Here is a 1,153,433-nt window from a genome sequence, read left to right on the forward strand (position 1 = left end):
GCAAAAGAAGGCTCCATCGCCAACACCTTCGTCTTACCTTCCTGAGCTCAGAGAGCCATTGCCTGACCTATTGTAATTAGACAATCATATGCTGATGAGCTTGAGAATATGCAAATTAAATTACAATCATCAGCATTAGATCACTACTTACATTCATTCTCATGCTGATGCACTCAACGTGCCACATTTCACAGATCTTTCTTTTAATATTTATATTTCACTAGCTTATATACCCGGCGTTGCTTGGGGTCATAATTTCTTCAGTTACCCATCTTTTTAAAAATAGAAATTGTCACTAACTTTCCAAAAGAAACATAAATCTCCTTTGCATTCCTTCTTGTTGAATTTAACCTTTCAAATCTAGCCCACAGTAGTATCATTTGAATGAAAACAAGACAAGTTTGAATAAGGCCTAGAATGTCTTCTTTACAATGAGTCAACAATAGGTTAGGCATAGTTCCATGGAAGTGGTAAATGGTAGAGGAAGTAAGCCCTGCATAACTAGGTATTTACTGTATATGTAAATGACTGGCTCAAAACCACCCAAGTGGTTTTACTTTACATAGTGTCAATAGTCAATATTATTTACATAAAAGGAGAGTACAGGTTTCGACCTGTAAATAGGTCATCTTCAGCTGTTGAAGAACCTGCTTAATAGCGACTGTACAGAATAAATACTACTAAAATTAAAATTAAAACAAGAATGCCATTAAAATAAACATGAATGCCACTATTCTAAAAAAATACTTAACGTTAAGATATATACATATGGTACAGTTTTGGGGGTTAGAGGGATTTTACCCTGGCTCCATGATTTCTACATATTTAAAAAATTATATTTGTTGAGATTAAAATTGGATACAGTTCTTAGAGTTTATGAAGAATTACTGACATTCTAGTGTCAGGCTCGGATATCTAATGTTAAATGCCAGCACTATGTCCAATGGTTTTATGAGATGATTCAAAGTTCATTGTTGGGATGCAAATATGCGGGGACATTGTGTTCATTAGAATAAGAGGTTTAGTAACCTGTTTACAGATACATAGCTCATTCTCAGTCTATATCAATGCTGAAAAACATGCTAGTTTATATTAGACTTCCTTGTTGAGGTTTATGTTGCTGTGTGCGACATATTGAAATCAATGAAAGTTAGTTGTGGATGCTTCCCTCTTCATACTTATGTTCCCTCAGGTTAATTTAAAAAATCTGAGAAAGAAGAAAAGGAATGTAGGTATTAGAATAACTAGAATATAGAATAGAATATATTTATTTATCACATGCACGATGTCCCAATGACAGATGATGTAATAGAAAATTAAAAAAAAATTAAACTAAATAATTCAATTAAATAAAAAATAATTAAATAATATACATACAAATATATATACACAAACAGATATAAATCTTCACGTTTTCTACAGATTATTTACATAATTTACAAAATTATCACGTTCCATCCTTGAGAAGAACTTTCCGAATTGCAGTGGAAGGGTTGTGAAAATTGTCAAGTGACCCTTCCAGCTGATTTATTGTACTAAGGGCTTGCATGAGCTAAGAATTTTCATGTGCCACCATCCTGCATTTGGGCAGTTGGGATGTACATTTCTGCCTTGTTCGTCTGCTTGGAATGTGAAGCGGGATCATCCCCAGTATAGCTGGACAGTCCACTTTACTCTTCAAGCATTTAATCGCTAACATTGCGTTCGCACATTTTTGGCACGTTGCCAGCGTATTCATTCCAAGAATGTTTACAAATTCTTCATAGCTGCTTGAAGAGAGTGGCATGCCCAGGAATCCGAAACTAATCCACTTCATGAACCTTATCTGTACTCTCTCGAGATGGTGTATGTGGCCTTTCTGATACGGGAGCCACACCTCACAACCATACTCAAGGCAGGGTCTCACCAGGGAACAAAACAGAGTTTTGACACATGCAATATTACTGAAATCTTTACAATTCCTTTTGACATACCCCAGGAGTCTGAAAGATTTCTTTCTAGTACCATCGATGGGTTTCTCAAAGGATAAGCCATTCCTGTTACTAAGAATTACACCTAGATCATTAAACTCCTCCACATAATTTAAACTTTCTCAAGGAGAATGATACTTCACGAAAGTTTGTGCAGATATGTTTAGAATTTTATCTTTTTTCATGGATTTCAGTTCTGTTTATTAGCATAGTGGGAGGCAGACGGGAAGATTTTCTTTTATCATTAATGAAATTCCAAAAGCGCTTAGGGCATGTGATGATGTCATCTTCTACCGACCTAATGTAATTCTTGTACTTAGCACGTTGCAGCTTTTTACATTCACTTCATAATGTGGAAAACTGCACATAGTCGCACTCTTGGCCTGATCTTTTGTATTTCCTTCTTGCCCTTTCTTTTTCCTTCTGTTTCTGGATTAGTTCTGAGTCGTACCAAGAAGGATATTTTCTGATGTTAATTTTTTGAAATGGTTCGCTGTCTTTTATGACTGCATAGAGTAAGTCATAAAAAGTGCTCATAGCTTCATCCACAGAGTGGGACTCTTTAATCATATCCCAGGGGTACAGGGATAAAAGGCCCCTCATTAAAGAAAAATCAGCTTTCTTCCATGCAAATATGACTTTGTTTTGCGCTTTGAAGCGAAATGTCCTTGGCATAGGCAGGAATATTTCGATGGCTTGGTAATAAGAGTGAATTACATTTTAAGTTTTGACGCACTCTCCACTCCGAAGTAATTCGTTTGAGACTAAAATTAAGTCTAGAAAATTATCATTCCTAGTAGGGAAATCAAAAATCTGACTGAGATCGAATTCATTAATAATTTCTAGAAATAATACCTTCTTGCTTTTCTGTTTGAAAGAATTCTGTAACATCACCAAAGAGCTGAAAATTGAACAACACCACGAACTAGCATCATACGATATCATTAACATGTACCCTAACATACCCACACAGAAAACAATAAGACTATAATAGAATCGAATTTAAAACCTCGCAGTAATCTAAGCATCCTTGAAACAGATTAATTTATTAATTTACTTGAATTTGCCCTAAACAATAATTACTTTACATTCCACAACACTATCTACAAAGAGCAAGGCCTTCCCATGGGTTCACCAGCTTCAGGAATGCTACCTGAGACCTACATAGACCACTTAGAACACTCAGAAATTTGCAAAGTTAACAATATATCATTCTGGTGCAGATTTGTAGACAATATCTTCATTATTATAGACTGCAGGTTCACAAACGTAAACAACATATTTGAACAGCTAAACAAAATAGATCCACATATAAAATTTACTATGGAAACTGAGAAAGATCACACTTTGAACTATCTTGACTTATCTGTCACTAAAACTGAAGACCACTTAACATACAAAATCTACAGGAAACCTCCAACACAATAAAAATTATTCCACTCACCTGAACGCACACAAAAAAAGCAGCATACTACAACATGATTTACAGAGCTTTCAACATACCTCTCTCTCAGAAAGAATTGAAAAAAGAACTGAACATAATTCACGAAATAGCAGAACATAATGGATACAATAGAAACATGATAAACAAAATCATTCACAAAATAAAACATCAACCAAAATCCAAATTAAGCAGAAACAGCAAAACTAAGAAAGACTATGCACTTTTTACATTCAACAACACCCACATCCACCCCATAACCAATATTTTCAAAAAACACAATCTAAGAATAGCTTACAGAACCACACGTAATAATACTTCTGTTTTACACAACACTAAATCGGTCAATGAGAATAACAAATACAGCCACTCAGGAGTATAATTAAGATTCTATTAGAATAAAATTTATTGCAGCCACCTATTCAATACAATTCACTGTTCGTGGTGATTGAGTTCTAAATGATTTGTATACCCTACATAGTTACATGTTTTGCCCTGTTTTTCGGCATCTTCAGCCTATTGTCAATCTTAAGGTCAAGACCCAGGTCTAGTCTTTGTTAAACATTTGGAACCAATATATACAAATATGACCTTATTTTAAGAATATTCCTATTTTTTACAAATAAAAATGGGGCCTTACTCTAGGTGATATGTACAGAAATTACAAAAGTGTTAAATAATTTAAATGTATTCATGTAACAAATTTTGAAATTGCACACTTTTCATAGAACCTAGAGTAAGGCCTCCTTTTTATTTGTAAAAAATAGGAATATTCTTAAAATAAGGTCATATTTGTATATATTGGTTCCACATGTTTAACAAAGACAAGACCTTGGTCTTGACCTTAAGATTGCCAATAGGTTGAAGATGCCCAAAAACAGGGCTAAACATGTACCTATGTAGTGTATACAAATCACTTAAAATTGAATCACCACAAACAGTGAATTGTATTGAATAGGTGGCTACAATAAATTTTATTCTAATAGAATCTTAATTATTGTTATCTTCAATACGGAACAAACATGAGATTAGTTACTTGTAACTCAGGAGTATACCGCATAAAATGCAATGATTGTGAAGCCAGCTATATCGGGTGCACCAGCAGATATTTTTCTATTCGATACAATGAACACATCAACGCCACTGAATATAATCACTTTTCATCCATAGGGCAACATGTTGAGGAACACAAACATAAATTCACTAATATCGAGAATGACATGGAAATTTTAAATATGAACCCCACAGACCCATTGCTCAATATAATGTAAGATTTTTACATCAGCATGGACCATTATGCTAATTCTAACTTCAAATTAAATGAAATCACAGATAAAACAAACATTCTTTTCAACACAGCCATACCCATTCTAAAAGACATATTTAAAAGGAATCAGCAAACACAAAACCACACACACCCCGAAAGACACACCCCACTTCACCCCCCCCCCCCCCACAAGCTGCTTCCCCTTCCCTACCACCACTCTTTCTTAATGCTACGACAGCCACAAGACGTACATGCAACAATGTGCAGCACGCTCCTAACTATGCTTGAGGACATATCCAGCTCACACGTTAGTACACACACACACACGCACACATACACGCACGCGCACGCACAACGCGCACGAGCACGCACGCACACACACGTGCGCGCGCGCGCACACACACACACACACCATGTACACAACCTATTTAACAGGCACTCTCTATCAGTTATTCTAATACATACCTTCTTTTTCTTCTTTCTTCTTTCTCTTAAAATTAACCTGAGGGAACATAAGTACGAAGAGGGGAGCACCCACAACTCACTTTCATTGATTTCAATATGTCGCACACAGCAACATAAACCTCAACAAGGAAGTCTAATATAAACTAGCATGATTTTCAGCATTGATATAGACTGAGAATGAGCTATGTATCTGTAAACAGGTTACTAAACCTCTTATTCTAATGAACACAACGTCCCTGCATATTTGCGGCCCAACAATGCACTTTGAATCATCTCATAAAACACAAGAATGTCAGTGATTCTTCATAAACTCTAAGAACTGTATCCAATTTCAACCTCAACGTAGAAATCATGGGACCAGGATGAAAGCCCTTTAACCCCAAAACTGTACAATATGTATATATCTTAACATTAAGTATTTTTTAGAATAGTGGCATTCACTAACATGTTTTTCAGCACTGATATAGACTGAGAATAAGCTACGTATCTGTAAATGGGTTACTGAACCTCTTATTCTAATGAACAAGATGTCCCTGCATATTTGCGGCCCAACAATTAACTTTGAAACATCTTGTGAAACATCTCATAAAACCGTTGGACATAGTGTTGGCATTTAACATAGATATTCGAACTTGACACCAGAATGTCAGTGATTCTTGATAAACTCTAAGAATTGTATCCAATCTCAACCTCAGCAAATATAAGTAATAATAATAATAACTTAAATGTTTCCACCTTTTCAATACAATATATTCACAAAATTACAAAATTATACGGTACTAGTTTCGACCCATCTAGGGGTCATCATCAGCCGTATTGGAGCAAAGATCATTTGTGGCGAAATCCTAAGACAATATTATTTTAAAGAATAACAAGTGAAATGAGATGTTATGGTAATAGTTAATAATACAAGGAATATACATAATAAGAGGTTTTTAACAAAGAATAAAGTATAAATGGGGTGTTGTAAAAATTATAATCATGGAAATCAGTAAGTTCTTGTATTGAAATGAAATATGGCTTAGGAAGAGGGCTTAAGGTGGGACTGAAGGGTGCGGGAGAAAGTGTAATTGTCTTGGAAAAGTACCTTTGATTAAATATAGGATTGAGTTTAGGTTGGCTGCATTATTGTTTCTGAGGAAAGTGATAAATAGATCGAAGAGTATGTTGGGTTTCTCTGAGATTTCATTGAGATTGTGACTGGCATTAAAGTATTGGTCTAGGTGTATGTAGTAATTTTCCATTATGTTCAGTAAAGGGCCCTTGTTTGCTAATACGAGGATGTCCATGTCTTGTTCAATATTGGTGAAATTATGGTTATAATCTTGCATGTGTTGGCCGATGGCTGAAAACTTGTTGTATTTTATTGCGTTAGTGTGCTCGTGGTATCTGATAATGAAGTTTCTCCCGGTTTGCCCGATGTAGGTTTTTTTACAGGTGGTACATTTGATCCTATAAACTCCTGATTTTAAAAAACTGCTGGTCTTGTTGATGTGTGAAGTATTGTATAAAACATTCATGTTCTTATTGTTGGTTTTGAAGGCTATTTTAACGCCTTGTTTCTTAAAGATGTTGGTTAACTTGTAGATATCATTGTTGAACGTGAAGGTGGAAAATGTTAGAGGTTTGGTTATTTTTGGGCGATGTTTGTGTTTATTGATTATCCTTTCTATAAAATGATTGCTGAAGCCGTTGAATTTTGCGATTCCGCGGATTGTGTTGAGTTCGTTTTTTAGATCTTTATTGGACATAGGTATGCTGAAGGCTCGGTGAACTAGGCTGTTGTATGTGGCTCGTTTGTGGGACTGGGGGTGCACTGAATCTTGGCGAATGGTGGAAACAAGGCGTTAAAATAGCCTTCAAAACCAACAATAAGAACATGAATGTTTTATACAATACTTCACACATCAACAAGACCAGCAGTTTTTTAAAATCAGGAGTTTATAGGATCAAATGTACCACCTGTAAAAAAACCTACATCGGGCAAACCGGGAGAAACTTCATTATCAGATACCACGAGCACACTAACGCAATAAAATACAACAAGTTTTCAGCCATCGGCCAACACATGCAAGATTATAACCATAATTTCACCAATATTGAACAAGACATGGACATCCTCGTATTAGCAAACAAGGGCCCTTTACTGAACATAATGGAAAATTACTACATACACCTAGACCAATACTTTAATGCCAGTCACAATCTCAATGAAATCTCAGAGAAACCCAACATACTCTTCGATCTATTTATCACTTTCCTCAGAAACAATAATGCAGCCAACCTAAACTCAATCCTATATTTAATCAAAGGTACTTTTCCAAGACAATTACACTTTCTCCCGCACCCTTCAGCCCCACCTTAAGCCCTCTTCCTAAGCCATATTTCATTTCAATACAAGAACTTACTGATTTCCATGATTATAATTTTTACAACACCCCATTTATACTTTATTCTTTGTTAAAAACCTCTTATTATGTATATTCCTTGTATTATTAACTATTACCATAACATCTCATTTCACTTGTTATTCTTTAAAATAATATTGTCTTAGGATTTCGCCACAAATGATCTTTGCTCCAATACGGCTGATGATGACCCCTAGATGGGTCGAAACTAGTACCGTATAATTTTGTAATTTTGTGAATATATTGTATTGAAAAGGTGGAAACATTTAAGTTATTATTATTATTACTTATATATTGTTCAATACGGACCAAAAACATGAAATTCATAACCATCAACTCAGCAAATATAATTTTTGAAATATGTAGAAATCATAGGGCCAGGGTGAAAGCCCTCTAACCCCCAAAACTGTACCATATGTATATATCTTAACGTTAAGTATTTTTTAGAATAGTGGCATTCATGTTTATTTTAATGGCATTCTTGTTTTAATTTTAATTTTAGTAGTATTCATTCTGTACAGTCGCTATTAAGCAGGTTCTTCAACAGCTGAAAATGACCTATTTACAGGTAGAAACCAGTACTGTCCTTTTATGTAAATAATGTCCGGCTCTATGGCTAAATGGTTAGCATGCTGGCCTTTGGCCACAGGGTCCCAGGTTCGATTCCCAGCAGGGTCGGGAATTTTAACCATAATTGGTTAATTTCACTGACACGGGGGCTGGGTGTATGTGTCGTCTTCATCATCATTTTCATATTCATCATGACGCGCAGGTCACCTACGGGAGTCAAATGGAAGACCTGCATCTGGCGAGCTGAACTTGTCCTCGGACACTCCCGGCACTAAAATCCATACGCCATTTCATTTCATGTAAATAATATTGACACTATGTAAAATAAAGTATTGATTAGGTGGAGAGCTCATCCTTCATACTTGTGTGCTTAAACTATCAATACGGACTGTGAAACTAATAGATTTTAGGCTCAAAACCTTTTATAATGTTCTAAGATACTCACCTCTCTCTCTCCTCCTGCAGTGGGTGGTAGGTAGAATGTTCTAGAAATTTTCACCCAGTGTTCCAGAACTTTAATTTTTTACAAAGTTTTGAGGTTCTCAACCCTCCATTAGCAGTTTTTTTTCCAGTCGGTAACCAATAATTGTCCCAAGTTTTGGGAAATCGGTCCTGTGCTTTACGAGGTATACACACATACCCATATACATACATACAATGACTTTTATTTATATTAAGATTTCCTTTGGTCATAACTGTTGTAGGCAATTAATTTATAAATTTGTTGTAGTATTCTGGATCACTGTAGTCAGCTGTAACTTCAGCTAGAATAATTAATTTAAAAAATTGCTTTTTAAATCACCTTTTTTGACTCTCAAAATCTTTCTATTGAATTAGGTTGAAGTTCATGCACCTCCCATACAAAACTTTGGTGCCTCCATGAGGAAATGAACCATTTGGATGGAATAACATTGCACTATATGATGATGACATACTGTTGGATTTCAGTTTTAATTAAAAATTAAGATTGAAAAGAAGATCATTGATGGACTGCAATGTACTGAACCTACTGATGGCATCCCGATCTGTGTGTTCTTCATTCGAAGCGTAGTGATTGAGGATGGAAATTTCAATAGGAATATTACATGACACAAGGAAGGGAATCTGGCTTACGATCCCTGGTTAGTGCCATAATAGAGCAAACTGATGCAGCATCCCCACAAATGTGAGTGGAAATAAAATTAAGAAGCAATTTTTAGGGAAAAAACTTTGTTTAACAAAGAATACATTAATTGTCATTTATTTTACATAAATATTTTATAATACAGTACATAATTATGTCTTTTAACTCTAAATCAATTTCCTTTAAAATTGATTTTTTGAAAGTCAGAGAATTAAAAATGTGCAAAAATATTCCAAGATTTCAAGGGAAAATTAAGACTTTTGTTAATAACTTCAATTTATCTTCTTTATTCTTTATTAGAGCCTCCGTGTCTCAAGCAGCAGCGTGCCGGCCTCTCACTGCTGGGTTCCGTGGTTCAAATCCCGGTCACTCAGTGTGAGATTTGTGCTGGACAAAGCGGAGGCGGGACAGGTTTTTCCTCGGGTACTCCAGTTTTCCCTGTCATAATTCATTCCAGCAACACTCTCAAATATCATTTCATTTCATCTGTCATTCATTTATCATTGCCCCATACTAGTGCAACAGGCTTCGGCAGTTGGCACAATTCCTATCCTCGCCACTAGATGGGGGCTTCATTCATTCCATTCCTGACCCGGTCAAATGACTGGAAACAGGCTGTGGATTTTCATTCACTTAGAACGTTATTCATTTTGTGTTTTCTCACAAAGATGTTCAATCAATCAATCAATCAATCAATCAATCAATCAATCAATCAATCAATCAATCAATCAATCAATCAATCAAATCAATCAATCAATCAATCAATCAATCAATCAATCAATCAATCAATCTGTACTGGGAGATACACCTCAACCCCGTGCATCTAAATAAAGCACCTGGAAGAACGCTATCTAACACTTAAAGTTTACAACATCTATTTCAAGAAGTTGGGAGTTTTCTCCATAGATGTCTCTATTTAAGAACTGATGTCATGCATTCTGGTGCAAATTGGAATAACTAGAAATTTAAAGAAATTTTGCATTCATAGGTTTCCTGAACTGAATTGTCTTTCTTTGTTTTTGATACTTCAAGATTTGCAACACTTCTCACTCATCCCGCCAACTTTGTATTCTGGCCAATTTATTTTTCAGCCAATCATAGGCTTCTTGTACCTTTTCGATTGTCCCATAAAAATGAAAGGGTGTGTCTGGTCTTAGCCCAGAGCCGTCTCAAAACTTCCCCTCGGGTATTAAAGCTGATGCCTTTTCGAGTTAACTTGTCTTATTGATTGTCGTGTTACTGAGTGTGTGTGTTAAGAAAGGAGGTGGGGGCCTCATCCGTCGGTAAGCAGAACATCAGCTAAGGTAATGGCCACCATTTTTCTAACTCTGTAGATATCTCTGCCAGCTAAACTCGAGGGGAAGGTTCCAATCTTTAACTATGTAACAGTCCATTTCCTAAAATGTAAACTTCTCTTTCATCTTATGTAAAAGTTCGAGTAAATCAAGTGTACTTAACTGAAATTCAGGAATAGAGGGTGTGACACCCTCTCGGGTTCCCTATCAACTTATATTTGAGGTGACTGTGTTTTTGTAACTGTTTTCTATCTGTAGCCTTGTAACTTAACTTGTCCATCTAGTCACCTCAGTAGTTTAGGATTAGCCTCCGTATCATCGGGCACAAGGCCAGGTAGGGTTTTAATCTTTGGCTTCAAGTAGCGCAAGTGTTCGCCTCCATACATTTTGATTTTTGGATCAGTAACTGAACTTATTATTTTCCATAAAGGCCCTGTAGAATGATTACTCGATACCTCTGTGTAAAATTAAAAAGTAATTGATATGGTCTTGTAAACTGTAGATTGTGCCTAGAGAGGCCTGAAATTGTAATTTTATTGAACAAAGACGCTCTAATCTGAATTCTAAAAGTTAATGGTTGCCTTGAGTAGGCTGTAAGGGTTTGAGAGCGTAGTCTCCTCGGTAGAATTGTAGAACATTGAGGCTCTTTTCTTCAAATGTAAAATATATTTCTGTGGTGCCTTTGGAAGGCCATAACTTGTAACCAATGGATCAAAGTGCTTTTGAAAATTGTGATTTAAATTTCATGTTAAACACATTGGGAGATTTATCTCCTTGCCCACCTGACTAAATGCAACAGTAGTGATGTAGGGACCTTGTAAATAGGGAGCTAGAAGCTCAGATTTTGTAACTAACCTTTTCTAGGTTTTTCTGTTTTCTATTTTGTACAAATTTACCCCTGTACCTGAAATCGTGTTGTTTGTTAAAATTAATATCTAAAAAGAAATATAACCTTTATTTCAAAGTTTTAAATTAATCTTTGACTATCAAACCAGCACCTTCTTTCACCTCTCTGTGATCCACAGAAAGCATGGTAACACAATCAATCAATACTGACCTGCATTTAGGGCAGTTTCCCAGGTGGCAGTACCTAACTGTTTTTTACCTAGCCTTTTCCTGATTGATTTTAAAGAAATTGGAAATTTATTGAACATTTCCCTTGGTAAGTTATTCCAATCCCTAACTCCCGTTCCTAAAAAACGAATATTTGCCCCAAATTGTCCTCTTGAATTCCAACTTTATCTTCATATTGTGATATTTCTTACTTTTAAAGATACCACTCAAACTTATTCATCTACTAATGTCATTCCACACCATCTCTCCACTGACAGCTCAGAACATACCACTTAATACTAATATAAATGGTCCGTTATTGGACATTATAAATTTTCCAGCTATCTCATTCCTGGTTGCCAGTGTTTTGCCCCTGTGTGCTAGGTTGGGCTCATCAGTTGCTACCTAGCACACCCACCAAGATGCATGGCTAGTGCATACTGTGGAGGCCACTGCGTAGGCTCCTTGGAGCCACTGGCAGTGCCAATGCACTATGAGAGACTTTGTCTCATTACCAAAAATTGATGCCTGCTTCCCTAAGGGAATCAATATCTATATCACATACCACTTAATCGAGCAGCTCGTCTCCTTTCTCCCGAGTCTTCCCAGTCCAAACTTTGAAACATTTTTGTAACGCTACTCTTTTGTCGCAAATCACCCAGAACAAATCAAGCTGCTTTTCTTTGGATTTTTTCCAGTTCTTGAATCAAGTAAACCTGGTGAAGGTCCCATACACAGGAACCATACTGTAGTTGGGGTCTTACCAGAGACTTATATGCCCTCTCCTTTACATCCTGACTACAATCCCTAAACACCCTCATAAGCATGCGCAGAGATCTGTACCCTTTGTTTACAATCCCATGTATGTGATTATCCTTAACGATTTCTTAATAGATCAACCAATTCATACTTGTTATTAGTTAAATGTACATATTCAAATGGCATTGTCATTTGACAGCAGAATCTATGTAAAGAGACTGGGTTTGTTACTCAAGTCTGGGCAAAGACAGCAAGAATAATTACTGTACACAGTGAAACTTATTCACAAATAAACCATTTACTTTTTGTTGTGCATACCATCTGTTATGTATACAACACAGTCAATCATGTCTGTAGTTTGCATTTTCTCTGCCAAAGATGTTTTTGTTGTTGTTGTATATAGTTTGGTACAAAATTATGACCTCGCAGTAAGACAATTTGTTTTGTGCAATGGAATATGTGCAAACATGGGCTATTGTAACAATGCACAAACACTTTTAAAACACAATTTAACAAGCCCTCACTGCATAGGAACTGCATATCATGTTAAGAGCACCATTTCCAATCCACTGGATGTTTGTGCCCCAGGAAATGTCATTCTAACCAGAACTCTGGATTGACCGTGCAGGGAAACATGTTTTTGTTTTGCTGATGGTGCTTTGGATTGATAACATCCTGAGATTTCTTTTTTGGGAATACATAAGGATGTTGCATATGATTGATCCCCCATTACCACAACAACTTGTGACAACATTCGGAAAAGTGAACACACCCCATATACAGAACGCACGCTTGTGTGCTACATGAGATTGTATTATGTTTATTTAGACTCTTGTTTATATGTTTATGTAGACCTTTATATAGACTTATTATGTGTATATAGAGTTTATATACTCTTATAGGACTATAAATTGCTGGGATATGCTTGCTGAGAATCATACATGTTGGTGCCACACTGTTTCTTCAACAGATGCAGTGTTTGTAGAGAAATGACGGCAACGTGAAGTGGATAAACAACAAGCACGGATGCTCCGTCAAGCTCAGCCCTGCCCTCCCCCCGGCCATTTCATGTGAGCTGTGTGGACGTATGTTTCGTGTCAAGATTGGGTTACTAAGTCATATGAAACATATTCAGAAAGCATTGTGAGTGCAAAAATGTAAACTGCTGAAGAATATGTTTACTCAGATACAAGTTGCAGCTGCCGCCACCACCGCCGCTGATAGACTCTTGGACTAGCGTCGTTGAGTGTGGCTATATAACTGATGTACTCTGTAACTGTAGATGTAACATGACTGTACTGATATTGTATGGGATGACTCAGTGTTGTTGTAATAAAATCCATTATCCATGAGAATGGATTCATTCACGGTGACAATGTGGAAGAGCCTGCTTAAACCTGCAGACCAAAACTCCATAATTGGCCATCTATTTAGAAAGACTCATGCGCCTGGACTCGTGTTTGTTTGTCGTGTCTACACAACAAATTGACAAGGCATAATGTCTCTTCTTTGGGGAATTTTGGAGCACCCACAGGCTGTTTCAGCTATATTCACTTGGATATTGTTGGTCCACTGCCTGTCTGCTAAGGCTATCATTATCTTCTCACTGCTGCTCACAGTTTTGCCCACTGGCCATAGGCACAGCCCATGCACAGTCAAAGAAACAGCTGAAACCCTAATAAAGGATGGATCTCCTGATTTGGTCTTACTACCTATACAACTACCAACCAAGGAAGACAATTTGAGTCTACCCTCTTTCACAGACTCACAACACAATTCGGTACAATGAAAATCCGTACAACGGCACGGTGGAGGGTCTTCATAGACAATTAAAAGCTTGCCCTTAATATTGCTTGGTATACGTGTCATGCTAAAGGAAGATATGAAAGCTTTTCCTGCCGAACTACCGTAGTTTTTGGGGAACCATTATGGAGAAATGGTTACTTCTTCGCCCGGTTCTTCCACTTCAGTTGACACTTCAGATTTTACAAATCAACTAAGGAAGGTAACGGCTGAACTCAGACCTGTTCCTGCCTCTCGCTATAATCACGAGAAAGTATTCATCTTCAAGGACTTGGCAATGGCCTTGGATGTTTTTCTGAGAGCTGACTACATAAATCCTCCTTTGCAGGCCCCATACTGTAGTGAGAACAGCCTGCATACATAGACACAAACATCGCTGTTCCTACCTGCACAACCACACACGACGCATCTACTACTCCCACTTCATCCAGTCCACCTAGCACTTCTCTTGTACCTAACTTACCTGATGTGTCATTATCACCCAGGAAGTACACAACATGATCAGAACAAATTACATTGATTTAAATTTAAGAATTTCATTTTTAAGTCCGTATTGAACCGAGAATAATAGATAAGTCACCATCATCATCATCATCTTCCTTCCAAGTATTGGGCCATGTGTCCCATTACCGTCTTACATTTTTCCTTTTGCAAGACTTGAAAGCAATCAAATGTCCTTGCGATGGGTTGCTAGCCTGAAGGAAGTAAATAGATAAGTAAAAGTAAAAATCTACCTTTCAATACTAATATTAAACTAAATAAGTTATAACGTTTACTTGGAACTAGTTTCAATGCTGGTGAGCATCATCTTCAGCCAAATATGAGAACAGGAAATCGTAAATATACATATCATCATTATATCAATGCACATATAAACACTCTTAATATGGGACTTATGATGCCCCTAAAAGTATCTGGAGAATAAAAATTCAAATAATCACAATTTCAAAATTCTCAAACAGTGTATCACTCACAATTTGATACCCAGCTTTCTCAAAAGCAAGTTTAAGAGTCATTGTTCTTCTTTACAAATTACTAAAACCCAAACTAGAACAAATAAGATTTGGCTGAGAGAGGAGATCAAGTTTTTGTACAAGAGAAAGACCTTTTTTAACCATATATTATTTGAGACTCACTTTGAAACTTCTTATTCAGGTTAACTTCATGGACACCGCAATGAGTTGTGAATTTATACCAGCCACAAAATAAGAATGTGTCAGTTTTAACCATATCTTCATGTGCCGTCCTGACAATGTCCAACAGTATTTCAGCATGATTTTGACAAGCACTATGGGAACATTTCATTTTATTTACGTTGGTCGATGTGGGAACACCATCTAGCAGTTCTGTGTCAGCTGGTGGCTATTTACAATGGCATCCAGTGGTTTGCATCCAGTTTTTGGGGAACTGTTATGTCTCCATGGAGAAATAGTTACTTCTTTGCCCAGTTCTTCCACTTCAGTTGACACTTCAGATTTTACAAATCAACTAAGGAAGGTAATGGCTGAACTCAGACCTGTTCCTGCCTCTTGCTACAATCATGAGAAAGTATTCATCTTCAAGGACTGCTAACACCACTCAAGTAGATTTGGTGATTGATGATCTGACTACAGAAACAACATTTACTAGTTCCTGTTTTGCAATTGAAATTGTAATGATTAGCAGTGATGGAACTAACAATTCTATGAATATTAATGTAAGAAAGAGTCTGGCTGATGAGCATACTCCAGATGCTAAGAATTTAGAGCCTAATTTATTTTTCAGATTTTACACGTAGTTCATCTCAGATTTTAATGTTAATTGTGTGTTTGTACATTAGTCTTCATGTCAGTTGTGTGTTTTTAGATGTATTAAAATTAAGGCTGAAAATGGCCAGCCAAGGCCAAAACTAGTCCCAAATTTAGTAGTGTAGTTCATTAATATTGCATAGTATAGTACTGAGAAAGGTGGACCATACAACATTAATTTAATAATATTTATTTTTCAAACCCACTATCTCCTGAATACTGGATACTGGCCGCACTTAAGCAACTGCAGCTATCAAGCTCGGCATCCATTTTCAGATTGGTTACAAAGAGATGACGTTCTTCAAACTGTACGTGCTTACCCCGATTAACTGGATTCCTACCCACCCCAACAACAAGATCTCTGGCTTGAGTTCAACTCAATGTGGGCTGCCAATATATATAAATAAATAAATAAATAAATAAATAAATAAATAAATAAATAAATAAATAAATAAATAAATAAATAAATAAATAAATAAATAAATAAATAAATAAATAAATAAATAAATAAATAAATAAATAAATAAATAAATAAATAAATAAATAAATAAATAAATAAATAAATAAATAAATAAATAAATAAATAAATAAATAAATAAATAAATAAATAAATAAATAAATAAATAAATAAATAAATAAATAAATAAATAAATAAATAAATAAATAAATAAATAAATAAATAAATAAATAAATAAATAAATAAATAAATAAATAAATAAATAAATAAATAAATAAATAAATAAATAAATAAATAAATAAATAAATAAATAAATAAATAAATAAATAAATAAATAAATAAATAAATAAATAAATAAATAAATAAATAAATAAATAAATAAATAAATAAATAAATAAATAAATAAATAAATAAATAAATAAATAAATAAATAAATAAATAAATAAATAAATAAATAAATAAATAAATAAATAAATAAATAAATAAATAAATAAATAAATAAATAAATAAATAAATAAATAAATAAATAAATAAATAAATAAATAAATAAATAAATAAATAAATAAATAAATAAATAAATAAATAAATAAATAAATAAATAAATAAATAAATAAATAAATAAATAAATAAATAAATAAATAAATAAATAAATAAATAAATAAATAAATAAATAAATAAATAAATAAATAAATAAATAAATAAATAAATAAATAAATAAATAAATAAATAAATAAATAAATAAATAAATAAATAAATAAATAAATAAATAAATAAATAAATAAATAAATAAATAAATAAATAAATAAATAAATAAATAAATAAATAAATAAATAAATAAATAAATAAATAAATAAATAAATAAATAAATAAATAAATAAATAAATAAATAAATAAATAAATAAATAAATAAATAAATAAATAAATAAATAAATAAATAAATAAATAAATAAATAAATAAATAAATAAATAAATAAATAAATAAATAAATAAATAAATAAATAAATAAATAAATAAATAAATAAATAAATAAATAAATAAATAAATAAATAAATAAATAAATAAATAAATAAATAAATAAATAAATAAATAAATAAATAAATAAATAAATAAATAAATAAATAAATAAATAAATAAATAAATAAATAAATAAATAAATAAATAAATAAATAAATAAATAAATAAATAAATAAATAAATAAATAAATAAATAAATAAATAAATAAATAAATAAATAAATAAATAAATAAATAAATAAATAAATAAATAAATAAATAAATAAATAAATAAATAAATAAATAAATAAATAAATAAATAAATAAATAAATAAATAAATAAATAAATAAATAAATAAATAAATAAATAAATAAATAAATAAATAAATAAATAAATAAATAAATAAATAAATAAATAAATAAATAAATAAATAAATAAATAAATAAATAAATAAATAAATAAATAAATAAATAAATAAATAAATAAATAAATAAATAAATAAATAAATAAATAAATAAATAAATAAATAAATAAATAAATAAATAAATAAATAAATAAATAAATAAATAAATAAATAAATAAATAAATAAATAAATAAATAAATAAATAAATAAATAAATAAATAAATAAATAAATAAATAAATAAATAAATAAATAAATAAATAAATAAATAAATAAATAAATAAATAAATAAATAAATAAATAAATAAATAAATAAATAAATAAATAAATAAATAAATAAATAAATAAATAAATAAATAAATAAATAAATAAATAAATAAATAAATAAATAAATAAATAAATAAATAAATAAATAAATAAATAAATAAATAAATAAATAAATAAATAAATAAATAAATAAATAAATAAATAAATAAATAAATAAATTCAATTTATTATGATCATTGTTATCTGAATATGCACTCAGAATCAGTTCTAGTGGATATTTCAACTTATTAGATTGTGTTAACCCATAACTGGTGCACCTGAGTCCTTTTTTCAATTCCGGAAGGTGTGTGGTAGTGCTGACCTGCACCTCCCTGTACCCTCCTAACTCTCAGTTAGATATCAGACCACAAGTTTTGCTTGTATAAAGGAAATCGTGTTCCAAGGACCCAGGTGTACCATCAGTGAAAGTTTTCTTGTCTTAACACCACTACCAATATTTTACATAATTTCCCCTTGACTGCAGAAAAATGAATGGGGAAGAGATTATAGATGCATTAAATGAACCAGTGGACAGTGATATTGATGATACAAGTGTAAGTGACAAGGATTGCAATAACAATAAAGATGATCAGAATTTTTATATGTAATATTCTAGGAATAAATACCTCTGAGACTCCAGGAATATCCCAAGCTCACAAGGAAGCTTTTCCTAATAAATAAATAAATGAAGGGGTTAAAGTCAAAGTGGTGTAAGTCAATTTTCGGTAGAAGTTGACTTAGGCACAGAAAGGCGATGTAGAAATAAAAAACTGTTCATAGAAAAAGTGGAGTAAGTCAGAGCTTCACTCATTTCGTCGTTAGATGGCAGCACAAGTTAGACTGGTAATGGATCATCTGTTTTGCTGATAACTGAAGTGGTGTGAGTCGGCAGTTGACGTTCGGCTGTTGTGCGGTGTACACGTCTAGCTCCGGTCACTGGTGCAGCGGCTTTTTTCCTGTTTGTAGATAAGTAGCGTGTTTTATGTTTGTGTTTGTATCCTAGTAATTTTCTTTTGTGGTTGTTCTGGTGCTAGTATAGGGTAATTCCTTTTGGACTATTATGTCTGTAGATAGTGGTGGTGGCCCTTTAGGCCGACCTCCTGATATTGCTAAAGGTGCCGTGCGTAAGGATTTACCCATGGACGTTAGTAATACTGTTACTCAACGAGACAGTTCTCACGATACAATATGTGATTCGGATCAGCGCCCGCAAGTTCCTGTATCTACCTATTCTACCACTCATCTTGGCCCTTACATAGTATTTGTTGAATCGATTGACTCTACAAATAAAATAGGACATATTCACCCTATGGCACTGGGACGGATTTTCTACGAGAGGCAAATTGGTGACGTCAAGGCCATCCATAGGAAGGGACGAAATAGAATTCAAGTTACTTTTATGTCTAGTAAGGCTGCAAACGCCTTTCTTTCTCATCCCATTCTTGCAGAAAAGAAATTGAAAGCTTTTATTCCGTCTTCGAATATTCAGCGTGTAGGGGTCATAAGGGGAGTAGACACTACTATTTCCGAATCCGACATTCTCACCTATTTAGATTCACCTTATCCTGTAGTGAAAGTACAACGTCTAAATAGACGTTCATCTAAAGACGGAAAAACTGAATATATCCCTACAGGTACTGTGAAGGTTGTATTCGAGAGTCAACACCTTCCGAAAAGCGTGTCTATTTTTAAAGTCATGATAGAGGTTCAGGCCTATATTTTTTCTCCTTTAATATGCAAACGATGTCAGCGGTATGGACACACCGCTTCTAATTGTCGTTCTAGGGAGCCGAGATGTGGAAAGTGTTCCCTTACTCATTCTACTGAAGATTGCACTCACCAAGTCGTTAAATGTGCTAACTGTGGCGGAAATCATCCTGCTGGAGCAGAACATTGTGAAATCCACAAACAACAAAAAGAAATTAAACGCATTATGAGTGTTGAAAACAAATCCTATTTTGAAGTGAAAAACTATTTTGCCCCATTACAGTCCCTATCTAACCCCCTTCTGATACCCCAACATTTTCCTCCTTTACCCACTAGATCAACTCCATCGGAAGAAACTCATCCTCGAAAGCGTAAATTTACTATGGTGGTTAATAACCCCCCCCGCCCACCTGTCACCCCAGGGTATGATAGGGCATCATATTTGCGGTTACTAAGTAATCCGCAAACGGTTCCAGAACATTCTGGCACTCCCTTAGTGCGTTTGATACCTGCTCCTCCTACCGAGACTGCCTCTACATCACTGAAGCCAAGTCCTCAAGGGCAAACTTCGGATCCCCACGCGCCAATATCGTCATCTTCCTCTGTCATGGCTTTACAGGGTAAAGCAAACGTTAACCCTAAAGAACTATGTCGACCTCTCTTTAACAGATTTGCAGATGTAATCGCAACAATTGATACCACCGGCATATGGAAGAAAGAGTTAAAATCAATATTTGATGATCTTGTTCAAGTTGTGGAATCTCCCCCTACCGTCAAGTAAAACTTGCGGCTCCTGCAATAGAATTGTCGGAGCATATTAACTAAGTAACATGAATTAGTGAGTTTACTAAAGTCTTTTGATCCTGTGGTAATTTTCTTGAGTGAAACTTGGTTACAATCCCCTTTTCATTTTCGTATGACAGGTTTTACATAAAATATTCTGGAATATCACAAGCTCTCATTTGTACTTTAAGCACCTTGAAGGCTTTAGACAATCCCGAACGTACCAATAATTGGTACATTAAAAATTTACGCAAATTAAGCTATGACTTGTTAAAGTATTATTCGCATGGCTTCCGGGCCATTCTGGCATACACGGTAACGTCACAGCGGATATCCTAGCTAAAGAGGCTGCCCAGGGTTCTGGATTGGATTACTATATCGCAGTTTCACACACAGACTTATGGGACCACTGTCGTCACTTCATCCACGATCAGTGGTGTGCAGTATGGCGCCGAATTCCCCCGTTGAAAGGTAAGCACTTATTCACACTTCTGCCTGATATTCCTAATAAACTGTGTTTCGCTTTTGGTAACTTCACTCGGCGTCATATTACTACAATTATACGGCTTCGCTTAAATCATGTGCGTACGCCTGCTCATCTCTATCGCCTTAATCTTATCGAAAGTAACTTATGTCCATGCGGTCGGGCAGTAGGTACTGTCAACCATATTTTTTTTTTCAGTGTCAGACATATGAACATCACCGTCGAGAATTCATAGCTGAGCTTCTTCATGTGGGGTACTAACTGCCGTTAAATGTTTCGTGTTTAGTGTTTCAACCGTCTTTTCGCGTGGTAGACTTAATCCTTAAATTTTTAGTTACCTGTAACATCCAATAGTAACCTTTTCCTTCCCTATAGGTATGAACTTTTGCATCCTAACCCTTATATGTGGTCCGGTCTGGTTTGTTCGTAGTAAGACGTCGTGGCAGACCACACAGACGTGAAGCGTTAGAACCCTGTGTCCCAGTGTTTTTGTGTTGTCCTCGATAGATTAGCCTCCATATTCTTGGTATTTTCCTCAGTTTCATTATTCCCGGCTGTCATTAGCTTCATTACATAGCTAACCCCACTATCTTGTAGTGTACTATTTTCTTCTAATGTTGGTACCTCTCCTAGACATTTATTATCCCGCACACCAGTGACTGGACGTGGCGTCTTACGACGATGTCCAAAAACTCACCAAGAAGAAGAAGAAGTGGTGTGAGTCAGACTTACACCAGTGTGGTTGTAATAGGGAACATGCATGATCCGGGGTTTTAATTAAAAATATGCTAATCTGATTCAAAATTGCATGCAGAATTCAAAAATGTGATCAGAATGTACAAATAATAACTCCAAACATGATAAAAATCTACGAAAATGTCACGTCACGCAAGTACGCGATCTCATTGGCCTGACGTCATCGTACAGGTTGACTGAATTAGCAGACGAAATAACACATAGTGTGCTGTGAGAAGCAGGATACACTTCGCGTATTTCTACTTTACGTTAGTGTCTAGTATGGTTAAATTCGAGGTCTATACATTGGATAATAATCTCAGTGGTGTATTTTAGACTTAAAATGAATCCTGCGCAGACAGTGAGGCAGAAAACTTATAAATGGTGTAGAGTTCCGATGTGCAATAGCACATCGCATACCATACCAAACAAATTGTTTATAAACGTTCCAAAGACGCTAAAACTAGGGAGAAATGTATTTTGGCGACCTGGAGAAATGCTGGTGATATATTGGAAAAGTCTACAGTTTATTTTTTTGAAGATTTTAACGTAAGATGAATTTGTTTGAATTTTCAAATCACTTTTCCATGTCAGCTGTTCTGGTGGTAAAACTTTAGATTTTAATGTATGATGCTTTATTTAAATGCTTCAATTACATCTTGGAATATGAAAGTAATAAACAGTGCATTAAATAATGCTGATTATTAAAGTATTCTCCAAACCTAACCTATGTTTTGGGTGATCCATGTCAAGATAATAAATCAAAGGGGTTATGAACCATTTTGACAGCTCTAATTCTACCAATATATCTTGGCATGGGACAGTTATGTATGTCTTTATTGAAGAGCTTAATTGGTAAAGAAATTTAGGCTATGTCTAAATACTCTATAATGTAACAAAGAATAGGCGTGTACATCATGAAAGGAAACAACGTGAATTTAACAAATGTATAACTACACAAAACCAATGCTTGTCTGTTGGGGTCTTATAAGTTAACAATGCTCAATTATAATAATGATCATAATATTAATGAAATAAATAACATAATTGCACACAGGTGAAAATAGTGATGTAGGTGTTTAAAATATTATCCAACTTAGCCTAAGTTTTAGGTTATACAAGCCAAGTCAATAAACCGAAGGGTAAAAATACCGCGCGAGTTGCCCGTGCGGTTAGGAGCGCGCAGCTGTGAGCTCGCATCCGGGAGATAGTGCGTTATGAACCCCACTGCCGGCAGCCTTGAAGATGGTTTTCCGTGGTTTCCCATTTTCACACCAGGCAAATGCTGAGGCTGTACCTAAGGCCACGGCCGCTTTGTTCCAATTCCTAGGCCTTTCCTGTCCCATCGTCGCCATAAGACCTATATGTGACGGTGTGACGTAAAGAAAAAAAAAAGTAAAAGTCACAGCACCCAAAGACATTCCTGTATTGAGCGACTAAAATGTCACCAGGACACTTGTCTTTTCTGATATGCTCAGCTTGTTAAAAGCCAAATGTAATTAATGTTACTGGCTTCACGCCCCGCCAACTACTTCTACGATTTTCGGAGACGCCGATGTGCAGGAATGTAGTCCTGCAGGAGTTATTTTACGTGCCAGTAAATCTACCGACACGAGGCTGACGTATTTGAGCACCTTCAACTACCACCGGACTGAACCAGGATCGAACCTGCCAAGTTGGGATCAGAAGGCCAGCACCTCAACAGTCTGAACCACTCAGCCCGACTTGTGAAAACTAGATGAAGTCATATTTATCTTTATCATGTTTAACTTTTTCCCTCCACAAAGATATTTAATTCTCTTTCATGGGCCCCGGAAGTGGGTAGGCCAGTTGTCCCAACCATAAATATATATTTTTTTGGGAATGATAGATTATAGCCCTATAGTACTATGATCTTTCTTTCTTTCCTTCTTTCTTTCTTTCTAAATCAGTTTATCCTTCAGGGTTGGTTTTCTCTCGGACTCAGCGAGGGATTTCACCTCTACCACTTCAAGGGCAGTGTCCTGGAACGTGAGACTTTGAGTATGGTGATGAAACTGGTGAGGAGGGCCATTACCTCGCCCAGGCGGCCTCACCTGTTATGCTCAACATGGGCCTTGTTGGAGGATGGGAGGATCGGAAGGGATAGACAAGGAAGAGGGAAGGAAACGGCCGTGGCCTTAGGTGCCTGGAGGAGAAGTAGGAAAATACGAAAAGCCACTTCGAGGATGGCTGAGGTGGGATTCGATACCCTTCTACTCAGTTGACCTCCCGAGGCTGAGTAGACCCCGTTCCAGCCCTCGTACTATTTGTTTTCAGATTTCATGGCAGAGCCGGGAATCGAAACCGGGCCTCCGGGAGTGGCACACATTAACCACTACACCACAGAAGCGGACTAGTACTATAATTCTACCTGTATGTTTATGTTAGCGCTGAAATCCGATTTCTTAATTTACTAATGCTGAAAGCCCGAAAATGTAATGTTATTCTTTAATAGGGGAATCAGTCTAGAAGGAAATGTTTAAAGTGGTGTGATTTCTATCCAGGTTCGTTGTTATCCTAATACTATGGGTTACAGTACATTGCACGTATATAAAAGACGCCACTTACAAACTTGCTTGTTATCCGCGAATTTCTGCGGCCACAAAAGTCACTATTTTTCAAGAATGATGACATTTACACATGATAGATTGTCTGATTGTGCTGTTTTGAACCTTTCTTCTGTCATTTTGAAGTTATTCGCGATCATGAATAATAAACAATCGGCTTTTAGCAACGGCTGATGCACAACGGCTGGTAGAGCTCCATGCGGTACTGGATCGTGACGTCACAGCGCGCCGCTTACGTCAGAGGCCGTTTCACTCGCCTTGCGGAAAGGCACTATGAAATATTTTTTTAATGGTAGGAAACAAGGCAACATACCACAATGTAATACGTTTACGTACTATTTCATTGGTGTACTTTTCAAAAAAAATATTTTTGAAAATGATGCATGTTCCCAATTGTTCCGCGATGTTCATCGAGTGTTGAATGCATGCGTGAATACTCAAAGAAACGATGGATTCTGAAATAAGTTTAAGTGATCCGTTGGATGAGCTGGAGTCCAGTGATGAATGGGAGCGTGAACAAGGAGAAAACACATCAGAAACAGATGATGGTAAGTACTATTCACCTTCTAACCTCTCAGTTACTCACCTACTAACCTATTTTGTTGCAACGTTTTTAGCAAGTACTTACATTAGATTATGCCTTAGGTCCTTTTGGTCTACTATTCCCTGAATAATACACCTTTGTAATCGGTTCGGAAAAAAAGAAAGGAAAAATGGAGAAAAATGCATGAAGAGTGATGATTTTAGTGAATTTTCTGTGATTATTGAAAATGGTCGTGTTGAGTATCGTTTTTCACGTAATTTTGAATGCTGAATCGAAGCTTCCCCTGCAGTTTTTTATTTCGGTAGTAAGTGTAACAAGATGTTTGTTGTTTCAGAATCAGAAGGAGATGCAGAGGTAGACGGCGGACGCCAGCGCAACCATTCCAGCGAATTTCCTACTGCTGGAACTTCTGAGAATCGAGAAAACGCTCACCCGAGAACGAGGAGAAGACAAAAACACGAAAGTAAAGCTCAAAAGCGAAAGCGAGCACGAAATTCAGGGCTCCCGTACGTGTCCTCTAGAGGAAAAGAAGTGGCCGGTAAGCTGTATCAGAACTTTGATTGTAAATGTAAAAAAAAGTGTGTGGAGAACGTACCTGAAGTGGCGAGGCGAGAAATTTTCGACACCTTTTGGAAGCTAAGCAGTTTTTCTGAACAAAACGTATTTTTATGTGGTTTGATTGTGCAACAGAAACCTAATGTAAGACGCCCACGAAATTCAACGAGAAATGCAAAGTCTGTTTCAAACAGCTTCAGATTCCAAGTCAGAGGCAATAGCGTTACTGTGTGCAAGCGTTTTTTCTTACAAACACTCCAAGTTTCGGATGGGCGAATGACAAGGGCAATACAAAAAGTACGAGAGGGTCAACAACCAGGAAGTGATGGCCGAGGACGCCATCCCCCCAAAAATAAAACACCGGAGGCTGCCATGAATGGTGTGCGTGACCACATAGCATCTTTCCCATCGTATCAATCGCACTACAGTAGATCAGAGAACCCTAACAGGAAATACCTTCCTCCTGACATGAATGTACGTACAATGTATGAACTGTACAAAGAAAAGTGCACGGAAAAAGGTGATATTCCTGTTTCTGAAGCCATCTACCGTCGAACCTTTAGCAATGAGTTCAACTTGCATTTCCACCGGCCTCTTAAAGATACGTGCACCAGATGCGATGTGCTTGACAAGAAGATTGAAGTGTGTGAAGATGAAGACGAATCTACAAAGCTGAAGGCTGAAAAAGAATTACACCTCAGAAATGCCGAAAAGGTGAGAGAGGCTAGAGATCGGGACAAAGTGAAAGCACGGGAAGACGAATCTTTCTATGGTCTGACATTCGACCTCGAAAAGGCTTTGCCATTTCCTGTTTTGACGACGTCCGTGGCTTACTATAAGCGGAATATGTATTGTTATAACCTTGGCTGCCATGAACTTGGAACAGGTTTAGGCTTCATGTTCTGCTGGGATGAAACGATCGCTTCTCGTGGGTCTCAAGAGATTGGTTCCTGTATCGTCAAACATCTTGCAGCAAGAGCGTCATCTGCTAGGCACATAGTGTTGTACAGTGACGCATGCACGGGCCAAAACCGTAATATTAAGTTTTCCTTGTACCTCATGAAGTACATACAGGGCCCTCAAAGCAATGCAGAAATTATCGATCACAAATTTATGGTAAGTGGCCACTCTTTTCTACCCAACGACGCTGAATTTGGATCAATTGAATCGTACGCAAAGAACAAGTCCATTTATACTGCAGACGACTGGTACAGTATCATAATGAAGTGCCGAAGGAACAATCCATTCATGGTGACGAAAATGAGCCGAGAGGATTTCAAATCTGTTGCAAAGTTGGAAAGTTGTATCACGCGACGAAAGAAAAATGAGAACAACATTGCTGTTAATTGGTTGAAAGTTCAATGGATACGAATTTTGAAAGATCAACCTTACACTCTCTTCTACAAAGAAACTGTGAATGAGGATATCCCATTTTCTAAACTAAATCTAAAGGCAGCAAAGCCCGGTAGGCGACATTCTCTGGCCAACGTTTCTCAAGATGTTTTGTACCCAAGGGGAAGGCCTGTTACCGAGGCTAAAAAGAAAGATATGCTTGATCTTCTGCCATACATTCCACCAGTGAAACATGAATTCTTCGTTTCCCTGCGAACCACTATTGAAGAAGGTGAGGAGCTTGTAGATGTTGGACCTCTGGAAATTGTGGAAACCACATATCCTGATGAAATAGACTGAATCCGTATTGCCATGTTAAAAACATTAAGACTCCATTCGTGATAAAAAATTAAATTGTTTGTATTATTCTTATACTTTGTGTAATGTTCAATAAAAATGTGTTTGAGAAGTGCAAGTCAACTTTACATCATTTTGTTGATGTCCATAGTGGTGTAAGTCTTTGGTTTTAGGTCATACAGTGGTGTATGTCACAGGCTTTGGTAAGGCACAGTGGTGCAAGTGACTTTGGTTAGTGCGTGAGGTACAACTTTTGAGCAAAAAAAATTTCAAATCAAGCCTAATCCCTAAGTTTGGACCTACGTAGTACCTCTAAAACAATACCATCACAAAAACTTGTCTACTGAATTAACTACAATACCTTTCGCATTATGCTCATTTCCTAAAAACGATGATAAAGTGACTTACACCACTATACCTTTAACCCCTTCAAATAAATAATAATAATAATAATAATAATAATAATAATAATAATAATAATAATAATAATAATAATAATAATAACAATAATAATAATAATTTTATGTCCCATTAACTACTTTTACAGTTTTGAGAGATGCTGATATGTGAGAATTTAGTCCCGCAGGAGTTCTTTTATGTGCCAGTAGATCTACCGACACAAGGTTGACTTATTTGAGCACCTTCAAATATCACCGGACTGAGCCAGGATTGAACTTGCTACTAAATCAAAGAGGAAAAGGTGCTCAGTATCCCCATCTGAGAAAGGAAAGCATCACAAGAGTGTGCACGACGTTGAATATCCTTGTGTTTGGAATGTTCCAGTGCTGTGTGTCCAAAGTGTTTCGGTGGTTTGGATGAGTAAATTGACTGAACTGAACAGATTAATAAGACACTCAAAGATATAAAACCAAGGTTTTATCCTAATTTCTGCTAGTTTTTACTATTTTCTTAAATGATGCCTGTTATTAGGTTGAAAACATTACAAAATCTCTCTTAAGATATGCTTGCAGAAATTTCATACTGAAATTTAACTTCTCTTTTGGTTTACAGTTCTAAAAGACTACGGTACCTCTTTTGTGCTGAAATGTAAAGTTTCATTTTTTCTTCTTTTTAATCTGCTTACCCTCCAGTGTTGGTTTTTCCCTCGGACTCAGCGAGGGATCCCACCTCTACCGCCTCAAGGGCAGTGGCCTGAAGGGTGAGACATTGGGTCGGGGATAAAATTGGGGAGGAGGACCAGTACCTCGCCCAGGCGGCCTCACCTGCTATGCTTAACAGGGGCCTCGGTGGGAAATGGGCAGATTGGAAGGGATAGACAAGGAAGAGGGAAGGAAGCGGCCGTGGCCTTAAGTTAGGTACCATCCCAGCATTTGCCTGGAGGAGTAGGAAACCACAGAAAACCACTTCCAGGATGGCTGAGGTGGGAATTGAACCCACCTCTACTCAGTTGACCTCCCGAGGCTGAGTGGACCCCATTCCAGCCCTCGTACCACTTTTTCAAATTTTGTGGCAGAGCCAGGAATCGAACCCGGGCCTCCGGGGGTGGCAGCTAATCACACTAACCCCTACACCACAGAGGCAGACAAAAGTTTCATTTCTGAAGCTAAATATTTACAGATGTTGAATAGGATTTTGTACATATGTGTTTTCCATATGCTGTAATTTATGTACCTCCCTATCCTTTTACATAACTTCTGTAAGGGATTACCAGTGGTGATGAATGTAGTTTTAAAATAGTAATTAATAACTCCTTATTAAGTGTTTGATATTTAAATTCTATCCAGTCATTTTCTTTTCTACCAAAATACATTCAAAATCCATGTGGATTCTGAGTACTCGGGTGTACTTTATGTGTTACAATTTTTAGGTATGCTAATTACGGGTTAAGTACATACAGGATGTATCAAAAGTTGCTGAGTTTGGACCTCACTGTTTTCGGCCCTGAAGATGGTTTTCTTTGGTTTCCCATTTTTCATGCCAGGCTGTACCATAATTAAGCCCACGGCCATTACCTTCCCACTCCTAGCCCTTTCCTATCCCATCGTCGCAGTAAGACCTATCTGTGTCGGTGTGACATAAAGCAATTTGTAAAAAAAAATCTTTGAGGCAAAATTTCAGGAATGGATTCCTTATATAGAGAGAAGAAAATAAAATTGGCGGTAAGTTGTCACTATTGTAATGGCCGCACGGTTTTGAGGGTTTTGTAGACTTACTTACTGGAAAGAAAAGACAAATATTACATGGATAATACATTTTGTTTCATTTTTTTTATTCCCTTAGCATCTGCTTTTCTCATTTCAATTCTTTCTTTTGCATGTTTTTGCCGAATCCTAATCAAATCTTGTTATTCTATACAACTGACCACATTGTATTCACAACGACACCTAACCTCCAACTGAGTGCGCAAGTCAACACAATGCCATCTTATAAGAGAGTATGCAAGTGATGTCACATATTTAGCACAAATTTTGCTTTACCTTGAAGTGCTATTTCATAAAAATTATGTTTCAGATTTTTTTTCAACAAGTAGCCTCCTTAAGTGTCTTAAAATTTTTCTTTCCATGAATCCATTCTCAAGGAACGTCAGTCCATGTTAAAATAAATTGTGGTGAAGATAACTTTTTCAGTTCTACTGCAGCACTTACAAGAAGTGAAATATGATCTCCTTTGAAAGAAACTTGGAGCACACAGTGGTTTCCAGGAAATGCCTAAAGTAAAAAGAAAAAAAGCACGAAGTGGACTGAAGAGACAAAGGAAGTTACCTGAAAATTAATGTGGGAATAATACCAGGTAAAGGTTGAAGATGATGGAAGAAAACAGTTGGTAAAGAAAAGAACTATACTTTACTAGATAAGAAGTTAAATCAATTAAACTATTGATATAAAATTTGTCTATATGACTGCTTTGACTGCTTTTTTAAAATCCACTATTCCACTGATTATAATAGTTAGATTTTTCTCTTTGCGAGGTTATGATAATGATAGGACTTAATGCGGGTGGATAAAAATCATGAAATTAGCAGTGAAAATACCTGTCATTTGTGTGGCATGTTTAGCGTAGTGCATTGGCCACTAATCCCTCTGGTAAGTGCAGCTATTTCAATTGCTGTTTACAGTAGGAGAAATATTAAACTGACACATTTACAAACTGTCTTTTATCATTTCCAATACATCCGATGCAAGTAACAAGTGCATTGTAAATATATTGAAATGTGGCTGCCCAATCATTACTTCCAAAGCAGTCGGTCACTCAGAAGAAACTTCCAGATGATGGAAGCAGAAAAGAGCCAGTCAGGAGGTGAGAGAGAACTGGGACTGATGAGGAGAGAGGTGTACTTGAAAAGACAGTATATGATGATGATGAGGCATTTGTCCTCAACTCCTCTTTTTGCTGCTCCCTTTTCCCACACTGAATTGTCATTGTGTTCATTCTATTAAGTGTTGCCTTTCATGTTGCTACCTTTCTTAGTTGATTTGTCCATAATCTTTGTCTTCAGAGTTTGTCGCTCCTGGTAGTGGGATCCGCTACATGGATTCATTGTATCCATTTAGTTCTGTACTGGCCCAAGTGAGGGTGGAGATTGATTCTCTTCAGATCTTTGTGAAGAGTGTTGGCCCATCGCTGTTTTGGTCGTCATTTTGGTCTCCTACCAGCGACTTTTAACATATAACCCGTCTTCGTGATAGTGTCGGCGCCTGTCCTTAGTAAAGGTCCAAACCATCAAAGACAACTCTCGCACATTTTGTCTTGAATCAGTGCAACGCCAGATCCCTATCTCAGCATCTTTGTCTCCGTGACACCCAGTTGATGTTCTGTCTCATTCAGAGTTGGCCAATATTCGCAACCATACATTGCAACAGGTCAGATGACAGTACGGTAGATTTTTGATTTGAGATTATCTTCCATCTTCCCGTCTTTGACAAGTCACCCATTGTCAGCGACCATGGAACCTCTTGTCACTCGTGGCAAGTCCTTACCTTCTACCTGAACGGTTCTGATATCATATATTCGGTCTTCTTTTTATTGAGAAAGAGGCCGTATTGTGCCAGCCAATTGCTCCATTCTTGGATTTGCCATTGCAGATTAATCTGCGTCTCAGAGGCCATCATGACATTGTCATTGCACCTTGCCACTCTCCACGCATACATCAGGCAGTGCAGTACATCACAAGTACATCAGGCAGTTCGAGGTTCCAAATTGGATCAAGAACTTTCCGGCCATATATCTACTTTCTCTTTGCCTGCAATATGATCCACTTCTTTGAGTACCTCATAAATGATGGCTTCTTTTTATGAGTTGATTTACAAGCCACCATCAAACTTACTTATCTTACTTTATTATCAATACTCTGTGGAAGGACTGCATACTACGTCAGTTTTGAATGTTCATGTTTTATTTTCACCTAGTGTTTAGCAGTGCTACTCTTGAGACTTTTTAACCATTCCAAAGTGATCAAGTCTTTAAACATGTGTTAATATCTTCACTTCATTTTATACTTTGACCAACAGGCACATAACTCGTTTATATTCTTTTAAGCATTGTATTTTTTACTTCATCCCATTGATGTCACTTATTACTAAGGGTCTATTATATGTACTACATACTTGTATATCTTTGTTCATACGACCTGTTTCAGCTGATGATGGCATCCATAGACACCGAAACTGGTATTGAATAAAAAATGCTGTGATCATATTAACAACATATTATGTATTGAAAAAAGGTGGATCAATTTAATTTCCTTCTATTGTAGGTGTTAAGAATTTCTTCACAATACTAAAAGAGAATTTGGGACATCATTTAGTTTGGGTTTTATGCTCTGCTCACATCATTCACTAGCTGCTGATGCCCTTTCTGTTAATATTGAAGGCATTGTGTCAAAAATACATTCATAATTTTACTTGTATACTGTCAGAGTCGAAAGCCTGAAAGAATTTTTTAAATTTATACAACACGAATACACAGAAAATTTAGGCTACATCGAAACAAGGTGGTTTGCTTTACTCCTTGCCGTTGAACACCTTCTGACAATGTTTTTACCTTACAAGAAATGACATTCATTTTTAGCCCACATTTTCAACCTCAACAAGTTGTTTTGGTACTTTTAGGACCACCTTCACAATACAAAATAAATTTATTCCTTTGAGAATATTTTTTCCTCGTTGGAAGATATCTTCAGCCATCAAAGTTAAAAAAAAAGAAAAAAAAAAAGAAAAAGAAAAAAGAGAACAAGGATGTATATTTAAACTTTGAAAGACACTGGATATTCTTCGTATCTGGTCCTGCCTATGTGCTCTGATCAAAATTTATCACATTAAATATTGTCACATTATTACACTTGCATCTTTAATTAAAAACTATAGAGTCTAGACAAAAAACATATTTATAAAAGCATACAACTTCCATAACACACATTTGACATGTATGAAAATACATTGTGGTGGTAAGTTGAGATCTGTCATTAATGGGCTACACTAGAATGTACCCTAAATCTTCATGGAAATACAGACTGCTTCATTACATCAACTGTTAGAATGATACTTTTGAAAATCAAAAGACAGGGATTTGCACTGGAAGTTGCAAAATTTAGGCAACATATCTGTAGATTATACCAAACTGCAGTGGAATATTTAAGTAGACAGATTGTACCCTGTCAAACCAAGTACGCCTAGATTATCACAGAAGAGGTTACAATACATGCAGATGATTCATCTAATCCCATAAACAGAACCAACAGTGAGCTGATATTGATGAGTTCTTCTATCCCTGCTCTGAGTCTACCAGTTTAGAGACTGAAATCTTCATGTTTCCTCTATTTTGACTTTGATGCAGTTCTTAAACAGGCCTATGATATCTATGTATATAAATAAAGTTGTAGAGGGTCGCTGTCTGTAATTTCGTTTGTTTTGCCAATTTTTCAGATATTTATCCATTTTAGGTCAACTCAATACCGAATCGGTGGTTTTTATTTTTCGTGTCTGTTTGTCTCTTTGTCTGTTTGTCCGTTTGTTCCACCATCACGGCAAAACGGCTGGATAGATCTCAACTATACTTCATATTTAGAGTATACTCATCCCGAGGAAGGTTTCTGTATGCATATCATTTTAAAATTTTTGAATAGATGGGGGGTTTATAGGAAATCCAGAACGGTTTTCTTCCACTTTCTCTTATACTATTGATTTTCTGTAAACTCTGTGGACCGTACGTGAAATGTCTCTTCATTATAAACAACTTTTTTTATGTTCATAATTTACCTTACTCTTCAAATGGCAGAGAAATTTACTATTTTCTGCGGATATCATGCTCTGCATTGAGTGTCCGACAGACCAACAACGAACCTACAGGTTACCATGGCAATGTCTCTGACTGCTTGCCAGCAGGGAAGTAAAGTTTTGCTCTTTTCCTCATTATTCCTTTAAATTCGTGGTTGTTCCTTGGGTAGAAGGCATTCTGCAGGATATTGGCGAAATATTGTTGGAGGTTATAACCGTCCTCGAATAGCTTGAGTAATAACACCATTAGTCATCTTCTTATCTGTTTACCTAAGAATCCCTGCACCTAAATTTATCCTCTGTTACCACTTTCTCATATCCATAACTCACACCAGCATAATTTATTGTGGGGCATTTGATTTTCCAGTACATTCACTTGGTATTTACATATTTGTCGTCATCCGGCTGTCCTCAGTTATAATCCATTTTCTATTAATTTCAACTTTCTTAACTGTATTATTTTCTTCTTTAATTACTCCGTATGTATGCGAGTACTAATCCCGAAATCCGGACACTCTTTTCATTGAGGAATTATTCTAAGCTATGCAAATGTATAAGTTTTGGCCCCGGAAAATATTGAAATATGGATGCAATTTTAATGGCGGTGCAGACTTTTGTTTCGGGATAATTGGTGGCTAATCGGTAAGTCATATAAAAAATCAGAAGCACAATTGCCTTTCAGTTTGGAGAGATCTACAACTTTGGCCCTATGACTTTTTGTCGTATTTCTATCCCTCATACGTTAAATAGAGCTGTATTTCTCGATTTCAAGTTAATTTTGTACTAGTACACATATATGTTATCATTTGGCACACGTATAGAAAAGATATAATCATGACATTCGGTACACACATTGACATGGCCAGTGGTCATATGATAGCCAAAATGTAAGATTCTAGCTCTCACATGAGTATCAAAAATAAAAAGTAGGATGTGAAAACTGTACAAAATTTCACCCCATTCAATGATTGTAACTTAATCTAATCCATAAATATAAGAGATACGATAAGATGTCGTAGGTCTACTGAAAGGGGCATCTGATGGTGAAGTCCGTTTGTAGATACAGTATGTCGTACAGTTTCAAAGTAGTAACTCTCGAAATAAAGGTCTGCACATCTAGAGTGTGCCTGGACATTGACTGTTTTGGCAAAATTTCCACACAGTTATCCGTTTCAGGTGTAATAATGACCATCTGCATATTTTTAGCTTTGGTGTTTGTTTGTTTGTTTGTTTGTTTGTTTGTTTGTTTGTCTGTTTGACTGTTTGTCTATAACTTGGAAACTACTGGATATATTTCCACCAAACTTGATATTTAGAATCCACCTATCCTTGGGTAGGTTTTAGGGCAAGTATTGTTTCTAAATCCCTGAACTGACTGGGGGTTTATACGAAATCAAAACCGTGATTTTGTACTTCCACAAAATATACACAACCAAACCCAATGGAAATCTACCTGCCTTAATGGAAATTAATTTCTAAACCTTTTTTCTCATGTGCATCATTTCGACTGTTTTTCGGTACAAGTCCCACCAGACTTAACTCAAGAGCGGGTGCGTGTAAAGCGTATTTCTTAAAATTTGAAAACTACTGAAGATATTTGAACCAAACTTTATATTTAGCATCCACCTATCCAAGGGTAGGTTTTAAAGGTCAATAACATTTCATGTTCCATGAATGGACTGGCGGTTTATAGGGGACCGAAATGGTGTTTTTACTCTCCCATGATATATAAAGTTCAAGATCCATACCATTTCAAATTCCAGGTATGGACTGAGGATTTGTAAGGAACAGAAACAGTGACTTTACTCTCCCACAATATATACAAGACCAACCTGACTGGAAATTGACTAAACTTGATGGAAATCTATTTCTAAAACATTTTTTTTTCATGTTCATTTTTTCGACAGGAGGATTAATAAGGGAGATATCATGAACGGTCTGTTTTACAGGTTAAGCCCAGTGGACATAGCCCAAAAGTGTTGTACCTGGAGTAGATTCCTTATCTACCTATATAAATAAAATCGTAATGACTGTGTGCCTGTACATTGACTATTTTGGCGAAATTTTCGCACAGCTACCCGTTTAAGGGATAATAATGACATAATGACCATCTGCATATTTTTTGGTTTAGTTTCCTGAAAGTCCTAATTTTTACCCTCCTCGCCCAAAATCCAGATTGTGGCATAATCTGCCAGATGAACAAACAAATTGAAATTTGGCAAAATTATACGTTTTAGCCCGTAATGGATGGAAAACTTCCAAGATCTTAAAATTTTTCACTTTTTATTCCCAAAGAATATTGAAATATGGAGGCAATTTTAATGATAGTGCAGACCTTCAGGATGTCTTATCACATAACGAATGGCACAATCTCCATTCAATTTGGAGTATCTACAAACTTGGTTTTATGACTTTTTATTGTACCTGTGTCCCTTTTTTCCTCTATTTCTCTATGTTAAGTAAACTTGGGCTTTTCACATGCATAATTCATACCTTCAGTCACTTACAGGAAAGACAGAATCATCAAACTACACAAAAATTGGCCCACCCAGTAGCCATATGTGAGCCAAATGCTATGTATGTTGCTGTCACATAATTATTCGAAACATAATGCAATGTGAGATAATCTTACACAAATTTTACCCTATTCAACATTCCTAACTCAATCTGACCCATGAATAGATGAGATATCATAGGATCAGCCATTTTGGCCGCTAAATCCGGCGTCTTATAGTACAATCCTTTGTCAATATGACGTACCGTTTAGCAGCAGCAGTTAATATGTAAACGAAGGTCTGCAGTATTGTAAACAAGCATATACTTTCGTATGTCGATCTACATCTATTCACTGATATCGATTTGTAGCGATCGAGAAAGGGTATGTCTGCTATTGTAATCAGTACTCCCCACACCGAATTTGACTGGCAGTAGGAATGGGGTCCTTCACCAACTCCTGTGTAACTGGCATTAGTAAGGAAGGCCTACCATTGTAATGAATAATTCACTTCTTGATTTGATTTGCAGAAGGCAAGGGAGCATGCATTTTTATTTAAAAATCTGCTGTCCGATTGTGTTTGGCTGTAGGGAAGGGTGCCCACCATTATAAACAAATGTACCCATCTAAATTGTGACTGGCATTAGGCATAGTGGCCTGCTATTTTGATGGAAACTCACCAACTTGGTGTGACTGGCAGTAGGAAAACAGGTCTGTTATTATAATGATAACTGCACAACTCAATTTCGACTGGTAGTGGGGAAGTTACCTGCCTTTATAATAAAAACTCCTCTATTGCAATCTGTCTGGAAGTAGGATAGGGGCCTGCCATTGTGACGAAAACTCCGCAAATCGATAGTGGCCCCACAGTAGGCAATGGGGCCTGTAATTATAATGTAAACTTCCCAACTCGATTGTGAATGTTAGTAGGCAAGTGAGCCTGCCGTTATCATCACAAATCCGTAACAAACATTTACATTGGAAAAAACGTATGGAGACCTGCCCATGCTATTTCTCGGATAACGCTAAGAGACATGTAATTTTGAAACAATCATATTTACTGCATGTACAGTATTTACTTCGATATTCAAATATAGTGTAGAATACTGTAATGAAGGACGGGTGCATTTGCTAGTTTTCAATAAGCATGAACTTCACTTTCTTTAAACTGGTAGGTGCCTATTCTAACATCCTTAGGTAAGTTACTTATAACATGAATCAGATACATACCATATTAAGGTGATTTTTCATGAGAAAAACTTGGTCAGAAGAAAGGTTAAACACTTTTTGCTCTACAAAGGATTAAAACAACCAGTTATATTGTCAAATAATTCATAGCCATCCATATATGTACGTATATCAAGAATTTTTCCATCTACTTGATGTATCAGCATATGAAGCACCTACACCAGTTGATACACAGCTAAATGAGAATCATTATGAATAAAAACCTACAACCTGTTTTCTAGTCAATGACTGGGTCAGGGATGGAACGAATGAAGCTCCCATCTTGCGGCGAGGATAAGAATTGTGCCAACTGCCGAAGCCTGTCACACTCCTCTGGGGCAATGATTAATGACTGACAAATGAAATGAAATGATAGTGGAGAGCAGTGGCGGCCGGTCAATACGTGCTACCGGGCTCCAGCACGTAGCTTGGAACTGTAAGGAATTAATTATTATCAGTACAATTATCCTGGTGCCTTTTCTTGGTTTTGAGTACGGTATGAATTTGTGTTTTGTGAAAATCAGGACGAGATCTGTTGAACACCTAGCTCTATTCTCCCTGGGAACTCCTTTCGTGCTCATGTGAAATGAGCTCCGGCCTGTAGCCTGGAGGAAGCAATACGCAGGCGCAGCCAAGCTTGCAAAACTCCCCGTAGCCGGTGGAGTATACCATCAACCGGGATCAACTTTCACTGATCCCGTCTATAGTTACTTGTCCTCCCGCAAGGGGGTAGAATTGCTCGATGCCTCGTGCTACCCTGATGTTGAACATGATAAGCAATTCTGCCACTAGAGAGCAGCATCGTCTGGGCTCAAATGTACAGCGTAACTGGGGGCAATCTATCGCAAACATAACATTGTTGTTAAGGTAACCAACCAATATCCATCTTCCTTTTGTGTCAAAAATAAGGAATTCGTACGTGAGTCAAAGAATCTTGGACTGACCCTAAGCTTAAATGTTATCCCGCATTAGAAGGTAAATTATGCTGGTAATAGAGGAGGTCTCAATGATTCAGTTGGTTGGCAGCACTTTCAGTAGCTTTCTGCGGTGTTTGATCTCACGCTTATATTGTTGGCGCGTGTTTTTCTATCACTGTGTTAGTGTTAAAGTTCATACGGAGATTTATCCAATTATTTATCCACTACAGTGTATATCAAGTGAAATTAAACTAGTGTTCTTAGTGACGATCTATATTTCCAAGATCCTGTTTGCACAGAAGATTGAAAACAGCGTATTTAGTGTTTTTTGTAGCACGTAGGACGATTTTTTCACGAGCCGCCACTGGTGGAGAGTGTTGTTGGAATGAAAGATGACAGGAAAAACCGGAGTACCTGGAGAAAAACCTGTTCCGCCTCCACTTTGTCCAGCACAAATCTCACATAGAGTGACTGGAATTTGAACCATGGACCCCAGCGGTGAGAGGCTGACGTGCTGCTGTCTGAACCACGGAGGTTCAAATGAGAATCATTTCTAGTACAATAAGTTTCGCCCCCAATGGGCTGACTACTGGCGCTGTCAGATATTTGTCTGCCACTGCCTTTTAGAAAAATAGCACTCTTCATCCTATGCTCGAGAGACTACAGGATGGGTGCATGTCTCTATACAGGGTGGTCAGAAACAACATGAAATGAGTATGCGACCGTTAGAGGTTTGGTCATACTGACAATTTGATATATCACACCATTATCATTTTATCAACTGCTAAAGGTAGCCAATCAGATCGCTTTACAAGTGAGTTGAAATGAGCTTTGTGAGGTGGTGGTGTTAAATATGCACGTGGATTAAGACTGGCTCGAGAGCATTAAAAAGAACTTCACCGGGTGAGGGAATTCAACATGGACCTCCGAGCTGACAGGTTTGTACCATAGCAAGTACGCTACGGTGACACCGGCTGAAACCTACGGTGTGCTTGTGTTTGTGTTTGATGCTGATTTCTCAGCATTGGTAGCTTCTAGACGATTGGTCATTTACAGAAATCTTTGTTAAGCAGCCATGCGGCATGCGTACACTGGACTCGGACTCACACTGCAATGCAAGCCTTCTTTGTTCTCGAGGGGGTGACTAATTTTTTGTTCAGGGTGCTTATTTTGTGGGCTAGGGAAATCCTTCAGGAACTGTTAAAAAAAAGTAGACTTTATTGTAAAAGGTTGGTTACTAATCCAAATGCTTAACAATAATAAGTAAACTTATGTCGTATGTCGTATTGGTCCACCTTTTCAATACTATATTATGCAATGTTCACATTACATTTCTAATCTAGGAACTAGTTTCAGCCTTGGCTGGCCGTCATCAGCCTTAATGCAAAAATGTACAAACACATCCAATAACTAAAACAAATGTACAGTACAATACAAACACACACACAAATGACATTAGAAAGTGTTAAAACATCTGGGATGAACTATATGCACAACACATAAAATAAGATGAAATTAAAATTAGGCTCTAAAATTCTTAGATGCGTTGCATCATGTTAAAATGTTCCATTAATGCTTGCTGTTAAAATATCATGAAAAAGTTGAAAAGTTACTCTGTTGGACATTGTCAATGGTTGAATGGTTCCATTGACAATGTCCAACAGAGGAATTTTTCAGCATTTTCATGATATTTCAACAACAAGCACTACTGGAACATTTTAACATGATGCAATGCATCTAAGAATTTTAGAGTCTGTTTTTAATTTCATCATATTTTACACGTTGTGCACATAGTTCATCCCAGATGTTTTAACATTTTTTAACGTCATTTGTGTGTGTTTGCACATTTATTTTAGTTATTGGATGTGTTTGTACAGTTCTGCAATAAGGCTGATGATGGCCAGCCAAGGCCAAAACTAGTTCCTAGATTAGAAATGTAATATGAATATTGCATAATACAGTATTGAAAAGGTGGACCATTACGACATAAGTTTAGTTATCATTTTGATCATAATTCAATATGGATGAAAACCATGAAGTTTATATCCTATGAAATGTTTAACAGTAAAAAGATTAGCTACTGAGTAAGGTTATTTTGAAGGTTTTGTTATTTTCTGACCAGAATAGTTCCAGTCAAAAATAAGACAATTATGTAAGTGAACTCTAATAGACGTCCACCTCTGTGGTGTAATGGTTAGTGTGTTTAGCTGCCACCCCCAGAGGCCCAGGTTCAATTCCCGGCTCTGCCACGAAATTTGAAAAGTGGTATGAGGGCTGGAACGGGGTCCACTCAGCCTCGGGAGGTCAACTGAGTAGAGGTGGGTTCGATTCCCACCTCAGCCATCCTGAAAGGGGTTTCTGTCGTTTTCCACTTCTCCTGCAGGCAAATGCCGGGATGGTACCTAACTTAAGGCCGCGGCTGCTTCCTTCCCTCTTCCTTGTCTATCACTTCCAATCTTCCCACCCTCCCGCAAGGCCTTTGTTCAGCATAGCAGGTGAGGCCGCCTGGGTGAGGTACTGGTCATTCTCCCCAGTTGTATCCCCTGACCCAGAGTCTGAAGCTCCATGACACTGCCCTTGAGGTGGTAGAAGTAGGATCCCTCGCTGAGTCCAAGGAAAAAACCGACCCTGGAGAGTTAACAGATAAAGAAGAAGAACTCTAATGGACTACCTCAAATTGGAAAAGTCTATTTCCAGGAAAACTGATAATATCTTTCTTCTTCCTTAAATAGGATTATGACCATTATTACCAATTGAAGGGCTTGGGAGCAGATATCCCTATGACACATCCATCTCTTAGTGAGATATAAAGCAAGAAAAATATATTATGGTAATTGGGGGATATTAGGTCGCGTAATGTAATAATCTGCTGATGTGTTTCGATCTTGTCACCAGGCTTGTCTTCAGAGCAATAACAAAGCATGTAATATCAACTGTCACTCCATAATAACCAGACTCAATTATAGAGAGACGCTGTTAGAAATATAGTTCATTTCAGGGCCTCTAGAGTCATGGAGAAAGATGTTGAAGAGTTAACTATGGAGAGTAGCCATGATCTACTCCATATATAGCCATCACCTTTGTTAAAATTATTCGGGTGTTCAGCAATTTCTATCACCTCATGAATGATTCTAGGTATAAAATATTTCTCTTTATTAATGGCAGAAGTTGCATCAGAAATGATTTGATGGTCATGGCTACCGTCCATAGTTAACTCATCAACATCTTTCTCCGTGGCTCTGGAGGCCCTGGAATGAACTATATTTCTAACAGGGTCTCTCTATATTGAGTCTGGTTATTATGGAGTGACAGTTGCCATTACATGCTTTGTTTTGCTCTGAAGACGATCCTAGTCACAGGATTGAAATGCGTCAGCAGATGATTACATTACGTGACCTAATATCCCCAAATTATTATAATGTCATTTAGTGGTCGTGGAAGTCTACGTATTAAGAGAACAAAAAAAGATATTTGGAAAAAAATCCATAAATTATATAATCACATTACTGACATTCTTTTACATCCAAGGCTTGTTTTTGTTTTGAAAGCAACATTCGTTTACCTCGGTGCAGTTGGGTGTCTAAGCCTAACGCTGCAGAGGGTTTTCTGTCGGGGTAAACTCCCTTAGCCTTTGGCAGTTGCCTGCCACATCTATACGGCAGCAGCACTTTGATGAATTTATGTGTCATTTCCGATTGTCACATATGGTTTAGAGACATGTAGTCTACTAAAACAATAACTACAGCAGAGTTCAGGCAACAGAAATGAGATTCATTAGAACTATGAATCAAATTGCTTGAAAGGAAAAAATAAGGAATTAAGTAAACACGAAGACAGCTGGCATTGCAGTGTAATATAGAAGCATAGACTCCAGTGGTATGGGCACATTGTGAGAATGAAGAGCAAGAGACCTGCCAGAAAATACTTCATCCTTACTGTCCAAGGAAATAAGACCAAATGGAAGGCCAGGGAAATGCTGGATAGACACAGTGAAATCAGATGTGGAGGAGAGAGGTCTCAAATGGAAAGATGTCCTGGAACAAAAGATGTATGCAGACAGGAAGAGACGGCAAGTGCTTATACGCCAGACCTGTGAAACTGGAGTTGGAAAATGATGATGATGATTACTGATGTTCCTCTCTGTTGTATTCATCATCGTCATCCTTTAACCATCTCCAGTCACCCGAGTGCGGTACAAGAGCGTTCTCCCCCTTTACCTATTGAGATACATTTCTTCCTCCTCAACTTGGTGCCATTCCACTCCTCTTCCTTCCAGATCCTACTTTGACTGGTCCACCATTTCCGTGGTCTGCCTTTGTGCCTTTTACCTTCCATTTCCTTTTCTAGCCTTTTTTTTTTTTGCTGTTCTCATAATTTGATATATCCTTTTTACATGGCCATACCATTTGAGTCTTGATGTTCTGACATTTTCACTTAGTGACTGCTTTACTTGTGTATTATGATGGATCTCTTCATTCCAGATCTTATCTCTTCTTGTTTTCTGTAGCGTTGACTTCATGAACATTTCTGTAGCTTGAAGTCTGCTATTTTCTCTACTGTTGATCGTTCAGGTTTCAAGGCTTAACAAAGGTGAAAAAAATGAGTGTATCCTCCTGATTCAATACATCATATATTCCATCATTAGACAGAGTGATCAGATTCAAACATGTTTCGGCCAGGCCGTGAGAGAGGACAACCACCTTCTAAACACCGTAAGTTTTAAGCTTTCTACACACCCATTCCACACTTTTTACTTATCAGCCCAAGTTTCCCACACAGCCTCATTTTTTTTCCGTTACAGATTGGAACTTCATTGATGGTTTCCACTAGGTCACTTACAGTTTACCATGCATCTGTCATCTTCCTAACACAGCTTCTCAATTTTATGTCGTGGCTCTTCCGACCTTTTATAATAAGGCAAACCAACCATCAACATTATGAAACGTTAATCAAGAATGGGACTGCTAGACTGAGAAGATATTGAGAATGCTGCTGTTCTGAAGCTTTAAATTTCATTGGTGTTTTTCCTTTTTTACAGGCTTTTCACCTGCACGTTATGTCAGGCTTGGTTTCTCAAACTTTTTCGCTCCTGCTCCCCTCATAGCCAATTCGATGTGATGGGTTTCTACGAAGATAGATTTTCTGCTTGAATTTTCAACAGTGATTTCATCCTGTTTTGTATTGTTACAAAACCAATATTTTGTAAACTATGAGGTCTGCAACCTCACTATGTGCACTTTTGTTCATTTCCATCTGTATCATTTGTTTTCATTTCTTTTCTTCTTAGGTTAACACAGTTTTTAGTTTCTTTTATGTTTTTTACTAACCCCTGTTTCACTGAATTTTGTTGCAGTGGCAGTGATTTTCTTTTTTGCTCCACATGATGATGTAAATATTGTATATTGTGCTAATTTTGTTTCCGTCTAGGCTCTGTTTTTTTTCATTTGTTCCTTCATTTTTTGGCATTTTTAAGCTTGTATTATGAAAATTATTTCAACCCCCACCCTTTTTAACTGAAGATGGCTCAAATGAGCCAAAACATGTTTGAATTTGATTACTACGTCTAATGATGGAATATATGATGTATTGAATTAGGAGGATACACTCAATTTTTCACCTTTGTTAAGTGAAAACTGTCAATACAGAATAATTCTAATATCTTGTAACAGGTTTTAAGGGCATATGTAGTTAATGGCATGAAATACACCTGATGAAGGGCTCTACTTGTACATAAAGGTATTTTATTATCCCATAGAAGAGACCTAACTTAGTGATAAAATTATGCTCCTTTTTGGACACTGTTAGTGATTTCAGCAGAGGACTTTGCATCACTATTTACAATACTACCAAGATATTGAAAATGGTTAATGTTTTCTAGTTTCTTGCTGCCCAGTCACTGGGAATGGAGTGACCTATGATGCGGTATCCATTGTGATACAATATTTCTCATGCTGAGGTAGTCTTTTACAATATGAAACACAGGCTTAAGTGCTATGCCTGTCTCGTAGGATAACTCATGAACTGTCTGGGTTGTACCTGTTCCCAGCAACATGCCAGCAAGTTGCATGTTCTTGTCACTGACACCTTGGCAACCCGGCTTGGCATGTCCATCACATGCACCAGGGATTTTCAAGGCAACACTGAAAGCCCATGTGCCTCACAAACACCTGCATGACACTCTCCTGCTGTATGGCTGCAGCCATATTCAATTTTAATCCAGCTGTGCTGTTCCTGTTCCAAGAACATCTTACATACTAACTATTTGACCGCTCTCTCACAGGCGACACTATTCTTCGCAGCACAGTGCATGTGTAGAGCACTGAATGATGAGTCCTTGTACTGTGAGACAGGCTGGGTATCGAGAAATACTGGTTCCATTTTCTGGTGTATTTTACTTAAGTAAACAAATTTACTTACCAGTACTTACTCGTAGCTCTAAAACATATGGTTCAACTGTTATGTAACAGTGTTGCCATTAACACAAGTCAAAGACCATACACTGCACAAGTTGCCATTTATTGCAGAGAATGAAACCTACACAGCGCATGTACTCTGGTTTTCATCTTTGTTACTATGAAACTAACGTACTGTGTGTGTTGATTGGTACTGTAGTACAAGAATAGATTCATATAGTTCTTGTAGAATATAGATGGCAGAAAACTACAACTCTTCTTCCTTTCATATCGTATCAGAGCGGTGTCCACTCGACAGCAGTGTGCATGGCAGCGATTTATACCAACTGAACAGACCAAACAGATCACACATAATATTCATATATTTAATTATTATGTAGATCAGTGGTTCCCAACCTTTTGTGGCCCATTTCCCCTTTCTGGAGGTTGACTAACACCTATCGCCCCCTTTTCATTTCCATTGCATGCTTAATTTTAATTTGAAGTAAAGTGTAAATAATAAAGCAGTTTTATAATTTTAGACAATTTTACTACCATATATAAAAACAACCCAAGCAGTTTTATCTGGTCAGTCTTAAATAAAATAGAAAAAAATTAAATGTGCATTTTTACAGATTTTTTATGAACAAATAAGTGAAATAATTAACTATGATCATTGACGTACATTTAAAAAACAGGGGTATATGTTTTCATTTTTAAATTGGAATCTGAAAAAATTGAGAAAGTTGACAGTTAAATTTAAAAAAGTAAATGAAAGTTTGAAAACATTGTTTTTGTTTTATTTTATCTTTTCAGTGGCTGCCTTGTGCTTGATGGATTTCAGTTAAAGCATGAAAATCCGGCTTTATGTTCGTCAAGTTCAGGAGCAAATCTCCTTTGAGGCTAATGTCTGACTTATTTCTTTGTTTTGTGAGGAGCTGGACAACAGAACTAAATCCTTTTTCAGCTAAGAATGTTGACGGGAACAAGATGAGAAGTGGTTCAGTTTTTCCATAAGCTTCACCCATGCTAACTCATAACCACTCTGCTTGAAAATGATTTTCACCTCACGGTCATACTTCAGATCTAGAAACTTCATCTGAAAAGAGTTGTCAAGCTTATCCAAAGCTTCAAACGAGAATGGATCTAGAATCCAATCCAGAATTTGTAACTTGGTCAAATCTTCAAATCTTGACTCCATGTCAGTTTTTAACTGGTCAAGGTGATCAGTAAAAATTAGGATTTTGTCTTTTGGGAGTTCAAGAGTCTCATTGTCTCGTTCTAAATGTCAGAAACTGAATCAGCTCTTTGCGGCCAATATTTACCTTGTGAATGTCAAACTTGGCGATGAATGATGAAATAATTCCTTTGGGCTTGATAAGGTTCATCTTGTTTCCTTGAAGCCTTATATTGACTTCATTAATTTTTTCAAAAATATATGTAAAGTATGCAAGTTCCAACTTGCGTTGCTTCAAATTCTCGCTTAAAACAAGATCAGACGTGTCGAGAAACTCAGTAACCGTGTCAAACAATTTGAAGAAACGGCACAAACAGTTTCCTTTGAAAAGCCACCTCACGGCTGTATGTAGAAGCAAGCGTTCGAATTCCTCGTCATTTTCATGGCAAAGTTGTCGGAACAGATGGTCACTGAGAGAATTAGCTTTGATATTGTTGACACCAGTATTAACCAGTTGTAGAGTTTCATGTCGGACATCACTCAATTTTTTTTGCAGATAAGTGTTGACAATGAATCACACAGTGAATAGTGATGACCTCTGACACTTCTTTCTTAAAGTGGGCTAGAAACCAAGCATGGCGACTTGACATGGCAAGCATGTTGCGCAAGCACTCTCGTTTGTTATGGGAATCTCTTTCTCCTCAAAATAATCTTGCACCACTTCAAATATCAACGATCCCTTCACATCAGTGATAATTACATACAATTGCTTTGTTATCAATCATTGTTGATTCATAAATCTGCAATGCAAATTTACTTTTTTCAACAAAATGGCGAGTTTGGATTCAATGTCCGTGGCCATTTCGTCAATTCGTCTGGAACCAGTATTGTTGCTCAAAGGAACCGATTGACTTACTACTAGGGCCCTCGCCTAGCATGATTTCAACTTTTTTTTTTTTTGGTAGCCGGTAAAACAAGAGTTTCGCCAATTGTGTGAGGTTTACCACATTTAGCGATCAATAAAGACATCTTGTAAGAAGCAAGAAGACCTTTGTCAAGATTGGTTGCTCATTTTTTAAATAATTCACTCACATTGGGCTGTTTATCAGCTTTAGCTTTGAGGTGTTGAAAATAACTAAGTTTTTTGCTCACTTTATCACTGTGTATTGTTGATAAATGATCTTTCATTCGCGAAGACTTCATTGCTTCATTACTAGTAAATGTTTTATCGCACAAAATACAATGTGGAAATTGCACATTTTGCGGTGACATGATAAAACCGAATTTTAAATACTCAGCTGAGCATTGACGACACTTCTTTTCTGAATTCATTGTGCATGAACTTCTACACTTCAAAACAAACGCACAAAGACAGAAAAGACATGCACAAAAACTAATGGTGAGGCACACAAAGGCCAGTTAAGACTGAAGACAAATGTAGATCAATGACAAGTGTGTTGTGTTGGCAGGAGGGGGAGGGGGTTGAGTCACCATTCGGACGCACTGAGCAACAACAGGTGGGGACTGTGGAGAGGGGTGAGTGCAGTGACCTCGCCGGCTGAGAACAACCAGTGACTCGTGCTACTCAGCAACTTCTACTGTACAGTACTATTTTAATTTTCCCCTCTTTGAATGCTCATCGCCCCCAAATTGGCCCCCACTTATTTATTGCCCCCCTGATAACCCAAATCACCCACTTGGGGGCGATCGCCCCCAGGTTGGGAACCACTGATGTAGATAGATCTCTTGTATGGTACAAAAACAAAGCAAAGGAAAGTCATCTCCGTACAGGCCATGAAGGCCCTTGGAGTGGTGGAAGGTAAAGGCTTCCACTATTCGTAACCTCAGCACTTGATGGGGTAGAGTGGTTTGCCGCCTTTGCCCCCAGGAATTAACCTGGTACTCATTTTTGGTGTAGGCTGAGTGAACCTCAGGGCAATATGCACCTCCGGAAGTGGAAATCTCATTTCTTAAATTTTACGACTCCCTGACGGGGATTCGAACCCACATCCTTCCGGGTGAACCGAGTATGCCTTTACCGCCTCGGCCAGGCAGCCCCTTCTTGTATGGTACAAATAATTCTGAATGGCCTAAAAGCCAAATAAACTCAATATCAGCTACTTTTTATTAGTTAGGGTATACATTGAACTTAAAACAAATGGAAGTAAAAAAACTACAACCTGTTTTCCAGTCAGCGACTGGCTCAGGGATGGAATGAATGAAGCCCCCACCTTGTGGCGAGGATAGGAATTGCGCCGGCTGCCAAAGCCTGTCGCACTCCTCTGGGGCAATGATTAATGACTGACAGATGAAATGAAATGATAATGGAGAGTGTTGCTGGAATGAAAGATGACAGGGAAAACCAGAGTACCCAGAGAAAACCCTGTCCCACCTCCACTTTGTCCCCCACAAATCTCATGTGGAGTGACCGGGATTTGAACCACGGAACCCAGTAGTGAGAGACCAACGTGCTGCTGCCTGAGCCACGGAGGCTAAAACAAATGGAAAACCTACTAAAATCAATCCACTATTCCCATAGCAAGGGATCTATCAATTGTATTGCAGTTTCTACTGATATGGAGTAGAAAGTATGAACTTATAATATGTAGTGAAATAAAAAATGAGTTATGTTCAAAACTTATATTTAACTTAAAAAATCCAAGATTAGTAAAAGGATGGCCAGTCTGGATGATTAAAATGTATGAAAGTGACCTCAATATGTTAACAACGATATGGTCCTTTTATATTAATGTAACATTGAAAATGTACTTTAGAATTTGTACAACACTTTCTGCCATTTTTACTTTGGCCTCATAAGTGAAGTCAACTTTCTAACTAAAATACATTTAAGTAGAGAAAAATTTCACATACATTAAAATTTGGCCATTAAAAAAAAATGAATGATAACTTTGAATGTATTGGAACTAAGTACACAAATTTACTTACCTGTACTCCATCATAGCTCAAATTGTACGGTTCAAATTTCAGCTTTCTATGTCTGATGGATACTGAAAAAATGTACCTACATTTGCAAAAATGTATTTATTTCTTTATTTATTCCATTACACATGATGAAGTTTGGGCTCTCGCCCCTCTCTTACACTTAACCACACATTATTGATTGCAAGCTGGATGAAAATTAATAAAGTGATGATTATGATGGTGGTGGTGATGATAGTAGGAGAAGAGGTTTGAACGTTCAGTCCGTAGTGAAAATCACATAATATTGTAACTTATTGTTTAACATAATTCTGTATTTAGATTAGATTATTGTGGCTAATAATGGTGACACTACAGATAATAAAAAGAAGAAACTTATAACTTAACATTTAAAAAAATGACCCAAGTTCAAAACTGATAATCTACATGACTTATTGCATCGTGCTCTCATTCATTCTCACATTCACCCAATTATTCAGGATATGTGATTTAAAGATCAAACTTAATATTACAACTTAAAAATGACTGTATAGTCCTATTAAGTATTATTTTAAACAATGAAATATGCATGTAACACGATAAATACCATTTTGTTCAGAAATTTATTACAATAAAAAACACTTCCAGGTTCCCTTAATAAGAAGTGAATGTCTGGGATTGTCCACGGATCACAACTCAACGTCACTTTTACAGCCAGCCTGTAGAATCTCTTTGTGGGTAATAACCAACACATTGTGGTCAAAGACCATACGCCACACGAGTTTCCAGTTCTTCATTTCACTCTGGAGGAGAATTGTTCAAATGTTTCTCGGGAAGAATACATCAGAATATATAAGATTTCCAAATAAATGAGAGTAGCAAATACAGTACTATGGATGCTCTTAGTTCATTCACAGACGCTTCCAGACTGAATGCTGGAATATGTAAATCTACAGTGAAAATACATGTAACAATGTTTTCAGAATGTAAATCCCTTGCCTGGAGGGATATTTAAATATGCAGATGTATAATGATGAAGCAGAAAAATCTGGATGGCTATACGTAGAGGTACAATTTATTCAGTTCTGTCACATCTGTTCCTTCATAGGTAAGGTCTTTATTTGATGTGAAATGATGAGCACAGACCAAAGTTACAGATGCTAGAGTACATAGTAGGACCTTATTCATCAGTGGTCATCTTTCTTATCATTTAATATGTCACATTGTATCATCAACATTTTTTAGTATTGAAGTTAGCATTAATACAAAAAATAATTGAAATATTTGTTAGCACTTATGCCTTCATGGCATGTAATTACAGACATGATATAGGCTTTTTGGGCTTATGCCATGTAGCAAGTACAAATACAGAAAATCTGGACTGTTCACGAAGAAGACTTCTCCAGTAATGAAAGTTTGAATTTGCTGTTAGTAATAGAAGTGTAAGTGGTACGTTCATTCATCACCAGATGGCCCACCGATGTGGTAAAGTGCTAACTTTCCAAGCGGAAGCTGATGGCATCATCAGAGTTTGGAGGGGAGGGGGCATAACAGATGTATACACGTTATGAAAGTATGACACTGACATATGCCTGAAATAAAACGTCTGGTGATGAGGAACGTATGAATTTGGAAAACACTGAAATGAAATAACAATAGGAAAGGACAAGGAGGAGAACTACCTACGTAAATCCTTAATGGCTGGCAACCACGTATTACTTAGTTGATAGCCAGTGTCCCAATTGAAATTGTTAGGATTTCTACGTACATGTAGAAATTTCAACAGGGACACTATAGAGCGTTCCAACCTTAAATTGCAGTACAGCGTAGATGGAGCGCGCTGTTGCGAAATCGACTCGTGAAGATCACGCTCGAGTGTGACTCAAACAGGGCGTCACAGTTCCCCATTTTTCGTTTGTAATTTTGTTATTTTAAGTTCATTCGTTCATAAATTAATATTTGTAGGATGGTAAAATAAATACAACATACCTTAATCACTGGCGTTCGGGAGATGAACTTGAGGTTGATCCGGACGATGAAGAAAGTCGTATTAAAAACTTTTCATCGTCGACATCGTCCTGTAATTCGTCTGCTTTCCACAAAACTCTTTCATTTTTCTTTACTTCGTTCACGTAATTTGCCCAATTGTCTTATGTTTTTATGGCATAAAAATTTTTGTTCAGCATTTGGAACAAAACCATGTTCATTACCCGCGTGGACTAAGGCAAATCACGGTCCTCGACTTTTCGGTGGCCTAAGTCCCGAACTCACCCCTTCAAAAGCGGCCTGCCGTGCACTTTTCACTGCCGTATCCTTCCATTCTTTTGTCACTGTCTGCCCAATATTTACCCACGATTCATCTCTGTAAATTATAGCTTTATTTTGTGCCCTCAAACGTTTTATCTCCCTGAGATATCTGTGCCTCCAATTAATAATTTAATCGGTTTCAGTGACAGCTGCTTTATTACCCCGTCTTAAATAACGGAAGCCTATATCATGTAAGAAGCGATACAACGTCGTTTAGGAAAATCGTGGCAAAGAATCTTCTCCATTTACGCGACTCAAAATCATCTTCAATGTCGGTGGTATGTTAGCAAATAAAAGAGACTGAACCGCCCGACGAATCCACTTCTAACAATTTCATCATATTTAATTTTTCTGTCGTCCTCTCTTTTTTTTTTTTTTTTTTTCTTTCGAAAGTTCGCAAAGGACTAGGTGTGTGTTCCTTCCTTATAGCATAGATTGTTCTTTCAGAACAACCTGTAGCTTTGGCTGTTTCACTGATTGCGCTGCTCATATTCATAGTCTTTAAAAAATAATCCAGGACACTCATTATAATATTGCGTTCTTTTCCCCTGAGTTTACCTACGGAACGTTTCTTTTTAATTTGACGATCCATTATACATCCTTCTGCACTTTTTCTTCGAACTAAGAACTATACATACGAGCACGAACTGACAACTACACAGACTACACAAATACAGTCCACTTGTCCTCAAGAACTATACATTTATCTTGTCCGGCTCCATGGCTAAATGGTTAGCGTGCTGGCCTTTGGTCCAGAGGGCCCCGGGTTCGATTCCCGACCGGGTCGGGGATTTTAACCTTCATTGGTTAATTCCAGTGGCTCGGGGGCTGGGTGTGTGTGTGCCGTCTTCAGCATTAGAATTCACCACAGGTAAGGGGCCCTATTCTTATAGACGCGCATGTCGCCTATGCGGCGTCAACACTGGAAAGACCTGCACTCGGCCTCTTCGGAGGCCACACGCCATTAAATATTATATATATCACTGATCTTTATTTAATCAATCTTATAATACTGATTAAATGAACACCACTGCACACGGCTGCCAGTATATTTAAAAGCTCAGCCAGCCGAGTCACTTGTAAAACGTAAACAAACGAGATGTTCTCCCTGTCATAAATTGAGATAACGAGATAGGGACTTGAGGTATGATTTAAAAATAACTTCCATATTCGAAGAGCGTTTGCTTTGCTTTAGCCACGCCATGATACTTCTGCACATTTTCTTCGAAATTAGATCGCCACGCACGAGCACGAACTCACGAACCACACAAACGAAATACACTTTCCCTCAAGAATTGTACATATGTCACTTATATGTATTTAATCACTATTATACATACTACTGACGAAATGAGCACTGCACTGCATGCGACTGTCTGGAAATGTTAAAAGCACATGTTTGGGAGATCACTGGTACTTCAGCCAGCCAGACAGCCAGCCGAGTCACGCGCGAAACCAAAATTCAAGGAGATATTCTTCCTGTCACAAATTAATAACTAAGCAGGATAGGAACTTCGGGATTGTTTTAAAAATAACTTCCATATCTGAAGACCATTTGCCTCGCTTTGACCCCCCATGCAAATTCCATAGGATAGACGCTGGCCAGCGACTGACTTTTTCGTGCCTACACATAAAATTCCCTGAACATGACTGAAAATAAACGCATATACTGCATTTTGTTATCATTTAAATTTAAAAATAAACTTATCTACGTCGAGCTGAAATGTTTCTTTACCAGCAGTGAAAAAATTAGGAAAATAATGAATATAAAATAGGAGTTATGGCATGATAAGTTCTATGCAATGAATATTTTGCATTTGGCGAAACTTTCCATTATATTACCATTTTCACACTAAATTTTTTTTACATTTTTTTTTTTTGTTAACGGCATCAAATGCGCCTTGAAATTCTGTACATAACACAATATTCACCCAATTTAACCGATAACATTCTGATTCACGGATATTTGGCAAACCCGCTGCATTAGAGTAGGACAGCGCTACCCGCAACACATGGAGAAGGAAAGAGACGGAATTATCCCATTACTGCTGTACTGCAATTTAAGGTTGGAACGCTCTATAGCTATCAATTATGTAATATGTGGTTGCCAGCCATTAAGGATTTACACAGGTAGTTCTCTTCCCTGCACTTTCACAATTATTATTTCATTTTGGTGCTTTTCAAATTCATACATTCCTCATAACCAGACTTTTCTTTCCAGGCTTGTCAGTGTCATACTTCCGTAATGTGTGAATGCCTGTTATGCCCCCACATCCCCACCGCCCAGACCGACTCTGATGATACCATCAGCCTCTGCTTGGAATGCTAGCGCTGTGCCAGAGTACAGTCAGCTATCTCGTGATGAGTGAACGTATCACTTAGACTTCAATTACTAATGGCTAATTCAAACTTTCACTACTGGAGAAATCTTCCTCATGAAGTCAAGATTTTCTTCTGAAGATGTGGATCAAAGTTCTTTGTGAAAAGTAAAGAATATCACCTTATTTTCTTGACAGGGCATAAGCCCAAAAATCCTATATCATGTCTATAATTGAAATATTTCTTTGCTGCAACATTCATTCCTGGCACAAAACAGTACAGGATATCCATATCCAGCCATGCTTTTGAATCACATTTTGTTACAGGTTTAGAATATCCAATGTACGGAAATTCATTTCCTTCAGTCTCAAATTGAGTTCCAGCTGGATGTAGCCAATGAAAGGAGTGACTTCAACTTTAAGCTGTGGTCTTGAGAGTTATGTCAAATAGTAGGACCAGTAAAAGAAATTGAAGACAGCGAAGGCCAGAGGGAAGCAGAATCGAGACAGCTCATCGATACGACGTGCTCGGATTTTGTTCGGTGCGAGGTGAGGACCAGGTGGGCACCGAATCTCTGTCACAGCCTCTGTACCCTCTGGAGATTTCTTCTGTAACAAAAGAAGTCTTTACTATCAAGGGAACATCATAATGACCCTGATCAACACACAGAATTTCATAAAAGAAACTGCTTGGTCTTTATGAGAAGACTGGAAAGAATCAATGAATCCTTGTGTACAAATGAAAAATGAATCAAAGTTTTAAAGGGGTGTAACACATCTAGTTTCATTTTCTTTCTCATTTCTTATTGTATTTACCACTGGCATATGCTGGATTCAAGACGTGGGCTACCAGTAGACTTAGGTTATCCCTTCCTGAAAGTTGGTTTAGTGAGCGTCAAGCCTTAAGCATTTTGAGCTGCAGCCAATAGCCACTGGAGTAGCCTGCTGTGTTGTCAAGGCTGTTTCTCAAACTACTGCTCTGCCCTCTGCTACTCCCAATAATCAATACCTGACCAGATTTAGCAAGTTAAAGTCCGGCTTTGTGGCTAAATGGATAGAGTGCTTGCCTTTGGTCCGATGGCCCCGGTTCAATTCTCAGAATCAACACCCTCGTACTCTTAATTCCCCTGGCATTGGAAGTGAGTGTTTATTATATCCTTACTGTTCATTTCATCTTCATTAGGCCACCACCAAGCCTATACAGGTGCCATGCACCATTATTATTATTATTATTATTATTATTATTATTATTATTATTATTATTATTATTATTATTATTAAATTAAAATTTTGAATTTTACAGCATATCCATTGTTCACTGGTTTATTAGCTTCCTTGAGAGATCAGTGGTGGCATCTGACCCATGATCACAGGTTCTATTCCAACCAACAAAAGAGAACACTAAACATGAAAGATTGCATTTCATTTTAGCAGATATACCTATAAAAAGGAAGCTTTATTACTCCTACAAGGATGTAGAAGTAAACAGAAGTGAAATACCAGCACTCTGTTATTTATATAATTAAGTCAGAAATACGATGTTAGGAGGTATATTACAATGAGTAACACATCGTTGTTCGTTAACAGTGGCAATCTGATAGAGCAAAGCCTAGCACACCTATCCCCCTGGTCTCTGCACCTACCCGACATACAACAGCACGATACAGATGTTGATTCCCATAGGGAACCTGAAATATTTGTCCTGAATAAGTAAATTTATAATACCAATATAAATGGTCCGTTATTGGACATTATAAATTTTCCAGCTAACTCATTCCTGGTTGCCAGCGTTTCGCCCCAGTGTGCTAAGTTGGGCTCATTAGTTGGTAAGTACGGTAGTACACCCACCAAGACGCATGGCTAGTGCATACCATGGAGGCCACTGCATAGGCTACTTGGAGCCACTGGCAGTGCCAATGCACGAGTTAGCTGGAAAATTTATAATGTCCAATAAAGGACCATTTATATTAGTATTATAAATTTACTCATTCAGGACAAATATTTCAGGTTCCCTATGGGAATCAACATCTATATCATCTGATGGCCAGGCAGGCATCAGTTTTTGGTAATGAGACAAAGTCTCTCATAGTGCATTGGCCCGTTTTTTTTACTATTTGCTTTACGTCGCACCTACACAGATTGGTCTTATGGTGACGATGGGACAGGAAAGGCCTTAATTAAGGTACAGCCCCAGCATTTGCCTGGTGTGAAAATGGGAAACCACGGAAAACCATCTTCAGGGCTGCCGACAGTGGGGTTCGAACCCACTATCTCCCGGATGCGAGCTCACAGCTGCGCGCTCCTCACTGCACGGCCAACTCGCCCGCTAAAAAGAATTTTAAACATATAAATGACATTCTTTCGACGGTTAGCAAGTATGAGTAAAATTACATTTCAGGTAACGGTGATTGAAAAAAAAAAAGAACACTGAAGAAAAATAAAGTATTATTTACCACGTTTACTGTCACCGTTGAGTCCAGCTCCTCTGGTTTACAAGAGGACGCTTTGCCGTTAACAGCCTCAGGGAGTTTGGATCGGTATTCGGGAGTCTTCCGCCACATGTAATTTACGAAGGTGAATTCCAGAAGAGCGCAGAAAACAAAAGCTGAAACAAATAAAACGAAGAACCATGAATAATAAATATTTGCATAAAGGCAAATGACGATTATAAATATAAATGAACTGAGAACTTTTAAAAACTTCGGAAATTTGTATAAATACAGTATAGGAAGCGGTTTATATAAAAGGTTACTAAGCTCCGTTATTTAGATAATATGTATGATGGGAAGTTGAAAATTTAGTTTCCCTGTTTTGTTGTTCAGAAATAAAGGAACGGAACTCACTCTAACTCGTGTATCCGGTAGTTCTTAGTCACACCGATAGATTGAGCTTAGGTTCACAAATTGATAAACAAAAACCTTGGCACAGTGACAATGCAAACTTGCGAAGTTTGTAAACGAGTTGTCAGGTGGAAGATCCGCCCAGTGATGCCTTTTTTTACTAGGTAAAGACACGCAACCTCTCAACATTTGCAAGAGGATTGTGTTTGTAAAAGGAGAGACTGTGATGTCTGTCCAACAAGTGCGCCGCGATTTTCAGAGGTTTGAACGAATGTGAGATAAAAAGATCAGAGTGGCTGTCCATAAACATAGGACGAGTTCGACAGCCGTAGTGGAAGGACGTGTTCCTCCCGCTCGCTCTCTCCTTGCCAGGCGCTCTGTACTTTCCCAGTACTAGTCAGGCAGCTGTACTTGTTAGTACATTTTCGAAGGAGCATTGTCTGAGCTGTAGCACTTCTCAGTGCTCGCTCTTTCTTCTGTTTCAGGTTATTTTACAGGAGGACCAAGATGGAGAAGCCGACCCTACCAGTGAGACTGGTCGACTACGACTACCAGGGAGCCGTCGAGAAGCTGCTGCACGCGCTCGACACGGCGGATGTCCCCAGCTATGAACGCCCGGGACTGGTGGTGTTCAACCGGCCGGGGGAAAGCAACTACCAGGGGACGCTGAGCGTCTTCGACCACCTGAATGCGACTGCGGAGTTCATCGGAGAGCCACTCCTGCCGATCATCGGCATTATGGTTGCTTCCTGGGCGATCATCATCCGCCCTAACGACGCAGCCAGCTTCAGGGTCTACGAGGAGCGCGCGTCCCAGCAGTTCCAGGTTGCCCGGCTACCAGGACTCAGGGAGCACCTGGACGTCTCGGGCTACCAGGAGGCAGCCTCGCAGACGGAGCCAACGACCGAGGACGACGGCGGCGCTCCCGAGCGCCGCGACGGCGCGACTCCAGTTGGAAAGCTGTACTCCACGAAGTACACGCAGACCAACAAGGCGACAACCAGGGCGAAGTGGTCGCAGACGCAGGCCTACCAGGAAGGGCCTGTTACCCGGGCGCAAACCAGGAACGCGCCCGTGTTGGTGGAGAGCAGCACAGCGGTGGAGAAGGACGCCCCCTGGCGTACTGATACTGCTGCCCAGGTCCAGCCTGCCTGCACGTCTGTCGAGTTGCAGACCTCGATGTGCGCCCCCCAGGACAGGGAACGCAGTCGAGTGTTAGCACCGACCGACGCCACCGCCGCCGCCAGCCAGGAGAAAGAAGAAGATGGCGACGCAGAGGAGCCGGCAGCTACCCCGGGGTTACCAGGCCGGGAGGAGGGCCACCAGGGCGAGGCCTCTTCCCCCGCCGAGAAGCAAACCTCGGGAACGACCGACGCCGCCGCCAGCCAGGGGAAAGAAGAAGATGGCGACGCAGCGGAGCCACCAACTACCCCGGGGTCACCAGGCCGGGAAGAGGGCCACCAGGACGAGGCCTCTTCCCCCGCCGAGAAGCAACCCCCGGGAAGAAGAAGAAGACGACGCCGCACCAGGAAGCAGAAGGCGACGCTGGCTCACCAGGAGAGGACCGCCAAGCCGCAACCCAGGACTGCTCCCAGGACAGCAGTCAACCGAGGAGCCAATGAGGAGAGGACCTCAGCGGGTAGCGGCAGTCAGGTGAGAGAGAAACGTCCCCCTCAGCAGCTCTTGCAGTGTTTCCGCTGTCTGAGGTGGGGCAACCGTCAGGTCAGCTGTGGGCTCGAGGTGAGGTGCAACCGCTGTGGTGGTGATCACTACTACACGGCCTGCGCAACACTTAGAGACGCGCCGGTGTGCGCCAACTGCTCGGGGGGCCACCCGGCCTCCCATCGCAGTTGCCCTGTCTACCGGGCCATGGCGCGGGCAGAGAGGAAGGAGGCCCGGCGCCATGACCCACCCCCTTCCAGGAGGCCCCCGCCTCGGCGGGCTTGGCCTCATTCTCCGGGATCGGAGACTGGGTACGAGGTACCCCAAGGAGGTGGAGTCGTGCGACAGGCCCTAGTGGTACTCGACGCATGGCTCCGCAGCCGGCAAGGACCGTGCTAGTCACAGCAGTGCCCAGACGGACTGATCCCCAGGTGATGGAAAGGCAAGGAATTGGTTTATGTATTGTGCATGTTACCTGTTCCTAACTAACACAACCTCTGGTCTTTTTCCAGCCCACATCCTTGCATGTGCTATCACAAGATGTCAGGTTTTACATGTAGGCTCTTTCTTCTTTCTGCCTATGTGGTTTTTCCCTGACCCTTCAATACCATACTTCAACACCATATACCTAATACAATCTCGCCTGGTAGCGTGTCTGACATGGAAACAGGCAGATACTCCTTGTATCACTTCCCACTCTTCCCTGCTATCTCTTTCTTCTTCTTAGAAATAATAGCATGTCGGAGCCCATGTAGATTGAGTCGTTGGTCACGCGGGGGGAGCGGGCTTCCGGGGCCCCCCGAAAAAAAAAGTCCATAAACATCAGTCGCATGATTAATTGATGAAACGAAAAAAAAGGAGGAAAAGAAGAAAAGACGCGTGACGCTGAATCAGTTAGACAAATATGACGTCAATTTTTATCGTCAAAGAAAGGGCACTCAACACATAGCTTCTCGAGGACACACTCCGCTTCAGAACAGGACGCGGATATCTCAGCTCTTCGCAGACAATTCTCCTGATATTTTTTGCCCGGCCGGGTGGCTCCACATCTATATTTCAGCTCCCAGCCGGCTACGAAAAAGCAAAACGACTGACACCAAAACTTGGAAGTCAACCTCCCCAACTCTCTATCCATTATGACCACCACCACCACTACGACGACGGCTTTCATCTTCCGCTTTACCTACCCTCCCATCACGACTCTAACGTATTCCCATCCCTCGCCTCTCCTTACGACTTCATGTACCTTGCCTCCATATCGTGACCCGCCCAGCTACTTTCAATGCCCGTCACCAGCAAATACTTCCACTCTCTCTAACCTTCAAACCCCTGCTCAACCTAGTCTTCAGCCACTCGACGCAGTTTCCGCCATCGGAGCAACCGCACCACCGCAGATATCATCACCGCCACCGCCATCTTCTCTCGGCACAGACGAAGAACCTGCCACGCCTGTCACCACTTCAGCTGGCTCCGCACCACCACCGTTGACACCACCATCTTCTCAAGCAATGTATAGCTGCGTAATTCGCGGAGTCGATCCTAACCTCTCCGACCGCGACATACTACGCGAACTACAGGCAGAAGGTGTTCCAGCACGCCGAGCCTTTCGAATCATGCACGGCTCTGGTCCCACCTATATGGTCCGACTCCATCTGCCCACCGACGAAGATGTACAGCAATGGTGCCTACTTATACCGCCATCTCCACAAGGTAGAACCCTCTCGCTCCCCACCCCAACATTTTCCTCGCCATCCTACCAACACACGACGCCGCACCCGGCCAGCTCCTCCTCCATTTCCACCTAATCAATCCGTCCGTCCACCCCTAACCCCAACTAATTTCTTCTTCAACACACGACGCCGCACCCGGCCAGCTCCTCCTCCATTTCCACCTAATCAATCCGTCCGTCCACCCCTAACCCCAACTAATTTCTTCTATCAACCTCCTCCGCAGTTTGAACTCCTCCGACTCCTCATCAACTCATTATGTAATATCCCAGCAACCCTCCACCTTCTAACCCTTCAACTCCATCCTAGCACATTCAATTAAACCTTCACTCCTCACACACATCCCCCAACATTTGCACCCTTTCTCCTCTATCAACTTATCTCAGCCATTCCCACCTTCTTCATTCCACACATCTCACTGTTCTCTCCACCACTCCCGGCCCGAATGAGCGCGTTACGCTCTAGGGGGCCCGCCCCTCCCCTTCAGGGAGGGGAATGAAAACGAGAAAAGAAGAAAGTTCAAAGAAACGAAACATGAACATTCCGTTATGACAAAATTACCAAGTTTCATAAGTAAGAATAAGGGACGGAAATTTCAATCAATAGGCACAATTTACTTCACTTAACTTAATAATAACAATACACTTACGCAATTATTACAACTTAAGAAACTACACAGAAATCCTTTAATCACTCATGAAGAATTATTTTTTCCCAGGTATGTTCATCCATTTCCAATCATCAGGCCTCCCATGCTCTAGAGACTCATCTTTCTTGCGAAGGGCGCATGCTGTTTTGTCAACATTACCTGAATATTTCTTATCCCCACTAAAGATTTGAACCACTTATCTTAAAATAAAAGCTATTTTCTGGATTTATATTCAGAATTATTTAATCTTCTTATCGTCAAAGTGGCCCTTCCACTAAGACTCAATTTTCAAAATTAACCATCTGCCAACCAGCTTGTTAATAACATAACACAAACTGAAAAGTGAACTTTTCACCTCATAGGGATATGAACCCATCGAATTTCCGGGTGATGGAATCCTACTGGCTGCTGCCACCCAGGACACGTCCGACTCGAGTGTACGGAGACATTTTCCATGCCGGTAATGGAATTGCATTAATAATAACAAAACCGTTGAAAATCAACTCCAATGCATGGCACCGATGCGTATGTTCTCCAAGCCACGAATTTGGGACATTTTGTTGCATTGGGACTGTCTAGAGAAACACGGGACGGTAGACAAGCCTACAAATGCTAGAGTAACTTATGCGATTATGTTGAAAAATGCAGGGTTGATACTGAGATAAAATGGTGTTCTTTTTATTGACCTATCCGTTCACTTACAAAATATCAGGGAAACTTACATTTTGTCTTACCCTCCTTCATGCTCGGCGTCATTTATACTGGTAGTAAGATATAACTAGGGATCGGAAGTTCATGCCCTAAAAAAAAAATATATGTAGGCCCTATGCATTTATGTCCTAAAAAGTTCCTAAATATGCATCATCAATTTGAGCTTATTTCCCTAAAATAAAATTAGTACCTATAACTTACGTTGTTATTCCATGAATTTTGAAGTGCCAGCCTCATCATTGGTGAATTCTTTGCTATTGCACTTAACAACTAGGGAGTGACGGATGCTTTCCATGGTCAATCTTTGTCTGTTGTCCTCAGTGGCGTATGCTGGTATCAGGACGTGGGCTACCACTAAACTTAGGTTACCCCTTTTCGATAGTTGGTTTAGTGAACGTTAAGCCTTATGCGGTTTGAGCTGCAGCCAATAGACAATGGAGTAGCCTGCTGTGTTGTCAGTGTTGTTTCGCAAGCTACTGCCCTGACCTCTGCCACTGTCAATAATCAACACCTGATCAGTGGAGATGGTAGCCTAAGGTTTAGCAAATGAAAGCCCGGCTTTGTGGTTAAATGGATAGAATGCTTGCCTTTGGTCCGATGGCCCCGGATTAATTTTCATAATCAACCCCGTCATACTGTTAATTCCCCCTCTCCCCATTTTCACACCAGGCACCTTAATTAAGGCCACGGCCGCTTCCTTCCAACTCCTAGGCCTTTCCTATCACATCGTCGCCATACGACTTATCTGTGTCGGTGCGACGTAAAGCCACTAGCAGAACAATGTTAATTCCCCTGGCTTGGGGACTGGGTACTTATGACGTCTTCGCCATTCATTTTATCCTCATTAGGTCACCACCGAGCACATACCGATGCCATGCACCATTATTATTATTATTATTATTATTATTATTATTATTATTATTATTATTATTATTATTATTATTATTATTATTATTATTATTTATTAAATACAAATGTTCAATTTTACAGCGGGCGTACCATCATTCACTGGTTAATTACCTTCCTCGGGAGATCAGTGGTGGTGTCCGACCCATGATCACAGGTTCGATTCAAACCAAACAAAGAGAACCTGCAAGATTGCATTTCATTTTAGCAGATCTACCAGTCTACCACTAAAAAGAAAACTGCTGTATATTTCTCCTATAACAGCAGCTCTGTAGTGTCTTCTTACAGGGATGTAGAAGTAAACGGAAGTGAAATACCAGCACTCTGTTATCTATGTAATTAAGTCAGAAGGATGAGGTGAGGAAGTACATACGATGTGTAACGCATGGTTGATAGTTAGCAGTGGCGATCTGACGGACCAGTGTTGCCAACTTCAGCGACAAGTCGCTAAATCTAGGGAATTCGGGAACCTTGTTAGCGACAAAATTTTATTTTTCCGATTAGCGACTTTTCTGGTGATTATTCAAGCACTTTAGAGGGAAAACTGGTGAATTTCATAGTTTAATACAATTATTATCAATTTAACGGTATAAACTGCAGTTCAGTACGTAAATATTTATGACCGGTTATTTTTTAATCTGGACTTCCTTGTATGTCATTTCGTGTGATCACATTATGACATCATTCGGCAATTCCTCTTCTTATCTGCTGGATGACATCATGTGTAGGCGCTGGGAGTTGCACAGACAGCGTTAATACAGTATTAACGCAGTTAGATTAGTCAGTCATTCGATTTTTTATTTTTTACCTCTTAGTTACGCGTAACATTACACAGCGGACGGAGGTGATTCAGGCGCGCACGCTAAGAAAATGAATCGATCTCTTCGCAGCTATCAGTGTAATCATAAGTTCTGTTGTGATCTGTGTTTTTTCTGGAAGTCATTCATGGTTTGTTAGGTGTATTTACGCAAATTTACACGTGCAATTTCAAATATTCATTTTCGTATTTTCTTGTTTGTGAACTGTGTTTTTGTTTTTTGTTCAACACCATGGGTAAGCCAAAGTATCAGCAAAACTACCGTAAAGACTGGGAACATCAGTTTAAATGGTTAAGACCGGTAGATTCTGATAAGTCCAAAGCCTACTGCGTCTACTGTAAAACAGAACTGTATGCTAAATATAATGATTTAAAGAAACATTCTGAAACTCAGAAACATAAAATGCGATCAGGGCCGTTTACCTCACCACTGCAGAAAAAAATACCGTTTACAAAAGTAAACATAAGTACCGCTAGGACTGAAGGAAATTTGGCATTGTTTATTGCAGAGCACTGCTCGTTGTTGACTTAGATCACTTGTCAGAACTGTGTGTTAAAAATTTTGGCGATAGTTCTAAAGCAGCAGATCTCCGTTTACACAGAACGAAATGTACTGAAGTAATAAAACATGTACTAGCACCACATTTTGTTGAGGACATGGTTTCTGATATTGGCGATCAGGGCTATAGTTTAATAATAGATGAGGCGACAGATATATCCGTTACTAAGTTGTTGGGTGTCATAATTCGTTACTTCAGCGTCAGTATGAAAAGGATAGTATCAAGATTTTTAGGTTTGGTAGACTTACCAAATGGCACAGCACCAGCTATTGTTAACGCAATAGGAATACTCTTACAGCAACTGCAAATGAAGCCTGCTAATTTATTAGGTATAGGTGTAGACAACGCTTCCGTGAACACTGGACTGAACAATGGGGTATATGAACTTATGAAAAAAGAGTTTAATATTCCTCATTTGAAAATGATTAGGTGCGTGTATCATTCCATACAACTAGCTGTTTCTCATGCTACGGAAGACACTTTGCCTCGTAATGTTGACTTCATTGTCCGTGAAAGTTACCTTTGGTTTGCTCATTCCAGCAAGAGACAGGGCATTTACCAGCAAATTTACAATGCAATAAATAGTGAAGAGCCTCTCAAACTTCTAAAAGTTTGTGAAACAAGATGGTTATCCATTGAACCTGCTGTTCGGCGAATTGTTGAACAGTGGGATGAGCTCAAATTACACTTCGATATAGTAAGGACACAAGAAAAGTGTTATACTTCAGAGATGTTATTCCAAATGTACTCTGATTTATCAAACAGATTGTTCATGACATATCTAAAAAGTATTCTGCATGAGGTCCAAAAAGTAATTAAAGTATTTGAATCTGAAAATGCAGACCCTACTCGTTTACTTGATGATCTAATGAATCTTATACAGTTTTTAGGAAGGAAAATCCTAAACCCAACTGCTCGATTTGATCTGTTTTCTCCATCAACTGAGATTGATAGTTACGTGGATCCCAAACCCTATCTGGGTTACGAGTTCGAAAAACTGGCGGAAACTCTATCAGTAGAAAAGGTAGAAGTGGTTAGGGGCCGCTGTATTAACTTCACAAAAAAGCTAATTACAGAACTAAAAAATAGGCTACCGAACAATTTTCAAAACCTAAGAAAAATGGCTCTCCTTTCTATTAAAAAGTGTCTCAATGTTGTCAAAAACCCAATATTTGAGGTAGCGGAAGATATGGGTTGTAGTGTCTCAGATATAGATCACATTGAGAATCAGTGGCGTAATTTAAATGCAATAAAATGGAGTCAAGTTTCAAATACCACAGATTTCTGGGTAGAGGTGTTACAGTATAGTGATTCGGCAGGACAAAATCCCTTCAGAGAACTAGCTACTTTTGCTATGAAAATTTTGGCTCTCCCGCATTCAAATGTCGAAGTAGAAAGGCTCTTTAGTACACTTGGTATTGTGAAATCTAAAGTGAGAAACGGAATGAAAGTCGAAACAGCAGCATCCATCTTGCACATCAGGAATGCGCTTAAGTGCCTAGGAAAAACCTGCCATTCCTACGAAATTCCAGAGAAGGTCGTTAGGAAGATAGGAACTAAAAATGCTTATTCAACAACGGCTGAACTATTACCTGCTACATCATCTCAGCAACCTTCCACTTCACAAGCTACTCTTGCTTTAGTGTAAAATAGCAAGATTGGCAACACTGATTACCAAGCGTGTGTGAGGAAACACCGGGGTTACATCATAGACACATGACATGCAGCTTGGCGTATCAAGAATCGTTGCTGTCCTGCTGTTCCTTGCCGAAGCGTATTTCCCAGTCCTTCATACTGCGCAACTAAATGCTAATTTCTTATCTGAATAAGCTCTCTTATCTATGAGCCATCATTGTTATAAATCATATTCATGTATACTGCACCTTAGTAAAAAATGCCAGGGCATGCATTTATAAGCATTATAAAAATAGTAATACCCAAAATATGATGCATTTGTTCAAATACATAAAATATGCATTTTTATGCACATTTAAGTGGTCATGTACTGTTCAGATATGAGTGATTTGCATAATGTTGGGGAAATTATATGAAAAATGCATGAACTTCCGATCACTAGATATAACATAGCTGTCTGGCCACTATGCATTTGATGCCATGCGCTGACCGATATAGTACAACTGTAATTCTTGACTTACCTGTGCAAGTGCCCATCCACACGTCTATAGCTTTGACGTAACTGACTTGAGGAAGGCCGCTCTGGATACCTGAGGAAAAGAAAGAGCACATAAAGATATGAAATATTTCCATTCTACACACACAGAATTGCTGAGGATGTTTACACACCAAAACCCTTATTAACCAGGGTACATTATTCTTTTTGAGAATACGTTCTTTCCGAAGGGCCTACTTGGTCAAAAACGACAAAGACAGTGTTTTCAACAGCAGTACAGGGCATGCATGTGTTCTGACATGATCATAGGTACGATCAACCATTGCTTAAGTGACCTCAGAGAAAATATCACCAGTTCCAGTTTTGAAGAAAAGAAAGGGAAGCATAGCTACTTCTTCAGCTGCAGTACTTGCCACTAGTCTTTACAAAAATCATCTCTCGGACAACTACAAATCTTCACGGATTAGTGCAAGTAAACCACTAACATTGCCACAAGCTGAAAACTCAACTACCTGGTATTGCAGAATCTATGACGAAAACAAGGAAGAAGATCAAATGTTTGAAGTGTGTAGTGTCTGATTTCATACAAGGTGTGTGAGAGTAAGTGCGAGAAGAAAGTACTTTAGTGTGATAAATATGGTCCAAGATAACCTGGACCGACGGTTAAATAAAATTACCAATTTGTGTTTGTCAACTAATTTTATGAGAGCTTCGTTTTCTTATTAGAATATGTTTATATTTAAAATCATTTACTGTATTCTATGTCGTACAAAAATACCATTACTTAATCACAATTAAAAGTCCTGCATATTATTAATGACACGACTTATAATATTGGTGGTGCAGTTTATAATACCGTACATAATATCGCTTTTCATCTTCGCAATTTTTCCGTCACAGCCTTTAAACCCAACATTTATTAACTTTTTTTCTTTTTTTTTTCAATTTAAATCGGGTTCTCCACCAGCCCCTTGTGATCCAGTTTTATACATTCCTTCACATAAAAAAATATGCTATTTGTTCGGGGCGTCGACGTATGGAGATCTTGTGCCCCTTTACTTCACATTTACTACAATTCTGAAAGACATCGGTCCCTCTCACTAAACCGATGTAATATAACGAGATATGTGTTTACGGGATAGAAGACAGCAGGAATCGTGATCACCACTATTAATTCATTATGGGTACCTATAATGAACCCGTAAAACAAGTACAGATACGCAGAACACGTCCTTTAAAACAGGAGGTGGACGCACAGACCGGGAGCACGGTACTGTATAGGCTGGGAAGTGGGTGCCGTAGGTCATGCGTCGCAGTAGCTCACATGGCAAGTGGGCGGGGAGATATGTGATAGTGGACAGTGCTCGAGGTAGGAAGTTCGAATCCCACATAAATTTTTTTTTAACAGCCAGTTGCTTGGGATGTGGTAAGGTTGCATACTTGATAGCTTCCAAGGACTGATTTGCTTATTTGATCCTGTGCGAGACCGCATGCATCGTTGCATTGGGTATGGTGCTGGGTTGGACGAGGATGAGGAGATGATGGTCTGTGGCCAGTTAGCTACGTCGTACATGTTCCAAGCTTCGTAGACCACAGATAGGGCAAAATATGCCCCATTGGAACGATTCAAAGCAATTCCCAACGCAAAGTTTATTCACTGCCTCGAGATGTTTTCTAGCGACGAGTATGTGGATATGTTACTTATCGATGGAGAAGCTAGACAGAATGCATACCAGGCACAACGCCTATATCAAGAACGCTATCCGGATAGACGACAACCGACGGGCATGACATTTCGGTGTGTGGAAAGAGCCTGCGGGAGTTTGCATCCCTGAGAAGAACACGGCTTGTTCGAGATCATCCCGTGACGTCTGCTGACAATGAAGAGGTCGCCATCCGGCGTAACCCTCATACTAGCACACGGGCCATTGTACAGGAGACGAACATCAGCCGAGCGTCTGTTATGCGGATACTGCATACCCACCGGTTTCACCCGTACCATCTGCACTTACACCAGGAGCTCCAGGGTCATGATTTCCATGCCCGGGTAGCGTTCTGTCTATGGATCCTACAAGCATGTGGACACTGATTCTGCTTTCCTAGCGACTCTCTTATTCACGGACGAAGCACGATTCTACAACAATGGAACCGTTAACAGCCATAATATGCATTACTGGAGTGTGGATAATCCCCATTAGGTGTGACAGACATCTTTTCAGGTACAGAGGGACGTGAATGTATGGTGTGTAATCATGGGTGATCACCTCATCGGTCCCCATTTCTTTGAGGGCCATCTGACAAGCCAACGCTATCTGCGGTTTTCTCTAATATGAACTACCACCGTTTTTGGAACATGTGCCACTCCTTGACCACTGCAGGATGTGGTTTCAACACGATGGAGCTCCACCGCAGTAGCGGTGGTCGTCCGGAACCATCTTCATGTGTCGTATCCTGATAAATGGATAGGAAAGGGAGGATCTGTCCCCTGGCCCGCCAGATTCCCCGATCTTACGCCCCTGGCTTTTTTTCTATGGGGCCATGTAAAACAACTTATGTATGCACAGAAGCTGGCCAGTCCTTGTCACCTTAGACAGCTCATCACCAAGGCATGCCGATCCGTTTCGCCCGAGATGTTGCAAAGGGCCAGGCAGTCCTTACAACATCGCGCGAAGCTTTGTATCGACCACGGAGGTCGTCAGTTCGAGCAGGTGCTGCGTTAAACGACGTGGATAACTGAAATCCTGTCACATGTTTTCTAGCCTCTAGCAACTCAGCTCCATACCAACGACCCTTTTCAGGGCCAAATAAACAAATCAGTCTGTGACAAATACCGGTATGCCACATCCCAGGCAACTGGCTTAAAACAATACTTGCATTGCACTTGAACCTTCTAACCCTCGAGCACTGTCAACTATCACACATTCCACCGCGCGCTAGCCATGTGACCTACTGCGACACTTGAGCTACGGCGCTCACTTCCCAGCGTATAAAGCATATACCGTGCTCCCGATCTGTGCGTCCACCTCTTCTTCTAAAGTACGTGTTCTTCGTATCTGTACTCATTTTACGGTTTCATTCAAGATACCCATAATGAATTAATAATGGCACTCACGATTTCTGCTGTCTTCTAGCCCGTAAACACATATCTCGTTATATTACACCGGTTTAGGGAGAAGGTCCGATGTCTTTCAGAATTGTAGTAAATGTGAAGGGATGCATGAAACTGGACCGCAAGGGGCTGGTGGACCAGCCGGTATATTCTTTCTTTACCTTCCAGGGTGGGTTTCTCCCTCGGACTCAGTGAGGGATCCCACCTCTACGGCCTCAAGGCGGTGTACTGGAGCACGAGACTTTGGTTCGGGGGATACTATTTTTTTGCTAGTTGCTTTACGTCGCACCGACACAGATAGGTCTTATGGCGACGATGGGACAGGAAAGGGCTAGGAGTGGGAAGGAAGCGGCCGTGGCCTTAATTAAGGTACAGCCCCAGCATTTGTCTGGTGTGAAAATGGGAAACCACGGAAAACCATTTACAGGGCTGCCGACAGTGGGATCGGGGGATACAAACTAGAGAGCAGTTCGAGTACCTCGTCCAGGCAGCTTCAACTTCTATGCTGAAAAGTGGCCTTGTGGGGGGAAGGGATAGACAAGGAAGGGGGGGAGGAAGCGGCCATGGCCTTAAGTTATGTACCATCCTGGCATTCTCCTGGGGGAGAAGTGGGAAACCACGGAAACCTTCGAGGATGGCTGAGGTGGGAACCGAACCCCCCCTCTACTCAGTTGACCTCCCGAGGCTCAGTAGACCCCGTTCCAATCCTCGAACCAATTTTCAAATTTCGTGGCAGACCCGGGCCCACGCGGAGTGGCAGCTAATCACACTAACCACTACACCACAGAGGCGGACACAATTTATATATACATGCCTAAATGAATTTTGCTAGGTCTATGAAGAATCTAAAACATTGAGACCTTACTTTACCTGTGTTCACTCTGTCACTTACATTTGTTAGTATGTTAACTTGCGTTCAAAACGAGACAATAATCTTTTAAATCAGTCGACGCTTTTACTCGCTCGGTACTCCAAAGTATTCTCAGTGCGTGTAATCGAGCGCTCAAAGCACGAGGCCCACGGTGGAGAGAGGTATCATGGCACGAAATGAATCATTCTGGTACAGATGAAACCTTGAATTACGTAGAGATACAGAAATATAGACAGGTCACTTATATAGGGTCGATGCGTAAGTTCGTGCGGTATTCGTTTGGGTTGGCAACAATGCGGCGTAATGGGATTGCTTATCGTTATTCCGCTGTTTTAACTGAGTTTGGAGTTTGTGTGTTGTGAAACATAGCTTTTCTTGATTGTGAAAGTATTATTTGTGTATATTTCGGACAAACGGATATGGAAGGTCAAGTTGAGAAAAGTGAGCATTTCCGACATATATTACTCTTTGAGTTTAACCGAGGATCCAGTGCAGCAGGAGCTGCGAGAACAATTTGTGAAGTGTACGGGAATGAAACAATTGCTGAAAGAACAGCACAAAAATGGTTTTCCCGCTTTCAAGCAGAACTGTTTTACTTGTCTGATGATCCATGTTCTGGAATACCTTCAGATTTTGACGAAAATCGCTTGAATGAGTTGCTTCATGAGAATCTTCGTCAAACAACGTGGGAAATGGCTCGTCCGCATACAACGCAATTGACCAAAGGTGTGATTGCTGAACTTGGCTGGACACCTCTTCCTCATCCTTCGTATTGCCCTGACCTTGCGCCCTTAGAGTTCCATCTTTTCCGTTATCTTTCTAACCACATACAGGGGCAAGTGTTTCCTGACGAAGCTTCACTTGAACAATGGCTAACAGATTTCTTCCAGTCAAAATCAAAACCATTCTACAGGCGAGGCAAACAACTGCTACCTGAACGCTGGCAGAAGGTCATAGAGAGTGACAGAGACAGTAAAATAAAATAAACTATAAGAATCGCACGAACTTAGGCATCGACCCGATCGATAGTTTGCCAGAGTCCGCCTCTGTAGCGTAACAGTTATCGTTATCACTATTAACTGGCAGCCACAGAGGCTCGGGTTCGATTCTTGGTACCGCCAGATATTTAAGACTGGCAGGAGGGCTGGTATGTTGTTAAAATGGTACATGCAGTTCACCTCCATTGGGGGTGTGCCTGGGAAGAACTGTACCACCTCGTGACAAGGACACGAGTCTTGTTCGCCTCCGCATTATTGGCTGCCGTCCTCGGGGGTCTGGATTCAGTTCCCAGTACTGCCAGTGATTTAAGAATGGCAGGAGGGGGGTTTGTGGTTGAATGGTACATGCAGCTCACCGCAATTGAAGACCTCGATGCAAAAACCGATCAAGCACAACTTTTCGCAACACCAAATTTCCGTGTATACAAGTCTGCCACGCAAAAAAAAAAAAAAAAAAAAAAAAAAAAGAAGAAGAAGATCTGTGAACACCACGCGCGGAAGTTTCAAAATCCACATGAATTCACACGAATCACGCTGATATACCATTTTCTTTCCACGTAGTAAAAAGTAAGGGTAAACATATACGAAAACTATGAAATTCAACCATTGTCCCGTCTACCTACAGGGTCGGATACGAAGTGAGATGAATCTTCGTAGCGAGTTTTTACGACAGAAAGAAGAACGGGTACTTTAGCTAGTTTGGTATAAACCAAGTTGCATCAATGTGAAATAATCAATAAGGCTCTCTTAACTGCGCTTACACCCAGAACACATCAATATTTCTGCCGTTTTAATATCGTACTGCTGACCTTTGCTTAAGCAGGAAATGAAGTACGGTACTAAAAGTGTGAAGCTGAAGGCTATAAAGTTGTCCATAAAAGAATACAGTGATATATGCAATGTATATCTAGGCAAGTTATTTTTTATTTCCGCTCGGCAATGTTTTAATCTCGTAGTTATTAAAGCAGTTTCGAAAGGCTATAAAGACGAACGCGGGATATCTACTGCCTTGTCAAATGAAGGTCAGTGTACTGAGAATTCCCAACACATTAAAGAGGGGAACAAACCCTTACTTCAAGTGTAGTTTGAGGTTCTAAGGGAATCGCTCAAGGTCTGTTAACTTGGCTCCTTGCTGAGTCAGGCATAGCTTCCACTTGTTTGTACCGGAAAACGAGTCATTTTAATATTTGAAATTCCTCATCAGAAACACTTCTTCTTCTTCTTCTTCTTCTTCCTCCTCTTTATCTGTTTACCCTCCAGGGTCGGTTTTTCCCTCGGACTCAGTGAGGGATCCAACCTCTACCGCCTCAAGGGCAGTGTCCTGGAGCTTCAGACTCTGGGTCGGGGATACAACTGGGAAGGATAACCAGTACCTCGACCAGATGGCCTCATCTGCTATGCTGATCAGGGGCCTTGCGGGGGGGGGGTGATGGGAAGACCGGAAGGGCTAGACAAGGAAGACGGAAAGAAGTGGCCGTGGCCTTAAGTTAGGTACCATCCCGACATTTGCCTGGAGGTGAAGTGGGAAACCACGGAAAACCACTTCGAGGATGGCTGAGGTGGGAATCGAACCCACCTTTACTCAGTTGACGTCCCGAAGCTGAGTGGACCCCGTTCCAGCCCTCGTACCACTTTTCAAATTTCGTGGCAGAGCCGGAAATCGAACCAGGGCCTCCGGTTGGTGGCAGCTAATCACACTAACCACTACACCATAGAGGCGGGCCATCTATAACACACTTGAACTAAAATATCTTGATCGAGTTATGATATATATTAAAATTCATGAAAATGAAATTTATATTTACTCTTATCAATAATATAAGGCCAACGTCCGTACCCGTGTTGAATCACCGATCACGTGAGATCACTAAAGTTAAGCAACATTGTGCGTGGTCAAGATTTGGATGGGTTGCCACGCGCTGTTGGTGGGCGGTAAGGTAATGGAGGAGCGGATAGGAACTGGCCATCCTACCTTACGTAAACTCCGACTCAGGCACACATCTGCGGAGGTTCGGACCTGCCTTCGGGCAGAATACACCAATCGGGATGACAATCTGGCAAAATCGCCTAGAGCATCCGCAACAGCCTGCTGCACATCCGACAGGAGGCGTCGACACTTCAAGGCCTTTTTGAGGGGACCGAAGGCGTGATAATTGAGTGGGGAGAGATCAGGACTACAGGGCAGGAGCTGTAGTGTCTCCCACTTGAGTTGGCGTACCTTCTGCGTGACCTCCCAGATCGACGGGCATCCTGTGTCGAAACGCGGTCACGCACGGAACTTGGTGTACCATTTTACAGCGGTGGTTTTCGACCGAGATGTCACCCCATACACAGTCTTCATTCTCCGATGTATGCACCGGTGTTTGTCCTTCGTCAGCCAAGAACACAATAACAGCACGTTGGTTCTGTTTGGACGCATTTGGTAAAAAGGTCGCCATAGCTCATGTGGCCGCATTTGAGCACGCACCTCGGCACGACACGACAGCTACACTAATCCCTTTGCCTACATGTCCGTGCTTTATACCCGCATCGGAATCACACTACGTTGCATGTCCGCTGAAGCAACGCCCTCAAATGGAAACTTTTTGACTCCCATTGCTTTTATACAAGACTGGTGATTAAAACGTATTGTCTTAAATATTTAGGTGTTTTTGTAACCTCCACACTAGACAGAGACCATCATCTGCAATTTATTAAGAGTAAAATAGTACTGATACCTACTATAGGTGTATTGAACAGACTACGTGGAATATTCCTGATTCTAGCTTAAAGTGTGTTTGCTATGATTTGATTCCTAGCCATCTACCATACACGAATGTTGTATTTAGTTGCTGCACCCAAATTCAAATAGCAGAACTTCAAATTCTTCAAAATAAAGCACTCAGAGCCCTTTGTGGTTTTCCATTCTTAATGTCCAGACAAATAATATATTCATCAACAGGCATTCCCCCGGTGGTTATCTACTCTTTGGTAACACTTGCCTTCAAAATCAAACATAGTTTGGCTCGGGGAAAAATAAAACACAAATTCATCAGTAATTCAATCTATTCATGATCATGCAAGACAGCGATCTGGAAACTTATATGTCTCTAGAATGAATACAGTGAAGTATGGAGCCAATGGTGTGTTGTATAGGGATATAATAGCATTTAATTCCATTCCAGACTCGATAAAAGGTTGTTGTCAGAATTTCAATACATTCAAAATAAATATTAAGAAACATTTATGGACAAAATGTAATGTTCTTGGAATTAGCCTATTTAGATGAACTTATTATCAGGTTTCATTGCGAGCTTTATCGTTCTGTTTATATAAACTTGTAAACACACAATTATTTTATCCTTGATAAATGTTGTATTTTAGATTTAAATTATTATAAATTTTTATCAGCTCTGTTTTATAAATAAATCAATTTGTCTTTAATATTGTAACAGTGCCAGCTCTTTAATGTACTGTCTCAATACGAACATTAGCTTACAGGATCTCTGAAACAATAAAAGAGACAAATAAATAAATAAATAAATAAATAAATAAATAAATAAATAAATAAATAAATAAATAAATAAATAAATAAATCTTGAGTTACATTAATTAAATATGACCACCACCTTCAAGTCAAGACCAATTTGCTCCAGTTGAGAGATAGCCATATAACTCATGCGTGGCCTCCATAACATAATCATACAGTATGTGCAATATTATACCGGGTGGTACAGCTGCCCCTATTTTCCCTCAAACATATGCAACCAGTTAGGAATTAAATGTCTCTTAGTCTTATCTTGTCCGACATCTTGCAGCAATTTTATGTGCAGTTAGTCCGATATAGACTTCCCCGCACAATTACAGACGATGAATCTCATTGTTGAATCCGTATTGACGGTTTAACTTCCTACAAAATTGTACAAAAAACGATTTTAATCCTCCTAGTCAATATTATATACATTTTTACGTTCAATTAAGACTAAAGTTCTCACATAAATAGACATGTTTCGACCCGGCATTGGGTCATCCTCGGTAAGACATGCATGTTGTATTAAAAGCATAGGAGACACACAAAATGAAATGTTATTTAAAAAGTTTTAAAAGAAACATGATGAAAATTAAAAACTGTGAAATGTTGATCGTTAAAACAGTCTTGAGCTGGAATTCTTTGTTTCAATGCTTTTTGTTGTCTTGTTAAAAAGTTAGGCTGTAATCTGCGGGTTGCATAAAACTGAGTGAACAGGGGCAGCTGTATACTACTACTACTACTACTACTACTACTACTACTACTGAATGATAATTAAATTGTGGCTATTTATGGTATATTCGAATCCCACCGTCTGCTGACGTGGTTTTCCATTTTCACATCAGGCAGGTGCTGGAGCTGTACCCTAATTAAGGCCACGGCCGCCACCTTCCAAATACAAGCCCTTTCCCATATTTGCTTCGCCGAAAACCTTCGATGTGTTAATACGATGGTTAACCACTAGTAACAAGGTATATACAGGTATGCTGCTTTACTCGGGACACAGCAGTAATCCCATCTATCGGAGATGAGTGGCAGCAGAAGAGACAAATCACATCACAACAATGGTCAATATAATGTTATTGTTGATCAGTTTCATGAGCTTTCGATATTGTAGGCCTTCACATTTAGTGTTTTTCCGACTCTAGGATATTAGAGCATCTAATGTAAAGGGAGTCCTTCCTTCTTCCATGACTCTCTCTTGTCATATTCTTCAAGCGGTTGTTCCTACTCGATTTTTCCTCATTTTTTTATAATCATCTTCATAATTTTCCTTGTCGATACAGACCGATGACCACGCGATTTTACACCTTAACACAATCATGACAAAACCCATCGCCAATTAACACAATTAAATAATATTTCCATGTTAGCAATGACCCCCTGTGGTTGGGGGCGGTGGAATAACACCCACGGTATACCCTGCCTGTCGTAATAGGCGACTAAAAGGGGCTCCAGGTGCTCTGAATTTTGGGGTGTGAGTTGGTGACCACGGGGCCCTTAGATGAGTCCTGGCATTGCTTCCACTTACTTGTGCCAGGCTCTTCACTTTCATCTATCCTATCCGACCTCCCTTTTTCAACTCTTGTTCTTTTCCGACCTCGACGCTATTAGGTTTGCGAGGGCTAGGGAGTCTTTCATTTTCACGCCCTTCGTGGTCCTTGTCTTCCTTTGGCCGATAACTTCATTTTTCGAAGTATCGGACTCCTTCAATTTTTCCCCTCTGATTAGTGTTATACGAGGATGGTTGCTTAGTTGTACTTCCTCTTAAAACAGTAATCATCACCACCACGAAAACTACGGAAAACTATGACTACTGAATGAGGTAGGCGGTAAACATTGGTTGATCGGGGCTTAAGACTATCCCGTGCTGAAAATCTCTCCAGAACCTGCGACACTCGTGTTGATTCGAGTGGATTCAGTGTCAGTGACTCCCATCTTCATACATGTATGAAACTAAATATAGTCTTATTTGGAGAGGCCCAGTCATCTGTCAACAGACTGGTGATAGACGTAAGTGTACAAATAATATGAGAAATGATTGATATTCAAAAGAAAAAATGCGGAGGCCAATTTTAAACGTACTGGTACACTTCTCAAAGCTGACAGACGACTATTTTCTGTTAGAGAACGGTGGCAGCTTGGGGAGGGTGGGAAATATTTGATTTATTTCTTAATGTCATAAAGTTATTGATGTTTTTACTTGACTGACTCAATATTTCATCCTCATTCTCTCACATCTTTCTCATATAGCTTTGTATTTCTAGAAGACTAGTTCCAAGCCTGTCTGCCTTCGCGTACCCTTCGGCAAAACAAAGTCCCTAACACATGAGCAAAATGTTTGTAATTAACATTGCGTCTGTTGTCGTGAATTAATATGTTTTAACTGTCAATTAATAATCTATTAATGTAGTTAAGGTTGCTGTTTGGCTCATGAGTCCATAGACTGGTTTAATGCAGCCATCCATGCCACCCTATCCTGTGCTAACCTTTTCATTTCTGCATAACCTCCACATGCTACATCTACTCTAATCTGTTTCTTCATATTCATACCTTGATCTACCCACACCGTTCTTACCACCTACACATCTCTCAAAAACTAACTGACGAAGACCTGGGTTTCTTAAAATGTACCCTATCATTCTCTCTCTCTTCTTCTGGTCAAATTTCACCAAATTGTTCTCCCCTCACCAATTTGACTCAATACCTCTTCATATGTAACTCGATCTAACACATCTCACTTTCAGCATTCTTCTGTAACACCACATTTCAAAAGCTTCTATTCTCTTTCTTTCTGAGATAGTTATTGTCCATGTTTCACTTCAAATGCTACGCTCCAGATGAAAGCGTTCAAAAACCCCTTGCTAATTCCTATATCAATGTTCCAAGTGAGCAAATTTATTTTCTTAAGAAAGGCCTTCCATACTTGTGCTAGTCTGCATTTTATGTCCCTCTTACTTCTGCCATCATAATTTTCTTTTTTTTTTTGCTAGGGGCTTTCCGTCGCACCGACACAGATAGGTCTTATGGCGACGATAGGATAGGAAAGGCCTAGGAGTTGGAAGGAAGCGACCGTGGCCTTAATTAAGGTACAGCCCCAACATTTGCCTGGTGTGAAAATGGGAAACCACGGAAAACCATTTTCAGGGCTGCCGATAGTGGGATTCGAACCTACTATCTTCCGGATGCAAGCTCACAGCCGCGCGCCTCTACGAGCACGGCCAACTCGCCCGGGCATAAATTATTTGACTACCCAGGTAACAATATTCATCAACCCCTTTAAGGGAGTAAGCCAGCCAAAATTGGGCCAAAAATTCAAAATCGAGTTATTGATCGTTTTTGGATCTTTGATTTATTATTAACATTGCGCTGAAAGAAGGAAAGCACAAACTCAGTTTGAATGCTTGAATTTCAATCAACTCTCGAATGTGGCATTTTGTAGCCACGCCCCCTTCTATACTGTCAACGACTCGAGTGAATTCATGGGAAATGTACTTGACCTATCTTGACTATCTTTGTGACAGCACCCAATACTTGAAGGAGAATATTTCGTCCATACTATTGGTAGCATTTGGAGACAATATTGTAAGACATGTGGGGTCTCTAGTCTATAGCGGAAAAAGTTGGTTTAATTCCTGAGTGTTTTGTTGTGCTGAAGTATTGTACTTTTTCCAGTTGTACTGGCATTCTGAGAAGATAGGAGATTGTTGTTGTGTTTATAACCATCACATGTGAATGTTATATAGCAAGTATGGTTCGAATAAAAAAAGTCTGGTAAGAGCAAATTTTCTGGAAACTACCGGACTGGTTTCTCAAGTAAGGAAGATGTCTGTGAGGTTATGGTTACAGAGGCTGAATCCACATCTTTCGCATAATTAAAGTAGACAGAATAGTGGAAGAAATTGAGAAGTGTTCTAGAAGGAAGAGAAGAAACAATAAGAGGTACAGAGAGGATGAGGAGAACGAAGAGTATGGAGCAGGACAGTTTTAAAGTGAGATTTCTGTTGCAAAACTTTGAAGTCATTTTTCTTTTCGTCAATTTTCTAATTCTTGGTACAGATTTCTCCTATACTATTAATGCTACAGGGATGAAATTTCTAAAGCTTGTTCTTACATTACAGAGCTACAAAAATAAGATGTCAATTTTATATAAAATGTATACTTTTCAAAATATGGCCATTTAAGGGACTTTTTTTTTGGAAAAAATATGACTTCGAGGGACAAGTCATATCCTGGCAACTAATAAATATTTTAAAAACCTGCTTCTTATTCTGCCAAGGAATGTTCAAGCTAAAATTGGTAGGAGTTTCAAGTTAATATCTTTGCTCAATTTCAAGAAAATGGTACCTGAAAATTGGAAAATTAACACGGGCGAGATAGGGCAGGCTTTCTCCCCTTAATGAGGGACCTACACCATTGTACATAGAAAAATGGGGTGCATTAAACTGTTTTTACACAGCAGTGGAAATTAATACTAAAACGAAACTTAGTGTGACAAACACATTATTCTTTTATAATAATATCATAGAACTTATAAACCTATCCCATTATATATAATTACTTATTCAAAATTGCGGTGTATCATGGCAACTATTTTGCCGTTTCCCTGATAATTTTTCCAAACACATGAATATTTTTCTATGATTCTTGTTTATTTCGATTGGTAATGTTATAGATACAACATGTATTAGAATGAGTGAAGTCCATCAAGTATAAATATTTTCTTCATGAAATTATTTTGTCCGCTTCTGTGGTGTAGTGGTTAGTGTGATTAGCTGCCACCCCCGAATGCCCGGGTTCGATTCGCGGCTCTGCCACGAAATTTGAAAAGTGGTACGAAGGCTGGAATGGGGTTCACTCAGCCTCGGGAGATCAATTGAGTAGAGGTGGGTTCGATTCCCACCACAGCCATCCTTGAAGTGGTTTCCGTGATATCCCATTTCTCCTCCAGTCAAATGCCGGGATGGTACCTAACTTAAGGTCATGGCCGCCTCCTTCCCTCTTCCTTGCCTGTCCCTTCCAATCTTTCCATCCCTCCACAAGGCCCCTGTTCAGTATAGCAGGTGAGGCCACCTGGGCGAGGTACTGGTCCTCCCCCAGTTGTATCCTTCGACCCAATGTCTCACGCTTCTGGACACTGCCCTTGAGGTGGTAGAGGTGGGATCCCTCGCTAAGTCCAAGGGAAAAGCCGACCCTGAAGGGTAAACAGTTTAAGAAAGAAAGAAAGAAAGAAAGAAAGAAAGAAAGAAAGATAGAAAGTTTAAGTTATTTTCAAATAGTCAATTTATCATTAATTTTCATTTGAAAATGTTTTGAAAACTTGACCAATGAAGCTAGCTCAATAATTCTAGTATATCTTCTTATTTTCTATGAAATACACATGCATGCAAAATTTCATCTTAATATCTTAAAACTTTTTAGAGTCATCAGGGAAACGGTTCTGGGAAACAAAATTTACGGGGAACGAGCAACAAACCTACCGATAAAGGGCTTGCTTGGGTGACAGGGCTTCACGTATTTGGTCATAACTTCGAAAGTATTGGAGATATTAACAAAAATTTTGCACTGTTATAAAGAGAAACGTCTGCTTCTGTGGTGTAGTGATTAGTGTGATTAGCTGCCACCCCCGGAGGCCCGGGTTCGATTTCCGGCTCTGCCACGAAATTGGAAAAGTGGTACGAGGGCTGGAACGGGGTCCACTCTGCCTCGGGAGATCAACTGAGTAGAGGTGGGTTTGATTCCCAACTCAGCCATCCTGGAAGTGGTTTTCCGTGGTTTCCCACTCCTCCTCCAGTCAAATGCCGGGATGGTACCTAACTTAAGGCTACGGCCACTTCCTTCCCTCTTCCTTGTCTATCCCTTCCTATCTTCCCATCCCCCCGCAAGGCCCCTGTTCAGCACAGCAGGTGAGGCCGCCTGGGCACGGTACTGGTCATCTTCCCCAGTTGTATCCACCGACCTAATGTCTCACGCTCCAGGACACTGCCCTTGAGGCGGTAGAGGTGGGATCCCTCGCTGAGTCCGAGGGAAAAGCCAACCCTGGAGGGTAAACAGATTAAGAAAGAAAGATAAAGAGAAACGTTAAAATTTAAATGAGAAAAATAAATGAAGAAACCGCGTCTTTGGTCGGTCAAAGGTGTTGGTCCCTCTTAATACTTCATTTCCTAATCTATTATTTCCTGTATCACCACACTTCATTCAACTGCACTCCACTACCTTTGTTTTGGATTTATTTTCATCCTGTACTCCTTTTCCAAGAATCTGTCCGTACCATTCAGCAGTTTTTCCAGATCATCTGCAGTTAAGGACAATGAAATAAATAAATTAACATTCAGTGCGTAATTTATCATTTGGTTCCTTCTTGTCCTAATTATTCCTGGCCTTACCCCAACAGCCTGGAATCGGCATGGAAGGAAGGAAGGAAGGAAGGAAGGAAGGAAGTTAGGTAGGTTTAGGCCCAGTTTTACAGACGGGTACCCTTTCCTGACACTAACCCTAAGTGGTGCACTACTCTGGGGTAGTCGTTGTTTGGTGTGTTGCATATAAATAATAATAATAATAATAATAATAATAATAATAATAATAATAATAATAATAATAATAATAATAATAATTTCGTGCGGCTATTTCTAGCATGGCGCAGCCCATGTACGCCGGACCCTCCGAAGAGGAAGGCAGGTACCTGCCAGGTTTGACAAACTACTTGTTCTTGTAGTGGAGGATAGTGTTATTTGTGGGGTATGAGTTGCAGGGATGTAGGGGGTGGTACAAACACCCAGTCCCCAATCCAAGGGGATAAGATGTCTAAGGTTAAAAATCTCAGTCTCGACCGGGAATCGAACCCGGGACCATCTGTACCGAAGAGCAATATGCTGACCATTCAGCCAAGGAGCCGGGCAGTATGCAGTTGAAGGGGTGTGTTTAAGACGAACAAAAGCATCCGACTCCCGAGCCAGAGTAATTAAAAGGACGAGGTTAAGAATCCACAGTTCTGAGATTTGTTAGAGATAATTCTCATTTGTGCTTGTATGGAAATAAGGATGGATAAAACAGGGAAATATTGGAGCCAAGAGTGAGAATAGGATATGAGTTGATTGAAGAAATTCCTTCAGACGAGCAACTCAATGTTGAAAACATCCTAGGGATATGAGCTACGAATTTTAGGTAAATATTATGAAGTATGAAAACGTATTCCTTATTTATTCCTATAAATTACAATCCATTTCTTAATCATCGTTATCCGGTCGATTAGATTAGCAGTTTGCCTTTTTCTACCACCACGAGTGCTAATGTGAGTCAATGCATTGTTTCACTTAAGCACCACTACGAGCGCTAATGTGAGTCAATGCATTGTTTCACTTAAGCACCACTACGAGCGCTAATGTGAGTCAATGCATTGTTTCACTTAAGCACCACTACGAGCGCTAATGTGAGTCAATGCAGAGTTTCATTTAAGCACCACTACAAGTGTTAATGTGAGCCAATGCGGAGTTTCACTTAAGCACCACTACGAGCGCTAATGTGAGTCAATGCAGAGTTTCACTTAAGCACCACCACAAGCGCTAATGTGACTCAATGCAGAGTTTCACTTAAGCACCACTACAAGCGCTAATGTGAGTCAATGCAGAGTTTCACTTAAGCTCCACTACGAGCGCTAATGTGAGCCAATGCTAGTTTCACTTAAGCACCACTACGAGTGCTAATGTAAGTCAATGCAGAGTTTCACTTAAGCACCACTACGAGTGGTAATGTGAGTCAATGCAGAGTTTCACTTAAGCACCACTACGAGCGCTAATGTGAGTCAATGCAGAGTTTCACTTAAGCACCACTACGAGCGCTAATGTGAGTCAATGCAGAGTTTCACTTAAGCACCACTACGAGTGCTAATGTGAGCCAATGCATTGTTTCACTTGAGCACCACTACGAGTGCTAATGTGAGTCAATGCAGAGTTTCACTTAAGCACCACTACGAGTACTAATATGAGTCAATGCAGAGTTTCACTTAAGCCCTTGTAACTACATTCGGTGTGGATATTTTTCAAAACTCAAGAAATGCCTTGAGGGTATTGAACCAGGGAATGCATTACGGAATGAAATATGTAAATAGGTTAATTTGACTAGGATTTGTATCAAAAAGGAAAACGAGTAAAGAAACAAGTGATTTTAGGCTGTTTTTCCGGAACTGCATTTAGGCCGGAAGTGATTTTTCGAGATTTGTTTCTTAGTTTGATAGAGCTATGCAAGGCTCACACTTTGAAATCTTTCCGGCACCTTCAGCCCTTCAATTTTCGGCACAATTGAGGAAATTGCTTAATTGTACGTCTTTCGTTGTATGGGGACCCCTTCTTTGTCTGCTGAGAAATGTTTTCAACATTAAAATCCGCCGTAACCGGGTATCGATCCCGGCAGCCTGTGAATCGATGTCAACAATGCTGCTCGCGAAAGTGACTTTGTTCACTTAAAATATTCATGCTACACTAGCATTTAAGGGACGTAACCTTCAACGTTTCATTACTTACCAGAAGACTGCGAAGACACTGCCAGCAGTGTTGTGACTCCCAGAGTTGTACGGCCGGGCACCGAATCCACGTCCATCCAGAAAGACACCCACGAAATTACGACTATGAGAATGGTTGGAAGGTAGCTCTGCACCAGGTGGAAACCAACGGAGCGACTCAGGTGGAACTCGGCTACAAGGCAGCTGTAGTTACCTGAAAGAACGAGGGTGATCCAATAAGTAACATGATACTACTTCTTTCTGCCTCAATTTCTGTAAATTCTCCATACTCGTATAATACACAGTGTCGGTTTGTTAGAGATAATTCTCATTTGTGCTTGTATGGAAATAAGGATTGATAAAACAGGGAAATTTTGGAGCCAAGACTCTTGACAGATCGCAAACAATAATTGTCGGGGAAAATATAGGGTTGTGTCAACCAGGCACTTTATTTATGGTGCCAGTGAACGGCTTTCCTGGTGATATATGACGTAACTGCAGATTGTTTAAAGATGATTTCATAATATACAAAATATCCACAATCTTCAAAATAATAATTATAATAAAAAATACGTGGCAGGCCTGTTTTTAGGCAGACCGATGGGAGTACGGGAAACTGCGTGTCAGTGTGGTGTGTGAGTTGCAGGAATGTTGAAGATGGTACAATCGCCCAGTCTCAGAGCCCAGGAAACAAAGTATTTCCGATTAAGATCTCCCAACCAGGTCAAAGATCGAACTCGGGACCCCAATACCACTCAGCCATGAAGCAAGACAAATTAGAATGTTATAAGAAGTGAGAAGCCGGGTTCGATGCCCAGCTCTGTCACGATATTTGAAAAGTGGTATGGAGACTGGAACGGCCTCCATTCAGCCTCGGGTTGTCAATTGAGTAGAGGGGGGTTCGAATCCCTCCTCAACCATCCTCAACGTGGTTTTCCGTGCGGGATGGTACCTAACTTACGGCCACAGCCGCTTCCTTCTCTATCCCTTCCAATCTTCTCATCCCCCACAAGGCCCCTGTTCAGCATAGCAGGTAAGGACGTCTGAGCGAGATACTGGTCCTCGTGCCTAGTTGTATCCCCAGACCAAATGTATTACGCTCCAGGATAATGCCCTTAAGGTGGTAGAGATTCGAGTTCGAGGGGAAAACTAATCCTGGAGGGTAAATGGATTAAATACAAAAAATAAATTCAAGACTAGCAAAAATATTTCCACCTTGTCTCGATATCACAAAACCCCGAGCTCAGTCAGCGTAATTAAGGTTTATGCTCTACTTTTCTTTCCATTCACAGCTAAGCTCATTATTCTTCTTGTCCCAGCAGTCGGAGTCAACTCATGCGTATCGCTTCGTCCATCGAGTTTGATCCGAATTTGAGCCTTTTCATGAATCGACATTTGATCTGATGCACCCCTCACGAACAGTCACCCATAACACTTTAACTCAATGGCATGTTTGTCCCTCTTTCAGGAAATCAAAGTGCCATACCAAACCATTCTCCATAGCGCTGCAGTCCTGATAGGCCTTGGTTTACCAAGCGACCGTTGCTCAGCCGGAATGTCTGCAAATTACGAAATGACAGGTGATCAGGGCGCCAAATCTTCTCGGCCATTTCTCGTGGCTTTCTAGACCGGGATCGCTACCTCATCGTCAGATTGCCCCTGAGTTGTTTTCACGTAACCTGAGTGGACCTGGAACTAGTCTTCAGATTCAGGTAAATATCCCTGAATTGGTCGGGAATCGAACACGGGGCCCTTCCGGATAAGACGCAGACTCACTACCCCAAGACCGCGGTGCCGGCTAAAAGTAATACACAAAAGTATGAATCAAAGTTATCTCCGTTCAGACCATGAAGACCCTTGGAGGGGTGGAAGGCAAAGGATTCCACTGTCCGTAACCTCGGCACTTGTTGGGAAAGAGTGGTTAGGTCAACGCCCGGCCGCCTTTGCCTCCCAGGAATTAACCTCGTACTCATTTCTGGCATAGGCTGAGGGAATCTGAGGACCATATGCACCTCCGGAAGTGGAACTCTCGTAGCTAAAATTTTTCGACTGATGGGGGTTCGAACCCATGTCATTTCGGGTGAACGGAGCAAGCTTTTACCGCCTCTGTCAGCCAACCCCTGAAAGTACTATACAGTAAATTTAGAAATACGGCATACTTCTGACATTTGGGTAATCATTCTACGACTAACATGCTCCCCTAGGTAAAGAAAGTAACATTAAAACGTTATGATGGAGATAGCACTCACCGATTTGGAAGGACTCCTGACAATCAGATGCTGCTATCTTGACGATCTCAAACTGGGGCATGCGCAGTCCTTTCCCCATGATGACAGGGTTCATGGTCTTCCACTCCAGACTCAGCTCCTCAATCGTCTTGGAGACTGAAAATAAATTAACATTTACAGGATGATTCACTACTAAAATTGTTTTCTCTTAGGCCAAGGAGATTTGAATTGGTGAAGATGTGCGGTGAAGGTGACGGGGTTGGAGGGCGTGGCCTGTACTAGGAACTGTTCCGGCATTCGCTTTAGAACAGGAGAATGGGAAACTAGCTAAAGTTGGACGTCAAAATTGACAGATAGTTAGCCTAATTGGTGACAGATCGAAATGTTTGCACACAGTGGCTATGAACATACGAATATCATTATTTATAATTTCTATATAATGCAACCTTTCCACCCCACGCCATTTGCCGCATAGAACCAAATGACTGCATGATAATCCCTAAAATGTCGGGATACCGCCATATAGCACAATACGCCAAGGCGCTTGATGGAAAGGGACCTTTTTAGTCTAGAGTCAAATGCCACCTCATCAGGAAGGAACGAAAAAGAAAATTTTTCAGAATGATGGTTGAGCAAAAGCTCTTCCGACCGTGCAAGGGTCTACTGCACCCTTCCGTTCCATAGAATCAAACCACCGACTTCATAGGGCCATGGTGCTTTCGCGGAAAAAGATCAAAGAAAATAACACATAACTAGCTTAAAGGCATAAATGAACGGAAGGAAACTTGGGATACAATGTTATTCGGCAAAATGACAGGCAGACAAAAGTTTAAATACCTATTTATTGAGCCTTGATAAATCAAATTAATTAAAAGTTGACCCTGAATATTCATAGTATATCAATGTTGAATATGCAACGTACAATGGACTAAATACAAATTGTAAAATGTCAAAATTTTATTTCTCCTGTACCTCTTTCTTCTTCCCGTCATGATGATAAATATTACATTATAATTTGTATAACATACTTTTAAAAAAAATAAGAAATATCCTTATAAATGCGACGGTTATCATTAAGAACTTTCTTCACTATCAGAAGAAGCAATTATTTATACAACAAAAAAATTGAAGATAACTTGAAATGGTCACCTAGCTAAATTAATTATATTATAAAAAGTAAACAAAGAGTAAGTGAATGCTAGTCGATAAAATCCTAATCAAAATAAAATGACTGATGTCGGGTCCAGAAATCGAACCCACATCCCAATGAATCCATTGACAAAAATTACGAAAATAAAACTCGATTTGTCATCCACATAAAGAGTGAAACACGACTAAAAGAACGTATAAAAAAGGAAAATATGTACACATAATATGAAAAGGAACAATAAACAATATACACATGCAATTGGTTGTATAAAAAAAATTTCTGTGACAACAAAAATCCATGGTTACCTCAGAACTCGAAGCGATGATATCCAGGATGGCATCGACAAACGGGTCTATAAAAACTCCCTTTCTTAATTAATCAGTTCCAGTTAGTTAAATATTATTATAAAATCTTACATGGAAAAGTAAAAGAATCCTTTAAACTATAATCGGTGTCGCGCTGCCTTCATTCTAAGTGGAATAGCTCGAACAACACAGTATACAGTAATCCTCTACAAGGGGCAAGCCCTTTTCCGTCTCCCCTCAGGTTGTAAATCTCTGGACGTCAATGCCCTAGCAAATAATGGCCTGATGTGGCAGAAATATCCTTTCAACATCTCAAGGCGAAACCAAATCGTTTCCCTTGGAACACATATTTGTTAAATAATCTCATTTCATTACGTATTCTCATATCATATTTCCAAAGCTCCACTGGCTTATTAGTTCACTGCCTTATCACAATTCTTTAACTCAATATCAGGCCACCTTATATCTTATCATATTCACATCCTCAGAATTAGATTGACCAGGTTCGCTTCCATCCAATTACAGAATGCAGCCTAGGTTTTTCCTACATTTTAAACTCAAACCAATAAAATCAAATATGGATTTTAAACATATCCATAATGTTATTCTCATATATAGAAAGGGAAAATATTCGACATTAAAGGAAAACGCTAATATCAATAGGAGGGCATTTGTTCGATGTCCAGGCATGTCAAAAGTTATGCAAATAATTAATACAGCCATCTACAAATATTATCATGCAAATTACGTGAAAATAAGAGTGCCTTCCTATCCTGATGTTAACAGCCCATAGTCCATTTTTGAAAGCATAATCACCATTCATTATCATAATAAGCTTGGATATCACGTAAATAAATTATACAAAATTACGGTTTGGCTCAGTGCCAAAACAAATCTACATTCTATTACTTTTACCTAATCTAAGCACTCTCAGACTAACTAATATTTTATCATCACATCAAATACATGCATACCGGGCGAGTTGGCCGTGCGCGTAGAGGCGCGCGGCTGTGAGCTTGCATCCGGGAGATAGTAGGTTCGAATCCCACTATCGGCAGCCCTGAAAATGGTTTTCCGTGGTTTTCCATTTTCACACCAGGCAAATGCTGGGGCTGTACCTTAATTAAGGCCACGGCCGCTTCCTTCCAACTCCTAGGCCTTTCCTATCCCATCGTCGCCATAAGACCTATCTGTGTCGGCGCGACGTAAAGCTCCTAGCAAAAATACATGCATTACGTTAATTATATATATATATATTTAAGCCCATCGAGTAGACTATTAATTCCATGAAATGAATATAAATGAATATGAAGACCACTCACAAGTTCTCTCTCTAATTAAAAAATACATTCAATTTACATTTCTAACCTAATTTATGTGATCTGCATAATGAATAACCGCGCATTTATAAAAAATGATTTCATTTTAGTATTTATCATCATGTCGTAACAATCCAAGGTTCGTGTCCTGGGAAAGACCCTCATTTTTCCTTCTATGGTGTTGACGTTGGTCACGGGTTCATGTCCGTTGCTACTCCCGCTGAGCGCGTTCATAATCCAATGGTTATCTTCTACACTTATAACAGTTTTTATGAGATTAACACTTGTTGCGTCACTTTAACACACACACAAAAAAATACAATTATAACACTTTAATGAAATTAACACTTGTTGCATCACTTTAAAAAATTACAATTATACCGTTCTTGCGGTCACATAACTTCAACTTTTTTAAATACTATTGTTTGTAGACAATTATAATATTCTCGAAGATGTAAACTGTATATTTGCAGTCTGAAACACTAAACAAATCTGAACACCATCAAACCGTGGTTCTGCCTTGAATCCTTCGCGTCAGGTGGATACTGTTGTCATCACCGCTATTCCTTTTATAAACTTTCCCCCACTCATGCAAGAGACAGTGGCAAATCCCCACTACTTTTTTAAATTAATAGTTCCACGTGTCGTATGACATCGGTAATACACTCAAACGTGTGACTCAGATTCTTAAGTAGTCTGGTTATGTGCGGAAACTGGATTGTTCGGACATTTATTTAAAATTAATTTTCAAAATAATGCCCCTACAATGTCCTCCATGAGGGTTCTGCGTACAAAGGAAGCGTCCTGACGATTAGTGTGTTATATAATGCAACGATTGCCTATTCTTCCACACGTTAATATATTATAAAGAATTGGAATTTTGGCAGATGTCTATAATAAAATCATATAACATCCCTAGGTTTCCCATATTAAATATTATGCATGTCCCGAAATCTCATCATACAAATGCAACTTGCGAGCTGGCAACATCGTGTTTCGGCCATTTTTTCAACGGGTGAAGGTATCATTATCGATTTTTCTGGCTTGGCATTTTCTTCTCTCTCTCTCTCTATCTGTGTATTCTTTTAGTTAAGATGGAGTGGTGTTTGGCAGGCTACAAAGGTTGTGTAAGCAGGTGCAACCTATTGCAACTTTTTGTAACAAGTACGAGGGAGCTTTACAAAGTTTTTTTCACTGCCAAATAATTAATAAATAAATATGTACATGACCGATAAGATCACAATAATATAGCAAGTTTTAAAATAACATTCTAAGAGAAGAACGTAATTACATTGTATTTTGGTTCATTTAAACTGAAATAGAAACTTTTCAGGAATAGAATGGTTCGTCAAACACTGACAAAGTCACGTACATTATCTATCTACATATATATAAAATCCCTAATTCTGTCTGTAATTCGCAGCGATACTGAAAAAGCGAGGAGGCTTCAACAGCTGAAATTGGTACCAGTTATAGACTGTTATGTCTTCTTCTTCTCCTTTTTTATCTGTTTACCCTCCAGGGTCGGTTTTTCCCTCGGACTCAGCGAGGGATTCCACCTCTACCGCCGCAAGGGCAGTGTCCTGGAGCTTCAGACTCTGTGTCGGGGATACAACTGGGGAGGATGGCCAGTACCTCGCCCAGGCGGCCTCAACTGCTATGATGAACAGGGGCCTTGCGGGCATGGGAAGATTGGAAGGGATAGACAAGGAAGAGGAAGGAAGCGGCCGTGGCCTTAAGTTAGGTACCATTCCGGCATTTTCCTGGAGGAGAAGTGGGAAACCACGGAAAACAACTTCCAGGATGGCTGAGGTGGGAATCGAACCCATCTGTACTCAGTTGATCTCCTGAGGCTGAGTGGACCCCGTTCGAGCCCTCGTACCACTTTTCAAATTTCGTGGCAGAGCCGGGAATCGAACCCGGGCCTCCGGGGGTGGCAGCTAATCACACTAAACACTACACCACAGAGGCGGACTATGTCTTCTCTACAACAAAAATACAATGAACCTCCGACTACGAGTTTTGTACTATTTGAAAGAAAAACACGTTTTTATCGCCATGATGACGGAGGTACACAGCTATATCTATCGGCATGACATCGAACTGCGAACATCCTGGCCTCTGTTGCCTTCCAGAGATATATTTGAGAGACTTAAACTGGTTCCAGATACGAGTTACAAGAACAAGGGATTGATGACCATCATAGCTGAGCTGTTTAGTGAAAAATACTATTTTTCAGCGAAAGGAATAAATCATGTTTTTCCATTCTCGGGTTTATCTCTATGGATATGGACGAGATAGAGCAGCTCATCTGGTCGCCATGGTCTGACAGCGTGGTTAGCCGGTTCGAGTCCCGCTCGTTGAAAATATTTTTACCATCAGAATGTTGGCCGGCAGGGTAGGGAAGGTGGTGTTATAGAATTACTAATCACTAGATTGCGTGCCAAAAGCATGGTTTAAATTCCAAACTTTTCCGCAGTTGCTCATATGGAGTGAGGGCGCATGCACTGTAGATGATGATTCGTTTTGTACAGTTGTATGAAGCTTTCTCAAGAGTACACAGATCCATAGTAAAAAGCACTCAATGTGGTTTGTAAGGGAATACTGCAATACCTGTTTTGAATCCAATCGAATGTCGTAAAAAACCTGGAAAGAGTAGCTTTGATTCATAAGATATATTAATATTGCATTTAGAATTTCCAATTACTTTCTACACTCTTCATAAAAAATAGAACACCTTGAAAGACTAAAGATACGAAGTTCATATTCATCAGTATGTTTTGCAGAAACGATTAGCATTTTCAGTCACCCAGGTTCAGCATGTGTCCTGTTGCCTAGTAGGCATTGGGTCCTCCATGGGTACTGATAACTTGTTCTATGCGTGATGGCATTGACGCGTATAAGGCGCGAATGGCGTCCTAGGGTATATCAATCTATGATGCATTCACCTGAGTCCACAGTTCATCTTTGGTGGTTGCCATTGGGTCACAGCGCCGCACCCGTCATTTCACCATACCACACACATTTTCGATTAGCGCAAGTCCGGTGATTAGGAGGGCCATGGAAACGGTCTGCCATCCTGTGCAGCAACATGAGGTCGCGCATTGTCCTGCTGAAATACATGTCTGGGATGTCGTGCTGAAAAGGTACGGGTCGCAGGATGTCATTCATGTAGGTCAAACTGATCACAGTGCACTGGACACGCACCAACTGTGATTTGCGGTTGTACTCAACAGCACAACAGCGTCCCACACCCTAAGACTTTGAGTTGGCGCTGTATGTCTTGTGCGAATGTAGTCAATGTGATGCCTCTCCCCCTGTCTGCGGCGAACCAAAATGTGGCCATCATTTTCAAACAAACAGAACCTGGATTCATTCGGATGGATGCATCACGTTCTCTCATGCCAATAATGCTCCCACATTCAAACTCACTCATTTGACGGTACGGTTCTCGCATACGTCTGCGAGGCATCCTGCACGTCGGCTCAAGTCACACTGATCCATTATCTTCGGCTTATATCGACAACGAGAGACGCAGGCACATTTTACCAGGCGGTGGTTGTGCGCCGAGATATCGATATGGACCTTGAACCTGAGGGCGGACATGGTTCATATGCTAACCAGCCTATCTATAACCTCGTCTCCATGAATGTGTGTCCGCGAGAGAGAAATTAATATTAGATTAAAGTGAGAAGATATTGAAGCAATAAATTTCGCATTTAAATTCTTTCGCTTAGGTAATTTTCATTGACGTCCGCCTCTTTGGTGTAGTGGTTAGCGTGATTAGCTGCGACTCCCGGAGGCCCGAGTTCGATTTCCGGCACTGCCACGAAATTTTAAAAGTGGTACGAGGGTTAGTACGGGGTCCACTCAGGCTCTGGTGATCAACTGAGTAGAGGAGGGTTCGATTCTCACCTCAGCCATCGTCGAAGCGGTTTTCCGTGGTTTCCCACTTCTCCTCCAAGCAAATGCCGGTATTGTACCTAACTGAAAGCCACAGCTGCTTCCTTCCTTCCTTCTTCCTTGTCTATGCCTTCCAATCTTCCCATTGCCCACAACGCCCCTCTTCAGTATAGCAGGTGAGGTCCGGACGAGGTACTGGTCCTCCTCTCAGTTTCATTCCCAGACCCAAAGTCTCACGCTCCAGGACACTGCGGTAGAGGTGGGATCCCTCACTGAGTTCGAGCGAAAAACCAACCCTCGGAGGTAAACGGATTGAGAAAGAAATGAAGAAAGATTAAACCAAAACTTATGAGAAAACTTACTTATTTCTTCCTTCATATTTGGATTTTCTTGTAACAATAACCTGAGTAATGGAATGTACGGGAATTTTAACTAAATTAAGCGGCATTTCGTTCTTTCCGTTTGGCAACTCTGTCCTTTGTAAACCTATCTATAATCCCGTCTCCATGGATGTGTGTGCGAATATGTGTCCACCAGAGAGATATGCATATGAGATTAAACCGAGAAGTTATTAAAGTAATAAATTTCACATTTCAATTCTTTATGCTTCAGTAATTTTCACTGACTAATTCGAAGTGATTACCGCGCCCGTTCCCATATTCCAACTTCACTTATTTTTGTTCTGCTAGTGAAAAACTCCAGACCTCGCTTTCATAATTTATTACGCGACTAGGATAGATTCGAAAGGAACTGCAATGTTCGCGATAACAGAAGCCCTTTCTGAATCAGTGGTAGAGTACCCGCCTTCGAACCTCAACATGGTGGGTTCAAACCCGGCGGAGATAGTGGCATTTTTTGAAGAGCGGTAAAATATTCATTCGGCACTCCATGTCGTATGATGTCGGTGTAAAATATCTCTGATGATAATATGCTGTACATTCAACAAATTCATTAAAACACATTAATCTGGGTTCTCTGCTACCTGATAGAAAAATAAGGGAACACCGAAAGTGTTACGCACGGAGACATTAATGACACCAAATCTACTGATTTACAGGAAATATAAAGACCCAAATATACACATCACAAATTAAGCGCCACTGATATGCATTTAGGGCTGACACTCAGGTGGAAGATTCTCTATCAATTGTTTATCTAGACTTTTTATAAATCTATGGACGGGAGATAGTGGGTTTTCCTTATATTAACACCTAGGTACTTACAATGATCCTCATAAGGAACTTTCACCCCCATCAACGCAGTAATTAAAACTGAGAGGACTTTTCCTATTTGTGAAACTCACAACCTGACTTTTAACACCGTTTATCATCATACCATTGCCTCCTGTCTATCTCACAACATGTCCGACTCGTTGGCTGAATGGTCAGCGTACTGGCCTTCGGTTCAGAGGGTCCCAGGTTTGATTCCCGGCCGGGTCGGGGATTTTAACCTTCATTGGTTAATTCCAATGGCCCGGGGGCTGGGTGTTTGTGCTGTCCCCAACATCCCTGCAACTCACACACCACACATAACACTATCCTCCACCACAATAACACGCAGTTACCTACACATGGCAGATGCCGCCCACCCTCATCGGAGGGTCTGCCTTACAAGGGCTGCACTCGGCTAGAAATAGCCACACGAAATTATTATTATTATTATCTCACAACATCATCGAGGACATTTTCCAGTTGCTCGCAATCTTTTAACTTCTTTATTACTCTGTATAGAATAACACCATCCGCAAAAAGCCTTATGTCTGATTCCACTTCATTACTCATATCATTTATATATATAAATGCAGAAGAAAACATAAAGGTCCAATTATATTGCCTTGAGGAAATCCCTACTTAAATATTACGGGGTCAGATAAACCTTCACCTATTCTAATTCTCTGAGATCTATTTTCTAGAAATATAGCAACCCACTCAGTCACTCCTTTGTCTAGTCCAATTACATTCATTTTTCCAGTAGTCTCCCATTCCACCCTATCAAATGCCTTAAGACAGGTCAATCGCGATACAGTCCATTTGACCTCCTGAATCCAAGGTATCTGCTATATCTTGCTAGAATACTACAAGTTGAGCTTCAGTGGAATAACCTTTCCTAAAACCGAACTGCCTTCTATCAAACCAGTTATTAATTTCGCAAACATGTCTAATTAATCAGAAAGAATGGTCTCCTAAAGCTTACATGCAATGCATGTCAAACTTACTGGCCTGTAATTTTCAGCTTTATTTCTATCACCCTTTCCTTTATATACAGGGCTACTATAGCACCTCTCCATTCATTTGGTAAAGTTCCTTCATGCAAACAATAATCAAACAAGTACTTCAGATATGGTGCTATAGCCCAACCCATTGTCTTCAGTATATCCCCCGAAACCTTATCAATTCCAGCTGCTTTTCTGCTTTTCAACTTTTGTATCTTACTGTAAATGTCATTGCTGTCATAAATAAATGTTAATACTTCTTTAATATTAATCACCTCCTCTATATGGATATTATCCATTTAAGCAACAATATTTACATACTGCCGACTGAATACTTCTGCCTTTCGAAGATCCTTGCATACACACTCCCCTTGTTCATTAATGTCCTTATTGGAACTTGTTTCTGCCTTAAAGTACCTATACATACTCTTCTATTTTTCAGTAAAATTTGTATGGCCGCCAATTATGCTTGCCATCATATTATCCTTAGCTGAATTCTTTGCTAGATTCAATTTCCTAGTAAGTTCCTTCAATTTATCCTTACTTTCACAGTCATTTCCAACTATTTCTTTCCAACCTGCACCTCCTTCTTAGTCTCTTTATTTCTCTGTTATAATATAGTGGATCTTTACCATTCCTTACCACTTTTAAAGGTACAAACCTCTTTTCACATTCCTCAACATTTGCTTTAAACCCATCCCAGAGTCTGTTTACATTTTTATTTATCGTTTTCCACCGATCATAGTTACTTATTAAAAACTCCCTCATGCCTGTTTTTCAGCCATATGGTACTACCTAATAGTCTTCCTTGGGATAATCACATAAATGGGATTGTAAATAAAGGTTACAGATCCCTGCACGTGATTAAGAGGGTGTTTACGGGTTGTAGTAAAGATATAAAGGAGACGGCATACAAGATTCTGGTAAGACCCCAAACAGAGTATGGTTCCACTGTATGGGACCCTCACCCGGATTACTGGATTCAAGAACGGAAAAAATCCGAAGAAAATCAGCTCTATTTGTTCTGAGTGATTTCCGACAGAAGAGTAGCATTAAAAAGTGTTGCAAAGTTTGGGCTGGGAAGACTTGGAAATAAGAAGACGAGTGGTATGTTCCTAGCTGTCAGTGGAGAGATGACGTGGAATGACATTAGTAGATGAATAAGTTTGAGTGGTGTCTTGAAAAGTAGGAAAGATCACAATATGAAGATAAAGTTGAAATTCAAGAGGACAAACTGGGGCAAATATTCGTTTATAGGAAGAGGAGTTAGGGATTGGAATAGCTTGCCTAGGGAGATGTTAAATAACTTTCCAATTTCTTTGAAATCGTTTAAGAGAAGGCTAGGCAAACAACAGATAGGGAATCTGCCATGTGGGCGACTGCCCTAAATGCAGATCAGTAGTGATTGATTGATTGATTTATTTATTTCTTTTTCTGATAAGAGCGAGTAACCTTGAAATACATTTTAAACATGTTTCACGTCATTTCAAATAATAGTACAACCAGAAAATATTCCTACGATATGTTCCTCTGCCAACTTAACATGCACTGAACAGTTGAATCGCATGAATGTTTTAAAAGGGCGCTCCAGAGGCGCGCGTCATCATTTTGCTGGTTTCTCTCTCAGGAAGCCAATATTAAAGAAAGCGAATTTAATCAAGCGCTTGAATAACTTGCTGTGAAGTGCTAATGAGCTGAGACTCACAGCTTTAGACCATCCTTCTCTCAACAGATATTGAATTCACTACCTGATAAAATAAGCTAATGTCGGGAAAGGTTTTTACATGGCCTAAAAGAGTAGGCATTGAGAGACTGGGTTTTAACCCTGCGACTGGGCGGGATCGACTTCCACCGAGCTAGATAGCCGTGGGGCAGAAGGCCCGTTAACACAGAGGACAAGTCATACTACATTGGCAACTAAGATGGGAAAGAAAATAACTGACCAAAAAAGCAAGGAGGCATTTTTTTTACAATTTGTTTTACGTCGCACCGACACATATAGGTCTTATGACGACGATGGGATAGAAAAGGTTTAGAACTGGGAAGGAAGCGGCCGTGGCTTTAATTAAGGTACAGCCCCAGCATTTTCCTGGTTTTAAAATGGGAAACCACGGAAAACCATCTTCAGGGCTACGGAAAGTGGAGCTCGAATCCACTATCTCCCGGAAGCAAGCTCACTGCTGCGCGCCTCTAACCGCAAGGCCAACTCGCCCGGTGAGAAGACAAATTTAGAAATATGTAAAATTTAGTCACCAAGAATGCAAAGTACAGTTGTACATTCTTAATATATTACAAGAAAGCCTGCTGTAGAAACCTTTATTTTACAGATTAAGTTAAATTAATAGAAAACCTAAATTAAAACTGGGTGAACGCGGCTCGATCCTAACCATTACATGCTAAAGGAAAACGCTGGTATCCCGTAGTGATGGGATAATCGAATACGTTTAATATTCGAATAACCTCCATGGGATTATTTAAGTATTCGAATACATAATCGAATGAGTTTAAAATATTATAGGCTACACTTGTGTCACATAGAATAATCGGATGCGTCATGAATAAAGTTTTCGGTTTAACTGTGTCGGATGGATAATCGATTGAAATAATCGAACAGATAAACTCTTACGAAAAACAGAAACACGGCTCTTTTTTCAAATGTGGGTGCGTGGGCGCGAAATGCAGTAATCTATGCATGTTTAAGTAATAGCATCGGAATACATGACTCATTCGTACGTGTGAATCATGAGATATTATTTTTAGAAGGTTTATCAGACACCTTTCGTCCTACTCACACACTTCCTGTAAGGGAATGGAGATAGGTAATTTTAATTTCCCTGTGATGCGTTGATCACAACGTTAAGAATACTTTTCATTGGATTATTTCCAAAGCATTCACTATTCACCTACGCCAATCATTCGAATGGAAATTCAGATTAATAATCAAAGAGAATCCAATGAAAAATAATAATCGATTAAAATGAAATAATCGAACAAGCGATTATTTTTTATTCGATTATCCCATCACTAGTATCCCGTCGCCACACATAAGTTCACATGATAGGGTAAATTCTTCAGCCGCCTACCTAGGAGCTGTCCCAGCACGTCTGTAACCTTCCGTGAAGAGAACCTCATTCTCCGAAGTATTAAGATAAGATATTTATATTTATTTAATTTGAAATCATAGTAGTAGCAGCTTAGAAACAGATGAAATAAGCTTTCGAGTACCGACCGCCTAACAGTTACAACATTTCAAGCCCGACATCTGTTGAACAACTTGAAAACTATGTGGTTTTCGTGCACGGCCGACTGGATACCTCGCTGCGCTCCTTATACCGGCCTTGACAATCGCTTGTGAAGCCCAGCATAAAGCTGTAATCACCGCCGTCTCAATGTCTGAGACGGCGGTGGCTGTAATTGGAAAGTTTCACCATAATGCCGCTGGAGCGCTGGCCTACTACCCACTGACAGGAAGCTGTATATAGCAAATTGTCGTATTTCCAGTTTTATTTTTTGGTTTTTCTGTCGTAAATGTTGGCAATGTGTTCGCAATGAGGTACTTGTTCGCTTGATAATGAGATCTGATAGTTATGCGCTAGTGAGTTGATTTTTTATTGTGTAGTGTGGTGATTATATTTTTTTAAATTGTGTTTACAAATCTTAGAATTTAAGACATTCTTGTGCACCTTTTCGTACTTCGAGCACAAATTTTATGGAAACAAGAACAAAGTGATTTCTCGCTGTAACTTCGTCCTGAACAAGGATTTTAATTTATGTGCTAATTCGTTTTTTAATGATGTGTTGATTTGCTTTTCTTTAACCGTGTTAAGAAATATTCGAATACATATTGCTGTGTGCCTTTTTTTGTATTCCGAACAGGAAAAAAAAAGCAAAGGGACACTATCATTTCACGAATTCTCTGTAGACCACGACAAAACTACGGAGTGGCTAAAAGCAGGTAACACTCTCGTCTTATTTTTCTGTTTCTATGTCGGGTATTTACCTTCGTACTTTCTTTTTTCTTACTCTGCTTACCCCTCCAGCGTTGGCTTTTCTCTCGGACTCAGTGAGGGATCCCACCTCTACCACCTCAAGGGTAGTATCCTGGAGCGTGAGACTGCGGGTCAGGGGATACAACTGGGAAGGATGACCAGTACCACGCCCAGGCGGCCGCAACTTCTATGCTGAACAGGGGCCTTGTGTTGGGGATGGGAAGATTGGAAGGCATAACCAAGGAAGAGGGAAGGAAGCAGCCTTGGCCTTAAGTTAGTTACCATCCAGGCATTTGCTTGGAGGAGAAGTGGGAAGCTATGGAAAACCACTTCGAGGATGTCTAAGGTGGAAATCGATACCCCCCTCTACACAATTGACCTCCCAAGGCTGAGTGGACCCCGTTCCAGCCTTCGTACCACTTTTGAAATTTCGTGGCAGGGCCAGGAATCGAACCCGGGCCTCCGTGAGTGGCCGCTAATCACGCTAATCAGGTATTTTTACCCATGAATTTTCTTTCATAGAATAATCCTTTAGGCGGTGTAGCATTTGCCATATGACAGCAACACAACACATTTTTGTTCAAGATAATCTGAACTTTAACATTTAAACATTGACAAGTAAGAATCACTACTGCTATGACGGTAAGGCCAACGTATGAAGTGTTGTTACCTGAGCAATGGGGCCGATGACCTAGATGTTAGACCCCTTTAGACAACAAGCATCATCATCATCGAGCAGAGAACAGTTTACAATTTATTTACTCAAAATACTTTTCTCTCACTGAATTTTTATTTAAAAATCTTCTTCTTTCGCTATTTGTTTTACGTCACACCGACAGAGATAGGTCTTATGGCGCCGGTGGAATAGGAAAGGGCTAGCAGGGGGAAGGAATCGGCCGTGGCCCTAATTGAGGTACAGCCTGATGTGAAAATGGGAAACCACGGAAAACCATCTCCAGAGCTGCCGACAGTGGGGTTCGAACCCACTATCTCCCGGATGCAAACTCACAGCTGCACGCCACGCGGCCAACTTGTTCCACCCTACTGCATGTCAAGTAAAATTTATTTTCTGAATTTAGCATGGCTAGCTTGCCCGGTATTTAATATGAATGAAATGTAATCTGAAACTATATATATTGAAATTATCATTTAAACATGTTTGAGTCAAACTATTTATGTTCTGCATACAACGAATACGGAAAAAGTAAGACTCTTATGTTTTGTCCAGCCCCCTTCCTGAGAGCAGCGCTTGAAGAATTTTAAAACTCTAATTGAACAGTGACTCTTAATCTCAATATTAACATCAGAAGACAAAAGTATTGTGGTAAGTTCTGCTATGTATCTAAATGCCATGATAATAAAAACGATTACTATTATTCCTCACAATTAAGGAACGTCAGTTGGATTACTCCATCCTCCGCAGTTTCATTTCACGACGTTGTTTTGGCACATATAAATGAAAGTAGCCTTTAGGATTAATAATTTTAACAATAGTAGTCAATGTAGCATACTATTTTATTCCCTAAATTAAGATACATCTGCAATCAGAGTCAATATCAGAACGTCAGCTGTACTAAGTCATCTCCCCGCAGTTTCATTTCAGGACATCATTTTGGCAAATATCAACGAAAATAACCTTTAGGATTAATCATTTTAACAGTATTAACCTATGTAACATTCTCCATAGCTCTAAATTACGATAAATAGGCAACCAAAGTCAATATATTTTCCATAAAGAAGTATGCGTTTCTACCGCAAATAGGTCGGCCGCCAGCGCCACGTGTCGAGCTGTGCAACTACTCCGATTACAGTGCGTGGACCCGATTGTCAAGGCCGGTAAGGAGCTAGCTAGAGCGACGCATCAAGTCGGCCGTGTTTTCGTGTTTTCATCACGGCCGACTAGATCCCTTGCTGCGCTCCTTACATAGCGACGCATGGAGTCGGCCCTGTTTTCATCGAGCTAGATAGAGCGACGTATCAAGTCGGCTGTGTTTTCATTAAGTGCAGACTGTCACCGTGAGGCTGCACTGCCCACAGACGTTTAAGGTATTGCCTACCACTAGGGAGAGGCCTGCAAGATGTAATCATTAGAAGAAAAATATAGGCTAAATACTATTACTACTAGTGTTTAAGCGAACTTTTGCTACTCCATTTTTCTAATTGATTTCATTTTATCGTGAAAGCGTTTAATGTGAGAGAAAGATTGGAATAAGAGAGCAAGTCTATTGTCTAGACCGTCTTCCTTAAAATGCTTCAAATGAGCAACGCAAAGCGCTTAGGGTATATTGCGTGTTCCCCGACAGCTGGGATCTTGTAGTCTTTCCTTTTATTCACTAGCTTTAAGCTGCACAGGCACCATTAAATTAGATTTTCTCCCTTCCGCTCGCCATTCAAATGATGGCTTCCCTTTAGAATAGAGCCAATCTCACTTTGTCACTCCGTCGAATATGTCAAGGAATTTTCTGCTGTTCGCACAAAAGTCATGAACACGTCACATTGCCTAGAGTCAGGATTGCTTTGCTGACTAAATCCAGTTTAAGGCATTTTGTACACTATCAGATCTTTGCTAAATTCAAGATGTTACTTGTTAAATTGTCTGCAATACTTGAGAAGTCTTCAAAAATCATAAAAGTGAATTATAACCTGTTCTAATCGATCAAAAAATAATGTTTACACTTTGACAGAATTGACTAATGGAATTCGAATACTAATGGTGATGACGCTTGGCTTTCTCGGATTGCTGGAAATGGCTTTGACTATATAGCAGAGGGATGTCGTGTGTGTATTAATTGCTAAGTATGAGGCACGCCCCTGCCTATATTCAGCGGGCTCCGCAGTGTGTCACAATAAAATGAAGAGGAGTTTGTGAGACAAATTTATGTTATTAATTGTACGGTAACCTTGTAAGTAATGTTCGAATTATGGCGATCTTCGCATATTGTTGTTCTTCTTCTTATTATTACAATTTGCTTTACGTTGCACTGACACAGACAGATATTATGGTGACGATGGGACAGTTAAAGGCTAGGAGTGGGAAACAATCGGCCGTGGCCTCAATTAAGGTACAGCCCCAGCATTTTCCTGTTTTGAAAATGGAAAACCATGGGAAAAACCTCTTCAGAGCTGCCGACAGTGGGATTCGAACCCATTATATCTTTAATGCAAGCTCACAGCTGCGCTCTCCTAACCGCACGGCCAATGCACTCGATTATTATTATTATTATTATTATTATTATTATTATTATTATTATTATTAATTTAAGAAAACGGTCGCTTCCTTCCCACTCCTAGCCCATTCCTATCCCATATTCGCCATAGAACCTATCTGTGTCGGTGCGACGTAAAGCAAATAGTAGAAAAATATTTTATTGCATTTTTCTCTTCTTTTTAATAATAAATCCCACAGCTAGTTCAAGAACCAAAACTGCTGCTAGTCTTTCCTCGATTTTAAAACAAAACTAGAGGACACGCGCTGCTCCGCAGCATTCGTTATAAATAGGTCAGGTAACTCGTCTTGATATGCCTGTCGTTGTCATATTGTTTACCTGCCCTTTTCAATGGTTTTATGAACATTTAATAAAAAGCGCGTTATGGTATGCCACAGTTCATACTCAGAATTCATCAATTCTGACGCCATCATGCTGCCTGTTTGGTAAAAATCTATCCGTATATTCGCTTTTTTTAATCCTGCAGTTCTTGATATAAAGCTTGGTATTGTGTCGTAGAAGGCAATGGTATTTTTAATCGCAGTTCTTCTATATAGAACGGTTGTCTTGTGAGCTCACAGGTTAGTCTCGAAAGTGCCTTTTTTGCCAGGCAGGGAACTGTTTTAAGATATACGGCCTTCATTCTTTCTAATTCAGCTAGATTATCCTTCGATAGGCGTTCCCAGATAATGTCTAAAGCGTAGGCTACAATGGGGTCTGTTTGTACGTAAACTTTTTTTCTTCTCTTAGCAGCATCTAAGTTATTAAGGCGCGTCCAGACTTGTAACAGAACATCGTAACGTAACCGCGTCGCGCTCCTGTCTGGACGGTACTGCGTAACCTCGTCGCGCAACCTTAGCCCGCAACATGAACGATACGGAACGAGGTTCGCTGCGTTCCACTGCTTGTCGGTTTTCCCGCGTCACATCAAAGAGCTGCGCGCTCGGAAGTTACAGCAAGCTTGGACGTACACAGGACCTCGGCGCGTAACACACATTCGCCTCTGTCTGCTTGATCAGTAAAAATGTTGTGGACCGAGCAAAACACACTGCATTTTATTGAAATATACAGAGCTAAGGAAATGTTGTGGCTAACTGGCCATCCCAGGCATTTCAACAAAATTTTAAGGAATGACCACTTTCCCCATCCACTCCATTCTCCGGTTCACTCTACATATTCCCAATATCCCCATCATGCTGCACAACATAATGTTCATCAGCTGCCGAACCCATCACATTTTCAAGGTTACACCGTTTCAACACCCACTCCTTCAGCTTCCTTATCCTCGCCGAATACTACTACTACACCCAATTCTCCTCACTCCAACTCCAGTCTGTCCACTGAGTGAAATACAGTAAGCAATTCCCACGATGTGGATATGGATTTTCAGGACTTGATTAGACTTACAAAGTAGTGTTTCTGTGTTGAATAAGCAATTAAAATAGATAATGTTTGATGTATGAAACATAGAATATCCCAGCAATAAATTCCTTACTTACGTTTATATTTTCGTTTAGTGCTTCAATCAGAGCTTGACACATTCCGGTACGATAACACTAATCGACTGTTTGGATATTTTGAAAAGATACTGCAGACTAGTGTTTGAATCACCGGTTGCTAGAAATCGTACTGTCACTGCCAGTCTCTCTTGCACCGAGATAGCCTCTCTGAATGTGGTATCCTTCTTAGCAACTTTAGGCCCTATCAAATTGATGAGGTGGGATCTCTCGCTGAGTCTGAGGGAAAAGCCAACTCTGGAGGGTAAACGGATTAAGAAAGAAGGAAAGACATGTATTATTATTATTATTATTATTATTATTATTATTATTATTATTGAATTTCTAATATGTTTTCATGTAATAAGATACGTATTTCCGTTTCATTGCTGTCATTTTTATTCAATTAATGCGAGTATAGCTATGAAGTATAACTTAACCTCTACAAATGATGTTATGGCAGTAAATACATTGCAAAAATTATGTTGAAGATAACTACATTAATATTTTGCCCATGTAAATTGTGATTTATTGCGCGTTTCTCTTCGTTTTAAGACTGTACCCCGCTGCTAGTCCAACAACTACAACAGCTGTTTGCCTTTCCTTTATGTTAAAACGAAATGCTATCAAACCTTGCCAAATCAATTCAAATCTTATCAAACCTTCAGCAATGTTGAACAGTCTTTGACAAGATTTGACAAATTTCTTGTGAAATGTTGAACTGACAGGAAAATGTAATGGTGTACAACACGCATAAGACAGTGGTATTTCCTGCCCCAGAAGTTCAGGCGTTGTTATAGATTAAATTTATGAATTACATATAAGTTTGCACATTCCTGAATGTAATAGAAAGGCATGGAGAGGAAAAGAAAAAGAAAAGTCTGCAGAGAATTACGACTTTCTTTCAAAGACGAAATGTGTATTTCGGTCAGTTCAGTCATTTCACCGTTCTAAAATCTTATATACTGTAGGTAAGGGTTATTCTGCCCGAAGGCAGGTCCGAACCTCCGCAGAGGTGTTCCTGAGCCGGAGTTTACGTGCGGTAGGGTGGCCAGTTCCTTTCCGCTCCTCCATTCCCTTACCCCCCACCAACAGCGCGTGGCGACCCATCCACCTCCTGACCACGCCCAATGTTGCTTAACTTCTGAGATCTTACGGAATTCGGTGTTTCAACACGGCTACGGCCGTTGGTTTATATACTGTAATAATATAATATTGTAAAACTAAAGTACAGAAAACCGTCGTCAGGCCTGAAAATCGCTGAGCAGGGTCGGCTACAGTCAATCACTTGTTTATTTTCACTTGATGAAAAACGTGTTTAATAATTGTTTTACTATGCTTTCACTACCCATATTACCGAGCGAGTTAGCCGTGCGGTAAGGGCGTGCAGCTGTGAGCTTGCATCCGGAAGATAGTGAGTTCGAACCCCACTCTCGGCAGCCCTGAAGATAGTTTTCTGTGGTTTCCCATTTTCACACCAGACAAATGCTGGGGCTGTACCTTAATTAAGGCCACGGCCGCTTCCTTCCCACTCCTAGGCTTTTCCTATACCATCGTCGCCATAAGACCTATCTGTAAAAAAAACCTACCCATATTGAAACATTTAAACCTCCGACTTGATTGCCTAAGCAATAATACCCTTGCGCGGAACTCGAAAACAAAAATCAACACAAAGCGTTGGAAACGGAAACGACGCCTTGGTCAGGTTTAGCAAGTAAAATGTTTATAATGCCCACTAACTGTCTGAAACTTCATGTCAGCCAGCAAATTTGAACCACCATGTGTAGTTCTACATGAATATAGCCGAGTTTGCCAACATCGCCTATGTTTCCGTTTAGTTGCATAATGCAAATAAATATAGGCTGCTGCAGCTAAATCCATCTTTCAAAGCTGCACTGTCTCAACTGGCGGAACGCTGGTAGGTTACGCGTTACGACCTGCGGCGCGGGGTAGAAAAGTTTACCTCGCAACCGCGGTGCGTAACATTGCCCCGTTTAACCTTGGCGCGCGACGTGGTTACGTTACGGAGTTAGGCGCGCATGTCTGTACCCGCCTTTAGGACCGCTCTGCCATCTGATGAATATATTTGGAAGCCGGGGAACGTTAAACAATCAAAGAGTATCTAGCAGAAAGTAGTATTCTTCTGTGTTCGTAGGAAGTGTATAGTCTTTGGCTTCAAAGGTAGTAATCAAACATGGCTGCATTCTGCTAAGTACAGAATGTATTGCGGGTTAGGGTAGCCCTTTTCCTGCAATTATTGGAGTGATCATTTAATGATTTGATTTTATGAAAACTCAAACTTAGCTGAACTTAGCGACCTATCGATGACTCATGATTCACCAGCAGGTAATTCCGTACAGAATAAAACAAAAATGAAGCAAAACAGTCCAGTATAACGAACGGACGGATTAGCCAAAACTGTTTTTAGTAAACTCTTTTGGCAAATCTTTTCTAACTTTCAACAATATTGAACGATCTTTGACAAGATTCGACAATTTCTTTTTTGAAGTATTGAACTGAAAGAAAAATTTGATGGCGTAAACAAGTATAAGAAAAGTGAAATAAACTTGCAAATCAAGGACATTAATATTTTAAAGATAACGACTTTACTTGCATTCGACAAAATCAATAGATTCGTGAAAGCCACCCTGCGCAATACCATTTCCAGAGTAAAGTTTAATGCACATCACTAGAAAATGTGCACCGTACATAATGATGTAACAGCGTCAGGTCTACACTTTTCCTTGGACGCTGGTGGAGCGGCAGTTCGAATACAAGTGGGTGGAGAAGGGAACAAAGGAAAACCGAACAACAAATTGTAGTATAAATAAAAGAAGACATCACCAAGCAATACATACCTTAAATACCACATCTCTAAAACACCTGTGAAACATACCAGAACAAATAACCACAAAGAAAGAGGGGAGGTCAAGGGACTCACTTCCATCAGAATAATAATACTATCAATCTGCGTAAATGGAACCAAAATAAACCTCAAAATATAAATATTAAATTTAAAATCAAAGAAAAAGGAAACGTGACCCACAATAAGTTACATTTGACAAACTTGTCAAACCAGCAAGGAAACCTTACATTAAACATATTAAATTCATTTGGAATTTTAGGAGTTTTGCAAAACAAGTGTCTTTTAAATTACCAACCAAATGAGTTATATATTCAAACATGGGATCCTATGTTAAATTATAAAATCAAAATTAATTACCAAAACCTTCGAAATATACTAAAATCAAATTGAGTTTAATCGATTTATAGTTCTTATTTAAGTCGCTGTGAAGCAAAAATCGTGGAAATACCGCACCGATCGATTTCCCCCAAAATAATCACCAAGTCACATAAATAAAATAATAAAAATTCGCAGGAGATAGAATAGATATGTGTTCACATGAAATATCATTCACAAACTGAATTATGGGCAGATAATTAGGTAACTTGGATAAATATCACGCCACAATAACAAATCACAATAGCGAGAGGTCATATGAATGTACACCTCTGACATGGCAATTGGCGCAACTTCAAACAATTACCCTCATGACAAGAGATAAGATAACACAAAGTCAACCAACCAAATACAGATGAGAAAAGATAAAAACACAAAGTGACGCAATAATGTGTAATGTTGCAAAAACAATTTTGGCTTTACGATCGACTTAAATATCCTAACCTCACGTATTCTGATCATAATTAAACATATTTCAAATCATTAACGATGAAACAATGTTTCTACAAATATTAATAATAAATGTATAAATTAATTTAAATATAACAAAATGTGAGCGATAAATCAATTAGAGAACGAAAAATAATCTAGTGTAAATTAAAATTATTCGTGAACGGTATTACGTATAGGGATGAAACTACAAGAATACACGCAATTTAAATTAAATAACGTAATGTAAATAACACATAACACAATTGTTGGTTACCAGCGCAGGTTTAAGTGTAATTTTCAGACGGGACAGATTATCGGATTATACACATATTTCATTCCAAGATACTCATTTTAAACCAATAGATGAAGTAAGAAATTTTTAAGAACACAGTGCCAGGCGAATCACACGGTTTTATGTTTCAACATTATTTAAATTTTCTAGTGTATATGAGAATTCAGCTCTTGATGTAGTATAATTCCTCATAAAAATGATGTTGAATCACGATCACACCATATCCCCTTGACGTTTAAAAGTTTAGGAGGTATTTATTTATTTATTTATTTAATATATGTGCCACCAACAGAGACACGCTCCAATTATAGGTGGCTTTTGCAAATTATTTGAACAAATAACATAGAAATACCAAAAAGAAGAAAATGTGAAAACGCTATGTAAATGAGATGATAATGCTCTGTATGAAATGGATGAAACAATATATCGTATACAGAAGCCTGTTAATAAATCAAACACAAAATTGTAACAAAATCATGTAAATATTATACATATAAACAAATCACTTCGACGAGAAAAATTCTTTTAATATATTTACATATGTGTCACATTCATAAGCAAAGTCAAGATCTATATGATACTTATTAACTAAGTTATTGTATGTTTCACACATATTGATAAACGGAGAGTTCTTAAAAAATACAGTTTTGGAGACTGGAGTAATAAACAATTGCCGAAATCTTAAATTTCCTTTTCTAACATTAAAACATAACTCGTGAAGCGAACTATTATCGTCAATTAATGCATTAACCATCTTATAGAGATAAATTTGTTGGGCTATTACACGCCTACTGGCTAGCGATACATATTTAAAATCAACAAAAATTCATATGAAACATAATTTCTAAAGGGGAATATCTTATATTTTTATAATAAATATATCAAATAATCAAATATCCACAGAAAGGTCCAAACTGGTGATACTAACATGACTTACAGTCAACCGCTGGTAATTCACACAAAGCGTCCCATGATGTTATAATGAATAAAAAATGATCCGTCGTAGTAATGTAGTGTCGTCTTCAATAATTTAAAATGTAGATTACGGGACCCATCCTGTGTCAAGAACTATCGTCCTGCCTTCGGCCGTTAACACTGTAGCGAGCAAGAGTTGCTCCACTCAATCTTCGCAGATCATGGCACGCCGATAATTGACGCGGAGAAACATAACAAAGCGCTCACTTCGAAACAGCGTCCAACGTACGCATCATGGTCTGCAGCTTCCGGCAACTGCTGCCAGGTGACAGCACCGTACAGTATAACCAAACAGTCGGAAAATACCGGGTGGTCCACCAGCCCCTGGCAATCCAGCCTATACAGTACCGTGCTTCCGGTCGGTGCGTCCACCTTCTGTTTTAAAGGACGTGTTCTGCGTATCTGTACTCGTTTTACAGGTCCATACGAGGAACACATAATGAATTAATAGTGGCGCTTACGATTCCTGCTGTCTTCTAGCCCGTAAACACGCATCTCGTTATATTACCCCGGTGGGAGGTGGACCGATGTCCCTCAGAATTGTAGTAAATGTGAAGGGATGCATAAAACTGGATCGCAAGGGGCTGGCGGACCACCCGGTATAAACACGGTTTAACAGTTCCAGAATTTGAGAACACATTTTGTTGGGCGATAATAAGGCCGTCCGCCTCTGTGGTGTAGTGGTTAGCGTGATTAGCTGCCACCCCCGGAGGCCCGGGTTCGATTCCCGGCTCTGCCACGAAATTTGAAAAGTGGTACGAGGGCTGGAACGGGGTTCACTCAGCCTCGAGAGGTCAACTGAGTAGAGGTGGGTTCGATTCCCACCTCAGCCATCCTGGAAGTGGTTTTCCGTGGTTTCCCACTTCTCCTCCAGGCGAATGCCGGGATGGTACCTAACTTAAGGCCACGGCCGCTTCCTTCCCTCTTCCTTGCCTATCCCTTCCAATCTTCCCATCCCTCCACAAGGCCCCTGTTCAGCATAGCAGGTGAGGCCGCCTGGGCGAGGTACTGGTCATACTCCCCAGTTGTATCCCCCGACCAAGAGTCTGAAGCTCCAGGACACTGCCCTTGAGGCGGTAGAGGTGGGATCCCTCGCTGAGTCCGAGGGAAAAACCGAACCTGGAGGGTAAACAGATGATGATGATGATGATGATAATAAGGCCACGAATGTAATACAAATATCATACATCATGATTCAGTTGTCCCTTCCAATGCAGTTTTATGCAACCCACAATATTTAATCCACCCTTAAAACATCTGCCCTGCCGGAATGCTTAGACAACACAACCGGATATCTTGGTATTTACCGCCTCACCATGATAGGACGCCGTAATGTTATACTCGTATTAAACACTGGAAGACATGCATGTGCCTTCTAGATCATATGAACCTGACAAGCTGGTGAAACACTAAATTTATATTGTAACCGCAGTAAACGTAATACTTGCTATAAGCTGTCCAGTGTGCCGTATGGAACTGTAGTGTAGTTGGTAAAGGGGTGGCGGAGCAGGCTTACACGTCAGGTGGGAGGTTCGAGTCCGGAGCGAAGATTACAGAATTTTGAAATATTTGCTTAATACGTACCGCACTCAATGTAAGTTCAATATCCGTTTCATGCAAATTGTGTTTGAATGAATGTGTTTGTAGCGCAAAGAAGGGCCGATTAGTTAGTAGGCCGTACACATACAGACCGGAAATAATAATAATATAACTGCCCTGATAATGTTTTATCGCAGCAAATGCTCGATGTGATGACCGTTTGGTTTATGCACATTTGGGCCCGGTGTCCAATGTATCATATTGCACGCTGAAGCATTCCAGGTGTAATTGCTCGGCAGGTGATGAGTTGTCGGAGCTGGTCGTGGTTTTCCAGCGTTTGAGTATAAGCGACGTTCTTCAAATGTCCCCACAAGAAGTCTAACGGCGTTAAATGCGGTGATTTCGGGGGCCAAGAAACAGGGCTTCCTCGTCATATCCATTTCAGATGGTTACGAACGGGCAAAGTCGAATGTGGTGGAGCACCATCCTGTTGCAACAACATTATCAAACGATCGTGCAAGGGCACATCCTCCAACAGCAGTGGGAGTTCCTGACGCAGGAATTGCAGGTAGCGTGGGCCCGTCCAATGACCCTCAAAGAAATAATGTCCAATCAGGCAGTCCCTCAAGGTTCTACACCGAGCATTCACTCCCCGTCGTTCTTGATGGGCCGCCTGTCACACCCAGTGAGAATTGTCCGGACTCCAATAGTGCATGTTGTGGCGATTGACGTTCCCATTATTGTGGAGGCGCGATTCGTCCGAGAACAAGATATGCGATACGAATGTTGCATCATCGTCCAATCTGCCTAATAGCCACAGACAGAACTCCATTCGAGCTTCGAAATCCCGCCCACGGAGCTCTTGGTTAATTCAAGATGGTATGGGTGAAATTTATGTTCATGCAGACCAAATAAATAACCTAACTGATTTTATTCCCGGTAAGGATGATTCGATTGTTGGTGAGTTTATAAGATAATTTAAACGCAAACAACCACAAGCCACAGCCTATCCACCTTAACGCCGTATTATGTTAGAAATGTTCCTAAAGTACCTCTTAGAATGTAATAGTGAACATTATAATTCATTGCGTACATTATAATAATATTTGAGGTTGTATGCCTAACTGTTTATTGCATCCGGTCAAAATACAGAGACTGCAATGACCATAAATAACTTATTTCTTACAAAGTAATTTGAAAATAATGTGAATTTCTGCTCTCTTTTATTCATTATTTTCTGCCTCCATTTGAAACTCGATTATCTCCGCAGTGATCGAGAGTGATGGGGAGAACTTCGCCAAACCTTCACGGCTTGTGACGTAACCACAACGTCACTGTGGCTGAATAGCAGACGCTCATCGCCTGCCCGCCGCTAACATTGCTGGGCGCCCGCGGGACGGAATGCCCAGCTTAGTCCCCGACTTTCTATACCGTATAGGCCTGTATGTGATTTTCATCCAAAGTAGTGTCATTGCATGCAGCCAGGTTTAATTACTACCTGTCAAGCCAGAAGGTATACACCTCCCCTGATCACGGAAAAATATTATTCTTTGATTCTCTAACCTGGCTGTCTGCTATTTGCTTTGCGTCGCACCGATGTGTGCGACGATGGGATAGGAAAGGCCTGGGAATGGGAAGGAAGCGGCCGTGGCCTTAATAAAATCTCATTCACAACGAGTACACGACTTTATCTAGAATTCCGTATAAAATGTAGAATTCCGTAGCGAAGTACGGATACACGAGCTAGTGGTAAATATACGCCTCATTTGGGGTTGCCTAAAACAACCGGACGAGTTGGCCGTGCGGTTAGGAACGCGCAGCTGTGAGCTCCCATCCGTGAGATAGTGAGTTAGAACTCCACTATCGGCAGCCCCGAAGACGGTTTTCCGTGGTTTCCAATTTTCACACCAGGCAAATGCTGGGGCTGTACCTTAATTAAGGTCACGACCGCTTTATTTCCACTCCTAGGCCTTTCCCATCCCATCTTCGCCATAATATCCCTCGAATTTAGATAGAGCATGACAAATTTTCTCCTTACTCCAAGGGCGTGTACATGAAGCTTTGCATAAGTAGTTCCCTTACGGGCTTTACCTAACCCTCTGAAAACGATTAAACGGGTGGGAGCTGCGCCAGGATTATCTAAATTAAATACAATTTCTACAGCAACTTTGAACAAACTAGCTTTATTCTAACATGATGTAATCACGGATATAAGCTTCAGCGAACTCTAGTGACAAACATGTAAATAACCCATCAAAATAAACAAACGAAAATCTGGAAAAATGCTTCCCTTACACAGTAACATATAAACACAAACTTAAATAAATACATGGATAATCAGGTACTACGATCTACTACCATTTGTAATAATCATCGTCGGCGAATGAAAAGTGGGTCTCGGCCCACGAGTGGCCACGTCTGGTCCGTGGTCCGACAGCATTGCACTCCGTCCGACCAAACGAGCAGAGGAGGAGTGGTCATGGCTTCAGCGTGGCTCTACGTCTTTGAATTCGAGAGACGGAGAGGGACTGATCCGCATCGTCGGCTGTCCTCGAAATGGTCTTCCGTGGTTTTCCATTCTCCTGCAGTAAGGCGAATGCCGGGACAGTTCCTAGTATAGGCCACGGCCGTCAAACCCCTCACCTTCTCCTCACATCTCCTTCTCCGATACACATCTCCTGGCCTGGGAGAAGGCGTCACTGTCCAGGAGGCCCACCTCCCCCTTCAGGGGAGGAATGAAAACATTTAGTAGTATACTAGACTTAACTAAAGTTGGCGGCTGACAGGTAAGGTCGGAGGGAGGAGCATTGCACATGCCAATTCACGATGTTGCAACATTCCAGCATTCTTTTCTACATGCTCGCTTCCGGCTCACTTGTTCCCTTCTTCATTCTGACCGCTGTGATCTGCCGTAGACTACCTGTCCAGGTGGTGTCGTCCCATTTGCGATCACTCTTATACAAACAATCAGGTTATTATCAGTGATAGTGACAGGTTTGGCAACTCCCAGCAAGACGAGCTGCCCTGAAGTTTTATCTCCATGGCAACCGCAGTCGCCCCACCCTCGTTTCCATGGCAACCACACAGCCACTCCCTTTATCCCGCCTCGGCAGGCAGTAGACGGACCTCCCTCTAAGAAATGTCACACACCAACTCTTATTATTAACAGTATAGTAATAATATAAGCAACAGGGAATAATAACAACAACACACATCAATCATTTTTGCTACCTATACATCTATCAGAGATTGTTCCACCGACACGTAGCATCCTCATTCAAATCATCTTTATTATACTGTGGGCCGATTGCAGAAACGGTTTTAGATGACGTTTACGGTTAAACATCGTCTATGTATGGCTGCCACATTGCAAAGACGTGATTGATCACTTAGACAATGTGTAAAACCGATGCTCAACTGACCATATTTAAACACTGCCGAGAACACTGCTTAACCTCAAATTCTAGGAGTGAATCACAATTAGAGGTTATATAGGTACCATGAAACATGTGACACAAGAGACAGTCCGGAAACCGTCAATTTAACTACAATTCCTGGCAACCGACATATTTTGTTATATTTGGGATAATTTTCCTGGAATTTAGGTCACTTCAACTATACTGCTAATAATAAGAGTTGGTGTGTGACATGTCTTTTCCAACACCTGTGGGGTCGCGGGTGCGAACTGCGTCGTACATGGGGATTTGGCCCTGTATTACGGCCGGATGCCCTTCCTGACGCCAACCCTCTATGGAGGGATGTAATCACTTTTGCGTGTTTCTGTGGTGGTTGGTAGTGTAGTGTGTTGTGTGAACATGAAGAGGAGCGTGTTTGGATGGACACAAACACCCAGTCCCCAAGCCAGAAGAATCAATCAGAAGCGATTACAATCCCCGACCTGGCCGGGAATCGAACCCGGGACTCTCTGAACCGAAGGCCAGTACGCTGACCATTCAGCCAACGAGTCGGACTAAGAGCTCTGGCCATAATAACCCCAGTATTTCCATGATGTAAAAATGGGGAAACTACGGAAAACCATCTTCAGGGCTGCCGATAGTGCGTTTCGAACGTATGATCTCTATAATGCAAGCTGCTTACCGTAACAACACTGTAATTGAAAGCTACACTTCCTCATACGGTGGCGTGTCGCTTTAATGTTTATAATATTATGAAGTTTTATTTCCACCGAAAGCGATATTTTTATCTGTGGGCAAATCATGCTCATCCTCAGCCATATTTGAGTTATGTATAGGGCAGGAAGACGACAGTTGACTAACGTTTGGCGCACGCACTGGAATATTCGAACCACTATTGAAAGTTTAAACGACATCTAGCTAAACACCGGCTGAACATTGTTTATGCAATGGAAGATCGTCATTGACTTAGACGTTGTTTAGTTAAACGTTGTCTAAGGCTCAGAACTAGTCATCGTTTCTGCAATCGGCCCCGTCACTTTTAGACACTCGCTGATTTTAACACTAGTATAATTATACTGTACTGTTGACTTCTCAGAAACGCACGGTGTCTCCTTACAAGACTCAACTAGGCCTTGAAACCTGGCCGTAAACTGTAATAGTTTAACAGCACCTTCAGGCCAACAGACAGAAGCCAATATACTGTAGACCGGACAACAGAGAGCCCTTGAACAGTAGAAAACAATAGGCAATAGACGATTCATAACAGGCGACACAAGTAAATGGAAGTAACGGTAGACTCAGCTAGGGAAGCCACGATCTTCTACTTACGCCCACAAGGTTACAGCTCCTGAGTACCCTTTTATTCGCCTTTTAAGACAGGTAGGCCATACCATGGAAGTTGTTCTACCACTCCAAACCACAGAGCGAATTCTGGAGGAGTCAACTTTGAAATGGCTTGTTTACCTTCTGACGATGGCATCAACTCGAACACTTTGTATTATTTTCAAAGATAAGTATTTAGGAAAAACTTAGAGACAGACGAACAAATGGGTGGATAGATCCTGGACAGCGCCAAACCCAGCCTCATATAGACCTCCAGTCAATAGACTCGCCTCCCCATAAAGAGATGATTCATCTCAATTTCCTAGTGCTGTCATTGATGATTTCCTCTTAAAACAATAACCACCACCACCACCTCACTGATGAGTCATCGAATTTTACGGGTTCAGTCAATCATTATTGATCTGAATTAGGACTGTCGCCCAGGTGGCAGATTCCACACCATTTGTACCTAGATTTTTCTAAAATGATTTCGAAGAATTTGGAAATGTATCGATATTATTAATTCCTCAGTTCCTCTTCCTATAAATGCATTTTACCCCAATTTGTCCCCTTAAATTCTAACTTTAACTTCATATAATGCTATTTCCTACCATGAAAAGCTCCACCCAAACTTATTTGTCTATTTTTAACGTTACGGGGTTACCCGTGGACGCAGAGGTGAAAGAAGGTGCCGGGGTGAATGGGTCTAACTACAAAGGCAAGAATGGAATTTAAAACTTTAACAAAGGTTATATTTTCTTTTGTTTTCTAGAATTTCAAAAAAAAAAATCAACAAATAACAATATAACAGGTCCCATAGGCAAGTGAGAAATGAGTCAAGTAAAATATAAGGTAGTGAATTCTACAAGTCCTGGGCTTCAAGCCCCTCGCTTACATTTCCTGAGCTATACGCTCGAATTAAAAAGATCACAACTTTACTTAAGGGCAGAGATCCCCTAATACATGGAGCCCTTGCTCCAGCAATTACAAAATCCGGCCTCCCAGAGGCACTTTTACAACATTGGAAAAGAGCTAACGTGCTCTCAGTTCTCAAGCCAACACAAGGCAATATCCAAAAATTTTAATTACTTGCCATCAAGGCACAACTTACAAAATTTGAAACTGGGGTATCTAGTACCCAACCTTTTGGGCCGTAGCAGAAAAGAACAGGTTAAGTAAATGGCCCGAAACACAAATTGAATGGAGGCGAGTACTTGCACTCCTAGATATGATTTCTTACCTAAGGGGCACTAGGCCGATGAAACAAGGGCTATTCCCAAACTACTGAGGTGATTCGTATAAAAATAAATGAAGACATTGCGGAAAGGAAGAAAACAAACCAGTTACAAAACGTAGTCACCTCAAACCAATATGAAGGGGAGCTCGAAAGGGTACATCACTCTCTATCCCCGAGTTACAGTTAGAGATTTTATGAAATTTTTTACATTAGCCGGCAGAACTTACATTCTAGAGAAGTTGGTTACATACCGTAGTTAAAGTTTCGGACGTTTCCCTCAGGTTAAACTGTGGAGCTAGCAAAAGTAAGATGTTAGATGGCAATTACTTTTGCTGAAGAACTGCTGCCTGATGGAAGAGACGCCTCCCGCCTCCTGATTGACACACACACTTAATTAGACGACAATGAAATGGCCAAGAGACGAGAAAAGCCGCAGTTTATAAACCCTTGGGGAAAGTTCGAGACCTTTCACGAATAAACCAGCCACACCCGCTCAATTTTATTGGATAACATCAAAAGTGGCACTCAGAATCGAGGAAGAAGCCTGTGATAGGCAGAAAATTAATTACAGAAATTCACGATTGGCTAAATTCAAAACTTGCGGAAAGAAAAGATCAATATTGCCAACCCAAAAATGAATGAACATAATTTAGTAAAAAATTAACTTATGAATACAAAACTTCTTCAAATCGAAGTTCTTCCACTTCGTACCAGGGTGCATGATAGTTCTTTTTAGCAGTGACCTCTGTTGAAGAAGGTCCAAACTTCTTGATGACTGGTAAACAAAACACGTAGAATTTCATACAGTACATGAAACTTCACAATAAGAAAATTATGTCCAATTACTATAGCGACACCTTCTGAGTAAAGGTTGAAGTAGGTCTAGTTTCAAGTTCACGATTTCTCCAGTAGAGGAGTTATTTTAGGCGCAAGATTTAAATGTGCGGCTTAGAGGTGTACCTCCCGGTACATTTAATATGATAATTTCTCAAGCTCGGAACATTCCGCTTAGTCAAATAGCTCGTCTCCTTACTTCCAAGTCCTCCCAGCCCAATGTTTGCATCATTTTCGTAACACTACTCTTTGTTGATAATCACACTGAAGAGGTGACGCTGCTTTCCTTTCACTTTTTTCAGTTCTTGTAACAAGGAGTCCTGGTGTGCGTCCCATACACTAGAACCATACTCTGTTTGGGGTCTTACCAGAGACTATGCTCACCATTACACTACCATACGCCCTCTCTATTACATCCTTACTACAACCCCTAAATTCCCGTTTATGTAATAACCCCAATGTAGATCTTTCCTTATATTAACACCTGGGTACTGTGCGATTCCACTGTTCCAGAAATAAAACTCAATCGAGTTAGGATGAACGCGATTACCAGTAACGAAGTTAAACACAATGCATAAATTCAAGAAAATGTCAAGGAAGTTCAGTATAACGCGAAGTCGAAATGTTCAAGATCATAGCGGCAGTGGTAAAGACAAAATAAGCATTCGAATCGTTAAAACCAACACTATTAAAAACACACAAATGAAGAAGCAATCACAGGAAACAGACGCTTTACGATCGACGATATAATTAAATCTCTATAAGCTATTGAGAAATAAGTAAATCCACGAAAGAAGGAATACATATAAATACATATAAGAAGATTAATATATATATATATATATATTGCACCCGCTCATGCCGCGGTCAGTGCCAAGTTATCCCGGTAGCTCTTGATTTCATCTCAGGGTATTCCATTTTCCGCTCATAAAATCTGTGATTTTTATATATAATTATTTTACGTGGTTTCGAATGAGAATTTTGTCCGCTGGAATACGCACCACGGGAGTATCTACACGCACAAGTACGAACCTGTGACCAATAACTTCAAAGGGATCTCTTTTCGCTTGTAGAGCTAATCAATTGCTCCGCTCGTTTCTGCGTCTTGCTTCTACGAATGTTATTTCTTGAGTTTTTTTCTTAAACAATCCTTCCGCTGCTATATTTTTTTAAAACTGTTACCGTGTTTTTGTGGTAGTTATGCGTGAAAGAAGGTGCGGGTTTGAACGGGTCTCAAACTACGAAAGTAAAATTAATTTAAAATTTAACCAGGTTATATTTTCTTTTCAAAAACAAAGAAATAACAAGCATGGCAGGTACAAAGTAGCAAGTCAAAGGGTAGTTACAATATTTACAGGATTTGGGCTTCGAGCCCTGAAAACACAATGCTTGGGCAATCAGCCCAATTTTACCCCAAACACAAGTTTCAACAGAGGGGCAGAAAACCCCATTCATGCCTAGGAGCCCTTGCTCCAAATTACACTGAAAAGCCTCCACGAGGCGTACAACACTCAATTTTTAAAAGAGCCACAAGCCCTCAAATTTAAGCCTCTCCCAGGCCACACCAAACTCCACCTTCAAGTTGTTCTCAACGGACATAAACACAGGGGTAAAATACCCAATCTACTGAGGTCTATTAAATGAAAAGAAGGTTAATTAAATGACCTCTAAGGTAACAATTTGAGAGGAGGCGAACTTGCACTCCTAATACACTTTGATTAAGACCTACTTGGCACTAGGCCGTTAATACAAGGGCTAATCCCATACTAAAGAGGTGACTTAAGAAGAGAACAATTTGTTTTACGTTAACGAAGAATAGGTTGAGAAAAATAAGTTCACCTCAAAGCAATATGAGTGGGAGCTTGAGAGGGTTAGCACTCTCTATCCCAATATGCAGCTTTAAAAGAGAATAGATGAAAAGAGTAGTTACATTTTAGGAAAAGGTTACATAGTGGAAACGCTTCGAACCCGCCCCGAGAGTTAAACTGCCGACCTAGCAAGAAAAGAAGTTATTAAGAGGCCATTACCTGGTGTTGAACAGCTGGAGAAGAAAGAGGCGCTTCCCGCCCCCTGCTATGTACTTTACACACTGAAAGATGGAACAGAAGTGGCCCGGAGACCCTAAAATCAGCAGTTTATATCCTCTCGCGGAAGGTTCTAGGTGTTAGGGGAATGAAAACACCCTCCCACAAACTTTTTATTGGGTAGGATACAGCAACATATTCAAGTTGGGGGAAGATACCTATGATTGGTCAGAAATTAATAACAGAAATTCGGGATTGGTTAAATGCAAAACAAGGGGAAAGAGAGGGGTATACAGCCAACTTAAACAATAACAGAAAGAAATTTAACAAAGAACAAACTTTTGAAATAAAATTTTCTCCAAAGAACAGTTATTTTTCTTCACACTAGGGTGCACTATTGTAGTTCTTCAGTAGTGTCCTCTAGAAGAGAAAGTTCACACTTCTTACTTCAAGCGAAACAAAAACACATAAAAAATGACACAGTTCAAAAACTCAAAATTTTCCACGTGGTGACATCTTCTGCGAAAGTAGAGAATTAATAGCGTCAATAAAGTTCACACTTCCTCCAGCAGAGGAGTTTCAACAGGCGCAACTTTTAAATTAGCGGCGTGGAGGTGTACCGTCCGGTACAAAAACAATTCAAAATGAACCTCTACTGTTCTGCAGTGACTTCGAAAATTATCCGTTCCGTGACGTACATAGCCTCCTATACGCTGCATGAATATGAAGTTCATTGCCTTAGTAGATCGCATGGGCCATACCTTCCTACGCCGCCATTTTGTAGTTGGTCTTCGAGATGCGAACGGGCACATTTAATCCCCCGACACGAAGAAAATATATTTTCTCATTGTTAACTTGAATCTCAAATGTGACTTTGCATCTCGTATATTCTTTGCCATTCCGATATTATCTATTCGATTATCGAATTACAGCAGATTGATATCGATTCTGTCTTAGTTGTATTAGTTTGTTTACATGACCCGTAACCATGTATTTAACAGCTGATTTTCTTCATTTCATCAGTCCTAATAAAGATATTTATTGCTTCCTCCTGGCGTATTTCACGATGGTAGGTCGTTTATTGGTTTTGGATTTTCTTGTTTCTTAAGTTCTTATTACATATGCTGATTCTCTTGAAAGTACAACTTGATGTTGCAGGCATTATGTATGTTACGATATTTGCCATTTAAACTTGCTATTTCATAAGCATTATTCCCTAGCACGCGCTCGATTCTGTAGGGACCATTGTATAAGGGCAGAAATTTAGCACATATTTTTGCTGGTGCATTTGATATTGGTGCAGTTTTAACTAGAACTAGATCTCCTTGCTTGAAAGGTGCATGGAACTTCTTATTCCGTATTCTTCTTAATCGTTTCTGGGATTGTTCCTTGAGTCTCTGTTGGATCTTTAGATTTATTTCTTGGGGATCCGGCTTTTTCTCTAGCTGCATAGTAAAAATGCTGTCCCAAGTTCTCTGTGGGTGAACATAGGAATCTGGGCAATTGATTGATTAACGGTGTTGTTTAAACTTTCAGCTATGATGTCTAGCATATCTATCCATTTCCAATGTTGTTGACTACAATATATTCTCCGGAATTTAGCGATCTCCTTCATATACCTCTCTACGGGATTAGCTGCTGGATGACGAACTGAGCATAACGTATGCTTGATGCCCTCAATTCTCATTCGATCGCGGAACATAACTGATGTAAATTGTGTTCCCCTATCAGTAAGGATCCTCTCAGGTTTTCCCATTTCAGGAAATGTCTTATTAATGAGGCCATGTAAAACTTGTTTAGTATTGGCTCTCTGAATTGCTTGCAATGAAATATATTTAGAGAATATGTCGATAACCACTAGTATATATTTCTTTCCCTTTCTAGCAGTGGGCAACTTTCCAAAAATATCTATTGCATAAATTTCCTGAGCTCTAGATGGTATAATTGGGATCAGTTTATGACCGCATACGTAATTGTTATGCTTTACTCTCTGACACACATCGTATGTTTTTGCTATGTTTCTTACTGATCTTCGTAATCCATTCCACGTGAATTTTTCCATTATCGTCCCAATGATCTTGTCTATGCCAGCATGTCCGGTCATCTTGTGTGTATGCCAGATTAATTCTCTTTGTAGCTCTTCTAGTATTACAATTCTTTTGCTGTTACTGATCTTGTCCACTACTTTCAGTAGTATCCCATCTACGATTTCATAGTTCCTTATGAATTCTGGCGCTGATTCCCTGTTCTCCAAGTTATCGATGATGATCTTCAATTTCTGGTCAGATTCCTGAAATTCTCTCAAATTTTCCAACTTTCTTAGCAGTTGTTCGTCTTGAGTATCCAATTCGATTGCTAGCACATCTTCTTCACTTTTATGTGGGTTTCTACTTAACGCATCAGCTAGGATGTTTTGCTTTCCACTACAATGTTCGATCTTTAGGTCAAACTGTTGAGTGAATAACATCCATCGTGTTATCCTTTCGCTGATCATGACGGCTTTTAACCCGAAAGTCAACGCCTTGTGGTCTGTCCGTATCGTTACTGGGTACCCATAAATTATACGTCTCCATTGTTGTAATGCGTGCACTATCGCTAGTAGTTCAAGCTCAGTAGTAGTATAGTGTTGCTCATGTTTTCTAAGTTTCCTACTGGTAAATGCCAAATAAGTTCGTTTTTTGGTCTCGTCCTCTTCTTGATATAGACAGGCTCCTACACCAACGTGCGATGCATCAGCTTGAATTATGAATCTCTGTTGATAATCAGGATATCCCAGTTTGATACTTTTCTTCATCAGCTCTTTCATGTTGATGAAAGCTTGTTCGGCCTCATCATTCCACTTCCATTTATTGTTGACCTTTAGCAGGTTCTGTAATGGTGCAGCCGTCTCTGTGTAACCTTCACAATGGTCTGAGAAGAATCCAGTCATCCCAAGAAATTGCCTTATATGCTTTACCTTTGTCGGCCTCGGGAAATCGCATATAGCCTTTATTTTTACGGGATTTGGTCTTATCCCTTCTCCATCGATCACGTGGCCTACAAAAAGTACTTGGCTTTGGCAAAATTTAGATTTCGATAGATTTATTTTGAAGCCAGTTCTCTGTGAATTACTTAATAGCTTTTCCAATTTGACACAGTGTTCTTCGAAAGTAGCGCTCGCAAAGACCAGATCATCAACATAACAATTTACGAAGTCCTTTACTTCACTCGTTAGGCTTCTGTCTAGTACCCTTATCAATACTGCCGAACTGACCTTTAACCCGAAAGGTAGGAGAAAATAGGCATATGTTTGGTTATTAAACATAAAACCCGTTAACAACCGTGACTTCTCTTCAAGGACAATATGGTGAAATGAAGCCGTGCAGTCCATACTCGTAAAGTATTTCTGACCTCGAAATCTCTTTACAATGTCCTTAATTTTGGGAGCCTGACTATATTCTGGAATTAGTCTGGAGTTTAGGACACGAGCATCTAGGCACAAACGCAGTTTTCCGTTGTTTTTCTTTACAATTACTATGGGATTCAGGAATGGAGTGGTAGTCTTCACGATCAATCCATCAACTAACATTTCCTCGATGATTTGTTTAACTTCAGTGAAATACTTCTCTGGCACATCATATATTTTTCCCTTGTAAGGCGTCCAGTCAGTAACTATCAGTTTGTACTTGTAGTTAGGAATCTGCCCAGGTTTATCACTAAAAACTTCAATATATTTATTTATGATGTTGTACAATGTTCGTTTTTCTTCTGCTGGGATTGCAGCTTGAGTAATAGCCTCCCAAATTTCGGGTTTTTCTCAGCTTTCCTCTTCAATTGCAACGATTTCTTCAATTCTCGTGATCAATTCCGGCTCTATTTCTGTGCTAAGATCTTTTTCTTCTAGTTCATGGCTCTCTCCGTCCAATAGATCCACTTCTTTTCCTTCGATCTTCAACCATTCGTTTTCTTCAAGTGTGTTACTAATTTGGATTCTTTCTACAGTTCTATTTCCATCATTTTCTACTACCGGGAATCGAATTTCACCCTTTTCCATGTCAATTGTCATCCTAGAACTTATCATGAAGTCTATTCCAAAGATGACGTTGTATTTTATTTTCTTCATAACCATGAATGGGTGCTCGAATTCATATTTTCCGATCTTTATACTTAAATAGGCTTGTATCTTGCACTCAACTGACTTGTCTGGAATTATACCTCGGATTTTTACACCAGATACAGGTATGATCGGTATCTCTATTTTCTGGCTTAGCTCTTGGAATAAGGTATGTGACATTACACTTATGCTAGCTCCAGAGTCCACTAAACAGTACAACCGGGTGTCGAACACTTTCACAACTATTACTGGTAACTTGAATTTAGGTTGGGTTTCGTGACAGGTATCCTCTCTAACTAAATCCTCGGGTTGAATGTCCCAGTGATCTATTTGTGCTACTACCCAACTGCGAATTTTGACAATATTCTCAAACGGTTTAATATTTACAATTTCGTGTCTAGTTAGTTCGTCATCGGCGTTTTTTTTTTCGCTCAGATGACTGGGAATTGTCTGTGTTCCCATGGCTCTCATGCTCTTTCCAGCCTTCTTCCTGTCTCCTTCGTTTATAATTCTGAAGTTCGAGACTTTCTGCGCCTTCGAGGTCGCCGTTTATATCATTATTTTTGATGGCTTCCTCCCATCGGCTCCTATTTTGTCTCTGTTTCCTCAGCTCTTGGAGATATCGCCTGTTCTCTTCATTTTGACTATATTGAGCAGGTCTTCTCCTCTCATCGTATCGCCTCCTGTTCCTCTGATGTGGTCGACTTCTATTGTTCCCATATCGAGTATTATTCCTATACTGGAAACTATTTCTATTTCCAATTTGCCCACATCTTCCGTGCTGTTGTCCACTGTACTGGCAATAACATTTCCTCGGTTCTTTGTTTTGGGCTCTGATACAATCTTCTGCCCTAATATCATCACCCTTATCTAGTCCGTGATTGGTGATTTCAGGACTAATTGTATTAACTGCTTCTATTTGTCTAAGATTTCTGGGGTTCCTCTCTATTAAGCACGATGACGTTAGGTCGATCTGTCTTAATCGTCTCTCCATGTAAATAGCAGTTTGTATGTCAGAGGCCGCTAGTAATCTCTGTATTTCAAGTGGTAATTGCCTCTGAATAGTTTTAATCGCCTCCAGTTCGCTAGGTGGAGAATCTAAGTCCTGAAAACGATGAAACTGAAAGGAGAAGAAATCGCTGTAGCGAGTTTGGCCTGCAGTCGAAAATTTCCTCGAGTACAGCTCTAATCTTAGCTGTTGCTGGATCTCAGGATCCCAGACCTTCCTCAGGAAAGCTACCTTAAACTCATCATAGTTGTGGAACGTGTACTTAAAAGCCTGGAACCAAATGTTTGGGTTCCCGTCCAGATGTTTTTCAATAATTCGCAATTTCTTTTCCTCCTGAATCTTTCCTTCCTTGAAATATTCCTCGATGTCCCTAAGGAATTGCTTCGGTGAGGTCTTAGCCGAACCGTCGAAATGTTTCGGGCGGTCGTCGTAGTTTTTAATGATATTAATTACCGTGCTTCCTTCACTCTGGTTACTACCATTTAACATTTCTATATCTCTTCTAGTTGGGTCGCTTATCCCTGAAGGTGTGTTCTCTCTCTCATTAATCTGTACTTCTATTGCTCTTTGCCTATCGCTAGAGCTTGAGGTCATAGATTTCACCGTGTGTGATTCCACCTTCATCTCCTGTATTTCCCTTCTAATCTGTTTCATCTCTTCTTCTGTCTTCTCGATTTTTCGTTCCGATTCCACCTTGTTATCTTCTATCTTCTGTTTCAATTCATCAATTTTCTGTGCTACTTTGCTCGCAGCTTGGTCATATTTCTCATCTAAGTCTTGCTGTCTTAGATTTAATCCTTGCATACCAGCTGTTATATCATTTATTTTCTCTTCTTCCAATTTTCGGATCGTTTCCTGGCTCTCTGTTACCATTTCATTTATTTTATTTATTTCCTCGTGCATCTCTCTGTTTCTATTTTCCATGGTTTCCGTCAACCTCATCTGCATGTTTTGAATTTCGTTCTTAACTTCATATACTTCCGACCGTGTTTTCGCTGTTTCTTCAGTCGCTTCTTCTTGTTTCTTTCGTAACTCATCGATCATCCCTTTGTGTTCATCTTCTATTTTTCTAACGAATTCTTCTAAAGATTCTTTCTGTTTCTGTTGCCATTCTTCTTGTTTCTTGTGCAATTCTAGCATCAACTCATAATGTTCTTTCTTCCTTTCTTCGCGTTGTTCTTGTTGCCATTCTTCTTGTTTCTTTTCTTGTTCCTTTTGAAATTCTCTAAACAATTCTTGTTGTTTTCGTTCCTTTTCTGTCCGTCTTCTTTCCTTTTCTTCTCTCTCCTTCTGTCTTTCTTCTTCCAGCTTCCTCTCTTTCTCTTCACGCTCCTGTTTCTCCTTCCGTCTTTCCTCTTCCAACTTCTTCTCTTTCTCTTCACGTTCCTGTTTTTCTTTCTGTCTTTCTTTATCAAGCTTCTTCTCTCTCTCTCTTCTTGCTTTTTCTCTTTTTCTTCTTGTTGTTTCAAATATTCGAGGAACCATAATGGAGCTCCTTCTTGTTTCTCTTGTACTGTTCTCATTTCCTCTTCCTGTTCCCTTCTTGTCTGTACTCTACCCTGTGTTGCCATTTTATGTCGAGTTCAATATATTCGTTACAATCTCTCAAGATTTCTAATAAACTCTCTATTTTGTTAAAAATTTCTAATTTGCCTAACAGTCCTCTAAGTTCACAGAATATCATATATAATATCACACACACCACAATAACTTAGTCTACAAGGTTTAAAACAGTTCAAAGTTTGCACTATATGCACTAGTGTCAAGTTTTCTATTCACTGAATAATAATATAAATGGACCTTCCTGGAGATCGGCACCATCCCACCAGATAGACCATCAACAACCAGACCATGAGTTCAGATCTATGATTTCGATCTCATTTCGGAACATGTTACGAAATAAAGAAATTAAAATTCCGCTATGCGGCATCCAATATTTATATGTATGGCCATCAGCCTTTACCATAGTTCAAATCAACTAAGTTTCATTTCATATTAACTTAAAATCACCTAATCCATCCTTACTGTTGTTAAAGAAAAACAATCATCTACTAAACAACAATAATTCGTTATCAATATTCTTCACAGGTGCTACAATGTGGTAATAATTAAATAAATTACTCAATACATTGGTGACTCTTTTTCTATGCCCGATACCTACATTTTGAGCTTCAACACTGGACTGCCGATTAAGTAGTGTGAGTTATCGGACAATTTCTTACTCTCCCGCGATGTCTTTCTCTTCATTGCTTCACTATGAAGAAGGTTTCCAATACCTTTCTCACTTTATTTGACGTTCCCACGGTGACTTTCTTATTAATTGTCTAATGTTGGTACGACATTTTTACCTTCCGCGGTGTCTTTCTCATTAATTGCTTCACGATTGGGCAGCTATTTTAACTCTCCCGCGGTGTCTTTCTCTTAAATCGTCCCACATTAGTGCGACATTTTCAACTTCTATTGGCGACTAATTCCAGTACCTTTCTCATTAATTGCTCCACGATTGGGCAGCCATTTTAAACTTGCACCCGCTCATGCAGCGGTCAGTGCCAAGTTATCCCGGTAGCTCTTGATTTCATCTCAGGGTATTCCATTTTCCGCTCATAAAATCTGTGATTTTTATATATAATTATTTTACGTGGTTTCGAATGAGAATTTTGTCCGCTGGAATACGCACCACGGGAGTATCTACACGCACAAGTACGAACCTGTGACCAATAACTTCAAAGGGATCTCTTTTCGCTTGTAGAGCTAATCAATTGCTCCGCTCGTTTCTGCGTCTTGCTTCTACGAATGTTATTTCTTGAGTTTTTTTCTTAAACAATCCTTCCGCTGCTATATTTTTTTAAAAACAATTCAAAATGAACCTCTACTGTTCTGCAGTGACTTCGAAAATTATCCGTTCCGTGACGTACATAGCCTCCTAAACGCTGCATGAATATGAAGTTCATTGCCTTAGTAGATCGCATGGGCCATACCTTCCTACGCCGCCATTTTGTAGTTGGTCTTCGAGATGCGAACGGGCACAATATATATATATATATAATTGGATGTTGGTATGTTTGAAGCTAATAAACTCAAAAACTACTGGACCGATTTCGCTGAAATTTTCACAATTTGTTCTTATTACATCCGAGAGGGATTATGAAGTGGTTTGAACGAAATCTAATCGGTAGTTCGGCACTAAGGGGTGAAAATAAAAGAGGGGAAGATAAGCAAAAAGCAAGACAAGTCCGATCAGCGGGTTGCTTACTCAACAGTATGTGAAGAGTATGATGTGTTCCTTAGAACTTATTTCTCCTTTTATCAAATAGTGTGGGGGCAGGACACCCCTCCCAGCCCAAGGGGAGAGGATGAAATATAAAAGTAATCGAAAACGACCGATATTAGTGTTGTATCCATAGTTTTCGGGATCACCGAGGTGAACTATGACACTCAAAATGCTGGAATAGCACGCCTAGGGTGGGGGTTGAAAAGGGGGTGAAATATTAATGTAGAATCCATAGTTTTCGGGGTCGCTGAGATGAATAACGTGAGCGCAAAAATGGCTCCCAAAACACTTATGAAACTCCATTCTAAGAGTAATGTCCCTAGAGGCCATGACGAGTGCGTATCTTGCACTCCTTGAAGAACGTGTTATTGTGTACGGGTCGATGTGTGTGAGGAATTGAATGTAGTATTAGCACCGTAAGTAGAATCAAGTGTTTGATAAATTTAACTGCAGTTTATAATTGTAGCATAACTATTATCATTAGACAACATCTTGCTTGCTTTTTCTGTCTGCAAGTAGTTGCAATAAAAATCTGTCTACTGACTGGAGGGCAATTGGGAATTAAAACGAGACTATGGAAAGTGGGTGTGAGATTTGTTGATACTAGGGCCGATTCCTAGGCCTTTCATATCCCATGGTCGCATAAGACCTATCTCTGTCGGTGCTATATAAAAGCAAAATAGCAAAATAGAAAAAACTTGGTATTTGGAAAGTCCTTGAAAAATACAGGAACACGTACTTTTTATTTTCGGAAAATGCACTTAACGGGGGTGAAAAGAAGTGAACAATTTCTAATGCGGATGCTTATATCTCACAAACTGATGATGTTACAGACGCTAAAATTAGCATTTGGAATCTCCTTTAAAAGTAAAGGAACATGTATTTGAAACCGACTTTCAACCTATTAGGTCGTGTTACGTACATTTAGTACGTGTTGAAGAGATGGTAAGTACAGAACAAAAAATGGCCAACCAGACACCAGTGGGATCCGAACCCACAACCTCCCGATGTCGCGTCGGTTGCTCTACCAATTGGGCTATGGTGGCTTAGGCCATCTTTGTTCTGTTGGAAAGGATCTGAGCTACAGGTCTGGTACTACTACCATCACACTGTAGAGTGCGCTTTTTTAAGTTGTCCGTTGAGGGCCAAGTCAATGAATATTTAATTTTCACGACCGCATTGTAATCGAAACCGACTTTCAACCTATTAGGTTGTGTTACGAATGTTATGGCCTACCAGACACCAGTGGGATCCGAACCCACAACCTCCCGATTTCGCGTCGGTTGCTCTACCAATTGAGCTATGGTGGCTTAGGCCATCTTTGTTCTGTTGGAGAGGATCTGAGCTACTGGTAACACGATCTAATAGGTTGAAAGTCGGTTTCGATTACAATGCGGTCGTGAAAATTCAATATTCACGAACATGTATTTCTTTTTGTTTTCGGAAAATGGGAAGGACTGATAAAGGGGTTAAATTATTTTTATGGGGATTCTTATAGCCTATCTAAAAAACTGAAAATATTACTTCGTGGAGATAGATATTTGGAATCTACTTTAAAAATAAAGATTTTTTTTTTCGATTTGAGGTCATCTTAGCCCCAAAAGGCAATAACACAAACGTGGTTTACAAAGAGTTTACGGGGTAAATGAAACTCAATTTGTCGGTGAATGTTTATACGTTTTTTACGAAATTCACGCGAGCGAAGCCGCGGGTTATACTAGTATAATTATAAAAAATAAAATGTTTTGCAGTTATTTTAATAACTCATGGGCATAATTCCTGTGTATCATAATACATTACAAAGTACAGTATAATATACCTTAATCAGGAGGAATTATGGGTGTCCTAGAGGGGGTGTGTTCACTCCTTGTCAGTATTGCCAATCCATAAATATTTTCTCCGCTAAATTTTAGTTGAAAATCCGCTAAATTCCTCTAAATTTCAAACTGAAGCAAAATAGCATATACCAGCTGTTTTAATAAAATAGATTAACTCAACACTCACCAGTTTCAGAACAGGAGTCCATCATTTTCTCCTCCCCGCACTATGTGCTCTGAAGCAGATGTGCTGGGTGAGGTCCTGTGGTTTCATAAAAAGCCTCATGGTAATATTCTTTTTCAAAATATACGCTGGCAGTTCACAGCAGCAAAGCAGATAGGGAAATGTTCACATCTATTTCGAAAGTTATTTTCACTTTCATTACTGTTTTCATTGTTTTTGATAAGTGCGGAAAGAAATAATCTCAAAATTTTCGTATTCATATTGCACAGCTAATGGATGCAACATCCGTGTTTGGGATGTTTGGGAAACTCAACCGACTAGTCTTTTAAAGTTTAATTATGTAACCACTCCTTACGAAATATCTGACTCCTTTTTAACCTTTTCTTTCGACAGATTGACGAACCAAAATTAACCTAACCTCAAAAGAAATACGATATCAAACACGACACTATCCGGCTGTCAAGAATACAGTAACGACTGCAACAAATTCTGACTGAGGTGGTGGACCAGAGCTGGTCTAGGAAACGAGTAGTAGTAGGCAGCATAAGTTCAATACAATGGGATTAAGTAGACAATTATACCGTAGTAGGTTCTATAATATTTTTTTCTCCTGATGACATGTGATATTGTTACCGCTGAAAATCGCTAAAAGAAGTTCGAAAATCCAAAAAATCCGCTGTCCGCTAAATGGCAAATTTACCCGCTGTTCCATTTAAAAATCCGCCAAATTTGGCGGAAAATCTGCTGAGTTGGCAACACTGCTCCTTGTAGGTCTGTAAGAGCAATACTGTTTTCTTAACGTGGAATGGCACTAGTAGACGAATAAGCTTGACCTGAGCTTTCAAAAGTAGGAAAGATCACAATATGAAGAGAAAGTTGAAATTCAAGAGGAAAAATTGTGACGAATATTCATTTATAGGACGAGGAGTTGGGGATTGGAACAAATTATCAAGGGAAATGTTCGACATAAATTCCCAATTCCTTCGACAAAATTTAACACAAAGCTAGTTACGTAAACAATGATAGGGAATCTGCCCCCTGGGCGACATAAACATCATTGATGATTGATTGACTGACTGACTGATTGATTGATTACAAGCACCTGGATATATTATGAAATGAATCGACTGCATCACTTATTTTCCTTCACTGATCAACAATGTTACTTCGTATCCGAGGATACGGTCACATTTTGTTACTTATGCCACCGGTCAGAATTTCTATCAGATACAAATCATTAACTTGACCAAAATGAGCGAGTTTCTTTAAACATAAATACACGCAAAACATGATGAAATAATACAAAGTACACGTAAAGTGAAATTCTGTTATTGTTAGGAGATGCGTTCATGAAATGACGACTGAAGCAACAATGGATTGCACTTAAGATGGCATATACGTAGTTAACAAGGTACTTTTCCACCGGTATTCATGAAGATGGCATCAAGAAAGTGTATAAATACGAGTATCGCACATTATTCTTTCATATTATGTCAGAATATAAATAGAAAAATGCGAAACTTTTCACGAAGTATTGTTAGGTGGCTCCATGTTTGCTGTGTGGTCCGCACAGAATCTATAAGTTCAGTACCAATAGAAGAGGACGCTCAGTGTGTAATAATGAATTGGTTGTGCTGGAAGTGAATTAATTTGTTTTGTGTGTATTGTGAAGAGGATTGCATGTTCCAGGATCAGCAAGGTATTTTTCTGTGCTAATTCTCAAGAGGATTGCATGTTCCAGAATCAACAACGTTGTTTGTGCGGGAAGTGAGTTTGTTTTGTGTGTATTGTGAAGAGGATTGCATGTTCCAGGATCAGCAAGGTATTTTTCTGTGCTAATTCTCAAGAGGATTGCATGTTCCAGGATCAGCAAGGTATTTTTCTGTGCTAATTCTCAAGAGGATTGCATGTTCCAGAATCAACAACGTTGTTTGTGCGGGAAGTGAGTTTGTTTTGTGTGTATTGTGAAGAGGATTGCATGTTCCAGGATCAGCAAGGTATTTTTCTGTGCTAATTCTCAAGAGGATTGCATGTTCCAGGATCAACAACGTTGTTTGTGCGGGAAGTGAGTTTGTTTTGTGTGTATTGTGAAGAGGATTGCATGTTCCAGGATCAGCAAGGTTTTTTCTGTGCTAATTCTCAAGAGGATTGCATGTTCCAGGATCAACAACGTTGTTTGTGCGGGAAGTGAGTTTGTTTTGTGTGGATTGTGAAGAGGATTGCATGTTCCAGGATCAGCAAGGTATTTTTCTGTGCTAATTCTCAAGAGGATTGCATGTTCCAGGATCAACAACGTTGTTTGTGCGGGAAGTGAGTTTGTTTTGTGTGGATTGTGAAGAGGATTGCATGTTCCAGGATCAGCAAGGTATTTTTCTGTGCTAATTATCAAGAGGATTGCATGTTCCAGGATCAACAAGGTATGTACGAAAGTGACATCAAGAAAGTGTATAAAATACGTTCCGTGAACTGTCAGCTTATGTTCGCATCACACGGGCTGGTTGAGGTGGGGTGATGCGTGTGGTAGCCATTCTCGGGTGTCCTTAAATCCCTCCCCGATTTCTCCTCTGTCCTTCAACAAGTGATCTCCCCTCTTCCCCCAGTCTGTCAAATGGCGCTCCCTCGTCCCTCCGAGATTGCCGAATATCAGTAGGCAAGTGGTGACAACTCCTGGCGCCAGCCGCACATCGGCAATCAGGGGTTTCTCGGAGCCGCAGGTACAGAATGGCTACCCATACACTCGGCGAGCAGTCACCCCATCTTGGCATCACACAGGGAGGTGAGGTGGGGTGATGCGAGGTGACAATGTGAGCTTCAGCTCATCTTGGCATCACACGGGCTGGTGAGGAGTGGGGTGATGCGAGGTGGCAATCCTTCAACACGTCGAGCTGTCACCTCATCTTGGCATCACACGGGCTGGTGTGGTGGGGTGATGCGAGGTGACAATTCTTGGCATCACACGGGCTGGTGTGGTGGGGTGATGCGAGGTGACAATTCCTTGAACATGTCTCTAAGCTCCTCCACATTGAACCTCAGTGCTCCACCCAAGGAAGAAGCAGCGTTCTCTCTCTCAAATCCCTCCCTACCTATTATTTTTGTCCCAATATTTTTTTTAATGTTCAAGGAGCCTTCGGGCAGTGGATTGCCACCTCACACTACACGACAACACAACAAGCATCATGCCGACAAGATTATCATCACCATTATCATCATTATTATTATTCTAAGAGGACGGTATTAATTGTTGCGGAGCTGTCGACGAGAAACTTTCAGCTTAGAACGATAATGGTTCCACGGTAGTGAGTGTAATTTTAAGTTTCGTGAATGTCCGTAGCTCCTGATACAGGGATCGAAAACAAGGATGTAATGTATGTATGCAACGGAGTACCGAATAACTATTTACAGTACCTAATCCACTCTGCCTAGCGGGTGAACCACTGGTAATGACGGACAAATTCAAGTACCTGAGCTCTGTTATTGCCACCGATGCCACGATCGATGATGTCGTAAAGCACCGCATCAGTGTTGGATGGACGAAAAGACGTTTGCTGACAGGTGCCTTGTGTGACAGGCTGAAAGGCAAGATATATCAGAATGTCATCAGACTTGCCCTCATTTATGGCTCTGAATGTAGGGCGAGGCAGAAGGCGCACGATCAGCAGATGTACGTTATGGAGATGCGGATGCTGCGATGGTTATCGGGTGACTCACTGTCTGACCGATTGCGTAATGAGCCCCTATCAGTGAGACACTGGAGGAGCGGCAGTTGCGCTGGTACAACAGACGGTTCTTGCCATCCAGGAACCAACGAGAGGACGAGGACGTGGTGAACAGCTGAAAACAGCATTCCAGTGGCGCAGGGAATACTCTCTGAGTGATACTCCCGAGTGTCCGTTACGGGCACATAGACATAGTTATTGTAAATAATCTCTTCGGTAGTTCGTTGTATACAGTAAATGAACGGTTACTTCCGATCACTCTACCACTAATTAGGAATGCACGAAACCAAATCACACTCACTACTAAAGAACCTATATCGTACCAGGAGAATCGACATGACTTATGGATCTGGCCCCGTTTTACGGCCGGATGCCCTTCCTGATGCCAACCCTCTGTAGAGAGATTTATTCACCGCTGCGTGTTTGGTTGGTATAGTGTTGCATTGAAAGAAACACAGACACCCAGTTCCCAAACCATAGAAATTAACCGTACACGTTAAAATCTCCGGCTCGGCTAGAAATCGAACCCGGGGCTCTCTGTACGCTGACCATTCAGCTAAGGAGCCGAGCAAGGTATAGGTATACAGGTGTTACAATAAAGTGGGCCAAACTTTCAAGACACATTCCTCACACATAGAAAAGGAAATTATGTTATCTGGACATAAGTCTTTATTTCCATGTTATAACTCATTTTCTACAACTATACGTAGTACATTAAACACGACAAACACAGGGGAACACAACGTACCAGCATACGACATGAAGCCGTCATGTCCGGGATTCAAAGAGACGTGGAGTTAATACATGTATCAATACTAAGGGGGGACAGTTTTAACATGTTGTAAAAAATGAGTGCTAACATGAAAATAAAGCGTTTCCGGACCCAAACTAATATAACATATTTTCTTCTTCTACGTGCGAGGAATGGTGACCTCAAAGTTTGGCCCAGTTTATTGTACACCCTATATATACCTTGCCAGGCACCTTAGCTGAATGGCCAGTGTACTTTCCTTCTGTTCAGAGAGCCCCGGGTTTGATTCCTAGCACAGACGGAGATTTTAACTTGTATGGTTAATTCCTACGGTTTGGGTCTGTGTTTCTCTCAACACAACACAATACCAACCAAACACGCAACAGTCAATAAATCCTTGTACAGAGAGTTGGCGTTGGGAAGGGCATGTGATGGGGGAAACTATCGACTGGACGCTGGTGGATGCTTGCAACTTAAATACCACCGGACTGGAGCAGAGTCAAGTCCGCCAACTTGGGAGAACCTAATTTTTGAGCCATGTAAGGAGTTCCGTCGGGAGCGTTCCATGTAAAGCATCGGAATATTGCGTGAAGAAGTAACACCTCACATCGAAAGTTCCTGCTAGAACGCTGAACAACGGAATAAACAACGCTTCATTTTCCAGAAAAATCAACAATGCATCAGTCCTGTAGATACATCATTCGGTGCTTGTGAAACTATACTTAAATACTGTGATACTCTTTTTAATTGATACCTGTATCTGTTATTATTAATTACTTTCTGATGCATGTGTCAATGTGTGTATAGACACTGCTTCATACTGTATTGTAATGTACTGTATTGTCTTCGGAATATTTCTGAACTCTACAGTGCATTTGCTGCTAAATCTTTAATAGGAACAGACTAATTATCACACCTACGAAATAAAATATAAATGGTAAACTTCCAGAATAAAGTTTCATTAGGAAACTTATATTCACTAATATAACTTATTGTCGTGATTGTATCTGGGAGGAATTGTGACTAGCTGTAAGGTTTACAACAAGCCAAGTCCTGGAGGATTGACTCCGTGTCTGCTCTCACATGCCCATACCTTCACAGCGGATGACTTTGGTGGTGTTCTGGATGTCTTCATGGTTCAGCCGAGTGACTCTCAGACACCAACGAAATACCTGCATTTTTATTATGTGAGCACCTGTTAATTCTGTTTTGTTGTAGGCCAACATTCTGGTCGATACTGCTCTACTGGGTGGACGACCTTCTTGGATTTCAAGTACACGGATCTTCTATTAACATTCACCAGTGTCTTCGATTACCGACTACAATACCAATACTGCATCTATGGATTGCGAAGACTTGAGAAAAAGCAGAGCAATAATTGAGATGAGAATGCCATGCTATGGTTGATAAGAATTTTTAAAGCGGAGGCGATAGATGTTACTGGATGATCGCCACGGGAGGGAGGCGAGGCTGGGGCCTCCCCCGGTGGGGAGGCGGGTGGGCCTCCCCAGCATAAAAACAATTAACTTTAGACGAAGGACTAATACGAATTTAAAAAACGGAGGCGACAGATGTTACTGGATGATCGCCACGGGAGGGAGGCGAGGCTGGGGCCTCCCCCGGTGGGGAGGCGGGTGGGCCTCCCCAGCATAAATAAAAATTAACTTTAGACGAAGGACTAAAAGAGTTTAAAAAACGGAGGTGACATGTTACTGGATGATCGCCACCGAGGGGGAGGTGTATTTGGGGCCTCCCTCGGAGGGGAGGCGGGGTTGGGGCCTCCCCAGCATAAATAAAAATTAACTTTGGATCAAGGACTAGTAAGATTTTTGAACACAGAGGCGACAGATATTACTGGATGATCGCCACGAAGAGGCGGTGGGTTGAAGCCTCCCCAGCATTTAAGAAAATACAAATTTTGACCCTAAAGAAACATTTATTTCATCTGTTCCTTCATTTCCAAAGCGGTACAAATCTCACTTATGTTATGACCCTTCGTGACCATCCCAAAATCTGGTTGTTTTGTAATGTAGTGATGTGAGCTGACAATACATCTTCATGTGAGGTATACTTTACCGTCATAAATAACAATAATCTTGAGATGATACATTTCTTTTCAGTAACTGTGGAACAGCAGAGTGATCATTTACAGGAGAGGAAGAAATGTCATCATCGTCTGCAGTTATTCCCGAAGGTGATATGCGCACCACTCAACTTGAGAAAGACTACCAATGTATACCCGAAAATACCTTTGCTTAAGTTTCATAAGTGTACTGTAGGATAGAATATAGATTTTGGTTGAAATAAATAGTTTAAAATTACATGAAAGAGTACATTTCTGAATGATGCATGGTAATAGTGTAGTTCTCCTTAAAGCTGGGTTCACACGGTGCGAATAGACTCGGAGCGAGTGGACTCGCATGATGCGTGCGCATGTTTGGCCCGCCACTCGCATCATGTGAAGAGTTCATGCGAGTCCAGTTGCCTGAATTTGAGAGAAGCGAGTCAACTCGGACCGTGCCCAACTTTCTACAAGCGAGTAGCAAATTCAAGATGGTGGAAAGCTTGAAGACGGTGCAAGGAAGGAAGTGGAGCGATACACAGACAATAATACTTGTACAATTGTTCGAATCTGAAGAAGTGTTGTGGAATGCTAGGTTTCCCAGTTATAAAATAAAAGATGCCAGGGATTCAGCGTTGCTACGGATTGCTGAAAAAATGAATATTCCTGGGGTAGGCGTCGAAGAAATCAGCAAAAACTAAAAACATTCGTAGCACGTACAGAGAACTACTATTAAAAATTAAGAAATCCAAGAAGTCAGGCACATCACCCGAAGAAATTTATTCACCGACAATGTAATGGTTTAACACCGCTGATAGATTCCTGAATGGAGTAATGAATACGAGAAGCAATTTCACAACTTGGTAAGAGTGTGATATTTATTTATTTATTTATTTATTTACCGGTATTTATTTATTACTCCGTTGTCGTCTATCATTTATTAAAGAGTCAAAGAATATAATACCTAAATTGTAAACCATTCAATATTACCGGACTGAGTGAATGTTTAACAATGTATTATATTCTTTGACACTTAATAATTGATACATGCGAACACACTATGATGCATTCTTTCAGTGCATCATAGATCGGATCCAGCACAGTCGACACAAACGTGGATATTGTAGTCTTTGGAACTCGATGTAAAGATTCCAAAGATCTGAGACAGTCACAAGTTGCCAAGTACCGTAGTGTAACCTGGAGTTTCAGACGGGCAGTTGAAGCCGCTTTCATATTTGTGTTGCATTTCTGTATTTGTACTTTAATCATCTGTAGAAGTTGATCGAACTGGATAGCTGTGAGTCGTGATTTTTAAATGTGTTTTCATCCCCCACTAGAACTTCACGTAAAAAAAATGTGTCGACGCACCGAATGCACTACGTCATGCAATCCACTCTCGCGCTCACATTACATTTACCTTTCTATTTATTTTTCCAACACTATTTACTAACTCGACAATTAACATATCAGCAACAGCTTACGAGGTCCGCCATCTTAATTCAGACGCGAGTACAACGTCGTGTGAACACCCATTAGATGCGAGTAGCTGGCCAGAAGATGCGCACGCATCATGCTAGTCCACTCGCACCGTGTGAACCCAGCTTTAGAAGACAGTTTGGGTTTAGGAAAAGTTATTCCTCTGAAACTCAACTTCTAGAATTATAGCAGATATTTTAGATTCAGAAGGTCAAATGGACTTGTGGCGATTGACCTATCTAAGGCATTTGACAGGGCAGATCATGGAAGACTTCTGACAAAAATGAATGAAGTTTGATTAGACAAAAGAGTGACTGGGTGGCTATATTTCTAGAATATAGAACTCACAGAAATAGGGAAGGCGAAGTGTTATCTGATCTTGTAATCATTAAGAGGGGTATTTCTCAAGGCAGTATTATTGGACCTTTATATTTTCTTGCATACTGTCTATTTTTTTTGCTAGTTGCTTTACGTCGCATCGACACAGATGGGACGGAAAAGGGCTAGGAGTGGGAAGGAAGCGGCCGTGGCCTTAAGTAAGGAACAGCCCCAGCATTTGCCTGGTGTGAAAATGGGAAACCACGGAAAAACATTTTCAGGGCTGTCGACAGTGGGATTCGAACCTACTATCTCCCGAATACTGAATACTGGCCGCACTTAAGCGACTGCAGCTATCGGGCTCGGTCATACTGTCTATAAACGATGTGAGTAAAGCACAGTAATGCCAGGTAAGGCTATTCGGAGATGCTAATCTGTATAAACATGTTACAATACGAGACCTCGACAATGCAGTGAGATGGACCGCAGACAATGCTACGATGGTAAACGGGGTAGAAAGTAAGGTTGTGAGTTTCAAAAAGAGAAGAAGTCCACTCACCTTTAATTACTGCGTTGATGGGACGAATGTTCCTCATGGGAATCACTGTAAGTATCTCGGTGTTAATATAAGGAAAGATCTTGATTATGATGGTGATGATGCTTGTTGTTTAAAGGGGCCTAATATCTGGGTCATCGGCCCCAGGAACGAAAAGACCTGATAATTAAAATGTTGAAATATATCCACTGACTAGGATTTAAAACAAATGATAATGAAAAATGGATATGGAATTAAAACGATCAGTGGATCCAATTCGCAATGCCTTATTTTCTGACAAGATTATATAAAATATACACTGACTTAGCAAATGACATGGGATAGGCACCTAATAGCGTGTGGGGCCTCCTCTGGCCCTGTGAACTACAGTGAGACGCCATGGAAGTGAGTCGACAAGTCCCTGGTAGTCCTCTGGACGCAGCTGACACCAAATCGTTTGCAGAGCGGCCGCGTGTGCTGGTCTATTCCTGGGTGCAGGGTCCATGGCACGGATCCTGCGTTCCAGGACATCCTAGATATGATCTATACGGTTCATATCGGGGCTCCTGGGTGGCCATGGCAGTCGTTGGACCTCTGCTTCATGTTCCTGGAACCATTCCCGGGCGACGTGGGAGCGATGTGGCGGCGCGTTATCATCTTGAAACACCGCAGAACCGTCTGGGCGCTGGAAGGCCAAAAATGGGTGGAAATGGTCTCCGAGCAGCTCAACATACCGCGTACCATTCAAAGTCTCTTCCAGAACAACTAGAGGGCCCATTTCATACCAGGAAAATGCACCCCAGAACATAACAGAGACACCAGCGCCCTGGACCACACCTTCGAGGCAGGCGGGATTCATCACTTCATGTGGTCTGCGTCATACACGGTGCCTCCCATCGGCATGGTGCAGTTGAAATCATGATTCGTCCGACCATATCACGTTACGCCATTTTTCCAGTGTCTATCCCTGGTGACTGGCGACAAATGCGCGTCGTTGTGCCCGATGACGTTGGGTTAACAGTGACACCCGTGTGCGGTGCCGGTTCCCATTCCCCATAGAACTCATTTTCCTGCGGATTGTCCACTGGGAAACGTGTCTAGCACGGCCTGTGTTGAATTGAGCCGTGATTTGTTACACGGTTGCCCGTCTGTCACTATTGACAATCCGTCTCAGATGTCGCCGGTCACGGTCATCGAGGGTGGCTGGACGGCCGGTCGTTCGTCTGTTGTGGACGGTGACACCTGCATTAAACCATTCACGATACACTCTGGACACGGTTGATCGTGTGAAGCCGAATTCCCGCACCACTTCCGAAATCGCACTTCCCATCCGTCGGACACCGACCACCACACCCCGCTCGAACGGTGTCAGCTCACGACGAGGTTCCATGTTACACCTGTCACACGCATAGCCACTGCTCACAAGGTCTCCTATACAACTGCCGCTGGCACAGTGGGCGTGTGGTGCGCAGACAACACATCTGCGCATCAGTGCTCCGCTATCCCATGACATTTGCTCAGTCAGTGTACAGTACAATGGAACAAGGCATTGCCTTGAAGTACAGCCATATAGATCATTCAAATTAGAAGTTAAAATAACACATTAACATACACAAACACTAACTAAAATAGAGTCAATGGAATAAAAGCGTACGGTAGTTCACAAGAAAAATACTAATAGGAAAGATACTTTTAAACACGATATAAAAAGGACACTATCCCTCATAAAACGGATGATGAGGTATACTGACTGCTTGTCATCTCGCAGTATGAGAGAGATGGTACTCGGAAAGATCTTCGATGGGGTAATCATATAAACGGGATTATAAATAACGGCTAGACTATAGAACTATTCATATGATTATGAGGGTATTTATTTGCTGTAGTAAGGATGGTTTTTTTGCTAGTTACTTTACGTCGCATCGACACAGATAGGTCTTATGGCGACGATGGGAGAGGAAAGGCCTAGGAGTGGGAAGGAAGCGGCCGTGGCGTTAATTAAGGTTCAGCCCCAACATTTCCCTGGTGTGAAAATGGGAAACCACGGAAAACCATCTTCAGGGCTGCCGACAGTGGGGTTCGAACCCACTATCTCCCGAATACTGGATACTAGCCGCACTTAAGCGACTGCAGCTATCGAGCTCGGTAGTAAGGATGTAAAAGCATGCAAGTCTCTGGTATGTCCACAATTAAAGTATGGTTCCAATGCACGGGACCCTCGTCAGGATTACTTGATTAGACAACTGGACAAGAAGAGAAAGCGGCGATTTCCAACAAAAGAGTAACGTTACGAAGATGTTGAGAAGTTTTTCATGGGAAGACTTGGAAGTAAGGAGACGAGCTGCTCGATTAAGCGGTATGTTCCAAGCTGTCAGTGGAGAGATGGCGTGGAATGACATTAGTAGCCGAATAAGTTTGACTGGTGTTTTAAAAAGATTACATTTGCTTAACAATAATAAGAAGAAGAACATCCTTTTATATACAGATCCTTATGAGACATCTGAATGAGGAAATCTTGTCTTGACAGCACATCTTACGCTGCACGCCCCACAGGGAAAGCGAGAGCTTTGTGTACGCTTCCTTCGAAAACATGTGTGAACCTGTGTGCCAGTGGTGCTGTTGTTAAAATAATGGCTTTCCACCTGCTTGGTCTACGTTCGGTTTTCGACTCTATCACGAATTTAAGACTGGTGTGATGGAATTTAATGGAGTAACCTCGGTCGGAGTAAACACAGTTGAGGAGATAAATAAGAACCTGCGTCGTTCCCAGACATAGGCTTAATTACAAATACTGACAGCAAAGATACGCATTAGTGTTGGCTACTGAGTGTATGGTTCGAAGCAGTGTATCGATTCAACTGTCCGAGTGAATCGAATCGCAGTAATGGCGAGCTCACGACACACGAATCAGCTGATTCGCAGCAGACAGTGCTGAGTGGCTCACTCACGGATCAGTGAGACACATCACACACACACACACACACACACACACACACACACACACACACACACACACACACACACACACAAGCACGACCGCGGTTCATTAACGGAACGCTGGACATTGGCGGGGAGCCGAACTTCCGTTGCGGGCGAGACGTACAGACATGTCTTACTGAAAGAATCATACGCAATCATGGACTCTCATTCTCACGTCATTTGAAAATAATTCCCACTTGCATTTACGATCCTCATCTTACAGGGAGGTTTAAATAATAGTTGGATTTATATGCAGCGTTAAAATTATAGTCAAAATATAATTCCAAAATAGCTAGTACGTAGGTAGGCAATTAAGCTATTCTACTGTGTTTATTACTTTAATGATTGTTATTATTATTATTATTATTATTATTATTATTATTATTATTATTACCGGGTTTTCGTGGAGCAGAAAGAGGTGAAAGGAGGTGCTGGGTGGAATGGGTCTATCTACTATATCAAAGATTAACTTAAAACTTTAAAATTAAAGGTTATACTTCTTTTCAAATTTCAAACTTAACAAGATTCTTCACTAGATGAAGAAAAGAAAGATCAGGTACAATAACAATCTTGATAAAAGAATTTTACAATTTAGTACACAGGGGTAACTAGTACCCAAATTACTGGGCCTTCGTGGAAAAGAAAAACAGGTTAAATTACTTGCCCGAACACAAAATGAATGGAGGCGCACACTTGCGCTCCTAGAGAATTAAATATAAAACCCTAATTGAGCTCTCGGCCCAATGTTGCAGAGGCTAATCCCAAGCTACTGAGGTGACTAGAATGAAGGTTAATTAAACGCTTTACAGAAAAGAGAAACAGTTACAAAATCATAGTCACCTCAAAATAAGTTGAAGGGGAACTCGAGAGGGTAACGCACTCTCTATGCCCGATTTACAGTTTAAGACTTTATGAAATTTTACATTAGCCTAAAGAAAATTTACATTTTAGAAAACGGGTGGTTATATAGTTAGAAATTCGAACCTTCCCGTCGTGTAAGCCTGCGGAGGTAGCTACAGTGAGATATGACTGGTGGCCATTACCTTGGCTGATGAACTGCCTGGCGAAGAATGAGGCGCCCTCCCTCCTGTCTTAACGCACACACTCTCAGAATTTCGGCGATTAAAAGACAAGGTAGCCAGAAAAGGCCGCAGATTATATACTCGAGGGGACGGTTCTAGAGGGTTCTGGACTAAATCCGGATACACCCTCTCATTTTTATTGGGTAAACCAAAAACCTACAATAAGCCAGTGATTGGCTTAAAAATATTTACAGATAATTAGTGATTGGCCAGTTTCAAAAACTGGCGGAATGAGAAAGAAGTGTTGCAGACTTTGAAATAACAAAATAAATGAAAGTTAATTTAGTTGAGGAAACATAATAACACAAAACTTCTTTTAATCATTAATTCTTTTACCTTGCACCAGAGTGCATTACCTCAGATTTTTGTAACGACATCTGTGGAAAAAAGTTCAAACTTCTTGAGGTAAACCCACCGCCGTCTCAATCTCTATATACTGCCTGCTCTGTGCCACGACAATTGCGTTTACAGCGACATTGCAGATGGCAGCACTTACCGCACCCACAGCACATGTTGGTTAAATGAGAGTTGGTCCGTAACACCAATATAAAATGAAAAATAATCCTTAACATGTTACTAATTGAGAGGATAATGCACATACAGAAACTAATATTTCACATTTGAGCTTGGCTTAAACTATAGAAACGTAAAATATATAAAATCTTACCAGTTACAGTAGATATATTAGGATCATTCTATGCTGCATGGTACATACAAATTTCAGAATTTTCTCGACACGAGTAACGGAGCACCTTCTCAGTCCTTTTCTTTCTGTTATTTACCAGCAGTGGACGCAAAAAAAAATGTCTATCACTATTTCGTTGACCCTTTGTTCATGACCAGTTTTCAGGATACTTTTTATAGCACATAATGCAGTGCGTGCGTTCGTCATGTCATTAAATCCACCACCCTATCTCACTGAATTAAATAGAGCTTCTATTGCGTCTCCAGAAAATCATCTAGTGAGAACATTAAATTACTGATTTTTTAATAGGTAAGACACACATTCCACTATAGATACTATTCCCCACGCCACATAGTACCGCGTGATTTGTTCTGACTGCCCGGATTTTTTCTTGCGAAAATTATGGATATGATTTACGGACTTATGAGTAAGGATGAAAATGGTTAATCAAGAAAAATTAAGTGTGAATTATAAACTCACTATGAGATAAGTAACGACTAGCTATAATGAAATTAATTAAGATCTGGAAGAGCAGGGGTATTACTAATATTACGAAAATCCGTCTCGTTCAAACCTTGTAATCTGTTTTTTGTTGGGATTTTCTTTTTTTCTTACAATTTGCTTTACGTCGCACCGAAACAGTCCCAGTCCCAGCATTTGCCAGGTGTGAAGATGGGAAACCACGGAAAACCATCTTCAGGGTTGCCGACAACTGCGCGCCCATAACCACACGGCCAGCTCGCGCGGTACCTTGTATTTTCTGCTTTCTCATATGGCTGTGAGACCTGCACCGCAAAGGCTTTGGGCAGAAAACGCATCGATGTCTTTGAAATCTGGTGTTGGCGTAAAATGCTACGTGTGCCTTGGACAGCAAGAAGAACCAGTGTGACCATTCCTCAGGAGCTGAAGATTTTCAATTGCTTTCTTCTCGTTCTTTGGGCACACTGCGATGATGATTTTTTGTTTCACTGAAAGAATAGTGCAGTACAACTGAAAATAACACAATTGACACAATGAACTACTGTATCTTACAAAATGTGCTGAAACTGACGGCCATCAACCTCACTGTAAGCAGGACATCGGCGAACAAGATTCTGACGTGTGTTTCGAATCACATCACAAGCAGCTACAATTCTGGCAACTAATCCCTTCTCCGTATCCACTGGGGTATCATACACAAGTGACTTTAGATATCTCCATAGGAACTAATCGAGGGGATTCAGCTCAGGTGACCTTGCAGGCCATGGAATAGGACCTCCTCTTCCAATCCAGCAACCAGGAAATATAGCATTGAGATGGTTGCGGACATCCACACCGAAGTGAGGCTGTCCACCGTCATGTTGTATCCACATCCTCGCACGAACAGCCAAGGGTACATCCTCCAACAACTCAGGTAGAGCTCTTAGCAAGAATCTCAAGTACAGGTGGCCATTTAGACGGTCAGGTAGAAGACATGGCCCAATGAGACTGTCACCTACAATGCAGGCCCGGATACTAACTGCAAAACGTACTTGATGGTCTGACTCTGCTACAGCGTGAGATTTTTTCCCACAGCCGCCCACACATGGCTATTCCTGCTGTTCGAAATGCCATCACGATCAAATGAGACCTCGTCAGTAAACAGCACGATTTGGAGGAAATATGGCCGCTCAATCCATTGCTGGAGCAACCACTGACACAATGCGACGCTTGGTGCAATGTCAGTCTCAAGCATTGCATGGACGCGTTTGGGGGATATGGGTGTAACTGTTGTTTGTGGAGTACTCGCCACATGCTAGTTTAATATACGTGTTATATAATTTAAATATATCAAGGATTGATTAGCAGCAATATTGAAGACGGCAAGAACAAGGCCTTGACCAGAGAGGAAGTAATTCGATATAACGCAGCGTCAACAAAGAATAATTCATAAAACAATTCTATACCACATAAAAACTGAAATTATAGCAGACATATTGGAGATCTGATAGCAATTAAGTCTACACAAAGCAATCTGAAACTGAATCTCATTGTAAAATTATGTTAGAAGGCTTTGATAACGTCAATATGTTACAGCTGATTTAATCAATATATATTATCTTTCCAATTGAGCAATTCAAGATCGCCATGGCTCTCTAAGAAGACTTGAGGCAGACTATCCGGATGATGCCGAGCTGAACTGACACGGCAGAGAGGAACCTGGACCCCAGATGACATCTCGATGACCAGCGGAATAAAATGACTGTCACCTAGAGCTACGGTGGATGAACAAAGATAATATCATTCCGGAAGCGAAGGAAAAAGTTAAGTTTCTTAATGTAAATGTATATAATTGCTAAGTAGAGAGAAGTATAGCTCATTTATAGTTAAACTTTAGGTGGTATATCGTTATTTTCTTCGGAATGAGCTAAATTGTGTTCGATTCTCACGAGTGATTTATTTATTGTGTCGATATGAGGGAATAGGTAGTCTTCCTAAGAAACATGACTAACTCCACTTAGGGAATACCATATCATATTGTGATAATGATATATCAATGAAATCAAAGAATCCCAATATGTTATGTATGTATGTGAAGTGATTATGAGTGGAGTATTTTAGAATCTTCGATAAAGTGCCGAATGTTGTGTTAATATATGGAGGTTTTACGTTATCATAAGGAGTTAGAATAGTGTTAGATATGGATATGACGGCAGACAGGAGACATGTGAACGTTAGTTAAGAAGATATTGATCCAATGATATGAATGTTCGAGAATATAATTATTTATGCATCAAAATAAGTTATATACGCGGAATGTATGAAAGAATAGGAAGAGATGTGATATGAAATGGGAAATGAAGGAAATGTTATGACGTTATATGAATGTTATGAGGAATGAATTGAAGGAATATATATTGCTACGATGATATAATAGATGAAATGGAATATTTGAAGAGAAGGACGAGATTAGTGACGTAAACTAGGATCATATATGTTTATGATACAATGACATTGTTTTTTTGGTCGAGAATCCATATCCTATGATAGTGATGACGTATTCTAACGTTTATAAAATAGTATGGCAGGATAAGATCATCAAAATAAATCCTTATGAAATAAGTTGTTCATTAACTTGATCACTTTAAGTTAAAATGTCTACTGTAAAATAACATTTTTCTTAAAAATTGATTAAGTTATATTGAGAATATAAATGAATAGATATTACATAATATCGTTGAGAATGACATTCCCTACATATTTAATTAATTCGCATGATGTCACATACTGATTCTTAGACACAAAATAACTTAAATGGTGGGTTATGTTCAGTGATTGATTTATGTTGGAAAATGAGTTAATATATGACACACCGAGCTCGATAGCTGCAGTCGCTTAAGTGCGGCCAGTATCCAGTATTCGGGAGATAGTGGGTTCGAACCCCACTGTCGGCAGCGCTGAAGATGCTTTTCCGTCGTTTCCCATTGTCACACTCGGCAAATGCTGGGGATGTACCTTAATTAAGGCTCCGGCCGCTTCCTTATCTGTCCTAGCCCTTTCCTGCCCCATCGTAACCTATCTGTGTCGGTGCGACGTAAAGCCAATAGCAACAAATATATATATGACACAATATTGGTCAATATTGTAATTTCAAATGAATAGTGGCACATGTTTGCTATTGAATACGAAACTTATGATTTTCCAGAAACTTAACTTGTGATACTCCGAAAGAATATATACAGATCTGGTCCTAAGAAAAACTAAAATAATATTGACATTGACAAAAACTAACGTACAAAGTAATTGTAATATCTTAACTTATCTATTAATTTCCCAAGCAGATATGCATTTATTTTATCAGTTTCTCTTATGTATATTATATGAAAGCAAGATGATAGTTCATTTCAAGTGTGATATTTTTAAAAATGTGCGACGAATATAACAGTGCTCATTAACGATAACTTAAACCTCCAGATCAAATATTAATTAACCGATTTCTGAATTTTAACTTCATAATTTAATTTTCTTTTACCCACATTTTTATATTTATTTGAAAAAATGATAGCAGTTAAGGTGTATATGAGATGTTATTTATAATTTCTATAGTAATGTAATGTAAATTAGAATCGAGGAGTAGGATTATCAATCTTCTTGCAACCCAACGACATGTCGGATGGAGACGTCCATCATGATTAATGACAGAGAAAATGTTGGTTAGCCTATCGGCTTTATCTTGATTCCACGAAAAAATATGTTATGAACCCTGAGAGACTGGTCGGGATTTCTTTTACGTGACCCCACCTGGACACAGGAAGAGCGTAGTACTTACAATTATCCCCACGAATTACTGTCATCTCATCAACACAGTGGACTTCACTCCTTCGTGAAACACACAACCAGACTTTTCACCTCGTTTACCATCATACCATTGTCTGCTGTCCATCTCGCGAAAAAATAGGACCTGCACGAGGACAAGGATGACAGAATAGAAGATCATGGAAGAGGCTTGTTCGTTCCTCTGCTGGAGTGGAGAATTGGTGATGATCATCTTTGATCTAGTGGAGATTATTAATTTTAACGCAAACTTACGTTCCTCTACAACGGGTACATGGAAATAAAACCTTTATGACGCTTTTGGGTAGAACACGTATATCGCCCAGTGTATTTAATTTACTGTTATATTTAATGTATCAATTGACAGGTAAAATAGCAGGCTACCTACTGAAAAAAAAAAAGAAACGAAAATCTGAAAAGTACTTTTCATAAAATAGCATTTCAAGTAAGGCAAAATTTGTGCTAAGGATGTGACGTCACACGCATACTCTGTTATAAGATGTCGCCGTGTTGGCTCGCGAGCTCAGTGAATACATTATGGCCATTTGTGTAGAATAATTTGACGGTCGTTATCGATTGATATACACAGTTAAAAGAAATTAGGGGAACGTGTTTCTGAACGTATGCCGTGCTCAACAAAACAATGCCTCACACCCAGGTATATTACCAACTAAACATTTATTCTTTACCGTTGCAAGTATACAAAAGAACATCGATGGATTCGCGTTCATTTTTAGAACACAAGCGTAAATGTCCAAATGGGGGTGAAAACAAAGTGATAACAGTCCTCCAGGGTGGATTTTTATCACAGTTGGAGAGCTTCAATATGGGGTATGTCCTCCACGAGCATTTATCACAGCCTGGCATCTACGTGGCATGCTCCGTATAAGTCTACCGAGGTCACGTTGCGGTATCAGGTCCCGTTCTTCAATGAGAGCTTTTTTGAGGTCTTGGAGAGTCTGTGGTGGAACAGAACGCTCAAGAACATTTATGTCAAGCCTATCCCACACATGCTCGATGGGATTAAGGTCTGGACTCACTGCTGGCCATTCTATCTCTTGAATGTCCGGTTCTAGCAAGGCAGCTCTGGTGATGCGCACTATATGAGCCCTGGCATTGTCGTGCATGAGTACGAATTCAGGGCCAGCACCGTATGCAGAAACCAACACGTGCTGTAGCAATATCTGCTCGATGTACCCCGCAGCGGTAAGATTACCATGGACGAAGACAAGATCCATACGGCCAACAATATTGATACTACCCCACGCCATCACAGAACCTTGTCCGAATCGCTCGCCTTCCTGGACAACATTTGGAATGTGCTGCTCACCACAGCGTCTCCATACACGTTGACGTCCATCACGCTGTATCATGGATAATCTGGACTCGTCTGTGAACAACACAGGTCTCCATTGGCGAAGTTGGCAGTTGACATGGCTACGGGTAAACAGAAGGCGAGCTGCGCGATGTTGCTGCGTTCAACGGGTCGAACAGGGCGTCTGGGTCGTAAGGACACTTCTCTTAACCCGTTCCTTACTGTCTGGTCAGACACTGTGACTCCAGTGAACCTCCTGAGGTCTTGTTGCAATTTTCTTGCAGTTACTGAACGACGCCGCAACGCACAGATGGTCAGATATCGGTCATACTGTGGGGTTGTCATGCGTCCACGACCTTGTCCAAGCCTCCTTGTGAACGTGCCAGTCTCACTGTAGCGATTCTACAAGCGTTGGATAACTGACGGAGAGACACTGAGATCCACAGCAACACGACGAAAAGTCCATCCTTCCTGGATCAGAGTGACGGCCCTTGCGACTTGAACCTCGTTAAGATGTCTCATGGCATGTGCTGGTTTACGTACAACGTGCTCAAATGACCGCAGTAGTCTATGTACCTCACAGCGACACACAGACGTACCGCTTTTCACTTTGTTTTGAGGGGTCACTTGACGGTTTAATGCATGGCTACGCCTACAGATGGAGTATAACTTCGATTTGACATACTCTGATTAGCTAAGATCTCAAGGTATGCTTGTACGACCATCCACCTCTTTGTGATGCAGTTCTGAAGACGTCCACAAACGTCAATGCTTTGGAGGTGTGGAAAGGTCGCTGGAATAACTCTCCTGACGTGCCCCTGAAAAACATCTCCAGAAGGTAAAAAATTGCTAACGGATCTCAACTGCCGCGTGCAACTTGGTCGAGACTAAACAAGATCAGGACAGCTACGGATTCTCTCTACAAGTGGATGTTTGTAGCATCTCTAGAATGTGATTGTGGTGCCCCTCGCCAAAACATTCCCCACATTGTAAGCGAGTGTCACCTACGGGCTTATCCAGGTAGATTGGAAGACTTCCTTCTTTCAGCAATAGCGGATTCAAAATATGGACATTCAAATATGGTAACAGATAACACCAATGCCTGAAGTGAATCAATGTTTTCTTGTTATTGTGTATATATTGTATATAATTCCCTTGCCATACGCTGTTAATAATAGTAATTGTACCGCAGGTACACACGCTCCTTGTATTTGAATGAAGCACCTTTTAGAACCGCCTTTGCTGGCAGGACCTAATGTTTACAGTGCACTATGTCTTCTGGTATAGGCTAGAGCAATTTTGTTACTTTCATAGATCTGTCTCTGTCTTATCCTTGGCTTTGACAATATGAACGTGACTGACGTATGAGCGATGCTAGTAATGCCAATCCTTATGCATTAGTCTCTGCTATGAATGGTGTGAAAATGTTGCTCATAGGGTCAGCTGGTGTATGCATTTCAGTGAGCTTGGCAAACTGATATGTAATAGCAACTCTGGCTCGGTGAGGAAAGCAACGGGGAACTACCTCACTCCTCATTTCCCTAGTACGCCTCTTCAGTGATGCCTAGGCCATCTATTACAGCTAATGGCAGAGCTGTTGAGGATCCCACCAGCGGAATCGCTGACGGACTGAACATACATGTATACCTTTCAGAAAGCCACCTGTAACTTGTACTTCAAACTATATTCAATCAATCAATCAATCAATCAATCAATCAATCAATCAATCAATCAATCAATCAATCAATCAATCAATCAATCAATCAATCAATCAATCAATCAATCAATCAATCAATCAATCAATCAATCAATCAATCAATCAATCAATCTGAACATACATGTATACCTTTCAGAAAGCCACCTGTAACTTGTACTTCAAACTATATTCAATCAATCAATCAATCAATCAATCAATCAATCAATCAATCAATCAATCAATCAATCAATCAATCAATCAATCAATCAATCAATCAATCAATCAATCAATCAATCAATCAATCAATCAATCAATCAATCAATCAATACTGATCTGCACTTAGGGCAGTCGTCCAGGTGGCAGATTCCCTATCTGTTGTTTTCCTAGCCTTTTCCTAAATGATTTCCAAGAAATTGGAAATTTATTAAACGTCTCCCTTGGTAAGTTATTCCAATCCCTAACTCCCCTTCCTATAAATGAATATTTGCCCCAGTTTGTCCTCTTGAATTCCAACTTTATCTTCATATTGTGATCTTTCCTACATTTATAAACGCCACTCAAAATTATTCGTCTACTAATGTCTTTCCACGCTATCTCTCCGCTGACAGCTCGGAGCATACCACTTAGTCGAGCAGCTCTTCTTCTTTCTCTCAATTCTTCCCAACCCAAACTTTGCAACATTTTTGTAACGATACTCTTTTGTCGGAAATCGCCCAGAACAAATCGAGCTGCTTTTCTTTGGATTTTTTCCAATTCTTGAATCAGGTAATCCTGGTGAGGGTCCCATACACTGGAACCATACTCTAGTTGGGGTCTTACCAGAGACTTATATGCCCTCTCCTTTACATCCTTACTACAACCCCTAAACACCCTCATAACCATGGGCAGAGATCTGTACCCTTTATTTACAATCCCATTTATGTGATTATTCCAATGAAGGTCTTTCCTTATCTTAACACCTAGATACTTACAATGATCCCCAACAGAACTTTCACCCCATCAACGCAGTAATTAAAACTGAGCGGACTTTTTCTATTTGTGAAACTCACAACCTGACTTTGGTAGAAGAAGTTTGAACATTTTTTCACAGATATCTCTACTGTCAACCTAGGTGCTCCTACTGATGAGTGGATGGACAGTTAAATATCAAGTGAAATTTTGTAGTCATTAGTTGGGAAAACTGAACTGTTTGTAAATTGTTTTTGGTGTTCTAAACAATTCTTTCTCTTCCCGCCAACTTAATATTATAGCCAATAGTGTATTTTGAACATTTATTTAAATCACCAATGCGAAAATTTTGATATTTATTTGATTGTCCAATGGAAATTGAGGGTGTGTCAGGGCTTCGGCCCAGATAAATCTGGAACCTTCCTCTCCGCTATAAAACCTGAGACATTTCGGGCAACGTTGTCTTTCGATCGCTCCAGTCAAGAGGTTTAGAGTGCATTCGTAGCGCCGGCAGGGGAAGGGCTGCCTCGTCCATCGCCGGGAATTCCACCAGCTCAAGGTAATGGCAGACTCGGTGTAATCATGTAATAGTCTCGGAAAGATAGTTCGAGGAGAAGTTTTCAAATTCTTTCGTAATGTAATTTATATTTCTGGAGGTAACCTTTCAAACGAATCTAAGGAACTTAACCGAACTTAACGAATACCGAGTGGGAACCCTCCTGTATTCCCTTTCGGTTTGATATTGAGGTGACTAGGTTTTTATAATCTTTAATATATACCTCTTAATTTTGTAAATTCAAACTTTCTCTCCATAGAGTTACCTGCTGTAACTTCGGGCCATAAGCCCACATATGGTTTTAATGATGTTCTGGTGAATTCCAAAGCAGTGCAAGAGTTCGCCTCCTAAAATTTTGATTTTAGGCCAGTAACTTTAACCTTTTCTTTTTTAATTAAGGCCAGGTAGAATTGGCACCTATTGCCTCTGTTTAAGTTCACTATTTTCATTCTATTTTCCTATGTAATTTCGACCGTTGAGCAAATAAGATAGTGTCTATTGTTGGTTCTTGTTAAATGTAGGTGGTGCCTTTAATGGGCTTGGAACTTATAAATGTTGGAGAATAGTCTCCTAGAGAGTAATTATGTGGAACAAAGACGCTCTTTTTCTCCTATCGTAAATTCCGGAACTTAGTCTCCTAGTGGAGCAGTGATTGCTCTCGTACATTTGCAATTTGCGAGCTTTAAGCTCAGTCGGTAAAATTGTTGTAATTTGATTATCTTAGACTTTTCTAATATTGGTACTCAATCTCTCGAGCTAAACTTTCGTACCTGACTTGTGGTTATTGCCTAACCATGTTTAAAATTTGAAAAGAAACAAAAATATAAGAAAGAAGTATAATCGCAAATTTTTAAGGTTTTAAGTTATTATTTAATTTTTTCTCTATCCACCTATTCATGCCCGCAAATTCTTAAACCTCTGTCGACCACGGTATCTCCGTAGAAATAATAATAATAATAGTTGTTACGGGGGTTACCCGTGGAATGCAGAGGTGAAAGCAGGTGCGGGCTGGAACTACAAAGCTGAGATATTGATTAAAATGGCATTAAAGGTTATATTTTCAAAAATAGCAAAACAATTTTCACACAAAACTTCAGATTTTAACAAGTAACAACAAGTCAAATCAGGTACAATACCAGTAACAAAATTTAAGTCTAGGAACGACAAGAATGGTGGTATAACAGAACTTCGGCTTCAAGCCTTCACTTTACATTTTTTGAGCTCTCAGCTCCCAAACACATATTTACCAAAGGGCAGAAAACCCCTAATAGCATGGAGCACTTGCTCCCACCTTCGAATATCAAGCCTTTCTGAGGCGCTTTTACAACAAATAAAAGAGCTGACCCGCTCTCAATTTTCTGAGCCTATCAAAGGCCACAACAAACTTTACTATCAACTGCCCTCAAGGCACACTTACAAAGAAACCGGGGTATCTTGTACCCAACCTACTGGGCCTTCGTAGGAAAAAAATAGGTTAAGTTAATTGCCCAAAATGCAAAACTGAATGGAGGCGTGAATACGCGCTCCTACATGAAACTTCTTAAAACCTAAGGGGCACTAGGCCGATGAAGCAGGGGCTATTCCCAAACTATGGAGGTGACTCGTATACAGAATAAATTTAATACATTACGGAAGAGTAGAAGGACGGTTACGAAAACGTAGTCACCTCGAATTCAAAATAAAGGGGAGCTCGAGAGGGTAAAGCACTCTCTATCCCCGATTTTCAGTTAAAGTTATATGAAAATTTTACATCAAAACGGCAAAAGTTACATTTTTGGACAGATATGGTACATCAAAATGGTTTTGGACCTTCTCCGAGGGTTAAACTGCTGAGCTAGCAAGAAAATAAAGATGTTAAACGGCCATTACCTTTGTGAAGAGCTCCTGCCCGAAGGAAGAGGCGCTACCCGCCCCCTGCTACACTTCCATACACTAGGCTAGATGTTGTTCGAGTGGCAGAGAGATAGAAAAATCAGCAGTTTTTATACTCTCGGGGAAGATTCGAGACCTTTCATGAATAATTAAGACACACCCACAGGCGTTTATTGGGTAGCTTACAGTTACACATCAAAATCGAAGAAGAAAGACACGATTGGTCAAAAATTAATTACAGATATTTTGGATTGGCTAACTTCAAAACTGGCGGAAAGAAAAGATTTATATTGCCAACCCACAAATGAAAGAACGAAATTTAGTAAAGAACAAACTTATGAATACAAAATTTCTTCAAATACAGTTCTTCCCCTTCGCACCAGGAAGCATGGTCATAGTTTTTTGTAGAGACATCTATAGTCCATTTTGGTTAAAAGCGTCCTGCGCGAGAAATGGTTGCGCATGCAGTGGTGGGAGCTATCGTCCCCCCACTCCTACAGCAGGTCCAGTCGCCTGGCTAGCGCTGAAGTGAAAACGTCTCTCAAGCGGCGCGTGTTGTTACGTGCGGGCTAAGTTGAAATTACTGAAGTGACGAGCATGGCTTCTAGGTCCTCTTCTAAATCTGGGAGACCACTGCGAGGCTAGGCACGTGAAAGTGTTTATACAATGAGTGAACATATGAAACATATTATCCAGATCTCAATCACACTGAGTCGGTTTGGGGAGATTTCAAGGGAGAGGTCCGTGATAAGCATATATTTCAATTAATCGTAATACAGCATAATTAGTTTTTTAGCATAAAAATATGTGCCATAGCATCTCTAATGCCTTCACTGTTCATAAATAAGGCGCTCCTATTCCCAATATAAATAAAAATGATTATTCTGTACGAAATATTTCTCTGTCTTATAGATCTTTCGTGACTTGACAGCAGACACACTCGACAAAAAGGAAGCTCTTTGTGGATATTGCTTGCACAGTATTCGCAAGACAAACGGAAAAAATGTTGCGACCACGTAAAAGACACTGAGCAGGAATACTGGGAGCGTGACAACACCATGCATAAGGAATTAGAATTAGACCAGTCCGACATCAACCTCGGTGAAACTTCAGATGGCACTGATTCAGACGAGAGTGAAGATTATTCTAAATAATTTGTAAATAAGATCCCTGAACTCCGAATATTAAACAAACGTGATCATAGAACACGTAAGAAGTCCGATAATATTTTTGGTCTGATTTTATGAGACAGATTTATATTGTCTATTGTTCCGGAGCATTTTGTTGCTGTTTTAGTTGTTGTTGTTGTTGTTGCTGTAGGAGACCTGTTCTCTCAGTCATAACAATAGCAGGTTATTCAAGAGTATTATATATTATTATATTTCTTCTGATGGACAAGAAAAGTAGACATTGTTAATGTTATTATGAAAGTAGCTGAAGTATTTCTACTAATGCTTCTTCTCTGCATTTTCCTGACAAATTCGCATTAATTAATCTCTTTTATACGTATTTCACTAGAAACACGTTAAGTAGATTATATCTCCGGGCTGTCAGTGGAAACAACTTCCTCCTATTCGTTAGGCGATTGATGAACTGATAGCGCGTACCGATGCGCCTTTCCTTGGTATACAGTACAGTTTCAAAGGAACTTCCTTTATTCGCAGTAGTACCAGTTGCAAGTTACTGTCTTATGTTCAATTGATTTTCTACTAAATGGTTCAAACCTTTCAATTTTATATAACAGTCATATTCGTAAGAATGTATAATAATAAATGGCACAAGAATAAATTAAAGGCTACAGAGTGCTATACACTGAGATTTATTTCACGTATCGAAAGCATCATCCGATATGAATTCTTTTAGGTATGACCCTCTGATTTCTTGATGTCACCAACATTTACTACGAAAGTTACGAAGTATTTCCGTACTGGAATAAAACTGAAATTTTAGAATGTTATGCTCAAAGGCCTGTGTAGTTAATTGACAAGGTTAAACGCAGACAATCGAAATGTAAGACTCGATTTGTACAGTGTACGGTACTATTTTATTTTCACTAGTTTATCATATTAAGTAATTGCTACACCTTTGAGTTAGTGTGATGTATGTACACCGATGAGCCATTGCATAATGACCACCCCGACCCGGGAACGTTTCGCGCCTAAGCTTTCCACACTATTTCAGTCAGTTCCCAGGGCTACGTCCGCTGCCTGAACTCGACTGTGTCAGCTGGAGGAAAGGTTCTAGTTCTTCCCCCACCACCAGGCGAACGCTCCCATAGTTCCTCGCATTCGAGGCAGGCCACACCTCCGGTCGTCCAAAAAGACGCTTACTACGAAGATGGACTATATCAGAGAATGTCCACACTTCTTGATCAATTAGAAAACAAAACAAGTTGAACTCCACACAGTACTGACAACTTCGTAATCACAAAATTTACGGTAGTGACATCTTCTGAGAAAACTTATGAGTTGATACAGTTGTTAAAGTTCAGAGTTTCTCCTGTAGAGGAGTACTTTAAAGCGGAAAATTCAAATGTGCGGCGTAGAGGTGTACCAGCCGGTACAACAACAACAACAACAACAATAATAATAATAATAATAATAATAATAATAATAATAATAATAATAATAATAATAATAATCATAATAATAATAATAATAATAATAATGTGCGCATCTGTGGTGTAGTGGTTAGTGTGATTAGCTGCCACCCCCGGAGGGCCGGGTTCGATTCCCGGCTCTGCCACGAAATTTAAAAAGTGGTACGAGGACTGGAAGAGGGCCTCGGGAGGTCAGCTGAGTAGAGGAGGGTTCGATTCCCTCCTCAGCCATCCTGGAAGTGGTTTTCCATGGTTTCGCACTTCTCCTCCAGGCAAATGCCGGGATGGTGCCTAACTTTAAGGCCACGGCCGCTTCCTTCCCTCTTCCTTGTCTATCCCTTCCAAACTTCCCATCCCCCACCACGGCCCCTGTTCAGCATAGAAGGTGAGCCCACCTAGGCGAGGTACTGGTCACCCTCCCCAGTTGTATCCCCAACCCAGAGTCTGAAGCTCCAGGACACTGCCCTTGAGGCGGTAGAGGTGGGATCCCTAGCTGAGTCCGAGGGAAAAACCAACCCTGGAGGGTAAACAGATTAATAATAATAATAATAATAATAATAACAACAATAATAATTCGCCCTTTTAACCCTTGTCAACTGTGGTGTTACTAAATTCCTAATTCTTGAGCACAATAGGGTACCCAAATAATTAAGGTATTTCGTCGATCTGTGCGTGATCTGAAGCATAAACTCGGCTAATAAATTATATTCGGAGCAAAACGGCATGATCATTAATTTACAACATTATTATCTGAAGCACTCACTTAACTAATCTGTTAGTTAAAAATTGAGCATTCATCCTCCTCGGGACTCATGATTAAAAGGCTTTCGATGCTAAAGAGACTTGTTAACGCCCAGGGCGAGGACTTGACTATACTCTCTCCTTCATTCAGATTGAAATCTCTTTCTCCCAGTTTGAATTACACACGCCTGTCTCCCCTTTCCGGATTAATTTTGAAGTCAGAGTCAAAAGCCAGATTGGAGGTCAGAGATTTCTTGAAGTAACGTGAGATTTTCTTTCTTGTTAGAGAGTGTTCTGTTCATGTGCATTCAGACAATGCGAGACTAGTTCATTTGCAACATAAAGAAATCAGAGCCGCTGTTCGCAGCACGACAAGAATCGATCGTTGTTGCGCTGAAGACAATGTCGCTAACAAGAGAATGGAAACGCGAGAAGTAAAGAGCGAAGGGCAAGAAAAATGGTAGAAGTCGAAAACAGAACCCTGTAGCTAGGGTCGCTGAGGATGGAATTGTTGGCAGAGATGTTCTTCCTACACAAGACAAACGTTGTTGTGCCGGGTCTTCATTTTAAAGTTGTGTAAGGTAGGAGCGATGCTAGCTGCACCTTGCACTCTGCATTCACAGACGAACAGTGTGCATTAGACAACTCGTGTGGGGCAAACATCGTTTCTTAAAATCTATAGAAATTGAGGAGCGTGTAATAATAATAATAATAATAATAATAATAATAATAATAATAATAATAATAATAATAATAATAATAATAATAATAATCATCATCATCATCATCATTGTCTAAAGGTTTTGCCTTGTCACTGCAACCATTGATCTTTTCTCTCTGCGATCCTTTTCATCTCTCCACAACCTTGCCATCCCATCATCTCAACTACCTCTTCAATGATCTTCTTCCGTGGTTTACCTCTGCCTTTCTTTCCCATCACCTTGCCTTCGAACAAGTTCTTTATGAAGTCATTATGCCAGAGAATGTGACCAAAAACTGTCACTTTTCTCCTTTTTATCGTTTTGTCTCTGGGTGTTTGTTTCTCTAAGCACTGCTTAATTAGTTTTCTTCTCAATCCAGCTAGTTCTTGTTATCTTCCTCCATAACCACATATCCACTGCCTCTGGTCGTTTCAAATCGTCATTCAAGAGAAACCATCCTTCGCAGCCATATAGCAGCACGCTCCAAATGAATGTTTTGATAAACAATTTATTTTGTTCAGTATCTAAGGATTTATTAATTAAGAGCTGCTTCTTCACCTCAAAGTCTTTCTTACACATGGAAATTCTTCTTTTTATTTCCACGTGCATCTGTTGTCATAACTGATCCTAAGTAGCAGAACTTGTGCACTTGTTTTATTAAAATATTTCCAATTCGGAGATGTACCTCTGGCTTCATTTCAATTTGCTTACAACCATAACATTAGTTTTATTTAATTAATGTTAATAATAATAATAATAATAATAATAATAATAATAATAATAATAATAATAATAATAATAATTGTACCGGGAGGTACACCTCTACGCCGCACATTTAAATCTTCCGCCAAAGAACTCCTCTACAGGAGAAATACTAAACCTGGAACTAGACCTTTTTAAACCTTTACTCAGAAGATGTCACTACAGTAATTTGACGTAATTTTGTTATTATGAAGTTTCCAGAACTGTGTGAATTTCTACTTGTTCTTGTTTTTCATTCATCAAGAAGTTTTGACATTCTCTCATAGATGTCACTGCCAAAAAACTATGATCATGCACCCTGGTGCGAAGTGCAAGAACGTTTTTTGAAGATATTTTGTATTCATAAGTTTTTTCTTTACTAAATTTTGTTCATTCATCTTGGGTTGGCAATATTAATCTTTTCTTTCTGCCAGTTTTGAATGTAGCCAATCATGAATTTCTGTAATTAATTTTCTGCCTATCACAGGCTTCTTCCTTGATTCTGAGTGTCACTTTTGATGTTATCCAATAAAATTGTGAGGGTGTGGCTGTTTGATTCGTGAAAGGTCTCGAACTTTCCACGAGGGTTTATAAACTGCAGATTTTCACGTCCCTTGGCCATTTGATCAACTTCTAACTTAGTGTGTATGTCAAGCAGGAGGCGGGAGGTGCCTCTTTCTTCAGGCAGCAGGTCTTCAGCAAGGTAACGGCCAGTTAACATCTTCATTTCTTGCTAGCTCCGCAGTTTAACCTGAGGGAAAGGTCCGAAACTTTAACCATGTAACCTTTTCTACAAATGTAATTTTCTGCCGGCTTATGTAAAAACTTCCTAATATCCTTAACTGTAAATCGGGGATAGAGAGTGCTGTACCCTCTCGAGCTCCCCTTCACATTGGTTTGAGGTGACTACGTTTGTAACTGGTCTTTTCTTTTCCGTAATGTCTTAACTTATTTTTATACGAGTCACCTCCATAGTTTGGGAATATCCCCTGTTTCATCGGCCTAGTGCCCTTTAGGTTTTAAGAAGTCACATCGAGGAGTGCAAGTATTCTCCTCCTTTCATTTTGTGTTCGGGCCATTTATTTAGTTGTTATTTCTTTTACACCAAGGCCCAGTAGGTTGGCTACAAGATACCTCTGTTTCATTTTTCTAAGTTATGCCTTGATGGCAAGTAATTGTAAGGTTCTGATATTGCCTTGAATAGGCTTGAAAAACTGAAGGCGTGTCAGCTCTTTTCAAGTGTTGTAAAAGTGCCTCTGGGAGGCTTGATGTTAAAAATTGGGAGCAAGTGCTCCAGGTATTAGGGGATTTCTGCCCTTAAGTAAGATTATGATCCTTGTAAGGTTGAGCGTGTAGCTCAGGAAGTGTAAAGTGAGGGCTTGAAGCCCAAGATCTGTTTATGCCACCAATCTTGTCTTTCTTAGACTTGTTTATTGCTACTGGTACCTGTTACATTGTTACTTGTTGTTTTTTAAAGAGGAAAAAGTAACCATTGTTACAGTTTTAAATTAACTTTGATTTGGTAATTAGACCCATTCACCCCGGCACCTTCTTTCACCACTGCTGGTCCACGGGTAACCCCGTAACAACAACAACAACGACAACAACAACAACAACAATAATAATAATAATAATAATTAATAATAATAATATAATATTCGTTTACGGCCATTAGAGACCACGTTAGGTAACAATTACATGTTTCTGGAAGCCTTCTTTACAGCCCAAAACTTTAGCATCCTTTCTCTGGCAGCCTGTCTTCTTTCTTCCGTCCATCCACGGTTAAGTGTTTTGCTTCGTCATGGAATCCCCGAAATTTGTCGATCACTGACCTAAACTTTGTTCGGTTTGAGATGTTTTCTGAATGTAGTCCCACCTGTTTGTGATTCTTTCTCACTTCCCTGAACCATTTGTCCGACACTTTAGGTCTGCTGTCCAGTATTGTGAAAATCATTTTCGTTAGTCTCTTCTCATCCATTCTAAATAAATGCCCATAGAATTTAATTCTCTGTTTTCTCATGGACTCAGTTAGCCTTTCATTGTCACGGTAAAGTTCTTCCCTTCCTCGCAACCTATACTGTCCATACACACTCTTTCGACCCATTATTTTGCGAAGGATCTTTCTTTCGAATTTCTCAGCTTCTCTCAGTCCCACTTTCCGTGTCATTTGGAGGCATTCACTAGAATACAGACATTTCGTTTTAATCACTATATTGTAGTGCCTTAGTTTAGCTCGTCTGGAGATGGTTTTCTTCTTGTATATAGGATATATCCTACGAAAAACCGCAGCCATCTTCAATCTTCTGGTGTTGTTTGCTTCTCTTGCATTAGTTTTCAATTGCACTATTTCACCCAAGAACTTAAAGCTATTAATTCTTTCTATTTAACCGTGTTCTGTCTTCAGGTACCGAGGGGCTATTTTGATGTTTGTTATATATTTAGTTTTTTTTTTTCGAAAGAAATCTGTAGTCCTGCCTTTTCTGCTTGTAGTTTAGTACATTCAGATGTTCTATTGCTTTGTCAGTATTCGTAGATAGCAGCGCAACGTCATCAGCAAAGGCAAGGCAATTAATAATAATAATAATAATAATAATAATAATAATAATAATAATAATAATAATAATAATAATAATAATAATAATAATAATAATAATAATAATAACCTCCTCTGCGAACCATGTGACCTTGCCGCGGTGGGGAGGCTTGCGTGTCCCAATGATGCAAATAGCCGAGCCGCAGGTGCAACCATATCGGATGGGTATCTGTTGAGAGACCAGACTAACGAATGGTTCATCGAAAGGGGGGTAGCAGCCTTTCGGTAGTTGCAAGGGCGGCAGTCTAGATGAGTGACTGATACGGCCTTGTAATAATACTCAACATAGCTTCGCTGAAAGCAACGGGAAAACTACAGCCGTAACTAACTCCCGAGGACATGCAGCTCTCTCTGTATGAATGATGTACTGATGATGGCTTCCTCCCGGGTAAAATATTCCGGAGGTAACTAGTCCCCCATTCGGATCTCCGGGTGGGGACTACACGAGAGGGGGCGATCATCAGGAAGATGGATACTGACATTCTGTGAGTCGGAGCGTGGAATGTTAGAAGTTTGAATCGTTGTGGTAGGTTAGAGAATCTGAAAAGGGAGATGGATAGGCTAAAGTTAGATGTAGTTGGTATAAGTGAAGTACGTTGGCAGGAAGAACAAGATTTTTGGTCAGGCGACTACCGAATTATCGACACAAAATCAAACAGGGGAAATGCAGGAGTTGGTTTAATAATGAATAAGAAAATAGGGCACCGGGTAAGCTACTACGACCAGCATAGTGAAAGAATTATTGTCGTCAAGATAGACACCAAACCAATGCCCACCACAATAGTACAGGTCTATATGCCTACTAGTTTAGCGGATGATGAAGAAATCGAAAGAATATATGAGGAGATAGAAGATTTAATACAATATGTAAAAGGTGACGAGAATCTAATTGTGATGGGAGATTGGAATGCAGTGGTAGGCCAAGGAAGAGAAGGTAGTACAGTAAGAGAATTTGGATTAGGACAAAGGAACGAAAGAGGAAGTCGGCTGGTTGAATTCTGCACTGATCATAATTTAGTCCTTGCCAATACTTGGTTCAAACACCACAAACGACGGCTGTATACGTGGACGAGACCTGGAGACACTGGAAGGTATCAAATAGACTTCATTATGATTAGGCAGAGATTCAGAAACCAGGTGTTGGATTGCAAAACTTTCCCAGGAGCAGACGTGGACTCTGACCACAACTTATTGGTCATGAAATGCCATCTGCTGCTGATTCATCTCAGCGACGCCGACAACTATGGATTCAAAATTATTTTAGATTATTTTTATGTATCACTCTCCTATCAACCCCCCATCAAGAAGGGGGCTGATCTGAGACTTTAAAAAGTTCCAGAGTGTCACTATTCATCTCAGTGACCCCGAAACACTATTCATCGCAACGACCCAGAAAACTATGGACTCGACACTATTTTCTATTATTTTTATATATTACCCCCCATCGCCCCCACCCCGAAGGAAGTTGAACTTGGACGTTAAAAAATTTCGGAGTGTCACTATTCATTTCAGCGAGCCCGAAAAGTATGGATTCGACACTACTTTCGATGATTTTTATATATCAGCCTCCTCGCCCCCTGACTCTAAGGGTTCCTGGGGTGTATTACCCCCACGTGGTTTGTCTCCTGATAATAAAAATCGGTTGTGTCACTATTCATCGCAGTGACCCCGAAAACTATGGATTCGACACTATTTTCTATTATTTTTATATATTACCCCCCATCGCTGAAGAGGTAGTTTAGTGGGTGGAGTCTAAAATTTTATTGACGTATATCCACGCTAGTAGCAGTTCTATCTAAAAATACTACATAACGAAAGTTGTAGAAAATGACATTTCTAATCATTTTTGTCTTAACCTGTTTTCATGTATAGGTTATAATAACAGAGATAATCGTAGATTTATATTGTCGAGCTGCTAGAAAATGGTTAAACAGAATGTAAAGTTCGGGAATAAAGTGTAATCGTGTAGGCTGTACATACTTTTATTGATGCTATAAAACAAACTTAAGAGTGCACATCGGTGACAGTGAATGGATGCTTGTAGGCCTACCCCTTATGTCTACAGGCATAAGGAATTATTTTTGCTAAGTTAGCTTGCTATAGTTCATCCTTTGTACATGGAATGACACGTCTGAAACGGTAGGTGCGATGAGCTCGTTGATGTAACTTATGTGTAATGCTTACCTTTACAGGCGGGGTCTTCACTTTGAAGAGCTATTACTCAATAGTACCCGTACGACGCAATTCTTGTTTTATTTCTAGAATCTCTGGTTCATACTCTGTGTAACCAGCATCTTGATAAGCTCGTAAGAGTTGCAAACGTTCTATGAGTAAGTTTCGCTCCGTAGCTTTTTCAATATACCGGAAACGGTGAAGACGGTGTTGTCGCTTTTAAAGACCCTCAAGGGACATTAACATTAACAACGACCACGACTAACCGACCACACCACTGCACTTGACAGATGAATGCTCTCTTCTCAGGATTTACCAACGACATGCAATTCGCAAGACGCCGACATGTTGACAAGTTCATTATAGCGACAAAGTGGAAGCAGATGGGACTAGGGTTTAATTAGCGTCGGGAAACAACATACTTGTGATGCCATTGAACTTAAGGACAAGGCGTGCAATAATTTAACTGAACATGGAGGTTGTCAGGAGCAGCTGGAACAGGATACCGAAGGGAATGTTTGTCAATAACCGACTGAGGGTGTAATGCAGGGCCTCTCAAACGCCCAAAATCTCACGCGTGCAGAGGGAGGCGCAAGAGCTCCGTGCACTGTGCATCGGTGCCGCTCGGTATGGCTCGGATCAACGCTTCGTCTCTGGGCTACTCGGCTATGCTCGGCTCTACTCGGCTATACTCGGCTCAACTCAGCCAGGATTTGGAGCGCTACGGCGCAAGTGGGGGAGAGGGAGACAGGCGGAGCGAGCGAGACAGGCGTGGGGAAAGAGAGAGACAGCGCTATTGCTCCAAATCGAGGAGTGGGGGTCTGCACTCTGGTCAACCAAGCCAAGTCGTCTTTTGCACCGTGCACAGCGCTTGCACCACGCGCATGCACCCTGAGAGGCCCTGGTGTAATGTCTCACTGTATCAGAGTCCATGTGAGCAAACAACGTATTACGGTACACCTGAGGAAATAACTGAATATGCCTACCAAACAAACCAAACTCCATGGCGCAAGAGCTCCGAAGCGCCATGGCCTACCAAGCGACCGCTGCTCAACTCGAAGGACTGGTCGGCACGACACGACGAATCCACTCGGCCGTTATTCTTGGCTTTCTAGATCGTAGCCGCTATCTCACCTTCAGATAGCTTCTCAATTCTAATCACTTAGTGTGAGGGGACCTCGAACCAGCTCTCAGATTCAGATAAATCGAGCTCGGGGCCTCCGGGTGAAAGGCAGATACACTGAATCTGCTGGGCTGAGTAGCTCGGGAGAAGAGGCTGGCTAAATTCCACTTCTGACCTTCCTATAAGTGTTTTCCTGTGGTTTCACCAATTCAAATTTAGGCGAATATCGGGGTCGTATCTAACTCATAACGCACTACAGCTTCCTTCCGAATTCTAGCACCAATTAATGACAAATACAGTAGACACTGAGAAGGTGCTAGAATTAGGGCCGAGGAAAAAGGAATATGCCCAGAGGGGTGGACCGAGGTTAGGGAGTTTTCATCCATAAATTCATCCGTCGTTTATTCAAAGTTAACAAAATATTTACAATACCATAACTGAAGCACCCTTTCAATAATAAACCAATAAACTTATGTTGGCCTCGTACATTCATCAACAGCGAACAGAAAATCTGTTATCAAAAGGTAACATGAAACTAATTTAATGTAACATAAAACTAATACAAATTATAAAAATGGAACGGACTTCAACTGGCCCATAGACCCCTGAGCTACGAATCCGGCACATCCACACAGCACAGCACACACAGAAGCACAACTCTTACCCAGTTACACACCCATTCACTGCCACAAGCATTAACCTTTCACTCAATATACACATGCAACATACACTCACAGCCTACATTCCGATGCTCGCAAGGAACCCCAAAGTAGATGCTCCGGCAGAGCGACAAATAAATAATGAGACTCAAACGGTGGGCACAACCAGCCACCAAGACTACGCTTGAGAAGAGAAGGGGAAGGAACAGGAGGGGTGAACAATCAATGCTGAAACAGCAAATCACACACCACTACACTCAAATCATAACGCAGGCGCACTTCAAGTGTCTGTAAGCGTCCTTTGAGTCTGAGAGAGTATTTCGAAGTTTCTTGTTATACTTTTTTTTTTAAATAAATGAAAACCATCTGTGATAACGCATCACTATAGACACCAAAATCACACAGGTTATTATCACAGATTTCATTCTGACTAAATTTAAATGTAGCCAAACTAGGACTACCTAAGACTGCTTCTTCTTCTCTTCTTGTACCATATATTCATTGGATCTCAGATATCTTCAGGGTGATCTGGTTTATGTACTCAGCAACTAAGAAAATATAATAATGTTCTTTGATTTACGTTTTAGTAACTATTTTACGGTTTTCAGAGACGCCGATGTGCCGAAATTTAGTCCCTAAGAAGTTCTTTTACGTGCTAGTAAATATACCGACACGAGGCTGACGTATTTGGCAGCTTCAAATACCACCAGGATCGTATCTACCAAGTTGGGGTCGGAAGGCCAGCGCCTCAACCGTCTGGGCCACTCATCCCGGCACCTGAAAAAAGAGTGGGGGGGGGGGAAGTATATAGCCCATACCATTCTCGTACATTCCGTAGCCAAGCCCCTACTTCTCCCTCCTTCAGTTTTACCTTGTAAGATAAGCTGAAGGAGTCTATATTTATCATTTCGAAAGATATGGCTAAAGTACTTAACCCTTTGTTGCATTGTGTAACATATATGCAACATAGGTCAACAAACACTTTTGCACGCCTTTGGTGGGCACTTCACGAACCAATGCATATTCCACATGTGTTCCAAGATGTTTATAGAATATCTTTGACCTTAGTTACACAAAGCTTGGCTGTACTGTGGCCCTAGAGTAGCATATGGTATGAGATGGAAGAGCCTACACCCCTTTGTTGCATGATGTAGCATATATACAACATAGATTAACAAATTGGTTCGCCTCTGTGGTGTAGTGGTTAGCGTGATTAGCTGCCACCCCCGGAGGCCCGGGTTCGATTCCCGGCTCTGCCACGAAATTTGAAAAGTGGTACGAGGGCTGGAACGGGGTCCACTCAGCCTCGGGAGGTCAACTGAGTAGAGGTAGGTTCGATTCCCACCTCAGCCATCCTGGAAGTGGTTTTCCGTGGTTTCCCACTTCTCCTCCAGGCGAATGCCGGGATGGTACCTAACTTAAGTCCACGGCCGCTTCCTTCCCTCTTCCTTGTCTATCCCTTCCAATCGTCCCATCCCTCTACAAGGCCCCTGTTCAGCATAGCAGGTGAGGCCGCCTGGGCGAGGTACTGGTCATATTCCCCAGTTGTATCCCCCGACCAAGAGTCTGAAGCTCCAGGACACTGCCCTTGAGGCGGTAGAGGTGGGATCCCTCGCTAAGTCCGAGGGAAAAACCGAACCTGGAGGGTAAACAGATGATGATGATGATGATGATGATGATTAACAAATTGATTTGCACGCCTCTGATGGGCATTTCATGAACCAGTGCATGTTCCAGGTGAGTTCCAAGTTGTTTATAGAATATCTTCGACCTTAGTTACCCATTTGTATATATTTTGTGTAGGAACTAGTTGAATGGCAACCGTATCAAAGATAATGTTTATTCATGATGTAGCATATATGCAGCATTATTGATATTTTTTTTCAATACTTTTCCCGTTCTATGGAAAGTCTAAAAAATAACTTTTAAACATGAAAATAAAAAAATCATGCATTAACGGGTTAAGTTTCTTCTTTTTGATGTTGTACATGACCTCTACCTCTTTGTTCAGGCGTTGGAGTACTTCATTGTAACGTATTCTGTCAACCTATGATATTCTGAGCGAGCGTCGATAGCACCACGTCTGAAAGGATCGAAGTATTTTTGGTGGTGTTCGTTAGGGTTCAAGTCTCGGCACCATAAAGTAAGGCAGAAAATACATAACACTGAAGTAAACGAAGACTGATCTTGAAAAATTCCTTTAACATAGAAGTTTATTCGTTCCCTTGGATTCAGTCCTAAATTTTCCATCAGAAATGATCAACAGCTGGTGCAGGAACGAGCACGTCAAAGGGTGGAATGTAACAACGCGGGGAACTAGTCTTTACCAGTCGTCTGTGAGACAGTGAGCTGAGCGGATGTGCTGAGTGGAGCGCGGAGCAATGGGTATCACGTTGACACAATATAGGATAGCGATCGGCAGATGGAACTGTAAAAAGGGAAGCAGAATGGAAAAGAGAATGGAGTTAAAGGGTGAAAAAAGGAAGATGGTGGCTACGTTACTGGTGGCGGCGGTGGTGATGGTGTTGCTGATAATAGGAGGAGTAGAGATTAATCCCGGCCCAGGTCCAGTAGGTTCCATTGGATGGGAAGAGTACGAGGCGATTAGAGAGATGATTAGAGAGGCTTGTCAGACGGAGCAAATAAAAGAAATGTTCCGAGAGTTATCCAGGGAATTTATAAACCTAAAATTGAGTGTCAAAGAAGATGTAAAGAAGATTTTGGAAGAGGAAGGGTGTAATAAAGATGAATTAGACCTATTGAAGCAGAAGGTAAGAAGCCTGGAGTGGGACCTGAGAGAAACGAAGAGAGCAGTCGAGAAGAGTTTACAAGACAACGTAAGAAAAAATATCTTCATATACGATGTCCAAGAAGAAGAAAGAGAGTCTAAAGTTGAACTAGTGTACAAAGTGGTAGAAGTTATCCAGAACAGGATGAAGATCAACTTCAGTGAAGTTGATATTGACGATGTACAGCGTGTGGGGAGAGTGAAAGGTAAGAGACCAATTAGAGTGAAATTACTATCGACACTGATGGCGGACATTGTAATAAGAAATTCGAGTAATCTGAAAGGAGAGAAAGTGTGGATAAAACGGGAGATGGACAGGGAAGCCATAGAGAAGAACAGAATTCTGAATAGACATTTAAGAGAGGCAAGAAAACAAGGTCTTAAGGCATATATTAGAGGGCAGCAGCTGGTGGTTGGAAACGGAAGGTGGAATCGAGTGTGGGGGGCGGGAAGGCTGAAAAAACTTGATGAACACCAACAGCAGCAGAACGTGTCCTTGGCAACAGTGGAAGTAGCAAGGAAGGTCAGTGACGTAGAAAGGAGTGATATTACGGAAGTGAGCGAAGTCCACATCACATCAGGTGCGGGAAGTAGGGATGTGCTGAACAGCAGTGCCAGCAACCAGGCGGGCGGAAATGGAGAGTCCTTGAAGAGTCATCACAACACAGAGATGGAGGAAGCAAGTAATGTGCCACAACTGGTGAGGAGTACAGTGAAAATTGTGAATGAAGGTAACAGTAGGCAGGGTAAGAATGCATCCTCTCCGAGTAAAAGGAACACAGAAAATAAAATGGAAAAAAGACAGGCGCTAAATAAGGAAAGATCATTAAGTTTGAAAGATCTGTGGGGAAAGAAAAAAAGGCGTAGGTATGGAGAAAGGGAAGGATGACGGGAGAAAAGAGAACGAGGAGAGATCTGGAGAGGACTCACAGGGAAGAGTGACAAGGAGTAGAGGTGGAAATGGAGAAGCACAGGTGCAAAGAGTGGGAGGGAATAAATAACTAGAGATGGCGATAGGGTTGTGGAATATTGAGGGGTTGATGGGGAAGATAGGGAATAAAGAATTGGAGAAAACAGTAAAGGAGTATGAGATTATTGCCCTAGTAGAGACGTGGTTAGGAAAAGGGATAGAAATTGAATGGGATGGGTATAGAGTAGTCAACGTGATAAAAGAAAAAAAGGGGGAGAATGGGAAGAAATCCGGGTGGGATAACAGTTTTAATAAAAAATGAGTTAGTAGAGAGAGTAGAGAGAATACAGAATGAGGTAGAAGGGGTGGTATGGCTGAGAATTAAAATCGGAAATGATGCGAAGGAGGCAATTTGCCTGGCTCTATTATACAACCATCCTAAAGACTCAACTTATGCTAATAAAACATTTTTTGAAGAACTGATTGAAGAAATAAACAAAATGAAAGGATTATATGTGGAAGATGGAATGATATTGTTAGGGGATTGGAATGCAAGAGTGAGTAATAGGGTACCCGATTATGGGAGAGAGGATAAGGAAGTGAGTGAGTACAGAAAAAATAGTAAAGACAAAGATATAAATAGCTATGGGGTAAGATTATTAGAGTTATGTGCTATAGAAAAATTATATATTTTAAATGGATGGATGAAGGGAGATAGTAATGGTGAACTGACATTCATCTCATCGAAGGGCGGGAGTGTAGTAGATATAGGAGTTAGCACGGAAATAGCTCTAAAGAAGATAATAAGTTTTGAGGTGACAAAATGTGTGATAACAGAACATATGCCCATCAAGATAAAATTAAGGGGGGAGTATGATGGAGTGAAGAGAAGGGTAGGAAAAAGAGATAGGTATAAGGAGGGATGGAAGTACATTTGGAATGATACCACGATCGAGAGATTGAGAACAGAGTTAAAAGAGAGTGAAGAAAGTATAAGGGTTGAAAGTGAAAGGATGTTGGAAGGAGGGGATGTGGATGAAGTTTTAAAACTAATAGAACGCCCAGTATGGAAGGTGGGTAAGAAAGTGAGAATAAGGGAAGAGATAGACAGAAACATAGGCGCGGGGTGGTTTGATGAAGAGTGTAAGAGGAAACGAATGGTTGTAATGACAGCTCTAGCGGACTTCAAGAAAGGAGGGGAACAAGGGAAAAGAGAGGATTATTGTAAATTAAGAAGAGATTACAAGAAGTTACTAAATGAGAAAAAAAAGTGCTGGAAAGAGGCGGAAGCTGAGAGAGTGAACAGGTATTGCAAAGAGAAAAGATTTGATAGGGTTTGGGAAACTATAAATAAGATAAAGAGAACTAGATCGACAGGGGGAGGAACAATGATAACAGAAAATGAGTGGATAGGATATTTTGCAGAGCTTTTGGGTGGGTGGGGAGAAGGTCAGGGGGGTATGGAAAGGTCGTATATTGTAAAGGAAGTACAAACAGGAGTACAGTTACTAGATGAGGAGATAACAAGTCAGGAAATAGTTAGGGTGTTAAGTAAAGTAAAAACCAAAACAGCGGGTGGGGCAAATGGTATTACTAACAGGATATGGAAGGAAGTAGGAGCAAATGAAGTAATGTTGAAAGTGATGGTAATTTTTTTTTAACAAGATATGGGAAACGAATAAATTCCCTAGCGAGTGGAGAAAAGGAGTACTTTGTCCTATATATAAGAACAAAGGAAGTCGAAGTGATCCAAACAACTATAGAGGAATAACACTCCTGGACTCGCTGTCGAAGGTATATACAGGAATTTTAGCTAATAGGATTATAAATTGGGCAGAGAAATATGGAAGGATTTCGGACTATCAAAATGGATTTCGTAAAGAGAAAAATACTGTGGATAATATATGGATTTTGGATACTTTAATTACGAAATATGTGAAAATAGCAGGGAAGAGATTATATGTAGCAGCAGTAGATTTAGAGAAAGCCTTCGATGCAGTGAATATAGAGGCGTTATTTACTAGATTAAGAGAGGTTGGGTTATCGGAAAAAATGAGGATGGCAATAGAAGGAATATATGAGAAAGTATTGGTGATGATTAAACTAAAAGGGGGTGGGTTGAGTAAGTGTATGGAATCGAAAAGGGGTGTCAGGCAGGGTTGTAAGCTATCACCCATATTATTTCTACTGTTTATAAATAATATATTGGATAGACATGGAGGCGAGAGATGGCAATGCCCTTGGATTGGGAAGAGGGAGATACCGGGGCTGCTATTTGCAGACGATTTATTGATCTTGGCATTAACAGCAAAGGGGTTGCAGGAAGGACTAAATGAGGTAGTGGAATATACTAGAAGATGGGCACTCAAGATAAATGTACGGAAGACGCAGATAATGATATGTAGGAAGAGGAAAGCCAAAAAAGAGAAGAAATTCTGGACAGTCGAGCAGCAAGAAATCAGGCCAGAAAAAAAAATGGAGTATTTAGGAGTTATAATTAGTAGTGACGGCACGTGGGAAAATCAGATTAGAAGAGCCAGATATAAAGGGAGGGGAGCACTGGCAGTAGTGGGGATATTAGAAAATAAATTTCCGGATATAAAGTACAAAATACAGAGATTGGTGTTCCAATCAATGGTCAAAGGAAAAATGTTATATGGGGTAGAAATATGGGGATTAGAGGAAAATAGAAAAGAACTAAACCAGGTGGTGGCGAAATTTAGTAAGATTATTATGGGAGTCCCAAACTGTACTGCAAATGTGGGGGCTAGATTAGTATGTAAAGAATCGATAGACACTACTATAGCCAAGAGGGTGATGAAGTATTGGATGAGATTGGAAGAAGGGAAGGGAGGGGATTTAGTACAAGACACATATAGGTTCCAGAAAAATATGGAGAACGAGAGGTATTGGGTAAATAAGTGCAAAAATAAATTACGAAAACTGGGGTTGGGAGATATAGGATATGAGAGGTGGAGAGAGAAGAAAGAATGGGTATGGAGAAGGGTTATAAGGAGAGTTGCCGATATAGAGAGACAGAGTTTAATAATGGAATGTAGAGAAAGAGCCTCACTATCAGTATTTAATAAATTGTTAGAAATCATGAACCCGAAAATCGAAGTGGAGGACCGGAAGGGCAAGAGAGGTCTATACTGGTGGATTTTTTGAACTCCTACAAACAGAGGGTGGATAGGTACAGAAAATGCAGGTAGATGTATTCTGTGTGGAGAAAAATGGTCGGACCTACATATATTCATCGAATGTAGGGAGTTAGAAGAGTTGAAAAAGAAAGCGTTGAGTAAAAAAGAGATAGAAAAAGTAGAAAAAATTGAAAAGATGACGGTTTGGCTGGCCAGAGAATGGGGAAGAGGAACAAATATTTCGAAATATTTAAATATGGTTAGAATGAGATTTATAAAGAAATTAAGAGAATAAGGGGTAAAAGAGGGTTACAGAGGAAGGAGAGGAAGGAGGTAGACGAAACTGCTAGGTTATATAAGAATTGAAGACAATAAGAGGAGTTTGAAGTACAATCTGATTGTATGATGAAAAGAAGATTTGTATATATTTGGAGAGGATTGCATGTGTGAGAGAACGGAGGTGGTAGTTAATGTTAGAAAAAAAAAAGAAAAAAAGAATAATAAAGCAACGAGGGATGTGAGTAAGAGGAACTGTTGGACTGTTTAGAAACGGAAATAAGCGGAAGAAAGAGAAGGAATAAGGGAAAGCCAGGTTTGATTGTTGGCAATTCGATGGTTTAAGATGTAAGTTCAAAAAAAAAATTAGAGAGTAGTTTTTAGTTTTAGTCTAAGACTCGTAGGAGCTATAGAATTGTCAACAAATACATTTGTAAACAGTGTTAGAATATGAATGATAGGGTTAGTGGACAAGAAAAGGTGTTTGGATAACATAATAGTAGATAATTTTAAACTCTGGCTTAAAAAAATATTAATAAGTAATGAGTGGTCGTGAGGAAGAGGAACTGTTGGACTGTTTAGAGATGGAAAGGATTGATAAGTGATGTGAGGAAACAAGGAAAAGACAGATTTGTTTTGTGGCAATTCCGTGGTTTAATATGTAAGTTAAACTATTTAAAAAAAATGCAATTAGGAAGTAGCTTTAGTCTAAGAGACGCAAGAATAAGAAAGAAAAGCGATGAGCAAGGAACTGGAAATTGTCAACAAGTGCGTTTGTATATAGTGTATAAATATTAACTATACGGTATAGTGGAAAGTAGACAGTAGTTAGCGAATAAGTATTATAAGAGAGATGGACAGAGGCAAGGAAGAGTAAGAGGGGAAGATTGGGGATGGAAGGGGGGAGGGGTATAAGAGACAGACGGGTGGGATGGTACAGTCCCATCCCTAGGTGAAAGAGGAAACATGTCCGCTCACAGAATAACAAGTGAATCAAGATGGTGGCAGTAAGACGACACGATTATAGGCGGAGCAGTAGATAAATGCGTGACGGATCGTATGATGGACCGGAAACCGCCTCTACGATGCGCCACGTAAGATGAGGAGAGAAGTACGAGTTATAGGTGGGGGTAATATCTAACCCGGGAGGAGTGGCTGATAGCGGCCAGGGTGGGATGGTTCTCTCCTCACAGGGAATGCCGCATGCAGCCGAGGTTTTTATTTTATTTTTTATGTTTAGTTAGCTGTAGAGAGTAGATAGGGGATGCCCTTACATGCGGAGGAGTTCCTCGCGTACCAGAGGCAGCTCAATAGTTTTAGACAAGTTGGTGCAGTGTTAGGCTGGATTCCGCCGACATTGACACCACTAAATAAGTAGAGTAGATAGTAGTTGTATTGTTTGGTTTATATTATTTTGTGCGGTTTTATTGGGGGGTTCTTAGTTAATAGTTTTAGTGTAGATAGTTAGAGCTTTATATTATATATAATAGTATGTTAGTTTATATTGTTTTGTTTTGTTTGGTTTATATTGTTTTGTTTGGTTTTTTGGGTTCATGTGTATTTTATGCTCTTTATTGTCTGTAACCGATGGTGCAAACTAGGGTGGCAATAAAGAGTTATCTATTCTAAATTCTATTCTAGTCTTTACGGGATCATGCAAGTACACAACTGTTACATCAATTAAGTGCGGTGGAATTCAGTTAAAATTCATTGTAGCATTCCTCACAAGATGTGCACCCGTAAAGAAGCGTTTAAAGAATACAAGAATTTAAAGAACAACTTACATTCTTGTGAGTATTGCAATTTCACGACAGCAGTGTTCTCAAAATAATCTTTCAAATTATTACCGCGTGTTACGTACATATAGTACATACTGAGGAGATGTTAAGTACAGAACAAAAACAGCCAAACGGACTCCAGTGGGATCCGAACCGACAACCTAACGATTTCGCGTTGCTTGCTCTGCCACTTGAGCTGTGGTGGCTTAGGCCATACTTGTTCATTTGGAAAGGATCTAAACAAGTCTGCCGCTACTGTGATCGCAGTGTAGAGAGTGTGCAATTCACCCGTTGTGGGCCAGTAGATGAATGTTTACTTACTTACACATATTTTTATTCTATACCTGAACCTCCTAGACGGTAACGCCGTCTCTCAGGCCGGAGAAATTTAATACGGTGAAGGAGATGTTCGGAGAGGGTGAGAGTGTTGGCGGTCGTGGCCTATACTAGGAACTGTCCCGGCATTAGCCTTAGTACAGGAAAATGGAAAACCATTCTTAGGACAGCCGACGGCCCGAATACAGAGGCATAGAGCCACGATAGAAGCGTCCTCTGGTCGGTTGGCCGGTCAGAGTGCTGAGCTTGTCTTTTGCAGCAAACCATTCGTCGAGCCTTTTTCCAACTTCCTCGAAATTCCTGAAGTGTTGCTCTGCGAGCGCGTGCCCCATTTAAGCGAGGAGGTGATAGTCAAATGGCGCCAGGTTGGGGCAGTACGGGGGGTGCGGAAGGATGTCGCATCCAAGCGATTTCAAGGTGTCTTTCACTGGTTTTGCTGTGTGAGACGTGGGATTGTCGTGTAAAAAAATCACTTTGCCATGTCTTCTTGCCCATTCCGATTCTTTTTCGATCAATTCGTAATTTAAGTTAATTATTTGTTGGTGTTGGCGTTGAGCATTAACGGTTTCCCCGGCAATTGCTCGTTCTCGCGCTTTTGTGGTCTACCGGAGCGCGCTGTCTTTCATATTGAAATCTTATCTTATCTTATCTTAATCTGTTTACCCTCCAGGGTTGGCTTTTCCCTCGGACTCAGCGAGGGATCCCACCTCTACCGCCTCAAGGGCAGTGTCCTGGAGCTTCAGACTTTGGGTCGGGGGATACAACTGGGGAGAATGACTAGTACCTCGCCCAGGCGGCCTCGCCTGCTATGCTGAACAGGGGCCTTGTAGAGGGATGGGGAGATTGGATGGGACAGGCAAGGAAGAGGGAAGGAAGCGGCCGTGGCCTTAGGTGCCATCCCGGCATTTGCCTGGAGGAGAAGTGGGAAACCACGGAAAACCACTTCCAGGATGGCTGAGGTGGGAATCGAACCCACCTCTACTCAGTTGACCTCCCGAGGCTGAGTGGACCCCGTTCCAGCCCTCGTACCACTTTTCAAATTTCGTGGCAGAGCCGGGAATCGAACCCGCACCTCCGGGGGTGGCAGCTAATCACGCTAACCACTACACCACAGAGGCGACCATATTGAAATCACCACGTTTAAATTGTCGAAACCATGTCTCACATGTTCTAATCAATGGAGCGTGTCCACCATATGTTTCTACCAGCAAACGATGACTTACAATAGCCTTTTTATTTTTATTAAATATGAAAAGCAATGTATGCCGCAAATGTTCTTTTCAGACACAAACGCCGACATGATCACTGAACGATACAACACAGACGCTAGTGTTTGACGGAATCACCTTGTGTGTGTTTGTAGGTTAATGTCAGACGAACAAACTGACGTATATGTCACATTCATACGTGCGTACTGTTCGCTGGTGCCATCTCTTAGTGAAACCGGAAAACACTTATGCACACACCTGGTAGGAACTCCGTAACAATGCGGCAGATATTTAAAAGCGCCTTTTGAAGTGAATGGATGTCGCTTGAGTGTTGCTAATGAACAATGTAGAAACTACCTGCCTCTGTGGATCCGTGGTAGAGTGTCGGCCTCCGAATCCCAAGGCAGCGGGTTCAAACCCGGCAGTGGTAGTCGGATTTCTGAAAAGCGCAAAAAAGTCCATTCGACACTGCATGTCGTACGATGTCGGCATGTAAAAGATCTCTGGTGATACATTTGGTATTTATCCGACAAAATCAATTAAATCTCAGCCATAGAAACCAAAGAGAGATCCGGTTTACTTTGTCTGCCATCTAGCGGACCTAGAGTAAAACGGAACGTCGAAATTGACGAGCAGACAGCCAGATGGCGTCAAATCGAAATGTCTGCACACGGTAGCTGAGGCCATACGATTATTATTATTACTATTATTATTATTATTAATGTAGAAACTTGGGAATCATCCCAGTACGTGATCAAACTATTGGATGCACGTTTATATTTTTACAGCTATTTCTGTTTACAGGTTGCAAGCATTTGCGCAGGTAGTTTCTACGAGAAATGCAGACTCCGTAACATTATCGTTATTATTACTAAGAATGGTAACAACCACTTACATTGCAGGCTCACTGTGCACGGAGTGAACTCAAGTGGAGATGTTGGCTTGGAAATGTAAGGATAGTAGTACAAAGAAAAGTTAGCAAGAGAAGTAAAGATAAGTGGACTCACTCTTTTCTGGTCTCTTCAATCCACCCAGGCAGGACTTTCTCAATTGTCAAGAATGCAGCCAGTCCTCTCTTCAACTCGAAGTTACCTACTGTCGTTGTTGGAGCAGTATCCTGCAATCAGTATTCCGCTTCTTTGTGCTTCGTCTAGCAGGAATGTGTTGTAAAAAAAAAGTCGTTCAACCCCCTTCCTCCCCACCACCCACACACACACACACACACACCGTGGGTGGAGCAACAGAATATATCTACGGCATACCCTTTCCGTCGTATGAGGACCTAAGGGATGGCCTCCCAGGGTCTCTCGACTGAGGAACGTGGGTTGGCGACCATGGGGCCTTTAACCTTGTCCCGGATTACTTCCACTTGTGCCAGGCTTTATACTATCCGACTTCCATTGGTCAACTATTGTAGTTTGTCCATCCAGACGGTATCAGGTCTAGGGAGTGTTTCATTATCACGCCGTTCGTGGCCCTTGTCTGTCTTTGACTGATACCTTCATTTTCGAAGTGTCGTATCCGTTCCATTTTTCTCTAGTTGTCTTTCTTTGGCCGATACCTTTGTTTTTCGAACAGCCGGATCCTTTCCTTATTTCCCTCTGATTAGTGTTAATAAAAGATTGTTACCCAGTTGTACTTCCTCTTAAAAGAAAAACAAAACCACCACCACCACCACCACCACCACCACCACCACCACTACCACCACCACCACCACCACCACCAAGGGGGTTTCGATTCTCCACTCAGCCACCCTCGAGATGGTCTTCTGTGGTTTCCAATTTCTCCTCCAGGCAAACGCCGGGATGGTACCTCACTTCAGGCCACGGCCGCTTCCTTCCCTCTCCCTTGTCTATCCCTTCCAATCTTCCCATCCCCCGCAAGGCGTTTGTTCAGCACAGCAGGTGAGGCCACCTGGGCGATGTACTAGTCCTCCTTCCCAGTTCTAACGCCCGACCAAAAGTCTCAGGCTCCAGGAGACTGCCCTTGAGGCGGTATAGGTTGGATCCCTCGCTGAGTCCGAGTAGAAAACCAACCCTGAAGGGTAAATGGATTAAGGAGGAAGGAAGGAAGGAAAGAAAGAAAGAAAGAAGGAAAGAAAAGAAAGAAAGAAAGAAAATAACAACAATAATTATAATAATAAGATATGTAGTACCTGGAAGACTCCCCACGATATTTAGATGAGCAACATTTGATAACGAATTCGACACAGTTTCTCAAGTAAACAACTTTACATACCTAGGAGAAGTCATTCAAATCTCAGGATTAAAACGCGAGGCAAATAAGGAGAAAATCTCTAAATTACAAAAAGCCTACCGAATCACCTGAAATTCATATAACAAAATTTCAATGTCTAGGAAAGTAATACAAAGGTGTTATGATATAGCAATCCGACCCGAAACAGTATTTGTACCGGAAATCTTAATCATAGTTGGTAGATTATTAATGAAACACATAGAAAAGAAAAAGGGAAAATTCTTCGGAAAATTTTCGGTCCACTCTTAGAGATGGAATCTACTTGAAAAGGAAATCTTAGAAAATATACTGTTACGCCAAAAAAATCTCACAGATCTCTGAAATACTATGAGCATATTCTCTGAATGAGCGAAGAAGTAATTTTCAAACTTGTCCTTTAATTAAAAGTCAAGAACAACTGGCTTAGTGAAACTGAAACAGACCTCCAGAAAATTAACATCGCCGAGGACATTATACGGGATAAATATACATTCCTAACACTAATCAATAATCACCAATTTGAAGGCGAAACAAACACCAGAACCACTAACACCTGGGCAGAAGAACGCAGGAAAAGCTTAGTGAGAGGATGAAGAGATTTAAGAAGAAGAAAGCACAAACATTGTCAAATGAGTTCAAACGCGCTCTCTTAATAATAATAATAATAATAATAATAATAATAATAATAATAATAATAATAATAATAATAATAACAATAATAATTGTACCGTGAGGTACACCTCTACGCCGCACGTTTAAATCTTGCGCCAATTAAAACTCCCCTACAGGAGAAACTCTGAATTTAAAACTAGACCTCTTTAAACTTTTGCTCACAAGGTGTCACTACGTTAATTTTATGATTATGAAATTGCCAATACTGTGTGAATTTCAACTTGTTTTGTTTTCTGTTCCTCAATAAGTGTGGACACTCTCTCATAGATGTCTCTACTAAAAAACTATGATCATGCACCCTGGTGCGAAGTGAAGGAACTTTATTTGAAGAAATTTTGTATTCATAAGTTTGTTCTTTACTAAATTTCGTTCATTCATTTGTGGGTTGGCAATATTTATCTTTCTTTCCGCCAGTTTCGAATTCAGCCAATCCAGAATTTCTGTAATTAATTTTCAGCCAATCACCGGCTTGTTCTTCGATTTGGTGTGTATCTGTAAAGTATCCAATAAAATTGAGAGGGTGTGGCTTAATTATTCCTGAAAGGTCTCGAACCTTCCCCGAGGGTATATAAACTGCTGATTTTCACATCTCTTGGCCACTTAATCTACGTCTAACTAAGTGTGTGGTTGTAAAGCAGGGGACGGGTGGCGCCTCTTTCATCAGGCAGCAGGTCTTCAGTAAGGTAATGGCCATTTAACATCCTTATTTCTTGCTTGCTGAGCAGTTTAACGCGCAGGAAAGGTTCGAAGCTTTTGTCATGTAACCTACCTTTCTGTAATGTAAATTTCTGCCGGCTTATGTAAATATCTTTAATTGTAAATCGGGGATAGAGAGTGCTTTACCCTCTCGAGCTCCCCTTCATTTTGGTTTGAGGTGACTACGTTTTGGTAACTGATTTTCTTCTCTTCCCTAATGTTTAAATTTCTTTCTTATACGGGTCACCTCCATAGTTTGGGAATAGCCCCTGTGTCTTCGGCCTAGTGCATTTTAGGTTTTAGGATGAGTATTTAGGAGGGCAATCACGCGCCTCCATTCCTGTTGTATTTCAGGCCATTTACTTATCCGGTTCTTTCTCTGCTTAGGCCCAGTAGGTTGGATACAAGATACCCCCTTATAAGTCTTGGTTCTAAATTGCCATACCGTTGTTATTGTTGTTAAAGTTTTGTACTTGCTAGAAATGGGAAGGCAGGGGCCGTGACTTTGAGAAAGGTACAATCGCAGCATTTGCTTGGATTTGAAATGGGGAAACCACGGAAAAAATTGATAGCAAGTAATTGGATGTCTGTTATTGCCTTGAATAGGCGTGGAAGACTGAGAGCGTGTCAGCTCTTTTCCTGTGTTGTAAAAGTGTCTCAGGGAGGCTTGATATTCCAATTGTGAGCAAGCGCTCCATGTATTAGGGGTTTTCTGCCCTTTTGAACAAATTGTTGCTGGGTAAAAGTTGAACTAGGGGCTCAGAATTGTTAAATTAGGGCTTGCTACCCCAAGAATGCTTAAAGGTTGAAATCTTGGATCCTTATAAGTCTTGGTTCTAAATTGCCATACCGTTGTTATTGTTGTTAAAGTTTTGTTATTCTTGTTTGTTAAAACTTAACCTTGTTAAGGTTTTATATTAACTTTGATTTGGTAGTTAGACCCATTCACTCCGGCACCTTCTTTCACCTCTGCTGTTCCACAGATGCCCCGGAACAATAATAATAATAATAATAATAATAATAATAATAATAATAATAATAATAATAATAATAATAATAATAATAATAATAATAATAATAATAATAATAATAATAATAATAATATCGAGCGAGTTGGCCGTGTGGTTAAGGTCGCGTAGCTGTGAGCTTGCTTTGGGAAGATAGTGAGTTCGAATTCCACTATCGGTAGCCCTGAAGATGGTTTCCGTTGATTCCATATTTTCACACCAGGCAAATGCTGCGACACATTTTAGTCGCCTCTTACGACGGGTAGGGAATACGGTGGATGTTATTCTATTACCCTTAGCTACAGGGGAGTGTCCGAGGTAATGTTCGGCTTGTCATTTCTGTAGCTGTACAGTCCATGCGGATGAGTTACATGTACGGCTGTGTGAGAGAGTTCTCTGTGAGAGCAGGTGAAATTGTACTTGCTAGAAATGGGAAGGCAGGGGCCGTGACTTTGAGAAAGGTACAATCGCAGCATTTGCTTGGATTTGAAATGGGGAAACCACGGAAAAAATTGGAACCCGTCTATCTCTCGTGTGCAGAGGGTCGTACCGCGCTAACCAGTTCGGTCACCGAGTACACAAGAAGAACCTCAAATCCGCGGATCTGAAGATTAAACATGCCAATTGTCGCTAAGAATTGAATATAAACCAATCATTCTTTTCAGAGGAATTGGCACCTTCTAAATTCAGGCAGACTCAACTCTTGTTTCGACTGTACTGGTCACCCTTAGCGATACAAAATTACCTCCACTGCTCAAGCAGTCTGCTATATTGGCTCGCTGTTTCCTGCCCGGTCTTTGTAATTTTCTGCCTCGCCTTGACACTTCTCTAGTTAATGATATTGTCTCCATCGGAGTTATCGATTCCTTACAGTTGACTGCTGTCGAGGAACAGTTTCGTCTTGTACAGCTTTTATATCTTTGTATTGCAAATGAACCATTGTTTGAATATCCATGAACCTTACAGCCACCTCACTCGTGTGGACTTCCTGTCCTAGCTCCAGGAAGAATTTAACTAACCTGGAAGCACTGCAAACTTCCTTCGTCATTTTTATCATAATTATTAATTAATTTATATTTAATAATTTCTTTTTCTTCTACTTATTCCTTTAGCTCTTTAATGGTTTCTCTTCAGACACCATCTTCTGCAGGGTTACTTTTTTCTCAACAGAATCTAATGTTTAGACAAAGTACGATAATTATATTCCTTCCAAGTTTAAAGGCTGAAGAGATCTTGGGTGATAATCCCTTTCATTTGCCATTTTAAAACAGACACACACGATTGACATGACATGGGGTTTCATTGCCGCCAAAATAAAGTACACATAATGGCCACCTGATCGCGCTGAACAGTCCACGTACTTACCTCAGCTACTAACGAAATATTGTGGACCGGTCGAAACTGGCTACAGACAGGCAGGAAATGAATTCGGCCCTCTTACAGTAATGACTAAACGTATAAAAGGCGTGAACCGAAAACAGATTAGGTTAAGATAAATTATCATAAGGTTGCCCGAACAAATAAAAAATGAGCACAAAATAAACAAGAAGGAGACATAAGGAAAATAGTTACTCTCGTACATAGTCTTTGAAGTATTCTAAAATACATACGAGTCTTTCGACTCTTTAATAACCATCTCATAAAATTCTTGCATTTATCTTATTCAACAGAGGCATAGGGAAGAGCAATACCAATTGGTTCCGTTAATACCAGACAGTGGTACATAAGGTTTGTTGAAAAACATTTCTTTCATTAGAACGAAGCATCAATTAGATATAATATAGCGGCTTTTAAAGAAGAAAGAAATATTGTCGCCGCTCCAGATAAAACAAAAGTAATCCAACAACCCGTCAAACCTTTTCAAGAAAAAGCATCCAACAATTTTCAAATAGTCAGAATCTCTCAGGAATTTAGGTAGTAGAAGCAAAGCGGGCAGAAAAGAATAATTATACAATATAAGGAGGTTATCATCATCATCATCATCTGTTTACCCTCCAGGTTCGGTTTTTCCCTCGGACTTAGCGAGGGATCCCACCTCTACCGCCGCAAGGGCAGTGTCCTGGAGCTTCAGACTCTTGGTCGGGGGATACAACTGGGGAGTATGACCAGTACCTCGCCCAGGCGGCCTCACCTGCTATGCTGAACAGGGGCCTTGTGGAGGGATGGGAAGATGGGAAGGGATAGGCAAGGAAGAGGGAAGGAAGCGGCCGTGGCCTTAAGTTAGGTACCATCCCGGCATTCGCCTGGAGGAGAAGTGGGAAACCACGGAAAACCACTTCCAGGATGGCTGAGGTGGGAATCGAACCCACCTCTACTCAGTTGACCTCCCGAGGCTGAGTGGACCCCGTTCCAGCCCTCGTACCACTTTTCAAATTTCGTGGCAGAGCCGGGAATCGAACCCGGGCCTCCGGGGGGTGGCAGCTAATCACGCTAACCACTACACCACAGAGGCGGCTAAGGAGGTTATAAGGAGGATAAAAGGACGTTGCCATAGTTACCGAAGCAAAATAAGCATGAGTCAAAGATCATAATTTGAATAGGAAATAAGATCCCGAAATAGGTAAATAAAATGTCTGAGAAAGCCAGGGACATCGATAAGATTATCTAATAATAATAATAATAGTAATAATAATAATAATAATAATATTAATAATAATGCTAAAGACAAACGTTCATAAGGCACCGAAAAATAACACCGATCCGACAATCACACAACGCACATATACACATAGAAACCAAATGTGCAAAGTAGAATAAAATATAGTATCAAGGCACGTTACGATAATGACCGTAACAGCATGATAAAAGTCAGTCGATGGCTTATGAGCTTGATCCGAGAGTACAGATCAGATTATCTGGGTGGCCGCTACCTAGGCAAGGCTCACCCAGTCACCACAATAACCAAACAACACATAAGCTATGAAACATTTTCATATCGCATGAAATGGCGGACATGAATCGTACAGGATTAGATTTTCAAACATACAGTAGTACACAACACGGGCTCAAGCCATACGTCGCAGTCGAAGAGGATGTGTACCTAGTTTTTTTTGCTAGTTGCTTTACGTCGCACCGACACAGATAGGTCTTATGGCAACCATGGGACAGGAAATGGCTAGGAGTGGGAAGGAAGTGGCCGTGGCCTTAATTAAGGTACAGCACCAGCATTTGCCTGGTGTGAAAATGGGAAACCACGGAAAACCATTTTCAGGGCTGCCGACAGTGGGGTTCGAACCTACTATCTCCCGAATACTGGATACTGGCCGCACTTAAGCGACTGCAGCTATCGAGCTCGGTAAGAGGATGTGAACAGGTCTCAAATGTAAAGGAATTTACAAACAACCACATCGCAAACACACTCCTATAAAAAAGGATCAGTGTTACCTTTTCGTCCCTATGTAGGAACGAATATGTATCGAGTAAACATAAAGAAAAATGGAAGACAGGTCCGCCACAATGAACACAAAGAACAAAATACAGAACAGGGTTCACATATTACACTAACATAGCATAACTGTGGCAAGCCAAGGAAAAGGAAATTTAAACAAATACCTGGAATTCGAAGGATAAGAATCCAAACGTATTAAGTATTCATGTACGTTGACTCCAAGCAGAGATTAACGTAGGGAAAATCATAAATCATTTTATAGTACCATTTAGAAAATATCTCATAGCCTTGCATCTCCATCTTTTTTACCCAAGCCTTCTTCTTATCTTATAGTCAGAGAGCATACAAAGCAAGTTTTAGATTAAAAGAAATGCTTTGGCAATTCATAATTACATGTGGTGCCATCTCTCTCATCGGGAAGAAGTAGACGTCAAGTTAGATAACGTTTACCATTTTCAATTAACTGACTTATGACATCGATATCAGAGAATAAAATATGAAGACAATTAGGTGTGGCACAACACCAACACGTCACTGATGCCGCATGAGACCCTTGTACGGCATTAAAGGAGCTGTCGTGAGAGAGGGTGTCAGATGAGCCTGCAATCGCGGCATGTCATGCTTGGCCTCTCCGGTCCTCTGACCTCAATCCGTATGATTATTGGTTGTCGGAGTACCTGAAGTCGCAAGTTTACCGCGATCGTCGACCTCATTCGGGGTGCTAAATGACGACATATGACGGTAATTTCTCACCATATGTGGATATGCTGTACAGAGCTGTTCACAACATTCTACCTCGACTACAGGTGTTGCTGATGAATTATGGCCGACATGTTGAACATGTGTTATAAAGAATATCATCTTTGCTAAACTTGTGTATAGTACAGGTGCCATCTATTGCTCATTTAGTGTACTTTATTTGATGTCAATAAAATCCCATGTCATGTCATACATGTGTGTCAATTATTATCTCTTTACCTCCAATATTCCGTGAAGTGAAATATTAACGAACTTTTCGGTCACGGTCTATTTTGAGTCCTCACAAAAGGTGAACAATACCCTGATACGAAACTTCCTTTTTACTTTTTTCTTTCTTTTCTCTTATCTTCTCTTTTTAACGCTACCCCCCTCCACTACTGCACGGCAGAAGGTGAGCATTATCCACGGGTGACTCACTCCCACACTTCAAGTGCGGAGTGAAATAGTCGTAGTAGTAAGCAGGTGACAATAAATGAAATGAAGTTCATATTTATGATGGGAAGAGGCACAGTGGATGCATTTTTATTACGATGGAGTCACAAGAGAGTAGACTAGAAGGAAACGGATCTGAAGAAGGTATATGGCACAGTACCAAGGGAGCCAATATACTTGTACCTGAGGCAAAAGGGAGTAACAGAACAGATGGTGAAAATGGCGAGAGTAGAACAATGTTGTCCCCTCATAGTGGGGAGACAGAACAACTTGAGGTGAAGGTGGGATTACTTCAAGGATCTGCACTTGGCCCATTTGTCTTTGTCCTAATCATTGACATACTGAGTGAATCACAAGACGCAGGAGTAGCTGAGAGCTCTTTTTTTTTTTTACAGATGATATACAGAATGTATGCCTTTGCTGGCGAGTTGTAGTGTTTACAAGCAGTATGTCTTCTGGTATAGGCTATATCAAATTTGTTACTTTCATTGACCTGTCTCAGTCTCATCCTTGTATTTGACAATATGAAGGTGACTGAGGTATGAGTGATGCTAGTAATACCATTGCTTATGCAGCCAGTCCCTGTTATGAATTGTGTGAAAATATCGCTCATAGGGTCGGTTGATGCATGCATTTTAGTGGGCTTGGCAGACTGATGTGTAATAGCAACGGCTGGCTCGGTGAGGAAAGCAACGGGAAACAACCTCACTCCTCATTTCCCTAGTACGCCTCTTCAGTGACGTCTAGGCTATTTATGACAGCTGTTGGCGGAGCTGCAGAGGATCAAACCAGCCTTCAGGCTGAATACCCAACATACATACATACATACATACAGAGTGTATCTAAATTATACCGAAAAATAATCAGGGACGCTGTTCGTGTTATGTAAAGAGTGATGGTGCAGTCGGATTGGCGGAGAAAAATGTTCTTTTCGAGAAAATGAGGTTCGTTTGTTAGTTCGGGGCGTGCGATTGAAACTGACGAACTCTCCATATTTTCAGTGTCGGAGCACAAGCCGCTGCCCGCTGCTGTGCTTCATCAAAGGGAGGAGTGTGGTGTACGATAGACGGAGACAGTTAGTTTAGCGCAGTCGCTTCCCAGCCCCAGTGGGCAGCATAGAGCTTGTTCTGTCCGTACCGAGCGAGTTGGCCGTGTGGTTAGGGGCGCGCAACCGTGATCTTGCATTGGGTAGATAGTGGATTCGAACCCCACTGTCGGCAGCCCTGAAGATGGCTTTCCGTGGTTTCCCATTTTCATATCAGGCAAGTGCTGGGGCTGTACCATAATTAAAGCCACGGTCACTTCCTTCCTACTGCTAGCCCATCGTCACTGTAAGACCTATCTGTGTCGGTGCAACGTAAAGCATATTGTAAACAAAAGGTGTTCTGTCCATATTGGATACTAAGTTTGCGGTAAAAATTGGCCAGTATGGCTACGTTTCCGTGCACCAACAAATAAGTGACTGATATGCACCTAGCCTATGGCGCAGCAAATGATAACTGGAGAGAACTCGCACTGATTTATTTTTTCCGGCACACTGATCGTCGCCAATCTCATCATTGTAATTTCGTATCCATTGGGAAGCAACTGCCTGAAGGAGGCCGGAAGGAAACCTTCACATGATAGCAGTGTACACATTTCAGTATGCGTATAGTGTCAATATTTGGGCCGGCTACCATTTCACGGATACACAAATACCAATATCATTGAATTCTGAGCAATGTACAGATATAACTCTTATTTTATAACGAGTCGTCCAGTTGCAAAACCAGTTATGTGCAGACAAACAAATTTGTTACGCAACAAAGATACGAGGTTGAAATTTAGTAATTGAATAATAAACGTTCATTTTCGTTATACCACAAAATCTTCACAAAATATAACTTATAAAATCCAATGTATTTGCGAAAAACATTTGGACATAACGAGTTTTGCCGCAGTTTTGCGGAGATAAAAGGTATGTGCTGCAGCATATGGAATATAGTGTGCAGATTTATGGTGAACATGTTTTATTACTTACGTTTGAAAGTATTACACAATGAAAATAGCAAGAATATAAATAATTTTAAGGTTAGAACACAATGTTTTGATATCTAATCCCCGTTCTTTGATTTTATTATTACATCAAGAAATCATCACTCATTCAAAACGTTTTATAAGTTCTTTAACATTTTGTACAGTTATATTAACAATCCGTCATTTTCCTCAACAAAATCTCCCACATGAATGTCATAGTCAGGAAATTCACTGTTTAAAGTTTTCCGCTGGTCAAACAGTGTCTTTTAGAAAGTGAGGTCATCTTTCCTTATCCACTCTTTCCCTTAATGTTTGGTCAGCAATGTGCTCAGGTCGTTGAGCTTTTCTTTCTTAAAAGGAACCCCTTCCTCCACTGGTACTGGCACAATAGCAGAAAAGGGTTTCCCATGCTTCAATATGCTTTTCGCTTCCACCACAATCGCTGTTATAGTTTACTTCACCTCTTATCACACAGTTGCCTGATATTGTTCATGTAAGTATGATCCTCTTACAGGGTTCTGGGACATAAGGAGCTTTGCTGCATAACACACACTGTACATAACGACTTCTGCAGCAGTTCCAGTTATTTGTCACCTTCAAACGTATGGATGAAATTGACTTTGCTCACGTATTACATTACTGCATTGTGTATTTTGATGATCTGCATACAATGGCGGTGATAACTCATTTTGAGAAAAAATAGAAAGAACGGGTTTTACAACTGGACGACTCAATTTTTTAATTATATAGATACGCTGTACGATTAAACACTATTTACTTGGGCCGTATTTCTTTCCTCCTAGCCTGAATGGTGAGCAATATTATCGTTTAACGGTAGAATCACTGCTTGGATTACTGGAATTTATTCATCTGGGTATTCGGCACCGACTGTGGCCCTCCACCGCGAGTGAAATTTGGAGCCGGACTGAGTGGCTCAGATGGTTGATGTGCTGGCCTTCTGAAGCCAGCTTGGCAGGTTCTATGTTAGATCATTCCGAAGGTGCTCAGATACGTCAGCCTCGTGTCGATTGATGTACTGGCACGTAAAAGGACTCCTGCGTGACGAAATTCCGGCACCTCGGCGTCCCCGGAAAACTTCAAAAGTAGTTAGTGGGACGTAAAAACCAATCATTATTATCTGAAATTTGGATATTACATTTTTAAAAATGAAAAATAATCCATTCAGTTCAAGTGTATTTTTAAAAAGAGGAAATAATATTAAAGAATGAACTAGTTCGGACGTGGGTCTATAACGAATATAAAAATTAATACTTTTTTGAACGTCCTATAAAATATTATTTTGTAACTATTCTTCACATTATTTATTAAAATGCTCTCGCGGGCCGCATTATATGGCTTTGCGGGCCACATGCGGCCCGCGGGCCGCCATTTGGAAACTCCTGATCTAGAGGCAGGCAAAAGATCTGATGACGAGACGTTCTACTGAGTGATATTTTGACACGACGATAAGACAAGGTGGAAAAGAATGCTCACGGACCCCAATCTGAAACAAGGGATAATGGGGGTGAAGAAGAATTAATTTAAGGGAATCAACATTTATCCATTCTTTCGGAGCCTTCGAAGCTCTGTTATTTGTCATTGTCTATGAACCATCATTATACTGTAGAATGAAACATCTAGCATTGTGTTAATAAGTTGACGTAGTTCATATCGGGAAAAAATATTAATTACTAATGACACAGGCTGCGAAAGCCTTGGAATGTACTTTTTCCCCGTAGGAGGGAGCAAGCGTTCTGAACACTTAAGAATTTAAGAGTTAAAAGCGTGGCTCTCTGGGAGGTGGCATTAGATAAAGTAGTTCCCCTTACACAGTCCAATCCTTGAGATTACTTTGTGTTATGTGTCGATGCCATGCGAACCAGCCATCAGCCTGGGTCACTCTAGAATGAGTTGAGCTGGGCAGGAAGCAAGCATTACGTAGAGATGAAGGTCCGGCTACGATCAGTGAGATGCATTAGTTCTTTAACATTACTCTTCGCCTCGTCTGAGGAAAGGTCAGAAAATATATAGCCATTTCCAGAACGCAAAGCAACAAAATAAAGGAGTTTATTTAAGTATTCAAGTCTAACTGATGTTATTTGCATCAGTGCCATTCAGAAATTCTTTCCAAACAAAGCAAAGAGAAAATGTACTAAGCATTAAACATTACGCACGTCTCTGTTTTACCCTGACTTAATTCATAAATTGTTTGCAAATTTATTTCATGTGGCTGTTACTAGCTTTTACTCTGCATTTTGACAGTGTGAGCTAGATCTCCCTTGGGTGATGTATAAATGAGGTAGCGGAATTTTGTCCCGCAGGAGTTCTTTAACGTAAAGAAACTCGATGCGACGTTGAGTGTCCACTACGACGTGATCACTCCTAGCGCGACTGTCTCGAATCCGATAGATGTGGAGGAGAACTCCTAAATCCTCCATTCCTCCAGTAAGGATAACTTATAAGATGTTATCCCGTCAAAAAGAATAGCATAATGAGCACCAACAACAACAACTCAAACAACGAGAACACATGAACATATTTATGATTAAGATAACAGAACTTACAGCTCGCTACTTCCATGGTGCACACTTGGCTGTCGAGAGGGAACTTGGAGAGATCCATCATGCAGGAGAAAGACAGCTTCAGTCTGAAACAAGGAACAGATGATCATTGACAATACCGCTGTCACTAATACTATTTAACATGGCAAGCCATTGGAATAATATACAACTATGTAAGACAACTGAATCTATATATATATATAAGAAAACGAATTAATAAGAACAGCTATTTCCTGTTCGTTCGGCCGCTCTACTGGCTTCGTTTTGTAAAATTTTCTGTGGAATTTCCTGCCGGTGAATCATTAGGCATTGATAGGTCTAGGAGTTTATTCAATTTAGAGTAATGCTAAACTCAGGTCGTGCCTTTGCTGACAGGACCTAGCGTTTACAGTGCACTATGTCCTCTGGTATAGGCTAGAGCAATTTTGTTACTTTCATAGATCTGTCTCTGTCTTATCCTTGGCTTTGACAATATGAAAGTGACTGAGGTATGAGCGATGCTAGTAATGCCATTCCTTATGCAGCCAGTCCCTGCTATGAATGGTGTGAAAATATTGCTCATAGGGTCGGTTGGTGCATGCATTTCAGTGGGCTTGGCAGACTGATGTGTAATAGCAATTCTGGCTCGGTAAGGAAAGCAACGGGAAACTACCTCACTCCTCATTTCCCTAGTACGCCTCTTCAGTGATGCCAAGGCCATCTATGACAGCTGATGGCAAAGCTGTTGAGGATCCTACCAGCGGCATCGCTGACGGACTGAACATACATACAAACTCAGGTCACTAGACGACCACTCCAACAATGGCAAACGAAGGCTTGGGCTAGCCCGCAATATATTCTGTGTTTAGCGGGTTGCACAAAATTAAGGAGCAATATCATTACGTAAAGATAGTGGCGAAGCTAAACGATTATGCTAGCCCGCAATACATTCTGTGCTTAGCGGGTTGCACACAATTAAGGAGCAATAATATTACGTAACGACATCGGCGAAGCTAAACGATTATGCTAGCCCGTAATACATTCTGTGCTTAACGGGTTGCACACAGTTAAGAAGCAATATCACGTAAAATCGTCGGCGAAGCTAAACGATTATGCTAGCCCGTAATAAATTCTGTACTCAGCGGGTTGCACCCAGTTAAGGAGCAATATCATTACGTATAGAGAGTGGCGAAACGAAATGATTATGCTAGCCCGCCATACATTATGTGCTTAGCGGGTTGCATACAGTTAAGGAGCAATATCATTACGTAAAAGATAATGGCGAAGCTAAACGATTATGCTAGCCCGCAATACATTCTGTGCTTAGCGGGTTGCACACAGTTAAGGAGCAATATCATTACGTAAAGACATCGGCGAAGCTAAACGATTATGCTAGCCCGTAATACATTCTGTACTAAGAGGATTGCACACAGTTAAGGAGCAATATTATTACGTAAAACATAATGGAGAAGCTACACGATTATGCTAACCCGTAATATATTCTGTACTTAGCAGGTTGCACACAGTTAAGGAGCAATATCATTACGTAAAACATAATGGAGAAGCTAAACGATTAAAAATGACAGACAACTACCGGCAAGTATGCAATTTCAACCGAACTTGGTACACATACGCCTTAATACTAATTGGAGAGAAATGCTGTGGGAATAAGACACCCGTAACACCCCTGTGGATGGGGGTTGGGAGGGAATGATATGTACAAATAATCGGAAACGACCAATTTTAATGTCAGTCCATTCCTTTTGGAGTTGCTGAGATGAATTGGGATACTCCGGATGCCGTTTAAGTCTCCATCGGCGTGCAAGGTGAGAAGGAGTGAAATTCAAAATGGCCGAGATTATGGATGTATGTATGTTCCAGCATAACTCTCAACCAAACAATATCTGAAGAAAATTACGGTGGAGGAAGGACATTCCTAGCACCCCTATTGTTGGGGGTTGGGAGGGAGTGACATGCAAAAATGATCAGAAATGACCTGTAGTATTGTGAAACCCATTTCGGGGTTGCTGAGATGAATTGTGACACTCTGGATGACGTTTAAGTCCAAGTTCAGCCTCCTTTGGTATGGGGGATAGAAGGAGTTAAAAAGAAAATATCCAAAATGATCGAGATTTGTATTGAATCCACAGTTTTCGGGTTCGTCAGGCATATAGGTGGTAGTCCAAATGCCATTTGGAATCGTGCACTGTACATCATGTCTATAGCACGGCGCGTAAATATATACGGTTACAACTTATGTATTTTAAAATGATCACCTACTTCCTATACAATTTGCGCTGCCACAAATACAAAGTTCCATGCGAAACAAATAATCTGAAACTAAAACTTTAAATTAAATACGTAACAATAATTCTAAAACTACAAGATAGTTCGTAAAATATCAAAACGTCACAATAAAGAAATTTACAAAAAGTCGCTGCACACATAATTAACAGGTAGGCTAATACAAATCGAAAAAGGAAACATTAAAAGAGTACACGGGAAATATATGGAGAAATTTCATACAAATATACGTTTTCTGACCTACTTATAGTGAATGCTGCGGAGCAGGACGGGTCCTCTAATAATAATAATAATAATAATAATAATAATAATAATAATAATAATAATAATAATAATAATAATAATAATAATAATAATAATAATAATTGTACCGGGCGGTACACCTCTACACCGTTTATTTAAAAGTTGCGCCAGTTGAAACTCCTCTTCTGGAGGAAGGTTGAACTTTATCTATTCTATTAATTCTCTACTTTCTCAGAAGATGTCACCACGTGGAAAATTTTGAGTTTTTGAACTGTGTCACTTTTGATGTGTTTTTGTTTCGCTTGAAGTAAGAAGTGTGAACTTTCTCTTCTAGAGGACACTACTGAAGAATTACAATAGTGCAACCTAGTGCGAAATCAAAGAACTATTTTGTTGGAGAAATTTTTATTTCAAGAGTTTGTTCTTTGTTAAATTTCTTTCTGTCATGGTTTAAGTTGGCTGTATACCCCTCTTTTTCCCCTTATTTTGGATCTAGCCAATCCCGAATTTCTTTAATTAATTTTCCACCAATAATGTGTTTCTTCTTCCTCTATGTAGGGGTTTCTTTTCCCTAGCCAATAAAAACTTTGAGGGAGGGTGTTTTATTTCCCCTAACGCCTAGAATCTTCCGCGAGAGGATATAAACTGCTGATTTTGGGGTCTCCGGGCCACTTCTGTTCCATCTTTCAGTGTATTAAGTACATAGCAGGAGGCGGGAAGCGCCTCTTTCTTCTTCAGCCGTTCAACACCAGGTAATGGCCTATTAATAACTTCTTTTTTGCTAGGTCGGCAGTTTAACACTCGCGGCGGGTTCGAAGCATTTCCATCATGTAACCTTTTCCTAAAATGTAATTACTCTTTTCATCTTTTCTTGTAAAGCTACATATTGGGATAGAGAGTGCTAACCCTCTCGAGCTCCCACTCACATTTGTTTCGAGGTGAACTTATTTTCTCAAACTATTCTTCGTTTATGTAATGTAAAGTGTTCTTCTCTAAGTCACCTCTGTAGTATGGGATTAGCCCTTGCGTTAGCGGCCCAGAGCCAGATTAGGTTTTAAAAAAAAACAAAGTGTATTAGGAGTGCAAGATCGCCTCCTCTCAAATTGTTATTTTAGAGGTCATGTAATCAACCTTCCTTTCATGTAATAGACCTCTGTAGGTTGGGTATTTTACCCCTGTGAATACGTCCTTAGAGGACAGCTTGAAGGTAGAGTTTGGTGTGGCCTTTGAGAGGCTTAAATTTTAAGAGCGGATCGCTCTTTTGAAAATGGAGTGTCATATGCCTCGTGGAGGCTTTTCTGTGTAATTCGGAGCCAGGGGCTCCTAGGGATGAATGGGGTTTTCTGCCCCTCTGTTAAAACTTGTGTTTGTGGTAAAACTGAGCTGATCGCTGAAGTTAGGGCGTGAAGCCCAAAACCTGTAAATATTGTATCTCCCCTTGTTTTGCTACATTGTACCTGCCATGTCTGTTATTGCTTTGTTTTTGAAAAGAAAATATAACCTAGTTAAATTTTAAATTAATTTTACATTAACCTTGATTCCGTAGTTTGAAACCCATTCACGCCCGCACCTTCTTACGCCTCTACCTACCGCTAAAACACGGTAACAATAATAATAATAATGAGAATTTTTCAACATGTCTAGGAAAGTAAGAATAACAACCCGTAGATCCAGAGGATAAAGAACGTCATGGAAGAAGCTTGGAAATAGTACATCCTTGGATGACACCACTAAATGTAAGGCAACTAGAGGATACAGATTTATAGTTTTAGAAACTGTTTGCAGTATGATATCTTATTCTTGTACATGTGCTGACTTGTGTCAAGAAATCATACTAATAATACAGTTAAGGCTTGCATTAGTTAATTATTTTGTGTAAACAATATTTAAAATGTTCTTTTCCTATTTACCGCAAATGACATGTTTGAATATACAGGGACCATTTTCTCTTAGCCTATTAGAGCAATTTTGCTGAAATTTATTACAGTTAATTTAGATACTTAATTTTACAATTATGTGCAATAGCTTTTTTTCAGATACATTTTAAAAGAAGATATATGTAGCATAACAATTTTTGCAAAAATTAAAATTTTTTCTTTAAAAACCAAGACATTTAAACAAATTCTGTTGTACAGAGTTCATTATTTGATTTTATATCGTCACCGCAAATATTTAACGCTCATAGCGAATGGTGATCCTTGAGAAAAGGCAAATTAAGGTGCCTTCAGGATACAGAAGAAGAACGCGAAGATCGACTGTCTCTGAAGTGTAAGAGAGGACCATGAGTCCTAACTTCACCACTACGAATAAAGGAAAATATAATAATAATATTAATCATAACAATATTAATAATAATATAGCCACCAAACTCCAGAAAGCGTACATAGTAACATGGAATCAGTATAATAAAAGAGTGATAGCGCACAGTGCGAAACTTCTTTACACGACAATTGTTTTGCTGGAAGCCTTATATGCCTCAGAAAATACCTTGCAGGCCACGCTAAAATTGACGAAATTCTAAAACAAGAACGAAAAATTCTTAGGAAATTATATGGTCCCACTCGTGTAAATGGCATTTTGACTAAACGGAAAGCTACAGATCTGTACACAGCAACATATACTGTAAGTTTACAGATGCCGTACATAGGAGACGCTTGATATTCTATGGTCACGTCTGTGGAATGGGCAGGACAATTAACTATAATTAATTCATGCGGTTAGGGGCGCGCAGCTGTGAGCTTTCATCCGAGAGATAATGGGTTCGAACCCCACAGTCGGCAGCCCTGAGGATGGTCTTCTGTGGTTTCCCATTTTCACACAAAGCAAATACTGAAGTTGTAGATTAATTAAGGCCGCTTCCTTCTCACTTACAGCCCTTTCCTCTGCTATCGTTGCCACAAGACCTATCTGTGTCGGTGCGACGTAAAAGAACTTGCAAAAATAGAAAGAAAGACAAATAACTCTACGTTCAGATACATTTAGAGTGCTCTGTTGTTTGATACAATTCAGTCCACGCATCATTTCCTAATAACGCTGTATTGCATGGTATAACTTTTACTGCGATAATTCAGGGAGTTTTCATTGTTTTACATGTTCGTAAGTTAGGGCAAAGCTATAATATTTAGCAAAGCATTAACTCTCGAATCGGAAACACAGACTGTGCGTGCTAAATTGACCGTAGAACAATCAGTTTGATCCTAGTGAGCTTTGACGATGAATGAATGTGTTTCCGGACATATTTTGTTCGAGTTTCAGAGAATATGATTATACATCTGCCCCGCAGTCGAACTCAAATGAGCCAGAAATTACAACATGGCATATCAAATCCTATTCATAAGTGAGGTGGTGAGATAAAAAACGGGACTAGTCATCATTTTGGTTCTATATGAGTTGTTACTGTAGTTCTTTTTTTTATATGATTCGCATATGTTGATGCTAAAATGGGACTTGTTCAGTAACCCTTTCCCTATCTAAACCAGTGTTGAAATTTTGTGTCGTGCCGAAGTGAAGTTTGGGACAGTGATTAAGAGTGAAATCTGGCGACCAAATAAAATATTAACATAATTGTCTAACTTAATATCCTGGGATATTTAGTAAGAAAATCCTTTTGTATTATCCCTTCCACGCCTTTGCTGGCGAAGTGTAGTGTTTACAGTGCACTATGTCTTCTGGTATGGGCTATATCAAATTTGTTACTTTCATTGACCTGTTTCAGTCTCATCCTTGGCTTTGACAATATGAAAGTGACTGACGTATGAGTGATGCTAGTAATACCATTCCTTATGCAGCCAGTCCCTGTTATGAATGATGTGAAAATATCGCTCATGGGGTCGGTTGGTGCATGCATTTCAGTGGGCTTGGCAGACTGATATGTAATAGCAACGGCTGGCTTGGTGAGGAAAGCAACGGGAAACTACCTCACTCCTCATTTCCCTAGTACGCCTCTTTCGTGACGCCTAGGCTATTTATGACAGCTGTTGGCTGAGCTGCAGAGGATCAAACCAGCCTTCGGGCTGAATACCCAACATACAACATACATACATTATCCCTTCCATGTTACACACCAACGTCGAATGTGATATGCATGTTTATACACTTATTTGGAATGTGTATTCATGCTTAAATTATTAAAAACACATTTTGCTATAAAATTGTTCAAAATTTTTAGTTAAGCTTTAGTTAAGGGTGTTTTTAAAATAAAAAAACGGGACTTGTCGGTCATTTTCTATATCAATTTCCTAGTATGTGTATTTATTATACGATTATACATGCCGAAGACATTGCTTTGACGGTACAGACAAGTGATTTTGAAGAAGCAGAACAGATGCTTACAAGAGCTCTAGGAACCTTTTCTGACTACTACAACTAAATGACCTGAAGCGAAACCCACACAAGACTCAGGTCAAGGCTTTCCACCTTCGAAACAGACAAACAGGAAGGAAACTGAAAGCAACTTGGGAAGGGACCGAATTTGAGCACTGTTTTACACCAAAATACCTTGGAATTACCTTAGACAGGTCACTCACCTGCCGATGGCATTGCCTAAACACCAAACATAAGGTGTCAACCCGTAACATGGTTCGAAAGCTTGTTGTTAGTAACTGGGGTGCTGAACCTCAGGTGATCCGTACTTCTGCCATGGCACTTTGCTTCTACGCCAGTGAATATGCCTGCCCAGTGTGGTATAGATCCGCCCATGCAAAGCAAGTAGATGAGGCCCGTAATGAAACTGCGAGACTAATTACTGGATGTTTGAAGCCAACTCCAGTAGGCAGACTGTATTTTATGGCAGGAATTGCTCCTCCTGAAATACGCCGGGAAGTAGCCGGAAATGCCGGAAGGAAAAAAGTTGAAAATGAGCTACATTCACTACGCAGTCACACTCCAACAAAGCCTAGATTGAATGCTAGGAGGAGATTCCTACAATCAACATCTCCACTAAATACATCTCTGAAGAAAGCCGGAGAAAAATTTTGGGCAGCCAAAACAAGTCATCTTCAAACATGGACAAAACCAAATGAATGCTTTCCAACCGGACACAACTTGGACTGGATCATATGGAGATCACTGAACAGGTTAAGAACAGGTGTTGTAAAGCCTAAGGACAATCTAGTGAAATGGGGATATTTGTATGTATCACCACTATGGGAATGAGGAGAGGTGCAGACTACCAAGCTTCTGTGTTAGTACTCGTGTTGCCCTGAATATCGCAGTGAGGAGGGTTTGTTCAAGGCACAAGGAAATTAAATCTCAGTTGCTAGTTTCTGGGCAAAGACTATTTAACCCAAGAAGTGCCAAGAATCTCTAAAAGTGGCTCACTGCCCCTTGCTGTGATGCCAGGGTCGCTTATTAAAATCGTCAGTAAATGTGTGTTTTCTTGACTGTTATGTCAACAGTTGGTGAAACATTCATACTACATCAACTTGAATATCTCTAGTTCACACTTATCACCACTATTGTCGCTTTTGATAGTATTTGTTCAACGAGCTAGAATAGTCTTATTTCTAGCTCGTTGTATTTGTTGTCTGTACAAATCCCGTATCTAGTAGTTACCATGTGACTGTAGTAAAAAAAAAACATGGCAGCGTCGAAATCAAAACTTTGCTAACTGAATTGGATATTTCACAAGCTTTTCATGAGGGTAGTGACATTAGTAAAATTATTCTGAGGACATTGAAAATCCAACTGAGGCTGGAGGAAGTTTGGATAATTTGTAAGATGACAATACGCCATTTCAGACAACTGAGGAAGTGCGCTGTATGTGTGACAATAGAAAAGCAAGGGCGATCTAGACCTTGGTACCCAGGATGTAATGTGGCAGTCCATGAAACATGCTGGGATTAATTAGAGCACTTCTTCACATCAAGGGGACACAGAAGGCAGAAAGCTCAGGACGAGGAAGTAGAATCAGAATAAGCTGCAAGGAAAAAGTGAATGTTTTCTTTTCCCTCCTATTGTGACAAAGTTTTCTAGGAGTGCTAGTTACGTACAGATTTTCTTGAAACTTTCAGGGTTATTTAGAATTGTATGGGAATTTTTTATATTTCTGCTTTTTTGTTATGATGGCATTTTTTGTGCAATTTCACTTTGTGTTTTCAAGATAACAAAAACTCAAAACAACAAAACGTTTGTTTTCTGTAAAGGAGATTTAGTTTCCTTATTTTCAGTTTTTATACGTCTTTTCATAGTGGAACAACTCTTTCTGATCAAAATCTGATAATATTTAGCAATTTTATGAAATATTTTCTAAACCACTACAGTTTCAGCATTAACGCATGGCACTACGGAATATAGCATTGGCACACTTGTAGAGTTAATACCATTTTGGTACATATTTGTATAAATTCCTTGTGTTTCATTGTTACCAAATTGTAATGTAAAAAGTTATATTGTATGTTTCTGACTCGAGTAAATAAATAAATATTTTGGTATATGAATTTAATCTTCCTAAAGAGCATGTAGAGTCGACTATAAGGTGTAGAAATATTCTTCTTCTTTCTTCGAGTTTGGCCTACTTTGGACCACGGTAAAAATTTGAATGGCTGGTTACTCTTTTTTATTCTCTCAGAACTTCTTCTTCATTTTGCTGTGTTCCCTCTTCCTTTCCTCTGACCACATATTCTTGGATTTTTCAGTTTGCTTTTCCTGGAAGGCCTTGAATTTATCTATTTTACCTCGAAACATTTCTCTGTTAAATATTTCTTTTGTATTGATGCCAATTTCCTCCATGTCTTTTCTTGTTTCTTCTACTCATTTAATAGTTGATTTCAATTTGATGAATATTATTATACATAATTATATACAAAAATTGATATATCTGCAAAGTAATATTCAGTGACTTTCCTGTTTTTTATCTCAGAGCGTCAATTAGTATGAACAATATGATGATTAAAAGTGTAACAAAGGAGATATTATATTTGCTGACGGATGCTCCAGATGGCATGATGTGTACTTTTTAAAAATAAAAATTAACATTTTGGCATTCAGTCTGTAAGACCGTGCTGCCATCTCTGTACATGTATTAAAACAGGAAGGTCGAGGAGCAACGTCTTTACAATATGGGACCTGTCATGCCATTGTGATTACTTGGTGGTAGACAGCCACAGTACAGGAACTTCGGTTGGATGAGTATAGTTTAAATACAGTCTACAGAACAAATGTACAATTGGCTTCACTTAAAAATTCAGCTACTGCTTGATGCGTGTATTCGCGATGATGTTACAAACATTCAGGGGTAATGGGGGATGAAAAATTGATCAACCTGAGATACGGAGCCATATTCCGGAAAAGCCGCCTATTGCCATTCCTTGATGGATGCAGTACTTTTGTATCCATCTCTTGGCACAGGCCACAGCAAAGTGTAGCTTCCACTGAAGTCCCAGTCTCACCCATGGCTGTGACAGTATGGAAGCTGCTGGGGTATGGGTGGTGATGAGTAATGACACTCGGAGCACAAATAGTGTCTGAGTGTTATGAAAGGTGTTGCTCATAGGGTCAGTCGTGCTGCAGTGGCACATTCTGGTCCAGTGCGGAAAGCAATGGCAAACTACCTCACTCTTCATCTTGCCTAGTATGCCTCATTTGGGCTCTGCCATTGGTTTTTGCGGTTTCGCTATAACTGCATAGCCTTTGGTGGTGCTATTTGAGGATCCAACCAGCCTCTGGGCTGATGACCTAACAGACAGACATTCCGGAAAAGATCGAGCCAAACGTTAAGCAAAATTCTACTCATTTAAGTCCGTTTACCTGCACAAGTTTCACAAGCTGCTCCATTGACAACACATGTTCGAAATGGCGTCCCTCTGCGTCAATGCAGGCACGGCATTGTCGCACAAGTTCTGCCGTACCCGTTCGAATATCTAAGGTGTCGTTTGAACAGCGTCGCAGGCAGCGAGAATTCCTGTCAAGAGATCCTCTTCAACCTCGACAGGTGTTCCATACACAAGGCACGTTAAAGAACTTCTTCAGGACGAAATTCCGACACTCCGGCATCTCTTAAGAACTGACGGACGTTAAACAATTTGGATTATTAATAACTTTTGACTAGAATATTTACGGATTACGATTACTTGTCTCAAATTGATCCATTTGCCTTCTTCTATCACACCTTAAAGTGTGCAACATCATCACGAATACATCCTGTATCTGGATGTCATAGCTGCTTAAGGGGGGTCGGAAACAAAAAAATTGAAAATAAATGACTTTTTCCGAATGTTGCCTCATTCAATTATTTGGACTCTGCTGATTAAAATGGTGTATAATTTATTGTAATACGACACATGGAAGCATTTTAAAGAACTTTTTTTAAAATCAATGCACAAGTGTCAAATTGGGCAACTTAGACATGTTACATTTTTGAAAATATAAATGTCTGGAACTCTTTAATCTAGAAGGCTGTGGTTTTTACTGTTCTATTCCTGAATGTTATGCGCAGAGGTTTCCGGCACTGTCATAACAAACATTTCAGTAGTTCCCATTAAATAGAGTTGCATTTTAGGCTCTGTTGTGAGTAAATGTGCGAGTGAACATTCTGTTTTACTTTGAAATCATATTCTGAAAAATGACGTTTGTCACATGTTTGACCCATTATCTCAGAAACTACACTCGATAGTCAGTTCATTGTTTTCAGAGAGTCACCTTGTGCCATGATACAGCTACTGAACCAGATAAAAACACTTTCTCATTTATATACGTTTTTAATGAAATTTTTGTTAAAATGTGGAACTTATTTAATAAATTCATAACTTGTACAATCGTTTGCTCCAACCATTCCATCCTGGTTCAGTAGGTATGGAAAGGGTGTAGGTACATGTAGTAAAAATATCAATGCTCTAAAAATACTTCCTGAGATAACGGGGCATCTTTTCTGTCAAATTAACATTATCAAGATAGGGTTTTCCGACTCCCCTTAACAACGATGAAACTGACGTTGGATATGGAACTTTCAGATTTACAAGCATTTAATATAAATTGGTTACATGTGATTTGTATCTAATATTGTTTGGTTGAGGTCTACTTCTTGATTGTGACCAGAGGGAAAATTTGGGGAGTCTATAACTTTGATTCTGAACAGATGACTGGGTTAAGATGCATGTCCAAATATTATTGTGATAATTGAAGTCGTGTGTCGGCGAGTTAGAGCTAGTGGATTGAACCATGGTTTCTGTGGGATGATTGTCTGGATAGCGGCGTAATGCTTGCCTTTGATGCGCTGAGTTGTTGTAAGCCTGTTCCTTTATGTGGTTTTGGAGATCCGTGTATGATAGGCCAGTACTTGTGACTGGCCTTCTATTATGCCCCGCTTTGCCACTTGGTCTACTGTCTCATTGCATAGAATTCCAGTGTGGCCTTTGATCCACATAATTTGAACTTGTTTTCCTTACCTTGGTATACACTACTTAGTATGTCCATGATCTATTTTCTCTTATGCTTTTCCTGCATGGTTGAAGTTTTTTAAGTGCACTCTTGGAGTCCGTGAGAATGAATATTTTGCTGAAGGGCTTGGCGCCGTACGTTATGGCTCATTGAATGGCAAGTATTTAAGCTGTGAATATTGAAGCTTCGCTGGGAAGAGGTAATATTTTGGAAGTGTTGAGAGCAAGGCAGTATTACGCATAAGTGACTCCTCCTTCGTTCGTAGACCCACCTGTGTATATTTGAGTAAAACTGCCCCAATATATTTCAATGAAATTTGTTACTTTTTCGTTGATATTTGTATTGCAGATTATAAAATCTAATAATAATAATAATGTTATTTGTTTTACGTCCCACTAACTACTTTTCTTAAGGTCTTCGGAGATGACGAGGTGCCGGAATTTAGTCCCGCAGGAGTTATTTTACGTGCCAGTAAATCTACCGACACGAGGCTGTCGTATTTGAGCACCTTCAAATACCACCGGACTGAGCCAGGATCGAACCTACCAAGTTAGGGTTAGAAGGCCAGCGCCTTAACCGTCTGAGCCACTCAGCCCGGCGATTATAAAATCTGGTAGGTGAAATGTGGATGGTTGAAATACTCAAAGTTCATATTTCTGTCGAAATACTGGAAACAATGTACCTTGAAGAGTAAGGGGTATAATATACTGCAATGCACTATGAATAACAAATCTCAAAATACGCAATGTCCCGTCTAGTGTATGACATGACAAGGGAGACCGTTTTTCGATGCCGAATGGTGTTACCATGTATTCCAGCCTATAACCAGCTACTCAAGGAGCTACAGCAAAAGAGAGCAGATGTATGGACGGAATTCTATGCCACAGAGGCTACGACGTCTCGCAGATGGGCGGGAGCAAACTATCAACTGCGACACCTGGTGACCCGAATGGCAGTGCAAAGTTCCCATCCCCGATTATGCAAAGGAAAGACCTATCATGCACCTGATGAAGACCGTTGCAATGAATCTTGTGAGAGACATCACGTTCTAAAGTGCCCCAAAAGAGGGAACTCCGTAACGAAATTCTGCCTGGAGGAGCAATTTTAGTCTAACACTGATTCCAAGTCATAGAAAAAGGTCCCTTATGGATTATTGTACAATTCAAATATTGTTAACTAGAGAACTCGTGTTGCTCCGCAGCATTCCTTATACCAGGGCCTCTCAGGGTGCATGCGCGTGGTGCATGCACTGTGCACGGTGCAAAAGACGACTTGGCTTGGTTGACCAGAGTGTAGACCCCCACTCCTCGATTTGGAGCAATAGCGCTAACTCTCTCTTTCCCCACGCCTGTCTCGCTCGCTCCGCCTGTCTCCCTCTCCCCCACTTGCGCCGTAGCGCTCCAAATCCGGGCTGAGTTGAGCCGAGTATAGCCGAGTAGAGCCGAGCTTAGCCGAGTAGCCCAGAGACGAAGCGTTGATCCGAGCCATACCGAGCGGCACCGAGCGGCACCGATGCACAGTGCACGGAGCTCTTGCGCCTCGCTCTGCACGCGTGAGATTTTGGGCGTTTGAGAGGCCCTGCCTTATACAGTAAATAGGTCAGATAACACGTCCTGGTATATCTGTCGTAGTCATATTGCTTTGCCTGCCCTTTTCAGTAGCGTTATGAACATTTAATAAGAAGCCGTAGTTCGTAGACAGAATTCACCCATTATGCCGTCTATTTGGTAAAATTCTATCGTTATACTCGCTTTATTTATAATGCAGTTCATGATATAAAGTTTGGTATTGTCTCGTTGAAGGCGATGGTACTTTTAATCGCATTTCTTCCATATAGAATTGTTGACATATCAGCTCATAGATTAGTCTCGAAGGAGCGTTTTTTCCAGGCAGGGAACTTTTCTATGATACATGACCTTTGCTCTTTCTAGTGTAGCTACGTTATCCTTCGGTAGGTGTACCCAGACAACGTATAACTCGTATGTCATGATGGGGTCTGTTTGTACGCAGACTTTTTCTCTTAGCAGCATGTAAGTTATTAGGAATTTTCTGCCATCTGTTGAATATATTTGGAAGCTGGGAAAGGTTAGAGAATCGAAGAGTATGTAGGAGGGAATAGTAGTAGTATTCTTCCGTGACAGGTAGTAATAAATCACCGCTGTATACAATCACATTACTAGAGGATAATATCACATCATCATCATCATCATTAGTCGTTGCGCTCATTACTCAGCGTCGTGACCTCATGTTGTTGTTTGAGTCATCAGTCCATAGACTGGTTTGATGCAGACCTCCATGCCACCTATCCTGTGCTAACCTTTTCATTTCTACGTAACTATTGCATCCTACATCTGCTCTAATCTGCTTGTCATATTCATATCTTGGTCTACCCCTACCGTTCTTACCACCTACAGTTCCTTCAAAAACCAACTGAACAAGTCCTGGGTGTCTTAAGATGTGTCCTATCATTCTATCTCTTCTTCTCGTCAAATTTAGCCAAATCGATCTCCTCTCACCAGTTCGATTCAGTATCTCTTCATTCGTGATTCGATCTATCCATCTCACCTTCAGCATTCTTCTGTAACACCACATTTCAAAAGCTTCTATTCTCTTTCTTTCTGAGCTAGTTATCGTCCATGTTTCACTTCCATACAATGCCACGCTCCACACGAAAGTCTTCAAAAACATCTTTCTAATTCCGATATCAATGTTTGAAGTGAGCAAATTTCTTTTCTTAAGAAAGCTCTTCCTTGCTTGTGCTAGTCTGCATTTTATGTCCTCCTTACTTCTGCCATCGTTAGTTATTTTACTACCCAAGTAACAATATTCATCTACTTTCTTTAAGACTTCATTTCCTAATCTAATATTTCCTGCATCACCTGCCTTCGTTCGACTGAACTCCATTACCTTTGTTTCGGACTTATTTATTTTCATCTTGTACTCCTTACCCAAGACTTCCTCCATACCATTCAGCAACTTCTCGAGATCTTCTGCAGTCTCATCATTTCCGTGTTGCAACCTTGACAAGATGTCTCCATCCCGAGCGGTTTTCACATTTCGTTAATATGATCTGAAGTGGTAGCCCAGTGATCATCTTTGCCTGATCTATCCAATCTGCTTGCTGTTCTTCCTCGTGGTCTACCGCCTTCAATTTTGCCTTGTAAAATTACCTTTTCCTAGTTCTCTCCATCTCGTCTTAAAATGTGGCCAAGGAACTGGAGGTAACGTTCACTCACACGGGAAGATAGGCGTTTCTTGATGCAGAGTTCGTCCACAATGGAAATATTAGTTCTTCTTTCTGTCCAGGGTACACGTAGCATTCTCCGCCAACACCACATCTCAAAGGCATCAATGCATCTTTTGTCTTTAGCATTCACGGTCCAGGTCTCACAGCCGTACAGAAAGACGGAGAATACTAGTGATTCTACCAAGCGCATCTTCGTGGCTTTTGATATTGCCCGGTTCTGCCAGATCTTAGTAAGTTTAACCATTGTAGCACGACCTAAGACAATACGTCTTTTTACCTCTTTATCACAGCTTCCCGTGTCATTGATGACTGACCCCAAGTATACAAATTCCTTAACTATATCCAGGTCCTTTAGGCATCCCGTAAGTTGGATTTGACCTTGCCGATCAACTACCATTAGTTTGGTCTTTTAGATATTTATCTCTAGACCATTCTGAAGACTAGTGTTCTTCACCCTAGCAAGCAGGTCATGAAGTTCCTCTTCACTACCAGTAATGAGGTAAGTGTCATCTGCAAAGCGGAGCTTATTAATTTTTCTGCCACCAATCGAGATTCCACCATTCCAGCCATTGAGAGCTCTTTTGATGACACACACTGCATAGATGTTGCAGAGTTGAGGTGATAATATACAACCTTGCCTTACTCCATTTGTCGCATTGAAAATGCCTGAGAGATCACCATCACATACATCAAAATATGAATTAATATGTTTGTCGCTTAGCAACCCGCTAAGTACAGAATGTATTCCGGGTTAGGGCATGACTTCGCCTGCAATTATTGGAGTGATTATTTAATTATTTGATTTTATGATTACTCAAAGTTGGCTGAACTTAGAGACCTATCAATGTCTTAAAGATTCACAGGGTGGTAATTCCGAAGAGAATAAAACAGAAATGAAGCAAAACGGTCCAGCAGAACGGACGGACGGATTTGCCAAAGCTCATTTTATTGAACTATTTTAAAACATATATTATGTAGAATAGCTTAATGGAACTTGTATATCTGGCCAAATGGCTGCATTAAAGTTGTTATTAAAAAGAAATGCAAAACCTTGTGAGAAGTCTACCTACGATGCATTAATTCTTACTTGAGATTTACAATCCACCCGCTGTTGCTTTGAGGGATTCTCACGCGGAGAGTCGGGAATGTATAGAACGTCACAAATAAACAGATGTCTATACTCGGAGGAAGATCACCATCAAGAACGGCCTTTACGATACTAAGATCTGTCAAGAGCTACAAGATCATGAATTTACCTCCTGGTGTTCACTACCGCAAAAAAGTATTCCGAGTGCGATTTTACAAATAGCATACACAGGAGAACTCATGGGTGCGAGATCATACCGGACTGTCTTGTAACGAGTGGGGAGAGGCTATAAAGATGACTGCTAATGTTTCTGCGGTGCGTTCGGTGCCAAGCAAATTCCTGGACAACCTGTTATGGGCATTTCCACGGAGGGAAAGAAACTCTTGGTCATGTCCTGGAATTCTGAAGACGTGGAGAGATCCTAAGGAATTCGCGGCACTATCAGATCTGAACCTTCATCGCCGAAGAAATGAGAGAGTAGCGATTCAATGTACATAAGAAGGTACAAAGACTGGCAATACACAGCAGTTCAGAGAGAACTGATAGCCTCTAAAGAAAACAGTTCCCAGGGATTCATTTTAGATCGAAATGTGAAGTTTGAACACCGTAGTGGTCAGCCAGTTGAGGACAATCTAGAAAAGATGAAAAAATTCGAACCCACTATTCCTTATTACAAATCTAATACCACAATCAGACTAACCTGGGATCAGTACAATAAACTAGAAATGTCACGTATTGCTAAACTGAAACATTACAAAACAGTTAGAACCTCCGTGGCTCAGGCCGCAACGCGCCAGACTATCACCGCTGGGTTCCGCGGTTCAAATTACGGTCAGTCCATGTGAGATGTGTGCTGGACCTAGCGGAGGCGGGGCAGGCTTTTCTGCGGGTACTCCGGTTTTCCCTGTCATCTTCCATTCCAGCAACACTCTCCAATATCATTTCATTTCACCTGACTGTCATTAATCATTGCCCCCGAGGAGTGCGACAGGCTTCGGCAGCCGGCACAGTTCATAGCCTGGCCGCTAGATGGGGCTTCACTCATTCCATCCGCGATCAATCAATCAATCAATCAATCAATCAATCAATCAATCAATCAATCAATCAATCAATCAATCAATCAATCAATCAATCAATCAATCAATCAATCAATCAATCAATCAATCAATCAATCAATCAATCAATCAATCAATCAATCAATCAATCAATCAATCAATCAATCAATCAATCAATCAATCAATCAATCAATCAATCAATCAATCAATCAATCAATCAATCAATCAATCAATCAATCAATCAATCAATCAATCAATCAATCAATCAATCAATCAATCAATCAATCAATCTCTGCATTTAGGGCAGTCGCCCAGGTGGCAGATTCCCTATGTGTTGTTTTCCTAGCCTTTTCTTAAATGATTGCAAAGAATTTGGAAATTTATTGAACATCTCCCTTGGTAAGTTATTCCGATCCCTAACTCTCCTTCAAATAAACGACTTCTGTCCCAATTTGTCCTCTTGAATTCTAACTTTATCTTCATATTGTGATATTTCCTACTTTTGAAGAAACCATCCAAACATATTCGTCTACTGATGTCATTCCATGCCATCTCTTCACTGACAGCTCGGAACACACCACTTAGTCGAGCAGCTCGTCTCCTTTCTCCCAAGTCTTCAAAGCCCAAACTTTGCAACATTTTTGTAACGCTACTCTTTTGTCGGAAGTCACCCAGAACAAATCGAGCTGCTTTTCTTTGGATTTTTTCCAGTTCTTGAATCAAGTAATCCTGGTGAGGGTCCCATACACTGGTACCACACTCTAGTTGGGGTCTTACCAGAGACTTATATGCCCTCTCCTTTACATCCTTACTACAACCCCTAAATACCGTCATAACTATATGCAGAGAACTGTACCCTTTATTTACAATCATGCTTATGTGAACACTCCAATGACGATCTTTCCTTATATTAAGACCTAGGTATTTACAACGGCCCCGTTGAATGACTGGAAACAGGCTGAGATTTTTTTACAAAACAGCTATCCCACCGGAAACTCTATATGCATCAGAAAACTTAACTTCAGGAGGTCATTATAAAATAGCAGATATTGAAAAGCAAGAACGTATACTTCTTAGGAAAATTTCGGACCCGCACCAGAAAATTGAATTTGGATCAAAAGACGAACTGAAGACCTCTATAGGCACACAGATTGTTTCATGAATACTGTACGAAAGAGACGTTTAACATTTTGGACACGTTTTTAGGATGGATATCAATAGACTGTAATAAATTCCCAAATTAGAAGAATAAACGAGTTCGAGAAAACAAGAGGTCACCTGAATCAATTGGACAATGAGGAAGGAATCATGAGAAATCGTGAAGTATTCAGGACCTCAGTAAATAAACACACATTTATGGTCATAACTAGCAGCAAGTGATAAGAAGAACGGAAGGGGCAAAACAGTGCGTTCATAAAGAAATTTTGGAAGAACAGGAAGGCGAAAGTCATCAAGTCTATAAATGGGCATAACGAGACTATAATAATAATAATAATAATAATAATAATAATAATAATAATAATAATAATAATAATAATAATAATAATAATAATTTTTTACGAGGGATTGTGGAAAATCTTCAAAAGACACTTGTGAATGGTCCGCACTCCACAAGTGTGTGGGATTCTTACGCACTAAAATCCACACACCCTTTTCCAAGATGTGTGTCATCACCCCGGAACCGCTCTCGCATTATTTCAGGGTGATATCGTGCTTTGTCTTTCAGACGTCTTCTTTCTTCATTTCTCCTTTACGAACGTTCGTATGCTTCCAAATTCTTCTTCTTCTTCTTCTTCTTCTTCTGACGAAGGACGTCCTCCACATGCACTGCCACGCGATCCCAGGATTCCTGGTTTCGCAGCATCACCGAAATAATATTATCTGTTGTCAATTCTCTTAGTTCAGTTTCCACACATCTTCTCTGAATCGTCCAATGGCCGCATACAAAAAGGGTGTGAAATACGTCGTCAATGTCATCACAGTATATGCATGCTGCGTCACTCGCTCTGCCCACTTTATGCAGGAATTTCCGGAAATATCCATGTCCTGTTAGAAGCTGCGTGAGTAATTTACTTCACCATGGGCCCTTTCAACCCAGATATCCAAGCGTGGTATCAGTCGCTTGGTCCATTTGCCTCGAGGGTCACTTTCCCATCTGAGTTGCCATCGCCTCATCCGTTGACTGAAGGCACGCTTCTTTGCACATTTCTTTCCCAGCTCTCCTTGGGTTCGCCAGATTTCATGTCGCTCCAATGCAAGCAGGTCTATTGGGGCTATTGCTGCCACCGTGAGGATTGCAGGTTCGGAAACCGTGTGGTATGCACATGCAATACGTAAAGCCGCTCTCCGTTGTACGGCAGATATCCTTCTCCGGTACCAAGCAAATCTCAAGGATTCAGCCCAGATTTCAGAGCCATATAGGAGCACTGACTGAACCGTCGACATGAGAAGACGTCGTTTACTGGATTTCGGACCTTCAATATTTCCCATTAGTCTGCTAAGTGCAGTCATGTATTTTACTGCCTTGTCTGTCGCTCTCTGAATATGATTCCAGAATGTGAGCTTGGAGTCAAGTGTCACTCCTAGATATTTTGTGCTCGCAGATGTTTCAATCACTAAGTCTCCAACAGTCATTGGTACAAGAGTTTCGATCCTTTTCCTCGTCAGAAGAACTATCTCCGTTTTGTGTTCGGCTAATATTAGACTGTGGCTCATCATCCATTCTTTTATGCGCCGCATCACCTGGTTCAGTTTGATTTGAGCCATTTCAACATTACGAGCTACTATCAAGGCGGCCACATCATCAGCGTAGCCCACAAGCTTCGTGTTCTCTGGCATCTCCAAATGTTCCAAAGATATAATAATAATAATAATAATAATAATAATAATAATAATAATAATAATAATAATAATAATAATAATAATAATAATAATAATAATAATAATAATAATAATAATAATAATAATAATAATAATAATAATAATAATAATAATAATAATAATAATAATAATAATACAATGTTTACCATTTCCTTTTTTTACACGTTGCTTTACGTACCGTGGCCTTAATTAAAATGGGAAACCAGGGAAACTATGTTCAGGACTGCCGACAGTGGGGTTCGAACTAAAATCTCCTTCTATTGCTATAATTTTAGGAGACATAACCGTGGCGAATTTTTATCCACAGGAGTTCGTTAACGAGATAAAAGACATTGACATGGGGATGTTGTAATTATTCACCTAAAATTCCACTGACCTTAGCCAGGATGGAACCCGCTATCTACTACATAAAGAAAAAAGACGAAAGTACAGCATCGCAGAGCTCGAGAACAACGGTACTTTTCGCTCTCGGATATTGTAGACGCGATCTCCGCAAAGCTGGCCTTTGTGTTCTGGTTGTATTAAAAAGACAATACCACTCGGCAATGCACGGAATACGCCTGTGCCATTACCTCTATTTTAGCTCTAAAATATTTTAGAGTGGTTCTCTCTGTTAGAAAAGTACGGTGTTGTTTATATGCAGAGATATTAAATTACCCACGCTTCTATCACAGGTGAAGATCAAACAAGAAGTGAATTTGGTTTTTATACCGTCTCTCTAATCCGAAGTTCATTTGCATACATTATGACTGTCTTTTGAGAACACACGTGCTCTCATCTAAAGCACGATTTTTTTTCAAAGCGCGCTGAACTGATTTACTACAACAAAAATAGAGTTATAATGGAGTTGTAGTAATGATATCAGCATGCAAGAGACTAAGGATTTTTCTCAAGGGAACACACTCCCTTCCCTCGTGGTGAATCCATACATGTTATTAGCTAGAGTAGGTTTACAAAATCGCGTAAAGTGAAAAACACGACCAATTGCTGTAAAAGTAGGTGCATTCGAAATTTAAAAGACGATTGAGTGTATCATTGTGTTACTTTAATTCGCGATAACATGCGAAATTGAGCATGAAATGTGATATTTATTCCCGCGAAATAAGAGCGAAATAATATTTTTATGAGACATTCTCATGTACTGTCTAGGTCCAACCCCTATCCCGTTTCTCTACGGAGTAGGGTATGAAGTGAGATGAATCTCTGTAAGAGTTTTTACGAACGGATGCCCTACCTGACGGCAGATTCTTCAGAGTTGAAATGTATGACGTCATATATGAAACAGTGTGTCCACGACCAACTCGAAGTTCGGGCCTGCTACACATGACAGTTCCATAGTGATGACGTCAGTCTTTTAGTGCAGCGATACGGAGGCATGAGTCTTGTTTACATGGTGGTTCCATAGCTCGTTATTGTTATTTCAACGTTGTTAAGGGTGTTTGTTGTGTTTAAAAGTGATAACTGTATGAAAACGCATCAGTAAAGGATATATTTTCAGCAATAGTATATGTTAAATACTATATCATTCTAATTTGAGCAGCCTGATGTTATACAGGAAGTATTGCTAGGTTATGTGATAGGTTAGGTGAACCCACTGAGCTATTATGAATTGTCTGAAGTACTCTAAAGTTTATCATGATCATTATAATAAGGTGTGATGTAGTGTGCTGTTCAAATAGGGAGGTGGCTATCTCAACATTTGTGTTTCCTAGCGATAAGGAAAAGCGAGCTAAATGGATTCATGCTATACACCGAGTTAATTTTGAACCCAGTAAATATGCCTGTGTCTGTATTAAACATTTTTCCGAAAATCACATAATTCGAGTTGATACTGCAAAATGACCAGATGGTTCCGTTTTAAGAGCGCCTAGGGTAATGCCAAAATAAACTGACGATGCTGTGCCAAATATATTTCTTGGGCAGCCTCATATATGTCTCAACCAATACCTTCCAAACGAAAATCGCCAGAAGAAAGGAGAGAGGAACTAAACTTCAAGACATGGTGTGAAGGAGACAAGATATCAAATTATGACGACTTGTTGGGTAAGTTAACAACCCTAAATGTACTTGAATTCTATCAAAATTGATGTTGATAAAGTTTTGTTTTACAAGCTTCAAACCAGAGACATTCCAACTGTCGAGATATCTGTTACAATTTTCAATGTGCAAGTTTTCTTAAATGGTTGCCATATACCTTCTAAAAATATAGCTGGATTTTAGGATATAGTCTGCTGTGTACCGCATGTTCAGCACTTGAGTGTTTACTGAGTCATTTGAAAACTTTTAGTAACTCGTCTACATCAGGGGACACAGTTAACAAGTTAAAAAATATGTGCTTCACTCTAGATTACTGTATTAATGAGTTAATGAACTGCATTTGGCTATCACTAAATCAAGGGACTTAGAAATTGATTTCAGTACTGCATCAGTATTGTTTTACATAGCAGGGTACATTTCACACTGTTTATTAAGAAATGTGAAAGGATGTGCTGATTGTAAAACACTTATTATTTTGGACAAAGAATTGTCAGCAGTAGGACTGAATGATGAAACAAATTCATACTTGCTAAAGCTGTGCAGAGGGGGGTTAAAACAGCCTAGAGATTTTGTTTTTCAAATTGCTGTGGAGGGCTACACTTTATTTCAGACCTTGATATCTGATTTTGAAGATTCCTTTTTGTACACTGGAAGTCAAAGGGAAGTTTTTACAAACCGTTTGAAAGTGAAAGTTGAAGGAACTGGTAAATAATGTGATAAGTGTGTGTGTGGTAGTGTTCATTAGTATGGTGTCCCAAATCTGTCACATTTTGGGAAACATTTTTCGTAACAATTACTCAAACATAACTAACAACACTGTGCGACACACAAGCATAAAATAATGATATTTTAGAAAAAAACAGTTCGCCTAGTGAGCATTAAATGATTTGTTATGGAGGGCTACATGTTAATTCAGGCCTTGATATCTGATTCAAAGATGTAATTTTAAACAGTGGAAATCGTAGGGATGTTTCTTTCAATATTGTCATAATGGAAGTTGAAAAACCTAGTAATTTCTGTGACAAGTGTGGGTATGAGCTGCAGAGTTAATGAGCGTTGTGTCCAAGATCTAACATATCATGGAAAATATTTTTTCTGTCATTGAAAATTGATTAATAACACTATGTGTTCAAATAAGTGTAATATAAGGGCAGTTAAGGACAGCAACAGTTTGCCGAGTGACCATCATAATACTTTTCAAATTGTGGAAAGCTACACATTAACTGAGACCTTGCTATCTGATTCAGAGATGTAGTTTTATACAGTGGAAATCGTAGGGATGTTTCTCTCTATGTTTTCGTAATGAAAGTTAAAAAAACCTGTGACAAGTGTGGGTGTGTGCTGTTGAGTTAATGAGTGTTGTGACCAAAATCTGTCATATTTTGGAAAATACGTTTTTTTAACTTATTCATGTGCTCAGAAAAGCATAAAAGAATAAAATTGTTTTGAGAGAAAACCATTCACAGTCACCATCATCGTACAGTCCAAGTGAGTAGCCTTCAGTCGAAAGTTTTACAATATATATTCCCTTGAGTGCACATATTTGTGTATTCGTATGTATTCTTTTGATAGTGTTTCTTCGATGTTATGTGTTTATAGGCTTATTATTGCATTTTCTTTGTCACATTATGATAAAAGGTATCGTATCAGCAATATAGGAATTACACGCGACGACGGAGGGTGAGAACTATACGCGTGATGTCACAACTGTTGGTAGCAGGCTTCTATATATCAAGATGGCCGTGGTGTGTCCCACTTCCAGCGGGGCCGCCAGTCGACATGCACATGCACGCTCCGAGCGGTGTATTCATAACCTCATGATGACTCACTGCACAGCCACGAGGCAGTCAGTTACTGGAGTTTTCGTGTCGTGGGATGCCGTGAACTGATACGCTTGTTGCAAGTAGAATTAACTAGATTGATTACACTATCTGTTGTAATCGTGCAAGCGAAGAGGAAGGTTGTTAAGTAAGTGAGTGCTGACATGGGGATTTCGACAGAATTGTACCGGCTGACGATAGGTCGTTGGTACGGTAGAGGCAGGCCCGCGAGGCGTAACATGGAATACAGTGCCAGACAGCAGGTGGGACTGATTTTAATTCTGATCGCAGCGTTGTTGGCCATTCGAGGGGTCGAGATGAACCCTGGACCAGGTCCTGCTGGTACGGTTGGATGGGAAGACATGGATATGATAAGGGAAATGTTTAAGGGTCAAGCAGAACAAACATGAGAACTCCTACGAGAGCAAGCCAGTGAACTAAAAGAAATAATGAAAGAGGAGCTGGTAAAGGTAACAGAATTGGTGGTCCAAAATAATAAGGAAATATAAAGTTTGAGGGATAAGTTGAAAAGAATGGAAGAAGAGATAAAAGAACTGAGGTGGCAAGAGAAAAAGCTCCAGCAGGAAGCTCGGAAGAACAATATTTTTATACACGGGTTACCTGAGGACGCTAAAGAAATCTAGTATTTAAGGTGCTTGAGATAATAAATGAGAGGTTGAAGATCAACTGCAGGGAAACCGACATAGAGGAGATTCAGCGAATGGGGAAGGCGAAAGGTGAAAGTGATGATCCTATCAACCCTATTGGTGAAGACGATTTTGAATAATACACGCCGATTTAAAGGTGAAAATTTATGGATTAAACAGGAGCTGGAGAAAGAAGCCTTTAGGAACCAGAGAACTCTCCAGTTCCATCTGGGAAAGGCTAGGCGTGCAGGACTCATTGTCTACATAAGAAGCAAAAAGTTAGTGGAGGGTGACGGTAAGTAGACTAGGGCAGTGGAGCAGTTAAATAATATGTACAACACAGAGAGTACACTGGCCGATGAGAAAGGTTAACCCACGAGGCAGCTGAAATCAGCAGACTGCGGAGCAGTACGCGGCGACCAGGAAGTGAATCGAAGAGGAAAGAGAGAGGAAGAAGCTGACGCAGAGACAACCGGTAGGGAGTGCAGTCATGGTGACCTACAGCGGCAGCTGAGTGCTGACTCTGCGAGAGACACAACATCCAAACGCAGCCGTGTGAGTTTGAAGGACTTCTGGCAGACGAGATAAGGTAATTTAAATGAGGGTGGCTTGGATAGGGAATGTGTTAATACAATAGAAGAGAACTCTGATGAGCTGAGAGTAACTAGGATTACGAGGTCCAAGACGGGCAGCCAGAGTGAGGTGAAGGGGAGGAAGAAATAGCTAGAGATGACAGTAGGGTGCATCAATATTGAAGGTTTTAGAAGTAAGCTACATAATGGATCTTTTAGAGAATTGTTGCGAAGATTGCATATCGTCGCGTGTGTGGAAACCTGGATTCCACCGAGAAGTAAGGTAGAAGTAGAAGACTTTACAGTTTATTATAAGGCAAAAGAAAGACGAGTCGGCAGGGGTAGATACTCGGGTGGAATAATGGTTATGGTAAGGGGAGATTTTCAAGCTAGAGTGGGTCATATTGAATCAGAAATTGAGGATATGATTTGGTTATAAATAAAATTTTACGAGGAGAGTGAGCGAGATTTATGTATCGGTTTCGTCTACAACCCTCCTGAGGCCTTTCCATTTACGAAAAGGATTTCTTTGATGAGTTGGCATTAGAAATTAATAGGATTCAAAATATTTTTGAGGATGTAAGCATTCTACCAATGGGGGAATTCAACGCCAACGTTGCGGATCAGAAGCCATTGTACGACAAAGCGGCAGAAGAAGCATGGAAATTGAGGAATGGGGATAGTCACATCACCTACCTATTATTGTCAGAGTAAATGATAGAGAGGGCTGGGCATTAACAAGAAACGCGATAAAATTCAAAAGAAAGATCAGTTACTAAATACAGGTGGAGAGAGGAGCTAAAGGAAGAGTATATGAATTGTTATTGAGGGAGAACCTGGTCAGATAGTGAAAGTTGGAATAGACTCAATGATCGAGAATAATCTAACGGGTGAAGCAGTAAAACTAATAGAAAACACTCTAAAGAAGCAGGTTTTAAGGAAAGCTAAGAAAGGTAAATCAGGAGCGATTTTGGGTATCACTAACGAATTTTGGAAGCAAGTTACGAAGAATAAGGATATGCTAGAAAGTATTGTTAAATTATTTAACAGATTATTTGAAGGGGAGAGTTTCCCAAATCTTGGCAAGAGGGAGTGATCTGCCCAATTTACAAGAAGAAAGGAGAGAAATCTCACCCGAATATTTATAGGGGCATAACGTTTGTTGGATACCTTAAGTAAAATATACACAGGTGTGTTAGCAAAAAGGATTATGAAGAGGGCGGAGGGGTGTGATCGATCCTGGAGAGGCTTTAGAGAAAGGATGAGGACAACTGTTACTATTTTTGTAGTGAAAACAATAATGGATAAGTATGTAAAAAAGAAAGGTGGAAAATTGTACACTACTGCTATCGACATGGAGAAAGCATTTGATTCTGTGGGCTGGGGGGCTGTCTTAGCAAAGATGAGAAGGATAGGGGTGTCTCATAAGATGATAAGAGCGGTTGAGAATGTATGTTCAGAAGTGAGATTGTCAATTAAAATGAAGGAGGGAGTAGTAATTGGTGAAATATTCTCCAAAGTAGGGCCGAAGCAGGGTTGTAAATTGTAACCTCTACTGTTATTATTGTTTATAAATGATATCTTTCAATCGAAAGGTTTCGAGGCAGGGGCTTACCTAGGTCTTGAGAACCAGGATATTCCGGCTTTCATTTTTGCGGTTGACATCCTTCTGCTCACATTGAAACCCAGTAGCATGCAGGGTAGTATACATTTAGTGGTAAATTACTGTAAAGAGTGGAATTTAAAAATTATTGCACAGAAAACCAAGGTAATGGTGTGTAAGAAAGGATATAAATTGTCAAAGAATGAAAAATGGTGGATGGGCGGGACGAGATTATAAGTTGTCAAGAAAGTAGAATATTTGGGTATGATATTAAGTGGAAATGGAAAATGGGCAGAGCAAATAAAAAGAGTGAAACTAAAGGGTATAAATGCACTGTCAGCCATTAAGATATTGGATAAAAAGATGCCCAACACAGATTACAGAGTGTATAAAAATGTTTTTAATACGTTAGTTAAATCCAGAGTGTTATACAGAGCGGAAATCTGGGGGGTTGAAGGGAGAGTTTATACACTTGGTGAAATTACGAGTAGATTTGGTAAAATAATTATGGGACTACCCAGTTGTACAGATAACTATGGATTGAGAATGATTTGAAACGCTGTAAGTCTGCAGGCGGATATTATTAAGATAATCGAGTATTGGTTGAGATTGAAGCTGGGATCAGGTGTTAAGTATTAGAGATAGCCTACCGACAATGAAACATTAGAATCAAGGATACTGCGTGGATGGGGTACGGAACATTTTGGAAACGGTAGAAATGGGATATTACTGGGAAAGGTACTGTATAGAGAAGCTCAGAAATGGTAAAAATAGTTCTAAGAGTTAAGGATATTGAAAAGCAACGTATTTTTTCACAACGTAAAAGTAAGAGGTCATTAGAGGAATTTTGTAATGCAAGTGGGAGAATGAGGATAAATGTAGAGATTATAACAATTAAGGGAATGAGGGGTATACTATGGTGGTTGTTGGGGATACAAAAATAAAGCATATAGACAAAATAGAGAAGAAAATAAATGTTTACTATGTTCTGAAGAAATAGGATGGGCACACCTTATAAAAGATTGTTTCGAGACAAGACAGATACGAGAAAAATTTTTAGATGAAGAGGATGTAAGAAAAATTGATAACGAAAATCAGGTGTATACAATTGTAAAGTTATTGAACAGAGAATGGATGCACCGGAGTAGAATAAAAAAATATTTAACATTACTAGGGGAAAGTGGAATAGGAAACAGGTGGAAAGAAAATAAGTGGTACATGTCAGTCAGGAACAGAATTGTGCCTAAGGTAACCTAGGAAACTTAAAAGGGTCCGCCTTTTCAATACAAAAATGCTATAGTTTATTTACAACATATATTTACACTTGGAACTAGTTTCGACGCTGTTTGGCGTCATCTTCAGCCAAAATGTGGGAAATAGGCTAGCATGTAGACATTTATATTACACAAGGCGTTACATTAAACAATACACATCTTACGAGGAGATAAAAACAGGGACGAATATAGAAACAAATGAATCGTTGAGAAAGCAAAAGTTATAAATATTAAAAATAACCTTAACCACACATCTTGCAGTGCGAAAATATTCGCCTTGAATGATTCCTGAATACAAAACGCACGCGCACACATTTCTGAAGAGCCAGCAGGCAGGAAAAAGTTAAGTGAAATCTTAAGAGTTCTTCTGAGAAGAGTTCATCATTTTTTCTATGTTCCGACTAACTAATGAAGTCTCCCTTGAGTTCCTGATAAACATACACAACAGGAAATTCTCCTTCACTCTCAACAATAGCTATAAAGACCAACGGTAAATTGCATTTTAAATATTGTGCAGAGACGTGAAAGCATGATCTTGAACATGATATAACTTCTTCATTTAACCCAATTTTTTACACAAGGTGTTACATTAAACAATACACATCTTACGAGGAGATAAAAACAGGGACGAATATAGAAACAAATGAATCGTTGAGAAAGAAAAAGTTATACATATTAAAAATAACCTTAACCACACATCTTGCAGTGCGAAAATATTTGCCTTGAATGATTCCTGAATACAAAACGCACGCGCACACACTTCTGAAGAGCCAGCAGGCAGGAAAAAGTAAGGTGAAACTTTAAGAGTTCTTCTGAGAAGAGTTCATCATTTTTTCTATACACCACAAATACTGGCACAGTCAACCTCCAAACTCTCAGAAAACGTATTCCTTAATACCAATTTTATATTCTTGTCGAGATGAATACAGGACCTGTGAAGATTACAAGATTATTTTGTGCATCTACAGAATGGTGGTGTTAATGAAGCTATGTAATATAGAGAGAGACTTTCAAAAGGTGGTTAAATGAATTTATAGCTATTGTTGAGAGTGAAGGAGAATTTCCTGTTGTGTATGTTTATCAGGAACTCAAGGGAGACTTCATTAGTTAGTCGGAACATAGAAAAAATGATGAACTCTTCTCAGAAGAACTCTTAAGGTTTCACTTAACTTTTTCCTGCCTGCTGGCTCTTCAGAAATGTGTGCGCGTGCATTTTGTATTCAGGAATCATTCAAGGCGAATATTTTCGCACTGCAAGATGTGTGGTTAAGGTTATTTTTAATATTTATAACTTTTGCTTTCTCAACGATTCATTTGTTTCTATATTCGTCCCTGTTTTTATCTCCTCGTAAGATGTGTATTGTTTAATGTAACGCCTTGTGTAATATAAATGTCTACATGCTAGCCTATTTCCCACATTTTGGCTGAAGATGACGCCAAACAGCGTCGAAACTAGTTCCAAGTGTAAATATATGTTGTAAATAAACTATAACATTTTTGTATTGAAAAGGTGGACCCTTTTAAGTTTCCTATCTTCCATTCTCAGTTCAATACGGACAAAAATGAAATTCTTAGATTTAAATAAGGTAACCTAGACAATATAACTTCGTTGAAGTCTAGAGCCATTAGGTACATAGATTTGAGTTATAGCATGGAACTACTTTGTCGTAGTAGTTCTATTAGTCTGCATGTGCCTTGTATCTTTTTTTTGCAATAGTCCTAAAAGTCAATATTAATACTCGTTTTCTCAACAGTCTGAAAAGACAATATTGATATTCATTGCTGTTTTGTGCGCTTTTTAAAGTTTCACTTATTATATTACTAGCAGTTTCCCGCTGGCTCCGCTCGCAATGTACAAAGTATGGTGTTGTTTGTTACTAACCTCACGGATGTATTTGCAAAGTTTCGAGTTAATGAAATAAAGCACATGATCTGCTGTGGTAATAAAATGTAATATTATGTCAACAAAACACTTGAAAATACATCACACAAAGAAATTGAATTACACGTTCCTTGGAACAACACTACGCGCCGAACTGTTAAAAAGTCCTTCAGAGGTCCTCGTCATGGAGACAAATGTACTCATAAATTTTCTCAGAATCTACCAATTTAAGTAGTTATTACCTCAAAAGAAAGCGCTTGATCCACTGAGTGTTTTTAGACCAAGAAGAACCGCGTACCTCAATGAGATCACTTTGGTTGTGAAATTCTCATCTTACTACTCTGGCTTGTGCAGCAAGGTACGCAGCAATACACCATTGCTATTGATAGATTGAAAGCTGTAATATGACATTAATATACCAAGTTAATGTATCCTATGGCATTATCGTAAGCAATAACTAATTAAAGCAAATGTGTCACGATAGGTAGAAGATTAAATGAAAACTCGAACAGTGAGCGAGATTTAAGCATGTCTTGTAATTACCCCTTTTAATTAATTACTGCCATTACACACCTTCTAATGATGAAATAATAAGAATAAACTTCATAAAGAAACGATACTGAAAACATTACTTCCTCGTTCTTGTATTTCCTAATATGCCTGCAGCGCGGGTCTACTGCTCGGTGCTAGCGCCACAGTGGCTAAAGTAGTCCCTGCGTGATGTTCGCAAAGAAGCGAAGTGAAGTGGAGAGGCTGGGAGATATACTGGAGGGCGATGTACAGACCAATGTCGGTAGATGCAGATTGGGTTTCGGCCGCGGCTGGTCCGTGGTCCAACAGCTCTGCACTCTGACCGGCCAACCGAGCGGAGGAGGGGTTGCCACGGCTCTACGCCTCTGCATTCGGGAGACGGGAAAGGGCGGCACTTTACGGCTGGCCTCAACCGTCGGCTGTCCTGAGAATGGTTTCCCTTTGTTTTCCATTCTCCTACATTAAGGCGAATGCCGGGACAGGTCTTAGTATAGTCCACGACCGCCAACCCCCTCACCTTCTCCGAGCATCTCCTTCAGCGTAACAAATCTCCCGGCCTGAGACACGGCGTCACCGTCTAAGAGGCCCGCCTCCTCCTTCAGGGGGGAATGAAAACATTTCAGTAGTAGTAGTAGTAGTAGTAGTAGTAGTAGTAGTAGTAGTAGTAGACCAAGGATAAACCATTCTTAAATTCAAACCTTCATTATTAGACAGGACTTGTTCGTGAACAGTTGAGAATTTCTTCTGAAGTGTAAAGAATTTCACCTTGTTTCCTGGCACGGCAGACGCCTAAACTAGAGGACCCGAGTTACTCCGCAGCATTCCTTTTTAAATAGGTCAGACAAGTCGTCTTGATATGTCCGTCACTGTCATATTGTTTTGCCTGCCATTTTCAATAGTTTTATGAACATTTCGTACCGGTAATGTAATTTATCGCAGGTGTATGGGTAGCGTGCATGTCTCTTACCCTGAGGTCCTGGGTTCTATTGCCGGCCAGGTCAGGGAATTTTACCTGGATCAGAGGGCTGGTTCAAGGTACACTAGCCTACGGTGATTGCAATTGAGGAGCGATCTGACGGTGAGATGGCGGCCAAGAATAAAAATAAAGCCCGAGAGGATTCGTCGTGCTGACCACACAACACCTGATAATCTGCAGGTCTTCGGGCTGAGCAGCGTTCGCTTGGTAGGCCATAGCCCTTCGGGGCTGTGGTGCCATAGGATTTGGTGATTTGGAGTGTAATTTATGACACTTCTTTCCATACAATTTTCACTGTGTTTCGACCATCGGCCGTGTCTGGATCTTAACATTTTCAAACGATCTCGTCCGAGATAGTGCAACATACAGTTATTGGTCGAGGCTGAATACTGGTTCCGGTGAGTAGAGACCCTCTTTTCCAAGAGGTTGTCCCTGCGGCTTATTACTGGTAATGGACATACAGAAGTCTTGTCGACTTGATAGCTTCCCGTCTCTCCGTACATCGACTGTTTTTTCCTAGCAGCGTGTAAGTTACTAGGAACGTGCTGCCATCTATTGATTATATTCAGAAGTTTGGGAAGGTAGAGGAATCAAAGAGTATCTAGCAGAGAATAGTATTCTTCCATAATCAGACGAAGTGTATAATCTCTGCTGGTGAATACTGTGCTCCTGTATGGAAAAACAGTATTCACACAACAAAGATTGATGTCCAGCTTAATGAAGCCATGAGAGTGATCACTGGTACTGTCAGATCTACTCCAAGTCAGTGGTTACCTGTCTTAGCTAATATTTCCCCGCCAGATCTAAGGAGGAAAGCAGCTAAGGTAAACTTGCTCAAGGAGATCTCTTCTCATAAGATGCCCTACAACACCCACCAATAACTCGTCTGAAATCACGCAAACCACCCTGGACTGATTTTAAAAGTATCAGTTCTTTCGATATGACCTCTGAGTGGCGACAGCGTTGGCATGTACATCCACCCAACAATGCTCACTTGGTTCAAGATCCAACAGAGAAGGTTGAATGATTCGAACTGCCGCGTCAAACCTGGTCGAAGCTGAACCGAATTAGGACGGGTCAAGGGAGGTGTGGCTACATGTTGAAGAAATGGGGTTTCCGTTCATCTGCTGACTGCGACTGTGGAGCGGAGGAGCAGAAAATGGAACACATTGTTAAGGAGTGCCCACTTCGAGCATTTAACGGTGAACTGAGGCTTCTACACCAAGTGACTCCGAGTGCTCTGAACTTGTTGTCAAAGTTGGACATTTCCATTTGATATTAGTTTTTTGTGTACTTGTAAAGCCATACGATATATATATATATCTGGCTTCACAGGTAGTAATCAAACATGGCTGCATTACTAAGGATGAAAATCACATACATCAGAATATTACTGAATGTGTTAGTCGCTTTGCAACCCGCTAAGATAGAACGTATTGTGGGCGAGGCTAAGCCTTCGCCTGCAATTACTGAAGTGATCGTTTAATGATTTTATTTTATGATTACTCAATGTTGGCTGAACTTAGAGGCCTATCAGTGTCTCATAATTCACCGGCAGGTAATTCCGGAGAGAATAAAATGGAAATGAAGCAAATCGATGCAGTAGAAAGGAGGAACACATTTCCCAGAGCTGCTTTTAGTAAACCGAAAATGAACCTTACATGCATTATACAATAGGAGTGCGTAAATTCGTAATGCAAGCATACATTCGTACAGTACGGTACAGTAAGGTTAATTTTCCTTTACACATGGGCATAGGAAAATGAACACAACGAAATTTGTTCTGATGGACTGCATAACCATATGTGGCTGGGAGGCGTGACCAGTCTTAAGGAGAATAATCGATAGGAAGAGCTTTGTGGAAAACAACCTTTTACCGGTGAAGCGACGATATGGATAAGAACTGACCCGGTGGTGTGGAACCTCATCACTATGGTATTCCTATTTGGAAGACGGACGTCAAGAAATCTACGAATGAACTGAAACCATTTCTCACCTCGCATGGCACTTCACAATGGAAATACGTTCTTCTATTGTAAACATAGCCTTTTAAACAATGTTCTACTAAAAAACTCTCATTCCGAAATTAATTTGCCAATATAAAAGTGTTAAGACTGGAGTGATAACAGCAATGCTAAACTCTTGTTGCCAGTTCACTGAGATGACTTCTTTTGTCAGTCTCGCATATTAACATCATATCACCTGAAGCTGCGGGTAACTCCTCTACCGCAGCTGCAAATTATGAGATCACTGAATGACTAGCATCACACCTGTCTTGTACACTCGAAATCTTTAGTATCTCGTGGCCATAAATATTCATTTCAGGAAAGAAATCAGCACAGCCCTCAGAACCACCCAGTATCTGCTTGGTCAGATCCTCAGATGCGTTTAACACATGCACACATCTGAAGAGTGAGGGGAGGTGGAGAAAACGAAGAGGGTATCTAGCATGAACGAAACACATGCGGTGGGGAAGGTATTTGATTCCCCGCCTGCCCACACGTTCCCGTGGCTCGACAATGAAGGGAGGAACCACGCGGCTCCTTCAAGGCAACAGACGTAATGTGTATGTCAACTCATCGACGGTCAAATTCCCCAGTTTCTTTGTAATTATAGTGTGCGAAGTCTGGCCGAAATGTTAGCGGTCTCGACTATGACTTCATTATCAAATGGCATCGCGCTCAACGACAGTAAGGAAGAATGGCCCTTATTTTCGTCAATATAGGCCCTTTTAACTACTACTATTATTACTACTACTACTAACAATAATAATACCGGGCGAGTTGGCCATGCGGTTAGAGGCGCTCAGCTGTGAGCTTGCATCCGGAAGATAGTGGGTTCGAGCCCCACTGTCGGCAGCCCTGAAGATGGTTTTCCGTGCTTTCCCGTTTTCACACCAGGCACCTTAACTAAGGCCACGACCGTTTCCTTCCTACTCCCAGGCCTTTCCTATCCCATCGTCGCCATAAGACCTAACTGTGTCGGTGCGTCGTAAAACGAATTGTAAATAATAATAATAATAATAATAATAATAATAATAATAATAATAATAATAATAATAATAATAATAATAATAATAGTAATGATAATAATTATAATTCTTGTCCTCAAAAACCAAAGTAAAAATAACCTGGCTTTAAATATGATTATCAGAGACGCAAGGGCGTTTGGAAAACCGTTCCTATGAAGTTATTATCAGCGCTGATCAAATTTTTAAATGCCATATATTGGGATGGGATTACATCTTGAACACTTCATCGCACTAAATTACAGTTAATTAATTGTTTTCCTTGATTAGGAAAAGCTAGTATAGCCAGAATGTTTAACCAAGGAAGCATCTTAATCATTTCCGGAAAAAATGAGTGCGTAACGTTTCAAGCCACACCTCCTGGAAGACGAACATATGTGACGTAGCCTTGGTTACTTCTCCTTCATCCTCAGGGTTGACCAAAATCTTCGCCCAAACGTTATCTCTTTCCATTTCCGCCCAGAATTCTTGTGATCGAGATTGTACAACTTTAAAATAGAAACCTTGTAGAACTACCAGGCTTATTAGCAGAATGTATTTTGAGTAACTACTGTCCCACACCTGGTTCAAATAAAATTTACACCTTCAGTAATTCACAATCACGACTAATATTTTCTCTTCTTAGTATAGTGGATATCTCACCTGAGCATGTATAGAATCTCCCCATCCGGGTTGATCCGCACCAGCACGTTGGGTACTGTAACGTACTGGAACTCGGCGTGCTTGGCGTTGGGGAAGTACACCTCAGGCTTCCAGATCGCCTTCACCAGGTTGGGGTCGTTGAGATCCAGGGCCTCTGTGATTTCTGCGTGCTTGAGACGTTCGTCCTGCCACTTCTGACGTAGATACAGGTCCACTTCATAGTCCTGTAACAAACAAACAGCCGTGTTCAGAAGGTTATGCCGTTGCTTCTTGTTAAGGACTTGGGACTTCCAGATTTAAACCACGTGTAGATAAGTACGAGTGAGGTTTATATTATTTATTTTTTTAATATTTTTTTATTAATAGGTCTAAAATAAAGCTTGACTCCAATTACAATAGACTCTTCAAAAAAGTAAATTAGATACAAAGCGTAACTGACAATAAATAAATAAGTAAATAAATAAATAAATAAATAAATAAATAAATAAATAAATAAATAAATAAATAAATAAATGTCTACTTGGTCTACTGTATTTTGGAGTTTTTAAACTTTTAAGTTCAGGTGATTGTTATTCCTGCCCAGGGATTATTTATTTGCGAATTGACACAACAGTGTAGACATCTGAGCCACAAATGTTATCGTATAGATTATATACGATCTACCTTCATAGGAGCCCTTTCACGACTAGGGGATCTTTAACTTCAGAGAGTGACGTCCCTCACAGGGCCCTGAGGTAATCCAGGCTTTGATTCCACAGCCAGCCTGCACACTTTCGTTCATGGAACGAACTGACTACTTAAGGCACGGGTTGGGAAGCTGTAAGATTGATTTCTGGAGATAATACGTCCGAACAACACCTTTAGATGGAAGTCACATCAGACAAATGGCAAGGTCACTAGAATCTCCCTCTTATACAATACAAAAACAAAACAAAACAAAACAAAACAAAACAAAACAAACAAAAATAAAATCGAAGACAAAAATGAACAAAACCAAAAATGAAAAAATGAAAAACTAGCTAAATAAACAAAAATAAAATAATTTCATCTTTCCTATCCAACCTCCCTTGCTCAACTCCTTTACTCTAGCGACTCCGGCTGTAATGAGTTCGTGAGTCCTATAAAATGTGTCACTTTTCCGCCTTTTCTCTTTTTTTGTCGGTGCTTTCCTCCTACGAAGCATCAGTCCACTGCTCTTTCCTGTCTGATTGGAGTTAAGAGGAAATGAAATTTGAAATTTCGTATGGTTTTTAGTGCCGGGATATCCCAGGACGGGTTCGGCTCGCCAGGTGCAGGTCCTTCTATTTGACTCCCGTAGGCGACCTGCGCATCGTGATGAGGATGAAATGATGATGAAGACAACACATACACCCAGCCCCCCTGCCATTGGAATTAACCAATTAAGGTTAAAATCCCCGACCCGGCCGGGAATCGAACCCGGGACCCTCTGAACCGAAGTCCAGTACGCTGACCGTTCAGCCAACGAGTCGGCCAAGAAGAGATGATTATCTCGTTATAGATGCACTTAAAACAATAACTCCTGAAGATGGCTTTCCGTGGTTTTCCATTTTCACACCAGGCAAATGCTGGTGCTGTACCTTAATTAAGGCCACGGCAGCTTCCTTCCAACTCCTAGTCCTTTCCTATATCTCATCGTCGCCATAAAACCTATCCGTATCGGTGCGACGTAAAGCCACTTATCAAAAACAATAAAAATTAAAAAAAGAACCAAACTAACTCTCACTACGGTACCACTAAAACAATAACAATGTCAGTATCATAATCAACACTAGCGCCCGACATTTAGGCACAATGCATTTTCTAATCTGGGAGAATATATCAAAGTGTCAAATAGAGATAAACATGTTTCCGTTCATTTTGGAGCGGTAGGACCAATTACTACTTTGTCTATTTTAGTTTCAGCTGGCTGTTTCGAAGTTTATTATCTTTTTTTGAGTTGTTATGGATATTTTCTACTATTATTTACATATTAAAATTACAAATCGCTGGAAATAAAACGTCAATATTTCTTCCTTTCTTAATCTGCTTACCTTCCAGGGTTGATTTTCCCTCGGACTCAGCAAGGGATCCCACCTCTACAACCTCAAGGGCAGTGTCCTGAAGCATGAGACTCTGGGTCGGGGATACAACTGGACCAGTATCTTGCCCAGGCAGCCTCACGTGTTATGATGAACAGGGCTCTTGTGGGTGGGGGTTTGGGATGGGGTAGACAAGGAAGAGGGAATATGAAGCGTTCGTGGCCTTAAGTTAGGTACCATCCCGGTATTTGCCTGGAGAAGAAGTGGGAAACCATGGAAAACAACTTCAAGGGTCGATGAGTGGGAATCGAACCGCCTTCTACTCAATTGATCTCCCAAGGCTGAGTGGACCCCGTTCCAGACCTCGTGCCACTTTTCAAATTTTGTGGTAGGGCCGAAAATCGAACCCGGGCCTTCCGGGGTGGCTTCTAATCACACTAACCACTACACCACAGAGGCGGACCAAATTTCAGTCTTCTTCTTCTTCTTCTTCTACTTCTTCTACCGCTTTTCCCACACCTGTGGAATTGCGAGTGCGTACTGTGTCGCACTTGTGGATTTGGCCCTGTTTTACGGCCAGATACCCTTCCTGACGCCAACCATATATGGAGGGATGTAATCACTATTCCGTGTTTCTGTGGTGTTGGTAGTGTAGTGTGTTGTCTGAATATGAATAGGAAAGTGTTGGGACAAACACATTCAGTTCCTGGGTCAGAAGAATTCATCACAGGAGATTAATATCTCCGACCTGGCCGCGAATCGAACCCGGGACCCTCTGAACCGAAGGCCTCAACGCTGACCATTCAGCCAATGAGTCAGACGCGGACCAAATTACAGTATAGTGTATAAATAATAAAGAGAGCAACTTCAGTTTAATTTAATAGACCGGACTAACATTTGCTCAAACGATATTTTGTGTTACACGAATCCCTACTGAACATTTCACTGCACAAGCCAACTGGGCGAGAGGACTATCGGGCCCCGTAGCTGCTATGTGAGATTAAGAACTAAAATGTGATATAGATATGTATTACATAAGTAGTCACTTACATTAAATAATTTTTTATCATTTGTGCCCATTTTTAAATGCATATTTTAATTATCTTCCTGCCTATTTTCTCAAATTTAATCAAACTGAATGCCTGAACCTCCGGACTTTATACATCACATAATCATTAACCACTAAAATAACAACAGCGAGGACAAAATGACTTTTATAGATGAATGCATATTTATTTTGACATAAGTTCTATAGTTAAACGATACCTTTTAGATCTGATGGCATTTTATAAAAGATGAATCACATGATAAATTACTTGCATAAATCTGAATTGGCAGTGACTTTGTTTTCTGTATTGAATGTTTCAGGGAGTTCTGTATAGTCTAACCTTAGTGTTGTGAATAGCTATTTTTACCACAAAATAGCCCTGTGCACCATATAATAACCGGTAGCAAATGAGGTTGTCCTTCATCTCAATGGCTAGTAGAGGAGATCATCCGTTAATATTACCGTGTTATTACAAAAAGTAATGTGGAGTGATCTACGTTATTATCCCTTAGGACAGTAACTGACATTGTGTCAAAATAAATTGCAGTTTTAATGATCAAACCGATACACAAACACTAGTCAGTAAAAACAAAAATGTCGAAAAATTGTGGGGGGAGAAAAATGATATGTTTGTAGAAAAAAAGGGGATTATATTACCGGTCCGCATAGCGTAATGGGTGTAATACACTAGTCATCACCGGTCCTCTAATTACAGACCATTTACCCATGCAGAGCTAATGGATGTTTGCAGTGGGCTGATATTTTACTCTGCGAAGGGCAAACTTGATATTTAGCAACGGAAGCTTTGCTTTCCTTGTTCTGTCGAGTGTCGAATTGAATATGTGTACGATTTTAAAAATATTTTAAAAGTAAGTACCGTTTTGATATAGAAAAAAATTATGCAATTCATTAAACTTTTTTTTTTACATTTAAGGCTGTATCATAACTACTTCTCACCATACGTTCCAAGAATATTAAGCCATTTATCATTTCGTCAAACCATCTTCTGAATTCCATCGTTATAGAATTCTGCCACTTGGTGTGCCAGCCACTGAAGCACGGTCGTTTTTAGATCAATCACTCACCAGTGATCTGCATTTAGGGCAGTTCCCCAGGTGGCAGATTCCCTATCTGTTGTGTTCCTAGCCTTTTCTTAACTGACTGCGAAGAATTTAGAAATTTATTTACCATCACCCTTGGTAAATTACGGCGAGATAATTCATATTCCTATAAACGAATATTTGCCACGATTTGTCCTCTTGAATTCCAACTTTATCATCATACTATCAAATGCACCCGTGCTTCGCTACGGTATTCTACATTGTATACGAATATCGAGGAAAATTACTCTACATGCAGTGAATAATATTTTTTAAATTGTATGTCTTTTAGCGTTATCCAGAAACAGCAGAGGGAGGTTACCATACGTTGTTTCCAATGTAAAGTGCGAGTTGCGGAGTTGTGATGATAACGGCAGCCTCACTTGCTTACTGCCATTCACAATCGAGTAGGCAAGTTTTAATTACAGTGGGAAGCTCCATTACCACCTGCGCGGTCTCAATCGATTTGGGGAGTTTTCGTTACAATGGAAGGCGCCCTTTACTACTTTCAGATATATTACAGTTGAGGAGTTTTTGTTATAATAGCAGGCAAGTTCCCTACTGCCAGTGAAAATTGAGTTGTGCTGTTATCATTATAATGACAGCACCCTTTTCTTAATGACAGTCACACCGTGTTGGTGAGTTTCCATTATAATATCAATAATAAAGCCTAACAGGAGTAGGGATGTTGCGACCCCATCGCCCAGTGGGTAACCGTTGCAGTTAGCCACCCGAATATTGGCAGGAAAACCATACCTATTTAAGGTCGGAGGAAATGTCTACCTTTCGCCAGAAAACATCATGAGGCCCTCTAAGGCTAACAATATTAGTTGTACAATGTTGGATTATATCCAACCCCTAAAATGAACATTAATATCATGGAACAAGCTTCTTACGAATTAAATTACCCTGAAGACTAAATCAGGCTTTCGGATTCCAGAGTGCCTGACATTTTGAAGCTCGTGAGTGAATTGGATCACCACAAGAACATTGCTAAATTCAAGAATAAGAGAAAATACTATTTTGGAACATTGAACATCAACTCCCTTATTCAGGTTGGAAAACTGAAGCAGTTAACAGCGGAGCTACATAGACTCGACATCTCGATACTGGCCCTCCAGGAAACGCGGTACATAGATGAAGAACCCTTTGAATCAGATGGGTTCAGAATCTTCAAAGGAAAGGCCGGAAAAAAGATCATGAAAAGTGTACCGCAACTGGGAACAGCCTTTTTAGTAAACAAAAAGTTTCTAAACTTTATAGTCGACTTCGAGAGTGTAAACTCAAGACTATCGCTCATGACGGTCAAATCAGCGAATAAGAAATACACGCTGATAAATGCTCATGCACCAATAAATGAGGATAATAAAAAGAACCCCGATATTGGTGAAGAGTTTTGGGACATCATGGGGGATGAAATACTCAATATCCCAAAAAATTAACATCAAAATTCTCCTGGAGGACTTAAATGCACATGTGGGGCGGGAAAGTAATTACATTGAAATAGTTGGAAAATACCCGGCACACAATAGGACGAATAAAAACGGAGAAATACCGATCAATTTATGCAACATGAACAACTTAAAACTGTCCGACTCGTTGGCTGAATGGTCAGCGTACTGGCCTTCGGTTCAGAGGGTCCCGGGTTCGATTCCCGGCCGGGTCGGGGATTTTAACCTTCATTGATTAATTCCAATGGCCCGGGGTCTGGGTGTTTGTGCTGTCCCCAACATTCCTGCAACTCACACACCACACTTAACACAATCCTCCTCCACAATAACACGCAGTTACCTACACACGGCAGATGCCGCCCACCCTCATCGGAGGGTCTGCCTTACAAGGGCTGCGCTCGGCTAGAAATAGCCACACGAAATTAAAACTTAAAACTCATGTCTACCCACTTCAAAGCACGCCCCAACACAAAGTAAACATGGGTATCAACAAACCCCTTGCTGGACGAAGTTCAACTGGACCATGTAGCGATATCCAAGAACAATTACAAGGAAATTCATAATGCCAAAGTTAGAAAAGCGGTTAATGTAACATCAGAACATTACTTATCACAGATTAAGATGACTTTCATACCCGGACGAAAAACGCATACCTGTGGCAATAGAATGCAAAAAATGGACCGTGAATTACTCTTCGAAGAAATGAGGGAAGAATACAGGGAAAAGCTACAGGTGTCAAAAAATTGGAATGAAGTGATAAAAAATCTGCAGGAGCCAGCAGTTGAATTAGCATCTACGAAACGTCGAAGCAAGCATTCATGGTGGAATGAAGAATGCGAAAATGCATAAAAGAAATATTTGAGGCGTGGAAATCATGGAATGAGAATAAGACTGTGACAAATTTAGAAAAATCACGAAAAATAAGGAAACAAACTCACCAAATACTGAGAATAGTCAGAAGAAAACACCTTAGGGCAGAAGTCACAGAAATGGATGAGAACTTCAAGAAAAACAATACCAGATTATTCCATAGGGCCTTTAAAAGTAGAATCAAAGGCTATATAGCTCCGAGCCTGCATTTCAAGAAAACAGTCGGAACTGTGCCCTGAACAATAAAGATAACTGTAAGATCCTTGAAAAGTAGTTTGAAGACCTCCTTAACTGTGAATCGCCACGGGAAAAATTGGAGATTGAGAAAGACACAATCCAGAACCCAGATTCTGAACCACCAGATGAGGAAGAAGTAAGGGAAGTAATAAACTCCCTAAAGAACAACAAAGCATCTGGTGAAGATTGAGTAATAGCAGAACTGTGAAAGATAGCCAATGACGCCTTTATCACTGAAGCCACAGAACTGTTCCGGAATATTTGGATATATGAAAAACTACCAGAAGACTGACTAGTGGCATTAAAACACCCTCTACAAGAAAAGGGACCGAAAACAGACGTCAATAACTACCGAAGAATATCACTTAACTGTTACGTATAAGATTTTTCTAAACTCCTATTGAACAGACTAACACCGCAAATTGACCACAAGTTGGGAGAGTATCAGGGTGGCTTCAGGAGAAGGCGCTCTTGTCAGGATCATATCTTGAGTCTAAAAATGATAATCAATTGTTACAGTGCGTGTCCAAAGAACATCTTCATCTCTTTCGTTGACTTTATAAAGGCATAAGTTTCAATAGATAGAGACACATTGATGGACATTTTGAGAGAATAAGGCATCGATCAAAAACACTCAACTTACTTGGGTTAAAACTAACAAACACCCTATCCAAAGGGAAATTTCCTTCCAGATAAAAACAGATCTGAGACAGGGTGACAGCTTATCACCAACACTGTTCAACATGGTTCTAGATAAGGTCATGAAAACACTGTGGAAACATAATGACTCAGGTGCTATAATAGGTAGTAAAATAAACATGTCAAATCCAAGTGTTTGGCCTTTGCTGATGATCTGGCACTTTTCGCTGAGACAGAAGAGGAAGCAATAACACAGATGAATGAATTACAGGAGATAGCCTAGAAAACAGGTTTGAAAATCTCCTTCACAGAAACAGAGATGATGAGCACAGACAGGAATTATGTGAAAAGAACAATGAAGACGAAATATGGCGAAGTGAAGGTCACAAAGCAGTTTAAATACCTGGGAGAGATTATCAGCAGCAACGGGATGGATAAAGAGACCATGGAAAATAGGAGACTTAAGTTGGAAAGACTAAACACTGCCACTAAAGCCATTTACAACAAAAATAATATTTCCATTAATGCCAAACTAAGACATTATTATGCTGTGGTAAAACCAGTGATTCTGTATGGGGTGGAAACAGCAACAGTAAAGAACCTGGAAAAACTACTAAAGATTGAATGGAGAATATTAAGGAGGATTTACGGCCCAAGGGTGGTGGAGGAAAACTAGAGATTACGATCAAATAAGGAGATATACAAAAGAACAGAAGACCTGGAGACAACAATAAGGAAAAAACGGTTGCGATTCTATGGACACATGGTCAGAATGTATCCAGCAAGGTTAAATAAACAAATTTTTAAAATAAAATATACTACTTGAGGAGCCAGGAGGGATATGCCAAGCAGATGAAGGAAGAACTCAAGAGGTTAGGAATTGCAGATGAAGAATGTCGTGATAGAGACCAATTCAGGAGAGGACTTTCCAACATAAAAGTTCTTGTGGAAGAAAAGAAAGAGTGCAGAGGCGGAAGATGGACTAAAGAGAGAAGAGCGCAACATTTTGAATGAATGAAGGTACTGTGGAGAAAGAGGAAGGAAGAAGGGATGATAAGAAGGAAGTGAAGTGGTATTGGCGTGGTCCTAAGTTTGGCCGGCTCGCAAGAAAGAAAGAAAGAAAGAAAGAAAGAAACAAAGAAAGAAAGAAAGAAAGAAAGAAAGAAAGAAAGAAAGAAAATAAAGCCTAATGCCAGTCATATTTTAGATGGGTAAATTTGTTTATAATGGCGGGAACACTTGACTATTCCCAAATTCAACCGGTTATGGGTGTTTTGAACAAAATTGCATGGGCAATTGATTTCTGCCAGTCAAATAGAAGTATCTCCTTACTAATACTAGTTACAAAGGAGTTGGAGAAGGATCCCATTCCTACTGCCAGTCAGAGTCGATGTGGAGAGTAATGACTACTCCTGTTGAGAGTCACTATCGATGTAAAATATTAATTATAATAGCAAACACACCCTTTCTACATCGCTACAAATCGACTTAAATGAATATATATATAGATCGACATATGAAGTATATGCATGTTTACAATATTGCAAACCTTCATTTACAGATTAAGAGCTGCTAAACGATACAATCACCACATCGACAAACGGATTGTACCATAAGACGCCTCATGTAGGGGCCTAAATGGCTGGTATTAAGATATTTTCTCCTATCTCATCTATTTATGGGTGAATTTGAGTTAGAAACGTTGAATACGATGAAATTTAGGTAAGGTTTTCTCACAGTGCTTTACTTTTGGGTACTAACATGACAGTTACAAACATAGAATTTGGGTGGGCCAATGTTCGTGTAGAGTTAGAAGTTTTTACCTTTCGTATAAGTGATTCAAACTACGAATTATACGCGTACACAGAGCAAATTGTAGGTATATTCGAGAAATACGAGATACAAATCTAACATATAAGGGATAGAGATATGACGAAACGCCATAGGACCGAAGTTGAAGATCACTCGAAATTGAACTGAGATTGTGCTATCCGTTCTGTGATACGACTTACTGTTTAGCCGTGAAATACCTCGAAACGAAGGTCTGCGCCGAAGTTAAAATTGCCTCAATATTTCGAGATTTTTCGGACATAAAAATGAAATATTTAAAGATCTTGGAAGTTTTCCGTCAATCTGTTCTACTTTTAAACCAGCACTCAAGATGATTCGTGTACTGTACTAATATTATTCCACACCATCTTTCCGCTGACAGCTCGGAGCATACCACTTCGTCCAGCAGCTCGTCGGTTTTCTAGCTCGTCTGGCAGGTTGCGCCTCAGTCTTGCTCTGGGGGAGGGGGTTAAAATGAGGACTTTCAGGAAACTAAAGCTAACAAATATGCAGATGGTCGTTATTACGATTGAAAGTTATAACTGTACGAAAATTTCGCCAAAATAGTCACTGTGCAGACACACGGTTCTTATGATTTTCTTTATATAGATAAGGAATCTGATCTACGTACAACACCTTCTGGGCTATGTCCGATGTACATGGCCTCCAAAACCGACCGTTCATGATATCTCCCTTATTAATCCTCCTATCGAGAAAATGCATATGAGAAAAATGTTTTAGAAATGAACTTCTACCAAGGTTGGTCGATTTCCAGTTAGGTTGGTCTTATTTATATTGTGGAAGAGTAAAATCACTATTTCGGTTCCCTATAAACCCCCAGTCCTTTCCGGGAATTTGACATGGTATGGATTTAATAACTTACTTTGGACAGGTGGATGCTAAATATGAAGTTTGGTTGAAATATCTTCACTAGTTTCCAAGTTATAAGAAACAATCTTTACATGCACCCGCTCTTAAGTCCGGTGGGACCTGAACCGCAAAACGGTCCGTTAATGATATCTCCCTTATTAATGCTCGTATAGAAATGATGCACATGAGAAGAAAGGTATAGAAAATTGATTTCCATTAAGGCAGGTAGATTTCTACTAAGTTTGGTTGTGTATATTTTGTGGGAATGCAAAATCACGGTTTCGGTTTCGTATAAACCCCAGTGAATTCAATGATTTAGAAACAATATTGGCCCTAAAACCTACCCAAGGACAGGTGGATTCTGAATATGACGTTTGGTAGAAATATATCCAGTAGTTTTCAAGTTATAGACAAGCAAACAAAAAGCAGACACACAGACAAACAGGCATCAAAGCTAAAAAATATGCAGATGATCATTATTATACCTGAAACGGATAACTGTATGGACATTTTGCTAAAAGAGTCAATGTTCAGACACACGGTCGTTACGATTTTATTTATGTAGATCGAGATCTTTTCTACTTTTAAAAACAGCACTAAAAATGATTCGTCTACTAATGTCATTCCACGCCATCTTTCTGCTGACAGCTCGGAGCATACCACTTAGTACAGCAGCTCGTCTCCTTACTCCCAAGTCTTCCCAGCCCAAACTTTGCAACATTTTTGTAACACTACTTTTTTCTTCGCAAATCATCCAGGACTAATCTAACTGCTTTTCTTTGAATTTTTCCAAATTCTCGAACCAAGTAATTCTGGTGAGGGTCGCATATACTGGAACGATACTCTACTTTCGGTCTTACCAGAGATTCGTATGCACTCTCCTTTACATCCTTATTACAACCACTAAATACCCTCATAACCATGTGCAACGATCTGTACCTTTCATTTAAATTTCCGTTTATGTGATTACCTTAATGAAGATCTTTCCTTATATGAACACCTAGGTACTTACAGTGATCCCCATAAGGAACTTTCACCCCATCATCGTATTAATTAAAACTGAGAGGACTATGCTTATTTGTGAAACTCACAGGCTGATTTTTAACCCCGTTTATCATCATACCATTGCTTACTGCCCATCTCACAACATTATCGAGGTCATTATGCAGTTGGTCACCATATTTTAACTTATATAAGCTCTATAACAGTGTAATAATATCATCCGCAAAGAGCCTTATCTTTGATTCCAGCCCTTCACTCATATTAATATAAATAAGAAAACATAAAGGTCCAATAACGCTGCCTTAAGGAATTACCCTCTTAATGATTACAGGATCAGGTAATGCTTCACATGCTCTAATTCGCGAAGTTCTATTTTCTAGAAATACAACCACCCATTCAGTCACTCTTTCGTCTAGTCCAATTGCACTAATTTTTGCCAGTAATCTCGCATGATCTATCCTATCTAATGCCGTAGATAGGTCAATCACAATACAGTCCATTTGACCTCCTGAATCTAAGATTTCATGCTGAAATCCTCGTCATAATCGTCGAGGCGCTGACCTCCTAAATGCTTTTTCATGTGCAGCAACAAGTAATAGTCACTAAGCGCTAGGCCAGGGCAGTACTGAGGATGATCAAATTGTTCCCAACCAAATGAAGCGATGAGGTCTCTAGTTCGATTAGACGTGTGAGGTCGCGCATTGCCATCAAGCAAAAGGATTCTCCTGGTCAGCCAAGGAGTTTACGTAAGGTCTTACAATAAAACACAGCATTTATTCTGTCACTCCGATACAGAAAACCCACAAGCAACACACTCTGCCTGTCCCAAAACACAGTGCCCGTGACTTTGCCAGCTGAAATTGTTTTTGCCTGTACTTCACTTTCTTGGGTGATGTTGAATATCTCCATTCCATGGATTGCTATTCTGATCTAGCGTAAGTTAAGCCACTCACTGTTCGTCACCTGGGAGAGTTTGGCTTAAGACTGCATCACCTTCAATACTCTACCGCTTAAGAAAAGTCACAGCACTGCCTACGCTCTTTGTTTTATGCATCTCTGTCAGCGTAAGCACAATTTCCGACAATCTAAGCGTCCTGCCACGATTTCATGTAGGACACTGCTTGAACTTTTCAGGCAACTCACTACTTAATGACGAAATCGTAAAGGATCTGTTTTCTCGAACCATTGCATCAATTCTTTGCACCAAGTCTTCAGTAATGACACACGGTCGCCCGCAAAGCTTCTCTCTGTGGACGTTAGTACGGGCCTTCTTGAAATGCTCTAACCCATTTTCTTACCATTCCTTCCCTCATACACTTCACTAGTCTGCCGATTAATTTAAACGGTTTTCACGTCTCTTGCATTTAGAAACCTAATCACAGCGCATACTTTACAATTCACAGGACCGTTAATTTTAGAAAGAATTTTCAATATGCACAAAGAAACGTAAATATGGACGAATGCTTCCGTAATGGCGTTTGTGGCTAGCCGAAATACAACCTGTGACAATAAAGTTCGGTGAATGAATTCATAACGTTCAATCCGGCAACACTGGCGATACACAACGCTGCACCTGCGTAGCAGCAGGTTTTGACCACCTGCTCCCAACGTTGTTCAGTTGAGCATCGTGTGTGTGCTGTGTAAGGCCTGTTTGATACAGTGCATGTTTAGTGCGTTGGTTCTGAACTGCGAACAGGAACATGAACGACCAAAAGATCAATGCACAGTTTTATTTTAAGCTTGGCAAGGCACCAAAAGAAACGCATGCGATGCTGGTACGTGTTTATGAAGATCAAGCACTGTCCCTGAAGTGTGTGTACGAGTGGTTCGCCCGTTTTCGAGGAGGTTAGGAAGGATTTTATGACAACCCCGTAGCGGAAGACCGGCGACCGCTGTCAGTGCCGCAAACATTGAGAAGGTGAGGACATCAACCACGAACGATCGGTGATTAACTGTGCGCATGATAGCGGATGAACTGTAGATTAACCGTGAATCCGTGCGACAAATCGTTACCCAGAAGTTAGGGAAGAGGAAAACGTGTTCTTGCCTTGTGCCACATCACTTGACTAACGATCAGAAGCAGGCACGTTTGGAGGCTTGGCAGGATTTTGTCGAAACGGTGGATGCGACACCAAATGTATTGTCACTGAGGATGAAACCTAATGTCTCTGAAACGAAACGGCAAAGCATGGAATGGCGTTCTCCGTGATCCCCTCGTCGGAAAAAGGTCAGGGCCTATTCCCACGACTCAAACTCGCTTTGAAAGGAAAGAGATCCAACGACACGTGACGAGGCTTTTGAATACCCAAAGGAAGCCTTCTTGTAAAGTTTCCAGGACACGTTTCACCGATATCAGCAGTGCATAGTTATGGGAGGGGACTATTTCGAATGACAGTAAGGTCACTGTCGTGCATTGTTCATCTATGTTGACAGTACAGGACTATTCACCGAACTTTATTGTCACAGGTTGCATGTAGGTATCAACCGCGCATATGCAAACGACGACCAAAACGTTATAGCGGCCATATTTAACAACGGTTCTTACTTAAGAAAGCATGGTAGTAATTTGAATAGTGAAACTTTACGATACTGCAGTTATTTACTGCACTCAACTTCTAACAACATAGAAAGATACCATCCCAAACCATCTTCATTGCCTGTGTAATGGTTACTAAGATACAAGTGGTGGCAATAGGTTCTTAGAGGGAAGGCTAGAAGTAAAGGAGTAGGAGGAAGTGCAAAGACAACTGCCACTAGTAGATCGAGTAATTAAAATATCGGTATATGTATATCTTAGGAACAATGGCGGCATCATTGCTCTACATCGTCAGGTCCGGCTAGTGACGAAAGAATTGTGCTTGCGACAAGCGAAGTCCTCTATCATTCCCTAGGGCGAGAACAGCGCATTCTACTTTCGAAGTGTCGAATATGTGAATAAATGAAGTATACCCGGTAGTGACAAAGCCATTCGTCTGGAGTAGTTTGTAGGCTACCTCGCGGAATGCGTATTTAAAACTACGTTCCTTTTAGACACGAGGGTTTACTACTGCCGGAGAGGGAGCTCACCGGAGAACAAGTTAGTCACCCCAGTGCGCACACACAGATGGATAGTTAAGCCTGTACAGATGGTGCAGCGAACGAGTCCCGCGCTCAACCTCACGCACATTGCCTCTACATGAGCATAAGGCGGTAGCGATCAGTGAGTCATCGATGTTTCAAGCGGACAGTGTATGGAAACATGGGTAGATGTAAGGATGTGACAGATTGGCAATAAGTGGCAGTCGGGTTTGGCCGTGCCCATGGCCATACGGTGCGTGAAGTTGTTGGATTTGTCTGTGTTTCGCAGCAGACTGTTCAACGTGTGTGCAAGTTAGTGGTGTACTACACGTGGCCACGAAACACGACGTCAGAATTATGGTCGGAAAATGATCCTGACTGAGAGGTACCGGAGACGTGTTTCACGTCTTGTGAATCAAAATCGCTACCAAACCCGAAAGGAATTTTTGTAGTCATTGAATGAACGTCCATGCCAACTTGTTGGCGAGAGAACATTGCGACGGGAACTGGATGCAATGAACATTTGGGGTCGGTCGCTTCGCAAGAGGCCATTGTTCATATAGACGTATGAAGCTGCGCGTCTTCAATGGGCTAGAAATCATCGAATGTGGACAGTAGCTGACTGGCGAAAGGTAATGTGGTCTGACGAATAATTTTTTGCCTGTATTCCAATGACGCACGTCGTCGAGTGCACTGAGGCTCAAATGAAGCATTTCATCCTGGATGTGAGCAAGGTCAGTTTAAAGCCGGAGGTGGGTTTGTGATGGTTTGGGGGTGTTTGAGGTGACCACTAGCATGAATCACCATGTTTATTTAAACATTCTGGATGATCAAATGTTGCCTTTCAGTCAACATCTGCATGATGAGTACGCTATTGATACCCCGATTTTTCAAGATGACAACAGCAAAGTTCATGGGGCTTGACGTATATGTGATAGGTTTCATGAAAACTCCTTCATCCTAATACATCCCGATTGGCCAGCAAAATCACCGGTCTTGAACCTGATTGAAAATCTAAGAGACATGTTGGAACAGCGGGTGAAAGGTCGACATCAGCATTACCACAATCCTCAGCGAGTGGCTTAACCTGATTGGGACGTACCTGCACAATTACAGAGGCGGAGTTAGGTAAGGTAAGGGTTATTCTGCCCGAAGGCAGGTCCGAACCTCCACAGAGGTGTTCCTGAGCCGGAGTTTACGTGCGGTAGGGTGGCCAGTTCCTTTCCGCTCCTCCATTCCCTTACCCCCCACCAACAGCGCGTGGCAACCCATCCAACTTCTGACCACACCCAATGTTGCTTAACCTCGGAGATCTCACGGGATCCGGTGTTTCAACACGGCTACGGCCGTTGGCAGAGGCGGAGTTAGCTGGTATTAAATTATTGTTGTTATGATTTCTCCACGGGTGACTAACTTTTTGTCCGGTGAACTTATTAATAATGTTGATCAGTGTATAGTAAAATTCTACACTTCAAAAAATTATAAAAACCCACAAAATAAGCCTTATATTTTATAAATCTTGGGCCAGAATGAGTGGCTCAGACGGTTGAGGCGCTTGCCTTCTGACTCCAACTTGGCATGTTCAATCCTGCCTCTGTCCGGTAGTATTTGTGCTCAAATACGTCAGCCTCGTGTCGGTAGATTTACTGGCACTCAAAAGAACTGCTGCGGGACAAAATTTAGGCACCTCGGCGTCTCCAAAACACCGTCAAAGTAATTGCCGGGACATATAAATCATTATTATTATTATTATTATTATTATTATTATTATTATTATTATTATTATTTTTCGGGAGATATTGTGGAACACAGAGGTGTAAGAAGTATAATTTAAAACTCTAAAATTAGAAATTTTATTTCTTTCCTTGTTTTCTGTGTTTCGTTTCAGATTTTAAACTTTGTTAAACAAGTAACGGTTAAATTAAAGGGGAGCTCTTCAGCTCTTATATAAATAGTTATTCAAATCAGGTACAATAGACATAATGATTTTTAACAAAATAATGAGTTGGGTAGCTCAAACGTTACACTAACACCAAGAGCACTACTGCTCCAATCAATTAAAAGTCAGGAGAGACTGGGCTCCAAAATTTGCATTAGAAAGAGCGCCTTGGCCCCACACAACTACCTAGGAGAATATTCTCCAAAATTTACAAGCTTCCAGCCTTTCAAAGGCAGAATTCAATTTTTACATTAGGTTAACAACAACCAGTTTGCACTGTCTTATCCGCTCGACAGTGTAAGTTACATTTAAATATCAACACAGGCAATAAGTGCCTATTGTACATGGCCTTAGTGAAAAAGAAAAGTTTAAAGTTACTGGCCGTAGATCAAAATATTAGGAGGCGAACATTTGCACTCCTTTGAAATACACTTGAAAATACTTAAAACCCTATGCGGGCTTATGGCCCAAGTTTACAGAGGCTAAGCCTGTACTACGGAGGTGACTAGATGAAGAGAAAATTTAAATTACAAAGGGAAATTTTAAAGTTTACGAAATCATGCTCACTTCAATACAAAGTTGAAGGGGAATACAAGAGGGTTCAAACATTTTATTTCCTAAGTTAGACTAAGATCATAGGTCTGCTTGAATATTTACATAGAAAAGATGATGTTAAGATGTACATTAAGAAAGAATTTTGAAACCTTCCCCTTAAGTTAGCTTTCTGAGACATTGCATGATTAAGAGATGTCTACCATTACCTTGAGCTGGAGGGCGTTCCGGAGATGGGCGAGGCATGTCCCCTGCCTCCTCTATGAACACCCTATACTGCTGGACTGGAGCGATCGAATGACTACATGGCCCAAAAGGTCCCAGGTTTTATAACGGAGAGGAAGGTTCCAGAGTTCTCTGGGCCGAAGCCATGGACACACCCACAAATACCATTGGATAATCAAATAAATATAAAAAAAATCCGGATTGTTCTAAAATTTAGAAGAAGGAAGGGATAGCAGTGTTAATAACCTAGGAACACACACAAAAAAGAATTTACGACACTTCAGCTCTGAAATCCTCAAAATTACAAATTTCTTAGAAAATCGACAGTAGAGACATCTGACGATAAACGTTCAAACTTCTTCCGAAATGTGTTTCACTGTTCATATTATAGATGGCCCTCTAAAAGGCGCTTAGTTTGAATGTACAGAGCAGGTGTACCTCCGGTACAATGAATATTATTATTATTATTATTATTATTATTATTATTATTATTATTATTATTATAAATATAGAGTTGATCGATGACTGCTAGAGAGTTTGTTCAATCGCACACTAAGTGAAAATCATTTAGTAAAGTTTGATACAAATGTTCCCTTTGGGCAAGGATGTATTTCCAGTAAATTCATTTTGAAACCATCAATGGCTTTGAAGAAGCAAAATAAATACAGCGTGTTTTAAGATTGATTACCAGGGTGGAGAATCAACGTCCACTAATGCTGCACAAGATAAATGGTAGATGCCGCATTATTATAACTTCATCGTTTATCATGATAGATGTGGTAAAGTTTTACACTACGTGGATCTGGCCAGGGAAACCGGACATTGCCGGCAGGAGAATGCGATGCAATTATCGAAATATAGACTACTGATATCTGTCAGTATATTGCATTCATAAATCGTATAACGAGTTAAATGACATTTGCCTGATTTCCCCTCCGAGAGACATCCTATATCAATCATATTGAACTTTTGTGGGCAGTATTGTTCTGAGGTAGGACTGCTAACGGCAGAGGCTGAGGGATTGCCAGCAGTGAACTACAGTATAAATCAATTTTAACACAGATACAATTATTTAGCACGGAATTTTGGGATTTTATGATACCATTTTATGCTTAGTGAATGTTTCTCGTGAGCAGAACATACATTTACGAGGGGTGTAAATAAAGCAGTAGCAATATTTAATGAACTAGCAAATACAATTTCATCAGATTCCTTCATTGTAGTCACACACAAAGTCTATTATCTTTTGCCAAATGTCAGGAAGCTTTCCGAGACCGTTGGCAAGGCGTTTTCTGTTGATGACAGCGACGGAACGCTCTATTGCGCGTAGTACAGAAGCTACGTTAGGAAATCGGCGGCCTCGGAGGGGTTGCTTCTATTTCAGAAACAGGTCGAAGTCACAAGGGCTCATGTCTGGTGAGTATGGAGGGTGTTCGAAGACCTGCCAATGTCACCGTTGAAATAAGGGCTTGACATTGTTTGCTACATGACAACGTGTGTTGTCATGCAACACGATAAGGCGATCGTCTCGCAAAAAACATGACCGTTTGCGCCGCATAGCCGGACGCAGATGTCGCTGTAGAAATAGGCAATTCTGAAAACCTCGAAATTACAAATTTCTTAGAAAATTAATTGTTCATCTTCCCACAAGAGGGGGCACCTAAATCGACAGTAGAGACATCTCACGATAAATGTTCAAACTTCTTCCGAAATGTGTTTCGCTGTTCATATTATAGATGGCCTCAGATGTGCCTCAGACACAGCATGCGTAAGAATAACATCCTCGTAGTCGTGTGCCACAATCAGCATAAGCTTCACCCGACTGGGTCCTGTCGAAATTTCTGTGGACGTGGCGATCCTGGGTAACGCCATTCATTTGACTGACACTTTAATTCAGGCTCGTCGAATCGTGCTTACGTCTCGTCAATGGTGACGCTGCTGAAATGCGTCTCCTTCGTTGCAGTATCTGTCCAGGTGGATGTCAGCCAGTGCATACCGGTGCCATTTCTGTACGTCGGTGAGTTGATGTGGAACCCTTGATGCTAAGACATTTCGTCAGTATATGCCACACCATTTGATGACTGAGAGGAATCTGTAAGGATAATTCCCGGACAGTCCATCAATGGTTTACGGAAGCGAGACCACTCACGATATCAATCTGATCTTGAGGAATGGACGGCCAACCTGTGGGGTGCAAATCCTCAGTCCCATTCCGACCCGCACGAAACTCCTTGACCCATCCTGCAAGCGTCCTGTACTGTAATGTATTCCTGGCACAGGCTTCACGTAATCCTCGGTAACATTCTGATGCATTTTTAACACGAGAAACCTCGATATTTATGTATGAACAATGATCACCTTCTGAAAACATGCTTTAGAGCGGTGAAATCGACACTCTTCACTTCAACACCACACAGCAACAGCACTCCTAAGTGATGCCCCTAAATTGCACACTACACATCGACAACAGCGCCACCTGACCTATTTTCGCATGCCCGATCTCCTTTGGGTGTCTGGACTACGTTGCCACTGATTTATTCACAGCCCCCTTACATAAATTTTTCGTGGTTTTCATACCGGATGATGGATAATCTTAATAGGGTATTTTTGTAATTATTCATAAAATGTTTGCTACTGGGTTTGCAAAAGATTTTGTTAGCTAACACTATTGTATTCCTCTCAGCAAAAATCACTTTAAGCCTCTAAGGGCAGTGAAAGTTTCATTTTGAAAAAATGTGGAAATATGCCTTTTTCGTTGTAAAGCAATGCAATTAGTATTATTTTCAGAATTTTTCATTTTTATTTGGTGACGTTTGGAATTTGATACTATACTGAGGTGTAGTTGACCTCTAATTCAGGGACATTGTTTTATCTATGACGGGGATTGTCACTCGCCCGATCGCCTGCGCTGCGAGCGTGTCTCCCGCCAAGCACTTTGCCGTAATACGCTTCTCGGTGCCACAAATTCCCATCCTTTGCAGTCTGCTGAGAGCTTTATTAGCTTAAGGTTCAGTTTAATCAAGTGTTCACGTGTTTAATGCTCAGTGTGTTCTTCCAAAACCATTTTCATTACGTGAGCGCATGTATATATATAATACCCTCATAAAGTACAGGAAATCTTGTGCAAAAACACTCTGTGACTCTGTACCGGCCGAGCGCTAGCCATATCCTTCTTCGTTTCCTGAATCCATACTGTAGTGGTATTTTTTCTCCAGAAGTAATCAGATATTTGTTTGGTAGGTCTGTTTGCGTTCATCCCGTACAGATGTCCGAGAAACGCCAGTCTCCTATTCTTCCTGGTTTCATGGATTCTTTCCACCTTCTGGTAAACTTCTTTGTTGTTCCGAAGTTTCCATCCGCTTTCAGTTTTGACAGCTCCCATAATTTTTTTGAGGATTCTTCTTTCCAGGACCTCTAGCTTCTCCAGCTTGTAGTTCATGGACAGGGATTCACTGGCTCTTTATTATTTGCGCTATTAAAACATTTAAAATTCGTAAACATATTACTTTTCAACATTTGCGTATTTTATACGCAAATTTAATAATAATAATTGTACCGGGTGGTACACCTCCACGCCGCTAATTCAAACTTTGCGCCAGTTGAAACTCCTCTACTGGAGGAAGTCTGAACTTCATCTACTGTGTTAATTTTCAAGTTTCTCAGAAGATGTCACTACTTGTAAATTTTGAAGTTTCTGAACTGGGTCGTTTTCGATGTATTTTTGTTTTGCCTGTAGTAAGAAGTGTGGACATTCTCTTCCAGATGGCACTACTGAAGAACTACAATTATGCACCCTAGTGCGAAGTGAAAGAACTGTGTTTTTTGGAGAAATTTTGGATTCATAAGTTTGTTCTTTGTTAAATTTCTTTAAGTTATTGTTTAAGTTGGCAATATTAACCCTTTCTTTCCGCCAGTTTTGAATTTGACCAATAAGGAATTTCTGTAATTAATTTTCCACCAATAATGTGTTTCTTCTTCATCTAGTGTAGGGGTTTTCGTTGTTAGCCAATAAAATTCTTGTGGGAGGGTGTTCTCATTCCTGAAACGCCTCGAACTTTCCACAAGGGTATATAAACTGCTGATTTTCGGGTCTCCGCGCCACTTCAGTAACATCTATCAGTGTGTAAAGTACGTAGCAGGGGGCGGGAAGCGCCTCTTTCTTCGGGCAGCAGTTCAACCACCAGGTAATGGCCGTTTAATAACTTCTTTTCTTGCTAGCTCAACAGTTTAACTCTCGGGGCAGGTCCGAAGCCTTTCTACCATGTAACTTTCCTTTAAAATGTAAAGACACTTGGTATCAATTCCATCTTTTTGAAACTACATATTGGGATAGAGAGTGCTTAACCCTCTCGAGCTCCCACTCATATTGCGTTGAGGTGAACTTATTTTCACAACCGTTTCTTCCTTAACGTAATGTAAATTGTCTCCTTCTATAAGTCACCTCTTTAGTATGGGATTAGCCCTTGCATTAGAGGCCTAGCGCCAAGTAGGTTTTAAATAAAGTATATTAGGAGTGCAAAAACGCCTCCTCTCAAGTTGGTATTTTAGAGGCCATGTAATATTTCTGTTTCTTCTCTGAATAGGCCCCAGTAGGTTGGGTATTTTTACCCCTGTGTATGTGTCCTTGGAGGACAGCTTGAAAGTGGAGTTTGGTGTGGCCTTTGATAGGCTTGAACTTAAGAGCGGGTCGTTCTTTCTTAAAATTTGTTTCTGCGTGCCTCGAGGAGGCTTTACTGTGTAATTGGGAGCAAGTGCTCCTGGGCATGATTGGGGTCTTCTGCCCCTTGGTTGAATCTTGTATAGCGTAAGGTTGAGCTTATTGCTCAAGAATTATGTGTCTGGCTCTCGGAGCCCAAATCCTGTAACTCTGTATTTGTACATTCCCGATTGTTTGCTTTGCTACTCTGTACCTGCCATTCTTGTTATTTCTTGATTTTGCAAAGAAAATATAACCTTGTTAAATTTTATCTTAACTTTAATTTCGTATTTTTGAGGCCTGTTCACCCTCGCACCTTCTTTCACCTCTGCACATCCACAATACTCCGTAATAATAATAATAATAATAATAATAATAATAATAATATAATAATAATAATAATAATAATAATAATAATAATAATAATAATAATAATAATAAGTATTAGAAAACTGTATCTCCAAAGATTTGGTGGGGGTATTTGTAGATTTCAAAAAAAAGGCGTGTGTCTCGGCCGACAGGGAAGTGCTGTTCGACATAGTCGTAGAATTAGGAGTAGAATCCAAAGACAACTGAAATTACTATGGTCGTCTGACCATGAGACGCATCATGCAGGGTAAGGGGTCGGAAGGGTGAGCACTGCTGCTGCGCATGCGTCTATGTCAAGTCTCAAGGCCTGACAATAAACATCGGTTCAGTCTGCGGTGATTCTTGTGTACTAAGGTGCTGCTGTGGAGTTCCAATTGGTGGAGCGAATTGTGCTTTAGTTACACATTTACTGTGAGTACTGCACAATGAACTGTGTCCGTCTCCGTAGCGTAACGGTTAGTGTTATTAGCTGCCGTCCTGGGGGGCCCGGGTTTGATTCCCGGTACTGCCAGAAATTTTATAATGGCAGGAGGGCTGGAATGTGATTGAAATGGTACATGCAGCTCACCCCCAAAGGGGGTGTGTCTGAAAAGAGCTGCACCACCTCGGGATGAGGACACGAGTTTACTTTTGTCTGACTCGTTGGCTGAATGGTCAGCGTACTGGCCTTCGGTTCAGAGGGTCCCGGGTTCGATTCCCGGCCGGGTCGGGGATTTTAACCTTCATTGGTTAATTCCAATGGCTCGCGGGCTGGGTGTTTGTGCTGTACCCAACATCCCTGCAACTCACACACCACACCTAACACTATTCTCCACCACAATAACACGCAGTTACTTACACATGGCAGAAGCCACCCACCCTCATCGGAGGGTCTGCCTTACAAGGGCTGCACTTGGCTAGAAATAGCCACACGAAATTAATTACAATGAACTGTTTAATAATGAACACGAATCTCTTTCAGAGAACTCGCACTAATGTTTGTAGCTAAGAGTGTAGTATGTCTTACTAGTGCCGTACCTACAAGCTGCCGCGACTTCTCGTGAGACGCAGATAGTATTAAGCAGACATTAACGGACACCTGTTCAAAAGTAAAGTTCATGGGAGAACTCTCTACGGAGTTTAAAGTAGAGATCAGACGCGAAAATGGGATGTCTCCAGTTCTCTTCATCTGTATTTTGGGGAAGATCATCGGCGAATGGGAAAAATAACTTTACAACAAAGGGATGCTCAACCAAGTAGGATGAAAAACCGGCATCATATCACTTGCCTTGCATTCGCAGATGACCTTGAGATCCTGTCTAGAAACACTGACACAGCTACAGAGCAGATAAATGTACTAAAGCAAGAAGCAGATAAAGCAGGATTCCATATTTCCTTTGAAGAATCAAATATATGACCAACATCCAAAACAGCCCCGCATTACATGAACACGGAGCATGATAAGATAGAGAGAACTGACAGCTTCAAGTAACTCGGGAAAATCATACAGCTGAATACTAGCGAGAGAGAAGCCAACTACACCAGGCGAGAGAAGATAATCGGTGGTTTTCGGAGGACTCATGCTTTATACAAGAGGAAAAGCCAACCTAAGGCAATCTAAACTAACGCACTACAAAACAGTGATTAAAACAGAGAGTGTCTGTATGCTAATGAATGCCTCCGAATGACAGCAATGTCAGGACTGCGAGAAGCCGAGAAAACTGAGAGAAAGATCCTCCGTAAGATTATGGGTCCAGGAATCGTGGATGGTCAGTAGTGTTTACGAGGAAGGGGAGAATTATACCGAGAAAGAGAAAGATTGATTGAGTCAATAAGGATAAGAAGACTCAAATTTTATGGACATCGCTTTAGTATGTATGAGAAGTGGTTGACAAACCAAATTTTTAACACTTGACAGTAGAATTTTTCTGACAAGTGGTTCGAGGAAGTAGAAAAGGATCTTGAGCAATCTGGATTAAATCATGAAGACATCCTAAATCGAACAAAGTATAGATCAGTGATCGATAGCTTCAGAAGATTCCATGACGAACAGAAAATGAATGGGGTATGAACACAGGAAAGAAGACGAGGTTACCAGAAAAATAATGCAAAGATTTTGAGCTGCGAAGAAGTCTTCCAGTAATGCGTGATTGTTGCTCAAAGTGGTGTCAAAAGGCCGTAAACGACACAGCCAAAATCCAAATGAACCAACTTCGGATGCAAGCGACTAAGACAGACCTCCATATTTCATTTGAGAAAACACACTTCATAACAAACATCAAGACAGCTCCCAGATATCTACAGGTCAAACAGGGCAAAAATAAAACGGGCAGAGAAATTCAAATACCTAGACGAGTGGATAGAACCTAACATTTCTGAGAAAGGGGCATTCAAGTCAAGAATAAACAAGATGGAAATGGCCTACCACCTCACCAAAGATATATATTACAAACGATCAATATCTTTCAAATCGAGGCTTAGACATTACTGTACAGTAATTTGAACTGAAGTTCTATATGCAGCAGATTGGCTCTCAGTAAATAAGAATGATCTGGAAGAAGAACTAGAAGCCAAAGAAAGGAAGAATCTAAAGAAGATCTTGGGCTCAATAAAGGGAAATGGAGAATAGCCTATAGGAGAAGACACAGTCTTGAACTATACCTGCATATGGAGAAAATAACAGACACTGTTAGGAAAAGAAGGGTTTCCTTTTATGGTTACTTAACCCGAATGAGACCAGAAAGATTGCCCACTCGATTCTTTACCTACTTTCTGAATAAGAAAACTAAAAGGGTCTGGTTCACCGAGGTGGAAAAGGATTTACAAGAATTAGGGATCTTATGTGATGACATCTTGCAACGTGACCCTTTAAAGAAGAAATTTGAGTGTCTACAAAGTTTGCGAATATTTTTAAAAATGAATACAAGCAAGACGTGGACCTAAGAAAGTGAGGAAATTCACCGAAGAAGGATGCAGGAGTACTGGGTGAGTGTTAAAGCTCAAGACAGACAACGGTTGAAATAGCGTGCTCCATAGCTGGCCGGAACGAAAGGATAATAATAATAATAATAATAATAATAATAATAATAATAATAATAATAATAATAATAATAATAATCGGCTCCTTGGCTGAATGGTCAGCGCAGTAGCCGTCAGTTCAGAGGACCTCGAGTTCGAATCGTGGGCCGGCTGTGAATTTTAACTGAGTATGGTTAATTCCCCTAGCTCGGGGCTGGGTTTTATGATCGTCTTTTTACTCATCTCCATATACGATCCACACACCACAGTACGAACAAGCACAGTGAGCACATCTCTCCACGTAGTTTTGTCGTCAGGATGGTCATCTGGTGGTACAACTCGGCCTAATCCACATCAGTGCTGATCCTACATAACTGGGAAAAGCCAGAAGGAGAAGAAAGTCATCTGCCTTTGTGGAGTTTTTCTGTCATTGTTTGTTTCTCGGGGTAGTATCACAGTAAATGATTTCAGTCTCTCTATACAGGGTGTTTCAGAAATAAATGGCACAATTTCAGGGTTGGATTTTTCGCACTAAAAGAAGGCAAAAGTGTATATATACATTGGTCCGAAAATGTGTACTTTCTGGGCCTCCACGTTCACGGATCTAAACCCATTGGACTTCTTCGTGTTGAACTACTCAAAGTCTTTGTTCTACGCGGCTGTTGTGAAGGATGAAGCAACACTTCATGGAGGAAAAGTAAGGTCCTTTCAATCAGTACGGGCAACACTGGGCATATTCGTGCGTGTCCGTAACTCTTTGTGACAACCCGCACAAGCCTGTAGTATGCTAGGTGGAGAAAATTTTGAACTCTTCTTGTGAGGTACTGACCGGAATACAATAGTACATACAGGCAATCAATCAATCAATCAATCAATCAATCAATCAATCAATCAATCAATCAATCAATCAATCAATCAATCAATCAATCAATCAATCAATCAATCAATCAATCAATCAATCAATCAATCAATCAATCAATCAATCAATCAATCAATCAATCAATCAATCAATCAATCAATCAATCAATCAATCAATCAATCAATCAATCAATCAATCAATCAATCAATCAATCAATCAATCAATCAATCAATCAATCAATCAATCAATCAATCAATCAATCAATCAATCAATCAATCAATCAATCAATCAATCAATCAATCAATCAATCAATCAATCAATCAATCAATCAATCAATCAATCAATCAATCAATCAATCAATCAATCAATCAATCAATCAATCAATCAATCAATCAATCAATCAATCAATCAATGTTACCACTGATGTGCATTTAGGGCAGTCGCCCAGGTGGCAGATTTCCTATCTGTTGTTTACCTAGTTATTCTTGAATTATTTAAAAGAAATTGATAATTTATTGAACAGCTCCCTTGGTAATTATTCCAATCCCTAGCTCCCGTTCCTTTAAACGAGTATTTGCCGCAATTTGTCCTCTTGAATTCCATCTTTATCTTCATATTGTGATCTTTCCTACTTTTAAAAACACCACTCAAACTTATTCGTCTACTAATGTCATTCCATACCATCTCTTTACTGACATCTTGGAACATACCACTTATTCGAGCAGCTCGTCTTCTTTCTCTCAAGTCTTCCCAGCACAAACTTCGCAACATTTTCGTAACGCTACTCTTTTGTCGAAAATCACCCAGAACAAACTGAACTGCTTCTGCTGAGGTTCTAACCCATGACAGGGTCAGACATCCCGACAAGTACGCATTTCCGCACCCTTCTTTATACACACTTTTTTCCGTCTCTACAGTGTGCATCTTAATTATACCGACAAATAAAAATCAGTTATGCACTTCGTGCTACATAAAGAACGATGGTGCAATAGGATTGGTGGAAAAAATCTGTTCTTTTGGAGAAAATGATGTTGCTTTGTTACTTCCGGGCGCGCGTTTCAACTGACGAACTACCTTATTTGCTATGCCAGTGAGCCGTCTACACATCGTGCTAAGGACTGTATGTGGTGTCTGAACACAACGTGTCAACAAGCGAGTTAAGTGTGAGAGAGCTAATCAGACCTCCCTCACTACCTAGATGATCACTCCCCACCGGTCACTCACGAGGACATTTACTAAGTATTTAGACTATAGAACTAGAAATGCTCTTTTCAGAACTCCACTGAAAACCTTGATCTCACTTTAAATATGCTACAATTCAACAATGAAGGAGTGAGACATCAATCAATCAATCAATCAATCAATCAATCAATCAATCAATCAATCAATCAATCAATCAATCAATCAATCAATCAATCAATCAATCAATCAATCAATCAATCAATCAATCAATCAATCAATCAATCAATCAATCAATCAATCAATGTCACCACTGATCTGCATTTAGGGCAGTCGCCCACGCGGAAGATTCCCTATCTGTTGTTTTCCTAGCCTTTTCTTGAATGATTTAAAAATATTGGAAATTTATTGAGTATCTCCCTTGGTAAGATATTCCAATCCCAAACTCCCCTTCCTATAAACGAATATTTGCCCTAATAAATTTGTCCTCTTGAATTCGAACTTTATCTTCATATTGTGTTCTTGCCTCCTTGTAAAGACACAGCTCAAACTTATTCGTCTGCTAATGCCATTCCACGTCATTCCAGCTCGTCTACTTTTTCCCTAGTCTTCCCAGCCAAACATTGTAACATTTTTGTAACGCTACTCTCTTGTCAGAAATCACCCAGAACACATCGAACTGCTTTTCTTTGGATTTTTTCCACTTCTTGAATCAAGTAATCCTGGTGAGGACATGCACTGGAACCATATTCTATATGGGGTCTTATCAGGGACTTACGTGTCGACTCCTTTACATCCTTACTACAACCCCTAAAGATCCTTATGAACATATGCAGAGATCTGCACCCTTTATTTACAATCCCATTTATGTGATCATCCCAATGAAGATCTTTCCTTATATAAACGCCTAGGTTCTTACAATGATCCCTATAATGAACTTTCACCCCATCAACGTAGTAATTAAAACTAAGAGGACTTCTCCTACTTGCGAAATTCTCAACCTGACTTTTAACCCCGTTTATCACCATACCATTGCTCCTGTCCATCTCAAAATATTATCGAGGTCATTTTGCAGTTGCTCACAATCTTGTAACTTATTTATTACTGTATCCGGAATAACATGATCAGCATCGATCAAGAAGTGACTATCTAACAAAGGCACGGACAAGCCTCAAAGTGGATATTGTCCTTCTGCAAAGAGAATCACTGTGAAAATCAGGATCTGCTATATGCCATATTTGTACTATCGTAACAGGGTATTCTCTTGCCGTACGAAATAAATAAATCCCTGAGTTTTTGTCAGTATAATTTTGATACTGTCTGCATAGAAACATTTGTATGGTGGCTGTTTTGTGACAGAATACTCTTCTGTACATGCAGTTCGTAACGAATTTTATATGAGATTATACTGGATTTAACTTCGAAGTGTACATTTGAACTGCAAAGAGTATACTCGTAATGTAACTGGCACGCAGTTTGTAAGTAAGGAGTTGGGTCCAATGAAACTAAATTAAAATGCCTTTGTTTGTGCGGCGTGGAGTGGAACGCATTCTCGAAAACAAAATAGCACTGATTACTTCGGGCACGACAAACGCACAAAGGGGGAGAGAAAATTCATTTGATACGCACACCAATATATGAACTGCCCTCTTCACTGAGTAAAAGAGAACAATAAAGTGTACTGTCAACTGGAGTTTAGTATTTGAATCTGTCATTGTTTACTCTTGGAACTCATACAATGTTTTGTGTTTTCACTGACATCGCTTCAAAGCGCGTCATTTTTTCATTTAGTGAATTGAGAATGGGAGGAGAGGAAGAGGTCGGAGAAGACAGTATTGCATGGGGAGTCTTTCAGTCATGGTCATCCATCAATACTTCACATCACAGCCTGCTCGATTGCTAAGTAACATCGCCTTACACATACTTCGGTATCGTTAATTTCAGATGACCCCCGTTCATAAGGCATATTTGTGTATCGTCGCTCCTATGCCAAAACAAAGAATGTGATAATGCTCTTCCAATCCATTATTTATCTTAAGACTGGTCACGATTCCCAGCTACATATTGATATGCAGTCCATCAGAAAAATTTTCGTGAGTTCATTTTCCTATGTGCATGTGTAAAGGAACATGAATCTTAAATGCTTTGCTAGTTGCTTTACGTCGCATGAACACAGATAGGTCTTATGGCGACGATGGGACATGAAAGGCCTAGGAATGGGAAGGAAGCAGCCGTGGCCTTAATTAAGGCACAGCCCCAGCATTTGCCTGGTGTGAAAATGGGAAACCACGGAAAACACCTTCAGTGCTGCCGACAGTGGGTTTCGAACCCACTATCTCCCGGGTGCGAGCTCACAGCTGCGCACTCCTAGCCGCACGGCCAACTTGCCCGGTGAATCTTAAATGCATCATACTCTAGGAGGAGGTAAATACACTGACTGACAGAGCAAATACAACACCAAGAAGGAGTGGTCAGAACTTTATGCCAATTGCAGGGTAGACTGACGTCACTGAGGTATGCTCATGATGTGAAATGCGCCGCTGTGCTGCGCACGTAGCGAACGATAAATGGGACACGGCGTTGGCGAATGGCCCAATTCGTACCGTGATTTCTCAGCCGACAGTCATTGTAGAACGTGTTGTCGTGTGCCACAGGACACGTGTATAGCTAAGAATGCCAGGCCGCCGTCAACGGAGGCATTTCCAGCAGACAGACGACTTTACGAGGGGTATGGTGATCGGGCTGAGAAGGGCAGGTTGGTCGCTTCGTCAAATCGCAGCCGATACCCATAGGGATGTGTCCACGGTGCAGCGCCTGTGGCGAAGATGGTCGGCGCAGGGACATGTGGCACGTGCGAGGGGTCCAGGCGCAGCCCGAGTGACGTCAGCACGCGAGGATCGGCGCATCCGCCGCCAAGCGGTGGCAGCCCCGCACGCCACGTCAACCGCCATTCTTCAGCATGTGCAAGACACCCTGGCTGTTCCAATATCGACCAGAACAATTTCCCGTCGATTGGTTGAAGGAGGCCTGCACTCCCGGCGTCCGCTCAGAAGACTACCATTGACTCCACAGCATAGACGTGCACGCCTGGCATGGTGCCGGGCTAGAGCGACTTGGATGAGGGAATGGCGGAACGTCGTGTTCTCCGATGAGTCACGCTTCTGTTGTGTCAGTGATAGTCACCGCAGACGAGTGTGGCGTCGGCGTGGAGAAAGGTCAAATCCGGCAGTAACTGTGGAGCGCCCTACCGCTAGACAACGCGGCATCATGGTTTGGGGCGCTATTGCGTATGATTCCACGTCACCTCTAGTGCGTATTCAAGGCACGTTAAATGCCCACCGCTATGTGCAGCATGTGCTGCGGCCGGTGGCACTCCCGTACCTTCAGGGGCTGCCCAATGCTCTGTTTCAGCAGGATAATGCCCGCCCACACACTGCTCGCATCTCCCAACAGGCTCTACGAGGTGTACAGATGCTTCCGTGGCCAGCGTACTCTCCGGATCTCTCAGCAATCGAACACGTGTGGGATCTCATTGGACGCCGTTTGCAAACTCTGCCCCAGCCTCGTACGGACGACCAACTGTGGCAAATGGTTGACAGAGAATGGAGAACCATCCCTCAGGACACCATCCGCACTCTTATTGACTCTGTACCTCGACGTGTTTCTGCGTGCATCGCCGCTCGCGGTGGTCCTACATCCTACTGAGTCGATGTCGTGCGCATTGTGTAACCTGCATATCGGTTTGAAATAAACATCAATTATTCATCCGTGCCGTCTCTGTTTTTTCCCCAACTTTCATCCCTTTCGAACCACTCCTCCTTGGTGTTGCATTTGCTCTGTCAGTCAGTGTATATCGTGCAAACATACATTCATATAGTACGGTACAGTAAGGTTCAGTTTCCTTTACACACGCGCACAGGAAAGTGAACTCACCGAAAACTGTTCTGATGGACTGCATATCAATATGTAGCTGGGAGGCGTGACCAGTCTTAAGGGAAATAAATGATAGGGAGAGCAGTGTCTCATTCATGGTTTTGGCATAGGAGCGACGATATATAAAAAGAAGAAGATACACTGGCTTGGATATTGGCTGCCAAGAGAACGTTTGTTGCTGATGGACGCCTTAGAACACGGATGACAAAACTTTTCCGACGAGTGTATCTATTAAGGGCGTGTCTATTATTTTCAATTTCTAGTGCGCCATCGATTATTTTCTTTTAAAAGTCATACTACTACTAAATGTTTCATTCCTCCCTGAAGGGGGAGGCGGGCCTCCTAGACGGTGACGCCGTCTCTCAGGCCGGGAGATTTGTATCAGAGAAGGAGATGTGCGGAGAAGGTGAGAGGGTTGGCGGCCGTGGTCTATATTGGTAACTGTCCCGGCATTCACCTTAGTGCAGTAAAGTGGAAAACCACGGAAAACCAACCTCAGGACTGCCGACGGTAGAAACCAGCCCCTCTCCGTCTTAGAGGCGTAGAGCCACGGTAGAGCCATGGCTCGCTCGCTCGGTCAGAGCGCAGAGCTGTCGGATCATGGACCAGCCGTGACCACTTGTGGGTCGAGACCCACTCTGCATCCACCGACTTACAGATCATCTTGAAACCCTCTCCTTTGACTTATTTTAGGTATTAGATGACATTCCATGTAAATCCATTCGACTGAATATTTCTTTGTTTTATTTTGCAAGGATGAAAACCTACAACCTGTTTTCGAGTCAATGACCGGGTTAGGGACGGGATGAATGAAGTCCCCAACTTGCGGCGAGGATAGGAATTGTGCCGGGCCTCCATTTTGTCCAGCACAAATCTCATTTGGAGTGACCGGGATTCGTACCACGGAACTCAGTGGTGAGAATCCGGTACGCTGCTGCCTAAGCTACGGAGGATCCGCTTTAACCTAATAACATTAGTAAAACATATGGCCATAGAATTAATTATTTGTAACATACTTCTTTACTAAAATGTAATGCTAATATTTGTTAGTATATCGTGTGGTGTGCCACACAAATCGTGTTTGCTTGTCACCTAATGGCACGCGTGTCATCCCAGTCCTAGAACTGACGGTGGATGGAAGGAGAGGAGGAGGTCGGAGAAAGCATTTGTTCGTGAACTGTGTCAGGATAGCAGAAAGCTATCAGCAAAAGTTGAAGGCTGGAAAAGAAAAGACAGCACTGCATGGATAGTGGTGTTGGTGGTGATTACTGTTTTAATTGGAAATGCAACTGGTAACCATCCTCTATGAGCAATAATCACAGAGAAAAAATGGAAGGGATCCAACACTTAGAGAAATGGAGGTACTGGTCAAAGAAATGCAAGGGCCACGAAGGGAGCGAAATTGAGAGAATCCCTAGGATACGCCACCTAATAGAGTCGGGTCGAAAAGAACAAAAGTTGACCAAGGGTGGTCGGATAGTATACAGTGGCTCACGTAACTGAACGTATACCAATGTGGTGGGGATATATTAACGCAAAATATGTACTTCTTTTACATTATGTATTGTGAAAAATAAATTCTTACATTGCACGTCCATCTGGCTACAAAATACAGGGTCTTTATTTATGCTTGGCAAGGACTTTCTCGCTCGACCTTGGTCGCCAGTGACGGTTCAGTTGTCGGCTACCGCGCACGCGTATGTACAGCAGAATACGGTGCTCAAAATCATTATCATGCATTTTACTCAGCATTTTTACAGTTTACGCTGAAAATGTTCCCCATGCGCTCACAGACATGATCGGCATCTCCTAATGATGTTTTTGGTCACTCTACCAAGTTCTTCAGCGCTGATGGAAGCTATTGCAGCTCTTATATCGTCTTTAAGTTAATCTAGTGTGTGAGGGTTGTTCCCATAAACTACATTTTTTAACATTCCCCACAAATAAAAATCACATGCCGTTAAATCTGGGCTACGAGGGGGGCACAGATTTTTACTTATGTTCCTCGTACCAAACACGACTCAGTAAGGAGATAACGACCTTTACGTCTATTTTTATTGTTTACTGAATCTGTACGTTTGAATCTCTTGGCCAGTTGTTTTATTGTCCAATTGAAATTTCTTAATCTGTTTATCCTCCAGGGTCGGTTTTTCCCTCGGACTAAGCGACGGATCCCACCTCTACCGCCTCAAGGGCAGTGTCCTGGAGTTTCCGACTTTGGGTAGGAGGATACAACTGGGGAGAATGACCAGTAGTTCGCCCAGGCGGCCTCACCTGCTATGCTGAACAGGGGCCTTGTGGAGGGATGGGGCGATTGGATGGGACAGGCAAGGAAGAGGGAAGGAAGCGGGCGTGGCCTTAAGTTAGGTACCATCCCGGCATTTGCCTGGAGGAGAAGTGGGAAACCACGGAAAACCACTTCCAGGATGGCTGAGGTGGGATTCGAACCCACCTCTACTCAGTTGACCTCCCGAGGCTGAGTGGACCCCGTTCCAGCCCTCGTACCACTTTTCAAATTTCGTGGCAGAGCCGGGAATCGAACGCGGACCTCCGGGGGTGGCAGCTAATCACGCTAACCACTACACCACGGAGGCGGACCCTGGAAATTTCGCTCGAAGCTTTTGTGTTGTCCTAGCGCAAGATTTTCTGCATTTAATGTAAGTATTGTGTATATATACACGTTCACGTAACGAATATTTCACATACATTACAGCACTATACATAATCACAATAAAACACTATACAATACGACATACAGTACGCAGTAGCTTCATTGAACACCCTACTGTCTCGGAGCTCGGCTCTCTGCAACTGCAGGAAGTGCCGGAAACCGCGCGCGCCAGCGGCCTGTAGCAGCCTATCATCGGCGACCAACGTCGAGCGAGAAAGTCCTTGCCAAGCATAAATAAAGACCCTGTATAATAACTGTTCAACTCACATACTCACTGGCTATACAAAAACAAATGAAAATGTTTTTTATCGGTCACACAAAATTGAACGTGTACCAAAAAGTAGAGTGTATATAGATATAATTACATCAGATGTCCACATATTCAATACTTAGTTATACGTCATTTAGATTACAGCACTGCTTCCAGTCTGTTTGGCATAGAGTCCACGAATTTCTTCGTAAACGACGGTGAAATCTTGCTCCATTCCTCCTGTAGGACCCTCTTGAGTTGTTCCTTTCTGGTCACTTTATGTGCTTGCACTTTTCTTCTCGAAGTGCCACCACAAATTCTCGATTGGATTGAGGTCCTGGGATTGTGGGGGTGTTTCCAGTCTTTTCGGTACATTATATAACAATCAAAACCGCACATTGTGAGCGATGTGTTTGGGGCCGTTATCCTGCTGGAAATAATAGGTGACACCCAGTCCCAGTTTGGCTACACTTTGTTTGTCGTTCTTGTTCAGTATGGAAATGTGCACAAACTGGTCCATTTTCGCGTCAATAAAGTACAGATTACCCACTGAATAGGCAGACATGAATTCCCATGCCATTACAGAGCCACCACGATGCTTCACCGTCGGACGTACCTCGCCTTCTTCATAGGTTGTATTAGGTTGCCGCCACACGACGGCCATCTGATCCGAAAATGTTCAATTTATTCTCATCGCTAAAAAGCACAGAGTTCCAGGAGACATCTGAACAATTTCTGTATTCTTTAGCGAATTTAGTCTTTTCCGCCGGTTCATCACACTAATCCATGGCTTCTTCCTTGGCACTGGTCCATGGAAGTTTGCCGATCTTAGTGTCCTAACGGTTTCACAAGACACCGATCCATTAATCGCGGACAGTACCGTCAACTGATGTGAATAGGGACAAACACTGGGAAAATTAAATTGAATTAAGCAGCTCGCTTGCGTTTTGGTCTATGGTGATGTTACTAGTGCACTTAAGATGGATAATCTGTTGTTTAAAATATGTTTTGGCGCCAAAATTATAATATTTCATTTCTTGTGTCGGCAGACCTGCTAATGGGATGTTAATTTTCGTAGAATTTCCGTACTGTGTAAAATGTTGTGTGATATCAGCTTGTGGCTAGACTGATGTGTTACTGCAATACTATTTTCATTTGGGTGCGTCTTTGTGAGTATTTTCACATAATAGATGTTAATGTACCATTATTTTGAAATCAGCTGTTTACTTTTTTGTTGAAGGCATATTTTTTCCATTAAATTGGAGTGAATAGGGACAAAATAAAAGATGCACAAAATAAATACGTTTATCTGAAAATTTGAGTGTGACTAAGTGATTTTGATGAAGCGAATGAAGATCATCCAGAACAACAAGAATCTGTTCAAAATGAAGTAGACTCGAGTGATGAAGAAGGACAAGATGGTGAAGTGGGGAAAGCAAGTGAAGGTGAGAAGGAAAGTGAAGGAATAAACGATCTGAAGGAAGGAGACTGGGTCAAGGTCCAATTTTATTACGATAAGGGTGTGAAGATATTCATTGGAATGCTTCTACAAGAACTTGAAAAGGAAAAGGACAAATACATTGCATCTTTCCTTCGCCACTCAACCAAATGTCCAGATGTCTTCGTGTTCTCTGATGTGCGTGGTTATTTGGAAAATCAATTTTTTAAATTTTAGTTCAGCCGTCCTTTTAGAATTTGTAATTTTGTCTTTGTGCCATTCAAATGGTAGTATAAGGTTTAAAATTAATGTTTGTGTTTTTAATTTTGTAATAAATGTTAACAATTTAGTTTTAAAGAGGTAAATGATGTCCCTATTCACCCCTCTCTGTCTGGCTGAATAGGGAGTACAATAAAAATAAACACCTGTCCCTTTTCACCCCGACCTTGTGGCGAATAGGGACATGAATATATGTAAATATATATGTTCAGGGGTAGGGAGAAACAGATTTATGTTATATGTTATGAACAATCTACGGGATATTACAAAATATAAAAATATAACTTTCAATACTTATTTATTACTAAGATATATAGGAAAAACTGAAAAAGTTGTCGCTATTCATCCCAGTTTACGGTACCTCAGACGTCAGTTTGGGGATACTTGCATGTGGGTCTTTGGGGAGTTGACGGTTGACAATACGTTTGTCTCTGTCCTGTAACACTGGTTTCCATCCTCTTGCTACTTTATTGTGTACCCTACCTTTGCGTTTATGTCTGTCGACAATACCTTGATTGTTGATCGCGGTCTTTCTATTGCATGTGCAATATCGGCTAAAGATCCACCCTCCTTCGTCTACTTCACTATGAGGAGCCGTTCTTGTACAGACGTTTCTTTTCCCCGACATGATGTTGACTGAACGAATACTGAGGAGTATCTGTAGCGACCAACACGTTCCTTGCTTCTGCATAACTGGATAAACTGGGAAAGCAATCTGTCGTGTACGTTCAATTTTGTGGAGTATGGGGCAGCGATGTTTATATGCAGGATGGGACATGGACAGAGGAATGGGATTTCTCTTGAGACAGGTGGTAGCATACCACTCGATTTCCTGGTACTTCAGTAATACACTACTTGTCAAGCTTGGTCGTTATCTTTGATAGTACTGTTTACTTCCAGGTGTATGCTCAATTATGTGAGGCACTGTATATGAAAGTGAGGAGCCTGACACTAGTAAGTGGAAGAAATGCAGGGATTCAGCTAAGGACCCCATGGCCGGCAACACACGGTCCCAAGTTGAAAGCCCTTGGAGACTCTTTTAGTTGCCTCTTACGACAGACAGAGTATTGCATGGAGAGCTGCTATCTGAAGACTACTCTCAGGACAGAACAAATTAATAATTTAGATTTTGAGAGACCCAGCTTTCCTTTAGCAAATTTTCTGGCGTGAAAATGTGCGTGTCGTAAACTGTTCCAGACAAATTCGAAATCTCCTTAATGCTGTGGCGGATGGGGAAAAAGTAACAAGGTACTGTAACCTTCTTCCCAAAAACTCCACCTCAGCATACGAGCTGTCAAACGTTAACAATGGATGAGCCTATTACTTTTCTTTCTTTCTAAATCCGTTCACCGTCCAGGGTTGGTTCTTCCCTCGGACTCAGGGAGGGATCCTGTCTTTACCTCCTCAAGGGCAGTGTCCTGGAGCGTGAAACTTTGGGTCAGGGATACAACTGGGAGGAGGACCAGTACCTCGCTCAGATGGCCTCACCTATTATGGTGAACAGGAGTCGGGTTGTGGGATGGGAAGATCGGAAGGGATAGACAGGAAAGAGGAATGAAACTGCCTTGGCTTAAAGTTGGGTACCACCCCGACATTTGCCTGTAGGACAAGTGGGAAAACCACTTCGAGGATTGCTGAGGCGTGAATCTTTTTTTAACGAATTGTTTTACTTCGCACCGACACAGATAGGTCTTATGACGAAGAAAGGATAGGAAATGGTTAGTAGTGGGAAAAAAAGCGCCCGTGGCCTGCCATTTTAAACACTGATTTACAAACCAGTACGTCACGTGAAATGGCTTGTTCCATAGCGTCCAGTAAAATAATGTTCGTAAACAGAACTACTGATCAACATCAAATGCAGGGAAATTGTGTACTTGAGGCATGTGTTACGTGGTGAAAGACAAGCAGTAATACACCTCATTTTAAAGGGCAAAATCGAAGGACAGCGAAGAGCAGGCAGAGAAAGAACGACATGTCTCAAGAACATTGAAGACTGGAATAAGAACCGTGTTGCTAACGATCGAAGAACACTGTTCATACTGATCACCAACGTTCGGGAGACTGGGCAAGGCATATCGAAGAAGAAGAAGAAAAGTAAAATATATTCCGTATGCTAGAAGGGCAGTACAAGAAAATGCACTTTACGATAGGAACTGTTGGTTGCATGATGAAAATATAACCGGAAATCGAGAAGTGGTAGCTAGAGAACGCAGGAACGAATGAAATTCTTAGAGGAGTTTGTTCGAGACGAGGCTGTCACTGGTTTATTCTATTACCGTCGTAGTGAGAGACTGCTCATCTGACGGGAGAGCGAGGAACGTATTGCGTCTAGTCCAGAAATAGCGTGAACTGCAGGCGTCGAGTAGAGAACTGTGTGGATGATATTATGACAATCTTTTGGGGTCACTACGATATATTTTACTTCTAACAAGGGAATGGTGACCTAATATACTAGATGTTGTTTTCGCTACTTAGAGAACTAAAGCAAGCACGTTACAGAGACATTGAGCAGGCGATTGAGGTTGAACAGAAAAAAAGGATACCTATGAACCATGTGTCCCACGTATATATGTTAAGTCCTCAGTCCGAAGGCTGGTTGGAGCCTCAACAGTTCCACCATTAGCTGTCATTGATGACCTAGGCATCACTGAAGAGGCGTACTAGAGAAACGAGGAGTTATGTAGTTTCCCATTAATTTCCTCTCCGGACCAGAAGTCACTATCACATATCAGTCCACTGAAATTCATGCACCAACTGACACTTTGAGCACCGTTCATAATAGGGACTGGCTAAATAAGGGATGGCATTACTAGCATCGCTCATACCTCAGTCACTTCCATATTGTGAAAGTCAAGGATGAGACTGAGACCGGTCAATGGAAGTAATATAATTGCTCTAGCCCATACCAGGAAACGTAGTGCGCTGTGAACACTAGGTGTTGCCCGCAAAGGCAAATCCTCCCGTACTTAAGCGAATTTTATAACATCCGACTTGAGCATTGGTCAGTTAAAGACAAGTTGTTTTACGTCGCACCGACACAGATAGGTCTTATGGCGACGATGGTACAGGAAAGGGCTAAGAGTGGGAAGGAAGCGGCCGTGGCCTTCATCGAGGTACAACCCCAGCATTTGCCTGGTGTGAAAATGGGAAACCACGGAAACTACTCATTCGGTTTTGGGAGACGCTGAAGTGCCGAAATTTTATCCTGCATAAGTTCGTTTACGTACCAGGATCTAACCTGCCTAGCTGGGCTTAGAATGAAAGCGCTCTACCGTCGGAGCTACTGATAAGGGTATCAGAGATGTTGATACAAAAAAATTAAGGTGCAATAATCAACAGGTAGAAGCACTATAGGCAGATTTATATTCATCCTGAATGCTTCAAAATACTTCTCCAATACTGCTTTGACGATTGCGAGGAGCCTGCATTTATGAAATAATATGCTCACTCTAAGAACTGTTTGTGTCCGGACCATTGTTAACTTACAGAGCACCGGGCGAGTTGGCCGTGCGCGTAGAGGCGCGCGGCTGTGAGCTTGCATCCGGGAGATAGTAGGTTCGAATCCCACTATCGGCAGCCCTGAAAATGGTTTTCCGTGGTTTCCCATTTTCACACCAGGCAAATGCTGGGGCTGTACCTTAATTAAGGCCACGGCCGCTTCCTTCCAACTCCTAGGCCTTTCCTATGCCATCGTCGCCATAAGACCTAACTGTGTCGGTCCGACGTAAAGCCCCTAGCAAAAAAAAAAAAAACTTACATACCTGCATAAGTTTTCTTTGTCTATATAGGTGCAATGTGTAAGCATAATTTTCTATTTCAATGTTTGTATTTTTTAATTTTCCATTTTGGCCGATATCTCAGACATCGTGCTCTTTGAGATAACGGTTGGTACCATTTCTTTGTAAGTCAAATACAAGTAGAGGATGACTCAAAAGTCCGCTAACATTTGACGTGGTAATACTTCACAGGAAATATTAGAGATAGAGAAGTAGTAATTGACATACATGACTGGCATGACATGGAGTTTTATTGTCACCAAAATAAAGTGCACAGAACGATCAACAGATGGTGCAGGACAGCAACACGTCACGGTAGCTAAAGCTTAAGAGAGACGGTAGGTGTCATGCGCAGCAGGCCAGGAGCGTGTGACGTCAGCGAACTCTAGTCTGCCTGGCGCTGTAACTTACTACAAACCAGAGTGGCGAGCGCCCCGCTAATCTTCCTTATTATAAATACGTTGACGTAGTAACATAATATTTTCACGCGAAAACCAGTAAGATATTGCATAAAACAATTATTTGTATTATTTTGTTTGTGAGCTTTCGTAAATATTGCCGACCTACTTCAAAAGCCAGAAAAGTTTAAAAATCATTTTTAAATGTTCCAATACACCGGGAATTTTAGTATTTACAGTTCCCAATTACTTGAATGAATGTAAAGTAAGTACCCTATACACGTACAGATTAAATAAATCAAAGCTTAACAATCAAGAAATGATTTAAATATGCTTGGATTGCAATGTGGGCTACTTGTATGACAGGGCATACTCCAGTAGTTGCTCTTTAAGGCAGTTAAAGTTGCCCTGATTAAAGTTCGGTCTTCGCTTCCTGCCCATCAACCGGCAAAGCTTGCCGGATATTGAGAGGATCCCGCCTCTAAGCCTCAGAAGAACACCACACAATAAAGAAAGAAGAGGGATTACACAGAAGAAGTTTACTTTGACGAGTTATCGATTGTAGAGTTCTCACTCTTATCGACAGACACTGCCAAAGGGCACCAAACATAAGTTCCTTCTGACAGGGCCTGTGAAACTCGTAGTGACGAACACTGCCTGAAGGAACTAGTTGTTCCATTCATTTAGAATAATTACCATGGAATACCATATATATTGTATATCTGATTAATAAACATTGTGAAGGTGCGCTAAACATTGAAATAGTGTGCTAAAGAAAAATATACACTGTCGAACCCCTGTGGATGGGGTTGTAGATTATATCCACGGTATAAGTTACAAGATTGTGAGCAACTGCAAAATGACCTCGATAATGATGCGATATGGACAATAGGCAATGGTATGATGATAAACGGGGTTAAAAGTCTGATTGCGAGTTTCACAAATCGAAAAAAGTCCTTTTAGTTTTAGTTACTGCATTGATGGAGTGAAAGTTCCTTTTGCGGATCATTGTAAGTACCTAGGTGTTAATATAAGGAAATATGTTCATTGGGGTAATGACATAAATGTGATTGTAAATAAGAGGTACAGGTGTAAGCACATGTTTATGAGGGTATTTAGGGGTTGTATCAAGGATGAAAAGGAGAGGGCATGTAAATCTCTGATAATACCCCAAATAGAGTATGTTTCCAGTGCATGGGAACCTTACCAGCATTACTTGATTCTAGAACTGGAAAATTTTCAAAGAAAAGAACCTCGATTTGTTCTGGGTGATTTTCGACAAAAGGTAGTGTTACAAAAATGTTTTGGCTGGAAAGACTTGGGAGTAAGGAGACGAGATGCTCGACTAAGTGGTATGTTCTGAGCTGTCAGCGGAGAAATGGCGTGGAATGACATTAGTAGACGAATAAGTTTGAGTGCTCTCTTTAAAAGTACGAAAGATGAAAATATGAAAATAAAGTTGGAATTCAAGAGGAAAGATTAGGGCAAATATTCATTTATATGAAGGAAACTAAGGGATTGGAGTAATTTACCGAGGGAGATGTTCAATAAATTTCCAATTTCTTCGCAATCATTTAAGAAATGGCTAGGAAAACAACAGATAGAGAATCTGCTACCTGGACGACTGCCCTAAATGCAGATTAGTAGTGACTGATTGATTGATATCCCTTGCCTGTAGTAAGGGGTGACTAAGCCCAAGAGCTCTCAGCTTGGCAACATGGGCTGGCGACCACGGGTCTCCTAGCTGAGACTAGCAATGCTTCCAGTTACTTGTGCTGCATCTCTCGCTTTCATTTTATCACGGATATATTTTTGGGGTAGGGTTCTATTTGAAATTAGCTTCATGCATGTCCCGAGACCATTGTAACCATGGCGACCTCTGTTCTTCTATGTACTCTCGGTCAGTAGCGCCATCTTCTCACTGTGCGCTTTCTTCCTGTAACTATGAGCTTGAGAAAATCTCGTATCAAGTGAACCACGTTCTGCTACCAGTGTTGGTCTATGTACACTCGGTCAGTAGCGTCATCTTCTCACTGTGCGCTTTCTTCCTGTAACTAAGAGCTTGAGAAAATCTCGTATCAAGCGAACCCCGTTCTTCTTCTCAGTCCAGAACTGAAATCTTTGAACTGGCCGGAAACCTGTTCTTTTTTTGTGGATACACTAATTCTTCTTTCGATTTATCGGATTTCTCTATCTCCCCCGTGGGTGGAGTCAACGTCTGTACCCTCTACATGTCGTAAGAGGCTACTAAGAGGGGAGTATGTACTCACTCTCTCCTCTTCTAAGCACAAAAACATATCCATGTTTCTATGCTTCCATGGAGGGGAGAATTTCCAGTGTCACTGCCTTCGTGATGTACAGGTCGTACTGTAGCAAACGCGGGAAATCAATCAGCTGATCGTTAGGGGGAAGTTTATCACGTGAGTTAGTTGAGTTACATGTGAATTCTTCGCTGTTTTATTGGAATTTTTAGCTTTGGCTGCATGTTTACTCAGACATATATCAGGCGGAGTCGTTATCGAATGCATTATTAAAGTGAAAAGTCCTCAATTAATGAAGAAAACTTAGTGTGTATTCATGTGAGGCTATAGGTTAAGAATATCCTTCTGCAGTGTTTTAATTAGTAGTTTATTTGTGTAATGTTATATCCATAGTGTAAAATGAATTGTGTTAGTGCACTCAGCGTTTTATTATCAACCACGATGTGTATATAATTTAATTTAGGTTATCAATGAGATAAATCACCATGCTAAGAGTTGCTGTGTGCCTGGCTGCAAAGCCAATCATAAACGAGGAGAGCACACTCCAGTATTTGTGTTTCCTTCTGATGAAGAAAGAGTCAGGTTGGCAAGAAGGCTATTCCTAGGGAGAAATTAATGCTTAATCACCACACAGTTGTGTGTAGCAACCAATTTCCTGAAGACTAAATCGTGAGGGAAATAAGAGTGTCTCGTCCAGATGGTGAGTTAAAAATTCTCATCATGTCAAATAATTGGGTATCATTAAATATATTTTTATGTAATCAGACTTACGGCTTAATTGAATTCGGTCTATTTGAAAATTTCAAGTCCAATTTAATCATTTTACTATTTTAGGTAGAAATGTATTGTGAAATAACACTGCTGAGATTTTTCATATAGAATTTCATATCAGAGGCAATGGAACAGGGTAATTCCATGAAAACAGAATATAAAAATAATTGTATATGCATTATTGGCATTATTTGATGTTTGAAAATGTAGATTTTTAAACAATAACTGAATTTCATGTCAGTGACAGCGAATGTTTTGTTATTGTTGGAGGTTAGCTTACTCGTAATCTTTCTTGTAGGTACTGAATTGGTGGTACAGAAATAATTTACATTTGTGGTATATTGTATTGATAATTGGTTGCTTGTTTTCCATCATTGTGTATGATGTGAATGTTCCAGTTGACTAGAAAATGTATAGAAATCGCAAGAATATGCCTCAAAGTGTTAGCCTGTACTCACGGAAATGAACGGATATACGCGAGAAATAGAACGTTACGGGCTAGGATATGCATTGTATGTCAGAACTAACAAATATTTATGAATAGTTTTTGGTTTTATAAGGGGTTAACAGTTTCTTAACTAATTTAAACGAGTTTTTTATTCAAGTGGAGCGGATGCGTATCGCCTCCAAGACCCACCCAAAGCTTGACGTCATCAGAGCTACAGTACGGCCTGTATATCACGAAGTCAGTGCCAGTGTCGACTTAGTCAAATATGACAAACAAGTTTCCATTCTGTTAAACATACAGAATTTCAATAAAAATTCTAAAACTATTAACATACCTGTAAAAAGAATGCACACTATTACACAAAGAATGACATGTTTCGTTCTACAATAACATCCTCAGATTCTACCAAATCACTTAAATCATGCGTAAATATGTACAGTATTTTTTACGTTGTGTAAACTTGTCAATGATAGAGAGTTAGGTGATAACATGAAGAAGTATTAACAAATGATGATTTTATAAGTATTCAGCCAACACCGTATTAACGAAAAACAAAATTCTGTACTTATCTGGATTGCCGAAGCTTAGTCCCTTGTCACCAAACACTATTTCACCTAACTCTCTATCACTGACAATTTTACTCAGCGTAAAGAATACTGCATATATTTACGCATGATTTAAGCGATTTGATAGAATCTGTGCATACCGAGCTCAGTCGCTTAAATGCGGCCAGTATCCAGTAATCGAGAGATAGTGGGTTCGAGCCCCACTGTCGGCAGCCCTGAAGATGGTTTTCCGTGGTTTCCGATTTCCACACCAGACAAATGCCGGGGCTGTACCTTAATTAAGGCCACGGCCGCTTCCTTCAACTTTCTAGGCCTTTCATATTCCACCGTCGCCAAAGACCTATCTCTGTCCGTGCGACGTAAAACAAATAGCAGCAGCCAAAAAAAAAAAATCTGTGCATGTTGTTATAGAACGAAACATGTCATTCTTTGTGTAATAGTGTGTATTTTTTACAGCCATGTTTATAGTTATATAATTTTTATTGAAATTTTGCGTGTTTGAAAGACGGGAAATTGTTTAAATGTCCTATTTGTCACAAATGAAATCTTTTAATTTTTCCTCCTTTCTGCACCTTCATTTTTGTTGGACAATACTTGTATTTTTCGAGGCGTTGTGAGCATACAAAAAAATAGTAAAACAAATATGTTCTTACCTCTTTTGACAATTATGGACAGCCACTTTGTGTTGGTGCGCTGAGATACAGCAGTTATCTATTCGCTGAGTCACCAATAAAACAAGATGAAAATGTCCCATGTCTCTGCTTGGTCTCTTGTAAGATCTCATTAGAAACATAATGTGTGTGCAGTACGAATAAGTGATACGAAACTGCTTTATTTTTTCTTAAAAAGATATATCTGTATTTGTACTTGGCTGTAGTACCCGTTGTTGACGCCACGATTATATAGCACGTGCAAAGCTATCTAACTCCCCGGCTACTTTCCACCAATATTCAGGCATGCTGTTCTTCTCGGGGCACAGCAATAATCCCATTTATTCGAGATGAGTGGCAGCAGAAGAGACAAATCATATCGCAACAATGGTCAGTGTAATGTTATTGTTGATGTTTTATGAGCTTTCGATATCGTAGGCCTCCACTATTAGTTTTCTTCCTACCGGGCGAGTTGGCGGTGCAGTCAGGGTCGCGCGGCTGTGAGCTTGCATCCGGGAGTTAATGGGTTCGAATCCAATGTAAAGGGAGTCTTTCCTTCTTTCATTACTCCTCCTTGTCTTATTCTTCAAGTGTTCCTTTACGACTTTTCTCATTTTTGATCATCTTCACAATTTTTCCTTGCCAGTATGGTCCGATGACCACTGGTTTTACACCTCACACATCGAGACAGACAACCATGACAGCAACGATATTTTCATAATTATATTATCATAGTCGGTACGGTAAAAGTATGAGACGTAATTGGAAATGTTATTCTCTATAACTTTTGTTATGTAGTACCTTTCGATAGGGCCAATAACATACTGTAGGTATTTCAAAATTACATTTTAGGCGCCTTCCCCTAAACTACCATTTCATCCAGCGTTAATAGAGTTATTTCTAGCCTAGAGTGTAGTGCCTCATTCCCTCATTTACATACCGATTATCATTAAATTCTGTTCACCCATTTTCTCGTCGTTCGGCGTTGATATGGATTAGCAACAAAATTTGAAATTCGTTATATCTCTATTATTATAGCCGTTACGGTAAAAATTAAGGCATAAATGATCGGAAATGTAATTCTATATAACTTTAGTTATGCAGTTGTGTACTGTCGATATGAACACTAATAACATATATATTTGAGAATTAAATGCCAGGCCTTCCCCTAAACTACCATTTCACTCAGCGTAAATAAAATGATTTATAGCCTACACCAGGGCCTCTCAAACGCCCAAAATCTCACGTGTGCAAATCGAGGCGCACGAGCCCCGTGCACGGTGCATCGGTTCCACTCGGTTCGGCTCGGACCAACGCTTCGTCTCTGGGCTACTCGGCTAAGCTCGGCTCAACTCGGCTCGGATATGGAGCGCTACGGAGCAAGTGAGGAAGAGGGAGACAGGAGGAGCGAGCGAGACAGGCGTGGGGAAAGAGAGAGACAGCGCTATTGCTCCAAATCGAGGAGTGGGGGTCTGCACTCTGGTCAACCAAGCGAAGTCGTCTTTTGCACCGTGCACAGTGCATGCATCGGGCGCATGCACCCTGAGAGGCCCTGGCCTAGACTATAGTGCCTCATTCCCTGATTTTAGATACCAATTTACATTCAATTATCTTCATCCACTTTCTCGTGATGCGCGTACATAAAGACAGACAGACAGACAGACAGACAGACAGACAGACAGACAGACAGACAGACAGACAGACAGACAGACAGACAGACAGACAGACAGACAGACAGACAGACAGACAGACAGACAGACAGACAGACAGACAGATAATTAAAAAGTGCATTTCCTTGTTACTGTGAACACAACCGATACAGAAATAGCACTCTTTTTAAGTTCTGAGCAATATAAAGACAAGACTCTTACGTTATATATATATTACTTTGTCAATTTGGCAACCCGCTCCATGCGGAACGTTCTTGACATCGTTAATACATTCCTTTGATGGGTTTGTAACCTTCCATGTCCCCAATGTGAACATAGCTCAGTAAGAGCGTCTTAAACATTTAAGATTAAAGAAAATCTCAGATCTTGAAATTTGCCGCTCATACATAGTGATTAAATGAGTTGGAGATCTTCTTACACTTAAATTTAAATCCGTGTCTCTCGGGTAAGGTTCTATTATTTCCGCCTTCAGAATGATTTTCTTCCAAGACTCATCTCATATTAAATTCTACTTCGTTTTCATCAGTCATCCTGCTCTTAAGAATCCCATTAATTAATCACACTTGACTGTTGAGAAAGGATGAATGCTTTACGTCTGTGACCGACGGAATTTGATAGAAGTTTAATGGGAGAATATAATTATTGCTGGAAGTTAGTTTCATTCTTGTTGGAAGTAGAAAAAGGTAGGCGCCACAGGACGGAATTTGCTGACTACAAGGCCCTCCGTGTGTGTGTGTGTGTGTGTGTGTGTGTGTGTGTGTGTGTGTGTGTGTGTGAGCGAGAGTGGTGGTGATTATTTTTTAAATTGAAGTATAACTAGGCAACAATCCTCTATTAGGGCACCATGACTGCAACTTTGAACTTCTACCTACAGTTTACCACTTATCCCGGCCAGGTCAGGGATTTTTACCTGGACCTGAGGGGCTGGTTCGAGGTCCACTCAGCCTACGTGATCAGAATTGAGGAGCTCTCTGACGGTGAGATGGCGGCCCCGGTCTAGAAAGCCAAGAATAACGGCCGAGAGGATTCGTCGTGTTGACCATGCGACACCTCGTAATCTGCAGGCCTCCAGGCTGAGCAGCGGTCGCTTGGTAGGCCAAGGCCCTTCAAGGGCTGTAGTGCCATGGGGTTTGGTTTGGTTTGGTTTTTATAGCCCCATTTAAACTTGGAGTTGATTAGTTAATTGGTTGTAAAGTTATTGGCAAATACTTTTTAATTTTATACTAGCTGATACACTCGTGCTTTGCTACGGAATTCTACATTGTATACAGAATTGTAGGTTAAGTAGTGTACACGTTGCGAGTAAGATTGTATTAAACTGCATAACTTAACGTTACCTCAGAAACGCGACGGGGAAGTCACCATACGTCTTTTCTCATGTGAAGACTGGGTTAGGGAATTTTCATTGCAATGGCAGGGCGTCTTGCTTACTACCAGTCACAATCAAGTGGGGGAGATTCCATTATGATGGCAGGCCCACTTGCCTACTGCCAGTCACAGTCGAGTTGGGCAGTTTCCATTATAATTACAGCCACTCATTCTCCACCTTTCTATTTACATCCTCAATAAGACTGTGGTTTTCCCAATTGAAATAAACATGGTTCATTACAATGAAGTCGGTAAGATTGTCGGAATTAAAAGCTATGCTATCATATGAAATACTCAAATGAAAAACCGCACACTCTCTGACTTTTAACGAAAACTGCGTTAGGGAACTTTCATTGTAATGGCAGGCTGTTTTGCCTACTACGCTGCCGACCTTAGAGTCCCAAGTTCCCGAGCTGGATTGACCAGAACGCAGACACTCGTCTGCCATTATTTCGTTAAGTGTGGACACTGCTCATTCCAATCAGCGCCTCAGAGTAGGGATTGAATAGTGGGAATACTATGATGAACCAGTGTGTTACGTACCAGTAATATCAGAAAATTTATGAACCAGAGAAATGGTATGCTAAAGAAGAAAGTTATCTAACTCCACAGCTACTTCCCGCCGATATTCAGGCAGGCTGTTACACTCAGTACGCAACAGTAATCCTATCTATCGAAGATGAGGGGCAGCAGAAGAGGCAATGCACATCACAACAAACAATGGTCAATTTAATGTTATTGCTGATCAGTTTTATGAGATTTCGATATTGTAGGCCTTCACATTTAGTTTTATTCCGACTCTGTGATATTAGGGAGTCTACAGTAAAGGGATGCATCCTTTCTTTGAAGACTCCCTCTTGCCTTATTCTTCAAGCGACAGTTCCTTGACGGCGTTTTCTCATTTTTTAATAATGATCTTCACAAGTTTCCTTGTCGATATATATATTTGCAAGTTGCTTTACGTCACACCGGCACAGATAGGTCTTATGGTGAAGATGGGACAGGGAAGGGGAAGGAATGGGAAGGAAGCGGCCGTGGCCTTAATTAAGGTACAGCCCCAGCATTTGCCTGGTGTGAAAGTGGGAAACCACGGAAAATAATCTTCAAGGCTGCGGACAGTGGGGTTCGAACACACTATCTCCCGAATACTGGATACTGGCCGCACTTAAGCGACTGCAGCTATCGAGCTCGGTCATAACGTTCCTTGTCAATATGGACCGATGACCATGTGTTTTTACACCTTAAGACAATCATGATAAAAACCATCGCCTCTCAACACGTTTAAACAATGCTCAGCGTTGATATGAACTAAGCAACAAAAGTCTAAATCCATCCAAATTCATGAATTCTCTTTTCATAGTCGTTCCGCTGTGTGTGAGGATGGCAGAATAACACACGTGATATCCCCTGCCTGTCATGAGATGGTTCCCAGGGGCTCTGAACTTGGGAAGGTGGATTGGCGACCACGGGGCCCTTAGCTGGGTCCTGTCATTGCTTCCACTTGCTTGTGCCAGGCTCCTCACTTTCATCTATACTATCCGATCTTCCTTGGTCAACTCTTGTTCTTTTTCAACCCCGACACTGTAACGTACGTTGGGCTATGGATTCTTTCATTTTCACGCCCTTCGTGGCTGTTGTCTTTCTTATCGAAGTGCCGGGACATAAATGATCGGAAATTATTATGTAGTACTTTTCGATACGACCAATAAAATAGGTATTTAAAAAAATCAGTTGTAGGCACCTCCCTCTAAACTACCATTTCATGCACGGCATATATAATTCCTTATAGCCTAGACTATAGTTCCTGATTCCCCGACTCTACATACTGATTTTCATTAAATTCTCTTAATCCATTTTCTCGTGGCTGGGCAATGATGTGAACTTAGCGACAAAACAAAGACAATGTCATCTCCGTACAGGCCATTAAGGCCCTTGGAGGAGTGGAAGGTAAAGGCTTCCACCATTGTTAACCGCGGAACGTGATGCAACTGCAACTGAGAATTAGAGTCAACTATCTGCGCCTGTAATTGGGAATTAGACTCTACCATCAGTGTATTTCTTCGATTTATTTGCGTGTTCATTTGTGCTATCAGGCTGTTAGACCTATCAATCTTAGCATTCTGATCGTTAATGCTAAGCCTGAGAGCTTCGATTGCTGCAAGTAAGTTATCCATGTTTCCGGAATATTCGAATAAGTCAAATACAACAAGTTCTTCGTGTTCGTAATAGTTGCAGTCGAATCCTCTACTCAAATTGAAATTTATTATGACGCAAATCGAACCCTGAGTGTTGTGGCAATCTATTATATCTGGTATCGTGACTCCAATCGAGGCCTAATCATGTGCAGCGCCTTGAAAAGCCTAGTCTTTCTATGAGATGTGAAAATTAAATTAATCACTTCTGAGAAACTATGAGAACTCTGAAATATTTGTTCACACGCGGCACTGAAGTTTCCACTGTTCAAAATTAATGAGAAAATTTTAGTCAGTTTGTTACTACTCACTTAACGAAAGAAATGTTGCTACAAATGTTGACGGATGGACATCTGGAATGTTCCGTGGAGAATCAGGATCGGCGGTGTTCCCTTAACACACCATGTTGACGTGCCCGATGAGGTGATGATAGCTGGAACTGGATCGTGTAGAATTGCGGCTCGTTAAGGTGATTTTTCGCACACGAAAAATTCACTTAGTGCGAGTAGTTATCACTGACACTGTCATTTACTGTTGAACACAGTTTATGGCGTAATTGAAATTTAAGACGTTAAATGAATAATCACAGTCCTTCCTGTATGAAATACTATTTAAAGTCGTTACTGAAACGTCCATAATTACACAGTTCACACTTGAAAAAGGCAAATCATAGTCTATAATCACAGTCTTTGAACACGGTCATTAAGTCACTAAGGATTATTTTCTGATTATCTTGTTATTATAACGTCATATTACCTCAGAAAAAGTTCTTAGTATTCACCCAGATTACTACTGTAAGTCGTATACTAATATGGCGTGAATAAAGAAATACAGTTCAATAGTCGAAGAGAAATGAGTTCTGGTAATTCTACACATTAGTTTCTGTAGAAGTTCAATATCATGTGAAGTAAACTAAGTCTACACGTAATGATATATTCTGTGAACGTTAAATATTTGATATTTGCACTTCAATAAGTTCACTCGTATTATATTCTCAAATGTCTTTAGAATTAGACTGTAGTCGCGACGCGATGTACCAAATACAGTGCGACGTCTTTTATAATTTTGTCGGCGATATAACTTCGTGTTCCGGAAACGCGACGGCAAGTACTTTCACCGTGACTGCGCGGACACACTGTACGAGGGTCGGTCTCTCCTCTGTCTCACTCACACACATCTGTGTACTCGTCCTTGTACTGCGCTGCTCTGCTTGTTAGCCTTGACATATATACACCGGCGCTGGGAGGAGTGGTTTCTCTTGGCCATGTGACCGTGAGTGTACAATTTTCTTAGACTTTAAATTATTATAACTCAACAACCATGGGATGGATTAATTCGAAATTCACAGGGATTAACTTTTATGACGTTCGCTACAATTCAGCGTTTGTCTCGTTGAAATTGGTTAAGGCGTTGAAAAGCTTGCGAAACGAAAATTCTTTCGAGAAATATCTCTAGGGGAGGTGAGCTTCGAGCGACAGATGACGTCACTTGACTTCGCCTAGTGCACTCGTGAAGTCTGGCACATGCTGGAACATTCCTTTATTTAAATGTTCGTACGTCGGACGGATATTTTATGCTGGAATAACTTTTCTTTTGATTGATATGGGCCAGGACATAGGCTTTCCTGGTACAATATATATATGGCGCTGTAATTTGGCAGACTTTTCAAAAATAATCATATATTTACAGTAGTAACAACTGCAGGTATAAACTATTGGATATATTTTTTAAATTTTCAATTATACATTCAATAGGCAAAACTCCAGTTTCGTGCTATTTCAAGAGTAAAACTACATACATACATACATACATACATACATACATACATACATACATACATACATACATACATACATACATACATACATACATACATAGTGTGCAAGGAAAAATGTCTTTAGCTGAAGATAATAGTTTGAAGAGCATGGAATGTTTCTAAGGTGTGGTTCGTAGGCATTGGAGTTGGTGCAGAGAGGGATATAAGTTCATTCAATTTATATTGTTTTGAAAATCTGGTTTTATTGTTCATTTGAAAAAAAATCATATCACATTGATGCGTTGTAGAAGGCTGAAACCTCCGGCCTTCGGGACGATTATTGGGCTCGTTCTGGGGAGGGACTACGCCCGTCCTTGATGCGAAGTTCTCGACGTTCTAGAATATCTCGAAGTTTTGTAGGATGTGGAAGTTTTCGAATTTCCAGGTGCACACGTTGCGGGGTTCAATCTCGCACGAGAATACTGAGAGGTGAGGCGTGACGACCACACAACTCCCCCGCATGGCAATCAACTCACTTCTATCACTGTCGAATAATTTAATTGTTGCTTTAAATACTGCAATGATTCATTATAAGTGGGATACGTCAAATGTTAATTAAATTAACACTTGTATTTTTACTAAAACGCCTCGTTGAATCTCATATGTCAAAGGTGTATGAAATTGACACTCGAAAAGAAAACAATTGAACTGAATAACTGATCACACGTTGCATGTCGGCCGAATTGATACTTGGGAAAATTATGTACAAATTTACAATGTTAAGTTCGCCACGTAAGTCCGCTAATATTAGCACGACAGTCTGAAATATACTGTTAGATCCCTAATTTGTATTGTCACTGTTCCTAACTGACTTGCTTCGTCCTCTTTATGATTGAAACACAACTTTGAAAGTAATATTTGCAGTTCGTGCAAGTTCAGGACATATTAAACAAGTTTAATGGTACTCGTAGAATGTTCTACACTGTCTGTAAATAATTATTAAAGTGTAACTGCACTTGAAGAATGTTTAACATTGTCTGTGAATATTTATTACGAAGTAAAAATTATAAGTTTAAATATGGCACTCAAAAATTCTATGTTCTTTCGGAACTTCAGGGGAAGAAAACACAAATTCAAATATGACATTAATATTCTATGTTCCAACAGTTTGTTACTAAAATACAAATTGAAATGTAGCACTCAGAAATATTCCATGTTACCATAGTCTGTTATGACAACACTAGTTCAGTATGACACTTGGATAAATTACAGCAATTGGAGGGAATACAAAACTTAGAAAAATTCTATGTTCCTTTGGAACGCCACTATTAGTAAAGGAAACACAAGTCCTAGTATGGCAATTGAAGAAAAATACTATATTCCACTGGAACCGAGCACTAGAGAGTCAGAATATAGTGTCACCGTAATACCGAGTCCCGGCTGGACATAGCTTCGGTCTGCCGCACTTGTAGAGCTCCACTTGTCACCCGTATCGTAGAGACGGTGGAGTATTTCTGTCTCTGAATAGCCTAGATCGCCTTGTTTTTATACCTGGAGTCGATGAAGCATCTCGAAACGTGGATATTATCCACCTCTATAACTCCTAAAGTACTTCGTAGATTTGCTCAAGAAACTGATAGTTTACAGCTGTTATTATAGCCTCAATGTTGGCGGTGTAAAAATAATTTTATCTTCACTCAAAAAGACTTTTTACAGATGGATTTCAACGTGACCATATATGGTCATGTTCGCTAAGCGAAGCCGATCCGAGGCGGCCGTGTCACTGCTGTGTACGTCAGTGGAGTTCGGCGGGCTTGCCTATACTTCACCTAGCATGAGGTTTATCTCTCATACTTCGAACTTGCTTTCTCGTAGCGGTGTTTCCGGTAGAAGACAGACAGACAGACAGATGACGGACAAAAATGAACGTTTTCTTGTTACTATGGACACGACCGATACAGAAATACCATTCTTTTTAAATTTGAGCAATGTACAGACAAAAATCTTATTGTATATATATATATATATATATATATATATATATATATATATATATATATATAGATGTTGCATGGGAAATGTTCCTTTCGGCCTAGTTTTCATTTTAAGTGGCTGTAATTTGGCAGACTTGTCAAAAGTAATCATATATTTAATAACAACTCCGGGTTTTGAAGTGAATATTTTTCCACTTTTTCATTGTACACTCAACAAGCAAAACTCTAGTTTTGTGCTATTTCAGTAGTAAAACTGAAAATGAAAATGAAAACCTACAGCCTGTTTTCCAGTCAGTGACCGGGTCAGGGATGGAATAAATGGAGCCCCCATTTTGGGGCGAGAATAGGAATTGTGTTGGCTGCCGAAGCCTGTCGCACTCCTTTGGGGTAATGATTAATGACTGATAGATGAAATGAAGTGATATTGGAGAGTGTTGCTGGAATGAAAGATGACAGGAAAAACTGGTGTACCCGGAGAAAAACCTGTCCCGCCTTCGCTTTGTCCAGCACAAATCTCACATTGAGTTACCGAGATTTGAACCACGGAATGCAGCGGTGAGAGGCCGACACGCTGCTGCCTGAGCCACGGAGGCTTCAGGAGTAAAACTATGACGGTAATATTCAACTCTTGCAGGGGAGCGATAAATTGCTATTCTCTATTCTGTGGAACTACTCTTCGTTTCGGAAATATTTTCGTACATATGTGTATGAATGCTTCTAAGCTTATTAGGTTGCGTTTTTAGTTTTGTTCAGATTTTATTTTACGAATTATAGAAGCCGTGTGGACAGCATCAAAACATTCCAGGAGAAACCACCAAAATATAGACCCAAACTGGTCATATCTGAGAAAGAAAGGAAGATCAGAAGTGAAAGGATGAAGAGGTTCTAGGAGGAGAAGAAGAAGAGAAAGCCTTAAGTTCAATGTGGTCCATAGGCGGACAAATTCGGAAACAAGAAAAAGAAAGGCACTATTTGTGTGGATGTGAAGAATCCTTTTTTTTTTGCTAGAGGCTTTACGTCGCACCGACACAGATAGGTCTTATGGCGACGATGGGATAGGAAAGGCCTAGGAGTTGGAAGGAAGCGGCCGTGGCCTTAATTAAGGTACAGCCCCAGCATTTGCCTGGTGTGAAAATGGAAAACCACGGAAAACCATCCTCAGGGCTGCCGATAGTGGGATTCGAACCTACTGTCTCCCGGATGCAAGCTCACAGCCGCGCGCCTCTACGCGCACGGCCAACTCGCCCGGTTGAAGAATCCTAATTAAGTATAATGGCTTACAGAAATGAGAATATTACGCATTTCGAATGTATTATGTAATATCCTCTCGGAAATTACTTTATGTGTTCTATTTGTCCCAATCTAAGATCTAGCAGCCTTAGTGAGGGGGGAGAAGAAAAATGCTACTTTATATAGGAGTTTTAGGTCGCCACTCCCCTCCGAGAAGAAAGAGTCCCGAGGTTTTTTCCCAATCACTTCGCAAGCGCTCAAGTTGCATCAGACAGGAACTCTGGCTCTGACGACTACTCAGAAGAAAGATTCTACACGGTCCAGTTTGTTCTTTTCTTTCTGCATTAACTTCATTGTTAGAACTGTCCGTCTATTCCCTTTTGTTTTTTACTTCTTAGGTCTAAGGGATTATAATCACGATATTAATACCTTTGAAACGTAATCATAGAACTCTTGCGCTGACTGCACATTGGAACGGATTGTTCTGAACGGGGATGACGCAGCTCCAGTCCACTCTAGAGTGCTTAGCCAGCAATTAGCTCTGCTCTTCATATCAGGTTTAGTTTTTCCTAGAACGGGGTCTCGAGTCCCTGGCTGCAGGCCAGAGGGAGGTGCGAGAAGGCAAGACAGATAATGACCGACAAAAGAGAGAGAGAGGTGATGAATAATTGCTTGCTTAATGAACACATTCATCTATTCACGAGGTTAAATTTATTATGAATTGAGTCCTTATTTCATGGTCCTGCATTGATATATATACTCAGTCATTTAAAAATTGAGACTAAGTACTTAATTACTCATCGAGAAGTCCGGCTCCATGGCTAAATGGATAGCGTGCTGGCCTTTGGTCACAGGGGTCCCGGGTTCATTTACCGGCAGAGTCTGGAATTTTAACCATCATTAGTCAATTCCGCTCGCGTGGGGGCTGGGTGTATGTGTCGTCTTCATCATCATTTCATACTCATCATGACGCGCAGGTCGCACCTGGCGAGTCGAACGTGTTCTTGGACACTCCCGGCACTAAAATTCATGAACACCGGGCGGGTTGGCCGTGCCTCCGGGAGATAGTGGGTTCGAATTCCACTGTCGGAAGCCCTGAAGATGGTTTTCCGTGGTTCCCCATTTTCACACCAGGCAAATGCTGGGGCTGTACCTTAATTAAGGCCACGGCCACTTCCTTCCCACTCCTAGCCCTTTCCTATCCTATCGTCGCCATAAGACCTGTCTGTGTCGGCGCGAAGTAAAGCCACTAGGAAAAAAATCCATAAACTGCCATTTAAGTTTTAATAAGAAGTTTAATTTTAGTCACAAAATAAATGTGTACGTAAATACACACCTTTACAAAATATTTATAGTGATCCAAATGAGTTCCATTCCTATAGCGCTTTTTCTTACGTCGCACAAACACAGATAGATCTTATGGCGACGGTGGGATGGGAAAGGGCGACGATGGAAAGCCATCTTGAGGATGGCGGCAGTCGGATCGGAACCCACTATCTCCAGAATGCAAGCTGACAGCTACGCGACTGTATGTGCGTAGCCCCTTACTCGGCCATTTATAATATTATCAACAAATGCATCGCAATTGGGAAATATCCCGGTGGCACTGATCATGTACAGTAGTGTGATAATAAAGTTAAACATAATTACCCAACAACAACAACAACAACAACAACCACTACTATAGCACAACATGCAATTCCAAGGAAATAAGATATCACACTTAATACTACTAGGCCTTGTTTAGCATTCTATTTCCAGAATCATCATATAGCACAGGGCCTCTCAAACGCCCAAAATCTCACGCGTGCAAACAGCGGCGCAGAGTTCCTGTGCACAGTGCATCGGTCCCGCTCGGCTCGGCTCGGACAAACGCTTCGTCTCTGGGCTACTCGGCTAAGCTCGGCTCAACTCGGCTCCACTCAGCTCGGATCTGGAGCGCTACGGAGCAAGTGAGGAAGAGGGAGACAGGGGGAGCGAGCGAGACAGGCGTGGGGAAAGAGAGAGACAGCTCTATTGCTCCAAATCGAGGAGTGGGGGTCTGCACTCTGATCAACCAAGTGAAGTCGTCTTTTGCACCCTGCACAGTGCATGCAACAGGCACATGCACCCTGAGAGGTCCTGACATAGAAACTCACACACAACTTAAGTATTTCCGCTGCTAAACACTACGGCTTACAATACTATAGGTTGAGCTTATTACTAGCTTAACATTACAAGTGATAATAAAGTAAATTTAAAACATAATTACCCAATAACAACAACAACAACAACAACAACAATTGCAACAACAAGAGCACAACTAGCAATTCCAAGGAAAGGTAATATTACAAGTAATACTACTAGTTTAACAATCTAAATCCAACATCATCGTATACAAATCCACACACAACCTAAGTACTATAATACTATAGATTGAGCTTAATGCTAGCTTAACATTACAAGTGATAATAAAGCAAAATTGAAACAACAACAACAACGACAAGAGCACAACAAGCAATTCTAAGGAAAGAAATATTACAAGAACTACTCCTGGTTTAACATACTAAATCCAGCATCATCATAAAAATGCACACACAAGTTAAGTATTTCCAGTGCTTGACACTACGGCTTACAATACTATAGGTTACTTGTTATTCTCGCAGAAATAATAACATATCCTTTAAAATTCTTGAAGAACTTCCACTTGATGTACAAGCTGTACTGAAGACGATGCATGATGCATTCAGTAAACGTATTTACGGAACACGTGCGACTTCAAATAGGCGAGCTTGTGACCTTTAACAGAGCACAGGAGAAGTTTTAATACATTACAGATTTGTTTTGCTTTTATATCATAGTGCGCGTGCAAGGTGTATTACTCCCATTTCATCGGCACACATCAGGCTTGATTGTTGGCAATTCTCTCAGAGACACTATTATATGGAACTATTTCTGAAACAAGTTATATGTTCATGGAGTGAGCTCCAGTTCATAGTAAAGCTACGGAAGTGCGACCGTTTCCATTCCACTGGTTTACAAAGACATTCATTGTGGAATCAGAGCATCTCATTGTCAGTACGCGTGCAAGATACACTTGCAGCATGTCTTGCCTTATACATCCATCTATTATCATGTCAGACGTGCTGCCATTTAGTAAATGAACGGAGAACATTCCGGTGGAAAAGAGATATGCTGTCTGCAAACCAAGTAGGTAATATACTTTGATCGAACTCACCAACTATTCTTTTTTTGCTAGGGGCTTTACGTCGCACCGACACAAATAGGTCTTATGGCGACGATGGGATAGGAAAGGCCTAGGAGGTGGAAGGAAGCGGCCGTGGCCTTAATTAAGGTACAGCCCCAGCATTTGCCTGGTGTGAAAATGGGAAACCACGGAAAACCATCTTCAGGGCTGCCGATAGTGGGATTCGAACCTACTATCTCCCGGACGCAAGCTCACAGCCGCGCGCCTCTACGCGCACGGCCAACTCGCCCGGTAAGCACCAACTATTTAAATTATATATTTCTTATTACAAAATAATAATAATAATAATAATAATAATAATAATAATAATAATAATAATAATAATAATAATAATAATAATTCTACTTTCATTCTTCTTTTCTTAATCCGTTTACCCTCCAGGGTCGGTTTCTCCCTCGGACTCAGCGAGGGATTCCACCTCTACGCCTCAAGGGCAGTGTCTTGGAGCGTGAGACTTTGGGTTGTCGGGATACAACTGGGAAGGAGGACCAAGGCTGCCTCACCTGCTGTGTTGAACAGGGGCCTTGTGGGGGATGGGAAGATTGGAAGGGATAGACAAGGAAGAGAAAAGAAAGTGGCCGTGGCCTTAAGTTATGTACCAAACCGGTATTTGCTTGGGGGAGATAGGGGAAATCACGGAAAACCACTTCGAGGATGGCTGGATACGAACCCAGCTCTACTACGTTGACCTCCCGAGGCTGAGTGGACCCCGTTACAGCCCTAGTACCACTTTTCAAATTTCGTGGCAGAGCCGTAAATCGAACTCGGACCTCCGGGGGTGGCAGCTAATCACGCTAACCACTACACCACAGAGGGGAATAATAATCATAATATTAATAACCACGAGAAATGGGAGAGGGAAAGAAAAAAGAAATGAAGATTCAGAGAAGAATTAGAAGAACACTGAAAAAAGATAAAGAAGACGAGAACAGACTTAACAGTTACATTTTTAAACATGTTTATAGAAGTATGAATGGCAATCAGTCGGTTCAAGCGATAAAGATAAACTCGGACGACATGGGGATAACTGAAGTAATAACACAGGGCAGAATAACTTTTAGAAGGTTAGTGAAAGATTTTAAGGTTTTCTAGGAGAAAGAAGTAGAAGAGCGGAGGAAACAACAAAGCGAAAGATGAACTATTGGCGATCAAGAGGAGTGGGAATTTAAGAACGCAAGTAAGTGCAATGTGCTACTTTACTTAGTACTTCGATGGCGAAATTGAAATAATAATAATAATAATAATAATAATAATAATAATAATAATAATAATAATAATAATAATAATAATAATAATAATAATAATTGTACCGGGCGGTACACCTCCACGCCGCTAATTTAAAATGTGCGCCAGTTGAAACTCCTCTGCTGGAGGAAGTCTGAACTTTATTGACGGTATTAATTTTCTACTTTCACAGAAGATGTCACTACCTGTAAATTTCTGAGTTTTAGAACTGTGTCATTTTTGATGTGTTTTTGTTTTGCTTGAAGTAAGAAGTGTGAACTTTCTCTTCTAGAGGACACTACTGAAGAACTACAATAGTGCACCCTAGTGCGAAGAAAAATAACTGTTCTTTGGAGAAAATTTTATTTCAAAAGTTTGTTCTTTGTTAAATTTCTTTCTGTTATTGTTTAAGTTGGCTGTATACCCCTCTCTTTCCCCTTGTTTTGCATTTAACCAATCCCGAATTTCCGTTATTAATTTCTGACCAATCATAGGTATCTTCCCCCAACTTGAATATGTTGCTGTATCCTACCCAATAAAAAGTTTGTGGGAGGGTGCTTTCATTCCCCTAACACCTAGAACCTTCCGCGAGAGTATATAAACTGCTGATTTTTAGGGTCTCTGAGCCACTTCTGTTCCATCTTTCTGTGTGTAAAGTACATAGCAGGGGGCGGGAAGCGCCTCTTTCTTCGGCAGCGGTCAACAACAAGGTAATGGCCAATTAATAACTTCTTTCTTTGCTAGCTCAGCAGTTTAACTCTCGGGGCGGGTCCGAAGTTTTTCCATTATGTAACCTTCCGTAAAATGTAAAGAAACTGGTATCTATCCTATCTTTTAAACTGCATATCGGGATAGAGAGTGCTTAACCCTCTCGAGCTCCCAATCATATTGTTTTGAGGTGAACTTATTTTCTCAACCTATTCTTCGTTAACGTAAAACAAGTTGTTCTTTTCTAAAGTCACCTCTGTAGTATGGGATTAGCCCTTGCATTAGTGGCCTAGAGCCGGATTAGGTTTTACAAACAAGTGTATTAGGAGTGCAGATCGCCTCCTCTCATATTGTTATTTTTAGAGGTCATGTAATTACCCCTTTTCATTTAATAGACCTCAGTAGGTTGGGTATTTTACCCCTGTGTCTATGTCCAGTGAGGACAACTTGAAGGTGGAGTTCGGTGTGGCCTTTGAGAGGCTTAAAGTTGAGAGCGAGTGGCTCTTTTGTAAATTGAGTGTTGTATGCCTCGTGGAGGATTTTCAGTGTAATTTGGAGCTAGGGCTCGTAGGCATGAATGGGGTTTTCTGCCCCTCTGTTGGAACTTGTGTTTGGGGTAAAACTGAGCTGATTGCCCAAGCATTGTGTTTTCAGGGCTCGAAGCCCAAATCCTGTAAATATTGTAACTACCCTTTGACTTGCTACTTTGTACCTGCCATGCTTGTTATTTCTTTGTTTTTGAAAAGAAAATATAACCTTGTTAAATTTTAAATTAATTTTACTTTAGTAGTTTGAGACCCGTTCACACCCGCACCTTCTTTCACGCATAACTACCACAAAAACACGGTAACAATAATAATAATAATAATAATAATAATAATAATAATAATAATAATAATATTAATAATAATAATAATAATAATAATAATAATTGTACCGGGCGGTACACCTCCACGCCGCTAATTCAAACATTGCGCCAGTTGAAACTCCTCTATTGGAGAAAGCCTGAACTTTAACAACCACATTAATTCTAAGGTTTCTCAGAAGATGTCTTTACTGTAAATTTTGAACTGTTCTGAACTAAGTCGGTTTCGATTTGTTTTTGTTTTCTCTGTAGTAAGAAATGTGAACATTCTCTTCTAGATGGCACTACTTAAGAACTACTATTGTGCACCCTAGTGCGAAGTGAAGGAACTTTTTTTTTGAAGAAATTTGCTATTCATAAGTTTGTTCTTTGTTAAATTTCTTTCAGTCATTGTTTGGGTTGGCAGTATAACCCTTCTCTTTCCGCCAGTTTTGAATTTGACCAATAAGGAATTTCTGTAATTAATTTTCCACCAATAAGGTGTTTCTTCTTCGTCTGGTGTATTAGTTTTTGCCACTATCCAATAAAATTTTGTGGGCGGGTCGTAATATTTCATGAAACGTCTTGAATTTTCCACGAGGGTATATAAACTGCTGATTTTCTGGTCTCCTTGCCACTTCAGTAACATCTCTCCTAGTGTGATTATGTAGCAGGGGGCGGGAAGCGCCTCTTTCTTCGGGCAGCAGTTCATCCACAAGGTAATGGCCGTTTAATAACTTTATTTCTTGCTAGCTCAGCAGTTTAACCCTCGGGGCAGGTTCGAAACTTTTCTCATGTAACCTATCCTTAAAATATAATATACAATTGGTAAAACTTCGTCTCTTTAACTATAAATTGGGATAGAGAGTGCTAAACCCTCTCTAGCTCCCACTCCTATTGTGTTGAGGTGACTTTGTTTTCACAACCGTTTCTTCCTTTCTTAATGTAATAAAGTCTTCTTATAGAAGTCACCTCTTTAGTATGGGATTAGCCCTTGTGTATGCGGCCTAGTGCCAAATAGGTTTTAAAAAAGTATTAGGAGTGCAAGTTACGCCTCCATTCAAATTAGAATTTTGGGCCATGTAATTGACCTGTTTCTTTACTGAATAGGCCTCAGGAGGTTGGGTATCATTACCCCTGTTCTTGTGTGCCGGGAGGGCAGCTTGAAGGTGGAGTTTGGTGTGGCCTTTGAATAGGCTTGAACTTTGAGAGCGGGTTGCTCTTTCTTAAATTTGGCTTCTGTGTGCCTCGAGCAGGCTTAGCTGGGTAATTGGGAGCTAGTGCTCTTTGGCATGATTGGGGTTTTCTGCCCCTTTGTTGAACTTTGTACATAGGTCAAGTTGGGCTCATTGCTCAAGGATTGCGTGTCTGGGGGCTCGAAGCCCAAATCCATTAACAAATTGCAATTGTACATTCTTAATTTGTTGATATGCTACTGAGTCCCTGTTATACTTGTTATTTCTTGAACTTGAAAATAAAATATAACCCTTGTTAAATTTTAAATTAACTTTAATTTCGTAGTTGATACCTGTTCCACCCAGCACCTTCTTTCACCTCTGCTGTTCCACAGATATCTCGGAATAATAATAATAATAATAATAATAATAATAATAATAATAATAATAATAATAATAATAATAATAATAATAATAATAATAATAACATAATAATAATAACATAATAATAATAATAATAATAATAATAATAATAATAATAATAATAATAATAATAATAATAATAATAATAATAATAATAATAATAATAATAATAATAATAATCATACGACACGGCGCGTCCCATATGGCTGATAGGGGAAGCTCCTGTAGATATGCAGGACAGGTGTGAATAAGGCTTACCCAAATAAGCACCCGCGGATCAAGTGAGGTAAACAGAGAAATAGTCAACGGCCTCGACGGCAGAAGAGGACATATCCCAATGGCAGAGAGGGCGGAAGAACCGAATCAAATCCACTTCGCGTCTGACTTGTAGCAAGCGGCAAGTGGTCAGCGTCTGATCACCAGAGGTGCGGCTGTGAATATTCTCCAGGAACTAACAATCCCTGGTTCTACACCACTAGCGAAAGCTAGAAGATTGCTTACAAGCAGACATGACTCGTACAAGTAAAGACAAAATTACCCCAGGTGGACAATCCACCCATTCTAAAGTGGCAACCAAGCATTCGGATTCTGGGGAGCTTGGGCGAATACGAGAGAGCAAGTCGGAGTGGTCTGATAAACTTCCGCGAAAGACTCACACTTTCATTGGCACATTCAAGATTCAGACACTGATTCAAACAGGAAAACTGCACAATCTCACAACAGAACTTACAAAGCAGAAAATCCAAATTCTGGCCCTACAAGAAACACGCTTCATCGATTCAGAAACGATGGATTACAATAATTATAGGATCTTCAAAAGTGGAACAAACAAAAAAATTGGTAAAGGAGCAGCATTGTTAGGAATGGCCTTCTGTGTAGACAAAAAGTTTTGGATTCAGTAATAGAGGTGAAACCCTTCAACAATAGGCTTATGACCTTAAGAACCAGGCATACAAACAAAAAATACACCTTTATTAATGTGCATGCACCAACAAATGGAGACAATGAAAACGAGCCTGAAAAAAACAGAAAGATTCTGGGAAGAACTTGAAACAGAAATGGCCAAAATCCCTAAAAATGATGTGAAAATTCTACTCGGTGATTTCAATGCACAGCTTGGCAGGGAATACAAATACAGGAGGACAGTGGGAGACTATCCAGCCCACAGATTCACCAATAAAAATGGCACACGCCTCATTGAGCTATGCCAACAAAATAACCTCAAAATTATGTCAACATCACTCCAGAAGAATCCCAAAATGCAAAAAACTTGGCGATCACCCATCCATCATTTAGGAGAATTTCAGATTGATCATGTGGCAATATCATATGATTACCAAAAGGAAATTCATGATGTGCAAGTGCGCAGAGGTGCTAACATCGACTCGGATCATTATTTAAGCAGAATCAAAAATAAGTTTACACCCAAAGGGAAATTCAACAGGAAAACATCGGTGATTCCAAAATTTGATCTACACAAAATCAAGGACTCCAAAATTTCAGAAGAATGGGAAAAACGACCTGCAGAGAGCTGGGAGAATTTCCAGACTAAAATCATCGAAACGGCGAAGGACCTAATCCCTCTTCGCAAGAAACCAAAACATCCTTGGTGGAATCAAGAATGTGAGACCGCACTAGAAGAAAGGAAAAAGGCATTTCAAAACTACAATTGTAACAAATCAGAAGAAACACAGAAGAAATTCTTCGAAGTTCTCAAGCATGTATCCAAGATTTTAAGACAAAATAAACGGAAATACGTCAATGTCCAACTGAAGTCAATTGAAGGCAACTTCAAAAATTATAACACACACGATTTCTACAAGACCTTTGCGAACCAAATTAAAGGATTTTCCCCACAGAACCTTTGCTTTCGGAAGCAAGATGGTAAACTAGCCTTGACAAATAAGGAAAACTGCCAAAAATTAGCTACATATTTTTCACAGCTTTTAAATTGTCCAGAACCCAAAAAGAGATTCCCGAAAGTACAGCCAGAAATCATACCGGAAAATTCGTCACCATCAACTCAAGAAGAAATTTATTCACATATAAAGAAACTTAAAGACAACAAAGCATCAGGGGAAGACGGAATTGTAGCTGAACGTCTGAAAAATTTAGGCCCAAATTCACTCAGACAAATTACACAAATAATCCAAAACATTTAGCAAACCGAAAATCTCCCGGATGACTGGAAGATTGCTCTAATCCATCCACTACATAAAAAAGGCAGCAAGTTAGACGTAAACAATTACAGAGGAATCTCACTTGTATCAGTCACATACAAAATACTATCAGCCTGTCTCTTGCGTAGAACACAACAACAATTAGAACCCAAATGATCAGAATTTCAAGCAGGATTCAGACCAAACAGGTCATGCCCAGAACAAATTTTCAACCTCAAAACCATACTTAAACTACGAGTCCTCAGACAAAAGCCTACAGTATGCACATTTGTAGATTTCTAAAAGGCATATGATTCGATAGACAGACCCTCACTATTCCAAATTCTAGAAGAGAGAGGACTAGATCCCAATACCCTAGAACTCATAAAACAAACACTAACGGGCACAAAATCTAAAGTGAAATTTATGGGAGAAATTTCAGAACCCTTCGACATTCAAAGAGGTGTGAGACAAGGTGATGGACTCTCTCCTATTCTGTTCAACGTCGTCCTAGACAAGGTTATGGAAGAATGGGAGAAGGAACTCAAGAAACGTGAATCTTGGAAACCGATCCGATTGAGCTTTCCCAAAAACAACCTCTACGTACCGTACCTCGCATTTGCGGACGATCTGGCGATTTTAACAGAGGATGAGGAGACTGCCATCAAGCAGCTTGAGATACTTAAGGAATCTGCAGAAAAAGTGGGACTACAGATTTCATTTGAGAAAACTAAATTCTTCTGTTCAAAGACAGATATCACGAGCCTGAGAACAAAATACGGTAAAATCGACCGGGTCTCGTACTTTAAATACCTCGGAGAATTCATCGAACCGACAGGCCTTGAGAAGATCTCACAGCAAAACCGTCTCCAAAAAGTCAAGAAGGCATTAGGGTTAGTTCAAGACATCTACAACAAAAAATGCATGTCAAGACAGACAAAAATTCAGCATTACGACACAGTCATAAAACCAACAGTCCTTTACGCAAGTGAAACATTGTCACTTAACAGTAAACAAGAATTAGAAGAAATAAAAAAGCAAGAGAGGAAGATCATCAGGAAATTCCTAGGAGAAAGATATACCCAAGATGGTTACAGGCTACAATCAATCAAAACAACAGAAAAAGTTTCAAACATTGAAATTGACATTAAGAAAAGACGAATGAAATTCTTTGGACACCTCACAAGATTACCAGAAAATCGACTGTCAAAAAGAATATTAAATTATGTTAGCTCACTTAAGAATTCAACACTTTGGCTGGTCGAACTTCGAAAAGACCTCAAAAACGCAAACATATGTGCAACAGACATTTTAGAAAGAGACACCTTCAGACACAAAGTCAACAAGTGGGAAGTTACATCAGAGCAACCAAAGCAAAAACAGTGCACACCGAAATGGTCGGAAGAACGTAAACAAGCCACAAGCCTTCTCAGAGAGAATGAAATCCTATTGGAAGAACAAGAAGAACCCGAAGAAAGCTTGATTGAGTTGTTTGCTTATCGTCTTCCATTATTGGGAGAATACGCTAATAATAATAATAATAATAATAATAATATACATTACCATTTATTTAAGAACAACCTCCTGTATTTACAGGCTGCTACTCAATACTAGGTAAAACATTCAAATTTTCTGTACGGTTCTATTAGTTGAAGAAAACTGTTAATTATAAAGAAACAGTATAATGATTACGGCATTTGAAGCTGTAGCTGTAGAGTTGGTGTCTCAGAATCTTGATGGAGCCTCGGAGGACGAGAATTACAATTTTGGGGATGAGATTTATTGGAAGTTGGAAGCGCTTCCACGTGGTGTCGAAGTGACGAGGTACGGTACCACGAGCTCCGAACATTATTCCTATTATTTCAGTTTCATGAAGGTGATATTTACTCGTAGATTTGTAGTAAGGGATAGTGGGCTTGTATCTTTTAATCTTTTCTGGATTAACTTCCTCTGGCTGACCGCTATGGAGCTCGAACCTGACAGTCGGATCTAAGATGAATCCTTGAGAACTGTTTAAGGCCAGTCCGTGTACTTCCTCATGTGCATTAAATCCCTTCTTTCTCAGTTCTTCGGCAATGAAGGATCTGATCTGGTGGTGTCTCGTGTTTCTTAGGAGATCCCCGCGTGTGCAGAATCCCAGGACATGACCAAGAGTTTCTTCCTCTCCGTGGCAATGCCGACAGAGGTTGTTGTCCAGGGATCTGCCAGGCACCGAGCGCACCGCAGAAACATTAGCAATCATATTTATAGCTTCTCTCCACTCCTTACAAGACAGTCCGGTATGATCTCGCACCCAAGAGTTTGCTGGTGAGTACTCTTTGTGATGTTGTACTCCGAGTTTTTCTGCAGTTGTTAACACTAGGAGATTAATTCACGTTCTCGTAGCTCTTGATGGATCTTCTCAGTATCGTACAGGCCGTTCTTGGCCGTTATTTTACGAGTATCAGCTTTTGATAATTTGAGACAATCTATACATTCCCGACTCTCCGTGTGAGAATCCCTGGAAGCAACACCGTGTGGATTTTTAGTCTTAAGCAAGATGTTGCAGGCATTAATGCATTGTGGGTAGACTTCTCTCAAGGTTTTAAAAAGAGCGAGTCCTTTGTATTTATTTTCGGTGTACAGCATGCCATCTGCAGAATCCGTCGGTAACTGGAATATCTGCTTTGTTACACTTTTAATAATTTCGCTATCGGATAAAAATTTCTGTGCGATTTTCTTGAAACTACATGCCAGGTAAGGATAAGTCAGGGTGGGACAGCCTGAAGAATTCAGGACTATGAGCTTTTGGCCACGATGTTAGGAGTTGGAGCTTATTGTGAAGATCTTTCATTACAGCAGTCTCGTCGAACACTGGTGTATCCCTGAAGGAAGTTCCAAGGTAACGAATGTGTTCGCCGTCTCCAGTTAAGTCAATCCTACAGTATTCCTCCACGGATAGAGACCGTTGCTCGAACTCGCTTCGGATTACACATATCCCTGTACACTTCTGAGGTCTCCTATGAAGTCCAATTTCTGCCAACCTCCTGCAGGCTAGCCGAGTACGATCTAAAGCGGCTTGTTTGTTCTTCCCGATGATGACGGTGTCGTCAGCAAAGCCCATTACGGTTATAGGTGGTAGTTCGCATGACAGAAATACCCCGTAATGCCGCGAGAGACTATCTTCGCTTAGCTCGTCGAAGATATGATCTACGGCTAAGTTATATAGAGGACTAGTGATAATGGAGATCCCTGTATCACAGCTCTCTTTATCGGGATAGGTTTTGTTCTACCCTTATGAGCTGCCTCTGTGGATCAGCGGTAGAGTGTTGGCCTCCGAATCCCAAGCTAGCGGGTTCAAACCCGGCAGAGGTAGTCGGATTTTTGAAGGGCGGCATGTAAAAGATCTCTGGTGACACATTTGGTGTTTACCCGACAAAATTCATTAAAATCTCAGCCATAGACGCCCAAGAGAGTTTCGGTTTACTCGGTCTGCCATCTAGTGTGGGCCTAGAGTAAAACGGAACGTCGAAATTGACGAGCAGACAGCCAGATGGGGTCAAATTGAAATGTCTGCACACGGTAGCTGAGGCCATATTATTATTATTATTATTATTATTATTATAATTATTATTATTCTACCCTTATGCGTTTCGATTTGAGTGACGTTCCCAGTCTGAAGGTTGGAAATTACGTTCCCGAATTTTGAAGGTATTCCTTCGGACTGTAGGGTTCCTAGAAGGTGGCCGTGAGCGATATTGTCAAATGCCAAAAAAGAATTACCATGATGACTTCTTTTCTCTGTTTAGCAGCTTTTAACAATGCACCGAGAATGGAAGTATTTATAACAGTGCCTGTGGAGTTGAAAATAATCCTCGCTGGTGTTCATTATAGTGGATGTAATCACTAGAGCCCGGATTTTGATGCACTAATAGGTTAGAATTGAAACTTGCTGAAGCGAGTAACAAGTATAGTCTACCTTCACAACGACTATGCTATGGGGATTGCATAAGGATTAGGGGTACGGCCAATCAAAATCCCTATAATTTATGTTACTCTTGCTACATTATGGAAGAGCGGGTGGCCGACACTTCATACACACCAAATTAGTTTGCACTCTAACCTGTTACTGCATAAAAATCCGGGCTTTAGTAATCACGCAGGCGACTGTAGAATACTCCGAAAAACAAACCAGAGGGTTTTGATATTCCACACAAGACCTGGACAACTATCAACAGGATTCGCACTGGCCATGGCAGATGTGGCGAGTACCTCCATAAATGGGGAGTACTTAATTCGGTGGCGTGTAGTTGTGGTGCCACGAAGCAAACAGTTCGGCACATTGTGGAGCAGTGTCCTCTCACTGCCTACAGGGAAACCCAAGAGACTTTTTTCTGTTCTCACCTTTGTGTGTTGACTTTGTAAATAATTTGAACCTGTAAATACTTCAAACTGTAAATATTATGTATTACTATCGTATTTATAGGTATGTAATGTGTGGTGTTATCAATACGCTAAATAAATAAATAAATAAATAAATAAATAAATCTATTACACTCCTAATGACTGAACAGATAGTGATGGGTCGCCAATTCGGCACAGACTTCAGATAACCTTTCTTATATAACGAAACTGTGCGTGCATTCCGCAGACATTCGGGAATTTCGCCAGTTTGTAGCATTCTGGTTGCTATTTTTGCGATGATAACCTGTACATCTTCATCTTTAAGGGCTCTCGTCATAACGCAACGTGGGCCCGGTGCAGTATCCACTGCAATATGATGGACGTCAACAGTCATTTCCTCCTTCGACACGGTGAGCACGAACGTTTCATTAATTTCCACACGCTGCGCTTCAGTGATTTTAGAAGGGTAAATTTCCTTTACGAGTAGATTTTCATGGGAAAAGGTATCGGAAAAGAAACTACGGATGTTTCCAAGATCAGTTTTGCATACCTTGTACTTGGTTTCCAACACCCGCCTCACTGCCTTGCGTATCTGATCGTAGAACTAGTATTGAGTCAGTTCATAGTTATATTTTGCGTTTGCACGTCTATCTGCACGCTGTGGATTTGGCGAGTGGTGTTTTACGCTATGAGCTAAACGGCGTTTTTTCCCTATCCTCATAAAAGTTGCTTGCTGGGTGTTTGGGACCAGTCAGGAGGATAATGGATGTGAAGAGGAATGATGCAAAATCTTGAACCAGTTTATCATAGTCATGATCATCGTTGAATTGTTCAAATTTTGACTTTCAAACGCAAATTTCCTGTCTGTACTTTAGAGATGAATTATCTGATATATCACTGTCGTCACTAGGATTGAGATTTTCGCTAGTGACTGAACCGGGTATATCTGTTTGACATACTTTAACCGTGTGATTTTGAAGCAATATTTCGCGATGTCGGTCAGGATTAGAGCGACTAATATGGATGGGTATGCCCGCCTCACCGTGAAAATACTGGCTTCAGTATTGGCATTTGACTTCCCGAGGCTGTTGTGAATTGTTTTATTCATACAAATTAGCGTTCCCGGTTGTCTTGGAATCAACGCGTTCGTTAGGTGTTAAAATCGAATGTCGTTCGGTTGCATAAGACACGATGGGCGTGCTTGATATCACGCTGTGGTCGTGATGTGCGCACCTTAAGTGTACAGCAATTATTCTCCTCATTTCCCCCTCATATGTATTATGTACGTCTCCGCGTTCATCGGGTTCTTGTAAATGGGGCCATGATAAAAATGAGCCAACATCTTCCAAGTCTACATTTGGGTCAGGTGTAGGAATCAAATAGGTCGTATGTACGAGGGATTCACGACATTTTTCCGGATGGACTTTGCTAATATGAATTTTAAGTCCTTTGTACTGTTGACCACAATGGTGACAAGGAAAAAAGAAATGGCGCATGGATTTTAGTCCCGGGAGGGTCCGAGGACATGTTCGGCTCGCCAGGTGCAGATCTTTGGATTCGACACCCTTAGGTGACCCGCGCGTCGTGATGAGGATGAAATGATGATGAAGACGGCACATACATTCAGCCCCCGTCCCAGCCTGCCGGGAATCGAACCCGGGACCCGTGTGACCAAAGGCCAGCACGCTAACCATTTAGCCACGGAGTCGGACAGTGACAAGGCAGTTTCTGGTCTTTATAACTGTCACAAGTAATATCAGTCATATTGACGGTCATATATAAAGTTTAACTCAGGATGAAATTAAATTTCACGTAACTGATGATGTGTCAATAAGCGTTTGTGAGTAATGAGAGGAAGTGTTGCTTTATGGTTAGTTGTCTTTTATATATGAAATATTTCGTTGCTAAGCTCATTGGAGTTGATACAAAATGTATATATATATTGTACCAGGAAATGATAGCGGGTATTGGGCATGAGAAAGATCTCAGGTAGTGTACGGTGATTTTGGAGCCGATACAGAGAAGGATAGAATCGCAGGGCGAATAATAGATGGTTATATCTTTTTCTATAAAATTTATTAATAATACCAGTAGAGAGATCACCCTGCAATCTTACTGTAGAACTCAAATCTATCATCAATATTTGTCAAAATCAAAGATTTATATCGTGACCTTCTTGAAGTCAGTTTGAAAATAAATATCACTCCTTCATGGGACATTAATATTCTACAGTCTTTTAAAATCTCGTGAGAACATACGATATCAATTTTGCACCTAGAGTCTTTCTAAGTTTTAAATCACACAAAAATGATCACACACATTTATTAAAAAAATGAGTAAAATATTAAAACTCTTGTGGAGTGTCTCTCAGTTTGGATTGTAAGAAATGATAACAAAACACTTGAAAACCCTAAAGTCTATCTAGAAAACGTGAATTTGAATAAATTATTAACTTTGAAATAAATTTATCATAGAATGTGAACTTCTTTGATATGACGAGAAAATTATGGAATACTTTTCACACGAAGCACTGCACTGACAGACTGTACTCGCCACACAGGTCAGACTGCTCTCTCCCTGGCCTTGGCCCAGTGGCATATATATACACGCCAGGTGGGAGGCGATATGAATCAGCTGATGGAGGGGGTGTTCATTCTTCCCAAACTTTAAATCGTTATATCTCGAAAACTACTGAATGGATTGACTTGAAATTTGCAGGGCATTACTTCCATAATGTTAGCTATAATTTAGCGTTGGTCTCATTTTAATCGGTCCAGGCGTTAAAAAGTTAATGAAAAAAAAGTCTAGAAATATCTGTAGGGGAAATAAGCAGTAAGCGGCGGTGACGTCATTTGACCTTGCTTGACTTGCTCGTGCAGTGTGGTAGGTACTAGAACATTCATTAACACAGCTGCTCACGTATCAGGAATTGTATGCTGGAAAGAAAGTTTTTAATTTATACGTACCAGGACCTATGCCTTTCCTGGTACAATATATTATATATAATTTCTGTACCGATCTTCTGTTGATTGTTACTTCCGTTCTAGCAGCTTTTGAAGAAAAGGATATAAAATATGTGTATAACTTCCGCGGCCGTTACTTCTTCCTTATCGATCTATGCCTAGCTGAGCTTTATCGTTTCATGGAAAAATGGGATATGCAAAAATATGTTCTGGATAACAAAAAACTGTCGAATCATGAAATCTTCAATAAAAATTGTCTGTTTCACGATAAGAAAAATGTAGATAACATTCACAAACTTTCTTCAGACGACCGGCACGCCTTGAAGTGCAAAATATTCAAAAATAACCAGCTTAAACCTTATAACATCTCAAATATAGGAAGCATCATCACTTTCCATCTGGTCAGTTCCAAAGCCACCGACAGTACCAATCAAAATTTCTGCCACCTCTGTAGGGCTATGAACCCCGCGATCTTGGGATCCCAAGGCAGACAATCTACCACTGATTCACAGAGGCAGAGAATGCGCAAGTATTGGGCAAACATCAAGTCCCGCTCTAGGCGGAAATATTGAACATTTTGGTCCTCAGATGGCCCATTCGAAGAATTGAGATCTTGAATTTAGCTTCAATAAGTTTTAAGGGAATATGCTTAACGTGGTTGATGAAGCAGGTCTCTTCCACAACTGTGCCCTAACTACGGTGAAACTCTGGCTGCGAATTCACAATATCTGTAAGGTAGGAAGGGCTGGTAAAAGATAAGCTTCTTACCATATTCGGTTGCTCCGCCTGCAGTGTGAAAGCCGCCTTACGCTCCACCGTAGATATTTTGGACTCGTACTTTCTTCGAGTTTACATTTACGGTGAGCTTTGATCTTCTTAAGATACCAACACGTTTGGTATTCCTACTCACTGCAGCCTTCATCCTCCATTCCAGCTGAACACCTTGTCCGAACGATTAGTCCGCCGTTGAGGACTTCCTATGCCGCTGGCCACAAGTGGTTCATCCGCCTTTAGCGGAAGATTCCCGCCCCAAGGGCAAGAGAGTACCCTAACTACTACCACCTCATGGTGGTATTGTAGAGGCGGACACCTTTTCCCATGAATCATTCGGTCGCCAGGGCCTCATGTGCAGGTAAGGCTGATATTTGAATAATAATAATAATAATAATAATAATAATAATAATAATAATAATAATAATAATAATAATAATAATAATAATAATAATAATAATAATAATAATAATAATAATAATAATCCTTCGGAGTTTTCGTAGACACCTTTACAACCTGGCATATCTGATCAACACACTTGGTGACAAAACCTAGTGAAGTTCCGAATTCTTGTATTTTCAAAGGTACATCATTGCTTTCTAAGTCACGTCACACAGCCGCTTCTCATCGATCCAGATCACGGCCAGATACAAACGTTCATTTTTATTTCCTCACTCCTGATTTCTCGTCACGAAATCTTGTGTCTCTTCTCAGGTTCTCAGTTCCCTTTGTTGCCCGCCTTATGAAATACGTAACTTCTTTATTCTCATCTGTTAGAACATCGTCGCCTTCTATAGCGATATCCTCCTTTAAGAGCGCGGACCAACAGGAGAAGAAATGATGTAAAGATTATTATTGCCTATTATTTTCTTAGCTTGACAACATGTGTGTTCTGTTTTAGTTGTTTTACGTCGCACCGGCACAGAGAGGTTTTTATGGCGACGATGGGATAAGAAAGGGCTAGGAATGGGAAGGAAGCCGCCATAGACTTAGTTAAGGTACAATCTCAGCATTTGCCTTGTATGAAACTGGGAAACCACAGAAAACCATCCTTAGGACTGCGCACGTTGGGCACGAACCCACTATCTCCCAAATGCAAGCTGACAGCTACGTGACAACGTTTAACAAGTCACCCAATCATGAAGGAAAGGGAGTGTCCCAACATTTTGTTCTCCGGTCCGTTGTACTTGCTCTTCAAGGTTAAGCAGTGTGTTTAATGTAAATGTGCCTGTCGCAAGGGGCGACTGGAAGGGGGACTAGGCGAGCGTGGGTTGGTGACCAAGGTACCTCTAGTTGAGTCTGGCATTGCTTCCACTTGCTCCTCACCTTCATCTTTCTTATCCCACCTTCCTTGGTTAACTCTTGTTCTCTTCCAACCTCGACGATATTCGGTTTACGAGGGCTAGGGAGTCTTTCATTTTCATATCTATGATGGCCATTGCCTTCCTTATCCCAATACTTTCGTGTTTCGAAGAATAGGACATTTCCAATATTTCTTCTGATTAGTGTTAATAGAAAACTGTTGCCCAATTATACTTCCTTTTAAAACAATAACCACCACCACCATTCAGTGAGACAGTCACTTCAATGTCACCACCCGTATATAGGGTGTCCCAGAAGGAATGGTCAATATTCAGGGATATGGCAGGAAGCTGCCTGCTGCCATTTCTTGATGGATACAGTACTTTTGTATCCATCTCTTAGCACAGGCCAGAGTAAAGTGTAGCTTCCACCGAAGTCCCAGTCTCATCCATGGCTGTGACAATATGGAAGCTGCTGGGGTATGGGTGGTGCTGAGTAATGACATTCAGAGCACGACTAGTGCATCTGAGTGTTATGAAAGGTGTTGCTCATAGGGTCATTCGTGCTGCGATGGCACTTTCTGACCCAGTGAGGAAAGCAATGGCAAACTACCTCACTCTTCGTCTTGCCTAGTACGCCTCATTTTGGTGCTGCCATTGGTTTTTGCGGTTTCCTTATAACCGCATAACTTTTGGTGGTGCTATTTGAGGATCCAACCAGCCTCTGGGCTGATGACCTAACAGACAGACAGATGGCAGGAAGACCATTTGAAACAAGAAACTTCATACTGAACCCTTTGGTCCACAAGATCATCGGTTCAATACGGACATCTGGCCAGTTCCAAATGGTTTATGAGATAGAACACATTTAATGCAACTTTGTGTTAGGCCTAGTGGCGCTCAATAAATGTTAATAATATTAATATAATACTGAGAATTATTTTGTTTGTACATCCTTTTGAGTGCTGAGTTAGCAGTTGTCTGTTTGGTACCTCAGTGCTGAATTTTTTCATTCGTATGTAAAAAGAAAAACTTGTAGAAGCCTCAATTTTTAACTTATCAGTGGGGTTATTAGCTTAAAATATTTTAAAATGTTGGTTCTTTATAAACCTAAATGCAAATGGAAAATCCTACACTTATGTTCAATATTATTTTGAGTTCTCGTGCACCGACTATAGACGGGCGTAGCACTCATCGGGAATTACTGGCTTAATTCTCGTTTTATGTCCAATTAGGGATACTTCACCCTTGAATGAAAACCTACAACCTGTTTTCCAGTCAGTGACCCGGTCAAGGATGGAATGAATGAAGTCCCCATCTTGCGGCGAGGATAGGAATTGTGCCGGCTGCCGAAAGGGAACCAGGGTAGAATGTTATCCAGGAATTAGGTTGAGGCAGATGTTGAGGAAAGTTGAAGAGAGGGAGGAGGGGAAGGAGAAGGTGGTAGTGTTTCACGTTGGTACCAACAACGTAAGGCAAGCTGATATAAGTACCAACATAGTTGGAGATGTGTGGGATCTGGTAAATGCAGCACAGGGTGAAGTTTAAGAAAGCGGAGATTGTTATTTGTGGAATACTGTGTAGGAGGGATACTGACTGGAGGGTGATTGGGGATTTAAATGAGACTATGGAGTGGGTATGTGGGAAACTGGGAGTGAAATTTCTAGATCCTAATGGGTGGGTAGGAGATAGGGATCTGCGATCGGATGGCCTTCATTTAAACCGCAGTGGTACGTATAAGTTAGGAAATTTGTTTGGAAGGGTAATAGGGAGGTACATTCAGGGAAACGGGATGGCCTAGGGAGCGGTGATAAGGGAACAGGGAACTGGAAATCAAGTAGGGATGACATAAAATTGTTAGTGCTGAACTGTAGAAGTATTGTAAAGAAAGGAATAAAATTAAGTAATTTAATAGATATATATTTACCAGATATTGTAATAGGAGTTGAAACATGGCTGAGAAATGATATAATGGATGCAGAAATTTTCTCACGGCACTGGAGTGTGTATCGTAGAGATAGGATAGGAAAGGTGGGAGGGGGAGTTTTCATTCTGGTGAAAGAAGAATTTGTAAGCTACGAAAAAGTTAAAGATGAGACACATGAAATTCTAGGTGTAAGGCTCATTTCTAAAGATAATAGGCAACTTGATATATTTGGAGTGTACAGATCGGGAAAGGGTAGCACTGATGCGGATTCGGAATTATTTGATAGGATAGTCAGCTATGTGAGAAACGACATGGAAAGAAATGTGATTGTAGCGGGAGATCTGAATTTGCCAGATGTAAATTGTGAAGGAAATGCGAACGACAGGAAGCATGACCAACAAATGGCAAATAAGTTAATATGGGAAGGACAGCTGATTCAGAAAGTGATGGAACCAACCAGAGGGAAAAATATTTTGGATGTGGTGCTGATAAAACCAGATGAGCTCTATAGGGAAACTGAAGTAATAGATGGTATTAGTGATCATGAAGCTGTTTTTGTGGTAGTTAAAAATAAATGCGATAGAAAGGAAGGTCTTAAAAGTAGGACTGTTAGGCAGTACCATATGGCTGATAAAGCAGGTATGAGGCAGTTTCTAAAAAGTAAATATGATCGGTGGAAAACGGTAAATAAAAATGTAAACAGACTCTGGGATGGGTTTAAAGAAATTGTTGAGGAATGCGAAAACAGGTTTGTACCTTTAAGGGTGGTAAGGAATGGTAAAGACCCACCTTATTATAATAGAGAAATAAAGAGACTAAGAAGGAGGTGCAGACTGGAAAGAAATAGAGTTAGAAATGGCTGTGGAAGTAAGGAGAAATTGAAGGAACTTACTAGAAAATTGAATCTAGCAAAGAAGGCAGCTAAGGATAACATGATGGCAAGCATAATTGGCAGTCATACAAATTTTAGTGAAAAATGGAAGGGTATGTATAGGTATTTTAAGGCAGAAACAGGTTCCAAGAAGGACATTCCAGGAATAATTAATGAACAAGGGGAGTGTGTATGTGAGGATCTTCAAAAGGCAGAAGTATTCAGTCAGCAGTATGTAAAGATTGTTGGTTACAAGGATAATGTCGAGATAGAGGAAGAGACTAAGGCCAAAGAAGTAATAAAATTTACATATGATAACAATGACATTTACAATAAGATACAAAAGTTGAAAACTAGAAAAGCGGCTGGAATTGATCAGATTTCTGGGGATATACTAAAGGCAATGGGTTGGAATGTAGTACCATATCTGAAGTTCTTATTTGATTATTGTTTGGTCGAAGGAGCTATACCAGATGAATGGAGAGTTGCTATAGTAGCCCCTGTGTATAAAGGAAATGGTGATAGACATAAAGCTGAAAATTACAGGCCAGTAAGTTTGACATGCATTGTATGTAAGCTTTGGGAAGGCATTCTTTCTGATTATATTAGACATGTTTGTGAAATTAATAACTGGTTCGATAGAAGGCAATTCGGTTTTAGGAAAGGTTATTCCACTGAAGCTCAACTTGTAGGATTCCAGCAAGATATAGCAGATATATTGGATTCTGGAGGTCAAATGGACTGTATCGCGATTGACATGTCTAAAGCATTTGATAGGGTGGATCATGGGAGACTACTGGCAAAAATGAGTGCAATTGGACTAGACGAAAGAGTGACTGAATGGGTTGCTATATTTCTAGAAAATAGATCTCAGAGAGTTAGAGTAGGTGAAGCTTTGTCTGACCCTGTAATAGTTGAGAGGGGAGTTCCTCAGGGCAGTGTTATCGGACCTTTATGTTTTCTTATATATATATAAATGGTATGAGTAAAGGAGTGGAATCGGAGGTAAGGCTTTTTGCGGATGATGTTATTCTCTATAGAGTGATAAATAAGTTACAAGATTGTGAGCAACTGCAACGTGACCTCGAAAATGTTGTGAGATGGACAGCAGTCAATGGTATGTTGATAAACGGGGCTAAGTCAGGTTGTGAGTTTCACAAATAGGAAAAGTCCTCTCAGTTTTAATTACTGCGTTGATGGGGTGAAAGTTCCTTTTGGGGATCATTGTAAGTATCTAGGTGTTAATATAAGGAAAGATCTTCACTGGGGTAATCACATAAATGGGATTGTAAATAAAGGGTACCGATCTCTACACATGGTTATGAGGGTGTTTAGGGGTTGTAGTAAGGGTGTAAAGGAGAGTGCATATAAGTCTCTGGTAAGACCCCAACTAGAGTATGGTTCCAGTGTATGGGACCCTCACCAGGATTACCTGATTCAAGAACTGGAAAAAATCCAAAGAAAAGCAGCTCGATTTGTTCTGGGTGATTTCCGACAAAAGAGTAGCGTTACAAAAATGTTGCAATGTTTGGGTTGGGAAGAATTGAGAGAAAGAAGAAGAGCTGCTCGACTAAGTGGTATGTTCCGAGCTGTCAGCGGAGGGATGGCGTGGAATGACATTAGTAGACGAATAGGTTTGAATGGCGTTTATAAAAGTAGGAAAGATCACGATACGAAGATAAAGTTGGAATTCAAGAGGACAAACTGGGGCAAATATTCATTTATAGGAAGGGGAGTTAGGGATTGGAATAACTTACCAAGGGAGATGTTCAATAAATTTCCAATTTCTTTGAAATCATTTAGGAAAAGTCTAGGAAAGCAACAGATAGGGAATCTGCCACCTGGGCGACTGCCCTAAATGCAGATCAGTATTGATTGATTGAACCTGTCGCACTCCCCTGGGACAATGATCAATGACTGACAGATGAAATGATAGTGGAGAGTGTTGCTGGAATGTAAGTTGACAGGGAAAACCGGAGTACCCGGAGAAAAACCTGTCCCGCCTCCGCTTTGTCCAGCACAAATCTCACATGGAGACACCGGGATGTGAACCACGGAACCCAGCGGTGAGAGGCCGACGCACTGCCGCCTGAGCCACGGAAGTGACATTCACCCTTGTTCTTCATAATTTACATGGGTCATATCGTGAAAAGTATAAAGTGGCTGGGAGGATTCAGGTAGGTGGAAATGTAGTAAGCAATTTGGCCTATGCCAGATTGGGAATACAAAAATCGAGCAGGTATACTTTTTCAATTCGTTTTACGTCGCACCGATACAGATACACAGAGGGGTCGTATGGCAACGATGGGATAGGAAAGTACTAGGTGTGTGAAGGAAGCGGCCGTGGCCTTAATTAAGGTACAGCCCCAAAATTTGCCTCGTATGAAAATGGGAAACGACGGAAAATCATCTTCAGGGGTGCCGACAAGGGGGTTCGAACCCACTATATCCCGAATGAAAGCTCAAAAATGCGCGGGAACAGGTAGATAATTTTAAGTATTTCGGATGTGTGTTCTCCCAGGATGGTAGTATAGTGAGTGAGATTGAATCACGGTTCAATAAAGTTAATGCAGTGAGCTCGCAGTTGCGATCAACCGTATTCTGTACGATGGAGGTCATCTCCTGAAGGAAACTTAGATCGGTCTGTTTCTAGACCAAATTTGCTTTACGGGAGTGGAAGTTGGGTGAACTCAGGATATGTTACTCATAAAATAGTAGGCCTAGTGACAGACATGACATTAGCGATAAGATCGCTGGTACAAACAAGTGGGAACAATGGCAGGAGTGTAGTCGGAATGAGGAGATAAAGGTTAAGTTAGGGATGAAGTCTACTGATGAAGCTGTACGCATAAACGGGCTTCGGTGGTGTGGTCATGTGACGTGAATGGAAGAGTACACGTTATTTATGAGAATAATGGACTCCGTCATGGAGTGTAACAGAAGTAGACGGAGACGACGATGTTTGGACTCAGTTAAGCAGGGGCACAGAGCTAGTTGAAATTAGAGGATTGTGAAGGTGTTTAGTAAATTCACTGAAGCTTGTGGACTAAACGCTCAAAGGTAACAGTCTATTATGAAGATGTATGTAAGTATGCATGTATGTATGTATGAATGTATATAAGCATGCAATAATCGAAAATTGATTCGTTTCTTTGTTATGACATGACGGAGATAATAATAATAATAATGATAATAATAATAATAATAATAATAATAATAATAATAATAATAATAATAATAAATCCGTGCCCGGTCAGCATTTGCGGACGATCTGGCAATCTTAATTCGTGACGTTTCAACAGCCATAAACCAAATCGAACTCCTGAAAGAAACAGCGGCAAAAGTCGGCCTCCAAAATATCGTTTGAAAAAACTGAATACATGACCTGCAGCAAAGAAGCCCCTAAATTCATGGAGACAAAATATGGCAAAATAAAACGGGTCCAGCAATTCAAATATCTCGGTGAAATAATTCAGGAGAATGGAATGGAAACAAAAGCCAATGAAGTTAGATGCCAAAAAGTGGAAACTGCGTATAGACTCACCCAAAATATCTATAACAAAAAGTGTCTCTCCAAGCATGCAAAACTAAGACACTATAATACAGTTATAAAACCAGAATGCCTCTATGGATCAGAGACACTAATTTTGAACAGGAAAACTGATCTAGAAAATATTCAGAAAAAGGAACGCAAGATCATTAGAAAAATTTTAGGCCCAAAACTCGTAGATGAACAGTACCGCCTTAGAGGGAAACAGGAAATCAAACAATTTTCTAACATTCACAGCGACATCAGAAAATGCAGATTAAGATTCTTTGGACATATAAAAAGGATGAACCCAGATAGACTTACCAAGCAAATAGTTGAAATTTATGAAAACCGAAGTAAAGCCAAAACGGACACAATAAAATGGATTGGCGAAATTAAAACAGATCTCAAACTGGCAGGAATTACACCTGAAGACATCCAAAGCCGGGTTATCTTCAGAACCAAAGTTCATAAGTGGCAAGTTGACCAAGAGGAAAAACCAAAGAAGAAGACCGGAACAACATGGTCTCAAGAGAGAAAAGAAGCACACACAGCAAACGAATGAAGGAAGTGTGGGCACAAAGAAAGGCAAATGCCTGTCTCTAAGTACTTTGCGTAGTCCTAATGGGCTCATTCGCAAAATATATAATAATAATAAATGTTATTTACTTTATGTCCCACTAATTACAGTACTTTTACGGTTTTCGGAGATGCCAAGGTGCCGGAATTTAGCCCCGCAGGAGCTCTTAAGTGCCAGTAAATCTGCTGACTCTAGGCTGACGTATTTGAGCATTTTCAAATACCATCAGACTGAGCCAGGGTCGAACCTGCCACAGTAGCTACCGTGGAACCTGCCAAGCTGGGGTCAAAAGGCCAGCGCCTCAACCGTCTGAGCCACTCAGCCTGGCATGACGGAAAAGCTGCTGAACTGAAATTCTCTACACGCATTACTTATGTTGAGGGTTGTGAATTATACAGTGGTGTAGCAACACTGAGGGGGCCAAAGCAGAAAATGTCAGTCTTCGTCATGGATATTAGCAGTCTCGAATAAAGTGAATATAATACTGTACTTCTGCGAAGCCTCCGTGGCACAGGCGGCAGCGCGTCGGCCTCTCACCGCTGGGTTTCGTGGTTCAAATCTCGGTCACTCCACGTGACATTTGTGCTCGACGAAGCGGAGGCGGGACAGGTTTTTCGCCGGGTACTCCGGTTTTCCCTGTCATCTTTCATTCCAGCAAGGCTCTCCACTATCATTTCATTTCATCTGTCAGTCATTAATCATTGCCCCAGAGGAGTGCGGCAGGCTTCGGCAGCCGGCACAATTCATGTCCTCGCCGCAAGGTGGGACTTCATTCATTCCATCCCTGACCTGGTCACCGACTGGAAAACAGGTTGTAGGTTTTCATTTTCACTGTATTTCTCGAAAATATAATATCCTATATTTTGAGCAACAACTTTTTTACCAAACGAGGAATAATAAGGGATTTGTGAATATTATATTTTCCCTAACTAATAAAATAATATACCCGTGGTATTAGTTATATCTAAAACGTATAATAACTATTACATTCGACACTCCCTGGAGATAGATGCAAAATACAGATAATCAGGGAACACACGTTTCGCCCCCTGTGTGAAAGTACGTGTATATAACTAATTTCCGTACGTTTAATTCAGATATTTTAAGATTTAGTTTCTCTTTACGGGAATACAGTATGCGTTAATTGCATTCTTTCTTACGAAAATAAGTTTCAATTCACATGCAACGGGGAATTCCTTCTCTTTGTGAATTTCTGACAGTGTAGTAATGGAAATATCATTTGTGGAACGGTAGAACTGCGGTATAACGAGCCCGCCTGGTGGCCATGATCGTGAAGTCTAAAACGGTCTAACACCGAGGTTAGCCGGTTCGAGTCCCGTTGGTCGAAAAAATTTTCACCATCAGAATGTTGGCCGGCAGGGTAGGGGAGGTGGTGGTATACAATTTCTAATCACTAGATTGCGTGCCAAAAGCCTGGATTAAATTCCAAACCTCTCCGCAGTGCTCATATGGAGTGAGGGCATATGACGCTGTTGATGGTGATTCGTCCGTCGGATGGGGACGTTAAGCCTTGAGCAGACCCCTTGGTGCTATTCGACAGGAGTAGGCTATGTGCCGGCACCGGGTTTCACCCTCTCCCTACTATCATATATCACGTCATTCATTTCATCTCCCATTAACTCCTCTGATGAGGTTGACGTCAGGAAGGGCATCCGGTCATAAAAAAACCGCCACGACAAATTCATCTCACCTCATACCCGACCCCGTAGGGAAACGGGACAAGGGTTGGACAAACAACAGAACTGCGGTATAATGGCAAAATATGTTTGAGATAAGTTACTACTGAACATTGTAACGAACGGAAACGGCGAAAAAATTTCGTTCTAAACGTCTCCTTGCGTCAAATGTATGTAGTTCATTGTTCTTAAAAAATAAAATCTCTGGTTTTTGAAAATAGTATGTTGTGGAATATTATTTTTGGTTTTCAAATCCTTATTCCCCATATTCACGGGAAGTGAAATCGCATAATGGTATTCAGAGAGCGGACAAAACTTTATAATTTGTAGTGAGTGTTATAAAGAATATAATTTTCAAACTTTTATATCTGATGTATTTTTACCGCGCGACCTATACTCACGGATGCATTGAACAAAGGATGACCATCTTGCTCTATTTTGCGACAGCTCTTTAATTTCACTCCCACTTTTCCCCTATTCTTGTCTTTCTGCTTCCACGGCGTCCCGGGCCTACCACGTCTCCTCTTCCCCTGAGGGTTCCAGTCCAGTGCCTCCTTTGCAATGCGCTCATCCGTTTTCCTCAGTGTGTTGCCTAACCATCGCTATTTTCTCCTCTTTATTTCCAATACAACAAGCTTTTGATTCGTCTATTCCCGGAGCGTAGTGTTCGAGAAGCCATTTGGCCACAATACTCCTACAATGTTCCTCATATATATCGGTTAATACATTTCTGTAGCTCCTGAGTCAAGTGCTTCGTCACTTCCCAAGCCTCACTTTCGTAGGGTAGGACTGACTGCATATTGCTTTCGAACATCCGCAGCCTGGTCTTCATCCTCGGTTCCTTGGATCTTTAGATTGGGCGTAGCGTTGTGAAGGCTTTTTTTGACTCGATTGTTGATATCCTCTATCGTTCCTCCATCTGCCTGTGCAGCAGAACTTGCCGATCTTCTCGACGACCTAGCCCTAAAGCTCTGTTGTGTTCGAGATATTGAGTCACATCTTCTTCGTACTCTGGGCACTAAATTTTAGTCAAACCTTTACAGCAGGGCCTCTCAAACGCCCAAAATCTCACGCGTGCAAATTGAGACGCAGAGTTCCTGTGCACAGTGCATTGGTCCCATTCGGCTCAGCTCAGACCAACGCTTCGTCTCTGGGCTACTCGGCTCAACTCGGCTCGGATTTGGAGCGCTACGGAGCAAGTGAGGAAGAGGGAGAGTGGATGAGCTAGCGAGACAGGCGTGGGGAAAGAGAGGGACAGCGCTATTGCTCCAAATCGAGGAGTGCGGGTCTGCACTCTGGTCAACCAAGCGAAGTCGTCTTTGCACCGTGCACAGTGCATGCACTCTGAGAGGTCCTGCTTTACAGCCTCAGCTTTTAGATCCTCCGCTCATTGCCATGTCTTTGAAGCTGTGAGTCAGTAGGCAAAGGCAGTCTACTTAATCCAGTTCCTCCAGTCTTTCATTGGTTCTCCATGAATCCCTCTTCGTCCGTTCGTTGCTTAGGTCCAGTACCATCAGAAAGAGGATTGCTGAGAGCACAGGCTTTTACCTCATTGCAACATTTTAAATTCCTTTTTTTCTGTTGCGTGACTTCATTCCACAATCGAGCAGAACGATTAAAGAAGCTACTTTGATAAGATGCTGTCCTTGAAAGTGATGAGAGAAGAGACACATCTCGACCTCTTTCAGTGGAACGGTAGCTCAACTACTACTATTAAAACGTTTTCATTCCTTCCCTGAAGAGGGAGGCGGGCCTCCTAAACGGTGACGCAGTCTCTCAGGCTTGGAGGTTTGCTACGGTGAAGGAGATGTGCGAAGAAAGTGAGGGAGTCGACAGCCGTGGCCTATACTTGGAACTGTCCCGGCATTAGTCTTAGTGCAAGAGAATGGAAAACCACGGAAAACCATTCTCAGGAAAGCGGACGGTGGGAACCACTCTCTTTCTGTCTCCCGAATACAGAGGTGTAGAGCCACGGTAGAGCCGTGACCACCCCGCATCTGGTCGGTTGGTCGGTCGGAGTGGAGAGCCGTGGGACTACGGACCAGCCGTGTACAGTTCAACGAAACCTTCTATACTTAGGCTAACGGAATTTTTGTATTCATGCGTGGGAGGTTATAGAAAATCTATTCTATTAATAAAATGATACGGTCTCTGTCTGTTTATTTGTTTGTTTGCTCCGGCTAGTCTCGAAACTACGGGATCAACTGTGCTGAAGTTTGGTAAGGATATAACCTTGAAGTCCCGAGTCACGCAAGGGATACTTCTGATTTTGAGAGAGAGGCTGAATAAGTTCTGGGAGAAGAATAACGAAACCCAACCCCTGACAAAAAGAAATAATAATAATAATAATAATAATAATAATAATAATAATAATAATAATAATAATAATAATTGAACCGGAGGTACATATTCTCCGTGCATTTGAACTGAGCGCCTTTTAGAAGGCCATCTGTCTTATCAATCTGAAACTATGTACTGGAAGAAGTTTGGAACTTTAATATTCTTATGTCTCTACTGTCTATGTGCCCTCTGGTGGGAGGACGGACAATTAATTGCCAATTTTTTTGTGTTTTCTAGTTTTTCAAAACGGAAGTGTTTGTCCTGTAGATTTGTTTTTGGTGTGCTAAGATTACTAGCACTTCTATCACTCCCTTCTTTCTTAAATTCTTCGCCAATCAGAAAATTTTGTATATATATTTTGTAGCCAATCAAAATTGGGGCTGTGTACAGACCATCGGCCTAGAGAGTTCTGGAACTTTCCCCTCTGCTATAAAACCTGGGAGCTTTTGGGCCAAGTTGTCTTCTTCTTCACTCCAGTCTAGAGTGCGTCCAGTTAGTAGAGGCAGGGAAAAACCTTGCCCGTCGTTGGAAGGCCCACCAGCTCAAGGTAATGGCAGACATCTTTTAAATATGTGATAGCTCCAGAAAGCTGACTCGAAGGGGAGGTTTCAAAATTATTTCTTAATGTAAATTCCCAAAGTTTATCATTAACCTTAGAATGTAAAATTTCAGTCAATTCTAAAGACTCTATTCAAATCTCTGCTGGGAAATATGTAACATAGGGAATAGAGAGTGTTCACCTCCTTTTAATTCGCGTTCATTTTGGTATTGGAGTGACTATGATTTTCTAAACCTTTAAATTTTAACTCTATTTTTGGAACTTAATATTTTTTGCCATCTAGTCACCCTCTGTAGTATAGACTTAACCTCTGTAACTTCGGTCCATAAGCCCACAGAGAATTTTAGGTGTTTTTCAAAGTGTATAGCAAAAGAAGTGCAAGTGCTTCGCCTCCTAGCATTTTGTTCATGGCCGATTGTCATACACCTTTTTCTTTCTATAAACGTAGGCCATTTAGTATACCCCCTGCTTACCTTCTAATTATTTATTGACAATTGTGAATCAAACTGTCGAGAAAAAACAAAAAACCTTTAAAAACTGTTTTCAAAGTGATCTAATGTAAAATACGGATTAGAAGCGTATGCTTTTGAGAGGTAAATTTTTGAGCTCAGTCTCCTAGAGTGTAACTGATTGGAGCAAAAGTGCTCGTTGAAATAATGTAACTTTGGAGCTACAAGCTTATTTTGTAATTTATTGTGTACCTGAAGTTGGACTTACGCCTTTCCTGTCATCAGAGCAGGTGAGCTCATCGTGATTCTATTTAACTGTTATTTGTTCTTGTTCATCAAAATTTAAAGTCAGAAGAAAGAAAGAAAAGAAATAAAATTTCAAAATTTTAGTGTTTTAAATTACGTTCTCATCTTTTCTCCGTCCACTTATTCAGGCCCACACCTTTTGACACCTCTGAATCCTACCAAAACACTGTAATAATAATAATAATAATAATAATAATAATAATAATAATAATAATAATAATAATAATAATAATAATAATGTCCAAGCCTTGTCCCGTTTCTCTACGGAGTAGGGTATGAAGCGAGATGAAACTTTGTAGCGAGTTATCACGACAGGATGCCCTTCGTGACGTCAGCCTCATGAGAGGAGTTAATGAGATGAAATGAATGACATGATATATGATAGCAGGTAGGGAGAGGGTGAAACACACTGCCGGCACATAATCTACTCCTATTGAGTAATACAAACGGGTCTGCTCAAGCCTTTACGTCCCCATCCGACGGACGAATCGCCATCAATAGCGTCATAATATCTCCTCACTCCATATGAGCAATCCGGAGAAGTTTGGAATTTAATCATGGCTTTTGCACTCAATCTAATTATTAGAGATTGTATAGGCTTGTCACTACCTCTCCGACCCCTGCGGTCCAATCTTCTGATGGTGAAAATGTTTTCGACCAACGGGACTCGAACAGGCTAAATAATAATAATAATAATAATAATAATAATAATAATAATAATAATAATAATAATAATAATAATAATAATAATAATAGACATACTACATCACAATAGTCAAACCGGAATACCTATACGCGAATGAATGTCTAATACTTAATTACAAGCTGAATAAATTAGAAGTACCGGAGAGAAAAATTATACGGAAAATACTCGGCCCGCTAAGAACTACAGAACTCTGGAAATTAAGAAGTAATGATGAAATATACCGGGAACATAGAAAACATAACAGATACAATGGGGAAGAGGCGATTGATTCTTTTTATATTTATACCGAATGGATGACAACAGATTAACCAAACAGATCTTCAAGTATCTTTGGAACAAGAAGTCAGCAACAAACAGGATTCATGGATTCAAGAAAGATTTGGAAAGAAATAACATAAGGGAAGAAGAAGCAACAGAGAGAGAGAGAGAGAGAGAGAGAGAGAGAGAGATGTTTAGAAAGAAAGTGTTAAATACGGAAGGATTCCAAGGTCGCGAGGGAAAGAAAACAAGCTCAAAATGGTCTCAGGAGAGGAAAAGAAGGTATAATGAGAGGGTGACGGAGTATTGGAAGAGGAAGAAGAAGGAGAGGCAAAGGTGAAACATTGAAATTGTCACATGGTCCCTAGAAGACCCTAACGAAGAAGGACTAATAATAATAATTATAATGACAATAATGCCGACTATAATCACTCTCTGTAAACAAATACACGTTGCTTTTGTAATAAAAGGTGCTGCCTGGCCGAGGCGGCAAAGGCGTGCTCGGTTCGCCCGGAAGGACGTGGGTTCGAATCCCCGTCAGGAAGTCGTAAAATTTAAAAAAATGAGATTTCCACTTCCGGAGGTGCACATGGCCCTGATATTCACTCATCCTACACCAGAAATGAGTAGGCCTACCAGGTTAATTCCTAGGGGCAAAGGCGGCCGGGCGTAGAGCTAACCACTCTACCCCATCAAGTACCGAGGTTACGGATAGTGGAAGACTTTACCTTCCACCCCTCCAAGGGCCTTCATGGCCTGCACGGAGATGACTTTGCTTTGCTTTTGTAATAAAATCCTTTGCAGGCCACACTCGCATCATCCTCTTCAACCGCCTACTTGATGGAAATGCAATCGGAACGTCGAAATTGATGAGCACATCACCTTAACGGCGCCACTTCAGAAAGTCTGAAAGTTCATATTATGATTATGATTATTATTATTATTATTATTATTATTACTATTATTACTTGATCAGTGCAAACTTATACTTTTGAATTCAGAAGAAATTTGTGATTTCTTTTGTATGGAGTGTGCTGTTGTATAGCTGTGTATTTGGGCAATCAGAGATCAGGATTGGAAACGCCTGGCGCGTTTGAGATGTGGGTCTGGAGACGAATGTTAAGGATTAAATGGATTGAAAAGAAAACAAACAAATGCGTTCTGCAAAAAATTGAATGGAAGAGAGAACTGATGCTAACGATACAGAGAGGAAAAGTTAAATTCACTGGCCATATCTTGCGATATAATACCTTTCTCATAAATCTGCTCGAAGGAAAAAGCACGGGGAAGAAAGGCCGAGGATGATCGGGGAAATAATTCCTTCATGACTTCACACAGAATCTTCTATCTGCTATCAAATGAACCGAAATGCTGAGCACAGAGAACAATGGTTGTGTAGACAAGACATTGTCTTTAGACATTGATGATGACTTTATCAAATAGGTGTTTTTGACGATGACATCAGTATATCGTCCCATCTTTTGAAATTATAGCAAGAATAAACTATTTCACCGTCTGGGTTGTGAGTGTGTAACAGTACATGGGATGAAATGTATTTGTAATACAGTAATTAAGCGTAACTACAAAATTAATTTACGTACTTACATTGAAATTCTAGATTGAATTACGGACTGTTATCAAGTGATGGATGAATATGGGAATAGTTAAATTTTAAATACAAAGGGATTTATGAAACACAGTAATAGTAATGTCAAATGGAATTTGGAAATAAATTGCATTCGTTTAAAGCGTCGGATACTCAGCTTAGTTTTGCATTATTGATGGTTTGTTTTGGTGAAGTTTCATCAGATATTTCAGGTCAGTTCTGACCAAGTGCGCCTTTATGCACTGCGACATGCTCATGAATTGAATTATATACGTTTGCATGCGTTTGTCTATGATAATGAGTTTTGGCGCTGTGTGAAATTCTGTACATTGCCTTGTTTAGCTGTTTGACAGCTGGTTGAACTCGCAACGAGAATCGACACAAGCGTTGTGACTCGTAAAATGGTGTTAAGAGTCCCGGCGTTTACAAACCGAGAAACTACGGACTCTAGTACTTGAGGATAATTGTGTACAGAGTGAAGTGACAGCTTATTTATAAGATAAAGTTTATAGTATAGAAATTTATAATATTGAAAATATTTTTCAGTAGACAAGGAAGAGGTCCCCATACCAAGAAAAACGTAAAATTAAGCAATTTAATCGATTGTGCCGAAAGTTGAAGGTCTAAGAACTTGAACAGGTTCCACGTTGTGAACCTTGGATGTATATATTAAACTAAAAATCAAATTTCGAAAATAACTTCTGGCCTAAAATCAATTAAAAAAGCCTAAAATCGCCTGTTTTTTATTCGTTTTATTTTTATTTCAATCCTAGCCAAATAAACTTATTTACGTAATTATTTCTGTAATGCGTTTCTTGGTCTGGTACCCACAGGATTTTAATTTTTTTTTTAAATGTCCACACCGAATGTAGTTATAAGGTCTTAAGCGAAACTCTGCCTTGAATCACATTAGCGCTCGTAGTGGTAGAAAAACGCAAACTGCTAATCTAATCGACCGGATAACGATGATTAAGAAAAGGATTGTAATATTTAGGAATAAATAAAGAATATATTCTCGTGATTTATTATATTTTATTTACCTAAAATTCGTACCTCATATCCCTAGGATGTTTTCAACATTGAGTTGCTCGCCTGTGGAATTTTTATACGATGCCAAATGTCAGTTGGAAATGACACGGCATACAATTAATTATACTTTATTGTATTGCATTGTAAATTTAAAAGAAGGAAATGCATATTCAAGCACATGATTATTTTAAACACTTATTCTCTTCACTTTTCTTTGCTACACGCAATCAGAGATTTTGTTTTCCATTTTTGGACCCTACAACATGATGGCGTTCACAACCTTGTCACATACTGTAGTTCACAAATGCAGTTCTCATCTGGGGAGAGGAGTCTAGTGATCTTATATACAATTATTCAGCTCATTTATACGTAATAGACGTTCAAGATATGGAGGTATCATGTAATTTCTTACAAGTTGTTTTACGTTGCACCGACACAGATAGGTCTTACGGCGATGATGGGATAGGAAAGTCCTAGGAATGCGAAGAAAGTGACTGAGGCCTTAACTAAGGTATGATACAACTGAAAACCATCTTCAGGGATGCCGACAGCGGGGTTCGAAACCACTATCTCCAGGATGTAAGCTCACAACTGCGCGCCCCTATCCACACGTTAGAGTACAAATCTTCGGGGCGACTGTGACGTGAAGTATTGAGGGATGGCTCTGACAGAGACATATTAACAAAGTACAAAGGGACGATGCAATCTTTCAGCCTGTGTTGTGACGTACTGATGGATGGCCCTGACTGAGAGACATATTATCAAAGAGGGGCGTTAGTGTACAGATGGTCGATGTGATCTTGCAGGCTGTGATGTGAAGTACTGATGGATGACCATGACTAAGAGACATATTATTAAAGAGGGGTGTTAGAGTACAGATGGTCGATGTGATCTTGCAGGCTGTGATGTGAAGTACTGATGGATGACCATGACTAAGAGACATATTATTGAAGAGGGGTGTTAGAGTACAGTTGGTCGATGTGATCTTGCACGCTGTGATGTGAAGTACTGATGGATGACCATGACTAAGAGACATATTATTAAAGAGGGGTGTTATAGTACAGATGGTTGATGTAATCTTGCACGCTGTGATGTGAAGTACTGATGGATGGCCATGACTAGGAGACATATTATTAAAGAGGGGTGTTAGAGTACAGATGGTCGATGTGATCTTGCAGGCTGTATTGAGAAGTATTGATGGATGGCCATGACTAAGAGACATATTATTAAAGAGGGGCGTTAGTGTACAGATGGTCGATGTGATCTTGCAGGCTGTGATCTGAAGTACTGATGGATGGCCATGACTGAAAGACGTAAAATCAAAGAGGGGCTTTAGAGTACAGATGGTTGAAGCGATCTTGCAGGCTGTGATGTGAAGTATTGATGGATGGCCATGATTGAGGGTGATATAGAAGGCATTCGTTCAAAGAGGCCTCAGCTCATCGTAGCTCCATGGCTAAATGTTTAGTATGCTGCCCTTTCGTCCACGCGGTCTCAAGTTTTATTCCCAGCCGGGTCGGGAATTTTAACCTTCATTGGTTAATTCGTCTGGCTCGGGGGATAGGTACTTGTGATGTCTTCAACATTAGAAATGATCTTAGGTAGTGCCTCACCAGTTACTCACGGACATTAAGGTAACCTATACGGTGTCAAATCTAAAGACCTGCATCAGGCCCCGCTGGAGGCCACGCGCTATTAATTACTACCTCATCATTCTCTAGAGAATTGAATATTTCATTTGGTTAAGTTCCATAGGCCCTGAGTCTATTTGCACTGAATCTTACACTTTTCGACTCCAAATTCCATCCAGATGTCTCTGGAAAAGGATTCGTTAGATGTAAATAAACTAATCATTATCAATTTGAGTTTCATTCATTGAAAGACATATTCATGATCATTTGATTTTCCTAAACGGAATTGTGACATCAGTGTTTTCCCTTCCTGTAGATCTATCACCCTGGAACCACAGGTTTCACCAGACCTTCACCTCTAAGCGTACAGCAAATACATCTGAATGAAAGGACTCAATTAATTATACCCTTACAAAGTTACCTTGGTTCTACAATTAAAGCAATGTTTAACACTAGAGGCGAATACTTGGCTTACCAAAGAGTGAAATTCAAACTTGGTTCGAGTTCGTCTTTGCATCCTTCGACAGAGAGTTCTTACAACAAGTAGGGATCCACCTTCTCCCAAGCGCGTAAAGTCTTGACAAGAACATTGGGGTAAACAAAGTTCCGGATGAACAAATCGTCCTTCTCTGAAGGCCACACGTTACGCACAGGAGGCCATGCTCCCTCTGGGAAGCACCGGGCTCAGATTTGCTGTGTTTCAGCGAGTGTAAAGACCTCCACTTGGTCTCGCTCCGCAGAAACTAACTCTCACTTTCACGAGCGAACTTTGGCTCTCGTAACTAGTTTCTGCAAATTTAATTCCTGGCGGTTTTGCAATTGCAATAATACAAGAGCACATTAAACGAGAGGACATGACAGTACGTTAAGGAAATGCACTTAAAGGAGCTCGTTAACACGTAAAAGAATAATGAAACCGAGTTCTGTGAGACGCTAATACCAGATTACCCGTACGCTTTGTTTAGACGCCATAAATTTTAGCGTTGTCTTCAAGAGTTCAAGAGTAGAACTTGAGGTTCTCAGCCGTTCTACCGCGTGATTAAGTCGCAAATAAATTTGAGCGTGTGGTAAAATTACTCATTAATAATAATAATAATAATAATAATAATAATAATAATAATAATAATAATCGTAACGTTGTCTGCTTCATTGGTCGAGTATTCAGAGTCGTAGTCTTCGGTTCAGAGGGCCCTGTGTTCGATTCGATTCTTGGCCTGAACGGAAAGTTGAGCCGCCTCGGGGACTCAGTATATATGTCTATCTCAATGTAGACTACACCTCTCCTATATGTATAAAAATGCACAGTTCAATCCCTACAGGTAAGCAATTCAATATTGAAAACCTCCTAGGGATATTAGCTACGAATCTTAGGTAAATAAAATATAATAAAGTATGAAAATATATTATTTATTTATTCCTAGAAATTACAATCCTTTTCTTAATCATCGTCATCCGGTCGATTAGATTAGCAGTTTTCCTTTTTTCTACCACTACGAGCGCTAATGTGAGTCAATGCATTGTTTCACCTAAGCACCACTACAAGCGCTAATGTGAGTCAATGCATTGTTTCACCTAAGCACCACTACAAGCGCTGTTGTGAGTCAATGCATTGTTTCACCTAAGCATCACTACGAGCGCTAATGTGAGTCAATGCATTGTTTCACCTAAGCATCACGACGAGCGCTAATGTTAGTCAATGCATTGTTTCACCTAAGCATCAGTACGAGCGTTGCCTACGAGATACATAAGGCCGGGAAATAGAAAGCAATTTGCCACTGAAAAAGCGGCCCGATCGTGTTCACGGCTTGGCCGCTAGATGTCAGGTTTCCGTTCTGTTCTTGGCGGACTTTTAACGTTGTGATGTGCTTACTAATAGTGATGTGTTGATTTTGTGCAATTTATTGTCAGTATTTTTTCTGTCGGTTTGTGTATGTGAGGTTGAGAAGATGGCGAACTGTTGTGTACCTCTGTGTACTTCCGATACTGCTAAAAAGCAAGAAAATGTGACGTTTCATAGCTTCCCTTCGGAGCGCGGTTTAAGAGAGAAGTGGAGGCAAGCCATTTCCAGGCAAGGTGGTAAACTAGGATGTCTTTAGGTACCTAACAATTCTTATCGAGTGTGTAGCTCGCATTTTAATACGTCAGATTCACCGAGCTCGATAGGTGCAGTCGCTTAAGTGCAGCCAGTATCCAGTATTCAGGAGATAGTAGGTTGGAACCCCACTGTCGGCAGCCCTGAATATGGTTTTCCGTGGTTTCCCATTTTCACACCAGGAAAATGCTGGGCTGTACCTTAATTAAGGCCACGGGTGCTTCCTTCCCACTCCTAGCCCTTTCCTGGTAGACGAATAAGTTTGAATGGCGTTTATAAAAGTAGGAAAGATCACAATATGAAGATAAAGTTGGAATTCAAGACGACAAACTGGGGCAAATATTCATTTATAGGAAGGGGAGTTAGGGATTGGAATAACTTACCAAGGGAGATGTTCAATAAATTTCCAATTTCTTTGAAATCATTTAGGAAAAGGCTAGGAAAGCAACAGATAGGGAATCTGCCACCTGGGCGACTGCCCTAAATGCAGATCAGTATTGATTGATTGATTGATTGATTGATTGATTGATTGATTGATTGATATCGTCGCCATAAGACATATCTGTGTCTGTGCTACGTAAAGCAACTAGCAAGAAAAAAAAAGTCAGATTTTAGTGTAAGCACATCAATCAAGCGAATTCTTCCCAACAAATTTCCTTCTGTTTTTAGTGTGTACCCTGTTCATAAACAGAACAGTAACAAGCGCAGGAAGGATCCAGCTCCCAGAAATGACGTACCATCAAAATTTAGTAGCATTTCTGATTCAGATAATGATATATCTTCAACAAATAACGGTTCTACACCAGTCACAAACGAAAAAGGGTTACAAGTCTCGTTTCTATGTAAGGGAAAGTCTACGAGTAGCTCTTTTAAATCGAAATATTTATTGACGAGAAAGTCAAATACCAGGTTAAGGGAAACAATATTTAAATTGAGAAGTAGGATGCGGGCAATGAAATCAGAAAAACGTTTTAAGATATCTGAACTTCATCGAAAATTTCCGATCAGGATGATGCGTTCAAGAATTTCCGAAGGAAATCCCTGAACCGCAAAGTGCTGAAATTTTGATAACTTCCTGCACCTCAGGTAAGCTAATCTTCTGTATCGGTACGTCATACATTATAGATAATATTCTATGAGATTAAATGAATTGTTTCTTGTGATCATTTGAACATTAATGCTGCTGATATGTATTTGTCTTATGATCACGAAGTTTTCGTGAATTACTTATTTCGTCTTAACACAGTGTGAGACAAAGGCCTACGTTCTAGAAAATAAGTCATACAATTGCTCTTAGTCTATTTTTTATCTTATATCTGTTTGGTGTCCTCTGAAATTACTAGTTTTAATTAAATTTTATAGTTTTTCGCAAACCAACGTGTTGCAATGAGCGCGCGAGACAGAATAGTAAAGAGAACTCTAGCGGCGCTTGTCGGAAGTATCTCGAGGACAAGTTTAGAGTGCCGTATTTCCCGGCCTTGGTGTATCTCGTAGGCAACGGTACGAGTGCTAATGTGAGTCAATGCATTGTTTCACCTAAGCATCACTACAAGCGCTAATGTGAGTCAATGCATTGTTTCACCTAAGCATCACTACGAGCACTAATGTGAGTCAATGCATTGTTTCACCTAAGCACCACTACGAGCGCTAATGTGAGTCAATGCATTGTTTCACCTAAGCACCACTACGAGCGCTAATGTGAGTCAATGCATTGTTTCACCTAAGCACCACTACGAGTGCTAATGTGAGTCAATGCATTGTTTCACCTAAGCACCACTACAAGCGCTAATGTGAGTCAATGCATTGTTTCACCTAAGCACCACTACGAGCGCTAATGTGAGTCAATGCATTGTTTCACCTAAGCACCACTACGAGCGCTAATGTGAGTCAATGCATTGTTTCACCTAAGCACCACTACGAGCGCTAATGTGAGTCAATGCATTGTTTCACCTAAGCACCACTACGAGCACTAATGTGAGTCAATGCATTGTTTCACCTAAGCACCACTACGAGCGCTAATGTGAGTCAATGCATTGTTTCACCTAAGCACCACTACGAGTGCTAATGTGAGTCAATGCATTGTTTCACCTAAGCACCACTACAAGCGCTAATGTGAGTCAATGCATTGTTTCACCTAAGCACCACTAAGAGTGCTAATGTGAGTCAATGCATTGTTTCACCTAAGCACCACTACGAGTGCTAATGTGAGTCAATGCATTGTTTCACCTAAGCACCACTAAGAGTGCTAATGTGAGTCAATGCATTGTTTCACCTAAGCACCACTACAAGCGCTAATGTGAGTCAATGTGAAGTTTCACTTAAGCCCTTATAACTACAACCGGCATGGACATTTTTCAAAAATCAGTAAACGCCTGAGGGTACTGAACCAAGCAATACATTACAGAAATAATTTTGTAAACAAGTTAGTTTGGCTAGGATTTGAATAGAAAAAGAAAAGGAGTAAAGAAAGAAGGGATTTTAGGCTGTTTTTCCGGAACTACATTTAGGCCGCAAAGGATTTTCGAACTTTGTTTATTAAGTTTGATAGAGCTATCCAAGACTCATAATTTGAAATACTTCCGGGCCCTTTAGACTTTCAACTTTCAGCACAATTGTGGAAATTATTTAATTTTACGTTTTTCGTAGTGTTATCTTCTAGGAAATGTTTTCTTTATTAAAACACTTTTCACTTTACGAAAATCAAACTTGTCTCCCGGTCATGGCCATCTATCAACAGCTACTAATTTCAGATGGCTATTAGCCATAAGACATAGACTGCACGGTTGCTATGGTTACACTTCCGTCACACATTTTATCGCGTCACGTGACACAAATTTCGGTATGACCCTCAGCCATAAGAAATATTTATGTAAATAAGAGATTTTTATTGTTGACGAAAATGCTTACAATGTGCAAAATACAAAATTACATTACATTACTAATCCTAGTTTTGTTATTGATACTTGTCTTTTGATGCAGATTTTTGCATGATATCTTTCACAGGGTTCATTGCACAATTCACACACACAATTTTCATTCTGGTTATGAAATCTCTTGTGATGAAAACCATGTGTTGCATATCGCGTTATTGCATGTCGAAGCTCGTAATTTGCTTGTTTCCAATCATCCGTCATTATGGCGTATGTTGAATAAAAGTAGTTCCAGATATAGCTGCGATTTTCTATAAGAATTTGGAATGCATCTCGTAGGCCTTAGTGTCTTCTATGAATTAAACTTCCTTTTAGTAAGACATAGCTCAGTCTGATGGTGCTGTCTTCCCGATACTCAGGATTCGATCCATATAACGAGTTTTAACTTTCTGTAGCGTTATCAGGTCGTTAAGTTTATCCCAGACTGTATGGATCTCATTAGTTGCTATTGGTACTATAGCTGTTTTAAATATTATATTTGCTGTTTTGGTTGAAAGTTTTGTGGTTGTTGAATGTTGTAATTTGCTTTTATTGCTGATGTTCTTTGATAGCGTCGCTCGACCGGTAAAAGGTTGTATTCCACAAAGCTCTTCCTATCAATTATTCTCCTTAAGACTGGTCACGCCTCCCAGCCACGTATGGATATGCAGTCCATCAGAACAAATTTTGTTGTGTTCATTTTCCTATGCCCATGTGTAAAGTAAAATGAACGTTACAGTACCGTACTGTAGGAATGTACGTTTGCATTACGTATTTACGCACTCCTAGTGTACAATGCATGTAAGGTTCATTTTCGTTTAATCGTCGACATAGGAAAAGGAACACAACGGACATTGTTCTGATGGACTGCGTATCCATATGTGGCTGGGAGGCGTGACCAGTCTTAAGGAGAATAATGGATAGGAAGAGTATTGTGGGATACATCGTTTTACCGGTGAAGCGACGATATGATTGTTAAAAGATGCCAATGTTGTTTGAAGAGTAACTCCGACATATTTGAACTTTGGTACTACTTCTAGAGGTTTATTTTGAAGGGCGAATGTTTAATATGTAGAGAGTTTATCACCTCTCTGAAAGCCATTTGTTTAGTTTTGTAATGATTTATTTTTAAGTCATTTTCTAGAGCCCATGAAGTGAGTCTCTTCTATGTCTTCTAAAAGCTATTACTATATCATCTGCAGGGGGTAGAAGTATTGCTGAATTATCATTAATGATATTTTAATGTCTTCTGTGATGATATTGAACAGTAATGGGCTAATCGGATCCCCTTGTAACACCACTAGTTTGAATTAAACTCTTGGATAAGGTAATATGTTAAGATATTTGGATGACATTTTATTTTAAGGTGTCTGAAAGTATTTTCGTTATTTGGTGTGCTTCTCCAATCAACAGACTGAGTTCTGTCTGTACATTCCACCAGAATGAAAAAAAGATTGCCTTTTCTGTATCGGTTGTGTCTACAGTATGAAAGAAGTGCAATTTATAATTTTCCGTAATATCTGTCTGTCTGTCCGTCTGTGTGTATGCACATCACAAGAAAATGGCTGAACAGAATTGAAGGAAAAACGGATTGTAATGTTGGGGAATAAGGCTCTACAATGTAGACTATAAATAATGTTATTCACGCTGTGTGAAATGGTAGTTCAGGCGAAGGTCTGAAATTTAATTCTCAAATATGTATGTTGTAGGTGGTGCAATCGATAAATACCACTTAACAAGAGTTATAAACCAAACCAAACTCCATGGTACAACAGCCCCTACTATGTGACTGCTGCTCAGCTCGAAGGCCTGCAGATTACGGTATGTCGTGTGGTCAGTACGATGAAATCTTCTCGGTCGTTATTCTTGGCTTTCTAGACAGGAGCCGTCATCCCACCATCAGATAGCTCCTCAATTGTAAACACGTAGGCTGGGTTGGCCTCGAACCAGCCCTCAGATCCAGTGAAAAATCCCTGAAGTGGCCTGGAATCGAACTCGGGGTCTTCGGGTAAGAGGCAGGCACGCTACCTCTACAACGCGGAGCCAGCCTTAGCACGAGCTATAGGGAGTACAATTTCTGATATTTATGCCTTATACTGCTTCACTGTACCGGCTCTTATGTCAGAGATATTCATGAATTTGGACTTACCGAGCGAGTTGGCCGTGCGGTTAGGGACGTGTGGCTGTGAGCTTGCATTTGGGAGACAGTGGGTTAGAGCCCCACTGTCGGCAGTTCTGTGATGGGTTTCCCTGGTTTCCCATTTCACGCCAGGCAAATGCTGGGACTGTATCTTAACTAAGGCTACGGTCGCTTCCTTCCTACTCGTAGCCCTTTCATGTCCCATCGTCGCCGTGAGACCTATATGTGTTGGTGTGTCGTAAAGAAAAAATGTAATTAGGGGAAGTGTGTGGAAATGGGAGTGTTGTTGGCAGTAACTGCAGGCAGGACAATAGGGCCTATAGTTAATGAAACCACAATCACTGGGCAGAGATATAGGAATGACATTCTCGTACCATTTTTAAGAATTGTCGGACGAAGAATGCCAATCTGGATATTTCCAGCAAGACTCGGCAACTGCGGATACGGCTAACGAGTCATTAAGTTTAACTGAGGAAATTTTCGACAACAGGGTAATTAGTAAGGCATTGCGGCCCGCAAGATCCCCAGATCTTACGGTTTGTGATTTGTATTTATTGGGGAATACTGAAAAATCAAGTTTATGCAACCAACCCTCACACTCTAAATGAACTCAAACAAAATATCACGAGAGAAATTGAGGCTACCTCGGTAGATGAACAAATGCGTATGAATGAAAATTTCCTTAGATGAAGCCAGAAATGTGTAGATGCAGGTGGAGGACATTTTCAACATCTTCTGTGACAAGGTTAGAAATTATTTTACTTTGATTATGCGTCATTATGCGTGTTTGTTATTTACATGCGGTTCATACGGGTGATGCACCAGTTTCAAGTACTTGCTGCTTCCTTTCACGCTTGAATATGCTCATTGGTGGGAAGAAACATCCAGCCTCACTGACACCACAAACAAGTCAAGCAAGACTCAAGACTTTTTTTGTGTTTTTTGCACCGTTATAAAGCCAGATTCATCCACGTTGAATACAGTGTTAGCTTAAATTCCTTTCTCATCGACAATTTTCACAAAAGTTCGAAGAAATTATTGACTTTCTCCAAGTTAAACACCTTAGCTGGGGCCATTGATGTTCCTTCTGGTGAATTTCGTTTCGTAAATTAATAAAACGTCCGCCTCTGTGGTGTAGTGGTTAGTGTGATTAGCTGCCACCCCCGGAGGCCCGGGTTCGATTCCCGGCTCTGCCACGAAATTTGAAAAGTGGTACGAGGGCTGGAACGGGGTCCACTCAGCCTCGGGAGGTCAACTGAGTAGAGGTGGGTTCGATTCCCACCTCAGCCATCCTGGAAGTGGTTTTCCGTAGTTTCCCACTTCTCCTCCAGGCAAATGCCGGGATGGTACCTACCTTAAGGCCACGGCCGCTTCCTTCCCTCTTCCTTGTCTATCCCTTCCAATCTTCCCATCCCCCACCAAGGCCCCTGTTCAGTATAGCAGGTGAGGCCGCCTGGGCGAGGTACTGATCATTCTCCCCAGTTGTATCCCCCGATCCGATGTCTGAAGCTCCAGGACACTGCCCTTGAAGCGGTAGAGGTGGGATCCCTCGCTAAGTCCGAGGGAAAAGCCAACCCTAGACAATAAACAGATCAAGGAAGGAAGGAAGGAAATTAATAAAACACATTTTCCCCGCCATTTTCTTCCCTCTGTTGAAACTATGAGGTAATTCAGATTTCTCTGCTAATTGGAATGCAAGTTTACGAACATCTTTGACAGTAAACCAGAAACATTTCTCTTCAAATAAAAGGAGATGGTCGGCGATAACGTTTACCATTTCAGCCGTAAAAAAACTGGTTGTCTTTCGAATGACTTAACTTTATATGATAACTTGTTTTGAATGTCGCACTCCTCCGGAGCAATGATTAATGAATGACAGAAATGAAGTGAAATGAAGTTCAAGGGTGTTTCTGGAATAAATGATGACAGGGAAAGCCGGAGTGCCCGGAGAGAAATGTGTCCCACCTCCGCTTTGTCCAGCACAAATCTCACATGCAGTGACCGGGATTTGAACAACGGAACCCAGCGGTGAGAAGTCGGCACACTGCCGCCTGACCAGGGAGGCTCAGTCGAGTGACAAAATATGAAAAAAGGTAGATCCGTATGACACATTTTTCTTGGGCTTCTCTGCATTCTTATCAAGAAGGGAATAAGTGAGTTTAAGTAAATGAGTTTCATAACATGACATTTTCTGATTTCAAATTTAGAATTGATTTTCACCGAGTAGAAGTGATTTCATTTGGGCCAGAGAAAGAGACGGAGGAAGAAGGGAGGGTGTGGATAGAAAGGAGAAATTAGAGAGGGAAAAGGTATGAGGAGAAGAAGATGACGAAGAAAGACGAGGAGTAGAGTAACAATACAAAGAAGAGAATAAAATGGGATCAGTACAGAAGGAAGATAATAGGAGGATGATGACACGCATGAGTGCAGATAACACTGACAAAAATTTTAAAAGAATTTACGGCTAGCATTAAAATATAGCAGTTATGATAAAACGCCGTGTGCTCAGTATGTTAAACCATATTGGAACAAAGACTTGCAAGCCCAAACCCACAATAACATGAGAGATAGGATTAGATTAATTAGATTAGTTTAGATTTAATTATGTTAGGTAAGTAATATTAAGTGATAACTATTTGTAATTTCACTTTCTATCGCAAAGAATGCTGCTGAAATTGGGATAAAAATTCTGTAGCAAGCAATATTAAATTAAGTATAGACTGTAAACCACGGGGAACCAGAAAAGGGGCTGTAAACCACTGTTTATCAACTCTGAAACAATAATAATAGAAGTATGATCATCTTCTTCTTAGTCAGAAAAACTGTTGTTTTGCAAGGCCGATGCATATTTCGTATTTATTTTTGTATGCGTGCTGTTTACGAGCGTTGCGAACTGTGCGTGAAACACATAACCTGGTTGACCCAGTTCACCTTAACAAAGGAACTAATGTAGTCAGTTATTCTGGGCACGTATGTGGACTCCAGGGGACACTCTCCGGCCCATATACTCGTTAGGAAACAGTTTAGGAAGTAAATGTGTAATTTACAGTAAAGTGTGTGGCAGTCTGTGTTTATGAAACACTGTCATCAACACGAACTAGACGCGAGATATCTAAGATGATATCAGAAGGAATGAGTGCTATATTCATGTAGAGCTTGAACCTTCTAGAAATTCAGATATTGTGAATATGTTAAGCTCGAAGTTTGACAAAAAAATACCAAGCAAGTGGCTGTGCGATTGGGTCACGTAGCTTTCAGTATACATTCGGGAGAGAGTCAGTTCGAACCCCTGTCGACAGCCCTGACGATGGTTTTCCGTGGCTTCCGATTTTCACAACAGGCAAATACTCCTGTTCCTTAAATAAGGCCACGGCCGCTTCCTTCCCATTCCAAGGCCTTTCCTATCCCATCGTCGCTATAAAACCTACCTGTGTCGATGCGTCGTGAAGAGAAATTGTAAAAAAATATCCTTTCACTCCACTGTCTCTTAAAACATGTATAAAATTAAGGGATGGCAAACAAAAATAACATCCTTACTACAATGGCATCAATATCTCCTTACAGTGCAGAAGAAGGGATATTCTTTGTCATGATAATAGTGAAATCCTTGCACTTTAATGAGGAAGACGATGATTGAAGTGATAAGGCGAGAGCAAGTCGTGCTAGGTATGAACTATACTTAGATTCCTAGAGTTTAATATTTCCTTTACTGATTATCTCGGATACGGTGACTGTCTGGATTACGTGTTACCCGGGAGAGAGGCCCACGAAGAATCGAGAGACGATCACTTGTTATTACAAAAGAGATCTTCTAGTAATAATTTTATTGTGGACTGAGCTTTAGTAGTATGAAAACAATAGTTAAGTATATCACTAAGGTTGAGTGGAGTTTTTAAAAGCAAGATAATAATAATAATAATAATAATAATAATAATAATAATAATAATAATAATGACGTGCGACCTCCGGAGGGGCCTATTGCATGTCTTTCGAGTTGACACCTCATAGGCGATTTGCGCATCTGTGAGAATTCTAATACTGAAGATGACGCAAAAATCCAGCCCCCAAACCATCGGAATTAAGCAATGAACGTTAAATCCTCCGACCTCGCGGGGAATCAAACTCGCGATCCCTTTAACCAAATGTCAACACGCTAACTATTTAGCTACTGTTTCGGACATTATTGTAAAGTAGGAATTCAAGAGGATTAACTGGGACAAATATTCGTTCATATGAAGAGGAATTAGTGATTAGAATAATTTATAATAAGAATGTTTTTGGTTTTTCGTCTCACTAACTATTTTTGACGGTGTTGGGAGACGAAGAGGCGCCGCAGTTTTGTACCACAGGAGTTCTTTTACGAGCCAGTAAATCTACCGACACGAAGTGTACTTTAGCAACTTCAAATAGGACTACCGGAGTGAGCTAGGAACGAATCTGTCAAGTTGGAGTCAGAAGGCCAACGGCTCAACCGTCTGAGCCACTCAGCCTGGCTTAGAATAATTTAACCAGGAAAATGTTCGATAAATTGCCAACTTCTTTAAAATTGTTTGAGAAAAGAGTAGGTAAAAAATTGATAGGGATGTTTTTAGAAGTTGTTTTACGTCGCACCGACACAGATATGACGACGATGGGATAGGAAAGGGGTAGGAGTGGGAAGAAAGTGGTCTCGGGCTTAATTAAGGTACAGACCCAGCAATCGCCTGATGTGAAAATAGCAAACCACGGGAAACCATCTTCAGAGCTACCGACAGTGGGGTTCGAACCCACTATCTCCCGAATACTGGATACTGGCCGCACTTACGCGACTGCTGCTACCGAACTCGACGATGATAGGGAATAGCAACCAGGGCGACAGCCCTAAATTCAGGTCAGTTGTAAGTAAAATATTGGAATATTAAAATAGGGCAAATTACATCAAGAACAGACAAAAATATCACTGAAATTCCTAAAAAGAATACGTGAATAAATTTCTTATAACGTTCTACTACTAAACAAGTATAAACAGTGAATACACACAAATAGGAATGAATACAAATATAGATATACTGCATGTCAAATATATAGTCATAAATCAGCACAGACATACAATACAAACAAAAAATGCGCAAAGACAATACATCTTTTATTTGAACGTACACAAAGACAAAGGAAAAATACAAACAACGTAAGGAACATAAACAAATCGTCGTTGCCGGGGCAAAACCTCCTATGTGATAATATTTTTGGAGATATACTGACCCGCAGCACATACATTATGAAGAGCGAGAATGCCTTGACTATATTCACACAATATTGCACCTTAGACGTCAGAACCTTACCGGCCAAGGTTCTAAACTAAAATATTTCACATAGGAGGTTTTGTCCCGACAGCGACGATATACAAAAAAGCAATCAGTTGATTGAAAATGAAACTCCACAGCCTGTTTCCAGTCCGTCGACCGGGTCAGGGATTGAATGAATGAGCCCCTATCAAGCGGCGAGGATAGGAATTTTGCCGCCTGCCGAAGCTTGTCGCACTCCTTTGGGGCAATGACAGAAATGAAATGAAATGATGTTGGAGGGTGTTGCTGGAATAAATGATGACAGGGAAAGCCGGAGTGCCCGGAGAGAAACGTGTCCCACCTCCGCTTTGTCCAGCACAAATCTCACATGCAGTGACCGGGATTTGAACCACGGAACCCAGCGGTGAGAAGTCGGCACACTGCCGCATGACCAGGGAAGCTCAATCGAGTGACAAAATAAGAAAAAGGTAGATCCGTATGACACATTTTTATTGGGCTTCTCTGCATTCATATCAAGAAGGGAATAAGTGACTTTAAGTAAATGATTTTCATAACATGATATTTTCTGATTTCAAATTTAGAATTGATTTTCACCGAGTAGAAGTGATTTCCGTTGTTTACTTGTGCAATCAGTTATGTAAAGCGCCACTGTGATATTGCCCACCGTGCGTGAAGTAATTTGTATGGTAATTGTGTGGCACAAGCGAACACATATCGAGCGTATCGTACATTAGCGGTTAACCTATCTTAGAGACCGGTTGCTAGAACAAACATTCAACTACTGTATGTCTCCGTGGAAATACAGCTTTGATATGCTATATTGCTACTTTCCTACCCAACATTTCTTGGTAGACTCGTGATCTCTTCATTCTCTACCGAGTGAGTTGGCCGCGCAGTTAGGGGCGCGCAACTATGGGCTTTCATTAGCAGCCCTGAAGATGGTTTTCCGTGGTTTCCCATTTTCACACCAGGCTCATGCTGGGGCTGCACCTTAAATAAAGACACGGCCGCTTCATTCCCACTCCTAGGCCTTTCATATTCCGTCGTCGCCATCAGACCTGTCTGTGTCGGTGCGACGTGAAATAAACAATCCACGTCAATCTCTGGCAATACTAGGAGATGTGGATCATAAGGTGGAGTGGCAGCCGGTGGTCTCTCAGCTCGTAAGGAGGGGGGTGGGGGGTGGCCACAATACCTTTTTTCCCCACAACTCTTTCTTTGTTGCTGACCAGTATCGCTGCACTCATTCAAGTCTTCCGCGCGAAAACAAACTAATTCACTGATACCAACCCTCACAAAACGTGGGATACAAGCCAGAGGCCCAATATGAATCAATGGTCTCAAATGTTACGTATCAATATTATTATTCATTATTTTTCTTCTTAAAATATAAATAATAGTGCAAACAAGGTCATAAATTATAAAGACAGTTACAGTATTGTAAAGGTGGAATTATAAAATCTAAATTTTTCACAAGTTGATACTTTGACAATACGGGCTCTAACATGAAATTTATAACGTGGAATTGAAAACATTTACCAGTGAACTGCGGGCTGAAAGTCACCTGAGTATGATATTGCAGAACAGTCTTCCTCATTGATGAGAATTTACAGCTTTACAATGAAATGCAATTTTCATGGCATTATTCGACTTCAAATGTCGAGAGAAAACAAAAGAACCTTTTCCTTCTCTAGGGAGGACACAGTCCGGGAATCCTTAAGGGCCAGCCTCTAATGCTAAGGTGTCCTTCATTTTTGAACTGGAGGCTTCATAAATCGAAAGGCGTGGACTCATCACTTTCCTACCCAAGGCTCAAAGTTTATGAATTGAGTGTGGATGACACCTGGTTGCAGCCGGCGCCGGGCCTTCAATGGTTGGCACGCAAGTTCTTTGTATCAAAGACCACGGTTTCCATCCCAGTTGACGTCGGAGAAGTTTGTAAAGTGGCAAAATACAGGTGTAACTTAAGTTACGGCCAAAATTTAAGAAAATATTCGCACACGCAGAAGAAGAAATTATATTATATGGAGGTATGGGGCCGGAAACGCTTTATTTCCATATTAGGACTCATTTTCTACAACTCTACACAGTACATTAATCATGGGAAACACAGGGAGAGAACTTACCAACATACCTCATAAAAATATTTGTTACATTAAATGTTCAATATGTCCGCCATCGGAGGGAATCCTGAATGCGTTGATGGCGGGTGATATCAATGTTAACGGACGGTATTTCGAATATTTAATGTAAGAAACAGTTTCATGTCTTATGCTTGTACGTCCTATTCCTGTCTGTTGCCGATGATTAACGTTCTACATATTGTAGAGTTGCAGAAAATGAGTCCTGACATGCATGTAAAGCGTTTTAGAAAATACAGTATTCGGCAGAAGTAGCTGACGAATTTCAAACGTAAATATCTCAATAACGGAGCAAACCATTCACAAATTTATTGCGCAGTGTAAAAGAATATTGTTTGGAATTTATGTCACACACATATACACACTAGGTTTTGAAAATGATGTCCTCCAAATATCGAACGTCCTTTACGATGCACCTCTGAAACGTCTGCCTGAAGTTCCGCATGACTCGCTGTCTTGCGGTATTGCTTCGATTTCTTCACGGATGGTAACTTTCAAGTCCTGTAGTATTCGCGGCTTTCGTCGGAAGACGCGAACCTTCAGGTTTCCTTAACTGACTGACTGGCTGACTAGCCTGGACGAGGTGGTGCAAGTGCAAGGCAAGGCCAAGGCCCCGCGCCCCGCGACAATAACATCTGCTTAAGAGCTGTGGCCACAACGGATGTTAGTTCCCTCTGTGACATAAATGGCAAACAATATTCTTTTAAACTCCGCAATAAATTTGTGAATGGCTTGTTGCGTTGCTGAGTTATTTAGGTTTGAAGTTCGTCAGCTAATTCTGCCGCAGCCTGTATTTTCTTCTTCTACGTGTGAGCAGTGTTTCCTGAAAGTTTGCCCGTTACCTTGTTGTTAAACCCTGTATTGGTGTGCAACACGCTGATGTTGATATTCTATGCTCAATCAGGAAAGGAACCCCTAGTATTATGATACATTTACATATAGTTCTGGGTTGCACAAGTATGAGCGCTGTCCCGGGTAAAATACATTGGTATAATCTCTCAGTGGGAAGAGAACGTTTAGATTGCCGTACGAGTCGCCCAGATATTGTCAAATCAGAACTCCAAAGCCATGCGATATTACCATTTCTTGACGTGAAATCACAAAATCATGCTACAAATATTCAAACCTCAGTATACAAAAATCAAGCGCTTACTATCGGGCTTGGAACTCCGGAACTAAAGATCCGATGTGTTCCTATCCGATCCGAACGTTCGAGGTACCATTTAATTGGGAATGTGAGACATTAGAGTAAACATGCAACCGGGTGGACATCAGTTAAATCAGCGAAAGGGGAGAAGTTCTGAAAATGTGAACATTTTGAGTTATCTGACTTGATTTGTAATCAATAATTCGGAAACAAAAAAGACCATATGAAAGTGGTAATAATGTCTAAAAATGGAGGACACCTTACATTCGTTTCCTGCGCAGTGAATGTTTATGATGATGTTCCAGAGATCTGCGGTAGTTTGAAGCATTCTCTGTTTGGTTTGAAGGAACTGCATGATTCAGTATGATACTCTGCACATCGTAAGCCACTTTTAGCACCACTTTCGCCTTCCCTGTTTCTTGATCCAGTTTTTTTTTGGCCGGGTCATTATGGATCGTCACGGCTACATTTTCATAAGCATCCGCTCTTCGTCCTGTACGACAATGTCCGCTCTCGCAATGCTATTCCTGTGAGAAAATTGCTGGCACTGTGAAGGTTGGAGGTCCTGGAGCATCCACCATATTCACCGGACATGGGCCCCTGTGACTTCGATCTGTTCCTTAAATTAAAGGAGCCACTCTGAGGGAAACATTTCCATACACGAGACGCCGTAATCCAAACAGTAAGGTACTCCGTCGTAGAGATTACAAAGGCGGTACTCTGCTAGTATCCTGCACCTTCCACATTTGTAGCAACGGATGCAAAATGTTGCAGGAGATTATACTGAAGGTCTGTAGAGGTATGGTGGTTCCAGAATAAATGGTTCGTATATATGCCTATGTGGCCACTACATTTTTAACAACAATCTGTTTGGAGCTGGGTATCTGGAATTACCGTCACCAATTTATCGTAGACAATTTTGCGTGGACAGAAAACCGACATCGTGGTAACCAGGCAATTAGTGTTCGTCATCTGTCTGTACTAAGTCTTCGTCATCTTCTTGCTCATGTTATTACCGTGTGCCAGGACTCCGCATTCTATATGCAGTAGGTAAAATTTGCGCCATGTTTTAAACGAGTTTCCACTATCTTTGATTGGCGTTTCGTCTACGTCACAGCAAAGCCCCTTACACACCGTAACAACGAAGGCTGCAAACATTATTTTAATAATACATATTTTGTGAATGTTTATGGCCATAAAATTGTCTTCTAAAACAGCGAGCATTTTGGTGGACGTAGATCTTGATAAGTGGGGTTAGGCGTATCTTGTAACGTGGCATGGAAATGTTGTGTGTTGATTAGCTGCCATATTGTTGGACGTACATAATGATGCTACATATTTCTTTCGATTTATCGGATCTCTTTATCTCTCCTGTAGGTTGAGTGAAATGCTTTGAATCGGTTACTTAAGAAAGCACACATGTCCACTATCATTAGTTTTGAGAAACTGGAAAAAATTGCCTACAGCTTCTAATATTTGGAATTTGTGACTAGTTTTTATACCAATTATTTTTCAGATCTTTTGTAATAATTCTGATCTCTTTTTAAAATTAAAAGTTTTCTAAAAACGAGGGACTGAAATTTACTGGACATGTGTGATTTCTCAAATAAATAAACTCTTGACAGATAAAAAGGAGGTTATTAACTGCTTACCAGCATTTAAGAACAATACGTATCTCAAAATAATTAAGTATTTACGTTTCATGTTTAACTTTTCCTTCACACAACAACATTAAAGTCAAAATCCAGAACATTTTCCGACATCGCCCGTCTTAACAATATCACTTGTTACAGTTACTCAGGGACATCCTCCCTGTTCAAAATAACCAAAATAACGCCAAGAGGATGCGGCCATTAGCTAAATACGCTGCTAGCGGTCTAGTTAATGTAATTACGTAACGATATCCTCTCTCGGCGGCGTGTTATTGAGTTAATGAGAGGTGCATTAGATACCCATTTCATGTTTCAAGTTCCTCAGATATGTCCTAGGTGTTAACAGTAGGCCAGGAAAAATGTTTAAAGTCGCATTAAAACCCTTATGAGGCGGACATGTATGCTTTCTCTCTGGAAGATGGGAATACATGTAATTTTATTAACATATAGGCCTATGAATTAAACCTATTTTGTCCAAAAATGGACATATGTGGATTCTCAAATAACCGATTCATTTATTATCTGTGCCTCCTCTATGTTCCAAAGAGGCTACTAAGAAAGGAACAAGTGAAGAATCTACGTTTTTTCCGGCAGCGAAGAAATTCACACATATCTTTCTTTCTTCAGTACTCTTACTTAAGGTCCACCACTGTTGCCAGATACTTAGAAGTTAGGGACGTAGTAGACAGTGAACTTTATAAATTGCCGCAGGTATCAAGTGTCACTCTATTTATGTCACAAAGACTGGAACTTCTCTTCTACCCAGCTACGTCCACTTACCTTTCTCCATCCAGGAGATAATTCCCGCTCCTCTTTATCTGTTATAAATGGCGAGTACTTGACGTTAGTTAATTCTCAACTGTGAATATAAATTCAAGCCTCTTTTTCTCCCTTAATGTGAACTGTTTATTTAATTACCGGAGGATGGCTCGAGACAAATTCATGGTGGAGGAAGTTTCTAGCCAAACAAATGTGACCATTTTTAGTGCTAGATTACGTAAATTCTAAAAAACTTCATTCTATTTTATCAATTAACAGTCTCGCATTCAGTTGCTCCGCACCTTAGGGCAGGATTTTATTTTTTCTCTTCTGCTCTTGATTAGAGGAAAAGAAAGTTGAATTTATCCCCGTACGAGGTTTGTGAAGATCGGGGATATACAGGAAAGAAATCGAACAGCGTTATGTCGACTCCGCCGCAAGTTTTGACATTTTATATTGTTTAGTGTTCCTCCTACAGTATCTGCAGGCTTTCAGAGAGACGAAGAGTATCTCACTAATTTTGGTTAGTCACAAAACTATTCTGTGTAGTTCAATAATTCAAGAAAGAAGGAACGAAAGAAAAAAGAGAGAAAGATAATAATGTTATTGTGTTTACATCCCACTAATTACTTTTACGGTTTTCGGAGACACCGAGGTATCAGAATGTTGTCCTGCAGGAGTGCCAGTAAATCTACCGACACGAGTCTGACATATTTAACCCATTTGTTCCCGCTGTTCCAAAAATGGAACATTTCTTAAAAGCTGTTGTGTAGGTATATTTCATCATTTTGAGGGAATATTTACTTCACATCGTTTAGAGTTGGCAAGACTGTGTTGCTTAGAGTGATAAGCAATTGTTTCTCAGCTGTTTGTTTACAGATGTGTGCTTTTAAACATGGCTTCCCCATCAGCAGCATGCAAAGGGTAAGTTTTTTGTTTGTTTCATAAACATGAAATGCATTCTCATCAACGTAGTTATGGAAATAGAAACACTAGAGTTGTAGTTAACCGAACATAGCATTAAAACTCTATTACTCGAGTTAATAATAACCTTCCTGAGCTGCTATAATGTCACGTTCCATTTTTGGAACATTCCGAAAAACGTACTACGAATATTCGTAAGATAATTTTAACTACATTACTGTAGTTTTGGGACCCTCTATGTGCAAAAGCGTAATCAATTTTCAAACAAATAAAAAATAAAATAATTTGGGAACAAATGGGTTAAGCACCTTCAAATATCACCGGACTGAGACTGGATGGAACCTACCAAGTTGGAGTCAGAAGGCCAGCGTCTCAACCGTCTGATCCACTCAGCCCGGCAAAGAAAGAAAGAAAGAAAGAAAGAAAGAAAGAAAGAAAGAAAGGTGATGATATTAATAATAACATTAGATTTTAAACCCCACTAATTAATTTTTGATGGCTTTCGGAGACGACCAGGTGCCGGAATTCAGTCTCGCAGGAGTTCTTTTACGTGCCAGTAAATCTACTGTCACGAGTCTGGCGTATTTCGGCACCTTCAAATACCTCTGTTCTGAGCCAGGATCGAACCTTCCAAGTTGGTGTCAGAAGACCACTCAGTCCGGAAGAAACAAGAGATAATTTTTGAAGTTCATATGCGTGGTTCCTAAAAATTGAGATAGAACCTTTGAATGCACTAATTGCTTTGGTAGTGTTGAAGGGTCTGGGAAGACAGAACTGCTTACAGAAGCCTACAAGAAGCTTCAGAACAGCGCCTCTTACTCCGATCTTCAAACCAGTGACTGATATTTCTGTGAGGTGATAGGTGATCTCCTCCTCAGTATTAACTTCCTCGGGTTGACTGACGTGAGTCACATTTCTTATTGCAGGGTCTGTGATGTGTCTTTGTGAAGAATTTGGCTTGAAGGTATACGTTGCATCTGTTATTCTTCAGAGTATCAGCGTGTTGGATATTGCCAAACTAAAGTAGGGTAAGTGATCCATTAAATGACCGCCTCTTGTGTTCTTGATGGTAGGTATGGCTGGTGTTTTTTTTTTGTTGGTACCTTAAGCTTTTCTGTTGGCCCAAAAATCTTTCATTTTTTATTGAATTGTGTCTTGCGTTCGTGAGACTATTTCCTGGTCTTATTGTGATTAGCTTCTCTAAGGGATGTCCGGGAGGGTCTGGTTTTCATATTTGAACGGTGGTTACTTCTGGTACTTATTATGGCAAGATTAATATTAAGTTCTTCCAGATCCTTCTCTACCTGCTGGATCCACAGGAATCCAGTGGTTTAACCCTTGATGACTGCTTTGAATAACTTGTATAGGACAGCCTGTGGGAATTCTTTCCATACAGGTGTGTGTAGAAATCCAGCAGTTTTCTTCTGATGGCATCTGCGAAGTTTTCTTGGTGTTGGTAAAGTTCACGGCTTGGTTTGTACCATCGGCTTCCATATGTACTACTATCTACTATATTTCTAAAGAACTTCCTTTCTTTTATTTTGAGGGCTATTTGTAACGGGTTTTCTTAGATAGAGGTAGGCACCCTGCTGCATGGACGACTGATTTACTACTGCATTGTAGTGTGTTAGTTTGACATTCACCGATAGACGTTTTGGAGACATAAAGTTTTCTGCAGGCAAGGTATGCCATGTCTCTTCGAGGGCAACCCTTTCACTTCGGTCTTCTGTAATCCACCCTCCAATGTATTTTACAGTTTTTTGATCTCTCAATATGCTTGATATTGACTCTCATTGTTCTAGGAGTCCAATTCAATGGCTAAATGGTTAGCATGCTGGCTTTTGTCACAGGGGTCCCGGATTCGATTCCCGGCAGTGTCAGGAATTTTAACCATCATTGGTAAATTTCACTGTTACAGGGTCTGAGTGAATGTGTCTTCATCATAATTTCATCCTCATTACGACCCGCAAGTCGCCTACGGGAGATAAATCGAAAGACCTGCACCTGGCGAGCCGAACATGTCTTAGGACACTCCCGGCACTAAAAGCCATGCGCTATTTCATTTCATTTCATCGTTCCAGGAGCGTATTCGATGTTGGTAATGAAATCGTTTTTTATTTAATTAATTTATTATGTCTTTGAACGTGGCGAAGTTTACATTTAACCATTGTAATTAATATAATGTAAGATCAAATAGTTTTCCCTCAGTTTATGTCTGAAGAATAGGGACTAGAAGTAAGCTACTTGATTTAGTATCCCAAAATACAACGGGGACGCGGTCTAGACAAAGAAACATCAATTTGATTATTAGGAAGTGTTGACTAGCCCGTTCTTCCGTTATGTAGCGTAACATAAATAATTCTAGTGGTTCTGATAGGCCGTACCCCTAATGTTCAGGCAACCCTCATGGCATAACCGTTCTGCAGGCTAGTGTAAATTTCTTACCCACTTCAGAAAATTTGCATTCTAACCTATTACTTTATTTAATAAATAAATATCACGTATGGCGGCCATCTTGGATTTATGATGTCATAAAAACCAAACAACGCAATATGAAGGAATACACCCGGTACTACACCATTATGTAGAATACAATAAAGATATTCTACATAGTCGCATCTTCCCTTCAAAAAAAAAAAACCTACGGAATACATTATGTTCCTAGATTATTATTAAATGGCACTAGCTTTCATCTAATTTACTCTTCACTTACAATATAAATGTTGTTCGACCGACTAAAAGCATGACGCTTAGCTCTGCTGATAAGCACCACCTTCTCCATTTTACAAGGTAATGGACTTCAAAATACCTCTGATTTTTTCGTTCTTAATAAAGTATAGCGAAGATGCGGCCATTAGCTAAATACGCTGCCAGCGGTCTAGTTAATGTAATCACGTAACTATATCCTCTCCCGGCATGTTATTGAGTTAGTGAGAGGAGCTTTAGATACCCATTTCATGTTTTAAGAGCGTGTTCCATGGCGATAGAAAAATGTAACTTTAATGTTCAATTTTCGCAGCTTAATGAAGTAAACGTGGTTACTATCGGATTGAGTACATACCTTTGGGAGACATTTAGCCAGCAATTTTTAAAGAAATATCAAAAAGAGCTCCATTACAAACAAGCTTTGATGATCCACATGTAGGAGATAATGAAATAATCATATCAATAATGCAATGTAAGTTTTAAAGCGAAGCGTTTTTTGAGTAATAATTTTGTTTTCGGTACATAGAACTATTTTTAATAACAAATTTCCCATTTTGTTCCGGAACAAATCTCTAAAAATTACATTATTAGTGCACGTTAATTACTTGATACATTCGCCGGTCTACTTGATTACAGTGGTCTAAGAGCTTTTTTGCATTGTTATCGTTATATAAAGCTGATGACCAGGGATACAATACAGAGTGGTCGGAAACTATGTGAACCGCGTATACGAGCGTAAGAAGGTTGGTTACCCTGATGAACAGGGCTAGGATTTTGTTGACATGTCATCTGTTAACTGCTTCACAACAGACACTGATAACTTAACAGAATTCCTTATCATAGTTCTCACATTAGTGAAATGCTAGGTCATTTTTTATCATTATGTATTTTATGTCATTTTCTAAAATTATACGTCATTATAGACATGATATAGGCTTTTTAGGCATATGCCGTGTCAAGAGAATAAGGTGAAATTCGCAGAGAACTTTGCTCTGTGTCTTCAGAAGAAAATCTCGACTGTTCACAAGGAAGTTTTCGAGAATGGAAGTTTGAATTCGGAAGTCAGTAATAGAAGTGTTAGTGGTACATCCATTCGTCACCAGATGGCTCATCGTACGCGGTACAGTGCTTACATTCGAAGCGGAAGCTGACGGCACCATCCGAATCAGTCTCGGAGTGGGCATACCAGGTGTTCACCCATTATGAAAGTATGGCACTGACACAAGCCTGGAATCAAGTATTTGGCGACGAGGAACGTACGGTTGTAGAAAATACCGAAACGAAATAACAATAGAGAAAGGGCAGGTAAGAGAACCCACGTAAATCCCTATGGATTTTTGTCATGTTTGCTATTTTCTATTTTGGGTCATTTTCTAAACTTATACGTCATTATAGACATGATATACTGTAGGAATTTTAGGAATTTTGCGAAACGTAAAGAATTTGCTTGAGGAGAAGTGGGAAACCACGGAAAACCACTTCCAGTTTGGCTGAGGTGGGAATCGAACCCACCTCTACTCATTTGACCTCCCGAGGCTGAGTGGACCCCGTTCCAGCCCTCGTACCACTTTTCAAATTTTGTAGCAGAGCCGGGAATCGAACCCAGGCCTCCGGGGGAGGCAGCTAACCACGCTAACCATTACACCACAGAGGGGGACAATGATAACATATACGTCATTATTTGTTCAGTTTATGGAATTCGTTAGGTTATTTTACAGTTTATGAGCCATTTTATTACATGTTTGAGGATTCTGAAGTATTTACGTGTGTAGTATTGGATATTATCGCAACTTTAAGTGAGGATGAATGCGGAGACTTGACAATCTTCGCAACGCTTTGTCAATCTGGGGACTAAATAAAATTTGTTCACCGCTTCCTTCTTGGAAATGTCCACATTCCAGAAGACACCTCCAATTGGAGAAGTCTTCCTCATGAATAGTCGAGAATTTTTTCTGAAGACATGGAGCGAAACGTAAACAATTTCACCTTGTTGTCATGACGTGGTAAAAGGCCAAACGATTATTGTAATGTCTATAACATAAATATAGGTTATACAAAATCGATTAGTAAATTATAGTAAAATTTTTGTCATCTTTTAAAGTTTTTGGATCATTTTTCTGAATTTTTGCCGTCATTTTATAGATCGCTGTTTAAACGTTTATAGGTCATCGAAATCCTGGCTCTGCTGATGATTAATTTGATAAAATCGATATATAACGCCGTTGTAATTTTATCAGCTGCTGAATTTAGCCAATCACATCGCTTCGCGTGCGGTTTCAAATGGACTTTGTGATGCGGTGTTGCTAAACCCGCACATGACTTAAGACCGTCTGGAGAGTTATGACGAGAAATCAGCATCAAACACAAACTCACAGTGGGTTTCAGTCGGTGTCACCGTAGCGCGATCCTGTCAGATCGGAGGTCCGTGTTCAATTCCTTCCCTGGAGAAGTCTTTTTCTTCGATAGATGCGCTCCAGCAGGACTTAAGCCACTTACACCACCTGGCTTCTGTCCTTAAGTGCGGCCAGTATCCAGTATTCGAGAGATAGTGAGTTCGAACCCCACTGTCGGCAGCCCTGAAGATTGTTTTCCGTGGTTTCCCATTTTCACACCAAGCAAATGCTGGGGCTGTACCTTAATTAAGGCCAAGGCCACTTCCTTCCCACGCCCATCGTCATAAGACCTATCTGTGTCGGCGCGACGTAAACAACTTGTAAAAATATATCTATCAGTTGTTTACCTACTCTTTTTCAAAAAGAACATATTTTGTTATATGTAAGCATTCTTGACCTTTACATTTTAAAATATTCTAATAAAAAATTTTTAAAAGAAATTCAGCAACCTTCGGTGACGTCACCGTGATTCCGTGTGTAAGGGGTTTTGCTGTGACGTTCACGTTGTTATTGGCCATCCTTTATACAAGATTCCAGATAATGGAGTCATGATCGTTGTCTTCTATTCTCTCTTCCTTCATGATAAGAATAGCAAGAATGTTTACAGACGAGAACTTGTGTGAATAATGCGGGGATGACACTCAAACTGAGGAAATTAGGAATGAACCCTAGGAATGAAGGTGTGTCTATAAATCTGCCTTGGTGGTGATGTCAAATGAGATAAATGAAGGAGGATAAGTTACCGTACCTAAGAAAATAATGGAATCAGTCCTGGAGGGTAAGAAAAGCGGAGGAAGACCAATGTACTAATGGAAAAGGTAAGAGAAATGGAACTCAGTGGCATCATCATCATAGTCTCAAATAAAGGATTATGAAAGCACTTAGTTAATTAACCTGGGCTTTCAGACTAAAGGCATAAGTCTAAAATGAATAAAATGAATATACTTGTTTTTGCCCAGCCTTGCAACGCCGAAACCTTCCATGTTTTATCGCCACGTTAAATAATAATAATAATAATAATAATAATAATAATAATAATAATAATAATAATAATAATACCGATAATAGCCGTATTGAGTGGCTCAGTCGGGTGAAACGTTGGCCTTCTGACCCCAATTTAGCAGGTTCAATCCTGGCTCAGTCCGGTGGTAATGGAAGGTGCTCAAATTCGAAGGTGTCGGTAGATTTACTGGCACGTAAACGAATTTCTGCGGGACTAAATTCTGGCACCTCGGCGTCTAAGAAAACCGTAAAGTAGTTAGTGGTTTGTTAAGCAATTAACATTAATAATGAAATGGCGTATGGCTTTTAGTGCCGGGAGTGTCCGAGGACATGTTCGGCTCGCCAGGTGCAGGTCTTTCGATTTGACATCCGTAGGTGACCTGCGCGTCGTGATGAAGACGACACATACACCCAGCCCCAGTGCCAGTGAAATTAACCAATGATGGTTAAAATTCCCGACCCTGCCGGGAATCGAACCCGGGACCCCTGTGACCAAAGGCCAGCACGCTAACCATTTAGCCATGGAGCCGGACAACATTAATAATAATCAATAATAACAACAGAAAATTGTCGAATAAGGAAAGAAAAGGCATTCAGATATTTGGGAGGTAAATTTCAAGAAAACTGTTTGGAAAACTCCGCTAAAGAAGAAAGGATACACAAGATGGACAGATCATACGGCATAACTAGGAATATCTACAAAAAAGTCTTTATAAAAAACCTATGATACAACACTGTAATACTGTAGTCCAACTGGAATGCCTATACTCGAGCGAATGTCTAGTAATGAATTAAAAGCTGAATAAATTAGAACCAAGCTCGATAGGTGCAGTCGCTTAAGTGCGGCCAGTAGCCAGTATTCGGGAGATAATAGGTTCGAACCCCACTGTCGGCAGCCCTGAAAATGGTTTTCCGTGGTTTCCCATTTTCACACCAGGCAAATGCTGGGGCTGTACCTTAATTAAGGCCACGGCCGCTTCCTTCCCACTCCTAGCCCTTTCCTGTCCCATCGTCGCCATAAGACCTATCTGTGTCGGCGTGACGTAAAACAACTAGCAAAAAAAATAATTAGTTCTGGAAAGAATAATTGTACGGAAAATACTTGGTCCGCTAAGAACTACAGAAATCTGGAAAGCAAGAAGTAAGAATGAGATATATCAGAACATAGAAAACATAACAGAAACAACACGGAAGTGGTGATTGATATTTATTGGACATTTATACAGAATGGATGACAACAGGTTAACCAAACAGATCTTCAAATATCCTTGAAACAAGAAGTCAACAACAAACTGGATTCATGAATTCAAGAAAGATTTGGAAAGAAACAATGCAAGAGAAGAAGAAGTAACAAAGAGAGGGAGAGAGAGAGAGAGAGAGAGAGAGAGAGAGAGAGAGAGAAAGAGAGAAATGTTTAGTTTCTAGGAAGAAAATCTTAAAAATGGAAGGATTCCAAGGTCGGGAGGGAAAGAAATGGTCCGAGGAAAATGACACATAGTGAGAAGATGGAGTTTTGGAGGAAGAAGAAGAATCAACAAAGGATGAATAATTGAAATTGTCACGTGGTCCCCAAAAGACCCTACCGGAGAAATAGTAATAATAATAATAATAATAATAATAATAATAATAATAATAATAATAATAATAATAATAATAATGCAAAACGAAGGGCAAAACTACAGTAACAAATTTTTATTCCTTCTCGTATAGGTTCTAGAGTTAGCGGATAGTAGCGTTATCTTTCTGAACTGTCCTAATCAATTGCTATCTGAGAAGTTAAAATAAAAACTGACATTATGCCACACGGTACCCTTTATAATTTTCAATGCAATAAATTAATTAAGGGAAGCCATTATGTCGATATATTGTCGCTGGTCTGCGAACCTATCAGTTAACTTTCACTAGCACGATCAATGGAGTGGGATTGAATACACTCGTTAAGAGTTGAAGAGTGGTTGCTGTTTTTCTGTCGACAGGGCTGTGATGGATTGCTACCCTGGACTTTAGGGTTCTCCCGGCTGAAGTGAGGCTTTTAGCTACAACGTATCAGCAGACGGAATTGGGCTGTTAGATACTGTACTGGGATATTGCAGTATCAATCATCACACGTAAAAGTTGTAGAAATTGAGTTCGGATGCGATAATCTTTGCTCTATGTTGGTCACTATCTTGATAACCCAGGTACGGCCTCAATTCCCAGCTGTGTTACGAATCTAAGGCAAGCCTCTGGAAATATAACTGATTAGTGAAGTGGATTTCCTTGTTTTCTTTCTTTCTCTCACTGCAAGCGAATGTCGGTTTGTTGCCTAAGTAGAGGCTATGGCCAATTCTTTTATAGATCTAGCTCTACCTGGTTACAAATACGGACACTGGAATCATACAGGGTTGCAGTCTCCTGTATGAAAATAACGTGTGTTCTTTTCTCAGGTTACATTAACAGTACATTATTATGACAATGAAGCTGGAATAATTATTTATCGTAATCTGTTGAAGATGATGTTTGTTGTTTAAATGGGCTAGGTCATCGGCCCGTAATGGTACGATATGAACGAAATGAAGATGTAAAAACCTCCAAAATGTGTCCACTGACTAGAATCTAAAACGAATGATGATGAAGATGGTTTCCCGTGGTTTCCCACTTTCACACCAGGCAAATTCTGGGGCTGTATCTTAATTAAGGCCACAGTGATTCCTTCCAATTCCTAGGCCTTTCCTGTCCTATCGTCGCCATAAGACCTATCTGTGTCGGTGCGATGTAAAGCAAATGGCACAAAAGTGATAGTGCCAGCGAACAGTTCGCATCGTATGAATTTGACACATACGTCAGTTTGTTCGTCTGATATTAATCTACCAACACACACAAGTAGAGTCCGCCAAACACTAGCGTCTGTGTTGTGATCATGTTTACGTTTGTGTCTGAATAAGAACATTTGCGGCAAGCATTGCTTTTCTTATTTCATTAAAAAAAACTCCGTGGAAAGTCATCATTTGCTGGTAAAAACATAATATGGTGAACACGCTCCATGGATTAGAACATGTGAGACATGGTTTCGAAAATTTAAACGTGATGCTTTGTGTCTGGTGGGACCAGAGCTGTATTTTGAATTATTATGAACTCTTGAAGCTCGGCGAAACAGCTGATGCACAACGCTGTCACCAAGAAGTGATTAATTCAAATCACGTATTGATCGAAAGACGACCGGAATAGGCCAGAAGACATGGCAAAGTGATTTTGTTACACGACAATGCGCCGTCTCACACAGCAAACCAGTGAAAGACACCTTGAAATCGCTTGGATGGAACATCCTTCTGCACCCGCCGTACTTTCCTGACCTGTCACTATCTGACTATCATCTCTTCGCAACAATGGGGCACGCGTTCGCAGAGCAGCACCTCAGCAATTTCGAGGAAGTTGGAAAATGGCTCGACGAATGGTTTGCTGCAAAAGACAAACAGTTTTTCCGGTATGGTATTCATAACTTCCTGAAGGATGGGCGAAGTGTGTACAAGCCGACGAACAATATTTTGAATAAACACAAAATGACTTTCCCTTGAAAATTACGTGTTATCCTTATCACAAAAACTGGCAAAAACTTATACATACACCTGGTAAAGGGGCCCAATATCTATTTCACCACCCCTCATAATGGTACTAATCTCTGGTAAAGCAGAACCATGGTGTTCCTCCTGTAGTGTACAAATCACAGGTAATGTAGACCTGTGGTATGTCACGCACAATGGCACCATTCACAGGTAACACAAAACCCATGGTGTTTCGCACATAAGGGTACTACTCACAAGCAACACAGACGCATGGTGTTCCTCACATAGTGGAACTAATCAGTGGCCACATATACTTATGATGTTGTTCACATAGTAGTACTAATCATAGGCATTATGACCGACTGTGTATCCCACCTTATGGTAAATCCCATATGCAACACAAATCCATGGTGTTCCTCACATAATGGTACTACTCTCAGGTAACGCAGACAGATGGTTTTCCTCACATAATGGTACTAATCACGGGCGCCAGCAAAACCCGTGGTGTTTTTCTCATAGTGGTACAGGCAACGTAGACCCATGTTGTTTCTCATAAAGTGGTACTACTCATAGGTAAGGCAGACCCATTCTGAACGCAGTGAAACCGGCCGGTATAATGCACACGATGCCACTTGTCACAAACAACGCCTAGACCCGTAGTGTTCCTCACATACAGTAATGCTACTGTTTCTGTGTAAGGTAAACCCATGCTTTTCTTCGCAAGGTGGTACTAGTCGTAAGTAACATCGACCCATGATGTTCCGCACGTAATGGTACTAATCATGACTACTCTCATGGTCCCTTTGTCGCCCCTTGTAGTCGCCTCTTAAGGCAGGGGCTACCGTGGGTGTATTCTTAGTCGGCGTCCCCCACCCACATGTGTGTTGGGTATTCAGCCCGAAGGCTGGTTTGATCCTCTGCAACTCCGTCAACAGCTGTCATAAATAGCCTAGGTGTCACTGAAGAGGCGTACTAGGGAAATGAGGAGTGAGGTAGTTTCCCGTTGCTTTCCTCACTGAGCCAGCCGCTGCTATTACATTTCAGTCTGCCAAGCCCACTGAAATGCATGCACCAACCGACCCTATGAGCGATATTTTCACACCATTCATAACAGGGGCTGGCTACATAAGGAACGGTATTACTAGCATCACTCATACCTCAGTCACTTTCATAGTGTCAAAGCCAAGGATGAGACTGAGACAGGTCAATGAAAGTAACAAATTTGATATAGCCCATACCAGAAGACCTAGTGCACTGTAAACACTACATCTCGCCAGCAAAGGCATCCCCATCCACAGCAGGTATCGAAATCTGAGCAAGGAATAAATAATAAGATAGTTCGTAATTGAGTAGATGGTGCTACCGTGATAAACACCACAGGGTCATCAGTCAGAATTCAAGGTGGGCTGAGTGGCTCAGGCCGGCGCCGCGGTGTAGGGGTAGCGTGCCTACCTCTTACCCGGAGGCCCCGGGTTCGATTCACGGCCAGGTCAGGGATTTTTACCTGGATCTGAGGGCTGGTTCGAGGTCCACTAAGACTACGTGATTACAATTGAGGAGCTGTCTGACGGTGAGATGGCAGCCCCGGTCTGGAAAGCCAAGAATGGCGGCCGAGGGAATCCGTCGTGCTGACCACACGACACCTTGTAATCTGCAGGCCTTCGGGCTGAGTAGCGGTTGCTTGGTAGGCCATGACCCTTCGGGGCTATTGCGCCATGGGGTTTGGTTAGGTTTTTTAGTGGCTCAGACGGTTAAGGCGCAGGCTTTCTCGGGACATTTGGCATATTCGATCTTGGCTGAATCGCGTGGTATTTGAAGGTGCTCAAATACTGTACGTCATCCCCGTGTTGGTATATTTACGGGTACGTAAAAGATCTCTCAACGGACATAATTCCGGCACCTAGGCGTCTCCGAAAACCGTAAAACGAGTTAATGGAACGTAAAAACAGACAACAATATTATCAGAATTTAAATGCTCTAAGTACACGGGATTTGATCAAGATTTACTAAGCACCTTACCCGAAATAAAAACAATAAAATCATCAGTACAATAATCATTAACTAGAACGAAACAAAATATTTGTTCTATGGCATTTAAAAAGTCATCTCTGTACAGGCCACGAAGACCCTTGGAGGGTGGAAGGTAAAGGCTTCCATTGTCCGTAACCTCGGTACTAGATGGTTTAGGGTAGTTAGCTCTACGCCCGACCGCCTTTGCCCCCAGGAATTCACCTGATACTCATTTTTGTTGTAGGCCGTGTGAACGTTAGGGTCAGAAGTTCTATAGCGTTGCCCGTTATGATTTCCTACGAACTCTTTGCTCTCAAGTGTTTCTGATAATAGAATCTAAACTTTGGCGGCTTTTAGTACCAGGCGTGTGAGAAGATGATGAAGTTGACGATGATAATGATAAAGATAATAAGGACCGACAGAGCTGAGGATCTCAGAAGAAAAAATCAAATTCATGACGATCATGAAAGATGGGACCAAATTCCTAGAAACATTGATAGGACGGATAGATAGGGTCAAGAAGTTCAAGTACGTTGGTGGGACCATACAGGAGAATGAACTAGAAAAATTTGCAGTGGGAGGTGGAATCTCAAAAATGGAGAGAGCATATGGTTTGACAAAAATATACCTACAATAAGAAGTACTTCTTCTGGAATGCCAAAATAAAACATTTACAACACCGTGGTCAACACAGAATGCCTGTCCATGAACTGCAAGCTGGAGAAGGTGGAGTTCTTAGAAAGAAAATACTTAGAAAAAATATGGGATCTGTCCAAATTGAAAGCGGATGGAAACTTCGGAGCAACAAAGAAGTTTAAAAGAAGGTAGAACGAATCTTAGAGACCGTGAAGAAAATGAGACTGGCGTTTCTCGGACATCTGTACAGAATGAACGCAAACAGATATTTGATTACTTCTGGAGAAAAAAAGACCACTTAGCATGGATTATTAAGGAAACGAATAAGGATATGGAAAAGTTAAACACCTCGGAGGTTCAACTGTCAGAAAGGAATACATTTAGAAACACAGTGAAAAATTTGGAAGGGGTTCAAGCTAAAGAAAAGAACTAACACGACCGGAGGAACACGGAAGCAGGCCAGCGAACGCATGAAGGATTATTAGACACAGAGAAAACTCCGTTCGAAGAGAAAGAAATGGAGTTGTAGCGCGATCTTAAGTGGTCCATTCGCTTGTAAAAAGAAATACAATAATGGGGTAGGGCGAGTATATTTTTAATAATAATAATAATAATAATAATAATAATAATAATAATAATAATAATAATAATAATAATAATGTTATTGTTTTCCTTCCAGCTAACTACTTTTGATGGTTTTCGGAGGCTCCAGGTGCTGAAATTTTATCCTTCAGGAATTCTTATACGTGCCAGTAAATCTATAGAGACGAGATTGATGTGTATGAACACCTTCAAATACCACCGGACTAAGCCAGGATCGAACGTGCCGAGTTGGGGTCGGAAGGCCAGCGCCTCAACCATCTGAGCCACTCAGTCCGGCTAGGGAGGGGATGAAACCCAGTGTCGGCACACAGCCTACTCCTGTCAATTAATGCCAAGGCTTATCCTCCCCATACGACGGAGGAGTTAGCATCAACAGCGGTATATGCGCTCACTCCATACGGACGCTGTGGAAAGGTATGGACTTGAATGAAGACTTTAGGCACGCCATCTAGCAATTAGAAATTGTACACCAGGGGCACTTCATGGGCCAGAATAAGATGAAATTAATGGATTGAATATAAGCCCGCACATTTCACCAAACCCCGCTCCGCTGTTGTATTTCTTTTACTAGATTATTCAGAACACGAAAGGAATTAACGTAATAGAAAGACGGGGAGAATAAAAGAGAAAGTCTGCAGAGAATAACGATTTTCTGTCAAAGGTGAAATGCATTCTTTGGCCATTTGAGTCTCTCCATTATTGTGACATTTTATATACTGTAATAATAACATATTACAGAACTAAAGTACAGAAAATTAACAAACCACCGTCGGCAGGCCTGAAAATGGCTGGGCAATTTCCGCCACTGTCAACCGCTTATTTTTTCACTATAGCAAAGTGATAAAAGTCAGTGTTTAATAATTGTTTTACTATGTTTTCACTACCCATATTAAAACAATATAAACCTCCTACTTGCTTACGTAAGCAATGATGCACTCGTGCGGAAATCGAAAACAAAAATCAATAAAAAGATTTGGAAACTGATTCAACGCCTTGGTCAGGTTTAGCAAGCATTAGGCATGTGTACTGTGAGCATATGCGCGCATGCGCAATTCCAGGGAGTGAAGCTGCCGAGTCCTTGGAAACAGAACCAACACCTTGGCGACGAGGCAGACGGTTCTGGACAGTGCGCAGAAAACAAAATAAAATAATATAATTAAATATTTTTCTTTTGATTTTATTTGGGGGTTCACACAGACTTACACACCCTGAGGAAAAGCCACTGTTGTACACTACTATCTCTACTATCATGAACACTGTGATGGTGAATGTTTTCCTCCAACGGGATTCGAACCTTATCGATCATGGCCACTAGCTTAGGCTCTTGCGGCCGGTGATAACCAAGGTAAATCCTTCCCTTCTTGTGGAGTGAAGTTAGTAATGCTTTTGGGATTTACATCCCGCTAAATACGTTTAGGGTCTACAGAGACAGAGTTTAGAGCTGTTGACCAAACCAATTCTCTGTAGAACAGGCGTCATCAACTGGTCTGTAGTTTTGTTTTGAGCACCACGTGGACAGCTGAATAGAGGGGTTTGTGCATGCGGGGTAAGAGTTCATTCAGTGCTGTGTACAGTGCTTGGCAGCTGCATAATTACAAGTATCAAGGCAAAGAATGAATATTCTGTTCTCTATAGTAGTTAATAACTTCATTTATTATTAGACATGTTAAATTACGGCTGATTGGTTGAATGGTCAGCATATTGGCTTTCGGGTCAGACGGCTCTAGGTTCGTTTTCCGGTTGTGCATGGATAGTGCCTCTGGATCGAGAGCTGGGTTTTCGTGTTCGTCTTAATAAGAATTTTCACTTACAAAACTTTACTTTACAATCCACCACAGGAACACCCACATAAGGTTGGCGTCAGGAAGGGCAACTGGTCGTAAAATTAGCCCAGTTCAATTTAAGTGCAGACACCAATAAACTGGGAAAAGACTAGACCGGAGAAGAAGAAACACAAAAAATAAAATTACCGAAACGTCCTTTTGGGTTCAGTTTTTAAAAATATTATTATTATTAATATTCTTAAAACATTTTTGCGATTTGCTTTACGTCGTTCCGACACAGATATATTTTATGGCGACGATGGGATAGGAAAGGCCTAGGAGTGGGAAGGAAGCGGCCGTGGCCTTAATTAAGGTAGAGTCCCAGCATTTGCCTGGTGTGAAAATTGGCAACCACGGAAAACTATCTTCAGGGCTGCCGACAACGGGGTTCGAACCGACTATCTCCCGGATGCAAGCTCACAGCTGCGCGCCCCTAACCGCACGGCCAACTCTCCCGGTGATTACTCTTTTGAGAGGAAGTAGAAATGGGCAACCATCCTCTATTAACACTGATCAGAGAAGAAACAATGGAAAACGTCCAACATTTCGAAACATGAAGGTATCGGCGACAGAAAGACAGGACTAACACTGGCATGGAAATGAAGGACTCTCGAGACTTCGAAGACCCAATACCGCAGGGCTCAAAAAATAATAAGAGTTGACCAAGGGAGATCGGGTAGGAAAGATAAAGCTGAGGGGCATGGCCCTAGTAAATGGAAGCAATGCCCGACTCAGCTCTGGGAACTGTGGTTGCCATCCCATGCTCCTATGTTAAGAGCTCCTGCTCCTAACTTTAGTCACCTGTTACCACAGGCAGGGGATTCCTTGGTTGTTCTTCTACAACCCGCATTCACAGGGGGATTTCCCGTGTAAAATGACACATATGATCAAACGAGTAACAGTATGCTACAGACGTTTGGTCGTAGCCTTGAAGATGGTCTGTCCATTGATATGCCTCTTGTCAAGTGTGCTCAATTTTCAAACTGCGCTGTACGTCGAACACTTCACTGAAAAGCCCAGTCTTCTTTTTTTTTTTTTTTTATAGACTGAACTGTACGGTAATACTCACCACTGATCTGCATTTACGGCAGTCGCCAAGGTGGCAGGTTCCCTTTAAATAATTGCAAAGAATTTGGAAATTTATTGAACATCTCCCATGGTAAATTATTCCAATCCTTAACTCCTCTTCCTATAAACGAATATTTACTCTCATATGTCCCCCTGAATTCCAACTTTATCTTCATATTGTGATCTTTTCTACTTTTAAAAACACCACTCAAAATTATTCGTCTACTAATGTAATTCCCTGTCATCTCTCCACTGACATTTCGGAACATACCACGTAGTCGAACAGCTCGTCTCCTTTCTCTCAAGTTCCCAAACTTTGCAACATTTCCGTAATGCTACTGCTTTGTCGGAAATCATCCAGAACAAACCGAGCTGCTTTTCTTTGGATTTTTCCAGTTCTAGAATCAAGTGGTCCTGGCAAGGGTCCCACTCTAGGTGGGATCCTACCAGAGACTTATATGCTCTCTCCTTTACAACCTTACTACAGCCCCTAAACACCCTCATAAACTAACGAAGAGATCTGTCACCTTTATTTACAATCGCGTTTATGTGATTACTTCAATGAAAATCCTCCGTTATAGTAACACCTAGGTACTTACAGTGATAGCCATGAGATGCTTTCAACTCATCAACGCAGAAATTAAAAGTGAGAGGACTTTTCATCTTGGTAAAACTTACAACCTGACTTTTAACACCATTTATCCATCATACCGTTGCCTGAGGTCCATCTCACAACATTGTCGAGGTCTTTTTGCAGTATACATCATCTGAGAAAAGCCTTGTTTCTGTGCCACGTTCTTCACTCACGTCATTTATATACAAGTAAACACAAAGGTCCAAAATTACTGCCTTGAGGAATTCCCCTATTAATGATTACAGGATCTCATAATGTTCCACCTGGTCTAATTGTCTGAGTTCTATTTTCTAGAAATATAGCCATCCATTCAGTTACTATTTTTGCCTAGTCCAATTGCACTCAATTTTGACACTAGTCGTCTCCCATCAAACGCCTTAGATGAAATGAAATGGCGTATGGCTTTTAGTGCCGGGAGTGTCCGAGGACAAGTTCGGCTCGCCAGATGCAGGTCTTTTGATTTGACTCCCGTAGGCGACCTGCGTGTCGTGATGAGGATGAAATGATGATGAAGACGACACATAAACTCAGCCCCCGTGCCAGCGAAATTAACTAATAATGGTTAAAAAACTCGGGAACCCTGTGACCAAAGGCCAGCACGCTAACCATTCAGCCATGGAGCCGGACAACCCCTTAGGTAAGTCCATTTCTTTCATATCAAAAATTGAGTGTACATGTGCCCTTTTCAAGGCTTATGGGTGCAACACCAGGTAAGTAATCTCCTTTTATTTTTTATATTTGTATTGATAATACTGCATAATTTATTTATATAGGCTAATTTATGGTCATTTTCAATGTGACGACCCCGCATCTTAGAATAATGTTACCAACCTCAACTACGTTATGTTACTCATTTGATCAAATGTGTAACCCTACAACCGTTTTCAGCCATTATATTTGAGATCTCATACCAATTTGCATGCAATTCCTAAAAGTTCGAACACAAATACTTCCCTCGTGAATTGATGGCTCCTCTCCCAGGTAATTTGCCTGTCCATCCGAAGCGACATCAATATAATGTTTTCTTGATTTTTTATTCGTGTCAGAGGTACCACTATACAAGAAAGAGATACTGAACATACCTAGGTATGTACTGAATATGGAAAATACGCATGAACAAATCGTGTATAGTAATAAATGAAGCACTTGAAAAATTTGCATATGAAGTATAACAAATGGAAGAAAATACATCAAAATCAAGAAGGAGAAATCAAGTATTACATGAAATATCTACACTATATACACATTATTTACACAAGTTGTGACCAGTGTTTGGCTACACTGATGGCATTGTTTTCAGCCAGTGCCAATTCCAACCCTGTACATGAATTTGGGGATAGACGACAGTGCAAGAGATGACTAGAAGTCTATTTCTCTCCACATTCCCCACCATGCACGATGCTCCATTTCATAAGATTGCCTTTAGATCTTGCAACGCCGGTCCGCAGACTGTTTCACGACTTCCATATACACCGTCCCTCTTCGTGTCCAGGTTGCAACTTTTCTTCAATTTCAACATGTTCCGGATGATCTGGGTACCTTTGTTTCCATAGCTTAACCCTGGCCTTTTTTGGGTCAGAATCAAGTGGAGCAGAAGAGTGTAGAAAACGTTTCCTAGACTTCAGTCAAGCTGGTGGTAGCTGATGTTCATGAAGGGGATGGGCTGAGATGCTGCAAACCTTTTGTGTCTTGATATTAGCGGCCACCTCACGTTTAATATCAGGTGAGGCTATACCTGCAAGTGAATACAACTTCTGTTTGGATGTTGGTTTTAAACAGCCTATGATTAGGCTGTAGGTCTCATTCAAGACAACGTCGACTAGGACTTTCCCTAGACGGCTGATTCTCTCACTCCAGAAATACCAAGATCAGTTTCAATGGTTTCCTTGATATTGATGGGGGATAAATTCCTGGTTAGTAGCTAATATTATACAGTAAATACTAGGATTATGTACAACCTGATTTATTAAAACTTCCGCGAGACATTTCATGATGCAGAATTCTGCTTGCTATTAGGAATCTGTCAAACACCGCTGGTTATTGCCATTCCGTACGAACACACATTACCTGGTGAACATTACGATCTAGGAGAACGAATAACCACGACTATTAAGCTGAATGTCAGGACTCATAAATCGTCCTTTTCATTATCGTACGTCTGAATGACGGACGTGCAGACGTGGAAATATTATCAACTAAAATTGAGGAAACAACAATGTATATTACCACAGAATATTGCTTTTTTAAAATATCTGTTAAGTGTGGAGACATCAAGTATCCCTGAGTGAATGTTCAAATGAATATTGATTGATTATTCAGTGTAATTCGTGCTTTTATCAATTTTATTACTAGCAACTGTACCCGTGCTTCGTTACGGTATTCTATCTTGTACACAGATTTCTACGTTAATTACTGTATATGTAACCCTTTTAGGCTTGATTACACGAGTAAAAATATAATAAAGAATGAAATGTTAAACACAGCAAAAAAAACTTGAGGTTCAACAAAAGCATCGCAGCACAAGACGTAAACAGGCAGGTTAGGAAACATGACAACTAGGAAATGGATGTGGAAAGCGGCATGGGACCTTGAGAGGTAACGGAAAGTAGCCTTTTGCTATGAAAGAAAATGTAGAGGGTAATTGCCCTTGGATTATAACATTTATTTTAAAATAAGAAATAAATCAAAAACTCAAAATTAAATACCTTTACAAAGGGAAATTGAAAAGTTATTAACCACGCCAGCAGACATGCGCAGTGCGCTAAAATATATTTAATTGCTGAATTCGAATCCGAAGAAACACTATTCAACTATATATTTCGATTAAAATGACAGCTAGTCCCAATCTACACAATTATAGAAATAAAACCAAACGCAGAGTACAGTAAACTTGCATCACCATCTGAAACTCTTCAGGTAATATCCATAGATTTTCCGTACTTATGCAAGGTGATACAGAACTACCGGAAGGCAAACCCGAGGGATAATTGCATTATAAATTGCAGAAAAAGGGTATTGCCTCCGAAATAAATGAGGTGCCTAATATCAAACATGGACATGCGCTACCTGTATCAAAATTGAGTTAAGGATTGATCCTTATAGCAATTTTAATGCTCTCTCTGGATTAGTGGTCGGTGTCTTTCATAAACGAATATTTGTACATAATTTTTAACATAGAAATATGTAGTTTCTTTCATAATCGGACACCTCCAAACGTAGTTTGTATCAAAAACGGACATGAACGTTTCAGCCAATCATGTTGCTACAAGTGACATCAAACTGTCATGGCGACCAGAGAATGTTTATCGACATCTTAAGGAAAACAGAGGAGGACTGTTTTTTTAATGTCCTATGATAGCCAAAAGAACCTCGTTTTGCCAAAATTTAGTGATCACTCAGCTTATTATTCCAGACAAGTCTACTGTTACAATCTGTCTGTTGTAATAGGCACATCTCAAAGCAAACTGCGCCCTGATAATGTGTTTATACGTGGCTGGAGAATGAGGGGAAAGAAATCATCCAACAAAATAGCATCAGCGGTTGTCGATGAGTTATGATCTAATGATTTACAAGGCTTCACTTCAGTCAAGTTGATTGCTGATGGCTGCGCCGGCCAAAATAAAAACAGTAATATGTTGGCAATGTGTGCAAAGTGGCTTACAACGCATGCACCATCCTCTGTTGACAAATGAAAACTGGTATTTCCAGTTCCTGGACACTCATATTTGCCTACAGATAGGACTTTTGGACTCATTGAGAAAGACCTTAAGAAGATAACGACCATAGTAAGTCCTGATGAATATCTTGGGGTGTTCAAAATGTACGGCACAGTGAAAGTGATTGGACAAACCTTGGAACCACTGAATTGGAAAGAAGAAGCACAGATTTATCTGAAATCTGCTAGTCAACTTCATTTCAAGGTTTCAAAGTGTAAAAGAATTGTACTCAGGAACACGAAAGAAGCAATGTTGTATTTAAAGGTGAGGTAGGCTACTATTTGGAAACAGGTATTGAGTGTAAGATCACGAAAGCATGACAGGTAAGTCTAATGTTAATGAATCCTTTACTTCTGATATTGGCATGAATGTAAACCCACAGAAACTTAAAGATGTTGACAAATTACTAGGAAAGCACTTCAGAAAAGATTGGAAATTAATGCCTCTCTTAAGTGATGTCGAAGTCATCAATAAGAACATTTGCAGTGAAAATGAACAAGCTGTTAATGATTATTTATGAATGTGATTGTTTTGAAGACCCTTGTGATGAACCAGAGGTTATTTGCCCAGAAATACAGTGAAGCAAGAACTGAAATGAATGTTAAAAATGTTAACAAAGTATAAGAATAGCCTTATTTCTTTCATATTTTAATTATCTTTCTTTTAAAATGGAAGTTTACTTCCGTGTCATCCTGCAACTTTTTTTTTTTTTACAAATATTTGGATAGTTCGTTTCAAAAGTGGACAATTACATGGATGTTTGTATCAAAAATGGACAAAAGCCAATCACGGTTTCAGAAATGGACATCGTCATATTTGAACGTGTTTTACATTGACTTAGACTGAAATTCCTAAGTGTCGACCATGATTTTCTTGTTCATAGGGCTGGAAATATGACACACAAAACTTTTCACACATATAACGGGGGTTTAACATAGAGAAACAAAAATGTGGCTCTACTGAAAAATGAACAAAATGGCTTTTGCCCATGTTTGATACTAGGCACCTCAAATATTATATATTATCTTATCTGAAAAGCTAAGTCATTTCGACAAATTTAGCGGTGAACGTGAAACTCGAGGATAAACTCCTCCGTAAGAAAAAGAAACTATCACACTTGAATGAAGTTAAAAACAGAAATAAACGTAGAAACAGTGCTTACTCCGAGACCGGTTTTCCCACGAGGGGACCAATGGAGGAGCACGTCCGCTTGCTAAGATGGTCAGATGACTAAAGACACAGATCCTACCTCGCTCTCACAGAAGGAGCGGGGTAAGATCGTGGAACAAGATATGGTACAACCACCAAAAGGAACCAATCACAATACAGAATTCACCTTCGATTTTCACATTCACCAATTACATTTACTCTTAGTTTCTCCAATCAAAAGTCTCTTCTTTCGTGCTGACACAGTGATAATAAATGTTATAGAAAAGTCTTTGTTTACGCAACAGGAAACGAGCTTCCAGAACTGCGCATGTAGTACAGCATGTTTCACACATTTAAACAAAAAACGAAAATATTAAAATTCACAGATTAATGATAACTTTGATAAAATCCATAAATAAGTGTTTCTTAAACATCATTTAATATGATCTGGATAGAGCCAGGTTTATGATATCGAAACAATTTTTCCAAGTCTAGAAGTCCAAACAGAATTAAATCTTGTACAACAAGAATAATTTTTAATACAAGAAAATAATAAATTTCAAACTATTCCCACTGCTGTCTTTATATACTGCCACAGTATACGCAGTGAGTAAGATTATATAAAACTGTATGCCTCGCAGTTAATTTAGGATTAATTTAGATGCAGGAATACCCTAACATGTGGACCGGTCATCCGTCCATGTTAGTGGTGGCTTAGTAGATTTAGTTTATTTAAATCCGAGAGACACCACGTTTTTCCGATGTGCGCGTTAGGGAGCTTTGATGAAACTCTCAGGCCACGATTCCTACTGCCATTCACAACCGAGTTCGGGAGTTTCTGCTATATTGGCAGGCTCAATTGCCTACTGCCATTCACAATCGTGATGGGAAATTTTCATTATAAAGGCAGGCCCCTTTTCCTAATGCCAGTCACATTCGAGTTGGAATGGTATTATAATCGAGAAATGCATCACCATCTAACGTATAAGGGATCGAGGAATGACAGAAAGTCATAGGACAAAAGTTGAAGATCTCTCCATATTGAACGACAATTGTGCTAACTATTTTGAGATAGGACTTACCAATACATATCCAGAAACGGAGGTATGCATCGTCATAGAAATTTCCACAATATTTGATATTTTCCGGGCTAAAAAACTTAACAGCTTGGAATTTTCCTCAAATGTAAAAGCGTCCAGGTTTCTGGATTAGCACTTCCAAACATACGGGGTAATTAAGGAAGAATTAATATAGTTAAGAAAGTTGACATCGATTGAAGATAGGATAATAACTGAGGACAGCCGGGTAGGAGAAATTTGTAAATACCAAGTGGATATATTGAAAAATGATATGTTCCTCACTAAATTGTGATGAGTTACTGATTTGAGAAAGCGGTAACAAAGGGGAAATTTAGGCACAGGGATTCTTAGGTTAACAGATGACTTATCGTATTACACAAGCCTAAAGGGGCAATGCAGAGGCAAGAAATGTGAGCAGAAAACAAAAGTAGAAGGGAAATACCGTAAAAATTATAGCAAATGCCACAAAACATCTTACGGTCCGAAATAATGGGTTACACTCCGAGGTACTGTTGAAACATTAACAGACACCCTTAGAGTTATTGGAAGACGATCGTAACTTCCAATGGTATTCCGCAAATATCCCGGAGAACGGCAGCTTATCGTCTCTCTCGCCTTATGGTAGTAGTAGTAGTAATTTATTGAACTTTACAGGCTTATCGGCCAGATACATGTTCACAATGCCAGATTTCATAAACAGAAAGGACCATGGAAACCAACGGAACTAAAAACACACCATCTAAGTCTACTAAGTGGCCCCTTATATGGGCTGATGACCAATCAACATGTAATGGCCAACCATACGCAACTAACTTGGTGGCCCCCACATGGGCGGGATACCAGTCTCCGTGCAAGACACCCCCACTAAAAAGACACCACCACTAAACCAAATCCACTAAGCCACCACTAACATGGGCGGATGACCGGTCCACATGTTAGGGTACCCTTGCATCTAAATTAATCCTATAATCCTAAAATTAACTTGTTGGCCCCCTACACGGGGGAGAAACTAATCCACGTGCAAGGCGCCACTCCTACAACTACTGTCCGGCCGTGGCATCCCCCTGGTGAGGAAAGGAGGCGCCATCCCAAGGATGACACGCCATTCACTGCTCGTGGGGCCCAAAGGAAAGATCCCAACATCCCCTACCATATGGCAATGCAAATTTCTCACCATTCTCTTCGCGGCCGGCCATATGTGGCTGAAATCCGTCTCCTCATATGCCCCACCTCCCTCACTCCACTCTGGAAATATTTTTCTGTCATTCTTTTCCAGGCTCTCTGCTTACATTTGGGATAGGCCCGTCCTATCCCATCCTTTTACGGTTATGTCCTACCCTCCACCTTTCCATTTCTCCCTACTATCTCTTACCAAACCTAAGATTCTAAATATTCTCTCTCGCCTTATACCCAAGGAACAACAAAGAGTTTACAGGAATGATGACGAAAATGTCACTGCGTCACCTCCCTGCTGGCAAGCAGCCAGAGACGTTGCCATGGTAGGTTCGTTGTCGGTCTGTCGGTCACTCAATGTAGAGCATGAAATCCACAGAAAATAGTAATTTTCTCCGTCGTTTGAAGAATATAGTAAATTATGTGCATAACAAAATTTGTTGAAAATGGAGGGATCTTTCACACAGAGTCCACGGATTTTACAGAAAATCGAAGAAAATTGGTTTTGTTTTACTATAAACCTCTAGTCTATTCAGTGATTTTAAAATCATATGCATACGTAAACCTGCTCCTGGATGAGTGTACCTAAGTATGAAGTTTGGTCGAGATCTGCCGTTTCGCCGTGATGATGGAACAGACAAACAAACAGACAAACCGACACGAAAGCTTAAAACGGTTTTGAGTTGACCTAAAACGGATACATATCTCTGAAAAATTGGCAAAACAAACGAAATTACAGACAGTGGACCCACTACAACTTTATTTATATAGACTAGCTGTTACCCACGGCTTCGCTCGCGAGGATTGTGTAAGTTGATAAAAATTAACTGTTCCTCGGTACTGCACTAAGATATTATCTGAAAATCCCTAAAGTGTAAAATATGACCGAAAAATTGCATTTCATTTACCCCAGAGCCTCTTGTAAACCATGTTCGTGGCATTGCCTTATGGGGATAAGATGACCAGGATACTGAGAGAGCTAAATCTGGAACATGTCACATGGAACTCTACATATGAGAAACAGTCCTCTTTTAAGTCGAAAAAAAGTTTACTTTCTTTGTAAAGGAGATTCCAAATAGGCCTACCGATTTTCACGTCTGTAACATCTTAGTTTTGGAGATAAAAGTATCCTCATAAAGAAAATTCAACTCCTTCACTTATTTTCGATCTCCAGCTTAAGTTGATTTTTCCGAAAACAAAAAGTGCCGGTTTCTTTTTATAAGTGGATTAAAAATACCAATTTTCACGCCTGTAACATGTCAAGTGTATGAGATATACTGTACCTATACTCATTTTAAGAACTGCCCGACTCTTTGGCTGAGTGGTCAGCGTTGAGGCTTTCGGTTCAAAGGGTTCCGGGTTCGATTCCGCGCTGGGTCGGGGATTTTAATCGCGTGTGATTAATTCATCTGGCTCGGTGACAGGTTGTTTGTGTTTGTCCCAACACTCTCCTCTTTTTATTCATTCAACACTCCACATTACCAACCACAACAGGTACACGCAATAGTAATTACATCCCTACACACGGAGTTGGCGTCAGGAAAGGCATCCAGGCGTAAAACAGGGTGAAATCCACATGTGCGACACAGTTCGCACCCGCAACCCCACATATGTGGGAAAAGCGGTAGAAGAATAAGATACTCAATTTAAAAATTCTCCCGCTTTTTTATTATTACACCTTAAGAGGATTTTCCAAAAAAAAAATGTGCTCATTTAGCTTTAAAAGAGATTCCAAGTACCAGTATTAACGTGTGTAACATCTTCAATTTCTTAGATATCTGTGTCCTCATATAAAGAATTCAACTCCTTCCTCACTCCTTTTCATCCCTCCCACACCCTCACCCCTTAAGTGAATTTTCTGAAAGCAAAATTTTTGTTCTTTTGTTTTTAAAGGGGATTCCAAATACCAATTTTCATGTCTGTAACATGTTAGATTTTTGTGATATGTTGTAGAGAATTTCGCTGCTGTAAGAATACTGGAGCTGACGTTACCATGGTTACGGCAGTGCATTTCTTTATCCGATTCCTAGAGCAGGGATCGTGTGATGCCAATATCTCCATAACGGTTGATTTTAGGGCCTTAAAACATGGTTTTCGGGTCCATAGGGCTCACCGAGTTTTGTCATTTGCATCAAGGGGCTTAAAATATTTTTTTCTCGTCCTTGTACGACAAATTCGATTTCGCCTATATTAGCCTATTATTTTTATATTTTATATCTCCCCCCGACGCCCCCCCACTCGAATAGTTTTGAAAATAAAATACAGCCCATGTTACTCATTGGCAATGTAACTTTCTATAGCTGAAGTAATTTTTAAAACTGGTTCAGTAGTTTTTTAGTCTATCCGTTACAAACAAATATACAATTTTTTACTCTTTATAATATTAATATAGATTACAGGTTCATTATTATCGTGCCTATTCACTCTTTCAATTGGTTTACCCCTAAGACGTCCGGCTCCATGACTAAAAGTTTAGCGTGCTGGCCTTTGGTCACAGGGGTCCTGGGTTCGATTCCCGGCAGGGTCGGGAATTTTAACCATAATTGGTTAATTTCGCTGGCACGGGGCCTGGGTGTACGTGTCGTCTTCATCATCATTTCATCCTCATCACGACACGCAGGTTGTCTACGGGTGTCAAATGAAAAGAGCTGCATCTGACGAGCCGAACTTGTCCTCGGACACTCCTGGCATTAAAAGCCATACGCCATTTCATTACCCCTAAGACGACTCTCCTCCAAGTTAGTCTATCTTGAGCTCTCCGCTCAGCCTCTACGTAGTTCTTCAGACATGTTCTAGTGAAGAAAACCTGTGCGTTTCTTGGCCTCCCACGACAGCCTTCTCCGAGTATCTTACTCGCAAGGACATTGATCATCACTCCACAATGCCACAGTCTGTGCTCCAGCCATGACGATCTCCTCCTCTGTATATGGTTGATCAGCTGTCGTTTCTCGCTAGCTCGATCTAGCTCATCTGCATTGTTCACCTTTTGCACCCAGTATATTATCCGACTCGTTGGCTGAATAGTCAGCGTACTGGCCTTCGGTTCAGAGGGCCCCGGGTTCGATTCCCGGCCGGGTCGAGGATTTTAACCTTCATTGGTTAATTCCAATGGCCCGGGGCTGGGTGTTTGTGCCGTCTCCTGCAACTAACACACCACACATAACACTATCCTACACCACACTAACACGCAGTTACCAACGCATGGCAGATGCCGCCCACCCCCATCGGAGGGTCTGCCTTACAAGGGCTGCACCCGGCTAGAAATAGCCACACGAAATTATTATACTCAGTATATTTTGATCAACGGTGACAGCACCATATTTCAAAGCCTTGCAATTACATGTAGTCAGAAATTCAGTAAACTCCACCCCTCTTTCATCCATTTTGAAACCGATACTCGCTACAGCTTTTAATGTATTTGTTCCAGCCGACTGGTTGTAGATCTAGACATTTTATAAAAAGTAAAATCCCACTCGACGGACAAGAAAGAAGTTACAAATGTAACATTTCACCTTATAAAATCCAAAAGATATATGCATTGTTTTGTTTAGTTTGCAGTTTCTGTTCCTCTTTTTCCACAAAACAGTTGGTAAGGTACAAACACATGATACATTAGAGTCCCGCGAACTCGACCTAATGGGGACTGAGAGGGTGCCCAGTTTCCCAAATATCGAGTTTTACGGAATAAGGCATGGCTCATTCACAACTCATAATATTTTACTGCGTATCATTCTAATGAGAGACCTAGCAGGGCATAAGAAAAGTACAACATACCCTAAAATAATTGTTAGAAAGGAAAAATCAACAACAGAAACTTGCATAAGAAAATAAAGAAATGGCTAGTTCATTGTAGGAAAAATGTCGTGATGATTGACTGTTTCTAGCACTTATTCTGCCTTCGTGAAGCTTCGTCCGTAGTCGGCGGAGAAACAAAATGCCCATAGTAGATGCACCTTCATACCTTTCGGTCTGTATTCCTTCACTGTGAATCTTTTAAACTGTTCCGTTGTCTTCCATTCCTTCTTCTATTTCATCTTCATTTTTATCTTCATTCTCTTTCATTAGCGCAACTGTTTCACTATCTAAAAGTTCACGGATTGCATCCTACCCAATCCACACTCCAACAAAACCACTAGCATCTTCGCAGCCTGGAATTTTCTTTAATAAGTTGACTATATCACAATTTTCTCTCTCTTCCATGTTTCCTTGAAACACGTTTCCTTAGTGGTCCAATAATTTTCTCCGGGAAATAACGAGGCTTATATATTCGATTTCATTCCTAGATTCAGATATTCATCCCCCTACATCCATTCTGTCTATTTTCCTTAGAATATCGAAAATAACATACCATCCCTCCTCAGCTAGGACAAGAGAAGGAAGTAGTTTACATCTGTATATTTTCTTCAGTGCTTCCAAAATGCCGTGGTCCATTGATTGACGTACCGACGTCAGTTTAGGAAGAAGAAATATGGCTCATATATATCTTGACCAATGAAAATAATTTAGCAATTACGAAAAGAAAAAACATTAGTGCTCGTCAAGCTGCTGAGTTATGCGGAATGTTGAGTTATCGGGAGTCGAGTAGAGATTCTACTGACATTTTATAATTTGTTATAATGGCAATTAGAACCTCCGTCTGTTGATGAGCGGTAGAGTAGACTATTTGTCTCTGGATCCCAAGAGGTTAGGTTCAAACCCGACAGATGTAGTCAGATTTTTGAAGGACAATGGAAAGATCATTCGGCAATCTATGCCGTACAATGTCAGCTTGAAAATGATCTCAGGTGAAGCGTTTGGTGTTTACTCGATAGTATGATACATGACTGATACTCGCATCAACCCACCCTCGCGCTGATCATGCGCTGATGAATCCCAGGAGTAATGTATACGAGGGGTAATGTGTACGAGGGGTGTTTTTTAAGTAAGGACCGTTTGAAAATTAATACACAACGAAAGACGATTTTCAAACACCACATTTATTTGCATATTCTACGTACTATAGTCTATTGTTCAACATAGCCGCCAAGTTGGTTTAAACACTTATCATACGTTATAATTAAGTTTTGAATACCCTCCTCATAGACACTTGCTACCTGCTCCGATAACCACGAGTTCTTGATCTTGATCTTACGCTGGGACAGTCTGTTTGTCCTTCACCGTTACAGGCGAATATGTGTGTCTCCACTCCATGCTCTGTTGATTCGATTCTGGCGTGATATGCAAAACCCGTGTTTCGTCTCCCAGTACTATCTGACTCAACATATCGTCACCTTCTTCGGCATAACGAGTCAAGAAAAGTATCGAACAGTCATATCTTTTGTTTTTGTACAGATTTGAGTGTTCGTTGACGTTTTGTACATTTCATGAAAGAACGTGTTTCATGTGTTATGCTGCTACGTTATGTTCTTGTGGTAGAAAATGAGTTCTAACCTGGAAATAAAGCGTTTGCGGACCCATGTCCATATAACATGTTGTACTCTTCTACGTGTGAGGAGTATGTGCTGGAAATTTGACCTACTTTATTACTATACCTTGTATTTGAAATTGTTTATCTGAAAATGGAGAAGAACGTGATTTCCGGTGTCTCCTATTTCATGAATCAAAGACACTTTGGGAATAAACTTTTCAGTTCTAACCTCGATGATATTCGAACTCTGATTATGTTGGTGCCGATGTTATTCAGCTTTCACGCCTTTCTAAAGAATAAATTAGTGCTTAGTTCGATTTTTGCTTTTACAACTTGCTTCACGCCCCACCGACACAAATAGTTCTTATGGTGACGATGCGATAGAGAAAGGGCTAAGAGTGGGAAGGAAGCGGCCGTGGTCTTAACTGAATCATTTGGTTCAGAAATGACACTTCTCCAACGTACCAAATTGTTCAAAAAATATGAAAAACTGTCTGTAGTGTGTAATGTCGTTTCTATCTTTCCGATATTTATTATGCTTGTTCAACTGTTGAAATGACTATGACAGATAGGTTGTTTGTATGAATTAGTCCAATACGCTCCCTTACAGAATTTGTTGAAAATGGTGGAGACATGCTGTTTCTGCAACCAACACCATTCATGAGAATATAAGGAACTGTAACATTGATTTTAATGTCATTTCAATTTCAAAAGGAACTTTATTTGTACTGAGGATATGTAGTGTTTAAAACCATTATTTAATAGTTATTTGTAAGACATACTTATTTGCACATTGTATAGAAAAATAAACGGAAGAATACTCCTTTTATGCCCCTTTCCAAAGTTAAAAATATATATAAAACAAAACAACACAATATAATAAAAGTAACATGTAAGTCTCTTATCTTTGAACAATGCTTCTCACTTCTATTGCGCTGATGTGGCCCATGCAAACAGTTCATTATAAAACTCATGGTTTTCTTCTGGTATGTAAGATTCCAACTTCTTTATGTCTGCTAATTTATTTTCATTTAATGGAACACAGCCTTGTGGATAAGCAAGTCTAGTTGGTAACACAGGGAGACTGGTTGTAGAAATAAGCAACTTGAAAGTATGAACGCACAGTCCATCAATACAATGTTTTCCTAAGACATGATTTTCCTCATACTGAAACTCCATGAATTGATTTATATGAAATGCTACTTTCGCATCTCTTTTCACACCTCTTCCTAGCGACTCAGGTGAAAGAACTGACTCTTGAAGAATGTCTTCCACCAGTTATTGAAATCAAGAATGTCTTTATCTTGCACCATTTTAACAGTGAATCTGTTTTTTATTATTATTTGACAAAATCATCAATTAAACATACTCTCTGAGGGAATAAATTCTATCTATTCTGCGAATCTTCAGTTTCACCACACCGAAGTCGTGATCGAAAGGGATGAAAGAATGACCTTGAATCGGAAAATAGTGGTTTATTTGTTTAAATTGTCTACTAATAACAAGTGTTTGGAGAAATCTAACTACTATATTGTTGTTATTCTGACCTGGACAACCGTCAGAGATGATGTGCAGCTACTTTGTCGACTTTGGTAGCTCACTGTTAATATAATCTAAGAGAAAGGAACAGACTTCATCTGGACCCTTCTTACCTTGTCCCTCATGATATATATAACATTTCACTGTATTATATTTCAAGTTATGGATATTGAAAACATTAACAGTGAGCTGTCTAAGGTAGAAAGCTTCCTGTACAGGTATTTGCGGCAGCTGAAAATTTTGCATATAATCCACGCACATTGCAGCAACTTCGTCATCTTGTTTGCAAAGACTAGCCAGTGACTCAATGTTTCGTGTAAATGCCTTAGCTTTTCTCTGGTGCACACTATACTCTTCTGCAGCATACATTTGGCATTGTCATTTAGGGATGGACTTTTCCTCTTCACCGACAGTTCTTCGCATTTACAACACGTGTCAATTTGTGGTCTTCCAAACGCTAGATTAAAACGCTCCTTGAAAATATTGTGGTACAGCCAATAGGAAACAATTTTTATCAGGATATTTCTCCATGTAGCAGGCATGAATTATTTTCAGATTTTCTCACTCAAATATTCAATTTCTCCAGCGGAGTAATGCGATGTTTTGGTAGAGAATAAGCGTATGAGATCTTCAATCAGTTTACATATTTCCCCTGATGTTGCATTTGCAGAAGAACTTTTACCTCGTAAGTCCTTTGGTAACCTACCAGAGAGCAACAAAGATGATAAACGATGAATGCGAGCTTTTGTCACGGCATGCATACTTTTGAATGCTTTGGCACATACTTCCTGTCTTCCAGAACTAGATGTTACATAATATTTGAAATTACTTGCCCGTGACTTTGTACATGCATCTCTTGTAGGACGTCTCCTTTTAACTTGAACTCATTCTATCAATGCTTATAAATATGCGTCTTGTTCATTTTTAGTTTCCTTGTCATAAAACTTCATAAATATTTCATTCCGATCCCCCTCCGGTACTTTTTCAAAACACCTAGAACAAATTGAGTTTATTTTAAATAACAGTAGTATAATATTTATCTGTTACTGCATGCCACAATTAAACAGAATGTAAACATATTTTAAAGGTCTCATCCATGAACATCCCTTTACAATAGTATCAAAACTAAGAACAGAAAAACTGGCATCACACAATAATAAATCAACATACTCACTTGCAATCATTTCCAATTTTCTTCTTCTCAACAACCTTTCCAGCATAGTTTGTATATTCTGCACCATTTACTCTTGCACGTTTCACTTACTCTCGTTTGTATTCAACATTTTTCACACCTTCTCCTCTTTTTCACTTCCGATACAATAGTTTCTTCCTCAGTAGTGTCTGTTAGGTCATCAGCCCAGAGGCTGGTTGGATCCTCAAATAGCACCACCAAAGGTTATGCGGTTATAAGGAAACCGCAAAAACCAATGACAGCACCAAAATGAGGCGTACTAGGCAAGACGAGGAGTGAGGTAGTTTGTCATTGCTCTCCTCACTGGGTCAGAAAGTGCTACTGCAGCACGACTGACCCTATGAGCAACACCTTTCATAACACTCATGCACTAGTCGTGCTCTGAATGTCATTACTCAGCACCACCCATACCCCAGCAGCTTCTATATTGTCACAGCCACGGATGAGACTGGGACTTCGGTGGAAGCTACACTTTACTCTGGCCTGTGCCAAGAGCTGGGTACAAAAGTACTGTATCCATCAAGAAATGGCAGCAGGCCTATCCTCACTAGTAGACATGATGAACGGAAATGGAAGAGGACGTTAACATCTGGAGGGAAATTGGGAAAGCTTTCTTAGCGCCTTCTAGGGAAAGCAAACACAACTACTTTGTGAAGCGAGCTGGTTTGAAGCAAAAAACAACACCTTTCCAGGATAAGTGTTCTTTCTGCACAAAACGGATTTCATTTGAGACTGACAGGCAGATATATATGGTAGAAGTGTTTTTTCTGCACAAAATTGTAGCCCTTCGTGCATTAATCATAGCAGTATTTATAACTCGTAGAGTGTCAAAAGTGGAGAAGTGCTGTTTCTGCAACAAACGATTCAATTAAAGTGATGTGAAAACGGGAAACCACGGAAAATTATTTTCAGGGCTGCCGATACTGGGGCTAGAACCCACTATCACTCGAATGCACATTCACAGCTGCGCGCCTTAACCGCACGGCCAACTCGCTCGGGTAGTTCGATTTATTAGTCTCCCTTCAGTGTATCATCATCATCATCTTCTTCTTCTTCCTCTTATTCTACTACTACTACTTCTTTTCCCACACCCATGGGATCGCGGGTGCGAACTGTGTCGCACGTGTTGATTTGGCCGGATGCCCTTCCTGACGCCAACCCTGTCTGGAGGGATGTAATCATTATTGGGTGTTTCTGTGGTGGTTGGAAGTGTAGTGTGGTATGTTGTCTGAATATCAGGAGGAAAGTGTTGGAACAAACACAAACACCAAATCCTCGGGTAATATGAATTTATCAGGCGCGATTAAAATCCCCGACCCAGCCGGGAATCGAACCCAGGACCCTCTAAACTGAAGGCCTCAACGCTGACCATTCAGCCAATGAGTCGGACTCCCTTTAGTGTATAATATAATATAAGTTATTACATAAATACGATTTCCAGTTCCTTTTCTGAGCCCTCAGCATACGTACTAGATTTAGGTTCAGAGGGCCCGAGGTTCGATTACCGGCTTGGCTAGGGATTTTTAACTGTGTATGGTTATTCCAACGGCTCGGCGGCTGGATATTTATGCTCGTTTCTATACACATCTCTTCATTTATACAAACTACACAATACTAGCAACCGGTACAGAAACACTTAAAGTTGCAGTGATGAAGAGAATCCAATCTTAAAACTATTCAAACATCAACCTCAAGTGCTGACCTATATAAATAGAAAAATACCAGGAATAATCATAACGAAAACAAATATGATTGAAACATGCTACTTAAATGTTCAGTACGCATGTCTATCTCCCATACTGTATATTGTAAATACAAATACTCACCATTGTGACCGGGCTGATGGAACCGAAACTGCGAATATACAGCTCACAATGTACGGTTGTGGCATTATCTGAAACAACAGATTTGTAAATTAATGTTGGGTTTTGCTCTGACGAAGTCTTAAAACTGAAATCAATCAATGAATACTTTTTATGCGTTCAAAATATTGAAATTAACGTTGCGTGTGAGGTTTTAATAGATCTTTGAACAAATTGTCAATTAAAAGGTGAAGTGAAAAAATCTGCTCTATAGTTAGCCAACATAATTCTTCTTTGCGGACAGAGTAGCTCAGACGGTAGAGGGGTGACCTTGTGAGCCCAAATTGGCGGCTCCGATCCTGGATCAGTTCAGTGGATTTTGAAAATGCTCATGTCGGTAAATTTACTGGCTGGTAAAGAAATTACGCCGGGTCATAATTCCGGCACCTGGGCATGTCGGAAAACTGTAAAAGTAATTATGGGGACGTAAATGTCACCTTATCGCCTATACCAGTGGTAATAGCAGTCAGATTGATTTCACCTTAGTGCGACGCTGCTATTTTCAGTCATGTATGTCAAGGTTATAACATCGGACTATTTTTCTCCTCAGCACAAACGGCCATTTTAGACCTAAGAATTATTAAATTTTATAAATATAGCAACGTGAGTGGCCTGGAGAGGATGAGGTGCCGGAAACTGTAAGATCATAAGGCGGCACTGGTCAAAAATGTTATATTTCCCTCTGTCAACCCAGACTCTGTTGACAACTGATGGACCGCCCGTTGAGAATCAGTGACTGCCGCAGCTAGAGCATCCCACGGCACAACAAAACCACGCTGCCACCACGTCGATCAGATATGGCTGTGGATGACTCAGGTTTGGTAGAAGATTCATGGAAAGAAAAATGCATCCAGAAACTGGCTAGCTCAAAAGACAGGGGAAGATAGGTTATCACAAAACGAGAGGCCAAGAAAGCTGTTGCTGAAGCCGGAGATGATAAATACAATTTATCTACCCGGAACTGGGCACCAAAGAAGGCGAAAAAAAGTACACATCACCTTTACACATCTTGCAAGATAAAGGAAAATCCTCAGCCTCTCCAGTCATTCGAACGGGTCGGGAATGCAATAAATGCAGCCCCCATATAGCGACGAGGATAGGAATTGTTCCGGCTGCCGAAGCCTGTCGCACTCCCCTGGGGCAATGATTAGTGACTGACAGATCAAATGATATTGGAGAGTGTTGATGGAATGTAAGATGGCATGGAAAACCGGAGTACTCGGAGGAAAAGGTCCCGCCTCCGTTTTGTCCAGCACAATTCTCACATTGAGTCATTGGGATTTGAACCACGGAATCCAGCGGTTAGAGGCCGGCGCTCTGCCACCTGAGCCACGGAGGCTCGTCAGTGCAAGATATAGAACATTATTTATGCACTAAGAATAAAACGGGTTACGACGGCAGAATTGGGATGAGCCTTAAACAATGGCTGCGGCCTTTTGATGATATATCCAATACTGGATTCCTCACCCAACGATTCCATAACGTGTTCCAACGCTGCAATCGACTTACTGACAAATCTTTCAACATGGGCATGTTTTCGAGCTGGTGGTCTATCTGGAATTAGAGTCATCATTTTCCCTGACATCATTGTAACCATAGCAACCACTGTTCATCTATGTATACTAGGTGAGTCGGTCAGTACCAAAAATGTGCTTCAAGAATAGACTCCAGCATTCTGTAAATTTCTATGTCATGTTTTAATGCAGCGCTCAACCCACTGTAAATAATTGTAGTGTTATGGCATCTGAATTGTTTAAGGTATGCGTGAATTTGTATAACTTATGAACGTGCTGTATTTATAATGCTAAGATAATTGTTAGTAATTGGACAGCTCAATTTACTGCAAGTCATAGCGTAAAATTTTGAAATACTTAAGGTACATATGAATTTGTATATGACGGTGTTGTACTGTTAGGCTAGTAGTAAGCTCAACGTATAATATTGTAAGCTGTAATGTTAAGCACTGGAAATACTTAAGTTGGGTGTGAATTTGTATATTATGATGCTGGATTTAGAATGTTAAACTAGTGGTATCTCTTGAATTATTTTCTTTCAGTGCAATTGCTTGTTGTTCTCTTGTTGTTATTGTAGTAGTAGTAGCTGTTGTTGTGTCAGTAGAAAAAATATAAGATTGGAATTAGGACTGTTGACAGGACACTGCCATCTGAAAAAAAAACACCACCTACATAGAATTGGAGTAATACGAGACAGCATATGTAGGAAATGCAATGAAGCAGAGGAATCAGCTGAACACATACTTTTCGAATGTGAGGCGCTGAGTAGAATCGGACTCTCCACTCTAGGACTACCATGTGAAGAGAGAGAAAAAACATCGAGGAAGACTCAATAAGAACAACCTGCAGCTTTGTGAAGGAAGGAGGTATATCTAGGTAGGAATGAAGGAAAAACATGGTAGCAAAAGATCCTTAGAGATCGACGTTAATTAGGAACTAATATTTAGATGCAGCATGAAGAAAAGAAGAAGAAAGAAAGAAAGAAAGAAAGAAAGAAAGAAAGAAAGAAAGAAAAAGAAAGAAGCTGTTATTGCTCTTGGGTAATTATGTTTAACTTTACTTCATTATCACTTGTGTCCGACTAGTTGGCTGAACGGTCAGCGTACTGGCCTTCGGTTCAGAGGGTCCCGGGTTCGATTCCCGGCCGGGTCGGAGATTTTAAGCTTAATTGGTTAATTCCAATGGCACGGGGGCTGGTTGTATGTGTTGTCTTCATCATTTCATCCTCATCACGACGCGCAGGTCGCCTACGGGTGTCAAATAGAAAGACCTGCACCTGGCGAGCCGAACCCGTCTTGGGATATCCCGGCACCAAAAGCCATACGACATTTCATTTCATTTCATTTCATTTCAGCATCACTTGTAATGTTAGGCTGGTAGTAAGCTTAACATACAGTATAGTATTGTAAGCCGCCAAGTTAAGCACTGGGAATACTTAAGTTGTGTACGAATTTGTATACAATGATACTGGATTTAGAATGTTAAACTACTAGTATTTCTTGTAATATTTCCTTTCCATGAAACTGCTTGTTGTAGTGTTGTTATGGTAGTTGTTATTTTTGTTGGGTAATTGTTTTAATTTTACTTTGTTATCGCACTACTCTAAGTGACCATTGCCAACGGGATATTTTCCAATTGCGATGTATTTTTTAATAATAATAATAATAATAATAATAATAATAATAATAATAATAATAATAATAATAATAATACTTTCGTGTGGTTATTTCTAGCCAGAATGCAGCCCTTGTAAGGTAGACCCTCTAACATATTTTTTGGTATCCTATCTTATCACATTCTTTTAACATGTCCATATCACTGACCAACAGATGGCGGTGGACAGCAAAATGTCAGCAATGCCTCATGACACCCGTGTACGGTGTGAAAGGAGCTGTCGTGAGAGGCCATCAGATGCGCCTGAAATCGTGGCATATTGATGTTAGCACGAAAGGCAATGTTAATGAAGCTTTGTTTACTTTATTATGGTGTCAATAAGACCCCATGTTAAGCCAATAATTTGTGTCAATTATTATCTCTCCACCTCCAATTTTCCGTGAAGTATTTCTAACATTTAGAAATAAATAACTCCTACAATACCTGGTCAAACTCAATGAAATACATCGAAATATATAATATTATAAGCAAATGTTCAGAAAAATATAATACTGGGTTTCTAAATCACCTGAAGTTTACCAACTCTGTAACATGACCACCTGTTTTGAATAGCTACAGACAGTTATTTGGAAATGGCAAATTTGCATTTGTTTACATATGTGGAATTCACTCTACAAGTTAACAATCCAACTTAAATATTGATCACAGTTTGTTAATATTGTATACATTTTTCACCCGTGTAACACAGGCACGAAGACTTTCAATATTGTCTTGAATCGGACGCTCTTGTAGAGAGTGATTCATGCATGTACCTAGGAATCCACGATAAGAGAGGTCTAAAATGCTGCTGCTGCTAATTGTTTTTACGTCGCACCGACACAGACAGGTCTTACGGCGACGATGGGACAGGAAAGGGCTAGGAGTGGAAAGGAAGCGGCCGTGGCCTTAATGAAGGTACAGCCCCAGCATTTGCCTGGTGTGAAAATGGGAAACCACGGAAAACCATTTTCAGGGCTGCCGACAGTGGGGTTCGAACCTACTATCTCCCGAATACTGGATACTGGCCGCACTTAAGCGACTGCAGCTATCGAGCTCGGTAGGTCTAAAATGAGACACCCACGAAGCAAGTGTAATTTCTGAAGCGTACAAGTCCTTAAACTTCGTGACGAGGGTGCTAAAGGGCAGCAGTTCCCAGGCGGAAAGCGCAGTTCTATATATCATTCATTAGGCCAGTCCTGGAATACGGAGCAGCCGTATGGGATCCATACCAAACAGGATTCATCAAGGAACTTGAGATTGTAGAGCGAAAGGCTGCAAGATTCGTGCTTAACGATTTCGATCCTAGAGGTAGTATGACAAGTACAGCAAAACTTGAGTGGGAAACACTAGTGACTAGGAGGAAGCGAACACGGTTATGTGCCATGTATAATGCATACACGAATAAACCAGCTTAGGGAGAGTTGAACAGTCAAATAGAAAAGCCCAGTTACATAAGCAGGACAGATCATCCGAATAAAGTAAAACGTAGATCGCAGAAAACTAACTATGGTAAATATTCGTTTATAAATCTGGCAATTAATAAATACCTGCAATAATTACCCATAATTCTAGAACTGGAAAAGGCATTCGATAATGTTGATTGGACCTAGCTATTTAAGATTCTGAAGGTGATTTGGATCAAATACCGAGAACGAAGAATTATCTACAATCTGTGTTAAAATCAATGTGCAGTCATAAGTATCGAGGGTTTTGAAAAAGAAGCAGCAATCCTGAAAGGAGTGAGGCAAGGCTGCAGTTTGTCCCCCTCCTTTTCAATGTGTACATAGAACAGGCAGTAAAGGAAATCAAAGAGGAATTTGGAAAGGGAATCAGAATCCAAGGACAGGAAATCAAAACCTTGAGATTTGCCGATTATATTGTTATCTGAGACTGCTGAAGATCTCGAGAAGCTGCTGAATGGTATGGACGAAGTCTTGGGTAAGGAGTACAAGATGAAAATAAGTAACTCCAAAACAAAAGTAACGGAGTGCAGTCGAACGAAGTCAGGTGATGTAGGAAATATAAAATTAGGAAATTAAGTCTTAAAGGAAGTAGATGGATGTTTTTACTTGGGTAGTAAAATAACTAACGATGGCAGAAGGAAGGAGGACATAAAATGCAGACTAGCACAAGCAAGGAAGAGCTTTCTTAAGAAAATAAATTTGCTCACTTCAAACATTGATATCGGAATTAGAAAGATGTTTTTGAAGACTTTCGTTTGGAACGTGGAATTGTATGGAAGTGAAACATGGACCATAACTAGCTCAGAAAGAAAGAGAATAGAAGCTTTTGAAATGTGGTGTTACAGAAGAATTCTGAAGGTGAGATGGATAGATCGAATCACAAATGAAGAGATACTGAATCGAATTGGTGAGAGGAGATCGATTTGGCTAAATTTGACGAAAAGGAGAGATAGAATGATGGGACACATCTTAAGACACCCAGGACTTGTTCAGTTGGTTCTTGAAGGAAGTGTAGGTGGTAGGAACGGTAGGGGTAGACCAAGGTATGAATATGACAAGCAGATTAGAGCAGATGCAGGATGCAACAGTTACGTAGAAATGAAAGGTTAGCACAGGATAGGGTGGCATGGAGAGCTGCACCAAACCACTCTGTGGACTGATGACTCAAACAACAACAATACTACATTACATTAGAATCACCACACGGCTATACAGGGCCAGCTGCGAGAGGAAAAAGCGCGCCTCAATTTTGGTAATTAGCCAACCTGACGTTCCTTGCTTATTACTCACGGAGGGGGTTGACCAAAGCATCGAGCAAGAACGGAACATTTTAGCTGAGTTCGGAAATTGATAATACATTTTTGGCTAATAACCCTTATTGAGAGAGATTTCAGCAATGTCATTAGAGAGGAATTAATTAATAAGAATTTTTGGAATCATTTGATAAAGCTCACTTCACAGGGAGAAATATAATTAATTACGCCCAGAGAGAAGTTCTCCCGATTATCGCTAGAGTGGAAATGGCACGAGGCAGGGTCATCCATCCAGAAGACGCGGGAAATCTCCCATGGAATTAATTAATTACGCCCGTGAAAGAAGCAGGATAAATCAACGAACAACACCATTGTGATCGGAAAAACAGGCGGAATCTCTGGTGTGAGTGTCAGAAAAATCGGTCTAACGGTATAGAAGATGGAATGAGATTGCACAACAAAGGGACACTTGTCTCGCGTCACTAGATTTTTTATAAGTACTCCCTCTTCTACGAGAGAACACACTCCTAATCCATCGGTTCAAGAGGGTGAACCTGTGACAGTCTAGACAGTGTGATAGTCAAATAATAATAATAATAATAATAATAATAATAATAATAATAATAATAATAATAATAATAATAATAATAATAATAATAATAATAATAATAATAATAATAATAATAATAATAATAATAATAATAATAAAGCATTTAGCAGTTGTATGAGTGATGTTTGCAGTTTCATTTGGAAATCCAGTAGAGTGGATAATGTTTAGCATTTGGAAATTTATTTTCGTGACACCGTGTATTTGAGTAGTGAAGTCACGGCATGTTATTTTGCTCCTGAGGTCTGGAAAAATTGGGAGAATTTGTTTGAGATTATCATGAAGTTGTATATCATGGGATGACTTTTACTTAAAATTTGATCAAACTCAAGAAGAAATGGATCAAAATAAGGAATTAAATATTTATGAGAATAATTAGGAGGAAAGTTTGAGGCAGATTAAGCCCTACATTTTATGATTGGGAAGTTCTAAGCAGGATGCCGAGGAGAAAAGGCCCTGTAGTTTGAAGGAGAGGAATTTTTGTGACAGGGTGTATATGTTGATGTGTAATATTTCCGGGACAGGCTGTATAAGAGGAGTGACGTCCCATAGGGATCCTGAATTATGTTAAACAGAACGATAGAGAAATGTAAGGGTTGTCAAATCTGAGTGAGTATGTTGTAACGCATATTTTAACTATCCTAGGTACAAGCGATTTTCTCCCATGATTCTTATTTTACATAAGACTGCAACTAAAGTCAGTTAAGTCAAGTTGACGATTCCATTTGATAATAGCAAAGTGCATTTTGTTATAATCGACCTCACGAACAAAACACATTCTTACACACGGTCGAGGCACAATTTGCTTATTGGAAATTAAATTTTATTTCTATATCTTTACGAGCAGAAACTGCCTGCTGTCATTTCTAGATGGTTACAGTACTTTTGCATCTATCTCTTGGCACAGGCCAGAGTAAAGTGTAGCTTCCACCGAAGTCCCAGTCAACATCCATGGCTGTGACAATATGGAAGTTGCCTGGGTATGGGTAGTGCTGAGTAATGACATTCAGAGCATGATTAATGCATCTGAGTGTTATGAAAGGTGCTGCTCATAGGGTCAGTCGAGCTGCAATAGTACTTTCTGACCCAGTAAGGAAAGCAATGGCAAACTACCTCACTCCTCATCTTGCCTAGTACGCCTCATTTTGGTGCTGCCATAGGTTTTTGGGGTTTCCTTACAACCGCATAACCTTTGGTGGTGCTATTTGAGGATCCAACCAGCCTCTGGGCTGATGACCTAACAGACAGACAGACAGACAGACAGACAGACAGACAGACAGACAGACAGACAGACAGACAGACAGACAGACAGACAGACAGACAGACAGACAGACAGACAGACAGACAGACAGACAGACAGACGAGCATAAAAACATCGCGAATTGGATACATTGAGGGTGAGAAAGTGAGTTTACCAGATTGAGAGTTTACCCTGCGTATATTTAGAAAGTTTACTTCACTGGAGAGTTTACAATGACACAAGTTTGGAGTGTTGACATTGCATGTTATTTGGAGCCTCACAGTATTTGCTATGCCGCGAATATCGCGGTGGTTGTAATTATTGTTTTCATTCGTATCACGTAATATCAGACGAGTATTGAGTTTACTTTTATTTAGCGAACTTAACTGTATGTGTTTGCATTTCAATGAGTGATAGATTGTACTATTCGAACCCGTTATTTAATTTCGATTACACACTTTATCGTAGGAAGTGGACATAGCTAATACAGTATTTCCAGATTCGAGTTCATTTCTGTGGCGGATGTCACTTCATGTGTTTGAATTTCAATGAGAATTAGATTTAAATATCCGGACATTTTTTTAAATTTCTGATTTCGCCCAACAGTATCAGTGATGTGCGGATATCATAGTGTTGACTCAACGATAGGTTAGAGATGCCGCGTAGTTACTATCAGAGATGTGTAGACACTTCAGTGTTTGCTCAACGACAGGACCGATGTGCGTGTACATAGTGTTAGAGCTATGTAGACACCTTAGGGATGGCTCAACGATAGATTTCGGATGCCGCGTGTACATAATTATCGTCACAGGTGTGCAGACACTGTAGCGTTGGATCAGCGATAGGATCAGAACGCGTTTGTGCATAGCAAAGTTATAAGTTGGCATTTTCATTAATCGAGTTGAACGTTGATTGTGTCTGCAGTAGTGTATGCAGGTATGGAAGATATTAGCAGGTGCTATTCAGGCCTCATTTCGGCATAACTTTCACTAGCTGGAAAGTGCTTCCATAATAGCGTTGCATTAGTATTGGCTTAAATGTAAGGGTGCTTCCACGTGGAAACCTAGCAAATGGAGACTACTGGTCCTTGCTACTTAGCCGCGTGCGTTCAAGCTCGATGACATGCATTTTCTATTTTACATTGTTTTCTTTTACTTCGAGATTTATTGTTCAGGTGTACGGTATGTTACGATAGTGCAGTGTGTTGACACTGAGTTATTTTTTTAGTATTAAAGGCTTTACACTACGAATGCGGTTTCGATTCGCCAGCTGTTACAAATATTTTATTTTATTTTATTTTATTTTACGTTATTTACATTATTTAGGTGAGACGTTTGTTTACCGATCACTTGTTTAGTTTAAGGGAACAAGTGTAGGTAGACAGATTTGAAGCTGGTGCTGATGATGCTTGTTGTTTAAAAGGGCCTAACATCTAGGTCATCGGCCCCAATTGGTACGAAATGAGAAGAAAAGTCCAACGCCAAGATCCGTGCTGTTTATCACACAATTGTATTAATAATAATAGTAATAATAATAATAATAATCATAATCGTATGGCCTCAGCTACCGTGTGCAGACATTTCAAGTTGACGCCATCTGGCTGTCTGCTCGTAAATTTCGACGTTCCGTTTTACTCTAGGTCCGTTAGATGGCAGACAGAGTAAATCGGATCTCTCTTGGGCGTCTGTGGCTGAGATTTAATGAATTTTGTCGGGTAAATACCAAATGTATCACCAGAGATCTTTTACATGCCGACATCGAACGACATGGAGGGTCGAATGGACTTTTTTCCTCCCTTCAAAAATCCGACTACCTCTGCCGGGTTTGAACCCGCTATCTTGGGATCCGGAGGCCGACACGCTACCACGGATCCACAGAGGCAACGTAATCCCGTGATGTTCCGCATGTAGTGATACTAATCACGGATACTGTAAAACCCACCCTGATTCACTCTCTGTTGTTACTAATCACAAGCCTATTGTGTACCTAGCATAGTGATACTACTCGCAAGTAAAGGCGACCCATGGTGTTCCCCGCGTGTTGATATTAATTACAAGTAGTCTCATGGTCCTAGTTCGATCATCCCTTAGTCGCCCCTTTTAGTCGCCTCTTACGACAGGCAGGGGATACCGTGGGTGTATTCTTCGCCTGCGTACCCCACCCACAGGGGGTTGTGCGTTTGGTCCGCGAGAGGCCAGCAAGCCAGTTACGACCCCCCTCCCCACCTACCCAGCTCCTGGAACGCGCCACTTGGGAATATCACCTCTTCCCCTGCTACACCACCTTAGTAGGTTCGTGGAGACAGATTTGAAATCGTAGTTATAGTTATGTAGAATGGGAAATATTTCATTTGTTTATATTGCAAACTTGTAATTTGACTAATTTCTATCTATCTTAATCTGTTTATCCTCCAGGCTTGGTTTTTCCCTCGGACTCAGCGAGGGATCCCACCTCTACCGCCTCAAGGGCAGTGTCCTGGAGTTTCAGACTTTGGGTCGGGGGATACAACTGGGGAGAAGGACCAGTAACTCGCCCAGGCGGCCTCACCTGCTATGCTGAGCAGGGGCCTTGTGGGGGATGGGAAGATTGGAACGGATAGACAAGGAAGAGGGAAGGAAGCGGCCGTGGCCTTAAGTTAGGTACCATCCCGGCATTCGCCTGGAGGAGAAGTGGGAAACCACGGAAAACCACTTCCAGGATGGCTGAGGTGGGAATCGAACCCACTTCTACTCAGTTGACCTCCCGAGGCTGAGTGGACCCCGTTCCAGCCCTCGTACCACTTTTCAAATTTTCGTGGCAGAGCCGGGAATCGAACCCGGGCCTCCGGGGGTGGCAGCTAATCACACTAACCACTACACCACAGAGGCGGACAATTTGACTAATTTAACGACGTAATTGTCTCATAACCTGAAAATTGGTTTAGTAAGAAAACTTTTCGAGTGATCTAACACTTTTATTTAACTTCAGTGTTTGGCGTTTCTTCTAAAGGCATAGTGATTTAATGTTTCCCTGCATTTCACAGTTTTGTTCCTTCAGAACGATGTAACGTAAGATCTTCTTGGATTAAGTGCTATTGTTTCATTCTGAAGATCTGTTTAGAGTGATGTATATTTCGGCATCGGGAGTTATCTATAACTTAAGGACGTCACGAGATGACAACACATGGTGTGATTTTATTTCAGACTTCATTAATTGGTGTTCACTTGTTACAAACACCATGCCGGGCTGAGTGGCTCAGACGGTAGAGGCGCTGGCCTTCTGACCCCAACTTCGCAGGTTCGATCCTGGCTCACTCCGGTGGTGTTTGAAGGTGCTCAAATACGACAGCCTCGTGTCGGTAGATTTACTGGCACGGGACCAAATTCCGGCACCTCGGCGTCTCCGAAGACCGCAAAAGCAGTTAGTGGGACGTAAAGCAAATAACATTATTATTATTATTATTATTATTATTACAAACACCAAGCTTTCAAATGATATTTCGTAACCTACCTAGAGCAACTAATAGTTAATTTGGTTAGATTAAGGATCCATTCAGGGGATGTTGCGGTATCCGAGAGGATGTTCAACTGGTGGATTACCTTTATTAAATGTAAATCTGGAATTCTATTTGTTGAAGGTCATATTTTCTACGGATCGTGTGGAATAACTCTCAGTTATCGTTTGAGTCAATGTTGCCGGATTTTCAATTTTTTCTAATCTTTTCTGGTTCTGCTGTCCAAATATCTTATATTGCGTTTTCGAACCTTGGAAGATATTAATGTAAATAATTTCAAGAGACTTTCACCGTTCACGTTATGCAATGCGACTGATTTATAACAAAACTGGATGATAAATTTAATTTGTTTTCTCATGGTTATTCAGTAACCGAAATTATTGAGATTTCGTTCTATAAATTTTTAGTAAGCACATTTTGCTTCTAATTTGAAGTAGTTATACTTTCCTCTGAACCCTGTCGATCGGTCGATGAAATGAAAAGAAAAAATCATACACATCCCAAGATCTAAGAATCAATATTGTTCTACCGAAGCAGCCTAGGCAGACAACCAACGATGGAATGGTAGGTTCAAGGGTTTATTAGAGCCTTTTCACAAAAATGTAAGATACTTCAAGAGTAGACTCCAGTATTCTATATATTGTGTGTAAATTCCTATGCACCGAGCTCGATAGCTGCAGTCGCTTAAGTGCGGCCAGTATCCAGTAATCGGGAGATAGTGGGTTCGAGTCCCACTGTCGGCAGCCTTGAAGATGGTTTTCCGTGGTTTCCCATTTTCACACCAGGCAAATGCCGGGGCTGTACCATCATTAAGGCCACGGCTGCTTCCTTCGAACTCCTAGGCCTTTCCTATCCCATCGTCGCCATAAGACCAATCTGTGTCAGTGCGACGTAAAGCAAATAGCAAAAAATAAAAAAATAAAAATAAATTCCTATGTGATGGTGTCATCTTTCAATGCAACGCTCAACTCACTGTAAATTGTAGTTTTAAAGCATCTGAATTATTTAAGGAAAAAGAAAACCTACAACCTGTTTTCCAGTCAGTGACCGGGTCAAGGATGGAATGAATGAAGCCCCATCTTGCGGCGACGGTAGCAGTTATGCCGGCTGCCGAAGCCTGTCGACTCCTCTGGGGCAATTATTAATGACTGACAGATGAAATGAAATGATATTGGAGAATGTTGCTGGAATGAAAGATGACAGAGAAAACCGGAGAACCCGAAGAAAAACCTGTCCCACCTCCGCTTTGTTAAGCACAAATCTCACATGGTGTAACCGGGATTTGAATCACGGAACCCAGCCGTGAGAAGCCGGAAAGCTGCCGCCTGAGTCACGGAGGCTCAATTTATGTACAGTACTACACAAATCATTGCCCCAGAGGAGTGCGACAGGCTTCGGCAGCCGGCACCATTCCTATCCTCGCCGCTAGATGGGGGCTTCATTCATTCCATTTCTGACCCGGTCGAATGAGTGGAAACAGGCTGGGGATTTTCATTTTTACTGTACATAAATTCCTCATAATCGCAAAAATAATTTATATTTGTATGATGTCCAATTTCACAAAAATACTTGTGACTAAAAGTATCTACTCAAATGTATTGATATTGGTCAGCCAACCATTCCTTTGTTACACGAACGTCAAATTCCAACAATATTTAAAGCCTTTAACTGATTGCTATTTTGAGTGGTGAACTATTCCTTCCCTTTTGTAAATGGATATGAAAGCTGATTGAGTGGACTCTACACTCCACACTATCCTATTTACGAGAACTGAAAGGTTAGATGAACCGGTTTCCACACACAGTAACCTTCTGAAATATGTCGACTTATTAATTAAATATTGTGAACTAAGCGATAGAAGTGCTGTAAAAGAACTGCCTGAATTATACAGAGACACTTACACGAGAATGCTCAGGAAATAAACGTATACGAAGGAATTTTTTTCAAAATAAACACCCTTATTGTACTATAATTTCACAATATAGTAGGCATTACAGCCCGAATGCAAATTTTGAATGTTTTTGCAGGCCATTTCAATAAATTACTGTTCGATATACCTGTATTATAATACTATAATAATAATAATAATAATAATAATAATAATATAAATTAAATATATATAATGTGGGTATATTTTCTATGAATCAAATCAACTTAGGTTTGGCATGTGATCATCATCCTCATTATCCTCATCCTCCTCCTCCTCCTCCTCATCATCATCATCATCTTCCGGAGCAGTTTTCAACCACACGCTTGGGTCTGCTTGGAACATAAGCCTCTCCATCGTTTTCTGTCCATCCACCACTTCTCTTCTCTCACTCTCATCTAGTTCCCTCCTCTTACCTCGGTGCTCTTCTTTACATCGTTCGGCCATCTGTCGCTCGGTCTTCCTCTAGGTCTGGTTCCCTTCAACTCCATTTATAACATATTTCTTGGTATCCACTCTTCTCCCATTCTCTTAACATGCCCATACCACTGCAGTCTTGATTTTTCTAATTTTTCCTGTAGGGGTACCTCATTTACTATTTCCCGAACTCTCCCATTTCTTACTCTGTCCATTCTTGTTGAACTTACTTGACAGCTTTGAAACTTCATTTCCACTGCTTGTATTCTACTTTCATCCCTCTACTTCATCACCCATGTTTCTGATCCATATGTCAGAACTGGCATAAAATAAGTATTGTAGGCAATTCCTTTACATCTCTGTGGTACATCACAGTTCCATATCAATCCTATCACACTCTTAAAGAATCCATCTGCACACCTTCCTCTTTCATTGATTCCCAACCTGTTTCCTCCATTTTCCCAGGTATTTTGAACTGCTCCCCTCCTAATGTCATGCCATTATACGCTTCGTTTCGTTACCAGCACTTCACACTTTTGGGCTGACAACTTTACTCCGTAAGATGACACAACTTTCTCCCACATATTTAGCTGTTCCTGTACTTCAATCTCACTGTTTCCCCATATTATTAGATCATCTGCAAACAACACTGCTTTCATTCTGTATTATTTCATCCATCACTAATACAAATAGTGAGATGAGAGTACACTTCCTTACTTTACACCATTTGTTAACTATACAGTTCTTTCGGTTTGGGATACAACTGAGTAGGAGGACCACTACATCATCAGGGCGGCCTCACTTGCTATGCAGAACAAGGGTCTTGTGAGGGGATGGGAAGATTAGAAGGGACACACAACGAAGAGGGAAGGGAGCGGGCGTTGCGTTAAGTTAGGTATTATACCAGCATTTGCCTGGAGAAGTGGAAAACCACGGAAAAACACTTCGAGGATGACTAAGGTGGGAATCGAACCCCCTATACTGGGTTGACCTCTCGAGGGTGAGTCCTCGTACCACTTTTCAAATTTCGTGGCAGAGCTGAGAATCGAATCCGGGCCTCCGGGGGGTGGCAACTAATCACACTTACCACTACACCACACGGGAGGACCATTATTATGTTATGCCCTTCCAAATTGTATCCATTATTTATACTGTACTTAGATACGATAAATATCTTCAAAGACCATTGGAAAAGTTTTGTTTATCATGAGCACTAGTATATATGACCGCGTTTGACCGCAAGTGTTGAAGTTAAGAGTTATATGTCTAATTTCAATCTTTAAATAATAACCTGTTAAAGAATTCTTCATTCATTTATCCAGAATAGGTTTTAGAGTATTCGAATTCACCTTCTATCGTTTAAATGTAACTGTAGGGATTAGACGTCTTAACTGAAGAACTAGAAAATTGGACCCTATGGACCGGAAGCTACTAGTCTTAGTTTATGATGGATGTAAACATAATCAATTTCTGGACAAATAGTTGAAGGACTATACTATCAACCCAGCTTGTGCTATCAATTATGAACTTACACCCGAGATTGGGCTTGAAAACCCGGAAGGAGATCACTGATTTATGACGGTGCAGCACCTTTTTGTGATATATCGCATCCCGTTAGCCGTGGAATATTGCCAGAGACTTTTCACCTCAAGGCGTGAGTAAACACACGATCCATCAATCTTCTCTGCTACACATGTCAGACGTATAGGGTATCTCTCTAACCCCAATGCAGAGCTTGTGTAAAGAACTTTACACGCGCTTCTCCGTGGTAACGTATCCTAATAAAACGATATAATAGCTCCCGTTGAGCTGTGCATATGGCCATATTTTCTTTTCAAGATCATTATTATTTCGCACTGAATTCTTAAATAAACATTTTCCTACTTTTCTAAAACAGTTGCTTCTAAGAAATAAAATGTTTGCAGCCTTAAGCGGACACTTACATGGGTTTGGGGTGAAGGGAAAAAAAAGAATAAAAACATTGTTGTTGTTTGAGTTATCAGTCCATAGACTGGTTTGATGCAGCCCTCCATGCCACCCTATCCTGTGCTAACCTTTTCATTTCTACGTAACTACTGCATCCTACATCTGCTCTAATCTGCTTGTCATATTCATACCTTGGTCTACCCCTACCGTTCTTACCACCTACACTTCCTTCAATAACCAACTGAACAAGTCCTGGGTGTCTTAAGATGTGTCCTATCATTCTATCTCTTCTTCTCGTCATATTTGGCCAAATCGATCTCCTCTCGCCAATTCGATTCAGTATCTCTTCATTTGTGATTCGATCTATCCATCTCACCTTCAGCATTCTTCTGTAACACCACATTTCAAAAGCTTCTATTCTCTTTCTTTCTGAGCTAGTTATCGCCCATGTTTCACTTCCATACAATGGCACACTCCACACGAAAGTCTTCAAAAACATTAGCATTTATTTATATCCAGCTCACAAAATTATTTAAAAATTAGTGTATTTTTATTATTCCTTGGAGCGCGACTAAATTTATAAAGCTGATGTCATTGCCTTTTTCTTCTCCAAATATCTCTTCATCTTCTCATTGTGGCTTTTCTTTCGATTTTCTGACCGGGTTTTGTTGGTGGTAGTGTTTGGATGGTCTGCAAAAACAGTGATTTTCGACTAATTTTCTGAACTTAGGTCTGTCTAATACAATGCCATTTATAAGGTCTATTTCCTGTAGATCTTTTCCAACTTCGAGCAGTCAACAGCTTTTTTTTTCTTTTACTTTCATTCAGAATTCTTTTGGTCAATCTCTGATTACTCATTCAGAGAATATGTTCGAAAATTTCAAACGTGGTTTCGTAAATGTTTCTAAGATTTAAATGAGTGTTGGTATACGTCTAGATTTCCTCATCTTCCAGATTTCCCGTGCACAGGCTGGTCAAAAAATGTCCGTACGATTTTTCTTTTTTTGCTTGTTTTGCTTGACTACATCTTTAATCAAAGATTTGCCCCCAATGATAAGTGTTTCAGATTCATATAGCAATTCAGGCTTGATTATAGAGTTGTAATTGCATTCGGAAGATAGTGGGTTCGAATCCCACTGTCGGCAGCCCTGATATTGGTTTTCCGTGGTTTCCCATTTTCACACCGGGCAAATATTGGGGATGTGCTTTAATGAAGGCCACGCTCGCTTCCTTCCCACTCATAGCACTTTCCTATCCCATCGTCGCCGTAAGATCTATCTTTGTTGGTGTGCGACGTACAGGAAATAGTAAAAAACCAAACAAAAAATGTTGTATTGTCTTTATTTTGCATTTCGAGATATTAGTGTATTAATTTTGATTATTAATAATGGCGTATGGTCTCAATCGGACTCTTTGGCTGAATGGTCAGCGTTGAGACATTCGGTTCAGAGGGTCCCACGTTCGATTCCCGGCCGAATGGGGAATTTTTAATCGCGTCTGATTAATTCTTCTGGCTCGGGGACTGGGTGTTTGTGTTTGTACCAATACTTTCCTCTTCACATTCAGACAACACACTACACTGGTAAGCACCACAGAAAAACGCACTAGTGATTATATCCCTCCATTTACGGTCGCGTTAGGAAGGGCATCCGGCCATGAAACAGGACCAAATTCAAAGTTCGCACCCGCTACTTCACAGAAGTGGGAAAAGCGGTAGGAGAACGGTGTATGGTGTGAGGAGAGGCGTAATGCAGGTATTTCGATGTGATGACCTAGGAAGCCTAATCAGATCATATCAGAAGTCACGAACAGGATAGCAATGGCAGAGAGAGCCCTCCAAGATAAAAAGCACCTGATGGCCAACCAACACCGTGCTTCTGTATGGTATCGAAAGCTGGACATTAGGAGAGCAGGAGAAGAAAAGACTAGAGGCAACTGAAATGTGGATCTGGAGAAGAATGGAGAGGATAAGTAGGACTAAAACGAAGAGCAATAACGAGGTCCTAAGGGAGGTAGGAGGAAAACGGAGACTGGTAACTGAAAGTGAAGAAAGGAGGCGGTTCGTGACATTTTACTCTGGCAGGGCTGTGTCGCCATCTCTTTCCTCTCCCCAATCGGTCGAGTTTTCACTGACCAGCACCATGATACTTTTAGATTAACAATAATAATAATAATAATAATAATAATAATAATAATAATAATAATAATAATAATAATAATAATAATAATAATAATAATTCAGGGGAGAAATTTCACACGTCTTCGAAATCAAGACTGGTGTTAGGCAAGGGGATGGACTATCACCCCTTCTCTTCAACTGCGTTCTGGAGAAAATCATTCGGGAATGGCGCAAAGAGATGTGCAAGGAAGAGGTTGAGAATGGCCTTAGAATAGGATATAAGAAAGATGATCTTATCATAGACTGCCTAGCTTTTGCAGATGACCTAGCGATCTTTTCTGATTCCCTAGATACTGCTGAAAAACAAATTAACCAACTGAGAATTCAAGCAGCAAAAGCTGGCCTTCAAATCTCTTTCCAAAAAACAGAGTTTATAACCAACATCAAGCCAGCTCCCAGAGAGCTCATTGTGGAACAGGGAAAAATCAAGCAGGTGGAAAAGTTTAAGTACTTAGGTGAGTGGATAGTACCTAACAACTCTGAGAAAGAAGCAATCATGTACAGAATCAACAAGATGGAGATGGCATATCAGCTGACTAGGAATGTCTACAACAAAAGATCAGTGTCCATCAACGCCAAGCTTAGGCATTATTGTTCGGTTGTACGCCCGGAAGCACTGTACGCAGCAGAATGCCTTGCAATGAACAGAAGAGGTCTGATGGAGAAGCTAGAAGCTAAAGAAAGAAAAATCCTGAGAAAGATTCTTGGACCAATCAAAGAAAATGGTGAGTACAGGAGACGACACACCAGCGATCTGTACCAGCATATGGAGAGGATAACGGACACGATTCGGAAAAGGAGGATTAATTTTTATGGCCATATGGCACGCATGAGCACACAGAGACAGACCAATAGGATATTTTCCTACTTTCTTAATAAGAAAACCAAGGGACCCTGGTTTATCGAAGTTGAAAAAGACCTTCAGGAAATAGGAATCACACTCGAAGACATCCAGAAACGTGCTCCTCTCCAGAAAAAGCTCCAGGGATACAAGAGGTTCCAAGAAAGGCCAAAGTTGAAAACAGGCAAGAAGTGGACTGATGAAAGAAAGGAGGCTCACAGAACGAGAATGCGTGAGTACTGGGGAAGAATTAAAGCTCAAGGATGCAAACGGTTGAAATAACGTGGTCCACAGCAGGCCGAAACGAAGAAAGAAGAAGAATAATTTTCTTCACGTCACTCTAACTACTTTACGGTTTTCGGAGACGCCGAGGTGCCGGAATTTAGTCAAGCAGGAATTATTTTGTATGCCAGTAAATATACCTACACGAGGCTGATGTATTTGAGCCCTTTCAAATACCGCCGGACTAAGCCAGGACCGAACCTGCCAAATTCGGATCAGAAGGCCAGCGCCTCAACCATCTGAGCCACGCAGGCCGGCGTAAGAAAATTATTTCAGTGTATTATTGGCATAGGCTTGAGCACTAGTCCACTTAATGCGTGTGTAAGTTATGTTAATTTTTCATGCATACATTTGTGAGAGACTTTAGGAAATTTTGAACACTTTCCTTGTCAGGAACATCGTAGTTCACTCACGTAACCCAATATGTTTTTTATGTATATATACATATATATGTGCAGATTATGCATTTCTGCCTTCATAGGTGAAACAGAAAATTCTAAGTACAGCAAATGCGAGATACCAGCGTGAGGTGAGTTCTCCTGTAGAGTTTGGGAAGATCGGCCGTACCGAAGAAGAAGTAGAAGAAGTCAAAATAATGGACCAAAACTCCTGTTCCTTGATTGCAGCTTCTCTTTCCCGAAATCTTAATAAATCATTGATGTTGTTAAGTTATCTGCTCCCTCTGGCACTTTGGCTGAATGGTTAACGCTTCGTGGCCCTTCTTTTGTGTGTGTGTGTGTCTGTGGTATCTTCATTCTTCGGAGTGTTGAACTTCTTCCATTTCCCTTCTGATTAGTGTCCATTTGTTTGTACTTCCTCTTTAAGCAATAATCGCCATCACGGAATGGTCAGCGTACTGGCCTTCGGCTCAGAGAGCGTTGATAAGATTCCCGGCTGAGTCGGAGATTTTAATAGCGTCTCTAATTCCTGTAGATCGGGGGCTACGGGTTTGTGTTCGTATTCATACGCATCCTCAAATATATACAACACATTACACGGAAAACAACCACAGAAACACACAATAGTGAATATATATCCCTCCATATGTGATTGGTATTAGGAAAGACATCCGGACGCGAAACTAGGCTAAGTCCATACAAAGTGCTGCGTCAGATAACTGGGAAAAGGCTAGAAAGAAGAGGAAAGAGCAGTTGTTAAATATTCCTCCCAGAGGCTGGGTGATCCTCAAACAAATTTTGCTTTTAATTTTTAAGACATAGGGAAAGGCACGTCTAACATAATGCTCGTTTGGAAGTTTATAAAGTAAGCATTTCATATTTTAAACTTTCATTCTTAATTATTATTGTTCAATTATTTTAACATAAATATTGCCAATGAGTGTAGATGCATTGCTCTCAACTGTAGCACAGACAAGCATGCAGTTCACACCAACACGCTAGATGTCACACCGTCGCTGTTTGCACTCCACTCAATCAATGCTGTTGAGATAGAGCTGTCTGGTATTGGTGTATCACGGCCGACTGGATCCCTCGCTGCGCTCCTGGAACTAACTAGAGCGACGCATCAAGTCGGCCGTGGGTGTATTAAAATGGTTGTCTATATCAACGACATGAAACATAGAGTGCTGAACCATTGCTTACGAGATATACAAAGCCGGGAAGTGGACCGATAGAAATGCGGGCCGCAAGTAGTTTTATGAACATCCGCTAGAGGTCTCCGACATTGTGCTATGCTGCTCGCGCGAAATACATTCAATAGGGATGTACTGAAACACTACCGATAGATGTCTCACGTGTAGTACCCGGTATGCGCTTGTCGATCGTCATTTGTTTTTATGTGTTTTTAATGGAAGGTACCTAATTAAATGCTGAAGTTAAAGATTTAATACATCGTTACGACATCAAAGACGGCAAGAAAATTGTGATGCCTGACTATTGCTGTGTCCCAATGTCCCAAAATCAAGGTCGACCGTATTCATACCATCAATTTCCTAAGCAAGATGCTTTCCGTAAAAAGTGGTTGCATGCAATTCGTAGGCAGGACCTATGGAATAAAAATATGACTCCTAATATCAAAGTCTGCTCGAAACATTTTACAGATGGAGATTGTCATTACTGAAACTAGTAAGTTAAGCTAATTAGTACTAATTAAGAAATACATTTATAATAAGGTAGTACATTCTGAAAAGTTAACATGACCTATTTCAATAATTTTAGGCGAAAGACTTAAGGAGAACACTGTACCTTCGATATTGTCATGGTATGGCACCGGTACTTTGGAAATAACTCCGAGAGCAAGAAGATAAAGAAGTAGAAAAACAGCCATAACACCGTGTGCGGTACGGTACCCTGAATCACACAGTGACCTATAATTTGACACTGGAGCACCATCAATTTCAGACTTCCTGAACATTACTTCCAAATTTGAAATTTTTATACCGGTATTTGTCTTATGGTCCGAAACAAGATCCTGAAAATCGTGCGCTACACGGAAATGAAGTTCAGTCCTACTGGATGTAGCCCCAGGCACTGCTGTCACACCAATGTCGTGCCTTATGTACGCCTATAACCGACAAAGAAAAGAAAAAATACCGTATTAGGAATTTTTCAAAATGCTATTTGTGCTTTAAGAATTCAATCTTAACAAAAACGCTAAAAGAAGGAGTTGCTGCATTTATTCCCTACTGGTACCCTTCAATCAACTCTCGTATTTTTCCGGATATTTTTTCGCCCCTTTTCTTCACTTCTGCTTCCAAATCCGCTATCGTCATTGTGCCTATACCATTTCCCGTCTTGTTGAAAACATTAGCAGAATATGGTAACGCCATTTTAATGCATTTAAAGCAAAAGTTTCGTTTCGATGATCGCAAATGTAGGAATACTCCATATAAGTCTCATGTAAAACAATCGAGCAGCGGAAAGCGCATACCGGGTACTACCATTACGCTGCCTAGCGGACACGTTTTGCGTGATACATCCCTATTAATAGTACATGCTGGTTTTTAAAGACGTAATAAAACTACAAATAATGAAGTTAGTGCCACCTAAATGTGATTTACAGTGATTGGATGTAAAGTAAAGCACACTTAAGTGATATTTGGAATTACTTTAGGTGAAGTCGCGTGCAATAAATAATAACAGCCCCTTCCACACCCGTCCTATTTCCAACTCCACTCCCGACATGCTTATCCTATCACCCTCACTCTCCACTAACCCAGTAATAGAAAAAGGACTATGTATAGATTCTGACCACGCACCAGCGATAATCACCATCCCAAACATATCCTACACATTACGTAACCAATATTCCCGCCCTCCTCCCACCAGACGTTATTTTCAAACCGACTGGCAACAATACCGCCAAACAATAACAGAACTGCTCCAGCACTCCCCCCCACCTACCTCAATCCCGAACCTACACGCACTAATCAGTCTAGTAGAGCAAGTAATAATAACAGCTGACCAACGACACATTCCGAGACATTCCTATCATCCTACCAAACCCCCAATCCCCCCAAATCACTATCATTACTAAAACTAGCCCACGAACTGTACAACTCCTACTTACGCACTCGCGACAATACGACTTTACGAGAACACAGAAGAACACTAAGACACGCACGCTCGTACATCAAAGCAATAAAAAAAAAAAAATTATGGACTACTGCATGTTCAGAATTATCTGATATGCACGACTCTAACAAATTCTGGACTACATTTCGAAGACTAACTAAAACACATAAACCACGACCCACCTATCCTATACACGTCGCTCCTAACCCTCCTACTACAGATAAAGAAAAAGCAGACGTTTTTGCCGACCATTATTCTCAAGTCTTCTCTCCCCCACAAATACCACAATACAGACATCCAGAAGAACCTACAATAATACAGCATAATAACCCAGATCTCACTCATCTCAAACCCTCCTTCAATCACTTTCGAGAAGTAGACTATAACCATCCACTTAACGCTCTAATCACACCTCAAGAAATACAAAACTTTCTACGTTACAAACGTAACACCGCTCCCGGCCCAGATAACATCCCCTATCGCCACATAAAAGAAGCCCCACTCATCCTAATAAACATACTCTGCTCGATCTATAACACTATGTTATATACCGGTGTTTTTCCTGAACACTGGGGTAAATCTATCATATTATTATTCCCGAAACCTAACAAGCTTCCGTCTGACATTCACTCCTATAGACCAATATCACTCCTCACAGTACTCAGTAAAATATTCGAAGGAATATTATATAAAAGAATGTCGAGATACCTACATTCTCTCAACCTCCTTCCAACCTCCCAAGCCGGCTTCCGACCACATTTTTCCACCCAAGACCACCTCTTCCACATCACATCCTCCGTAAACACCTATATAAAAACCAGTAAACCAGCCGCCCTAATATGCCTTGATGTTAACAAAGCCTTCGACTCTGTCTGGCACGAAGGACTTATATTCAAAATTAGCCACCTCCCTCTCCCCACCACCATCATAAGACTAATATTTAATTATCTCAAAACTAGGAAAGCCGTAATTAACATAAACGGAACCCACTCGTATACCTTCCCCATAACCTCAGGTCTTGCTCAAGGCTCCCCACCCTCTCCTTTCCTTTATATACTATACACATACGACGTACCGCACCCATCACCACCATTACGACTCTACCACTGATGACCTTGCCATCCTAGCCTTCAGCCCTACCTTCACATCCCTCAACAACAGGCTACAGAAATACTTAAACACCCTCGAAACCTGGCTAAACCACTGGCACATCTCCATCAACCCCACCAAAACCCAATTCATAGTTTTCCGAAATAAATCCCGTCTCTGCCCTGCACGCCACAAAGTCCACATAACAATGTACAATACACCCTTTGTTGAAACTAACAGACTAACGTACCTAGGAATTAAATTTCAAAATAACCTGCAATGGAACCATCACCTAGATGACATCCACAGGAAAGCTATAAGCCGTTTTCGAGCACTCAGATCCCTAACAGGTTTCACATGGGGACTTAAACCCACCCAGATAATTAACGTTTATAAGACTTTCATAAGACCATTAATAACCTACGCCTCCCTGACATGGATTACTGCCCACCCAACTGAATACGTTAAACTTAACCGACTCGACCGACACGCCATACGTATAGCTCACCACCTACCTACAGACACACCCTCTGCCAATTTCACCCCCTACTATACCTTCCCAAAAATAACATCATACCTACATAAACTACGCCTCCAATATTTGACAAGAGGCACACTCCATAACAACCCTATAATTAAAGAGGCCCTACCACTGTCACCTCTAGCCACCGCAATTCTAAACGACAACCGCACTCCAGAAAATTCCGATATTTTCCCACCTCCCATCACCTAACTTCCACCACCTTCCCACTGTCACCGCCACAAAGTCTCAACAATCGCATATCATAATTGAAAGGATGCTCCTGACCACGGTGACACATCACCAGAATAGTGTACCGGCCGACTCAGGCACCAAAAGTGCTGTCACAGATAACAAGTGAAAGTGAAGTGAAGTGAAATCTCTAGTAATCCCAAAGATAGTGAAAAATTTCAGTGAATTTACCGTATGAGTGTTCAAATTGTATACGTGAAAATGAATAATATCACAATCACCAATATTATTACTAAAGGATTATTACTATTATTATAGCTTTTCAAAATATTATTATTATTATTATTATTATTATTATTATTATTATTATTATTATTATTATCATATTATGGCTAGCACAGTGACCACCACGACTATGAATGACATTCCAAACAAACATGTGACTAGTGGTACTACCACAGATGTTTATAAACAAACAAATAACACCAAGACAAGACAGACCATACCCCGCAAGAGACGTACTAAGTAGTATAAACCACTGTATAAATAAATAGTAAATAATGTAACCTGTGAAATACAAAATGGATCGTATTACCTAACACATATGTTACAATACAAAACAAAATGGACCTAAAAACTATAGCCAAGCAAGAGACACCACGAAACAACAAATTTACCTTTAAAAATGTGTAAAATATATAACTTGTGCTTGCTATGTAATTATTGTAAATTAATACATATGTAGTGAATACGATCAGCAAGAAGGACTTAAAGACTCTAACCAAAGAAGAAGCTCAAGGAAACAATTATCAAATGTAAATATATGTAAATACAAATGTACAAAGAAAGAATTCAATAAACGGGGTCTAGCGGGGGAAGACTATGGGGGGGGGGGGGTGTGGTGCGGTTCCTCTCCGTGGGTTGGTTCCCCTTGGTGGTCCGGCGATCTCTGCGCCAAATCAACAATAAATAATGACGTATGTACAACACATACAACCACGTTTAAAGCCAAAGTATCAATAAATCAAAAAAGCAAAGGCCAAAGAGCTACTAGTTTAGCTGACGGCCCGCCTGTCAAAGGACAGGAATGAAATAACCTCAGCAGCAGCAGCAGCAGCACTGCTCGTATCGCTCACATTTTAAGATCTTCCTACGTAAAGGCTTCGTCCTGAAGTTCTTTTCCAAGTCATGAGCATCTGTAATTCCATGAGCTTCATTGTCGAGTATTGGTTTTAAAAGTTTTGTAATGAGAGTTACAGTCTGTGCTCTCTGATCACACTCGTCACATTTGAATGCCTCAATGAACTTTGGAACAACAAAAACGTTAAGGTTTATAAACTAAATTCGTATTGCCAGACAACGTAAGGTGTGACGCGTGAAATTCAACATATTTTGCAGAAAGTAAATACATATTCTTGGGGGTTGCGTAATGCTCCATGATCTTTCATCCTAATGAGGCACATCAGCGGAGTGTCAGTAGTGGCCGAGGATATCTGTCCCAAGCATGATTCACAATTATAATTTTCTTCCGCAACTCGAACAAGATAACCACCTATCATGGCCAAGGAAGACAACTCCAGAGTGACACGTTTCTCCGATAAGGCATGGTGTCATTCTTAATATCAATAGCGTCTAGGATAATATAAAACTTGCAGATATTTTAAGCCTATTAAAAATAGTACATCCGAAAGAAAATACAGTAATCGCGAATTGATTAGTTAGCTTACCTTCGAGCGTCTCATCAAGTTATTCCAAAACTGTTGTTGCTGAAGATTACGATTATAGTGTACTGTGGGCTTGATAGCCATTTCATCTATGATCAGGGACCCTAACGTTTCCTCCACGCATGTCAAATTCATGGCTTCGTAATGGAGCTTTTCTTTTAATGAGGGATGTTATTCCAGTTTCTCCATTCGAAAAGCCAACATAATCCTTAAGTGTCTTTTGATGCGAAAGTTGCAAGTAGTGAAGTCATCTAATGAATCTGTAGCGCATAAACTGAAGTCTCAATGTTTAAAATGTAAATTACAGACTCTGGATGACGTCCGAGGCGACCAAGGGGAACCTAATATACCCCCTCCCCCCTGCCTGCATATAGCAATTCTCCACTTCTTTAAAACTGGATCGGCAAGAAACGATTGAAAACTCCAATATTCCACTTTCTTTGACGAATTGGACTTACAGTAGATATACCATACTTTATAGTGTATATGAAATTTATTTGGAGTTCATTTGAACAGTAACAATAAGTGAAATCTATACGTAGACGTATTTAAAACGCTTTTCTCCATACGTGAATATACTACAGCAAATGCAAACTATAGCACGATGTCGAGACATCTGGCGGTGGTACTGCGAACCTGGTTGTTGACGGTTTTTGTGCTCAGAACTGGCGCGCACTTCCCGGCCAGCGCCTCCTAGAGAACAAGGTCTGGCAATACGAGTGAGAGTAGCTGATGACGTGTGTCCAACTGGGCCCATGCCAGTAACTCGGTTAGCTTGTTGCCGCTTGGTGTACTTGGACGCGTTTCCCTGTTATGTGTGTTTTTCATTATATTAATCTTAATCGGGTCTTGTGTGTTAACACTCGCTTAATATTCCTATTAGTGTAAGTTCAGTTAAAGGTGTTAGTACTTATAGATTGTCAATATTAATAAATTGTGTTTCAAGTGGACAGTAACCAATGGAACCTATATATGGTTATTTCTTGGGTTCGTAATGTTGAGTACGCGCTGCCTTTTCTCCCCAAAATTAATGCGAGTAAAAACTATTCCTCGGCAGTTTCCGTGAATGTGGGAAGTAACCAATAAATCTGCTGACCAGTGCATTAATATTTGGGAAAACAAGGGGTATTCCTAAAAAAAAAAAAAGTGATACAAATATTTGTATATAACAAAGGGTCTCAAGAAAGTCTTCAAAGGATAGTGCCAGAAGTGTCTACAACAACAAAAACCCCAAAGCTACTGTATTTATGGACATCTAGAGGTATGGAAGTAAAGTTTATTATTGCACGTTTGTTTCCTCCATATTTGTATTAATGCATAATAATTACTTGTTGGATACATTGAGGAGTAAAACACTGAAGCTTTGACCGCATAGATCGCACTTCAAACCTACTTCTCCTAAAATTACATACACCTGACTTACGAGTTTCCACTTCCGGAGGTGCATATGGCCCTAAGGTTCACTCAGCCTACACCAAAAATTAGTACCGGGTTAATTCCTGGGGGCAGAGGCGGCCGGGCGTAGAGCTAACCACTCTACCCATCACGTGCCGAGGTTAACAATGGTGGAAGCATTTACCTTCCACTCCTCCAAGGGCCTTCATGGCCTGTACGGAGGTGACTTTGCTTTGCTTTTGACTTAGGCCTACGAGTTATGATGCGATTACAGGTTTTAGTGATCTCACCAGTAAAATATATTTTTTTTTTTGCTAGGGGCTTTACGTCGCACCGACACAGATAGGTCTTATGGCGACGATGGGATAGGAAAGGCCTAGGAGTTGGAAGGAAGCGGCCGTGGCCTTAATTAAGGTACAGCCCCAGCATTTGCCTGGTGTGAAAATGGGAAACCACGGAAAACCATCTTCAGGGCTGCCGATAGTGGGATTCGAACCTACTATCTCCCGGATGCAAGCTCACAGCCGCGCGCCTCTACGCGCATGGCCAACTCGCCCGGTACCTGTAATATTAATACAGCATTTGTTAATATTTCGTAATTACAAAAGGTACAGACGCATCATGTCAGTAGGGAAGCTGTGAGAGTTCTGAACCACCTCGTCAGCATTTTTTTGCTGAGTCAGCACCCGATGTCATTGACCCCAAGGTCACTGACTCCGGTCACTTGACTATGACGTCACGCCCACGTGCTCTTGTTTGTAAACAGAGCCACGTGCTTTTTTGACAGCTGTCATCCGCCATCTTGCATCGCTAACCTCAGTGCTGCCCTCTTTACGGCACTAAACCTTACGGGCGGGAAATTTGAATTCCATGTGCTTTTTTGACAGCTGACAGCTGCCATCTTTAAATAACAACGCATCGCTAACCTCAGTTCTGCCATCTTGACGGGACTAAACCTCATGGGTGCTACCTTATGCACGTGGTGGCGGGCAATTTGAAAATTTCCGTCAGCTGTCATCCACCATCTTGCATCGCTAACCTCAGTGCTGCCATTTTTACGACACTAAACCTCATAGGCGGGAAAATGCCACGTGTTTTTTGACTGCTGTCATCTGCCATCTTGCACCAGTGCTGGCATCTTAACAGAGCAAAATCCTCATGGTTGCCACCTTAGGCTAACCTAATTATGTTTTATTGACTTCGGGGGAGTATAGGGGGGTTTAAAGAGGGAGTCCTCTTTCCCCTACCTCCCCTTACCAAAAATAAGGGATGGGTGAGTGAGAGATGTGCTCTCTCTAGAGGTCCACTGCCGCAGCAATGGCTCTTCTACAAAAAAAAAAAAAAATAAAAAATAAAAAATAAAAAAAAATAAAAAAAAATTTTGCCCTGGGAAGGCCAGGGCACGGCCACCTCTTACGAGGCAAGCGAAGGATACATCGACTTACACTTGTATTTGTACCTAGAGAATGCTTAGATCATCATGTGCGCGCGCACCTCCTGCTATGTACTGCTCATCGATCTGCGCACACATGCGATTGCTGCACACTCTAGCGGAAGAAGATTAGTACGTTAGTCGATGCAAGCATTTATCGATAGGTGTGTGCGCGCGCATATGCGATTGCCGCACGCTCTGGCGGAAGAATTTTAGACGTCGATCCCTCTGTACTGCTGACCGAACTACGGCTGTTAGTGTTGCCTATGTGATAGTCGCACAGGACGCCTCGATGGTTTCCCCTAGCTCGTTCAGTGCAGCTGGCTTCCGTCGATTAACATTTTTCAAGGTCACCCATACATAGAAGTCAAGAAGTGTAAGGTCTGGAGTCCGTGGTGGGTACTCAACAGCTGTTCTTCGCTCTGTCCATCGTCGAAGTAGATTTTCATCCAAGTAAGTTCTGACATCTCTGTGGTAGTGAGGGAGAGCGCAATCTTGTTTTAGGTGAAATCTTTAATTTCCAAACACCTTTTGGATGGCAAGTAACAGCATATGAGGATACACCTCACCAGTTACGGTACCTTCAAAGAAGAATGGGCTAATCAAACTCCGGGATGACAAACCACACTACACATTAACACCGGATAGGCTAGATTAACATGTTTATGCACGTGAAGGTGATGATTTTCAGGAGCCCAGTAGACACAGATGTGGCGATTTACAGTACCGTTTAGTTTGAGTTGCACCTCATCAGACCATGTAACTATCCCTGCAAACCGTTCATCCTCGCGAAACATGCCTTCAAACCATTCGCAGTACTCCATCCTTCGATCCGGGTCGTCCTCGTTCATAGCGTGTAGCGATCTTGGAATCTACATTTTTCACTTTGCAGACTTCAGAATTCGTCGAACGGTTAATCGGCTTACCCCGCTGTCACGTGCACCCTGATTCACAGATTTTGAGGTGACCTAGTAAAATGTTGTAACACAGCCGCGCTGGAAGCTGGACTTGTTGATATTTTTGGTCTGTCAGACCTTTTCTTATCCACATACTGAACAGAACCGTCAGCTTCAAATTTATCCCGAATACGATAAATTGTTGTACGTGTTGGTGGTTGAGTTCCGAACACATTACAGCATTGCCATCGTACCTCCATCATGATTTCGTAGTTCCAGTACCACCAGATATAAGTCTTTCTTTTGGAGTGTGTTTCAGTTCATATTTAGAACAAGTTAATTATGATGTTCACTACTTCGTCCGAACCTGGACAGACTTAATTATTACCACGCCAGTCTTTACGTAAAGATAACATTCCTTTCTGTTGTGTTCAAATTAATACTTCCTATAGCTGATTGCTTAATTTAAGACTCGTGTGATGTAAGCTTAGAACATTAATTTGAAGTTTTCAATATACTACGTATAAAAATTCCTACCTCGTCCGTATCAGTAATTTATTTTGTAGATAATTAGTTTATTTCCTTCTCTTACTTCCACAATATACTTCATCGTATATTATTACTTCATATACGCAAGAATGAATTGACCAATCCAGCTACCCGAATCCTTTAGAGTCGTTAACACGATCCAGAGGTATCATGTCTCAACCTCTGTCTGCGAACCGGAGCAACGAAAGGAAGTTAGTGCGGGCCCAATTATTTGCAACTAGTGCTGTGGCCTCATTTAGTTCTATACCTCTTATGTTTAAACCGTTAGAAAATTAGTCTAACCATCGTCGTCTTGGTCTCCCTCTACTTCTCTTACCCTCCATAACCGAGTTCATTATTCTCCTACGTAACCTATCCTCCTCCATTCCCATCACATGACCCACCACCGAAGCCGGTTTATGCGTACAGCTTCATCCACTGAGTTCATTTCTAACTTAGCCTTTATCTTCTCATTCCGAGTACCCTCCCGCCATTGTTCGCACCTGTTTGTACCAACAATAATACTCGCTACTTTCATGTCTGTTACTTCCAACTCACGAATAAGATATCCTGAGTCCACCCAGCTTTCACTCCCGTAAAGCAAAGTTGGTCTGAAAACATACCTATGTAAAGATAGTTTCGTCTGTGTGCTGACTTCCTTCTTAGAGAATACTGTTGATTGCAACTCCGAGCTCACTGCATTAACTTTACTGCACTTTGATTCAATCTCACTCACTATCCTACTATCCTGGGAGAATACACATCCTCAATACTTGAAATTATCTACCTGTTCCAGCTTGGTATTCCCAATCTGACATTCAGTTCTCTTGGATTTCTTACCTACTGACAATAATTTAGTCTTTGAAAGGCTAATTTTCATACCATACTCATTGCACCTATTTTCAAGTTCCAAGATATTAGACTGCAGGCTTTCCGTACAATCTACCATTAAGACCAAGTCATCAGTATAGGCCAGACTGCTTACTACATTGCAACCTAACTGAATCTCTCCCTGCCACCTTATACCTTTCATCAGATGATCCACGTAAACTACGAACAACGAAGGTGAAAGATTACAGCCTTGTATAACTCCTGAAAATACCCCGAACCAAGAACTCATTCTGCAATCAAGTCTCACCGCAGGCCAGTTTTCAACAAAATTGCCTTTGATTTATTTTAATAATCTACACATAATTCCATAGTCCCCCGGTACGGCGAACATCTTTTCCCTCGGTATCCTACATGCTTTCTCTAGATCTACGAAACATAAACACAACTGTTCATTCCTCTCGTAGCATTTTTCAGTTATCTAGCACATACGGAAAATCTGATCCTGACAGCGGCTCTGTGGACTAAAACCACACTGGTTTTTATCCAATTCCCTCCCAACCACTGATCGCACCCTCCCTTCCAAGATGCCGGTGAATACTTTGCCGGGTATACTAATCAATGATATACCTCGACTGTTGTTGCAATCCTTCCAGTTCCCTTGCTTATAGATAGGTGCAACTACTGCTTTTGTCCAATCTGAAGGTACCTTACCAACACTCCATGCTAATTTTACTACTCTATGAAGCCATCTCATCGCTGAATTCCCACTATACTTCACCATTTCAGGTTTAATTTCATCTATTTCTGCTGCTTTATGACAATGGAGTTTATTTGCCAATCTTTCCACTTCCGTAAGCGTAATTTCACCAATATCATTCCGACCCTCTCCCCCCCCCCCCTTCCCCACCCATGAGCTCGGTTGTTCGCGACACCTTCAGGAAGATTTCCTTTTACGTTGAGAAGATTTTAAATATATTACCTCCACCTGTTCAGTGATTCCCTGGGATCTATTATGAGTTAACTGAATTACCCAAAACACTGTTCACTGCCATTTTCCCTCCCTTCCTAAGATTCTTTATGACTGAGCAGAAAGGTTTTCCTGCTGCTTGATCTAGCCTTTTCAGGTTATTACCAAAATCTTCTCACGACCTTTTCTTGGATTCAACAACTATTTGTTTCGCTTTGTTTCTTTCATCTACGTTCGATTCCCTGTCTGCATCAGCCCTTGTTTAGAGCCATTTCTAATGTCTTCTTTTTTACGTTTACAAGCTGCTCTCACTTCATTATTCCACCAAGATGTTCGATTTTCCCCATCTTTACACACAGTTGTTCCTAGGCATTCCTTTGCTGTTTCTACTACAGCATCCCTGTATGCCACCCACTCACTTTCTATATCCTGAACCTGTTTACTGTCCACTGTTCGTAACTTCTCACTAATTATATCCACGTACTTCTGTCTAATTTACTCGTCCTGGAGATTTTCTACCCTTACTCGTTTGCAGACAGATTTCAGTTTCTCTATTTTTGGACCAGAGATACTTAGTTCACTACAGATCAGACAGTGGTCTATTTTATCGAAAAATCCTCGAAAAACCCGTACATTCCTAACAGATTTCCTGAAGTTGAAGTAAGTTAAGATATAGTATATTATGGATCGGGTACCCCTACCCTCCCATGCGTAGCAGTGAATAGCTTTATGCTTGAAGAATGTATTCGTAACCGCTAAACACATACTAGCACAGAAGTCCATCAGATGCTTCCCGTTCATATTAGCTTCCATATCTTCCCAACATTTACCAATCACCCTTTCGTATCCTTCAGTTCTATATCCAACTCTCGCATTGAAATCGCCCATTAGCACTATCCTATCCTTGCTGTCGACCCTGAGCATGTTGTCACTCAATGCTTCATAAAACTTGTCAACTTCATCCTCATCTGCAACCTCACATGGTGAATACACTGCGACAATATTCTTGTCCTAATTCCTCCAACTGTCAAATCTACCCACATCATTCGCTCACTTACGTGCCTAACAGAAACTATGTTGCGTGCAATAGTATTCCTGATAAACAGTCCTACTCCACACTCTGTCCTTCCCTTTCTAATACCTGTTAAACAAATTGTATAATCTCCTATCTCTTCGTCGTTATCTCCCCTTAGCTGAAGGTAATTTACTCATAGCACTTCCAGATACATCCCTTTTACTGACTCAGCCAGTTCTACTTTCTTTCTTCGATAAGCTCCACTGATATTGATAGATCCCCATCGAATTTCGTTTCGTTCGCCAAGTTGTTTCCAAGGAATCGCTCGCCTGACAAATGGGTGTGGGTCTCCGTTACTCTCATAGGTCCGAGGCTCGCTTAAAATGTTGTGAGCTCGATAAATTATGTGAAGCAGGATGCTACCCTACTTACACTTAGTCTAAGTGAGGATCTCTCCTCTAACGGGTTAGGGACCGCCGGTGGATTTTATAGTCTTAGCCGCCTGAGCACAAGGAGTGCCATGACTCAGAATATGTCCGAGATGCTCACTGCCATTCCATAGCAACTGGTATCCCGACTCCCAGGACCATTTAGTAGGCCACTCAGCCGCTGCCCATAGTTCGCGTGCTAGGACGTGACTACAGTAACCCACTCCATGAACCATTATTATTATTATTATTATTATTATTATTATTATTATTATTATTATTATTATTATTATTAGTCATCCCTATGGTATAGGGCTAGTGTGCCTGTTTTATTCTAGATCCTGGGTTCGTTTTCCCGCCGGTTCACGGATTTTAATTCTGGACCGCGGAATAGAACTGGATTCATTTGATACGAGATTTCCTCAAGTTCTTAGTTGCAGGAAGAAAGCGCACAGTGAGAACATGGCGCTACTGACCGAGTGTACATAGACGAACAGTGGTTGCCATGGTTACAGTGGGGTTGGAAAATTGATGACGCAAATTCGAGATAGAACTCCAGCCCAAAAACATATCCATGTAAGTACGAAGGCTTTTTGTAAAACCCTCTGGAGGTCACGGTAAAGGAAATTGAACACAGAGAAGTGAGACACAGTACAGTACACAGCGCTTTGAGCGGAGTCAAACAATGTTCTGTGAACGTTAAGGTCTCCATAAAGATCGATAAGACCATTTTACGGGTTTCTTGGATTAAGTTTATAAAGAATAGGTAGTTTATTGCCAATATCACTTTCACACCATCGTAACTCTCTGCGAACATCAAAACGTCCGCGTGGAAGCCAAGTTTACACTCTGATATCGGGGGGGGAGAAGGAATACTTGAAGGAGTTTATAGCCGTACCTCTGACCTTTAGCGCTACTGTAATTACTCGGAGCAATGAAATGTGATTAATGTTTCAGATGTGAAATAAAATATTAGAAATTCACGGCCAGTCTAAGGACTAAAGAATTCTCGTGTTGTCTTGAGTTGACATGAAGGCAGGTGCGGCGCATTCTACAGGACCTCTGTTATAAATCCCTCCCTTTAAAAATCCGACTACCTCTGCCGGGCTTCAACAGTCTCTCTTGTGATCCGCACGTCGACACTCTACCACTTATTCAGAGGCAGCTTACACGAACGGAACGAAAACCTGGCGATCGGCTGCCATTATTGTAACGGCCGCAAGGTTTTATAGACTTACTGGTTAGAAATAAAAAAAAACAATATTATGTGGATAATACATTTTATTCAGTAGAACACTTGGAATGTGGGTAATACAGTAATTTGTCGGAAGTTACAGGTGGAATGCTGGCTCCCCACCCCTAAAGGGACACCTACTACTGTGGACAGACGCACCTCAGAAGAGGCTCCAAAGGCTGTCTGACACCATTCTGAGCCGCACAAGGGCAGGCAGTGGTTGCTGACAGAATGATCAATGCTGAATGCTGATCTACTTCCCCCTCGTTCTGCAGATCTAACAGTGTGTTTTTTTTTTTTTTTTTTTTTTTGGTGCGGGGTAAACTGAGAGATAAAGTGTATCGAACAATTCCTCACACACACTGGAGGGACTGAAACAAAATATTACTAGGGAGGAAAGAAATGTCCAGCCGACACTTCATGTCGTACGATGTTGGTATGTTAAAGATCTCTGTTGGCACATTTTGTGTTTACCCGACACAAAGAATTTTAACGGAGCCATAGACGCCGAACAGGGATTCGGTTTACTCTGGCTTTAGTGTAAAATGGAATGTCCAAATTAACGACCAGGCAGCCAAATGGCGCCAAATTAAAATGTCCGCACCTGATAGCTGAGGCCATAGGGCAACTAGTTCGTTCATATACTATGTTCCGCGTAGAGTTTCGAATGTCACACTACTTCATAACATTGCAACTTCCGGGTGGGAAAACTAAAACTGGCCCGCAAAATGTTTATAAGACTGACACGGAATTGACCCTTGTTAATGAGCAGGAGAACTGCCTCTGACAGGAAATGCTAGAAACCATGATTTCGATGCATCAATCGGTTGCTGTCACATATCTCCGCATGCACATCTCCCGCATGCTCTGTCCTGAGTTCGTCGCTGTCTAGACAAACCTTCGCGTGTTGAGTTCTACGGGTGGTTTCTGAATGAAGTGGAGTCAGGACTTTTTGATTTTCAGTTTTTCATTTCTTCACATGAGGCCTGCTTCAGGTTGTCAGGGTACGCGAACTCACATAATACGCGCCATTATCCATCAGAAAATCCCCATCAGCACGTCAAAAGCGTTGCAAAATCTCAATATTGGTGGGTGGCGCGCAATGTCTGGTGTTTGCATCGTAACACGATTCCTTCAAAAAACCGTTAATGCTAACGGGTATGTCCAGAAAATGTATCATCCATATGTGGATTAGCTCCGAGAAGATGAACGACTGTGCGGACATTTTCAGCAAGACGGGGCAATAGCACACACAACGTGGACAACCTTGTCAAGAGTGCATGAGGTGGTCGCTGACAAGATGAGAGTCAGTAGAGGCAGTGCAATCAACAGCCACCTCGATCGCCTGATCTCACTCCCTTGTGATTATTACCTGTGGGGGATACGGAAGGGTCAGGTATACTCCAGTAATCCTCACATACTGGAAAAGATACAGCGAAAAAATGACGACCCTATTGCTGCTCTCCCTCAGGCAGAGTTGCTACGCTTGTCTCAAACATTGATAAATCAAGGACAGTGCTGCATCTACGTCAACGGTGGCCATTTCGAACATCTTCTGTGATGTTCATTATTAAGGGTCAATCCCGCGTCAGTTTTACTGTAAATATTTTCTGGGACAGTTTTATTTTGCCCGCCCTGTATAACTGATATCTAGAGGATATTCCGTACGGACATTTAAAGCGCCGCGTCTATGACGCTGAGGACTGTTTGTCCAAATGTACATCTTTTTTTTTTTTTGCTAGGGGCTTTACGTCGCACCGACACAGATAGGTCTTATGGCGACGATGGGATAGGAAAGGCCTAGGAGTTGGAAGGAAGCGGCCGTGGCCTTAATTAAGGTACAGCCCCAGCATTTGCCTGGTGTGAAAATGGGAAACCACGGAAAACCATTTTCAGGGCTGCCGATAGTGGGATTCGAACCTACTATCTCCCGGATGCAAAAATCTACATCTAACTGAGTGGCGAAAGCGTAGCGTTTGAGGCACTGTTAAAATGCCATGGAAACGCTAATCGAATTTTTGGAAGGTGCAACGAGAATGTTTCGTCTCAAGCGGAGTCCCGAATATTCCAGTAACTCATTACCAGGATATAAAAAAGACACGAACAATGAGTCAGTGTTGAAGTTCAGTCGTCGGACTGGAGTGACAGTAATTTTGGCTGTCACCAGTGTCTCACCGGAGTTTGAATGAGTAGTTGTTGTTGCGTCAGAGTGTTGGAGTTCAGTAGTTTGACTGAAACACGCACGGTATCCACTGCCTGTCGTGAGAGGCGATCACAAGGAGCCCCAGAGGATCGTGGGTTGGTGGTCACGGCGCCCTCAGGAGGAGAACTTGCATTGCTTCCACTTACATGTGCCAGGCTCCTCACTTTCATCTATCCTATCCGACCCCCTTTGACCAACTCTTATTCTTTTCCCCGCCCGTCGATATTAGGTTCCCGAGGCCTAGGGAGTTCTTCATTTTCACGCCTTTCGTGGCCCTTGTTTTTCTTTGGCCGATATCTTAATTTTCCGAAGTCGGATACCTTCCATTTTCCTGTCTGATTAATGTTAATAGAAGATGGTTGCTCAGTAGTACTTCTCCTTAAAACAATAATCACCACCAATATCGACAGTAGCTTTGGATAACGCCAGTTATTTATTTATCACTAGCATATGTAGCCGTTCTTCGCACGGGAATTGGTAATCGATTTCACGACTCTTTAATGAATTTATGCGAAATTGCTTGCCTGTATTCGAACGTTTAATACGGCAGGTTAAACTGATATTCTTCTACGAAAGCACGTGGCAGTAACGTGAAGTACTATAAAGCTGAACAAAGTGGTGACGGAATGGGGTAAATCACAGAGTTTATTGAACGATACAGCCCTGGTCCGAAGTTGTACGTAATTCTCCCAATTTCTCGGGTACATAAATATTGTTGTTCATCTGAAACCGGGAGTGGCGCTGTGGCTAAAGACTAATGAAACCAATCGTTGACGATAACCTCCCTTACTATCTGTTCTATCGAAAAGAGTAAAATGGTTGTTTAGTTAAACCATTGAAATGACATGGCAGTCCATTAATGATAACTCCCTTGTAATCCTCCTATCGAAATGGTGCACGTGAGAAAAACCTTTTAGAAATTGATTTCCATTAAGGCTGGTATTTTCCTATTAAGGTACGGCATGTATACTTTGTGAAAGGATAAAATCACAATTTCGACTGGTCTACATAAATTCCGAAACCAATCAGGGATATAGAAATAATATTGACCCTAATACCTACCCAAGGACAGATATAAACTTTGGTAGAAATATATAGAGTAGTTTCTCAGTTATAAAAACTCAGTAATCGGAGGAACAGACAAATCGATAAAAAGGCTTAAAAAGTTCGCTCGAAGTTAGACTGAAAAACGGTCCGTTAATGATATCTCCCTTATTGATCCTCGTATGAAAATGATGCACACGACAAAAATGGTTTAGAAATTGATTTCCATAAAGACAGGTAGATTTCTATTAAGTTTTGTTGTATATATTTTGTGAGAGTGCAAAATCAGGGTTTTGGTTTCGTAAAAATACCAGTCATTTCAGGGATTTAGAAACAATATTGGCCCTAAAACCTACCCAAGGACAGGTGGATACTAATTGTGACGTGAAAATATGTCAACACAAATATTTATTTGGCATGTCTACTTGTGTATCGAGATGTTATCGCCCATTGTTTGAAACTGACGCCTAGTTGTGGAATCTATCATGCATATTTAATTTAGAAACGGTATCTATCATTATTACGTCTTTGCTGGATCTTTCAGATGCAGCGGGGACTCTGAATGCTGGGAACAGTCTGACTCCCGCCTCCTCTGTGAGAGAGGAACCAGTCTGTTGTGTGTCATCGTCCAAACATGGCTGCTATAGCCCTCGTCCGTAACGAGACATCTTGGAGTGTGTCGAAAATGCAACGGGACAGTCCTGGTTGATCTAAGAGGAAGCTAGGCCTATGCCCTTTGTTCTATTTCAATACTTTTTTTGTGAGCTCCACCCATTAGTGTAGGAAGAAAACTCCGCGCGCGCGCGCGCGCGCGTGTGTGTGTGTGTGTGTGTGTGTGTGTGTGTGAACCGTTTACCGGCATGCCAGTTATACAAGTAATGTAAGTTCTAATATTGGATGCTCCACTCATGTATGTACTGGAAATTATAACTAATTCTGGTGATCTCGTACGAACATGGATTAAAAGTGAGTGAATTATCGTGGATTTGACCAACATCATAACGCACCCTTTTGGCAACGTCTGTTAAACAACCGTATAAACATTAGTAAACACAATTTTCTTGTATCGGTTTTGGACTGAATCCGTAAAAGCAATGTAACTACATTGTGTGGGAATTTGGAATCGCTAGTTATGCGTCTATGGGGTTGTATTTTGTGTGAGTTTAAACTTATTGCGTTGTCGTTCGTACTTTATTTGTCTACTCATTATTTGGGATTATTATTATTATTATTATTATTATTATTATTATTATTATTATTATTATTATTATTATTATTATTATTATTATTATTATTATTATTGTTGTTGTTGTTGTTGTTGTTGTTTAATTTTGATGCGTATTTTCCTTCCTAATTTTCTTCATTGTTTGAATTCGCCTTCTAACTGTGTTGCTATTGCATTTGCTGGCTGACGATGTGTATGGGATCGTTATATGCATTGTTTGGGACCTTAATTAAATGACACCTCATGTATGCATCCTAGATTTATCCAAAAACCCTCCATTCTAAATTATCTAACCTGTTGGCGAACTGTTTAACAAAAGCAAATGCAATTTCGTACAATCACCCATTGGATATATTATTATTATTATTATTATTATTATTATTATTATTATTATTATTAATAATAATAATAATAATAATAATGACGTCGAGTCTGTGAAAAACTGAAATTTGCTGGTCGATATTTAACTTAATATATGCAATTCTCTTAACGTTTTCTTGTCACATACTACCCATTGTTTGGGGGGTCCTTACTCTGTTAATTAATACGTAATGTGTCATCTCATCTCATCTGATGGACACGTTTTTAATTTTGGTGGCTTTGTTGACTATTATGGGATTAAGGCTTGGCGTCGGTAACGACGAGCTTCTGTTGTGTGTTTCCGTGTTCTGTTATTAAGTGTGGAGCGTTTTATATTATTTTCCCCCGGATATTCTTGAATTTGTTGGGATTGCTTTCTGGCATAATTTTATTGTAATTTAATCTTGTTCCGTTTATTTATGTAATTTTTATTCTGGGTTGGAGCCACTATCTTCTTTGTGTGTGTGACTTTGCGTGTGACTTGTATTTATTTGTGTAGGAAGTGTAGCAAATTTCAATTTTAAACAGTATTAGTAGTTGCGGGCCCGCATACTGATGATCATCCATTTAACTTATTTATGAATTTCCCGTAGACTAATTATCTAGTGTTTATCTTTCAAATTTTCATGTAATGGTTGCAACCTTTCCATTTATGTTTTTAATCTTTCTATACATTAAGTAAACGTTATTTACAATATTATTTAACGATATGAGTTTTAAGTCTTCCAATATTTGATTATTTGAAGAAGCCTATGTTGATATCAGCTTCATTTATCCCAATTTAAAATTCATTGTGAAATATTGTTTCACGTTTTAATTTTCTTCGCGTTTAAAAAATATATTTAACTGTACATATATTACATGAATTTTAATATTTAATCTATTAAGTAAAAGCACTCACTACTGCAACCTCATCAAGGAGAGCACAGACATAACAATGCAAATACATAAAATTCACAAATAAAACAAAACACAATTACTTACCATGAGGGCAGTAGCACAAAATACAACGCGTGAAGGGCCGAAGTATTAAGGATAAAAGACTAGATCTTAAAATAGCGATTGTAAGGTTGCCAGGTCAATATTACTAGCTTCTAAATAAGAAGCAAGATTGAAATTAAGTTAAAGAATTTTACTTATTAAATTAAGTATTAAAATTCATGTAGATATGTACAGTTAAATATATATATATATATATAAACAAAACGCAAAGAAACGAACGAATCGCCGCGAAGAACGTCATATCCCTCACTCCATATTGAACCCATGACCTTTGTGCCCTAAGAACATTATGCAAAAATCGACAATCATTTAAAAGTTGGATTCTTGATAGCATGGATTTGACACGTGACGAGGGGGTGATTACCTTCGGTCCCACGCTCTGGGGTACGTGACGTCAGCCACACGTGTCAACGGCGGAAGAATCTCAAGTGATTTTTGTGAACTATTTCAAAGCGCGTGTACATGGCGAGAACCAAGCCAAGTCAAAAAAATATAGTGCCTATCAAAGGGGGTCAATCATCTCGCAAATCGAACCCGTAAAAATTTTAAATGTTCATGAACACTACCGCCAGAAATGTAGCAAGCATGTAGTCACTTTCCAAACTCTTGAAATTACAGTTTTTACCGGGCGAGTTGGCCGTGCGGTTAGGATCGCGCAGCTGTGAGCTTGCATCCGGGAGATAGTAGGTTCGAATCCCACTATCGGCAGCCCTGAAGATGGTTTTCCGTGGTTTCCCATTTTCACACCAGGCAAATGCTGGGGCTGTACCTTAATTAAGGCCACGGCCGCTTCCTTCCATCTCCTAGGCCTTTCCTATCCCATCGTCGCCATAAGACCTATCTGTGTCGGTGCGACGTAAAGCCCCTAGCAAAAAAAAATTACAGTTTAGGTAAGTCAGAAAATTTATAGAAATTTTCTTGGCGGCAAAGGGAGATATCCGAAGAGAGGGGGTAACTGCTATAAATATGAAGGGACGCCATGACGAACTCTCCTTCTCCGGCATTTGTGATACAAAGCGGACGAAAAATTGTTGAGCTGCTCTGCGAAATCAAACAACGAAAGTAGACTGAGTTCAACTGCAGATTTCAGCCAGTGTGGCTAGGTCTTGAGTCCATGAGGGGATAGTTTTCTTGAGTGAAGTAATTGTACCAGATAGGACGGTCAAAGTACTGAATAAATTCTAATGTGATTAATTAATTCGTGTGCGGAAACAATTATAGTCCATCGTGTGCGCTCAACAAACAAGTGAAGGGTATTTTCTTTTTTTATGCTTTATTCCAGGAAACCTGAAGAAAATAATAATAAACTGTGTGGCCATGAATGTAAAAATGGCTAAATAAAGTGCCAGGGTCGTAGGTGAGCCCTATGACGAACACTGGCGTGACGACATGAGGTAGGTGACTTTCCATCTTACTACCTCTTATATCTTGTCTCGTGATTTCTAAAAGTGTATTTGAATGGGGATACACGACGCAGTGGTCACCCCTACTAAGTTTTGTAAATGTGAGAGTACGACTAAAAGAGTCATTTGTTTTATTTTCCACTTGGATAAAATTTTGAAGTCTTGCGAGTGCCGTATAATGTTGTAAAAGTTATTGAATAGGGTTCCGAAGTGATATCACGTCCAATGTAGATCGTCATCCGTGTGAGTGTACTGCCTATATTTTGTGATGTCAAATTAAGATGTTCATTCGACGTAAAAATTTTCTGTCTGCAATTTGACGTTAATAATAATAATCCATGGTTACTCATTTTCAATCGAGTGGAAGCGCGCTGTCGGGTGAGAACCTAGGGTGATGAATTTGGTCACGGAGAGAAACGTTTTTACATGCCCATTTTAAACTGTGTCTGACTGACAATAAAAAGATCTAGTAGAATGTTTCAGTCATTTCTCGTAAAATTTTTTGTTATTAAATACGATATCATTTATGCGATGTTATTCATGATTAATGCATTGTGCGATATTAGACGTCGAGATTTCTAGTAAGGATTTTATTCCAGTTCTTTGTCGATGATAGTGGAGCTGGGAAACAGAGGTTAGTTTGTTGATATGAGATTTGTGAATCAGGTTGGACCTGTCATTGAAGCCGGGACACGGAAGCCCGAGGAATGTTTTATATGAGTTGAGATGAGATGTGCGAATCAGGTTAGAGTCCTGTCATTGAAGCCGGGACATGATAGCCCGAGAAATATTATAATGTTGTGAATGGAAAGAAATTCATAGAAATCCATAGCGGTAATCATTGGCGACGCGTATAATTAGTGTGGGCATCTTGAAGCATAACCTGTGCATTTTGTTGGTTAGAATATCGTATTTGTTTAATTATGTCGGCAGAGTTTAAAGGGAGCATTTTGAGAAGCCAGTCAACTGTGAATAAACCAGGTGTTTCGTGTAACTGCCAAGCGAACTCGAGGGATGAGAGACCTCAGCTATGGAGTTGAGATTGTACTGTATTCTCGGCCAGGGAAACGTTAAAATGCTGGATTTAGTTGAAATTCATAGACGGTAATGATCTGAGTATTGTGAAATATTGTAATTGGGGACGTAATGAACATTTGAAATCATGAACTTCGAGTATAAGGAACAGAGTAACCAAATTCAGGGTTGTCCAAAATATAGAGCGATGGTCGTGATGATCGGTTTGTCTGTGAGGGGTGTGCAAAATTCATAATGGTATGACGAGATATGACATCGTAATTATATGGCGAGTTGTTTGGTTTGTACGTAGATTCATAGGATATCCAAGTTTTGATAATGGTTAGGACTAGATTAGACTTTAAAGTGTGAAATCACGAGACAGGATATATAGCTGGACATGAATTATGTAACAATTCTTTTCCAGCCAGATAAACATCGCAATATTGAATTTACATCACAGCTGCATAGAAATTTGTGAAGAAACCAGAGTCCGCGGAGATAAAATTTACTGTTCTTTAACATTTCGATAAATCATTTAAATTTATTTAATTATTAAATTCAGTGAAACCGCATTTTGAAATAACTTTAATCAAGCGAATAACTTGGAGATGCATTCTGGAAATTTTAGTTTGTTGTCTGGGGAATATTAAAAAATAAAGTAAAGATTAAAGGGACATATCCGAAGGAAATGGATTTTACTGCCACAAAGTTTGTGAGCATTGCTATTGTTGTAATTATTGAACTTTGATTGATTGAGCAGTGAATGTGCTGGGGATAGTAAAGTGGAAACTTTGGTCATCAACCGATGTAACTTAATTGTGTTAGCCTTCAGCCTAGAAACTTGGATGGTCAGGGGGTCATCAACCTCAGTGACTTAGATTAGGGCCATATGCCATTGTAGCATCATTTCCTTGCGGTCATCATCCACAATGAATTTAAAGTAACTTAGAAGATTAGATGTCGGTCCATGACATAGACGCAGGTCACATCGATTCAATTAAGGGTCCATGCCGTAGAACCACTGTGTGGCACACACCGATTGGACGGCCTTAATTATACCCAGAGTCCAGAGTTCGTGTTACGAGGGCTGGACCATAATGAATCACTATGATGGTACATGTGGTCTCACATGGAAGCCGAATTTAAGGATTTCCAGACTTTCCTTTCTTAAATGATTAATAATTGAGACAATGGTTTCTAGTAAGAATGCCCGTCAGGCAGTTACGTTAAAGTCTCACACCAGTGTTCTGACGTTTATGTAAAAATGATTGTGGTGTCCAGTGGACACAGTTGACTTCTATGATACCATTGACAGATTGCTTCAGAATTTTCCTGAATAAATAGGAATCTTTTAAATAGACCTTTCATTCCAGTAGATAGATTAGAATTACTGAACCCTACCTTTACCTCAGCAAGTGACGAAGAACCCGATACGACCCAAGAGACAGATCTCATGAACTTTGCTGATAGGTAAGAAAGGTAGGTATCCCTCAATATGGACCTAAAGGGTTCAATATATACACTGTGGAGAGGTTTGGTATTTGATCCAGGCTTTTTGCACGCACTCCAGCGATTAGAAATTGTATACCACCACCTCGCCTAAACCGTGGCCAGCATTCTAACGATGAATTTTTCGACCAACGGGACTCGAACCGGTTAACCACGGTGTTAGACTTCAACGCCTACCGGTGTCAGAGTATCGAGTATGTGTACTGCCTCGGAGTACTGACTGGAATACTGTGCATGTACCGACGTAGAGTGAGCGACTGAAGGTTGGCGGCAGAAGTCCTGGTTGCCATCTGCGCCTCGCCGAAATCAGAGTATCGTCGTGTACTGAGCAGGGTATTGGCTGCATACTGCCTAGGAGTATTTTGCGTGTACTACCGTGGACTGAGAACCACCGTGGAGCAGCTGTTGTGAGTGTCATTGGAACAGTGTTAATGATCATTGTTGTGTAAAGTATTGTTCTACTCGTGAGCACTGTTAAGCTGTTGCTATTTAGTTGTCAGTGTTGAGTATTTCACTGCGATTTTGTGAATGACTGGGCTTTCCTTAGAATCGAACCAGGCAACAGTCATCGTGTGTTTTGTGGTCAGAAGCCTTAGTGACTGTAGCTAGAGTGCGTGTTGACTGAACTTGCGAGCAAATGTTAAAGTAAGACGAGCCTGTCAAAAAGGATTATAGCCGTCTCAGGTAACACCAATGAGTGTGTGAACAGGAGAGGGACTTACAATTAAGCAACAATTAGCAACTGTGGTCATTCATGGTTAAATAGAATCATGTGTGTGTGTGTGTCCATTTATTGGGTCATCCTGAAATAAATTAGCTCGGTAAACCAGACTGTGTTTTATTCGTAACAGGGCAATCCTCAGTAAAGTATCTTTTGTAATCAAATCCCTGTATCAATAGTTTCCATTATTTCATTAACAGACATTGATTCTGAAAGGCTGACGGTGTTTAGCGGGCTGTAATGATCGTAGGAGTCTGAAGTTTCGTAGATATGCTAAGTACTGCGCTCGCGAATTATGTCACAAAAATTATTAGTTCCAAGTCTTGCGACCAGGCGGAAATATGGCTCTGCAAGCAGTCAGGACATGACATTTTCCGTTACTCTGACGTCACAATATACTTCCGGTGGATTTGCTTTATATCATTTGCTTGGTTGTTGCAGGAACAGCTACTGTATTCAGTTTTAGTGACTGTTTGGTGTGGTTTTACAAGCTTCTGTGTCCGTTTTTCTTGGAGGAGAAGGCCCCCCGTGGAACTGATAGGTGTACAGTGACATCTGTACGTTACAGGGCCTTGTGCAATATGTGATTCTAGCTTTGCGACAACGCAAATTGGACTTCACCGTTATTTTCATGCAAGACGGGGAAGCACCACGTGTCGCTCGCCATGTATAAGATGTTCTGCGAGAAACCTTCAGTAGCGATCACATCCTCTCTGGGCATTTTTCAGACGGGTGGCCTTCAACATCCCCCGATCTAAATCCATGTGATTTCTGGTTGTGGGGATATTTGAAGTATCATGTCTATAAGGGATATAAACGGTTTCCGCGTAATGAACGGCTAGCATACAGCGACATGTTGTTCTGCTTTCAGCCGATATTCTGCGATCAACCTTCGACCATGCCGTGTTACGGATGTAGCATGTTACTGCGTTGGGAAGTAGTAGAGCAGGACCGATTCTAAAACAATGGGTGCTGCGGCAGCATTTTCCCACGAGGTCATTGACCCCTAGTAGTATACCTATGCGGGTTCTGATCCGAGGTCATTGACCCCTGGTATAGTAGTAGGGCTATGCTGATTCGAGGATTTTCCATAAGAGAGCGAGCCTAACCTGACAGTCGCCTTCTTGGAGGGGCCTAACCTCACTTTTACGACTAGTTGCCCTTTCCGACGTGGATTTTGCGTAAGAGAGCATGCCTAACCTCACAGTCACCAGCTTGGGGGCCTAACCACCTCATTTTTAACGGCATATGCCCTTCCCGACGTGGACAGTCACCATCTTGGGTGGGCCTAACCTCACTTAACGGCTAGATGCCCTTCTCCGACGCCATCTTGAATAGTATGGCAATGGGAATTCTCGCGACGGCATCTTAAGTAGTAGGGCAATGTGGATTCGCGTACGAGAGAAAGCCTAAACTCATGGAGGAGCCTAATCTCACGTGTGGGGTCAATGACCTCGTGGGAAAATGCTGACGCAGCACCCATTGTTTTAGAACCGGCCCTGCTCTACTACTTTGGGAGGCCATATCGAACAGTGTTTCTAAACGTACATCCTAATAAACATGCCAGAACACTGTTATCATGTTTTTAATCTTTCCTGTCTCTTTTTGCGACCCTACTACTGCTTAGAGTGCCATATTTTCAGCTGGTGGAAAGACTTGGAACTAATAGTTTTTGTGACATAGTTCGTGAGCGTATTGCCTAGTTAGGATATTTACGAAATTTCAGACTATTACAGCATGTGCTGTGCAAAGCTGAACACCGTTAATTTAATTGTGGACATGATAACCAGAATCGCCATGATAATTATGAAGGAAGTGCTTAGGAAGATACATTCTACCACTACGCTCAGTCGGTGTCTTCGATTATGAAGATATCACTTGACTAATGTCCGACTCGTTGGCTGAATGGTCAGCGTAGTTGCCTTCGGTTCAGAGGGTCCAGGGTTCGATTCCCGGCCGGGTCGGGGATTTTAACCTTCATTGGTTAATTCCAATGGCACGGGGGCTGGGTGTTTGTGCTGTCCCCAACATCCCTGCAACTCACACACCACACATAACACTATACTCCACCACAATTGAGCATATGTACAAGTTTATGCAATGCACATCGATTCAGAGAACTTAATTCTTCTTGTGCTCTCTTAACCTTGAACCCAGAAACTAATCCACTTAAATGCTCGTAAACATGTTGTTAGTTGGCGAGCAAGGTAATAAAGCATAAAGTTGATTATTTTAAGATGTCTAAGTATTGCAAAAGTTAAGCGAGGATTTCCTGATAACATACACTATGTTCAATATTATTAAAAATCCCATCTGTGATATGCTCTTACATACATGCTATGTTTTACAACGTGGTTTAGCCACAATATTTAGGTCTATAGCTTCTGTTGCAGTAGCTGTTTTAAATCTAGAACTTGAGGAATATTTCGGTTATAATTCCGTGATCTTCAGTATTATAGTACCTGCTTGATTGAACATCGACAGCGCTGTGTGTTTACAGCTTAAATAGGGACAGTTGCCCTTGAACTGGAAAGTAGATGCAATCCAATCCTTTTCTTAGAATGAGTGGAATCAGTGAAAGTGTAGTACTCAAAATAGCTGCACATAGCACCGATTACCTTGTGGATGGGTGGGAACCCAACGTTTTAACATGGGAGCGTAGGTTGACAACCACGGGGCTCCTAGCTGATCCCGGCATTATTTCTATTTACTTTAATATTCCTTCAGAGCAACTCTGCTTTATGGGAGTGAAAGCTGGATGGACTCAGGATATCTTATTCATAAGCTAGAAGTAACAGACATGAAAGTAGAGAGAGTAATTGCTGGTACAAACAGGTGGCAGGAGGATACTCGGTATAAGGAGATCATTTTTGTCTATTTGCTTTACGTCGCACCGACACAGATATGTCTTATGGCGACGATGGGATGGAAAAGGCCTAGGAATGGGAAGGAAGCGGCCGTGGCCTTAATTAAGGTACAGCCCCAGCATTTGCCTGGTGTGAAAATGGGAAACTACGGACAACCATCCTCAGGGCTGCCGACAGTGGGGTTCGAACCCACTATCTCCCGATTACTGGAAACTGACCGCACTTAAGCGACTGCAGCTATCGAGCTCGCTATATGCGACTGCAGCTAGCGATTAGGGGCGTTCAGCTGTGAGCTTGCATTCGGGAGATAGTGGCTTCGAACCCCACTGTTGGCAGCCTTGAAGATGGTTTTCCATGGTTTTTCATGTTCACACCTGGCAAATGCTTGGGCTGTACCTTAATTAAGGCCACGGTTGTTCTCTACCCACTCCTAACCCTAAGACCTATCTGTGTCGGTGCGACGTAAACCAAATTCTAAAAAACAATATATCGCAGTAGACTAATTTAAAGATGCTCTGTCCATTGAGCACATAAAAATTACACTTTAAACAATATTTAGTTTGCGGTGAGAACCTAAACAACGTTTTCTGTTGACCTGGCTGTCGAATAATGTACAGGTTTAACAGGTTATTTTTTTGTGGACTGACTCTATTCTTACATTACAAAAATGAAATTAAAAATATCTTCCGAAACACCAGAGAAAAGATACGTGACGACTCTAAGGTTTGACGCCCGGTATATGTAGTACTAATCTGATAAACAGTGTTGTTTTCAGATCAGTAGAAGTATGTTCGGTTCTAAGATTGTGAGATGTGCCTCTGAAATTAGAATACGTTTTTTTGCTATTGGCTTTACGTCGCACCGACACAAATAGGTCTTACGGCGACGATGGGACAGGAAAGGGCTAGGACTGGGAAGGAAGCGGCCGTGGCCTTAATTAAGGTACAGCCCCAGCATTTGCCTGTTGTGAAAATGGGAAACCACGGAAAACCATTTTCAGGGCTGCCGACAGTGGGGTTCGAACCCACTATCTCCCGAATACTGGATACCGGCCGCACTTAAGCGACTGCAACTATCGAGCTCGGTGAAATTAGAATAAGTTAGTCTACCATTCGATAATTTTCCTAGAGTGAGTATTATGGAATGCCGGCCCCGCGGTGTAGGGATTTTCATCTTGATCTGAGGGCTGGTTCGAGGTTCACTCAGCCTACGTGATTACAATTAAGGACCTATCTGACAGTGAAATGGCGGTCCCGGTCTAATGAGCCAAAAATAAAGGCGGAGAGGATTCGTCGTGCTGACCATACGACACGTCATAATCTGCAGGTCTTCGCGCCGAGCAGCGGTCGCTTGGTAGGCTAAGACCCTTTGGGGCTGTTGCGCCATGGTTTTATTAGTGTTGGGGAAGAAAACATACAGAGGAATAGTATTCCAAATGATTACACTCATCTGGACCTCAACCAAGAACCTCCGAATATACCAGTTAAACAGGGTGGGAAAAATAAAACTGGCGCGGAAAATATTTATGACACTGACGTGGAATAGACCATTGTTAATGAGCAGGAGAACTGCCCAACTCAAGAAATGCTGGAAACCGTGTTTTCGATGCTCCAATCGGTTGCTGTCACATGTCTGCGCCTGCGCATCTCCCGAGTGCGGTGTTGTGTCATTACGTGTGAGTGAGTGAGAGAGGCAGACGTGCTTAGTGACCAGTTGAATGCAGCGCAAAATGGTGCTCACAATAAAACAGCGCGTGTTCATTGTCGAGTGTTATGCGAAGCACGATTCGTGAGAAACCCGTGCGGAACTGTTTGCGCAAGAGCTTAAGACTGGAAGTGTTTCGTCAAATCCTCCATCAAAGTCTGCAGTGCAAAACGTAGTGGCAAAATGGGGTGAAACGGGCTCTGTAGCAAATAGAAACCGCAACTATCCGAAAAGTGTTCGAACACCAGAAAACATTGCTCGAGTGAAGGAAAGCCTGGAACGAACTCCAACGAAATCTCAACGCCGTTTAAGAGGTCGTCGTGTCGATACATTATCAAAAAAAACAAAAAAAAAAAACAAAGACCTGTATCTGTATTCTTACAAATTTACTGTTGTGCATGCGGTAAAGCGTCCAGAGGAACCATCGCGTGTTGAGTTCTGCCGTTGGTTTCTGAGTGAAGTGGAGTCAGGACTTTTGGATCCTCAGTTTTCATTTCACCGGGCGAGTTGTACGTGGGGTTAGAACCGCGCAGCTGTGAGCTTGCATCCGGGAGATGGTGGGTTTGAACATCACTGTCGGCAGCCTTGAAGAAGGTTTTCCGTGGTTTCCCGTTTTCGCACCGGGGAAATGCTGGGGCTGTACCTTAATTAAAACCACGATCGCTTCCTTCCCATTCCTAGGCCTTTTCTATACAATCGTCGCCGTAAGACCTAACTGTGTCGGTGCGACGTAACGCCAATTGAAGAAAAAATCATTTCTTTCAGACGGAGCCATTTCCAGAATCTTATGTGATGTTCATTAAGAAGGATCAATCCAGCGTCAGTCCTATCGTAAATATTTTCCGGGCGAGTTTTCTTTTGCCAAGCCGGTATGATAGGGTGGAGCCTACGAAGGAGAGTTACATTTTACCAGTCCCCTTGTCTTAATAATAATGACTAGAATATCTATCCACTGTGCTCAATAGCAGAGCTCGTTAACGAGCTCAGTTAATGAGTACTATTTTCATTTATAATGTTGATTGGTGCTTTCAAACGTGTAGTAGAGAGGCTGTTAAATTAATGATCTATCTTATCCTCAAGTTGCTGATTATATTTAACACGGTAAGAGGCTCATCATAATCCATTTTGAACGACAAATTTAGTTATTAGAAGAACAGATGACAAATGACGGCGTATGTAAGACATCGTTCATAAGAAATCTTTTACAGTCATATTATGTGCTATAATTTATCTCTTCTTGTAACACTAGAGCGAAATATACTCATGGAAAGAAGAAGTCATACACTGCAGTGTAGAAAAATAAAGTTTAGATTTACCACTATGAAAACAAAAATACTAATAAAAATGCCATTGTTGTTACGTCCTACTAACTAATTTTACGGTTTTTTGAAGACGCTAAGGTGCCAAAATTTTGCCTGGAGGTTTTTACGTGCCGTTAAATGTACCGACACGGCCTGACTTATTTGAGCACCTCGACATTGAACCGTATAGTTTCATGGTGATAGAGCTATTATCTAACGTATCATGAACGATGTACCGGGAGTAGAACCTGGAAAGGCGCGAAAAGAAGCTTGGAGCTCGAAGCGGGACAAAGCGAGCTAGTTTGGGCATGGAATGTTATATGAGAGTGTGAAGAAGCCAGGGAAAAGGACAGAACGACTCGAATGCTGTCTGGGGATTCACAGATAGCACACTTATAAGAAGAGAAGCGGGATGAAACAGGCCTGGCAGGATATGAAAACATGACAATGATTACTCATATGAACAAATTTCTGGAAAGTTAAAATAACAGGAAATTTTGAAGTAATATACTGAGTGTGCCAAGCTGATGCGTTGTACTAAGTGTAATTGCCTTTCTTAGTATGATATGCGCGTAATAAGCGTAGGAACCAAGCTTTAGTTTGCACAAAGGAAAAAGTGGCGTCTCTTTCGAGAATATATAAAAGAACGTTGAAAGAAGACGCAGAGGGCACTAGAAGACTGACGGTGAGATATAGTGCGTCGCAATGTTGCAGCAAGAGGTATAATATACTGTGTTGGTCAGCTTCATTTTGAGTAGCTTGTGAACAATAGTAGTTACACAGCGCTAGTAAAAATATTTGAATAAACTTAGATTGTGGGATTAGTGCGTAGAGTTGAGTAGCAGTGCGTAATAAAAAACTTCTTTATCTGAGGGTAACGTACCCGTAATTAGGAGCTATACGGGACGAACTATAAGCGTGGATAGTGGAAATACTCAGTAGATTTCGGAGTCCTAACACGCGGGATATTAAACTAGGAGCAACGTGTGCGAAAACAGTTATATTAATTGTGTACGTAAATTCCAGTTACTGGCGGTACGTGAATCTAACGACAAGAGCTGATTAGGCACGAGACCTTCCTACAACCAACAGGACGGGAAGGCGAACAGCTTTACAAACGAGACCTTCCCGCAATTACCAGTACGGGCAACTGATCAGCTTTACAAACCAGGTCATCAAGCAGACAGCAACACAATGAACCATACCATGGCGCTGAACCATGGACCTGCTGTCCAAGACGCCATTAGCGCAAGGATATGGCTAAATGCATGTAACCAGTCCATATGGAGGAGCCATGAGTTCGCAGTGTCACAGATAAGTCTTAAAAATGTTTTACTTAGCATGAGAGAGGAATAGGCAACTTCGTTTGTTTCTTTGTATATAAATGTTTGACATGCCTTAAAGGGCGGTAGTGTAAATACGTTAGGACAGTGCATGCGTTGTACAGTGCTATTAGCTTTGTGTGAATTTATGTGGTTACAAGGGTAAAATATTCAATTAGGGTTGTTTAATGTTACGTTATCCACTGATAAGCTTGTCTGAGAGTGATTTAGGCTAATTTTGAGATGCTAAGGTCATTCAAAGATGACGGATGGCAGTACCTTCCACGACGTCGATCGGGGAGCTTTTACTATGAGATAGTAGCTATTTTTTTGCTACCGTTATTTGTTTTACGTCGCGCCGACACAGATAAGTCTTATGGCGACGATGGGATAGGAAAGACCTAGGAGTGGGAAGGAATCGGCCGTGGCCTTAACTGAGATACAGCCCCAGCATTTGTCTGGCGTGAAAATGAGAAACCACGGAAAACCATCTTCAGGGCTGCCGACAGTAGAGCTCGAACCCACTACCTCCCGGATGCAAGCTCACAGCTGCGCTTCCCTAACCACACGGCCAACTCGTCGGGTGAGATAGTAGTAACATACGGAATAGGTTTGCATGTAATGTTAGGATAAAGCATGTAAATTTCAGCTTTGCAGAGGGGGCAATGACGATTCCACTGAACGTGGATTTAGGGTTTTCGATGTAATTCCGGCAAGCTAACACAGGCCTGAGCACGAGGCACGAACCCGGATCTATGGCATATTGAGATGAGAGGTAAGAATGATATTCCAGGTACCCGATGTGTGAATAAACATCGAGGATTATTTATAGAAAGTACGATTCTGGGGATTATTGGACCAGACGCAAGAGTGATTTTTCTGGCCGGCAAAGTGAACCCATATTAAAGGTTATCTCCTCAAGTAAAAGGGGGAGAGCTTTTTTGAGTGTGTGCCCAGCTGAGCGTTGCCATGAGTTATGTCACCCAGAGAGGGTTTCTGCATGAGAAGAAAAATGTGCAAGACTTGTGGAGCTTAGCCGTGAAGTAGCGAAGGGCTGAATATTTTATTATGTATACGCAGTTTGCAGGCGTCCTAGCCTTTCCTCCGGCATATGCAAGTCATTGACATCGGTGGTGCCAGCTGGTCGAGAGCTCGAAATCACCTCTCATAACTCAAGCCCAGTGTTTATTATGTGTTTATTTTCAGGTCCCGTTAAATATTGTGTTAATATGTTATTGATTTTGTTTTCATTTTACGTTTTTGCTTGTCATTGTTGTCGATTGTGCTCGCGAGCTTCTTAGAGGAAGAGAGGTTTTATTCCTCATCTATTCTTATGGGACCGTTCCCACAGTAAAGACAGTGAATTTTGGGGGGTAATAGAAAGGTCCTAAACAAGCTTATAGTGTATATTTGTGTCCCTAATGATTTGGGGACTAATTTTAACGTTACCTTTTTAATGCGAAGTTGCTATACTTTTTTTTGCTAGCTGCTTTATGTCGCACCGACACAGATAGGTTTTATGGCGGCGATAAGGCAGGAAAGGCCTAGGAATGGGAAGGAAGCGGCCATGGCCTTAATTACGGTACAGCCCCAGCATTTGCCTGGTGTGAAATGGGAAACCACGACAAACCATCTTCAGGGCTGCCGACAGTGGGGTTCGAACCCACTATCTCCCGGATGCGAGCTCACAGCTGCGCGCTCCTAACCGCACGGCCAACTCACTCGGTTGCTATACATTAAACTCACGTACATCGACGTTTTATTTAAACGTGAATTTTTAACCTATTCAGACATCTACATTTTCAGCCTAGCGTTTATGTAATTGGCACACGGATTCCAAGATTGATGATTTAAGACTTGTTTAGACGGGCAAGGTCCCGCTGCCATGTGATAGAAAAAATCTGTAAACTGTATCAGAATTTTTGTTGCTTTATTTAAGGGGATATGTTTTCTTTATCCACGTTTTTGTTTTAGCGTATTAAACTTCATCAAACCAGTTTATTTCACATGAATACTCATACACTCACACAAGTGCAATTCCTGTCCTACTTTAAGAAAATCTTAGTTTCATTCATTGTTGGCTTCCATATTGAATATAGTCGGAAGAAGAACAAGCTCCTCAAATAAATACCAAAACTAAGTAATTACGCAAACTAATCTTGTGAAAATAACTTTCCAACATCCTTAACATCTAGACACGGTTGTGCTGTGCTCGCTTTGCTTTCTAGAGCTCGCTATCACCTCGTGCCCGTGTTTACAGAACTGTGTGATTGTATTGAATAATAGTATTATATAGACACGTGCACATAAGGGATTAGTGTTACCTGTGAGTGGGGACGAGGGTCCCCGAGACTTAGTGAGGATGGAGGAATCATCAGACGGTGGCCTAGGTACTCTATCTAACCATAATTCACTTAGCTCAGCTATAGGTACCGCATTAAACTTGTGCTATTCAGACGGACCGTTAAGTGATGTAGACCAAATACCTTCTCAAATATCTACACTACGTAAACGTGGTCTCCCGGACGAGCGTCCTGATTACTGGAATGAAGAGGGCCTAAGTGTGAAGAAGCTATCAGTGTCAATAAGTGCCAGTGAAAATTCTCATGAACATCGAACTAGCTGCCCAATTCCGCCAGCCCCATCTGTGCAGCCTGTGCAGTTGAATACGTCCCAGCATACAGCTAGCCAGCTTGCTCCAAGTCAACAGGTACGAAGCAGCGCTCAGCATGAGTCATACCTCTATAAGTTAGATGATGAAGGTCCGTTCATAGTGTATGCTGAACATAAACCCGATGAGGCAGGTGCGGTAACTAAACATATCGGCCGGTTACATCCAATGTCCGTGGGAAAGTGTATTAGGGCCTTAATTCCAGACATGCGTACTTCTATAATGAACATTACTACAAAGGGACGTAATAGGGTTCAAATAGAACTTTCTTCCGCTACCTGTGCAAACAGGCTTGCTCAGTTACAATCCCACTCACTCAGTCTTTACATACCAAGGCATCTAACGGTGAAGACAGGTCTTATTCGTGCAGTAGATACGTCCTTCTCGGAGGAAGAATTACTTTCAGAAATTCAGTCAGATAAGAAAATATTAGAAGTACATCGCTTTCACCGTAAACTTGTACGAGACGGACAGACTGTACTAGTGCCTCGGCAACTGTTGCGTGTTGTATTTGAAGGTCGCACTTTACCTCCTTACGTGTATATATTTAACACTCGGTGTGGTGTAGAACCTTACGTCCAGAATGTAACCCTTTGCTACCAATGTCTTAAATACGGCCACGTAAATAAACAGTGTCGTAGCAAAGCACGCTGTGCATGCTGCGGCGACAGTCACGTCACTGCAGATTGCCTTACTCCAGATCCGCCTAAATGTATTTACTGCTCTGGCCCTCATCGTGCAGATGATCGATCCTGTCCAGAATACGAACGACAGCGTAGGATTAAATATAATATGGCCCATTTAAATATCACCATTGAGCAAGCACTCGAAATGGAATCTACAAGCACATATGCTAATACTGTGATGCAAAATAACACTCCTCCAGCAAGTACATCTTATCACAAGGAATTTCCACCCCTTCCTTTCCCTGCACGTGGGCCACTTCCCACCAATAACCTTTCCAACTCTTCTTTCCCTAATACCTCTAAGGTGTCCTCTCGTTTTACACCCAAACGTTCTTCCACCCCAAAGTCTAGAGTTCCAGTTCACAACCAGTGGAAAACATACTACAATGGACAGCGTTCTCCTGCCAACTCCACTGGACCTATATACCCTACACAACAAGTTCAACCAAGTCAACAGTCTCAAACAACACCACTGGCTCTACCTACAACTCCACTGCTTGAAAACATTGTCCAGTTTATTTTGACGCTTAAAAACACGGCCTCCTCGGAAATTGATCCCTCTCATATACGTGACGTTATTTCATCACTTTTAAATCAGAATAACCATGGATACCGCACATCAACTGAATAAAATAATACAGTGGAACTGTCACTCAATACGAGCGCATAAACTTAGCCTTCAGACTCTACTGCGAGATTACTCCGTTTCAATGTGTGTAGTTAGTGAGACCTGGCTGAAGGATACTACCCCCTTTCAGCTTCCAGGCTACAATTTTATAAGAAGTGATCGTGGTGATGGTTATGGAGGGGTTGGAATTCTCCTCCAGAAGAACATAATTTATGATCAAGTAACTCTTAATCTTCGAGGATCGAAATTGGAAACATGTGCCATCAAGGTTAACTACAGGGGTTCACCGTTAACTATTGTTTCCGTATACCGATCACCTAACCAACTGGTATCTGTACACGAACTGCGTCGACTCTTTTCCCAACTTTCACAGCCTGTACTTATCTTCGGAGACTTCAACTCACACCACTTGAATTGGGGAAGTTCTTCTACTGACTCACATGGAATACAACTCATGGGTGTAGCTGAAGAAGAAAACTTAGTGCTACTGAATGATGGGTCCCCTACCCGAATTTCCCGACCTAATCAAGCTCCTTCGGCAGTAGATGTTACTTTTGCATCTCCTTCAATAGCACTCGACTTCTCCTGGCAGGTTCTACAGGACACTCTAGGATCTGACCACTTTCCAATATTATTAACATCGACTAATACATCAACCATTCCTCATACCATCTACCCAACATATCGTTGGAAAATTCGACAAGCTGACTGGGCAAGTTACAAGGAGGCAATAGATCTCATCCTGGAAGAATACTACGAAACGAATGACATTGTCAGAGACTACGAAACATTCTGCGATTCCATTAATCGAGCAGCCTGCCTTACAATTCCACAAAACAGACCATATGCATACAGCAAACGACCTCCAACTCCCTGGTGGGATAACGAATGTCAAGCTGCGTTGCATGACAGGCGTGTGGCACTCCATCATTATAAACAGGATGCTTCTGAAGCTAATTTCCTCACCGTACAACAAACTCAAGCGAAAGCAAAACGCTTATTCAAGCTTAAAAAGCGTCAGGGTTGGCGCCAATATTGTACTTCTCTCAACTCATCTATCTCTCCTGCTACGATGTGGCGGAATATTCGTCGTTTCCGAAACTCACAGAACTGCCCTCAGTTTACATCTACATGTACGATACCAATAAAAGAGGACATCCTGAGAAAAATGGCCCCTCCTTCAGCTCATATAGGTTATTTACCACGCAATGGCCATGAAGATAATTTCCATCCACTACTTCGTCCATTTGAATTTAAAGAACTTATTAAAGCCTTGAAAACGAGTAATTATACTTCCCCAGGCCCAGATAACATCCATTACCCAATGTTACTCAACATGTCTAGTGATGGACATAAGAAACTACTTAAGCTGATGAACAGGATGTGGTTTCAAAGAGTGCATCCTCCGTCATTTAAACTTATTCGTCTGGTACCATTATTGAAGAATGGGAAAAATCCACGACTGTCTTCATCCTATCGCTCACTGTCCTTGATATCCTGCTTGTACAAGACTATGGAAAGGATGATTAAGCATCGATTAGAATGGTGGGTAGAACATCACAAGCTGCTACCACCTCAACAAATGGGTTTTCGACGTGGGAAAGGTACAATAGATACACTTGTACATCTAATTACAGACATCCAACTTGGTCTGAGCAATAACAATTACGTTGTGGTATTGTACACTGATCTGTCTTCTGCGTATGACAGCGTGCTTATTCCCGTCTTAGAAGACAAATTACGCTTCCTACATCTCCCAGAGGACTTTATTGGGAACCTCAGTTGCCTTCTACAAGATAGACATCTCATCATGTTTCACAATGGCACGACAATTGGTCCTCGAATGACATCCCAAGGTCTTCCACAAGGCTCTATCTTGTCTCCGTTGCTTTTTAACATATACACAGCAGACCTCACATCTATATTTTCTCCTGAGATTCAAGTTCTTCAGTATGCTGATGATATTTGCATTTATACAGAAGCTGAATCCTTGGACAAGTGTCAAGAACAGATGACGGTTGCCATGAGGACTTTCACTCCTTGGCTTCATAACCATGGATTAGCGATATCTGCAGGAAAATCAGCAGTCTCTATCTACACTCGACATTCGAGACCCCCACTGGACACGATTCATCTGGGTTCCTACTTATTTCCCTACAAGGTGGTGGTGCCTTATCTAGGACTTCTCATCGATCACAAATTGACATGGTCTCCACATATTCATCATGTGCTCCGTAAGTGTGATATTTCAGTCAATATCTTACGAGCCATTAGCGGCTCTTGGTGGGGCTGTGACCCGAAAATTGCGCTGCAACTGTACAGAAGTTTGATTCGACCTCTCCTGGATTATGGAAGGGGATGCTTTGCTACGGCTTCCAAAACATTGTTAACTAAACTAGACAAATGTCAGTATAAGGCCCTTAGACTCTGCATAGGAGCAATGCAGACTACACCTACAAATGCTCTGCTACTTGAAACACTCGAACCTCCTCTCCATCTACGAAGGCAATATCTAGCGGGGAAATATATTTTCAAACTTTTTCAATACAGGGAGTCTCCAATACTTCACAAGATATCCAAGCTGACTACCCTAGTACTGACTTCACGCTACTGGAGAAAGAAACGTCAACCGATCCTAGTGGATGAATTTACCAATCTCAGTGGTTGCAGGCGTATTATAAGCACTACAGATACCCATCCCAGTTTTAACTGTTCTTTTGAAACTACTATTAAGAAACTGGATATTCGACTAGAAACATCATTTGAGATCACTGTGAACTGTAACGATGTCAGCCTGAAACGTTATCTGGCAGAATGGCCACACGCCCGACACATCTACACAGATGGATCAAAGGACTTTAATACAGTGGGTAGCGCCTATATCGATGTTCAATCCGGCAGTTGTGGTAAGTTCAAGCTACCTCCGACAGCATCTATATTTACGGCTGAGCTTACAGCCATTCTGGGGGCCCTCGAATACGCTGCAAATCTTCCTGAGCGGTTGATTGTGGTGTTGTCTGATTCTAGATCAGCACTGCAGAGTCTACAAACCATTAACTCACGGACATCATCCTTGATTCTCGTACACGAGATTATTGCACAGGTACATCGACTTGAGACACAGGGGAAGAAAGTTTCATTTGTGTGGGTAAAAGCCCATGTAGGAATCCCAGGCAATGAGCTAGCAGACAAAGCAGCACGATCTGCTGCCACTGAAGGCCAACAGACTTACACGACAGTTCCAGCATCGGATTACACCTCCTTGCTTCGTCGACGGCAATTGACGGCGTGGAACAACGAGTGGCATGATACCTCCCAACAACGCGGAAAACACTATTCCACTATCCATCCAGATATTCCAAACGTTCTTTGGCACCATCAGCGTCCCTATTCGCGTCAATTCATCAGAGCAATCGCAAGAATGAAGTTTCATCATGGTTGTTTCCCTCAGCATCTGCACAAAATCCAAGTACTACAATCTCCCTTCTGTTCATGTTCAGCTGATACAGTTGCCGATCTTAATCATATATTCTTTGGATGTCCACACCACTTTGTACGCACTACTTGCCTACTTCAAAATTTATTGGCATTAGGATACCAATTACCCCTATTCGTTCGTCAATTCTCCACAAAAATGATCAATCTGCTTACTTTGAGTTATATGCATTTGTTTTTGACATTGGACTGCGAATCTAAGTCCTTCGCCTAGCATCGAACTTACCCTATAGTACTACAACACTCCTACCTTCTTCTGATCCACGGCCTAGTCACGCGTACCACTGGATGTCCTCATAGGCATAATGATGAGAAGACTAATCCATCTCTCCTGTCTCCGAGCAACAAATAAATTAAAACATAAGTTCCTATAAAACTCCCTTCCATTCATAATTCACTGGCTGAGTGGGCTTCGACCCGAATGCCAAAAAAAAAAAAAAATCTTAGTTATAGGTTCTTGGAGATCAAATTGTGGACGTCCCACGGGCGTTGCTGCTGAACTAGCCAGGGTAAAGGAGGACAGGAAAATGGTATATTTTGAGTTATTACGTGCTATTACTCTGTGTTTTCATTGATTTATTTGTTTGCCGACTCAGTAAGTTACAATATACCACCAAACTGAGCCAGGATAAAACTTGCCTATTTGGGCTCAGAAAGCTAGCGCCCTAACCATCTGAGTCCCTTAGTCCGGCTTTGAGAAATGAAGGTATCGGCAATATGAATGGAAGGGGCGCGAAGGGCGTGAAAATGAAGGACACCATGAGCCTCGCAAACTTAATACCCTTGGGGTCGGAAGAGAACAAGTATTGACCAAGTGAGGTCGGGTAGGAAAGGTGAAATTGAGGACTAGGGCACGAGTACAAGGTGGGCGTGAAGTTCCTTAACATGTTATAGCATAGGACAGTTAGACACGAAACCATTTGCTATGAATAAAACAGGATTTTTTTCGATATTAGCATTTAGACTTTCACGGCGCATGTAACTATTCATGATGTATATTTTGGGTTTATGCTGTGTAATGAACTATATAAACACTCAGCGCATTTCAAAAGGAACCGTGCCTTTCTTCATCAGGAGAAACAAACATGAAATATGACGCATCAAATGTTGCTAAGAGAAAGCAACAGGGAACTTAACATGGTGACCTAAGATGTAATAGGGACGCAATTTTATCCCCATGCTACACTAGTGTCCAAAAGTTAAGCATAATCACTAAACGAGGCCATATCGCCTGATAGGAATGTCAGACGGATTGCTGAACAAACGGAAGCTGAATCACACACCATATATCACAGAAGTTGTGCCAAAAAATAAAAAAAAAGTGTCAGAAAGGTTCTGATAGCTAAGGTACACTTTTGACAACAACTAACAAAACTTGACAATGTCTTCCAAAACAAAATATGCTGGTAATAGGGTGTATGGTTACCCCTAACGGTCACATACGCTGCTCAGCGACGTGGCATGCTCCCTATCAGATGATCCAAGAGCTCTTGTGGCAGTCGATTCCATTTCTCCGAAAGGCAATGCGAAGGTCTTGGAGGGTCCTTGGTGGAGGCTGATGGGATGCAATTCGCCTCCCCAATGCATCCCAGGCATGTTCTATGAGATTCAGATCCGCAAACCTCGCTGGGCAGTCCATGCGATAAATGTCTTGTCCAGCCAGAAATTCATGCATCAGAGCAGCGCGGTGCGGTCGGACATTAACGTCCATTAAGAGGAAGTCTGGACCAACCGCACCTATGAAGAGTCGAACATATGGTCCCTGTATCTCCGAGCGTTAACATTGTTCCTCGGACCACCCATGAAGATGTGCAGGTCCGTACGGCCATGCAAACATGATGCCACCCCATACCATGACGCCACCACAATCATACTGGTCCCGTTCCATGATGTTCCTGTGGTTGTATCGGCTACCCGGCTCTCTCCAGATTAATGTTCGACGCGAATCGTTCTGCAAACTGAAACGGGATTCATCTGTGAAGAGCACATACTTCCATTCATCCATGGTCCAGTTTCGATGTTAACGGTTCCACAGTAAACGGGCCCGAATCAGTGCTGGAGTGAGTGGGGCGCACACCGCTGGACGTCGGACAAACAGCCTTGCTGTTCTGAGCCTGCGGTACACAGTTTGGCGGGATACGGCAACCCCTGGAAGCTCCGCTAACAATTGTCTTGCAGGTGCACTCCGATTTCGTCGGGCGGTCAAGGCCAGATATCGGTCCTGCTGTGGGGTGGTTACCATTGGGCGACCTGGTAATGGCCTACGACTAACATCTCATGTGGCTCGAAATCGTCTCCAAAGCCTGTAAATAACACATTGTGGCACATTCAAGGATGTGGCGACTTCGGTCTGTGTCTGGCCTGCTTCCAGGCGGCCGAATATTCTACCCTACAAAACAGGGCCCTAATGGCGTCGTTCTACCATTATGTTGTCACGTTCACCACGAGCTACACTCCGAACACTATAACAGGCCAAACACGACTGGGGGAATATGGGGCGCAGGCACTGGCTGTGTTTACCTTGCGGTTGCGCCACTAGTCAAAGCAGGGAACACTCCTTTCCTATACAGAGCGTACACGTAAGGTTGGTAGATACATATGTCGTGCGATTTGCGGTCTATTTCCTGTTGTACTGCTTACTCGTAACTTATGCTTAACCTTTGGACACTAGTGTAGATACAACGAATGGCAACAGCAAAGCATCATTTTCTAATGGTTCTGATAATACTGTAAGTAGCCATGATCCACTGAGGCTGTACCCTGATTCGCGGTTGAAATTATCTGGGTGTTTTCGTTTTTCAGCCGCCTCCCTGATGATTCTGGGGCGGTATTGTTTTACAGGGCAATACATACACTCCTTGGAACATGACATCATGACCAGGTGTTAAAGCATGATTAGCAACAGCTGATTTATCAGGTTGGTTGAGTCTGATGCACCTGGTATGTTCTTCGAGGCGAGTACATATCGTTCTCGAAGTATGCCCAATATAAAACTTGCCTAAGTACAGGGGACTCTGTAGATACCAGGTTGTTGCATTTTAGTCAAACTGTCCTTAGTTGTTCGCAGGAATTGCCTAATCTTAATTAAGTTCCAAATACAGTTCGTACATTGTACCTAAGTAAGATTTTAGCAATGCGATACGTCGTGTTGCGTATGTAAGGTAGGTAAGCAGTTCCTTTTACATATTTCTTCTTAACAGACGTCCAATTATGCGTCTGTTTCAGAAACGTAGAGATCAAAGCTTTGCTGTAACCATTATTCTCAAGAGTGGTTCTCAAGGTGTTAATATCCTCTTGTAGAGCGTACAGTACACTTCACAAATCCTCTTGTTCCTGGTAGTTAGAGTTGTAATGGTATCATGGGAATCTGCGTGGATATATCCATTGGTGTGTGCAGGCTTACGATAAACGCTGTGTCCTAAAGATCCATCCTCTTTCTTGGTATTTTGCCGTCAGATTCCGTTTCCATGGTGAAGCAAATGGAAGGTTGCTGTCGATTAAGGTGATCCAGGAAATGACTAAGGTTGTCCTCAACTCTCGTCCAAACAACAAACGTATCATCCACATATCGCCACCAGACCTTCCGTTTGCAAGGTGCCGACGACAAAGCTTTCTCTTCGAAGTTCTTCATGAAGAAATTAGCCACAACAGGAGGAGAGGACTTCCCATGGCCACACCATCTGTCTGCTTATAATATTCCCCATTCCATAGAAAGTAGGAGGAGGTCATTCAGTGATAGAATACCCTTGCGATGTCTTCAGTAAAAATATAATTAATGAGAGACATAACACCATCAGTAGGTACTCTCGTAAACAGAGACACCACGTCGAGACTCACTAAGATATCCCCTGGCTAAGTGATATACGTTTTTAACTGCTCAATGAAGTGTGTGGAATCCTTAATGTAGGAAGGGGTGTTACCCAGGAGTGGCTGAAGTAGACTGCCTAAGTATTTAGAAAGGGATTGATTTCAGCATTGCGCAATGTGTTTTACAACTGGCAAAAGTCATTTTATTAATTTAAAATAATTCAATTTAAGAATGATGCAGCGGATTGCATTCGATTTCCTCATAAAAGTGCGGATTGCTTTTTGCCCAAATAAAGACGATACGATTTCGTGAGTTACGATAAATAGCACACTCGTCAGAGAATATAACGGTTTTTTGATCGTCTGCATGCGGGAAGCCTGCTGGCAGCATTTCACATGCATGCACACATTGCTCCAAGTCATGATCACTCAAGTCATTCCCTGAGGATGGCCAAAAACATGAAAGTTTCAAGTCTATGGTCTTGCATAGTTGATCACGTGATAATTCCGCAGAACGCTTACGCCTGTCTTCACCGGAGATCGTTCAATCGATTCCGCCACAGCAGCACAAGTTTCGGTGCGAGCCGTAGGCCTTGTGCTAAGTGGTGCATCGAGAACACTTCCCGTTGGAAAGGTTTTCTTATCCCACGCAAATAGCTTTGGTCGTGACGGCGGTGCTTTTGCAAACCTCACAGCGAAGTCCAAGTGTATCATTGTCTTATTCCCAGGCTTCTCACTTTCATCTATCTTATCCGACCTCCCTTGGTCAACTACTGCTCTTTTCCGACCCCCTCGGTATTAGAGCACTCGAGGCCAAGGGATTCTTTCATTTTTCACGCCCTTCAAGGCCCTTGTCTTTTTCTGGCCGATACCTTCATTTTTCGAAGTGTCAGATCTCTTCCATGTTTTCTCTCTGATTAGTATTATATAGAGGATGATTGCCTAGTTGTACTTCCTCTTAAAAAGTAATCACCACCATCACCTCTCATTATCTTCTTCGTATTCTGCCGTTCGTTAATCCAAACGGAAGCCACCGAACGCTCTTGAGCAGTGAAATCACTTGTATCCGCCATGGTTTAGCTCTTTCAACTGAAGGCAGCGAGCTACGCAACGAACCACGTGACACGTGACACGACTTACCCGTGCTAACCGAAGTGAACGTGTCATGTGCAAGACTCAACATTGGGCGGGAAATGGTTAACTCAACAATACCTAACAATAAACAATGTTAGTAATAAATAATTATAATACATATCTAACTGTTGTATGCTATAACATGAACAGGGATTTCTCGGCCACCTTGTAAGTGGAAGAAATGCCATAATTAGCTAGGGAACCGTGGTCGCCAACCTTGTTCCTTGTTCTGAGCCCCGGTCTCAGTTTTAGTCACCTTTTATGGCAGGCAGGGGATACCGTGGATGTATTCTATCCCCCCACTTACAAGGGGATTCCGCACAAGTGCCTTCTTCCCTTTTGTGACAGAAAGTTTAAAGCTTTGTCCTGATTTGTCTGGGTCAAACAAATCTTGAACCGTAATGCAAGAGTCAAGTGAAATACCAAACAGACACATGGCACAACAGCCCCGAAGGGCCTTGGTCTACCAATCAAGAGCTGCTCAGGCCGACGGTCTACAGGCTATGAAGTGATTCATGGTCAATACGACGAATCATCTCGGCTGTTATTCTTGTGTTTATAGACCGAAGTCACCATCTCACCGTCAGATAGCTCGTCAAATGTAATGACGTAGGCTGTGTGGACCTCGTACAAGCCCTCAGATCCAGGTAATTTTTTTTTTAAAATCATAAGTCTGTACAGAGTTCTCCTCCATTTTCACAGACACTATACATAGGTGTACATAAATGCATTACCAGGTTTATACCATTCTTTGCTTATCATCTTAATAATCCTATAGCCATTCTCATCCTCATTTATCATATATTGTTCCTTGTTATTCAAAAATTTCCTTCTCACCGCTATGGTTTCTTTACATGATTTCAGCATGTGAAATTCTTCTCTGTTTTCACCACAGAGAAGGCACCTTGTTGCATCTTTCACTTTAATCCATCCCCTATTCTTGTAAATTCCCATTAACCACCATATCAAACCCCTGATTTCTATTCTATTTACACTCACAATATTTATGTTCATATCCTGCCTTATCCTAATAAACTCTGAGAGGGTCGCCTTGCTTCTACACTCGGATACCAACCACTGTCTTTGAATATCTCTGAGTCGTCTAATGATTAGTTTATTCGTTGATCTTTCCAACCTCTCCCAATAACTTCCATATCCCAACCTATCTAATATACGTCTGATTTTCGTTAACCAATACTCTCCCTGATCCAGGTAAAATTCCTGACATGGTTGAGAATCAAACCCAGGGCCTCCCACTAAGAGGCAAGCACGCAACCGCTACACTGCAGGACAAGCAAATTATTTACCAAGCTCCACATTATTCTTCTATTACTTAGAACCGACTTGAAACATAACCTCTGTGAGATCATCTTTAATGAGAAGATTAAGAATTAAATTAGGAACGGTAATAAACTTAGGAAAGAAACTAGAAAATATAGCAGAAAGAAACAAAGACACAAGTCTCTCGTGTATTGTTTCATTTGATTGCAGACATTAGTGGTAGTCCTCATTGCACTAATTATACATCTGTTACAAATGCTGAATTCAGTCTTCCGACTCTAATGTTCTTGTTTGGTGGAAACCTCATCTCCTTCTTCCCACACTCCCCTGTAACTGTGACTGTAATATTTTATTGTAAATGTTCTCGCAACTTTATATTAAGTAAGATACTGTCGTTTTCTCTAAACACATCAGGATTGGTAAATTGGATCTCACTGCCTAATTCATGTCAAGTTGGTTCCCATTGACAGGGTTTTCAAATTAAAATGCTGCCGGCATCAGAGACCTCTTAGTGAGCGAACTCGTAGTCTGCACACGCAGTGGCCTTCGGGTACAGAATGTTCCGGAAGTGATCGTACAGCTCATAGTCTTCTACTCCTACAGATACAGATAAAGATATAGACACGCGACAAGCTTACATTGCAGGAGATGCTGGAGGTTGCAGGCGTATTCTCCTAAACAAATCTCACAACGCTCAAAACACATTATGAAAAATAATTTGGAGCTGTGCTGGAGAAATGTTTTCAATCTCACATCGAATGTTGAGTTTTAGTTGTTCTAATGTGTGGGAGTTCGATTGTTACATGTCATGCTGCAGGTAAAATCCGCACAGTGTATGATCTGCGCTTCGAGGGGGGGCACAAACCTTCACTTTTTCAGTCTGTCTTCAAACACTTCACTTGTTGCAGTTAATGCATTGTAGCTTGCCAAATATTGCTGAAACCAAGTTTTAACTCGCTTCTCATGAGTCAGCCCCGAAAAAAATACACTCAAAATTTGCATGATGTACATCTCTGAATTCAAGGTCTCCGTGCAAAATATCGGGCCGATAATCCTCCTAGCACTAACGGTGCATTTTCACTGTAGAGAGGAATTATGTTAAGAAACTGAACTGGTTTCTTGGAGCTAAAGTGACTATGGTCATACGCGTTAAATTGACCGCTCAAGTGGAATCAGGATTCAGCAGAAAAATACAAATGTTGCTGATTCATTAAGCCGTCGATTAAGGACTGAAAAAGATACACACTCACAAAATCGCAATCGGGATCCACATCTTGAGGTTTCAGCGCTTGAACTTGGGCTGCTTTGTATGGTTTTAGATGCAAGAGTTTAGTAACCTGATGTGCAGAACCTAAGGAGAATTCGCTTGCTGCACAAATTTGGATTTCTCTGAGGAACGAGCCAGACCAGCACTGATTTCGTACTGGACTGAGTGGCTCAGACGGTTGAGGCGCTGGCCTTCTGACCCGAACTTGGCAGGTTCGATCCTGGTTCAGTCCGGTAGTATTTGAAGGTGCTAAAATACGTTAGCCTCCCGTCTGTAGATTTAATGACACGTAAAAGAACTCCTGAGAGCAAACTTTCGGCAGCTCGGCGTCTCTGAAAACAGTAAAAGTAGTTAGAGGGACGTAAGACGAATAACATTATTATTACTGATTTCGTTTACCCACTTGCGTCTACGTCTCAATCGGGCACTGAACCCTTGATTTCGAACTTCCTTACCAATCTTTCAATTGATATTCGTGAGTGTAGACTAACTTCAAGAAATGTTTTACTAACTTCTTTTCGAGTCTGACGGGTGGAATAAAGTTTAAAATACATTTAGCACAGAAATACGAGTTATTCTTTTGTCAGCCGTCTTACCATTCCAAATCTGGTAGAAAACTGAACCAGGAACAGAAATCATTAGTCAGCTCTCAGCGGTAGGTGGTCGCTACGTCGACCGGGAGCGGTAGCTCACTGTGAGGTCTCTGAAGCCGGCATCGTTTAAATTTACAAGCCCTATAGAGAAAGGATATACAATAGGTAAGTATAGCTTCTGTCTTCCTTAACCTTATTAGCATTAGCCAGAAATCAGCACAGGGTGATTGTTTTTACTTTCCTCCGAACATTGTACCTAAGAATTCCATTTTAATCAACTGGTGAAAACTTAAAATACGCTGTTTTGATAACAGCTGGCTTTGTGATTTCTCCTGTCCTGAACTCAGCCCTTTTGTCTCTCTGAAATTGCTTGCTTTTATGGTACGCTTTTGCTTAATCGCTGGATTTTTGAAAAAGCGCACATTAGATTGAATATATTTCAGGATTTTAACATAATTGTAAACAATAAGAGGATGATTGTTATAAAATGCGATGTACAGCCTTGAATAAAATGATCTGCAAACTGTTGGTAGTGTTTAACTTCCAACAGCGAAATCAAAAACTGATAGTAAGTGAAGGATATTTAATTTTTTTATCGTAGACAATACTTCGATTCAGCAAGTATAATAATATTTTTCAAATTTTGTTGTTGTTTGTGTCATTAGTCTACAGACCGGTTTGGTGCAGCCCTACACGTCACCCTATCTTGTTCTAAGCTTTTCATTTCTACGTAACTACCACACCCTGCATCTGATGTAATCTGCTTGTCATATTCATATCTTGTTGTACCCTATCATTCTTACCGCCTACACTTCCATCAAAAACCAACTGAACAAGTCCCGGGTATCTTAAGATGTGTCCTATCATTATCTCTCATCTTCTCATAAAATTTAGCAAAATAGAGCTCTTCTCATCAATATGATTCACTATCCAACTATAGTCAGTATAACACGCAGACCCATTATGAGTATCCATTTCAGAATTTTTGAGAAGTTTATTTCCAAAAGGTACCAAATCCAAACTAATATTTTACAGGAGAGAGGAAAAACGCTCAGAGTGTAAAATTTCAACAGAAAATTCATTTGACCACTTTTGTTATGTTTATACAGAATAAATGCATTGTTGTCCGACTCGTTGGCTGAACGGTCAGCGTACTGGCCTTCGGTTCAGAGGGTCCCGGGTTCGACTCCCGGCCTGGTCGGGGATTTTAACCTTAATCGGTTAATTCCAATGGCACGGGGGCTGGGTGTATGCGTTGTCTTAATCATCATTTCATCCTCACCACGATGCGCAGGTCGCCTACGGGAATCAAATAGAAAGACCTGCACCTGGCGAGCCGAACCCCTCCTGGGATATCCCGGCACTAAAAGCCATACGACATTTCATTTCACTGCATTGTTATATAAATTATTTCTGTTTAAGCTTTTGTGGTTTAGGAAATATTCAAAGAAAATGATGGATTTGGTACTTTTTGACACTGAAACTCTAAATACCTTCACCTGAAAGACATAAATTTCACTGCGGTCATCAGAATCTTCGATAAAACTGACTGTATTTAGTTATACAATAATTAGACTTAAGTTGTTTACAGTGAAGGCATAGATTATTTGAATATTATTAAATAAAATTGAACAAAACAATGAAAATAATGCGAAGTACCATTACTGAACTTAAGGAATTATGATTGTGGTTTGTGTCTAAAGAACACGAATGTAGTAAATAACTTGCGAGCTAGACAATGGATAATATTATCCAGTACTAAAAGTTATATAAATAATGAAAATATTAATATATTAAAACAAAACCATGCAAAATTCTTGAACCTCCTCTAGTTTCTTTGTCTATATCGCCCTTCCCTTTCTTTTTCTTAGCAGCATTCACAACGACATTCAGGAGGCTTAAAATGTATCCCTACACACACTGACAACACCACTATCACTTGTAGCTTTATATTTAATCGTCATTTTCTTCAAAACACGCATACATTGTGTCTTTTGATTAGGCCTGTGCCTTTCTGGTGATGCAACGTCAGTATAAGAAGCAATTTTTTTTTTGAGAAACAGCATCTTTATTCTCCTAGAGGGCTCCATGAAACGCTACTATTTCGTGTTCTGTTAAATCACGGGCTCTACAAAACTCGCCAGCATTGTGGAAACAAGCAATTTTTGGTTTAACACTCGCTTTACTCTCGTTTGTTTGCACCTTAGTACGCGTCTTCTTCCATTTATCTGGAGCTAATACCCTCTTCCTTGCTTTACTTACTTCTTCAGGAGTATCACAGTACTCATCTGAGATATCTGATTCCATACTTTTGAAAAACAAATAGCAGACAGTAACAAACACAACTTCGTAAGAACACTGTCACTTCACGCCATGTAAACATAGCGCTGCCATTTTGCTGCTGTTCACGTGACCCAGAAATGGCCTCTCATTGGCTGCATGGATACGGTACGTATTGGCACATTCAGGCCACAGGATTTGGTACTTATTGGCATCAAACTAGATTTTTAATGCCCTGTTTGATATGGATTTAGGTCGTTTTGGCTATTTCTTTTTCTTTCATACGATGGAGCTACCTACCAACGTACATTTTCCATCATAATCTCAAATTCGATTTTGTTTGGATTTGGTATCTTTTGGAAATAAGCTTCACATTTGGGTTGATGTAACGGACACATTTCAAAGTAATGTGGCCCATTTTATGTACTGTAAAAGGATATACAATTCTTGGCACCCAATTTATATCTCCCCAGACTCAGAACATCATACACGGAACTTGTTGTGCCGAGGTGGTAAAGAAGTTGGCATTTGTTTCATTTGAAAGTGCGTAAGGGTCTAAACTTAAAAGCGATAACAGTTCACGAATGTATTTTCACATTAGACTGTGGAAATATTATCGTCATTGCCTACCGCAGAATCGATTCTAAGAGTCCTCACGAATTTGTCTGCCTGCTATTACAATAACAAATCTTCAACTGTAATATGTCTGGAATTAAGAAACGGGTTGCCATTGTAACGAAAACTCCCCAAATAGATTGTGAGCGCACAGTAGGTAATAGGACCTCCCGTTATAATGAAAACTTTCCTACTCGGTTGTGAATGTTATCATCACAACTCCGCAACACGCTCTTTATATTGGAAACAACGTATGGAAACCTTCCCCTGCTGTTTCTGGATAACGCTAAGAGGCATGCAATTATAAAATCTTATTCACTGTATGTACAGTAATTTACTTCGATATCCGTATACAATGTAGAATGCCGTAGCGCAGCACGGGTGCATTTGCTAGTCTAGTATTAAAGTGAGCTAAGAAATTTTCATACCATGTGTGTTTGTGACACTATACAGAAAATATTTCTGTAATGAATTTCCTTTCCACTCCGCCTCCCTGTCTGTGATGTCCTAATCATCCGCACTTTTTCCTGAATCCTTGAATTTTGTCTTTATTGGGTAAGAACCCTTCAAATGTTTTCAAATCCACATTCATTTTTACACCAGACTTGCGGTATTCCTTTTCTTGGCTAGTTTCTTTACATCGCACCGACACAGATAGGTCTTATGGCGACGATGGGATAGGAAAGGGCTAGGAGTGGGAAGGAAGCAACCATGGCCTTAATTAAGATACAGCCCCAGCATTTGCCTGGTGTGAAAATGGGAAACCACGGAGAACCATCTTCAGGGCTGCCAACATGGGGTTCGAACCCACTATCTTCCCGATGCGAGCTCACAGCTTCGCGCCCTTAACCGCACGGCCAACTCGCCCGGTAAGCGGTATTTCTACCCAGAACAATGAGACTATGAAGCAAAAATCATTGTCTCACGTGTTGATGTTTGATTCACAAGCCCATGGACTGGTTCGATGACTCTCTCTCCATACTACCCTATTCTGTGCTAATTCATTTCTACATAACAAGTACATCCCACATCTACTCTAATCGTCTCATCGTATTAATTCCTCGGTCTACTCCTGCTGTTATTACCGCATACATTTCCCTCAAACCTGAACAAATCCTACGTGTCTTAAGATGTATCGTGTCATGCTATCTCTTCTTCTCCTCAAATTTCGCCAAGTTGTTTTCTTCCCAGCAATTCGACTTGGTATCTAATCATTCATGATTCGATCTACCCATCTCACCTTCAACATTCATTTGTAACACCACATTTCAAAAACTTCTATTACATTCCATTCTAATTTACGTATTATCCACATTTCAGATCTATACAATGGCACGCTCCAATTATTCCTTTTTTTTTCTTTTTTTACAACACAGATAGGCGTTATGGTGACGATGGGACAGGAAAGGGCTAGGAATGTGAAGGAAGCGATCCAAGGCTTGTTTAAGTTCTTGTTTGGTGTGAAAATGGCAACCCACGGAAAACGTCTTCAGGGCATCTGAGAGTGGGGTCGAACACACTATCTCCAGAATACTGAATACTGGCGGCAATTAAGCGACTGCATCTATCGAGCCCGGTGAAAGTATTTAAAACCATCTTTCTAATTTGTATATTAATGTTAAAAGTGAGCATATTTGTTTTATTTTATTGTGCCTGCGCTAGTCTGCATTGTTTGTATCCTCCTTACTTATGCCATCGTTAGTTTTTCTATTCTCCAAGTAACAATATCCATCTACTTTCTTTATGACTTCATTTCCTGAATCATCTGACTTCGTTCGGCTGCACTCCTTTACTTTTGTTTTGGAGTTCGTTCTTTTACTCCTTCTCCATTAGCGCGTCTATGCCATTCATCAGTTTCTCTAGTTTGTAGACAGAATAACAATATCATCAACAAATTCCTCTCCTTGGACTGCGATTCCTTTTCCAAATCTCTTTGATTTAATTTACAGCTTGTTCTGTACAAACATTGGCACTAAAGAAGAAATGGAGAAAGAGGTGTCTTTCGGGGTTTTAAAGTATTCGATTAAAATAGGTTTGCATATCTCATAGAAAAACTCCATGCGGACAAGAAGATACATGTGTAGGTCTCTAGTACAAAGATTCATTTATGATATGAAGTTTGTGAGTTCAATCGCACCTGAAGGGTGGTCAGAATGCATAGTACTCCATGTGACGTTTGGTATCATATTAAAAATGTCCGATGCCCAAGTTCGTGTCATTCCACCAATTTAAATACGAGGTAACCTCAGCCGTAGGAACCGCCCAGAATAACTCCTCTTTCGTTGCTAGACAACAGCAAACACAAAATATGCCATATGGCCTATTGGCATAAATATATCTTATAACTGGCGGTCATCTGAAAAATTTTTGCCAGGAAATTAGCGAACAAAACCTGTGACGCGATGTTACCTAGCAACCGTGCAGGCTGTGATGTGAAGTGTTGATGGATGGTCATGACTGAAAGACATATAGAAGTCTCTTTTATCAAAGAGGCCTCATCTCATCATACTCTAGAGTAGCGATCCTCAAACTATGGTCCACGGACCCTGGGGTGGGGGGCACGACCATAATCCAAGCGGTCCGCAATAATAATGTAAGTTGTAAGAATTTGAAGAAGGATACTTTTTGTAGTCATAAAATTCATAAAACATTATTATTAATTTAGGAACTATGTCTTCACTGTTGTATAATTTACACACAGTATATGTAATTCTCGGCCTATAGATGGTACAAGTTGTATCACAACTCCGCGTCTCTGGTCGACTTTTGCGTCCATGATATCCCCTATACCTTACAATTTCTAGAAAGGAAATGCTGCTCTTGTTGCCTTTTTTGACAACATACCTGTGTGAGTGTACCTTTTCTGCTCCCACACAAATGAAAACGAAGTACAGAAACAGAGCTGATGTAGAGGCTGATCTTCGGTTCGGGTGACTATGCTTGTAAAACGTTTGGTCTTTGGAAGACAACACCATCCGTCCCATTGGTCTAGCAACCGTAGCAAGTTAATTTTCTCAAGTAACTTTTCAGATCCATTATGTTGTGTCACTTTGTTTTATAATTTCTATGCATATATAAAGTATCTTTACGGAAATGAAGATAAATTTAAAGGAAAGTAAATATTAGTCCTGAATTATACGAATACAATCAAACATGGTAACTTTACAAAATTCTGTTTTTGTTTACTGAATTCAGTATTATGTTCTGTGCCTAGGAGGTCCTTGGGCAGGAATGCGATATGTTGAGGGGCCTCAGACACAAAATGTTTGAGAACCCCTGCTCTTGAGAACTGATTATTCCATTCGTGGTAGTTTCGTAGGTCCTGAGTTAGTATCCCCACCTTTCGATATCCTGAATCCTACACTTACCGACTCCACATTCCATACAGATGTCCCTCCAAAACGATCCTTAAATGAAAATAAATCAACGGTTATCAATTGGTAGAGCAACCGACGCGAAATCGGGGGGTTGTGGGTTCGGATCCCACTGGTGTCTGGTTGGCCATTTTTGTTCTGTATTTAACATCTCTTCAACACGTACGAAATGTACATAACACGACCTAATAGGTTGAAAGTCGGTTTCGGTTATCAATTTTAATTCTATTTATTGAAAGACGTATTTACGAAAATTTTAATTTTTTTCCCAAAGGGAAAATGGACACCATTTATTTTTCACTTTCTTAATGCTCATTCTTTTTGCAGTTGGTGATTGTTATTGTCAAGAGTAATCTACTTTGTACACACCAAATTCTTCACTTTTCTTCATTTCAAAATAGCACATTAAAATAGAAAACTCTACAAGGTGTAATGATGCCAAGAAATTAAATTATTCAAGATGACACTCTGTGCAGTTTTATACGACGTTGGCTGTTCCTATGAAGGAATTTCATAAAGAAGCAGAGTGGCGTACTGATATCGGTAGCTGCAGATGACAAATACGGTATTGATAGAAAGTGCCGACGCTTTGTAAGAAGGCGACAGCTGACATCTGCCTGCGAACTGCATACAAAGTGGCCGATAAAAGACGGAAGGCGCTGACGGCGTTGGAACGTGTCTATTGATGGGACCAGGGGTAGACAGACAAGCTGTTGCATATCATACATTCACCCCGGCTTGGCATATGGAATTTCTCTCTTTAAAATTATTTTCTCTAAAACTTTTAAAATGGGCCCTAATGTTCATCTAATTTGCAGTATTAGTAAGATAATTCATTCATTCATATCCTAAAGGCAAGGCCTTGTCGCTGCAACCACATTTGTCTCTCCTCTGCTGAGCGGTTCAGGCCAACATATTTTTTTCAAATTCAGCCTGTCCATCACGGAATCCAGATACTTCTTTCTCGACCTTCCTCTTCCCTTCTTACCCAGAATTTTCCCATCCAGCATAGTCGAGAGGAATGTGGTTATGTAGTAAAATAATTCCGGTCATTTAATTTTAAATACTTCGTTTAAATCACCGAACAGTCCGAAGACCTACAGGTTATCTGTTGTTGTTGTCAGGGTCATCAGTCTATAGACTGGTCCAGAAGGTTGGTTTCCTCACCTTTGGAGAGACAGTGAGTGCTGACAGTTTAAATTACTGTGAGACAGTGAAATGTTTACAGGCAGCAATACGCAGAGAACGACTTGAATTTCTCTCAAAAGTTGTTGTGTTGTTGCATAACAACACCAGGCTTCATTCAGCAAACAGCACACCTGATTTATTACGGCGCTTCCAGTGGGAGGTAATACACCGTCCTCCCTACCGCCCTGACATGGCACCTAGTGACTCTCACCACTTCGGACTGTTTAAGAAGTACACGATCTGGCTTCAGAGACTGAACGCAGATATCATCTATGCCGGAACCGACGTCTTGATTTACCATTGGAAGAAAGGGCTTGGATAAAAATGACTATGTTTGTTGAATAGTTATGCCTATCAGCGCCTTGTACTGTGTATCCTTATACATACCTGTAAAATACATTTTCTCAGTGCGAACTCTTGTTACTTTAATTTCAGAAGCCATCTTGTACATACACAGGCTGTTTTGTGAATTTACGATCAAATTGGTAACATTTCAAAATACGTCAAACTGTGTATAACCGTTGAGAACCTCTCATCTGTAGCTTGTGGACATTTCTTTCTTCAGGTAATGTAGTAGACTCTTTCTCACATATATTTTCTTCCGAGATAGATACGTTTCGCTTGTGCTTTAACCTCACTCTAAGACAGATGTTTTGACAACACTCTTATGAAAAAGGCTAGGACTGGGAAAATAGTGGCCTAAATTATGTTTCGGCCCAGAATTCGTCTGTGTCTGTGAAACCATCATCAGGCTTGTCGATGATGTCCCTCAATCTCACTCTCTCTCGAAGGCAGACTTACATTTATTCGACCAACACGCTTGGTCATGATCGGTACGCTCTGTCGTTGTTACAGTGGCCTTCACCAATGCTCTGGGGGCAATCACCATGTCTGTAATCGACGATGATTTTTATTCCCGTCTTTTTTACCAACTCCCTGAATTTGGGGGCGGTAGGATACATCCGCGGTATCTCCTACCTGTCGTAAAATGTGGCTGAGATTGCCACCTCCAGGGGATCTCAAGTTTCTAGCTATCAAGGGTCCCTTAGCTGAGTTTGACATTGTTTCCACTTACGTCTGTCAGACTACTGCCTTTAAACTTTCCTATACGACCTCCCTTAGTCAGCTTTTGTTTGTTTCCAATCCCGACGGTATTAGGTATTCGAGGCCTAGGGAGTCTTTTATTTTCACGCCCTTCGTGGCCCTTGTCTCCTTTGGCCGATACCTTCATTTTTCGAAGTGTCTGACCTCTACTTTTCCATTTCTTATTGGTGTTAGTAGAGAGTGCTTGTCCAATTGTACATCCACGTCTCTTATTACCCTTCTCCTTCGTCTGCCAACCGAGTGAATTGGGGACGCGCTTTATAATGTGTAGCTGTTAGCTTGCATTTGGTAGGCAGTGGGTTCTAACTCCACTGTCGGTAGAGCTGCAGATAGATATCCGTGGTTTCACACCAGGCCAGTGCTGGGACTGTACCTTAAAGTTGAGGCCATGGTGGCTTCCTACGCAGTGCTAGCCCCACCCTATCTCATTGTCATCATATTCGGATCCTTCGTTAAATGGTTATCGTGCTGGCCTTTTATCCAGGAGATTCCGGGTTCGATTCCCGTATGGGTTGGGGATTTTAACATTAATTGGTCAATTCCTATAGTTCAAGGGCTGGGTGTGTGTGCCGTCCTCATCATTAGAATTCAGTATATGTACGGTCTCATCCTCTCAGAGGTGCTGGTCGCCAGACCTCTTCGGAGTCTATACGCCATTAATTAATTGTAACCATAAGATATCTCTGAGAGAGTGCGACGCAAAGCGAGATCTACATTATTCAAAGATTCGGATCCCTTCCTTTTCCTTCTACTATTCGAGTAAAAATGATCACGAACACACCAACTTTATTTTTTTTTTTATTTTTTTTTTTGCTAGTTGTTTTACGTCGCACCGACACAGATAGGTCTTACGGCGACGATGGGACAGGAAAGGGCTAGGAGTGGGAAGGAAGCGGCCGTGGCCTTAATTAAGGTACAGCCCCAGCATTTGCCTGGTGTGAAAATGGGGAACCACGGAAAACCATTTTCAGGGCTGCCGACAGTGGGGTTCGAACCTACTATCTCCCGAATACTGGAACACCAACTTTATACATATGGTGGCCTTCTTACTCGGAAGTTGTAATATATGAAATAAATCCTGTGATTTGGATGAGGAATCCTTTTATTCTAGAGGTGCAGTGAACCTAGTAAATCTGAGAACGATAATTATAACTAATATTTAAAAGTAAATACTCACTGAGGTGGTTTGTTGGAGTGGCTCGACGATCGTAGTCGTTCTTCAGCAGGGAGTCGAGAATTTGCAGATGGTCCATCTTCGCTGCACGCCTGAAAAAAAAAATACACAGTTTGGGTAATTCGAAATTTTCCTCCACCCCCACCTACGTGGATTTTCCGAAAACCTGAGAAAGATGTTTCAAGAATATTTTCAACCACACACTCGCACATACTTCCAAATCGATATTCACGGCAGTAACGACACCATCATAACTTAATCTACAGTATAGCAGATTTTAAACAATGTACTTACAGTTTCACTCGTGGTAGAACAGTCATGGGTTTCACAAAAATATACTGGGACTAACTACTAGATATTTTTACTTAAAAAGCCTGATCTAAACTTATCAGCAAAATTTAACTGGTATTTTACCTTCGCCGAAGTTTTATAGTTTCACTCGCATACTGAGTGAGCGTGCATCAACGACAAACGAGGGAAAATATTTGTCACGACGTATAACACACGTTATGTTAATGAAGAATGCCACAGAACCTTCACCTATAATCCAAGAGGAATACTACAAAAAATCACCATATACCATCATCACAGACAACCAAATACAAAATATTTTTCCTTCGCGCTTAGCTGTGTTCATGCTGGGCAACCTAAATATTTTTCTGTGGCAATCGGAAAACATACGCTACACGTGCCATCAGTGAGTTGCTCGAAAAAACTGTATACATGCCAGAACCCAAGAATTAAATATATTCTGCTATAATACAATTGATTTCATAAAATGGCTCTGTTTTTATTAGCAAGACGATGTGCAAGTGGCTACAATGTTAACATATTGATAATTTTCTTGTAGTCCCTTGGAGAAAACGTACTGTAGCAGATAGAACCTTGATAAGATCTCCATTGAGTTCAAGACGGGAGATCCATTAACAACCAAACAGCCGCAGAGTAATATTTTCGGATTTAGAAATATATGTATCGGTATCGTTTTTCACCAGTTTTTCACTTCTTTTCGCCCCCATTCGGTGGATTAAAAAGATAGTGAAATAGAGTCCAAGATTCCAAATACGAGTTTGATCATCTGTAAATTGATAAGTTTTGAGATATAGAAATATCCATTTAAACAATTCACCCCCATTTATACCCCCTTAGCGATGGAATATACAAAAATCCTCTCTTAGTGAACACCTATAGTCTAAAATAAATGTATCCTTAATATTGCATTTATTTATGTCCAGTAGTTTTGACTCTGCGGTGGTCGGTCGGTCGGTCGGTCGGTCGGTCGGTCGGTCGGTCAGTCAGTCAGTCAGTCAGTCAGTCAGTCAGTCAGTCAGTCAGTCAGTCAGTCAGTCAGTCAGTCAGTCAGTCAGTCAGTCAGTCAGTCAGTCAGCGACCTTGAATTCAGAGGATGGTGGGTTAGAATGGTGGTGGTGATGATTATCCAATCAATCATCACTGATCTGCATTCAGGGCAGTCGCCGAGGTGGCAGAATCCCTATCTGTTGTTTACGTAGTCTGTTATTAAAAACTTGCAAAGGAAATTCATAGAACATCTCCCTTGGTAAATTATTCCAATCCCTCTTCCTATAAGCGAATATTTGCCGCAATTTTTCCCTCTCGAATTCCAGCTTTATGTTCTTACTAAAAAAACCCACTAAAACTTATTCGTATACTAATGTAAATCTACGCCATCTCTCCAGTGACAGCTCGGAACATGCCACTTAGTCGAGCAGCTCGTTTCCTTTTTCCCAAGTCTTTCCAGCCCAAACTTTGCAACATTTTTGCAGCGCTATTCTTTTGTCGGAAATCACCCAGATCTTATCCGGTGCTCGAATCAACTAATCCTGGTGAGGGTCCCATACACTGGAATCATATTTTAGGTGGGGTCTTTCCAGAGACTTATATGCCCTCTCCTTTACATCCTTACTACAAACCCTAAGTACAAGAGGACGTACAACTGGACAGCCATCGTCGTTTAATAGTAAAAAGAATGAAACGAAAGTGGATCAACACTTCGAAGAATTAAGAAATTGGCTAAAGAAAGGGAAGGCCCTCGAAAGGCGGGTCGGAGTTCAAGAAGTTGTGACCCAGGAAGGTCAGATCAGAAAGATAAAGGTGAGGAGTCTGGCAAAGTGGAAGCAATGACAGACTCAGCAAGGAGAACCGTGGTCGCCAACCCAAGCTCCCTCGCCTATTAACGACAGGAAGGGTATACGTGGATGCTTTCTACCGTCCTCACCCATAGGTGAATTAAGGTACGGGCAGAAGAAAGATAAGGACCACGAAGGGCGAGAACATGAAAGACGCCGTAGGCTTCGCAAACATAATATAGGGGCATTATTTTATCTATGCAGGGGATTGTCCTTCGTCCGGTCACCTGAACTGCGAGCCCGTCTCCCGCCGAGCACTTTGCCATGCCATAAGGTGGTCAGCGCTCGCCCGTCACTGAATCACACAGTGTTTTTGCACAAGATTTCCTGAACTTCGTAGTAGAAAATGGCTTTGTAACAGCACATTGAGCACTAAACACGTGAACACTTGACTAAGCTGAACCTAACACTGATAAAGCTCTCAGCAGACTGCGTTGGAGGGGAGCTTGTGGCGCCGAGAAGCGCATTATGGCGAATTACTTGGCGGGAGACAGGCTCGTAGCGCAGGCGACCGGGCGAGTAACAGTCCGCTGCATAGATAAAAGAATGTCCCTCTACCATTGCGTCAGAGAAAGAACAACAGTTGACCAAAGGAGGTGAAATATGAAAGTGAGGAGATTGTTGCAAGTAAGTCGAAGCTAGACTCAGATATGGGGACCCGGGCAGCGCCGAGCACTACGGCTAGTATTCTCTAACACCGACAGGTTATCCTGTAGTAACAAGGTCAGTACTTGGGTGAGATCTCTACTGTAGTTCTAACAAATTCGGTACAACTTCTGAGATGTCAGACAGCGAATAGTTCCCTTATGAGCTTCATTAACAAATTTAATCACTCGTCCGCAGAACTGACAATTCCGTTAGATGTGGAACACATAAAAAGTAACGTTTAGTGTGTTGTATATTTGTACGACGTCAATAATGAGTTCCGACATATCGACAGTAATTAAATTCTTTTTCGATTGATTGACATCGGCTGACAATTATCGAGTGCGACTAAGCTCCTATGGTCAATTTTCTGTCAAGTTAATGTCACATATAAATACAAAGCAGAACTTTTGTGTGTCTACCAATGTATCCAGTGTCTGTATAGGATTTGTTTCGCGAGATTGTAATTTCCTTGTTAGGTGTCTCTGCTCCTTGAACCTAAGTGGGATTTAGAGCGTGATTTAGCTCGTTAAGTCAGGCTTTTCAAACGTAGTGTTTGAGGACTAGGGAGCCCTCTTTTATCAGGGCAGACGCCCATCTTCCCTTAACCCTACTCACTAAATCGCAGGCTTTGGTAATGTAAAAACACCTGCATCTTGCCTTTTTTAAGCTGATATTACAAACTACGAGTGATTTAAAAGTTTATTTATGGCAATAATGTGTTGAGTGATGCCATGCGGGACAGAATTCATGCTTTAAAGATGAAGAAAGATTCTGAAGAATCCTCATGACTTCTTCGATTGTAAAATAAACACTTTTATGACGACCTTTTACGTGAATTTTGAGCGGGCCCCATTCAAGCTTCAAAGAGAACATTATTTAAAAATAATTTACTTTATGTTGCACCGACACAGATAGGTCTTCTGGCGAGGATGGGATAGGGAAGAGGTAGGAGTGGTAATGAAGCGGTTGTGGACTTAATTAAGGAACAGCCCCAGCATTTGCCTGGTATGAAAATGGGAAACCACGGAAAACCATATTCTGGGCTGCCGACAGTGGGGTTCGAACCCATTATCTCCCGGATGCAGGCTCACAGCTGCGCGCCCCTAAGCGCACGGCCAACTCGCCCGATATGACTGTAATAGGGACAATGAACATTCGCTTGAATGCTGCTAGGACAGCCCAAAGAACGTAGTCTGTATAAACATCTATATGTATTCAGTCCTTTGAGGATCATATTATTAACATGTTTTCTCAGTTATTCTTTCCTCCTGAGCTCCCGACATGCTAAGTACACGCTGTAACCGCGCTTCAGAGCTGCAATTCTGTATAAACGTGTCCTTAGTATGATGGTCGCATGTAACTTGAGCGGACCGGACCAATCCGCCCGAGAATTCAAGTGGAGTATTTGAAAAGTCTAAATCCGACTTATTTCTCGAAAGTTGAAATGGCCGTGTATTAAATGAATTATTCAGTACGTAAAGTATTTTAGTCTTATTGGAGAATGTACGGAAACATCAACTGACAGATAAGATGTAAGGCTTTTCAGGCGTTTGCTCTATTAACCAGCGTTTCGTCTTAGGTCTGAGACTAGACTCATCAGAGTGGGATGGGTCAGACCCTACCCACTGACGCTGGGGTGTATGCAGGTGAACTTATCAGAAGCCCATTATAAGAGGCACAATCTGATAACTGCATACGGGAGATAAATCTCCACAATGGAATTATTGCTGGTTAATAGAGCAAACGCATGAAAAGCCTTACATCTGATCTGTTTTTTGACATGCTCTATTGGTGGAAAAATATCTAATTCCCTCCATGGCAACTTAGAATTTCCATTCGGAATTGATAGGCGGGCAATAATTCCATTGTGGAGACTTATCTCCCCTATGCAGTTATCAGACTGTACCCCTTATAATGGGCTTCTGATAAGTTCACCTGCATACAACCCAGCGTTAGTGGGTAGGGTCTGGCACATCCCACTCTGATGAGTCTAGTGTTAGACCTAAGACGAAACCCTGGTTAATAGAGCAAACGCCTGATAAACCTTACATCTGATCTGTTTTTTTGACATGCTCTATTGGTGGAAAAATATCTAATTCCCTCCATGGGAACTTAGAATTTCCAAACATCAACTGATCCAAAAGGTTTTAGTAAAACATTGTAAAACACTACTCAAATATATAGAATGCCCTAGAATATTAAATGTCTGAAGAGCTGTCTAAATTATTTATTGTGAAATAACTGAAATTGAATTAAGTATAGATTTTTCCTATTCAGACAAATTTCTTTTGCTGGTATTTACTTTATGTCGCACCGACACAGCTGGGTCTTATGGCGACGATGGGAGAGGAAAGGCTTTGGAATTTGAAGGAAACGGCCGTGGCCTTAATTAAGGTACGGCCCCAGCATTTGCCTGGTGTGAAAATGGGAAACCACGGAAAACCACCTTCAGGGCACAGCCAACTCGCCCGGTATTCAGACAAATGACCAGTCGAAGAAATTCCAATACTGCCTTAAAAATGTATTTGATAATAATGAGAAACTTAAGCCCCCGTGGCTCAGGCGGCAGTGCGCCGGTCTCTCACCACCAGGTTCCGTAGTTCAAATCCCGATCACTCCATGCAGGGGCGTAGCCAAGTTTGGGGGCGGGGAGGGGGTATTACTGGGGTTAGAACCCTTCACCCATTGAAATTTTACAAAAAGAAAATAAACACAAAATGACTATGACCAGTCACCTTCCTGAAGCCAACCCTATATGGCGGGATGTAATCACTATTGCGTGTTTCTGTGGTGATTGGTAGTGTGGTGCGTTGTCTGAATATGAAGAGGATAAACACAAACACCAAAGCCCTGGACCAGAATAATTAATCCGAGGCGATTAAAACCCACGACTCAGCCGGGAATTGAACTCGGGACGCTCTGAACCGAAGGCTTCAACGCCGAAAATTCAGCCAATGAGTCGGACAACGTAATTCACTTGTATCAATGTCCTTATAATGACAGGTCTTGCATGCTTGCACCACACTCGCATAAGCACTTTCATCCACTTCCATCATAATTTTGTAACAATAACATACCCATCGACCGATCCTGGCTACGCCACTGACTCCATGTGTCATTTGTGCCGGATAAAGCAGAGGTGGGGCAGGTTTTTCTCCGGGTACTCCGGTTTCCCTGTCATCTTTCATTCCAGAAACACTCTCAAATATCATTTCATCTGTCAGTCATTACTCATTGCCCCAGAGTCCGGTTCCATGGCTAAATGGTTAGCGTACTGGCCTTTGGTGACAGGGGTCCCGGGTTCGATTCCCGGCAGGGTCGGGAATTTTAACCATCATTGGCTAATTCGCTGGCACGGGGGCTGGGTGTATGTGTTGTCTCCATCATCATTTCATCCTCATCACGACGCGCAGGTCGCCTACGAGCGTCAAATCGAAAGACCTGCACCTGTCGAGCCTGATATGTCCTCGGACACTCCCGGTACTAAAAGCCATACGCCATTTCATTTTTCATTGCCCCAGAGGAGTGCGACAATCTTAGGCTGCCGGCACAATTCGTATCCTCGCCGCTAGATGGGGTTTCATTCATTCCATTCTTGACCTAGTCGAATGACTGGAAACAGTCCAAGGAATGTTTTAAATAGTAAGAAACCTGATTTACAGAAATATTGCTCTAGTTATTGCACACGTGAGGTACTGCAAATATAAAGTGCGACCTCAACATGGGATAACATTTCGACGTGACAATGTTTACAAATCACGCTGTATAAATTCAAAATTTAGTGTAACGAAATCTTGTCCTCAATCATTCGGTCAGATACGAAGTGTGTTCAAAAAAAAGACCGAACTTTGTAAATTGCGCGCAAACCGCAACATTGAGCGAGTTGTCACTGTGGCGGCGCCTAGCGGCAACTTCTGACAACAGACCGCTGCTTTCCGCATTCCATTGCCTGCATTATCAGTTGAGTTAGAGCCTCTGAAGTGATTGCGTGGGTCACATGTTCGTCGAATTCTATAATGAAACAGCTTGAGGAACAACGCGTGTGCGTGAAGTTCTGCTTCAAAGTTGGGAAAACGTTTGTGGAAACATTTGAAATGTTGAAGCTAGCATACGGGGAGGAATGTATGAATCGTACACAATGCTACGAGTGGTTTAAACGTTTCAAAGACTGTAGAACGTCTGTCACTGAAGACCCTAGGCCTGGGCGACCTTCCACATCAACAGACGACCGCCATGTCGAGAGAGTTCGTGAAGTGATTCGTGGAAATCGTCGTTTGACAGTCCGAGAGGTTGCTGATCAGGTGTGCATCAGCGTAGGATCATGTCATGCAATTTTAACCGAAAAACTTCAAATGCGGCGCGTCAGTGCTAAATTTGTCCCTCGTTTGCTGACTGACGATCAAAAAGAGAACCGAGTCAGCATCAGTCAGGAAATGCTTGCTAACGCAGATGCTGATGACAACTTCCTGAAGAACATCATCACTGGAGATGAGACGTGGGTGTACGGTTACAATGTCGAAACCAAAAGGCAATCATCACAGTGGGTGGGGAAAGGTTCTCCTCGACCGAAAAAAGCACGAATGAGTCGTTCAAACATCAAGGTGATGCTGATTGTGTTTTTTGATTGGAAAGGCATTGTCCATCACGAGTTTGTACCCCGAGGCCAGACAGTGAACAAAGAACTGTACCAGAATGTTTTAACGCATTTGAGAGATGCTGTGCGCAGGAAGAGGCCTGAACTGTGGGAAAACAAATCCTGGATGTTGCACCATGACAATGCGCCAGCACATGCCTCTCTCTCGGTCCGCAGTTATCTGGCAAAACACCAAATTCCTGTTGTGCCCCATCCGCCCTATTCTCCCGACTTGGCTCCAGCAGACTTTTTCTTATTCCCCAAATTGAAAACCACCTTGAAAGGACATCGTTTCCAAGACATTGAAGAGATCAAGGAGAATGCGACGAGGCAACTTCGCGCCATCAAAGAAAGTGCATTCCAGGAAGCATTCCAAAAGTGGAAGAAACGTTGGCAACACGCTGTTGATAGTGCAGGGGACTATTTTGAAGGGGACAGTCTGTGAAATGATGTAAGCTACATAATAAAGTTTTTCTAGCCACAGTTCGGTCTTTTTTTGAACACACCTGAATTTTTGAAGTACTTTCTGATAGGAAATATTGGACATGGAAGAACATATGACACTCAGTGTGGCTCATATAAATATACAGGGCTGTGCTAAGCAGAAATTTAAGGTTTAGAGGTAGATTATTTGTTTTACGATTAATAATAATAATTGACAAAACAGATATTCGGTGCCCTTGGGAGAAAGATTCAACAATAACCTGGATACAATACGATACGATACGATTAATAATACAGCAATTGACAAAACAGATATTCAGGTGCCTTTGGGAGAAAGTCAACAATGACCTGGATACAATACAATACGATTAATAATACAGCAATTGACAGAAAGATATTCAGGTGCCTTTGGGAGAAAGAGTCAACAATTATCTGGATACAAGAGATCAAAAAATATTTAAATGGAAATAAAATAAGAGAGGAGAAGAGTAAACTATAGAAAGAGAAAGTCTTAAGAGTGGAAGGATTCCAAAGAAGAATGGAAAGGAAACCTGATAAAAAGTGGTATAAGGAGAGAAGAATAAAGCATAATGCAGTGATAGGCTAAAGGAAAACTTGAAAGAATGGAAGAGGAAGCAACCAGGAAGGATGAATAGAAATTGACATATGGTCCCTTGTAGGCCTCATTTTCGTCTGGCACGTGGTATTGCATCGAAGTGAAACATGGACGATAACTAGGTCAGAAAGGAAGAGAATAGAAGCTTTTGAAATGTGGTGTTACGGGAAAGTGCAGAAGGTGAGATGGATAGATGGAATAGAGAGACACTGAATCAAATTCGTGAGAGGACAACAATTTGACTACATTCGACATCTTAAGACACCCAAGTCTTGGTCAGTTAGTTTTTGACGAAAATGTAGGTGATAAGAATGGTAGGCGTAGCCCAAGGCATGGAGATGAGAAAGAGATTAAAGCAGATGTAGGATGTAATAGTTATGTTGAAATGAAAATATTTTCAAGGGATAGGGTTGGATGGAAGTCACTCAGTGATAGCTTTGTGCTGGACAAAGCGGAGGCGGGACAGGTTTTCTCCGGGTACTTCGGTTTTCCCTATCATCTTTCATTCCAGCTACACTCTCCACTATAACTTCATTTCATCTGTCAGTCATTAATCATTGCTCCAGAAGAGTGCGACAGGCTTCGGCACCGGCAATATTCCTACCTTCGCCGCAAGATGGGGGCTTGATTGATTCCATCTCTGACCCGGTGAAATGACTAGAAAACAGGCTGTAGTTTTTCATTTCATTTTCAGGGTTGGATGGAAAGCTGCATCAAACCAGTCTGTAGACTGATTAACTCAACAACAACAACAAAAAGAACAATACCTCCTTACCTGAACAATTGTGATGAACTCTATATTGGCTTTAACTTCTCCGATGTACTTCATTACAACCATTGGTTCATTTTTATTCACTTTCAACTTCCATTCTTTAAGAGAGTCAATTAGAACTTGCAACTTTTTCATTTCCTTTTCTGAATCTCCAATAATGACAATGTCATCTGCAAATCTGACACTGTTTATCCTTTCGAAATTGTATTTTGAACTTTGTCTTGTTCTTTATAATTTCAGAAGCTCCCTCGATCAGTATATTGACATTTTGTGGAGAGAGTGATGCATCCTCGTCTGACAGTTCTTGATATATGGCACATATTAAACTCAACTGATGTTTAATTTTTTGCGCTGATTTCGATACTCTTCTAATATTCGTGTCGAAGCCTATTTTACTGTATTCGTCTGGCATTAGACAGAACAGCACATGGGGCTTACACTATTAAGAAGGAGACCATTGTTACACAGTGTACTTCTGCCCCCTAAATTTCACAATGCATCACAAGCATAAATCATAGTAAATTTCAACTGGTTTACTAGTCCTAACGTTTGTCAAACATAATTCTCTAAAATAGTGGGACTGTTTATATGCCGAACTATCTACGCATCACATATTTATGTTTCCATAATACTGATTTAGTGCGTCCTATTTTTGGTACGTGAGTTCGCTAATCTCAGGCCTTGTTTGAGTAGTGTGTGTTCACTTGCTACACATATGATATGACTCGTTGCCCAATAACATTTACTGAGTATTTACACAATGCACAGTGGAATATTTGATCTAGCTGGTCAGAATTATTTACGTTATGTAATTAATTCAGAACGTGCTGATCTTCTGATTTCGAGGACCCTCAGACATGGAACAATAACTTTCACACGGTCATAAATGATTAAAACAGTTTGGCCATCTTAATTTAAGTTACATGTAACTATGATTATGCTAGTGGCTTTTACACAGATAGGACTTATGGCGACGATAGGATACGAAAGGCCTAGGAGCTGGAAGGAAGCGGCTATGGCCTTCATTAAAGTACAGCCCCAGCATTTGCCTGGTGTAAAAATGGGAAAACACGGAAAACCATCTTCAGGGCTGCCGACAGTGGGATTCGAACCCACTATCTTCCGGATGGAAGCTCACAGCCGTGCGCCTCTAACCTCACGACCAACTCGCCCGGTATTATGATTATGAGTCGGCCCCGCGGGGTGCGGCTAGTGTACCTGACTGATACCTGGAGGACCCGGGTTCGATTCCAAACCAAGTCAGGGACCTTTACTTCGATCTGAGAGCTGGTGCGAGGCAGAGTCCTGCAGCGAGGCCCAGCCCATGAGCTGCTTCAGCAGTACACTGCAATGGGCTTTGAAAGGCTCGAACAAACGAAGCCCGTGACGACATCGCACGGGCCGATCTGGGCCAGCGCTCTGTCATTCGTACGCGGTGAGCCAAGAACAGCGCTGTGGTAGTTCTATGGGCTGACTGCTTCAATGTGTACAGTGTACTGCGTGTCACCGAAGTGCGTTGCAATACGGTCGAGTGGAGCCGATCAAATTTGCTGTGGTTTTCAGTTTGACTTCTCCGCCTATCCTGTTATCGGAAACTAATGTGGACTGTAATTCCAAAAGAAACGAAACCGTGGCAAAAATCGTGAAGTAAAAAAAAAAGAAGCAACAAACGAACTAAAAACCGCACAAAACAAGACTTCTGAACGGGATACTAAACGTAAAAGTCGTATTTGCTTGGTATTCAAGCCTGCAGTTGACGGTGATGGGAAAGACGTTAATTTTGTGTGCTGTACGATCTGCGGTGAACTTTATGTACACACTAGCAGTTACTCGCGGCTTCTCCCGTGGATTTCGTAATTTGATAAAAGTAACCGTTCCTCGGTACTGTACTAAGACATTATCTGAAAATCCCTGAAGTATAAAACCTCACTGAAAAACTGAGTTTCATTTACCCCAGAAACTCTTTGTAAACAAAGTTTGTCGTATTGCCTTTTGGGGCTGAGATTACCATGCGACATAGAACTGTACACGTGAGAACGTCTTCTCTCAAGAAAAAAAAAACTACGTTTCTTTATATTTAAAGGAGATTACAAATACGTATTTCCACATCTGTAACATCTTCAAATTTTGAGATATAAGCATCCGCATAAAAAGAATTTAACCCCTTTATCAGCCCTTCCTCCACCCCCTCCTACGTGGATTTTCCAAAAACAAAAAAGAGAGACATGTCTCTTTATTTTTAAAAGAGGTTATAAATACCACTTCACATCTATAACATGTTAATTTTTGGAGATATGTTGTAGATATGCTCAGGGATTATGTATACAAATTTTGATTGGCAGCTATGCCCAAACGTACACACACAATCGCGCTACTGTTGCCATGATTACGGTAGTTCATTTCCTTATCCGATTCAGAGAGCAGGGGTAGTGTAGTGCCAATATCTCCATAACGGTCGGTTTCAGGGCCATAAAAAAAGGTTTCGGGCCCATAGGGCTTACCGAGATTTGTTTTTTGGGTCAAAGGGCTTAAAATGAGCTTAGTGCTGTCCTTGCACGACAAATTCGATATTTCGCCTATATTAGCCTATTATTTTTATGCCTTCCCTGTCGCCCCCACCTCGAATTGTTTTGAAAATAAAATACAGCCCATGTCCCTCAGGGATAATGTATATTTGCATTAGTAAAAGGATATTTAGAATCGGTCCAGTAGTTTCTGAGATTACCCTCCAGATATACACAAACTAACAACATTCGCGCTCTCTCTTTATTATATTAGTGTAGATTAAAGGTTTGCCTGCTGCCATTTCTGATGGATACAGTACTTTTGTATCCATCTCTTGGCACAGGCCAGAGTAAAGTGTAGCTTCCACCGAAGTCCCAGTCTCATCCATGGCTGTGACAATATGGAAGCTGCTGGGGTATGGGTGGTGCTGAGTAATGACATTCAGAGCACGACTAGTGCATCTGAGTGTTATGAAAGGTGTTGCTCATAGGGTCAGTCGTGCTGCAATAGCACTTTCTGACCCAGTGAGGAAAGCAATGGCAAACTACCTCACTGCTCGTCTTGCCTAGTACGCCTCATTTTGGTGCTGCCATTGGTTTTTGCGGTTTCCTTATAACCGCCATAACTTTTGGTGGTGCTATTGGAGGATCCAGTCAGCCTCTGGGCTGATGACCTAAAAGACAGACAGACAGACAGACAGACAGACAGACAGACAGACAGACAGACAGACAGACAGACAGACAGACAGACAGACAGACATACAGACAGACAGACAGACAGACAGACAGACAGACAGACAGACAGACAGACAGACAGACAGACAGACAGACAGACAGACAGACAGACAGACAGACAGATTAAAGGAGTCGGACTGATTTTGTCTTTTTTATGATTAGATAAAAACTTACAATGAACGAGGTGTGCTTGAATGACGAGCATTCTAATGTTTCAGTGTCCGGCTCCATGGCTAAATGGTTAGCGTGCTGGCCTTTGGTCACAGGGGTCCCGGGTTCGATTTCCAGCAGGGTCGGGAATTTTAACCAACATTGGTTAATTTCGCTGGCACGGGGGCTGGGTTAATGTGTCGTCTTCATCATCATTTCATCCTCATCACGACGCGCAGGTCGCCTACAGGAGTCACATCAAAAGACCTGCATCTGGCGAGCCGAACATGTCCTCGGACACTCCCGGCACTAAAAGCCATACACCATTTCATCAGACTCCACGACTATGCCACAACCTGCCAAAGTAAAGTGACAATATGGACTTCATGGACTGACGTTCATGATGGTCCTATTCCAACAGATGAGCTGGAAAGATATTAAAGCAAAATTGTGGAAAGCAAGAAGATAGATATAGTATCCTATTGGAGATCAAATGGACAAAACTATCCAACCTTTCACCAGATCGGTAAGAAAGTAATATGTATGCAAGCATCATGTTCAGCTTCAGAGATAAATTGCAGTTCAGCGGCCTTCATTATCAACGCACGACAATGCTGATGCTCTTCTTTTCATTCACAGTAATTCCATTCCACCACATTAACAATGACCAATAAACTACTCACACTAAGTAAAAGCTATGTTCAGGATTGTTTTTATTGTTGGCAAATTGCACGTCATTTCTGTTTATATTTTATTTTGAGGTAAACGCGAATGAAGTCCTATGAATATGCTTCGTGTTATTTAGACTCATTTTCAGTTAACTTGATGTCAATTACAAACGAATACTAGTTTATAATAAAGTTTCTGTTTGTTTTCAATTATTATTATTATTATTATTATTATTATTATTATTATTATTATTATTATTATTATTATTATTATTATTATAGTGCAGGAGAAATCTCTACCGTTTAATTTCAAAATGCGATTAGCCTACTTTGCAATATGTTAGTAGCGTACGGAATTCGTAGAGTGAATGATCCGAATAGTAGTGTGACGTGAACATTTCGTTGTGCACAGCGCACATGTTATTGTGGAGAAATACTCAAGGTTATTCCACGGAGCCCGCCCAGTGCGGAGGATTGCGGTGGGCCGTATGAGCCCAGTGCTGTGGGCTAGTACGCTGCCGCGTCAGAAAAAGAAAGGCACTGCACGGGCTGGGCTGCCGGAGCCCGTGGGTTCGAAGTGCTGCGCGGTGGGTCTGGCTGCAGGAGTCTGGTGCGAGGTCTACTCAGTCTACATGATTACAATTGAGGTGCTATCTGACGTGAGATAGCGGTCCCCGTTTAGGAAACCAAGATACCGGGCGAGTTGGCCGTGCGGTTTGAGTCGCGCGGCTGTGAGCTTGCATCCGGGAGATAGTGGGTTCGAATCCCACTGTTGGCAGCCCTGAAGATGGTTTTGCGTGGTTTCCCATTTTTACACCAGGCAAATGCTGGGGCTGTACCTTAATTAAAGCTACGGCCGCTTTCTTCAAATTCCTAAGCCTTTCCTTCCCACTCCTAGGCCTTCCCTATCCCGTCGTCGCCATAAGACCTATCTGTGTCGGTGCGACGTAAAACAACTAGCAAAAAAAAAAAAAAAGAAAAGTAAACCAGTAATAACGGCAGAGAGGATTCGTCGTGCCGACCACATGACACCTCGTAATCTGCAGGCATTAGGGCCGAGCAGCGGTCGCTTGGTAGGCCATGGATCTTCGGGGCTGTTGCGCTACGGTCTTTTTGAAACTATGATTATAGAACATAAGTCATAACAAGATCGGGTGGAGAATGTTTTTGATGCGGGTACTATCTGCGTACGACGAGAAGTCGCGGCAGCTTGTAGGTATGGCACGAGTAACAGATACTACACTCTTAGCTGCAAACATCAGTCGTGGCAGAGAATGCGAGCTCTCTGAACCAATGTATATTCATTATTAAACCGTTAATTATGCAGTACATAGAGAAAATGTATAAGTAAGGCACAATTGCTCTACCACTTTGAAATATCACGACAGCACCTTAATTTGCAAGACTCACCGTGGACGAAACATATGATTGACTGTCAGGCCTTGAGACTTGAGATTGGCTCCAAATACTTTACAGCTTGTTGTTTTCAGCGAGAAAGTCGATAGTGCTGCTACCTATATGGCTTGCTGTGACCAACTCATCAATCTGTATGATTCTTGGCGCACTGCCGCGTTGTTTATAATTTATCAGTGTTTGTCACTAAATAATCTTACATTGCAGTTATATTCCAAGAAAAGTGTTACGTACTGAACAAATTACCCAGCAGATAATGGGCATGGGAACTGATAAGGACCGCAAGTTTAAAAAGAAGTAGTGACCTCGCATCTGTGTTGAGGTTAAATTCTATGCCCCTTATATTAACAAAATCAAATACTCTACTGAAATGTTGGTGGGACGTAAAACTACTAATATTAACAAATATGGATTTCTAGTACCGGTATACTCAAACTTGAGGGTCCACATTGTTAAATAGTACCGTAAATTTCACAATCGAGAAATTGTGGGCCTTTAGCGTAATGGTTATTGCGGTAGTCTTGAAACTGAAAATTGAAGGCCATGAGTTTCGAATCCAGTCACCTTTTTTACTGTATAATAATAATAATAATAATAATAATAATAATAATAATAATAATAATAATAATAATAATAATAATAATAATAATAATAATAATAATAATTTTATTTACGCCCCACTAAGTACTTTTACGGTTTTCGGAGACGCCGAAGTGTCGGAATATAGTCCCGCAGGAATTCTTTTACATGCCAGTAAATCTAACTACACTAGGCTGAAGTATTTGAGCACCTTCAAATACCACCAGACTGAGCCAGGATCGAAGCTGCCAAATTTGTATAAGAAGGCAATCACATCAACCGTCTGAGCCACTCAGCCCGGCGTAAAAAAATAATTTCAGTGTATTATTGGCATAGGCTTGAGCACAGTCCAACTAATTTAATACGTGTGTATGGTAATTCTTCATGCATAAATTTGTGAAGGAGACTTTAGGAAATTTTGAACACTTCTTTCTTGTTAGGAACATCGTAGTTCACTCACGTAACCCCAATATGTGTTATACAACGTTGTATACAGGCTACTGTATTACACTGCTGTTTATAGAAAGTGAAACACCAAGACTGAGAGCTGTGATCACAATGCAATTTATTCCACAGAGTAGGGACATGACAAGACACGAATGATTACAATTACAGAACTGTACATGTACGGTGACCGTGGAAATTCAGTACGGCGTAGCTCCACAACGCGCTGCAATCAGAGCCACTAGACATCGTGGCATGCAATCAAAGAGCACCTGAATATGCTGCTGGGGAATACTCTGCCACGCAGTTTGTAGGCGCGTCCATAAATCATCAACAGTGGCTGCAGGAGGACCTGAACGAACAAGGTGCCGACCGACCATATCCCAGACATGTTCAATGGGTGACATATCCGGCGAACGGGCAGGCCAGGGAAGCAGTGGTATCCGTCGTTCTTCGAAGAAGGCTTGCACATTCCTCGCCACATGCGGCCGGGCATTGTTGCTGGAATATGGCGTCTGGAACGGCCTGCAGGAGGGGCAGTGCCTCAGGCTGTAAAACCTCCCTGGTGTAGCGGTAGCTGTTCAGATTGCCCTCAAGGCGTAGGAGGCGAGATCGCATGTTATATTCAATTGCGCCCCAAACCATCACACTTGGCGTTTGTCCGCTGTGCCGCTCAACAATACAGTCTGCCCGATGGCGTTTACCACGGCGGCGTCTAACGTGTATGCAGCCATCACTGTAAGACAAGTTGAAGCGGGACTCGTCCGAAAATACTACATTTTGCCACTCAGCACGCCAGTGTCGGTGTTCACGTGCCCATTGCAGTCTATGGCGTTGGTCGTTACTGGTCAATGAAATCCGGCGCAATGGCATGCGTGCCACCAGTCCGGTCCTCAGAAGACGGCATCGAACCGTCGATGCAGACATGCCCACACCCGTTGCAGTGCTTCAACATCGAGCCAACACCGTGGACAAAGCTGTTCTGTCCGTTACGGCAAAGCGGACAAGATGGCGGTCATCTCGCGCTGTGCTCACATTGTGTCGGCCAGTACCCTGTCGGCGCTGTGTAAAGCCCTCTTCTTTCCACTGGTTCCACACACGTCTCACCGTTGAAGCAGCGTACTCTGTACGAGCCGCAATATCACGGTACGACAGACCCATCTCCCGGAGCTCTATCGTTCTGCCACGTTCGAACGCACTCACATGCTGATATTCCCTTCTGTGATGTCGGCGAGACATAGTGGCACTTATGTACACGTTTCCACTTCGTATGACGGCTCTGCACTGACTGAGCGTTGCGTAACACTGCCCTGACCGGTCACACACAGAAGAGCACTGCTGGGCCTACGTGCACGCCATCTCTCTGCAATTTTAAACACTTATTAAGGTTCCACTGCTCTACACGTCCTCTGATTTTGGCATGCTTCAGATCATTGCTTCTGAGTGTTTCACTTTCTACAAACAGCAGTGTATGTATTTCTGTCTTCACAGGTAAAACAGAAAATTCGAAGTGCAGCAAAAGCGAGATAGCAGCGTGAGGTGTGTTCCCCTGTAGAGTTCGGGAAGATCGGCCGTACCGAAGAAGGAGAAGAAGAAGAAGAAGTCAAAATAATGGACCAGAACTCCTATCCTTAATTACAGCTTCCTTTTCCCAAAATCTTAATAATCATGGATGTTGTTAAGTTATCTGCCCCCTCTGGCGCTTTGGCAGAATGGGTAGCGCTTTGTGCCATCCCCCCTTTTATGATACCTTCATTCTTCGGAGTGTTGGACATCTTCCACTTCCCTTCTGATTAGTGTTAATAGAGGAAGAGTGTCCAATTGTACTTCCTGTTAAAATACCACCATCATGGAATGGTTAGCGTACTGGCCTTCGGTTCAGATGGCCCTGGTACGATTCCCGGCTGAGTCGCAGATTTTACTTCCTGTAGATCGATGGCTACGGGTTTATATTCGTATTCATATGCATCTTCAAATATATACAGTACGACATATCACACGAAAACAACCACAGAAACACGCAATAGTGAGTACGGTTCTCTCCACATATGATTGCTGTTAGGAAAGGCATCCGGCCGGAAAACTAGGCTAAGTCCATACAAAATCCTGCGCTAGGCAATTGACAAAAGGCTGGAAAGAAGAGGAGAGAGTACTTGTTAAATATTTCCCCCAGAGTCTGGGTGGATCCTCAAACAAATTCTGCTTTATACTTTTTAAGACATAGCGAAAGGCACGGCTAACATAATGCTCGTTTGGATGTTTATGTATGAGGCATTTCATATTTTAAAATGTCATTCTTTATTATTATGATTATTCAATTATTTTAACAAAAATATTTCTAATGAGTGTAGTGCATTCCTCTCAACTATAGCATAGACAAGTATGCAGTTCACACCAACATGCTAGTTGTCACCACCATCGCTGTTCGCACTTCACTCAATGCTGTTGAGATAGAGCTGTCCGGTATTGGTGTATTCAAGTATTTGTTAGCGCATGCGCCAGAGCCATGCTTACCCCTCGCACCTCTTACTCGGCATTCACGCGACTTCTCGACAGATAACCATAGTACAGGGCCTCTCAGAGTGCAAGCACTGTGCACGTTGCAAAGACGACTTCCCTTGGTTGACCAGAGTGCAGACCCCTACTCCTCGATTTGGAGCAATAGCGCTGTCTCTCTCCTTCCCCACGCCTGTCTGGTTCGCTCTCCCTGTCTCCCTCTTCCTCACTTGTTCCGTAACGCTCCAAATCCGAGCCGAGTTGAGCCGAGTAGCCCAGAGGCGAAGCGTTGGTCCGAGCGGAGCCGAGCGGGACCGATGCACAGTGCACGGAGCTCTTGCGCCTCGATCTGCACGCGTGAGATTTTGGGCGTTTGACAGGCCCTGCCATAGTAGGTAGTTGTCAAATATCTGATAACTGTTCGTAGATGACATTTCACTTATTTATTTAGCGCTTGGAAACACATTGCACAAACATTTATTATCTATTTACATATTAATCTATACACTGAGTCACAAACACACATCTAGATTTGTGATGTATTCAACAGCCTTATCAATTGCGAAGAGGAACTCCTGCGTGTCGCCATGGAATGCTCATAATGGGCGCACCTGGACAATGTGTGAACCGTTTGCCGTTCAGCACCACAATCACAGCGCGGGGAGGATGTCATCCCCCATTTATGTAGAGAATCAGCGCATCATCCACAATTAGTTTTTATTCTGTTCAGAGTGACCCAATCTTTTTTCTTTGGAGGACTTATTGCCAATTACAACTTGAAAGCTTCTGTTGCTCTGATTGGAGGTCACTAGATTTCCGATCTTCAGACAGAGTACTGCGTTTGGTCGTCTTCTAAAGAGGTTATTCAAAAACCAAGACGTCATTGTCAATAAATAATATATATGTTTACAACTCTTAATTATACGATGTGGCTTCAAGAGCTCGTACGAGAAACTTTATTTAACTGCCAGGTGTGAGGATACACATAGTAGCAGGACACTTTTTAAAAAAATATATATTTTTAGACTTTTTTATTTTTACCGATATTTTTTTTCTAATTCTTTCCTTGTTTTCGTTTCATTTTCTGCTTAAGGACGACACACACACCCAGTCCCCAAGCCAGCGGAAATAACCAATTAAGGTTAAAATCCCCGACCCGGCCGGGAATCGAACCCGGGGCTCCTTGAACCAAAGGCCAGCACGCTAACCATTCAGCCACGGAGCCGGACACTGATAGGCATTACTATTCAATACACTCACGATTATTGTCCAAGCACTTGTTCCAACGGCACAGCAAAGCATTGATGCTAGCATGGAAGGAATCTGCGTCTAGTCCCTGAAGCCCGTCATGATGGCATAATGAACAGCAGTATAGTCGCTGAATCGTTCATGGAAAGGATGGAATTCGCTGGTCCAGAATCTCCCACCGGAAGTGCGGTAACAACTCACGTGTACTGTTCGCAGCGTGTGGCCTGGCGTTGTCGTGCAACAACACAACACCTGTTGAGAGAAGTCCATGTTATTTTCCGCTAATTGCTATACACAAGCACTCTACTGTGTCACAATAACTGTCAGCATTCACTGTAGCTCCCATGGTGAGATGATCAATCATCTGGACCATCCTCCCTACAGCCCTTACATGGCACTAAGTGATTTCGATATCTTTGGACTGTTGAAGATACACCTGGATGGTAAGCGCTTCAGTGACCATACGGCCGTTCAGCAAGGACGTAGCTCACGGGCTCGACACAGATTTCTTCGATGCCGGCCATCGATGGCTTGGAGTTCAATTGGTAAACTGTTTGGACAAGAATGGTGACTATGCTGAAGAGTAATGCGTATTAGTGTCATACTAGAGGGTCTTTCACTCAAAGTGGGTCCGGCGCAGCGCAGCGGGTGGATGGGCGAGCTGAAGATAAGACGAGCACAAGGCAACTCGCTGAGCTTGGGACCGGTAGAGTGCCCGTATGAATCGCATGTAAATAACAAGCACACCTAATAACGCTTAATTAAAGTAAAATAATTTCTCACCTTGTTACAGAAGATGTTGAAAATCTCCTCCACCTTCATCTACATATTTCTGGCTTCATCTAAGGAAACTTTCATTCATACGCATTAGTTCATCTACTCGAGGTAGCCTCAATGTCTATCGTGATATTTTGTTTGAGTTCATCAAGAATGTGAGGGTTTGTTGCATAAACCTTGTTTTTCAATTTTTCCCATAAATAAAAATCGCACACCCAAAGATCTGGGGATCTTGTGGGCCACAATCGTTTACTAATTACCCTGTAGTCAAAAATTTCCTCCATTAACCATAATAACTCGTTAGCCGTACGTGCGGTTGCCGAGTCTTGCTGGAAATATCCAGACTGGCATTCATTTCCCGTCAATTGTTAAAAATGCTACGAGAACGTAATTCCTCTATCCCTGCCCAGTAATTGTGGTTCCAAAATATATAGACCCTATTATCCTGTCTGCAGTTACTGCCGCCAATACTCCCATTTTTACACTCCAGATGAACTCAAACAAAATATCACGAGAGAAACTGTGGCTATCTCGAGTAGATGAACTAATGCGTATGAATGAAAATTTCCTCAGATGAAGCCAGAAATGTGTAGATGCAGGTGCAGGACATTTTCAACATCTTCTGTGACAAGGTGAGAAATTACTTTACTTTGGTTATGCGTTATTATGTGTGCTTGTTATTTACATGCGATTCATACGGTTGCTCCCTGGATCTCATACTCAGCGAGTTGCCGTGTGCTTGTCTGACCTGCAGCTCGCCCATCTACCCGCAGCACAGCGCCGGCCCACCGGCCGGCCCCACTTTGAGTGAGAGACCCTGTACTATGTATACTTATATCTGTTGTATTAAAAAAAAACTCCATGACACTATAGCCCTTGGAGGGCCTTGGCCTACCAAGCGAGCGCTGCTCAGCAAACTTACAGTAAAAAGGCAAGACCGTCTAATGAATATGGGTGTCTTGGTCGAGGCGTAGAGCATTTTGTCGATGATTATCAAATATAGACTTAGATGGCCGGCCACGTCTCCCGCATGCTAAACACGCTTTGCAAAGCAAGTTATTTTTTTCTCTTCTTCTTTTTTACGTTACACTGCCACAGATAAATCTTATGGTGAGGATGGAACAGAAAACGGCTAGGAGTGGGAAGGCAACGGCCGTGGCTTTAATTAAGGTACAGCATTTTCCTGGTGTGAAAAGGGGAAAAGCACGGAAATCATCTTTAGGGCTGCCGACAGTGGGTTTCGAACCCAATATCTCCCGAATGCAAGCACACAATTACGTGCCCTTAACCGCACGGCCATCTCACCCGGTTGATGTAGTCTCTCAATTGAAGAAAGGATGACGCTGATAGGACAGCAAAATCGATACCAGGGTGTTCTAAAGTTGAATATGAAGAAATAATGAATTGAAATTTGCAGCTGGGAATCGTATTGCCGTTGAAGGCGCACAACATTTTCAATTGCAGCGACGAAGGCACGAATCCGATAAAACAAAGCGTAGAAAAGAGTTGTAAGAAATACTTACCGAAATTGAAATATGAACGCCAAGACCATAAGTAAAACTAACAGTGCTCAATTATATACGCGAGCGCTTTTGTAAAGAGGAAAGGTTGTCACATTCAATATTCATTTCGTCCAAAATGTCATTGATATTTCATTAGATAATTGACTTCAGTTCAACATCTGCTTTAGTGAAGAAAGGCAGGAGAGTTTCAACCATTCAATTAAAGGACTTTAAAAAAAATTGTTCTCTATGAAAGGGGCGCGAATATACAAGGTGTTTAAAAATGGTGTCTAATTTCCCAATGGGAATGTCTCTTGGTCATGGCCATCCATGAATGGTTGCTGATTTCAGATTTATTTTGTTTAGGTTATGGAAAATAACACAATAGATATGAAATAAAATAAAATGTCAGTTTGGGTTGTAACAATCTAAAAAGGAAAACAATCAACTGGGCACCTGAAATATTCAAAATTTTATATCTGAATTTTCCACTCACTCTATAGCCATTCTACAGGCTTTAGCAAAGCCCTGTTACGACATTCGGTAACAATATGCTGGATACTCTGTTTTTTCACTCCATAGTCACAGTTAGGCGAAGTACAGCAGGGAGCCACGTCTCGCATGTATGGTCCGTACCCTGTTAAGGGCAACCCACGTTTTACGTCTCAGATCAAAACCTGCTGGTGCATGCTGGATATTAAGCAGAGAATGCCACTCCTTCGGAGCTACATTGTTCCATTCCTGTCTCCATTATACTGAAGCGTTAAACCCTCTGTTGGTCAGTTCTTTCACTTTGAGTACAGGCGGGGAACGTAATTTCATGTCTTCATATATGGTAAGACCGACGTTCGCTGATATTTTTGTGAACTCACGGATAAGATTATTAAACCTCCTTGTTCTTGGAGGTTCAATATGGCTCAATACGGGTATTGCAAGAAATCGGCTTCATTTCCCGTATCAAATCCTATTTACAATAAATCAATAACAGTAAATTTCCACATTTTTGATATTTATATTTACATTCAGCAAATCAATCAATCATATACAGTACATGTTTCATTCCATTTGGAACATTTTTAGCTGTATTACAACGCTTACGTGAAATAATGAAGTATTTATCTTCTTAAGAACATCTTAATAAGTACCTTGTTTTCTTTAAAATCTCTGTGAATTAAAAAAAATTGAAATAAATTAAAATCAATGTGGATGGTTTAATGGGTGGTGAAATGGGAGGGAAATGGACTTACTTATTTTAACCTATTTTAAAACTATATCTATTCATTGGAACATATGTTATAAAAATGTTTTTGTTTCCCCCACTTTTCACTGTGTTATATGATATTCTGCTTGTCTACTAATAAAAAGTTTTAGAAACATATTTTTCCCTTGTCACTGTTCTATATTTTACTAGGATGTTCCCTTCATTTTATCCTTCCAAGGCGAATGTTGTTTGTTTTAATTTTATAAAAGTTCGGTCCAAAGTAACTCCAAGATACTTTGATTTGGGGTTGTGTGATAGAGGCACGTCATTGAGTGAGACGTTCAAGGTAACACTGGCTTCTCTGTTGTTGAGGTAGAAGAAGCAGATTTCTGTTTTACTGATGCTTGGTATCAGAAACCACTTTTGGAAGTATCCACACGAATCATTAAGGTCTGCATTTAGGATTTATTCTGTGACTTTCACAGTGGACTGTTGAGCAAGGTCATCAGCATAAGGAAATTGACGGGAGGTAGTAGAAGGGATATCTGCAATATATAGGTTGAATAACAAACGGGAAAACACAGCTCCTTGAGGCAGCCCATTATTGATTTCAGATGACCGCCAGCTATAAAACATAGCCAGCACGGTTGCTAGGTAAAACTTCCGTCACATACAAATTTGTTACATGATGCTATTTATTTACACATTTTCGTATGATCCCCACGTCTAAGACATATTTATGTAAAAAAAGTAACGGAACACATTGCCTGGTCTTCTGATCGTCCTTACACAATGACATGCTCTACATGGCGTCTCTCATTGTCCATTATGCACTGTATGCTGTCAATGATGCGTGTCGGCATGTCAGCAAATTGATCTGGAGCTATTCCATATAACACAGACACAATGTTTGCCTTCAAGTCGTGTTACCGGATGAAAACACTGTTCTTTTAACATGCCCCACACTACGTGAGGTCGATCTTCTGATGGGATAGTAGGGAAAGGCTAATAAATTGGAGACACTATTTAGAAAGAGTTTCTAGGGGAACGGTACTTTATCACGGGCAATGTGCGGTGTGGCCCTATCTTGCATAAATGACCTGCTGTTTAAAATCCAAACCTCTGTACTGACAGGAAGTCTGTAAATCCGCATGGAAGTGGATAAGGACATTGTTGTATACAAGGAACTTGGTATACAGTAACACAACATAAAGTTTATTGCTTCAATAGTTTTATACGGTATTTACAAGAAATATAATGAAACTTGTCTTGAAGCTTGATTAATTCCACGCAGTTAATGCTGTTATTAAATGATAGACTGAAAGTATGTGGCACAAATATACATTTACAAAGAGAGAGTCCTATATACACATATACACCTATCTTGAGGAGATAGTCTATTCCACTGGGAAATGTCCTTGGATAGTCGAAAACTATCTGTTGAGGGATAACAAGTGTAACTTGTAGAGAGAGTCACGTTAATATAATGCTAGTATTGGACTTAGACTTGCAAGGAACTTGCATCAATATCTTAATTCGCAGAATGCTAAGAAAGTCGTCGGAGCACTGGTGAGGACTTGAGAGTGTAGCAGAATGCTTGACTCGGGGCTCGACGTGGCTACGGGAATCAGGGAAGATGAGGCAATGTCCGGAGGTGAGACCTCACGACCAGCAATCTGTCCACCTGTTCAAGACACATTTTTAAGGGAAATGCCTCCGTGTTTGACTTGCGGTGTGGTCTGGTCGTTGGACACTGGGGTAGTCCTCCGTAAGGCGAGGAACGTCGCTCTTTATATAGCGCTGGCTGACGTCACAGACGAGAATGCCAGGCGCAGTGCAGTCCTCTCGTAGGCTCTGGAAACATCAGTGATGCGGCGGGTTGCGCAGCTTGTAGGCGCGGAGCTTGAGCGCGAAGGACACACACAACAGACATGCCGGTGAACAGTGATAGCCACAGCATTATCATCATCGATTAAATACGGGCTAAGAACACCATGATTTGATATTTCTGACCATAGAGTGTTGTGATCTTTTCACAATGTACGGGTCTCTGCAGTTACCCGTCAGGCTTCTCCCACGCAAGAAATCTGATGTTCTGTTGTTTACATGTCTACTCAGGAGCACATGGCACTCATCTGACCAGCACCGATCGTCAAGGCTCTATTCATCCTCGGAGCAACTGGTCAGTACACGGGCACAATACTACAAGCGGGTGCGAAAATACCGAGGCAACAGTCTTGCAACACCTGGATCCAGTATGAGTGAGCACCAAGTTCCTGAACCATGCAAATGTAGTTCCTTTCATATGCACTGAAAACTATCCTTCACTGTCTGCAGATCCATTACACGCCCGACATTCTGATATCACCCGGTGTTGCGGTGCGGGATGTTCCTAAATATCTCTCATTATGATCCTTCACGGATCCTGTCTGCCAAAAATGCTAGTGTACTTCGGTGGTGCAGGTCTTTGGAAATGGTTCTGGAAAGCCGGTACCACAAATTTGATGTAAGGCCTTCCATTCCGTCCTGTCCTGTAACTTCGGAAATAATGCTCCACGCACCATACACGTTCCAGGACGAGATACTGTGGCATATATAAGCATTCCTAAAACAAATTTACAATTTTTTAAGAATTTGTTTGCCGGGCTGAGTGGCTCAGACGGTTAAGGCGCTGACATTCTAACCCCAACTTGGCAGGTTCGATCCTGGCTCAGTCCGGTGGTATTTGAAGGTGCTCAAATACGACAGCCCCGTGTCAGTAGATTTATTGGCACGTAAAAGAACTCCTGCGGGACTAAATTCCAGCACCTCGGCGTCTCCGAAGACCTTAAAAAGTAGTTAGTGGGACGTAAAGCAAATAACATTATTATTATTAAGAATTTGTTTTACGCCGCACCGACACAGATAGGTCTTATCGTGACGATAGGATAGGAAAGAGCTATGAGTGGGAAAGAATCGGCCGTGGTATTAATGTACAACCCCAGGATTTGCCTGGTGTGCAAAAGGGAAACCCCGGAAAACCATTTTTAGGGCTGCCGAAAGCGGGGTTCGAACCCACTATCTCCCGGATGCAAGCTCACAGCTGCGCGCACCTAACCGCACGGCCAACTCTCCCGGTAAGAATTTACAAGTATATTGTCCAGCTATTCAATACAAAGTTGTTACCATTTAATAAATAGTCTGTCTAAAACATTATGTAAAAGGACAAGTTTAGAGCTTCAGCTTGAAAGTACAAAGAAAAACGACATATATAAAATAATAATATAAAAAATTCCGCCTCTGTAGTGTAGTGGTTAATGTGATTAGCTGTCTCCCCTGGAGACCCGCGTTAGATTTCCGGCTCTGCCTCGAAATTAGAAAAGTGGTACGAAGTCTGGAACTGGGTCCACTCAGCATCGGGAGGTCAACTGAGCAGTCCGTACGGTACAGTATGCTAGATTATAACATCCAATAGGGAGGATCCATAACGTTCCACTCGACCCTCCTCTGCTACCCCTCCCAGTGGCGGCTCGTGACAAAATTTTTAGGGGGTTCACAACATTTTTGTTCATGTCTCAAATCAGCAAAAAAGTAACATAGGTACATAAATCATTTCACTAACAGTTCCTTGTACGGTTCCTTCTTCACAAATACTTTGGTAGAACCCCTGTAACCGAAGATAAATTTTATACGAGACTAATTTGTTAGTGTAGAACAAAAGTAAAATTCACAATAACTTTACTACACTGAGATTATTGAAGGATGCGAGTACTATTCTTGGTTTTCAAACAGCACGAATTTCACCTGGGTGTTAGTGTAGAACCAAACCAAACCTCATGGCCTACCAAGCGACTGCTGCTCAGCCCGGTGGTCTGCAGATTACGAGGTGTCGTGTGGTTAGCATGACGAATCCTCTCGGCCGTTATTCTTGGCTTTTTTGACCGCCATCTCACCGTCAGATAGCTCCTCAATTGTAATCACGTAGACTGAGTGGACCTCGAATCAGCCCTCAGATCCAGCTTAAAATCCCTGGCCTGGCCGGGAATCGAACCCGGGGCCTCCGGGTAAGAGGAAGGCACGCTACCCCTACACCGCGGGCAGGCTGTCTTAGTGTAGAACAGTAGCAAAATTCATAATAGCTTTACTGCACTGCGAACACTGAAGGATGCGAGCACTATTCCTGGTTTTTAAACAGCACGAAGTTCGCCTGGATATGACGAGAAGCATAGAAGGAATGTGTACCGCATTTACCGGTAAATTTTTTAAAATAATTATTTCCGAATTGACCCCAATAGTCTCCACATTATCTCGGTTAGTCAGGTTCTACTGTTTCACATGGTAATTATTCTCATTTTGCAAATTATAGCCACTACTCTAAACAATTTAGCATGCAGTACAACCAACAATACTAGATCATGCTTATTTAAATGATAGGATTTAGATTAGCAACTCACGTAAATACTGATTATTTGTACAGGAAAGCCTAATCCTTCTGTCCTTCAATCGCGCAAATTTCTCAATCACTTTACGATTGAAGTCACTGATGATGTTGACAAATCTCTTCTCAATAGCAAGCATAGCCAGCGCTGACAGTCGTTCTCCAGTCATGGTGTTCCTCAGAAACGTTTTAATTCGTATTCAAAGTAGAAAAACACCTCTCGGGCTCCGCTGTCGTAATTGGGGTTGTGACAACAATTCGGAGAAATTCGCATACTTGTGGAAATGTGTCCCTATCTAGTTCATTGTCAAGCAGAAACTGCAACATGAAAATGGCCCCATGATCTTTCTGAAAGCCATTTCTCATATACAATACTTCTAGTTCAGTCTTCAGCTGTGTCTTATTTAGGCAGGGATACATATGCGCCACTGCATTCAGTTCTCTTTCTGGAAAAAGAGTCTGAATAGACACCAAAATGCCTATTCAGAATTAGGGTACTAGCGAAATCTGCCGGTAATGTAATGCAATAGTAGCTCCTGGGAGGCTGTGGCTAAAGGGGAGGTGGCGAACCCTTGTGGTCAACTGTAATACTGCCACTGGGTTGAGGGTGGCTCTAGACGACAAGGCACGTACCTTACCGTGCTCCTCGCTAATGGGAATATCAGTGCAGAAAACCATGACGTCATCTGCTTTGCGCATGCGTATAGTCTTCAGCACAATAGCGCATTATCCAGTGTGCTCGCTGCACTGTCAGTCAAAACGAACAACTGTCGGTGTAACGGAGCTACGATATAAGTCGATTGTCGAATGCTTTCGATCGATTGTCGAAATCAGGTCGAAAGAAAAGGATGAATGCGTAAATATGCAATAAAACTGGGTGTTCACGTGCTCCTGTGCTCCTGAGAGCCCACCGCCACTGACCCCTCCTCTTCCCGCGGAACAGTATGCAATGTCCAAAACTTTCCATTTGCCTCTCCATGACCAGAGTCCTGAAGTAGTGTTTGGAGACAACGTACTAAACTCCGGAAGTATAGATAAGTACAGGTGTTTTTCTTAATGTTATTTGCTGGCAAGGTGTAGTGTTTACAGTCTTCTGGTATGGGCTAGAAAAAAATTGTATGGAAGTAAAACATGGAATTGTATGGAAGTGAAACATGGACGATAACTAGCTCAGAAAGAAAGAGAATAGAAGCTTTTGAAATGTGATGTTACAGAAGAATGCTGAAAGTGAGATGGATAGATCGAATCACGAATGAAGAGGTACTGAATCGAATTGGTGGGAGGAGATCGATTTGGCTAAATTTGACGAGAAGAAGAGATAGAATGATAGGACACATCTTAAGACACCCAGGACTTGTTCAGTTGGTATTTGAAGGAAGTGTAGGTGGTAAGAACGGTAGGGGTAGACCAAGGTATGAATATGACAAGCAGATTAGAGCAGATGTAGGATGCAATAGTTACGTAGAAATGAAAAGGTTAGCACAGGATAGGGTGGCATGGAGTGCTGCATCAAACCAGTCTATGGACTGATGACTCAAACAACAACAACAATGTATTTGACTTTGACAATAGGAAAGTGGCTGAGGTATAAGTGACGCTAGTAATGCCATTCCTTATGCAGCCAGTCCCTGCTATGAATGGTGTGAAAATGTCGCTCATAGGGTCGGTTGGTGCACGCATTTCAGTGGGCTTGGCGGACTGATGTGCAATAGCAACTTCTGGCTCAGTGAGGAAAGCAACGGGAAACTACCTCACTCCTCATTTCCCTAGTACGCCTCTTCAGTGACACCTAGGCCATCTATAACAGCTAATGGTGAACCTGTTGAGGATCCGACCAGCCTTCGGGCTGAATACCCAACATACATACAACGCTTATAAAATCATAATTTGTCTATACTTGTTCACATTATCACCTGACTCTCTATCATTCACAATATGCAACGTAAAATGATTAGGTAGAATCTGAGGATGTTCTTGTAGAACGAAACATGTCATTCTTTGTATAATAGTGTGCAATTTATTACAGGTATGTTTATAGTATTATAATTTATAATGAAATTTTTGTGTGTATCAGATACTGGAAAGCTTATTTTACATTTTACTTTTTTTTTTTTTTTTTGCTAGGGGCTTTACGTCGCACCGACACAGATAGGTCTTATGGCGACGATGGGATAGGAAAGGCCTAGGAGTTGGAAGGAAGCGGCCGTGGCCTTAATTAAGGTACAGCCCCAGCATTTGCCTGGTGTTTACATTTTACTAAGCCGACACTGGGAAGTATGGCTTCCTTCTTAAAAAAAACTAAATATATCATTTGAGACGAAAAACCTCACACAAGAGAAGGCAAAACGTTAAAAGTAGCGCGTACGTGAACGAATCCTATCCATAAAATTTCGCTATAATTTTTATCCTAAATGGAAGGTAATGGTTGGTTTTACGCAAATTAAGAGTGAAATCAGGGCTGAATTAATAATTCCACTATTACTAGAGAAATATATACATACTTTGCTACATTAAAACTATGAATTCTAATACGTCACAGCGCTTCAGTATGTCTTATGTTCGTGTAACACTTTTCTGTGTGTAGCCTTTGCTCACTTAACATCTTTGCTTTGCTTTGCTTGGCTTGATGTTACTTGGTGGGACGAGTTGTTGATTTGTACCCATAACTCACTAATTAGTATTGATGCTTGTTGTTGCTTGTTGTTTAAAGGGGCCTAACATCGAAGGTCATCGGCCCCTAATTAGTATTATTACTGGTCCAGGGATCATACTATTTTTTTTTCAACAAAATTAATTTTTGTGTTACCATATACTTTTCACCTCCATTTTGCCGTCTGAACTGCCCGCGTTAGTCATGATGGACAAAGATGTTGAGAATTCACGGTCATAGTACTCCCTTCCGTCGGTGCTAAGTACTGAGTATTGGTCCAGGGATCATGCTATTTTCCTTTCAACAAAAAACATTTTTGTGTTCTTCTTCTTCTTCTTCTTCTTCTTCTTCCTTATCTGTTTACCCTCCAGGGTTGGTTTTTCCCTCGGACTCAGCGAGGGATCCCACCTCTACCGCCTCAAAGGCAGTGTCCTGGAGCTTCAGACGTTGGTTTGGGGAGAATGACCAGTACCTCGCCCAGGCGGCCTCACCTGCTATGATGAACAGGGGCCTTGCGGGGGGGATGGGAAGATTGGAAGGGATACACAAGGAAGAGGGAAGGAAGCGACCGTGGCCTTAAGTTAGGTACCATCCGGGTATTTGCCTGGAGGAGAAGTGGGAAACCACGGAAAACGACTTCCAGGATGGCTGAGGTGGGAATCGAACCCACTTCTACTCATTTGACCCCCGAGGCTGAGTGGACTCCGTTCCAGCCTTTGTATCACTTTTAAAATTTCGTGGCAGAGCCGGGAATCGAACCCGGGTCTCCGGGGGTGGCAGCTAATCACACTAACCACTACACCACAGTGGCGAACATTTTTGTGTTACTTACGATGTACTTTTCACCTCCATTTTCCCGTCTGAACTGCCCGCGCTGGTCATATTGGACAAAGAAGTTGAGAATTGAATGAATATTGAATTTTCACGACCGCATTGTAATCGAAACCGACTTTCAACCTATTAGGTCGTGTTACGTACATTTAGTACGTGTGGAAGATATGTTAAGTTGAGAATTCACAGACATAGCACTTGGTTTCGTTCAAGAAGGAAACAAAGGTAGCACCTTGGAATACCACAGAAGAATGTCGTGTCAACAGCAAAATAGCCGCCGTAGTTACGTACCTGTATTTCTCTAGTAATGAAATGAAATGTCGTAGGCCTATGGCTTTCAATGCCGAGATATCCCAGGACGGCCTCGGCTCGTCAGGTGTAGGTCTTTCTATTTGAATCCCGTAAGCGACCTGCGCGTAGCGATGAGGATGAAATGATGATGAAGACAACACATACACCCAGCCCCCGTGCGATTGGAATGAACCAATTAAGCTTAAAATCTCCGACCCGGTCGGGAATCGAATCCGGGACCCTGTGAACCGAAGGCCAGTACGCTGGCCGTTCAGCCAACGAGTCGGGCTCTCTAGTAATAATAGTGTGTTTCAATTTACGACAAATTTTACTGTTGAGTTGCGTGAAAGCAATTTAGGACAAACATTACAATGAAATGCCCCACTGTCGGCAGCCCTGAAAATGGTTTTCCGTGGTTTCCCATTTTTACACCAGGCAAATGCTGGGGCTGTATCTTAATTAAGGCTGTTACCGTATTTTGGTGGTAGGTAGAGGTGAAAGAAGGTGCGGGGTAGTGAACAGGTCTCAAGCTACGAAAGTAAAATTAATTTAAAATTTAACAAGGTTATATTTTCTTTTCAAACTCAGAAATAACAAGAATGGCAGGTACAGAGTAGCAAGTCAACAAAATGTAGTTACAATATTTACTGGATTTGGGCTTCGCGCCCCGACTTCACAATGCTTGGGCAATCAGCCCAACCTTACTTCAAAACAAGTATTAACAGAGGGGCAGAAAACCCCATTCATGCTCAGGAGCACTTGCTCCAAATTACACAGAAAAGCCTCCTCGAGGCATACAACACTCAATTTTCAAGAAAGAGCCGCTCGCTCTCAAACTTTAAGCCTCTCAAAGGCCACACCAAACTCCACCTTCAAGTTGTCCTCTCTGGACATAGACACAGGGGTAAAATACCCAACCTACTGAGGTCTATTAAGTGAGAAAAGATTAATTACATGACCTCTAAAATAACAATTCGAGGGGAGGCGAACTTGCGCTCCTAATACGCTTTGTTTAAAACCTACTTGGCAATAGGCCGTTAATACAAGGGCTAATCCCATACTAAAAAGGTGACTTAAGAAGGAAACAATTTACATTACGTTAAAGAAGAATAGGTTGAGAAAAAAATAAGTTCACCTCAAAACAATATGAGTGGGAGCTCGAGAGGGTTAAGCACTCTCTATCCCGATATGTAGTTTAAAAGATAGAATAGATACAAGTTTCTTTACATTTTAAGGAAGGTTACATAATGGAAAAACTTCGGACCCGCCCCGAGAGTTAAACTGCTGAGCTAGCAAAGAAAGAAGTTATTAATCGGCCATTACCTTGTTGTTGACCGCTGCCGGAGAAAGAGGCGCTTCCCGCCCCCTGCTATGTACTTTACACACAGAAAGATGGAACAGAAGTGGCCCGGAGACCCTAAAATCAGCAGTTTATATACTCTCGCAGAAAGTTCGAGGCGTTTGGGGAATGAGAACACCCTCCCACAAAAACTTTATTGGCTAACCAAGAAAACCCCTACACAATATGAAGAAGAAACACATAATTGGTGGAAAATTAATTCAAGAAATTCGGGATTGGCTAAATTCAAAACAAGGGGAAAGAAAGGGTTAATATTGCCAACTTAAACAATGACTGAAAGAAATTTAGCAAATAACAAACTTTTGAAATTAAATTTTCTCCAAAAGAACAGTTCTTTCACTCCGCACTAGGGTGCACTATTGTTGATCTTCAGTAGTGTCCTGTAGAAGAGAAAGTTCACACTTCTTACTACAAGCAAAACAAAAATACGTCGAAAATGACACAGTTCAAAAACTCCAAAATTTCCAGGTAGTGACATCTTCTGAGAAAGTAGAAAATTAATACCGTAGATAAAGTTCAGACTTCCTCCAGCAGAGGAGTTTCAACTGGCGCAAATTTTAAATTAGCGACGTGGAGGTGTACCGCCCGGTACAAAGGCCGCGGCCGCTTCCTTCCCACTCCTAGCCCTTTCCTGTCCCATCGTCGCCGTAAGACCTATCTATGTCGGTGCGACGTAAAACAACTAGCAAAAAAATAAAAAAAATAAAAGAAATTTTATGGATACCATTTGGTCTTTATTCAAAGGCCTGAGATAAAGCAGAGGAAAAGACTATCAGAAACAACCATCTCACGTGACTAACTCACCGCGCGAGATGAATCGAACAGAGTTCCTCCTCACGAGGGAGAACTTTGTCCTTCATGGAGCATCAGAGGGATATTCATTCAACTAAGTTTACATAGAAATAACAAATAAAGACGTCCATAAAATGTTTCATTTTTGCTCTGACATTTTTTGGCGCTGATGAGGCTGCACATCATGTAGTAAAACGTACAAACCTGTAATAGACACTAGTAGAGAGTAATGGTGTGAGCCGAGCTCGCAATGTTTTGCCCGCAATTATAACAATTATTAGCAGAGGATAGAAAGGAATGTAAAACTACATCAGACCAATTTACGGACGGATATAACAATAATTACAACAAAAATGATAATTAATAATAATAATAATAATGCTATTTGCTTTACGTCCCACTAACTACTCTTTTACGGTTTTCGGAGACGCCGAGGTGCCGGAATTCAGTCCCGCAGGAGTTCTTTTACGTGCCAGTAAATCTACCGACACGAGGCTGGCGTATTTGAGCACCTTCAAATACCACCGGACTGAGCCAGGATCGAACCTGCCACGTTGGGGTCAGAAGGGCAGCGCCTCAACCGTCTGAGCCACTCAGCCCGGCAAAATGATAATAAAATATTCGATCATCCATGAGTTCGTTCCTTGTTATAGACTACTGAGACTGACTGCGCCAGCACAGAATCAATAAAGAAATCATCGGTCGCTCATGGAACATTCCTTACCCCAGCGGAATGCAAAGTAAGGGCGAGGTATGGTTATCGGAGATCAGCGAAGGAATGTACGCATATTGCATTCCCTTATGAGTCGCAGTACTCTATCGTCCATATCACTGGCGTATACATTATCTCATTTGCGGCCAATGCAAACATGCTCTCCTATATTAGATATTCCTGTCCAGTCCCGCGACGTAGCTTGGCCTCCGGGCTTTGAGGTCTCTGATTCGATTCCCAGCAGGGTCATGGATTAATTCCCTTGGCTTGGAGACAGGATGTTTGAGCTATCCTGCAACTCACGTGACCCTACCGTCAACCATATTAACATGCAGTTTGCTATACAAGTACAGCGCCCACCCTCTTCACTTGCAAGTTCGGAAGCGACGGCCTGAGACCAGTAACGAATGAAAATACCGTGACTATTATCAGCCTAAGAGCTCATTCTCACATGTCAGGAACAGAAGGTGAAGGGATTCGGGATTTGCGTCAAAAATGTGAAGCCATTAAAAACATAGAGCTCTACATTCATAAAAAATTAACTGTTTCAGCTTGAAAGGGTACAAAAGAAATTCGTGACATACTTATACTATTAATAATAATTGTTACGGAAATATCGTGAGTTACAGAGGTGTAAGAAGGTGCTGAGGTGAATGGGTGGACAAGGAATTGACAAGACCGAGCTCGATAGCTGCAGTCGCTTAAGTGCTGCCAGTATCCAGTATTCGGGAGATAGTGGGTTCGAACCCCACTGTCAGCAGCCCTGAAGATGATTTTCCGTGGTTTCCTATTTTCACACCAGGCAAATGCTGGGGCTGTACCTTAATTAAGGCCACGGCCACTTCCTTCCCACTTCCAGCCCTCTCCCGTCCCATCGTCGCCATAAGACCTATCTGTGTCGGTGCGACGTAAAGCAAAAAAAAAAAAAAAAAATTGACAAGAGGATAAGTTATTGCACTACATTTTGAAATTTTACTTCTTTCCCATTTTTTGCTTAAAATCTGATAGACAGAAGATCTGGATGAACAGTAACAATATAATAATAAGCTCATCAGCTCCGGCAACAACGATGACTTAAAGTCCAAAAATCAGGTACAAAACTAGAGAGAGTTATCAACATGATAATATACCAAGGGATGAGCATTCTAGCTTTGGAATAGATACACTATTTTACAATAGCAGGATTGAGCCACTGATTTACGTAGCCTAGGAGTCTGAGCTCCAAAATTAATACAGTCCAGCCTCTTAGAGGCATACATTTCTTACAGCGCACAAGGTTATATCTGACAATCTTCAACTAAGGTATTTACAGCCACTTTGCCCTGTTTTGGGCTTATCTCCTGCTCAACAGTATTTAAGGGGAGACCCTACTGAGTTTTTCAGTCAAAAATGCTCCAGGAACCGAAAATGAGATTTTTCCATGAGATGATATTTCATTCCTTGCCTCGCATTGTGATGTAACTTTTTTGGCCTGTACGGCCATTTTTAAATGCTCTGCGGGGCTTTAAAATGACACGTGCACTTCAGTTTTGAATAGACACACCCACTTCCCTGCAGATAAAGTGGCATAGCTCAAAGATTATTTTGTGTTTCAACTTGATTCTTGAGCATGATGTTTAGAAATGGCCTAGTGCTGCCATCTGTTATCTTATTTCAGAAATATCTTCAGATAGGAGCACGTAAAGTCAAAGAGCAGTATTTAGTCTGAGATTTCAGTTCCAGGTAAATCTACTTTTGAGCGTCTTACATTCATTATTCACCGTAGAAACTACATATTTATTGTGTCTTGTATTATTTACACACAAACTTGTGAAATAATGTGTTTCCATGGTAACAAGTGGCAGTTCCTTCGATTACTTCTGTGCCGGATAACATGTGGTTAGTTTATATTTTGATGTGAGATTGTTGTGTTTTGCTAAGAGAAGTTTTTGTTGTACATTTTGTTTAGTTGATCAGTTTGTGTTCTGTTTTTTTAAATATAATGCATTAAGTGTCTAGTCGGTCGCGTAAACATAAACTTCGTAAGAGTAAGAAATCAAGAAGTGCAGTTTGCAATGTAAATGAACGTTGGGGTAAGGTTAACTCCATAGGTGCAAGCTCTTGTGAATCTGAGGTTAATCCTGGTCCTTCATCTTCCAGTGCGTATTTAGAGGTTGGAAGTGAGCCTTCAACTCCTGTTTCCGCGAGTGTCGGAAAGTTTAACTTTTTAATGATGTAAATGGTGTTAGATCTAGTGTGGTTAGTGATGACTATGTAATCATTCATTGTGATGCATTGCAAAACTTGATTTCCAACCTTCAGTGTGGTGTGTGTAGCAGCAAATCTTTGTGTGCGTTTGAGGGAGAGATTTGGTTTTAGAAGGATGGTGGTGGCTAAATGTGAAAATTGTAGTTTTGTCAAATCAGTGGGGTACAGTAGTCCAAGTGCTTATGATAAATCTCAGAGTCCTTTGCTTGAAATCAACAAGAGGATGGTTGATGCTTTCATCAGTATTGGGGCTGGCCATGCAGCTATGAGTAAATTTTGTTCTGCTGTTGGAATGAAGGGTATGGCTCTAAATGCTGTTGGGGTGTTCAATATGGGTTCCCTAGCCTGTCAAAAGGTAGAAATGGCAGTTGATGGCAGACAATTGAGTGAAACCACTTTCAAAGTGGGTCATGAACGTGACAGAGACAGGAAGTGGAAAAGTGCCATGAATAGTAAAGAAAACAAAAAACTGTTAGGAAGAAGCAGAAGCTGTCAAAAGCAGTTGCTGAAGAGAGAAAAAGGGCTAAGGAAGGATAAACATATGGTGCTGGGAAGTTATGATGATGGTAATATTACTTGACAGTTTATTTATAAAACTAGCTTTTTCTCAGAACTAACAGTTTCAGATGTTTAGAACGTTCCTTGTGCAATAGTTTTTGTATGATTACCTTCAAACTTTGTCCACACACTCTACATTTTAAGGTTCATGAAACATGATATCCGTTTTAAAATGTAATTAAAATTTTCAGAGATATTGGGTGTGAAATCCAAAATGTTCATAAGTTTTAACATGGTTATGAGGTGTAGCGAGAAAAATAGAAATAATTGGATAACAAATGGATTGTTCTTGAAATGAATATCAATTATTATTAAAATATGTGTTGTGACTATTGTAAGAAAGTTTCAAGAAAATATTTTTAAAAATATTGTGCATGGGACATTTTGAAAATGATGTACTTTTTTAAACAATTGTTATAAATTGAAAAACATACATTTTCATAATTAGCTTAAATTTACTTATCTCAATGTACTACCAAAATTTGGTGAAAATCGGATAAGAATTGTAGAAAAATTAAAACTCAGTAGGGTCTCCCCTTAACTTTCTTTTACAGAAACACAAAAAGGGGCAATACGTGTTTATACTAAATGGCCTTAATGTAAAAAGAAAAATGTTGAACATGATTGGCTATGAACAAATGGTAGGAGGCGATACACTTGCACTCCTCCTAGAAGTTTTTAAAACTCTAACTGTGATTATTGCGCAATGATACAGAGACTAATCCTATTCTACGCCGGGGTGAGTAAATGGAAAACATTGAATTCCAAATGGGTTATACGTAATAAATTTCATTATTGGTTCGTATTGAATTTCTGCATAATCTTAAAATATTCAAATTTATTTTAAAAATTGTTCCATCTGTTCAATACATTACATTCATTTGAACATTGTGGCTTAGACATTATATATAAATCGTAATCTTTATTGGGACATGTTCGGCCCTGTATTACGGGTATCATCACCCTGTAACTCGTCCTCAAAATCATATATCGTCGGGATCCCCACTGTCTATTGCTAGGCTCCCTTATTATATTAAACATAAAAAATGTGAGTTGAAATGTACATCTCTGTTTGTCAATCTTAAATTAACTAGTGGAATATTTGTACTATTTGATTATAAAATCCAATTAAAAATGGATGGTAAATGCTCAATTAAAACACATTAAGACAATTCCTTAGATGGTGAACCCTTTTCTGTCTTCTAAGTTATTGTCCCTTAGTTAATAATAATAATAATAATGCTATTTGTTTCACGTCCCACTAACTACTCTTTCACGGTTTTTGGAGACGTCGAGGTGCCGGAATTTAGTCCCGCAGGAGTTCTTTTACGTGCCAGTAAATTTATCGACACGAGGCTGACGTATTTGAGCACCTTCAAATACCACCGGACTGAGCCAGGATAGAACCTGCCAAGTTGGGGTCAGAAGGCCAGCGCCTTAACCGTCTGAGCCACTCAGCCCTGTCCCTTAGTTAATGTCATTCACAATTACACATCTTTTACAATTAATGTACCAATTAGGTAGCATTTTAATAATCATTCACTGAATTATGAATCTGGTTAAATATGTCTGAGTGTTGTCTGTAGTAAATATTTAGACTATCTTTAATGTCCGACTCCATATTTAAACACGTGAAATCAACTAGAATAGCCCTGAAAATTTAAAATAGTTTGTCTAAATTTGTGGTAACATGTTGGCAAACTTACTGTACTCCTTGTTATTATTATTATTATTATTATTATTTATGTCGATGCCGGTATCATTCGTAGAACTTCAACACTAACTTGGTGGACAGTATTTGTAGGATTAATTATCTAAATGCTGATAATGAAATCTTGCCATGGTTGTTGACGTTGTTCTAATGGGAGACTTCTCGAGATTCTAGATTTGGTGGTGAAATCGTTCTTTGTGGATCCGAAATGAAAGATGTTAAAAAGTCTGTTAATGAAATTAAAAAGGTTGTTCAAGAAAATAGTGTGTGAATGGACACAAGAAGGTGTCTACTTTGGACCTTTCTGCTTAACTCCTCGTGTCTTTCGTGGCAAGTTTGAACTGCTTGCGGTGCCGGCTCGACTGGATATCACTGTGCTCTAGAGATGGCTGAAAAATAACGTAGCAGTTATTTTGTCACAGTTACGTGCCTATCACTGTTACAAATGTAACGAGAACAAAAAGTAACAGGTTAGCCGAGTAACGACAACAGAATAACGTACTAGTGAAAACAGTAACTGGGAAGTGGTAACTGTGACTAGTAGCAGCTTACAGACACAGAATGTGACCTTCAGAGTTCAGATAATTCAAATATATTCCATGTGAGAGCGATTTCGTAGGAGATTGCTTTAAGTCAAATACATTATAGTGTATAATAATTATACTGTATAGTGTATTTGTTTAAGTTGCTGCTGTCATCTGGCAACTAAAGTGTAAACTCTTATGACATATTCAACTGCTCAGGGGTAATCCTTGACTCAGACATCGCGCAGGGCTACCTTCGTTATAATATTATTATGAGTTTCAGCCGTATAATTTTTCTTGTATCATAAATAAATTAGTATACTAATTTTCCATATTAATATTATAGATAACATTACTTCATCATTTTACTTAATCGATCCCCTTGTACCGCTTTTTGTCGAGGTTTGGCAGACAGATCGTCATGTTTTCTTGTATTCTATCCTTGTTCGGGGCATTGTCAAACTCTCTCTCTTAGTTCAATCCTTCCTAAGGATGTAGTGGCATCACGCGATAATCCTTTTGGTGATCTTCCTCCAGGAGTCTCTGCTTTGGGCATGGTGACTTGCTTGCTGTAAGCTCATCCTGGTCAAGCTCGTGATCTGGTCCATCCATTGTAACGGCGCACGTCCTCTAGGTCTTCGGCCTTCGACTTTTCCCTCTGTGATAAGTATTTCCATTGCCTCCTGTCTTCTGGCAATATGACCAAAATATCCGAGTTGTTTTTGGTTGATAAGGGTCGACAGTCTTGTTCTGATGCTGAGCTGTTGCAGGATCGATTCGTTAGTACGGTGTGCTGTCCATGGTATTCGCAGTAATCTCGTGTAGCACTGCATTTCTTAAGCATCAATCCTGCGGCGATCCGCCGTCTTCATACCCAAGTTTCTGCTGCATAGGTCGCGATAGGGAAGATTAGAGTTCGCATGAGGGTGAGCTTTGCCTTGGAAGTGATGGAGGTGTCCTTCCAGATTCGAGTAAGTTTTGCTGTTGAATTTCATGCAATCGCAATGCGCTTGCGGATCTCCGGTTGTCAAACTCACTCATCTAGATTTCAGATTTCTTCTCATTTCACCCGTTGCCTCTTGTTAACGTTAAGAGCAAATAGGAATGCGTGTATTGCTGCACCGACTTTCAACAGTGCAGTGATACGTGCGCACATGTGCTGTAAGGAGACAAGCTTGAAGCCGTGACCAGGCCGTGACCAATTAAAGGTAAGTAAGGTTGGACGTTATTTGTAACTGTTACTTTTCACAGTTACTTTATTGTAGCAGTGGCAGATATAGCAGTAAAAAAAAAACCGTTTGTCGTATCTCTACTGTGCTCGCACTTCGCGTATCGTCCTTGGCGGGGAAGTGTAGGGGGCGTGTTTGTAGGGGATAATTGGGAGGGGGTGGTGTTGAATGAAACTGTAGAAGTTGTTGAGGGAGGAAATTTATAGATGTTATTAAACATATGTCCCTTTATTTTTAATACTTGAAGTAATTTAGGTATTGTCTCGTAAATGGAGTTCTTGTCGTGTAATGTATCAAAAAGATGAACATGTCATATAAACTAACTGCGAGGGTTAGAACTTAAATAGTGGCAACACTGCTGTGGAGACGCTATGCAACCGAATCTAATATTGTCGATGATAGCACACGTTGGTTACATATCTACCTAACCTCAGAGCAAATGGACTCGCCCTTCCCACATTACGTGCGTGCGCACAAGCGAGAGAAACACAGTCGCTTGTGATCTAGCAGTCTAATGTAACGTTGCCACAATGTTTTCAAACAGGGAGTACGGAGTTGGATCAAGATTGAATGTGCCAGAGGTCGTACGGCACGACAGTGTCATTTTTTTTTTTGCTAGTTGCTTTACGTCGCACCGACACAGGTAGGTCTTATGGCGACGATGAGACAGGAAAGGCCTAGGAGTGGGAAGGAAGCGGCCGTGGCCTTCATTAAGGTACAGCCCCAGCATTTTCCTGGTGTGAAAATGGGAAACCACGGAAAACAATCTTCAGGGCTGCCGACAGTGGGGTTCGAACCCACTATCTCCCGGATGCGAGACAGTGTCATCAATGTCTTCAAGAGGCTTGCGGGGAATCTGCATTGCCTTACAGAACAGTGGCACGTTGAGTAAAACCCTTGAACGATGGTCGGTAAACTGTGGCGGACATTCATCGGGGAGGTCGTCCTATGAGCGTCAGTGTTTGCCACGTTACTGGACAGTGATCGAAACCAGACGATTTGTGAGCTCGCATTCGCTTCAGAACTGTTACAGATATTCGACAGGCAATAGACCGCTCCATTCGCACCATCAAAAGAACAGGCTCTGCTAAAGGTATACTACGACTTCCACATCGCTGGCAACGGGTTATACACAACGCTGGTGACTACACTGAAGGACAGTAAAGGTTGCTAACATGTAACTCTTTTGTATCTGTTGTAAATAAATAGTTCGTACTTAAACCTACAACAAGAAAAATATCTTGATCAATGCAAAACTCAGACACTACGAGACAGTAATCCGCCCGGAGGCTTTGTATGCAGCTGAATGTTTGAACCTGATAAAAACAGAGTTGGTCAACAAGTTGGAACTAGTGGAGAGGAAGATTCTCAGGATGATACTGGAACCCCAAAGATTAGAGAATGGATCATACAGAGAGGAAAAATCATATCTCAAGATGGAAAACATCTCAGAGACTGTCTGGAAGAGGAAAGCCATGTCCTTCAGACATATCTACGGAATGAATCCAGAAAGAAAAATCCGATAATAAGATTTTTTGAGATCAGGAAAACTACGGTCCACTGATATCAGGAGGTTAATAATGACCTGGAAGAAATGGTAATACAAGAAATGGAAATAAACAACAGGAATGCTTATAAGTCGAGGATAAAGGCCACCAAGAGGTTTCGGATCCCGTATCCAAGCGCCATGGATAGAAGAAAGGAGGAGATTGCAGTGTAAAAGGATGAAGGAGAACTGAACGAGGATTAAAGCCCAGAAACACTTAAAGCTGAATTCGAATTAACATGTTCCTTAGTCGACGAAAGCGAAAGAAGATGAACAAGAATATATTAATTCACTGATTGCCTTGCTTACATATTTGCATGACTCTGTTTCTTATACACATGTTTCATCGAATGTTCCCTGAAATAGAAAGGGATCTTGTAAGCCAGCTTGAGTAACTCATGCGGTAAAGCCCAGGTTTTCGGACGTTAAGTTAAGGTAATGTGTTCATCCACTTTATTTACAGGATGACCGAGCTCGATACCTGCAATCGCTTAAGTGCGGCCAGTATCCAGTATTCGGGAGATAGTAGGTTCGAACCCCACTGTCGGCAGCCCTGAAAATGGTTTTCCGTGGTTTCACATTTTCACACCAGGCAAATGCTGGGGCTGTATCTTAATAAAGGCCACGGCCACTTCCTTCCGACTCCTAGCACTTCCCTCTCCCATCGTCGCCGTAAGACCTATCTGAGTCGGTGCGACCTAAAGGAAGTAGCAATATATATATATACAAGATGGTCGGAAAAAACGCGAACCTGGTATAAAGGCGCTGGAGGTTTGGTCGTACCGATAAATCATTCGATATTTTATCAGCTCCTGAAGTTAGGCAATCAGATCGCTTCACTAGTCGGTATTGCTAAATCTGGACGTGGCTTGAGGACAGGTGGACGCCATTATGAGAGAACGTCACATGAAAATATCTTACTCCATTTTATCAATATTACTTCAAAACTTCCTCTGAACTCTTAGCACCCTAAAAGTTTTCAATGTTACTAGAAAATAGTGTTATTCTATATTTTTTAAGTGTAGTACAATTTAATTCTCAGTATGCATACCAAATTTCAGGTACACTTTTCTAGTTAATGGCTGTACTTCAGATAGTAAAATTCCAGAATTTTGCCTGCCAGGCATGGTGTGTGATAATAGACTTCGGTTAGAACAAAAATTATACTTACTTTTTATTTTCAGACACTTCAAATTTCTGATCATGAAAATGAAAAACATTTTTTTTTCAGAAAATTAGTCCTGTGGGTCACTAAGGAATAAATTTGTTATTTTCCTAAGTGTACCTTACAGATGACGGAGGAACGAAGCAGAAATTATTGATCCTACGGTACGCTTTGAATCTTCAGCCTGTCAGCCGACTGACGTAGATAATGGGAAAAAAGATATCTATAATCCAACCATCCCTTACTTTCTTGAGTCGTATAACCTTAAAAATTTACTTTTCTTTGGCGCGAGTGGAACAATTCCCAAATCTTTCGTCACATGGCGACGAAAATATAAACTAGCGAGAAGTCTACAAGATGAAATAGTCGTCTCCCTCATCAAATACTCCGTTTCAATTCTTCGTCACCATTTATATGGAGTTCATGTCATTTAACATGGTTAATTGTAACCTATCGTTTTTTTAAAACATTAATCTTCTTTATATTCACTCAAAATTGTTATTGTGTATTATTCTATGTCATATGGCAAATCTACGGTGTCATGGATCAGACTAGATAACTAAATAAATAATTCAAGTTCTGTATATTTAATAGTTCCTTAGGAAAAAGTACCCGAAATTTGGGATGAATACTGGTAATGATATTGTACTATATTTACAAAATATTTTAAAAACTCTGTTTCCTAGTAACATGAAAAACATTTAAGATGCTAACAGTTAAGAAAAGTGCATATTTTTCTGTTCTGAGAGTTTTAATTTATTATTAAAAATGGAGTAAGATATTCTAGTTCAGTTCGAATGTCACTTTTCCTTGTAATGTCGTCCACCTGCCCTTAAACCGACTTGAGAGCCACGCCGAGAATTCTGCATCATCCTGGCGATGTGACCGCATTTCTGTGTACTTGCGGGAAGGCACACATTGCCCAAATATGGCCGGTTCATAGGTAATCGTATCAAGTAACACCAAATAAATATCTGTGTCAACCAGCCGAAAAGTCAGAAATAGCTGAACACGCTCTATCGTCGGGTCATGATGTCGTGTTCCAAGATGTCCGATCTCTTAGCCACACTAAACACTACAGCTCTAGGATTATACGGGAAGCTGTGGAAATACGTAAAAATCCTAACAACCGCAGCAGGGACACTGGCTATGAATTAAGTAATACGTGGTTGCCAACCATTGGTATTTCTCTTCCGTGTCCTTTCACTATCGGTCCGGTGTTTCCCAAGTTCGAACGTTCCTCATCATCAGATGATTCATTCTAAGCTATGTGTTAAGTGCCAGACTTTCATAACGTGTGTAGACCGGTTATTGCCCTCACTCCTTCGCATCATTATAATCCTCTGGTTTTCTTCGCCCAATATTCAGCTCTGTTCTATTTTATCCTGGATATTCTTCGTTATTTTATAATTGCCTATTTATTTCTTCAACCTAATTCATCCCTGATTCGTCTGTGACCTCTCTGTTACTTCTCATGCATACGGTGTGATGGAACACCTTAATTGGAGCTTCATGTTGTCGTCAGCTCCCGCTAGGAGCGCTGTGCCAGCATACAGTGAGCCATCTGGTGACGAACGAGTGTACCACTACAGCTCCATCGGTAAAGCATTCTTAAATCCAAACCCTCATTATTTTAGAAGTCTTCCTCTTGAACAGTGAAGATTTTCTTCTGAAGACCCGGAGCAAAGTTCTCTGCGAAACATAAAGAGTTTCACCTTGTTTTCTTGACAAAAGCCTGCTCTGAAATTTTCTTTGCACTACCATACCCTTTGCCTATGCTAACACACATATGCGATGGTTCCTTGCGCAAAGGTTGTAGTACACATTTTTTTATTTTATGAAAGTGCAGATGTTAAAGGGAACAGAGAAAACAGCACGGCCGGAAGATTCTTTCTGATATAATTTTAATTAACATGGACAAAGAATCGGGGTCGTTACTTGCGATAGAATACATCCTCGTGATACATTAAAAGAACTGCTTTCTACTTGAAGGAGAGCATTGTGAAGAGCGTTACTTTCAAATTCTTTCACAGTTAGTTTTTTATAATGGAACCTTTTTTTATTACCGATACCTCGAACACCTTGTGAATCAGCTAGTCCATCTATCGAGAAGTGTCGCTTTAGTTACGTAAATAATACTTTGATTTTGGTTTTTAATTATTTTATCATGTTCTACCTTCAACTTCTTGGACTTGTACAATTATTCGGAGTCTGCATTACATATTAATTTGGCCACGTTTTACGGCCGAGTACCTTATCTGACACCATCCCTTTGAGTAGGGACGAATTCAATATATTTTTATATTTTAAATGCCGTTTGTTCGGGGCACCGACCGAGGAAGATCTTTTGCCCCTACTTGTACCATTTGCGAGGAACCTGCGTGAATTATGTAAATGGCGGTAGTGTAACGTGTTGAATGTGAGGAAAGGAACATTAAGGACGACAAATATACTCAGTCCCCAGGCCAGGGATATTAATCATTTACAACTAAAAACCCCTGACCCAGCCGGGAATCGACCCGGGAACGCCGGACATGAATTCACTATAGCATTTTTCTGTAGCAGTTCGTGGAGTGGTGTGTTGTGTGTTTAACACGAGATACATGAAACTGATGGGTTTCTTTTCCTTTCCATTCATTTTCAAGGTTCTGGAAATGAGAAGAGCACCAGGAGCAGAAGATGTAGAAGAAGAATAGGAAACAACTCTCAGATAATATTTTTATCATCTTTTCCTTCATTTGGACAAATCCAAAAGGAAAACTATTAATTCTGATTTCTTAGTCTTTCTTTCTTTCTTTCTTTCTTTCTTAATCCATTTACCCTCCAGGGTTGACTTTTCTCTAGGACTCAGCGAGGGATCCCACCTCTACCGCCTCAAAGGTAGTGTCCTGAAGCGGGATACAAATGGAGAAGAGGACCAGTACCTCACCTAGGTGGCCTCACCTGCTATGGTGAACAGGGGCCTTGTGGGGGGGGGGGGCAAGATTGGAAAGGATAGACAAGGAAGTGGAAGGAAGCGGCCGTGGCCTTAAGTTAGGTACCATCCCGGCATTTGCCTGGATGAGGAGTTGAAAACCACGAAAACCACTTCGAGGATGGCTGAGGTGGGAATCGAACACTCTCTACTCAGTTGACCTACCGAGGCTGAGTTGACCACGTCCCAGCTCTCGAACCACACTTCAAATTTCGTGGCAGAGCCGGGAATCGAACCAGGACCTCCGGAGGTAGCACCTAATCTCAGTAACCACTACACCATAGGGGCGAACCTCAATTATTACTACTTATTTTAAATTCTTATCTTATGATTCGTATAGAAAGTACGTTAGAATCTGTACATTTATTTCGAGACTGGAATGTATGTAATAGCGTATCTCATTAAACAGGACTCTGGCAGCTCGAAAGCCACCAGGTGAAGTTCTGTTTCCAACTTCGTGGACAGGTTTAAAACTTTTGCACGGCGGATGTATGTAAAGCGACATTGAATTAGACGAGCGGCGGGTGGCATAACACGCTGTGAGTCTTATGACAGCTACATCCAAAGCCAGCCACCAGGTGTTTTGAGATGACATGCGGGCGGACATTGTTAACTTCTATTGTAAATACTGTCACGGTGACTTGTCCCTTGTGTCTGGGAGTTGGGTATGACATTTGTGTTCCATATCTGCTACAGTCCCAATGTTACGTGCATTATGTAAATAATCTTTCTACTTGCTCAGTCGGGATTACTTTATTAATATTTGGGTACGTATGATAATGTAAAGGAGTTAAGGTCTCCAATCTCCGCAGTCTACACTCTGCCAGCAAAATGAAGATACTGAATGACGACAGCAAAATCCTGAATCGGCCAAATGTCAACAAGATTGGCAGATACAAGGTAGTGAACAAGAAATATAGTTGGGAATCATCGTGGCTGATAACGGTAACTGTGAGCGTGAGATACATAGACCTATACGACTGTGGCATATTAGCATATAATGCAGCGGAGCAAATCTTGGCAATACACTTCAATAGCCAATACGACAAAAGTTGATTTTGTCAACACTTCGGTGTTTCCTGCTATGTTTTATGCACCACAGACAGGAACCGTATGACTGCAGCGCATTTGAGATATAGTGCTGCCAATGTATGCGTTGCATTCCGTGGAAAACACGCAGAGTTAACGCATCCGTCCTCTCCACCACATCAAAAGAAAGTCTACTCTAATTTACAAGAGGATGCTTACGTCTTTTGGGTGTACTGCTAGCAGGAGCTCGTGGTTGGGGTAAGTTCAACGAGAAGCGACCACTTGGCAAGCCTACAATCCTCTGGATAGAACTCGTAGAAATCCTGTACGATAAAATTCTGGAGGAAGAGATCGGCGGATGCAGAGTCGGATTCGATTTACCGGTGGCCACGGCTCTACCATGGATCTACAGCTCTGCATTCCGACGGAGCAACTTACTAGAGTAGGCTTGAGCTTAGTGGTAGCTACACGCTCTACCGTGGCTCTACAGCTCTGCATTCCGACCGAGCAACTTAATAGAGTAGGCTTGTGCTTAGTGGTAGCTACACGCTCTACCGTGGCTCTACAGCTCTGCATTCCGACCGAGCAACTTACTAGAGTAGGCTTGTGCTTAGTGGTAGCTACACGCTCTACCGTGGCTCTACAGCTCTGCATTCCGACCGAGCAACTTACTAGATTAGGCTTCGGCTTAGTGGTAGCTACACGCTCTACCGTGGCTCTACAGCTCTGCATTCCGACCGAGCAACTTACTAGAGTAGGCTTGAGCTTAGTGCTAGCTACACGCTCTACCGTGGCTCTACAGCTCTGCATTCCGACCGAGCAACTTACTAGAGTAGGCTTGAGCTTAGTGCTAGCTACACGCTCTACCGTGGCTCTACAGCTCTGCATTCCGACCGAGCAACTTACTAGAGTAGGCTTGAGCTTAGTGCTAGCTACACGCTCTACCGTGGCTCTACAGCTCTGCATTCCGACCGAGCAACTTACTAGAGTAGGCTTGAGCTTAGTGGTAGCTACACGCTCTACCGTGGCTCTACAGCTCTGCATTCCGACCGAGCAACTTACTAGAGAAGGCTTGAGCTTAGTGGTAGCTACACGCTCTACCGTGGCTCTACAGCTCTGCATTCCGACCGAGCAACTTAATAGAGTAGGCTTGTGCTTAGTGGTAGCTACACGCTCTACCGTGGCTCTACAGCTCTGCATTCCGACCGAGCAACTTACTAGAGTAGGCTTGTGCTTAGTGGTAGCTACACGCTCTACCGTGGCTCTACAGCTCTGCATTCCGACCGAGCAACTTACTAGAGTAGGCTTCGGCTTAGTGGTAGCTACACGCTCTACCGTGGCTCTATAGCTCTGCATTCCGACCGATTTCGGCTTAGTGGTAGCTACACTCTCTACCGTGGCTCTACAGCTCTGCATTCCGACCGAGCAACTTACTAGAGTAGGCTTCGGCTTACCGATGGCCACCGCTCTCACGTAGCTCTACAGCTCTGCATTCCAATCGAGCAACCGGACAGACTAGGTTTAGGTTTACCGATGGCCACGGCTCTACCGTAGCTCTACAGTTCTACATTCCGACTGACAAAGCGAGTTCTAGTTCTGGGGGACGTAGAGGCTTAAAACTTTTCCACCTGCTGCGTCTTATAGGACCTGAAGTTGATGTAAGAGTTTTCTTTGCACCAACTCCAAATGGCACTCACGCTTTGAAAGTGACGATGTATCATTAAATGATAACTAATGTTCTTGAGAGAAGTAGAAGTGAGCTAGCGTAACCTGTGCACGATGCAATAAGTGAAAGACAATTACGATATATTTCATGTGAGCATTCCAAACCAAGTGAGACTCAATTAAATTGGTCTTCACTAGAAGGCCTTTCGTTTAAAAATTAATGTTTTGAAATATACTGACAAAAATGTTTAAAATAGTGTTCGTCTTGGAACAATGTATTGACTGTTCAGCATAAAGATCTATTACTGCTTCAAATAAATTATCTTTTAATTTCTCTTATCAACTTTGCTTTTTAGAACATCGTTAATTGAAAAATTAACAAGGGGTTCATTTAGAATATAACGGTTTTTGAGTTAAAATGTTACAGATATAATGGGATACAGGAAACTTACATTTATAATTTTAAAATTAAATGTTCGTCACTCTTTGAACCATGTTTGACAATTTTTCTTTACCGAATGTAATGGCCATGACCTTTCAGTCTTACTTACCCATTTACTTTTTTATTCAGTGCTAGTGGAGGCTGAAATCTCTTCGAAATAATATAACATTTCATGAGGAATATAGAGCAGTGGCGGCTGGTGGTATCTGAAGCTGGGTGTTGCACCAACATTTTCAGTGTCACATTTTTATCCAAACCAAACCAAACCAAACCAAACCAAACCAAACCAAACCAAACCAAACCAAACCAAACCCCATGGCACTACAGGCCTTGAAGGGCCTTGGCCTACCAAGCGACCGCTGCTCATCCCGAAAGCCTGCAGATTACGAGGTGTCGTGTGGTCAGCACGAAGAATCCTCTCGGCCGTTATTCTTGGCTTTCGAGACCGGGGCCGCTATCTCGCCGTCAGATAGCTCCTCAATTCCAATCACGTAGGCTGAGTGGACCTCGAACCAGCCCTCAGGTCCAGGTAAAAATCCCTGACCTGGCCGGGAATCGAACCCGGGGCCTCCGGGTAAGAGGCAGGGGCGCTACCCTTACACCACGGGGCCGGCATTTTTATAGCTTACAGAAATAACAAGAAACTATATTATCGTTAAGTAATGGACTACATTCCTGCTAAAACTGTAACATATCTGACAATTACAACCCAGGAAATAAGAGGCTAATTATATACTGAAACTACAGTTACTCTTAATAATAACGTTATTGGCTTTACGTCCCACTAACGACTTTTTACGGTTTTCGGAAGCGCCGACGTGCCGGAGTTCTTTTACATGCCAGTTAATCTACTGATACGAGGCTGACGTACCACCGGATTAAGCCAGGATCGAACCTGCAACGTTGGGTTCAGAAGGCCAGCGGCTCAACCGTCTGAATCACTCAGCCTGACACAGTTAGTTTTGCCTCACTTGGATTGAAAATTCGCCGTTCTTTTTTTTTTTTTCATTGAAGGAAGATGTTGGTAATATTGTGGGTACTGGTTTGGCTTAGAAAAGATATTACCCATTAAGTTGGCCGTGCGGTTAAGGTCACCCAGCTGTTAGCTTGCATATGGGGTATAGTGGGTTCGAACACCACGCGGTTTCCCATTTTCACACCAGGCAAAGGCTTTGGCTGTGCCTCAATTAAAGCCACGTTCGCTTCCTTCAAACTCCTAGCCCTTTCCTATCCCATCGTAGCCATAAGACCAGGAAGCGAATTAACGTTCTCGTAGCTCTTAACGAATCCCTCAAAGTTGGTTAAGAAATGTTGACACGACTTCACACTGAAAATGAAACCAAGGCAGGAACGTTGAGCTTTTGTAGTCTGCTGGCTAACTGTGAGTACATTAGTATCTCTTTATTATAGACGCATTATAGACATTTCGTGGAAGATAGAGTATGTCACCGTTGCGCCTCGAAATACCGTTATATGACAATGTTGAGAAGAGAAGTACTGTCCCGCTGCACAAGTATCACTCAGAACGAAAAATCTTGATACACTTCATGCAATACTCAATCTTAGATGGCAGAACCTTTCTGGTCAGAGTTCTAAGCTGAAATATTTTCACATAGCGGATTTTGTGGGCGTAATGACGATATGTTCTCCTGCCAACAGAATCGCACATAACTATCTAATCGAATCTAATCTAATCTGATCTACCGAGCTCGATAGCTGCAGTCGCTTAAGTGCGGCCGGTATCCAGTAATCGGGATATAGTGGGTTCGAGCCCCACTGTCGGCAGCCCTGAAGATGGTTTTCCATGGTCTCCCATTTTCACACCAAGCAAATGCAGGCACTGTACCTTAATTAAGACCACGGCCGCTTCCTTACAATTCCTAGACCTTTCCTATCCTATCGTCGCCATAAAACATATCTGTGTCGGTGCGACGTAAAGCAAATAGCAAAAAAAGTATATCACATCTAATTCCTATGTTTCCTTGTGGAGCAAAGGGCATCTGGAAAATCTCTCCATTCGACACGTTCTACAGCCAGGTGTTTTACTTCATCCCATGTTTTCCCAATTCCAACCAGTTCCTCTCTAACTATTCGGCTCCAAGTGTTCCAAGGACGCTTTCTCTTTCCTAATGGTTTCCATTCCTAGACCGACTTTTCAACTGCTCCGTCCTTAATGTGTATTCTATCCATCCCCACTTCAATTTCCTTATTTTAAATCGGTGGGTTTCTGCTTTGTTTCCTTCCACAAGTCTTCGCTAATGATCACTTCAGGCCATATTATATTGATGATACTCCGCAGACAACGATTTACGAACACCCGGACTTGGTGAGTTATGTTTTTTAATGAAATTCCGTGATTCACATCCGTAGAGGAGAGTGGGCATAGTTTTACCCATTATTATAATGTAGCAAGCGATAGATGTTCTATTGTATGACTATTTTCCACCTCATTGATCTCGTAGCGTCCAGTTTTGAGAAGGAAGTTTCTCCGCCCTACCGAGCTTGATAGTGAACTGCTCTGCATATGAGACACACTTCCTGGTCTACATTGCAAAACACTTCCTACTAAACCCAGCCACCAGGAGTTTGAATTTATTGTGCTGTTACAGTTTGCGCCAGAGGCAGTATGCGTCTGTGGGACTTCACATCTGCGATGATAAGATGCAGATCAGGAATGATACACAAACGTTGTTCAGGAATAGTATTGAAATTTCTTGTATCTAATCCCAGTCGGGCTGAGTGGCTCAGACGGTTGAGGCGCTGGCCTTCTGACCCCAATTTGGCACGTTCGATCCTGGCTCAGTCCGGTAGTATTTGAAGGTGCTCAAATACGTCAGCTTCGTGTCGGTAGATTTACTGGCACGTAAAATAACTCCTGCGGGACTAAATTCCAGCACCTCTGCGTCTCCGGAAACCGTAAAAATAGTTGGTGGAACTTAAAGCAATAACATTATTATGTTTAATAGCGAACGTATTAGCTACGTAGCTGTTGCCTTGCATCCGGGAGATAGAACTTTAATCCACAGCCCTGTAGATGATTTTACGTGGTTTTCCATTTTCACACCAGGCTGTACCTTAATTAAGGTCATGGTCACTTCGTTCCGATTCCTAAACTTGTCAAATCCCATCGTTGCCGTAAGACCTGCCTGTGTGGGTGCGATGTTGTTGGTCAGATATACAGGGTGATCACAAAGCCCATTACCCCCTATGTATTACATAGATGGTAATGAATTGTTGCGTCTTATTGTTGTGAGATCATGGCAGAGGACAACTTTGAGGTAGTGTGACTATTCATTATTATTTAGCCCAGAGTGGCTGTGTGTACACCATCGTTTTCATAACGGAGTATGGTTCTCCTCCATGTACGATGTGAAATTCTCCTCAACATTGCTGGCGTGATGGTAGTAAATGCACGTCGAACAGCATCCTTAAGTTCGTCAACTGTCTCGTAACGTGTGGCAACAACCTCCTGTTTAATGAACCCCCATAATGCATTATCGCAGAATGAGAGATCAGGACTCCGGGGTGGCCACTCCAAACACGCAGGCAAATGGACAGAACCACGTCCAATCCATTTATCAGGCAATACTTCATTGAGATATTCTCCAACGGCAATAGCAAAATGGGCTGGTGCTCCATCCTGTTGGAACCATATGTAATCGAGCAGTCCTCGATCTCGAAGATATGGAATAAACCAGTCACGTAACATGGTGACATACGTAATTTGATTCACTGCACCTTCAAAGAAGTATGGACCTACCAATTGGGTTGGCAGCCCAGATGTGGTGGATTGCGTTCAAGTTCTTCACAAAAATGTGGGTTTTCTTTACTCCTTTACTGCACTGCGATATATTACACCCTCATCCCCCATGATTTTGATGTATATCAATACCTACAACAATAAGAAACAACAATTCATAAACATCAGTGTAATACACAGGAAACACGATCTATGTAATACATAAGGGGTAATGGGATTTTGTGATCACCCCGTACATCTACCCTCTATCGTTTAATTTTTTATTATTGAAACAAAACCGCATAATAATGTCTTTAAAATCGAATGGCAAAAATGTGTATGAATTATTGCCAACGGAGAAACTAAATAAAAAAATGTAGGCTACCAGAATGAAAAAGGTATTGGTGATGTCTGACGTCACTAACTTAGTAAAAATAACATACGCAACGTATTAATGAAAATCCACTGCCTGCTTCCATTCATTCCACCGAGCCAGGAATGAAATGAATGAAGAGCCATCTAGCGGCGATGAACTGTGCCGGCTGCCGAAGACTGTCGCACTCTTCTGAGGCTATGATTAATGACTAACAGTTGAAATGAAAAGACATTTGAGAGTGTTGCTGGAATTAAAGATGATAGGGAAAAATCAGAGTACCCGGATAAAACCCCTGCCCCGCCTCCGCTTTGTCCAGCACAAATATTACGCCATTTAAACCACGGAACCCAGCTGTGACAGGCCGGCGCGCTGCCACCTGAGCTACGGAGGTTCCAATGTATTAATGCAACAGATAAAAATGTTTTTTAAACTATTAAAACTTGCTCCACGTTGCAACGACACAGAAAGGTCTTATGGCGACATTAGCATAAGTAAGGGCTAGGATTGGGAAGGAAGCGGCCGCGACCTTAATTAAGGTACATCCCCAGCATTTGCCTGGCGTGGAAATTGGAAACCACGGAAAACCATCAGCTGGGCTGCCGACAGTGGGGTATGAACCCACTATCCCCTGAATGAGAGCTTACAGCTAGAAACCAACTTGCTTGGTACACATAAAAGTGTAAAAGGTGATGAGAAAACTGAAACGTAAGAGGTACGGTGAGGTGATGTCAAGGTAAACAATCACACTAACGGATACATACCATAGTAAATAGAGAATTGGGGATGCATTTTATAGCGATATAAAAATTAGGTATAGTCCAACAACGGCTCTGTTGTGTGTGTCCTCCGCGCCTACAATCTCCGCAGCCCTCCCGACACATGGATGTTTCCAGAGACCACGAGGCAGACTGCAGTGCGCTGACGTGATCATCGATGACGTCAGCCAGCGCTATAAAAGGAGCAACGTTTCTCGCCTCTCCAGGACTACCACAGTGTCCAACGACCAACTACTCCGCAAGTCAGACACGGAGGCACCCTCTTAAAAATGTGTTCTGAACAGGTGGACTGATTCCTGGCCGTGAGGTTTCACCTCTGGACATTTCCTCATTAATCCTGCATCCCGTAGCCACGTCGAGCACCCATCCATGCATTCTGCTACTCACTCAAGTTCCTACAGTGCTTCGACTCGAATCATAGCATTCTGCTATATATGAACATTAAATGCAAGTTCCTTGCAAGTTATACGCCTCCCGTTAGCATTCTGCTAATACGAACTCTCTCTACAAGTTCCACTTGTTATTATACATGACCGATAGTTTTCGACTATCAAGAACATTCTCTTATTTGAACAGACTGTCTCATCAAGACAAGATTGAATGTACACTGACTGACAGAGCAAATGCAACACCAAGGAGGAGTGGTTCGAAAGGGATGAAAGTTGGGAAAAAAACAGAGACGGCACGGATGAATAATTGATGTTTATTTCAAACCGATATGCAGGTTACACAATGCGCACGGCATCGACTCAGTAGGATGTAGGCCCACCGCGAGCGGCGATGCATGCAGAAACACGTCGAGGTACAGAGTCAATAAGAGTGCGGATGGTGTCCTGAGGGATGGTTCTCCATTCTCTGTCAACCATTTGCCACAGTTGGTCGTCCGTACGAGGCTGGGGCAGAGTTTGCAAACGGCGTCCAATGAGATCCCACACGTGTTCGATTGGTGAGAGATCCGGAGAGTACGCTGGCCACGGAAGCATCTGTACACCTCGTAGAGCCTGTTGGGAGATGCGAGCAGTGTGTGGGCGGGCATTATCCTGCTGAAACAGAGCATTGGGCAGCCCCTGAAGGTACGGGAGTGCCACCGGCCGCAGCACATGCTGCACGTAGCGGTGGGCATTTAACGTGCCTTGAATACGCACTAGAGGTGACGTGGAATCATACGCAATAGCGCCCCAAACCATGATGCCGCGTTGTCTAGCGGTAGGGCGCTCCACAGTTACTGCCGGATTTGACCTTTCTCCACGCCGACGCCACACTCGTCTGCGGTGACTATCACTGACAGAACAGAAGCGTGACTCATCGGAGAACACGACGTTCCGCCATTCCCTCATCGAAGTCGCTCTAGCCCGGCACCATGCCAGGCGTGCACGTCTATGCTGTGGAGTCAATGGTAGTCTTCTGAGCGGACGCCGGGAGTGCAGGCCTCCTTCAACCAATGGACGGGAAATTGTTCTGGTCGATATTGGAACAGCCAGGGTGTCTTGCACATGCTGAAGAATGGCGGTTGACGTGGCGTGCGGGGCTGCCACCGCTTGGCGGCGGATGCGCCGATCCTCGCGTGCTGACGTCACTCGGGCTGCGCCTGGACCCCTCGCACGTGCCACATGTCCCTGCGCCAACCATCTTCGCCAAAGGCGTATGGGTATCGGCTGCGATTTGACGAAGCGACCAACCTGCCCTTCTCAGCCCGATCACCATACCCCTCGTAAAATCGTCTGTCTGCTGGAAATGCCTCCGTTGACGGCGGCATGGCATTCTTAGCTATACACGTGTCCTGTGGCACACGACAACACGTTCTACAATGACTGTCGGCTGAGAAATCACGGTACGAAGTGGGCCATTCGCCAACGCCGTGTCCCATTTATCGTTCGCTACGTGCGCAGCACAGCGGCGCATTTCACATCATGAGCATACCTCAGTGACGTCAGTCTACCCTGCAATTGGCATAAAGTTCTGACCACTCCTTCTTGGTGTTGCATTTGCTCTGTCAGTCAGTGTATATAGGACTCTCAATCTATACCTATGTAAATATTATTCAGGCCCTCAGCCTACTACCTTATATTAACATTAAACGTGTGCAACTCAACAAGCTTCAAGTAAAGTTTCGTTCTATTTCATGTACATATTGTATAAATGTATTGAAGCAATAAGCTTTTATGTTGTGCCTCGTATACCAAGTTCCTTGTATACAACAGGCTCAGTGTATAATACAAGATGGATATCACATTCCCCCCAAATGACAATTTTGTTCACGACATCAACATCATAGTACATAACAACTTCACCTCATAATCAATATTCTTGTGGTCCGTAAATGGAACATAGAAAATTGCTATGCTACGTAAACCGACATAATATCAACAGTAAAAACCAATCTGGCAGATAGGACATTTACGCTAAAATGTCACATAATGGACGTCCTCATGTTACACGAGAAACAAGAAGAATTTAGGAATATTATAAACTACAGATGTGTTTCTGGACATCGAGCATTTCATTCTTATAACTTAATACTTTCTTGATAGCCAAGCTGAGTGACTCAGGCGGTTGAGGCGCTGGCCTTTTGACTCCAATTTGGCAGGTTCCATTCTGGCTCAGTCCGTTGGTATTTGAAAGTACTCAAATACGTCAGATTCGCGTCGGTGGATTTAGTGGCACATAAAAGAACTCAAGCGGGACTAAATCCCGGCACCTCGGAATTTACGAAAACCGTAAAATGAGTTACTGGGATGTAAAACAATAACATTATTATTACTTTTTGATACGGAAAATATCATAAAAGAGGGTAACATTTAAAGAAATTTAATATTCATGCTAATGATAGTTAATAAACTTACATAATGTATTCAACCAATTTTGGTTAATATTTCGACTCTGCTTTATAAACACAAAATAAGGCAAAATACACAGAAAAAAGATAAAAGGGTACGTCACACCAAACCATCGTAATATATTGTAAAAGTATTCACCGAAAACTAAAAATCTGGCAAGCACAAATATCGGATTGTGCACTTGAATTACATTACCGCCATCAGACAGCGAGAGTCTTCTGCCCCTTTGAATGTAGATTTTTGGCCGCACTACGCGCACAGGCATTTTATAGATGACTTGTTGGAGAAAAATAAATACACTGATACATCAGAACAAAGAAGCGCATGAACCAAAGATAAAAACAAGGCCTTGTTCATGAAGATAACGATAAATTAGTTTAAAGAGTACAATTAATTGGGGAGTTGATGAGACTGTGTTATGAGTGTCAAGGGGTCTGTGTCACTGCGAGTAGTAATTTGATGAGGATTGGATTACAGATATCTGTATTGGAGCTACTTTGTCGGAGTCTCTCTATAATTAGTGAGGCCAAACCTCCCGGGCGTGTCCACCTGTCACGTATCCCACGTTCTGACACAAATAATGTCAATGCATGTTCCTATTTGTGGACTTAACATGACGAACGTGTAGCTACATACATAACAGATCTACACAGAGCCGTGTGTTCTGTTTGCTGATACACACGGTATTCCATTCTTAATTCATTATTTTTTCTTTGCAGTCATTCTAACTGTCTACCATTTGCATCTAAATTAAGAAGTTGTCTCTGTGCCTTTACGTCCGGGCGATTTCTGGCTCAATCACAAATTTAGGACTGAGCAGAAGAATTGGAACTTCGGTTTTATTAAAACTAATCTCACATATAAGTACTGATATTGAAAACATTTAAGTTTTTATAGGGATTTTCAATCGTGAAATTACCAGCGTTTCGTCCCAGTGTAGAGTGAACTCATCAGGTGGATTGCTACACAATTTTTTGTACAACTTGCTTTATGTCGCACCGACACAGATAAGCCTAACAGCGACGAAGGGATAGGGACGGTCGAGGAATGGGAAGGAAGCGGTCGTGGCCTTAATTAAGGTACAGCCGTAGCATTCGCTTGGTTTGAAAATGGAAAAACACGGAAACCATCTTCAGGGCTGTTGACAGTGGGGCTCGAACCAACTATCTCCCGGATGCAAGCTATCAGCTGCGCGCCCCTAACTGCACGGCCAACTCGCCCGGTCTGCACTTTCCTAAGACGCTGGTGGCTAGTGTGCCGTTGAGACAATACTACAAGCCCCTATGTGGGACTAGGCACTGATCTGTAGAGGCATATGCTTCCTTAGTGCTCCTTCACTATAATGTCCTACATGTGAGGTCTATAGTGGTCTCTGAACGTTGCACTAGCAGTCATCGTTTAGGGAAGGTGAAGCAATCCAAGTGATGAGCTCACTAATACACTGGGGCGAAACGTTGCTAATTTCTCGAATCAAGGGACCTAAAGAGCTTAAATGTTTTTCAGCATTTGCAATCTATGGAATTAAATTATGGTTTCCTTCCTGGAAAAGTAGTTACTATTCGACTACTTTTAAGTTAAATTACGGTGATATTATGATAAACTGATTTCTTCTTCTTCTTATACTTAGTACAAGTAGAATAAATTAGCATTACATCAGTGTTGAGTATCACAAGAAGCCTCCTAATCTCCTGTTCAAAATTTAAATTTAATTTCTTACCCTGATTTGGTTCTGTCTGCTCGCACATTTCTGCAGACGGTTCACTTAATATCTGCTTTCATTTGTTCTTGCTGCCATATTTTAAATTTTCCCTATTCGTACTTTCGTGGAGCTCCCTTACAAGTGACTTTTATCCAGAGGAGATGCATCGTAGGCCTAACATTTGTTGTGATATTACTTTTTGTCAGTCAGTCAGTCAGTCAGTCAGTCAGTCAGTCAGTCAGTCAGTCAGTCAGTCAGTCAGTCAGTCAGTCAGTCAGTCAGTCAGTCAGTCAGTCAGTCAGTCAGTCAGTCAGTCAGTCAGTCAGTCAGTCAGTCAGTCAGTCAGTCAGTCAGTCAGTCAGTCAGTCAGTCAGTCAGTCAGTCAGTCAGTCAGTCAGTCAGTCAGTCAGTCAGTCAGTCAGTCAGTCAGTCAGTCAGTCAGTCAGTCAGTCAGTCAGTCAGTCAGTCAGTCAGTCAGTCAGTCAGTCAGTCAGTCAGTCAGTCAGTCAGTCAGTCAGTCAGTCAGTCAGTCAGTCAGTCAGTCAGTCAGTCAGTCAGTCAGTCAGTCAGTCAGTCAGTCAGTCAGTCAGTCAGTCAGTCAGTCAGTCAGTCAGTCAGTCAGTCAGTCAGTCAGTCAGTCAGTCAGTCAGTCAGTCAGTCAGTCAGTCAGTCAGTCAGTCAGTCAGTCAGTCAGTCAGTCAGTCAGTCAGTCAGTCAGTCAGTCAGTCAGTCAGTCAGTCAGTCAGTCAGTCAGTCAGTCAGTCAGTCAGTCAGTCAGTCAGTCAGTCAGTCAGTCAGTCAGTCAGTCAGTCAGTCAGTCAGTCAGTCAGTCAGTCAGTCAGTCAGTCAGTCAGTCAGTCAGTCAGTCAGTCAGTCAGTCAGTCAGTCAGTCAGTCAGTCAGTCAGTCAGTCAGTCAGTCAGTCAGTCAGTCAGTCAGTCAGTCAGTCAGTCAGTCAGTCAGTCAGTCAGTCAGTCAGTCAGTCAGTCAGTCAGTCAGTCAGTCAGTCAGTCAGTCAGTCAGTCAGTCAGTCAGTCAGTCAGTCAGTCAGTCAGTCAGTCAGTCAGTCAGTCAGTCAGTCAGTCAGTCAGTCAGTCAGTCAGTCAGTCAGTCAGTCAGTCAGTCAGTCAGTCAGTCAGTCAGTCAGTCAGTCAGTCAGTCAGTCAGTCAGTCAGTCAGTCAGTCAGTCAGTCAGTCAGTCAGTCAGTCAGTCAGTCAGTCAGTCAGTCAGTCAGTCAGTCAGTCAGTCAGTCAGTCAGTCAGTCAGTCAGTCAGTCAGTCAGTCAGTCAGTCAGTCAGTCAGTCAGTCAGTCAGTCAGTCAGTCAGTCAGTCAGTCAGTCAGTCAGTCAGTCAGTCAGTCAGTCAGTCAGTCAGTCAGTCAGTCAGTCAGTCAGTCAGTCAGTCAGTCAGTCAGTCAGTCAGTCAGTCAGTCAGTCAGTCAGTCAGTCAGTCAGTCAGTCAGTCAGTCAGTCAGTCAGTCAGTCAGTCAGTCAGTCAGTCAGTCAGTCAGTCAGTCAGTCAGTCAGTCAGTCAGTCAGTCAGTCAGTCAGTCAGTCAGTCAGTCAGTCAGTCAGTCAGTCAGTCAGTCAGTCAGTCAGTCAGTCAGTCAGTCAGTCAGTCAGTCAGTCAGTCAGTCAGTCAGTCAGTCAGTCAGTCAGTCAGTCAGTCAGTCAGTCAGTCAGTCAGTCAGTCAGTCAGTCAGTCAGTCAGTCAGTCAGTCAGTCAGTCAGTCAGTCAGTCAGTCAGTCAGTCAGTCAGTCAGTCAGTCAGTCAGTCAGTCAGTCAGTCAGTCAGTCAGTCAGTCAGTCAGTCAGTCAGTCAGTCAGTCAGTCAGTCAGTCAGTCAGTCAGTCAGTCAGTCAGTCAGTCAGTCAGTCAGTCAGTCAGTCAGTCAGTCAGTCAGTCAGTCAGTCAGTCAGTCAGTCAGTCAGTCAGTCAGTCAGTCAGTCAGTCAGTCAGTCAGTCAGTCAGTCAGTCAGTCAGTCAGTCAGTCAGTCAGTCAGTCAGTCAGTCAGTCAGTCAGTCAGTCAGTCAGTCAGTCAGTCAGTCAGTCAGTCAGTCAGTCAGTCAGTCAGTCAGTCAGTCAGTCAGTCAGTCAGTCAGTCAGTCAGTCAGTCAGTCAGTCAGTCAGTCAGTCAGTCAGTCAGTCAGTCAGTCAGTCAGTCAGTCAGTCAGTCAGTCAGTCAGTCAGTCAGTCAGTCAGTCAGTCAGTCAGTCAGTCAGTCAGTCAGTCAGTCAGTCAGTCAGTCAGTCAGTCAGTCAGTCAGTCAGTCAGTCAGTCAGTCAGTCAGTCAGTCAGTCAGTCAGTCAGTCAGTCAGTCAGTCAGTCAGTCAGTCAGTCAGTCAGTCAGTCAGTCAGTCAGTCAGTCAGTCAGTCAGTCAGTCAGTCAGTCAGTCAGTCAGTCAGTCAGTCAGTCAGTCAGTCAGTCAGTCAGTCAGTCAGTCAGTCAGTCAGTCAGTCAGTCAGTCAGTCAGTCAGTCAGTCAGTCAGTCAGTCAGTCAGTCAGTCAGTCAGTCAGTCAGTCAGTCAGTCAGTCAGTCAGTCAGTCAGTCAGTCAGTCAGTCAGTCAGTCAGTCAGTCAGTCAGTCAGTCAGTCAGTCAGTCAGTCAGTCAGTCAGTCAGTCAGTCAGTCAGTCAGTCAGTCAGTCAGTCAGTCAGTCAGTCAGTCAGTCAGTCAGTCAGTCAGTCAGTCAGTCAGTCAGTCAGTCAGTCAGTCAGTCAGTCAGTCAGTCAGTCAGTCAGTCAGTCAGTCAGTCAGTCAGTCAGTCAGTCAGTCAGTCAGTCAGTCAGTCAGTCAGTCAGTCAGTCAGTCAGTCAGTCAGTCAGTCAGTCAGTCAGTCAGTCAGTCAGTCAGTCAGTCAGTCAGTCAGTCAGTCAGTCAGTCAGTCAGTCAGTCAGTCAGTCAGTCAGTCAGTCAGTCAGTCAGTCAGTCAGTCAGTCAGTCAGTCAGTCAGTCAGTCAGTCAGTCAGTCAGTCAGTCAGTCAGTCAGTCAGTCAGTCAGTCAGTCAGTCTCCTCTATGGTAGAGTATCGGACTCTGGATACCAAGATCGTGGGTTGAAATCCGATGGGTGTACCAGTATTCGGATATAACAGTTTCAACAACATGCATTTTTTTGTTCTAACATCATACAATATATTTTTCTTGAATGTTAAATGGATTTTTTAAATCTAGAAAATATTTATCTGAACGGGTTAAGTTGTATACTTCCCCTTTCTATACATTATTATCGTAGATTTGATGCGATTAATGCCTTTCCACTGGCGCAGTATTAGCTGATAAGTGAAGACATTTTGCACAGTAGAATAATATAAAAGACAGGGTGATAGTAAAGCATCTGCCCGTCTCGTTGCCCGAGTGGTTAGCTGCCAATTCCATTAAACGTTTAGCCACTCTTTAAGAACGAATATTTAATCCCCGGTTATACAAACACGATCGTCCTGAATGGTTGAACATGTAGAAGATGACTGGTTGATTAAGATTGAGTGAACTATTGTGATCTATACAGTCACTTGTTATTCTTTCGCTGATCGTAGTCAAAAGTCTGTTGTGATCATTTTGTGAACACTGACGATGTCCACTTTGACATATTTCTATTATGATGCAAACCCCTTTTAAGTACTCCGAAGGTAAATTGTTTATTACTTTTTGTTAGCAATTGATATTACAGAACTGAACTAGATGTTTCTTGGACATTTTCGAATATATCAACAGCAGAGCGCTTTCCCAATCAAAAGTGGAATTGTGCTTTCTTGACGTTGATATCAACTAGGTTTCACGTTAGAGATCCCGCTGAAGAATTATGGGTAACTCTCCATATTATTTAGTAACTGAATCATTGAGTTATGGGTCATCATGTGCTTGCTTGCTGTTAACAGCACCATCATTATTCCATCACCCATTGTCGACATGTACCCAGACTTTTGCCTCAAGTAGATCAGAGCGGATTATTCTACCAGCACCCATAATGAGTATTATGGAGAAGCTTAACTCGTTCCCAGAAGCCAATACATTGAATGCTACACGGAGCAGTATTCTGTTATAGAGACGTATGCGCGTCTCAGGCGATACTATCTTCAACGTAACTGGCCATTGTCAAGTTAAATTCAAACAGCAAACAATGTATTATCGAATACCACATTCAAGCTCTCGAACGGTAAAACATTAATATTTATGTTAAAGTGTAAAACAATACATGCCAGCCTATTTATTGCTCATTCATATATGGCAAAATAATGCTGGCTATGCACGCAATTTATCTCACAAATATTTAAAAATGACTTTACGTCCTTTTTTTTTATATCACAGTTTGGAATGTAACATTGTAAACATATGAACAACACTTCAACATTTTGACAAGGAAGAAATTATTTTGTAATAACAAATTTTCTACAGTAACATAGGCAAAGGTGGTCGGATTTTTGAAGGGCGGAAAAAAGTCCATTCGACACTCCATGTCGTGCGATATCGGCATGTAAAAGATCTCTGGTGATACATTTGGTATTTACCCGACAAAATTAATTAACTCTCAGCCATAGACGCCCAAGAGAGATCCGATTTACCCTGTCTGCCATCTAGCGGACCTAGAGTAAAACGGAACGTCGAAATTGACGAGCAGACAGCCAGATGGCGTCAAATCGAAATGTCTGCACACGATAGCTGAGGCCATACGATTATTATTATTATTATTATTATTATTATTATTATTATTATTATTATTATTATTATTATTATTATTATTATTATTAGCAGCCACCATTACTTTTTAACAGGAGTAAATTTCCTGACTGTTCTTTGTCGTAGATTAGTAGATGAGTCGAAATTGAACTGAAAAGCTCCCAATAGTCTTTCTTTAGTGCATTTCTTTTTCCTGGGAATTAAATCTAGGCTTACTACGATGAAATCAACCGTTTACGCTCGAATCTCTCGCCTTTCGCTCAGTTCAAGTTCCCTTTCGCTTACATCCCTCCTGCCCTCTATGCAATACTGTCTTCCTGGCATCCATTCTCTTGTTCTTATATTTCCAATATACCGGCGCCCAGATTACGTGCTAACACTTGTTAAAAATTACTATTGAGATAAAAGCATTTCATCATTTAATTTCTATGCTGCATTTCATGAAATTGTACTGCCTGACAAAAAAATTGTGGTACCAAGAAGAAATGGTCGGATGTCAATGTAACTTCGAACACGTACACGCCATCGTTACATTGCAATTTTCTGTGACAGGTATAATAGCCACCAGAGTGCATTAGTGTTGTTAGAGTTTAGTGTTGTTATCAGGCCTGGGATCGTGAACAGCGTCAGATGTTGAGTGATTACGGTGAAGTACACGGGGATACCGCGTACTCGTATGCGACAGTGCTATCGACACCTGACAGAGTTTGAAAGAGCCTCATTGTCGTTCTCCATTTGGCCGGCTTGTCGAATAGTGAAACAGCTAGGTTTGTGGGTCAATCGGATGTGACAGTGGCCCGATGTTGGACTATATGGGAACGTGAGGGCAGGCATACTCGTCGTCAAGGTTACGGTCGACCACGTCTGACCACCGTATTGTGTATCAAGCACATCGTAACGCTCTCGGTCGTGTGTTGACAGTGTTGGTTGCGAACACCTCATTAATAGTCTCGATTGTAGAAGAGTGCCCCTCGTTCCGGGGTTTTCCTTTCCACCCCTCTTCCACCCGTCTTACCAATCCAGTTCTACGCTAGTTGCCATACAGAACGTTAGCTCTACCACAGTGTTGATGTTTTTAGTTTGTATGCTTGTATCTGCTCATGAATCGTTGTTCTGCTATTATGTAATTTATTGAGACGAATAAAGGTGAACCATGTGATTTTTGCTGGTTAAGGTTGCAGATAATTTAGAACTAGGAACAAATGATGTTACCACATCTATTTTTTTGAAGGAGGAAACGAAGAATTGCAAAGAAAACTATTCACAAAACGTATGTAACAGAACTTAATTTTAACAGATTTTAATATGTATACCTCTGTATTAATTTTCAACTATGATTCATTTAAACAGGTTGAAATATGTTAAAATATATTATATTTACTATTTGTGACTCAATTTCATTTTTTTTCCAAATTGAGGGACGTAAAATTTCTCTGCACGTGCCGTGAAGCGTAAAAAAATATTTTTGACTAAATTTGATTGCAATTATTATCAAAGTACTATTATTATTATTATTCAATATTTGTTACTTTTAATATTATTTAATTATTCGTTTAATTATAGGTGATGAAGTAGTAAGAATTGTTAATCATGATTGCATCCCTGATGAGTTTCAACTGTAAATAAAACAAGCAATGTTTCGTGAAAGGAACGGGCTAGAGAAGTGCCTAGTACTGCCATACCTCTGATTTATTCTGAACAATTTCAAAATGTTCCTACTTTTAAAAATACCACTCAAAATTGTACGTTTACTACAGTCATTCCACTCAATCTCCCGACTGACAGCTCGTAACATTCCGCTTAGTCGCGCAGCCCGTATCTTTTCTCTCAAATCTTCCCAGCTTAAACTTTGCAACATTTTCGTATTGCTACTCTTATATCGGAAATCACCCGGAACAAATCGAGGTACTTTCCTTGGATTACCTTTAGTTCTCAAATCAAGTTATTCTAGTGAGCGTCCCACACCCTGGAACCATATTATAATTGTGTCCGCTGCTTTCTTCTGACGCGGCAGCCACTCATCTCGAGCGGAACGAGTACCATCACGGTATGCAACCCTCCACCTCTCCGCTGGTCTCTTCTCACGGGGCAGCTAGCCGTCTCGAGCGGGGCATGTACCACCACAGTATGCAACCCGCATGTCTGCTTCTCTCTTCTCACGGGGCAGCTAGCCGTCTCGAGCGGGGCATGTACCACCACAGTATGCAACCCGCATGTCTGCTTCGCTCTTCTCAAGGGGCAGCTAGCCGTCTCGAGCGGGGCATGTACCACCACAGTATGCAACCCGCATGTCTGCTTCGCTCTTCTCAAGGGGCAGCTAGCCGTCTCGAGCGGGGCATGTACCACCACAGTATGCAACCCGCATGTCTGCTTCGCTCTTCTCAAGGGGCAGCTAGCCGTCTCGAGCGGGGCATGTACCACCACAGTATGCAACCCGCATGTCTGCTTCTCTCTTCTCACGGGGCAGCTAGCCGTCTGGAGCGGGGCAAGTACCACCACAGTATGCAACCCACATGTCTGCTGCTCTGTTTTCACGCGAGAATCCTGCAGAGAGGCCCAGCCCATGAGCTGCTTCGGCAGTAGACTGCAATAGGCTTTGAAAAGCTCGAACATACGAAGCCCGTGACGTCATCGCACGGGCCGGTCTGGGCAGCGCTCTGTCATTCGTACGCGGTGAGCCAAGGGCAGCGCTATGGTAGTTCTATGGGCTGACTGCTTCAATGTGTACAGTGTACTGCGTGTCAGCGCACTGCGTTGTATTACGGTCGAGTGGAGCCGATCAAATTTGCTGTGGTTTTCAGTTTGACTTCTCCGTCTATCCTGCTATCGGAAACGAATTTGGACTGTAGTTCCGAAATAAAGGAAACCGTGGGAAAAAATCTGAAGTAAAAAAAGAAGCAACGAACGAACTAAAAACCGCACACAATACAAGACTTCTGGACCGAATCCTGAACTTAAAAGTCGTATTTGTGTGATAATCAAGCCTGCAGTTGACGGTGATGGGAAGGTCGTTAATTTTGTGTGCCGTACGATCTGCGGTGAACTTTATGTACACACTAGCACTTACCCGCGGCTTCTCCCGTGGATTTCGTAATTTGATAAAAATAATCGTTCCTCGGTACTGTACTAAGACATTATCTGAAAATCCCTGAAGTATAAAACCTCACTGAAGAACTGAGTTTCATTTATTTCAGAAACTCTTTGTAAACCAAGTTTGTGGTATTGCCTTTTGGGGCTGAGATGATCATGCGACATAGAACTGTACACGTGAGAACGTCTTCTCTCAAGTAAAAAAATAAAAATAAAAAAGCTTTCTTTATTTTTAAAGGAGATTACAAATACATATTTCCACATCTGTAACATCTTCAGGTTTTGAGATATAAGTATTCAAGAATTCAACCTCTTTACCAGCCCTTCCTCCATCCCCACCTACGTGGATTTTCCTAAAACCAAAAAGAGAGGCATGTTTCTTTATTTTTAAAGGATATTCCAAGTACCAAGTTCCATGTCTGTAACATGTAAAGTTTTTGATATGTACTGTAGATATAGCAGTACTCATTTTAATAATTCACCTGCTTTTTCACTACTTTTCAGTCCCTTGAGTGGTTTTCCGAAAACAAAAATACATGTTTATTGATAAAGGAACTGCCAAATAAACATTGTGATGACTGTAACATCTTCAGTTCTTGAGATATTTGTATCCTCACGAAAAGAATTCAACACTTATCTCAAGCCCCCGCCCTCACCGAAGTTCATTTAACCCCCCAAAATGAGTTTTTTTATTTTTAAAGGTGATTTCAAATACCCATTTTCACGTCTGCAACATCTTTAGTTTTTCTAGATATAAGTATCCTCATACAAATAATTCAACTAATATTTCAGTCCTTTCATCCCCCCTTAGGTGGATTTTTCAAAACCAAAATAATACGTTTTTCTTTCTTTTTAAAAGAGACTCAAAGTACCAATTTTTGCGTCTGTAACAACTTCAGTTTTTGAGATATCAGTACCCAAATAAAATTAATTCAACCCCCTTTTCAGTCGCTTTCACCCCCGCGTTAAGTGGTTTTTCAAAAACAAATACCTGTTTTTTATTTTTAAATATTAAAATATCAATTTTCACATCTGTAACATGTTAAGTGTTAGATATACTAATCTTAAAAATCCACGCCAACCCACATTTCAGTCCTTTTTACCCCCCCTCTTAAGTGTCTCATCCGAAAACAAAATAATACATGTCTCTTTATTTTTAAAAGGGATTATAAATTCCACTTCACGTCTGTAACATGTTAAGTTTTTGAGATATATTGTAGATATGCTCAGGGATCGTGTACAAATTTTGATTGGCAGCTATGCCGAAACGTACACGCATAATCTCGCTGCTGTAGAATCCTGGAGCTGACGTTGCCACGGGTACGGCAGTTCATTACCTTATCCGGTTCCGAGAGCAGGGGTGGTGTGGTGCCAATATCTCAATAACGGTCGGTTTTAGGGACTTAAAACATGGTTTTCGGGCCCGTAGGGATTACCGAGATTTGTTCTTTGGGTCAAGGGGCTTAAATTGAGATTAGTCTTGTCCTTGCACGACAAATTCGATATTTCGCCCATATTAGCCTATTATTTTTATATCTCCCCCGTCGCCCCCACCTCGAATTGTTTTGAAAATAAAACAAAGCCCATGTCCCTCCGGAATAATGTATATTTACATTAGTAAAAGGATTTTTAGAATCGGTCCATTAGTTTCTGAGATTACCCTCCAGATATACACTAATTAACAAAATTCGCGCTCTCTCTTTATTATATTAATATAGATTAAAGGAGTCGTACTGAGTTTGCTTTCTATGATTTGATAAAAAACTTACGATGAACGAGGTGTGTTTGAATGACGAGCATTCTAATGTTTCCGTGTCATCAGACTCCACGACTATGCCACAGCCTGCCAAAGTAATGAAGTTTTCTTCGTGGACTGACGTTCATGATGCTTCTATTCAAACAGATGAGCTGGAAAGATATTTAAAGCAAAATTGTGGAATGGAAGAAGATAGATATAGTGTCCTATTGGAGAAAAATGGACAAAACTATCCAAAATTTCATCAGATCGCTAACAAAATAATATGTATGCAAGCATCAAGTTCTGCTTCAGAGAGAAATTTCAGTTCAGCGGGCTTCAATCTCAACGCACGACGGTTTCTTCTACAACCAGACAATGCTGATGCTCTTCTTTTCATTCACAGTAATTCCATTCCAACATATTAACAATGACTAATAAACTACGCACACTAAGGAAAAGCTATGTTCAGCTTTGTTTTTGTTGTTGGCATATTGCACGTCATTTCTGTTTGTATTTCATTTCGAGGTAAACGCGAATGAATTTCTATGAATATGCTTCGTGTTATTCTGATTGATTTTCAGTTAACTTGATGTCAATTGCAAACGAATATTAGTTTATAATAAAGTTTCTGCTTGTTTCAATTTTCCAATTATCCGAAGAGTAGTGTAACGTGAACATTTCTTTGTGCACGGCGCACATGTTATTGTCGAGAAGTACTCAAGGTTATTCTACTGAGCCCACCCAGTGCGGTGGACTGCGGTGGGCTGTGTGAGACCAGTGCTGTAGGCCAGTACGCTGCCGCCTCAGAAGAGAACGGCACTGCACGGGCTTGGTTGCCGGAAACCGTAGGTTTGAAGTGCTGCGCGGTGGGCCTGGCTGGAGGACTCAGTCTCACGCGGAAATCAGCCGTCCCGAGCGGAGCAAGTACCACCATGGTATGCAACCCGCATGTCCGCTGCTCTCTTCTCACGAGGCATTCAGCCGTCCCGAGCAGAACAAATACCAATGCAACCCGCCAGTCTGCTGCTCTCATTTTACGAGGCAGCCAGCCGTCCCGAGCAGAACAAGTACCATCACAGTATGCAACACGCATGTCCGCTGCTCCCTTTCCACGAGGCAGCCAGCCATCCTGAGCGGAACAAGTACCACCACGGTATGCAACCCGCCTGTCTGCTGCTCTCTTCTCACGCGGCAATCAGCCGTCCCGAGCGGGACAAGTACCACCACGGTATGCAACCCGCATATCTGCTGCTCTCTTCTCACAAGGCGGCCAGTCGTGCCGAGTGGAACAAGTACCACCACAGTGTTCAAGCCACATTTCTGCTGCTCTCTTTTCACGAGACAGCCAGCTGTCCCGAGTGGGGCAAGTACCATCACGGCATGCAACCCGCATGTCTATTGCTCTTTTCTCACGAGGCAGCCAGCCGTCCCGAGCAGGGCAAGTATCACCACGGTATGCAACCCGCCAGTCTGCTGCTCTCTTCTCATGGGGCAGCCAGCCGTCCCGAACAGAACAAGTAGCTCCTGCTCCCTAGAGCAACTACTTGATCACGTCTGTAGTATAACATCACCCTCAAAAACCCCTATGTCTGATTCCAGTTCCAATAACTCTGCCTTGAGGTACTCCCCTTTTCTTAATTACAGGACGAGGTAATGTTTCACCTACTATGATCTTCTGAATTCTATTTTCTGGACATATAGCCACCTATTTAGTCACTTTTCTGTCTAGCCGAATTGCACTCAAATTCGCCAGTAGCCTCCCATGTTCTAAGATAGATCAATCACGTTACCGTCCATTTGACCTCCTGAACTTAAAGTATTTGCTACTTATGCTTGGAATTCCCAGTGCTGTTGGAACTGGGTCATCTAACATTTAAGTAAATTGATACAGGAGAGTATTGAATACACACAATCAGCTTTCATAATATCTTCCAATAGGATGTTATAGCTTTACAATAGCAATCAAGTTTTGGCTAAAGGGGTGGGTGAAAGTTTTAATGATTGTGGGAAATTGATCTTCATGTTCCAAAGAAAAGTCTGATGCAGTAGGCAGAAGGATGTTTATGGAAGTGAAGTACAAGGATAGACTTCGACGTTAACTTTGGAGGAATTAGGGGTTATGTTATAGCTGTAATTAGCTACACAGGTTTAACTGTACTATACGTATTAAATATAAATTTGTCTGTAATGGGTTAAAAGGAGAGTCAATAACGCAAGTCATGGACTGCCTATAGAAGAATCGAGCCTATGCTCTTCCAGGTGAACTCAGCACGCTTCGACAAAGCAGTCACAATAAGATAAGTAGGTTAGAGAGTCTCTTCCCCTCTCTCTGTGCTCCCGCCTTCTCTAATCCTATCAGGCTGCAGATTGAGTGAGGGCCAGCCGATTGTCCTCTTCCCAGAATATGGTTAGCCATTTAGAGCGCCCAGACAGCACCTGAGACTCACATGTGTTTAATGGGCAACCTACCAGTACATGGTGTAATACAATGAGTTCTCGGCAATATCCTCAATAACATGAAATAAAAATACCAACAGGTACAGTTTTCGGATACAAAACTGTATTATATAGAAGTGTTCTATATATATGAAGTTAGTTTTTTAGGAAGGAAGCCATTTTTATTGAGTATCGAACTGGGAATAGAACTTATAGGACTTTTAGTCCTTCGAAGTATGGGATGCAACACTCAGAACACTGTAACATGGTAAAAAATGGACGGTACATATAAGCGTATAATGTATCTCAAATTAGTAACAAACCAATAATAAATGTTACAAGGATGCAAATTAATTGTTGAATTCTTCATTTCCAAAGGCCAATGATGTATTAGAACGGAAGAGTGGAGAATTTATTGCGTGCAACTCCATAGAATCCAATCAATGATTATAACAAACATTTTATTGCAGATTTAGAAATGGCAAAAAATTCAATGGAAGGATTGTGGAATCAGAATTAATGGTTGAGATTTGGAGAACGATGTTGTGTTTCTGCCTAATGATAATGAAAATATTTAGTGACAAGTAAGAGTACTTGCCCTAGTCTGTCTACAAGTAGGTCTAAAATTATACCTGTCCAAGATAAAAACAATGAAAAATGAAAGGGTTACTACAGGAAACATGATCATAGGAGGCTAGCTGTTTGCTTCGCGTCGCACCGAGACAGATAGGTCTCATGGCGACGATGGGACAGGAAAGGCCTAGGAATAGGAAGCAAGTGGCCGTGACCTTGATTAAGGTACAGCCCCAGCATTCGCATGGTGTGAACATGGGAAACCACGGAAAACCATCTTCAGGGCTGCCGGCAGTGGGTTAGAACCCACTATCTACCGGATGCGAGCTAACAGCTGCGCGTCCCTAACCGCACGGCCAACTCGCCCGGTGTTTATATGAGGTAACGTTCTTAAAATTGTCAGTGAATACATTTACCTTATTCAATCGATTAATATGACGGGAGATGTAGTCTAAGACCCAAAAACTTCCGAAGAATTAAATTAGGATGGCAGACATTTGGCAGATTGCATTATCTTCAAATCCAACATACCAGAAAAAACCTCTTATGACCTATGACTGTGAGACCTGGACTGTGAATGAATTTATTAAACGGAGGAGGCATTAAATTACCTATGTTCGGATTTTCAACAAAGGATAGAAAGAGGACTGATGACATAGGAGTAGTCAAAAAAGTTAGTGACACCATCAACAAGGTGTCCATTTTGAAATTGTAGTGGGCAATAGCCATGTAGCCCGAATAAAGGATTATATTATGGACTAAGGTTGTTCTTGAATGGAGCCCAAGAGACAGATAGAGACCAATGGGAAGTGCACCAGATTTTAGGGATAAGGACGTCCGAAAGATCGCCAGAGTAAACTTGCAAAACACTGCTCTAGAACTCTCTGTTTGTGAAAAAGAAAACTAAACACTTTTTATACTCCATGAGGCCATATCCAGCGCTGATAGAACTGGCTGATTAAGATTGTGATTTATTTTCCATTTTAGCCTCATTGGATACAGAAATTAACGTAAACAAGTTTAAACATAATGATGACGATGCTTGCTGTTTAAAGGAGCCTAACATCTAGGTCATCGACCCAAATTTAAAAGTGAACAAAGTAGCTGCCAATTCAGAGAGAACTAAGCAGGTCCATCAGCCATCCCAGCCGCTATAGAGTTATGTACCATCTACCCCTAAATTGAGATCCGGGAGAAGCTTCCTAAAAACCACTGCAGTCTTACAGCAAGCAAACAAATGTGGTCTTATCGATTTGATAATAGCTCTACTTGGCCTCGCCCTTCGCAAATCCAAACTGGGCATTAAAAACATAGATTTTGTTAAGATCCCTATCGACAACGTTAACTGCGGTTGTGGGGAACTCCAGACCGTGGAACATCCACTGCTGTGCCCTGCATCTTGTACAGTAGATCATATCCTTGTGACACCAAACGCTGTTGAGGTTGCACGTCTCTGGCCTGTCGTGGTGTGACTTAATTTTTGTCATTTGTGTATCTACACACTTTGTTTGTTTCAAATAAATAAAGCCATAACATAAGATATGCTATTACTTTCGCTTTGAGAGGAAAAGAAAATCCTTATTCACGGAGCAGTATATGGAATCTAAAAAAAACAGGCTGCACAAGACATATCGACATTATATCCTCAACCCTGAGATGGGAATAGTTATTATCAGAGACTCATCCGTAAGAACAGAATCAAAACTAGAGACGGTAATTGTAGGCACGAGTAAGTTAGAATGCAAACGTATTTAACCATGGCTCAAAGGTCACGATGGTTCTGCAGTGAGATTTGAAAAAATATTAGTGATCTGAACTACCAGAACCGCTAAAGTGTCCTCTACCCGCACAACGGTTATAGTGAGATTTGCATAAATATTAGCAATCTGAACTATGAGAACCCCTAAAGTGTCTTCTACCCGCACAACGGTTCTGCAGTGAAATTTACATAAATATTAGCGATCTGAACTATGAGAACCCCTAAAGTGTCTGCTATCCGCACAACGGTTCTGCAGTGAAATTTGCATAAATATTAGCGATCTGAACTATGAGAACCCCTAAAGTGTCTTCTACCCGCATAACGGTTCTGCAGTGAAATTTGCATAAATATTAGCGATCTGAACTATGAGAACCCCTAAAGTGTGTTCTATCCGCACAACGGTCCTGCAGTGAAATTTGCATAAATATTAGCGATCTGAACTATGAGAACCCCTAAAGTGTCTTCTACCCGCATAACGGTTCTGCAGTGAAATTTGCATAAATGTTAGCGACCTGAACTATCAGACCCCCTAAAGTGTCTTCTACCCGCATAACGGTTCTGCAGTGAGATTTACATAAATATTAGCGATATGAAGGATCAGAACACCTAATATTTATGCAACTCACCTTGTATAACTGTACAGTGGCTAGATGATACTTGCGCCTTGTTTAAATACGTTTCCATTCTAACAAATTCGTGCGTATAATTCCCATCTCTAATCATAACCATCCGATATGCACACCGAAAGATGATCCATCCAATATCCAACCACCCGTTACTACAAGCCAAAGTACCAACTTGACACCATTTAGTTCGTCAGTTAAATGATCGGTGTGAGAGGCATGATCCCGGGATTCTCCACTAAGTTCTGCACCTCCTGGACAACGCCTTTGTTCTAAGAATTACAATTACCGCTCTAACAGTCCCAGTTGCTATATTGCGCAATCATTTCAACGGATCGTAAACTACATTCCATTTCGATTATTTTAGAAACTCTCTTATTTTTAATTGTGGGATCGTAGTTCTCTATTATCAATCCATGAACGTAGAAAACATATTAAATCTTATCAAACACCGAGCTCGATAGCTGCAGTCGCTTAAGTGCAGATAGAATACAGTATTCGAGGGATAGTGGATTCGAATCCAAATACGGGCAGCCCTGAAGATGGTCTTCCGTCGTTTCCATGTTATACAAAGCAAATGCTGGGACTGTATCTTGATTAACGCAGCTTCCTTCCCACTCCTAACCATTTCCTTTTTTCATCGTCGCCATAAGACGTATCCGTGTCGGTGCGACGCAAAGCAACTTTAAAAATTCTTATCAAGAAATAAAAAAGTACCTACAGGGAAACCCCCTCAGCTGTAAGTCTCCGATCTGATTTAGACTTGGTAGAGCGACTTTAGTAGGAATGTTTTACTCAACCTATCAAAATTAGATCCCAGTCGTATATTTAGTAGTACCTCTTTTGGGGTGTCAAAATTTCCTCGTTTTAACAGTGCATAAATAGGAGAGAGCGGCGGGAAGCAGGTAGCGGCGGGGCGGCCGGCCAGTTCAACTGCCACGTTCTCACTCCTCGTCTCTCGCATACACACATAACTTTCCCGGCCTCGGCAATCGCTGCCACTCCATGAAGAGAAAGTTGACCGTGCGACACTCAATTCAATATTTTTCAGTATTCCGGGAAACATGCCATTTTTATAACCTGTGACGTGAACTGGATGTGTTGAATTGCAATGAGTAATACGTTTTTACATAATATACAATTGGTATGTGCGTGACGAACAAACTAACGTATGTGTCAAATTCATAAGCTGCGTACTGTTCGCTGGCGCTATCTCTTAGTGAAACCGGAAAAGACTCAAACATACACCCGGCAATGGCTGGAACATTGTTCAAAGCCTAATGGTATTATTTGCTTAAAATGACCGGCAGGATAATGCAATAAACAATGCAGAGGCCGGTATGGCTTTTGAGATATACATTAAGTTTTCTGCGCATCTTCTTTTATCAAAAACAAGGCAAAAGACCACATCTTAATTAATTTATTTATTTACTGTATTAGGTTCAGGACTCAAATGTGTATGCAAGACTACGCAGTTCCATTCATCGCATGGAGAGGAAAATATTTTCGAGGCTAGAGATGCACATGGCTCTATGGCAAAATTTTTAGCGTGCTGGCTTTTGGTTCAAGGGGGCCCGGGTTCGATTCCCGGCCGGGTTGTGGATTTTAACCTCAATTCGTTATTTCTACTGGCCCGGGGACTGGGTGTGTGGATCATCCTTACACAGAAACTTGAAGGAAAACAAAGGAAGAATTAGAAAAGTAAGAAAAATCAGTAAAAATTCTGAAATCATCATCGTCTTCTATGCATTTTCCCATTTTAAGTATGGTCTGCCTAAACAAACTTTCTTCAGCTTATCCCAGTTATCTCTGGTGCCGCTGCAACCACCCAGGGTCATTTTGGTTTTGGCTGGCGGTTTAAAGACGGACGCCCTTCCTGACGCCACGCGATTCTTGATATGAACGTCTCAACCCAGTATCAACCGGGATTCAAACCTCAGCCTTACGGGTGGGAAGCCATCAGCTAAGTCACTGAGATAATCACGCCCCCAGTAAAATGTCTAAAATATACTTTTAAAAACGAAACGGTGAGATAGTGCCAGACGAACTGACCGGCCGCTCACTCCTGTTCATGCGGTGTTCAAATGAGCAAACTTTGACACCCCAGAATAGTTACTAAATATGCTACTGGGCATCTAATTTTGATATGGCTGAAAAAATTCCTACTGAAGTTGTACCAAATTTCAATCAGATCGGAGATTGGCAGATGAAAGGGTTTCCTTGTTAGATACATTGAACTGAATATTCATAAATATTGTAGAATGGTTCCACGCTAATTCAATTTTTTTTTGCTAGGGGCTTTACGTCGCACCGACACAGATAGGTCTTATGGCGACGATGGGATAGCAAAGGCCTAGGAGTTGGAAGGAAGCGACCGTGGCCTTAATTAAGGTACAGCCCCAGCATTTTCCTGGTGTGAAAATGGGAAACCACGGAAAACCATCTTCAGGGCTGCCGATAGTGGGATTCGAACCTACTATCTCCCGGATGCAAGCTCACAGCCGCGCGCCTCTACGCGCACGGCGCTAATTCAATTATTAATTTTAAAATGTAAATTAATACTCTCTCTCTCTCTAATAGTAATTCCATAAATCGCTTCTAAGCTACTTCAGTTAATATTTTACAAACGCAAATTTCATCACTACCATGGTGGCGGGCACTCTTACTCCATAATACAACCCCTTCTACTACGCGGATTGTCTGCCTGGCATTCTACCAATGAGGAAACCATGGGGAAGCTAAGCGCAGTCCGACGTTGTGCACAGCGACTCATTTACAGAACAGACCACAAAGATGAAACTGAACCATTAGGATCAATTAACGACATATGAAACCGAAAAGACCTAATTTTCTTCGAAAATCTCTGGTTGGCAGTATTGAACTACCCCTTTCATTGCCTTTAGCTACCGTATCTCTCACTTCGTACAGCACAACGTGTCTCTATCTTCACCACTTTCACTAGAATAACATAATACTAATCTAGGTTTTACAATCGTTCTAATCGAATCTGGAATGACCTTCCTCTTCGAAAAGCTGAAGGCTCTAATACACCTTTTAAATCGTGTAAATTGAATGCAACAATATCGTGGCTTCAGGTGCTGGACGCAGATTTCTTCCATGCCGGCATCGATGCTTTGGTGTACCTCTGCAACAAGTGCTTGAAAAAGAATTGTGTTCCATTGGGTTGAGGTTGTGACTGTGGGCAGCAAGGCCATTTCAGGAATGTTCCTGTCCACAAACCATTGCCTTACAGACGCAGCTTGATGACAGGTTGCATTGCCATGGTGATACAATCGTCGTCTCCGAACTGCTGTTCTACTGTACGCAGTACACAATGGCTTAAGATGTGTTCATATCCCTTCGCATTTAGAGTTGTCCTAAGGGCAATAAGAGGACCACACTCTAATCACGAAAAGCACCCACATACCACAACACCACCTCCTTGGTACTTCACTGCATATGATTGCAGGTGAGGTTCCTCAGCCATTGGCCATACCCGAACTCTTACACCGGATTTCCACAGGGTATAGCGTGATTCATCACTCCAAATCACTCGCTTCCAGTCACCCACTGTCCAGTGGCGTCGCTATTTACAAGCGTTGCTTAGTATTCACTACCGAAATATTTGACTTACGAGCAGAATCTCGACCATTGTACCCATTCTTTTTAACTCCCGACGCACAGTCATTGTGCTGGCTGAACTGCTGGGAGCATTTTGGAACTCAAGAGTGATTCCTTCCGCTGATTTCTTGCGATATTTTACCAGCCCCCCCCCCCCCCCCCACAGTGCTCGATGGTCCCTGTCCGCCATTAAATGAGGTCTGCCTGGTCTTGGTTTAGCTGTGGTTGTTCTTTCGCGTTCCCACTTCACAATAGCATCACTAACAGTCGACTTGGACAGCTTTCGAAGGGTTGAAATCGCACTTTTCACTTTATATATTATTTCATCAAAATAATCTGTGTTTCTGAAATGTTGTTAAACGAAACATTGTATTCTTCTACATATATTTTAGACGTTTATTTCTAATCTTAATATTTCCTCAGTATAAAAATATATCTTATTTTGTTTTATGTGTTCTCTTCTTTGTTATTAGTGTGTTTTGTATATTAGTTGGTAAATTTAAGTCACCGTGCCCGTGAGTTACAACCAAAGGGACCTTAGTCCTACTTGTAATTAACTTTAAAGAAATACATTTATAATTTTACGTATACTCATAGTGCTCAATGCCTGGCTTGCAGGGTCAGGGTAGTGGCCTTCGGTTGAGAGGGTCACGAGTTCGATTCCCTGTCGGGGTGAAGATTTTGGCTGCAATTAAAAATTCTTCCCGATTGTGGGCGGAGCGAGTGTGAACGTCTTACCACCCTATGGGTGGGGGCGGTATAATATCATCCACGGTATCCCCTGCCTGTAGTAAGAGGCGACTGAAGGGGACCACAGGGACTCTCAACTTTGGAGCGTGGGTTGGCAACTAAGGGGCCGTTAGCTGAGTTCTGGCAATGTTTCCACTTACTTGAGCCAGGGTTCTCACTTTTAACTGTCCTATCCGATCTCCCTTAGTCAACCTGTTTTCTTTTCCGACCCCGACGGTGTTAGAGTACCCGAGGCCTAGGGAGTCTTTCATTTTCACGCCCTTCGTGACCTTGTCTTCCTTTGCCAGATATCTTCATTTTCCGAAGTCCGGCTCCATGGCTAAATGGTTAGCGTGCTGGCCTTTGGTCACAGGGGTCCCGGGTTCGATTCTCGGCAGGGTCGGGAATTTTAACCTTAATTTGTTAATTTCGCTGGCACGGGGGCTGGGTGTATGTGTCGTCTTCATCGTCATTTCATCCTCATCACGATGCGCAGGTCGCCTACGGGTATCAAATCAAAAGACCTGCATCTGGCGAGCCGAACATGTCCTCGGACATTCCCGGCACTAAAAGCCATACGTCATTTCATTTCATTTCATTTTCCGAAGTGTTGGATCCTTTCCATTGTTTCTCTACGATTAGTGTTATATAGAGGATGCTTGCCTAGTTGTACTTCCTCTTAAAACGATAATCACCACCACTGTGAAGGTCTTAACGCACATGTTTCTTTATATACAAAATAGCAACCATCACAATAGTAAATACATACTTGGACATTGTGTTGGCGACAGGAAGGGCATCCGTCCGTAAAAATGGGCCGAATACACATTATTTAGAGCCTATTCCAAGTAAATGAAGAAATTCCAGGGAGAAGAACAGGACTCATAGGGCTTGATAAAAAAATGTGCCGGCGCATGGTATCCATTATTCAGGAGATAGTGGGTTCGAACCCCACTGTCGGTAGCCCTGAAGATGGTTTTCCGTGGTTTCCTATTTTCACACCAGGCAAATACTGGGGCTGTATTGTAATCGAATGGATAACACAGCGCAGCGTGTTTTATGTAATCCCACTGCAGGCATTCCCTGTGCGATATTTCATGTTCTCTGAGGAGTGTATCTGAAGCGTTAACTCACATTACGACTACTCAGGGGATGAACTGACGTATCTCGAACATTGTAAAAAACGACATTAATATCTTATTTTCCTCCCAAAATTTGACAGGAGGCTTCCATTAAAAATGCGAAAATTTATGTTGAAAATTACATCTCCGTACACATTTTAATTGATTGGGTCCACAAATTTCATAGGCCTAACCTTCTGTGTGTGAAATTTGTTTTCAGCCATTCCGGGAAAACAGGGAATTATACTGAAAAAATGCATTGTTTAAAATGTCTTCTGTTTTCATGCAATGAGTAGATGAAACTTCTAATTTAAGCATTCTGCTGCGATATTTTGAAAAATAGTATATTTAATATGTTTTATTGTTAAATGAAGTAGCTGGTTTTAGTTGGTAGCACATGGCCAGTTTCATTTACTGAAGATAGCAGCACTTACTTACATGCAGTTCAACCCTTAACTCCATTCTCAAAAAGTTTACTGCTGAATTTATATTTTGAGACTCTAAACACTGAATTTCAGAAACAAAGGTGAGAAAATGTGTTAATTAAACGCTTCTCCCACGTGCACGGCCTTTCCAACTTCCACCTCACACTACCTGCCAGGTCACGTCTCTTGGTCACATAGAAGAACATTTTCAAGAAAATAGCATGGTGTAACATCCGTGACAAAAAAGAGGAAACCTTTTAAAAATACATAAATGAAATATATTTGTTTCTGTCAAAGGTAGAAAATGTTTAATTTGCATTAAAATGCTTGCACTGGACTATCTTAAAGGTAATATCTGAGTTTAAATAAGAATAAAATGGACGTTGCGGATGTTACATTTCTATCATCACTGATACTTTTATATTAAGGCTGTCTAACTTTATGTACTACAGGTCATGATACATAATCTATTACTAGTATAATTCAGGGAGATTTAAAATATGTTATGATGTGTAGATTTTGATTTTATTAAGTCATAGAGTAAAATGAAATGTCTTTGAATACAACGGTAGGCAACATAAACATAAAATAACCTATATTTTTTTACAAGCTTCTGTTTTCACTTGTTGCAGATAATGCAACCTGTAAAGTCTGCTCCTGGAATGGAAAAAACTGAGAGCTAAACTGAAATCGGTAAATTCAGAGAGATGGGCTGCATATTTGTTGAAGGATAGAGAAAGGAATAGGTTAAAAGTTAAGAAAAATAAAAGTGTGCAAAAGACAAAGTCCTTTTGAATCTGAATAGATAAAAGACTAGAATGAGGGTGTAGGAGTGGAGGAGGAAAAGAGAAGAAACAATGAAGACCAATGCATCTCCAAACCCTTGAGCTTTGGGCTCGCATCCTTCAACAACCACACTTTGAAAAGCTGTCCACAAAGTTGAATATCGTCGCTGCCGGGACGAAACCTCCTATGTGTTAATATTTCTGGAGATATACTGACCCGCAGCACATACATCATGTTGAGCGAGAATGCCTTGAGAATATTCACACAATATTGCACGTTAGATGACAGAACCTTACCGGCCAAAGTTCTAAGCTGAAATATTTCATATAGGAGGTTTTGTCCCGGCAGCGACGATATATTTTCAGATAAATGTTCTTCCCAGTTTAGGAGCAAGTGTACAGCTTGCAATATGAAGCACTTGCCTTATGATCTCATTGCTAGAACTATTAAGCAGCTGCCCATGGTAAAGGAGCAGTAGATGCCATTGGCGGGCAAGTTAAACGAATAAGTCTGGACAGCAGTAAAAATCATGACTTAGCACTGTTGAAAAAACTGAATAATTCTTTAAAGTCACTGAAGCTAAGTGTAAATCAACTGAGTTTCTTCTTTTTACCAAGAAATACGTCAGTAGTTTTGAACAAACGATGGCAGTACGGCACCAGGAATATGAGAAATACATCACATCAAGAAAATTGATGATGTATGCACAGACAACTGTTGACTTGATTTCAAAATCTATCAAACAAGTACAAGTTGTCTTTCCAGAAATAGTGCCATAATTATGAACACTAAATTTCAGTGGCATGATTTATATTCATCTGAACCTAGCAGTGGATCTGAATCATATTCCAATTATGCATCTGACGAAAGCAACACAAACAAATTTGGACATAACTTGAAAACCGAAGAATTAGGCCTTACAAAACTTTATATTAATATTGTCATTCAAGGTCTCAGGTTAGCGAATGAGTGGTGATTTACGTGTGATCTTCTAGAAACAGTATAGAATAACTGGCAATTTATTCGTTCCTAATGAAGAGATCCATTTTATGTTATAATAATTACAAATTGGATAATGACCACAGATTAGCCTTTTCTTCAATCCATGGTTTCTTCCATCCAATAAATCAAATGATTTGATCTGATCTCTAATTAGACGCCTAATTATGTATCACTGCATATTTGTGTCAATTATACCACACAATCTTATTCATTTAAGAAAGGCAACACATCAAAAATGATAAATGTGTCGTATACCATGTCAGATGTAACATCCGTGACATGAAATGAAATGTCGTAGAATAGAATAGAAATAGAAATATATTTATTGAAAGTTAATTACAAGTAGGACCAGAGGTCCCTTTGGCTGTAACTAACTGCCACTTTAACTTAAATGTATCACCTAACATACAAAATCTAATGAAAAAATACATAAAAAGCGTAAGATACATTTTCCTACAGAGGATATAAGAATAAGATTAAAAACTAAACATCTAGGAGGTTACAATAATACTTTAACATTTCATAAACATACACTATACTAACAAGGAACAGAAGACGAAACAGAAACCTAAGAAGTTTAAAGCCGAGGATGAATTAAGAGTAAAACTGAGCATCTAAAATGTATCTAGGGGATTATGTTATTTCGTACTAGTTAATTAATTTGGTGAAAATTCATTTACATGGCTTAATAAGTGGAAAGGTAGCGGTATTTAAGATATTTTTTCTGAGTTCCAACACTACTTTGCTGAATTTCATATAGTTTAAGATCGTTGTATAATTGAGACGCAGTGACAATGAACGACTTACTGCACTTTACCGTACGATGCTGTGGAACCTGAAGGGTGTTAGCTGTAAACCTATTGTCCCGGTCGTGCACTTGACTCATCTGGACAAAGGACTTGGTCAAATATGAGGGAGCATTAGATTTTAAAATTCTCAGAAGTAAACAAGCAGCTGAGTATGATCGTCTATCCCTGAGTTTCAACCACTCTGCGGCTTTGTAGTAAGATGTTACGTGACAGTCTTTACGAATATTGAAGACGAATCGAACACAGGCATTCTGAATACGTTGGAGTTGGCTATTATATTTCTCAGAGATATCGCTGTAAATTACAGCGCCGTAATCTAAAATAGGAAATACCATAGTTTGGATCAGCATATTTCTCACCGAGAAAGGAAGATACGGCAAGTTTCGTCGAAACTGATGCAATATGCCAGACACTTTCTTGACCAAGTGCTTGGCATGAAAGGTCCAGGACAGAGTGTTATCCGTTAGAATACCTAAATTCTTAACATATTCCTGATACTTGACTACAGAACCGTTTACAATTACTGGAGGAATGTCCCTGTTGAAAAGATTTGATAAGTTTCTTCGATATCCTAGAAAAATAGCTAAAGTTTTGTTTTCATTTAATAGTAAATTATGACTTAGTGTGTATTGATGTAGTCTTTCTATATCTAGATTTATTTTACTAATACTTTCGACAACACGATTCACAGGAAAATGGTAATAGATCTGTAAATCATCGGCATACATATGATGTCTCGTGTAGCGTAAAACTCCAGGCAGATCGTTTATATACAGCGAAAACAAAACAGGACCCAACACGGAACCCTGAGGGACGCCAGAATGCACACTAGACCACTTAGAAAAATTTTGTTTGTCAAATACTACACGCTGAGATCTCCCTTTCAAGAACGATTCAAACCAAGAGAGAGCTGATAGAGATATGCCCATTGTACGTAATTTAGTCAGAAGGAGGTCATGATGAACTCTATCAAATGCCTTGCTTAAATCGAATAATACGAGAAGCGTTAGTTCCTTTCTGTCCACTGCAAACTTGATATCATCGGTGACTTTGAGAAGTGCCGTCGTAGTGCTATGGCCTGTTCGAAAACCAGACTGAAATGTGTTAAGTATAGAATGAGTATTTAAATACGAAGTGAGTTGTTGGTAAACAATCCTTTCTAATCCTTTACCTAATATTGACAAAATACTGATTGGCCTGAAATCATCAAATTTTTTAGGAGAAGGAACTTTAGGAACAGGTCTTATATTGGCCATTTTCCATGCAGCTGGAAATACTCCTGATTGTAAACAGAAATTATACAGGTGAGCTATAACCGGAGTGATTATACCCAAACAGTTCATTAGGAGGGGATGTTAGATACCATCTGGTCCAACAGCCTTGGTATTCATGCTCTTAAATACCTTGACTATATCCTCTGGGTAAATGTACGAAAAGTGAAAGAGATCATGTTGAGGTTCATTTGTGTTCATGTAACTATGAATAATTTCGGATATTCTGTGAGCATTGTTCACTGGTGGGATCTTTAAGAAATAATCATTTTGCAATTCTGCAGATATGAATGAGGAAGTATGTTGCGAATTTTTCTTAGCAATACCTAGTGATTTTATAGTTCCCCAGAGAGCAGACGGAGTTGTTCTCTTACTGAACAAAGAATGCATGCGATTGACTTTAGCATCACGGATCGCGAGTTTGGTTTTATTACGCAAGATGCGAAAGGTTTCAAAGTCTTCAGGTTTCCTGGTTTTGATGTGCTTTCTTTTTGCCTTGTCCCGCGCAGAGATTAATTTCTTTATTGTAGACGTTATCCATGGGTTAGGTGGGTGTTTGGCTCGAATTAGTTTTAATGGGGCATGCTTGTCGTACAACGCGGAAATTAAACTATTAAATTTGACGACTTTATCATCGATATTACGCTGAGAAAATACTTCATACCAGGGAGCGGAAATTACGTCTTTTCGAAAACCTTCAGGATTAAAACTGCGGAAATCCCTAAATGTGATCCATTTTCTTTCATATTTGGGTGTCGATATAGAGAAGACAGCATATAGCATATCATGTCCAGAAAATCCACTCGCTGGGGTCTGCCCAAATTTAAGAAGGGTATCATTACAATTTGAAGCTATGGTATCGAGATTAGAATGACAATATGCAGTATGGTATGTGTCATCAAATGGTATTCTAGTTAAATTGCATGAGTCAAGTGCATCATCGATTACTACAGTTTCCGAGGACCCTGATCCAAAATGCCCATTCATATCACCTGCAAGTATAACATATTTATAATGAAAAACGTAATTATACATCGCCTCTACAAACGAATCCATGAAACCAATTTTGGGAGGACGGTAGATGCATGAAAATAATACTTTACCTATTGGTAATTCAAGTTCTAGGAAAATATACTCTGGCTTACGACAATATTCTGCATGGGAGGTGTGAACTATTTTACATTTTATATTGCTCCTCACGTACACAGTTACCCCTCCTCCTCTCTTGCCCAATCTATCGTTTCTATATAGATTAAAGCCAGGAATGTTAATCTCTGAGTCCGGAATGGACCCCTTGAAAAATGTCTCACTTACAGCAATAACGTTAATATTTGAATCAACAAAGCAGTCAAAAAACTCATCGAAATGTACCTTATCAACTAATGACTGAGCATTTAAGTGAATTATTTTCAAATCAGAGGGATAGGTTTCTGATAGATCTTCAATGATTTTGTGAATTTCAGAACACTTAAGTTTAGAAGACATACTTGAATTTGGCTGGTTGCAAAATTCCAGAAAATTAATATTCAGTTATAGGTCCTAATAAAATTACATACAGTTTTAGATTACCTGAAGCAAAGTAGAGAAGAGAATACTGAATAGAACATACTAATTTAATTTTAGCGAGGAGAGATCTTTTTAAGTTCGACAGTATTTCTCACACGGTGTTTAACACCCCCTTGTACTACGATAATTGTGCCATCAGAAGTCCACACCTGCTTTTCGCCAAAGATGGAAATTGCCTGTTTCAACAGATGATGTCTGGTAGAGGTAAGATCTTCACGAATCGTCACCTTGGATCCACGTAACAGCCTCTTCGCACGGAAAACTGCCGATCTCTTAGTGTAGGAGACAAATTTACATATGATAGCCCTTGACTTCCCAGACCCAGGGGCACCAACCCTATGCGAGCGGTCAATATCTTCAGCGCTTAAGGGGACTTTCAATTTTTGGGCCACATTGAGCACTAAGTGAGTTGTATCCTCACCAGATTCTTCGGGCAACCCAAAAATTCGAATACTGTTTCGCCTTTGGTATTGTTCAATTTCGTCCATTTTATAATTCAATAAAGACTTTAATTCCAGAATTTCATTTTCGCGAGCTTTTAACTCATTTCTTAAATCGCTGATAACTTTAGAATTGAAGTCTATTGTTTCTTTTAGTTCTTCACAAACTTTTTGTGCGAGAACTGTTACCAAGGGTTGAAGGAAGTCGCTATTTTGTAATAAGTTCCCCACTATACCTTGCACCAGGGTCACAATCTTGTCTTCAGTTAAATTAGTGTTACCTGTGATGTAGGAGGGCTCTGTGTTCGGCATGTTGGTGTTGCCGCTAGTTGGTGTTGTGACGGAGAGCTGCTCACTTACAGCTGACGATCGTGAGGCCCGGGTCGAGCCAGATTGAAGGGATGACGCTGCTTCCTGCGAGGTGGTGGTGGTCCCGTCAGTCTCCGAGGGAGAGCGCTTGCGTTCAGCCGAAGGTAGAGTAGCAGAAGGGTGGAGGGTTGACCGTGTTTGTGAACGCTGTCTGGTAACAGTTGACAAGCGTGATGTGGGAGTCGTAGCTGCTCCCTGACCCTGGACAACTGAAGATCGCGCCACATTTCTTCTGTTTTTCTTACTTCCGGCCATACCTAACCTAACTTCGAAACTTATGGTTTTAAAAGAAATAAATGCTATATTTCCACAACGAGATACACTGCCATAACACATTCACAGGTCACTTTCACTTCACTAAATCAATGCTTGCACACAGGACCGTACCAAGAGTACTATACACCTTCAAAACACCTGGAATTATGAGCCGCAAATTACGCCACCATGACACTTGTTTACTTAGTGCCGGGATATCCCAGGACGGGTTCGGCTCGCCAGGTGCAGGTCTTTCCATTTGACTCCCTTAGGCGACCTGCGCGTCGTGATGAGGATGAAATGACGATGAAGACACCACATACACCCAGCCCCCGTGCCATTGGAATTAACCAATTAAGGTTAACCCGGGATCCTCTGAACCGAATGGCAGTACGCTGACCGTTCAGCCAACGAGTCAGACTCCGTGACATGGATAAAGCCATTATAAAACAAATCCCTTTTCTTTCTTAAGAATTAATAGATCAGAATTGGAACTTGTAAAACATGCAGATCAACACAATGTGTTGTCTAAGACTGTAACCTGGATTTTAAAATTGTATTTCACAGCCTGCAAGGCGAGTTCACAAATTCTGTAAGATCCGTGACCGAACATATTTTTCAGTGTCCGGAATACTAATGCATTTTACTCATCATAGTTTCTTCTGTAGGGACGCCATTACCATTTACTGTTTCATGTTAAGAAAGCTCAAAAAATACATTGACATTTTTATATAAAGGGATTTAAAAGAGTAAAATGTAACATCTGTGACAAGTGGAGTGGCTCTTTTGCAAAATTCCTTGCTGTTTAAGAAATATTTCTGGTGGTAATATTAGTTGACTCGCCTGTATATTACCTGTTCCCTTTGTGTTGGTGCTGTCTGTTACCGATCAATATTTACTATTTGAGACTGGACCAAGGGAAAGGCTGGGGCAGAAAATGCTTCTCCCACGTGCACGGCCTTTCCAACTTACACCTCACACTACCTGCCAGGTCACGCCTCTTGGTCACATAGAAGAACATTTTCAAGAAAATAGCATAATTTCCACTCCCTATTCTCTGTTAATTTACGGTAGGATTGACATTGTTTATCATATAAGTTACTAATCATAGCACCGTATGAAGTTCCTTATTTAATAAACACGCTCCTGTGAACATTATCGTTTACATCTGAGGTTGAAAACCGCTGTCCGGAGGTCTGGTTTGACCCCATTACTGCTTGCTCTGAGCTGATTACCTCCATGTCAATACGCACTGTATGTGAGAATTAATTAGTGCCGTGTGAAATGAGAACATGCTCAAGAGTACGGTGGTTTCCCCGAGCGACCAGTCAAATTAGGTAATTGAATCACGGTAGTTGAAATGGAAACTCTGCCCGTGTCTTCAGAACTCTTCGTGCGCGATTTGAACTTCTACTTTCTCATTAATGATTGTGATATAACCGAACTTTTATTGCTTTAATATGTTCAGTAAGTGTACTCGGGACAAATATTAGGGGGAAAAATGTTTGACATGCAGTAAAAGATTATGTCGTGGAGCAAGGAATATGTCGATGGCCTAGATTGAATACCTCGTATCTGAAAACGTTCTTCCTATTCATTATTTCCCTTAAGACTGGTCACGCCTCCCAGCCACACATGAATATGCAGTCCATCAGAACAATGTTCATTGGGTTTATTTTCCTATGCTGATGCGTAAAGGAAAATGAACCTTATAAAATTATACTGTAGGAGTCAGTAAATACGTCACGCAGACATACTTTCCTATAGTACGGTACGATAAGGTTCATTTACCTTCACACGTCGGCATAGGAATAAAGAACACAACGAACATTGTTCTGAAGGACTGCGTATTCATGTGTGGCTGGGAGGCGTAACCAGTCTTAAGGGAAGTAATGGATAGGAAGGACTTTGTGAGATACGAGGTTTTCATTCTAGGCCATCGATGTACAGGTTTATACAAATTGCTACACACCACAGTAACGCAGTGACGGTGATTTAATTGCGTAAAGGTTACTCTATTTAACAGAAACTTGCTTCCAGTCCGCCGGGTCTCAATACAAAGTAGTCCGCAGTACACGAACCACCCTCGTCACACTTTTATGTGAAGTGGAAGTGTCCCGAGCTGTTGCCCTACGTCACGAAGGGAGAACAATGCAGTATGTGGCTAACGACCTCAGAGTGTCTCCATCCGTTGTGCACAGGCTCTGGCCTCGTTATGCGGAGACAGGAGGGTTTGTTAAACGCCGTGGACAAGGTTCCGAACGGAAAAGTACTGCTCAAAAGGACAGATTCCTACAGTTATCAGCACTACGCCGGCCTTCAACAGTGCCAGGGAACTGCGGAGTGACCTTACAAGAGCCTCTGGCGTTCAGGTATGTGTTCAGACCCTACGCAATCGATTAAGAAAGGACAACATACGCTCTAGAAAACCTGCTCGTGTAACCCCCCTCAGTAGGGAACACCGCAGAGCTCATCTTGCATTTGCCACTGTCAACTGAGACATTGGCGTCAGGTAATGTTTACAGATGAGTCCAGGTTTACCTTAAATGGACCGGATGGCCGCCAGTGCGTGTGGAGACGACGAGGACATGGTGGTGGATCGTTCAAGGTGTGGGGAGGGATGATGTATGATAATCGTACGGGTCTTATGGTGGTACCTGGCCGTCTGAATGCTGCGGTGTACATCAGGGACATCGTGAACGACCATATTGCTCCTGCTTCTCTTGGTGTACGGCCCCATTTCTTGCTGATGCATGACAATGCGACAGCCCATACTGCACGAGACACCAGAGGTCATCTCCAGCAATTGCACATATCTGTGATGGAGTGGCCTTCAAGGAGCCCAGATCTAAATCCACTGGAGCACTTATGGGATGTATTCCACAGGCAGTCATCCGTCGTTACACGCAGGTGTGCAGCTGTATTTGAAGCTAGGGGAGGTGCAACACGGCATTAGATAACTATCGTTGAGGTATGCAGACTGTTTAGCAAGAACTTTCCGTTGTGATTGTGGTAGTTCATATTTTCTGTTGCGAATTGCGGTGAATGGTTAAATACAATGGCGACAGTTTTGGTGTTGCTAATTAAATAAAGCATGCAGTTCCTGCTCGAACATGTGTTTCTTTTAACAAATCCATATGTAGAGATTCTACACAGCATTCAAAACCTGTTCCCCTAATTTTTGTGCTGAGTGTATTTCAATAAGACTGCTTAAGAAGGGAAGTAATACAAATTTTACTTAAACAAAATTCTGCACACAGACATTAAAAAAAGCAGTCATCTCCTTACAGGCCATGAAGTCCCTTGAAGGGTTAGAAGGTAAAGGCTTCCACTAGTGGTGTGCTTGAGCCCGGCTCGAGCTGCTCGAACAGATGACGTCAGAGTTCGAACAAGTTCGAGCTTAACTCGAGCTTTTGTACGCGCCGCATTCTAGCGCCTTGCTGTTACTAACACCCAGCAAACTTGAGAAGGATATGTAAGAGTATTATGCTGGACAGTACTGATTCGTCCTCTTTACTGTTACTTCGGTGTCTTTTGTACACAATATAATTTCGACCCATACCTATATATATTGGAGACAATCAAAATTTGTGTTTGTACGATGATTTGTTACAAATGTCTCCATCTGAATAAACCAACTGTCTACTAAAATGAGTTGTTTGGGCCGTATAAATACATAAAAAACAAACCATAAAACGTGTCGTAATAGTAACATATTTGAATGGCTATAAGACTAAAAATGTATGATATTTTATCTTCAGTTGTTGACAAATTTCTCGCTCAGCTGCATGGCTCAATGACTAACGTGTTGGCCTTTGGTCACAAGGGTCCCGGGTTCGATACGTGGTAAGGTCAGGATATTTAACACCATAAGATGCTGTCTTGTTTCATTTGCTCCAGATGGGCTCCAAAACTACCGGACCGCTTGACCTGAATTATGGTAAAGGATACAGCTTGAAATCTCGAGTCACGTTTGATTTTCAAATATATTTCAGGCAATCAGACAGTAACATTGCTGCATAATACTATTTATAGCAACGTCGCCACAAGACTTATCTGTGTTGGTGCGACGTAAAGCAAATAGCAAAAAAATAAAAGAATTTGTAGATGTATTTGTGTACACGATTGATGAGATGTCAATCCACCGAGCTCGATATCTGCAGTCGCTTAAGTGCGACCAGTATCCAGTATTCAGGAGATAGTAGGTTCGAACCGCACTGTCGGCAGCCCTGAAAATGGTTTTCCGTGATTTCCCATTTTCGCACCAGGCAAATGCTGGGGCTGTACCTAAATTAAAGCCACGGCCGCGTCCTTCCCACTTTTAGCCCTTTCCTGTCCCATCGTCGCCATAAGACCTATCTGTGTCGGTGCGACGTAAAGCAACTAGCAAAAAAACTGTCAATGCTTTCTTACTCAAATTCTTCTATACGAGCAAAAAAAAAAAAAAAAATTCTCTCCCAAGGAGTGGATTCAAACCCCCGAACATTGAGGACAGAAGGAGAACATCGCCTGCCACGCTGCACAGCTGTCTTAGCCGCCCAAAGCATGACATTGTAACAATAATATTACTGTATTCATAATTTTTCACGGCTTAGAAAGCCAAGAATAACAGACGAGAGGATCTGTCGTGCTGACCACACGACACCTCGTAATCTGCAGACATTCGGGCTCAGCAGCGGTCGCTTAGTAGGCCATGGCCCTTCGGGGCTGTTGCGCCAAACGTACAGTTGTTACAAGGCACACAAGTACTGCCTTCGGAGGAAATACTTCTGTTAATACGCGGGGAATATTACGGATACATGCTTTGTCCTTTTCATTGCGTATTATCATAATCTAAGCGTTCTAATTTTATGGGCAATCTTTATTCCCCATAAGATATACGTCAATGACTGAATGTGGTAATATGTGAAAGCACGCACCTTCGTTATCAGTAGTGATGGGCAAACGATGCCCATGTTCGAGCAGGATCGAGCCGACCAGATACACGCCGAGGTTCGAGCCTGTTCGAAGCAAGCTCGAGCAGTCATAACGTGACCGAAGGCGCAGTTGACTCGGGCTACTGCTAGTGATGGGCGAACGATACCCGTGTTCGAGCAGGATCGAGCCGACCCGATACGCGCCGAGGTTCCAGCCTGTTCGAAGCAAGCTCGAGCAGTCATAACGTGACCGAAGGCGCAGTTGACTCGGGCTACTGCTAGTGATGGGCGAACGATACCCATGTTCGAGCAGGATCGAGCCGACCCGATACGCACCGAGGTTCGAGCCTGTTCGAAGCGAGCTCGTGCAGTCACGTGACCGAAGGCGGAGTCTAACTCGAGCTACAGCTAGTGATGGGCAAACGATAGCCGAGGTCCAGCAGGATCGATCCGACCCGATACGCGCCGAGGTTCGAGCCTGTTCGGTCACGTGACTGCTCGAGCTGCTTCGAACAGGCTCCAACCTCGGCGCGTATCGGGTCGGCTCGATCCCGCTCGAACACGGGTATCGTTTGCCCATCACTAGCTCAAATACGTCAACCTCGTGTCGGTAGATTTAATAGCACGCAAAAGAACTCCTGCGGGACTAACTTCTGGCACCTTGGCGTGTCCGAAAACGGTAAAAGTTGTTAGTGGGACGTAAAGCCAATAAAATTATTATTCTTTCTTGACCCTTATATTTTGCTAGCCCGATATCCCCAGCGCTTTAAAGTGAGGATGTAAGGGGTGTTTATTTCCTGTTTGGGGCCATAACCATGGAAGTAAATAATCCTATTGTTCGTTATTGGCTTTACGACCCACTAGCTACTTTTTCGGTTTTCGGCATCGTTTTCTTTAATTGCCCATCTTCTTCTTCGTCTTAATCTGCTTACCCTCCAGGGTCGGTTTTTCCCTCGGACTCAGCGAGGGATCCTACCTCCACCGCCTCAAGGGCAGTGTCCTGGAGCTTCAGGCTCTGGGTCGGGGATACAACTGGGGGATGACCAGTACCTTGCCCACGCGGCCTCTCCTGTTATGCTGAACAGGGGCCCTGCGGGAGGATGGGAAGATTGGAAGGGATAGACAAGGAAGAGGGAAGGAAGCGGCCGTGCCCGTAAGTTAGGTACCATCACGGCAATAGCCTGGAGGAGAAGTGGGCAACCACGGAAAACCACTTCTAGGATGACTGAGGTGGGAATCCAACCCACCTCTACTCAGTTAACATCCAGAGGCTGAGTGGACCCCGTTCCAGCCCTCGCACCACTTTTCAAATTTCATGGCAGAGCCGGGAATCGAACCCGGACCTCCGGGGGTGGCAGCTAATCACACTAACCACTACACCACAGAGGCGGACTAATTGCCAATCAATGAATAAACTGATTGTTTCATAACGTAATGCTTACGCACGTAAAATCGGTATAAACTGTATACTTCAACAGTAGAGTAACTATTTAGACCCTGTCTAGGCGGACATTCTGAGCCTTTCGCCAGTGTAATGCGAACGGCCGTCCACTGTGCTATTCATGAAAAACAAAACGGAGTCTATTAAGAATATTTTACGTGCATATGTCGACGTCGTTTATGTGGAGGTGTCTCCCCCTCATTTGGAATGGTGTCATTCGACGAAGGACGAAGATTATGAATTTTTAAGTATCTTATCATCGTCGATGTATTTTTACTATCGTTTTAATATTTTATCACATCGTGTGCATTTTATTCGTTGTCTGGAAGCTCATCAAAGTAGTCCCAAGTCCATGGCCTTTTTCTGCTCTGTCTGAAGTAATAACAAATTCGTCTATTATAATAATGTATTTTCTTTCTTTCTTAATCTGCTTACCCTCCAGGGTCGGTTCTTCCCTCGAACTCAGCGAGGGATCCCACCTCTACCGCCTCAAGGGCAGTGTCCGGGAGCTTCAGACTCAGGGTCGGGGATACAACTGGGGAGGATGACCAGTACCTCGCCCAGGCGGTCTCACCTGCTATGCTTAACAGGGCCTTGCGGGCGGAAGGGTTAGACAAGGAAGAGGGAAGGAAGCGGCCGTGGCCTTAAGTTAGGTACCATCCCGGCATTTGCCTGGAGAAGAAGTGGGAAACCACGGAAAACCACTTCCAGGATGGTTGAGGTGGGAATGGAACCCACCTCTACTCAGTTCACCTCCCGAGGCTGAGTGGACCCTGTTCCAGCCCTCGTACTGTACCCTGATGAGATAGGCCCTAGTTTCATGATTTGGTTTTTTTGAAGATGAATACAGATATAAAGGAATATTAAATTGAATACAGTGTCAGTTTTGTGTGGACGGTAGGATTTCAACATGAGCTAGACATATCGCGACTGTCCGTCGCCACAGTAAGCTTGTCATTAGGGGGAGAATGTTTCTTGGCCAGAAGATAAGAGGATTAAAGCTAGAGCTCACAAAAACGAAGTAATGACTTCGAGGAAGTGAAAGAGTATATATTTCGGACCAAGGGCGAGCAGATGTATCACCAATACCGGGAATATGACGTACCAGTTTTTCCACGCCCGAGGCATTTGGTGTTGTCAACGTTACAAGGAAGAGATTTCAAACTAACCGAAGCGGTGTTGACCAATGAGAAAATTTATCATAGGCCCGCAGATAAACCAACATAAGAAAAACTCAGAGTGAACTCCAGTTAGCTTCTCCGATAACAATAATTAAATTATTCCAACCACATAATTGAATAGAGGGGATTTTTGTGATATCATTCCCATGTTGATTAAATGTAATCGTAATAAATTCAAGTAATGAATTCGTGGAAATGACCCACGCTATCTCGCCATTGGTCGAGATGAGCACGCCATCAGGGACGCCGAGTTAGCGCGCGAAAGGTGGAGGACAGAAATTAAGTGATATTTCCATGATCACCGAACGATATGAGTTCAGAATACGACACATGAATGTGTATCGCCAGTGTATTAAGTGGGATAAAGCAAGAGATCTAAATCCACCTGCACATGCCGATTTAGGATAACCAACCCCCCTCACCAGGAGCTGACCGCGGATGACCCCGGCGGGAAACCATATCGTCCATAAAAGTCCAGTAGTGGAACCTCACATCAACCAGTCGTTTGAAGTCACCAGTTGTGACCGGTCGGATGAAGTAGTTGAGACTCTGACACGATGACGCTGTAAGTCAGTACCTCGGGACGTATTTGAAGTCAGTTAGAGCTGAAAGTACGTGAGTTATTAGGAGAATGAATACGAACAGTGAAATTATCCATAGTACCGAGTGTAAATAATCAGTACAACTGTATGTTGAATTTAATAAATGTCATGTGATTAAATAATAAATAATTAACGGAACGCCGATAGTACCTTTGGAAGGCAGTGTGCGGAGCCTGAAGTAAACACTTCAAGATAGACGGTGAATAACTATCCGAGCAGGGAATTATAGGAGCTAGGCGATTATCAAGACGGCTTAGAAATAAACCAGGAAGTGCCGGTTGAAGACGCGATACGCGCCGGTTCAAATGAACGACATTTCGTCGTAATGTGTCACGACGTGTGTTTCGGGTGTATATGAAGTGTATATTGTGCGAGTGTCAGGGGTCTAGGAGCACCTATAAGTGTTTTTTTTGTTATTAGTATTCTTGTGTAAAATAGTGTAATAAGGTATTAATCATGGGTAGTCACCCAGAAGTGTTTTATTGTGTTAAATTTGTATTGTGCGACATGATGGACGAGTAGATCACCATGGGGCCGTAAGGCCTATATCTTATCCGCTACGAGACAATGGAATTCTACATAGGAATGAGTACACAATTTTGATATTTGGGGGATGTTATCGCGACTAAACGGGGTTCAGTGTAAATTAATTATGGTTACTTAACATTGTCCGCCTCCCGAGTCCATGATTTTATTTTTTTGTTAGACGGACGAACTAATTTATATTAACGTAATAATGGGTTAGATTAATTAATTTGAGTATTTGTTTGTTGTATATAATGTAAATATGGGATATATTTCTGTCAATTAATGCATGCTGTTCGTAATACTTTGACTTAAGTTCATTTCAAGTGTTAAATTCTTTTTTTGTGCTAACCCATTTATTTGAATTTCATTCACTGCGGTGATCATTTGTATTTTAATTAGGAATAATTTCTATTAGACAGCCAGATTATGAAAGAGCCAGAGTATGTAAAATTTGTGTTGCGTACGGAAGGTCATTAAAATACTAATAATAATAATGTTTGTGAGTTGACAAAGGAAAGTAAATTAATAATAATAATAATAATATTTATGTGTTTGCAAGTTAAAGTATAATAATAATGACAGTGCTTCGTGAGTTAGCCAGTGCAAATATAATAATCAATGTGGAGATGACATGTAGCGTGAAAGACTTTCATTCGCGTAATCAGTTTGATTTTACGTAAATTTTTGATTTTACGTTTTTGGACTTTATTTTAACCATTAAAATTTGTTTAAAAGCGATATAGGCACGTGAATTAGAATGGTCACGATATGTTAAAAGCCCAGAATGGTTTGAGCCCATATGTAGAGTTGGAAGTCATGAGGGACGAATATCCAGCGTGAAATAAATTGAGCCGTATTGTTTGTAATGATGAAATAGATGAATCTCAAGGCCTAAGATTATATAAATGCATATGCCGGTGTTATTAGTGGTAGAATCCACGCACCGAGGATTAATTTATGAATTAAATGTTTGAAGAGTTCCGATGAAAGGAAATGGACTTCAAATTGGAAGGAATAGTTTAGCAATCGCCGGCATTGGAGGTATTTGCCCAGCCGCGATGTGCCATAGGTTGTGAGATGTGTCTTGGGAGGACGTGTGTCCCCATATAAAATTTAACGGCAATACGAAATTGAAGGTACGGTCCCGAATACCGTGTTGTCCCGACCGATATAAAGCAGATCTTAGTGGTTCATAACGGGATTTAACATATGTGACTAAATTCTAAAGAGTGGAAATTAAAATATCATCTTTCCATTTTTAATAATAATAATAACAATAATCATACTCCAAGTGAATCTTGTCTTAAATCAAGTGCTTAGTGCCAAGATAAATCGGAATTGTAAAAGGGGTTATGCGTTAAACATATTAAGAGTGAACTACCGTGTAACAGGCGAAATTAATTTTTAAAAAATTAATAATAATAATAAATTAAAAAACTACTTTTTTAGAAGAATTTACTTTTTTATTTTTATTTTGGACATAATAATGATGTTGGGAATAGAAATGAAAGATTTGAGATTTTTAACTAATAATAATAATAAATAAAATATTTGAAGAAGGAGAAGAAGAATAACCAATGAAGCGACTTTTTTAAATTTTATTTTTTTGATGAAAATAATAAGAGCGAGAAGTTGAAGTATTATAGCGAGGATGATTACGGGTTACGATAATCACGATATCCACTATTAATAATAATGTTAATAATAATAATAATAATAATAATAATAATAAAAATATTTATGAGGAAGCTGATCATTAAATTGTGCGGATAAATTACGAGGAAGAACGACCCTTCGTTTGAAACGTCGGCAAGGGTTGGCATATAATCATCCCGGATGACAAATGATAATAATCAAATACAGGATTATAATTGAAATTAATGATAATAATAAAATTAATTGATGGCAATCAAAGAATATGATAATGATCAGATAAAGAATGGTAATGATATTTTTTTAATAATCATAGGAGGATATGATAGGGACAGTCGTCCTGTGTCGAACTGCTCAGAACCACATGTTGGGTTTTCACGGGGAGATAGCGGTAGATACGTAAATAACCCACGGACGGCACATGTCTTCAGGGTCAGAGCATAGTAATGAACCTTTCCGTACGTCTTGTCGTATTGACAAGTGTAAATATTAAAATAGGCTTTGAGTTAATGAACTCTACCTGGCGTGTTTGTGAATCTGGTAATAATAGGCTAGAGTTTGTCCGTACTATAAATTCCCGTTTTTTCGAGGCGATAACATTTTCCACGGTGGGTGTCCGGCTCACCAGAATGCACATACCGGAAGTGTCTCATGTCCAAACGGAACGAGGAGACGACAGTAAAAAGTTACTGTCGTGCCCTCGTCTCCGAAAGAGGATCTCCAGCGGTGAAACGTCCAATCATACGGATGTGAATTCGATCCCCAGTAACCATTTGGGGCGAATTCACCAGATGTTTTACACTACCAGAGTAGTGAGGTAAAATCCAAGTATTATGTCATTTATTTTTCAGGATGAAAGTGTCCCAATGTAAAATTGTCATCATGTGTAGTATGCAAAATAAGTGAATAAATTGCTTCTCATTGCAATTTCAATAGGAAACAGTTTCCATAACTTTTCATTGTAGTTAGTCCAGTATGCCCATGGAATTTAAGTTGTCACTTCACAGTCCTATTGTGGAGTCAAAAATTTGTATCCATGAATGAGTCGTCCCCCGTAACCTTAAATTTGCATGCCCCGTTCATCCCTGTGTTCATTTGATGCGCCGATATATATATATTTGATTTTCTTTATATAAATTTTTTTATCGTTTTCGAACTGATCACCCCTGAGATAAATGCTAGTCTGGGACTCAGGAAGTGAGCGGGTGCATAATGGCGCCCAACGTAAAAGTGCCTATTGCATCATGTTTGAGCAACGGGTGACTTTACTTTTTTACGCAAAAAAAAAACCAACTGAACTTTTTGTTGTATTAGCGACGATATCATGAGCAACCAGCTCAGTGCCCAATTGCTTTATAGATAGGCCCAGTTGTTTAACTTCAATGTAAACCCAATCGGGATATTTAATTAAATTTTGACCGCATCACGGTTAAGTTAAATAGTGGTTTTAGATATGTCAAGTAGTAATTCATGTTAAAGTAAGGTTAGTTTCGAACGGGGCTAGACTTGATAATTATACAATAGTATTTTATTGCTATAAAGGCTCATTAAATTAATAATTCCCTATTCTATGAAATTAAAATTTATTGTGATTTAGTGAGACTCCGCATAAATATAACTATCCATGGGCAGAAATTTTATATAGGCAAAATTTATTAGGAATATTTGGTAAAAATGTGACTGAGAACCAGATTCAAGTATTAATAAAAGATAATGGAACTGTGTAAGTTAAATTTAAATTATTTCAAGACAGGTGACTTCAAGTTTTCCATCGTTGTATTATCGATTATTGTTGTTGTTATTGTCATAGTCTGGAGTGACTAATGATATGAATTTCAGGCATAATAAGCACGTGATGGCAATTAATATGCAAATTTGAATTACGTTATATAAATTATTCGCTATGTGAAAGCGAAAAATATTGTTTTGGTTTTGAATTTGGAAAGTTAAAATTCTAGAAAATATTAACGAGGATATAACCGTATGATAGGGCCTAGACCCACAATTGTCGTAATCGTGTGCGATAGGATGAGAGGCTGATCGGCCCTCTTTTCTCATTTTATATAATGTCAGACGAAGGTGGGGAGCGTCCCCAAGGTGAACAGTTAGAAGGACAGGGAGAGGTGAAAGCTCTCACTTTGGAAGACTTAATGCGAGTTATGGTTCTAAATAAACAAGAACTCACGGAACAAATAAATGCCGCTAATAGTTCATTAGAAATTAAAGTGGACATGGTGCAGGCCGCATGTGAAATTAATAAAATGAAACTCACAGAACAAATAGCTGAGGTTCATGCCGCCAGTATATCACTAGGACAGGAATTACGGGACCGAATGACCCAAGTCCAAGAGGCGTGTCATGTCGCTAAGGACGAATTAAAAGGGCATATCGACTCTTGTATTATTAGTGTCAATGAAAAGGTTGACCGATTCAGGGATGAGGCGTTACTAGAACGTAACGAAATTAAGGAGAAAATAAAGGCCAGTATTCAGTAGATCTCAGCTCAGAGGTTGGTCGACCGCGAAGATTTAATGGCGCACATCGAAGAGGTGAGGGGTGATTGTCGCAAGGAAAACGATATCATCCGGAGCCACGTGGAAAGTAAAAGTGCACATACTGCAAGTACTTTGGACAGGCACGAAAAGGGAATCGATGAGTTACGAGGTGAAACTGTTCGTACCCTAGTACTAGTAGCCGGTCTCAGAAATGAAATTCAGGATATAAAGACGAATTCGGAAGATCGTAGCCGTAGACTCACACAGTGTGAGGAGGCAAATATAGCATTGTTCAGAAAGGCTGATGGGTTGGCGGAACAAAGCCAAACGATCGCTGACACAGAGGACAGAATAGTGGAACAATTTAAGGTCCACACGGGCAGAATTCAGTGCCCAAGCAAATGTCAGACAGTAATACCGAAAGGCTGGAAGAAATTAGAAAGGATCTGGAACAGGTCAAGGCCAGGTTAGAACAGCCAGGGTCAGTTCAGGACTTCCATCTCCAGTACCGAGAGTTCGAGACCCCAGACAATCAGGGCTTTCATAAAAAGGAAGGCATGTCACAAGCCGATACGACCGGACTTAAGTTTGAAGTAGGAGACGGATCGTCATCATCATCAAATGCCCTTCCGACATCTGTGGTTCACGTCATCAAAATGTCAGACGAAAAACCTCCTAGATACGACGCTCGAGGACATATAACCCCTAAAGGCTTCATCCGCGAGATCACTAACTATATTAGTGAAAATAAAATTCCGGCGGAGCGGCAATTACGAACTGTAGAGAAGTTTTTGGACGGAGCACCTGCAATGTGGTTCAGGGCCTTCTAATACACATTCGAGGATTTCATGGGATTCCGACAGGCGTTTTTGCAAAAATTCTGGAGTATCCAAGAACAGCAAGATCTTAGGTTGGAGTTGTATTCTAGACGTTATTCAACATCGTCCCCAACTAAATATTCAGAGTATTTCGTATCCCAATTTCATAAGATGCGGGAATTAGACAATCCGGTCAGTGAAACAGAACTCATTAGCGCTATCGGGAAGTAGTTGCCATTTGAGGTCCAGCGGATGATGATTGCGTCGAATATTCAGACGGCAGTACAAGCGGAAGCTCTGTTGCGTCAATTAGATCAGACCACGTATCACTCTAACCAGAGGCAACCAAGGCCTAGAGAGCAACAGATAAATAACGTCGAGAGGCAGACGGAAACTAGAACCATCAGTACTAGAAGTCAAGGAACGAGTACCGATCCAGAACCCAAGAGGATGTAGGATCCAGGATGGAGACCCCGACAATGGAATCACGGAGGAGGATTTGCGGAAGGCAACTGGCAAACGAAGCATGTTAAATTCCATGACGAAAGGGGATACCGTGGATATCGGAATGAAAGGAGCGAAACTCAGCCGTACCACCGAAGAAATCAGAATAACCGAAGGCCTTACACGGAGGAGTACCGTAGAAATGGGGAGGATCGACACCCAGAAACCCAGCAGTACCTCGATAAGCTGAAGAAGAGGAAATGGAAGGAGGCAATCCAAAATCATGACCGAAAGGATGACAAGCCATGTAGTGTTTGGGACCGAGACGATGGGAAACCATACATAGAGGCGACGATACAAACTATGGAGGAGCTACATCAGGAGACCAAGCAATATTTAGAAGACAAATGGAAGAAGGAGGCAAATGGTGGTCACAACGGGGAAAGGAACGCGCCGTTGTCACATTCTCAATATAGTAGCCAGCTAAATCCAAACGCCCCTAGATTCGAGGACGAACGACAACTCGGAGCTAGGAGGAAAACGACAGAGTTTCAATAAAGCAGAGGATGACCAAGAAGAAGATCAGGACGAAGGAGTGGATGATAAAGAAGAAGACGGAAGAGAAGAAGAAGTCCAGCTGATCCATAGGCAAATAGAAGCAAGACCATGCCCAGAATGCGGAGAGCTCGACAGTGATGTCCAAGATTTTGTTAACAGGATCCACCTGATTCAACGAGAGAATGAAGAATTGAGACTCAATAACCAGAATCTGCGGGACGAGATCAGTCACCATCGAAAAGGAACGAAAGCAGTAATCAAATCATGATGAAAGTGTGATGCGGATATATAAAAAAATCTCATGATTATGACAAGATTTTTTTACTGAGCAACAGGAAAATGTACCCTGATGAGATAGGCCCTAGTTTCATGATTTGGTTTTTTTAAAGATGAATACAGATATAAAGGAATATTAAATTGAATACAGTGTCAGTTTTGTGTGGACGGTAGGATTTCAACATGAGCTAGACATATCGCGACTGTCCGTCGCCACAGTAAGCTTGTCATTAGGGGGAGAATGTTTCTTGGCCAGAAGATGAGAGGATTAAAGCTAGAGCTCACAAAAACGAAGTAATGACTTCGAGGAAGTGAAAGAGTATATATTTCGGACCAAGGGCGAGCAGATGTATCACCAATACCGGGAATATGACGTACCAGTTTTTCCACGCCCGAGGCATTTGGTGTTGTCAACGTTACAAGGAAGAGATTTCAAACTAACCGAAGCGGTGTTGACCAATGAGAAAATTTATCATAGGCCCGCAGATAAACCAACATAAGAAAAACTCAGAGTGAACTCCAGTTAGCTTCTCCGATAACAATAATTAAATTATTCCAACCACATAATTGAATAGAGGGGATTTTTGTGATATCATTCCCATGTTGATTAAATGTAATCGTAATAAATTCAAGTAATGAATTCGTGGAAATGACCCACGCTATCTCGCCATTGGTCGAGATGAGCACGCCATCAGGGACGCCGAGTTAGCGCGCGAAAGGTGGAGGACAGAAATTAAGTGATATTTCCATGATCACCGAACGATATGAGTTCAGAATACGACACATGAATGTGTATCGCCAGTGTATTAAGTGGGATAAAGCAAGAGATCTAAATCCACCTGCACATGCCGATTTAGGATAACCAACCCCCCTCACCAGGAGCTGACCGCGGATGACCCCGGCGGGAAACCATATCGTCCATAAAAGTCCAGTAGTGGAACCTCACATCAACCAGTCGTTTGAAGTCACCAGTTGTGACCGGTCGGATGAAGTAGTTGAGACTCTGACACGATGACGCTGTAAGTCAGTACCTCGGGACGTATTTGAAGTCAGTTAGAGCTGAAAGTACGTGAGTTATTAGGAGAATGAATACGAACAGTGAAATTATCCATAGTACCGAGTGTAAATAATCAGTACAACTGTATGTTGAATTTAATAAATGTCATGTGATTAAATAATAAATAATTAACGGAACGCCGATAGTACCTTTGGAAGGCAGTGTGCGGAGCCTGAAGTAAACACTTCAAGATAGACGGTGAATAACTATCCGAGCAGGGAATTATAGGAGCTAGGCGATTATCAAGACGGCTTAGAAATAAACCAGGAAGTGCCGGTTGAAGACGCGATACGCGCCGGTTCAAATGAACGACATTTCGTCGTAATGTGTCACGACGTGTGTTTCGGGTGTATATGAAGAGTATATTGTGCGAGTGTCAGGGGTCTAGGAGCACCTATAAGTGTTTTTTTTGTTATTAGTATTCTTGTGTAAAATAGTGTAATAAGGTATTAATCATGGGTAGTCACCCAGAAGTGTTTTATTGTGTTAAATTTGTATTGTGCGACATGATGGACGAGTAGATCACCATGGGGCCGTAAGGCCTATATCTCATCCGCTACGAGACAATGGAATTCTACATAGGAATGAGTACACAATTTTGATATTTGGGGGATGTTATCGCGACTAAACGGGGTTCAGTGTAAATTAATTATGGTTACTTAACATTGTCCGCCTCCCGAGTCCATGATTTAATTTTTTTGTTAGACGGACGAACTAATTTATATTAACGTAATAATGGGTTAGATTAATTAATTTGAGTATTTGTTTGTTGTATATAATGTAAATATGGGATATATTTCTGTCAATTAATGCATGCTGTTCGTAATACTTTGACTTAAGTTCATTTCAAGTGTTAAATTCTTTTTTTTGTGCTAACCCATTTATTTGAATTTCATTCACTGCGGTGATCATTTGTATTTTAATTAGGAATAATTTCTATTAGACAGCCAGATTATGAAAGAGCCAGAGTATGTAAAATTTGTGTTGCGTACGGAAGGTCATTAAAATACTAATAATAATAATGTTTGTGAGTTGACAAAGGAAAGTAAATTAATAATAATAATAATAATATTTATGTGTTTGCAAGTTAAAGTATAATAATAATGACAGTGCTTCGTGAGTTACCCAGTGCAAATATAATAATCAATGTGGAGATGACATGTAGCGTGAAAGACTTTCATTCGCGTAATCAGTTTGATTTTACGTAAATTTTTGATTTTACGTTTTTGGACTTTATTTTAACCATTAAAATTTGTTTAAAAGCGATATAGGCACGTGAATTAGAATGGTCACGATATGTTAAAAGCCCAGAATGGTTTGAGCCCATATTTAGAGTTGGAAGTCATGAGGGACGAATATCCGGCGTGAAATAAATTGAGCCGTATTGTTTGTAATGATGAAATAGATGAATCTCAAGGCCTAAGGTTATATAAATGCATATACCGGTGTTATTAGTGGTAGAATCCACGCACCGAGGATTAATTTATGAATTAAATGTTTGAAGAGTTCCGATGAAAGGAAATGGACTTCAAATTGGAAGGAATAGTTTAGCAATCGCCGGCATTGGAGGTATTTGCCCAGCCGCGATGTGCCATAGGTTGTGAGATGTGTCTTGGGAGGACGTGTGTCCCCATATAAAATTTAACGGCAATACGAAATTGAAGGTACGGTCCCGAATACCGTGTTGTCCCGACCGATATAAAGCAGATCTTAGTGGTTCATAACGGGATTTAACATATGTGACTAAATTCTAAAGAGTGGAAATTAAAATATCATCTTTCCATTTTTAATAATAATAATAACAATAATCATACTCCAAGTGAATCTTGTCTTAAATCAAGTGCTTAGTGCCAAGATAAATCGGAATTGTAATAGGGGTTATGCGTTAAACATATTAAGAGTGAACTACCGTGTAACAGGCGAAATTAATTTTTAAAAAATTAATAATAATAATAAATTAAAAAAAACTACTTTTTTTAGAAGAATTTACTTTTTTATTTTTATTTTGGACATAATAATGATGTAGGGAATAGAAATGAAAGATTTGAGATTTTTAACTAATAATAATAATAAATAAAATATTTAAAGAAGGAGAAGAAGAATAACCAATGAAGCGACTTTTTTTAAATTTTATTTTTTTGATGAAAATAATAAGAGCGAGAAGTTGAAGTATTATAGCGAGGATGATTACGGGTTACGATAATCACGATATCCACTATTAATAATAATGTTAATAATAATAATAATAATAATAATAATAATAATAATAATGAAAATATTTATGAGGAAGCTGATCATTAAATTGTGCGGATAAATTACGAGGAAGAACGACCCTTCGTTTGAAACGTCGGCAAGGGTTGGCATATAATCATCCCGGATGACAAATGATAATAATCAAATACAGGATTATAATTGAAATTAATGATAATAATAAAATTAATTGATGGCAATCAAAGAATATGATAATGATCAGATAAGGAATGGTAATGATATTTTTTAATAATCATAGGAGGATATGATAGGGACAGTCGTCCTGTGTCGAACTGCTCAGAACCACATGTTGGGTTTTCACGGGGAGATAGCGGTAGATACGTAAATAACCCACGGACGGCACATGTCTTCAGGGTCAGAGCATAGTAATGAACCTTTCCGTACGTCTTGTCGTATTGACAAGTGTAAATATTAAAATAGGCTTTGAGTTAATGAACTCTACCTGGCGTGTTTGTGAATCTGGTAATAATAGGCTAGAGTTTGTCCGTACTATAAATTCCCGTTTTTTCGAGGCGATAACATTTTCCACGGTGGGTGTCCGGCTCACCAGAATGTACATACCGGAAGTGTCTCATGTCCAAACGGAACGAGGAGACGACAGTAAAAAGTTATTGTCGTGCCCTCGTCTCCGAAAGAAGATCTCCAGCGGTGAAACGTCCAATCATACGGATGTGAATTCGATCCCCAGTAACCATTTGGGGCGAATTCACCAGATGTTTTACACTACCAGAGTAGTGAGGTAAAATACAAGTATTATGTCATTTATTTTTCAGGATGAAAGTGTCCCAATGTAAAATTGTCATCATGTGTAGTATGCAAAATAAGTGAATAAATTGCTTCTCATTGCAATTTCAATAGGAAACAGTTTCCATATCTTTTCATTGTAGTTAGTCCAGTATGCCCATGGAATTTAAGTTGTCACTTCACAGTCCTATTGTGGAGTCAAAAATTTGTATCCATGAATGAGTCGTCCCCCGTAACCTTAAATTTGCATGCCCCGTTCATCCCTGTGTTCATTTGATGCGCCGATATATATATATTTGATTTTCTTTATATTATTTTTTTTTATCGTTTTCGAACTGATCACCCCTGAGATAAATGCTAGTCTGGGACTCAGGAAGTGAGCGGGTGCAGTACCACTTTTCAAATTTCGTGGCAGAGCCGGAAATCGAACCTGGGCCTTCGGGGATGGCAGCTAAACACACTAACCACTACACCACAGAGGCCGACATAATAATGTATTACTGAGAGATAGAGGGTTCGAGCCCCACCGTCGGCAGCCCTGAAGATGGTTTTCCGTGGTTTCCCATTTTCACACCAGGCAAATGCTGGGGCTGTACCTTAATTAATGCCACGGCCGTTTCCTTCCCAGTCCTAGCCCTTTCCTGTCCCATCGTCGCCATAAAACCTATCTGTGTCGGTGCGACGTAAAGCGAATAGCAAAAAAAAATGTATTACTAATTATTAATGAGAAAATAATAGCTCGTAGCATACGAAAAACATGTTAACTATCGGTACTTGAAAGTAATGATTAACAACATTAAGCCTGCAAAACACGACAAAGTTATACAGAAATAATATTCAGATTATAGAGTGAGTGGGCCGTATGGTTATGGGTGAACCCACTGTCGGCAGCTCTGAAGATAGTTTTCCGCGGTTTCCCATTTTCACACCAGGTAAATGCTGGGGTCTGTACCTTAGTTAAGACTACGGTCACTTCCTTCCAACTCCTAGCCCTATCCTGCCCCATCATTAACATAAGACCTATCTGTGTCGGTGAGACATAGAGGAACTTGTAATAAAAATAAAAATAAAAATAAAAATAAAAATAAAAATAAAAATAAAAATAAAAATAAAATTAAAAATAAAAATAAAAATAAAAATAAAAATAAAAATAAAAATACAAATACAAATACAAAAAAATAAAAAATAAACAAATAAAAATAAATCAGATTTTTGAATTGCCAATATAGAAGATGTATCAAATTATCATACTGTATTGGTTTTGGATTGAAATGGTGTTTGCAGAGTAAATAAAAGTAATTTCTTCAGCTTATCCAATATATTTCTGGGTTTGCTGGGTGCAGTGAGGCTCATATTCGTTGAAGTCGGGGGTTCAAGGTCTTCCTGACGCCTCGGGAATTTTGAAATGAAAGTTCCAATCCAAGAACAAACAATTTTCGAACATCTGTCTTTCAGGTGGAAAATCAGCAGCTAAACCCCTGAGCTAATTATAAATATTTAAATGGTCCGTTCGTTGGTTGAATGCTGAGCGCCATAGCCTTCGTTTCAGGCGGTCTCGTGTTCGATTCCTGGCAGGGTTTAGGATTTTAGCCACGTCTGGTTAATTACTGTGGGTCAGGAATCGAGTGTTAGTGTTTCTTTCAATGTATACCCCTTTATATATGCACAGTAAACTCGTGAAATAGAAAGATGCTATAGTTTAATAATTTCCCGTAGTGCTGGCGGCTGGAAATACATCTCAGGTTAAACATCCATACATCAGGGCATCTCAGGGTGCATGCACAGGTCCAAGGTACATTAGGCGACTTCGCTAGGTTGACCAGAGTGCAGATCCCCACTCTTTGATTTTAAGCAATAGCTCTATCTCTCTCTCTCTTCCCCTACGTGTGTCACTCTTGCTCCGCCTGTTTTCGCCTTCCACAGTTGCTCTGCAGTGCTCCACCATCTGATCCGATTTTGAGCTGAGCTGAGATTAGCCGAATCGCCCCGATAAAAAAAAAAAAAAACGCTGATCCGAACCGAGCCGAGTACGACCGATGCACGGTGCACAGAACCTCTGCGCCTCGTTTCTCATGCGTGAGAATTTTGGCGTTTGACGCCCAACCATATAGTATGACACTATTTGCGCCAACGGCACACGGCGAACTCGCTCGGTTAAGAGTTCACAAGAATGGCGGTCAATGTCTAAAGAGAACACCTTCCAAAGGGGTTTGATCTACCGCGCAGAACCTCGGTTGCCCTCAACAGAGTCTAAACAAGTCATGGACGTTGCGACTCTTGACTACATAGCTAACCTTTGGTCCAAGAAGTCCCTGGTCCGATTCCCGGTCGCAATAACAAAACAAAACACATGGCTCAACAGCCCTGACGGGTCTTGGCCTATCAACCGACGGCTGCTCAGCTCGAAGACCTGCAGATTACGAGGCGACGCAATGTCAGTGCGACGAATTCTCTCGGCCGTTATTCTTGGCTTTCTAGACCACGGTCGCCATTTCACCCGCAGATAGCTCATCAATATTGTAATCACTTAGGCTATGTGGACCTCGAACCAGCCCTCTGGTGCAGGTAATAATCCATGACCCGGCCGGGGGAATCGAACCCAAGGTCTCCGGATGCGAGGCAGGCACGCTATCCTTAAATCGCGGGCCCGGCTACAATTAGAAAACTAACTCACTCCATGGCACTACATCCCTGAGGGGCCTTGGCCTACCAAGCAGCCGCCACTCAGCCCGATGGACTGCAGATTACGACGTGTCGTGTGGTCAGCACGGCGAATCTTCTCGGTGGTTATTCTTGGCTTTCAAGACCGGGGCCGCTATCTCACCATCAGATAGCTCCTCAATTCAAATAACGTAGGCTGAGTGGACCTCGAACCAGCCCTCAGATCCACGTAAAAATCCCTGATCCTGCCGAGAATCGAAGCCTCCGGGTAAGAGGTAGGGACGCTACCCCTACACCTCGGGGCCGGCACAATTAGAAAACAGCGGGATTAAATACATAAAGCAATACAAAAATGTTGTCTTCGGTGCACCTCACATCCCCCGACTGACAACAATGCTGCGTGCTGATAGGTTCGATTTCCACAGGCAGATACCTCGGACGTGATGTTCTGCACTAACACTCAGTGTTATCGAACCGCTGACTCTACTCCTGAACTTATCATTTTCGCACCACGATATACGTAGCTTGCTGACTCAGCACTACAGTGAAGGAAATATATGTCAGATACCAGCATGTACCCGAGTTTACGTTGATAAAATTCTCTATTCTTAGTGATATATCGTCGTTGCCGGGACAAAACCTCCCATGTGATAATATTTTTGGAGATATACTGACCCGCAGCACATACATTATAAAGAGCGAGAATGTCTTGACAATATTCACAAAATATTGCACCTTAGATGACAGAATCTTACCGGCCAAGGTTCTAGGCTAAAATATTTCACATAGGAGGTTTTGTCCCGGCAGCGACGATATATATCGGGCTTTTAAGAGAACTTGTCAGTGTAATTTAATTTTCGTGTTCGAAACTGGCATGGGCGTAATTTGAGGATTTCGGATGGGGGGCGCGTTTGAGAGCAATTTGCGAACACAAAGTTTCCTTTAATATTCTATGTTAATAGCTTTAATGTAATGTAATAACGAACCCTCTGTGAAGTAAAACAAAATGTATACAGAATTAAATGTAGACCTAATTCTGTTTATATCCTCAAAGTAATCAAGCAGACAACATGGTCAAAAAATAAAACTTTTCTTTATTTCTCATACTCCGATCACTTCGTACTTTATTTTTCACAAAAATGTAGTCCTCTCTTTCTATTTTAATTAAAGTCGTTAATTACTTTTGAAGAGCCTCCGTGGCTCAGACGGCAGAGCATCGGCCTCTCACCGCTGGATACCGTGGTTCAAATCCCGGTCACACCATGTGAGATTTGTGCTGGACAAAGCGGAGGCGAGACAGGATTTTCTCCGGGTACTCCAGTTTTCCCTGTCATCTTTCATTCCAGCACCACTCTCCATTCTCATTTCATAGCATCTATCATTAATTAATAAATCAATTTGGGAGTGGAGACCCCATCGTACTAACAGCCTATATCTGCTTCATTCATAACATCCCTGACCCGGTCAATGACTGGAAAACAGGTTGTAGGTTTTCATTCAGTTACTTTTGAAAAGTCAACATCAGTACGTCCTTTGATAGCCTAACAGCCAAAGAAGATAACCTCTCCTTGGCGATCATGTTCCTGTAGTATATTTTTGAAAGCCGTAAGCATGAATTTTTTTGTTGTTTCCCCATTTCATACCAAAAAAATGCTGGGGCTGTACCTTAATTAAGGCCACGTCCGCTTCCTTCCAACTCCTAGGCTTTTTCTATCCCATCGTCGACACGAGACCTACCTATGTCGATGCGACGTAAAGCCACTATAAAAAAAGCGAACTGTAAAAAAACAAAAAGAAGGAAAGAATGAATAGTACCTCTCAACAGGTTGGTGAATCCATTGGAACTGAAAAAAATGAGAGTGAACACACTTTTCAAATACCTCCATGAAAATACTGCAGATTTTTCTTGTATATATTAGTGGTTTTTTTTAAGCTTCCATTTGTTTCATTGAGCATAATTTTAATAAAGTATCGAAAAGCGCACATATAAATTATGTATTGCTATGTATGTAATATTATGAAAATTCTGTTTCCTTCAAAATATTGTGCGGGGCAAACGTTTCCATTTCGTCCCTGAAGGGGACGGCGGGCCTACTAGACGGTGACGCCGTCTCTCAGGCCGGAGAGATGTGATAAGGTAAAGGAGATATTCGGAGAATGTGAGAGGGTTGGCGGCCGTTGCCTGTACTAGGAACTGTCCCGGCATTCGCCTTAATTCGGGAGAATGGAAAACCACGGGAAATCGTTCTCGGGGCAGCCGACGGCGGTGTTCAACCCCTCTCCGTTTAAGGAGATGCTGAGGTACCAGAATTTTTTCCTGCATGAGTTCTTTTAAGTACTAGTAAATGTACGAGGATGAGCACCTTCAAATACCACCGGACTGAGCCAGGATCGAACCTGCCAAGTTGAGGCCAGGGCTTCTGCCGTCTGAACCGTCATCCCCGCTATTATTATTATTATTATTATTATTATTATTATTATTATTATTATTATTATTATTATTATTATTATTATTTCTTTCCTTTTTCCTTTCTTAAGCTGTTTGCCGTCCAGGGTTGTTTTCTTCCCTCGGACTCAGCGAGGGATCCCACCTCTACCGCCTCAAGGACAGTGTCCAGTAGCGTGAGACTTTGGGTCGGGGATACAGCTGGGGAGGAGGACCAACTCCTCGCCCAGGTGGCCTCACTTACTATGCTGAACATGGCCTTTATGGGAGGATGAGAATATCGGAAGAGATAGGCAAGGAAGAGGGAAGGAAGCGGCCGTGGCCTTTAATTAGGTACCATCCCGGCATTTGCCTGGAGGAGAACTTGGAAACCACATATAAGTCCCTACTAGGATAGCTGAGCAGAAGATCGAACCCCACTCTAGTCATTTGACCCGCCGAGGCTGAGTGGACCCTGTTCCAGCCCTCGCACCACTTTCCAAATTTCTTAGCAGAGCCGGGAATCGAACCCGAGCCTCTGCGAATGGCAGCTAATCACACTAATCACTACACCACAGAAGCGGACATTATTATTATCAATATTATTATTATGGTATTCTTTCATGTATTCAGTCTTTTATGACAGGTGAAAGAATGAAGCCATTCAATGTACTGTAATTGTATCTACGTATGCCCAATGGAACTCTTAGAATTGCACGTGCATTGTATAGAGAAATGTTACAGGCAGGCTTTATCGAGGTGCTTCCATTGTCTTACAAATTGAATGTTGTGTTGTGCGTGCTCCTGCAGCTGACGTCTATTGCCGTGTATAATCAGTTCTTTAGTTTCGGTGCGTTATGTAAAGAGGACACTCTGTTGGCAATACCAGTCCTGTAATTAAGAATTAATACGAAGCAGTTGGTGAGGACGGGATAATTCTTACGTAACTCTAAATACTAGACCCATACTTTGTATATTTTCACAGTCTCCTGATTGAAGGTTGGAGATTATCATTTAGTTATTAGATCAGGGTGATTAGTTCAGTGGCCTACAGGCTGGCTTCACATGCGGATGGTTGAGTTTCAAATCCATATGGATTTTGGGTTGAGATTTTCATCTCTAAAGTAACGTGGCGTCAGAGAGAGTATCCGGACTCAAACCCCTGACAACAAGCAGGTGGCTCCAGCGCAATGGTGGCGAGCTGTCAAGAAGACATTACCACGTAATCACCCAGTTCTCGTGCATATTCACGATTTTATGGATAATTTAACATAGTTTCTATGGTTTCGACATGTTTTCATGAATCGATCGACTTCTTTTGACATATATCGAAGCTCCGTTACAATGACAGCTGTTCGTTTTGACTGACAATCCATGGAGCGCACTGGATTTTTTTAAATTATTATTATTATTATTATTATTATTATTATTATTATTATTATTATTATTATTATTATTATTAATAATTATTATTATTATTTTTGTTTTCGAATGGGTCTACTATGGACCACGTTAAGCATCATTCATTTACGATTCTTCCTCTTTCAATCGGCCCAGTACTTCTTTATCCTTTCGGAGTGGGCCTCTTTACGTTCTCGTGACCAGTTGTTGCCGGTCCGTTTTTTGCTACTTTGATCTTGGAATCCCTTAATTTTGTTGATGATTTTTCTGTATTCCTGTCTGTTGTATACTGCCTGCTGTGATATATTATTTTCCTCCATATCCTCCTTGACCCCTTTAAGCCAGCTAGTTTGTGTCTTCCTGTTCTCTATGTATTCCAGAATTCGCTTGGCTGTTCTCTCTGGTGGCATTCTTTTAATGTGTCCGTAGAAGCAGAGTCTTCCCTTCTTGAAGGATGTTGTGATTTTTTCGGTCCTTTTGTATAGTTCCTCATTTGGTCGCAGTCTAAATTCTTGACCCACTTTCCTGGGCCCTAGTATCTTCCTCAAGATCTTCCTTTCTGTCTTTTCAATGTTTTCTAGTAAGCCCTTCCTATTCAGTGGAATACATTCGATCGCATATAGACTTTCTGGTTTGATAACAGTGTTGTAATGTCCGATTTTTGCAGTGAATGAAACTGATTTTTTATTGTAGACATTTCGACATAACTGGTATGCTGCTTCCATCTTTCTTGCCCTTTCCTGTAATGCTATTCCTGGTAGTCCTGTTGGGGTTATCCATTCCCCTAGATATTTAAACTTCTGTACTCTTTTAATTGTTCCATATTTGGTGACAATATTTTGTGTCGGATCCTTTTTGTCCTGAATCATTAGTTTCGTCTTTTCGAAGGATATCTGAAGTCCCGTCTTTACAGCAGTCTCTTGAAGTGTTTCAATTTGTACCTTGGCTGTTTCAGTGTCTTCTGCCAGTATTGCCATATCATCTGCGAATGCTAGACAGTCAATTTTGACTCCAGATCTTCCCAGTGATATTCCATTTTCCACGCCTAATTCCGTCAGTCTCTTCCTCCACTCTCTGACCACTTTTTCAAGTATAACATTAAACAGGAGTGGTGACATCCCGTCCCCTTGTCGGACACCTGTTTCGATCTTGAATGGTTTTGACAACATACCCATAAACTTAACCTGTGATGTAGTGTCAGTGAAGGTTTCTTTGATTAAATTTCTAGTTTTTTTATCTATCCCAAAATCTTCTAACGTACTTATCAAGGTTGCTCTGTCGACTGAATCATAGGCTTTCTTAAAATCCACAAATACAATCACTAGATTTTTGGCTGTGAGTGTACGTAGTTGTATTATGGAGATTAGGTTGAAAATTTGCTCGCTGCATGATCTCCCTTTCCGGAATCCTGCCTGGTATTCACCAAGTTCTTTTTCTATTATCCCTTCAGTCCTGTTTTGTAGTGCCTTGGATATAATTTTAGAGGCAACTGGTGGCAATGATATTCCTCTGTAATTGTTAACGTTTGTTCTGTCTCCTTTTTTGTGCAGCGGGTGTATTATTGATGTCTTCCATTCCTTTGGGATGCTCTCTGTCTGGCAAATCTCCTCAAACAGTGCTTCTAGCTGAGTCACTAGGTGTTCTCCGGCATATTTCAATAACTCTGCAACTATTGAATCTTCACCTAACGTCTTATTATTCTTCAGTCCTGTTATTATTCCCCTGATTTCTTCTTTATTAGGTGGTTCTGAGTCCGGTGTCTGGTTCCTGGGTTTCTCAAACATTAGAGTTTCCTCAGGTTTTTCACAGTTCAGTAGTTTCTGGAAATAATTTGCAAGGTGTTGGCAATTCTGTTCATTTCCAGTGATTAGATTTCCTTCGTCATCTTTGAAGCATAGGGTTGGCGGTTTGTATCTTGTTAAGTTCCTCCTGAATGTCTGGTAGAAATTACGTGTATTGTTTTTCACGAAATCTTCTTCTAGTTTCTTTAGTTGCTGTGTGTCATAATGTTTCCGTTCACCTCTTATGGTTTTAGCTGTTGTTTTCCTTTGTGCTTTGAATGCCTCCCAGTCTTCTGGTTTCTTAGTTGAGTTCCATTTCTTCCATGTCTGAGCCCTTCTTTGTGGTGCTTCTTAGCAAACTTCATTCCACCACGGATGTTTCTTCTTTTTACTTCTTAGGATTGTTTGTTCCGCTGCTTGTTGTATTGATGTTGCCATCTCAGTCCAACTGTGACTTTGAATCTTATTTATCCTGTTCTGGTATTCATTCACAGTCTGCTGATTGAACTTCAGATCTTCTATTCTGTATCTTGTAATTTTTGTACCACTACTTTTTCTCCTTTCTGGTGTTAATTTCATCTTAATCTTTGTCAGATAGTGGTCAGAGTCGAAGTTTGCTCCTCTAGCTACATGTACATCTTGAATTTCTCTGCAGTTGTCATAACTGATTGCAACATGGTCAATCTGAAATTCGCCCAATAATTTGTTAGGTGATATCCATGTTGTTTGTTTCTTTGGCTTCTTCTGGAACTTGGTGGTCATGATGTTCAATTTTGAAATATCCCGGTGGCAGTGACCACTTACTGTAGTGAGATAATAAAGTGAAGTAAAAATATATTTACTCAATAACAACAACAACACCAACAAGAGTACAACAAGCAATTCCATATAGAGAAAATATTACAAGAAATACTCCTAGTTTAACATTCTAAATCCAGCATCATCATACACAAATTCACATACAACATAAGTATTTCCAGAGCTTAATTCTACGGCTTACAATACTATAGGTTGAGCTTAACATTACGACACCGTCAAATACACATTCGCACGTACCTTAAGTAATTCAAAATTTCACACTATGATTTCCAGTAGTCCGCCTCTGTGGTATAGTGGTTAGTGTGATTAGCTGCCACCCCCGGAGGCTCGAGTTCGATTCCCAGCTTTGTCACGAAATTTGAAAAGTGGTACGAGAGCTGGAACGCGGTCCACTCAGCCTCGGGAAGTCAACTGAGTAGAGGTGTGTTCGATTCCCTCCTCATTCATCCTGGAAGTGGTTTTCCGTGGTTCCCACTTCTCTTCCAGGCAAATGCCGGGGTGGTACCTAACTTAATGCCACAGCCCTTCCTTCTCCCTTCCTTGGCTATCCCTTCCAATCTTCCCATCCACCGACAAGGCCGCTGTTCAGAATAGCAGGTGAGGCCGCCTGATCGAGGTACTGGTCATTCTCCCCAGTTGTATACCCCGACCCAAAGTCTCACACTCCAGAACACTGCCCTTGAGGCGGTAGAGTTGGCATCCCTCGCTGAGTCCGAGGAAAAGAAAACCAATCCTGGAGGGTAAACAGATTAAGAAGAAGAAGGAGAAGAAGAAGAAGAAGAAGATTTTCAGTAGATTGAGGTGTCCAGTTACTATTATCTTAGTATTGTAAATACCGCACGTTCATACACAAATTCACACATACCTTAATTAATTCGGATGCCTTAATACTACAATTTACAGTGGATTGACCGTTGCATTAATACACATGTCTCCACCACATAGAAATTGACATCCTGAAGACTATGGGCGTCTACGGCTGAATTTGAATTAAATTTGCCTGGTGAACACAAAATGTTTCACCAGAGATCTTTTACATGCCGACATTGTACGACATGGAGAGTGGACTTTTCCCCGCCCCTCAAAAATCGACTACCTATTGAACCCGCTATCTTGGGATCAGGAGGCCGACACTCTAACCCTGATCCACAGACACAAAAATAGAGCCGATTATTCTTCGTGCAGTAATGCCACACACAGAGCACAAATAGCGTTCAACAACAAGTGTAGGAATGAAACAGTAATAACGTGTGCTCAACAAGAACTGAACTTTCATTCCGTACGCTTACCGATAACCATGCTCGCTGCGATGCCGAACCGCGTACTTTATCCCAGCCATTCAGGAATAAACCAACAATTTCCCCAGTCCACCTGAGCGGCAGCAACGGCCACGGTACCAGTAATTTGTCGCTGTCTTTCTCTTTTGATTCAAATATAAGCCAAGTAAGATATTAATGTGAAAGGCTACAGCACAGTAGCACAGGATGAGATGTGTAAAGTCCAAGTGTGATTCTTCTACACGAGTCCAATAAATTAATATAAGGCGTGGTCTTCATTGGGGTAGTCACATTATCGAGGCTGTAAAGAAAGGATACAGATCTATGTTCACATTTTCTTGCTATTTGTTTTACGTCGCACCGACATAGGTCTTATAGCGACGATGGGACAGGAAAGATCTAGGAATGGGAAGGAAGCGGCCGTGGCCTTAATTAAGGTACAGCCCCAGCATTAGCCTGGTGTGAAAATGGGGAAACACGGGAAACCATCTTCAGGGCTGCCAACTGTGGGGTTCGAACCCACTATATCCCGGATGCGAGCTCACAGCTGCACGCTCCTAACCGCACGGCCAACTCGCCCGGTATTTTCACATCTTTATGAGGGTATTTAACTGTTGTGGTAAGGATGAAAAAGGAGAAGGCGTATATGTCACAGATGAGACCTCAATTGGAGTATGGGTGGGACCCACACAAGCATTTCTCCCTGTGTTTGGGGCCGGTAGAATAAAATCCACGGTATCCCATGCCTGTCGTAAGACGCGAGAAAAGGGGCTCTATGGGCTTTTAACTTGGGAGCATGGAGTGGCGACCACGGGGCTCTTAAGTGAGTATTGACATTGCTTACACATCCTTGTGCCAGGATCCTCACTTTCACCTATTCTATCGATCTCCCTTAGTCAACTCTTGTTCTTTTCCGACCCCGACGGTATTAGGAATGCGAGGCCTAAGGTGTCTTTTCATTTTCACTCCCTTCGTGGTCCTCGTCCTTCTTTTGCCGATACCTTCATTCTTCGAAGTGACAAACGTCTTCTCTCTTCTATGTTTCCCAATTGTTGCCCAATTGTACTTCCTCTTAAAATAATAATCACCACCACCGCACAAGTATTAGGCTTACTTGATACGAAAACTGGAAAAGATCCAAAGGAAAGCTGATAGATATGTGACCCAAGCCGCGCAGCCACTTCTTTGGTACGGTTGGATTTGAACCCACCAACTCCCGAATGTAAACTCACAGCTATATGACTCATGCATAGCCAACTCGCTCAGATGTACCTACTAATAATAATATTACTGGCTTTACGTCCCACTAACTACTTTTACGGTCTTCGGAGACGCCGAGGTGCCGGAATTTAGCCCCGTAGGTGTTCTTTTACGTGCCACTTAATCTACCGACACGAGACTGACGTATTTGAGCACCTTCAAATACCACCGGACTGAGCCAGGATCGAACCTGCCAAGTTGGGGTCAGAATTCTAGCGCCTCATCCGTCTGAGCCACTTAGCCCTGCAAATATACCTATTACCCTGTGTCTTAATCGATACAGATTCCAAGAACAGTATCCGTGAAGCGAATTATTCAAAATAAATTCTCTTTAATAGTATTAATTACACAGTTTATTACTCTTAATTTGGAATTTGCATATCCTATTCTCTGGCGAGAGATTTCATTAGTCTGTTATCGACATATACCAATAAATAATTCATGATCTAACTCGTTAGTATGCATATTGATTGGCAGCAATCAGATTGATTATTTGTGCGATCAGCTTTCAATACCAACGTTAAGGGAACTGATCAAGTTACCTTGTGTAACAGATCATCAATATATATGTGCATCATAATACAGTATCGATAAATTCATTTCCAGACGATTACCTGCGCTAACTCGATAGTGTTAGGAAATGTTGTTTCCAGATAACGCCAGAATACTGCTGCAGCTGCTACAGTCAGACAATGGAAAGTGAGATTTTGAAACCAGGTAACAAATGCACTTATGATAGTGAAACATAAATGGAATAAATATCTGTAGCAGCATCGCTCTACAGTCAAATGCAAGCTATTTCCTGATATAGAACTGATTTTAAGAATCGCCTGGATTTGTGATATTTATCTGTTATCTATATAACACAAGTTATAAGGTTTTGTTGTATACAAGGAACTTGATATACAAGGCACAACATAAAAGTTTATTATTTGGAAATGTTCGTACAGTATGTACATAAAAGAAACAAAATCTGTCTTGATGTTTGTAGTGCTGGAAACGTTAATTAATAACATAAATTAGCAGACTGATGGTCTAGGAATTATTTACAATTATATACACTAATATTTGTATGTACATTGAGTTCTATCTTGATCAGATAGGCTGCTCGAATGAATGATTGTCCGTGATAACTCATGACTATCTGTAGTACGTAGAATCACAAGTGGGACTTGTAGAAAAGTCTGTAGTAGCAGAATGCTAGGTAGAAGTTGAGGAGCTTGCAAGGAACTAGCGGTAAAGTTCATGCATAGCAGAATGCTAGGATTGAAGTCGGAGAACTTGCAGGGAACTTGTGTTAAAGTTTATGAGTAGCAGAATGCTAGGACGGGATGCACGTTGGTGATACGGGAGGCAGGATACTTGAGGCGATGTCCTGAGGTGACACCTCCCGAACAGAGTTATTCCACCTGTTCAGAACACTTATTTACGAGGATACCTCCGTATCTGACATACGGTGTAGTCTGATCGCTGGACACTGTGGGAGTGCCTGGAGAGGAGAAATCGTCGCTCAATATATAGCGGTGGCTGACGTCACAGGCGATTACGTCAGTGCTCTGCAGTTCTCCTTGTGGTCTCTCGAAGCGTCGATGCTGGGCGGGCTGTGGAGCTTGCAGGCGGCATAGGAGAGACACAACAGGTTTGCCTCATACTTAGGCAGCTGTGAGCTTGCTTTCGAGAGGTAGTGGTTCCTAACTCCACCATCGACACCCTCGTGCCCTACTTTTAACGCCAGGAAAATGCTTGGCCTGAGCCGTAATGAAGGCGCAGCTGGTTGTCATCCAGATGCTCCAGTATTTCAAGCTCTCCCATATAAACTAAGACCGTCGAAGTGGCGTTTCTGCTCCCCCATACGTGAGCTACAGTATGAGCGACGAGCGCGTAGTTCTTGAACTTGCAAGCCAAAACAAAAAACCAAACCCCATGGCGTAACAGCCCCGATGGGCGTTGGCCTACCAAGCGACCACTGCTCAGCCCGAAGGCCTGCAGATTACGAGGTGACGTGTAGTAGCACGACGAATTGTCTCGGCCGTTATTCTTGGCGTTCTAGACCGGGGCCGCTATCTCACCGTCAGATAGCTCTTCAATTGTAATCACGTAGGCTGAGTGGACATCGAACCAGCCCTCCGATTCAGGTAAAAATCCCTGGCCTGGCCGGAAATCGAGCCCGGGGCCTCCGGGTAAGAGGCAGGTACGCTACCCCTACACCACGGGGCCGGCTAACCTTGGAAGCTGTCAGCACGTATTCGACTTGGCAAATATCAGTCGCCACTCTGAATCTGAGCTGTTAACGCCGTGAGACGGTTATCACTGCAACACCGTATTTTTCCGTGTAAAAGTTCTGGTTTCATGTTAATGGTCGCGTGAACAGTCATAACTCTTGCTATTGGTGTGCAGAAAATCCGAATGGTGTTTATGAAGTCCCTCATTATGGCAGGATTATTTGTGTTTGGTATGCTGTTAGTGGGAAATGAATAATTGGGTCTATTTGTTTTTTCCAGACGACAGTAAATTCAGAGAGGTACCAACATGACATTTTGATACTGTTCTTCCACCAGTTAGCGGGAGAAGAAAGGTTACGGTACACAAGCCGACCATTGCCAGTTCACTTGTAGGGGCCGTCAAATGTTATTAAATATATTCATTTGGTTACAAAGAAGGAGTAGAAGAGCGAAAATACTGTTTTGTTCTATTATCTGACATATACGACCTTAATATGGCTAGGACAGCACATGGCGACCATGTTTACTTGGTGCCTGTGGGGTGATGACGTCATACCTGACGTCTTAGGGTGTTAGGGAGAGACAGGGAATTAATATTCGAAAACTAAGGCGAAATTTTCGCTACTGCGCATGCGCGACTAATTTAACATTATTCACCGTGAGCAAGAAAAATGATCGTGACGTCATAAGTACGACGTCACACCATCCCCTGTAACTCTATAGAGAGCACATGCGGTACACCTATGAGAATGTGACGTATGTAAGGGCCGCCAACCCTTCCTCGTAAAAGGAAAGGGGAGTAACACCCGCGGTCCTTATGAGTTTGGGTTCATCTAAGTATGCACATATGCGTGGCTCGTAATGGATTATTGAAAAAATGCATAACCATGGCGGATATATATTGTAAAATTTTTAAGTGCAAATGTAATCATACATACATACATTATCATTATAGACTGTTATGCCTTTCAGCGTTCAGTCTGCAAGCCTCTGAGAATTTACTAAACGTCGCCACAATCCTCGATTTGCAACTAGTGCTGTGGCCTCATTTAGTTCTAGACTATACCTCTTATCTTTAAATCGTTATAAACCGAGTTTAACCATCGTCGTCTTGGTCTACCTCTACTTCTCTTACCCTCCATAGCAGAGTCCATTATTCTCCTAGGTAACCTATCCTTCTCCATTCTCCTCACATGACCCCACCACCGAAGCCGGTTTATGCGTACAGCTTCATCCATCGAGTTCATTCCTAAATTAGACTTTATCTCCTCATTCCGACTAACCTCCTGCCATTGTTCCCACCTGTTCGTACCAGCAATCATTCTTGCTACTTTCATGTCTGTTACTTCTGACTTATGAATAAGATATCCTGAGTTCACCCAGCTTTCGCTTCCGTAAAGCAAAGTTGGTCTGAAAACAGACCGATGTAAAGATAGTTTCGTCCGGGAGCTGACTTCCTTCTTACAGAATACTGTTGATCGCAACTGCGAGCTCACTGCATTAGCTTTACAACACGTTGATTCGATCTCACTTACTATATTGCCATCCTGGGAGAACGCACAGCTAATACTTGAAATTATCGACCTGTTCTAGCTTTGTATCACCAATCTGACATTCAATTTTGTTGAATTTCTTACCTACTGACATCAGTTTAGTCTTCGAGAGGCTAATTTTCATACCATACTCACTGCACCTCTTTTCAAGTTCCAAGATATTATAGTGCAGGCTTTCGGCACAGTCTGCCATTTAGACCAAGTCGTCAGCATAGGCCAAACTGCTTACTACATTTCCACCTAACTGAATCCCTCCCTGCCATTTTATACCTTTCAGAAGATGATCTATGTAAACTACGAACAGCAAAGGTGACAGATTGCAGCCTTGTCTAACCCCTGTAAGTACCCTAAACCAAGAACTCATTCTCTACCATCAATTCTCACTGAAGCCCAATTGTCAACATATGATCATATGATTTAATTTATTCGTCAATAAACAGGTAAATATTGGCGTTAGGGGTCGAAGGCGATCGCCAAGTGGTTACGTTCGTTAGGTTGGTACTTCTCATGCGCATGTGTAGATCGGAGATGGAAGAGCAGTTACATGAGGCAATCACCACATGGTGGTGATAGTTGAGCCATTACTATGAATTTAAGTTATCATGTTTATTTAATTAATGGCTCTCAGCCTATATGCATATTGTGCGGTATTATGTAGTTAACCAATTAAGGAATGATTCGTACATTCAAGGTGGATTTATGTGCGTTTTAGGTGTTTAATTGCATATCAAAGTGAGATGAAACTAACCTCGAGTGTTTTCAAATTAATACTGGCTGTCTTCGTGGACGAAGCCGGCAGTACGTGCAATGGAGACGTAAATAACCTTCTGTGAGTACCATTTGAACACACTACTTCCTATTCTTGCTACTGTGTGTACTTGCAATGTAATGTAGTCTCCGTTTTCTGCATGGGCAATAACACATTTTTCGGTGGGTCCTTGGCAAGCATAAAGGAAGGATTTCCTCTCATCTCCGAGTCACGTATCGTTTCATATAGTTTGTACATGCGTTTATGATTCCTATACATGCACACGCGCTCGTAAATTGGAAACCGTTAATTGCTCCATAATGATCGGGCGCTCAAACGGTGTCGAAGTGATTTCTGATGTTTTCTTCATTTGTTTTAAATTTCCAGTATTTTAATGGTTCGTTGATATTATTTTATATGGTGAATTTATATCATCAGTATGCATCATGTGATGTGAGGTGATCATTTTCTGCCGTAACTCATGGTGTGTATAGTTTGTGTTTGTATGTAAATCTAAATGTCAGATGTTGGCTCGTGACGTCATAGTTTCATCGTGGCTGACCTTCAAGAAGTTGAAGGGATGAACTATGACGTCATAAACATGGCTATCATGGCAATAGAGTCGTAGTGCTTGGGAAATATTTGCATTTAATAATTTAATGATTACAAGTTCTTTTTTTTGGACATGGAAGAATATTGCCATTGAGGCCATGAATGTTCTTGGTTTCTACTATCCGTAATCTCGGCCCTTCATGGGGTAGAATGTTTAGCTCTAATTTCGGCCGCCTTTGTCCCCATGAATTAACCTCGTACTCATTTTTGGTGAACCTCAGGGCCATGTACACCTCCGAAAGCGGAAATCTCGTTTCTTAAATTTTTCGACTTCCTGACGGGGAATCGAACCCACGTCCTTACGATTGAACCAAGCGCGCCTCTACTGCCTCGGCCAAGCAGACTCTTTGCCAAGCTGCACTTTCGCTTAGAACAATAATCACCACCACTATAGATTAAGTTCACGTGACTTACTACCACGCTGATAAAAATTATTTTCTTAAATTGACAATAACAAATAAATGGAGCTCGTTCACTGTGAGAGAGAGATTGGAGCGCACAGGTTTCCCCGGTACACTGCCGGTGTTTTAAATCAGCCGCACATTATTTGTTATATTCTGTACCTTGAAAGCTCTTCCCCCAACAAGCTCACCTGGCGTCCCTAAAGACGATAACGTGGAATGGAGCAACTTCTCTTCATATTAAAGAGTGTCTGCTTGCTACTATATTTTGATAAGAGCTATTTCCACTTGAATTCCCTAGGGTGTAATATATTTTAATAGACTAATGTAAGGAAGGCACGGAGATAAGAATTGATTAACGCAGGGGTATCAAACTTACGGCCCAATGCCATTTTAAATGACCCGCAGCAAACAATGAAATCTCTTTTACATTTGCCCCCAATTTGTTAAGATTTTTCTTAATAGGTTATGCAGTAGGAATCAAATAAATAAATAAATAAATAAATAAATAAATAAATAAATAAATAAATAAATAAATAAATAAATAAATAAATAAATAAATAAATAAAATAAATAAATAAATAAATAAATAAATAAAATAAAATAAAATAAAATAAAATAAAATAAAATAAAATAAAATAAATAAATTCATTATCATGTAAACGTATTTTTCTACAGCACAATTAAGCATAGGAAAATGAACACAAGGAACATGATTGACTGCATATCCGTGTATGGCCGGGAGGCGTGACCAGTCTTAAGGAAAATAAGAAATAAAAGAACATTGATACTTAGTATATTATTTTTCAAAAGACATCAGTTCTCAAGGCGTGAATGATCATAAGAATCCTGAATGTACAATTTAGGTGATGATAACCGAAAATATTAAAATTATTGTACAAAAAGGAAACACTAAACGATTTTCCATTTAAGAGTAGTATAAATGATGATTTAACATTGTCACCGAATCTTTTAAAATGTCCACTGTAATGTTTTCCAAAGTGTGTGCTGGATTCCAAGCTTTTTCGAGATTTCCCACGTATGCATAGGTACAATCGCGATCACAAGAATTCCGGGTGGAAAAAGAAACAGGTAACATTAGGGTGATGATTTTGGCCAACTCTGAGGATGGAGGAGAAGTAACTAAGACAACGTCACACGTGTTCGTCGTCCAGGAGGTGTGACTTGCGACGTTGCGGACTCAGAAGCCACTCCCAACTCGATTTTTAGGGAACTGATAAAGATGTTTCTATGATTAAACATTCTGGCTAGAGCAAGGAAAACAATTAATTAACTGTAATTTAATTGCGATGAAGTGTGCACGATGTAATCCCCCCCCACCCATTATATGACACCGAGCTCGATAGCTGCAGTCACTTAAGTGTGGCCACTATCCAGTATTCGGGAGATAGTAGGTTCGAACCCCACTGTCGGCAGCCCTGAAAATGGTTTTCCGTGGTTTCCGATTTTCACACCAGGCAAACGCTGGGGCTGTACCTTAATTAAGGCCACGGCCGCTTCCTTCCCACTCCCAGCCCTTCCCTGTCCCATCGTCGCCATAAGACCTATCTGTGTCGGTGCGACGTACAGCAACTAGCATTATATGACATTTAGTTGTTTGATGAGCGCTGACAATAAATTCATAGGGACAGTTTTCCAAACGCCCTTGCGTCTCTGATAATAATAATTATTTAATGCCAGGTTATTTTCACTTTCGTTTTGAGTATAAAAATTATTATTATTATTATTATTATTATTATTATTATTATTATTATTATTATTATTATTATTTAACAGTGCCTATATTGACGAAAATAAGGGTCATTCTTTCTTACAGTGGTTGAGCACGATGCCATTTGATAATGAACTCATAGTCGAGACAGCTAACATTTCAGCCAGAACTTGCACACAGGAATTAAAAAGAAACGGGAGAATTTGAACCTCAATGAGTTGACATACGTATTATGTCTGTTGCCTTGAAGTAGGCGTGTGGTTCTTTCCTTCATTCTCCACACCCTTCATTGTCGAGTCAGTGGGACGTGTGGGCAAGCGGGAAAGCAAGTATCTTCCCCTTCACGTGTGTTTCGTTCATGCTAGATATCCTCGTACTTCAGTTTTCTCCACCTCCCCTCACTCTTCAGATATGTGCATGTGTTAACGCGTCTGATGAATGTGACCAATGAGAGAGAGTGTGTAAGCAGGTACTGGGTGGTTCTGAGGGCTGTACTGATTTCTTGCCTGATATTAATATTTCTGGCCAAAATATACTAAAGATTTCGAGTATACACTACCTCTGCTTTCAAATAGTGCACCAATCACGGACTGGTTTTCTGGACGAATGTTATATCTCTCACTCAGATATGGGACACATGGTTCACAAGTGCTCTTCTTTTCCTCGTAAACTTCCTTTGCCTGTGATAAGTCTCTCTCGAACCGGATGGCTGGATCAAGAATAACAGATGTTCGAGTCTGCTGGTGGGTGGCAACTATATCTGCTCTTCTATTGGACCCCGTGGAAGAGATAAAGTGTACTTCTTCATAAACTCTCCACTTCAAATCTCTTATTTGTGATGATAGGTGTTCTTTAGCAATTCTTCTTTGCGACAGTATCCAAAGTCATGACCAAGAGTTTCATTCTCAGCGCAGTCTGGATGTGCCAGGACATCTATCAGGACACGTTTGAAACCTAATCCTTAAATGGTTAATCATAAACATTATAGGATACATTGATAATACTTATACTGGAGAATCATTTCTACGTGCTAACGTGCTACCACCATGTTGCGGAAGAAAGAAGCTTACTGTAATCAGGAGAAGACTATACTTGAAGAGTTTGGAGATGAGATACCATGGGAACAATTTCTTAACGATTCTCTTGGAACCGGGAGGTGAATATCGAGATAGTTGCCGCAAGGAAGAGAGATAGGTTTGCCTTCAATGAGGAAGCCAGCATGTCCCTGGAGAGCTTTACACTATTCACGGCGTACTGCATGACGTAAATGGTTTGTGGGGCTGCCAATCTTTAGGAACAGTATTTGAGGATAAAATGAGAAACTGGGTATTGTCTATTCACTTCGAGGACTTGTTTTGGCTGCAGAGAAAAGACGTGAGATTCGCATCCCTTTCTTGAAATAGAAATGTTTGTAATGTAGCCTCGGAATCGTACTTGGATTGGAAGGAGTTACAAAAACATGACATTTTTCAAATAGAATATTAATAATGATGATGTTATTGTTTTTGTCCGACAGGTTGGCTAAATGGCCAGTGTTGAGGCCTTTCCTTCAGAGGGTTCTGGGTTCGATTCCCGGTCGGGTCGGGGATATTAATCGTATCTTATTATTCTTCTGGCTCGGCGACTGGGTACTTGTGAATGTGCCAACACTTTTCCCTTCACACTCAGACAACACATTACACTAACAACCACCACAGGAACACGCAATAGTGATTACATCCCTCCATATAGGGTTGGCGTCAGGAAGGGCATCCGGCCGTAAAACATGGCAAAATAAAAGAATTGCGACACCGTTTGCACCCCACAGGTGTGTGAAAAGAGGTAGAAGAAGAATAAGAAGAATGTTATTGTTGTTACGTCCCTCTAACTACTTTTGACGCTTTTCGCAGAAGCCGATGTGCCGGAAATTAGTCCCACAGGAGTTCTTTTACATGCCAGTAAATCTACCGACATGAAGATGACGTATTTGAGTACCTTGAAATACCACCGGACTGAGCCAGGATCGAACCTGCCAAGTTGGGATCAGAAGGCCAGCGTCTCAACCGTCTGAGCACTCAGCCGGGCTCTTCTAATAGAAATGAATCGGTTGTTTGATAAAGAATATAAGTCCACAAGTGTAGATTTAGTAGGAATTGAAATATATGTTTCTTACACAAAATAAATATTCAAGGATGAAGACTGCTACACCTTTCAAAAGAACATCTTCAGACTACTTGACCATCATATTTTGAGAATTTTAAACGGGATCATGTTTACCTTGGACTTACGCTGTTTCTCAAACAAACGTAAATAATTTGCTTATTTTCTACTTTTAAGACTTTTAATGCGCATGATACTTTCTGGGTTCCCGAAATTACATTGAGCTTTAATTCTAATTTTTAAGAACTTCTAATGACTATAATATGTTTCGTGCTACACCACGTTAATGCTTCACCAATATTTCCAGACACAGGCACAGAATGGTTTCACTCTACTTTGTTCCCATATCATTCACAACAGCCCGTCTGGACATATGTTATTTTTCAAAGTAATATGATTCTTAAATTGCGATATTAGGATAGGCAATCATTGGACTTGTGTCGTTTCTGTGTAACATGATGTATTTACGTATGAAATACCTAACTGTGTCCATAACTCAAAATGACTAAATACTGGACTTGTGCTGTTTTTCAAACAACAATTTAAACAGGGAAAATTTGAAAAAGAAGTGGTGAATGACCGCGTTGGCCGTGCAGTTACGGTTGCGAAGCTGTGAGCTTACATTCGGGAAATAGTGGGTTCGAACCTTACCGTCGGCAGCCCTGAAGATGGTTTTCCGTGGTCCCCCATTTTCACACCAGGCAAATTCTGGGGCTGTACCTTAATTGGGGCAACGACCACCTCCTACCCCTCCTAGCCCTTTCCTATCCCATCGTCGACATAAGACTTATCTGTGTCGGTGTGACGTAAAACAAAATGTAAGAAAATAAATTTACCGTCGATGTTCGAAGAGAACAAGAGGAGGGTCGGTTAGGAAAGATGCAAATACGGGACAAGACATAAATGAAAAGAAACAATGATAGATTCAGCTAAATGACCTGCGGTCGCCAAACTACATTCCTTAGTTGAGAACCCCCGGGATTCCCCTCTTAGTCGCCTCTTAAGATAGGCAGAAGATACCGTGGATGTATAGAATTATACCTCTCCCACGCACTGCGCCAAAATGTTCTTAGGATCATAGACCCTTTGAGAAAATAGAAAAATAGGAATACAGATTCTTATTGCTATTATTATGAGACTAGTAAATAGACTTACGCTTCATTCTTCGGTTAATCGGAAAACAAAGATCATTTTATTTTCTATCCCACTTCCATTGTATCGGTGAATGCAGAATTCATAGATCGCAGAATCAAATGAGGATTCCAACTTTGCGACGTCTTGTCCCTGCCCCAAAATCATTCCAGTTTTACACATCCGGGTATTTGAAAATTGTTGGGAATTTCAATGCTTCTAAATTATTGGTTTGTGATTGTAAGTAATAATAATAAATCTTGCTTGCATATTTACAACGAGAAATTTATTAAGATTCTATAGAAATTGACAAATTACTATATAATTTAGTGGGAATTTCCAGAATTGTTTCGTAGAAATTGACGGAAATTCTTCGTATTATAGGGATGCTTTTCAAGACTGTTATTATCTTAAAAATATCAGAGTAAGGGCCGGTTTCATCAAAATCCGTTAAGAATTTAACGTCAGGTTTAACTCCTTTAACAGAATTGTCAACTGAATGGTTGATTCATCAACCTTCGCTAACGCTAACGCACCGTTAAACTCTCCGTTAATTTAACGTGGCACTCTCGTCCCGTTAACCTGCTTAACGCCGCGTTAAAATAAAAGTGGCTGGAAGTGATTTTGTGTATCGTGCTCAATTGTTTTATTTATTAGGCTATTTCCACAATGCTGAGACACAAGAAGTTTCACCCAAAAATAATTATATGTTTTAACCCACAGGAAAGCAGTTTTCGGAGTGATAGGCGTATATGTTTTCCAAGTCTGTTGTGAGAAAAGTACTTAAAATGATAAAAGGGAGGTTAGAATACCCTACAGAATTCACATCTATCTCCAATGCAGTAATTGCTGATTGCACTGAGATACAGTATTATTTAACGGGGTCATTCGGATCATTACGGGAGATTTTATTTATTTGTTTATTTATTTATTCATTTATTAATAATGTTATTTGTTTTACGTCCCACTAACTACTCTTTTACGGTTTTCGGTTTACGTGCCAGTAAATCTACCGACACGAGGCTAACGTATTTGAGCACCTTCAAATACCACCGGACTGAGCCAGGATCGAACCTGCCAAGTTGGGGTCAGAAGGCCAGCGCCTTCACCGTCTGAGCCACTCAGCCCGGCTATTTATTTATTTATTAGTACCTTATTCACTTGCGAAGTTAGAGCTCTTGACCCCCCTTACACTTAACCACATTTTGAATACAATCTAACAATTCAATGTTGTAAATTATAGAAGAGGGAGAGGTGCATATGCTGACATTCTATTAACTTGTTAACATGCAACAAATATTACATTTTGTATTTTGAAATATAAATTGAAATGAAGGGAGATCATAATCACATGTAGCCTACGCCATGTATAACGTGGTAGGCCTAATTTATATTATAACTGTGCTACCGTAGTTATTAATGATCTATCCAGTTTATAAAATTCAGCTTAAACCTCCCAATGGTAATACGGAAGAGATATCTCACATAATAACAAGAATGCTTTAAAACCAAAGCATCATTTCATATAATGACATTTCTAATGAAAAACCTACCTCCTGTTTTCCAGTCACTGACCAGGTCAGGGATGGAATGAATGAAGCCTCCATCTTGCGGCGAGATTAGGAATTGTGCCCGCTGCCGAGGCCAGTCGCACTCCACTGGGGTAATGATTAATGACTTACAGATGACATGAAATGATATTGGAGAGTGTTGCTTGTATGAAAGATGACAGGGAAAACCGGAGTACCCGGAGAAAAATCTGTCACGCCTCCGCTTTTTCCAGCACAAATCTCACACTGAGTGACCGGGATTTGAATCCCGGGACCCAGTGGTGAGAGACCGACATGCTACCGTCTGAGCCACGGAGGCTACAACGATATTTCTAATACCTCATGGAAATAAATACTGGTGTCTTGCCCTGATGTTCTGTATCGCAGTCGACGTCATTACGAAAAGGCACAACTTAGTCGCCGATTAATGCAATAATCTTCAAAGTCATCTATTTAAATGCGGGAATGAGCCACTTCCCGACATGGACCACTTCAACCTGCCCTTCGAATTTTTTGCCCTTTTTAGGTTGTCGTACATGTATTTACTTTGTTTTGCCGACTGCGTTGTCACATTCAAGTGACTATTGAATTCATTTACCAATTAATTGCATGTCTTTTCTTTTTTCTTTAGGGATATACCATCCGCTTTTTTACATTCTATAATGCTCGCACACATATTTGAAATTAAATTGGTAATCTATTTCTCCAGTGAATTACTGCCCCGAAGAATTTCCCCGTCACCTTCCATTACGATTATTTTTCTTCTGTGTGTAGTTAATTTACCCTCTCTTCCTATCACCAAGCAAGTTCATTTTCAAATGGGCCCTCTTATTCCGTGCAAAAAGCGTACAGAAGAATGGTGACAAATGAATAACTTATGATCGACGCCGTTCAGAAGAGCGAAATAATGTTAATGCTACATCCTGCACAATGATCGTTAACGTAAACGCCACATTAGTTAACGAGTTTGTTATAGTGTTCGGTAAAACGTGATTTCCATAACGCAACGTTAAAATCTTGACGAAGGTGTTAACTAACGCTCCGTTAGAGAATTTTTAACAGTGGTTGATGAATCTGGCCCTAAGACATAACGTCCGAAATATTATCTGCAACTCAAAATACGCTCAACAGACACTTGAAGTGAGCTTGCGTAATAATTTCAGAACCAATCTATTCTGTAGTATTACTGCTTTTTTATTTTTCTGTTTCCGTATTGGTTTTCCCCCCTCCTGTTCCTTCCCCTTCTTAAATGTAGTCTTGGCGGCTGGCTGCGTGCAGTGGCTTATTCTCATTTTCGCTTTATTTGTCATAAAATTCGCTTATCTCGTTAGGGGTTCCTTTCGACCCCAAGGCTGCGAGCATCGGAGCGTAAGTCTTGAGTGTATGTTGAATTAAAGCTTTGTGCTTGTATCAGTGATAGTGGGTGTAAATGGGGTGATAATTGTGTACGCTCTGAGTGTCAGGGTCGTAGCCCAGTATGCACCTTTGCTCTGATTGTCAGAATGGGTTTAATTTTTTAACTTTGTTTTCTGTTGGTCCATAATGCCCTTTACTCTATTAATTCCCTGTATGCTTTACGTAAGAAAATTGAAAATAGCTTCGACATAACATTGTTGAAGATTGTTTTCAACAGAATTAACTTTGTAAATTGTAACTAGGTGAAGTACACTCTGGTTGGAGAAATTTCATCTGAGAATTTCAGGAAACTTTTCTTGATGGTATATGCCTGTCTTCCGAACTACTGTACGTTTACTATTTTAATGTTTAGTTGGTGAGTTTTTATAAATAAGCCTGATGAATTACAGATGATAAACTACCTTATGTTTGTACCACACTTTATATCCACCTTCACTTCCCCTATGATTTTGCCCTCCCTATGGACCTAATGTTGTACTTTTTCAGAAGCTATCGCTGTCACTACATGTATCAACGATTGCATAGGTTGCATGTGGGAAATAATGTGTGAAAGAATATCCTATCTCGTCATAGAGGTGAAGACAGTATTACTACTCGTGTCGCACATGTTAAGAATATATAGTCTAAGGTATTAGAAGGATTACTTTGATGCCATCTGCAACGAGGGGTTAGCACAACTCTGTATTCACATAGATTACCCAGTCAACGGTGCAGTACCTTTGATCACATCTGACGAATTCACAGCTGCCGTCCGTGGCGTGATATATTATAAGGCAGCTGAAGGCAACGACCATTCTGTCGTTGTCTGGGAAAGGTTGGATCAACGTGGAGCAGATTTATTAGCAAATGGATTTAATGAATGTATCGAGAACAATGTGATCCCATCCGTCTGGGCAGACCAGTGTCACTCTGCCAATCTGGAAAGGCTAGGGTAATATGAATTGCTGCGCCATTTACCTACCTTTAAGCCTCCTCTGCTCTCTTCGAGTGTCTTACTGACGCTAGTCTGCACACAGCATCGTTAACATTTCATGAAAGCTGTATGACTTCATCAAAGCATGCGGAGCAACAACAACCATTGACGATACCCGGTTGCTGGCATGTATAGTGAAAGAGGGCCAGTTCAGATTTTATCGGACCCGTGTGAGTTCAGCACCACGGGAGATTTTCAGGTACCCTATGCTTTGGCGCAGGTATATGCCTACTGGTTATAGAGAACTAAGGTGGACTTGAACGTGAGGACAACCAATGAAGACAAAGCTTGAACATTTCGAATCTCCCCTTAACATGACCAAGAAAAAGTATATAACAGTATGGCATCCAGAAGAATGGTTCTTTATAGTAGATAGCCCGCTTGTCAAGACTTTGGGCGACCAATACACCGGCTCCCGTAAAGGGACTGTGACAATATAATGTTAAATTAGCCATATTTAACGTTCCTTTCTCGTACTACGTAAGAGGTGACGTTATAAGACCTACATTTAGATATATCTTTCGATGATACTGAACCGTTGAAATACAAAATTATATCTAACTGGAATCTACATTTTTATCAGTGAGAGACGAAATGTTTAAAGAAATAAGATAAACATATATTTATTTTCAGGATCTTTAATATTTTGTTGACTTAAAGGGACCATTTTATTACTGAAGTATTATTAATCTGCTCTAAAAATTTCGGAATCTTGCAACTTACGGGTTAAATTTAGAAGTTGTTATAACTGACAGAACACTGAAAAAATGTGTTATCAGACAATAACGAAAACACGCAGATATGCCTTTGCCAGTGTGACCAAGGGCATCCATTCAATTATTTCCAATTTGCTTTACGTCGCACTGACACAGATAGGTCTTATGGCGACGATATAATAGGAAAAGGCTAGCAATGGGAATGAAGCGGCCATGGCCTTAATTAAGGTACAGCCCCAGCATTTGTCTGGTGTGAAAATGGGAAACCACGGAAAACTATATTTAGGGCTGCCGACAGTAGGGTTTGGACCCACTATCTCCCTAATGCAAGCTCACAGCTGTATGCTTCTAACCGCACGGCCTACTCGCCCGGTGCTGTTCTAGTCTTGAGGCGTGGCATGTCAGAATTTTAAACAAAACAGAACATTGTTGAATGCACATGTTCGTCCAACCCTTGTTCCTCAATAAATTATCCAATTTCTCCATATTAGAGCAATATATAACAAATTGTTATTAGGAGCATTTCTGAGGTCATTACGGATATTTAAATGTAACCATGCATAAGTCTACCTCTTGTAGTGCCACGCCCCTTTTTTGTTTTTCCAGCAATTTTTCATGTAACTGAGAGCAGTAAAGTTTGTTGTGTTCGGGAATTATTCTGTTCGTAACATTGGCTACCCTGAGTCTGCATTAACGATCTCCCCCCTTACATGTCATATCCTCCTTTCGTTTACATTATGGTTGAGTTCAGTAACGTGTATATTGCATGTGACTTATTTTCTAAGTGTAAAAAGTGTTTTCCAAACGTACGTTCCGTGAAGCCAGCATACATCGTCTGGGAAGAAACAAACATGTGAAAAAGTTATTTCCGGTGAATTTACCGAGCAGGATACAATTCCACCTGTGTCCGGAGATTTCGAACGTCAGAAAGAGAAAAGGAATGAAGAGGAGAAATATGATTATTGCCATGGAATGTTTTTAAATCGTGGACAAGTTCTTACTCAAACTTCAACAGCATTTTTTCTCAAAATGCCATTTTTGCTCGGTTATTTATTTTCTCCGAAAAGTACTAGGTGTACAGACGAAAAATCTCTCACATACTGATAAAATATCAACACATACACTGTAGCAGAATGGCTTTGATTTCCTTAGTAGTTATTGAGATGATAATTAAATATGAACCAAACATTGATGTCAGTACTCTATTTACGTACAGAATATACAAGTAGAACACGAAAATAAAAATTAACCCATACAAGAAAAAACACGAAGATAAAAATTAAACACTATATATACAAGCGTAACAGGAGATTAAAAATGAAAGTAATAACAGAACACGAAAATAAAAATCGTGGGATGTTTAAGTTTGAAATGTCTTGTCATTGTGCCGGTTGAGATTCCTTTGCAGACAAAATAGAACAACATAAATTGCATTTCACTCTGTCCGGTTTTATTCTAGTAAAAAGGTCCTAAGCAGGACTCCGGTGCGACATTATCCAATGTTTAGCGTATTTCGTACGTTTATATTACTAGGCTTCAATGAAAACCCTCTTACAAAACAGTCTAAAACAAAACAGAACACATTATGATATTCGCATGTACCGAAGGCCGTTTCCCGTGCAACGGAACTCACAGAACGAAGATGATATGACAGAAAACAGAACATGGAACACGGAACACTTCAGCATATGGCGGCACACAGCCGGTATCGACAGTTAGCTAGTACGTGAAGAGCAGTGCATAGTGGCGCTCAAGACGGGATAGCGAGTCACTATCTCGGTCTGGCTTGAAAATTTTTCGGAACATTGACACTCGGTATTCCGGAACAGCGGAACACAACTGTGCACCGGCACAGTGTGCCGAAACAGGGACATAGTTGACTATTATGTCATCTCGATCACAAGAAAAAAGTACACAAAAAGCAGTGTTATTTTTCGCTCATAAAAATTGTAAGCTTCCTTCACTGCTCACTGGAACAATCAATCCCTACTAAATTGAACAGATGTATACCCACAAGTCATTGAAAACAACAGTTCTAAATATCACAAATACTGTTCAAGTAGTTTAGATAATATAAAAGATTTATCGGTGACCCGCGTTTACACTACCCGGTCCTCTTAAGTCTTTTTTTTAACAATTGGCTTTACGTGGCACCGTCTTATGGCGACGATGGGACAGGAAAGGCCTAGGAGTGGGAAGAACGCGGCTGTGATTAAGCTACAGTCCCAGAATTTGCCTTGAAAGAAAATGGAAAACCACGGAAACCATCTTCAGGGCTGCCGACAGTGAAGTTTGAACCCACTACCTCCCGGTTTCAAGCTCACAGCTGCGCAACCCTATCCGTAGAGTCAACTCGCCCGGTGAGTCTCAATTCAATAACCACCATCTCCACTAGACAGGATGTAGAAGTCGTTGCAAGACGGGCACTCGTGCTCTGCCCTGATGCAAGAAGACCCTTCATGGTTGGTCGAGGATTTGGCGGATGAATGGGTTGCTTGCAAGAAAGCATGTGAGTTTCAGGCGGCTGTTCTGCCAATAACGGAGACCGCACAGAGTCCAGCAGGAGACCAGACCAGATATTTTACCAAGAAACCTGTTGTTCCAAAGTATCAAAACCATTCTCTTGTTTTTATCCATTAGAGACAACGAGCTTTACATTTTAGTTCTACGCAGAACTCCCTAATTCGTTTAAACTATTCCTCCGGGCATTGCATCCATCTAATCTCGACAAACTCACATCACGCTTTTCTAAACAAACTTCATAATTTATTCCGAAAAAGATCCAGTTCCATCCCAGTCGGAGTTTTTTAAAGCCAATTCTGCTAAATCGAATTATGTAATTGGATTGAAGAGCTAGCTCATTTACATGACCTGGACATTTCCATGTAACCACATACATACAACTGTCAAACAAATACATCACTCCAGTGAAATATGGCCTGGACTAGTGTCGGACTTATAATTGAAATTCAAATCACGTTCTGAGGATCTCAGCCGTATTCCTCGGGAAAACAGGAATGTAAAGTAGTGGTGATGTTATTATCTGGCTCCTTACGTGAACATAAAGACTGTAACAGTCTTGGATAAAATTTTTGTATCATCTTCTACCGTGCATGTCAGTTCCATGGTGATGGGAGAGGGAGTACCATCCTCTCTTAACGCTTATTCTCCTCCCTGGCCTTTTCTCAATTATGTGCGCGTGAGGGTGGTATCCACTGCCTCCTATAAGGGGCGACTGAAAGGACTAGGGGATCTCAACTTTGGAGCGAGATTTGGCGACCGTGGGTTCCTCATCTGAGTAAGGTAGGGGGCCAATATTGAAAACCCTTAGCAGATTTGGACTTGTAGAAATTCAGGAATATTTTAGACAAGGCCAGAAATATTGGTATATATATTAATAATGGATATATCATCCGTGTACGGGCAAGTTAAAATGAAACATTTATAACGTAATGTGGTCAATATTTGACAAACAGTACAAAAACTAAACTACCAAAATTATGTGTTCGTAATTTCGTCCCAAACCCAATTTATGAAAACTACAATACAATACAACATATTTTTCCTTTCTTACCTTACCAGACACTTTCCCTATAATGAATTATTGAAGACCATTTATGAAAAAAGGTTTCCTCGGTATTATTTTTAACACAGTCTTTCAGCGTTGCTTGTGGAATGTTAAACAATTTACTTGCATGTTTGTAACCCATTATCTTGTCTCTCACTGCTTTAATAGCCTTCCTTCATAGTCACCTTATCCCACTACTTAAGGTTTCCCATGCGAAAATAATAATAACTTCATAAATAACACATAAAATGAAGGGGGACGAAATTACGAACATTCCTTAATTTATTATAATGGCCGATACAGTAACTCACGCCAACCGCCTGACTGTAGCGATTACACGCCAGGAACAACACCACACGACTGAAATGCAGTCCAGTATTTCTCGCTTTAGGAATAACAGGCTCTTAATTTGAATGCTGCACTAACTCAGCTCAGAATGAAAAATTAATCCTCCTTGTACACGGAAACTAAACGTGGTGCACACAACCAACTCTCACAGCAAGACAACGGCTAAACATTAGGTACCAACCGTGCAAACTGCAAATCCCTAGGCGGACGAAATTAAATCGGGGACTGAATTTGATCCCCCTACCTTACTGACATTGCTTCCACTTACTTGTACCAGGCTCTTCCATCCTATCTGACCTCCCTTGTTCAATTATTGATCTTTTCCGATCCCGATGGTATTACAGCATTCCAGGCCTAGGGAGTATTCCATTCTCACGACCTTCGTAGCCCTTATATTTTTTTCTACCGTTACCTTCATTTTTCGAAGAGTCGGCGCTCTTCACTTTTCCTTCCGGTTAATAGCGGATGTGAGTTTTTCCAAGTATACAGCCGGATTTCCTTCCTGACCCTAACCGTACGTGTGTGTTCAGTATTGCGTATTTGTGGTGGTCAGAATCGCTGTGGGTGGAGGTCGTAGAAGAACATTCATGTTACCTCCTGTCTGTCGTTAGGGGCGACTAAAAGGGCCCCATGTACTCTTTACTCAGAAGCATGTGTTGGCGAGCTCGGGGTCCTTAGCTGAGTTCTGGCATTGCTTCAACTTACTTATGCCAGTCTCCTCACTGTCAACTATCCTATCCGACCTTCCTTTGTCAACCCTTGTTTCTTCTGACCCCGAAGGTGTGGATCATTGGAGGTCTAAGAAATGTTTCGTTTTCACGCCCTTCGTGGCCGGCTCCATAGCTAAATGGTTAATGTGCTGGCCTTTGGCCCAAAGGGTCCCGAGTTCGATTCCCAGTCGGATTGAGGATTTCAACATTAATTCAAGTGGCTCGGGGGCTGGGTGTGCGCAGAGCTCCACCCTCATAGAAGCGCAGGTCACCTATATGGTGTCAAATCGAAGGACCTTCATCAGGCCTCTTCCGAGACCACTCGCCATATTAAGCCCTTCATAGCCCCTCGCTTTCTTTGACCAATACCTTAATTTTTCAAAGTGTCGGTTCCCTCCCATTTTTTCCTCTGATTGGTGTTAATAGAGAATGGTTGCCCAGCTGTACTTCTTCTTAAAACCTTAGGTGGTTGGTACTGTGTATTAAAACGAACAGAATCACCAAACCCGCTGGTAGGTGAATTAATCAGACACGGCTGAAATCTCTGGTTTGACAAGGAATCGTCGCCAGGCCTTATGAACCGAAGGCATTTATGCTCAAAATAAGGGTAAGAAATCAGGCTATTCTCTAAACAATGATCGCAGGAAAAATGGAAAATTTCAATACTTTGAAGAACAAGGTCAACGGCAAGGAACGGGAAGGATTACCAAGGATGTGAAAATGAAAGATTAGTCTAATACCATCGCGATGAGAAGAGAATAATAAGTGACCAAGGGAGGTCTTATAGAAATTACAAACGTGAGCAGTGCAGCATAAGTAATTGGAAACAGGCTAGGTGACCTGCGGTTACCTCTTTTAGTCACTCCTTACAACAGACAGGGGATACCTTGGACGTGTTCTGACACCCCGGCCGTACGAGAACAGAGGATCACTCCAAATATTTCACATGCGCACAATAAATTCGTTCGTCGGTGGCTCTCTCTACCCCAATGACAACGTAAAATACTAACAGGCCTTCTTCCCCAGCCTAGTTTCTTCATCAAAATGATTCATGATTTCAATTTTTATTCAGTTTACCTTGTGTTCTGTCGATGGTACGTTGCATTCTTTTACGCAAGATTCAATAAAACGATTAATAATAATAATAATAATAATAATAATAATAATAATAATAATAATAATAATAATAATAATAATCGTATGGCCTCAGGTAGCGTATTCAAGCATTTTGTTTTAACGCCATCTGGCTGCTTGCTCGTCAATTTCGATGTTCCATTTCACTCTTCGCCCAGTAGATGGCAGAGTAGACGGAATTTCTCTTGGGTGTGTATGGTAGAGTTTTAATTAATTTTGTCGGGTAAACACCAAATGTGTCACGGAGATCTTTTACATGCCGACATCGTACGACATGGAGTGTCGAATGGACTTTTCTCCGCCCCTCAATAATCCGACTACCTCTACCCGGTTTGAACCCCCGTATCCTGGGATCTAGAGGCTGATATCCTACCACTGATCCACAGAGGCAGCAAATGCAATGATATATTCAGTACAGTATACAGAGAAAGCAGACAATACCGAAATTACACATATACCCTGAACATCAAACAGTACTAAATGTCGACAGAAACCTGCTACTTCAACGACAATGGATGCAGCAAGATCGAGCTACAGCAAAAACCATATGGGATTCACTTGTCCTTCTGAAATAACACTTTAGAGATGGCTTAATTTCCTGCCCCCCACCTCCTCCGATAGACGCCCACATATGCTGAAATAATCTGTATTAGGGTCACATAAGCAATCAAGGAATGTTATCGAACCACAATAGATCATTCTTCATGTCCATGCGGCAACCTGTCTTCATCAAAATGTTCGCTAATCCACAGGACTACTGAGCTCGATAGCTGCAGTCGCTTAATTGCGGCCAGTATCCAGTATTCGGGAGATAGTAGGTTCGAACCCCACTGTCGGCAGCCCTGGAAATGGTTTCCCGTTTTCACACCAGGCAAATGCTGGGGCTGTACCTTAATTAAGGCCACGGCCGCTTCCTTCCCACTCCTAGCCCTTTCCTGTCGCATCGTCGCCATAAGACCTATCTGTGTCGATGCGACGTAAAGCAACTAGCAAATCCACAGGACTGTTATGAACAATGTGCGCGACGAGACGGGGCACATTTCGAACACATGCTGTACCGACACAGTTAGATACGTTTTACCGTCGTCATCTTGCATGTCATAATGGCCAGACTTCAAACTTTTTGGCAGTAGTAGGATAGAATGCAAACTTACTGGAGAGTGTGAAAAGTATACACAATTGCACAACACTGATGCTACGTGTATTGCATAAATTTAGGGGTGCGGCCCATCAGAATCTCCTGAATTTATGTTACTCTCGCTACCTCGCGAAAGAGCGGGGTAGCCCTAAAGTATTTGCGAGGTTATTCACCATTCCTGTAACGGTAGCGTCTCACTGTGCTACGTAATGCAGTCATCGTTGCGAATCGATATAAATCGTTTAAAATCCATTGATTATGAATCAAATTACATAGTTTTCGAAAGCAGACGTTTCAACCTGTTGCAATGTTGGTTTCCGTAGTTGATTGTAAAACAAATGATGCATAGTTTTTCATTGCGTAGTTCCGGGTTGCCGTGCTTTACGGGGAGGTCTACTGGAGGTTACTGGCTATTTATATTAGATATATTGTTGTTTTATGGTATTTTATAGTTAATGATGTGTCCTTGTAGATCTAGTAACATTCGTGAGTGGTTGGAAGATGAAGAAGAAATGTTTTCCGGCACTATTAGCGAGATTTCGGTAGAGAATTTGTCGTGTGATAATGGCGAGATCTGGGATCAAAATGACTGTGATGATGAAACTGAGGATGGAAACGAAGGAAATATTGCAGATCCGGAAACCGAGGCTGAACGTTGGAACAGGGTAAGAGTATACCCACCCGAACCCGCGCTTGACTTACAGAAGAATTTCATGCATGGAACCCTGGGAATCTGACGAATGAGGTCAGTGATTTTAGACTGTGGACGTGCGAAACATTTCCTTTTGCTCGGGCCAATGGTTACATAATTACCGAAATTTGTATGTATACATACTCAGGGCAAAAGTTTACACATTTTGTATATTTTGAAATTTCAATACTGTTATTTTTTCAGTGGTTTCCTGATGTTCGATTTTGAAAAACATTTCTTCTTTTTATACGCTTTTTGCATTTGTTTTCCAGTTTTACTCATTGAAACACGATCGAAAAACTATATTTGTCAAATAAGTAATGCAATACATAATAAAATAACCTTTATCTTCCCCATATCTGTACAGTTACTGAACCTAATGATCTCAACGGAGAAAATAGAAAGACGACAAAAAGCTAAAACACAAAAGCAAAAACAAAACCATGGCAACATAGCAAAGAAGGCAATACAAGGTTAACGACATCTCCAAGCTACTTCCCGAGTGAGTGGTTGCACGTGGTAGCCTACCTCTCCTGACCCAGCACGATCAAAACTCGTGTATGCTAGGCCCCTCTCCAATGGAACACATGCGCTCACCACGTCCCTCCCCCTCCCACTGTTAGCCAGTAGTGGGGAAGATTTCCTTCTCCTGCACTGAGTCAGGATTACCCACTTCATAGTTCATTGTCTCTCTCTGCTTGACACCCCTGAGATTTCGCTTTTAATGCGGCTGTATATTTACCTACTCCTAATTCTGGTCAAAAACTTACATAAATTTCCCGCACACTTTCATTCTGCCACTAACTACTCTAAAAGTTTATCTCCATTACTGGGTTGAGCAATCATCTTCAATTGCTGCTCAGTCATAAATATACGCCTCTGTTCAACCGTTTCCTTACACACTGTCAATAAATGAAAATCCTCTCTCTCATCACCACAAAATAAACACACCGTATTTTCTTTTAACTTAGTCCATCCTCTATTCATATACATGAAAATCCTCTCTCTCGTCACCACAAAATAAACACACCGTATTTTGTTTTAACTTAGTCCATCCTCTATTCATATACATTCCTGAAATCCACAGTATTAAGCCTCTTCTCACCGCCCTGTTCACATTTGCGACTTCCATATTCGTGAAATCAGTGCAATGTTGCTGTTTTTCTGAGTAAAATGGTATTAAATACGTAATGATTACCTTTTTTTCATACCTTAATCGTTTTTTCAATATATGACTGTAAGATAGCATGAACCCTACCACTTAAGAGAAAATAATGTCTATCAGTTCTAGGGGACAACACTTCCTAACAAAGAAATAAGTTTGCATTTTAACCTACTACTGACTGATAATCTGGTGTTTAGGCGGCCCCGTGGTGTAGGGGTAGCGTGCCTGCCTCTTACCCGGATGAGCAGGGTTCTATTCCCGGCCAGGTCAGGGACTTTTACCTGGATCTGAGGGCTGGTTCGAGATCCACTCAGCCTACGTGATTACAATATAGGTGCTATCTGACTGTAAGATGGCGGCCCCGGTCTAGAAAGCCAAGAATAACGGCCGAGAGGATTCGTTGTGCTGACCACACGACACATCGTAATCTGCAGGCCTTTAGGGTGAACAGCGGTCGCTTGGTAGGCCATGGTCCCTCGGGGCTGTTGTACCATGTGGTTTGGGGGAGAATCCTGTGTTTCTTCTTCTTCTTCTTCTTCTTCGTTTAGGCCTACGATGGACCACGTGGTTCTTAACTCTGGTGAGCTCTTTTCTTCCTCTTAGCCCAGTATTCTTTCATTCTAGCGCTATGGATGTCTTTTCTTTCTTGAGTCCATTTCACTCCTATTCCTGGACGCAGTGATTTAGTTGTTAGTGACTGGAGAGAATCAGATGTCTTGACTAACTTTCTGAATTTGTCTCGGTTGTAAATGTCAATGTGATCAATGTTTAGGTATTGTAGGTCTTTCCGCACTAAATTCGTCCATTTGGCATTTGTTGCTTTGCCTCTAGATACAGTGTTGAAGATTCTTGAAGTGAGTCTCTGGCTGTCCATCCTAACTACATGACCATATAAGATTAGTCTTCTCTTCCTCATAGCTGTTGTAATGCTCTCTATTTTACTGTACAGTTCCTTGTTGTGCCTGATCCTGTAGCCATCTCCTTCTTTAGTGGGACCCATAATCCTTCTGAGGATCTTTCGCTCTTTAGGTTCTAGTTTTCTGAGTTGTCCTTTCCGGGTCATGTTTAGGCATGCTGAGGCGTACAGTACAGATGGTATTACTACGGTGTTGTAGTGTCTAAGTTTAAGATTCAAGGAGAGGGATTTAGACTTGTATATGTTCTTACAAAGATGATAAGCTCTTTCTAATTTAGTGCATCTACTCTTCATTGCAAGATCCTCTTTAACATTTGGGGTTATCCACTCTCCAAGATATTTGAATGAGTTGGCCTTGTGTATTATTTTGTCCCCCCAAAAAATGAAGTTGGGTGCTTCTTTGATGTTTGTCAGAAATTCTGTTTTATTGACAGCGATCTTTAGCCCTGCTTTAGCTGCTATGCGTTCTAGGGAGGATAGCTGGAACGTAGCTTCTTCCATACTTGAAGCTAAGAGTGTGAGGTCATCTGCGAAGGCTAAGCAAGTAACTGTTAACTTGTCTTTTTTGTAGCCGATTTTTAATCCAGAGTTGTCAGCTAGTGTTTTCGTCCATTCCCGAATGACCTTCTCCAGCAGACAGTTAAACATGATAGGGGACAAACCATCTCCTTGTCTAACACCTGTTTTGATCTCGAAGCTTTTTGATAATACCCCTCTGAATTTGACTTTGGATATGGTGTTTGTCAGAGTAGCCTTCACAAGATTCAAAGTCTTCTTATCCAGTACCATTTCAGTCAACGTCTCAAAGAGAGACTGTCTGTCTACCGAGTCGTAAGCCTTCTGGAAGTCAACGAAAATTGCTACATAGTGTGAGGTGCTGAGGTTTTTGTAGGTAAAGATAGTTTTGAGGTTCAGAATCTGCTATTTGCATGATCTTGACTTCCTAAATCCAGCTTGGTACTCTCCTATGCAGGAATCTAACTGTGCCTCCACTCTTTTAAGCAATGCTTTGGAGAAGATTTTGTACGTCACTGATAGGAGAGACACCCCTCTATAGTTGTTAGGGTCTAACTTGTCTCCTTTCTTGTGCAGAGGGTGGATGATAGCTGAAGGACAATCCCTTGGTAGTGTTTCTGTTGTCCAGATGTCAGTTATGATTCTATGGATACTGTCAATTGACTCTTCACCTGCATGTTTCCATAATTCTGCAATGATGCCATCTTCGCCTGCTGCTCTGTTAGATTTCAGTTCAGAGATGATCTGTTTGATTTCTTCTTTGGTAGGAGGAAGCAAGTCAGGGTTAATAACATTCTTAGGTTGAAATTGTAGTTTTTCCTGTGGTTCTTCTGCATTGAGGAGGCCATCAAAATATTTTGCAAGGGCTGTAGTACAATCTTCATTGTTCATTTTCAGTTCTCCTGTATTTAATAATGGCCTATTTAGATGTTTAGAGCATAGGTTATGTATTTTAAGCACTTGTAGTTGACGAATATAAATCCATTTAAATAACATACTAGCAGTTTCCCGTTGGCTTCCCCGCAATGTAATAAGTATGGTGTTGTTCGTTACTATCCTCACGGATGTATTTGCAAAGTTTCGAGTTAATGAAATAAAGCACATGATCTGCTGTGGTAATAGAATGTAATATTATGTCAACCAAACACTTGAAGATCCATCACACAAAGAAATTGAATTAAACGTTCCTTGGAACAACACTACGCGACGAACTGTTAAAAAGTCATTCAAAGATCTTCGTTATGGAGACAAATGTACTCATAACTTTTCTCAGAATCAACCAATGTAATTATTACCTTAAGAGAAAGCCCTTGATCCACTGAGTATTTTTAGACCAAAACAAACTGCATACCTCAATTAGAACGAAAGATATGATTGCTTCAATGAGAAAAAATGTTGAAGAAATGAGACGTCAAATTGAATGTGCACTCATAACTTTCCTCAGAATCAACCAATTTAAATAGTTAAGAGCTGAAATGAATGGGCTTGATCCACTGAGTGTTCTTAGATCAAAAGGGACTCCGTACCTTAATTGGAACCAAATATTTGATTCCTTCAAAGAGACAAAAAATTGAAAAATCAAATAATTTGAGGAAGTTAAGTGATTTATAGTACCTGATGCATGAGTACATTTCAGTTTTAAAAAATGAAGGAAATCGACCAGATGGAATGGCCGGACTGACTGACTTTAGTTTTCATAAAATTTTTCAATATATAGATAGGTAACATGGTACAGGAAAGCAGATAAATGTATTCATTGAACGAACAAGATACCACTTCGTATCGTCAAGGAAATGAGGCGCTAAGGTTACTCTTGCGTAAATATTTCGATAAATTTATTCATTATCATGAGAAAGAGACACAGTAATATTTTTCAAATAAAGCAGTGTTCTCTATCTTGACTTTCTTTCCCTCTTCACTTCCAAACCATTAGAGAAAATTAACTTGGCTTACACTCTTAAGTAGTGTGTCTGAGAGAAAGATCTCCAAGCACTGAACATTATTCACCACTCAAGTTACTATACAGTAACAAGAGATTTCAATCGACGCCGGCCTAGCTCGCGGCTCACATCCATTTATCTCCTCTGTGTGTGACAGAAGAAATCTTGTTAAGTAGAACTATTTACTTAAATGGTTCAACACAGAATTCAGCTGTGGGAATAAAACTCAATACAGTCTTCTCTTCTACGGTTAGTGATCATCCACAGACCAATTATTGTATTCACTAGTCGTCCGACTAAGACAGTAGAGGAACACAATATATCAGAAATAAACTTCAAAATAAAGCCCAATTAGTATATGTACATCAAATCGTTGATCATGTGACTCAATCTTAATTACATTGACAATACTTTCGTATATTTATCTCAATTCAAGGATCTCGTTCATTTAGAAAGACTTTAGGTCCGTTTTCATTCTACCTGACTAAAACTTGTAACAGAAATACAATTACAGTAATATCCATACAGTATCTGGAATATATAAATTCAGTGTTGTTGCGCAGAAGCCATCAGTGGAAGTTATTGCTCGAATTTTCCGGAATTTATTTATAGCTGGATCGGGATTTTTCCAAGTGCTCATAGGGAGAGCTAGTTCATGAACAACAGTCGAATACAACGTGAACTTTACGTGTGTTCAAGGAATTCAAGTCTGGCGAGCTTGGTGGCCAATGTCGGATATCTCTTCAACTATGCATTTATGGACCCATCTTTTTATACCCATTTCGTTTCTCTCTATAAGAGAAATCATTCCTTAATATTTTTTTGCAATTGGCTTCACGTCGCGCTGACACAAGTAGGTTTTGTGGCGACGATGGGACATGGAAGGGTTAATAGTGCGAAGAAAGCGGCCTCAACCTTACTTGAGGTGCAGCCCCAGCATGATGCGAAAATTGGAAACACCGGAAAACCATCTCCAGGGCTATTGACAGTGGGGTTCGAACCCGCTATCTCTCGATTGCAAGCTCTCAGCTGCGCGCCCCTAACCGCACAGTCCACTCACCCGGTTCCTGTAGTTTTGCTGCTGAGTTTTAATATACCAAATATGAGAATGTTTGCTGTATCTGTCGTTGACAGATTAGGTAATTACTTCAAAGGGCTCTCTCTGAGGATTCGTTGTAAATTGTCAGATTTTGGATCCGATAAATCACAAATTTCGTAGGAAGTACCATTTCTTAGATTATTCGCAAGAATTCGAAATTAAAAATGAACTAAAAGTAAGGTTTTTCGAAAGTGTTATGATTCTGTAGACAACAGAGTGAATGTCTAGCTTTGAACTGTAATTTAGATAAACTTAAACGTACTAGAAAGAAGAACCATGAGGAAAAACAGTACGTCTAATGAAAACAACAGAACAATGGAAAGTAAAATTATTAATGAAATATACCAGAATAGAGACAATATAAGGGAAACAGCAAGAAAAATGAGATTGCTGTATTTTGGACATGTATATAGAATGGATGATAACATATAGACAAAACAGATATTCAAGTTAGGGGCTGCCTGGCCGAGGCGGTAAAGGCATGCTCGGTTCGCCCGGAAGGACGTGGGTTCGAATCCCTTTCAGGAACTCGTAAAATTTAAGAAACGAGATTTCCACTTCCGGAGGCGCATATGGCCCTGGCGTTCACTCAGCCTACACCAAAAATGAGTACCAGGTTAATTCCTGGGGGCAAAGGCGGCCGGGCGTAGAGCTAACCACTAACCACTCTACCCTATCACGTGCCGAGGTTAACAATGGTGGAAGCCTTTACCTTCCATTCCTCCAAGGGCCTTCATGGCCTGTACGGAGGTGACTTTTCTTTTCTTTTAGATATTCAAGTATCTTTGCGAGAGAAAGTCAAGAACAAGCTGGATACAAGAGATCAAGGAACACTTAGAAATAAATAAAAATAAGAGGATACTATAGAAAGAGAGATTTTTAAAAGTAATGTTTTAAATGTTGAAGGATTTTAAGGAATAATGAAAAGAAAACCCGGTCCAAAGTGTCTGAGGAAAGAAGAATAAAGCATAGTGTAATGATAAAGGAATACTGGAAAGAAGAGCAAACAATAAGGAAGGATGAATTGAATTTGACGTATGGTCTCTAGCAGGCCTCATCGTAAAGGAACAGTAATCATAATAAGAAGATTTTTGGAGATTAGAGAGCAACTGAGAATTTTTTTTGCAACAGACTAGTTATTATTTCAGAAATTGATGACTGGGCCATGTGGAAAGAATGAAATAGGCTATAAATTAAGGGACAGCCAAGAGAACGTTGAATGAAGGGCCCGGATAATGCGGAAGGGGACCAGAGAAGACGATGAAGAAATCAATAAAGAGATAAAGAAGTACGGGTACAATATATCAAAGAAGCCAAGGCCCTTCCAGTCCTGTAGCACCAAGGAAAAAATGTTTGAAACACATTCGAATAATTTTCAAAATATCTACAAGAAAGAAATCACTTATAGTTACCGCAATTCCTGGTTTGAACTTTGAATACCGCAATGTGAATTATCAGAATTTATTAAATGAACAGAACTGTCAAATATACGCCCTGTTACATAAAGGTAAGCACTGCGGCTTTCGCATGACATTCCAACAATGAACAATAAATACATACTTGGTAATTCAGAATGAATTCGACGACGCTTAATACACAGTGAGTCGCGCAAGTGTCGCCGTCACACCATCCCGTACAAAATACTTCAACTTCAATGAACGATTAATTAGACTGAAAATCAGACTGAAAAACAATAAAACTTACCTCATTTTCGTAAGTGTTGAAAATGGTCTACCTCCGCCTGTAGACAAGCATTGTAGCGTGTACTGATATTCCGGTTCACTATCTGCAATTGAGCCTAATTAATTTTTTTTTTAAATCTGTGCAAATTGAATTTGAAGTTCTACAGCTCAATTGATAGCTATTTCAGAAGTTACGAAATGCACTGAATTGATCAGTTACTGCTATATAAGAAGGTGTCACATTGTATATTGTACGGAAGCTTATCGCAGACCAGCTGAGTGACATGTCTGGCTCACGTGACTATTGCATCATCCACTCACCCCGACACGGCGGAGGGCATAACAACCAAGAAATACGTACTTGCTCCCTTGTCTTCTAAGCGCAGAAGCATATCTATGTCTCTATGGTTTTCCATGTAGTCGATAGTGCGAAGTATTCTTTTCCGTTACTTTACGTCGCACTAACAAAGATATGTACGATGGAATGGGACAAGGCTAGGGAAGAAGAGGAGGCGACCCTGGCTGTAATGACGGTACAACCCCAGAGCACTTGCCAGGTGTGAACATGGGAAACCACGAAAAGCCACCTTTAGAGTGACCAACGGTGCGGTTCGAAATCTCTACCTCGTGAATGGAAGCTGACAGCTACCGGACGCAAACAGCGTAGTCAATTTGCTCGATTTATACCTCTTCTCCTTTCGTTTAGGCCGAATATGGACCACGTTAATTCGAATTCAGCTTCGTCTGTTTCTAGGTTTTAATCCTCGTCCAGTTCTCCTTCATCCATTCACTCTGCAATGTCTTCCACGGCGCTTGGGTACGGGATCTTATTTTCATTGAAATCTCTTGGTGGCCTTGGCCCTTGACTTGTAAGTATCCCTGTTGCTGATTTCCCTTCCTTGTATTTCCATTTCTTCCAGGTCTTTCTTCACCTCCTGATACTAGCGCACGGTAGATTTCCCCATCTCATAAAATCTTATTATCTGTCGCTCAATTTATTATTATTATTATTATTATTATTATTATTATTATTATTATTATTATTATTATTATTATTATTATTATTATTATTATTATTATTATTATTATTATTATTATTATTATTTACATGGAGGCAAGCTGGCACAGTAGTCTAGGCAGTTGACTGTCAACCCGAGTGTCCCGAGTTCTGACCATATATACAGACCATACATAAACCTACAAAATTGGCACTGAAAAATATTTAAATGGTACTTTTTATTTACTTCTCCTCTAGTGGAAAGTATAATGTCAGAGAATTTATTCTACCGCTAACACGATCTTTGGGTTTCATACGACACTATAACAATATTCTTCACACTATATATTACCAGCTTCCTGTAATTGCTGGTTTATCGCTCAAGCCGGGATATATCTATAATTCTGTCGGGAACTGGAGCTAACGCTCGTATTAATGTGTTCCTCACGTTTCGTACGTGACTACATCGGGAGCTCGGTATCTAACAGATTTCTGTGCTAATAAAATATCCGTTCAGTCTCCATGCATCTACTGCAATAACTACTCCTTTATCTCCCTGACCTTACTGCCGCAGTCTTCTCGTTTATTTGTTTTATAAACGATTATTTCTAGGGTTACACTGTCCGTGGCCATTTCCTTTAGCGCTCGCAAAATAGACCAACACTTATTTGAAAAATTTAGACGTTTAAATTTGGAGAATACGTATGTATATCAGCTAAATTGTTAACATTTTCGAGTATTTCTCTATAAAGGCACATTATAATTTCTTACTTCTCAAGGCATTAATTTCAAGGTGTCGCTACTGGATTTTTAACAATTGACCCGACCAATGCATGTGGAGTTTTCGGAAGGAAATATCATGTCGCTCTCGTTCCATTCCAGAAGGCACTGAATGTCCCATAGATATAGTCACTACATCAAAAGTCACTTCCTTTTGTTTTAATTTAACGGTACCGGGCGAGTTGGCCGTGCGCGTAGAGGCGCGCGGCTGTGAGCTTGCATCCGGGAGATAGTAGGTTCGAATCCCACTATCGGCAGCCCTGAAAATGGTTTTCCGTGGTTTCCCATTTTCACTCCAGGCAAATGCTGGGGCTGTACCTTAATTAAGGCCATGGCCGCTTCCATCCAACTCCTAGGCCTTTCCTATCCCATCGTCGCCATAAGACCTATCTGTGTCGGTGCGACGTAAAGCCCCTAGCAAAAAAAATAACGGTGTGTATTAAAAAGACAGAATACCTTTCAAACCAGAGTGACTGTGATATTAAAGTCAATGGTGAAAGCCTACCGAAGGCTGATACTTTCCGTTACTTAGGATATTACGAGGGATGCAAATAAAGTAGTAGCAGTATTGATAGAACGCAATATATATATATATATATATATATATATATATATATTTACAATTTGCTTTACGTCGCACCGATACAGATAGGTCTTATGGTGACGATGGGGCAGGAAGGGGCTAGGAGCGGGAAGGAAGCGGCCGTGGCCTTAATTAAGGTATAGGCCCAGCATTTACCTGGTGTGAAAATGGGAAACCACAGAAAACTATCTTCAGGGCTGCAGACAGTGCGGTTCGAACCCACTATCTCCCGAATACTGGATACTGGCCGCACTTAAGCGACTGCAGCTATCGAGCTCGGTACGCAATATTTAATGAAGTAACAAGTACAATTACATTCCTTCATTGTTGTCACCTTTTGCCAAATGTCGGGAAGTCATTGGGGATCGTTGGCAAGGAGTTCACTGTTGATATCAGCGACGGAGCGCCCTACTGCACGGAGTACTGATGCCATGTTAGGAAATCGCGGCCTCGGAGGGGCTTCTTGAACTTCTAAAACAGGTCTAAGTCGTAAGGACTCATGTCAGGCGAGTACGGAGGGCGTTCCAAGACCTGATTTCAAGTCGCACGAAACGTCTTGACCCATCGTGCAACCATGCTATACGGTCATACATTCTCGCCACAGGCTTAACGTCATCCTTGATAACATTGTGATGCATTTTTGCAACGGGCAACCTCGATTTGAATCCACGAACAATGATTATCTTTTTAAAACATGCTTTAGAGTGGTAAAATCGACACTCTTCACTTCAACGCCACACAGCAGCAACACTCCCAACTGGATGCACACTACACATCGACCACAGCGCCACCTAACCCCTCCCGCATGCATGATCTCCTGCGAGTGTCCGGGCTACATGGCTACTTCTTTCCTTACAAATCTCTTATTTGTCTTGCCACATCAAGGTTAACGCTGAAGTACGAGCAAGGATAAATGCTGGATGGATGCGATGGAGGAGGTAGCGGGAGTGCTCTGTCATTGAGAATGTCGATAAGTTTAAGTCGAAAATACACTGTACAGTTGTTCGTCCAGTCACTGTCTATGGAACTGAGTCATGGCCTTTTACGAGACGAGTAGAGCACCAACATACATTATGGAGATGCGTATATTGCATTTTGGGATGGGAATCTCTCGCGCTAACCACATTACGAACGACGCTATTCGGAGAAAGACTGACATCGTCCCAATGCTTCTGAGACATCTCCAATGGTATGGCCACATGATGCGCGCACAGCTCACCAATACTGCCTACCACCTTGATGTCAGCGGAACTCCACCAACTGGAAGGCCAAAACAGCGATGGCAGGATGCCATTAACGCCGACATGAGAACACTCCACCTACAGCGTAATGATGCTTTCGAGGGTGGGATATTGACTTCCATCAAGCGGACCCTACACCAGTTGTATGAATGCTCAGAAAAAGAGGTGGCAAGCTTACGAAGATATTCGCTGTGTGTATTTTACGGGGTCGAATAGAAGAGCCGACATAATTGCCATTCATCCAAAAGAAGTACACTGATTTAGTGTTGCAGTCAACTACTGTATATGTTTTCTAAGAGACAGTGAGCAGGCTATTGAGGTTGGCACAGAAAGGACAGAATTTTATGAGCCATGCCTCCCATATTTAAGCGAATATTACAACACCTGACTTGAACATTTGTCAGTTAAAGCAATGTTATTTGGTAGCAGGGAAGGGACTGGAGCATTTTGGAAGGGTTATGTATCCACAGAAATATGCTCAACAACATCATAATAGGAATTATTAAAGACTCGTTAAGCATTTTGCACCACCAAGTCTATATTTCATAATTGTCAATCTGACCCACTTCATTTGATAATACCTTATGAAAGTATTTCAGTTTCCTTCCGGAAAGTATAAGTCCGAACAGTCTTCTTATTTGTGAATACGAATAATATATTTTTCCAAACTTGTAACATTACGTTTACTAGCATTTTTAAAAATCAAATTCGGTATCCTTGCTGTCACACGCAGTACGTGTGCTGACGTTTTTGTGAAAATATATGCAGGTTAGTCGGAAACATCGTGAACAGGACATATGAATGTTATAGTGTTGGTCATGCAGATAAATATTTGGAAAAGTAATTAGATATCTCACGCTATTGTAATTTTATGAGCGGCTGAAGTTAGGCAATAGAAGAAATAAACCTCTCCAGGGGAGCGACTTGAGCAAGGACCTCCCTGCTGATAGGCTCACCGCATAGCAAGCGCGCTACGGTGGCATTGACTGAAACACACTGTGTGTTAATGTTTGATGCTCATTTCTCGGTATGAGTCTCAAGCCCGAACAAGCCACGAGCAGATTTAGCATCACCTCCTCCCAAAGCCCATTTTAATTCGCCCGCGAAGCGATCTGGTTGGCTAACTTCAGCAGCTGATAAAATGCTATTGGCATTACGTCGCACCGACACAGATAGGTCTTATGGCGACGATGTGACAGGAAAGAGCTAGGACTTGGAAGTAAGCGGCCGTGGCCGTAATTAAAGTACAGCCCCAGCATTTGCCTGGTGTGAAATTGAGAAACCACGGAAAACCATCTTCAGGGCTGCCGACAGTGGGGTTCGAACCCACTATCTCCCGAATACTGGATACTGGCCGCACTTAAGCGACTGCAGCTATCGAGCTCGGTGCTGATAAAATGAAAGCGGCGCGAGATATCGATAAGATAATAATAATAATAATAATAATAATAATAATAATAATAATAATAATAATAATAATAATAATAAAATGAAGCGTCCAGGAGAAGAAAGATGAATGTCTACTTTTATTCTTACTGAGGTAAATGGAATTGAAACTTTAAAACGTTATAGCTTACCTCGTGTAGTATTTTTACTTTGGATTATTACATTATTAAGTATGTCAGATGGAAAGAGTTTACCCACATCAATTGAGCTTTTGTATTATTACATTGATATAGAATTTATCAAAATATTTACTGAAGACCTAAACTATAAGGGAAAATAGACGAATGTCCATAATATTCATAAAGTCACAAAACGAAACAACTATGTATCTTCGTTCCTTTACTACTTTGTAGGAAAAGGGTACTGATTCTTAAGACCTCTCGTTGCTGGGTTTTGCTGACCTTCATTTGTGCTTTGGAAATACCCAGAAGTTCGTCGCCTGGGTGTAGGAACAAGTATGAATGGCAAACCATCGTAGAAAGCATGCTGTTCTGAACTGCAAAATCTCTTTAGATGTTGAAAATCCCGGTAAATATCTTCAGACAAGGGTACTGGTACACTGCACTTAAACTTGAGAAGCCTGAATTCTCCTGGTGGTAAAGTCAATCGTTTCCCTTTGGAAATATTGTGATTGAATGTTCCAAAGGACCATTATATGTGTCTCGATAATAGAGAAGACGAGGATGTTCCCTCACTATCAACAGTTCTTTCATTGGTCTGGACTTGAAAGAGCTTTCATTCACGTATTCTTCACCAAGAAAGTCAGTCCAAGAATGAAAAGTATCTGATCCTCGCATGAAATTACTTCAAATGAGGTTGATTTTTTCCTTTAATTAGCAATGGCATCGTTCCACTCTTCACGTAACTCTACATGTGACTGCTGATTCACTAACCCCATATTTCGGTCACATTCTAAATATGAGCCTACGAATGGGAAAGGTCATCAATGCTTCGCTTCATGAACAATATAATTCAGAGTGTGAAAAACAGTAAAGTACTTATTTCGACCTGCTGCTGAGTCACAAAATATGTGGAGATCTTGTACGTGTCGGTGTCCAAGTAATTAAAAATACAATGAAGAATAAGTGATAATTCATCTGCACATTTATGACCACATATCTCTGTATAATCGTAGGACACTGATTTCTGTGATGACACGATGTGTACACGAAAGAAATGAAACTTGGCGACGGTTATATACGTCGTTAGTAATAATGTTCGGAATGCTCAAATTTTTCTGAAAATCGAATACAATACCCTGCTTTCGAATACCTTTTTGTGTTGTGTACGTTGCTGCTTTCTTACGTCTGTAAAATGTCTGTGCTCTCTTGAGATTCAAAATATGTTGTGTTTCTAACTCTATCAGTTTATTCCTTATATCTTGGACAGTATTTGCATTTTCTGGTAATTTTATATCATCCTCGAGTTTCAGACAGTTTGCTGTGTACAAAACCTGCAATTTTCACAGCGAGGGTATCCAAACCTGATGTTAAATTTTGAATTGAATATGGTACGGTAGGACTCATAGCTTAGAGGATAGTCTGGGTAGGTTTCAAGGTACATACTGTATATTTTCTTAATGTTAAGTTCAACAGGAGGACAAATTCGGCTGGATGTGCTTAGGCTGTACTGGGAGTTCCTGCCTGTAAACGACCGAATATGTTCACTAGCACGATTCACTACTTAATCAGATAAAGCCATGTGTTCCCCGACCATCATTATGAACATTTCCTTGGGTCATTTTCTCTGAATGGTTTGCACCCGTTTAGCTGAAATACCATGAATTGACAAAAAGGCTTTAAAGCAGGTAGGAATATCGTGAAGTACTTCCTCTCTAACTATCCTAGCTTTATACCTGTACGTATATCTATGCTATTTTGCTTCACGTCGCACCGATACAGATATGTCTTATGGCGACGATGGGAGAGGAAAGGCCTAGGAATTGGAAGGAAGCGGCCATGGCCTTAATTTTTTGCTAGGGGCTTTACGTCGCACCGACACAGATAGGTCTTATGGCGACGATGGGATAGGAAAGGCCTAGGAGTTGGAAGGAAGTGGCCGTGGCCTTAATTAAGGTACAGCCCCAGCATTTGCCTGGTGTGAAAATGGGAAACCACGGAAAACCATCTTCAGGGCTGCCGATAGTGGGATTCGAACCTACTATCTCCCGGATGCAAGCTCACAGCCGCGCGCCTCTACGCGCACGGCCAACTCGGGAAGGAAGCGGCCATGGCCTTAATTAAGGTACAGCCCCGGTATTCGCCCGGTGTGAAAATGGGAAACCACGGAAAACCATCTTCAGGGCTGCCGACAGTGGGGCACGAACCCACTATCTCCCGATTACTGGATACTGGCCGCACTTAAGCGACTGCAGCTGTCAAGCTCGGTAGGTATAGCTATGTAGCGAAGCCTCATCTTCTTTCGTGCGTGGTCTGTGTCTTTGAATCCGATAGCATGAAATAAATTAGGTGAAATATGCTGATTGTTCATCATAAGGGGAAAGAGAATTACGATTTTGGAGGATTTCTGAACCTTTTCTCTTGTGAAATAATTTCAAAACACTTCAACCATGTACACTGTCAGTCTGGTCCCATTTCATGAGTAATTAACCTAAGTTTCTTACTCACAGCCAGTCCCATGGTGTAGGGATAGCGTGCTTGCTTCTTACCCGGAGGCCCCGGGTTCGAATCCCAACCGGGTCAGAGATTTTTACCTGGACCTGAGGGCTGGTTCGAGGTCCACTCAGCCTACGTGATTAGAATTGAGGAGCTATCTGACGGTGAGATAGCGGCCCCGGTCTAGAAAGCCAAGAATAATTGCCGAGAGGATTCGGTGTGCTGACCACACGACACCTCGTAATCTGCAGGCCTTCGGGCGGAGCAGCGGTCGCTTGGTAGGCCAAGGCCCTTCAAGGGTTGTAGTGCCATGGGGTTTGGGCTTGGTTTTGTTTGGTTTCTTACTCACATCTTCCATGCGTCCATACTTAATTCTTTTCTTGTCTGAAGTAACAGGCTTTTGCTCTTCTTGCAATTCACCAATATCACCTACACATTCATCCTCCATTCTGTTTAGATTGCAAACAGCAATTAACATAACAAAATCATCTACCAACAGTACACAACAAACTAAAAACAATTGAGTGACTATTGGCTGTGAATAATGCAACAATTTGGCCAACTCCTAAAAGTACAATTGGACATTCATCTTGTTTTTCCACTGTTTCACCTGGACTTTCATCCATATTCCCCTGCGTGCCTATTTTTAAATTGTCCATAACACGGCATTGTCATCTTTCTTTGCGAGTTGAACAGTATGAAGAGATTCTACACGCAATTCTGCGCTGTAGAGTGGCGCCATCTCAATTGTCGTTATTTGTGGACATTTATTTATTTATTTATTTATTTATTTATTTATTTATTTATTTATTTATTATAAGATTAGCCAGATTGACAAAGCTTTTTACATTTTATAAAAATGATATGTCCGCCTCTGTGGTGTAGTGGTTAGCATGATTAGCTGCCACCCCCGGAGGCCCGGGTTCGATTCCCGGCTCTGCCACGAAATTTGAAAAGTGGTACGAGGGCTGGAACGGGGTCCACTCAGCCTCGGGAGGTCAACTGAATAGAGGTGGGTTCGATTCCCACCTCAGCCATCCTGGAAGTGGTTTTCCGTGGTTTCCCACTTCTCCTCCAGGCGAATGCCGGGATGGTACCTAACTTAAGGCCACGGCCGCTTCCTTCCCTCTTCCTTGCCTATCTCTTCCAATCTTCCCATCCCTCCACAAGGCCCCTGTTCAGCATAGCAGGTGAGGCCGCCTGGGCGAGGTACTGGTCATACTCCCCAGTTGTATCCCGCGACTAAGAGTCTGAAGCTCCAGGACACTGCCCTTGAGGCGGTAGAGGTGGGATCCCTCGCTCAGTCCGAGGGAAAAACCGAACCTGGAGGGTAAACAGATGATGATGATGATGATGATAAAAATGATATACTGAATGAAATTTAAAAATTATGCTTCGATGTGTTACTTGGACATTAAAACCATTAGCAAAACCCTCATTGATAGTGGACTGCAATCATCCCCTGTTTGCAGTATGTCCTGTGTTATTTGTTACGGCTTTTATCCTATTTATTCATTTGTCCTGTAAAATGATTTGTAATATACAGTATGTACATTAAAAAGTCCAGAAAATGTTCAGGTTGATATACATTTCACCCCGGAGTGCTATGCTGGGTATGCCAGATGTGGGGTGTCGAGCTCGTACGGAACGTGCAGCCTCTGCGTTATGCTACCATCTCTCCTAGGGATTGTGAACCAAGTCAAACTTTCGTTTACACAGGCATAGGGTATGGTTTCCTCTCTCTTTCTGTGTAAATATCGACTCTCTGTATCGACAACGCTACTTGCAAGCTCTTAAACTATATTGCGAAGGGGTGCGGCGCGGCTTTCTGACGATACTATTTCTTAGCTAGTAAACAACTATTTCAACAAGTCTTAATTCCGATGACAGTTCTTAGAACAGTGATGTTTCTGTGGCGGGAATTATTGTAGATAATACAGATATTACAAAACTGAATGAAGTTGAGCCGCTAGCTGGTTCTGTTAGCGAGTGAGAATCCCTCCATCCACAATTCAGCAAGTTCTAGAATTGATCTAAATGGATCGGTCTCTATCTTGTTGTGTCATATGATGATATATGATTACCCTTAGCCAAGTGTTACTCGTCTTTATCCAGAACTCGTCTACTCCCGGGTGAGTGATATACGTGTTTATCCGGAATTTTGAGTTACCCGCTTTTGCGACCGTATGAAACATAATTTGCGGAAATTTGCACTGCAAAGCCATTCTTAGGGTTCAAATATTATCCGGTAAATGCCAGGAGCTTATAGACAGGGTCTTTATTTAGGCTAAAGACAGGGATTTGGAATTCAAAGAAAATAAGGTATTTGTTCCGAAGAGACGATTTATTATTGAGAAATTTGCACAGCAAAGCCCTTCTTAGGGTTCAAATATTAGCCGATAGATGCCAGGAGCTTATAGACAGGGCCTTTATTTAGCTAAACACGGGGATTTGAAGTTTAAAAAAGAATATGTTTGTTCCCAAGAGAGGTTTCCATGCAGGTGTACTTCATATAAGTTTGTTGACCTTGTGAAAGTTGGTGTTTTGCCTTTTGTAGACGTCATGTCGTGGACATATGTTCAAAACGAGAGTTAAGTAGGGTCACGATTGTTAAATAGTGAAGATGAATACCAGAATATGAGTGATGATGAGTGGGAAAGCGAGAAGAGTGAAATCGTTGCAAGTTAGTACGAAAATAACCTAAGTGACGGAGTAGACACAGACGATGGAGAAAGGATTCTGTGGCCTGTGTCGTCTGTAAGGCCCAAAAAGTAAGAAAAGGGACATTTTATTGTAAAATTTGCACAGCAAATCCATTATTACACCTTGATACATGCTTTGAAACGTATCACACAAGTGAAAGTTTCTGAACTCTCTGGGAAGACTTATAATAAAATTGTGTCATAAATACTAGTTAGATTGTTACTGTATGTTTATTAGTGAATTTGCCAGTTCAATATTTATAGTAGTGGTCATAGCGAATTATGAAGTAGGGTAGAGAATGAATTACAGCTCAGTTGTTTAGTGATCTTAATGTAGTGACTTGGTCAATTTTCGCACTAAAACCAGCAGGTAATAATGTATATTTTTCAAGAATTTTCGGATACATACAAGCTGACCTCCTTAACCTTACAGTACTTACATATTTGTATTTTCATGTGTGTTAAGAATACAAAATAATACAAAAAATGATTACGCTCTCAAGCAAAAACTTATCCGCTTGGCAAGGGTTAATTAATAATGTTTCTGATGTGTTTAAAGATTCCTGTTTTATCCCTCTTTACTTTTTTTTTTGCTAGGGGTTTTACGTCACACCGACACAGATAGGTCTTATGGCGACGATGGGATAGGAAAGGCCTAGGAGTTGGAAGGAAGCGGCCGTGGCCTTAATTAAGGTACAGCCCCAGCATTTGCCTGGTGTGAAAATGGGAAACCACGGAAAACCATCTTCAGGGCTGCCGATAGTGGGATTCGAACCTACTATCTCCCGGATGCAAGCTCACAGCCACGCGCCTCTACGCGCACGGCCAACTCGCCCGGTCCTCTTTACTTACTCAGCAACTTTCTCATTTCTTTTGTAGTTTACATTGTTATATTTTCCTTGTTTTTCAGTTGAATATCGAATCGCCTTCGTGGCAACACGTACATTTTTCCCTTTGTATCTGTACACAGTAGATTATTAGTTGATTTCATTTTTAAATTTCATTTAGAACAGTATCATTTTTATAAAATGTTACAAGCTTTGTCAATCTTGTTAATCTTATAATCCAGAAATAAATAAATAATATTAAAACATTTTTATTATTATTCGCTAAACGACCAATTATCAGCCACGGTTTTATTATACATACTGGCGTTTATACTATTTGTATTTGGTAGGTTTTCATTAGTCGGCCAGTGTGGTGTAGTGGTTAGTGTGATTAGCTGCCAGCTCCGGAGGCCCGGGTTCGATTCCCGGCTCTGCCACGAAATTTGAAAAGTAGTACGAGGTCTGGAACAGGGTCCACTCAGCCTCTGGAAGTCAACTGAGTAGAAGGGGGTTAGATTTTCTCCTCAGTCATCCTCGAAGTGGTTTTCCGTGGTTTCCCACTTCTCCTCCAGGCAAATGCCGGGATGGTACCCAAGTTAAGGCCACGGCCGCTTCCTTCCCTCTTCTTTGTCTATCCCTTCCAGTCTTCCCATCCCCCCACAAGGCCCCTGTTCAGCATAGGAAGTGAGTCCGCCTGGGCGAGGTACGGGTCCTCCTCCCCAGTTGTATCCCCAGACCCAGAGCCTGAAGCTCTAGGATACTGCCCTGGAGGTGGTAGAGGTAGGATCCCTCGCTGAGTCCGAGGGAAAAACCAATCCTGGAGGGTAAACAGACTAAGAAGAAGAAGTTTTCATTAGCGCGCTGTGGCGTGCACGGCGTTTATCCAGCTACTTCGCACCAGTAGTCCACTTCACATACTGGAAAGTCCCAAAAGTCACGGTGATTGTTCTAAAAAGGTCTCGTTTGTGTGCATCTTCTGGAAGTAGACCCAATTCTTCGAGGCTCTTTGCGACGTTAACGTACGAGGGAATTGTCGTTTTTTGGCTTCGGCTCAATGTTATTAAAAATAGGTTTAGTCCATCGAGAGTCGTCCATCCGTCGCGTCGTAGGTGACCGCAGGAGTGAGCTCTACGTTTCCGCATGGTGTCGTGATCTTTTCTATCCCAGAATACATTTCTTATTTGGATTTTCTTATGAAGATCAGATTGCTTTGTCCCTTTTAGGCCAAGTATTTTGTGGAGACTCAACCTACGTGATTAGTACTGAGAAGCTATCTGACGGTGAGATAGCGGCCCCGGTCTAGAAAGCCAAGAATAACAGCTGACCACATGACACCTCGTAATCTGCAGACCTTCGAGCTGAGCAGCGGTCGCTTCTTAGGACAAGGCCCTTCAGGGCTGTAGTGCCATGGGGTTAGTTTCGTTATTTTGTGGAGACTCCTTGTCTCCCTTATTGAGCGCACATACACAGATATCCGCTTGACGACAGTGTTGTGATGGTGAATTGTGTTGCTTATAAAAAAACCCTTTTTATTATTTACGTTTCGGGTGGTTTGGAAGGTTATTACTATTATTTTACAATTTGTTTTAAATCGCACCGACACAGTTAGGTCTTATGGCGATAATGGTATAGGAAAGGCCCAGGAGGTGGAAGAAAGCGGCAGTGGCTTTAAGTAAGGTACCGCCCCGGCATTTGCCTAGTGTGAAAATGGGAAACCCCGGAAAATCATCTTCATGGCTGCCGACAGTGGGGTTCGAACCCACTTTATTCCGGATGCAAGCTCACAGATAAGTGCCTCAGAAACTTATGACCAACTCACTCGGTCAGCAAAACTCCAGAACTGCCCTAAAGGGCAATTAATTATTCATGTTTTTGTTGTTTTAGAATATTTTAATGGTTCCCCTATTTAACTAGTAATTTTCAAACTTCTTTTGTACTTTACATTGTTTTTCATTTCTTACTTGTCTTTCAGATGAATATAATTCCCTCTTTCGAGCCAACATATATTTCTCTTTGTATCTGTATACAGTAAATTATTCGTTGATTTCATCATCACCTAATTCTTTTACTTCTGGTTAGTCCTTTTACCGTCCAGGATTGGTTTTTCCCTCGAACTCAGAGAGGGATTCTACCTCTACCACCTCATGGGCAGTGTCCTGGAGCGTGAGACACTTGGTCGCGGTTGAAACTGGGGAGGAGGACCCGGGCCTCCGGCGGTGGCATCTGGTCATACTGACCACTGCATTGCAGAGGCTGATTATTATTATTATTATTATTATTATTATTATTATTATTATTATTATTATTATTATTCGTTTAGGAATACGATGGACCACGTGGTTCTTAACTCTGGTGAGCTCTTTTCTTCCTCTTAGCCCAGTATTCTTTCATTCTAGCGCTATGGATGTCTATTCTTTCTTGAGTCCATTTCACTCCTACTCCTGGACGCAGTGATTTAGTTGTTAGTGACTGGAGAGAGTCAGATGTCTTGACTAACTTTCTGAATTTATCTCGGTTGTAAATGTCAATGTGATCAATGTTTAGGTATTGTAGGTCTTTCCGTACTAAATTCGTCCATTGGCATTTGTTGCTTTCCGTCTAGATACAGTGTTGAAGATTCTTGAAGTGAGTCTCTGGCTGTCCATCCTGACTACATGACCATAGAAGATTAGTCTTCTCTTCCTCATAGCTGTTGTAATGCTCTCTATTTTACTGTACAGTTCCTTGTTGTGCCTGATTCTGTAGCCATCTCCTTCTTTAATGGGACCCATAATCCTTCTGAGGATCTTTCGCTCTTTCAGTTCTAGTTTTCTGAGTTGTCCTTTCCGGGTCATGTTTAGGCATTCTGAGGCGTGCAGTACAGATGGTCTTACTACTGTGTTGTAGTGTCTAAGTTTAAGATTCAAGGAGAGGGATTTAGACTTGTATATGTTCTTAGAAAGATGATAAGCTTTTTCTAATTTAGTGCATCTACTCTTCATTGCAAGATCCTCATTAACATTTGGGGTTATCCACTCTCCAAGATATTTGAATGAGTTGGCCTTGTGTATTATTTTGTCCCCCAAAGAAATGAAGTTGGGTGCTTCTCTGATGTTTGTCAGAAATTCTGTTTTATTGACAGCGATCTTTAGCCCTGCTTTAGCTGCTATGCGTTCTAGGGAGGATAGCTGGAACGTAGCTTCTTCCATACTTGAAGCTAAGAGTGTAAGGTCATCTGCGAAGGCTAAGCAAGTAACTGTTAACTTGTCTTTTTTGTAGCCGATTTTTAATCCAGAGTTGTCAGCTAGTGTTTTCGTCCATTCCCGAATGACCTTCTCCAGCAGACAGTTAAACAGGATAGGGAACAAACCATCTCCCTGTCTAACACCTGTTTTGATCTCGAAGCTTTTTGATAATACCCCTCTGAATTTGACTTTGGATATGGTCTTTGTCAGAGTAGCCTTCACAAGATTCAAAGTCTTCTTATCCAGTCCCATTTCAGTCAACGTCTCAAAGAGGGACTGTCTGTCTACCGAGTCGTAAGCCTTCTGGAAGTCAACGAAAATTGCTACATAGGGTGAGGTGCTGAGGTTTTTGTAGGTAAAGATAGTTTTGAGGTTCAGAATCTGCTCTGTGCATGATCTTGACTTCCTAAATCCAGCTTGGTACTCTCCTATGCAGTAATCTAATTGTGCCTCCACTCTTTTAAGCAATGCTTTGGAGAAGATTTTGTACGCCACTGATAGGAGAGAGACCCCTCTATAGTTGTTAGGGTCTAACTTGTCTCCTTTCTTGTGCAGCGGGTGGATGATAGCTGAAGGCCAATCCCTTGGTAGTGTTTCTGTTGTCCAGATGTCAGTTATGATTCTATGGATACTGTCAATTGACTCTTCATCTGCATGTTTCCATAATTCTGCAATGATGCCATCTTCGCCTGCTGCTCTGTTAGATTTCAGTTCAGAGATGATCTGTTTGATTTCTTATTATTATTATTATTATTATTATTGGTACGGAACTTGCACATGCGTTGCCTACTTTCTAACGAGTGCTACGCGGAATTCAATTATTACTCTGCGATTATGCTCCCATCTAGGAGTGATATGGACCATTATAAGACTCTTTCCAAGGCGCGGCACCAGAGTTCTGTAAGTAGGTGAAAATTATTACTGGGAATGTTACGACTATTCTTCTTATTCTTCTTCTTCAGCTTTTCCCACATCTGTGGGGTAGCGCGTGCGACCTCTATCGAACGAGTGGACCTGACCCTCCTTTACGACCGGATGCCGTTCCTGGCTCCAACCCTATGCAGAGGGATGTAATCACTATTGCGTGTTTCTGTAGTGGTTGGTAGTGTCATGTGTTGTCTGAATATAAAGAGGAGAGTGTTGGTATACACACAAACACCCAGTTCTCAGGCCAGATGAATTAATCAGATGCGATGAAAATCCGCGACCTGGTCGGGAATCGAACCCGGAACACTCTAAACCGAAGGCCTGAACGCTGACCATTCAGCCAAAGAGTCGGACCAAATTTACGATCGTTCCGGATTATGAGTCTGTAATTCTAACCCTTGATCCTATGAGGCAGACTGTTGAACAATATACAGGATGACCCAAAAGTCCGTTAACATTGGATGAGTATATTGGAGGTAGAGAAGTAATCAGTTATTGACGCGTATGATTTGCATGACATGCCGCGATTGCAGACGTATCTGATGCCCTCTCTCACGACGGCTCCTTTTATATCACACACGTGTCTCACGTGTCATCACTGACGTGTTGCTGTCCAACGCCACCTGTTGGCCTGTTTGTGCACTCGTTGATGGTGTTAATAAAACTCTATGTTATGTCTAGCATATGCGGCCATTTGTACTCGCGGGTTACTGTCCAGCGCCATCTGTTGGTCAATTTGTTTGCTTTATTTTGGTATCAATAAACCCCATGTCATACTAATAAAGTGTATCAATTTATTATTATCTCTCTACGTCCATTATACCGTGAAGTATTGCCCCGTCAAATGCTAACGGACTTTTGGGTAACCCTGTACATTACTGCGTCGTTATAGGGTATCACGTGACAAGCCTGGATATCTAACTTTGGTAACAGTGTTGCTCTCATATTACCAGCAACCTGTCAGTTTCAATACATGTTTAATATTTCAACCTAAATAGAAATTATAGAATTAGTTCGATATTAAAAAATTCTTCCTCTCCACATACAACTGTACACGATGTAATAAATCGTAACAATGAATTGGACAGAATCCGCTGAAATAATTGCGTAGCGTTTTATTAAAGTACAAAATGTAATGTTTATAATTTCGACATTAAAAATGGAAATACTTATTCTCAATCAGTTGAACTGACCTAGAGAATAAACTAGTTCAACGAACGAACCATGACAGATATTTGACAAGAATGAATGTTTTATTTGTTTCAACGCAAATTAAAGTGAAAATTGGAATTGTAAACATCAAGCAACATCTTCCCCGCTTGTTCTCCTTCATAGATATAGCAGAAAATTAAAAAAGAGTGATCTCCGAGCAGAATTTCAAGGCCCTTTGAGGGGTGGAAGGTAAAGGCTTCCACTACCCTTAACCTCGGCTCTTGGTGCGGTACAGTGGTTAGCTCTACGCCCAGCCGTCTTTACTCTCAGGAATTAACCTGGTACTCATTTTTGGCGTAGGCAGAGTGAACCTCAGGACCATGTGCACTTCCGAAAGTGGAAATCTCTTTTATTATGTTTTCGACTTCCTAAAGGGGAATCGAACCCACGTCTTTTTGGGTGAACCGAGCACGCGAGGCAGCCCCCTAGATATAGCAGAACTGCTCCTCATTTCTCTTCCACAGAGCCAGATGGGTACGGGAATGTGTTCGGGAGATGGTGGGGGTTTCGAATCACAACGTAGGCAGCCCCAGGTATAGTTTTCCGTTGTTTCTCATTTTCATATCGGAAAAATGCAATGAGCAGTACCTTAATTAACAACACTTTCGCTACCTCCACAATTCTAGCCCTTTTCCATCCTTGCTTTGCTGAAAATCTGCATGTTGGGTCGGCGTTAAATAAATAAATAAATAAATAAATAAATAAATAAATAAATAAATAAATAAATAAATAAATAAATTTAAAAATAAATAAATAAATAAATAAATAAATAAATAAATAAATAATCTTGTTGTTAAAACCCTCTTGCATCCACTCCCAAAACAACAATCAACACTCATTGACATGGAAGGATGTAATATTCTTTCCATTTAGTTTTATGTCTTTCTATCTTAAGCATTTTATCAATTACAGCTGTATTAATAGTTTTGAAAATAGTGTCACTGCGTAAGTCACCTCTGGCTGTGTAACTGTTTTATAATGTCTTAATTTTGCTGCAAATTATAAACTTTTCTTGTTGTGCGTGTTTTTCGTGACATAATTTGCTTTGTTTAATTTATTTATTCTAGTTTTGCAGGTCGGTTTTTCGTTTAGTTATAATTTCACAGTTTGTCACCTGTACATTAGAATATGTAGTGAGATAATGGTATAAAGATAATCCTAAAAACATATATATAGAATGTTCTAAACAAATATTAGTTTAAACTGTTTGGGACTGGCTGATAACCTTGCATTATTATCCATCAATGTTCAGGAAACAGAGCATCAAATCAGATCTCTGCAGGAAATATCATAGAAAATGGGTCTTAGAAGTTATTTGGAAAAACTGAAATCGTACTAACTGATCGACTACTCGAAAAATAAATTAATATCGATGAACATGAAATCAAAATTATTGATAAATGTAAGTAGGTGTCCTGAAGGAGCAGAAGGTTACTACAAGCACTTTACTCTGAATGTACTTTGCTTATTATATCTGAGTTGGTAGCAAAACCTAGCAGTTCTTCATCTGCAATGAATGACCGATATTTTACAAGCTGTCTCCATGCCTTCAGTAGCCAGTGGAATGAAATTCTTTATCTCCTGACAGCTATCAATAAATACGCGGATGTCTGTGTTTAGGCCTAATGAGCGGATTTCCTCATTACAGGAACTCAAAGTTCACTATTTAAGGAACATACCCTCAGGTGGCCAAAAGCTAGAAACATTACTCAGGTTTGTAACAAATAAAGTTCCGTTTCCAGCACCAGCACTATTAATAATTTCTCTCTTTCACTCAGCGAAAGTTCCATCGTCCTTACACTACAGTTTTTGAAATTATTAGTGTTTTAATGTCGTACTTTTACATCGAATTAAACACGAATTTTTAACACTGTGTTGCATAGGAATGTCAGGGAAATGAAAGAAAAGTTGGCATTATTACAATTATAAAACGTTCGTACTAACCAAGTTCTACATTATTAGGGCCGATTACCTTCGATGTTAGGCCCTTTAAAACAACAAGCAAGCATCTACATTATTATTATTATTATTATTTTATGGTTTGAAGTCACACTAACACATCGAACGTTTCCGGCGACGTAAGCGGGTGGATAAGGACTGGGTATGGGAAGGTAACGTCCGTGGCCGTAATTAACGTACAGCCCCAGGATTTGCCTGGTGTAAAAATCGGAAAACACGGAAAACCATCTTCAGGGCTGATGTTGAGACACCGACGGAGCGCTCTGCCACTTTAAGAATGTCCTCTCGTGTAAGGAGGCGCAACCGAAGAGTGTTTCCTTTAATTTGGGGAATAGCTTGAAGTCGAATGGACTCATATCCGGTGAATATGATGGTTGCACCAAGACCTGCCAATACCACAGTGCGAACAACTCCCTCAAAGGTGCAAATTCGTGACAGAGGGCATTGACGTACAAGACAATGGTTAGGTGCATTTGGAAATGAGCCCGTTTCCGTCTGACACCAAAAATCGACAGCTTTGCACTCGCTCGTCTGCACTGGCGCCCAAGGTACGTTGTGAAAGTCCATCTTCCCTCTGCATGTGCTGCAACAACGGTGCCCTCAACTGTTCCTACACAAGTGACGACGGTGTTGCGACAATAATAATAATAATAATAATAATAATAATAATAATAATAATAATAATAATAATAATAATAATAATAATAATAATAATAATAATGTCTTGGCTTTACGTCCCAGTGACTACTTTTTCGGTTTTCGGAAACGCTGAGGTGCCAGAATTTAGTCCCGCAGGAGATCATTTACAAGCCAGTAAATCTGCCGACGCGAGGCTGACGTATTTGAGCACCACCAGACTGAGCCAAGATTGAACTTGCCAAGTTGGGGTCAGAAGGCCAGCGCCTCAACCGTCTGAGCCACTCAGCCTGGCCCGTTGCCAATGCTTTCTTTCCAGGCCTAGTAATGTCGGTCTCGTCAGTCATCCTAGAACCCATAATCAGCAAAGTAACGAACCCGGAATAGAATTGTTATATCCTTCAGCAGCGTGTGAATGCCTGAGATGAACATGGGACAAGAAACGGACTATAATAAGGACATTCATCAATATTTTTTTACATCTCACGGAACTTCTTAGCCCCTATTTATAAAATTCCTCCTCCCCCCCCCCCCCCACAATCCCGGCACTCAGCTCAGGCCTATGGGAGATTTATTTATTTTTTACTTTAGCACTGCCGCAATTAGGACTCGGGGCCCTTTCTTACACTTGACCGCGTAAATTACAGTAGAGTACACATATAAATGAAATATACCATCTTAAAATCAAATATTATATTATTATTTTTATTAATAATAATATTAATAATAACAACAATAACAATAATAACCGTGTTTACGTCCTACTAACTACTTTATGACAGTTCTGAGACGCCGAGGTGCCGGAACTTTTTCCCGCGGGAGTTCTTTTACGTGCTAGTAAATCTATCGCCATGAGGCACCTACAAATAATACCGTACTGAGCAAGAATCGAATCTGCCAAGTTTGGGTTTTAGGCCTGCGCCTTGACCGTCTGTGCCACTCAGCACAGCTAAACTCAAATATAACTAAGCTAAATAACAGATTTGGATAACATATCGTCGATGCCGGGACAAAACCTCCCATGTGATAATATTTTTGGAGATATACTGACCCGCAGCACATACATCATGAAGAGCGAGAATGCCTTGACAATATTCACACAATCTTGCACCTTAGATGACAGAACCTTACCGGCCAAAGTTCTAAGCTAAAATATTTCACATAGGAGGTTTCGTACCGGCAACGACGATATAATGAAAGCAAGAAAGCAACGGTCAACAAATAATAGAAGAGAAGTAATCCGCAGAATAAATTTTAAAAAGAGGGATAGTAAAAACAAGCAAAATATAAACTGAAATATGTAATCCAATGCGTAAACAGGAAACAATCTATATATATAAAATAAAAGTTTTGTCTGTACATTGCTCACAATTTAAAAAGGATGGTATTTCTGTATCGATCGTGTTCATACTAGCAAGGAAATGCACTTTTTAATTTTCCGTAATTTCTGCCTGTCTGTCTGTCTGTCTGTCTGTATGTGTGTACACGCATCACGAGAAAACGGCTGAAGAGATTTTAATGAAAATCGGTATGTAGTGTCCCCGTATAAGTTGCTACAATCTAGGCCATAAATAATCTTATTCACGCTGAAATAAATGGTAGTTTAGGGTGAGGCCTAAAATTTAATTCTCAAATATTTGTGTCATTAGTGTTCCTATTGACAAATAGTACATTACTAAAGTTATATAGTACCGGGCGAGTTGGCCGTGCGCGTAGAGGCGTGCGGCTGTGAGCTTGCATCCGGGAGATCGTGGGTTCGAATCCCACTGTCGGCAGCTCTGAAGATGGTTTTCCGTGGTTTCCCATTTTCACACCAGGCAAATGCTGGGGCTGTACCTTAATTAAGGCCACGGCCGCTTCCTTCCAACTCCTAGGCCCTTCCTATCCCATCGTCGCCGTAAGACCTATCTGTGTCGGTGTGAAGTAAAGCCCGTAGCAAAAAAGAAAAGTTATATAGAATTGGATTTTTGTTGCTAAGTCCATGTCAGTGCCAAGTCACGAAAGAATGGGTAAACAGAATTTAATAAATATTGTTATGTAAAGTCGGGGAATAAGGAACTACAGTCTACGCTATAAATAACTTCGTAAGACGCCCTAATATCACAGAGTCTAAGGAAAACTAAATGTGAAGGCTTACAAAACGGAAAGCTCATAACATTTAACAACAATTACATTACTTTGACCATTGTTTGCTGTAATGTGATTTGTATCTTCTGTTGCCAGTCATGTCCGATAGATGGGATTACTGCTGTATACAGAGTTTTTTAAAATTTGCTTTACGTCGCACCGACACAGATAGGTATTATGGCGACGATGGGACACGAAAAGGCTAGGAATGGAAATGAAGCGGTCCTGACGTTAATTACGGTACAGCCCCAACATTTGCCTGGTGTGAAGATTGGAGACCATGGAGAACCATCTTCAGGGCTGTCGACACAGGTTTTAGAACCCACTACCTTCCGAATGCAAACTCACAGCTACGCGTCCCTAACCGCACGGCCAACTCGCCCGGTCGTACCGAGTATAATAGCCAGCCTGAATACTGGCGGGAAGTAGCTGGGGAGTTAGATAACTTTCTTCTTAAGCATGCGATTCCTCTGGTTCCTAAATTTTTTGATACTACTGTTACTTAACACACTGGTTCATCATAGGATCCGAGCTATTGAGGCACTGATTGGAATGAACAGTGTGTAGCCTATATTTAACGGAACAATGGCACAGGAGTGTTCGCGGCTGTGTGCGGTTTGGTCATTCCAGCACTGGAACTTTGGACTGTTAGATCGGCATCGTAGCACTGTTCGTTAAAAGTGAGAAAATGTGCGGGTTTTCATTTGAGCGAGTATTTTATATGATGACATTGATTTTCATCCCTACATTCCTACTAACGTTTTTGTAATGGCCTAAGTTAACTGTAGTTAGGAAAACCACAAAGTCAGTCTTTCTGAGAATCCCGTAGCGAAGCAAGGGTACACCAGCTAGTGTATAATAAAGTAACTGAAAGCATAAGTACGGCCATAAACAGTGATCTGTGTACACGCATGCACCAAAATTGTGTCCCGACATAAACAAACAACACTGACCGCCTCCAATATCGAAAAGGAGTGGAAGGGAGTGAACGGGTAGTGACAGTGTGTGTATTGCTAGACATGCACCACTGTGCCCATTTCAGTCACAAAAGTCTTATAGCGGGCTGTCTACCTGCAAGGAGGTGGGGGACCCAATGTTTGTTTATAATGTGCCACCATTTATGTGCTTGCGTGTACACGAGTTAGAAGCACAATTGACGTATATTTTAACTGTATTAATAAACATAATAATAATCTAGTATTATAAAAATAGCAGTCATCTTCAGTTGTACAGTAAAGAGGATATGTTAGTAATCTACGTACCACAATCATACAGCGTCACTAATCACACGAAACTATCAGTGGTATTCAGCAGGTAATCTCTGCATGTAGTCTTAATTTTGGTATTAACTTAGAGTTCCTGACAACAGCTAGAATTGAATTCCATATTCTTGAGTTTATTAGATTCAGTTTCATCAATTTCAAAGTAAAAAATACCTAGTATGCCTCATAAATTAATGTCTATTTTCATTTTTATACCTACCTTTATAAATAACTAGAGACTGTCTGACCGAGGTTAACAACGAGTCTCGGTTCATCCGGAAAAACGTGGGTTCGATTGCCCGTCAGGAAGTCGAAAAATATAAGATTCGAGATTTCCACTTTCGGAGGTGCACATGGTCTTGAGGTTCACTCAGCCTACATCAAAAATGAGTACCATGTTAATTCATGGGATCAAAGGCGGCCGGGCGTAGAGCTAACCACTCCACCCCACCAAGTGCCGAGGTTACGGATAGTGGAAGCTTTTACCTTCCACCTCTTCAAGGACCTTCATGGCCTCTACAGAGATGACTTCTTCCTTTTATAAATCACTACACTGCCAATTTTACATATTTTGTTATAATTTTTCAGTCAATCGTATTCAGCATATCACTAGCTTGATTGAAACTGTGACTTCAATGACCTCTTTTTTGAATATTAATTGACTGTCGGATATTTCGCTGTCATTAATCGAGCCACTCTGCGTTCCCTTTACCAGAGCTAATATTCACTCCTGGTGTCATCGCTATGGTTTATTAACCATTACTGTGACACCTAACGCAATGTGTGTCCGTTCGCAATTAAGTGGCGTTAAGTGTTGCAGATCCGCAATGCTATTGGCGCAAGTTTCAATTACCACAAGCTACTGGCTAATAACCTGCTTGTATCAATGCCCAGTCATTGGAACGCTTAAAGAGTTAATCCTAAACACAAACATAATCTACTTACGATTCCCATCAATATCCTATCAAAATGCGTCCAATAGCACGCTCAAGGCAACGAGTAAAACACCCCTAGATAATGTCAGGCTATTAAATGGTAAATCGTTCCTTCTTCTATTATGGGTGAATACAAACACTTTTCAGTATTTCATTATTAATTGTTAAGATGGTGGTGGTGATTATTATTTTAACAAGTGACGGTTGTTGGCTTAACTAAACTCCCTAACAAAAATCAGGGGAAATGTATGTAAACTTCTCCGCTACACGGAAAACATAGAATCGTGTATAAAGAAGGTCGTTCGGGATCTCTGGGGACGATGTTTGAACGGTGATTAGCTTATGGAAAGCCACGTCTCCACCAACGATCATGCTCAATTGGAAAGCCACGTCTCCACCAACGATCATACTCAATTGGAAAGCCACGTCTCCACCAACGATCATACTCAATTGGAAAGCCACGTCTCCACCAACGATCATGCTCAATTGGAAAGCCACGTCTCCACCAACGATCATACTCAATTGGAAAGCCACGTCTCCACCAACGATCATGCTCAATTGGAAAGCCACGTCTCCACCAACGATCATACTCAATTGGAAAGCCACGTCTCCACCAACGATCATACTCAATTGGAAAGCCACGTCTCCACCAACGACCATGCTCAGTTGGAAAGCCATGTTTCCACCAACGACCATGCTCAATTGGAAAGCCACGTCTCCACCAACGATCATGCTCAATTGGAAAGCCACGTCTCCACCAACGACCATGCTCAGTTGGAAAGCCATGTTTCCACCAACGACCATGCTCAATTGGAAAGCCACGTCTCCACCAACGATCATGCTCAATTGGAAAGCCACGTCTCCACCAACGATCATGCTCAATTGGAAAGCCATGTTTCCACCAACGACCATGCTCAATTGGAAAGCCACGTCTCCACCAACGATCATGCTCAATTGGAAAGCCACGTCTCCACCAACGACCATGCTCAGTTGGAAAGCCATGTTTCCACCAACGACCATGCTCAATTGGAAAGCCACGTCTCCACCAACGATCATGCTCAATTGGAAAGCCACGTCTCCACCAACGATCATGCTCAATTGGAAAGCCACGTCTCCACCAACGATCATACTCAATTGGAAAGCCATGTTTCCACCAACGATCATGCTCAATTGGAAAGCCAGCATTTCTAGCTATAGCCCGACAAAGTTATTTCCATTGCAGCAGATATTTTCGCAGAGCTAGCATGTCTACCTTATCCCACTTCTCCTGACGGACTTTCCAGAGGCCATTGATAGTGCATGTAATTTTTCTAACCAATGAATTTTAAATTCTTGTATTCCACTTGGATTAGCCGTTTACGTAATGTTTGGTGAAGTTATTGGTGACATCTTTTTTCTGTTTTATAAAGTTCCTTCATGGGAACGTTTCGAGATAATTTGTCTCCAATATCTTATGCAAAATATACTGAAACGGTAACGCCCTACGAGCATTCACGTTTCATTCTTTTATTAAGTGGAGCTCGCTAATACCCGACCGTAAGCTTGCGCCGAGCGCACTGGCATAGTGGGAACTGCGAGCAAGTTCGCGACTTTCTAGAACACCGGCCAAGGACAAGCGACGTCACGCAGAAGGTTCCTTCGTGTTCCATTGCTGCATGAACGAAATATAAGCGAGTCGCCAGCTTGGGGTAAGGCAGAATGTAAGCAGAGAGCCTGCAGTAAAGCAGAGGGAGTGCGCGGTATGCGACGGCAGTGTGCTGAAGGCAGAGAGTGGAGTGAGTCGGCAGTAAGCCGTGAATCAGCGAGTGTGTGCAAGTAAGCCGTCGCGGCATAATTCGTCTCTCGATCCGGCTGTATATTTGAATTCGTTTAAAGACTGTGTTCTCGCCAGCTTGAATTCGTTTAAAGACTGTGTTCTCACATAAACTGTGCCAGCTTTGAATTCGTTTAAAGACTGTGTTCTTGCATTAATTGTGTCAGCTTTGAATTCGTTTAAAGACTGTGTTCTCACATAAACTGTGCCAGCTTGAATTCGTTTAAAGACTGTGTTCTTGCATTAATTGTGTCAGCTTTGAATTCGTTTAAAGACTGTGTTCTTGCATTAATTGTGTCAGCTTTGAATTCGTTTAAAGACTGTGTTCTCACATAAACTGTGCCAGCTTTGAATTCGTTTAAAAACTGTGTTCTCGCATTAATTGTGTCAGCTTTATTTCATTTAAAGACTGTGTTCTTGCATTAACTGTGCCAGCATTGATTTCGTTCAAAGACTGTGTGAAAGCAGCGGTAGTATTTCTAGCCAGCCTCAATTTCATTTAAAGACTATGTCTATCCGTTGAACTGTGTTGCATTATGATCTTAAGTACCTGTGTTAATCTGAAAATCACGACGCACGGGAATTTGGACTGTCATTTATTTCAACAAATGTATTATGCTGGTGGAGTACAGTGCAGAGACTGTACTCGATAAATTTAAGCTTCTTTATGAAGTGCTTGATCACCGCACCTCGGAAGGTTCTAGATTGTTTCATTTGCGTATTATTCCCAATACGAACTGTGACTCTAACCTTATCCTTGCTACTGTGGGAACTATTTCGGCGTGCTTCGCCATAGGGAAGTGTCACACCAGTACCCCATGACGTCAAATGTGGAAGCTCCACATTTCCCCGTTCCTGCCTCTGGTTCGAGTCATCAACACTAATACAAACACCAACGACGGAAGACAACGCCGACACCGACCGCAAGACGACGCAGCCGCCGCGGGACAACGTCCTCTTCACGCCCTCAGGGACAAATCTACAATTCAGCTATAAAAGGTGACATAATTATTTGCCTATTCATTGAATAAACTGAAGGATCCACTTAATCATGAATTTTTCTTTCACTACCCTTCTCTCTTACTCTCTTAGCATGGGCCGTACACGCCTTGTCGTTCCTCATGCTCTCCGATAAACTGAAGTACGGGCGTTCCTGTTACAGAGAGAAGGTAGTGAATAGTGGCACCCGTGACGTTGGGGCCAGATTAAAGAGAGTAAAGTGATAAAAATTAACTTTGAAATCAGTGATATCTTAACTTACCAATTCAAATAAAAGTGCATAGTACGTACGTTAATTCCAGTTCAGTGAACGTGTTAAAATTTTACGAAGTTCAATTCAATGACTTTGATGAAATTTTAAACTTTTGGCACAGAACTCTGATCAAGTTTATGGCACAAGTGATTTTTTTTTTTCTCTCTTTTGCTATATAAAACATTTCAGGCATAATGTTCATGCACAGGCTTATATATTTATGTTGGTGAAATTTTGAACTTTACCATTGGACAATAATGGTGATATTTAATTTTATGCACAAGTGTTTGATATTTTGTGTTGGTGAGATTTTGAACTTTACCATTGGACAATAATGGTGATATTTAATTTTATGCACAAGTGTTTGATATTTTGTGTTGGTGAAATTTTGAACTATACCATTGGACAATAATGGTGATTTTACGTATGAGGTGAATGATTGTATTTTCTGCATTTTGTGAAAATAACTACATTAATATGGAAAATATACTAGCTGCCATTGAGGCTTTAAAAATCAGTCTAAATGACAGGATTACGGAAAGTAACACTAATCTCGGGCGTAGGATTGCTGAATCTAATAATACTTTAGGAGCTCAACTTAAAGAATCTAACGCGGCCTTGGAAAGTCGTATGGAAGCCACTAAGGCTAGTATAGGTCAACTTAGGGAGGCTAATGATGCCAACATTGTAAAATTGACAGAATCTGTTGATCAAAAATTTGCAGAAGTTAATAATAATTTGGAACGTAGGCTCAATAGTGCAGGTGCCGAAATTGAAAAAAGATTTAAAGAATCTAACAAAAGGATGGATTCTAAGTTCACGGAAATAAATGAAAGATTAACACGTGACTTAGAAACCATTAAGCAAGATATAAAATCACAAGTGGCGGAGGACTTAAAACTTGCTTTCCCGTCTTCTTCTCAGGAAGTCCTTAAGGAAGTAGAAAGCTTAAAGGAAGAATTTCAAGAGTCCCATGCTCAATTATCTCTTGCGCAAACTAAAATCGCGTCTATTCAAGACAAACTTCATGAATCTGTTAAAAATAATTTCATGAAGTTGGGAAACGAAATTACTCTTCTGAAAAGTCAGCAAGAGGAGGCCGACAAACGTGTTAAGACTCAGTTAGATAATGCTCACACGCAGATTACTCGTATCTGTCGCGACGTAGCAGAAGTCAAGACCGACATAGAAAAGGAGGTCAAGGAAATTGAGAATTCTGTACAGGGGAAAATTAAAACCCTAAAACTTGAACTCCAAGGAGGTATAGAAGCTCTCAACAGCAAAGTATCGCAAATCGAACAGGATGTTTCATCATCTAGCCTTCACAACACTAGTGGAGAATCCATGAATGTTTCCACAGTTTTTAAAATAACTGAGGAAAAACCAGCCAAATTTTCGGGGAAGGAGGAGTATACTGCTAAGGAGTTTCTCCTCAACCTCGAAGAATTCTTTCAAGAAAATCACGTTAAGACCGACCGTCGTTTACGAATAGCATCTCGATTGTTAGAAGGCAAGGCGTTAATGTGGTTTACCGCTTTTAAATTCAGTATTAACACTTACGAAGAATTTAAGGAAGCCTTACTTAGACGATTTTGGAGTGCTGAGGCTCAGCACCTGATAAAACTTCAATTATACTCTAGAAAGTATAACACGTCCGTCAATTCCTCGCGATATTCGGATTATCTCATATCTCAGCTTAAAAAGATGCAGTTTTTCGACCCTCCTTTACCGGAGCAAGAACTTATTCAGGTCATAACGCTGCAATTTCCACCAAATGTTCAGGAAATATTGGTGGCAGCAAACGTCCAGGACTTGGAGCAGCTCGATGATGTCCTGAGGAAACTCGATACTGCGCACACTCAGAGCGCAGCAAAAGCAGGTCGAACCAAAGAAACTACAACCAACTTTACGGAAATGAAGACTCCGGTTCAAGTAAATTCAGAACCGCGAGAAGAAAGAGAAACTCACCGAGATATTCCGTTTCGGTACAGAAGATCTAGGAATCGTCCCTACGAAGGGAGGGCTAAGTTTCAACCTGGACCTTCATGGAGGCAGGCAGCTAACCAACCCAATGATAATAGGAACTCCCAGCGGGAAGAATTAGAGAAACGTTGGAGGGAGACTACGGAATATGTAAGGAATAAGAACAGGGAAGAGGGCTTACCTGGAGCAGCTTCTTTGGAATACCAGGCAGAGATGCAGAGAAGAAATGAGAGAACGGAAATGGATCCAAGAGCTACGGGTACAAAAAAAAAAACTTTGTCGAAGCAATAAAGAGACTGCCTGAAAACCCGGAGGGAGGAGAAGTAGTATGTAGCGCACTCATTAACCATTGGTATTTAGAGGATGCAGATTTACTATATGAGGATTCAACACCACGACAGCCTCAGATACAACGCGGCTTACCGATCATTATCATTAAGTTAGGCAATATGATTGTCCACTCTTTAGTAGACTCAGGATCGCAGGCCTCACTAATTTCGCAGAAATTAATAGATGTGGCGCAGGAGACGACCTACATCTCCATCTTGCCGGTTGCTCAAGTTAAGGTTAAAGGCATAGTTCCTGACAAAACTATTAAATGCAAATTCCAGGCGTTTCTTGAGTTAGAAATTGGTGGTGTTAAGTTCCAACATCTATTTTTGATTTTGACGCAAATGAAATTTGACTTAATTCTTGGATCAGACTTTCTCATTCAACATGGGGGAATCATTGATTATCCCGCTAATGTGATTAAATTTTTTCACGTCGAATCTGTAGGGCTACAGTTGGTTACTTATAATGACGTGAAGAATCCGGAATGTGAGACCCCGGTGGACATAGTAGAAGGCAAGATGAGCGAGGCTCCGCCCGTCGAAGAAAGCGTCCACGAAGAGGGGCGACCCGAGGAAGTGGGACCCGTAGAGGACCAGATGGCGTCCATTATCGATGATGAGTTTAACGAGGACCACTACAACTTCACGCTTTACGCCAATGTAGCTGAAAGCCCAGATTACGATGATGATAAAGTAATAAAGGCAATCCAAGAGCTTTTTAAGAAGTTTCCAGATGTATTTTCTGAGAAACCTGGAGTCATTAAGGGTTTCAAGCATCACTTAGATGTTACTGACACATCACCTTATAAGAAACGGCCTTATCCGATACCCATGAAGTACTTGGAAGAAGCACGGGTCATCATTAAACAGATGGAGAATGATGGAATCATATCAAAATGCGTCACACTTTACATTAATCCTCTGGCTATTGTGAGAAGACTGTTGAAGTTTTTGAAATACTCTACTAGGAGGTGAGCAAAAGAAAATCGCCCAGCAATTTTCTTTTTCCCGAGCAGGGGGGGAGATGAAACGGTAACGCCCTACGAGCATTCACGTTTCATTCTTTTATTAAGTGGAGCTCGCTAATACCCGACCGTAAGCTTGCGCCGAGCGCACTGGCATAGTGGGAACTGCGAGCAAGTTCGCGACTTTCTAGAACACCGGCCAAGGACAAGCGACGTCACGCAGAAGGTTCCTTCGTGTTCCATTGCTGCATGAACGAAATATAAGCGAGTCGCCAGCTTGGGGTAAGGCAGAATGTAAGCAGAGAGCCTGCAGTAAAGCAGAGGGAGTGCGCGGTATGCGACGGCAGTGTGCTGAAGGCAGAGAGTGGAGTGAGTCGGCAGTAAGCCGTGAATCAGCGAGTGTGTGCAAGTAAGCCGTCGCGGCATAATTCGTCTCTCGATCCGGCTGTATATTTGAATTCGTTTAAAGACTGTGTTCTCGCCAGCTTGAATTCGTTTAAAGACTGTGTTCTCACATAAACTGTGCCAGCTTTGAATTCGTTTAAAGACTGTGTTCTTGCATTAATTGTGTCAGCTTTGAATTCGTTTAAAGACTGTGTTCTCACATAAACTGTGCCAGCTTGAATTCGTTTAAAGACTGTGTTCTTGCATTAATTGTGTCAGCTTTGAATTCGTTTAAAGACTGTGTTCTTGCATTAATTGTGTCAGCTTTGAATTCGTTTAAAGACTGTGTTCTCACATAAACTGTGCCAGCTTTGAATTCGTTTAAAAACTGTGTTCTCGCATTAATTGTGTCAGCTTTATTTCATTTAAAGACTGTGTTCTTGCATTAACTGTGCCAGCATTGATTTCGTTCAAAGACTGTGTGAAAGCAGCGGTAGTATTTCTAGCCAGCCTCAATTTCATTTAAAGACTATGTCTATCCGTTGAACTGTGTTGCATTATGATCTTAAGTACCTGTGTTAATCTGAAAATCACGACGCACGGGAATTTGGACTGTCATTTATTTCAACAAATGTATTATGCTGGTGGAGTACAGTGCAGAGACTGTACTCGATAAATTTAAGCTTCTTTATGAAGTGCTTGATCACCGCACCTCGGAAGGTTCTAGATTGTTTCATTTGCGTATTATTCCCAATACGAACTGTGACTCTAACCTTATCCTTGCTACTGTGGGAACTATTTCGGCGTGCTTCGCCATAGGGAAGTGTCACACCAGTACCCCATGACGTCAAATGTGGAAGCTCCACATTTCCCCGTTCCTGCCTCTGGTTCGAGTCATCAACACTAATACAAACACCAACGACGGAAGACAACGCCGACACCGACCGCAAGACGACGCAGCCGCCGCGGGACAACGTCCTCTTCACGCCCTCAGGGACAAATCTACAATTCAGCTATAAAAGGTGACATAATTATTTGCCTATTCATTGAATAAACTGAAGGATCCACTTAATCATGAATTTTTCTTTCACTACCCTTCTCTCTTACTCTCTTAGCATGGGCCGTACACGCCTTGTCGTTCCTCATGCTCTCCGATAAACTGAAGTACGGGCGTTCCTGTTACAATACAACAAAACCCATTCAGCACGACAAGAAAATGCCATTCATTCTCTTGAATATTCTCGTCTTCTCTATTTTTCTTACTGGTGTTTTCTCAATTATTTGGGACTGACATTCAATTTGGATTTACCCTATTTTACCACTGTTTTCCTTTCCTGACGCCAATGCTACGTGGAGGGATATATTCGCAATTGCCTGTCTGTGTGGTACTTCGTAGTGTCTTGTGTATTAAGATGAGTACATAATCTCAAGTCCTTCAGCTGGAGTAATTAATAAGACGTGGCTGAAATTCCTGGCCCGAATAGGAATCGAAGATAGGACCCTCTAATTCTAAGGCGAATACGCTGGCCATTCATCCAAGCAGCCGGAAATTCATTGTCACTGATGGCAGTTAATAATTAATGTCTGCACGTCTAATCAGAGAAGCATGTCAACTGTTGCTTCCTGCGGAGAGAGCAGGGGGTGCGTAGAAGTCGGTACAATAAAAACTGAGTCCTTAAGCAGTTTACTTGCATTGTTACTTCGCTTTCGCAGCTTGGTGTGGAGAAGGGATTACCTGTAAGTACTGGTGGAGGCTCCAGTCAGGAAGCCAGTGGCTGGCAGTGCTATTACGAGACCTAGGCACTGAGATAAGCCGATCAAGCCGGGGTCTACTTTGCCTGGAGATTACCTTGCTTCCGGAGAAGGCGGAATATGCACAGGTAGAGCAACGAGCCTTGGGGAAGAAACTCATTTCAGACTGGGTAAACACTATTTAGCACAGTGCATAAGAAACTTCAGTGACAGAGGAGCAAAAGTCTTTTGTACTTTTTCGAAGAGATCGAGTAAATGGAGGCCTCAGGGCGATGATTAAAGTACTCTTTACCGAGCTCGATAGCTGCAGTCGCTTAAGTGCGGTCAGTATCCAGTATTCGGGAGATAGTAGATTCGAACCCCACTGTCGGCAGCCCTGGAAATGCTTTTCCGTGGTTTCCCATTTTCACACCAGGCAAATGCTGGGGCTGTACCTTAATTAAGGCCACGGCCGCTTCCTTCCCATTTCTAGCCCTTCCCTGTCCCATCGTCGCCATAAGACCTATCTGTGTCGGTGCGACGTACAGCAACTAGCAAAAAAAAGTACCCTTTCACTCATATGTTTCCTTGATTACCTCGTAAGTCAGAAAAGGATTGACTTTTCTCCGCCAGTGAAGGTAAGAAGTTACTCTGTTAGGAAGGTCAGGTCGCTGGATCATTGGTAGCGTTAAATGCGTCTTCTTAAGAAACAGGAATATAGTAAATTTCAAGGAATCGTTTCAGATAATTTTGAAAAGGCCGAAAGTTGTAACTTAGTGTAGTAAAGCTAAGGTACGTGAATCTTCTGATGGTTAGGGTAACCCGATATTTTGCCAGTTGCAAGATTTGTTTATTTATGGTAGGGATATTTAAGTCTCCGTGAATTTTGAAGTTAGACCTGTACCATGACGAGCTAGTCATGAGTCGTAGTACCTTGTACAGAAAGAACTGGAGTCAGCAGTGTCGTCTTTGGACCATAGCATCAGACCTCACAGCCATAGAGGAGAATAGGTCTGATGCAATTTAGATAGAGTGATCACTTAATGGAGTCACTTAAATGATTGTTGCGGAGTAGAAGGCGCAAAGCTACCACTCTAACGTTGGCTCACTGTTATTCCTTGTCTGTATTCCATCTCCAAGTTTTTTTTATCAAATATCAGGCAGGATAGGCTTACTTGATAGTCGTGGTGTCTTCCAAAAGGGAAGTTGTTTGTCCTTGAGTTGTCTGTCAGTCATGAGCTCCCAACAGTTCCGACTGTCGTGGTGATTACCGTTTTAAGAGGAAGTAACTATGGTCAACTCTCCTATCTTAACGCTAATCAGAAGGGAAATGAAAGAGGACCAAGATTTCAGAAAGTGAAGATATCGTCAAAAGCAGTGTAAGCCACGAAAAGCATGAGAATGTTAGATTCCCTGGGCTTCGCAGGCCCAACACTGTCGGGTTCGGAAAAGAACAAGGGTTCTCATTTTAGACGCCTTCTACGATGGACAGACGAAAGCGTGCGAATATTATCTGACGCCTCAAATCCGTGCAAAGCGACGAGGTTTGAGGAAGAAGAAAGGGAAGGCAGGTTAACTACTACTACTACTACTGAGGTACTGGGAGAGAAATGGACCCTTATCAGTCAGCAACCAGCGCAGCAGCTGACGTGAACATTTCCGTAGCAACTAGCGAAGTGCATGTTCCTCCCATCTCACTCACGCTGCCGCACATGAACTCGTCCACATACAAGACCCGTTTAGTGCGCAGCTAAGGTGTTGTGCCGTTAGATAGTAACCGCGGATATATTCTATCGCCTCCACTCACAGGGGTACGCAACGGTTTCTTACGTGAGCTAGAATGTAACCATAGTTCACAAACTCGTACAATTCGACGAGCAACCCGCAAAGGCCGCAGACACCACATAGTTTGGAACGAACCGGTGGACATTGAGTTGAATGGCTGCTGCTAATTCTTAAACACATACTGATTGCTTATTTTCGGATGTTTAGGTAGCATTAGGTTAGAATGCAAACCAACTTGCCTGGTAGGAACTGACGTCAACCCGCTCTTCCGTAGTGTACCGGGAGTAACACAATATTAACGGGTAACGCAAAATTCCAGGACCCTATTGTTTATGCAAATATCATAGCAGAAGTGTTGTCCGGGAAGAGTCTACATGGTTATTCAAGAAGAAGGAACAGGTTTCAAACATTTCCAAACTACAAAATGTAGAACCACAATTCGAACGCTCCTGGACAGACAAAAATTTGAACAATCCATGTAGAAGCGCCGCTGTTGCAAGTTTCAATCCCGGCAGCATTGCGTTCGGCGCGCTGCTGCTCGTCAGTTGGAGTGTAAGCAAATGGTGACAGAACAGGGAAAAGCATTTTGTATGCTGCAGTTAGCAAAACGACAGTCCATTATTGGAGTTTAAAATGATTTTCACAGTCACTTTAATAAAAAAAAGAAAACGCCTCGGAAAGAACAGATTTACCAGAGACATCGAAAGTTCGTAGAAGATGGTTTCATCTGCAAAGGGAAAAGCACGGGACATCCACGCACATCGAATGAAAATGTCGAGCGTATTCGTGCAGTTTACGAAAGGAGCCCAAAGGAATCCACAACACGAGGAAGGAAGTAACTGAACATTCTTCAACCAACGGTATGGAATGTTATGAAACACCGTCTGCACCTGAAGGCGTACAAACTGCAGTTATTGCAGAAATGCATCCAGACTTTACAACAAAAGGTACGACTTTTGCATTAGCATGCTAGACGATATGGAAAAAAGACCATTTTTCTGAATGATTGATTATTCAGATGAATGCACTTTTCATCTTCCCGCTAACGTTAATCGGCATAACGTTAGAATTTGGACAAGTGAAAATCCTACGGCAGTTATTAAACATGAAAGAGATTCACCGAAGATGAACGTCTTCTGTGACATGTCTGTAAAGAAAGTTTATGGACCATTGTTGTTCATGGAGAAAACTGTGATAGGACTAGTCTATCTAGGCATGTTCCAAAACTGGTTATTTCCTCGAATGGAAAATGATTCCGATGATTTCATCTTCATGCAAGATGGTGCCCCGCCTCAGGTCCCTCAGCACGATCGACGCTACTTAAATGACATCATTCCAGGATGTTGGATTGGAGGAGGAAGAGAAGAAGATTACCTTCATTACCTGTGGCTTCCCAGGTCTCCACTCCTCACTCCTCGTGATATTTATCTGTGGGGTTACATAAAAGACAGTGTGTTTATCCTCCCTATGCCTTACACTCTTGAAAGTTTGCGACATCGAATTATTGAAGGTGTGAATTCGATAATTAGAGACCACCTGATTCGTGTGTGGCAAGAAATGGGCCACCGTTTTGATATTTGTCGTGCAAAACATGGTGCTCATATTGAAACCTTACAAAAGTGAAAATTGAACGTTTTCTCTTTCCAGGAACGTTGACATCGTGTTTCTATCTATTTTCGTTTGGAAGAAATAAATGTTTGAAATATTTTCCTTCTTTTTGAATAACCTTGTGCTTGTTATTTGCTTTGGTATGTTTGTATTTTAACTTATTACAGCCTAAACCTCCAGACTCTGCCGATTACCGCCTGTATGTTCGATATTCGTTGGTTTGATTTTCATCAGCTCCGCCATCAGCTGTTATAAATGGTTTAGGAGTCACTAAAGGGGAATACAAGGTAAATTAGGTGTGAGGTAGTTTCCCGTTGCTTTCCTCACCGAGTCAGAAGTAGCTATTAAATATCAGTCTACCAAGCCCACTGAAATGCATGCACCAACCGACTGTATGAGCGAAGTCTTCCCACCATTCATAACAGAGACCGCTTGCATAAGGAATGATATTACTAGCATCGCTTATACACCAGTCACTTTCATATTCTGGCGGGTAAAACACCAGGTGTTTTATTAGACTAATTCAATCAAGGATGACCCAATCAGTACACACACACACACACACACACACACACACACACACACACACACACACACACACACACACACACACACACACACACACACACACACACACACACACACACACACACACACACACACACACACACACAATATGACCTATTTTTGATAATGAATTAATGGCCGTTTACAATATCACCGAGCAAGTGACCGCGCTGCTTGAATCACGTAGTTATGAGCTTGCGTTCGGGAGATTGTGGGTTTGAACTCCACTGTCGGCAAACCTGAAGATGGGTTTCCGTGGTTTCCCATTTTTACACCAGGAAAATTCTGGGGCTGTACATTAATTAAGCCAACCCCACGAAGTAGGGGTAGCGTGCTTGCCTCATACCCGCAGGCCCCGGGTTCAATTCCCGGCCAGGTCAGGGATTTTTACCTGCATCTGAGGACTGGTTCGATTTCCACTCAGCCTACGTGATTAGAATTGAGGAGCTATCTGACAGTAAGATGGCGACCCCGGTCTTGAGAGCCAAGAATAACGGCCGAGAGGATTCGTAGAGCTGTCCACACGGCACCTCCCATTCTGTAGGCTTTCGGGCTGAGCAACGGTCGCTTGGTAGGCCATGGCTCTTCGGGGCTGTTGAGCCATGGGGTTTGTTTAGTTACATTAATTAAGGTCACGGTCGCTTCCTTCCCACTTCTAGACCTTTCCTAACCCAACGTCGCTATAGGACTTATCTGTGTAGGAGCGACGTGAAGAAAATTGTAAAAGTGTAAAGGGTATGGGCGGAAGCAGGTTGAAACTGGGTATGGCAGTCCTGTTAGATTTTTCAATACCAACCTTAAACGCCCCTACTAAATCGATCAGATTGTCTGCACGCACGTGTATCTGTGTTTGTTATAGTACGATCCAGAATCCTCGCCAACAACCGTTATTCATTAAGTGTTCTTCATTTTCGTACAACGGTGTGGGTTTAAAATAATTGTTGTAATTGACATCCATGTAATTACCCCTTACTTTTTTGATTTGTGATCTATCATTCATAACGTGTGCAACAACAGATGGTGAAGATGAATGATGTCGCCTCAATGGTGGTGATTATTCTCTAAGGCGAAAATGCAATGTTTTAATTGCATCTAGAAGGAGTTGGGATGAAGTGAGGTCGGTGAGGGGAAGTTGTAGCATAATCCAAACATATACTTGTTGCTTGAGGTTTGCTTCGTACGTAAAGCGAATAAAATATTGTAAATAAGAAGAAACCTACTTACCACCTCTTGTACATTTCTAGAAAAATGGCTGGTAAGTTCCTTCAGTGGAGGAGCACTTCACATCCCTTCTTTCACAGGGCAGTAACTCTAATAATATCACATTAATCCAGACAATATCTCTGTATTTACTACAATTATAGCAAATATCATTAAAGGAAGCTTTTTGTAACCCCTCTTCATTTAACGTCGAACATTACATCGCCCGTTTGTATATTTACCCTTATTCGGATTTATTTTAAGCAGGTAAAAGTGAGGAGCAGTAAGGGCTTAGTGGATAACAGTGCTAGTTTCTTCCGTTAAGGAAGAAAAATTGCTATCGTGATCCACTGGAATGGGCCAGATTTTCTGCAAGCAAATATTTAAATATTTGGAAACAAGCATCGTTTTTAGATTAGGGGCTGCCTGGCCCGGAAGGACGTGGGTTCGAATCCCCTTCAGGAAGTCGTAAAATTTAAGAAACGAGATTTCTACTTCCGGAGGTGCACATGGCCGTGAGGTTCACTCAGCCTACAACAAAAATGAGTACCAGGTTAATTCCTGGGGGCGTAGAGCTAACCACTCTACCCCATCAAGTGCCGAGGTTACGGATAGTGGAAGCCTTTACCTTCCACCCCTCCATGGGCCTTCATGGCCTGTACGGAGATGGCTTTGCTTTGCTTTGCTTATCGTTTTAGAGTGGTGACACTCTCCGAAATGCAAGGAAAAGAGTAAAGGCTGCCTGAATGAAGTGGCATCAGTTTACTGGAGTCCTCTTCGACCAGTAGCTCTATACGGGGTAGAGTGTTGGCCAGTCGTATAAAGACAGGAATAACACATCCAAGCCCTGGAACTAAAGATGCTTCGATGACCAATGGGAATCTCTAAACTGGACCACGTAAGAAACTAGAATATCAGAGCGGCATTCGGAGTGGATCCATTGACTGATACAACGCGGGAGACTCGCCATAAATGGTATGGCTATGCACTGAGCTGCAGTACGACGGTGCAACATTCGAACACAGGGGGCCGTCGACCATGGAGATGGCTTGATGCATTATGGAAAGGGATGAGCTTGGTGGGCATTATTCCAGTTGCCGTAAAAGATCGAAAGCGATGGAAAATGCAGTGCAGAAAAGTGGAGTCTCCACACGCGGGATAAATGCTAGGGAGCAGAAGAAGTGTTGAAATTTCTAAAGTTGTTGAAGGTCTAGAAATATCCAGGTATGCTGATTCAACCAGTTTTCTTTGTTTTACTAGCCGCTAACTGGATTCTTAGGAATTTGACTAGAGTGTTCTAAGTTACACAGTTGAATCTTGGATCAGTCTAATTCAACTAAGGAGAGCTTGCTTATATTTGGTAATTTCACTTCAGTATATATTCCTGGTACATCATGGAACTGCAGTATTTTGGTGTGCCTTAAAACGTGTGATACTGCTACTAAAACACTACTGGACATAGAAAGTCAATTACTCAGAAAACAATGTGTGAAGAACAAAATATGCTGCTGACAGCTAGACTCCAAGAAGATGTTCAGGTGATCTTAGCGGCGTATGTATAACATCACATACACACCGAACAATTAGCTGTGAGATTGCATTGCAGAAGTGGTGGGTTTGAATTCCGTTTTCGGCAGCCCTGAAGATGGTTTTAACATGGTTTCCCATTTTTACACCACGCAAATGTTGGGGCTGTAGATTACTTAAGGAGATGGTCGCTTCCTTTCCCCACCCACTTCTTTCCTATCCGATCGTAGCCATAAAAAGGATCTGTGCCAAAATGTAAAAGAACCTCATGCGAATTAGGGAAGTTATGTAGTGATGACAAGTATTGGAGTTGGAGAACCAAGGGGAGTATAGTGAGTATAGACGGAAGCAGGTTGACGCTAAGAAAGGTAGGCCTGTTAGAAATTTCAGTACCGAGCTCGATAGCTGCAGTCGCTTAAGTGCGGCCAGTATCCAGTAATCGGGAGATAGTGGGTTCGAGCCCCACTGTCGGCAGCCCTGAAGATGGTTTTCCGTGGTTTCCCATTTTCACACCAGGCAAATGCCGGGGCTGTACCTTAATTAAAGCTACGGCCGCTTCCTTCCACTTCCTAGGCCTTTCCTATCCTATTGTCGCCATAAGACATATCTGTGTCGGTGCGACGTTAAGCAAAAAAAAAAAAAGGAAGAAATATCAGGAAGAAATATCAGTACCAACTATTTTTTATCGCCGTTCGAATTTTCTGCATGCACGTGTACATGTATTTGTCATAGTACGCTCCAGGTTCCTCGCGAATGACAGGTATTCATGAGGTGTTATTCGTTTCCATATAACGTTATGGATTTACAATAATTGCTGTAATTAACTCTTACTTGTGTGATTGGTGATCTGTCGTTCATAATGTGTGCAGCAGCAACAGGTAGGGAACATGAATAATGTTGCACTGAATGGTGGCCTTAGTGATTATTGTCTTAGGAAAAAATCCGATGTATTAATCGCATTCTAGAAACTTTAAACTGAGGCCAGTATCCAGTATTCGGGAGATAGTGGGTTCGAACCCCACTGTCGGCAACCCTGAATATGATTTTCCGTGGTTTCCCATTTTTACACCAGGCAAATACTGGGGCTGTACCTTAATTAAGGCCACGGACGCTTCCTTCCCACTCCAAGCCCTTTCCTATCCCATCGTCGCCGTAAGACCTATCTGTGTCGGTGCGACGTAAATGAGCTTGCAATAATAATAATAATAATAATAATAATAATAATAATAATAATAATAATAATAATAATAATAATGAAACTTTAAAGTTCTTCTTCTTCTACAGCTTTTCCCACACCTGTAGGGTCACGGGTGCGAACTGCATCGCACATGTGGATTTGGCGCCATTTTTCGGCCTGATGCCCTTCCTGACGCCAACCGTAGATGGAGGGACTTAATCACTATTGAGTGTTTATGAGTTGGTTGTGGTGTGTTGTCTGAATATGAAGAGGAAAGTGTTGGGGAAAACATGAACACCCAGTCTCCGAGCCAGAAGAATTAATCAGACGCGATTAAAATCCCCGACCCGGCCGGGGATCGAACCAGGGACCCTCAGAAGTGAAGGCGTCAACACTGGCCATTCAGCCAATGAGTAGGATATTCTACAAACTTTAAACATAAGAGGAAATGGCAGAGTTCCATCCCATTCAAGAATAAAAGTACTTGCAATAGAAAGGAAGGCTGGTAAAAACTAGTGCTCCTGTTTGCCCATGTACATGCGAATGTGCATACGAAAGCTCGTTCGGGATTTCTGGGGACGATTTTTTATGTGCAATTAACTTATGAAAAGCTATGTCTCGACGGACGATGGTGCTCAATTGGAAAGCCAAAATTTCTAGCTATAGCCCGACAAAGTAATTTCCATTGCTGCATGTCTACCTTATCCCATTCCTTCTAACAGGCTTTCCAGGGGGCATTGATAGTTCATGGACGTCTATTTCCTAAGACCCTTTTTAGCAATCCAAATGCACAGAAGTCTATGGGGGACCCATCGTGTGACTTTACTGGAATGTCGGTAAAAAGAACTGCACGGATTCCAGTTTCCATCTCCAATATCCCTAAGAACAGACGAGTGGAACGAGAGGTGTGGCTGGATGCTTAATCTTGATGTACCCATACATCATTTATCACCCTCCCATACTCTGCTGGGATATCTGCGTTTAAATGGGTGTTAGAACCTCTTGCTGATAGTATGTAGAGTTCATCCGCACATTATTAGCGACACAGCGAATGGTTAATTTGCCACTGTAGCAGTATCCATCGATGGTCATGAAACCCGTTGGAAAAGCTTTCTTGGCATTCTTTGTACAATGATAATTTGTTTTTCTCTAAATTGGTAGTAAATCGAGCGGGAATTCTACAGTCACTAAGGTACATATATGCTTCGTCTAATGTCATCACAGTTTTCCATCTGTCTCTTGCCAGGTAGCCCTCATCCGTTTCGTTAGTGCGACGTTCCGAAATGAGACGAAGCAACAGCTTGTGAACTCGGCGCATAAGCCGGTTTTCTAATTGAAGGCCCTTATTGATAATGGTGTTAACTGTTGAAAAGGATATCCCCAAATTACGTGCGGTAATCCTTTGGGGGGCGGGTTACCACCTTAGATAAAGGCCTTTACTTTCCTTACCATTTTTCGTGTACGACTGGTGACTGGTCATGATTTGCCTGCTTTCCCCTCACGAATAAAGCCCAGTCGGCCTTTGATTTTGTTATTCAATACAGAACTGTTCCCGTTCATTGACATCAAGAAATCACGCTTCTTGTACATTCTTTGGATTGCAGAATAATAATTTAACATCGGAAAAGGCTGTTATGTAGCCCTGCCAGCAAGCGTCAATCCACTTCTGCATCGCTGAAGCTAGTGTTACGAAACTCTACACACACGTTCTCAGTACTATCGTGAATAATCACTTCCCGTTTTGCTACGTGGCTAAATTGTTAGCGTGCTGGACTTTTTTCAGAGGAGTTCCGGGTTCGATACCCGGCAGGGTTGAGAATTTTAATCATAATTGGTTAATTTCCCTTTTCGTTTTTATCATAATTTCATCCTCATCACGACGCGCAGGTCGCCTACGCGCGTCAAACCAAAAGACCTCGATCTGGCGAGTCGAACTTGCCCTCGGACGCTCCTGGCACTAAAAGCCATACGCCATTTCATTTACTCCCAGTTTTAACATGCTCAGTGGCCTTCAAACTTTTCACCAGAGATCCTGAACGACCTTCTGTAACCTCCGTATAATAAACTTTCAGTTTCACAATTACGTGTGTCTGTAAGACCCAGGGCACTCGTCAATCCTTTGCCCTTGACAGAGCAAGGTCACATATCACTCCATAGAAAGCAAGATTAATACTATACCAGTTTAACATTACTCTCCGATACATTGCTCCAATGCACTCAATGCCGACGAAAACAAGAACTGCTCAACATACTCTACTATTCTTCACAGTGGGCCCAAATATGGATTTCCGTGATTTCCCACTTGCACATAACCAAATCATTGTCTTGTTCCTTAAACCAAACCGCCCCTTTCTCAATGATATACTCATCGCTGATTCGCTGAAACATTCCATGGGTTAATGCAAGGTTAAACCATTCATATGAACCAGGTGGTTCTGGTAGTCTAAGATATAAGTGGCATAGTATGAAAGTGCAACCTTTCCGGTGGGGGCTGGGACACAGGTTCAGGCACTCTGTCATTTACTGATATAGCTCAGGTCCCAATCTCGGTGGAGTCATGTGGATTTTCAATAGGAACAACGCGGATTTACTGGTCCGGCACAAATGGACCGTGGATATTCCAGGGACACCATTTAAAAAGAGAGTCTGGTTTGAAATAAAAATAATTTATTTCTCAACGAAACAGGAGATTTTTCATTCAACAAATCGAGTCTAATTTTACTAACAATTCAAACCTAGTGCTACACTTGTGGGAGGTACACAGAAAGGAAATCAATGTTTGTTTGGCTGATTACTTCATTAGTGATGTCAGTGTAATTATCAAGTTTCGCTGCTAACTCTCTAGAGTTCTCGTTGGTTGACCACAGCATCAAGTGATTTGTATGTATTGAACAAACGTTCGTCGCAGCTGCTTCAACAATGATTATTGCTTCTCTCAAGAGAATAAACAGCCCTCTGGAGTCATGGACTGATTTCAAAGCAGATGTGAAATTGTATGCAAGATGCGGCATTAAATTCAGAACTGGGGACGGGCTGTTCTAAACACCTTTTTTCCTAAATTTTGCTTTAGGTTGTACCCACACAGATGGGTGTTATGGGGACGATGGGATGGGAAAGAGCTAGAAGTCGGAAGGAAGCGGCCGAAGCCTCAATTAAGGCGCAGAGTTCGAACCCACTATCCCCGAATGAAAGCTCACAACTGCGTTCTACTGACCGCAGGCAAGGGATTATCATATTCTCCAACACTCTCAACATTTTATTAAATAATATTTAAATATTCATCTTATTTGTGCGGGTGCCCAAGAATCATTAGATCATTTTAAATTTTGACAAAGAATGCAATGCCTGTTGTCCTTGGTCATTTAATTCTCCACCCTTCACCGAAACCACCGTGCACTGGCCCGTCAACTGTCTACGCGTACTGACAACATTCGTTTGATACTAGAACAAAACAATTAAGTAAGTTTACAGATATCCCCAACATCTCTCTTTCTGAGCTCCAAGTACTGGATCTCAGTGGAACCAATGATTTCTCTTATTGCACGGAAAAGGGAACATGTTGACTTGTACAAAATATTCAGCTAATTTGCTTGAAAGTGAAAATCCACAGCCTGTTTCCAGTCATTCGACCGGGTCAGGAATGGAATGAATAAACACCCAATCTAGCGGCGAGGACAGGAATTGTGCCAGCTGCCGAAGCCTGTTTCACTCCTCTGGGGGAATGATTGATGACAGACAGATGAAATGAACTTATGTTGGAGAGTGTTGCTGGAATGAAAGATGACAGGGAAAGCCGGAGTATCCGGAGAAAAACCTGTCCCGCCTCCGCTTTCTCCAGCATAAAGCTCACATAGAGTTATCGGGATTTGAACCACGCAACTCAGAGGTGAGAGGCCGACGCGCTGGTGCCTGAGCCACGGAGGCTTCAGATAATTTCCTTCAAAATAGTAAATTTACGAAATGTTTTTTAATAATTTGCTTTACGTTGCACCGACACATTTACGGCGATGATGGGACATGACGGGGCTAGGAGTGGGAAGGAAGCGACCCTGGCCTTAATTGAGGTACATCTCCAGTGTTTTTGCCTGGTGTGAAAATGGGAAACCACGGAAAACCATTTTCAGGGCTGCCGACAGTGGAGTTGGAACCTACTATCTCCCGAATACTGGATACTGGCCGCACTTAAGCGACTGCAGCTATCGAGCTCGGTCGGATAAGAGGTGAACAGAGGTTAATTTTTATTCACATAACATACATAAAAAGAATGAAATATCCCTTTTGAGAACTTTCTGCACAGACTGTAGCAGAGACACAGGTATTCGTCACAAGTCGGTCAATGATGCATGAACTTTCTGCACAGACTGTAGCAGAGACACAGGTATTCGTCACAAGTCAGTCAATCATGCATGAACTTTCTGCACAGACTGTAACAGAGACAAAGGGATTCGTCAAAAGTCAGTTAATGATGCATGAACTTTCTGCACAGACTGTAGCAGAGACACCGGTATTCGTCACAAGTCAGTCAATGATGCATGAACTTTCTGGACAGACTGTAGCAGAGACACAGGTATTCGTCACAACTCCGTCACTGACGCATGACTTTCTGCACAGACTGTAGCAGAGATACAGGTATTCGGCACGAGTAGTCAATGATGCAGGAACTTTCTACACAGACTGCAGCAGATACATGGGCATTCATCACAAGTCAGTCAATGATGCATGAACTTTCTGCACAGACTGTAGCAGAGACACAGATGTTCGTCACAAGTCAGTCAATGATTCATGAACTTTCTGTACAGACTGTAGCAGAAACACAGGTATTCGTCACAAGTCAGTCAATGATGCATTAACTTTCTGCATTGACTGTAGCAGAGACACATGTATTCGTCACAACTCAGTCAATGATGAATGAACTTTCTGCACAGACTGTAGCACAGACACATGTATTCGTCACAAGTCAGTCAATGATGCATGAACGGTTTCCCCCAAAGAGCTCCAAGAGCGATACACAGAGGGAAGCAATAAAGAAATCCCACTGCTATCTTTAAAAGGAGCTGATTCCTGAGACGTTCCGCGTCATTAACCAGAGAGTAGAGGTGTTCCTCGCCATCTGCACTTAGCTTGACTATTTAGCACTGCAAGTTTCGTTATATTTACTCTCGAAATGCTCGTTCTACTTCGTTGACAGTACAAAATATTGAGACCAGTAGAACACTGGTTTAATCCTCTTCTACACGCAAACTAAGATATTGGCGCTACCTGTTTTTTTCTTTCCAACGTGCTTTACGAGATAGGTCTTATGATGACGATGGGATAGGAAGGGACTAGGAGTAGGAAGAAAGCGGCCATGGCCTTACCCCAGCATGTGCCTGGTTTGAAAATCGAAAACCATGGAAAACCACTTCAGGTCTGCTGAGAGTGGGGTACGAAGCCACTATCACCCGAATGTAAGCTGAAAGCTTCGGAACCTTAACCGCGCTGCCAAAACGGCTCGGTCTGTTCCTTTTGACTTAAACTACCTTCGTACGAGGTGAAATAAAATCAATGGAATATGATTTTAAATTACATTGACTATACAGGGTTATTCACCTAACATGTAACACGAAAATAACTTCTAAACCATTTAAGATATCGGCATTCTGTTTTCACATTTGTAAATGGTATCCAGGGTCTTATAAAATAACGTGCTAGTTAGTCTCATGGAGTGATTAATAACCGAGATATTGATACTAACTCCATATTCTAAAATGGAATGGCACAGATTCATACAGCTGGCCTAAAAGATCAACTGCGTACAAGTTCGAATATGTAAGTATTTTCAAAATTGGACAATACTTTTTGAGATATAAATAAGAACAGCATGCGCTGTTTTGCATGCCGCATCAGATGGCGTGAAGTCGGGCAAGGACATATTGAGGCGCAAGCTGCTTCCTGGCCTTGATTCCAGCCAGAGAACGGATACCAGGCATGAACTGTAAACATAATGTGATGTACCGTAACATACCTTGGGTATGAAATGTCGTATGGCTTTTAGTGCCGGGATATCCCGGGACAGGTTCGGCTCACCAGGTCCAGGTCTTTCCATTTGACTCCCGTAGGCGACCTGTGCGTCGTGATGAGGATGAAATGATGATGAAGACAACAAATACACCCAGCCCCCTGCCATTGGAATTAACCAATTAAGCTTAAAATCCCCGTCCCGGCCGAGAATCGAACCCGGGACCCTCTGAACCGAAGGCCAGCACGCTGATCGTTCAGCCAAAGAGTCGGAATTCGCGGAGATGGTGAATACTGATGTAAATTGAAGTACACAGATGTCTAAAGAAGTCTGGTCCATCGTGTGCGTTCATGTTGTTTCTAATGTTATTGTTTTTACGTACCACTTACTACTTTTCGGAGACGCCGAGCTGCCAAAATTACGTCCCGCAGGAGTTTTTTTTACTTGCCAGTAAACCTGAGGCTGACGTATTTCAGCACCTTCAAATACTACCGGACTGAGCCAGGATCGAACCTGCGGATGGTTTAATGTACTCAGGTCGTAGTTCATAAGCCATGAGCAACGGTTGAGTGGCCTAATACGTGGTGTTGAGAGCTAGGATATCACTTGCTATAGAATACGTGTGGGCATCTTGGACATATTCTGAGCCCTCCTTACGCTCAGGTGGCTAGGGCTGTACAATTCACCGGTGGTTCCTAAACCGTTATCGGAGAAATTCTGACTATAACTATGTAAGTAAATTCAACCACCATACTACACGAAATATCACCGAGCTGATAATATTTTAACCAAACCGCGCACCTATGGGAGTAATGGTGTCACAATTCCATTTCACAGATCGGGGGCTACTTGGAAACAACTTCGCGGATGAAATTGAATTCGGTGAGGTACTATCAATATTAATGGGGCTCATGGAAGAAAGAAAGAAAGAAAGAAAGAAAGAAAGAAAGAAAGAAAGTAGAACTGTATGAATCAGCAAGAAAAGAATGTGTCTGTAAGTGTGAGGAGTTAATCATATTCGATTAAGTGTAGATAACGAGGAAGAAGTTATAAGGTGTTCTCAACAGATGTGAAAAAAGGGAAGGTCAGAGTGTGAGGTAGGGCTGTTCATCACGAAAACAATAGCACAAAACACAGTATATGTTAGGCACGCAAATGAGTGAACGAGAATATTTTAAGATTATTCACCGTGCAAGGGTGCAGATGAGGATGTAGTTGGTTAAGTTTAATGGAGTACAGCGTGACACTGTAGTCATGATCAACAGAAAGAATGGGCATGGGCGATTTCAAAGCAAAAATTGGAAATAGAACTGAAGAGTATGAGGCAGTTATTCTAGGATCCAAGGCTGCACCCTTGTCATTATTGAGGATCAGACTTTGGACCATTACGTCAGAAGGCTTGTGCAATATCTCTTAGAAGTGCAGCAGTATCTTTGTAGTGGTGGCCATGGTGCAAGGGGAACCCTTCATAGAATGAGGACATCGACAAAAAAGAAAGGAGATTAGGACGAAGGGTGAGAGAATGGAAAACTCCTTAGGCCTTATAAACCCTATATCGACGCTGTGCGTAGAAAAATCGCTATATGGTAGTGTTTCAGCTTACTTACACGTAATGCCACAGGGACGTACTCGCGACAGAGCATGCGGGAGATGTGCTTGCTGGACATGTGCAGCAACCGACTGATGCATCGAAATAACGGTTCCTAGCATTTCCTGTGATAGGGAGTTCTCCTGTTCATTAACAAGAGTCAACTTCATGTCAGTATTAAAAATATTTTCCGCGCCAGTTTTAGTTTGCCTACCCAGTACAAACCCTGTACGAAGAGATCTGTAAACTGTATTTCTAGTCCTGTTTGCATGATTACTCCGAAGAAGATCTTACCTTTACATCGGGCTCGACCCATCATTTTTTCTTTAATCACAACACATTTCATTAGGTCTAAAGAGGTTATTTTTCACCCACTATTTATTTTGCACTGAGTATAACTTCATTCAATGGCTCGTGTGTATTTCAATTCATTGACAATGAGAAGCAGTAAGGGCTCGGTGGAGTTAGACTGTATAGTCTAAATACTTAGTAAACGTCCTCCTGAGCGACCGGCGGTACGTTGTCGTGGAGGTCTGATTAGCACGTTTCTTCTCTTCTCGGTTCGCCATCTCATAACTCGCTTGCTGAAACGTTGTGTTCAGACACTACGTACAATGCTCAGCACGATGTGTACACGAAGATTGAGCAACGAGAGGATTGGGAGACGACGCAGCCCCCTTCGTCTGCACTTCCCATCATGCGCGGCCGATTCCTGCGCAGGACGTTTACAAAGTACGAGTTTTTCCGGAAAATACGTATAAATCCGTCGGGGTGACGTATCACGTATCGTGGAGGCGCCGCCAGGTGGCACTGCTGTTGTCGCCAATCTTCTCAACGCTCAGTTCGAGTCGGAGAGCTCTGCGTGTCAGTAGCAGTGTGCGGCTGCTTGTTGAAAGTTACCCGTTTTCACCTGCCGTGAGTATGGAGCTGTCTCTGATTGAGGACCAGCGCATCAACATCAAGTCTCAGAGCTCGTGTGGCCCGAGTTCGACCGGATTTGGCACAAGGGGGCAGGTGGATCCTTCATCACGACAATGCGCCCGCTCACACGTCGCTCGTTGTGCGTGAGTTTTTGGCCCGAAGCTCAATCACCGTGACAGACCACCCGCCTTATTCACCCGATTTAGCCCCTTGTGACTTCTTCCTGTTCCCGAAATGCAAAATGGTGCTTCGGGGGCGGCACTTGGGTGATGTGGAAGCCATCAAGGGAGAAACGACACGGCAACTGAACAGCATCACAACTGAAGACTTTCAACAATGTTATCAACAGTGGAAACGGCGTTGGCAGAAGTGCATCTTGTCTCAGGGAGAGTACTTTGAAGGAGACCATATTGTAATACCTGAATAATTGTCAAATAAAGTTATTATTCAACTTTTATATATATTTTCCGGACAAACCTCGTATATGGACTATATTTAGGTAAATGTCGAAACCTTACGGTGGAAAGGAAATAGTATTTCGATCTACTTGTAGGGCCAGATTTTCTCGACGATGATTGTATTAAAATGAGAAATACTTACACCAACAGTAATTATATCACTCAGCATAGATGAGAGTGGAGTACGCGAACCCAGCCATGTTCATTACTTAGGAACTAGCTGATGGCTGGTACTCACCTGAAACAGAATAAAGGACTTGAGTTGTAACGGTATCATATCTATACCTAGTGGTGGTATAATTTATAGGTAGTTGAAGTTCATTTAAAATGTATGTGTCAAGTTTAAATTATGAATATAATATAACGAAAGTATTTATTTACAATGGAATCACAAATAAAACAAGTGTCAATAGAATAAGCTGTTTTAACATTTTCAGTATGCATATACACTGATTTTAGAGTCGTAGTTCAATTTCTCCTACAATGATAGGCTTAAACATTTTGACATAATTATATAATACTTATGTCTGGGCTCATCCAAAAAAATTGAGTAACGACCCGACACAATGTGTGACGGATGTGTAACCATAACAACCTTTCAGGCGGTGATGGATCGATAGTCAGACAATGTTACTTAGCAACCGCGCAGGCTGTGATAAAAGGTATGGATGGTCAGACAATGTTACCTAGGAACCGTGCAGGCTGTGATGTAAGGTATGGATGGTCAGACAATGTTACCTAGGGAACCGTGCAGGCTGTATCTTATGGCTGGTTGTCATCTGAAAATAGTAGCCATGGATTGCCATTACCGGGAGACATATTTATGAACATTTGACTTTCGCAATGGGAAAAGTGGTTTCTTTTTAATGTGTGCCCTCGAGGCTTCTTGCTTTCTTATCTTGTCTGCTAGATGATTCAAATCTCTCAATCCTGTTTATCTCCCCGCCATGCAACAAGAACGGTAAACAGTATTATCGCGTACCTTCAGGATATTCACAAGCGATAGATGTTACACGACATGGGACCTACAAATTAAACCAAATTTACAAATAAACAAGAGAAATGCAAGCACACTCACCTGAAGTCAGTCCCAATAAAATGTCGTGATAATGAAATAAATAAAGTAAGCCCAAAGAGGTCAGGCGGATTAAATTAAAACATTAAGAAGTTAATTATTGACTAAAATAAGAACACAAGATTCAGCGAAAATATCGAAACTTTAATTAGGAGAAAATATTTAATTTAAATTAAAATGTCAGTCAACCTTAGGCAATTATCATATCAAAATTGTGATTCTAAAATATTTAACACAAATTAGTTTATAAATAAATTAAGAGAAAAGGATTTTAAAGTAACTTATTTCAATTCAAAATGAACCAATTGAATTAATTTCAAGTAATTACTTGAGTGGAAAAGAGTCACTGTGTGTCTCCCTCCAATTTCATTAATAAGGTAAGATGGATAAATATATGCCATCATGAATAATTCGCACAACATACATGCATATATTATGCAACACCAGAATAAGGAAAGAATATTGAAATTTAAAGTGACAAACAAGTGAGGAAATGCTCCCAAAAATTAATAATTTTCAATGGAGCAATTCAATTAAAAACCAATATCACATTACAGATTCGGTCAACCACCAAATCAAACAAACTCTATCACCATTAGAAGAGTCGAACTTACACACAATGGTCAAATGTCAAAAGTCAACCCCACAAACAAAGGGCACACCCCAAAATGTTTATGATTCTCCGCCATAGTAACAAGATCACCTGATCTGAGGAAAAGAACCTGGCGGTCCATATCATGACTGAAGTTAGCCACATGAAACGATTTTCAACTCATTCATTTAAATTAATTTCTGGTGGTATTTAAGGAGTAAAATATAAATTTAAAAGAGAATTAAGCGACATAAACCACCATCGAATCAATGTAAAAAGAAATAGACATCCCTAGATAATACAGTTACCAATCAACGACCACAAGGACGACCTTCTACAATATATCCTCCAGCGGCATTTTATAAATGTTATCGAAAAATATGATTACTTGTTTTATAATAAGGAAAGCTCCAAATTACATTTCTAATTATAATTTAAGTTCCAAGGTCTAAATCGATTTGAACACATTTACAATTTTCTGGCCACCATCATTTCCCAATCGTTCGTTCGTTCGTTCGTTCGTTCGTTCGTTCATTCGTTCGTAATCTGTTTACCCTCCAGGGTTGGTTTTTCCCTCGGACTCAGCGAGGGATCCCACCTCTACCGCCTCAAGGACAGTGTCCTGGAGCTTCAGACATTGGGTCGGGGGATACAACTGGCGGCCTCACCTGCTATGCTGAACAGGGGTCTTCTGAGGGGATGGGAAAACTGGAGGGAATAGACAAGGAAGAGGGAAGGAAGCGGCCGTGGCCTTAACTTGGGTACTATCCCGGCATTTGCCTGGAGGAGAAGCAGGAAACCACGGAAAACCACTTCCAGGATGGCTGAAGTGGGAATCGAACCCACCTCCACTCATTTGACCTCCCGAGGCTGAGTGGACCCCGTTCCAGCCCTCGTACCACTTTTCAAATTTTGTGGCAGATCCGGGAATCGAACCCGGACCTCCGGGGGTGGCAGCTAATCACGCTAACCACTACATCACAGAGGCGGACAATTTCTCAATCACGAAGGTAATATATATTCACAACCATTTAGAATTTTGAAGTTTTAACACACAATCAAATCATCCTCGCGACCGTTCAAGAATAATGATATGTAGACCATACTTTTCATCCAGGCGCCAAGGGAAGGCTGATGACGTTACTTACAAATTACAATCCAGAAGTTAAACTGTAATACAAACATCACGGTATATTGCAGGATGGTAATTTGATCACCCAGGTTCAAAATCAAGTACCATCTCCCATTTTATACCTTGAAAGGTAAGTAAAACTTCGCAGCTGCAGCAGACGCGTGGTGCTTCTTTTACAGAGAATGGTCAAAACGTCGACGGTCAGTTCATTGTCACGAACACTTGAACTCGATATGTGAGTGTACTCGAAGTAGCGCGACTGACCGCTAGTTAGTGCAAAAGTGTAGTGAGTGGAGAACAGTGCTCCACATAAGTTACATGTACTAATAACAAGAGTTACACAGTGTTAAAATCCTGTAGTCTGAAATTACAAGGAACTGAAACAGAGCCTTAAGGCGAACCATACAATAACACATATCTCAATGTTAATATGCACAAATTTCAACCAATGCTTTATTGGCAAACATATCGTTTCCAAAACACGTTATAATACAATGATTTGTTTTTCTAACACCCACAAATCCAATTATGTTTATCACAAACACGTTGATTACAATTTACTGTAAGCTGTCCGTTTTTACTCTGAGTTTACTGCAGGTGTACGACGTCGTAAATGTATAATATTTTGCTTTCTTTTGCTGACTGCAAGTTGAAGGGTTTTATCAGTAGATTGGACACTAAATTAATTGTGAAAATGCACTACTTGAGTCAATTTTGAATTAATATAGCAGCAACACTTCGCACTCCTGACTGCTACCCACAACGACTGCGAACCAGTTTCATCGGACCAAGCTTTACGACACCAGCTGAACAGAAGTTAGCGAAATGCGCGCGTATGAAGAATGAGTAAAAAATAAAATCTGACGTTTGGTTGGAAACCAAATATGCACCACCCACTCTCTCCTGGACTGAAAAGAAGCAAGGATGTATATATATATTGATTCAGAGAGTTTTAAACGAACGAATTAAATTAATATAAAAGTTATGGTTGCACAAACCTGCAACCATGGTCTTAGATTTTCCTAATGCGAAAACCAGAAACAAAGGAAAACCGTCCAGAGAGCTGTCCCGGTTTGGTTTCGCCTCCCAAATGCACTGTGGCCATATCACAAAGCCGACTCGTTCGATAAGTGAAGTTCAAATGAAGACAAATTATCTTAAACCACCCATGTCAAAAAATTACGATACATTAGTTACTCCTATATCTAGTACTAGACTAGTTGTTCATGATCAAATATTCTTTATAAGTTACCGCTGTCAAGTTTTATGGGACTCTAAAAATGCTAGTGTACTTCAGAAACAACCTATGTCGAAAAGAACCCATTTCATACCCGTTTCCATAAAAAATCAGCCTTGTCTAAGATCTCTCTCCTGTTTTACTACCTCTAAAAAATAACATTCTGCATTGTTTTATATAGTGTTAAGACAGCTGCTGAATTGTAATTGGATATGAAGCGCGATGAAAGACTGCTAAGAAAGAGGTGCGAGCCAAAAGTTCATATTGAACCACATCACAGGGCAATTCATATGAAGATGGGAACAACTCATCTTCCGTGATATCAAGAACAGTCGAAGCATATGGTCTTTTCTGATTAGGTCACCATTAGGTAGCACAACAGGAGGATTAGAGTCTGGAAAGGATCAGGCGATACGAATTCGTTAAATGTAGAACCAGCATCAGCAGCAAAGTTCCGTCACGTTTTGGGGTGGGATCACGTTTTGTTGGTGTATGCCTCTACTTTCTATCCAGGATAATATGACTGGTCTCTTATTTAGAGACAATATCCTGTTTCAAATGTTAAGACTGAAATTTACAAGAACTCTCTAAATAAGAGAGTAATGAAAATTTACAATAACTTTCATCTGTGCAGTCGCTTAAATGCGGCCAGTATCCAGTATTCGGGAGATAGTAGGTTCGAACCCCACTGTCGGCAGCCCTGAAAATGGTTTTCCGAGGTTTCCCATTTTCACACTAGGCAAATGCTGGGGCTGTACCTTAATTAAGGCCACGGCCGCTTCCTTCCATTTCCTAGCCTTATCCCATTCCATCGTCGCCATAAGACCTATCTGTGTCGGTGCGACGTAAAACAACTAGCAAAAAAAAAAAAAATCTGTACCTTGATAATTTTAGTTGACAAAAGCTGCATTCGCTTCGTCATCTAACCCTGTAATTCTCAACATAACTTAATGGGTATGAAGATATTTAAGAAAGAAAAATCAGTATAAACGTTGTAAACCATATTACTGAACGTATTATATCCCAAGTGAAATACCCCGATCTAATAATTGTTTGAAGTTATATGAAATCTCTTCATTATTTAATACGACGCGTGTCACAGGAAGTAATTTTAAGAATCGTCTAGCTTATGTTCTTTTTTCTTGTTTTGCAACGTCTAGATAACCATTGTCGTGAACATAGTAAGTGAGACTCATGACCTGTTATGTTCACAGTAACAGAAAAAAACCTTTTGTTGTAGGATTTGCTGCCATAATGGGCATGGGGTTCACAATATTGGATAGTTCTCGTTTCTATCGAGTCATAATGGCTAATCAGTTCTTTGAGACACTTCGCATACATTACGGACATAAAATGTGTTGAACGTGCATGGTGAGAAATAAAAAGTGCAATTAATCGTAATCAGCAGCAAATTTCTATCACTTTTTGGGGCGGGATCATGTTTTGTCAACTTGCAGAAACATTACAATGATTTATTGTTTTACTCCGGAACTAAACGGACGGATTTACAAAACGTATTCAGTACTGGCCGCGACTAGTCTAACCAGGAACCCATACCACGTCAGGGTCGCGAATCACAATGTTGCTGATGTTACTGAAGTTGCTACATTATGTCTAATTCGCTTGCTTATTATTGCCTGCTTATGTTGAACTTGATCCACAGAACAACGATGGTAATTTTAACTTTTCTCATGTTTAAGCTGCTGAAGAAGAACATGATTACATTATTGGTTCCACAACAAGCTGGATTCTTTGGTGCCGAGTATACCTAATCGTCTCCACGCATGCTTCAGGATACAAGGGGTCTGTATACGGTATTAATTAGCCAAACAAAGAAACGATAATTTTATGTTCAAAATTCCACGTTAACAACCTTGTGCTTCGTCGCGTTTGTGTTGCTTTGGCATATCTGACTGCACATTGTTTCAACAGGGATATTATGTTTTTAGACTGGTGGTCTATCTGGAATTTCAACGCGTTATTAGAAGATTTTTGGCCCACCTTATTCAATATTTTAAAATTTTATTGTGTAGATGTAATTACAACATATTATGTTTCATTCAGTAATAGTTTCTACGCTATACTGCGTCATAATCAGCTGAACAGAGGTATTTAAAATAATTGGCAATCATATAAGTTTATCAACATCAACTTCATCACATTTAAAATCATATTCATAGCAACGAAACTGTGTTAAAAAGTATCCTATCTATTTATCAATTCTTATTTTTCAACAAGTCGAAGACTTGCGGGTCTAATGTAACAAACTAATGAAAACCTATGCAAACTGGTTTGCTCACTTATAATATAAAGTGAATTTCAAAGTAGAACAACTGAATAGAAATGGAAATAGTCTTGAAAACTATTTGTGCTTAATTGATTGCACTTCATAAAATATCACGTTATATCGTAGTAAAAATAAAAATATACGGCGTCCCTTTGACAGTATTGTTCAATGAAGCAATTTTAATGAGGTGAAAACGAACACAACGTCCTTTAAGATATTATGAAGAAAAATGTTTCTCAGTTCAATGCGAACCTCAAAAGGTCGCTGACTATGCGAAGTGCAATGAAGTACAGTAGGCAGTGATGGAATTAGGGTGTACAGTTCTTCGTGGACAAAATACCTACACCGTAACCAAGCAACAAGCGTACGTCATTTTGGTGGAAAGACATGTTTATGGAGACGTGTTGGAGTTATTAGACCTGAAATGATCTCGATGTTTGCTACTCCGCTGTGGGCCCCCAAGTGGATTATGAAACGCGGTACCACCAACCAATTTTGGTCCTATGTCCCAAGCCAACTGGAAGGATTTGTTGCTTTCTGCAAGTGGTTTTATTGTTACAGTATGACAAAAATGCCTTGATTTATGTAATTTGTTTGCAAGATTTTAGGTTCTAATGTATGTTCGTGTGTGTTCACCATTTACGTTGACCGATGTGTTTACGTAGTGTTGTTCTCTTGCGTTTTATGCATTCCGCAGTGATTTTAACGGGTTTAGTTTTCCAGTGGTAAGGCAACCCTTGGGGCAGCTTGGTATAACCGTAGGCGGCGGGCTTCATTTCTAGTAGAGTTCTGAGTCTTGGCACACACCTTTGTGTAGGCAACCTGTATAGCAGTTGTGCACGACAGTGTGGCGCGTAGTTGACTCCTTGCAGTAGAGGGGAAGCCCAAAAGCATAGGCCTACAGTACGATGATTCGATGTTTCTCTGTCGAGCTGAGAAAGTAGGCTAATGTAGTCCATATAAGAAATGATAACATAATTTTAATATACTTATATCTTAATGTCTTATCAAGCTCCATGCCTAAATGGAATTTATTCAATGGGCTCCCTGCACCAGGTCTCTCCGGGGCCCACACGCTATTATTATTATTATTATTATTATTATTATTATTATTATTATTATTATATAATGTCTCGATCCTTGGCTAAATGGTCAGTGTACTGACCTTCGGTTCAGACGGCCCGAGGTTCGATCCCCAACCCATTAATTTCCTCTGGCTTGGAGACTGCATATTTGTGTTGGTCTTAATGCGCTTTTCTTTACATACGATACTAACAACACATCACACGACCAACCAGCAGAGATTCAGGGAATAGCGAATATATCCTTCACATAGGCTTGGCGTCTGGGAAGAGCATCCGACGTGAAACAGGGCTTAATCCACACATGATACCGACGAAGAAGAGTATGAAGAATATACCCTCGTTGCCGGGCCAACTTGGCAGGTTCGATCCTGGCTCAGTCCGTTGGTATTTGAAGGTGCTCAAATACGACAGCCTCGTGTCGGTAGATTTACTGGCACGTGAAATAACTCCTGCGGGACTAAATTCCGGCACCTCGGCGTCTCCGAAAACCGTAAAAGTAGTTAGTGGGACGTTAAGCAAATAACATTATTATTATTATTATACCCTCGTTATGATATTTTTAAATAAATGTCACATAGGCAGTAATATGTTAGAAGGAAACTAATTTGCCTAGTAGGAAATGTAGCCTAGTCCACCCTTCCTGTAATGTAGCGAGAGTAACATAACTTCAAGGGGTAATAATAGTCCGGGCCCTTATGGTTATGCAGATCTCATTGCAGAATTGTTGTCCGAGGTAGAATATACTTGTTACTTGCGTAAGTTTCAGAGGCTGGGATGGCTAGGAGTTCAGCCGGCAACTCTTCTCTCCACGTCGTAAAGTGGCTATGAATACCTTCCAGGCGTTCTTAGTGGCAATGCATCGGACTTTTATCCCCACCAGATATACAGGATGGCCCAGAAATCCGTAAACATTTAAAGTACAGAAAATGACTAACAGATAGCGCTGGATAGCAATTCGTCAGGTACAAATGGCCACACGTGATTGAAATGACATGGGGTTTTATTGACACCAAAATGGAGTGCACAAACAGGGCAATAGATGGCGCTGGACAGCAACACGCCAGAGACCCGTGTACGGTATAAAATAGGCTGTCGTGAGAGTGCCTAAATCGCAGCATGTCATACTTGGCCTCCCCCGTCCCCCGAACTCAATCCGTGTAATTATTGGTTGTGGAGTTACCTGAAGTCGTAAGTCTACCGCGATCGTCCGACCTCATTAGAGATGCTGAAAGACAACACCCGACAGCAATTTCTCACCATACCTACGGATATGCTGTTGTTCACAACATCGTCCCTCGACTGCAGGCATTGCTGAATGAATAACGGTCGATATGTAGATCATATGTTATAAAGAACATCGTCTTTGCTAAACCTCGATTGTTATGCTAATTATTGCGTGTGTATGGAATTCATTGTGTTGGTACTTTTTTACTTTATTTTGTTGACAAATAAAACCCCATGTCATGCCAATCATGTGTGTCAATCATTATCTATCTACTCGTACCTCGAATATTACGTGAAGTATTGACTCGTCAAATGTTAACGTACTTTTGCGTCATCCTGTATCTGAGGGGCGATATCAGCATTTCTAAATGAAATACACAAGTCAAAGCTACAGTATAATGACCTTTCTGACATGTTGGCCAATAGTAGATATTGAATCTAAGGCTCCACACTTCATTACCTCTCTTGCTTTGAAGTCTGCGGCAGCAAATGAGGAGTAAGCGTTCAGCCTGTGCTTCAAATGACCTTTACTGCAGCAGAAGTCTACCAGCATTTGAAATCCTTCCCATGACGATGTTGGCTAAATGGCTCAATCGAGAAACTAGCTGTTGGCTGGACGTTCTCATTTGCTCTAAGCACAGTGGTATTTCAGTGAAGCCTGTTAGTGTCTTATAGTGCATCGGAAGAGATGTCGAACTTCCAGACACTGGTGCTCAACGTAGCGGTGATAGAAAATCAAGCATGATAGCTGAAGTATAGTCCAATGTAACTGATAAAATCAACAAGAATAGCATTTTCATTTGCTAGTTGCTTTACGTCGCACCAACACAGATAGGTCTTATGGCGACGATGGGACAGGAAAGGGCTAGGAGTGGGAAGGAAGCGTCCGTGGCCTTAATTAAGGTACAGCCCCAGCATTTGCCTGGTTTGAAAATGGGAAACCACGGAAAACCATTTTCAGGGCTGCCGACAATGGGGTTCGAACCTACTATCTCCCAAATACTGGATACTGGCCGTACTTAAGTGACTGCAGCTATCGAGCTCGGTATTTTCATTTGCATCACAGAAGAATATAGCATTCCTGTTTTAAATACTGTAATCGTTTCTTAGCAGACATACGTAAAATTAAGCACTTTCCTCAATAATGCAAAAGTTGAAGGGCTAAAGGGCCCCGGAATTGTTTCAAATTGTGAGTCATTGATAGCTCTATCAAATTAAATCACTTCAGGCCTAGATGTAGTTCCGGAGAAACTGCCTAAAATCTCTTGCTTCCTTACTCGTATTCCGTTATAATTCAAACCTAGCCAAATTAACTTACTTACATAATTATTTATGTAATGTATTCCTTGGTTCTATACCCTCAGACATTTAATGATTTCTTGAAAAATGTCCATACCGAATATAGTTATAAGGGCTTAAGTGAAACTCTGCATTGACTTACATTAGTGCTCGTAGTGGAAGGAAAAGGCAATCTGGCCACTAATTGATCAGATAACGAAGATTAAGGAAAGGATTATAACTTTTAGAAATAATTAAAAAATATATTCTTATACTTTATTATACGTTAATTACCTAAAATTCGTAGTTCATACCCCAAGGATATTTTCAACATTGGGTTGCTTGCCTCAAGGGCTGGAACTGCGGATTTTTCAATCTGGGGGTTCGAAGCACCTAGTTCAAGAAGTAAAAGCCGCTTTTCTATTCGCGAATATGTGAACTGAAGGACACACAGAAATTCGTAATTATTTGAAGAAATGTAAAACTACGTCCAAGACGATGATCGTTAATAATAGTTCCTGGCATGTCTGATGGTTTTTTCAGTACCAAACATAAATGGAGGACAATTTGGAATAGTTCAATACCCGAAGTGCTCACCTTGTCCAAAAATGGAAGTATCCAACTATCTACAACTTAATTAAAATAATCTTATTTGTTTTGAGTCCCACTAACATTTACGGTTTTCGCAGACGCCGAGGTGCCTGGATTCTGGCCTCGGGAATTATTTTAGGTTCCGGTAAATCTACCGACGTGGGGCTGACGTATTTGAGCACCTTCGAGCACCACCGAACTGAGCCAGGATCTAACCTGCCAAGTTGGAGTCAGAACGCCGGCGCTTTAAATGTCTGAGCCGTTCAGTTCGGCACCTACAAACTTATACACCATGAACGGTCCCTTCTGAATCGCTTTGGGATTATTAAAGGAAAATGTGCCAAGTGTAAAAGTGGGGTTGGGTAATTGCCGTAATGACTGTGGCTCACCTCAACAGCCCACTTAGTACATCTTTGTGTGTTCCATGAGAATTCGCAGAGCTTCATCCTCGGAATTATCGGGCGACTTGGCCGTACGGTTAGGGGCGCGCAGCTGTGAGCTCGCATCCGGGAGATAGTGGGTTCGAACCCCACTGTCGGCAGCCCTGAAGATGGTTTTCCGTGGTTTGCCATTTTCACACCAGGTAAATGCTGGGGCTGTACCTTAATTAAGGGCACGGCCGTTTCCAAGACCTATCTGTGTCGGTGCGACGTAAAGCAAATGGCATCCTCATAATTAGGTCACCTACAGGGCATCTACTCGAAACACCTACAGCAAGCCTTTCCAGAGACCATATGCCATTATTATTATTATTATTATTATTATTATTATTATTATTATTATTATTATTATTATTATTATTATTATTATTATTATTATTATTATTATTGCCGGTCACGAGATGTAGGTGACTCTTACACCCCCGGGATCGATTCCTGGCCAGGTCAGGGATTTCTACCGGGATCTGAAGGCTGGTTCCAGGTCCATTCAGCCTACGTAATTACAACTGAGGAGCTATCTGACGGTGAGATGGCGGCTACGGTATAGGAAGCCAAGAAAAACGGCCAAGAGGATCCGTCGTGCTGAGCACACGACACCTCATAATGTGCAGGCCTTCGGGCTGAGCAGCGGTCGCTTGAGAGGCCATGGCCCCTTGGACTTTTGCGCCATGGGGTTTGGTTTTGGTTTCGTTTTATTATTATTATTATTATTATTATTATTATTATTATTATTATTATTATTATTAATGTTCCGGGGTATCTGTGGAAGGCAGAGGTGATAAAAGAATGTGCGGACTTGAATGGGTCTAACTACAATATCAAAATTAATTTAAAACTTAAACTGATATTTATATTTCCAGAACTTCAAACTTAACAATTTTTATAACAATATTACAGGTACATGTAGCAATCATTAAACGAGATAGGAAAGAAATCCAAGATTCAGAACCTTAGCACTTTGGGCCTTAAACCCCCAGTTTTACAATTCCGGAGATACCGGATTTAGTTTACACAATTCAAGTCAAAAATTGGGAACCATAAAGTGAAGGGCAGAAATCGCCCAAATCAAGAGCACTTGCTCCCAAAATTACAATATATAGCCTTCCAGAGGCACTCTTTACAATTACAAAGGTAGAAAAAGAGCGCACCGGCTCTCCGTTTCTTTCAGCCTCCTCGAGACACCCTCAAAAATCTTACACTCTCTGGCGTTCAATGGCCCAACTTACAATTTGAAACAGGGGTATCTCGTACCCTATGTGGGAACAAACAGGTTAAGTAAATGGCCCGAACCACAAATTGAAAGAAGGCGTACTGCGCTCCAATATACTGAACACTTAAAAACCTAAAGGGCTCTAGGCCGATGAACAGGGGCTATTACCAAACTACTGGGGTGACTCGTATAGAGTTGCATTAACATATTACAGGTGAAAAACCGTTACAAGACGAAGTCACCTCAAACCAAGATGAAGGGGAGCTCGAGAAGGTACATCACTCTCTATCCCCGATTTACAGTTCAAGAATTATAAGTTTTTACATTAGCCGGAAGAAAGTTACATTTTAGAAAAGTTGTTACATACTACAGAGTCGGACCTAGCGGAGTTAGCAAGAAGGAATAAAGTTATGTGGCCATTACCTTGAAGATGTTCTAGCTGCCGAAGAAAGAGGCCGCCCGCCTCCTGCTTAAAAAATACACTCAGATAGACGTCAATCAATTGGCCAAGAAACGTGAAAAGCCGCAGTTTATAAACCCTCAGGAAAGGTTCGAAATCATTCAAGACTAAACCAGCCACATCCTTTCAATTTTATTGGTAGATTTCAAAAGTAACACTCAGAATCGAACAAGAAGCCTGTGATAGGGGGAAAATTAATCACAGAAATTAGGGATTGGCTAGATTCAAAACTGGCAGAAAGAAAAAGGAGCTATTGCCAACCCAAAAATAAATGAACATCAATCAGTTAAAAAATCTAGAAATAAAAAACTTTTTTAAATTTTAACTTCATACACCTCGCCCCCGGGTGCATGATTATAGTTTTTAGTAGTGTCATCTGTGGAAGAATGTCCAAACTTCTTGATGAATGGCAAACAAAACAAGTAGAAATTCAGTCAGTTCAGGAAACTTTACGACTAAACAATTACTTAAATTTTCAGTGGAGACATCTTCTGATTAAAGTTCTATCTTGTGGTATAATTGGTTTCACTTTTGATTGATAGGGGAGTTCTTTTAGGCGCTAGTTTTGAATGCGCGGCGTTGAGGTGCGGGTTTCTACACCTCACATTAGAAGGAAAGAGGAGCTGGTAGACCACCGATGATTGGAGGTTGCAGAGTAGATTTCGGCGTACAAGTGGGCACGGCTGTTCCATGGTCCGACAGTTCTGCACTCCGGCTGTCCAACAGAGCAGAGGAGGGGTGGTCACGGACCTACCGTGGCTCTACACCTCTGCATTCGGGAGACGGATGGGTCTGGTCCGCACCGTCGGCTGTCCTGAGAATTGTTTTTCGTAGTTTTCCATTCTCCTGCACAAAGGCGAATGCCGGGTAGTTCCTAGTATAGGCTATGGCCTCCAAACTTCAATCTCCCTGGGCGGAGAGACAGCATTACCATCTAGGAGCCCTGCCACACCCTGTCCGGGAATAGAAACTTCTACCTACCCCACCTCTTTCCACGTGCACGCCTCCTTAATCACATGTCAAAATTGAGGCCAGTGCTGAGAGGAAGACTGTCGTAACACTTAACTCCAGACGAGCAGAAAATTAGTTAAATATGACGATACCTCTTCTTGTCTTCTGTATCTATTAGCAATAATAATTAATAATTTCGTGTGGCTATTTCTAGCCGGGTGCAGCCCTTGTAAGGCAGACCCTCCGATGAGGGTGGGTGGCATCTGCCATATGTAGGTAACTGCGTATTATTATGGTGGAGAATTGTGTTATGTGTGGTGTGTGAGTTTCAGGGATGTTAGAGACAGCACAAGCACCCAGTTCCTGAGCCAAGGGAATTAACCATTTAAGGTTAAAATCCTTGACGTGGCCGGAAATCGAACCCGGGACCCACTGGACCAAAGACTAGGACGCTAACCATTCAGACATTGGGCCGGACATAGCTATTAGTGACCTTTTAATTACTGGCTAATTGCATTCTCCACATTATCTTGTTTGACTTTAACTGCGAACCTTATTAAATAACATTCGACGTTATCATTCATGTTGAACGGCCTTCCATTTATTACATCACTCGTACAACCCTCTGGATGATGAGTCCACAGTTAGATTCACGGCTATGTCTGGTTTTAACCACTGGCTCAGGATTTCTGTATTCTTGTTTGTCTTAAGACAGTCATCTTCATTTAAACACAACGCAACCTCCCACCCACCTCTACACACACCACCATAGGAACACCTTCAAAAAAGGGGCATCCGGCTGTAAAAATAAGACTGCCTCACATATGCAACACAGTTCACACACCGGAGTGAGTGGGAGATGCGGACGAAGAATACACCTACGGTATCCCCTTAAGAGGCGAGTAAAAAGGACCCCCAGGGGCTCTTAACTTGGGAGCGTGGATTGGCGACCATGGGGTCCTGGCATTGTTTCCACTTGTACCAGGTTCCTCACTTTGATCTATCCTACCCAACCTCTCTTGGTCAAGCCTTTTTCTTTTCCGACCCCGACGGTATTAGGTTGCGAGGCCTAGGGAGTCTTCCATTTTCAAGCCCTTTGTGGCCCTTGTATCCTTTGGCCGACATTTTCATTTTTCGAAATGTCGGATACTTTCCATTTTTTCCTCTGATTATTGTTAATAGTGGATGGTTGCCTAGCTGTACTTCCTCTCCAAACAATAATCACAACCAGCACACCCCACCAAAGTGAATAAACCACAGCAGAGGGCGATATTTTATGAATGAGCGTGGGACATTCCATTTAGTCCCTCTTGCTTAGTTCATGCTGAGATACAATCTGGTTCAATAAAACTGATTTTGAATGCTCACAATAACCCATCATCCATGTCAGCGGAACGTGTTATGTCATACTTTGATTGAATTTCACCGAATAGCTTTTCAAACGCTCTCTTCCATGGCATGAAAGTTAAATATTTTTGAAAATGTTCTCCGAACCAGAACTCTCATGTTTCAAAAGAGACGAACTGGATAAATTATATTTTTACCCTGTTACATTATCTACTTGTCAGAATTGTGCACTTCATATGCTTCCTTTCACAATGCTCGTTCAATCATATTTTTATTTTAAATATTCAATGAAGGGTTCAAAACGTCAAATATTATTGTGAAAAATATATACGCTTTTTTTCCACACTCCCTCGAATAAAGAACGAACGCACGGTATTGCATGTTCCTCCCATGTAATATTTTATTAGATTTAAGTTTAATTTAAGGGATGCCTGGCCGAGGCGGTAATGGCATGTTTGGTTGACCCGAAAGGACGTAGGTTCGATTCCCTGTCAGGTAGTATTTAGATTTCCACATCACATTTCCAAAAGATGAGGTCATTCTTTTGTGATGATAATTTAAACCCCAAACTCAGAAAATATCTGTTAATATGTTACGTCTGGTCAACACTGTTTTATGGACTAGAGACTTGGACTGTCAAAGCTTTCTCTATGAACAAACTAGAGGCATTTGAAATGTGGTTACATAGGAAAATGCTCAGAACAGCCTGGAGGGATTTTGTAACCAATAATAAAGTGTTAAGGAGAGCCAAAGCTGAGTGTGAGCTCGCAAACATTATCAAAGCCAGGAAAACAACTTGTTTGGGCCATGTTCTGTGAGGTAGAAAGTACGGGCTTCTACAGCTCATATTACGAGTAAAGAGGAGCTGGTAGACCACCGATTTCCTGGCTCCAAAACATCAAAGACTGGACTTGCATCAACAATACCGAACAACTTACAAGTTAGCTAAAGAAAGGAGTGCTTTCTTCGGGGTTATCGCCAACGTCTGCGGGATTGGATATGGCACTTGAAGAATAATTATCTCGACGAATTAGTCATATTTTGTCCAGCTTGTAATCCCGAATTTCTGGGTTTGATCCTTGACCAGGTAGTCAGTTTTCGAAGAGCGGTCAAGGTCCTTTGCACCGCATACTATTGTTCTGTCATCCTAGAAACATCTAGTGATGCAGTCGATGCCACCTGAAAGATTTAACACAGCCATAGGAATAATCCATTAGAGTTCTGATTTCGCTACCATGTACTATAGTAGCACCATCGGAATGTCAAATTTGTCACCTTGGTAGCATCACATCTGAAGGTCTGTACCTCGATAGCCGAGGCCATATGATAACTTTTATATTATTTTTATTATTTACCGCAACAACATACATTTTACAGTATAATAAACATCCCGGAAATAATAATTTCGGCCACTTCACTACCAAATTAACAATATTTGTAGTAATGAATGATTCTAATCAACGTGCTGATTACATTTTAATACATTCAATTCTCTAAACCATTCAAGTTGCTCATTATTATCGTCAACGTGTTTTCTTTTTAGTTCATATTCCCGTTTGTATTGATTTTGAGGTCTTGATGTTGGTTGCCCAGTAAGGGAAAGGATTGTATCCAAGAGCTCCACTAATTTCTGGTATGACCATGTCTGTGTAATAATCGTAATCACTGTTTGATCATATTATCTGCTCAAAGTGTTCCAAGTTCAAAATTATATTCCCTATATTAGTGTTTTATAAAGTGAACCGTGTGTTTGGTCTCCTCCCGCCTTAAAGGACTTGGTTCCTGTGCTGTGCTCCTAGCGAGCTCATTGCAAATTTACTACCATCATTGTGCGTATTTCTGAATGTCCTAGGCATTGATTGTGTAATAAATGTGTCTCTCCCTGTTCCTCACTTATGGCTCCATGGACAAGGAATTCTTTCCGTCCTGGGGCGTCCCTCCGTATTTGCATTTCTTTCGTATGTCGATCGTCTGCCATGCTCCCTCGCGTGTACTTACCCCCTCCCGGCTTCTCCGAGAGAGGGGCGTGATGACGTTGGTATCGGGGCCTACCCCTCCCGGCGAGCCAGTGTGCCTCGCCGGGCGGTGGTCCGTCTCACTTACCTGCTGCTCTTGGTGGAGAGCACTACTCTTGGGTCGAACCAAGCACCGTGAGAGGGGCATGGGAGGTAAGATCTACTGGCTTGCTATGTGTTGGTAGGATGATGGGAGGAACTAGGAACTTGTACAGTTATGTAACGCCATGTATCTGGTTGTAATTGATCAGGAACGGCTTGGTGCCGAGATATTTTGTGAAAGTAACGTAAAGTAACTTAAAGTGGTGTACGTTTCTTGTAACATGAAAGAAAGATTCCAGAATGTTCTGGACGTGTAGTTGGGAAGTATGCGTGTCATTGTGAGTTCACTGATAGAAGAGTTTTCCTTACCTTGTAACTGGCGAGCCGTATATACGTTGTAGAGATTAGTAAGACATTTATTTGGTACCAAGGTGCGCAGCTTACGTTATGTTAAACCTTTTATTAGAGGAGTGGAATTCCTCTTATAGTTTACAAGGATGAGAAATGGAAACGGGTTAAAACCCTTCTTTAGTTATCTTATGTTGATTTTCGTGCGCTTCCGAATTGGTTTGTTTTACATTGTCTATGAATAAAGTTGTTGTCAAGCTGTTTGAATTGGGACTTGACATTATCCTCTGGGTTGGACCTTACATTTATGTCCAGATCCCTGGCCCGCTCTCCTTTGGGTCATCCTGCCGGGGGTACGGCACAGTGGTGGTAGCAGAGCGTGGTTCGATCTGGATTTCCGTTTTTTTTTCATTTACTTGCGAAATTTGAGCTCCCAGAGCTCTCTCGTCTCGGTGCTTGTAATTTTGCCTTGTGTGTTGTATCATTTACACGATGTCTGCTCGCGACATTATTTATCCGGGAGCTTTGCGGAAGGAGGAATTGCTGTATGAGTTAGCAATACGTACTTTGGAATCGAAAGGGACAGTTAAGGCCGATGAACTCTTGTTGAGGAACAATTTACATCGGAATGTCTCAGCGCCCTGTTATACCGAAAGCGAGGTCACGAGTTCGGTATCCCTTATTGAGACTAACCTCTCTGATATCGCCTCAGTGATGGATTTTCTGGAGAGCGACGTAGCTTCGCCCCATCAACTTAAGAGAGTACAGGGTCGTTTGATGCATTATGTTCATCGTGTAGGTGATTTGCTGTCATTAGAATTAAAGGAGGAGGTGTTAAATCAGGTTCAGGATTTACAGGTCAAATCTTCTACGCTGTTAGAGAAAGTTGAGACTTGGCTAGCTGACCCGTCCATCAAGACTAAGCCAGTGTTACCTTCCACTGCGGCGGTGGTAGGCGAGTTAAACCAACCCACTCCTGACCTTGGGCCCGACGGGCAGCGAACTTCCCTCGAGCCGCATTTCTCATCTTTAGAGCGTTCTTCAAAACAGACTACGAGGCAACAGCCACCTTTGTCGCCGCAGGTTTCACCATTTTCGAGTATTCCTCACCCATTGAATAACATGCTGAAGGACAGCCCGCGCTACTCAGTGAATTCGGCGAGTGATGTGGTTGCATTTCTTCGTTTTCTTGTCGAATTCTTGGATCACGCTCAAGTATTTGGGTTGACGCATGCACAAATTTTACAGGTGATCTATCCGCATACTGTTGGAGTTCTTTCTGATAAGATTGTTAATGCTATATCGGAACAATTATCGTTGCATCAGTTTCATGCCCATATACTAACTCACTTTATCCCCGCTAGGGCTCTTAATTCTTTGGTGCAACAATTCTACTTTCGTGTGCAACGTTTAAATGAGACCTTATCAGAATTTATTTCTGACATTAAATTTTATGCCAGGGTATTCGCACTTGATTATACGGAGGAGCAGGTGGTTTCGACTATCGTGGAAGGGATTACTCCGTCGTATCGTTCTTGCTTGTGTTTTGTGTCTCAGCCTCGTAACTTTGCCGAGTTGGAAGCTATGGTCGTCTCGGCGGAGGGCATTCGACATGCCGACTCGCTTCGCGATCCTGGTCTTTCTTCTGGCCGGGGTGTATCTGAGCGTGCTGTTACTCGTAAACCCGCCCCGTTAAAAATATGTTTTGGCTGCGGCGCGTCTGATCATCTCCGTAATAAGTGCCCTTCTCGATCTCTTCAGGCACAAGGGCCTAGCCGTGGTTCGAGTACCGAGGGGCCGCCTAGGGTTTCGAAGGTTGTATGTTTTCGCTGTGGGACCCCGGGTCATGTAGCGAGGGATTGCACGAAAGGGCCGAAAGGTATCTGACTAGACCGGCAAAAGGCCAGGGACAGGCTCATTAATTCGCCGTCGCCTAGTCAAAATCATCGTACGACTCCAGGTGAACGTTTGTCATCCTGTCCTGCCGAATGTTTGCAGATAACGACCGAGAATAAGGGGGTAGCTCCATTTGTCAAGGCCGAGATTAATAATGAGCCAGTGACGGCACTCTTAGATACTGGAAGTGTTGTTTCCTTTGTAAGCGAGAAGTGGTTTGGTCTGCATAAATCTGTGTGTAAATTTCCCGTCGTCCACCCGGTTTCCTTTTCCTGTGTGGCTGCTAATTCTTCTAGAGTTGAAGTCTTGGGAGTTGTGAAGTGTAAGATTCGTGTTGCTAATTTTTGGTGGAAATTTCCGTTGTATGTGGCCAAAGATTTACCGTGTCCTGTAATCTTTGGATCTGATTTTTTCGCTTACTCAGGCTTGGTTTTGGATGTACAGGAAGGGTCCTGCTGGTTCAAATTTTGTCGTGATGTTCGGATTCCTGTATTGCGGTCTAACTCGAGTTCTTCTTTTGCCGTGGTGCCCTCTGAGGACGAAAAGGGCTCCGATCTTAGCCATTTGCCCGAGGATCAGGCCAGGAGCATTAGGGAGTTGTGTGATGCCTTTCCCGAGGTTCTGACGGAAAAATTGGGGATGACTAACTTGTTGGAGTACAAGATAGAGGTCTCAGATTCTATTCCTGTTAGGAGTCCGCCCTATCGTCTTTCTCCCCCAAAAATGCGAGCATTGAAGGAGATCATCGATAACATGTTGCAGGAGGGAATAATTCGGCCTTCCACGTCAGCTTACTCCTCACCCATATTTCTCGTGCCTAAGCCTCAGGGAGGTTATCGTCCAGTTTTGGATTATAGGTCATTGAATAAGAAGGTGATATTGCAATCTGTTCCGCTCCCAGACTTGCATTCCTGTTTTTCGTGGTTCAGAAAGGCTAGGTATTTTACCGTCCTGGATTTAAACCAGGCATATTATCAAATCCCTTTGGCAGAGGAGTCCCGTCATTTGACAGCCTTCGCAACCGACTGGAACCTCTACGAATTTTGTCGATTGCCCTTTGGCATTTCCACTGGCGCTGCGGTGCTTAGTAGGCTTCTAGATCAGTTGTTTTCGGATATTAAATTCAGTTATCTTTATCATTACCTCGACGATGTCGTCATCTATTCGGAAACCTTTGAGGAGCACCTTGACCACCTGCGCGAAGTGTTGTCTAGACTGCGTAACGCTGGCCTGACGGTTAAATTGTCGAAGGTTTCCTTTGCAAAGCCGCAGATGTCCTTTTTAGGCCATATAGTGTCATCTAATGGAGTTTCAGTCGACCAGTCTCGCACCCGGGCCATTGATGAGTTCAGACCCCCACAGGACGTTAAAGGCGTCGCCCGCTTCATCGGGATGGTAAACTTCTTCCGTAAGTTTATCCCTAACCTTGCTAAGCGTGCTGGGCCTCTTAACGCCCTCCGGCGTAAAGGGGTGAAGTTTGAATGGGGTACTTCACAACAAGCAGCCTTCGAGGATCTGAAGTTGGCTATAACTAATGCTCCCATACTTGCGATGCCCGATTTTTCCAAAACCTTCATTGTTCAGACCGATGCTTCAGCCTCGGCGGTTGCAGCTGTCTTAATGCAGGAATCCGACCTGGGCCGGCGACCTGTTGCTTACGCTTCCAGGACCTTGACTCCTCTTGAAAGTAAATATTCAGTCTATGAGTTAGAGGGTTTGGCTGTGTTGTTTGCCCTAGAGAGGTTTCGAATGTATTTAGAACATGTAAAATTCGAGCTTGAAACCGATAACCAAGCGTTGAGCTGGGTCCTGGGTAAACCTAGGAAAACGGGCCGTCTAGCTCGGTGGGCCATAAGAATATCGGCGTTTCAGTTCGATGTACGGCACATTCGAGGCTCGGACAATGTTGTGGCCGATTCGCTTAGCCGCATGTTCACTGGTCAGCCTATTCAGGATGATGACTCTTCTGACCCTGAGGTCCTAACTTCTTTACCCCTGGCTGGAGCGATCTTGACTGATGCCCCGTTGTTATACCATGATCTTGCAAAATTCCAAGTGGAAGATCCTATCTTAGGGCCTATTGTCCAGCAGTTGAAAGAAGGCAAGATTGTTAACCCATATGTGTTAAGAAATGGTGTTCTTTGCTGTCCCTCCCGCTCTGATCACAAGATGAAAGTTGTTGTTCCATCGGTATTAGTACCTATGATATTTAAATATTTCCATGAAACTCCTTTGGCTGGTCATCTGGGAGTGTTTAAGACCAGGGAGAAAATTCGCGAAAACTTTATTTGGAAGGGGCTGGATGCTGAAGTCCGTGAGATGGTCAAAGCGTGTAAGATTTGTAGGATGAGCAAGCCTGCCCTTAATACTCGGGTCGGCCTGTTGTCTTCTACCCAGGCTACGCGACCCATGCAACGTCTATTTATAGATTATGTGGGACCCCTCCCCAAGTCAAGGACGGATGGCAATAGATTTATATTTGTTTGTGTCGACGGCTTCACTCGTTTTTCTTGGTTTTTTCCGACGAGGTTAGCCACGGCAGAGTCCACCATAAGGTGTTTGAAAACCATATTTTCTTCTTTTGGTCCGAGCCAGTACTTGGTGTCCGATAATGCGAGGGCGTTCACGTCGAATTTGTTCAGAAAGTTTTGCTTTAGCCTGTCCATTACGCATGTGACAACGTCCCCGTACCACCCCCAACCCTCTTATGCAGAGAGAGTCAACCGCAATTTGCGGGCCGCTCTCATCGCCTTCCATCATGATGATGTTTTGAGATGGGACACTTCGTTGCCATGGCTGGCTTTCGCATTTAATTCTGCTGTACATGAAGCGCATCAGTTTTCTCCTGTGTCTCTTATGTTCTCCTTCGTTCCCAACTCTCCACTCAGTAATCTCTGGAACATTGATGAACTGTTACCAGAGAGGATTGACCCCCTTAACATCAGGGCAATTTGGAAAAAGGCTAAGGAAAACCTCAAGGTGTCCTATGAGAAGAAGAGAGAACGTTACAATGAGGGGCGCCGACCGACCGATCTCGCTGTAGGAGATAATGTTTTTGTTAAGAATTTCGTGCCTTCCGGGAAGCTCGCTCCTAGATTCCGTGGACCGTATGAAATTATTGATTTCTTAACGCCGGTCACCTTGTTGGTAAAGGATCCGGAGACGGAGAGAGTCTTCCGAGTTCATCTTTCGCAAGTAAAGCCTGCTTAGCGTTTCAGCTACGGGTACCTTGGTTTCATGTGGTATGAAGCTTTAACTTGGTTATCCGGAGAGTTTTGACTCATTTCCATTCTTGTCGGAGATATGCTCTTCCCTTAGTTAGTTTAAGTTTGTTCTTCCCCTTTTAAGAAAAACAAATCTGGATGTATTATTTATTTATTATGAATGATTTAATGTGAGTCCTCCCGGAGTCCTATCGCACCCGTACTGCTCCCATGCCCCCGGTCCGGTCCCCTACACTGCATTGGCCCCCTGTACCCTGTACCGGTGGATGGATATCTTTCGACATCTTTGCTGGCCTTCTGCTTTATTTTACAGTGGACTGGAGTATCCACCTACGCCCACTGCTCCATGAGAAGGGCCCCTCGTGGCTGCGATTCCTGGCGATCATTGACTCCAGCCGCCGTGTCTTACGGCTACCGAGTTCAGAAGGATTGGGATTTCCAGCGTCTGAGTTGCCTAAGGAGGCTCCGAGACGGTCCGCTACTGTGGCCGTTGTCCTGCATGCATGCCGCTCAAGGTTTGGTTGGGTTGTATCCCAGCTATGATGGTTGCCGGCCCTGATGGCCCACCTTTCCCCTGGCGATTGCTGGGGACATCTTCATTGAACTGAATGTTGCCATATCCCGGGATATACTTGTCAAAGACTCGCTACTTCATTGTGGTGTACAGTAAGAAACTAAATTTTGATACAGCAAGAATGTAAAGTCAGGGATAGGCTTGGCAAAGACTCGCTACTTCATTATGGTGTATAGTAAGAAAGTAATTTCAGTGCTAATCTTGGCAAGAACTCGCTATTTCATTTAATGTACAGCAAAAATGTAAATTCAGAGATAATCTTGGACTCACTACGTCATTTTGGTGACCAGCAAGAGTATTAATTTTATATATTATCTGGGCAAAGACTTGTTTCTTCATTTTTATGTGCAGCAAGATGTTACTTTTGTATATAGTTATTTATTGTAAAGCAAGAACACTATTGTATATCCAGCAAGTATTCAAGATAATGAACTTTATGCGGCTGATCTTTATGGAAGGAAAACACTTTGGTCAACCCTGGGTTGGTGTTTTGGGGGGGAGGTCTGAACCGTGTGTTTGGTCTCCTCCCGCCTTAAAGGACTTGGTTCCTGTGCTGTGCTCCTAGCGAGCTCATTGAAAATTTACTACCATCATTGTGCGTATTTCTGAATGTCCTAGGCATTGATTGTGTAATAAATGTGTCTCTCCCTGTTCCTCACTTATGGCTCCATGGACAAGGAATTCTTTCCGTCCTGGGGCGTCCCTCCGTATTTGCATTTCTTTCGTATGTCGATCGTCTGCCATGCTCCCTCGCGTGTACTTACCCCCTCCCGGCTTCTCCGAGAGAGGGGCGTGATGACGTTGGTATCGGGGCCTACCCCTCCCGGCGAGCCAGTGTGCCTCGCCGGGCGGTGGTCCGTCTCACTTACCTGCTGCTCTTGGTGGAGAGCACTACTCTTGGGTCGAACCAAGCACCGTGAGAGGGGCATGGGAGGTAAGATCTACTGGCTTGCTATGTGTTGGTAGGATGATGGGAGGAACTAGGAACTTGTACAGTTATGTAACGCCATGTATCTGGTTGTAATTGATCAGGAACGGCTTGGTGCCGAGATATTTTGTGAAAGTAACGTAAAGTAACTTAAAGTGGTGTACGTTTCTTGTAACATGAAAGAAAGATTCCAGAATGTTCTGGACGTGTAGTTGGGAAGTATGCGTGTCATTGTGAGTTCACTGATAGAAGAGTTTTCCTTACCTTGTAACTGGCGAGCCGTATATACGTTGTAGAGATTAGTAAGACATTTATTTGGTACCAAGGTGCGCAGCTTACGTTATGTTAAACCTTTTATTAGAGGAGTGGAATTCCTCTTATAGTTTACAAGGATGAGAAATGGAAACGGGTTAAAACCCTTCTTTAGTTATCTTATGTTGATTTTCGTGCGCTTCCGAATTGGTTTGTTTTACATTGTCTATGAATAAAGTTGTTGTCAAGCTGTTTGAATTGGGACTTGACATTATCCTCTGGGTTGGACCTTACATTTATGTCCAGATCCCTGGCCCGCTCTCCTTTGGGTCATCCTGCCGGGGGTACGGCACATAAAGCTCTATGAAAACATTCCTTCATTATTATTGGCAGATTTTAGGTTCAGAAAATTAAGAACATTGTATCTTTATAAAAATTAAGTTCCAAGAGGGGAAACAATTTAATTTCACTGATTACGGATGTTAAAGTACTCTAACTCTTCCTTCTCAATCCATAGAATTACCAGTGTTTAGCCTAATGTGAATATGACTAAAGTATCACAAACCAGCTCTTCAACGGTGGGTGAAATGCTGGTAAAGCCACGAATGAAAACTTCCATAGAGATTCAGTACTCAGAATATCAGAATCGACTCAGATCAAGGTCCTTCAGGTTAAAATGAAATGGCGTATGGCTTTTAGTGCCGGGATATCCCAGGACGGGTTCGGCTCGCCAGGTGAGGGTCTTTTGATTTGACTCCCGTAGGCGACCTGCGCGTCGTGATGAGGATGAAATGATAATGGACATAACACATACACTCAGTCCCCGTGCCAGGGAAATTAACCAATGGTGGTTAAAATTCCCGACCGTGCCGGGAATCGAACCCGGGACTCCTGTGACCAAAGGCCAGAACGCTAACTATTTAGCCACGGAGCCGGACGGTTAAAATGAAACTGAATAACAAAAATGTGTACGAAATTAATGCTTACGAAATGATCTTAACATTTTGAGTGCCAGCCAATCATCCAGATTCACCTCCATAAACCGCCTGGCGATTTTACCTGAACACATAGACACGTAAACTGATTTAATACCTCGAGTAAATGATTAGTGTAAACTATTTGGTTTCTTTTATTTTGAAGCTGAAGTACTGTTTAAATAAATATATAATTACGAACGTTTGTAGTAATTTTGAGAATGACAATTTCCTGAAACTAAGTTTGCACTGTGTATACTTTCAACTGATTTCATCAAATAACTCAGTATTACCACCTCTCGTTGCTTACCGGTGGATCCTAATAATTATTAATATTTGCTATCGACAGTGTTTCGTAAAATTATCAATTGAAGTATCTCCTCAAAGGCGTTTTAATAAAACAACAAGTACAATACAATAGCCAGCACTCGAAAACGAGTAGGTTGGTCTTGCAATCAGAACTTTGCTTCGGCTGTGATTCCGTGGATGATTGTACGTCCCAATACAGGAGGCACAGCATTTTCCGCAGACATGACAGATACTGCCAGGTGGAGCAACCACTGTTCTTCTTCTTCGCTCTCATTCTTTTCTACGTTGCTTCTTATCGCTTGCTATTCACCTACGGTTTTCTTAAAACAGTAGTGTTCTGTGATTAACGAATGATCAAAATGAGCAGCTGAGGCCTGAAGTCTCCATGTTGTTAACATCAATGTGACACGTCTTAACGTTAGCCTTAATTGATGGTGATGATTATGATGATGAGGATGCTTATTGTATAAAGGGTCTAACATCTAAGGTCATCGGCTCCAGCCTTAATTACATCGTTAAATCGCTTTCTCTGACTTCCCAAACAACGTTAACCCACTGTTAGCTCAGAGTAAAAATATTTTTTGTCAAGATTATCGCAAATAACAACACTGTGTTACCGGTAAGCATCGAATGTTTTAAACAACATTTTCCGTCGCGGAGAACAGGCAACGTCTGGTTTTCTGAGGGAGTTGCTCGTTAGATAATACTTGCGTTATTTCCAATATTCCTAAAAAAGGAAATTAAATTGTGCCCGCTTCGAGTCTCTCTTAGACAAGTACAGTACATTAGCCACGCATTTCCTAATTAATCAACACTTAGAAAAAATTATGTATATTCTTGCAATGAAAATTATATACAGGCTTTCTTGGGACGACGCTTTGTCTGTCAGCCTCAGTTCCTTTATGTGCTTCTCAGTCTCCACAATCCACGTGATGCGGACTTTGTTTCACCAGGCGTTAAACAGTTGATTAGTCAGCGTTGATAGACAATCTTACCACGAGACCATAGAAAGCTACTTTCTTTTTCCTGGCAGTCAGAGAGTAGTACTCTGAATTTTAACGTCCCCGGTATTCTCCATCTTCCTGGACCGGGCCTAGAATCTTACTCAGAATCATTCTCTCCTTGACCTCCAGTTTTTCAATCAAGCATTTTACTCTTAGTGACAGCCATGCCAAAGTACTCGGGCCTTCCGGGCGGATGACTGATGTGTAGAATTTCAACTTCAGGTATCGTGACAGACATCGCTTAGGGTAGGAAGGCCAGCTCCGGCATGTCATCTCTAGTGGGGATGGCTGCTTTATCTGACAAGCTGTGTTCAGTCCACTTGCCAAGCTCCTTTTCTCAATTTGCTCGATTTTACCCTGTTCAAGTGAAATCTCCCTGTTAGCCTCTTTGAAGTTTAAAAAGTACTTGGATTTTCTCGGCGACCCTTGGAGTCCCACTTTGGCCAACCGTTTTCTGTACATATCACCCGGGTCGCTACTGTTTCCAGAGATTCAGCGATCACTGCTATTTGCTGAACGTCCTGCTTACTGAGGATTTTTGCGACATAAACTTTAGAAAGGGCCAGGATTGGGAAGGAAGAGGCCATTGGTTGGTGCTGTAATGAGAAACCATGGAAAGCCATCTTCAGGGCTATCGACAATGGGGTTCGAGCACACCATCTGCCGAATGCAAACTCACCGTGCAGCCAACTTGCTCGGTAGGGCCGTAGAGAGATGTTGTATATAATAAGAAATGAGAACTTGTGAACACCTACTATTGCGTTCTTTTGAATGAACAAACATTCGAGAATTTACACTGAAAGGAAAAGGATTTAGCAATTATTTACGTTATTTTTAAAGTCTTCAATTTACAACTGTTCTGTTTATGAAATAGAAATTCACTTAATGTATAGCGGTTTCTTGAACATCATTGTACTGTATGTTATCTATATATTTTAACAATTACTAATACGGCTTTGGCTAATCAATCCGGCCGGTATACTGGACCAATTTACTTCATTCTTTGTATATTCTCACCGGCGAATCATCAGATATTTACAGGTCTGTACCTTCATTAAACTATGAGTGATCCTAAAAATCAAATCACTAAATGACCACTGCAATAACTGCAGGCGAAGGCTTACCCTAGCCCGCAATATTAGCAGGTTGCTAAGCGACTAACACTTTCATTAATATTCTGATATACTGCATGTTATTTCTATCCTTAGTAATGTGATCGCATGCAGCTATGTTTGATTACTACCTGTAGAGCCAGAGAGTGTACACTTCCTCTGATCATGGAAAAGTACTATTCTCTGCAAGTTAAGCCTACTCTGTGGTTCTCTGATCTTCTCCAGCTTTTAAACATAAACAACAGATGGCACAGCATTCCTAATAACTTACATAATCCAAGGAGAAAACCGTCGACGTACGCACGGGAACGTATCAAGTCGAGTAGCCTTCTGCACGACATTAATAAAGTGCAGGGAAAAACGAAAAAGTGGGTGTATACTTAACCGACCCAATTTTCAATTGTGCCCAATAGGTACCAGGTGTATACATAAGTCGTTTCCGGTTTCACTAAGAGATGGTGCCAGCGAACAGTACGCAGCGTATTAATTTGACAATTATGTCAGTTTGTTCGCCTAACCTTAACTTACCAACACATGAATGTTGAGTCCGGCAAACACTAGCGTCTGTGTTGTATCGTTCAGTGATTCTGTCGACCTTTGTGCCTGAAAAAGAACATTTGCGGCACGCTCTGCTTTTCTTACTTAAGCAAAATAAAAGTGCTGTGGAAAGACATCGTTTGCTGGAAGAAACATATCATGGTGAACACGGTCTATCGATTAGAACATGCGAGACATGGTTTCGACAATTTAATCGTAGTGATGTCAATGTGAAAGACCATGCTTTGTGTCTGATGGGACCAGAGCGGTATTGCGTATTATGAACTCTTGAAGCCCGGCGAAACCGTTAATGCACAACGTTATCGCCAATTATTATCTATTTAAATCACGCATTCATCGAAAGACGACGGGAAAAGGCCCGAAGATATGGCAAGCTGATTATGTTACACGACAATGATCCATCTCACACAGTAAAACCAGTGAAAGACACTTTGAAATCGCTTGGATGGGACATCCTTCCGCACCCGCCGTACTCTCCCGACCTGGCACCATCTGACTCTCATCTCTTCGAATCAATGGGGCGCGCTCTCGCTGAGCAGCACTTCAACAATTTCGAGGAAGTTGAAAAATGGCTCGATGAATGGTTTGCCGCAAAAGACAAGCAGTGTTTCTGGCATAGTTTTCATAACTTACCTGAAAGATGGACGAAGTGTGTAGAAGCCGATGGCCGATATTTTGAATAAACATAAAAAAATTCCCTTGAAAATATTTGTTTTACCATAAAAAGCGGCAAACACTTATGCATACACCTGGTAAGTTAAGATCCAGATTCGCCCAGATGGTCAAAGCAGAGTGAATATTGTATGGAAAGAATGAATCAGTTATTATGTAGTGGTATTAAATGCCCAAAAAGCTATTGAAAAAGGCATGGAAAACAATACGACTGCGACAGGCATACCAAGAGGAGCTATCTCAATTATTTATAACGAATGCTTGGTCCAATGATTAATCTTGAATAAATTAACTATTTCTGATATATTGAAATGACCAAAATATGTAAAATATGAATATACCACAAGCTCAAGTAACAAACACATATATATTCAAAATTAGTATGGTACGTGTGTAATAAATGTGTTGTGAATTTTATTTCTCCAGTTATCTCAAATTAATATAAAGATTATATAAACATCCTTATCGCTATTCAACCACCTTGCAGCTTACAGTTTAATCTGAGATAAAAATAATAATAAGGTATGAATGGACTAGTCTTTTTCCAACTTACATCATCGGAGGTAGGACACAATTAATGAGCCAGACGGTTCAGTATTACTTAAGATCAGCATAATTATACCACTAAAATAATTAATCCTTAAACCAACTCACTGTAGTCGTGGTGCTACAGATGTTGATTGTACAGTGAAAATATACGTGAGCCATTATATTCCTCTCCCACAAATGGTTTTGGAGAACTCTGCTCTGTGCTATCTCCGGTTACCCGCACATTACAGGTCACTGTGGTACATTCGCAGCGTTTCAATTTCCTGTTTTGTGGATGACACATTCACGTTATTTCCACACTCATTATATCCCATTGCAGCTTTCGAAGTGAGATAATTTGCATACGAACAATGCATTCTCTTCGAAATACAATACACTTATCGCGTGATTACACAATCATTTGAGATTATTATTATACATCAAGATAAGAGGAAGTGAAGCCTTCTTCTTGATCGAGGAATTCCGTAGTTATTTGGTTTTGACAGTACATGTTAATTATTCCCAGTTTTCCTGCCGGGAGCCCTTCGTGATGTCAACCCAATGTAGAGGGTTGTATTCAGTCTTGCATGTTTCTGTGATGATGATTAATAATAATAATAATAATAATAATAATAATAATAATACTAATAATAATAATAATAATAATAATGTGTATGTATGTTCAGTTCTCGGTCCTAAGGCTGGTTGGATCCTCAACAGCTCTGCCATCAGCTGTCATAGACGGTCTAGGCATCACTGAAGAGATACACTCGGGAAATGAGAAGTGAGGTAGTTTCCCGTTGCTTTCCTCACCGGGCCAGAAGTTGCTATTACATATCAGTCTGCCAAGTCTACTGAAATGCATGGACCAGCCGACTCCATGCGCGATATTTTCACACCATTCGTAACAGGGACTGGCTGCATAAGGAATGGTATTACTAGCATCGCTCATACCTCGGTCACTTTCATATTGTCAAATCCAAGGATGAGACTGAGACAGGTCAATGAAAGTAACAAATTTATTCTACCTGGCGAGTTAGCAGTGCGGGTAGAGGCGCGCGGCTGTGAGCTTGCTTCCGAGAGATAGTGGGTTCGAATCCCACAGTTGGCAGTCCTGAAGATGGTTTTACGTGGTTTCCCCACTTTCACACCAGGCAAATGCTGGGACTGTACCTTAATTAAGGCCACGGCCGCTTCCTTCCAACTCCCAGGCATTTCCTATCCTATCGTCACCATAAAAAATATTCTAGCCCATACCAGCAGACATAGTGCACTGTAAACACTACATCCCGCCAGTAAAGGTCTTTAACTACTTTCTGACGGTTTTCTCAGGAGCCGAAGTGCCGGAATTTCGTCCCGAAGAAGTTCCTTTACGTCCTAGTAAATATACCGATACTAGGCTGAGCACCTTCAAATACCATCGGACTGAGCCAGGATCGAACCTGCCAAGTTGGCGTCAGAAGGGCAGGGCCTCAACCGTCTGAGCCACTCAGCCCGTCATGCGGTTGTTAGTGAAGTGTGTTGTGTGTATTAAGACGAATGTAAACACCCAATCCCCAACCATGGGAATTAACCGTAGGCAATTAAAATCTCCAAACTCACCGGGATTCTAACTTGGGACCCTCTGAACCTAAAGCCCATATACTGATCCTTCAGCCAAGGCGCCGAATGAATAATTTGGATCAACTTGTTAACTTCGGTCTACCTACTATCTGCGGCTGACAAGAAGTTGAAGCAGTTTGTAGGTACGACACGAGAAACAGATACTACACTCTTAGCTACAAACATTCATCGTGACTGACAATGCGAGCTCCTGGATAATTCTTATTAACTGTCCATTGTGCAGTACTTAGAGTAAATGTGTAACTAAGACACAATTGCACTACCACTTTGAAGCTTCACGACAGCACCTCAGTTCCCAAGAGTCACCGCGGACGGAACAGATGTTTGTTGTCAGGCCTTGAGACTTGAGATAGGCGCATGCGCGGAAGCCATGCTTACCCCTCGTATCTCTTACCACCGTATCCACACGACTTCCCGTCAGACGAATATAAGAACAAGTGTGAGGACTCCTCGAGTTCAAGCGCGCTCCGCCAGGCAGCGCTAGAGTGGGCAAGTTCCACAAATACCGATCAGCTGGTCTTACGAATGATGCCAGAGGACACGTATTACTCGGTAACAGATACGTATATACACTGTCTTGTAAAAAACAATGAGAAATTGCAATTAAAATACCATGGAGAGTTACAATGTGAAAATCATGCAGGGAAATAAGAGCTACGGCCTTCATCACATGTTGCGAGAAGCATAGGTTACTGGAGTCTACATATACAGATAAATAACACGTAACTCCCAACATATTAAAACAAACACCCATGAACTATTTACAGGTAATAATCCACTTACCGACTCAATTTGTCGGTTACTGGACTCTCAAAAGCTTGCGTGAAGATTTGTCGGATGTTCGAGATAGTAAATTTCGCCGAATTTCCTTCGTTCTGAAGAAAAATCGGCACTTCAGATAATAATAAACAAGTCTGGGGATTATATCCATACGATATTGATGACAACAGCCAGCTGCTGAAGGATCAAGTGATTTTTCTTTCTATAACCACTTTTTCACCATTTTATAAAATTATCTGATTTTACCATCAAATCATCAGATAAATGAAAATGGTAAATTCTGCTATTACGCGTTAACTCAGTATCTCTCGGTGGAATAGCTCTGGTCCATTTTAAAATTGATTTCTACCCTTCGGTGGTTAAAAATTTCGCATATCGTCAATTACTCTACTATAGCCCGGCTTGCCGGAACTACTGGAGCACGTGTTGGATATAATCGCTTGCAGTGCTTGCAGCGGCTGGACCACAAACTAGCATGCTATAATGGCTGAGTGCTCACACTTGGTCTTACATTCGTCATGGTCAGGCGACCATAGAAGTGTCCACTTTTTGAAAGAAACTAACCGCCCCTTTCAGATTAGGTAACACGTGCACGTTCTTAATGCAGTCAATATGAATCGTAACAGATATATGTGAGACTTTTGCCATTTCGAGATATGATTCCATGCGGTGATTCGAAATAAGCTGTTTCTTTTACTTAGGCATATATTTATCCACGCAATAGTGAACGAATCCCTCCACATTGGGTTGGCATCACGAAGGGCTTCCGGCTCAAACTGAGGCAAATTCATATGTACTGCCAACAAAGAGAAGTTTTGACGCCCGTCTTACCTGATGTAATAATAATCTCAAATGATTGTGTGATCAAGGAGTAAGTGGATGGTAATCCGAAGAGGATACGCTGTTCATATGATAATCAACTCACTTTGAATACTTTGGGAGATGATCTACTCCTCCGTTGTCGTTGTGACCCACATGGTCCCTGCCGAGATTTTCAATCGCGTCCAGTCCTGCCTTGTGTTTTGTGGCATCTCTCAGTAGTTGGTGTGATTTTCGCACTGGGGTGACCACTGAACTTTTTTGTGCTTGTGCTGGCAATCAACACTGTGTGCTTGTGGTTTTGTGCCGTCATATTTTTGCTGTCGAGGTGTTCGATTGGTGGTACGCCACAGAGAGTGAGTAATGAGTGTGGAAATAACGTGAACGAGAATATTTTATGAAGTCGGAGTTTCATTAGGTACCGTATAAACTATCATTCGGCGAGCAAGTGGCTGCGTCGTTTGGGTCATGCAGCTATCAGCTTGCATTCGCGAGATAGTGGGTTCGAATTCCACTGTCGCAACCCTGAAGATGGTTTTCCGTTGTTTCCCTATTTCACGGCGCGCAAATGCTGGGGAAGGACCATAATTAAAGTTTCGGTCGCTTTCTTCCAATTCCTAGCCGTTTCCTAGCACATGGAGGTCACTAAACAGAGTGGCTTAACGTCGCATTAACACATTGAAGATTTCTAGTGACGTTCGCATGCCTAGTGTGGAAATAGGAAACCATAGACAACCATACTTTGGGCTGACGACTGTGGGATATAAACCCCAACCTCACGACCAACTTGCTTGGTAATCAACCATCTTTGATCTGCATTTTGGGCTATAGCCCAGATGTCAGATTTCCTATGAATTATTTGTTTTCCTAGTCCCTTGTTAAATGATTTCAAACAAATTGCACATTTATCAAAGATCTCTCTTGGTCAATTTTTCTCACTCCTCTTGCTATCAACAAACATTTTCCTCAGTTTCTCCTCTTGACGAATGAACAAAGAGTATACTGCATGGGATGCACCGACAGTGGATCTCCAAATGTTAAATCTTTGAAAGAGAACATTATTTGGTCGAAAACCGTAACTTAGCACAGGTATCTTGCTAGCTTGCTATAGGTACGGTAGGGAAAGAGTTTAATCTGTGATAGTAAAATATATGAGGACATATAAAAATATGTCATATATCACGTTTATCGTCGTACAGCGGATATTCATGAGGAAAGTTGTAAAGTTTTGAAAAAAAAAAAACTGTAGAGATCGTGCGGAAGAATTTGTCTGAGATTTATTGCTTACGCATTTGCCTTGAGGAAGTGATATTAATAGGCCTACGCTGGAAGCGGTTATTCAGTGGGTTTACCTATCTCCCTTAACAATAATTGAAGCAGGAAAGAGTTCTATTCTCTCGCTTGATCATGGAGTAAGATGTAGAAAAGGAAAGCCCATAAATGGCTTTATAATGAATGGAATCGAGAGTCGTGTCTGGCACAGATTTCTGTGAAATATTGGAAACTACGAGCTCAACTGGACCCCAGTCTACTAGCTCAGAAGACGAAACAGCAAGGAGCTTTATTGTACAGAGTCATCTCGATTCACCAAGTACCGAGCTCGAATAGCTGCAGTCGCTTAAGTGCGGCCAGTATCCAGTATTCGGGAGATAGTAGGTTCAAACCCTACTGTCGGCAGCCCTGAAAATGGTTTTCCGTGGTTTCCCATTTTCACACCAGGCAAATGCTGGGGCTGTACCTTAATTAAGGCCACGGCCGCTTCCTTCCCACTCCTAGCCCTTCCTGTCCCATCGTCGCCGTAAGACTTATCTGTGTCGGTGCGACGTAAAACAACAAGATTCACCAAGTGTTGGCTGGAAAGGTAATGCAAATAACAGAAAGAGAGATCATCTGGGAAGGTCAGATGATTCATAAAATGATAAACAAGGTAGACGGAAAATATTCTAGACGTGGTGCTGATTTTTTTACTATCTGTTTTACGTCACGCCGACACAGATAGGTCTTACGGCGACGATGGGATAGGGAAGAAAGCGGCCGTGGCCTTAACTACGGTTCAGCCCCTGCATCTTTCTGGTGTGAAAATGGGAAACCACGCGAAACCATTTTCAGGGCTGCCGACATTGGGGTTCGAACCCACAATCTCCCGGATGCAAGCTCACAGCGGCACGACCCTAACCGCACGGCCAACTAGCCTGGTACATGGTGCTGATGAAACCAGATGAGCTCTATAGAGAAACTGAAGCAATGGATGGTATAACATACCAAAAAATGCCTTTTCTCATAAATAAATATGATAGAAAGGAAGTTTGTAGAAGTAGAACTAGTAGACAACATCATATGACTGATGAGAGAGAGGCAGAAGGGACTTTAAAAAGTATTTAAAATCTATGGGTAATGGTATATACAAATGAAGGTAGCCTACGAATGAGTTTATAGTAATAGTTGAGGAGTGTGAAAACAGGTAAAACGGAGAGTTCTTATGAGGGATGGTAGCTGTAGGTGAAGACAGTCGTCAGGGGTGACTAGAATATTATGATTTCCAAGCATGGCTGACCACAGGCGAGTTTCTCGAGAGAAGTAGTGGTCTTAGTTTTTAATGTTTAGGGATATTCTCACTTAATCCTGATAATGGGCAAAATATGAAGAAATCCGAGCATTCCAAAATGAAATCGTCTGCTATATACAGGCTGTGAGAGTAATGTACGTTCAAACTTGCAGGACACATTCCTCACACGTAGAAGAAGAAAATATGTTATAGGGATATGTGTCCTAAAAAGCCTTACTCCCAAGTTGGAACTCATTTTGTACAACTCTATATAGTACATTAATCATGAGAAAAACACAGGAACAAAACGTATCAGAATATCACATGCCCTCTGGTTAAGATGTAATTCTTGGGTTCACCGCCATGCACAATGGATCTCCTCCTAATTCCAGTGTCAGCTTCTAAGTAACAGATTCAGTAACATATACTGTAGATAGGTAGAGGAGGACCAATGACCTGGCCTCCTCGCTCGCCAGATCTGAACTCACTAGACTTTTGTTTGTGGGATAATTTAAAGTTATGGCGTTTCGAATCCCAGAACAAGATGCAGAGAATCTTCATGCCCGTATTGTGGAAGGCTGCGAAACCAGACGCAGTACTCCAGCGATACAGGAGCGCATCAGGGATCCAATGCGACGGTGAGTTTTTGCATTATCAATGTTAATGGAGGGCATTTTGAACTTTTCATGCCGGTCTGAGTGCCTCAGATGGTTGGGGCGCTGGTCCTCTGTCCCCAACTTGGTAGGTTCTATCCTGACTCAATCCGCTAGTATTTGACGGTTCTCGAATTCGTCAGCCTCGTATCGGTAGATTTACTAGCACGTAAAAGAACTATTATAGGACTAAATGCCGTCACCTCGGCGTCTAAAAAACCGTAAAAGTAGTTAGTGGGACGTAAAGTTAATAACATTATTATTATTATTATTATTATTATTATTATTACATGAAAGATCCTTCTGCACCAATGACTAATGTATAGACGGTGAAGACAATGCTTCTTTGGTTGTCCTGCGGTCGGTGGCCAGCAGCTTTCAGACCGAGCGGTCTTCTTGTAACCGAATTGTTGTAGCTACACAGACAATGTCACTAGCACTCTAGGCCAGTTGCAGGAAATTTCTCAGTGATTGGTGCTCCACGAAATGTTTTGCGAACTTCCTGGTTGGTAACATGATCCATCCTTCTGAGTCTAATTGCCCACAAAAGCGTCTTTTTCTCAAGGACGCGCAATATTCATTCGTGCTATTTCAGGGCCTCTAAAACGCCCAAAATCTCACGCGTGCAAACCGAGGAGCAGAAGTTCCGTGCACCGTGCATCGGCCCGACTCGGCTTGTTCGGATCAGCGTTTTGACTCGGGGCGACTCGAGTAAGGCCGACTAAGCTCGGCTGAACTCTGAACAGATGTTGGAGCACTGCAGAGCAAGTGAGGAAGGAGGGACAGGCGGAGCGAGCGAGACAGGCGTAGGGAAAGAGAGGGACAGCGGAATTGCTTAAAATCCACGAGTCTGCACTCTGGTCAACCTAGCCAAGTCGTGTTTTACACCTTGCGCCTTGCAATGCACCGGTGCATGCACCCTGAGAGGCCCTGTGCTACTTAATCGCTGGCTTGCACTACATTTTTATTACAAAAATTACAGGGCGACGAGGATCTTATTAACCTTTGATTTCAGGAAGAGTGGATTCAAATGTAACCTTATATGGGTGGTAGTGTTAAAATACACTGACTGAGCAAATGTAATGGGATAACGGTGCACTGATGCGCAGGTGTGTTGTCTGCGCACCACAGGCCCCCTGTGCCAGCGGCAGTTGTATAGGAGACCTTGTGAACCGTGGCTGGGCATGTGACAGGTGTAACATGGAACGTCGTCTTGAGCTGACACCGTTCGAACGGGGTATGGTGGTCGGTGCCCGACGGATGGGAAGTGCGATTTCGGAAGTGGTGCGAGAATTGGGATTCACACGATCAACCGTGTCCAGGGTGTATCGTGAATGGTTGAATGCGGGTTTCACTGTCCACAACAGACGAACGGCCGGCCGTCCAGCCACTCTCGATGACCGTGACTGGTGACATCAGAGACGTATTGTCAATGGTGACAGACGGGCAACCGTGCAACAAATAACGGCTCAATTCAACACAGGCCGTGCTAGACACGTCTCCCAGTGGACAATCCGTAGGAACATGGGTTTTATGGGGTATGGGAGCCGGCGCCGCACACGGGTGCCACTGTTAACCCAACGTCATCGGGCACAACGACGCGCATTTGTCGCCAGTCACCAGGGATGGACACTGGAACAATGACGTAACGTGATATGGTCAGATGAATCACGATTTCAACTGCACCATGCCGATGGGAGGCACCGTGTATGGCGCATACCACATGAAGCGATGGATCCCGCCTGCCTCGAAGGTGTGGTCCAGGGTGCTGGTGTCTCTGTTATGGTCTGGGGTGCATTTTCCTGGTATGGAATGGGCCCCCTAGTTGTTCTGGAAGAATGGTACGCGGTATGTTGAGCTGCTCGGAGACCATCTCCACCCATTTTTGGCCTTCCAGCGCCCAGACGGTTCTGCGGTGTTTCAAGATGATAACGCGCCGCCACATCGTTCCGCATCGCCCGGGAATGGTTCCAGGAACATGCAGAGGAGGTCCAACGACTGCCATGGCCACCCAGGAGCCCCGATATGAACCCTATCGAGCATATCTGAGATGTCCTGGAACGCAAGCTCCGTGCCATGGATCCTGCTGAACCCACGAACAGACCAACATTGGCGGCCGCTCTGCAAACGATTTGGTGCCAGCTGGGTCCAGAGGACTACCAGGGACTTGTCGACTCACTTCTACGGCGTCTCACTGCAGTTCGCAGGGCCAGAGGAGGCACCACACGCTATTAGGTGACTATCCCATGACATCTGCTAAGTCAGTGTACATCCAACGTACACACTGCCTCTCCCAAGAGGGGACTAAAAATGGTAAACTCTTAGGGACTTTCAACGTGGAAACGCGGGGTTGACTACAGTCGGATCCCAAGCTGTGTCCGGCATTTATTACACTTACGCATGTTAGACTACTCACTTTCATCTTTCCTATCCGACCCTATTTGGTTAAGTTTAGTTTTTTTCCCGCCTTCCTCGTGTTCGGTTTGCGAGGTCAAAGATGTTTTATTTTATTTTCACATCATTCTTCAACCTTCCCTTTCTTTTACCGATATCCTGTCCGGCTCTATGGCTAAATGGTTAGCGTGCTGATCTTTGTTCACAGCAGTCCCGAGTTCGATTCCCGGCAGCGTCGGAAATTTTAATCATAATTGCTTAATTCCGCTGGCACGGGGGAAGGATATATGTGTCGTCATCATCCCCATCACGGCGCGCAGGTCGCCTAAGAGCGTCAGTTCGAAAGACCCGCATCTGGCAAGCCGAACATGTCCTCGGCCATTCTTGGCACTAAAAGCCAAACGCCATTTCATTACCGATATCCAAATTCTTAGAACGATCGAATCCCTCGAATGTTTATCTCTGTTTAGCATTAATAGTAGATGGTTGTCCAGTTGCACTTCCTCTTAAAATAAATCACCACAACCATACATCCACGGTATCCCCTACCTATGATAAGAGGCCACTAAAAGAAAGGATAGCCGGGCTGAATGGATCAGATGGTTAAGGAGCTGGTCTTCTGACGGGTTCGATCCTGGCTCAGTCCGCTGGTATTTGAAGGTGCTAACCCCGTGTGCGTAGATTTTTGGTACATAAAGGAACTCCTGTGGGACAAATTCCTGGACCTCACCGTCTCCGAAATCCGTCAAAATTAGTTGGTGGGACGAGAAAACAACAACATTATTTTTTATTAAAGAGACGACATGGGACTCTCAGCTTAGGGGCGTGGATTAGCGATCAATGTTCCTCTAGCAGAGAATAGCAGTGCTTCCACTTACTTGGGCCAGGATCCCCACTTTCATATCCGTCCTCCCTTGACAAATTCCTGTTTTCTTCCGACCCGGAAGGTATTAAGTATGCGCGGCCTAAGGGGTCTCATTTTCGAGCCCTTCCTTGGAAGTGCCGGACCTCTTCAAATTTTCCCTGTGATTAGTGTTAATAGAGGATGGTTGCCCAGGTATACTTCTCTCAAAAAAAAAAAAAAAATAAATAAATCACCACCACCAACCCCGGACCTGCTATCTCAGAAACAGAAAGACAAGAATTATCTTATTGGTTTTCTACGTCCCACTATGTATTCTGACGGTATTTTCTCCTGCAGGAGTTCCATTACATGCCATAAAACTACCGAAACGAGCTTGTTTTTAAGCCTCTTCAAATGCCTCCAGAATAAATAGGAATCGAACCTGCCAACTTGGACTCAGAAGACCAGGCCTCTGATCCTCTCAGTCTGTCTCTAGGTAGTGACTTTGGAGATGAATAAAGAGTTACGAAGATGGTATTCTTAGAGTGTATTCAATTGTCCCCCTCTTCAGATCAAAGTGTGTAAACACATGATGACTTCTCGGACCGTCAACAGCTGTCTCTGACGTCATCTTCGCCCTTCTCCTTACGTATTGATTGGTATCACGACAGGAGATGCCTCAATCTCGAGCAAGGTGGTTTATGTAAACTCTATTAGAAGCAGGACTTGGAAACACCTGCGTATATAGTTCTAAAAAATGTTTCGCAATGTGCACTTGTTTATTTTGACGTGTCTATGTACGTATATAATAAATTACGAAGGGTATATACAAAGAAAAACGTTACTAGACCTACTGCGAGTATCCAGTATTCGGGAGATAGCAGGTTCGAACCCCACTGTCGGCAGCCCTGAAAATGTTTTTCCGTGGTTTCCCATTTTCACACCAGGCAAATGCTGGGGCTGTATCTTAATTAAGGCCACGGCCGCTTCCTTCCCACTCCTAGCCCTTCCCTCTCCCATCGTCGCCATAAGACCTATCTGTGTCGGTGCGACGTAAAGCAACTAGCAAAAAATAAAAAAGATAAAAAGACCTACTGCTATAAAATCTGCGGTAAATCTCTTTCCTTGTTCGTTCATAGGAGCGAAGATTGTGTTAAAGACTGCGTTCGAAATAACGGTGATTCCAGGAACTCTGTTGATTGCAACCAAAAGGACAGACATTTTCTACCCTTACAATTAAGTAACTATTTTATTACATTCTCATGATCTGTTAGCTGGTGGATTTATTATTCACTACGAACTCCGAATAGACAAAATTCACCTTCAGATTTCCTCCCCTGTAAACTATCCCACCTCCAAGTCGAGATAGCAGTAGGTTGTTCAATTACTTCCAGGAACCACAGAACGTGTAGCTCACATGCAAAATGTTACCTGCTACTGGGAGACATTGCTCAAAGGAAGGAGATAGTAAGAATAAGAATAATAAGAATAAGAATAAGAATAAGAATAAGAATAAGAATAAGAATAAGAATAAGAATAAGAATAAGAATAAGAATACTCCGCCTCTGTGGTGTAGTGGTTAGCATGATTAGCTGCCACCCCTGGAGGCCCGGGTTCGATTCCGGTTCTGCCAAGAAATTTGAAAAGTGGTACGTCGGCTGGAATGGGGTCCACGCATCCTCGGGAAGTCAACTGAGTAGAGTGGGAGGGGAGGGGGTTCGATTCTCACCTCAGCCATCCTGGAAGTGGTTTTCCGTGGTTTCCCCACTTCTCCTCCATGCAAATGCCGGGATGGTACCTAACTTAAGGTCATGGCCGCTTCCTTTCCTCTTCCTTGTATACCCCTTCCAATCTTCTCATCCCCCACAAGGCCCCTGTTCAGCATAGCAGATGAGGCCACCTGGGCGAGGTATCGGTCCTCCTCCCCTGTAGTATCCTCGACCCAAAGTCTCACGCTCGAGGACACTTCCTTTGAGGCGCTAGAGTCCGAGGGGAAACCTAACCCCGAACGGCAAACGGATTAAGAAAGAAAGAAAGAAAGAAAGAAAGAAAGAAAGAAAGAAAGAAAGAAAGAAAGAAATAATAATAATACCGAGCGAGTTGCGTGTGTGGTTAGGGTCGCGCAGCTATGAGCTTGCATTCTGGAGATATTGGGTTCGAATCCCACTGTTGGCTGCTCTGAAGGTGTTTTGTTTCTTTCGGTTTTCCATTTTTACACGAGGCAAACTCTGTACCTTAATTAAGGCCACTGCCGCTTCCTTCCCTTTCCCAGCCCTTTCCTACCCCACTGCGACCGAAGGATCTGTATGTGTCGGTGCGACCTAAAACAAATCGTAAAGTAATAATAATAAAAATATAGCCTTGTTCCACTATCTATATTTTTATGGTTTTCAGAGACGGCCACGTGCCAGAATTTTGTCCCGCAGGAGTTTATTTACGTGTCAGAAAATCTACCGACACGAGGCTGACGTATTTAATCACCTTCAAATACCACCGGGCTGAGTGGTGGTGATTACTGTTTTAAGAGGAAGATTTAATGGGAAACCATCCTTAACTAACACTACAGAGGGAAAATGTAAGAGGTCCGACATTTCGAAAAATGAAGGTATCGGCAAAAGAAATGGAAGGTCCATGAAGATCGTGAAAATGACTTCCTAGAGATTGGAAGAGAACAAGAGTTGACCAGTGGAGGTCGGACTGAAAAAGATGAAAGTGGGGAGCCTAATATATGTATGTGGAAGCAATGCCAGACTCAGTTAGGGAACGCACAATTGCCAACCCTCGCTGCCAAGTACATATCCCCAGTTCTCCCTTTAGTCGCCCATACGAGAGGAAGGGAATGCCATGATCGAACCTGATGACTTGGACTCAGAAGGCCAGTGCTCTACCGGCTACTTAGCCAGAAATATTTAAAAAACGACAGATGATGTGAACACAGAGATGACGTATAGAAGATGGGGGTCATATTTCACGAAGTTGTGCCGAGTTCAAGTTGACTGGTTCTATTCCTGCTCCATAAGGTTGTATTAGAACATATTCAAACTCGACAGCCTCGGGTAGATAGATTCACGAGCACATTTAAGAACTCCTTTGGGACAAAGTTCCGGCTTCGCGGTGCCTCCAAGAACTATCAAAATAGCAAGTTCGACGTAATACTAATAACATTCTTCTTCTTCTTCTTCTTCTTCTTCTTCTTCTTGATTCGTTATGCCCAACTAATGACCGCTTTTGAACTTGCTTTGTTTTTCTTCTTCTCCTTCCAATATCTCTTCTTCCTCTAACTGTGTTCCTTTTTACGCTGTTCAATTCATCCTGTGTTTAGTCGTGTGGGAGCCGAAAGGAACTGGCCACCCTACCGCACGTAAACTCCGGCTCAGGAACACCTCTGCGGAGGTTCGGACCTGCCTTCGGGCAGAATAACCCTTAAAAAAGTCGTGTGTGCTTTACAGGAAATTTGTGTGTTTGAATTTAAAGTTCTAAATTTTATTCCGTCTTGAGTAGTTTCTTCATTAATGCCAATTTCGTTTAGGTCTTCCTGACTTTTTAGACAATTATTGTGATTTTTAATAATAATAATAATAATAATAATAATAATAATAATAATAATAATAATAATAATAATAATACTGTTGTTTGCTTTACGTCCCACTAACTACGTTTACTGTTTTCGAAGACGCCGAGGTTCCGGAATTCAGTCCCGCAGGAGTTCCTTTACGTGCCAGTAAATCTACCGATACGAGTCTGAAGTATTTGAGCACCTTCAAATACCACCGGACTGAACCAGGATCTAACCTGCCAAGTTCGGGTCAGAAGACCAGCGCCTCAACCGTCTGAGCCACTCATCCCAGCTGTGATTTTTTGATTGATAAGGTTAAGTTTAAAATTTTCTTTTTGAACCTGTTATTATCCATGCTATACTAGTGATTATAAAATTGTAATCGCCGTTTCCTTATTGTATCTGGGATTTATTTGTAACTTGATAGATTTCATGTGATTTCTTTTTCATCCAAATTCCATTTTCGCATTTTGGTGCTAAGATTATCCTGAGGATTTTTCTTTCTTAATTTTTCGATCATTTCTATTCGATATTTGCCACCAATTATAATAGTTTGAGATCCATAAAGTGCTTCTGTTTTAACTACTGTGTTATGATGTCGAATTTTCCCTTTTTTGATACAGTTCTTTTATTGTATCTGTTCCAAGTAATGTTTATACCCTTTGAAGTTTTGCAATTATTTCTTCGTTATCTTGTTGATTTAACCCTGATGGTTCAATAATTTCTCCCAGATACTTAAATTTGTCTACTTGAGCGATATTTCTATATTCCGCTCAGTCACTCTGTCGGTATTATTTATTTATTTATTTATTTATTTATTTACTAGCAAATCTACCCGTGCTTCGCTACGCTACTCCACATTGTATACGGGTATCGAAGTAAATACTGTACATGCAGTAAAAAAAAATTGTTCTAAAATTGCATGTCTCTTAGCGTTATCCGAGAAATAGCATTGGTAGGTCCCCATACGTTGTTTCCAATGCAAAGTGTGGGTTGCGGAATTGTGATGATAACGGCAGGCTCACTTGCCTATTGCCATTCACAATCGAGTTGAGAAGTTTACATTATAATTGAAGGCCCCATTGCCTACTGCGTGGTCACAATCGATTTGGGGAGTTTTCGCTACAATGGCAGGCCCCCTTTCCTACTTTCAGACAGATTACAGTTGAGGAGTTTTTATTATATTGGCAGGAAACTTCCTTACCACCAGTCAAAATTGAATTGTGCACTTATAATAATGGCAGGCCCTATTTTCCTGCTGCCAGCCAGCTTACTGCCAGTCACACAGAGTTGGCGAGTTTTCATTAAAATAGCAGGCCACTATGCCTAATGCTAGACACATTTTAGATGGATACATTTTGTTTATAATGGCGGGCACCCTGCCTTATAGCGAGACGAAATCGGGTAGGGGACTTTTGAACAAAATTGCATGCTCCCTTGCCTTCTGCAAGTCAAATCGAGAAGTGAATTATTCATTACAATGGTTGGCCCTCTTTACTAATGCCAGTTACACAGGAGTTGTAGAAGGACCCCAATCCTACTGCCAGTCAAAGTCGGTGTGGAGAGTACTGATAGCAATAGCAAGCACACCCTTTCTTGATCGCTAAAAATCGACATCAATGAATATATGTAGATCGACATACGAAAGTATTATGCATGTTTACAATATTGCAGACCTACATTTACAGATTAACTGCTGCTAAACGTTACGTCATATCGACAAAGCATTGTAGCATAAGATGCAGTATTTAGCGGCCTAAATGTCTGGTCCTATGATATTTTCTCGCACCTCATCTATTCATGGGTCAGATTGAGTTAAAAACGTTGAATAGGGTGAAATTTGTGTAAGATTATCCTACATTGCATTACTTTTCGGATAATTATGTGACATAGCATTTGGCTCACATATGGATACTGGGTGGGCCAATGTTCGTGTAGAGTTTAATGATTATATCTTTCCTGTCAGTGATTGAAAGTATGAATTATGCATGTAAAAATTCCAAATTTACTTAAAATCGAGAAATAGAGACGAATCTAACGTATAAGGGATACAGATACGACAGAAAGTCATAAGACCAAGGTTGAAGATCATTCCAAATTGAACGGAGATTGTGCCATCCGTTTAGTGATAGGAATTACCGTTTAGCCGCGAAATACCTCGAAAGGAAGGTCTGCCCCGTCATTAAATTGCCTCCATATTTCTATACTCTTCGGCATAAAATGTAAAAAAATTAAAGATCTTGGAAGATTTCCGTAGGTTACTGGCTAAAACGTATAATTTTGCCTAGTTTCAATTTTCCAGCTCGTGTAGCAGATTGTGAGGCAATCTTGATTTTGGGCGAGGGGGTAAAATTTAGGACTTTCAGGAAACTATAGCTAAAAAACTATGCATATGGTCATTATTACCCGTTAAACGGAAAGCTGTACGAACATTTCGTCAAAATAGTCAATGAACAGACACACAGTAGTTACGATTTGATTTATATAGATAGATAAGGAATCTGTTCCATGTACAACACCTTTTGGGTTATATCCGCTGGACATAGCCTGAGAAACCGACCTTTCATAATATTTCCCTTATTAATCCTCCTGTCGAAAATATGCACATGAGAAAAAAAAATAGAAATGGATTTCTATCAAGTTTGGTCGATCTCCAGTCAGGTTGGTGTTGTACTGTATATATTGTGGGACAGTAAAATCACCATTTTGGTTCTGTATAAAATCCCAGTCTATTCCGGGAATTTAAAATGGTATTGACCTTAAAACCTACCCTTAGACAGGTGGATGCTAAATATAAAATTTTGGTTCAAATATTTTCAGTAGTTTTCAAGTTGTAAGAAATACGCTTTACACGCATCCGCTCTTGCGTTAAATCCGGTGGGACTTGTACCGAAAACCAGTCCATTATTGATATCTCCCTTATTAATCCTGGTATCGAAATAATGCACATGAGAAAAATGTTTGGAAAATAATTTCCATTAAGGCTGTAGATTTCCATTAAGTTTGGTTGTGTATATTTTGAGGGAGTGTGAAATCACGGTTTCGGTTTCGTATAAACCCCCAGTCAGTCCAGGGATTTAGAAACAATATTTACCCTGAAACCTACCCAAGGACAGGTGGATTCAAAATGTGGAGTCTGGTGAAAATATATCCAGTAGTTTTCACGTTATAGAAGGACAGACAAACAGACAAGTAGACAGACAGACACCAAAGCTAAACAATATGCAGATGGTCATTATTACACCTGAAAGGGAGAACTGTACGGAAATTTCGCCAAAATTGTCAATATACAGACACGCGATCATTACGATTTTATTTATTTATTTATTTATTTATTTATTTATTTATTTATTTATTTATTTATTTATTTATTGCTCTCATTTGTGATGAAGTTATGACTCACGGTCCTCTCTCACACTTAACCACATAATAATGAATATAAAGTTCAGAAAATTTGATAACTAAGCAATCGAAAATACTAACCACATTCATTCTTCCATTCATATAGTTATTCACACAAGCTATTTATATGTTTAAGGGGTAATCTCGGCAAGACCGCTTAAAAGAGGTGCAATTCCTAACACTGACTGGAAGGGAATTCCATAGGCTTACAACCGACGTTTGCAAGGAACTGTTATATGTTGATGAATGATGCACAGGTATTGCAAGTACAAAAGTCGATCGTGTGTTATGTTCATGAGAGGAGGAGATGAAATTACGCCTTGTTGGTAAATACTGGGGCTTTTATTCACTCAGCCATCGAAGTATCAGAGCTGCAATATGAGGATATCGTAGTGTGTCGATTTTTAACGAGGAGAGGATTTTATATTGAGGAAGACGTGAGTTGCAAATGTAATTGAAAATATAAACCATCGAGTAAGTGGTTGCGTGTTTTAGGTCACGTAGCTTCAGCTTGCATTCGCAAAATCTCAAACTTGTGTTTTCCATTTGAAGAGTAAACAGACCGCTAGATACCTGAATATCACATGAGGAGGGGTCAAGCTGGCACATTGTGAGATTTCAAAATATCTCAGGGTTAATTCAGACCGCACACTACTGAACTCGATAGCTGCAGTCGCTTAAGTGCGGCCAGTATCCAGTATTCGGGAGATAGTGGTTTCGAACCCAACTGTCGACAGCCCTGAAGATGGTTTTCTGTGGTTTCCCATTTTCACAGCAGGCAAACGGTGGTGCTGTACCTTAATGAAGGCCACGGCCGTTTCCTCCCCACGTCTAGCCTTTTCCTATCCCATTGTTGCCATTAGGAGCTATCCGTGTCGGTGCGACGTAAAGCAAATTGAAAAAGAAAAGAGCTAATACACGAGTTCATTGCCTTATGTAGTTTGTGTTTGTTTCACGGTGGCATTAATTATTACATATTCAGCCTTCTTTCCTAATATAAACTTCATAAAAGTCTTTAGCTGTAAATCGGGGATAGAGAGTGTGTTACCCTCTCGAGTTCCCCTTCAATTTATCGTGAGGTGACTACGATTTTGTGACCGGTTCTCTTTTATGTAAAGCATTAAATTAACCTCCATTCGAGTCACCTTAGTAGGTTGGGATTAGCCCCGGTATCATCGGGCCGAGAGCCCAATTAGGGTTTTAATATTTTTCTAGGAGCGCAAGTATACGCCTCCCTTCATTTGGTGTTCGGGCCAGTAATTTAACCTGTTCATTTCCACGAAGGCCCAGTAGATTGGGTAATAAATACCCCTGTGTAAAAAAAATTTAAGTGTAAGTTGGGCCTAGAAAGGCCAGAAAATTTTAAAATCTTTGGTGTAATGTCTCCCTGAGTAGGCTGTAAGAAATTGGGAGAGCAATCTCCTTGTTTAGTGTTGGAGAGCTTGAGATTTCTGTAACATTGAGGGGTGCCTCCGGAAGGCTGTAAAATTTGTATCGGTTGGAGCAAGGTTTTGGGAGATTCCTCCTTGTCTATGTAAACGCTAATTGGCCATATTGTAAAGTTGCAAATTAGGGGCTTGAAGCCCAAATCTGTTAAATTCCCCATTCTTGTGTTTTCCAAATTTTGAAATTGTCATCGTACCTGTAATGTTGTTGTTTCACCTAGTGAAAAGTTGTTAAGTTTGTGATTTGAAAGAAATATAGCCTTTATTTTAAAGTCTTAATTTAAGCACCTTCTTTCACCTCTCTGCGATCCACAAACCTCCGTAACAATTATTATTATTATTATTATTATTATTATTATTATTATTATGATTATGATTATTATTATTATTATTATTATTATTATTATTATTACTACTAAACTTCACAAAATTGTCAGCGTCACAGCTTACGAAACGACCACAGGCATTTTTTAACTTGTACTATGAGTAGCGAATGAAGAAAGATTTCGGCTAAGTAAACCGTTCATGACGATCGTAAGTGTAATCAATCTTGAATAACGCGTACCGAATCACCACGCTGAACAAATGTGATCTTCGTGTATGTTTTGCCCTCACCTAAGGAGATAATTTTTTAATTAGATGAAGTAATTTTGGTAATGATGTCGGTCTCGCAGTCAAAGTGCAGCCAGTTTACTTTTTACTCGGAAGGCCCCAGATTCGATTCCCGCAGTCTATAGGAATTTTTGCCCGGATCTGAAGACTGGTATCAGTACCACTTACCGTACCCTACGTAAGAACAATATTGAGGAACTATCTGATGGTGTGATAGCGGCCTCCGTCTAGAAAGGAAAGAACACATGGTGAGAGGTTTTTCGGACTCACTACGCGTCACCTCATAATCTTCGGAACTTCGCTTTGAGCAACTGGTCAAAACCCATCAGTTATCAAGTGCCATGGTGTTTGGTTTCCTAAATGAAATAAACTTTTATCTCAAACTTCCTTAAAAACATACATATGAAATTTGAATTTAAATTAAATTTAATGTAGGGTGAGGATCAATGGACTGGGTGCTGTGACGATACTATGGGAAAATGACGTTTTAGAACTAATAACCTAGTATTGACAGGAGAGAAAATATCCAGGCGGTGGCATCACAGGTCAACAGCGGAGTGCTTAAAACCTCGGAGGCTTCGGTGGAGTAATGGACCATGTAGGTAATTACAGCACACGTAATGGGGAGTGAGTGCTGCTGCCATCTTGCGGCGAAACACCAAACTTCCGGATTTCATTACGTCCTTAATGAAGGGTGCAGAATAACCGCCTTCGAGGGTTCCGCAAAGTGGCGTGTTAAAGCTTCGAGTCTCGTGGGAGATAAGATTATTTTATTGTCTTACGGTATGCATTATGAAGTTTAACATCAATCCTGGACTTTGTGCTGGTAAAATAACACTCTAATGCCCTAGGGGACAAAAAGTAGTTTAATCCTTGTCTGACCGTCATATTTTAGCATAATAGGTCAAAATGTATTGAATTATGTTTCATAGATGATGATGATGATGATGATCCGACTCCTTGGCTGAATGGTCAGCGTTGAGGCCTTCGGTTCAGAGAGTTCCGGGTTAGATTCTCGGCCAGTCGGAGGTGTTAAGCGCGTGTGATTAGTTTTTGTGACTCGGGGACTGGTTAGTTGTGTTTATTCCAACGCTCTCCTCTTCACACTCAGACATCACACCACACTACCAACCGCCATAGAAACACGCAACAGTGATTACATCCCTCCACACAGCATTGGTGTCAGGAAGGGCATCCGGCCGTTGAACAGTGCCAAATCCACATGTGTGATGCAGTTCGCACCCGCGAACCCAGAAGCGATAGAAGAAGAAGAAAAAGTAGTAGTAGAAGAAGAAGAAGAAGATGATGATGATGATGAGGAATCTTTTTAAAGGGGCCTAACATCTAGGTCATCGGTCCCTAACGGTACGAGATAAAACGAAATGTAAAATAAATGATGACGAAAAAATAATTATGAATTTTAAATAATCTGTGGATCTAATTCGCAAGGCCTTATTTTCTCATAAAATGTTATAAAAGGTGGATTAAAATAGTATAAGGCATTGTCGTTGAAGTAAACGTAAACAAGCCTTCTCGGAAATAATGAAAACCTATTGGAAAAGCAAGAAGAACCACAGAAGAACTGATGGTTTAATTTTCTTAACGTCTTCCAATATTGGGAGAATGTACTACTACTACTACTACTACTACTACCCAAAAGGCAGAGAAGAAGGCATCGGCATTAGCCAAACTTATGCCTAACATCGGGGGACCAAGAACAGTTAAGAGACAGATTATGTGCTCTGCAGTATATTCCATTTTACTTTATGCTGCACCTATCTGGCACAATGCTCTCAGGAAGAAGATTCACCGAAGAGCTATGGAAAGAGTACAGAGGAAAATGCTGCTCAGAGTTACCTGTGCATATCGAACTGTTTCGACAGCAGCTTTACAAGTTGTAGCTGCCAGTATTCCCATTGACCTCCTCGTTGTAGAGAGAAAACTTGCATGAAAGGGGTGCAACTATATCTGTTGAAGAAAAGAAAGCCTCGAGGAACCAACTCTTACTAGACTGGCAAGACCGATGGGATGGCGCAACCGATGTTGGCCAATGGACAAAAAAGCTAATACCCAACATAGGAGACTGGCTTAAATGTAGACATCGGCAGGTAGATTACTATCTGTCGCAGATCCTGACAGGACATGGAAGATTCGGCGTATACGCCATGAAGATGGGAAGGACGCAGGGAGATGGTTGTCGGTACTGTTCTGAAAGGGATACAGTAGAACACACTTTTTTCTACTGTGTTCGATGGGAAGAAGAACGAAGAAAATCCTTCCAACAACTTGGCCGACAACTCACGCCAGGGAATCTGGTTCAGATTATGTTAGAGAGCCCGTCTGCCTGGAACACAGTAAAGGCAGTGGCGACAAGCATTATGGGGATGAAGGAGAAAGAAGAGAAAGGAAGAACTTAATAATATACATCACTCCATTCTGATGTCATGCCGACAAGCAGTTCCAGAATGGTCTGAGTGAAGAGGGCAGGGGTTTTTAGTTGGTGGAAATGCAACTCCCACACAGAGTGGTGTCTTTAAAAGATTTCCCCTGCCATAACAAAACTACTACTTCTACTACTACTACTACTACTACTACTACTACTACTACTACTACTAATAAAACAGTGGTGGTGTTGTTTTAATGTTGTTTGGGTTTGATGCTGCTCTCCATGTCATTTTATCCTGTGCTTTTTCATTTCTATGTATGTCTACTATATCCACTCTAATCCGTTTGTCACATTCATACATTGATCTACCCCTACATATCTCACCGCCTACACTTCACTGAAAAGCCAAGTGAAAAAGTCCTGGTCGCTTAAGATGTGTCCTATCATTACATCTCTTCTTCTGATCAAATTTAGCAAAATCGATCTCCACTAACAAATTCGATCTTATTCGTGATTCGATCTACCCATGCCACCTTCAGCATTCTTCTGTGACACCACATTTCAAAAGTTCCATTCTCTTTCTTTCTGAGTTTGTAATAATTTTGTGTGGCTGTTTCTAGCCGAGTGCAACACTTGTAAGGCAGACCCTCCGATGAGGGTGGGCGGCGTATACTATGTGTAGCTAACTGCATGTTATTGTGGTGGAGGATAGTGTTATGTGTGGGGTGTGAGTTACAGGGTTGTTGGGGACAGCACAAGCACGCAGTCTCAGTGAAGGTTAAAATCTCCGACCCGGCCGGCAATCAAACCCGGGACCCTCTGAGCCGAAGGCCAGTACGCTGACCGTTCAGTCAACGAGACGGACTCAGAGTTTGTTATCAGCTATGATTCACTTCCATATTATGCCACACTCCAAATGACCGAGCTCGATAGCTGTACTCGCTTAAGTGCGGTCAATATCCATTATTCGGGAGATAGTGGATTCGAACCCCACTGACGGCAGCCCTGAAGATGGTTTCCCATTTTCACACCAGGAAAATACTGGGGCTATACCATAATTAAAGCCACGGTCACTGCCTTCTCACTCCGAGCTCTTTCCTGTCCTATCGTCGCCATAAGGCCTATCTGTGTCGATGTGACGCAAAACATCTTGTAAAAAAATCCTCCAAATAAACGTCTTCAAACACATTTCTAATTCGTATATCAATGTTCGAAGTGAGCAAATTTCTTTTCTTAAGAAAGACCTCCTTTGCTCGTGCCAGTCCGCATTTAATGTAATTACTTCTGACATCATTGGCTATATTCCTACCCAATTAACAATACTCATCTCTCACTTCTTTAAGACTGCATTTCCTAATCTAATATTTCCTGCCTTACCTGACTTCGTTCGACTGCACAGATTTCATTATGAAATAATTTGACCAAAATGTGTCCCTTTACCTAGAGCACACGCCCATCATCGCACAAATGAAAAGTAAATTACATGTGTACCACTGTATATATTACTTAGAACTGACAGATAGAAAAAGCCTTTTCTTGTCTGTGGCGAAGTGTTTTGGAAAACAAAGTTATAAAGACAATTCAAAATAACTCTTTTTCTGGGAAATCGAAATTTAAGAACATTTGATGTGCTCCAATCTTTAATAGGACTAACCTGTTACGTAGCGTATTCAGTTTCATGGGACAAAGGGGGTACATTTTCGTATGATTTGCTTTACAACTTATTTCCCTGCACATCCTCTTTAAGATACAGTTTTAAAGTTATTAGCCTGCATGTTAATGACAAGGCCCAGGTCCTATTCACTGGCTGAAAGGTCAGCGTTGAGGCCTTCGGTTCCCAGGGTCTCGGGTTCGATTCCCGGCCGGATCGGGGATTTTAATCGCCTCCGATTAATTCTCCTGGCCTGGGAACTGGGCGTTTGTGTTTGTTCCAACACTTTCCTTTTCATATTCACACAGCACATCACACTACAAATCACCACTGAAACACGCAATAGGGATTACATCCCTCAATATAGGTTTGACCTCAGGAAGGGCATCCTTCGTAAAACAGGGCCAAATCCACATGTGATACACAGTTCGCACCCGTGACTCCACAGGTGTGGGAAAAGCGGTAGAAGACGAAGAAGGAAATGTGAATGAAATGACCCAGCTGTATGCTTGCGAAATTTAAGCACGGTTTATCAAGTAATTTTTACGTGAAATACTAAATTAAGACAGATAGTACATGAATAAAGCAAGCGCCAAAACACATAAGAACATTCTTTTATCGAAAACTATTAGAGATTCTAAGAAAAGTCACATAATATTTTTTCTGGGAAATCGAATGTTATGCACTCAAATGTTCTGTTTAGGCAGCGTATTAATTTTACGGCTCCCAGGCGTACGTTTTCCTCTTACTCGTCTCAGAATTTCTTTCGCTACGTCGTCTATACAAAAGGTGTATTTTAATCGAATGTATATGTTATAAGTCTGCCAAATTTGAGTTCTATAAGTCAAGTAGTTTAAAAGTGGAAAAATCACACACAGGCAAACATACAAATGTTAAGACTTATTTTTGCTGATATTTTCTCTTCGATCACGGTTCTCGTGGGAAATGTTTGGCATTTCGCGATGACACATAGCTTACGTTCACCAGAATTATATTACCGTTCAAATGGTGCAAGAAACTTCAAAATCGGTCCAGTAGTTCGTGCGAGTACCCTTGACATACAAACTCACAGTCTCCCCTTATACAGAGTGACCTAAATGTGCGTTAACATTTGACTAGGCAATACTTCACGGAATATTTGAGATAAAGGGGTAATAATTGACACACATGATTGCCATGACATGGGGTTTTATTGACACCAAAATAAATTACACAGAATGACCAACAGATGGCGCTGGACAGCAACACGTCAGGTATTAATCGCCATACGTGCTTGATATAACATGGGGTTTTATTTACGCCAACAATGAGTGCACAAACAGGCCAACAGATGGCGCTGGACTGCAACACTTCAGTGATACCGCGTGAGAACCCGTGTACGGTATAAAGGGAGCTGTCGTGAGAGAGGGCGTCAGATGTGACTGCAATCGCGGCATGCCATGCTTGGTCTCCCGGCCTCAGTCCGTGTGATTATTGGTTGTATGTTTACCTGAAGTCGCAAGTCTACCACCATCACCCGACCTTATTAGGGGTGCTAAAAGAGAGCATCTGACCGGTGGATGCAGAGTGGGTCTCGGCCCACAAGTGGCCAAGGCTGGTCCGTGGTCCAACAGCTCTACACTCCGACCGTCCAACCGAGCAGAGGAGGGGTGGCCGCGGCTCCACCGTGGCTCTACCGCTCTGCATTCGGAAGACGGAGAGGGGCTGGACCCCAACGTCGGCTATCCTCAGAATAGTTGCCCGTGGTTTTCCATTCTCTTGCACTAAGGCGAATGCCAGGACAGTTCCTAGCTTACGCCACGACGGCCAATCCTCTCACCTTCTCCGCACATCTCCCTCTCCGACAAAAATCTCCCTCGCCTGAGAGACTATGTTCCCGTCTAGGAGGGCCGGCGTTCCTTTCAGGGATGGAAGGAAAATATTTTAGTAGTAGTAGGCAATTTCTGACCATACCTAGGGATATGCTGTACAGTGCTGTCCATAACATTGTCCCGCGACTACAGGTATTGTATGGCCGACATGTTGAGCATGTGGCATAAAGAACATCATATTTGCAAAACCTCCATTGTTACGCTTATTATTGCGAGTGTATCTTTTGAAGCGTCATCTTTTAGTAAGTTTGTGTGCTTTAGTTTAGTGTCCATAAAAACCCATGTCCCGCCAATAACGTATGTCAATTATTACCTCTCTACCCCCAATATTCCGTGAAGTATTCCTTCGTCAAATGTTAACGGACTTCTGGGTCACCCTGTATATTAGTATAGATCAGATGCATAATCGTTTGTAGAAGTTGGTGTTCTGTAATATTGTATTAATACTTCAACTTTAGGCAATAAAATGGATTTGTTTTCACATGTGAACATTAATTCTGAGGAGGATATTTTAAAAATAATCGACATTATTAATAAAATTGAGATGTTGTCTGTTTGTTTGTTCCGAATAGGCTTGAAAACTACTGGACGAATTGAGCTTACATTTCATAAAGATATAGACTTCAGTCCCGTATCACGCAAAGGATACTTTTGATTTTGATGTATTTCATCCTTTCAAACTAATTGGATTTTTTACGATGGTGTGTCCCAAATTTGGGCAAATTTGACCCTAAACAAACGAGTAAACGGTTGTTGTTATGAAAAAGAAAAGTGTACCGTATGGCCCTAAAATTAAATTTTCTACAAGAAACGCCAATTTTTTTCGTAGTTCTAACGGTTTTTCAGAAAAGTTAGCTTTTATATATTTTTGGTTGCGGTCCACGGCAAAGTACCGTACTACAGACTCATTCACTCACTCGATCTCTGAAATCCCTTCAGGTGGGAAGATCAAATTTTCGTGGTATTATTATTATTATTATTATTATTATTATTATTATTATTATTATTATTATTATTATTATTATTATTTGCTAGGGGCTTTACGTCGCACCGACACAGATAGGTCTTATGGCGACGATGGGATAGGAAAGGCCTAGGAGTTGGAAGGAAGCGGCCGTGGCCTTAATTAAGGTACAGCCCCAGCATTTGCCTGGTGTGAAAATGGGAAACCATGGAAAACCATCTTCAGGGCTGCCGATAGTGGGATTCGAACCTACTATCTCCCGGATGCAAGGTCACAGCCGCGCGCCTCTACGCGTACGGCCAACTCGCCCGGTATTATTATTATTATTATTATTATTATTATTATTATTATTATTATTATTATTATTATTTTATAGCACCTCTGTTACGCTTAAAGAGAATCCAGCCTTCACTAAGAATAGGCGTATATAGCGGTTATGTGAAGCCATTTTCGTCGTCGAGCGAGCACGAATTTAAATGTTGAAAACAATCTTTTAGCAGACAAAGTAGAGGTTCCCATACTACGAAAAACGTGAAATTAAGCAATTTCCTCAATAGTGCCGAAAGTTGAAGCGCAAAGAGACCAAGAAAGATTTCAAATTGTGAGTCTTCGATAGTTGTATCAAACAAAAGAAAAAGAAACAATTTTCGAAAATCAATTCCGGCCTAAATTCAGTTCCGGAAGGACAGCCTAAAGTCACTTGTTTCCTTACTCGATTTCTTCTTAATTCAAATCCTAGCCAAATTACCTTATTTGCATAATTCTTTCTGTAAGAGTCTCCGTGGCTCAGATGGCAGCACGCCGGCCTCTCACAGCGTGGTTCAAATCTCGGGCACTCCATGTGTGATTTGTGCTGGACAAAGCGGAGGCGGGACAATTTTTCTCTGGGTACTCCGGTTTTCCCCGTCATATTTCATCCCAGCAACACTCTCCAATAGCATTTCATCTGTCATTTTGTAGTCATTGCTCCAGAAGAGTACGACAGGTTTCGGCATCCGACACAATTCCTATCCTCGCCATTCATTCCATTCCTGACCCGGTCGAATGACTGGAGAGAGGTTGTGGATTTTCATGGTTGATTTTCACACAATTCTTTCTGGAATGTGTTCCTTAGTTAAATATCCTTGAGCTTTTTTGTATTTCTTCAAAAATGTCCACACTGAATGTAATTATAAGGGCTTAAGTGAATCTCTGCATTGACTCATATTGGCGCTCGTAGTGGTGCTTAAGTGAAACTCTGCATTGACTCACATTAGCGCTCGTAGTGGTGCTTAAGTGAAACTCAGCATTGACTCACATTAGCGCTCGTAGTGGTAGAAAAAGTCAAACTACTAATCTGATCGACCGTATAACGATGATTGAGGAAAGCATTGTATTATCGGCAATAAATAAAAAATATATTCTTATACTTTCTTATATTTTCCTTACATTCGTAGTTCATATCCCTAGGATGTTTTCAACATTGATTTCCTTACCTGAGGGGCTCGAACTGTGGATTTTTGTGCAGTATTAGATTAGAATGCAAACTTACTGAAGCGAGGAACAAGTACAGTCTTGCTCGGGCAACGGCTAAGCTATGAATATTGCATACACCGTAGGGGTATGGCTCATCAGAAACCCCTACAACTCATGCTACTCTCGCAACACTACGGAAGAGCGGGTAGATAGCATTTGAGGCAGTGAGTAAGGGATTGGGGAATGCCGAGAAAGGTAACTTAGAATTATTGGTGCTCTCGTGTAGGGCATACGTTCATCTTCCAGTGCGCAAAATATGAAACACGTCCGCACGCTTGTTCCCTCCTTTTCCAAAGAATTGCTAATCTCACGTGAATATTGTGAGGCAATGAGCTAAGTCAAGCAGATAGAAGCATTCATGATATAGGCTGCTTTTTGGCTACGCAAGCTGGCCAAAAGCTGGGCCTGTTCTTAAGCACGTGTTAATTGTGCACAACGTGATGGATTGTGAAGGAGAAGTAAGAGTAAATACTGTAGTTGTTAAGAAAGTTAGTTATCAGGATAAGAGGAAAAAAGAAAAAAAGGCTTAAGTGTGTAGAAATTTAGAATTAGAAGATATCAGTGATAAAATCAACTAGGTGGTTCCTGCAAAGTATCAAGATGTTGGATGTAAGTGCAGCGTGCAGTCAGTGGCAATTAATGTGGGCTCGTGTAAAAACTATGAAGTTATAAAACTAAAAACGAATAATATATTGTGTGTTCTATAAACTGGTGACTATAATGCATATTTTTTAAACTTTTTAACTAATAAGTTGACAAGAATGCATTGGCATTTTCTCAAAGAAAATAATTAATGACAGTTCAAGAAAAAGCCACGTATTTTTCACACATTCTGTAAAAAATTCCCTTCCTAGAGGAAGGAAATTTAATAAAGCTAAATATAAAGATTTGATATATTTTCTGCCATATTTACTGCAGAATCGCCATGCTATATGTCTGCCTCCGTACCGTTGCGCTTAGTGTCTTAGCTGCCGTCCTAGGGGGCCCGGGTTCGATTCACGGTACTGCAAGAAATTTAGGAATGGCAGGAGGACACCTCACCTCCGTTGGGGGTGTACCTGAAAAGAGTTTCACCACCTCGGGATGAGGACTGGAGTTTAATTAACTATTCTATATATCCTATTTGCCTTGGCATTAGTTCAATATTCCATTTAATTGAAGATCTTTCGTGAAGGAACTAAAGATCTACAGTGTAGTATGTAATCGTGTAATGAAGGATCTTTGGGTAAGTACTAGGTAGGTAAGGGTTATTCTTCCCGAAGGCAGGTCCGAACTTCCGCAGAGGTGTTCCTGAGCCGGAGTTTACGTGCGGTAGGGTAGCCAGTTCCTTTCCGCTCCTCCATTCCCTTACCCCCAACCAACAGCGCGTGCCAACCCATCCACCTCCTGACCACGCCCAATGTTGCTTAACTTCGGAGATCTCACGGGATCCGGTGTTTCAACAAGGCTACGGCCGTTGGCGGTAAGTACCAAGTTAGACTGATAAGAGAGTGGATGAACGGAAATATTTTTTTTAATGTGATATTGTAAAGAAAATGTTGTGAGAAACAAAGAGAACGAAAAGGAGCTAATATTATAGAACAGATGAATCTGTTGTAATACAAGGTCATTTTGTTTGTTACCGGGCGAGTTTGCCGTGCTGTTAGGGGTGCGCAGGTGTGAACTTACATCCGAGAGGTAGTGGGTTCGAACCTCACTGTCCGCAGCCCTGAAGATGGTTTTCAGTGTTTTCCCATTTTCAAACCAGGAAAATGCTGGGGATGTGCCATAATTAACGCCATGGCCGCTTTCTTCCCAATACTAGGTCTTTCCAATCCCATCGTCATCATCAGATCTATCCGTGCTGCTGCGACGTAAAGCAAAATTTTAATAATATTTTGTTTGTTTGCTTGTGAAAAGGGTCTAAATAGGAGTTACGATATGATATTACATACTGCAAATAATTTCCTTAAAGAGCTTGAAATGTATGCTTTGATATGGTAAATAATGAAGTATTTGTTAAGACGAACATTTATCTCTTCATTAGGGCAAACACAAAACTCTAAATATCTCAGTTCCTTCTAACTCTCTAATTCAATGTCTTAATTAGTTTGCATTCGAACCTGTTATTGCCTGAAATTCAGAGGTCTAGTCATCTTGCAACACATACTTACGGGTCACATTAATCTAACAATTTAAATTCTTCATCATAAACCCGTACAAAGAAGGGGTACATAAGCTAGTATGAAATAACGCGAAAGATACTGTAAAATGCATAGGGAATCACGCGCAAACCGTTGAATGATAGTTTACATTAGAGTATGCTTCGTGAAAGGTGAATTCTTGTTGATGACATTTGTTTACCCCACAGAGTGACTGTAAACATGAAGTCTGCATGTGTCGCAGAGATCTCTACTGCGTTTGCAAACAGTAACGTAATGCTTAATTAAAGTGCTCTTTAATTGCAGTGCTTTTGCACTGAATATGTTCCATAGCATTTCGATAGCATTTACTCAAATGTGATTATCGCATTATAGAGGACGTTAAGTTTATATGACAGCTGAATATATTCATTAACGTATTTCAAAACAATGGCTTCATCATAGAACGTGGTTAACATTATATTCAACCTCTATAACTCAATTATACATCACACAGTTTATATAAACTGTAGGGAAATGTAGCTACATGTGGAATTAAAGAGTCAATTGTGAACATTTTATTGCCACCATGTGGGTATAATATGACAAAGAGTTCAGTACTGTAGGTCTCGCGAGGTCACTCAGGTAAAACTACACTAACAAAATGAATAACTAGTTATGGTGGTACATCTGTCTGGTCGATACAGCATCACATCAAGTCTGTAAAATATTTAATTCATTATACACTCAAGAATAGATAGTATATGTTTCGAGAACTTATGGATTCTCTTCTTCAGCTATACAAGTTAAAATCACGTACACTCATGTTCATAAAAACCAAAACACTTTGAATGACTTGAGTTAGGAAGTTCATATTCACAGGACGTGTGCATTGGTATGTTCTGGAGAAATTATTAGCATTTCAACTATGTCGGCACTCACGTTCAAGGTCCACATTGATATCTCGGCACACCACAACCGACTGGTTAAATATTCCTGCGGCTCTCGTTGTCGCTATAACCCGAAGTTAATGGAGCAGTGTGACTTGAGCAGACGTGCTGGATACCTCGCGGACGTATGCGAGAACCCTACTGTCATATGAGTGAGTTTGAAAGAGGGCGCATTATTGGCATGAGAGTCCGGCTCCATGGCTAAATGGTTAGCGTGCTTGCCTTTGGTCACAGGGGTCCAGGGTTCGATTCCCGGCAGGGTCAGGAATTTTAACCATCATTGGTTAATTTCGCTGGCATGGGGGCTGGGTGTATGTGTTATATTCATCATCATTTCATCCTCATCATGACGGGCAGGTCGCCTATGGGCGTCAAATCAAAAGACCTGCACCTGGCGAGCCGAACATGTCCTCGGACACTCCCGGCACTAAAAGCCATACGACATTTCATTTTTCATTGGCATGAGAGAACGTGATTCATCCATCCGGGAAATTGCTGCTCGTTTAGGACGAATTGTGTCGGCAGTGCAACAGGTGTGTACAGAATGGTTCACAGAAGGCCGCAGAACATGACGAGATAGGTCTGGTCCCACCACCCAGACAACCCCCCGAGAAGATCGAAACATCATCCGAATGGCATTTCAGGACAGATCTGCGTTCTCCTCGGCTCTGGCGTAACAGTGGAACAGTGTAACACATCGTACACTATCAGGACTGACAGTCTGTCGCCGTTTATTACGGTCTGGGTTACCAGCGCGTCGTCCACTTCTCTGCCTACCTTTGACTAATGTACATAAACATGCTAGACTACAATGGTGTATGGAACGACGTCACTGGGGACAGGAATGGCAGCAGATAGTGTTTTCGGACGAATCCAGGTTCTGTTTGCTTGAAAATGATGGCCGCATTTTGGTTCGCCGCAGACAGGAAGAGAAGCTTGACATTGACGGCATTCGCACAAGACATACAGCGCCAACTGAAGGCCATATGGTGTGGAGTGGTATTGGGTACAGCCACAAATCACACTTGGTGCGTGTCCAGGGAACTGTGACTAGAGAATGACACCCTGCGATCCGTAGACTTACCCTTTCTGCACGACACCCCAGACGCCATATTTCAGCAAGACGTGCGCGACCACATGTTCCTGCAAGAACACGTGCCTTCATGTTGTCAGAGGATGTCAGAATGTTGCCCTGGCCTGCCCGATCACCGGACTTGTCACCAATCGAAAATGTGTGGGATATGGTGAAACGACGGGTGCGACGCTGTGACCCATTGCCAACCACCAAAGATGAACTGTGAAATCAGGTGAACGCAGCATGGATGCCATCACGCACCGAACAAGATATCAGTACCCATGGAGGACCTAGTGACTACTAGGTAACAGGACACATGCTCAACCTAGGTGACTGAAATCCCATTGCTAGGCCTTTCCTATCCCATCGCCGCCGTAAGACCTATCTGTGTCGGTGCGACGTAAAGCAGGTAGCAAAAAGATGCTTTGTATGTCCTCACTTCTAACATCATCAGTTATTCTACTTCCCAAGTAACAATATTCATCTACATCCTTTAAGACTTCATTTCCTAATGGAAAATTTCCATCATCACTTGACTTCCTTCGACTGCACTCGGTTATTTTTGTTTTGGATTCATTTATTTCCATCGTGTACTCCTTCCCCGGTGCTATCTCCATACCATTAAGCAATTTCTCAAGATCTTCTGCAGACTTACACAGAATATCAATATTAGCGGCATATCTCTGAGTTTTGATTTCCCCTCCTTGGGTTGTCAGTCACTCCATATGAGATTTGTGCTGGAAAAGGTGGAGGTGGGACAAGTTTTTCTCCGGGTACTTCGGTTTTCCCTGTTATATTTCATTCCAGTTTCATTTCATGTCATCTGTTATTCATTAATCATTGCCCCAGAAGAGTGCGGCAGGCATCGGCCGTCGGCATAATTCCTATCCTCGCCGCTAGATGGGGATTTCGTTCATTCCATTCCTGACCCGATCGAATGACTGGAAACAGGTTATGGATTTTCATTTTCATTTTTCTGGGATTGTGATTCCTTTTCCAAATTCCTTATCGCCTGTTCTATTTAAACATCACCTTCAGAATCTCACATAGCTTGGTCCGATCAACATTATCGAATTCCTTTTCCAGATCTACGAATGTCATGTACGCAGGTTTGTCTTTCCTAATTCTTAATTCTTAGTCAGAATATTAAGTCTAATAGATGGATAGTGATGGTGTGTTACGTTGCGGTTAGAAAGAAGTATCGCTAATCGGACCTAACTTAAATATTTGACTCATAATGTGTAAACGATCAACATTCTGCTTAACAGTTTGAAGTATAGAGATCTACAAAGAACTGAAGGAACTGAAATGTCCTGAAGTTACGTAAATTAATTTACTATACATTTGGTGCTAAACTTGTACCTACATTTTTAAGTGACAAATTAGTAGGATAACTTATAGAATGTTGCTGTTATTTGCTTTACGTCGCGCCGACAGAGATATGTCTTATGGCGACGATGAGGCAGGAACGGGCTAGGAGTGGGAAGGAAGCGGCCGTGGCCTTAAATAAGGTACAGCCCCAGCCTTTGCCTGGTGTGAAAATGGGAAACAACGGAAAATCATTTTCAGGGCTGCCGACAGTGGGGTAACTTGTAGAATGACGTAAGGAAACTGTATTTATTTTCAATGGGAGTTAACCTTTCTTTGAATGTGTATCAATCTCACAGAACCAGTTGGATTCCCCTTTAAATTATAATCATCACCATCAAAATCTGCAAAGTTCTATGTACATGAATGTAGCTGTGCATTTCTCTCTAGCTTAGAAAACGTTGATTCACCCTTGACATTCAAAATCTCTTCCGGCAGATCCAGTTTATGTGCTGTTTCGCATCATAATGCATAGTAATGACCTTAGTTTAACTACCGTGAACGTTTATAGCCCGAGCTCCCTGTTGGCCAGGTGTCGGTCAGGTCTCTGGGGAATGAGCTGTAATAAACAATGAGAGCGGCGGGCTCTAACAATTTCCCTTATCTTCAGAGAGATGGCAAGTGGTGACAGGCTTGAACATTACCTCCTTTACTGCCGTCGCTCGTGACAGACAGGAGAGATTACACAAGCTACACTATTTTAGCCTGTACTTTTCCTTTGTCGTAGACCTACAGGGATATCCAGACAGTATGCAAGGTAAATATTGCACGAATCATTCCATACAGAATAAGCCACACCGCAATGGAAAACGCAGGATTATGATGGGGCGACGATTATGAGAATATTAAGCCAGGAAGTATAGAGATGGGGCTGGTCACACGCTGACTGGCCGCTATAATCCGAACACTGTGAAGAGTGTGACACTTACGTTTCGTTGGCACTTCTTTGTTAGTTTCCACGCACCTTGTTTTGTTGGTTTTATATACCATTTTCTAACAATAATGTTGTTGGCCTTAGGTCACACTAAGTCTTCGAAGAGGCCGAGGTGCCTGAATTTAGTCCCGCAGGAGTTCTTTTACGTTCTAGTAGATCTACCGACACGAGGCGCTTTTGAGCGCTTTCAAATACTACCGGACTGAGCCAGGATCGAAGCAGCCAATCAGCTCGGCCATACATTTTCTTTCTGCACTTGTAATCCCTTTTCCATTCTCCCATAGCGTATTATTTATTGGTACATGTTTCATGCACATAGTGTTGTGAATCTGAATCTATGAATAACAGCAGCAATCAGGAAGTATTTTTCAACAATGTGCTTTAAGTCGCACACACACACACACACACACACAGAGACAGGTCTTATAGCGAAAACGAGATAGGAAAGGGCTAGGAGTAGGAAGGAATCGACCTTGGCCTTAATTAAGGTACTGTCCCAGTTGTTTGTGGTATGAAACTGGGAAACCACGGAAAACTTTGTTCAGGACTGTCGACAGTGGGGTTCGAACCCACTATCTTCCGAGTGCGAGCGGATACCTACATGATTCAAACCGCGCTACTCGCTCGGTCAGGACGATGACGGTGTGATGGTATATAAGGTACGAGAGTGGTAGGTGTAGTATAATATACTGTCTTTTCTCTTTGCTAGTTGCTTTACGTCACACCGACTCAGATAGGTCATATGGCGACGATGCGACAGGAAAGGCCTAGGAGTAGGGAGGAAGCGGCTGTAGCATTAATTAAGGTACAGCCCAAGTATTTGCTTGATGTGAAAGTGGGAAATCATGGAAAACCATCTTCAGGCCTCCCCACAGTGGGGTTCGAACCCGCCATCTCCCGAATACTGGATACTGGCTGCACTTAAGCGAATGAAGCTATCGAGCTCGGAATACTGCCCTTTTTATGACTTAATCCTTAATCCTTCATTGGTGAGTGTTTAGTATGCTTTACTTCGTGGTGTCCATATTATGTGCTCGGGGTGTACGTTTATTAAAACAGTATATTTCTTCTGAAATACGTTCGGGTCATCTAGTGCCGATTATTCTATTTGACACCCACAGGAAACCTGCGCGTCAAGTTGTAAGATATTGATGGTAATGAGTTAGGAACAGGTTGGAAACCGGCATCGGTACATAGCCTGTAACACTTCACCCTTCATCCCACTATGCATTCGTACAATGTAGTTACGATTTTCTAAAGATGTGACCAAAGTTATTTATTTAGGATTGTAAAATATTAGTTTCCCTAGAAATTCTTTAAATAAATGGAAAATATAGCAAACCATATAAGGTATTAAAATTGTTTCAGTGAAAATCGAATACATGCCAAACACAGTTCTAAATAACACTCAACGACAAAAAAAGTTCAGCACTTGCAAGGATGTAGACATAATTTCGTACACGTGCATAAAATTGGAGGTTGTGTATTGATCTGTGACAGCTAGAATGGCCACTAGAGGGTTGTTGCTAAGTGATCGTGTTATTAGGCCTGATGAAATATACTAAGGGCATGCGCAGCGTAAGGTGGTTAGTGAGAACTATAAAGAATTACGGAGAATGGGTGACAACTTATTAAGCAATTGAAACATTTTGGAAGCAGCCTCACTTTGGGTGCATGTGGCCAGCTGGTGCAATTTGCAGGTATGTGGTGCCTTCATTTGTGATAGACACCCGATGTTGAACTGAATTGGGGCGTGAGAAGAACTACCGGTGTCGTCAAGATTCCGGTCGACTAAGTCTGACCATACCAAGAGAGGATTGCCGTTTTTGCGCCAAGCACATCGCAACCCCTTTACAAAAGTGCCTGCTATCCAGGTGAAAATCGCTATCGCTACAACACTCCGTGTCATCCCGCTCAAGTGGTCGGAGACTACCAGCTGCCGAACGCCTGAAACGCCGTCCCATGCGTTGGCTACCGATAACAACACAATGCATATAGCTTTGTTTGGAGTGGCGCTGTTCCTGGAATGCATGAACTTCTGGCGAGTGGAGTATCAACATTTTGAGCGATGAATCTCCGTTCTGCACTACCTCAGGTGAACGTCGTCTGTGAGTATGACGGCGGTAAGGGGAGAGGATACATTCGACCAAAGTTTTGGTGTTTATTCTGGCGTCATGGTGGCTGGGGCGGATCCTGATACCATCTTTCAACAGGACAACGCTCGTGTGTGTCTCTGCGAACAGCCTGCGTGATGTTTAGGCACTCCCTTTTTTACCAATATCCCCCGATCTGTCCCCGATGGAACATGTCTGGGACCAGCTCGGACGTCAGCTTCGTCTGAATGCCAGTATCCAGCCAGGTTGCCTCTGAAGTATAACAGAACATCTGTATGACAACTTTTCAAACCGAATCACAGCATGCATCCAGGCCCAAGGGAGTGAAACTTCCACCTGACAAGGAACCAGCATGTGCTCGTACTGCCATCTTGTAACCGTCCAAGCTTCTCCAGCCATATTAATTCAGGGTACAATCCTTTTACGCGATATCAATTGATATCAAGATTATCCGCCATCGGCAATTATTCATAATGAGATATTAATTCAACTTCAATCATTTGTAAATAAGGCTTTCGGAATCATATTGTATATATTAGAACATCATTTATTATTTAAATTATTATATTATGTAGGATAGGAATTCATTATGTACTGCAAATATGGTTAATGTTGAGACAGAGTTGGTGTCATTTCATCTCATACTTGTGTACATGGAAAAGTTATTCTTGAAGCGGGGAAGTTGGATGACTCACGGGTTTACCTCATGAGCAAAGTAGTATACAGCGACCCGCGCGCGAGGCTAGCAAGCTGGAAGACTACATCATCGCCACGCCTACTGGTTACTTGTGAAGAATGAAGAGAGGGAGATGATAATGCGATCTACGGATCAGATGCTTCATTGTATTGAGATTTGGTATTGAACTGTTACCTAGAGTGGGAGAGCCCGGGTATAAGATCTAGCGCACACAGACAGAACCACATCTACTTTATTATTTTAGAGACAGTGAGTGGTCGCTTCGAGACATAGTTATTTTCGTACAGTGTGTTGTCGCTTCGACACAGTACTTAGCTGCTGTGATGCTGTCGGATCACGGTGAGACAAAACAAGCTTACGGCTTGTGATATATTCTGTAATTATTCTGGACGAAGTACTACGTTTAGTTCAAGTCCACAGAATTTGGTACAAGTCTGTATTGTATCAGTGGAATAGCTAAGTTGGTTTGAGATTTCTGCTAACATGGAAAAATTCATATCTCTGAATTTTCTCCTCGTACGATCAACGCTGATCAATTTTCACAAGTATAGGGGAAATGTCTATTTTAAAGACTAGGCAATTAGGAAGTGCTAGCCCAGATAGCCCAAACCATATCACAGAAGGAAGGAAGGGTGTCCGTGGAGCCAATTCTACAACGAGAAGAGGGGAACAAGTAACCACGGAAAATAGATGACCTCAGCGGAAGCTGCAATTGGTGAGCCTCAATTAGATAAAGCAAGCAAGAGTTAATTTCAGTAACGTAAATTCTAAAATCCCTCCAAGCTTAAAGGAACTTTTCCGATTCATCTCATTTTTGTATAATAAATTCATTTTATTTTATATTGCGTTAATTTTCTTTCTCAAGCGATACTTTATGGTAAATTATTTAAAATCCTACCCTGTGATTTAAGTACAAGTCTCTATGCTAGTAAATATAAATTTTGTTTTACAGTTTTGTTTAAGACTGTAACGCTGGCGCCCAAACATTACATAGAGAAATGGGAAACCATGGAATGATAATTGATTCTATTTGCGTGGCAATTTGCGGGCAAGCCACATATAGTTTATATTTATATTCATGTGTCCCCAGGTATTAACTTTCGTCTTCTCTAGTGAGAAGCTTAGGAGAGCGAACAGTTACAATCTTAGTCGTAAAATTCACTTGTTTTTCTAATCACTGAAGTAAAATCACATAACATCTTAACACGTGAAGTTTCACTTCATTTTCTCATCCGTTAAATCTTCTCTCAAAGTAAAAAAAAAAGAAAGAAGCAATGTCATCTTCGTACAGGTCACGAAGGCCCTTGGAAGGTTGGAACGTAAAGGCTTCCACTATCCGAAACCTCGGCACTTGGTGGGTAGAGGTGGGTTCCATGCCCACCTCAGCCATCCCGGAAGTAGTTTCCCCACTTTTCCTCCAGGCAAATGCCGGGATGGTACCTAACTCAAAGTCACGGCCGCTTCCTACCCTCTTCCCTATCTCTCCTTTCCAAACTTCCCAACCCCTCACAAGGCCCCTGTTCAGCATAGCAGGTGAGGCCGCCTGCGTGAGGTACTGGTGATTCATTGGGCATCTCAGAGCCCCATATGGGGTGATGGGCGTTAAAATCACCCAATAAGAGGAAGGCAGGTGGAAGCTGATCTATAAGATCAGTGACATCATTTATGTTAAGAGGCTGGCCTGCTGGAAAACAAACGTTAGACACTGTTGCTATGACAGGCAGCGGTACCCGCAGCGCAATTGCTTCCAGTGGGGTCCTTAGAAGAACCTCTTCGCTATAAGTATCAGAACGGACAAAAATATCCACGCCACCAGACGCCCGGTGGGCATGATATCGTTCTGTCGAGTATAGTCTGAAATTTCTCACGACAGTATGATGACCTGGACTGAAGTATGTCTCCAGAATTCGGACTATACTCGCTGCGTACTCACTAATGAGCTGGCGTAGCTCAGCAAGATGCCTGTCATAACCGATACAATTCCACTGTAACAGTGCCATCGTGTGGACTATAAAGGAGTGTTAGGTTATGAGGACAAGATGCTCGTAAGCCTAAACACTATCAACATCTACATCCGTAGATGCAGATGACAGCGAGACGTCCATCCCCTCATCGACAGACGGCGGGGTTGACGCGCAGGACTTCGACGCTTTTCGGGGGCGGGAAGTTCCCCTACGAGGAGATCGCGCAGGTTTTGGAGCAGGAGTACCTGCTGGAGCAGATTCATACCCTCCAGATATAGGTCATAGTCTTTCGCAGGGAAAGTGCGAGAGTGCGCGGGAGGGCGTTCTTCTTCGCCGCCTTCTTTTCAAGTTTACACGGGCTGGGAGTTGATTTCCCAGCCCTTGTCGACGATGCCGCCTCCGCCGGCTGGGGCGTGGCTTTCGCCGACCTCTTAGGTGGGGGGACTTCGCCTTCCCCCTTACTGTGCCGGTTTAGAACTGCCAGCCGGCGCGGACTCTGAGGAGCAACAGTCGCCTTGGGCGCAGCGATCATGACGGGTACCGATGTCGTGAAAGAGGAACCTGGGAGACTCTGAGCTATCATGCTATAGTCGAGTGTACGGGCAGGTGTATTCGTGGAATTAAAATTACGGCGCGCTTCCTGGTAGGAAAGACAATCTAGGGTCTTGATCTCCTGGATCTTCTTTTCACTCAGATATGTCGGACAATTCCGATCCCGAGGAGAATGGAAACGACAGCAGTTAGTGCACTTGTACGGAGATGTGCACTCCTCCGCGCCGTGAGCCACTCCTCCACATGTACCACATACAGACGGATTCGAACAACGAGATACCATACGTCCGAAATGATAGCATCGCATAGCAGGCGGGATGTACGGCCTCACATCGCAACGATAAGTTGTTACCTTGACTTTATCTGGTAACACTGACAACTTGAAAGAGACAAAGAAGGCACCAGTGGCAACGTCTTCACCGTTGACCTTGCGCGTAATGCGCCGGACGTGTGTCACGCCACGGTCCTTCATATCGTCCATCAACTCGTCTTCAATTTTCGAAATAAAGTTGCGGTGAAAGATGACTCCGTGAACCAGATTCAAGGATTTGTGCTCCTCCACTTTGACGGGGATTTCGACAAAGTGGTCGCTCTTAAGCAACTAATCAGCTTGCAGTGGTGTACGAGTCTTCAATAGCAAACTACCTTTGCGAATTTTCTTGAGATCCTCGAGTTCCCCGTAGACGCCTTCAATGTGTCTACTAAAAAGGATCGACTTTACAGCTTAAAATCATGCCCATTGGTTCTGGTAGCGACCAGAAACCTAGGGAAGCTGGATCCCATTCCTTCCCTCTGCGCATGTTCCCAGGGAGTTGAACCTCTCAGGGAAGCAAAAGTTAAAGATTTCGGTCGGGGACTACCTTGGGATGGACGACTTCGTTTGGAAGCCATGCCCGAAATCATCCTCCCTGAATTCCACCCACTCCGACCATGGGTCTCTGTAGCCGAACCAAGCAGCCAAGGCAATACCCACCTGGTCATAGCCGGTACTGCCCGGTGTCCGATGTTGGACGATGCTTAATGCAGGATGACTGAGGCAATGAACAGGAGGATTCCCTTCCTCCAGTCACCCGCAATAGCATGTACCCCATAGCGTGTACAGAGCACTAAATATTGCAAAAAAAATTAATATGTCCTTCTGGCATTCGGCTGTGCGGGAACCTCCTACTGTCAGTGTACATGGTGCTCCCACCCGCAAGATTCCTGGGTTGTCAAATGCAGGCTTTGGGGCATAACCGCACACGTAAGAGGCCCATCTCCGAGCAGTACATACATCAAAAATTCTGAAATGGTCTACAACTAACCCTAAAAGAAATAATAAGAAATGAAGAGGGGACCATGGCCACATGACCCTTTTAGTCGCCTTCTACGACAGGCAGGGGATACCGCGAGTGTATTCTACATGTGCGTCCCCCACCCGCAGCGGGTTGGGGTAATGTTAAGAACTATGCAATTTAATAGAATCTTACTCACAACGTGTACACTACCTAACCTAGAATTCCGGAGCGAAGAACAGGTAAATCAGCTATTTGAAAGGTAAATGAGAGTAACAATAATAATAGTCGAGAAAGGATTAAGCGGAAAACATTATCCCAAAAAGTCGTATCCTGAACTGAGTCCTGATATTCTTTCCAATAGAACTGTAGACCTCACAAGCGCAAAGAGAGACACGAACCATACCAGATGTGTAAACCAAACCTCACTAACCTCAAGTGCAATGTCCTGAGAAGCGATTCGCTGTCTAGATCCTTTTCTACTGGGGAAGAAGAAAATGAAATTAAGCAATGGAAAATTGGTAAGGCAGCATGACCTGATAATATCTACAATGAATTTAAAAATAACATGGATCCATACTGTATAAGCTGGCTAACCGTTCTCTTCACACACATACTCAAAGAGAACAAAATGCCTAGATTATATAAACTTTCAAATGTATAGCCATTCTCAAACCTGGAAAATCTGAAAACAGTCCTGAAATTATCACCCAACAGCATTGCTGAGTTCTATATTCGGCGTCTCCGGAAACCGTAAAAGTAGTTCGTGGGACGAAACGCAAATAATATTATTATTATTAGTTCTATATTCAAACTTCTGTAATGAGTCCTGCTAATCAGAGTAGCTCCGTATATCGAGGCTGTCACCCCTCTGAACAAGCTGGCTTCAGACATGGACGTAGTTTCACCGACCAATTTATTTCCCTAACTACACATATTGAAGCAGATTTTCAAAGCCATCTGTAATCTACAGCCGTCTTTATCGACCTCACAGCTGCGTATGACACTCTTTGGAGACAGGGGCTGATCTACAAACTGCTGCAAGTTATACCGAGCCGTGAAATGTGTGGATCTAATATCCAACATGTTAGGTGAAAAGAAATTTGAAGTGTTCTTGGTAATTCTATAAGTCTTAAAAGAAAATTAAATAATGGCCAACCACAGGGATCTGTTTTAGCTCCACTCCTATTCACGTTATACATCCACGACCTGCTACAACAAAATCAACCAATTACACCTATGCTGATGATATTGCACTGGCTGCACAAATTGATAACTTCGCATTATGACAGAAGATTTGGAGAAATTTTCAGCATTTGTCAAGACCTGGAGATTAATCCCGAGCACAAGAAAACTTAAGTTCCTTGTTTCCACCTAGCACATCGTGTTGCGAACTATAAACCAAGAATTATGTTTAACGGTTAATTGCTGAGATATAATCCTTACCCAAAATCTCCTGGAGCCTCTTTGGACAGAACCCTGAGCTATAAAGAACACCTCCCCGAGCCATTTCATAAAATTTCAGCAAGAAACAACATACTGCATAAGGTCAGTGGCACCTCCTAAGGAGTCTCTGCTGACTGCCTACGTCTAACTGGCATTAGTCTTGTTTACTCGGCTGCCGAGTACTCTGCACCTGTTTGGTTAGAAATTATACATGTACAGACAATAGATACGGAACTAAATGACACAATGCGTCGCATTATTGGGACTGTGATATCAACTCCATGTCGCTGGTTACCTGTGTTAAGTCACATTCCTCCAGCACACCTAAGGCGCAAAGAAGACTAAGATCTTCGCATCGGCTTCTTTACCACTGCATCAGGAATTCTGTCATCCGCTACAGCAACAATTTCAATCAAGAGGACCAGCAAGTGTCAGCGAAAGTGTCTCTGAGAAAAGTGTACGTGCGAGGAACATGTTCAATACCATGCACTCTCTTTTTTCTGGGGAAACTGTACATATCCTGTTCGGATCCATGGCTAAATCGTTAGCGTGTTGGCCTTTGGTCATAGGGCTCCCGGGTTCGATTCCCGACAAGGTAGGGAATTTTAACCATAATTGGTTAATTTCACTGGCACGGGGGCTGGGTGTATGTGTCGTTTTCATCATTATTTCATCCTCATCACGACGCGTAGATCGCCTACCGGCGTCAAATCAAAGACCTACATCTGGCGAGCCGAACTTGTCCTCGGACACTCGCGGCACTAAATGCCATACGCCATTTCATTTCATTTTGTACATATACAGTAGATGTAAAGTTTCTTCAAGATCCAGTGATCATATCTAATACAATAAGAAGTGATATAGATAGAGTCTATGACATTTTAAACACAGGGCTTTATTCTAAACACTCGACCGACGCATTCAACTCTCCGCCACTAAGCGTGCGTGCAGCACGCACTTTCAGATTCCCTGCTTCAAATGCTGTTCGTACAATACAATACAATCCTACCTTATAACAGACGCCTGCAGCACGTCCTTCCTGGTTTATTAATATTTGCTTTACGCCGCATCGACACATATAGGTCTTATGTCGACGCTTCCTGAGATATACAGGCATTGCATCTGGAAAACACATTCTGAATAATGCGAGTGAGTTTTTCCACTGTAATATTCCTTATTTCAGTCGTAATGTTTTCTTGTAGTGCCACGAATGTACGAAGATTTGTGTAATAACTCTTTCCTTTCCATCTACTCCACAAGTAAAAATCACACACTGTTAGATGTGAGGAGCGATGGGGAAAGAGACCACTTTGTTCTGAACAAATTCAAGACGCACCCGACGAGCTCGTACGTATTTAGAGTACTCTTTACACGGGAAGATGCGCTGGTGTAATGAAAGCATCTTTGAAATTCAACAAACCAGCGCTTCGACCTCCGATTGAGCACGTGCCATGGCAGGCTACAGACCGGCTTGCAAGGACAGAATCGCTGCTATCGCAGTCTTGCAAGTGGAGAAGGAAAACGCTCTGTTATCGGTTAAGGGCTAAAACAATAAAGCTCTGTGCACGACGATTAATCAGTGTTATTACAAGCTGACTATACGGTCAATTGTCCGAAATCCAGAATAAATTTAAATTATTATAAATAATAATTGTTACAGGGATTTATCGTGGACTTACAGAGATATGGAAGCGCGTGGGGTGAATGGCTGGAGAGGGTACAATTTAGAGTGAAAGTTGTTCTGACAAAAATGTTGAAAATATTATTTCTTTTCTCTCTTAATACCCGAATATAATTGTTTTCACCATTTGACAAGAACCAGAAGAACACAGGGGCTCAAAATTCCATTTTCAACCTTAACAAATAACACTGAGCTCGTTAGCTCTGAAAACATACCGGACTTAGAAGTCTTTAATAAGGTACAAATCATAATTGGAGGAAACTCACAGTTATTAACCCCCTAAGAGGTACAATATAATTAAGAATGAGCTCTTATTACATAGAGGATAGCCTCAATAAAAAAGCTAGGTTGTTTGTTACCTCTCATTTTCACTGGTAACCAACTTCCTGACACCATTACATTGGGTTTATCAAAATGTTCGTCTCATGGCGGGCTTATCATTTACAACAATTACATAAACAGTCAAACACTGTTCCACTGAGGAACCTAATTGTAGACACATTTACCCAGCAAACCACTATACATATTACAGTGCATATTACCCATACTACTAGGCCATTTGAAAGAGAGAAGAGAACATGAAAGGTTGCAACAATACAGGACGATGATAAAAGGCAAGGAGGAAAAGCACCAAATTTCCTAAAAATAATATTATGGAGAAAGACTAGAACCTAAGAGGGCTTAAATCCCAATGAAACAGAGGCTAACTCCATGCTAGAAATGTGACTAAAAGGGAACATATTGAAGGTGGAGAACGATTTTCAAAATTTAAAAGTTTAGGAATCTTAAGTCACCCAAATCAAACGGAAGAGGGGGATTCCGCGAGAAACCACTCGGGTTCCCTTACACTAAATTAATTTTCCAGTTGGAAACATAGAATTTAAGTGCAAAGACTGCGCAGAAGGCATAACAGCGAAAAAGCCTACTGATTACATTCTAGAGAAAACCGCTCAAATCTCCCCCGCACTTCACATGCCTGCACAATGTCATAGTTAGGTTTAATCTGTCATACCTCTTGATTCTGAGTCTGTTTCAAGCCATCCGCTCCTACTTCCTGCCCTCTCTATCCTCCGTAAAGTCACTCACACAGTAACCGGAGCAGTATCAGACAAGACGGGCCGGATGTGCTCGGCTTAAAGAGATCCCCAGGGGAAAGTTCTAGACTATTTTAGAATCCAGAGCGGTACTACCTTAAATTTCCTTTCAATAATCAGAGACATGACTGGTTAGAAAATTCCCTTACTGGCATATGATAGGCAGTTTGCGTTAGAGGAGGAACTAGGGGTAGAGTTAACAACTTCAGCACATTAAAGGAAATAATAACAAGTAAATATAATCACCAACTACAACAAATTAAATGTCTCCGTGGATTAACTGGGGCTTAGCCCTCCAGAGATCACTAGAAAATATATATCTCCGAGCCATCTCACCATCGGAGAAACAAGTTATATAAAATCTTAGGAGTTCTTAATCACTGTCAGAGATGGCCATAGTGGAGAAGGTGCACAAATTAAAAAGTCGGGGATGGTGTACCTCTGGTATAATAATAATAATAATAATAATAATAATAATAATAATAATAATAGTGTAAAATAGAATGAGGGGACACAACTCTAACAAAGAATTGTATCAAAGAACAGGAGGAGTCGTTGAACTGATGAGCAAGAGAAGGTTACACTTTTATGGACACTTGGACACGGCCATAGTCGTGTTGACACACCGGATCCCGTGAGATCTCCGAAGTTAAGCAACATAGGGCGTGGTCAAGATGTGGATGGGTTGCCACGCGCTGTTGGTGGTGGGTAAGGGAATGGAGGAGCGGAAAGGAACTGGCCACGTTACCGTACGTAAACTCTGGCTGAGGCACACCTCTGAGAAGGTTCGGACCTGCCTTCGGGCAGAATACACCCTTACCTTGTTGAGAATGGACAGTAGAGATCTGGAAAACACTAGCCAGGAAAGGGTAATCTTATACAGAACAAAAGGTGGAAGTAGGAGAAACAATGAAACGATGCTGGCAAAGTGTAAAGACAGAGAAGGCTAAAAATACCGCAAAGATTGTCAAACGTGGTACATAGACGGCCGAAACGAAGAGAAAATAATAATAATAATAATAATAATAATAATAATCATAATCTGTGAGCAGTTCTTTTCCAACGTAGGGTCCGATGACCTAGATGTTAGACCCCTTTAAACAAGAAGCATCACCATCATCATGTTCTTTTCCAATGAAGCCTTTCTGATAAAATAGCATGTCCTATACTGCTAATGTTTAAGTGATGCATTTGGTGACCACCCATTACCTCAGAAAGTATACAGAATGAACCCTTTATTTTCATCTTGTCAGCACATATACTGTCCTGTACACACTGTAGTATAATCATGGAAAATGTCTAATAAAAAATGAGAAGATTTGTTCAAAATTCTTGAGTTTTCAAATTAAATCTTAGAATACGTTTTAATAAGACGTAACTTCATTGCAGTATTTATTATAAACGAAGTGTCATACATTTGAAGACAAAAAAATCCATTACTCTAGCTTTGTTAGTTTCAGAAAAATTGAGTCACTTATAGTGAAATATGGAATTCTGAGATATTGAAGACTTTGAATTTTAAATCACTGTGGGAACTCGCATTGTTGTGGCTCTTGTCACCTAAAAAGGTTCTACTGCATAGTCTGGATGCTCTTCTTCATCACTCCCATCCATTAACTTCCTTTTCCTCTTATGCCTCGCTTTTTTTTTCATCTGTTGATCTGCCGTCTCTGCTTTGTGTACATGAACCATGAACCTTGCATTCTTCTATCTGTGTTCTGCCCACAATTCACCCCCAGAACACTAATAGTCCCATCAATGACATTTATAATAGCATCAGAAACACCAAATTGTCGGATTTTGATTTAAAAAAGACACTTTAGGTATACGAGACTACATAAAGTTAACTTTACACTTGATAATTTTCTTAAAAGCCAAGCCTTTCCTTGCACATTTATCTTCAGAAAATTTTATCCCCCCCCCCCCACAGAGAGAACGAGACACACCTTCATGAAGCATATAATCAGATCTGTAATCACATTTTCTAAACTACCATTTACCTGCAAACTGAGTGTTTGGACTCTCAGTTTTTGTTTTGAAGCAGTACGGAACGTGGCATATTCACTTCCAGGATTCTTATTCTATTTGAGTCGTGAATCTATACTAACCTCACTCGTCGGATTAAATTTAGAGTTTTTATGATCTCAAAATATCCGTTTCTTGAACAATCCCTTTTGTTTTGACGTTTTACGCTAAACGTTTTAAGAACCAGAAAGATATAGACAAATATCGAATTTAGTTTCTGGAGTCGGATGTCGGTACATTATAGTTTGAATTCAATGCGGAAAGTATTGTAACGGGACTTGAAAATGAATAACTCATTCCATCGCCCCCTCAAGACACGGCCACTCCTCTCAGAATCACGAACACCGGAAGGCAATTTCAACCTAGCTTTGGACCGTTTCCTCTTGAATATGATGACAAAGTAGTAGGCATGAAAAGGACTCTCCATTGCCGGATTCTGTAAATGAGAAATTTTTCACATCACTCAACACAATTAAGGACAGAACCTACTTTCATAACTTCCTATTTTCAGCTCCGGAAGATAAGTATCTTCATGAAGGGAAACTTCCCTTCTAAAGAACAAGTTTAACACACTATAGCTCAAATTATTGTCATTATGTGTTTAATTTATCTAGAAAATATACGAAAAGATAAACAATTTTGTGAAGTAATATACTTAGTTAAGAGCCTCCGTGGTTCAGGCGGCTGGGTTCTCTGGTTCAAGTCCCAATCACTCCATGTGAGATTTGGGTGTCCGAACATTTGCGGTTACCACAAAATCACAGACATTTGCAGTCACTGAAATGTACAGTACTTGTAGTCACTCACAGAAATTCTCCAGCAGTCACAGGAGATTTGAGGTCACTCCAGCAGGGTGTGGGCCTCATTGGCTTAATCTCGGGGTATCCGCGCTAACCTGCCCGGGCTCCTGCTCGCTCGCTTGGAAAACAATATTTTTCTGTCGCGTGCATTATTTAGAAACTGATACCTTCAGCCATCATTGTGCACATTATAATGGTAATATGTACAGAAAGTATAGGGAAAGTCAACATGGAGTCGTCACCTTGGTGTGTCTGAAGGAGAAGAACAAGTCATGTCATTTTTTTGGAAACAAATGATTCTGCAATTTATAAACAAAGTAAAAGAAAACACCCCAATGTATTGCATTCATACGCCGACATGTGAAGGGTGCAATATATTGTGTTGAAAGTTGGATTATATTAGATGACGAGTTCTTGAATAACAATGTCTTAAAATGATGCATGGTTGAGGTATATTTAAAAACGGTTAACTTTGCCTTTCACTTGCAACAAAAAGATATTCATATAATTACAAATTCAAAACATGACATAAAATCAAATTTAAAATGAAGCGAGGAAAAGTCGCTGTCCATTCTATAGATATGGGTATAGAGGTCCGCTGTTCTCTTCATCAACATTCCATTTTCTCTCGTGCGACGATACATTTTATTATTATTAATAATAACATTGTTGCTCTTCCGTCTTTAGTAACAATTGTTAATTACAGCAGATGGAAAAGGGACGCCCATGTGAAACGTCTACGGTTCTTCAATCCCCGCACGCCTCACGAAGAACTTCTTGACACTCTCTTGCTGTACAGCATTCAATTTTAACCCCACTGCACTTTTCCTGTTTCGAGGACATCTTGGATACTAACCGTTCGACCGGTCTCTAACAGACAACGCTATTCTTCGCAGCACAACGCATGCGCGGAACGTAAGATGGACAAGTTCATGTGAGGCAAGTTGAGTAACAACCTAACTTGTATATACACCAGAAACACTGGTTCCGTTTTCTGGTGTACATGAGAAAATCTTGCTATTATTGGAGAAACACCCCTATTCTTCTTCTTCTTCTTTGCCTACCGATTTTCCCACACATCTGGGGACGCGGGTGCGAACTGTGTCGCACATGTGGGTTTGACCCTGTCTCACGGCCGGATGCCCTTCCTGGCGCCAACCCTATATGGAGGGATATAATCACTATTGCGTGTTTCTGTGATAGTTGGTAGTGTAGTGTGTTGTGTGAATGTGAACAGGAGAGTGTTAGGGCAGACACAAAGACCAAGTCCCCGAGTCAGAAGAATTAATCAGAAGAGATTAAATCCCCGACCCGTCCGGGAATCGAACCCGGGACCTTCTGAACCGAAGGCCTGTACGCTGACCATTCAGCCAAAGAGTCGGACAGAAACACACCTATTGTTGTATTATTTATTTATTTATTTATTTATTTATTTACTTATTTATTTTTTTATTATTCGCTAATAGGCCAACTAGGGACCACGAAAAGTTTCTTTATACATTCTGGCGTTTATTCAGTTTTCGATTGGTTCAGTAGGTTTTCATTAGCTCTCTGTGTCGAGCACGACGTTCACTTTGCAGGAGTTGTCCGCTTCACATCCCGAAAAGTCCAAAAAGGCACGATGATTATTCTGAAAAGGTCTCCTTTGTGTGCGTCATCTGTTTGTAGACCCATTCCTTCGAGGTCTTTCTTGACGTTAATATAGCGGGGAATTTTTTATTTTGGTTTTGAGTCGAAATCATTTAAAGTGCTTTTTATCCAACGAGATCCGTCCATCCGTTGTAGGTGACCGTAGAACTCAGTCCTGCTTTTGCGCATCGTGTCCGTAATATTCTCTATCTTAGAGTTAAATTCTCGTCTGGATTTTCTTACGCACATACCATTTTTGTAGTTTGGTACAAGAATGTTGTGGAGAATATTTAACTCTTCTTGTTCTAAATTAGCAAACGCACATTTCTGAGAGAGGATAAATCATTCTGACGCGAAATTCGCGCACTCGGGCGTCGCAGTGCGACTCCTCACATGCCAGCAATAAAAAAATATCTCTCACCAAAGTTCGTCCTGCGAGTATATCCGACAGAAAAAGGACGTTGAAAAGTGACAATCTGGCAACACTGTAACCACATGTAGAGTAACTACCTCTGTCAGCACATACCAGTCGTGTTGTATTGTTGGTGCAGTGTATAGGGTGTTGGGTTAGCATGCAGGAGGTCGAGGGTTCGATCCTCGGTTGAGGCGTATTACATACTGTAATACAGTAAGACTGAGCGTGGGGTTAACGGCCTCACCTTGTAAAAAAAGCATTGTTCAGAAGACTTCTACGAGAAAACCGGATGGAAATCGAAGACGACAAAAGCTTAGGAAAAGGACACGAGTAAGGAAAGCGGATATAAACATGGCGACATGGAATGTAAGAACAATGTTGAAACCGGGAAAAATGCAAGAAATTGTAAATGAAACAAAAAGATTTGGATACGACTTGGTAGCGATTCAGGAAATAAGATGGAAAGGGCAAGGATGTATTGAAAAGAAAGATTATAACCTCTATTACAGTGGGCCGGAAGAAAGAACAGGACAGTTCTGTTCGGGATTTATAGTACATGGGAAATTGAAGAAGAGTGTTATAGGATTTGAACCGATCTCAGATAGAATATGTAAGCTTCGGATTAAGGGGAAGTTTAGGAACATAACTGTTATATCAGCACATGCACCAATTGAAGATGCGGATGAGGAAAGGAAGGAACAATTTTATGATGAGTTAGTACAAACCGTTGAAGAGGGACCAAGATATGACATGACTATTATTTTAGGAGATTTTAATGCCAAAGTGGGAAAGGAAGAGTGTATGAGACCAATAGCCGGGAAATATACACTACATGAAGAATCAAATGAGAATGGTTTTTACTTGGGACAGTTTGCAACTACGAGTGGTCTTATAATTAAAAGCACCTGCTTTGATCATAAGAAAATACATAAAGGGACGTGGAAGATGCCAGGAAGCAATGTGGTAAATCAAATAGATCATGTACTAGTAACAACGAGGCATGCAGCATCGATTATTGACGTAAGGACATGCAGAGGGCCAAACTGTGATTCTGATCATTATTTAGTAAAAGCAATAGTGAGGCAAAAATTGGCAATAGGACAGAGGAGACAACCTACGGAAAGAAAGAAATGGAATTTGGAAAAACTACAACAACCAGAAGGAAAACAAGAATTCCAGTCAAAAATGAATAATACTTTACAGACGATTGGACAAGTTTCTGGAATAGAGGAAAGGTGGGCAAAAGTTCAAAAGTGCATACAAAAAGCGGCACAAGAAACACTGGGTATAGCCAAAAATAAAAGAAATATTTGGTTCGATATGGAGTGTGAGGAAGCAATTGGAAAGAAGAATGGAGCAAGAGCAAAAATGTTACAGAGAGATACAAGGTCAAATAGGGAAAATTATGAGAAATGCAGACGTGAAGCTAATAACATCTGTAAGAAGAAAAAGAGAGAGATGATTAAGAAGAAACTAGAGAGTATAGAGACACAAAGGTTACAGAAGAGGACAAAGGAATTCTATAATGAAATTAATTATTTCAGGAAAGGGTATAAGCCAAGATTGAATGGCTGTAAGAATAAAGAAGGTAAGCTATTACAGAATGAAGAGGAAATAAGTGAAAGATGGACCGAATATTTCCGAGAGCTCCTTAACAAGGAAAGAGAAGATGTGGAAGAAAGTGAACGGCATATGAAGCAGAATGGACCAGAACAATGGATAAATGCCCCCACATTGAAAGATGTAGAAAATGCTATTGCAAAATTAAATAACCATAAAGCAGCAGGAGAAGACGGAATAACAAGTGAACTGATTAAAAATAGTAGCAAAGAAATGCTAGGAGAGATACATGAACTGATTATTAAGATTTGGGAGGAAGAACGGATACCTGATGAGTGGAATACAGGAATAATTTTCCCAATATATAAGAAGGGAAATAAATATGAATGCACTAATTATAGGGGAATCACACTACTGAATATCATCTATAAAGTATTTTCAAATATCCTATTACAATATCTGACTCCATATGCTGAAGAAAGATTGGATGAAGTACAGTGTGGCTTCAGGCGAAATAGGAGCACAGTAGATCAAATATTCGTGGTACGTCAAACGATGGAAAAATGCTATGAGCATAATATAGATCTACATATGTTGTTTGTAGATTTTAGACAAGCATTTGACAGTATATACAAGGATAAGCTATATGAATACATGGAGACAATAGGAATACCACAGAAACTGATTAGGATGTTCAGAATCACTTTAGGAGAAGTAAGGGCAAAGGTGATGGTGGATGGAAGAATTGGAAATGAGTTTGCTCTTAATACAGGAGTCAGACAAGGTGATGCACTCTCAGCTACTTTGTTTAATCTGGCAATTAACCAAGTCCTTGAAAAAATAATGGATACAGGAAATATTGTATATAAATCTAAACAAATTTGTGCATATGCAGATGATGTAGTGTTAATGGCCAGGAATGATAGATATTTGAAGGAAATGTTTCTTGAAATGGAGGAAACAGGAAAACGGATGGGATTAGAGGTGAATGACAGTAAATCTAAGTATATGCATGTGACTGTTATAGAGGGCAGAAGAAGTCAAGATAATCTGACAATAAACGGACATAATTTTGAGAATGTACGAAGTTTTGAGTATTTGGGAACCATGTTGACAAATAATAATAGAATAAGTGAGGAGATACATCGTAGAATAATAGCTGGAAACAGGGCCTATTATGCTAATCTTACATTATTTAAATCTCGTCTATTGTCTAAACCTACAAAATTCAAAATATATAAGACCCTTATTAGACCTGTAGTGACATATGGCTCAGAAGCCTGGAACCTTTTATCTGATGACGCAAATAAGTTAAAGATATTTGAAAGAAAGATTATTAGACGAATATATGGCCCAATTCAAGACCAGAATGGTTGGAGGATAAGGACGAATGCTGAAATACAAAACATACTAGACCAGGAGGATATAGTTAGATTTATTAAGGCACAGAGACTGCGATGGCTTGGCCATGTGGAAAGAATGGAGGAAGATCGAATGCCAAGAAAAGTAGTTAAATCCCGAGTAGACAAAAGACGGCGACAAGGAAGGCCCCGTAATAGATGGAGTGATGAAGTTGAAGCTGACTTGAGGGCAATGAACATCCGCCCATGGAGACCAGCCGCTCAGGATCGAAGTAGATGGCGGAATATCGTAGAAGAGGCCAAGGCTCACACTGGGCTGTAGCGCCGGATAAGTAAGTAAGTAAGTAATACAGTAAGACACCGTTTCTTAGGTCACATGTATCCTGCATTTATAAAATTTAGTAACGCTGAACACGTTGTAACGCATCTGGTAGATGAAGTGGTGCGAATAAATTCACGCCCACGACGTGGAAAGGGCGTCTTTCAAAGCTGACCAATGAAAACGAATGTTCGTGCATTTCTAGGATCGTAGTATGTAAGTGCAAATGCTTTCTACAGGACCCGCTGTAATCGCTGTTGACGATTAAGGTGCCAGATACCATACCACCTGGACTACACTTACGAAAAAAAAAAACATACGCCTCAAACAATGATCGACTCCCTCGACCTCCCGCATGCTAACCCAAAACTCTAACCACTGCACCAACTGTACAGCATGACTAATATGTGCTTACAGAGGTAGTTACCCTACATGTGGTTACAGTGTTGCCAGATTGCCACTCTTCAACGCCCTTTTTCTCCCGGATATACTCACAGGACGAACTTTTGTGAGATATATATTTTTTTTATTGCTGGCATATGAGGAGTCGCGCTGCGACGCCCGAGTGTGCGAATTTCGCTTCACCCTGTATATGTTTCGGCTAATATGAAAAGCTACCTCCACGTTTTTTTTGTTTTTTTTTTTGCGCTGTAGGCTAAGGCCTCTGTATCTAGTCCGTTTGATTGGATCCATTCACCATTTTATTTAAGCTTATGCACACGGATTTTTATTCCATTTATTCCATTGGGTATTCATTTGGGTTGTGTTGTCTTTGCTGTTGTATTGATATTATTATTATTATTATTATTATTATTATTATTATTATTATTATTATTATTATTATTATTATTATTATTATTATTATTATTATTATTATTATTATTTGCTATTGGCTTTACGTCGCACCGACACAGATAGGTCTTACGGCGACGATGGGACAGGAAAGGGCTAGGACTGGGAAGGAAGCGGCCGTGGCCTTAATTAAGGTACAGCCCCAGCATTTGCCTGGTGTGAAAATGGGAAACCACTGAAAATCATTTTCAGGGCTGCTGACAGTGGGGTTCGAACCTACTATCTCCCGAATACTGGATACTGGCCGCACTTAAGCGACTGAAGTTATTATTATTATTATTATTATTATTATTATTATTATTATTATTATTATTATTATTATTATTATTATTAAAATATGATCACAGGTAAAACGAACATGACGGTCGTTAAAAGGAAGAAGACTGAATTGAAAACAAACATTAAATTAGGTGTGCAAAAATATATTTAGGTTAAAGAATTTTGTTATCTGAGTAGGGTCATTACAAATGATAATCACTGCCTGACAGAAGTCAAAAGAAGAATTGCTATGGCAAAATAAGTGTTTCAAAACCGGTAAAATCTATTGTTAAATAAGCACATAGGAATTAAAACCAGAAAGAAATTTGTTAAAACCTTTGTTTGTAGTGTGCTTACTTACGGTTGCGAGACCTGGACTTCGGGAAAACAAACACAATCAATACTAGAAGCTGCGGAAATGTGGTTCTTGAGAAGAATGTCAGGGATGAGTTGGACAGAAAGAAGAAAATAATATCCAAATCTTGAGTGACGTTAATGAGAAACGGACTTCTATTTATTCAATAGATCAGAGGAAAGCTAAATTTCTTGCACACGTCCTATGACATGACACCTTTCTCTAGAGTGTCTTCGAAGGCAAGGTCCTAGGGAAGAATTCGCGAGGAAGATCGCGTCTCTCCGTGCCTTTGGAACATAATTACTCAGTTGGGTTTTGTTTCCTATGTCACGATGAAAAGTACTGCTGAAGACCGTGGGATGTGGCTGCAGCGACAAGGCTTAGCCTTCAGATGATGGATGGATGCTAGTGTCTTTACGTCGCACTGATACAGTTAGGTCTTTGGCGACGATGGGATAGGAAAGGCCTAGGAATTGGGAAAGCAGCCGTTGCCTTAATTAAGGTACAGCCCCAGCATTTTCCTGGTGTGAAAATGGGAAACTACGGAAAACCGTCTTCAGGGCTGCCGACAGTGGGATTTGAACCCACTATCTCCCGGATGCAAGCTCACAGCCTCACGTCCCTAACCGCACGGCCAACTCTCCCGGTAATGGATGGATGAATGGATTTATTACTATCTTTCCTTCCTTCCTAATCTCTTTACTCTCCCGGGTTGGTTTTTCCCTCCGACTCAGCGAGGGATCCAACCTCTACCGCTTCAAGGGCAGTGTCCTGGAGCATGAGTCTTTGGGCCGGGGAATACGACTGGGGAGGAGGACCAGTACCTCACCCAGGCGGCCTCACATGCTATGCTGAACAGTGGCCTTGCGGGGGGATGGGAAGGTTGAGAGGGATAGACAAGGAAGAGGGAAGGAAGCGGCCGTGGCCTAAAGTTAGGTACCATCCCGGCATTTGCCTGGAAGAGTAGTGGGAAACCACGGAAAACCATTTTCAGGATGGCTGAGATGGGAATTGAACCCACCTCTACTCAGTTGACCTACAGAGGCTGAGTGAACCCCGTTCCAGCCCTCGTACCACTTTTCAAATTTCGTGGCGGAGCCGAGAATCGAACCCGGGCCTCTGGCGATGGCAGCTAATCACGCTAACCACTAAACCACAGAGGCGGACATTTATTATTATTATTATTATTATTATTATTATTATTATTATTATTATTATTATTATTATTATTATTATTATCTGAAATGGTGGTATTGGACCCATAGAAACTTACTTCCGCGAAACAATCACAGAATGGATTAAAATATTTCACCAGTTTTAAAGAATCATGTTTGAAAGCCATAGTTATAGATGTTAGAGTTGTAGAAGTGTGCAGTCTCCTACTGCGGTTTGGTGGATCCAGTTCTCTGACATGAACTTGCACTTTATGTATGTGTGTTGTTGGGTTGCATCTCAGCCCCTGGAGATATCACTGCGCGATGGGGAAAGAGGTCGTCTTTAATGGCGCACTGTTCGAGCGACTGATCTCTTATCTTGGTGCTGAAGTTAAACTTGGGTTAAATATTGCTACCCTCGTAACCTCCAAACTCAAACGATGTCAAAGTTTGCTTAATTGCCGTAATATCAACGGCGGCAGGCATTATATATTGTAATGGATCGATAAATACAGTTATTAAAGAAAAACAAATAAGGAAGATATCAACGAATTTTTACACATTTACAGTTTTGATCTTATGATTATACATTGTTTCAGTTTGGTATTAGGATTGTTACTGAGCCTCCGTGGCTCAGGCGGCAGCGCGCCGGCCTCACATCCCTGGGTTCCGTGGTTCAAATCCCGAACACTTCATGTGAGGTATGTGCTGGACAAAGCAGAACGAGAACACGTTTTTCTCCGGGTACTTCGGTTTTCCCTGCCACCTATCATTCCAGCAACACTCTATAATAACATTTCATTTCATCTGACAGTCATTGACCTTTAACTACCCGGTTCGCGCAAGATCGCTAATATTTCGGTAACTCCCCTTCCGTTGTTAGTGCGGACATGTCCGGCCTCGTAATCGCTTAGCTCAGTAATTCAAAATAACAGCCAGTCGAGAGGAAACAATCGCCAAGTTGTTTGCAAGATTTAACTTTTTATAACGCTTTGTACGTCTCGCAGACCAGACCCGGGTGTAAGTGTAATGCGGTGGGCTACGGGGAGGTCGAAAACTGTTCCGCTTGGTGACAGTAATTTTGATAAAATAGTACGAGAGTGGGTAGATGATATTTCAGGAAGTGAAGTATGTGGATAATAATAATTTCGTGTGGCTATTTCTAGCCGAGTGCAGCCCTTGTAAGGCAGACCCTCCGATGAGGGTGGGCGGCATCTGCCATTTGTAGGTAACTGCGTGTTATTGTGGTGGAGGATAGTGTTATGTGTAGTGTGTGAGTTGCAGGGATGTTGGGGACAGCACAGACACCCAGCCCCCGGGCCAATGGAAATAACCAATGAAGGTGAAAATCCCCGACCCGGCCCGGAATCGAACCCGGGACCCTCTGAACCGAAGGCCAGTACGCTGACCATTCAGCAAACGAGTCGGACAAGTATGTGGAGAAGAGGGCATATATTTGACCTCTGACCATGGCAGTGCTTCGGAAGAAGACGGATTTGTAGGAGGAGACAATTCGAGACAATTCTGAAAATAACAGTGGTGATTCATGCATTTCATCATATCGTCGCTGGAAAGGTAAAAGGTTGTATTCCACAAAGCTCTTGCTATCAATTATTCTCCTTAAGACTGGTCACGCCTCCCAGCCACATATGGATACGCAGTCCATCAGAACAATGTCCGTTGTGTTCGTTTTCCTATGTCGACGATTAAACAAAAATGAACCTTACATGCATTGTACACTAGGATTGCGTAAATACGTAATGCAAACGTACATTCCTACAGTACGGTACTGTAAGGTTCATTTTCCTTTACACATGGGCATAGGAAAATGAACACAACAAAATTTTTTCTGATGGACTGCATATCCATACGTGGCTGGGAGGCGTGACCAGTCTTAAGGAGAATAATTGATAGGAAGAGCTTTGTGGAATACAACCTTTTACCTTTCCAGCGACGATATGATACCGGCGACTTCAGCATACTTCCCAAAGCGTTTTATGGTAAAAAGAGTTCAAATAGATTTCCTCTCTGTGTATAAGCCACCGCAGAACGAGGAAACACAGCATCGTGGTGAAACTTTCAGGACTTAGAGGACAAGTAAGCGACTGTATTGTCAAGAAAGTATTGGGCAGTTCAAACGGTCTTTTATATTATGTTGTATTAATGCATGAGCTTTGAAGATATTCTTAAATGTCGTCTCTACCGCATTGTAAATATTTATTACGTTCATAGGAGCAAATATATGGAAATAAGTGTTCCTTTTTCCTTCGTATTACATTAAAAAATATTGCTCTGCCTGTTCTTACGGCATTTCGCTTTTCATTGTAGTATAACTTTTAAATTCTGACAGAGGTCTCTCAGGTAGTTAAGGGTTAACGATTGCACCTGAGGTTTCGGCAGGCTTTGGCAGCCGGCACAATTACTGTCTTCGACTCTAGATGGGGGCTTCGTTCATTCCATTCCTGATCCGGTCGAAACGCAGAACGGGCTGTATGTTTTTATTTTCATTGTGTCCTAGAGGTAGACTTTCTCTGTTAAGTCAGGCCCCCGTGGAGGGCAGAAGACATGGTCGGCGGATGCAGAGTGGCTACGGCTGGTCCTGGGTCCGACAGCTCTGCACTCCGACCGGCCAACCGAGCAGAGGAGGGGTGGCCATGGGTCAACCGTGGCTCTACACCTCTGTATTTAGCAGACGGAGAATGGTTGGTCCCCACCGCCGGCTGCCTGAGAAAGGTTTTCCGTGGTTTTCCATTCTCCCGCACTAAGGCGAATGCCGGGACAGTTCCTAGTATAGGCCATGGCCGTCAACCCTCTCACCTTATCCGCACATCTTCTTCGATGCAAATCTCCTGGCGTAAGAGCCGGCGTTCTCGACTAGGAGGCCCGCATCCCCCTTCAGGGGAGGAATAAAAAAGTTTAGTTCTAGTGGACGATATCTGGAATATTAGGTAGCGCGTATATCCATACATCATAATTGCACCTCTCCTAAACTATGCAATTATTTTAAATTACAAAACGTCGTCCCTTCAACTTATTTTCACTTCTCGAGAAATACTAGAACTATGCGTGTTTCTTTGGAAAGTAAATATGACGGTAAATAATTTATTTTGCACATCCTGCTGATAAAAACTTCGACAATGTAGAAAGTTACAATTAGGAACTCTATAACAATGTATATACAGAATACATTATAATATTCTAACCTAAGCTTCCTACTGTTTTCTCCATCTTATTTCAACAGACTTTTATTGGGATGGCTGTAACGTAGTACTGTACTTTCGAGCAACTAACTTTGAGAACGATGAACCTAAACAAAATATATTCACGCAGAGTCCTCTTTCTACACGGTTAGATTTCTCGAAACAACATCCAACTTTCCCTATTCAGACTATTGTCATTCGTTAAGAAAGTTTGTTAACAGAACCCTTGAAGTACGAGACAAATTATATCAAGTTTATCTCGATGCTGTAAACTATTTCTAAGTGATTTAAAGTTCCCTTTTATTAAATTCACAACTGAATTCAAACATCTCGCAGACTAAGAAACTTAATTGAAATAATTCAGTATATTATTATTAATAATAATAATAATAATGGCAGGTCCTCCGAGTTAACACCGTATAGGCGACCTGCACGTCTATGATGATGGGGACCTACCTATCATTAATTCTAATGATGAAGACGGCACGCTCAACTAGCCCTTGCGCCAGGGCAATTAGCCAAGGGTAAAATCCCCGCCCCGGTTGGGAATCGAACCAGGGACCCTGTGGACAAAAGGCCAGCACCCCAAAGATTTAGACATGAAGCCAGACACCCGGAGTGAAATGATAGTTTACCGCACTGGTCCCAGGGTCTTGGAAAGTTGTGGACATCCAATTGATTAGTCCACTGCTACACTGGAGCGAAAGGTTGATAATTTTACGACTGAAAATGCGCTAAGAGCTTGAATGATTTTATCATTTGCCGTAGGTGAAACTAAATTGTGACTCACTCATTGGAACTTAATTCTTTTTACTTTTTGATTCGTTATGCCCAACTAAGTAGCGCATTTAAACTTATTAGCACTTGTTTGTTTTTTCTTCTTCTCTTCCCAATATCTCTTCATCCACTCGCTGTGTTCTTTTTTACGTTGTTGAGTCCATCTTGAATTTAGTTGAACCTTACAGAAAATTTGTGTTTGTGAATTAAGGTTCTGAATTTCATTCTGTCTTGAATGATTTCTTCATTAATGCCAATTTAGTTTAGGTCTTCACTGACTTCTCTTATCCAAATGTTGTGATTTTTCATTAATAAGGCTACGTTTAAAATTTTCTTTGTGGACCTGTTCTTATCCATTTTATATAAGTGATCATAAAATTTCAACCAACGTTTCCCGATGGTATCTATGACTTTTTCTCTAACTTAATAGATTCCATGTGATACTGTATAGGCTTTTAGGCTTATGCAGTGTCAAGAAAATAAGGCTCCGGGGAGCCATCTAGTGACGAATGAACGTACCATTTCCACTTCTATTATCACGTCTAAATGTCAAAAGTTCATTGTTTAAGAAGCCTTTCTCGTGGACAGTCGAGATTTTCTTCTTATGACGCAGAGCACAGTTCTCTGCGAAACGTAAAGAATTTCACGTTATTTTCTTGACACGGCATAAGCCCAAACGCCTGTACAGTATCATGTCTATAAGTACGGGCCGAGAAAGCATCAATGGCAAGATTCCATGTGATTTCTTTTTTATCCAAATTTCGTTTTCGCAGTTTGGTCCTAATATTTTTTGAGGATTTTTCTTTCTTCTTTTTTCATCATCTGAATTCGAGATTTACCACCAGGTGCATAAAGTGCTTCTGTTTTAAGTCCTGTTTTAACATGTCGTAATTTTGCCTTGTTTGATATACTGTAGTTCTTTTATTGCATCTGTTCCAAGTAATTACGTATGCTCTTAGATGTTCTGAATTTATTTATTTGTTAGCTTGCTGATTTAACCCTGCTGATTCAATAATTTTACCTAGATACTTAAATTTGTCTACTTCGGCAATATTTCCGTATTTAGTGATTAACGGTTCAATGCTGCAACCTGGTCTAGTCCCTTCCATATACGTTGTCTTTCCATAAGAACTCTGGATTCCTGTTTTGGGTGCTATTTCATGGAATTTTTGTGCAGACTGGATTGCTTCCTGTCTGTTGTTGCATGGGATAGAAATACCATCAGCAAATTCTAGGGAATTAAGATCTATAGGGACTCAATTTTTTATATAAAAATTATATTCCTCCGTCCGGTTTCATGGCTAAATACTTAGCGTGTTGGCCTTTGCACGCAGGGGTCCAGAGTTCGATTCCCGGCAATGTCGGGAATTTTAACCACCATTGGTTATTTTCGCTGGCACAGGGGCTCGGTGTATGTGTCGTCTTCATAATCATTTAATCCTCATAACGACGCGGAGGTCGGCTACGGGAGTCAAGTCAAATGACCTGCACCTGGCGAGACAAACATGTCCTCGGACACTCCCGGCACTAAAAGCCATACGCCATTTCATTTACTGCTAGATACCCATTGTTATCGACTTCGATTGTTGACAGCAGTAGGTGCCAAGATATTGAAAGAAGGGCTGAGACAAGTTATTATACGATTAAGGAACGTTCGCTGGACTCCGTGTGGATTCATGAGCGAAAAATCAGTGGCAAATCAATTAAAGATGTGAGGAACGTTTTCGTTGCGCGGTTTGTGGAAGCAGCATCGTCAAAGAAGACCTTGTTAGCGTGGAAAAATATAGCCTTTTTAACGGACAGTGTTCGTGACGTGCCGAGTATTGGAAGACAATCCATCAGACTTGAACTTTGAGCTGACGTGGAAAAATCCATCCCACAATCTCCGGTCAAATACATACGGAAAGGAGCATCAGATTTGGGGATACCGAAATCAACCATGAGGAAAGACATCAAAAGGGATCTGAAAATGAGGTGTTGGCGTCCACTGAGTGCCAATGAATTATCAGATAATGATTTGGAGAGACTTCTTGATGCTTGTGGTCGGATGCTGCAACAACTCCAAACAATGGCTTAGAAGGCACAAGTCACGTTCACTGACGAATCGCAGCTCCCGTAGTCGCAATGTTTACTTTTGGGGAAAAGAAAATACACATTTTTAAAGAAATCCAGTTAAATCCACCTCACGCCATGATCTGGACCAGAATGAAACAAACACATCTATTTTTCGATCGTTTTTGGTAATCAGAACAGTTACCTCCAGGTGATTAATGAATGGTTCATCCCGCAGCTGAAAAATGCTGGAATCATAGATGTTGTTTAGGTTGAAGACGATGGGCTCACTTCGCAGTGGCCGTTCGACAACGACTGAACGCAGTCTTTGGGAATCGCTGGATCGGTCGAGGATCGGACAATGATCCAGCTCCACTTCCATGGCCACCAGGGAGACCTGATCCAACAACACACGATAACCCACTCTGGGGTTGCATCAAGAAACAGGTGAACTGATGATCTGAAAAATGCGGTGTGCGAAGCTTTCCAGACAATGACCTCGAGGATGTTGCTTAATATGAGCATCAGAACATGGCGGCATATTTAGCTGTGCAGAGACCATGGAGGGACACATACCTATGTTTTAGATTCATACGATGTAAGATGTAAGTAGAAATAAGTAATGAGTAAGCGGGCGAGTTGGCCGTGCGGTTAGTGGCGCGCAGCTGTGAATTTGCATCCGGGAGATAGTGGGTTCGAACTCCACTGTACGCAACCCTGAAGATAATTTTTCGTGGTTTCCTATTTTCACACCAGGCAAATGCTGGGTCTGTACTTTAATGAAGGCCACGGCCGCTTCCTTCCCATTCCTAGGCCTTTCCTATTCCATCGTCGCCATAAGACCTATGTGTGTCGGTGTGAGGTGTAGCAACTAGCAAAAAAAAAAAAAAAAAAAAAAAATGAGTATATGTACTTTTATATCATGTTAGTTTGAGTTTAAAGACGGACGTTGTGCGCACCCTGTAAATTGGACAAGATTCGAACCTCGACAGTCTTGGTGAGAAATTTGTGACATAACCACGCCCAGCAGTTGCTACTGATCAATGGGCTACGACATCGCTGTGAATGTCAATCGGCCCTTTGAAAGAACGACTGAAGTACTATTGACCCGTATCTAAGGTAGTAATGGCGTTTACGTCACTACCATGAGTACTTTGAACCTCCCTTCCGCTCTCTCGAACACTAACTCGCTCAAAGTGGCTGCGCGCACTCTGGCCTGTGACCATTGAACCTCGCTTCGCAGAGCGAGCACATAGCTGGGTTGTTCTGCTTCCAGAGTGTCATTCAATACAGAGAAATGTGTACTCATCAGTATTATACCGTTAATTTAGCGTAGTGAAAAACTAAACTAGCGTATAGACCATTAACCGTGTACTTCACTACACGTAAAAAACTATGAGTTCTAAAAATTACATTGAAGGATAAATGCATTGTACGAATGGAATGATCGAGTCACATGATTTCACTATACAGCATGACCCAAAAGTCCGTTCACATTTGACGAAGTACTGGAGACAGAGAGGTACTGACACGCATGGTTGCCATTACATAGGGCAGGGCCTCTCAGGGTGCATGCGCTTGGTGGCACTGTGCACGGTGCAAAAGACGACTTTGCTTGGTTGACCAGAGTGCAGACCCCCCACTCTTCGATTTGGAGCAATAGCGCTGTCTCTGTCTTTCCCCACGCCTGTCTCGCTCGCTCCCCCTGTCTCCCTCTTCCACACTTGCTGCGTATCGCTCCAAATCCGAGCCGAATTGACCCTAGTTGAGCCGAGCTTAGCCGAGTAGCCCAGAGACGAAGCGTTGGTCCGAGCCGTGACGAACGGGAGCGATGCACAGTGCACGGAGCTCTTGCGCCTCCATTTGCACCCGTGAGATTTTGGGCGTTTGAGAGGCCCTGACATAGGGTTTTATTGACACCAAAATAAAGTTCACAAAACGACCAAAAGATGGCGCTTCATACGATATAAAAGCAATAATTAGCATAACAATCGAGGTTTAGTAAACACTATGTTAATCATGTCGCCCGTCATTCAACAACAATACCTGCAGCCGAGGGACAATGTTGTGAACAGCTAACTAATTACCAAACCCCATGGCAGTCTTAACGGGTCTTGGCCTACCAAGCGACTGCTATTCAGTCCGAAGGCTTGCAGATTATGAGGTGTCATGTGGTCAGCATGACGAATTCTCTCGGCCGTTAGTCTTGGCTTTCTAGACCGGGGATGATATCTCACCGTAGGCTAAGTGTACCTCGAACCAGCCTTAAGATCCAGGTAAAAATCCCTGACCGGGTTGGGAATCGAACCCGAGGCCTCTAGGTAAGAGGCAGGCACGCTACCCCTACACCATGGGACCGGCACATTGTGAACAGCACTGTACAGCTTTTCCGCAGCTAAGGTGAGAAATTCTCACTACCACCAATAAATATTTTCGTTCCTCCCCTGAAGGGGGAGGCGGGCCTCCTAGACGGTGACGCCGTCTCTCAGGCCAGGAGATTTGTATCGGAGAAGGAAATGTGCGGAGAATGATGTGAGAGGATTAGCAGCCGTGGTCTATATTAAGCCGCGGTGTAGGGTTAGCGTGCTTGCCTCTTACCCGAAGGCCCCGCGTTCGATTCCTGGCCTGGTCAAGGATTTTTACCTGCATCTGAGGGCTGATTCGCGGTCCACTCAGCCTACGTGATTACAATTGAGGAGTTATCTGACGGTGAGATGGCGGCCCCGGTCTCGAACCCCAAGAATAACGGCCGAGAGGATTCGTCGTGCTAACCACACGACACCTCGTAATCTGCAGGCCTTCGGGCTGAGCAGCGGTCGCTTGGTAGGCCATGCCCCTTCGGGGCTGTTGCGCCATAGGGTTTGGGTTTTGCTCTATATTAGGAACTGTCCCGTCATTCACCTTAGTGCAGGAGAATGGAAAACAACGGAAAACCATTCTCAGGACAGCCAACGGTGAGGACCAATCCCTCTCCGTCTCCCGAATACAGAGGTGTAGTGCCACGGTAGAGCAGTGGCCACACCTCCTCTGCTCTGTTGGTCGGTCGGAATGCAGAGCTGTTGGACAATGGACCAGTCGTGGTCACTTGTCGGCCGAACCTTATTCTGCATTCTCCGAAATTGCCGTCGGATGTTGTGGTAGCATCCCTAATGAGGTCGAATGATCGCGCTAGACTTGCGACTTCAAGTAACCCCACAACCAATAACCACAAGAATTTAGGTCGGTGGACCAGGGAAGCCATACCGTAGGGGCTGCCTGGCCGAGGCAGTAAAGGCGTACTCGGCTCGCCCGGAAGGACGTGGATTCGAATCCCCGTCAGGAAGTCGTAAAATTTAAGAAATGAGATTTCCACTTCCGGAGGTGCATATGGCCCTGAGGTTCACTCAGCCTACACCAAAAATGAGTACCAGGTTAATTCCTGGGGGCAAAGGCGGCCGGGCGTAGAGCTAACCACTCTACCCCATTAAGTGCCGAGGTTGCAGATAGTGGAAGCCTTTACCTTCCACCCCTCCCAGGGCCTTCATGGCCTGTACGGAGATGACTTTGCTTTTGACTTTTATATTTGATACCGTACCTGGGTCTAATACGGCATCACCGACGTGTTGCTGTCCAGCGCAATCTGCTGGCCTGTTTGTGCACTCGTTGTTGGTGTCGATAAAACCCCATGTCATGTCAAGAATGTGTGGCCATTAATACCTGGCATGTTGATGTCCAGCGCCATCTGTTGGTCCTTTTGTGTACTTTGTTTTGGTGTCAGTAAAACCCCACGTCATGTCAATCATATGTGTCAATTATTACCTCTCTGTCTTCAATATTCCGTGAAGTATTGCCTCGTAAAAAATAAACGGATTTTTTTTGCAATGTGTTTTAGGTCGCACCAACACAGATAGGTCTTATGGCTTCGATGGGATAGGAAAGGCCTAGGAGTGGGCAGGAAGTGGCCGTGGCGTTAATTAAGGCAAAGCCCCAGCATTTGCCTTGTGTAAAATGGGAAACCACGGAAAACCATCTTCAAGCCTGCCGACAGTAGGACTGAAACTCACTATCTCCCGGATGCAAGCTCACAGCTAACTGAATTTTGGGTCATCCTGTACACCTGTTCGAATATGACAGTGTCAGAAAATATGGAGATTATCCTTGACATTCGGCTTTTTGTTATTTGTACCCGTCGCCTCTTTCTGTTGTTCCTTCTTCCCATATTATTATATTTATCCTATTATGAGTTAATTTGAATGTCCGTCCCCTTCATACATAAAATGATTTGACAGTTACATAACTAATAGTAATTAAGAAGTGAACGGAGCACATAGCAATCTCAGATTACGTAACTAATAGTAATTAAGAAGTGAACGAAGCACATAGCAATCTCAGAATTAAGGAGGCATTGTGATCTCTCTGTGGTAAGAAAGACCAACATAAAGAAAAGACAATATGATATGCATATATAGGCTGTACAAAATAAACATGGCCCGTAAAATAATAATAATAATAATAATAATAATAATAATAATAATAATAATAATAATAATAATAATAATAATAATAATAATAATAATAATAATAATAATAATAATAATAATAATAATAATAATAATAATAATAATAATAATAATGGACAGAAGAACATCATGCTAAACACAGTGAGCTAATGAACACGATGTGGATCAAGCGAAAAATGAACAAATGCCAGAATGTAAAGTGAGGCTTATCGTGGTCCCTAGTTGGCTGATTAGCGAAGTTGAATGAAAAAATGAATGAAATAATAATGATAATAATGATAATAATAATAATTGCTTTACGTTCCACTAATTACTTTTACGGTTTTCGGGGACGCCGAGGTGCCGGAATTTAGTCCCGCACGAGTTATTTTACATGCCAGTAAATCTGCCGATACCAGGATGACATATTTGAACACCTTCAAATACTACCGGACTGAGCCAGGATCGAACTTGCCAAGTTGGGGTCAGAAGGCCAGCGCCTCAATAGTCTGAGCCATTCAGTCCGGCGGTAACTTGTTAATGCTTTATTCAACTGTCTTTGACGTTAGCATACAATTATGGAAAAAGTGTCCGACTCATTGGCTGAACGGTCAACGTACTGGCCTTCGGTTCAGACGGTCCCGGGTTCGATTCCCGGCTGGGTCGGGGATTTTAACCTTAATTGGTTAATTCCAATGGCACGGGGGCTGGGCGTATGTGTTGTCTTCATCATCATTTCATCCTCATCACGACGCGCAGGTCGCCTACGGGAGTCAAATAAAAGACCTGCATCTGGCGAGCCGAACCCGTCCTGGGATATCCCGGCACTAAAAGCCATACGACGTTTCATTTCATTATGGAAAAAGTTTTCCGAGTTGTAATGGTGAAAACATTTCTTAGCAGACAAAGTAGGGGTCCCTGCACAACGAAAAACATAAAATTAAACAAGTTCCTCAATTGTGCCGAATGTTGAAAGGATAGAGAGCCCGGAAAGGTTTCAAGCTCTGACTCGTGGATAGTTCTATCAAACTAAAAAAAATAATCGAAAATCACTTCCGGCCTAAACACAGTTCCGGAAAACACCCTAAAATCTCTTGTTTGTTTACTAGTTTCCTTTCCGATTCAAATCATAACCAAATTAACTTATTTTCGTAATTATTTCTGTAATGTGTTCCTTGGTTCAATACCTTCATCACTTCCTTATTTTTTGAAAAATGGCCACACCGAATGTAGTAATAAGGGCTTAAGTGAAACCCTGGATTGACTCACATTAGCGCTCGTAGTGGTAGGAAAAGGCAAACTGCTAATATAATCGACCGGATAACGATGCTTAAGAAGAGAATTGTAATTTTTAGGAATAAATAAAAAAATACACTTCCTTTCATTATATTTTATCTATCTAAAATTCGTAGCTTATATCGCTAAGATGTTACAACATTGAGTTGCTTGCCTGAAGGGCTAGAACTGTGCACTTTACTGTGTTAAGCACCTTGGCCTCTTGTAGAAGACAAATAATGTTCCCTACATACCCGAAGCATGAATTATAGGGCTATGAAATATTTTAAAATAAAAGCTGAAACAGACAATCTGGCTGAGTGGCAATAGTAATCTTGAGTTATGACTCAAGCCCTGCTTAATCCAAACATCATATAAAGTAAATATTGTTCATATGAATTGATCAGGAGGCCGCTATCTTGATTCCCTAATTGGGGCGGTTATCAGGAGGATTATCTCTATTTTTCGGGAAATAGGAGTATGTCTTTCGTTGCTGGTATTTTAACGTCACACAAATATATTCAAGGATTTCAGGATGGGAAAGGCGTAGGACTGGGAAGCAAGCGGCCGTGGTATTCATTAAGGAACAAACCCAGCATTTTCCTAGTGTGAAAATGGGAAACCACAGGAAGCTATCTTCAAGGCAACGGCGGTGGGATTCGAAACCACCATCTCCCGAATGTAACCTCACAGTTTCGCGACCCTAACCGCACTAACAACTCGCGCGGTAAATAAATAGGTGTATAGGAGTACGCCCCTATTCTTACCGAAACATTTATGTCCTTTCGCAGCACAAATCTTGGAACATATTTATGAAAACCTCGTCTTGTCTTTCACAAATCCCTTTTCTCTTAGTCGTCAGCTCGCCATAAACCACTGAGGTACGTTCACCAAGTTTTATTCCTCCACTCTTGAACTATTTCCACGCCAAGACGTCGTGACAGCTGTACCTCGTTCCTGTAGACGCCAATTGCCCCACTTGTCAGCCACACCTTGCGTGTGGGCGTAGCCTGATTTCTCCCCCATTGACACCCTCATTCTCTCGACTCCATCTCAAGCTCCCTCGCAAGACGTGACATTTTTATTAGCTCGCTCTTTCTGCACTCAACTGCCACAAGCTGGGGAAAGGTTAAAACAACTTTCCGTCGATATTCGTCGTATCACAACTTGTAGGGAGTCGGTGCTCCATGTTAATTGAAACCATTTAATTGGTGCCTATCACCGGGCGAGTTGGCCGTGCGCGTAGAGGCGTGCGGCTGTGAGCTTGCATCCGGGAGATAGTAGGTTCGAATCCCACTATCGGCAGCCCTGAAGATGGTTTTCCGTGGTTTCCCATTTTCACACCAGGCAAATGCTGGGGCTGTACCTTAATTAAGGCCACGGCCGATTCCAACCAACTCCTAGGCCTTTCCTATCCCATCGTCGCCATAAGACCTATCTGTGTCGGTGCGACGTAAAGCCCCTAGCAAAAAAAAAAAAAAATCGGATCGAAGCATGCAACGAAGAGAAACATTTTGGGCTTCATACAATACATATCATCGTTCTGTCGACATAAACCGCTACATAAAATATTTCGGCTTAGAACTTTGACCGGTAAGATACTGCGATATACTGTAAAGTTTCAGGGAATATTCTCGCTTATAATATATGTACTGCGGGTCAGTATTCCTCCCGCAACATTATCACGTGGCGATTTTCCCAGGTGCAACGACGGTATTATGTTCATCATACTCACCATTATTCGCAAACCCAGAAATATACTTATGAAAACGTACCAGAGGGGTGAGTATATTCAGCAAGAATGAAAATTTAATACTGTTTTATGAATGTGGGACTTACATAAATTCATATCTTCATCATGTTACGTTAGTGGGGAATTTCGGAAGTTCCTTGGCGAAATACAATTTCCAAAATTATCCGCCGAATCTTGCAAATAAGAAGCTGATTAAAATTGTCCTAACTCACAGCCAGTAAAACTGAAAACTGTATCTGCTTGTGCTTCTAAAAGTACTCTAGCTAGATTTTATAAATTATTATCTTACCTAGCTCGATAGCTCAGTCGCTTAAGTGCGGCCAGTATGCAGTACTCAGGAGATAGTGGGTTCGAACCCCACTGTTGGCAGTCCTGAAGATGGTTATCCGTGGTTTCCCATTTTCACACCAGGAAAATGCTATGACTGTACCTTAATTAAGGCCACGGACGCTTCCTTCCCACTCCTAGCCCTCTCCTGTCCTATCGCCGCCATAAGACCTATCTGTGTCGGCGCGACGTAAAGTAACTAGCAAGAAAAGAAAAAATAAATTATCATGTTGTTTAACAATGTGCTGCAAGTCCAAGAGGGTTAAATATACGTTGTTGTTTGAATGAGCTCTATTATTTAATTCAAGCAATTCTGAGGGAAATATAGTATATAAATATACATTATTCAGGAATTAGCGCAGTTTTAGTATGAGCGTAATACAATGCCTTTTGTACACTCTTGCAAAGCATCTGTGAAAATATAAACATTATCTATTCCGGAATAAATGTTTCGAGTTCGTAAGAAAATTTATTCTGTATTAATCGAAATTATGCATTTGGTATTTTGCGAAATAGCTTTTTAAAGAAATGATATTTGTTCGTGGCGTCGACCTCTGCAGATCATTTTCACCATATGATATTAACCTGCGTGTAATTGTAGTCATATTTATTGTCATATTTTAATACAATTTTCGGTTATAAATATTCGGGCCCTAATTATCATTATTTCCATCTCCGTAGTAAACGGTTAGACTTGTTAGCTGCCCTGCTCAGAAACCCCGGTTCGATTTCTACTACTGTCAGAAATTTAACATTGGCAGAAAGGCTGTATGTGGTAAAAATGGTACATGCAGCTCACCTACATTGGCTGTGTAACTGAGACGAGCTGCACCACCTTGGAACGGGGACAAGAATAATAATTATTATTCATTCATTCATTCATTCGTTCATTCATTCATTCATTCATTCATTCATTCATTCATTCATTCATTCATTAATTCATTCATTCATTCAACTTCGCTAATCGGCCAACTAGGGACCACGAGAAGCCTCACTTTACATTCTGGAATTTGTTCATTTTTCGCTTGATCCATATCGTCTTCATTAGCTCACTGTGTTTAGCACGACTTTCTTCTGTTCATTTAGCACTGTTGCCCGTTTCTCGTCCCGGAAAGTCCCAAAAGCCTTGATGGCTGCTGTGAAAAAATTTCGGTCTTGTGCATCTTCTGCTTGTAGGCCCAGTTCTTTAAGATCTTTCTTGACATTAACGTATCATCATCATTATTATTATTATTATTATTATTATTATTATTATTATTATTATTATTCGACTAAAAGGAGACGTTTTCTCAACGGCTTTCTACGTGGGAACGTGAATTGGTGACCATGGGATAGGAAATGGAGAGGAGTGGGAGGGAAGCGGCCTTGACGTTAATTAAAGTATAGCCCCAGCATTTTCCTGGTTTTTTTGCTATGGGCTTTACGTCGCACCGACACGGATAGGTCTTATGGCGACGATGGGATAGGAAAGGCCTAGGAGTTGGAAGGAGGCGGCCGTGGCCTTAATTAAGGTACAGCCCCAGCATTTGCCTGGTGTGAAGTTGGGAAACCACGGAAAACCATTTTCAGGGCTGCCGATAGTGGGATTCGAACCTACTAGCTCCCGGATGCAAGCTCACAGCCGCACGCCTCTACGCGCACGGCCAACTCGCCCGGTTTTCCTGGTTTGGAAATAGGCAATCACGGAAGACCACCTCCAGGGCTGCCAGCAGTGGGGCTCGAACCTATTCTCTCCCGAATGCAAGCTCACAGCTTCGCGACGCTAACCGCACGACCAGCTCGCTTGCTAAAATAAATTTTAACAGGTCCCAGATATTCTTCATTATCGTATGATCTCCTTCTGTAAATTCTTGTACTGTTTCAAACTTGACGGTATTGTGTTTACGACCTCCAGGCAGTGTATTCTCTCGCTTTGGTGTCTTTACCTTCCTTATTTCGAAATCATCTTACTCTGAAGTGTCAAATACCTCATTATACTTTGTCTTTTGAGGAGAGTTAAGAGAATAGTTTACCTTGTGATTTTTCTTTTAAGTGCATCATAAAATCCTAAGCAAATCTTACAATCTATACCAAGTGAAAGGTTGTTAAGGAACGAAGAAACATTAAGAACCTCGGGGCGGATCACCAGAGAAGTGCTGGTAACTTGTTCCTAGCGATCATGTAGGCAACGAGTGTGGAGTTCAAACGTAGAAAAATTACGCGAGAGAAGCCGATCTCCGGTTAGCAGCCAGCTTCCGCGGCAAACCTTCTCAATAAAGTTTCAATTTACGTCGTGCCTCCCCTATATAGAGGCAGTTCATGAATATTATATGGGTGAGTGAACTCCAAACGGTTGTTAAAATTCACTTTACAAAAAGAATCACTTTATAAAACCAGAAGTCGATACGGAAGGGGCATTCTTAAAAGTGAAGCAATAGGCTACCGTACGGATGAAATGAATAACGGCAGGATGGAGCGAGCATCAAAGGTGTCTATTATACAAACCCTTCTTATTTGATATTGTTTGGGTGTGTTGTTCAAGTAAAAAGCCCATGGCTACCGATTCACAACTCGTTTGTTACGTGTAGATCGGGTGTATGTAAGCGGAATGCATGTTTAAAATATTTTTAAAGGTATAATCTATACCAGAGACCCGGGATCAATTTCCAGTACTGCCAGAAATTTAACATTGGCAGGAGCACAGTATGTCGTAAAAGTGGTACATGCAGCTCGCCTGCATTGGTGGTGTGCCTCGAAAGAGCTGGACCTCCTCGGAATGGTGACGCAAATGTACATTATTATTATTATTATTATTATTATTATTATTATTATTATTATTATTATTATTATTGTTATTATTATTATTATTATTATTAAACGTTGTAAGTCACACTTTCACAGACAAGTGGATCGAAGTTCGATAGTGCATGTAAATCCATATTTCGGTCTCAATAATAAGGTTATTCATATTAATATTATTATTAATATTATTTAATATCCATAAACAATACAGGAAACCTTACGTCGCACCGTCACAGATAGATATTATGGCGACGATCGGACAGGAAAGGCCTAGGAGTGGGAAGGAACCGGCCGTGACCTTAATTAAGGTACATCCCCAGCATTTGCCTGGACTGAAAATGGGAAACCACGGAAAACCATATTCAGGGCTACCGACAGTGGGGTTCTAATCCAGTATTTCCCGATTACTGGATACTGGCCGCACTTAAGCGATTTCAGACATCAAGTTCGGCCATAATAAGGTTAGGTGACGCGAATGGAGGAGGATGGGTGCCTAGGTGTATAATACACTTGGACATGGAGGGAAAGACGAGCAGAGGAAAACCGAGGAGATGGGGGTTAGACTCATTTAATAATTTAAAATTAGGAGGAGTTCTAAACAAGACCGTAGGTGTAGTTAATAATTGAGGATTGTAGAAGTGGCTTGTTATTCACAGAAGTATTTATCTACCTGCCCTTGTGTCACGCAGAGTAATGCCATTCTCTCTGCCTTCTCTACAAAGATTCGTAAGTTTTGGATTATCTTTCTCTCTCTTCCGCCGAGGTGCTCGGTGGCTTGACCAGCGGCTTTTCGGGTGCATCTCTCACATCCTCACAATCTTTTCCTAACTATTGTTCTGTCCTGTATCTCTTCCTCTTCTGCTACGTCTCTGTGAACATCGAGTTGTGTCAGAAAGAAAATATGACCAGAACCTGAATTAAGGTAAAGTAACTCTTGAACAGTTTATCCTGAGGTCACTAAACTAATAAGTGTATTTTCCGTTATTTTGGCTACATTCATGATGGAGTAATTCGTGTCATGATTTGTCCATTAGTCCACTCTAGTGTTCTGAACATTGTCCGTGAACAAAGTGTTCCTGAGAGAGCTATGGAAGTGTCGAAGCTGTGAAAGGTGTTACTATTACGGTCGCTGGTGCTGAAATAGCACCTCGTGTATCACTAAGAAAAGCTATTCCTAACAACCGCACACGTCACTTAGCCTTAATCGGCTTTTGGGATCTCCCTATTTATTATAGATTTTGAGACGCACCAGGGTACTGGCATTTTGTCCCGCAAGATTTCTACAACGCGTCACGTGCCACAGAATTGTGACATTTGAAGAGCCTGAAATACTTCTGATTCAGAACAGGAAACAACCACCTATCAGGGGTGCAGACGAACACTGACCATCCCACTGCACCGTTTATATCGGTGCTTGTTTAAGCAAGCAAGCAAGCAAGCAAGCAAGCAAGTCGTGGTGCCGTGTGGTTAGGGGCGCGCAGCTGTGAGCTCGCAAACGGGAGATAGTGGGTTTGAATCCCACTGTCGGCAGCCCTGAAGATAGTTTTCCGTGGTTTCCCATTTTCATACCAGCAAATGCCAGGGCTGTACCTAAATTAAGGCCACGGCCGCTTCCTTCCCATTCATAGGCCTTTCCAGTCCCATCGTCGCCATAAAACCTATCTGTGTCGGTTCGACAAAAAGCAAAATAGCAAAAATAAAAATTCGTGTTTGAGCCGGGAGCCCGCGCCGCCAGTGGTGGCAAATAATGAACTAACCACAACACCAAAAAGGCGTACTCCAATGGAATTAAATAATTTAAAATAGGATGCAAATTTTATCCACCAGAACTCAACTGGGACAACACTGCACGTAGGTTTGGTTAAATGCTCCATTGTGACGGCAATGTTGCGAATGACTTTGGTGAATGTCAAGAGCTGCTGCAATTGTTCAAATCCTTCACAGAATGTTCAGCATTATAGTCCTCGGTTCAGAGCACTCCGGGTTTGATTCCTGGCCAGACTATGGATTTTAACTCTGTATGGTTAATTCCTTTGACTCTGAGACTTAGTGTTCACATTAATACACTTATGTTCATATGATATATAAACACACCACACTACTAACTACTGCAGAAACACGCAATGGTAAACACATCCCTCTACATGCGTGTTCGCGTTGGGAAGGGCAGCTGGACTTAAAACTGGGATAAATATACACCAGGTTCCGAAGCGAATAAAGTGCGGGAAGACTAGGAAGAAGAGGACGAAAAAGAAGGTGTAGATGATGATCTGGGACATCGGTCCCTGATGATACGAGACGAGACGAAATGTAATAACAATTTACTATTCCAGAATTCATCCACTGATCAGACTTCAGAACTTGATGAATGAATGGATAAATATGAATTTAAAATATTCAACGGATCCAACTCACAATATTTAAAGTTTAAAATAATTCCAAAATCAATCCGCTGAATAGTATACAAAAAAGACGACGATGAACAATCAGTGGATCCTACCCGCAATGTCCTACCTCCCTAGAAACAAACTTAAAACAATGGTATATTCTGACCAAGGGGGCTGCTTCCAGAGCACAATTCTTAATCGATGATCCTTGTTGTCTAAAGGGGTTCAAAATCTAGGTCAACGGCCCCTCAGAATGGTACTTAATGCTAGTAAACTAGAACCATGGTATTTCTCATGTAGCGGTACTAATTACAAGTAACGTAAACTCACGGTCTTCTTCACAACTCAAGGGTAATTTACTACTCACAGGTAAGGCATACCGATGGTGCCACTCATAGGTAACGCAAACCCATGGTGTTCCTTGCATAGTGGAACTAATCACAGGCTCCCGTACTATCCCGTGGTGCTGCTCACATAGTAAGGGTGTGTTCTGCCCGAAGGCAGGTCCGAAACTCCGCAGAGGTGTACCTGAGCTGGAGTTTACGTACGGTAGGGTGGCCAGTTCCTTTCCGCTCCTCCATTCCCTTAATCCCCACCAACAGCGCGTGGCAACTCAACCACTTCTCGACAACGCGCAATGTTGCTCAACTTCGGAGATCTCACGGGATCCGGTGTTTCAACACGGCTACGGTCGTTGGTCCTCACATAGTGGGTACTATTAACAGGCAACGCAGACCCATGATGTCCACAACCAGATGCTGAAACACCCAGGGAGTGTAGCCTCTTTTCTCATTGGGGTAATAATAATAATAATAATTTCGTGTGGCTATTACTAGCCGATTGCAGCCCTTGTAAGGCAGACCCTCCGATGAGGGTGGGCGGCATCTGCCATGTGTAGGTAACTGCGTGTTATTGTGGTGGAGGGTAGTGTTATGTGTGGTGTGAGAGTTGCAGGTATGTTGGGGACATCACAAACACCCAGCCCCCGGGCCACTGGAATTAACCAATTAAGGTTAAAATCCCCGACCCGGCCGGGAATCGAACCTGGGACCCTCTGAACCGAAGGCCAGTACGCTGACCATTCAGGCAACGAGTCGGACTCTCATTGGGGTGTTCCAACCGAACCTGGACAGAGGGGAGCCCCCGTCAGAGTGGCGGATACTACTCACAGGTACTGTAAACCCGTAGTGATCCACCCACAGGCCCATGTTATTCTTCACATATCGGTACTAATCACAGGTAATCTCAAACTTCAAAATTTATCATCCCTTAATCGCCCCTTTTAGTTGCCTCTTACGACAGGCAGGGGATATCGTGGGTGTAATCTTCATCTGCGTCCCCCATTCATAGGGGGTAAAAGAAGTGCTCTGCTTAGTGTGGTGCTTCCCTACTTCCAAAGAAACGCTGATCTTCTTCTTTTCCTGCCGCTTTTCCCACACCTGTCGGGTCGCGGGTGCGAACTGCGTCGCACATGTGGATTTGGCCCTGTTTTACGGCCGGATGCCCTTCCTGACGCCAACCCTCTACGGAGGGATGTAAGCACTATTGCGTGTCTCTGTGGTGGTTGGTAGTGTAGTATGTTGTCTGAATATGATGAGGAGAGTGTTGGGACGGACATATACACCCAGTCCCCGAGCCAGAAGAATTAATCAGAAGCGATTAAAATCCCCGACCCGGCCGGGAATCGAACCCGGGACCCTTTGAACCGAAGGTCAGTACGCCAACGAGTCGGACCCAAAGGAACGCTGATGAACGACAGAATAATATATTTTTGCAATTTGCACCGACACAGATAGATCTTACGGCGACGATGGGAATAGGAAAAGGGTAGGAGTTGGAAGGAAGCGACCATGGCCTTAATTAATATACTTTTCAGGGCTGCCGACAGTGGGGTTCGAACCCACTATCTCCCGAATACAACATGATAGTTACGTGATAAAAACCGCGCGGCCACATGCTCGGTGGCAGAGTAATTACTGTCATAATTGTGTGTGTGTTATAAAAGATTATTCGGAAAAGATATTTTTGAGAAAGCTGCCAAATCATAAACCAAATATTTCCCATCAATCAGCTGAACACAATATTCCCCAATCTTAACGGCAGCGTAATTCTGTCATTGAAAGTGTTCTTGGATGTCTCTCAGTGGAAGTGCAAATCGGACGGTTTCCTAGAAACTCTTACTTGGGAACACTCGTTCTCTTGTCTTTGTCCTATGCTTGTCACGGTTGATTTGCTTCATTTCCTTTCTGTCATCTGAAGTTTCTCGGCATCACTTCGCGCATCGGAAGGCTCCTTTTGAGTCTCCAGATTCCCGTCTTTACTCAATCAATAATCCAATCGCATTCCCTCAAACGCTCTGGAGTTTCATTTTAAGTTCGTCCACGATACAATCTGATACATATCTCTATACTCCAGTACGTCATTTCTACATACTGCACCCTTTTATCGGCTTATGGGTGCAACACTTACTTAGCCTTCTTTTTATGCTTTACTTACAATAATCAATACACAGCACTTTATGATCGAAGTGAGTCGTTAGCTGCATCTTCGTTTCTTTCCAGGCCCACTACTTTCAAATCATTGACTAGGGAACATAACAGTTTAGACTTAACGGTCTGCGTTAGAGGTGTCACAAACGGTTATTTTTTCTGTAACTGCTGCATCTGTCACTGCTACAATAAATTAACTGTGAAAAGTAACAGTTAAAAATAAACGTTCAACGTTACCCACCTGTTATTGGTCACAGCCTTGTCACGTCTTCAAACTTGTCTCCGTACAGCTGTGTTGCGAAGTCCCATTCATTCACTCGCACCTGCGCGCACGCATCACTAAACTGTTGAAAGTCGGTGCAGCAAAACACGCGTTCCTGTTTGATATAAAGTTAACGAGAGGCAGACAACGGATGAAATGAGAAGACAACACAGCGTCTTTTCTGAAATCTAGAGGAGTGACTTTGACAATGCCCCGATCAAGGACAGAAGACAAGGAAACATGATGATCTGTCTGCCGAATCTCGACACAAGCCGGTACAAGAGGATCTATGCAGAAAAATGATGTAATGATATGTTATCTATAATATCAATATGGAAAGTTAGCTCACTAATTTATTTATGGTACAATAAAAATTATAGGGTGAAACTTATAATAATAATAATAATAGTAATAATAATAATAATAATAATAATAATAATAATAATAATAATAATAATAATAATAATAATATAATGTTGGTAGCCCTGCGCGATGTCTGAGTCAGCGATTACCCCTGAACAGCTGAATATGTCATAACAGTTTACACTTAAGTTACTAGATGACAGCAGCAACTTTAAAAAAAAAGGCACTATAGTGTATTTGACTTAAAGCAATCTCCTACGAAAGCGCTCTCATTTGGAAGAAATGCTTACTATCTGAACTCTGAAGGTCACAGTCTGTGTCTGTAAGCTGCTACTAGTGACAGTTCCCACTTCCCAGTTACTGTTTTCATTAGTACGTTATTCTGCTGTAGTTACTCGGTAACCTGTTAATTTTGTCCTCGTTATATTTGTAACAGTGACAGGCATGTAACTGTGACAAAGTAACTCCTACGTTATTTTTCAGCCATCTCTAGTCTGCGTCAAGAAGATAATAGAAGACAATTTTCAGACAGGATATAGATCACTCATCTTCTAGATAGCTGTTGTATAAATCTCAATACGACGTCTGACCACTATTTCAAGGTCCAGATTGAACAATTAAATTGATGATAATAATAAGAAGAAGAAGAGGAAGAAGAATTGTACATGGGGTACATCTTCCCTGGTTATTTAAACTGCACGCCATATTTACGGCCATCTATGACAATGGACTTGAACTTGTAAACTACCAAATAATTTCGTCTTCTACAGTTAGATGGCTCTACCATCGATTTGTTTGCTCCCTCTACCAGACTAAAAATTAACTACTTGATAGAGTAATGTTTATTTTTGCAGTTGGTAAACCTCTTTCACAGGATTTTTTTAATGTACGGAAGTTATCAACACTTCAGCCGGTACCTCCTCGATTTTTATCTACCTATTAGATGCTTGGAAATATGTTATTTAGCCAATTAAAACAGGCGGGGGTTGTGTATACAGGAATCCATCCTATCTACAAAGTGTAGTTCAATTTAATCTGGAAGGTTCCCCTTACGTAAATATAAAATCAGGATACTTTAGAGCCATCTTGTCGGTGCTCCAGTGCTCGGGAGTGCGACTTGAAGCCCAGGAGTCAGGAGCGTGGCCTGATTGAAGAACATCCAGCGATACAAGCTAATGGCAGGTAATAGCGCGTACGGGTAGTTTGACGGGAAGGTTCCAGCCGTTTTTCATTTAATGTAATTTTGTCAACTGGTGGTTTAAATGTAGGATTATCGGTGAAGTCTGAGGAATCTGTTTCTCGTTCCTTCTGGGAAATACGTAATGTAATGGAACAAAGAGTGAACACCCTCTGTCGTTTCCCATTCAACCTTGCATTGGGTGACTAAAGTTCTCAACCTCAAAATTTTGTAAATCTCTTCTCGGCTCTAAAAGTTCCTCCTTTAGTAACCCTTTGTATTATATAATTCGCCTCTGTATCTATAACCGAGTTTATTCTAACACGCCTCCATTATCATTTTCTATATGGTATTCCGCTTTGGAAATTCGTGTCACCTGGGAATTTATTTCCTCTTATTTCTACTTCAGTTATCTTCTCTGTCACTTTTTAATTATGAATTACTTCGTCTCTGTGCTTAAAGCACTAGTTTCCGTCTAGTGCTGCCACGAGTCGGTAGCGAAACAAACTTCTGATTTATTCTGGCCAAATAGAGCACGGCACTTTCGTTTAGCTGAGTGCTCGCAGAGAGATTTTCGGCCATTGTGTGCTTCGCCGTTGGGTCGTGCTGGCGTCCCCGGGTGACTTTCCCCGCTACCATTGATCCAGGATGAACCTTGTAATTAGAGTGTTATTACCCTAGAACTGTTTCTCTAATCGTGGTCCTCATCATTGTAACTACAGTTTATTCAATTTTAAAAAATCTTCTATACCCACCCCTCTTCGGTCAGTATGATTTAAAGGAATGAGCACTGTTTCCTTCCACGTGGGATTACTACATCTATCTTCAAAAACTGTAAGTAATATTCTGTATTAAACTTGGGACCTTCATCATGAACTTCAAAAATACCTCCTTTGATTGGATCAGCTTCACGTGATCATCTGCTTACTTCGTGTGAAATATCGGAAAAGCATGTGTCGTACGCTTTTCGGTCTTCTACGATTGTAATTTTTCTTTCTCTAATCGAAATTTGGTTGAGCTTCTCTTGCATTGTTTGTTGTTGGGAATTGACTAATTCTTACATATTGTGCCATTTCACTGTCCGAAATTCATAGTTTGTTGGAACTAAAGTGGTCGCAATTGCCATGACATAAGTAAATACGATGGATAAACTCAATCATCTGTGTCAATAAAATATAATATATGGCGCGATCGAAGCAGAAAATATAAAGGCGACAGTGACTAAGACAAGTAAAAGTTTAGAATTGTTAAAACACTACTACTGAAAAACTGCAAATTAAAAGAGCAAACCTGAGCAACGATCGCATTGAGCTAGAGACACATATCGCGAGCAGCAAGTTAAGGCTTGGAAAGAAACTCAAGGTTCCCCTTTTCATCTAGATATGCTAGATTCTCTATTGTTTGAATATGTGTAAGTTTTCTCATTGTTGGGTATTGTTCCGGTTTTTTTGGTTCATTTGTTTTCGTTTTTGGGGTTGCCGACACTTTGCTGACATTGCGCCAACCTTCCACTTGTAACTGCCAACGGCCTTGTCTCTTTCATCCCACATTATAATCAGTTCAATAAAGGCACATGGCCTTTCTTTTTGCTATTGGCTTTACGTCGCACCGACACAGATATGTCTTACGGCGACGATGGGACAGGAGAGGGCTAGGACTGGGAAGCAAGCGGCCGTGGCCTTAATTAAGGTACAGCCCCAGCATTTGCCTGGTGTTAAAATGGGAAACCACGGAAAACCATCTTCAGGGCTGCCGACAGTGGCACATGGTCTTTCAGCGTATGTAGTTTCATTCACTTTCAACCACTCCTTCTGGGTGCTGAACGTTTCTTGTCAGACAGTGCATTCTACGTAATTTTCCATTCTATTCTTATTTCTTAAAATATGTTTTAATTGTTATGACATCGTGCTTTTGTTTTATTCTTCCAAGATATATTCTGATTGTCACACGTCTTAAGGTCTGTTATTTTAGGTTATTAAATTTCATTGGTAGGCCTACTCCTTGCCACCGACAACCTGCACCAGCTACAGGAAAATTGTAAGTGGAAAAATTATTTGAATACTTCAGTGACATGATTTAAAAAATACATATTCATGATATCATTTCCGTAATTTTTGATAATTCACCTGAAGAACTTCAACTACAGCCATGAATATTCAATGTGATTTCTTTGCTACACGAAAAATTCCACTGCCAGAGTCTTACGGATTTTTACCGGTTTGTTTAGATATAAATGTATCAGTACATTCACAAGGAATCCGCAAAGGTTCCATGTTCAAAATAACATGTTATTCAAGTTACAGCTACGTAAACTGCCACTTTTCTGATGTATACAGTAATATTGAAGAGACGAAAACATTCACTGGCGGGAGGTATCCTCGTTTAGTGACGCTGAGATCCCTGCAGATTTTTGTTGATTTTATAACAATCGCACTTGCCATTTCAATCGTTTAGCCTATCTTGAATATAGAGCCTCCAAAATTCGATATTAGTTATCCTAGGTACACAGATTTATGTTTAACTTCAAAACTACCAAATCTCTCCTTACTGTTGGGAGGTTCTCATTAGCTCGGTCTGCTATCAGCACTTTGGTCTTGCTCTTATTTATTTGTAGGCCCGTAGATTTTTCTCTCTCCTTTCAGGAATTTGATTACCTATTCGAGTTTCTCTGAACTTGTCACAGTCATGACCCTGTCACTATCATATCCAAGACTGGTTATATTCCTCCAATTTATAATAATTCCACCTTCATATATTTTAAGAACACCACAGACAGAGCTCAACTGCTGTTGAAACTACGATATGCAGCCATGACTACATATGGAAAGAAAAACCTCTCGAGGAACGCCAAACTGCGACACTACATGATAACCATCAGGAATGCTGCATTATATGCAACTGAAACGCTGACATTGGGCAAGAGAGCATGCATACAACTGGAGAAGGAGGAAAGAAGAATCTTGAGACATATATGGGGCACCAAAAAGCAAGGTTAAATCTGGGTACACAGATCAAGGCAGGAACTATATGCGAGTATAGAACCAATCTCGAGTGTGATAAGAAAGAGAAGGTTAGGATTTGTTGGACATCTCATGAGGGTGGATGACAGTAGGCTGACGAAGAAGATACGGAATGCAACCTGCTTAACTGGAAATAAGTGGATGAAGGAAGTCAGAGAAGATTGGGAGACTATTGCTATAAAGGAAAAATATCCACTAATGACAGTACAGGATAGGTCCAAATACAAAAAGCTCGTGGAAGGTCACAGATAGACAGACACCAGGATCCAGATTCAGATCACAGAAGCCGAGAGAAAGAGGAGGAGTGAGAGAATGAAGAGGTATTGGGAAGAAAGAAGACGTCACTCGTGATCCTCAGGGGTCGTAACGAACCTAATAAATAAATATCTTAAGAACCCATCTCATGATGAAGTATCCAATGATATTAAATACTATGGGAGACGGTGTACAGTGTTGGTACTCTCCTGATTGTAAACAGGTCTAGTTTAAGAGGTTGCTATCCACCCTATCCCGATCCATAATCTTGACATATTATTCCTGATCCCTATGATTATTGCGACAATTGATTGGGGACACCCCAAGTTCGCGACGAATTCCCATAGTGAAGGTGTGAAGTAAATTAAAAGGATTACACTTTGGTTATGATATTCAAACCAGGGTAGTCTATTTCTTATTTACCCTCGAAATTTAACTTCCTCCTCCTCCTCACCATCATTGCGTACCAGAGTATGAGGACATATCAGATCCTCTCATACAAAAGTTTAACCTTCGTCGACTGGACGTGCACCTGAGGTAATGCTTACATGCATTTTAAGCAAGGCTTAGCTCGGCGACATGGAAGGGGAGTTTAACAAGGTAACTTGTACACCAGTCCTTACAATGAAACCTGTTAATTTATATGTTAATTCTACTGTGTATCAGATGGAGTTTAATTTCGTATCAAATGTTCACCACGGGATATGACTGTCTAGGAAACCGTAAGAGAAGTTCATGTCTGCCCATTGTTGAGAACATTACTGGAGATTTTCCTGTAATGTACAAGTTGCTTTACTTCACACCAGCACAGATAGGTCTTATGGCGGCGATGGGACAGGAATTGGCTTAAAGTGGGAAGGAAGCGGCCGTGGCGTCAATTAAGGTACAGTCCCAGCATTTGCCTCGTGTGAAAATGGGAAACCACTTAAAAACCATCTTCGGGGCTGTCGACTGTGGGGTTCGAACCCACTATCCCCGATGCAATCTAGCAGCTGCGCAAGGCTAACTAGCCCGGTCGTGTAATATAATCTAGTTCGATGTGTTGACTCACAATGTTGATTATATATATGTTCACATCAATCAATCAATCAATCAATCAATCAATCAATCAATCAATCAATCAATCAATCAATCAATCAATCAATCAATCAATCAATCAATCAATCAATCAATCAATCAATCAATCAATCAATCAATCAATCAATCAATCAATCAATCAATCAATCAATCAATCAATCAATCAATCAATCAATCAATCAATCGGCACTTAGGGCTATCGCCCTGATGACAGATTCCCTATCTGTTGTCTACTAGACTTTTCTTAAATGATTTCAAAGGAATTGGACATTTATTGAACATCTCCCCTGGTAAGCTAATCCAATCCCTAACTCCCCTCCCTATAAATGAATATTTGCACCAATTTGTCCCCTTGAATTCCGAATTTATCTTCATGTTTTGATCCTTTCTACTTTTAATGACATCACTGAAAATTATTCGTCTACTAATGTCATTCCACGCCATCTTTCCACTGACAGTTTGGAGCATACCACTTAGTCGAGCAGCTCGTCTTCTTTCTGCCAAGTCTTCCCAGCCCAAACTTTACAACATTTTTGCAACGCTACTCTTTTGTCGGAGATCACCCAGGAAAAATCGAGCTGCTTTTCTTTGGATTTTTTCCAGTTCTTGAATCAAGTAATCAGGGTGTGGGTCCCATACACTGGAACCATACTCAAGTTGGGGTCTTACCAGAGACTTCTACGTTCTTTTTTCTTTGGATCCTTACTACAACCCCCAAACACCCTCATAACCATGTGCAGAGATCTGTTCCCTTTATTAACAATCATATTTATGGGATAATCTCATTGAACATCTTTCCTTATATTAACAGCTAGGTACTTACAGTTATCCCCATAAGAAGCTTTCACCCCCATCAACGTAGTAATAAAACTGAGAGCGACTTTTCATATTTGTGAAACTCACAACCTTACTTGTAACTCCGCTTATCATCATGCTGTCCATGTCACAACATTATCGAGGTCATGTTGCAGTTGCTCACAACCTTGTTACTTATTTATTACGCTGTACAGAATAACATCATTGCAAAAGCCTTATCTCTGATTCCACTTATTTACTCATACAATTTATATTTATATATATGAAAACATACAGGTCCAATAATACAAAGGGCACTAGGAAAGTTTTGCAATACGCAAAAACGGTTGGCTGGTCACCTCTGTTATGGCGAGAGACGAAAATAGGGGTGAGAACCGGTCTAGAAGACAGCAAGGCGCGACCTTCACACCAGTTGTTACCAAGCAGTGGGATTGAACGCAAGTCAAGATGTCAGTGTGGTCTAAAGGAGAATGTCGCGTAATTATCCGCTACAAGTTTGCTCATGGATTAATTGTTGACCAATGCGTGGAGGAAATGACTCCAGTGCTGGAGAAAGACTGTCCACATCGAACAATAATTTTTCGCTGCTACAAAGAGTTCCAGAGGGGAAATTTGGGGGGGTTGAATAAGATCCTAGTTCTGGGGACCATCTGAATAAGTGACTGAGGAAAACATTGAAGCTGTGAGGAAAATACTGCAGCAAGAGAGGCGGTTGACATATAGGCAGGTAGAAGAGACCCTCCACATCCCTGCACCAGCTACTCATTCTATTCTACATGACCATCTCCTTGTTAGAAAGGTTTGTCCCCTTTGTGCCCCATTCACTTCCAGTGGAACAAAGGGCACATCGAGTGAAACGGTGCCGAGAAATGCTAAGACAGTTTGAAAGTAGGACTCGCGTAACATCAATAGCATCGTTACAGGTGACGAAACTTGGCTTTATTATTACGATGTCCCACCAAAATCCCAGAACAAGGTGTGGCTGTTTGAAGATGTGACTGTGCGAAAGTCAAGGTCAGTGAAGAAAAGGAAGATTGCAGTATCCTTCACTAAATGGGGCATCCTGACTCGGGTTGTGCTAGAAACACAAAGCACAGTTCTGTGAAGTGGTACAGTGAGACTTGTCTGCCTCAGGTCATCCAGGCTCTCAAGCAGCTCCGTCTAAGTTCACGGCTCAACACTTGGTTCTTGCATCACGACAATGCTTCAGCACTTCGTGCTAATGTAACAATGGATTTTCTTGGCAGATCAGGGTTGACTGTGCTTGATCACCCTTCATACAGTCCTGATCTTGCCCCATGTGACTTTGCACTCTCCCAGAAGTGAAGATGAAGCTGAAAGGGCGGCGTTTTGCATCCGACGAGGAGCTTCCTGGCAGCATGGGATCAAGAGTGTGAAAATGTAACCGAAGAAAAGGGACAGAGTTGGTTCAGTGACTGGTTTCGACGTATGGAGAAGTGTATTGAATGTGGTGGAAATTATCCTGAAAAAGTCTAAAGCGTTCACTCACGTTGCAAAACTTTCCTTGTGCCCTTTGTATATATGAAAACATACAGGTCCAATGTAAATTCTTGAGGAATTCCCCTGTTAATTATTACAGGGTCAGATAAAGCTTCGCCTACTCTAATTCTCCGAGATCTATTTTCTAGAAATATAGCAAACCACTCAGTCACTCTTTTGTCATTTACCTAGTATTTTCTTAAATAATTTCAAAATAGTTTTAATTTTATTGAACATTTCTCATGTAAATTATTCCAATCTCTTTTTCTTGCTACTATAAATGAATACTTCACCCATTGTATGTCCTTCAACTTTTAAGGGCTCCACTCAAGCTTAACTCACATAATGTATACTGTACTGAGCAAGTGGCCGTGCGGTTCTGGTCGCGAAGCTGTAAGCTTGCATTCGGGAGATAGTGAGTTCGAACCTCAATGTCGTCAGCCCTCCGTGGTTTCCCATATTTACACCAGGTAAATATTGGGGATGTGCCTTAATTAAGGCCACGGCCACTTCCTTCCCACTCCTAACCATTTCCTATCCCACCGTCGCCATCCTATTTGTGTCGGTGCGAAATAGAGCAAATAGCATTTATAACATATATTTAAGAAAATATCAAGGTCCAATAGTACTGCCTTGTGGGACCCCTCATAGTCATTACAGGATCAGGTAATGCTTCACGTAATCTAATTTTCTGTGTTCGATTTTCTGGAAATTTATCCCCTTATTCAACCACTCCTTTGTTTAGTCCAATAACCCTCATTTTCACCTGTAGACTCCCATGATCTGCTCTGTCAAAAGCCTTAAATAGGTCAATAGGGATACAGTCCATTTAACTTCCTTAATAAAAATATCTACTATCCTTTGATGGACTCCTTCAAGTTGGGCGTCACTGGATTGATCTTTCCTAAACGCTAAAGCCTTCTGTCAAAACAGCCAGTAATTTTGCAAACCTGTCTGATATAACCGGAAAGAATTCTTTCCCACAGCTTCTCTGTACACTGCGGCTATAATTGAAGCTATCCACTCATTTGTTATAGCTCCTTCATACGAACTCTAAAGAAATATTTTAGATTTGGCGCTATATCCCAACCCATTGCCTTGACTATATATCCAAAATCCTTATCAATTCCAGGTGATATTCTAGCTTTTGGCCTCTAATTATCTTTTTGTATCTGTATTACGTTGGTAAATTTCAGTGTTACACTATTGTTAGTCCCCTACTCACACGTAATTATCTTCGTAACCAACTATTTTAACATCCTGCTGACTGAATACTTCTGCTTTCTGTTAAATCCTCATATATATACACTCGGCTTGACCATTAATGATCCCTGGAGTTTCCTTTCTGGACCATGTTTCTGTCTTTAAGTACCCATATATATCCTTCCATTTTTCGTCAAATTCATACGACTACCAATTAAGTTTGCCATTATGTTACTTTTAGCTGATTTTATTTGTTGAATTCAATTTCTTAGAAAGTTCCTTCAGTCTCTCGTAACTTCCGCAATCATCGCTAATGGAGGAGGGTAGGTTACCTAGGTTACCTAGGAGAATAACAGGCTCGCTCATGGAGGGTAAGAGAAGGAGAGGTAGACGAAGATGCTGATGGTTAGACATAGTTTCTAATGATTTAAAGACGAGAGGTACATAAGTAAATAAGGCCATGCACGTATGTATGTACAGTAGAACTCTTTTATAACGACATCCAAGCGACATGAAAAATTTGTTGTTATATGCGGGTGTCGTAGTAACCGAGATTCGTATTATCAGTCTAGTGAGGTGGAAAATGGAACACACACTATCATAAACTTAATTAGGCTTCATCTACGTCGCTCCGTTTAGGTTTTCGTAGCCGCTTAATTTTCGAACCATTCTGTTCAAATGCAGCAACAATTTTATCCTTGCTCTTCCAAATCGTTTGGACTGTGGAGTTAACAAGGTCAAACTCACAACACACGTCGGCTTTTTAAAATTCCATTCTCAATTTTGTGGAGCACTTTGTCTTTTCTTCCAGCGATAAAACTTTTCTTTTAGTAGACATACTGCGTTAAAATGCGCGCACTTTGAGAAAACTTCCAACCGAAACTGACCGCAAGAATTCGAGTGGGGATTCTGCCTGCATTGCCGAGGTCTATGACTAAACGGGACAGCAAAGAATTTGCCAGGTTACCAGATTTCAAGAAAATATTTCCTAAAATACTTTGGTTCTTAGAAAATCTTAATCCAAACTGAGGTTGAAAATGACGTTATATGCGAGATAGGCGCATATATGTGTGTGTCGTATTAAGTACGGCTGAAAACCACAATTCTTATGGGGATGATGTCCGTACTATAGAATACATGACGTTATAGACGGGTTGTTGCTGAAACCGATGTCGTTATAACGAGTTTCAACTGTATGTATGTATGTATGTATGTATGTATGTATGTATGTATGTATGTATGTATGTATGTATGTATGTGTTGTACCGGAAACGCCGCTACGTGAAGGAAGTTCGAAGTATGTGTGTTGAACTTCGCGTGAGGTGGAAGATAGGCAGCCCGCCGAGCTTGCTGACGTACTCATCCGTGACGTAGCCGCTTCGTGTGAGCTCTACACGGCCAAGCGTGACCATATATGGTCATGTCCCGGCCCATGTGCAAAAGTCTATTTAGCGTTAAAATATTGTTGTTTTGACATCGCCAACGTGGAAGCCATCGTAATAGATGTAACCTGTCAAATTCTTGAGAAAATCCACCGTGTACTCTGGGATTTATAGGGGTGGATAATACCCACGTTCTAGATGCTTCGTCACAAACTGATATAAAAGGAAGGCGATCCGGACTACAGATTCAGTGTGTTGCTCCACCGTTTCCGCGACACGGGTGACGGGTGGAGCTCTACGAGTGCGGATCGAACCTATGGTCGGACGAGTCTTTGAATTTCCAGTGTTCGGTTCCAGCGGAATTAGAACTTTGTTTTCTTCAAGTGCCATGTTAGGAATTGTTTCAGTGACTAACTAAAGGAATTTAGAATTTCTCTCGTGAGTGTCGTAACTTTTCTAAGTGCTACATTTGAACTTGTATTTTGAACTTGTATTTCGTTAACAGACTTTGGGAACATAGACATTTTTCGAGTGTCTCATTTTGACTTGTATTTTTGCGGCAAGCTGTGGAAATATAAAACTTTTCTTGTGAATGATACAATTTTCCAAGTGCCACATCGAACTTGTGTTTCGTGACGAACTGTGGAAACTTAGAGTATTTCAGAGTACTACGTTCGAACTTATGTTTCATAACAGATTGTGGGAACATGAAATATTTTTCGAGTGCCGCATCTGGACTTCTGTTTAAACTTGTGTCATCGTAACAGACTGTTGAAACGTAGAGTACCCATGCCATACCTGAGTTTGCGTTTTACTCTCGTGAAGTTTTGAGGGAACATAGAACTTTTCAGTGTCATAATTGGACTTATAATTTATACTTCGTAATCATTTTTGGACAGTGTTAGACTCATTCCATGTGCAATTTTACTTCAATAATCACTTAATGACATTGCTTAACAGTCTTCAGGTACACGTAATTTTGTTTATCGACGGAATAGGACATTTCCGAGTACCATTTAATTTACTTACTTTATTACAAACGTGCCAATGTGTACTGAACTTGCATAAACTGTGCATCTTGTGCTTAATATTGTGTTCTAATCATAAACTGACGAAATCAGTGAATTAGGGACTGTGATGACAATTATCAGTGACCCAATAGATCATTCTAGCCTGCCATGCCAATGTTAAGAAACTCATGTCATGAACTTGACATTATAAATTACACATTATTTTCTCAAGTATTAATCACATCTAACACATGGTTAGGTATTCAGTTCAATCGTCTTATGTTCAAGTGATAATTCATGAACATTTACGATTCAGCGAGGTGTTTGAATCACGATTTTAGTGTCAATTTCATTAACCTTTGCCATATTTCATTTGCAATGAGTGAACGCAATAATTTAAAGGTCAATTTATTTAACAGTGTCACAAGTAAGTTGAATGCCATACGGGGGACTTGTGTGTGAATCACGCCTCACCTTTCATCAACCTTTTCGTGTGAGATCGAACCTCGCAACGTGTGCGCCTAGATAATCGAGAACTTCCAGAAATTCCAGAACTTCCAGAAATTCCAGAACGTCGAGAACTTCACATCCAGGACGGGCATGGTTTCTGTCAAGGCCGTGCCCAGCAACCATCCCGGAGTCCGGAGATTCCAGCCTACTACAGCTTACTACAACGCCTTGTATGAAAGGTGATATGAATTTTGTTTTCAATGAACAATAAAATCAGATTCTCAAAAAACTATGTTCAATGAACTAATACCCCTATCTGTACCAACTCCCATGTTTTCGTCCCACACCCTTAGAAATAGTCCATGCGCTTGAAGCTAGTGTCAGCGCCCCAAAGACAGACATTTGTTTCGGTACAGTATGTATGTATGTGTGTACGGACAGTTTTATTGAAATTTTTTATGAACTATTTAAAATCTCCGATAGGATTTGGGCACACATTTTCTTTTCTATTGTTTGAATACATTTCCTTGAACATTTTAGGAAAATTTGTACATTACGCAAAAAATTTGCTTGATGGTTATCGAAGAGACTTTTGCATCATTCTGTATTCTTAAAGTAATGTTAAATTATTCACTCTTACCCTTCTAAGAAATTAGCTCTCACAGCTCTTTCCTTAAAAGGTTGGAAATTTAATCGGATAGCCTTCGTGCTCAATGTGATCTTCGAGTGCTTGCTTCAAATGGATTATTCTTACGAGAAGTTTAAAAGAGAGTGAGAATGTATTTTCTCCCTTGCAGGTCTTATGGTGTACTTCCCTTTCTGTGTCACACAGTACATCACAGCGACGTAATTCCAACACGGGCGACTGACTTTTATGTGGCCATCTGTCTTCAGACTGTTTCATGGCCGGAATACTTGACAACTACATTGGATTTCATCGTCTTGGAGAAGGTTCGAGTCGCAGAGGTAAACATGTAAGTTACTACGTCAATTGAAGGTCATGTGTTTTATCTGCTTTTGAAGAGTTGGGGTTCTACTACGGTACGTTATTACTTAGGGATTTCCTTTCCCCTGTTGTCGCATTATGGAAGATATGTGTGTTCACTTCACAGGCTCTCTCAAGGCGATGTCCGTTCAGCAATGTTAATGAAGTCTCCTACCAGGAGCGGGATGGCCGTGGTTCAAATTTTAATCAAAGCATGTTGGGGTTGTTGAAATGAGAATACTAGTCACTGCTACTATCAGCTTCACTTGAATCACTATTACTATTCAGCATCTGTACATCCATTTCTTTACTCACTTATATCCTCATCATCGTCATCATCACAATACGGGTCATAATCAATCAATCAATCAATCAATCAATCAATCAATCAATCAATCAATCAATGGTGTTAAGTATGCCTCGTTACGCTCAAGCCCACTTCAGCGCCCAGGTGGGAACAAGCGCTACCGATCTACCAAACAATCTCTATATATAAAATAAGAGTTTTGTCTGTACATTGCTTAGAATTTGAAAAGAATGGTATTTCTGTATCGTTCATGCCCATAGTAACAAGGAAATGCATTTTTACTTTTCCGTAATTTCTGTCTGTCTATCTGTCTGTATGTGTTGTACCCGCCCCCTACCCAAAATGGCTCCGGCGAGAAAATCTACAGGGCGTTACTGGGTAAATCCAATAGGCGCGTATCTTAAATTAACTTAGCGGCATACAGGGTAGGAGAAACGGGGCATACCTAACTATAATGAGAACATATTCGTATAGAATTTAAGTTAATGCAACAGGCTTATTCAATCCTGATGATTACGGGAATGACGCATGTATACACAAATGAAGTACAGTTTATTTTACAACTGTTGTGGATTATTTATTGACTTGTAGTCGTGTGCGATAGACCCGAGTACTGTTTATCGCGAAGCGATATGCCATGACGCGACGCGAACGGAAACATTTATCATAAACACTGAAGCTATCTCACATTATTGACAAATAAAATTAACATTCATGCAACAAGTCTGAGCGATCCCTATTCTAAAAGCACACAATTATTTCCCAACGAAATTCTATAAAGTAAATTATACAAATGTTGATCAAACACCCGGGTTTGAATCAAACCCTCACTGGAATATAATTCGCCGTGACGATGGGATAAGCCATCGCCGACGCTAATTACCCTCACAGCATATTACACAAAACAACAAAGAATCACACATTATGTACAATAAACACGTGAGGCACCCCATCCTTCATTTTAGCATTGCGGAATGCCAATGCCCACGTAGAGGACTGAACTGATGACCCAGGAGATGAACATGTGGCACTGAAAACCCTAGCTAATTTATACTCAATTAAATAATAATCTAACAAATATTAGTACCAATTACAATGTCATTTATTAGCGAATACATTATTATGGCGTGTTGAATATTTCTAGCTCTTAGCCTATTCATTCAGGCCTCCCTTCACAGTAAAAGCTCCCTCCCTTAGAGGCAAGACACATACACACACACAAACACACACAAAAAACTCATCTGGTGCACGGTCAAGCATTTCCACCCCCATATCGGGTGGTCATAAGCCTCGGCCTTCAGAGGCATAACAAACCATTTCTTTAAAAACATTTCGTCCCGAGGTACACTCTCGACAATACTGAGGTCTATTCCTCGTTTATCAAACCGCGTTGACTCCAAATAAATAACCTCAGTTCAACACATATGTTTTTCATGGCCAACCCATGAATTCAAATACCACACCCATCTCGCATCACGACACCGGTTCCATAATAATAATAATATTTGCACTATTAGTATTATTAATATTATTATTATCATTATTATTATTATTATTGATTTCGGCTGTCCACTGACCTCCTTACGTGATTTTCCCGGTAATTTCAATCATATCAAACCATCGCACGGAAACTTCCTCATAATTGCAACGTAATTAAATAATAAAACGATGATTAACTCATAATCAAACCTCATTAATTTATTGTTAATACATAATTAATTTATAATTAAATTGTCTCACGGTAATCAACTCACAAATAAATATTCACATACTAATTAACTCATAATCACACCGTAAGTAAATTGTCACATGGTAATCAAATCATCATTAAATATTCACACGCTACTTAACTCATATTTATCCCATAATTAAATTGTCACACGAAACTTAAATCTTTTACTTATTTATTTATTTATTTATTTATTTATTTATTTATTTATTTATTTATTTATTTATTTATTTATTTATTTATTTATTTATTTATTTATTTAATGAATGTGCCACCAACAGAGACACGCTCCAATTATAGGTGGCTTTTACAAATTATTTGAACAAATAACATAGAAATACCAAAAAATAAGAAAATGTGAAAACGCTATGTAAATGAGATGATAATGCTCTGTATGAAATGGATGAACAATATCTCATATACAGAAGCCTGTTAATAAATCAAACAAAAAATTTGTAACAAAAATCATGTAAATATTATACATATAAACAAATCACTTCGAAGAGAAAATTTCTTTTAATATATTTACATATGTGTCGTATTTATAAGCAAAGTCAAGGTCTATATGATACTTATTAATTAAGTTATTGTAAGTTTCACACATATTGATAAACGGAGAGTCCTTAAAAAATACAGTTTTGGAGACTGGAGTAATAAACAATTGCCGAAATCTTAAATTTCCTTTTCTAACATTAAAGCATAACTCGTGAAGCGAACTATTATCGTCGATTAATGCATTAACAATCTTATAGAGATAAATTTGTTGAGCAATTACACGCCTACTGGCTAGCGATGCATATTTAAATTCATTCAACAAAAATCCATATGAAACATAATTTCTAAAGGGGAATATCTTATATTTTTTATAATAAATATATATTAAAAAGCGTTTCTGAACCCTTTCAATTCAATTTTGGTAAGATTTATAATATGGAGACCAAATTATACATGAATACTCAAGTTTTGATCGGACAATACAATTAAATCGTACATAACTGATCAAAACAACCCATCTTAAATTGAAACACTCCCTAGCTAAATATTTCAATGGATGTAGGGGTGTCAGTCCCGTGGACATCTCTCTTATTTACGGAACCCCTCACGTAGCTTAAATTACAACACTTACCACTCATGAAATTATCAGTACTGGATGAACTACAACCTAACTTAAATTATCAATCCCTGAATCTACTAAACTACTGGTCTTCTGACGCGTTAACTGACTACAAGTTTCCCAAAATTAAGTAAATAAGTGAATCTTCTACCGCAAGCAAATCTCTCAGACTATTGTTTCCCCTATTTACAATTAAATCACTCAGACCTGTAATTAATTAAATAAAATATGAAATAAAAACTACGTGCTCATCTTTGGCACTTCTACATTCAAATAAAGTTACATCCCTACCATTATAGCGTCAGCTTATGACAAATAATTTCCGTCCCTTCTAGTCGTGTCATTTAAATATGAAATACTCATCTCTATCATCTGACGACACCTTGGTCAGCTAGTGAGATCCACGTCGGTGTTTACTGCTGACCCATTGGCACCAAGGCGATCACTGGTAGCTCCATTTTACCTTCAAGCTGGAAGTCCATGGTTCTTGATCGATGAAGTTGCTTGCAGTATCCTAAGCACAGAACACGTCACTATTTATTTTCACAATATGTTCAATTGCGTTCAGCGTGGGCGCCCGGCCACGATTTCGGATTAGTACGTTGTAATCCGCGGTTCGGTATCGAATTCCTTGTACCTCTCAGCCACTATTTATTTATTACTACACGACACAGTTGTGCTGTAATAATAATAATAATAATAATAATAATAATAATAATAATAATAATAATAATATTACAATTCGAACTGAGTGTTCGCAACACGTCGCAGTTTTCAAAGTTTAATTACTAGCGTCACGTATATCAACTCTATGCATTATTCACACGAATTACTCTACTGCATTTGAATTTTAAGTTTGAAGTCACTAAAGAAAGGATTAATAGGAGCTCAGCTAAACATAGCTTCGCCCTTGGTGAGGCGAGAGTCCCGAATGAATAGCTGCGCCTACGGTAGTGCTTTTTACAAGAAGGCAGTTTCCCCTACCCAAAATCAACATGTGGCCCATCCACGGCCAAATAGAGGTCAAATAGTACTACCATCAGGTGACCAGTATTCACCCGATGTGATTGAGACATCTCCATACGATTATTCATCGTAGGATCTCCTGTAATTAAAGTGTTTCCTGCTTCCCCTTCCACACTGGCGTGAACTCCCGCATCAAGGAGCTGTTTTGACAGTAACCAGATGGCCCCTGTTAGTTTTCCACGCAGAAATAACACAGTATTCTTTCTCCAACCGTAAGTTATCAACCAAGAAGACATTAAACACCCCAAATAAATGCTCCAATTATAGTTATCTCTTCTAAATCGGAAAACGACTCCAGAATTCAGCTTTTATTAATTTCCACATCGTAAATATTCACGTTGGCGAGGCTGGATTAAAGATGACTTCCATATTTCGCTTCGAAAAAGTTTGCCTTCCCTCAATTTTTTGGTTGAGAGGTAGGGATGACTTCTCTCAGGTTACGTCGCGGTGAACCACCGATTGCAGCCCCATCCAACACTTCACGGGTCTGGCTCTCCTGCGGGCTCCTCGCTGGATAAAGAAAGATTTTGCACAATAGATCGCAAATAATAAAATTCCGTAGAATAAATTTTGTAGATTCATTTTTTGGTACCAATGATACTTATATTAATTAATTTCGGTATTAATTTCCTCAAATAGCATTGTGTCTGGAATTTAAATCACCAGTCTTAGCCAAAGGTCCTTGGATCATGCCCCTGTCGGGTGCAGTATGTACACGCATCACGAGAAAACAGCTGAAGAGAATTTAATGAAACTCGGTATGTGAAGTCGGGGGATGAGCTACTACAATCTAAGCCATAAATCATTTTACTCATGCTGAGTGAAATAGTGGTTTAGGGGAAGGCCTAAAATTGAATTCTCAAATATTTGTATTATTAGTGGCCCTATCGATAAATACTATATACCTAAAATTATTTAGAACTAAATTTCCGATCATTTATGTCACACATTGTTACCGTACTGGCTTTGATAACACAGATATTCATGAACTTGTATTTTTGTTGCCAAGTCCATATCAAAGCCGAGCCACGAGAAAATGGGTTAACAGAATTTAATGAAAGTCGGCATATAGAGTCGGGGAATAAGACACTACAGTCTGAGTTATAAACAATTTTATTCGCCCTGTATGAAATTGTAGTTTAGGGGAAGGCACCTAACATTTAATTTTTAAATACCGATGTTATTGGTCCTATCGAAAAGTACTACATAACAAAGGTTATAGAGAACACAATATCCGACCATTTATATTTTATTCAATTTTAACGTACCGACTATAATAGGAGTGGTATTTCAAAGTCGGAAGAAAACTAAATGTGAAGGCCTACAATATTGAAAGCACATAACATTTATTAACAATAACATTACATTAACCATTGTTTTTGGTGATAATCTTGGTCTCTTATGCTGCCGCTCAACTCCGATAGATGGGATTACTGATGCGTACCGAGTGTAACAACCTGACAGAATATTGGCGGGAAATAGCTGGGGAGTTAGAAAACTTTCTTCTTTAGCATGTCATTCCTTTGATTCATCCATGTTCTGATACCGTACTCCTGGTACGTAACTCACTGGTTCATCATAGTATTCCAGCTATTTGATCCCTACTCCGACGCGCTGTTTTGAATGAGCAGTGTGCACTCTTAAGGCGGAGGCTCACTTAGTAGTAGTAGTAGTAGTAGTAGTAGTAGTAGTATGACCTGGTATAAAATTACAATTTAGGCATATTCCAAATTATAGCACCACAATTACAAAATAACTCAAAATTCAACCCTGAAAAAAAAAAGCAGTTTCTTAAAAAGAGCTTCTTCCTCTACACTTTTATTGAACCTACATTCATTTCATTCAAAATCAGCAGTGAATAGGGAGTTTCTCAGCTGGTTTGGAGGAAAAAATTGCCTCGAAGTCAGATAGATTCCTCCGCCGCCAGTGTAGTGAACTGACATTTTTAGACTCATCGGGTACTCCTAGGAACAGATTAGTAAAAGGGCATAGGTTTTGCCCTGGGAATATCCACTATTTGACCCCCCCCCCCCGAAAAAAGACTAAAAATATTCCCGGATCATGGCTGTCTACGGCGTGGTCATTCCATCTCTGGAACTTTGGACTGTTAGATCGGCAGCGTAGTACTGTTCGTTAAAAGTGAGAAAATGTGTGATTTTTCATTTGATCAAGTATTTCACGTGACATCATTGCTTTTACTCGAGCTATATCTACTGACGTCATTGTAATGACCTATGTTCATTTCAGTTAGGAAAACTACTAAGACAGTCTTTCTGAGGATGTAAAAATGCAGGTGGAGAGTGAGTGTCAGCCATTACAATGCAATGACCCAACCTGATTGTGACTGATAGTAGGCAAGCGGGCCTACCATTACAATGAAAATTCCCTAACGCAGTCTTCATATGAGAAAAGACGTTTGGTGATTTCTCCGTCACATTTCTAGGTTAACGCTAAGAGCTATGCAATTTAATATAGTCTTGCTCACAACGTGTACTCTACTAACCTACAATTCTCTATACAATGTAGAATTCCGTAGGGAAGCACGGGTACATCAGCTAGTTCACCTTAATTTTTTATTCAAAATCGCACATTACCAATATTGTGCTCTTCATGCGTTTCTCTGGCTATTTTACAGCTGAATGCTTGATATTTCTCTTTGTACATTCTTTCTTAATCTGTTTACAGTCCAGGGTTGGTTTTGCCTCGGACTCAGTGAGGGATACCCCTCTACCGCCTCAAGGGCAGTTTCCTTCGGCGTGAAATTTTGGGTCGGTGGATACACTGGGGAGGAGGACGAGTACCATCCCAAGGCAACCTCACCTGCTATGCTGAACAGGCACTTTGTGGGAGGATGCGAAGATTGGAAGGGATAGACAAGGAAGAGGGAAGTAAGCGGCCGTGGCCTTAAGTTAGGTACCATCCTGGCATTTGCCTCGAGGAGAAGTGGGAAATCACGGAAAACCACTTTGAGGATGGCTGAGGTGAGAATCAAGCCCACCTCTACTCAGTTGACTCCCCGAGGCTGAGTGAACCCCGTTCCAGCCCTCGTACCACTTTTCAAATTTCGTGGCAAAGCCGGGTATAGAACCCGGGCCTCCGGTGGTGGCAGATAATCACACTAACCACTACACCACAGAGGCGGACTTCTTTCTACATACCATTCGTAATGTATAATATTTGTCCATACACACATCAAAATGAAAATTACACTAAAACAGAACATATACTACTTCTTTGAAGACTTTACTTCAACGGAACGTTGCAATGGGATAATCAAGGATTCTTGCTTTCCTATAAATGCTGTAGAAGTTTCCTTAACAATAAATAAAACGTCACTAAAGTTACATTTAAAATGACGGGCAATCGATTTTATACTGTAACGATTCAAATCCCGTTACAAATATTTCTCTGTATTATTATTATTATTATTATTATTATTATTATTATTATTATTATTATTATTATTATTATTATATCTGTATTATTATGATTATTATTTTATTAGTATTATTATTGTTGTATCTGTATTATTATTATTACTATTATTGTAACTGTTATTATTGTTTGATTCAATTCTCTAAACTGACTTCGCTATGTATTAATTAATTATCGCTTGTTTCATTGTATTTAATTTATTGTGTACATATATGTGTGTGTATGTTAGCATTAAAATAATGTAGAATGAGACTTACTGCCTAATATCAGATGTGGATATATTATTTGTGATACTACATTTAAAATGCAACATATGGTGCAATGCTGTTACAGTAACTGTCGAGTCATCGCTCTGTCATTGTAAGCATTTAGACTATGAGATAATTTAGGGAACTCCTAGTTTGTCTGAGGCTATTTCATCGCTATATGTAATTCTTTGGAGCTGGGTGGGTGTGACATCATGTACTCATTTAGAAATGGCTTGGGTGTGTCAACTCGTGTATATATAGAGAGGTGTATTCTATAGTGGCAGCTAGTTGGTTGGAAGCAGTTAGTTGGAAGGAGTTAAAGGGAGAGGCTTGCCATGAAGTGTTGTAGTCAGATAGATGGAGCCTTGGTCGATGGATAATCATTTGGAGAGTGAGGCCACAGTTGGTCAGTCGGTCAGTTGAAGATAGAACAGTGACATGGATACATAGTCGTCAGTGACCAAATGGATTGTACGTTCGGAGTGTGTTTCGTGTATCTGTTCGGTTGAGTTCTTGTGTCAGTTTGGTAAAAAGAATGAAATGGCGTATGGCTTTTAGTGCCAGTAGTGCCCAAGGACAAGTTGGGCTCACCAGATGTAGATCTTTGATTTGACGCCCGTATGCGACCCGCGCGTCGTGATGAAGATGAAATGATGGTGAAGACGACACACATACCCAGTCCCAGTGCCTGCGGAAATAACCAATTTTGGTTAAAATTCTCGTTCTTGCCGGGAATCGAATCCAGGACCCCAGTGGCCAAAGGCCAGCACGCTAACCATTTAACTATGGAGACGGACGTTAGTTCGGTGACAGCCGAATATTGAGTTTTAATGCAGACTAATAGTTTTCAGTGAACTACTTGTAAAGATGATTGTGAAGTGTGATTATAATTTCAAGTCATGCTATAATTCGTTTGTGAAACTAAAAGGATACATCACCAAATTAGGTTTGAGATACCTACAGCTGATACAAATTCAAAGGAAAACGTCGTAATAACACTGAAAGTGTTTAAGGTACAATCAAGTGAATCAGTGAGGGACGATTTTCTTGTACAACTTTTAAATGTCCGGTCAAGAGGGTTTCAAATTTAATTCCTAGAGTGTCTTTCAGTTGTAATGTCAGAGTTTTATATTATCTTTTGAATTATCGCAGCCAAATCTCACCCGTCAACGTCAGCATTTAAAGAACATATTTTGTTCAGTATCTAATACAATATATTGTTTTATTTCAATAGTAGATCAGATAACCTCAAATTTTAATGGGGAAACCGAACGCCAATCTGCTGTTCCTAGAACCTATATGTTATGTTGTCAAAGTAATCTTACGTTACATCCTAGAGATATTCAACATTCTCATTCTATTATCGTTACATTTATTTGTAGCTGGCGCCCATCAACAATTGTATGTGTAAGTAATTGGGTAAGTACTAAGTGAGAGATCATGGTCCGACAATTGAATATTTTATTTCATCCATACATCGTTACATGTATTTGTGACCTTTTAGTCACAAAGTGTCACTGCAACCTGGGACTCGAATAATTCGGAACTTGTTCTGAATGACAGCGTATCATAGGTTGATTTAGGGAAGAATATGCACATCTAAGCCAACGGAATTGTAACCGGTAAATGTGAGGAGTGGAATTTTGTGTTACATATTTGTATTTTGGGGGCATGTCAATGGATCTGAAAAGGGAAATCCATTTGAGATCGCGTACTATTACTAGTGAACAAAAGTTGGACAAGGTAGACAATAGCAAGTCACGTGACGAGGAGACCATTGCTTCTACGAACATATAAGGTGAGGTTGAGAATAGGCAGCTGATGAACACGATGGAAGTTTCTGAGGTAATTCAGGAAAGTGTAGAAGTTGAGAAGCACACTGAAACCCAAAAGGAAGTCTCAGGGGGGATGGACCGACAACTTCTTAATTTGCCGATGGCCAGAATGAGCGAGCTCAGGGAAATGATTGGTAGTTGTAACGAAAATAACAAGAAACAGATTGATACTAGTAATGAAAATAGTAAGAAACAGATGGAAGAAATGATTAATAGTAACGAAAATAGTAAGAAACAGGTAAGTAGTGAAATGGAAGAATTGATTGGTAGTAGTAACAGTACGATCAATAATAAAATAGATAGGTTATTTGAATCACTAAATGATAAAATAGATACCAAGAAATTAGAAGTAAATGATCAAATATTTAAATTAGTTAGATAAAGGATGTGTTGAAATTAGAGGTAAAATGGAGTTGAGTCGGAGCAATCTTCATACTCAAATGGAGCAAGTGAAAGGAACAAGTACAGAGAATAGTAACAACAACGTAGTGTTAAGTAATAAGATTTCTAGTAATCGGGGAGAAATTCACGAAATAGTAGAGAAAAGATTAGACAAGATGCATGATGCAGTTGTGCAAGATACAAGAGAATGTGTCAGAGAGTTCAACAGGTGGAAATGAAGCTTGGGCGGGTCAGTGAACTACAGAATAAGCAGGAAGCCTTGTCACAGAAGGTGACGGAGAAAGAAGAAAAATTACAGGAAGAATTGAGAATAATGAAAGTGAATGCTGAGAGAGTAGCGGAAGAAAAAGTTTTGACTTGCCAGAGGGTACTACGGCAAAAACTCAGAGGAGGTCAGACTACAAAAGAAGTTGTAATAATAAGTGGTTTGTACAAAAGGGACCAAGAGTTGCCTACGATTTCTGGAAAACAGTTTAATTCTATGGAATTTGTAAAATTAGTCGAGAAAAGATTTGCAAATTAGTCGAGGGATAATATTATCGAATGGGAATACGTACTGGTGATCTTGTCGAACGCCTTCATCGGTGAAAGTAAAACATGGTTCCAAGTGTACCGGAATAATATGTCTAATTTAGGAGAATTTAAAAAGAAGTTCATTGACAGGTTTTGGGATGAAAATGTACAAGGTCGTGAAAGAGAACGGATAATGTTTGGTGAATATAGACAACAGGAGGGAGTGTCTATGGCTGAATATTTTCTGGCACATGTGCTCATATGGAAGAACCCTAAATGTATTGGTTCAAAAGTTGATATCGTAAGGATTATGTTAAAACATTATTTTGATAGGATTAGGGAAGCTGCCTGTATGCAAAATGTCAAGACTAACAAAGAAATGGTGGTCTTATTAGACAGTTTAGAGGCTCTGAATAGTAGCGTAGGTGGTAATCGACTGCAAAGTAGAACAGTACAGGGAGGAGGAAACAGGTCAGAGGAGAGGTAATAATTTTGATCAGAGGACATAGAAATTTCAATGGTGATGGGGTTCAGCAGAGTTATCAGAGACAATCCGGAAATGGGAGGCGTGAATATGTGAATTATGTGAGAAATTCTGAACAGAATAGTCAGAGAGATAATAGTAGGCCTAATACGTATATTATGCAGGAGTCATCATCAAGCCAGAGCACTTTAAACTCTCAGCGGACTGGATAAATAGGTCACGTGCACAGTCCGAAGGTTTGAGTTGTCAGAAACAGGTAGGTGAAGTAAATAATTGCGAAGTGAAAGTAGATTTAAGAGAACAATATGATTGTGACTTAAGTAATGATAAGTCAAATGTTTTAAGTGATAACGTAGTCATAGATAATAAAGGAATTAATAGTAGTATTAATTTAGACATAAGGAGTGATTTGTTAAGTGATGTAAGTTCTTATAATACTGAGAATATAAGTAGTGAGGTAGTGACTCCGACGATAGAAATTATGATATGGAGAAGGAAAATGAAAGCACTGTTAGATTCTGGTAGTGAAATGTCATGTATTAGCTCCCAGATTTACGAGAAAGTTCTGAAAGAAAGTCAGAATATAACGGAAATTCCCGTGCGGCAAATTTTCATTATAACAGCTGTTGGTAGTAAGTCACAGAGAGTCAATAAAATGATAGTTGTACCAATCATGATTGAATATATATGTAACTTTCAGCCATGCATTGTTGTACCAAACCCTGCGTATTCGGCTATTTTAGGAGCTGATTGGCTTACAAACAACGGGGCTAGATTAGACTAATGATCTGCATGTAGGACTATCAAGAGGGGGCAGATTCCCTATCGTTTTTTACGTAGTCTGTTCTAAAATAATTTTGAAATTTATCAAACATCTCCCTCGGTAAATTACTGCAATATCTTACTCCTGTTCCTATAAACGTATATTTGCCCAATTTGTACTCTTGAATTCCAACTTGTCCGCCTCTGTGGTGTAGTGGTTAGTGTGATTAGCTGCCACCCCTGGAGGCCCGGGTTCGATTCCCGGCTCTGCCACGAAATTTGAAAAGTGGTACGAGGGCTGGAACGGGATCCACTCAGCCTCTGGAGGTCACTTGAGTAGAGGTGGGTTCAATTCCCACCTCACCCATCCTGGAAGTGGTTTTCGGTGGTTTCCCACTTCTCCAGGCTAACGCCGGGATGGTACCTAACTTAAGGCCAGGGCCGCTTCCTTCCCTCTTCTTTGTCTATCCCTTCCAATCTTCCCATCCTCCAACAAGGCCCCTGTTTAGCATACCAGGTGAGGCCGCCTGGGCGAGCTACTGGTCATCCTCCCCATTTGTATCCCCCGGCCCAATGTCTCACGCTCCAGGACACTGCCCCTGAGGTGGTAGAGGTGGGATCCCTCGCTGATTCTGAGGGAAAACCAACCCCGGAGGGTAAGCAGATTAAGAAAAAGAAGAATTCTAACTTTATCTTCATACTATGATCTTCCCTACTTTTAAAAACTTCACTGTAGCTTATTTGTGTACTAAGGTCATTCCACATTCTCTCTCCCCTGTCAGCTCGTAACATACCTCATATTCGAGCATCTCATCTCCTAACTTCCAATTTTTCCCAGCCCAAAGTTCGCAAAATATTCGTAACACTAGTCCTTAGTCCGATGTCATCCAGAGCAAATCATTCTGCTTTCCTTTGAATCACTTTCCGTGCTCTTATTAGGTAGTCCTGGTGAGGACTATCACTGGAGCCATACTTTAATTATGGTCTTACCAGTGACTCACAGGATCTCTGCTTTACATCCTTTCTACAACCCCTAAATACTCTCATAACAATAAAAAGTGATCTGTACCCTTTATTTACAATACTGTTTATGTCGTTACCCCAGTGCACAAATCTCCTTATATTAATACCTAGGTACTTAGAGCGATCCCCATGAGTTACTGTCATCCCATCCGTGGTTTCCCATTTTCACACCAGGCAAATGTTGGGACTGTACCTTAATTAAGGCCACGGTCAATTCCGTCCCACTCCTAGGTCTTTCCTATTACATCGTCGCCATAAAACCTATATGTGTCGGAGCGACGTAAAGCCAAGTGTAAAAAAAGAAAACATCGACCGTTAACGCAGTACTTAAAACCGAGAGAAATTCTCCTCCTGGTGAAGTGTTATTATTACTCATCCTTCTGAAATGATATAAGGATAATTTAAGCTAACTTCTCACTAACTCTCTCAGCCTCCGTGGGTCAGGCGGCAGCGCGTCGGCCTCTCACCACTGGGTTCAAATCCCGGTCACTCCATGTGAGGTTTGTGCTGGACAAAGCGGAGGCGGGACAGGTTTCTCTCCGGTTACTCCGGTTTTCTCTGTCATCATTCATTCCAACAACACTCTCCAATATAATTTAATTTCATCTGTCAGTCATTAATCATTGCCCCAGGGGATTGCGACAGACCTTGGCAGCCGGCACAATTCCTATCCTCGCCGCAACATGGGGGGTTCATTCATTCCATCCCTGACCCGGTCTCTGACTGGAAAACGGGTTGTAGAATTTAATTTTCTCACTAACTCTGACGTAGTTTAACATAGTCTGTAGATGTACCGATAAACTTTACTTCACGTTTCGCACTCAACCTAAATTATGTTAGGAATATTTTACTGTTCGTTCCGAATATAAAGGATGAGTCACCTAAGTTTCCACTTCAAATATCTCGTGCCGCGCTAACGATATCGATATTCTATTTTCAACCGGAGGACCAGCAACAAGTGGTGTGTAAAGTGACGTAAAATGTGCGTCCAGGGTAATACATTGTGAAATGACGTCATAGAGACCTATTGACAGATACACAATATAAGCTCTGTTTATTCCTTCCTTCCTTCCTTCCTTCCTTCCTTCCTTCCTTCCTTCCTTCCTTCCTTCCTTCCTTCCTTCCTTCATTCATTGTTCCAGCTATCTTTGAGCGAAGTTTACATGATCTATCTCTCCTTATACCCCTAAGACTTATGGTTCTTTTTTTACACTCCCATCAAATGCTCTTGACACTTCGATTTTTCCTATCTCACTCTTCTACTGAGATGTTTCGTGATTTGGCAAGTTGTTTCTGAGATTTATTCCCAATTTATGCAATTTTCTACCGAAGACTGACCTTCGTTTCATCTATCTCTCTTCGATCCAGTTAGCTTCAGTTTCTAATGATTTAAAGATAAGGGGTACAGAATTAAAGGAGACCAGAGAGCTGGTTACAAATAGAGGAACTGAACGCTGCTCCACTGAACACACAGCTGAGGAGCCAGACTTATATAATAATAATTTCGTGTGGCTATTTCTAGCCGGGTGCAGCCCTTGTAAGGCAGACACCCCACCCCGATGGAGTCGGCGATATCTGCCACGTGTAGGTTTACTGCGTGTTATTGTGCTGGAGTATAGTGTTATGTGTGGTGTGTGAGTTGCAAGGATGTTGAGGAGCCACTGGAATTAACCAATGAAGGTTAAAATCGCCGACCTGGCCGGGAATCGAACCCGGGACCTCTGAATCAAAGGCCAGTACGCTGACCATTCAGCTGACGAGTTGGACTGAGCCAGACATGAAAAGTATATTACCGAGCTCGATAGCTGCAGTCGCTTAAGTGCGGCCAGTATCCAGTATTCGGGAGATAGTAGGTTCAAACCCCACTGTCGGCAGCCCTGAAGATGGTTTTCCGTGGTTTCCCATTTTCACACCAGGCAAATGCTGGGGCTGTACCTTAATTAAGGCCACGGCCGCTTCCTTTCCATTCCTAGCCCTTTCCTGTCCCGTCGTCGCCATAAGACCTATCTGTGTCAGTGCGACGTAAAACAACTAGCAAAAAAAAAAAAAAAAGGATATTTTCTACATTTTTCATGTGATTTAATACTTGTTTGGTCACATTTTTGTGCTAAGAGGTACGAGTGCTAAATAGGTGGCATGTAATGAGTTAAAAACAAATTCCGGTAGTTGCATACTAGGAGAACATTAACAAGTCTGAAATACTTGCGTAGAATTCTCAAAGTTAAATTAGATAACCTAAAGTTACCTCACCGAGAGAATAAATAAATAAATAAATAAATAAATAAATAAATAAATAAATAAATAAATAAATAAATAAATGAAGAAAAAAGACAAACAATTCATATATATGGTGCGCAAGAATGATCCCGTATTTATGCACCATTTGGAAGTAACATAAATTATGTAACTTAAATGTCAAACAAAAATTGTCATATGAACTCACCTTTAAACAGCAAATGCCGATCAATTAACAAAATTTATATATTTGATGAGGAGTGTGTCTTCTTAAGGTCAGTCAGAAGGGAACTCGCACAGAGAAAAGACATAAATTAAATAGAGTATCATACTTGTGTACCGCATTCCATGTGATATTTGCGCTGGACAAAGCGAAGGCGGGACAGGTTTTTCTCCGGGTACTCCGGTTTTTCCTGTCATCTTTCATTCTAGCAACACTCTCGAATATCATTTCATTTCATCTGTTAGTCATAATCATTGTCCCAGAGGAGTGCGACAGGCCTCGGCAGCCGGCACAATTCCTATCCTTGCCACAAGATGGGTCTTCATTCATTCCATCCCTGACCCGGTCAATTTTTCACTTGTGTACCACTGATACGAATAGTTTTAGTCTTTCTTTATTTTTTTCTTAAACCGCTTACCCTCCAGGGTTGGCTTTTCTCTCGGATTCAGCGAGGGATTCCACCTCTCCAAACCTCACTGGCAGTATCCTGGAGCGGGAAACTTTAGATCCGGGACGTCCTATAGGCGACTTGCACTTTTGTGAGCATAGGGCCCTGCCTGTGAAGAATTCTAATGTTGAAGACGACACACACACACACCCAGTCCTCGAGCCACTGGAATTAACCAATGAAGGTTAAAATGTCCGACCCGGCCGGGAATCGTATGCGGGACACTCTGGACCAAAGGCCAGCACGTTAACAGTTTAAACATAGAGCCGAACAGTTCCATTAATGATATGTACACTCAAGCTCACAAAAATTGGTCGGAAAATAAATATAAGGTACACTGGGACCGTGTTTCAGTCATATCTTATCGTAATATTCGATTTTTCGATTTCGACCTCCTGACCATTTCGGATGAATTAGCAGTATGAATTCCCATGCTCCGCCATTTTTAAAGGTGCAGCGAGATATTTAGTTGCCTCCTGCACAGCCTTTTAAACGCCCCTTTCTGTTCGTTCCCCGCAGAACATTATCCTGTTCATGCATTTTTCATCGGATAATTATGATAATTATGAAACATTGATTTGAATTACTCTCTGTACTACTGACCCTGCATTGTGCTACTATCTAGCGTTGGATGTAAGCACTATTATTGCGCGAATTATACAAATACTTCAAAAGATTGAAAATAAATAAATATAGTAGGGAATTTTAAATTTATATTCTATTTTTTTAAAATCACGAGTCATTTAGTTGCCTATAAAATGCCACTAGATGAACTAATTCAATTTCTGTAATATTTGTGGTGACTACAGATTACTGTGTCGTATAACTACTTCTGTGTACAAAGAAGTATTCGAGAGATAATTGTACCTTTGTTTTCCTTGTAATTTATCGTGGTTTTGAAGTTTCCTGCAAATTCACATGCATGTTCCCTAGTACTTTTTTCATAAAAATCTGTATTGCTTTTAGCATTGCAGTTCTGGTTTTGTCTGTAAAAAGGTTTCAAGCCTTAAAATTTTACAAAGAGTAAACTGAAGAGGTTAACAAGATGGGGTCCGGTTCCGTATTGTCTTTAAGTACCTAAGATAAAATCCTAAAAGTTAATTGTATAAAGTCCACCTATTCAATACATGTTAGTTATTTGATAAATGGTCTGTCTAGAAAGCTACATAGGCCATGTTTCTACCCAGCCTAGAGGTCATCATCAGCTAAAATAACACAAAGAAGAAAGACATATACGCCTACATACAACAGTGATACATAAAACACTTGAGATAAAATACAATCAATAAATGAAATGGAAATCTGTGTTTAAAATGTACATATCTTGAAACTTGGACGAATTTAGTTGTAATTGTGGGCAACCGTATTTAATACAATTATTACTTGGCTGGATGAAATATTTAAAAAACTTGAAGACAGTTAAATGTTATTCTATTAGTCATGCTTCTGGAAACGGAGTGAAGTTTAAAAAAATCCTTTAAATTTCTTCATGGAGAATACAGGAAGAGTCAGGTTCTAAAATTGAAAACAGAAAGCCGAATAGAGAATGAATGAAGTAGAAGTGAAAGATAATATCTTCCAGCCCTGTGCTTGTATAAATCGGGTTGGGTCGGTGTTGACCTTCGCACTGACTGGCGACCGTTCTGATGTTGTGTGGGTGGGGGGAAACGGTGGGCGAGGGGAGGGAGAATGAGTGAAAGGACTTAACTGAGCTTTGCTTAAGATCTTTCTCGATTATTCTGTCAACCTGGATGTTAGTTTTTCTTTTTGGATTTCGTTAAGATTATGGACGGGATTGGATTTTTGATAGGTTTATATAAATATTTTCTAAAATGTTTAATAAAGTTTCCTTTTTGGTTATATGTAGGATATCTATCTCCGTTTCCAGAAGCATATCAAATAGAACAACATTTAACTGTCTTCACAATTTTCAAATATTTCCTCGAGGCAACCAATAGTTGTATTGAATACGGTTGGACGCACACTTACAACTATTTTCGTCCAAGTTTGAAGCTATGTACATTTTAAACATACATTTCCATTGCATTTCTTGATTGTATTTTATCTGAAGATTTTATGTATCGTATCACTATTGTTTGTATGTGTCCTTCTTCTTTATGTTTTTTTTAGCTGACGATGACCTCTAAGCTAGGTTGAAACATGTCCTATGCAGCTTTTTCAACAGACCATTTATCAAGTGACAAACGTGTACTGAACGGTGGACTTTATAGATTAAATTCTTTTGGACTTTCATTTTAGACATAGTTTATATACAAATTATTACACTTAAATATTCCTTAATTACATTCATATTACTCATTATTCTATGGCCATTTGCTATTGTCTCTCCTTAATTAACATATTATAATTTTATATTATTTATTTTGGCATTCTACTCCATTTTCCTAGAACCAGTTTGGAAATCCACAGCTTGTTTTCAGTCATTTGACCGGGTCAGGAATAGAATGAATGAAGCTCCATCTAGCGGCGAGGATAGGAATTTCACCGGGTGCCGAAGCCTGTTTCACTTCTCTACTCCTGGAACCTATTTAAACCTATTAAATATTTTGATTTGTATTATTTACACAAAAATGACATCATCATCATCATCTGTTTACCCTCCAGGTTCGGCTTTTCCCTCGGACTCAGCGTGGGATCCCACCTCTACCGCCTCGAGGGCAGTCTTGGTCGGGGGATACAACTGGGGAGTATGACCAGTACCTCGCCCAGGCGGCCTCACCTGCTATGGTGAACAGGGCCCTTGTAGGGGGATGGGAAGATTGGAAGGGATAGGCAAGGATGAGGGAAGGAAGCGGCCGTGGCCTTAAGTTAGGTACCATCCCGGCATTCACCTGGAGGTGAAGTGGGAAACCACGGAAAACCACTTCGAGGATGGCTGAGGTGGGAATCGAACCCACCTCTACTCAGTTGACCTCCCGAGGCTGAATGAACCCCGTTCCAGCCCTCGTACCACTTTTCAAATTTCGTGGCAGAGCCGGGAATCGAACCCGGACCTCCGGGGGTAGCAGCTAATCACGCTAACCACTACACCACAGAGGCGGCCAAAAATGACATTCTTCTGTATAACTCTAGAGTTTTTTCTAAATTAATAGAATTGAAGTATTATAACTCCCGTGTATAATACTGCATAGGTTTATTTTTATTCAAAGCACATTTTCCATATTTATGTATGATATTTTCCTAAATATTTGTCCCTTTCGAGTTAAAAACATTTAAATTATAAATGTTCCACTGTTTGTTCTTCCTTTCCACACGCGCATAGGGGACTACCTTTTATTTATAAACGGAAGAAATGAGAATTATATTTTCTATTTCCTGATGAGAAATTGTGTATGTTTCCTGTTAACGATAAGTTTAAGTTTAATCTATGCTTCACACTGAGTAAGAAAATATATTGTTTATTGCAATTCAATCAGCCAATGGCCGTAGCCGTGTTGAAACACCGGATCCCGCGAGATCTCGAAAGTTAAGCAACATTGGGCATGGTCAAAATTTGGATGGGTTGCCACGCGCTGTTGGTGGGGACTAAGGGAATGGAGGAGCGGAAAGGAACTGGCCACCCAACCGTACGTAAATTCCGGCCCAGGCACACCTCTTTGGAGGTTTGGACCTGCCTTCGGGCAGCATACACCCTTACCTTACCTTGCAATTGAATCAGCACGACACAACTGGTGTAATCATTTAAATCCTTTTCCACTCGTAACTTGGATAAGATTGATAATTTCATTTTTATTTACTCAAAAATCTCTCTGATAATGAAAGCTCTCACACTTATAATAAACGGGCACCGTCCTCAGTGCGCTGGTAAGCAGGAACAATAATATACAGTACAGCGCCCCAGCAGCGATAAAAACAAGTCCAGTTGCTTCTTTCAATGTTTAATTTAAAGGCGATATGTTCAGCGGAAATTTTCATCTAGGAGCATTATTTACACTTCGTGCTCCAGGAAAGATTCAATTGCCTTGCAAAGTGGAGGCTAATCTCTCTCCCACTCACATAAGCAGCTTGGCTGGACAGGCCAGGCTAATTAAAGAGAAATTACCACCTCATGCAAGCACGGCAACTTAAAAAAAAAACTAATAAGTTGAAATATTTTAGAGTGCTTCGTGTATATGGTAAAACCACTATTTATGTGGGAAATATGGCAATAGATATTAGATTAAATACACAGTCATTTTCATCTCACTTACTCTGCAGCAAGAGTAAGGCAGACCCTCGGATGAAGGTGGGCGGCATCTGCCATATGTAGGTAACTGCGTGTTATTGTGGTGGAGGATAGTGTTATGTGTGAGTTGCAGGGATGTTGAGGACAGCACAAACACCCGGCCCTCGGGCCAATGGAATTAACTAATAAAGGTTAATATCCCCGACCCGGCCGGGTGTCGAACCCGGAACCCTGTAAACCTCTTCATTACGCTGACCATTCAGCCAAGTCAGAGCCGGGCTGAGTGGCTCAGACTGTCGTGGCGGTGGCGTTCCGAACCAAACTTGGCAGATTCGAAGTTGGCTCAGTCCGATGGTATTCGAAGCTGTTCAAATACGTCAGCCTCGTGTCGATAGCTTTACTGGCACGTAAAAGAACTCCTGCGGAACTAAATTCCGTCACCTCCAGCGTCTTCGAAATCCGTACGGTAATATTAATTAGTGGGACGTGAAGCGAATACCATTGTTATTATTAAATTTTAGAGCCGTCTTCCCCAAGTTGTGACTGAGAGACTACACGTCAAACGATACAACATGTGATCGCTGAATATCGTTTACGTCTTCCAGCGGCAGTCTCGACGACTGCTGATCTGCTACATGACGGGATGCTGTTTACAATAATACAGACTGCACGTGTAATGAAAGGAGAGCTGAAAAAGCCGTGAATGTATCAGGAGGGGGTGAGTCTTCGCCTTTCCAAGGAAAGGTTCCACTTCAGCGCTTTGTAAATTATATTTACATGCATCAGCTACCCTTCCTGAAGGGTACGAAACAGGTTTTGATATCATCTTACACATTGGATGACCAGAAATTGGCCACGTCAAGTGCATTTAATGTCACTCCAAAGAGATCTTTCATAAAGCATGTCGCTGGCAATGAACACTGTAGGAGATAGTCGTTAATCTTCACAGCACCGCGCCTGCAGAGGAGTGACTCCACAGGAAAGGCCCACTTCTGCAGGTTGGTCCTTTATCTTCTACACTGAGCTTCCCTCGTCGGTTGGCCGGCAGGCGCGCCCAGCCTGTCTGCCTCCCGTTGACTCATCACTTCCCGTTACACAGCGCAGCGCCACAGCAGGGAATGCCCGCACTTCCGAGTTCAGGTCCGTGCTTAGACCTTTTATTAAGTGTTGATCTGTCGCTCAAGCTGTTCTCGAGTTGTGAAGTGTTACTTCGAGGTATAATTATACAAAGAAGTTGGGTGCAATTTATTGAGCAGATTACAACGTGGTCAAAAAGAATGCGTGTGATACGTCTGTAGTCTGACCATGTAACTCCATCATTTATAACCATCTATCTTGGCCCCGACTAGAAATCCGTCCCACTGTGCATGCCCTATGCCATCTCCATAAAATCCTTTATTCTTCACAGCCATTTTACCTTACTTCATATTTCAAATGCCTCTCTTCTTATCACAGTCTTAACACCAGATCAAATAATAATTCCATCCTTGCTTTACCTACCCATAGAACTGCCATCTACGATAAATCATTCACAGTAATTGCCTGTCGTGAGTGGAACCTCCTTCCCGAGAGTATTACAGGGTTAAGCGCTATTCGCACTTTCAAGAAAGCACTTTGGAGACATTTTACGCATTATCTGTAAACTTGATGCTATTACTCACAACCATTCTATTGTCATAGATGTCCTCGTAGAAGATTAGTCTAAAATTCTTACCCGGTTCGTTTATCAAATTTTATTAAATTATATGTACTACGTATTTTGAATGTGTAAGATATTAGTTTTAAGAATTTATCCTTTTATTATATCTAATTTATTTAATCTTAATTTAATCTCATAACTCATCATTCTTGTATTATTATTATTAATTTAATTTGTAATAAATCTAATTATTGTAAAGTAATGCAATGTAATATATGCATATTTCAGTGCGTGGTTAGATGGAAGACAATGCCCGAAGGGCTTAATCTTGCCAGGTAAAATAAAACATGACTAACTAATTCTCATAATGCCACCACATGTGTACAAGGCAGAGGAAAGGGTATTTAATTACGATAATTATGTGAAAACAGTCTTCCAGGGAAGTCGTTAGGCGACTCGTAACACAATTTACAGGTGTATGCCCTATACATAGAGAGACCGTGTGGAAACTCGTAAACAAATTCAGAGAAACTGGTTCTTTACTCCATAAGAAGTTATAAGAAACGTGTACTTAACGAGGAAAACGTAAATGAAATCGGAGAAAGAGCTCAGCATGACGGGCTAGGGAAGTGTTAAAACTGAGACCATACAAGGTAACTGAATTCTTATTTTCTTAATTGTTAATTTAAATTGTTATCCCATGTCATGCACGGGTAAAGTGAGCGAAGTGCTGTCCCTGTTGCTATTCCACGGAGCGGGGAGTGATGAGTCAAGGTAGGCGCGCCTGCCGGCCAACAGATGAGAGAAACTCGCTGTAGTACTAGAACGTAATCTGTTGAGAGCCTTCCACGTTATCCCCTTGTTTGAAAGACCAGGAGGAAGCTCTTCCTTTGGAACCATTCATTCTCCCAAATGCTGACAGTTTTCCTGCCACCGATATTCAGATTCAGAACGAAGAAAAGAAGCCGAGTAAATTCGAGTGAAAGAGACTGAAAAGCAGATGATCATGTCAGAATGTGTAACTTTTTGATGATAATAATCAATATAATGAATAAAATATCATAAAATATATCATAAATGAAAATATTCAAAAACTTCATAAAATACATGAAATAAATTAATATTACTCAAAATAATGTATCGAAATGTCCGTAGTATGGGCTCCAGAGTTCACCAGAATGGATTCCTCGAATTTAGATAGAGCATGATAAACTTTAAATCCCAGGGCGTGTACATGCTGCGTACTGGTACATCCGCTGCAGGCCTTACCTAACCTCCTGAAAACGACTAAATAGGTAGGAACTGCACCTAGGTTCATCAATAACTCCACTGATTCTAAAATAGCTAACTATATTCTTAACAAAACCCGTGCATGAGCACCTCATCAACACACAAAACTATACATATAATACACACATAAAATATTGCTGGAAGACTCTGTATTTAAAACAACAACAATAATGAAAATAGTGGGAAAACGAAAGCGAGAACTAAACTACCATTTGTAGATAGTCCGATAAACAATGTACATATATGTAGATAAATACCCTTCACTGTCTCTGTATCAATTCGACTTGCTGATTCTCATAATCGGCACTTTTAACATCACACAGATACTGTACCTCGTAATACTGTGTTCACAGACTAACACTTGTAAAGACATATACATCTGAGCAACACACATACGTCGATCCCGAACATAAATTATGGAAAGTCTGAGATAGCTTTCACCAACATATAATGCCAGACCTCCATAAGTACTACAACACTTAATGCGTACGCTCTCCACAATTTGATGATCAGCCACTTTCCACGAACAGAACAAGACTACGCTCCACGAACGTTTGAAGTCCAGTCCACTTCAGCCGTGTCACTCGAATACCGTATATCCAGCACTACTTCTTTCTCGTACAGTGTGTCAGTTGTAGTTCTAGTAGTAGTGGTTCTTCTCCGCTGTGATGTTGAAGTTTATATAAAGACCTCAGCATTCCCCTACCTCTCACACGATACATATGGATTGGTCCTTGCCAGCCAATCATGAGTGATGCACTGCTGGTCAATACCATGCCCTGAACTTCTTCTTGCTCCCAACACAATACCAAACGCTCGGGTTTATTACGTGAGTCAACGAACTTTCCTAATACCACAACAAGCTCCTCTCATCAGGCTTGGATATTTACATGACTCATAGAATTTCCCGACGACAACAACAAATACATCTCATAAGACACTGGGGTAGCCACATGACTCATACGAATTACCAGAGTCAAAGATAGCAATGTTTTCCCACTTGTGCAAAACAAATTACTCATACTACCTACAGGATACCTTTCAGCATACAAAGTTTAATGACAAAATATACAAATGAAATACTGATAATAATAATAGTAATAATAATAATAATAAATCGATATGGACAATAATATCTCTCACTTCTACATACAGTGCGAGGGTGTGATATATGTACTATCACAAATGGAAGAACGAAAGAACGTTACTGGAATTCTGTAAAATCAACTAAAATTTTGTCAATGGAGAAGACCCACGAATAGAGAAATAAGAGGTACACTGGGGTGACTGATGGGTATCTATGATGATGATGATGATGATGATGATGATGATGATGATAACGATCATAATAATCGTATGGCCTCAGCTACTGTGTGTAGACATTTCAATTTGATGCCATCTGGCCGTCTGCTCGTCAATTTCGACGTTCTATTTTACTCTAGGCCCACTAGATGGCAGACCGATTAAACCTAATCTCTCTTGGGCGTCTATGGCTGAGATTTGATGATGATGATGATGGTGATGCTTGTTGTTTAAAGGGGCCTAACACGAAGGTCATTGGCCCTGCTGGCTGAGATTAAGGAGTGTTGTCGGTTAAACACCAAAATGTGTCACCAGAGATCGTTTACATGCCGACAGTGTCAAACAGACTTTTTTCCGCCCTTCAAAAATCCGACTACCTCTGCCGAGTTTGAACCCGCTATCTTGGGATCCCGAGGCCGACACTCTACCACTGATCCACAGAGGCAGCTATTTATAAGAATAATTGTGTAAGAGAGAAACATGAAGAGAATTTCTGTGTATTATGTGGAGATATAACAGGAGACTCACATCTGTTGAAAGTATGTAGAGAGTCAGGCTCATTTAGGGTCAAATAGCTGGGTAGTGATTTCAAAGAAAAATACAAAGAGAGAAATAATTTCATACAATTATAAAATTACGAGGTCTATAAATAAAGTAGTGGAAACGTAGTCCAGACACTCGCAGGAAATCGGGCATGCGCAAATAGGATATGGGAGCGGTCAGGTGTGTAGTGTGCATTCGACGGGCATCCAGTTAGGAGTGTTGTTGCTGTGTGGTGTTGAAGTAAAGAGTGTCGATTTCTCCGCCCTGAAGTATGTTTTCAAAAGGTGATCAGCGTTCTTCGATTAAAATTGAGGCAGTGCAAAAATGCATCAGAATGTTATCGAGGATTACGTGAAGTCTGTGGCGAGAATGCTTTACCGTATAGGACGGTTGCACGATGGGTCAAGGCATTACGTGCGGGTCGAAATGAGGTCTCAGAACTCCCTCCACACTCACCAGACATGAGTCCTTGTGACTTCGACTTGTTTCCGAAGTTGAAGGAACCCCTCTGAGGCCGCCGATTACCTGACGTGGGGCATCTGTACTCTGCGCAGTAGGGTGCTCTCTTGAGGATTCCCGCGGCAAGTGAGCAGAAGTGGGAGGTCTTAAATTATACTCCCTGTATAACGGTATTAACATCTAGCACAAAACAATCATTTAAGAAAGGCATTTAGAGAATGGGTAATACCGATAAAGTTTAATATAGTGACATATAAATTAATTATAATAAGGAATATCATGCTTGTATCAAAATTTGGATCATAATAAATGATTACTCTCTTCCCACTTGCAGGTGACCGGAAACTAGCGGATGGGAATATTCTAGTCTTTTCGACCAGGTGGCCAAAACAAAAGTTATCCAGAAAATATTTACAATATTTTTAACATACTCACAATAGGACTGTCGCCGGGTTGACCCTTGTTAGGGAACATCCCAGAAGATAGTGAAAGTGGCCACCGTTGACGTCGATGTAGCGCTGCGCTCGATTTATTAAACTGTAAAAAACGCTTAGCAACTCTGCCTGAGGGAGAGCAGCAATAGCGTTTTCATTGTTCCGCTGGAGCTCTTCGGATGTGTGAGGATTATTTGACCACACGTGACCCTCAAATTTGCCCCACAGGCAAAATTCACAGGGAGAAAGATCAGGCGATCGAGGTGGCCAGTTGTTTGCGCGGTCTATGCTGACTTTTCTCTCTTCACAGGACAGCCAATACGCTGCAAGGCCGTGTCGAACTCTTTTCCCAATAAGTTTATCACTGCAGACTTTGCTGAAGGTTTTGCCAAAACACTTCCACGCGTAAACTCTTGCGCAAATAGTTCCGCACAGGTTTTCCACGAATTGTGCTTCGCACAACACTCGACGATAAAGACGCGCTGTTTGATCATGAGTACCATTTTGTGTTGCATTCAACTGGTCACTAAACACGTCTGCTCCTCTCACACAGCGACGCAGTCGGGTCACAGCATGCAGCAGATGAGCCCGCCGAGACGTGACAGCAAACGATTGGTGCATCGAAATCACGGTTTCCAGTATTTCCTGTGATGGGCAGTTCTCCTGTTCATTAACAAGGATCAATTAAGTGTTATTCTTAATATTTTTCCGGGCAAGTTTAATTTTTCCCAACCTGTATAAAATATATGTCGGCCCCGTGGTATAGGGGTAGCATATCTGCCTCTTACCCGGAGGCCCCGGGTTCTATTCCCGGCCAGGTCAGGGATTTTTACATGGACCCGATGGCCGGTTCGAGGGCCACTCAGCCTACGTGATTATAATTTGAGGAGCTATCTGACGGTGAGATAGCGGCCCCGGTCTAGAAACCAAAAATAACGGCCGAGAGGATTAGTCGTGCTGACCACACGATACCTCGTAATCTGTAGGCCTTCGGGCTAAACAGCGGTCGCTTGGTAGGCCAACTCCCTTCAAGGGCTGCAGTGCAATGAGGTTTGTTTTATGTTTTTATAAAATATATAATTATTACTGCTAGAAACAAAACTGATGGAAATGCAATATTCCCTAACACGTCAGCTTAGGAAGAAAAAATTAGGGCTCAAATTTTGCGATCTGTAACCCTCACTCTTTCATAGTGTTGCATATTAATTTAAAAATAAGGGAGTCTCCGTGGCTCAGGCGGCAGCGCGCCGGCTTTTGAGAGCTGGATACCGTGGTTCAAATCCCGATCACTCCATGTGCGCTTTTTGCTGGACAAAGTGGAGGCGGGACAGGATTTCTTCGGGTTCTCCGGTTTTCCCTGTCATTTTTCACACCAGTAACTCTCTCCATTAACATTTCATTCCTTCTGTTAGTCATTTATCATTGCCCCAGAGGAATGCGACAGGCTTCGGCAGTCGGCACATTTTCTGTCATCGCCGCTAGTTGGGCGCTACATTCATTCCATTCCTGATCCGGTCGAATGACTGGAAAACAGGCTGTGGAATTTTCTTCTTCTTCTTCTTCTTCTTCTTAATCTGTTTACCTTCCAGCGTTGGTTCTTCCCTCGGACTCAGCGAGGGATCCCACCTCTACCGCCTCAAGAACAGTGTCCTGGAGCTTCAGACTCTGTGTCGGGGGATACAACTGGAGAGAATGACCAGTAACTCACCCAGGCGGCCTCACCTGCTATGCTGCACAGGGGCCTTGTGTGGGATGGGATGATTGGAAGGGATTGACAACGAAGAGGGAAGGAAGCGGCCGTGGCCTTAAGTTGGGTACCATCCCGTCATTAGCCTGGAGGAGAAGTGGGAAACCATGGAAAACCACTTCCAGGATGGCTGAGGTAGGAATCGAACCCCCCTCTACTTACTGGACCTCCCGACGCTGAGTGGACCCCGTTCCAGCCCTCGTACCCCTTTTCAAATTTCGTGACAGGGCCGGAAATCGAACTCGGGCCTCCGGGGGTGGCAGCTAATCACACTAACCACTACACCACAGAGGCAGACCTGTGGATTTTTTAAATTTTTAAATAAATGATTATTCCGTAAATTTCATTGTATCTTTGAACAATGAAGAAAGCTGTGCGTGATAACGTAGTCAAACTTCATACCAAGATAGTCACCATATTACAGTAGAATATTGTAGTAGTTGCGGATACGGCAATCTACTCTATTCCAATTGGGTTCCCCAGTGTGTTTGGGAAGTGTGCGCTCCCCCAGGGATAAGATAATCAAGCTTCTGGCTTGTAGAGAGATATTTGCCCTCGGGAACCATCTTGAGGGACAAGCATAATAGAGTTGTCGAAACAGTCGCTTTGTACCTTCCAGGTCCAAAATGGCTGCGGGAGTGAGATGTACTGTAGGAGGGTGAGAGACGTTTACTGTAAAATATATCTAAGGAAATGCTCTCGGAATATTAAAATAATTCGGTCCAACAGTTTATTTTCATGTTAGGTCTCATTTTCTACAACTCTACGTAGTACATTAATTATGGAAAACACACGCGAGAGTTTTAATTTTGACATACCTCTCAGCTTTACCTCTACTAAATGGCTGATAAAACGCACCCAGATAAGTAAATACCTTTTTCTTTTATTTACGGCTCCATGGTTAAATGGTTAGCGTGCTGGCCTCTGGTTGAAGGGGCCCCACGCTCGGTTCCCGGCCGGATCGGGGACTAGGTGTGAGTGTCGTGCCCTAAATAGAAAATAAAAGGAAAAACAAGTAAAGAATGACAAAAATAAGAAAACATCAACAAAAAGATGAAAACTTAATAGAGGGGGTTCGATTCCCACCTCAGACATCCTCGAGTGGTTTCCGTGGTTTCCCACTTCTTCTCCAGGTAAATGCTGGGTTGGTACCTAACTTAACGCCACGTTTGCTTTCCACTCCTAGCCCTTTATTTTTCCATCGTCGTGTCGGTGCGACGTAAATCAAACAGTAAAGCAGTAACTGCACTATAGCAGGGTCAGTTAATCATTTACAGTGAACTGTAGCCTACTTTATTGAAGTGATTCATGACTGTTAAAACGGTTTTTTGGAGTTCAGTATATTTTCCGTTAATTTACTCATGCTTACTTCATTTCCAGTTTCATTTGTAATTTTTTTCTTTTTTTTTGCAGGTATTGCTGGAAAAGGCCACTAGTTCGATTAGAAAATTAGGTGTTAAAGGAAGGAGATGAATATTGTTACTTGGGCAGTAAAATGACCAATGATGGCATAATGGAGTTGTCGAAACCGTTACATTGTACCTTGGAGGTCTAAAATGACTGTGGTAGTGTGATCTGATATACTGTACGAGTTAGGAGGCTGCAAGATGTTCACTACAAAATATATCTAAGGAAATGCTTCCGGAATTTTTAAAGAATTCAGGCGTACGAAAAAGAACAACAGCAAATGCACTTTCGTATAGGCTATGAAAGCCTCTGGAAGTTAAAAGGTTTCACTATCCGTAACCTCTGTGCTAAAGGGTATAGAGTTGTTAGCTCTATACATGGCTGCCTCTGCCCTTAGGAAGTAACCTAGTACTCATCTTTGGTGCAGGTTTAGTAAACCTAAGGGCCATATACCTCTCCAGAATTATAAACCATCTCTCTAAGTGTTTCGAATTCCAATGGGAAATCGAACTCATATTCTTCTGATTGAACCGAAAATACCCTTACCACCTGGGCTAGGGCGAGTCTAAAGCAAAGGCATCTATGAAGACTCTTGGAGGATTGGAAGGTAAATATTTCTACTACAAGCAACCACGGAACTAAGTGCAAAACAATGGTCAGCTTTACACCTACGCCACCTGGCCTTAATGTTGCCGGTATAAATAAATCAAACAATCAATAAATCAATCGGTCGCCTTTGTGCTCAGAATTTATCTGCTCCTCATGTTTGGTGTAGGCTTAGAGAGGAACAGCTAGATGTATAGGAGGACGTTGTGTCATCTTATGAGATGTAGTTCTTAGCCCCCCCCCCCCCCAAAAAAGTGAAGCGCTGGTAACGACACGAAATAAGAACCGAGCATGTAATGGCATGACGTTAGGAAGAGAGCTAAAAGTTTTTAATACCTGGGAAGTGTAATAGGAGAAAATGGAGGAAACAGGATGGAAATCAATTAAAGAGAAATGTGTACAAATGGATTATTTAAGAGTGTGGGAGGATTGTTAATCCTCAACTGGTATCATACGTCTGTGAGACGGCTGAAAAATTTCCAAAGGCCATCCCCTCTCCTATCCTCAGCCTACTGCTTTCTTCCCTTGTGTACCTCTCAGTTGGAGTGTTGTTTCCCTGCAGGGAAGGTGATGTAGCCCTTGCTTTGTTTGACCTTGAGTAAGTGCGTAGTAAACTGATCGCGCCGTCTGACAGACGTATGATACCAGTTCCGTGACTATTGTTCGCGAATGACGTTATTCAGTATTGAGTGTTTATTGTGATTATTGTGAGTTAGTATAACACTGTTGTTACTTAAAGTGCGTTTAATTCCTATAAGTAATAATGGAGCCACAATCAGGACCATCTCGGCGAGTTTTATGACTTAATGAACCAAACTTTGAACTGACATTCTGCATGAAATGGCCGGAATACTTCGAGGTTCGTAAAACGTGCTACTTTTGCGATCCTAAACTGAAAAGAACGAAATGCCCGTGCCAGAAGTGCGGAAAACCGATCTGATCGGAGTGCGCCAAAAAATCTGCGGAGAGTGCTTTGCGGATAAATGAATGAACGTATGTGGGTGGGTGAACCATTTTTGAAGTCTAACATGTTTTTCTATATATTTTGAAAATCATAGCTATATTTGGACACAAAATGTTTTGTGTTGTAGTTATATACATGTAAATTAAGGGAACATATCCTGTGATAAGAAAAATTGTGCTTTCTAACAAATAGTGACTTTGAACCTTAAAATTGAAATTTGTGTTTTGAGTCTTCCAGTAATTTTATGTTTTTTTGTTTGTATGGTCTTTGTATAACACTGACATATCAGCGAAATGATCGTAATAATCATATTGTCTAGATTTCTAAGAAAAACAAAACCGTCTATATTTTTGGAGCATCATTCTAATATTTTAGTATTTGTTTCTGGATTTGTAATTTTTTCTTTTACCATTTGCACTGACATGTTTGAAAACATATATTTGAAGGAATGAAGTTGAATAAATAACAAAAAATTGAGAACACATTGTTTAATTTAAAAGTAAATATGTGGAGTCTGACAGACGTATGATACCAGTTACGTTACAAACATAGATGATACCAGTTGAGGGATGTACCACAGAGATGTAAGTCCTTTACTTATTTTGTGCCAGGTACCTCTACAGGAAAAGATAGAAAAATCAAGGCTGCGGTGGTATGGACATGTTAAGAGAATGAGAGCAGAGAGGATGCCAAGAAAGATGTTAGAAATTGAGTTGAGGGGAAGGGGACCTAGGGAAAGACCGAGGGAAAGATGGCTTAAAGGTGTGAAGAAGAGCACTGAGGCAAGACGAGGGAACTGCACGACAGTGAGAGAAGAGAAGTGGTGGATGGAGAGGCTTATGTTACAAGCAGACCCAGCCTGTGGTTGGAAACTGCTCCACGTGATGGTGATGGTGATTATGATGATGATGATGAGTGAATTTCAGGGCTATGTGGCTCTCCAGAAGCGGAAATGCCACTTCAAAATGTTTCGATTTCCTGATGGGGGATTGAACCCGTTTCCTTTCGGGTGAACAGTGGACGCCTCTACCACCTCAGCTAGACAGTCGTTTTAAATGCATGAAGGTCAAACTGGAATTAATGACAAGCATTTTTTTTATAAAGTTAGAATTCATTAATATAGTATAACCTTCAGATTTTTCGGACTCTCGAACACAAGATACAAATTTATGAAAACGCTAGAAGAGGTAGCCTCAACTCAATGTCCTATGGCATCATAAAAAAGTGCCCTGTGTCCGGTTCCATGGCTAAATGGTTAGCATGCTGGCCTTTGGGTTCGATTCCCGGTAGGGTCGGGAAATTTAACCATCATTGGTTAATTTCGCTGGCACGAGGGCTGGGTATATGTGTCGTCTTCATCATCATTTCATCTTCATCACGACACGCAGGTCGCCTATGGGAGTCAAATAAAAAGACCTGCACCTGGCGAGCCGAACTTGTCCTCGGACACTCCCGGCACTAAAAGCCATACGCCATTTCATTTCAAAGTGCCCTGCCACCCGCTCTTGTGGACGATAACGTTAGCGGTGCGGGCCTGTTGTCCGTACTTGAACAAATTAAGATTACACTAATATCAACATTTAATACACCACAGTTCATATCAAGACTTCCCAACTGGAAGAAATTTAGTCATCGTTATTTTGGATTCTTGGTTAATATTGAGGAAAACTGCACTCCAATTTAAGGGTGGTATATTAAATTCAATGAGCAGTGGGTTTTAAATTCCCACTTGAAAACTAAATTGACATTCATTTCCTAAAAGAAAAAGAACCGAAAATCCAAAATACGAACCATTAAATTTAACGTAGTCCACCTCCGTGGTGTAGTGGTTAGTGTGATTAGCTGCCACCCCCGTACGCCCGGGTTCGATTCCCGGCTCTGCCACGAAATTTGAAAAGTGGTACGAGGGCTGGAACGGGGTTCACTCAGCCTCGGTAGGTCAGCTGAGTAGAAGTGGGTTCGATTCCCACCTCAGCCATCCTGGAAGTGTTTTTCCGTGGTTTCCCACTTCTCCAGGCAAATGCTGGGATGGTACCTAACTTAGACCAAGGCCGCTTCCTTCCTTCTTCCTTGTTTATCCCTTCCAATATTCCCATCCCTCCGCAAGGCCCCTGTTCAGCATAGCAGGTGAGACCGCCTGGGCGAGGTACTGGTCATCCTCCACAGGTGTATCCTCAGATCCAGAGTCTCACGCTCCGGGACACTGCCCTTGAGGCGGTAAAGGTGGGATCTCTCGCTGAGTCCGAGGGAAGAAGCGACCCTGGAACGTAAACAGATAAAGAAGAAGAAGAAGAAGAGGAAGAAGAAGAAGAAGAAATATTAAGGTATGAAGATTTGAAATAAACATAGGGTAGGTGTATTAAATCAATTGATCATTAAGGAAATATTTTCAACATCAAGCATTTTAAATATTTTACAACTGCTTTTATACCAATTATAAATGAAAGCATATTCATCAACTTCTATAAATAATAGAACACTATTCTACCACTAAGCCAACGCTGGATCCTGTGAGATCTCCGAATTTAAGCAATATTGGGCGAGGTCAAGAAGTGGATGGGTTGCCACACGCTGTTAGTAGCAGGTAAGGGAATGGAAGAGCGGAAAGGAACTGGCCACCCTACCGTACGTAAACTCCGGCTCAGGCACACCTATGCGGAGGTTCGGACCTGCCTTCGGGCAGAATACACCCTTACCTTACCAACATTAACAATTCAACTTCCTTAGCTTTTATCAGACTTTATGCTTACTATAATACTAGCTACCTATCATTATTAATAACATGCACGAAGAAAGAAAGCTGCGTTTAGTAATATGATAACGTAATATATTTTAGAATTCCATCAAATTCTTCCATATTATAACACACAAGCCGAGATTTCACTCTAGCTACAGGTGTGCGCTGCTGTCATACTCCAAAAAACAACTGCAGAGTGTAACAATAAAGTATGGCCAAACTTTCAGGACACATTCCCCACATGTATACGAAGAAAATATTTTACATGGTTATGGGTCCGTAAACACTTTATCTCCGTGTTAGAACTCATTTTCTACAACTTTACAATCATGGTGAACACACAGGAACGGAACGTACGAGCATCACATGAAACTCAGCGCATTCGAAAATCACTGTTGCTAGGTAACGCTGTCAGACCATCCATTAGTACCTTACATCACTGTCTGCACGGTTGCTAGGTAACATTGACCATCCACCCATACCTTACATGACTGCCTGCTGATGTAAGTGATGTAAGATATGGATGGATCGCCAGACAATATTACCTAGCAACCTAGCACGCTATGTCTCATGGCTGGTGACCATCTGAAATTAGCAGCCATTGGTGGATGGTGACGACCGGGAGACATGGTTATGATCTTTTGATTTACTCAATGTGAGAAATGGTTTAGTTTGTTTTTTGTTTGCTTTTGTTTTCCGTGGGTAAATTTTTCACTGATTATGAATAGGTGATATGATTATGAATTACAAATATAATTTGAATGTTAAAATCATGAGTTTGACACGTTAATAAACACAAAAATCTTATCTGGGCTTTTAGGGCATCCGGTTACTGTTCGTCTGCTACCCTCAGCTGTTCCGCCCAAACGCAGAATCTTATGATGTCTTTATTGAACGAAACCTGTCATTTTATTATTAATAAACGGTTTTATCTCATTAATGTTTATCTTGTGTTTGATAAACTGATAAAAGAATTCAAACGGTATCACGACCTCAAGTTTGGAAGTAGAATATGTGGTAGATGTTGTTCAAATGTAGAATTAGGGTTGTCCAAATGAAAATGAGATTTTTGTTAGTTTCAGTAAAGGTTTATTGTCTGAAATACATGAACATACAGGTGTGTTTAGTGACGTCTCGGACTCACCATAGCTTGCGAAGCGGAATCCCTTGTATGTTTTAAATTTCCTCGTCAGGATGCTTGTTTTGGCACATCATTGGCCGCCCATGACGAAATTTACAAAACCATCTGAACAGTGTGCAGCGTGCTACATTCACATTCCTTTACACATTTTGAAAACCTTCATATCACTTGTCTTAACAAAGTGCATCAGCGCATTTAACAGACTTCACACAAGGCGTTGACTTGGATAGTTTGAGTTCACGCGGTTGATGCAAAGTAACTGACAATGATGTTCCATTCCGACACCGAGCTGTAATTGAATTCCTAGTTAAAGAGGAAATGCCAGCTCATGTAATTCAGGACATGCTTCAGCGTACATATATATAGAGATAGGTGCATGGATGCTAGCGGTGTTAGGAGGTGATGGAAACATTGCAAGATGGATAGATCAGCCTCGTATCAATCTGCCATCTTCAGTGTAATATGGAAGGAGCTAACATTATCATTAAGAATGACGGACATGTCAATGAGGAAGCAACCACGACAAAGCTTGCTGGAGGAGACAGTGCAATTCAGGAAGTGATTGTAAGCTAAAATGATTGAAACGTCTGTAACCACTAGGTCTAAGGTTTATTGACGGAAGATCATGAAGTTCAAAAGAAAGCCACCGCTCAAGACCATCTTCAGGGATATCGAAATGAAGATTGATCCATACTGATGAAATCTGGTTCCGTAATTATGAACCGAATTCGCCGATAAAAGATACATTAAATACAGTGGTACTTGTTGGGGAAGTTATGAGCATTGACTTCATGGATGGAGACAGGTGCATTCTGGTTGAATTTCTTTAGTCTTGGGAAACCATTAATTCTCGACTTTATTCTACGACCCTTCACAAGCACCATCAAGCGTAGGATGATTAAACATCCTGAAAATAGCATCCTCTGACATGAGGCGTAACAGGTGAACGGTGCAGTCAGTACAAGGTAACAGCAGTTAAAAAACCCAGATCTACTTTTTAATTCTCTGTGAATATTCTTTACTTTACAGAGGTTTGATTATTAAATTTATTAACATAAAATATCTTCAGGCCTTCGAGCTGAGAAGCGGTAACTTGGCAGGCCTTGGCCCTTCGGGGCTGTAGCATCATGGGGTTTGGTTTGGTTTTATTAAAGGAAAGATAATATTAGGAATCATTTTGTGGTGGCAAATTACTCTCGAAACCTGCCCATGGTCCCCGGTAATCCGTACTACCCAATCAAAATGCTCGAATTACACCTATGACTTCAACGCCACCTCACAATGCCAATTTGAATTCGCACGCGAAGCGATTTGACTGGCTAATTTCAACAGCTGATAAAGTGACAACGGTGCGGGATATCAAATTATTTCTTTCAAATTATTTACCAGTATGACCAACCCTCTAAAGCACATGTACCCGGTTCACGTTGTTCACGACCACCCTGTATACCGTGAACACAGGAAGCCCTTTCCATTTATTTGCAAAATAACTTTCACCAACTGTAGGACAAATATTTCCTCTTGTACTTGACCATGCATACATTCTGCATGCAAACAAGCAAACTAACGGAAACCAATATCCTAGCATAGAAGCTTTTGTTAGCCTCTACATTCCCTTTTTTATACATATAAGAATTCCAGAAACACAAGCCTGACACAATGGAGGATAAAAATGGTATTATTTAAAGGAATTTGGTCTTTTATGTACTGTACGTACCAACCCATACTGGCCAACGACTTGGAGGAGGGCGACCGTACCCTTAAAAGAACAAAATAAAACTAAATTACGAAGGCAAAACAAATGCTTGCACATTAAGTGCCTCGAGCTGAGGTTGACATAGTTCACTTGCTTCTCCCCTAAGTGTTTCCCTCTGTGCGCGGGGGTGGGGGAGTACAATAACACTCAAGATACTCCTGCCTGTCGTAAGAGGTGACTAAAAGGGGCCCCAGGGGCTCTGTACTTTGGAGCGTGAGTTGGCGACCACGGGGCCCTTAGCTGAGTCCTGGCATTGCTTCCACTTACTTGTGCCAGGTTCCTCACTTTCATCTACCCTATCCGACCTCTCTTGGTCAACTCTTGTTCTTTGCCGACCCCAACGCTATTAGGTTTCCAAGGGCTAGGAAGTCTTTCATTTTCACGTCCTTCGCGGCCCTTGTCTTTCTTCGGCCGATATCTTCATTTTTCGAAGTGTCCGATCCATTCCCCTTTTTTCACTCTGATTAGTGTTATATATAGAGAATGGTTGCCTAGTTGTACTTCCTCTTAAAACAATAATCACCACCACCACCACTCTCACCTAGGTGCTCGCCGTTCAAACCTGGCCTCTATATGAGGCATTTTTGAAATAGAATAACACGCTCCTGTGTAAAGGACCTTATATTTGTTGTTTGCCTGATAAAATTAATTAAAATTCAACTATCGATCGCCCAACACGCATACAGTTTACTGAGCCACCTGGTAGAGTAAAATGGAACTTCGAAACCGACATATTTTGCAAATTTATCATTGCATCACTCTGTCCGGTCCCTTGGCTGAATGGTCAGTGTATTGGTTTTCGGATTGGCGGGGCCTGGGTTGAATTCTCGGCCGCGTAGGGAATTATAACTGCTCTGACTCGGGAACTGCTCGTTTGTGTTCGTCCTAACAAACTATGCATCACAATATCAACCACCAGAGAAGCACGCAATCCTGAATGAATTCCACTACGTAAGGTTGGCGTCAGGAAGTGCAACTCTCCGTAAAACTAGGCAGAATCCACAGCACGTGCCGGCCCCAATATTAATTTTAAAAGGCCAGGAAGAAGATCATTAAAATATTCTGACCCGACTTGGCAAATTCCTGTTCCACTGAGAATTTTTCTTCTAATGGTTTAAGGACCTTGATAGATTGTATGTTATAGTCCTGTCCGCCGTAACACACGGAGAACCACGACTCAGAACATGTCCGAGATGCCCACCCCTGTTACATGGCAACTGGTATTCCGACTCGCAGGACCACTAACTAGGCCTCTCAGACGTTGTACTTGTTCCGCGAAACTGGGATGTGACTGCAGAAACATATACCACGCCCCAGTGTGTTTAAAATGCTAGTAAAATCAGGAAGGAATCATGGCAGGAGGACTGAAATAGATCGATAAACCTGTACAAATATAAATCGGCTTCGGTGGATGAATCATGTGAAAAGAATAGACGAGGTTAGGAGAATAATGAACTCGGTCATGGAAGCAAGGGAATCAGAGAAACCAAAGTGGCAATGACTACTACGTATACTTAGTTTTTAATGGCTTAACCCATCAAGTGACAAATTTTCCTCCTGTAATTTAAACTGTTTCCTAAGTTTGTTAAGGGATCTAACTAGCCGAGAAATATAACACTAAGTACACACTTTGAAAAATTATCGTTTGCCGTAAGCCCCAAATGGGAATCAGTCATAAATATATCTCGGATTTGTAGGTGGTAATAGGTTAGAATGCAAAGTAATTTGGTTTGAAGTGTCATGCAACCCGTTGTACCACAACGTAGGAAGAGTAACATAAATTCAAGGAGTTCTATAGGCTGTACCCCTCATATCTATGCAAATCTCATAGCATAACCGTTGTACAGTGTAGGGTATACTTGTTACTGGCTTAAATAAGTTTGCATTCTAACCTATCAGTACCTAATAATCCGGACTCTAGTCATAAACTATCTCTCCCCAGAAATAGTAATTAGTTATGGAATCAAAATGCTAATAATATTATTGGCTTTATGTACCAGTAACTACTTTTACGGTTTTACGTGTCACCGAGGTGCCGGAATTTAGTCCCCACGGAAATATTCCTTTACGTGCCAGTAAATCTGCCGACACGAGGCTGACGCATTTGAGAGCCATCAAATACGAACGGGCTGAGCCAGGAACGAACCTACAAAGTTTGGGTCAGAAGGCCAGCGCCTCATCCGTCTGAGCCACTCGGTCGGGAGAAAAGGAAGATGCTCTTAGATGCAAAAACCATAAATTAAAAAAAATAGAATAATAATATATTTTGTTTTAATTCTTCCAATTTGACAAAGGTCAACATAACACATACAATATATAATCATAAAAATGAAACTGAATGATCTTTAGAAAATATAATTATGAAAAATATAACGGTAAAAAATACAAATTTTATACGCAAATAAGCAGCAGCGTAAAAACTCATAATCTGAACATTCTAAAATATACTATACATAGGACTATCTACCGAGGTCTCAAAGCGTTAAAACTAAAACAAGCTGTAGAGATGGGTACGCAGGATGGTTATAGATCCCTTAATGGTGGATGTGGTAATATTCATTATCACTAGCACAGAGATCCCAAGAGCACGACACATGTTCACGAAATGGGATGTTATCATGCGGCGGGATCTGATCATCAGGCCGACAAACACAGTCTCTTCAAGATTTGAGTTTTTCAAAATCCCAATGATGAAAACACCTTTAAGAAAACTTGCGTTCTTCCTACATGTAACTCCCTAAACTAACTTTTATATCTTAAACAATTCAACCGTCACTTAATGCACAGTGTTGAACAAGTTCTGGACAACAGAAAGAAAGGCCTAGGAGTGGCAAAGAAGCGCCCGTGGCCTTAATTAAGGTACAGTCCCAGCATTTGGCTGGCGTGAAAGTGGGAAACCGCGGTAAACCATATTTAGGGCTGCTGACAGTGGGGTTCGAACCCACTATCTCCCGGATGCAAGCTAACTGCTGCGCGCCGCTAACCGTACGGTCAACACGCGCAGTCTCCCGAATTTAAGATTGTTTCCAAAATATATGCAACAAAAGAATTCCCAGAAAGGGACTATAACAGTTGGAAATCAAGGAGACAATACAACTAATTAGAAGTAGAGGATTATAGAAGAAAGTAGTCAATTCACTGAAGACCGCAGACTAGACGCTGTATCGCATATTAAGTCGCATTACTGTAATTTATTTCCACTGCTATTGACACAAGAAAAAGATCTCGATTTAAATCAAGACTTAACAACTCTTCTCTTATTTATTATCTTCTTTCTTTCTGGGAGAAACTATATAATATACCAAAACAAAGATATTGTTCTGCAAAGGCAATATTGCCAACTCTTACCTCTACATCTGAAAGGCATAACAATATATTTTGAAGATGTCTATATGCGTATATCCTTTCATCACACAATTATTTTTCCCGCCTGACCTAGGCGTTAAATGCATACTTGGTTTACTCGGGAGGACGCGTGGGTTTCTCGTTAGGAAGTCAAAAACCGAGCTCGATAGCTGCAGTCGCTTAAGTGCAGCCAGTATCCAGTAATCGGGAGATAGTGGGTTCGAACCACACTGTCAGCAGCCTTGAAGATGGTTTTCCGTGGTTTCCCATTTTCACACCAGGCTAATGCTGGGGCTATACCTTAATTAAGTCCACGGTCGATTCCTTCCCATTCCTAGGCCTTTCCTATCCCATCGTCGCCATAAGACATATCTGTCGGTGCAGCGTACAGCAAATAGCAAAAAAATAAAAGGCAAAGGAAGTCGAAAAATTTTAAGAAGCCTACAACAAAAATGAGTCCAGCTTAATTCCTGGGGCAAAGGCGGCGGGGTGGTGAGCTAACCACTCTACCCCACCAAGTGCCGTGGTTACGGATAGAAGAATCCTTTAACTTCCACCCCTCCAAGGGCCTTCATGGCGTGTACGGAGATGACTTTGCTTCGCAGTACTTACATTTCCATTAATATCACGGAATAATTATAGTTCTACTTACTGTAATTACTTAATTGACGTCAAAGTGTGGTTGATACGTTAGTTTCATTCTCACAATATTCCATGTGTGGGTGGAAACGAAGTGGGTTTACCGTTCCTGTTCAGAAGCGATCGCTCTGAGACATAAGCAGTCTACTTCGTGATGCAGCCTCACTTCCCAGCATTGTGTCATTGAAATGTGATTTTTCACTGCAGGCATGTTGATTGTGTCTCAAGGGTCGAAATAAATTAAGATTGTGGTGCTGACATTTCCATTACTCTCACGGACTAATTGAAGTCTATGTACTGTAATAAGTTAATTGACGTCAAAGATTCCTCTCACCTTCATCTCCTCTTTCTCTGTGGAAGCACGTAATTTCTGCACTTCTGGAACAGGAAATTACAGTTCTGTCTGAATGATCCCGATAACTGATTACGAAAAGGCGAGCAGAGTGTTCACGAAAGGTTGACACACGCGTCAAACATATGTATGGAGAATTAGAACCAAGAAAGACGAAGCTAACGCTAGGAAAATGAATTACTGAAAATCGCGAATCATGAGTGTACATTTTTCGGACTAGACAGTCTAATTTTGAAAGTAGGATATTAATCTAGGAAGTCTATAAACATCATAACTCTTGTCATGTTTAAGATCTTTACTAGAACAGGAAATTCAGTATTCCAGTAGAGTTTAGAGGTCTTGGTAGATTTTAATGTAATCGAAACATTACTTCATAAATTATTTATCATGTTTGTTTAATGCACATTCTTCTTGTTTCGTTTCGGCCAACTAAGGACCACGTTATTTGAACTGTTTCCTTTGAGCTGTAATGTTGGTCCGTATTCCTTCATTCGTATACGGTGTTTCATCTTCGGCTTTGGTTGGAAACTCTGTTGTTCTTGGAGTTTTTTTCTTAACTGGGACTCTCTCCTGGATATCTTCAAATGAGATCCCAATCTCGTACAGATCTTTCTGTACCTCACTGAACCATGCCCCCTTTGCCTTTTTTTCTCTTGGAGGAAAGTGAAAATGCGGTTGGTTAACCGTGTTGACTTCATTCGGGTCATGTGTCCATTAAAAGGTTATCCTCCTTTTCCGCATCACGTCAGTTATTTTCCCCACATGCGAGTACAACTCCTGGTTGTGCCGTCTCCTAAACTCGCCGTTGTCTTTGACTGGACCTAAGATTTTCCTAAAAATCTTTCTTTCCTTGGCCTCTAATTTCTCCATCATGCCTTTTTTGTTCATGGCGAAACATTCCGCTGCATATAGAGCCTCTGGCCGGATGACAGTGCAATAGTGTTTGATTTTTGCATTCAGAGATATAGATCTTTTATTATTATTATTATTATTATTATTATTATTATTATTATTATTATTATTATTATTATTAGAGTGAGAGCCTCTCATCGGTTTGCCGGCAGGCGCGCCCAGTTTATCTGGCTCCCTTTGACTCATCACTGCCCGCTCCGCGGCCTAGCAACAAAAACAGCACTTCGCTCACTTTATCCGTGCATGGCATGAGATAACAATTTTTAAAAATGAGAATTAAGAAAATAAGAAATAAGAATTAAGAGAATAAGGTCATACCTTATGATAGGAGATGTTGGAAATGTTCTCCTCCTGCATCCATACATTTCTGGCCTCATCATAGGAAACTCTGATTCACACGCATATAGTAAGTTCTTCTTCCATAATTGAGGCTATTTCTCTCCGAATAGGTTCAATTTCAATTTTTTTTATCCCGCCATGCTGAGCTGCTCGAAACCCCGGCTTCTTTTCCAAGTCATCTTAGGGATTTTGTAGGCGTATGTTCCAATATTTCTGAGATTTCATGTACTTTTCCCTCGTTAGGTACACGGTTTTCAACACTTCACTTCTTATCGAGTAATGATCCATTTCCTCTCAATTTGTTAAGGTTTCCGTACGGCCTCTCTCTGTGGAGGGCGTACATCTGGAAATTGTGTTACAAATCGCCTAACGACTTCCACGAAAGACTCTGTTTTCACGTAATTATCGTATATAAATATCCTTTCGTCTACCGTGAACACATGAAGAGGCATTAGGAAAATTATTCCCCGAAGTAACACTTCAAAACTTGAGCACAGTTGGAGCGACAGATCGACACTTAATACATATTCTAAGCACGGACCTGAACTGCGAAGTGCGGGCATTCCCGTGCTGTCACTGCGCTGTGTAATGGGAAGTGATGAGTCAACGGGAGGCAGATAACCTGCGCGCACCTGCCGGCCAACCGATGATAGTTATTATTATTATTATTATTATTATTATTATTATTATTATTATTATTATTATTATTATTATTATTATTATTATTATTCGCTAAACGACCAACCAGAGACCACGATAAGTGCAAGTTCTATTATGATAACGGGAGGTTTCAAATATTGTAAGCCGTGCCATTAGAGGCGCGCGGCTGTGAGCTTGCATCGAGGAGAAAGTGCGTTCGAATCCCACTGTCGGCAGCCCTGAAGATGGTTTCCCGTGGTTTCCCATTTTCACACCAGGCAAATGCTGGGGCTGTACCTTAATTAAGGCCACGGCTGCTTCCTTCCAACTCCTAGGCCATTCCTATCCCATCGCGTCGCCATAAGAGCTATCTGTGTCGGTGCAACGTAAAACCAATAGTAAATATTTTAAGTCACTCGTTGAAGCTTGAATTGAAACTCTATCCACCGGACATCGCAGTATGCGAACTCCGTGCATTTGAATGAAAATATCTGTTTGGAGAATTGAACACTATTGAAATCACTTGTACTTAGTTCATCCATTTCTGCGTGGGAGTAGACTTTGTAGTAAAAGTAAATTCGTGTCCTAGTCTCCAGGTGGTGCATCTCTTCTCAGGCACACTCCCAATGGAGGTGAGCTGCATGTACCATTTTAAACGCATACCAGCCCTCTTGCCATTTTTAAATCTCTGGCATTACCGAGAATTGAACCCGGCTCTCCGAGGACAGCATAGCTATTAGCGTTAACCGTTACACTGTAGAAACGGAAGGCTTTACAAATTTCCAGATAGATACTATAATGAAACATAATATTTTCATGAATAAGGATTTCCTTTTCAATTTAGTAAATGACAACATGTCAACAGAACACAGAGTGCGCTATCTAAAACCAGAAGTTAGAGGCCGTGAGTATTGAAATTCTGGTCAATTTAGTGATAACGAAGAGATTTATAGAATCATTTATTATTTTGCTGATTCTTCAAGTTGCGCAAGAAACAGTGAAAATATAAATACCAACGTGAGCAATGGCAGGATAACACAAATACGGAAATTTAAGTAAATGTAAGGAACTACATATGAATAAGGAAAACGGGCTGAGTGGCTCAGCCAGTAGAAGGCGCTGGCTCGATCCTGGCTCAGTTCCCAGATATTTGAAGTTACTCGAGTACGTCGGCCTTGTGTCCGTAGATATACTGTCACGTAAAAGAACTCCTACGAGGCAAAATTCTGGCACCTCGGCGTCTCCTGAAAACCGCCAGAAATACTTAGTGGGGCTTAAAAGGTATTATTATTATTATTATTATTATTATTATTATTATTATTATTATTATTATTATTATTATTATTATTATTAAGGAAATAACAATAAATGTGTGAATAATTCGAACGGTTAAGTTAAGGAAAACTTCGCTAAAAGCAGTAGCAGTTCTTTGTTTAAGGCTTCTACAACCACCGTCCTCATTGTAATATTCGTGTATTTGAACAGAAATTTCTATGGGTTGTTTCTAAAAGGGCCAATGCCAATTTTTATCAAAATTGGGGAAGAAACTGGCACAAAATCTTTCTATCGTGGTTTGCAACAAATTGAAAGTGTCAATATCTCTGGTAAATATTAAACGAATAGTTAACCTTTAATTAAATAAGCCATTGCCAATAACATTAAAATACTAACAAAGATTAGAGAGCTGGGATTCTGCAAATACGATAAAAACTGAGTATATAAGCAATTGATTTCCAGAGAGAAAGCGTAAACTTATTGAAAATTAGTTGCTGATGATTTTTGAAATTTACAAGCAAAACTTGAAATACGCATTACTTGAAAGCATGCTTCTTAACATTGGCCCTTTTAGACCCAAGTCGCAGTTTTATCTGTTACACAATTATATTTCTGGAAGATTTCTGGCGAGCTATTTCCTTAAAGCATCGTACATCTGAAGTGGCACGACGTCCTTCACTTTCAATCCAGCTAGGATGAAATTCCTTTTCAGCACCTCAGCTGGCCGGAATATTTTCTCTCCTTTTCTGTGAGCTCATATATCTCCCTGCCTATTTTCTCGGCTGGAGCCCTTATACTTCGTATTGCGATTCCTGGTGGCAGGCAGTCTGCATCATTTCTAACGAATAGGGCGGAAGGAGAAACTTGCTATATTGTTAAAACTCGCGAGAATCTCAGCTCCTAATACACACACAAACAGTTTTGAATCACATCCGACCAAAGAGCTCCTGACAATTTACAAAACAACTAAAGGCAGGTGTACGGAGGTATCAAAACGGAGTTAGTTATTGTACAATAAAACAGCTTTCCTTTCTCAGTTTGAGTTACTGAATACAGCAAACACCATCAACTTTAATACTGCGCAACTCGTCCCGTTACATTGAAGAAGCTTGATAATCTGTTTACTAGTTGGTACAGACTGTCCCCGCTCCTCAATTCTGATTTGGCATAGATGTCGCAGACTGGCTATTGGTTCGTTACGTTAATGAACATCTCTCTTTAACTTTCCTAGATAGCTATGTTCGATAGATTTCATGTCCAGGAAACACGATGGTCACTCTATACTAGACTTAACTAAAGTTGGCGTCTGACAGGTAAGGTTGGAGGGAGGAGCACTGCACGTGCCATTTCACGATGTTGCCACATTCCAGCATTCCTTTCTACATGCTCTTACCCCTCGCTTCCGGCTCACTTGTTCCCTCCTTCATTCTGACCGCTGTGATCTGTTGTAGACTACCTGGCCAGGCGGTGTCGTCCCATTTGCGATCACACTTATACAATCAGGTTCTTATCACTGACAGTGACAGGTTTGGCAACTCCTAGCAAGACGAGCTGCCCTGAAGTTTTATCTCCATGGCAACCGCAGTCGCCCCACCCTCGTTTCCATGGCAACCACACAGCCACTCCCTTTATCCCGCCTCGGCAGGCAGTAAACGGACCTCCCTCTAAGAAATGTCAGACGCCACCTCTTATTATTAGCAGTATAGTCAAGCGCTGCCGTGATCTCGAATTAAGTCATGAACGAGAAACGCACGAGATACGTGTGCGTTATCGTTCCTGACAAATTCTCCCTCAAAATGCTGGTAATAGGTGTCACTATGATCAGAAGATGTCGTCCCTCTATCGTACAGCCGTAACATTGTCTTGCGTGACTAGGAGTGCGTACGGTGGCCGCACATAACGCCACCCCCAAAACATCAGCGAGCCATCGTCACCGCCTTGCTGGATGTGCTGGACAGTCTTTCTGAGACGTGAAACCTGACCAGCTCATTGCCGGCGATCGTCAGGAAGAACGGTTATGCGGAACTCATCGGTGGAAAGGACTTTATGCCAATTCTGGAAGAATATCCAGCATAATGTTGGGACCATTTGTACCGCGCCCCATAATGTCTAGGTTTAGAGCTGGGCCTCACCCTGGGCGTCGAAAGTGAAATTGTGCCTCATGCAAACTTCACATCATTTCGGTTAAATTTCTGTTACCTGTGGCGGCCTGAAGGTCATTATGCAGCATTCCGTTGAAGATTCCTAGAGGTGAAATTGGAAGGTAACTGTCAACGACTTCAGTCGTAACCCTTGGACGATCTGTGCGAGGCAAGTCATCAATACTTCTTGTTTCCTTGTACCGTTTCCATGTTCGAACCGCATCACTTTGATTACAGCCCACACGTCAAGTAATTGCCCAAGTTAATAAATATTAATAATATTAGCTTTACGTCACAGTGACTAATTTTATGGTTTTTGGAGACGCCGAGGTGCCCGGAATTTTGTCTCGCAGGAGTTCTTTTACATGCTAGTAAATCTACTGGCAAGAGGCTGACGTGTTTGAGCATCTTCAAATACCACCAGACTGAGCTAGGATCGCACGTGCCAAGATAGGGTCAGAAGGCCAGCGCCTCAGTCCGGCAATTGGCCTTGTTGTTTCTCCTTCTGACATAATGTCGACACATGACACATTGCACGTCGTACACGCATGAAAATAAATGGTGTCTCGATATAAACACAGCATGGCGTGCCCCCCACCACCACCTCCTCGCTTAACACATTGCTGCAGGTAGACAGCCCGCTACAAGTCTACTGTGACTGAAATGGGCACAGAGGTGGATGTGTAGCAATACACACACTGTGAATTCAGCACTACCCGCTCACTGCCTTTCCTTCCTTTTGGGTACTGGGTCGGTCTTCAACACTACCCCTTCACTCCCTCCCCACCTTTCCAGTACCGGACTGGGGCAATGTTGATTATTTATATCGAGACACCATTTCTGCGTATGCGTGCACCATGCTGGATGCTTAGTACACTCTTCAGAATACACCTCTAATACTGCCATGCCATTGCTTCAGTTTCAGCTTAAATTCTGTCCGCTGTTTGGCTGAATGATCAGCGGAGTGCCCTTCGGTTCAGAGGGTCCCGGATTCGATTTTCGGTCGGATCGAGGATTTTAATCGCATATGGTTTGGAATAATAATAATAAGTAGTTGGGAATTTGACGGACGCAGAAGATTCCATTCGACAGTGAATATCGTACAATGTCTGCATATAAATTATCTCTGGTGACGAATATCTTCCCATGCCCAGGTGCATAAAGAACGAAATAGGACCCTTCGAAATATGGTATCACAGAAACCGAATCCGAACTCGTCTGCGACCAACAGGTGGTAATGAAGGTTTGGACCCCGACCATATTTCGGTCCTATGTCCCATGTCAGGGGGGCAGTGGGGGGATTGCTTGGTACAAGAGCTAGGATCGCACCTGCCAAGTTAGGGACAGAAGGCCAGCGCCTCAACCGTCTGAGCCACTGGCGATTTTTCATCTTAAAGCGTTGTTGCAAGTGCAGGGGTTCAGCTGTGTTAATTGTATTTACAACAGGTTTGTTCTTATGGGTTATCTGCTGGATATTTATATTTTACAGATTTCCTATTAGCGCCTTGTGTTCTTTCTATTGATTTCACTTCCCTTGTATGTGAGAGGTACGGCGCCATATAGATATCAGCCCATTCATTTGCTTGTGGCTCATTGTTGGTTTGTTCCCGCTCAATTAAACTTCTCGCGGGACAGTATTTTCCGTGCTCCTGCGACTTTTTTAACGTAAACATATGATGTGTCATTGCGGGTCAGTATTTTCCGTGCGCCTGTGACTGTTGCGTGTAATTTGCCGCGTTGCGGGACTGTATTTTCCGTGCGCCTACGACTATTCGTTACGTATTATTATTGTGTGTTATGGCGCGTCAGTATTGTTCTTGCCCCTGTAACTTACTGCTACGTAGCTTGCTAGGTTATTATTATTAATTTTATATGTTGAGTGGGGGGTGACATCTAGTGTTTTGAGATTTTCTTGTTTCAAGCCAAACAGCTGTAATGGTTAGACTAAGGATTAATACTAACTGTAAAGGTTAAATGTACATGCTTACTTACATTGAACTGTAAAAAATTGACAAAGTATTCCAATTTGGTTATTTGTAGTTGTATGTACATAGTTGTCAGACTTTAAAACTTTCCTTTACATGTTATGGTAGTATGAGTGTCTTGGAGTGCTTTCTTAAATCAGACTGTTTGGTCGTGGTCATATATTTCTTTAATAAGTAGATTGTGGGAACCACCGTGGCTGCTGTAGAGTCCTTTAGCCGTTTTTACAATTTGTTCCTTTATGTTGAGAACGTTGAGTTTTCTTCTTTTGGTTGTATTACGGACGAGTTTAGGTAGATTGGCTATCATTCCTAGTATCTTAGAGGTGAAGCATCCATGGTGTGTAGAATTATCTAGTTAATTTTCCGGGTTGAACCGTGTTGTTGTTTTCTGTACATTACGCACAGTTTGCCGACGTTTCGAATACATTGCAGTATTATTTGTCAATGCGACTGAAAAACTCCTACTCGATCCGAGGTAATCCGTCTCCCAGGCAGCAATCACACTACAAGGGTGGTTCCTGACCTTGGTCTTATACTGTATATCCTAGCCTTTCTGGCTGAAGTAAGCGCCCTGGCTGTCTCGTGAGAATTCTGGAAGATATGTGTACCGGGTAGTGGGGCTTGCCTGCGCCGTTATGTAATTGGAGGTTTCGACCTTCGTCTTTATGTTGTGGTCTGTATGTCTTAATCTATGTATGATAGGCATCCACGAATTACTGATTTTATATCCTTCTTCTAAATTCATATTGTTCGGCTGTTTCGTGATTTCGATAGCCTCTCGGGTTTTCCTTTCCAGGTTCCAAGGGATAGCTGCTAGGATCTTGGTCTTGCCAATTGACATTCCGTGCCTTCTTTCGTAGGAATGCTTGGCTACCACTGAAATATGTGTGTTTTGGTTCTTCGTGTGACGGATGTATTAGGTGAGTGGAGATCAGACGTTTTGTTTCACCAACATCGCACGTTCCGCAGCTACATTCAGTGTGGTATACTCCAGGAGTCTGTAGTTATATTGTCTTTTACTTGTGATAGATAACGGGCTCGCTTTCAGTGTGGTTTATAGATGGTTTGTATGTCGTATTTGTCCAGTTTCTTGCCGATGCCTATCATACATAGATTAAGACATACAGACCACAACATAAACATGAAGGTCGAACCTCCAATTACATAAAGGTGCGGGCAACCCCAACTACCTGGCTGTGTCACATGTCTTCCAGAATTCTCACGAGACAGCCAGAGGTCTTACGTCAGCCAGAAAGGCTAGGATATATAAGACCAAGGTCAAGAACGACCCTTGTAGTGTGATTGCTGCCTAGGAGACTGATTACCTCGGATCGAGTAGGAGAATTTCAGTCACCTTGACAAAGAGTACTGCAATGTATTCGAAACGTCGGCAAACTGTACGTAATGCACAGAAAACAACAACACGGTTCAACCCTGAAAATAAACTAAATATTATTCCTAGTATTTTATTTTGATGAACTTGTATTCGCCCTATCTAGCAGTCCTTAGCCGTGCCCCATACAGAGGCCACGTACAACATTGTTGCGATAATGAGTGTTCGATAGACGACGAGCTTATTATGTTGAGAGAGCCTAGAACGAAGGGATATTAAGCTCTAAATACTAGAGGTGTCTTTTCTAACTTTGTCCAATGTTATATCGATCTGAGTACAAAATTTTAGTCGTTGGTCGAGAGTTACCACAAAGTATTTAACTTCCATGGACTAGATTATTTTTGTGTCATATACTCGAATGATACTAGCAGGTTTGTGGTGCCAACAAACTGAATGTTGAACAACTACTGTCTTTGTAGGGTTGGCCTTTGTTCTCCAAGTTTGAAGCCAAATTTGGCAAGCATTCAGGGCTCCTTGATTCCTCTACAGCGACCTCGACCTTGAATGAGTCGACCGTTATTAAGGTATCATCACTATGTGATTTAATTTCTGTGCCTTCTGTGCGAGGGATATCGTAAATGAAAAGTAAATACAAGAGAGGACCAGGAATAATGGCCTGCGGTACACCGGCGAGGATAGTTTTATGGTTTGATTCTTCTCCATTGACGATGACATAGAAGCAGAGGTCGATTAGGTAACTCTATACTACCTTCAAGTATGCAGGGTCTATGCGAAATTGCTTCAGTTTATATAAAAGGCCAGAAGTCCAGACTCGATCAAATGCTTCAGCTACGTCTAAGTATAATATGAGCCTGGCTCTATTTTGGTTAAAAGATTTTGTTATGATGTTAACAACTGGTATGAGTTGTTAGGTAGTCGAGTGTTAATGTAGAAAGCCGAATTGCTCATCTGGTCCGGTATTTTTGACTTCTGGTAATTGCAATTGACTTTACGCCGCACAGCCACAGATAGGTCTTATGTCGACGTTGGGGTAGGGAAGGGCGAGGAATGGGAAGGAAGTGGCCGTGGCCTTAATTAAGATACAGCCCCAGAATTTGCCTGGTGTGAAAATGGGAAACCACGGAAAACCATCCTCTGGGATGCCGACAGTGAGGTTCGCACCCACTATCTCCCGAATGCAAGATCACAGCTTCGCATCCCTGACCGCACAGCCAACCCACTCGGTGACTTCTGTTTGTGAGCCTGCGATTAGTTAATCCAACTGAGATTTCTCCAGTTGATGCTGTTTTTGGACTTACAGTATTTGGTTTTTGACTGTGGAAATTTCGTAGGATCATCAGTACTGAATTGAGGTTTGAATTAGTGGTAATGATGGTCTGGAGGTCAACTGATTGTTTAATATCCTTAACTATTGCTATGTCCAAAACGTCGGGGTTGTGTTGTGTGTTGTGCGGGATGTGAGTAGGCTCAATAGGGCCAATGACTAGAATGTTGTTGTCATTGCAGTATCTTAGAAGCTGGGATCCAGCCGTATTGAATGCTCTCGAGTCACAGCAGGAGTACAGTAGGACAGTTGTACCCTGGGCGTAGGTATAGGTCGGCATGTATGAGTTTCTTTCCGAGAGGTTTATATGCCGAAATGAAGATAATATTGGTCTGATGGGAGTGAAATTGGGTGGCTGTAGTTTCCAAAGTTTGAAGGGCTGGAATTATAAGAACGCTAATCAAGGTAGTAAAATCAAATTACAAACCAAGGTTCAGGGAAAAACAAACAGGTAATTTTAGTCGTAATCGAGTTAAGCGGTGATATACTGGACATTGGACCGAGATTAACTCAGATTACTACTGTACATCTCGAACTTAAGTTATTGAAAGTAAATATAGATACATAACCTGTTTCAATTCAGTTGGCCGAGTCAGGAATGGAATGATAGAACCCTCATCAAGCAGCGAGGATATGAATTGTGCCGGCTGCCGAAGCCTGTCACACTCCTCTGGGGCAACGATTAATGACAGGCAGATGAAATGAAAAAATACTGGAGAATGTTATCTGTCATTATAGTGCGAGCAAATGGAGACGATCTCTATTACCCAGACACTTAAATGCGCAGAACACAATTATTATTAGCAAATGCATCGTGATTGGCTAACATCCCGGTTGCAATGGTCACTTACACTAGTGTAATAATAAAATTAAGTATTCTGTAGTTGGACTTGTAAAAGTATTCGAATACTTCCGCTCGAGGTTTTCACCAGTGATAATCCCAAAGCAAGACACCATTGGTCTCTCTTTATGCACTATTCTAGAACAGTGAGGATAGCAGCGCCATCTTTAGACGTAACTCAGAACTACCTCAGTATTCATGATGGGGGTAAAGAAAGTATTGCACGTCATATGAGTATTTACCTAAGATTTACTGCCTGCTGCCATTTCTTGATGGATACAGTACTTTTGCATCCATCTCTTGGCACAGGCCAGAGTAAAGTGTAGCTTCCACCGAAGTCCCAGTCAACATCCATGGCTGTGACAATATGGAAGCTGCTGGGGATGGGTAGTGCTGAGTAATGACATTCAGAGCATGAGTAGTGCATCTGAGTGTTATGAAAGGTGCTGCTCATAGGGTCAGTCGTGCTGCAATAGTATTTTCTGACCCAGTGAGGAAAGCAATGGCAAACTACCTCACACCTCATCTTGCCTAGTACGCCTCATGTTGGTGCTGCCATTGGTTTTTGGGGTTTCCTTATAACCGCATAACCTTTGGTGGTGCTATTTGAGGATCCAACCAGCCTCTTGGCTCATGACCTAACAGACAGACAGACCTAAGATTTATTCGAATGCTTCTCTCAGGCTGAAGAACGAGAAGTTCTCGAAAAGAATCTTACTGATTGAGCTTATACACCAATATCAAGTTGTATTGATGGTCAAAGGTCACTATCTGAAAGCAAATCACTCACAATCAATTGTTGGCTTTCTTTATACTTCCTAAAAGGAGAAATGAACTGTTTACACACACACACACACACACACAAACTCTCAAAACCTAGCTGTACGTGGACGTATCTTCGTAGCAGCACCTCCAGCGTCTTTTGATCGGCCGGGTGGATTCTTCACATCTATAATAACAGCTCCCGCCGACCTGAATCACCATAACGGCCGACTTCTAGCTGGATGTCAGCCTCCCTATTACGCTCAACAATGACGACCACCGCCACTACCACCACAACGAATTCCGCCCTCACCTTCTCCTCCCACCCTATGACGAGTATTACGTCTTCCCATCCTACACCACTTATGTCCTCATCTTTCTCCGTGCCACAAACTTTTCCTCAGATTAGTGTACCACCTCCTCGCTTTTTGCGCCACTGTTCACCACCTGTCTCTTCGTCTACACAGCCACCATCTACGACACCCTCAACTCCAGCCCCATCAGCATTGGCCGCCCGTCAACTAGCATCACCGCAATCAACATCAGATACCAACACAGTCTTCAGTTGCGCCGTTCGCGGCGTCGACCTACTCATCTCCGTAACAGAAGTCCAACGCCAGCTACGCCTTCACGCCATACCAGTCCGGAGGGCGTTTCGGATCTTCAACTCCACGGTCCCAGCATACTTAGTGCGCCTATAGCTACCCACCGCAACAACCGTCGACCATCTCATCGCCACCGGTGCCCCCATCTACGGTCGTCTCCATAACGTCCAACCCTCTCGTTCCCCTCCACAATCAAGACATCCCCTCACCACACCACGTCGCCGCACCCGGCCTGACCATCCTCCTTTTCAACCACCCCACAACGTCCGTCCACCATCTCCCCCATTTAATATTTCCTTCCCACCGCCGCCAACCATCGAACATCTCCGACAACTCACACTGTATCATATCGCGTCTACACTTTACCACCTCACCCTTCCCCGCAACTTCCCTTTAAGCACTCCCATATAAACGTCCATTTCTTCCCACCTCCATAACCAAGAGAACCCATCTTCTCTTCCCATTAAATATTCACATCGCTTTACCCATCCTCTTCATTCAGCCACATCGCACTGCTCTCTAGTGATGGGACATTCGATTCATTTTACTGAATCGATTCATTTGATTCCGTTCACGTTACTGAATCGATACAGTGATCCGATTCACGGCACATTAGTCACCGCTCCTACTGCATCTGTGTAGTATGTGCTGGTAAGACAGCAGCAACAGCATTCAATGCTCGCAGCTGCCATCTGGTCTTCATGCTATGAACTCCTTTCTTAGAAAAAATGCTAGTCATTCTAATACATCGAAGGTTTCCGGCAACGCAGGGTGGGAAAGGTTAGGATTTCGAAGGTAGCAGCCATGGCCTGAATTAAGGTACAGTCCCAGGATTTCCTGGTGTGAAAATGGGGAAACTACCGAAAACCATCTTAACGGCTGTCGACGGTGGGATTCGAACCCACCATCCCCCGAACGCAAGCGCATAGCTACGCGATACTAACCGCACGATAACTCGCTCAGTTATTTTTGAAAATAGGTATTTTTCTATCAGCTGAGGATTTTTTAATTCGTCATATTTTGTATAGGCTACCCGAGATGTACAGTAGCCCGCTGGTTTTCTGATTCAACACACTGTTGGTTAAGTTAGTGCGTCTGTCCACATATGATTGAAGTCTTGTGCAACGATGTGACATATGAACTGAGAGAATACTGAGCCGTTCTTCCCAATATAAAACAGGTACTTTTGAGTGGTCGTGAGCATGACTCATAGTCATAGGGCAGGCTAGAGTAGAGTTTAATTGTCAAATGTCAACTAAGTTATAATACTAAGATTCATTAAACTAATAAATAGTATAACCTAATAGCCTACCTACTTACTAGCTACTTCAGAATTATGTTTTGACTACCTTTATAACACTGCAAATAAAACCATCTATTATTTAAACCACCCTGTAAGAAGAGGACAGTGAATGAAAATGGGTATTATTTTCAAATGAGCTGAGCTCGAGAATCCATTATAGCATACGATTCTTTCAGCGTACTGTACCATGGCTCACTGTATGTCTCGCTGCAGCGGAAGCTCGGCTCTCCGCGTGTCAAGTGAGCCGATACGGAGCCGTGTCTATCTTGTGTCTCACTGAGCCGCGCTCGTTCACGATTCTTTCGATGTGCCATGATTCACTGTCTCGCTGCAGCGGAAGCTCGGTTCCCCGTCAACGTCCAGTGAGTGCGCCACTCAGCAATGTCCGCTGGGAGTAAGCTGAATCGTGTGGCGTGAGCTCGCCGTTCCTGTGAATCGATTCACTCGGGCACTTGAATGAATCGATACAATGCTTCGAATCATGCATTCAGTAGCCAACACTACTGCTCTCTTCGCATCTCCCGGCCCGAGCGATAGTGTCACTCTCTAAGGGTCCCGCCCCACCCCCTTCAGGCGGGGAATGAAAACAAGAAAAGGAGAAGAAAACTGTTTATTTTATTTTCTTCAGAATTTGGTGTACGTCGCACCGACATGCAGTCTTATGGCAACGATGAGATAGGAAACGCCTAGTAGTGGGAAGGAAGTGTTAGTGGCCTTAATTAAGATACAGCCCCAGCATTTTCCCGGTGTAAAAATGGGAAACCACGGATAACCATCTTCAGGCCTGCCGACAGTGGGATTCGAACCCATTATTTCCCGAATTCAAACCGACAGCTTCGTGCCCCAACCTACGCGGCCAATCTCTCGGTGGAATATAATGTTAGTGAACACAATTGATACGTATTATATACAAAATATATGAATGAAACACTAATTGTTCTTGATGTCCAGAGTTCGCTTACGTTTCAGTTACTCGAGTTAAGTAAGATTCGAGAACTTGGTTTCGAATGCAAGTTTCGGTCCTTTAATATTCTTTGATGCATAGTAATCGATTCTGGAAAATCTTCGATTCTGCCGATCACTAGTTAATACATAATTACCCAACAACAACAACAAGTGTACAACAAGTAATCAATCAATCAATCAATCAATCAATCAATCAATCAATCAATCAATCAATCAATCAATCAATCAATCAATCAATCAATCAATCAATCAATCAATCAATCAATCAATCAATCAACACTGATCTGCATTTAGGGCAGTCGCCCAGGTGGCAGATTCCCTATCCGTTGTTTTCCTAACCTTTTCCTAAATGATTTCAAAGAAATTGGAAATTTATTGAACATCTCCCTTGGTAAGTTATTCCAATCCCTAACTCCCCTTCCTATAAATGAATATTTGCCCCAGTTTGTCCTCTTGAATTCCAACTTTATCTTCCTATTGTGATCTTTCCTACTTTTACAAACGCCACTCAAACTTATTCGTCTACTAATGTCATTCCACGCCATCTCTCCGCTGACAGCTTGGAACATACCACTTAGTCGAACAACTCGTCTCCTTTCTCCCAAGTCTTCCCAACCCAAACTTTGCACATTTTTGTAACGCTACTCTTTTGTCGGAAATCACCCAGAACAAATCGAGCTGCTTTTCTTTATATTGCACCCGTCCACCTCCCGAGTCCCAGACTAGCATTTATCTCAGGGGTGTCGGTTCATTATTTAAATCATCAAATATAAATATAACGGCATAATAGAACACGGGGATGAACGGAGCAACTTAAAATTAAAAGGGGGGAGGCTCGATTGTAACTTGAATTTAAGGACTCCATGATAGGACTAGGAAGTGACTGTTACTTTAAAAAGGGCATCATCTAACTACAATAAAAAGATTATGAGAGTGGTTTCCTTTGAAATAATTTGCCAGAAGGAGCGGTTTATTACGCCATCTGACGTATGAAACTTTGATACACGTGGCAACAATATTTGAATTTCCACACATGTTACATATATAAATCACTTGCCATACCGCAAGTGGTATCAATATCTTGCTGCGTTGCTTCTGAAATAAAATGACATTTTGGAGGTATAATTTACGGATCGATTCCATTTGAATCGAACCGTTGTTCAAAGATATAGCTTCCTTCTATCGGGAGCCCGAGCATAACCCATGTTACGGTCGGCTTCCCGATTTAACTAAGATGACGTACTCCGGCTATATACATTTTTCCGAGACCGGTACTCGGACTGGGTAATGTTTCTCGTGAATTGCGAAAACTGGATTCCACGGACAGTTCCTATCTTACGATATCCAGCTGATGCCATACCACTGAATCAGCATTTATATATTATTTACATGTGATCTGACATGTTACCAGTTAGCCTCAGTAGACTACTGCCACAGATGAGATAACGAGAAGCGGTGGGAAATACCGTGCCAGTGACCCCCCTCGCCTCGCGAGCGAAATAAACAAACACGCCAAGTATACAGTCACATCGTCCCGTACGGAAACCGTACAATAAAGAGGTACCAAATGACTCTAATATTATCATTCTCCTTATTCAAACATACGAATAGAGGGATGTTGTTACCAAATAATTTAATCCACGAAATTATTATTATTATTATTATTATTATTATTATTATTATTATTATTATTATTATTATTCGGTTCCTGGCACTGTCACGTTTGATTAATATCATCATTATTATGCGGGATGCAAACACCAATGGTTATTACTGTTGTGATTATTATATCCCTCTCGTGGTTATTATTATTATTAATGAATAGGTGACTCAAGATATTATTATTATTATACATGTCACTTAAGAGGTTATTATTATTAATGGACCGGTCACTTCCGCCAAAATATATACTAATATATCGGTCGCAATTATAATTAATTCACTGATCAACCAACGACATCATCACAGTTATTATTATGACAATTATTATTAATCTGACCGCGATGATTTAACATCGTCCTTACATTATTATTATTATTATCGGTTGCATATTATCATTTAGATTCCCGTTTAACATCGTTATCAACGCTCATTTAATTAAGGCGGTCCAATCCTTTATCTGCAATATTTATTATTATTATTATCACGACATCATGATTGTTCTCGCTCGTCATTACAATGAATACAATATACGACCATTTATGTGGAATCTGAACTCTCATTATCCTTAGATCCGTTGTATCTCAACGAATAGCTATGCAGTCTATTTATTTCGTACATGCTGTCACGGGTTCGAATTCTCCCCGCTCTGTAACTCAGTATTTCTCTGTGACACTGCCCGTACATTTTACACTCATTTCGATATCCTAAGTGTCTCTCGTACGGAATTTATTTTCCTTTCTATCTCAATATTCTTCGATTCATTTATTTCTCACAGAATTATCAACTGACTTATTTATTCATTTCTGACCTCGTACGACATTTTATTATCTGACTGCAGATTCTTTCACATTTTCTATCTCATTTTGATCTACGCTTTAGTTCATTCTCCACAAATAATCGTAACATCTTGAAATTATATTTACCAAAATTTTACAATCATGGTCTCGTAATATTAGCCCTACGTTTCCCGCCAATGAATCGCAACTTCAAAACGCGACATTTATACGTAAAAAAATATTGGACCGTAATTTAAACCACACGTTCATTAACATGTACGGATTATTAGCACCGATCTACATTTCATTATTATTAATTGATCAAATTAAATTACCACGCACTTTAATTCCGAATTAAAAACGACATCCCGTCATTAAATGATTCCCAATAACTCAACACTTGATCACATAAATTACTATTATCTCCAAATCATATTTAAAAAAAAATATCTTCTTTAAAAAAATAGTTATATTATTTATTTATTATTATTATTATTTAAAAAAATAATAATTTCGCCTGTAATACGGTAGTCCACTCGTAATATGTTTAACGCATAACCCCTTTCGCAAACTCGATTTATTCTGGCACTAAACACTCCAGATATGATTTACTTGGAAATTATTATATTAATCGCATCTCACAAATTTAACAATTTCACTTTGAAAATATGACCATATTAATTACAACAAAACACCACTGATATGGCGAAGCTGGATTTTCCTTCCATGTCATTACATGGCTCGTTAAAATTGACAAAACATAAAAGCACATATCGGGTCTTATTTAACTAGCATAACCAAAATCAAACGTAAAGAAAATTATTGACTACAAAGAAAATATGAATGCATCCATGACTTAACGTACTACACTATATATACAAATTTACATCTCCAACAAACTGAATACATAAAAGACCCGATTATTTACATTATTATGATTTACTACTGTCCGTGCTACAAATTTAGGATGGGGTCGTTAAGCGACCCATCTTGTTACCGAAGGTAACCAAGTATAATCAAATTATTCCCATTTTTCCCATCACGATAACATTTCCCAAATATTATTTACAGTTTAGTACTCATCTTAGTTATCGGTATTCCATTGCAGCTTTGCAGACGAGAGGCTCCATGCGGCCCCTCTCTGCGTTTTACTCCTCCATCCTTGATGGCGTAGTTTCACAAAAGATTTCCTGGCACATTATCATTTTACACTCATATCTTGATTACCACAAACCTTCACCATTTACAACGTTAACACTGTATACTTTAACTAGGATACAACAAATTTCTATCCTAGACCCAAGAATTTAATATATTTACACTATTTAATCTTCGTCCAACTACCGCACAATGGACCTGGACACGTACGACGAGGTGTCAACTATTACGCCCGTCGCGATACGCCCGATTTATACGGCATTCTTGACGTGTTCATGACATCGGTTCGGTATAGCAAAGTACAGGCTACTACTTCCTTAAGGTACTGTTCGTCACACAGTCTATTATGTACGTAATTATGGTGATATATTTTATACTACTCTCTTGCAGTGTAATTACTTTACATCACTGATATTCACAAATGACAAACACTGTCCTACGTTAACATTTTCTAATTCCTGTTGCTTAAGCGCGATCACATTTTACAAACACTGGCGGATGCTCGCGCCATTAAATGACTGTACGTCCGTAGAATTCTTAAGTTACCGGCGACCAACAGTTCAGCTCCCGATATTCAATTCACGTGTGCTGGCGACCGTCAATTCAGCTTCGAGTGTTCACTACAAGTGTGTTGCGAAGATCCCTTGCCCCGTATATATGGATGAAGCCTTTTTCCCGCGGATTCATTGACGTCATACCCCTGAGGGAGGGGGTGGATTTTTAATATCGGTACTTGCACTCCGAATTGGAAGTTAAAATTTACATCAAATTAATCCACTCCGCTAGCATATCTGCTGGATAAAATATGAACTCCAGGTGATCACAGATTTAGGAGATATGGATGGATTTAGCTCCTCACATTTCGCGCCTTCGTAAGCGTCTCTGACAACGTGGTCTTCTTTCAGCCAATGAGATTCAAGCTGTCCGGTTTCCAAGAAATCCAGCCTTCAATTTAATTAATTTGCCAATAAGTATTGATTATTTTTCCATGCGTGACATCTAATAAATTCATTACATTCATCCGCGTACTCATATTAATTTATTACTGATTACTTTTGTAGTTACGAAAATATCTCATCCCTCATTCCTTAAGATGGTATCACTGAGCCTCCCATCAAAATTTTACTATTGGCCGGCAAGCGGTCACGTGATTTAAATCTCCACCTGCTCGAACTTAGGCTAGCGAACGTACACGTAGCCGCTGTAATTTTCCATGAGGTCATGGAATTTCCGTCCTACCAAAAATATCCCAAGGTATTACTCATGTTGTGAGTTTCCTTTGTATGACTCTCCCCCTTCCTCTTTCTGACCAAGACTTATTTGTGGACTCTGTATTTCCTTGTACGCCAACTAATGATATTCCCTGCTGTGAAGTAGCTAAAAGTTGTCGTGTTGAGCTAATCCGTCAGGCTCCAGTCTGTCGTCCTTCCTTCGCTCTGATTTCGACATTACCTAAACGAAATATTTTCAACGCCCCTTCTGTATTTCAATAAATGTACCATATTATTTTACCGATCAAATCATGACTGACTATGGGCCTAAGTCACTCGGGTTCATCTTCCTCTTGCCCAGGTAAAAAAAATCTAGTGAGTATCATGAGATTTTTTTTATTTTATGATGTGTCCATATCATCACTATCATGATTTGACATCGGATCCTCTGTTCTGCGACGGCTATTGATTTCGTCTCTCAACATCTGGTTCCTGACCCTTAACTCCTCGTTCTGTCTTTCGATTTGATGGATCGTATTTACAAATTCCTGCACGTCGCTGTCTATCTCTCCACACTCTGGACATGGCCTCGCTTCGATTGGTGTATGGATTACTTGGACTTCTTCTTCCCTTCCGTCATCTTCTTCATCCTCTTCTTCGACATCATCTTCTTCCGGCTCGTCATCTGCTTCCTCTCGTTCATCCTCTGCTTCCCTGTGGTCTGCTGGCGTGTGGTAAAGTTTCAAATTTGCAGCGTTATAGATGTTCTCTGAACTTCCATCCAAGCTCTGAACTTTGTAAGCATTGTTGTCATAAGTTTGTATAATCTTGAAAGGGCCCACGAACAATTTACAAAACTTGTGGTACACCTTCTGCTCTGGGTTAGATACACTAGGCTTCTTCACTAGAACGAGCTCGCCAACCCTCAACGGACGGTGGAATCGCTTATTCCTCAGCCTTCTCAATCGTCGTTCTGCTTGTGCCTCCAAATGTTCCCGTGTCTTTCTGATACAAATTTCGCTGGATACGCGTGGATCTGCAGGACATGCTACTGCATTATGCCATGGCCTGGCCGGATATCTGTTAAAGTGAACCACTTCCGGTATCTGGCCTGTGGCTTCGTGGATCGTGGTGTTAATACATTTAGTTATAATGGGCACCACGTCAATCCACCGCCAATGTGCCTCGGAACAATAGATCCTGCAAAATTTTGCAATCTCTTGCATGATCCTCTCTGATGGATTCGATTCGGGATGGCGAATCGAACTAAGTACATGCTGAATGTCTAGTTGTCGTAATTGATTTGCAAACGCAGCAGATGTGAACTGACTACCATGATCAGTAAGGATCTTCTTAGGCTTCCCCATCTGTGGAATGATATGTGAAGTAATTCCTCGTAGTACAGTTTTAGAATTTGCCTTTTGCAGCGGATACAAGGCTACCAATTTAGAGAATACATCTAAACTAACAAGGATGAATTGGTTTCCCCTACGGGCCTTGGGGAGTGGTCCGTACAGGTCCATTGCGAATATCTCGCGGGGTTCAGTAGGTAACAGTGGGCGCGGAGATTGCTTAAGTAAATACGGATTAGGTTTAATCCTTTGGCAGACGTCACATGATCGTAGTACATTTCGGACTGTTTGGTTCATCTTGGCCCACACGAATGTCTCTTGGATAGTTGCCAAAACCTTCCCTATACCTCCGTGTCCAATGACCCGGTGTACATGGTTGACTACCGGTACTTGCATTTCAGATGGTATGACTATGCGAAGTTTCGTGTGTTCCTCATCCAAAACCTTATGAAGAACCCCATTCAAATAATGGTAGCTCGCTGATAATTTACTAGCTCTGTCATACTGTGGATTGTCTGGCTGCAATGTTTTGTTAAAGAACTCTATCATCAAGTTAGTGAACCCATCTCTCTTCTGTATCGCTCCGATGTCCTTCAGATTCCTTAAGACCTCCTGATCCTCTTCTATCAACTCAATTTGGTGGATTACGACTTCCTCCGGGTTTGGATGTCGACTCAATGTGTCTGCCAAAATATTGAGTTTCCCGGGGCAATGTTCGACTGTTAGATCAAATTGCTGGATAAATAATGCCCAACGGCTAACCCTCTCGCTTGCCATATTGGTTTTCATAATGAACGTCAGCGCTTTGTGATCGGTACGGATAACAATCTGAAAACCATACACGATCTTCTTCCAATACTGCAAAGCGCTTACGATAGACAGCATTTCCAATTCTGTGATAGTATACTTTATCTCATGCTTCCGCAATTTCCGGCTCATGAAGGCAATATAGGTCTTTATGCTTGGATCATCGGGGTTTTCCTGCAGTAATACGGCTCCTATACCTATGGTTGAGGCGTCTGTTTGAATTATGAATTTGAGGCTGAAATCCGGGTATCCAAGCTTAACATTATGCAGTAATCGTTGCTTGGTCTGAGCGAACGCCTCATCACAATTATGGTCCCACTTCCATCGATTATTTTTCTTAAGCAGGTCCTGCAACGGTGCTACTACGGTTGTGTAATCAGGGCAATGATCAGCGAAGAATTGACACATTCCAAGGAACTGCCGAACATGTTTTACTTTAGTAGGCTTAGGAAACATCCTAATGGCCTCAATTTTGACTGGGTTTGGTCGCACACCATCTCCATCTACAAGGTGACCCAAAAATAACACTTCCTTCTGACAAAAATGTGATTTCGATAGGTTGACCTTGAAGTTATGCCTTCCTAAATCGGTGAGGACTTCATTAATATTTTCCAAGTGTTCCGAAAGTGTTTTTGTAGCTACCAAGATATCATCCACATACATGATAGTCGCCTCTTTGACCTTTGGACTTAGATTGCGGTCAAGAGCTCGAATGAGAACCGAACCCGCATTCTTAATACCAAACGGGAGACGATTAAAGACATAAGTCTGTTGATCGAATAAGAATCCCGTCAACAACTTAGATTTAGCTTCCAACAGTATATGATGAAATGATGACGTCAGGTCAAAAGTGGTAAAATATTCCATATCTTTAAATCTCTTCAGGATCTCTTTAATAGGCGGGGCCTGCTCATACTCTGGGACTAATCTCTCGTTGATAGCACGTGCATCAAGGCAAATGCGCACTGATCCGTCCGGTTTCCTTACTATCACTAAAGGATTCAAAAATGGCGTCGGTGACTTCGATATCAATCCACTTGCTTCCATTTCTCTAATAGCTTCGCGGACTTGGGGATAGAATTTCTCGGCAATTGGATATAATTTCTTCTTATACGGGGACCAATCATTCACGTTTAATTCGTATTCAAAATTTTCAATTTTTCCAGGTTTTGAGCCAAACGTGTCGCTATGCTTTGTTAAAATTTTGAATAAATCTTCCTTCCCCTCGGGACCTATTACAGCTGCATTAACTTTATCTGCTATAACTTTCCCACAGTTGATTTCACCTTCCTGCAATTCTGCCGCAAATAGCTTATAATCATCAGAGGTCACATGATCATCCGTCTCACTCATGACACTTTCGTCCGTCCTAAGCGGATTCACGACTTCGGTGTTCCAAATTTCTTCATGCTCTCCTATCTCTGACTGAGGGTTCATGGTTGTATCCTCAATACCTTTCCTGTGCTTAAACCTGACAGAGTTATCTCCCATATCAATCACAGCCTGGTATTCGGTCATAAAATCGGCCCCTAGGATCAAGTTATAGTTGATTTTATTCATGATAATAAATGTATGAGCAAATTTTGAATTTCCAATTTCGATGTCCAATAATGCCTGGTTCTTACATATGACGGATTTATCCGGGATAATTCCACGAATCTTCAAATTTGAAACTGGGATAATCGGGATGTTTACTTTGGATTGTAGTTCATTTACCAGAACTTGGGATACTACTGATACGCTGGCGCCTGTATCAATGAGTGATCGAACCCTCACATGGTTGATCCTAGTATATATCACTGGTAGTCTCTTAATTTCCTTTGAAATTTGGATTTCGGGATCGTCAATTAATTCGTCAGAGGTCACAACCCATGTATCGACCTCTGCGATGATCCATTCTTCAGTTAAAATTCGGCGTTTTTTTTTTCGCCCCGAGCCGTTCTTCAGATTCGAACGTCGGTGCATTCGGGTTCAGGTCGCTGCCCCCTTTCCTTGCTCTTTGGAACTGCAAGCTCTCCGCTCCTGTCGCTTCCTCATCACGGCCCCGATCATGAATCGCCTCCTTCCATTTTCTCTTGTTCAGCTCTTCTATATACCGCCTAGACTCTTGGTATCTGTCATCCTTCTCCTGACGAGATCCTCCCTGGTAATATCTCGGGTTCCCTTGATTCCTAGCTGGATACGGCCTATAATTACTTCTCTGGAATCCACGGTATCCCCTGTCAGCTCGAAAGTTCCCTTGGTTGGTTTGCCGGTTGCCTTCCGCAAAATTCCTTGGTCTCGTCCATTGTCGCGGCTTCCACTCCGTATTATATGCTCGACGAGGTTCCGGATCAGTACTAGTTCCCTGGTTCTTCGTACTAGTGGTCTTCGGTTCGATTGTCCGTTCGATATTATTCACCTGTTGGTCCCTGCTCCTAATTTGTCTTGGGTTCGAATGATGCGTTGTGAGGTCTAATTGACGTAATAAAGCCTCCGCATCGACAGCTGTCTGGACATTTGACGCTATCATCATTCGTTGGACCTCGAATGGCAATTGTTTTCCAATGGCGCTAATCAATTCTGTTTCGCTCATTGGATTATCAAGCTCCCGTAGCTTGTGAAATTGTGCCACAAAGTAATCAGAGAATTTCGTGGGTGAAGATGTTGAATATCGTCTGGAGTATACTTCCAGCCTTAACTCCTGCTGTTCCTGAATACTCCAGAACTTTTGGAGAAAAGCCCGCCGAAATCCTTCAAAATCTTCAAAAGTATACAAGAAAGCCCTGAACCATACAGCTGGTGCTCCGTCTAGGAATTTCTCGACCGTTCGCAGTTGTCGCTCTACTGGTATTTTATTCTCATTTATATAACCGGCGATTTCCCGGATGAAACCTTTCGGGGTGATATGCCCACGGGCATCGAACTTTGGTGGCTTGTCATCAGACATCTTAATGACGTGTACCACCGATGTCGAGATAACATTTGATGACGTAGACGACCCATCTCTGTTTTCAAACTTGAAACCGTGTGTATCAGCATGGGATAGGCCTCCTTTCTTATGAATCCCCTGGTTATCATGGGGTTCGTATTCGCGATATTGGAGGTTAAAATCTTGGCTAGACGCTGATGGTTCCAACCTAGCCTTCAACATCTCCAAGTCTTTTCGCATGTCATCCATTCCGTCGGGATTACAACTTGACATTTCTTTTGTGCCGGAATTTTGCCCGTTATACGCCTTGCATTGTTCTAATAGGCGAACTTCCGTGTCGGCAAATGATTGGCCCTGTTCAATTAAGTCTTCCGTCCGCTGGAATAACGCTAGGTTTGCATCTTCGCACTTGGTTATTCTCTGGCTACGGTCTTCTAAATTTATAGTTAGTTCTTCGACTTTGTTTTTCAGTCCTGCTACGATCACAAGTGTACGTGCGGCTTCCCCACGTAACTCGTTCATGCCCTTGTCATGCTTGTCCAAGGTGCCAGCTATCTGCGCGCATTTTTCTTCGACTTGTCCCCGGACGACGTCATTCTCCTTCCGACATTCATCCCGAATTTCCTCTATGTGTGATTCCATGTCTTTTCTGTCAGTTAATCGTAGAGCGGAGAGTTCCTTGACACTAGCGTTCAATTTTTCCTTAATTTCTGCGCGTTCCATTTGAGCCTCATCTCTAACGCGGTCAACCTTTTCATTAACGATGGTAATGTACGCATCCATGTGCACTTTTAATTCATCTTTCGCGAAGTGACATGCTTCCTGGACTTGAGTTAATTTGTCCCTAAGTTCCTGTCCCATCGCTACGCTCGCGGCCTGAACTGCATCTATTTGTGCCTTGAGTTCTGTTTTATTAACTTCGCACGCAGCCTGTACTTGGTCTATTTTATTCTCTAGTGAAACACTCGCGGCCTGTACTTGGTCTATTTTGTTCTCTAATGAAACACTATTAACCTTCATTTGTTGAATAATTTCCTGTCTATCAGAAACACTATCGGCCTGCACTTGGTTTATCTTATGAATAATTTCCTGTTTATCTGAAATCCTATCAGCTCGCAATTGTTCTGCAAGTTCATGTTTCATTGAAACACTATTTACAGCCAACGCTTGTATTAAGTCCTCTAACGTGAGAGCTTTCATCTCTCCCTGTCCTTCTACCACTATGTCCTGGGATCGCTCCCCACCGTCGTCAGACATTATAACTTTTCTTGAGAAAGCAAAAGGGCCGATCGGCCTCTCACCTTGCTGCACACGAAGGAATACGCTATTGGGTCTAGGCCCTATCCTATGACATTATACCCCTACACTAACTTTCATTTAACAAAAAAAATTTTGACTTTAAAACTTGTTTACATTTGCCGGTCATTCAACTTGAATGCTGGCTTGTGCCTAAGATTTCACAATAAACCGCTCCAATATAACAACAACAACAACATAAAAAAAACGATGAAGTTGGAAATCTCCTGCCCTGAAATACGTTAATTTCAATTTATACCATCTCAACCTCTTTTTAAATACTAACTTGAATTGGTGCTCAGTAATATTTTTACCATTTCAAGCCTTCCTAAACAACTGTTTATAATATTCATCTCATGTCCACTGACATTTAAATGGAGTCCTGAATTACCAAAATAATATTAAATTTCATATGGGAAAAAGAGAAACATCAAATCTTCGAGCTTATTGAATTTTGAATCATTGCCAAACTTGAAGAGATTAGCAATGGATTATATTAATATACTAGCCAAATCTAGCTCCGTTCGAAACTAACCTTACTCTAGCATGATATTACGTTACAAGTGAACACACACCTGACCGTGATGCGGTCATCAATTAATAAAAATCAAAAATTTAAAAATATAAAATTTGGAAAAAAAAATAAAAATTTTACAATTGATTAGCAATGATATTGGCCTCTCTGCCGTTCTTAAAGAAACACGTTGGGCAAGCAATTTTGCTTCTGGCCCAACTGTAACATGTCCTACAATTGGTCATCATTTTACTGATGTCAACCAACATGACTCGTAGTTCTTCCCTTGTTTTGTTAGGCCCTCTCTGCCGTTCTTAAAGCAACACTTTGCCGTTCTTAAAGCCCCACTTTGGGCCAGCCATTTTGCACCCGTCCACCTCCCGAGTCCCAGACTAGCATTTATCTCAGGGGTGTCGGTTCATTATTTAAATCATCAAATATAAATATAACGGCATAATAGAACACGGGGATGAACGGAGCAACTTAAAATTAAAAGGGGGGAGGCTCGATTGTAACTTGAATTTAAGGACTCCATGATAGGACTAGGAAGTGACTGTTACTTTAAAAAGGGCATCATCTAACTACAATAAAAAGATTATGAGAGTGGTTTCCTTTGAAATAATTTGCCAGAAGGAGCGGTTTATTACGCCATCTGACGTATGAAACTTTGATACACGTGGCAACAATATTTGAATTTCCACACATGTTACATATATAAATCACTTGCCATACCGCAAGTGGTATCAATATCTTGCTGCGTTGCTTCTGAAATAAAATGACATTTTGGAGGTATAATTTACGGATCGATTCCATTTGAATCGAACCGTTGTTCAAAGATATAGCTTCCTTCTATCGGGAGCCCGAGCATAACCCATGTTACGGTCGGCTTCCCGATTTAACTAAGATGACGTACTCCGGCTATATACATTTTTCCGAGACCGGTACTCGGACTGGGTAATGTTTCTCGTGAATTGCGAAAACTGGATTCCACGGACAGTTCCTATCTTACGATATCCAGCTGATGCCATACCACTGAATCAGCATTTATATATTATTTACATGTGATCTGACATGTTACCAGTTAGCCTCAGTAGACTACTGCCACAGATGAGATAACGAGAAGCGGTGGGAAATACCGTGCCAGTGACCCCCCTCGCCTCGCGAGCGAAATAAACAAACACGCCAAGTATACAGTCACATCGTCCCGTACGGAAACCGTACAATAAAGAGGTACCAAATGACTCTAATATTATCATTCTCCTTATTCAAACATACGAATAGAGGGATGTTGTTACCAAATAATTTAATCCACGAAATTATTATTATTATTATTATTATTATTATTATTATTATTATTATTATTATTATTATTCGGTTCCTGGCACTGTCACGTTTGATTAATATCATCATTATTATGCGGGATGCAAACACCAATGGTTATTACTGTTGTGATTATTATATCCCTCTCGTGGTTATTATTATTATTAATGAATAGGTGACTCAAGATATTATTATTATTATACATGTCACTTAAGAGGTTATTATTATTAATGGACCGGTCACTTCCGCCAAAATATATACTAATATATCGGTCGCAATTATAATTAATTCACTGATCAACCAACGACATCATCACAGTTATTATTATGACAATTATTATTAATCTGACCGCGATGATTTAACATCGTCCTTACATTATTATTATTATTATCGGTTGCATATTATCATTTAGATTCCCGTTTAACATCGTTATCAACGCTCATTTAATTAAGGCGGTCCAATCCTTTATCTGCAATATTTATTATTATTATTATCACGACATCATGATTGTTCTCGCTCGTCATTACAATGAATACAATATACGACCATTTATGTGGAATCTGAACTCTCATTATCCTTAGATCCGTTGTATCTCAACGAATAGCTATGCAGTCTATTTATTTCGTACATGCTGTCACGGGTTCGAATTCTCCCCGCTCTGTAACTCAGTATTTCTCTGTGACACTGCCCGTACATTTTACACTCATTTCGATATCCTAAGTGTCTCTCGTACGGAATTTATTTTCCTTTCTATCTCAATATTCCTCGATTCATTTATTTCTCACAGAATTATCAACTGACTTATTTATTCATTTCTGACCTCGTACGACATTTTATTATCTGACTGCAGATTCTTTCACATTTTCTATCTCATTTTGATCTACGCTTTAGTTCATTCTCCACAAATAATCGTAACATCTTGAAATTATATTTACCAAAATTTTACAATCATGGTCTCGTAATATTAGCCCTACGTTTCCCGCTAATGAATCGCAACTTCAAAGCGCGACATTTATACGTAAAAAAATATTGGACCGTAATTTAAACCACACGTTCATTAACATGTACGGATTATTAGCACCGATCTACATTTCATTATTATTAATTGATCAAATTAAATTACCACGCACTTTAATTCCGAATTAAAAACGACATCCCGTCATTAAATGATTCCCAATAACTCAACACTTGATCACATAAATTATTATTATCTCCAAATCATATTTTAAAAAAAATATCTTCTTTAAAAAATAGTTATATTATTTATTTATTATTATTATTATTAAAAAAATAATAATTTCGCCTGTAATACGGTAGTCCACTCGTAATATGTTTAACGCATAACCCCTTTCGCAAACTCGATTTATTCTGGCACTAAACACTCCAGATATGATTTACTTGGAAATTATTATATTAATCGCATCTCACAAATTTAACAATTTCACTTTGAAAATATGACCATATTAATTACAACAAAACACCACTGATATGGCGAAGCTGGATTTTCCTTCCATGTCATTACATGGCTCGTTAAAATTGACAAAACATAAAAGCACATATCGGGTCTTATTTAACTAGCATAACCAAAATCAAACGTAAAGAAAATTATTGACTACAAAGAAAATATGAATGCATCCATGACTTAACGTACTACACTATATATACAAATTTACATCTCCAACAAACTGAATACATAAAAGACCCGATTATTTACATTATTATGATTTACTACTGTCCGTGCTACAAATTTAGGATGGGGTCGTTAAGCGACCCATCTTGTTACCGAAGGTAACCAAGTATAATCAAATTATTCCCATTTTTCCCATCACGATAACATTTCCCAAATATTATTTACAGTTTAGTACTCATCTTAGTTATCGGTATTCCATTGCAGCTTTGCAGACGAGAGGCTCCATCCGGCCCCTCTCTGCGTTTTACTCCTCCATCCTTGATGGCGTAGTTTCACAAAAGATTTCCTGGCACATTATCATTTTACACTCATATCTTGATTACCACAAACCTTCACCATTTACAACGTTAACACTGTATACTTTAACTAGGATACAACAAATTTCTATCCTAGACCCAAGAATTTAATATATTTACACTATTTAATCTTCGTCCAACTACCGCACAATGGACCTGGACACGTACGACGAGGTGTCAACTATTACGCCCGTCGCGATACGCCCGATTTATACGGCATTCTTGACGTGTTCATGACATCGGTTCGGTATAGCAAAGTACAGGCTACTACTTCCTTAAGGTACTGTTCGTCACACAGTCTATTATGTACGTAATTATGGTGATATATTTTATACTACTCTCTTGCAGTGTAATTACTTTACATCACTGATATTCACAAATGACAAACACTGTCCTACGTTAACATTTTCTAATTCCTGTTGCTTAAGCGCGATCACATTTTACAAACACTGGCGGATGCTCGCGCCATTAAATGACTGTACGTCCGTAGAATTCTTAAGTTACCGGCGACCAACAGTTCAGCTCCCGATATTCAATTCACGTGTGCTGGCGACCGTCAATTCAGCTTCGAGTGTTCACTACAAGTGTGTTGCGAAGATCCCTTGCCCCGTATATATGGATGAAGCCTTTTTCCCGCGGATTCATTGACGTCATACCCCTGAGGGAGGGGGTGGATTTTTAATATCGGTACTTGCACTCCGAATTGGAAGTTAAAATTTACATCAAATTAATCCACTCCGCTAGCATATCTGCTGGATAAAATATGAACTCCAGGTGATCACAGATTTAGGAGATATGGATGGATTTAGCTCCTCACATTTCGCGCCTTCGTAAGCGTCTCTGACAACGTGGTCTTCTTTCAGCCAATGAGATTCAAGCTGTCCGGTTTCCAAGAAATCCAGCCTTCAATTTAATTAATTTGCCAATAAGTATTGATTATTTTTCCATGCGTGACATCTAATAAATTCATTACATTCATCCGCGTACTCATATTAATTTATTACTGATTACTTTTGTAGTTACGAAAATATCTCATCCCTCATTCCTTAAGATGGTATCACTGAGCCTCCCATCAAAATTTTACTATTGGCCGGCAAGCGGTCACGTGATTTAAATCTCCACCTGCTCGAACTTAGGCTAGCGAACGTACACGTAGCCGCTGTAATTTTCCATGAGGTCATGGAATTTCCGTCCTACCAAAAATATCCCAAGGTATTACTCATGTTGTGAGTTTCCTTTGTATGACTCTCCCCCTTCCTCTTTCTGACCAAGACTTATTTGTGGACTCTGTATTTCCTTGTACGCCAACTAATGATATTCCCTGCTGTGAAGTAGCTAAAAGTTGTCGTGTTGAGCTAATCCGTCAGGCTCCAGTCTGTCGTCCTTCCTTCGCTCTGATTTCGACATTACCTAAACGAAATATTTTCAACGCCCCTTCTGTATTTCAATAAATGTACCATATTATTTTACCGATCAAATCATGACTGACTATGGGCCTAAGTCACTCGGGTTCATCTTCCTCTTGCCCAGGTAAAAAAAATCTAGTGAGTATCATGAGATTTTTTTTATTTTATGATGTGTCCATATCATCACTATCATGATTTGACATCGGATCCTCTGTTCTGCGACGGCTATTGATTTCGTCTCTCAACATCTGGTTCCTGACCCTTAACTCCTCGTTCTGTCTTTCGATTTGATGGATCGTATTTACAAATTCCTGCACGTCGCTGTCTATCTCCCCACACTCTGGACATGGCCTCGCTTCGATTGGTGTATGGATTACTTGGACTTCTTCTTCCCTTCCGTCATCTTCTTCATCCTCTTCTTCGACATCATCTTCTTCCGGCTCGTCATCTGCTTCCTCTCGTTCATCCTCTGCTTCCCTGTGGTCTGCTGGCGTGTGGTAAAGCTTCAAATTTGCAGCGTTATAGATGTTCTCTGAACTTCCATCCAAGCTCTGAACTTTGTAAGCATTGTTGTCATAAGTTTGTATAATCTTGAAAGGGCCCACGAACAATTTACAAAACTTGTGGTACACCTTCTGCTCTGGGTTAGATACACTAGGCTTCTTCACTAGAACGAGCTCGCCAACCCTCAACGGACGGTGGAATCGCTTATTCCTCAGCCTTCTCAATCGTCGTTCTGCTTGTGCCTCCAAATGTTCCCGTGTCTTTCTGATACAAATTTCGCTGGATACGCGTGGATCTGCAGGACATGCTACTGCATTATGCCATGGCCTGGCCGGATATCTGTTAAAGTGAACCACTTCCGGTATCTGGCCTGTGGCTTCGTGGATCGTGGTGTTAATACATTTAGTTATAATGGGCACCACGTCAATCCACCGCCAATGTGCCTCGGAACAATAGATCCTGCAAAATTTTGCAATCTCTTGCATGATCCTCTCTGATGGATTCGATTCGGGATGGCGAATCGAACTAAGTACATGCTGAATGTCTAGTTGTCGTAATTGATTTGCAAACGCAGCAGATGTGAACTGACTACCATGATCAGTAAGGATCTTCTTAGGCTTCCCCATCTGTGGAATGATATGTGAAGTAATTCCTCGTAGTACAGTTTTAGAATTTGCCTTTTGCAGCGGATACAAGGCTACCAATTTAGAGAATACATCTAAACTAACAAGGATGAATTGGTTTCCCCTACGGGCCTTGGGGAGTGGTCCGTACAGGTCCATTGCGAATATCTCGCGGGGTTCAGTAGGTAACAGTGGGCGCGGAGATTGCTTAAGTAAATACGGATTAGGTTTAATCCTTTGGCAGACGTCACATGATCGTAGTACATTTCGGACTGTTTGGTTCATCTTGGCCCACACGAATGTCTCTTGGATAGTTGCCAAAACCTTCCCTATACCTCCGTGTCCAATGACCCGGTGTACATGGTTGACTACCGGTACTTGCATTTCAGATGGTATGACTATGCGAAGTTTCGTGTGTTCCTCATCCAAAAACTTATGAAGAACCCCATTCAAATAATGGTAGCTCGCTGATAATTTACTAGCTCTGTCATACTGTGGATTGTCTGGCTGCAATGTTTTGTTAAAGAACTCTATCATCAAGTTAGTGAACCCATCTCTCTTCTGTATCGCTCCGATGTCCTTCAGATTCCTTAAGACCTCCTGATCCTCTTCTATCAACTCAATTTGGTGGATTACGACTTCCTCCGGGTTTGGATGTCGACTCAATGTGTCTGCCAAAATATTGAGTTTCCCGGGGCAATGTTCGACTGTTAGATCAAATTGCTGGATAAATAATGCCCAACGGCTAACCCTCTCGCTTGCCATATTGGTTTTCATAATGAACGTCAGCGCTTTGTGATCGGTACGGATAACAATCTGAAAACCATACACGATCTTCTTCCAATACTGCAAAGCGCTTACGATAGACAGCATTTCCAATTCTGTGATAGTATACTTTATCTCATGCTTCCGCAATTTCCGGCTCATGAAGGCAATATAGGTCTTTATGCTTGGATCATCGGGGTTTTCCTGCAGTAATACGGCTCCTATACCTATGGTTGAGGCGTCTGTTTGAATTATGAATTTGAGGCTGAAATCCGGGTATCCAAGCTTAACATTATGCAGTAATCGTTGCTTGGTCTGAGCGAACGCCTCATCACAATTATGGTCCCACTTCCATCGATTATTTTTCTTAAGCAGGTCCTGCAACGGTGCTACTACGGTTGTGTAATCAGGGCAATGATCAGCGAAGAATTGACACATTCCAAGGAACTGCCGAACATGTTTTACTTTAGTAGGCTTAGGAAACATCCTAATGGCCTCAATTTTGACTGGGTTTGGTCGCACACCATCTCCATCTACAAGGTGACCCAAAAATAACACTTCCTTCTGACAAAAATGTGATTTCGATAGGTTGACCTTGAAGTTATGCCTTCCTAAATCGGTGAGGACTTCATTAATATTTTCCAAGTGTTCCGAAAGTGTTTTTGTAGCTACCAAGATATCATCCACATACATGATAGTCGCCTCTTTGACCTTTGGACTTAGATTGCGGTCAAGAGCTCGAATGAGAACCGAACCCGCATTCTTAATACCAAACGGGAGACGATTAAAGACATAAGTCTGTTGATCGAATAAGAATCCCGTCAACAACTTAGATTTAGCTTCCAACAGTATATGATGAAATGATGACGTCAGGTCAAAAGTGGTAAAATATTCCATATCTTTAAATCTCTTCAGGATCTCTTTAATAGGCGGGGCCTGCTCATACTCTGGGACTAATCTCTCGTTGATAGCACGTGCATCAAGGCAAATGCGCACTGATCCGTCCGGTTTCCTTACTATCACTAAAGGATTCAAAAATGGCGTCGGTGACTTCGATATCAATCCACTTGCTTCCATTTCTCTAATAGCTTCGCGGACTTGGGGATAGAATTTCTCGGCAATTGGATATAATTTCTTCTTATACGGGGACCAATCATTCACGTTTAATTCGTATTCAAAATTTTCAATTTTTCCAGGTTTTGAGCCAAACGTGTCGCTATGCTTTGTTAAAATTTTGAATAAATCTTCCTTCCCCTCGGGACCTATTACAGCTGCATTAACTTTATCTGCTATAACTTTCCCACAGTTGATTTCACCTTCCTGCAATTCTGCCGCAAATAGCTTATAATCATCAGAGGTCACATGATCATCCGTCTCACTCATGACACTTTCGTCCGTCCTAAGCGGATTCACGACTTCGGTGTTCCAAATTTCTTCATGCTCTCCTATCTCTGACTGAGGGTTCATGGTTGTATCCTCAATACCTTTCCTGTGCTTAAACCTGACAGAGTTATCTCCCATATCAATCACAGCCTGGTATTCGGTCATAAAATCGGCCCCTAGGATCAAGTTATAGTTGATTTTATTAATGATAATAAATGTATGAGCAAATTTTGAATTTCCAATTTCGATGTCCAATAATGCCTGGTTCTTACATATGACGGATTTATCCGGGATAATTCCACGAATCTTCAAATTTGAAACTGGGATAATCGGGATGTTTACTTTGGATTGTAGTTCATTTACCAGAACTTGGGATACTACTGATACGCTGGCGCCTGTATCAATGAGTGATCGAACCCTCACATGGTTGATCCTAGTATATATCACTGGTAGTCTCTTAATTTCCTTTGAAATTTGGATTTCGGGATCGTCAATTAATTCGTCAGAGGTCACAACCCATGTATCGACCTCTGCGATGATCCATTCTTCAGTTAAAATTCGGCGTTTTTTTTTTCGCCCCGAGCCGTTCTTCAGATTCGAACGTCGGTGCATTCGGGTTCAGGTCGCTGCCCCCTTTCCTTGCTCTTTGGAACTGCAAGCTCTCCGCTCCTGTCGCTTCCTCATCACGGCCCCGATCATGAATCGCCTCCTTCCATTTTCTCTTGTTCAGCTCTTCTATATACCGCCTAGACTCTTGGTATCTGTCATCCTTCTCCTGACGAGATCCTCCCTGGTAATATCTCGGGTTCCCTTGATTCCTAGCTGGATACGGCCTATAATTACTTCTCTGGAATCCACGGTATCCCCTGTCAGCTCGAAAGTTCCCTTGGTTGGTTTGCCGGTTGCCTTCCGCAAAATTCCTTGGTCTCGTCCATTGTCGCGGCTTCCACTCCGTATTATATGCTCGACGAGGTTCCGGATCAGTACTAGTTCCCTGGTTCTTCGTACTAGTGGTCTTCGGTTCGATTGTCCGTTCGATATTATTCACCTGTTGGTCCCTGCTCCTAATTTGTCTTGGGTTCGAATGATGCGTTGTGAGGTCTAATTGACGTAATAAAGCCTCCGCATCGACAGCTGTCTGGACATTTGACGCTATCATCATTCGTTGGACCTCGAATGGCAATTGTTTTCCAATGGCGCTAATCAATTCTGTTTCGCTCATTGGATTATCAAGCTCCCGTAGCTTGTGAAATTGTGCCACAAAGTAATCAGAGAATTTCGTGGGTGAAGATGTTGAATATCGTCTGGAGTATACTTCCAGCCTTAACTCCTGCTGTTCCTGAATACTCCAGAACTTTTGGAGAAAAGCCCGCCGAAATCCTTCAAAATCTTCAAAAGTATACAAGAAAGCCCTGAACCATACAGCTGGTGCTCCGTCTAGGAATTTCTCGACCGTTCGCAGTTGTCGCTCTACTGGTATTTTATTCTCATTTATATAACCGGCGATTTCCCGGATGAAACCTTTCGGGGTGATATGCCCACGGGCATCGAACTTTGGTGGCTTGTCATCAGACATCTTAATGACGTGTACCACCGATGTCGAGATAACATTTGATGACGTAGACGACCCATCTCTGTTTTCAAACTTGAAACCGTGTGTATCAGCATGGGATAGGCCTCCTTTCTTATGAATCCCCTGGTTATCATGGGGTTCGTATTCGCGATATTGGAGGTTAAAATCTTGGCTAGACGCTGATGGTTCCAACCTAGCCTTCAACATCTCCAAGTCTTTTCGCATGTCATCCATTCCGTCGGGATTACAACTTGACATTTCTTTTGTGCCGGAATTTTGCCCGTTATACGCCTTGCATTGTTCTAATAGGCGAACTTCCGTGTCGGCAAATGATTGGCCCTGTTCAATTAAGTCTTCCGTCCGCTGGAATAACGCTAGGTTTGCATCTTCGCACTTGGTTATTCTCTGGCTACGGTCTTCTAAATTTATAGTTAGTTCTTCGACTTTGTTTTTCAGTCCTGCTACGATCACAAGTGTACGTGCGGCTTCCCCACGTAACTCGTTCATGCCCTTGTCATGCTTGTCCAAGGTGCCAGCTATCTGCGCGCATTTTTCTTCGACTTGTCCCCGGACGACGTCATTCTCCTTCCGACATTCATCCCGAATTTCCTCTATGTGTGATTCCATGTCTTTTCTGTCAGTTAATCGTAGAGCGGAGAGTTCCTTGACACTAGCGTTCAATTTTTCCTTAATTTCTGCGCGTTCCATTTGAGCCTCATCTCTAACGCGGTCAACCTTTTCATTAACGATGGTAATGTACGCATCCATGTGCACTTTTAATTCATCTTTCGCGAAGTGACATGCTTCCTGGACTTGAGTTAATTTGTCCCTAAGTTCCTGTCCCATCGCTACGCTCGCGGCCTGAACTGCATCTATTTGTGCCTTGAGTTCTGTTTTATTAACTTCGCACGCAGCCTGTACTTGGTCTATTTTATTCTCTAGTGAAACACTCGCGGCCTGTACTTGGTCTATTTTGTTCTCTAATGAAACACTATTAACCTTCATTTGTTGAATAATTTCCTGTCTATCAGAAACACTATCGGCCTGCACTTGGTTTATCTTATGAATAATTTCCTGTTTATCTGAAATCCTATCAGCTCGCAATTGTTCTGCAAGTTCATGTTTCATTGAAACACTATTTACAGCCAACGCTTGTATTAAGTCCTCTAACGTGAGAGCTTTCATCTCTCCCTGTCCTTCTACCACTATGTCCTGGGATCGCTCCCCACCGTCGTCAGACATTATAACTTTTCTTGAGAAAGCAAAAGGGCCGATCGGCCTCTCACCTTGCTGCACACGAAGGAATACGCTATTGGGTCTAGGCCCTATCCTATGACATTATACCCCTACACTAACTTTCATTTAACAAAAAAAATTTTGACTTTAAAACTTGTTTACATTTGCCGGTCATTCAACTTGAATGCTGGCTTGTGCCTAAGATTTCACAATAAACCGCTCCAATATAACAACAACAACAACATAAAAAAAACGATGAAGTTGGAAATCTCCTGCCCTGAAATACGTTAATTTCAATTTATACCATCTCAACCTCTTTTTAAATACTAACTTGAATTGGTGCTCAGTAATATTTTTACCATTTCAAGCCTTCCTAAACAACTGTTTATAATATTCATCTCATGTCCACTGACATTTAAATGGAGTCCTGAATTACCAAAATAATATTAAATTTCATATGGGAAAAAGAGAAACATCAAATCTTCGAGCTTATTGAATTTTGAATCATTGCCAAACTTGAAGAGATTAGCAATGGATTATATTAATATACTAGCCAAATCTAGCTCCGTTCGAAACTAACCTTACTCTAGCATGATATTACGTTACAAGTGAACACACACCTGACCGTGATGCGGTCATCAATTAATAAAAATCAAAAATTTAAAAATATAAAATTTGGAAAAAAAAATAAAAATTTTACAATTGATTAGCAATGATATTGGCCTCTCTGCCGTTCTTAAAGAAACACGTTGGGCAAGCAATTTTGCTTCTGGCCCAACTGTAACATGTCCTACAATTGGTCATCATTTTACTGATGTCAACCAACATGACTCGTAGTTCTTCCCTTGTTTTGTTAGGCCCTCTCTGCCGTTCTTAAAGCAACACTTTGCCGTTCTTAAAGCCCCACTTTGGGCCAGCCATTTTGCACCCGTCCACCTCCCGAGTCCCAGACTAGCATTTATCTCAGGGGTGTCGGTTCATTATTTAAATCATCAAATATAAATATAACGGCATAATAGAACACGGGGATGAACGGAGCAACTTAAAATTAAAAGGGGGGAGGCTCGATTGTAACTTGAATTTAAGGACTCCATGATAGGACTAGGAAGTGACTGTTACTTTAAAAAGGGCATCATCTAACTACAATAAAAAGATTATGAGAGTGGTTTCCTTTGAAATAATTTGCCAGAAGGAGCGGTTTATTACGCCATCTGACGTATGAAACTTTGATACACGTGGCAACAATATTTGAATTTCCACACATGTTACATATATAAATCACTTGCCATACCGCAAGTGGTATCAATATCTTGCTGCGTTGCTTCTGAAATAAAATGACATTTTGGAGGTATAATTTACGGATCGATTCCATTTGAATCGAACCGTTGTTCAAAGATATAGCTTCCTTCTATCGGGAGCCCGAGCATAACCCATGTTACGGTCGGCTTCCCGATTTAACTAAGATGACGTACTCCGGCTATATACATTTTTCCGAGACCGGTACTCGGACTGGGTAATGTTTCTCGTGAATTGCGAAAACTGGATTCCACGGACAGTTCCTATCTTACGATATCCAGCTGATGCCATACCACTGAATCAGCATTTATATATTATTTACATGTGATCTGACATGTTACCAGTTAGCCTCAGTAGACTACTGCCACAGATGAGATAACGAGAAGCGGTGGGAAATACCGTGCCAGTGACCCCCCTCGCCTCGCGAGCGAAATAAACAAACACGCCAAGTATACAGTCACATCGTCCCGTACGGAAACCGTACAATAAAGAGGTACCAAATGACTCTAATATTATCATTCTCCTTATTCAAACATACGAATAGAGGGATGTTGTTACCAAATAATTTAATCCACGAAATTATTATTATTATTATTATTATTATTATTATTATTATTATTATTATTATTATTATTATTCGGTTCCTGGCACTGTCACGTTTGATTAATATCATCATTATTATGCGGGATGCAAACACCAATGGTTATTACTGTTGTGATTATTATATCCCTCTCGTGGTTATTATTATTATTATTAATGAATAGGTGACTCAAGATATTATTATTATTATACATGTCACTTAAGAGGTTATTATTATTAATGGACCGGTCACTTCCGCCAAAATATATACTAATATATCGGTCGCAATTATAATTAATTCACTGATCAACCAACGACATCATCACAGTTATTATTATGACAATTATTATTAATCTGACCGCGATGATTTAACATCGTCCTTACATTATTATTATTATTATCGGTTGCATATTATCATTTAGATTCCCGTTTAACATCGTTATCAACGCTCATTTAATTAAGGCGGTCCAATCCTTTATCTGCAATATTTATTATTATTATTATCACGACATCATGATTGTTCTCGCTCGTCATTACAATGAATACAATATACGACCATTTATGTGGAATCTGAACTCTCATTATCCTTAGATCCGTTGTATCTCAACGAATAGCTATGCAGTCTATTTATTTCGTACATGCTGTCACGGGTTCGAATTCTCCCCGCTCTGTAACTCAGTATTTCTCTGTGACACTGCCCGTACATTTTACACTCATTTCGATATCCTAAGTGTCTCTCGTACGGAATTTATTTTCCTTTCTATCTCAATATTCCTCGATTCATTTATTTCTCACAGAATTATCAACTGACTTATTTATTCATTTCTGACCTCGTACGACATTTTATTATCTGACTGCAGATTCTTTCACATTTTCTATCTCATTTTGATCTACGCTTTAGTTCATTCTCCACAAATAATCGTAACATCTTGAAATTATATTTACCAAAATTTTACAATCATGGTCTCGTAATATTAGCCCTACGTTTCCCGCTAATGAATCGCAACTTCAAAGCGCGACATTTATACGTAAAAAAATATTGGACCGTAATTTAAACCACACGTTCATTAACATGTACGGATTATTAGCACCGATCTACATTTCATTATTATTAATTGATCAAATTAAATTACCACGCACTTTAATTCCGAATTAAAAACGACATCCCGTCATTAAATGATTCCCAATAACTCAACACTTGATCACATAAATTATTATTATCTCCAAATCATATTTTAAAAAAAATATCTTCTTTAAAAAATAGTTATATTATTTATTTATTATTATTATTATTAAAAAAATAATAATTTCGCCTGTAATACGGTAGTCCACTCGTAATATGTTTAACGCATAACCCCTTTCGCAAACTCGATTTATTCTGGCACTAAACACTCCAGATATGATTTACTTGGAAATTATTATATTAATCGCATCTCACAAATTTAACAATTTCACTTTGAAAATATGACCATATTAATTACAACAAAACACCACTGATATGGCGAAGCTGGATTTTCCTTCCATGTCATTACATGGCTCGTTAAAATTGACAAAACATAAAAGCACATATCGGGTCTTATTTAACTAGCATAACCAAAATCAAACGTAAAGAAAATTATTGACTACAAAGAAAATATGAATGCATCCATGACTTAACGTACTACACTATATATACAAATTTACATCTCCAACAAACTGAATACATAAAAGACCCGATTATTTACATTATTATGATTTACTACTGTCCGTGCTACAAATTTAGGATGGGGTCGTTAAGCGACCCATCTTGTTACCGAAGGTAACCAAGTATAATCAAATTATTCCCATTTTTCCCATCACGATAACATTTCCCAAATATTATTTACAGTTTAGTACTCATCTTAGTTATCGGTATTCCATTGCAGCTTTGCAGACGAGAGGCTCCATCCGGCCCCTCTCTGCGTTTTACTCCTCCATCCTTGATGGCGTAGTTTCACAAAAGATTTCCTGGCACATTATCATTTTACACTCATATCTTGATTACCACAAACCTTCACCATTTACAACGTTAACACTGTATACTTTAACTAGGATACAACAAATTTCTATCCTAGACCCAAGAATTTAATATATTTACACTATTTAATCTTCGTCCAACTACCGCACAATGGACCTGGACACGTACGACGAGGTGTCAACTATTACGCCCGTCGCGATACGCCCGATTTATACGGCATTCTTGACGTGTTCATGACATCGGTTCGGTATAGCAAAGTACAGGCTACTACTTCCTTAAGGTACTGTTCGTCACACAGTCTATTATGTACGTAATTATGGTGATATATTTTATACTACTCTCTTGCAGTGTAATTACTTTACATCACTGATATTCACAAATGACAAACACTGTCCTACGTTAACATTTTCTAATTCCTGTTGCTTAAGCGCGATCACATTTTACAAACACTGGCGGATGCTCGCGCCATTAAATGACTGTACGTCCGTAGAATTCTTAAGTTACCGGCGACCAACAGTTCAGCTCCCGATATTCAATTCACGTGTGCTGGCGACCGTCAATTCAGCTTCGAGTGTTCACTACAAGTGTGTTGCGAAGATCCCTTGCCCCGTATATATGGATGAAGCCTTTTTCCCGCGGATTCATTGACGTCATACCCCTGAGGGAGGGGGTGGATTTTTAATATCGGTACTTGCACTCCGAATTGGAAGTTAAAATTTACATCAAATTAATCCACTCCGCTAGCATATCTGCTGGATAAAATATGAACTCCAGGTGATCACAGATTTAGGAGATATGGATGGATTTAGCTCCTCACATTTCGCGCCTTCGTAAGCGTCTCTGACAACGTGGTCTTCTTTCAGCCAATGAGATTCAAGCTGTCCGGTTTCCAAGAAATCCAGCCTTCAATTTAATTAATTTGCCAATAAGTATTGATTATTTTTCCATGCGTGACATCTAATAAATTCATTACATTCATCCGCGTACTCATATTAATTTATTACTGATTACTTTTGTAGTTACGAAAATATCTCATCCCTCATTCCTTAAGATGGTATCACTGAGCCTCCCATCAAAATTTTACTATTGGCCGGCAAGCGGTCACGTGATTTAAATCTCCACCTGCTCGAACTTAGGCTAGCGAACGTACACGTAGCCGCTGTAATTTTCCATGAGGTCATGGAATTTCCGTCCTACCAAAAATATCCCAAGGTATTACTCATGTTGTGAGTTTCCTTTGTATGACTCTCCCCCTTCCTCTTTCTGACCAAGACTTATTTGTGGACTCTGTATTTCCTTGTACGCCAACTAATGATATTCCCTGCTGTGAAGTAGCTAAAAGTTGTCGTGTTGAGCTAATCCGTCAGGCTCCAGTCTGTCGTCCTTCCTTCGCTCTGATTTCGACATTACCTAAACGAAATATTTTCAACGCCCCTTCTGTATTTCAATAAATGTACCATATTATTTTACCGATCAAATCATGACTGACTATGGGCCTAAGTCACTCGGGTTCATCTTCCTCTTGCCCAGGTAAAAAAAATCTAGTGAGTATCATGAGATTTTTTTTATTTTATGATGTGTCCATATCATCACTATCATGATTTGACATCGGATCCTCTGTTCTGCGACGGCTATTGATTTCGTCTCTCAACATCTGGTTCCTGACCCTTAACTCCTCGTTCTGTCTTTCGATTTGATGGATCGTATTTACAAATTCCTGCACGTCGCTGTCTATCTCCCCACACTCTGGACATGGCCTCGCTTCGATTGGTGTATGGATTACTTGGACTTCTTCTTCCCTTCCGTCATCTTCTTCATCCTCTTCTTCGACATCATCTTCTTCCGGCTCGTCATCTGCTTCCTCTCGTTCATCCTCTGCTTCCCTGTGGTCTGCTGGCGTGTGGTAAAGCTTCAAATTTGCAGCGTTATAGATGTTCTCTGAACTTCCATCCAAGCTCTGAACTTTGTAAGCATTGTTGTCATAAGTTTGTATAATCTTGAAAGGGCCCACGAACAATTTACAAAACTTGTGGTACACCTTCTGCTCTGGGTTAGATACACTAGGCTTCTTCACTAGAACGAGCTCGCCAACCCTCAACGGACGGTGGAATCGCTTATTCCTCAGCCTTCTCAATCGTCGTTCTGCTTGTGCCTCCAAATGTTCCCGTGTCTTTCTGATACAAATTTCGCTGGATACGCGTGGATCTGCAGGACATGCTACTGCATTATGCCATGGCCTGGCCGGATATCTGTTAAAGTGAACCACTTCCGGTATCTGGCCTGTGGCTTCGTGGATCGTGGTGTTAATACATTTAGTTATAATGGGCACCACGTCAATCCACCGCCAATGTGCCTCGGAACAATAGATCCTGCAAAATTTTGCAATCTCTTGCATGATCCTCTCTGATGGATTCGATTCGGGATGGCGAATCGAACTAAGTACATGCTGAATGTCTAGTTGTCGTAATTGATTTGCAAACGCAGCAGATGTGAACTGACTACCATGATCAGTAAGGATCTTCTTAGGCTTCCCCATCTGTGGAATGATATGTGAAGTAATTCCTCGTAGTACAGTTTTAGAATTTGCCTTTTGCAGCGGATACAAGGCTACCAATTTAGAGAATACATCTAAACTAACAAGGATGAATTGGTTTCCCCTACGGGCCTTGGGGAGTGGTCCGTACAGGTCCATTGCGAATATCTCGCGGGGTTCAGTAGGTAACAGTGGGCGCGGAGATTGCTTAAGTAAATACGGATTAGGTTTAATCCTTTGGCAGACGTCACATGATCGTAGTACATTTCGGACTGTTTGGTTCATCTTGGCCCACACGAATGTCTCTTGGATAGTTGCCAAAACCTTCCCTATACCTCCGTGTCCAATGACCCGGTGTACATGGTTGACTACCGGTACTTGCATTTCAGATGGTATGACTATGCGAAGTTTCGTGTGTTCCTCATCCAAAAACTTATGAAGAACCCCATTCAAATAATGGTAGCTCGCTGATAATTTACTAGCTCTGTCATACTGTGGATTGTCTGGCTGCAATGTTTTGTTAAAGAACTCTATCATCAAGTTAGTGAACCCATCTCTCTTCTGTATCGCTCCGATGTCCTTCAGATTCCTTAAGACCTCCTGATCCTCTTCTATCAACTCAATTTGGTGGATTACGACTTCCTCCGGGTTTGGATGTCGACTCAATGTGTCTGCCAAAATATTGAGTTTCCCGGGGCAATGTTCGACTGTTAGATCAAATTGCTGGATAAATAATGCCCAACGGCTAACCCTCTCGCTTGCCATATTGGTTTTCATAATGAACGTCAGCGCTTTGTGATCGGTACGGATAACAATCTGAAAACCATACACGATCTTCTTCCAATACTGCAAAGCGCTTACGATAGACAGCATTTCCAATTCTGTGATAGTATACTTTATCTCATGCTTCCGCAATTTCCGGCTCATGAAGGCAATATAGGTCTTTATGCTTGGATCATCGGGGTTTTCCTGCAGTAATACGGCTCCTATACCTATGGTTGAGGCGTCTGTTTGAATTATGAATTTGAGGCTGAAATCCGGGTATCCAAGCTTAACATTATGCAGTAATCGTTGCTTGGTCTGAGCGAACGCCTCATCACAATTATGGTCCCACTTCCATCGATTATTTTTCTTAAGCAGGTCCTGCAACGGTGCTACTACGGTTGTGTAATCAGGGCAATGATCAGCGAAGAATTGACACATTCCAAGGAACTGCCGAACATGTTTTACTTTAGTAGGCTTAGGAAACATCCTAATGGCCTCAATTTTGACTGGGTTTGGTCGCACACCATCTCCATCTACAAGGTGACCCAAAAATAACACTTCCTTCTGACAAAAATGTGATTTCGATAGGTTGACCTTGAAGTTATGCCTTCCTAAATCGGTGAGGACTTCATTAATATTTTCCAAGTGTTCCGAAAGTGTTTTTGTAGCTACCAAGATATCATCCACATACATGATAGTCGCCTCTTTGACCTTTGGACTTAGATTGCGGTCAAGAGCTCGAATGAGAACCGAACCCGCATTCTTAATACCAAACGGGAGACGATTAAAGACATAAGTCTGTTGATCGAATAAGAATCCCGTCAACAACTTAGATTTAGCTTCCAACAGTATATGATGAAATGATGACGTCAGGTCAAAAGTGGTAAAATATTCCATATCTTTAAATCTCTTCAGGATCTCTTTAATAGGCGGGGCCTGCTCATACTCTGGGACTAATCTCTCGTTGATAGCACGTGCATCAAGGCAAATGCGCACTGATCCGTCCGGTTTCCTTACTATCACTAAAGGATTCAAAAATGGCGTCGGTGACTTCGATATCAATCCACTTGCTTCCATTTCTCTAATAGCTTCGCGGACTTGGGGATAGAATTTCTCGGCAATTGGATATAATTTCTTCTTATACGGGGACCAATCATTCACGTTTAATTCGTATTCAAAATTTTCAATTTTTCCAGGTTTTGAGCCAAACGTGTCGCTATGCTTTGTTAAAATTTTGAATAAATCTTCCTTCCCCTCGGGACCTATTACAGCTGCATTAACTTTATCTGCTATAACTTTCCCACAGTTGATTTCACCTTCCTGCAATTCTGCCGCAAATAGCTTATAATCATCAGAGGTCACATGATCATCCGTCTCACTCATGACACTTTCGTCCGTCCTAAGCGGATTCACGACTTCGGTGTTCCAAATTTCTTCATGCTCTCCTATCTCTGACTGAGGGTTCATGGTTGTATCCTCAATACCTTTCCTGTGCTTAAACCTGACAGAGTTATCTCCCATATCAATCACAGCCTGGTATTCGGTCATAAAATCGGCCCCTAGGATCAAGTTATAGTTGATTTTATTCATGATAATAAATGTATGAGCAAATTTTGAATTTCCAATTTCGATGTCCAATAATGCCTGGTTCTTACATATGACGGATTTATCCGGGATAATTCCACGAATCTTCAAATTTGAAACTGGGATAATCGGGATGTTTACTTTGGATTGTAGTTCATTTACCAGAACTTGGGATACTACTGATACGCTGGCGCCTGTATCAATGAGTGATCGAACCCTCACATGGTTGATCCTAGTATATATCACTGGTAGTCTCTTAATTTCCTTTGAAATTTGGATTTCGGGATCGTCAATTAATTCGTCAGAGGTCACAACCCATGTATCGACCTCTGCGATGATCCATTCTTCAGTTAAAATTCGGCGTTTTTTTTTTTCGCCCCGAGCCGTTCTTCAGATTCGAACGTCGGTGCATTCGGGTTCAGGTCGCTGCCCCCTTTCCTTGCTCTTTGGAACTGCAAGCTCTCCGCTCCTGTCGCTTCCTCATCACGGCCCCGATCATGAATCGCCTCCTTCCATTTTCTCTTGTTCAGCTCTTCTATATACCGCCTAGACTCTTGGTATCTGTCATCCTTCTCCTGACGAGATCCTCCCTGGTAATATCTCGGGTTCCCTTGATTCCTAGCTGGATACGGCCTATAATTACTTCTCTGGAATCCACGGTATCCCCTGTCAGCTCGAAAGTTCCCTTGGTTGGTTTGCCGGTTGCCTTCCGCAAAATTCCTTGGTCTCGTCCATTGTCGCGGCTTCCACTCCGTATTATATGCTCGACGAGGTTCCGGATCAGTACTAGTTCCCTGGTTCTTCGTACTAGTGGTCTTCGGTTCGATTGTCCGTTCGATATTATTCACCTGTTGGTCCCTGCTCCTAATTTGTCTTGGGTTCGAATGATGCGTTGTGAGGTCTAATTGACGTAATAAAGCCTCCGCATCGACAGCTGTCTGGACATTTGACGCTATCATCATTCGTTGGACCTCGAATGGCAATTGTTTTCCAATGGCGCTAATCAATTCTGTTTCGCTCATTGGATTATCAAGCTCCCGTAGCTTGTGAAATTGTGCCACAAAGTAATCAGAGAATTTCGTGGGTGAAGATGTTGAATATCGTCTGGAGTATACTTCCAGCCTTAACTCCTGCTGTTCCTGAATACTCCAGAACTTTTGGAGAAAAGCCCGCCGAAATCCTTCAAAATCTTCAAAAGTATACAAGAAAGCCCTGAACCATACAGCTGGTGCTCCGTCTAGGAATTTCTCGACCGTTCGCAGTTGTCGCTCTACTGGTATTTTATTCTCATTTATATAACCGGCGATTTCCCGGATGAAACCTTTCGGGGTGATATGCCCACGGGCATCGAACTTTGGTGGCTTGTCATCAGACATCTTAATGACGTGTACCACCGATGTCGAGATAACATTTGATGACGTAGACGACCCATCTCTGTTTTCAAACTTGAAACCGTGTGTATCAGCATGGGATAGGCCTCCTTTCTTATGAATCCCCTGGTTATCATGGGGTTCGTATTCGCGATATTGGAGGTTAAAATCTTGGCTAGACGCTGATGGTTCCAACCTAGCCTTCAACATCTCCAAGTCTTTTCGCATGTCATCCATTCCGTCGGGATTACAACTTGACATTTCTTTTGTGCCGGAATTTTGCCCGTTATACGCCTTGCATTGTTCTAATAGGCGAACTTCCGTGTCGGCAAATGATTGGCCCTGTTCAATTAAGTCTTCCGTCCGCTGGAATAACGCTAGGTTTGCATCTTCGCACTTGGTTATTCTCTGGCTACGGTCTTCTAAATTTATAGTTAGTTCTTCGACTTTGTTTTTCAGTCCTGCTACGATCACAAGTGTACGTGCGGCTTCCCCACGTAACTCGTTCATGCCCTTGTCATGCTTGTCCAAGGTGCCAGCTGTCTGCGCGCATTTTTCTTCGACTTGTCCCCGGACGACGTCATTCTCCTTCCGACATTCATCCCGAATTTCCTCTATGTGTGATTCCATGTCTTTTCTGTCAGTTAATCGTAGAGCGGAGAGTTCCTTGACACTAGCGTTCAATTTTTCCTTAATTTCTGCGCGTTCCATTTGAGCCTCATCTCTAACGCGGTCAACCTTTTCATTAACGATGGTAATGTACGCATCCATGTGCACTTTTAATTCATCTTTCGCGAAGTGACATGCTTCCTGGACTTGAGTTAATTTGTCCCTAAGTTCCTGTCCCATCGCTACGCTCGCGGCCTGAACTGCATCTATTTGTGCCTTGAGTTCTGTTTTATTAACTTCGCACGCAGCCTGTACTTGGTCTATTTTATTCTCTAGTGAAACACTCGCGGCCTGTACTTGGTCTATTTTGTTCTCTAATGAAACACTATTAACCTTCATTTGTTGAATAATTTCCTGTCTATCAGAAACACTATCGGCCTGCACTTGGTTTATCTTATGAATAATTTCCTGTTTATCTGAAATCCTATCAGCTCGCAATTGTTCTGCAAGTTCATGTTTCATTGAAACACTATTTACAGCCAACGCTTGCATTAAGTCCTCTAACGTGAGAGCTTTCATCTCTCCCTGTCCTTCTACCACTATGTCCTGGGATCGCTCCCCACCGTCGTCAGACATTATAACTTTTCTTGAGAAAGCAAAAGGGCCGATCGGCCTCTCACCTTGCTGCACACGAAGGAATACGCTATTGGGTCTAGGCCCTATCCTATGACATTATACCCCTACACTAACTTTCATTTAACAAAAAAAATTTTGACTTTAAAACTTGTTTACATTTGCCGGTCATTCAACTTGAATGCTGGCTTGTGCCTAAGATTTCACAATAAACCGCTCCAATATAACAACAACAACAACATAAAAAAAACGATGAAGTTGGAAATCTCCTGCCCTGAAATACGTTAATTTCAATTTATACCATCTCAACCTCTTTTTAAATACTAACTTGAATTGGTGCTCAGTAATATTTTTACCATTTCAAGCCTTCCTAAACAACTGTTTATAATATTCATCTCATGTCCACTGACATTTAAATGGAGTCCTGAATTACCAAAATAATATTAAATTTCATATGGGAAAAAGAGAAACATCAAATCTTCGAGCTTATTGAATTTTGAATCATTGCCAAACTTGAAGAGATTAGCAATGGATTATATTAATATACTAGCCAAATCTAGCTCCGTTCGAAACTAACCTTACTCTAGCATGATATTACGTTACAAGTGAACACACACCTGACCGTGATGCGGTCATCAATTAATAAAAATCAAAAATTTAAAAATATAAAATTTGGAAAAAAAAAATAAAAATTTTACAATTGATTAGCAATGATATTGGCCTCTCTGCCGTTCTTAAAGAAACACGTTGGGCAAGCAATTTTGCTTCTGGCCCAACTGTAACATGTCCTACAATTGGTCATCATTTTACTGATGTCAACCAACATGACTCGTAGTTCTTCCCTTGTTTTGTTAGGCCCTCTCTGCCGTTCTTAAAGCAACACTTTGCCGTTCTTAAAGCCCCACTTTGGGCCAGCCATTTTGCACCCGTCCACCTCCCGAGTCCCAGACTAGCATTTATCTCAGGGGTGTCGGTTCATTATTTAAATCATCAAATATAAATATAACGGCATAATAGAACACGGGGATGAACGGAGCAACTTAAAATTAAAAGGGGGGAGGCTCGATTGTAACTTGAATTTAAGGACTCCATGATAGGACTAGGAAGTGACTGTTACTTTAAAAAGGGCATCATCTAACTACAATAAAAAGATTATGAGAGTGGTTTCCTTTGAAATAATTTGCCAGAAGGAGCGGTTTATTACGCCATCTGACGTATGAAACTTTGATACACGTGGCAACAATATTTGAATTTCCACACATGTTACATATATAAATCACTTGCCATACCGCAAGTGGTATCAATATCTTGCTGCGTTGCTTCTGAAATAAAATGACATTTTGGAGGTATAATTTACGGATCGATTCCATTTGAATCGAACCGTTGTTCAAAGATATAGCTTCCTTCTATCGGGAGCCCGAGCATAACCCATGTTACGGTCGGCTTCCCGATTTAACTAAGATGACGTACTCCGGCTATATACATTTTTCCGAGACCGGTACTCGGACTGGGTAATGTTTCTCGTGAATTGCGAAAACTGGATTCCACGGACAGTTCCTATCTTACGATATCCAGCTGATGCCATACCACTGAATCAGCATTTATATATTATTTACATGTGATCTGACATGTTACCAGTTAGCCTCAGTAGACTACTGCCACAGATGAGATAACGAGAAGCGGTGGGAAATACCGTGCCAGTGACCCCCCTCGCCTCGCGAGCGAAATAAACAAACACGCCAAGTATACAGTCACATCGTCCCGTACGGAAACCGTACAATAAAGAGGTACCAAATGACTCTAATATTATCATTCTCCTTATTCAAACATACGAATAGAGGGATGTTGTTACCAAATAATTTAATCCACGAAATTATTATTATTATTATTATTATTATTATTATTATTATTATTATTATTATTATTATTATTATTATTATTCGGTTCCTGGCACTGTCACGTTTGATTAATATCATCATTATTATGCGGGATGCAAACACCAATGGTTATTACTGTTGTGATTATTATATCCCTCTCGTGGTTATTATTATTATTAATGAATAGGTGACTCAAGATATTATTATTATTATACATGTCACTTAAGAGGTTATTATTATTAATGGACCGGTCACTTCCGCCAAAATATATACTAATATATCGGTCGCAATTATAATTAATTCACTGATCAACCAACGACATCATCACAGTTATTATTATGACAATTATTATTAATCTGACCGCGATGATTTAACATCGTCCTTACATTATTATTATTATTATCGGTTGCATATTATCATTTAGATTCCCGTTTAACATCGTTATCAACGCTCATTTAATTAAGGCGGTCCAATCCTTTATCTGCAATATTTATTATTATTATTATCACGACATCATGATTGTTCTCGCTCGTCATTACAATGAATACAATATACGACCATTTATGTGGAATCTGAACTCTCATTATCCTTAGATCCGTTGTATCTCAACGAATAGCTATGCAGTCTATTTATTTCGTACATGCTGTCACGGGTTCGAATTCTCCCCGCTCTGTAACTCAGTATTTCTCTGTGACACTGCCCGTACATTTTACACTCATTTCGATATCCTAAGTGTCTCTCGTACGGAATTTATTTTCCTTTCTATCTCAATATTCCTCGATTCATTTATTTCTCACAGAATTATCAACTGACTTATTTATTCATTTCTGACCTCGTACGACATTTTATTATCTGACTGCAGATTCTTTCACATTTTCTATCTCATTTTGATCTACGCTTTAGTTCATTCTCCACAAATAATCGTAATATCTTGAAATTATATTTACCAAAATTTTACAATCATGGTCTCGTAATATTAGCCCTACGTTTCCCGCTAATGAATCGCAACTTCAAAGCGCGACATTTATACGTAAAAAAATATTGGACTGTAATTTAAACCACACGTTCATTAACATGTACGGATTATTAGCACCGATCTACATTTCATTATTATTAATTGATCAAATTAAATTACCACGCACTTTAATTCCGAATTAAAAACGACATCCCGTCATTAAATGATTCCCAATAACTCAACACTTGATCACATAAATTATTATTATCTCCAAATCATATTTAAAAAAAAATATCTTCTTTAAAAAATAGTTATATTATTTATTTATTATTATTATTATTTAAAAAAATAATAATTTCGCCTGTAATACGGTAGTCCACTCGTAATATGTTTAACGCATAACCCCTTTCGCAAACTCGATTTATTCTGGCACTAAACACTCCAGATATGATTTACTTGGAAATTATTATATTAATCGCATCTCACAAATTTAACAATTTCACTTTGAAAATATGACCATATTAATTACAACAAAACACCACTGATATGGCGAAGCTGGATTTTCCTTCCATGTCATTACATGGCTCGTTAAAATTGACAAAACATAAAAGCACATATCGGGTCTTATTTAACTAGCATAACCAAAATCAAACGTAAAGAAAATTATTGACTACAAAGAAAATATGAATGCATCCATGACTTAACGTACTACACTATATATACAAATTTACATCTCCAACAAACTGAATACATAAAAGACCCGATTATTTACATTATTATGATTTACTACTGTCCGTGCTACAAATTTAGGATGGGGTCGTTAAGCGACCCATCTTGTTACCGAAGGTAACCAAGTATAATCAAATTATTCCCATTTTTCCCATCACGATAACATTTCCCAAATATTATTTACAGTTTAGTACTCATCTTAGTTATCGGTATTCCATTGCAGCTTTGCAGACGAGAGGCTCCATCCGGCCCCTCTCTGCGTTTTACTCCTCCATCCTTGATGGCGTAGTTTCACAAAAGATTTCCTGGCACATTATCATTTTACACTCATATCTTGATTACCACAAACCTTCACCATTTACAACGTTAACACTGTATACTTTAACTAGGATACAACAAATTTCTATCCTAGACCCAAGAATTTAATATATTTACACTATTTAATCTTCGTCCAACTACCGCACAATGGACCTGGACACGTACGACGAGGTGTCAACTATTACGCCCGTCGCGATACGCCCGATTTATACGGCATTCTTGACGTGTTCATGACATCGGTTCGGTATAGCAAAGTACAGGCTACTACTTCCTTAAGGTACTGTTCGTCACACAGTCTATTATGTACGTAATTATGGTGATATATTTTATACTACTCTCTTGCAGTGTAATTACTTTACATCACTGATATTCACAAATGACAAACACTGTCCTACGTTAACATTTTCTAATTCCTGTTGCTTAAGCGCGATCACATTTTACAAACACTGGCGGATGCTCGCGCCATTAAATGACTGTACGTCCGTAGAATTCTTAAGTTACCGGCGACCAACAGTTCAGCTCCCGATATTCAATTCACGTGTGCTGGCGACCGTCAATTCAGCTTCGAGTGTTCACTACAAGTGTGTTGCGAAGATCCCTTGCCCCGTATATATGGATGAAGCCTTTTTCCCGCGGATTCATTGACGTCATACCCCTGAGGGAGGGGGTGGATTTTTAATATCGGTACTTGCACTCCGAATTGGAAGTTAAAATTTACATCAAATTAATCCACTCCGCTAGCATATCTGCTGGATAAAATATGAACTCCAGGTGATCACAGATTTAGGAGATATGGATGGATTTAGCTCCTCACATTTCGCGCCTTCGTAAGCGTCTCTGACAACGTGGTCTTCTTTCAGCCAATGAGATTCAAGCTGTCCGGTTTCCAAGAAATCCAGCCTTCAATTTAATTAATTTGCCAATAAGTATTGATTATTTTTCCATGCGTGACATCTAATAAATTCATTACATTCATCCGCGTACTCATATTAATTTATTACTGATTACTTTTGTAGTTACGAAAATATCTCATCCCTCATTCCTTAAGATGGTATCACTGAGCCTCCCATCAAAATTTTACTATTGGCCGGCAAGCGGTCACGTGATTTAAATCTCCACCTGCTCGAACTTAGGCTAGCGAACGTACACGTAGCCGCTGTAATTTTCCATGAGGTCATGGAATTTCCGTCCTACCAAAAATATCCCAAGGTATTACTCATGTTGTGAGTTTCCTTTGTATGACTCTCCCCCTTCCTCTTTCTGACCAAGACTTATTTGTGGACTCTGTATTTCCTTGTACGCCAACTAATGATATTCCCTGCTGTGAAGTAGCTAAAAGTTGTCGTGTTGAGCTAATCCGTCAGGCTCCAGTCTGTCGTCCTTCCTTCGCTCTGATTTCGACATTACCTAAACGAAATATTTTCAACGCCCCTTCTGTATTTCAATAAATGTACCATATTATTTTACCGATCAAATCATGACTGACTATGGGCCTAAGTCACTCGGGTTCATCTTCCTCTTGCCCAGGTAAAAAAAATCTAGTGAGTATCATGAGATTTTTTTTATTTTATGATGTGTCCATATCATCACTATCATGATTTGACATCGGATCCTCTGTTCTGCGACGGCTATTGATTTCGTCTCTCAACATCTGGTTCCTGACCCTTAACTCCTCGTTCTGTCTTTCGATTTGATGGATCGTATTTACAAATTCCTGCACGTCGCTGTCTATCTCTCCACACTCTGGACATGGCCTCGCTTCGATTGGTGTATGGATTACTTGGACTTCTTCTTCCCTTCCGTCATCTTCTTCATCCTCTTCTTCGACATCATCTTCTTCCGGCTCGTCATCTGCTTCCTCTCGTTCATCCTCTGCTTCCCTGTGGTCTGCTGGCGTGTGGTAAAGCTTCAAATTTGCAGCGTTATAGATGTTCTCTGAACTTCCATCCAAGCTCTGAACTTTGTAAGCATTGTTGTCATAAGTTTGTATAATCTTGAAAGGGCCCACGAACAATTTACAAAACTTGTGGTACACCTTCTGCTCTGGGTTAGATACACTAGGCTTCTTCACTAGAACGAGCTCGCCAACCCTCAACGGACGGTGGAATCGCTTATTCCTCAGCCTTCTCAATCGTCGTTCTGCTTGTGCCTCCAAATGTTCCCGTGTCTTTCTGATACAAATTTCGCTGGATACGCGTGGATCTGCAGGACATGCTACTGCATTATGCCATGGCCTGGCCGGATATCTGTTAAAGTGAACCACTTCCGGTATCTGGCCTGTGGCTTCGTGGATCGTGGTGTTAATACATTTAGTTATAATGGGCACCACGTCAATCCACCGCCAATGTGCCTCGGAACAATAGATCCTGCAAAATTTTGCAATCTCTTGCATGATCCTCTCTGATGGATTCGATTCGGGATGGCGAATCGAACTAAGTACATGCTGAATGTCTAGTTGTCGTAATTGATTTGCAAACGCAGCAGATGTGAACTGACTACCATGATCAGTAAGGATCTTCTTAGGCTTCCCCATCTGTGGAATGATATGTGAAGTAATTCCTCGTAGTACAGTTTTAGAATTTGCCTTTTGCAGCGGATACAAGGCTACCAATTTAGAGAATACATCTAAACTAACAAGGATGAATTGGTTTCCCCTACGGGCCTTGGGGAGTGGTCCGTACAGGTCCATTGCGAATATCTCGCGGGGTTCAGTAGGTAACAGTGGGCGCGGAGATTGCTTAAGTAAATACGGATTAGGTTTAATCCTTTGGCAGACGTCACATGATCGTAGTACATTTCGGACTGTTTGGTTCATCTTGGCCCACACGAATGTCTCTTGGATAGTTGCCAAAACCTTCCCTATACCTCCGTGTCCAATGACCCGGTGTACATGGTTGACTACCGGTACTTGCATTTCAGATGGTATGACTATGCGAAGTTTCGTGTGTTCCTCATCCAAAAACTTATGAAGAACCCCATTCAAATAATGGTAGCTCGCTGATAATTTACTAGCTCTGTCATACTGTGGATTGTCTGGCTGCAATGTTTTGTTAAAGAACTCTATCATCAAGTTAGTGAACCCATCTCTCTTCTGTATCGCTCCGATGTCCTTCAGATTCCTTAAGACCTCCTGATCCTCTTCTATCAACTCAATTTGGTGGATTACGACTTCCTCCGGGTTTGGATGTCGACTCAATGTGTCTGCCAAAATATTGAGTTTCCCGGGGCAATGTTCGACTGTTAGATCAAATTGCTGGATAAATAATGCCCAACGGCTAACCCTCTCGCTTGCCATATTGGTTTTCATAATGAACGTCAGCGCTTTGTGATCGGTACGGATAACAATCTGAAAACCATACACGATCTTCTTCCAATACTGCAAAGCGCTTACGATAGACAGCATTTCCAATTCTGTGATAGTATACTTTATCTCATGCTTCCGCAATTTCCGGCTCATGAAGGCAATATAGGTCTTTATGCTTGGATCATCGGGGTTTTCCTGCAGTAATACGGCTCCTATACCTATGGTTGAGGCGTCTGTTTGAATTATGAATTTGAGGCTGAAATCCGGGTATCCAAGCTTAACATTATGCAGTAATCGTTGCTTGGTCTGAGCGAACGCCTCATCACAATTATGGTCCCACTTCCATCGATTATTTTTCTTAAGCAGGTCCTGCAACGGTGCTACTACGGTTGTGTAATCAGGGCAATGATCAGCGAAGAATTGACACATTCCAAGGAACTGCCGAACATGTTTTACTTTAGTAGGCTTAGGAAACATCCTAATGGCCTCAATTTTGACTGGGTTTGGTCGCACACCATCTCCATCTACAAGGTGACCCAAAAATAACACTTCCTTCTGACAAAAATGTGATTTCGATAGGTTGACCTTGAAGTTATGCCTTCCTAAATAGGTGAGGACTTCATTAATATTTTCCAAGTGTTCCGAAAGTGTTTTTGTAGCTACCAAGATATCATCCACATACATGATAGTCGCCTCTTTGACCTTTGGACTTAGATTGCGGTCAAGAGCTCGAATGAGAACCGAACCCGCATTCTTAATACCAAACGGGAGACGATTAAAGACATAAGTCTGTTGATCGAATAAGAATCCCGTCAACAACTTAGATTTAGCTTCCAACAGTATATGATGAAATGATGACGTCAGGTCAAAAGTGGTAAAATATTCCATATCTTTAAATCTCTTCAGGATCTCTTTAATAGGCGGGGCCTGCTCATACTCTGGGACTAATCTCTCGTTGATAGCACGTGCATCAAGGCAAATGCGCACTGATCCGTCCGGTTTCCTTACTATCACTAAAGGATTCAAAAATGGCGTCGGTGACTTCGATATCAATCCACTTGCTTCCATTTCTCTAATAGCTTCGCGGACTTGGGGATAGAATTTCTCGGCAATTGGATATAATTTCTTCTTATACGGGGACCAATCATTCACGTTTAATTCGTATTCAAAATTTTCAATTTTTCCAGGTTTTGAGCCAAACGTGTCGCTATGCTTTGTTAAAATTTTGAATAAATCTTCCTTCCCCTCGGGACCTATTACAGCTGCATTAACTTTATCTGCTATAACTTTCCCACAGTTGATTTCACCTTCCTGCAATTCTGCCGCAAATAGCTTATAATCATCAGAGGTCACATGATCATCCGTCTCACTCATGACACTTTCGTCCGTCCTAAGCGGATTCACGACTTCGGTGTTCCAAATTTCTTCATGCTCTCCTATCTCTGACTGAGGGTTCATGGTTGTATCCTCAATACCTTTCCTGTGCTTAAACCTGACAGAGTTATCTCCCATATCAATCACAGCCTGGTATTCGGTCATAAAATCGGCCCCTAGGATCAAGTTATAGTTGATTTTATTCATGATAATAAATGTATGAGCAAATTTTGAATTTCCAATTTCGATGTCCAATAATGCCTGGTTCTTACATATGACGGATTTATCCGGGATAATTCCACGAATCTTCAAATTTGAAACTGGGATAATCGGGATGTTTACTTTGGATTGTAGTTCATTTACCAGAACTTGGGATACTACTGATACGCTGGCGCCTGTATCAATGAGTGATCGAACCCTCACATGGTTGATCCTAGTATATATCACTGGTAGTCTCTTAATTTCCTTTGAAATTTGGATTTCGGGATCGTCAATTAATTCGTCAGAGGTCACAACCCATGTATCGACCTCTGCGATGATCCATTCTTCAGTTAAAATTCGGCGTTTTTTTTTTTCGCCCCGAGCCGTTCTTCAGATTCGAACGTCGGTGCATTCGGGTTCAGGTCGCTGCCCCCTTTCCTTGCTCTTTGGAACTGCAAGCTCTCCGCTCCTGTCGCTTCCTCATCACGGCCCCGATCATGAATCGCCTCCTTCCATTTTCTCTTGTTCAGCTCTTCTATATACCGCCTAGACTCTTGGTATCTGTCATCCTTCTCCTGACGAGATCCTCCCTGGTAATATCTCGGGTTCCCTTGATTCCTAGCTGGATACGGCCTATAATTACTTCTCTGGAATCCACGGTATCCCCTGTCAGCTCGAAAGTTCCCTTGGTTGGTTTGCCGGTTGCCTTCCGCAAAATTCCTTGGTCTCGTCCATTGTCGCGGCTTCCACTCCGTATTATATGCTCGACGAGGTTCCGGATCAGTACTAGTTCCCTGGTTCTTCGTACTAGTGGTCTTCGGTTCGATTGTCCGTTCGATATTATTCACCTGTTGGTCCCTGCTCCTAATTTGTCTTGGGTTCGAATGATGCGTTGTGAGGTCTAATTGACGTAATAAAGCCTCCGCATCGACAGCTGTCTGGACATTTGACGCTATCATCATTCGTTGGACCTCGAATGGCAATTGTTTTCCAATGGCGCTAATCAATTCTGTTTCGCTCATTGGATTATCAAGCTCCCGTAGCTTGTGAAATTGTGCCACAAAGTAATCAGAGAATTTCGTGGGTGAAGATGTTGAATATCGTCTGGAGTATACTTCCAGCCTTAACTCCTGCTGTTCCTGAATACTCCAGAACTTTTGGAGAAAAGCCCGCCGAAATCCTTCAAAATCTTCAAAAGTATACAAGAAAGCCCTGAACCATACAGCTGGTGCTCCGTCTAGGAATTTCTCGACCGTTCGCAGTTGTCGCTCTACTGGTATTTTATTCTCATTTATATAACCGGCGATTTCCCGGATGAAACCTTTCGGGGTGATATGCCCACGGGCATCGAACTTTGGTGGCTTGTCATCAGACATCTTAATGACGTGTACCACCGATGTCGAGATAACATTTGATGACGTAGACGACCCATCTCTGTTTTCAAACTTGAAACCGTGTGTATCAGCATGGGATAGGCCTCCTTTCTTATGAATCCCCTGGTTATCATGGGGTTCGTATTCGCGATATTGGAGGTTAAAATCTTGGCTAGACGCTGATGGTTCCAACCTAGCCTTCAACATCTCCAAGTCTTTTCGCATGTCATCCATTCCGTCGGGATTACAACTTGACATTTCTTTTGTGCCGGAATTTTGCCCGTTATACGCCTTGCATTGTTCTAATAGGCGAACTTCCGTGTCGGCAAATGATTGGCCCTGTTCAATTAAGTCTTCCGTCCGCTGGAATAACGCTAGGTTTGCATCTTCGCACTTGGTTATTCTCTGGCTACGGTCTTCTAAATTTATAGTTAGTTCTTCGACTTTGTTTTTCAGTCCTGCTACGATCACAAGTGTACGTGCGGCTTCCCCACGTAACTCGTTCATGCCCTTGTCATGCTTGTCCAAGGTGCCAGCTATCTGCGCGCATTTTTCTTCGACTTGTCCCCGGACGACGTCATTCTCCTTCCGACATTCATCCCGAATTTCCTCTATGTGTGATTCCATGTCTTTTCTGTCAGTTAATCGTAGAGCGGAGAGTTCCTTGACACTAGCGTTCAATTTTTCCTTAATTTCTGCGCGTTCCATTTGAGCCTCATCTCTAACGCGGTCAACCTTTTCATTAACGATGGTAATGTACGCATCCATGTGCACTTTTAATTCATCTTTCGCGAAGTGACATGCTTCCTGGACTTGAGTTAATTTGTCCCTAAGTTCCTGTCCCATCGCTACGCTCGCGGCCTGAACTGCATCTATTTGTGCCTTGAGTTCTGTTTTATTAACTTCGCACGCAGCCTGTACTTGGTCTATTTTATTCTCTAGTGAAACACTCGCGGCCTGTACTTGGTCTATTTTGTTCTCTAATGAAACACTATTAACCTTCATTTGTTGAATAATTTCCTGTCTATCAGAAACACTATCGGCCTGCACTTGGTTTATCTTATGAATAATTTCCTGTTTATCTGAAATCCTATCAGCTCGCAATTGTTCTGCAAGTTCATGTTTCATTGAAACACTATTTACAGCCAACGCTTGCATTAAGTCCTCTAACGTGAGAGCTTTCATCTCTCCCTGTCCTTCTACCACTATGTCCTGGGATCGCTCCCCACCGTCGTCAGACATTATAACTTTTCTTGAGAAAGCAAAAGGGCCGATCGGCCTCTCACCTTGCTGCACACGAAGGAATACGCTATTGGGTCTAGGCCCTATCCTATGACATTATACCCCTACACTAACTTTCATTTAACAAAAAAAATTTTGACTTTAAAACTTGTTTACATTTGCCGGTCATTCAACTTGAATGCTGGCTTGTGCCTAAGATTTCACAATAAACCGCTCCAATATAACAACAACAACAACATAAAAAAAACGATGAAGTTGGAAATCTCCTGCCCTGAAATACGTTAATTTCAATTTATACCATCTCAACCTCTTTTTAAATACTAACTTGAATTGGTGCTCAGTAATATTTTTACCATTTCAAGCCTTCCTAAACAACTGTTTATAATATTCATCTCATGTCCACTGACATTTAAATGGAGTCCTGAATTACCAAAATAATATTAAATTTCATATGGGAAAAAGAGAAACATCAAATCTTCGAGCTTATTGAATTTTGAATCATTGCCAAACTTGAAGAGATTAGCAATGGATTATATTAATATACTAGCCAAATCTAGCTCCGTTCGAAACTAACCTTACTCTAGCATGATATTACGTTACAAGTGAACACACACCTGACCGTGATGCGGTCATCAATTAATAAAAATCAAAAATTTAAAAATATAAAATTTGGAAAAAAAAAATAAAAATTTTACAATTGATTAGCAATGATATTGGCCTCTCTGCCGTTCTTAAAGAAACACGTTGGGCAAGCAATTTTGCTTCTGGCCCAACTGTAACATGTCCTACAATTGGTCATCATTTTACTGATGTCAACCAACATGACTCGTAGTTCTTCCCTTGTTTTGTTAGGCCCTCTCTGCCGTTCTTAAAGCAACACTTTGCCGTTCTTAAAGCCCCACTTTGGGCCAGCCATTTTGCACCCGTCCACCTCCCGAGTCCCAGACTAGCATTTATCTCAGGGGTGTCGGTTCATTATTTAAATCATCAAATATAAATATAACGGCATAATAGAACACGGGGATGAACGGAGCAACTTAAAATTAAAAGGGGGGAGGCTCGATTGTAACTTGAATTTAAGGACTCCATGATAGGACTAGGAAGTGACTGTTACTTTAAAAAGGGCATCATCTAACTACAATAAAAAGATTATGAGAGTGGTTTCCTTTGAAATAATTTGCCAGAAGGAGCGGTTTATTACGCCATCTGACGTATGAAACTTTGATACACGTGGCAACAATATTTGAATTTCCACACATGTTACATATATAAATCACTTGCCATACCGCAAGTGGTATCAATATCTTGCTGCGTTGCTTCTGAAATAAAATGACATTTTGGAGGTATAATTTACGGATCGATTCCATTTGAATCGAACCGTTGTTCAAAGATATAGCTTCCTTCTATCGGGAGCCCGAGCATAACCCATGTTACGGTCGGCTTCCCGATTTAACTAAGATGACGTACTCCGGCTATATACATTTTTCCGAGACCGGTACTCGGACTGGGTAATGTTTCTCGTGAATTGCGAAAACTGGATTCCACGGACAGTTCCTATCTTACGATATCCAGCTGATGCCATACCACTGAATCAGCATTTATATATTATTTACATGTGATCTGACATGTTACCAGTTAGCCTCAGTAGACTACTGCCACAGATGAGATAACGAGAAGCGGTGGGAAATACCGTGCCAGTGACCCCCCTCGCCTCGCGAGCGAAATAAACAAACACGCCAAGTATACAGTCACATCGTCCCGTACGGAAACCGTACAATAAAGAGGTACCAAATGACTCTAATATTATCATTCTCCTTATTCAAACATACGAATAGAGGGATGTTGTTACCAAATAATTTAATCCACGAAATTATTATTATTATTATTATTATTATTATTATTATTATTATTATTATTATTATTATTATTCGGTTCCTGGCACTGTCACGTTTGATTAATATCATCATTATTATGCGGGATGCAAACACCAATGGTTATTATTGTTGTGATTATTATATCCCTCTCGTGGTTATTATTATTATTATTAATGAATAGGTGACTCAAGATATTATTATTATTATACATGTCACTTAAGAGGTTATTATTATTAATGGACCGGTCACTTCCGCCAAAATATATACTAATATATCGGTCGCAATTATAATTAATTCACTGATCAACCAACGACATCATCACAGTTATTATTATGACAATTATTATTAATCTGACCGCGATGATTTAACATCGTCCTTACATTATTATTATTATTATCGGTTGCATATTATCATTTAGATTCCCGTTTAACATCGTTATCAACGCTCATTTAATTAAGGCGGTCCAATCCTTTATCTGCAATATTTATTATTATTATTATCACGACATCATGATTGTTCTCGCTCGTCATTACAATGAATACAATATACGACCATTTATGTGGAATCTGAACTCTCATTATCCTTAGATCCGTTGTATCTCAACGAATAGCTATGCAGTCTATTTATTTCGTACATGCTGTCACGGGTTCGAATTCTCCCCGCTCTGTAACTCAGTATTTCTCTGTGACACTGCCCGTACATTTTACACTCATTTCGATATCCTAAGTGTCTCTCGTACGGAATTTATTTTCCTTTCTATCTCAATATTCCTCGATTCATTTATTTCTCACAGAATTATCAACTGACTTATTTATTCATTTCTGACCTCGTACGACATTTTATTATCTGACTGCAGATTCTTTCACATTTTCTATCTCATTTTGATCTACGCTTTAGTTCATTCTCCACAAATAATCGTAACATCTTGAAATTATATTTACCAAAATTTTACAATCATGGTCTCGTAATGTTAGCCCTACGTTTCCCGCTAATGAATCGCAACTTCAAAGCGCGACATTTATACGTAAAAAAATATTGGACCGTAATTTAAACCACACGTTCATTAACATGTACGGATTATTAGCACCGATCTACATTTCATTATTATTAATTGATCAAATTAAATTACCACGCACTTTAATTCCGAATTAAAAACGACATCCCGTCATTAAATGATTCCCAATAACTCAACACTTGATCACATAAATTATTATTATCTCCAAATCATATTTAAAAAAAAATATCTTCTTTAAAAAATAGTTATATTATTTATTTATTATTATTATTATTTAAAAAAATAATAATTTCGCCTGTAATACGGTAGTCCACTCGTAATATGTTTAACGCATAACCCCTTTCGCAAACTCGATTTATTCTGGCACTAAACACTCCAGATATGATTTACTTGGAAATTATTATATTAATCGCATCTCACAAATTTAACAATTTCACTTTGAAAATATGACCATATTAATTACAACAAAACACCACTGATATGGCGAAGCTGGATTTTCCTTCCATGTCATTACATGGCTCGTTAAAATTGACAAAACATAAAAGCACATATCGGGTCTTATTTAACTAGCATAACCAAAATCAAACGTAAAGAAAATTATTGACTACAAAGAAAATATGAATGCATCCATGACTTAACGTACTACACTATATATACAAATTTACATCTCCAACAAACTGAATACATAAAAGACCCGATTATTTACATTATTATGATTTACTACTGTCCGTGCTACAAATTTAGGATGGGGTCGTTAAGCGACCCATCTTGTTACCGAAGGTAACCAAGTATAATCAAATTATTCCCATTTTTCCCATCACGATAACATTTCCCAAATATTATTTACAGTTTAGTACTCATCTTAGTTATCGGTATTCCATTGCAGCTTTGCAGACGAGAGGCTCCATCCGGCCCCTCTCTGCGTTTTACTCCTCCATCCTTGATGGCGTAGTTTCACAAAAGATTTCCTGGCACATTATCATTTTACACTCATATCTTGATTACCACAAACCTTCACCATTTACAACGTTAACACTGTATACTTTAACTAGGATACAACAAATTTCTATCCTAGACCCAAGAATTTAATATATTTACACTATTTAATCTTCGTCCAACTACCGCACAATGGACCTGGACACGTACGACGAGGTGTCAACTATTACGCCCGTCGCAATACGCCCGATTTATACGGCATTCTTGACGTGTTCATGACATCGGTTCGGTATAGCAAAGTACAGGCTACTACTTCCTTAAGGTACTGTTCGTCACACAGTCTATTATGTACGTAATTATGGTGATATATTTTATACTACTCTCTTGCAGTGTAATTACTTTACATCACTGATATTCACAAATGACAAACACTGTCCTACGTTAACATTTTCTAATTCCTGTTGCTTAAGCGCGATCACATTTTACAAACACTGGCGGATGCTCGCGCCATTAAATGACTGTACGTCCGTAGAATTCTTAAGTTACCGGCGACCAACAGTTCAGCTCCCGATATTCAATTCACGTGTGCTGGCGACCGTCAATTCAGCTTCGAGTGTTCACTACAAGTGTGTTGCGAAGATCCCTTGCCCCGTATATATGGATGAAGCCTTTTTCCCGCGGATTCATTGACGTCATACCCCTGAGGGAGGGGGTGGATTTTTAATATCGGTACTTGCACTCCGAATTGGAAGTTAAAATTTACATCAAATTAATCCACTCCGCTAGCATATCTGCTGGATAAAATATGAACTCCAGGTGATCACAGATTTAGGAGATATGGATGGATTTAGCTCCTCACATTTCGCGCCTTCGTAAGCGTCTCTGACAACGTGGTCTTCTTTCAGCCAATGAGATTCAAGCTGTCCGGTTTCCAAGAAATCCAGCCTTCAATTTAATTAATTTGCCAATAAGTATTGATTATTTTTCCATGCGTGACATCTAATAAATTCATTACATTCATCCGCGTACTCATATTAATTTATTACTGATTACTTTTGTAGTTACGAAAATATCTCATCCCTCATTCCTTAAGATGGTATCACTGAGCCTCCCATCAAAATTTTACTATTGGCCGGCAAGCGGTCACGTGATTTAAATCTCCACCTGCTCGAACTTAGGCTAGCGAACGTACACGTAGCCGCTGTAATTTTCCATGAGGTCATGGAATTTCCGTCCTACCAAAAATATCCCAAGGTATTACTCATGTTGTGAGTTTCCTTTGTATGACTCTCCCCCTTCCTCTTTCTGACCAAGACTTATTTGTGGACTCTGTATTTCCTTGTACGCCAACTAATGATATTCCCTGCTGTGAAGTAGCTAAAAGTTGTCGTGTTGAGCTAATCCGTCAGGCTCCAGTCTGTCGTCCTTCCTTCGCTCTGATTTCGACATTACCTAAACGAAATATTTTCAACGCCCCTTCTGTATTTCAATAAATGTACCATATTATTTTACCGATCAAATCATGACTGACTATGGGCCTAAGTCACTCGGGTTCAATATATTTTCCAGTTCTTGAATCAGGTAATCATGGTGATGGTCCCATACACTGGAACCATACTCTAGTTGGGGTCTTACCAGAGACTTATATGCCCTCTCCTTTACATCCTTACTACAACCCCTAAACACCCTGATAACCATGTGCAGAGATCTGTATCCTTTATTTACAATCCCATTTATGTGATTACCCCAATGAAAATCTTTCCTTATATTAACACCTAGATACCTACAATGATCCCCAAAGGGAACTTTTACCCCATCAACACAGTAATTAAAACTGAGAGGTCTTTTCATATTTGTGAAACTAACAACCTGACTTTTAACCCCGTTTATCAACATTCCATGGAAAGAGAATATTACAAGAAATACTACTAGTTTAACATTCTAAATCCAGCATCATGATAAAAAAAATTCACACACGACTAAAGTATGTCCATGATTAACACTACGGCTTGCTGGAATGAAAGATGACAAGTACCCCGAGAAAAACCGGTCTCGGCTTCCCTTTGTCCAGCACAAATCTCACACGGAGTGACCGGGACTTGAACTACGGAAACCACAGGTGAGATGCTGGCGCACTGCCGCCTTAGCCATGGAAGCTCTAATTATTGAAAGTAACGCTTTGAAATTGAAATTTTGTTTTTCTGAATTCCGAAGGAATTTGACTTACTTTATGTTGATCCTTCAAATGAAGTGTTAAACGAAATTGTGACAGGAAAACAATCGAGTGAAATTTGTTCAGAAGAACAGACGGATTGATAGGACATATCTGAGACGCATAGGACTTAATCCGCTGGCTTTTCAGAAACGTCGGTTGTGAGAATGACAAGGGGGGGAGCCAAGATTTGAATATGACTAACAGATTAGAGTAGATGTAGAGTGCAATAGTTATGTGGAAATACCCGTCTGTGGACTGACGACTCAAAGGAGTGCACCCTAATGTGATTGGTTATCGACTAAGCGGAATGTTCCGAGCTGTCAGTGGAGAGATGGCGTGGAATGACAGTAGTAGACGAATAACATCGAGTGTAGATTTTAAGAGTTGGAAAGATCGTAACATGAAGATGAAGTTGTAATTCCGCTGGACTAATTATTGAGACAATTATTATTCGTTAATAGGAAGAGGCATTGGGTATTGGAGTAATTTACCCAGGGAGATATTCAATTAATGTATAACGTAAGATTATACTAGTAACCAATTGTTAGAAAATCTGCCAGCAGCGCGACCACCTTGAAATGCAGATCGGTTGTAAATGTTATGAATTTATGGGTAGGGAACTCAGATGAAGAATACACCCACGGTATCGCACGCCTATCGTAAGAGGTGACTAAAAGGAGCGCCCAAGGATGATGGTTTTGGAACTATGAGGTTACATGTAATTAGTACCATTACGTGATGAACACCATGGGTCGACGCTACTTGCGATTAGTACCACTATGTGAGGAACACCACGGATCTGTGATTTGGTATCATTAGAGGAAGAGTACCATGGGTTTACATTACCTGTGATTAGTACCACTCTACGGGGAACACCATTGGTCTGCGTTACCTGTGATTAACTTCACTATGTGAGGAACACCACGGGTCTGGGCGTTGTCTGTGATTAGTACCACTAATTGAGGAACACCATGAGTCTCCGTTACCAGTGACTACTACCATTATGTGGGGCCGGTGACCTGGAATTTGGACCCTTTTGGACAACAAGCTTCATCGATTCTGCTTTGGAAGCATTCCCTTGTTTCGTTTATACCATTGTTTTTAGTTCATGATCATTTTCCATCGCCGTCTTTTTAAATTATAATCAGTGGATGGAATTTAGAATGTTGATAATCATATCATTACGCTTTAGGGGCCGATGACCTAGATTTTACGCCCCTTTAAACAGTAAACATCCTCATGTTATGAAGTTGAGTAAAAGTTAGCCAATTAATTCTAAACCAGTGTCTTGAATTTATCTAAATTAAAGTAGTCCTTGAGTATGAAAATACCGTCCACTCCCTGATTGAAGAGGTGAACCATTCCATTCCCTTTAACCTCGCCTTGGAGCTCGAAGAAGGGGGCTTTTCGGGCCTGCAGTAAGGTTGGGGAAACGGAGAAGTAAGGAATAACACCTCCGGGAGTCAATAACAGATGAGACGAACATTTATGAGGCAAGAAATGACAATTTTCTGATTCAGCTCGAGAATATCTGGGGAAATTATTGAATTGGAAGTGTAGAGAGGTCCATTTTTGTTGTAAATTTCCATGAAAAACTTTATTTAGGATAATAATAATAATAATAATAATAATAATAATAATAATAATAATAATAATAATATATATATATGTATATATATATATATATATATATATATATATTCGTTTACGGCCATTAGAGACCACGTTAGATAACAATTACATGTTTCTGGAAGCCTTCCTCACAGCCCAGAACTTCAGCATCCTCTCTCTGGCAGCCTGTCTTCTTTCGTCCGTCCACCCACGGTTAAGTTTTGGTTCGTCATGGAATCCCTGAAATCTGTCGACCACTGACCTAAACTTTGTTCGGTTTGAGATGTCTTCCGAATTTAGTCCCACCTGTCTGAGATCCTTTCTCACCTCCCTGAACCATTTGTCCGACACTTTAGGTCTGCTGTCTAGTATTGTGAAAATCCTTTTCGTTAGTCTCTTCTCATCCATTCTAAATAAATGCCCATAGAATTTAAGTCTCCGTTTTCTCATGGACTCAGTTAGCCTTTCATTGTCTCGGTAAAGTTCTTCCCTTCCTCGCAGCCTTTACTGTCCATCCACAATCTTTGGACCCATTATTTTGCGAAGGATCTTTCTTTCAAATTTCTCAGCTTCTCTCAGTCCCGCTTTTCCTGTCATTTGGAGGCATTCACTAGCATACAGACATTCCGTTTTAATCACTGTATTGTAGTGCCTTAGTTTAGCTCGTCTGGAGATGGTTTTCTTCTTGTATATAGGATATGTCCTACGAAAAGCCGCAGCCATTTTCTCCCGTCTGGTGTTGTTTGCTTCTCTTTCATTTGTTTTCAATTGCACTATTTCACCCAAATATTTAAAGCTATCAACTCTTTCTATTTTACCGTGTTCTGTCTTCAGGTACCGAGGGGCTGTTTTGATGTTTGTTATATATTTAGTTTTTTCGAAAGAAATCTGTAGTCCTGCTTTTTCTGCTTGTAGTTTTAGTACATTCAGCTGTTCTATTGCTGTGTCAGTATTCCTAGATAGCAGCGCAACGTCATCAGCAAAGGCAAGGCAATTAATCATGACACCACTTTTTGACCCTCCAATGTATACTTGGTTAAGTAATCCTTTTCTGTCCAGTTCTTTTTCCCACTCCCGGATAATCTTCTCCAACACACAGTTGAAAAGAATTGGTGACAATCCATCACCCTGCCTGACTCCTGTTTTAATTTCGAACTGCTTGGAGTTCTCTCCCATGAACTTAACTTTCGAATGTGTCCCAGTTAAAGTCTGATTAATAATTGCTGTTGTTTTGGCGTCAATTCCAAATTCCACTAATATATTGAATAGCACTTCCCTGTCGACTGAATCATACGCCTTTTAAAAGTCTACAAAAATGACTACCAGATCCTTTGAGAGATGATTCTCTAGTACACGTTTCAGACTCCAGATTTGATCAACGCACGATCTTCCCTTCCTAATAATAATAATAATAATAATAATAATAATAATAATAATAATAATAATAATAATAATAATAATAATAATAATAATAATAATCCAAGTGGAATTTATCTGGGACATAAGCTCAACATGAGCTCAATGGTGACTGTCTGCCATTTGCCGATGACGTGGCCATTATATCTAATTCAATAGAAATTTCAGTGAAACAACTAAATGTTCTCAGACAACAAGCAGCAAAGGTTGGGCTACATGTGTCTCTCGAAAAAACACAATTCATCACGAACATCGGTGAATCTCCTTGTACGTTACATCTGGAACAGGGAGATATCAGGAAAACCAACAGGTTTAAGTACTTGGGAGAATGGTTGGAATCTAATCTCACTGAAGGACAGCTTTGTCAACTCGAGTTAACAGGCTTGAAATGGCCTACCAACTGACCAAGAATACCTATAATAAAAAGTGTCTCTCTCGTAATACTAAGATGAAGCACTACCGGACAGTCATCCGCCCTGAAGCCTTATATGCTTCCGAATGTTTAACACTCAACAGGAAGGGACTTATGGAAAAACTTGAAATCCGGGAAATAAAGAAAATGAGGAAGATACTGGCGCCATTCAAGGAAGGTGACCGTTATAAAAGACGGCCTAACCAAGAGCTCTACAAGTACTGTGAAAGAATAACTAATGTAGCAAGGAAGAGACGCCTAGCATTCTATGGGCACGTCTACAAGATGCATCCTACCAGGTTGACCAACCGGATTCTCAGCTACTGGCAAAATAGGTAGACCAAGTCACCATGGTTGATCGAAGTGGATAAATATCTACGGGAGCTGGGAATAACAGAAGGAATCCTAAAGGATAGGACAGCACTCAAGAAAATGCTTAAACATAAGAAGTTCCAGAACAGACTACCAACAAAGAAGACTGGCGCCCTTTGGACAAAGGAAAGGAAGGAGCAACACAGCCTGAGGATGCGCAACTACTGGGCAAACATCAAAGCCCATTCCAAAATGCAATAGTTGAATGTCATGGTCCTTAGCTGGCCTATACGAAATGATAATAATAATAATAATAATAATAATAATAATAATAATAATAATAATAATAATAATAATAATAATAATAATAATAATAATAATAATAATAATAATAATAATAATAATAATAATAATAATAATAATAATAATAATAATAATAATAATAATAATAATAATAATAATAATAAGGGCAAAACATCTACAACAAAAAATGCATCTCATGGGATGCCAAAATAAGGCATTATAACACTGTAGTAAAAACAGAATGTCTGCATGCCAGCGAATGCCTCTCGATGAATTACAAATTGGAAAAGCTGGACATCCTAGAAAGGAGAATAGTACGAAAAATCTTGGGCCCATTTCGGACCGAAACTGGCTGGAAACTTCGGAACAACAATGAAGTTTACGAAAATGTCGAGAAAATTTCACTGACCATCAAAAAGAGGACGTTATCATTTCTCGGATATTTGTATACAATGGACAAAATCAGACTAAACAAAAGTTATTCGACTACCTGTGGAATATGAAGACAACGATGGCATAGATAAGTTCGTAAAGGTATAGAGAAGTCTGACATGTAAGGAGTTCATGTGTTAAACAGGAAATCATTTCGGGCCATTATTCAAAATTTGGAACGGTTTCAAGTCGATAAACTGCAAAGACGGGAAAAGCCTGGAAGGATATACAGATAAACAGCACAGCGCCCATATTGAAGGAGTACTGGAAGAAGAGGAAACTACAGACAATGATATCGTAGCATGATCTTAAGTGGCCAATTCTCAATAACAAATAAGAAAGAAATGGCGAAATAAAACGAAAATAGATATTCATATATCTAGGTAAGTGGATACAACCTAATATTTCTAAGAAAGAGGCATTCAAATAAAAAATCAACAAGATGGAAATAGCCTATCACTCACCAAAAATTCTATAACTAACAGTCAATATCTTCCAAACCTAAGCTTAGATATTACAGTGCAGTAATTGGACTTGAAGCTCTATATGCAACAGAATAGCCTACATCTTAATGAATAAGGAAGGTCTGGCAAAACAACTGGAAGCCAAAGAAAGGATTTTTTTCTTTTTTGTTTTGCTATTTGCTTTAGGTTGCACCGACACAGATAGGTCTTATGGCACGATCGGACATGAAAGGCCTAGGAAGTGTAAGGAAGCGGCCGTGGCCTTAATTAAGGTACAGACCCGGCATTTGCCTGGTGTGAAAATGGGAAACCGCGGAAGACCATCTTCAGGGCTGCCGACAGTGGGGCTCGAACCCACTATCTCCCGGTTACTGAATACTGACCGCACTTAAGCGACTGCAGCTATCGAGCTCGGTGGGGAAAATTCTAAAGAAGATCCTGGAATCAGTAAAGGAAAATGGAGAATATAGGAGAAGGCCCAATCATGAACTATATCGCCACATGGAGAAAAACAAGAGACACTGTTAGTAAAGAATGGGTTTATTTCTATGGCCGCTTAACACGAACGAGACCAGAAAGACTGTCCATACGAAACGTTGCCTACATTCTGAGTAAGAAAATGAAAGGGCTCTGGTTCACCGAGGTGGAAACGGATTTATAAGAATTCGGGATCTTACGTGATGACATCTTGCAACGTGACCTTTAAACAAAGAAACTTGAAGGTTTACAGAGTTTTTGAGCAAAACCTAAAATGGAGACAAGCAAGACGAGAGCCGATGAACGGAAGTGAGCTCACCGACGAAGGATGCGGGAGAACTGGGCGAGTGTTAAAGCTCCAGACAAAAAAAAAACCGGTTGAAATAGTGTGGTCCATAGCTGGCCGAAAAGAAAGAAGAAATTAGAGAAATTAATAATAATAACCAACTGAGAATCCAAGCAGCAAAAGCTGGCCTCCAAATCTCTTTCCAAAAAACAGAGTTTATAACCAACATCAAGCCAACCCCCAGAGAGCTCATTGTGGAACAGGGAAAAATCAAGCAGGTGGAAAAGTTTAAGTACTTAGGCGAGTGGATAGTACCTAACAACTCTGAGAAAGAAGCAATCATGTGCAGAATCAACAAGATGGAGGTGGCATATCAGCTGTCTAGGAATGTCTACAACAAAAGATCAGTGTCCATCAACGCCAAGCTTAGGCATTATTGTTCGGTTGTACGCCCGGAAGCACTGTACACAGCAGAATGCCTTGCAATGAACAGAAAAGGTCTGATGGAGAAGCTAGAAGCTAAAGAAAAAAAAATCCTGAGAAAGATTCTTAGACCAATCAAAGAAAATGGTGAGTACAGGAGACGACACAACAGCGATCTGTACCAGCAAATGGGGAGGATAACGGACATAATTCGCAAAAGGAGGATTAATTTTTATGGCCATATAACACGCATGAGCACACAGAGACAAACCAATAGGATCTTTTCCTACTTTCTTAACAAGAAAACCAAGGGACCCTGGTTTATCGAAGTTGAAAAAGACCTTCAAGAAATAGGAATCACACTCGAAGACATCCAGAAACGTGCTCCTCTCCAGAAAAAGCTCCAGGGATACAAGAGGTTCCAAGAAAGGCCAAAGTTGAAAACAGGCCAGAAGTGGACTGATGAAAGGAAGGAGGCTCACAGAACGAGAATGCGTGAGTACTGGGGAAGAATTAAAGCTCAAGGATGCAAACGGTTGAAATATCGTGGTCCACAGCAGGCCGAAACGAAGAAAGAAAGAAAGAATAATAATAATAATAATAATAATAATAATAATAATAATAATAATAATAATAATAATGTTGTTTGAGTCATCCATGCCACCCTATTCAGTGCTGATCATTAGATTACCGGGCGAGTTGGCAGTGCGGTTAGCTGCGCAGCTATGAGCTTGCATCCGGGAGATAGTGGGTTCGAACCCCACTGTCGGCAGCCCTGAAGATGGTTTTCCGTGGTTTCCTATTTTAACACCAGGCAAATGCTAGCGCTAAACTTTAATTCAGGCCACGGCCGCTTCCTTCCCATTCCTAGACCTTTCCTATCCCATCGTCGCTATAAGACGTATCTGTGTCGGAGCGACGTAAAACAAATAGCAAATTATATTTTCATTTCTACGCAAGTGCTGCATCCTGCATCTTCTCTATTCTGCTTGTCGCATTCATATATTTGTCTACCCCTACCGTTCTTACCAGCTAAACGTCCCTCAAAAAATCAACTGAACAAGTCCTGGGTGTCTTCAGGTGTGTTCTATCATTCTATCTCTTCTTCTCGTCAAATTCAATCAAATCTCACCAATTCGATTCAGTATCTCTACATTCGTGATTCTATCTATCCATCTCACCTTCAGCATTCTTCTCTAACACCACAATTCAAAAGTTTCTGCCCTATTTCTTTCTGAGCTAGTTATCGTCCATGTTTCACTTCCATACAATACCACGCTCCAGACTAAAGTCTTCAAAAACATCTTTCTATATCAATGTTTGAAGTGAGCAAATTTCATTTCTTAAGAACGGCCTTCCTTGGTTGTGCTAGTCTGCATTTTATGCCGTCCTTACTTCTGCCATCGTTAGCTATTTTCCTACCCAAGTAGCAATATTCATCTGATTCTTTTATGACTTCATTTCCTAATCTTATATTTCCTGCATCACCTGATATAGTTAGACTGCACTCCACTACTTTTGTTTTGAACTTATTTATTTTCGTGTTGTACTCCTCACCCAAGACTCTGTCCATACCATTCAGCAATTTCTCTAGATCTTCTGCAGACTCAGATAAAATAACGATATCGTTGGTAAATCTCACGGGTTTGATTTCTTCTCCTTGGATAGTGATTTCCTTTAAATGTCTCTTTGATTTTCTTTACCGCCTCTTCTATATACGCGAGGAAAAGGGGAGGGGGTGAGGGGTAAACTGCAGTCCTGCCTCACTCGTTTCTGTGTTGCTGCTTGTTTTCCACAGCCCTCGATTCTTATGCCTGCAGACTGATTTTTGTACAGATTGTAGATAATTCTTAGTTCTCGGTATCTGATTCCAATCACCTTCAGAGTCTCAAGTAGCTTGGTCCAATAATAATAATAATAACAACAATAATAATAATAATAATAATAATAATAATAATAATAATAATAATAATAATAATAATAATAATAATAATAATAATTGTTCCGAGGTATCTGTGGAACAGCAGAGGTGAAAGAAGGTGCGGGCTGGAATGGGTCTAACTACAAGTCTTAAAGATGAAATTAAAATTTAAATAAAGGTTATATTTTCAACAGATAACAACATTTAACAATTTTCACTAAGTGAAATAAAAAAAATAAACATTCAGGTACAATAATACTTTTACAAGCGAAAACACAAGTTAAGGTGTCTTTACAAATCCTGGGCTTCGAGCCCCACTTTCACAATCCTTGAGCTATTATCCCAACTTTACCAAGGTACAAATTTGAACTAGGGGGCAGAAAACCCCATCATACCAAGGAGCACTTGCTCCTAATTACCTTGTTAAACCTCCTATAGGCCCCCATCAAAATACAAGAAAGAGCAGACCCGCTCACGATTTTACAAGCCTATCAAAAGCCACAACGAACTTTACTTCTAACTGCCCTCAAGGCACACTTACAAAAAAACAGGGGTATCATGTACCCAACCTACAGGGCCTTCGCATGAAGAAAAAAAAACAACAGGTTATGTTACTGGCCAAAAGTATAGGGAGGACTGGAGGCGTGAACTTGCACTCCTAAATACACATTTTAAAACCTAAGTGGCGCTAGGCCGATTACACAGGGGCTAATCCCAATCTACGGAGGTGACTAGTATACAAGATAAATTTAACACATTAAGACGGAAGAGAAAAAACGGTTACGAAAATATAGTCACCTCAAATTCAAAATGAAGAGGAGCTCGAGAGGGTAAAGCACTCTCTATCCCCGCTTTACAGTTAAAGAGATTTGTAGATTTTACATAGACTGAAAAGGGATTTACATTTTAAAGAGGTGGGTTACATATTAAAGGCTTCGAAACTTCCCCGCAATTTAAACTGCTGAGCTAGCGAGAAATAAAGATGTTAAAGGGCCATTACCTTGTTGAAGATCTGTTGTCCGAAGAAAGAGGCGTTTCCCGCCTCCTGCTACATATCCACACACTAAGCTAGATGTTATTGAAGTGGCCGCGAGACAAGAAAGTCAGCAGTTTTTATATCCTCGCGGAAAATTCGAGACCTTTCATGAATGATTAGGACCCGCCCACAAAAGTTTTATTGGCTAACAGCAAAAAACTTATACACAAGGCGATGAAGAAACACCTTATTGGTGGTAAATTAATTACAGAAATTTAGGATTGGTTAAATTCAAAACAGGCGGAAAGGAAGCTTCATATTGCCAACCCTCAAATAAAAGAACAAAATTTAGTAAAGACAAAACTTATGAATACAAAATTTCTCCAAGAAAGTTCATTTCTTCGCACCAGAGTGCATAATCATAGTTTTTAGTAGAGACATCTGTTAGAGAATGTCCACACTTCTTGATCAACAAAAGCAAATCAAAAACACCTAGAAACATCTTCTGATAAACAGGAGAGTTAATTCAGTTGTTACAGTTCAGGGTTTCTCCTATAGAGAAGTTTCAATTGGTGCAAGATTTGAACTTGCGTCGTAGAGGTGTACCGCCCGGTACAGACCTTTCCCCCCAAAAGTCCTTCCAAGGGGTGACACAGAAGAAACATTTTTTTCCAAAACAAAGTCCAAGTTTGTTGCTGATTAGTTGAAGAAGTATTTAGAAGAGAAAATTCAAATTTCAGTAGTCGGAGTTCTCTTAAGTTGTTTGATATAGATGGGTGGGACTAGTCTAAGTCCAGCTTTAGAGTTTCTTTGTTGTAGTAGAATTGCGAAACCAAAAACATTAATTCATGGGGGTAATATTTTTCTAAGTCCACCAAAGGTTGATTTGAAGCAAAAATGTATTAATTGCAGATATAGAGTGTCCATGTAACTGTTGAGGTATATTAGCTGCTGATTAGTTTTGACGGTCCGACCTGCCACCGCTGCCGGAATCCAGCCGAGGTCGCCCGGACCCCTCAAGTACCCTGAGATACACCTTTCCCGCTACTATGAGAGGGGTAGTCGTGGTGAAGCACGCCGCAGATGCGAAGTTTGTTTACAGTCCACGAGTAGCTTGCGGTTGGTGCGCCGTACATCAGCCTTGGCCGGAAGGAGGGCTCCGGCGCGCCGTACAGTGGTTGACCTCACGGGAGTGGAGTGGGCCCGTACCCCACCTCAGTGGTGGTACGGCGCCGCACGGCTGCGGGGGCACTGAAGCAGTAAGATCTCGGCGGCAGAATTTGTGTTGGACATTAATGTTTTAGGGTACTGTCTTTGTGGTGAGGCTGAGGGGCCAGCGGCGTGGAAACTTTATTTTATTTGCCACTGGTGTGGTTTAGCAGGAGACGTGAGCGTGGTAATGGCCGTATTGACAGGACAGCAGAGTAACTATGGGGAAGGTTGTACAAGGTAAATGAAGAAACACAGAGCAGAAGGCCTTAAAATAAAAAAAATATATATATAACCTTTGGAGTTCTTACAAGATGTTAAAGATCCAATGAGCAAGTCATTTACACAGGTTTCACCTGAGACCTGAGACCCTAAAGATTCTCTCGGTGGCTGGATTGCTCACTAACAATGTCACCGGCGTTAAAAAATCCAAGACGGTGCACGGCCCATAAAATATGGGGGCAAGCTTGCCCGCGGGAACAAAGTTTTTGACCATAACTTGGTCTCCTACTTTTAAATTGGTGGGCCTCCGTCCACGATCATATCTTTCCCTAACCTTTTCAAGAGAAATTTTAAGGTTGGCCTTAGCTGTTGTAACCAAGGTTGAAGTTTACAGAACACAACTTTTATTGCTTCACTTTATGATATTTACACAAATAACTGAAATTTATTTTGAAGCAAAAAAGGAATATTGAATCTTGAGAAAAGTCTGTCTTTATACAATATGTACAGGTTTGCAGTCTTTATATACACTTCTATCTTGAAAAGATAGTCTTTGTGAATTGACACGTTGATAGTCGAGAACTATCTGGCACACTAATATAAATGTTCATGAGAGTCCTTGTTTGTTGAAGTGCCTGAATTCCTAAAAAGCAAGTTCAATTGATTGAAGAAATTCCACCTAGCGAAACTAAGGGAGCTTGCATAACTTAGGGAATGAAAATGGCTTGTAAAAGAATTACGGAACATAGGCAGCGGAAACAGGTAAGGGAGCGGTGACCAGAGGTGAAACCTCGTACTGCCAGAAATTCAGTCCACCTGGTCGAAGCACATTTTCAAGAGGAGTAGCCTCCGTGCTCGACGTAGGGTGTATTCTGGAGCTGGACACCGGGGCAAGTGGGCAAGTAAGCAGGCCGGGAGCTCCTATTTATAGTACACTCGATGGTCAGGCACGCGCACTGAGGGCTGCGCGTCGAAGCTAGCAGAATGATACACAGGCGCGCGTGCAGCTGGCAGGCGGAGCGAGAAGAGAGCGCCGGACCTACAACACCCTCCCCTCCTAAATGCGCCGGTACGGCGTGAAACGGCGGCGGCGCTGGCGGCGACTGCGATGCTGGGGCGGAGCTGCTGACGTCTCTGTTGTATTGTCCGGAGCTGGAACTGGGCGGAGTGGCGCTGTCTCGTCCTGAAAGGAACCCATTGTTATTAAATGATCTAAAGCTCTTTCAGCAATAGATTTATCAGGTTTAGCAATAGCATCAATAGCTGGACAGGGGCGGTAGCGCAGACGTATCTGATCTTGATGGCGGCAGATACGTTTCTCCGTAGTCTGTATCTCGTAGAGACGATGACCCAAAGATCTGCAGATGACTCCAGGTATCCAGAGTGGGTTGGATTTGAATGTCCTGGTGTAGACCTTGTCGTTGAGGGAGAACTTCGTTGGTGAGGTCTTATGCTGGGCCGGAAGAGGCTGTAACAGAGAAAGTAAAGTTCTGTGAGGTCGTCCATGGAGCTTCTGTGCAGGAGTGATATTATCAGCGCCTGGTAGAGTTCTGTAGTTGTTTAAGAGTTGGAGCAAGGCTTGGTCTTTAGTTAAGCCTGAAGAGACAGCTTTCTTCATACTTCTTTTAAATGTTTGTACGAAGCGTTCAGCTTCACCATTAGATTGAGGGTGAAAAGGTGGTGCTAGGATATGACGAATGCCATTATGTGTACAAAAGTTCTGAAAAGCAGTAGCTGTAAATTGAGGTCCGTTGTCCGAAATGAGTACTTGCGGTAAACCTTCTGTAGTAAAGATTTTCTGGAGAGCACGAATGGTAGCTTCGGTTGTAGTAGTCGAATGCATATCCACGACATATGGAAAGTTTGACAGTGAATCGATGACTATTAACCACATGGAATTGAGGAAAGGACCTGCGAAATCGATGTGAACTCGTTCCCATGGAGTAGTAGCAGGAGGCCATGAAGCAAGAGCAGAAGACGGGGCGTTCTGATTCGTTTGACATTGCTCACAATGACGTATTAGCTTTTCGATGGCGGCATCAATACCGGGCCAGTAGCAGTGTTGACGGGCGAGTTGCTTTGTTCTGGAGATACCCCAATGGCTTTGGTGTAATAACTCGAGAACTTGTTTCTGTAGGCTAAGTGGGATAACCACTCGGAAGATGGTGCCTGCTTCTAGTAGTACAACTCCGGCACGAGTCGTGAGACGATGCTGCATACGATGATAAGGTGCCAGGTGGGCAGGAAGTGTGCTCTGAAGAGGCCAACCGTTGCGGATGTAAGTACGTACAGTAGCAAGTGTACTGTCCTTATCCGTAGCTTTAGCTATGCAGGTAGCATCAATAGGAAAACTGGATACAGTATCTTCAAGTTCTATGTCCAACTGAAGACATTCAGATTCTTGAGAATCGAAGGCAGTATCAGGACCAACGGGTAAGCGGGAAAGGGCATCAGCATTACAATGCTGGGATGTGGCTCGATATACAATCTGATAGGAATAATCAGAAAGGAACATGGACCATCTTTGAAGCTTTCTGAGGGAATTCTCTGGGATCTTATTACCAGGATGGAATAAGTGTACGAGAGGCTTATGATCGGTAATGATCAGGAAATGGTTGCCATAAAGATATTCATTGAAACGGCGAATACCAAAGATGATGGCTAAAGCTTCTTTCTCTATCTGTGAGTATCGACGTTGATGGTCATTAAGTGTTTTCGAAGCGAAGGCGATGGGGCGTTCTTGTCCATGACGATCCTTCTGGGAGAGAACGGCACCGACACCATAGTCAGAAGCGTCAGTAGCTAACGTGATGATCTTGTCGGGCTGAAAATGAGTGAGTTGTATAGCTTGAATTAAGGCGTTGTTGATTGTTTTCCATGCCTGTTGGCATTGCGGAGTCCACTGAAACTTAATACCTTTTTTACGTAGAGCGTTTAATGGAGCTGCCACTGTAGCGAAGCGTGGAATGAACTTATTATAATAGTTCGCTTTGCCTATGAAGGACTGAAGCTGCTTGAGGTTCTGAGGTGCTGGCATGTTTACTATCGCGGAGACATTCTGCATACTAGGACGAATTCCATTCTTATCAAGTATATGTCCGAGGTAGTGAACTTGAGGCTGAAAGAAGGTACATTTAGCTAGATTCGCTCGTAGGCCATTGTCTTTCAATTTCTGGAGAAGAAGGCGGAGATTGGTGAGATGTTCCTGATGATCTTTTCCAGTAACAATAATATCATCCAGGTAGTTAGCACAACCGGGAATGGAGGCGGTGAGTTGAGCCAAATAGCGCTGAAAAATAGCCGCTGAGGATGAAACACCGAATGGGAGCCGCTGGAGCTGGAGCAGTCCGAGAGGAGTGTTGAGTGTGAGAAATTTCTTAGATTCTTCGTCTAAAAGTAGCTGGAGATATGCTTCTTTAAGATCAACTCGAGAGAAGAATTGTCCACCAGAGAGACGACGGAATAAGTCTTCTGGACGTGGAATAGGAAAGATATCGGTTTCGAGTTGTGCGTTGACTGTAGATCGAAAATCACCACAAAGTCGAACATTACCATCAGGTTTCTTGATTACCACGAGTGGAGTAGCCCATTGACTAGAAGTAACTGGTACTACAATTCCAGTTTGTATCCATCTTTCTAATTCTTTCGTGACCTGGTCTTGAAGTGCTAGGGGTACTGGACGAGCTTTGAGGAAGCGAGGCTTAGCTCCGGATTTCAGCTGTATGTGAGCTGTATAGTCTTTGGCTGTACCGAGCTGAGAGTCGAAGACTTCAGGAAACTGCGCTAGGAGAGCGGTAACGTCAGAAGTAGGATGCAAAGTAGATACGACGTTAATGTTGTCATGTATCTGGAAACCAAATAAGTTAAATAGATCCATGCCCATAATGTTTGATGCAGTGTAGTTGTTAACTACGAGAAGAGGAATGGCCTTCTGAATTCCTTTATAACTAGCCTGAAGCTTAATTTGACCTTTGATGTCAATTTTCTTCTTGTTAAATGTCACGAGCTGGATGTCAGCTGGAGAGCATGAAGGTGAACCTAAGTTGTGGTAGGTAGTCAGGTTAATAATAGAGACAGGTGATCCAGTGTCTAATTGAAAATCGACAGATCGATCAGAGAATGAGAGAGGAATGATGATTTTGTGAGAATCCTTTGTGGGAAGAATAAGATTGATCTGATCAACTTCCATGTCTTGGCGGGGCTGTATATGCTTCCGGCGCGCTGCAGTAGGCTTAGCAGGGCGGAGCGAACTTTGACAGACAGTCTGAATGTGTCCAAGTTTATTACATCGTTCACAAGTAGCTTTGAAAAAACGACAGTCACGACGTTCATGATGCTTGAAACAACCTCGGCAGGAAGGCAGGAGTTTCGAGGTGCTTTTAGAATTGGGCTTCCGTGTAGCATTACGAGAGGGAACCTGGCGAGAATGCTTGGTGGAGAGCGCCTTATTCGTACGGTTCACTGTAGCAGAGGACTTGCGGGCCTGAGGCGAGACTTGTGCAACTTCGTATGGAGAAGCTATGGCTGCGGCAGTCTTGGTAGTAAGCTCATAAACCGTAGCAATACGCTGGACGTCTTCTAAAGAAGGGTTACTCTGCTTGACAGCGTCAAAACGTATTTTGTCTTCAGGAGTATGTAAAATTATCATGTCCCGAATGAGAGAATCAGTGTAGGATGAACCACAACCGTCCTTGGAGCATATGAACTGGCAGGGTTTAGCTAGACCACGCAATTCAGTTATCCATTCAGTATGTGTCTGATGGGGTTGCTTTCTGCTCTGAAAAAATTTATAGCGAGCAGCCACTATGTGAGGAGCTTTGGCATAGTGTTCCGTGAGACGGGCCAAGAGCTGCGTGAAGGGTACCTCAGATAAGTGTTCTTCTGGACTTAATTTACGTAGCAATTCACACGTAGCATTGCCAACCGAACTAAGAAATAGTGCGCGGCGGCGTTGATCATCCGTGACAGAATGGCAGATGAAATGCTGTTGCAAGCGGGCTAAATAAACTGACCATTCTTCCTTAGCCGGATCAAAAGCAGAGAACGGAGGAATAGCTGATGGCTGTGTAGAGACAGAAATAGCTTGAATAGCCTGAATTAATGCTGCCTGTTGTTGTTGCATAAACTGTTGTTGTTGCTGCTGTAAGGCTTGGAAGACCGTAGCGAGTTGTTCCGCAGTAGCCATTGCGAGATGCGTGCAAGAAAGAGTAAGGTAAGCTGTGTGTCAGAACTGGTTGGAGTGTCGTTGTTGTTTAGCACGTTGCCGTAGAGTTGACAACTGGGGCCCGTTGAATTGTAGTGTTGGTTTCGTGTGTACCTCGTCGCTATAGAGTTGGCAACTGGGACCGAAGAATTGTAGTTTGTTGCTTTTTTACCTCGTCGCCATAGAGTGGGCGACTGGGGTCGAAGAATTGGAGTGGGTGCTTTTTTACCTCGTCGCCATAGAGTTGTGTTGTAACCAAGGTTGAAGTTTACAGAACACAACTTTTATTGCTTCACTTTATGATATTTACACAAATAACTGAAATTTATTTTGAAGCAAAAAAGGAATATTGAATCTTGAGAAAAGTCTGTCTTTATACAATATGTACAGGTTTGCAGTCTTTATATACACTTCTATCTTGAAAAGATAGTCTTTGTGAATTGACACGTTGATAGTCGAGAACTATCTGGCACACTAATATAAATGTTCATGAGAGTCCTTGTTTGTTGAAGTGCCTGAATTCCTAAAAAGCAAGTTCAATTGATTGAAGAAATTCCACCTAGCGAAACTAAGGGAGCTTGCATAACTTAGGGAATGAAAATGGCTTGTAAAAGAATTACGGAACATAGGCAGCGGAAACAGGTAAGGGAGCGGTGACCAGAGGTGAAACCTCGTACTGCCAGAAATTCAGTCCACCTGGTCGAAGCACATTTTCAAGAGGAGTAGCCTCCGTGCTCGACGTAGGGTGTATTCTGGAGCTGGACACCGGGGCAAGTGGGCAAGTAAGCAGGCCGGGAGCTCCTATTTATAGTACACTCGATGGTCAGGCACGCGCACTGAGGGCTGCGCGTCGAAGCTAGCAGAATGATACACAGGCGCGCGTGCAGCTGGCAGGCGGAGCGAGAAGAGAGCGCCGGACCTACAACATTAGCCTTCTTCCAAAAATCTCTAATATTATCTGGATCTATTGTCTCAGGTAGAATATCACTAAGAGACCAAAGGTTAGAGTGTGGCGTGTTGGGAACAAACTTGAACATCAATAAAGCAGGAGTGAATTTATGAGATTCGTGAACCGCCGAATTTAAAGCGAAAGCTAACCAATGCAAGGACGTGTTCCACCTAGAATGATCATCATGATGATAGGCAATAAGAGCCGACCTCAGATTACGATTGACCCGTTCAGCTAGAGATGGTTGAGGATAGTAAGCAGAAGTAGTCACATGAGAGATGGACAGATCAAAACATAATTTACGGAAGAGATTAGAGGTGAAGGCTTTAGCATTGTCAGAAACAATATATTGACAAGGACCAAAAGAAGCGAAGATGGACTTTAAACAAGAAATAGTAGATTGAGCGGTAGCCAGCTTAGTCGGAAATAACCAGGAGAATCTAGTGAAGCCATCTATATACACAAGGATGAACTTGTTGGCATTCCCCTTTGATTGGGGGAAGGGTTCTACGTAGTCGATGTAAAGACGTTCCATGGGGCGCGACGCTTGGTGAGAAGACAATAGGCCTAGCTTAGTGGACATGGTGGGTTTACTAAGCCAACACAATTTACAAGCTTTTACTCATTCCCGAATTTCTCCATCCATACCCTTCCAAATGAACATCTCTCTGATCTTTTCTCGAGTTTTGAAGATGCCTAAATGCCCCCTAATGGGGTCTCATGATAGTACTGGAAGGTCATGTGCACAAGAACAGCTGGTACCACAACTGTCATCTTCTTATCATGCCCCGACGAGCAACATAAAACACCATTCCTCAAAACATACGGGACTACATGTTCCCCAGAAGAAAGGGTTTCCATGATCGGAGCCAGGGTCGGATCTTCAAGTTGATATTTTTCAATATCACTAAAGAGCATGGGAGCCTCGGTTAGAATGGCATTAACCTCAGGTAGTATGGACTCGGGAAGTGAAGAACTATCAACCTGTTCAGGGGTCTCTACATCATTGGCAAACATACGGCTTAGTCCATCTGCCACAACATTTTCCGTTCCTCTTATATGCCTGACATCAAATTGGAAGGCAGAAATTCTGATGGCCCAGCGGGCTATGCGCCCTGTACGACGCGGCCTAGCTAAGACCCAGCTTAAGGCTTGGTTATCCGTTTCCAAGTCGAACTTGACGTGTTCCAGATAGAGTCGGAACTTCTCTAACGCAAATAAAACAGCCAAACCCTCTAGTTCATAGATGGAATACTTGGCTTCTTGAGCCGAAAGAGTCCTAGATGCATAGCCGATGGGTCGCCTCCCTAGTTCAGTCTTTTGAAGAAGGACTGCAGCCACTGCCGACGATGACGCGTCGGTAGAGGTGTACCGCCCGGTACAATAATAATAATAATAATAATAATAATAATAATAATAATAATAATAATAATAATAATAATAATAATAATAATAATAATAATAATAATAATAATAATAATAAGGTAAGAAGAAGATAAATAATGAAAGAGATATGGTGGAGAAAGAAAGCTCTCAAGAACGTACCACCCACCCATATATCCTAAGCTGCGAATCATTTTGATTATCTTCCATAATGTATAGCTGGGTGAACCAAGGCGAAGAAATAATTTCTTAATATTGCTATAGAGCCTCCGTAGCTCAGGCGGCAGCGCGCCGGCCTCTCACCGCTGGGTTCCGTGGTTCAAATTCCGGTCACTCCATGTGAGATTTGTGCTGGATAAAGCGGAGGCGGGACTTGCCCCGTCGTATTTCATTCCAGCAACACTCTCCAATATCATTTCATTTCATCTGTCATTTATTAATCATTGCCCCAGAGGAGTGCGACAGGCTTCGGCAACCGGCACAATTCCTATCCTCGCCGGTCAAATGATGGAAACAGGCCGTGGATTTTCAATATTGCTATACTTATTACTATAATAGACGTAAAAAAATATTTCATTCAGCTTTTCGAAGATAATTTACTAGAACTTCTTATCAGTACGTTTGTTTGGTGCCCCACGTTGTTGTCTTTCTATTTTTCTTTTTTGCTAGCGATTTAACGTCGCACTAACACATCGAAGGATTTCGGTTAGGCAAGGAGGGGAAAGGGCTGAGATTGCGAAGGTAGAGACCTCGATAGCTGGAGTCGCTTAAATGCGGCCTGTATCCAATTTTCGTTATATAGTGGGTTCGAGCCGCACCATCGGCAGCTCTGAATATGACTTTCCGTGGTTTTCCATTTTGACACTAGGCAAATGCTGGGGCTGTACATTTAAGGCCACGGCCACTTCCTTCCTGCTCCTAGCCCTTTCCTGTACCATCGTCGCCATAAGACCTACCTGTGCAGGTGCAACGTAAAGCAAATTGTAAAAAAAAAAAAAAAAAAAAAAACAATAACAAATGAGCTGAAGCTTCAGAAGGTAACCATACCTTTTCTGAGCAATGAACATAGCTGAAAACGTACACATCTTTATTTTATATATGGACCAACTGGAGCGTCAATAAACAAATAATGATTTACTGCCAAATATATTAATTTGGTAAGCAAAGGTTTAATTTAACCACACAGTCCCTGCAGTAGTGAAGCTGAACTCGCTGGCAACAGAAGAATGAAGTATCGGTTAATTAACAAGATTTAATGGCAGAGCCATTGCTTGGGGAGAAAACTTCCAGACATCGTTAATTAAAAGCAAGCACTGGTAAGTAACTGGTTCAAGATAAATTGAGAAGATTTTAAAAAATGAGTGAAGTTCCCTTCACTTTCATCGCATCGCTACCTCTTACATCGCAGCTAATCCGCAAAGAAGTCGCATGTACACGTCCATACAAAGAATGCTGAATTTAAACTAAATTTACTGTCAAATTCAATCATTATTTCCTCAAGGAGATTGATGATGATGATGATGATGATGATGATGATCATGAAGTTTGTTGCATAAAGGGACCTAACAGGTAGGTCTCAGTATGAGGTACAACGAAATGACACGATAACGATAATTGACATTTCAAAATGTATCCACTGACTAGAATACGAAGCGAATGATTATGTAAAATGATCGTGAATTCAAAACATTCAGTGGACCGAATTCGCAATGCTTTATTTTCTTAGATGATGCTTGTTGCCCAAAGTGGTCGAAAATCCAGTTCGTCGGCAGTAGTATAATTGGACAGTTCTGCGGCACCTCCGCCGCCGCACGCCTCCGCCCGCCTCCTCCTCCGCCGCCGCCGCCCGCGGGAAATTTGAATTTTGGCGGGAAATTTGAATTTTGGCGGGAGATTTGAATTTGTAAACAAAGCCACGTGCTTTTTGACAGCTGTCATCGACAACAACGCATCGCTAACCTCACTGCTGCCATCTTGACGGGCCTAAACCTCACTAGTGCCAACTTAACCTAACTAGCATGAGGTAAACAAAGCCACGTGCTTTTTGACAGCCACGTGCTTTTTGACAGACAACAACGCATCGCTAACCTCAGTACTGCCATCTTGACGGACCTAAACCTCAGTAGTGCCAACTTAACCTCACTAGCGCGAGGTAAACAAATCCACGTTTTTTTTGACAGCCACGAGCTTTTGACACATTTGTAAACAAAGCCACGTGCTTTTTGACAGACAACAACGCATCGCTAACCTCAGTACTGCCATCTTGACGGGCCTAAACCTTAGTGGTACCAACTTAACCTCACTAGCGCGAGGTAAACAAAGCCACGTGCTTTTTGACAGCAACGTGCTTTTCAACAGATTTGTAAACAAAGCCACGTGCTTTTTGACAGACAACAACGCATCGCTAACCTCAGTACTGCCATCTTGACGGGCCTAAACCTTAGTGGTACCAACTTAACCTAACTAGCATGAGGTAAACAAAGCCACGTGCTTTTTGACAGCTGTCATCCGCCAGCTTTGAGTACAGTGCTGCCCTCTTTAGCTACTTACCTATGACAGCTGTCATCCGCCATCTTTAAGCAGTGCTGCCCTCTATGTGGTGGCGGCAAATTCTAAATGCTTTACAAACCTATGCCCCTTTTTGACAGCTGTCATCCGCCATCTTTGAGCACTGTGCTGCCCTCTTTCATCACCTGTCATCGGCAGTGCTGTCATCTTGACGGGTCTAAACCTTAGTGCTACCAACTTAACCTGGCGCGTGGTAAACAAAGCCACGTGCTTTTTTGACAGCCACGTGCTTTTTTGACAGCTGTCATCCAACATCTTTAAACCACAGTGCACTGTGCTGCCCTCTTTATCGTAGTAGATGTAAAATTCGTCACCTGTCATCGGCAGTGCTGCCATCTTGACGGGCCTAAACCTTAGTGCTACCAACTTAACCTCACTAGCTCGAGATAAACAAATCCACGTGCTTTTTGACAGCCACATGCTTTTTTGATAGCTGTCATCCGCCATCTTTAATCTATAGAGCACAGTGCTGCCCTCTTTAGCTACTTACCTTTGAAATGTGGTGGCGGATAATTTGAAAAATGCTTTTCGACAAGCAGCCATCTTTAATCATGAGAGCACCATGCTGCCCTCTATGTGGTGGCGGCAATTTGAAAAATTCTACATGCTCTTGTTTGGAAACAAACTCACGTGCTTTTTTGACAGCTGTCATACGCCATCTTTAATCTATAGAGCACCGTGCTGCCCTCTTTAGCTACTTACCTTTGAAATGTGGTGGCGGCAAATTCCACATGCTCTTGTTTGGAAACAAAGCCATGTGCTTTCTTGACAGCTGTCATCCGCCATCTTTAATCTATAGAGCACAGTGCTGCCCTCTTTATCGTAGTAGATGTAAATTCGTCACAGCTGTCATCCGCAGTGCTGCCATCTTAACGAGCCTAAACCTTAGTGCTACCAACTTAACCTCACTAGCGTGAGATAAACAAATCCACGTGCTTTTTTGACAGCTGTCATCCACCATCTTTAATCTATAGAGCACAGTGGTGCCCTCTTTAGCTACTTACCTTTGAAATGTGGTGGCGGATAATTTGGAAAATGCTTTTTGATAGCAGCCATCTTTGAGCACCGTGCTGCCCTCTTTGTGGTGGCAGGCAATTCCACGTGACAGCAGCCATCTTTAATCATGAGAGCACCGTGCTGCCCTCTATGTGGTGGCGGCAATTTGAAAAATTCTACATGCTCTTGTTCGGAAACAAACTCACGTGCTTTTTTCTGACAGCTGTCATCCGCCATCTTGCATCACAAACCTCAGTGCTGCGCTCTTTAGCTAGATACCTTTGAAATGTGGTGGCGGCAATTTGAAAAAATCTATGTGCTCTTGTTTAGTAAACAAAGCCACGTGCTTTTTATGACAGCTGTCATCCACCATCTTTAATCAATAGAGCACTGTGCTGCTATCATGCGGGCAATTTCATCACCTGTCATCCACCATCTTTAATCTACAGAGCACCGTGCTGACCTCTATGTAGTAGCGGGCAATTTGAAAAGTTCTGTTAGCCGTCATCCGCCATCTTTAATCAAGAGAGCACCGTGCTGCCATCTATGTGGTGGTGGCAAATTCCATGTGCTCTTGTTTAGTAAACAAACTCACGCGCTTTTTTGTCAGCTGTCATCCGCCATCTTACATCGCAAACCTCAGTGCTACACTCTTTAGTTGAAATATGGTGGCGGATAATTTAAAAAGAAAAATTCTACAGCAGCCATCTCTCGGCGCTAATTGCACAAGATGGTGGCTATACATGACTCCTTAAAGGTGCTTATGCAAGATGGTCGCTATACATAGACTCCCTTGGGATGCTTGCGCAAGATGGCGGTTATACATGGCTCCTTATGAGATTCCCTAGGGATGCTTGCGCAAGATGGCGGTTGCTCTTATGAGGCGGCTTAAGGGTCCTTGCACAAGATGACTAGAGACGCCCTAAGGATGCTTGCGCAAAATGGCGGACGCAAGATGGCGGCTATACACGACTCCTTATGAGACGCCTTAAGGGTGCTTGCGCAAGATGGCTGCTGCTCTTAGCTTAGAGGCTAACGTGTCATGCTAGTTCGATTCATTAAATTTGGGGCTTAAATGCAAAATGTTAAATATCTCGAAAACGGTGCATCGTAGAGCAAAACGGACAAAATTTTTCCGCCCAATACCTCGGTTCGCAGTACGAGGAACATGATAGCATAAGTCTAATGATGAGATCGACGGTTCGGTTCCTACTTAGGCCCTATGGCATTCACTCTGTTTTAGCTTGTATTGAAGCAAGTCTTCGTAACATGATCAGGTCTAGCTATGGTAGAGAGTATAACGTGCCGTGCAGGTTCGATTCATTAAATTTAGGGCTTAAATGCAAAATGTTAAATATCTCGAAAACGGATAAAAATTTTCTACCTGATACCTAGGTTTGCAGTATCAGGAGCATAAGAAAAACATAGTCTAATGATGAGATCGACGGTTCGATCCCTACTTAGGCCCTTTGGCATTGGCAGCTATCTAATTCTACGGCTATACATAGCTTCTTATGAGACGGCTTAAGAGCGCTTGCACAAGATGGCTGCTGCTCTTATGAGACTCCCTAGGGGTGCTTGCGCAAGGTAGCAGTGACAAGACGGTGACTATACACAGCTGCTTATGATACGGCCTAGAGGTGCTCACACAAGATGGTGGCTGCTCTGATGAAGAAAGTTAGCTTTGCATCGTGCAGGTATCTTTACAGCACTAAACCTCATACCTTTGAAATGTGGTGGCAGGTAATTTGAAAAATTCGACGTGCTTTTTCATAAGCTGTTAAGGCCTCCTCTTATGTCGAGGCATAGCTCTATCGAACGAGTTTAAACCTGCATCGGGATAGCTAGAGTAAGCGCGTGCTGCAGTGATGACGTCATTATGCATGTTTAGACTTGCAAATCACAGAAGAAACGTAACAAGGCTGGAATCGAAAACTGCACTCTATGCTGTTAACTTTATCATGTGATCGAAACATTGATTGAAGTATTTAGAACACACAATAAGTAGAACCAAACACTGTACTCGATACAACATGTGTTTAGAACATGTCAGGGGATATCTTTGTTCTAAGAAGATTAGTTTACCGCACATTCCTTGGCTAAAGGGCTAATGGGCTAAAGGGCTAATGGGCTAAAGGGCTAATGGGCTAAAGGGCTAAAGGGCTAATGGGCTAAAGGGCTAAAGGGCTAAAGGTGCAACAACCTCATCGATCGCTATCAGCAAGTACGCTTGTACTTTGTTAAGTGTAGAAAATTAATCTTTATTGGTAAATGGTTTTATGTTCAGAACAAGGAATGGAACCTAGGGGTTACGTCTTACCTAATAAAATCCCCGAGGTGCGATGAGTTACGTTTTTCGAACTAGTGTTTGGAACACTGAACTTTTCAAGATGGCAAGAGTGAGGTTAGCAATGTTCTGTTGTTGGATTTTAAATTCCGCGCTACAACATGCATAAGGTGGCAGCCCTTGAGGTTTACCGCCGTAAAGATGGCAAGAGTGAGGTTAGAAATGTTCCGTTGTTGGATTTTAAATTCCGCGCTATAACATGCATAAGGTGGCAGCCTTGAGGTTTACCGCCGTCAAGATGGCAGCAGTGAGGTTAGCGACGCTCTATTGTCCTTCAAAGTGAGGTTAGGGTTCGTCAAGAAGACAGCTGTCAAAAAAGCACGTGGCTATGTTTACCAAACAAGAGCACGTAGCTGTGACGTCACGGTCACGTAGTATGCTGCCTCAGCATGCAAAGTTCAATGTCTACACCTACGTAGTTAACACTCTGCTATGTTCACAAGATTTTTATACATCACTATTCTTTATGCTTTAAGTTCATTCACATAGGCTATGCTAAGATAGCAGCACAAACACATGCGAACTTTGTACATTCTAATCGAATAAGTTTAGTACTGTGTGCGTCATGGATACATGATGTGTGCACGCATTTAATCTTGACTATACGTAATGCTGCCGCTTTGTTTACAAGATTTTTATACATTGCTATTCTTTATGCTTTAAGTTCGTGCACGCACAAGCGATACTCGTACGCTCTAGCAGGAGAAGTTTAGTACGATATTCGATACATACATTATCGATAGGTGATGTGTACACGCTTTAGAACATAGCTCATCTTTATGCTTTAAGTTCATGCACATGGGTTAGGGATACACAAATGCGATTGCTACATGCTCTAGCGGAAGAAGTCTAGTACGATAGTCGATGCATGTAAAATCGATAGGTTATGCTAAGATAGCAGCACACTTACACGATTTTAGCACAATCTAGTAGGAAAAGTTTAGTATGATAGTCGTTTCATGCAAAATCATTAGGTAATGTGAAAACGCTTTGAAACAAGGCTATTCTTTGTACTTTAAGTTCATGCGTACAGGTTATGCTAAGATAGCAGCACAATCTAGCGCAAGGAGTTTAGTACGAGAGTCGATACATGCAAAATCGATAGTTGATGTGTACACGCTTTAAAACATGGTTATTCTTCGTACTTTAAGTTCATGCGTATAGGTTAGGCTAAGATAGCACCACAGTCTAGCGTAAGAAGTTTAGTACGAGAGTCGATGCATGCAAAATCGATGGGTGATGTGTACACACTTTGAAACATGGCTATTCTTTGTACTTTCAGTTCATGCATCTTAGTTATGCTAAGATAGCAGCACAATCTAGCGGAATAAATTTAGTACGAGATTTGATGCATGTAAAATCAATAAGTAATGTGTACACGCTTTGAAACATGGCTATTCTTTGTACTTTAAGTTCATGTGTATAAGTTATGCTAAGATAGCAGCACGACCTAGCGGAAGAAGTTTAGTACAATATTTGTTGCATGCAAAATCGATAGGTGATGTGTACACACTTTGAAACATGGCTATTCTTTGTACTTTAAGGTCATGCGTATTGGTTATGCTTAAATAGCAGCACGATCTAGCGGAAGGAGTTTAGTACGAGAGTCAATGCATGCAAAATCGATAGGTAATGTGTACACGCTTTGAAACATGGCTATTCTTTGTACCTTAAGGTCATGCGTATAGGTTATGCTAAGATACCAGCACAATCTAGCGGAAGAAGTTCAGTACGAGATTCGATGAATGTAAAATCAATAAGTAATGTGTACACGCTTTGAAACATGGCTATTCTTTGTACTTGAAGTTCATGTGTATGAGTTATGCTAAGATAGCAGCACAACCTAGCGGAAGAAGTTTAGTACGATATTTTTACATGCAAAGTCGATAGGTAATGTGTACACGCTTTGAAACATGGCTATTCTTTGTACCTTAAGGTCATGCGTATAGGTTATGCTAAGATAGCAGCACAATCTAGCGGAATAAATTTAGTATTAGATTCGATGAATGCAAAATCAATAATGTGTACACGCTTTGAGACATAGCTATTCTTTGTACTTTAAGTTCATGCGTCTTAGTTATGCTAAGATAGCAGCACAACCTAGCGGAAGAAGTTTAGTACGATATTTGTTGCATGCAAATTCGATAGGTAATGTGTACACGCTTTGAAACATGGCTATTCTTTGTACATTAAGGTCATGCTAAGATAGCAGCACAATCTAGCGGAAGAAGTTCAGTACGAGAGTCGATGCATGCAAATTCGATATGTGATGTGTACACGCTTTGAAACATGGCTATTCATTGTACTTTAATTTTATGGGTATAGGTTATAATAAGATAGCAGCACGATCTAGCGGATGAAGTTTAGTACGATGGTCGATGCATGTAAAATCGATAGGTGATGTGTACACGCTTTGAAACATGGCAATTCATACTGCTGCTCTGTTCCTAAGACTTTTAAGAATAGCTAATCCTAATGCTGCTCTTAACGACGACGAGCTAAGGATTGATTACGTGACCGTGACGTCACAGCTACGTGCTCTTGTTTGGTAAACATAGCCACGTGCTTTTTGACAGCTGTCTTCTTGACGAACCCTAACCTCACTTTGAAGGACAATAGAGCGTCGCTAACCTCACTGCTGCTATCTTGACGGCGGTAAACCTCAAGGCTGCCACCTTATGCATGTTATAGCGCGGAATTTAAAATCCAACAACGGAACATTGCTAACCTCACTCTTGCCATCTTTACGGCGGTAAACCTCAAGGGCTGCCACCTTATGCATGTTGTAGCGCGGAATTTAAAATCCAACAACAGAACATTGCTAACCTCACTCTTGCCATCTTGAAAAGTTCAGTGTTCCAAACACTAGTTCGAAAAACGTAACTCATCGCACCTCGGGGATTTTATTAGGTAAGACGTAACCCCTAGGTTCCATTCCTTGTTCTGAACATAAAACCATTTACCAATAAAGATTAATTTTCTACACTTAACAAAGTACAAGCGTACTTGCTGATAGCGATCGATGAGGTTGTTGCACCTTTAGCCCTTTAGCCCTTTAGCCCATTAGCCCTTTAGCCCTTTAGCCCATTAGCCCTTTAGCCCATTAGCCCTTTAGCCCATTAGCCCTTTAGCCAAGGAATGTGCGGTAAACTAATCTTCTTAGAACAAAGATATCCCCTGACATGTTCTAAACACATGTTGTATCGAGTACAGTGTTTGGTTCTACTTATTGCGTGTTCTAAATACTTCAATCAATGTTTCGATCACATGATAAAGTTAACAGCATAGAGTGCAGTTTTCGATTCCAGCCTTGTTACGTTTCTTCTGTGATTTGCAAGTCTAAACATGCATAATGACGTCATCACTGCAGCACGCGCTTACTCTAGCTATCCCGATGCAGGTTTAAACTCGTTCGATAGAGCTATGCCTCGACATAAGAGGAGGCCTTAACAGCTTATGAAAAAGCACGTCGAATTTTTCAAATTACCTGCCACCACATTTCAAAGGTATGAGGTTTAGTGCTGTAAAGATACCTGCACGATGCAAAGCTAACTTTCTTCATCAGAGCAGCCACCATCTTGTGTGAGCACCTCTAGGCCGTATCATAAGCAGCTGTGTATAGTCACCGTCTTGTCACTGCTACCTTGCGCAAGCACCCCTAGGGCGTCTCATAAGAGCAGCAGCCATCTTGTGCAAGCGCTCTTAAGCCGTCTCATAAGAAGCTATGTATAGCCGTAGAATTAGATAGCTGCCAATGCCAAAGGGCCTAAGTAGGGATCGAACCGTCGATCTCATCATTAGACTATGTTTTTCTTATGCTCCTGATACTGCAAACCTAGGTATCAGGTAGAAAATTTTTATCCGTTTTCGAGATATTTAACATTTTGCATTTAAGCCCTAAATTTAATGAATCGAACCTGCACGGCACGTTATACTCTCTACCATAGCTAGACCTGATCATGTTACGAAGACTTGCTTCAATACAAGCTAAAACAGAGTGAATGCCATAGGGCCTAAGTAGGAACCGAACCGTCGATCTCATCATTAGACTTATGCTATCATGTTCCTCGTACTGCGAACCGAGGTATTGGGCGGAAAAATTTTGTCCGTTTTGCTCTACGATGCACCGTTTTCGAGATATTTAACATTTTGCATTTAAGCCCCAAATTTAATGAATCGAACTAGCATGACACGTTAGCCTCTAAACTAAGAGCAGCAGCCATCTTGCGCAAGCACCCTTAAGGCGTCTCATAAGGAGTCGTGTATAGCCGCCATCCTGCGTCCGCCATTTTGCGCAAGCATCCTTAGGGCGTCTCTAGTCATCTTGTGCAAGGACCCTTAAGCCGCCTCATAAGAGCAACCGCCATCTTGCGCAAGCATCCCTAGGGAATTTCATAAGGAGCCATGTATAACCGCCATCTTACGCAAGCATCCCAAGGGAGTCTATGTATAGCGACCATCTTGCATAAGCACCTTTAAGGAGTCATGTATAGCCACCATCTTGTGCAATTAGCGCCGAGAGATGGCTGCTGTAGAATTTTTCTTTTTAAATTATCCGCCACCATATTTCAACTAAAGAGTGTAGCACTGAGGTTTGCGATGTAAGATGGCGGATGACAGCTGACAAAAAAGCGCGTGAGTTTGTTTACTAAACAAGAGCACATGGAATTTGCCACCACCACATAGATGGCAGCACGGTGCTCTCTTGATTAAAGATGGCGGATGACGGCTAACAGAACTTTTCAAATTGCCCGCTACTACATAGAGGTCAGCACGGTGCTCTGTAGATTAAAGATGGTGGATGACAGGTGATGAAATTGCCCGCATGATAGCAGCACAGTGCTCTATTGATTAAAGATGGTGGATGACAGCTGTCATAAAAAGCACGTGGCTTTGTTTACTAAACAAGAGCACATAGATTTTTTCAAATTGCCGCCACCACATTTCAAAGGTATCTAGCTAAAGAGCGCAGCACTGAGGTTTGTGATGCAAGATGGCGGATGACAGCTGTCAGAAAAAAGCACGTGAGTTTGTTTCCGAACAAGAGCATGTAGAATTTTTCAAATTGCCGCCACCACATAGAGGGCAGCACGGTGCTCTCATGATTAAAGATGGCTGCTGTCACGTGGAATTGCCTGCCACCACAAAGAGGGCAGCACGGTGCTCAAAGATGGCTGCTATCAAAAAGCATTTTCCAAATTATCCGCCACCACATTTCAAAGGTAAGTAGCTAAAGAGGGCACCACTGTGCTCTATAGATTAAAGATGGTGGATGACAGCTGTCAAAAAAGCACGTGGATTTGTTTATCTCACGCTAGTGAGGTTAAGTTGGTAGCACTAAGGTTTAGGCTCGTTAAGATGGCAGCACTGCGGATGACAGCTGTGACGAATTTACATCTATACGATAAAGAGGGCAGCACTGTGCTCTATAGATTAAAGATGGCGGATGACAGCTGTCAAGAAAGCACATGGCTTTGTTTCCAAACAAGAGCATGTGGAATTTGCCGCCACCACATTTCAAAGGTAAGTAGCTAAAGAGGGCAGCACGGTGCTCTATAGATTAAAGATGGCGTATGACAGCTGTCAAAAAAGCACGTGAGTTTGTTTCCAAACAAGAGCATGTAGAATTTTTCAAATTGCCGCCACCACATAGAGGGCAGCATGGTGCTCTCGTGATTAAAGATGGCTGCTTGTCGAAAAGCATTTTTCAAATTATCCGCCACCACATTTCAAAGGTAAGTAGCTAAAGAGGGCAGCACTGTGCTCTATAGATTAAAGATGGCGGATGACAGCTATCAAAAAAGCATGCGGCTGTCAAAAAGCACGTGGATTTGTTTATCTCGAGCTAGTGAGGTTAAGTTGGTAGCACTAAGGTTTAGGCCCGTCAAGATGGCAGCACTGCCGATGACAGGTGACGAATTTTACATCTACTACGATAAAGAGGGCAGCACAGTGCACTGTGGTTTAAAGATGGCGGATGACAGCTGTCAAAAAAGCACGTGGCTGTCAAAAAAGCACGTGGCTTTGTTTACCACGCGCCAGGTTAAGTTGGTAGCACTAAGGTTTAGACCCGTCAAGATGACAGCACTGCCGATGACAGGTGATGAAAGAGGGCAGCACAGTGCTCAAAGATGGCGGATGACAGCTGTCAAAAAGGGGCATAGGTTTGTAAAGCATTTAGAATTTGCCGCCACCACATAGAGGGCAGCACTGCTTAAAGATGGCGGATGACAGCTGTCAAAGGTAAGTAGCTAAAGAGGGCAGCACTGTACTCAAAGCTGGCGGATGACAGCTGTCAAAAAGCACGTGGCTTTGTTTACCTCATGCTAGTTAGGTTAAGTTGGTACCACTAAGGTTTAGGCCCGTCAAGATGGCAGTACTGAGGTTAGCGATGCGTTGTTGTCTGTCAAAAAGCACGTGGCTTTGTTTACAAATCTGTTGAAAAGCACGTGGCTGTCAAAAAGCACGTGGCTTTGTTTACCTCGCGCTAGTGAGGTTAAGTTGGTACCACTAAGGTTTAGGCCCGTCAAGATGGCAGTACTGAGGTTAGCGATGCGTTGTTGTCTGTCAAAAAGCACGTGGCTTTGTTTACAAATCTGTCAAAAGCTCGTGGCTGTCAAAAAACACGTGGATTTGTTTACCTCGCGCTAGTGAGGTTAAGTTGGCACTACTGAGGTTTAGGTCCGTCAAGATGGCAGTACTGAGGTTAGCGATGCGTTGTTGTCTGTCAAAAAGCACGTGGCTGTCAAAAAGCACGTGGCTTTGTTTACCTCATGCTAGTTAGGTTAAGTTGGCACTAGTGAGGTTTAGGCCCGTCAAGATGGTAGCAGTGAGGTTAGCGATGCGTTGTTGTCGATGACAGCTGTCAAAAAGCACGTGGCTTTGTTTACAAATTCAAATCTCCCGCCAAAATTCAAATTTCCCGCCAAAATTCAAATTTCCCGCGGGCGGCGGCGGCGGAGGCGGCGGCGGAGGAGGAGGCGGGCGGAGGCGTGCGGCGGCGGAGGTGCCGCAGAACTGTCCAATTATACTACTGTCGGCCCTTCGTAATGGTACTAATTACTGGTAAAGTAGACCCATGATGTTCCTCATATAGCACTACGAATCATAGGCAATGTAGACCCATGTTTTTAATACGTATATAGTGACACTAATCGCAGGTAACATAGACCTATGGTTTTCCTGGCATAATGGTACTAGTCGCAGATAAATCAGACCGATGATGTTCCTCACATAGTGGTTCTAATCACAGGCAACGTAGACCCATGGTGTTCTTCACATAGTGGTTCTAATCACAGTCAATGTCAAGGTACTAGCCACAGAATAATCTCATGGTTCCAAATCCATCAACCCTTGGTAGCCCCTTTTAGTTGTCTTTTACGACAGGCACGGAGTACCGTGGATGTATTCTTAGTCTGCGTCCTCCACCCACAGGGGTACACAAGGAGATTCGAAAATCGATTTCTTCAACTACCTTCTTATTTATATCCCAACTAAAGAAGTACAGTATGGTGAATGGATTTAGAAAAATATGTGCATTATTTTTATACCATGAATTCTTTTAAAAGTTCTGTGTTTTTTAGCAGTCAGTGAAGGCTTGGTGTAATAATCTCTGATAAGGGAAGATACGTAAGATCACATCATGACTTAGCAAATATTTTGCTAACATAATCAATGCAGAATGCTGTTATACCTATTCCCAAGAAAGCGAATGCTGACAAATGTGAAAACTTCCCCACCATTAATTTAGTACCTTATCACACGCTTGCAAAATTTTTACACGTACTATTTGCAGAAAAGTGGAAAGCCAAGATGAAACTGAGTTGGGAGAAGATCAATTTGGCTTCAGAAGAAAATGAGGAACACGTTACGCAATCCTGATTTTACGCCTGATCTTCGAAGATCCAATTAAGAAAGACAAGGCCACGTACATGGCATTCGTAGATCTAAAAAAGAAATTCGATAATGGGGATTGGACCAAGCTATCTGAGATTCTTAAGGCGATCAGGATCAGATACTGAGAAGGACGAATTGTCTACAACATCTACAAAAATCAGTCTGCAGTGATAAGAATCGAGGGCTATGAAAAACAACTGAATTCCAGAAAAGACTGAGGCAAGGCTGCAGTTTGTCCCCTCTCCTTTTCAATGTCTATAAACAACAGGCGGTAATGGAAATCAAAGAGAAATTTTGAACGGGCGTCGCAATCCAAGGAGAACCAATAAAAACCCTGATATTTGCTGATGATATTGTTATTTTATCTCAGTCTGCAGAAGATCTGGAGAAATAATTGTTTAATCGTATGAACAAAGCCTTGGTGAAAGAATGCAAGACTAACATAAATAAATTCAAAACAAAAGTAATGAATTGCAGTCGAACAAAGTCAGGTGATGCAGGAAATATTAGATTAGGTAATTAAGTCTTAAAAGACGCAGATGAATAAAGCCCGGATTTTCATGCAGTAACAGGTTAGATTGCAAACTAATTTGGTTAGTAAGAAGTGTCGGCCACCCGCTCTTCCATAATGTAGCAAGAGTAACATAAATTATAGGGGTCCTGATGGGCCGTACCCCTAATATTTATGCAAACCCCATAGCATAATCGTTGTGTAGGTAGATGATACCTGCTACTCGCTTCAGTAAGTTTGCATTCTAACCTACTATTGCATCAAAATCCTAGCTCTAGAGATGAATATGGTTAATTGGTTAGTAGAATAACTAATGATGGCAGACGTAAGGAGAACATAAAATGAAGACTAGCACAAGGAAGAAAGGAGGGCCTTTATTAAGAAGAGACATTTGCTTAGTTCGAACATTGATATAGGAATTAGAAAGATTTTTGACAACTTTCGTCTGGAATGTGGCATTTTATGGAAGTAAATCATGGACAATAACTAGTTCAGAATGAAAGAGAATAGAAGCCTTTGAAATGTGGTGTTACAAAAGAATACTGAAGGTAAGATGGGTAGATCGAATCACGAATACAGATACCTGAATCGAATTTGTGAGATTAGGTGAAATTTGACCAGATAGATCATATCTTAAGACACCGAGGACTTGTTCGGTTGGTTTTCAAGTGAAGTGTAGGTGGTAAAAACGATAGGAGTTGACTAAGGTATGGACATGACGATCAGGTTAGTATATATGTAGGATGTCTTAGTTCCTTTTCATTCGAAAACAAGTGAAAATTTTAGCACATGATAGAGTTGCATGGAGGGCTGCATAAAACCAATCTGTGAACTGATGGCCTAAACAACAACAGTGTACGTATCTTGAGATGGTATTGTATTAAATATTACAGTAGCTGCGAGTTTTAACTAGAGTTTCTGTAATCAACGTCAGAATATATGTAAAGGTTCGAAGACCACTGTCGGCAGTCCAAAAGATGGTTATCCGTGGTTTCTCATTTTCACTCCAGGCAAATGCTGTGGCTGTACTTTAATTAAGGTCACGGCCGCCTCCTCCCCAGTCCTAGCTCTTTCCTATCCCATTGTCGCGGTAAGACCTATCTGTGTTGATGCGATATAAAGCAAATTGTTTTCCTTTCTTCTGTCTTAATCCGTTTACCCTCCAGGGTTGACTTTTTTCCCTCGGACTTAGCGAGGGATACCACCTCTACCGCCTCAATGGCAGTGTCCTGGAGCGTGAGACTTTTGGGTTGGGGATACAACTGAGGAGGAAGACAAGTACCTCACCCAGGCGGCCTCACCTGCTAGGCTGAACAGGTGCCTTTTGAAAGGATGGGAAATTTGGAAGGGAGAAACAAGGAAGTGGGAAGGAAGCGGCATTGGCCTTAAGTTAGGTACCATCCCGGCATTCGCATAGAGGAGAAGTGGTAAACCATGGAAAACCACTTTGGGGATGTCTGAGAAGGGAACCGAACCCCTCCCCCCTCTACTCAGTTGACCTCCCGAGGCTCAGTGGACCCCGTTCCAACCATCGTACCATTTTCAAATTTCGTAGCAGAGCGGGGAATCGAACACGGGGCAGCCATTCACACTACACTACACCACTACACTACAGAGACGTACAAAGCAAATTGTAAAAAAATAAAATGTACAGAACGCGAGGAAAGGTCTATTAAGGACGACATAAACACCCAGTCCCCAGGCCAGGGATATTAATTACAATTAAAAACCCCTGACCTGGCCTGGAATCGAGCCCGGGGCCGCAGGGTGACAGGCGGACGCGTTGGCCCCTACACCGCGGGGCCAGGCAAGGTATGGAGCATACAGTTGCATCAAGTGATTTGCGTAGCTCTAGTAAGGGCTAAACGGTGAGCACGTATATAAGCTGCGAATCAGTGTATCCATCAGCCGTTTGCCCGCTTAGTTTCCGTCCTAATTTTAGGCTCGTTCTCTAGACTGGGCATTTATAACGTGCTCCTTCGAGGAAAAATTATGAATCCCTTGCTTCATTTCGCGTTGCGTTATTGCTCTCTTCAGATATGTTTTACCCGCAGTTCCGACCTACGGAATGCAATTAATATGGCACACTCATTGTGACTAATCGAAGAATATTACAAAAGCTAAAATAAAAAAATAAATATTGAAAACATCAAGTTCTCAAAATTTTCTGAAAATAGACTTACATACCTGTCAGTGAAAGAAATTGTCTTTCTTTAGAATATCGGCTTTAGAGGACGCCGCTGCTTCCCGCACCGTCATCAAGAAGAGGATAGAGAAAGCGAAACAAGTATCAAGGGAAATCTTCGACACAGAAGCTCTAGAGACAGACATATGGAAGGAGTCCAACTTAAAGCTAGACTTACCTAAGCAAGGTTTGCCGTCCAACTGTAGGACCAGTAGATTTCTTATAGCAAATAATACCTGCAAATGAAAACTATGAGATTTGAAATGCACAACACGTAATTCTTTCAGTAGAAAAAGTTATTGCTATTTCGGGAGAAGTTAACGTAAAAGAAATGTGTCAATACGTCATCGAAATCAAACTACACATAAATGCTATAAAAATGTCGTTCAACCTGTCCGCATTAAGATCGGTTCCAGGCAGAATTTTCACCTCAACCGGTTCCAATAATACCAAAACACTTGGACATGTGCTGGGGTTCTGCAGGAGAACCGAATTACTGCGCAGCAATCGTCACCATCGAGTAAGGACATCAATTGCTTAAGACCTGAGGCAGCGTGTGTGGGAGGTGCACGAAGAAGTTCACTGCGTCTCTAGTGACGAATCAACGAGGAGAGTTCACGTCATAAGAAAGAAAATAAAGCGATGGTGTTAGATCCTACCATTCGCTTCGAGAGGGACCTGCAGCAAGCCTAGGATTTAAACTGGAAAAACAAGCAATTTATACACCGTGTCTGCCATATCTGTCAGCTAAAAATAATATTCCACTTGGTCAATGGATTATCAATGACCTCCTGTTTGAATCCAGAGGTACCCTGCCGAAGAACACAGCAACTGCCCTTCAAAATTAAAAAAAAGAAGGGCGTGTGGCTTTTAGTGCCGGCAGTGTCCGGGGACAAGTTCGGCTCGCCAGGTGCAGGTCTTTTGATTTGACACCCGTAGGCGACTTACGCGTCGTGATGATGATGACCTTTACTGTCTCCTTCACTGGAAGACGGATGATTTATTTTTAATAAATCTAACTACTACTACTACTACTACTACTACTACTACTACTACTACTACTACTACTACTACTACTACTACTACCATTACAGGAAGAAGGCAGTGATGATGTCAACCACGGGTGTCAAAGCTTGCCCGCCATGAGCGCAGTGCCTGTGCTAGAAATACCCGTGTACGAGGACACAAGTCTCTTCCCTTGTACTTCTCCACGTTGTTGACTCAGGGCTGTGTACGCCTACCGGTGACAGGCACCATTTACCTGTTTTGGTCTACAAGCAATGGTTGAAACATACAGCTGCATAGCTGTGGAATATACGGGGCACATTAATACTGCAGGATGATACCTACCTGCTCTTCTTGTTCTTGCATATGGGCACCAGCTCAGCTACCATCGGCAGAAAAGGGTCGTTAATTTTGGGTTCTTATGACGAGAGGATCATGGGGAACTCAATACTACATTAAACTACGAAATGAGGAACACAAACGCACCTACTGACATTTTGAGCACAAGTTGTGTATTCTTAACTCAACATTTCTTTTCTTTTATATTACAATTTATTGCACTAATCGTGCTAAAATGGATGCCCAACAGGCTCATATCATAAATAAGATAAACATCAAACAAAAAAAAATTATTCGCTATCTGGTTGGTTTGTCGTGCTGAGAATCGATAAGTGAATCCAAGAACAAATGTGTCCTTACTCGGAACAGCCACGCTGTACCTGCACATAACGTATATGATGCTAGGGTGAGAATTTGTCATGCAGAAATAACGCCACTAAAAGATCCCCACACATATTTGGGAAAATGCACACACAAGATAATAAGTTTGAACCTACAACTACAGACATAACCTTTCTAATCTCGCATGAAATATCACTCCTTTATGGATATGAACCAAGGTCCATTCAAACAAACGTTATATTTACAAAATTTACTGCTTAAGCAAGTTTTCTTAGTGCCTCGTTTCCATCTACCGCCCTACCATTTATAAACAAAGTTAATAAAGTATGAGAGAAAGCAAGGATGAATGAATGAAACCCTCATCACATGCTTGTCTCGCCTGCGGGAAGGAATTCCAGCCCTCGTCTTGTATTTTAAAAAATGTCTGCGAGACTCCCTGCGGTGCAGGCAAGGGAAACGACCTCCAAGACATAGGCCGTGAAGCACCCCTCGCATAAACAAAACAAAAACATAACCTAGTTTCCAAACATGCGGAGCTCAGCTCTACCTTGACCTTGTCTCAACACATGACGAAACTCGCCACAATAAATAAGTGAGGGAATCAACATACATGTCTGCACTATCCAATGTCCGTGACAGACCGCCCTGGGTCTCGATTCTACCACCTGGAGTATTACACATTGTTATACATATCCATCTCGCCGTCCGCCTAATGCGACGTGTTCCAATTAACCCTCAAGTCTTGGGTTCAATCCCTTACTTGGCATAGTACAAAGGGTCGCAAATATATGAGACATAGCCTACGGGTTATATTCATTACCCTCACATTCAATCCAACACACTCTAAACATGGAGTAGACACCTAAATTCTGGCCACATGCGTGCTCTACATTTTGCCAACGGCTTCCCTTCCCAATATAAGGTACCCTATCATGATTAACCTATAAATACAAGCAGATATCGTCTGATGCCGGGCACTAAGAAACGTTGATTTAAGCTCGTACATAAGCTTCCCTACGACTATGCGTACCGTCATACTATCATAAACTACCTTAATTCTTGCTTACTATAGACAATAAAATAAAAATGTGTATGCCTTAACCTAAATTATATAAAGAAAATACCTTACTAAATGGCCTAATGGGCCGTAATCCTACTCCTTACTATATTTACAAATTAATCACCGTATTTCTGCATAACAACCCCCCAACCCTACACATATATTAATTACTGTTCACTTATCTATCATCTTGGAGACCTCTTTCTCCCTCCGTCGGGGTTAAGCTGCCTGCTCAGCCCATCATGGTAGCGATGTGGTCCTGGGTCGATTCTCTGCGTCCAGTCTCCATGGGTTGCTCGTTCATGAAGCCGTCTTCTTGAGGGGTGGCTCGTTCATGAGGCCTTCTTCTTGAGGTTGTGGTCGGCAGGTCTCGTATCACACGTCTCTCGAAACACAGCACGAGTCTTCACTGGAATGAAATGCCTAACTTATTAACAGCACAGCATTCCCAGTACTTTTACTTCATTTTCGATGCAAAAATCAGTACTGGCGATCTGCGACGTTGAAGTCATTGTTCCCCTTTAACTACTTAACCGCGCACGAATGTATATAGGCAATATCTACTATCTGAAATCAGCAACCTAATCGGTCGAACAAATTGTCAGTATCTCATGCTCGACTGATTCATACCCATACGTATAGCAGGAATAACACAGATGACTTTAGTTTATACTTGCACTTCTCCCGCACTTCACACTATATTTACGTGGTTACCCGTACCTCTTCATGATGAAGTCTACACGTACGGCATTGTCTACAGTCGGTTAATTAGGCTCTTGCGACCTCACTGTGAAACTTCTAAATACACTCGTATGATCGAATAATTACTGAAAGGTTTACGGATCACCGATTCATTGAATGAACATTAGCGCAACTGCATTAAAGTAATCACCGTCTTTGTCATAAACACAGGTTTCTGGCGCGAGTATCAGCAGAACGCGACATACACGGACAGCGGTCTTATCATGGACTGATCACCTCCTTCCTCCTTTCTCTGCTCTTATAGCATCCAGGAACCCACGCGACTCGCTGGGAAGTCCCGGGAAACAACTTGAGATTGGCATGTGGCCTCGAAACATTTTCTCACGGCAGTCGGCCTCCCACGTAGTTATTTATTCAACTATATATTAATAGACTTTGAGGTATCTATGGCTTCAGAAAATTCTGGCACCGATTCCCAACTTATTACTTTCTTGTAAAACCTTCAAATATAGGAGTTATGACTCAATTTCCATAGCGTGGTGAGCCTGTCGGTTCCCGCTGAAATTCTCTGTTAAGGTGGCATGTCTCTCCCCCAGACAACTCCCATCTCTCTTTCTTTCTTCCTCACATATTCTTTCTTCGTCGCACCTGACCACGCCTTGCCTTGGGAATCCCCTTCTCGATTCCCGCTCTCCATATAGCATCACGCCCTCACAGTTAGCGTCCTATTGCGCATTATTTTATCAGCGTTAAATATCCATTCTTATAACTAACAGAATGGTACAATACATAGACATATTTTTTTCTTAGTGTGTGTTTGTCTACTTGTGTATCGACACGGTTGCTTGAAGAGATGCTGCTTTTATAATAGCCTATTTCCTTTCCTTTAAGTTTATAAAATCACGACGTTTTGCCACAGAAGCGATATAGTATTCGGTATTGTTCTACTTCATAATTGTCCGACTCATTGGCTGAATGGTCAGCGATGAGGCCTTCAGTTCAGAGGCTTCGGGTTTGATTATATCTTCTGGCTCGGAGACTGGGTGTTTGTGTTTGTTCCAACACTTTTCTCTTCATATTCAGACAACACACTACACTACCAACCACCACAGAAACACGCAATAGTGATTACATCCTTCCATATAAGGTTGGCGTCAGGAAGGGCATCCTGCCGTAAAACAGGGCCAAATCCACATGTGCGGCACAGTTCGCACCCACGTCCTCACAGGTGTGGGAAAAGCGGTAGTAGAGAAAGAAGATTTGTTTTACTTCATAATTGCTCGTAGAAGAGTTGAGCATGTTAAGCCATTAAATTAAAAGCCTTTTGCCTTGTACTTCACCTTACGGCTAGGGCCCGGACGTTTATGATATGTCATATTTAAAAATAAAATATATATATATATATATATACGAGTAATTTGATATTGTAATTCTTTCTGATCACTCATCAAAATGTGACATTTATTACATTCTGTGCAGAGTCGAGACCTACCTTTGGAATGATTAATTAAATACATTCAAATTATAATAATAAAAATGAATATTATTTATTATTATTATGACTATTATTATTATTATTATTATTATTATTATTATTATTATTATTGAATGTTTTTCAGACTCGTTGGCTGAATGGTCAGCGTGTTGGCTTTCAGTTCAGAGGGTCCAGCGTTCGATTCTCAGCCGGGTCGGGGATTTTAATCGCTTCTGATTAATTCTTCTGGCTCGGGGACTGGATGTATATATCCTTCCCAACACTCCGCTCATCATATTCAGACAACATACCACACTACTAACCACCACAAAAACAGGCAATAGTGCTTACTTCCCTCCATATAGCTTTGGCGTCAGGAAGGGCATCCGGTCGTAAAAAGGGCCAAATCCACTTGAGGGATGCAGTTCGTACCCGCGACCGTACAGGTGGGGGAAAATCGGCACGGAAAGAAGAAGGAGAAAAATTTATGATTATTGAATTTTCTAGATTTTAAAAGTATATTTTTAATATAATGTTAATTTAAACAGCGGAAAATTTTAGAAAATTTCGAAAATGTAATCAAAACATTTTAAGTCAAATTTATTGTCATTTTTAACACATTTTTAGGTCATAAACATCCGGGCCCAACTTCTTGCAACCTGATACACGGTGATTATAAAGCGTGTTGTTCGGGACATTTTATACAAACGCCGTGTTATGTATGTCCTTATATCAAAGAATATATACAGTACATGTAGTGCGCTTGCGCTATCTGATAACCTCCTGAGCTAGCGCTCGTAACAGCTGTTTCTCGTTTACGCAGAGTTGACAGTAGGCACGTAACTTTCGCATGCCAGATGTAAACAGAGATCTTCCTTTCTTTTCTTCTTTAGGTCTTTTCTTTTACAATAATGGCCTTTGGTAATACACCATTTGCCCAGCTGGTAGTGATAAGGACAGGGATGATGCTATATCTTCTCGCCATGATATATATAGAAAAGGAATGGGTTATCCCTGCCTTCGCAGGGCTCCACACGTAGGTCTATGAATACCCTTTGTGCCCCGTAACCAATGTCCGGATGTTGGCATTCCTGATGTCTTCCAGGTTCTCAAAGTGTCAGCTAATATATCGATGTCTAGTGCGTGCAAGAGCCTCGCACTGACACAACACATGTGTGGAGATCTCTTCCTCCCTACCGCATCTTCTACACATCGGATCTTGACTGATTTTCATGATGTGTAGGTGTCTCTGTAAGGTAGTGTGGCCTGTCAACAGTCCAACTACCATTCGTATTCTGGTCCTATTCAAGTTTATTAGGACCTTTTTTATATCTTTGGCTGGGCCCTTCGATAAGCTCACGTCCCTGCCTTGCTGTGGTTAACCTCTTCCAAATGTCTAAGTGAGACTGGTTTGTCTACTGGGATATTACCAGTTTCACACTTTGGAGTGATACTCCCAGGAAGGTCTCTGGTTCTATGAAAGGACCTCTTGAGCCTTATTTCGCTAGTTTGTCAGCTTCTTCATTTCCACTGATTCCTGTGTGCCCAGGGACCCATAATAGGGTAACTGGGCTAAGTTCACACAGCTTATCTCACATCCTTTGGCACTCCCATGCCATTTTGGATGGGCCGGTGACGTTCGATATTAGGCCCCTTAAAACAACAAGCAACCATTTTGGATGTTGTTCTAACTGCTCATAGCGTTTTTAACGCTGCCTGGCTGCCGCTGAAAATGGTGAAGCACCTTCTACGCCCAGGCATGTTCCATAGACGTACAGCACAGGCCAGTATTGAATATACTTCGGCCTGGTAAACAGTAGCATATTTACCCATAGGAAGGGAGAGCCTTGTCTTAGACCCCCGAATCCCGGCGCCCGTGCCCGTCTCCGTCCGCGAGCCATCTGTGCACCATGTACAGCTCACAGACCTGAGACGGTCCCCAGCATCCGTGATCTACTCCGGCCGGGTCTGATGAAGCCTTGTCTCGCCATGAGGCCATACGTGGCATTAGTAGAAAGGTAGTAGTTAATGGGTTGTAACAGTTAGGAGATTATCTTTATTAACTATTTCAGTTGGTCGCTTCTGCATCAGGGTTTATATAGTTAGATTGGTGTCTTGTAGAAACTGGATCAGTGCTTGAAGAAGAATAACGTTGACGTTTGTGGGGAATGGAATATGTAGTGACCGAAGCTGTGCGAGTAACTTTGTTCGTTGTAGCTCATACCTGGAACAAGAAAATACTACAGTATATGATTCAGATCCGCAACATCGTAATCGTCATGTGGGTAAACTTTCGAGGTAGTCACTCCGATGCGGTGGTGGTGGTGGTAAGGGTAGTATCCGTGTCCAAACCTCATCTTGATGATGGTTGTTAGATGTCTCCTCGCAATATTGAATTTCCAGAACCAGGGTTTTTTCGGCATTGTTGTTTGCAGTGTTGCGTAATATGTTCCTCGTTGGTGGCTACTTCTTGACCGTTCACCTTTCCACTGGGCGTAGGCTCTTCTTTTAACCAGCAGAATAAACTCAATATATGGAAGTTGTATCCCATGAAACATAACACTGATTATACTATCTTTCGGAGGTGATCTACAACTTCATTTTCCCTTATTCCACTGTGTCCTTTGATCCACAGAAAGTATTTTGAGTACCATATGTTTTAGCTTCTTCAATCTCTTGAAGTAGATCGTAAATATAAGGGTTTATGGCTTTAGATTTGTGTCAGACCAAACAACCATATGAGTATTATAGCATGCTGGTTTGAACTTTACAATTTATTACAGATCCTCATCTTACTCAGTGGAAAGTGAATCCACGTGGCAGTGCAGTTATGAGTCCAGATCGCAAAGAAAGCCATTCAGAAGTTAGAGAGTTCTTCATTTTATTTTGATATACACTCTATAACCAAAAAACGACGCACCGGGAAGGCGTTGTCCGATTGTAAAGAAATTACGTATGCAAAGACATTCGGACCGAACATGCAAATGATTAAAGTTTCATGTCCAATGAATGAATAGCGGGAGTTCCCGCGCATCCAAACTGCGCATGCATCAGTTGTATATAAGGCGCGATTCTGAAGCGTATGCTCAAAGTAGCTGTTACATTCGACTGCGCTATCTTAACGTCGGCTGTAAGAATGCCACGCGGAAGGATTCATGCTCATTACGAGCAGATGTCAGAGTTTGAAAGAGGTCGTGCGATGGGATTGAAAGAAGCTGGTTGGTCGAATAGAGCTGTCGGTGGATATTTGGGTCGAAGTGATGCGGCGGTCAGACGATGCTGGCAAAGCGTGGGTCAGCAACGGCAGGCATCAGCGTCAGGACGGCAGTGATCGACCGAGGGCCACAGCAGCACGCGCAGACAGAGCGATTTTCACAACAGCTGTCACAGCACCGAAGTCATCGTTGTCAACGATTCAGCGTGTGACCCGCACACATGTGTCCATCATGTCCATCAACAGATGCCTGAGCGAGAGGAATTTGCGCTCGCGCCGCCCGTTACGCCGCTTACCACTCATGCCTGTCCACCGTCAAGCCAGATTACAGTGGTGCCGCGCTCGGGAAACGTGGAACTGCGCTGACTGGGGACGTATAGTTTTTAGTGACGAGTCCCGTTTCCAACGGTGCCCTGAAGACAACCGCAGGCGTGTTGGGAGACGTCCAGGTCAGCGTGGGGATCCTGCCGTGACTATCGCACGCCACACAGCCACACGACAGGGGGCGATGGTCTCGGGTGTTATATCCTTTGAGAGCCGGACCCCGCTAGTAGTCATTCCTGGCACACGGACAGCACAGCGGTATGTTGATGACATTCTACGGCCGGTTGTGTTACCGTTCCTTCAGCGACATCCAGGCCTTACTTTCCAACAGGATAATGCCCGGCCGCACACGGCACTTGTTGCTATGAACTGTCTTCAAGCTTGCCCTCTCCTTCCTTAGCCAGCACAGTCGCCGTATCTCTCTCCCATAGAGCACATTTGGGACGTCATGGGAAGGCGATTGCGAACATACCGGAATGTCGCTGATTTAGCCCAACAGTTGGAGACCATTTGGCACGAAATTCCGCATGACACCATTCGGGAAATTTATCAGTCCATGCCACGTCAGTGATAGCTTGCATCCAGGCCAGGGGTGGACCAACACCTTATTGACATCCTCACTTTGTAACGCTCTAACTCTGCAATAAATCGTATGATTGTTCTGCACTTTTGATCGTTTGTTTCTCTATGTCTGTTCCTCACATCCACCGATTTTTTTCGCCATCGGACAATTCATTCCTGGTGTGTATTTTTTTTGTTATACAGTATATTTCACTGTTTCGAGCTATTGGGAGATTTTACAGGAGTAGGCCTATGTCCCGAATTTGGTCAAGTTTTTCCCTACATCAACGAAAATGACGGGTGAACAGCAGGCCACGTCGGAAAATGAAGTGTGCCACAGTGCCTTCATATTAATTGTTATACAAAAATGTTTTTGGCTGTGGTTCTCGGCGAAACACCTTACTACAGACTCATCCACTCGCTCGTAACCTGAAATCCCTTCAGGTAGGAAAATTATTATTATTATTATTATTATTATTATTATTATTATTATTATTATTTTATCTGTGCCTCTGCGAGGCTTAGAAAGAATCCAGCCTGTTTTAATGAATATGCTACTCATTTGGTACGCAAGTAGGAGTCACTTGAGGCCATGCTCTTTACCATTCACGTTACACTTTGGGACCACTTTAATTTAACACTGCATTAGTCGCGTGTTATCTGAGAGATATACCTTGGTGATTGTTTGCTGTAAGAGCTAGCTTGAGGCTAGAAGCACATCTCCCTTCCTAGCTTCCTGTCTCGGAAGTGGTAACATCAATTAGTGTTGTGACCTTCATACAATACAAATTTAACCAGCTGCTGTAAGTGTTATCTCACAGATACGGCGCGAGTAAATTTTTAAGTATTCATGCTTATTTCTAAAATGCGTTTGATTTGCTGTGAATTATCTCATTACTGGTTGTGCTACTGCTTGCATTTAGAGATCTTTCGAAATTGAAAATGAAGATTAAGATGATTTGTAAAACTGTATTGTATAGAGTAAGTTTTCTTTTACTAATCAGTAACTTTACGATCTCGGGATCCTCAAGACTGTCAAAAGAGCAACAAGATAATTAGTTTGTTTCAAATATGCCGGTGCCCTTTCTCAATATTTCAATGGATATGTTGTAAATAAATCTTAAAGTGCATTTTATGTTGGTTTCTATCTTCCACATATTATATAAGAATTGTGTAGATGGACAGAATATATTTATCTCTCAGATACGACGCGAGTATTGATGCTACTTTTAGGACGCGTCTAATGTAGTTTTAACCACTTAAATCCTGTTTCGTAAATCTGTGATGAAAGAGTGGTCTACTTTAACTAACAACGTAATAATTAATATTTGTTAACTAGGCAGTCGAATCAAGTCAGGTGATGCAGGAAATATTAGATTAGGAAATGAAGTCTTAAAGGAAGTAGCATAATATTGTTACTTGGGTAGTAAAGTAATTAACGATGGAAGAAGTAAGGGGGGTATAAAATACAGACTAGCGAAAGCAAGGAAGGCGTTGCTCACTTTGAACATTGATTTAGGAATTAGAAATTTTTTGCAGACTTTCGTCTACAACGTGGCATCGTATGGAAGTGAAACATGGGCAATAACTAGCTCAGAATGAAGGGAAATAGCAGCTTTTGAAACGTGGCGTTACAGAAGAATGGTAAAGGTGAGATAGATAGAACGAATCGCGAATGAAGAGGCACTGAATCGAATTGCTGAGATGAGAGCAATTTGGCCATTTGATTAGAAGAAGAGATAGAATGATAGGACACATGATAAGACACCCAGGACTTGTTCAGTTGGTTTATGAAGGAAGTGTAGGCGGTAAAAATGGCAGGGATAGGGTGGCATAGAGGGCTGCATGAAACAAGTCTATGGACTAATGAGCCAAAGAACACCAACAACTACTAGGCATTACAACGTAGAGGCATAAACAAGAGTTCAGACAGTATATACACACGGCAATCGAAGTTATCAGTTCGACAGCTTCTTTCTCAGTAAACAGATTACTGTCAACGGGCTGTGATGGACGCCGGCCCCGCGGTGTGGGGGCAGCGTGCCTGCATCTTACCCGGAGGCCCCGGTTTCGATTCCCTGCCAGGTCAGGGAATTTTTACCTGGAACTGAGAGCTAGTTCGAGGTCCACTCAGCCTACGTGATTAGAATTGAAGAGCTATCTGAATGTGAGATGGTGGCCTGTGTTTAGAAAGCCAAGAATAATGGCCGAGAGGACACCTCATAATCTGCAGGCCTACGAGCTGAGCAGCGGCCGCTTAGTAGGCCATGGCTCTTCGGGACTGTTGCGCCATGGGGTTTGGTTTGGCTTGGCTTTGATGGACGAGTGCGTTCCATAAATCCAAAACTAAGCCCATGCGCAAGTGCCATGAATTCCTCACTCCACTCTGGACGCTTTGAAGGACATCAGCACAGGAACATCACATTTCCTGCTGCTGACTACGATAAGCTAAGCGCTTACTGATAGAAATTGGTCACTTCACGATGACGCACAGCAAATATTGTCTACAGATGGAAGTAAACGTCACTTGCCCCATGCTGCAGGCTCAGCGAACTACGTCAGGTTTGCACATTATCTGGATGATTTTGTGATATATTTTATCACAAATGCTGAAATCAATTAGTTTCTCTTTTCAAGAACTTTCACAATATTATTATTATTATTATTATTATTTAATCAATTTACCGTCCAGGGTTTCTTCTTCCACAGACACAGCGAGGAATCCCACCTTTACTGCCTCAGAGGCAGTGACATGGAGCGTTAATGATTTGGTTGCGGATACAAATTGGGAGAAGGACCAGTACCTGTAATTCGCCCAAGCGGCCTCACTTATTATACTGAACAGGGGCCTTGTAGGGGAATGGGAAGATTGGAAGGAGTAGGCCTTAAGTTACGTACGATCCCAGCATTTTCCTGGAGATGAAGCAGGACAACACAAAAAATCACTTCGAGTATGGCTAAAGTGGGAATCGAAGCCCCTCTACTCAGTTGACCTCCCGTTCCAACCCTAGTTCCACTTTTCAAATTTCGTGGCAGAGCTGGGAATCGAACCCGGGCCCCGGTGGGTGGCAGCTAATCACACTAACTACTGTACCACAGAGGCGGACGGGAACTTTCCCATGCAGTTGCAAAAGAATGCATCTTTCCTTTTAAAAATATCATATTGCTTCAATTGTTTCGTACACATATTTAACTACATTTACAGTTTTCGGAGAGGCCTAAGTGCCAGAAATTGTCCTGCAGGAGTTGCTTTACATGCCAGTAATTCTACCGAGAAGAGGTTGACGTATTTGAGCACCTTCAAACTGGACTGAGCCAGGACCGAACCTACCAAGTTGGGTCAGTACACACAAGTGTTACGAATAGCAACTATACGGAAGGTTACTCGCCTCCTTACACAACCATTTAGTGAAAACATCATGTAAGATCCAGAGAAGCCCGGAGTGGGTTCATGACTGTGAAAGTATAACATGAAACGAGCATTTCGTGGCCAGACGTATCAACTCCCTTGTAAACTGCGTGAGTCACACGCATTCAAACATAAACTCACGCTCTAACGCAAACAAACTGCAAATTGACGCATTTTGAGAAAAGGGGCAACGGGCCAAGCGGGTTTGGCCTTGCAGTTAGGGCCGCGAGGTGTGAGCTTTCATCTGGGAGATAGTTCGTTCGAACCCCACCGTCAGCAAGTATGAATATGATTTTGCATGGTTTCCTATTTGTATGCCAGGCAAATGCTGGGACTGTATTTTAAAAAAGGCCACGGCCGTTTCCGTTCTACTCCTAGCGCTTTCCCTATCCTATCGTCGTGGGGCGTAAAAAAAAAACTATAAACGTCTGCAAATGAGGCACACAGGCGCGCAGCAGAGCCAATAAGAATAAGAACCTTAATGTGAACTTTGAAAGACTCCCTACAAAGCCACCATGTTAAACATCAACATTTTGCCTTCCGTGACACCGACACACATAGGTTTTACGGCGACGATGAGATGAGATAGGAAAGGGCTAGGAGTGGGAAGGAAGTGGCTATCGCCATAATTAAAGGACATCCCTGGCATTTGCCAGCTGTGGAAATAGGAAACCATCTTTAGGGCTGTCGACACTAGAGTTCGAACCCACTATCTCGCACCTACTCACCCGGTACCATCTTGTACAAGGATGAAGAAGAGACAAGTAGTAGGTAGTAAAATACATATTTTTGTTTCAGCATATTCAAATAATTATTGAATTGTTGAGCTGATTAAATATTTGCTCACTCATTGTTCAATATATACTAATTATTTTTTAGCTTTTCGTTTGATTCTATTTTCATAATATTTAATTGCTTTAGTGAAACTTTGTTAGCCGGGAAGAGTGGCTCAGACGGTTGAGGCGCTGGCCTTCTGACCCCCTCCTTGGCAGGTTCGATTCTGGCTCAGTCCGGTGATATTTGAAGGTGCTCAAATACATCAGCTTCGTGTTGGTAGATGTACTGGCATGTGAAAGAACATCTGCGGAACTAAATACCGACACCTCGGGGTCTCCAAAGACAGTATTTTATGAAAATTTGTCACCCTAAAAATTGTACCGTTTTAGTCTTATTTCGTTACCTATCAACATAGTGGTACATGTAAGTACGTAGAATTATTGTTAAATTAATCGAAAATATTTCAATAACTTCAAGAAACGGTTAGATTAGTTTAATTTCTCAAATAGGGACTCTAAAAACTGAAATTACCTGTTTATGATGATGATGATGATGCTTGTTGTTTAAAGGGGCCTAACATCTAGGTCATCGGAAACTAATGGCACGAAATGAGACGAAATGTAATGACAAATTAAAAGTACAAAATCCTCCAGTGATCAGAATTCAATACGTGAGGATGGATGGATTGATGGATGGGATGGGATGGGATGGGATGGAATGGGATGGGATGGGATGGGATGGGATGGGATGGGATGGGATGGGATGGGATGGGATGGGATGGGATGGGATGCGATGCGATGCGATGGGATGGGATGGGATGGAATGGATATGAATTTAAGACTACCAGTGTATCCGACCCGCAATGCCTTATATTCACAGAAACTGACGTAAAACAATAGTATTACTGACCAAGGGACTGCTTGTATAGCACAATACTGAATCGATGATGCTTGCAGTCTAAAAGGGTCCAAATTCCAAGTCATCGGCCTTTCATAATGGTACTTATCGCTAAGAAAGTAGAAGCATGGTATTAGTCATGGTGCGGTATAATCAAAAGTAGCGTAGACTCGCGGTACTCCACACATTATTGTTCTATCACAGGTTATGGAATTCGCACATGTAACACAGACCTATGGTGTGTCGCACATTGCGGCGCCATTTACAGGCAACGCAAAGCTATGGTGTTCATCACATAAGTGTGCTAACTACAGGGACTCGTACAATCCCGTGGTGTTCCTCGTATAGTGGGTACTAATCATAGGCAAGCCAGAATCATGTTGTCGCTCACCCATGGTGTCGCTCATATAGTGGTACTAATCACAGGTACTGTAAAAGCCGACAGTGCACTGTAAGTGGGGTGCGGGGGCTGACTGCACGGTGCTCCTGCGTGCTACAAATCACAAACCTATTTGGTACCTAACATAGTGGTACTACGCGCAAGTAAAAGCGACCCATGGTGTTCCCCGCGTGGTGGTACTAAGCACAAGTAGTTTCACGGTTCTAATACAATCATCCCCTGTTCCCCCTTTTATTCGCCTGTTACGACAGGAAGGGGATACCGTGGGTGTATTCATCCTCTGCGTGCCCTCCCACAGGGGGTGAAATTACTTGTTACCGTACGCTGCTGGTTTTTATAGTACTTTTTATGATAATAATCGTCTGTGTTGTAATTCTTTGACCTGGCGTTCGTTTCTCAGGTAATCTCCCGCATTTGTCCCCTTCCAGGTTGGCAAACCTCACGCATTGGCACTTCAGTAGATTGACAGGTCTGCGTAGCGCGCGGATTGTGTGGCCTAACGTCAACAAACAACCACTGTGCACCATGTAACAGTAAAGCTGTGGCGCTCACATTACGTAATGGAACGTGGAAAAGATTCAGGTGATATTTTACGAAGTGTGTGAGCTTCTAATATTACAACACACATAGAAAAACACGAACAAGAGTAATTTTATTACTATTATTATTATTATTATTATTATTATTATTATTATTATTATTACAGTCTCCATGGCTCACGCAGCAGCTTGCCGGCCTCTCACCGCTGGATTCCTTGGTTCAAAACCCGGTCACTCCATCTGGGATGTGTGCTGGACGAAGCCAAGCAATTTTTTCCGTCATCCTTCATTCCAGTGACACTCTCCAATATCATTTCATTTCCACTGTCAGGCAATTTTTCTTTTGCTATTTTGCTTTACGTCGCACCGACACAGATAGGTCTTATGGCGACGATGGAACAGGAAAGGCCTAGGAATGGGAAGAAAGCGGCCGTGGCCTTAATTAAGGTACAGCCCCAGCATATGCCTGGTGTGAAAATGGGAAACCACGGAAAACCATTTTGAGGGCTGCCGACAGTTGAATTCGAACCCACTATCTCCCGCATGCAAGCTCCCAGCTGTGCGCTCCTAACCGCACGGCCAACTCGCCCGGGCTGTCAGTCATTAATCATTGCCCCAGAGGAGTGGGGCACACCGGGAGAGTTGGCTGTGCGGTTAGGAGCGCGCAGCTGTGACCTTGCATCCAGAAGATAGTGGGTTCGAACCCTACTGTCGGCAGTCCTGAAGATAGTTTTCCGTGGTTTCCCATTTTCACACCAGGAAAATGCTGGGGCTGTACCTCAGTTATGGTCACGGCAGTTTCCTTCCCATTTCTAGGCCTTTCCTATCCCATCGTCGCCATAAGAACTATCTGTATCGGTGCGACGTAAATCGAATAGAAAAAAAAAATGTGGGACAGGGTCAGGTAGCCGCACAATTCCTATCCTCCCCGCTAGATGGGGTTTTCATTCTTTCCATTTCTGACCCGGTCGACTGACTAGAAACAGGCTGAGGATGTATTATTATTATTATTATTATTATTATTATTATTATTATTATTATTATTATTGTTGTTGTTGTTGTTGTTGTTGTTGTTGTTGTTGTTGTTGTTATTGACTGTTAAAGTTTGGTTTTCCCTCGGACTCATCGAGGGGTTCCACCACTATTGCCTCAAGGGCAGTGTATTGGAGCGTGGGACATTAGGTCGGGGATATAACTGGAGAGGAGGACCACTACCTCGCCCAGGTGGCCTCAGCTTCTATGCTTATCAAGGGCCTTGCTGGCGATGGGAAGATCGGAAGGGATAGACAAGGAAGAGGGAAGGAGGCGGTCGTGTCCTGAAGTTAGGTACCATCCCGGGATTTGCCTGGAGAAGAAACTGGGAAAACCACTTCGAGGATGGCCGAGGTGGGAATCGAACCCCCTATACGCAATTGGCCTTCCGAGGCTGAGTGGACCTCGTTCCAGCCCTCGTAACATTTTTCAAATTTCGTGGCAGGCCGGGAATCGAAGCCGGGCCTCTGGGAGTGGCAGAAAATCACACTGACCACTACACCAGACAGGTGGACTCAATAAATAAATAAATAAATAAATAAATAAATAAATAAATAAATACACTAATACTTTTTAGTTGCCCGACTCATTGACTAAATGGTAAGCGTTGAGGCCCTCGAGTCAGAGGGTCCCGGGTTCGATTCCTGGCTGGGTCGGGGATTTTAATCGCATGTGATTAATTCTTCTGGCCCGGGGACTGGGTATTTGCGTTTGTCCCAACACTTTCCTCTTCATATTCATGCAGCACAATCCACTACCAACCATCACAGAAACACGTAATAGAATTACATCCCTCCATATAGCGTTGGCGTCAGGAAGGGCATCCGGCCGTAAAACAGTGCCAAACACATATGTGCGACGAGGTTCGCACCCGCGACCCCACAGATGTTGGAAAAGCGGTGGAAGAATAATAATAAGAAGAGGAAGAAGACTGAATATATTTTAGTTAGTCCAGCTCCATGGCTATTGGCCTTATGTCCAAGGGGTCTCGGGTTTTTATTCCCAGCAGGGTCGGGGATATTTAACCTCTGTTAGTTAATTCTGATGGCTCGGGAGCTGTGTGTGTGTGTGTCGTCTTCATCATTCGAATTCATAGTCCAATCTCACAGACGTGCAGGCTGCGTATAAGGCGTCAACTCAAAACATCTGCACCAGGCCTCTCCGAAAGCCACACGGCATTAAATTCTCATTTTCTGTTGTAATTTATAAACGTAAAAATATATGAACTGTACGTAATATACGGAAATACGAGCAGTACGATGGTTTCATTTCTGTAACGCAAAGATGATACCATTCGTATGTAAAATATACACGAATTTACATCTTCTCTAAATGCAGAGTAATTCAGCTAAGTTGTCCACCTCAAATAACTTACGAACCGTTCAAGATATCGACATTCTGTTTTTACTTTCAGTAATGGTACCATGGGCCTTATAATCAGACTTAGAGTACTTTATCATGGCATTAATATCTTCTGAGATAATGGTAATAACTTCGTTTTCTTGAATGATACTACAGTGTTTTCTGCACATAGAATGTCCGACTCGTTGGCTGAACGGTCACCGTACTGGCCTTCGGTTCAGAGGGTCCCGGGTTCGATTCCCGGCCGGGTCGGGGATTTTAACCTTAACTGGTTAATTCCAATGGCACGGGGGCTGGGTGTATGTGTTGTCTTCATCATCATTTCATCCTCATCAAGACGCGCAGGTCGCCTACGGGAGTCAAAGAGAAAAGACCTGCACCTGGCGAGCCGAACCCGTTCTGGGATATCCCGGCACTAAAAGCCATACATTTCATTTCATTTTGCACCTAGAATTAAACATGCTTCATTTGCCTGCTGGGGACTGCCCTCTTGAATTCGCGCTACGTATGAAACATGAGCTAGCTGTTGATACACAGAGCTGCTTCACCTTCTGACAGACAGGTGTTAACTCTACTGTGCTCATACCTTATTTTCCTTTACCTGCTACCTACGGCGTAAAGGTGTTAAATCATACATTTTATTATAGTATAGTTATGAGCACGATACCTACAGTATCTGTCAGAAGAAAGTGAATCAGCTCTGTATGTTACGTAGCTCGAATCGAACAGGGCACGTTTTAATACATTAAATCTTCTCGAGAAGTACTTTACTTGTCCGATTTTCAAAATAATCACGCTGCTAAATTTTTGATATTTATAGGTTAAATATTATGTATATAAAACAGTGTAGTTCCATTAAAGAAACAACATTAGAACCATTATCTTAGAAGATATTGATGCCATGGAAAGCTACTGAAAGTCCAATTATTAACCCCTTGGTTCCAGATTGTCTATATCATGAACGGTTGAAGAGTTATTATTTTGAGGTGAACAACTGAGCTGAAGAGCCTATATATTGAAACATCTCCAGTATTTACAAGAGCTCAGTGATGTAGCAGTGTAATATGAATATCTCTTAATGAATATATTTTTAAACTCATGTATTAACAGTCGCCTTAATATCAGTAACTATGAATAAGAACTTATTCAACTATCTGCCAAAATAAACAGTTCTAGGTGAAATTGATTAGCGATAATGTTGGTATTAATAGAATATGACTACTTACAATGTACTATTTATTCATTGATATATGTTGTCACAAGGCATGCTAGACAGAAATGGATTAACTCACGTGAATGTGACAGCTAGAAGACATGCCGCCAGGAGCAGCTGTAGCAGCACAGACATCTTGAACACTTCACACGTGCTGGCTGTTAGACCATCACAGACGCCACATAACTAGCCGAACGCACTTACTGTATGCCGCGCGGGCCACGTGTTTTCCTCACCGACAGAGCTCGCACAGCGCCCGGTATGACCGACGGGCCCCAAGCGTCTGTGTGAGTCAAACTAGCTGTACTCCAATTTCAAGACCAGACATATCGTCTGTGCGCATGGCCCCAGCGGAAGGGCGGAGTTAAATGTATCCGCACACGTATGAGAGGAAAAATACAAGTGATCCATTCTTAATTAATTCTGTCGAAATGAATGAACAGTAATATGTTAGATATGCCAAAACATTTAAGCTTTCGTGGCTCAGGTGGCAGCGCGCCGGCATCTCACCGCTGGACTCCGTGGTTCAAATCCCGGTCATTCCATGTGATATTTGTGCTGGACAAAGTGGAGGAGGGACAGGTTTAACTCCAGGTACTCCGATTTTCCCTGTAAACTTCCATCCAGCAACACTCTCCAGTATAATTTCATTTCATCTGCCAGTCATTAATCGACGTCCCAGAAGAGTGCGACAGGCCTCGGCAACCGGCACAATCCCTATACTCGCCGCTAGATGGCGGCTACATTAATTCCCTTCCCGGCCTGGCCGAATAACTGGAAACAGGCTGTGGATTTTCATTTTCATGCCAACGTATTTCTAAATGTGTTTGAATGTAATTAAATAAATAAATTTCACAACAAAGAGTATCATAACTAGGGCTCGGAAAACTTGGAATAATCCTTTTTTACTCGAGTATCCAAAGATGAGGCCCAAGGCCACAAAATGGTGGGTTTTGTCCTTTTTTTTGCCTTTTTTGGCGTTTTTCGGCTTGTTGGTCCTTTTCATCCTTTTTAGGTCTTAACAGCCTTTTTTCTTGCAACTTCACCTTTTGTGGACATCATTTTTACTTCCCATTCTCAATTCGAATAATTATTTGTTTTTCCATCACCTCTTAAACGTATTTTCTCTAGTAAATACATATATTTGAACCATTTCTGAAAAGAGGGGAAATGAACTGAAAATATAATGAAATGGAAATGAAATGCCAAAATAAACTAGTGGTTGGAAAAACCAGGGGGATCAAATTATGTGCAAGTGTGGAGAGAATTTTCACGATGTTTCGCAACATACTGTCTGTAAACTGGCGATCAATCAATCAATCAATCAATCAATCAATCAATCAATCAATCAATCAATCAATCAATCAATCAATCAATCAATCAATTGCTACTGATCTGCATTTAGGGCAGTCGCCCAGGTGGCAGATACCCTATCTGTTCTTTTCCTAGCCTTTTCTTAAATGATTTCAAAGAAATTTGATATTTACTGAACATCTCCCTTGTTAAGTTATTCCAATCACTAACGCCTCTTCCTATAAACGAATATTTGCCCCAAATTGTCCTCTTGAATTCGAACTTTATCTTCATATTGTGATCTTCCCTACTTTTAAAGACACCACTCAAACTTATTCGTCTACTAAAGTCATTCCACATTATGTCTCTACTGACAGCTTGGAACATACCACTTAATCGAGCATCTCGTCCCCTTTCTGCCAAGTCTTCCCAGCCCAAACTTTGCAACATTTTTGTAACGCTACTCTTTTGTCAGAAATCACCCAGAAAAAATGGAGTTGCTTTTCTTTGGATTTTTTCCACTTCTTGAATCAAGTAATCCTGGTGAGGGTCCCATACACTGGAACCATACTCTAGCTGGGCTCTTACCAGAGACTTATATGCCCTCTCCTTTACATCCCTTACATTTAACAATATGGAGATGACTATTATGACACACTGCAAGGCCAACTGAGCTATGGTTTCCAAATTACAATTTCTGGTAATATGGTGTGATTAAGCCAAATATAATTCCAGTTATACTAACGTAAATTTCTTTCTCCAGGATTCCGTTGCGTGTTCGCTGAATGCATTCTAGGTGAAAAAGGTTATTTCATCTTAAATTCTGTGAAGTACTCTTTTTAACAAGCACGGAGTATATATATTTTAAATTATGTTAATCTAAAAATATAGACTGACTAAAAGATGTATTTCACTCATATATTATTGCACTATATATTGCATATACCACCAGAATTCTGCATTCTTAACATTATATTGCTTCATTAAATATACAGTATCATTAAAACTAAAATTATGAATGATTTGGATCGCATTTTGGCGTTCTTTTGCCGGTTTATAGGTCAGTTTTTAAAAAATTTAGGTCTTTTTTAGGCAATTTAGGCAATTCAATTTACGAGACCTAATCATAACAAATCGATCAATTTCAAGTCGGCAGTTTACAATAATGGAAGTAGAAAAACAAATTTATCTATGGAATCGAGAGATAGAGGAATGTGTAATGAAAATATGTGTGGAGAAGAGTAAGACAGTAGTGATGACGAGTGGTAACAGAGCAGGGAATATTGAAGTAAATGGAACACAGTTGTGAAAAGCTTGAAATAATTGGGGATCAATCACTCATTCATCAACGAATGTCTCTTCCCAGTTAGTGGCTATCCGTGATCGGGTGGGAATAATGTTATTTATTCATTCATACACGACTACAATTCAACCATCGGGCGAGTTGGGCGCGCAGCTTTGAGCTTGCATCCGGGAGACAGTGGGTTCGAACCCCACTGTCGACAGTCCTGAAAATGGTCTTCCATTGGTTGGTTTCCAATTTTCACTCCAGTAAAATGCTGAGCCTTTACCTTAATTTAGGCCACGGCCGCTTCCTTCCAACTCCTAGGCCTTTTCTATCCTATCGTCGCCATAAGAGCTATCTGTGTCAGTGCGACGTAAAGCAAACTGTAAAAACAAAACAAAAACAAAAACAAATCACAATTCAACCATGAAACCATCCATTTACTGTACCAATTCATGCAGTATCCACTCATTCTATTCAGTCGTAATGTATGTTGTAAAGGTAGGATAAATCAACCAGACTTGTGACACAAAAGTGAGCACTAAATAAGCTAAAGTACGGGAAGATACATGTTGTCCTAGACTACATAACATTGTTAACGATTAGCACAAAATAAATAATATTTACTGTAACAGTAGTCAAGTAATTGAGCCTCCGTGGCTCAGGCGGCAGCGCGCCAGCCTCTCACCGCTGGATACCGTGGTTCAAATCCCGGTCTCTCCATGTGATATTTGTGCTGGACTAAGGGGAGGTGGGACGGGTTTTTGTCCGTGTACTCCGGTTTTCCCTGTCGTCTTTCATTCCAGCAACACTCTCCAAAATCAGTTCATTTCATCTGTCAACCATTAATCATTGCCTCAGAGGAGTGCGACAAGCTTCGGCAGCCGGCACAATTCCTATCCTCGCCGCATGATGGGGGCTTCATTCATTGCATTCCTGACCCGGTCACTGACTGGAAAACAGGCTGTAGGTTTTCATTCATTTTCAGTAGTGAAATAATTGTAAGAAGTATAATGTAATGCGTGTATCGAACCTAATGAATTACAATAAACGAGTGCTCTCCCCCAGTTACTGGCGATCCTGAACAAGGGAATGGGAGTATTATTTTATATTTTATTTTATTTTATATTTGGGGAATACACATGCAGAAGGTGGGAAAATACACGAAGAAATTGGAAGGAGAATGGAACAAGCCAATGATTTTTTCAATGTGTGAGAGAGATAGTGTGGAATCGGGAAGTCCCAGAGAAATGCAAGAAAATTCTGTACTCAATATATTACACACTAATAATAATAATTTTGTGTGGCTATTTCTAGTCGAGTTCAACCCATGTAAGGCAAACCCTCCGACGAGGGCGGGCGGCATCTGCCATGTGTAGGTAACTGCGTGTTATTTTGGTAGAGGGTAGTGTTATTTGTGGTGTTTGAGTTGCAGGGATGTTGAGGACAGCACAAACTCCCAGCTCCTGAGCCATTGGAATTAACCAATGAAGATTAAATTCCCCGATCCGGCCGGGAATCGAAGCCGGGACCCTCTTAACCGAAAGCCAGCACACTGACCATTCAGCCAATGAGTCGAACTATTACACACTAATTTTGACATACGTGGTGGGGACATAGATAACAAAAAACATAATAAATGCAGAAATCAAGCAGCCGAGATTAAATTCCTTCGAGGAATAATTGGGTAATTTAACTTAAAAACGTTTCACTCTGACGAACTCACAAATTAAATACAAATATTACACTATAACATACATACATGAATACATACATCATCATTATAGACCGTTATGCCTTTTAGCGTTCAGTCTGCAAGCCTCGGTGAATTTGCTAAACGAGGCCACAATCCTCTATGTGTAACTAGTGCTGTGGCCTCATTTAGTTCTATACCTCTTAACTTCAAGTCGTTAGAAACTGAGTAAAAACATCGTCGTCTTGGTCTACCTCTACTTCTCTTACCCTCCATAACATAGCTGCAGTCGCTTAAGTGCGGCCAGTATCCAGTATTCGGGAGATAGTAGCTTCGAATCCCACTATCGGCAGCCCTGAAGATGGTTTTTCATGGTTTCCCATTTTCACACCAGACAAATGCTGGGGCTGTACCTTAATAAATACCACGGCCTCTTCCTTCCCAGTCCTAGCCCTTTCCTGTCCCATCGTCGCCATGAGACATATCTGTGTCGGTGCGACGTAAAGCCAATAGCAAAAAAAGAACATAGTCCATTATTCTCCCTGGTAAGCTATCCTCCTCCATTCGCCTCATATGACCCCACCACCGAAGCCGGTTTATGCGTACAGCTTCATCCATCGAGTTCACTCCTAACGTAGCATATAACTTCTATTTCCGAGTTCCCTCCTGCCATTGTTCCCACCTGTTTGTACCAGCAGTCATTCTCGCTACCTTCATATCTGTTACTTCTAACTTATGAATAAGATATCCTGAGTCCACCCAGCTTTCGCTCCCGTAAAGCAAAGTTGGTCTGAAAACAGACCGATGTAAAGATAGTTTCATCCGGGAGCTGACTTCCTTCTTACAGAATACTGTTGATCGCAACTGCGAGCTCACTGAATTAGCTTTACTGCACCTTGTTTCAATCTCACTTGCTATATTACCATCCTAGGAGAACACACATCCTAAGTACTTGAAATTATCTACCTGTTCCAATTTGTACCACCAATCTGACATTCAGTTCTGTTGAATTTCTTACCTACTGATATCAATTTAGTCTTCGACAGGCTAATTTTCATACCATAATCTTTGCACCTATTTTAAGGTTCCAAGATATTGAACTGCGGGCTTTCGGCATAATCTGCCATTAAGACAAAGTCGTCAGCATAGGCCAGACTGCTTACTACATTTCCACCTAACTGAATCCCTCCCTGCAACTTTATATCTTTCAGCAGATGATCCATCTAAACCACGAACGAACAACAAAGGTGAAGGATTACAGCCTTGTCTAACCCCGGTAAGTATTCTGAACCAAGAACTCATTCTACCATCAATTCTTACTGAAGCATAATTGAAACATAAATGACTTTGGTTGATTTTAATAATCTATACTTAATCACATGGTCCCCCAGTATGGCGAATGTCTCTTCCCTCTGTACCCTGGCAAATGCTCTCTCTAGATCTACGAAACATAAACACAACTGTCTATTTCTCCCGTATCATTTTTGAATTACCTGGCACATACTGAAAATCTGACCCTGACAGCACCTATGTGGACTGAAATCACACTGGTTTTCATCCATCTTCCTCTCAACCAGTGATCGCACCCTCCCTTCCAAGATGCCAGTGAATGCTTTGCATGGTGTACTAATCAATGGGATACCATGATAGTTGCTGCTATCCTTCCTGTTCCCTTGCTTATAGATAGGTGCAATTACTGCTTTTGTCCAATCTGAAGATACCTTACTAACACTCCATGCTAATCTTACTACTCTATGAAGCTATTTCATCCCTACCTCCCCACTATACTTCACCATTTCAGGTCTAATTTCATCTATTCCTGCTGCTTTATGACAATGAAGTTTATTTACCATCCTTTCCACTTCCTCAAGCGTAATTTCACCAACATCATTTTCCTCCTCCCCATGAGCTTGGTTGTTCGTGACACCACCAGGAAGATTACCTTTCACGTTAAAAAGATTTTCAAAATATTCCCCTCACCTGTCCAGTGATTCCCTGGGATCTCTTATGAGTTCATCTGAATTACTCAAAGCACTGTTCATTTCCTTTTTCCCTCCCTTCCTAAGATTCTTTATTACTGTCCAGAAACGTTTCCGTGCTGCTTGACCCAGCCTTTCCAGGTTATTTCCAAAATCTTCCATAGGTGAACGGTGATTTAGGATGGTAATTAAATGTCTAACAGCCTCACTTTCCCCAGTGTAAACCTTTTGTCTCCTCTTGGTTGCTTCTAAACAACATGATTGACAAGTTGTAGATGAGGAGAGAGTAACACTCACCCCACCCTCCACAAGGTCCAGTCTGTAATCATATTACACTGGGCTACTCCAATCATTGCAAATTTCATTACGGGAAGCAATTTGCCACCCGCTCTTCATTCCATACCGAATGTAACATCGTTCATTAGTTCATGTTTGTTTTTCTGGATTTAATAGAAGACAGTCACAGACAGAAACAGTAAGCGCTGTGTGGAGTCAGGTACCAGTTCGGTAAATGCGGAAACCTTTCTTTCTTTCTTTCTTTCTTTCTTTCTTTCTTTCTTTCTTTCTTCATCCGTTTACCTCCAGCGTTGGTTCCTCCCTCGAACTTAGTGAGAGATCCCACCCCTGCCGCCTCAAGGGCAGTTTCCTTGAGGGTGAGACATTTGATCGGGGATACAACTGAGAAGAAAGACCAGTATTTGGCCCAGATGGCGTTGTGGCGAGATGGGAAGACTGGAAAGGATAAGCATGGAAGAGGGAAGGAAGCGGCCGTGGCCTTAAGTTATGTACCATCCCGGCATTTGTCTGGTAAAAAAGATATGGCGTATGGATATTAGTGCCGTCTTTTGATTTGACACCTATAGGCGACCCCTGCGCGTCGTGATGAGGATGAAATGATGATGAAGACGACACATACACTCAACCCCCGTGTCAACGAAATTAACCAATTAAGGTTAAAATTCCCGACACTGCCGGGAATCGAACTCGGGACCCCTGCGACCAAAGGCCAGCACACTAACCATTTAGCCATGGAGCCGGACGTTTTCCTGGTGGAGAAGTGGCAAATAAGGGAAAACCACTTCGAAGATGGCTGAGATGGGAATCGAAACCACCCCCCCCCCCTCACCCCACCGATCTATTCAGTTGACCTCCCGAGGCTGAACGGACCCGGTTCCAGCCCTCGCACCACTTCTCAAATTTGGTGGCAAAGCCGGGAATCGAACCCGGGCCTCCGGGGGTGTTAGCTAATCACACTAACCTCTACACCACAGAGTCGGACGCGGAAATCTTACAAAAGAAGAAAACTACTGCGATGTACGGGTATGGGAGAAATTGTCTGCAGGTAAGTTTACATGGTACTGAGGGTAACACACATACACATACACACATACACATACACACATACACATACACACATACACACACATAAACACACACTCACACACATACACACACACACATACATACACACATACACTCACACACACACTCACACACACATATTGCTGCACCAACTAAACCCACTCGCTACTCACAAAGGCGGGTGTGATTCGAATCCCTACAAATTTATGTAGGAATTTTGTACTGAAAGTCACACCCGCGTGTTTCAGGATCCGCATAAGACAGGAGGTTCTGGGGTTGTGATCCAAATATCAGCAATAACGTAGATTAACACAGTGAGTTGTCTGGCTCCGTGGCTAATTGGTTTGCGCGTTGGCCTCTGTTTTAAAAGTCCACGGGTTCCATTCTAGGTCGGGTCGGGGATTTCAACACTAATTGGTTAATTTCAGTGCTTCGGAGACTTCTTAATTTCTTATGGCTATTTCTATCGGAGTGCAGCCCTTGTAAGGCAGACCCTCCGATGAGGGTGAGCGGCACCTGCAATGTGTAGGTAACTGCGTATTATTATGGTGGAAGATAGTGTTAGGTGTGGTGTGTGAGTTGCAGGGATGTTGGGGATAGTACAAACACCCAGCGCCTGAGCCACTGGAATTAACCAATGAATGTTAAATTCTCCGACCATTTAGCCATGGAGCCGGACCCTCCGGGACTAACAAGTGGTATTAAGACACGTACAGTTTTAGCAACATCGTCTACCAAAGCCCATTTGAAATCGCACCCGAAACTATCTGCCTGGCTAACTTCATTAGCTGATAATATGACAACGGAGCAAGACATCATATCGCTTCTTTCAAATTATTTATCAGTGTGGCCAACTCTCTGACACTCGCATACCCGGTTCAAGTTACTTACGGACATTCTGTAAAACAATTGTTACAGTCACCAGAATTTAGTTTTGTCAAATAATTTAAAGACTTTTTCAACTTAATTTACAGCGTTTTCCATATATTTAAGGACATTTTATCGAACATTTTAAGTGATTTAGTGATTAATTTTACTTCATATTTCAAATATCTCTCCTCCTATCACAGTCTTAACATCAGATCTGCTAATAATTCCATCCTTGCTTTACCTACCCATAGAAGTGCCATCTACGATAAATCTTCTTCTTTACCTGTTTACCCTCCACGGTCGGTTTTCCCTCAGACTCAGCGAGGGATCCCACCTCGGCCTCCTCAAGGGCAGTGTCCTGGAGCTTCAGACTCTTGGTCGGGGGATACAACTGAGGAGGATGACCAGTACCTCGCCCGGGTGGCCTCACCTGCTATGCTGAACAGGGGTCTTGCGGGGGGATGGGAAGATTGGAAGGGATAGACAAGGAAGAGGGAGGGAAGCGACCGTAGCCTTAGGCTAGGTACCATCCCGGCATTTGCCTGGAGGAGAAGTGGGAAACCACGGAAAACCACTTCCAGAATGGCAGAGGTGGTAATCGAACCCACCTCTACTCAGTTGACCTCCCGAGGCTGAGTGGATCCCGTTCCAGCCCTCGTCCCACTTTTAAAATTTCGAGGCAGAGCCGGAAATCGAACCCGGGTCTCCGGGGATGGCAGCTAATCACACTAACCACTACACCACAGAGGCGGACCTACGATAAGTCATTCACAGTAGTTGCCTGCCGTGAGTGGAATCTCCTTCTCGAAAGTATCAGGGGGTTAAGCTCTATTCCCACTTTCAAGGAAACAATTTGGAGACATCTTATGCAACAGTAAGGATCATCTGTAAACTTGATGCTGCTACTTACAACCATTCCACTGTATATGGACGTACTGGTAGTGGAGAGTCTAAAATTCTTACCCGATTAATTTTTCAAATCAAATTTTATGTACTATCTCTGTTTCCACATGTAGATACTTTTTTAAGAATTTATATTTATTATATCTAATTTATTTCATCCTAATTTAATCTCAATCTATTTCATCTTAATGTAATCTTACCATTCTCGTATTACTATTAATTTAATTTGTATTAACTCTATGTATGTATGTTTAGTCCTCAGCCCGAAGGCTAGTTGGATCCTCAACAGTTCCGCCATCAGCTGTCATAGATGGCCTAGTCATCACTGAAGAGGCGTACTAGGGAAATGAGGAGTGAGGTAGTTTCCCGTTGCTTTCCTCACCGAGCCACAAGTTGCTATTACACATCAGTCTGCCAAGCCCACTGAAATGCATGCACCAACTGACCCTATGAGCAATATTTTCACACCATTCATAGCAGGGACTGGCTGCAGAAGGAATGGCATTACTAGCATTACTCATACCTCAGTCACTTTCATTTTGTCAAAGCTAAGGATAAAGCTGAGACAGGTCAATGAAAGTAACAAAATTGCTCTAGCCCATACCAGAAGACATAGTGCACTGTAATATATGAATATTTCAGTACCTGGTTACATGGAAGAGAAGGCGTGAAGGCCTTAATCCTGCCAGGTAAAATAAAACATTACTAAACTTTGTAGTTATTCGCTGGACAGTCACAATAAGTTCAACTCGAGCTTCAGATTATCTATAGAAGTACTTATTTATATCGTGTCAAAAGATGGGTTACAAACATATATATAAAAAAAACGCAAAGCAAAGAAAAGTCATCTTCGCATAGGGCATGAAGGCCCTTGGTGGGGTGGAAGGTAAAGGATTTCACTATCGGTAACCTCGGCACTTGATGGGGTAGAGTGGTTAGCTTTACTCCCGACCACCTTTGCCCCCAGGAATTCCCCTGGTACTCATTTTTGGTGTAGGCCGAGTGAACCTCACGGCCATGTACACCTTCGGAAGTGAAAGTCTCGTTTCTAAAATGTTACGACTTCCTGACAGGGACTCTAACCCATATCCTTCCGGGCGAACCGAGTACGCCTTTACCGCCTCGACCAGGCAGCCTCTATACATATACAAAGATGTACAAACATATCAAAATCAAAGATGAAAATAAATAAAAATAAACTTTGCACCAAAGGTTCATACTGTGGTGCACCAGAAATTAACAACGTCGAATATATTCCTTGTCGCCTCAAGCAGCTCTTTCTCAGTACATGTGGCACGGCAGAGATGGCACCACAGTCACATACAACAGAACACACAGAATATCCCCACTTATGCACATTGGTCTTGCACCTTGTAACACCCGAGCGCAGCCTATTTAGAGGTCTTAAAGTCGTCCAGTAGGCTACTCCATAGTATGTCCAGCTGGTAATCATTACGAGGTGTTTTCCATTATCCAAGATTCTCAACCATAGCTCGCCACGAAGTGAGTTCTGTTCCTTTAAGTTTCTGTGTGGTTTTCAAGAAACCTGAACTTAACCGTGAAGATGGTGCTCGCAATCCATACAGTGGGATTTCAATTATGTGGTCTTCTCCTTGTGGGCTGCTACCTCACGTCTATACAATTTTTTCTCACGGTGTAGGTCTTGGACAGCCTATGATGATGCGACACGTTTCATTGATTGCCACGCATACATCTTTGGTATAGCAAGACCTGTACCCTCCTGCGCAAGCGTACTCGGCTGTCGAGTAACATAATGCTGAGGTTAATAATCGTCTGACTGTGCTCCTCAGCTTGTTCCAGTCAGCTTCCGTACCACATTATTCCTTGCAGCGGTATTGTTTTACAAGTTGCTTTACGTTGCATCGACACAGATAGGTCTTATGGCGACGATTGGACAGGAAATGGCTAGGAGTGGAAAGGAAGTGGCCGTGGCCACAATTAAGGTACGGCCCCAGCATTTGCCTGGTGTGAAAATGGGAAACCACGGTAAGCCATCTTCAGGGCTGCCTACAGTGGGGCTCGAACCCACTATTTCCCAAATACTGGATACTGGCCGCACTTAAGCGACTGCAGCTATCGAGCTCGGTAGAGTGCGGTCGAAAGTAACCCCGAGATATTTTGGAATATCACAGTGTGCCAGCTTGAACCTTCCTCATGTGATGTTCAGGCATCTAGCGGCCTGCTTACTCTTCAAATGGAAAACGCAATTTTGAGTTTCTGCGGGATTTGCTTTCAGTTGTTTATTCCTACGTTGCTCGAGAAATTATCAAGGTAATGTAAAGAGCGTAATTCATCTTATCGATAATTTCACGAGCACGCAGCTTGAAGGAAATTACCTGAACAAGATGAAACCACGAGTTGTATTAGTCAAGAATACTTACTGAATGGATTGTTAAATAAACAATGTTACCGGGCGAGTTGGCCGTGCGGTTAGGGTCACGCAGCTGTGAGCTTGCATCCGGGAGATAGCGGGTTCGAAACCCACTGTCGGCAGCCCTGACGATGTTTTTCCTTGTTTTTCCATTTTGAAACCAGACATATGCTGGGGTTGTTCCTTAATTATGGCCACGGCCGCTTCCTTCCCATTCCTCAGCCTTTCCTATCCCATTGTCGCCATAAAACATATCTCTGTCGGTGCGACGTAAAGCAAATAGCAAAAAAGATCAACAATATTAAGAAACTACAAATACCAAAGGTACTTTATATAATATTATTTATCTGAACTAATAATAATAATAATACAGCGACTGCTGTATTTGAGCACCCTCAAAAACCACCGGACTGAGCCAGGATCGAATGTGATAAGTTGGGCTCGGAAGGCCAGCGCCTCAACCGTCTGAGCCACTCAGCCTGGCTATTTAAATTGATTGCATACCAGTCTGGTCCGCCTCTATGGTCTAGTGGTTAGTGTGATTAAGTGCCACCCCCCGGTAGCCCGGGTTCGATTCCCGGCTCTGCCATGAAATTTTAAAAGTGGTACGAGGGCCGGAATGGGGTCCACTCAGCCTCGGGATGTCAACTGAGTAGAAGGGGGTTCCATTCCCTCCTCAGCCAACCTGGAAGTGATCACTTCGCTTCAGCAATTTTCTTTGTAATTACTGCCATATTTTATGTAATCACTGCAATGTAAATATTGCGTGTTAGGTTACAAATCAGAGAGACGTGCGAATCGCCTTAATTAATTTTCAAACAGTTGCTTATCAGTGCGATAATCTCAATTTTGATAATACGAGGTATTTCAGTGATACTCAACTGTGATTGGTTGAAACTGATAAGAATTCTATATTTCCAATGCATGGCGAATGAGGGAAGTAGTCAGTGAATATAGAATTATCTCTTTATTGCCTCTGAATTTTTATCTGACTGTACTGAACCTATAATCCTACAGATTCAAAAGAACACCGTGGAAGAAACATTATTAGGCGCGAGCGGGCAAGAAATCGATATTTTAGATCCATATCTACTGTTTCTTCGCTACGCGACACATGACCCGCACCCCGAGAAAAAGCGGGATCGTTTCGGAACATTTCCAATATTACTCCGATATGAGTCATGAATGATTAATGATCTGTAGATGTCGGCCTACATTTAAAAAGGAAGTTATTATTAGAAATTTATGGGTAGAGAACAAGTTTAAATAAGTGCAGTCGAACGAAGTCACGTGATGCATGCTATATTAGATTAGAAAATGAAGTCTTAAACGAAGTAAATTAATATTGTTACTTGGGTAGTAAACTAAATAACGATGGCAGAAGTAAGGAGGACAAAATGCAGACTAGAACAAGCAAACTTGGCCTTACTTAAGAAAAATAATTACTCACTTCGCATTAGAAAAAGAATTAGAAGTTTTTGAACACTTTCGAATGGAGCGTGGTATTGTTTGGAAATGAAACATGGACGATAACTAGCTCAGAAAGAAAGAGAATAGAATCTTTTGAGTTGTGGTGTTACATAAGAATGCTGAAGGTTAGATGGTTTGATGGAATGACGAATGAAGAAATACTGAATCGAATTGGTCAAAGGAGATCGATTTGGCTAAATTTGATCAGAAGAAGAGATGGAATAATAGGACACGTCTTCACCCAGGACTTGTGCAGTTGGTTTTTGTGGGAAGTGTAGGTGGTAAGAACGGTAGGGGGTAGATCAAGGTATGAATATGACAAGCAAATTGGAGCAGATGTAGGATGCAGCAGTTACATAGAAATGAAAAGATTAGCAGAGGATAGGGTAGCATGGAGAGCTGCATCAAATCAACTCCAATGCCGGTATATAAGCACGGACATGTAGGCTCGTTCACCGATTCAAACTTTACTGCTTCAAATCTGCAAACCCACCGAATCTCCTGGCCAAGGAGAAGGCGTGTCCGCTGCAGCAACGTCCTCAAACGGAAACTGTTGATCATGAATTATAAATAGGTACTATGCTTCCACCGGAGAGCATATGAGTATTCTACCAGAATACTTCCTGAGATTTGAGAGGCTGCTTCAAGCAGTCTATTGACTGCACAATCTCAAACACGTAACATACCACACTAATCAACCTCAACAGGAACACATACTATTAAGAAAGTTCCCTCTATGAGGAAGGGAATCTGGCCATAAAACTGTAACAAGTCCACACAAGCTACATAGATCGCACCAAACATTCCACAGATATCTGCTAAGGAAAGATAGAAACAACTTAATTATCAGAACCATTACTGAATTAAAAAAATCAAGAATAAGTGAAACTGAGTATGGTTTTTAATGCCGGCAGTGTCCAAGACAAGTTCGGTTCGCCAGATGCAGGTCTTTTGATTTGACTCCCGTAGGCGACCTGCGTGTCGTGATGAGGATGAAATGATGATGAAGACGACAAACATACACTGTCCCCGTGCCGGCGCCAGCGGAAATAACCAATTATGTTTAAAATTCCTGACCCTGCCGGGAATCGAACCCGGGACCACCGTCACCAAAAGCCAGCGGGCTAACCATTTAGCCATGGAGTCGGTCATATGTTATCGATGAATTACGGCAGGGAAAACGTCAAGAACAGAAAATACCCATAGACTTTCAAAACTTGACAATATTTTGGGTGGAGTACGAGATTGGTCAAAGGAAGCTGAGCAGGTACAAGAAGAGCGATAACTGTAATTAATTATGAGCAGAGTTTGGATTCCTCTGGGACCTTGTAGACCCCATACATGTCTCCCATGTTGTAAACTCTTGCGGTTGGAGGGCTTAAGTGGAGAGGGACCACTCCATCCTCAAGCTTCTGTTAGTCTTGGTGAGCTATCTCACCAACTAATCCTCAGCTTTTGCACTAATTCGTTTTTCCCTTCTTCGGTTAAAAAATTCCTCTTCCGTTCTTCCTTCTTTCCTTACTTCACTCATTATTACTTATTACCTCCCTTTAGTTCTTTATCTGTTCCGTTCCTCCACTCTCCTTTCTATCCTTTCCTCCGTTTCTTCCTGTTTTTCACTCTTCAGTCCTCCCTTCAATTCTTCCTCTTTTACTTCCATTCACTCTTTCCCCCATTCTTCCTTCCATCTATTCTTCCTTAAGTTCTTCCTAATACTAAGTGAGTTGGCCGCAGCTGAGAGCTTGCATTCTAGAGATAGTGGGTTCGAACCTCACTGTCGAAAGTCATGTAAATGGCTTTCAGTGGTTTCCTATTTTCACATCAGGCAAATGCTATGGCCGTGCCTTAACTAAGACCACAGCCGTTTCCTTCCCACTCCTAGCTCTTCAATATCCCATCGTCACCAAAAGTCCTATTTGTGTCGGTGTGACGTAAAGCAAATTGTAAAAGTAGTTCTACTTATCTACCTTTCTTCAATCCTTACTTCCTTCAGTTCCTTCCATCCTTTCTTGTTCTATACTTTCATATTTCTTTCTTCCATCTCCTGTTCATTTTCTCCAAACTCTTCCCTCCTCGTTTTGCATTTTTCCCTCATTCCTCTCTAAACTTCTTCACTCTTTACTTAATTCACCCATTTTTATTCTTTTCCTTTTTTTCGTTCCCTTCTTCCGTACTTTGTTCAATTCTTCGTATCTTCCTTTCATTAGTCCTTTCCCCCTTCCTCCCCTTCCGCCATCACTTCTTCATGTCTTCCTATGTTCTATACTTTCATGATTCTTTCTTCGATCTTCTGTCCGTTTTTGCAAACCCATCTCTCTCTTGTTCGTATTATTCTATTATTCCTCCCTAGCCTCGTTAACTCCAGTATTTGTTCACCCTTCTTCATTCATTTCCTTGATTCCTTCCCTCCTTCACTAATTCTCTCCTTAATTCGTACTTACTATAGTTTTCCAATTCTCTCATAAATTTTTTATTCTATTTCTCCCCTCATCATATCCTCCCAATTTTCCTGTCTTTGTTCCTCAATACTACAATTCCTCTCCTCCATCAAGTTTTCTTTCTTCCTTTCTTTCTTCCTTTCTTTCTGTCTTTCTTTCTTTCCTCCTTTCTTCAACCCTCCAGGTATTATTCTGTCTCCATATAAATGAGATATGAGGTCAAGAAATTAAGCCCAAGAATCTTGACGCCCATATTAGAAGCACACGGTGAAACATTCCCAACAACTCCCGCCACACTTTTTACTTCCACGCTTCATAAAAACTTTCATTTTGGAGAAAAACTTTATTCTCCATCTCCTCTCTCTCAGCGCATAACCCACGAATTGGTGGAACAGCTTGCAACAAGTGAGTAGTATTGTGTGTTGAAACGTGTAACTGTTAACATGTTACTGTTCCTACTGAAGAATATTGAACCATATAACTGAATGTTCTCTAAGACGGGTTCACGTTTATTGAAAGTATTCTTGTAAAAAGGAAACACTGCAGTAGTAGAATGTGTTTCAGTAACCACCTGCTTTCAGCAATCTAATGTAATTGATGTTCTATGCCACGAGTACAGCAGAGGGAAAGATATTGCATTACAACTACGTAAACATTCCCTGCATTCAACGGAGATATAACCATTGATTCGTTTTTCGTGTTATTAAGTTTTACTAACTTCTTCTTCAAAGAGATTTATGCAAAACATATCAGGACGCAAACTCGTGCTGGATAACAAGGTTGTGTTAACCCTATCATTAAGCGGGGAGTTCCTCAAGGTAGTGTAATTGGACCTTTATATTTTCTTATATATATATATATATATATATATATATATATATATATAAACTCGAATCAGAGGTAAGGATTTTTGAGGCTGATGTTATACTGTATAGAATAATAACTAAGCTACAGGATTGTGAGCGACTGCAGAAAGACCTATACAATGTTCTGAGATGGACAGCAGATGGTAACCGGGGTGAAAAGTCAGTTTGTGAATTTCTCCAAGAAGAAAAGTTCTCTCAGCTTGTTTTATGCTGGGATGAGCGGCTCAGACGGTTGAGGTACTGGCCTTCTAACCCGAACTTGGGAGTTTCGATCATGGCTATTTTCCGGCACTTCGTTGTCTCCGAAAACCGTAAACCGTAAAGCCAATATTATTATTATTATTATTATTATTATTATTATTATTATTATTATTATTATTATTATTATTAGTATTATTATTATTGACACTAGGTTTCGCAACTGGCTTTTAATTGAATGCGCATACGTAAATTGCAGTTGCGCACTAAGTTACAACACTAACAACTTTCGGCTACTTCCAACTTTTCGTGAAACTAAACTGCTCATTTTGAGGTAATAAACATTTGAATCCTTTACTTGGTCTGCAAAAGGAAGTGAGAATGTGAAGAAACAGTGAAATGTCTCGACTTGTACGCATTTCAGATGTGTTTATGGGCTTTTAACGATGTTATTTTAAAAATAAAGTCGAATGCGCTACTCGTATTAAGTCTATTCTGAAAGGTATGAATATTGACGGACTAGCAGCTGATGAACTCAAACAACAAAATGCATTCTATTAGGAACATCAACACAAATTAACTCACTATAAAGGAAGACAAAGAATAGTAAGAAGTCCAGTCGTGGCACAGAATGTATTTATAAGCCTAGAATTCAAGGTTCCTGATTCCCTCCAGACAAAAATACTTTATAAAATAAGTTATTTACGTTTTTACTCATGATTTATTAACGTTTACAAAAATCACGTTGAAATATTTCATTTTTAGATTCAATCTTCTACAATTACGTTTTAGACTTATGTTGCAGGACTCCTAAAATTATATCTTATACTTAACCATTCCTCGTTCCCTAGGCTTATTCATATCGTTTTTATTTTCTCAGCTTTCAGAGTCACTACATTAACAACATCTCTGCTACGACTGTAGTTTCTTAAGAAGGAGGCCATACATCCCAGTGTGGACTCAGCTAAATGTAAATTAAAAACCAGGGCTGACGCAGCGGCCAGTCTATTAAATTTTTTAGGTGGTAGGTAGGAGTAGGTGATTAGGGTAGTTTGTAGTGTGCTGGCTATCCGCCTACGTGTGGTATGATACTGAGTAGATGTTGAGGTAGTTAATTTTGTTAAGTAGTTTTAAGAGAGATATAGTGGCTATTGTTTGTTTGGTTTTTGTTTCGCTCTGTCTTTGTTACCTGTAAGCCGATGGTGTACACTAGGGTGGGTAATAAAGATATGTATGTACGTAAATGTAAATTAAAAGCTTTCTATTCTGTCTAATACACGATTTTATTATAAATATTGCACTATAAAATATCTGTAAAAATATCATGTATGAAATTCATAAGAACATTAAACAGAGATTGGGAAGGCAGGTAACAAAACCTATGTTGTCTGCAGATGATGTAGTGATTCGCGGTGAAGATGAAACTGAAATGCAAAAACAAGAAGATGTATGGAATCAAGAGAGAGACAAATTTGGGTTGAAAGTAAACACACAGAAGAGTAAAACGATAGTGATGTCAAGGGGAAGGAAGACAGGAAGGAAGGAAGGAAGGAAGGAAGGAAGGAAGGAAGGAAGGAAGGAAGGAAGAGGAAAGATAAAACTGAATGGACAAATTCTGGAAGTGGTTAAAAGTTTCAAATACTTGGAAAGAGTGATCACAGACGATGGAAAGATAATCGGGGAAATTAGGAAAAGAATACAAAAAGCAAACAGTTTCTGCCGGAGTGTAAGGGGTACAGTGTGGAACCAAGACGTCCCGAAAAAATATAAGAAAGTACATGTATAACAAAAAAACACGACGCACGAGGAAGTAATTGTCCGATGGCGATAAAATTGGTGGATGTGAGGAACAGACATAGAAAAACAAACGATCAAAAGTGCAGAACAATCGAATGATTTATTGCAGAGTTAGGGTGTTACAAAATGAGGACGTCAATAATGTGTTGTTCCACTCCTGGCCTGGATGCAAGCTGTCACTCGACGTGGCATGGACTGATAAACCTCTCGGATGGTGTCCTGCAGAATTTCGTGACAAATAGTCTCCAACTGTTGGGCCAAATCGGCGACATTCCGGGATGTTCGCAATCGCCTTCCCATGACGTCCCAAATGTGTTCTATGGGAGAGAGGTACCGCGACCGAGCTGGCTAAGGAAGGATACGGCAACTTAAAGACAGCTCATAGCAACACGTTCCGTGTGCGGCCGGGCATTATCCTGTTGGAAAGTAAGGCCTGGATATGTCGCTGAAGAAACGGTAACACAACCGGTCGTAGAATGTCATCTACATACCGTTGTGCTGTCAGTGTGGCATTAATGACTACCATAGTGGTTCGGCTATCAAAGGAGATGGCACCCCAGACCATCAACCCCTGTTGTGGGGCTGTGTGGCGTGCGATAGTCAAGGTACGATCCCCACGCTGGCCTGGACGTCTTCATACACGTCTGCGGTTGTCGTCAGGGCACCGTTGGAAACGGGACTCGTCACTAAAGATTATACGTCCCCAGTCAGCGCAGTTCCACGTTGCTCGAGCGCGGCACCACTGTAATCTTGGTTGACTGTGAAATGCTAAGCGGCGTAACGGGCGGCGCGAGCGCAAATTCCTCTCGCTCAGGGGTCTGTTGAAGGTCATGGTGGACACATGTGTGCGGGTCACACGCTGGATCGTTGATAACGATGACTTCGGTGCTGTGACAGCTGTTGTGAAAATCGCTCTGTCTGCCCGTCCTGTTGTGGCCCTTGGTCGACCAATGCCGACCTGACGCTGATACTTCCCGTTGCTGACCCATGCTTGCCAGCATCGTCTGACCGCCGCATCACTTCGACCCAAATGTCCAGCGACAGCTCGATTCGACCAACCAGCTTCTTTCAATCCCATCGCACGACCTCTTTCAAACTCTGACATCTGCTCGTAATGAGCACGAATCCTGCGGCGTGGCATTCTTAAAGCCGACGTTAAGATAGCGCAGTCGAATGCAACAGCTACTTTGAGCATACGCTTCAGAATCGCGCCTTATGTACACCTGATGCATGCGCAGTTCGGATGCGTGGGAGCTCCCGGTATTCATTCATTGGATACGAAACTTTAATCATTTGCATATTCGGTCCGAATGTCTTTGTGTACGTAATTTCCTTACAATCGGACAATGCCTTCCCGGTGCGTCGGTTTTTTTATAGAGTGTATTATATTCAACCTATTTATGGAGCCAAACTAACCGATGCAGCTGGATCGTGGACTACAACAAAACGTGAGGAGAGTAGAATACAGACAGCGGAAATGTAATTCCTAAGAGGTATCGAGGGCAAGACCAGAAAGGATAGAATTAGAAATGAAGAGGTAAGGAAAAGGACAGGAATCTTGAAACGTCAAGACAGGATAGAAACCAAAAAACTAAAGTTGCATAGAGACATATAATGAGAATGGGAGAAGAGAGAGTGCCAAAAAAGTATTTTCAGAGAAGTTGTTAACAGAAAAGAGACCACAAGGATGACCCCAAAAGATATGGACAGATACAGTGCGGGATTGCATAGGGCAGAGGGGTGGTGGTGGTGGTGGTGGTGGTGGTGGTGATAATTGTTTTAAGAGGAAGTACAACTAGGCAAACATCCTCTATCAGAGAGAAAAAGTGAAGGGATCCGACACTTCGAAAAATGAAGATATCGGTCAAAGAGAGGCAAGGGCCACGAAGGGCGTGAAAATGAAAGACTCCTTAGCCCTCGCAAACCTAATAGCGTCGGGGTCGGAAAAGAACAAGAGTTGACCAAGAGAGGTCAGATAGGGTAGATGAAAGTTAGGAGCCTGGCACAAGTAAGTGGAAGCAATGCCAGGACTCAGCTGAGGACCCCGTGGTCGCCAACCCACGCTCCAAAGTTCAGAGTCCCAGGGGCCCCTTTCAGTCGCCTCTCACGACAGGCAGGGGACACCGTGGGTGTTATTCTACCACCCCCACCCACAGGGGGAAGAGGAGAGGGGAGAGAAACCGAAAGATGTACTTAAAAAAGGACAAGAGTGTTGGAGAGACAGGCAGTGATGGGGATCCCTGATTCACAACCCGACCAGGGAAACTGGAAACGGGAAATGAAGATGATGGCGATACCTGTAAAAACACATTATTAAACAAGAACTAAAAATACACACTATTAAGGGGAGAGTGATATAAAAATAGGTATGATTTGAACTTCATTATCTTACTCCATTTTTGCAATATAACTTAAAAAATCTCAGAAGAGGAAATTGTGTACATTTTCTTAGCTGTTAGCAACCTAGAAGTTTTTTATATTACTGGAAAACGGAGTATTTCAATATTTTTTTAAATATACTGCAATATAATTTTTAGTATTCACCCCAAATTTCAGGTACACTTTACTAAGGAACTATTAAATATACAGAGCTGAAATGAAACATTCTGTTTATGTGTATTTTCGTCTGTAAGATAGACTTAAACACAAATTTATTCCTTATTGACCCACAGGGATTATTTTTGAAATTTTATTTTCATTTTCATGATAAGAAATTAAAAAGTCTGAAAATAACAAGTAAGTACCATTTTTGCTCTAATCGAAGTCTGTTATAACACACCAAGTCTATTAAGCACGGTTATGAAATTTTACTTCCTGAAGTACAGTCATTACCTAGAAAAGTGTACCTGAAATTTAGGATCCATACTAAAAATTAAATTGTAATATATTTAAAAAAATTGGAATAACAATATTTTCTAATAACATCGAAAACTTTCAGGATGCTAACAGTTAAGAAGAAGTTCAACTTTACCTGTTCTGAGGGTTTTGAAGTTATATTGCAGAAACGGAGTAAGAAATTCTAGTTCACATCTTACCAATTTTTATGTCACTTTCACCCATAATGTCGTCCCGCTCCCCTTAAGGGGAGTCGGAAAGCCCTATCTTGATAATGTTAATTTGACAGAAATGATGCCCCGTTATCTCAGTAAGTATTAAGTTTGGAGCTTTGATATATTTAGTAGTTATATTTAAACCCTTTCCATAAGTACTGAACCAGGATGGAATGGTTGGAGCAAACGATTGTAAATTTATGAATTTCTTTAATAAGTTCCAATTTTTATACAAAAAATGTCATTAAAATATATGTAAATCAGAAACTATACATGTGAAGTGCTTTTATCTGGTTCAGTAGCTGTATCATGGCACAAGGTGACTCTCTGCAAACAATGAACTGACTATCCAGTGTAGTTTCTGAGTCAGTGGGTCAAACATGTGAAAAAAGTCATTTTTCAGAATGTGATATCAAAGTAAAACAGAATGTTCACTCACACATTTACTCACAACAGTGCCTAAAATGCAACTCTATTTAATCGAAACTATTGAAATGTTTGTCATGGCAGTACAGGAAACCTCTGCGCATAACATTCAGGAATAGAACAGTGAAAACCACATCCTTCTACATTAAAGGGTACCAGATATTTATATTTTCAAAAAGCAACATGTCTAAGTTGCCCAATTTGATATTTATGCATTGATATTTTAAAATATTTCTTAAAAATGCTTCCGTGTGTCATATTAAAATAAATTATCCAACATTTTAATCAGCAGAGTCCAAATAATTGAATGAGGCAACATTTAGAAAAGGTCATTTTTTTAATTTTTTTTGTTTCCGACTCCCCTTAAACAAAGAATGACATGGTTCGTTCTTCAATGAACATCATTAGATTCTATCAAATCACACTCAAATATTTAGAATATGTATATTTATTTCTGTTTAAATTCTTAGGAACTTGAAATCTTGAACTTATCTGATATCCTGCTTGGTGTCTATTCCAGCATTTACTGTGAGGCTTTCGAAAAACCGCCGCTCTGTCACTGGTCGATGACCTCGCAGTAAATTCTGAAGTAGAGACAAAGCAGGATATCATTAAGATAATTTCCATATTTAAAGTTCCTAAGTATTTGAATCCTATTTTTTTTGAAACGACACATGTCAAGATTTTGTCACAATTGAGCTAAGGAAAGTAATACAGTCTTTAAGTATAGATCTATTGTTTTCTGCAGAAACTACACACGTCACTGCATTGCTTTATCTGGTAGCTCTGCCTGGTAATAATAGTTTGTTGGAGAAAGAGCACTTGTAACTGACACTGTACGTTTTAGGTGGATATCTCCAAACTAAGCTTTAATGACAGGTGCTCTTTAAAAAAAAACAGAAAAAACCGATTCAATTAAACCGAAAAAAATTAATATTCTAAATATTTCTGTGTGATTTGATACAATCTGATGATGTTCTTCCTTGTTTAATAATGTTCTTTTTTAGAGGCGTGTTATAGTGTAATTAGATAATATTGTAGTAATATTCTGATGACATGTCTGTGCTAGCAGAAATGGAAGAAGAGCTCCAGGTAATGATGAAGAATTGTAAGTGTCGGTATAGAATTGGAAATGAATCTGAATATTGGCAAGACAAAAGTGATGAAAATAGAAAAAGGAGACGTCACAATTAATATATCGTTTTTTTACAAGTTGTTTTACCGCACATCGACACAGATACGTCTTATGGCGACAATGCGATAGGAACGAGCTAGGAGTGGGAAGGAAGCGGCTATGGCCTTAATTAAGGTTCAGCCCCAGCATTTGTCAAGTGTGAAAATGGGAAACCACGGAAACCAACTTCAGTGCTGCCGACAGTGGGTATTAATATATCAATGGATGAGATAGTATTAGAGCAGGTTCAATCATTCCAGTATCTGGGAAGCTTGATAACTTCCAGCGGAAGTTGTACAGAGGAAGTGGGACGCAGAATATCCATGGGAAAGAGGGCTTTCGGGAGAGTGAAAAGTTTTCTGACAGCTAAAAGCATACCAATTAAACGTAGGAAGAGGTTGTCAAATGTTTTGTGGTTCTGAAACGTGGATAGTCGGACAAAAAGAACAAAATATTAAGAAAGTTTTGAAATGTGGTTATGGAGAAGAATAGAGAAAGTCAAATGGACCGATAGAGTGAGAAATGAGGAGATGCTGAGCAAGGTAGTAGAGTAGAGTAGAGGAACTTCTTGATGAAATGAAGTGGCGTATGGCTTTTAGTGCCGGGAGTGTCCGAGGACATGTTCGGCTCGCCAGATTCAGGTCTTCTGATTTGACACCCGTAGGCGACCTGCGCGGCGTGATGAAGATGAAATGATGATGAAGACGACACATACAGCCAGCCCCGTGCCAGAGAAATTAACCAATTAAGGTTAAAATTCCCGACCCTGTCGGGAATCGAACCCGGAACCCATGTGAACAAAGGCCAGTGCGCTAACCATTTAGCCATGGAGCCGGACAACTTCATGATGATGATAAAGAAGAGGAAACGTCTTGGATTGGTCACATATTTCGCAGAAATTGTCTACTACAGAGAATCACGAAGGGAAAAGTTGAAGGAAAAAGGGGGAGAGGAAGAAAACGGTTTGAAATGATGACAGATGTGAAGAGAGGAAGGAGTTACAAGCAAATGAAGGAAGAAACTCAAGACAGGGAGAAATGGAGGTCAACCAGTTGATACCTGTCTAAGGACAGATTTACTGAAAGAAGAGGATTGTAGTCAATTGCAGAAGTTATTATAGAAACTATAGCATGCACTACAGTTGGGCCCACGAGAGTTGAAATCTGACATTTGAGCGGCGAAAACTGTAACTACGAAGTACGCTGCGTTGTCATAGTTACCTCAGTCTGCGGCATATCACCCCTTCGTACAGGCTGAATATTTAATCAACTGTGTTGGCCTAATGCAATTCAATAAACTGTGACCCGTTGCTAAGCTCGTGCTAATAATCCCGGCATTTAAGACAGAACACGTCATTGCCGATAAATATGAGATTTCATATTCACTAAAATGACAATAACCTCAACAAACGCACACGTTAAATAGAGAATAGAATTGTACAACTAGCCACTGATTAACTTACAAAAATAAGCTAACAACGAAAATAATATTCAGGAAACGAACACTCAAATTATTACATAAAACAGCAACAACTAACACACTACTACTCCGAATAATATTACAAAAGCGACTGAAAGCAAGCCAACCCACCTGGCGATAGCATTCTTAAATGTGGCATCTCTGTTATCGTTGTCATAGCAACAGACCATTTTCGAGCAGCGTTAGTCAACTATTTCTCGCCGGTGGCGCTAAACGTCAGGCTTCAACTCTCGTGGGCCCAACTATAGTGTCTGCATGTGAACAACCATCTATGCAATTACTTTCATAAAATTTGTTTCATAAAATTAGTTGCGAGACCTAGTGTCATCGTGTAAACTAGCCTTAATACTCATACATCTGGTTCACGTTCTTTCCAACCATCCATTATAGAGGGAGGGAAGGGGGGGGGCGTCGACAGAGAGAGAGAGCGAGCACGCCACAGAGCTGCTCTTGTAGATTACTGAACAATTCTTGCCTAACCTCATCAAGTAAGATCGAGGATAAAGATTGTCTTTTACCTCCTTTTGTGCAACCGTACATCACGCGCTGCGTTCGAAGCTTTCAGAGAAAATTGGCCGTGACACGTCGCCACCCGAATTCTTCTCACCCTCTCTCACACACACATACTTTCTCTCTATTTTCTCCAACTCTTGACCACCTTTGTGACCTAACAAGCCGATAATTTAAGGGGTGAACGTGACGGAGAGAAAGTAAAGCGTGGTTTCCGAGCGGGGAAGGAAATTGAGGTCAGCAAATGCGGTGATCTCGCGTGTTTGTTTGGATTTCAGCCTACAAGAAAGAAATGTGCGTTTCCTCTGAAGATAATCAGGACACAACGATCTAACTTCCCCATATGTGCATTGTATTGCGATACAACACAATTTGTTAAGCAATAATGTTTGTCCGTTCTGGCCACAGTCCGTTCACATCTGATTTTTTTGCCATAGTTTATTTTTATTATTAATGTGCTTTTACGGCCGCATTGGGCCACTGTAATCAATTTATGTCCGGTCTTCTATGATATTTTATGGCTCATTTTTTTCTGTTCTTTCAGTATTTCCTCATTATATCTGATCTCCGTTGTCGTACTTCTTCTGAAAATACCCTTTTAGTTGTTTCCCTTTTATCACATTTTGGTGGGAATCTAATTTTTCTATTCTTCAATTTGTTTATTTTGTTTGATTTATTCTTTAAATCCTACAGAGTTACGTCTAATTTTTTCATGCCTTCTTTTATTTCTTTTATCCAGGCAGGAAGTTGTTTTTGTTTCCAAAGCTTTTCCAAAATTCTGTGTATTAACCTGTCTTAAGGTGTTGTCAGCAGATGACCAAATAATGATATTCTCTTCTTTCTTATGAAATCCGTTATAGGTTCTATTTCCTGATATACTGCTGCATTTGGGATGATGCGCCATTCTCCCTCTTTTTGGTACTTCTTATTAATGCATGGTCTTACTATTATTCTTTCTATTTTTAAAATTTTGTTTATGTTATTCTTTTGCTTTAATTTAAATAATGTTTCACTTCCATAAGTTATTTCAGATTGGACTACAGTCTTATAATGTTTCATTTTGTATTTATTGACAAACATTTCTTTGTTATATTAGTTTATTTATTTAATTATAGCTGTCTCATGAAGAGACAAAATAATATCACCCTTTCTGAAATGTAGCTGGTTTATTGGCATTTACGGTATGGAAATTTTCATACTCAAATTACGTTGAGGGGAATATGTAAGACATATGCTACCAATGTCAAATTTAACAGATTTACTTAATGTTTCCTCTGGAATTAATTCACGGTAGGAACATTTTACAGGATATAGAATCGTATCTCGTGCGCTTACACTGATCACTCTGCTTGATGACACTGTTCATACGAAGTAAGATAAAATATTTCTTGAAAGATAACAAAATATAGATAGCCAATGCTTGTAGCAGAGAGTATTTATTCATTATATGTTCGAGTTTTACTAAAAATAACTCTAATTCTGACGCTTAAGTTTCCACTTTATTCAATATTATCATCTGCCTGAAAATGTAACAGAAATACATGCTTAATTTTATTGGAGTAATTTGTGGTACAAGCTACAAATCAAAATTATCATAACATAAAATCGTTCTTGACATAAATATGTCATGACTGGGGGTCATCTGCAATTTTGTGTACGAAAATTAGCGATACAAAGTGTATGTTACCTAGCTACCGTGCAGGCTGTGATGTGAAGTATTTATTGATAGCCATGTCTTAGGGCCATATTTCTTTTATCAAAGAGGCCTTATGTTATTCTAGAGAAATGATTATTTCTTTTTTTAACAAGTTGCTTTTTGCGCACCGTCACGTACAGGTCTTATGGCGACGATAGGGCAGGGAAGGGCCAGCAGGCTGAAAGAAGCGGCGGTGGCCTTAATTAGGGTACAGCCGCAGCATTTCATTCGTGGTAGTTTCATTGGCTCTGAGCCAATTTCTCCCTTTCAATGCACTGAATCCTACACTTATCAACTCCAGATTTCATACAGATGTCCCTCTAAAACTATTCGTTAAATGCAAATACGAATGATTCGTTATCAGTTTGTGTTTCTTCTATTGGAAGGGACTGTTATGATTATTTCATCTTACCAAAGGGAATTTTGACACTATTCTTTTCATAAAATAAAATATTAGTGTTGCGATTTTATTTGTCCTTGTCCATTGCGGATCTGCATTACCATAATGGTACTGTGCATATGTCATAAAAATGTCAAAGTTCTGGATGCAGCAGTTTCTGACAAAATGGGGCCTCTTGTAAGAGAATCTAGCTTTCCAAAAACTGTAGTCGAATGCCCTTCCAATGCTGTTTACACAACGTAAGCTTTATCATGCTTTCTTGCCAAGTTGAATCCCAAATTGGAAATTACTTGACGACGGCGCAACCAGTGAAAAGCATCCTACGTAATGTTATGTCTATAATTGAAGACACACTGCGGACTTGTTGATCAGGCCTGCACAACTGGGCTGCCTGGAGTGTACACCCTGGTGTTTTGCTAATATTCAATCGTTTATTAGGAAGATGAGTTAGAGATTGGAATAACTTATCAAGGGAGATGTTTAATACATTTTCAATTTCTTTGAAATCATATAAGAAAAGCTAGGAAAACAACAGATAGGGAATCTGCCAACTGGGCGACTGCCCTAAATGCAGATCAGTAGTGATTAATTAATTAATCAATTAATTAGTTAATTAATTAACATTATTATTAATAATAATTTAAGTCCGTTCATCTCAATGAGCGGAACTAACGCAGTAAGCAATGTTCCTTAACCGCAGATCAGTGATGATTGATTGATTGATTGATTGATTGATTGATTGATTGATTGATTGATTGATTGATTGATTGATTGATTGATTGATTGATTGATTGATTGATTGATTGATTGATTGATTGATTGATTGATTGATTGATTGATTGATTGATTGATTGATTGATTGATTGATTGATTGATTGATTGATTTCCTTCACATGAGTCCACCACCTAAGTCTGCTCATGCGTACGATTTCATCCATCGACTTCATTCCTAGGTGAACATTATTTTATTTAACACATCACTTCATGAACTAATGGAAGACTATTTGTTATAAAAACAAAGTACGGTAGGCTATATTTTTCGGTATACATGGTGTAAAATAGGGTACGGACAATATGTTATCTAGACATGGATCCTGAAACACTTTATTTCCTTGTTAGAACCAGTTTTCTACAACTTCATTCAAGATTCAGCTCCTCCTTGTTTCAGTGGTAATGTCCGTAGGCTTATAAATAACAGATTCTGTGACAGATGGAAAGGCAGAGGTGGACCAATTCTCTGGCCTCTTCACTCTCCAGACCTAAACCCACTAGACTCTTATTTGTTCATCCAGGGTTAAATACGACTGCGTGTTTATGCATGTATCATTGCCAATGGAAGGCATTTCGGACATATCATGTAAGAAAGAGTATGCTGGTACGTTCTGCTCCTGTAATAAGGTTGTAGAAAATGAGGTCTAACCTGGAAATAATGCTCTTCTTGATCCATGTCCTTTCAACATATTTTCCTCCCGAGGCTGAGTTGACCTCGTTCTAGCCCTCGTACCACGTTTCAAAGTTCGTGGCAGAGCCGGGAATCGAACCCGGGCCACCGGGGTTGGGAGTTAATCACACTAACCACTACACGACAGAGGCGGACTATTTATTTATTTATTTATTTATTTATTTATTTATTTATTTATTTATTTATTTATTTATTTATTTATTTATTTATTTATTTATTTATTTATTTATTTATTTGTTTAGTTCAGAACGTTCAGCATTTACTGATTACCAAGCTGTCAAAAAGTTGCGAACATACAAGAAAAATATTGTGTGGAAGTAAATTGTTCGGAAGACAAAGCAATTAATTACTAAGTATGTCACGAAGTCATTGAGGAACAGTTCATTTTAAGGTTCATAAGTAAGGTTCCTAAATATGTAGATAGAACCTCTGCCATCTATTAAAGGAACTGACCGAGGGTATTGGCTGTGCTGTTAGGGTAGCGTAGCTGCGAGTTTGAATTCGGGAGATGCCGAGTTCCAATCGCACTGTCGGCAACTCTGAAGATGGCTTTCCGTGGTTCCCAATTTTCTCACTAGGCAAATGCTGGTGTTGTACTTTAATTAAAACCACGGCCGCTTCCTTTCCAGTCCTTTTATTTCAGGTCCATTTTCCCGAATTATTTCACCAAGATATTTAAATTGTGATACTCGTTAGTAGGGGAGCTGTGAGAGTTGTATATCGGAAGTGACGTCATAGCGCGGGAGATTTAAATTTTGGTGGGAGATCCGAGGATTGAACACTGTACGCAGTGTACGGATGAACTTTTTTCAGTACCTGGTAACGATGAAAAGGAATTAACCACGTGAATAACAACAAGGTAAGAAGTGTATTATATTCTTTGTAAAGCATATGCTACCTCTTCGCAAAATCATTGTTAAGAAGCATAGGAACCTTGTCAGCAGCAAAACGAACACTGTTGTAGTACATTGTAAATATTACATTGCATTCAATTTGTTGTACTTATTGCATTCCTTACACCTACTCCAAAGGCTTGAGAAAACGAACAAGTCTAAACATGCACAACTATGATGACGTCATCGCTGCAGCTCGTGCACACCCTTGCTTTCGCGATGCATGTTTAAACTTGTTCGATAAAGCTATGTCTTGACAGAGGAGGGAGAGGAGGAGGAGGAGGATATGTTCAGAAGGGCAGCTCGGTAAGTATGTTGAGAAGGGTAGCTTGCTTTATAACTATGATCGTAGTAAACTTGAGAAGGGCAGCTTGCTTGCTTGCGGCGTGGCTAAGTCCCGCGCTATAAATATTACTTCCGTCAAGATAGCAGTAAGCCATGTGCATGTAGTTAAAGAAAGCGGCTGACAGTTGTCAAAAAGTACGTGGAATTTTTCAAATTGCCCGCCACTACATGCCTAAGGATGAGGTTTAGTGCTGTAAAGATAGCAGCACGACGTGTTATTGTTTAAAGATGGTGGATAACAGCTGTCAAAAAGCACGTGGAATTATTCAAATTGCCCGCCACCACGTTCCTAAGGATGAGGTTTAGTGCCGTAAAGATAGCAGTACGGTGCTCTGTTGATTCAAGATGGCAGCTGTCAGCTGTCAAAAAGCACGTGGCTTTGTTTACAAACAAAAGCACGTGGAATTTCAAATTGCCCGCAGTGCCGTAAAGATGGCAGCACGGTGCTCTGTTGATTAAAGATAGCCGCTGACAGCTGTCAAAAACACATGCAATTTCAAATTGCCCCCCACCGCATGCCAAAGGTAGTAGTTACGAAGTTTAGTAGCGTAAAGATGGCAGCACTGAGGTTAACGATGCGTTCTTGTTCAAAGATGACAGCTATCAAAAGCACATGGCTTTGTTAACAAACAAGAGCACGTGTAATTTTTTAAATTGCCCGCCACTACATGTCAAAGTTGGCACCTATGAAGTTTAGTGTCGTTAAGATGGCAGCACTATGGTTAGCGATGCAAGATGGCGGATGACAGCTGTCAAAAAAGCATGTGGCTTTGTTTACACACAAGAGCAGGTAGAATTTTTCAAATTGCCCGCCTCCACAAGATGGCAGCACTGAGGTTAGTGATGGAAGATGGCTGATGACACCTGTCAAAAAGCACATGGAATTTTTTAAATTGCCCGCCACCACGTGCATAGGGATGAGGTTTAGCCCCGTCAAGATGGCGGCACTGAGGTTAGCGAAAGAAAGAAAGAAAGAAAGAAAGAAAGTATAAAATAAATAAATAAATAAATAAATAAATAAATAAATAAATAAATAAATAAATAAATAAATAAATAAATAAATAAACAGACACTATCTCGAAAGTAAAATTTATGGGTGAAGTATCTCGACCTTTCAAAATAAATAAAGGTGTCCACTCCTTTTCAATTGTGTCATGGAGAAAATTGTAAGAATTTTGAATGAGAAACTGAAAGAATCTAAAATATTGCCACTCATGCTGGAGAAGAAGAACAACGGTGTTGCAATAAATTGCCTAGCATTTGCAGATGACTTTGCCATACTTTCAGAAAGCCTTACAGATGCAGCAATGCAAGTCAATCTCCTTGAAAAGACAGCCAACATGATAGGCTTGAGAATCTCTGCCGAGAAAACAAAATTTTAACGAATATAAAAAGTGCCCCAAAGTTTTTAGTAACGGATATTGGTCAAATAGAAAAGGTAAAGAAATTCAAATATTTGGGTGAGACAATTCAAGGAAATGGTTTAGAAAAATCTGCTATAGAGGAGAGGATACAAAAGATGGAAAGAGCGTACGGTAAAACTAAGAATACTTACAACAAAAAGTGCTCATCAAGAAAACTTAAAATAAAGCACTACAACACAGTAGTGAAACGAGGATGTCTTTATGCCAGCGAATGTCTAGCACAACAAGCTTGATAAATTAGAAAAATTAGAAAGAAGAATTATAAGGAAAATATTAGGTCCTCTAAGAATTGCAGAGTTTTGGAAATTAAGAAGTAACAATGAAATTTACCAGAACGTAGAAAATATATCAGAAACAATAAGAAAAAGGAGATTGCTATTTCTTGGACACATTTACAGAATGGATGACAATAGACTAACAAAACGAATCTTTAAGTAATATTGGGAAAAGAATTCAACTACCACCTGGATTCGAGAAGTCAAGAAAGACCTGGAAAGGAACAACATACGAGAAGAAGAATTATTGGAAAGAAAGATTTTTAGGAAGAAAGACTTACAAATGGAAGGAGGAAGGAGGAAGGAAAAGAAAACAGGCACAAAGTGTACTGAAGACAGGAAAAAGAAACACAGTGAAACAATGAAAGAATACCGGAAGAAAATGAAAGAACAACTAAGGAGGAACAATTGAAATTGTAACGTGGCCCTTAGAAGGCCGGAACGCAAGAAGAAAATAAATAAATAAATAAATAAATAAATAAATAAATAAATAAATAAATAAATAAATAAATACATTGATATTATATATTGTCCGCCTCTATGGTGTAGAGGGGTAGTGTTATTAGATGTCAACCCTGAAGGCTCGGGTTCGATTGCCGGCTCTACTACGACATTTGAAGCGTGGTACGAGAATTTGAACAGGGTCCACTCAGCTTAGGGAGGTCAACTGGTTACAGCGGGGTTCGATTCACATCTCAGCCATCCTAGAATTTATTTGCCGTGGTTTCGCAGTTCTCCTACGGGCAAATGTCGAGATGCTACCTAAATTAATGCCACCGCTGCCTTCCTCTTCCTTGTCTGTCCGCTGCAGTCTTTCCATTCCTCCCCCCATAAGGCCCCTGTTCAGCATAGAAGGCGAGGCCACCTGAGCGAGGTACTGGTCCTCCTCCCCAGTTGTATTCCCCGAACCAAAGTCTCTCACTCCAGGACACTGTCCTTGACGTGGTAGAGATGGGATCCCTCACTGAGTCCCAGAGAAAGAACAACCCTGGAGGTAAACGGATTAAGAAAGAAAGAAAGAAACATATTATTTATGTTGTTAAGTATCCCATTAGGAAAATCAAGTATGTATTTCAATAAAATGTGTGACATGATGTTACCTAGCAACAGTGCAGGCTGTGATGTAAAGTATTGACGAATGGCCATGACATACAGATCCAGCTCTCAAGGTACTATTGCTAGGTAACATCGCGTCACACATTCTGTTATATGACTATTTCGTTACACAAATTTTCGGTTAACCTCCAGTTCTAGGATATGTTGATGTCAATAAGAATGACAAGAAAAATAAGGATAAGAATAAGAACGCTGAGGGTTATCAGGGCGCTTAGAACTGTAATTACTGCACAGAGAGATATGGTGTTTCACTATCGTATAAATATTATTCAGCTACCATTTACAGTTACTTAAAAATGCATTCGTTTTTTAGTTGTGTATTCCAGACAGCTTTTACTCACGGATGTATTCGAACACATAGCCCTGTGGTGGGTCCTACTCTTGTTCTCCAACTGAACTCAGAGTAGTTCCAGAACAGTTCACTCCACAAGTAACTAGCCTCGCAGAACTCCGCATAGCCGTCTGATGAACTCAATCTGCACGGAAATGCGGTTCGTTCAAGACTGACTGACGTTCGCCTTTTTGTAGACCCACGGAAGATCCCCGTAGTTTCCACTTCCAGACCATTCTGGGCGCATTATTCTCTTTTAACTAGCTTTTAGCCTCTTCTACAGAGATTTTCGATCGCAAGGCTCCATAATATCACTCACAGTATTGTTTAGCTGCTTCTGACTCGCACAGATCGTTACTTCTGCGCTGTCATTGTCACCTCTCGCCGGCATTTTAGACTTCCTCTGACCCCCGTGCACTCTGGACCATCATTGTCATAATAAGAACAATGGTCATAATCATCGTCACTATCATCTTATGCCTCATCCGCCTCCGTAGCTTAACGGAAAGCATTATTAGCTGCCGTCGTCGGAGGCCTGGGTTCAATTCCCGGTACTGGTTGAGATTTAACCCATTGAGCCCTGCATATTTGTTGGATTGAAACTGCATTGGCGCTGGGATTATTTTGGAGGAAATATAGTGTGCTTCATATCATGAGAAATTTCTTAGTTACAAGACCATTAAAGATTTAAATATACATGAACACAAAAGACTTCCATACCACAAACTGCGGAACAAGGAATACAGTAAAACACTTTATTTTATTAGCATCACGGGATCGTAGAACTACTCAGTCCGCCTGCTGAGCTGTAACCCAGTTTTCTCTTTGCACTTTCTCTTCGATTTCCACATCTATTTGTTATTCAGGAGCATTGATCACACTAGTACTAATATTACTACTAATTTCACTGAAAAAATTACATTCCTAATCATCATTACTTCCTAAAAGGGGTTATATATCTGTAAATATCAGTTCTATACTGGCAGCCATCTTCTTTACAAGCGAATCTCAAAGCTAGAGATAGCCCACTTCAAACTAACATTACCAAGCACACTATCGATATATATTACCAAAGAGCATATAACATTGCAAAGAAAGAGTCCCTACACAAATCACAAATGCAACTCACTCTGCCATGTCTTGAGGAAAAGTAGAATTACGTAGTAAAATGAGACAACGGAACAGTTCCGTGGTCCGGCGTTTGGTCCACCGAGACGAAGCACGGAACGGTTCTGTGGCTCGGGCCCAATGAGTTAATAACGGCAGGAGGGCTGGTATGTGGTTAAAATGGTAAATGCAGCTCACCTCCATGGGGGGTGTCTGGAAAGAGCTAAACCACCTCGGGATGAGAACACAAGACTTTTTGATCTAGCTCCAGGATAAAATGTTAGCGTATAGGCCTTTGGTCGAGAGCGTCCCGGCCTCGATTCTCATCCAGGTCAGGGATTTTAATCCTTATTGGTTAATTCCTATGGATCGGGGGCTGTGTGTTTGTGTGTGTGTCTTCATCGTTGGAATTCATCACAGGTAGGTTCCATCAGCATAGACGCGCATCAACTCGGAAGACTGAGCCAGGCCTTTTCAGAGACTGCATGTTTTAGTACTTTGATCTGATGCCATTTACACTATCTGATAGTCAATTTTTACGTTCCGCTTCACTTTACTAGATGACAGAGAAACTGAAGAAATGTTGGGTTTCAAATTGTTGAGCTTTTCAGATGAACACCAAATGTGTCACCAGAGAGTTTTACTGCCAACATAGGGCTTGGTACGTCAGTGCCAAATTAACATTCTTCTTTCCTTGAAATATCTGACTGGCTCTACAAATGATCCACATACTGTAGGGAGCGTTTAAACTTGTGTGAGTTGTATTTGTTAAACTTAGAACCACATCCTGTTACTTTCAGGACACAAGCTATAATCTGGCGTCGCAGGTAACCCATTTAAAGGACACAATTTAGGCAATTATTTGAATATATTTGTTAAGTTTTACTTTATTTCACTTTTTTATTGAGAATATAGCATTATTTGTTTCCTGTTAGACACGAATTTGTGCGATGTTGAAAAATAATTTCGTTGCTAGTAAAAGTTGGTATCATCATTATAATGTTATATATTATAGCCTAACTGCTGAATAAATTATTTCAAAATTACTTCTTTCATACGACCATAAACCTAATCACCACATAGTAAAACTAAAATCTTAATAGTACTCCATTGTTGATTTTAGTTTTCTGTAAGTCCAGATTTTGTCGTCTTTATGTTCACTGAATATTCAATGACGATGTTCCACCCACAGGCTGCGAGAACTGATCACCAATATTGATTATCCTTTTCAGTCTTTCTGTGTTGGACAGAAACCGTTTCCTGTTGCTACGTGATTATCAGCGGTGAGTTCTTCATATCCTAGGCAACCACAAATCAGGCCTAGAAATTCTTCTGGAATTCTGTGAGAGAGGCGAATTTCCATATGTTCTTTTGACAAGGAACATGCCAAGGTTTCTAGGATATTTTTCAGTTCACTACCACAGCTTACGTTCCAATGACTCTGCTTTAAATAATTCAATTAAACGCGACACTTACCAGGTGCATGTATTGGCCTACGTTTTTGCCGGTTTTTTTTTGGTTAAGAAAATGCGTAATTTTCAAGGGAAATTCATATTTCGTGTATTCAAAATATTGGCCATCAGCTTCTACACACTTCGCTCATCTTTCAGGTAAGTTATGAATATCATACCAGAAAAACTGCTTGTCTTATGCGGAAAACCATTCGTCGAGCCATTTCGAACTTCCTCGAAATTGCTGAAGTGCTGCTCTGTGAGCGCGTTTGCCATTGATGCGAAGAGATGATAGATGGTACCAGGTCGGGTGAGTACGGCGGGTGCGGATGGATGCCCCATCCAAGTGATTTCAAAGTGGATTTCACAGGTTATTCTTTGTGAGCCGGCGCATTGTCGTCTAACAAAGTGATTTTGCCTTGTCTTCTGGCCCATTTCGGTCGTCTTTCGATCAATGCACGATAGCGTTATGCAATAACGGTTTCACAGGGCTGCATGAGTCCATAATACACAATACCGCAACCAGAGCACTCACTGTCTTTCACACTGATATCACCACGTTTAAATAGTCGAAACCATGTCTCACATGTTCTAATCCATGGAGCGTGTTCACCATATGTTTCTACCAGCAAGCGATGACTTTCCACAGCCTTGTTATTTTGATTAAATAGGAAAAGCAATGCGTGCCGCAAATGTTCTTCTTCAAGCACAAACGTCGACATGATCACTGAACGATACAACACAGACGCTAGTGTTTGCCGGACTCAACTTGTGTGTGTTGGTAGGCTTATGTCAGACGAACAAACTGACGTATGTGTCAAACCCAACGAGCTAGAAAGAGGACTATTTCTAGCTCGTTGGTCAAATCCATATGCTGCGTACTGTTCGCTGGCGCCATCTCTTAGTGAAACCGTAAAAGACTTATGCATACACCTGGTACATGGCGCGTAACGGAGAATATGTCTATAACAATACATTGTTATACAAAACACGTCGCGAGTTCGTGAATGACGCAAACGCACAAGTAACTCACATTACAGTAAATAAATAAACCGGATCTACTATTGTTGACACTTCAACCATATTCTAAACGCTGAATATAGAATGAATACCAGCATAATAATGCCATTCAGCTCGTGAACAGGGATTATGTTAGGATATCAGGGCCCTGAGCGACCCCACATTCTTGTTCTAAGGTTAAGGTCATAACACCGCAAGGTTTTTATTAGAAAAGAAAAAACCGAGCTCGATAGCAGCAGTCGCTTAAGTGCAGCCAGTATCCAGTATTCGGGAGATAGTAGGTTCGAACCGTACGGTCGGCAGCCCTGAAAATGGTTTTCCGTGGTTTCCCATTTTCACACCAGGCAAATGCTGGGGCTGTACCTTAATTAAGGCCATGGCCGCTTCCTTCCCACTCCTAGCCATTTCGTGTCCTATCGTCACCATAAGACCTATCTGTGTCGGTGCGACGTAAAGCAACTAGCAAAAAAAAAAAAAAATTAAGAAAAAGCCGTGAAGTACATGAAGAACTGTGTAACAAAATATGGAAGTAACATCGTATTGATATAATTGCCGTCAATCGGAGAAAAAACAAAACAAAACCGAAATCATTGATCCTACGATACATACATGCGCCAGATGACGTAATAAAGGAAAATAGGATATATTATAAATATAACCTAATCCCATGGCACTACAGCCCTAAAGGGCCTTGGGCTACCAAGCGACCGCTGTTCACCGGGATGGCCTGCAGATTACGAGGCGTCCAGTGGTCACTACGATGAATCCTCTCGGCCGTTGTTCTTGGCTCACTACACCGGGGCCGCTATCTGCCGTCAGACAGCTCCTCAATTCTAATCATATAGGATGAGTGAACCTCAAACCAGGCCTAAGATCCTGGTAAAAATCCCTGACCTGGCCGGGAGTCGAATCCGGAGCCTCCGAGTAAGAGGCAGGCTCGCTACCCCTACACCGGGGGGCCGGCTGGATATATTATATGCACCATCATTACCCTATTTCCAGAGAGCCTACAGCGTCAGGAATATACGAGTAACACGACTGCTTCTGGGTGCTTGATGGACCATCCCCAAAAAGTGTGTCGAATGGCGGCAATCGCAAAGATTAGACAAAAACATTCAAGACAAAATTGTTACATCGATTATAAAATTCTCAGTGTCAATATTGCGGAACCATTTGTATGGAAAACATAGTATTTAATTTCCACCCGGAAGCATAAAAATGTTCCTATTCGTGAGTACATTGATATTTCTTTTACGAATGCAACAATTCAATTATTTTTTCAAATAACTTCTGATCTATTCTGTGTTGATTGGCAAACACGTACTGGTGTCACAATAAATAAATAAATAAATAAATAAATAAATAAATAAATAAATAAATAAATAAATAAATAAATAAATAAATAAATAAATAAATAACTTCTCGATTGTATACATAATTATTCTTTGTACACGCCTGGGATTGAAGAAGTTATCAGTCAATATTTCATCAGTTGCCCTCTATGGTACAAGGAGCAGACCAATTACCAGCTACAGCTTATGGAGATACGTGTGGTACGATGGTATTTCTCAACCTGACCACATTTCAAATGATGTTCTCTGACAGGTATTACACTAGATAATGAGGATATTCGAGAGAGATGTCTCCACAAGGTGTATGTAACGCTGAAGACAGAGCTATCATGTTCAAGTTGATGGACCAAAAGAGGGGTAATGATGCTGAAACTTCAACAACGCTGACGTAAAGGCACGCAAATTAGGTATTTAGCCATGCAAGATAAAGTAAATAAGCTCGTCTCCTCGTCTTGAGGTGGTGCAGCTCTTTCCAAGAGCACGTCTACTAGAGACGTGCTACATGTAAATTCTTAACCAAATACCAGCCTTCTTGCCCATCTTACATCTCTGCCAACGCCGGGAATCGAACTCGGCCGACAATAGATAGTGATAATCGTAACGCTTCAGAAGTAGACAGTCATGGAAGATGTTCTTACTTGTTATGTTCTGGTAAGATTTAAAATATTCAGGCTCGTTAGGCCTTTCAATCATGAAGGACGGTAATGTCTACTATGTCCAGGATATCTCTATACTATTTGAAAAGACTGTATTTATTCCCTGCTGAAATGATATAAATATAATTGTAATGTTGTATATTCAGTCCACGTTTTAACCTCGTACTTTGCATTAATCTTGGATTACGTACAGTATATGAGAATTGAAAATAGGTTAAGGACAATTTTGTCTCCTTGTCTCTTGGTTGTTTGCTGGTTTGATTGTTTACTTATTTGTTTGCTTACTCATATGTTTAATTGCTTGCTTGCTTACTTATTCGTTTACTTCTTATGTGTTTATTTGCTTGATTACTTCTTTGTTTATTTGTTTGACTACTTATTCGTTTGCTTACTTATTTGTTCATTTGTTTGATTACTTATTTGTTTATTTGCTTGCTTACGCATTTGCTTGATTACTCATTTGTTTGTTTACGTATTTGTTCATTTGTTTGGTTACTTCTTTGTTTATTTGTTCGCTTATTTATTTGTTTATTTGATGATTACTTATTTGTTTGCTTGTTTATTTGATTATTTGTTTGATTACGTATTTATTTGTTTAATTATTTGCTTACTTATTTGGTTGTTTACTCACTTTTTACTTATTTACTTATTCGTTTGCTTACTTATTTCTTTGCTTACTTGTTTATTTGTTTGGTTACTTATTTGTTTGTTTACTTATTTGTATATTTGTTTGGTTACTTATTTGTTTGTTTACCTGCTTGATTACTTATTTGTTTGTTTACTTATTTGTTTATTTGTTTGCTTACTTAATTGTTTGCTTACTTATTTGTTTGTTTGCTTATTACTTGTTTGTTTATTTATTTATTTGTTTGTTTCCTTACTTGCTGGTTTGTTTGTTTATTTGTTTGTTTGTTTCCTTATTCCTTTTTTGATTGTTTATTTGTTCCATTACTTACTTGCTTGCTGCCTTGTTTGTTTAGATGATTATATTTCTTTTCTTGTTTATTTGTTTGTTTGTTTGTTTGCTTGTTTACTCCTTTGTTTACCTGTTTGTTTACTTGCTTGATAGTTTGTAAGCCATTTTGTTCGTTGTTTAGTTGATTATTTGCCTCTTTTCCTGTTTGCTTGCTTATTTACTTCCTTGTTTACCTGTTTGTTTATTTGTTTGTATCGGAAACACGGGAATACGGATGAAAAGAATATCTCGAAAGTCAGTATTTCGAGTTCATGGATAGGTGAATCTGTATACAACATCGGCGTGGTTCTCGGTCATTTGTTTCATCACTCTCCAAGATTTCTCCACCCTGTATATTCTGCTACTTTAAAGACGGTCATTCTCCGTGTATCTCTTCATCGTCCTCATCTTGGACGCCCTACGGTTTCCACTCTCGGACTCTTTTCCTGAAAAATTCATTCAGGACTTCGATGAGTGGTCCCAGACCAATCTCATTTACGAGTCTCAAACTGCTCCCTAATGACCAGCAGTGCGTTGCTGCCCGCAGATCTCGACATGAGACATTCGGCCATCGAATGTTAGTTATCCGTCGTAAGCCCCGACTTATGAAGGTTGGAAATCAGCTCTCGATTCCCTCCATCGCTTCCTAAGCTGCACAGCCATAAAGGAGTAACGGACACTACATTTTAATTGAAGGTACTCGTTCTTGTCTTGCAAGAGCTTATTGTTTGATTACTTATTTGTTTATTTGCTTGCTTACGCATTTGCTTGATTACTCATTTGTTTGTTTACGTATTTGTTCATTTGTTTGGTTACTTCTTTGTTTATTTGTTCGCATACTGTATATAGCTGTACGAATGCTTCATTTGTTATAAGTATCCGAAACTTCTGATTTCCCGACAATAGTAAAAATGCCACCGAGGCACGAAAAGAAGAGCGTTTGTTCAATTTCGCTGCTATGAACAACCAGGTTGTCTCCCTTGATAGCTCAGATCCATTTCTGGTGAAACCTAGTGTTTGCAATGTGCACTGCCTTCTGGAAAGATATAGAACAAGTTCATTACTTTCATTAACCTGCCTCAGTCTCATCCTTGGCTTTGAAAACATGAAAGTAGCCGATGTATGAGCGAAGATAGTAATAATATTGATGATGATGATGATGATGATGATGATGTGGGGAGAGGGTGAAACTCGGTGTCGGCACATAGCCTATTCCTGTCGAATAAGACTCGATGCTTAACATCTCCATCCGATGGACGAATCATCATCAACAGAGCTAATCAACCAACCACCACTGATCTGCATTTAGGTCAGTGGGCGAGATAGCTGATTCTCTATCTGTTGTTTACATAGTCTTTCCTTAAATAATTGCAAAGAATTTGGAAATTTATTGAACATATCCACTGGTAAATTACTCCAATCCGTAACTCCTCACCCTATAAATGAATATTTACCCTAATTTGTCCTCTTGAATTCCAATTCTATCTTCTACTTTCCTACTCTTAAAAACACTACCCAAACGTATTCGTCTACTAATGTTATCCCACGCCATCTCTCCACTGGCAGCTAGTAACATACCAGTTAGTAGAGCAGCTCGTCTCTTTATCCCAAGTCTTCCCAGCCCAAACTGTGCAACATTTTCGTAACGCTACTCTTATGTCGGAAATCAATCAGAACAAATCGACTTACTTTTATTTGGATTGTTTCCAGTTGTTGAATGGAGTAGCCTTGCGAGGATCCCATGTACTGGAACCATACTCTAGTTGGGGTCTTACAGAGATTTATGTGCTCTCTCCTTTACATCCATACTGCAAACCATAAATACACTCATAACCTCGTGAAGAGGTCTATACCGCTTATTTACAATCCACTTTATGTGATTAATCCAATAAAGATATTTCCTTATATTAACACCTTGGTACCTACAGTGATCTTTAAGGAACTTCCACCCCATCAACGAAGTAATTAAACACGACGGGACATTGCCAATTATTGAAACTCAAAACCTGACTTTTAACTCCGTTTGTCATCATCCCTTATGCAGCCAGTCCTTGTTATGAATGGTTTAAAAGTGTTAATCAAAAGGTCAGTTAGTGTGCATATTTCAAGTGTATTTGCACCTTCTGGCTCACCAAGGAAAACAACGGGAACCTACCTCCCTCCACACGCCCAAGAATCTCTAACCAACTGTATTCCTTTCCTTCTACATTTTACAACTTACAGTTTGGATGATTGGTGGAAGTGTACACTCGTTCCAGAGTTGATGGTGAATGGTTCGGAAAGTAAGCCTTCATGTAGTTGTCAGCATAAAATATCACTTGACTGATGCCGACCATCTTTGCTGAGATGCCATATTGTCCTAAATCTCTCCGTTTGACGTTCTTCTTTAGCCGGTAAACAGCTGTCCCAAAGACGATGAATATGAGGCATAATGTAACACAAAACGTAATGGTCTCTGACATACGTAATAGAGTCATTAAAATCGTGGGCTGGCCGTCTAGTGTCGCTGTGGTGCACTACAGCGGAGAGTATGTACCTCAGGATGTTGTCGTGACAGTTCTTCACTACTCCCATCAAGAGGCGGTTTCGTGCATGCAGTATAAGTAGAACTACGGTCTCTGTTGTGAAGGGTATTTGAATGTCAGCGGTGGAACTTGAGAATGTCGTAGTTTGAGCAACGAATAATTACAAGTTCTGACAAAAATTAGGCAAATCCGCTGGTGAAACGTTTGAAATTATCAGGTCGAAATCGCCCGGATCACCAGGATGGGGAAAAATCTAGCCTATGTTATCCTTGAACTGTTAGCGCCAGACCACGAACATATTGACTATACTATGTACACAGGTGTACACTGTGTTGCCTACACTATAGGTGTTAGTCCAAGAAATTATTGACTGTAGTACATGAGTATATACCGTGTTGCATCTGATTTGTTCCGTTATTTGATAAATATTTCCTATAGTCTACTCTTCATTCAAATCCCACTTCCAAATATTGGTCCCAGAATATTTCTTCTTGTTCTTCTATGTTTTTATATGTGACATTCCGCCAGTCATCAGGGTTATGGATGGATAAACTGCTAGTATTGGTCGTTAGAACCTTAACAGGTCCGCCTCGGTGGTGTAGTGGTTAGTGTGATTAGCTGTCCCCACCAGAGGCCCAGGTTCGATTCGCGGACCTGCCACGAAATTTGAAAAGTGGTACGAGGGCTGGAAACGGGTCCACTCAGCCTCCGCAGGACAACTGAGTAGAGGGGGTTTCGAATCCCACCTCAACCATCCTGGAAGTGCCCTTCCATGGTTTCCCACTTCTCCTCCAGGCAAATGCCGGGATGGTACCTAACTTAAGGCAACGGCCACTTCCTTCCCTCTTCCTTGTCTATCCCTTCCAATCTACCCATCCCCCACAAGGCCCCTGTTCACCATAGCAAGTGAGGGTGCCTGGGAGAGGTACTGGTCATCCTCCTCAGTTGTATCCTCCGACGCAGAGTCTCACGCTCCAGAACACTGCCCTTGAGGCGGTAGAGGTGGGATCCCTCGCTGAGTCAGAGGGAAAAACCAACCCTGGAGTGTAAACAGATTAAGAAAGGAAGAAAGAAAGAACGGACGGAAGTTAAACAAATTTGATTATTAATAACTTTTGACTCGACCGTTCCCGGACTACGGTTCCTTATCTCTAATTGTCCATTTGCCACCCTCCACCATCCTTGAAAATGTTATTACTTATTAATAAAAATATGGTTCGAGAGAGCAAGAGCTCCGTCAAGAGAAACAATATATACATAATCACAACAATGGAGGATTAAGGTCTAAGTTCTAAAAGTTGAAGATTAATAATAGTGGTTTTACATATATTTTCAGTATCACTGTTTACACAATGGACAGGATTACATTAAGTATTTGGATTATTATCAAAGTAACAATACAGGAAGAACAACTTTTTCGACTTTTAAGGTGACTTTTGAAATTAGAAATATAATAGAAATAACTATTACACATTCATAGTGCCTAAAAGGTAATTCTTAAGCTTATTAGTTTTACTAAATGTCACAAATTTTTAGAGATGATTGCTCTATTACCAGGAACGCTGTTATATTCAGATATCACTGGGCGAGCTGGCAGTGCAGTTAGGGGCGCGCAGCTGTGAGCTTGCATCCGGGAGATAGTGGGTTCAAATCCCACTGTCGGCAGCCCTGAAGATGGTTTTCCTTAGTTTCCCATTTTCACGCCAGGCAAATGCTGGGGCTGTACTTAATTAAGGCCACGGCCGCCTCCTTCCAACTCCGAGGCCTTTCCTATCCCATCGTCGCCATAAGACCTATTTGTGTCCGTGTGACGTAAAGCCACTAGCAAAAAATAATATTCAGATATTAGTAAGTGTTGCACTCACTTAGTGCCAAACCTTGTTATATAATTTTGTAAAAAATGTAATTTATTTTTTGCCTTGTCTTATATGAATTTTATCTCATCACGGATACATCCTCAAATGAATAATGAAATGCTATTCTACCGTCCCGAATAATGCACTGTGAAAAGTGTTCACCCCTCGGCTACTTTGTTTGGTCCTCCTTAATTCTTACAAGTTTGCCACTCCGATAGCCTTTTGTTGAGAGCTTTCTCCTCTCCAGTCCCGTAGGGTGCGCTGTTCCATCAGCCTATTCGTGGGCCCATTTCCTCTGATCAATTCTAACACTTCTCTTGACGAGTTGATCAGTCTACGCATATTTCGGGCAAATGGTCATATCTCAGAATGCACTTCCTATCCATTGTTTTCCTTATGATTAATTACGCCTCTCAGCCACATTTGGATATGCAGTCCATCAGATCAATGTTCTTTGTGTTCATTTTCGTGTGCTAACTTATAAAGGAAAATGAACCTTAGATGCATTATACTGCAGGAGTGTGTTTTTAAGTCATCCAAACATACATGCCTACAGTAAGGTTAATTTTCCTTTACACATTAGCATAGGAAAATTAACACAACGAATATTGTTCTGATGGACTAACAATCCATGTGTGGCTGGGAGGTGTGACCAGTCTTAAGGAAAATAATTGATAGGAAGATCATTGAAAGACATGACCTTTGCCCGAAAAGTCACGATTCATTCTTCAGTCGTGTTTGGGTGGAATTAAACAAAGTTATCTTCTGCTTCCTCAGCTCAGTTCAATAAGACTGCAAGTATTATCACACATCCGCTGCTTTTGTTTACCTTTTTCTTGTAACTTAAAGCTTGTTCGCTTGCTTCGATGAAGGCACGGTGAACTTTGCTGCAAAACATGTTAATTGAATCCATTTGTAATATTTCGTAAGGTGATTCCTTAGTTATCGTGGAACTCGTCCATCTTACGGTCCTTCAACTTTTTCACGTCGACCTGTCCATTCTGCTGTTCCAGTTTCTTTCGTTCACCTTTTACTGTTAGCTTCAATTTTTTGACCACTAAAGTGATGGGCACATTTAAAATGTTCACCTCGCATTGCTGGGCTGCGTAGCTCACAAAGCAGAGCGCTAAGTTTCTGAATTCAAGTCGGCGATTTCGATCGTGGCTCACTCTGGCGGTATTAGTAGACCACCATGTTCGATAAGCAGTTCATTATTGCATCAACAACGATATTGGAGGCAATGTTATCAAAGTTATCTCCAATGAAGCCTCCTGGTACATTAGTATTACTGTCTAAATTTTCAAAAATCTAAAACAAGAAGAAATAGCAATAAAACCTGCAATTTTCCGAGTACAGTGAAGCACTTGTTTATATTTCGGTGTGGAGAGCTGATTGAAACTAAAGAAGTAAATTTTTAAGATAAATGTTCTGTCATGAAGATTTCGTTTCCATGAGGTACCCTCAACATATTAAATTTCCATTTTAAACGTCATTCACGTAATTGTATTATTGTTTTTTTTTAATAATATGAAACTTCCGACAAGAAAATGAAATGTCGTATGGCTTTTAGTACCGGGATATCCCAGGAAGGGTTCGGCTCGCCAGGTGCAGGCTTTTCTATTTGACTCCCGTAGGCGACCTGCGCGTCGTGATGAGGATGAAATGATGATGAAGACAACACATACACCCAGCCCCGTGCTATTGGAATTAACCAATTAAGGTTAAAATCCCCGATCCGGCCGGGAATTGAACCCGGGGCCTTCTGAACCGAAGGCCAGTACGCTGACCGTTCAGTCAACGAGTTCCGACAAGAAATGTACTGCAATAACGCTTAAGGGGGGACCAACACCTTCAACGGCTAAAGAGCTCACATAATGATACATTTTCCTTCTCAGCGGCAGAAAGGGTAACCAAAATGAAATTTGATCATGAAAATAAACAAATCTTTACCAACAGGACCAGATATGTAAATATCGCATAATACATAATACATAAAAACAGGTATTCAAAATGGCGGCGGCTGTATGATGTGCACACTTTTGCCATTCACCTTATAACATTTACGAATGTCAATATTTTTCAATTATTCTTTTTAAAATCTACTTACCATTGTTGTACCTACATTCCCTAGTAGTTTTCTTTTGCTATTTTGTTTAACGTCGCACCGACGCAGATATGTCTTATGGCGACGATGGGATAGGAAAGGTCTAGGAAGTGGATGGAAGCGGCCGTGGCCTTAATTAAGGTACAGCCCCGGCATTTGCCTGGTGTGAAAATGGGAAACCAGGGGAAACCATCTTCAGGGCTGCCGACAGTGGGGCTCGAACCCACTATCTCCCAATTATTGGATACTGGCCGCACTTAAGCGACTGCAGCTATCGAGCTCGGTATTCCCTAGTAGAATAAGTGAATTATTTGAAGTATTAATATTTGTTTATGGAGTTGTTTTAAGCCTAAAAATTTAGTTCAAATTTATAAAAAGGATCAACTTAAATTTAAAAGACCAACCTGAGGTTCTAGTAGGGGGTTGACTTCCCTACAACTGCAAAAGAGTATAAAATTGTAACTGATTATCTCGAAAATTCTGGGAAATATCAGGGAAACAAATTTGAAAAACATGTTTCCAAACGACTGTCAAACTCATTCAAGTGTTGGAAAGCTTCAGGAATTTAAAAGGCGATGGTGGGTGACAGTCCTGCACTCTTTAGGTCATAACGTGGAAAGTACTATAGATATCGACGACATTTCACGACGGATACAAAAACATGAAACAAATTTAAAAATCGCAGTTTTGGACCTCTAAATGTATTTAATGGTCCCGCCTTACACGTAAATTCTCTTTTACGTTTGTTGTCTAACCGCCGGGAGAAGGTGGAGGGTTTTTTTTTTTTTTTCAACATCTGGAGATAAAGTGATCTGGGAAACTGACCAATTCAGGGAAGTTACTTTCAATTCAATGCACGCATACAAATGAGAAACAGAAAAATCCCAGGGTTTCCTTGAAAGAACATGTATCCATTTGAACAAATAACATGGTCATCAAGGTTCTCTGACATGTGAATGGATGAAAACCATAACGGTACAAGTGACATTTAAAAAAATGAGTTAAGTGCAGGATGTAACTCCGGGAGGATGTATCTTTTCACCAGCAAAGAGATACAAGTGATGGCGGTAATATTCTGCGCTCTAGTGGTGGGTGGTATAACTACAAATAGCATGCTTTATATGAGTGGTGACGATGTTTAAATGCCTTTTTTTCTGAATGAACAAAATGCTACTTATATCGTTATGGTTTTCATCCATTCATGTTTAAATGTATGACATGGCTTGAAAGGGATTTTCCACCTCTTGTATTTTATTATTATTAACAAATACATCTCAAAGGGGAAATATCCCGGTGGCAATGGTCACTTACAATAGTATGATAATAAAATAAAGTTAAAACATAATTATGCAACAACAACAATAACAAAAAGAGACATCATCATCATCATCATCATCATCATCATCATCTAAAGGCTTCGCCTTGTCGCTGCAACCATTGATCTCTTCTCTGTGCGATCCTTTTCATCTCTCCATAACCTTGGCATCCCATCATCTCAACTACGTCTTCAATGATCTTCTTCCGTGGTTTCCCTCTGCCTTTCTTTCCCATCACCTTGCCTTCGAACAAGTTCTTTATGAAGTTATTATGCCGGAGAATGTGACCGAAAACAAAAAGAGTACAACAAGCAATTTCACGGAAAGAAAATATTACTAGAAATACTACTAGTTTAACATTCTAAATCCAGCATCATCGCATACAATGTCATACACAGCTTAAGTATCTCCAGTGCTTAACACTATGGATTAGATTACTATAGACTAAGCTCACTATTACAGGTGATAATTAACTAAAGTTAAACGTAATTACCCAACAAATCGATCTATCGATCGTGGGAACATTATGTTCACCCTCTTAAATCTGTGCCAACCAATGTGCAATTAATCACCATACTTTCATCTGCCTGCAGTTATCGGAACTTCAAACTTTTATACGTTGTCTCAACTTTGGGAGTCAAAGTTTAATTGGGAACTAATGCGAGTCGCTTCGGGTATTAGAAAATGTAATCTTGCTCAGGGATGTTCTGCAATCTGCTGATCAGGTACCGATAGTCACTTATGGAACATGTTCTAACTGAGGGCAGATATGCTTCCCTAACTTCACCTACATTATTGATCGTCAGGACCTTAAAGGATTTATCGAGAAATTTCCTGCTTATCCTACGTATGTTTCAACACGGTACATCCTGATATTCCGCAGGTATCATGGCAGTCTACTTGGGGATTGTGATATGGAGATTCCTGTTCGAAACGTGACGGAATTTATACAAGAGGATCTGCAAATACGTCAGGAGGCACTAGAATAGAGTATATCGAGTAAAAATGATCGTATGAGCATGTGTCCGATTTATCATTATGTGTAGAATTAGAGCTTTCTGTGTATTATGTTTAAGAAAAACCCAGAAAAATCCACAGTTCTAGCCATTCAGGCAAGCAACTCAATGTTCAAAACATCCTAGGAATATGAGCTACGAATTTAGGTAAATAAAGTATAACAAAACATGATAATATATTACTGATTTATTCCTAAATATTAAAACACTTTCTTTACCACCGTTATCCGGTCGATTAGATTAGCAGCTTGCCTTTTTCTACCACTACGAGCGCTAATATGTTTCACTTAAGCACCACTAGGAGCGCCAATGTGAGTCAATGCACAGTTTCCCGTAAAACCCTATACCTAAAACAGGTGTGGTCATTTTCCAAAGAATCATAAATCGTCGAGGGTATTAAACAAAGCAAAACATGGCAGAGAGAATCTATATAAAAATCGTAACAACCGTGTGTCTGTACATTGACTATTTTGGCGAAATTTCCGTAAAGTTGTCAGTTTCCGGTGTAATAATGACCATCCGCATGCTTCTTAGCTTTGGTGTCTGTTTATGAGTGTGTTTGTCTGTTTGTTTGTCTATAACTTGAAAACTACGAGGTATATTTCTACCAAACTTCGTACTTAGAATCCACCTGTCCTTGGGTAGGTTTTAGGGCCAATATTATTTATAAAACCCTGAACTGACTGGGGGTTTATACGAAACCGTAACCTGATTTTGCACTCCCACAAAAATTGCACAACCAAATTTAATAAAAATCTACCTGCCTTAGGGGAAATCAATTTCTAAACCTTCGATACGAGGATTAATAAGGGATATATCATTAACGGACCGTTTTCCCGTACAAGTCCCACCGGACTTAACTCAAGTGTGGGTGCGTATAAAGCCTATTTCTTATAACTTGAAAACTACTGAATATATTTACAACAAACTTCATATTTAGCATCCACCTGTCCAAACGTATGTTTTAAGGTCAATGCCATTTCAAATTCCCGGAATGGATTGGGAGTTTATAAGGAACCGAAACAGTAATTTTACTCTCTCACAATTTAGACAATACCAACATGACTGGAAATCGACCAACCTTGATAGAAATAAATTTCCAAATTTTTTCTCATGTGAATTTTTTCGACAGTAGGATTTATAAGGGAGATATCATGAACGGCCTTTTCTGCAGGCTAAGTCTAGCGTACATAGCCTAAAAGGTGTTGAACGTGGAATTATTCCTTATCTATATAAATAAAATCGTAATAACCGTGTGCCTGTGCATTGATTATTTTCGCAAAAGTTTCGGTTATCTATCCCTTTAAGGTGTAATAATCACCATCTGCATATTTTTTAGCTATAGTTTCCTGAAAGTCCTAAATTATACCCCCTTCGCCAAAAATCAAGACTGCGGCACAATGTGACAGACGAGCTAGATTATTGAAATTAGGCAAAATTTTACGTTTCAGCCTGTAACCGACTGAAAATTTCCAAGATATTTAAAAGTCCCATTCTTTATCCCCGAAGAATATACAAATATGGATGCAATTTTAATGACGGTACAGAACCTCGTTTCTAGGTATTTCGCGGCTAAACGGTAAGTCGTATCACAAAACGGATGGCACAGACTCAGTTCAATTTGCAGTGATCTATAACTTCGGTCCTATCTCTATTCCTTGTAAGTCAGATTTGTCTCTATTTCTCGATTGTACATACATTTTGCTTTTTGTACACGTACACGTTTGAATAAATATGAAACACAGAATCATCTAATTCTACACGAATATTGGTCCAAATTCTATGTTTGTAGCTGTCACATTAGTACCCAAAGGAATTGCACTGTGAGAATACCTCACCCAAATGTCATCCTGTTCAACGTTTCTAACTCAATTTCCCGCATAAGTAGTTGAAACTGGAGAACATATCTTAAGACCAGCCATTTAGACCACTAAATGAGGCGTCTTATAGTACAATCCGTTTGTAGATGTGATGTAACGTTTAGCAGCGGTTAATCCGTAAATGAAGGTTTGCAATATTGTAAACAAGCATATCGGCGTTGCCGGGACGAAACCTCCTATGTGATAAAATTTTTGGAGATATACTGACCCGCAACACATACATTATGAAGAGCGAGAATGCCTTGAAAATATTCACACAATATTGAACCTTAGATGACAGAACCGTACCGGCCAAAGTTCTAAGTTAAAATATTTCACATAGGAGGTTTTGCCCCGGCAACGACGATATACTTCATATATCGATATATATATATATATATATTAATTGAAGTCGATTTGTAGTGATGTAGAAAAGGTGTGTTTGACATTATAATTCATGGTTTATATCGATAGTAACTCTCAGCAGGAGGACGTCTGCTGCTGTAATCAATACTCTCCACATTGACTTTGGCTGACAGTAGGAATGGGATCCTTCCCCAACTCCTTTATAACTAGCATTAGTGAGGATGGACTACCATTGTAATTAATAATTCCCTTCTCGATTTTACTGGCATAAGTCAAGGGAACATGCAATTTTGTTCAAAACTCCCCTAACCGATTGTATTTGGGAGTAGCAAGGTGTGGCCGCCATTATAAGCAAATTTACCCGTCTAAAATGTGACTGGCATTAGGCTTAGTGACCTTGAAATTATAATGGAAACTCAACAACTCGGTACGACTTTCATTAAGAAAATGAGCCTGCCATTATAATGATAACAGCACGAATTAATTTTGACTTGCAGTACGGAAGGTGCCTGCAATTATAATGAAATCTTCTCAAGTGTAATCTGTCTGGTAGTAGGAAAGGGCCTGCCATTGTAACGAATGGCATCGATTCGATTGTGACCGTGCAGTAGGTAATGGGGCCGCCTGTTATAATGAAAACTTATCTACTCGATTGATGAATGGCAGTAGGCAAGTGAGCCTGCCGTTATCTTCTTCTTCTTAAGCTGTCGTCTCCAAACGGACGTAGACGATCCACACGGCCAGCTCCGATCTTGACGTTACAGCCTTGCCATGTGGATTTATTGGAATATCTCTCAGGATCTTTAATGCAGTGGTTTCCCGTTGCCTTCTGCATCCTAATGCCGTTGACCAAACTGGTTTCTCCGCCTTTGGGAACAATTTCTTGTCCCCAGGACAATAGAGTGCCCTTACCCATACCCGCTCATCCACTCTCCACTTTTATATGCAGGCGGCTAACGAATGAAGGGACCGATTATCTCCCGGTATAAGGAAATCCCCTTCACCAAGTGCCAACAGTCTCTTTGAGAGTGGATGAGCGGGTATGGGTAAGGGGACTCTATTGTCCTGGGGACAAGAAATTGTTCCCAAAGGTGGAGAAACCAGTTTGGTCAACGGCATAAGGATGCAGAAGGCAACAAGAAACCACTGTATTAAAGATCCTGAGATATATTCCAATAAATTCACATGGCATGGCTGCAACGTCAAGATCGGAGCTGGCCGTGTGGATCGTCTACGTCCGTTTGGAGACGACGTCTTAACAAGAAAAAGCGGCCCCTATTAGTCGTCTCTTACGACAGGCTGGGGTTACCGTTGGAGTCATTCTATCGCCCCCACCGGCAGGGGGAGAAAGATGATCCTTGTGGGGGATGGAAAGTTTGGAACGTAGGTCTATAGGCAAGGATTAATAATTTCTAATCGAGTGCAGCCCTTGTAAGGCAAACCCTCAGATGAGGGTGGGCATAGGCAAGGAAGAGGGAAGGAAGCGGCCATAGCCTTGAGTTAGGCTCCATCTCGACATCTGTCTGAAGAAGAAGTGGGAGACCATAGACAACCACTTCGAGGATGGTTGAGAAGGGAATAAATAATAATAATAATAATAATAATAATAATAATAATAATAATAATAATAATAATAATAATAATAATAATAATAATAATAATAATAATAATAATAATAATAATAATAACGTTATTTGCGTCACGTTCTACTAAGTACTTTGACGGTATTCGGAGATGCCGATGTGCCGAAATTTTGTCCCGTGGTCTTTTTCGTGCCAGTAAATGTACCGACGCGAGGGTGACGTATTTAAGCACCTTCAAATACCACTGAACTGAGCCAGGATCAAACCTGTCAAGTTGGAGTCAGAAAGCCAGCACCTCAACCGCGTGAGCCACTCAGCCCGCCTGGAGGTAGGAATCGAATCCCTCTACTCAGCTGACATCCCGAGGCTGAGTGGACCCCTTTCCAGCCCTCGTACCACTTTTCAAATTTCGTGGCAGAGACGGGAATCGAATCCTAGTCTCTGGGGGTAGCAGCTAATCACATTAAACACTGCTCCACAGAGGCGGGCATTATTATTATTATTATTATTATTATTATTATTATTATTATTATTATTATTTTTATTATTATTATTATTATTATTATTATTATTATTAGATTCGTTATGCCCAACTGTGCCTTTGCTGGCGGGACCTAGCGTTTACAGTGCGCTGTGTCTTCTGGTATGGGCTAAAGCAATTATGTTACTTTCATTGATCTGTCTCAGCTTTATCCTTGGCTTTGACAAAATGAAAGTGACTGAGATATGAGTAATGCTAGTAATGCCATTCCATCTGCAGCCAGTCCCTGCTATGAATGGTGTGAAAATAATTCTCATAGGGTCGGCTGGTGCATGCATTTCAGTGGGCTTGGCAGACTGATATGTAATAGTAACTTCTGGCTCTGTGAGGAAAGCAAGGGGAAACTACCTCACTCCTCATTTCCCTAGTACGCCTCTTCAGTGACGCCTAGGTCGTCCATGACAGCTGATGGCAGACCTGTTGAGGATTAAACCAGCCTTCGGGCTAAGGAGCGGGTGTGAACTTACTTAGCACAACGTTTCTTCTTGTCTTCCCAAAATCACTTCATCGTTTCGCTGTGCTTCTTTTTGCGTTCTTGCGTCCTTTATTATCATTTTTATTATTATTATTGTTGTTATTATTATTAACAAATTTGAAATTTTTGGTTAGTAGCTTTTGCTTAGATAACTCACATTACTCCAAATACACCTAAACCTTTCAAGTTGCCTTTGATACTGTGAAAGGCTAATTACTCAGTATCATGAACTATTCATGGTTTTGAAACTATCTTCAACAATTTTATAGCCTTCATGTTAATTGCTGATTAATCGCATCCTGTCACCGTATTAGTGATTCCATTTTCTTTAACTTCGAATATGTTCTTGTGATTCAATTAACACCTGATTCTCTGACCGAGCGAATTGGCCGTGTGGTTAAGGTCGCGCAGCTGTGAGCTTGCATTCGGGAGATACTAGGTTCGAACCCCACTGTCGGCAGCCTTGAAGAAGGTTTTCCGTGCTTTCCCATTTTCACACCAGGAAAATCTGGGGCTGTTTCTTAATTAAGGCTACGGCCGTTACATTTCCACTCACATCGCTTTCCTAGCTCATCGTCTCTGTGTCGGTATAACATAAAGCGAAGTGTAAAAAAAAAAAAAAAAAAAAAAAAAAACCGCTAAAATGAAGCACTCCAGACAGTCATCCGCCCTGAAGCCTTATATGCTTCAGAATGTCTAATATTCAACAGACGGTGCTAGGAAGAGACTCCTAGCATTGTATGGACACGTCTACAGAAACCATCATATCAGATATTTCCAAGCAGCCTTAAGGATCTTTGGCGGCAATTCAAGGAAAATGGCATAAATTTGAGAGATGGGAGGACAAGTGGCTGTGTGATTTGGGTCAGGTAACTGTCAGCTTGTATTCGAGAGATAGCGGGTTCGAACTCCACTGCCAGCAGGCCTGAACATGGTTTTCCGGGATTTCCCATTTTCACACCAGGCAAATGACCGGCTCCATGGCTAAATGGTTAACGTGCTAGACTTTCGTCACAGTGGTCCCGCGTTCGATTCCCAGTAGGGTCGTGAATTTTAACCATTTAACCGCTAGCACGGGGACCGGGCGAGTTGGCCGTGCGGTTAGGAGCGCACAGATGTGAGCTCACATCCAGGAGATAGTGGGTTCGAACCCCACTGTCAGCAGCCCTGAAGATGGTTTTCCGTGGTTTCCCATTTTCACACCACGCAAATGCTGGGGCTGTACCGTAATTAAGGCCACGGCCGCTTCCTGTCCCATCGTCGCCATAAGACCTATCTGTGTCGGTGCGACATAAAGCCAATTGTATAAATAAACTTCCCTAGAATGTTTTCGCCCAAGTGAATTAACCCCAAGGAAGCTCAACATAGTGAGCGCACCCCACGCTACTCCCCCTGTTGTTCAGCTGATGCGTGTAAACGAAAATAAGACAACCAAAGTGAGCTTCATACTTCTAACGATAGCAAGCATCTCACTCGAAGGCGAAGCCGAGAAATAACATAATTCTGTGCTAGAAGACAACAATACGAAATATTCGTATTTGACAATGCAAACATAAGAACGTCCTCAGTAAGATCACAAGGAATGTGAAAGTCAGGCTTGACAGGATCATGGAATGAAAATAAATACCAAAACAAGGGACGATTATACGTTTACATGACAGAAAAATGAAGTACATGATAGGACATGAGAAATCAGGAGAGGTTTCGGCCCTCAGATAATTCGGAAGCTGAATAAGGGATGAAAATAAATCCGAATCAGGATAGCAATCGCTAGAGAAGCATTATTATGAGTAAGAGACCGCTTTTCTTATAGCCGGAATAACGAACAGAAGGAACATCTGTGGAATGTTTGTTTGTGGGGAGTAGAAACTTGGACGATGGGGAAAGAGGATGAGAGAGTAGTGTTGGTCGTGATTATTGTTTTTTAAGAGGTAACATCCCGGTACCTCTGGGCAAAAGAGGGAAAAAATGGAAGGGGTCCGACACTTCAAAAATAAAAAATATCGGCAAAAGAAAGCCAATACGAAGGGCATGAAAATGAAAGACTCCTGTCCTAATGAAAGGGTTGACAGAAACCAGGAAGGATATTAAAGAACTGGGAATAACAGATACCCAAAACAGACAGTCTGTGAGATGCACCCTGAAGGAAGTCCATGGATTTCTGAAGAAATCCCGAAGGAAAGGTACCCACTGGACAGAAGAGAGAAAGGAGTTACTCCAGCAGAAGATGCAACAATAATAGGCAAAGATCTAAGCCCAACAGTTGAACAAGCGTTGACCAAAGTAGGCCCATTCGAAAGGAGAAGAAGACTCCCTACGATTCGCAAACCTAATACCGTGAGTGTCGGAAAGAACAAGAGTTGACAAAGGGAGGTCGGACAGGCACATGTGAGTAGAAACAATAGCCCCATAGTCACCAGTCCACGCACCCATGATAAGAGCACATGGGGTTCCATTTAGTCGCCTCTTAAGACAGTCAGGGGATACCATGGGTATTTTCTACCGCCTCCACCCACGGTAGGAGAGAGTGAAAGAGGAATTGAAGAATTTGTGATGTGGATGTGGCGAAAATTGGAGATGATCACTTGGACCGATAAAGTGAGGAATGAACAGGGATTAAAGAGAGATCGAAATGAAAGAAACATGCTCTAGATCGTGAATGATAGAGAAGGGAGCTGAATAGGACACAATTTAAAAAGGGATGTTTACCAATGGAGGTAATTGAAGGATTGCCACTGGGAAAGGAAATACAGCAGATGTTACATGATATAGGAAGAATAGAATGAAGCTATGAAAGAAAGAAACGTGGAAACTGCTGCTGGACAGAACACTACATCATGAGAAAGAGATCGACCATCGCATTGCAACACACGGGTCAGCAGTCAGGAATTTGATTAGGAAGTTTTGTAGTGAGATATTCTAGAAACCCTGGCGTTTACAGGTATGCAAATAAGGTGTCTGAGAAGCGTACTGCTTCAGGTGTAAATGTAGTCCTCCTAGACTGAGTTTGAACAAGTTTCACTGCCTAACATTTACATACATAGTGGCTACTGGGGTAGCTAGGCTCTTTGATGTTGGGTAAAAATGGCATTAATTACTGTCATCTCCCGTTTACATATGTTAACAATTTAACAGCACGATTGAGAAACATTATCAAGTATGAAATCTGGTAGTTATTAAGTGTGAATATGCAATGTATATTGGATGGCTTATCAGCCGAGCGATTTGTAAGCTTTCATAGAGAAGAATTTGCAATAAATTCAGTTCACTTATCCTGAGTCGAAACTGCAATCTACACAAGTTGGTAAAGGAGTGCAAGTTTCGCCTGGGAGAACATGAGTTCAGTTCATCCGTTAGGAAGACGAAGAAATTAAAAACGATTTTAATTTACTTTTACAATTTATTTTACGTTGTACCAACACAGGTTGGTCTTATGGCGACGAAGGGAAAGGCTTAGGAGTGAGAAGGAAGCAGCCGTGGCCTTAATTAAGGTACAACCCCAGCATTTGCCTGGTGTTAAATTGCGAAACCACGGTCAACCATCTTCAGGGCTGCCGACAGAGGGGTTCGAATCCATTATCTCCCGGATGCAAGCTCACAGCTGCGCGCCCCTAACCGCACGGCCAATTCGTCCCGTCATTGCAGCATCATATTCACTATTTGCATAAAGGTCGGACTCATCATCGTATACTCCTCATATTCAGTCAGACTATATGTGCACTTGTGTCAGGTATATTGGAAAATCGAAGGTAGCTTTTAAAGCAAAATACAAAGTCCAAAATTATCGTGGGAGTACGTTAAATCGATATATCGAAACGACTGAAATCTGCACAGGGCACTGTCAGGTGATTCCACCTTGTGGTGAGTGACGGGACTACGACGTCTCGGACTAAATTTGGGACTTGGAGGGAGATAGAGTCATATTTGAAATGTAAGTTAACATTACGTTGGGACAGATTTAGACGAATAACTTACCAAAACCCTAAACCCCATGACACTACAGCCCCAACGGGCCATGGCCTACCCAGCGACCGCTGCTCTGCCCAAAGGCCTGCAGATTACGTGGTCTCGTGCGGTGAGCACGACGAGTGCTCTCGGCCGTTATTCCTGGCTCTCTAGACCGGGGCCGCCATCTCACCGTCAGATAACTCTAAATTGAATCACGAAGGCTGAGTAGACCTCGAACCAGCCCTCAGAACCAGGTAAAAATCGCTGACCTGGCCGGAATCGAACACGGGGTCAGCAACTAAGAGACGGACACGCTACCCCTACACCGCGAGGCCGGCCGGATAACTTATTACCTCCCGAATTATCCAGGCCGGGCTCAGATTGCATCCACTTTCAATGCTGAAGTTCTTTCTTTCTTAATCTTTTACCACCCAGGGTTGGTTTTTCCCTCGGACTCAGTGAGGTATCCCACCTCTACCAACTCAAGGTTAGTGTCCTGGAACGTGAGACATTGGGTCGGGGATTCATCTGGGGAGGATGACCAGTACCTCGCCCAGGCGGCCTCACCTGCTGTGCCTTGGTGGGGGATGGGAATTTTGGAAGGGATAGACAAGGAAGTGAGGAGGAAGCGGCCGTGGCTTTAAGTTAGGTACCATCTCAGAATTTGCCTGGAGTAGAAGTGGGAAACCGCGTAAAACCACTTCCAGAATGGCTGAGGTGGGATTCGAACCCACCTCTACTCAGTTGACCTCTGCAGGCTGAGTAGACCCCGTTCCATCTGTCATACCACTTTCCAAATTTCGTGGCAGTGCCGGGAATCGAAGCCGGGCCTCCAGGGGTGGTAGCTAATCACACTAATCACTATACCACAGAGGCGGGCCAATGCTGAAGTTACCAGGCGCATATCCAGGAGGTCAGCACAACGTTCTTTAACGTCAGTGGAATATGGGCGCAGAAGGGCTACCAGAGTGCACTTGTTAACAGCACGACACCGGGCACAGCGTCTCACATGGGCGCGGGGCGTTGCTAATTATACCCTAGAGGACTGGCGACATGTAGCCTGGTCCGAAAAGTCATTGTTCCATTAGTTTGGAACTGATGGTAGGGATCGGATATGGTGCGAGCTCCATGAAGCCACAGACCCCATTTGTCAACAAGTCACCAGCCAGGCTGACGGTAGCTCCATAATGGTGTGAGGTGTTTTCACGTGACGAGCTGTATCCACTGATCCACCTGAACAGTTCCATGACCATTCACTACTACGTTGAAGTGTTCACTGATCACTTGCTTCTTTGACTTCACGTACCCGTACAACGATTTTATACTCCATCACTATAATGCACCGTGCCATCGGGCCCAATTTGTCCAGAACCGGTTTGAAGAGCTTTCTAGACAGTTTCAAACGAATGCTGTAGTCACGTTGTTCACCTGATATGAACCCTGTGGAGGATTTATGGGACGTGGGGATGAGATCCATTCATACCCAAGACCTTGCATTAAGGATTTGCACCTGTGCACTATCCATCGGTTGAAGAGCCTAATAGTGGATACATAACTTGGTGCGAAAACCATCCCTTACCTTTCAGAGCAATAAAATAATGAACTTACTTCCTGAAATACCCTTGTAATAAAGAGTAGTGTAGAGTATGAAAAAAAATACACGCAACATAGACATAACATAAGGTCTATTTAACACTTGACACTTAGAAAAAATGGAGGCAAATTGAAAGAATCAAATGACCATAAATATGGCACTCAGTCATGGCCATCCATCGACGGTTGCTTGGTAACATCGTGTCACACATTATGTATCGCTAATTTCTGATGAACCCCACCTACAAGACATAGCCTGCACGGTTGCTAGGTAACACTGTCTGTCCACCGCTGGTAGAGTGTTGGCCTCCGGAACCCAGGATAGTGGGTTCAAACCCGGCAGAGGTTGTCGGATTTTTGAAGGACGGAAGAAGTCCATTCGACACTCCATGTCATACGATTTCAGCATGTAAAAGATCTCTGGTGTCCGCCTCTGTGGTGTAGTGGTTAGTGTGATTAGCTGCCACCCCCCGGAGGCCTAGGTTCGATTCCCGGCTCTGCTACGAAATTTGAAAAGCGGTACGGGCGCTGGAACCAGGTCCAATCAGCCTCGGGAGATGAACTGAGTAGAGGGGATTCGATTCCCACCTCAGCCATCCTGGAAGTGGTTTTCCGTGGTTTCCCACTTCTCCTCCAGGCAAATGCCGGGATGGTACCTAACTTAAGGCCACGGCCGCTTCCTTCCCTCCTCCTTGTCTATCCCTTCCAATCTTCCCATCCCCCACAAGAATCCTGTTCAGCATAGCAGGTAAGGCTGCCTGGGCGAGGTACTGGTCCTCCTCCTCAGTTGTATCCCTGACCCAATGTCTCACGCTCCAGGACACTGCCCTTGAGGCGGTAGAGGTGGGATATCTCGCTGTGTCCGAGAGAAAATGAAATGGCGTATGGCTTTTAGTGCCGGGAGTGTCCGAGGACATGTTCGGCTCGCCAGGTGCAGGTCTTTTGATTTGACTCCCTTAGGCGACCTGCGCGTCGTGATGAAGATGAAATGATGATGAAGACGACACATACACCCAGACCCTGTGCCTGCGAAATTAACCAATGGTGGTTATAATTATCGACCCTGCCGGGAATCGAACCCGGGACACCTGTGACCAAAGGCCAGCACGCTAACCATATAGCCATGGAGCCGGACTGTACGAGGGAAAAACCGACCCTGCAGGGTAAACAGATTAAGAAAGAAAGAAAAGATCTCTAGTGACACATCTGGGGTTTACCAGAAGAAAATAATTAAAACTCAGCCACAGACGCCCAAAAGGGGTTTGGTTTACTGTGCCATCTAGTAGGCCTAGAGTAAAACGGAACGTCAAAACTGTCGAGCAGGCAGCCAGACGGCCTAAAATTAAAATGTGTGCAAACGGTAGCTGAGGTCATACCACTGTTATTATTATTATTATTATTATTATTATCATCATCATCATCAGCATCATCACAGCTTGCACGGATACTGGGACATACTTCCGATACACATGTTGCGACGATAATATCTCTAATGTCCATCTCTGTGGTGTATTGGTAAGTGCAAATAGCTGCAACCCCCGGATGCCTTTTCTGACGCCAGCACTATCTGGAGATATGAAATAACCATTGGTGTTTCTGTGGTGGTTGGTAGTGTGGTGTCTTGTCTCAATATCAAGACAAGAGTGTTGGTAAAAACATATAACACCCAGTCCATGAGCCGGAAAAGTTAATCAGATGCGATTATCCCCGATCCTGCCAGGAATCGAAGCCGGGTCGCTTTGAACCGAAGGACTCAATGCTGACCATTCAGCCAAAGAGTCGGACAACTTTTCTGATGGAGTGTCTTTCAATTAGAGTGTCTCGGTATTATTCGTATAAATTAGGAACATCGTCTGCAACCGCAGTGGTGGAGTGCAAAATGCATTTATTTAGTTGTGGATTTCCACGAGCTGCTGTGGATTACCACCAGACAGAGATGCATGACTAAGTGACAGAGTTGTCATCTCGCCGCTACAGATTTTTATTATCCACACGAAATGGGATGCACTGTGAGCTCGAAATTAGTTTAGAAGCTGTGTAAGTATGCCATCCCATCAGTCTGGTAGGACTTGATGGATGTGACCTTAATATGCCGACATGGCGCTGGCTTAAGCAATCATAACTTCACAAGAGCAGACCATACAGCTCAGAGCACTCAGTGTTTCTGGTGAGGAAATGAATTTGCTAGTACTAGTGCCATCCAGTGATGACATTCTAATCTCTGAAATGAATGGTGACAATTAATTGACAACATAACTGACGGTATAAAATCAAGTGTGCGCCTCTGTGGTGTAGTGGTTAGTGTGATTAGCTGCCACCCTTTGAGGCCCGAGTTCGATTCCCCGCTCTGCTCCGAAATTTGAAAAGTAGTACGAGGACTGAAACGGGGTCCACTAAGTCTCGGGAGGTCAACTGGATAGACGAGGTTCGATTCCCACCTCAGCCATTGTCAAAGTGGTTTTCCGTGGTTTCCACACTTCTTCTCCAGGCAAATGCTGTGGTGGTACCTAACTTAAGACCACGGAAGCTTCCTTCCTTCTTCGTTTCTATCCCTTCAAATCTTCTCATCCCCCCACAATGCCCCTGTTCAGTATAGCAGGTGACGTCGCCGTTGCGGGGTACTGGTTCTCCTGCCTAATTGTATCACTGACTCAAAGTCTCACGCTCCACGACACTGCACTTGAGGCAGTAGAGGTGGGTTACCTCGCTGAGTCCGAGGGAAAAACCGACCCTGGACGGTAAACGCCTCTGTGGTGTAGTAGTTAGTGTGATTAGCTGCCACATTCGAAGGCCCGGGTTCGATTCCCGGCTAAGCCATGAAATTTGAAAAGTGATGCGAGGGTTGGAACGGGGTCCACTCGGCCTCAGAAGGTCAACTGAGTGCAGGGTTGTTCGATTCCCACCTCCGTTAACCTCGAAGTGGTTTTCCGTGGTTTCCAACTTCTCCTCCAGGTACCTAACTTATTGCCACGGGCGCTTCCTTTCCCCTTCCTTATCTACCCTCTCCAATCTATCTCATTCCGCCGCAAGGCCCCTGTTCAGCACAGCAGGTGAGGCTACCTGGGCGAGGTAGTGATTCTCCTCCCAGGTGTATCCCGTCGACCCAAAGTCTCGCGCTTCAGGCATTGCCCTTGAGGCGGTAGAGCCGGAGAGAAAAACCAAACCTAGAGGATAAACGGTTTAATAAAGGAAAAGATAATAATCATGTTATTGGTTTTGCGTCCCACTAACTACACTTTTACGGTTTTCGGGGACGCCGAGGTGCCGGAATTCAGTCCAGCAGGGGTTATTTTACGTGCCAATTAATCTACCGACACTAGGCTGACTTGTATACGCACCTTCAAATACCACCAGACTGAGCCAGGATCGAACCTGCCAAGTTGGGGTCAAAAGACCAGCGTCTCAACTGTCTGAGCCACTCAGTCCGGATAAAGGAAATTAAGAACCTCCAAAAATAGGATTAATAGAAATTCTTCTCTTTCAATACTGCGAAAAAAGTTCAGTGATATGACTACATAAACATTGTGTTTGCCTTAAATATTCTAGGAAAATAACAAGATAGCATATTATATCAAGTCTCAAATCCTAGCAAAAATAACTGGAGTACTTGCTTGTGCTTGTTGTTTAAAGGGGCCTATCATCTATGTCATCGGCCCTAACTAGAGTACGGCCGCCTCCTTAACGCCGTATATCATCCAAATTACGATATACAGAAGTACTCGAGGTTGATTGTATACAGTGCTGTAAGCCAATGTAGGCGATCAAGAATTACTTTACTCTAACAGACGATTGTTAACTGACACTGCCTTCATGATGTTCAGGCCGTACCGTAGAAAGCGCGCCAAGCCAATCAGCTGATCAATTGAGGCGAGCTAAGCGAATGTTACAAATTGTACTTGTGAATGTAATCCATAAGGATTGGGGGCATTCTTCGGATAATTGTGACTGTTGAGAGACAAAAACGTATATTTTAGTATATTGCATGTTTTTTTCTTTAAATGTATCACATCAGGGTTTACGTAAACAGCTGTTATTAAGATAATGAGTCCTCATAGTTTAGGTTAGGCTTGGTATCTTCACGTGGTGTGTAATGTAAATTCAAGGGACGTAATACTTCTCGTGTAATTTATTCATTTAATTGTTATCGTATAACACGTTTTTGTGGAAATATAATGTGCTTCAAATTTAAATACAGTGTGTTTAAGTTCGCATTTGCCACAATGCTGAGAACTTGTGCGTACCACGGGGAAAATACAACTATACAAGTAAATAGACATTAATATTTTCATTTTCTTCGTATGGTGGCAGGTAACCTTTATGAAAAATGAAAATCCCAACCCAAAAAGTACCTATTACGAAGAATAAAAGAGTAAGTTTCACTCATTTTCTAGATCTGATAATGACTTCTGCTCTTGACTGTCTTGTTACACAGATTTACAGCAGGACGTTATATTGTTGATAAAGAACAAGCATAAAAGTGGACAGTAACCAATGGAACCTACATATGGTTATTTCTTGAGTACGCGCTGCCTTTTCTCCCCAAAATTAATGCGAGTAAAAAACCATTCCTCGGCAGTTTCCGTGAATGTGGGAAGTAACTAATAGATCCGGCTGATCAGTGCATTAATATTTGGGAAAACATAGGCTATTCCTAAAAAAATTATACAAATGTTTGTATAGAAGAAAGGGTCTCAAGAAAGTCTTCGAATGATAGTTCCAGAAGTGACAACAACAACAACAACAAAAATAAAACAAGAAAGCTACTGTATTTATGGCCGCCCAGAGGTATAGAAGTAAAATTTATTATTGCACGTTTGTTTTCTCCATATTTGTATTAATGCATAATAATTATTTGTTGGATACATCGACGAGTAAAACACTGAAGCTTTGACCGCGTAGATCGCACTTCAAACCTACTTCTCCTAAAATGACATTGACCTGACTTACGAGTTATGATGCGATTACAGGTTTTAGTGATCACATCTGTAATATTAACACAACATTTGTAAATATTTGATAATTACAAAAGGTACAAAGTACAGACGCATCATGTCCTTGCATTACACAGGTCGGACGGAGGAAACAGTTCGCCTCTTTGTGTGACGTCATCGGAGCTACAGTACGGCCTGTACATCACGAAGGCAGTGTAACTGACCTGTACCAAAGTCTTCTGCTGCATTTATTATCTGCTTGATGGTATTACTATATTGTAAGAAAGAAAGAAAAACTACCCGTTTACTGACTGATACAAAATCTGGTATCGAATAAGGGAAAGAGTTTAAGCAAATTAACTATCATTATAAAACTGTAAGTATCTCTTTCCTCATTATTTTGTCGTGTAAAAATTTCTGAGTATAGACAGCACAGATCTGCGGCGTCCAAGCGCTTTGCTTCGTGACTACAATAAGATCTGATCCATACTTTTCTGCCTTTCAACAGGGATACAGTCAAAGTAAGAGACGGAAATGGGCACATGTAGCTCCAGGCCGGCTCAGGCTGCTCAATACAAATCATTCTCCAGAGAACCTGATCTACCTCGCAGGGCTTGGTCGACATTGAATCGGTTCCGCACAACACATAGCCGATGTCCATACTCTCTTCATAACTGGGGGTGGGAGATCACGTGACTCTGATTGTGGAACTAACCAGCAGGCTCTGGAACACATCTCTTCAGAATGTCAGCAGCAACCACATGATAGACCACAGGAAAAGTTTGTAAATGCTCCATTGTCATTAATCTAGTGGCGGAGGATGTACAATCTCTATCTCTCTGATGACAACGGTGTTGACACCCCACTCTCAGATGTATTGTACCTTATATAATTATTTTTTAAGTATGTATGTAGTCCTATATCCGCCTCCTTGGCTGATTGGACAACGCTGAGGCCTGCGGTTCAGAGGACCCCGGGTTCGATTCGCGGTCAAGCCGGGGATTTTACTCACTTCTGATTAATTTTTCTGGTTCGGAGACTGGATGTTTGTGTTTGACCCTACACTATCTCCTTCATATTCAAACAACACAGTACACTACCAAACACCACAGAAACACTCAATGGTGTTGGTTGGAAGGGCATTCAGCCTAAAATAGGCCAAATATATATATGTATGTATGATACAGTTTGCACCCGCAACCCTACAGGCGTGGGAAAAAGTGGTAGAAGAAGATTGTATGTAATCTTATAGACATACGCTGAATAAATAATAAATAAATGAATTTGGAAATATTATTTTCAAGTAATTATGTTCTTTTCAATAACCTAACCTAACTTCATGGCTCTACAGCCCTGAGGGCCTTGACCTACCAAGCGACTGCTGCTCAGCCCGAAGGCCTGCATATTAAGAGGTGTCGTGTGGTCAGCACGACGAATCCTCTCGGCCGTTATTCTTGGCTTTCTAGACCGGGGCCGATACCTCACTGTCAGTTAGCTCCTCAATTTTAATCACGTAGGCTGAGTGGACCTCGGACCATCCCTCATATTCTAGTAAAAATATCTGACCTGGTCGGGAATCGAATTCGGGGCCTCAGGGTAAGATGCAGGCACGCTACCCCTACACCACGCGGCCGGCTTATTCGTTTCAATGGTAGTTATTATTTATTTCACAAGGTTATGCCCAACAGAGGAGCACTCTTCTACTTATTTAGCTCATGATTTTGCTTTATTCTCTTCCGAAAATATCTTCATTCTCTCACTGAAATTCTTCTTACGTTCTTCTGTCCAGGTTTCATTAGTTCTAGCTTTTGGCTCCGCGAAACAATGATTATGTTATTAATCAGTGTTCTGAAAGCAGATCGGTTTTCCGGTTTTCCTGTTCCTCTATCGGACGCGTCCCAGGTGGTGGATCGGGGGGCTTGCCGGACTTGTTCAGAGAGTATGAGGGAAATAAAATACCTCTCGCGGACCAAAAACAGGTACAGCCAGAAAACATCGTGAGGCAACCTCTAAGGCTCAACGCCTTGGTTGAACCAATGAGGTTGACAAACGTCAATATCCCCGTTTTCTTCAACTTACTAGCATGATGGAAACGTCACTTCTGGTTCTTTTATTATTATAATGGTGATGATTGTGATTGCTGATATTATTATTAAATTTGTTTACTCTCCAGGGTTGGTTTTTCCCTCGGACTCAGCAAGTGATCACACCTGTACTTCCTCAACGGCAGTGTCCTGGAGTTGAACCATTTCATCCGGAGGATACAACTGGAGAGGTGGAACAATACCCCGGCAAGGCGGCCTCGCCTGCTATGCCGAACAGGAGCCTTGTGGGGGATGGGGAGGTTGGAAGGGATAGACAATGAAGAAGGAAGGAGGGAAGGAAGCGGCCGTAGCCTTAAGTTAGGTACCATCCCGGCATTTGCCTGAAGAAGAAGTGGGGAAACCACGGAAAACCACTTCGAGGATGGCTTAGATGGGAATCAAACCCCCCTACTCACTTGATCTCCCAAGGCTGAGTAGACGATGTTCCAGTCCTCGTACTACTTTTCAAATTTCACGGCAGAGCCGGGAATCGAACCCGGACCTCCGGGGTGGTAGCTAATGATACTAACCACTACACCGCACAGGCGGACCTCTCAGAAATTACTAAATGATTTATGGTCTAAGTTACAGTGTATCTTTTCAGCTTAAATGTTAATTTTCGTAAAATTATAACCAACTGCTATAACCTGATGAGGCAAACAAAATACTAAACCTTTTAAAACGAAACTTTTCAGGCCGAGACTTAAAAGCGTAGACTGGGGGGCTGTGGCGATAATCCAAGGGGTCGGAAATAATAATAATGTATGTTGTAAGTATCTGTAGAGTGAAATTGTATTGTACAGATACAAATCAAAGACAATTACACTAAATTTAGGAATTATGTCTTCATTGTTTAACTTTGATAGACCTACACCATACTGTACCTTACAGGGTCGGCAAACAATTAGATCAATAAAAACAAAGTGAAACACCACGTACGGGAATGCACTAAGATAAAAACACTTCTCCTTTGTGCAAACTAAAGCTTGGTTCCCATGCTCATACCGCTCCAATAATACTAAGAAAGGCAACTGCACTTAGTACAAGGGATCAGCTCAAGGCACTCAGTAAATTACTTCGAAATTTCCTGTTATTTTAACTTTGCCGAATTTTTTTCACATGAGTAATTATCGTCATGTTTTCATACCTTCCCAGGTCTGCTTCATGCCGCGTTCCTTCTTACAAGTGTGGTATCTGTGAATCTCCAGAGAGCATTCGAGTTGTTCTATCCTTTTCCCTGGCTTCTTCGCTTTCTCACACGTCTTGCCACGCCCAGATTAGCTCGCTTTTTCCCCCTTCGATCTCCAAGCTTCTTTTCGCGCCTTCCCAGTTTCGACTCCCGATACAGCGTTCCTGATATGTTAAATAATATCTCTATCACCGTAAAACGTCCCGCTCCTTAGCTAAATGGTTAGCGTGCTGGCCTTTGGTCCAGAGGGTCCCGGGTACGATTCCCGGCTGGATCGGAGATTTTAACCTTAAAAGGTTGATTCCCTTGGATCGGGGACGGGGTGTTTGTGCTATCCCAACATCCCTGCAAATCACACACCACACATAACACTATCCTCCACCACAATAACACGAAGTTACCTACACATGGCAGATGCCGCCCACCCTCATCGGAGGGTCTGCCTTACAAGGGCTGCACCCGGCTAGAAATAGGCACACGAAATTATTATTACTATGAAACGATATGGTTCAATATGTAACTCTTAACTTGGCCGATAGATGGTACCAGTTAACAGTGGAAAGAATAAGAAATACTACGAGGCAGTGTAAGCGATGTTATTGTGAAACACTTTGAATTGCTAGTATCCATACTCAGACCGTACTTTCCACTCCTGGTAGAGAAAATCTTGTGGATCAGAAATCCCTTCTTTGAATCTGTAATGAACTGCCCTCCCTTGAGGAAGGTCAAATAGTCGAAGTACCTTCTCAGAGAGGAAGTGAAAAATAAATTGAAGTATGATATGGTTGGAGAATCAGATGGAGTGGCAGGTTTAGCTCCAGGAAGTTCCATAAATGTATTACAACTCCATGCCTATGATCGACTTTCGAGTCCATGGCATTCGCTATTCCCTACAATTTCTAGAAAGGAAATACTGAGTTTAATGCCTTTCATGACAACATACCTGTGTGAGTGTACCTTTTCTGCCATCACACAAATGAAAAGGATGAAAACGAGGTACGGAAAGAGAGGTAATGTAGAGGCTGATCTTCGGTTCACCGGGCAAGTTGGCCGTGTGGTTAGGGTCGCGCAGCTGTGAGCTTTAATCAGGGAGATAGTGGGTTTAAACCCCACTGCCTGCAGCCCTGAAAATGGTTTTCCGTGCTTTCCCATTTTCACGCCAGGCCGCTTTCTTCCCACTCCTGGGTCTTTCCCATCACATTGTTACCATAAGACCTATCTGTGTCGGTGTGTGACGTAAACAAATGGTTAAAAAAAGATCTTCGGTTTGTGTGCCTACGCTAGTAAAACGCTTGGTCTTTGGGAAGAAAGAGCACCATCCGTCCCATTCATCCCATAACCGCAACAAGTGAATTTTTTCAAGTAAGTTTCAAGCTACAGGCTGTTGTAATTATTAATTATTAGCCAAGTGTCACATTGTTTTATAATTTATGTTAATCTATATAGTATCTTTATAGAAATGAAGTTCAATTAAACTTTCGAAGAAAGTAAATATCAGTCCTAAATATTATACGAATAAAATCACACATGGTATCATTACAGAATTCTGATTGTGTTTACTGAATGCAACATTATGTTCTGTGGCTAATGGGTTCTTGGATATGCATGCGATATGCTCAGGAGGCCTGAGAAACCCTGCCATAGGCTGTAGCAAAACGTCAAGTGAAAGAGCATACATTAGTGAACTGTGATATTGTACAAAATTACCATTAATGCTAGTAACATATACTAAAAAACTGATATTTTCCTTGTCAATATAATATATTCATGCAAATATCTGTCATTTACACAATATGAACATGTTATGAAAAGTACAACACCCACCTGCTGGTGTCACAGCAAGTTGAAATGAAACTCAACTAACCGGAGTTCGCGCTGGTTGCATGCACATAGCAATGAGTATACATGAAGGAATTAAGTAGCAAGTTAGGCCTTTGAGATGGCCGACCTGAGGAAGAGGTCACTGAAGATCAGGCATAGTTAAGATAAGGGCTCCCACAAAATGACATTTTCGCTGTGGCAGTGATTATTGTTTAATCAGGAAGTAAAACATGGAAACATTTCTCTTTTAACTCTTTACAGCGTAGACATTTGTGTCCCATCATGCAGAGGAAATGTTACATGTTGTTTCCTAATTACACATCGCCTTTTTCCATTTTTCCTGGCTATGAAATTTGTATGTATTTAGTACATTCTACGAGCAGATGCCCTTCCTGACGTCAAGCCTATGTGGGGGGTTGCAATCACTGTTGCGTACTTCTGTGGTGGTTTGTTGAAAGTAAGTGAAGATGTGTATTAAGACAATTACAAACACTCAAACCTTGAGCCAAGGAAATTAAATAAACAAAGTTAAAATCCAAGACCCGACCGGGAATCGAACCCAGTGGTTTATGAACGAAGACCAGTACGCTGAACCTTCAGCAAAGGAGCGTGATACATCGCAACTTGTCCAACAAACCATAAAACAAATGAGATATTATGTATTATATTAAGTGTAGTCCGCCCCTGCGCTCTAGTTGTTAGTGCGAGTAATTGCCACTCCCGGAGACCCGGGTTCGATTTCCGGCTCAGCCACGAAATGTAAAAAGTGGTACTAGCGCTGGAACGGGGTCCACTCAGCTTCTGGAGGTCAACTGAATAGATGGGGTTCGATTCCAACCTCAGCCATCCTCGAAGTGGTTTTCTGTCGTTTACCACTTCTCCTCCTGGAAAAATCCCGCGATGGTAACTAAGTTACGGCCACGGCCGCTTCCTTCCCTCTTCCTTGTCTATCCCTCGCAAACTTCCCCCACAGGGCCCTTGTTCAGTATAGCAGGTGTGGCCGCCTGGGCGAGGTCCTTCTCCCCAGATGTATCCCCCGACGCAAAGATTCACGCTGCAGGACACTGCCCTTGAGGCATTAAAGGTTGGATCCCCCACTGAGTCCGAGGGAAAAACCAACCCTGGAGCGTAAACGGATTAAGACAGAAAGAATACACAATATTAATCACTTATTTACGTTAACTAAAAAATACTTCTTCATATTTTAATAATTGCAAAATTTGTAGATTTAACACTGGAAACTATAAATGGCTATAGTGAAGATGTTTATTTTTCCTATAGTATTTGGTTTACAAGTGTTATAAGACTAATCAGTGATGAAGCTGGCTCAGGAGATCTTAACATAGTGGTTAAAACGGTAACTGCAGATTTTTATAATATTAAAAGTTGAAAATCCCTATAAAGAGAGCAAAATGGAGGTGGAGGTTGCTAGTTGTGTGAGTGACATTACCAGTCTATTATGAAGTGAACTATTTAAAATAGTTTATGTGTTATAGGCCAGTTGTTTTTATTCTGTGATTTGACTTCACTGATGAAGAGGATGCATATTGTTCCTGAAACAAGTATGAATGAATAAATAATTTTCAATCATTAAAAGTGTATTGACAAGGTGGACCCAACATAAACTATTTTAAATAGTTTCTTTAATAGATTTAGACAAGTCAATACAGTGGCATTATCAGTAATAATAATAATAATAATAATAATAATAATAATAATAATAATAATAATAATAATAATAATAATAATAATAATTGTATGGCCTCAGCTACCGTGTGCAGACATTTCAATTTGACGCCGTATGGCTGTCTGCTCGTCAATTTCGACGTTCCGTTTTACTCTAGGCCCACTAGATGGCAGTCCGAGTAAACCGAAACTCCCTTGCGCGTCTATGGCTGAGATTTAATGAACTTTGTCGGGTAAACACCAGATGTGTCACCAGAGGTCTTTCACATGCCTACATCGTACGACATGGAATGTCTAATGGACTTTTTCCCGCCCTTCAAAAATCCGACTACCTCTGTCTCTGTGGATCAGTTGGTAGAGTGTCGGTCTCCGGATCGCAAGATAGCGGGCATTAGCAGTGTTAACTAGGAATGAAGTAAAGCGTAAGGTGACATCGACCATGGAGCAGAATCTGTCGATAAACAAGTGATCTGTCAATCGGGAACAGCTGTAGGTGACAGCTACATCTGTTACCCAATAACAGCTCCGTCCACTAGTTAGAGAACCGTGTGAGCACTTACACGCATGCCTTCAGCCGTATGGTGATACATACATTCGTGAGTGACTAAATTCCCTTCATGCAGCAGTAGTAAAACTAGCTCTTTCTGTGGATTAGTGGTAGAATTCCGGCCTCGGGTGGCGAAGGTCGCGAGTTCCAACCCGGCGGAGGTAATCGGATTCTTGAAGGGTGGAAAAACAACTCATTGGGGTGAAAGTTGACACCTAGCCATCCAAGGTTTGTAACATTATAACGAAGTATAAATTATGCAGATCTTACTTTAAATTTCTTAATAAGGGGAGATGTGTTCATTGAGATATCTAGGAACTAGTGGCGTGTATTGTTCGAACTTGAGACGGGTAACAAAGGTGGAGCAAGATATGCCTTGCTGCATATGCAACCGTCATTACGCAGGAGTGGAACGCGTAATCTAATATGTCCGATTTTGCGCCAATTCGTTCGACAGGGCATTTTTGAAGCGAAGTTTGTAGACTAGGGAGGATGACCTTGCTTGATTTACTAACGTTGCAAGCAATGTGGTTCATCCAGGGATGAGTAAGCCCTTGTTTACAAAGAGAAAAGGAGTTAACCATTAGTTTTGAGCTGAAGTTCACCATGCCACATGAATCGACGGACAGCGTAACGGCTAAAATTATTTATTATGTTTTATTATACTAGCTGATGTACCCGTGCTTCGCTACGGGATTCTCAGAATGGATGACTTTGTGGTTTTCCTAAGTGAAGTCAACATAAGTCATTACAAAAACGTCAATATGAATGTAGCGATTAAAAGCAATGTTGTCATATAAAATACTCGATCAAATGGAAAACAGCACATTTTTTACTTTTAACGAACATTACTACAGTGGCGACCTAACAGTTCAAAGTTCCAGAGCTGGAATGACCAGGCCGCAGACTGCCGTAAACACTCCTCTGCCATTATTCCGTTAAATACGCACACCGCTTATTCCAATAGGTGCCTCAGAGTAGGGACTGAATAGCTGGAATGCTATGATTAACCAGTGTGTTACATACCAGTAGTATTAGAAAATTTATAAACCAGACGAATGGCATACTAAAGAAGAAAGTTATCTAACACACAAGCTACTTCCCGCCAACATTCAGGCAGGTTGTTACACTCGGTATGACAGGGCGAGTTGACCGTGTGGTTACGGGCACGCAGCTGTGAGCTTACATCCGAGATTTAGTGGATTCTAACCCCACTTTCGGCTGCCCTGAAGATGGTATTCCGTGGTTTCCTATTTTCACACCAGGCAAATGCCTGGGCCGTACCTTAAATAAGGCCAAGGCCGCTTCCTTCACACTCCCAGCCCTTCCCTATCCCATCGTCGCCATAAGACCTATCCGTGTTGATGCGACGTAAAGCGAATTAAAAACAAATATTCGGTACGCAGCAGTAATCGTATCTTCGGCAACAGAAGACACAAAGCACATCACAACAAACAATTGTCAAAGTAATGTTATTGTTGATCGATTTTATGAGCTTTATATATTGAAGGCCATCACATTTAGTTTTCTTTCGACTCTGTGATATTAGGGTGTCTTATAAAGTTATTTTTAGCTTGAACTGTAGTTCCTTACTTGCCGACTTTACACACAGATTTTCATTAAATTCTGTTTAGCCATTTTCTCATGACTCGGCGCTGATATGAACTGACTAACACAAATCTAAATTCATGAATATATCTGTGATCATAGCCGGTTCGCTAACAATATAAAAGGCATAAATATTTTATAAAGTAATATTTTATACAAGATTGTATGCAGCGTGTCCTTCAGTAATTTTCCATGTATATTAAATACATTTTATTTTATTAGCTTCACTGGTATATACTCATTCCGCCTGCTGAGGTGTGCATGGTCATCTCCTTGGACTTCCGCTTCGATTTCCAAACCTATCTGTTCATCAGGAGCATTACTCTCACTAGTACTACTATTAATCTTACTAAAAAAATACATTCCTAATCATTTTAACTTCCTAAAAAAGTGTTATGTCGGTAACTTTCAGTCGTTTACTGGCCATCCATCTTGTTTTCAAGCGAATCTCAGAGTCTGGAGATAGCCCATTTCAAACTAATATTACCAAGCACACTATTGATGTAGATTAGAAAAGACCGTGTAACAGGGGATAGGAAGAGTCCGGCATTTGGTCCATCAAGACGAAGCACGGAACGGCTCCGTGACTCGGGCCCAATGAGCTAGTGTCTTGTGATTTAGTTTCATGCATCCCGCCGCTTTAACTACAATCCTGAAATACATCGGTCTCTCTCTCTAAACCGGAGAAATATAACGAGATGTGTGTTTACGGGCTAGAATTGTGAGCACCACTGTTAATTCATTATGAGAACCACGAATGAACCCGTAAATCGAGCAAAGATACGAGGAACACGTACCTTTCAACAAGAGGTGCACACAGACCACGAACAGGTATTGTACATCCTGGAAACTGCCCGCTGCTTGCCAAGTCTCCCAATATCTCACTTGGCAGGGGCGCGGTGGGAGTTTTGATAGTGGACGTTGCTTGAAGGTTTGAATCACGAAGATAATAACTGTTACCGTGTTTTCGTTGAGCAGAAAGAGGTGAAAGAATGTGCTGTGTATGTTGGGTATTCATCTCGAAGGCTGGTTTGATCCTCTATAGCTCCACCAAAAGCTATCATAGGCAGCCTAGGCGTCACTGAAGAGGCATACTAGGGAAATTAGGAGTGATGTAGTTTCCTGTTGCTTTCCTCACCGAGCCAGAAGTTGCTGTTGCATATCAGTCTGCCAAGCCCACTGAAATGCATGCACCAACTGACCATATGAGCCATATTTTCACACCATTTATAACAGGGACTGGCTGCATAAGGACTGGTATTACTAGCATTGCTCATACCTCGGTCACTTTCACATTGTCAAAGCCAAGGATGAGTCTTAGACAAGTCAATGAAAGTAACAAATTGCTCTAGCCCATGCCAGAAGACATAGCGCACTGTACACACCTACATCTTGCCAGCAAGGGCTTCTATCTACTGTAAAAAAACTTAAAACATTAAAAATGAAGGTTATATTTCTTTCCAAATCGCAAACTTAACAACAATGTATCAGGTTAAATGACAGTTTGGATACAAAAGTAGAAACCCCAGAATAGGGAGTTTAACACATTTGGGCTTCAAGCCCCTAATTTCCAACTTTGCAATATCATCAATTAGCGTTTACATAGACAAGGAGAGAAATTTCCTCGAACAGAGCACCTTGCTGCAAAAAATTTTACAGCCTTCCAGAGGCACCCCTCAACGTTACAGTAAAATTAGCAATCTCAGAAAGGAGCTTACATACTCTCCAACTTTAACCAAGGAGACTGCGCTCTCAATTCCTTACAGCCTACTCAAGGCAACATTACACAAAATCTAACACATTCCGGCCTCTCTAGGCCCAACCTATCATTTACAATTTGTACACAGGGGTATCTATTGCCCAAACTATTGGGCCTTCGTGGAAGGAAGAACAGGTTAAATTACTGTATGGAGGCGTACACTTGCGCTCATAGAAAATTATGTATAAAACCCTAATTGGGCTCGCGGTCCGGTGATACAGAGGCTAATCCAAAACTACTGAGGTGGCTAGAATGAAGAAGTTACTTGAAAATTTACAGGAGAAGAACGGTTACAAAATCGTAGTCACCTCAAGATAAGTTGAAGGGGAACTCGAGAGGGTAAAGCACTCTCTATCACCGATTTACACTTAAATTCTTTATGAAATTTTTACATTAGCCGAAAGAAGGTTTACATTTTAGAAAACAGTTAGAAATTAGAACCTTCCCCTCATGTAAGTCTGTGGAGATAGCTACAGAAAAATAAGACTGGTGGCCATTACCTGAACTGCCTGGCGAAGGATGAGGCGCCTCGCCTCCTGGCTTAACACGCACACTCACTAAGACGATGATCAATAAGACAAGGTAACCTGAAAAAGCCGCAGTTTATATACCCGAAGGGGCGGTTCGAGAGGGTTCTGGACTAAATCCGGACATACCCTCTCATTTTTATTGGCAAATTCAAAAGGTACAAGAAACCTTTTATTGGCTGAAAAATAATTACAGAAAATTCATGATTGGCCAGATTCAAAAACAGGCGGAATGAGAAAGAAGAGTTGCAATCCTTGAAATAACAAAATAAATGAAAGGTAATTTAGTTGAGAAAACATAATAACAAAAAACTTCTTTAAATCAGTAATTCTTTTACCTTACACCAGAGTGCATTACCTCAGTTTTTGTAATGACATCTATGGAGAAATGTTCAAACTTCTTGACATAAACCAAAACAAATTAATTCAGTCAGTTTAGGCGTTGTCTGCGAGATACACAAGGCTGGGAAATACAGCACACTATACTCGTCCTCAAGATACTTCCGACAAGTGCCGCTAGAGTTCTCTTTACTGAACTGTCTCGCCCGCTCATTACAACACGTTCGAATATGAAAAAGTATAAAAATTCATTAAAACTAGTAATTTCAGATGGCAGCAAACAGATATGAGATCAAAGATAGACCAAGAGCAATTGTTTGACTTATTTTCTACAATGTATTTCTTACAATATGCTTAAACGAAATAAGTAATTCACGAAAGATGCAGAGAAATCTGATAGCGAGTTTGTCACTTCTTACCGATTCCTTTAATTGTGCCTCAGAGTATCCGATAAGCGGATCGAGATTGCGGTCATAAATAACTTTGGGTTTAATCGCCCTTTCACCAATTATCAGCGATCCAATCTTTTCCTCCGCACAACTGATGTTTTGACATTCGTATTGAAGCCGCTGTTTGCTGAGCGACGTTATGCCCGTTTCGCCATTAGCGTCTTCTGATACGGTAGAGTTAGGCAGAGCAAGATCACAGAAATCTGTAACTGGTAAGTGCTTTCCTATGCCAGAGGACGAAAATATTTAGCGTCGTTTCACCGTATTTCACTTTTTTCTTCCCGTAAAAGTAAATTTGTGTTCGCCTCTGTGGTGTAGTGGTTAGTGTGATTAGCTGTCACCCCCGGAGGTCCGAGTTCGATTCCCGGCCCTGCCACGAAATTTGAAAAGTGGTACGAGGGCTGGAACGGGGTCCACTCAGCCTCCGGAGGTCAATTGAATAGAGGTGGGTTCGATTCCCACCTCAGCCATCCTCAAAGTGGTTTTCCGTGGTTTCCCACTTCTCCTCCGGGCAAATGCCTGGATAATACCTAACTTAAGGCCACGGCCGCTTCCTTCCCCCTTCCCTGCCCGTCCTTTCCAATCTTCCCATACCTTCACAAGGCCCCTGTTCAGCATAGCAGGTGAGGTTGCCTGGGCGAGGTACTGGTCATCCTCCCCAGCTGTATCCCCGACCCAAAGTCTGGCGCTCCAGGAAACTACCCTTGAGGTGGTAGAGGTGGGATCCCTCGCTGAGTTCGAGGGAAAAATAGACCCTGGAGGGTAAACGGATGAAGAAAGAAGAAGAAAATTAAATTCGCTCTAACAGGAATAAAGCTCCTAAATGACCAATTTTAGCATGCTTTTCAATTTGGTTTGCTTTGTGGTCAAGTTCAGATAGCGTACAACTTTTTTTCTGATTTCGTTAGCCATGTCCTACTTCTCAATTTACAGATAGTTTTCTGTAATCTGGTATTTAATTTTCTCATCCGTATATTTTTTAGATTTAATAGAGATAGTGGTAGACTTTCCTTGATATAAAAACGAGACTTGTACTCCTTTTTCGTTTGTGGCTGACGTATGAACATATGGTATGTTCATCGTTATCTGAATCGGAACTTTTACTAAATTTTGATGGCAATACATCATTTTTGGGAGCTGGACGCTTCCTGCGTTTGACATTATCCTATTTGTGAACAGGATACACAATGAAAACAGAAGGATGTTTGATTGATGTGCTTACACTGAAATCTGTTTTATGAGAAGAATTGCTAGGTACCTAATGATATCCTACTATATCACCATGCCTATAAATAGTTTGCTTGCATTTCTCCCTTAAACCGCACTCGGAAGGGAAACTATGGAACGTCAATTTTCATGCTTTTTTAGTGTCATCCGAAATACAGAAATACCTCACAGACACTCACTGACAGAAACAATATTCACCATAAATTGCACAAAATCAACACAGCATCACAATTACTCCGCATATCACAATGTTAAAGTCCACCAAGAACAGAACGGAAACCTGACATCTAGCGACCAAACCGTGAACACGGTCGGGACCTCTTTTCAGCGACAAATTATTAGTTTTGGCCCGGCCTTGTATATCTCGTATTCAACGGTTTAGGCAACTTCAAACTTAGCCTACAAGGAATACAAAGCCTGTTCACTCGCAGTGTTCTCTTCAGAAACAGTGTCCGCCTGGTAGTGCGCGTCTTGACCACTGCAGCGCTAGTATACCACCTCATATCAGCACTCAATAGCATTGCTAACGGGAGTTAAAACCTGCACAAATTTATCTCTACACTATACTTCCTGTATATTATATACGTTACTGAGCAGAATGAAGTAGAAAATAATAAATGTTCACTTTTAACCCCTAGGAGTTCAATTCAGCTGTGGATTTTCATTTCAGATAACACACATAACTGTCGAAGTTTATGTGTCATTTAAAAGGATATAAGGTCTGCACTAGATATTTTTACTACCGCACCGTAGATTTTCAGTGAAAAGGAACGACTTTAACCATTTTCTTGATATTTTCTTCTCATAAATTGTTTTTCTTCTCGAGAATTATTCTCGGCGATACTCATCTGTCATGCCATTAGCGTAGTTAGTGACAGAGGGGCGCAGAAACTTCTGCAGTAGGCCTATTATTCCGCTTAGTTCCTCAGGATAATCACTTTTCTCACACTGTAGAACAGGACTTTTAGCAACACGTGGCAGTATTTCGGTTAATGTTTGTGCTATTTTTGGACTGCACAGTATTACCGATAACATTTCGTCCCTTACTTGCCCCAGTTTCATCAGCAGTGAAACAAAACTTGGCTTTGGATACCTGAGACGTGAGACCACCTCTGTCTTTGATTTTTATTAATGACGTTAGTTGAGATGGACTCTGAATACTGCTGTACTAATTTTATCAACACACTCTCGGCTTGGCATGTGGTCTTCGACAACTCTTACCAAATACCCTCCAATATATGCCATTGCAGCACTCGACGGACCGGTCACTAGGGTTCCATAACTTATCTTTGGTACCACCTACACAACAGAATAAGGAAATTATTATCATCAGAACAGGAGCAATAATAATAAGTGATTTAATTTTTGCCGTCACATGGTCTGCGTATTTACTGTACCATACCTTGCCTGCTTATTGCTTTAATCCATAACTCCCTAGTTGACTCTTGACAAGGAAATTCATGGAAACTAGTTCCAGGAACTTTATTTCTAGAGCCTTGTTTACAAAACGGTACGCAGCAGTACACCAGTGTAATATAATTGACGTATTTTAACAATACCGTTTTCCCGTTTTGTCAGTGTGTGAGTTAAGCCGAAAGTGTCAGGTTCCAAATCATCCTCAATTTACAAGAGTTTACCCATTTCACATCTGATGGTGAAATTATATTCTGTGACGTTTGCAGCAAAGAGGTGAGTGAAACTTGTTTTATATACCCCCTAACGAATTATAATTAATTTAGCAAAATCAACATGGTATTTTCAATAATGCATATTAAGATAAGTAAAACTGCAGCTGCCTAAAAATATTGTAGAGCCTATTTGAGAGTCTGTTTTAGGCAGTTAAAATAACATTTTAGCACCTAAAAATCCGAGGTCTAGTAATCACTATATCAAGTTCCTGTGGTGGTTGGAAGTGTAGTGTGTTGTCTGAATATGAAAGGAAAACTGTTGGAACAAGCACAAACACCAGTCCCCGAGCCAGAAGAATTAAGTAGGCGTGATTATAATCACCAATTCGGCCGGTAATCGAATCCGGGGACTTCTGAATAGAAGGCCTCAACACTGACGATTCAGCCAAGGATTCGGACAAAATAAAATCATTATTAAGTTTCATTATTTCTACCAGTATTAACATTCAACTTTCGTAGTAGACGTCACCAGTTAGCATACAACGTGTAGAAATACCGCCAACCGAGGTGTTCATGTGAGGTTGAATTGCAGCGCCTCTAGCGGCAAATATAGCATCCATAGGGCGGACAGCTATGAGTGGCTATTGGGCAGGCTTTGTATTCCTTGTAGGCTAAGCTTCAAAATAACACATTACTCAATAATTCACCAGTGACATCTTCTGGTCAATGTTCCAATTCCTGCCGTAGCTGTTTCACGTTTTGTTAGAGAGATAGCGTTCATTAAGGCGCTTCTTTTAAAATTACGGGGTTGAGGTGTACCTCCCGATACAATAACTATTATTGCTTAGGACTTCATATGCAAATGTAGAACACTACATAGAACATATTCATATTAATAATGTTTTGATTAACGTCCACCAATTTTAAAAAAAAGGATCCAAACTTCGTATCTCTTGCTCTCAGAAGTATATTCTTCGCATTTATACCTCTTTGCTTCCAACCCACTCACTTAAGGCCACAGTCGTTGAGAGTAGAGCTCTGAATTGCCTCTACTGTTCCTCATTTTTCAGTACCACACCTAGGAATTTCCTGAGGATTCCTCATTTCCTGCCTTTTTATAGTCAAGCCTATTCTGTTTAGTTACAGGCACTCCATGGCATACAGGACTTCCGGGCGGATGACTTGTGTAGTGTTTCAGATTCATATTGTGTGACAGGCAATTATTATTATTATTATTATTATTATTATTATTATTATTATTATTATTATTATTATTATTATTATGTGCGGTTCCTCAGACGAATAGTCTGCGTAATCGCCTTCGGTTCAGAGGGCCCGGGGTTCGATTTCCGGGCGGGTCTATGATTTTAACCTTAAGTAGTTAATTCCCCTTGCTCGAGGACTGGGTGTTTGTATGGTCCCCAACATACCTGTGTAGTGATTACTTGGATTTGGTAATTTGGACTTGGAAGACGGTGAGGAATTGTATATGTTTACGTGTTAATTTGGTATGTAATATATTTATTATGGCTTCAAGATTGTTTCTTTGTCGTGGGTAAGATTAAAGCAAGATGTATTAGGAAACACCCTGTAGCACACGCTCCAGATTGGCGTGGGATATTTCCGGTTTCAGCATATTGCATCAATTTCGTAACTTCTCGATGCTTCTCAATGTTCTTTGTCAGCACTAATTTCTGGGCCCTAATTGGAGGAAATAAACTTAAATGTGATTGGTAGGTGAAGATCGGACGCTCACTGGTTGTTGTAAGGCTTCCTAATTTCCGGAGAGAAGCGTTTGGCTAGAGCCTTGCTCTTCCAAGGCGTCTTTTCTGTTTGACCAGTGAAGGGAAAGGTTGCCTTCTACAAGGGGACGGGTATTCTTGGCCCCTCCACCAGGTAAGCACTTAATTGTCTTTCATCTTTCAGGTATTTATTTTCAAATGTAGTGTTTCATTTAATTTAACTCGCCGGAGCTTACCCGTGTTTTACTTCAGCTTCCAAATTTTATTAAAATGACTTAGCCTTTTCGGTAAGTCGCGTCACATTTGTAAAGAGACAGTTCCCATTTTGTTGTTTTCGTAAATTGTGTGTTCAACGCCTTTCGATGCAATGATGAACTATTAATTTCCCCCTGGGGCTGTCTCTCACTTCTGCGTCATCCTAGAAGTATTCACTTTTAGTACAGGCACCCCCTCAAAAGTGTTTTTGAGGAGGCTGCCTACTAAATGTGCGCTGCACTAGGATAATTATCTTTTTCCTTATTTTCTATGAATAGCCTTCTAACGGTATTATGTCACCAAAATCTTATTCCTTCTGACAGTTCTATGTAATTTAAACGTTACGCCATGTGTGAAGTGTTCCGACCTAAAGTTGTATGAAGTAGAATCACTGAATTGGTACCTTCTGCGTAATCATTGTAATTATTGTTTGATTTATTTCCGATTTTAAAAGGTGTAATTTTGTGGATCATTTGAGCTTTCATATCGATTTAATTTTAAGTAAACTGTATATTAATTTTGAATCATCACTTCTTCAGCAATGCCAATACCTTCCACCGCCTGGATATGGTTCCCAGCCACCTTCCGCACTATCCTTTCTTAGCCGTCATGTTTGTTAACCTGTTTGTTATGATTTTAATTTCGTACTATTTATCATCATTCCTCCTTGCGTCAAAATGTGTTTTTGTGTAACGATGTGTATGCACAGTGGTAGCAATTATTATTATTATTATTATTATTATTATTATTATTATTATTATTATTATTATTATTATTATTATAAAGTATTACTTGTAACCTTACTTATTAGGAGGTTACAGAATGGGAAATGTCTCTTTACAAATGTGACGCGACTTACCGAAAAGGCTAAGTCATTTTAATAAAATTTGGAAGCTGAAGTAAAACACGGGTAAGCTCCGGCGAGATAAATTAAATGAAACACTACATTTGAAAATAAATACCTGAAAGATTAAAGACAATTAAGTGCTTACCTGGTGGAGGGGCCAAGAATACCCGTCCCCTTGTAGAAGGCAACCTTTCCCTTCACTGGTCAAACAGAAAAGACGCCTTGGAAGAGCAAGGCTCTAGCCAAACGCTTCTCTCCGGAAATTAGGAAACCTTACAACAACCAGTGAGCGTCCGATCTTCACCTACCAATCACATTTAAGTTTATTTCCTCCAATTAGGGCCCAGAAATTAGTGCTGACAAAGAACATTGAGAAGCATCGAGAAGTTACGAAATTGATGCAATATGCTGAAACCGGAAATATCCCACGCCAATCTGGCGCGTGTGCTACAGGGTGTTTCCTAATACATCTTGCTTTAATCTTACCCACGACAAAGAAACAATCTTGAATCCATAATACATACATTACATACCAAATTAACACGTAAACATATACAGTTCCTCACCGTCTTCCAAGTCCAAATAATCAAATCCAAGTAATCACTACACCTGCAACATTCACACCACACACCGATCTTCCACTTCAATCACACGCAGTTTTCTATACGCGGCAGGTGCCACCCACCCTCATCGGAGGGTCTGACTTACTAGGGCTGCTCCAGGCTAGCAATAACCATACGAAATTATTATTATTATTATTATACTTATTATTATTCTTATTGTTATTATTATTATTATTATTATTATTATTATTATTAAATACGAGTAAGTCCTTAAACTATGTGAATTTCGCGGAGATAGCTACAAAGCAGCAGTTTGGTTCATATTCTTTTGCATATAGAAGTTGGAGCAGTACTTACAAAGGAATTCTTCGAGATTGACCAGACAGCTTTCAATCAAACTTCTAGTAATTATAATTTTGTGTAAAATAAACGGAGTGTTACGAATAATCGGAGGAACGAGTAATTAGCTGACGATGACGTAAATGACCCTGTGTATGTCATGCAGAAATGTACCAATATATTGAAGTTACATAAAATAACATTTCTTTGCTATTTGTTTTACGTCGCACCAACACTGATAGGTCTCATGGCGACTATGGAAGGCCTAGGAATGAGAAGGAAGCGGCCGTGGCCTTAATTAAGGTACAGCCCCAGCATTTGCCTGGTGTGAAAATGGGAAACAACGGAAAACTATGTTCAGGGCTGCCGACTGCTGGGTTCGAACCCACTATCTCCCGGATGCATAAAATAACTTATACCGAAACTAGGGTCTTGTCAACCCAAACATGCCCTACAAACCAATTTCACAAACACGTACAGTATATAATTTATCAAAAAAGGGCGTTAGTACTTCTTCATGGTTTAAAACAAGAACTAAAATTTCGTGAACTATGACATCTCGTAATGTAACCTACAATATCCACCGATGCTGCTATGATCGCGGGCATTCCACCTTTATATACAGGGTCCCTCATATAAACTAAGACCGTCGAAGCGGCGTTTTTACTCTCCGATACGTAAGCTCCAGTATCGGCTGTGAGCGCAAAAAGACTTTGAAGGATGATGCTTGTTGTTTAAAAGGGCCTAACATCTAAGGTCGTCGGACTCTAAAAGACTTTGAATAAATTCAAAGGTGGCAAGGCAGCTGGTCTCGATGACATAGGAATTGAACATAATAAGAACTTCGGTCCTACTACGAAGCTTCGGGTCCTGCAATTAATGAACAACTGCGTACAGTCACTCAAGATACCAAACGTTCGCAGGGAATCTAAACTTATTGTCATCCTTAAGCCTGGTAGAGATAACAATGATCAGATGAGCTATAGATCCATTTCAATACTATGCCATGTCTATAAGTTGCTTGAAAGACTTATCCTTCAAAGAATGATGGACAAAATTGAACCTTAGCTCATTCCTCAACTAGCTGATTCCAGGGAAAGTAAGAGTTGCACTTCACAGATCCTCAAAGTAACTCAACAAATCGAAGATGGTTTTGAAAGGCGTAAGATAACAGGTGCTGCTTTTATCAATCTCTCTGCAGCCTATGCCACTGTCAAATATAATCTCCTTGTGATGAAACGATAAGAAACCTTCCACAAAACAGAAGGTTCTTTGGGGAGTTACTGGGAAAGACAAGCAGGTAGAGAATGCAGAGAACTGGATTACCTCAAGGTAGTGTACTCGCGCCAGTCCTTTTTAACTTCTACACAAATTATCAACCTTTACCCAAAGGAACACAGAGTTTCATCTATGTTGACGACCTTGCTCTCACTGCTCAAGCTCACAGTTTTGAATAGATTGGGATGGCTTTAACTAGCGCTCTGAAGGATCTTACCACATACAACAGCAATAATCATTTGAAGACATATCCCGCAGAAACTCACACTTGTGTTGCCCATTTGAAGAGTAAACAGGTCATACGTGAACATCACATGCAGAGGGATCAAGCTGGCACAATGTGAGGTCCCAAATTATCTTGGGGTTACTTTAGATCGCACACTTTCTTATACAAATCATTATATCAACACCAAAAACAAAGTGTCGCATCTTCACAGGCTGTCGAAGACCTACACCGCGAGAAAAATTATTGTACTATCTTGCTGACATCGCACCTCCTGATATCCGACGTGAGGTGGCAGCCCGTAAGGAGGATATCACATCATTAAAACCCCAAGCTCATCAACTGTAAGGACTCCAACCAGCATCATCACGGTTAAGTTCACGCAAATGTTTCTTGAAGAAACTTGAAGGAACACAACAGCACGCAAGACTCACTTTGTGGCGAGCTAGAGTTTAGCATCTTGGACGATGGAAAACACCTTTTGGACGACTTGGAGATCTCTAAATAGGCTGCACTCGGGTGTTTCTAAGTGCAAAACCACTTTGCATAAGTGGGGATATTCTGTGGATTCTGTTTTGTGCGACTGTGGTGACGTGCATCAGCTAGATTTTCATCTTTGTCCTGCCACGTGTACTAAGGAGGAGCTGCTTGAGGCGACGTTGCTAATTTTTGGTGCACCACAGTATGAACCTTTGGTACATATTTTTAAAATTTATTTTCTGTTTTCATTTTTGTACATTTGTACTATATATATGTAACTTTGCTTCTGACAAGGTATAAAATAAATCAAATTTAATTTTTTTCTGTATTGTAATTAGATTAGGTACTAAATTTATATTGTATGATATTACTTGTCGGTTTGGCAACCTCAGTCATTTCAGGATGAATAAATATTAATATTTTCACAGCATCATAAGAGAATGGTTATCTGATAGTTGAATTCTTTTAAAACGTCTACCACCATCGCAACCAATTATTCTTTTCACACTATCCAATAATTTTTCTTTAAAATTCTCCTCCTGCTCTTCTGAATTATGAAGCTTCTTTTTACTGTATCCTTTTATTCAAAGAACAATGCATAATACCTATTTTTATAACAGGAGATGCTGTGTGAAGCTGACATTTAAGTTACTCGTGACAGCAGCATTAAAAGATTACTCTGAGGGAGCCGTCAGATTCACCCTCGACCTCTTTGAAGAAGCGTTCTACCATCGTGTATAAAGCAGAAAACATTTCTATACAGGTTTAACGTTGAGGTTAGATAGTTATCCCATAAGACTGACGGCTGAAGCCAAGCTTTGCCCATCACCGGAGATTGATCGATTTTATATGAAGAGAGAAGCGTCTCTCGTAATACTCTGTATTATACCGCGATCAGCAGAGCCATCACGACTTAAACGTTGACATAAATCATCAGCTGCTGTGAAATTCATCATCACCCCATTAACCGGACTATTTTTCTTCCATAGTTTTTTTTTTTTTTTGCTAGGGGCTTTACGTCGCACCGACACAGATAGGTCTTATGGCGACGATGGGATAGGAAAGGCCTAGGAGTTGGAAGGAAGCGGCCGTGGCCTTAATTAAGGTACAGCCCCAGCATTTGCCTGGTGTGAAAATGGGAAACCACGGAAAACCATTTTCAGGGCTGCCGATAGTGGGATTCGAACCTACTATCTCCCGGATGCAAGCTCACAGCCGCGCGCCTCTACGCGCACGGCCAACTCGCCCGGTCTTCCATAGTTTAGGGCAGACAATGATCATATACGGCGTAAAAATACGAGCTCGTTGCACATCAGGACATTACAGGGAAGAGTTTTACAAATATAGCCTACGTAAAAGGAGTTGCTGTAGCCGTAACTGGCGGGTACTATTTTTCAAATCAAATCGATAATCCTACCGCAATTTCTAATGATCCTATTGTAATCTTCTGCGTCAAATAATACTACTATTACTACTACTACTACTACTACTACTACTACTACTACTACTACTACTACTAATAATAATAATAATAATAATAATAATAATAATAATAATAATAATTACAAAATGTTGCGACCCAAAGAGGATTAAGAATTTCCTTTCAAAAAAGAGCATTCATAAACTCAGACAAAGCAGATGATACGGATAGGATTGTAACTCAGTCTGGGGACATCCGTCACGTTCATAAATTTAAATGCAAACCAAACAAACCCCATGGCACTACAGCCCTTGGAGGACCTGGGCCTACCAAGCGACCGCTGCTCAGCCTGAAGGCCTGCAGATTACGAGATGTCGTGTGGTCACCACGACGAATCCCCTCGGCCGTTATTCTTGGTTTTCTAGACCGGGGCCACTATCTCACTGTCAGATAGCTCCTCAATTCTAATCACGTAGGCCTCGTGAGTGGACCTCGAACCAGCCCTCTGGTCCAGGTAAAATTACCTGGCCTAGCCGGGTCGAACCCACGGCCTCCGGGTAAGAGCCAAGCACGCTACCCCCACACCACGGGGCCGGCTCGTATATTTAAATACCTGGGAGAAATTCTCACTCCCAATGGAAATGAAGAGAGGGCATTAAAAGAGACGGTGAAGGGAGGATGGTGATGGCATTCAGACTTTGCGACGACACCTACAAGTTCAAGTCCATTTCCATTCAAGCTAAATTAAAACATCACTGCACAGTGGTTAGAACAGAGTTTCTTTATAGAGCAGAAACACTGGGAAGCGTAGCAGACTCAGACATTGAAAAGATAAATGAAGTTCCTCGGAAAACTTCTGGGTGCAAAGAACTTGAGAAATGACCAACACAGATATGATATAGGCTTTTGGGCTTCTGCCAGTCGAGAAAATACAGTGAAACTCTTTACTTTTCGCAGAGAACTTATCGTATTCACAAAGACGCACACAAGAAATGTTGTCAATTGTGCACACTGTTTAATTTACAAATTATATGCACATTACACACACGTACTAATGAACTGCCATCTTGAACGGACTCGAATAAGAAGAAGAAGAATTTACAAATTATATACGCATTATAGACACACGTAATAATGAACTGCCATCTTGAACTGACTCGAAGAAGAAGAATTTACAAATTATATACACATTATACACACACACACACTAATGAACTGCCATCTTCAACAGACTCGAGAAGAAGACTGCCACATTAGCATGTCAACCAACTAGCAACACAACAAACTCACAACATGAGTTCACACACGTACTAAGAACTCAACTCTACTACGCATGACTGTCTCTTTATATACCTTGCCTAGCAAGGCTTCTAGAAAAGTATGACACAGCATGTTTTCTCGTATCTTCTCGGGTCTCCAGTAACTATGCACAAATGAATAGAACATTATATAAAACTCGAGTGACAAAGGTGCGTTGTTCTGGAATCTTACCCTGTGTTGCACAACGTTATATCGCATTTATACATCATATTTACAGGTAATTATAAACTATATAATATTGATTACGTTTTCTTATATTAAATAAAGTCTTATTAATATACATACAGCATAAGTATCGTGACATAACCTCACATGTTTTGTTACACAAGACAGATCACACAACACACAAATAATAAATGATAAGACCACGATCCATACGAAATAGAGTCCGTACATAACTACGTAAATAATAATACTAATAGACGTAAACAACTTCATAGCCACACCTCACAAGTCATAACAATGATAATAACACCTACTAATCAGTTTGATATTTCCACTATTTACCCATGGTTTAGGCAATTGTTTCTGAGTTATACTAGTCCATTACACTTGCATCAAACTTCGCTCCACGTGTTCCGAAGAAAATCTCGACTGTTCGCGATGAAAATTTCTACAATTTAAAATTTAAAAAGTCTTCCTTATTTTCCTGACACGGCAGAAGCTCAAATGCCCATATCATGTCTACAAGTACGGGCCGTGAAAGCATCTATATTAACATGACCAACATATTTTTCGGTTGAGATCAAACCAGTAACTCTATAGAACCATCGAAAAAATACGACGATAAAAAAAGAAGGCTGGTCTTTTGTGGATACATTACAAGGATGAATCAAGGGAGGTTGACCAACAAAATACTCCTTCTACAAGAAAAGTGGAAAACGCAGTCTAGGTGGCTTACACAGGTGCACAAAGGCTTAGAAGAAGTGGGTATTAAAGAGTAAGAGAAAAAGAACAGAACAACATTTAGGAAAAAGTTTGTGGGAGTGAGGGAACCACTGGTCAAGTCACGGAACATCTCGGCGGAAGAGCGAGAAAGGAGAAGCCAAAGATTGAAAGATCTTTGGCGAGAGTGCAAAGAGAGAAGGACAGTTAGATTTTGCAAACGTGGTCCACAGATCACCGTATTGATAAATGAATTAATAATACTACATTAATAAAACGTGGAGGGATCAAATATAAAAGAAATATTATTTTTTATTTAAATTAGCAAGGCAATAACAATTTATTTTACCACATAGTTTCCTTCTTTCGAAATGCATTTGTCCCAGCGTATGGGCAGCTTTTGGTTGCCCTCTTCGTAAAAAGAACAGGGTCGTGTCGCCAGCCAGTTGCGCATTCTCGTCATTTTCAAATCGTTGCCCTCCTAGAGCTTCTTTAAGCGGTCCTAACAAATGAAAATCGCAGGGAGATAAGCCCGGGCTATAAGGAGGATGATCAAGTGTAGTGCAGTGCATTTCCTGTAGCTTGGAGGCAGAGCTGCAGGATGGGGCCGCGCATTGTCGTGGAGGAGGGTAACCTGTCGAATCTGTTGGTCTCGTCGATATGCAACCCTCACCTCGTTCATCAGCTCGCAGTAGTAAGCAGCATTGATTGTGCGTTGCTCATGCCCGTCGATCGTCGTCAATAATGTCTTAACCGCACGATGTTTTCGTCCGTAATGCTGGTCCGTGGACGGCGGTCGTGCTGCTGATTTTCCACACGTTCCTTGAACGTTTAATGCCAAGGAAACACAGCGTCCTTGACAATGTTTCATCACCGAACTGTGCAGTCAATCTCTGGCAAATTTCTGCCTCTGTAACTCCTTTACGATCACTAAATTCTAGAATTATACGTTGCGCAGTGGAGGGGTGCAGCTGTAGCTCCGACATCGTGAGCGTTACTGACGAAACGGCAGGAAATATCTAGCAGCACGTTCTACCCTCTCTTGATTATCCCGCCTAAGCAAAGCAAAAGCGCGGGGTCAGTCCTACCAACTGTTGATGTTCAGGAACAAAAATCGTGCTTATATTTGATCGATCTTCGTAACAATAATAATAAAATAACGGCTAAAATCATTATTTTGGTAGTCACTACTTCACGTTTTTTAAATTTTAAAATTGCATCCATATTCTCAATAGTTTTCTACTCCCTTTACATTCCCATTGATATCCTAATGCCGAATGTAGGCCTGCATTTTTTTACTATTTTATATTTCCCATGTTTTAACGCTCTGTATTATATATATATATATATTCCAAAATGATATCAGTTCACAAATTGTAAGCGACCACGAGAATCCAGAATTCTAAATGAAATCCAAGTTATTATAAAGGCACCTACACCTGTACAGTATATAACTGCAGAAGCCAAAGCTGTACTCACTTTGTGATGCCGAGCGTTCCTTTGCAATTCTCCCTTAGTACAGGATACAAGCACATGTCCTATAGTTTCGATTTCACCACAGTTTGGATGACGACAGTGGGTTGTGCTTGGGCATCTGCCACGTACTGCTCGAACCGCCGAAATGTTGCAATTCATTTTCAGGGCGTTTCTCCATTCAGACTTTGATAATCTCGTTCGATTGCTCACCCAGAAGTTCACTTTGAGACAGCACACGCTGCAATGCATTTTCCTCTTAATTTGTCACAGTACCAGGTGAGGCAGGCTTGCTTTCTCAGGACTTTCCTCATTCACCTGCCTATCCAGTGTTTGTTGTCTGGCTCACCGAGGTTTAGTTTCTCTGTTACTGCTCGCTGCTCACGTTTCAAATCTCGGACGGAATGGAGGTGGACTTCTTTGATGCGAAGCAGACTGTTACAGATATTGAAGTGCTGCATGAAAGCCTCCCATTTGACTTTCATGAGGCGTAAGTCGTGACATTTTTATGTACTGTATATCATCCCATCTGGACAGTCGTGAGGAAGCTTGATTATTTCCTTCACTGCTCTCAATAGCTTGTCTACATCGTTCAGAAAATTGTTTATGATCTTCCTCAAAGGCGCATACTGCGGAGTATCAGACTGGACTTTATGTATTGATTTTTGGTCGATAGCTTTTGGTGAAGCTTCAACAGCGGCGATGAACTGCATAGCTTAGCAATATTTTCGCTGAGGACTTTCATAACAACTGCCTCGTCGAAGACTAATGAAATTTAAGCCAAAAGGAGTATCGGATCATCAGTTTGATTGCCGCGCCTTTTCAAGACGCTGGCGGTACTACGTCGTTGAGATATTAATACTGTTATTTTTTTGTCCCACTAACTACCTTGCCGGTTTTGAGAGTCGCCAAGGTGCCGGAAGTGTGCCCCGTAGGAGATTTTTACGTGCCAGTAAATCTACCGAGACGAGTCTGACGTATTTGAGCACCTTCAAATACCACCGGACTGAGCCGGGATCGAACCTGCCAAGTTGAGGTCAGAAAGCCAGCGTCTTAACAGTCGGAACCACTTAGCCCGGTGTTGAGATAATATTATTAACATCGTTTTCATTTCGTAACCTGGAGGGGTACGGCGGGCCTCTTAGAAAATGACTCCTTCTCTCGGCCCAAAGAGATTTGAATTCATCTCCCCCTGTGGGTGGGGGTGGTGGAATAAAACCCACAGTATACCCTGCCTGTCGTAAGAAGCGACTAAAAGGTTCCCCAGGGGCTCTGAATTTTGGAACGTGGGTTGGCGACAACGGGGTCTTAACTGAGTCCTGGCATTGCTTCCACTTACTTGTGCCAGGCTCATCACTTTCATGTATCCTATCCAACCTTCTATGGTCAATTCTTGTTCTCTTCCAACGCGGATAGTATTAGAGGACTCGAGGCGTACGGAGCTTTTTATTTTCACTTCCTTCTTGGCCATTGCGTATCTTTGGCTGATACCTTCATTTTCCGAAGTGACGCATCCCTTCAATTTTTCTCTCTCCTTAGTTTTATACAGAGGATGTTTCCCTAGTTGAAACTGCTCTTGAAGCAATAATCACCACCACCACTTTGAATTGGTTAAGGATATGTATGGTGAAGGTGAAGGGGTTGGCGGCCATGGCCTATACTAGGAACTACCCTGGCAATAACATAGTGCAGGAGAATGGAGAACGCCAGAAAACTATTCTCAGGACAGCCGTTGGTGGGGACCAGCCCCGCTTTGCTCCCGAATACAGAGATGTGGAGCCACGGCAGATCTGTGACCACCCCTCCTCTGCTCGGTTGGTCCGTCGGAGTGCAGAGCTGTCGGACCAAGGACCAGCCGTGGCCTGTTGTAGGCGGAAACCTACTCCGTACCCGCTAACGTTGAGACAATACTCCAAGCCTCCTTTGCAGAACAATGCACTGAATGGTGCACTAGGGGAAGGATGTACCTTGCCTGAAGCTTTTATGTAAAAAATTGAGTTCCAAGGAATACACCATAGAGACATAATACTAAGCTTTTGCGCTTTTGTCGTGTCAAGAAAACAAGGTGAAACTCTTTACGTTTTGCAGAGAACTTTGTTCTCCGTCTTCAGAAGAAACTCTCGTCTGCTCACCAACAAGATTTCTCTTCACATTCTTTTGTGTCGATACCCTTCCTTTAAGTTTCGATTTAATGAGATTACCTCGATTTTTTCCTTCTTTTAACGTAGACTTACGGACGTATGGATAGAAATTTTTTGGATGATTTTAGTTCATTGGTAGAGTGCGAATATCGCCGAGAGTATTCAATTTACGATTATGTTTAATGTCTCATCTATATTTTATATATAAAAATGAATATTTTTTGTATGTATGTCTCGAATGGACCCAAAAGCTACTGAACCGATTTCGCTGAAAATGTCACAGTGTGTTCTTATTTCCGCTGGGAGGGTTTAGGAAGTGATTTGAACGAAATCTGATGTGTATTTCGGCATAGGGGGTGAGAAGGGTGAACAAAAAAGTAGGGGAAGGTAAGTAAACCGCATGTCTAGTCTGATCAGCCGGTTGCCTAACCAAAAGTATGTAAAAATTACGATGCGTTTCTTAAAACTTCTTATTCTCCTTTATCTTCTTCTTTTCTTCTTCTTCTACATATTCTTCTTCTATAAATGGCATATAAAAATTAAAAGTCCAAGTTCAGTCCGCATGGCACAGGGGGTGAGAACGAGTGAAGGAAGAAAATGTCGAAAATGACAGAGATTACGGGTGAATGTTTTAGCATAGCTATGAACTAAACCAGATACACATATAGCTTAATATCTGGAAAATTTACTGTAGGGGCAAGAAACACCTAGCACCCCTAAATGAAGGGGTGAAATGTAAAAATCCTAAAAACGACCGATATTAGTGGCGAGTTCATAGTCCTTGGGGTAGCTGAGATCAACCGTGACACTGTGGATGCCGTTTGAGCCAAAGTTCATTGCCAATCGGGATGGGGGTTAGAAGGGGGTGAAAGGAATGCCCAAAATGACCGAGATCATGGATGTACGTGTGCATATTCCAGCATAGCTCTCAACCAAATATGATACTCATATGACTTACTGTTTGGGAAAGAAAACTGCAGGGTAAGACACCCCTACGGCGGGGGTTGAAAGGGGGTGAAATACTAAAATAATAGAAAATGACCAATATTTAAAGTGAAAACGATGTATTTTAATAAATATAGTTTTTCTTTTGCATTTAATTGAACAGTTTAGAAAAACTAACGCGGGTGAAGCCGCGGACACCTGCTAGTTGGCAAATAAAAGAGAAGCCTACTTGTTGCAAGAAATAAATAATAATATGAAAGGCAATTTTCATTAAATTACGCTTAAAATTAGACAAAAATGTTTGCTAAGTACGTGACGTCATACGCCTACTCTGTTATAAGATGGCGCTGTGTTGACTCGCGCGCTCAGTTGGAGGTTGTCCAGTTCCGTGGCTAAATGGTTAGCGTGCTGGCCTTTCTCCCACGGGGTCCCGGGTTCGATTCCAGGCATATTCTGTGATTTTAACCATAATTGGTTAATTCCGATGGGTCGGGAGCTTGGTGTGTGTGTGTTGTCTTAAGCGCTAGAAATCATGCTAGGTAGGGCCTCACCTTCATAGACGCGCAGGTCGCCTATACGGTGTCAACTTGAAAGAACTGCACCCGGCCTCATCATAATAATAATAATAATAATAATTATTATTATTATTATTATTATTATTATTATTATTATTATTATTATTATTATTATTATTATTATTAGTTGGAAGTTAGCTTTCATTGTGAATACTTCGTAGTCAGTTTCATAGAATAACAAAATTTAATAAAGGAAAAGAAAGATTTTATTAGAATTCGCCAAAAGATTGCAAAAGTAAGAGCTGAAACGAGAAAAGTGAATGATGAAGGAATAAAAGATGATGATGCTGCTTGTTGTTTAAAGGAACCTAACATCTAGGTCATCGGCCCCTAATGGTACGAAATGTGACGACAGTTTAAAAATTCAAAATCATCCACTGACCATGAAGAAGCATGAATGGATTGATATGAATTTTAAAGAATCAGTGGATCCGACCCAGAAATTATCATAAACAATAGTATTACTGACCAAGGGACTGCTTCTAAAGGACAATACTGCTGAATCGAGGATGCTTGTTGTCTGAAGGGGTCCAAAATACAGGTCAACGTCTCCTCATAATGCTACTTATTGCTAGTAAAGTAGAACGATGGTATTCATCATGTTAGGGTATTAATCAAAAGTAGCCTAGACTCACGGCATTCCACACATGATGGTACTACTCACAAGTATTGCACGTCGTACAGGCAACGCAGACCTATATTGTTTCCACATAATGGCGCCACTAATAGGCAACGCAAAGCCATGGTCTTCCTCACCTAGGTGTACTAATCGTGGGCCCCGGTATTCCCGTGGTGTTCCTCATATAGTGGGCACTAATCACAGATAACACAGACCCACGGTGTCTCTTATATAGCGGTACTGATCACAGGCAACGCCCAGACCCATGGTGTTCATCATATAGTGGGTACTAATCACAGATAACACAGACCCACGGTGTCGCTTATATAGCGGTACTGATCACAGGCAACGCCCAGACCCATGGTGTTCATCATATAGTGGGTACTAATCACAGATAACACAGACCCACGGTGTCGCTTATATAGCGGTACTGATCACAGGCCACGCCCATACCCGTGGTGTTTCTCACGTAATGGTACTACTCACAAGTAGTTTCATGGTTCTAATGCAATCATCCCCTGGTCACCCCTTTAGTCGCCTCTTACGACAGACCGAGGAAACCGTGGGTGTATTCTTCATCAGCGTCCCCCCTCCACCCACAGGGGGTAGGAATAAAGTAAATGAAACGAAAAGAGAGTAAACTTAATAGTTGTTACTGTGAGAATTTGAAACAGTGAAAGCAATTTAAGAAGTAAGTCGACGACTCCCTCAAATCCTCGCGGCGGTTATAACAGTGACAGCCTATCTTCAATTTCTTCCCTTATTTCATAGTTACTGTTATTCCTCACTGTATACCAGATTAGTAGCTTTTATCACACCGGAACGAACTATTGAAAGACGAATCATTCGAACTTATTGTTCTTACTCGCTTAACTTATTTTCTTTGCTTACTACAGTAGGTGGAACATCCTGGACGAAATTTTTCCACCTTGTTCTATCTGCCACCTGACTGACAACGCCCACCTCTCCCCTTTACACCACCTTCAGCTTAATTACCGCTCTGTTAAGAGAGTCCAAGGAGTTACTCCCGTCCCTCTCTCCCTCCTGTCCCAACCTCATATTTAAAAGACTTTTACGCAAAGTCTGCTCGTACCTGGAATCTTCTACCATCTTGAGTAAAACTGCTTCCTCTTCTTCACTTCCTCCGCACAGTAAAGAAAATGTAAATAGAAATCCATATGTGATTTACATAACTTGTATAAATTAGAATTTTAAGAAAGACGGGTGCAAGTTACAGTTGAATGTGTATGCGTGCACGTGTGGGAGTGCTTGTGGGTGAGTGTGTATACAGGGGTATGAGTGAGAGTATAAATGGCTGGGTCTTCTCACTCTAATATGTATAGAATAAATCAAGATAATAATTATTATTCTAAGAGTGCAGAGTCTGGAGTGTAAATATGTCAATTTAAAATTGTCTACACATATGTAAATATTCATTAAAGTTTATGTACACATACATGTGGGGATGGAGGTACTCCGTGTATGTGAGGCTTGCCCTTTCTTCATCTGCCACCCCTAAATTGTGCAAGTACAATTTATGGAAAATAAATAAATAAATAAATAAATAAATAAATAAATAAATAAATAAATAAATAAATAAATAAATAAATAAATAAATAAATAAATAAATAGTATCCTCATGTCTAGTTGACTCCAGCTATCTCCCTGTCTATGTTACTCTTCCAGGTAATCTTCGGCCTGCCTCGTGATACTTTTATGTAGTCTTCTTGGGGTAAGGCCGATTCACGTCCATTTTCTACTCATCATCTGTTGCTGTACGGGACTTCTACTTGTGGCTTCCCAAAGGTCTCTCTTTGAGATGGTCTGTGGCCATCATATTCTCATAATGTACCTCAAACAACTATTTAAAAAGCCTGTAACCTTGTGATGATATTTTTGGTCACTTTCCAGGTATCACTTCAATACGGTGACAACGATTTAACATTTGAATTGAATATTCAAAGCTTCGTTTTCATGCGATTGTGGGGGATCTCCATATTGGCCTTATCTGAGCAAAAGCTCATTTGGCTTTATTTATACGACTCACCACCTCTCTAAAAGCACCTTCATCCACGAAATTCCTCTACTCCTGCTATATCCATTCCATCTAGAATTAAGCTAGAATTGTTACGATGATTTATGCCCATTTCCTTAGTCTTTTTGTTATTTATCTTTAAGCCTACTTCTTTAACTTCTAATTCTAAGTCATTCAGTTTGATTACCATGTCCCAAAAACATTCTGCTAGAAGGTAGAGATTATCAGCATAACCCAGTTCTTCCAATCTATTATTTAATTCCCACTGAAAGCCACGCTTTTTATTCGTTGCCTCTCTCAACAGTTAATACACAATCCAATGCCATGGTAAACAGTAGACATCATTGTCCTACTCCATATTTTACAGCCTACTCCATATTTTACAGCCTACTCCATATTTTACAGCCTACTCCATACTTTACAGCAAATGGTTCAGACAGCTTCCCTTTATGTTCTACTTGACAAGTATATCCATCATACATTGCCTGTGTAAGATGGACTATCTTTTGTGGGATTCCGACTTTTCCATAGAGTTTCATATTTTCCTCCGGCTGACACAATCAAAGGCCTTCTAAAAATCAATGTAAAATATATAAAAAGGTGCCTGATATTCAGCAAATTCAAATCGTTCAATGATTAGCCTAATGTGTTCACTTGTCTTGTTCTTAAACAATGGAATACTATCTATTGCTGAACCGTGGTCAAAATATTTTATGTATTCTCCCCAAAGTCATTGTAAATTGAGTGCCTGGCTTTAGTGCCTATAATTTAACTCGCTGAAGTGGAAACAGATCGATTTCACACACGATTTAACAGTGGTATACACGCAATCAAGAGCTTGTTCCCCTGGAATCTGAGGTCATTCGAACAATACTCACACAATCAAGCACAGGGTTTGGGGTTACACCCAAATTAACTTGTGGGTTCGCGGAAAACACACTGACATGTCTCCTGAGACTTATCGGCCATTACTCCTGAAAAAGCAGAATGTGTTGTCAGTAACATATCAAGCGAGATGGTGACGCAGTACATATCACGTTGCCGTCGGCTTACATTCGGGAGATAATGGATTCAAACACCACATCAGGCAGCAATGAAGAGGGTTTTCCGTGAATTCTCATTTTCACACCAAGAAAATGCATTTGCTGTACCTTAATTAAGGCTAAAGACGATTCCTTTACAGACCTACTCTTTTCCTATCCAATCTTCACCGTAAGAACTAAAAACCTATCCGAACTTCACCGTAAGAACTAACTGAACCGCTTGCAAAAATAGTCAGAAACATTGTGGTGCTAAAGGTTTGAGGCCGAACTTTTGCTATTCTTTGATGGATGCAATATTTAAAGATGGATATGATTTTGGGCTGGGGGGGTCTATCTGAAATTAGCGTCATATTGCCGACTCCATTGTAACCTTGGCAACCGGTGTTCGTCTTTTAATTTTGAAAATATTTCTTAGCAAATTATGGGTCCCCATACAACGAAAAATTAAGTAATTTCCCCAAATGTGTCGAAAGTTGAAGGGTTAAAGGGTCCGTAGTGGTTTCAATTTGTGAGTCTTGGAAAGCTCTATCAAACTAAAACAAACAAATTTCGGAAATAACTTCCGGCCTAAATGCAGTTCCGGAAAACAACATATAATCGCGTGTTTCTTTACTCGTATTCTATTTGATTAAAATCCTATTTACATGATACTTTCTGTAATGTGTTCCTTGATTCAATACCTTCAGGCATTTTTGATTTTTGAAACATATCCACTCCGAATGCAGTTATAAAGTCTTAAGTGACACTCTGCATTGACTCACATTAGCGCTCGTAGTGGTGCTTAAGTGAAACAATGCAATGGCTCACATTAGCGTTCGTAGTGGTAGAAAAAGGAAATTGCTAATCTAATCGACCCGATAACGATGATTAAGAAAATGATTATAATTTTTAGGAACAAATAAAGAATATATTCTCATACTTGTTATATTTATTTAAAATTCGGAGCTTGAGTTGCTTGACTGAAGGGCTGGAATTGTTGATTTTATCCATACTCTGTCAGAAGCGGCGTTTGTACGTTGCTATAAGAACGCAAGATCTTACTTACATGTCGTTTATACGTTGGTGTCAGAGGGCATCACTTAGTTCGGTCGCAGACGATAACGAATTTCTACAAGAGTTGCTTCTCACTAAATAACACATTCTAATATGGACGGACAAAAGTATTTAGATCAGGCACCGATCACGCCGCAGAAACCCATCTGTTTGCGTCCGTTCACGATCGAGCACGTCATTCCGTTTATGATGGCTACGAATGAAATTCACAAATGAACTTGTCCTCTACATGGCGATGAAGAAAACGCGTATTCGTTTGACCAAATGATTGCTCATTACTAGAGCTCGGATTTTTATGCATTAATAGGTTAGAATGCAAACTTACTGAAGAGAGTAGTAAGCATAGCCTACCTTCACAACGAATGTGCTATGGGGTTTGCATAAGTATTAGGGGTACAGCCCATCACAATCCCTATAATTTATGTTACTCTTGCTACACTATGGAAGAGCAGGTGGCCGACACTTCCTACTAACCAAATCAGTTTGCAATCTGACCTGTTACTGGATTAAAAACCAGGCTTTATTCATCACATTCAAAACGACCGGTGATATAGCAAACATTACTCGCATAATCAATTGCCAGCTCGATACAATACTGGATGCAGCGGAAGAAAGACATACTTGCGAGGATCCGTCAGCTGGTACCGCCGCTGTATTCATAACTTTCAGCGTAGAAGTGTGGATATGAACTCACTTTCTCGTCTCCTAAGCCCAAACATATTTCCGCGATTAAAAACTTTTTCGCGTAGCGGAGAAAATGTCGAGTGCGGATTTTTTAAAATTCGTCCCTTGACGCAGGCCAGAGTAAAATGTAGCTTCCACGGAAGTCTCAGCCTCACGGCACTGTGGAAGATGGGCATGAAATATCATAACATGATAATATACCCTGAGCCATCACAGTAAGCTCTTACGGAAATATTATGTTCCATCGGAGACTCTAATACAAAAATAACTTTCGTTGGGACTCAGGAAATTTCTGGTTACCTGGCGAATATTATGCTCCATAAGCAAGCGGAGCAGCTCGCTTGGAACGCGCACTCTGCATGATTGATAATTTGGGAATATCTCAGAGGCAGGACTGACACTCTTATTCTGTTACCTGCTGGCCTTTTATATTTCTTCAGTTGTCTGAAGTGCGTTGTATTATACATTGCTAGAAGAAAGAGAGATAACATTTTGATTGTTCATACCTCCATAATACGCATACATATTGAAATAAAAACATCCACGCAATGAAAACAAGCTTTCTTCTTCACAATATTATACCATTATTTTAATAATAATTAATATTAAACACAATGTGTACATAGGATACTTTAAAATATAGAAATTCACTCTCAATGCAAGGTTTCATATTTTTCACAATGAAAAAGGGGAAGTATTCTTTGTGCACAGTCGAACAGGTGGTAGTGTGAAGAATGTGATCCGCAGATTGCACAAACAGAGTCACTGGATACCTGAGGGAAAACTTTCTTATTACAAATACGGTGATGAAAACCGTGAATTGCTCCTCTCGTGAGGAGGTGAAGTTGCTCAAAGTTGGCTGCTTTCTATTCATCATTGTTCACAGCGGGTGTATAAAGTAATTCTGGGTCTATTTCTGCAGTTTTCTGGAGTCGTTTACTTGACAACCAGTACATGTCGTCATTGCGCAACGTGTCATAAACAAAGTAGTTCCTGGTCATATACCAAAATGGCTACGTGGTAATTAAGCGTCTCTATACAGAGTATCACAGTCTCGCATAAATCACAGCTTCACAAACCCTTTTGACAAGGAGCCGTAGTTTCAGTTCAGGCAGATGGACGTACTCTTTCAAAAGGGCGTCTTCAAGCGTGTGTAGTGGATTTCTTGCTTGGATGTGTTGCTCCAGTTGGCCCGGAATATTTTCTATCGGATTCAAGAGAGGACATCGTTGCAACGGCGCTATTGCAGAAATCTTCGAATGACATTCACATCATGTTCTCTAGCATTAGCATGCACCAATATACGGTTTTCTTCAAGTTTCCTGGCGTAAGGAATCATATACAACAGTTACGGATCCATTGCGAATGACCAGCAGACTGGTTCTCCTGTCAAGGCTTGCACCTGACCACACCATAACAGATGCACCTTCATAAGCAGTGTTCGTCAGCCAGATGACATCGCTCCCCAGGTCATCTTCAGACTCGCAGTTGACCCTCTGAACGGCATAACACAAAACTCAATTAATCTAAGAACAGCACAGGACGCCAGTGTCTTAGCTGCCAGTGTTGATGATATCTAACAAACAAACAGCATTCTCTTGCAGCGACGTCTTATGTCTGAGGTCATCTGAAAATTTGCTTTGCGGAACTTAGTGTTACATAATGTGTGACGGAAGTGTTACCTAGCAACCGTGCAAGCTGTGATGTAAGGCATGGATGGATGGTCAGACAATGTTACCTAGCAACCGTGCAGGCAGTGATGTAAGGCAAGGATGGATGGTCAGACAATGTTACCTAGCAACCGTGCAGGCAGTGATGTAAGGCAAGGATGGATGGTCAGACAATATTACCTAGCAACCGAGCAGGCTGTGGTGTAAGGCAAGGATGGATGGTCAGACAATATTACCTAGCAACCGAGCAGGCTGTGGTGTAACGAAAGGGTGTATGGTCAGACAATGTTACCTAGCAACCGTGCAGGCTGTGATATAAGGCATGGATGGATGTTCAGACAATGTTATGTAGCAGCCGTGCAGGCTGTGATGTAAGGCAAGGATGGATGGTCAGACAATGTTACCTAGCAACCGTGCAGGCAGTGATGTAAGGCATGGATGGATGGTCAGACAACGTTACCTAGCAACCATGCAGGCTGTGATGTAAGGCATGGATGGATGCTCAGACAATGTTACTTAGCAACCGTGCAGGCAGTGATGTAAGGCAAGGATGGATGGTCAGACAATGTTACCTAGCAACCGTGCAGGCAGTGATGTAAGGTAAAGATGGATGGTCAAACAATGTTACTTAGCAACCGTGCAGGCTGTGATGTAAGGCATGGATGGATGGTCAGACAATATTACCTAGCAACCGTGCAGGATATAGCTTTGTTCGTGCAGCAAATTTTAGATAGTTTAGATTTGTACAAGAGCGCATGCATGGATTAGGAACAGTTGGAAACGGTTTCCGATTCCTTGCTGCGTGAACGGTCACGTAGCAGTAAGTATTGCCGTTAGATGTCAGCACCATTCCCAAATAATTCATACTGGATTAGATTGCTTGCTTGCTTGCTTGCTTGCTTGATTGATTGATTGATTGATTGATTGATTGATTGATTGATTGATTGATTGATTGATTGATTGATTGATTGATTGATTGATTGATTGATTGATTGATTGATTGATTGATTGATTGATTGATTGATTGATTGATTGATTGATTGATTTTGTGTTCTACTGAACGTAATATTTTGTCGTAAATATATCACTCATTTGGGCTGAAAAGTAGAAACATTTGCTGCAACATGCAAGGTACAAGTAAACCAACTTATTTTGAAGTGTATTCTACGCATTTTTACACGATAGTATTAATACTGTAGATCAGTCAGAGATAATAATACGATACAAGGATGAATGAATATTTATTTATAATACAATAAAGTTATTTTCATTCTTCGGCCTTGCTCTATTCAGATCAATATCATCAAATTCGTCATCAGTTGAAGATTCGCTGCAGTCACTGGTAAAACTGATGTTTGACATCTGAAGATATACTAGTTCTTATATCCCTACCGATCTGTTATATTCGTGATTAGTTACCACGCTATCAGTAAGCATAGACTAACAGATTGAAACGCATTTAGTTTACCTATACATCGTAGACTTACACTGACAGGCCACATGTATTTTATCGTGATATTTTTTTAATTAAGGATATTTACTAGTTGCATACTAAGCACGCATGTATGTTCATTAAACAGAATGCGCGATTGCTACATTTAATTAAGAATTTATTTAAGGTTACCGCGGTCAAGGAATGTTAATTTCAAGGAAAGCACGGAACAAATGTATTTATAAGGATGTGTGCTTTGTGAACCACTTGTAACGGGGGCTGATGCGCATACATGATTTAGAAATCCGGAAACAATCCAGAAATTCTGCTGACAGTTCTCACACAGTATGAAACTGAAATCCACTCCTGCAAAAACAGCAGACTAGCAGTACCAAATTCTCGCTGCACGGGCGCTTCAAATACAGCAAAGTAAATGTGCGCATGTTCCTGACAGTTTGGGATAGTTTCGTATTGCTGCACGAACAAAGCTAATGTCTTATGGCTGGTTGCCATCTAATTAGCAGCCGTTGATGGATGGCCATGAACGAGAGATATATTTATGATCATTTGATTTTCGCAAAGGGAGAAATGATTTCTTTTTAATTTGCTTTAGGTGGCACCGACGCGGATAGGTCTTACGGCGACTATAGGATACGAAAGAGCTAGGATGGGGAAGCAAACGATCGTGGCCTTAATTAACGTACAACTCCAGCATTTGCGTGGTGTAAAAATTGGAAACAACAGAAAGGGCTGCTGACAGCTACGTGAACCAAACCGTGGAGCCACTCCCTCAGTCCAGTCGACTAAGGGCCGGTATTATAGTAGAGGTTTAAACTGTTGATTCAGATTAAACTTCGGTTCATATGTTAGTCGTGTATTATAAAACTTAATCTTAAGTTAAACTAAAGATTAATTTTACTGCCACTCATCTACCGTTTAAACTGTTGGTTCAGTTTAAACTTTGGTTTATCTGTTAGTCGCGTATTATAAAACTTAATCTTAAGTTTAACTAGAGATTAATTTTACTGCCACTCATCTACCGTTTAAAGTGAAGTTTAAGAATACGTAACCTTACAACATGGCAGAACGAATGGATCTCGAAGATATTTTTGAGGTGTTTGAAGAAATACTAAGCGATGATGAAGAAGTGGTTCAAATCATTGAACGACCACGGGCACCACGAGTTTTTCGAGCAAGGCACGTCACTTTTATATATGGAATGAAACAGAGTTTTTAAGTAGGTTTACGCTTACAAAACAGGCTGTCATAACAGCAAATTGGTGCAAGTATAAAACATGCAACGAAAAGATAAGAATGTAAAAATGACTTTTTTAACTGTTTGAATGTGAAATGTGTAAATTTGATTAAAAAACCATGCTGTAGGACCCCTCAGTCAGCTACTAATACCATTGCGGTTTTATGCCTCCGGTAGTATGTATGTTACAATGGGAGCCCACTGTTTCACGGACTATATAAATATTTCTATACTAATTGCACAAGCAATTGTATTTCCTTACAAGTAAAAATCAGGACAAGGTTTATTGTTCTTATCCACCATTTTACCTATAAGAAATAATAAAAACATTATCGACAGTCACCTTTTCTCGCAAATCACTGCTCCCAAGATCGTATATATCCTTCATCACCTCAGATTAACTTATGCCGGCCATTATAAGACTCAACATCGGTTTAAACTCAAGTTACAGTTTAACCCAACCTTCAGTTTAAACCTTCATTATAATACCGGCCCCAAGACTGACACCTCCCGAACATCCGCATACCAGTGGAGGATAGGACATGTTATTGCAGCATTCGTCCGCTCCGCATCCCACCATGTTTTCTTACAATGTAGTGAACAAAGGTTAATTTTTAAACAGTGTAATATTATACATACAGGTGACTGGTACGTACAGCACACAGGATCCACAGCTGTGATTATGACCTGAACGCCATTCTTTGCGTTCAAACAAGTGTAGCGGCGGGAAGTACCCGAAGTCATACATTCTGGACGATAAAAGGCACTGGTATAGTAAGATTATTAACAGTTGAAGAAATAGGGTGGGCTCTGCATAACGTTTTGATGATTAAGAGCAGATGCGAAGGATGTGGAGTTGGCTAGCTTTAGTGTTGTAACATTCTACCTCCCTTATTCCGTGGTAATGAGGTCCAAACCAATTCATTACCACAGTCCCCAGGTGCTCTGTCGATCAGGGTGTTCTCTAGGATTTAATCAGGGAGAGTAAGTCAAAAGTTTCAGTGTAGTGTTACATCAGCCCTAGGACACAATAAGGCTCCCGTAAACTACTTCACTATTTCTCCTCCGGCATAGAAGTAGAAACCGAAGTTACTGCTTTAGTACATTTACCAACAGGGTGTCTCCGAACCCACATCTGACTCCGTATTTTAATTACAAGTAAATGTCTGCAGAGCAAGTGGCTATGCGGTTAGGGGCGCGCAGCTGTGAGCGTGCCATCCGGAGATAGCGGGTATAAACTCCACTGTCGGCAACCCTAAAGGTGGTTTTTCAAACTAGCAAATGGTGAGACTGTACCTTAATTAAGGCCACGGTTGCTTCCCTTCCACTCCTAGGCCTTTCCTATCACATCCTCTCCATAAGACCTATCTGTGTCGGTGCGACATAAAATATATTGTAAAACATACAACGGTCCGACTCCATGGCTAAATGGTTAGCGAGCTGAACTTTGTTCCCGGGAATCCGTGTTTGATTCCCGACTGGGTCGGGGATTTTAAACTTCATTAGTTTATTTCGATGGCTCAGAGGCTGGGTGTGTATACCGTCTTCATCATTAGAATTTATCATAGTAGGGCCCCATTCTCATAGACTCGCAGATCGCCTATATTGCACCAACTCGAAAGACTTGTACCAGGACTTTACGGTGCTACTTCTTGTCTCTTCGGTTCAGAGGTCCTAAGTTCGACTCCTGACCAGATATGAAATTTTGAACTGCTTATAGTCAACTATATTGGTCACAGTCTGTGACACGACAAATTCGTTTGTAACGTCACTGAAGGAAGAATTGCTGGAGAAAGAGGTAGAGGAAGACCCAGAGTGACTTATTTCAAGAACCTGCTTCTGAGGATGAACTGGCTCAAGATAGACACCTATGGTTGCGGCAACAGCCTTCAAATTATGAAGATGATTATGGACAACTATAAGTATAGCTACAGTTCCCGTGGTCACCAAATCACGCTGCAGAGATGATAATCACTGGCATGTCATCCCCTCTTAATTGCCTCCTAGGACAGGAAAACAGAAAAGCAAACTCTTGTCCTCGTTGCGAGGCGCTGCACCTCTTTCCATGAACACCCCTAATGGAAGTAGCCTGCATGTACCATTTTAACCACAGAGATGAGAGGCAGCCTGAGTTACAGAGGCTCTCTTATTTGTACGAAATAGTCATTTATTCGAATAATATGATGTCAAGTCGTTGCGGTTAACTGTATTCGCCGATAGATGGCTCTATAACAGTTGTCTCAGCTGATCTATCTATGCCAGCCCATAAAGGGCCCTTTAAAGGTTGTATATGCAGATATTTGACTTCAACCTTAACATCATAGGTCCTGGATTCGACCCTAGGCTTAAGGGCGTTAGCATTATAGATCAAAGAATGCTAACATTACTCAACTACCAGCGTGATTATGGTCAAGAGTGCTAGGTTAACCCATGCATTTGACACCAGACTTAACTCTACAAGGGCGTTACAGTCTCAAGTTTGAGATTCGATCCCACGGTCAACCTAACTAGACGAGATGACTTTGATGCTGAGATTGGTGGAAGCTGAAAGCTACTCATAGGACTAGGGATATGGTGTAAGGTGTAAAACAAATGTTCATTCATAGTGGGGGTGTAATTTTGGGAAGCATCATTGAAGTTCTAAAACTGAGATCGAGTCTGAACTAAAATAGAACCACTGCGGGGCTGAATTCCGCCACTTTAGCGACTCTGAAACGTATTTAGTAGGACCTACACAGAGATTAGATCCAGTCTCGGAAAGTCAGATCGTAACAGGATATGCGTTTTGGAGGTACTTGGTAGGAGTATTTGCTGAGACATGAAATACCAAGGTCATTGTTTTTTATTTTTTTAACTACACGTGCAAGTTGACTATCTTTGGATGTATTTGCTGACACAGGGCATACAAGTTCGCAACTTAGGTACAATCACGCAGGAAGACCTACTTCATCTTCATACTGAATACCCAATATAATTCGTAAAAATAATGTGGCGCTGGAATTTAGCTCTGCAGGATTTCGCGTATTACCAGAATTCCCGAATACAGAATAAAATCCCTACCTACACTTCACGTTCGATTCCTCCTGCAAGCCTAACACTGCTCTGACCACGCATTATCCTCCCAGGACTTGATATCATACTAGGGAGATGGTGTAAGACTTAATAATATGCTTCATTCATTGAGGCGTAACGTTGAAAGGCGACCTTAGGTCTTTGGGGAAATGAGCGACCACGTAAGGTATCAGCCAAAGAAAGACAAGGGCTACGAAAGTCTTGAAAATTAAAGACTCCTTAGCCCTCGTAAACCCAATAGCGTTGGGGTCGGAAAAGAATAAGAGTTGACCAAGGAAGGTCGGAACAAGTAAGTGGAAGCAATGTCAGGACTCAGCTAAGATCTCCTGTAGACGTAAACAAAGTCAGAGCCCCTGGGGCCCCCATTTAGTCGACTCTTACGTCTGTAACTTATGACCTATTAGCCTAACATTCTGGGCCTGAGATAAGAGCTACCATGTAAGATGTTTGCTATACTCTATTCGTATAGACCTTAACTACAGAGCTGCCTCAGGGGCTCACAACTTCATATACACATGTTGACCACTACATAGAACAAATTCATGTTAATGATGTCTCGATTAACGTCCACCAATTTTTTTTTAAAAAAAAAAGGATCCAAACTTCGCATCTCTTGTGCTCAGAAGTATATTCTTGACACTTTTAGCCCTTTGCTTCTAACCCACACACTTAAGGCCACCGTCGTTGGAAGTAGAGCTCTGGATTGCCTCTAATATTCTATTAGGTTTATCAGCCTGAAATTCGAGAAATAAGGCAAGTGCTACAATTCAAGGTAATGGCTATACTATATTCGTATCGACCTTAACTAGAGGGCTGCCTCAAGGGATCACAACTTGTAACTTATGGCCTATTAGTTTGTCAGCCTGACATTCGAGAACTGAGGCAAGGGCTGCTATGCAAGGTATCTGACACACTCTATACGTATAGACGTAACTAGATAACTGCCTCAGGGGCTGACAACTTATAACTTATAACCTATTAGTTAGTCAGCCTGAAATTCGAGAAATGAGGCAAGAGCTACTATGCAATGTAGCTACTATACTGTATTCATATATACCTAACTAGGGAGCTGCCTCAAGGGTTCACAACTTGTAACCTATAACCTATTAGATTTATCAGCCTAACATTCGTGAACTGAGTTATGGGCTGCTATGCAAAATAGCTGATATACTCTATTCGTATAGACCTAACTAGATAGCTACCTCAGGGGCTCACAACTTGTAACTTATGACCCGTTTGGTTTATTACCTAACTTTCGGGAACTGAGGCAGGGGCTTCTAGGTGAGATAGCTGCTGTACATTGTTTACATTATACTAACTTTAAGAAGCTGGGCCATCACTCACCTTTTTTACCAGCTGTCCTTTATAAATTTGGTCTAGCACAGGGGCTAGCGGTGATACATGAACTTTATGGCACTAACATGTGGAAAGCCGTGCTAGGGCTTTTCAAGTATTGGGCTAATGCGGAGGGTTTCGTCCTCATAATTGAATGCCATTCCTAACATCAGTCTAGCGCAGGGGCTTTGCGTATACATAGGCTCTTATTGCACTAACTCTGGTAGGAGAGCTGCACTACAGCGAAGAAGGATAGTCGCTTAAAGCTAAAAGCATAAACAGAATAATGAGATACAGATAAACATAGAATTTGGTTTTAACCTAACTTTGTAATCTGTTAGAAGTGATAAAGTTCTTTCAGTGTAAGATTGCAGAGGAGCAAAAGGACGAAAGGACTCTTCCTGATCCTCCTCACCGCGCCCTCCTCCTCCTCCTAAGGAGAACGAGCTAATGGGCTGAAGAGCTAATGGACTGAAGGGCAAAAAACGCAAAAGGGCAAACGTGAAAAAGGGCTAATGGGCTAAAGGGCTAATAGGTCTAAAGTGCTAAAGTTCTAATGGGCTAATGGGCTAATGAGCTAAAAGGCTAATGGGCAAAAGGTTTTTTTGCTATGGGCTTTACGTCGCACCGACACAGATAGGCCTTATGGCGACGATGGGAGAGGAAAGGCCTAGGAGTTGGAAGGAAGAGGCCGTGGCCTTAATTAAGGTACAGCCCCAGCATTTGCCTGGTGTGAAAATGGGAAACCACGGAAAACCATCTTCAGGGCTGCCGATAGTGGGATTCGAACCTACTATCTCCCGGATGCAAGCTCACAGCCGCGCGCCTCTACACGCACGGCCAACTCGCCCGGTGGGCAAAAGGTTTAAAGGGCTAATGGGCTAAAGGGCTAATGGGAAAAAGGGAAAATGGCTAAAGGGCTAATGAGCAAAAGGGCAAAACGTCTTGAGAAAGACGGCCTTACATTTTTGAGGTATTTAATTTAGCTCTCTTCTCTTCACCGGGCTTGAGACCGGCTCTATATCTGCAGGCGGATTTAATACACTAAGGAAAGGAGAATTTTGGAAAAATCGTCTGTACCAAAATAGCTACTTGATCCACTATATGCTACAGAAGGATGACTTAGTTGAGGGTGCGGGTAAGGGCTGGGAATGTAGCAAGGTGTTTAGGCTTTTGTACTGTCGAGAGAGAGAGGCTACGTGTGGAGATTAGAAGAGATAGTCAAGGAAGAGGGAAGCATAACAGAGATGATGATGATGAGGAGGAGGATCAGGATGCTGATAATACCTGCTAATAAAGAATAGAAAAATAAGAAAAACAAGATCTCAATGTTTCTTTGCCGTTAGAGATTTTTTATTATTTCACTTCATTTTCTAAGCCTGCTACACGTTCTGTCGCCGTGCAAACATCTCAAGAAGAGATGCAAGATGAAGTAGAAGAAGACTTCAACGCTTCTTTGCTCTCGAAACAAGTTTAGTTTGTACCTGGAAACGCTACTGCAGAAGCACGTATTACATCAAAACAAGTCCCTACACATCAACTGTCTGCATATAGGCTCAAAGTTCACAACAAGCCTCTGTTACCACATGTAGGCGTAAAACACCTTAAAGACACCAACGTAGTCGTAAAACGTTTGCAACTGCTAAGAGCCTATCAAGATGCTGGTTACACAGAGTATAAAGCAGATATTTTTGAAATAGTACAAGAATTACGTCGTGTAGGTATCATTGAGTAATAGCTCTTCAAAGTGAAGACCTTACCTGTAAGCTCTCTCTCTCTCTCTCGACAGTGCAACAGCCCAAAAACAGCTCCCTACATTCCCAGCCCTTACCCGCTCCCTCAACTAAGTCATCCTTTTGTAGCCTATAGTGGATCGAGTAGCTATATCGGTACAGAATATTTTCCAAAATTCTCCCTTATTTAGGATGTTAAGTCCGCCTCTAGATGTAGAGCCGGTCCCAAGTCCGGATAAGAGAGGAGAGGTAAAGTACATACTACAAAAATGTAAGTCCGTTTGCCCTTTAACCGTTTTTCCTTTTTGACCATTAGCCCTTTTGCCCATTAGCCCTTTATCCCATTATCCTTTTTTCCCAATAGCCCTTTAAACCCTAATCCCATTATCCTTTTAGCCCTTTAGCCCTTTATCCCTTTAGCCCTTTATCCCTTTAGCCCTTTAGCCCTTTAGCCCTTCAGCCCTTTAGCTCTTTAGCCCATTAGCTCATTTGCCCTTTCGCACTTTTGCCTTTAGCCTATTAGCCCTCTAGCCCATTAGCTTTTATCCCTGGGAGGAGGAGAAGGGCGCGGTGAAGAGGAGGAAGATTCCTTTCGTCCTTTTCCCTTCTGATAAGATATCACTCCTAGGTTCCATTCCCTATTATATGTGTAGCACGAATTTTTTGCGGTTCAGCATTTGGCAATCCCATACTGAAAAAAGTTTATCACATCTAACAGATTACAGAGTTAGGTTATAACAACATTCTATGTTTATCTACACCTCATTATTCTGCTTATACCTTTAGCTTTAAGCGTCTAACTTTCTTCGCTCTAGTGCAGCTCTCCGTCCAGGGTTACTTCAATAAGAGCCTATGTATACCCAAGAGACCCCTGCGCTATACTGATGTTAGGAAGGGTATCCCCTTAGCAGGATGACATCCCCGCATTAGCCCAATACTCGGAGAGGACGTCCAAGAAGGGGTGCTGTTTTACGAAGCAAGAATTATTAATGCAAATAAAACATGACGTATAAAGCAAGCACAAGATTATTGTACGGACATTGTCGAGGCTAAAATTTCCGTATGTTTAGTCACAATGAAAGTGAAAGTATAAAGGCAAAGGATTTCAATATATTTTTCGTTACTTTTCCCACGCTTCCTTTATTATCAGTTGAATTTGTAGTCTTTGTTCGCATATATTGCTGAGACAGGCCACTAGTATAGAATATACGTTGAAGTATTATATATTCCTCTCCACCGAAGTGACAGATTGTAGACCGCTGAGTGGACTATGTTACTCTTCTGACCCCAACTGTATATTTTAAATGCTCAGGTAGGCCAGCTTCTAACGAGTCTGAAGAATTCATTGTTATTGCAATTTAAAATTTAACAGCAAGACTTCCCAACGTGCTAAAAACATTGAAATTCGCGCAGAAAAGGACACTCATTATTCAAATCCGCTGGAAGCAATACCGATTATTTTCCTATCTATGAGATCATATTGAATTCCGCGAGCAAAATATACTCTGTCCACGCTCGTGAATGCAAGGAAATTACAGGGTAGCTAATAGAAATATGTACTGCACTATCGGCTAACAACATTAAGTGCATTAAGTGCAGCAGCGCTGTAACCTCTGGCATCGAACAGGACAATAATAATTAAACACGCGCTATTTCCCACGTGAGCTCCCAATCGCTGATTTATTCAGGTGAAATGTGGTTTTATACACGAAATTGTTGGCCTGTATTATACAAGCTCCATTCTCAAATTCTTGGATGCAGATGTCGAAACGTTTGTATGATTAACAGTGGAGGCTCGAATTTAGCTCCGATTTCAGTCCGGTGGTATTTGAAGGTGCTCAGATACGTCAGCTTCGTGTCGGTAGATTTACTGGCACGTACACGAACTCCTATGCGGGAAATATAGGCTCCTAGACAACTGCTAATAACCGTAGTATTGCCTAGGGGCACACGAATCCAGTATTATTATTATTGTTATTATTATTATTATTATTATATTTTATTTTTGATTCGTTATGCCTAACCAAGGAACGTGTGTGAACTTATCTAGCACAACGTTTCTTCTTGTCTTCCCCAAATCTCTTCATATTTCTTTTTGCGTTCTTCCGTCTATATTGTAGCTTGTTTTTTAGGTTGATCAGCAAATTTGTGTTTATTTATGAGATTTATGATTTTTTTCTGTCTTGCAAGATTTATTCATTTATGCCAATTTCCTGATTTCTGTAATCTAGTTGTGATTTTTTAGAGATACTGCAAGATATAGTATTTTCTTTGTTAGCCTACTGTTATCCATCCCGATCAGGTGACCATAGAATTTTAATCTTCTTTTTCTAATGGTATCTGTGATTTTTTTATGTTACTTTCTAGATTTCCTGTGATTTCCTTTCCATCCAAATACCATTTTCGCATTAGGTCCTAGAATTGTCCTGAGAATTTTCCTCCTTGTTTTTCGATGTTTTCTATTTGTGATCTGTCACCAATCATCAGAGTTTCTGATGCATAAAGGGCTTCTAGTCTGGAAACTTTGTTGTAGTATCGTAAATTTGCGTTTTGAAATATAGAATTTTTGTGTATCTGCTCCAGACAATTTGTATGCTTTTCCTTGGTAATTCTGTAATTCTTTCTTTGTTTGCTTGCTGATTTATCCCGTTTGGTTGTATAATTTCGCCTAGGTATTTGAATTTATCTACTTGGGAGATTTTCTCATATCTAGTGATTAGATGACTGTTGTAAAATCCTGATTTTGTACCTTCCATATGCCTTGTCTTCTCATACGAAATTTTCAGACTGTTCTTGCCGCTATTTTATGAAGCTTTTCTACGGACTGGAGTGTTTCTTGTTTGTTATCGGAGGGGATTGCCAAGTCATCTGCAAAGGCGAGCTAATCAAGGTGAATTTTGTTTTTGAGGAATCTACCAATATTGATCGCTTTAGTTTCATTTTTCCTTTCTCGAACCACTTTTTCTACAACTAGATTGAGTAGTAGTGGTGATAATCCATCGCCTGTTGTAATTTCGAATGGCTCTGAAATTTCTCCTACAAATTTAACTTTCACTGTTGTGCCCGTATTATTATTATTATTGTTACCGATTTTGTGGATTTGCAGAGGTGAAAGAAGGTGCGGGGGTGAACAGGTCTCAAAATACGAAATTAAAGTTAAGATAAAATTTAACAAGGTTATATTTTCTTTGCAAAATCAAGAAATAACAAGAATGGCAGGTACAGAGTAGCAAAGCAAAAAAAACGAGAATGTACAATTACAGTGTTACAGAATTTGGGCTCCGAGAGCCGGACACATAATTCTTGAGCAATGAGCCCAACTTTACTTATATACAGGGTTCAACAAAGGGGCAGAAAACCCCAATCATGCCCAGGAGCACTTGCTCCCAATTACTCAGAAAAGCCTGCTCGAGGCACACAGAAACCAAATTTCATAACAGCAATCCGCTCTCAAAGTTCCGGCCTATAAAAGACCACACCAAATTCCACCTTCAAGCTGTCCTCTAAGGACATAAACACAGGGGTAAAAATACCCAACCTACTGAGGCGTATTTACTAAAGAAACAGTACAATGACATGGCCTCAAATTATCAATTTGATAGGAGGCGTACAGCACTCCAAACACTTTATTAAAACCTACTTGGCACTAGGCCGCTAATGCAAGGGCTAATCCCATACTAAAGAGGTGACTTATAGAAGGAGATAATTTACATTACGTTAAGGAAGAAACGGTTGAGAAAATAAGTTCACCTCAATGCAATATGAGTGGGAGCTCGAGAGGGTTAAGCACTCTCTATCCCAATTTGTAGTTTAAACAGATAGAATTGATACCGAGTGTCTTTACATTTTAGAGAAAGGTTACATGGTAAAAGGCTTCGGACCTGCCCCGAGAGTTAAACTGCTGAGCTAGCAAGAAGATAAGTTATTCAAAGGCCATTACCTTATTGATGAACTGCTGCCCGACGAAAGAGGCGCTTCCCGCCCCCTGCTACATAATTTACACAATGATAGGTGTTACTGAAGTGGCGCGGAGACCCGAAAATCAGCAGTTTATATACCCTCGTGGAAAGTTCGAGGCGTTTCAGGAATGAGAACACCCGCCCATAATCATTTTATTGGGTAACACGAAAACCCCTACACTAGATGAAGAAGAAACACACTATTGGTGGAAAATTAATTACGGAAATTCCTGATTGGTCAAATTCAAAACTGGCGGAAAGAAAGGGTTAATATTGCCAACTTAAACAATGACTGAAAGAAATTTAACACAGAACAAACATATGAACCCAAAATTTCTCCAAAAACATAGTTCTTTCACTTCGCACTAGGGTGCACAATAGTAGTTCTTCAGTAGTGTCCTGTAGAAGAGAATGTTCACACTTCTTACTACAGGCAAAACAAAAATACATCGAAAACGACCCAGTTCAGAAACTTCAAAATTTACAAGTAGGGACATCTTCAGAGAAACTTGAGAATTAACACTGCAGATAAAGTTCAGACTTCCTCCAGTAGAGGAGTTTCAATTGGCGCAAAGTTTGAATTAGCGGCGTGGAGGTGTACCACCCGGTACAATTATTATTATTATTATTATTATTATTATTATTATTATTATTATTATTATTATTATTATTATTTAATTGCACCAGAGAATGCGACAGGCCTCGGCAGAGCACAAGTCATATCATCGCCGCAATTTGCGGGGCTTTATTCAACCCATCCCTGACCCGGTCATTGACTAGAAAACAGGTTGTAGATTTTCATTATTACTATTGCTCGGCTTATCGGCTTTAGCCGTGTGAGAGAAAACAAGGAGGAGTTCTTTACGTTTCGCGGAGACTTCTCTTCTACCAGCATGGGCCGCGAAAATGTCAATCTAAATATTATTTATTTATTTATTTATTTATTTATTTATTTATTTATTTATTTATTTATTTATTTATTTATTTATTTATTTATTTATTTATTTATTTATTTATTTATTTATTTATTTATTTATTTATTTACATAGTTTACGCCCACATTGGAGCACTTAAATTAAACCCAAATACATTTACGTTAACAAAGAATTAACTGAAGATTTAGCTTGCATCATCTTCTTCCTTTCCCAAAACCTCTTCATTCTGGCTGACCTTACTGCCCTTTCTTCATCAGATATGACATATTGTTTGTGTTGTACAGTTTTTAATGACAATATTATTTGTTTGTTCTTGAGAATCCTTTTTGCTTCTCTATTTTCAATTTGCTTCATTGTAATATTCAGCTCTTCTAAATCATTCTGAACTTCTTTAAACCAATTAATTTTTGTTTTACTTTTCTAAAAGTAATTAAATAGTTATAGTAAGTAAATATTTATTTATTTATTTATTTATTTATTTATTTATTTATTTATTTATTTATTTATTTTTATTTCTTGGTATATACTGTATCTTCTATGTCAGGTACTAAGAGTATAAGTCAAATTGTATCGGATCTTCATAGTACAATCACTGATTTAATTTTCAACACTTAGCAGAAGAAAACGATTGTCTAATCTGAAAATACACTTGTCTTTAATATTTTGATGTAAGCCTATTAACAACAAACCCTCTACAATTAATACTGTTCTTAAAACTTCAAATGTCCTCTTCAAGTGTACTCCTTAGCCCTTGAATGAAAGATATATCGCGCCTTAGGAAGAAGAGGGCAACAAGTGCAAAAATGATACTTCTGAGATAACTGCAATGCAAGAGCGTAAAACTATATAAACATACATAAAATATATAACATATATAAAAATATCATAAAACTGAACTGGGGCCAATACTTCTGATGTTAAACCCCTATAAACAAGAAGCAAGCATCAAAAACTGAATTTACTAGACCTTTTTAAAACTTAGAATGCAATTATCTCCGAACTATCATTTCGCACTTGTGGTCCTCTTCTTCCGAAGGTGCGTTATATAAACATGATGTAACTCAATATACAAAATACAGATTAAACAATGAAGTATATCATTGATTAATGTAACAAAACGATCTGAATGTAGAAGTGTCTAAGAAAACTGCACTCCAGCAATTATATGCTGTTGAATGTTATTAGCGGTTTTGGGACGATACCTGTCGCTGACAGCACCACGGGTACCACTCCTGTGCGGTTTTTATTTTCCGCAACTTCTTAATCTGCTCTCCCAGTGCTGTATACTTGTTAAATATCCCTCTCTGGAAGGTTCGAATGTTATGGTTCAGTGGGACAGCAATGTCTGTCAAACAGGCAACTTTTGTACCGTTCTTGAGAAGGACAAATTCGGGACGATTTGCCAAGACTATCTGATCAGTTAAAACAGATCTGTCCCAGTATATTTTGTGCTCGTCGTGGATCACTGATACGTGTAGTACCCCAAGATCGGTTCTAGGAATTCACTTGCCACTGCAAGTTCTTGATGCAAGATTTTGGCGACATCATTGTGCTTGTGTATGATTGTCGACGTGTACGCATGCTTCATCAACTACCGCAAAGCTTTCTATTGCGTATCTCATGCAAAACTTGCTGAACTTTTAAAAACTGCTGGTGATCACGTATGTTAACTCAGCTCTACTGGAACCAAACAGCTGAGGTAAAAATGGAGGGAGACACAACTGAGGACATGACTATAAGTAGAGGCGTGCCACAGGGCTGTGTATTGTCCCCTCTCATTTTTAATATCTACTCTAAGGCTGTGTTCAGAGAAGCTGTGGAGGATGTTAAGCTAGGTATCAGGATAATAAGTATATAAAAGGATCTGGGTTCCAGGGACGTTCTCATCTCATGAATCAAATGTTACCCAATTACAACAGACAAGTTTTAGGGAGGAAGGGGGTCTGAGATTGCTCTTGGTAAACTGTCAGAGTGTAGTAAATAAACAATTAAAATTCGGTACATTGATGAATCTTATGAGACTGATGTGGTGATAGGAGTGGAATCGTGGTTGAGAGAAGGGGTGGGTAATAGAGAAGTGTTTCCAGAAGGGTATACATTCTATCGTAGAGACCGAGGAGGTAAAATGGGAGTGAGGGTGTTTATTCTGGCGAAGGAAACTTATTGTTCACATGAATGGTTTACCGATGCAAGGGATGAAATATTAGGGGCAAAATTAGTTTGTGATAATATGAAGGAGGTGGGAATTATAGGAACATACAGGCCTGGAAGAGAGGAAAGAGACATGGAAATATTTGAGAAGATAATAGATTACACTCATAAAATAATAATAATGATATGGTAATAATTGAGGGAGATCTAAACTTGCCTGAAGTTGAATGGAACGGAGCTGCAAGTGAAGCCCATGAACAGAAACTGGCATATAAGTTAATGTGGGAGGGAGGATTTACACAAGTAGTACAAGAACCGACTCGTCTCAATAACTTGCTAGATGTATTCTTGGTTAAACCATGGGAAATTGTTGATACAACTAAGGTAATTGAAAGAATAGGTGACCATAAGACTGTAATAATGGATGTAGGACTCGTACCAAAAATGCTTAATAATAGGGTCACACAAGACAAGAAATTATACAGAAAAACTAAAGTTGATGAATTTGGGACTTACCTAAAATCACAATTCAGTTGTTGGATAAGTGAAAGGAGTAATTTGAATACACTTTGGGCTTAATTTAAAGGAATCATTTGGGAAGGAGAGAAGAGATTTGTATCTGTTAAGAAGGATAAAATGAGTCAGACTCTGTTTATTATACAAGGGAAATAAGAAAATTAAAAAGAAAATGCAGAATAGCAAACAGGAAAATCAAAGAGGGTAGGGAGAATAGAAAAACTAGAAAAAAGCTAATGAGGGAACTGAATAGAGTGAAAAAGGAAGCAAAAGAGAATCATATGAATGGCATACCTCAAGTGGGTAATGACCACAAAGGGAACTGGAAAAGCTGTATTCATATATTAGGAATCAAAAAGGAAAAGGAATCCAAATTCCTTCAATGGTGCGAGAAGGGGGTGAATACTATTTAACAGATACTGAGAAAGCAAATCTGGTTAGTAGTGAATTCAGACATTCAGTAGAAGATTGACAGGAGTTGGAAACCGTAACAGAAGATAGAGAGGGAGAGACACGTAGGGAAACAAGAAGCTTCTCATTCACAAATGAAATTATTTTCAGAGAAATCCAACTGCTTCAGCAAGGAAAACCAGCAGGAAGTGATCAAATTACTGGGGAGGTATTAAAGACAATGGGGTGGTACATAGTGCCTTATTTAAAATTTCTCTTTGACTATGTCATAAATAATAGTGTAATACCAACGGAATGTCCGGCTCCATGGCTAAATGGTTGGTGTGCTGGCCTTTGGCCACAGGAGTCCCGGGTTTGATTCCCGGCGGGGTCGGGAATTTTAACCATAATTGGTTAATATCTCTGACACGGGGGCTGGGTGTATGCGTAGTCTCCATCATGATTTCATCCTCATCACGACGCGCAGCTCGCCTACGGGTGTCAGATCAAAAGGCCTGCATCTGGCGAGCCGAAGTTGTCCTCGGACACTCCCGTCACTAAAAGCTATACGCCATTTCATTTCATTTACCAATGAAATGGAAGGAATCTATAATAATATCAATTTATAAAGGAAAGGCTGATAAAAAGAAACCAGAGAACTACAGACCAATCAGCATGACCAGTATAGTTTGTAAAAATTGATTCATGAGGAGCCAGTATGGATTTAGGAAGAAATTTTCTTGTGAGGCACAACTGGTGGGATTTCCGCATATCAGATCAGTTAGATTGCATAGCCATATATATTTTCAAAGCCTTTGATTGACTGGAACATGGAATATTATTAAAGAAATAGGAGGGAATAGAATTGGACATAAGGGTTACGCGTTGGATAAGAACATTTATAAATTCAAGGGTTCAGAAAGTCAAAGTAGGAGATAATATATCACAGGAAGAGAAAGTTTGGAAGGGAATTGCACAGGGTAGTATCGGTCCGTTACTTTTCTTAATATACGCAAATGATTTAGAGAACAATATAACATCAAAAACAAGATTGTATGCAGATGACATATTTGTTTATAAGGAAATAAATAACATTGAGGATTGTTCATAATTACCAAAGGACCTTGAGAGTATCCAACAATCGATTGAAGAAAATAATATGAAGGTTAATGGAGGCAAATCAACTGTTACAACATTTACAAACAGGAGATTTAAAACTGAATTTGAATATACTTTGGATGAGGTAGTTATCCCACAAGATGGCAAGTGCAAATACTTAGGTGTGAGATTTGAAAGTAATTTGCACTGGAAGGGTCATGATGATGACACTGTTGGGAAAGCATACAGATCATTACATGTCATAATTAGGCTACTTAAAGGATGCAACAAAGAATTAAAAGGAAAAGTTACTTAAGTATAGTTCGTCCATTATTGGAATATGCAAACAGTGTTTGGGATCCGCACCAAGAATACCTAATAAAAGAAATAGATAGTGTGCAGAGGAAAACAGCAAGATTTGTAACAGGGGATTTCAGGAGAAAAAGTAGTGTATCAGAAATGTTAGAGGAACTTGGGTGGGAAACTTTAAGTAAGAGAAGGGAGAAAACTAGACTCATAGGATTACATAGAGCCTATACAGGAGAAGAAGCATGGGGAGAAATCCGTGAGAGGTTTCAGATGGAAAATAATTATATCGGCAGAACTGACCACAAAATATAAAATTAGAAGGAATTTTATCAGAAGCGTTTGGGGTAAATTTTCATTCATTGGGAAGGGCGTGAAAGAGTGGAACAGTTTACCAGGGGTAGTGTTTGATCCTTTTCCAAAATCTGTACAGATATTCAAGAAGAGAATAAACAGCAACAGGAAAATAAATGAAATGTTAGACGGCATTCGACCAGTGCATGCTATTGTAAATAAAAATCTGTGTGAATAAATTAATTCCATCCCCTGGTCTATGGAGTTTGGACAGCCTAAGTAGGGGACTGCCTGTAGGGGTGAAGTACAGTGGAGACCCCTACGGTAGCTGTGAAGACCCTTCAGGAACTCTGAAAAGTGGTGGCAAAAGGGGTTCTGGTTAAGACGCAGCAGGTCGTTCCAAAATGGGTAAAAAAATGTTAATAAATGCAATGTAAATTGTAATCTTATACCAGTTGTATAGTATTGTTTGAAGTAATTTTACTTACTGTATATGAGTTGACTATGTTTGTAAGTGGAGGAGATATTATAAGTAGAATTTTGTATAGAGTATAAATTTATTAAGGATGAGCTCTGTGTTTAGTAGAAAAAATTGTTAGCGTAAATAGTATAATATTGTATTCTAGGAAAATTTTCTTCTTCTCTTATTAATTTAAAATTTAGTGCTTCACAATAATGTATTTTAGTGTACCATTTGCCACCGAGGTAGACACCTCATTTGCAAATAAAGAGATTTTTATTTGATTTGATTGGCAATGCCATCAATACCATCCGCTTTCCTAATTATATCGTTATATCAGCCAGTAACCTGGCTGATTTTCAAATTATTATTAATAACATTGTAACGATCAGTGCAGAATTTGGTCTGTTCATGAATATTGGCAAGACAAAGCTGACTGCATTAACGAAAACACCTAAGCAGGACTCCCTGCATATTAACAACACAACTCTTCAACAAGCGACATACTTCAAATATCCTGGAAGTATTGTGACTGAGCATTGCGATCCCAAGAATGAAATATTATGCAGGAATGGTCAAGCCAAAAATTTGTTCAACAATATGAACACTTTTTATTCACCTGTAGAGATCTCGACTTTCAACTCCGAGTTTGGTTGTTGCAATGCTATGTTTACCCTGCCCTTCTGCATGGCTTTGAAAGATGGACGCTCAGTCATTTGCTGATAGGCGGGTTGAAGCTTTCGAAATGTACTTGTAGAGAAGAATGCTTCGAATATTCTGGATCGAAATGAAGACCACTGAAGAATTCATCAATTTCATAAATAAGAAAGGAAATAGCTTCTAACAACCGTCAGGAACATTGGAAACACTTTGACAGGTGTAGATATGAACTTCTCCAAATCGACATCGATGGGAAAATTGACGGAAAACGATCTGTGGGGAGACGGAAAAATTCCTGCGCTGCTGGTATGGATGAATGTCTATTGAAATCATTCGCGCCACTGTTTCACGAGTTATAATCGCTTTTCCCTTTGCAAAAATCGGATTATCATAAATAAGTCTCCCGGCACCGGCCATCTATCAACGGCTGCTAATTTCAGATGACAACCAGCCGTAAGTCACAACCAGCACGGTTGCTAGGTAACATTGTCTGATCATCCGTCCATACCTTATATCACTGCCTGCACGGTTGCTAGGTAACATTGTCTGACCGTCCGTCCATACCTTACATCACTGCCTGCACAGTTGCTAGGTAACATTGTCTGACCATCCGTCCATACCTTACATCACTGCCTGCACAGTAGCTAAGTAACATTGTCTGATCATCCAGCCATACCTTACATCACTGCCAGCACGGTTGCTAGGTAACATTGTCTGATCATCCGTCCATACCTTACATCACTGCCAACACGGTTGCTAGGTAACATTGTCTGATCATCCAGCCATACCTTACATCACTGCCAGCACGGTTGCTAGATAACACTGTCTGATCATCCGTCCATACCTTACACCACTGCCTGCACAGTTGCTAAGTAACATTGTCTGATCATCCGTCCATACCTTACATCACTGCCAACACGGTTGCTAGGTAACATTGTCTGATCATCCAGCCATACCTTACATCACTACCTGCATGGTTGGTACGGTTAAACTTCCGTCACACATTTTGTCGCGTTAAGCTGCATAAATTTTCGTATGATCCCCAGTCATAAAATGAAATTATGTCAAATTGAAATTTATCACGTACCGGTAGGCCTATATGTTTTTGCTCTGGGAGTCCATCTGGAATTAGGATCATCAATTTGGCATAGACAATTTTGTGTGGACAGGAAGCCGACACTGTGGTAGCCAGTCAAACCAGTGTTCCAGATTTTCTTCCTCACGTTATTACCGTGTGACAGAACTCTGCCTTCTGTATACAGCAAGCACAAGTGATGTCGTGTTTTAAACGAGATTCCACTATTTATTTCTGGATTTCCATCCAGGTCACACTCGGTAGCACAATTTTTCCCATAGGACTTAAACGTTTAAGGCCATTACATTGTGTGCTAAATGAGCGACCATTTTCTTGGACGTATATCTTGATAGGTTGGGCTACCTTGTGACATGTCATGGAAGTGTTGTGTGCCGAATCACCTGCCATATCGTTGGACGTAAATCTTAATATACCCTTATATATAAAATAACTCGTCCTGACAGATTCATCATCGCCAAGCCAAAACTACTGGACATAAAGAAGTGAAAGTTTGGTAATATGTTTCATATTAAAGTGTAAGTGCACACTAAGGAAAGGTTTTTTGTATATTTCGTCACTAAGGGTGTGAAAAGGCTGGGGGATTCAATTTTTAAAATGAGTGTATCTACATCTCAAAATCTTAACAGTCGTGAAAATTCGTATTTGGAATCTCCTTTAAAAAAGAGTAACACATTTCTTATGAAAATTCTCTTGAGGTACGAGGGGGGTTGAAAAAAAACTTGAAAGAGGGGAATAATTTCTATGAGTATATTTATGTCTCAAAAACTGAAGATGGTACAGTCATGTAAATTGGTACTTTGAATGTCCCTTAAAAATAAAGGAACACGGTTTTTTATTTTGGAAAACCTGCTTAAGTAGGCGTGAACAGGAGTGACAGATGGGGTGAATTTTTTAAATGAGGAAAAGGAAATGCACAGTGTTTTGGCTCATTCAGGTGAACTTATAATAGATCCGAGGGAATTACTGGACAGGTGGAGGAAATATTTTGAAAATCTTCTCAAAATAAAATAAAATCTTCATGGTGGTGTCACAAACAACGGAAATCATGGGGAGGAGGAAAATGATGTTAGTAAAATTACGTATGAGGAAGTGGAAAGGATGGTAAATATACTTCATTGTCATAAAGCAACAGGAATAGATGAAATTAGGCCAGAAATGGTGAAGTATAGTGGGAAGGCAGGGATGAAATGGCTTCATAGGAGCAGTAATATTAGCAAGGAGTGTTGGTAAGGTACCTTCAGATTGGATAAAAGCTGTAATTGCACTTATCTATAAGCAAGGGAACAGGAAGAATTGCAACAACTATCGAGGTATCTCATTGATTAGTATAGCAGGCAAAGTATTCACTGGCATCTTGGAAGATTGGGTGCGATCAGTCGTTGAGAGGAAGTTGGATGGAAAGCAGTGTGGTTTCAGACCACAGAGGGGCTGTCAGAATCAGATTTTCAGTGTGCACCAGTTAATTGAAAAAAAAAAAAAGCTACGAGAGGAATAGACAATTGTGTTCATGTTTCGTAGATCTAGAAAGATCCCATACATCTTTCCAGTATGGGAAAAGATGTTCACCATACTGGGGGACTATAGGATTAAGGGAAGATTATTAAAATCAATCAATTTGGCTGCAGTAAGAATTGATTGCAGAATGAGTTCTTGGTTCAGGGTACTTACAGGGGGTTAGAGAAAGCTGTAATATTTCACCTTTGTTGTTCGTATTTTACTTGGATCATCTGCTGAAAGGTGTAAAGTGGCAGAGAGGAATTCAGTTAGGCGGAAATGTAGTAAGCAGTCTGGCCTATGCTGACGACTTGATCTTAATTGCAGATTGTGCCGAAAGCCTACAGTCTAATATCGCGCAACTTGAAAATAGGTGCAATGAGTATGGTATGAAAATTAGCCTTTCAAAGACTAAACTGATGTCGGTAAGTTAGAAATCCGAGAGAATTGTATGTCAGATTGGTGAAACAAAGCTGCAACAGGTAGATAATTTCAAGCATTTAGGATGTGTGTTCTTCCAGGATGGTAATATAGTAAGTGAGATTGAATCACGGTGCAGTAAAGCTAATTCAGTGAGCTCGCAATTGCGATCAACAATATACTGTAAGAAGGAAGTCAGCTCCCGGACGAAATTATCTTCACATTGGTCTGTTTTCAGACCAACTTTGCTTTACGGGAGCGAAAGTTGGGTGGACTCAGGATATCTTATTCATAAGTTAGAAGTAACATACATGAAAGTAGCGAGAAAGATTGCTGGTACAAACAGGTGGGAACAATGGCAGGAGGGTACTCGGAATGATGAGATAAAGTCTAAGTTAGAAATGAACACGATAGATGAAGCTGTACCCATAAACTGGCTTCGGTAGTGGGGTCATGTGAGGTGAATGGAGGAGGATAGGTTACGTAGGAGAATAATGAGCTCAGTTATAGAGGATAAGAGAAGTAGAGGGAATCCAAGACGACGATGGTTAGACTCAGTTTCTAATGATTTAAAGATAAGAGGTATGGAACTATATGAGGCCACAGCACTAGTTGCAAATAGAAGATTGTGGTGACGTTTAGTAAATTCACAGAGGCTTGCAGACTGAACGCTGAAAGGCATAACGGTCTATAATGATGTATGTATGTATGTATGTATGTATGTATGTATGTATGTATGTATATGGAGTTTATTTCAAAAAGGTAACATGTTACAGACGTGAAAATGGGTATTGGAATCTGCTGTACAAGCAAAGGAACACGCATAATTTGTTTTCTGAAAATCCACTAAAGGGGAAGTGTTAAAGTGGGGTGAATTTTTAAAATGAGTATATGTACACTATATCTCAAAAACCCAACATATTACAGACATGAAAATTAATATTTTTAATCTCTTTTAAATATAAAGTAACACATATTGTTCAGTTTTCGAAAGCAACACTCCCTGTGAGTGGAGTGAAAGGATGCATTATCTCTAACCGCTGCGTGTCGTAAGAGGCTAGGCCCAAAAATCTATCCATGATTTTATGCTTGTCCGTGTAATGGAAAAATTAATATTATATTTTTCTTTTGCGATCTTCCTCCCTGAAGATAACGATAACCACCATCTCTTATTTCATCCCTTTCAAATAGGCAGATAACTCACGAAGTAATATAGATGAGTTAAAACCACGACGAGATGATTAGTCTACTGAACATGTTGATATTATCTTTGGCTACATCACGTTTGTTTATGTGTGCAGTACTTCAGAGTTGCACTACCTTCGCTGTTGTGTTTGCTGATGAAGGAGAGCCTCATTATGTTATAGGTCACAGTACGTCAATCTCTCGCCCTTTTGGTATCTCAACCACAGAGTCTGTGTTGGTCACTATGGGGTACCTAGCAGAGTCTAACATTCCTATCCATTGCTTTCAATATCCACACCTGACCTTCCTTCCGACGGTATAAAGTTCCCATAAAAACAAAACCCACTATGTTATCCCCTAACATCCCTACTTCTCATTGGCGGTAGTCTTTCACTATAGTAACGGCCTCAGTGTTTTGAGAGCTTCGTAGATTTACTTTTTAGAAATAAAAACAAATGTTATGTGGATAGCCCAACACATGTTATTGAATAGAACGTGGTACACTTGGAACATGAGTAATAACTCGGTGTAGTATCGGTCTTTGATACGAGAAATAAGTGACATAATTTAATATTCTGTACAATTGACTACGATGTATTCACAACGACAGCTAACCTCCAACCGAACAAGTGAATCTACTGTACACAGCTCCATCTTATAACAGAATACGCGTGTGACGTCAATGTTTCTTTCATATTATTACATTTGTTAATCTATAAAACTGACCACGATTTATTCACAACGATAGCTAACCTCCAACTGAGTGCTCAAATGAACCCAGTGCCATCTTATAACAGAGCATGCGTGTGATGTCACATATTTAGCATACACATGGCCTTATTGTGAAGCGATATTTCAAGAAAACTACTTTTCAGACTTTCATTATTATTATTTTTTTTGCAAAAGGTAGCCTTCTGATTTATCTGTCGATTGAGACATTAAAATAATGGTAAGTTAAACACTCTGGCGATATACGCGTTCAACCCAAACATTAAAAGCATCTTAACATTTTTATATCCGTGGAACCGCTGTCGAGCAACGTAAGTCTATGTTAAAATAGGAAATAATATTCACATTTATGTATAAAAATAATACCTGCATTAGTTCTGATAGGCTGAGAACCCTTACAGGTTTATATCAGCTAAGCCAAAACCGAAATGAAATGGCTTCCACTACAACAAATCAGATAATGAGGAGATCTTACATGTTAACAGGTGCAGGTATCGGTTAAATAAACAGCAGTTTCACGATGGACAAGGAAAAGCTATCCACGTTTTGTAAATGTAACACCATGGCCGGAGAGAATAGGACCTTACTACAACGAGGGAGTTCGGATAGGAAATATGAATGCGAGAGGAAACTGGCACAAGCAAGTGGAAGAAACGTGACTCAGTATGCGACGCGAAGCTCCTCTCCTATATTGAGAGACGCATTAAAGTCTCCCCTTACGATAGCCTGGGGACATCGGCATGTATTTTATACTCTCGCACACAGAGTAGTAAGCATGGAAGTCAAGATCCTAACCAACTCAGGCGGTGAGAAACCAAGAACTAAGCAGAAGAAGCATTTCATAGGTTCATAGGTTCGAGAAAAAAGAAACTGAAATTAAGCAGCTCAAAACAGTCAGAAATCTCTAAGAGAACCAGTATAAACATGGCAGAAGAACTGAAAGGAAGTGGAAAGGGAGATTGTAGTGATAATACATAGGGCCTACACGCGATATGACTTAGAAGCTTATTTTTACATCCGTCATTCGTCTTCAAGAGGAATCTAGAGTAGGAATGACTAATAATTTGCCGTGTTGCAAGGGGCAATTTACGTCATTTTCTCAGACAACATATTTCTCGCATGTAAAGTTTCTGAAATTATTCAAAGTTTTTTAAACACTCATTTTTCTCTCACGCAAGCAGAACGTTTAAATCAGCAACACCTGCGTCGGGTGTTACACATCTAACAGCAAGCCTTAAATATACACTAGAAGGAAATCTTTCTTTTGGAAGGAGATATATCTCAACATGTGAGCACGTTAAATTATCTGTGTTTTCAGTTGGAATGTGGTGGCAAAAAATGCGCGTTGTGCGAGCTTTGCTACCAGGAGTGGGGATACATCAGAATGTTGCCGGAGATGAAGGTGGTGGTGGTGGGGGTGTTGTTTAAAGAGGTAGCGCAACTGGGAAACCATCCTCTATCAACACTAGAGGAGGAAGTGGAAGTGGTCCAAAACTTCGAAAAATGAACGTGTCAGCCAAAGGAAGACAAGGGCAAGAGGGGCGTAAATATGAAAGACTCCCTTGGCCTCGACTGCTCTAATACCGTCGAGCTCGAAAGATAACAAGAGTTGGCCAAGGGAGGTCGGATAGGATAGATGAAAGTTAGGAACCTGACACAAGTAAGTGTAAGCAATGCCAGGAATCAATTGTGCCCCACGATCGCCAAACCATGCTCCCTAAGATTCCCCCTTTTAGTCGTCTCTTAGGACATTCCGGGGATTCCGTGGGTGTCATTTCACCGCACCTACCCATAGGGTTGTTTTCTCTCTAGATAGGGAGACAGAAAACTCAACATTCTACAGTAAATTTACCAGCTAGAGCGCTTATTATGGACTGAACTGACGACAGACGAGTCCATTCCGCAGACCGAAATTAGGCCCATGCGCAAGTACCACGACTTCCCGGCTGAGCCTTGTATCATCATCTTTTCTTCCTTCGCATATAACAACATTTCCTTCAAATAGACATTGCTTGTAAAACAAGTCCCATAACACTAAAACCCAGACGAGCCTTGGCCTACCAGCAACCGCTAGTCAGCGCGATAAACACTCCCAGCCGTTATTCTTGTTTTCCTGGCCTGTGAGAGAGCTCCTCCATTGTTCTTGGACATTCAATCAGCCTTCAGACCTTGCTAAAAATATTTGATCTGGCCAAAAACCGAAACCCTTGCCTCTAAACTATTAGGTTGGTAAAGTCTACCTGTATCATCATATCTTTTACCGAAAACCCAGTGGAGAGCGAGGGAGTTGGCCGTGCGGTGAGGATCACGCAGCTGTGAGCGTGAATTCGGAAGATAGTTGGCTCGAACCCCATTTTCACACTAGGCAAACTGGGGCTTTACCTTAATTAATTCCAAGGCCGATTCCTTCCCATTCCTATCCCATCTTCGCCGTAAGCCCTACCTGTGTCGGTGCGACGTAAAACTGACTGTAAATGTAACCCAGTGGGGAAGTGAGGGTCTTGTTATAGCATTCAGTTTGCATACGTATAGGGCGTAAAAACACTTCGATAGAAAAATTTAGGGACGATTCCTCATATGCAGGTTGTAACAATAAGATAGGCCAAATTTACAGGATTACAAATTCCTAACACGTAGAAGAGGAATAAAAAGTTTATTTCCACGTTAGAATTCATTTTATACAACTCTACATAGCGCATTAGTCATGGGAAATACTAACATGAAATGTTAAAAATATCCTCCGTTAGCACCGGCACATGCATCAGCACGCAGTTGCACTGAATCCCGGATGCGCTGATATACGAGTATCCCTAGAGTACTGAGTATGGTCCCTTTCTTCTAAATAATAGCTTCCCTTACAGATGGATAAGTATACGTGGACCAATTCGCTGGCCTCCAAGTTCTCCGGACTTAAACCCACTAAGCTTTTATTTTGTGGGGGCATTCTGATAGCTCTTGTGTACTGAATCCCGTCACAACATGCAGAGAGTCTTCATGCGCATGTTGTGGAAGGCTGCTAGACGTGTTCGAACCACAGAAGAAGTATGTCCTACTACAGGGACTACAACAAGGCAGCTTCAAGAAAAGATAACAAGAACTCGCATTGAGCAAGTTTATTTTATCGTCATGTATTATAAGGATACACAGTAGTATTCGACAGTGTAACTATTTTTCTTGAGCCACTTGTCCGAACAGTGCAATGCCGGCATGGAATACGTAAATGTCCAGTCCATGAAGCCAAGTCAAGAAGGTACGCTGAAAGGCTGTATTTTCGTTAAATAGCTAAGATGGTTGACACAATTTCAAATGAACACCACCCATAAGCATAAGGTTATTGGGCGAGTTAGAGTTCGACAATAGAGAACAAATCAAATTAGATGTATGGCTTTTCAGGCGTTTGCTCTATTAACCAGCATTTCGTCTTAGGTCTGACACTAGACTCGTCAGAGTGGGATGTGTCAGACCCTACCCACTGATGCTGGGGTGTATGCAGGTCAAAGAGAGAGAGAGAGAATAGGTTATGTTCAATTCCCTCTCCGGATGGGGAAGGGTGGGCCATCAGCTCAACAAAGGAGCTCTTCAGCCATCGAAGTAAAACAAATCGAGAAAACAAAATTAGAAAGGCATGTATTGTACATGCGTGAAGAATAAAGACAGTGATTGATAGTGGCGCAAAGGTACCGACACAACAAGTCGGTCCCCAGGGGTGACCCGCAAAGCCGCCCGCACAGACCAACCCCTACAAACACCCAAGGAGAGGAAACAAGAGATTTATTGGCATGAACATATCTCGGGCGCGCATGTCGAGAGACTCTACATCAGGGCCATCCAAACAGCGCTCCCCGAGCGCTAGCGCTCTGGCCGCGCTCCAAGCCAGTGCTCCGAGCGCTTTGGGGAAGGTAGTGGTGGGAGAAGCTTGGCTGGCTGAGCAAGCGGTCTGCCCGCCGCGCCGAAGAGAGCAGTCGATCTATCAGTCGTAGTCTAGTCTACAGTGACTCTATACATATAGTGTAGTGTCACTGTAGTCTACTCCAATGCTCTTTGTTAACAGCGTGTAACTAAATAACTAAATCAGTTTCGCAGTTGTCATGGCTGAACATCATAAAAAAAAGGGAGTGGTGAAGCAGCAGCCTTCAAAGCAGAATGGGAAATTTCATTTTTCTGTACAGCTTATAAAGGGCATGCCAAATTTTTAGTGTGCCAACGAGATTTCATGTGTTTTATAAAAGGACAAATTTGGAACGGCACTACAGTGCCAACCACAGGGATGATTACGGTGATTTGACAGACACCAGTCGCCAATCGAAGTTGGAAGAACTGAAATACTGTAAAATTTCAAGTAGCACTGTTCTGTAAATATTATTGTTTTAATTTTTAAATGCTTGTTTACAAACGGGAATGAAGAAATGATTGAATTATCTGAAAAATACTAAAATTTTGACTTGCCGTATTTTTGTCTGACAGATGATTGAAGAGAGCGAGGTTGGTGGACCCATTTTACGAACAAGCTACAAATGTTCGCCGCGAATTGCCAAAGCTGGGAAACCCTTCACGGAAGGGAATGTAATCAAGGAGTGCCTAATGGATTTGGTGGCATGTATTTGTCCTATGGAGCTAGTTGAGAAATTTGACAAAATCTCTCTTTCTCCACAAACTGTGGCTCGCAGAATAGACGACATGGCCGTTGATATGGAACAGCAATTAAAGGAGAAGGCAGAAAGTTTTGTATCATTTTCCATCGCACTCGACGAATCAACCGACATTGTGGACAAAGCTCAGCTCGTTATTTTCATTTGAGGGGTGGATGACGATCTTCGGGTTACCGAGGATTTCCTAGACTTGGTAGCTCTCAATGACACCACTATCGGTTTCGATATTTTCCAAGCAGTGGAGGGTGTTTTTGAGTCAATGGGATTACGGTTGACGAGTGTAATGACGGATGGAGCTCCTGCTTTACGTGGTCTACGCACGGGGTTCCTCAGCTATGTAAAATTAAATATGGCTGAGAGCGGTAGTACCCTAATGGCGGCGATCCAGTGCTTTATACACCAGGAGGCAATCTGTGCAAAAGTCGCCAAGCTTAAAGACATCATGGGAACAGTTGTGCGAATGGTAAATTTTCTTCGCTCCCATGAACTCACGCACCGTCAATTCAAAGAGTACTGGGCGAGTTGGCCGTGCGGTTAGGGGCGCGCAGCTGTGAGCTCGCAATCGCGAGACAATGGGTTCGAATCCCACTGTCGGCAGCCCTGAAGATGGTTTTTTGTGGTTTCCCGTTTTCACACCAGCCAAATGCTGGGGTTGTACCTTAGTTATACCTTAATTAAGGCCACGGCCGCTTCCATCCCATTTTTGGGCCTTTCTTGTCCCATCGTCGCCATAAGACCTATCTGTGTCGGTGCGACGTAAAGCAAGTAACAAAAGAAAAATTCAGAGTTCTTGGATGACATCGAAGCGGAGTATCCGGATATCCCGTACCATGCAGAAGTAAGATGGCTGAGCCACGCGAAGTACTTCATCGAGCTTTTTGCTTGCGGAATGCAATAGATACCTTTTATCACATGAAAGGGTGGCCCGAAGTTCTTTTGCATGATCCTAAGTGGGTGGCGGACTTGGCCCCTTTAAGTGAATTTACTGCCCATTTGAATACTTTGAACACTTCGCTTCAGGGCGACAAGCACATAATCTCCGATTTGGTGGAAAAAATTCAAGCGTTCCAAAGAAAATTGATTTTGTGGGAAAACCAGTTGCGTGCAAGGAACACAGGACATTTTCCATTGCTTGAAACAGTGAAATACGGTGTCGACTTTGATGAGTATTTGCAGGTAATTCGCCAATTACAAAAAGAGTTTGAAAAGAGATTTTCAGAATACAGAACTCCAAGCGGTGTTAGATATATTTGTTCGACCATTTTCTCTTAGTGCAGACAGTGCTCCACAGCTATTTCAATTAGAGTTGCTTAAACTGCAGTGCAATGTTCGTCTTAAAGACCGCTTTGTAATGTCACGAAGTTTAGAAGAATTTTACAGCGGCTTTCCGCAAGAAGAATAGCCCCTTTTGTATAAACATGCATGTAAAGTTCTGTCAATGTTCGGCTCAACGTGCATTTTTGAGTGTTCCTTTCGGTTCTTAAGTTTACCAAAAGTAAACATCGTGAAACGATAAGCGATAGAAGCTTGCGCAATTGTTTAAGAATAGCTGTGTACAGATATATTGTAGGCCTGCTCAATTTGGAGATGATTGTTTGCTCCAAAAGTAAAAGCTCGTGAAAACGACTGACCAAAAGTCACTCAATGTCTGTACTATCTGTTCATATCGGTAAAACTTTGTTGAATTTTCCTCTCAGATATGTTCAAATTTCAGTTTTGAATAAATCACATTACTGTATTCTTTACTTAGCACTTGATTTCGTTTCCTGCATATTCCATACATCGGAGTACCTTTCGATTTGTAGATGCGGTATATTTTTACGGCAAATTAGCCCTATCAATATGATGTCAACAAACCCACAAAAGCCGTCGGACGCAAGACTGTACGTACGTATCTGGTCAGCGCGGTCCGAACATCGTCTGTCTCAGGTCTCCTCGCTGCCACACTGTAGGGGAAGGAGCGCTAGCCTGACTGCCCAGTGCTCCGCGAGCGCGGGCGCGCTCTCGGAGCGCAATGGCTGGATGGCCCTGCTCTACATAGAGAGATAAGTACATATTACAGAAGCATATCGAACACAGTACTTAAGACAGAGATTATAAATAGTGAGTAGCAGAAAGTGACGGGTTCAATGGAAAGTGGGAGGAAGGAACGGGATAATACTGTAGAAGGAAGTAGTATAGAGTGGTAGACAGGTTAGTGACAGAGGTGGCCAGTAGACGTAGGAGGTCCAGTATCGGAAGAGGCGGCAGAGGAAAGGTGGTGTATGGAGTCGGGACAGTAGTATGGGGCGGTGGTGGGGTAGGTGGCGAGACGCGAGAAGGGCGAGAAGAAGTGGTGTGGGGGGCGGGGGAAGAACGGATTGGAGAGGGTTGGGAAGAAGATGGAGGACGGACGAGCCGCGGCGGGGAACGAGAGGGCTCCACACGGTGGGTTCGCCCGCGAAAGGGGACGCCGGAGGCGATAAGATGATCAACATCGGCAAAGGAAGAAAGTCTGAGGCGGACCATGAAGGTCGGACCATCCGTGTTGAAGATTCTGAAGACCCGGCGGACAGGGATGCCCCTCAGTTGCAGTTCATGCAGAATGTCCTGGTCGGTGACGGCAGGGTCAATCCCACGGACGACGCAGCTCGGTGATGATAACTGTTGAGTATCCGAAGGAGAAGAGTCTACGGTGCGGCATGAGATGGGCGAAGCTGCGACTGCGGGAGGCATCAGATCAGCAGGGGGCGGGGGAGGACAGGAGACAAGCGAAGGTAGTGAAGTAGGTAGGGCCGTAATAGGCGAGGAGTGACTATACGTAACAGTGGTGGAAGAAGAAGAAGAAGACTGGGTAACGTGAGTAGAGGTCGTGATGGTGGTGGTAGTAGTAGCAGAAGTGGGCGAGGTGTGACTGATAATAGGAGTGTAGGGGAAGTCGGGAAGTGAAAGCATTTGGTGTAGTAGATGCTCCGGAGTAGGGACCGCTTGATGAGAGACGTCAAAAAGACAGATGCCATTGGTGATGATTCCTTCTACCGGTCCTGGATATCGGAAGAAGGCCACGACATCAGGAGAAGGTTGACCGGAAGTGCCATCCTGAAGGCGGAGAACTGCTTCAGCGTAGGCTCCACGGCGTATTTCATCTCGGATGGCAGTTGGAGAATGAGAGGTGTCCACGTTCTTGATGAGACACGTATACATTGCGTTGGAGGGAGGCGACAGCCAACTAGGCGTCTGCCCTTGAGATTGTCCTTAGGCCGACTGAGCAGGAGCTGAGGAGAGCGCCACCCAGCCGAAAAAATGCGTGGACATGTATATGAGAGAGTATGCATGTCAAATTTATCAGAAGCCTATTTATGAGGCACAGTCTGATAACTGCATACGGGAGATAAAACTCCACAATGGAATTAATGCCCGCCTAGCAATTCCAAATGGAAATTCTAAATTCCCATGCAGGGAATTAGATATTTTTCCACCAATAGAGCATATCAAAAATCAGATCAAATTAGATGTATGGCTTTTGAGGCGTTTGCTCATTTGATGTGATTTTTGATATGCTCTATTGGTGGAAAAATATCTAATTCCCTCCATGGGAATTTAGAATTTCCAAATAGAGAACAGGTCAAGAATAATAAAAAACAGTTATTATAATAGCCATGTACAATGAAATATCAAATCATAAGGACTAGAAGGTTCCGGGACTGTACATTGTGGCAATATATATGAAGTTAAATTAAAGGAAATGATAGTTTCAATAATATAATTTACATTTATTCCAATAAATGTACTGTATACATTTCCGACCAGCTGGAGATAACAACTTACAATAGCAGAAGTAATATCTAATGTGAGTTTAAGATTATAAGTTACAAAACGAATTAGCCCAAGATGATTACATTTAAAAAGTGGTGAAGAAAATTTGAGTTTTGTAGTTTACCTAGCCCATACAAGTGTATACATCTCTAACGGGAATGTTACAAACATTGATATACTACGGGGAATGTATTTCGACAATAAATGAGGAGTGCAATATTAAACTGGGCGAGAAAATAACAATATCGAACAAAAAATTAATTTTCGAACAATCAAATTCAATGAAAATACCTAGACGAATGATGGATTAGAAGACAGAGTTCTGAATTCTTATAAAAATATATCCAAAGGATCTATACACTCTGAATTGATACTATAATGTTAACAAGATATAGGATAAGGTGGGAATGAAAGAAGTTAGGAAACCGAGAATTACGACCGCACGAAGCAATGAGTCCGAAACTCACGAGGATTTCCATAATGCGTTAAAAGTTAGAAATGTTCGGATGCACTGAATGACAGAATTAGGCCTACGCGTTGAAACACAAAGCAAAATAGTGCCCTGTAAGTCGATGACTCCCTAAACTCCGTCATAAGCCGAAGAATAGAATAATAAGGGAAGGTGTATCACATTTTCACTCTAATTCTCACCTGAAAACAGTTGCAGGAAAGCTTGAAATTATTGAAACAGAAATTCACTTACTTGATTTGGGCATACTAGGATTCAGTGAGATACATTGGAAAGAATGTGGTCATTTCATTACCAATGGAGTGAATACAGTGTATTTTTCAGGGTGTGAGAATGAAAGCCCGAGTGGTGTCACTATAGTTGGTTCAGAGAAAGTATCCAGTAGCATCTTGGGATATGAACCCATTCCTGATAGGATCATCTTCATTAAGTTTAATGCTTCTACTTGTAAAATCAAGTTGGTTCAGGTTTATGCTCCTACGTCAGCAGCATCTGAGGACGAGATTAACTAGTTTTATGAGCTACTAAAACGTGTCATCAAGAAAATACCAAACAAGGAAATGTTAATAATCAAGGGTGATTAAGGTAGGAGACGCCGACAACGAGAGCCACATGACACTATGACCGGGGTGAGGGAAATGAACGAGGTGAGCGCTTATTGGAATTCTGTGCCAACAATGATTTTGTTATTAGTAATACACTGCTTCAGCATCATCCAAGACGTAGGTATATATGAGTTTCTCCAGGTGATAGGACCAGGTGGTACAACAACGTTGGAGGACTTCCATTCTAGTCTGTAGGACCTTCCCTGGAGCAGACCGTAGCAGTGATCATGTTATGCTCGCCATGAAAATGAGAATCAAACCCAAACTGACCAAGAAGTTAACAGTTGGAAGGGTTGGTATTACTGACCTGAAAACCCTCCAAGAAACGTAAGATCAAAAACCAAACCAAACCCCATGGCACTACAGCTCTTGAAGGGCCTTGGCCTACCAAGCGACCGCTGCCCAGCCCATAGGCCTGCAGATTACGAGGTGTCGTGTGGTCAGCACAACAAATTCTCTCGGCCGTTATGCTTGGCTTTCTAGACCGGGGCCGCTATCTCACCGTCAGATAGCTCCTCAATTCTAATCACGTAGGCTGAGTGGACCTCGAACCAGCCCTCAGGTCCAGGTAAAAATCCCTGACCTGGCCGGGAATCAAACCCGGGGCCTCCGGGTAAGAGGCAAGCACGCTACCCCTACACCACGGGGCCGGCACGTAAAATCAAAGCTACATGAATTTAATAAAGACGAGAATGAATCATTCTCGCAAGCATGAGATAAAATGAAAGAGATCCTTTCCTCACCTATTCCTAAACCAAATACTAGACCTTCAACTGCAAAACACCCCTGGATTTCACACACCACATTATTGCTAATGGAAGAGAGAAGTAATTTGAACAAACGTGGTATATGCCTACATACCATGGGGGACAACAATAAATACAAGACACTTTGCCGTGAAATACAGCGTAATTGCAGATCTGGCAGGACACACTTTCTCAACAGTGTATGCGAGGAAATTGAAGAATATCAAAACCAGAACCAGGTATATGACCTCTACAAAAAAACTGCACAGCATTACCCGAGTGTTGAAATCACACACATGGGTATTCAGAGAAAGCTGTAGAAAGGTGGAAGCAATACTGCAAAAAACTATATTTTAAACAAACTAACATATTGAATCAGGAAATAATGAAACAGCCTCAAATAGAACCTGATGTTGTGTTCAGTGAAACAGAGAATGGAATTAAACATTTGAAGTATAACAAAACCCCAGGTATCGATGGTGTTTCAGGAGAAGTTCGTAAATAGATGGGAGTGGAAGGTATCCACGTATTGCACTCATTATGCATCAAGCTTTGGGGAAGAGGGCAGTGGCCAAAAGACTGGACAAGTTCTATCTTAATTCCCCTGCACAAGAATGGGTCCGTTAAGGATTGCTCTAACTACCAAACCAAAGCACTTGTATCCCATGCAAGCAAAGTTCTACTACACATACTAAATGAACGCTAGCAGCCTTTCTTACAACCTCAGATATCCCTGGAAAAAGCAGATTTTGCGGAAGGTAAAGATACACGAGAACAAATTCTGAACATGAGGCAAATAATTGAAAAATATCGTGAGTTTTGTGTTTCTGTTTTTATCTGCTTTGTAGATTTCCAAAAGGCTTTTGACTGTGTTGAGTGGGACAAACTATGGAAAGTATTAGATGAATTCGGTGTTCCAGCACATCCCATATCACTGCTGAAAGGCCTTTATGACAGTAACTCTGCGACCGTAAGTGTGGATGGTGATACCTCAGACTTTTTCAGTGTATCCAAAAGCGTAATACAAGTCTGTGTATTCTCTACCCAGCTATACAATAATATCTTTGCCGAGCACATCATGAGGAGAGCGCTTGATGGTTGGTTTGGTGGTATCTCAATTGCTGGACGAAAAATCAACAACTTGCGTTTTGCTGACGACACCACACTCATTGCCAGTAGTGAATATGAGCTTGCAGGTTTCCTTGTAAGAGTAAAGGATACAAGTCTCATTTACGGATTAGAAATCAATTTGAAGAAGACCAAACTCATGATCATTGATCGTGGAAATCAAGTGCACCTCACTGGTCGATTAAAGGGACTGGACTTTGTTAATGACCTTGTATACCTTGGGTAATGTGTAAGTGACTCAGGATATTTAGAGAAAGAGGTATGTACGTGTATTGTCCTGGGACGTGCAGCCATGAGTAAACTAAGGTCTGGCAGAACAGGGCAATATCCAAACTCACGAAGATTCGATTGGTTGAAACACTAGTATTTCCGTGTTCTTTTACGGTTGTGAGATATGGACCATCAAGGACCGTTAAGGACACATCGATGCCTTTGAGATGTGGTGTTGACGTAGAATGCTACGTGTAGCTTGGACCGAAAAAAGAACAAATGAGCCCATCATTAGAGGGCTGAAGATAGTGAAATGTCTCTCTACGCGTGTCAGTGAAAGAATACTTCAGTTCTTTGGACATATCTTAAGGAGGGATGGAGACAACCTGGAAAAGTATATCATAGAAGGCAAAATAAAAAGCAGAAGACCACGTGGAAGGACAGCAAGCAGGTGGCTAGATCAGGCTAGGAAGATAACTGGCCTGCCGCCTCAGAACATCCTAAGAAAAGATGAAGATCGAGTTGGATGGCGGTACTTTGGGAAGCATGTAACTCTCTAGAGACAAAACTATGGGGTCATGACACTCAGTAATGAGTAATACGACTGATGAAGGTAACATCATAACTACTTCAACTGGTTTGACATTTTTGGAAATGAAGGACATACATTGACGCTAGATTCGATGTAGTCTCTGCTCACTCCTTTACGCGAAGGCTGGTTTAATCAAAATATAGACACACGAAATTACAGGAGTACATTTGCCATATTCATTCATATGAGTTTAATTCTTCCTCTCGGACTCGTTTATATTGGGAACGGTCTAAATATGTCATTTCTGGTGAATACAAATAAATGAGAGTTTTGAGGCATATGATAAAATAATGTTTTTATTGAGAGAATTAAAGGGTAGGGCACACTACTGTGCATGATTATTTCCTAGAAATGAATAATAGGTCAGTAAATATTTTATATAAATAAAATTATAATGTTTTGTCCGTATACCTCAAATTATTTACCTCATTCTCCGCGTTCTTTCAAAATGTTTAATATTTTGAATGACAGTGTGGTAAATTTTTGTGTTACAGTTAAAAACTTCAAGACTCAGTCTCTTACGAGATGGCATAACAATGTGTAATATCGACGCATAACACTGTTTCATACTTACAATTTTTCCTAAAGAATTCTGAGTGTTCAGTAATATATGTAAACTGCTGTAAATATGTGCCAAGTGTTAGAAATATTCTTTAACAGTATTCAAAAACACATATGAATTGTGTTTCTTTCGAACTGTGTTAAGTGTTGGGAACTTTCCACGAACAGTGTTTAAGGGGGGACAAAAATCAAAACTGACAAATTTTGACATTTTCACGTTGTCAAATTTCATGAACATATTGATTATTCTGCTTAATTTGCTGTTTGTTTTATTTAATTAGTACCAAATTTACTATTTTAAATGTATTTTTAAATAGACATGTGTTACGAGCTCAACTTCGCCTACCTTATGGCTGCTTCTCCGTCTTGATTTAGTGCACACTATATTGCGCTGCTCTATGAACCTTCTGCTTGCTATGCTGTCTCACCACTGCTTCATCTGCTACACCGCCACGCGCAATCTCCGTGACGTCACCTAGTTCTAGTGTGTTCTCGAGCTCGCTTCGCTCCGTGTATATATACTCGCCGCTTTCTCCTGTCCGGCGATCAGGTGTGACTTGGTGTTGTAATCGGCAGTGGGAGCTCAAGCCCTGCACCGGCTGGTCCGAGTGCATTTGGACTTTACTTGGTTCTCCGTTACGTGTTGGGTGAGCAGACTTTTACTGTAATTATTTACCATTCATTTTAATTTCGCCCTCTCATTCATCATATGGGCTTGAATAACGCTTCGATATTGAACTATCGTCCCTTCAGGACACAGCGAAATTTCACGGTGCCAAATTATTGACTTTGACTTTATGATGGAAATATGAAGGAGGAAGCGTGCTGGGCTTCAAGTTTTGAACAGTTGTACTGGAACCTTTTCTCTCGTTTGGAGCGGACATCGTACCCTGGTCAATCCCCTTTCCCTGCTTGAATCTCTTTCCCGATTTTTCCTTCTTTTCGTCTACCTTTCGTACCTCTAGTAACATATTAATAAATTTGTAGCTTGGTGCTCTGCTAAATTTTTACACTTCATCTGGCGTGTGCCTTTCGATTATTCTGGTGTCTACTTGCTTTAAAAAGAAAAAAGGTGTGCCTTAGTTTTAGGGGGATAGCCTGTTCTTTTATCACGTGCCTTTGTGAGCACTGGAAAAATTCCTTTTAACTAATGTTAATTTTCTTGTTCCTGTTTCCATAATTCCTTGCTACTTTTGTGGCATCCGCGTGAACATTGGTAATAAAATTTTATTCTGGTTTCGTGCTTGGCGCCCCCCCCCCCAAGCTCTATTGTGGTTTGGTGATTACCCCTTTAAGATACGTACACTAAACAAAAAAAAAAAAGGAGAGAAAACCTGTTGATAATTTGTACAATTTCCCACTTTAATGGTGTATCAAATGGTCGAAGTTCTCATTCTTATAGTGTAAACAATTGTTATTTCTTGGAGTTGTTTTAATATATGTGTTCATTTTTGAAACCTGTGCTTGTGGGAGTTTTCTTGGGTGTTCTCCTTCCCCCCCCCCCTTTTCCACGTGTCCCTACCGCGATAGTTCCTCTGGGGAAAGGCCCCATAATTGAAATCACCACTTGATTTGGGATGTGATCACTGCTATCTGGTTATTCTAGACACGACATTTAAATATTGGTGTTTCCTCACTTTACGCCCTTCCCTGCGCATTGCTCTGCTGAGTCCTCTTCCCCCCCGCACCGGCAAGTATTCTTGAGTCCCTTTGCTTACTTTACGTCGAACTTGGTCGGTTTATGCTTAGTGATTGCTGCAAGCACTTGAAAGTACATATCTGTTTAAATGTGTCAACGCTCACCGTAACAAAATGGTAGCAGAGTACTTCCTATTTTGACTGCTTCATTCCTTTGTGTGCTTTCATTCATGGCTTGTTTTTCCGATAATTTCCCTTTAGGGGATGACTCTTCCGTACTATCTTCTCCGCTAACACCAAATTTATCATTACCTAACCCTCCTGTACCGAATTTAATTTCTTTTTCGTCTACCCCATCTTCTCCTTCCCTATATCCGTCTTCCTCAACCCATACACCTCATTTGCAATCCGATGATACTAAACCTTCCGTTTTACTACATCACATGGCCCCGCCGCCCCTTCCTTATTCTCAACCCCCAGTACCTACTACCCCCTCTGTTGATAATGCACTTAATGTACAAATCATTACGCAGTCGTTATAACAAGTTCCCCAATTATCCGCAACAGATCCCCGAAATCTTACCATTTGGCTGTTTTCAGTTCGTAAGTTCTTAAATATAAAAGTTGCCTCCTTTCCCCAATTAATTGGTCTCTTATCCACCAAAACTACGGGTTTTTCTCCACCTTTTGGTTGGATAATATGTCGAATTTTTCAAATTGGTATGAATTGAGACATGCGATACACAATTATTTCTTGCCCCTAGAAGTCCGTTACAAACTAAGTACAGAGTTCATCAGACGCCACCAGCTACCCAATGAACCTGCGCACGACTATTTGGACTCTATCATCACTTACAGTGACGTTTTGAATGTTTCATATAATACTTCCGAACTGATATCTATTATTCAGTTTTATGCCGCTCCATCATTCCGCATGCTTTTTAATGTTCTTACCCCCCCCCCCCCGTTTCCCTTTTTCAACTCTACAATCTTGCTCAACAACATATGATACATTCTCTAGGGGATCGTTCCTACTATGCTTCTGTCTCTCCCCCACCGATCCCTGCTCCTCCTTTACGTTCTTCTTTGTCTGCCGTACCTACCCTTAGTGTCCGTCCTCCTATAACCTGTTATCGTTGTAAATTACCGGGCCATATTGCCCGTCAATGTACTAATTTGCCTTCGGGAAACGCCTTCCACCCGCGTCCTTAGGCAGTAGGCGTTCACATAGGGAAAATCTGCCTCATTCCTCCCAGCTTACCTCCGTATCCCCATCTTCCCAATCCCTTCATAATTCTATTTCTCTCTCACCCCCGAGTTGTCATGTTATGCTCACAGTTAATAACCTTCCTTCTGTTGCTCTCCTAGATTCTGGGGCGACAGTGTCACTCATTAGTTCCCGATTTTATAGCGATTTACTTCACAATAATCCTCATCTTCAATATCTTCCATCTCCCCTTCGATGTCTTTCAGTCTCTAATCAACCCTTAAAAATTTTGGGTAGTATCTTGTTACATATTAAACTCCAGCACCATTCTTGGCCTTTCACTTTTCAGATTGTGGAGGACTTGTCCTTCCCGGTTATCTTAGGTTATGATTTCTTTTCACATACTGGTCTTCTTCTTGACTCAGCCCAGTCCAAAGTTTCTTTTCCTTTTCACACAAGTCTGTTCCGTTGATTAATATCTCTGATTTTCCCTCTCGTTCACATTCTCTACTTCCTGCTATTAACTCTATTCATTCTAACCAGGTTCAAGCTTTGCTCACTGAGTTCTCTGACGTTATTACCCCTAATTTGGGCACGGTTAAGAATTTTTTTGCACATATTGATCTAGTGGATTCTACCCCTGTCCGTTCTTCTCCCTATTTTCTTAGCCCTCCTCGGATGAACACTTTAAATCAATTGATTCAAACAATGCTTAAAGATAATACTATTATTCCATCATCTTCCGATTATGCTTCACCTGCCTTTGTGGTCGCCAAGCCTGATGGCTCTGCGAGATTTATTGTGGATTATAGGAAGCTTAATGAGAAAATCGTCTATGACGCCTATCCGATGCCTAAATTAAATTCGGCATTCCAACATTTTTCCGGTTCCAAATTTTTTTCAATTTTCGACCTCAATTCTGCTTACAATCAACTTCCCTTAGATGACCTCAGTTCTCGGTATACGGCATTCATTACTCCTACTGGGCTCTATCAATTTAAAAAAGTTCCCTTTGGCCTTAATCTTGGCTCCCAAATAATGCAGCGCTTTGTTGACTCCCTTTTTGCTGACATTAAGTATAAGTATCTTTTTCCTTTTGTTGATGATATCTTAGTTTTTTCTCCGGATTTTGACTCACATTTGTCTCATGTACGCGAAGTCCTTACTCGTCTTCGCAATGTCGGCCTCACCGTTAATCCTTCTAAAGTTTTGATCGCCCAAACTTCGATTAAATTTCTTGGCCACATATTGAGTTCTGATGGCATTGCTGTTGATCCTGATCGTGTCTCTGCCATTAATAAGATACCCCCTCCTACGAACTTGAAACATTTACGTTCCTTTTTGGGAATGGTTGGCTTCTATGCCAAATACATCCCTAATTTTTCACCTATTGCTGATCCATTGAATAAACTCAAAAGAAAAGGGGTCAAATTTCACTGGTCCCCTCAGCAACAAATGGCCTTTGATCTTCTTAAATCGAAACTATCTCATGCTCCCCTCTTACAAATTCCTGATTTTAATTTTACCTTTGAATTATCTACCGATGCCTCAGACATTGCCATTGGTGCTGTCCTTCAACAAACTATTAATGACCGTACGCTCCCAGTGGCCTACTTTAGTCGCCTGTTATCCCCTGCTGAACAAATGTATTCTACTTACGAAAAGGAAGCCCCGGCTCTTATTCTCTCAATAAAACACTTTTCTGAATATCTCGACCATCGCGAGTTTATTGTCAGCACTGATAACCAGGCCCTTTCTTGGCTCTTACATAATGCCCCCAAAATTGATCGTACTGGTCGTTGGTTACTCCGCCTGTCTCGTTTCAAGTTCTCTTTAAAATTCGTTTCCGGTTATAATAACTCTGTCGCCGATGCTCTTTCTCGTCTCTTTGATGACCACCAGCTTCAACCTTCCGAACTTGATTCCCTTCCTATTAACTCTGTTATTTCCGTCTCTTCCTTAACTAACTTTCCCCTCTCTTTTCAATCTTGCTTGCACCATCAACAGCATGACCCTTACTGTCAACAAATTTCCCAAGAAATTACTTCTCCTGATTATTCTGGCCCTTTTCGGGTCCACCACCAACTCCTTCTTTTTAAACCTACTCCTAAGGCTACTCCTCGTCTGGTTCTTCCTTCCACTCTCCGGTCTATGGTATTTCAATATTTTCATGATTCGCCTATCGGCGGCCACTTTGGGAGAGCTAAGACCTACGCTCGCCTTGCCTCCCAATTTTTTTGGCCGCAGATGCGTAAAGACATTTTTTCGTGGGTTCGATCTTGCCCTTCTTGTCAGAAACATAAACCGTTAAATCACCTTCCTTACGGCTCCTATGCCGCTTCTCCCGCCACTTACTCGTCTGAAAAGTATTACATTGACATTGTTGGGCCTATTGTTAAATCCTCTAAGTCCAATTCATACATCTTTACTCTGTTAGATGGGTTTTCTAAATTTCTTATTGTTCGTCCTTTGAGAAATATCTCTTCACAAATTGTTATTAATCTTTTGTTCAATTACATTTTTCCTATCACTGGCCTCCCTAAAGTTCTCATTTCTGATAATGCTTCGATTTTCACCTCTAGACAGTTCTATAATTTTTGTTTTCCTCTTGGCATAAAAAAGGTTTGTACTTCCCCCTATCATCCTCAGGCAAATACCGTCGAACGCTACCACCGTAACCTTAAAACATTTCTATCTATTTTTCACTCCCATAACCAGAAATCATGGGATACCGAACTCCCTTCTTTTGTGCTCGCCCTCAACTCCACCATCAATTCTTCTACTGGTTGTACACCGGCTAAACTCTTTCTTGGCCGGGAGTTGAATACCCCCCTTGCCCTTACGTGGGATCTACCCTCGCTTTTGGATACACCCTCCGATCGTCTTAATCACTCCCAATTGTATTCCGCTTATCAAAAGCTCCTTCAGGCCAGTAAAGTTCATAAAAATCTGTGTAATTCTCGTGCCTTACCTTCTAAATTTAAATTGTTTGATTTAGTTCTTCTTAAAAATCATCCATTTAGCCCTGCACCTCAGAATATTTCCGCTAAACTCTCCCCTCGTTGGCTGGGTCCCTTTCGTATTCTTTCTTTTCCCTCGCCCAATACTGTTCAGCTTCAGTCTGTGGAATCCCCTACTGATCTCCGAAAGGCTCATTTTTCTCGACTAAAGCCCTTCCATACCTAATCCCTACGTTCCCCTTTTTTTCTGTGGGGCGGGAGAGGGGTATTGATCGGTTATTTTATTCCTTTTGTATTTTCTTGGTTTTACGATATTAATTTGCTGTCCATTAATCTCCTTCCTTCATATTTCTTAATAAATTTTTTTTCCCTTGTCTCTGCTCACCCAGCTCTTCTCCCACTGCCGAAAATTTCATGCCTGATCCTCCCCCTCTTTTAACTAAGTTTTGTCTTGTTATCCCTTTGGGGTATATTATTGATAAATATTGGAAAATTTTTTTTTACTGTCATATTGTTATACAGAGCACTAGATAATTTGGTTTGATCATTTAAATCATCCTGTTTGTTTTCTTGCTCTCTCCTTTCCCCCGTCCTTTTCCCCCTTATTCTCCTCTTATTTTCTTTGGTGACTTATTCTCTTTATTTCTTCTTTCCTATGATGCTGCGTCTTCCTGTCTGGCCCTGAGACCGCGCTTCCTTCAGACTTCGTGGGACCTGGTGCTTCTACTGTCTTCATGTTTTCGTCGGTTCTGCCTTTTTGCCTGTCATCGTTTTCGCCGCAGTTGGATCTCCGCCACTCTTCATCTTCGTCCGTATCGCTTTGGACCACCGGTACTGCTTTCACCATCTTCTGCTCTCATTTGCCGTCTCGTCAACTTTGGACACCAATCCTTCGGATTTCTCCTGGTGGTGGGAGTATGTTACGAGCTCAACTTCGCCTACCTTATGGCTGCTTCTCCGTCTTGATTTAGTGCACACTATATTGCGCTGCTCTATGAACCTTCTGCTTGCTATGCTGTCTCACCACTGCTTCATCTGCTACACCGCCACGCGCAATCTCCGTGACGTCACCTAGTTCTAGTGTGTTCTCGAGCTCGCTTCGCTCCGTGTATATATACTCGCCGCTTTCTCCTGTCCGGCGATCAGGTGTGACTTGGTGTTGTAATCGGCAGTGGGAGATCAAGCCCTGCACCGGCTGGTCCGAGTGCATTTGGACTTTACTTGGTTCTCCGTTACGTGTTGGGTGAGCAGACTTTTACTGTAATTATTTACCATTCGTTTTAATTTCGCCCTCTCATTCATCATATGGGCTTGAATAACGCTTCGATATTGAACTATCGTCCCTTCAGGACACAGCGAAATTTCACGGTGCCAAATTATTGACTTTGACTTTATGATGGAAATATGAAGGAGGAAGCGTGCTGGGCTTCAAGTTTTGAACAGTTGTACTGGAACCTTTTCTCTCGTTTGGAGCGGACATCGTACCCTGGTCAATCCCCTTTCCCTGCCTGAATCTCTTTCCCGATTTTTCCTTCTTTTCGTCTACCTTTCGTACCTCTAGTAACATATTAATAAATTTGTAGCTTGGTGCTCTGCTAAATTTTTACACTTCATCTGGCGTGTGCCTTTCGATTATTCTGGTGTCTACTTGCTTTAAAAAGAAAAAAGGTGTGCCTTAGTTTTAGGGGGATAGCCTGTTCTTTTATCACGTGCCTTTGTGAGCACTGGAAAAATTCCTTTTAACTAATGTTAATTTTCTTGTTCCTGTTTCCATAATTCCTTGCTACTTTTGTGGCATCCGCGTGAACATTGGTAATAAAATTTTATTCTGGTTTCGTGCTTGGCGCCCCCCCCCCAAGCTCTATTGTGGTTTGGTGATTACCCCTTTAAGATACGTACACTAAACAAAAAAAAAGGAGAGAAAACCTGTTGATAATTTGTACAATTTCCCACTTTAATGGTGTATCAAATGGTCGAAGTTCTCATTCTTATAGTGTAAACAATTGTTATTTCTTGGAGTTGTTTTAATATATGTGTTCATTTTTGAAACCTGTGCTTGTGGGAGTTTTCTTGGGTGTTCTCCTTCCCCCGCCCCCCTTTTCCACGTGTCCCTACCGCGATAGTTCCTCTGGGGAAAGGCCCCATAATTGAAATCACCACTTGATTTGGGATGTGATCACTGCTATCTGGTTATTCTAGACACGACATTTAAATATTGGTGTTTCCTCACTTTACGCCCTTCCCTGCGCATTGCTCTGCTGAGTCCTCTTCCCCCCCGCACCGGCAAGTATTCTTGAGTCCCTTTGCTTGCTTTACGTCGAACTTGGTCGGTTTATGCTTAGTGATTGCTGCAAGCACTTGAAAGTACATATCTGTTTAAATGTGTCAACGCTCACCGTAACACATGATATAGGCTTTTGGGCTTATGCCTTGTCAATAAAATAAGGTGAAATTCTTTACGTTTCGTAGAGAAATTTGCTCTGCGTTATCAGAAGAAAAATCTCGACTGTCCTCGAGAAAGGCTTTTCAAACAATGAACCCTGAATTTAGACGTTATAATAGAAGTGAAATGATACGTTCATTCGTCATTCTTGACATGGCATAAGCCCAAAAGTCTATATCATGTCTGTAAGTACTGGTCGTGAAAGCATTAATGGCAGTATTTTCAAATATATTACTGCGGTGTTATTGTGACAGACAATTCTGAATCTGTACACAATTTTTTTTCTATATCTTGGTGTAAATATCTGAGACCGAGGAAGAAAGGACCCTAAAAGCGTTCACGCTCAAGAGTAACATACCAAAAGCCGTTGTGACTGCCATTAAACCTGTGTTTAGGGATCTTGTTCATCCAGAATTGTTGAAATAGTGTTTGAATGGAAAAACGCAAAATTCCAACGAATGCTTCAGGAACTTACTTCTAATTCATCTTGATTCAACTTGCTACTTGAATTCGCCCGCGAAGTGATCTGATTGGCTAACTTCAGCAGGTGATAAAATGAAAACCCTGCGAGGTATCGAATAATCTCTTTCAAAATATTTATCACTGTGACCAACTCTCTACGCTGGTATATGTAGTCCACGTTGTCTCCGACCACCCTGCAGATTCTCCCAGAATCAATGAGATCATTAAACTCCATGCCATGTTTATTCCATCTTCCAGAGGCAAATTATAACTCATTGAAATGGTAAAGGTGTACATTGACCGCCCTTGTACAGTAGTAAATTAGCAATATGCTGTAGTGCCCTCCGCCTTGCAGCTATGCAACCCGCTCACGTTACTAAGCTCCTGGAATGTGCGTGTGTCCAGCTAGCGCGCTCACTCCAGACTTGTGTCGTCAGCCAGCCAGTATAAATTGGAGCTCCGATTCCGCCGCTGTTGGCAGTCAGCTGTTCCAGCGATCAGCTCTACGCCGTAAGTCAGACATGGAGGTACCCCTCTTGAAAATGTGGACTGAATAGGCGGACTGAATTCTGATCGAGAGGTCTCACCTCCGGACTAACTACTGCCTCAAGATTCCCGCTTCGCCCACACCACTTAGCATTCTGCTAGAATGAACTTCACATTACGTTCAAGCCAGAATTCCAGACATTAGATAGCCATTAGCTATCAGAGACTTTCACATTAATGACATTCTACATCGTCAGTATAGATCCAATTTGTACATAGAGGAGTAAAGTTGTAAAAATGTAAATACTGTACGTCTTGTTCAAACAGCAAACTTGCTCACGGTATTATTTAGTGTGTGCTCCACAATAAGAAGCAAGCCTCAAGTTCCTTTATTATGTTTATTGTACGAAATATTACAAGAAAATAAACTTTTAAGTGTGTTATATATATATTGTGCTTCTTGTATACAACACAATAGTTCAACCCGGGATGTTGGACGAGAAATACGGAAAACGTTAATAATTCTTTATTGTGGTTTCACGGTCGTCAGTCTACTACCTTTGAGAGTCTTCAATACAGAGTAATATTTAACAGAATACATCAGGTGAACAAAGAAAATATTTGTTGCCCTTGTTCAGACCTCGAAGTCTTTAAATAATGCTTAGTTTGAGCAAGGGAGTGAGGCTCTTTGTCCTGTCTGCTAACAGCGAGGTAATGAATAAATAGCTGTGAGAGCTAATGGAGCCGTAATCTTCTTTATGCTAATCCTGAAGGTGAACATACAGTAAGAGAGCTAAATGGAAAAAAGGAGTAGAGAGGGTAGCTCAGTGTTGTTGGAGGTAATTTATATTTATAAAATAAAATGTAATGTTCATTGTAGATTATAAAAGCTCATCTCCCCTACGCGTGCTGCTCTATGAGATAAAGCGACTAACCTACTTTACTAACACTGATAGAAAATTAAAATTAACTATTTCAAATAAATTAATTTGAAAATGTTGAAACTCGAAACATACAGGTCAACCAGGAGAGGTCGTTTCTGACTATTAGGTGAAGAGACATCAATTAAAAGTTCAGCGTTGTCTTGAGTTATTACCAGCATTTCGTTCGCCATTGCTCAACATGTCCGTAATGAGATGTAGGCCTACCGCTGTCCACACAGGTGGTCGTGTACAAACACGTAGTCGTAGTATGTCCGCAGCAGCGCCTGTTCACTTCATCGTGCTAATGGATAGGTACATCGCCTGCAGAACTTCAGGAACAGTTCGGAGGCGAATGCCACGAAGCGATTCCTTCATCTTCGGTGTGAAATCAGAATCACAGGGGCTTAAACCTGGGAAGTAACTTTGAATAGAATTCAGATTACTCCAGATAAACCAATCTTAAGCGTAAGTTTCTATGTTGTTACGTATATTACAGGGTTCTAGGATGACAAAGTAATTATTATAGTAGGGACTTTGCAAACAGCCTATTAGTTCTTAGGTCGTGCTTTTTGATTAAAGCAAAGTAAAAAGCGAGCAGGATATAAATCTTTGTTATGCGAGGTTATTAAATTAAGTAGGTGTGTTTAATTTGATGAAATTTCGTCACCTACATTCTATCCTATTTCTGTTGGGAACTGAGATGGCGTAGTTATTCGAATGAATAATTGAACACACTCTCTACACGATGCACCGTGTCTATGCTACTAATTAATGTAAAATATGTAACAAAACTCACAATCATGATTACTATACAAATATATGGTCATTTATTTTAGCAGTACAACGAGTATGCCCTTGTGAATTATTACCACAGTAATAAGCTGCTAGAGAAGATTTAGTGTCTGCAGTCGTTCATTCTAAAATGCTGGAAGAGAATAATACTGTATGTATACTTCGCAAACATGCGCCAGTGCTGGAGTATTTGTTTGCAGACAAGAGAGCTTAAGATACAATATGTTGGCGTTAATATGTATACGTTCCTCCATAGTATTTCTTTTCTACTATAATCATTTAAACAGAAGTATACAATAAAGTGCTATGTCACAAGGTACACCACTGTTATTCCCAATATTAATACGCACATACGAGGAAGACTGATAACCTCAGGAGACTCATAGTTTGTTTGCAGAATATATTAATCATCCTTTGTATGTCAAGCACGTTAATTTTTTAATTACTACACTTGTACCGGTACATTCTCTACCGCATAGCCTATAAACATACTGCAATACGACATCTGATGACAGCTGTTCTTTCAGTTTTGAATTATGAATGTCCCCAATTGTTGTTCATCGTACTGAGACTGAACAATATTTTTGTATCTCTCTGGCTGTCTTTGTGACTAATCTCAAGTATCGTGCTTTGTAAGCAATAATACGTGGAGCCAAATCGTTTTATGAATTAATAGAAAATATTGTTTTTGTCTGGGTCGTCAGTCAATACACTAATATGATGCAGCTCTCAATGCCACCCTATCCTGTGTTAACATTTTCATTTCTAGGTAACTACTGCATCCTGCATCTCTCCTAATATATTTGTCATATTCATTCCTGTGTCTACCCCTACCGTTATTACCACTTACATTTCCCTCGAACACCAACTGAACAAGGCCTGGGTGCCTTAATGTGTTTCCCACAATTCTATCACTTCTTCTGGTCTAGTTTCTGGTGGTGGTAGTGGTGGTGGTGATCACTGTTTAAAGAGGAAGTGCAACTAGCCAACCATCCTCTATATAACACTAATCAGAGAGAAAAAATGGAAGGGATCCTACATGTCGCAAAATGAAGGTATCGGTCAAAGAAAGGCAAGGGGCACGAAGGGCATGGAAATGAAAGACTCCCTAGCTCTTGCAAACCTAATAGCGTCGGAGTTGGAAAAGAACAAGAGTTGACCAAGTAAGGTCGGAGAGGATAGATTAAATTGAGGAGCCTGGCACAAGTAAGTGGAAGCAATGCCAGGACTCAGCTGAGGGCTACGTGGTCGCATGTTCACGCTCCAAAGTTCAGAGACACTGGGCCACTTTTAGTCGCCTCTAACGACAGGCAGGGGATACCGTGGGTGTTATTCTACCGCCCCCACCCACAGGGGAAAGGTCAAGTTTCTCGAATCCCTCTTTTCTTACCAATTCGATTCGGTACCTCTTAATTCGTGATTCTATCTACCCATCTCACGTTCAATATTCTTCTGTAACACCACATTTCAAAACCTTCTATTATCTTTCTTTCTGAACGAGTTGTTGTCCATGTTACACTTCCATACAGTGCCACACCCAGACGAATGTCTTCAAAAACGTCCTCCTAATTTCTACATTAGTGTTTGAAGTGATCACATTTCCTTTCTTAAGAAAGGTCTTTCTTGCTTGTGCTAGTCTGCATTTTATTTGCTCCTTAGTTATTCTGCTATCCAAGTAACAGAATTCATCTACTTCCTTTAAGACTTCATTTCCTGCATCTCCTAACTTTGTTCGACTGCACACATTACCTTCGTTTTCGACTGATTTAGTTTCATCTTGTACCCCTCCTCGAAGACTGTGTCTATACCGTTCAATAATGTATAAAGTTCTTCTTCTTCTACTTCTCTTCTTTACAAGTTGCTTTCAGTCACACCAACACAGACAGGTATTATGGCGATAATTGGATAGGAAAGGGTAGGATGGAAGCTGCCGTGTCCTTAATTAAGGTATAGCCCCAATATTTGGCTGGTGTGAAAATTGGAAACCACGGAAAACCATCTTCAGGGCTGCCAACATTGGGGTTCGAAGCCACTATCTTCTAAATCCAAGCTCACAGCTGCGCGCCCTTAACCGCACGGCCAACTCGCTGGGTCCCATTTCTTCTGTAGACTCAGATAAAGTAAAAACATCACTCTCAGGGTTTTGATTTACACTCCTTGGATTGCGTTTCCCTTTCCAAATTCCTCCTTGAGTTCCTTTACTGCCTGTTCGATATAAGCACTGAGAATGAGAAGGGATAAGCTGCATCCTTGCCTCACTCTTTTCTAGACTGCTGATCCTATTCCATATATCTCGATTCTTAGAACTGCAAAATTATTTTTGTACAGATTCTAAGTAATTCTTCTTTCTCAGTCTCTGATCCTCATCACCTTCAGAATCTCAAATAGCTTGATCAAAATGTTACGAGTTATTATTAGCGCCAATTCAGATATAAATAAAAGTGACAGCGAAATAAGAGAATGGTTCGTTGGCAGCAAACAGTAGTGATATTACCGGCAGTGACACTGTAAATCTAAGTGTGTGTCTTTCACAGGCGTGGTCAGAGAAAAGGAGTTATTAGTAGTACTTTTGCAGAATATGGATATTGTGGCAAAATGTACAGCAAGATGTTTAAGCATGCAGAAATGAGATTTTAAAAAAATCCCAGGATAGGGCCCAAATCCAAATTTTTGAATTGTAGTCCTTAAAGAATTGTTTAAAACATGCGTATATCACTGACGGCACCTTATTTCATAACGTCAAACAAATTTTAGGAAATACAGCTTTTCTCATTGATCTTAAACGAAAAGAAAGCAATTTATAGCAATATACGTAAAAATCATCTCGGGAAGCTTCAGTCGATTTCAGTAATTCTCTTGTCATTAGAGAGCTCATTTCTTCAAGTATTTTGTAGATTATAGTACATAATCACCCTAGTTTATCAGTTGAACAAGTAGTTTCAAAAAGGAACAAATAGGAAAAATGCGTACATGATTCTTAAAGGAGAATGCGCCGCCTGAACTGTTAATCATACTGAAGTTTTGAATCTACGGAGAATTCAGTTTCCTATAACAATTTCACAAGTATTTTCTTTCTAACTTCTGCAGTGCTCCAGAAATTGTTTCTATTTATTAAACAGCCCGCTTGAAACTACAGGTGACCCCTAGGACCGCCGTTCTGGTAAGTTCTTCAGCTGATGCTTCGTACTTTGTGATGATAACAGTGTCATTAGAGAAGCCTAAGACAATTTGATGCCTTAAAGCGGGCACCAGACGAGAACCAAATTTGCAATCATCCTCTCAACGCAGAACACGCTGAGGATATAACATGTCACAACGTTGTGCAGAGTGGGTGACAAGGGAGACCCCTGCATGGCTGCAGAGTCCCTAATCATAGATTGATAACGCTGGTTTTCTTAAAATTTATCTCGATAATTCCAGTGAGAATGAACGAAGGTACAGAATGCTTTTTTAATATCTAAGAATACAAGTGTTACATATTTTTCTGGCTTGTAGAATAGATTGCAGGACTGGAACGTTAATGAGAGTTCCTGGTGAGTTAGTGAATACCCCTTGATGCTCATTAAATGTGATGACCTGGCGGAGACGCTTATTAAGAAGTCTTTCTATTATCCGGCGAAAGATTAAGCAGATGTTAATGAGACGCCAGTTGGTGATATCACTGAGGTTCCCTAATTTGGGAATAAGTCCGTTCTGGCTTGTAGGGAGCATGATGGTATTTATCCAGCTTGTCGTATTCTGGTAGCGATTAGGCTAATAAGACTAATAATTGTACTCGTTGAGTTGAATAAGTAGGCCTACGTGATCGGGCCCTGAAGAGGTGTCTACTCGAATAACTTTTGCTGTGGCTGCCACATCCTCCTTAGTAACCTTCAGAATGAAAGTTTCATCTAGTGCTACTTTTTCAGCTTCTGAGTTTCGGCTACTATATTCTTTGCGTAGCGTGGTAGTAGGGGTAGAAAGTATGTTTGAGAAATGTGTAAATACTCTATTTTTTCTAGCTTGCTGGACTGTTCTTTGCTGCCCAAAACTGGTCTAAAAGCTTTCCCAATGTTGATAAAATTGATTATGAAGGAGATCTTGTTTATTATAGCTCTTCATTTCCTCCAGTCTGGAGGGGTTGCTCTCCTAGGGTTCGATGACTGAGTAAAGTTCCTTTCTGTATTCACATTCCTATTTGCGCACCGTCTCTCGGTATATTTCCTGCTGAGGTGTATTATTTTTTTTTTCCAGAAAGAAAGTCGATGGAGCCTGCGGGAAAGATGGCGAAATCCTTAACGATGCTGGATAAATTATTTTCATCGCATTCGCTTCTGAAATTTCTTCTTCAAAATATCTATTCGTTCTTATACTTCCATTAATTATTGATAACTGCTATTTGTTTCTTTCGTCGCTTCTTAGTGTTATCTGAAAAAGTTACATAGTTTTCAGAACCAGATGGCATTTCTTTATTTATTTTTACGCCTATTTTGCTAAACAAAAAGCCGACCGCAGTGAGCAGACGGGACGGTATGGCTTTTGAGTGTCGATAGCATTGCGTTGTGTTGAAACTTGGATCATAACGTTGTCTCTGGTGGGCTGCGGTACTTGGCCATCCACCTCGTGTAGAACATGGTGAGACTTACTAATCTGCATGCGTATTGGGTCTCGGCCCACAGGTGGCCACGGCCAGTCCGTAGTCCGACAGCTCTGCACTCCGACCGACCAACCGAGCAGAGGTTGGATGGCTACGGCTCTACGCCTCTGTGTTCGGAAGACGGAGAGAGGCTGGTCACCACCGTCGGCTGTCCTGTGAATGATTATCCGTGGTTTTCCATTCTCCTGCACTGAGGCGAATGCCGGAACAGTTCCTAGTATACGCCACGGTTACCAACCCCGTCAACTTCTCTGAACACCTCCCTCTGATACAAATCTCCTGGCCTGAGGGACGGCGTCACCATCTAGGGGGCCCGCCTCCCTCCTTAGGGGAGGAATGAAAATATTTAGTAATAATGGTAAATGGTTTTTTCGCAGTGAACGCATGTATTTTAGGTATGTGCCTTTGTTAAATCATGATCTGAACCATTACACGAATGAGGAATCTTCCAAATAAACTGTTGCTGTGGTAGGCATAAACCACTGTTTACAATTTCGTTTCTGTATGAAATATTGGACACAAAGATTATGGTTGCTGGTAAGTCGGCAAAACTTATCCGGGCTTTGTGGTATGCTCGAAAATTGTTCTAAGAGTTATAACAGATGATATCTCTGGAAATAATTGTGGAAACGTAGGCATTTCAGTGTTAAACACATCTGTGCATGTAGAATGCAACATTCCTCCGTTGTATTGTGGGATTAGAAGCAGTGCATTCAACAGTCCGCCGATAACGATCGTACTGCTAAATTATGGCCATGGCGTGGTCTTCAGCCATGCTCCTTCTCGCTGCAGCAGAATGTAAATGAACGACATAACTATCAGAGCTTTCTCCCAGCACATTACACGCCAGTATTTAAATAATAACAATGTCCCCGCTCCATAGTCCTGTGTCATAAACAATAGAACAGTCAGTACTGTACGAACCTACCACACTAGTATTTAAAAACGTATCATAACTGGCAATGTTCTTTCTTACAGCAGCAGAACTGAGATAAACAATGTAAATGTCAGAACTTCCTCCTTGTAGAGTCCACACTAGTATTTAAATATGTAATAACAAGATCACAGTTCCACAGTCCTACTGCACTAACAATGAAATAAACAACAGTACACTCCAAATATCTTTCTGAGTTAGTGAGTACGCTTTCTACTTTCCAAAATCAAGGATGAACTGTTAGTAATATCACAAAAGATGCATGCAGTTCATTAGGAATTAATATCCTACATAGGTGTTGGATTGCATTTTTTTTTCGTAGGTATAGCTGTTTGACAGATAATTTCGCTTTTATGTGTTAAGGGATTTCGAGCGTACAGCCAGAAGTTTCATATGGATATGTAGAGCATTTAGGGTGGTAGCAAATACAGTACAGATAATTCGCGACACTCTGCGTGATATCGAGGGACAGCGATTACAGCGCTGTCTAGCGGAGTGACCTGGGAGTTACTGATTCTGTCATAAGAGCACTTGTATTTGTTTGTGAACTTTTTGGCGTTATTTATGCGTCTGCATTATGTTGACATAAGTAAATAGTAGCGTGTGTCATTCCTTTATATCTTCTATCAATATGAGTGGAAAGATGTATGCTGTGTTTGGCTGCAATGACTATGAAGTGCAGAAGGATTCGCGGGCTTTCTTCCGTTTCCCTCGTGACAAGAAAATGTAAGTAAATGTCGTGTTTGCATAGATATTCTTCTAGTTACAAGGAGATTTGTATAATACTTCCAACATTTCTGACTGGCGCGATCCATATTTTAACTGGTTTAATATAATAATCTTATTTTATTGTATAGTGCAGCAGTTAACCTTCAATACCGATGTGTTGTTGTAAGTGTGATCTGTGGGTTTTGATTTAATTCAAGAAAATGCATATGCATATGTGTGTGGCTGGTTGTGTCCCAAGTTACCCCATTTGGAATGCCGTAATGCGTTATCAAGCATTGAAGGAAATAAGAGTGATTTAAGAAATATACATATTTTGTTGAAACAATATGACGATGCAAATTTGCTTTACCCTAATGTAATGGCAAGTATTGCTTATAGAGAAATTTTGAATGTTCTTTAGGGTAAATTTATAGATTTTCTTTCTGTTGGTAGGCTTCAAGTTCAAAGGAAAATTGTTCAGCTCTTAAATGCAAATTCATTGAATCATGTGTGTAAGGAATGTGCCGATATTTCTGTTGACAAGTGTCTTAATGTGATGATATAATGCTTTTAAATGAGAAAAAAGACAAATCTAGCCGTGAAAGTTCAGGTAGGAATACTAAAGCTAAGAAAGTAATGCATAAATGAAAGATCAAGCCCTTTCACAGCAGTCCATTTCGCATCTTGGTTTTATGTCTAATTTCAGTCTTCAAATAATAACCCGTTAAATAAATTGTCATTTATTTATCCAGAATTTGCTTACATAATTTGCGATCAAATTTTTCACTGGAAAAAACTCTTGAACTGGCATATGTTGCAGTACAGCCTTTACGTGTTTCTCAGGTCTAAATCGGCCAACTGGTGAGCCATTTTATTGCAAGAACATAAGGCTGGAGAATTAAGCAATGAACAGTAGTGACCTTAACTAAGTGCTGGCTGTTAATATAATTCATCAAGCTGAAATTTCAATGTACACGATTACAAACGTAGCTGGAGTGTTAACACTCTCTGGAAGATTGGCGAAAAGGAAGAAACCAAGATAGAAGGTATACGCAAGAAATCAGAAGGCCTTCTGTAATGAGTGTAGTTAAGCAGAGGGCTTGCGATGTATTCCCTCGTATACCCTCGACTACAGACCTGTATGTAAGAATATAAAGGAGGGCTTATGTAAGTTACCACCACAGTTAGAGTATGGTGAAAGTGTACGGGACCCTCGCCATGATTACTTGATTCAAGAGCTGGAAAAATCCAAAGAAAATCAGTGCAATTTTTTCTGAGTGATTTCCGAGAAAATAGTAATGTTACGAAAAATGTTGCAAACTTTGGACTTCCTTCTTCTGAGTAAGCTGATCGACTAAGCGCGATGTTCCAAGCTGTCATTAGAAACATGGCGTAGATAGACGTTAGCAGGTGGTGGTAGTGGTGATTGTTCTTAGAGGAATTACTGTTTTGGAATCGAGTTCATGGGAAAGTCTGTAAGAAAATGCATCATACCAGTTGTCAGGATATCAGAATTTCTTGTCGATCTTCTCTGGGTGGTGCGACCAGACCCATCTCGTCGTGTTCTACGGCTTTCTGTGAACCATTCTGTACATATCCGCTGCACTGCCAACACACTTCGTCCCACACGAACAGCAATTTGCCGGATGGATGCATCACCTTATCTTATGCCAAAAATGCGCCCTCTTTTAAACCCACTCCTTTGACGGTACGGTTCTCGCATACGTCTGCGAGGCATCTTGCACGTCTGTTCAAGTCACAAAGATCCATTAATTTCGGTTTATAGCGACAACAAGAGCTGCAGGCTCATTTTGCCAGTCGGTGGTGGTGCGGAGAGTTATCGATGTGGACCTTGAACCTGAGGGTCGACATGGTTCAAATACTAAACATTTCTTCAGAACATACTAATGCACATGTTGTGTGAATATAAAATTCCTATCTCTATTCTTTCAAAGTGTTCTGGTTTTTATGAACACGAGTGTAGATAGAAAAAGGAAACGTGCCTCACGGAATAAAGTATTAAAAAAAGAAAACATTGCTGAACATGTAAATATACATTAACCAACTTAATGTCAAGCATGTAACGTAGGTATGTTATATATAATGCTAGGGCCAACGAATATATCACTCCTTTTTGTGGCCATCTTCGATCTACTTACAAGGCCGGTTCTATAGTTGAGTGGGCTGTGTCTCGAACTTCGATGTTCGGGGCCCCGAGTTCGATTCCTACCTGAGTCGAGATATTTTAATCTTAAATAAGTCTCTTGGCTCGGAGACAGGGTATTTGTGCCGTTCCGAGCTTTTCTGCAGCTCATGGGATATCTGACTTAGAAGAGTTGCTCCTGAATAACTACAACTACGCGAATAACTTATTATTATTATTATTATTATTATTATTATTATTATTATTATTATTGCTATTTTATTATTATTAGAGCCACCGTGGCCCAGGCGGTAGCGCACTGGTCTCTCACCGCTGTGTTCCGTGGTTCAAATGCCGGTCACTCGATGTGAGATTTGTGGTGAACAAAGCGAAGGCGAGACATATTTTTCTCCGGATACTCCGGTTTTTTTTTTCTTGTCAACTTTTACTCCAGCAACATACTCCGATATTATTTCATCTGTCAGTTATTAATCATTGCTCCAGAGGACTGTGACAGGCACAATTCCTATCCTCGCCGCTAGATGAGGGCTTCTTTCATCCCATTCCTGACCCGATCGACTGACTGCAAACAGGCTGTGAAATTTCATTATTATTATTATTATTATTATTATTATTATTATTATTATTATTATTATTATTATTATTATTATTATTATTATTATTATTATTACACCTTGTTGTGAGTAACCGGTGTGTGTGTGTGAAGCATTAACCAACTAGGAGTCTTCAATACTTTTACTACCAGTTTGCGCGAAGTTTTAGGGTGTCTGTTTGACCTTCTGCTGTTGGCGATGTATGCTAGGAGTAGACTAGTGCACGTGAAGGCTTCAGTGGTGCAACTCCATCTGGGAAGTGAATCCCTGCGGGAAGTAGTCTATCAGGGGAATAGCTAGCTAGCTAACAGCTGTACACAGCTAGCGGCGATAGGTCTCACTGGCATTGGTTGGAACCGCGAGCAACTGTGTTCAGATCCAACAGAGTACAGCAAGGACAATGAGAACATCAAGCTCAAACTGGCACAAGGAACGGAGAAGGGAGAGAAAGCGAACTTAGAAGAGAATTTTAATCGCGTTCCCACTTGTTCGCTGTTTTATCAGTTCTTTCGTATTTAGCATACCTCCACGCCATTTTGAGGCGTCCAGGATATCAAAATTTAGATTTTTCATGGAGAACGTACTAAATGATCATGCCAATGACATGGAAAAGGTAGCAAATCAACTGGTACAGTAGATTAGTTTGTACGATTGGTAAAAGACGGAAACTGTGTTAAGTCCGCGAGATTTGATATGGAAAAGTTAGTAAGTCAGTCGGTGTCCCTGGTGGAATGAGGGATAACCTTTTCAACTGCGTGTAAACCTTGTTTATAGCTATTATATTTCGTCATGAGATGGCTGAGAAAACGGGTCTCAAAGTACCATATGCGAAGACGGAATGCATGGAATGTGGACATCGAGGGAAGAGACACTGAGAAGTGAAGCATGGGACTGTAAAAGAAAACTGAGAAATTTAAATATTTAGGGGAATGAATAGAACCTAACGGATTGGATAAAGAGGCGAATAGGGCAAGAATTAGGATACTAGAATTGGCTTACAGGTTAACCCACAACAGACACAACAAAAGAGCAATATTTTACAAGGCGAAGCTTAGACACTACAGCACATTGGTGAAGCCAGAGGGTCTCTACGCTTCACAGAGCCTAACAATGAATAAAATGGGGGAGCTTCAAGATCTCGAAAAAAAGGAGAGGAGAATCTTAAGGAAAATTTTAGGACCACAGAAAAATGCTGATGGGAAGTGGAGGCATAGAAAAAATGGTGACCTCTACAAATACACCGAAAAAATCACTGTCACCATGTGAAAGTGAAGGCTAAAATTCTATGGGCATCTAGAATGAATGGATGAGAAACGGCTAACTAAGAAAATATTCAAGTACATCACTGGACTGAAAGCTTTGACGAAGTGGGTAGAACAGGTAAAAAAAGATGCAGTAGAAAGTGGACTTACAATGGATATGGTTCACAAGAGAAAAGAATTTAGAAGCCGAGTGGACAGCATCAAAACATTCCAGGAGAAACCACCAAAATGTAGACCCAAGCTGGTTATATCTTAGAAAAAAAAGGAAGATCAGAAGTGAAAGGATGAAGAGGTTCTGGGAGAAGAAGAAGAAGGAGAAGAAGAAGAGAAAGCCTTAAGTTCAATGCGGTCCATAGGCAGCCAAATTCGGAAAAAAGAAGAAGAAAGTTCGTCATGATGATTTTTCAGTTTCCAGAATGCCTCCAAAACCTATTCCATTCAAAATAGTAAGTCGTTATTGCCAGTAGAAGATGCGGAAATAATCAGAGAGGCTAAACATTTTCGACCATTTCTCTTAATCATGACGACACCTGGAAATATTTGTCACTTCGCCATGGAAAGCAAGAGTAATTTCATTAGACAACGCTTAATATTAGCACTGTGAGGTGGAAAGGATTTCAAGAGGTGAACTTTCCTCAGTCAAGACAAGGCAATCTTCCAACGAGTTAGAACCGTGCAAGGACCACAATATCCTAAAAGAAAGAACGGTCCTATCATGCGATCAACAACATAGAGACCTTACAAGAACTTGGAAAGACCATCAGCTTCGAGCCGAAAAAAGGACTTATTAGCTAGGTTGGATACTGCACCCGTCATGCCGGGCTCAGCTCGGCCGGTGAGCGAAGATCTCCAGGGTGTAGATCGTTCGCTTATCGGCTGTGCGAAAATTTTAAAGTGCAGGGATAGATGATGAACTAGTGGCAAATGAGAGAAAGCTAAATAGGTTTTACACATTTATTATAACTACTGCTCTTCATAAACTTCACAATAATTTACAAAATCTAGGTATTTTGTTTATATGATTTGTCTTCTTTTATGTCGTAATCACATAGACACTTCATCGAAAAACGGAACAGCAAAGGGCTGAATCTGCAAATATAATATTTATATTTTTAGTGGAAAATTAATTAAATAATTAATAATAATTGATTTGAGATGATCTCTCCCATTGATAATTTAATAAATTGAAAATAAACTTCCTTCCTTCATAGATTTGATTTTAAACAAGTTTGAAAATGATCATTTTCATTCCTCTTTGAAAATTAAATAAAAATTTTTTCTCATAAAATTATGATTAAATCGTCTTCCTTGACCATTAAATTAATTAATAAACTCAACTTTATAATTATTTAGTAGTTGCTTCTCACATAATAGCTTGGAACTTGACATTATGTCGATCTATGTTTATCCATTAACTTAAAATAATTAATTAATTAACGCTTACAATTTTTGATTTTGTGAGTTCAATCCACTGACATGGCCTATACTTATTTATGTGTATTCGTTAAATAAGATCCTATTCTTCCTTAAAAACGAATAAAATTCACTAAAGTTTTAAATTCATTCAAATGGTGAACCACTAAAGTTGGCGTAAATTAGGCCAAAATTCCACGAAATAACGAAGAGCATCATCACAAATATGGATTGGAAACTTACAGTAAGCAAAATACAGTCAAATCACACACACTACACTCACACAAAGATACACGGAAATATTATATACATATTTACACGAACGCTAGCCCTTGACTATTAATTTTCATGTTTAGACAAAGTTAGGAAATTATTCTCATGATGACACTATCGTGGTGACCTCCTCTCATCAACTGGAAATGTGACAGAGCAATGATTGTCACTTTATTAAAGAACATAGTTATACGACGATGTTCAGAGAAAATTTACGAACACAAAATCATCCAAAAATCATCGATAAAATCGCTTAAACATAGGCCAGAATTAACATTCCGCGCACGCGGTTCATGAGCTACGATATTTATTTTTACTTCTCCACTATAATTGTGATTCTCGATTAATCTGCACTCACAACGAAGAAATTACATCAAGTAACATATTCTATTCTTAAATTGACTCACAAATGGATGCACAGCTCGACTGCTGAATTCAATAATATCCATCTACCAGTCAACTAATCATCACAACACAGCAAATATATAAAAAATTGTATCGGTCAGATACCGCCATTTCCCAGGCCTAAATTACTATAAATGAGCGCACATCAACCATATTCAATAATAACTAATATTATGCTCATGACCTTAGGTGTTCTTTTACGCGATAATTTAGTTAAATTATTATTATTATTATTATTATTATTATTATTATTATTATTATTATTATTATTATTATTATTATTATTATCCCTGGCCGCGCAAGATCATACGTGCGGAAGCTACTGCACAATAATATTTCAGATGACTATTGCACACAAAATTCAACCATACGTCGCATAATTGAAGAATGAACTCTGACATAATAGAATCTACGAAATTACTGTCCCACTTGATCTCATTTTAAGTCTAAAAATATTCAAATAGTCTTAGTTTAACGTTGAGGTCGTTTTACATTTATTTCTCCTGCCACAATGAACTCGGGACAGTTGAAACACTTCTCGAAGACATCCACTCAAACAAACTAATAGGTTCAAATACTCACACATCCTCAATCTACCATCACCAAGAAAGAAGAGATGGAAAAATTCTAACTAATAGAAAGTTTCTAAACAAATAAGTAGAGGCTATGTCATTACAATTACATTACAAAAGGAAAGAAAGAATAACAAAGTTTAAATATTACTTGGTGGTGACTGTCGGTTGTAGAACTCGGGCTGATGACCTAGTGCATTATCACATTACGCACCATCGATCCTGGTCACGCCCGCCTGGACTGCCTCACATTTTACTCGTGCATTGGAGACATGCTGGCGCGCTGGAAATCACACCATTCACCAAGAAAGAAGACTGGCATCCTGACTTGAACTCGAACCGGTGATCTCTTCTGTGGAATTTCTTGTGAAGCTGAAACTGAAAATCACGTCTGAGACAAGGTCCAAAACTCACACCGATGTTTGATAAGATGGGAAAGAAACTTAACTTTTAAAATCTGTTGAATTATAGGTGGAATCCGTAAATATCTGAACTGCAGTTGCAACAAGTTGTAGTCTCTGAATGACGAAGTTCCCTCAGCAAGCGAAGTGCGTCTTCTTCCGTCCGTAGTTGAAGCTAGAGTAATTCTCCACACGACGTGTTCATAGGTAGAAATTTCTGAGTAAATTTTCCTTAGGAAAATCCATTATTCACTGTCTTAAGACAGGGGTGCGTCTTTTCCTCATAAGCGATTGGTTAATTTATTAACTTCGCACCAAATTAATCGCTTGATTGGCTGCCATAGTCAGACGTCATGCACCTTCACTATTATCGATCGAGCACTTGACACACATTCTGCCTGGTCACGTGGCATTCACGGCTGATTTGAAGGTTATTTGGCTAGCTGTATCTGCGCTCTCCCCTCGTTTGCCCTTGAGTGGAATTCCCTGACACCTGGCGTATCTCGCTCAGCCGACTCGATGTGATAAAACTCCCTTCCTGGTTCACGAAATAATATTTTAACACACAGTAGAAATAAAATATTTTCCAATAAATGATTTTTACCAATTTTGAAGGGGACAATACCTTGCATTAAAAAATTACGTAATATGCTTTATCGTGAATTTTCCACTTGAAACATACACGTCAGTTGAGAAACTGACTAGACAGTGACTTTTCACAACGTATTTTATCACACAATTTGTGCCTAAAACATAATTAGCATAAATTTATGTGTAAAAGAAACTGAAAATGGATTGCTTCTTGATTTTACGTGGTTTGTTTTGAATAACATCAGAATGTGTCCCCCTCTGTGGTGTAGTGGTTAGCGTGATTAGCTGCCACCCCCGAAGGCCCGGGTTCGATTCCCGGCTCTGCCACAAAATTTGAAAAGTTGTACGAGGGCTGGAACGAGGTCAACTGAGTAGAGGTGTGTTCGATTCCTTCCTCAGGCTAAAGCCGGGATGGTACCTAACTTAAAGCCACGGCCGCTTCCTTCCCTCTTCCTTGTCTATCCCCTCCAGTCTTCCCATCCCCTCGCAAGACCCCTGTTCAGCATACTAGGTGAGGCCGCCTGGGCGAGGTTCTGGTCATTCTCCCCAGTTGTATCACCCGACCCAAAGTCTGAAGCTCCAGGACACTGCCCTTGAGTTGGTGGAGGTGGGTTCCGTCATTGAGTCCGAGGGAAAACCCGACCCTGGAGGGTAAACAGATTAAGAAGAAGACACTAGCTATCGATTAAGTTATACGTGGTTGCCAGCCATTGAAAATTTACATATGTAGTTCTCTTCCCTGTCTTTTCTACATTGTTATTTCGTTTAGGGTTTTTAAAATTTTTACGTTCGTCATCATTCCAAGCTATGTGTAAATAAATGTCATACTTTCATACATGTATAGTCCGACTCGTTGGCTGAATGGGTAGCGTACTGGCCTTCGGTTCAGAGGGTGCCGGGTTCGTTTCCCCGCCGGGTCGGAGATTTTAACCTTCGTTGGTTAATTCCAGTGTTTCGGGGTTGAGTTTTTGTGTTGTCTGCAATATCCCTGTAACTCACACACCACTCATAACACTATCCTCCAAAACATTAACACGCTGTTAACTACACATGGAAGATGCCCCCACCCTCATCGGAGGGTCTTCCATACAAGGGCTGCACTCAGCTAGAAATAGCCACACGAAATTTTTAAAAAATAAGTGTGTACACCGGTTATGCCCTCCACGCCCCCCCAACACCCATCACATCGTCTCAAATCATTATCATCCTCTGGTTTTCCCAACATACTTTCTGTCATTTCTTCAACTCTTTTCTAATCTATCCAGGTGTCTTCCGTTGCATTTTTTAATTTTATTAGTGTCTATTTGTTCTACCACGTTCGTCCCTTACTCATCTGATGTCCTCTCTGATGGTTGTCACGCACACACGGTGGAATGAACATCTTAATTGGAGCTTAATGTTTTCTTCAGCTCCCGCATGGAGCGCTGTGCCAGCATACAGCCAGTCACCTGGTGACGAGCCAGCGTACCACTACAGTTCTCTAACAGTAAAGCATTCTTAAACTCAAACCCTCATTATTGAAGAAGACTTCCTCGCGAACAGTCGAGATTTTCTTCAGAAGACGCAGAGCAAAGTTCTCTGCGAAACGTAAAGAGTTTCACCTTGTTTTCTGGATATGGCAAAAGCCCAAAAGACCATATCATGTATACAGTTAGTTGTAAGGTATATCCATCTGTGGGTTGGCATCATGTTCATAGGATCGCGGGTTCAATCCCGGTAGAGATAGTGGGAAATTCAACTCTCCCTGTCGAACGATATCCGAAAGTAAAAGATCTGCAGTGATGCATTTGATGTTTATCCGACAAAATGTATTAACATTTTGCCATAGATCACGCGACAGATATCCGTTTGTCTGCTTTCTCGTATAGTAAAATGGAACGTGCAGCCTAAATGACGTCCACTGGTCGTAGAATTATAATATTAATGTCAATGGCTTTACACCACACGAATTACATGCACTGCTTTCGGAGACGCCGAAGTTCCGGAATTTAGTCCGGCAGGATTCCTTTTTCTTGCCAGTCAATCCACCGAATTGAGGCTGACGTATTTGAGCACCTTCGAATACCACCGAACTGAGCCAGGATCGAACGTGCCAAGTTGAGATCAGAAGGTCAGCGCCTCAATCATCCGAGCGACTCAGCCCGGTGCAGACAGGTCTTATGGCGACAATGTGATAGGAAATGGGGGAAGGAAGCGACCTTAATCAAGGTACATCCCAGCATTTGCATGGTATGTAAACGGGAAACTACGAGAAGGTATCTTCAGGACTGCCGACATTGACGTTCGAACCCACTATCTCTTGAATGCAAGCTGAAAGATACGTGAACCAAACCGGACAGCCATTCGCTCGGTATTCTTCTCCTTCTATTTATTGTTATTATTATTATTATTATTATTATTATTATTATTATTATTATTATTATTTCGCCCCATTTCCCAGAACGTCGTGGGTTCGCAAGTGCCAACAGTGTCACACGTATGGACTTGACCCTGTTTTACGGTCGGATGCGCTTCCTGACGCCAACCCTATTTTAAGGGTTCTTTTCGCTATTACGTATTTCTGTCGGGGTTGATATTACGGTTGGTTTTCCGTGGTTTCCCATTTTCACACCACATGCTGGGGTTATACCTTAATTAAGTCCACGGCCGACCTATCTGTGTCGGTGCGACGTAAAGCAGGTTGTGAAAAAAATAGATATTATTATATGCTGTGTGAATATGTTAAGAAGTGTGTTGGGACAAATACACAGTCCCTGAGTTAGAGAAATTAACCACAAAGTAAAATCCCCGACCCTGCCAGGAATCGAACCCGGCACCCTCCGTTCCGAAGGCGTCGGTGCTACGCCTATAGCCAAGGAGCCGAACGGTCATTATTATTATTATTATTATTATTATTATTATTATTATTATTATTATTATTATTATAATTATTATTATTATTATTATTATTTCAATGTAAATGTCCTTATCCCTGGCTGAATGCTCTACACTGACGCATAAAGAACTTTCGAGTACCTAGTATCACCAAACTTGCGTACATTTTGCACAGACGTTAAATCAGACAAGAGTAACACAATGGCCTGAGTATTTGTCGCGACGCGTCCCGCTGTTCATTACGTGCTTCTCCCACACACATATAAGTATTTCACATATAAATCTTTCTTACTTGACACGATGGAACTTCTGTTTCACCGACGAAATCGAAAGCGGGCCCAGTTTACAACTTTTCTAAGAGCTTTTCTTTGTGCTCAATATCTATAATTACGTCTTTTGTTTTCACTGAGGACCGAGTGAGTTGGCTGTGCGGTTAGAGTCGCGTAGCTATGAGTTTGTATTCGGGAGGGGTCTGATTCGATTCCCAGCGTCGTTTCTTAATCAAGCATATTACCAAATTGAACTTGAAGAACTGTCAAAACATTTAACAGATATGTAAATCAGGTAATTGCAACCGACTGAAGGGGAATTTTCTGACCAGCAAGATGGTGGTCTCGTCCGGTTATAAGTGACTTCATAACCAGTGAAAATTGAATGTCGAGATCTTTAAGCCAATGAATAATATTAATCGAGGCATCGTATAATGTCCGCTTGTGGTCCTTGGTCTGAGCGAAGAGGGCACTCAAACACGATAATGGTCTATTGCTTGGTATTCCGCACCGCAGTTGGAGGTGGGTGAATCAGTCATCACTGATCTGCATTTAGGACGTCCAGGTGGCAGATACTCTGTCCATTGCTTAGTCTTTTGTTAAATACTTTGGAAATTTATTGAACATCTCATTGGTAAATTATTCCAATCCATAATTCCTCTTTCAATAAACGAATATTTTGCCCCAATTTGTCCTCTGGAAATCCAAATTTATCTTCATATTGTGATCTTTCCTACTTTTAAAAATACAACTTAAACTTATTCGTCCACTCATATCATTACATGCCATCTCTCCACTGACACCTTGGAACATACCAGTTAGTCGAACAGCTCGCCTCCTTCCTCCCAAGTCTTCCGAGCTCAAACTTCGTAATATCTTCGCAACGCTACACTTCTGTCGGCACGCAGAACAAATCGAGCTGCTTTACTTTCGATGTTTTCCACTTATGGAATCACGTAAACCTGGTGAGGAAGAACTTTGTAAGCTGCACGGATGGAGTGAGTACGCACATCTTCCAATTTTTTGTACGGAGCCGATTCAAGCACATCCAATTCCTACTTGAGTTCGATCAGAGAGTTTATACCATTCTGGAGATATGCGTGTCCTCTGATATTTCCATTCTTCAGAAAATTAAAAAACTTCCCTTTTAGTTCCCCAGCTGGTGGATGACGGATTTCAGTCTCCCTCCGTGGGCATCTCGATTTCCCGGTGGTTTGAAAGAAAGTGTTCGTTGGGATATCATACTCTTCAAGTAGGACATTTGAGCGGCGATAAGATGGAGCAATATTCGAAAGGAATCTTAACCAGTGCGTTAGAGGGGGGCGATGCCAGATATGATTCTCATTCAGTTATGAAACTGGGTGATATATATGTTTGCATGGCAGCTGTTGAACCATACTGGGAAACGAATGTTGTTCACTTTAGCTGCACATGAACCCGCTTCTTCTTTTACTTCGGTTTTGTTCTACTGTTGACCATGAGGAACAATCGGTTTGCTGGTCAGCCTCTAGTGGTTTTTCATTCCTTCCTATGACCACATTTTCTTGGTCCTTGCTCTTTCTTTTGACACAAATATGTCTTATGGCTGGAGGTCATCCAAAAATTTGTGTAACGTGACACGACGAAGTGTGTGACTGAAGTGTAACCATAGTAACCATGCAATTTATGTATTACGGCTGGTTGTCATCTGAAATTAGCAGCTGTTGATGGATTGCCATGCCCGGCAGACATACTGAAACCGTACAGTGTCCTGTACAGTTTATTGACAGCATATGTGTCTTTCTACCCTATTAAAATCATTTCAAAATTCGCGTCAATTGTAGCATCATGGGCAAAAGGGACGTTCCCGCGACTCGAGCGGCGTGTGGCCAGAACGAGACCCGCGAAAGATTGCTTGGAAAATAAAGGAAAGGTTGGGCTGGAGCCAAGCCCTCGTGAAAAAGCCCTCTCAACTTGTAGACAGAGTTGGAGATACGACGCGACGCAACGATAGTCTAATACGCCCAGAGGTGTGGCCTAGTTCCTCAGGCTTCCACACTAACAGAAGGAAATCCTGTTTTTTATGCACGTTCCACGGATGCCAACGTCGAATTTTGGCGCGTAAAATTATATTTTATTCTGATCCAGACATGGGAAAATTATGGGAGGCACACCAATGAATAGAGCTGAATTTTCTGCGTATCTCAGAGTGAAAATATGGAATACTTTATTCAATGGGCGAAATGAGGTCACTAGATGTCCAGCTGTAATGTATTACTAACTCATGTGAATGTCGAGCGTCTTCCAAGCCAATAATTGCGCTCAAAAATGGCTCCTCCCCCCAAGCGGACGCTAGCTATATAATTAATGGCGGGAGCCTAATTACGTGAGAACTTCCGATCGCAGTCCGATCACACCTGGCTCAAATGAAAGAGGAAGTAGAGGGTTACAATACGCACCATTTAAATGTCTTGAATTCCCAGGATGAAAGGAGCTGATGTCCTTAATGAATCGTGAAAGGCCTACACCCCCAGTCTTCTGACGCGGAAACAATATAAGCTGGACTGGCCCTCGCTGTAGACAGTTCATAGAGGGGAGTTGAGAGAGGACAGTGTGTTACATTGTTTTATAGTTTTACAGTCTACAGTCTACAGTCTACCGTCCGTAATCTATTGACCACTTACAAAGACAAACTTATTGTGTCCGTCGCGGCCGTGAATGATGAAAATCTTGTAAATTGTAGGTAGTAAGTCGAATAATAGCCAAGCGAGCCTAGGCAAGTGTCTCAGTGCCGCGTGTCAATTGATTAGGCTGCTAGAATGAGAATGATTTGTTAACGAGTAGCGGGAGTCGGCTACGAACGATGCCGGCCTAAAATTAGTACACGGTATTAATAAATTGGTGTTATCCAATCCGCTACTCAGAGTCAGGGTCCTCCATTCCTATGAGCCACCCGACTCATTCTGTGAATGCGTGCCGCTTGTGATTAGAATGACCTGCCTGCATCAGGAAATGTCTTGTGTAAATTCTGTGTGTGTGTCGCTGTAAACAGAGAAACGTGTGACGAGTTTTGGAGTTGACACCCCTTTTTCATTACTTTAAGATTTTAACCGTGAACGAGCCAACCAGAATGACGGACTTTTGCAGACCAGGATCGAAGGACAACACACTCGTCTCCAGCGCCGACGTGATGAAGCAGTAAACTCCACCATGGGCCTCCCGTGGAAGGAAAAACACGGCCACCAGACAGATGAGTGATGTCAATTTAATGTCTTAGCACGATAAAGTATAACCGGGGTCATAGGATGAGATTTTTCTTTTTTAATACATAAATGTTGTAAATAATGCATGTCCTAATATGGAAATTTTATTGTTCTTTATCATGATAATGTAAATTCAAGGGAGCTAACTCTCCGGACAACCCATTTCTTTGTTAGTGATTAGTTTTTCGTAAGTAGTTATTATTAATATGTATAATATCCTAGCAAGTATGGGAAACAAGGATAGAAGAGTATTTCGAGTTCCCCTAAGGTGGGTTGGAACAGTAGTGTTGATGAGCAAGGAATACCATGTCCAAAGGTTGTTATTTAATGTCCGATATGGCTATCACATATGCTGGGGGAGCTCATGGGTCAGTTAGACAATACATGCTTAGCTGATACGTACAATTAAGGCATGAACATCAAGAGAGAAGAAGTCCCGACTGAGAGAGGTACAGAACTGTGTTATTTAGGTAAATTATGCGAGGGACAATATGCAAGTTCCCGTGATTATTGATTATTTGACCAGAATTTGTCTGGAGTGCTTTTTTTTCTTCGTAACCTGTGTGAGATGCGGAGGTGCCGGGGGCTTGAAGGAATGGTCAGAATAAGTTTTTTTTGCGATGAGCAAAGAGAAACATGAAGTGTCGAGAGAGGAATCATGAGAGCTCTATGCCTCCAAGGAATTAAGATACGCGATATGAGATGTAATGAGAGGGCCGAATGCCCAGATAGTCTACGATGAGATAATTCAGATGTTGTGTTGCGCCACATTCGAAGCTCAACGAGAAGAATGAGAGGGTCGAGAATAAGTGAATATTTCTTGAGAATTCTGCAGTAAGATGGAACAAACAAATGAAGTGGGCAAGAAATATGTGTATCCGGGAAAGGAGAACTGGCCGTTATAATTGTGACGGGTCAGGAACCCCACGCAGCCACTGAATGGGTGACCTAGTCGCGAACCTCCCATTTCGTTTCTCTCCCCTACTGGCAGAGCGGCACACCGTGCTATTGAAGTGAAATGCTTCAGTCTCTGGATTTCACACTGTGTCGTGTTTTTCAATGGTTCGGCTAAGAACACTTGTGAAACTGATAATGTCACGATGATATAGAGGGTAGTTAATAAATAATTATAGATCCCCCCAATATCCGGTAGTATGAGGCCGTAGATAGTCTAGGGATTTGCAGACATGTACCTCTCAGTGGAAGGCGTCCAGTTCGAGCTCAGGTCAGGATGGACTGCCTTATGCGAGCTTCCATTAAATTTGCGCCGGGGCAGAAGAAACTGATAACCATGTTTTTCTTACAGGAATGGCCCCATTTATGCATAATGTGTACATATGATTGTGTTTAGTGTTAGTGTGTATTTCTTTGAGTTCAAACAGAACCGACGTCCCACGTTGTTCGTCTTGGTGCCAGATTAGGGAGTCCGGGGAGTTGAGCTCAGTGGTATGTGTGTTTTTTTAGTGTATTATGTAAATATCTTGCTAATACGTCAATTATGTAGCGTAGGGACCGGTTAATTACGTGCTAAGAATATAATGTATTATGTAAGGGGACATTTCATATTACACGGTGTGATTGACAGAAGAATAAAATTAACAAAAAAGGTACGAAATTAATGAGGGAAAGAGACGATATTAGTCGCCAGACCTCAATTATAACTTTATGCTAAATAAACGCCTTCAGGCGAGTCAATTTGAAGTGTTATTTCTTTCTTTTTCCTCCCTGTACCGGGCGGTACACCTCCACTCCGCTAATTTAAAATGTGCGCCTGTTGAAACTCCTCTGCTGGAGGAAGTCTGAACTTTATTGACAGTATTAATTTTCTACCTTCTCAGAAGATGTCACCACGTGGAAAATTTGGAGTTTTTGAACTGTGTCATTTTTGATGTGTTTTTGTTTCGCTTGAAGTAAGAAGTGTGAACTTTCTCTTCTAGAGGACACTACTGATGATCTACAATAGTGCAACCTAGTGCGGAGTCAAAGAACTATTTTTTTTGGAGAAAATTTAATTTCAAGAGTTTGTTCTTTGTTAAATTTCTTTCTATCATTGTTTAAGTTGGCAATATTTACCCCTTTCTTCCCCTTGTTATGAATGTATCCAATCCCGAATTTCTTCAATTAATTTCTATCCAATCAGATGTATCTTCCCCCAACTTGAATCTGTTGCGGGGTCCTATCCAATAAAGAGTTTGTGGGAGGGTGTTTTCTTTCCCCTAACGCCTAGAAACTTCCGCGAGAGTATTTAAACTGCTGATTTTTGGGTCTCTCGGCCACTTCTGTTCCATCTTTCAGTGTGTTAAGTACATAGCAGGGAGCGGGAAGCGCCTCTTTCTTCTCCAGCCGTTCAACACAAGGTAATGGCCGATTAATAACTTCTTTCTTTGCTAGCTCAGCAGTTTAACTTTCGGGGCGGGTTCTAAGCGTTCAGCCATGTAACCTTTTCCTAAAATGTAACTACTCCTTTCATATATTCTCTTTTAAAACGACATATTGGGATAGAGAGTGCTAACCCTCTCGAGCTCCCACTCACATTGTCTTGAGGTGAACTTATTTTCTCAACCTATTTTTCGTTAATGTAAAACAAATTGTTCTTTTCTTAAGTCACCTCTTTAGCATGGGATTAGCCCTTGTATTAACGGCCTAGTGCCAAGTAGGTCTTAATCAAAGTGTATTAGGAGTGCAAGTTCGCCTCCTCTCAAATTGTTATTTTAGAGGTCATTTAATTAACCTGCTTTTCTTTTAATAGACCTCAGTAGATTGGGTATTTTACCCCTGTGTTTATGTCCGTTGAGGACAACTTGAAGGTGGAGTTTGGTGTGGCCTGGGAGAGGCTTAAATTTTGAGAGCGAGTGGCTCTTTTGAAAATTCTGGGTTGTATGCCTCATGGAGGTTTTTCAGTGTAATTTGGAGCAAGGGCTCCTAGGTATGAATGGGGTTTTCTCCCCCTCTGTTAAAACTTGTGTTTGGGGTAAAACTGAGCTGATTGCCCAAGCATTGTGAAGTCAGGGCGCGAAGCCCAAATTCTGTAAATATTGTAACTAACCCCTTTTGAATTGCTACTTTGTACCTGCCATGCTTGTTATTTCTTTGTTTTCGAAAAGAAAATATAACCTTGTTAAATTTTAAATTAATTTTACATTGCACTATAATTTCGTAGCTTGAAACCCATTCACACCCGCACCTTCTTTCACCTCTACCTACCACGGAAAAGTCCGTATCAAGTGGTAGCAGAGCGTGGTTGAATGGGTCTCAATTTAGCCCCTTTTGACGGCTAAATATTGTTTGTTCCGAACTCTAACTATTTTCCCAGTTGCTGGAATTTTTTGAGTTTTTCAAAATTGGTCTGTCATCATGCCCGGCCCTCGCGATGTTCTCCTTCTTAACTATTTGCGCAAGGAGGAGTTGATCTATGAATTAACTATCAGAAATGTGCAATCTGGAGGCACGGTTGCAATAGACACTAACAAGCTTAGAGAGTCCCTTGATTTGCCCATTTCCATCCCCAATTTGGGAGAGAAAGAAATTGACGACCCTCTTTCCACGATCACGGAGAATATTACTGGGCTAGCTTCTGTAGTTAGTTTTTTTGATGAAAATGATCCGTCTCCTAATCAAATTAAGCGTGTGCAAGGCAGGCTATATCATTTTTCGAATAGGGTTAACGATCTGTTGTCTCTAAAGCTGAATGATGTTCAGAGGAAGGAAGCTAGTACGCTCCTGGAAAATATTTCCGAATTATCTAGTAAGGTCACTCAATTGTTAACTGGGGAAGTTCCTCCCAAATCTGATCAACCCACCATAGTAAATGCAGGTAGTGAGGAAGCGCCTCCCAAGGGAGAAGTAAATAGGAAAACCATCGCTGCTCAAACTATCTCTGCCCTATTGGACAACGAATCCGAACGTCGTGCATCATTGAGTAACATCCGTTCTGAATTAACTTCCTTACCATTGAAACCTTTACCTACTATGTCACCCGGGTTTAGTAGCTTGCCTCATCCATTGGCAATGTTGCTCAGAGGTATATCTAAGTTTTCCGTTAATACCACCAGTGACGTAATTTCATTTTTAAGATTTCTAGTGGAATTTCAGGATCATGCCCTTGTTTTTTCTCTTTCTCCATGTCAAATCTTGCAAATTATCTATCCGTATGCTATTGGTATTCTCTCTGATAAAATCGTAAGAGCCATTGCCGAGCAATCATCTATTGAGGATTTCCATGCCCATTTGCTAGCTAACTTCATCCCTGCTAGGGCCAGGTACTCCCTTATTCAGAAGTACTATTATCGTGTACAGCGCTTGGATGAAAACTTGGCTGATTTCATACAGGACATTAAGTTTTATACTAGGGTGTTTGCCCTTCATTTTCCTGAAGATCAGATCGTACAGGCTATTGTAGAGGGAATTTCACCTCCCTATAGGTCATATTTGTGTTTCGCGGCGTGCCCGCAAACTTTCTCGGAACTTGAAGCATTGGCCGTCTCAGCGGAAGGAGTTAGATACGCCGATTCTTTGCGTGTCGCGAAAGAACCCCCGCCTTCCTTTAGTAATACTCGGCCTCCACCTCGCCGATCAGTCACCCCCCGTAAATGTTATGCTTGCGGGTCGCCTGACCATCTGCGCAATAAGTGTCCTCTGATCAAAACTAGTAGGGCAAATAATGGAGCTGGTTCATCACAAGGCTGTTTTAAATGTGGGGCTTTCTCACATATCGCAAAGAATTGTCCCAATTCGAATAGCACCCCCTCCTGCTCAACTTCTGGTGTAACTTCCAACAACAATCAAAAGTGACTAGTGGCTGCGGCTGAGTCAACTAATTCTGCTTCCCAAGGCTCAGCCCCTGGCAAAAAGGTCGAGAATTCAGGGAACGATAAGTCTTCGAATACATCTTTTGAATGCCCCAAAGAGTGTCTTAGGATTGCGGCGGATACCCCCGCACCTGTTCCTTTTCTTAAGATTGAGTTAAATAACGAGCCTATAACAGCTCTCTTAGATTCAGGCAGTGTTTGTTCGATTATTTCGGCTGAATGGTACTCTAAATTGAAATCGGTTTGTAAACTTCCTGACTATGTCTCTTCTCCTGTTCAATACGTTTCGGCTAATTCATCTCCATTAGAAATTCTAGGTTCCTTACTGGTCAAGATTCGTATTTTTAAGTTTACATGGAAAATTAAATTGTTTGTGGCCAAGCAATTATCTTGCCCCATTATATTGGGAGCTGACTTTATTTCTCACACTGGTCTTGTGCTCGATCTCCAGTCTAGGTCGTGCACATTCAAATTTGCTTCTAGTTGTAAAATACCACTATTAAAGTGTAATTCTGTGTCATGTTCTTCTATTTCGCCTACCCAGGATGAGATGTTGTTAGACCTTAGACATCTACCTGAGGAGCAGGCTGATAGTATTCGCAAACTGTGTCAGTCGTTTCCCGAGGTGTTCTCTGATACTCTTGGTGTTACTGACCTTATTGAATACAAAATTGAGGTCACGGATTCGATTCCTGTCCGTTTCCCACCTTATAGGCTATCTCCACCTAAAATGAAGGCTCTGAAAGAAATTATCGATCAGATGTTGAAGGATGGTATTATTAGGCCCTCTAAGTCGGCGTATTCATCGCCTATTTTTCTAGTCCCGAAACCCCAAGGAGGCTTCAGGCCTGTCATTGATTACAGGGCTCTCAATCGGAAGGTGGTGTTGCAATCTGTGCCCCTTCCTGACCTTCATTCTTGTTTTTCATGGTTTCGTAAGGCCAAGTTCTTCACTATCTTGGACTTGAATCAGGCCTATAATCAAATTCCCCTTGCCGAAGAGTCTAAACACCTTACAGCGTTTGCCACGGACTGGAATTTATATGAATACAACCGCGTGCCTTTCGGGCTCCCCACGGGGGCAGCTGTGCTCACTAGGCTACTAGATAGGGTCTTCTCCGACATCAAATTCGAGTACTTATATCACTATTTAGATGATGTCGTCGTATTTTCAGAGACTTTTGAAGAACATCTAGATCATTTGCGAGAAGTTCTCGATCGCCTTCGTAAGGCTGGGTTAACTGTTAAGTGGTCCAAGGTTGCCTTTGCTAAGCCCTCTATGTCTTTCCTAGGGCATATTGTGTCACCTGATGGTGTAGCAGTCGATCATTCTAGAACACAGGCCATCCGTGATTTTAAACCTCCCAAGGACATTAAAGGCATCGCCAGGTTTATTGGTATGGTGAATTTCTTCAGAAAGTTCATTCCTAACTTTGCTAATAGAGCGGCGCCCTTAAACCTCCTTCGTAGGCAAGGTATCAAATTCGAGTGGGGACCTTCTCAACAAGCCGCTTTTGAAGACCTTAAATTAGCACTTTTTAATGCCCCTGTACTTGCTATGCCTGATTTCTCGAAGAAATTCATCGTCCAAACCGACGCGTCGTCGTCAGCAGTAGCTGCAGTCCTTCTTCAAGAGACTGAACTAGGGAGGCGACCTATCGCCTATGCCTCTAGGACCTTGTCGGCTCAAGAAGCCAAGTATTCCATCTATGAGCTCGAAGGTTTGGCAGTCTTATTCGCCTTAGAAAAGTTCCGTCTCTATCTGGAACACGTCAAATTCGACCTGGAGACAGATAATCAAGCATTAAGCTGGGTCTTAGGTAGGCCGCGTCGTACTGGTCGTATAGCCCGCTGGGCTATTCGTATTTCCGCCTTCCAGTTTGATGTTAGACATATCAGAGGTACCGAAAATGTTGTTGCTGATGGACTCAGCCGTATGTTTCATAACGACGTCGAGACCCACGAACCGGTCGACAGTTCATCACCTTCCGAGTCCATACTATCTGGTGTTAATGCCATCTTAACAGATGCTCCCATGCTTTTTAGGGATATTGAGAAATACCAACGTGAAGATCCGACGCTGGCTCCGATAATGGAAACCCTTTCTTCTGGGGAACATGTTGTCCCTTATGTTCTGAGGAATGGTGTTTTATGTTGCCCTTCGAGGCATGACAAGATGATGAAAGTTGTCGTTCCAGCTGTTCTGGTACCTATGATCTTCAAGTATTATCATGAGACCCCACTAGGAGGGCATCTGGGTATCTTTAAAACTCGTGAAAAGATTCGTGAAATGTTCATCTGGAAAGGTATGGACGGTGAAATCCGTGAACTTGTAAAAGCTTGTAAATCTTGTTTGCTCAGTAAACCCACCATGTCCACCAAGGTAGGCCTTTTGTCTTCGCATCAAGCGTCGCGCCCCATGGAACGTCTGTATATTGATTATGTAGGACCCTTCCCCCAGTCAAAGGGGAATGCCAACAAGTTCATCTTTGTATGCGTAGATGGTTTTACAAGATTTTCGTGGTTATTTCCGACTAAGCTGGCTACCGCTCAGTCTACCATTACCTGCTTAAATTCTATTTTTGCTTCTTTTGGTCCGTGTCAATATATTGTATCTGATAATGCTAAGGCTTTTACATCTACTTTATTTTTTAAATTCTGTTTTGACTTATCTATCTCTCATGTAACTACTTATGTAACTTATTACCCTCAACCATCTCTGGCTGAACGGGTTAACCGTAATCTCAGGTCCGCACTTATTGCCTATCATCATGAAGATCATTCCAGGTGGGACACGTCCCTGCATTGGATAGCTTTTGCTTTGAATTCGGTGGTTCATGAATCTCACAAGTTTACTCCAGCTTCTTTGATGTTCAAGTTTGTTCCCAACTCGCCGCTCTCTAACCTCTGGTCTCTGAATGACATTCTACCCGAGACAATAGATCCGGATAACATTAAAGATCTTTGGAAGAAGGCTAAAGCCAATCTTAAAGTGTCTCATGAAAAGGTTAGGGAAAGGTATGATCGTGGACGGAGACCCACCCCTTTGAAGGTAGGTGACCAGGTTATGGTCAAAAATTTTGTTCCCGCGGGCAAGCTTGCCCCCAGATTTCATGGGCCTTGTATAATTCTCGATTTCCTCACCCCGGTTACGTTGTTATTAAGCAATCCAGCCACCGAGAGGATATTTAGGGTTCACCTGTCACAGGTGAAACCAGTGTAAATTTTGTGTCAACTTGCTTCATATAATTTGAAAGGAATATGAAGGTTATATTTTTTTTTTTGAGTTCAACTTTTAAGGCATTCTGCTCCTTCTATTTTATTTTATATGTAAGCATTTCTTGTAAACCTCCCCGATTGTTAAACTGCCATCCTGTCCTTGCCACGGCCATTACCACGCTCCCGTCTCCTGCTCCAACACACACAGTGGCTTAACTTAGGCCATGGATATTTGCACGCCGCTGGCCCCTCAACCTCTCCACAAGCCTGTACCCTCAAAGAAGATGATAGTCCAACACAATTCTGCCGCCAAGCTTTAATGTTTCAGTGCCCCCGCAGCCGCGCGGCGCCGTGCAGCTACTGGAGCAGAGGACGGGCCCCCTCGGCCCCAGCGAGGACGACGTGTGCACGGCGAGCCGGAGCTCTCCTCCCGGCCAAGGCTGATGTGCGGCGCACGACCTGCTACTTGCCCGCAGCCTGTATATGTTCACCGCGGGCGCGGCGTGCTTCAACACCTCTGCTCCCCTCATAGTGCGGGCGAGCGGTATCTCAGGGTACTTGAGGGGTCCGAGCGGCCTCCTTTGGACGCAAGCAGCAACGGCCGGTCTGGCCATCCCACTTCATCTCCATCTACTACATGAACAGATACTATAAGTAATGACTACACTTGGGAATTCAACTGCAATATTTGGTGGACTTTGAAATTTTTTTTTTCCTTCACTTTCAAGTATAAAAAGTTATCTTCAGAAATTCAACTTCAACAAATATAAAGACTTTACTTCATCTGCAACAACAAATTTTGAAACCAAATCAAATCAAATTAAGAAAATCTTATAAATTTTTTGGCAATCAATCTTCATACCCACAGCATAACTTGGACCTTGTTTCAAACTGATTTCATGTGTCATCCCTGGAGGAACTTTTTGGGGGGGGAGGTCTGTACCGGGCGGTACACCTCCACTCCGCTAATTTAAAATGTGCGCCTGTTGAAACTCCTCTGCTGGAGGAAGTCTGAACTTTATTGACAGTATTAATTTTCTACCTTCTCAGAAGATGTCACCACGTGGAAAATTTGGAGTTTTTGAACTGTGTCATTTTTGATGTGTTTTTGTTTCGCTTGAAGTAAGAAGTGTGAACTTTCTCTTCTAGAGGACACTACTGATGATCTACAATAGTGCAACCTAGTGCGGAGTCAAAGAACTATTTTTTTTGGAGAAAATTTAATTTCAAGAGTTTGTTCTTTGTTAAATTTCTTTCTATCATTGTTTAAGTTGGCAATATTTACCCCTTTCTTCCCCTTGTTATGAATGTATCCAATCCCGAATTTCTTCAATTAATTTCTATCCAATCAGATGTATCTTCCCCCAACTTGAATCTGTTGCGGGGTCCTATCCAATAAAGAGTTTGTGGGAGGGTGTTTTCTTTCCCCTAACGCCTAGAAACTTCCGCGAGAGTATTTAAACTGCTGATTTTTGGGTCTCTCGGCCACTTCTGTTCCATCTTTCAGTGTGTTAAGTACATAGCAGGGAGCGGGAAGCGCCTCTTTCTTCTCCAGCCGTTCAACACAAGGTAATGGCCGATTAATAACTTCTTTCTTTGCTAGCTCAGCAGTTTAACTTTCGGGGCGGGTTCTAAGCGTTCAGCCATGTAACCTTTTCCTAAAATGTAACTACTCCTTTCATATATTCTCTTTTAAAACGACATATTGGGATAGAGAGTGCTAACCCTCTCGAGCTCCCACTCACATTGTCTTGAGGTGAACTTATTTTCTCAACCTATTTTTCGTTAATGTAAAACAAATTGTTCTTTTCTTAAGTCACCTCTTTAGCATGGGATTAGCCCTTGTATTAACGGCCTAGTGCCAAGTAGGTCTTAATCAAAGTGTATTAGGAGTGCAAGTTCGCCTCCTCTCAAATTGTTATTTTAGAGGTCATTTAATTAACCTGCTTTTCTTTTAATAGACCTCAGTAGATTGGGTATTTTACCCCTGTGTTTATGTCCGTTGAGGACAACTTGAAGGTGGAGTTTGGTGTGGCCTGGGAGAGGCTTAAATTTTGAGAGCGAGTGGCTCTTTTGAAAATTCTGGGTTGTATGCCTCATGGAGGTTTTTCAGTGTAATTTGGAGCAAGGGCTCCTAGGTATGAATGGGGTTTTCTCCCCCTCTGTTAAAACTTGTGTTTGGGGTAAAACTGAGCTGATTGCCCAAGCATTGTGAAGTCAGGGCGCGAAGCCCAAATTCTGTAAATATTGTAACTAACCCCTTTTGAATTGCTACTTTGTACCTGCCATGCTTGTTATTTCTTTGTTTTCGAAAAGAAAATATAACCTTGTTAAATTTTAAATTAATTTTACATTGCACTATAATTTCGTAGCTTGAAACCCATTCACACCCGCACCTTCTTTCACCTCTACCTACCACGGAAAAGTCCGTATCAAGTGGTAGCAGAGCGTGGTTGAATGGGTCTCAATTTAGCCCCTTTTGACGGCTAAATATTGTTTGTTCCGAACTCTAACTATTTTCCCAGTTGCTGGAATTTTTTGAGTTTTTCAAAATTGGTCTGTCATCATGCCCGGCCCTCGCGATGTTCTCCTTCTTAACTATTTGCGCAAGGAGGAGTTGATCTATGAATTAACTATCAGAAATGTGCAATCTGGAGGCACGGTTGCAATAGACACTAACAAGCTTAGAGAGTCCCTTGATTTGCCCATTTCCATCCCCAATTTGGGAGAGAAAGAAATTGACGACCCTCTTTCCACGATCACGGAGAATATTACTGGGCTAGCTTCTGTAGTTAGTTTTTTTGATGAAAATGATCCGTCTCCTAATCAAATTAAGCGTGTGCAAGGCAGGCTATATCATTTTTCGAATAGGGTTAACGATCTGTTGTCTCTAAAGCTGAATGATGTTCAGAGGAAGGAAGCTAGTACGCTCCTGGAAAATATTTCCGAATTATCTAGTAAGGTCACTCAATTGTTAACTGGGGAAGTTCCTCCCAAATCTGATCAACCCACCATAGTAAATGCAGGTAGTGAGGAAGCGCCTCCCAAGGGAGAAGTAAATAGGAAAACCATCGCTGCTCAAACTATCTCTGCCCTATTGGACAACGAATCCGAACGTCGTGCATCATTGAGTAACATCCGTTCTGAATTAACTTCCTTACCATTGAAACCTTTACCTACTATGTCACCCGGGTTTAGTAGCTTGCCTCATCCATTGGCAATGTTGCTCAGAGGTATATCTAAGTTTTCCGTTAATACCACCAGTGACGTAATTTCATTTTTAAGATTTCTAGTGGAATTTCAGGATCATGCCCTTGTTTTTTCTCTTTCTCCATGTCAAATCTTGCAAATTATCTATCCGTATGCTATTGGTATTCTCTCTGATAAAATCGTAAGAGCCATTGCCGAGCAATCATCTATTGAGGATTTCCATGCCCATTTGCTAGCTAACTTCATCCCTGCTAGGGCCAGGTACTCCCTTATTCAGAAGTACTATTATCGTGTACAGCGCTTGGATGAAAACTTGGCTGATTTCATACAGGACATTAAGTTTTATACTAGGGTGTTTGCCCTTCATTTTCCTGAAGATCAGATCGTACAGGCTATTGTAGAGGGAATTTCACCTCCCTATAGGTCATATTTGTGTTTCGCGGCGTGCCCGCAAACTTTCTCGGAACTTGAAGCATTGGCCGTCTCAGCGGAAGGAGTTAGATACGCCGATTCTTTGCGTGTCGCGAAAGAACCCCCGCCTTCCTTTAGTAATACTCGGCCTCCACCTCGCCGATCAGTCACCCCCCGTAAATGTTATGCTTGCGGGTCGCCTGACCATCTGCGCAATAAGTGTCCTCTGATCAAAACTAGTAGGGCAAATAATGGAGCTGGTTCATCACAAGGCTGTTTTAAATGTGGGGCTTTCTCACATATCGCAAAGAATTGTCCCAATTCGAATAGCACCCCCTCCTGCTCAACTTCTGGTGTAACTTCCAACAACAATCAAAAGTGACTAGTGGCTGCGGCTGAGTCAACTAATTCTGCTTCCCAAGGCTCAGCCCCTGGCAAAAAGGTCGAGAATTCAGGGAACGATAAGTCTTCGAATACATCTTTTGAATGCCCCAAAGAGTGTCTTAGGATTGCGGCGGATACCCCCGCACCTGTTCCTTTTCTTAAGATTGAGTTAAATAACGAGCCTATAACAGCTCTCTTAGATTCAGGCAGTGTTTGTTCGATTATTTCGGCTGAATGGTACTCTAAATTGAAATCGGTTTGTAAACTTCCTGACTATGTCTCTTCTCCTGTTCAATACGTTTCGGCTAATTCATCTCCATTAGAAATTCTAGGTTCCTTACTGGTCAAGATTCGTATTTTTAAGTTTACATGGAAAATTAAATTGTTTGTGGCCAAGCAATTATCTTGCCCCATTATATTGGGAGCTGACTTTATTTCTCACACTGGTCTTGTGCTCGATCTCCAGTCTAGGTCGTGCACATTCAAATTTGCTTCTAGTTGTAAAATACCACTATTAAAGTGTAATTCTGTGTCATGTTCTTCTATTTCGCCTACCCAGGATGAGATGTTGTTAGACCTTAGACATCTACCTGAGGAGCAGGCTGATAGTATTCGCAAACTGTGTCAGTCGTTTCCCGAGGTGTTCTCTGATACTCTTGGTGTTACTGACCTTATTGAATACAAAATTGAGGTCACGGATTCGATTCCTGTCCGTTTCCCACCTTATAGGCTATCTCCACCTAAAATGAAGGCTCTGAAAGAAATTATCGATCAGATGTTGAAGGATGGTATTATTAGGCCCTCTAAGTCGGCGTATTCATCGCCTATTTTTCTAGTCCCGAAACCCCAAGGAGGCTTCAGGCCTGTCATTGATTACAGGGCTCTCAATCGGAAGGTGGTGTTGCAATCTGTGCCCCTTCCTGACCTTCATTCTTGTTTTTCATGGTTTCGTAAGGCCAAGTTCTTCACTATCTTGGACTTGAATCAGGCCTATAATCAAATTCCCCTTGCCGAAGAGTCTAAACACCTTACAGCGTTTGCCACGGACTGGAATTTATATGAATACAACCGCGTGCCTTTCGGGCTCCCCACGGGGGCAGCTGTGCTCACTAGGCTACTAGATAGGGTCTTCTCCGACATCAAATTCGAGTACTTATATCACTATTTAGATGATGTCGTCGTATTTTCAGAGACTTTTGAAGAACATCTAGATCATTTGCGAGAAGTTCTCGATCGCCTTCGTAAGGCTGGGTTAACTGTTAAGTGGTCCAAGGTTGCCTTTGCTAAGCCCTCTATGTCTTTCCTAGGGCATATTGTGTCACCTGATGGTGTAGCAGTCGATCATTCTAGAACACAGGCCATCCGTGATTTTAAACCTCCCAAGGACATTAAAGGCATCGCCAGGTTTATTGGTATGGTGAATTTCTTCAGAAAGTTCATTCCTAACTTTGCTAATAGAGCGGCGCCCTTAAACCTCCTTCGTAGGCAAGGTATCAAATTCGAGTGGGGACCTTCTCAACAAGCCGCTTTTGAAGACCTTAAATTAGCACTTTTTAATGCCCCTGTACTTGCTATGCCTGATTTCTCGAAGAAATTCATCGTCCAAACCGACGCGTCGTCGTCAGCAGTAGCTGCAGTCCTTCTTCAAGAGACTGAACTAGGGAGGCGACCTATCGCCTATGCCTCTAGGACCTTGTCGGCTCAAGAAGCCAAGTATTCCATCTATGAGCTCGAAGGTTTGGCAGTCTTATTCGCCTTAGAAAAGTTCCGTCTCTATCTGGAACACGTCAAATTCGACCTGGAGACAGATAATCAAGCATTAAGCTGGGTCTTAGGTAGGCCGCGTCGTACTGGTCGTATAGCCCGCTGGGCTATTCGTATTTCCGCCTTCCAGTTTGATGTTAGACATATCAGAGGTACCGAAAATGTTGTTGCTGATGGACTCAGCCGTATGTTTCATAACGACGTCGAGACCCACGAACCGGTCGACAGTTCATCACCTTCCGAGTCCATACTATCTGGTGTTAATGCCATCTTAACAGATGCTCCCATGCTTTTTAGGGATATTGAGAAATACCAACGTGAAGATCCGACGCTGGCTCCGATAATGGAAACCCTTTCTTCTGGGGAACATGTTGTCCCTTATGTTCTGAGGAATGGTGTTTTATGTTGCCCTTCGAGGCATGACAAGATGATGAAAGTTGTCGTTCCAGCTGTTCTGGTACCTATGATCTTCAAGTATTATCATGAGACCCCACTAGGAGGGCATCTGGGTATCTTTAAAACTCGTGAAAAGATTCGTGAAATGTTCATCTGGAAAGGTATGGACGGTGAAATCCGTGAACTTGTAAAAGCTTGTAAATCTTGTTTGCTCAGTAAACCCACCATGTCCACCAAGGTAGGCCTTTTGTCTTCGCATCAAGCGTCGCGCCCCATGGAACGTCTGTATATTGATTATGTAGGACCCTTCCCCCAGTCAAAGGGGAATGCCAACAAGTTCATCTTTGTATGCGTAGATGGTTTTACAAGATTTTCGTGGTTATTTCCGACTAAGCTGGCTACCGCTCAGTCTACCATTACCTGCTTAAATTCTATTTTTGCTTCTTTTGGTCCGTGTCAATATATTGTATCTGATAATGCTAAGGCTTTTACATCTACTTTATTTTTTAAATTCTGTTTTGACTTATCTATCTCTCATGTAACTACTTATGTAACTTATTACCCTCAACCATCTCTGGCTGAACGGGTTAACCGTAATCTCAGGTCCGCACTTATTGCCTATCATCATGAAGATCATTCCAGGTGGGACACGTCCCTGCATTGGATAGCTTTTGCTTTGAATTCGGTGGTTCATGAATCTCACAAGTTTACTCCAGCTTCTTTGATGTTCAAGTTTGTTCCCAACTCGCCGCTCTCTAACCTCTGGTCTCTGAATGACATTCTACCCGAGACAATAGATCCGGATAACATTAAAGATCTTTGGAAGAAGGCTAAAGCCAATCTTAAAGTGTCTCATGAAAAGGTTAGGGAAAGGTATGATCGTGGACGGAGACCCACCCCTTTGAAGGTAGGTGACCAGGTTATGGTCAAAAATTTTGTTCCCGCGGGCAAGCTTGCCCCCAGATTTCATGGGCCTTGTATAATTCTCGATTTCCTCACCCCGGTTACGTTGTTATTAAGCAATCCAGCCACCGAGAGGATATTTAGGGTTCACCTGTCACAGGTGAAACCAGTGTAAATTTTGTGTCAACTTGCTTCATATAATTTGAAAGGAATATGAAGGTTATATTTTTTTTTTTTGAGTTCAACTTTTAAGGCATTCTGCTCCTTCTATTTTATTTTATATGTAAGCATTTCTTGTAAACCTCCCCGATTGTTAAACTGCCATCCTGTCCTTGCCACGGCCATTACCACGCTCCCGTCTCCTGCTCCAACACACACAGTGGCTTAACTTAGGCCATGGATATTTGCACGCCGCTGGCCCCTCAACCTCTCCACAAGCCTGTACCCTCAAAGAAGATGATAGTCCAACACAATTCTGCCGCCAAGCTTTAATGTTTCAGTGCCCCCGCAGCCGCGCGGCGCCGTGCAGCTACTGGAGCAGAGGACGGGCCCCCTCGGCCCCAGCGAGGACGACGTGTGCACGGCGAGCCGGAGCTCTCCTCCCGGCCAAGGCTGATGTGCGGCGCACGACCTGCTACTTGCCCGCAGCCTGTATATGTTCACCGCGGGCGCGGCGTGCTTCAACACCTCTGCTCCCCTCATAGTGCGGGCGAGCGGTATCTCAGGGTACTTGAGGGGTCCGAGCGGCCTCCTTTGGACGCAAGCAGCAACGGCCGGTCTGGCCATCCCACTTCATCTCCATCTACTACATGAACAGATACTATAAGTAATGACTACACTTGGGAATTCAACTGCAATATTTGGTGGACTTTGAAATTTTTTTTTTCCTTCACTTTCAAGTATAAAAAGTTATCTTCAGAAATTCAACTTCAACAAATATAAAGACTTTACTTCATCTGCAACAACAAATTTTGAAACCAAATCAAATCAAATTAAGAAAATCTTATAAATTTTTTGGCAATCAATCTTCATACCCACAGCATAACTTGGACCTTGTTTCAAACTGATTTCATGTGTCATCCCTGGAGGAACTTTTTGGGGGGGGAGGTCTGTACCGGGCGGTACACCTCCACTCCGCTAATTTAAAATGTGCGCCTGTTGAAACTCCTCTGCTGGAGGAAGTCTGAACTTTATTGACAGTATTAATTTTCTACCTTCTCAGAAGATGTCACCACGTGGAAAATTTGGAGTTTTTGAACTGTGTCATTTTTGATGTGTTTTTGTTTCGCTTGAAGTAAGAAGTGTGAACTTTCTCTTCTAGAGGACACTACTGATGATCTACAATAGTGCAACCTAGTGCGGAGTCAAAGAACTATTTTTTTGGAGAAAATTTAATTTCAAGAGTTTGTTCTTTGTTAAATTTCTTTCTATCATTGTTTAAGTTGGCAATATTTACCCCTTTCTTCCCCTTGTTATGAATGTATCCAATCCCGAATTTCTTCAATTAATTTCTATCCAATCAGATGTATCTTCCCCCAACTTGAATCTGTTGCGGGGTCCTATCCAATAAAGAGTTTGTGGGAGGGTGTTTTCTTTCCCCTAACGCCTAGAAACTTCCGCGAGAGTATTTAAACTGCTGATTTTTGGGTCTCTCGGCCACTTCTGTTCCATCTTTCAGTGTGTTAAGTACATAGCAGGGGGCGGGAAGCGCCTCTTTCTTCTCCAGCCGTTCAACACAAGGTAATGGCCGATTAATAACTTCTTTCTTTGCTAGCTCAGCAGTTTAACTTTCGGGGCGGGTTCTAAGCGTTCAGCCATGTAACCTTTTCCTAAAATGTAACTACTCCTTTCATATATTCTCTTTTAAAACGACATATTGGGATAGAGAGTGCTAACCCTCTCGAGCTCCCACTCACATTGTCTTGAGGTGAACTTATTTTCTCAACCTATTTTTCGTTAATGTAAAACAAATTGTTCTTTTCTTAAGTCACCTCTTTAGCATGGGATTAGCCCTTGTATTAACGGCCTAGTACAAGTAGGTCTTAATCAAAGTGTATTAGGAGTGCAAGTTCGCCTCCTCTCAAATTGTTATTTTAGAGGTCATTTAATTAACCTGCTTTTCTTTTAATAGACCTCAGTAGATTGGGTATTTTACCCCTGTGTTTATGTCCGTTGAGGACAACTTGAAGGTGGAGTTTGGTGTGGCCTGGGAGAGGCTTAAATTTTGAGAGCGAGTGGCTCTTTTGAAAATTCTGGGTTGTATGCCTCATGGAGGTTTTTCAGTGTAATTTGGAGCAAGGGCTCCTAGGTATGAATGGGGTTTTCTCCCCCTCTGTTAAAACTTGTGTTTGGGGTAAAACTGAGCTGATTGCCCAAGCATTGTGAAGTCAGGGCGCGAAGCCCAAATTCTGTAAATATTGTAACTAACCCCTTTTGAATTGCTACTTTGTACCTGCCATGCTTGTTATTTCTTTGTTTTCGAAAAGAAAATATAACCTTGTTAAATTTTAAATTAATTTTACATTGCACTATAATTTCGTAGCTTGAAACCCATTCACACCCGCACCTTCTTTCACCTCTACCTACCACGGAAAAGTCCGTATCACTCCCGTATGCGGATAATTCATTGTATAGGGTTGTTTTCTTTTATGTTACAATTCATAATAAATTAGTCTTCGTAACCCCATTACATGATTCTTGTCATTTCTAGCAGTGCTAAGCAGTATCCAGTTGACAGTTGAACCCAGAGATCCTACTTTCATATTATATAAGGCTCCACCTTAAGTATTTCTTTTCTTCTTCGAACGTAACGACCCTCATGTGCTCGAGTTGCCGAGGCCAGCACAGAAAGAAGGAGGGGAGCGGTTCGGAGCTCGTGTAGGCAATTGGCCGCTCTTCACTAGAGTCTCATCCGTGGTTGTTTACCAGGTTACGCTGAGGCATTATTATGCGTGCGTCGTCCATTCAAGGCCCGTCAGGGTACAATACGAGGACTGCAAATACAGTACAGTAGTGGCAATATAGATAGACATCAATGTTAACAAACAAGTATAACTGCATTACATTTATTCAATGTAGTCACCGGCAAAGTCTGTTCCATTTTGCCAAATGTTCGGAAGCCGTAGGGGACCGTTGACAAGGCATTCTCTGTTGATGACAGCGACGGAGCGCCCTAGTGCGTGGACTACAGATGCCACGACAGGATCTGCGGCCTCAGAGGGGTTCCTTCGACTTAGGAAACAGGTCGAAGTCACAAGGGCTCACGTCTAGTGAGTACGGAGGTTGTTCCGAGACCTCCCAATGCCACTGTTGCAATAAGAACTTGGCATTGCTTGCGACATGACAACGTGTGTTGTAATGCAACACGACTAGACAAAAGAGTGACTGAATGGTTTGCTATATTTCTAGAGAAAGATCTCAGAGATTTAGAGTAGGCCAATCTTTATCTGACCCTATAACAATTAAGAGGGGGATTCCTCAAGGCAATATTATTGGACCTGTATGTTTTCTTATATATAAATGATATGAGTAAAGAAGTGGAATCAGAGATAAAGCTTTTTGCGGATGATGTCGTTCTGTATAGAGTAACACATAAGTTACAAGATTGTGAGCAACATCAAAATGACCTTGATAATATTGTGAGATGGACGGCAGGCAATGGTGTGATGATAAAGGGGGTTAAAAGTCAGGTTGTGAGTTTCACAAATAGGAAAAATCACCTCAGTTTAAATTACTGCGTTAATGGGGTGAAAGTTCCCTATGGGGATCACTGTAAGTACCTGGCCTGTGCGGCTAGGACTTGTCTAGCTTTTGCGGACGATCTGGCACTGCTAACAGATAACGAAACCACTGCATTCAGACAGGTATAAGCACTTAGAGAGTGTGCAGAAAAAGTAGGCCTACAAATCTCCTACCAAAAGACTGAGTTCTTCTGCACAAAATTCGATATATCGGTTTTGAACACGAAATATGGTAAGATCAGTATCAGACGTTCTGAATTGTAAGGGCTTCCTGGTGAGAGAAATCAATATGCATTAAGTTAAACAGTTCAATACACAGGATACGACATAGGCTATCTGTAATATGTTCCTGTTAAATGAAACCGGTCTCAGTCGTTAAAATACCTTCCTTAATGCATAACCTGGATATCAATCTCATACACAGTTCTACTTTGAAGTGCTCTTGTGTGAATGTAGAATTGGGACGTTGATTGATAGACAGGATTCTTCTTGGTGGAGTTTCTCGAAACTGGAGATATCCTGATAGAAGCGTTCATCATTCTTGTGACAACGAGAACTACATTTGCAACAGACAAAAGTGCATGTAACTAATATATTTCCGCAGACAGTTGCATCACATTTTTCTCTTACCACGACATTATGGTATTAGAAATTCTCAACGTTGTTGCCCGGGAAAACTATATTCTGCCATCCGGTGATGGTGGAGATTACTGAAATCGCCCTTGAGACCAGCTCCTCGAGGTTTTGGCTTGTCTGTCTGTTGGGTAATGTCGTAGGGACACGCTACCTCTGTATACAGAAGTTTGAACACACATAAATGTTACTGAAATACCAAGATGCCGTGTTAATTTAAAACAGGTTCTAGACATGTAAAAATAGACTACATATCAGTGGATATGTTTCATCCTCCCCGTTGTCCATTTACTGCTCTGTGGCTGCAGAATAGAACGTTGAGAGCTCGGCAGACGTATTGCATTATGCCACAGCGTCACTAGGTGGTTGAGTCTGGAGTATCTGGCGAACCCCACATGGGGTATCAAAGTAATTCATTTATTCTCACCGTTCTAACTTGCACTGGGCCTCGCAGTGTGGTGGTAGCGTGCCTGCCTCTTACCGGGAAGCCACGGATTCGATTTCATGCAAGGTCAGGTATTTTTACCTGAATCTGAAGGGATGGTTTGAGGTCCACTAAGCCTACGTGATTATCATTGAGGAGCTATCTGACGGTGAAATAGCGGCCTTGGTCTAGAAATTCAACAATAATGACTAAGGGAATTTGTCGTGCTGACCACATGATACCTCGTAATCTGCAGGCCTTTGAGCTGAGCAGCGGTCCTGTCGTAGGCCATGGTCCTTCGTAGCTGTTCCGCCATGGGGTTTGCTTTATTTTGGTTCTAACTTTTATTTAAATTATCCTCCTAGTTTCTTACCCTTGTCAATTGTCACAGTTTACTTCAACTATGCTGCTTGGGATTAGACCTTTCCCAGCTTGGTGGCCATAATTGTCAAGGCGTCAATTCGTTATGCTCTGATATCGTGCCTAGCCGATTCGAGTACAGTTAGCAGAAAAAAAATCACCATCAGAATGTTGGCCGGCAGAGTAGGAAAGGTAGTGGTTTACAATTTCTAATAGATACTGTACATTGCGTGTCAGAAACCTGGATTCAGTTTCAAACCTGTCCACAGTATTCACATAGAGTGAGGGCACATGACATTGTTGATGGTGATTCATGCATCAAATGGGGATGTTAAGTCTTGACCAGACCCCTTGATGTGATTCGACAGGAGTAGGCTATGTATCAACACTTGGTTTCACCCTCTACGTCCAGATGGGCAGGACACCTGCGCTAGGTGATCCGAACATGTAATCGGACAGTGAAAATGAAAATCCACAGCCTGTTTCCAGTCATTCGACCAGGTCAGGAATGGAATGCCGGCAGTATGAGCCATACGCTAAATAAATAAATAAATAAATAAATAAATAAATAAATAAATAAATAAATAAATAAGTTAAGACACTACAACGTAATAGTCAGACCGTCAATCCTCTACGCAGAAGTGTACCTATCTATAACTAAGAACACTCCTCCTCCGCTAAGAGCCCTTGAAGTACAAGAAAGGAAGTTCCTGAAAAATATAGAAGGACCAAGGATCCTCTCATATGAAAGCAAATTATACAAAGCAAGCTATGAACTCTACCAACACAAAGATAACATAACATATGACATCAAAAGAAGGCGGCTGGCTTTCTACGAATACCTGTATAGAATGGACTCCCACAGGCTGTCCTATGTGGTCTTCAAAGTAGCCAGCAAGTGTAAAGCCACAGGATCGCTGTGGGTACAGCAGGTAGAGAAGGATCTGGCAGAACTTAGTATTAATCACGCCATAATAATTAACAGAATTATTTACCGCTCAGCTCGCAAAACCAGGTTCTTCCAAACATTCCTTACAGCGACCAGGAAACGGTCCGAGGAATAAAAGGTGGCGGTGGTGGTGGTGGTGGTGGTGGTGGTGGTGGTGCTGATTATTGTTTTGAAAGTACAACTAGGTACCATCCTCTGAAAATGAAAATGCAAATCCACAGCCTGATACCACTCATTTGACCGGGTCAGGAATGGAATGAATGAAGTCCCTTTCTAGCGGCGAGGATAGGAATTGTGCCGGTTGCCGAAGCCTGTCGCACTCCTCTGGGGCAATGGATAATGAAATGATACTGGAGAGTGTTACTGGAATGAAAGATGACAGGGAAAACTGGAGTCCCAGGGGGAAAACCTGTCCCGCCTCTGCCTTTGTCTAGCACAAATCTCACATGGAATGACCGGGATTTGAACCACGGAACGCTGCGTTGAGAGGTCGGCGCGCTGCTGTCTGAGCCATGGAGGCTCTGCGCACCATCCTCTATATAACACAAACCAGAGAGGAAGACAAGGAAGGTATCTGACACTTCAAAAAAGGAGGTGTCGGGAAAAGAAAGACAAAGGTCACGAAGGGCGTGAAAATGCGGGACTGGCTAGCCCTTGGAACCTAATATCGTCGGTGTCGGAAAAGAACAAGAGTTGACCAAGAGAGGTCGGATAAGATAGACAAAATTGAGGAGCCTGATACAACTAAGTGGAACCAATGTCAGGACCCGACTAAGGCCTCGTGGTCACCAACCCGCGTTCCCATGTTGACCTCTTTTAGTCACTTGTTACAACAGGCAGGGGATACCGTGGGCGCAAATTTACCGCCCCGACCCACAAGGGGAAGAGAACGCAAGACAAGATAGAGTTCAGCAAGAAACTTTGTCGGGCTGAGTGGCTCAGACGGTGGAGGCGCTGGGCTTCTGATCCCAACTTGGCAGGTTCGATACTGGCTCAGTCCAGTGGTATTTGAAGGTGTTCGAAAACATCAGCCTCGTGTCGCCACGTAAAGGAACTCCTGCGGGTCTAAATTCCGGCACCTCGGCGGCTTCGAAAACCATAAAAATAGTTAGTGGGACCTAAGCAAATAACATTATTATTATTTTTTTTAGTATTAGTATTAGTATTAGTATTAGTATTAGTATTAGTATTAGTATTAGTATTAGTATTAGTATTAGTATTAGTATTAGTATTAAAATGGATTACAGGGCCAACAGAAAAGCTAAAGTTACCAAGATGAAAGCAGCAGCAGCTAAACCCACCATCAAGAACTCCGGAAGCGGAAAAAGTCGACAACAACGCAGCTAAAGCACAAGCACCGTGGTTCTCAAGGGGCCCTAAGAAACTTTAAAAAAAATTGAAAATCTTCTCAACGTAAAAGCAAATCCTCCTTCTGGTGTCGCGAACAACCGAGCTCATGGGGAGGAAGAAATTGATGATGGTGAAATTATGCTTGACAAAGTGGAAAAGGTGGTATAAGCTCCATTGTCCTAAAGCAGCAGGAATACATGAAATTTGACCTGAAATGGTGAAGTGGAGTGGGGAGTCAGAGATGAAATTGCTTCATAGAGTAATAAAATTAGCATGGGGTGTTGATAAGGTACTTGGAGATTGGACCAAAATAGTGTTGCACCTATCTATAAGCAAGGGAACAGGAAGGTTTGTAAAGATCGAGGTATCTCATTGATGAGTATACCAGGTAAAGTATTCCCTGGCATCTTGTATGGGAGGGTGCGATCAGTGTTTGAGAGGAAGTTGGGTGAAAACCAGTGTGGTTTCAGACCACAGAAGGGCTATCAAGATCAGATTTTCAGTGTGAGCCAGGTAAATGAAAAATGCTACGACAGGAATAGACAGTTATATTTATGTTTCGTAGATCTAGAGAAAGCATATGACAGGGTACCGAGGAAAAAGATGTTCACCCTACTGACGGACTATGGAATTAAGGGTAGATTATTAAAATCAATCAAAGACAATTATGTTGACAATTGGGCTGCGGTGAGAATTGATGGTAGAATGAATTCTTGGTTAAGGATACTTACAGGGGTTAGACAAGGCTTTCACCTCTGTTGTTCGTAGTTTACTTGGATCATCTGCTGAAAGGTATAAAGTGACAGGGAGGGCTTCAATTAGATGGAAATGCAGTAAGCAGTCTGGCCTATGCTGACGACTTGGTATTAATGGCAGATTGTTCCGAAAGCCTGCAGTCTAATATCCTGGAACTTGAAAATAGGTGCAATGTGTATGGTGTGAAAAATAGCCCTTCGAAGACTGAATAATTGATGCTAGTAGGTAAGAAATCCAAGAGAAATGAATGTCCGATTGGTGATACAAAGCTGGAACAGGTAGATAATTTCAAGTACCTAGGATGTGTGTTCTCCCAGGATGGTAATATAGTAAGTGAGATTGAATAAAGGTGCAATAAAGCTAATGCAGTGAGCTCGCAGTTGCGATCTACATGATTCTGTAAATAGGAAGTCAGCTCCCGTACGAAACTATCTTTACATCGGTTTGTTTTCAGACCTACTTTGCTTTATAGGAGCGAGATCTGGGTGGACTCAGGATATCTTATTCACAAGTTAGAAGTAACAGACGAAAAGCGAGAATGATTGCTGGTATAAACAGATGGGAACAATGACAGGAGGGTACTCGGAATGAGGAGATAAAGTCTTAATTACGAATGAACTTGATGGGTGAAGCTGTACGCATAAACCGGTTTCGGTGGTGGGTTCATGTGGGACAAACGGAAGAGGATATGTTACCTAGGAGAATACCGGACTCTGTTATGTGGGGTAAGAAAAGTAGAGGGAGACCAAGACGACGATGCTTAGACTTAGTTTCTAACGGTTTAAAGATAAGTGGTGTAGAAATGAATGAGGCCACAACACTAGTTGCAAATAGAGGATTGAGGCGACGTTTGGTATATTCACAGAGGCGTGCAGATTGAACGCTGAAAGGCATAACGGTCTATAATGGTGATGTATGTATGTATGTATGTATGTATGTATGTATGTATGTATGTATGTATGTATGTATGTATGTATGTATGTATGTATGTATGTTGTTATTTATTCGCTGGGACCATTCAGGAGCACGTTATGTCTTGTCACATTTGGATGTATAATTTTCTTTCTTTTGAGCCCACAATTCCCTTCTTCTTTCTGAGTTTCTCTGTCCAGGGGACACTGTGTCTTCCTTTCGGTTGTTCGTGTCGGTTTAGCCAGTTCGTTAATACCTTCTTTCGGAAAAGACCTCTGTCAAAAGTGCCTTGCGGTTTGATCTGTAGCACTTGAATGTCTTCTTTGGTGCTTCTAAACCGAGGCTTCGTGGTTATAGGTTTTGAATCAAATAGGTTTCCGTGCACTCGTTTTTATTAAATGATATTTGTTCGGCGCGTCGGCCTATGAAATCTTTTGCACCTACTTGCACCATATGTGAGGAACCTGCGTGTATTATGTAAATGGCGGAAGTGTAAAGTGTTGAATGTGAGGAAGGGAACGTTAAGGAAGACACAAACACCCAGTCGCCAGGGATATTAATCATTTAAAATGAAAAACCCTTGACCCGGCCGGGAATCGAACCTGGGTCCGCCGGGTGACGGGCGGACACGTTGCTCCCTACACCGCGGGGCCGGACTGTACATTGGTTTGAGATTACCGTAAAACCGTGCCCGTCATTTGGGTATCGTGTCGGTAATTTTCTCCATTTTGTTATAGATTTCCTTATTGGATCTTCTATGATGGATGCCATTCTTGTAGTTGGATCCCATGATTCCCGTAATTATTCCGTGCTCCTTTCTCTCCAGTTCTTCGAGGAGTCCTTTAGTGGCATTTAGGGATAGGGTTTCGGATACATACATAACTGCCGGCTTCAGAACCGCTTCATAGGGATGTGTATTATTATTATTATTATTATTATTATTATTATTATTATTATTATTATTATTATTATTATTATTATTATTATTATTATCATCATCATCATCATCATCATCTGTTTACCCTCCAGGTTCGGTTTTTCCCTCGGACTGAGCGAGGGATCCCACCTCTACCGCCTCAAGGGCAGTGTCCTGGAGCTTCAGACTCTTGGTCGGGGGATACAACTGGGGAGTATGACCAGTACCTCGCCCAGGCGGCCTCACCTGCTATGCTGAACAGGGGCCTTGTGGAGGGATGGGAAGATTGGAAGGGATAGGCAAGGATGAGGGAAGGAAGCGGCCGTGGCCTTAAGTTAGGTACCATCCCGGCATTCGCCTGGAGGAGAAGTGGGAAACCACGGAAAACCACTTCGAGGATGGCTGAGGTGGGAATCGAACCCACCTCTACTCAGTTGACCTCCCGAGGCTGAGTGGACCCCGTTCCAGCCCTCGTACCACTTTTCAAATTTCGTGGCAGAGCCGGGAATCGAACCCGGGCCTCCGGGGGTGGCAGCTAATCACGCTAACCACTACACCACAGAGGCGGACATTATTATTATTATTATTATTATTATTATTATTATTATTATTATTATTATTATTATTATTATTATTATTATTATTATTATTATCTCCACCTCCGTAGCATAACGGTTAGTGTTATTAACTACTGTCCTCTCGGGCCCGAGTTCGATTCCCGATACTGCCAGAAATTCAAGATAGGCAGGGGTGCTCGTACGTGGTTGTAAATGTACATACAGCTTACCTCATTTAGGGGTGTGTCTGGAAAGAACTGCACCACCTCGAGATGAGGACGCGAGTTATTTACTTTATTACTATTATTATTATTATTATTATTATTATTAAACCTCATTCGATTGAGTTCTTATGACATATAGATATAATGTATCTTCTGGGTATCCACTGGGTTTCCATCTAAATATGATGTTAATTATATTTCGATCATCATCATCATCTGTTTACCCTCCAGGTTCGGTTTTTCCCTCGGACTTAGAGAGGGATCCCACCTCTACCGCCTCAAGGGCAGTGTCCTGGAGCTTCAGACTCTTGGTCGGAGGATACAACTGGGGAGTATGACCAGTACCTCGCCCAGGCGGCCTCACCTGCTATGCTGAACAGGGGCCTTGGGGAGGTATGGGAAGATTGGATGGGATAGGCAAGGAAGAGGGAAGGAGGCGGCCGTGGCCTTAAGTTAGGTACCATCCCGGCATTCGCCTGGAGGAGAAGTGGGAAACCACGGAAAACCACTTCGAGGATGGCTGAGGTGGGAATCGAACCCACCTCTACTCAGTTGACCTCCCGAGGCTGAGTGGACCCCGTTCCAGCCCTCGTACCACTTTTCAAATTTCGTGGCAGAGCCGGGAATCGAACCCGGGCCTCCGGGGGTGGCAGCTAATCACGCTAACCACTACACCACAGAGGCGGCATTATTATTATTATTATTATTATTATTATTATTATTATTATTATTATTATTATTATTAGACCTCATTCGATTGAGTTCTTATGACATATAGATATAATGTATCTTCTGGGTATCCACTGGGTTTCCATCTAAATATGATGTTTTATATTTCGATAATAATTAAAATTAAGTCTGTTAAAATATTAAATGCGGGGGACATACAGTGCGATGCGCTCGTACTTTTGTTAGATACTGTACGTAGTTTTTTTTTTACGAATGCATAAAACCTCATTACTTGTTTGATCCGGTGCGCGCGGAGGAAATGATCCGTACGTGCTCCGTTCTGTTGTACTAACCAGTGATATTTCCCGCTACTTCAACACACAGTGCGCCAGTGTAACCAAATATCTAGTAATGTAGGTCAGTGCTCCAACAGACCAAAGTAAATATCGCCTCTCCTGCTTAATCCGATATTCAATAAGAGCCGTACACCTGAATAAACGGCCACAAGAATTATCGCCTCCTATAATTGTACGAACTAATATCGGTGTATATGCATACACTATTGGGTGTATTGACGGATTAATTTAAAAGGGAGGTCACGTATTGATAAGACTCTTCCTCTTCAATGTCAGATTATTGCGCAAATGTTGACCAGGAAGTGTTGTGTCTGTGCTCAAACGTTCATAGCTACTTTACATGGTGAGGCAATAAGAGTTTACACCTGAAATATCTTGGGATCCACTACACAGAATGTTCCAAAGTTATAAATACAAATTTTAGGGTTGTGTATAGAGAAATTAGGACGTGGGTTAGAATCCCCGTCAGGAAGTCGTAAAATTTAAGAAAGGAGATTTCCACTTCCGGAGGTGCATATGGCCCTGAGGTTCACTCAGCCTACACCAAAAATGAGTACCAGGTTAATTCCTGGGGGCAAAGGCGGCCGGGCGTAGAGCTAACCACTCTACCCCATCACGTGCCGAGGTTAACAATGGTGGAAGCCTTTACCTTCCACTCCTCCAAGGGCCTTCATGGCCTGTATGGAGGTGACTTTGCTTTGCTTTGTAAAGAGAAATTAAACGGGGCAAAAATTCCGGAAGTATTAAGTTCGTGAATCTTTGGGAAGTATTCTTTTTCACGTCCTTCATCCTTTCTTCTTTCCTTCGCCGATGCCTTCATTTTTTGAAGCGTAGGGCCCCTTCTAGTTTTTGTTCCTCTGATTAGTGTTAAGAGAGGATGGTTGCTCAGTTGTGCTTCCTATTAAGGGGACCGGCAAGTATGATAGGGTCAAAAATGTCAATTTTCGTTTTTGAGGTTTAAAAAAGAATTTGGCGTACCAATTATTGTGCTGAAGTTATATTTGAGGCAATAAAATTAGGTTTAGACATAACTCTGCACGCTAAATATCATTAAATGCCAGCTACCTATCAAACATTCTTTTTTTATTTTTCGTAAATCGAATTTTTTGAAATTTTTGTGTACCTTTTTCTTAGAAACTACCAAATCAACGTATTTGAAACTTGGTAGTCTCTTATAAACTATAGAGATCTGCTTGTGGAAGTAAATTTAATCAGATATCTTGATTAGTTCAAGGAGGCCAGCTTGAAGAACACTGAAAATTTTTCAGAATATTTCAGTTTTAGACTAGGATATAAAAAGATAACTGAACTCCTGAAAACAATAAGACAATAATTTTACTTCAGCAGCTCAAAAACAGGTTGAAATATTATGCATGCGAAGTTTCTTGGGTCTAGTTAGAGTATTTTTTTTTTCAGAACAAAGGTACATACGTTGAGGAAGTTATAAACAATATATTATTTTTTGCTATTGGCTTTACGTCTTATGGCGACGTTGGGACAGGAAAGGGCTAGGACTGGGAAGGAAGCGGCCGTGGACTTAATTAAGGTACAGCCCCAGCGTTTGCCTGGTGTGAAAATGGGAAACCAAGGAAAACCATCTTCTGGGCTGCCGACAGTGGGGTTCGAACCCACTATCTCCCGAATACTGGATACTGACCGCACTTAAACGACTGTATCTACTGAGTTCGGTGAAAAAATATTTTAAAGTAATATTATTTCTATAATTTTCTTTCTGACAGCCGGCCCCGTGGTGTATGGGTAGCGTGCCTGTCTCTCGCCCGGAGGCCCCGGGTTCGATTCCCGGCTAGGTCAGGGATTTTTCTCTCGATCTGAGGATTGGTTCGAGGTCCACTCAGCCTACGTGATTAGAATTAAGGAGCTGTCTGACGGTGAGATGGCGGCTCCGGTCTCAAAAGCCCATAATAACGACCGAGAGGATGCGTCGTACTGACCACACGACACCTCGTAATCTGCAGGCCTTCGGGATGAGCAGCGGTCGCTGGGCAGGCCAAAGCCCTTTCAAAGTCGTTAAGTGCCGTGGGGTTTTTGGTTATTTCTGACACAAAGTATTAAATATACAGGTTTCATATTGTTCCCAAATAATTATGAATGTATTCTAAATATATCAAAAGAAGATTCAAGGAAATACCTTTTTTAGTTTCTGACATATTTAACTAAACATCGGAAGTTACATTTTTTTCTATCGTTTCACGCTTCCCGGTTCCCTTAAAGAAAAACAATAATAACCATCACCTGATCCACCCGTCGGATGGAGACGTTAAGTCTCGATCATACCCCTAGGTATTATTCGACAGGAGTAGGCTATGATCCGACATCGGATTTGACCATCTCCCAACCCCATAAGCTTCAATATACTCTCGCAGCCAGACGCGAAAATCACTCATCGGCGTCAAGTAGAAAGACTTGCACAAGGCCTCTCTGACACACGCAATCAATCAATCAATCAATCAATCAATCAATCAATCAATCAATCAATCAATCAATCAATCAATCAATCAATCAATCAATCAATCAATCATGGGCATGGCTATGTAATTGTCGAGGTTAGTCTTACTGCCCTTCTTATATGAAGTGGGTAGATCACGGTTGATGTCCATCGCCGTGGTAAGGTCTCTGTCCTGCACGATCTGATGAATAGATTATTCGTCTGCATGCTTCCGCACCTGTCTTCATCTAAGACCTTGTTGTTCTTGAGGCACTCCACGATCTCCTCTATTTTTTCAATTTCGGGTGTAAGAAAGGGGTAGCGTGTCTGCCTCTTTCTCGTATCCTTGGGTCGGATTCCCGGCCTGGTCCGGGATTTTTACCTGGACCTGAGAGCTGGAACTAGGTTTATTCAGCCTACGTGATTACAATTGAGAAGCTATCTGACGGTGAGATTTCAGCGAAGAATAACGACGGAGACGATTCGCCGTGCTGAGCACACGACACCTCATGATCTGCAGGTCTTCGGGCTTAGCACCGGTCGCTTGGTAGGCCAAAGCCCTTCAGGACTGTAGTGATATGGAGTTAGTTAGTATTCTTATTGACTTAAATATGCCTTACAGTAGGGGATTTCATCCGAAAATGTATGTAACGTAACAAATTGCAGAGAAAGTTGGACTTCAGAAGTCTGTGGAGAAGATCAAGCATTGAAAAACCACGTACAGTGTTAATAACAGAATAGAGAAAAACCGATAGCGTAGAAAAGTTAAGTACTTGGGGGCAAATAATTCAAATTAATGGTCTAGACAAAGAAGAAAATAAATGAAGAGCAAGGAAACTGGAACAAGCTTACCAACTGACCATTTATATCTATAATAAGAAGATTATCTCCATCCAAACTAAAATCAGGAACTGCAACATTGTAATTAAACCAGTATGTTTCTATTCTACAGACTGAATGTTTTTTCATAATAACTGGAGAAATAGACCAGCTAGAGAAAGGAAGAAAAGAAACATTCCTAGAAAAATATGGTGAGTTCAATCACGGAGAGAATACCGGCCTCTACAAAAATAAAGGTGCTGTAAGAATGTCTGATACAGTCAGGAAGAGGAGAGTTAAGTTATTTGGTCTCATAATGAGGTTGGATAATGCCAGACTCACAAAACAAATGCTGAATCATCTTTACTAGAGTAAGAATGGCCATCGGTGGATGCAACTTATAAAGAGATATACAGCAGATTTAATATAGGGGAGGACAACTTTTAGGAGATTGATACAAAAATTCAACGGTTTCCAGGAGAACGAAAAGAAAGAACAGAATAACATCTGGACAGAAGGAAGGAGGAAAAACACAGTGAAATAATCAAGAACTATTGCAAAACAAGAAAGAAACCAGGAAACAAACCGGATTGAAAGAAGTGGGGTACTGCACGTGGTCCTATCGATAAATGTGACCTACCAACCGTGCAGGCTGTGATGTAAAGTATGGATGGATGGCCAGGCAATGTTACATAGCAACCGTACAGTATTTGTCTTATGAATGGCGGTCATCAAAAATTAGCGGTACGCGATGTTACTGTGCAACCGTTTCTGAATGACATGTTTAACCTATGATCATTTGATTTTCCATTGGAAAATATAACATTATTATTATTATTATCACTATTATTATTATTATTATTATTATTATTATTATTATTATTATTATTATTTCGTGAGGCCGACTAAAGACCACGATTTTCAACTATTTCATTTGGAGTGGGTTTCGATGCTTGCCCAGTAATTGCGCACCCTCTGGCTGTGTTGTTCCTTTCTCTCCTTTTGACCAGAGGATAGCTGTCTTGCTTCTTGGTGATTTTTCCTGGAACCTCATTTATTTAAGCATCCTCCTGAGAGATGTACGGTCTTTTAAGTCTATTTCTGGTTCCACTTCCTACAGATCTTTGTTTACTTCCATCAATCATGGTGACTTAGTCTTCCTCGTTTGCTAGTAACCGAGAAGCTGGTTGGTCAACCTGCATCCTGTAGACGCACCTATGAAATGCTAAGAGTCTTTTCTTTGCCACGTCCGTGAATTTTTCTTGAGCTCTTGGTTGATTGATCCTAATGAAAATGAAAACCTACAACCTGTTTTCCAGTCATTGACCGGGTCAGGGATGTAATGAATGAAGCAGATATAGGCTGTTAGTACGATGGGGTTGCTACTCCCAAAGTGATTTATTAATGACTGATAGATGCTATGAAATGAGAATGGAGAGTGTTGCTGGAATGAAAGATGAGAGGGAAAACCGGAGTACCCGGAGAAAAACCTGTCCCGCCTCCGCTTTGTCCAGCACAAATCTCACATGGAGTGACCAGGATTTGAAACACGGTATCCAGCGGTGAGAGGCCGACGCGCTGCCGTGTGAGCCACGGAGGCTCACTGATCCTAATATCTTCCTCAATATTATTTTCCTCCTGGATTTCCAGCTTGTTCATGAGTCTTGTTCAATATATTAGACATTATGAAGCATATAAGGCTTCAGGGTGGATAACTGTCTGGTAGTGATTCATTTTATCGTTTTCTTATTTTTTACAATTGGCTTTACACTATACCGACACAGATAGGTCATATGGTGATGATGGAAAAGGAAAAGGCTACGAGTGGGGTGGGAGCGGCCGTGGCCTTAATTAAGGTACAGCTCCAGTATTTGCTTGCTGTGAAAACGGGAAACCATGGAAAACCATCTTCAAGACTGCCGACAGTGGGGTTCGAACCCAGTACCTCCCAAATGCAAACTCAGTGCTGCGCGCTCCTAAACACACGGCCAAATCGCTCTGTCATTTTAGTGTTACGGAAGAGACATTTCTTATTGCACGCATTCGTGGTCAGTTGGTACGTCAGTTCTAGCTTATTAACTGGAGTTGGTAATTCTAGTCTTTCGGAGAGATTGGGTTTCAGCCATTCTCCCAGGTATTTAAACCTGTTGGTTTTTCCTCACTGATGTTCGTGATGTATTGTGTTCATTATCGCTATTTTTTCTACGTGCAGAATTTCACTATAGTACTGTATTCTCTCCAGCCACAGGGAAGATTGTTGTTTCCCGTACGTGAATAAGGCTCCTCACTTTTATTTTCCTCCAGAGAGTGGTCATTTACTTGTACTTCCTCTTAAGACAATAATCGCCACCACCACAATCCAAACATCAAAGACGTGAGTTCCATTTCAAAGCTCTCACTTGCATTGGCTTTAATTTGAACCGCGACCTTCTTCCTTAGAAGCCATTTACGACAATATTCGTATTCTAGGTGAAGTGACTCTTATCATGTCATTTCTGTGTATTAGTTCAGCATACATGCACAAGTCTGGAGTTAGTTGTAGATTTTCTCCGCACTTAAAGTTTCCCCTTGCATGTAATGTGAGCAAACAAGTTAACAGCCAGAGAATTTCTCACATTAAGAGGGTGAACGATAAAGTACTTCACATAGCATGCTCAGTTCTGCTCCCTGCAGGAAACGAATGGTAATTTCTTGTGTTCAGTTCATAAATTATATTTGCCTTGATGTAGTCACAAATCGACGTAGAGTTCTGAACTAGCTCAAAAGTTCTGCTTTACGATTATTCACATGCTTGGCTCACCATAAAGTGTGATGTGAAGAATTCACTTGGTGTTCTTTGATATAATGATACCTCACAATTATCTCTGTTTAACGCTCCAAATACTCTAATCAAATACAGATAAATATTTGACCCTAGAAAGTTTGAGATCAGTGTCACATTCACAGAGCTCACTACCAATAAATCTTACATGTAAACTTGCCACATATTGTACATTGTTTAATAAAATGTCAATTCTTCTTCTTCTACTTAAGAAAATAAATTTGCTCACTTCGAATATTATATAAGTTTTAGAAAAACGTTTTTGAAGACCTTCGTCTGGAGCGTGTCATTGTATGTAAGTGAAATATGGACAATAACTAGTTAAGAAAGACAGAGAATTGAATCATTTGAAATGTGGTGTTACAGAAGAATGCTGAATGTGAGATGAGTAGATCGAATCACGAATGAAGAAAGAATGAGTCGAGCTGGCAAGAGGATAATTATTTGGCTAAATTTGATCAGAAGATCAGATAGAATGATAGGACACACCTTAAGACATCCAGGACTTGTTTAGATAGTTTTTGAGGGAAGATTGCGGTATAAACGACAGACCCAGATATGAATATAGGAAACAGATTAGAGCAGATGTAAAACGTAATACTGATAGTTATGTAGAAATGAATAGATTAGCATAGGACAGGGAGGCATGGAGAGCTATGGGCTGATGACTCAAACAGCTTCTTCTGCTGCTGCTGCGGTGGATTTGGCCTTGTTTTACGGCCGGATGCTTTTCCTGACACCAATCATATGTGGAGGAATATAATGACTATTGTGTGTTTCTTTGGAGGTTGGTACTGTGGTTTGCTGTCTGAATATGAAAAGGAGGGTGTTGTCCCCGTGACAGAAAAAAATAATCAGACGCGATTAAAATCCCCGACACGACCGGGAATCGAATCCGTGACCCTCTGAACGGAAGGCCTCAACGCTGACCATTCAGCCAAGGAGTCGTACATTTAATAAAATTTCAATGAAAGCCAAAAATAACGGATGATGACAGATGAGAGAATGTTACATTTTGGTTTGGTGACGAATTCGTCTGACATACACTGATGATCACAATATATATATATTTCATTATCTATCCATATTGACAGCTAATTATTATACACTTCTTTCTTTCTTTCTTTCTTTCTTTCTTTCTTTCTTTCTTTCTTTCCTTTTTTAAATCCGTTTACACTCCAGGTTGGTTGTTCCCTCGGACTCAGCGAGGTATCCCACCTCTACCATCTCAACGGCAGTGTCCTGGAGCGTGAGACATTGGGTCGGGAATATAAAAGGGGAGGAGGACCAGTTCCTCGCCCAGGCGGCCTCACCTGCTGTGCTGAACAGAAGCCTTGTGGAAGATGGGAAGACTGGAAGGGATATATAAGGAAGAGGGAAGGAAGCAACCGTGGTCTTAAGTTAGGTACCATCCTGGCATTTGCCTGGACGAGAAGTGGGAAACCACGGAAAACTACTTCGAGGATGGCTGAGGAGGGAATTGAATCCACCTCTACTAAGTTGACCTCCCGTGGCTGAGTGCACACCGTTCCAGCCCTCGTACCACTTTTCAAATTTCGTGGCAGAGCCGGCAATCGAACCTGGGCCTCCGCGAAAGGCAGTTAATCACGCGATCCACTACATCTCACAGGCGGACAAATTATTATAAAAGATTTTCTAATTCTGATGTATCCTCCTGCTCAATAAATTATATTTTACTCATAATTTATATATGTTCGGACCTAATTGGCGTAATGTTGTCTGAATATGAAGAGCTTGTTGGAACAGATAAAAACAAACACCCAGTTATCGAGCCAAAATAATTAATCAGAAGCAATTCAAATCTCATAACTGGCGCGAATCGATCCCATGACCCTCTGAACCGAACGACAATACGGTGACCATTCAGCCAAGAAGTCTGGCAGGTCTAGGAAAATGCTATCTATACTAATATAATATTAGCATAACTAAACATTAAACTTAATTATATACTACGATTGTCCGTATACAGATGGCAACTCAAGATAAATTAAAATGTACTGTGTTAAAACAGTGCTAAACTATACGTAGTCGAAATGTCGCTTGACAGTTCAGTTTATTGAACAGAGCGCAGAGCGCATGCGCTGGATTATTGACTTTCCGTGAGTGGATCAGAGACCTTGACAATGTCATATGTTTTCAAAGCGTTGATGGAAGGTTGTCATAACCTAGCTTTATTTCAAATACAAATTGTTTATTGTACAGTTAGTGAAGTGAATTTGCAGGAATGTGCCGTGTGATTGTGGAATATTGGAAGTGGGAGGTGCATTGATGTTAATATGTGTGATCGACATGTTTGATTTTGGAAACAAGTGTGATGCTAGTGCGTTGAGTGCAGATGCGAACCTATCCTTACCTAATTGGTCAAATAATTGTATTATAATGAAAATCTGAACTCTGGTGGAGAACCTGAAATATAATGAAACTTAACTATAATGAGCCTAATTAAGATTCAGTTTTCTGGCATATACTAATTATATTTCAGCATCGTCGAGCATAAAAGCATTATTAACACTTTTTTGAAATAACAGGTTTCAAACATACTGTACACTGCCTGACAAAAGAACTGAAGCACCCAGAATAAATGGTCGGATGTCAATGTAACTTCGTACACGTACAGTTCATCGGCGGGTATGTAACTTATAGCAATTCTTTGTGACAGGTAGGAGGCCAACAGAGTGCATTAGTGTTGTTCGTATTTGGTGTTGTTACCAGGCTTGGTATGGTGTATAAAGGTGCGTCCACGCCAGGATATTTTCGTTAACTTTGTTAATAAACAATGTTCATGAACATTTCTGTCTGTTAATAAACAAAATAACGTGTTCATTAACTTTTTTGAGCATGTTGATAAGCAAAATTTCCTTAGCTTTTGTGAATGAAACTTTTCATAAACATTTCGTGTTTTCGTTAACATTTTGGTTCACACATGTGCAAAGACGCAATTAGAACGCGCAAATTCGTAGCGCGGAATACAATACCTTTTTTATTTTTTCGAAATCGACTGTCGAATCGCAAGCAATTCGTATACGCCATACAAATACATAAGTGAAGCGTAGGAGTATTTCTCTTACATGATCCTTGGTAGGAGTCACCAGTCGCTAGGAATCTTTTATACTTAGCCTAACATTAATGGAGATGACATTCCGATAATTTGTATCATTTCGTGCAATTTCAGGCCTAATTACTGTCAACAAGAATTGCAAGTCTTGTAGGGACATTCTCAGAAAGTTTTGAAAGCCTGCTGCATCATGAGTTAAAAGTTCTGACATAGGCCTAAGTGTCCTCTCGAAACTTAATTCTGAACGTTTTTCCCAATATTTTTCTTAGCCACACTTTGCGTCTGCGCTTATCTCTAATTGCATTCATTAAAAAAATGAAAGCTGCAGCTGTAAGTATTTTCCTCTTACCCTATCCATTGTAACCTCAGAAACAGATATTTTGGTGTGGACACAATGTTAAAGAGGTTTGTTAACAAAAGTTTATTAGGTGTAGACACAGTGTTAAAGAGGTTTGTTAACAAAAGTTTATTAGGTGTAGACATAGTGTTAAAGAGGTTTGTTAACAAAAGTTTATTAGGTGTAGACATAGTGTTAAAGAGGTTTGTTAACAAATGTTTATTAGGTGTAGACATAGTGTTAAAGAGGTTTGTTAACAAAAGTTTATTAGGTGTAGACACAGTGTTAAAGAGGTTTGTTAACAAAAGTTTATTAGGTGTAGACATAGTGTTAAAGAGGCTTGTTAACAAAAGTTTATTAGGTGTAGACACGGTGTTAAAGAGGTTTGTTAACAAAAGTTTATTAGGTGTAGACACAGTGTTAAAGAGGTTTGTTAACAAAAGTTTATTAGGTGTAGACATAGTGTTAAAGAGGTTTTTTTTGCTAGTGGCTTTACGTCGCACCCACACAGATAGGTCTTATGGCGACGATGGGATAGGAAAGGCCTATGAGTTGGAAGGAAGCGGCCGTGGCCTTAATTAAGGTACAGCCCCAGCATTTGCCTGGTGTGAAAATGGGAAACCACGGAAAACCATCTTCAGGGCTGCCGATAGTGGGATTCGAACCTACTATCTCCCGGATGCAAGCTCACAGCCGCGCGCCTCTACGCGCACGGCCAACTCGCCCGGTTTAAAGAGGTTTGTTAACAAAAGTTTATTAGGTGTAGACACAGTGTTAAAGAGGTTTGTTAACAAAAGTTTATTAGGTGTAGACACAGTGTTAAAGAGGTTTGTTAACAAAAGTTTATTAGGTGTAGACATAGTGTTAAAGAGGTTTGTTAACAAAAGTTTATTAGGTGTAGACACAGTGTTAAAGAGGTTTGTTAACAAAAGTTTATTAGGTGTAGACATAGTGTTAAAGAGGTTTGTTAACAAAAGTTTATTAGGTGTAGACACGGTGTTAAAGAGGTTTGTTAACAAAAGTTTATTAGGTGTAGACACAGTGTAAAAGAGGTTTGTTAACAAAAGTTTATTAGGTGTAGACACGGTGTTAAAGAGGTTTGTTAACAAAAGTTTATTAGGTGTAGACATAATGTTAAAGAGGTTTGTTAACAAAAGTTTATTAGGTGTAGACACGGTGTTAAAGAGGTTTGTTAACAAAAGTTTATTAGGTGTAGACATAGTGTTAAAGAGGTTTGTTAACATAAGTTTATTAGGTGTAGACATAGTGTTAAAGAGGTTTGTTAACAAAAGTTTATTAACATCTCGAAAAATGCTTTCGTTAACATTGTTTATTAACTGTTTTCGTTAACATTGTTTGTTAACTTTGGTGTGGACTAACCATAAGAGGCGTGAACCGACCCGGATGTTGAGTGATCACTGTGAAGGACACGGAGATGCCGCGTACTCGTGTAAGACAGCGTTATCAGCACCTGGCAGAGTTTGAACGGAGCCTCATTGTGGGTCTCAATTTGGCCGGCTGGTCGAATAGTGTAATATCCAGATTCGGATGTGACAGTAGCCGGATGTTGGATTGCATGAGAAAGTGAGTACATACATGAATCCTCTAGATTCAATATCCTCTATGTTCACTTCTACAAAGTGTTCAGTAAGTGACTTTTTCTTTGACAAGTTATTCTTGAAATGGTATTGAACAATTTGTGTTATCTAAACATGCAAAGAGGATCCAGAAGCAATTATAAGTAATATAAAATACATTAAGATATATTAAAATGCAGTAAAATCAGTGTTAAATATGAAAGTAGGGGTTTTTTATCTCAAATACTAACATAGGGGATTTTGAAACTCATAATCATGAATACTACTGGATATGGAGCATTTTGAAACTACCTCACTTTACTTCAGCTCTTATCACGAAAATGATGTTAAACAATATAAGATCACTGAATCACATTTTATACAACTGTTTTGCATTCTTGGCCTAGTGATCATGAATACTAACTTCTAAATCACAGTCAACAATGTAACTATAAGCACTTCAATAACACTTTAATCGCTTAACATTATTCACCTTTCTCGCTTTTTCCTAGACCTTTTCCAAGTATCCACCTGCCGCAACCTTTTCCGCCCTCTTCCTGGAGTTGCTTTAGCAACAAGAAAAGTTACGTCCCTCATTTTTCAATAAATGATGCCAAGGAAATGGACAACAAATCGCTTTTTCCTTAGTGCACTAGGAAGCCACCTACTATCAGAGTAGCGCATATTGCCGCTTTAGATTTTTCCTGTCCGAGGCAGAAAGAACGGACAACTTGTCCTTTCTCCAGTGATTAAGCCTTTTACTTTAATCAAAATCCCCGTGAATACGTTCAAATTATCCTCTGAGAATCATATTGTTTTGTCTTCATTAGGGTCCATGAGTATACGAAAATCTGTAGTTAAGAGAAGATCGCAGGAGTTGGCTGCACTGATAAACAAGTGACGTCATTCTTATTCTTCAATATATCTGAAATTTCTCATTGGTTGATACACATAGAGGCTTTTGAACGTAACTAGTGGTGGATATAGAGGATTTTGAATTTAACAGTGATTTTCAAGTAGCTCGTTCTATGTAACTTAGCGAGTTTTGAGACTCAGAGGTTCATCAACCGATCGAACTCATCTTTGGAAATCTACTGCTGTGCTTATCTCAGTTTCAAGAAATATGGTCTTTAGATGGTTTTGAATCTAGAGGATTTACATACTCGTCGTCAAGTTTCTAGTCAAGCACGTCTGACCACAACAAGTGAGGATCGCCGTATTGGACACAGCGTAACCCCTTCACATCTGCGCCTACCACCCGAGAACAAGTAATAGACTCCCTACAACATTTTGTGGCACTATTGATTGGAGACCAGCAGCAACCGGACTAGGGAATTACCGTCCCATGTGTAGGCTGCAGTTAACTAACAACATAAATGGCTGCGTTTGTAGTGGTGCCCTGACCGGGAAGCATTGACTGCTGATGAATAGCGTTGTATTGTGTTCAGCAGTTCTGCACTATCCCGGATGACCATCGTTTGCGAGTATGGTGGCGACTTGCGGAGATGTCCCTTTCTTTCAGTGTTTTTGGAGAGTAACAGCAGTGTTACTCCTGGGGTCATTGTGTGGGGAACCATCGGGTGTGACATCAGGTCAAGGCTGGTAGTGATTGCGGGAACTCTGACAGCACAACGGTACGTCACGGACATCCTGCGTCCTCAGTGTTACTTCTCCTGCAGCAGTATCGTGGTATTCTTCAACAGGACAATGCTTGTCCACACATGGCACATGTCTCTGTGAACTGTCAGCGTGATGTTGAGGTACTCCCGTGGTCAGCCCAGATCTGTCCCAGAGAGAACTTGTAAGGGAACAGCTCGGGGTGCCAACTTTGACCCAGTGCCAGTATCCAGGATATCAAGGACCAGTTACAACAGTTGTGGGCCAGCTTTCCACAGGAGAGGATACAACGGCTTTAAGACACCCTTCCCAACCGAATAAGTGCATGCATCCAGGCCACGGGGTGCAACGTCATACTGATAAGTGGGCTCATACTGTCAAGTTCTTTGTAAATTTAACTCGATTTTGTAATCACTGAAATAACACCATATACCCTCTCGAAACGTGGTTTAATTTCGTTTTCTCCTCCCCTGCTGGGTGCGCCATATTTTTTGTCAGGTAGTGTAGTAATAATAAAAATATTTAAAGAAATATTGGGCTTTCTGGTTAAGAAACATAATTTTATACGTTCTTAGCCAAAAAATCCAAACCAAACCCCATGGTACTTAACGCCTATGAAAGGGCTTTGGACTGCCCAGTGATCGCTGCTCAGCCCCAAGGCCTGAAGATTACTAGGGGCCATGTGATCCTTTCGGCCCTTATTTTGGGCTTTCGAGACCGGGGCCGTCTTCTGACCGTCAGATAGCTCCTCAATTCCAATCACGTAGGCTGAGTGGACCTCGAACCAGCACCCAGGTCGAGAGAAAAATCCCTGACCTGGTCGGGAATCGAACCCGGGGCCTCCGGGCGAGAGTCAGGCACGATACCCCTACACTACGGGGCCGGCTATGTTCTTAGCCGCTGTAGAAGGAAAATGCTAAGGACTTTTACTGTAGGGTGCAGTTTGCAAAATTTGTGAAACAGTGAAATTAGAAGGCGTTAATGGTCCGTGATAACATGGAAAAGAAAGCTCTATTACATTTATGGAATTTGAAGAATAGACTTTGAAAACTACTTTCTATAAATATAATTTCGTGTGGCTATTTCTAGCCGAGTGCAGCTCTTGTAAGGCAGACCCTCCGATTAGGGTGGGCGGCATGTGTAGGTAACTGCGTCTTATTGTGGTGGAGGATAGTGTTATGAGTGGTGTGTGAGTTGCAGGGAAGTTGGGGACAGCACAAACACCCAGCCCCCGGGCCATTAGAATTAACCAATGAAGGTTAAAATCCCCGAACTACTTTATATGTATTGAATTGACTCCATAAGTTTAAATTTGTTATAAGAATAGAACTATAGAAGCTGTAATAGAAGAGCTTGGGGTGACATTGATAAGACGTTACTCAAAGGATTTCACCACCTGGCCCATTTCGATGCAGAAAGAAATCTAAATTAGTGTACGAGGCTAAATGGGAGGGAACAAGAGACGTCTACGCAAGGATCGGGAGCAGACGGTCAGTGAAATTCGGAAGTACTGAATGAGAGACTGACACAACCGGTATGGGACAGAACTTAATGTTGGAGATTGTTGGACGGTCCGACGCCAAAACACAGACATGAGTAGTAAATAAGAAAAGTAGAAGAAGAAGAATTTGAAATTAAGTCCAAAATATTAATACCAGAGCTTAGCAACTGATGCTGAATTAATCAACGCTGAAGCCAACCTACGCCAATAATCTATAATTAAATCCATATTATGCCAGACTTTCAAAGAGAAAGAAAATCCACAAGGATTAAGGGGTACCATACGGTATCACCACCAAATAATATGTAATAATACTTAGTGCAATTACAGTTTGACACTATTTACGTTGGGATAAAATGAACTTACATATTTTTAATTCTGAAATTCCCCTGTTATACAGCTATCCCCGACAAGGGAAATTTTGTTTTCATTTGCATATACTGCGTAAATGGTGATTTATCATTGGCAATACTGAAATTCGTACAAAATATAAATTCTTCATTCTCACATCTATTAAAAATGCAACGAACGTCTCAGGTCCAAGAATTTTGTATTTGTAAAAGCAAAATACTTTTTTAGTGTACGGTATGTTGTTGTAATTACATGTCCATCTCCCTGACAGAGTAGTCTGCGTAAAGATCTTCGGTTTAGAAGCCCGTGTTCAATTCCCGGGCGAAATGGAGATTTTAATCACCTCTGGTTAAATTCTCTAGCTCAACGACTGGATTTTTACGTTCGTCTGAATACACATCTTCATATCGATGGCTTAGCGCGCAAACATTGTATGTCCAAAAATCATTATTCTGAGATAACTCAAATTGAAAGTTTATGAAGTTGCAGTTACTTACGACAAATAATATAGCTATAGCCAGTGTTACAGATCCGTAGATTACTTCTTTGTAATTGTATTACAACAACTGGACCACATTTTTGTGCGTCAGTAAAGGAATTATTCACTATATTTTAATGGGAGTTTGGGACATAGAACATTTGGCACTAACAATGTGAAAGAGAACTTCAAAGCACAAACGTTGTATTTCTCAAAGGAATTGATTTCAACATTATTTTTCATCATTTATTATTAAATGATTTTATTTTCTTAAAAACTCACGAGGTATGAATTATACATAATGAAATAAAGTTGAATAATCACTGCTCAGTTATAAATATGTCTCAAATCTTTCAAAATAGTGTCCAGGACATACAATATTTGTACTCGATCAAGGCAGTAAGAACTTGAAAATTTCAACAGAAAAATAGTATGTCCGGACATACAATATCTGCGTTTTCAAGTGAAATGAAAACCAAATGGACATACCTAGGCCAAAGTTATTATACGGGACATACAACATTCGTGAAGTAGAGTTGTTGATTTAACTAGGACATGCAATATTTGCACCTTGGAAATGAGCATGTTCCCTATTATTTGTGAATTAGCTAGATATGTTTGAGAGACACCCGAATATGTTATTAACTCCAAACTGGCCATAAATTGACATATAACGTTTGTGCACTAAACCATCAATATACTCTCTGAGGGTTGGCATCAGGAAGGGAATTCGCCCGTAAAACCTATCTAAGTCCACATGGCCCAACCCTATCGTACCAGAGTGTGAGGGGCGAAAAGCGGTAATAGCAGAAAATTTACGCACATCATATCACACTGCCAGTCACTATAGGAACATATAATACTAGTGGATACATCCCTCCACATAGTGCTGGGTCAAAAAGGTCATCCAGATGTAAACGCGGGCTTAATCCACAGACCGCATGATATCTGATATTATGAATTGACGTACAGTTATAGTCTGGATTTTTAGGCTGTAATAGGTTAGAGTGTAAATTTATTGAAGAGGGTAAGAAGTGTAGCCTATCCTGAACAATGGCTATGCTGTGAACTTTGCATGAAGATAAGGGGCAAGAACCATCAGAACCACTATAATTTATGTTACTCCTGTTACAGAACGGAAAAACGGACCAGATTCATTTCCTAATTATGAAATTACTTTGCATTCTAATCTACAGTATTATTGCAAAAAAATTGGGGGTCTACTGTTTGTTGAAATATTCATAAACACATTTATGATTTAAGTACCTGTCTAAGATGCAAATGTTAATCATCTTTGTTTTGTTTTAAATTCTTCTTACAGCACCTGCAGGGTGCTACAGAGACAAAGAATATCTTACAAATTTTCGTCTATTCTTTATACAGGATGTCCTTGAAAAATGTTCCAGTATTTACAGAGGATGCAGCATACAACAAACGAAGAAAGAAAGAAAGAAAGAAAGGTCCTATAAGCAATTGTCGAAAACCCAATATCTTCAGAGTCAAGGTCCTCTGCCACTACCAACAATGATCACCATGCCTGTGATCTGCTTTTCACAACATGTGCTCTATGCGAATACCACCTATTTTAATGCACCCTTCCACAATACGTCACATAGAATCACGCATTCGTTGGAACACCCCTGGCAGCTGACGGATTGCATCACAGGCATTGAACATACGTTCTCGAAGTGTATCTTTACCATTCACGGGGAGCGCATACACCATGGTCTTTACATGTCTCCAAAGCCAACAATCTAAATAGTTAATATCAGGCGAACGGGTAGGCCAAGGTATTGGCCCTCCCCGACCGATCTCATGGAAAAGCCGTGTTATGTGTCACCTAAACCTAAGATGACAATGAGTCAGTGCCCCATCATACATACACCATATTTGCAGTCGTTTATGACCAATGCTTTTTTTTTCTTTACAAGTTGCTTTACGTCACACAGACTCAGTTAGGTCTTATGGCGAAGATGGGACAGAAAATGGCTGGAAGTGGGAGGGAAATGGCCCTGGCCTTATTTAAGGTACAGCCCCACCATTTGCCAGGTGTGAAAATGGGAAATCACGGAAAATCATCTTCAGAGCTGCCGACAGTGTGGTTCGAACCCACTATCTCCCGAATACTTGATACTGGTCGCACTTAACGACCAATGTTTAGGAAGGAACGCATGTCCGTCTTTTGTTGCATATGGCCATCTGTAAATTATTGGAACATCGTGATCTTTGATACTAGTTGTAGTGGGCCATAACTATGAAGTTATTAGGTTTGCGACCAATAAATATAAGACCTTTTATTTCTTCATTTCTAGCGTTCTGCCTAGCCTGTAAATATTGAATCTTTTCTCAAGGTCACCCAGCAGAAATTGAATATTCAAAGAAAGAACGGAAAAAGGATAGGGAGAAACAAGAGATAATCTTAAGGTCTATATACATGGTACCTAAAATAAGAGATAGAACCTTTCAATGCCCTAATTGCTTTGGTTGTGATGGAGGCTTTGGGAAGTTGGAACTGCTTACAGAAGTCTACAAAACGCTTCGGGATGGTGCCTCTCGCTTCTATTTCAATCCAGTGACATATCTGTGAGGTGATGCTTTTCTTCGAAATATTAAACAGTAGGTTGATAGATGTTCTTCTTCTCTGCATTGACTATCTCGGATTGACAGACGTGAGTCTCATAGCTTATAGTAGGGTGTATGCTGTGTCCTTGTGTAGAATTTCGCTTGACCGATTTCTGTCATAGTGGGAAAGACCATAAACTTCTTGGTATAAGTTGAATCCGCTATTCTTCAGAGCATCAGCGATGGCTGATCTGATAGCATGATACAATATAATAATTAGCGAAAGGACTTTTAGGTACCAAGGCGCAAGGGTCTGCTACCCGCACAACGGTTCTGCAATGAGATTTGCATAAATATTACCGATTTGAACAATCAGAACCCCCAAACTCTATGTAACTCATCGGCATAAATGTAGAGCGACTGGATTATCTTTGCCCCTTGTTCAATCAAGTTTGCACTGTAACCATTCGTGCCTAGAATTCCTTTCCATAGTAATAATACTGGAAAGGATGGGAAGCTGCATTTCCTCCTGAACAGCGTAGACATATTCAAGTTTATATGTTCGTTTGAATAGTGGAGTAGGTTTGAGATTTCTATACACTTCCGGGATTTCTGGGATTATTCCTCTCTTAAACATCTCAACGACTAAATACAGTTAGTAAACCGTAATCCTACGACTTACTCTGAAAAGTCCATGATTTGCTGAGTTGCTCCCTTAAGCCTTAGTAAACTTTTTCTCTGAATATACAAACTAAGAGATTTGAAAGCACGAGCTCCCGCTGGCATTGAGCCATCTTCAAGCCTTTGTTCCGTCAAAAAATCCGAAGAAATTGTCTCATCAAGGAGGAGATGCGGTCACGACGTTTTTAAAGGAAACAACTCCTGTGTCAACCGAACGCTTAACCCGCGCCATTTAACTTGCGGAAGGACTCATGAATGACTTAAAGCGGAGGGAACACCAGAAGGCATTTAATAAGAAAATTTCAAATAAAGACAGGCATTACACAAACTACATGAAAAGGTTTGTTAAAGAAACTGCCGTTGCTATATTTTGCTCTGCTTCACTAAACTCACCTCATGAATTTTCTTTCAAGACAGTTTAACATAATCTGGTTACGTCGTTTTGAAGTGATTTAAATAAATTACTTTAGTGGACATGAAAACTGGAATGTCTGTCTGTTAGGTCATCAGCCCAGAGGCTGGTTGGATCCTCAAATAGCACCACCAAAGGTTATGCGGTTATAAGGAAACCACAAAAATCAATGGCAGCACCAAAATGAGGCGTACTAGGCAAGATGAGGAGTGAGGTAGTTTGCCATTGCTTTCCTCACTGGGTCAGAAAGTGCTATTTGCAGCACGACTGGCCCTATGAGTAACACCTTTCATAACGTTCAGATGCACTACTTGTGCTCTGAATGTCAACACTCAGCACCACCCATACCCCAGCAGCTTCCATATTGTCACAGCCATGGATGAGACTGGGACTTTGGTGAAAGCTACACTTTACTCTGGCCTGTGCCAAGGGATGGATACAAAAGTACTGTATCCATCAAAAAGAATGGCAGCAGGCAAGAAAACTGGAATAAGAATTCCTAAATAATTATGGCCAATAGGCGTCTATCAGAAGTAAATAGAAGCCTTCGAATTATTGGCATACAGGCGTATCTGAGGAAGAATCGTTCTATAGCTTATGAAAAGACCATATGATGGCTACCCAGGCCATGACATTAAAATAGTTGCTGGTGACCTAAATGCTCATGTAGAACAGATATTTAAACCAACAATTGGACCTCACAGCAAACATACCGTAAGCAATGTTAATGTAACGAAACTTATAATACACTCGTGTTCATAAAAAGATGAACACCTTGAAAGACTAGAGATAGGAAGTCCATATTCACAGGATATGTTCAGTAGTGTGTTCTGCAGAAGCGATTAGTATTTCAGTCACCTAGGTTCAGCATGTGTCCTGTTGCCTTGTATGCACGGTGTCCTCCATGGGCACTGATAACTTGTTCCATGCGTGATGGAATCGACGCGTGTAACGTGTGAATGGCGTTCTGGGGTATAGCCATCCATCCTGCATTCTCCTGGTTCCACAAATCATCTTTGGTGGTTGGCACTGGGTCACAGCACCGTACTCGTCGTTTCACCATATCCCACACATTTTCGAATGGCGGCAAGTCCGGTGATCGTGCAGGCCAGAGCAACAGTCTGACATCCTGTGACAACAAGAAGGCACGTGTTCGTGCAGCAACATGTGGTCGCGCATTGTTCTGCTGAAATGTGGTGTCTGGAGTGTCGTGCAGGAAGGGTATGGCTACCGGTCGCAGGATGTCATTCACGTAGGTCAAACTGGTCACAGTGCCCTGGCCACGCACCAACAATGATTTGTGGCTGTACCCAATAGTACCCCACACCATAAGGCCTTGAGTTGGCACTGTATGTCTTCTGCAAATGCAGTCAATGTGATGCCTCTCGCCCCGCCTGCGGCGAACCAAAATGCGGCCATCATTATCAAACAAACAGAAACTGGATTCGTCCGAAAACACTACCTGCTGCCATTCCTTCCCCCAGTGATGTCGTTCCATACACCATTACAGTCTGCACATTAGTGAAAGGTAGGTGGGGAAGTGGACAACGCGCCGGTAACCCAGACCGTAATAAACGGCGACGGACTATCACTCCAGATAGTGTAAGATGAATTACACTACTGTATTCTACTGTTGCGCCAGAGTCGAGGAGGACGCAGATCTCTCCTGCAATGCCATTCAGATGAGGTGTCGATCTTCTCGGGGGGAGGCCAGGGTGCTGCGACCAGACCCATCTCGTTGTGTTCTACGGTCTTCTGTGAACCTTTCTGTACATACCCGTTGCACTGCCGACACACTTCGTCCCACACGAGCAGCAGTTCCCGGATGGACGCTTCATATTTTCTCATGCCAATAATACGCCCTCTTTCAAACTCACTCATTTGACGGTACAGTTCTCTTATACGTCTGCGAGGCATCTTGCTCGTCTGCTCGAGTTACACTGATTTATCACGTTCGGTTTATAGCGACAACGGGAGCCACAGACACATTTTATCAGTCGGTTGTGGTGCTCCGATATATCGCTGTGGACCTTGAACCTGAGGGCCGACATGACTAAAATGCTAATAATTTCTTCAGAAAATACTAATTCACATGTCTTGTGAATATGAACTTCCTATCTCTAGTCTTTCAAGGTGTTCTTGTTTTTATGAACATGAGAGTGTTTGCGGCATCTAGAAACATTGTTGTGGGCCCTTAATTGCACCCACACAAAGACATAGATAAAGGAAAATGGACATCACCAGATGGAAACATAGTTATCCAGATTGATCATGTGTTGATAAGTGCAAGGCACAAGTCAGATCTCTTGGATGTGAGGAGCCTCAGGTGCCCAAATTTACTCAGACCACTTCCGGGTACGGGGGTGCGAGTTAGGGTTAGGAAATTCAATGCCTTCAAACGAACCCAATTAAACATACCTAAATACAATATAACAGCGTTAGAATAATCTGAAACTAAAAATCTGTACCAGGATAGGATAACACAGATTTTTGAAAGTTCTAAAGAGTGCAACGACATCGAGTATCCTGACTGGAAGACAGGACCAATGAATCCGTCTTAGTGAGATAAGAAATGAGGAGATACTAGAGATACATATACAGTGTTGCCAACTCAGTGACCTGAATTGGCGCTAGAAATCAGCGTAAAAGTCGCCAGAAAGCGCAAATTTTGAACCAAGCAGGTGCTAAAATAAGAAGTCAGATTATTTTACGAGAACAGTGCGTATCAGTAAATACTCACGTACTTTCTATGTCGTAATTTTTCCTACTATGGCACAAGTTTCTTTTCTCTTTTTCCCTAGTGGTTTACCGTCGCACTAACACATCGAAAGTTTCCGGAGATGCAAGAAAAGGAAAGGGTTGGGTGTGGAAAGGAAACAGCCGTGTCCCTAATTACGGTACAGTCCCAACATATGATTGCTGTTAAAATAGGAAACCACGGAAAAATATCCTTTAGTGCTGCCGACGATGGTATTCGAACCCAACATCTCCCGAATACAAGCTCACAGCTCCGCGATCCTAACCGCAAGGCCAATTTGATCGGTTTTGGCACTAGTTGAAGACTTGAAGGTATACGCAGCATTGGAACCAACTAACTTTACCAGTCTCCCGGAGTTTATAATTATGAAGCATAGTTGTTCACTCTTTTCAACTCACATCTGTCCGACTCGTTGGCTGAATGGTCAGCGTACTGGCCTTCGGTTCAGAGAGTCCCGGGTTTGATTCCCGGTCGGGTCGGGGACTGGGTGTTTATGCTGTCCCCAACATCACTGCAACTCACACACCACACATAACACTATCCTCCACCACAATAACATGCAGTTACCTACACATGGCAGATGCCGCCCACCCTCATCGGAGGGTCTGCCGTACAAGGGCTGCACTCGCCTAGAAATAGCCACACGAAATGAATTAACTCACATCTAATCGCGGAGCTGTGAACTGGGCATGTACCATAATATTAAATCCACGGTCACCAGGCGAGCTGGTCGTGCGGTTAGGGGCGCGCGGCTGTGAGACTGCATCCGGGAGATAGTGGGTTCGAATCCCACTGTCAGCAGCCCTGAAGATGGATTTCCGTTGTTTCCCATTTTTACACCAGGCAAATGCTGGGACTGTACCTTAATTAAGGCACAGCCGCTTCCTTCCAGCTCCAAGGCCATTCCTATCGCATCGTCGCCAAATGACGTCGGTGCGACGTAAAGCCACTATCAAAAAAAGTCAGGGCCACTTCCTTCCCACTCATAGCCCTTTCCTATCCCATTGTCACCATAAGACCTATCTCAATGTCGGTGCGACGTTAAACAAATAATTAAAATCAAGCAGTGGCGTATTTGAATTTTCTTATTATTCCTTAGAACGCTCTTTATAAAGTTTGGTTAATTTCAGCAGCTCGTTTAATGACAAGGGCGCGAGATATCGACATAATGTTTTTCAAATTACCTATCAGTATGACCAACGCTCTAACGCCCATATACTCGATTCACGTTCTTTCCGACCACCCTGTATATACGTACTGTGTGGGGCCACAGGAATCCTGAATTTTACAAAAACACTAGTGGACGTAATTTTACTACTTGGAAAAAAGCTAATCGCATACACAAATTAAAAACTGCTTCGACCCATACTTTCTTCTTGTTAAGACGTGGTCTCCAAACGGATGTAGACGATCCACACGGCCAGCTCTGATCTTGACGTTGCAGCCATGCCATGTAGATTTATTGGAATATCTCTCAGGATCTTTAATGCCGTGGTTTCCCGTTGCCTTCTGCATCCTAATGGCGTTGACCAAACTGAATCTTCCGCCTTTGAGAACAATTTCTTGTCCCCAGGACAATAGAGTGCCCTTACCCATACCCGCTCATCCACTCTCAAAGAGACTGTTGGCACTTGGTATAGGGGATCTCCTTATACCGGGAGATAATCGGTCCCTTCATTCGTTAGCCGCCTGCATATAAAATATTATTTTTATATTCTGTCGTTGCCCCCTCTCTACCGCGGGGAGGTGAATGTCAGGATTTCACCGTCATTGAAACAAGGACCAAATGGCATTTCCTTGCTTCTCTGGTTCTTCAGAGAGGACTCATACTTTACGGGAGGAAAATGCAACACATTCATAAGGAATTATTACACAAAGTGGGCGAGACTGGCAATTATGAAATATCAGTGGCGTGCGGTGAACATATTCGTTACCCAAGATGCCAAAATGTATTTTAAATATAAGCAACCGTAGCCCCACTACACCCTCTATGGTAAACATTAGCATTAGCATTTTTATAAGGCTGCATTTTTCGTGGAAAGGTCTACCTGAAAAAAGTATTTCAAGAATATTTTCAATCACACAATCGTACATATTTCCAAATTGATATTCACGGCAGTGATGACACCATCATAACTTAATCTATACCAATTTTAAACAATGTACTTAGAGATTCACCCGCTGTGGCTTCGTGATAGAAGAGTCATAGTTTCCACAAAAATACACTGGGACTAACTGTTTTTTTTTAACTTAAAAAGCCTAACCTAAACTGAATCAGAAAAATGTAAATGATATTTTAATAATAAGAATTTATTGCGCCAGATGGCCATATAATAGGATACAACAATAGGTTTCAAAGTTACAAAGTAAGCATGAAATATTGTCACACTACATACTGCGATTCACAGATGCTCGAGGCGGTTTAGTCTTTGCTATAGTCAACTATGCTCTTTTCCCTGTTACTACACAGTGTTATGTGATATTTGTCGCGTGGATTCTCACACAGAGAACATAAACATTCTTTGTTCGGTTCATGATATTTTATGTTTTTGCAAATTTTGTGATAGAAGCCGTGTACGGCGAGTCTAGTGATTACGTTTCTTAGTTCCTGATTTTCCTGTGTCCATCGTCTATCAGTCATTGCTTCAGTTGCGTAAAGAACCAGTGGTATGTCCTGTTGTTTCAGATGCTTCTGCTCAAGCACCTTCTCCATTTGCAGGGTAGATGGCAGGTGTAGTTTGAATCGGAGGTCTTCTATATAGAAAAGTTCCCTTGCTAATTCATAGATTAGTCTGGACGGTGACGATCGTGGCACGCCCAGTGCTCTCTTAAGGAATCGTGCTTTCACTTTTTCTATCGTGGTGAGGTCAGTTGTGGTATCTCTAGGCCGTATGAGATAGTGGGAGTTATTTTGGCGTGGAAGAGTGTCATTGCTGTTCGTAGTGAGAGTTTGGTTATGTTCTTCAAATCGTATATTCCTCTGGTATTTTACCGTCCTTAAAATTTTATAGTTTCACTCGTTTACTGAATGTACGTGCGTCAACGACAAACAAGGGGAAATATTCTTCACGGCGTATAACACACGTTATATTCATGAAGACTGGCACAGAACTAACGAAAACTTCACCTATAATCCAAGAGGAACACTACAAATATGTATATAAAAAATTTGAGATTAAAGAAGAGAAAATCACGAGAATAATCTTCCGGCCAAGAATTAAGAATGGAATACATTACCCCAAACCCATCTCGGAAATATCCAAACTGCGACGAATTCAATTTATAAGCCATTTGGAAAGAATGAATAACAACAGACTTATTTACCAAATACACAAATTTTGGCAAAACAAACGTACGAGATCAAATTGGTATAAGCAAGAACTCACTGAATTTGGATATCCAAATCTGGAGGATATAAATAAAATCAGGAAAATGTGATTTCAGGAAGACGAGAAAAAACCACCGAGCTCGATAGCTGCAGTCGCTTAAGTGCGGCCAGTATCCAGTATTCGGGAGATAGTAGGTTCGAACCCCACTGTCGGCAGCCCTGAAAATGGTTTTCCGTGGTTTCCCATTTTCACACCAGGCAAATGCTGGGACTGTACTTTAATTAAGGCCACGGCCGCTTCCTTCCCACTCCTAGCCCTTTCCTGTCCCGTCGTCGCCATAAGACCTATCTGTGTCAGTGCGACGTAAAGCAACTTGAAAAAAAAATACAACAATCGATGAAAATGAAGAATTATTGACAAGGAGGAAAGCTCTATATATGTTGATTCTGCTAGGTCCAAGTGACCCATTCGCGCACAAGAAGAAGAAGAAGAAGAAGAAGAAGAAGAAGAAGAAGAAGAAGAAGAAGGAGAAGAAGAAGAAGCAGATTCAATTACCAATAGATTGGTCTACAGCAAGGAAGGTGAACCTGTGACACGCGTGACACGTGAACAAGACAATTTATTAATATATATTTAGTGTTTTGAAATGTAATAAATAGGTCAAAAATCTAGCAACATTGTATATTTCAACATTACGCTTTAATAAGGAAGTATGTTTCAAGTAATTCTAAGGCCATGTTTTTTTTTCAAATTTTATTAGATTAAAGCAAACATAACCTTATTCTTAAAATTTACCAGCTATAAAAATATAATTTTGAGTGATGTTTACAAAATAAGAACATGAAATATTCAGTCGAATGGATTTGTCTGTAATGCAATCTGATATCTTCTTCAAGTGCCATATTCTCCCTTAAAGTCGGCTACCATCATGATGCAGTAAGAAACAACTCAATACCCAAGTTTTCAGATTATACACTGACTGACAGAGCAAATGCAACACCAAGAAGGAGTGGTCAGAACTTTATGCCAATTGCAGGGTAGGCTGACGTCACTGAGGTATGCTCATGATGTGAAATGCGCCGCTGTGCTGCGCACGTAGCGAACGATAAATGGGACACGCGTTGGCAAATGGCCCACTTCGTACCGTGATTTCTCAGCCGACAGTCATTGTAGAACGTGTTGTCGTGTGCCACAGGACATGTGTATAGCTAAGAATGCCAGGCCGCCGTCAACGGAGGCATTTCCAGCAGACAGACGACTTTACGAGGGGTATGGTGATCGGGCTGAGAAGGGCAGGTTGGTCGCTTCGTCAAATCGCAGCCGATACCTATAGGGATGTGTCCACGGTGCAGCGCCTGTGGCGAAGATGGTTGGCGCAGGGACATGTGGCACGTGCGAGGGGTCCAGGCGCAGCCCGAGTGACGTCAGCACGCGAGGATCGGCGCATCCGCCGCCAAGCGGTAGCAGCCCCGCACGCCACGTCAACCGCCATTCTTCAGCATGTGCAACACACCCTGGCTGTTCCAATATCGACCAGAACAATTTCCCGTCGATTGGTTGAAGGAGGCCTGCACTCCCGGCGTCCGCTCAGAAGACTACCATTGACTCCACAGCATAGACGTGCACGCCTGGCATGGTGCCGGGCTAGAGCGACTTGGATGAGGGAATGGCGGAACGTCGTGTTCTCCGACGAGTCACGCTTCTGTTCTGTCAGTGATAGTCACCGCAGACGAGTGTGGCGTCGGCGTGGGGAAAGGTCAAATCCGGCAGTAACTGTGGAGCGCCCTATCGCTAGACAACGCGGCATCATGGTTTGGGGCGCTATTGCGTATGATTCCACGTCACCTCTAGTGCGTATTCAAGGCACGTTAAAGGCCCACCGCTACGTGCAGCATGTGCTGCGGCCGGTGGCACTCCCGTACCTTCAGGGGCTGCCCAATGCTCTGTTTCAGCAGGATAATGCCCGCCCACACACTGCTCGCATCTCCCAACAGGCTCTACGAGGTGTACAGATGCTTCCGTGGCCAGCGTACTCTCCGGATCTCTCACCAATCGAACACGTGTGGGATCTCATTGGACGCCGTTTGCAAACTCTGCCCCAGCCTCGTACGGACGACCAACTGTGGCAAATGGTTGACAGAGAATGGAGAACCATCCCTCAGGACACCATCCGCACTCTTATTGACTCTGTACCTCGACGTGTTTCAGCGTGCATCGCCGCTCGCGGTGGTCCTACATCCTACTGAGTCGATGCCGAGCGCATTGTGTAACCTGCATATCGGTTTGAAATAAACATCAATTATTCGTCCGTGCCGTCTCTGTTTTTTCCCCAACTTTCATCCCTTTCGAACCACTCCTTCTTGGTGTTGCATTTGCTCTGTCAGTCAGTGTATATCCAAGAAATACGTCTTCTTCCTGATCTTCCTTTGCCGTGTCAAAATCAAAATCAATTACTACAGATCTGCATTCATGGCAGTCGCCCGGGTGGCAGATTCTCTATCTCTTGTTTTACTAGTCTTTTCTTAAATTATTGCAAAGAAATTGGAAATTTATTGAACAGCTCCCTTGGTAAGTTATTCCAATACCTAAATCCCCTTCCTATAAACGAATATTTTCCCCAGTTTGTCCTCCTAGATTCAAACTTTCTCTTCATATTGTGATCTCTCCTACTTTTAAAGACATCACTCAAACTTATTCATCTACTAATGTCATTTCAACCCATCTTTCAACTGACAGCTCAGAACATACCACTTATTCGAGCAGCTCGTCTTCTTTCTCCCAAGTCTTCCCAGCCCAAACTTTGCAACATTTTTGTAACGCTACTCTTTTGTCGGAAATCATCCAGAACAAATCGAGCTGCTTTTCTTTCGATTTTTCCCAGTTCTTGAATCAAATAATCCTGGTGAGGGTCCCATACGCTGGAACCATACTCTAGTTGGGGTCTTACCATAGACCTATATTCCCTGTCCCTTACATCCTTATTGCAACCCCTAAACACCCTCCTAACCACGTGCAGAGGTCTGTACCCTTTATTTACAATCCCATTTATGTGATTACCGCAATAAAAATACTTCCCCGTAATAACACCTACGTACTTACAGTGATCTCCCTAAGGAACTGTTTCTTTAAATCTAATTTAAATCATTTTAAATATAATCTTCACTGATGTTCACAAAATAAAATCATGAAATATTCAGTCGAGTGGATTTATCTGTGATGCAATCTGATATCTTTACCGGGCGAATTGGGCATGCGGTTAGGGGCGCGCGGCAGTGAGGTTGCATCCGGGTGATAGTTGGTTCGAATCCCACTGTCAGAAGCTCTGAAGATGGTTTTCCATGGTTTCCCATTTTCACACCAGGAAAATGCTGGGGCTGTATCTTAACTAAAGCCACGGCCGCTTCCTTCCAACCCCTAATCCTTTCCTCTCCTATCGGCGCCATAAGTCCTATTTGTGTCGGTGCGACATAAAGCCACTAGCAAAAAAAGAAAAAAGGAACTTTCACTCCATCAAAGCAGTAATTCAAACTGAAAGGACTTTTCTGGCTTGTGAAACTCACAACCCGACTTTTAACCCCGTTTATCATCATGCCATTGTCTCCTGTCCATCTCGCAATTTATCGAAGTTATTTTGCAGTTACTCATAATCTTGTAAGTTATTTATTACTCTGCACAGAATAACATCATCCGCAAAAAGCCTTGTCTCCGATTCCACTTCTTTACTCATATACTTTATATATATAAAAATATAAGAAAACGGTCCAATAATACTGCCACCGAGCTCGATAGCTGCAGTCGCTTAAGTGCGGCCAGTATCCAGTATTCGGGAGATAGTAGGTTCGAACCCCACTATCGGCAGCCCTGAAAATGGTTTTCCGTGGTTTCCCATTTTAACACCAGGCAAATGCTGGGGCTATACCTTAATTAAGGCCACGGCCGCTTCCTTCTCACTCCTAGCCCTTCCTTGTCCCATCGTCGCCGTAAAACCTATCTGTGTCGGTGCGACGTAAAGCAACTTGCAAAAAAAAAAAAAAGAAAAAAAAAAAAAAAAGAACCAAATACTGCCTTGAGGAATTCCCCACTTAATTATTACAGGACCAGATAAAGCTTCGTCTACTCTCATTTTCTGAGATCTATTTTCTAGAAATATAGCCACCCATTCAGTCACTCTTTTGTCTAGTCCAACTGCACTCGTTTTTGCCAGTGGTCTCCCATGATCCACCCTATCAAATGCTTCCCTTGAATGACCAGCTGCAGTAGGTGATATTTCTCTCCTCGCATCACATGACTAAGACACTATAGCTTTCTGATTTTTACAGTACTTAATAATTCCTTTCTCTTTCCCATTCGCCGCATTACTTCATGGTTTGTGATCTTATCTGTGCAACTCAACCGCAGTATCCTCCTGTACGTCCATAGCTCAAATTCCTCTAATCAGTCCATTTCTCCTTTCTTTATGCTCCAGATCCCAAATGCATAGAACATGGTGAAGAAGACGTAACTTACTAGAAGTCTAATTTTTAGATATAAACTAAGGTCCCTCCTACAGAAAACTTTCCTCATTTTATTGAATGTTTTTCTGGCTGGTCCGATCCTGGACTTTATTTCCTCTGTACAGTCAATCTAATACCTAAATGAAGTCAAATGATGGTTTCGTGATGATTTTAAAGGAAAATAACCGATGGCACACTAAAGAGTAAGAAGTAATAAAACTTTGACACTCTAGACGCTAGAAGTTTGCCATACCTGGTCTATAGTATTCACATTTTCTTGAACACGTATATTCAGTGTACCGCATTCTGTATTTACATTAATTGGTCAGCACATATTCTGTTTAAACTATAACTGTAAATGTCTCCGTCAGAGTTCATTACACACTAATATAAGGAAAAATAAGACGACTTTCGTTAAGGTTATATAATTAATTTTACTGCCTGAATTTTGAAGACATCTACAACTTACGTTTACGTTTACGTCTTGAGACGTCTCTGTTTTCATCGTGGCTCTTCAAGGTAGCGTTAGGTATTCTTCTACTGTAACCTAAAAGAGAGGAAAGCACACACAACCTTTGAGGTTCTGTGTGGTTGGGGGAGCCCCACGCCGCTCCCCCAGAAGCGTGGCGACCAACCAATACAATGTCGCCTCCGCTTAACCATAATGTTGTAGTAAGGAGCATAAGAATAAGTTTTGGGAGGATTTTAGATTAAATGTTTTGATTGAGCCTTGATTAAACACAAAATTAAAAGAAAATGGAAACTGGAAAATACTATAAATTTAAATTAAATCTAATGGGTTCTATGTGAGCTAACTCCACCTCTATTTGCCCTGAGTGCTCGGAACTGGTTATATCTACTTACCTCAATTATTCATCTAGCAGTACGTCGATTATTTCATCCCAAGGCTGTACTGGTTGTATCTAGCAGTACGTCGATTATTTCATCCCAAGGCTATACTGATTGTATCTAGCAGTACGTCGATTATTTCATCCCATGGCTGTACTGGTTGTATCTAGCAGTACGTCGATTATTTCATCCCAAGGCTGCACTGGTTGTATCTAGCAGTACGTCAATTATTTCATTCCAAGGCTGTACTGGTTGTATCTAGCAGTACGTCAATTATTTCATCCCAAGGCTGTACTGGTTGTATCTAGCAGTACGTCAATTATTTCATTCCAAGGCTGTACTGGTTGTATCTAGCAGTACGTCGATTATTTCATCTCAAGGCTCTACTGGTTGTATCTAGCAGTACGTCAATTATTTCATCCCAAGGCTGCACTGGTTGTATCTAGCAGTACGTCAATTATTTCATCTCAAGGCTGTACTGGTTGTATCTAGCAGTACGTCAATTATTTCATCCCAAGGCTGCACTGGTTGTATCTAGCAGTACGTCAATTATTTCATTCCAAGGCTGTACTGGTTGTATCTAGCAGTACGTCAATTATTTCATCCCAAGGCTGTACTGGTTGTATCTAGCAGTACGTCGATTATTTCATTCCAAGGCTGTACTGGTTGTATCTAGCAGTACGTCAATTATTTCATCCCAAGACTGCACTGGTTGTATCTAGCAGTACGTCAATTATTTCATCCCAAGGCTGTACTGGTTGTATCTAGCAGTACGTCAATTATTTAATCCCAAGGCTGTATCTGCTTGTATCTAGCAGTACGTCAATTATTTCATCCCAAGGCTGTACTGGTTGTATCTAGCAGTACGTCAATTATTTCATCCCAAGGCTGTATCTGCTTGTATCTAGGAGTACGTCAATTATTTCATCCCAAGGCTGTACTGGTTGTATCTAGCAGTACGTCAATTATTTCATCCCAAGGCTGTATCTGCTTGTATCTAGCAGTACGTCAATTATTTCATCCCAAGGCTATACTGGTTGTATCTAGTAGTACGTCAATTATTTCATCCCAAGGCTGCACTGGTTGTATCTAGCAGTACGTCAATTATTTCATCCCAAGGCTGCACTGGTTGTATCTAGCAGTACGTCAATTATTTCATCCCAAGGCTGTACTGGTTGTATCTAGCAGTACGTCAATTATTTAATCCCAAGGCTGTATCTGCTTGTATCTAGCAGTACGTCAATTATTTCATCCCAAGGCTGTACTGGTTGTATCTAGCAGTACGTCAATTATTTCATCCCAAGGCTGTATCTGCTTGTATCTAGCAGTACGTCAATTATTTCATCCCAAGGCTGTACTGGTTGTATCTAGCAGTACGTCAATTATTTCATCCCAAGGCTGTATCTGCTTGTATCTAGCAGTACGTCAATTATTTCATCCCAAGGCTATACTGGTTGTATCTAGTAGTACGTCAATTATTTCATCCCAAGGCTGCACTGGTTGTATCTAGCAGTACGTCAATTATTTCATCCCAAGGCTGCACTGGTTGTATCTAGCAGTACGTCAATTATTTCATCCCAAGGCTGTACTGGTTGTATCTAGCAGTACGTCAATTATTTCATCCCAAGGCTACTGGTTGTATCTAGCAGTACGTCAATTATTTCATCCCAAGGCTGTACTGGTTGTATCTAGCAGTACGTCAATTATTTAATCCCAAGGCTGTATCTGCTTGTATCTAGCAGTACGTCAATTATTTCATCCCAAGGCTGTACTGGTTGTATCTAGCAGTACGTCAATTATTTCATCCCAAGGCTGCACTGGTTGTATCTAGCAGTACGTCAATTATTTCATCCCAAGGCTGCACTGGTTGTATCTAGCAGTACGTCAATTATTTCATCCCAAGGCTGTATCTGCTTGTATCTAGCAGTACGTCAATTATTTCATCCCAAGGCTGCACTGGTTGTATCTAGCAGTACGTCAATTATTTCATCCCAAGGCTGCACTGGTTGTATCTAGCAGTACGTCAATTATTTCATCCCAAGGCTGCACTGGTTGTATCTAGCAGTACGTCAATTATTTCATCCCAAGGCTGCACTGGTTGTATCTAGCAGTACGTCAATTATTTCATCCCAAGGCTACTGGTTGCATCTAGTAGCACGTCGATTACTCGTATGTCATCGCAAGGCGTTGAGTCGTCGCCCTCAGCAGCACTGGCTTCGGCCGCGTAAGAACACTGCAAAGAGCTCGTAATCGAATTCAGTAACATCTAGGCACTCTAACCGATTGAATTTTGCTGTAGATGTCCATCCTGAGTCATCTTGGAAAAGCACTGAGAGGCAATAGGACGGATTCATCAGTTCTGCTACCGAAGGAGGTCTGTTAAAAGAAAGTTAACCACGTCGCTGGCATGTATCGTCTCCTTAGAACATTGTAATTTCCGTCATGAAGAGGGGGACAAAGGTGAAACACAAGTCCCTGATGATGATGCTTGTTGTTTAAAGGAACCTAACATCTAGGTCATCGGCCGCTAAACACAAGACCCAAAGTACTCATTGTTGGTATGTTTGTTTATTTGTTTGTTTGTACGACATTAGAGGCATGTTTTGATGAAGATCGTATAACGTATGTATCCACTATGCGGACCGCACAATGAACAGCACCGCACGACAATAGCAAATTTCTTATTTACTTTCGGATGTTGAGTGGTTCCGCGGAAGATGTATTTGAGGACTATTTTCATTTTCTCTATTATATAAAGCCGGAAAGATCTCCTCCCTCGAACCCAGGACCATCTACCCTCCAGCACACCGCCCAGCCAAGCCATGATAATTCCTCCCTGATAAATCTACTCCTCATCAAAATAGTTACGACCATTAATCCGCCTCCCATGTCTAGCAGACAGCTAATAATTAGCTAATCCCTCCATTCCCCCAGTATTAACTCTGCCCTGAGACTAGCCAACTGCACCATGTAATACCTTTCAAAGTCCTCCCTACCTTATCCGAAGCACTGTAACTCATAAGCGTAAGCATTCTGGATGTTAAGCAACATCGGTCATGGTCACCATTTGGATGGGTTGACCACTCGTCTGACATTGCTTACCGACTACGTCTCACGACATCCTTGGGCACACCCTCCAGTGTTCCAAGGACTGCCTCGAGAAGCCGCCCCTAAGAGCGCAGGTTATATTCTGACCAGTTAAGATTGAAAAGAAAACACCGCCCACCAAACTACAACGTCATCGCCTGGAAAGATCATCAGCGTCAAGTATTAGCACTCAAAGCCTAATAGAGGCTGACTGGCTAAAATCCTCACGGTACAGCCTGTGCCAATGAGACGGTCCTGCTGCTGCTGCTGCGACTCACTCACTCACGGACGTTAATGTTTTCCGATAGCCGCAGAAAATATTTAGGTTGCCCAGCATGAACACAGAGTTAAGTGCGAAGTAAAAGAAGTTTGTATTTAGTTGCCTGTGATGGTGCTATATAGTGAATGTTTTTGTAGTGTTCCTCTTAGATTGTAGGTGAAGTTTTCGTGAGTTCTGTGGCATTCTTCATTAATATAACGTGTGTTATACGTCGTGACAAATATTTTCCTTCGTTTGTCGTTGATGCACGTTACTCAGTAAACGAGTGGAACTATAAAACTTCGGTGACGGTAAAATACCACTTAAATTTTGCTGATACAGTTTAGGTTAGGCTCTTTAAGTTAAAACAAATAGTCCCGGTGTATTTTTGTGAAAACCATGACTGTACTATCACGAGGCGTCACGGGGTGAAACTCTATGTACATTGTTTAAAATTACATGATGGTGTCGTCATTGCCGTGGATATCAATTTGTAAATATGTGCGAGTGTGCGGTTGAAAATATTATTGAGAGACCTTTCTCAGATAGACCTTTCCACAAAAATGCAGCCTTATAAATTGCTAATGTTGACTTTAGAGAATGTAGTGGGGCTACGATTGCTTGTATTTAAAACATATTTTGGCAGCTGGGGTAACCAATGTGTTCTCGCACGCCACTGAAATCAAGTATGTGTACCGATATTAAACCATTTGTAATGATACCTAGGTATATTGGATGGCGGAATGTCACGTGATAACTTGGTTAGGAGGATTCAGCAGTTTTTAGAAGAAAAGCGAAAAAATGAAGCAGACCGAAGAGAAGGTGGGTGAGAAAGAAGAATTATTTGCATCTAGTTCGAGGTGGACAATCTCGTTGAACGGAATGGGTTGCACATTATATGTGTTATTATATGTGCACTATTTCGCTTTATTAATATAAACGATTTGCTGTTTATTTCAATGTCTTCATATAATTTCCATTGTTATCGGCTTTCTTCCTTAGCTCCTCTCTGTTCTATGCTAGAGGATATGTTTGCCTTAGGGAAAGCCCATTGTACTTTCCGGATGAAAGTGAAGGCCTATTTCCTGATCATGCTGTATGTCCTATGAGTGACTCGGTGGCAGCTGACCATATTGTGCTCATAACAAAAAGTGGGAGATTTTTGTTTATAAAAGCCGAAGAAATATGTATTTCAATTCAAATAGATAAGGTAGGCCTATGTTATTAGAGGTTTTACATCCCATTTATAACGTTTACGGTTTGACAGTCACCGAGGTGTAGAATTTATCTGTCCCACAGGATCGAACCGGTCAATCGGGGCTGAGAGGAACAGAAGAGCGGAAATGTTTCCCTCCAAGAGACTTTTGTCTTGCCTGTGATGCAAGTTTTCAAACGTCCAACAATCTAACAGAATGGCACATTATATCTATCTCCTTTTCATTTCATTACATTATCCGTTTGTCCGAATCCATGGCTTGCTAGCCTTTGGTCCAGAGGGCCCCCTGGTTGTTTGATTCCCGGCCGGGTCGGGGATTTTAACCTTCATTGGTAAATTTCAATGGCTCGGGGGCTTGGATATTTGTCTGTTCCCAACATCCCTGCAACTCTCACACCACACATAACACTATCCTCCACCACAATAACAAGCAGTTACCTACACATGGCAGATGACCCCCCATCCCCATTGGAGGGTCTGCCTTCCAAGGGCTGTACCCGGCTAGATATAGCCACTCGAAATATGTATATACTAGCAAGATACCCGTGCTTCGCTACGGTATTATACTGAAATTTATAAAATGAATGCTTATTGTTTTAGATGTATAATCCGCCGAAATTCGCGATCTGACTCGTTCTCTGCGAGAATCCACCAAAATTCCCGATCTATTATTTTACGGCACGTTTCCTCCCATTTTTAAATCTCCCTTTCCAGCAATCGATTTCGTACTTCCCGGGTTAGGCTCAGGTATTCCTCCATGTCAGTTGGGTCCGTAAATCTTTGCCATCTTTTCCTATAATATTTTTAATACGGATATAATCCTTCAGGAGATCCGGCGTGCTGTCATACTGGGTGCCTTGGCGGCACTGAACCCGCGACCGGACTGCATTCTTAGTCATTACCCGTCCAGGAGCCGTTTCCATCGCGGTCCGCAATTTGACGACGGTCCGGAATATTATTATTATTATTATTATTATTATTATTATTATTATTACTATTATGTGTTGCTGGAATGGCTGATGACAGGGAAAACCGGAGTATCCGGAGAAAAACCTGTCCCGCCTCCGTTTTGTCCAGCACGAATGCCACATGGAGTGACCGGGATTTGAACCACGGAACCCAGCTGTGAGAGGCCGGCGCGCTGCCGCCTGAGCAACGGAGGATCCTTATAAGTACATTAATAACAGTAAAATCAATTGGTCTCACCTCCTTCTACACCCCCACCGCCGTTAAGTTTATTTACAGCCACCCCCCCCCCCCCGAAAAAAAATTAAAAGGATGCTTGTTTCTTTATGTTTAAGGGAGATTCCAAACACCAATGTTCACGTCTATTACCTTCAGTTTTGAGATATAAGTATCCACATAAAAATAATTTACTTTTTTTCACTTCATTTCACAATAATCTCTCCTCCCCCTAAATGAATTTTCCCGCAAAAAATTACTTGTTTCTTTAATAGTAAAGGATCTTCTAAATACCAATTATCACGACTCTAACTTCTTCAGTTTTTGATTTATGTGTCCTCATGAAAGGAATTCAACTCCTTTACACTCCCGCCCTCCAAGATGTTTTCCCCACCAAAACGCCTCTTTCTTTGTTTTTAAAGGAGAACCAAATACGAATTTTCACGTCTGTAACAACTTTAGTATTAGATGTATGTATTCTCATACAATTAAGTCAACTAATGTTTCAATTCTTCCCCCCCCCCCCCTTCATTGGATTTTCCGAGAATACGTGTTTCTTTACTTTTAAAGCAGATTGCAAATATCAAATTTCACGTCTGTAACATCTTCATTTTTGAGATATCAGTAGCCTAATTAAAAGAATTCATCACCATTTTCAGTCACTTTTACCCCCCCCCCCCCCGCCCTCCACCCAAGTGGTATTTCCGAAAACTAAAAATACACTTTTCTTTATGTTTAATACAGATAAAAAAAATTCCATTTTTCACTTCTGTAACATGTTAAGTTTTTTAGATATCCGTAAAAATTCTCATTTTAAAATTTCACCCCTTTGGGTTCCCCTTAAGTAGAGTTTCCAAAAACAAATAACCTATATTTCTTTACATTTACAGGAGATTTACACCCACTTTTTACGTCTGTAACATGTTACGATTCCAAGATATTCTGTAGATATAGTCTTTCAAAAAATTCACGCCAATTTGTCACTCTTGTTTAACCGCCAATAATTGGCTTTTCCAAAAACTAAAAAATACATGTTTCTTTATTTTTAAAGGAAATCCCATATGCGAATTATCAGTTCTGTAATATCTTTCGTTTCTGAGATATGTGTATCCTCATTAAAGGCATTCAACCCATTTTTCACCCTTTTACACCCCTCCTATTAGGACTTACTGGAAACAAAATATACGTGTTCCTTCATTTTTAGAGGAGATTCTAACCACCAATTTTTACATCTGTAAATTTTAAAGTTTTAAGATGTAGACACACTCATCTTAAAAAATTCACCCCCGTTTTCACCCCCCAATATTTGGATTTTCCAAAAACGAAAAAATACCTGTTTCTTTACTTTTAAAGTAGATCCAAAATACCAATTTTCAGGTCTGTAATATCTTCAGGTTCTGAAATATAAGTATCCTCATGAAAGGCATTCAACCCATTATTCACCCTTTTACACCCTTCCTATTGGGATTTTCCGAAAACAAAAGAATACGTGTTTCTTTATTTTTAAAGGAGATTCTAAATACCAATTTTTACATCTATAAACTTAAAAAGTTTTGAGATATAGATACACTCATTTTAAAAAATCACCCCCTTTTCACCCCCCCATTAATTGTATTTTCCACAAACAAAAAATACGTGTTTATTTATTTTTAAAGGAGATCCCAAACACCAATTTTCAGGTCTGTAATATCTTCAGGTTCTGAAATATAAGTAGACTCATGAAATGCATTCGACCCCTTTTTCAACCTTTTCCACCCTTCATATTAGGATTTTCCGAAAACAAAATATACGTGTTTCTTTATCTTTAATGGAGATTCTAAATACCTATTTTTACACCTATAACCTTTAAAAGTTTTGAGATATAGATACACTCATTTTAAAATATTACCCCTTTTTTACCCCCCTTAATTGGGTTTTGCAGAAACAAAAAAATACGTGTTTCTTTATTTTTAAAGGAGATCCCAAACACCAATTTTCAGGTCTATAATATCTTCAGTTTCTGAGATATAAGTAGCCTCATTAAAGGCATTCAACCCCTTTTTCACCCCTTTTCACACCTCCTATTGCGATTTTCCGAAAACAAAATATACGTGTTTCTTTATTTTTAATGAAGATTCTAAATACCAATTTTTACATCTGCAAACTTTAAAAGTTTGGAGATACAGATTCACTAATTTTAAAAATTCACCCCCTTTTCACCCTCCCATTAATTAGATTTTCAAAAAACAAAAAAAATACGTGTTTCTTTATTTTTAAAAGGGATCAAAAGTACCAATTTTCAGGTCTGTAATATCTTCAGTTTCTGAGATATAACTACCGGTATCCTGATTAAAGGCATTGAACACATTTTCCCCCATTTTCACCCTTTTTCACCCCTCCTATTGGGATTTTCTGAAAACAAAAACATACGTGTTTCCTTATTTTCAAAGAAGATTCTAAATACCAATTTTTACATTTGTAAACTTTTAAAGTTTTGAGATATAGGTGCACTCATTTTAAAACTTCACCCCCCCCACTTTTCACCCCCTTAGCAACGGAATATCCAAAAATCCTCTCTTAGCGAGCACCTACATCTTAATATGAATGTATCCCCAAAATTCCATTTCATTATGTCCAGTAGTTTTGGCTCGGCGATGATGAATCAGTCAGTCAGTCAGTCAGGACAAGTTATTTTATATATATAGATATATATATATAGACTAGCAAGATACCCGTGCTTCGCTACGGTATTATACTGAAATTTATAATTGAATGCTTATTGTTTTAGATATATAATCCGCCGAAATTCGCGAACTGACTCGTTTTCTGCGAGAATCCACCAAAATTCCCGATCTGACTGGTTTTCTATTATTTCACGGCACGTTTCCTCCCATTTTTCAATCTTCCTTCCCAGCAATCGATTTCGTACTTCCCGGGCTAGGCTCGGGTATTCCTCCCGGTCAGTTGGGTCCGTAAATCTTTGCCATCTTTTCCTATAATCATTTTTAATATGGATAAAATCCTTCAGGAGATCCGGCGTGGTGTCATATTGGGTGCCTTGGCGGCACTGAACCCGCGGCCGGACTGCATTCTTAGTCATTTGTCCAGGAGCCGTTACCAGCGCGGTCCGCACATTTGACGACGGTCCGGAATATTATTATTATTATTATTGTTATTATTATTATTATTATTATTATTATTACTCGTTGGCTGAATGGTCAGCGTACTGACCGTCGGTTCAGAGGGTCCCGGGTTCGATTCCCGGCCGGGTCGGGGATTTTAATCGCTTCTGATTAATTCTTCTGGCTTGGGGACTGGGTGTTTGTGTCCGTCCCAACACTCTTCTCCTCATATTCACACAACACACCACACTACCAACCACCACAGAAACACGCAATAGTGATTACATCCCTCCATATAGGGTTGGCGTCAGGAAGGGCATCCGGCCGTAAAACAGGGCCAAATCCACATGTGCGACACAGATCGCACCCGCGACCCCACAGGTGTGGGAAAAGCGGTAGGAAAAGAAGAAAGAATTATTATTATTATTATTATTATTATTATTACTATTATGTGTTGCTGGAATGGCTGATGACAGGGAAAACCGGAGTATCCGGAGAAAAACCTGTCCCGCCTCCGTTTTGTCCAGCACGAATGTCACATGGAGTGACCGGGATTTGAACCACGGCACCCAGCTGTGAGAGGCCGGCGCGCTGCCGCCTGAGCAACGGAGGATACTTATAAGTACATTAATAACAGTAAAATCAATTGGATAAACCTCCTTCTACACCCCACCGCCGTTAAGTTTATTTACCGCCCCCCCCCCAAAAAAAATATTAAAATAATGCTTGTTTCGTTATGTTTAAGGGAGATTCCAAACACCATTGTTCACGTCTATTACCTTCAGT

At 41.1% G+C, this 1,153,433-nt stretch overlaps 1 protein-coding gene across 1 annotated transcript; it reads right to left on the minus strand.

Annotated features, from left to right (window-relative positions):
- Positions 1-53,080: 53,080 nt before the first annotated feature.
- On the minus strand, positions 53,081-918,199 carry LOC136881056 (glycine receptor subunit alpha-3). Its single transcript, XM_067153659.2, has 10 exons — positions 918,076-918,199; positions 444,082-444,170; positions 366,489-366,556; positions 222,646-222,869; positions 187,467-187,549; positions 84,403-84,537; positions 82,176-82,367; positions 65,196-65,264; positions 55,621-55,772; positions 53,081-53,776 (listed from the first exon to the last, which is right to left on the minus strand). Exons 1-10 carry the CDS (start codon positions 918,129-918,131, stop codon positions 53,606-53,608), a joined length of 1,239 nt encoding a protein of 412 aa, XP_067009760.2. The 5' UTR covers positions 918,132-918,199; the 3' UTR covers positions 53,081-53,605.
- Between the last annotated feature and the right edge of the window lie 235,234 nt (positions 918,200-1,153,433).

Source organism: Anabrus simplex, chromosome 9 (genome assembly GCF_040414725.1).
Source record: "Anabrus simplex isolate iqAnaSimp1 chromosome 9, ASM4041472v1, whole genome shotgun sequence".
Classification (NCBI taxonomy): Eukaryota; Metazoa; Arthropoda; class Insecta; order Orthoptera; family Tettigoniidae; genus Anabrus; species Anabrus simplex.

Bases quoted from the DNA above. Each gene is read 5' to 3' on its own strand.
- LOC136881056 (XM_067153659.2), bottom strand. From the start codon at position 918,131: ATGTCTGTGCTGCTACAGCTGCTCCTGGCGGCATGTCTTCTAGCTGTC. The intron at 366,557-444,081 runs GTGAGTATTTAC...CTGTTGTTTCAG, and splicing joins CACTCCAACAAACCACCTCA to ATAATGCCACAACCGTACAT. The intron at 65,265-82,175 runs GTAAGTAATGAA...TCTTTTCCTCAG, and splicing joins AGTGTCTTCGCAGTCTTCTG to GTATCCAGAGCGGCCTTCCT.